The sequence below is a fragment of the Castor canadensis genome, chromosome 2 (genome assembly GCF_047511655.1).
Source record: "Castor canadensis chromosome 2, mCasCan1.hap1v2, whole genome shotgun sequence".
Taxonomy (NCBI): Eukaryota; Metazoa; Chordata; class Mammalia; order Rodentia; family Castoridae; genus Castor; species Castor canadensis.
Genome location: NC_133387.1, coordinates 52,896,151 through 54,049,583, shown reverse-complemented (window position 1 = coordinate 54,049,583; position 1,153,433 = coordinate 52,896,151). Strand labels below are relative to the sequence as shown.

Genomic DNA, 1,153,433 nt, shown 5'->3' with positions numbered 1-1,153,433 from the left:
TATTGATTCTTTATGATATGTTTTACTTCTTCCTCTCACTTCTATATTTCCTGAAAACTAAACGTTATCTCTAAAGACTTGAGGTCAGGTTCAATTTCTCTTTGTCAAGAATATTTCATAGTTGGTGCTGTTGGCTTCTTACTGAATTGAATGAAAGGCTCATCTCACCTAGATGCTCATAGTTTGTGATGTTAAGTTAGATCAGGTGTTGGTAGTCATGTACAGCTCCCTTTATCCTTGTGTTTAGTCACTTTACATCCATTGATGAATATTGACTAGACCCACAACTAGTCTAAGTGGCAAAATGTAAATTTTCTAATCCTATGTTTTGTTTTGTTTCTCCATTTATTATTATACGCAAAGAGCTTTCCCTCATCAAGAGTCTGCTTGCTCTAAAACATACTTTGTGCACATGAAGCCTGATTCTTTCCCTTTGTCCTTTCATGACAATGAGTTGGTGGTGGAACAATCTCCAGTGGTGACCAAACAGTTGTTTTGCTTTTCTAGTTTCACCATGAATACACTCTCTTTGGACGGTGGGAGGACCTGTAGGTTGCTTTGTGTGTCCCATTGCCATGATACCTTTTAGACTGGATGCTTTCCTTGCTTGTTCTGTCTTATGTAATTCATTTCTTGTCTCAGAAGTTAAAGCAGCTATTTCCTTTTATTGCCCTGGTATGATTTAGGAGAAAATTGCACCCAAATTTAAAACTTTTATTATACATTTAGATTACTTTAAAACTTTCAATGTTATAAGTATTTCAGGAGCAACACTTTTGTGCATAAAGCTTTATTATTTTTTTATAATTATGTAAGGATTGACTTCAAGAATTGCCATTCCATACAGCATAATCATTTCTAATGCTTCTGCTTCACATTGCCACATTTTCTCTCGAAAGGTTACGGCAATTTATACTTCTACCAGCAGTTTTAATGAATGAAACCATTCAATATGCTTGTCAAGTTGCAATTATCCTTAATAAATTAAAAAGCAGAATAAAGAAATGACATCTTATTTTACTTTCCTTTCTTTAGTTATTAGTGGGAGTGAACTTTTTCCTTTTGGAACTCAGGAGCAAGTTTTTGAATTAATAGTTACTTCTTGGATCAAGAAACATTCTTATTATGTGTAGATGCAATGCTCTGCTATATCCATCAATTTCTTCCATCCATTCATCCTTCCATCCAACCATCCATCCATTTATCCTCCATTCCCTGTCTGTATCTACTTATGCACTGATTCCTACTTATCTCCATATTTCACTTGCATTCTCCTAGTGTCATATGGAACCATTTAATCATGGTTCATTTATATTATGTACTGGGGTTTGAACTTAGGGCCTTGTGATCACTAGACAAGTACTTTACCACTTGAGACATGCCCTTAGCCCTTTTTTGGTTTAGGTTATTTTTCAGATAGGGCCTTGTGTTTTTGCCTAGGGCCAGCCCCAGAGTGCAGATCACCATTCTCCTACTTATGCCTCCCATGTAACTGGGATTACAGGCATAAATGGTACTCAATTTATTTGTTGATATGGGAGTCACTAACTTTTAGTATGGGCTGGCCTCAACTCATGATCCCCCTGATCTCTACCTAGGATTACAGGCATGAGCCATTGCCCCTGGCCTCATAGATATGTTTTCTTAAGAATGTGTATCATTGTGTATCATTTTCTGTAGGTTTTTTTTTTTTGTCAGTACTGGGGTTTGAGTCAGGTAGATACTCTTCCTCTTGAGCCATGCCTCCAGTCCTTTTTGCTCTGGTTATTTTGGAGATAAGGTCTAATTTTTTGCCCAGGTCACCCTGTACCAAGATCCTCCTATTTTGTGCTGCCTGATGTTGCTGGAAAAAGAAGCATACACTACTATGCCCACCTTTTTTTCCACTGGGATGGGGTCTTGCAAACTTTTTTGCCTGAGCATGTCTGGAACCATCATCCTCTAGATCTCAACCTCCCAAATAGCTGGGATAGCAGGTATGAACCAGTGGCACCTGGCTTGTGTAGATGCATTTTAATTCATGTTAAGAATATCATGTTATGTATTTTTATTCTGCTTCCCACTTGCTCTCACTAGACGTTGGAAGATCTAGCCATGTTGTTTGTATAGGAAGCCTTTGCTCTGCCCACTGAAAAATCCTCAATATTATGCTATGTTTGGTTCATTCTTCTTTTCCCGTGATAGATTTCCAGGGTACCTTCAATTTCCCACCAATCATAAATAAATGGCACAAAAGATAAGTTTGTCCACATTCCCACTTAGGCCTTTGTGAAAATTTCCCTGGATTACTGAGTGTGTGTATGCAGTAATTTGATTAAATAATGCTACAGGATTTCTTTCTGTAAGAAGGGCAATGGGATTTCTAAATACCTATACTCTCATCAATACTAGGGATTCACATTTGCCAGGTTAAAATGTGCATTGTCTCATGATTTTCATTTTCATTTTCCTGAATATTATTTTTAACATCTTGTAATACATTTGTTAGCTTTGTGTATTATCTCTTGGGGTTCTTTGAAAGATCATTATTTTTCACAATTATTATCCAGCTATAGCATATTTAATTTTATAGTTATTATTTACATGTTCTCTTTTCTTGTTCTTTTAATTTTAGTTTTAAAAATATTGAAATCAACTTATCAAGAGACTGGTAAGCACCAATTTCCACATCTCTCAGCCTCTCCTAGATTTCTTTATTATTTAAATATTTCCTTCAAAAATATTTTCAGCAGGATTTTGGTGGTAAATCTTCTGAGCCTAATATAATTGAGCTTGTTCTTATTTTGCTCTTATATTTGAATAATAATATGTTGACTAGAAAATTGTAGATTTAAAGTTCTTTCAGTACTTAAAAGTATATTCCTCAACCATGGGTTTTCATCCAACCATGGTGTTAAGTCTGATGACAAGTGGAGTACTGTTCTTTGTAGAAGGTTGGCTTTTGCTATCTAGATACTTTTACAATTTCTTTGATAGTATTACGTTTATAATGTGTCTTTGTAGGACTTATCTTACCTCTAACTGTGTGAGACTTTAAATCTGAAGTCTTCTATTTAAATTTAGATGACTCTTCTGTCATTTCCTTAATACGTTCTTCACATTTAAGTTTTAATTTTTCTGAATAAGTTCAATTGGTATATTCTATAGTCTAAATGTTCATGCCCCCTACAGTCAATTCAACTAAAATCTTCACCTCCCCCAAGGTGATAAGATTAGGAGATGGTGCCTTTTGGTGATTGGATCTTGGGTTGAAGCTCTCATAAATGGGATTAGTGATTTTATAAACAAAGCCCAAGAGGGACCCTGCACCCATACCACTATGTGAGGTTAAAAATGATAAGAAAGCTGTCTATCAGGAAGCAAGCCCTTATTAGACATTAAATCTACAGGGGTTTTGATATTGGACTTTCTTGTCTCCAGAACTGTGAGGAAAAAAAAAATTGTTGCTTATAAACCACCTGGTCTGTGGTATTTTGTTATAGCAGCCCAAATGGACTAAGATAAAGAATTTTATTTTTTAAAATTTCATTAAGATACTACTTACTTTGGTCTGTGAACCCATTGTCTCTTGAGGGATGAGCTTTTCTGTTTAGAAAAATGAGTTGGGGGAAAGTTGAAGGCCAATCAGAATTTGCTAGTCTGAAGAAATTAAGGAAGAGTGGATGAATCCCAGTGTGGAGAGTCGCAGACACCACAACACAGTATGGGTTACCCCCATTTTCCTTCAAAGTGCTGTACATACTGTAAACCCTTTGGGAGGAACAGTGGAATGAGGCTCTCTTCCTAGGTTGTAAAACCCTACTCTTGGGTGATTGGATTGAGGATTGGATAAAAGTGAATGTCTGGGACAGCTGCTTTCTAGGAACCTGTAGATTACACAGCCCAGCTGGGCTTTGTAGTTTCTTCCTGATGAGACCTTGAAACACCTGCACTGGCAATATATATAGTCACCACTGATTTTTATGGTAAAGGGATAGGAAATAATATCCCAACAACAAAAAAGAGCAATATTTACAAAGTTTTACTCTAACTATACTCTTGCTACTTCAGCTGCTTTCTGTCCCAAACTTCAGGCAGCCACTTCCCCTCAACACATCCTTTAAATGAACTTTAATATCCATATGGAAAGGTTCTGTGATACATTCCCCCTCCCTACAGTTATTCCAGGGTTAATTTTACAGAGGAAGCCAGAAGCCCTGTGTTAAGTTCCCATATGGGCAGGAACCAGAAGTTCCTTCCATGTTGAGTAAATATTTCTTTTCACAAGCTGATGTCCTGTTTTATAGGGCATCTGCTCATTCTTGTGCCCATTTATCCTCTACAATCTTTGGTTTTTTTTTTTTAAATAATTTATATGATCTATTTATCTGTTATGGATATTATTATGTATCCTGCCATTTTAATGCAAAAATTTATAATGCAACTATTAAAATAAAATTTTCTTTTTTTGTCTTTTATCTATTATTAATGAATAAAGTTACATTTATACTTTTAATTTTATCTATTACTTCCTATATGATATACCACATTACTTTTAATCTTGACCAGTTCAAGGCTTCAGAAGAGGTCAAGGATAATAAACATTTAAAACATGGAAATATAATATATATGTTTATTTATATTTATGTACTCAGCAACCTGAAAAGCATAAGGCAAAAAATCATGTCCAATAAATGTAGAAGGCATGTTGACCAGTGACTAGTAACAGGGAGATAAATCCTGAGACTGAACTGAGGCTCATAACAATTTAAAAAATTTTAAAAATTTAAAAATATTTTGAGAAGCTTTTTGGAGCAAGGAAAGCCCAGGTGCCATAGTAGAGAGTGGTACCATATGGCCCTAGAAAGACTCCCAAAAGCCTGTGTGTTAAAAGCTTATTCCCCAGCTTGGCTACATTGGGAGGCAGTGGAAACTGTAAGAGGTGGGGACTCATGGGAAGGATTTTGGTCTTTGGGGGTGTGCCTTGGAAGGGGATTGTGGACTCTGGCTCTTCCTCTCTTTCTCTTTTCACTTCTTGGCCATGGGATGAGTGGGTTTGCTCTGCCATGTGCTCTCTGCCAGGATGTGCCTGCTTATCATAGGTCCTAGAGCAATGGAGCAAAGGAATAATGGGTTGAAACTTTAAGACCATGAACCAGAAACAACAATTTTTTCTTTATAAGTTGAGTATTTCACTTTATAAGTCGATTATAGGTAGTTGTGTGGTGAGAGGAAGCTGACTAACACATCTGTATCCAGTAGCCAAGATCTATGAGTTTGTGTTTTGAATGTATTTGAAACATTCTTGTGGTGGGACTTACATAATATTTAGCCTCTTTGCATTTAAGTTTTTAAAAGTCTGTTAAATGATTATGATAATATAATTGAAAGGGAGTAGTTTTAACATTTTAAACATGTTAAATTTAATTAGAACTTTATATGTCAATCAATAGTAATGAGAATAAAGTAACACAAAAGGAAATTACTAACTGCTTGGGGAAGATAAGAGGCATAGTGGGACTGTTCAAGTACTTTGCACTCAAAGTGAAGAATTATACAACAACTAGAAAAGAGAAGAAAACCCCTCAAAATGATCTGGCTTTACTAATGTGAGGAAATGATATGATAATACTTAGATGCTTTCTGTTTTCAATGTCAGACACTATATTCAAGGCCCTCCACTGTTTTTTTTTTAACCAATGTAATGTCCAGAATTAATGAAATTTATGCACACACTACTCCATTGACACTGATTAAACTCTTGATTAGTTAAAAAAAGTAAATCAGGCCAGGCGTCATGGCTCCAGCATGTAATCCCAGTTACCTGGGAGGTATAGACTGAGATGAACTTGGTTCAAGGCTAGCCGAGGCAAAAAGTTGGAGAGACTCCATTTCAACAAATAATCTGGGTGTAGTAGCATTGGTCCCAGCAACATGGAAGTCTGAGGCAGGAGGATCATGTGTTTGAGGCCAACCTGGGTTGCATGGTGAGATCCTTTCTCAAAAACAAAGCAAAACAAGAAGTCTAATGTTACCAATGTTAGTGCAAATTCAGTCTAACATGCATGGTCAAATGCTGAACTGAAAGTTAGGCTTTAATAATCTGAGAATGTAGCAGAAGACAGTGAGGGTTCTGTGCACAGCTTCTGCACATTACTTCTTTTGGTTTCGCACTACCTTTAAATTTTTACTTTTGACAGTACTGGGGTTTGTACTCAGGGCCTTGTCCTTGCTAGGTGGGTGCTCTGCCATTTGAGCCATGCCCCCAGCTCTTTTTACTTTTTTTAATTTTTCAGACAGGGTCTTGCATTTTTGCCTGGGCCAGCCTCAGACCATGATCCTCCTGCATATGCTTCTCATGTAGTTGAGATTACTGATGTGAACCACCACACTCATCTTATTTTTTGAGATGGGATCTCTCTAACCTTTTTGTCTGGGCTGGCACTGAGCTGCAATCCTCTCAACCTCTACCTCATAAGTAGCTGGGATTATAGGTGTGTTTTACTGTACCCAACTCACAAATTTGTGTCTCTTTTATTTGTAGCAGGACTATTGTGATGCTCAGATACCAACAACTACAGATTTGTAAACTGAACATGAATTCCTAGCAAGTTTTGGATAAATCATTCATAACTATTTATTTATTTATTTATTAAAACATTTTTATTTTATTGTTTTTACATTTACTTATATGTATATATGTTTTTTGGGCCACCCCCTAAACCATTTATAAAAATACAAAGTAATCACTCAGATTCTACTTCCTCAGCCCACATAGTAGGCACATTATGAATCCTTTTAATTGAATGACTAGGAAGAACAGGATCATTGGGTAGAAAGGAGAAAGATGTAATCAAGTTATGAAATAAAACATTCCATTTATACCATGCGTTCTTTGAGTGAATATTTATTGAATGCCTACTATATTTTCACATACAGACTATGCCCTGCTATTAGAATGATGAACAAAAGCCACCTTTGCCTCTCCTGCAAGAAAGGGAGAAAGGAGTAACTAATCATACAAGTAAGTGTGAAATGGGAACTGAGTAATTGCTGTGAAGAAACTTAAATGGTGTCACGAGGACATAAACTAAGGTCATTTACTTGGTGGAGGAGATCAGAGGAGTGATAATTTAACTGTGAGGTAAAGATCCAGTCAGTTCCATCTAAAAGGAAATCTGGTTCCTGAAGAGGCAAAAGGTTTTATAGATCCTTCCTGCTACTTCCCCTTTCCTCTCCGCTTCCTGCTCCCTTTTCCTCTTTTCCTTTTCCCCTTCCATTTTTCTTCCATCTTCCTTGGTCCTTCCATTTTTTCTTCTCTTCACCTTCTCCCTCCTTCCTTGTAAACTCCCTCCATCTCTTTCCTTCCTTCTTTTGTTCCATCTTTTCTTTTTTCCATCTTTCCATCCTTTCTTTTCCCCTTCAGATACATAGCTTCTAGCTATCTCAGGTTAAAGACTCAAAGTGGGTCATGCCATTGTTATGAAGGTAACTTCATTCAGAGTCTAGGATTTGTAAACAGTCTAAGTTAATGCAGCATAAGATTTTTGAAGAAACTTGGACAGGAGCACAGGCAGGAGCTGGGGTGGAATTACCATATGATGAATCATTTTCTAAACATTAACTTTCTTTTCTTTAGCTGATTTTGTCTTGTGTTTGGCCACTGTCATTCATGATGGATATAAATCCTCCATTTTGCACTTCAACATCTCTGAATCTCCTAATGTTTAAAACATAGTTCATCTTTGGTGTGTTCCATCTCTTTTGGGTCATTGCTCAGTTTCTTTGCATCTCTCTTCCCTGGTCCTTTGAGATTCCTCTCTCTGCTTGCTAGCCTGTATGGTATCACTATCACCATCATAGCCTCACTTCCCCTAAGATTTAGCTTAGGAGAAAGCTTATATACATCATAATGAAGGAGAATGGGGCTCACTGGCTCCTTCTGACTTCTATTTGCAGTATAACTCCTCATGCTTGCTTGTTGGATATTGACCTCCATCCTTGCTTCTTTTGCTTCTGTACTCTCTGTGGCTGGTCTAACTTACAATCTCTATTAATTATTTCTGGACAGCCTGTCCAGATCTTCCTTTTATGTCTATCCCTTCCCCATCTTCATCTCTTATTGGTACTTCAGGTTCCAGAGATCTCCACTTTGATTCTTGTTTAGAATAGTTGACCTTTTAGTGTTTTTCAGGAGGATTATGACCTTTTTGGTTTACTTGCCAGCTTCAACTATCTTCTAGTGCCACTAGGAACACACCAAGGCACTTCCGGTTACTCTAAATCACAATGGCACAGGTTGAGAGAAAGCAGAGCGCTATTTTAAGGCCCATCTACCTGACCCCATCCCTCAGTCATTTCTATGCTAATTACTGAGAAGCATGTTCAGCAGGGTAGCATGACAACCTCAGGGCTCCTCCAGCATGCTGTGCCTAGAGATTATGTCTGGGTATGCAAGCAATGATTCCCTTATTCTGGAAATCTACCAATCCATGCACATATTTTTACAGTTATTACCCACTTCATCTTCCAGCTTCCCATGTGACTTGGGCAGCCTTTGAGGGTTGTGTATGAGAAAGATTCCCCTCTCCTCTTAGACTTCTCTTTCCATTTTTATTTCTGTAAGGCGACTCCTTCTACTTCTCATTATGGCATTTGCCCCCCAATTACATTAACAAATCTAAACTCCTATCTGTGTTAATAGAAGAAGTGTAAAGAAAATTCAAGTTGCAGGTAAGGAAAAATAACATCTGAGAATATTTCAAAATATACTATCTTTTTTCAGAGTGCAATGACAGATATTCCAGGTAGAAGGACCAGCATACAGAATCCTTGAGGTAAGAAGGAGCAAGGCTTGTATGGTGGGGATAGGGAAGGAGAAGAGGAAGGGGAAGGGGAAAGAGAAAGCTAGAATCCTAGCAGATGTGGTTGGGAAAAATGCTGACAAGATGATGAAGAATCTCCCAGGCATGTGAAGGTGGTTTTGTTGAAAATGTTTATGTTAAGTTTATGAATGGAGATATGACTTCTCCTCATTCCTCAAAATATATAAACAAAGGCAACAAAAAATCCTTTCTTTTATGAGTATTTGGTTGCATTTACTTCAGCCTAAAATCTGTCACCTTTCCTGCTTCTATACTGGAAGGACAGAATTAATGCTGATACGGGGACCTGAGGCTGATCCATCTTGGGCAAAAAGGTGGGAATTTGTGGGTTGGAGGTTTTCATGCTAGATATGTGCTTCCTCTTTGTCTATTCATATTCATGTTACTACCCTGTTACTGTTGTTGGTTGTAACAAACTGAAATACCCTTAATAAATCCTGGGTCCAGATTGTACAAGGGTCATATAGGTCTACCAGTCATTTTTTAGGAAGTTTAAGAATCTGGTTGTAGTTTCTGTTGGCAGCAAAAGAGAGAAATCTACAAATGCCAGGGCAACATTTCAAAGAGCCACATGTAGTCTGAGCTATTGTTCTTTCCTTTAAGTCAAAGTGGCTAATGGTTATAATAAGATAGCTTGCTTATTACCATCAGAGAAAGGGAAAGAATTGAGGATTGATAGAGCCATTTGCTTAGGTGGGTGTAGATGTGTTGGGTGTGGTGTGCTTTAGGTAGTGTAAAGGGTTTAGTAGGTATATAACAGCATGTGTTCCATAATTGACTAGAGAACTGCTCTTTATTCTTAAATACATTACTCAATATTCTCCCTGCATCATTTTTTTTTAATCTGTAAGAGACACACATTGAAATTGGTTCTCTGCATCCTATGAGAAACTTGCACTCTTCAGGACAATGGACCACCTCAGCCTCAACTCAAGCATTGCTTATTGCCATGTCAGAATGCACTTCATCTTTTTAGTGAGAGGAGACTTTTGGAAGCAACTTAATGAGATTGCTGGTCAATACTTTTTACTTCCTCAGTTTTTAAGGGTGGTTGGTGTGAATTTAAAGAACAAATGAAAATTGTGTGAATTGCTACAGAAACTATTCTTGTATTTACTGAGGACATATTAAAAAGAATGAAAAGACAAAAGCAATCTTTTCAAATGTTTTTCTAAAAAATAATAGATCTGAGTAGGACAGAAAGGTCGCCATTCCTGCAAGCAAGAGGGAATTACCGCCTGTCTGACTGCTTTGGGTTGGGAACTGGGTTTTTCTCCTGCTTCAGACCTGAACTGAAATATTGGCTTTTCCTGTGTCAGGCTTTCAGGCCTTTGGACTGGTACTTCACCTTCAGCTCTCCTGGTTCTCAGGTCTTCAGACTTAGAGTGGAGCTCTGCTATTGGCTCTCCGTGATCTCCAGCTTATCCATTGAGGATAAGATATTGGGACTTACAATCCTTCATAATCAGATAAGCCAATTCTTCTCTTGTGTAGGCAGTACTGGGATTTGAATACAGGACCTTGCACTTTCTACACAGGTGCTCAACCACTTGGACTACATCATCAGTCCTTTCTTGCTGTGGTTATTTTTCAGTTAGGGGTTCACATTTTTGCCTGGACTGAACTTGGACTGTGATCCTCTGATCTCCATCTCTGGAGTAGCTGGGATTACAGGAATGTGCCACTGTATCTGGTCCTCTTTCTCCTTCTTGGGAAATATTCTGGTTCCACTTTCCTGAACTCTGAATAACATACATGCTGAAGAATTTTTTTGTAGCAGGAATTTTGGAAAATGAAGATAAACTCTTTGTTGGCATCATGGGACTTTTCTTGTAAAGCAGTTTTGTGTTTTCTTCTCAGAATGACTACAACTTCATTCTTACTGAGTTCTACTTTGTAACATACATGTCTAACTCCTTGGGATCACTTTGAGCATAAACAACAAACAGAATCTAAGGATCAGATTTTCATATTTAACAAGTCTTTGTTATAATATTAGAGATAAAATACTATATAGTCCCTTAATCTGTCATATTACTACATTGGCATTCACTTTTACTGTCTTTAAGCTATTTCTAGCTGATTCAACCTCATCTTGGGAAGAACCTCTCATCTGGAAACTAGCCAGGTACGCAGCTTGAGCTGCAAAGCCACTTTCATCTTTCCAGGAAGTTGCCAACTAGTGTGTCTTAGTTTGCATTTCTGGAGAACATTAGTAGAAATATGGGCCTTTGTGTTCATGTAGAAGATGCTGGCAGGGATGATGCATATGATATTCTTCAGTGCTAAAATTATAAGTAAAAATATACCAGCATTTTATTTAGCTTCACTTTTTAATGGAAATTTTGCCAGAGTTTAAATTCTGTACTGGTTGCCCAATGTCTAGTTCATAATTGAACTTTTTTTTTTAACAAACATGTGTCTTGCTATTAAACTATGGTAATGTAAATAAACTTCTTTAACTAGAAGCCCTAGCAAAATTTTCCTTCTAAAATCCTAAAATTGAGGACTTTTATTTATGTCTTAAAACATCTGAAAAACAAAGATGAGTAATGAGAGTGTTATAATTGGTATTTAGGGAAAAGCTGATGTTTAATGCTTCTAGCTATGGGTAGGTGCATGCACACCAACAAAGGATAAATTAAAATTTAAGGAATTTATCTAGATATTTGAAGTAAAATGTGCATTTTCATTTATACCTTGCTTTGTTAGTATAGACATTAGTGTACTGGCAATTTTATTACTAAATAACATTGAAATGCCATTATCACAACTCTCATAATACACAGGTATTTTTGCAAATAAATTTGTATGTTTAGAAAAGTACTTGACCAGAAAAATAGTATTGTGTTTATTACTAGTAAAAATAAAACTAAAAAATGGCTTTCAATCATAATAATTAAAAACCTAAACCCAAAGATGAACAGCTAAATTATGCTTGCCTGCAAAGTGAATTATAGGCTTGTTCATATAATTCAGACTTGAAAGCCACAAGATGTTTGAGACCACAATATCAAAACTTAAAGATGCTTAAAATGAAATTGTGACAATAAGAAAAATTCAAAGGAAACTATTATTCTTGGGATATCAATTGTCTATTTTTCCAGAATGCTGTTTTCCTCAATTATTACCTATATTGAAGAGAAGCTTTTAGCTGGAAGTAGAATATGTAGTGAGAAATTGGAAAAAGAAGAAATGACCCTGCCGGCTCAGATCCAGGCTTGAGACAGTGCAATACCTGCCACTTTACTCATTTCTGTGAATATAAAGAAGGAAAAATGTTCACATGCTTGTAATGAGGACATGGAGGGAGGTGGATCACAGAATCTGCAGTAAATATCCTCATAGGTTAAGGTATTCTAGAAAAGTTCTTCATATAAACATATCTTTCAGATTGAGACAGGGTTATCATTGTGGTTGTCAATGTAATCAAGATTATTTCTCTCTTTAATACCAATTAACTAAGTTTCCCTTCATTTGCAGATTAAGTCATGAAATCAATAATGTTAGTAAATTGAGTTTAGGTTCAGAATTATCTTTTCTCCAATGATCACATCACTATCATGCTTCTCCTGGTGCATACGGAAGACATGAATTACCGTGTTATTTGTGTGTCATTTTGTTGGTTTCATGCATCTTATCAGCTCTTTTGTTCATTACACAATTAACTATTCACTGCATTGCTGCCAGGATTTTAATGATATTTTCCAACAATACGAAACACACCAAGAAGTTAAATTTTTTTTGTACTAATTCTTTCCTCTACATATCAACAATCACTAGTCTTTGAAGCCACAGTCTCCTTTGAGAACCTTTCATCAGTGCCCCTCACTGTTCTCTCAGATCTTTTGTGCTTCTTTTTATTATAGCACACATTGTATTGCAATCATAACTCTAATTTTCTATACCCCAACTGTGTTTTAAGCAGGTCAAGATTTATTGGTCTTTGTTTCTAAATATACAGTATCTGGTATATAAGGGAGGTCTCATAAATATTTACTGAATGAATAAATCATTGGACAAATGTCTGTAAATTCTAATGTCTCCAAGTGTATTGAACTTAATTCTAGTATCCACCAGGCAGAAAAAGAGGAAGCAATACTCCTGGAAAAGCATAGAACATGAAGTAAGAGGAAAGGGTAGAGAGTGTGGTGTGTTTTAAGTGGTAAAATGTTTAATACAGGCATAATACTGTGTGCTTCTGAGTTCACTAGAGAACTGCTCTTTGTTCTTAAGCACATTACTCAATATAATCTCTCTGAAGAAGACTTCTCAGACCTTTCCTGCTTCCCTTTTCCCAAAGTAGAATTTTTGCTACTTTTCCTTTTTGTCATTATTTTACATGATAAACATTTCTGCTACATTACTGTAAATGTTTTGTCACAACTTGACTATCTTCTCTGCTTCAACTATTAGCAGTATAGGGAAGAGAGATTGAAATCTGCATTTTGACAGAGCTTGGTTTCAATACTGACTTTTCTCCTTATGACTAATTGACTGTCAACAATCATTTACCTTCCTTGAACCTTTAGTTTCTTTATCAGTAAAATGGAGAAAATCGTTATCAACTTTCACAAGTGTTTTGATCACACATATTAGATGCATACAGGCACTCAACAAATTGCATTTTCCTTTCTCTTTCACCTTCTCTGAAGACAGGAATCATGTTTTATTAATTTATTCTTAGCTACTAGTACATTACCCATACCTAGAAGAGGCTTAACAGATTCTTGTTGTACAAACAAAGTATGAGTTTATTTAAATGTTTGATATAGATGTACATGTGTATGTAAGTATAGATATTCAGAAAATTTTTGTTTGGGACCAAGAGCTACCTTTGTGTATCAGGGTCACTGCTGTAGTGGTTCCCATATAAGATGATCTATTTTGCCATCATTGGTAAAGTATTGAGCAGCCTGAATTCAGATGTGGAAGGTGGGCAGCACATTCCTAGTAGTCCACTTGCTGAGGTTTCTCCTATTGGAATAAAAGGGGAAATAATCATGCACTACTTTACACATCTCCCCCTCCAAGTAAATTCAAATAATTTATCAGCCCACCAAAGTTTATATCTCCATTTCCTCAAGGATATGCACAGACAGTTAAATGAATTGAATTAGTGTTGTGTGTTCCTGGCCTATTATAAATCATTGAGTGAGTGCATATTATTAAAGTTGCTTTAACATGCCATCCTCTTTACATTCTTGAGCACAATTACTGATTAAAGATTGCCTCCAGGGAGGCTCATTTTGCCTTTTCGTACAAGGAATGCATAGGTACCTTATGCCATTTCTATAAATAAAGCATCAAACAAGGCTAGAGAATCTGCAAGGCAAGACACATGAATGACTTTCTCAGTCCCTTTCCACATCTCATTTTACTCTGGGTACTTGGATTTATTGGATTTTTAAAAAAATCTCCTCTTCTTTCTGCTTCTCTTCTTCCTTCATATCCCACTCCCTCTCTTCATTTTAAAAATTGGTTCACTGGTTGCATTGATGAGATAAACTGCAAATCTGCATGCCTAAATCAAGTATGTGATTGAGGTAGATAAGCTTTTTTTCCTTGAAAATTCTGTTTTGGCTGATTACTACCTGTCAGTGGAGGTGGTTTCTCCTGCTACTCATCTGGAGGGATGAATTACTTTGAAAAACTTCAGTGTGTTTAGTGAAAGAAAAGTAGAGAAATGAGGTAATGTAGTTATGAGGGGATGGCTCTTCTTATAAGTGATTTATCTATTTTGATAATTGAGTTCTCAATATTCAATTATTATTTGGGGTTTGTGTAGCAATTGAATTTTCTAACTGTGCAGTTAATTTAACAGGAATAGGTTTTATAAACTTTTGAGAGTTAATTCCAAGCTGAGTCTCATTTTATATCATTTGGTGTTATTCTTAAATTTTTTCAATTTAAATGTAGAATGATTTTAAGTACACAGAAAGCTGATCAAATTAGGACCTTTATATTTTAAAATATTCTTAGCAGATATGCAATATTTTAAATTTGCCATCCCAAATGATCATACATTTGCCTTACAACATTTTTTGTGCCAAATTATCTTCCAAAACACACTAAAGCATCAAGAATTACATATTCTATGATTTCTCCTTATCCTTTAGGACTTCTTAATATTTATTTCTAGATATTCTTCAGTATATGACATTTCATAGAGTCAAAATATAGTTTTAAAATATAGTCTTTATTAAAACCTTGAGTTTCAATTAAATAATAGAAAAATCTAACATCTAGAATTTTCCCCAGTATAGGCTAAGAGTGTTCTTTATACTGATGTACTTCCTGCCTGATGTTTAATAAAGACAAAGCGCATTTCTAAAATCAACGCAGTCAAGCTATATCTTAAAGTAATTTCTTAGGTTTGCAGCAACTCTACTATGTAGTAAGAAAAAGTCAAGTACTCCATTATATCCATGTCATTCAGGGATGAAGTCTTTTGCTGGGCTCCCTGCCCTTCCCATTTTGGAAGGCAGGTTTTTCTTCAGCTGATCTTGTCAAAGCTGATAGTCTGGCACTCTGCCTCTGGCATTGAACCTGATTCAGCATTTTAAGAGAAACATGAAAAATATCAACATTCTGTGTTTACATTGCAGATTGTTGTACATTGGAAAAAATCCCTTTTTGATGGCCTAAACTTAAGCAAGGCCTACCCTGGATTTACTTTTCACTTAACCACAAAGTATCATTTAATGCTGTTATCTATACTATGCACTTAGGAATCCATTTCAGATCTTTGATATAAATAGTTCCAGATTTGCTAATACCATTATGCTTTTTCCCAGTAAATACCATGTTAAGTTGAAACACATTATATAAAATGGATACTTCTTTACAATGTAGAGAAGTTATACTCAATCTCTTTATATATTATAAACAGGGACATTAACCAAAGGGAAATAAATGATCTATTTAACTATATTCAAAGTAATTTTTATGAAGTGACATTTTTTCTGACCTAAATTATACTAACATTCAGGGACAAAGTATTGAAAGGATTAGCTTTTTCTCCCTTTTGTGAATTGAATTATGTCCCCCTAAATTTCCCATGTTGAAACTCTAATTCTGAGTTCCTCAGAATGTGTCTGCATTTAAGAATAGAGTTTTTAAGGAGTAATTAAGATTAAATAAAGATACAGGTGGATCCTAATTTACTATGATTGGTGTTCTTATAAGAGGAAGAGACCTTGGGGATGCACACCCAGAGGAAAGGCCACATTGCTGAAAGTTTCTGTTCATCAGGCCACTTAGTCTGTGGTTACACTGTCCCAGAATGCCCTCTTCCTATTCCTTTAATATAATCTGACTAAACTCTTTAAAAGAGCAGAGAGGGAGGAGGAGGAGGAATAGAAGAATGCAACAAGAGAATAGAAGAAAACACAACATGTGGGGCCTAGAAGCAATGCAGAGGATGTGACCCAGTAATATTGACTCTCTCAGGACAAAAGAGGTGGGAGAGGATAACAACAGTAGGAGAGTGTTTAATATGTGTCAAAACCTGTGATAAATATGGCAACAGAGTAACTCATAGTCCTCCCAGAAATTAAAAAAAGATGTTATCATTGTCCCTATTAGTCTTGTTTTATAGATGAGGAAACTGGGGCTTATTGAAATTGTATTCTTTCTCTAAGGTGGGATATAGGCAAAAGAGAGGTTGAATTCCAGCCAGGTCTCTTGGAGTTCACAGCTGATGCTCCTAAACTTTAGGTATTTATATTTTCTTTCAATGGTATCAAAGCTCTCAGAAAAATGGAATTGTCACATTTTCCATCTCAAGCACCAAGCTGGTATTTTAAAATCTATTGTAATTGTGAGAATTCAGTCCTGTAAACATTTTGCAACTATCTGAATGGTAATAAAGAAGACCATTTTGCTTGAAGGAGAATTCGATCATAGTAGAATTTTGATGGAAAGTGCAGTAATGCAAGGATGTGCATGTTAGAGAGGAAAGAATGACATGATTCTTCTGAGTGTTGGTGGTTGTGGTGATGACAGTAGACTGATTCAACATTTTAGTTTTGCTCCTTAATATTTTCTTTTTCTGTTATATTTTTTAAAAGGCATGCCATACTCTATCCTTGATATCATCTTTACATGCAGAAATACTGATAAATCCAGACTTGCTTTAGAGACCTTATGTTTAAGCAATGAATCAATATCATTATCTTTATTGGTTCTTTTGTTGAATAATTATTTTATTTCCTAGATATATTAGACTCTGAACTCATTCAGTAACTTGGATGACTTTTTAAAAAGAAATGGTATTAAAGTTATATGAAAAAAATCATGTTCTAAAAGCTATGGTAATAAGAGAATATGGTTCTAGGAAACTGTGAAGCAGGGCAAGTACAATTAATGTATTTTGTATAGGTGTAGAAAAATGAACAATGAAACCTGTTGAAACTATTCTAAGGGGGGACTGAAGAGTTGAGGGAGAATGATGGAGGGGTTGAATCTAATTAAGATACATTGTAAGCACATATGTACACATCACAATGAAACCTCCCTGTACAACTAATATAGGCTAGTAAATAAAATAAAATCAGAAAAAAAACCCAATGAGGTTCCCATGCCTCAAGCAAGGAAACTCAATATATTTATATGATGGACTAAGAAGACTTTTTTGACTAACCCCACTCTACTTTCAGAACAAACTCTCTACATGTAGGAGGCTAACTGATTATGTATGGGAGTTAGCACCTGTTTTCTTGTTTTTTATAATCCTTGATCCAAATAATTCAGACTAATGTTTCTTTCATTCATTCTAATTTTTATTTATTTGTCTTCTGAAATAGAGTATTCCTATGTAGTCCAGATTATCCTCAAATTTGTAATCCTGCCTCCTGAATAGAGGGGATTACAAGCAAAAAAAAAAAAAAAAAAAAAAGAAAAAAATCACATGGTTAATATAAAGCATCTGTTGTCTGCAGATATGACTGGCTTTCAGCAGTTGCAAACCATCTCCCAATTATCTTCTACTTTCAAATTATTAGCCTAACCTTTTTTTTTTTGTCAGTGGAGTATCTAGCTCTATGTCTCTTTATACTTTCTTAATAGTTTCTTATCAGACTTTTGCTCCCACAGCTGTTCCGCACCAGCTTCATCAGAAGTCACCAGTGACTCCCAGGTATGAATGACATCACCCTTTCTCATTCTTCTCTTTAATGATAGGTCTCTGCTCAATGCAAGACCATTTTTAAATGCAGTGATCCTGGATTCCATGCCTGCATTTTCTTGACTTCCCTGCATTCATCTTTGAATTCCACATCCATTTGCTCATTAAGAATGAGTCCTTTTCAGTTCTTTTTCCTTAAGGACTTCACATGTGCCCAGAAGATGAACTCATGTCTCTAAGGTTGATTTTCAATGATTATCTCTGTCATGTACCTTTCAAAGTTTAAAGTCTCTGTTATCATACTGCCATCTAAACTCAAGTATATCTCAAACACTCTTTTTTGGACTCTCTCATTTCCATTTTTAAGTCTCTTTTTGCTGATTTGAATATTTTGACACCTTTGAATCTTCCTCTTTCCATTAAATACATAGTTCTACCTGTAGACTCCACTCCATGAGTTTTTCCCTTCCATTGGGAATTAGACTTTAGTGCCAGAAGGCCAGAGTTTGAATCCTGGCTTCTGTAATGAATTCTGGGGTTTTAGTTATTACTTTACCTCTCTGAGATTTCATCTTTTCTTGTGAAAACTGGAATAATAAGAGCATATACCGTAAGGTTCAAAAATGCATTGATATGTGCAAAGTATTTCAAATAATGCCTAGTACAGAAATCACTCAGCATATTAGTTGTTTCCCCTCTTCCTCCTCCTCCCTCTCCCTTTCCCGCTCCCTCCTACTTTTTCTTCACCTACATTCTCTTTTCCATTTCCCTGGGTATCTTACTATCTAGTTTTAGGTTCTCATCATATCCTATTCAGTCTCTTATAGATCTCTCTAACTGGTTTATCCCATCTGTAATCTCTCATATTCTATTTCATTTTATAAGATATTACTAAATTAACATTCCAGAGCAGAACTGGATCATTATAGCACCCCCCATAGAAAATATTCAGTAATTCAACTATTAATCATTTGTGTAATGCCAGCCAAATCACTAAATGTCTCTGGCTTTGTTTTCTCCATTTCTTTCATAAGGGGGAGGGCTGAATATTCTTAACAAAATGATTGATTTTTGTACCTTTGATTTCTCATTGTTTGTGAGTGTTCTTCCCTTATGGCATTCGAAGTTCTTACTCCTTTGGTTCCAAACTGCTTTCCCAGTGTCATCCTTCTCTTCTCCCTCTGAATTGTTTTTTTCTTTTTTGCTAGTAACCAGGCAGAATGAAATACAGTATTTGATAGAATCTCAAAATATATCTGTGAATGTAATTATGATGCTATCTTTGTCTAGAATGTTTTTCCTTTTGGAAACAAAATTTTGGTTAACAAAATTCTGTCCTTTCCCCCATATTTAGTTAATGTCAGTGCTTTTATAAATTTGCCACAAAAATTCCCATAAGCAAATACTATTAGTTCCTCTTCTACAATCCCATAATGATTAATTTGAATTGCACAGTGTTTATTTCTCCTCTCTTATTTACTTGTGTTAGGTACCCACTTTAATTTATTGCATTCCTAGTCCAAATATCTGGCACATCTTCAATGCTTTGCACATAATCTCTGCTCCATTGATGACCTACACTCAGTGGCAGGGTTAGTGGCATTGCCTTAGCTATATCAGAGGACTCCATGTCCTCCTGCACTCAGCTGAAGGCCTACAGTCTCTCCTTTCATTCCATGAGGACAAGTATTGATATGCGAGTTCCTTATTCATACTGGAAAATGGCAAATGGTGATCTCAATATGTAGTTGGAGAGAGTTATGAGAGTATGCTTTTTTGAGTGAGGCTCATGACAGGCTTAGCTGAATCTTGCATACCATAGTTAAACTCATTCATGCTGAAGAATGGCACATGAAGATGATAGAATATGGGTCAATTTGAAGGACAGACTGGATGGGTTTTCTAAATAAATAGCACGAAGCTGAGTAATTCCTTTTTGATTATTTAGAGGTCTCCTAAAATATGTAAATTTTAAGCAAATATGGATTTTTTTCTGGTCACTTGATTTTCAGGAACTTTTTATGATATTAGGGTTAAAAAGTGCTGTCCTTTGATTTAACCTCCATGTATTATTTAGGAGAGTCTGGTAATCTATTATTTGTAATCTAATGCCATCTGTCCTAGGAAAGTTAATTGTTCTTCACCATACACAGAGATAAAAGTTCTAGTTATTAACCCAAATTCTCTATTTTTCTGCTTATACAGTACTACTTAGCAGAGAAAGAACTATACTAAAAGAACTTAATAATTTGGTCAAGTTTATACAGCAAACTAGAACAAAGATGAGTATAGATGTTGAATGATGATGCAGCATCTAGAAACTTGTATTTTCTTTATCGTATTTGAACATTGCTTTAGGTTACAAGTAACTTTACTGCTGCTACTATACATGACAAAACTAAAATGGTGCAAAGGTTTGGGCCTTTGAAGTAATTATCTCAGTCATATTTAAGACTATGTTTTAGTGTAATTCCATGTTGGATTTCTACATTTAAATTACTAAAACAATAATGAAATGACCTTTCTGTCATATTTAATTAGTACATGCATTTGGACACATGGATTCCTAGTGAAATTTAGAAAACATAGTTGGTATATAAACATGACTTGTCTTCAAAGCCAAAAGCATTAACATGAGAGGATTCAAAGTTCTTTTGGATTCTGATCTTTGATGAAGTTCATTATGTACACATAGTGCTTCTCAGTGTTTTGCATGTGTTACTTTGATTTGCACAATCAGCTAAAAAAATAAGCTCAATAAAATGATTTGGCTTATAAATATTTATTAACTGTGTCTTTTAACATAGCTTCTCTAAAGATAATATTTTCCATGTTAGATATTCTGGATAGTGGATTATAGGAAGCTGTTTGACTATGTTCATACTTTAAAGGAAGAGTTGGGCGTCAAGTTAGAGCTTTAAGAGTTTTATGCTACTGCTCTCATCTTCCAATCTTTAGATCTAGAATTCTTCCAAAGAATCTGGTTTACAATTTTGTACCTAAAACAGCCCAATGCACAAAACTTTCTTGTCACTTTAATGTAGAGATTGACAACGGTCTCTTAAAAATTTCTCTGTAAACAGATTCCAAATCAGTAAATTTGTGAGTTGAGCAGAGAACCATACATACAACAAAGGAATTGCAGTAAAGTCCAAATGGCAAGACCCATAAATTATATCATGTCATCAATGCCATGTTATTCAAATAAAGTGGATGAGTGTTTATTCCAATTAGCCTGATATCCTTTCAGTGAATTGGGGTTGCTACTTAGTACTCTGACTATCTGTCTCTGTCGCATTGTCTTCCACAGTCCTTTATTAGCTCCATTAAATGTTTTCCCCTGCCCAAAGAACATTCACCTAGTTTTAATATGATTTTGGACCTTTTCATGGTATATCATCATTCTTGTTACTTTAGTTAAATTGCTTCTTCCCTCTTTCCCTTTAAGTCTGGCTTTCTGTTTCCTTTCCATACTGTTAAAATACGATTGAAAAATCACTTCTTCCAAGAAACCAGTCCCCAAGTCACCTTGTAAAATGAGAACTAAGATAGGATAAAATTCTCCAAGAGATTAAGCTGTGTAGAGTACTTTAGAAATGAATTCCTTCACCAAATATACATTGAATAGATAAAACATGCTGCAGTTATGCTCATTTCTGTGGGGAAAACATTCAAAAATCTTTACATTTTAAACATTGCTGTAATGATTTGTGATAAACATTTGGAAAGAATGTGAAAACTGTGTATTTTGCTAGAGGAGTGAAAAAACGTAGTATGAGTATATTTTCATTAGGAGCATACTCTAAAAGCCCTAAATATGGCTAATGACAACTGGAATTGTAAGTAAGGCATAAAATGAAGTCCCTTTTCACTAAATAAATACTCAATTTAGTGTTCACAAAGGAATGAGGGATTCTTAAGCATTTTGTGTATCTCAGAATTTATGTATAATATGCTTCATACCACATCAACAAAAGTATAAAATGGAGGAAAGGACTAGTGAAAATGACAAAGATCAAAAAGTATTGTGTCTAAAAAAGAAGGGAAACATTTTCTGAAGCTCTCAAAGATACAAATTATCACCTAAGTCACATGATAGTTACCTCTAGCCTCTAAGATTCAAAAGAGATAAGAAATTCAAACAATTGGAAGATAAAAATTAGATAGTAATAAAAAAACCCACTAGTTTTGAAAATGGGCAATTGAAGTAAATTGATCTTAGTAGATTCCTAGCATTTTAAGCTTTTTAAAAATTTATTCTACTTTATTTCAATAAATTTGATAATATGGAACATAAATTAAGCAATAATTTCTATTTGATATTTTTCTTAAATTCAGAGAATTAAAACCTTTCCAATGGAAAAGATATGTTCACATATTACTATGTTACATGTGTTATTAGGGTTTACACTACAATATGGGCAGTTGCTTCATTGAAAGTTCAGTAATATTACTGAAAAGAACATTAAAGTGAAAAGAAAAGGGGCAGAGAGTTGTTAAGTATCTCAAAAGTGTATGTATATATATATATTTAACATTTTACATATATATATATATATATATTATCATTACTTAATTTTCATGCCTGCCTATCTGAAGGAAGAATAGTGGGAAAACCAACTAGTCAGAATAGTCCCATATCTGGTGGTGGTTTCTGGATGGAATTGTATTATATCAGAGAGACTTCACTTTTGCTAGGTTTAAACCCTGGCTTTCCAATTTCTAGTCAGAGAACTGAAGTATTTTGATGAGTATGACATCCTCAAATGTAAGCCTTATCAGTGATAAAGGGAATATTTAGAAACTGTCATCTATCTTATTATTTGCTTTGTTTCCCAATTGGTTAATAATGTAACCATAGAAAAGGATTTTCTACTTCAAATTCCTGATAAGTAGAGTTGCTAAAAGGGCTAAGTAAAAGAAATGCATATAAAAAGGCTATAACATAGACTTTGGTAAACACTAAACACTTCTTATATTGGCTGATATTACTTTAATCCTTCTAGCAAGCTTCTACTTTAAAATTCCTCTAAGGTCTTTAAATTTCAAATTGCTATTAGAGTACTTAAAATAATGAAATTGTATTTTAAAAACTCTGCATTTCAGATCTTTTGCTTTGACTAATTTGGAGTGATATTTATTATACCAAGAAATAGTGAGATTTATCTATACCATATTTTACCTAATCTAAAATGCCATCAATAGTAGCATACACATTTGTTTTATATGCCATTAAGAAAGAAAAATGCTTCTAATTAATTCTAAGATGTAGATTAAAGAGACATTTATGATTTTGGGGGGTTAAATATGCAAAATGTCTTAGAATTGATGAAATATGGTAATAAAATCAATGAATCTGATTTTCCCTTCACCCATGAGTTGGAATAATTTGAGATTAGAGCAGAGAGGCAGCAGACAGGGCTATCCATATTTCTGAGTTATACTAATGATTTCTCAGACCCTCTTGTCAGTACCAATAGGCTTCTGCTTCAATTGGGCCAAATCTGGAAAATTAATATGGAGCAAACTTTCCATAAAGCTGTCCCTTGATCACAGATATGAACTGTATCTGAAAACTAAACCAGCATTTAATCCACATTCAAGTTTAGTTGTTTTTTTAAGGCACTAATGAATCAAATTTTTTTATTTTTAGCATTTCAAACATGTACTCATGGATGTGTATGCACAATCGTTTAGTGAACTGACTTGAAAGAGAACTTATAATTTACAAAAGCTACTTAATTAATGCAAAGCTAAAAGATTAAAATAAACTCCACAAAGCACCTATAATAGTGTCAGTATTTCTGTTGATTTGGGTGGTTTTTATAAGAATGGGAGGTTTAAAGAAAGCACAATGAATATACTTTATATAAAATATCACACAGGAATATTTGCCATTGCCCCATGTATCATATTTTTCTGCATTCAATTTTCTAATCAATTAAAAAGGGGAAGATTGAATATATATTTATCTAAGCAGAGTTATTTTTTTCTTCAACTACTGTTTCCTTTTCTTTTAACATTATTGCCACATGGACATGTTTATTCATGTGTCTCATTGATTCATGTGTTTACTGTTCTTGTTTATATCTGGTGCACAGTTGTCATTATAAAATATGTGTTTGTGAAGTGAGACTCTTGATTTGAAATAGCTGGCCCATAAAACTAGGCTATTAGATTAACAACTCAGTGCATTACAGTGAGGAATCAACACAAGGTTGATTTTCAGTCTGTTTATCACTTCCACACCAGATGAGAGAAAAGCATAATTTAGCATTTGCATAGTTCTTTAGTCTGTCTGCAATGATTTACACACTTCACTAACATTGTGCTGAGCGCTGTTAAATCTTACAGTTGTGTGCCAGATCCATTCAATGCTCTTTAAATATTTTGTGTGCTACTGTCTGATGATGTTCACTCAGAATGGCAGTAAACACACACACACACACACACACTCATAGCAATCCACTTGTATCTTAGTTTCCTAAAAATTTTCATTCTTCAAGGTGAATGATCAAGGTACATGATGTTTTGTTTCTTTAGGCAAAATTTATTCTGTATGAGGCTATTTAAGGGTCATAGCACCTCGAACAGTATAAATAACAATATGTCAGGATATTTATGATAGTATAATACCAATCAACCATTTTCACAGAGTGTGGCATATTTTGAAAAGGATACCTTTGTGTGGATACTTCTATATTTTGCATTTAAAAAATAATTGCTGCCTATTGTAAGTGTTAACATGGACAGTTTGGACTTCATTAATTTTAAACTTTCTGAAGCAGTTAACATGAATCAAGTACAGATTTGAACCCTAACTCATTTCATTTTCTTTATTATCTAATCCTCAATGTATCTTGCCTAGTTGTAAGATGGTGACACTAATATTGATTTCTGTCTTATTTTTGTTTATCTCCCACATTTTCTCCCAATAGAAACTTTCTGCATTGGTTGTTAGCTGTCAATGAACCATTTGGAATTGGTTAAGATGGGAATTGTAAATGGGAATTGTCGGCTTGCACCCAGAAATTGATGGGTTCTATTTGTGAGAGAGAGTGTTTATCAACTATTTTGCTATTTCTAAAGCATATTTCTCACCTACTCTCTTTGTGCTAAGTATTGCAGAGAGTGTTAGGGTGTACTGAAGTGGATAGTAACCTCTTTGGGCACTTGCTCAAATTCAGGTTACATTGGGTTCATCACTGACTCCTCCTGATCAGAATGGTTCTCACTTTCTCGCTCATTACTTACACATGTGCAGCTGGCAGGCACAGAGGTGGCACTGAGGCAGTCTTCCAAGTTTGCTGCTAATTTATTTCTTGGAATAAAAACTTTCTTCATCATAGAAGGGAAACTGATTTGAAACAAATGTGTTGACCTAGTTGCTGTGTAAGAAAAACAAATATCTGGACCCAAATTTGTTGCAATTCTCTCATCCCCAAATCTCAAACATAGAAGTTGATGAAGCAATATACAGGCTCAATTTAAAGCTAATCAAATGGTTATTTGAAGTAATAATCAAGTGCTCTCAACTATACTCTAAGGATTCTAACTATTTTAAAAAGAATTAAAGCCTCTTAACTATTGTGTGTCCTTTAAACGATAGGACCTATCAGAAACATGCAAACTGCTCCCCAAACAGAATGTTTCAGAATTTATGGGGAAAAATATCTACTTTGGAATTAGTCAGATGAGGATTTAATTCCCAGGTCTGGAACTTGCTATGTGAACTTGGTCAAATTCCTTCCTTTGTCTGAGCTTGAGTTTCTTCTTTTATAAAATCTGAGCCAAAATATAACATTGCAGAGTTGTTATGAAGAAAAAGTAAGACTGTATTAATAACCTATAGTAGTTACTGGGACATAACAGATCTACTGTCAATTCTCTTCTTCCTGGACATCCTCAGCAGTTCAAGTCCTGAGAAATTCCTTGATAAGGATGTGTTTATCAAAGGCAGTTGTTTCCTACTGTTTTGTACTTCCTAGTCACACCCCTCATTTTCTGTATGTCCTTTTTCATTCTGCTATATTTCTTATCAGACTTATTTAACTTGAAGACTGCTCAGTAGAGCTTGGTTGTCCATCTTCAGTCTTTTTTTTTAGAGCCTTGAGCTTCTATTTCTAATTGTCTGTGGAAATCAGATGTCCTGTCAGCACTTCTTTTTTTTTTTTTAGCAGAAATTAATCAATTTGGGGGAAAGTGGTGGACACTCAAATTTAAGAGGCTTTTATTCTTTTAAAAAAATTTGTCAGCATATATTTATATTACAAAGTGGATCCATTGGGATATCAAATTTACCCCATGTATATTACTCTTTCATAACCTTTTTTCCTCCTCATGCTTCATCTTATCAATTTTAGTGGTTTTTATTAAGCTATTTTCATACATGTATATATAATGTACTTCTATCATATTCTTTTTTTCTTTATTCATATAATCATATGTGCATACATTGTTTGGGTCATTACTCCCCCTTGCCCCCTATCCCATCTTTCATCCCTCCCCCTCCTCACTTACAGGTAGAACCTGCTTTGCCCTTTTCTCCAATTTTGTTGAGTAGAAGACATAAGCAATAATAAGAAAGACAAAGAGTTTTTGCTAGTTGAGATACTCTTAGCATTGCTTCCATGCACAAGTGTATTACATCCCAAATTGATTCATCTCTACCTGACCTCGTCACTACTTCCTGGTTACCTTCCCATATTGACTTCTTTACTGTATTAGCTCCTCTGCAATGGGGACATCAAAAATTTTCAAGTTTTGGGTTTCCTACCTATCCCCATTCCTCCCATATTTGCTCTCCCCTTAGTGTGTGACCCAGGTCCAACAAAATTACTGGTTTTGCCCTGGATCTAAAGTCCGCATGTGAGGGAGAACATGCAATTTTTGGTCTTCTGAACCTGGCTAACCTCGCTCAGAATTATGTTCTCCGGTTCCATCCATTTACTTGCAAATGATAAGATTTCACTCTTCTGCATGGCTGAGTAAAATTCCATTGTGTATAAATACCACATTTTCTTAATCCATTTTTCAGTAGTGTGGCTTTTTGGATGTTTCCATAACTTGGCTATTGTGAATATCACTGCTATAAACATGGATGTGCAGGTGCCACTGGAGTAACCTATTTTTGGTGGTGGTTTTGATGATAGCTATTCTAACAGGGGTGAGATGGAATCTTAGTGTGGTTTTGACTTGCATTTCCTTTATGGCCAGAGATGGTGAGCATTTTTTCATGTGTTTTTTGGCCATTTGAATTTCTTCTTTTGAAAAAGTTTGGTTTAGTTCATTTGCCCATTTCTTTATTGGTTCATTGATTTTGGGGGAGTTTAGTTTTTTGAGCTGCCTGTATATTCTGGTTATCAGTCCTTTGTCTGACATACAGATGGCAAATGTTTTCTTCCACTCTGTGGGTGGTCTTTTCAGTTTAGAGACCATTTCTTTTGTTGTGCAGAAGCTTTTTAATTTTATGAAGTCCCATTTCTCTATCCTTTCTCTTAGTTGCTGAGCTGTTGGGGTTATATTGAGGAAGACCTTGCCTATATCTATTGCTTCCAGAGTATTCCCTGCTCTTTCCAGTACTAACTTCAGAGTTTCGGGCCTGATATTAAGGTCCTTGATCCATTTTGAGTTGATACTAGTACAGGATGATAAACATGGATCTACTTTCAGTTTTTTGCAATTATATAATCACTTTTCCCAGCAACATTTGTTGAAGAGGCTGTCTTTTCTCTATCATTTGTCTTTGGTGCCTTTGTCAAAAATAAGGTGGGCATAGCTGTGTGGATTCATATCTGTATCGTCTATTCTGTTCCAGTGGTCTTCATATCTGTTTTGGTGCCAGTACCATGCTGTTTTTATTGCTATTGCTTTGTAATATAGTTTGAAGTTGGGTATTATGATACCTCCAGCATTGTTCTCTTTGTGTTTGCAAATGAACTTTAGGGTAGATTTTTCGATCTCTGTGATGAAAGTCATTGGGATTTTGATGGGAATTGCATTAAACATGTAGATTGCTTTTGGTAGTATAGCCATTTTTACTATGTTGATTCTACCAATCCATGAGCAAGGGAGATCTTTCCACCTTTTGTAGTCTTCTTTGATCTCTTTATTGAGAGGTATGTAGTCCTCCTTGTAGAGGTCATTCACATCCTTTGTTAAGTTTTAGGTATTTGATTTTTTTTGAGGCTATTATCAACGGAATTGTTTCCATACAGTCTTTCTCAATTTGTTCATTGTCGGTATATAGAAAAGCTAATGATATTTGTAAGTAGATTTTGTATCCTGCCACCTTGCTGTAGCTGTTTATGGTATCTAGGAGTTTGGGGGTAGAGTTTTTTGGGTCTTTAAGGTATAGGATCATATCGTCTGCAAATAGGGATATTTTGACAGTTTCTTTACCTATTTGTATTCTTTTTATTTCTTCTTCTTGCCTAATTGCTCTGGCTAGGAATTCCAGTACTATGTTGAATAGGAATGGGGATAGTGGGCACCCTTGTCTCCTTCCTGATTTTAAAGGAAATGGTTTCAGTTTTTCAACATTAAGTATGATGTTGGGTGTAGGTTTGTCGTGCATAGCCGTTACAATGTTGAGGTACTTTCCTTCTAGTCCTAGTTTTCTTGGAGCTTTTATCATGAAGTGGTGTTGGATCTTATCAAAGGCTTTTTCTGCATCTATTGAGATAAGCAAGTGGTTTTTGTCTTTGCTTCTATTAATGTGTTGTACTACATTTATAGATTTGTGTATGTTAAACCACTCCTGTATCCCTGGGATGAAGCCAACTTGGTCAGGGTGAATGATATTTCTGAAATGTTGTGGGTTTGGTTTGCCATTATTTTATTGATGATTTTTGCATTGATGTTCATTAAGGAGATTGGCCTATTGTTCTCCTTTTTGGAGGTGTCTTTTATTTTTGGATGAGTGTAATGCTGGCTTCATAAAATCAGTTAGGCAGTGTTCCTTACCTTTCTATTTCATGGAACAGTTTAAGGAGGGTTGGTATTAGTTCTGCTTTAAGGGTCTGATAGAATTCAGCAGAGAATCCATCAGGTCCTGGACTTTTCTTTTTTGGGAGACTCTTTATTGCTGCTTTAATTTCATTTTATTTTATAGATCTATTCAGGTGATTAATATCCTCTTGGTTCTATTTTGGGTGGTCACAAACATCTAGAAATTTGTCTTTTTCTTCAAGATTTTCAAATTTATTAGACTACAGATTCTCAAAGTAGTCTCTGATGATTCCCTGATATCCATGGTGTTTATTGTTATCTTTCCTCTTGCATTTCTGATTTTACTGATTTGGGTTTTTTCTCTCCTTATTTTAGTAAGGCTTGCCAGCAGTCTGTCAATCTTATTTATTTTTTCAAAGAACCAGTTTTTTGTTTCATTGGTTCTTTGTATTTTTTTGTTTGTTTCTATTTAATTAAATTCGGCCCTCATCCTTATTATTTTTCTCCTTCTGCTTATTTTGGGTTTTTCTTGTTCTTGTTTTTCTAGGAATTTGAGATGTAGCATTAGGTCATTGATTTGAGATCTTTCTGTCCTTTTACTATATGCACTCATGGCTATAAACTTTCCTCTCAGGACTGCCTTTGCTGTGTCCATAGGTTCTGGTAGGTCATGTTTTCATTTTTATTAACTTCCAGGAACCTTTTAATTTCCTCTTTTATTTCATCAGTGACCCATTGATCATTGAGCAATGTATTGTTCAGCTTCCAATTGTTTGCATGTTTTTTACTGCTATTTTTGTTGTTGAGTTCTAGTTTTAATGCATTGTGATCAGATAGAATGCATGGGATTATTTCTATTTTCTAATATTTGCAGAGGCTTGCTTTGTACCCTAAGATATGATCAATTTTGGAGAAAGTTCCATGGGCTTCTGAGAACAATGTATATTATGCTGAAGTTGGATGAAATATTCTGTAGACATCAGCTAGGTCCATTTGATCTATGGTGTGATTTAGCTCTAGAGTTTCATTATTGATTTTTTGTTTGGATAACCTATCTATTGGTAATGGGGGGGTATTAAAGTATCCCAGTACCACTGTGTTGGAATCTATATATGCTTTTACGTCCTTCAGAATATGTTTGATGAAATTGGGTGCACAGACGTTGGGTGCATATAGGTTGATAATTGTTATTTCCTTATGGTGTATTTCCACTTTTATTAGTATGAAGTGCCCTTCTTTATCTTGTTTGATCAATATAAGTTTGAAGTCTACTTTGTCCGAGATAAGTATTGCTACTCCTGCCTATTTTTGGGGCCATTCGCTTGGTAAATCTTTTTCTAGCCTTTCACCCTAAGCCAGTGCTTGTTTCTGTCAATGAGATGGGTCTCCTGTAAGCAACAGATTGTTGGATCTTTCTTTTTAATCCAGTTTGCCAGATGGTGTCTTTTGTTGGGGGAGTTAAGTCCGTTAACATTCAGTGTTAATATTGGTAGTTATGTGGTAATTTCTGTCATTTAGTTGTTTTTGTTGTTTAAGGGTTTGCTTGTGTGCAGCTGAGTTGATGTTATTCTCTGATTCCTTATCTTTTCTTCTCCTGTGGTTTGGTGCTGCCTGTGCTGTCATGGTTTTTTTGCTTTCACTTTCTATGTGCAGAATTCCTTGAAGAATCTTTTGTAGTGGTGGCTTAGTGGTCATATATTGTTTTAGTTTCTGTTTATCATGGAAGACTTTTATTGTTTCATCTATTTTGAATGATAGTTTTGCTGGGTAGAGTATCCTAGGGTTGAAGTTATTTTCATTCAGTGCCCAGAATACCTAATTCCATGCCCTTCTTGCTTTTGAGGTTTCTGTTTGAGAAATCTGCTGTGATTTTGATGGGTTTACCTTTGTATGACATTTGTTTTTTCTCTGTTACAGCCTTCAATATTCTTTCTCTATTCTCTGTGATTGTTGTTTTAATGTTAATATGTCATGGGGCAGTTCTATTTTGGTCAAGTCTGTTTGGTGTCCTAGAGGCTTCCTGTACCTGAATGGGCATAGTTCTCTCTAGAAATTTTGGGAAATTTTCTGTTATCATTTTATTGATTCTATTACAGATCCCTTTTGCTTGCACCGCTTCTCTTTCTTCAATGCCCATGATTCTCAGATTTGGTCTTTTGATGGAGTAAGTGTGTTTTTGCATGTCCCTTTTGTAGGTTGTGAGTTGTTTTTGCTCTTCAGTTTTTCCTTTAATTTACATTTTATCTTCATGTTCTAAGGTTCTGTCTCCCACTTGTTCTAATCTGCTGGAGTGGCCTTCTGTTGTGTTTTGTATTTCTGTTTCATTATTTTTTCTGAAGTTTTTCATATCATGGGTCACTTCCTCTTTAATATTGTCCATTTTTGTCTTAATTCATTTATCTCTCTATAGTATTCTCTGTTTCATTTTGGTATTTATTTAGGGCTCCTATGATTTCATTTATTTGTTTCTGTGTCTTCTCGTATTCTTTATTTTTTGTGTCTTGAAATTTCTCGAGTGCATCTTGTATGTTTTGGTTAATCATGTCTAATATCATCTCCATGAAATTCTCAGTGATTACTTGCAGGATTTCTTCTTTCAGAATGTTCTTGTGGGCATAATTGGGTTCCTTGGCATCATTTATCTTTGTTCTGTTGGAGTCCAGAACTGGGTATCCGTTTTCTTTATTTTCCTCTGAATCCTGTATTAAATTATTTTTTGGGTGAGAATGGTTTCCATCCCTTTTTTGTCTTCCCATCACTTCTCTCAGTACTGTGCAACTATGTTCTTGATAGGCTAGTTGGTGCTTCAGTCACCTCTTTTCTTTCCCTTGATTTAATTTTGTTTTATGTTTGTATTGGGTTTGTAGCTATGTGTGTGTATGCTATTTCTGTCCCTGGTCTGGTTGTAATTTAGTATTAGCTAATTCACAATAGTAAAACTAACCCCCACCAAAAAAAAAAAAAAAAAAAAACCCAAGAAATCAACATGGAGAGTTGAACAAACAAACAGAAACAAACAAGAAACAGAATAAACAAACAAACAAAAATTCCAGGTTCAGGAAAAATAGAATTTCAGTCTTAATTTAAGTTCCTTTGTTACTCCTCCAGCATCCAATCCTGGTGTTGGTATTTAAGCAGAAGTTCTGTTGTAGTCTTGCCCTGTGGTTGGGTAGTGTTTTTTTTTTTTCTTCTGTCTTTCAGAGGCAGCTGCTTGGTCAGCTCCTCCCTCAGTGGAGTGTGGCAGTTTAAGTTTGTATGTTGTCCTCTTGTTCCAGAATCAGCTCTGTAGCCCACCAGCTGTCCTGCTTTGGAGTGGGATTTTCACTGTGTTTGTTTACTTGGGGCTTGTTTCTTTGCCTTGCCCCCTTTCTCTGGGGCAAGGTCAGTGATCTGTCAGCTGGCCCCTTGCTGTCAGCATGTTGTGATGGTTTGCCAATTATTTTTCAATTTTTCAGTGTTGTTTGACTTTGGATTTTGCTCAGTGGCTTGGGAGATGAGCCTTGTGGACTGCTACCTACCCTATTTCAGGCAGTGGTATATCATTCACCTGCTATTGGCCCTCCTGCCTTTCCAGCCATTTGTTTACTTATAGTTTGCTGGGAAATCAGCTCTTTGCTGATCTGGTGTCCTTTCAGCAACTCCACCCCTTTGCTGTGTGTTAGTTTTCAGTTCCTTGTGTATTGTTCAGTTCTTTTTTTTTTTTGCAGGATGTGGGGCAGTCAATCTGCCCAGGGGGCTATGCTGGCTTATCCCACAGGTGGGAGTACCATGTGACACTGTTGCTCATCTGTTGGTCTGCTGGATTTCTCCCAAGCAGATTTGAAGCTGGCGTCTGGCAGTGGAGGTAGCTCTCCTGTTCTCTCAGTATAACGTGGTATGGAGAGACTTTCCATGGGTGAGGGGGGAGGGGTGTTGAAGTTTCAATTCTCCTTGGTGCTTTATTTCTGCCAAGTGTGGCTCCAGCATCTCAGCAAGGTTTGGGAGTCATGGAGCTCACACTGTCTGCTTCTGCTCCCTAGTCGCCATCTTGGATCGCCTCCTGTTAGCACTTCTAAATAAAAGACCCAAAAAGAACTGACAATATTTTCCTTTCAGACCTGTGCCACATTTTCCTTGGTTTACGTAAGTGTAAATGACTATCCCTGGAAGCTTGAGATTAGATTAGATTTGATTCTTCTCTGTCCTCTTCAACCCTTGTCCTCACTCATCCATTAGTCACAGATTCTTATGGAAACCACATCCAAAGATCACTATCCCCCCATCCTCAATTCCGTCTACTCTCATATTGCTTGGATCTAGTCTCTACCTACCACAAATATATGGGTGGACTTTCCACTTATTCCCTGATTCTCTATTTTCCTCTTTTCATTCTTCTCTCAGCTATGAGCACTAGCATGGTCCCAAGACTGATTTTCTTTCTTAAAACTTCAATAAGTATGGCTTTTAAACCAAAGTCTAAATCATTAGTGTGGCATTAATATTTATGTCCTAATTTGGCCCAGATGTATTTTTTTATTTTAAGCAAAATTTCTTTAGTCAAATCAAAATTTTCCAAACATGTAGAAAAGTACAAAGATCAAATAACAGAAACCAAATATGCTGACTATTTAGAGTTAGCATGTGCTGGTGTTTTCCATATTTGCTTCATATTTTGGCTATATTTACATATTTTTAAAACAAAATCTGTACTCTCTGTCTCTGGTATTTATCAACCTTGTCTTTACCTTCCTTTCTCATATCCTATGCTTTGGGGCTCTTGAGAAGATGATCTGAGCAGATGTAATTTCTCTCTAGAAAAACACCTTATTCCTTGTTAGTTGGGATCACTGTCTTGCTAGTTGTAGACAACATAGTGACCATGACACAAGGAAGGTATTTACCCTCTATCAAATTTAGTTTTCTCCCTTGATATTCACTCATGAGACAGAGTGAATTTATCATTACCTACTTCAAGACTTGTGAAGATGACTTGAGATAATGTATGTTCAGTGACCAGGGCAGAGCCTGACCTCTAGTAAGTACTCAGTAAAAGATACCTGATAGTGTTGTTAATGTGTCAATTGAGGACACAGTGTGGATCACAACAGAGTAGAGAATAGAAAGTTCTCTTGCAGGAACACTGCATTATGAATGTATGAGTGCCATAAATATGGCCTAGGATTTTTAAGGGAATATGGTATCCCCCTTATCTATGAGGAATACATTCTGAGACTCCCAGTGGATACCTGAATCCACCAAGGGTGTTAAAGCATGTGCATACCCTATATATGCATACCCATGATAAAGTTTAACTTGTAAATTAGGCACTGTGAGGGATGAACAACAATAATAAGATAGAACAATAATGAAGTATACAGTAATAATGTGATCTCTCTCTTTCTTTCAGACCACATTTTGGAGCAGGTAACTGAAACTATGGAAAAAGAAATCAAGGTTAAGGGAAGATTACTGTATTATGACATATGGAATGTGATTATGTGCTTTAAGATTAAAGCTAAAAAATACTAAATTTACTACCTCCCTCTCTCATAAGTCTCCCTCCCCACTAGCCTCTATGTTATAACAGTGATTAAAGTGATCACCCCGAGTTAGAGTATCCACTTTAATTGTCTCCATGGAAGCTATGGTACAGCTGCTTCATTAAAGTCTTTGCTGACTGCTAACCAGTTTTCCCAGCAGTTTTTGTTGAAGAGGCTGCTATTTCTCCATCGTATATTTTTAGCTCCTTTGTCAAAGACAAGTTGGTTATAGTTGTGTGGCTCATATCTGGGTCCTCTATTCTGTTCCACTGGTCTTCATGTCTGTTTTTGTGCCAGTACCATGCTGTTTTAATTGTTATTGCTTTGTAATATAGGTTGAAGTCAGGTATTGTGATACCTCCTGCATTGTTCTTTTGACTGAGTATTGCCTTGGCTATTCGTGGCCTCTTGTGTTTCCATATAAATTTAACAGTAGATTTTTCAATCTCTTTAATGAATGTCATTGGAATTTTGATGGGAATTGCATTAAACATGTAGATTACTTACTGAAATAGATCCATGTATATCACCCTATACCAAGATTAACTCAAAATGGATCAAGGGTCTTAATATCAGACCCCAAACTCTAAAGTTGATACAGGAAAGAGTAGGAAATACTCTGGAGTTAGTAGGTATAGGTAAGAAGGTTCTCAATGAAACCCCAGCAGCACAGCAACTAAGAGATAGCATAGATAAATGGGACCTCATAAAGCTAAAAAGCTTCTGTTCATCTAAAGAAATGGTATCTAAACTGAAGAGAACACCCACAGAGTGGGAGAAAATATTTGCCAACTATACATCAGACAAAGGACTGATAACGAGAATATATAGGGAACTTAAAAAACTAAATTCTCCCAAGACTAATGAACCAATAAAGAAATGGGCAAGTGAACTAAACAGAACTTTCTCAAAAGAAGAAATTCAAATGGACAAAAAACACATGAAAAAATGCTCACCATCTCTAGCAATAAAGAAAATGCAAATTAAAACCATGCTAAGATTCCACCTCACCCCTGTTAGAATAGCCATCATCAGCAACACCACCAACAACAGGTGTTGGCGAGGATGTGGGGGAAAAAGGAATCCTCTTACACTGTTGGTGGGAATGTAAACTAGTACAACCACTCTGGAAAGAAATTTGGAGGCTACTTAAAAAGCTAGACATAGATCTACCATTTGATCCAGCAATACCACTCTTGGGGATATACCCAAAAGATTGTGACACAGGTTACTCCAGAGGCACCTGCACACTCATGTTTATTGCGGCACTATTCACAATAGCCAAGTTATGGAAACAGCCAAGATGCCCCACCACTGATGAGTGGATTAAGAAAATGTGGTATCTATACACAATGGAATTTTATGCAGCCATGAAGAAGAATAAAATGTTATCATTTGCTGGTAAATGGATGGAATTGGAGAACATCATTCTGAGTGAGGTTAGCCTGTCCCAAAAGACCAAAAATCATATGTTCTCCCTCATATGTGGACATTAGATCAAGGGCAAACACAACAATGGGATTGGACTATGAGCACATGATAAAAGCGAGAGCACACAAGGGAGGGGTGAGGATAGGTAAGACACCTAAAAAACTAGCTAGCATTTGTTGCCCTTAACACAGAGAAACTATAGCAGATACCTTAAAAGCAACTGAGTCCAATAGGAAAAGGGGACCAGGAACTAGAGAAAAGGTGAGATCAAAAAGAATTAACCTAGAAGGTAACACCCATGCACAGGAAATCAATATGAGTCAATGCCCTGTATAGCTATCCTTATCTCAACCAGCAAAAACCCTTGTTCCTTCCTATTATTGCTTATACTCTCTCTTCAACAAAATTAGAAATAAGGGCAAAATAGTTTCTGCTGGGTATTGAGGGGGTGCGGGGAAGAGGGAGGTGGTGGAGTGGGTGGTAAGGGAGGGGGTGTGGGCAGGGGGGTGAAATGACCCAAGCCTTGTATGCATATATGAATAATAAAAGAAAAAAAATAAAGTCTTTGCCACCTGCTACAAAAGTGATCTCATATTTTCCATTTCATTCAGCTTCTTCTTTGTTCTTTGGATAGGAAATAGTTAACTGGATTTCATACTTTTATCTTTGACTTGAATTATGTTTAAGTGATTTCCTGAAATAAGATATCAATGTTGCATCTGCCACAGAGGGAAAAAGGAACTGTACACATATGAATGATTGTAATCCTTATCCAGGGCATGAGTACTTCAGCACTCCAGAAAAGACCATAAATTCACATGATATCCCTGACTACTACCTTTACATCCAGGAATCAGAGATACTGAAAGGTATGTAAAATTGTGGGCGGCAGAAAGTGGGTTGATTATCCATCTGGGAAGGTTCTTATGCGCTGCTTATTCCAGGCTGTTCGTCATGTGTTCATGAAATCTGACACTGTAACAGTCATGGATGATGACAGCAGCTGAATAACTTGTATGTGGCTGAAACATTTGTCCTCTTAAGAAACCTTTCATCTGTTGGCTATTGGTCAAAGCTCTTCCTAGATGACATGATAGTCAATTTAATATGGGAATTAGTAGCAATCATTTTCTTATTCTAACATTGAAACTAACTCATATGAAGGGTAATAGAAATTTCAGTGTCAAGCATGAATTTTTTACATAAAAATCCAACCTTTAGTATTTAAAGGAAAGAATGATATAAATTTTTCTCCTGATTTACAAAGTTTTGAAAAAAATGTATTAACAAGACCAACTCCTGAATAATATTATAGTAACTCTGAAAAGGCTGACAGCAGATAGCTTGAGCATAAACAAAAAATAGTAGCCAGATTCTTAATATTTGCCTATAATTCAGAGTAATTTAAGCATCAACTCAAATATTAATATTGAAAACCAGGACTACACAATAGGCAGTGTGTGTGGGAAGGGGGGTAATAGTGGAAGGGGGAGGGAGAAAGAAGGAGATTAAGGTGATGGTATATGATTGATGGACCTCACATACCTATAGAAAAATAACTAAAAAACCTCTTGCATTTGCTCTAATTGGGGTGGGGAGGAGGTTGAGGGGGAGAGATGATGACGGCAATGTAAATAATGTTCAATATAAGATGGGTTGAAATGGTCACTGCAAATCTCCCCCTATATAATGAACATAGTCTTATAAAATTTTATAATAAAAGAAATACTTTTTCCTAATATGTAGTATTAATGCATATTAATATAATACTAATTAATTCAACTTTTGTTGAATAACTCATTAAAGATTTGTGTTCTCAAAAATTAAGTTAGAAAACACTGCTTGTTCTGAAGGAAGAAAGGTGGTTGAGGACACAATTGCAGTGAGAGGCTAAAACAGTAATTTCAAACTGAGAATAATGAATCAGCTATTAAAATTATAATATTTATTTACCTAATTCCTTTGATTTTAACATCTATATCTCTAAACAACTTGCTTTAATTGCTATTTTATTGTTTTTAAAATTTTAGGTATTATCAGTTGATTTTTCAGTTGGATTTAATTCTGTTTTACCAAATCTTCCCACTCCACCACTATGACATCTCCCAGTTCCCCAACAGCCCAGTATATTTCATCATTTTGGTTATTTTAATATTCATTATTTACAGTCCTCAGACTATGCACATTATTTAGAATAAAGCCATGTAGTAAAATATGGTTACTCTTTCTTGCTCAACTGAAATTAGTTGACTTTTTTGGCTCAGTTTTAAAATATGTTTATCACTAATAAAATATCATTTATTCCCTGGTATTAATGATTATATCATATTTTTTTGAAGTTAAATAATATATTTATCAATAATTTAACCTCAAATTCTCTGCCAGATATTCAAATCTCTTTTCCTGATTTTTATTTTTGTTAGTATTTTACTAGCATCATCAGCTAAAGTGTATCAGAGCCTTCTGACTTGTATCTAACTACTGTAACCATATTTCATTCCCTCCTGCCATATCTGGATGGTGTTGAATGTTGGTCAAACACAAGCAGAAAACATTAATGCAGCTGATACAGGTCTGTGATTCTGATTTACACCTTTGCTTGCACAGAGCAAAGTGACAAAGATTAGAAAGTGGATCTGAAGGGCTAAAAGAAAGTTAGTGGTAACTCACTCTGTGATTATGTTATCAATTTTATTTTAAAAGAAGCTAAAATTAAAAGATTTAAACTCTTCACAGATAAGTGGCAAGGAATAACTAAGGAAAATTATTTTTGACCCTTTGAAAAGTACAAAATGAGGTGGTATTAGGTGCAATCACTCATTTTTACCTCTTTTTAGACTTCACAAAAATGACTAACTACATTACATACATATATATACATATACAACAAATTATATGTATACATATATGTATATAGTCATGTGATTTAATTCTTAAAGCTCCTGAACAAAATTGCTCCAATTTTATTTGACTCCCCCAAAGTTTTTCATGTTTGCATATGACAAAAATGACGTGCAATTACTGCTCCATGAGTGGATCTGTAGAACAAAGGCAATTTCACATACTTTTGCATTTCAAAATAAATTTAGTGGAACTTTTTCCACTTGAAAACTCTTTTGAATATTGCAATTAATTCTCAAGTTCTATTTTAAAACTAACAAGAAACAGACTCCTGATTTCAAATTCAGGTGTAAACCAAAGCAAGGACCTTTTCAAGTAAGCTGTGTTTTAGTGAAAATGTTTCACAGTGGTTTAATTATAAGTAGAATATTTCTTCCATTGTGTTTCTCTTTTTTCTTCTAATCCTAGAATAGGGGCATACATTTTGAACATGGTATTAATTATACATAAGGGAGTTCAAGAGTGGTTTTATGACTAAGTGTAAAAAAATAGGAAAAAGTTCTCCAAGAAGATACTGAACACAGAAACAGAATAGAAACTTTTTTCTTTCAATATGTTTTGTCCTCAGACCATTTCTATATAGCTAGAATGAATCAAACATAACTAGAGGTACTATCCTAATAGAAGGGCAAAAACTCAAATGTTACAAAGTTAGAGATTATGTGAAGAGCCACGTTAAGGAATCAGATAGCAGCATATGACCTTTTGATAAATGAAGTCAGTATCAGCTAAGTACAAGTGCTAATTTCATGTGTTTGTATATGTGTTTATGACATATTAAAATATTAACCTGTTCTTTTCTAGAATAGCAACTTGAATAGTTTGTAGATCTGGCATGAAGGCCCACTGACTTTTATAACTGAGAATATCCCAGAGAGATTATGAACTCCATGATAAAGATGATGATGAGAGGTGGCATAAATGACCTGCAGTTTTTGTACCTTTGAGCCACAAACTATTTGAAGTTTTTCCTTGAGCCCAGTTCTAAGCCCTCTCTTTCCTGTTAACTGATGCAGCTAAGGGGTACTAGCCCATGTACACCAGCAAAGTGGTAAAGCATGGAGCAGAAGTTAGCTAACATGTAAAGTAGGAAGCTACAGAGTGTAAAATGTTAATAAGTTGTTTTAAGCTTATGCTCTCTAAAAAATATAAGATACAGAAAGCTGTGGGTCATCTTTGTCATAAACAGTATGCAAGTGGTAAGGTGCTACAAGTTGGAACAAAAACCACTATAACTGTTGTATCGTGAGGTCAGAAATCTCATTTGTTGTGACCACATGCAAATTCAAATATTGAATTCTTAGGTCCTACTACCTCATGTAACCTTATTGGAAATAAGATCCTTGCATATGTAATTATTTAGAAAGAGATCATACTGGAGTGTGGTGGACTTCCCAATATGTCTGATGTCTTTATAAAAAGAGACAAAAAGAGGACATTTGGACATAGAGAGAGAACCTCACATGAATAATCAGAGTAATGCTGCCATAAGCCAAGGGACTCACAGAAGGTAGCAGAGAAGTCTGGGCCGGATCCCTCTCTGGCACCTCCAGAGGGAGCATAGTCCAGCTAGCATCTTGAGAACTTCCAGCCTCTAAAATTGTGAGACAAAAAATTTCTGTTATTTAACTGGTCCAGTTTGTAGTAATTTGTTATGGCAGCTGTAGCAAACACTTGCACTCACCTTGCTGGAGGTTGGTGTGGGCATGAGCAAAAGCGTCACAGGGGCTAGCCCGGCATCATCCACAGAGAATTGGATGCTGTGTAGCTATGTAATTTATTGGACAGATTCCAGTGTTTGCCAGGTAAACTGATACAGTGAAAAAGGGATCTTAATACGCATTCTCTTTTATTAATTTTTATGCAGTTCTAAGGCTGGACTCTTAGGGATGGAGAAGTGTTTGAAAATAAACTTTCGAATATTTGAACCTGACTGCTGACCTGTCTCATTCTTCAAACCTTACACCCCCAGCACTCATTTTTTTTTCAAAAAGTTTTTAACATCCAGAAGGATTTAAATGGAAGTATAATAAAATCCCTCTCAGCTCTTCTTACTACAGATTTAGATTCTAAAACAGCTAGACATTTGATTTTTAACACTAGGAACCTATTCTTCTTTTTTTTGCTTGTGCCTTGCCCATTGTCCCCTGAATAAACGGTCCCTTCCTTCCTTTGCTTGGTCTTTGTGAGTTAGTGGAGGAGCCACATCTCCTTCTTTGGTCAGGGTTTGTGCATATCAGTGAGGAATAGTCAGACTCTTGTGGGAATTTGGATCATGTCATAAGGAGAGAAAACATTTGAAATCAGTGCATTCTAGTAGTAATTGCCTGAAGACATTGTCCTTTAGTGGTACAAAAGCCCTGGAACTGCTTGTTTCTGTCTTTCCCCAAATCTTAGATGTTGTGAGATGCCCAATATTCCCCAAGGAATCCAATCTTAAATTACTAAGGATTCTTTTCTTTTCTTTTCTATCAAAGATCCTTAACTGATTCAGTTTACCTCCACATTTAAAGTTTTTAGTGTTCTGGAACTGCTCATTCTGGGAATGATAATGGTAATAGGGAATTTAAATTACTTATTTGATAATTCTGGTTTGGGGGATATTTTTTCCTTCTAAAGCATGTGAATAGTTCTTTAGTAATTAATCCAGGATCATTAGTGGCTACGATTTGCATTAGAATACAAAAATGATGAAAACCACCTAGGGTTTCTACATTTGTGTATGGAGATTTTTTAAATGTAAATGGATTTTCAACAATTTACATTGTTTCCCAGCCCCTGCTTACACTGTCCTCGAAGAATAAAATTAAAACATAAGGGTTATTTTCTGTTCTCTGAAAACAGGTATTGCTGGTAGAAAAAGAAAGGACATCTATGATAGCCTACACAACACAATATAAATAATATGTAATTAATGTTTCTGAAAACATTTTATTGTTCAAGAGAGTTTAGTTTGTTACTTGTCAGTGTTATGGAGGAAGGAAAGTCATACTACATTTCACCAGCATAAATGAAAATGTTGAGGTTAGAGAACAAAACTAGAAAAGTCTATGTTGGTGCACAATCTATGTTGGATATAAAGTCACCAGTGGTCCAATTTCAAGGCATTTAACCCTAGCCTCTTACTTGCATATCAGCTTGTTGATGTTGGGGGAGGTTAATTAAAAACTGGGTGGGGTAAATCACGATAGAGTAAGGGACTGGGTTATGGAATGGGTTGCATCTCAGAAAGCACATTATCACATGAAGACTTTCCAACTATAAAGGCAGATAACCACCTAAGCCCGCCGCTAAAATCTGACTAATTTCAAGAGGCATATTTTAAAGAACCAAATAGAAATTAGCCTACATCTGTGAAAAAAAAAGTAAATTTCCTCGTACTCAGCCAATGAGGAACCAAGGGAGGGACTTACACACTAAACAACATATTGCTCCTTGTAATAGTTTCTAGGGTCTCTGTCAGGCACCACCTTGCAAGGTCACCATTAAAGTCTCACTTTCACTATACTCCATGTATCTCTGAGGCCATTCTTTGAGTCTGGACAGGTGAGTATATTTCTCACCATCTACATAACACCGAGCTTAGTAAATTATAAACATATATAACATTTCTTGTTATTTTAGTAATACTTCTAAAAGTACATGTAATTTTGACAGGAATATATAATTATGTCTAATTACTGTAAAGTACCCAAAGATGGTTTAATTAGAAATCAAGTTTATTTTCCAAGCAGAAGAAAAAAATCAATTTATTTTTCCTGAACAAGGAAATAGCTTAAAAAATTGAAGATAGTTGGTATGTATAAACAATTCTAAAATTTTAGATTTTTTGTTAATTAAAGCCATAAACAATTTTAGGATTAAAATAAATTTAAAGATTTTACTAAAGAAAATAAAAATGAAACATTATTTTAATGTAATTATGCTGAAAGTAGATGCAATTAAAATGATTATATCCATTTTATCCCACATTTTCTCTAAAACTCTACATGCACATGAATGTATATGTGTGCATACACCTATGATTGTGTACAATTAAGTAAAAGTATTTAATAATTTTTTCTTTAAATTTTATACAAAATGCCCTATATTTATAGTCAGAAAATCTGAAAGTGAATTCCAGTTCTGCTACCTACTACCCTTTTTGTAATTGACTAAGTACTGCAATCTGGAAAGTGTCTAGTTCCTCTGAGATTCAGTTTGGTTATCTATTAGGAGTGGAGACTAAGTGGATCACCCACCTTTGTCAGTCGGATAGGGTAGATTATACTGTGCTAACAAGTGGTCTTCAAGTCTCAGTTACTTTAAAGAAACATTTTTTTGTTCTCCAAGCAACATGGAAATTGAAGGTTGGTGGGGGAGTAGGGTGTTGTTTGTCATAGTTATTCCGAGAGTCAAGCCCACAAACGGAACATCAAATGATGCCTGTAGGTGTCTGTTGTCAGAAGAGAAAGCAAGCTTTAAAGGATTTTGCATCATTAACTCAGTGCTCTAGTCTGGAGATGATCAATATTTAGGCATATAGTTCTACCCAGTAGGGTCAGGAAATATTCTACTATAAGCACAGAAAAGAGACAAATACTTTTCCAATAGTAAAACCAGCTGCTGTAGGATTCTTGCATTTTGTACATGAAACAGCTTTATAAAATATAAGGTAATGCTCATATTCATTTTGAGCCCTCTTCTTTCTGTTGCACCAGCTTGCTTTTAAACTTCATTGTTATTTTTTCTTTCATTTAGTTAGCAATTTATTGAGTGCTAATTTATATAGTGCTTTTAATTTGCATAATTTACAAAGTGCTAATCATGGTGCTAAGGAGAGGGAAGAACTAGTCTTTGTTTTGAAGGCGTCCAAAACTCAGTATTGAAAAAGAATACAAAACTCTAATATGATGAAATAAGTTCTCTTCTTACCAGAGAAGGGGATGATTTTACTTTTGCTGGGGTAGACTGGAATAGAAAGTTGAAATGGACTCTAGGTTATGAGGATATTGAAGTTCTAAAATCACTACATTTTTCTATCACATCATCTTTGCCCCCCTCCACAAGAGGGTATGTTTAAAAAGGTTAATACCTAAGTCAGACATCTGAAAAAAATAAAGAAGACTCTATGTGCTGATTCTATCAGATAAAAAATTGTTTTTTCCAGGTGATAAAATTATTGGGCGTTTAAAAAATATATTTTATTTTAAAGTGCTTTTGCCTAAAAACAGAGCTGTGCTTCAAATACTGAAGTAAAATTCTGTTCTTAGAAATTTGTGTATCATCTTTAGCTTTACTTAATCTAAAAAAGATACATTTAAAAAACTGCCTCACTTCTGGGTATTTTGAAAACATTGATCTTGACTTCTTACAAAAGAAATTCATTGCTCTTTCTAAGTCATTTTTGCTGAAACAGGAAGGGCCAGCTGATAATCAAGTCTGAGAATGGTATAATTCTAGAAAAATTAAAGAGTGAAGAAAGCTGTTTAGGTCAGTAGCACTGAATTCAGCTCAACAAACATCTGACACTCTATCATAGGCAAGCCATCAAAAGATTTACTGACTGTTAGAGGAGACAAAAAGATAATGTATAAATTACAATAGGTGTAAGTGTGTTAATAAGTGTAGTAAAAATCTGGGACACAAGAGGAAGGAGTGATAATTCTGACTGGGGACCAGATAATGTTTTATATAGCATTAATATATGCTGAACCTAGAACAATGAGTAGGGGAGGGGCCTGGGAAACAGTATTTCAGATTAAAGTCAAAATATGAAGAAGTGCACTGAAATGAAAATGCATGGTTTGTTTGGGCAATGACAAACAATACCACAGCATGTAGGAGTGTGGTGAGGTGTGTGTGTGTGTGTGTGTGTGTGTGTGTGTGTGCGTGTGTGCTATGAAGTTCTAGTTGATATGGGATAGCAGAGTGAACTGAGACTAGACCATGAAGAAATCTGAATGCCATGCTAAGGTGTTTGAATCTTATTTTCTAAAATAGGCACTATGAAAGTTTATCAACATGGAGAATGAGATATGCAAACTTGTTCTTGGAGCTGAATGAAGAATGCTTTTTGTTAGATCTTGGGGGAAGAACGATCAGCTAAGAGATCCAGGAATGAGAACATGAGAAATATAACCAGGGCAGTAAGAATGGAGAGGAACTGTTGCAGAATACCATGGAAATAGACTTACTTGGACTTGACAGTTGCTTATATAGGAGAGTGAGGAAGAGGCAAGAGTTAGAGTGGAGACATGGACTATGTCCCATATCTCATGAGCATTTTTAACCTTATAATCCCCTCCCCCTAGAAGCCTCTCAATGATCCCCATAAATTCAGAGAATTTCCCTTGTCTCTTCTTTAGTTTTCCCCTCCCAAATTCATTTATATTGCTTGACTGATAAGTGCCAATTCTTTCAGTTTAAATAAAGATTTGTCTTATTACTGTTTTGAAATTAATCTACCTGTAGAGTCTGTAATCATAGAAACAATCTTATTAAAGAGAAAGTGTCTATTTGGGAACAGGAAGGGGACATGGGAGGAAGAAGGGGAACAAAAGAGGGTAACGAGAGGTGAATATGATTAAAATACATTATATACATGTACAAAAATGTCATAATGTACTATTTTGTACAATTAATATAAACTAATAAAAATTTAAAAATACAGTATACCTTGACCTTTTAATATTCTTTAGTAGGAAGAGTTTGTTCTCTCTCTCTCTCTCTCTTTCTCTCAATAGGATCTCACTGAGTAGCTTAGACTGGCCTGAAACTCTAGATTCTCCTGACCACCTCTGGAGTGCTAGGATTATATATGTGTCACCGGGCCAGGACAATACTTTCTCTACTAACAAATGCAGACCTGGGCAGACTCTATAACTTTTCTGTTCATCCTTGGGCAGGAGATAGAGCCAATGCTACTATAAATGACTTGTCTCAGTTTCATATAGAGAGTGTGTAGTAAATAATCACAAAACTCAGAACTTGCTTTAAAGGTAAAACTCCTTCTCTCCCTATCCCTTTCTTAGCCGGAATCTGCTCTCCAATGGCTTCAGGAAGCTTCACTCCTAGCATTTCTTCTCTTCCTTCAACTTGGTAGACCAGTGGGAAGGGAGAAGAATAGATGGAGATACAAAAGTTATTAACTTTACCCCCATTGTTAAATGTGACTTTCCTCTCTTGTACCCTAACTAATGATTACAGCTGATTCTCTAGCAAGCACTTTAATGGAATCATTGGAAACCCTTTAATGTTTAAGACAGCCTCACCAACAATTTTCTTGATGCAGATGGAAGTTTTCCTGTTTCAATGGGTCATTTACTTCCTCTGCTGCTCTTAGCAATTCCTTGGTCTTCCTTGAACATTTGTCTGGCGAGGGCTCACCCACGGGTATTCCTCATAGAAGAGGCTCTATTGCAATTCACATGCTACCCGCACCTCATTGGGTCAGTGGAAGTATGAATAGATTCATGGACCAGATAATAAATCAGCAGCATGCTACTCCTAACTCTGCTGGCCGGACCATCTCAACCTCTAGAATTTTTGAGCAAAAGTTCACCAGTAGGCTTCTATGTCTTCATAAATACACAAGATGCATCACAGTGATTCCTATGCATGCCCGCTCACCAGTCTGAGATCAGGGAAAGTACTCACCACTCTTCCATTTGGCTGCTCAAGAGGCAAGACCAAAGTATGGAAGCAGTAATCTATAATGATATCTTCCATACAAAAATGGAGTCTACTGCTCTCAAGACTATTTTTAATCTTTAAAGTGGCTAAATTGAGTTTGGTGGTACATGTCTGTAATCAACTGAGTCAGTAGGATCAAGAATTTGAGGCCAGCCTGGGTTATATAGTGAGACCCTGTCTTAAAAGAAAGTGGCTGAGTATACATCTAACAAGGGTTTGACAACCAGAATATAAAAGGAGTTTAAAAAATTAAACACCTAAAAAAAATCAATGACTCAATGAACAAATGGGCAAGTGAACTGAACAGAGCTTTTTCAAAGGAAGAAGTCCAAATGGCTAAAAAACACATGAAGAAGGGCTTATCCCTGGCCATAAAGGAAATACAAATCAAAGATCCACCTCACTCCTATTAGAGTTGCTACCATCAAGAACACAAATAACAACAAATGTTGGCTAGGATGTGGGGAAAAAGGAATCCTCATATACTGATGGGAATAATACAACCATTATGGAAAATAGTATGGAAGTTCCTCAAAAACTAAAAATACAATTGCCATCTGATCCAGCAACGCCACTCCTAGGGACATATCCAAAGGAATATAAAGTCAGGTTGTAATAAAGGCACCTGCACAGCCATGTTTATTGCAGCATTATTCAGTCTAGATGTACCACTACTGATGAATGGATTAAGAAAATGTGGTATTTATGTACAATGGAATTTTTTTCAGCCACAAAGAAGAATGAAATTTTGTAGGTGAATGGTTGGAACTGGAGAACATCCTTTTAAGTGAAGTTAGCCAAAACTTAGCCAGGTACAGAAGGCCAAAAGTCACATGTTTTCTCTCATTTGTGGAACACGGACCTAGTATAAATACAGCAATATTATGAAAAACAGGTCATGCTAAGCCCTCCCCCTATGAGAAGGGGAGTGTAAAAGAAGAAAATTAAGGTGAATATGATTTATCTACTCTCTATACAAAAATGAATATAGAAAAATTTTAAACTGGCTAAAACTACCATAAGGAAGGGACTAAGATAAAAAGAAGAAAATTAAAAATGAACCAAATTGGGCTATAATACATATATACATGGAAGTGCACAAGGAAACTCCCTGTGTAAATATCTTAAATAACCAAAATGTCATTTTTTTCATTTTCTTTCCTTATACAAAATCGGAGAACAGGAAGGCAGAACAGGTCTGGCGGGGGTGGGAGGGGTGGAGGGGAGTTGGTACCAGTGGAAAGAGGGAGAAGATGGGGAAGTGGTGAAGGAACCATTTCAAATGGTGAATATGGTGCAAGTACTGTGTACACATGTATGTAAATAGAAAAATGATACCTGTTGAAATTCTTCCAGGAGTGGGGGATGTAGGGAAAGAAAGAAAGTAGTGAAGGGGTGAATTCAAGTATGATACAAAAAAAGTGACTGAGAGCATTGTAGAATCAATCATACATCTAATATAAATGGAATCCTAATTTTACATTTTCAAATGGTCTAGTGCTCTTCTTTTCAGTGCATCATTTCTTTATCTTGATATTCCTGTTGAATCTGCTAATTTAAAATGAATTTCATGGGTATCATATACCTATACAAAACAGAACAATGAAACTTCTTGCAATTTCTTGAAGTGGGGTGGGGAGGGGACCAAGGGGGAGACATGCTGGGGGTGATTTAACCACTGTACAACATATGCCTATGTGGAATTTTCACAATGAATCCCCCTGTACAATGAATATACCCTAATAAAAATAATAAAAATGGATATATCCTAACAAAAAATAAAAATTGAATGTTAATACTGTTCATTTGACTTGTGAGTCTACTGTAAACTTGTGTTCAGGTCTTTGTTTTTCCATGATCTCCTGCCACTTCAGTTCTGGAAGTTCCTGGTGTCCACACCTATGCCAAAGACCAGTCACTTGCTTGCTAGAGGAAAGATGGAGGGCAAGGGGAATAGGGCATTGTGCCTTAACTTCAGCACTATAACATTTTGGGTCAAGTAATTCTTTGTTGTGAGGAGCTGTCCTGTGCACTATAGGATATTTAATAGACTCAGTGGCTTTTATTCATCAGATGCCAGTAGAACCTCATTCCCTCGTATGAAAAACAAAAATGTCTCCAGACATTGCTAAATGTCCCCTACAGGCAAAGTTACTTATAATTGAAACAAGTGAAATAGAATGAGTAATGAGTTTTGCTTTTTGTGGAGAAAGTGATGAGTGGGTTTTTTGTGTTATGAGAAGAACTAGTATTACACTTATCTGGAGTGTTTGACAGTTGAGGTTTTGCATTGGCATCAGGACTTGTCTTGTAATTTGGTAGTTGTTTTTATACAGTTAATACCTGCACACTTAGATGTGGAAGTACTGATCCTATGAGATGAATAGTGAGAAGAGCTGAGGATAAATCACTATAAAAGGACTTTGTTTAAAGAATATATAGTTGTGCTGGACACTGGTGGCTCACACTTGTAATCCTAGCTACACAGGAGACAGAGGGCAGGAGGATCATGGTTCAAAGCCAACCTGGGCAAATAGTTCTGCAAGACCCTATCTCAAAAAAATCCTTCACAAACATGGCTGGTGGAGTGCCTCAAGATGTAGGCTCTGAGTTCAAACCCCAGTACCACAAAAATAAAATTAAAAAAAAAGAATGTCCTACCTAGAAGGGTAGGACAAGGGAAGGGAGGGGATATTTAAAAAATGAGAGGTGGCAAAGTGTTCAGAGATGGTAAGATGTGACGTGAAGGAACAGTTCTGTTCTGAGCCACTTGGCCAGGACTCAGGAAGGGTACAAAGATGACCCGGGCCAATCTTTGGTCCATATTGGACTTGTAGAAGACTCTGTACTGCATCTAATATGTCAAGAGGCTACATCAATTTCAGTATACTTCATCATCCTTTACTGTAATGACTTGAGAATTCTGAGATATCAAGTGCTTTCTTGAATAATAAAGCCTCTTGAATTAGTGCAGCAGCTTTGAAAATCAGAATGAAGGTGTCTTAAGAATCTAAAAATAAAACTACCATATGATTCTGCTATACCACTCCTGGCATATATCTGAAGGAATGCAAGTTACTATGTAAAAAAGATGCCTGTATGTGCATGTTTATAGCAGCACTATTCACAATAGCAAAGTTATATCCATTGACTGATGAATAGATAAAGAAAATGTAGTAAATATATACAGTGGAGTATTATTCAGCCATAAAGATGAGTGAAATTATGTTGCATGCAGGTAAGTGGATGGAAGTGGAGATCATCATGTTATGAGAAATAAGCCAGACTGAGAAAGACAAATATGCCAATATGTAGAATCTAGACACAAAAGAGAAGAATGACATGAATATAAAAATGGGAATTGTTTGGGAGGAACAAGTGGGGGAGAAGGTGAAAGAGGTCAAAAGGAGAGGGTGGTGAGGGTAATTATGGTCAAAGTACTTTATATACATATATAGAAAACAGAATAATGAAATCAGTTAAAATTGTTTAAAAAAAGTAGGGGCAAGAGGACAGGAGAAAGAGCAATAGAGGGGATGAATTGGATTAAAAAACATTATTTGCATGAATGGAAATATCACAATGAAACATTTTGTACTTAACAGAAGCTAAAATACCCTGTTTTAAAAAAAATAGCAATGAGTCCATTGCTTATTAACAGTGCTAACACATTTTCATTTAAAATTTCTGTAATTTTCAAAACAAAATATTAATGAGAAAGAGGCATTATTTTACATGTTTTCAATTCTCTCTAATATTGGCTAATAGAAGATAAATTGAGTTTTCTTTTTTTTTATAATTATTATTTTTTTTTTCATTTTTCTTTTATTATTCATATGTGCATACAAGGCTTGGTTCATTTCTCCCCCCTGCCCCCACCCCCTCCCTTACCACCCACTCCGCCCCCTCCCTCCCCCCCCAATACCCAGCAGAAACTATTTTGCCCTTATTTCTAATTTTGTTGTAGAGAGAGTATAAGCAATAATAGGAAGGAACAAGGGGTTTTGCTGGTTGAGATAAGGATAGCTATACAGGGCATTGACTCACATTGATTTCCTGTCCGTGGATGTTACCTTCTAGGTTAATTCTTTTTGATCTAACCTTTTCTCTAGTACCTGTTCCCCTTTTCCTATTGGCCTCAGTTGCTTTAAGGTATCTGCTTTAGTTTCTCTGCATTAAGGGCAACAAATGCTAGCTAGTTTTTTAGGTGTCTTACCTATCCTCACCCCTCCCTTGTGTGCTCTCGCTTTCATCATGTGCTCATAGTCCAATCCCCTTGTTGTGTTTGCCCTTGATCTAATGTCCACACATGAGGGAGAACATACGATTTTTGGTCTTTTGGGCTAGGCTAACCTCACTCAGAATGATGTTCTCCAATTCGATCCATTTACCAGCGAATGATAACATTTCGTTCTTCTTCATGGCTGCATAAAATTCCATTGTGTATAGATACCACATTTTCTTAATCCATTCGTCAGTGCTGGGGCATCTTGGCTGTTTCCATAACTTGGTTATTGTGAATAGTGCCGCAATAAACATGGATGTGCAGGTGCCTCTGGAGTAACAGTCTTTTGGGTATATCCCCAAGAGTGGTATTGCTGGATCAAATGGTAGATCGATATCCAGCTTTTTAAGTAGCCTCCAAATTTTTTTCCAGAGTGGTTGTACTAGTCTACATTCCCACCAACAGTGTAAGAGGGTTCCTTTTTCCCGCATCCTCGCCAACACCTGTTGTTGGTGGTGTTGCTGATGATGGCTATTCTAACAGGGGTGAGGTGGAATCTTAGCGTGGTTTTAATTTGCATTTCCTTTATTGCTAGAGATGGTGGGCATTTTTTCATGTGTTTTCTGGCCATTTGAATTTCTTCTTTTGAGAAAGTTCTGTTTAGTTCACATGCCCATTTCTTTATTGGTTCATTAGTTTTGGGAGAATTTAGTTTTTTACGTTCCCTGTATATTCTGGTTATCAGTCCTTTGTCTGATGTATAGTTGGCAAATATTTTCTCCCACTCTGTGGGTGTTCTCTTCAGTTTAGAGACCATTTCTTTTGATGAACAGAAGCTTTTTAGTTTTATGAGGTCCCATTTATCTATGCTATCTCTTAGTTGCTGTGCTTCTGGGGTTTCATTGAGAAAGTTCTTACCTATACCTACTAACTCCAGAGTATTTCCTACTCTTTCTTGTATCAACTTAAGAGTTTGTGGTCTGATATTAAGATCCTTGATCCATTTTGAGTTAATCTTGGTATAGGGTGATATACATGGATCTAGTTTCAGTTTTTTTGCAGACTGCTAACCAGTTTTCCCAGCAGTTTTTGTTGAAGAGGCTGCTATTTCTCCATCGTATAATTTTAGCTCCTTTGTCAAAGATAAGTTGGTTATAGTTGTGTGGCTTCATATCTGGGTCCTCTATTCTTTTCCACTGGTCTTCATGTCTGTTTTTGTGCCAGTACCATGCTGTTTTTATTGTTATTGCTTTGTAATATAGTTTGAAGTCAGGTATTGTGATACCTCCTGCATTGTTCTTTTGACTGAGTATTGCCTTGGCTATTCGTGGCCTCTTGTGTTTCCATATAAATTTCACAGTAGATTTTTCAATCTCTTTAATGAATGTCATTGGAATTTTGATGGGAATTGCATTAAACATGTAGATTACTTTTGGGAGTCTCGACATTTTTACTATGTTGATTCTACCAATCCATGAGCATGGGAGATCTCTCCACTTTCTATAGTCTTCCTCAATCTCTTTCTTCAGAAGTGTATAGTTTTCCTTGTAGAGGTCTTTCACATCTTTTGTTAGGTTTACACCTAGGTATTTGATTTTGTTTGAGGCTATTGTAAATGGAATTGTTTTCATACATTCTTTTTCCATTTGCTCATTGTTAGTGTATAGAAATGCTAATGATTTTTCTATGTTAATTTTATATCCTGCTACCTTGCTATAGCTATTGATGATGTCTAGAAGCTTCTGAGTAGAGTTTTTTGGTCTTTAAGGTATAGGATCATGTCGTCTGCAAATAAGGATATTTTGACAGTTTCTTTACGTATTTGTATTCCTTTTATTCCTTCTTCTTGCCTAATTGCTCTGGCTAGGAATTCCAGTACTATGTTGAATAGGAGTGGAGATAGTGGGCATCCTTGTCTGGTTCCTGATTTTAGAGGGAATGGTTTTAATTTTTCTCCGTTAAGTATAATGCTGGCTGTAGGTTTGTCATATATAGCTTTTTTTTTTTTTTTATAATAACATTTTTTATAATGTTGAGGAACTTTCCTTCTATTCCTAGTTTTCTTAGAGCTTTTATCATGAAATGATGTTGGATCTTATCAAAGGCTTTTTCTGCATCTATTGAGATGATCAAGTGGTTTTTGTCTTTGCTTCTTTTAATGTGGTTTATTACGTTTATTGATTTTCATATGTTGAACCACCCCTGCATCCCTGGGATGAAGCCTACTTGGTCGTGGTGAATAATCTTTTTGATGTGTTGCTGAATTCGGTTTGCCATTATTTTGTTGAGGATTTTTGCATCAATGTTCATTAAGGAGATTGGCCTATAGTTCTCCTTTTTGGAGGTGTCTTTGCCTGGTTTTGGGATAAGTGTAATACTGGCTTCATAAAATGTGTTTGGTAGTTTTCCTTCCATTTCTATTTTGTGGAACAGTTTAAGGAGGGTTGGTATCAGTTCTTCTTTAAAGGTGTGATAGAATTCAGCAGAGAATCCATCAGGTCCTGGACTTTTCTTTTTGGGGAGACTCTTGATTGCTGCTTCAATTTCGTTTTGTGTTATAGGTCTATTCAGGTGATTAATTTCCTCTTGGTTCAGTTTTGGATGATCATATGTATCTAGAAATCTGTCCATTTCTTTAAGATTTTCAAATTTATTTGAATATAGGTTCTCAAAGTAGTCTCTGATGATTTCCTGGACTTCCATGGTGTTTGTTGTTATCTCCCCTTTTGCATTCCTGATTCTACTAATTTGGGTTTTTTCTCTCCTCATTTTAGTCAGGTTTGCCAGGGGTCTATCGATCTTGTTTATTTTTTCAAAGAACCAACTTTTTGTTTCATTAATTCTTTGTATGGTTTTTTTGGTTTCTGTTTCGTTGATTTCAGCTCTTATTTTTATTATTTCTCTCCTTCTATTTGTTTTGGGATTTGCTTGTTCTTGTTTTTCTAGGAGTTTGGGATGTATCATTAGGTCATTGATTTGGGATCTTTCAATCTTTTTAAGATATACACTCATGGCTATAAACTTTCCTCTCAGGACTGCCTTTGCTGTGTCCCATAGGTTCTGGTAGGTTGTGTTTTCATTTTCATTGACTTCCAGGAACTTTTTAATTTCCTCTTTTATTGCATCAGTGATCCATTCTTCATTAAGTAATGAGTTATTTAGTTTCCAGCTGTTTGCATGTTTTTTGTCTTTACTTTTGTTGTTGAGTTCTACTTTTACTGCATTGTGGTCAGATAGCATGCATGGTATTATTTCTATTTTCTTATATTTGCTGAGGCTTGCTTTGTGCCCTAGGATATGATCTATTTTGGAGAAGGTTCCATGGGCTGCTGAGAAGAATGTATATTGTGTAGAGGTTGGATAAAATGTTCTGTAGACATCTACTAGGTCCATTTGATCTATTGCATATTTTAGATCTTGGATTTCTTTATTGATTTTTTGTTTGGATGACCTATCTATTGATGATAATGGGGTGTTAAAGTCTCCCACAACCACTGTGTTGGCGTTTATATATGCTTTTAGGTCTTTCAGGGTATGTTTGATGAAATTGGGTGTGTTGACATTGGATGTGTACAGACTGATGATTGTTATTTCCTTTTGGTCTATTTCCCCTTTTATTAGTATGGAATGTCCTTCTTTATCTCGTTTGGTCAATGTAGGTTTGAAGTCTACTTTGTCAGAGATAAGTATTGCTACTCCTGCCTGTTTTTGGGGGCCATTGGCTTGGTAAGTCTTCTTCTAGCCTTTCATCCTAAGCATATGCTTATTTCTGTCAGTGAGATGAGTCTCCTGTAAGCAAAAAATTGTTGGTTCTTCCTTTTTAATCCATTTTGTCAAAAGGTGTCTTTTGATGGGTGAATTAAATCCATTAACATTAAGCGTTAGTACTGATAGGTATGTGGTGATTCCTGCCATTTAATTGTCTTAGTTGTTTGAAGGTTTGATTGTGTGTACCTAACTTGATGTTACTCTCTACTGTCTTGCTTTTTCTTATCCTGTGGTTTGGTGCTGCCTGCCTTTTCATGGTTAAGTTGGGTGTCACTTTCTGTGTGCAGGATCCCTTGCAGAATGTTTTGTAATCATGGCTTTGTGGTCACATATTGTTTTAGTTTCTGCTTATCATGGAAGACTTTTATTGCTCCATCTATTTTGAATGATAGCTTTGTTGGGTAGAGTATCCTGGGGTTGAAATTATTTTCATTCAGTGCCCGGAAGATCTCACCCCACGCTCTTCTTGCTTTTAATGTTTCTGTTGAGAAGTCTGCTGTGATTTTGATGGGTTTACCTTTGTATGTTACTTGTTTTTTCTCTCTTACAGCCTTCAATATTCTTTCCTTAGTTTCTGAACTTGTTGTTTTAATGATGATATGTCATGGAGTAGTTCTATTTTGTTCTGGTCTGTTTGGTGTCCTGGAGGCCTCTTGCATCTGTATGGGAATATCTTTCTCTAGATTTGGGAAATTTTCCGTTATTATTTTGTTGAATATATTATGCATTCCCTTCGCTGGCACCTCTTCTCCTTCTTCGATGCCCATGATTCTCAATTTTGGTCTTTTAATGGAGTCAGTGAGTTCTTGCATTTTCTTTTCACAGGTCTTGAGTTGTTTAATTAATAGTTCTTCGGTTTTTCCTTTAATTACCATTTCATCTTCAAGTTCTGAGATTCTGTCTTCTGTTTGTTCTATTCTGCTGGATTGGCCTTCCATTTTGTTTTGCAGTTCTGTTTCATTCTTTTTTCTGAGGTTTTCCATATCCTGGCAGTTTTCTTGTTTAATGTTGTCTATTTTTGTCCTAAGTTCATTTATCCATTTATTCATTGTGTTCTCTCTTTCACTTTGGTGTTTATACAGTGCTTCTATGGTTTCCTTTACTTCTTCTTTTGCTTTTTCAAATTCTCTATTTTTATTGTGTTGGAATTTCTTGAATGTCTCCTGTACATTTTGGTTGACCCTATCCAGTATCATCTCTATAAAATTCTCATTGAGTACTTGTAGTATGTCTTCTTTTAAATTATTCTTGTGGGCTTCATTGGGTCCTTTGGCATAGTTTATCTTCATTTTGTTGGAGTCTGGATCTGAGTTTCTGTTCTCTTCATTCCCCTCTGGTTCTTGTACTAATTTTTTGCTGTGGGTAAACTGGTTTCCCTGTTTTGTCTGTCTTCCTGTCATTGTCCTTGGTGTTGTTACTGTCCCTGTACTGTGTGTAATTAAGTATTTTCTAGCTTGTAATAATAAGAATGGTAATATTTAGAATGGAAGGGTGATCTGAAATGGAAAGCAAGAAGTTAAAGAAAAGGGGAAAACAAATATACAGACAAGAGGGAGAAAGCAGAGCAAGGTATCAGACAAGAGAGTTTCAAAGGTATAAACAGGGACTGTTAGTGTACTAATCGACAGTAAGCTGAACAGACATTAGAGAGACAGAGAGAGTATTGAAAATCAAAGATAAAAAAATAAAAAATGTGTAAATGAAAGAAATATCTATATATAAAATTGAATTAAAATAAAATGGAAAATAGAAAATTAAAAAAAAAAAACCAAAAAACTTCCAAGTTTATATGCAATGCAGTTTCAGTCTTAATAATTTGGATGTCCATCTCAATCTCCAGTCCTGGAGTTGGTGCCTCAGATGTTGTTCTGTAGTTGTCTCATCAAAGGGGATGCATAAAGTAGAACAAAACTACATACTCTCACACACACACACACACACACACACACACACAAAGCCCCACCAAGTGTCCCAAGTTCAAATGCAATACAGTTTCAGTAAGTTTTTCGGCTTGCAGGTGTAATTCGGTTGTTCTCTCATCAAAGGTAGGGAGAAAAAGAAAAAAAAGCATCTGGAGGCAGTTCTGAGAGTGGTATCTGCAACTGTGGCTTGCCTGCCTGCTGCTCTCAGCCTGTAGCTGGTGGCGTTATTTATGCAGATCTCTGGGGTGAGCTAGCACTCACCTGGTCCCACAGGCTTTGTTTGCTCAGAGTTCTCCTGTGCAGGAGCTTCTGCTACAGGCTTTCCCCTTTCCAAGCACTGGGAAAGGTGACACTGCCCCCGCATTGTCAGGCCTGCGTGTTTATTTACAGTTCATGTGGGAGGTGGGTCTTCCCCCCTGTCCTCTGAAGTTTTTCTCCCACTGCTACTTTCACAAGCTTTCCTGCTCCTGCTTACTGGGCAGTGCTGCTGCTCCTGCCGGCCGCCTTGTTTGTTTACAGTTCACGTGGGAAGTGGGTCTTCCCTCCTCTCCTGTGGAGTTTTCCTCCCTCCACCACTCTCACAAGCTTTCCTGCTCCTGGTTGCTGGGTGCGCACCCCGCTCCTGGCAGAAGCTCTTCGGCCTGCCCGCTTGTTTATTTACAGTCCCGGGAAGGATTCCCTTCCCCCAATCTTCAGCGCTCAGGGCACCCCACCCTCTTTCCCGCATGTTTTAACTGTTCTTATTGCTTATTACTCAGTTTCTCTTTTTTTCCCGGGTGGAGGTCAGTCTGTCCAGGGGGCTATGCTGCTCTGGCCCAGGCTTGTCTGTGGGGGTACTGCGGTACCGCGAAGCTCACCTGGTCTGCGTCTTCCCAAGCCATATGGGCACCGGCCACTGGCGGCCCCGGGGGCCCTCCTTGTTTCTCTGTTTAACGTGAAGTGGAGATTCTCCGCACCGGCTGGAGATGTGGAGGGGTCAAAGTTATGCCTTTTCTCAGTGATTATGCCTGCAAAGTGTTTCTCCAGCATCTCTCCAAGATTTCACTATAGGAGGGTCGCTTTCTGCTTCCTACCTCTAGCCGCCATCTTGGAATCCCGTCTAAATTGAGTTTTCATGCTAACTTTTGTGCTGGGTTGGTTGTAAATCTTCTAAAAAATGCCATTGGAGATCTGGGAGAGAATAGGTGAAAAATAAAAATTATGTCTTTGTATTATTTTGAAAGTAGTTTTGACTTGTCACATTTCTAGACCATCATGAGGGCCCTGAGGTCACATTTTGAGAACTGCTGTTTGAGATGATGAATCTAAGATTTAGAAGCACTAATGCTAATGTCAGCAGAGGCTATGGGTTTTTGAAATAGAGCTTTAAGAAATAGAACTGATATGAAAAAACATTTCCTCCCACATTGCATTCTTAATTATGTTTGGGGTATGGCATAAGCCAGCTAAAACTCATATTTACCTGCTTATTGTTAATTTCTAATAATTTTCAGATGAATTGTAATATTGGTCATTGTAATTGTTTGACATTTAATATAGGGAGACTAGATAATTTCCCCTTTCAAGAAAGGTACAGTTCTGGATTTGAAAAAAAGAACTTTTCTAGAGTGAACATTTGAAATGCAGAACTTTACATTTATAAAATTTTGAATGTGTGCAGATTTAAACATAGTTACTAACATTTCCATTTGCAGTATTAATTTTGGCCATGCAAACAATACATGGACAGAAAGTCTTTGGTGAGAAGATAGTAGATGCTCAATATTTTTGCAAATATATTTATAAATCACAAGCTATGGATTTCTAGCAGGTCATGCCACTCATCTGACTTCATGCATAGTAGAAATTTCTAAAAATTAATATAAGGTACCTATCTGTCATCTTATAAAACTTCACTTACTACATTCCTTATTTTGCTGTAGCATTGCTCTTAGGAGACATAAATGCTTGAACAGTGGTGGTCTATGAAGCCAGCTTGCTTAAATTTTAAATTGAAGCTGTCTCTGTGGCTTCAGTGTCTTTGTCTGTAAAACTGAAAATTTAATAGTATCAATTTCATGGGACTATTAACATATTTTTTCAATTAGGGTAAACTTTATTCTCTTTTCACCTGTTTTATCATGGAAATTGTAGTTGGATTGCTACAGCCATTTTCTTGGCTATTATATATTGTCTTTGTTAATATGGTTTTATCATTAATTTGATAAAATTTACCTGGTTTTATCATTATTTTGATGAGATTCATTTTGAAAAGACCATATTTGAAAAAAAGAGTTACCAACTCAAAGGGCAACAATATTGACTTTTCAAATTACCTTTTTTCTTTTCTTGCCATTCTTCCATTCTTCACTTCTTTTTGAGATTTGAGTTACTCTCTATGCTTCTCATTCAGCAGGAAGGACTCACTTTAGCATTTCTTGTACCGTACATCTACACACTCTCCCTTAATTTTATTTATCTGGGACTATCTTAATTTCTCCTTTGCTTTTTCCTTCATCTCATTTTAAATATGCTGTCCCCTTGCCTTCTAGATTCCAAGCTTCCTAAGGGAAAACAGCCGTTCATCTTACAGCAGATACTTTGTATGAGATGAATTGTATTTTTTTAAGATTTTGTCTTTTGAAAATGTGACAATAAGGTATCATCACATGGACTTTTTGAGTTTATATCATTTGTAATTTAATGTGTGATTTTTATCTTTCATCAAATTGGGGGAAGTCTTGGAACATTATTTCTTTAAGCAATTCATCTCTCTGCCCTTCTCTTCTGGAATTCTTACATATATCTTTGTACACTTCATGGTATTTCAAAAAAACCCATGACTCTGTTCAATTTTCTGCATTCTTTTATTTCTGTATTTTTTTATTTCGAGTGAATAGCTCTTCTTTTTGGTCAACTCTGCTGTTGAACCCTCTAGGAAACAGTTGATTTACTGGTCCGTGCAGCTCCTGGATTTATTTGGTTCTCATGATGCAACTAGTTTTTCCAGAGTAGGGTGGCTTTATCCAATATTATAAAAGTTGTGGTAAAGAACTAAATGTTAACTGACGGATGTAGGTCTTAAAAATATATTTAGACAAGCAAGGTATTATGTCCAAATGGCTAAAAAACTCATGAAGAAGGGCTCATCCCTGGCCATAAAGGAAATACAAATCAAAGATTACAATTACTCCTGTTAGAATTGCTACCATCAAGAACAACAAACAACAAATGTTGGCTAGGATGTGGGGAAAAAGGAATTCTCATATACTGGTGGGAACAATCCTAGCTACTTGGGAGGTAGAGACTGAGAGGATCATGGTTTGAGGTCAGCCTGGGCAAAAAAGTTCATGAGACTACATCTCAACCAATAAAAAAAAAAAGTTGAGTGCAGTGGTACACGCCTTTCATCTTACCTATACAAGAAACAAAAATAGGAGGACCATGGTCCTGGCTGGCTGAGGCATAAATTGCAAGACTTTGTTTGAAAAATACCTAAAGCAAAAAGTGCTAGGGGTGTTGTGCAACTGGTAGAGCACCTGATTACCAAATGCAAGGCTCTGAGTTCAATTCCCAGTACTGCAGATAAAGTTAAAAATATATATTTAGGCATGTAAAGCATTCTCTTTAAACATAAGCCCCTAAAAAGTGGAATTTTTACCATGTACTACGAAAGTTTCTCTAAAATATTTGGTCTATAAATGAGGCTTATAGGGTAAAGACTCAATGAAACTTATGAAAGTAGACTTTATAAAAAGATCAGTTTAGATTATAGTACTACCTTAAATATTTTATTGAAACTCTGAGTTTATTACTCCATTATATTGAAAGTGGCTAATAATCTCAGAATATTTGAGCAGAATGTAAGATTGTTTCTTGCTTTGTGTGCTAGTCAGCTAGAGATTGACTATTAGTTACCTGAAGTACTTGGGAACAGAAGTGGTTCAGATTTGGGATTTTTAAAATTTTGTAATACTGCATATATGTAATGAGATATCTTGGATGGTGGGAACCACAGCTAAACAGGAAATTCATTTTATGTTTTGTATACACCTTATACACTTAGTCTGAAGGTAATGTTATACAATATTTTTAGGGTGGCTGCATTTTGACTGAAACCTGAGGTCAGATATGGAATTTTCAACTCATGGCCTCATGTTAGTGCTCAAAAGTTTTGAATTTTGGGCAATTATGGATTTATGATTTTCATGGGAAATGGGACTCAAGTGATACAGTGCTTACCTAGCAAATTCTAGGCCCTGAGTTCAAACCCCAGTATGTCCAAAAAAGAAAAATTTGTCATGGTTTTCTGATTTTCGGATTGGAGATGTTAACCCATAGAGTCACCCCTTACCTCCCCATCTCCAACAACACTGAAAGCTCAGGAATAACATGATTTATGAGTTCAGCCCCTGGTACTATGATTGTCCAAAGCATAGTGTTTAGATACTGATGGTTTAATGCCAAGGGCATTTTGCCTGTATTGGATTATATCGAGATGATGTTTAGTCAACATAAAGAATTAGAAATTGACAAGAAGTAGTTGCAAGTACATAGAAACATTGGTTCACAAATTCCAGACACATAGTAGGTAGTCAGTAGACAGTCATGATTACATATATAATGTATTGGTTAACAAGCTAAATGTACAGAAGAAATTATTCAACAAATAATAGAGCACATTTTTAAGAATCTGAGTTTTTTTTTCTTTAGAGGTACTGGGGTTTGAATTTAGGGCTTCACACTTGCCTGACAGGTTCTCTACCACTTGAGTCCCTCTGCCAGTGCAGAATCTGACACTTTCAGTGATTCCTTTAAATCAAAAATAGAAAACAGATTATTCCTGATCTTTTCTATCTGGCAACAATATTTTTCCTCCTAATACTGTAGAGTTCCCATTATTGCCTTAAACATTCTATTCAGACACATGAATAAAATAATTATTGCTAATTGTCTTTTAATTTTACATTTTAAAGAAAATTATTCCACTATATACTTATAAATAGTACTCAATTCACAGAATATATTTGTGCTTACTTCATAGTTGATACTCTTTTGGCACATTCTTATCATTGTCCATTATTGGAAATGAATAATTCTATATACAATTCCTACTTGCAAATGTAAATAATTGAGCTTTCTCTTGGTGCCCCAAAGATAAATACATTCAAAATCCTGTTATGGTGTTAAGATCCACAATGCAAGTTCAGAGGTATAGACAATGTCATAAAGTATTTAACTAGAATAGAAAATATAATGAGTTCATATGTAATTTTAGACATATTCTATTTAGCAAATATTAATTGGCCATTAAGTAAGTTATAAAGATAGATATATCTTCAATTAACTCCTTATCCAAGCTTTGAAGTGTTCAAAATTATGACATTAACTGAATACAAATATCCATTTCTAACAACTTAGCTACTATTTTAGTAAACAAATGGCTAGGAAACTAGGACCAAGCTAGGACATATGTGGAACATCAGAATTTTAGCTAGAGTATGGCAAATTATGTATAATGATATCACATTCTACTGGAGTAATGAGGGTAATTTATAACTTAGAAATTTACATGATCCTACTTAGGAGAATGGGGAAGTACATAATTAATGAACCAACAAGAAGGCCCCTTTCCTTCAAATCTACAAAAGCACTTTGAAGGAAAGCAGGATGCACTTAGAGGAGCTCGTCTAAATGAGAATTTTCCCAGAATTCACTGACTAATATTTTCTTCTAAAAGTGGATATAAGAACCTACAATATTGGGTTTGTAAAGGAGGTGACATCTCTTCCCAATTTCCATGTAGGCAGATTAATTACAGTAATTGCAATCCTGAGTAATCTCTCAAAGTAAAGATATTGTCTCTTATTAATGATGAGGTAGAAGTTAGGCACAGAGGGCAAATAAAGATAAACTATAAGCCAGTACTACCTATATCATTTGAAGTATGCCTCCAGCTCTTTTTGCTCTGGCTATTGTGGAGATAGAATCTGCTCTTTTCTCAGGTTAATCTGGACCATGATCCTACTATTTTATACTTCCCACCATCACTGGGTTAACAGGTATGTGCCACTGTGCCCAGCTTTTTTGCTACTGTTGGCCTTGAACCGTGATCCTTCTGATGTAAATCTCCTATATAGTTAGGATTAAAGGTGTGAGCCACTATGTAGGATCGGCTCCTTTCATATATTTTAACGAATTTCAATAATTACTTAACAGACAAAACAAGGAACTCACATAAAGAGAGTAAAGACATTTGTCACATTATAAGAACTTTTGTAAATTCCACAATGTACCCCCCACCCAGCACATCAAAGAAAAAAAAAGAGAGTAAATAAATTGATGTCTTTTATTTATTATTTGTATTTAAAGCACTATAGCTGTACATGATTAACTCTCTTTTATGATAAAATTAGTGTGGTCCAAATGTGAGTCATTTTAGACCTAACTTTATCTTTGGTTCAGATCATTTTAGACCCCAAATTATCTTTGGTTTAAAGAAATTTACTTATTGCATCCTTAGTGCATGCATTTTATTAGAGCTTTCATAAGAGAGTCACATCAAAACTTAATTTTCAGTTTGAACTTATTTAACAAGAATTTAAAAAATAGTGTAAAGCTTTGAAGAGTTAAAGATACAAGAGATAATGTTTGTGATTTTATACTAACGTGACAATAAGACTACATATTTAATGACAGGGACTATGGTTATTGGGTACATTTGCCAAAGATATTTCTGTGCTGTGGTGGACCGTGAAGGCCCATGACATGAACTGGAGGGAAAATGAGAAGGAGGGGAGTGTTGATGTTCAGAGAGACTTAATGTGAAGGCTAAATGAGACATGAGGTGGCAGAAAGCTGGAGGATGACAGTAGGTTTGAGGGGATAGGAGTTTGTGTATTTGTTTTTCACCTGAGAAAGAACCAGTATATTTATAGGTTCTGGAGAAGGGTCTGAGAAATATTTGAAAATACAGGAAGGACAGGGTATAACAGATGAACAAAGTTCTTGCTGCAGATGAAGTGTGTGGAGGGCAGATGGGATCAAGGTCAAAAGAAGTGAGACTGGCTTAAAGGAGGACCAAGGGACTGTTCAGTTTCTAAGACTTGAAAGACAGGGAAACAAGATTCTGGTATTTGTCACTCAGAGGGCAAAAAGTTGAAAGCTATTCCTCCTGACATCTTCAATTTTGCTGTGAAACAGAAACAAGGTCATCTGCACAGAGGAGATCTGGAGAGAGGGAGGGGCTGGGGACAGCCTTTCAGAAGGGTGAAGAACTCTGTATAGCCTTTGAAGACAGGGAGAAGGATCTAGTTGTGGAGGGATGAAAGGTTTTGCATGGGTCTCCACTGCATGATTGTGTGGTTTTCTCTGATACCACTTAGAAGTCTGGAGACAAGAATTCTTTTGAAGGAAGGAAAAGCAAATCTACTTTCATAGAAATAGAGGCTCCTATGTCTTCTTTCTGGCTAACATTCAAAACTGTGTTCTCATCTGTGTATGTTTTAACTACTGAGTATGAAGCATTTGAATAAGCTTGTTTGAAAAGAATCATTAATTGAGATCTTAGCTAAAGGAGATATAATTAAATCTTAGCTACTGATGTTATATTTCTGATTTATTTCTGAGCATATCCAATGCTTAGACTAAGTGCTCTTTTGTCATTCTCTTTAGCTTATAAATGACCTAATTCCTTCTAGTTAACCGGATAGCAATTATTTCTTCCATTTTTACTACTGCACTGGTCTTTGCCTTGTTTATCTATTACAACTCAGTTTTAAATGGCTCAACTTCCTATGCTGTGATTTCTCAACATCAGCAACAAAACAGCAGATTTGGGTGAATTTCATTCAGTATTGAGTCACATCTCCTTTCTCTTTCAAAATTTTACTCTTGCAACAAGACTGCAAGAGTGATTTAGAATAGGAGCTGGCAAAGGACTGTCTTTGTGACAATTCCAGACTGCTGCCTGTTTTTTGTGTGTACAATCCATGAGATAAGGATGAGTTTCACATTTTTAAATGGTGGGAAAAAAATCAAAAGTAGAATAATAGTTTGTAACCTGTGAAAATTATATGAAATTCAAATTTTAGTGTCCATCAAAATGTAAGTTTTACTGTGATATACCACATTATTTCATTTATGTATTATTGCCTTTGTCTGGTTTCTTCTTACAGTGTTAGAATTGAGGTTGTAACAGAGGCCTATAAGACCTGCAAAGCCTAAAATATTTACTATTTGACTCCTTAGAGAAAAAAGTGATGACTGGACCTATTGTATAACCATATGATTAGTTATTCATTTTGCTCTTTAGAGAACTTACATTATTTAAAGAAGAAACATTTGACACTCCATATTATAATTCTTTTGACAGACTAATGCGTTCGATACACCATTTTTGGTTCAAATCTCTGTCATTAATATATTTAGTGGATCCTTATTGAATTTCTACTAAGCATTTGGTCAGATCCTGTGAATATAATGGTGGGTATGATAAATAAGCACATTATACTATTGCACACTGTATTGCTTGACTTTGCAATCAGGAAGCTAAGGTTTAAATTCAGGCTGTATTATTTTCTTGTTGTGTACGTTTATTTATTTATTTATCTGTTTATTTATTTATTCTTGGCAGTACTGGGGTTTGAGCTTAGGGTCTTGTGCTTGTTAGGCAGGTGCTATAGCAATTGAACCATGCTCCTATCCCTCTTGCTTTAGGTTATTTTTCAGGTAGGGTGTCACATTCTTGCCTGGGACAGGCCTCGGACTACGATCCTTCTTTCTATGGCCTGCCACACAGCTTGGGCCTCAGGAATGAACCATTAAACCCAGTATATTTGTTGAGATGGGGTCTTGCTAACTTTTTGGTCTGGGCTGGCCTTAAACCAAAATCTTCCTGATGCCTGCTTCCTGATTAGCTGGGATTACAGGTGTCAGCCACCTTGTCCAGTCTTGCTGTGTAAATTTAGACAAATCCCCTTTGGTTTCCTTATCTGTAAAAGGTATTATCTGTATTTATCACAGAGCTCTCCTGTCATACTCTAATGAGATAATCCATGCAGTTAAGGGTCAGGCATAGAACAAATACTCAATGTTTTTGTTAGTTTTATTATTAATAGACTCTGATAATTTCTATAATGGGAACCTGGTTTATGGAAACCACAGTGAAGACCTGCTTAAACTTCTTGGAGTATTTCAACTTACACTATAAATCTGGTAGGATTTATCTGATAGGAGAGCAGAAGATACTTTGCTTCTTTGAATACTAGCGGAGCACTGATTCCTGACTCTGAATGGGTGCTGCCTTTTGACCCTGTCAATTCTTATTGCCCTGAGTTGGCTTTCTCCTTTGTGGCCTCAGCATTCTTCATGATAAAGCCTCCCAAGGTGGAAGGACAATCATCACCCAGTCTGTGTTTAGTCAAAATACTTCAGCAAGAGCATTTCTTTGCAGGTATCAATTCTTATCCACACAAACACACATTGTTGGTAAGAACAGTACTTTTAATTTATGGACCCACTAGCAGATGAGATTTGTAAACCCAAACAAAAGGCACACTGGCCTCATTCTGATCCTCTAAGCTGATAAATACATGATGAGAATCAATTAGTCCCACTTCAAATCTGCTTTACACACTCTAATTCTCAGTTGCTATTGCAGCTGTATCTAGCTTCATCAATGTTAAAATTAGAAAGAAACAGGAGAGCAAAGTACAAAGGAAAATTCTGGTAGGAAGTAGAATCAGTGGGAAATCAAGATCAAATTCTTATGTTAAAATCCTCTCTGAGGGTGAATACAAGGGTGAATATGGTACAAATACTGTTTACATGTGTATGCAAATGCAAAAATGATACCTGTTGAAATCATTCCAGAAGTAGGGGGAGAGGGAATAAGGAAGAGCAGTGCAGTGGGTGAATTCAAGGGTGATACATTTGATGCATTGTAAGAGCTTTTGTAAATGCCACAATGAATCCCCACCCAGCACAACAATAAAAAATAATTCTGTCTGAGATCTGGAGGCATGGTGTGGACTATACTGCCACTACAAAGAGTGAGCCTTTACCTTGTACAAAATAATAAAGTAGCTGATTTGAAATGATATCCAAGTCCAATGCTTTGTTCACTTTGTTTATGATGGCCTCAATTATGCAGAAACCAGATAATAGTTTAGTTAATAGGGAACTTTTTGGTTCAAATCTTTCTAATAACCATATGGTCATACACTTGAGTTTGAATAAGCAAGTCTGTTTACAGTTTTTTAAAAAAAATGTTTATTGTCTTTTGACAATGGAATCAACATAGTATAGTGTCTTAGGGCAATTAATTTTGGAAAGAAAATTTGAACTGGAATTTTGCTATCTTATGAACATAATGATAAGCTTTATTTTTTTTCCTTTTCACTGTGCATTATTACAAGTGGAATAGTTAGATCATCTCAAAGAATTTTGTGCAGTATATGTGACTAAATGTATGTGAATATTATGGCACATATTAAGCATTACCTAAACTGTAGGCATTTATAAAATTAGAAATGATTGCTCTTTGACTCAGACTGAAGGCAAAGATATAATCATTCTGTCAATCTGTTTTGTTCAGAATCATTTGTTTCTGTGTGTGTGTTAGGAATATTTTCCTCTAACCTATCAATATACCACTTAACTAGGTGTTAAATGGATTTTGTCAACGTTATGTCACAAAATTTGCTTTTCAGACAAAAAGGGCTTAAGTACAGGAGGATCCAAGATGGTGACTAGGGTAGGGAAGCAGAAAGCTTAAGCTCCATGACTCCAAAAACATCCCTGAGACATTGGAGCTACACTTTGGTAATTCTGACTGCTTCTACCCAAAATAATAACTGCCATCACATTAGGTGCAGGAAATAATTCAAAGACTGACCCTCAAATCAGCATTTAATTGCATCTAACAGCTGTGACTGCAACACAGCCAGAAAGATAGGTCCAGCCCTGGGGAAACCCTCCTTCCCCATAGCAATTTTTTTTCTTTCCTTCTCATCTCTTTCCTCCATCAAGCAGAAATAAAACACCAACCAGAATCAAACTTTTGACATCACAAACCTCTAGCCCGTGGAAAGCCTCCCCAGGCCACACTGCACTGAGAAAATTTGTCACCATTTCTCACTGCCTGTACTGCCATTGTTGCCACCACTGGCTACATACCTGCCTGTGGAGTCAGTTGACAGAATGAACAGGTGAGCACCATACTCCATTAGGAACTCCCATATTCCCCCACTAACATAAACCAGTGCAGCTCCTGGATAGACTTATCCCCCCACAACAAAACTGGAAAGCAAACAGCAACCTATAGTCTAGTGTGGACAGTAGAGGGGGAGCTGGAAGTTGAACCTGCACCAGAGAAAGGGGGCAGGGCAAGGATTTAAACACAGAGACAAACTCTCAGGAAATAAACATAGGCGGGGCAGTGAAGGCTGCAAGTGGACAGGTGACAAGCAACTCCCCAAAGCAGGGCAGGGAGTGGATCACAGAGATAATCTTCTGAGTGAGAGAGCAGCATCCAAAACTGAACTGCCCTGCAAAATTGAAAACAAACAGTGAACTGTAATCTAGCATGGACAGAAGAGGGGGCAGGTGGCATGCTGAACCTGTCCCAGAGAAAGGGGGTGGGGAAAAGAACTAAAATCCCAGTGATGAAATCTCAATAAACAAATGCAGCAATAAGCCACATCCAAAGCAGTGCAGGTACTAGGTCACAGAGCTGATCTTCTAAACCATAGGGCAGCATTCAAAATTGAACTGCCCCACCTCATTGGGAGAGGACCTGACCAAGCAACTGCAGCTGAAGGATAAAATAGCTATCAGCTGGGGAAAACAGTAGCTCTGACTGCCCTGAATGATCTCACAAACCTACCTCACCTCACAATTTCAGTTACACTGATAGACAGAAGAACAAAATACTACTCACAAGTCAATCACCTGGTGAGACCACGTCAGAGTTTCTGCTTATATGCCAATACCAGGGCTGGATGCTGGAGGAGTAACTCCAGAACTTAAACTATAACTGAAATTCTATTGTTCCTGAACATGGTGTTTTTCTTTTCTTTTTTCTTTTATTTATTTTTAATTTTCTTTTCAGTTTGTTTTAGTTTATGAATTTTTTCCCATTTATTTCTTTGGAATTTGTTTGTTTTACACAATATACATTCTTCTCAGCAGTCCATGGAACTTTCTCCAAAATTGATCATATCTTAGGGCACAAAGAAAGCCTCAGCAAATATAAGAAAGTAGAAATAATCACCTGCATTCTATCTGATCATAAGGCATTAAAACTAGAACTCAACAACAAAAACAACAGCAGAAAATATGCGAACAGTTGGAAGCTGAAAACCACATTGCTCAATGATCAGTGGGTCATCAATGAAATAAAAGAGGAAATTAAAAGTTTCCTGGAAGTTAATGAAAATGAAAACATGACCGACCAGAACCAATGGACACAGAAAAGGCAGTCCTAAGAGGAAAGTTTGTAGCCATGAGTGCATATAGAAAAAGGTCAGAATGATCTCAAATTAATGATCTAATACTACAGCTCAAACTCTTAGTAAAACAAGTACGAGCAAACCCCAGAACAAGCAGAAGGATAGAAATAATAAAAATAAGAGCTGAAATTAATGAAAAAGAAACAAAACAAACAAACAAACAAAACCATGCAAAGAAACAGTGTAACAAAAAGCTGGTTCTTTGAAAAAAATAAGTAAGCTTGACAGACCCCTGGCAAACTTGACTAAAATGAGGAGAGAAAACACCCAAATCTGCAAAATCAGAAATGCAAAAGGGGAGATAACAACAAACACCACAGAAATCCAGGAAGTCATCAGAGACTACTTTGAGAACTTATATTTAATAGATTTCTAGATACTGATGACCATCCAAAATTGAACCAAGAGGATATTAATCACCTGAATAGCCCTATAACATAAAATGAAACTGAAGCAGCAATAAAGAGTCTCCTAAAAAAGAAAAGTCCAGGACCTGATGGATTCTCTGCTGAATTTTATCAGATCTTTAAGGAAGAACTAATACCAGCCCTTCTTAAACTGTTCCATGAAATAGAAAGGGAAGGAACACTGCCTAACTCATTTTATGAAGCCAGTATTACACTCATCCCAAAACCAGACAAAGACACCTCTGAAAAGGAGAACTATAGGCAAATCTTCTTAAAGAACATCAATGTGGAGAAAAAGTAACCCCCACACACTGTTGGTGGGATTGCAAGCTAGTGCAACCACTCTGGAAAGAAATATGGAGGCTTCGTAAAAATCTAAGCATAGATCTGCCATATGATCCAGTAATCCCACTCCTGGTTTTATACCCAAAAGAATGCGACACAGGTTACTCCAGAGGCACTTGCACATCCATGTTTATTGCAGCGATATTCACAATAGCCAAGTTATGGAAACAGCCAAGATGCTGCACTACTGATGAATGGATTAAGAAAATGTGGTATTTATACACAATGGAATTTTACTCAGCCTTCAAGAAGAATGAAATCTTATCATTTGCTAGTAAATGGATGGAACTGGAGAACATAATCCTGAGCGAGGTTAGCCAGGCTCAGAAGACCAAAAATTATATGTTGTCCCTCAAATGTGGACTTTAGATCTAAAGCAAATACAGCAATATTGTGGGTTTTAGGTCACATGCTAAGGGAAGAGCACATACGGGAGGTATGGAGATAGGTAGGAAACCCAAAACTTGAAAGTGATTGATGTCCCCACTGCAGAGGAACTAATACAGAAACCTTAAAGCAACAGAGGTCAATATGGGAAGGGGATCAGGAACTAGTGAAAAGGTCAGGTAGAGATGAATCAACTTGGGTTGTAACACATTTGTACATGGAAGTAATGCCAGGAATCTCTCTGTATGGCTATCCTTATCTCAAGTAGCAAAAATGCTTTTTCTTTCTTATTATTGCTTATGTCTTCTCTTCAACAAAATTAGAGATAAGGGCAGAACAGGTTCTGCCTGGAAGCAAGGAGGGCGGGGATCAGGGGGGAGGAATGGCCCAAATATGTATGCACATGTGAATAAATGAATCAAAATTTTTAAAAAGCCATTGAAAATTCATTGGAAAGATGTGAGGCAATGGTGTGGGGAAAATAAATGTTCCATAGTAGAAAACATGTCTCCTACCTTTCTCCCTACCTACCTTTACATACTGCTGAGTGAAATTTTGCAGATTCACGTTTTCAGCATCCACATAGACTCATTCTTGGATAAGTGTCCTTCTCTGCCCTCTTTTCTCTTCAAAGAAACTCTCAGTTAGCCAGGGAATTCTTCTCACCCACAATTCTTTTAGTAACTCCATATCCAGTTCAGATGTGTTCTAGAAACATTGTTGGAGGGGAGATTGTAGTGTGTGTACATATGAAAATTCATAGTAGGAAGTTATTTATATTAGTGAAAAACACACATATCTATGCTATAATTTTCTTCTTCCTACACTGCCCCAGGCTAGAGAGGAAGGCATTAACTAAAATACTAAGTATAAATTGGTGATTATGTTTAAAACTTTTTAAATTTAATAATAAAAAATGAGCTTAATAGAGAGGGAGAGAGGGAGCTATCCAGAATACTAAGAAAATAATAAGATGGGCCCTTAAGTCATAGAGAGAGAAAAAAATAGATTCATGAGCTGGTGCTTCTTTGACAGCTACATCTAGAACTCTAGTCCCTTGCTTTCAATTCATATGTCTAGTGATGCCCTTTTGTAGATGTAAAAACTTTAAACAAACCAATCCAAAGCAATGCAACTTCATGAGACACTCTTACCTTGAAAATTGCCCTCTGGCATCTCATAATTGTTCAGTAATTTATGTGGCTTCTGCATTCTTTGAGCCAAGGACTAAGAAATATGCACACAAATACTTCTTGTCTTTTCTCTGTCTCCTTGTTTATCATCTTTCTCCATAAAAAGAGGAATGAGAGTGGGGGATATTGCAGGATGTAAGAATGTCTTAAGGAAGGTTTAATCTTAATGCATAAATAGTATAAGAGAAAATATCTTTTGTAAAGAGAATTGAATGTTCTAAGTGGCATGATAGATTTTTTAGTTCAAATCCAGCTAAGAACACAACATAGTAAAAATGGCTATACTGCCAAAAGCAATCTGCATGTTCAAGGGAATTCCCATAAAAATTGCAAAATGACATTCTTCACGGAGATTGAAAAATCTACCCTAAAGTTCATTTGGAAACACAAGAGACTGTGAATAGCCAAGGCAATACTCAGCAAAAAAAACAGTGCTGGAGGTATCAGAATACCCTACTTCAAGCTATATTACAAAGCAATAGCAATAAAAACAGCATGGTACCAGGAAAAAAGTAGACATGAAGACCAGTGGAACAGAATAGAGGACCTGGATATGAATCCACACAGCTATGCCCACTTATTTTTATAAAGGTGCCAAAAACATATAATGGAGAATAGATAGCCTTTTCAATAAATGTCTCTGGGAAAAGTGGTTATCTGCCCACAGAAAACTGAAACTATATTCATGCCTATCACCCTGTACTAGTGTCAACTCAAAGAGGATTAAGGACCTTAATATCAGACTTGAAATTTTGCAATTAGTACTGGAAAGAGCAGGGAATACTCTGGAAGCAATAGGTATAGGCAAGGACTTCCTCAGTAGAACTCCACCAGCCCAACAACTAAGAGAAAAGATGGACAAATGGGACTACAAGAAATCAAAAAGCTTCTGCACAACAAAAGAAATGGTCTCTAAACTGAAGAGACCATCCACAGAGTGGGAGAAAATATTCGGTGGTTATACATCAGACAAAGGACTGATAACCAGAATATACAGGGAGCTCAGAAAACTAAACTCCCCCTCAATCAATGAACCAATAAAGAAGTGGGCAACTGAACTAAACAGACCTTTTTCAAAGGAAGAAATCCAAATAGCCAAAAACCCATGAAAAAATGCTCACAATCCCTGGCCATAAAGGAAATGGAAATCAAAACCACACTAAAATTTTCACCTCACTTCTGTTAGAATAGCTATCATCAAAAACACCACCAATAACAAATGTTTGTGAGGATGTGGGGAAAAAGGAACCCTCCCTTATACACAGCTGGTGGGAATGTGAGCTAGTACAACCACTCTGGAAGACAATATGGAGGCTACTTAAAAAACTGTCATAGATCTGCCATATGATCCAGCAATCCCACTCCTAGGGACATATCCAAAGGAATGCGACTCAGGTTACTCCAGAGGCACCTGCACACCCATGTTTATTGCAGCACTATTCACAATAGCCAAGTTATGGAAACAACCAAGATGCTGCACTACTGATGAATGGATTAAGAAAACGTGGTATTATACACAATGGAATTTTACTCAGCCACAAAGGTGAATGAAATTTTGTCATTCGCAAGTAAATGGATGGAACTGGAGAACATCATATTAAGCAATGTTAGCCAGACTCAGAAGGCCAAAAATCATATGTACTTCCTCATATGCAGATTATAGACCTAAAACAATTGCATTAATATTATTGGACATGGTTTACACACTAAGGGGAGAATGCATATAGGAGGAATAGGGAAATGGAAGAAAACCCAAAACTTGAAAGTGGTTGATGTGCTCACCATAGAGGAGGGAATAAAGTCATCTTAAACTGACAGAGGTCACTATGGGAAGGTGATGGGAAGTCTTGAAGAGGTCTGGTAGAGATGGACCAATGTGGGATATAATACACAAGTGCTTGGAAGCAATGCTAGGAATCTCTCTGTATAGCTTCTTTATCTAAAGCTAGCAAAAATGCTATGTCTTTCTTATTATCTCTTATGTTTTCTCTTCAACAAAACTGGAGAAGAGGGCAAAAAAGGTTCTGCTTGGAAATAAGTGGGATGGGGGAAAGGGGAAGGGAGATCTGGAGGTAGACAGTGAGAGATGGCCTAAACAATGTATACACATATGAATAAATGAATAAACAATAAAAAGAGCTTAAGTCTACATTAAACATTAATAAATATTATAAGAAATTCTATTGAAATGAAGAAGAATCATACCTTCTTGGTGTTTAACTGACAACTTGGTAAAAATCCAAGTAGTTAAAATTTGAAGATGATAACCTAGAAAAGTAGTAGTAGATTTTTAGGCAATGCCTTGGTGTTTTGGAGTAACACACACCAGGTTAGAAACTACATTACTTTTTTTGTTTGTTTGTTTTTTGTTTTTGTTTTTAGAAACAGAACTTTATTACATTGGGGGAGCTGATTGTAAGTTGGAGGACCAGCTTGTACTAATGGGCCATCTTCCACAGAGGCTGATTTGGGGTGGTTTATGAGGGTATGGGTAACTGCAGACTGGTGGACACCTTCTCACAGGTGGAGGTATGTGTCCAAATGACACACATCAGTTGGTCATAAGAAGTTCTTCAGTTTTTAAAAACTTAATCACTTGGTCATAAGAAGTCCTTCAGTTTTTAGAAACTACATAACTAACAAGTAAAGAATCCCAAAGAATCAATGTAATTGATTATAAAGCATGTGACTTTTATTTTTTTTTCTTTACTACACAAAAAACATGAATTTCACAGGACAGGAATGGGAATATAGCCATAATCAAACATTTATATAGATTTAGTGTAATATGTCACTCCATGGGTAGATCCAATGTAATCTAGAGCAAAGAAATACAGTACATCCATGAGAATGAGAAATTGTCCCAAGAATCTGAGAGTATACAGTTTTAAATTCCTTTTATTGAAAGCAATAGAGGATTCCAAGATGGCTGCTAGAGGGAGGAAGCAGAAAGCGAGCCTCCTATAGTGAAATCTTGGAGAGACACTGGAGAAACACTTTGCAGGCAGAATCACTGAGAAGAGGCATAACTTTGACCCCTCCACATCTCCAAGCAGCGCAGAGAATCTCCACGTCACGTTAAACGGAGAAACCAGGAGGCCCCCGGGCCGCCAGTTGCCTGAGCCCAGACAGCTTGGGAAGATGCGGACCAGGTGAGCTTCATGGTACCATGGTACTCCCACAGACAAGCCTGGGCCAGAGCAGCATAGCCCCCTGGACAGACTGACCTCCACCCGGGGAAAAAAGAGAAACTGAGTAATAAGCAATAAGAACAAATAAGACATGTGGGAAAGAGGGTGGGGAGCACTGAGCGTTGAAGATTGGGGGAAGGGAATCCTTCCCAGGACTGTAAATAAACAACCCAGGCAGGCCAGAGAGGCTCTGGCGGGAGCGGGGACAGGGCACGCACCCAGCAAATAGGAGCAGGAAAGCTGGTGAGAGTGGCGGAGGGAGGAAAACTCCACAGGAGAGGAGGGAAGACCCACTTCTCATGTGAACTGTAAACAAACATGGCAACTGGCAGGGGCAACAGCACCACCCAGTAATCAGGAGCAGGAAAGCTTGTGAAAGTGGCAGTGGGAGGAAAACTCTATAGGAGAGGGGGGAAGACCCACCTCCCACATGAACTGCAAATAAACACGCAGGCCTGACAACGCGGGTGCAGTGTCACTTTTCCCAGTGCTTGGAAAGGGGAAAGCTTGTAGCAGAGGCTCCCTCACAGGAGAACTCAGAACAAACAAAGCCTGTGGGGCCAGGTGAGTGCTAAGCTCACCCCAGAGGTCTGCATAAATAACGCCTCCAGCAACAGCAGGCTGACAGCAGTGGGCAGGCAAGCCACAGCTGCAGATTCCATTCTCAGAACTGTCTCCAGACTCTTTTTTTTCTTTTTCTCCCTAACTTTGATGAGAGAACAACAGAATTACACCTGCAAGTGGAAAAACTTACTGAAACTGTATTGCATTTGAACTTGGGATACTTGGTGGGTTTGTGTGTGTGTGTGTGTGTGTGTGTGTGTGTGTGTGTGTGTGTGGTTTTGTTCTACTTTATGCATTCCCTTTGATGAGACAACTACAGAACAACATCTCAGGCACCATCTCCAGGATTGGAGCCTGAAATGGACACACAAATTATTAAGACTGAAACTTCATTGTATTTGAACTTGGAGGTTTTTTGGTGTTTTTATTTTCTATTTTCCATTTTATTTTAATTCATTTTTATATATAGATATTTCTTTCATTTGCTTATTTTTTATTTTTATTCCTATCTACTTTTTCTTATTTTTGATTTTCAATCCTCTCTCTGTCTCTCTAATGCCTGTTCAGCTTACTGTCAATTAGTACACTAACGCTCCCTGTTTATACCTTTGAAACTTTCTTGTCTGATACCATGTCCTGTTTTCTCCTTCTTGTCTGTGTATTTGTTTTTCCCTTTTCTTTAACTTCTTGCTTTCCATCTCAGATCACCCTTCCCTTCTAAATATTACCATTCTTATTATTACAAGCTAGAAAATACTTAATTGCACACAGTACAGGGACAGTAACAACACCAAAGACAATGACAGGAAGATGGACAAAACAGGGAAACCAGTTTACCCACTGCAAAAAATTAGTACAGGACCAGAGGGGAATGAAGAGAACAGAAACTCAGATCCAGACTCCAACAAAATGAAGATAAACTATGCCAAAGGACCCAATGAAGCCCACAAGAATAATTTAAAAGAAGACATACTACAGGTACTCAATGAGAATTTTATAGAGATGATACTGGATAGGGTCAACCAAAATGTACAGGAGACACTCAAGAAATTCCAAGACAACAAAAATAGAGAATTTGAAAAAGCAAAAGAAGAAATAAAGGAAACCATAAAAGCACTGTATAAACACCAAAGTGAAACAGGAACAGGATGAATAAACAGATAAATGAACTCAGGACAAAAATAGACAACATTAAAGAGGAAACCACCCAGGATATGGAAAACCTCAGAAAAAACAATGAAACAGAATTGCAAAACAAAATGGAAAGCCAATCTAGCAGAATAGAACAAACAGAAGACAGAATCTCAGAACTTGAAGATGAAATGGTAATTAAAGGAAAAACCGAAGAACTATTAATTAAACAACTCAAGACCTGTGAAAAGAAAATGCAAGAACACACCGACTCCATCAAAAGACCAACCTTGAGAATCATGGGCATGGAAGAAGGAGAAGAGGTGCAAATGAAGGGAATGCGTAATATATTCAACAAAATAATAACGGAAAATTTCCCAAATCTAGAGAAAGATATTCCCATACATATGCAAGAGGCCTCCAGAACACCAAACAGACCTGATCAAAATAGAACTACCCCACGACATATCATCATTAAAACAACAAGTTCAGAAACTAGGGAAAGAATATTGAAGGCTGTAAGAGAGAAAAAACAAGTAACATACAAAGGTAAACCCATCAAAATCACAGCAGACTTCTCAATAGAAACATTAAAAGCAAGAAGAGCATGGGGTGAGATCTTCCGGGCACTGAATGAAAATAACTTCAACCCCAGGATACTCTACCCAGCAAAACTATAATTCAAAATAGTTGGAGCAATAAAAGTCTTCCATGATAAGCAGAAACTAAAACAATATGTGACCACAAAGCCACCACTACAAAAGATTCTTCAAGGGATTCTGCACACAGAAAGCAAAACCCAACTTAACCATGAAAAGACAAGCAGCACCAAACCACAGGAAAAGAAAAAGCAAGACAGTAGAGAGTAACCTCAACTTAGGTACACTCAATCAAACCTTCAAACAACTAAGACAACTAAAGGACAGGAATCACCACATACCTATCAGTACTAACGCTTAACGTTAATGGACTTAATTCACCCATCAAAAGGCACCGCTTGATGAAATGGATTAAAAAGGAAGATCCAACAATTTGTTGCTTACAGGAGACCCATCTCACTGACAGAAATAAGCATATGCTTAGGATGAAAGGCTGGAAGAAGATTTACCAAGCCAATGGACCCTGAAAACAGGCAGGAGTAGCAATAGACTTCAAACCTACATTGATCAAACGAGATAAAGAAGGACATTCCATACTAATAAAAGGGGAAATAGACCAAAAGGAAATAATAATCCTCAGTCTGTACGCATCCAATGTCAACACACCCAATTTCATCAAACATACCCTGAAAGACCTAAAAGCATATATAAACGCCAACACAGTGGTTGTGGGAGACTTTAACACCCCATTATCATCAATAGATAGGTCATCCAAACAAAAAATCAATAAAGAAATCCAAGATCTAAAATATGCAATAGATCAAATGGACCTAGTAGATGTCTACAGAACATTTCATCCAACCTCTACACAATATACATTCTTCTCAGCAGCCCATGGAACCTTCTCCAAAATAGATCATATCCTAGGGCACAAAGCAAGCCTCAGCAAATACAAGAAAATAGAAATTATACCATGCATACTATCTGATCTACAATGCAGTAAAAGTAGAACTCAACAACAAAAGTAAAGACAAAAAACATGCAAACAGCTGGAAACTAAATAACTCATTACTTAATGAACAATGGATCATGAACGAAATAAAACAGGAAATTAAAAAGTTCCTAGAAGTCAATGAAAATGAAAACACAACCTACTGGAACCTATGGGACACAGCAAAGGCAGTCCTGAGAGGAAAGTTTATAGCCACGAGTGCTTATATTAAAAAGACTGAAATATCCCAAATCAATGACCTAATGATACATTTCAAACTCCTAGAAAAACAAGAATAAGCAAATCCCAAAACAAAAAGGAGAGAAATAATAAAAATAAGAGCTGACATCAACAAAATAGAAACCAAAAAAACCATACAAAGAATTAATGAAACAAAAAGTTGGTTCTTTGAAAAAATAAACAAGATTGATGGACTCCTGGCAAATCAGACTAAAATGAGGAGAGAAAAAACCCAAATTAGTAGAATCAGAAATGCAACAGGGGACATAACAACAAACACCATGGAAGTCCAGGAAATCATCAGAGACTACTTTGAGAACCTATATTCAAATAAATTTGAAAATCTTAAAGAAATGGACAGATTTCTAGATACATATGATCATCCAAAACTGAACCAAGAGGAAATTAATCACCTGAATAGACCTATAACACAAAATGAAATTGAAGCAGCAATCAAGAGTCTCCCCAAAAAGAAAAGTCCAGGACCTGATGGATTCTCTGCTGAATTCTATCAGACCTTTAAAGAAGAACTGATACCAACCCTCCTTAAACTGTTCTGTGAAATAGAAAGGGAAGGAAAACTGCCACACACATTTTATGAAGCCAGTATTACACTTATCCAAAACCAGGCAAAGATACCTCCAAAAAGGAGAACTATAGGCCAATCTCCTTAATGAACATTGACACAAAAATCCTCAACAAAATAATGGCAAACCGAATTCAACAACACATCAAAAAGATTATTTACCATGACCAAGTAGGCTTCTTCCCAGGGATGCAGAGGTGGTTCAACATGCAAAAATCAATACACGTAATAAACCACATTAACAAGAAGCAAAGACAAAAACTACTTGATCATCATAATAAATACAGTAAAAGGCTTTGATAAGATCCAAAATCATTTCATGATAAAAGCTCTAAGAAAACTAGGAATAGAAGGAAAGTACCTCAACATTATAAAAACTATGTATGACAAACCTACAGCCAGCATTATACTTAGGGAGAAAAATTGAAACCATTCCCTCTAAAATCAGGAACCAGACAAGGATGCCCACTATCTCCACTCCTATTCAACATAGTACTGGAATTCCTAGCCAGAGCAATTAGGCAAGAAGAAGGAATAAAAGGAATATAAATAGGTAAAGAAACTGTCAAAATATCCCTGTTTGCAGATGACATGATCCTATACCTTAAAGACCCAAAAAACTCTACTCAGAAGCTTCTAGACATCATCAATAGCTATAACAACGTAGCAGGATATAAAATCAACATAGAAAAATCATTAGCATTTCTATACACTAACAATGAGTAAACCGAAAAAGAATGTATGAAAACAATTCCATGTACAATAGCCTCAAAAAAAATCAAATACCTAGGTGTAAACCTAACAAAAGATGTGAATGACCAGTACAAGGAAAACTACAAACTTCTGAAGAAAGAGATTGAGGAAGACTATAGAAAGTGGAGAGATCTCCCATGCTCATGGATTTGTAGAATTAACATAGTAAAAATGCCAATACTCCCAAAAGTAGTCTACATGTTTAATGCAATTCCCATCAAAATTCCAATAACATTCATTATAGAGATTGAAAATCTACTGTGAAATTTATATGGAAACACAAGAGGCCATAAATAGCCAAGGCAATACTCAGTGAAAAGAACAATGCAGGAGGTTCACAATGCCTGTCTTCAACTATATTACAAAGCAATAACAATAAAAACAGCATGGTACTGTCACAAAAACAGACATGAAGACCAGTGGAACAGAATAGAGAACCCAGATATGAAGCCAAACAAGTATAACCAACTTGTCTTTGGCAAAGGAGCTAAAAATATACGATGGAGAAATAGCAGCCTCTTCAACAAAAACTGCTGGGAAAACTGGTTAGCAATCTGCAAAAAACGAAACTAGATCCATGTATATCACCCTATACCAACATTACCTCAAAATGGATCAAGGATCTTAATATCAGATCACAAACTCTTAAGTTGATACAGGAAAGAGTAGGAAATACTCTGGAGTTAGTAGGTATAGGTAAGAACTTTCTCAACGAAACCCCAGCAGCACAGCAACTAAGAGAAAGCATAGATAAATTGGACCTCATAAAGCTAAAAAACTTCTGTTCATCAAAAGAAATGGTCTCTAAACTGAAGAGACCACCCACAGAGTGGGAGAAAATATTTGCCAACTATACATCAGACAAAGGACTGATAACGAGAATATATAGGGAACTTAAAAAACTAAATTCTCCCAAAACTAATGAACCAATAAAGAAATGGGCATGTGAACTAAACAGAACTTTCTCAAAAGAAGAAATTCAAATGGCCAAAAAACACATGAAAAAATGCACACCATCTCTAGCAATAAAGGAAATGCAAATTAAAACCACGCTAAGATTCCACCTCACCCCTGTTAGAATAGCCGTCATTAGCAACATCACCAACAACAGGTGTTTGCGAGGATGTGGGGGAAAAGGAACCCTCTTACACTGTTGGTGGGAATGTAAACTAGTACAACCACTCTGGAAAAAAATTTGGAGGCTACTTAAAAAGCTGGACATCAATCTACCATTTGATCCAGCAATACCACTCTTGGGGATATACCCAAAAGATTGTGACACAGGTTACTCCAGAGGCACCTGCACACCCATGTTTATTGCGGCACTATTCACAATAGCCAAGTTATGGAAACAGTCAAGATGCCCCTCCACTGACGAGTGGATTAAGAAAATGTGGTATTTATACACAATGGAATTTTATGTAGCCATGAAGAAGAACGAAATGTTATCATTTGATGGTAAATGGATGGAATTGGAGAACGTCATTCTGAGTGAGGTTAGCCTGGCCCAAAAGACCAAAAATCGTATGTTCTCCCTCATATGTGGACATTAGATCAAGGGCAAACACAACAAGGGGATTGGACTATGAGCACATGATAAAAGCGAGAGCACACAAGGGAGGGGTGAGGATAGGTAAGACACCTGAAAAATTAGCTAGCATTTGTTGCCCTTAACGCAGAGAAACTAAAGCAGATACCTTAAAAGCAACTGAGGCCAATAGGAAAAGGGGACCAGGAACTAGAGAAAAGGTGAGATCAAGAAGAATTAACCTAGAAGGTAACACCCACGCACAGGAAATCAATGTGAGTCAATGCCCTGTATAGCTATCCTTATCTCAACCAGCAAAACCCCTTGTTCCTTCCTATTATTGCTTATACTCTCTCTACAACAAAATTAGAAATAAGGGCAAAATAGTTTCTGCTGGGTATTGAGGGGGTGGGGGGAGAGGGAGGTGGCGGAGTGTGTGGTAAGGGAGGGGGTGGGGGCATGGGGGAGATATGACCCAAGCATTGTAAGCACATATGAATAAAAAAAAAAAAAAAGAAAGCAATAGAAAACAACTCTTACTAGTGTGTGTATGTGGTTTGAACTCAGGGATTCACACTTGTTAGTTGCTCTTCTACTTTAGCCATAACTTCAGCCCAAAGATAGATAATATTAATAAATATGCATTATATATATTTATATATATTTATATGCACTTACATTTAAATAGTGGGTTATTGAGAATAACTAAGGAAGGAGGACATAAACTGTGTATGTTAATATTTTAAACAGAATCTAGAAAGTCCTCATTGAGAGGTGACATTTGAGCACAGACTTGAAAGCAAATAGGAAATGCATGTAGGAAATGTTGGAAGATGTGTGTTTTATGATCATGGAGTACAAAGGCCCTGAGGTATGGGAGTAGATCTGGTTTATTTGAAAAATGTCAGGGTGGCCAGTGTGCTGCAGAATACAATAGAAGATGAAATCTGGGAGGTCACAGAAAAAGTAGATTTTGTTAGGCCTCATAGGTCCCTGTGATGACTTCTTGACTTCAGCAAAAGTGGGAACCACTGATCTCACAAGTGAAATAGTCTAACTTACATTTTGAACATAAGTTAATGATACCCCTAAGTTTGGCTCACAGACAGTAAGTTACAAAAAAAGATAGAAGAAGGGAGGGATAGGGTGTTGAGTTAGGGTCTTTGCTATATTTCAAGTAAGACATGATGGTGGCTTGGACCTTGGCAGTACTAATGGAGGTAACAAGAGGAGGTCATATTCTGGATGTTTTAAAAGTAGAATCAACAGTATTTACTGGTAGATTACATGTGAGGTACATTTTTGTGTTTTCCTTTGAGTATTTGAAGAGTAGAGTCACCATTACTGAATGGAAGATAATGGAGGCTCAAGTTTGAGGGTAAGGTAAAGAGTTCAGTATTAAAATACTGGTATGATCAAAAAACTAAATTCTTCCAAAATTAATGAACCAATAAAGAAATGGGCAAGTGAACTAAACAGAACTTTCTCAAAAGAAGAAATTCAAATGGCCAAAAAACACATGAAAAAATGCTCACCATCTCTAGCAATAAAGGAAATACAAATTAAAACCACACTAAGATTCCACCTCACCCCTGTTAGAATAGCCATCACTAGAAACACCACCAACAGCAGGTGTTGGCAAGGATGTGAGGAAAAAGGAACCCTCTTACACTGTTGGTGGGAATGTAAACTAGTACAACCACTCTGGAAAAAAATTTGGAGGCTACTTAAAAAGCTAAACATTGATCTACCATAGGATCCAGCAATACCACTCTTGGGGATATACCCAAAAGATTGTGACACAGGTTACTCCAGAGGCACCTGCACACCCATGTTTATTGCAGCACTATTCACAATAGCCAAGTTATGGAAACAGCCAAGATGCCCCACCACTGATGAATGGATTAAGAAAATGTGGTATTTATACACAATGGAATTTTATGCAGCCATGAAGATGAATGAAATGTTATCATTCGCAGGTAAATGGATGGAATTGGAGAACATCATTCTGAGTGAGGTTAGCCTGGCCCAAAAGACCAAAAATCATATGTTCTCCCTCATATGTGGACATTAGATCAAGGGGAAACACAACAAGGGAATTGGACTTTGATCACATGATAAAGCGAGAACACACAAAGAAGGTATGAGGATAGGTAAGACACCCAAAAAACTAGATAGCATTTGTTGCCCTCAATGCAGAGAAACTAAAGCAGATACCTTAAAGCAACTGAGGCCAATAGGAGAAGGGGGCCAGGAACTAGAGAAAAGGTTAATTCGAGAAGAATTAACTTAGAAGGTAACAAACATGTACAGGAAATCAATGCATGTTAACTCCCTGTATAGTTATTCTTATCTCAACTAGCAAAAACCCTTGTTCCTTCCTATCATTGCTTATACTCTCTCTTCAATAAAATTAGAGATAAGGGCAAAATAGTTTCTGCCTGGTAGCGAGGGGTAAGGGGGGTAAGGGAGGGAGTGGGGGGTGAGGGAGGGAGTGGGGGGGTAAGGGAGAGGGTGGTGGGAAGGGGGAAGAATGACCCAAACAATGTATGCACATATGAATAAAATAAAAATTAAAAAATAAATAAATAAAATACTGGTTTGAGATAGTACTAAGCTTAAGTGGCATCTGGGACAGGATTCGATTTCAGGGGAGAAGTCTATGTTGGAGATAGGTGGTGGGTGTTAAACAATCTTTCACTTAAGCAGTGAAAGTTTCTTGGTTAAATCACCACATGTGGCATTGTTGATAAGGAAAAAGTTCAAGATCGGTACCCTGGTGTATTCCAAAGTTTCAGGTAGTTTTTCTTGACTTAGACTGCATGTTTGAATTACCTGAAGGTATTTAAAAAAAAATTATGCCAGGCTCCCATCTTCAAGATTTAATTGTGCAGGTTACAGTACAGTCTGGGTATTGGGATTTTAAAAGGCGCCCTGTATAGTTCTAATTAGAGTCAATATGGAGAAGCACTATTAAACTTTGCAGAGCTAAAAGAGAATTAGGAAAAACAAATAAACAAAAAAGGCAGAGCAGCCATTGTGGTAAAGAGAAAAATCAGGAGAATGGAATGTCCTGGAAGTTAAGTGAAGGAAGCCTAAAAGAAGCCAATTTTCCACTGGCATGGAGTGATCAAGTGTGTCAAATGTAGCTTAGGGATGAACTAGGAAGAAGATTAAGAATTGGCCATTGGATTTAGAAAATTCAAAGTTAATGTTGACTCTAAAGTAATACATTTTGGAGGGAGGTGGACATAAAATTCAGATGATTTTGTATTTAAACAAGAAAGGGAAAATATGAACTATAGAGAACAAGCACAGGTAACTCTTTTTGAGTTGAAGAATTCCTTTTTAGGAATTCTATAAAAGAATTACTATAAAAGGGAACAGAGTAGAGAGGTAGTAAATGGAGAGAGGAATAAGTTCAAGAATATATTAAAGAAGGATTAAATCACAACACATAGTGGTAGAAAAAGTCTAATAGAAAGAGAAAAATTAATTATAGGAAAGATTGTACTCAAACAAATTCTGTCAATGGGTGGGATGTGTCTAAGTGGAATGGTTGGTGTTAGATAAAACCACACATTGTTGATTCACAGTAATAAGGATAACACACATGTATTATGTGGTCAGAGTATTACGTGGTCAGATTGATGGCCAGCTTTCTTTTTTACTTAATGAAAATGAATCATAGTTCATTCATTACTAAAAAGTTATATAAAAATTTTAAGTACACTTAAATTAAGGCTATTCAAGTAGTGTACATTTTTGATTCCATGAATAATTGTGTTGTACTTTTTAAAATATATTTTTGTTTTTTAAAATGGTATTTACTTTTTTTTTTATTAATTTTTGCTTTTTTTATTGCCATGTTATTGTTGTACTGGGGCCCAGATTTCTGACAGCAGTCTTCCCATTACTCTTATTTTCACAGAGTCTGGGGCAAGAATCAGTGGAGTGAGGATAGGAAAAATTATGAAACTTCTGAGAAGAGAACAGATGTGTAAAATATTTGGGTAGGAGGGTAGAAGAGTGAGTGGACCAGGTAAATAAGAATGTTGGAAAGCAAAGAGGGCCCAGTGGCTGTTAATAGATTTACATGACTGTATGTTTTGTCTTAACTACATTCATTGTATACAACCAGTAAGTTTAACCAGGTGGTATTTAGGCAAGTTGGAAGTGAGATGGGGCAAAATAGTTGATGGTGTTACTAGGAAATTATTATAATAATGGACAATGAGATTTAAATTTGGCAAGGAAAGATGAGAGGATAGAAAAGGATACAATGAAATGATGGTAAGATTAATGTATTATGGATCTCAAGGACTGAAGAAAGTTAGAGTTGGAGTAAAAAGCAAATGGTCTTGAAAGCTAGGAGACAGTCAGAGAAAATATTGAAACAATGATTAAGGGGGCTAGGGATTGATCACTTGTATGAATACAATGAGATAGGAATACATTAAAAAAAAACAAACAGATAAACAGAGAAATAAAGTGCCAACAACAAGAAAATAGTGAAAGAGATTTATTGGAGAAGAGGAATATGAAGAAATGAAAAGCTAGGATATTGGAAGGAAAAACATGAATTGAATTGTTGAAATTACCAATCATTATGGGAAGAAAAGTATTAGAGAGAGTGACATTGAGGCAGGAGCTAAATTCCTCAGAGAATGAGGAGATGTGTTTCTGGGAGCTCTGGAGAAGACTTCATGCAACAAGATGTGGTGGTGGGTGGAAGATTCTGATGTCATGAGATTCAAATACAAGCCTAGCCTAGACCCAGAAATGAGCAGAAAAGATAGGAGGAGGAGAGTCATTGGAGAAAAATCTGGGAAAACAGCATCTTTAGGTGGAAGAGCAAGAGGCAAAGGGGATTCAGAGAGCAGTTTTAGGATATGGAGATTTTTTTTTTTGGCTTCCATATCCATATGTTTGTTGGAATTCTTCCTATCCTGTGTGGGAGGCTTAGCTCTTTCTTTATTTAAATCCTTGCCTGATCATCATTTCCTAGTAATTTCAGGGACTTGTATTTCAGTCAAACCACTTGCTAAATTAAGATATTTGATATTTATATATTTTTGACTCTGTGCTTGGTGACAATTTTTTTATACACAAAGTCAGAGGGACTAGAATGTTCTAAGGAGTACAGGAAAAAATTCTTTCATTGTTTATTTTAAAAATGACATATCACTTGGGTTAGTGGGATTAAAGGAGATCTTTATTTATGAATCAAAGACAATTTAAGTTCTAATACTATGTCCATTCTATTCACTGCTATTTCTCCAATGTCTGCCCTAAAGAAGTCCCCAATAAATATCTGCATGACTGAATGAATTATATGAATAAATAAAAAATAGGATAATTATACACATTTGCACCTAAATGAAAAAAACCCAGAAACCCAAACCTTACTGTTATTCTTAGTGGAGAGAATAGTAATAGGGGTAAGGAGTATATATCTAAGAATTTGTCCATTTATTCTAGGTTATCAAATTTTTGGGGATACAGTCATTTATAATAGTGTCTAATCAATCTTTGTATTCTCTTGTGTAGGTTATAATCTCTTCCTTTTCATCTCTGATTTTTATTTATTTGAGTCTTTTCATTTTCCTAGCTAATATAGCTGATGATTTGTTAATCTTATTTTTTTAAAGAACTAGCTCTTTGCTTCATTGATCTTTTGTATTTTCTTACAAAAGATCTCTATTTCATCTCTAATTTTTATTATTTATTTCCTTTCACTGATTTGGAATTGGCTTTGTTCCTTAAGATGCAGCAGGTTGTTTATTTGAGATCTTTCTGCTTTTCTGATATAGGTGTTGGTTGTTGTAAGCTTTTTCCTTCACCCATATTTTGTTGTACCCCATAGCTTTTGCTATGCTGTGTCTCCATTTTCATTTGTTTCAAGACATTTAAAATTTTCCATCTCAATTTCTTCTTTGATCCATTGGTTGTTTAAGACTAAGTTGTTTAATTTCCATGAATTATGTAGTTTCAAAGTTTTTCTTACTTACTTCTAGTTTTATTGCCTTGCAGTTAGAAACACTTCTATGTATAATTTCAATTTCTTAAAAATTTATTGAGACTTGTTTTGTGTCCTATGTGGAGAATGTCCACATGTAACTATACTTGTGTTAGGCATGTAAACATTCATCAAATATTGTTATAGTAAGAAGCTTCTGATGATAATGATCCTGCCTTCCTGTGTTCATGCCCTTGTTGACTCTGGGTTGGACTTGGTAACTTGTTTCTTACAAATATAATTCAGAAAAAATGTTGTGTTGAGATCTGGTTATGAACAAACACTGACTTGTACTTTCTTGCTCTCTCTGGTCTCTCCTACTTTCTGACAGATGCTAGTTGTGTTCTGAGGTGTGTTTTCAGAGATGTGGGTGGCAAGGGACTAGAAAAGTTAGCAACCAGTGAGAAGTGGCATTCACATCCCCACAGTTCATAAGGAATGGAATCTTGCAACCATGTCATTGATCTTCAGAGTCAATCCTCCTCCTCAGTTGAGCTTTCATGTGAGATACAACTTCAGATAACATTTTGCAGTTTGTAGAGAATTTGGAAGAGGCATCCAGCTAAGCTGCGCCAAAATTCCTAGCCAATAGAAACTGAAATAATAAATAGTTGTTATTTCAACCCATTAGCTTCTTGGATAATGCATTATGTATCAAATAGATAATATATTTGCTATACTAACCATTATAATAGCTGACATTAACCTAATAATTCACAGTACATGAAATGTAGTCAGTTAATACTAATTTAACAAGTTCTGTAAATGTCTTTAGCATGCTAGAACACAGAGGTAAACAAAAACAAGTATCTCTCATCATGTAAATTACAGTCCAGCTTTAAAGATCATAATCACAGATACATTTTCTTCACAAAACTCTTAAAAACAGTCATTTTATTTTTTATCCTGCTCAAATAAAAACCTGAGTTTTCTGACTCTAAAACAATTGCTCATTCCTTATGTCATCTTCACATTATGAGAGAAGGATTTCACTCAGTGAGCAAAATGTAATGGTGCAGTAGAAACCTGATGGTATTTATTTATATTTCTTGTTATACTTTTATATTTTAAATGTTATTTATGCTTTTTCAATTCTCCTGGATTAGGCTTAACTGTGATCTCTTCTTATTTCATTTGCTTTTTTTTCTTCAAAAAATATGTTACCATTGGTATATTAAGTGAAAATAAAAAAATTACTAATCTTTATTGAGAAATTACTAAATGTAAGGTATTATTCTAGGTGCTTTATCTGAATTAACTTCTTTGTTCCTCCAAATGACACACAGAAGCAATTCTAATAGCATTCCAATATTCACTTTGAAGCACAAAGTTGTTAAATATCTTGCTCAAGCTCATACAGTTCAGAACTACAACAGATGTGTTTTAAACTTTAGAAGTGTGATGCCAAAGATAACACTTATTTTTTTACATTTTTTATTATTATTGTTGTACTGGGGATTCACTGTGACATTTACAATTACATTACAATTCTTACAATATATAATAGTTGAATCCACCCTCTCAGTCATTTTCCTTTATGCCCCTGACCCCTCATTCCTGGAATAGTTTCAACAGGTCTCATTTTTCCATTTACATATATGTGTACACAATATTTGTACCATATTCACCCTCCTATACCGTATCCTCACATCTGCCCCCTTCCCACTGGTACCAACCCCCAGACAAAACCTGTTCTGTCCTCCTGTTCTGCATTCTTTTGTTAAAAAAGACATTTTTGTTTAAGATACCTATATAGGAGTTTCCTTGTGACATTTCCATGTATATATGTATTATAACCTGAATTGGTTCATCCCCTCCATTTTTCTCCTTTTTACCTTAGTCCCCTTCTTATTGTGATTTCAACAGGTTTTAAAAGTCTATATTCATTCTTGTATAGGAAGTACATCAACCATATTACCTCCTTAACTTCCTTCTTTTACCCTTCCTCTCTTGTATGTGACCTCCCCTTAGCATGACCTGTTTTTCATAATATTGCTATAATTGTATTAAGTCTATATTCCACATATGAGAGGAAACGTGGAGCCTTTGGCTTTCTGAACTTGACTAACTTCACTTAAGATGATGTGCTCCAGTTCCATCCATTATCTGCAAATGATAAAATTTCATTCTTCTTTATGGCTGAATAATATTCTATACACATTTTAACAATTATGTTTCAGACATTCTTGAAATTATGTATCTGGAGAATTTTAAATTTATAGCATACTAACTATATACTGTTGAATATCAAACTATCCCCACACTTAGTGGTTTAAAGCAGCAGCCTTTATTATCTCATAATTCATGTGACTCGGGAATCTGGGTGTGGCTTTGTTGGGTCCTCTATTCCAGAGTTTCCCATCTGGAATAGGAGATGATCTTCTTTTAAGCTCACTCATATGGCTTATGGGAACCAGTCAGTTCCTCACTGGTTGTGAGATGGAGACTATCCTTAGTTTCTTGCCACATTGTTTGCTCCTCTCCCAGATGGCAGCTTATTAAAATGTACAAGCTGAGAGAGCACGTGAGAGACAGTCAGCAAGACAGAAGTCACAGTCTTCTGTAGCCTAGTCGTGGAGTGAGATCCCATCAGTTTTGCTGCTTTCTTTTCACTAGAATCAAGTCACTAGGTCTAGTCTACACTCAAGGGCAGTCAACATGCAGCAGCATAAGAGACGGAGATCTGTGTCTCACAAGTAATTACAAGTTTTTCTTAGTGCATATTTAGGAAAGAGCCATTTTCCCTTAAACTATAGTGATATGATTTCTTTTATAATAATCTATTAATCATATTTGGTCAACTTAAAGAAAACTTAGTATGTTTTGATATTGCAAAAATTCTAGAATATAGCATACATTACATACATCTGGAAAATAATACTGTATCCAGCTAGAGGATGTGAGAATTTTAACATTTTTTAACATTCTTTCCTACTACTGATGTCAATGCTTCATTGACTGTTATAGAAAATAGAGTCATAGGCCACTAAGCTCTGCCTATTAACACCTTCTCAAAAGCATAATTCAAAAACATTCTCCAGGTGACATTTGAAGCCAAGAGACAATGATCTGTATATCAAATCTTTGTTTTGCTGAAACTCAGAAAGAGTGAACCACTGTAGCAGCAATTATGGCAGCTGTAGCATTACATAGAGTGAAATCCTTCCCATGCAACGGTGAAGTTTGAACGTTAGTTCTCATATTAAGTCTGTCCCAAAATAAAGGATGTAATAATAGAATGCAATTGAAGGAAAACCCTCATGGGAAATTTTATGGAGAAATTTTGAGGTAGATACTGCAGACTTTTGCCAGCATTACCTTTACTTTGAGATTATTCCTGTTTTGAATGTCATAGAGTGCCAACTCTCTAATTCTTCTTGAGTATTCCTCAACAGTACATGGCCCATGAAAACAGATTTAAGACTGTGAAATGAAATCTGCAACATTTAGGCTGAGCTATGTGAGAGAAAAGGAAGGCACTGAAGAGTGTTTATCACTGCTGAAATTGTAATCCTGTTATTCCACCATAGTGTGGGTGGAATCTGCTCTGACTCTGAGGCAGGAACCTGGAGTGCAGGATTCTGGTCCTGGATCTTTGACTACCTACATAGCCATATTTGTAGATGGAGAACAAAGTATCTTTTCTTTCCAAGGCTTTCTTTCCAAGGTTTTGCCTACCTCTCCATTCCCTCCATAAGAATGTAGTTTCACATAAGATTTGTTATTTTCAAAATGTGAATGACCATAAGCAAGTTTTATTTCAGACCATTTTTAACTAGAAAATTGAATTGCACATCTGTACTAACTACTCTTGTCCCTTACAAAATTCTTTTAGCCACCTGTGAACCACACCACCATTATGAAAGTCGGAAGTGCGGGGCCCTCCTCCCATTTCTACTATGCTTTATAGCTAATCTGTAATGGGGGCTGTAGATTTTGCTTACTAAATGACTTTCATATTTCTCTACTCTTTGTGTGCATTATAAATGATAAATTTTGAGCTACCAATAAATAATCAGGTTATTACAACAAGAAAGTGAATTTTGTAACTTAAGTCACATGATTTGGAAATATCAGAAAAAGGACCTGAGGTTAGACATGATAAACATTCAAATGACTAGTACAGAAAAAAGAAATAGGCCTTAAAAACCATGGAGTGAAGCCTATCACATAAAAATTGGGAAGTGGGAACCCCAGTGGGCAAGAGTTATTTTGATAAAGGGTTGTGTAGTTACTTTGTGTCAAAACGACAGATGACAGGGGGCATGAGGGTGAGAGTGAGGGAGAGGGAAAACAGTGTACTGTGTAGATTAGTAATGTGGACTTTGGGGCTGGGAGGCTTGGGGCTAACCCTCCTTGATGCTGCCGCTTACTAACTACAGGGTTTTGGTAATTTTCTGGTCTTTCCTTCTTCTTCAGGTATATCATTCCTCATCAGCTTCTTCACAGAATTATTTAAATTTCAAATGCTACAACATAAGCAAGTACCTGGCACAGTGATTGATGCACGCTAAGTATTCAATGTGTACTAAAGTTGTAATTGTTTCCTTTATTTAGAATTAAAAGGTTGAACATAGCAGAATAATTTTTTCCAAATTGTGATCAAAATATTACATTGTTTTCTAGGGTTATAAGGCTGGAATGGTCGTCAATCACAGATCTTAATTCAAAAATGAGGAAACTGAGGTCTAGAGAAGGGAGATGACATGCTCAAGGTGACATGGTTAGTGGGTGATATGATGTGGGCAGGAGAGGCTCCCGTTCTCAGCTCCTATCAGGCATATCAGTGATTTGGCATGTACAAGCAGGATTTATTTTGAATTCTTCCAAAGATCTTCTTTTGCTTGATGCTGATGACACATTTTTGCAGTAGTTTGATGAAGTATAAATGACTTATAATAAACTGTGAGTATATAATATTTCAACACTTAGAAATTTTATTAGCTTTTGCAGACAGTTAAGTGAGATTTTCTTCAGCCCATTTTATGTTTAAAACATTGTAACCATGTATTTTACCACATATGTAAATTAAGACATAATTACAAAGTAAATGTGGGACTAACTTAAAGAATCAAAGAGAGTTGATAGTTTCCCATTCTCTAAATGTATTTCATCTCATATTTGAAAGTGTAAATGAAAAAAACATGCTGAAAAGACATTTATATAATAATGTAAGAAAGATAAATGGAGAACAATTACCCAGGAATCTGGGCAGTATGCCTAGACCGGAGAGATTACTTTTTGAATTGAGAATTACAAAAACTTTATGAGCTCAAAGCTTCTATGTAAAATTGTCATCCTTATTGGATTGAATTTCTAAAAAGTAATAAAGCAAAAAGTTAACAACAGGAGGACTATTAAAATGATAAATGAACAAAATACTTTTGACTACCATTTAAGTGCAATTATACCAACCTCAAAAAGACCCTTTTCATAAGATGCATTTTTTTCCTAATGAATCATCTGTCAAAATACATCTTCCTGTCTAAATAGGGGTAGCATATAATTTATAGTCCAAGCAAAAAGTTTTCACTAATAATTATTTAGGCCAAGAGTTGCCCAGGGCAGAACTGTCCTGGGCAAACTACAATGCATGGTAATCCTACCTCAGTGGTGAAAATAAATGGACTAAAACAAACGCGTGAAAAGAATGGAAAATGGATGAAATTTAATTTTAGTGCCTCTTCTTTTCCTTTTTTGAACTTTTCACCTCATCTGATGCTTTCTCTTTCATTTTGCTCCAACTTCCCTTGATACCACGTCTGTGGAGAGTCTTCATTTACCATCTCTAGATAGTGTTTCATATTCCAGTATTATTCTCCTTACAAGTGAAACTGCTGTTCTCTTCAATGATCAGTAAACTGATACAATAAACTAGTTCATAATAAATATGTTATAACTTGATGCATAGGAAAAATATATATAAAAAATCAAAAGATGTGTATGAGTTTAGTTCTTCCAGTCTCTAGCATTTGTAGCTTTGTAGCTTGTAGCACAAGTTGAATAAGTACTCTGAACTTTTCTCTATAAATTTCTAGATAATGACATCTATCGATGGACTTGAAGAGGTATATTCAGTTAGAATAGGGTGAGCTCTACTCACCCTATTAAGGAGGGTTGATGTCAGTTCTTCTTTAAAGGTCTGATAGAATTCAGCAGAGAATCCATCAGGTCCTGGACTTTTCTTTTTGGGGAGACTCTTGATTGCTGCTTCAATTTCATTTTGTGTTATAGGTCTATTCAGGTGATTAATTTCCTCTTGGTTCAGTTTTGGATGATCATATGTATCTAGAAATCTGGCCATTTGAATTTCTTCTTTTGAGAAAGTTCTGTTTAGTTCACGTGCCCATTTCTTTATTGGTTCATTAGTTTTGGGAGAATTTAGTTTTTTAAGTTCCCTGTATATTCTGGTTATCAGTCCTTTGTCTGATGTATAGTTGGCAAATATTTTCTCCCACTCTGTGGGTGTTCTCTTCAGTTTAGAGACCATTTCTTTTGATGAACAGAAGCTTTTTAGCTTTATGAGGTCCCATTTATCTATGCTATCTCTTAGTTGCTGTGCTGCTGGGGTTTCGTTGAGAAAGTTCTTACCTATACCTACTAACTCCAGAGTATTTCCTACTCTTTCTTGTATCAACTTAAGAGTTTGGGGTCTGATATTAAGATCCTTGATCCATTTTGAGTTAATCTTGGTATAGGGTGATATACATGGATCTAGTTTCAGTTTTTTGCAGACTGCTAACCAGTTTTCCCAGCAGTTTTTGTTGAAGAGGCTGCTATTTCTCCATTGTATATTTTTAGCTCCTTTGCCAAAGACAAGTTGGTTATAGTTGTTTGGCTTCATATCTGGGTCCTCTATTCTGTTCCACTGGTCTTCATGTCTGTTTTTGTGCCAGTGCCATGCTGTTTTTATTGTTATTGCTTTGTAATATAGTTTGAAGTCAGGTATTGTGATACCCCCTGCGTTGTTCTTTTGACTGAGTATTGCCTTGGCTATTCGTGGTCTCTTGTGTTTCCATATAAGTTTCACGGTAGATTTTTCGATCTCTTTACTGAATGTCATTGGAATTTTGATGGGAATTGCATTAAACATGTAGACTACTTTTGGGAGTATAGATGTCTTTACTATGTTGATTCTACCAATCCATGAGCATGGGAGATCTCTCCACTTTCTATAGTCTTCCTCAATCTCTTTCTTCAGAAGTTTATAGTTTTCCTTGTACTGGTCATTCACATCTTTTGTTAGGTTTACACCTAGGTATTTGATTTTTTTTGAGGCTATTGTAAATGGAATTGTTTTCATACATTCTTTTTCAGTTTGCTCATTGTTGGTGTATAGAAATGCTAATGATTTTTCTATGTTGATTTTATATCCTGCTACCTTGCTATAGCTATTGATGATGTCTAGAAGCTTCTGAGTAGAGTTTTGTGGGTCTTTAAGGTATAGGATCATGTCATCTGCAAATAGGGATATTTTGACAGTTTCTTTACCTATTTGTATTCCTTTTATTCCTTCTTCTTGCCTAATTGCTCTGGCTAGGAATTCCAGTACTATGTTGAATAGGAGTGGAGATAGTGGGCATCCTTGTCTAGTTCCTGATTTTAGAGGGAATGGTTTTAGTTTTTCTCCATTAAGTATAATGCTGGCTGTATGTTTGTCATATATAGCTTTTATACTGTTGAGGTACTTTCCTTCTATTCCTAGTTTTCTTAGAGCTTTTATCATGAAATGGTGTTGGATCTTATCAAAGGCTTTTTCTGCATCTATTGAGATGATCAAGTGGTTTTTGTCTTTGCGTCTGTTAATGTGGTTTATTACGTTTATTGATTTTTGTATGTTGAACCACCCCTGCATCCCTGGGATAAAACCTTCTCGGTCGTGGTGAATAATCTTTTTGATGTGTTGTTGAATTCGGTTTGCCATTATTTTGTTGAGGATTTTTGCATCAATGTTCATTAAGGAGATTGGCCTATAGTTCTCTTTTTTGGAGGTATCTTTGCCTGGTTTTGGATAAGTGTAGTACTGGCTTTGTAAAATGTGTTTGGCAGTTTTCCTTCCCTTTCTATTTTGTGGAACAGTTTAAGGAGGGTTGGTATCAGTTCTTCTTTAAAGGTCTGATAGAATTCAGCAGAGAATCCATCAGGACCTGGACTTTTCATTTTGGAGAGACTCTTGATTGCTGCTTCAATTTCCTTTTGTGCTGTAGATCAATTCAGGTGATTAATTTCCTCTTGGTTCAGTTTTGGATGATCATATGTATCTAGAAATCTGTCCATTTCTTTAAGATTTTCAAATTTATTTGAATATAGGTTCTCGAAGTAGTCTCTGATTATTTCCTGGACTTCCATGGTGTTTGTTGCTATCTCCCTTTTTGCATTTCTGATTCTACTAATTTGGGTTTTTTCTCTCCTCATTTTAGTCTGATTTGCCAGGGGTCCATCGATCTTGTTTATTTTTTCAAAGAACCAACTTTTTGTTTCATTAATTCTTTGTATGGTTTTTTTGGTTTCTATTTCGTTGATTTCAGCTCTTATTTTTATTATTTCTCTCCTTCTATTTGTTTTGGGATTTGCTTGTTCTTGTTTTTCTAGGAGTTTAAGATGTATCATTAGGTCATTGATTTGGGATCTTTCAGTCTTTTTAATATAAGCACTCATGGCTATAAACTTTCCTCTCAGGACTGCCTTAGCTGTGTCCTATAGGTTCCAGTAGGTTGTGTTTTCATTTTCATTGACTTCTAGGATCTTTTTAATTTCCTCTTTTATTTCGTCGATGATCCATTCTTCATTAAGTAATGAGTTATTTAGTTTCCAGCTGTTTGCATGTTTTTTGTCTTTACTTTTGTTGTTGAGTTCTACTTTTACTGCATTGTAGATCAGATAGTATGCATGGTATAATTTCTATTTTCTTGTATTTGCTGAGGCTTGCTTTGTGCCCTAGGATATGATCTATTTTGGAGAAGGTTCCATGGGCTGCTGAGAAGAATGTATATTGTGTAGAGGTTGGATGAAATGTTCTGTAGACATCTACTAGGTCCATTTGATCTATTGCATATTTTAGATCTTGGATTTCATTATTGATTTTTTGTTTGGATGACCTATCTATTGATGATAATGGGGTGTTAAGATCTCTCACAACCACTGTGTTGGCATTTATATATGTTTTTAGGCCTTTCAGGGTATGTTTGATGAAATTGGGTGTGTTGACATTGGATGCGTACGGACTGATGATTATTATTTCCTTTTGGTCTATTTCCCCTTTTATTAGTATGGAATGTCCTTCTTTATCTCGTTTGATCAATGTAGGTTTGAAGTCTATTGCTACTCCTGCCTGTTTTCAGGGTCCATTGGCTTGGTAAATCTTCTTCCAGCCTTTCATCCTAAGCATATGCTTATTTCTGTCAGTGAGATGGGTCTCCTGTAAGCAACAAATTGTTGGATCTTCCTTTTTAATCCATTTCATCAAGCGGTGCCTTTTGATGGGTGATTTAAGTCCGTTAACGTTAAGCGTTAGTACTGATAGGTATGTGGTGATTCCTGTCCTTTAGTTGTCTTAGTTGTTTGAAGGTTTGATTGAGTGTACCTAAGTTGAGGTTACTCTCTACTGTCTTGCTTTTTCTTTTCCTGTGGTTTGGTGCTGCTTGTCTTTTCATGGTTAAGTTGGGTTTTGCTTTCTGTGTGCAGAATCCCTTGAAGAATCTTTTGTAGTGGTGGCTTTGTGGTCACATATTGTTTTAGTTTCTGCTTATCATGGAAGACTTTTATTGCTCCAACTATTTTGAATTATAGTTTTGCTGGGTAGAGTATCCTGGGGTTGAAGTTATTTTCATTCAGTGCCCGGAAGATCTCACCCCATGCTCTTCTTGCTTTTAATGTTTCTATTGAGAAGTCTGCTGTGATTTTGATGGGTTTACCTTTGTATGTTACTTGTTTTTTCTCTCTTACAGCCTTCAATATTCTTTCCCTAGTTTCTGAACTTGTTGTTTTAATGATGATATATCATGGGGTAGTTCTATTTTGATCTGGTCTGTTTGGTGTTCTGGAGGCCTCTTGCATATGTATGGGAATATCTTTCTCTAGATTTGGGAAATTTTCCGTTATTATTTTGTTGAATATATTACGCATTCCCTTCGCTTGCACCTCTTCTCCTTCTTCGATGCCCATGATTCTCAAGTTTGGTCTTTTGATGGAGTCAGTGAGTTCTTGCATTTTCTTTTCACAGGTCTTGAGTTGTTTAATTAATAGTTCTTCAGTTTTTCCTTTAATTACCATTTCATCTTCAAGTTCTGAGATTCTGTCTTCTGTTTGTTCTATTCTGCTGGATTGGCCTTCCGTTTTGTTTTGCAGTTCTGTTTCGTTGTTTTTTCTGAGGTTTTCCATATCCTGGGTGGTTTCCTCTTTAATGTTGTCTATTTTTGTCCTGAGTTCATTTATCTGTTTATTCATCCTGTTCCTGTTTCACTTTGGTGTTTATACAGTGCTTCTATGGTTTCCTTTATTTCTTCTTTTGCTTTTTCAAATTCTCTATTTTTGTTGTCTTGGAATTTCTTGAGTGTCTCCTGTACATTTTGGTTGACCCTATCCAGTATCATCTCTATAAAATTCTCATTGAGTACCTGTAGTATGTCTTCTTTTAAATTATTCTTGTGGGCTTCATTGGGTCCTTTGGAATAGTTTATCTTCATTTTGTTGGAGTCTGGATCTGAGTATCTGTTTTCTTTATTTCCCTCTGGTTCCTGTACTAATTTTTTGCTGTGGGTAAACTGGTTTCCCTGTTTTGTCCATCTTCCTGTCATTGTCTTTGGTGTTGTTACTGTCCCTGTATTGTGTGCAATTAAGTATTTTCTAGCTTGTAATAATAAGAATGGTAATATTTAGAAGGGAAGGGTGATCTGAGATGGAAAGCAAGAAGTTAAAGAAAAGGGAAAAACAAATACACAAACAAGAAGGAGAAAACAGGACATGGCATCAGACAAGAAAGTTTCAAAGGTATAAACAGGGACTGTTAGTGTACTAATTGACAGTAAGCTGAACAGACATTAGAGAGACAGAGAGAATATTGAAAATCAAAAAAAAAAAAGGTAAGAATAAAGATAAAAAATAAGTAAAGGAAAGAAATATCTGTTTATAAAAATGAATTAAAATAAAATGAAAAATAGAAAATTAAAAAAAAACCCAAAAAACCAAAAAGCCTCCAAGTTCAAATGTAATGAAGTTTCAGTCCTAATAATTTGGGTGTCCATCTCAGTCTCCAATCCTGGAGATGGTGCCTCAGATGTTGTTGTGTTTTTGTCTCATCAAAGGGGACACATAAAGTAGAACAAAACTACACACACACACACACACACACACACACACACAACCCACCAAGTGTCCCAAGTTCAAATGCAATACAGTTTCAGTAAGTTTTTCAGCATGCAGTTATAATTTGGTTGTTCTCTCATCAAAGGTAAGGAGAAAAAGAAAAAAAAGAGTCTGGAGACAGTTCTGGGAATGGTATCTGCAGCTGTGGCTTGCCTGCCCACTGCTGTCAGTCTGCTGTTGCTGGAGGCGTTATTTATGCAGATCTCTGGGGTGAGCTTAGCACTCACCTTGCCCTGCAGGCTTTGTTTACTCAGAGTTCTCCTGTGCGGGAGCCTCTGATACAAGCTTTCCCCTTTCCAAGCACACTGGGAAAAGTGACACTGCACCCACATTGTCAGGCCTGCGTGTTTATTTACAGTTCATGTGGGAAATGGTTCTTCCCCCCTCTCCTGTGGAGTTTTCCTCCCACCACCAATTTCACAAACTTACCTGCTCCTGATTACTGGGTGGTGCTGTTGCCCCTGCCAGTTGCCATGTTTGTTTACAGTTCACATGAGAAGTGGGTCTTCCCTCCTCTCCTGTGGAGTTTTCCTCCCTCTGCCACTCTCACCAGCTTTTCCACTCCTGGTTGCTGGGCACGCCCTGCCCTTGCTCCCACCAGTGCCTCTCCGGCCCCCCCCACCCGCTTGTTTATTTACAGTCCCAGGAAGGATTCCCTTCCCCCAATCTTTGGCGCTCAGTGCTCCCCACCTTCTTTCCCATGTGTCTTTATTGTTCTTATTGTTTATTAGTCAGTTTCTCTTTTTTCCCCGGGTGGAGGTCAGTCTGTCCAGGTGGCTATGGTGCTCTGGCCCAGGCTTGTCTGTGGGAGTACCGTAGTACCACGAAGCTCACCTGGTCCACATCTTCCCAAGCCGTCTGGGCGTGGGTGACTAGCCGCCCCGGTGCCCTCCTTGTTTCTCCGTTTAACGTGAAGTGGAGATTCTCTGTGCCAGCTGGAGGTGAGGAGGGGTCAAAGTTATGCCTCTTCTCAGTGATTATGCCTGCAAAGTGTGTCTCCAGCATCTCTCCAAGATTTCACTATAGGAGGCTCACTTTCTGCTTCCTCCCTCTAGCCGCCATCTTGGAATCTCTAAGTCTTAACCATGGATATGCTATTTATGTCCTAACAAAATTGTTGATTTTTATGTAGCAATTTTCATTTTGCTCTTTTACTTGGTACCAGTTGCATTTTGCCATGATTTGAGTTATAAAGGAAAGACTGATTCTAATTCTTGCACTTTTAAACATTAATACTTGGCTTGATTATGCTCACCAACTACCAAGATGCTGAATTAAATGTTGCAGGATGCTGAGGCTCACCAGAAGACAGATACGGGCTCTTAAGGTACTCTCTATCAAAATAAGCAGATAGATTATGAGGGAAAGATGAGGAAGGTGTTACTTTCTTGATTTTGTTTTTTATCCAAACTGGGGTTTAACCTCAGAGCCTTGCATTTGTTAGGCAGGTGCTCTACCACTTGAGCCTTGTCCTCAGCTCTTTTTTGCTTTGGCTGTTTTGAGATAGGGTCTCACATTATGCCTAACCAGCCTGGACAGCAATGATTCTGTTTATGCACATATCTAGGATGGCAGGCATGCACCACCACAACCAGCTTTTATTGTGTGAGATTATGTCTCATGAACTTTTTGCTCTGGCCTTGAACCTCTGTCTTCCTCACCATCACCTCCCAAGTTGTTAGGATTATAGGCTTGAGCCACTGTATCTGAATTGAATGATTCTTTAGAAAATTTATTTGGATCTTCCTCTTACTACTTCTTTGCTGTCATTGCACCCAAAGCATTGACAATAATAAAATCTATAGTGTCATGTTTTCCTGTTGTTATCATATAAATCAAGGAGCCACTGTTACTAGGAGCATGATCTTGACACCCAAGACAATACTTAATTTAAAAAATTCTCTCAGGGGCTGTGAAGGTAGTAGCTCAGTGGTAGAGCACCTGTGTAGCCTGCATAAGGCCCTAGGTTCAATCCCCAGTAGTGCAAGAAAACAAAAACAAAACAAAGCAAGACAAATTCTTTCAAGAGTTATATGATTTGGAATTAATTGGGGCATTTTAGTCTGCATAGTTTATCTTGACTTTTGCCAAAGGAAAAGTTTAATGTTTCCTTTACATACTTGTTTGTCTGGACTGCCAATAAAACAAATGCTCATTTGGTAAAAAGAAAATGGTTAAAATTTTTTTAAAAAAGAATTAAATGAGCTAATACCAGTACCAGGTATATAAAAAATAGATGCTTAATCATAATTTTTCTTCTACTAGCAGTTCAGCATTTTTCATTTTTTGTATGAATTTGCATTTCAAAAGAAATAATGTAACAAAACTTATAGAATTTAATGGGAACTTTCAGAGGACCTGAAAACATGTGAGAGAGAAACCTTTGATTCAGGGATGGACAACTGCCTCTTTCTCCCATGCAAATCTTTTATTGAGAAGAAAATTCAAACATACAGAAAATTTGAGACATTTGTACAACAATACATAAGTAGTCCTTCTCATAGTTCTTCAACTTAGAATCTACAATTGATATTTACTATTTCCTTAGTCACACATCCATTTATCTTTGCCTTTAAACTTCCAACAATCTTGGTTTTGGAATGCATTTTAAAAAACTGTCAACTTCAGTACATCTCATTCTATATGTTTCAGAATAATACCATGAAATAGAAGAATTCTATACTTGTTCATTTTCCTATTTTTAAGGTAAACTTTATATACCTACAGTGAGGTGCATGGTCTAAACTCCTACCAAGATATTAATCATTACCATTACCAAAGATAAGTTCCTTTCTAAGTCAATACCTGCTTCTACCACTCAGTCTCAGGAGGTAACAATTCTAATGATATTTTAATCATTAATTGTTTTTGTTTTTCACAGAACTTTGTATAAATGAAGTCATATGTACTCTTCTGTATCTGGCTTTTTTCACTCAGCATAATGTTTCTAAGATTCATCCACGTAATTTTTTTTGGTGGTACTTGGGGTTGAACTCAAGGCCTTACCTCTTGCCATACCCCAGCTCTCTTTTTGCTTCAATTATTTTTCTGAGTAGCTGGGATTACAGGAATGAGCTTAGCCTCACTCCTGTAATTTTTATTGTATCAGTAGTTTGATTTTCTTTATTGCCAATATGTTGAATTGTCTTTTAGGAGTTCCTCATAGTTTCTTTCTCTGGTCAAGGTTAAGGTCAACCTACGAGATCTTTAAACAAAATAGAAAAATAAAAACTATAAGTAGATTTTAATTTATGTTTACCTATTGTTTGAAGGTGTTTTTCTTAGTTGTCTGTTAGAAATCTAACTTCTACTTATAGTTACAATGACATAAATTTGCTCTTAAGATAAATAACTGTATTTCATGAAGTTGAAAATGGATAGATTTCTTCACTTGCTGTTTTTTCTTTGCTCCCTAAATACTTTTAGCTATACTTATCATTTACAGGCAGTGGAGTAAATGCATAGGATGGAGAAACCTAAACATTTACAACTATTTGTTTTGACATTAAGTTGATGTGATAGTGGAGGGAGTGTAATTTCTTGATTACAATAATTTTTCCATTAGTTCTGATTCTAAATCATTGAAAGCCTATGAAAAAAAAGCCTGATAAAGGCGAAATTCTGCAGCTGACACTCAGCAAGTGTGGGTAAATCTAAGCAGGAGTGAGAAAGAAAGATAAGCAACCAGTTACCCACTATAATGCCAAGGATATGAAATTGGCACTAGATAAACTGAAACTACTATTAAAATATGTGCATATGTCAAAAATTTAAAGGAAAGTTGTTACAATGATTAACAAATGAAATACATTGTAAAAGAAAAGGAAAATATTAAATGTGCTTCATTGAAGACCAGGAAAGCAATGTACTTGACCCAACCAAATTAATGCTAGAGCAACTTCCTACTCTTGAAGCAAGAGGAGAATAAAAAAGAAATAAAAGGAATAAAAAATCCCCCAAGAGCCTCTGTTACTTTCTGTGGCATAATTCTCATTAAAAGATTTTCTTCACAAATAAAATTAAAAAGTGAACCTCCATTTCCCTGTACTGTTCTACTCTCTTTTGATTTCCATTTTGGTGCAGGGGGCGGGAGGCGGTATTGCTTTTCTTTTTTAAAAAATTCTTCATAATGAAGAGAGATACTTTGGTAAACTATAATGAAAACAAAACACTAGAAAATGAAATACAAAAGTTTTTAGATGTCAACTCTTTTTATTAAATAGATGTAAAATTTCTCTGTCACATAAATATTTAGACACATTTTCTTAGTTCCTGTGCTTTTCTTGTGTAGGACTAAGAGCAGATAGTCATGGAGAGTCATGCATTGTGAGTAGTGCTCATATATGAAGGCAAGTGCTATTGTGTTCTGAGGGCTAATACCTGAGGAAAAAAAGACAATATGAGCAAACCCATTCTGTTTTCAACTCTAAGTAGTCTACTGTTTATTACTAGTTTCTCTACCACAAATCAACATTGTTCACTTTAACTGAGTATTAATTTACATTTAATATTTTATACCAAGCCAATATTTTAATAAGGTAAACTAACTGTATCTAAAATAGAATGTCTATATGCAAATTCATTGATTACAGTATAGTTATAATCTAAAAAATGATAGCCCTTTACAATAAAACCATAAAAATGAATGAATTTGTTAACAGACATTTTCTTACATATATAAGAAATTTTGATTTTCCTAAAAATGTAGTCCATTAGAAAAAGACAAATGGAATATTTTTATTTCTCTACTCCTTCTTACCCTACTCCTTTTTGCTCACAAAACTTTATTTGGTCCCTTCTTTCAGATTTCATCTGTCATGTATACAGTGTGTCTTTGATAAAATACCAGAGCATTTGAAGGCTCATAATATCTTACCACTACAAGATATAGATAAAGACACTTATCCAAAATAAAAAGTGCAAACACTTCCAAAGCAATGCTAATTTATTTCCAATTCTGCAAAGACTTATGTTGAACACAGGTATGTTCAAACACACAGAAACTCTCTCCCTACAAAAAAAGCAAATTAGAAATTGAGCTTTTGTGTTTAGAGCTGAATGTTCACACCCCCCATGTGCACAGTACCCAATAAAATTTCACAAACTCTCATTTCTAATAAAGTTGCTTCTATAATGTGTATTATCCCTTTTACATTTTGAATTTATGATTTATTTAACTGGCTAAGTAATGAGATTTTCTGTGAAGATGATTAGAGTATCACTAGGCCAACTGGTACCATAAAAGGTGAAAAAGTAAAAATACTCAACTTTGAATTATCAGTTATAACAGTTGAACAGTGAAATGGTAGAAGAAACAGCAGTTGCATTTATTGCAGTTTTGTCAGCCCAAGTTTATGGTGGTATTAAGTGACATCATAAATGTTTTATAAATAATACACATTCCTAGCTTATTTTTTTCTTGAAATATAATAAGCCATGGTTCTTTTCCAGTCACTGCACCTCTGTGTGTTTAATGGACCTTGCTAAGGGGTAGTACTGTTTTAGGTAGAAACTCATTAAATTGTAGACATTTCTGGAATTGGATTTAGTAACAAAGAAAAAACCTTGGAGAACAGATACTGGGCAAGAAAAGATAAGAAAAGAAAAGAAAAGAAAAAATAGCAGAGAAAACTAGAATTCTGGTCAGCCAGAAGTCAATGGACACTAAAATATTTTTGACCTCAAGGTATGATGTTATTGGAGTAGTCTGCCATAAACCAGAGTGACTAATTTCTTTATTGTCTGTCTCTCTTAACTAGAGTGTAAAGTCCGCAAGAATATAAACTTTTGCCTTTTTTATTCATCACTGTATACCTTGGTACTTGTTCAATAAACATTGGTTGAATCAACAAATGTATGTACTGTCCTTCCGAATGGGGAGTGGGGCCACCAGGGAAACTCTGGAAGTAAAGCAGTCTTGTCTATGGAAGCTTTTTATTTCCTATTCTCTCTCAAAACAGTGGGCACTTAAACATTCTCAGTTAACATAAAAAATATCTCTTCAGTCAATAGTGATTACCAACTGGGACTTAAGTAACCAGTGGATCTATTTAGTTCTACCTGTATCTGAAGGGAAATCTTTTACCTAAATAACACTCCTGCAAACTTTTTGTTGTTATTTATTTACTTTGATTTTATTTGCATCAATAAACTCACTCCTCACTTTACCAAGATAAAACAAATAATGAAAGCACACTAACATGTTTCTCTTGAGAGAAACGTGGGACTAGACTTGTTATGGTTTGGATATGAAATGTCCTGAAAGGCTCATGTACTAAAGGCTTAGCCCTCAATGAGGGAGTATTCAGAAGTGGGGCTTTGAGAGGTAATTGGGTCATGAAAGGTCTGAGATCATCAATGGATTAAGTCCATTAATGAATTCATAGCTGAATGGACTATTAGTAGGTGGGGCTAGTTGGAGGAAGTAGTTGCTAGAGGCATACACTTCAAAGGCATATCTTGTCCCTGGCCTTTTTTCTTTTTATGCTTTTTGGCCAGCATGAGGTGAGCAACTTTGCTTTGCCAATGTTCCCTGCCATGTTCTGTCACTTCACAAGCCCACATTGATGGGACCATCTGACCAACATGGACTGACAAACAGTCAAAATAAATCTTTCCTCCTTTAAGTTGATTTGGTCAGGTATTTTGTCATATCAACAGAAAGTTAACTGGCACAAGGCACAAAGGGTTATTTAGCCTCACCAAATTGCTGTAGAACAAGCAGGAAATGTCTGAATATTTGGGATTGCAGCAAAAGCACTTGAAGACAATAGTAGTGATATCTGATCGAACCTCAGGGTCACATTTGGTTATCTAGGGCTTTGGATATTCTGATATTCTTCAGTTAGAGCTGTTGCTGAAGTAGAACTACCAGCAGTGAAGTAACAGCAAGTCTTGTTCTGGGCATCGACTGTATATCCTATATGTGCCAGAAGCAGAGAAAAGTTCCCTAATTGTTCTTAATTTTATTTATTTCTGATTTAATTGTTTTCCATCTTCAAATCTCCACAAGTAATGGTATTATGTTTGGGTTACATACCAATAATTAGACATGAGGTTTGTCGAGTTGAGACTTGCAATCTTAGATCCCAACTGTCATCTGTTTAAAAGCCTAACAGCAGAACATTGTACACACAAAAACACTATGAGTATTTACTCAAACTTTCCAGTTTCCAAATGAGATGGAAAACACAATGAAATTCATTCATGAATAAGACTCCATAATTAATGATGATGGACAGGTTAAAACCTGTAGGAAAAATTAACATGATTTCCTTCAGAATTAAAACATGAACACTTCTTTGGGTGTCATGGATCTATTATGAGCATAGAAATATTTTTCTGTATTAATTGTTTTATGTTTAATATCATATACATTAGTTTAAATATCTGTAATTCTCTTTATGTCTGTTTGTTAGCTAATTTCAAACCAGATGATACACACCCAGTGCAAGAAATACTACCCTTTCCCTCCCCCAAAAAGATGAATGAGCTCAATCAAATTAACAGAATTTACCTATTGCTTAGCATATAGTTACAAATCTGAATCCAAAGTCATTCCACATTATAGGCAAAGTAAAAAGGAGTTATTTAAAAATAGCCTTTCCATCCAAAAATATTTAAAGCTTCTGTTATACATCTGAATCAATTTTTGTAATTTTCTGCATAAGGAGCTATGTTTAACCTTATTTTAGGTATTTGGCTTGTTTGTCTATGTTGCCTAAGTGATTAACATCTTTTTTACTTGCTTTTTATAAGATACTCATTTTTGTATAATAAAGGTCTTGTGTCCAGTCACTGCATATATCTCTCAGTTCAATATATTTTCTTGGAATTTCAATGTAAAAAATCATTATGTGCAAAAATAATAAATTCGACTAATTTCTGATACTAAGACAATTTCTTTTGCCATGTGGTCTGTGAGTTGTGGGCAACTGAGAGAGCCATTGCTAGTATGTGGGACTTTAAATCTTGTGGAAGTAAAGCAAAGAGGAAGGCCAGGGAAAGAGATTATTTGCTATAGCTACAAAGTTGTTGAGGGTTCAGTTATGTAAGGATGAGTGTCTGAAGAAGTTAGCAGCCTCTCAAGCAAATCATTCCTATACCAAGGACTCCTTTAATTTCCTTCCAAATTCCAGCTTTCCAATTGATTCTACAAACTCTCTAATATTCTCCTAATTATTTCCTTTTGAATTAACCAAATTTACTTTCAGTTGTCTGCAACAAAGAGCCCTGACTGGGTATTGGGGGGGAAAGTAGACCTAAGGATGGCAATACAATAAAGCCAGAATTGAGAAAATAATGATTAAACTTGGGGGCACAAAGTATGTTTGGATTAGCTAAATAGCTAAAAGTAGATTAGGATGACTCATCAGGAAAGATAAGAGAGGATTTTGGATTAATGATCTTAGACTAAGGAAATAGCCTATATGCTTTATTAGTATTTGATGGTTTTTTAAATGACAGTGTGAGTTGACAAAGCTACTTTTAACAGACTATTAAAATGGAACTTTGCTTACATTAAGTTTAGTGGAAATTCACATTTTAGTGTAGGTTAAATATCTGCTTTGGATCCTACAGGACTACCTATGCACAGCATTCTAACAGACTAGAGACCTATTGCTGCCAATGATTGTGAGCTCCCACTTCTATTTTTCAGGTGTGTGGAACTGAAGAGATCAGAGAGAGAGGGTTTCTCAAGATGGAGGTGCTTGTATCGTCTGTCTTCTTCCATGGGGAAGAGGTAGGAACTGTATCCTGATAATTACAGCCAGGGGTCTCATTAGAGGAATGTTGAAAAACCCATTTAAGCATTTTCCAAATTAGAAGCAAATTGAAACAAAACAGTACTTTTACACACAATACACACAAAAGTAAAAGGAAGGATTCCTCTACCAGTAATGTGATACTGCTGTATTTATCTCTAGTTTCCTTTTCTCCTGGTCTTGACTTTGTACTGTCAGTCAAAACAGCCAGAAGTGGGAAAGAAAGTAAATGAGGAATACAGAAGAAGCAAAATAGTCCCCACTCTGTTAGAGGTATTAGTCTGATGTATGCACCGTCTGTAGCAGGAGGATGGGGTGGGGAAGGTTTATAAATTTTAGTGGATCGAATTTTGAAACTGCTTGTGACCAAAAGGGCCTGTCCAGTGTTTTTCATTAATAGATTCCAGTATGAGTCCCTGGATGGACGACCACAGAGATAAAGTATCATTCTTATCATATCATTCAAGAGTCCATTCTACATAAATAGATACTTTGGAAGATGTCACCATGTGCAGCCTACACTAAAGCAGTGGGTAGTATGCTCCCCTCCTTACAGGCAGACTGTTGACAAATGTTATTTGAAGCCTTCTGTATGAGAGACTTGTCTTGTCTTTCTTCCTTCCTTCCTCCCTTTCTCCCTTTCCTCCCTCCCTCTCTCCTTTCTTTTTTTCTTTCTTTCTTATCATTTGATTATATCAGCATTATACTTGTGGATATTTGTTTTATATTTTTGGTTGGAATCCAGTATTACTTTGTTTATTTTTTTCTCAAATTGTTCCAGAGTTGACCATCAGGAGTTCTTTCAGTAGGCTCCTTCATCTCCTTGACTTATCACTATCTTTTTTTTTTTTTGTTATGTATATAACTACTTTCTTAATTTTCTGGCTCTAAACTCTTGTCATATTTTTTAACCATAATCTTAGAATCAACTATTTCTCCAAGGTGCTCTGGTTCTTTTAATAGGATAAAGGTATTTGAAGCAAAGAGGTGTGTTCACAGGGAGGAGATGCACCTAGAAGCTGGGCAATGGCAGTGCTCCCTTGCAGACCCAAGAACTCCACCATATGGATAAAACTCTATTCATTCACCTGTTGGAAGACATTTTGGTGATTGTGACTACAGCTACTACTAATATCCACATACAGGTTTTGTGTGAACATGTTTTCATTTCTCAGAAGACAGGTCATCAATCAGAAGTTAACTCTGTGACATCCTGGACCTCTAACCTGTGGAAAGCCTCCCTATACCACACCACACTAAGAAAAGTGACACCATTTGTACCTATCAGCCAGTTCCAAAGCTGCTTGCATGAACCTGCAGAATGAATAGTTCCAAGAATTACATCTGCTAAAGGAAATCATGTTCTAGCAACGAATCCTTCAAAAGATTCCTGAGGCTGCTCAGGAGCTGGTGCTGCCAAATTGTCTCTGGAATTCACTGAGGCCTCCTGAATGGGATCTGGGGCACTGAAGGAGTCAAGAGGAAAACCAATTCCAGCATCACTTGTAATTTTCTGAAACCGGAAGTAAAAATGCAACAGAAATTAAGTGAGGAACAAAGCTGTATCCAGTGTGTACCTTGACTGAGTTCTCAAGCTGTCAGTTCCTGGGAGCAGTCCAAAACTAACAGATGGAAGATGAGGCCCTAGGTGGACAACTAACAGTGGAATTCATCTGGGACAAACTAAAGACAGAGCATCAATCAGAATCAAACTCTGCTACATCTTGGACCCCTAGCCCATTGAAAGCCCTCCTTAGGCTGCGGTGAGAAAAGCTACACCATTTCTCCCTGCCACCCAGCTCCAAAGCTACTTGTGTGAATCTGCAGAATGAATAGCTGAAGGGCAACACAGCTGCTGTTTGGTGAAAATAACAACAGCTCTGAGCATCCTGAATGAACTCGCAAACTTAGCTTACTTTTCCCAAAAGACTGAACTTCTTGTTGTTCCTGTACCTGGTGATTTTGTTGTGTGTGTGTGTTTTAATTTCTGCATTATTAACCTCACCATCACTGTTTTCTTATCTCTATTTTTACCCACTTCACTTTCCCTCCTTTTCCTGTGCTACAATCCATTGATCTCCCTCTTAACTACTCTTTCTTCCCTTTCTCATCAACTCTTTCTCATCTTCACCTCCCCCTCCTATCCTACCCCAATCTGTCACCATGTTACCCTTCCTTCCTACACATTCACCACCTGCTGACTAACCTGTTGTACCAACTGTACACAACCCCAGCCCCCTGCAATCCCTGACACAAGCACCCTCTACTACAACAACAGAAATATACCAAAACATGCACAAGGGCCACAAAACCCAGCAGCTTCCCTACCTCTTCCCCCACACACCCACCCCTTTTCCTGCTTCCCCTTTAGTGCCTCCTTTACCCATTTCCAAAATTTCTATAGCCAAATAACCATTACCCTCCCACTCCCAAACTCCCACTGTTTATGGATACCACCAAGGGGTTTTCTACATAATATATAAACAACCAATCTGACATTGAACCTGTGAATTTATTATTGCTAAGTTATACCTCCAGGCCAGGGAACATCAAACTAGCTAACAACAAAGTCAGTCACAACACAAAAATTAAATCAAGGAAAAGAAAACAGGCAATTAAAACCACCAATTAGCCTACCAAGAACTTAGTTGCACAGCACCAAGTGGAGCAATGAGATGAAGAAGAAGGGATGGAAACCACTCTCCTCAAAAAAATGATTCAATACAGGATTCAGTGGGAAATAGCGAAAATGGCTAATCAATTCCTGATCCTAACAAAATGATGATAAATGTCATTAAGGAGCCCAGTGACCCACAAAAAACCCCTGAAGGAAGAAATCTTGGAAGAAATCATTGAGAAATTCAATGAGAAGATACTAGACATGGTTAACCACAATGTACAAGATGCACTCAAGAAATTTTAAGACACCAAAAATAAAGAACATGAGAAGACACAGAAACAAATGAATGAACTCAGAGAGGATTTCAACAAACACCAAAGTGAAACAAAGTATACAATAAAAAGAGAGACATATGAATTAAAGATGACAACACAAAATATAAAAGAAGAGTTGAACAAAGATATGGAAAACTGCAGAAAAAGAATCACAGAAATCCTGGAAACAAAAAGTCCCTTTAGTCAAACAAAAAACACAGTGGAAGGCCACTCCAGCAGACTAGGACAAATGGAAGACAGAATCTCAGAGTACGAAGACAAAATAGAAATTAAAGAAAAAAACAGAAGAAAACTTTGTCAAATAATTCAAGAGTTGTGAAAGGAATATGCAAGAACTCAGCAATTCCATCAAAAGACCAAACCTCAGAATCATGGGCATTGAAGAAGGAGAAGAGGTGCAAGTCAAAGGAATTCATAATATATTCAATAAACTAATAAAAGAAAATTTCCCAAATCTTGAGAAAGTTTTCCTCATTCAGGTACAGGAAGCTTCCAGGATAGCAAACAGACTTACCAAAATAGAACCTGCCCATGGCATTTTATCATTAAAACAACAAGCACAGAGAACAGAGAAAGAATATTGAAGGCTGTAAGAGAGAAAAAACAAGTGACATATAGAGGTGAACCCATCAAAATAACAGCAGATTTCTCAACAGAAACCTTAAAAGCAAGAAGGGAATACAGTGAAGTATTTTGGGTACTGAATGAAAATAACTTCAGCCCTAGGATACTCTACTTAGCAAAACTATCATTCAAAATTTACAGAGCAATAAAATTCTTCCAGGATAAACAGAAACTAAGACAATATAAGACCACCAAACCACCATTACAGAAGATTCTATAAGGAATTCTGCATACAGAAGATGAAAGCAAATAAAACCATGAGAGGAAAGAAAGTATCAAACCACAGGAGAAAAAAAAGACAAGTAATCAGAGAGTAGCATTGATTTGGCTGCACACACTCAAATCCTTAAACAACTAAATGGCAGGAGTCACCACATACCTATCAATATTAACACTGAATATCAGTGGACTCAACTACCCCATCAAAAGACACTATTTGGCTAGCTGGATTAAAAAGGAAGATCCGACAAACTGTTATTTACAAGAGACCCATCTTACTGACAGAAATAAACACTAGCTTAGGATAAAAGCCTGGAAGAAGTTTTACCAATCCACTGGCCTCCCATAACAGGCAGGAGTAGCAATACTTATTTCAGACAAAGTAGACTTCAAACTTACATTGGTCAAACAAGATAAAAAAGGACACTTAATACTAATTTCATGGAACATAAGCTAAATGACTTAAAAGCACATATAGGCTCCAACACAGTGGTAGTGGGAGACTTTAATATCCCTCTATCACCAATAGATAGGTCATCTGAACAAAAAATTAATGAAGAAATCCTAGAAAAAATAACACCATGAACCAAGGGGACCTAACTGATGTCTACAGAATATTTCATTCAACAACAGCACAATGTCCCTCCTTCTCAGAAGCCCATGGAACTTTCTTCAAAATATATCATATCTTAGTGAAAAGTAAGCCATAGCAAATATAAGAAAATAGAAATAACCCTCTGAATTCTACCTGATCACAATGCATTAAAACTAGAACTCAACAACAAAAACAACAGCAGAAAATACACAAATAATTGGAGGCCAAATAACACATTGTTCAATAATCAATGAGTCATAGAAGACATAAAAGAGAAAATCAAAAAGTTCTTGGAAATTAAGGAAAATGAAAACATTACCTACCGGAACCTAAAGAACACAGGAAAAGAAGTCCTAAGAGGAAAGTTACAGCCATGGGTGCACATATTACAGGACAGAAAGATCTCAGATAAATGATCTAATGCTACATCTCAAACTTCTATAAGAACAAGCAAACCCAAAACAAGCAGAAGGAGAATAATAAAAATAATGAAACAGAGACTAAAAAAAACAGTACAAAGAATCAATAAAACAAAAAACTGCTTCTTGGAAAAACTAAACAAGAATGACAAGCCCCTAGAAAATCTGACTAAAATGAGGAGGCAAAAGACCCAAACTAGTAAAATCAGAAACGAAAAGAGGCGATAACAACAAACACCAAGAAAATCCAGGGAATCATCAGAGACTACTTTGAGACTTTATATTACAATAAATTGGAAAATCTTGACGAAATGGACAAATTTCTAAATACTTATGACCATCCAAAACTGAACCAAGAACATATTAACCACCTAAACAGATCTATCACTAATACCAACTCTCCTTAAACTTTTCCACAAAATAGAAAGGAAAGGAACACTGCCTAACTCATTCTATGAAGCCAGTATTACACTCATCCCTAAACCAGACAAGGACACATACAAAAAGGAGAGCTACAGTCCAATCTCTTAATGAACATTGATGTGACAATCCTTAGTAAAATAATGGCAAACCAAATCCAACAACACATCAGAAAGATCATTCACCATGACCAAGTCAACTTCATCCCAGGGATGCATGGGTGGTTCAACATATGCAAATCAATAAATGTATTACAGCACATTAAAAGAAGCAAGGACAAAAAACACCTGATCATCTCAATATATGCAGAAAAAGCCTTTGATAAGATTCAACACCATTTCATGATAAAATCTCAAGGAAACTAGGAAGAGAAAGAATGTACCTCAACATTATAAAGACTATGTATGACAAAATCATATCCAACATTATATTTAATGGGGAAAAACTGAAACTATTTCCATAAAGTCAGGAACGAGACAAAGATACCCACTTTCCCCACTTCTATTCAACATAGTCCTGGAATTCCTAGCCAGAGCAATAAGGCTAGGAGAAGAAATAAAAGGAGTTCAAATAAGTAAACAAACTTGTCAAAGCATTCTTATTTGCAGACAAATGAGTCTATACCTCAAAGACCCCAAAACTCCTAGATACCATAAACAGCTTAAGCAAAATAGCAGGATATGAAATCAACTTACAAAAATCAGTAGCTTTTCTATATACCAACAAAGAACAAATTGAGAAAGAATATAGGAAAATAATTCCATTTGTAATAGCCTCCAAAAAATTAAATAACTAGGAATAAACTTAACAAAGATGTAAATTACCTCTTCCAGGAGAAGTACAAACCATTAAAGAGATCAAAGAAGACTACAGAAGATGGAAAGATCTCCCATGCTCATGGATTGGCAGAATCAACATAATAAAAATGACTATACTACCAAAAGCAATCTACATGTTCTATGCAATTCCCATCAAAATCCCAATGACATTTATCACAGAGATTGAAAAATTACCCTAAAGTTCATTTGGAAACACAAAAGACCGTAGTCAAGGCAATACTCAGCAAAAAGAGCAATGCTGGAGGTATCACAATACCTGACTTCAAACTGTAGTACAGAGCCATAGCAATAAAAACAGCATGGTACTGGCATAAAAACAAGTAGGAAGACCAGTGGAACAGATCCAGATATGATTCCACGCAGCTATGCCCACCTAATTTTTGACAAAAGTGCCCAAAACATATGATGGATAAAAGACAGCCTCTTTAACCAATGTTGCTGGGAAAAGTGGCTTTTTGCCAGCAGAAAACTGAAACTAGATCCATGCCTATCACCCTTATTAATATTGACTCAAAATAGATTAAAGACATTAATATCAGACCCCAAACCTTGCAGTTAGTACAGGAAAGAGGAGGGAACATTTTGGAAGTAATAGGTATAGGCAAGGACTTCCTCAGTAGAACTCCAGCAGCCCAGCAGCTAAGAGAAAGGATAGACAAATGGGACTACATGAAATTAAAAAGCTTCTGCACAACAAAAGAAATGGTCTATAAACTGAAGAGACCACCCACAGAGTGGGAGAAAATCTTTGCTAGCTATACATCAAAGGACTGATAACCAGAATATGCAGGGAGCTCAAAAAATGAAACTCCTCCCAAATCAATGAAACAACAAAGAAGTGGGCAACTAAACTAAAGAGAACTTTTTCAAAGGAAGAAGTCCAAATGACCAAAAATGTATGGAAAACTGCTCATCATCCTTGGCCATAAGGGAAATGCAAATCAAAACCACACTAAGACGCCATCTCACTCCTGTTAGAGCATCAAGAACACCACCAACAACAAATGTTGGCGAGGATAAGGGAAAAAGGATCCCTCATACACTGCTGGTGGGAATGTAAGCAGTACAATCTGTTTGGAAAACAATATGGAGGCTTCTTAAAAAAACTAAACATAGATCTGCCATATGCTCCAGTAATACCACTCCTATGTAGACAAGAAAAAATGTGATTGAGCTTATTACAAAGGCACCTGTACACCCATGTGTACTGCAGCACTATTCACAATAGCCAAGTTGTAGAAACAGCCAACATGCTTGTTTCCGATGAATGGATTAAGAAAATGTGGTATCTACACACAACAGAATTTTATTCAGCCAAAAAGAAGAATGCAATCTTGTCATTGCCAAGTAAATGGATGGAACTGGAGAACATCATCTTAAGCAAAGTTAGGCAGGCTCAGAAGGCCAAACATCATGTTCTCCCTCATATGTGGATTATAGAACTAAAACAAATGCAGTAGTATTATTAGACATGGGTCACACACTAAGGGAAGAACGTGCACGGGAGAAATAGGGAAAGGGAAGGAAACCTAAAACTTGAAAGTGGTTGATATGCTCACTGTAGAGGAGCTAATAAAGTAATCTTAAACTGTCAGAGCCTACTGTGTGAAGGGAACTAGGGAGTAGTGAAGAGGTCTGGTAGAAACCAATATCTGTCGCAATACACATGTAGATGAAAGCAACTTTCTGTATAGCTATCTTTATCTCAAATTAGCAAAAACACCATGTCTTTCTTACTATCTTTTATGTTTTGTCTTCGACAAAATTGGAGAACAAGTGGGCGGAACAAGTTCTGCCTGAAGCAGGGGTACGGTCGGGGTGGTGGAAGGCTCAAACGAGGCATACACACACATGTGAGTAAATGTAAAAATGATAAAAGTAAATAAATAAATATAAATAAAGTCCATGGATGTGGTAGATCAGAAAAAAAATAAGGAAAGGTATTTCAACCAAAGAGCAGGATACTAGGTGTGCTTCTTGCTCTGCTAGCGTCTTTGGTTGTACATCTTCTCAGCTGATTGAGCAAGGAGATAAAGTGTGTACATAATAACCCATGCATTTAATCATTCCAATACCGTTTTCTATACTAAAACCATCTCTGTCTATACTAAGATAAGCAGGAGTTCATATCGATATCTCCAACTCAAATCCACTATCACATTGACTGTTCTAGCCTCCCTTCTTTTCTGATTATTAGCCTCCTACAATTACATGAAAATGTTACTCACTCTGTTTGCTGTCCATACACTGAGTCACTTAATTCCAGGGTATTAGTACAGTGGTTTCAGTGATTGTGTACCTACTCCCTTCTGTGAAGCCACTTTACTTACTACCATGTATACAGCATTTTTGTGCAGTTCCTTTTGGGTTTAGTCTTACAAAATCCACTCTTTCCCAAAGTTATTTAGGTCTCTTTATTCTCCCACTACTTTAAGTGAAGTTTCATCTGTAATAAATGTAGATTGTTTTATGATTTTATGCATTCAACTGTAGTATGAGCCAACTTCTTGAATGATTCAAAAATACCTACCTTACGGTTTACCTTTTTATGCATAAATCTCTATAAACTTTGCTTAATGTCTTGAATTAACCACTTATGGTATTTAAAGAATGGCCACACTGTCCTAAAAAAAAAATCTGTGCTTTATTTGCTCAACTATCCCTAGTTATCTTTTTTTCCTCTTTTTAAAACCAGCTACCTAAGGAACTGTCACTACCTGTTATTCCACTTTTGGGCATACATTCAAAGGAATGTAAATCAACATACATTAGAGATAACTGCACACCCATGTTTACTGCAGCACTATCACTAATGACCAAGCTATGGAATCAGCCTAAGTATCCAAAAACAGATGAATAAAGAAAATGTGATACATACAAAATCCAGAGTATTATTCAGCCATAAAGAAAAATGAGGGACTGGGCGTGGTCATGCACACATGTAATACCACCTATGTAGGAAGAAAAGGTAGGAAGATCATGATTGTGGTCTGAAGGTGCACTAGGCAAAAAATGTGATATCCTATCTGAAAAATAACTAAAGTGAAAAAGGGCTGGAGGCATGACTCAGCTGGTAGTGCACCTGCCAAGCAAGCACAAAGCCCCAAGTTCAAACTGTAGTACTGCGAAAAAAAAAAAAGAAAAAAAAAGAATGAAGTTATGTAATATCATTTGCAGGAAAATGGATGGAGCTGGAGATCATCATGTTCAGTGATATAAGCCAAGTTCAGAAAGACAAATATCACCTTTTTTCACTCATATGCAGAATCTAGACCTGAAAAAAATTGACATGAATGTAAAAGGGGGACTGTTTGGGTGGGGGAGCCATGGGGAGCAGGGAGGGAGGAAGGCAAAGTAGATGGAGAGTGAACACAATCAAAGTACATTTTATATATCCATATGTGTGGATGTGTATATGAAAATAGAGATCTGCTACATACTGTGAAAATAATGAAACCCACCAAAAACTATTTTTACAAAAGGAGGGGAGAGAAGGGGGACTAAGAAAAAGTAATAGAGAAGATGAATCTGATCAACATACATACGATGTATGGAAATTTCACATTGAAACCCCTTTGTAGAATTAATTTATGCTAATAAAAAATAAATCATCTACCTCAGTTCTCTGAAAATAATTCAAGACCTATAATTTGGTTTTACATGTGTGTTTGTGTATTCCACATGTGCACATTATTTATCTATACACTTGACAAATTGCTTGCACCTTCTTGTAATATAGGAGTCACTGTGACTTCCCTACTAATTATAAACAGAAAATAGTATTCCCACTTAGGCAGTTACAAAGTGTGAAGAATATTAGCAAAGTCACATGATGAACTATGTGATCTTAACCATAGCAGGAGGTTGTATTATCTAAATCAATGTGTAACAGTCTTGTGAAAATTGCTTGGAAATGTTTTATAATATCATTGTTTTCATTCCAAAGAATAGATACTGATTTATAGATAGAAAATGCACACATCAAACATATATATCATGCCTCAATTCCCCCATGACGCTTCTTTTTCATTGTTTACTAGATATTTATCTGCAATTATCTAATTGTCTTCAGATATTAGAAATGAAACCCCACCGAAGTTACAAGAACTTGATAATTTATACAGCATATAGATGGGCAGAACTAAAGTGCAAATGGCAATAAATCAGAGTCTATCCATGAATAACTCAATTTATGTTCAAGAATTGTCCAGGCAGTTTGCCAAAGTTTGTCTCTGCTTCAGTGTGGATGTTGGAAGTGTAAGAGCACAGAAACTTTGACACTGCTGCCCAGAAAACAAATATCAATGCTGCACCTCTCATTCTTTTAAAAAGAATAGATAGCCTTAGTCACACGTTTCTTATCACCTTTCACTATCTTTCCAGAAGAAACTGTGAGGAAGCTTGTGAAATTTTCCCTGTGGGAAATTGATAGGGATTTATAGAAATGCTCCAAGCTGCAGTATTTCCTTATTTGTTGGGTACCAATGAGAGGCAAATGTTACCTGTAGTGTTGGAACACTGCACTTACCTTGGGCAAGTCATTTAGGGTTTTAGTTTTCTTATCAGTAAGACAGTAACACTTAGGTCACAGGACTTATCTGTTGACTTAGTTAATAGATATTTCTCAAATGTCTTTTACATGCTAGATATTTTGATAGGTCTTGGAAATGAAGAAATGCAAGAAAGGCAGGTTCCTATCTTCACAAAGCTTATAGCCTTGTGGAAAAAGTAGACATTGTGTAAATAATCAATTGCCTTTGTGGCAAATATTTTATAGAGCAAATACGCAGCCTGTTATGATTTTATGTAGGAAAGAATGTAAGACTTAATATATATAAATTGCATGTTATATTCTCTGGCATGTAGAAATTACTCAAAAATGTGAATGTTGCCTGCCTTCACCACTCAGGTGAGTCTGTATTTACTGAGCACCTTCTATATGGGAATGAAATGTGTCCGAGCACACCCATGATTTATGTTTTTCTATTTTTTCCAATATGGAATATAGTACATTTATTTCACAAAGATTGTGTAGAGTACAAGGGTTATTCCAGGCTCTGTGTCAATATTAATGCACTAGAATTACAGTGAAGAATATGCAGGGAATATGGCAGGAATTGGCTACACAATTAGAATTGGGGTAAATTGTAATGACCTCACTATCTTGTAAAGTTGGGAATTGCACACTGTCATAAGTACAAGGCTACAGGACTGTAAATCCAATTCTTGACCTTCAAATCATGGAATCAAAGCAAATAGATGGAAGATGTATTGGAAGGCAATGCTGAATTTAGGAAAAGTATGGAATTAGGCAGTCTTCAGTTTCCAATCAAAAACATGGTTACCATGTGAACTGTCTTTTATTTATTATTATTATTATTTATTATTTTTGTGCTGGGTATACATTGTGACATTTACAAAAGTTCTTGCAATGTATCCTGGTTGAGTCCACCCTCTCCATCATTCTCCTTTATCCCTCTTCCTCCCTTTCCTGGAATAGTTTCAACAGGTCTCATTTACATTCCAATTTTCTTTCTCTTTTTTGGGTGGGTGGCGGCACTAAAGTTTGAACTCAGTGCCTCATGCTTGCTAAGCAGATGCTCTTACTGCTTGAGTCACTCTGCCAGCCTTTGTTTTGTGGTTTTTTTTTTTTTTGAGATAGAGTCTTGTGAACTATTTGCCCAGGACTGGCTTTGAACTGCAATCCTCCTCATGTCTGCCTCCTTAGTTGCTAGGATTATAAGTGTGATTCCCCAGCGCCTTGACTCCATTTCCCTTTTTTGATATTATTTATTACTGTGTTCTTTTTTTTCTCCTTCCTTCCTCCTTCTGTCCCTTCTTTCTACATTTCCTCTGTTCCTCCCTCCCTCCCTTCCTTCTTTCCTTTCTTTCCTCCCTGAGATCTCTCTAAGAAGGCCCGACTGGCTTTGAATTTGTGATCTTCCTGCATCAGCCTTCTGAGTGCTGGTATTGTATGTGTGCACCACTATGCCCAGTTTTATTGTGCCTTTTTTCTTGACCAGTACTTGCAGTTGTTTTTTATTTCTTAACAATTTCTCTAAGAAACTCTCTTGCTGGTCTTTGTTACTTCTAGGTCATTAATTTAAGTTCTTATATTTGTTGACCTTTCTTTTATTTACATTTTTATTTTAGTTTCTTGAAATGAATAGTGAAATCATGTACTTTCTAGATCAGGTCTTTTAATAGCAGAAACAATGTTGTTAGATATTTTAAGTGATGAAGGAATGTATTGTCAATTTACAACTTTCACTAAGCTCAGTATTTTCAGATGTGGCCAAAATATAGACATTATCCAGTATTCAAAGGCTAATAGAATTTACAGCCATAAACTCACAAGGACATTATTTAGCAAGGAAGTAAACTCATAGGAGGCATGTGTATAAGAAAAAATGCTATGATTCAAAAATTGACTTTTTAAAGAGTTCATAAATTTAATTAAATATTGACATTTAAAAAACTATTTTTATACCTATTGTTAATTATTTTGGTCAATGATTACATTTTTCCAATCTTTTGAATGTCTCTATTTCTGTGTGTAGAATTTTAACTCTCCTTTTTTTGAATCTGTCTTATATTTCTAAAAAGACGATGTTAATTTTTATTTCTCCTTGAATACCTTAAATACATGTATTTTAAAGGCTGAGTTATAAGTTAATTTATGCAGAGTGAATTCAAACTCTCTTAATTTTTCTAACTTCCTAAAATCTATTTTCCTTTGCAGACTCATTTTGCTTAAGGGAATTTTTGTGAGCTATCTCTTTGTTTCTTCTTTCTACTTTCTCTATCTATTGACTTTGATTTCATTTTTTTTTTTTTAGCTTCAGAACCCCTAGTTCATAATTAGGACTTGGTGGTTGGTGGTCCTATTTCAGATAATTTTTAAGTAAGCCTCTGTTTATGCCTGGCTGGGACCACAACTTATTATAAGCCATAGACCAGGCATCATGATCCGAATAACTTTTCTCAGACTTTTATGAGTCACTGAGCCATAACCCATGGCCACTGGCTTTAAGCAGTAGGCATGAATCCATTCTTCTAAGGCTTGGAGCACAGATAGAGCTCAATGCCATGCAGGTGAAACTTAAGGCAGCATCCTCTACAGCTCTAGGCAAAGCTGAGGTTCTAGGCTGAACCTTTTGCATGTCTTACAACTTTGGGTTTTCATGCTTTTTGTGGTTTAGCGAGATGCATACCTCATTTTGACTCAGCTATGTGCTTTTGGGTTTCCCTTTTTGTATTTTATTTATTACCATTAGGTGTTTCAAGCACAGAGATTTAAAAAACATGAATTTATTGTGCCTTTTTGACTGCATGCTTTTGTATATCTTCATTAAATTATACTAAGCATAATTTCCACTTTTCTTCACTAGTAAGATGACTTGAAAATTATTGTATCATGTTAAAGCATAGTGGTATTACCATGACAATTTTTGTGTATTAAGTAATTTCTCTGGTAACACCCACGCACAGGAAATCAATGTGAGTCAATGCCCTGTATAGCTATCCTTATCTCAACCAGCAAAACCCCTTGTTCCTTCTTATTATTGCTTATACTCTCTCTACAACAAAATTAGAGATAAGGGCAAAATAGTTTCTGCTGGGTATTGAGGGGGGGAGTGGGGGGGGTGGAGTGGGTGGTAAGGGAGGGGGTGGGGGCAGGGGGGAGAAATGAACCAAGCCTTGTATGCACATATGAATAATAAAAGAAAAATGAAAAAAAAAATAAAAAAAAAATAAAAAGGTGCTTCTATATAAAAAATAAATAAATAAATAAATAAGTAATTTCTCTCTGTTTTAAATAGTCTTAAGTCAAATCACTAAAGACTGCTTATATGTTTTTATTTTTTTAAAGAAAAAAGAGACTTTATTTAGGCTATCAACTAGAATCATAATAAATAATGCAGTATACTAATGTAAATAACAGATGTTCCCATGCATTTATCACATTTATAAATATACACGAAAGCTGGCTTGCAGGGCTGTTGGAACAAATTAGGAAAAGTGTTTTTGGCAATATGGTGAAAGTTAAGTGTTAAGACTATCAAACAGATTCTCTTTTCTATCATTTAAAAAAATACATCTCCTATATACCTGTTAATAAATGGGAAGTTTCCATATAGGTTCACTTTTTGTAAACATACCAGGGTAGATCAAAGGATGGGGATGGATAATTTATTATTTATCAATATTTCTAATGGAAAACAAATTTTAGAAAAGAAATAACAAAAATATGGAATCTCATTTATTATAAGTTAGAATCACTCAAATAGTATGGGCCCAAATGAAATAAAACCCCCAAACAGAAGTTTATAAATAGTGACTTTAATTCTTTTCTAAAAATGCTGTATAGTATTATGATGCTTGTAATTTGATAAATGGCCAATTATCTGTCTAAGTAACAAACTTTGATAAAGCTTAATTTTGCTAGGAAATTTCACATAAAGGGTTAAAATAGGGTAACCTTTAACATAAAGCTTTAAAACAAATAACTTAAACATATCGTAAACACTAATGTGTTTTTAATTGTTATTTACAGTTAATCAATGGTGCCAGTGTTTAGCTTAATTTAGTCATTTGCCAGTCATGAATTCCTCTTTCAATATCTGTCACTACAATCTTCCTTATAAACAGTAGGCAAATCAATTTAGTGAAGGAGAGCGATCTGTGGTCCAGAATAATTCAATATATGGCCATTTGGTTTGGAGACAGTGTTTAATGGGAGTGTCATATGTCTGTAGCATAGTATCTTCAGAACACTTAACCTTCACCACTACAGTCCCTTCCACGTACATTACCTTTTCATTATAACGTGATTGCTTCAGTCCATTGTAGTGGTAGACAGTAAATGATTCTGGACCACTGGAGCCCTGATCATGGACTTCACCTTCATGTTTTATGTTTTCAATGCCCTTTGTCAGTAATACAGAATAGAGAAAAAGCAGTACTCCAAATTTGTTTCTCCACATTGAATACTGGTGCAAGACAGCATCTTTTAATTCTGATAAACTTCTAAATGATCTTTTTTGAATTAATGCATGAAATTGCTCAAAGCCAAGCTCTTCAAAAGCCAAGGAGGAAGAATGTTCCACTTGGCAACTAGACTCTGCAGGACTCCCAGAAATACTAGCAGTTTCCTCAGTTATTCTTTCTCTTAACCAGGAAACCAAGCAGTATGATCCAGAGTTGTCACAACAATCACTTTCTAAAATATCACACAAAGTATGACAAAGGAGTTCCTTCTGCTCTTCCTCTGAGCAATCCCGCCAAGATGACTTCTCAAAAGAAAACAGAAGGTTCTTCAAAAGAAATGCCAGGACAGGTGCAATAACAGCACAGGGGCCACCTTCAAACTGTTCTAATGCAGATGCCTCTGATTCACTAAACACAAACCCTTGCGTCCAGTGACGGAAGATGGTATCTGAGAGACCGAGGCTCTCTTGGTGGCCCACACCAGCTCCATCAGCTCTTTTGTCAGTTCAGACATGATGGGGTACGGCCAGGCGGGTCTTTTCTTTCAGGACTCGTGCCCGGGAGGAACATAGGGAAGGGGCGACTTGGGAGACAGGAGCTGTGGGACAACGGAGGAGAAGAGTGTGAAAATTAGGAAAGAGTGCTCCTTGCAGCGACCGCGCCTGTCAAGACTTTCTATATATATGTTTTTCAATTTTGCCTTCTTCTCTTTATAGCTACTGTTTTTGCCTAGTTCAGACAATTACGGGAGATTCCTAATTTGTCTGTCTTCAGCACTGCCTCCAAAAGTGTATCTTCATTGCTGTTGCATATCTAGTCACATTATAACCCTTTTCCTCCAGCCAGCATCCCAGCTCTACTGAGGCACCATGGTCAGATCTACACACCTTCTGTTCTTCCAAGTCATTCTAATTCCCCACATTCCTCATGCCCTTCCTTTTGCCTGTCATTTTGGTCATCCTTTTCTTTTTCTGCCCAATCCTATATACCCACTAGTACTGGTCTTAGATAGTCAATAAACTCACTGACTGACCTAAGCACAAGAATTGTGTTCTCTTCCCAATTAGGATTTCTTCTTCTTCTTCTTCTCCCCCTCCTTTCCGTCCTCCTTCTCTCTTTCTTCTTTTCTCCTCTTCCTCCTTCTTCTTCTTTCTGAAAGTACTGGAGTTTGAGTTCAGGGACTTGTGTTTGCTAGGCAGACTCTCTACTAGTTGAGCCATGCCCCTAACCCTTTTTGCTTTAGTTATTTTTCAAATAGGGTCTCGTGTTTATGCCCAGTCTGGCCTGAATCTCAATCCTCTTATTTACACGTCTCGCATAGCTGAGATGACAGGCATTCACAACCACACCCAGCTTTTTATTGGTTGAGATAGGGGTCTCATGAACTTTTTGCTGAGGCTGGCCTCAGACTGTGATGATCCTCTTACTCTCTGCCTCCAGAGTAGCTAGAATTACAGTTGTGAGCCACCACTCCCAGCATGTCTTATTCATTTTTAAATAATTTTTTTTATTTTGGAGTAATGTTATATTTATAGAAAATTTGTAAAGATAGGACAGAGAATTCCTGTAAAAGCCCTACCAATCATACTTTCCCTAATGTGATCATCTTAATTAGTGTGGTGTATTTGTCAAAATTAAAAAAACAGCATTGCTATATTGCTATTAACTAAACCTCCAAACTTTATTTTGGTTTCAACAGTTTCTCCACTAATGTCCTTGAATACAATCCTGTTTACCACATTGCATTTAGTTGTTATGATGCTCTACTTTCCTCTGATTTGGAAAAATCCATCGTTTTTTCTTGTGTTTCTTATTCAATTTTTAAACACAGCAACTAAGTGCGATAAATTAAACTAAGTTGGGAAGCAGACAGTGAGTTATGGTTTGGATGGTTCTGCTCTTTCAGTCTGCAGTCTTCCAAGTTTTTCCTTTTAGTTGCAGTAAAAAGTTTTCTGCTTTGTAGTGCACAGAAATCACCTGGCTATCAGTTCTAGCTGTCTTTATTTTGGGGCTTTATATTAGCTATCTCTGGCTGATAAGGTCTTGCCATTTCTTTGAGGTCTACAATAACTTTCTTGCTAAGGTGCCAGATATAACATTAGAGGTTGCAAAACATGAAGTTGAAAGATTTCATATGCACCATTCAGCTTAGCTTTGAGTGGTAAGGTTAGATTCCAACATTCTTTGGAATATAGCATGTAAATGTCACCTCTACAATCTTAGAGGACATCAGACCCTCTCTTCAATATTTTGTAACATCAACTCCTTGCCAGCCACAGAGTGGGAGAGCAATGCTATGAAACATCAAAGACACAAGACAAACCTGTTTCACAAGTATACCCTGATGTGTGGACTGTGACCTTGATTGGACTAATGTCTTAAGAGTGTGTTCCAGTGGTGTGCATGTGGCACTGGGACCAATAACTCATAACTGAAATGGAGGGAAGAACATAATGTGACCAAGAGGAAGGATTTTGGAACTTTCTGTGCAGTTCTATAGCTTTAGACTCAGATTGCTCACTCATCTAAAGGTTATCCCTGAGGCTATAAATGATAACTTTGTCCTAACAGACAAGCTTTTAGACAAAGAATTTTTGGATGCTTAACTTTTATTCCCTTCAAGTCTTCAATGATACATAAGCCTGCCCTAAAAGCAATGAGTGGAAAAAAATTACTTGACCTAACTGGATACAGAAAGTAATTTTTAAAATTTACTAACAATATCCCAATAGACTTTTCATATTATCCCCTTTATAACCCTTTGACAAAACAAAATTTAGATAAATCACAGCTTTAGAAGTAACTGCAGCTGAGAAATACAATAACAAAGATTATAGGGTTTTTCATGAATGTCATCCCCAAAGAATTACAGCCAAATTATTCAAAACCTGTGGGGAAAAATAAAAGCCAGGGTTGCATTTATATATAGTTTTATTTGTCCTGAGGCCAACCTAACTTCAGAGGAGCAACAGCTGATGGAGGCCACACAGGTTTTGCTCGAGGTGGATGGTGGGTTTTTTGGGCGAGACCTGTCAGCAGTGATTGGTACTCGCATAATACACTAGCAACAGGAAGTTATAATTGCATAGCACACAAATTAAAAGCCCAATATGGAAATGTGGGGCATCAACACCAGACTGACAATTCACTACAGGCTCTGAAAGGTAGTCATTTGATTCTTTCACCCTCGTTACTGTGAACAAAGCACCTGTGCATGAAATTCCTGTACCTTTGTGGTGAGTGTGGCTCTCTGCACACAGGAAACAGGTGGTTGGAAGATACTTGTTGCTAGACTGAAGGATGGTGCATCTAATGAGGTAAAGTTTATAGACTAGTCCAATTCCTTCCCAGACTCCAAGAGTCATCTAAACTCTGAGACTGACCCTATGAAAGCTGAAGGAAAAAAATGGTTATGCTTCATAAGACTACAGTGAGCTTGGAGTGACCAAAAGAGTTTGTAACTTTTGTTTTAAGGAAAGGGGAATATTACCATCTGTGTAGTACTAAACAAGACAGTTCATTTTTCTTGGACAAAAACTAGTGCATCCCAGCTCCTTACTAGCCCTCACAGGACCACAGCAAATTGCCTCTTCTTTGAAGTCCTAGCCTTGGGGTTTTCCTTTGCCTTAAAAGAGTGGCACCTCATTAACTCTATTTATGTACAACTCAGATCATTTTGGAGCTGCATGAGGAAATAGTTTTACAGCATTATTGAGGTATAGTGATATAATATAAATAGTTCAAGTAAGCTTTCGATGAGTTTCGATAAACACCAGCAAATCCTTCACCACAATGTACAGTAAACATGACCACTACCTCCAATGGCTTCATTATAATTCTTTCCTCCAACCCTTCCTACCCCATTCTACCTTACCCTCCAGGCAAATAATGATCAACTTTCTGTAACTGTAGATTAATTTTTACTTCACAGAGTTTTATATAAATGGAATCAAAAGTATTTAGCCATTTCCTGGTTTCTTTCTATCAGTATAATCATTTCAAGAGTTGGTCAATAGCCTGTTCCTTTTTATTGCTGAGTAGTATCCAATATATGAATATATCTCTGTTTTTTTAACCACTTAGCTGCTGATGGAAGAGGTAAATGTGAGAACATTTGGCATATTTTGAGTTTTGGCTTATATTAATAAAGTGTGAACAAGGTATGAATCTTTCTTTTCTTTATATTAGGTAAACAGAGAGGCTGAAATAGCTAGCTCATGCTATATGTGTACATTTAACAATTTTTAGAAATTTATCAACCATTTTTTCAAAAGTGGTTGTGCCCTCTCACATTCCCATCAACAATGTATAAAAGTTCTCAGCCTTACCATCTCTTTGTATGGTGTGAATTTTGAATTTAAGAAATTCTAACAAGTGTGTAGTGCCATCCCATTATCCTAATAACTAATGAAATAGAGCACATATTTATGTGCTTATTTTTCATCACTACATCTTGTTCAGTGGAATATTCACATCTTTTCCCCATTTGCCTATATTTTCATAGTTCTTAATATATTTGAGATACAAATCTTATTAGATGTGTGATTTGAGAATGTTTTCTATTAGTTGGGGGCTTGCCTTTTAATTTTTATAACAGGCTCTTTCAAAGAACAGAAGAACTTAATTTTTCTGGAGTTCTTTTTTTTTTTTTTTCATTTTTCTTTTATTATTCATATGTGCATACAAGACTTGGTTCATTTCTCCCCCCTGCCCCCACCCCCACCCTTACCACCCACTCCACCCCCTCCCGCTCCCCCCCTCAATACCCAGCAGAAACTATTTTGCCCTTATCTCTAATTTTGTTGTAGAGAGAGTATAAGCAATAATAGGAAGGAACAAGGGGTTTTGCTGGTTGAGATAAGGATAGCTATACAGGGCATTGACTCACATTGATTTCCTGTGTGTGGGTGTTACCTTCTAGGTTAATTCTTTTTGATCTAACCTTTTCTCTAGTTCCTGGTCCCCTTTTCCTATTGGCCTCAGTTGCTTTAAGGTATCTGCTTTAGTTTCTCTGCGTTAAGGGCAACAAATGCTAGCTAGTTTTTTAGGTGTCTTACCTATCCTCACCCCTCCCTTGTGTGCTCTCGCTTTTATCATGTGCTCATAGTCCAATCCCCTTGTTGTGTTTGCCCTTGATCTAATGTCCACATATGAGGGAGAACATACGATTTTTGGTCTTTTGAGCCAGGCTAACCTCACTCAGAATGATGTTCTCCAATTCCATCCATTTACCAGCGAATGATAACATTTCGTTCTTCTTCATGGCTGCATAAAATTCCATTGTGTATAGATACCACATTTTCTTAATCCATTCGTCAGTGCTGGGGCATCTTGGCTGTTTCCATAACTTGGCTATTGTGAATAGTGCCGCAAAAAACATGGATGTGCAGGTGCCTCTGGAGTAACAGTCTTTTGGGTATATCCCCAAGAGTGGTATTGCTGGATCAAATGGTAGATCGATGTCCAGCTTTTTAAGTAGCCTCCAAATTTTTTTCCAGAGTGGTTGTACTAGTCTACATTCCCACCAACAGTGTAAGAGGGTTCCTTTTTCCCCGCATCCTCGCCAACACCTGTTGTTGGTGGTGTTGCTGATGATGGCTATTCTAACAGGGGTGAGGTGGAATCTTAGCGTGGTTTTAATTTGCATTTCCTTTATTGCTAGAGATGGTGAGCATTTTTTCATGTGTTTTCTGGCCATTTGAATTTCTTCTTTTGAGAAAGTTCTGTTTAGTTCACGTGCCCATTTCTTTATTGGTTCATTAGTTCTGGGAGAATTTAGTTTTTTAAGTTCCCTGTATATTCTGGTTATCAGTCCTTTGTCTGATGTATAGTTGGCAAATATTTTCTCCCACTCTGTGGGTGTTCTCTTCAGTTTAGAGACCATTTCTTTTGATGAACAGAAGCTTTTTAGCTTTATGAGGTCCCATTTATCTATGCTATCTCTTAGTTGCTGTGCTGCTGGGGTTTCGTTGAGAAAGTTCTTACCTATACCTACTAACTCCAGAGTATTTCCTACTCTTTCTTGTATCAACTTAAGAGTTTGGGGTCTGATATTAAGATCCTTGATCCATTTTGAGTTAATCTTGGTATAGGGTGATATACATGGATCTAGTTTCAGTTTTTTGCAGACTGCTAACCAGTTTTCCCAGCAGTTTTTGTTGAAGAGGCTGCTATTTCTCCATTGTATATTTTTAGCTCCTTTGCCAAAGACAAGTTGGTTATAGTTGTTTGGCTTCATATCTGGGTCCTCTATTCTGTTCCACTGGTCTTCATGTCTGTTTTTGTGCCAGTGCCATGCTGTTTTTATTGTTATTGCTTTGTAATATAGTTTGAAGTCAGGTATTGTGATACCCCCTGCGTTGTTCTTTTGACTGAGTATTGCCTTGGCTATTCGTGGTCTCTTGTGTTTCCATATAAGTTTCACGGTAGATTTTTCGATCTCTTTACTGAATGTCATTGGAATTTTGATGGGAATTGCATTAAACATGTAGACTACTTTTGGGAGTATAGATGTCTTTACTATGTTGATTCTACCAATCCATGAGCATGGGAGATCTCTCCACTTTCTATAGTCTTCCTCAATCTCTTTCTTCAGAAGTTTATAGTTTTCCTTGTACTGGTCATTCACATCTTTTGTTAGGTTTACACCTAGGTATTTGATTTTTTTTGAGGCTATTGTAAATGGAATTGTTTTCATACATTCTTTTTCAGTTTGCTCATTGTTGGTGTATAGAAATGCTAATGATTTTTCTATGTTGATTTTATATCCTGCTACCTTGCTATAGCTATTGATGATGTCTAGAAGCTTCTGAGTAGAGTTTTGTGGGTCTTTAAGGTATAGGATCATGTCATCTGCAAATAGGGATATTTTGACAGTTTCTTTACCTATTTGTATTCCTTTTATTCCTTCTTCTTGCCTAATTGCTCTGGCTAGGAATTCCAGTACTATGTTGAATAGGAGTGGAGATAGTGGGCATCCTTGTATAGTTCCTGATTTTAGAGGGAATGGTTTTAATTTTTCTCTGTTAAGTATAATGCTGGCTGTAGTTTTGTCATATATAGCTTTTATAATGTTGAGGAACTTTCCTTCTATTCCTAGTTTTCTTAGAGCTTTTATCATGAAATGATGTTGGATCTTATCAAAGGCTTTTTCTGCATCTATTGAGATGATCAAGTGGTTTTTGTCTTTGCTTCTGTTAATGTGGTTTATTACGTTTATTGATTTTCGTATGTTGAACCACCCCTGCATCCCTGGGATGAAGCCTACCTGGTCGTGGTGAATAATCTTTTTGATGTGTTGCTGAATTCGATTTGCCATTATTTTGTTGAGGATTTTTGCACCAATGTTCATTAAGGAGATTGGCCTATAGTTCTCCTTTTTGGAGGTGTCTTTGCCTGGTTTTGGGATAAGTGTAATACTGGCTTCATAAAATGTGTTTGGCAGTTTTCCTTCCCTTTCTATTTTGTGGAACAGTTTAAGGAGGGTTGGTATCAGTTCTTCTTTAAAGGTCTGATAGAATTCAGCAGAGAATCCATCAGGTCCTGGACTTTTCTTTTTGGGGAGACTCTTGATTGCTGCTTCAATTTCATTTTGTGTTATAGGTCTATTCAGGTGATTAATTTCCTCTTGGTTCAGTTTTGGATGATCATATGTATCTAGAAATCTGTCCATTTCTTTTAGATTTTCAAATTTATTTGAATATAGGTTCTCAAAGTAGTCTCTGATGATTTCCTGGACTTCCATGGTGTTTGTTGTTATCTCCCCTTTTGCATTCCTGATTCTACTAATTTGGGTTTTTTCTCTCCTCATTTTAGTCAGGTTTGCCAGGGGTCTATCGATCTTGTTTATTTTTTCAAAGAACCAACTTTTTGTTTCATTAATTCTTTGTATGGTTTTTTTGGTTTCTATTTCGTTGATTTCAGCTCTTATTTTTATTATATCTCTCCTTCTATTTGTTTTGGGATTTGCTTGTTCTTGTTTTTCTAGGAGTTTGAGATGTATCATTAGGTCATTGATTTGGGATCTTTCAATCTTTTTAATATATGCACTCATGGCTATAAACTTTCCTCTCAAGACTGCCTTAGCTGTGTCCTATAGGTTCCGGTAGGTTGTGTTTTCATTTTCATTGACTTCCAGGAACTTTTTAATTTCCTCTTTTATTGCACCGATGATCCATTCTTCATTAAGTAATGAGTTATTTAGTTTCCAGCTGTTTGCATGTTTTTTGTCTTTACTTTTGTTGTTGAGTTCTACTTTTACTGCATTGTGGTCAGATAGTATGCATGGTATTATTTCTATTTTCTTATATTTGCTGAGGCTTGCTTTGTGCCCTAGGATATGATCTATTTTGGAGAAGGTTCCATGGGCTGCTGAGAAGAATGTATATTGTGTAGAGGTTGGATGAAATGTTCTGTAGACATCTACTAGGTCCACTTGATCTATTGCGTATTTTAGATCTTGGATTTCTTTATTGATTTTTTGTTTGGATGACCTATCTATTGATGATAATGGAGTGTTAAAGTTTCCCACAACCACTGTGTTGGTGTTTATATGTGCTTTTAGGTCTTTCAGGGTATGTTTGATGAAATTGGGTGCGTTGACATTGGGAGCGTACAGATTGATGATTATTATTTCCTTTTGGTCTATTTCCCCTTTTATTAGTATGGAATGTCCTTCTTTATCTCGTTTGATCAATGTAAGTTTGAAGTCTACTTTGTCAGAGATAAGTATTGCTACTCCTGCTTGTTTTCGGGGGCCATTGGCTTGCTAAATCTTCTTCCAGCCTTTCATCCTAAGCATATGCTTATTTCTGTCGGTGAGATGAGTCTCCTGTAAGCAACAAATTGTTGGATCTTCTTTTTTAATCCATTTTGTCAAACGGTGTCTTTTGATGGGTGAATTAAGTCCATTAACATTAAGTGTTAGTACTGATAGGTATGTAGTGATTCCTGCCATTTAGTTATCTTAGTTGTTTGAAGGTTTGATTGTGTGTACCTAACTTGATGTTACTCTCTACTGTCTTGCTTTTTCTTATCCTGTGGTTTGGTGCTGCTTGTCTTTTCATGGTTAAGTTGGGTGTCACTTTCTGTGTGCAGGATCCCTTGCAGAATCTTTTGTAATGGTGGCTTTGTGGTCACATATTGTTTTAGTTTCTGCTTATCATGGAAGACTTTTATTGCTCCATCTATTTTGAATGATAGCTTTGCTGAGTAGAGTATCCTGGGGTTGAAGTTATTTTCATTCAGTGCCTGGAAGATCTCACCCCACGCTCTTCTTGCTTTTAATGTTTCTGTTGAGAAGTCTGCTGTGATTTTGATGGGTTTACCTTTGTATGTTACTTGTTTTTTTCTCTCTTGCAGCCTTCAATATTCTTTCCTTAGTTTCTGAACTTGTTGTTTTAATGATGATATGTCGTGGAGTAGTTCTATTTTGATCTGGTCTGTTTGGTGTCCTGGAGGCCTCTTGCATTTGTATGGGAATATCTTTCTCTAGATTTGGGAAATTTTCCGTTATTATTTTGTTGAATATATTACGCATTCCCTTCGCTTGCACCTCTTCTCCTTCTTCGATGCCCATGATTCTCAAGTTTGGTCTTTTGATGGAGTCGGTGAGTTCTTGCATTTTCTTTTCACAGGTCTTGAGTTGTTTAATTAATAGTTCTTCAGTTTTTCCTTTAATTACCATTTCATCTTCCAGTTCTGAGATTCTGTCTTCTGTTTGTTCTATTCTGCTGGATTGGCCTTCCGTTTTGTTTTGCAGTTCTGTTTCGTTGTTTTTTCTGAGATTTTCCATATCCTGGCTGTTTTCTTCTTTATTGTTGTCTATTTTTGTCCTGAGTTCATTTATCCCTTTATTCATTGTGTTCTCTCTTTCACTTTGGTGTTTATACAGTGCTTCTATGGTTTCCTTTATTTCTTCTTTTGCTTTTTCAAATTCTCTATTTTTATTGTCTTGGAATTTCTTGAGTGTCTCCTGTACATTTTGGTTGACCCTATCCAGTATCATCTCTATAAAATTCTCATTGAGTACTTGTAGTATGTCTTCTTTTAAATTATTCTTGTGGGCTTCATTGGGTCCTTTAGCATAGTTTATCTTCATTTTGTTGGAGTCTGGCTCTGAGTTTCTGTTCTCTTCATTCCCCTCTGGTTCCTGTACTAATTTTTTGCTGTGGGGAAACTGGTTTCCTTGTTTTTTCTGTCTTCCTGTCATTGTCCTTGGTGTTGTTACTGTCCCTGTACTGTGTGTAATTAAGTATTTTCTAGCTTGTAATAATAACAATGGTAATATTGAGAATGGAAGAGTGAGCTGAGATGGAAAGCAAGAAGTTAAAGAAAAGGGGAAAACAAATATACAGACAAGAAGGAGAAAGCAGAACAAGGTATCAGACAAGAGAGTTTCAAAGGTATAAACAGGGAGTGTTAGTGTACTAATCGACAGTAAGCTGAACAGACAATAGAGAGACAGAGAGAGGATTGAAAATCAAAGATAAAAAAATAAAAAATAAGTATATGAAAGTAATATCTATTTATAAAAATGAATTAAAATAAAATGGAAAATAGAAAATTTAAAAAAAAACCAAAAAACTTCCAAGTTTATATGCAATGCAATTTCAGTCTTAATAATTTGGATGTCCGTCTCAATCTCCAGTCCTGGAGTTGGTGCCTCAGATGTTGTTCTGTAGTTGTCTCATCAAAGGGGATGCATAAAGTAGAACAAAACTACATACTCTCACACACACACACACACACACACACACACACAAAGCCCCACCAAGTGTCCCAAGTTCAAATGCAATACAGTTTCAGTAAGTTTTTCGGCTTGCAGGTGTAATTCTGTTGTTCTCTCATCAAAGGTAGGGAGAAAAAGAAAAAAAAGCATCTGGAGGCAGTTCTGAGAGTGGTATCTGCAACTGTGGCTTGCCTGCCTGCTGCTCTCAGCCTGTAGCTGGCGGCGTTATTTATGCAGATCTCTGGGGTGAGCTAGCACTCACCTGGTCCCACAGGCTTTGTTTGCTCAGAGTTCTCCTGTGCGTGGGAGCCTCTGCTACAGGCTTTCCCCTTTCCAAGCACTGGGAAAGGTGACACTGCCCCCACGTTGTCAGGCCTGCGTGTTTATTTACAGTTCATGTGGGAGGTGGGTCTTCCCTCCTCTCACAAGCTTCCCCGCTCCTGGTTGCTGGGTGTGCGCCCCGCTCCCACCATTACAGTCCCGGGAAGGATTCCCTTCCCCCAATCTTCAGCGCTCAGGGCGCCCCACCCTCTTTCCAGCGTGTCTTAACTGTTCTTATTGCTTAGTACTCAGTTTCTCTTTTTTTCCCGGGTGGAGGTCAGTCTGTCCAGGGGGCTATGCTGCTCTGGCCCAGGCTTGTCTGTGGGGCTACCGCAGTACCGCGAAGCTCACCTGGTCCGCGTCTTCCCAAGCCGTATGGGCGCCGGCCACTGGCGGCCCCGGGGGCCCTCCTCGGTTCTCCGTTTAATGTGAAGTGGAGATTCTCTGCGCCGGCTCTAGATATGGAGGGGTCAAAATTATGCCTTTTCTCGGTGATTATGCCTGCAAAGTGTGTCTCCAGCGTCTCTCCAAGATTTCACTATAGGAGGGTCGCTTTCTGCTTCCTACCTCTAGCTGCCATCTTGGAATTCCTTTCTGGAGTTCAATTATCAGTTTTTAAAACTTTGTGGACTATGGTTTTTGTTTTTTATCTGTGAAGTTTTTAAACTCTAGGTCAAAAAGTTTTCTCATGTTTTATCCTCTAGAAGTTTTGTACTTTGAAGGTATTATCATTGCTGCTGTTATTATTATTACAAAAATACACAGCATGAGATATACCTTAAACAAAATTTTAAGTAACAGTGTAGTATTGTTACATATACACACATTGTTGTGCAACAGACCTCTAGAACATTTTTCTTCTTTTTAAACTTTTTTTAGAATAAGTAAAATTTTAAATGATTCTATTTATATCTTAATTGTTGGTTTATTAAGTGCAATTTATTATTGTGCTATTTTAGTTGTTTATTTATAACTTAGAGGTTAGAAATTCCGTAATGCATTGATATTATTTTTGCTTTTAATGCCCAATTTTTAAAAATACTGTTCTTGTAACAAGATCTTGTTATGTAGCCTAAGCTGGCCTTGAACCTGAGATCCTCCTGCCTCAGCCTAGAAGAAAGGATATTGAATGATTTCATCATGTTCAAATTTTGAACAAGTAAATTAAAATCACTGTATAATGTCTGGTTGCTTTTCTCTGCACAATAATAGCTATAATTTGTATAGCATCCATTGTGAGTCAGATAGTATTCTAAATATTTAATGTGTATTTACTACAAAAAGCTTTAAAAGCAGGAATTAAACTGATTTTTATAAATGGGAGAGGTTAAATAACTTGATGGTACTGGGATTTTAATCAAAGCAATCAGGATCCAGAGGCTATATTTTTAATTACTGTACTAATTGCCTCTTATATCACAAATTTAGTACTTTATTGTCCCTAGAATTAATCATTAGTTATTTCATGTAAGTTTACATTTTTCTAAATATTAAGCTCCTTGTATTATAAGAGATTTTAGGCTCCAGACCCAAACTCTTGGGTCAGGTCTGGCCACTCACCTCAATATGTCAAATAAGAAGAGAAGTAATAGTGAAGGGAAGAGAGAGGAGGTTTATGGTGCTGCCTGGGCAGCTAGAGAAAGACAAAAGATGTGAATTTTAGCCCATATTCCTGAAGAGGAAATGTAGCATTTCAACCCTTCTTCCTCCTACAGGCACTTGCTTTATGTTTAAATAGAAGTAAGAATAGGGGCCACAGGGAAAGCATAGCATGTATAGTTATTAAGCAGCCCCAGTTTGGTGTGTTCTGGTGGTCACAGATGATCTTGTAGCTTATTGTCTCAGGATTGGTTAGGTGAGGGGATTATTAAAATAAGTTACTGACACCTGGCAGGTGGTCTTTGTCTACTGTCTGGTCCTTCCTGGGTTCCAAGACGGCCACAAAGTGACTTCAGGAGAGAAGGGCTCAGAGTAAAGGACACAGATACATAATGGAAGATAGACACCTAGCCTTTATCCTGCCTTCAGTTAATTTGGGGGCCCAAGTCAGTGCTTCTCAGCAAATGCAGCTTTTAAGTATCTGTTATATTTGTGGTCACAGATAGATCACATACTTTTGGATTCCTTTCAACCCATTCAAGATTACTGCATAATTGATTGAACATAGAGACAATCAATAAAAAATTGCTTTATTCATATTTAATCATTCAATCATTTGTTATGTCTTTGCTAGTTATAAAAGCAATGTGGTATGATTGACAATAGTATATACGTATATCACTTCTTTACTCAAGAGCAAGGAAAACAATGTGTAGTAGACACTGATGAGTTGCCTATTTCCTACTCTCAACAGCATCCCTGTTTTATTTCTTGGAATTAGCTCTTAATTTTTTCCACACTGGAGAATAGTACCTGTTCCTTAACAACTTTATTTTTCTGCATCTTTGTGTATTTCTGATGATTTTCTTTTCACTTAGGTTAGCCAAAGTTGGCTTTCAGCAAGCAATCATTACTGACCTACCTACAAGGATACATAGACAGAAGTTAGAAATGGAAATGGACATAACTTTTAATCTCAGAAAGCCTAGGCTAGTACAAATGAGATTAAAATTTGAAAAAAAAACTTAGCTTTGAGCGTTCTGAATACCAGTAAGACAATGGTAAGTTTCATAACTCTTTTTAAATCATAAGAAAGGGGATCAAATAAAACCATCAGGAGACAAAACCCTTTTCTTGATTGGAACTTTGAGAAAAGCATAAAATGTGAAAATTTCTGAAAAGACATTGAATAGTACTGTGGTGGGGTCTTCAGTCTTATTGAATGACTGCATAGAGTTGAAGTATAGAACTCTTTACTACCTCAATAATGCTAAATAATGGTGCTATGAAGATATTTCTGTAGTTGATTAATTTGCAGTTATGGCATAATCAGAGGAAAACATGACAGTGAGATATTCATGTGTCAGGACTCATAGACTTATATTTGAAATGCACATTGCAAAGAGTGAAAAGCCAGGAAAAGAGGAAAAACAGAAAAAGATAAAGTTGTGAAATTGTAGCAAAATACTAAAAACTTCCTTTTTCTATAACATAATCCTAAATGTAATTACTTCTGTGTTGCAATAAAATAGCTAAGAAAAGGCTGATTGATTTATAAGGATTTATGAAGATGTTTATGAAAAAGTCATCTCAGTTGAAGGGGAAGGAGCTCTTAATCTTTAAAATTTTAATTATAGCCAGAAGGAAGCACTAGTCATTAAACTACTTACCATTTTGTAACAAACTCTTGTAGCTTAACTCATGAAATTCTCTATTTCTACTTTATATTGTCTAGAACAATTCTGATTAGGACTCTTTTTATATAAAGAACTTTAGAAAAAACTTCTCAAATGAGATGTAAATAGAAAAGTGAACAGGAAGGTAACTATCACTGCAATAAGGAAACGAAACGAAAAGTGTTAACAGAAATGCAACAGGTGCTACAACTATACTCTGGAGAGAGATGGTGGTTTATAGATAATCTGCTTCCTTTTTACACAAATGAGGAAGGGAATAGGATTCAGGATAATCAAAATGGCTGGGGAGCAGCTCTGTAAAAATAGGTTTTCAATTTGCCCAACTGAATTAATAACGTTATTTTCTCTAAAGGCTCATGAGGAAATGCAAGTAATGATGCAGTTGGCAAAATAAAATAGAAAATGTGAATGAAACAGAATGGTTTGTATTTGGGGTGCTGAAACAAAATAGCTCAATTTAATAATTTACTTTGGAGAAGTCATATAGAACTGCAAAGCAACAATCTAAGAAATCAAGGAGGAGGTAGCAACTCTATCTTAACTATTTATTGCTGACAAGATGTGACTAATAAAATAAGATGACCTAGGAAAGGGGTGCCACTGTGAATAGTGGGAAAGTTAAATGACAATGACTAGTAATAATTGCTTATAACAGTTTTAAACATGATTCAGAGTTGGATACTGTGGCTCAGATCTGTAATCCTAGCTACTTGGGAAGCAGAGATCAGGACTGTGGTTCAAGGTCAGCCCAGGCAAATAGCTCCCAAGACCTTATCTTGAAAATACCCAGCACAAAAAAATGTTGGCAGAGTAGCTCAAATGGCAGAGTGCTTACCTAGCAAGCGTAAAGCCCTGAGTTCAAATCTCAGCATTGCAAAAAAAAAAATTAAATAAACATGACTCATAGTCATGTATATGTATGATTATATGTAATCATATAATCATGTGTGGCCTGCAAAACCTAAAATATTTACTTCTTAGCCCTTCTTTGAAAAAGTGTTCTTACTTTTAGACTAGAAGATAACATTCATGTTATGTGCCCCTTGGTTGTTCTATTTGCAAGACAGATGGAATAAAAACCAGAAAGAAATATGATGCTAAGATTTTTTTTAAATTTTGAGGTGGGGTCTGGCTATATCATTCAGTCTGACCTCAAAGGCAAAAAACTCATCCTCCCTAGTGCTGGGATTACAGGTGTGTAACAACACACTCAGCTAACTGAAAAGTACTTGACAATATCTGAGTACAGTATACATTTGTCATGACAACAAGCATCTTAGTAGTAGGAAATTGCTTCTCAGCTGGTTGATGTGAGAGGGTCAGTTCCTCTTGTTTTGTAGTTTGAGTTCCAAAGTTCAGTTTGAGTGATAGTATTTTATTCTTCTTCCCCAATGGTCTCAAAAGCATTTACAAGCATTAGCTAATCCTCATGGCAAATATCATCGCTATTTTACAAATACAAAAATATAAATTACTTCTTTAGGATCATATGGAAAAATGATAGAACTGGGAATAAAACTGTCCTCAATATTAGAGCATTTCCTGTTAATTTTTCTTGAGGTCTCATACACAGTTACTTCTTTTAGAAAGTTTCCCTTTCCTTCCTTCCTTCCTTCCTTCCTTCCTTCCTTCCTTCCTTCCTTCCTTTCTTCATTCCTTCCTTCCTTCCTTCTTCCCTTTCTTTTTTTCTTCCCTCTCTCTCTTATGTTAATGGTGGGAGAATTCTTACTACTGGAGTTTTAGGTCCTAGGCTCAAAATCCTGGTTTCATAGTTCAGGCCTAACCACTCGCCTCTCTATGCCACATAAAGAGACATGGTGAAGGGCAGAGAACACATATGCAGGTAGGGGAAGACAGCACTTAATTTCACCTTCAATCATCTCTGCTGTACAGACATGAGCTTTCACTTTAAACAGACAAAGAGTTTGGACAGGGGGCAAAAGGTATGCAGTCCAAGTCACAGGCAGTTATTGGAGGTGTCAGATGGCCTAGCAGCTCATTGTCTCAGCATTGATCAGGTGGGGCCTGGTTGGTCATTATCTCTGTCCTTGTTCTTATTATAGCTGTCAGTCATCACTTGAGGGGAGCAATCTGGTTCCCATGAGATGATTACTCCTGTCTAAGATGCTTGGGATTACTCCTGCTCTAGCTGATTGCCCTCATTTCAGGGTGGTCTGTCCTAAGAGGCTCACTGTTGCTTGGGTAGTTTCAAATTTTCATCATAAAGATATTGTTGATTGGTCCTAGTCCTCCTGTACCTCAAGGTCATTGCAAAGTGACTACAGAGAGAATGGCTTAGAGGAAGCACACTTACAAAATGGAGACAGGAATGACAAGATTTTATTGTGTGGGCCCAGGTAAGGCATCAGTGCTTTTCAGCAAAAGTAGTTCAAGTACCTATTAAAGTTACTATTTCAATCATTACAGTCATTAAAACTAATCTGCAAAGGAAAACTTGACAAACAACTCATTCTCAATTTTGATTACCCTTAGAATTGGTGATCTCTTTAGGACGAAATGGAATATTAACTAGTTTTAGATGAAATTGAAATTTAGAATATGGTAAAATTGCTCTCTGATTCCTTTCTGAAATGTCAGGACCATGGTTGAAACACAGGAAACTTCAATGTATATTGGGTTGTGGGGCAAGGAGACCTGGATTCATAATTTCTATTTTATTTAGCACGAGTAGAGTGAGGCCACCAAGTCTCAAGAGAGAGAAGAAAGAGCATGAAGGATTCTGCCTCTTATTGAGTCTGAAGTACATTTTCTCTCAATGTCTGCAATTCTGCTCCTTTGTCCAAGCGCAGTGCAGACATTGATACTTCCATGAAGACTTCTGCCTTGGATGGCTTATTATGCCTTCCTCTTTGCTCCTTTAGAAGTCTGTGGAACTTCTCTGTCAGTGGCTCTCACATCTGCCATTAAAGTTTGAGAGCCATGGCTATCACAACTTGAATTTCATTTTGTATGTTGTTGTAGTTAGCAGTTCATAGTGATTCCTGCAAGGGCTCTCCAAGGACGACAAGAGTGTGCTGTTTTTCTTTTGTCCTACGTTTCTCATATTGCTAAGAACAAAGAGCTCATGGTATTTTGCATTCAGTAGAAATTCAATAAGTTAGTATATAATAATAGTTGTATTTGTAAAATATATGCGCTTTGATAGTTTTCTTGAGAAAATTGTTTAGTACTTGAAAAATTTATGTTATATATTTTCTCTCGATTAGATGAACTCTAAAAAAGTAAATGCAGGTTTTCATAGTTTAGTTTCCTTCATACTCTTCTTATAACAGGTACTTTGAAACTGCTCTTGCTAAAAAAGCACTGACTCCTTGTTTGGGTTCACAAATTAACTAAAACCAAGGAGAAAACTTTGGCATCTCTGCCTCCATTTTGTATCTGTCTTTGCTTTGAGTTGTTCTTTCTGTAGGCACCTTGTAGATACCTTTAAATGTAGGAAGGACAGGACTAATTGATAACATCATAATGAGGAGAACTGAAACTACCCCCAAGGACAGGATCATCAGAACTCTGCAGGACAGATGAATCCTCCAAATGAGGACAATTACCTTTAATAATGAGGCTGCACTTGATTGTTTCCCTCAAATGATGACAGTGCTAACAGCTTCTCCAGGACCAGAACTGAGATGGTGACCAATCAGGCCACACTTTCCTGAGACTGTTTAACTATGCACTCTTCTGACCCTCTGCCCAATTCTTCTATTTAAACCACTTGCTTCTTCCCATGGTGAGCCCAAGTAGCATAATAACCGTCCTTTCTCTTCCCTTCACCATTACTCCTGACTTTAGTTCTGCATGTTGAAGTGGGTGACTGGACCTGACATGTGGAGTGCTTGGAGTTGGATTTGAGACCCAAACCTCTGGTTTCATTCTTAGAGAAGTTTCCTCAATAATTCTGCTGTATGCTGCTTTTTGAGAGTGTAATGAGTAAGAGTACAAGCTCTGAAACCATACTGATAGGATTTATATCCCAGGTCTGCCACTTTTCTCTGGGTTTAAGTTACTTAACCTTACCATACCTGAGTTTCTAACTGAACAATATGGTCTAATGCCCATTTTGTTACATTCTTATGCTCTTGAAAAATTAAATCTGTCACATGTTAAACAATCAGCAAATGTCTGCCATCATTAAATTATTAGTTTTATTATTATTAACTTGAGGAAAGAAGAAATAGAACATTTTTTCCTGTGAATAAGCATAGCATGCTCAACTCATTATCCCCAAATGCCACATAATTTCTGTGCTAAAAAAGAGCACATGCTAAAAAAAAATAATCCTGACAATGGTTTATTCTCTAAATTGTCCAACTGATGAAATTACCTTTTTTAAATAAAAAAAAATTGACTTGTTACAATGACCCTAAAAAAGAGAGAGCGTGCTGCTAGGGAAAGAATAGTAGATTGGAAATTAGAGGGCCTCCTTAGAGCCCTAGTTTTGTTCTGCTTATGATTAAGATTTGAGTTTAGTGACAAGTTCAAAGTACATGCTGAACTTTATTTTTCCACCTTTGTAAAATAAAAGCAATGGTATATTAGAAATTAATTACTTTCACAGAGTTGTTATAAAAAACAAATAACTAATAAATGTGAAAGTGTTTTGCAAAATGTAAAGTGCTGTATATTTATGTTTTTGTTGCTGCTGCTATTTCTATAAAATTGAACCACTCTGGTACTCACTTGTTTGCTAATCTGTGTTCTAGTTTTGTGTGGACATGGCCTATCATTGAAGATGCTGAGTGAGAGCAAATTGAGTAATATTTTTGATGATGTAGTCACATCCCTTAAAAACTAAGTTCAGAACTGAAACATTTCACACAAGCTAATAAAATGCTACTGGGCACAAATGACTTCTGCTCTGACAACTGGCCCGCTTGGATTTAAATTGGTGTCCATGAGGTGCATGGCATTGCACTGGATCTTGCAGGGCCATCAGATGCTCTGCTTTGAAGAGAAAATGTATTTTCTGGCCTACTGTCACTACAGCCTTAGTTAATCAGTTCCCTGGTGCTTCTCTTTATGACTCCAGGCTGTGCAGTAGTTCTGTGGTAAAGCTATATTCTCACAGGGTTTTTGATTTTATTTGAAGTTTTCATGCTTTTGCTTGAATTTTCTATTTCCTAATGTTTATGAATGGCACCACAAACTTGATGGCAGTTTTAGAATCAACCAGGAAATCTAAGACTTCTGATCTGGCTGGTTTTCTGATAGAGTCACCACCATTGATCCCTTCCTTTTGATTGCTCTTAAAGTTAAATTAACAGGAAATAATACACATGCTTTAAATGCAAAGATTCTCTAGCTTATTTAAATGATATATATAGAGATATATTCAAGGCAGCCATTGGATATTTGACATGATCTACTGCATCAGGGAAGGGACTCTAGAAAGACAGGCAACAGTAAAAACAATAAATGGTATGTGCTGTGAGGCACATAAATAGAATAATTTTTTATAGGATTATGTCTGCTTTATCCTTGTGTCTAGAATGGTGCCTGTACAACTGTGGAAACACAGTAAATATTTTCTGAATGGTGATTAATTAATCTTAATGAAATATTGCAGAGCAGTATGTGTATCATACTGAAATAAATATATTAAAATGAAAAAAATGAAATGGACAATATCATTATAAATTTAGGTCCTGTGGGTGATAAAAAGTACATTTTACAAGATCACTGTGGATGCCATGAAGATCTGACCTTTGTGGACCAAAGTAGCAAAACTTGACCACTTAGAAAGCTATTTTGGGTGAAAAATATTGGTGGGTTTAATTTAAGCTGTAGGTAAGAAGGTAATAGAAATAAAAAATGGCCATTGTTAGACTATATTTTGAAAACTATACAATTTTTGTGAACAGATTAGACATAAGCTACTAGAAAAAGAGAGTAGTAAAGAATAACTTCAAATTTTCAGGTATGAGACACAAGAACAATGACAGTATCAGTTCTTGAGAAGGAGATTAGTGGTGGGGAGGACGTCTGGAAGAGGATAAATAGTTCATTTTGGCTATAATATACATGAGTTATCTGTTAGATATAAAAGATGCTGATTAGTAAAATTCTTATTTATTTATATAAAATGTGTAGTTCAGGGGAGAAATAAGAGCTAGAAATATAAACTATGTGTTGTCTCTGAACAAATGTACTTAATGGATTGTATCATGCAAAGCTGGAGAGAGAGATGGAAACAGACAGGGAGAAAGGAGAGAGAGGGAGGGATGGAAGGAGAGAAGGAGGGTGAGAAAGAAAGAGAGAGAGAGAGGGAGAGAAAGAGAGAGAGAGAGGAGAGAGAAGAGAGAGAATGAATGAATGAATATTGCAGCTAGGTGATGGATTAAAGAAGGAGCAAATTCCTTGCATGAACTAAAATAAATTGTAGAGGAGCCAGGCATTGAGGAGAGTATTTAAATTCACACAGGATTAGGGTCAGTACATCTTATTAGAAATAGGGAAGAAGGAGAATATTTACAAACACAGGCAGACAGGCTAGTAGACAGATAGGCAGATTGGGTGAGGAGAACATTGTTTTTTACTAAGAAGGAGGAGTGGGGAGGAGATATTGGCAGTTTGAATAGATAGAAGATCTGAATTAACATCACAGTTTGAAGAACCAAATAACTAGGGACATGCTAAGTGTCTACTTGAGATTCTTGCCTAAAAATATCAGATGAACTCAGTCAGTAGGTTGGCAGGGCTGAATGCTTAGCCTTAGCCATTGTTGGCTCAGGTGCAGGCATGGACTAGACTGACAATTGGACTTGACCAGAACTGAGATTCTGTCAAGTGGGTATGAAAGAGAAGGGAGAGTAAGAAAGTGAGCAGGCATAAAAAAGGAACAATTAGAAATTTTGCAGAACAAAATCAACATATTCCATCAGGGTAATAATATTATTTTCATTTTACTCTTATGTTTTTCTTTGTTTTCAATTACCTGCTGCCACAGCCTATTTCTCTTCATTCCTTAACATTCAGGTTAGAATGCTCCATCCATACAGTGTTCTGGAATGTACTTCAACCCTGAAGGCAGGGAGAATCATATTCCTGGCAACAGGATAATGTGTGACCGACTTGCAACATGATTGCAGCCATGAAGAATGTGCCAACTATTATGAAATAAACTACAATAAGCAGGCTATAAAAGTAGGTTTGACTACTACAGTATAAGACAAAATAAGGAGGTAAGAAGACAAGATTGTAAGGTCATTCAAAAGTGGCACATCTGAAATTTCCTTAGACTGGGCTGAGGGTGGGGGTGTGCTTGATGTTAGTAGTGTGCACTGTTTAAGGACACCATTCAACCTGATTCAGGTTTGTTTGGATGCCCCTCTTTCCCTTCTTACACTAGCATTCCATTGTGAATAGGGTTGTAGGGTTCTTGTAATGCCTTTTATAACGAAAATTTAAATCTTAGTGCTTGCATGAAACTTTGGCCTAACTCTCTTAGGCCATTCAGCAAGCATTTAACTAATTAGCATTGTGGAGGTGGAACCAAATATCCATAAATATGTGCTGACCCTCCAGAGGTAGGGCTTTAAAGGGTTTATTTCTCTACAGTGGGCAGGGACATGGAAAGTCACCATTCTTGTTGAACATTTGTCCTTGACAGCTGAGATAGCCTTGTTGAGACAAGTCAGTCTTCTGTTTGCCTATTGCCACAGCATGATATTTCATGGCCTGAGGGTAGATGGAAAACCCTTCCACATAAAGAAGGTAATAAACAGGCAAAGATCTTGGGAGCTTTCCTTAATCTCCCCTCTGGCAGACCAAGTAAAGTGAATTGTGAAAGACTGACTCCAAGTCACACTGTTTTCAATATACAGACAAGGCCCAAATGTTCTTAATTCACTCCCAGGGAACATTCAATCCAGCTGACTGTAACATAAGGAATTTAATAAAGTAATAGCAAGTTATCTAATCAAACCTCCTGCTGCATTTTTATAATATCAAAATGAAAATAACTTTAATTTGGTGTTGTTATAATCAAATTCATTACAATATCCAAACGTGTTTTATGCTTTCCCTCCCTTGGATATCATATTGCTGCTGATTGTATGGATGGGAAGGGGGTAAAATTGTTCACTTGTTGGATGCAGATAAATTCTGGGAGCTGAGGTATCATTCACCAAACTTCATAGGCACAGTTTATGAAATGGTCATTTCAAAATGGAAATGTGGCTAACCTGAGTTATTTTATTTATTTCACAAAAAGTTTACTTTGAAATTTTATATGCAATCTTGTTATAAGTCCAACATAAGTCTAACATAGACAGAGTTGTTTGCCCATGCTCTCACTATAAGAGCAAAAATTTAGATCATTACCACTGTACTGCTCTGCTGGTGCTGTGTAGGCTTCCCCAGATGACAAGTGTGCCTTCTGCCCCCGAGGCTGGTAAATGAGGCAGGGTAGGTACACAATCAACTGTGCTTTGAATGGACAACAAAAGAGTGAGAGATAAAGAGTTATCTGAGTCCAGGTGAGTGAATTTAAACTTTTCCCTTGCTTTATTAGTGTTATATTACCCATTTCAGAGGATTTAATTTTCCCCAATTCTTACATAGTATAGATATCTCATCTTTTATTTGCCTTTTTGAAGACTATTATCAGCCAGTTTCATTAAAAATCACAATAAAACCTCCTTGTACTCTTAATGTATGTTAATAAAAAAGAAAGTTATAAAAGAGATGAAAAATGAGAATTCAGGACAGTCAGGCTGGCTCATTGGGACTGTATTAAAGGTAACGAGCTGATACTTGTAGAAAACATGAGTGCCACATGCATGCAGAATGTGAAGTGACTTGTATATGCTACATTCTAAATTGACCAAATGATAAAAGGGCAGGATGTTGACTAAAAATGTTAAGCGTGAAGAAGGTGGTGACATGTTGTCAAGTAGAAAATTGCTTGAACTATGTAAGTAAAGCCATCTGTCGAAATAGGGAAGACTTAGATTCCTAAGACGATACGTGGGATATGGCCATAGATGGACACATCATACCATGTGTTTATAGAATGATCTTATTGGTCTTGATTTCTGATTATTTCTGTTGAGGGAAAAGAAACAACAAAATACAATGGAAAAAACCATAGCCAGCTTAGAATTCTGTGACAAGAGTCCTTAACTTCTCCGGCCACCTCTTTAGGACCCTGGGGAGATGATTTTTTTGGTTTGTCGTGTTGTTTGTATATGTATTAGGAGATGAAATGTGGTTGTTTCTCTTTCCTGCTAACAAGTAAAATAAAATGATCATATACCATCTTCCTGTCTATTTTGTTTTATGTGGTAAGTAAGAGGTGTGGTGCATTCCTTTAAAGGATTCTACCTTTCCTTTTGGTGGGATAAAGTGATCAATTATTTACCCTAAACAGGGCTTCTTAAATTCAAACTCAAAACAAGATACATGAAGAAAGAAGTGACCACAAGTTGATTGACTAGAAGACTAGAATGTTGTCTCTCAGCCAACATAAAGCATGGCTAAGTTATCAGCCACTCATAGAGTATTCTGAGTATTAAATAGGAATAACAGCTCTTTTTGCAAGCCTTTAGCACATTGATGGAAGGGAATGTTCACAGAGCAGCTTAACCAGCTATAAGGAAACATTACTCACAATTCCTAAGCTCATAATAAAAATAATATATAAATATATATATGGACTTGAACATTTGAATTAAGCATTCACATATTTTATTTGCTTGTCAGTGCAACCTCTGAACTATAAGTTTGTGTGGTGCAGTAAGTTTGTGTGGTAGGAAAAGTATATCTACTGTAGCCTGATTACCCAAAACCCTCATAATCTGCTTGAAATAATACTAGTTCATATTGTATTGGACACCCATAGACCACTTATTGTCCTTGTGAATCAATACCAATATCTAAGGCACTGCATTTTGTAGGATTAGGAAGGCAACATGCATACTCTCCTGGAAACTAAGAACTGCAGGTAACAACTACATCTCATAGGAGCACAAAGTTCTCCTAATTGAAGAAGAAATAAAACCAGAACTCAAAATTTTTACTCTTCTGATCTGAATGGGAAGGTTGTCTCTGCTAATTGCATAATATGGAGGGAGTTTGATCTTCTGTGTATATGTGGTGGACACTGAGGCCATTCCCTCTTAATTAAACATTTAACACATTAGCATATGGTACTTAGTTTAAAATTATCATTAACTTCCCAGTCAGCATGGAGAAGTCTTGTTTCTAACTTAAAACTATTTTGTTCTGAAAAAAGAAATAAAAACCAGAAATGGCAGCAAGATTTAACTGGACATATTTTCAGGTCAATGATGCATTCTACTTCGACATTTTTATCTTGTAATCTAAAGTCTGTACCAGCAATTTCAGTGTAAGGGTATTCAATAAATGGCATAGAACAGATAAATTGTCCTCAGGTGCCCTTTCTGGCATTACAGAAGAGTTATTTTAGAAAGAATGTTTTAAATAAAAGCTTTTACAAATGAACTACTTCAGGGAAACATTTAGTATTTACAATAACTAGTATTTCTAAAACTGCAAAACCAATGTTATATTAAAAAACTAACTTCTCAAAAATTTGAGGAAACTTCATAATGTCAAATGAAACCTATTTTAAATAAATTAAATAGACCAGTGAGAAAAAGCTATAGATTTAGTGAATAGCAGTGATCACAAGCTCTGGCCATATATATCCCTAGCTGTGTGATCTTGAGCAAGCAATGATGTCTCTAGACCTCATTTTTCCTTATTTGAAATCAAAAGGGTTTGGGCAAGATAACATAAATTTTAACAACTTATGGCCATACTGGCTATATTTTATAGTATCATATGGCAGATCAAAATATAAAGTAACTGGATTCCCTCATTAGTGTATAGTTACTCATAAGTTTGTGTTAGTATTTCTACTCAGTTTTCACTGAATATGTTCTTTGATCTTTTCACAGCAAACTGCTGTCCTTTGACAAGTTTCCCCTTGTATTTCTGGATGTCATACAGGTGCTGATGAACAATTCTGAGTCTGCAGAGTGCCAGAGTTCTGCACTGGGCTCACAGTACTGCTCCACCTAGCGAGAGCTTTCTGTTGCCCTGCGGGTTCATTGCCACCCTGGCTGGGCACTGTCTCCTGGAATTCCTAATCTGTAGGTGCATGAGGGATAAACACTGGGCAGTGTTTCCTGCAGGGTCCCGACATCAGCTAGTTTAGAAATGCCTTTTCCTCCTGAGGCTTTGGACCCAGTTTGTGGGCATGGGCTGTGATACCTTCATTTTCTTTCTCTGGCCATGGAATCCATGCATAAAATTTCTTCATTATTGATCCTTTTCCCTCTTAAATCACTAATGTGTCTAGATTCTCAACAGGATGTTGATCCCACATAAGCAATCTCAATTTGGGCTGTCAAGATCCTCTGCTATACTGAACTTTTGCAAATGCTTATTGGAATTAATATTTTGCGATGGTGAATATACCTCCTACCACAATTCCTGCAGTCCTTGTAATAAAAGGGAGAGACATTTAACATGAAGCAGCATACCTTCATTATAGAAGCCTCTTGTTCTTGGGTTATGGGACTTTTCCTATTATAGATTATTTCATTTCAGATTTACTCCTAGGACACTCAGAATTTTATAATTATTATCCATGTGGCATAAGATTGCTACTGATAAATAGATGCTCATAAATGATATGATGTCATCTTTAAAAAGAGACTGTAGGCTTTCCCAGCAGTCAGGAAGGTGTAGTGGAAAGAGTTGGAGATTTGTAGTTAGACATGTGGGATCAAACCGCAGGTCCATCAGTCACTGTACTACAGAACAAGTTGTTTGCAGATTGCCTCCATTTTCTCATCCATTAAATGCAAAACGTAACACATAACTCATAGAGCAATGAAGATCAAATAAGCCAAATGTAAACTATCTAAAGGGACTCATTTCTCTATGGCTGGTTTCTTCTCCATTGTCACTACCTAGAAGTATCTAGAAGCTCAAAACATACTGTCATCTGGAAAACATAAATTTGTCTTTATCGTCCTTAGGTTGACTCTCATGATTTGTAAACTAAAGTCTTCTTCAGCTATGAAAATGAAAGATTCTATGATTTTGAAATGTTTAATTCAATAAATTTAGTAAATGGTATTTCTTTTCTCTTTGATACCTGTCAAATTCTCTTTAAAAACTATTATCACACTTCATTTATTTTCTAATAAATTTCTGACAGCATGAATGAAACCTACAAGGATACCACTGAGCGTTGTTAAATTAAGTTTACAGAATGCTAAGTGAGGTCTGAAGAAATTAAATCTTTTATTGTGGCTATCACACATATTATTTAATGAGAGCACATATGAAGTTTCCAGGTGCTACTTAATGTTAGTGGGAGGTGATAATTAGCTTTATTATACCCACCAGGCAACACACTGTATGCTGTTTCCTCACTTGTTTTCATTGCTCTACACATTCAGAATACAACTAAGGCTAAAGGTAATTTATTTTCTACCTAAGCCACTTGTGTTTAGATGTCCTGAAGAGTTTAATTTTGGATAGTAAGAGGTGATAAACTACTTTTAACAAATATGTTTGATTGATAGGCATTTTTGTGGATTAGAACTGCAACTCAGAACCCTTAAAAATTTGCAGTTGCTGTAAAACTAGCTAATGCTATGATCTTTCACTTAATTTGAAAAATGTTTAGTAAAATTAATTTTAACATGGTGTAATGGAATCAATTGTCAACGATTTCTGGCTACCTCACCCTTTCTGTTTTCTAAACAAAATTTGTGATTTTTGTCTTAGACAATTATTTTCTCCATCTTGCTGCTCTCTTTTGAAAGCATAGTAATTGTACTTTTATGGATTCTTGTGTTCTCCCCACAGTTGGTCATTTAAAACAATTTTTCCCCTTGTCATTTTTTTCTATATTCACTATTTGCTTTTGATTTTTTCTGCTCAAAAGCTAAGACCCATGAACTTCCCCTAAAAATGATAATTTTTGCTATCAGTAATATCTTTTAAAATATTTAGGTATTGTACACTATGTAAAACCATGAAAACCTAATAATGAAGAATTGGTGATATGAAGTTTTAAAAAATAATCATGGTTGGTGTATTTTTTTTATAATCCATATTATTAAAGATGGGATGGCAATAACAAACTCAATGGATCTAATTGCTCAGATCTGGTATTCTGGCCACATAATTGTTGTCTTTCACATGAATATTCTCACTAGAATATTCTCCTTCTTTGATTATTGCTGTTTTTCTAACACAAGGTGGTTTTTTAGTATAAGTCTGTCATACAGTGTTTCAGTATATACAGTGAGACTAGAATTCATAATACAGAGGTATGACAAAATTCTTATTGAAAACTTCAAATACCTCTGTAATACTGTTTATAAAATGTATACACTGATTGTGTATTTGCTATTCACCATCCACATCTAAGATGGCATTGTTTAATACACAAATTTTTCTTTTTGTTTATTCATTTAAAATTTTATTGGGAAATATTCATTATACAGGAGGGATCATAGTGACAATTCTGATTAGACTTATATTGTACATTATTTACATTGCCCCCATCGTCTGTCCCCCTCAGCCCCTCCCCACCCCACGTAAAGCAATTCAGGAGGTTATTCAGTTCTGTTTCATATAGGTATTTGAAGTCCATCAACCATACACTGTTACTTTAATCTCCTTCCTTCACCCTCGCCTCTCCCACTAGTACCCAATCCCCCCCACACTGTGCCTATTTTTCTGTTCCTATTTTAGTTATTAATATTTAAGTTGATGTTTAAGGAGTGTCTCAATGTATGCCCTTTGTGGATGTGCTTTACTTGGGTCTGTTCAATCCCTTCGAATACTCTCTACCCCTGTTCCTCTGTTATCCAGTTTTTCAATAGTCTTCAATACATAACCTTATATTCTCTACCTCTCCATCTTGTGGTATGCACTATTACTGATGCTCTATCATTCTCTTTTCCTTTCTCTCTTTCCCCAAGTTCCATAGAGTAGATACGCTGTTACAAACATGTTCCTATTTGAGTTTATATATGATAGCTTGTTTTTGTATATGTGTTTATCTTTGGATCTATCTTCCCCATATGAGGGAAAATATGCACCTCTTGTGTTTCTGATCCTGGATAACTTCACTTAACATCATTTCCTACAATTGCATCCATTTACCTTCAAACCCCATGCCATTATTCCTAGTGGCTGGGTAATACTCCATTGTGTATATGTACCACAATTTCATGATCCGTTCATCCGTTGTAGGGCATCTGGGTTGTTTCTACAGCTTGGCTATTGTGAATAAGGCTGTGATAAACATCAGTGTACAGGTGTCTCTACTGAATCCTGTCTTACATTCTTTTGGGTAGATGCCCAGGAGCAGTATCACTGAATCGTCTCTAGTTTTTTGAGGAATCTCCATACTGCTTTCCATAGTAGTTTTACTAACTTGCATTCCCACCAGCAGTGTATAAGAGTTCCTGTTTTGCCACATCATCACCAGCATTAGTTGTTGTTATTACCCTTGATTATGCCATTCTAACTGGGGTGAGATGAAATCTTAATGTTGTTTTGATTTGCATCTCCTTTAAAGTCCGGGAAGTTGAACACTTTTTCATGTATTTATTGGCCATTTGTACCTCTTCCTTTGAGAATTCTCTTTTAATTCATGTGCACATTTCTTCACTGGGGTGTTGATTCTTTGGACGGTGAGGTTTTTGAGTTCCCTGTAGATTCTGGATCTTAGTCCCTTAATAGATGGGTAGCTGGCAAAGATTTTTTCTCCCATTCTGTGGGTTATCTCTTGAGTCTGGTGACTTTCCTTTGCTGTTCATAAGCTCTTTAGTTTGATGCTGAGCCTTTTGGGTTCTGTTTAGGAAGTCATTCCCACACCTATCTGTTCCGGTGTATTTCCTACTTCTTCTTGGAGTTGTTAGAGGATTTCAGGTAGTATATCAAGGTTTTTGATCCACTTTGAGTTGATTTTGGTACAAGGTGAGAGACAGAGATCTAGTTTCAGTCTTCTACATCTGGATATCCAGTTTTCCCAGCAGCATTTGTTGAAGAAGCTGTCTTTTCTCCATTGTGTCTTTTGGGCTTTTTTGTTGATGATCAATTAGCTATAGATGCATGGGTTTATGTCTGGATCTTCTATTCTGATCCATTGATCTTCCTGTCTGTTTTTGTGCCAATACCATGCTGCTTTTATTGTTATGGCGCTATAGTATAGTTTAAAGTCAAGTATTATGATGCCTCCAGCATTGGACTTTTTTGCTCAGAATTGCTTTGGCTCTTAGAGGTCTTTTGTGTTTCCATATGTATTTCATGATTGCTTTTTTAATTTCTGTGCAGAATGTGATTGGAAATTTGATAGCGGCTATGTTGAACATGTAGATTGCTTTTGGTAGTATGGTCATTTTCACAGTGTTGATTCTACTGATAAACGAGCATGGAAGGTCTTTCCATCTTCTGATGACTTCTTCAATTTCTCTCTTCAGTGGTTTATAGTTTTCATTAAAAAGGTCTTTAGTTTGTTTCACTAAATTTATTCTAAAGTACTTTATTGTTTTTGAGGCTGTTGTAAATGTGATTGTTTCCTTGATTTCTTTCTCAGTCTGTGCATTGTTGGTATAGAAAAAAACTACTGATTTCTTTATGTGAATTTTGTATCCTGCTACTTTGCTGAAAGACTTTATAATCTCTAGTAGTTTTTTGGTAGAGTTTCTGGGGTCTTTTATGTATAGATCATGTCATCTGCAGGTAGGGATAGTTTGACTTCTTCCTTCCCTATTTGAATCCCTTTTATTTCTTGCTCTTGTCTTATTGCTCTGGGTAGGAATTCCAAGACTATATTGAATAAGAATGAGGAAAGTGGACAGTGCTGTGTTGTTCCTGGCTTTAAGGGGAACAGTTTCAGTAGTTCTCTACTTAATATGATGTTTGCTCTAAGTTTGTCATAGATAGCCTTTATTGTGTTGTGGAATATTCCTTCCGTTCCTAGTCTCTTCAGTGCTTGTATTATGAAAGGGTGTTGGATTTTGTCAAAGGCCTTTTCTGCATCTATTGAGAGGATCATGTGTTGTTGTCTTTGCTTCTATTGATGTGCTGTATTACATTTATAGATTTGCATATGTTGAACTACCCCTGCATCCCTAGAATGAAACAGACTTGGTCATGGTGAATGATCTTTCTGATGTGTTGTTGGATTCTGTTTCCCAGTATTTTGTTGAGAATCTTCGCATCTATATTCATTAAAGATATTGGTCTATAGTTCTCTTTTCTGGTTGTCTTTGTTTGGTTTTGGAATGAGTGTAATACTGGCTTCATAGAATGAGTTTGGTAGTGTTCCTTCCCTTTCTATTTTCTGAAAAAGTCTGATGAGTATTGGTGTTAGTTCTTCTTTAAAGATTTGGTAAAATTAGGTCATGAATCCATCAGGATTCATGACCTCTTCTTTGTAGGGGGCCTCTTTATTACTGCTTCAATTTTATTGTAAAGTAATAGAACTATTTAGGTGGATAATATCTTCTTGGCTCAATTTTGGTTGGCTATATGCATCTAGGAATTTATCCATTTCATCTAGATTTTCCAGTTTACTTGAATATAAGTTTTCAAAGTACTCTAATTATTCTCTGGATTTTGTTGGTATTTGTGGTTATGTGCCCTTTTTCATCTCTGATTTTATTAATTTGGGTCTTCTCCCCCCTCGGTTTTGTCATGTGGCTAAGGATCTGTTGATCTTGTTAATCTTTTCAAAGAGCCAACTTTTTGTTTCATTGATTCTTTGTATAGTTTGTTTGGTTTCGATCTCATTGATCTTGGCCCTGATCTTTGTTATTTCTCTCTGTCTGCTGGTTTTGGATTTGGTTTGTTCTTGTTTTTTAGGAACTTAAGGTGCAACATTAGGTTGTTTATTTGAGAGGTCTCTTTTTTTTGACATAGACACTTTTAGCTATAAACATTCCCCTCAGCATGGCCTTTGCTGTGTCCCACAGACTCTGGTAGGTTGTATTTTCATTTTCATTGGATTCTAGGAACTTTTTAATTTCTTTCCTTATTACTTTGGTCACCCATTTGTTTTTCAGCAGTGTGTTGCTCAGTATCCATATGTTTGAATATTTTCTGGGGTTTCTTTTGTTGTTGAAGTCTAGTTTTATTCCATTGTGGTCTGATATGATGCAGGGGGTTATTTTGATTTTCTTGAATTTGTTGAGACTTTCTTTGTGTCCTCAAATATGATGTATTTTGGAGAAAGTTCCATGAGCTCTAGAAAAGAATGTGTATTGCCTAGTTGTGTGGTGAAATACTCTAGATATCAACTATGTCTATTTGGTCTAATGTGTAGAATAGCTCTGAAATTTCTTTGTTGATCTTTTGTCTGCATGACCTATCTATTGGTGACAGTAGAGTATTCAGGTCTCCCACTTTCATTTTGTAAGCATCTATCTGTGCTCTTCGGGCCATTAGAGTTTTTAATTTTTTTTTAAAATTTTAATGTAGATGGGTGTGTCTGTGTTTGGTGCATGTATGTTAAGGATTGATATTTCCCTTAATGAATTGTTCCTTTCATGAATATGAAGTGACCTTCATTGTCTCTTCTGATTGATTTTAGTCTGAAGTCTACTTTGTCAGATATGAGTATGGCTAATCCTACCTGTTTATGGGGGTCCATTGCTTAGAAAACTTTTTGCCAGCCTTTGACTATAAGCCAGTGCTTATTTTTTTCAGAGAGATGAGTCTCTCACAAGCAACATATGGTTGGGTCCTGTATTTTTAACCCAGTTTGCTATTCTGTGTCTTTTGTTTGGGCCATTGAGGCTATTACATTCAGTGTTAATATTGAGAGGTGCTTGTTCCCAGTCATTCTTGTTTCCCTGTTGTTTAGTTTTTTACCTATTCCTTGTTTATTTATCTGCTCGCTCAAAAAGGGTTTATTCTTTTTGAGTCTTCCTGTCTCACTCTAGTTTCTTCTTCTATATGTAAAAGTCCTTTAAGTATCTTCTATAGTGCTGGCTTGGTGGTCACAAATTCCTTTAGTTTTTCCTTGTTGTGGAAGGTTTTAATTTCTCCTTCAATTAAGAATGATAGTTTTTCTGGGTAGCCTAGTCTAGGTTGACAGTTGCTTTCTTTCAGACAGTTGAAGTATGTCTTTCCATAACTTTCTTGTGTTTAGAGTTTGAGTTGAGAAATCTACTATTATTATGAAAGATTTGCCTTTATATGTGACTTGTCTTTTTTCTTTTGCAGTTTTCAGCATTCTTTCTTTGTTCTGTGTGCTGAGTGTTTTGATTATGATGAATTTGGGGTATTTGGTTTTGGTCCTGATAGTTTGGTGTTCTGTAAGCTTCCTGCACCAGGGTGAATCTCTCTTTCTTGAGGTGAGGGAAATTCTCTGCTCTTATTCTATTGAATGGGTTGTCAATGCCTTTAGTTTGTATCTCCTCTCCTTCTTCTATACCCATGATCCTCTCCTTCTTCTATACCCATGATTAGTAGGTTTGGTCTTTTCATGGTGTCCAGATACCTTGCATGTTTCATTTGTATTTTCTTAGCATTCTTTCATGATCTTTTACTGTTTGGTCTAATTGCTCTACTTTGTCTTCCATTCCTGATACTATGTTTTCAACTTCCTCCACTCTGTTAGTCAAGCTTTTGATTGTGATATTTATTTGGGATATTGTGTTATTTCAGAATGATTATTTTTCAGGGTTTCCATATCTTTATTGATTTCCTGTTTCATATCTTCGATAGTCTTCTTAATTTCATCCGTTTGTTTGTATTCTCTTTGAGCTCATTTAATTGTTTATTTGTGTTTTCTTTGAGGTCAAATACCTCAAAGAAATTTTGTGTTTTTTCTTTTACTGTTTTTTTTTTAATTCATTGTTTGATAGCTCTTCATTCATGCAGGTATTTGGATCATTAGTGGTAGAATTGGCTTTTGATGGAGCCGTTGTTTTGCTGTTTCATTCTGCATTGAGATTTACACATCTGGAGTTGTTTTTGGTCAAGGTTTTAGTTCCTTATTCCCCTGTTTTGTGTTTTTTTTTTTCTCCTGGTGCTCCAGCAGTGTTCCTCAAAGAGGGATATGCTGGATATGTTACCCCTTGTAGAGTTCTTGTTGTGGTGCTGATTACCTCTTTTCTATCTTCAGTGAGGGGGCTGGAGTTCTTGCTCTTTGAAGAGGGTGCAGGGGTTCTTCTGTAGTAGTAGTGGGGAGCGTTGGGTCTCTGTGCACTGTGAGGGGGGGCAGGCCTCCTAGCATCAGCAGAATAGTGGATTGCCACTCAGTGGAGGAGCTGAGATTTCAGCTCTTGGACAGGAGAGACGTGGCTCTTCTGCAGGGAGGTGCAGCATGATGCAGTGGGCTTCTGTGTACCTTCAAGGAGCAGGGCTTCTGGTACAGCCTGCAGAGTGGCAGGTTATAACTTTCCTTCCCTCAGTGGGAAATCTGTCATTCTTGTTCTTTGGTGGGGTATTGAGGTCTTTCTTGCTGTCAGTGACAGTGGAGAGTGCTGGGCCTCCATGCTCTTTGGGGAGGCAAGCCTCCTGGTGCCAAAAATTAGTCTGAGGTTCACTTTGGTGTGTGGTAGCAGGCTCCTGGCCCTGAGTAGCAAGTTGAGGATTCCAGTGGGGCAGCAGAGCTCACAGGCTTGAATTGTCTGACTCCCACAAGGCAGCAGAGGCCCTGGGGTCTACTTGCATTGGGGCATGGGCTTCCTGGAGCCATGGCAGCTGCTGCAGGTGCAGGGGACCAGTCTGCAGGTAGTGAGAGCCCTGAGGCTTGCTTGCTGGTGCTGGGCTACCCAGAGTCACAGCAACTGCTGGAGGCATAAGGGGACAAAGCCTTTGGATAGCAAGTGTTCTGGAGCCTGCTTTTTAGGCATGGGTCCCAGGAGGGTAGTGCAGTATTGCTGCAAGCATGGGAGATCAGCCTTCTGGAGTAGCAGGAACCCTGTGGCTTGATTTCCCACACAGGCTTCCCAGAACTCAGTTTAGCGGTTCTGCTGCTGGCTTGGTTTGAAAGACCCAAGTCTGCAAGCAGTGGGGCTCCAGGGTGGATCTCCTGCATGGGCTTCAGGGAGCTCAGTTCTGTGGTGTTGCTTCTAAGGAGACCAAGCTTGCTGGTTTGTGCATTCTGTTACCTGTGAAGCAGCATGAGCTGAGAGTCCTGTTTGCATAGGGGCACTGGTTGCCTTGGAGTTTCAGGGTGAAGGTAGCAGGTCCTGTGGTAGTGGGCGAGAGTGGAGCTCTTAGTTCCTATGTGTGCCAGGAAGTAGGACTTGCTGCCAAGGCAGCACCAAGGGATGGAGCTTGGAGCCACATGATAACTTCATGGCTGGGGGATTGGGAGAGTTGAGCTGTGAGTCATTCTTCCCGTTCCTCCTGAGGTTAGTTGCTTCTCTACTTGTGGATTCAGAGAAGGCTTTGCTTCTCGCTGGTTATGGGACCCTGTGGGTAGCTTTTGGAGTCCTCTGATCTCCCTTTTTCAGGGTAGTTAGTCACTGCTGGGCTATATGGATGTCCACAATCTGCCATCTTGCCTCCTCTCTTAACATTGATTTCTATTTAAAAGAAATCAGGCTTTAGTTCCTGGGGGTACTTGGTGGTTGAAGCTGCGCAAATGCTAACCTCTCTTGGGAGTTTTCTGGAAGAAGTGAAAAGTCAGTAGCAAATTTAGTCACCCTGAACCAGAATAGGCATAGAGTGTGACTTAGGAAAGAAGAGAAGAATCACAAATTTTTCTTAAAAGCAGGGAAAAGAAAAGTCTTCCATAGCTTAATGTCACTAACAGCTACCATTAGTACTCACATTTGAGCAATGTAAAGATATTCCTATATTTAGTACAGTGCTTCTTTCTCTTACTTTGAAAGTAAACTGCTTGTGTTGTCAGAGTGGCTCAAGTGGTCGAGTGCCTGCTTAGCAAGCAGGAGGCCCTGAGTTCCAATGCCAGTACCACCAAAAAAGAGTTAACTGCTAAAAATATTACATATGTCTTGTTTTAGATAAATGAGAATTAACGCTAGTCTAAATTTCATGTGAACTGGGTGCTGCTAGTTCATGCCTGTAATCCTGACTACTCAGGAGGAAGAGATCAGGAGGTTGGCGGTTCAAAGCCACCCTGGGCAAATAGTTCACTAGGCCCTATCTTGAAAAAACCCTTCACAAAAAAGGACTGGTGGAGTGGGTCAAAGTGTAGGCCCTGAGTTCAAATCCCAGTACCACAATGAGTAAATAAATAAATAAATTTCAGGTGAGAATCTGAAGCTGAATAATGCTCACTGGAATTTAAAATGATACAATGTATCAGAATTTTATGTTGCAGAAATATGTCAAAAAATATTATAGTATATAGAATTTGAATCATAGGAAAATATTCTGGCATTTGAGAGCATTCAAATCCCAGAAGTTTATAACTCTCTCAAACACTCATGTTGACCTATTCAGAAGAAAAGATATCGTGATCCACAACCCAAATATCATAAATTCCCTTTCCATGTCCTCAAATACTAAAAGGAGAAACATTCATGTTCACATAAATTTTCCTTGCCATCTTCCCCAACTTCATGACCTTTCTGTTCGTGACCTAATTATGCAAGACAAACAGAAATTATCTTGTCTGTAGACTTACTTGTCCCCTACTATTGAGCAGAGGATGGGTATCATAAATGTAAGAATTGAAAAAAGAAAGTATGTAGAAGAAACTAATTAGGGAGTAATTATTTGCTTTACAAAAAATTCATTAAATCATTTAAATGAATCTTCCCTTATTTTCTTGCAAAAAGCACAACTGAATTTAATCACAAAATTACAAAAAAAATACAGAAATTTAGATGTGGGTTTTATTCAAGAAGTAATTGAGTGCATCACTCATGATTTTAAGCAAATATATTTAATCTATTATAGAAGGCACTATTTGATAATAGCCATATAAAAAGACTTATTTTAACAATTGCTCCAAAATTATTTTCTAGTGGCATGTGATTAAGTACTGAATCTGGAACCATAAGGATGTTGAACTAATATTATTTTTAGAAAGTATTATAGTTCTATTTAATAGTTGAAGAAATAATCTTGGAAAGGAACAGTGTCTAATATGTATAAGGCAGATAATATTATTTTGTATTCTGTTTGTGATTATCTTTGCAAGCTAGAAAGAAAAAGTTGACAATGGACAGCCTGTGTAAATGATTTCCTTCTGAAATTTTCTTCCCCTTGAAAAAGATAAAATCAAATCATTTTAATATGTAAATATAAAGCATATTTTGACTCAAATTGTGTCAAAAAACTCAAAGATAATTTTATGCTGGTTCATAAGAGCCTAGAAGGAAGAATGGTTTCATTTATTAAATCTATCTCCAAAGTCTTTGATAAGGTTGTTGTACCAATATGTGTTAGGAGGAAGTACACTGAAGAACAGTAAGAATTTCATGTTCTACTTCTGAGGTAATGGCATTGGATTGACAGGCTGGTTTTATTTTGATGTACAAGACTTCTAAGCAGTTGTTATAAAAGACATTGGCCTTAGCCATTACATTTATTCTGTAGGGTGATATCTCATGGACAATCAATTCTTCTTCTTTAGGATCAGATAAATGGATCTTTACATCAGTGAGTTAGCCACTCACATCACAGATGTAACTCTAAGTTACATCTTTCACAAAAAATGAAAAATATGTGCTTAGATCCATTAGCATCTTCTAATGTGAGACCAAAAATGACAAAAGTGAAAGGGAGTTATATTGAGGGAATGAGACTGAACAAATGATATGGCAGTATTTCTCTCTTTCTTTTTTCATGCACACAGCAAGTAAATGTACACTTAAGGGAAAACATGCTTAAATAACTTGAACCTTTTTGATTGACTATAAGGAACTAAATAAGATCGTAAATGATTGAAGTTAACCAATGATTCATTCTGCAACAGCTAAGTGCCCTGTAGGGCAAAGTCAAATAAGACATGATATTCATCTATGGATAATGTACTTCTGAAAAGAAGAAAAATAAAACAAATGGTGGTACAACATGGTACAAGCACTATGATGTACAAGACCCATAGACAGAATCATAGTGAGTTGATAAAGTCTTTTGGAACAAAGTAACACTGGTAAGGGGAGGAACATTGTTTAGAGAGATTAAAAGTGAGGGAAGGTTGGCATCATTCCATGAATGATAAACTAGATTACCGGGATTGTAGAAATACTAGTGAATTATTATCCAAGTTATCTATCTCTTTCTAATTTGTCATAAGAACATGTAACAGGGACTTAGTTCATGAACCTGTGATATTTGGAGTTACAAATATCACACCAAAGCAGAAACTCTAAGTGCTGTGGGAGAGTGCTAGGAACAGAAAGAGGTGGTCAGAGGACCAGATGCTGAAGGAGTTATGCTATTAGTAAATATTCTAAATTTTATTCTGAAAGCTATAGGAGACATTGAAATTCTTCTTTGAACTCAATAATTAAAGAAATAACCTATTTTCTACCCTAAAATAATTGACATTTCTAGGAAATTATATTTTGCCTTAAATATGAAAGAATTTTCTAAGAGGCAAATTTTATCTTTGTTAGAAATAAAACTTGAATGTTAAAAGAGACTGCTATCTGTTCAGAAGTGATTAAGATGACATTGCTTTAATAAATATTTTCTACATGGTTTTATCCAAGTGAGTTGTTTCATTCTCAATTGGATAATTAGCTCATTTTGTTGAAAATGGCAAAATAACATTTCAGAAGAAAAACATAAGATACTGAATGCTATACATAATTAAAATATCAAAATTTGTGACTAGTCTATACTGATCACACAGATTGCTATGATCTCTACATACTCACCACAAATATATGTATACAATATTGAATGCTTTTCTTGCTTAAACATTTGTTAAATTTTTATAATATTTGTTGCCTATAGTTTATTTGAATTCTTGATAATTTGTTCAGGTACATTTAATAAATGACCCACAAAATTACTTTTTTATCATTTTGACACAGGTTAATTTATTATATCTAGTCATTTTCAGTAAAATGCTGATTCAGGACTAACAAATGGTTTAGGCTGTTTTCCCTTTCCATGTAACTTGCTCTAAGTTTGAATAGTCGTTATATGAAGTGTGTGCGTTTGTATGTGTGTGTGCATGAATATGAGTGGATATATTGCACTAATCTCAACCAAGAATAGTGGAAACCTGAAATAAAACATCATGGGTTTGCAAAGCCAGTGTAGAAGGTTGATTTCTCCAGTATTTTATGGAGATTTTTAGTTTGTTTCAAGGTATTTCAAACAGAACAAATAGATTCCATTTATTGAGTGTCCATGTTTGAATCACCACTGCACTATTTGTTAGCTATATCAATTTGGACAAATTTCTTGATTTATCCATGTCAAAATTCCAGAATCTGCAAAAGGGTGATAAACATTTCAATGTCTTCACAGGTTTTGTGAGAACTGTGTGAATTGATGCACATAAAAGCTTTAAAAATAATCGCTGGCAGGTAATGAGCATTTAGCATTTACTACTGCTGTTGTGTTGTTCTTCTTATTTCACATTACACTAAGTGACTAGGTATCTTGTTTGAGAGCAAAGTTAGATGAATCTGGCAACAACCCCAGATTAGTGTGATATATGCTGTCCTTTTTTTCCCCCTATCTGTAATATCACCCTTTCCCCTTGTTTTGCCATTTTTACAAACTTTACTGAACCTTCAAGGATTCGTTCAATCCTATGTTTTCTAAGGTTTGTCTGAACATGTCAAAGTTCCTCTTTTTGTTAGCATGTTATCTTTTTTAGTATATGTTATTAACTAGGTTATATGAATGTCAGAGATTTGTAACTTACCTACTCTCTCCCAGGTGTGTGATTTGTTAATAATTTTCTTCTCTCTTCATCATCATTCCATGAATGTTAAACTAGATTACCAGGATTGTAGAAATACTAGTGAATTGTTATCCAAATTATCTAACTCTTCCTAATTTGTCAATTTTGTTAGTCACAACCCACCCATCAATAGCTAGTCTCATTCAACCACCCGACGCTTATGTACATTTTCATTTAAGGTTACATGGGAAGGATTCCTGAAATAGCATGATTTCTTAAAGTGTTACAAATGATGAGCATTAGTTTTTTCCTAAATCACCTACTTGTTCTAGAAAAATTCAAATTTGATTGGCACAATTTTCTTCTGTAAGGTAAAAAGCAGTGTTCAAATAGGGCAAGTGAAAGCTTCATTTACGGAGGATTATTACAGAACTATGGCCCAAAAGAGAAGCATCCTAAAGTTCTAAGAAAGCTTACTTTGATGTTCTGTTCTGCAGTGATAATGTGTTCATTTGATGATCAGATGAGATGAAGGAGTTAGTCTTTTGTGACAGTCAATCAAAATGCCCTAGGTTTTGTTTTTCTTTAATTTAGTCTTTTGAGAAAGGAAGAGATGTACATTGAGAGATCAGAATGTAGGAACAAAATCCAATAGATTTTTAGTAGATCATTAGTGTCTCAGAGAATGGCATTGCTGAACAGAGTCAGATGATTCTTTCATTTTTTGCATTTGTGGGTATAAAAAGTTGTAGTAGTAGGGAGAAATAAAGAGAAGAAATTTGTCTTTCAGTGACACATTAGTGACTGTCTCCTTCCATGAATGGCCTGTGGCCTTCCACACAGTGAAATACCAAAGTAACACAAACAATTTAGAATGTATTCCCCCTAGAAAGTATGCTACAGGCCAGGTGGAGGGAGGCCATCCGAGTTTTTGGTTAAAGAAGGTTCATTGTCAACTTTATCATGTGAAGATTCACTCAAAAGGCCAGGAAGTTAAAAGGAGAGAGTATGGATTGAAGAGTTGTGATGCATTTTGCCTGCTCCAATTGCAGGGAATGATATTTTTATATAATTGTGGTACATTGGAAAAATAATCTTCCCTTCTGCTCTATTCTGCCTTATATGCTTACCTTCATGTCTCATGGCAATTTTCTACTCTTTATTTCAATTTTGTAACTTCCCCTAAAAGCAGAGTGCCTTCTGTGATATTATTTAGGCAATTATTGAATTTTCTAAGGAGGTTAACAGTTTCTGGGAAGCAAAGCCAATACCTTATCAAACATTATATGTCATAGCTTTGGACAAAAAGACTTGCACATAGGTTATCAATTATTGTTTGTTGAATTGGACAAAAAAAGGATGGGTAGGTGAAAAGTAGAGTAGAGATCCAATCTAACATTACTTTAGGTTTTGTATTCTTTCTCTTATATCAGAACTATTACTTCCTGTCTTTTTAATATTACCTAAGCATGGGTCACCTATTGATCTAATTTTGCTTCAATTAAACCAATAGGTTGCTGGAATCATAGGTGCTGAAAACTATTTAATTACAAATCCCTGTGTATAGTATTCACTTGTAGCAAAGAACAAAGCCCAGAATAGTTTCAACAGGTCTCATTTTTTCCATTTACATCCATATATATACAGTACTTGCACTTTCCCCACCTCCCACCTGCCACTGGTACCAACTTCCCCCTTTCTCCAATTTTGTAAATAAAAAACAAAGACATTTTTAAGATAGCTGTACATGAATAGTGGAAAGGGGTGATAAAGGAGAATGATGGAGTGGGTAAATTCAATTATTATATATTTGATATATTGTAAGAATGAACATTTGTAAACACTATGATGTACTCCCACACAGTACAATTAAAAAAAAAGAAAATGTTTTCCTAGTCTAAAACCCTATTTATGCCCTTATTCTGAATTTTAATCCTCTCATAATACAAGAGATTACCTTATTTTTTTTTAGTTCTCTTTTAAAATGTAATTGTTAGCAAATCTGGAATGTATTTTGAAATGAACATACCATTAGAATTTCATTAAAAGTCATCAAATATATTACCATTTTCTCCAACATTGTTCACTGAAAAATTCCTAACTTAATTAGCTTTTGATGTTTTTGCATAGATCTATTTGTCATGTAACCTAATAAAATATTTTCCCTTTCTCTGTTAAAATATTCTATAACCTCTTTATTTTATAAAGCATATTAAAGATATGATTAAATTTAGATATGAAATTCAAAGAAAGTTTAATAGTGATTTGAAAATATTTAGAAGATACATCTATAATTTGTTGAGCAATTTTTTATATAATAAGATGTTTTATATTTCATCATGGATCCTGCTTCTATAGCCCTAACATGAATTCCAAACTTACATATATTTTAAGTTTATCCATGCAAATCTATGTTCAGCAAGATTTAAAAACTCATACATATTTGTAAATAAATTGTACTTGATTTATAGAGCTATTAAACAAATCACTATGTCAAAACAATTGCTTAAAAAAATAAACTATCTTTTAAGAAAAAAGACAAAAACAAAAAACAAAACCCTGTCCCAAGTTGTACTCTACTCTTAAAGAGTGAGTACTCTTAAAATACCCATCTACAAATTCTCATTTTCTATGACATAAAATTTTAAATCCATGAAATTTCTTTTAGATATACCTCTTTTATTCTTTATTATAATTTTATATTTGGTGAATTAGGGTTATTGAATGGCTGTGAATGTTAGGATTTAGCAACTTTTGGATCTGCATAGTAAGAAAGACACAGTGGTAACATCTGAGAGCTGCTTGGGGGATTAGGGAGTGTCAAAATCCTATGAATATTCCAAGACACCTGTATTTCAATTATTAGGATTTCCCTAATTTTTAATCACTATTATACCACTTAGTGAGGTTCTGAATTTAACTGTTAAACAATTAAATAAACAACCTATGGAATTAGTTTCTGTATTTGACTCTCAGTAACCTCACATCTATTCCTATAAGAGATATGATATTTTTTTTCAGCATGGTTTGGTTTTAGCATTTGCTCACTTTAAATTATTCAGTGCCATTAGATGCAACAAAGATACTACAGAGGGCCTGTGTGGTTATTTCTCCCACCTACTGAATTGGTAACTTGATTGCGTAATTCACTGCCCTATATGGTAGGCTGATACGTCCCCATCCTGAAAAACGGGAGGGAATCCCAATGCTTTTTGGTCCACATCAACTTTATAATAAATTCCAAAACAATAAATTTATGAAAGGATCTGCGTGTGGCCCTTGCTACCCTCTAGAATCTACTTCTGTATTTGTAGGGGTCCTTGTTTTCTCTCTGCAAAGTTGTTGATTCCTAAGGTAACTTCATGGAGTGAGAAGAAAGCTTCAGTTCTAACATGGCATCCTTGTGTAGCAGGAGGAAGGGATATTTCAGAAGTTTTATACATGCTTCTGTTAACGTTCCACTGGCCATGACTTACAGGTCTAATTCTATATTTGTAGGAGGTATACTATGAAATGCAGCTTCTATTCTGAGACACTGTGGCCATCTAAATATTAGGGGAAATTCTATGAGTTTGCAAGAAGGGAAAACGTATTAAGAAAAAAGTAGACTTTTTTTCCCCGTAGAATTCTGCTGACTTCTCCTCTTTAAGCAGCCAATTTTTCCAAGTGTTAAAAATGATATTACTGTCTAGAGTCTGTAGGAGTCTAATTCCTGAAAAATATTTGTTGATACAATAGTTTTTATTTAAAATGTTTTCACATTATCAAAAAATTGTTTTAAACTAAAATTAGGTCTATAACACAATGAATTTAAATAACACCTGGAGTTTTAAAGTTCTACATACACTTATTTCAGAAAGGACATGTTATATTCTATTCATAAATTGAAAACTCATCATGAGTAGGAAGTAACTGTGCACATATATAAATTTAGACAATGCTACACTTCTGGATGGTCCAGATGAGTTTCTCTGTATGGAGAGGAATGAGTTCAGAAAAATCCTTTTTTGTTTTGTAGCTTTAATTCATTCAATTGTTCTCTTTTTCTTTCTCTTCTTTTTCTTTTTATTCTTTCTTATGTTGAACATATGTTTCTTTTTAAAATTTATCTTTTATAAACTTAATATACTTAAATAAAAATAATACACATGTGTCTGAAAAGCAGAAAATATAAAGGACCTCTCAGAATCTAGCATACCACCTGATAAAGGCAACATCACCAATTAAGTCCATGTCCTTACACTATATTGCTCTGCCACTCTGAATTTGGTTTGTTTCTCTCATAACTTTTTTTCTTATAGTTTCATCACATATTTATGTTTCCCTAGACAGAATATTCATTAATTTTCCTTTTACTCTTACCAAGTGTAATATATTTACATTCAGGTTATTATTCTTATTCCCTAGCCCACTTATTCTTTGCTTTGAAAATGAAAAAATATCCAGCAATATCCTTATATATTTGTATCATGGTAAAAACATGCAGGGGCTGTAGTTAAACACAATGGCATTATTTTCTCTCACATGCGGAATATAGACCTAATAAAAATACAGCAATACTATGAAAAACACGCCATACTAGGGGGAGGTCACATATGAGAGGAGGAGGGTAAAAGAAAGAAGAAAAGATTAATATGGTTGATGTACTATTTATACAAGAATGAATATAGAATTTTAAAACTTTCCGAAGCCTTCATAAGAAAGGGACTATGGTAGAAAGAAGAAAAATAGAGGAGATGAACCAAATTGGGCTATAATACATAAATACATAGAAGTGCCTCAGGGAAACTTCCTGTGTAGCTATCTTAAATGAGCAAAAATGTCTTTTTTTTTTCTTTTACAAAATCAGAGAACTGGAATTTTGGAACAGGTCCTGCCTGGGGGTGTTGGTACCGGTGGGAAGGGGAAGAGGTGGAGAAAGGATGTGGGAGAGTGAATAAAGTGCAAATATTGTGTACACGTGTGTAAATGGAAAAATGATATCTGTTGAAACTATTCCAGGAGTGGGAGCAGGGGGGATAAAGGAGAATGGTGAAGGGGGTAAATTTCACTATGATATATTTGATAGATTACAAGAACTTTTGTGAATGCTGTAATTTATCCCCACCCAGCACAATAAAAATAAAAGGGAAAAAAGAGCAATATTTTAGTTGAATGTTTGTAGCAATCTGAAGGATATCTTGTGGTGTTGCATATAGATATTTAAGCATAAGCTATCAGTGTAAGTTAGATTTAGTGATTTTTAATCTACTTATATTAATCATAATAAAACATTTGAGGCAAATAGTCATTGTGTCTTGTTTCACTGATAATGCCATTATCATATTTTATTACAAATATTTATAATAATTTGACAAAATTGAAACTATATATCAGTATAAGACTTGCTTGGCACACTTTTATAGTCAAAATGGACATTATTAAAGAGAAAAGGTATTTGGATACATTAAGAAGAAGCCACCAGTAAAAAATACACTTATACTATATATAAGATAGAAAGGAAATTGCTGTTTAAAATTATTTGTATATATGCATATATATTTGTTTATTTATTCATCATGTAATTGTACCATTCTAATCTGTATATGAAGAATAATCATAAGCACCATGGGTTGCAATGCTTAATCATCAAATCAAGGTAGCTACTATCTTCAATTCCTTAAACATTTAAAAAAAATTATCAACATGTAATAATTTTACATATCCATGGGGTACCTTGTGATATTTCAATACATATGCATACATGTACTGGCCAAACCAGGGTAACTAACATTTCCACCTCCATATTATTAGATTTTGTTGTTTTTTTCTGTTCTACTTATTCATAAAATAAAGAAAAATTATTCCATCATAAGAAGGATATCCTATGACTTGCAGAAAAATGGATGGAACTGGAGGACATTGTGCTAAATGAAATAAATCAGACACAAATACTCCATGTTCCTTCTCCTATTTAGAATCTAATAAAAGTCCATCTGAATGTGGAGCAATGTGTTCTAAATGCTGGGAAGGGGGAGGAGAGTGGGTATAGAGGGAGGTTGGATAAAAGATACTGAAACAGTTAAATAGAAGTAATAAGTTCTAGTGTTCTGCAGCATAGTGTGACTATAGTTCATGAAAATGTGGGGTTTGTTCAGAGTATCATGTAGTGCTATGAGTGAATAAGTTAAGTGCGTAAGAAGTAGCTGTAACTTTGACAGTATTATTCTGTGCCTAGCACCCTACAATTTTGACTAATTTATTCCCCACAGCCATTTTAGCAAATTTTATTATTTTTCCCATTTTCAGATGAGGAAACTGAGGCTTGCAGAGAATAAGTAAACTGCTTAAATTGACAGAGCTCTGATTAGAATTTGGTTCTATAATGAAGGCTCTTGTGGTTGCACTCAGTAATTGGGAGTTCATTTTGTAGGAACAGGGAGCCACAAGGCTCTTGAAAGAGGTAAAGGATATTTTCCAATATGTGCTCTATTCATGGACAGGGTGGAAAAAAAAATGGGGTCGGGGTATCAGTTAGAAGATGGTAGAAACAACCCGAAATGAATACCATATACTTGACTGAATAGTGAATAAAGACTTGGGATGTTACCTGAAACTAATTTCTTTATCCACAATGCATATTCTTTCGAACTGTGAATAAAAAGGCAATGTTGATAAATTGTTTATTTTTTATTCTTGTGCTGGGTGAGGGTATATTGTGGCATTTACAGAAGTTCTTATAACCTAACAAATACCATATTTGAATTCACCCCCTCCACCATTTTCTTTTATTCTTTCCTTCTCCCATTCCTGGAATAGTTTCAACAGATAACACTTTTTCCATTTACATATAGGGGTACACAATGTTTGCATTATATTCACCCTCCCACACCTTTTTCCTACCTCTTCCCCCCTCCCACTGATACCAACCCCCATGCAGGACCTGTTCTCTCTAGTTCTCTGATTTTGTAAAAGAAAACAAAATGACATTATTATTTGTTTAAGTTAGCTACACAGGGAGTTTCCTTGTGACATTTCCATGTATACATGTATTGTAGTCCAAATTGGTTCGTTTCCTGCATTTTTCTTCATTCTACCTTAGTAACTGAATTAAAAATTCTGTATTACTTTTTGTATAGAGAGTATATTAATCACATTTACCTTCTTAACTTCCTTCTTTTATCCTCCCCCTCTTATATGTGACCTTCCCTTAGAGTTACTTGTTTTTTCATAATATTGCTGTATTTGTATTAGGTCTATATTCCACATATGAGAGAGAACATGTGGCTTCTGGCTTTTTGAACCTAGCTAACTTCACTTAAGATGATGTTCTCCAGTTCTATCCATTTACCTGCAAATGGCAAAATTTCATTCTCCTTGTGGCCGAATAAAATTCCATTGTGTATAAATACCACATTTTCTTAATCCATTCATCAGTAGTGGGGCATCTTGTTATGAATAGAGCTGCAATAAACATGGATGTGCCAGTGCCTTTATTATAACCTTACTTATATTCCTTTGGGTATATCCTAAGAGTGGAATTGCTGGATCATATGGCAGTTCTATTTTTAGATTTTTGAGGTGCCTTCAAACTGTTTTCCATAATGATTATGCTAATTTACATTCCCACTAATAGTGTATGAGGGTTCCTTTTTCCCTACATCCTTGCCAACATTTATTGTTGCTTGTGTTCTTGATGGTCACCATTCTAACAGGAGTGAGGTGGGATAGTAATATGGTTTTAATTTGCATTTACTTTATGGCCAGGGATGTTGAGCATTTTTTCATGTGTTTTTTTTTGACCATTTGGACTTCTTCTTTTTAGAAAGCTCTGCTCAGTTCATTTGTCCATTTGTTCATTGGGTCATAGTTATTTTGAGAGTTTAGTCTTTTGAGTTCCCTATGTAGTCTGGTAATTAATTCCTTGTTAGATGTATTCCTGACAAAGATTTTCTCCCATTTTGTGGGAAGTCTCTTAAATTTAGAAACCATTTCTTTTGTTGTGCAGAAGCTTTTTAAGTTTCATGAAGTCCATTTGTCAGTCCTTTCTCTTAGTTGCTGAGTCAGTCGAATTCTACTGAGGAAGTCATTGTCTATGCCTATTGCTTCCAGTGTATTCCCTGCTTTTTCCTATACTAGCTTCAAAGTTTCAGATCTTGTATTAAGTCCTTAATCCACCTTGAGTTGATACTTATGCAGGGTGAAAGACATGGACCTGGTTTTAGTTTTCTGAATGCAGATATCCAGTTTTCCCAGCAACATTTGTTGAAGTAGCTGTCTTTTTGCCATCATATGTTTTTGGCACCTTTGTCAAAAATCAGGTGGGCATATCTGTATGAATTCTTGTCTGGCTCCTCTATTCTGGTTCACTGGTATTCATATCTGTTTTTGTGCCAGTACCATGTTGTTTTTCATTGCTATGGCTCTGTAGTATAGTTTGAAGTTAGGTATTGTGATAGCTCCAGAGTTGCTGTTTTTGCTCAGTGTTGTCTTGGCTATCAAGGTATTTTGCACTTCCAAATGAACTTCAGGGGAGTTTTTTCAATTTCTGTGATGAATGCCACAGAAATTCTGGAAATAAAAAGTTCCTTATGTCAGATAAAAAATATAGTTATATCCAGCAGACTGGAACAAGTGGAAGGTATAATGTCAGGGCTCTAAGACTCTAAGACAAAATAGTATTCAGTATTAACTCTGAATATTAATGATCTCAACTTCCATGTTAAAAACACCAATTCGCATGGATTAAAAATGAAGACCTCACAATCTGTTGTTTTCAAGAAACCCACCTTACAGGCAGAAACAAACATTTACTTAGGGTGAAAGGGTGGAAGAAGATTTACCAAGCTAATGGGTGCCACAAACAGTTAGATATAGCAATACTTAGATAAAGTAGGCTTCAAGCCTAAGTCAGAAAAGACAAAGAAAGTCACTTCATACTAATGAAAGGAGCAATACCTCAAGGGGAAATAATAATTGTTAACTTATATGCTTCCAGTGTCAGTGCACCCAACTTCATTAAACATATAATACTGGTCTTAAAAACACCGTAGACCTCAACAATGTGATAGTAGGAGACTTCAATACTCCTCTATCATCAATAGATAGGTCATCCAGACAAAAACAAAACAAGACAAAACAAAACAAAAAAACTCTAGAATTGAATTATACCATGATCAAATGGACCTAACAGATGCTTATGGGGTATTCCATCCTGCAGCAGTACAATATACATGGAGCAGCCCATGGAACTTTCTCCAAAATAGACCATATTTTAGGTTACAAAGCAAGTCTTAACACATATAAGAAAATTGAAATAACAACCTACATACTGTCTGACCATAATGCAGTAAAACTAGAACTCAATAACAAAAGAAACAGCACAAAATAATCAAACACTTGGAGAATGAACATGTTACTCAATGATCAGTGGGTCATTGAAGAAGTAAGGGAGGAAATAAAAAAGTTCCTGGAATTTAATGAAAATGAAAACATAAGCTGTCAGAACATTTGGGACACAGCAAATGCAGTCCTAAGAGGAAAGTTTACAGCCATGATTGCATAAATTAAAAACACAGAAAGATCTCAAATAAATGAGCCAATGCTGCATCTCAAACTCCTGGGAAAGCAAGAATATGCTAAATTCAAAACCAGCAGAAGAGAAATAATAAAAATAAGGGCTGAAATCAATGAAATAGGGATCAAAAAACTATACAAAGAATTGACACAAAAAAGCTGGTTCTTTGAAAAGATAAATAAGATTGACAAACCTCTGGAAATCTGACTAAAATAAGGAGGGAAAAGACCCAAATTAATAAAATTAGAAATGAAAAAGAGGAGATCACAACAAACACCAAGGAAATCCAGGAAACAATTAGGGACTACTTTGAAAACCAATACTCAAATAAATTGGAAAATCACCAAGAAATGTTGGTAATTCTTTAGCTATGTGATTTGAATATTTTTTAAAATTGTTTTATTATTCATATGTGCATACAAGGCTTGGGTCATTTCTCCCCCCTGCCCAAACCCCTTCCCTTACCACCCACTCCGCCACCTCCCTCTCCCCCCCCATCCCCTCAATACCCAGCAGAAACTATTTTGTCCTTATCTCTAATTTTGTTGAAGAGAGAGTATAAGCAATAATAGGAAGGAACAAGTGTTTTTGCTGGTTGAGATAAGGATAGCTATACAGGGAGTTGACTTACATTAATTTCCTGTGCATGTGTGTTCCCTTCTAGGTTAATTCTTTTTGATCTAACCTTTTCTCTAGTTTCTGGTCCCCTTCTCCTATTGGCCTCAGTTGCTTTTAAGGTATCTGCTTTAGTTTCTCTGCATTAAGGGCACATGCTAGTTAATTTTTTAGTTGTCTGACCTATCCTCACCCCTTCCTTGTGTGCTCTCGCTTTTATCATGTGCTCAAAGTCCAATCCCCTTGTTGTTTTTGCCCTTGATCTAATGTCCACATATGAGGGAGAGCATATGATTTTTGGTCTTTTGGGCCAGGCTAACCTCACTCAGAATGATGTTCTCCAATTCCATCCAACTACCAGCGAAAGATAACATTTCATTCTTCTTCATGGCTGCATAAAATTCCATTGTGTATAGATACCACATTTTCTTAATCCATTCGTCAGTGCTGGGGCATCTTGGCTGTTTCCATAACTTGGCTATTGTGAATAGTGCCACAATAAACGTGGGTGTGCAGGTGCTTCTGGAGTAACCTGTGTCACAGTCTTTTGGGTATATCCCCAAGAGTAGTATTGCTGGATCAAATGGTAGATCAATGTTTACTTTTTAAGTAGCCTCCAAATTTTTTTCCAGAGTGGTTGTACTAGTTTACATTCCCACCAACAGTGTAAGAGGGTTCCTTTTTCCCCACATGCTCGCCACCACCTGTTGTTGGTGGTGTTGCTAATGATGGCTATTCTAACAGGGGTGAGGTGGAATCTTAGTGTGGTTTTAATTTGCATTTCCTTTATTGCTAGAGATGGTGAGCATTTTTTCATGTGTTTTTTGGCCATTTGAATTTCTTTTGAGAAAGTTCTGTTTAGTTCACTTGCCCATTTCTTTATTGGTTCATTAGTTTTGGGAGAATTTAGTTTTTTAAGTTCCCTATATATTCTGGTTATCAGTCCTTTGTCTGATGTGTAGCTGGCAAATATTTTCTCTCACTCTGTGGGTGTTCTCTTCAGTTTAGAGACCATTTCTTTTGATGAATAGAAGCCTTTTAGTTTTATGAGGTCCCATTCATCTATGATATCTCTTAGATGCTGTGCTGCTGGGGTTTTGTGGAGAAAGTTCTTACCTATACCTACTAACTCCAGAGTATTTCCTACTCTTTCCTGTATCAACTTTAGAGTTTGTGGTCTGATATTAAGATCCTTGATCCATTTTGAGTTAATATTGGTACAGGGTGATATACATGGATCTAGTTTCAGTTTTTTGCAGACTGCTAACCAGTTTTCCCAGCAGTTTTTGTTGAAGAGGCTGCTATTTCTCCATCGTATATTTTTAGCTCCTTTGTCAAAGACAAGTTGGTTATAGTTGTTTGGCTTCATATCTGGGTCCTCTATTCTATTCCACTGGTCTTCATGTCTGTTTTTGTGCCAGTGCCATGCTGTTTTTATCATTATTGCTTTGTAATATAGTTTGAAGTCAGGTATCGCGATACTTCCAGCATTGTTCTTTTGACTGAATATTGCCTTGGCTATTTGTGGCCTCATGTGTTTCCATATAAATTTCACAGTAGATTTTTCGATCTCTTTACTGAATGTCATTGGAATTTTGATGGGAATTGCATTAAACATTAGATTACTTTTGGGAGTATAGATGTTTTTACTATGTTGATTCTACCAATCCATGAGTATGGGAGATCTCTCCACTTTCTATAGTCTTCCTCAATCTCTTCAGAAGTTTATAATTTTCCTTGTAGAGGTCATTCACATCTTTTGTTAGGTTTACACCTAGGTGTTTGATTTTTCTTGAGGCTATTGTAAATGGAATTGTTTTCATACATTCTTTTTCAGTTTGCTCATTGTTGGTGTATAGAAATGCTAATGATTTTTCTATGTTGATTTTATATCCTGCTACCTTGCTATAGCTATTGATGGTGTCTAGTAGCTTCTGCATAGACTTTTTTGGGTCTTTAGGGTACAGGATCATGTCATCTGCAAATAGGGATATTTTGACAGTTTCTTTACCTATTTTATTCCTGTTATTCCTTCTTCTTGCCCAATTGCTCTGGCTAGGAATTCCAGTACTATGTTGAATAGGAGTGGAGATAGTGGGCATCCTTGTCTGGTTCCTGATTTTAGAGGGAATGGTTTCAGTTTTTCTCCATTAAGTATAATGCTGGCTGTAGGTTAGTCATATATAGCTTTCATGATGTTGAGGTACTTTCCTTCTATTCCTAGTTTTCTTAGAGCTTTTATCATGAAATGGTGTTGAATCTTATCAAAGGCTTTTTCTGCATCTATTGAGATGACCAAGTGGTTTTTGTCTTTGCTTCTGTGAATATGGTTTATTACCTTTATTGATTTTCATATGTTGAACCACCCCTGCATTCCTGGGATGAAGCCTACTTGGTTGTGGTGAATAATCTTTTTGATGTGTTGTTGAATTTGGTTTGCCATTATTTTGTTGAGGATTTTTGCATCAATGTTCATTAAGGAGATTGGCCTGGAGTTTTCGTTTTTGGAGGTGTCTTTGCCTGGTTGTGGGATAAGTGTAATATCAGCCTTTATTTACGGTTCTGGGAAGGATTCCCTTCCCCCAGTCTTTGGCACTCATTGTGCCCCACCTTCTTTCCCACATGTCTTTATTGTTCTTATTGCTTATTACTCAGTTTCTCTTTTTTCCCCAGGTGGAGGTCGGTCTGTCCAGGTGCTATGCTGATCTAGCTCAGGATTGTCTGTGTGAGTACCATGGTTCGCTAAGCTCACCTTGTCTGCATCTTCCCAAGCCATCTGGGCACGGGTGACTGGTGGCCCGGGGGCCCTCCTGGTTTCTCCATTTAATGTGAAGTGGAGATGCTCTGCACCGGCTGGAGGTGTGGAGGAGGTCAAAGTTTTGCGTCTTCTCGGTGGTTTTGCCTGCGAGGTGTGTCTCCAGCATCTCTCCAAGATTTCACTATAGGAAGCATGCTTTCTGCTTCCTCCCTCTAACCGCCATCTTGGAATCTGTGATTTGAGTATTAATTATTGGTTGTCTCTGCAGTGGGGAAATGAGCTCAGGGGAAAGTAATAAACATTGTCACTTGGTACTATTTGGTTATCTTTATAGAGCATATACTCTGGGCCTGGTACTGACTTTGGTTCAAATTGTTTTTAATCCTCCCATTACAATTATATGAAGCAGGATTTGTCACTGAATTCTCCTCATTCTGCAGGTGAAGACAGCATGACTTTGGAAGTTCCCAAAGTAAACAAAAGACAAAACTAGAATGCAGAGTCTAGTTCATTTTTCTCTCTTTCCTTTACACTCTGAGACTGGGAATAGGGTCTGGCTTAGAAGGTAAAGTCACAGCCTGAAAAGTCTAGGTCATATATTCATACTGAGAAATGTTTTTAAAAGAACTATTTCTTTGAAATAGAAGGTTCTTTGAGATTACCATGAACTAAACTCTAAAGTGCAGCAGATTGAAGCATAATTGGAGGAATCTTCTTTTATTTCTAGATTATTCAAATGATTAATTTATATATAAAAATCCCAATGACCTTATTTGCAGAGGAAGAGGAGGCTAATTTTTTCAGAGATTTCCAACTGTCCTCCTTTCCTTGGATCCTATTCTATCAGTCATATTTTCAGAATGTCCTAAGACCCAAAGGAACACTTGAAAGTTTCATTTGGTAAGAAGCAAATAATTCAATAACTACTTATGCCCTAACAATTTGGTTTATGTTTGAAGGAAATAATGCAGATAATTTACAAAAATAATGCTTCATTTTTCCATAAGTCTGCTTATTTGCTACTGGTTTGTACTCACCTGTTGAATACTGCATAATTTCTCAGATATTTGAGCCAGAGTGGACAGCACCAGGACCTGCATTTTTCTTGTTTCACATTAGTTTCTGTGTAATATCATCTTTTTATTGTAGCAATCACTGAAAACACAATTTTGCAAAGATATTCCATTGAAAGGGATGTAGCAGTCGAGTGCCTGCCTAGCAGGTGCAAGGCCCTGAGTTCAAACCCCAGTACCACTAAAAAAAAAAAAAAGATTATAGAAAGGAATGTAGTATAAACTACTATTGAAACTAAAGGGCCTGGTGCCAGTTGGCAAAGTAGCTCAAGTGGTAGAGCACCTTCCTGGCAAGTATGAGGCCCTGAGTTCAAATCCCATTACCAACAAAAACAAAACTACCTCAAGACCTAATACAAATACAGCATTATCATGAAAAACAGCTCATGCTAAAGGCAGGTCACATACAAGAGAGGGAGGGTAAAGAAAGGAAGTTAAAAAGGTGAATATGGTTGATGTATTTCCTATACAAGAATGAACATAGAAGTTTTAAATCTGTTGAAACCACAAGACAGGGACTAAGGCAGAAAAAAGAAAAATAGAGCAGAACCAATTTGAGTTATAATACTGTATATATGTGGAAATGTCACCTAAAAACTCCTTGCATAGCTACATTAAACTAACAAAAATGTCAATTTTATTATTTTTCTTTTACAAAATGAAGAACAGGAGGGCAAAACAGGTCCTGTCTGGGGGATTGGTACCAGTGGGAGGGATAAGAGTGGGGAAAGGGCATGGGAGGGTGAAGTTAGTGCAAATATTGTGTACACATGTATGTAGATAGAAAAATGAGAACAGTTGAAGCTGTTCCAGGAATGGGGACAGGAGTTTTAAAGGAGGATGGTGGAGGAGGTGAATTCAAATATGATGTAATTGATAAACTGTAAGAAATTTTATAAATGTCACAATGTTACCCCCACTCAGCACAATAAAAAATATTCCTCTGTGCCTGTGAATTTGTTGTGATACCCCAGGAAATAATTGCACAGTTAGGGAATCATGGGTAAATGTTACTCTAGAAATGTCGAGTTTTGACCTGAATACATTTAACTTTGTATCCAAGAACACTGAATTTAAAATATATTTTTTCAACTCCTCTCCCTTTTAAAAAAATTTCCAAATTGATTATCCTATAATCAATTGGTGGGGAGACGGTGGAACTTCGGTTTGTTTACTAGCAATTGGTCTCTGAGACAGTTACATCTCTGAGTCTTAGTTTGTTCATGTATAATGTGGAAATACTGATAATAAACAGCTCTCATTGTGATTGTGAGAATTAAATATTGTATTTTGAAGTACCTAGGGCATTATGTGGTAGCTTTGGGACTTTAATGAATGTTGTTTTACTTTTTCATTCTTCTACAAAATGAAATTTTTTCATGAAATTAACTGTTTCTCTTTCAAACAACACGTATTTTAAAGCGAGAAATCTTTCTGAAAAGGTTGTGAAGGGCAATAATTCTTAAATTAGCAAAAAGGAGGCTATCCCAGATGAGATGAGGTGTTTAATTCTGGAGAACTGATGCCACAGGCGTCATTCACAATCTCCTCCTTAGGAACAATTATCTCATCAGCAAGTAAGCAGCAAGTGGCAGAGAAGAAAGAGAAGTCAAGCAAAAGACAGATGGGTTTACAAAGAATGAACAGAGCAGTCCCCTATAGCAAATATGTTCCATTAGCTCTAAAAAAAAAGTTGTAGAGAAGGTTTTTTTTTTTTCTGACATTTTCTTATTTTAGTGAGGGCTGCTATCCAGAATTGTCATCAAGATCAATGAGCTCCAATTCACATTTTCCTGTGCCTATGTCATGGATGACTGAGAGAAATCACTAAACTACCCAGCTCTACCACCCACTCTACTAATATTTCCCTGGGTCTGTCATATGCATTGGAAAGATGGGTTTTACCAGAAAAGAATCTCTTATTCATCCAACATCAGATCAGTAACAAAGATTTTCTCAATTAACCACTAAATCAGCAAGTAAGGCATAAGAGATATCTACTACAAATAATTGGGTTACTAACTGTAAGTCACCCACATCTTATAATGATGTATATTAATCATTCACAGTCTTCAGCTGCACATTAGGACTCTTCTTCCCAGTTAGTTATGAGAAAAAGAGGAGAAGTTTAATGGCTTTCAAGTGGCCAAACTGCTAAGACTTAGTAATGAGATTGTTCAGTATGGCATTACATTTAAAAAAAAAAAGTCAGTATGCTTTCAAATACAAATTTTAAAATGCCTTAAAACTACATTTAAGCTTAGTTAAAACTCATCAATATGCAATACATGAGCACATTCATTTGTCAAACCATATAAAATTACATTAATGGAAAGACAGCATGTTATATGAGTAGTTTTAGCTCTACCCCATGCTTGCAAAAAGGCAACACATATGCCAGACCATTTTTTCTTTAACCGATTTCATGGGCATATAATTTATTAAATGTAATAATGGAAGAATAGTAAGAGTAGAGTATAAAAACGTAATGAATTCATTCATATTTAAATTTATTAAAATAAAAATGTAAAATCTGTTTCTATTTGTATATGTTCCTTTTAATTTAATGGATATATAAAGTCTCACTAAAATGACAAAGGCCTTCAGTCACTCACCTTTCTCTTTTTTACACAATGGAAACTCAGGCTTCAGCATTCTTTTGTGTTGGCTAAAGCTCCAGGTATTAGGATGTGAAGAAAGAGTTTTGGCAGTCTGGAAAATACAGTTCTAAAGAACAGTGTTACCTTTTTCTCTATAAATTTTCCTTGCCCATGACCAATTACTTTTAAGTCTTCTTGATGGCAGTCTTTTCTCAGAGGCTATTTATAGTTTTACCAAATGCTGCTACCTAGTCTGACTTTTCATGATTAAAAATTTGAAGGGCTAAATTTTTCTACTCTAAACAGTTTCATAAATTTTGCTCAAGCATAAATTTCACTGGACAAAGCTAAATACGTAAAAACAACTTTATTCTGGGATATAGCAAAAAGCAAAGAGAGACCATAATGCAGTCTAAACTCAATTCCACTGAAACAAAGGGTGGGAGATTTGGAAGTCCTCAGGTCCAAGGAAGCACACAAGCAATCTCTGGCTTCATCCAAAGGAAAAATAAACTTACTCCTACCTTTGTGACAGGAAATAGTTTTACAGTTTGGAGCAGGACACCCATCCAAGTTAGATCCCCATGCTTACACAGAGAGTAGGGGATATGATCTTTATCTTCCTGGGTAATTACCTGGGGCTGTCTTTCATGTCCAAAGACAATCCAGGGTTGTGAAACTGGCAACAGGCTTTTAGAAAAATTTGCATCTCAAAGAGGCAGCGAAAGGATTTAAAAGTTTTCTAAGGTAAATAGATGCTCTAAGACAAGGAAGGCTAGGGGCTCTAACTAGAGACAAGGGGAATCCCTACCAAGGTTAACCAACTGTAAGGCCATCTTTTTACAGGTAATACTGGGATTCAGTTGTGAAAGTTGATAAGAACCTTTTCATAATGGCAAGTAGTCGAGGTCCATTTTATAATTTATCTTCTCACAAATTATTATGGTTATGGCGATGTACTCATTAGATGCACATAGAAGTCACCATTATATCCACTCAGAAGGTTACTGTGTATGAATTGCACTTGTTGTGTGTCACACCTCTCTTTGATTCTGACTTCTCCCTCAGAGCAATGTATGAGGAAAAACAAGATGAATTTTCCTTCAGAATTCTCATAGTGTCAATCTGTCTTGAAACTGATTATATTTGTATCCTCCAGACCATCATTATCATGGGGGATTCTTATGATGTATAGTACACCTACATGAGATTTCTTTTCAGGCTTTGGGTTAATTCTTTGAATTATTACTAATGTCTAATACAGTCAAGTGAGAAACATGAGGATGAAATTGTCATAGATATGTACTTTTGTCAAAATGACTTTTACAACATTTAGAATGTTCCAAAGTTACAGTTGATTGCCTTGGGAAGTAGAGAACTCCTTATTACTTGATATTGAAACTGAAACTGTATAGGAGGTGCAATCAAAAGAATCAATATACTAGTTGGAAAAAACCCACTAAATGATCTCTGAGGCTTTAGAAAATTTCCTTCTTAATCTCAATATATTTAGATTTGCCATCTGTCCAGCCAAAGTTATTACTGCTTTCTATTTAATTATTCTCCTTGAAGGGCAGTAATAATTCATTTGAATTTTCTTTTTTTTGTGGAAATAAATCTGTGATAGAATATTAAATAAAATATTAGGCCTTGAATTTCTTTGTCCTAAATATGCAAAACAAATACAAAAGTTGTCTTTCTATTTTTCTAAATTTATATACAATTAAAATAATTGACAAATAATGTATAACCATAAGAACTTTGAAGGTCCTAAATTTTCTCAAGAAAGTTAAAAAGCTGAAATTATCTTTAGATATTTCTATTCAGAAAGTTCTTCCCAATAATTTGCCAGTGGCATTTGTTTAATCTGTCAGAAGGTTTTGTATTAAGTTTTTAATATATGTTTTTCTTTAAAGTTTTTTAAAGACAATTTGACTGAATGTAAATGAAGGAAATATCTTGAAAAAGTTAGAAATTTTGATAATTGTCTGAGTAAATTGTTTTTCTAATGAAAAGGACCCAAGAGTTTTGAAACATTTACTTGAGCAAAAACTTCATTTTCTCATATAATTGTACTGCATGGAAAGCTCACTCCAATGATTGTAAAGGAAGAGGTTTTGGGGTTTTTTAAGAGTAGAAATTGTGCTCTGCCTTTACTACTCATTTTTGCCATATAAAAATAATTTGGTACATTTTATAATGCTTTGTGTGATTTACTCTAGATGTGGGCATTTTCCCTTGAGAAGCTTTCTAAAGAGAGCATTTGACAGCTCCTTAAAAAAGATTGAATGATGTCCTCAACATTTATCTGTTGCACATTTTATATTTTTGCCTACAAAGAAATGAACTGTAGATAAACTGACTTATAGTTCAAAACAAACTTCAACAGAAACAATTACTGCATTAGTAAGTTTTTCCATTGCTGTGAAAAATTACTGAGACAACCGGTTTAAAGGAGAAAAGATTTATTTTGACTCACGGTTTCAGATGTGTCAGTCAATAGTTTGTTGGATCCTTTGCTGTGGGCTTGAGGTGAGACAGAATCTCCTAGTGAAAGGGTGTGGTAAGGTAAAGGTGCTCATCTCATGGTTGCAGGAAGGAGAGAGATACAGGAACCAAGTGTAGCATTCAAGGGCACACCTCCCAGTGAACTAATTCCTCCATCCAAGCCCCATCTCCTGGTTCTGTCACCTCCCAGTAAAGCTTACAGGTTACAAATCCATCAGTGAATTAATCCATTTATGAAGTCAGAGCCCTCATGATCCAATTACTTCTTTAAAACCTGATCAGCTAGCAAACACACCTTTAACACATGAGTCTTTTGGGGGAGACACTTAATATCCAAAGTACAATTACCTTGGTACAAAAAACTAATTTTCATTTCCTGGATTAACTGGTTAGGTAATTAGCATTTAGAAGCTATAATTCTAAGTGTGAGAGAAAACGCACATACATTATACAGAGAATCCTATCCTGAACAAGATTAATAATGTAAAATACAATACCAAAAAGAAGGAAGCTTTGGAAAAACTTTCAATACTTTTATATATAAATGTTTTCACTTGTCAGGTTGAGGAGAATATGATTGATTTTGATAGTTACACTGAATGAAGAAAGCCACCTTAGAGAAGAGGAAATTATCAAAGGCAAACAAGTAATAAAGAACTAGCTGATTCCACGCGCACAGGGTATTTGTTTCTTATGAAGCTGAAGTAAAATTTCCATGTAATAAAAGTAAATATTTTCCATGATCTATAGTCTGGAACAAATATTTTTGTTTCTACCACTCATTTTATCAGATATTTGGTTATATATTTTTCTTCCTACACTTTAAATGAACAATATTGAAAAATTACAGATGATTTGTAATTTTGAAAAAATCAAACTCAGTGTAATATTGTTTCCCAATGCAACACCCACATATCTTTTTATTTATGTATCCATCCTCTAACAAATGAACAAATGTTTACTAAAAACTAATTTTATGCTAGGCACTGATGCAGGACTTGGGGATACAGAAAGTCCCTGCTCTCGTGAAGCTCCCACACTCATCAGAGGGCATTCATTTTTCCAGCTCACCATAAACAGCATCAGTTTGTCTTTCTTTTTGCTTTACGTGTTCTCTGGGTTTAAGTCTTTAGCACCTGGTCTCTGTACTTGGAACGAAAAAATGAGATGAAATAAATTTAAAGCATTTTAATTTAAAAAAATTAATTTTTAAAATTAATTAATTTTTAAAATTAGTGTTTTGATATTCTCTTGAGGACTCTTAAATTTAAAATCTGAAACCGTAAGTTATATGACTGAAAATATGATTGAAAAACTGGCAAAAATTTTTTTATCATGTTTAAATAAAACAATACCATTGTTAGTGATAGTAGCTTCTGCATTTTCTCCTCATTTACTCATTTGCTTATCAAATGATTATGAAGCATTGATTAAATACTATAAAATGTGATGGGTATTAAATTACATTTATTATTAAGATGTGACTTCTCCTCTTAGTATAAAATAGACAAATTTAACAATGTGATATATAAATGGAATTTATATAAATGTCCTATTTAGAATATTGAATAAGAAAAAGGAAATCTTTCTAGGGGATTCAAGAAAGACTTCTCAGAAGAGGTTGTCTCTGATAGAAGAGGATACAAACATTAAAAAAAAAAGGCAGTTGGTTTATAGAACTGAAAGACCCCCAAAACAGTATGCAAAAGCCACTGAAACAAAGTGGAGGAGTTAGATTAACTGAAAACTAACTTATAGTCCTGAAATTTAATTTCAGTTACACTGAAATTACTAATCTACTTCCCAATACATTTTTCTTGTATCTGTTAGTACTGTGCTCCCAAATGGGTGGATTTTTGACCTCTTCTGCTAGGATGAGGTACTTTTACAAAGAAAAGTTTCTTGGTTTCAATTGAGATCTACTAAATCAGAAAGCATTTGCTTTCTTTCTTTTTCCTAAAGAACCCACTATGATTTTTCTAACACTTTAAGAGTAAATCTATAAAACAGTAAAAACACCAACTAATAAGGAATCTTTATTGCTGAACTATACAAAACTTATCAAAAACATTGTGGCAGGTGTTTGGAATTCAGAATTTCCCAAAGAAGTTATTATGTATGTGGTGGTCAATTAATGATATATTATCAAATGTCTAATGCCTGCATCCTTCAATCAAGTACCAAAAAAAAAAAAAACCAACCAACCAAACAAACAAAAAAACTTCCATCTACTATACTCCTTTTAAAGCAATGATTTAGAATTTTAACTTAGTCTTGCAGACACACATTTTGCTCTGCAGTAGGATCCTGGATTACCCTTATGTCTCCTTTTCTACATAAGATGCAAGGTGTGTGACACAGCATTATGACTGAAGGTACTCTGGAAGGATTACAGGGAGATGGAGTTAGAAGGGATAAGAAATAAAAGGAAAGATAAAATGTTTTTGGTGAAGTTAGACTAACTGAATAGCTAAGGTGAACTGGGTAATAGTATTCTTGGCACGTGATGGTCCAGAACTATTGGGGTAGGAGAGATGGTGCTGTACAGTTGTGGCGTCCAATTTAGCAGTCATCAGACAAACCAAACTATGTAAATGAATCAATTAAAATTACATGCAATTAAAATTGATTTTCTCATTTGTACTAGCCACATTTCAACTACTCAATAACTGAATCTTCTTTGTGACTACCATATTGGACACTAGAGATACAGAACACTTTCACCATTATAAAAGATTTTTTAAGTCGTGTCACTCTATAGTAAGAGTAGACAAAGTTTCCCACATCGAACAGATAATAAATATTCTAGGCTTATTGAGCCATGCACAACTTGTGTCTCATAGTCTTCATCTTTTTTTCCTAAGCCTTTAAAATATCAAAACCACTCTTGGTTTATGGGTTGTAGTAAGTTGCAGGCTGGGCAAAATGATCAAAATGACTCCTGGAACTGATGTTTAAAGCAAAGTTTCAGGATAAAAGGCTAATACATGAATGTTAATATCAGTAGTGAACAACTGCATTTGAAATAAAAAAATACAAAACCATTTATATGAAAATTAAAACCACAACTGAAATGTGTTCAAAAATGAAATAAGGAAATATTTAGCAAAATATAGATATCATGTAAGATCTAGATCTGAGAAAATCTATAACACTGATGAAGGAAACCAAAGACAATCTAAATAAATGGAGAGATGTTCTATGTTCATGTATGGGAAGATTTAATAATTTTAAGATGTAAGTTACTCCTATCTTGATCTATAGATTAAATATAACCCCAATTAAAATCTCTGCTAATTATTTTGTGGATATTAACACTGATTTGAGAGTTGATATGAGAATGCAAAAGGCTCAGAGTATTCAAAACAATATTTAAGAAAAACGAAGTCAGAGAATTAATATTACCTGACTTCAAGACTTACTGTATACCTACAGTAATCAAGACAGTGATATTGGTGAAAGAATAGACAAATGGACCTACAGACTGAAGATCTCAGAAATACATCCAGCATCACAAATGAAATTAACTGGTGTTTTGCAAAGAAGCAGAGGAAATTTAATGAAGAAATGATAGTCTTTTCAAAAAATGGTGTTCATGCAATGCTATCACTACAGAGACTGAGATAGAAGGATCACAAGATCAAAGTCTACATAGTAAGACCCTGATTCAAGAAACTAAACCAAAACCAAAAAAGGTATTGTAGCAATTATACCTCACATGCAAAACCAAACCAAACCAAACCAAAAAACCCCAATTTAGACTTAAACCTTAAATCTTTGACAAAAATAAACTAAAAAATGGATCATAGGTGTATATGTAAAACAAAACTATAATATTTTCAGAAGGTTATATAGAAAAAATTCTAAGTAGCCTTGGTTTGGATGATGAATTTTTAGACATGAATCAAATATGTGATTTAAGTTGACAAAAAATGATCAATTGGCCTTCATTAAAATTAAAAGCTTTATCTCTGCAAAAGACACTGTTAAGAAGATAAAAAGATAAGCTATAAACTTGGAGAGAAATCTCTGAGAAACACATATCTAATAAAGGACTAATATCCAAAACATAGAAGGAACAAGACAAGTCAGCAAAGAATATGTACAGATGACAAATAGACATGAAGGATTGCTCAATGTTATATGTTGTCAGGGAAATCACAAATGGGGACAGTCAGAACATAGCATTATCCTCCTATTACGATGACTAAAATTTTAAACATTGACATCACCAAAATACCAGTATGTGGAGCAATGAATGAATGAAGGAATGAATTATCATTCATTCCTGTAGAAATATAAAATAGTACAGCCACTTTGAAACAAGGTTTTGGAGGGTTTTTTTAGCTAAACATAGTCTACCATATGATTCTGTAATTATACTTGTTTTGGATGTATTTGTGGTCCTTCTACTCTTGTGCCCCACCCTAGATATGTTGCAATCTTAACCTCTCAGTACTTAAGTATATGCTCTTGTTTTTATAGAAATAATCAACTTTAACTTGATGAGGTCAGGAGGGTTGGTCCTAATTCAGTATGATCAATGTCCTTATAAAAACAGGAAGGTATTTTAGCTGTATTTTATTATTTATTATAATTATTTATAATTTGTTACTCTTTGACACCTTCATGAACATCTCTAAAAATAAATCTTGCTCAATCATTTTGTACTTCATATACAATTATTACTTATCAATTAAAAATAAAATAAAGCTAAAGACATAAGTTTTGCTCTACTTTTTAGACAATTTTCTTTATGTCAATTCAATGTGAAATTTATGATATACAGAGATATGAATATTTTTATAGATCGTGATGAATACTGCCAGTTGCTTCCCACAAAAATATAACTTTAAATCACCACCAGTGTTGGTTTCACCATATCTATACCAGAATTAGATAAATGGTTTTTGAGACATGGAGTCACTTTTAGGTGTGCTAGATAGGGTGACCTTGAGCTTTCTTTCTTCTTTTAAAATCATTTTATTGTATTTTTGAATTTGTATACTTCAATAATACAAGGAGGTTTCATTAGAGTAATTCCAAACATGCATAAGGTACTCCAAACAAATTCACTCACTCGTTATATTTGAAAGAGGAAATTTGTACAAAGAAAGACATGCTCAGAGGAAAGACAGATTGCTTAAACAGGGAAGGATACCATGTGAAGATGAACTCTAAATAACTGTGAATAGTTCACTAGAACCTAAGGGATAAGAATGGAACATATTCTCCCTTTGATCCCTAAGAGGGAACACATTCTGCTAACGTCTTGATTTCAGGTTCTTGGCTTCCAGAACTGAGACTATGGCCATATCCCCCTAAAGGTGCCCAATCTTACCTGATTGTAGAAGCTAAGCAGGGTTGGGCCTGGTTAGTATTTGGATGAGAAACACAAAGTTTTATTGAACTAAGCCAAACAATTTGGAGTACTTTGTGATGGAAGTGCTAGGAAAATAATACTAATACCAGTCCTTGAAATTTACTGAAATGAGCTTAAAATTTATGTTCATACAAATAACTACGTATGAATGTGCATAACATCTTCATTCCTAATTTCCAAAACTTGGAAGTAAGCAAGATGGTCTTCAGCAAGTAAATGGACAAACAAATGGTGGTAGGTCAGTGCAATGCAGTATTATTCAATGTTAAAAAGAAATGAGCTATCAACTGTGAAAAGACATGGGAAGACCATAAATCAGTATTACTAGGTGAAGAGACAGGTTTGAAAAGACTACAAACTGTATCATTTCAATTGTATGACATTCTGGCAAAGGAAAACCTATGGAGATATGAAAAGGGTCCATGGCTTTCAGGAATTCAACATAAGTAATTAAAAAGTTGAGCACTGTAATACTGCAATGACAAATGCATAACATTATTCTTCTATCAACATCTAAGGAACTGTATAACACAGAGTAAGCCTTAATGCAAATTGTGAACTTTAGTTAAAATAATAATGTATTATTGAATGTACCATATTAATGCAAGATTATAATAATAGGAGAAACTGCAGGAAAAGAAGCAGAAAAGAGTATATATAGGCATTCTTTGTACTTCCTGTTCATTTTTTTTCCTATAAACCTTGAACTGCTCTAAAAACTGAAGTCTAATAATTGAAATAAAATGGACTGCAACATTTATTAGTTGTGTGTCCTTGGATGATTTAGCTTTCCTGTGCATCAGTTTTCTCTTTTTTAAAAAGGAGAATGAAAACAGATCTTATAGAGTTGTGAGAATTAAATTATGTGATGATCAATGTAAACTGCACAGCACAGTGCCCTGTGCTTACTAGGGACTCAATTATATTGCTAATTATTTTAAGAGAAGGAAGAATTTCATAAGTGTCATGTACTAGCACTTATTTGTAAAATGGAAGCCTTGACATAGCTAGATACTGTTCTATTATGAATGTAATATACCTTATAGAGTATATAGAGTTTAATTTCACATTGGACTTGTGGCTGGCACACAGCACTGAAACAATCTTACTAAGTGGGAGAATCTGTTGATAATATGTGTTTCCATAAGAAGGACTAAAGGGCTTTTTGCAGTTCCTTGACCTTATGCGGCAGATGTGAATGTTGTGTGGAATTTACCAAGTGGAGTTACTATGACAGATGACTGTGGACACAGCTTAAATGCCTCATCCCCAGTGCTCTATTAAAACAATCCTGTTCAGACAAATGAGAATTTAGAACCATATTAGTGCACAGATGAGATCTTTAGGGACACTTAATGATGGCTTTTCTCTTCTTATTTTATTAGAAATGTTGTCTTTACTAGCAGGTAAGGTTGAAAATCAGCTTTATGTTGTCTAACTGAATTTTCAAATGCTGGCAACATAAAGCTCATAGGCTGGTGGCAGTATTTGTAAATTAAAGATTACTTTAATCTTCTGTGACAGAGATTTATGAAATATTGCTTTAAATTTGTGCTTCATGTGGTAAAGCAAATTGAGTTTATTTTATAGACAAAAGCAATTTGAGGCAACCCATAGATTACTTTGGCCACTGAAGGGTATAAATTATCTCTAACTAAATTTTGTCAGTACTGTATGTTGAGCTATTTAGATAAAACATGTTTTTGACATTTATTGCAAAATGATACCCTCTTCCAGACTCCCATATTCTGTGGAGTTGGGTATAAAATGAATCATTAAGGGAATTAGTAATCCTTCTCTTGACATGAATTGCATTTTCCAAGGATGTGAAAATTTGAATGTATTTTTCTAAGTAAATTATTGTGAAAAGTTATCCGAACCTATTATGATGAATTTAAGGTGTGCCAAAACATTACACGACCCACATGCATAATTTGTAGGCAAATTCACTGCCATTATTTTGGATTTTTATGTATATTTGTTCCCACAGGGTGTAATCCCACATACAGTCAAGGTAAGTTAATCACTCTGATGGTTATACTTGCTCATATGAAACACAGGATTTCATACCGAGCATGAGGCTTTCTAGTGGCACCCCACCACCAGCGTTGGCGTTGCTGTATTATTCCCCTCTAGAGCAGAAAAGAAGCAACCATTATGAACAAAGCTCTGCACTAAAAAGAAAAATATGTATGTTTTAAGATTGGCAGGAACATAACATTTAATGGGCAAGAGAGGCTAATCTGTGTGTGTGCATAAACATGAAAACATAGACAAACAGCCCCAGGACTCAATAACTGGGGAGGTAAGGAAGATGAAGAATGGGTAGAGTATAAAAAAACTCCACCATTCCTAGATCCAGGAAAATTATTTTTTGGTGATATTTGCAATCAAGTTAGTATAACACTCAAATTTTTATATATAGCAACTACCACTTAACATTTCAGTTTAATAATTTAGAACTGAATTATATTGGCTGCCACTAATTGGGAAGTAGATAATGGACTTTGATTAACAGGTTTGAGTTTTTTTTCTATTCACCCAAAGTAATGTCTCTCTAGACAAACCTAACCCAGAACACTTTGACCTATATTTATATTACTTAATTTGAACTATAGTGTCCCTGATATGCATAGCATATAGTCTTCCCTTCTGGCTGACATAATTAAAGTGACATGGCATGTCTTTGTCAAGACATCCCCAGGAGAGATGTCAGAAAAAGAATGGGGATCATTAATTTATTGACTGAGTATTTTCCCACTCGAATGGCCTTTGTTCTTTCATAGGTATTATCAGTCCACTTCCATTTGTTATTATAACTCATTTGTGTGGACATACTTCCTCCATTTATTTCTTGCTCACCATGTTTTTTCTTATCTTGCTTTTGTGTTCTTATTTACCTTCAGTTACATTAGTAACCTTTTCCCTAATGTATTTGTTTCCTGTGCTGGCTTAGATGCCATAGACTTCTTCTTTTGGTAATTACCATTTTTTAAACTTACAGGTCTAAAAACATTTTCTCTTAAAGTCTACATAAGATTTCTCTATGATATCATTGTTCTTCCTAGGAAGGTAAAACCTAGTTATGTTTTCATTTCTCACTAAGCCTTTTCATTTTCTTTACTGTTTTAAAATATAAGTACTACCTTCCTTATAATTTTACAGTTAAATGTTGATTAAATTTAGCAACAAGTTTTTCATCAATTTCTTGCATTCCATTCCTTGACTCTAAGACTGCTTTTCCTGTCACTGAAGTTTATTCTTTTGCAGATCTTTAAGCAGAGCTCTGAGGTTCTTGAACTCTTTTAAATGTTGAGGGTCTAGAGATAACTTTGTTTTATCCTTACTCTTAAAGGTTACTTGGTTATATATAGAATGCTAGATGATATCCTTTTCCTTTGGCACATTGAAAATATTATTTAATTATGTTCTGACTCTATTTTTTTCATTTTTTATTAGGATATATTCATTGTATAGGGGGGATTCATTGTGCCAGTTCCAAATAGGCTTATATTGTACATTGATGGCTGTCACTTCCCCTCGATCCTCTCCCCACTCCACTTAAAACTCTTGCAAGAGGTTTCTTTGTTCTATTTGGTATAACTTTATGAAGTTCATCAACCATATTCCCTTACCTCAATCACCTTTGTTCACACTCCCTCCTCTCACAAGTACCCCTCCCCATTCTGTACCTACTTTTCAGTTCTGTCTTTTGTTATTAATATCAAAGTTAATATTCAAAGGATTTCTCAGTGTATCACCATTGTGAGTATACTTTACTTTGGTGTGTTCAACCCCTTCCATTACTCTTCCTTACCCCTTAACTTCCCATTCCCGCCTTTTTCAACAGCTTTCAATACCTCTTCTTATATACTCTACCTTCACAGATGTTATGTTTATGATATTATTGATTCTCTATCATTCTCTTTTCTTTTTTCTGCTTCCCCTAGTCCATTGAGTAGTTCCACTATTACAACATGTGCTACAAATGAGTTTGTATATGATCATGTTTGTTTTTGTGTATATGTTTTTTTTTGGATCTATCTTCCACATAGGAGAGAAAACATGTATCCTTTGTCTTTCTGAGCCTGCCTTACTTCACTTAACATGATGTCCTCTAATTACATCCATTTACCTTCAAACCACATGTTGTGATTTTCATTTTAGCTTGTGTCATTCTATTCATTCCTCTGAAATGATGTATACTTATCTTTTATGTCATTCTATCACTGATATACTGAAAATTTTATATGGCCTATCTCTACACATTTATAGTTTATCCTTCTTAACATTCTAGTTCATTTCCTGCCTGATCAATAATTACTGTCATTATTTCTGGAAACTTCTCAGCCACCAACTCTTCAGATTTTGCTGTTCCATCATTCTCCTTATTCTTTTCTTCTGAAACTTTTATTAGCTATCTTTTCATCTTCCAAAGTTTTAAACTAGTGGTTCATATTCTTCTCCATTTTATTTCTTTGACCTGAATTTTGGATGAACTTGTCAGTTTTGTAATGAACATGAATGCTTTCCAATAAATGAAATCCCTTTAATCAGGTCAGAGGATAACCCACATTTTGAATACTTCTGCTAACTATTCCCTCCAGTTACTTTCAGAGAAGAGTTCTTAGTGTCTGGATCAGACTGAGTCTAGGATTTTACATGAAATCTTTCTGTTGTTTGGGTACTTTCCTTCCAAGGATTTCAATAAGTCAAAACTTTGCTTCATGTTTGCTTCTGGGAGAAAATAAATTAGGACAGGTATCATTTTTTAATTAATTTTCATCATGACTGTATCTACTCTAGATTACATTTCACCTGTTGAGCAGTTATTTCATGAACAAACACAAATGCACATAATATAGATTTCAGAACTTCCAATTGATTTTTTTTTGGTGGTTAGTAGAATTTATGATCATATAAAGCAAGAGAGTCTAGCCTTTAAGTAGAGTGACTCTGGTATGGACTAGTTCATTGATTTGTAATTCCAGAATCATAGGTGATAAAAGTAGAATTATGATCTATTTCCAGGATGGCATCTGAATTGAAGTTTAAGCATTCAGGTGTCTACATGAGGCAAGATTGTGGGCTCTCATCTGAGTTCATTAAAAATTATTTTTTACAAATTATAGTTTTTGTATTGTCATACAGTAAAATTTGCTTTTTTGATCTACATTTCTGTGGATTTTAACACATATACATGTAATCAATACTCCCAACCAGGACTTTTAATCTTAACTGCCATGTAAGTCCCTTTACTCTCTTCCCTTTGTGTTGGGGTTGCCACATACACAAATATGAAAAATACCCATTGTCAGTTACAATTTGCATCCATTTGTCCAGTATACTCATAAGAGACCCACTAGGGAATGTAAATTAGCACAACCACTGTGGAAAACAGTTTGGAGGCTCCTCAAAAAGCCAAAAATAGAACTACCATATAATCTAGCAATTCCACTCCTAGGGATATACCCAAAGAAATGTAAGTCAGGTTACAATAAAGGCACCTGCATACCCATGTTCACTGAAGCATTATTCACAATAGCTAAACTATGGAAACAACCAAGATGCCCCACTACAGACAAATAGATTAAGAAAATGTGGTTTTTATATACAATGGAGTTTTATTCAGTCACAAAGAAGAATGAAATTTTGTTATTTTCAGGGAAATGGATGGAACTGGAGAACATCATCTTAAGTGAAATTAGCCAGATTCAGAAGGCCAAAAGGCCATATGTGTTCAATCATATGTGGAATATAGAACTAATACAAATACAGCACTATTATGAAAAAAACAGGTCACGCTAAGGGGAGGTAACATATGGGGGGGAGGGTAAAAGAAGGACGTTAAGAAGTGAACATGGTTGATGTACTTTCTATACAAGAATGAATATAGAATTTTAAAAATTTTATGCATATGTGCATACAATGTTTGGGTCATATCTTCCCCCTTCCCCCCGCCCCCTCCCTTACCCCGCCTTACCCTCCTAATCACTCACTACTAGGTAGAAACTATTTTGCCCTTATCTCTAGTTTTGTTGAAGAGAGCGTATAAGCAATAATAGGAAGAACCAAGGGTTTTTGCTAGTTGAGATAAGGACAGATATACAGGGAGTTGACTTGCATTGCTTTCCTGTACATGTGTATTACCTTCTAGGTTAATTCTTCTTAAACTAACCTTTTCTCTAGTTCCTGGTCCCCTTCTCCTATTGGTCTCAGTTGCTTTAAAGTATCTGCTTTAGGCACAGGAAATCAATGCCATAGGTACAGACATGGGATCAGATTGTGTGTCCAGGGGAGATTTTGTGGCATTCATCCCCTTTGCTCCCTTCCTGCTTTGAAGTTCTGGAAGTTGCTGCATTTCTTTACTGCCAAAATACCAGTTGAGAAGCTCCCTTTCTTTCTCTAGCTTTCACCCAGCTTTGGCAATACTTTCAACTTGTTCTGCTTCATAGTTATTAAGAGTGGGCTTAGGGAAGAGGCATGCAGAATGAGATTCTTTTGTTTAATGAAGGCAATTGGATTTCTCTTCACCATGGGAAATGGGTACAGTTAATCTATAGCATACAACAGTATTCAAATTTTCATTGGTTCTTCTTGAAATGGTAGTGTGTTGATAGATGACAAGCTGTTTTGCAGAATAGTACTGTGTCATGGGGAGGCTGCTTCTGACTTCCCTATCAGTATTAACAAAGAAAAACAGGAGAAAGTCTTTCAACTTTCAACTCGAAACGCTGAAGATAATTATACAATATCGCCAGACTTATGTAACAACAGTGAACACCTTAGTAAGAATCAAACAAAAACTTGAATGACTTAGTTGATGAGTTGGAATAATGACTAAATATGCAACTTTTCCAAGTCTCTTATACTAACATAAAAGCAGTGGTTCAAAGGAAGCATAAAAACATGAAGCTAAGTGTTAAGAATCTCCAAACTTCTCTGCATTTTCTCTTCTAGTACAGGCTCTTTTCTTCCAATTGATCTCTTTAGACTGTTTTTTCCATCAAAATCCCTCTTTAATAAATTTGTATTCAAATTTATTTTTTAAACTGATAGACAAAAATTAAGTGTATTTATCATGTACAATGTGTTGTTGAAGCAAATATGCATACATCATTTCAACAAACTGAACCTCCAGTTTCCTAGCATTCCTCAAGAATATAATTTATCCCCACTTAGTAGTCAATGTGCTAAAGTAAAGGCAAAGTACTTCTGATTATACTATTTCCCTTATGAAAGCATAACTTTGTATCTTTTAAGCAATATCTCTTCAACTCCTCACTATTAAACCCTCCAATCTCTGGTTCCATCATTCTCTTGTCTATTTCTATGAGATCACCTGTTTGAGATTGTACATATGAGTGAGATTATGCAGTATTTGTCTTTCTTTGCCTGATTTATCTCACTTAGCATAAACCCATCTACATTCATCCATGTTGCAAATGAAAAGATTTTCTTCTTTTTACAGTTGAAAAAAATATATATATGCTTTATCCATTCATCTGTTGATGGACACAGGTTGATTTCTTATCTCAGTTATTTTCAACAGTGTTATAATGAACATAGGAGTTCAGAGAATCCAGCAATAATCTCACTACTGGGTATATCTTCAACAGACATGCACAATGACCCTTTGATGACTCATTTAGGTGCTTTACATTAAGATGCTGATTTTCTTTGGACCCCAGTCCATAACTACTTATTGACTTTATGCCAATAGTAACTATTTGATATCATTGTATCTCATAGAGAGAATTGCAAAGCCTGCTATCAGAAAAGGTAGCCTGCATATAAAAGAAGTTGTATACTCTACCAACTCTTTTATTTAAACAATTGGGAGAGCAAATGGAAATAGATTTTAATGGTCTTATATCAAAGACCAAAGAATATAAATTATAAGGTTGTATGAGGTTGATCTAATCATTGTGTATACTGACTGAAATTCAGGATGGATTGGCTCTAATAACTTGGAGTGGGATCAGGTATATCAAGGCATTAAGAAACACATTGGTGAATAGAGCATCAGAGTCTTGGAATTTTTTTTGCATTAGTTATCCTCTGTAGACTGAAAATGAGGTTGGAAATGCTACTGTGGATGGTGTTTTCTAATTTCAGGGAATAATGAGCTTAATTAATGCTTATAAAAGGTAAAGATGGTGATTTCTAAAATAGTCATATTTAGCTTTTCTGCTTGGCTGTTGATAAAGCCAGATAGGTCACATAGAATGTCTGTAGATTATTAATTCAGTGGTGATTATAATCATAGCTGTATTTGTTATGGTATCTTTATTGTTGTCAAATCAGCAGAGCTCTTGGGAACTTTAAGCAACAATTATTCTAGGGAGGATGCTTTGTTTCATATAAATCAATAAAGACAATCAGAACTACTTTGGAGTATTTTCCTTTCTTTGTCTGGCTTAGTAAATTCAGTCACATACTTTCAACATCTAATCTCCTGATCTTGGTCATAATATAATCATAGTAATTTATGAAGACCTTGTCCAGTTTACAAAACCTCACTGTGTTATACATATGACATTATACTAATTGGATTTGGTGGCCAAGAATTGGAAAGTATCTAGATGGCTCAGGCAGAAATATCTAAGCCATACTATGGGAGATAACATTTTATGGAACACGTACATTTGTGAGGTTTTAAGGATTGAGTGGTTTAATAACTGTTGGAATAATCCCTCTTATGATAAAAAGGTTGCTATACCTCATTCTGCTACACACACACAAAAAAGAACCACAAAATTTGATGGACTTCTTTAAATATTAAACACATTTCAAATTTAGAGATACTGTTTCAACCTTTTTACTTAATAAACTGATGATTTTAAAGGAAACCATATCAGTTGTGGTGGTACATACCTGTAATCCCAGCTACTCAGGAGATGGAAATCGGAAGAATTGATGTTTGAGGCCAGCAAGATATCCATCTCAACAAACAAGCTGGGTATGGTGATCGGTGTCTGTAATCTTAAGTATATGAGAGGTATAGGTAGAAGAATGGCAGTCCAAGGATTGCTGGGCAAAAACACAAGACCCAATCTGAAAAATAGCCTAAAGCAAAAGGTCTAGATGCATGACTCAAGTGGTAGAGCTAGCAAGTGTGAGGCTCTGAGTTCAAATCCCCATGCCACCAAAACAAGGGAAAGGAGATCCAAAATAGCAGAAGGATCTAAAATAACTAAAAGTTTCTGGGCAAGTTTCCTTGACCCAATAGATCTAATTGCACTTAGAGGATAGAAAGAGAGACTACATGGAACTTTTACTTTGTTCCAAGAGGAGAATAAGAGTACAGACTCCTTACTGGAGTAAGCTCCCAGTGCACTGCATTTTGTTGTTGATGAAGAAGATCATAATAGATCCCATACCAGAACTAGAGTACTGTGTATTCTAGTTAAGAAACAAACAAACTATTGTTTGTTCAAATGATATCTGGATATCCTAATGTTAGTACGATGTCTCCAGTGCTAGAAGGGTTTGTCCATGGTCGGCTAGACAATGCTTCTGTAAATCAGAGAACTTTGTATAGTGATCCATTAAAGGCCATTGTGTGTGTATCAACTGAATGTTGTAAGGAGAAGCTATAGGGTTGAAGTCTTTTTTTTTTTTTTTAATTACTCTTTCTGGGAAGTTCTAAGCCTCTCCTAAGCCCTATCTCTTATGTATTAGGTAGTTAGTTCAACTCCACTCATTCTTTTGTTTATTGCAGGAAGCAATTAACACCACAAATATTTATTCTATTTGTATATATAGTTACATAAAATATCTTTGGGGAAACCACCAAATCATCATATTTATTTTTTTGATATATATGTTATATATATACACAACCTTCCAAGAGGGAGATACCTTTTAAAAGTTTATCCAGTGACTCTGTCAGGCTACTTGGTACCCTTGGGAGCTATCTATTTTTTTTTAGGAGGTGGGGGAGTCACATTGTTTTAAGTTTCATTTTTTTCTTTTTATTCTATTTGTACAGGGCATGTACCACCATAGCAATACTATCCTGCCTTGGACCAACCTACATAGTTTCAGAGGAAGGTCAAAGGTGACATCAGAAAAACATCATTCCCAAGATTAGCAAATTATAACTCTAAACTCCTCTGTCATGAAACAATCTGTGCACTTCTCGAAAATTGCCTCTAAAAATATTAATAATAACAATGTACTGTTATCTCTGTTTTCTGGTTATGATAGAATTACCACAGGACATTGTGTCTCTTTAGTTACTGCAATTCAAATCCTATCATTACTTGAGTCCACCAACTGCAGAAGACAATTTTTCTAACCTCTCCTGCATATGTTGTGGCTTGCTACTACCATGGTTCCCCTCTTAGACATTGTTGTGGGTTGGGGGATAAGATATTTAACTATCTGTACCAAATTGTAAAACAAATGAAAACAAATGACCCATCACCACACACCAGATAGGGAATAAAGTTTGTAGTGGGGGACTTACTGAAATAGAACTAGTTAAGTGGGAACACCCACTGAAACAGTACTGTGGAGAAGCACACAAGCATCTTACAGGGTTATCATCAGGCTTGAAGAAAGGGCCCCTGGCTGAAGAAGTACCATCTGTTGACTTGAATAGTCAAATATTGTATTCACAGCTCTATGACACAGTAGAACTTAGGCCATCAGCACTCATCTGCAGATCTGATATTTGTAGAAGAGCATAAGCCCCTCATCCATGATCTGGTTCTGGGGTCCATGCCTTGTGATTGTAGCTGCATGACAAAAAAAGCCCACTGTCTTCCATCCTTGATCTACCACTGCCTTAGCATCCTCACCAGACACAGAAAATGTTTGGCACTTGACTGCATCTCTTCTCTATGAAGCAGTTTGAGTTTCCAAATGGTTCTATTCTGCAAGCAGCTCATACCCTGTCAGGAAGACCTCCTGCAGGGGAGAAGCACTGGAAGAAAATTAACTCCTCTTACCTCTCATTTAGGATTGATGAAGAGACAGGCTGAGGACCATTATGTGATTTGACTGAAACCACAAAACCGACCTTTGGAGATGGCATATTCACATAGTAGATGAACCCTTTTTGAAAAATAAGATAGTATTGAAAATGCATGGGCTTGTATATTGATGGTACAGCAGTGATGATAGAAAGATGTAATAACTTTACACATTAAGTTCAATTTGAAAGCTCTAAAACTGAGGTAACACAGTTTTCTATTCACAGAAAATCTCTTATATATAAAGAACTGCCCAGTGTTTCAGAATCTACATTATAAATGTCAAAATGGTAAATCCATTAAAATTCAAGCCTCTATATTCCAATTCTATTTTCAGCTTTATTTTTAAAAAATGGAATAACATCACCCTCCATTGTTTCATACAGGAATATGTTGATTGTAAAAAAAAAATTGTTAAGAGTTTGTGAATTAAAAAAGCTGCTCTGTGTGTGTGTGTGTTGATTGTCTCTGTGGAATTATCACTTAGAATATATATGGAAAGAGAGTTTTGGCTTCCAAAAATGATTTAGTAGAAATTTTGGAACACCCAAATTAATTAACAGTAAAGTACAAGGAATGAGAAATCTATGTAACTTACAGAGAAAGCTTTATTAGTGTGTGCATTTTATTGATAAATTTTTAGGACAGTTTTAGATTTACAGAATACTTGTGAAATATCATGAAAAGTCCCATATACTTTATACCTAGTTTCTTCTTTTACTGATGTCTTGAAATAGCATGATACATTTGCCATAATTGGTGGGCCAATGTTATTATTAACTAGAGTCTGATTTACTCAGCTTCATCTACTTTTCATCTCATGTCCTGTTTTCAGTGTCTCATCTAGTTGTATAAACCCAGACAAAGGGCTTTTTCTCATGATGAGGCTGGAGTAATGGGTTTTTGTGAGGAAGACTATGAAAGTAAAGTGCATTCTTAGCATATGGCATCAAGAGTATACACCATCTATGTGACTTTTCATTGCTGATGTCAACCATGATCATCTGAGACAGTATTTGTTAGATTTCTCCACAGTAAAACATTACTTCGACGCTAAATTACTTGGAAGAAGTCACTATGTGAAGATGTATATTCCAACTCTTTACCTGGCTTCTGTGTACCTTTAATACCCTCATTATTGTATTTCTTCTCTCTCCTTTTTTGCCTTCTGTGTTACAGAATCTTCTAGGAGTACCTAGGGCCGTCCATTGCTCTAAGGAACAAAGGAGGATAGTATAGAAACCAAGATCTGGGTAAGAGGTGTGTTCACTTCTGCTGGTGTGTCCTTGCTTCTGCAAGGAAATATATATGAGTATACTAACCCACATATTAGCACATATCTATAACCACCGTCTGTGTCTATAGTAATTAAAACATGGGCTTTTACTGATGTCTACAACTCTAACCCATCACTACATAGAACATCCTGGTCTTTTCCAGTTTCTTTCCTGTAACCTTCTATTCCAACATTAAGGAACCTGAATTCTACCACACATTTACTTAATTGTTCATGTGCAGTGCACCTCATAGTGGTTTCAGAACTGTTTATCTGTACTCTTGTGCAGGGGCAAAGAAACTATCAGCTATGGTTTAATGGTTATGTCTTTTTCCATTTGACTTTAGTCTTATAGTCTCTATTCATTTTTAGACTTATTTAGATGAACATCATTTTCCCCATCCATTTCAATGAGATTTCTTAGTATTCCTGTGATGCAGTTAGGTCATTTTAATCTATATTCTATCCTGGTTTTTCCCAACTTCTTAGATGATTTTTCGAATTAGTAATCATTAGGATTCATTCTTTGTGCATGAAGTTCTATGATGCTGATGAGTGTATGGTGTTATATAATCTAAGATCAGAGTACCACATAGAAGGATTTCACCACCCTAAAAAAAATAAAACAAGAACAAGAAAAATCCTATGTTCTACCTACTCATTCCTCCCCCCTTCAAACTCTTGAAACTTCTAATTTGTTTCCCATCTGTTTTTGCTTTGCCTTTTTCAGAATATCATATAAATGGAATCGTACAGTTTGTTGTCTTTTCAGATTGACTTCTCTCACTAGAAGTATGCATTTAAGATTTGTCCTTATTATTTTTTATTCATTTATTTACATGTGCATACATTGTTTGGGTCATTTCTCCCCCTTTCTCCCCGCCCCAACCCTCTTCCCCACCATCAACCCTCACTTCAGGCAGAACCTGCTCTGCCCTTATCTCTAATTTTGTTGAAGAGAAGACATCAGCATAGAGAGAAAGACAAAGTGTTTTTGCTAGTTGAGTTAAGGGTAGCTATACAGAGAGATTCCTAGTATTGCTTCCATGTACAAATGTGTTACAACACAGGTTGATTCATCTCTAATTGATCTTTACATTGGTTCCTGATCCCCTTCTTGTGTTGACCTCTGTTGCTTTAAGGTTTCTGTATTAGTTCCTCTGCAGTGGGGACATCAAACGCTTTCATGTTTTGGGTTTACTACCTATCCCCATACCTCCCATATCTGTTCTCCTCCTGTCATGTGACACAAGTCCAACAACATTGCTGTATTTGCCCTAGATCTAAAGTATGCATATGAGGGAGAACATATGACTTTTGGTCTTCTGAGCCTGGCTAACCTCGCTCAGGATGATGTTCTCCAGTTCCATCCATTTACTTGTGAATGATAGGATTTCATTCTTCTTCATGGCTAAGTAAAATTCCAGTGTGTTTAAATACCACATTATGTTGATCCATTTGTCATTAGTAGGGCATCTTGGTTATTTCCAAAACTTGGCTATTGTGAATAGCGCTGCAATAAACATGGGTGTGCAGGTGCCTTTTGAGTAGCCTATGCTACATTCCTTTAGTTATATCCCCAGGAATGGGATTACTAGATCATGTGGCATACATATGTTTAGATTTTTAAGAAGCCTCCAAATTTTTTGCTAGAGTGGTTGCACTAGCTTGCATTCCCACCACCAGTGTACAAGGGTTCCTTTTTCCCCACATCTTCGCCAACAGTTGTTGTTGGTGGTGTTTTTGATGATGCCTATTCTAACAGGGGTGAGGTGGAATCTTAGTGTGGTTTTGATTTGCATTTCATTTATGGCTAGAGATGGTGAGCATTTTTTCATGTGTGTTTTGACCACTTGAATTTCTTCTTTTGAGTTCAGTTGCCCATTTCTTTATTGGTTCATTGATTTGGGGAGAGTTTAGTTTCTTAAGTTCCCTGTATATTCTGGTTATCATTCCTTTGTCTGACATATAGCTGGCAAATATTTTCTCCCACTCTGTGGGTAGTCTCTTCAGTTTAGAGACCATTTCTTTTGTTGTGCAGAAGCTTTTCAATTTTATAAAGTCCCATTTGTCCATTCTTTCACTTAGTTGCTGGGCTGCTGGGGTTTTATTGAGGAAGTCCTTGCTGATACCTATTACTTTCAAAGTGTTTCCTGCTCCTTCCTGTACTAACTTCAGAGTTTTGGGTCTGATATTAAGGTCTTTGATCCATTTTGAGTTGATACTAGTACAGGGTGATAAACATGGATCTAGTTTCAGTTTCTTGCAGATGAATAACCATTTTTTACAGAAACATTTGTTGAAGGGCTGTCTTTTCTCCATTGTATATTTTTGGTAACTTTGTTAAAAATAAGTTGGGTATAGTTGTGTGCATTCATACCTGGGTTCTCTATTCTGTTCCACTGGTCTTCATGTCTGTTTTTGTGCCAGTACCATGCTGTTTTTATTACTATTGCTTTGTAATATAGCTTGAAGTTAGGTATTTTGATACCTCCAGCATTGCTCTTTTTGCTGAGGAAAACATTGGCTATTCGTGGTCTCTTGTGTTTCCAAATGAACTTTAGGGTAGATTTTTCAATCTCTGTGATGAATGTCATTGGGATTTTGGTGGGAATTGTGTTAAACATGTAGGTTGCTTTTGGTAGTATAACCATTTTTACTATGTTGATTCTACCAATCCATAAGAATGGGAGATCTTTCTACCTTCTGTAGTCTTCCTCGATCTCTTTCTTCAGGGGTTTACAGTTCTCCTTATAGAGGTCATTCACATCATTTTAAAGTGTACTCCTAGGTATTTGATCTTTTTTGAGGCTATTGTAATGGAATTGTTTCCATATATGCTTTCTTAATTTATTCGTTGTTGGTGTGTAGAAAAGCTAATGATTTTTGTAAGTTGATTCTGTATCATGCCACCTTGCTATAATTATTTATAGTGTCTAGGAATTTTTGGGTAGATTTTTTGGGTCTTTAAGGTAAGGATCATATTATCAGCAAATAGGGATATTTTGACAGTTTCTTTACCTATTTGTATTCCTTTCATTTCTTCTTCTTGCCTAATTGCTCTGGCTAGAAATTCCAGTACTGTGTTGAATAGGAGTTGGGATGATGGGCACCCTTGTCTTGTTCCTGATTTTAAGGGAAATGGTTTCAATTTTTCACCATTAATTATGATGTTGGTTATAGGTTTGTCATACACAGCCTTTACAATATTGAGGTTCTTTCCTTCTATTCCTAGTTTTCTTAGAGTTTTTAATCATGAAGTGGTGCTGGATCTTGTTGAAGGTTTTTTTTGCATCTATTGAGATGATCAAGTGGTTTTTGTCTTTGCTTCTATTTATGTGCTGTATTACATTTATAGATTTGCATATGTTGAATCACCCCTGCATCGTTGGGATGAAGCCAACTTGGTCATGGTGGATGATCTTTCTGATGTGTTGTTGGAGTTGGTTTGCAGTTATTTGATTGAGGATTTTTGCATCGATGTTCATTAAGGAAATTGGCCTATAGTTCTCCTTTTTGGATGTGTCTTTGTCTGGTTTTAGGGTGAGAGTAATATTGGTTTCATAAAATGAGTTAGGCGATGTTCCTTCCTTTTCTGTTTCATAGAACAGTTTGAGGAGGGTTGGTATTAGTTCTTCTTTAAAGGTCTGATAGAATTCAGCTGAGAATCCACCAAGTCCTGGACTTTTCTTTTTTGGGGGACTCTTTATTGCTGCTTCAATTTCATTTTGTTTTATGGATCTATTTAGGTGATTAATATCCTCTTGGTTCTGTTTTGGATGGTTGTAGTACCTAGAAATCTGTCCATTTCTTCAAGATTTTCAAATTTATTAGAATATAGGCACTCAAAGTAGTCTCTGATGATTTCCTGGATTTCTGTAGTATTTGTTGTTATCTCTCCTTTTTCATTTCTGATTTACTGATTTGGGTTATTTCTCTCCTCATTTTATTCAGGTTTACCAGCGGTCTGTCAATCTTGTTTATTTTTTCAAAGAAGCAGCTTTTTGTTTCATTGATTCTTTGTATTTTTTTTGTTTCCATTTAGTTTATTTCAGCTCTTATTTTTATTATTTTTCTCCTTCTGCTTGTTTTGGTATTTGCTTATTCCTGTTTTTCTAGGAGTTTGAGATGTAGCATTAGGTCATTGATTTGAGATCTTTCTGACCTTTTAATATATGCACTCATGGTATAAACTTTCCTCTTAGGACTGCCTTTGCTATGTCCCACAGGTTCCAGTAGGTCATGCTTTCATTTTCATTAACTTCCTGGAAACTTTGAATTTCCTCTTTTATTTCATCAATGACCCATTGATCATTGAGTAATATGTTGTTCAGCTTCCAATTGTTTGTGATTTGTTTGCTGCTGCTTTTGTTGTTGATTTCTAGTTTTAAAGCATTGTGATCAGATAGATTGCATGGGATTATTTCTATTTTCGTATATTTGCTAAGGCTTGCTTTGTGTCCTAAGATATGATCAATTTTAGAGAAAGTTCCATGGGCTGCTGAGAAGAATGTATATTGTGCAGAAGTTGGATGAAATATTCTGTAGATATCAGCAAGGTCTATTTGATCTATGGTATGATTTAGTTCTAGAATTTATTGATTTTTTTGTTTGGATGACATATGTATTGGTGATGGGGGTGATTAAAGTCTCCCACTACCACTGTGTTGGAGTTTATATATGTTTTTAGGTCCTTAAGAGTATTTGATGAAATTGGGTGCATTGATGTTGGGTGCATATAGGTTGATAATTGTTATTTTCTTTTGGTGTATTTCTCCTTTTATTAGTATAGAGTGTCCTTCATTATCTCATTTGATCAATGTTAAGTTTGAAGTCTATTTTGTCCGAAATAAGTATTGCTACTCCTGCTTGTTTTCAGAGGCCATTGGCTTGGTAAATTTTCCTCTATCCTTTCCTCTCAGCCAGTGCTTGTTTCTGTTGATGAGATAGGTCTCCTGTAGGCTGCTTATTGTTGGATCTTCCTTTTTCATCATCTTTTGATGGGGGGATTAAGTCCATTAACATTCATTGTTAGTATTGATAGGTATGTGGTGATAACTGTCATTTAGTTGTCTTTGTTGCTTAAGGGTTAGATTGTGTGTAGCTGAATCAATGTTACTGTCTGCTTTCTTGCCTTTTCTTTTCCTGTGTTTTGGTACTGCCTGTCCTCTCATGGTTTAGTTTGCTTTCACTTTCTGTGTGCAGAATCCCTTGAAAAATCTTTTGTATTGGTGGCTTTGTGGTCATATATTGTTTTAGTTTGTGCTTATCATGGAAGACTCTTATTGCTCCATCTATTTTGAATGATAGTTTTGCTGGGTAGAGTATCCTAAGATTGAAGTTATTTTCACTCAGTGCCTGGAAGACCTCACTCCATGCCCTTCTTGCTTTTAAGGTTTCCATTGAGAAATCTGCTGTGATTTTGATGGGTTTACCTTTGTATGTTATTTGTTTTTTCTCTCTTACACCCTTCAGTATTCTTTCAATATTTTCTGGGCTTATTGTTTTAACAATAATATGTCATGGGGCAGTTCTAGTTTGGTCAAATCTCTTTGTCCTGGGGGCTTCCTGTAACTGAATGGGCATAATTTTCTCTTAATTTGGGAAATTTTCTGTTATTATTTTGTTGAATATATTACAAATTCCTTTTACTTGCACCTCTTGTCCTTCTTCAATGCCCATATTTCTCAGGTTGGGTCTTTTGATGTAGTTGGTGAGTTCTTGCATATTCCTTTCACAGATCTTGAGTTGTCTGACTAATAGCTCTTCAGTTTTTCCTTTAATTACCATTGTATCTTTGACTTCTGAGATTCTATTTTCTGCTTGTTCTAGTCTGCTGGAGTGGCCTTCCATTTTGTTTTGTATTTCTGTTTCATTCTTTTTTTCTGAGATTTTACATATCATGGGTCACTTCCTCTCTAATATTATCAATTATCATCCTTAATTCATTTATCTCTCTATTTATGGTGTTCTTAGTTTCATTTTAGTGTTTATTTAGGGCTCCTATGATTTCATTTATTTGTTCTTCTGTTTTCTCATATTCTTTATTTTTGTTTTCTTGGAATTTCTTAAGTGCCTCCTGTATATTTTGGTTGACCATATCCAGTATCATCTTTATGAAATTCTCATTGATTACTAGCAGGATTTCTTCTTTCAGAATGTTCTTGTGGGCTTTGTTGCATTTCTTGGTATTGTTTATCTTTGTTTTGTTGGAGTCTGGATTTGGGTATCCATTTTCTTCATTTTCCTCTGAATCCTGTACTAATTTATTTTTGGGGGGAGATTGGTTTTCATCTTTTTTCATCTTCCCATTCTGCTTGGTACTGTTTCTGCCCTTGGTCTATGTGCAATTTAGTATTAGCTAACTTACAATAGTAGAACTAACAAAACCAAGAAAGAAGGAGAAAAAAGAAAAATTAAAAAAAATGGAGAATCAAAGAAATCAACAAGGAGATATAATCAGACAGTGAACAAGACAAACAAGCACTTAAAGAAAAGAGAAAAAAGAAAAAATTCCTGGTTCAGGGACAGTAGAATTTCAGTCTTAGTAGTTCTGGTGTTACTCCTTTAGTACTCAGTCCTGTTTGTCTGCATCTCTCAGGCATGTTTGGAGCTGGTGTCTGGTGCTGTTGGGGCCCTCCTTTGGCGGGCAAGGGCTGGTGTGATGGCAGGCCGGCAGGCAGGTGGCAGCCTGGTGATCTGGTGGGCTGGTGGCCTGGCTGTTCTGCAGGGTGGAGGCCAGGACCAGTCAGTGGAGTCTGGCAGGCCCATGGAACAGAGGCCTGATGGGCTAGTGAGCAGTGGTCTGAGGGGCCCACAGGATGAAGGCCTCGTGGGCCTGTGGGGCAGAAGCCTGGTGAACCAGTGGGCCAGCAGGCAGCAGAGGCTTGATGGGTCTGTGGGGTGGAGGCCCGGCAGATGGCAGCGGGGTAGGGATCTGCTTTTTCTTACAGTGTATCCCGGCATGGAGAAGCCTTCCATGGGCTAGGCATTCAGGGTTGCGAAGTTTCAGCTCTCCCTGGTTCTTTACCTCAGCCAAGTGTGTCTCCAGTGTCTCAGCAAGGTCCCTGATTCACAGAGCTCACACAGTCAGCGTCTGTGTCTCGGTCTCCATTTTGGATCCTCCTCCATCCTTTTTATTTACATGACTTGATAGATCACTTATTTCAATCACTGAAGAGTATTCCATTATATAGATGTACCATATTTTATTGATCCAGTCACCTGCTCAAGAACATCCTGACTGCTCCTTATGCATAAAAGCTGCTATATGCATCAAATGAAGGTTTTTATGTGGAGATGTTTTTAAACAGGTTGAGTAAATAACTAGGAGTGTTATTGCTGGATCATAAGGTAAGAGTATGTTTATGTTTAAAGAAACTGCTAAATGATCTTCCAAGGTGTCTATGCCAGTTTTCATTCTCACTAACAATGGATGAAAGTCTTTTCTGTAAATGTCATCTAGAAGCTTCTGTTTTCAAGTTTTGGACTTCAGCTTTTCTAATAGCTGTGTGACAGCATCTTGTTGTTGTTTTAGCTTCCACTCTCTAATGACAGTCAATGTTGAATATCTTATTCAGGTAAGATAAGCAAATTATATATATACACACACGTGTCTATATTTGTCTTATTTAATGTGTTCACATTTCTTTACTTGTTTTTAGTTGTTTTCCTTGTTATTGAGTTTTAAGTATTCTTTTTGCATTTTGTGTCTTTTTATCAGATAGCTTTTTTCCTCTTGGTGGTACTAGCATTTGAACTCAAAGCCCATGCTTGCTAGGCAGACGTTTTAAGACTTGAACAATGCCCATCCCTTTTTTGCCTTAGTTATTTTTAGGATGTGGTCTCATATTTTTGTCAGGGCTGGCCATGAACTGCGATTTTCCTGTATTTCTGGTATAGCTGGCACCATATGCATGTGCCACCACACCCAGCTTGTTTTGTTGAGATGGGCATCTTGCTTTTTCCCTTGGAAGGCTGGTTTCAAACTGTGATGCTCCCAATCTCTGCCTTCTGAGTATCTGGGATTATAAGACTGAGAGACTGCACCCAGCCTCAGGTAACATGTTTTGGAAATACTTTTGTAAGGTATAAGATCTGTGTCTAGATTTGTTTTCATTTTTCTTCTTTCATTCCTTTTTTGATATGCAGATTTCTCTTTGCTCCAGCACCTGTTATTAAAAAGACTATTATCCTTTCTCCATTAAATTGCCTTTACCCTTCTGTAAAACTCAGTTTATATATTACACAATTCTATTTGTGGGCTTTCTCTTCCATTACATTGATCCCATTTTAATTTTTTTATTGTTGTTTTGGGTGTACATTGTTGCATTTACAAAAGGCAAGTGGCTCATGTAGAAGATGTCTGCCTGGCAAGCATGAGACCCTGAGTTCAGACTCTAGTGCTGCCAAAATATAATAGTGACTGGCAGAGTGGCTCAAGTGGTAGACTGCCTGCCTAGAATAAGTGAAGCCCTGTGTTCAAACTCCATTACTGCTAAAAATAAAATAAAATAAAAATAAATGGACAATCCTCCTGCCTAGAGATTACAAGTGAGTCAAAATGGACCCTGAAATCCAATTTACTTATTTGTCTATGGCCATTCACCCTGAACTGTCCCTATCTCATCCATTCCATGGATTTATGTGTCCATCTCTTCTCAAATAGCATGCTGTAATAATTGCTGCTGGTTTGTAGTTAGTATTAGAACCAAGTAGTGCAAATTCTCCCACTTTAGTCTTCTTTAGCATTGTGTTGGTCTTCTAGATGTTTTGCTTCACCATGTAAATTTCAAATTAGTTTTTCAACATCTATATAATGGGTTAATTGGCTTAATTGAGACTAGGTTGAAGATACAGATCAAGTTGCAAAGCATACTATCCTAAAAATATTTAGTCTTATAATTCATAAATATTGAGTACTTTGTGAGTATCTAAGTAAAGAATTTATTTAGGTCTTGATTTCTTAAATTTTTTAAATTTCAAATTTGAATTGTCTGATGCCATTGTAAAGTAAAACAATTGCCTTCTGTATGTTGATCTTGAGTAGTATGACTTTGCCATTCTTGCTTGTTCTTTTCCAGGAATGTTTTATAGATTTACTTGGATTTTTTGCATAGATAATCATGCCATCTTTGAGTAAAGATGGTTTTCTTACCTTATATATAAGCTCTGACTTTTTTCTATTTTGTTATCTTACTGTCCAAACCAGAAAACATCTAGAAATTTGCCAAAATAGCCAGTATGTGGCTTTAGAGGCTTTGTTTAGGAGAGCAGATATAGCTAGTGTCTCTGAGTGGACATGACTCTTCTAGTTTGGGCATGAGGTCTGTCTTATGATGTCAGTTCTCTTACAGGTCCAAAAAAATTATTAATTTCGAGTTTGCTTGACTTCCTCTTGTTGCCATAGATGGAGGTGGTAACTTTGATCTCTTCACATATAAGGGCTGAAACTAGAAGTCTCTTCATCATTGTTTTAAATATTTAATCTGAAAAACTTCCATTGGAATTTAAATGTATTTGAATCATGACATAATTTTCTAAGATTTCACATATCAGTAAAATACAGGAAAGAACTTTAGAGCTAAAGAATAATAAGCTGAAGTACAATGGTCACAGTAAGATTCCACATCACCCCTGTTAGAATAGCTATCATAAAAAACACCACCAACAACAAATGTTGGCAAGGAAGTGGGGAAAAAGTTACCCTCATACACTGCTGGTTGGAATGTAAGCTAGTAAAACCACTTTGGAAAACAACATGGTGGCTTCTTTAAAAAACTGAACATAGATCTGCCATATAATCCAGCAATACCACTCCTAGAGATATAACCAAAGGAATGGGACTCAGGTTATTCCAAATGCACCTGCACACCCATGTTTATTGCAGCATTATTCACAATAGCCAAGTTATAGAAACAGCCAAGATGTACCACTACTGGTGAATGGGTTAAGAAAATGTGGTATTTATACACAGTGGTATTTTACTCAGCCATGAAGAAGAATGAAATCTTATTATTTGTAAGTAAATGATAGCCAGGCTCAGAAGGCCAAAAATCATATGGTCTCTCTCATATGCATATGTCCCTCATATGTTTTAGGACATATTAGTCCTAAAACAAATGCAGAAATATTATTGGATATAGGTCACACACTAAGGGGAGAACACATACAGGAGGAATAAGGAAAGGGAAGGAAACCCAAAACTTGAAAGTGTTTGATGTGCCCACTGTAGAGGAGCTAATATAGTAATCGTAAACTGACAGAGGCCACTGTGGGAAAGTGACTGGGAAATAGTGAAGAGGTCTGGTAGAGAGGGACCTATTTGGGTTGTAATACACCTGTGCATGGAAGCGATGCTAAGAATATCTCTGTATAACTATCCTTATCTCAAACTAGCAAAAATGTTATGTCTTTCTTATTATTACTTATGTCTTCTCTTCAACAAAATTGGAGAAGAGGGCAGAACATGGCCTAAACAATGTATGCACATATGAACAAATGAATAAATAAACCAAAAAAAATGTATAATGGTAAAAGATGGACTTAGCCAAACTTACATAAACAGAGAAAAGGGAGTATTCATCCACAAGACGATTCAACAATAAACATAAACCTGCAATTTGTATCATGTACCAAAGAGTTCTCATGGTGACTACCAAGAATTTGTAAGTTAAAATATCTTGATAAGAGGTTGTGTGTAGAAATTCTAAGCATTTAAAAAATTCATTAGTTTTTACACTAAGTTCCTTCTATCTATTCCAAAATTCACCTCAACTTGTTCAGTATGTATAGGTATTATCATTTTCTTGTGTTCTAGGAAGCAAAATTATTTGTGAAAGACTACTGTAAGATGATATATCAAGGGAAGAAAATGGAGGTTATTATTTATTGCACTGTGTTAGACAGACTCAAAAATTCATAACCTCTTGGCATTCTGCCAAAGGACCAGCACCAAGGAAAATTTTTTCAAAGGTTAGTAAAGCAGCTTAAAGTAAAGTAAAGTAAAGTGTTGAAACTCAGGATCCAATGTGTTTTTATAATTCTTTTTAAAAATCTAGGATAGGAGAATAATGGGTTTATTTCTGAGGAGAGACTCAAGTTTGATCTCACAAGCCACAGATCATTTCTATCTTTTAATTTTGGTTAGTTGGCAGTGGAATCTAAGAAGGAAAACAAAGCTTCTGACTGGAGTAAGCAGTGTTGGCATCAGGAGATCCTGAGAAGCCTTATGACTACTTCTTGAGTCAGGAGATCCTTTATTACAAGGAAAACCAGGTGTCCCCTCCCTACTCCTTAGCTAGGCCGTACTATACAAGTAGTATGGGCTTGTTCCCTCCACCAGCCCATCTAGCTTTGCAGTCAACACACCTCTCCCTGTGCACCAGGGGATCAGCGTGCAGTTAGTGTGTCTTGCCATAATTCCCCAGTACTTTGTTATGAGTGTGTGTCAATGTGAAGCCTGTGCGTCTTGGAACCACAGCAGCACTGATGATGATTAAGAAGGTTCTGTTAAAAGGTCCTGTTTATTTTTGCCTTCACCTGCATATCTGATGTAGTAAAGGGTAGGAATTGTGAATGATAATCCCCTGCATTCTTTATTTTTGTTACTCTGACCAATATCACCTCATTGAAGTAAGCAACCATATTTAGAATTCTAGAAAGTCTTGATGAATATAAGAGATGACAAATATTACAATGTGAAGTATTTAAATTTGGAATGTTCCTTGGTGGGAGAAAATTTAATATCTATGTATTGACTTTGATGACCAGTTCTTGAAGGTTGGGCATGATTAATAATTAAACTACATTCCTCCTGGGAAAATAGAATCTTTGATTGCTTTAACCTGTGAAAATAGGGCTCTCAAAAGGATCTTGGAGTTCACTCAGAGTCTTCACTACATTTTTACTTTGTGTCTGTGTTGTGACCACATTTGGAAACCGTGAATGTGGTTTAAGAGCTTTCATGGTATGTTTTGAATCACTTTTACCTGTTTCTCCTAACCATTGATGAATATATCTAGAAATGTTCCTTTGTTGTTACAGCTTACTCTGGTTGTGATGTAAATGTTATGTAGTAAAGTTTCTGCATTTTGTCAAGGGTTTTGAATGACATATATGTTTGTCCAAGTTGAACTTTGATACTCCATATTCCTGATGAGTAAGTTGGATATTAACATCAATTTATATAATCTATACTTCTAGTACACATTTGCAAAATTTTTCCCTATTTGGAGTTTATTCTTGTTATTAGTTTATGTTACACTGAATTTCAACATGGAACATAGCCCAAGCACATTTTTACAAAATAAATAATTTATTTCTACAAATTTCACAAATCATTGCAAAAAAAATACATAAAACAAGAAAAAAGACTAATGATACCTACTGATGAGCATGAGTCTATTGAAAACATTGAGGACATTTCAACACGAAATGAACCCTTGAAGCTTGTGGTTTAGAGGTAGATTTTCTATGCCATGAAAATATGTAGGAGATGGATTTGTTTCACTGTAGCAGCTTTGGTTAGGAAGAATTTAACAAACAAACTAAAAAGGATAATCCAAATATGGATGCAAAAAGCCCCTAACAGTTTTACTTATCTTACCAAGTCTTTTGTGCTGTTCCAAAAGGATTCTTGGCCTTGTGCTCCTGTTGGATGCCCAGAGAAAGACTGTGATCCCCACTCCCTTAGAGGAGGGGCTTCTAACAAGTTTATTTGCAGTTATCATATTCAGCAGTATAAAAATATGAGGTGGAAAATAGACTTCCCTTCATCTCTCTTTCTCTTTTTTTTAACCTCTGTCTCTCTCTCAACTGAAGGGCCTAACTTACAATATTTGCATACTCATTTTGAAAAGAGTTCAAGACACAGTACTTAAAATTCACTTAGTCTCAAAAATTGAGGAGCATTAAAATAGGAGGACAAGGGATCAGCAGCAGTCCTCTGCATAACTCTTGAAAACCTGTGTTCTTTTCAATATTAATGACAGCATGGACTTTGAAAACAACAGTAGGCAAATAGCATAAGTGGTTAGAAACAAAGATGAGAATCTCACAAATTGGTTGACACTGTGATGTTTCTAATTGTTATGTTCATTGTGCTGTACATTAGTCAGCTTGTTGGAGTGGATGTATTAGTAACAGGCTCATGCACAACCACACTGAGTATATGAAGCTGTTAGAGTATGAAATTATCCACAGGTGAAAAGAGCTGCAGGAGACTTTCACATTGCTACCTACCTTCAATTGGAATTTATATGAGGCATTCCCAATGAAGAAAATATATAATCTCAATTGGACTGACAAAGGAAAACCATGCTAATGCAATTTTACCTCACTGTCAATTCAATTTCACTTATTCATCACACATTGACAAAAAATTAATGATAATCCTTAGGTTACAAACTTTAATTTTGATATTATGTATGTATTTATGTATGTGTATGTACATATATATATGAATTAATGTTAAAAGTTGATATTAATGAGTCTTTAAAATTTTTTAAATTTTATATTTGATTTATCATACATTAATAATATGAGGGGATTTCATTGTGATAATTCACTCATGTGTATATGTGTCTTGAACAAGTTCATACCGTCCTTTATATTCTCATCCCCCCTTCTCCCTCTTACTCCCCTTTCAAAGTGTTTGGTGGCTTTCATTATGTTGTCTTCATATGTAGGTATGCTGCATACTTCCATCTTCTTAACCCCTTGGTACCCTTTAATTTCTCCCCTCCCACTCCCATGGATCTTCCCCATAGACCCCCAAGTATAATCATGTACTATTTCTATTATTATTATCATCAATGTCATGTTTGGTCTAGGTTACACAGAACATGTGATATTTGGTCCTTTGAGCTTGTATTTTCTCACTTAGCATTATGATCTCTAGTTCCATCTATTTTCCTGAAAATGACACATTGCCATTTTTCTTTATGGCTGAGTAATATTCTATGCATATGTTGTTTATCCATTTATCAGTTGTTGGGAAGACTAGGCTTCCTCCATAATTTAGCTATTGTGAAGAAAGCTGCCAATAACAGGTATGGAGGTACCTCTCTTGTATATGGATTGACATTCTTTTGGATATATACCAAAGAGTGGTATGGTTGGGTTATAAGGTAGGTCTATTTTTAGTTCTTTGCAGAAACTTAATACTGATTTCTTTCTTTCTTTTTTGGTTTAAGTGCTTAGTTTTAATTACATTTCAAAACTTTGTATTTTTTCTTAGGCTTTTAAGGTGAATTTGCTAATCTTGGTATTCAAGTTTTACAACATTCAATTTTGTCTTAGTGTTTGTTCTTATTTACAAACTCAGTAATTAAAACACCATGAATGTATTTTAACTACATTCTACTTTTTTCAGTTATCTAGTTCAACAGGTAATTGTACTAGTATCAACTCAAAATGAATCAAGGACCTTAATATCAGACCTGAAACTCTGAAGTTGGTACAGGAAAGAGCAGGAAATACTCTGAAAGCAATAGGTATAGGCAAGGACTCCCTCAATAGAACTCCAGTAGCTCAGCAACTAAGAGAAAGGATGGACAAATGGGACTACATGAAATTAAAAAGCTTCTGCACAAAAGAATGGTTTCTAAACTGAAGAGACCACTCATAGAGTGGGTATATAGTGCCAGCTATACATCAAGACAAAGGACTGATAACAAGAATATACAGGGAACTTAAAAAACTAACCTCTCCCCAAATCAATGAACCAATAAGGAAATGGGCAACTGAGCTAAACAGAACTTTCTCAAAAGAAGAAATTTCAAATGGGCAAAAAACACATGAAAAAATGCTCACCATCTCTAGCCATAAAGGAAATGCAAATCAAAACCACACTAAGATTCCACCTTATCCCTGTTAGAATAAGTATCATCAAAAACACCACCACCACCAGGTGTTGGCAAGGATGTGGGGGAAAAGGAGCCTTCATACACTGCTAGTGGGAATGTAAGCTAGTGCAACCACTCTGGAAAACAATATGGAGGTTTCTTAAAAATCTAAACATATATCTGCCATATGATCCAGCAATCCCACTCCTAGAGATATATCCAAAGGAATGGGACTCAGGTTACTCCAGAGGCACCTGTACACCCATGTTTACTTCAGCACTATTCACAATAGCCAAGTTATGGAAACAGCCAAGATGCCACACTACTGATGAATGGATTAAGAAAATGTGCACAATGGAATTTTACTCAGCCATGAAATGTTATCTTTCACACGTAAATGGATAGAACGGAGAACATCATCCTGAGTGAGATTAGCCAGGCTCAGAAGACCAAAAATCATATGTTCTCCCACACATGCAGACTTTAGATCTAGGGCAAAGACAGTAATGTTGTTGTACTTGGGACACACATTAAGGGGACAGCAAATATGGGAGGAATGGGGATAGCTAGGAAACCCAAAACTTGATAGTATTTGATGTCCTCACTACAGAGGAGCTAGTATAGTAACCTTAAAGTGATAGAGGTCAATATGGGAAGGTGACCAAGAAGTAGTGAAGAGGTAGAGATGAATCATTCAGGTTGTAATACTTTTGTGCATGGAAGCACAACTAGCAAAAATGATTTGTCTTTCTTGTTATTGCTTGTGTCTTCTCTTTAACAAAATTGGAGAAGAGGGTAGAACAGGTTCTGCCTGGAAGTGAGGTGGGTGGGGAGGAGGGGGAGCAGAGGGGAAAAATGATCCAAAGAATGTGTATGCACATATGAATATATGAATAAAGAAAAAATATACTTAAAAATAATAATTCAACAGGTAAAACCTTCCACAAATATAAATAATTCTTTTTTAACTTTATTTAATTATTTTTACATTTACTTACATGTGTATACATTATTTGGGCCCCCTCCCCCACTCCCTACCATTTTACATTCCCATCAGCAGAGTAGGAGAGTCCCCCCCACCCCCACATCCTCACCGTCATTTGTTTGTTTTCTTGTTGATGGCCCATCTGATCAGAATGAGATGGAATCTCAGTGTAGTTTTGATTTGCATTTCCCGTGTGGCTAAGGATATTGAACACTGCTTCATGTGTTTATTCGCCATTTGAATTTCCTCTTCCGAGAACTGTCCATTCAATTCATTTACCCACGTACTCATTGGATTATTTGTTCTCCTGTGGTTTAGTTTTTTGAGCTCTTTGCATATTCTGGATATTAGTCCCTTATCTGTTGAATGTCAGGTCAAAAGTTTCTCCCATTTTGTGGGTTGTCTCTTGATTTTGGTAGCTGTTTTGATGTGCAGAAACTTTTTTTATAATTTTTATTAAAAATTTTTATTGTTTTATTATTCATATGTGCATACAAGGCTTGGGTCATTTCTCCCCCCTGCCCCCACCCCTCCCTTACCACCCACTCCACCCCCTCCCTCTCCCCCCAACCCCTCAATACCCAGCAAAAACTATTTTGTCCTTATCTCTAATTTTGTTGAAGAGAGAGTATAAGCAATAATAGGAAGGAACAAGGGTTTTTGCTGGTTGAGATAAGGATAGCTACACAGGGAGTTGACTCACATTGATTTCCTGTGCGTTTGTGTTACCTTCTAGGTTAATTCTTTTTGATCTAACCTTTTCTCTAGTTCCTGATCCCCTTCTACTATTGGCCTCAGTTGCTTTTAATGCATAAACTTTTTAATTCAAGATAGTCCCATATGTCAATTCTTTCCCTTATTTCCTGAACAGCTGGAGTCCTATTCAGAAGATAATTATCTATGCCTGTATCTTCCAGAGGTTTCCCTTTTTTCCCCTGTAGTTGTTTCAATAAGATTTTTGACCACCTTAGAGTTGATTTTTGTACAGTATGAGAGATAGGGGTCTGTTTTAGTCTTTTGCATGTAGATAGACAGTTTTCCCAGCATGATTTATTGAAAAGGCTATCTTTCCTCTAGTGTCTGTCTTTGGTTTCTTTGTCAAAGATCAGATGGTTGTAGATGTGTGTATTATTTCTGAGTCTTCTATTCTCATCCATAGTTCTTCATATCTTTTTTATGCTAATACCATGCTGTTTTTGTTACTATGGCTCTGTAGTATAATTTGAAGTCTGATATTGTAATGCCTTCAGCATGGTCTTTTTTCTTAGGATTACTGTTGATTTTGGGGTATTTTCTTCCTCCGTATGAATTTTAGGATTGATTTTTCTATTTCTGTGAAGAATGACATTGGGATATTGATGGGCATTGCATTGTATCTGTATATTGCTTTTAGTAGTATAGTTCTTTTTTGTGATATTAATTCTGCCAATCCATGAGCATGAGACCTCTTTCCATCTTCTGGTGTCTTGCTTTATTTCTTTCTTAAAGGTTTTATAGTTTTCATTATAATGGTCTTTCATTTCTTTGGTTAAGTTTATACCTAGAAATTTTACTTTATTTTTGAAGCTATTGTGAATGGGATTGTCTTCCTGACCTCTTTCTCAGCCTGTTCATTGCTGGTATGTCCTGTTACATTACTGAAAGTGCTAGTGGGTCTTTAAATAAATAATATTAAGAAAATTGGTTCCAGGGAAATTCAAGGTAAATTTTCATGTCACACTATGCACTCAAATAATTTCTAGATAAATCAAAGATCTTAGTGTAAAATTTCAAATAATAAAATTCTAAAGAATATATAGAAGCATAAAAAGCAAAATATCTTAAGGTATAAATTGATCAATTAAATATAAAAATTTTTAATTTCTGTATAGCACAAAATAAATTAGTAAACAAATGATCCAAAAATTAGAGAAATATTTCAGTGGCTATGTAAAGAATTTATCTCCATTTATAGTTCTTATAAGTTATTAAGAAATAAACCAAGGACTTAAATAGACTATAAAAGAAGAAGTGAAAATAATTAGGAAATTTAAAGTTATTTGATCTCTTTTATATGCAAAGAAATGATGGCATATCAGTACTTCCTTCACATTGGTAAGCACTTGAATTTTTCATATAGAGTATTGAATTTTACTTATTGCATGTTAACACTTAACATTCATATGTACTTAATATTTGTTAGGCATTATTTTAAGTACTTTACATATACTAATACAATTTAATAATAATAAGCCTATAAGCTATAATCCTATAAGCTTGACATTGTTATTATCCCCTTTTCAAAGATAGGACAACAGAGGCACCAAGAGATTCTGTTTCCCAAGATCACAAAACTAGCAAGTGGTGAAGCAGGTGTTGCAGTTTGGGCAGTCTGCCGGAGCACTTTTGAACTCTTAACGATTCTATTATCTAGCTTATCAACTTTTGGCATAGACAGGGTGAGACAGATACCACATATGTGGTATCTAATGTTTATTTTGAAACATGTTTAACAATTTTTGGAGCCATAATTGGCTAAAATTCTTTCTAATTTGTTGTGCTGGGTGGGGGTACATTTATAAAAGTTCTTACAATCTATCAAATATATCATACTTGAATTTATGCCCTCCACCATTCTCTTTTATCCCCTTTCCCCCATTCCTGTAATAGTTTTATCGTGGAATAGGTCTCATTTTTCCATTTACATACATGTGTACACAGTATTTACACTATATTCACCCTCCCATGCCCTTTCTCTCCTTCTTCCAACACCCCAACACCCCCAGATAGTACCTGTTCTACCCTCCTGTTCTTTGGTTTTGTAAAAGAAAAAAAAATGACATTTTTGTTTGTTTAAGATAACTATACAGGGAGTTTTCTTGTGACATTTCTGGGTATATGTCTAGGAGCACATACATAGATACATCACTATTTTAAAACACTATATATAATGCAACAAAAATAAGTATTAACTACTGAAAATGGGAAAACAAAAATTTACATACAATATGATATTTATATGAGGTCTTTAGCCATAGATAGCATGGAGAAATGTTTCCAGGTGATTTTTTCTGTTTAAAAATTTCCTAACATAACTTACATAGACTTTTTAGTCCAAAATCTCTATAAAATCTTATTTAAATGTTAAAATAAAAATATAATAACACACGGGCTTCTTAAGCTTGTAGAGGAGTTAAGGACAAAAGACTCATTGGCTAAAAAAGAGGGGAATGTTAACTCTTTAATAGTGTCTTTTGTTCGACAACATAGATTGAGCATAGCAAAACGACTTAGGTTTATGTCAGTAACATTTGACTCACTAATTCAACAAATTTTGATTCTGTGTATTCTGTATGTATCGGGTATTTTTAAAAGGAATATTGCAGAGGACAAAAATATGCTGTGTTTCTGCTGTAGTGGCATTTTTATTCCAGCAAAGACAGATAAGCAATAAACAAATAAATATGTGATAAAGAATAAACCAGATGACTAAAGCTTTATGGGGGATGTTATTTTTTTATAGGCTAGTTGCAAAAAGACATTCACAATAAGTGGTATCAAAGAAAAGATAAAAAGAAGTTAGAGAAGATATCTAGGAAGAGCAGTTCCTACAGATGGAAGAGTAAGAGTGATCCCTCGGGGAGAGAAGTGGGAGGGGAGCAGTGCTTGGTATATTGGGAACAGTCAGGAGGCCATTGGCACAAGGAGGAGGCTAGAGAGAAACATCATCTCTGTGGGACTTCATAGGTCATTATTAGAACTCTGTATTACTCTCTAAGTGAATGTAGGCTGTGAGCAGAGAGTTGACATGATCTGACTTAATTTAAAAAACACCCTGGCTGTTGGGTGGAGATGAGTTTCTGAAAGACAAGGATGGAGGCAGTAAGATCAGTAAGAAGACTGGTGCAGTAGTTTCACAGGTTAAATAACTAGAACTTGAGCTATTTCATGGCAGTGGAAAATGTGGCACAACCAGATTTGGGATACATTGTGAAGGAAAACCCAATAGATTTGCTGATATATTAGATGTTGGAGATGAGAGCAAAAGAGAAATAAAAAAAAAAATAGTAAGAGAGCAAAGTTCATTTCACTTAAATGACAGCCTACCTCCTCTTGCCTGGCCACATTATAGTCCTACCTCATTCAGTCCTGCCATTGTCTAAGGCAACATGGGTAATGATATGCTTTTGTAATTTTTTGACATACTGAATGATCCTTTTGACCAATCTGTGAGCCTCTTGGGGAGGGAGATAGTCTTACTGTCATTTCCATCAGCAGCACCTAGTACAGTACTTGGTGTATAGTAGGTACTCAATATAATAATTGTTGAATGAATATGTTCTTTGTTGAAGTAAATGATTAATTAACGAATAAATATTTATTAGATTTCCTGTATAACTCATTATGACATTTTATGCCTTCTTTTCCAGAGTAGCTTCAAATAATACATTAACATATTTCTGTGTTAAATAATCTTTCATTCTAAGCACACTTAAATTTACTTTTTCAAGTTATTTTCTTAACTTACATATTATTACCAATATGTTTTTATTCAACTGGATTCTAGATCCTCTGTCAAGAGAACCAGAATCACAGACTAGGTCAAAATCAAAACAATTCAATTTAGAGGGGTATGGAGGCTGTCTAATAGAGTGACTATGGTATTACTCTGATAACACCTGAGTGTTTTATCCTGAGTGTTGAGAACTTCATAAATATTTCTAGTTACTCAGTTTTAAAATCTGAGGACTATTTTAAACTTTTTTTCCCTTTTGCTAGCCATGAAACCTACCAATTTTTCCTGTCGATCCATAGTCCTGGTTCTCCAGATTCTCCATTCTGATTTATCCAGTGATTATAACATGAGTCCAGCTATCTGTGACCTTCTTCGAATTGACATCTTAGCCATCCTGCGTATCACTTTCTGATTATCTTTCCCAAACCACAGGTTCCATTGTGTCATTCCTCTTAGAAAAAACTTAAGTTATCTTCCCCTTTAATCCCAGTTTCTTAGCCTGCTTTGTTAGGTTTCTATAGTTCTAATCAACATTTCAGGAATGCATCCCTGTTCAAGGCATTCACTTTTTCTCTCTTCTCTGCTGAGATTGTTCTCATGCCCCTTTACTAGTCAGAAAACCTTCTTTGCTATTTTCCCTCCTCTCTGCACCACTACTACCTGTGTGGCACTCATTGTTGTACTTTCTCTATTCATATCTCCACATAATGAGCAAATCTTCTAATTCATTTTTGCCAACCTGAAAATGCCATAATAATGCATTTAAGAACCACCTCTTCAAGCCACCAGCCATCTCAATGTATTTCTTAGTGAGTTCTCTGTTCTGAAGCAATGCTGTCCTATATGCATTTCAAATATATTAAAAACAAATTGTAAAATTCTTAGCCACTTCTTATGAGTTTCATATTTCTAATTAGACTATAAGTGCCAAGAAGGAAAAAGGATATACATCTTTTTTCTTTTTATCCCAAAATTTTCAGTTATCTCACATAGTTCAGGAAAATTGTACCTTGGTATATATGAAAGATTGGTTCCAAGACCCACCATGGATGCCACAATCCACAGATATGCTAGCCCCTTATGCAAAATGGTATAGTATTTGCATATAACCTATATCCATCCCCCTTTATTCTTAAAATCATCTCAAGATTACATATAACACCTAATGCAATGAAGTGCTATGTAAATAGTTGTTATACTGTATTGTTTGGGGAATAATTATATGAAAAAAACATCTGCTCATGCTCAATACAGATGCAATTTATTAAAATATTTTTGATTCATTGTTAGTAGAATCCATAGATGTGGAAAATATGGATACATAGGGCCAACTGTATACTGTGGATCATTAAGTGGGTATTGCCTTGATTGGATTTACAAAGGATCAAAAAAGACATTAAGCTGGGTGCTGGTGGCTCACACCTGTAATACTAACTACTCAGGAGGCAAATCTCATGAGCGCCTACCTTGAAAACTCTTCACAAATTTAGAGCTGGTGGAGTGCTCAAGATGAAGGCCCTGAGTTCAAACTCCAGTACATCCCCCTCCCCCACTAACCTTAATAAATTCTATAGAAATGCACTTATGACATAAATATTATCAATTTATGGCACCTATTACCAGGCTTTGCAGCATCAGTATAACAGTAATAAGAGGACGGAAAGTTTTGTGTAGCAGGATTGGAAGTAGAAACGCAACTTCACTATCTAGTCACTCTAGGGAAGATTTCTACATAGTCCAAGTAAAATCTCCAGTTTTCTTCTTTGCTGTAGCCCAGAACGTTGGCAATCACACTTCTACCTTCTAGGCAGGAGTTAACAGGCTGCCCTTTGTGGACTTGGATTAGTCAAAGAGAAAGTGATTGCACAAAAGGAACAAGAAGCTTACATTACAGAAAATTCCATGTTCAGTAAACAGAGGGTCCCAATCACCTTTCAAAATTAACAATAACAACAGCTTTGAAGAAATGAATTTAGGGAGGAAAAGCAACAGAAAACCTCTGTCCCCATTTTTATAGGTGGAGATAAAGGATGATACAGAATCCATGAATAATATCTTGGTGTTACAAAAATGATTATTTAAAGGAAAAAAAGAGCTCTTGAAAATTTAGAGTATGCAATAAATACTAAAAACCTTAAAAAAGAATTGCAAGCAAAAGTTGAAGAAATCTCCCAGATAGTAGAATATATTTTTTAAGAAGGATAAAAATGAGAAGTTATAGACAAACTAGAAAACTAACCCAGTAATTCTAAAATCTAAGAAACAGTTTCAGAGAGAGGAAAAGGCAAATGGAGTAAAGTAAGTTTGTTAGGAAAAACGCCACACAAAGAAAACTCACGAGAAAACTCATGTCCAAGGGCAGGGTTTAATGGCAGGTATGGGGTAGTGTAGGAAGAAGAAAGGACAAAAGGGAAGGGGTTCAGGCCAGGCATGGCCTTTTATAGGAGAGGGAGGGTAAGGGGTTGGTGCATACCCCGGGAGTCCCTGATGGAGGTGGAGCTTGAGTGGAGCTTGTTTTTGGGAGCACGGGAAACCTTGTTAAGGGGGAGGGAATGGTTCCATTTTCCATGAGGTGCCGCTGATTTATAAAATGGCGGCATTATTGTTCTATCAAAGTTATCAAAAAATTGATTCAAGTACATTTTCTTGAATAGGAATATGAGATTCCAGAACTTTCTTTCAAGTTCTTGACTGTATAAAAATAACTATGACCATGTCCCTTACAGTGATATTTTAGAGGCACCTAGGTAAAGAGCAGACCCTGAAACCTTCCAGAGAGAAAAACAAATTTGATAAAAAGTATCAAATGTTAAAATTGTGTTGGATATCTTATAATCACTGTGGGGAGCCAGCAAAAACACTGAAGAATGTCTTCAATATTCCAAGAAAAAAAGTTACTCAGGACACTATTGAAGGATGAACTCCATAAAAATGAGAGAATAAAACAAAGAAGGAGAATGAACAAAGGATGATAAATTGGGAACTTCAATCCAAGGGAAAGAAAGAGGTCATCTGCTATATGATGGTGAAGGAGCTCTTGTTTAAGCTTGAGTTCCCTCAAATCAGAGCTTGAAACAAGTGTTTGGGTATGGTTTATGCGGGATATAACTAATCCCAAAAAGCAGAAGCGAGGAAATAGGTGAACAAGATACAGCAAGAAGAAAAACCAACATACAGATACCTTTATTGGGATCACATTATAAACAACATGACTTAATTCCAAAGGACTTTTGTGAGAAGCACCTATAATGGCCCCAAGAATTGCTCCATTGTAAGAGGGGATGCTGGAAGGCTAATTCTGAGTCCACTGGCCCTATTGTTATTGTTTAGACTCTAAATCTTCTTTACTTCTGGGCTACATTTGGAAGCAGGGAGGACCCTGAGGCAGAGGACAGAGCTCGAGTGGGAAAATGCTAGAATAAGCTGTCTCAGAGGGACCCAGTCTATCCCAGCTACAGATGAAATCGGAGATGTGGAAACAATCTCTGATTTTCTGAGACAATGCGAGTAGAGGCAGTGAAGGTGGCTCCTGTAGGTCTACAGAAGTGCTCTCTGAGACTGAATGAGTAGTGGTTTCAGAATAGTTTTTCAAGAAGGTAAAAAATGGGTGGACTATTTTAACTTTCTCCTTTTTTAGGTTTTTGGAGATAAGTTCTCCCTATGTGGTCCAAGAGGGCCTCAAATTCACTATGTAGTCCAGACTGGCCATAAGCTCATGGTCCTTCTGCCTCTATGCTGGAATTACAGGCATGTACCACCATGCTTGGACATATTTTGATTCTAATATAATTAGTGGTATCACATACTACTGAGAGGAGAATGTGGGCTTGACTTAGTGATAAATAAAATACTAAGTAAAGGGGGAAAGTAATAAATAATATTAACTTCAAGAAAGCAATTATTGTTATGTGCCTTAATAGTGAATATTATTTACCCAGTAACTGTAATATAAATTATTAATATTGAATATATAATCTAATATAACTGCATTAATGTTGTGAGTGCACAGAGTTACATAGATTGGGAGTGGGAATAGGGTTAAAGAATGAGATGCCAATAGGCAATGACTAAAATTTTAAAATTAAGACCAGGAAGTAGTGAAGAGGTCTGGTAGAGATGAACCACTTTGGGTTGTGATACACTTCTGCATGGAAGCAATGCTAGAAATCTCTCTGAATAGCTATCCTTATTGCAACTAACAAAAATGCTATGTCTTTCTTATTATTGCTCATGTCTTCTCTTCAACAAAATTGGAGAAGAGGGCAGAACAAGTTCTGCCTGGAAGTGAGGGGTTGTAGGGGAGAAGAGGAGGCAGGGAGGAGAAATGGCTCAAACAATGCATGCACATATGAATAAATGAATAAGGAAAAAAAGAAGTGGCTACATAAATATAAAGTTTAGAAATACAGAATATATCTGGAAACAATGGGAATATTTTCATGTTCCTGCGTGATCAAGACTTTCTGAACAATGGAAATTGGCACACTTACAAAGATACAGTCCCCCCACCTCAAACACACATATTTGCTCTTCACACTCTAAGGTTGTCAGACCTGTAACCCCGTCTTCCCCACTGTAGAGTCATTTGCTTCCATATTTCCCCTAGAGGTGAGTGCTTGCATGTTTAGCAGAGACTTTCCCCTGCTCCTACCAAGAAGGTTCTCTCTCCTTCTCTCTCTCTAGCTCTAGCTCTTGAGCTCTTGCTCTCTCATTCTCCCTCTCTTGCTGGGGGGTTGGGTAGATGAGACAGATCCTAAATAATTTCTCAGATTCCTAGTTTCATGGCTCTCCTACTCTTTGTGGCTGAAAATGGGGTATGGAGAAAGGAAGCAAAGTATTCTGTAGATGAATATTGTTTTACCTCTGACACAGAAACTATATGCACGCTACTATATAATGCAATAAACACATGCAGATGTAAAAACAGAATTATATATAAGGTATCATCGAAAATAATTGAATTTGTTTGTTTCAACATTGAGAAGCAAGAAAGACTCAGGCCAGAAATTGTTGCTTTTCAACTTGTGTATTGATAAATAAATTTGATAAAACTTAACATTAAATTAAAATTTTAAGTGACTATCTATAAACTCCATAATTAAAAAAAGAAAGGTAACTTTTTAGCATATCCAATCAGTTATACTGACCTTAAAATTTACACTTGTACTATACTTTATGTTATAGTTTAGTTTTATTTATACTGAATTGTTTGCTATGCTCTCTCTCTCTCTCTCTCTTTTTTTTTTTTTTTGTGGTATTGGGGCATGACATCAGGGATTACACCTTGAGCCATTCCACCAGCCCTTTTTCGTGAGAGTTTTGTTTGAGATAAGGTCTCTCGAACTATTTGCCTAGGCTGGCTTTGAACCATGATCCTCCTGATCTTTGCCTCCTGAGTAGCTAGGATTACAGGCATGAGCCACCAGTTCCCAGCTTGCTATGCTCTTATTAAGGATATATTAATCTTTATACACTTGTTGCCCAACAAATGAATTCAAGAGCTATATTCTTAAAAGAGCAGGGCTCATGCTGTAATTACTTAAGTATGCCACAAATGGTTTTCAAAGAGTGCCTTGAGATTTTTTCATTTTCACTGGGTCAATACCTTTCGTCTCCAGGAACTTTTGCTGCAAATGTAATTTCAGTTTATCAAGGAAGTCAGTCAGACACAAAGGATTTCTGGGATGCCAGTCCGAGAAGGTCTGCACAGTATTTTTCCAGCTGCTATCAGCTATATTACTTGGTGACACTAAGGTTTTATGCTCATTTCAGTTTTTCTTTTAAGCTTGACTAGTACTTCTTTGTGTATCACAGTTATCTCAATGGCTTTTGTGGAAAAACAGATGAAAATGGCCAAAAGAGCTGTTTAATTCATTTAGATATCAACATGAAATTTACCATCTCAAAGGTAGATAATGCTAAATAATGAATAATGCAAATTTCCAAAATTTGTTTCAGGGAATCTGAAGTTATTATGTAACTCTTTTTGCTTCTTGCAGAAATGCTTCTTTTTCCTGTAATAAAGATATTTGATAGACTATTTATTTGGGAGATCTTGAATACTAAAGCTTTGGACAATTTCCTTTAGTGATATATTATTGTTTGAACAATTTAATAATATTTTAAACATTTATAATTTGTATTATTATGTAGTAGCTTATTTGCCATTAAAATTCTTCTGATACAAATTCATTTTAAAATATAATATTTCCATTACGACGATTTATTTGTCAGATGGAGAGAAGGGATAATAGCTAGAAGAAAAGCAAGATAAAGTTAACTTTTAAAAATAAGTTTATTATTTCAGAGTAACTTAAGGTTTCTAGGAGAGTTGCATAGATAGAACAGTGAGTTGTTACATAACACTTAGCAAGTTAGTCTCCCCTAAGGTTTTCAAACTTCATGTGGGAGCTGGTATACTATTACAGTACTGATGTGTTACTATAAGCTAAAATCTCTGCTTTATTTGGATTTATTGTTTTTCCTGCAATGGTCTTTTATTCGTTCAGGCTCCAATCTGAGCTATCTCATCCACTTGGTCATCATGTCGTCTTCATCTCCTTTGACCTGTTCTCCAACTTTTCTGACATTTCTCAACCTTTTCTTATACAAACTGACCTTGACAGTTTTGAGGAGTACAGGTCAGGTATTTTGTAGAATGTGCTTCAATTTGGGTTTGTCTTCTGTATTTCTCATGATTGGACTGGGGTTATGTTTTTTGGAAAGAAAACCCCAAAGATGATATGGCTTTTTCAATACTTTATATCAGAAAATACATAACATTCATAGGACATCCTCGGTGATGTTTAATTTGGTCTCTTGCCTCAGATTAGCTTTGATTACTTTGTTAAGATAGTGTTTGCCAGGACTTTTCATTGTGAAGGTACTAATTTCCCCTTTTCTTTCTCTATTATGTGAAGTGAGTCACATTCAATGGGAGTGGAGATGGGTGAATTAAGCTCTACCTTCAGAAAGAGCAATATCCCCATATATTATTTGGAATGCTCTAGTAAGAAACTTTGCCTTTTACTTTATTTAATCATCACAGACTCATGCATATTTATTTTAGACTTTAGATTGTAATCTAACACTGTGTTATTTGTTTTGTTGTTTCAGCTGAGGACGTGAGGAGTTCTTTCATGTTGGCTCCTGTATCCCTTTGACATGAACTTTTTGAGTACTTCTTACTTTCTGAAACTTCAAAATACTCCAGGTTCATCTACTTCCTGTAGATGGCAACTAGTATTACAAAGAAAGGTCCAGACACTTAATATAAAATAAATGATTCTTTAAAAAAATGGATATTTATGTGCATATTTGGTTGGGAGAAAAGATCCAGTGAAGAAGAAGAGATAGAAATAGTAAAAGAGAATGCTAAGACAAAAGAAGCAAATAATTGATGGTAGGGCTAGTAGTTAAGTATGCATGGTAAATAACAGGCACATCCATGCTTTTGGTATTAAGGGAGAATGAGAGAAGGAAAATAGAGTTAGATACAGTGTGGAGCAGAATTAATGGCAACAAAGAAAATACAGGTCAGCTCTTCTTTTAAATAGGAAACTTAGTCACCATCAAAAAACAGTGATGTTGAATATGGAAGCTTGACTCAAAGGGAACAGATTTGGAAGTTAAAGAAATTTCTGAAATCAATTAGAGATAAATAAAATTATGGTGCACAGCAGAGAGGCTCCAATTGAATCTAGAAAAACTAGCAGTTTTTTAAAGTTTGTTTGAGAAAAACTCCACACTGTTTTCCATAGTGGTTTTACTAATTTATATTCCCACTAGTAGTGGCTAAGTGTTCTCCTTTGTCTATATTCTTATCAGCATTTAGTTTTTCTTTTTGATAATAACTGTTTTAACTGGAGTAGGTGATATCTCATTGTAGTTTCAATTTTCATCTCTCTGATGATTAATCAAGCTGAGAATTTTTCACTTAACAGTTGACCTTTGAGAAATGTCTATTCAGCTTTTTAGCTATTTTTAAATGTAATGATTATTACTTTTTTGCTGTTGAGTTTCTTGTATTTTCTGGACATTAACCATTTGTCAGATGCAGAGTTTGCAAATATTTTCTTCTATTTTGCAGTTGCCTTTTTACAATGCTGATTATTTCTTTTGTGTCCAGAAGCATTTTAGTTTGATATAATCCCTTGTGTTTATTTTTTCATTTATTGCCTGGTCAATTTATACATCTTAGATTCTTAATATTATCCTTTAATTGTGATTTATAAGAGAACAACAGCAAGATACTGGAGCATTGTGTTAATAGAGGAGTAGATATAATACAGCAAAGCCAGTATTCCTTACTGTTCCATTTGCATATAGTGTTCACAGTGCACCATAAGCTCAGAATTATGATGCTTTGCAAGACCCCATTTTCAGAAACAGCCAGAACAAAATGGACTAAAGGCGTGGCTCGAGCAGTAGAGCACCTGCTTTGCAAGTATAAAGCCCTGAGTACAAACGCTAGTCTCAGGAAAAAAAAAAAAAAGTAACCAGTTTCTGCCTCAGAGAGTCAAGGTACTTACTTAGAAATTAAGTTATTTCTAACAGTACCACATAGTTTAGGGTAAATATGTAAAAACTCACCTGCAAAGAGTACTTTGTAATTTTTTACAGTGCTTGATTTATAACAGATGAAACAGCTGGAAAGAAAAGATAAAGAAAGAACACTGAAGACATCTACAAAAAAAGACACTTGACATAGAGAGGATAAAAGATAAGTGTTATGGCAGAGTTCTTGTCAAAAACTGTAATTCAGAAAGGAAATAGGGTGATATCTTTAAAGTACTGAAATTTAAAAAAAGAAGTGAATCCATAATTCTGTCCACTGTGAAAATAACTTTCAAAATTGAAGGAGAAGGAAAAAGTTCTTAGAGCAGCTAATGGGCTTATTGCCAGAAAGAAATTGCCAGTGCTACAAGATATTCCAAAAGAAGTTCTTCAGGAAGAAGGATTATGAGAGCAGTAGAGATGGATCTACCCATATAGATGAAGAGTTACAGAAATAGTAAAACTTAATATAAACATTCTTCCTAATTTTTAGTATCTCTAAACTATAATTGAATATATAACTCAAAATAATGACAATGGGCTGTGATAGTTACAATGTATGTAAAATAAAACTCATAATAACATGTTTGGAAACCAAACATAGACCTAGAAGACCATTGGGAAGAGATAAGGAAATAAGCAGTGAGGCAAGAAATCTCTTCAAGAAAAACTGAACCCTCCCTTTATTCTGTAAATACTAGGATAGTATCTAGATAGGTCACAGCATGGGCCACAGTGAAGGATGTAAGAGTTCTTGCAGTTTGAAGCAGTAGTGTTTGAAATGAGAAGTTTCTTCTGGGGAGAAGAAAAGCAAAAAGATTTTTTTGGGGGTGGGGTACGGAAGATAAATAAGGAAGACATTTTGGGGTCCTATGAGGAAAAGGGGACCCTGAAATCAGAGGATTCGCAATTCCACTGCCTGTCACAAAAACAAACAAATGCACTAAAGTTTCTTTATTTGCTCTACTGAGAGACAAATGAATCATTAAACTAAGACTCCCATAAAACATCAAACACTCCAGGAAAAAAAGAACCAGATTACAAGATTAACAGATTCACACTGAGCTGTTGAAAGATAGCTGAAAATCCAACATGTATCAGTTAAGGAAAATTTCTCCCATACAACCAGCTATAAAGGAGAAGAAAAGTCTACGCAACAGCCTGAGCAAAATTAAATATCCTCACATAAGTAAGTGAAGACACAAAAGCCTCTGCAACCATTAGTCCTTTTTGAAGACTGTATTAGAATAAAACTTCATAATCTTTAATAATGCCATTTAAAAGCCACCTAGCACCATTTTGGGCAAATTGTTTCTAATTGGAACTTGGCAAGCTTATTGAAATAAAAAATTATTTTTCTAAGAAATATATACAACAATATTGGTGGATGTGCTTGAGAAAAATACCACAATTAATTTGTTATTCCCATTTTCTCAGATAAAAAGAAATAGAAGTAAATGCATTCTGGGTATTTAGGGATTTGAAGTCTTAGAAGGAAAATTCACCAAGAGTCTTGAGTATACAGTTAGAGGAAAATTGTGAGGCATAAAATTCCTGTCCTCAACAGCTAAAACTTAGTGAGATGTAAAAGAAGTTTAAAAGTTCCTTACTTATAAAGTAATATTTGGCCTCAAATCAGTGAATGGATTTTTAGAAGATATCTATATAAAACAAAAAGTCTTAAAACTAATAGTGCCCCTAAAGCCAAAACATACAATATTATGACCTAAGTAGAACTGTTCTTTAAAACCTTTGGGTTTGTAACAAAATCCTGTTCCCGATGTCAGCTCTGATTTGCAAACTGGCAGCATCATAAACATTAGCTGATTTAGGACATGTAGAAACTTTCTTTTCATCAAATAATGGCAGTGATCTCAGACCCTAACAAGTAAAAGATATAAGGAACATTACCCTTATTAACCTTGCCTTATCACCCAGGTGCAATCACTCAAGAAATTCAACTGTGAATTAGATTTTCTTAAGTTTCTAGCATGTTTTCAGGCTTGATGATGTTGTTCAGCCAAGGCAATTTTCACATTTTTGACATCTTGTTCATTTCTATCCTTTATTCTTTTTCTCTGGAAATATTTCATAATTTGTTTTTAAAACAGATCTAATTAAGTTATTGAGCTTTTCAAAAAGTAGATCTAAGATTCCATGGAATTTTTTTTAAAACCCTTTAATCTAGAAACATTTTTAATTACCCTGTAAGATGGTGATATTTTTTCTGTGATTGAATGCATTCCTATTTGTTTACATACTGTTTTCCCTCCTGTATATCTGTTATTTCTATTCTTCATTGAAGAAAAACAATTCTTTTCTCTAACTTGGTAAGTAGCAATTCTTAGGGAACCACTTTAATATTTTTCCTATTTATCACCTTCCATGTTTATGGCTGAAGCAGAAAATCACACACAATTTTATGTACTAGTATTCTGCTGACTTTTCACCTCTACTCAGGACAATAGCATTTCTATTGTCCCATGTCTCTGATTTACTTTGAAGACAAATACTAACTGGTCCCAGGTTTCAGCCTTTGTTCTGGTCTTTGCCTGGTTTTACCTTCTCTGTCCTGAGCTGGCTATAGCAACATTTATAGAATTATCCCTTTACTGAACACCCATTGTATCAGAAAAAGATGTAATGCCTGCAGATATTAGGTACAATTTTCTTGCAGCTTTGGAAGGTACACACACAATTTAAAAGGAAACATTTTAAGATTAAAACTTTTGGCTTGTCAGTGAAAGTTCTTCCTGATTCGACTGCTTGGTGGAGAATCACAAAGGTCCTGAGATGTTACCTCTCCCAAATTCCAAAATGGAACTGATCATTCTATAACTATTGTGCTGCCTTGTCTTCCTATCTATCTATCTATCTATCATCTATCTATCTATTATCCAGCTATCTATCATCATCTATTTGAATATGTAGAACAAGGCATCTGGGTCAGGAAAAAGAGTTCTATATTGATACTCAAAACAAGCTGTTGTTGGTATTGGCTTTTGGCTTTTTGCTCTAATTCTGTTCTGGTTTTATGCAATTAATTATACTCCCAAAGTGTTAAATTATAGACTATTCAGAAAATATCAAACTAGATTTCTGATTATGACATAATGAGAGAACTGTAACACTCTTTGGCAACACTGAGGGGATGAAAATGTGAGTATGTGAATGCAGGAGCTGATCTTTTGGGGACTGTAGCATCATTGCTTTTATACTATCCAAATAGATATTTGGTATTAGGCAAACTGTTTTCTTGTTAGAACTGCCATATGTAAAACTTCAAGTTCAGCCATCTGACAATTTTGGAGCTTTTTGGAAAGGACTTCATCTCCCTCTGAGTTATAGGAAAATTTTGTGCTAATATAGGTAGAGTTCAAATAATTTGAACTAGGGTTAATTGCATCAGAAAAACATGATTACATTTTTTTTAAATAAGTGACTTTGAAAGGTGTAGAACAATGCCTACAAACTTGTTTTGTAATATGTCAAAGTCATCAAACATTTAAAAAATAAATAACTGCATTTATTCCATGAATCCTAAAGTATTCAAAAATATAGGGGATAATTCTCATTCTAATAAAAATAATTAACATTTTTTGTATATTTCCATACCTATGTATCTTAAAGAAATGTTATACATAATTTGTATTAATTTAATGAATTCAATACTTCTCTGTGCTTATGAGAGACATGTATGTGTTGTGTAAATACAACAGCATTCCTAATTTATCTCCCTGAGACTATGATCACTTTCACTTACCCCAATGTTATTCTAATTTATCATTCTCAAATGTTTTATCTATTTAAATTTTTTTTGTTCCTGGTTTATTTGTTAGTCATTCACTATTTTTTTTACAAATTTAAACTTTTATTAAATACCTTCTAAGTACTAGAACTGAGATTATAACTCAGTTGCTAATTTCATGAGCCTTCATAATGCTTTTTTCTACCCAAATATAAAGTGCTTGCTTATTTTTCTCTAACATTTCAAACCAATCCAGTGCTTCCATTTCACAGTTCCCTGTGTTACACTTCTTTGAATCATTTTTGTTATAACACATGTGTTTTAAAAATACCCCTGACGGTTAAGGGCCTTTGGTTTCTAATATTCTTTCTCAATATGACTTAAAATATTTCTTTTAGTATTACCAAATAATATATAGGATATTCAGTTCAAATTTTAAAATAAACCATAAATAATTTTTAGCATAAGTATTAATTACAGATAAATGATAAATTTATCTATATGAGAATAAGATATTTGGGACATACCTATACTAAATTGCTTACTTTGTATCTCATAATTAAACTTAACTATATAGCCTTGGTTTTTATTTGCTAAATGTGGCAAAGAACATTTTGGAATTTTCTTTTCCTCTATGAAATCGGATGCTCATTTTGGATTTCTTGGTTATTATGTTATGTCTTAAGTAATCCTCTTAAGTTAGCAGTGACATGAGCTAGTATTATCTTACATTAAATATGAGGGTGTTGAGATGCAGGTGTCAAGGCACTTGCTCAAAGCCTTGGACTACAAGCCAGGATATTAGACCTTTGTAAAGCAACAGTCTTTTAGTATTGACTAAGGCTGCTTCAGAAAATGGCACTTCATCGTGACCCTTGATATGACACTCATAAATAGTCTTAGTAAGGTAAGTGTGCTTTTAAAGTATTGGGATATTTATTTTGCCTAGGATTTCATAGACTGAGTTCACGGACACCACAAATAGTATTTAAGCACCGTCTTTTCTGTTGTGTGACCTCTCTGGAAAGAAATCAATGCTCTATATAGCTGGCCAAACAGAAAGAGATTGGCTTGTTTCAATGAGCTTCTCTCTAAAGACTAAGATGTTAGGACACAAATTCACTCTTTGCCCTGTGGCTGTATTTTCTGTCACCCACTGAGAGTTTTTTCATTCTTCCTCCCCCTGTAAAATCAAATTAAATTCCATGCACATCAAGCCATAGAGTGTCAGCACACATTTTTGTATATTCAGTGTGCACCAAGCCATGGTGCAACGGTCAGCTATTGTTCCCCTGTCTCCCTCACTTTGTCTGAGGAGACTTTCTTTTTCACTGTGGTTCTTGGATGAACCATTAATTAAGCATATGGTACTTAATCCATCTTTGCAAGTCTGTGTCTTCAAAAGAGGTGTTACAGGCTGAATTGTGTTCCTTTCCTAACCTGATAGGTTAAAGTTCTTAGCACCAGAACTTCAGAATGTAGCCATATTTGGAAGTAAGGTCTTCAAAGAGATGATTAAATTAAAATGAGGTCTGTAGTATAAGCCACAATTGAATATGACTAGTGACTATCAAGAGAGGAAATTTGGTCACAGAGAAACAACAAGATACATGCACACACAGAGACAAAATTGTGAACACAGTGAGAAAAAGGCCATTGCAAGTCAATTCAGAAGTCTCAAAAGAAAACAAATCTTCCTGCACATTGACTTGGACGTTTAGCCTTCAGAACTGTAGGAAAATAAGTTTATGTTTAAATTATCCAGTCTGCAATATTTTATGTGGTAATCCTACCAAACTAATTTAAAAGATTCACTCACTCAGGGAAAAAAGTCCCCCTAATTCTAGCTTACCCCTGAAAATGGACAGCAAACAAATACATTGCACAACATATTTCTAGAGCTCATTCATCTTATTTGACTAAAATTTTGTGCCTCATTTTCCTCTCCCACACACCTTCCTAATCACCATTCCACTCTTTCATTCTAAGAATTTAAATATTTTAGACACATCATGTACTTAGAATCATGCACTGATTGTCTTTCTGTGATTAGCTTATTTTACACAGTATAATATTTTCAAGAATATGACCTATATTTACTGACAGAATAATTTATAAAGAAAATGTAATCTAAACATGCCATGGAATATTATTTAGCCTTAAAAAATTCTTCAATATGCAACAACATGGACAATATTTTATTTTTAACAAAACTTTAAATTATCTGATTTAAAATAATGAGTAAAATGGGTTTGTTAATGTTCAAAAGTCACTCTAGTTTAATGGTATCTGTTATATCTTGGAATTAGTTGTTAGGATTTAATTATTTTTCTAGTAGCAAGGCATAATAGTACTTATAATACTAGCTAATATTTATTGAACAATTATGGACCAGGCTCTAAGTTGAGACTTTTACATTACACCACTTAAAGCTCAACAACTGTATGAGGCAGATACCATTCTCGACCTTTTATAAATATGACAAAACTGAAGAACCAATTAAGGTATTTGCTCAAAGTCACATAACCAGTAACTGTACAGCCAAAATTTGAACATTGATGGTCTGAATCTCTGCTCTCAGACATGGCCTTATGCTGGAGGAATAGTAGTTTTCCAGGAAATCAAAACAGCTAAGCAAGCCTGGCAGAAGACAGAGAATAGCCATAATGAGATGCATTTCTAGCATTGGTCCTTCCATCCCATGAGCATTATTATCTCCTCAAGCATGTGGCATACTGCCTGAGTTAGTATTTAATAAATATTTATGAAGTTAATGAATGAGAAGCTGAGACACAGAGTGCCCAGGAACTGCAAGGAGATTCTTATATAGAACTTAAAACATGACTGGGAAAATAGCAAGAGGTCAGTATATGATATTAAATGAATAAAGATTTCTCATCAAAATACAGTGTGAAGCAAGCTCATTTCAATCAGTCATATATTCTTTAAGAATTTATTGACCATCTGCCTTATACAAAATATTTAGCAATCAGAGACATAGAAATGATAACACTAGGATTCCTGCCATGGAGGAATATACTTTAAATATTTTAAAGCAAGAGCTCTGAAGAAGATAGTCACAAAAGTTATTGCTTTTATTGATAGTACTGCTAAAAATAAGGGCTAACTAAAAACATACCTCTATAATAAAATCTAGCAATTATCCCTGTTGACATACTATCATCATTACAAACAAGGGCATTTTACTGTCGTTTGTATGAATAAAATCACCATTATTTATTAGGATATTTGCATGCCAGGATCATTATCTTTTTAATACCAGGGTAAGCAGAATTCACTCATTTGGTAAGAAAGATACATACCCCATACCAATCAATAGAAATGTAATTTTTGACTCATCAGTAATAATATCTTGCCATGCTAAAAAAATTGATGAGATTAAATTGCATATACATTGGTAAGGAAACACATAACAATAAAGAACTTAAAATATTTTCTATATGTGCAAAACAAACATGAAAATTCATGTTTAAGGATAAATACTAAATAGTAAATGTTCTGTACTTATCAAAAACTACAAAATAAGAGAAGAGAAAGTAGGAATAAAAAGAGCAACCTGTTTTAATGAAAAGTGTAAGCGAAGTCTATTGCCTTCATGGATTTTCTTCATGGATTTTCTGTTTTACTGGTTACTTATTCATGTGTTGTGTGCTACATTGAATAAACTATCAGTGATGCTTTTCTAACATTTAAATTTACACTTATCAATACAATACCTATAAACAATGTCTGTTGTAGGACAGCCAAGGGATTAACCCTTGTGTAAGAAAATGGGATAAAGCAGAAGTGGGAAGAAGGACAAGTATGTTATGATGCAGGTCCAATGGCAGAGTCAACTGACCCCAAAGGATGCTTAAGAGCTAGAATGGCTCTTAAGTGTTATCTGTCTCAAGGTGGATTGAATGGGCAAGTGCAACTTCAGTATCTGTTGGCCATTAAATGTGGGTTCCTGTGGAAGGTGCATTACATTGGGAGAAATGGCTTTCTTTCTGCAACTGAGACAATTGCTGAAGGGGCTGATTGTCAAAGGCACTGTGTTAACAGCACTCCAAGTAGCCAGAGCAATTAGTCTGTCACCAAAGCTGTGACATACTAGTTTCCACCACAGTGGCTTATCAGATGGAACAAAGAACATTTCAGAACAGAAATAATCTCTTTCTTCACTCCTCTCAATCACCAATGCCATTACACACAGCTCGTCTCGCCCGAAGATTTCCATTTTGTTATTTTTCTAATCCTTATCTTTAAACCTCTAGATTATATGTCTTTATTTCTGTTTCTCTATTACATGGTCACACTCCATGTATGTAAACACGTCATTGGGTTGGAAGAACAAAAATTTCAAAATCAAAATGGTAAGATATTTTCAGAAGAAGAGAGAGGGCAAATAACACTAAGATGCATTCAAATATACTTTTTCCTTTCTTTCCCATATGAATTACTGTATCCTCAGCATCCAAATACTGCCTGGCACAGAGTAAGAATTTAATAAACATTGATGGACTCCTTTGAAAAAGAGAGGGAGGAAGACTTGGCTCCCTTGTCCTTCTATTCCTCTCAAATATTTACATTTAATTATAATTTTAGATTGGTCTATTGATCTCTTCTGCAATTCTAATGCCAGATTTACATTTCACCAGCATCTCTGGGTTCTCCACTTATGAGATGTAGAGTTCCATGTCTTTGCCTTTACCTACCATCTCCTTTGCCTACCTTCTGCTTCTTATCATCTGTTACTGCAGCTTGACTTTTATAGGATTAAATTGTTGACATTTATGCTCTTTTTCGGAAACTACGACTATGTTTTTCATGCCTTTTCTCCACTGCCTGAATCAAACCTGATAACTGAATACTGCTCAAATAAATAAAACTTTTGAAAATCACTGATTTAAAACTAGCATCTCAGAGTCTGTCAGCTGAGTGGCTTCTGCTGAGTTCCTGGTTGGGGTCTGTGGTCTGGACTCTCCCCGTAGTTCTGTTTTACATGACCTAGGGAATACTCCATACATTTGAGCCAACATTTCAAAGGCTGCATGATTTCGTGTTGACTTGAAAATTAAGAAGTTATGTACAGCATTTATATTGTTATGCTCATTGTCAAGTAAAGTGCTAGAATTAGGTTTCTTTTCTATAGGAACAGTGTTGTCATGTGTGGGTTGCTCCTGAAAGAAGTGTTACTAACATCATGAATTTTACACTCTTCATATCATCATAACACTGGTGCATGGGTGTCACTTTTCTTAGAATTTTCCCCTCCTGGTGGTTCTCTGTCCTCCTCTAGTCTGGATTAGAGGCCCTCTGTGTGCTGCATCTGAGTGTATTCCCTTTCCTGGAACTCCTGGGTTTGGAGGCTCTATCTTGTGGAAGTCTCTTTTTATCTGTCTCTTTTCATTCACACTTTTCATCCATGTATTCTTCTCCACACTTTAAACTATTTTATTGCCTTTTGTTTTCATCATTATTAATACAGATCACCAAAATCCTTGCACATTCTCTAGCTGGCACTTTTCTCAAGAACGCTAACCTTATTTAATTTAGAGATTAAATAGATAAGAAGATCATGTTGGAGGTTTTTTTCTACTCCTAGAGTGATCAATTTTTTTTCTGTTAGCATACATTAAATTGTACATAGAAGGGTTTTCATCGTGACATTTCTAAGCATGCATTTAATGTATTTTGGTCATATTTTTATCTGATGCTAATTTTCCCATCTTTTTATCCTGGCCACTATTCTGATTCACTAGGTAGGTTCTCTTAAGCCTAATGATCCTTGGTTGTCCTTAAAGAGACTTGGGTGAAGGTACTAGTAGGTGGTTTGGGAGATTCTTTGCTATTATGTAAATAGGGGTGTTTTCCTTTCAGGTCTTTAAGTGAATTGGTATTCTGATTCTTGGCTTTCTGTGGAATAAAGGGTAGAGTGGGAACGTGTTAGACTTTTCCTTGGGGGAGACAGTTTGGTGGTTACAGTGTAGGTGTATTCAGCATCAGGAACTACCTCCTTCTGATGAGCTTTATTTATTTATTTATTTGCATTGATTGGAAGCATAGAAACTATGTATTTCTTAGACTACCTAGCAGCCAGAATTCTGGGAGTAAAGTCATTTCTGCACGTTACATGCGACTGTATGAGATTTGTAAGGTGGAAGAGAAAAAAGGGCCATCTTCCTATTGTCATGTGACTCTTTTCTGCAAGCAAAAATGGTGTTGACGGTGTATCTTTACCAGGGATGCTCCTATCTCCAATCTCCAGCATTCGAGTTGAGAGAACGAAACCAGCACCCTTTTGTTGAGCCCTGTTTTCTGAACTGTATGTGCAGGATCTCAGCAGTATCTATAGTTTTGGTAGTTGTGGAAGCAGCCACTTTCTTATGGATCAGTTGTAAACTGTTCTGGGAGTAACTTCTGAAAGCAGAGTGTGGATTTGTTGCTCTATCATCCCTATTGGGCATTCATCACTTAATTGACTTTACTCAATTTTGTGTTGCTATAAAAAAATCCAGTATGGTTTCTATTTCTGTATTAACACCATACAGACAGAGTGAGCAAACTGGGTGTCAGGTTACAAACTCTTAAGTGTCAGAATGGGAAAAAATATTACTCTGAAGAGTTCATGTCTACACTAGCTTTTCAAAGAATTCCTAACTCCTAATAATTTCCTAATTTCTTCTAGAAAGGAGTCGTTTAGGATTGAGATACAGCTAGCATAAATGCCTGAAGCATGCCTTTGGAGTTGTGATGGTAGAAAAGAATGGGTGCATCTTCTCCAGTTGTTCTGTGTACATAAGTTTAGTTAATTTCTTTGTTTTCATATCCAGTCCAGGTCCATTAGAAACCCAGTGCTTTTGGAGTTTTAGTGGACAGATTAGTCATTTATCCCTGTAGTTCCTAAATAGAGTTTTCCCTTCTGTTTTTATAAAGACATACTTCAACATACTTTCCATCTCCCAGAAACTTGTTGAATTTCTTGACTGACTGGAGGCATCCCAAACCCATAGTCCTGGTGATTACCTACCTGTATACTCTTATTTCCTTAGACTCTATGGAGACAATGGTTATTCTATGTCTGAATCATTAACCACAGTCTTGCCTGAATAATCTGGTCACCCAGTTTCAGAGTCAGAAACTGAAACAGAAATACTTTTATGTTGTAAACACGGTATCTAGCCATTTAATGTTGTTAACGACATTTCTACATGCTCATACGAGTGAAATTTTTTAAAGCAATATTTTTAAAACTTATACCTTTAAAGGATTTAAAATGTTTTAAATCCTTGAGCGTTTTGTTCCTTGTAGAAAATCAAATACTATCATATTCTAAACTACTCATCAAAATTAGAGTAGCATAAAATTTTGAGTCATAAGAAAACTTTTATGTAAATTTTGATGCTGCCATTTATAACTCTTGAAGGTGGGGTAAATTGCTTAATCTCTCTGAGCTAAGTTTTCAAAAAAATTAAGTTTGGATAAGAATAGGAATATAGTACTCAAGTGAGAATTAAATATTATAAGATATACTATTTTTAAATACTTATTTCATTAAAAAAAGTAAATAACTAAAAAGTAAATTCCTTATTGTTGCCTCACGAACATAAAGATGTCAGTGAAGCTACATAGAAAATTCTACATAAAATTGTGAAGAGATCAAAGTTCAGTGTTTTACTCACAAAGACATCATCATAATATACACAGAAGATAAAATAGTTTAATATCATTAAATTTTGCTAAATAATTAAGGCAATAATGAATTAAGAATTATAAGGTATAGTCTGAAAAAAATTATGGTCATACTGGGATTTGAACTCATAATCTCATGCCTGCCAGGCAGGTACTCTATCATGTGAGCCAGAGCCACATCCCTTCCCTTGAAAAATTTTAAAGGAAATTATCGAGCAAAATATATTCAATTTCAAAGAGATGTTCAGCTTATGTTCTAATTCATTACTCTCAGCATTTATTAAATTCTTACAGTTTCAAAAGAGATATTTATTTTCAATTTTTATTTGATTTATCATACATTATTAATACGAGGAGATTCATTGGATAATGAAGTATCTACACATGTGTACAGTGTACCTTGAACAAGTGCACCCCTCCATTATATTCCCATTCCCCCTCTCCCTCTTCCCTGTCTTTCAAAGTGTGGTGGGTTTCACTGTGCTGTCCTCATGTGTTATATGTTGTGTATGGCCATGGTTTTCACTCCTCATTACCCTTTCATTTCCTTCTGTCCCACTCATGCTGGTCCCCCAGATAATTCACAATATGCTTCCATGTCCCACCGTTATTATTATCACCACCATCATTTTAGGTCTAGGGTTCACAAATGAGTGAGAACATGCAATATTTGGCCCTTTGAGCTTGGCTCAATTTGCTCAGCATGATGACCTCTGGTTCCTGCAAGTGACATAATTTCAGATTTCTTTTATGGCTGAGTAATATTCCATGATATATATATATATATATACATACATACATATATATATATATACATACATACATATTCATCAGCTGTTGAGTACCTCAATGGATTCCAGTTTGGCTGTTGTGAAGGACCTTCAATAAACATGGGTATGCAGATCTCTCTCTTATATACTGATTTATACTCTTTTGGATATATGCCCAAGAGTGGTGTGTCAGTGTCATAAGGTAGGCCTATTTTCATTTTTTTGAGGAACCTCCATACTGATTTTCATAGTGGTACACCCATTTATATTTCCATCAATAGTGTATGAGGGTTTCTTTTTCCTTGAATCCTCATCATCATTTCATTTTGTTTGTTCTGTTGATGATGGCCAATCTGATTGGGGTGATTAGTGTAGTTTTGATTTGAATTTTCTTTTATGGCTAAGGATATTGATGTATTTATTAGTCATTTGATTTTTTTTCTTCTGAGAACTGTCTATTTAATTCATTTACCCATTTATTAATTGAATTATTTGTTCTTCAACTGTTTAGCTTTTTGAGCTCTTTGTATTTTCTGGAAGTTAATCCCTTATTTGTTGAACTGATGGCAAAGATTTTGCCCTGCTCTGTACATTGTCTCTTGTGTCTGGTAACTGTTTCTTTTGATGTACAAAAACTTTTTAATTCATTACTGTCCTATTTGTCAATTTTGTTCATATTTCCTGAGCAGTTAGAATCCTATTCAGAAAATAATTACCTATACCTGTATCTTCCAGATTTTTCTTTGTTTTTTTCCTGTATTAGTGTCAATATTTCAGATCTTACATTAAGATCTTTGACCATTTAGAGTCGATTTTTGTTCAGGATAAGAAATATGAGTCTAGTTTCTGTCTTCTGCATGTAGATAGCTAGTTTCCTCAGCACCATTTGTTGAAGAAGCTGTCATTTCTCCAGTGTATGTTTCTGGCTTCTTTGTCAAAGATCAGATAGCCGTAGTTGTGTGGTATTATCTCTGGGTCTTCTATTCTGTCCCATTGGTCTTCATGTCTGTTTTTGTGCCAATACCATGCTGTTTTTGTTACTATAGTTCTATAGTATAATTTAAAGTCTGGTATTGTGATGCCTCCATTATTACTTTTTTTTTGCTCAGGATTGCTTTTGATATTCAGGGTATTTTATTCTTCTTTATGAATTTTTGGGTTGATTTTTCTATTTCTGCAAAGAATTACAATGACAATTTAATAGGCATTGCATTGAATCTGTTGATTGCTTTTGGTAATGTAGTCTTTTCATGATATTAATTCTGCCAAGCCATGTACATGGGAGGTCTTTCCTTTGTGTGGTGTCTTCTTTAATTTCTTTCTTCAAGGTTTTATAGTTTTAATTGTAGAGGTCTTTCACTTCCTTGGTTAAGTTCACACCTACATGTTTAATTTTTTGAGGCTACTCTGAGTGGGATTCTTTTCCTGATTTCTTTCTCAGCCTGTTCATTGTTGATATACAGAAAAACTACTTGTCTTTGTATGTTGATTTTATATCCTGCTATATTGCTGGAAGTATTTATCAGATCCAGGAGTTTCTTGGTGGAATCTTTGGGGTCTTTCAAGTACAGAATAATATTATTTGTAAATAGGGATGATTTGACTTCTTTCTTCCCTATTTGAATCCCTTTTCTTTCTTTCCTTTTACATTGCTGCTCTGACTAGGAATTCCAGTACTATATCAAATAACAGTGAGAGAAGTAGATGCCCTTGTCTTGTTCCTGACTTTAGAGGAAATAATTTCAGATCTTAGTTTATACTGACTATAGTTTTGTCATATACAACCTTTATTGTGTTGAGGTATATTCCTTCTATTCCTAGTTTCTTCAGAGTTTTTATCATGTAAAGATGTTGAATTTTGTCAAAACTTTTCTGTATCTATTGAGATGATCATGTAACATTTGTCCTTGATTCCGTTTATGTGCTATATTACATTTATTTATTAATGTATGTTGAGCTATCCTTCATCCCTGGAATGAACCCAACTTAATCAAGGTATGTGACTTTATAATGTGTTGTTTAATTCAGTTTGTAATTATTTTATAAAACTTTTTGTGTCTATGTCAACTAACGAGATTGGTTTATAATTCTCTTTCTTTTTGTTGTGTACTTCTCCAGTTTTGTAATGAATGAAAATACTGGCTTCATAGAATAAGTTTAGCAGTGTTTCTTCCCTTTCTGTTCACTGGAAAAGTTTGAGGAGTATTGATGTTAGTTCTTCTTTAAGACTTAATAGAATTTGTTAGTGGATCCTTTGGGTTCCAGGCTTTTCTTTGTTTGGACACTCTTCATTACTGTTTCAGTCACATTGCTTGCTATAATTCTAGTTAAGTGGCTTATATTCTCTTGGCTCAATTTGGGTACTTAAAATACATCTAGAAATTTGTTTATTTTTTCTAGATTGGCCACTTTGCTTGAGTACAGAATTTCAAAGTGCTCTCTCATCATCCTCTGGATATCACTGAGGATGTTATTTGTTGTAATAATTATATTCATTTCTGATTTTATTAATATGAGTTTTTCTCTCCTCCTTCTAATCAGATTGGCTAAGGGTTTATCAATGAGATTTATCTTTTCAAAGAACTAGTGTTTTGCTTCATTGATTCTTTGTATAGTTTTTTTAGTCTCATTTCATTAATTAATACCTTAATCTTTATTTTCTTCCATCTGCTCGTTTGGGCTTTGGCTTATTATTGTTTTTACTAGGATCTTGGGGTACATCATTAGGCTATTTATTTGAGATCTTTCTGATGTAGACTGTCACAGCTGTAAATGTTCCTCTTAGAACCGCCTTTGTTACATCACAAAGATTATGGTAGGTTTATTTTCATTTTTTATTGAATCCCAGGAACTTTTGGATTTTCTTCCTTATTTCTTCAATGACCTTCTGGTCACATTCAACAATGTGTTATCTGGTTTCCATGTGCTTGAATGTTTTCTGTAGTTTCTTTTCCTGTTAAGGTCTAGTATTATTACATTACAGTCTGGTTTCCTAGTTATTTCAATTTTCTTATGTTTGTTAAAAGACTTGCTTTGTGTCCTAAAATATGATCTATTTTCTGAGAAAGTTCCATGTGCTGCTGAGAAGAATGTGTATTGTGCAGCTGCTAGATGAATCACTCCGTAGATGTCTGTTAAGTCCATTTGGCTTATAGTGTGATTTAATTCTGAGGTTTCTTTGTTGATTTTTTGTCCTAATGACCTACCTATTGGTTAAAGTGGGATACTGAAGTCTTCCACTCTTATTGTATTGGAACCTATCTGCACTCTTAAGCCCAGAAGTGTTTGTTTAATGAAATTGGGTGCACTGACATTTGGCACATACATATTAATAATTGTTATTGCCTCTTCATTGATTGTTTCCTTTCTTAATATGAAGTGACCTTGGTCTCTTTTGACTAATTTTGGCTTGAAGTCTACTTTATTGGATATGAATATGGATACTTTTGCCTTCTTTCAGGGTCTATTTGCTTGGAAGATTTATTTCCACCCTTTTCCCCTAAGCCATTGTTTGTTTTTGTTAATAAAATGTGTTTCTTGTAGGCAAAACACCATATTCATGCAGTTGAAGGTGAAGTATTTTCAGTTGAGTATTCTCAATATTCAGTGCAGTGGAAGGGTTGTAGTGCAGTTTCTCATCACTGGCTTGGGGAATATTTCCATAGGCAAGCTTTTGGCCCTGTGTCTAAGACACCATGCCTGGTCTCCAGTACCATTCAGATAGAGGAGAAGTAGCTGGAGTCTCTTTTATTTCCTTGTGTTTGGGTTATGTGGGTTGAGAGTAGGGCTAGTCAAGGGCCAGTTTTCCACTTTAATGCTGTTTCCACTATATGTAAGTTTCCCCTTTTTTTGTGAACTAGAAAGTCACTGCTGGCCACACAGTGCCTTTTTAATTTATAGGCCAGGTAAGTTCCCAACTGCTACACAGGTCCTCCCATTTGTGTCCTTTGGGGGCACTACATGTGCAAACATCAGTATGTCCCTTAAATATGCTTGATGGTGGGGAAAACAAATAGTGCACTGAGCTCTGCACCAGTCATGGAGAACTGAGGGACTCAGGTGCTCTGCCTTCAGGTCTCAGACCCCACCTAGCAGTGATATCATATGAGCCCCAGGTCCTGTGCTCAGAGCTCTCAATTCTTTTTCCTTCTCTCTTTGAGTTTGCAAGCAATGTGGTAGGGCTGAAATGAGTAAGATAGCACATCTAAGTGAGGACACTTGAGTTACGAGGAGATCATGAAAGTTTCAAGAGAAAGAAAATATAAATTTCAACACACAGAATGATATTGAACTTATTAGCAGCAGTGAAAGCTAGAAGATTGTCTTGATGTCTCTGCAAAGATGGAATTGTTAGGATTCCTCATGTGTTTGGTTTTACTGAGTGAGGATTTACACAATACTGATAGATTCAAAGGAAATTAGCTCAATAAAAATAATATTCTATATAAGAAAGGAAAAGTAAATATGATATACTTTGTGGATCAGTCATAAGTAGCAGTTACCTAATGGTGTGTCAAATACTGTATACATTTCTATCAGCTCTGTATAGAATATGAAATTTCTACATGGAATTACTCATCAATTATTTCTTAAGATATAAACATGACTTTTAGAGATATTAAAACAATGACAAAAATTTAAGATCTGGATTATGTATTAACCTGGAAATTTTACTTACATATAATTGCTAATAACTGAAAAAATAAAAGTGAATATGCATAAATAAAAATGCATTATTCTATTATTCACCTTTATCAAAATGATTTCTCTTTGAAAACAGACCATGAATTTCTGTGTTGCCTATAGATAAGATATTGCCATTTTCTGGCCAAGAAATACTTGAAGAAATGCTCACCATCTCTGGCCATAAAGGAAATGCAAATCAAAACCACACTAAGATTCAACCTCATTCCTGTCAGAATATCTGTCATCAAAAACATCACCGCCAACAAATGTTGGCAAGGATGCAGGAAAAAAGGAACCCTCGTACACTACTGGTGGGGATGTAAACTAGTACAACCGCTTTGGAAAACAATATGGAGGCTTCTTAAAAAACTAAACATAGATCTGCCATATGATCCAGCAATACCACTCCTAGGGATATACCCAAAGGAATGTGACTTGGGTTATTACGAAGGCACCTGCATACTCATGTTTATTGCAGCACTATTCACAATAGCTAAGTTATAGAAACAGCAAAGATACCCCACTACCAATGAATGGATTAAAAAAAGTGGTATTTATACACAGTGTAATTTTACTCAGCCACAAAGAAGAATGAAATTTTGTCATTCGCAGGTAAATGGTTGGAACTAGAAAACATCATCTTAAGCAAAGTTAGCCAGGCTCAGAAGGCCAAAAATCATATGTTCTCCCTCATATGTGGATTACAGACCTAAAATAATTGCAGTAATACTTTTGGACATGGGCCACATGCTAAGGGGAGAATGTGTACAGGAGGAATAGGGAAAGGGAAGGAAACCTGAAACTTGAAAGTGTTTGATGTGCTCACTGTAGAGGAGCTAATAAACTGACAAAGGCCACTATGGGAAGGTAACCGGGAAGTAGTGAAGAGGTCTAGTAGAGATGAACCAATTCCAACACACCTGCATGTAGGCAATGCTAGGAATCTCCCTGTATAGCTATCATTATCTAAAGCTAGCAAAAAATGTTATGTCTTTCATATGATATCCTATGTTTTCCCTTCAACAAAATTGGAGAAGAGGGCAGAACAGGTTCCTCCTGGAAATGAGGGGAGTAAAGAGGAGGAGAGGGGGACAAGAACGGGGGGTGGTGGGAGAGATGGCCCAAACAATGTATACACATATGAATAAGTGAATAAACAATTTAAAAAAAGATATTGCCATTTGCTATGCCAGATAGGATAAAAATTACAATCCGTTTTCATCAAGATTCTAATATAAGGAGAAAATACTATAATGGGATGTTTTACTGATTAGTGAGTTCAAGAATTATAATGATAAATTTTTGTGATTGGTGAATAGAGGTATAAGTGGACATAGTGCCATTTTTATGCCTAAAATGATCTACTCATTAAACACAATGCTACTATTATAATAAGAAAAGTTCATTCTTTTGATTCTTAACCAGACTTCCTTTGACTACGTATCTTTAAAAGGTAGTGAATTAAAGCAATATTTTAAAAAAAGGGATCTTAGAGAGTCAGTTTCACAATCCAGTTCTTAATCTAAGTGGTTTGGCCATTTTCATTATAGACAAAGACTATATTGGTTGACTTTCTAAAAAATGAACTTTAACTTTTGAAATACAAAATACTATATAAAGTTTTTTTCAGGCAAATATTAGGAGAGCATTTTGTGGAGAATCTGCAAAAGCAGTATATTTTTGAGTAATTATATACCTAATGCCACTTAAGCTAAAGCATGAAAAGAAAATGTATGCATTTTTCCTTCATTTAAGGGCTCAGGTATGGTCAAAATATGTGACTTTTTGAAAAAACAAAAGCAGTCAGAACATGGGAAGGAAGGTGCCATGTTACTGCTGAAATACACATTTCCAGTAGTTGTGTGCTTAAGGAAATCCAAAGGCTATAATGCATTTGGTAGCTTTTTTAAAAAAAAATTCTATAAGGACAAAATGAAGCAACAATTATATGTCACATCAGATATGTTTCAGATGTTTGAAAGCTGTACGTATGCTCTTCCATGGGTTCTTGTTTCAACTTTATATCTGCCTACCTGTGTGTGAAAATGGGTAAGTATTTAACCCTTCTTTACCTCTTTCTTCAAGTTATAAATGGAAATTCTAAAACTATGCATTTTATCTGTACATATTGTGTTAATCAGGTTTCTAATACCTAAGATAAACACCTTAAACAAGGTAAGATTTATTTTGGCTCGTGGTTATAGAGATTTTAGTTCATGATCACTTGTGAGGCAGAACATCTTAGCAAGGAGCATATGATAGAACAAAACTGCTTACCTCATTGCTCTGGAAAGCAGAAAGAGAAAGGAGCAGGGCTTCCAATACCCTTTAAAGGTATACCCCCAATGTCCTGCTTCCTCCAACTAGACTCTACCTCCTAAAGATTCCATCTCTCCCCAAACACCATCAGCTGGCAGCCAAACTTTTTAGCACATGGCCTTTTGGAGACATTTCACATTCAACCATAACACATATGTTATACCATTAAATGCAGAAATACTCCTATTAATGGCACTTGTAGATCTGTCTCAAATAGCCCAGTGAATAGCATGTTATATATACTTTGCTTAGTGAATGTTACTTCTATTTGTAGAGTCCCTTATTGCCATGGTACTGGTTCTGACCCTCAGGTTGCCTGATATCTATATTCAGACAAAGTCATCTAATCCATGGTTACTTCTTTCCACTGTGGACTCTTGGTATCACATATATAAAATTTCAACCAGCCATGTTAATCAGATTCAGCAATTCTTTTATGGGTTATTAAGCTCAAACAGAAAAACAAAATTTCTTCTATTCACTATATTTGTGAAAATTCTCTTTAGGTTACCATTGAGAAGGTGAGTAATATAGAATTATGGTCCTTTGCCTTCCATTAATATCTCCAAAAATGTTTTTTTAGTTTTAGAGCTATGTCCAATTGAGAAAAATCATGATGGGCTATCCATATTTAAAATGGGAATATAGTGATAGTTTTCAAAGAAAAATTTTAGCTGCTGACATATGGCAGGTACACTATACAGATGTGAATGACACAACTATTTTTTAAAATTCATTACTGTTCATATAAACCTGCATTTTTTAACTATCAGGAAAAAATTAGTCTGTTTTTCTCTGCGTCTGTGTCTTTGTCTCTGTCTTTCTCTCTGTAGTAAACCTGTTTTTGGTGTAATTATAATTTTCCTATGGAATAGATAAATCCTATTCAACCAAAACTTGTCATAGACTTGATATCCTACAAAGTCAAAGGTAGAGCCTGAGTTATTTCTGAAGCTAATATTATTTGACACTTATATCACAGGTGGTAATATGCTCAGTACTTTTCAAACCATTGAGAATGAAATTTGACTTATCAGGAAATCAAAGTAGCACACACACACACACACACACACACACCGTTTTTCTTTAGTCTTTCAGAGATCACATGCATGTCTTGTAACTATGCTTTCAGTAGTCAAGTAGAAATTGCCTTATAAAACCATTTAAGCTTCTAGAGACCTCAGAAAAAAATGGTCCATGTGTAAACCTTAGTGCCTTTTCATTAATGTTGAATTTTCATAGTTTTGCTCAAGTAGGAAACATCAGACATGACTTTAAAATAGGAACAAAGTAACCTGTGTTGGTAATATCAACTTCTGGGTAATGCAGTTGCCATGTGTGGCAATCCCTCTCCCCCAAAAAAGAAACATTATGACAAAGCTCTATTCTGCTCTTGACATTAGACTTCTACCTACTGTTTTCAGATTTTAGGTTTTCATACAAGCGATATATAGTTTTCCATCTTGGAAATTTTCTAGGAGAATAAAAATAGTAGTTGAGAATTAGCATGTACTAAGGATTATCATTTACTCTTTTAGTATTCATTGAACTATGCAAACATACAAAATAAGCTATGAATATTATAGTGTTTTCTAACATCAATACTATTACTTTCTTAGTTTCTAAATACTATAGTTCCAAGGCAATAAACTATGTTTTAGATGGCACTTCTCCTTGTGTTACTTGTCCTTATGTCAGTTTTATGCATTCCATGTCATTCTTCACACTATTTTGTTAACATGGTGGTCATTATTTGTATTTTAGTTACCCCAGAATTCTCATTCTTTATTTCAACAAGTAATGAAAATTAACTCTAATATCAAAATTTAAATAAATTTTACAGTGAGTTTTCTTCCTGCTAAAATGGTCTACAAAGTGCTGGCTGTTTTGTTTGTCTATTAACCATAGACTGACTTTGGCCCATCTGTCTGGCACAGCAGCTTTCATTTTATTTATTTTTGTTTGTTTGCAAAGGTACATGGTGGCATTTGCAAAGGTTCTTACATTGTATCAAATACATCCTCATACTTGAATTCACCCCCTCCACTGCTCTCCTTTATTCTCCCTCTCCCATTCCTAGAATAGTTTCAACAGGTATCATTTTTGCATTTACATACATGTGTGCTCAGTTTTTGTACTGTATTCACTATCCTACCCCCATCCCCTATCCCAAACACCTTCCCCCTTCCACTGGTGCCAGCCCTCTCCCTTGGGCAGGACCTGTTCTGAACGTGCACGTTTTTTCTTGGCTTCTAAAAACACAGATGTGTTCAGTAAGAACTTTTTCTTGGGAAGAGTCTGTCTGAGTTAGGATTTTAGCTCAGGAATAGATGCAAATGGCCATGCTGCTTTCTGAATAATGCTATTGCAGACCATTCATGCTTACTGTTTAGTGTGCTACTCACTGTATATTAATTGCTCATTTCTCACTTGGGTTTAGGCAGTGGTGAGAATAGAAAACAATTTTAGTATAAGTAATTTACTAAATCTTTCTTAAGTTCAATTTAAGTGTCTTTAAGTTCCATTTTCATTATTTTCCAATCTTCAAAATAAACTTGGGTGATAGATACTATTGTTATCTATAAGATGAACAAACAACTTCTCAGGGAGGTAATATAACTGCCCAGTCAGTTGACTAGAAAATGGCTGCACTCAGGTGTCTTGAATTTTGCAACTATGGTGCATTATTTTGCAAAATTTGAGATTTGTTTTATGCTAGAGAATATTATCCATCTCAATGAATATTTGATATGCACTTGAAAAGAATGTATATTTTGTGGTATAAGATATAGTAATTTATAAATAATAATTATGTTAAAGTGACTAATAGATACCTAAGAATTTAGTGTTATTGTGCTGTCAGTTACCTAGAGAGTTGTGGTAGAATTTCTCACTGTAACTATGAAATTATAGAGTCCTCCCCTTGATCTTTGGCTTTTTGACTTCATATATTTTGAAGCCACATACATATTTATGATTGTTATGTCTTCCTGATGAATTGATTATCCCATTTTTATTAAATATGCCTCTTTACCTCTCATAATACTCTAGCTTTTAGTCTATTTTCCCTAACATTAAAATAGCAATACCAAATTTCTATGATTATTATTTGCATTGTATTTTTCCCATCTATTTACCTTCAGTCTGTCGCATTTTTATATTAAAGTGTGTCTCTGTTATCTAACCTGCACTTGGGTATTGCTCTATTTTTGAATTGATTTTGATAATAACTGCCTTTTAATTGTCGTGTTCAGTATATTAGCATTTAATGAATTTCTGATAGGATTGACTTTAGGCTTACCTACTGTTATATTACTTGCTTCTCTTTACCTGTTTCCTTTGTTCCACTGTCTTTTTTTCTGCTTTCTTTTTTTATTGTAAAATTTTCCTCCTATTTTAATGTAACTATCGACTTTGTAGCAATATATCTTGCATTACTTTTCTGTGATTTCTCTACAGATTACTATATGCACCTACTTAGAAATAATATTTATAGCTTAATGTAAAGTTTATATATATAGTAAACTTGGAATTATATAGATCTCATTCTGTTTCCCTTCATTTTCTATACTATGGCTGCCATAATAATTAAATTTACATATATTATACTCCACATGATAGTACTATAATATTGGCTTTGAACAGTTCTATGGATTTTAGTGAAATTCAAAAGGACTAAAGTTATCCCTTGGAATTCACTGGGTATTTGTTCTAGGACTCCCATATCAAAATTCATAGGCATTCAACTCTTATATAAAATGGTTCTTATTTTCATGTAGCCTATAGACATCCTACTCCCTTCTACTTTAAATCTAAAATATTTTCTTACTCAGAAGAGTACAAGATTTTCTCATTTGTGCTTGAGCATATTCATATTTATCTTGCTTGACCTGTTTTGAATCTCCAAATTTCTCTTTTGTCAAATTTGGGAGTTTTACTCATTGTTTCTTCTGATATTTTTCTGCTTCATTGATTTTTTATTTCATCTGGGACAAGCAATCAAGAGTATTTTAGACTCTGATTTTATCCAAAGTTTCTCTGAGTTAATGTTTACCTTACTTTAATCTTTTTTTCTTTCTGTTTTTCACATTGGATATTTTTTGTGTTAATCATTAAGTTCATTGACTTTTCCATCATATCCATTCTGTTTTTAAATAAATTCAGTTAAAAACTTGACTATTGCCTTTTTAGTTCTAGAATTTTTACGTGATTTCCATTTATAGCTTTTTATTTCCTCTCCAAGATTTTCCATTTTTTCTTATTGCAATTATATTTTATTGCACATAGTTAAAGCAGTTATTTTAAGTCTCTTTCAATACCTGGATCTTCTTGGGATGGATCTCAGTTGGATGTTTTTTCTCTTGATGCTGGCTAGACATTCATGATTTTTTCATGTGCCAAGTAATTTTGAATTGAATTGTTTTCTAGATATTATGAATTCATTGTAGAGGCTTTGGAGTTTATTATATTTCTTTGGATTTCATTATATTTCTCTGATGTGTGGTAATGATTTCTCATGCTAGATAATTAATTTGGTTGATGTCAAATTGTATGCTTCTCCTCTTGGAACAGCTCAAAGCTCAGTTCCTTTTTTTCATGTTCACCTGTGTTGCGTTCTCCCAGTGTGGTTAGCTTCAGAATTCAAGCAAATGTAAAAACTTAGTTGATAAGGAGAATTGGGGATTAACATCTCTAACTTTCTCATTTCTCCACTTCCTCCTTCACTTATGTATATCTATGACTCACCTGAACTTTTCTCTGATCCATTAGGATGGAAAGATTGTGAGTTTTCTGTTGAAATGTTGGCAAATTTCATGGTGTCAACTTCAGTTTGAGTTTAGAGTAAAAGCCATAAAAACTGAAAATACATGCCTTCCATCTTTTCTGACTGTGTGGAATCTTAGCTATACTGGAAGCCTTATTTTACAGTATTGTCTGAAATTTTGTGAACTTTAAAAATATTTTAGTACCACAATGTAGAATTTGACAGTATCATAGTTTCATTTTATATTCAAATACTGAATATTTCATGATTAAATCTTTCCAAAAATTCTGTCACTTGCCAAATTGAATGTTTTTTTTCAAATTATAGTCTGATACTGAGAAAGTGATTTTGCAAGTAACAAAATAGAATACTTTCACTTTGGGTATTTAAACTAACAAACTATTTTACTCTTTTAGTATGTTAAACAGTAAAAACAAACTAAAAGTTTATGAAGCAGGTATTTCAGTACTGAGAAATCCTCAATGGAAATTTTGTCTCTGTAAAGACCAAAGATTTGTGATCTATGTTGGTGGTGACCTTAGAAGAAAAATCAAGGGAATAAATTATTGTGTCAAAATTACCTTTAAAGGCAATGTTTTTGATGTCACAGGGCAGTATCTGCTTCCCTTTCTTCTTATAATTGTATCAGCTTCTCATTGTTAAAGAATTCCTCACCCTAAGCTACTCTATTATTTCTGGAATTTGTAGAAAGGTCAGTGAGTCTCAGGAGTTGTGATTACTTTTTCTAGCTGACATTTATTGATCTCATTACCTTCATGCTCATATTTCAAAAACTTTTTTTCATTCTGTTACCATTTCAACGATGACAGAAATGCTGCAGTGCTTGCTGTATTAGAACTGTGTGTAATTAAAATTTGTTCTCTGTGTTTCATCACAGTTTCACTGTCAGAACCATAGCAAGTATTGTTTGTAAATTAGATTGTTATAATTAGAACACACAATGTGCATAAAATCAAGGCTGAATTTATATTCCAACAAATATTTTATATATTTTCATAAAAATGAATATAGTAGAATCTTTGGACATAAAACATTTGCTAGTACTGAAGGGTTCACTTGACTCTCACCATTGTCAGTGCTTGGTTTTAAATGAACGCTTTTGAAAAGTTTCCATTTTTTGCAAAATCAGTTGTTTCTTTTATAAAGCCTAAAGACAAGGGATAATGAAGAGATGTGAATAAAGATGATTAAATAAAATTACACATAAACATCTTTCAAATTTCTTTCCTAAGAATGAATCATAATTAGACAGGTTTGTCAAATGTATGCATGTATATATATGTATACACACACACACACACACACACACACACACACATATATATAGCTCCAAGTATTTAGCTCCATAGTTCTGGCTCAGTTTCATTTGTCTATATCAAAGAACTTTAAAAGGATGGTTACATTTTATTTGAAAAAGTTTGTTTGTATGAGAGTAGATATAGGGCCAATCTTATGTTTTGTTTTTTTAAGACACAATTATACATATTGAGCCTGTTCTTCCTGTTTGCCAAGAGACATCAACCAGAAAAATTTAAGAATTTTCACTGTGAGAGTTAAGAATAGACACAGGACATCCAGCTGCCATGATGAACCAGAAATCTCATCTATGAACCATTTCTCAGAGGTTGTATTTTACATGAATTGATTTGAAGGTGACCTTAATTTGTAATGGCAATAAACTGTAGTTGATACCTATGACCTAAACCATTATTGAATTAGTCTATTTATTATATATATATTATTTTAGTCCTTATTAATTCTATCCTAAGTGTAATTAATCTCTTTGTTAGCATTTCTAATTTGAGAGAGAAAATTCAGAGAAGCATGATTTGCTTTTCACTGTCAGTTTGTGAGTTGTAAGGATCTATTGAAACCCCAATTTAAAAATACATCCATAGTTCTGATAAATTTGAAATCTCCCGCTTGGCTCATATCTGTTCACAGATTACTGGCACATGACATTCATTAGTCTCAGAAAACTCTGACCTCATTGCCACATACAAAGACATGTTGATCTTTTTGACTTCACTGTTAGGCTCACAGAAAATATTCTGGATTGAAACATCCATTAATAATAATAGAACATGCTAATTCCAAGAAAATATACTCATGTATTGTTCTATAGGGCCACTCTAATACTTCCTGAAGTAAGCATTTCCATGTCTTTTCTTACAGAATATGAATTACTATCATTATTATTTTGGCAGTATTGTGGTTTGAACTCAGTGCCTTGTACTTGCTAAGCAGGTGCTCTACTTCTCAAGTCGTGTCCCCAGCCCTGAATTACTATGTTTAAAAACAAAATTATCTTGCATGGGTAATATATGTAAATTTAAGAGATTCTGTTTATAATAATTGAACTCATCTTAGTGGAAAGTAAATTAGAAAAACAAAATTTTGTATTTTTTCTTTTTTTTTTGCAGTGTTGGAGACTGAACCTAGTCTTGCATGTACTAAACAAGCACTTTATCACTGAGCTCCATTCTAGTCTTGAATATGAATCTATTTTAATGACTTCCATGTTTCTAGATGTTTGTCAGAAACCAAATCTCTTCTTTGTCATCATAAGAAATATTTTATGAATATTATTATTGCTAAATCTGATTATTTGAAATCAAATTTCCTTGACAAATATGTGCAAAAGGGTGGCTATTATCTCCTAAAGGGAAATTTCAGGTCCTCACTACATGGTCTTCTCCATCTTAAAAGACAGAAATGGAACTTCCTCCACATTATATACCCATTCTCAAATTTGAATCTGTTTTCCAGGAAGAAGACTCACCTGATTTGGTCAGGCCCACAGAGGATAAGTTCCCTTTCTTAATGTCAACTGTGCAGATAGCATAATGTAAACATGGAAGTGACTATCCATTGATATTATAAACTCTTCCCCAGATTCATTCAAGGGGTTTTTACAGAGGTGCACATCAGGAGGTGGAAATCTTGAGAACATTTTAAAAGTGGGCCTATCATATATTTTATATCTAATTTTTCAATATATTGGGGCCTCTTAATTCTTTTTTCTAAAGATAAAACAGCAAAATTGTAAAAAGTTTAAGTAATAGTTAAGAATCAAGGGCATAGTTTTGGAGCCATCACTTAGATTTTAATAATAGGTATGTATGTAGTTATGAGTAAAAGAGGGAATTAAATTATGCATTCAAATGCTTTGATCTGAACAGCTAAAAATAATGGAATTCCCATTTACTAAGCTGTGTGTAACTATGAGAGGGGTGATAAGGAAGGGATCAAGAGTTCAGATTTGAATATGTTAAATTAAAGATACACCTTATTTATCTATCTGAAGAAATAAATAATTTGAATATATTAATTTAGAGTTGAAGAATGAGGATTGGCTTGGAAATGCGTGTTAGGAATTTTTCATAAAATTTTCAGTACTTGAAATTATGAGTTTGTAGAAGATTACCTGAGGAGTGGACAGTAGATCAAGAGAGGACTACAAGGGCAAAGCCTTAAAGCATGTCAGTATGCATACAATGATTCAAGAGAGAGGGGAAATTTGCAGGAGTTTTATGTCTTTGAGCAGACAATAGTGGGTGGTGTCCACTGAATGAGTGGAATACCTAAGTTTAGATAAGAGAGTGACAGCTCATTCATCCCAACAGGGAAGAAGATATAGTATATAAGTACAGAAATTTTCCTGGGTTGATATAATATGGCCAGTGGGGGAAAAATTGCATGTAAAATTTTGCCATTTTAAGTAGAGTAATTAAGGAAATGTTACTATTAGATCTTATTTCTTTTCCCTGGAATTGAAAGAAATAAAAAGTGAAATAAAGTTCTGTACTTTGAGTGTAGAGGACTCAGCAAAAGAAGTCAAGGTTAGGGCTGCACAACCATCATACAGTAGGATGGTTGGGTACACATATCTTTTTGATAACACTAAAACTCTTGAGGATTTAAAGAAACCCTCAAGACTTTTCCTATAAAATTCAATATCCAAAATTCTGTCCAGATTGTTAAGTTGTTATGCAATTTGCCCAAGGTTGTCATCTCACACCAATCATATATTCCTCTAGAAAAATATATTATGTATTTCAAGAATTTTGTGTAGAAATCACTTATAATGTGTAATGTTCTGTGTAAAGTTCAAAATCTATTTTCATGGATTCAATGAAGGTATGTGAGGAAAATTCAATAGTATGAAGCTAGAATAGACATTATTAATTTTATTATTAATGATTGTAGGTGATTGTGGATAAGCTTTCCCTACTCTTATTCTCAGGTAAAAGAGAAATATAGCTTCCTGAAGAGAAGATATGCCTATGGAAAATAGCATACGTAAATGAGAGTGAAATAATTGACAGCATACATCACACAACTGTATATACTACATTTTCTTTATTCATGTACCTGTTGACAGACCTTTGGGCTGTTTTCACAGTTTGGCTAAAGTGAATAATGAATGCTTCAATGAACATAGTGGCCCAAGTATCTATCTCGTCAAGATCCTGACTTCAATTATTTTGGGATTGGTGATTATATGGTAGTGCTAGTTCTAATATATTTTGCTGGTTTGTTATCCAGATTTTTCTTTTCTTTTCCCTTTTTGGTTGTGCTGGGTGGGAGTACATTGTGCCAGTTACAAAAGTTCTTAACAGGTATCAAATATATCATACTTTTATTCACCCCCTTCTTAGCTTATCCCCCTCTCCCACTCCTGGAATAGTTTTAATAGGTATCATTTTTGCCTCAATATTGTGTGTTTTCTAATTTCACATTGGAGTATTTGTTGAATAGAATGATAGGCAACAAAAAGGAATAGGAGATTGTTATTTGTTGTATATTCTAGAAGACCAAGTCTTCAGTGTTGTGCTCTGGAGCTAGCCTGTCTAATCCTTTCTTCATCCATTGAAAGACTTATTCCTTTCTTTAACTTGTAAAATAGCACATTACAAAACTTGCCACTTTTTCTTTTTAAATTTATTGTTCTTCTCTGATTCATTTATTTCACAATTAACTATTGAGCACTTAGTCCCCAGAGGAGGTTATATTCTACACTTGAACTGCTGGTGCTTTCAGATTTCGCAGCTACTAAATTAAAACTTTTGCTAAGGGATTCTGAAATAAATGACAGCCTAAATGCTTAACAACTTTCCAACTACCAATTATTCTTCTGTTGGAGGAGATAGCATGTATAGTCTGCTACTCTCAGAGGGGTTCAGCTCTTGTTTACCTGTGATTTCCCCAGGGGACCTGTCACACTTACCTACTTGTACAGAGCCCTGGGAGGGTCAGCTATGTTTTGCTAGACCTGGAAGACGTGCAGGAAAGTTGGAAGCTTAAAGAAGATCTGGGCAGGTCTTCAATAGTTGACACCTACTCTATAGTTTTGTTTTATAAATGATTTAAACATTGCTTCAAAATTATGCACCCCAATAGAAGATATATGGAAGAAAATAAAGAATACCTATATCAGGAATGAGTTAGATGGTTTATAATGCAGCCAGCATATATATATATATATATATATATATATATAAAATGGCACCACAAAGAGCACATGCAAAGAAATAAGCTAGCAGATTCAAGGTGCCATTGAAAGGAAGTATGTATAGAGTAATCAGACATCTATATGACTTGATAAGGCATATTGGAAAAGTGATTGAATTTGAATGAGCTCGGGGGGATTTAATAAGGAATTATGTTTTACTCAACAGACACTTAAAATGACAATTTATTGAATACAGCCAAATTAAACTGCATGATGGAAGTTCACATGCCTTATTCAAGAATCTCAAACCTGAACAATGCAATGCTATAAGAATTAGCTAAAAACATTCCTATTTTGACTGATTTGAGATAAAAACAACATAGTTGCTTCATTCTTAATATTTGATTCAAATAATGCTTTTCTTACTTTCTTATATTATCAAATCAACCAAAGCAGTTTTTACTCTTATAAAACATATATGAATATGTGTAATGAAAATATTGTATAGATTCTAAATAAAAATTAGACATTCCTATGCAGACATAAAATAAGGAGGCTTAATTGCTGTCTTGGAAATGTCCACCAAATAATAAAATTTTCTCTGGGGATTTTAGAAATAGCCCCATCTAATGAAAAAAGAAAAGACACATTGAAATGCAGAACATGTTCTTCTTGAAAAGACTGATGTATTAAATATTTATGCAAACACATTAAATTGGCAAGTGTGTAAAAACATTATTACATATTCATCACCTTCACATTTCATTTTTTTGTAAAGAACTTCCTTTCTATAAAACTAAAATGAAAGACTATAACTTTTCCAAAGTCACATTTTTCAAATTTCATGCTATTGGATAATTTTTCTTCAGAGTTTATATTAATTCACATAAGCAACAAAATTAATGTTGAAACTAGAAAACCCAATAATTTATTCAAAATAGAAGTATGTACTGAAGTATGTACTGAAGTGCAGTTTCATCATTGGCCTTTCCCCACAAATTCAGAACTGAAATCTCCTAATATGAAAGATGCTCCCTAAGTTTGCTGTCCACACTGAGAAATAAATGAGTTCTTTTAGGTTGTGAACTTATTTAGCAAACAATTGATTTTGTAACAAAAGCTAAATATCCTAAAATAATTAATGCACCTACAAACTTCCTAACTTCTCTTAACGTATAATAAATCCCGATTGACTCCAAAATTTTATGTTCTTTTGTGATGCATTACTTGAATTAAAATTTAAATTGACTATACCTTTCATTAAAAGCTAGGATTTTATATATGCTCTAAAAATAATCATGTTTAATAAGAAACTGCCTTATGTTGATGTGGTGCTCTACATTCAGAGTTTTCTTTGATCCTTCTTTACTTCATTTTTTCCATCTTTATTATAATACATTATTTTTACAAACAGTTTCATTGAGACATTTCCATACATTCATACAATGTACCCCAATTTAATTCATCACCTCTATCACACCCTCTCATTTACTTCTGCACAGAAAAGCATTACTTATGCCCATATTTTCTATAGTTTTCCCTAGATTTTATTCTAACAGATTAATAGTTTTTTTATTTATATTAATATCTTTGATCCACTTAGAATTGATTTGATCAGGGTCTTGTTTCAATCTTCTATATGTGGATACCCAGTTTTCCCAACAACACTTGTCAAACAGACTGTCTTTTATCCAACTTCTATTTTTGATGCCTTTGTCAAAATTCAGATGACTGTAGCTATGCACGTGGGCTTATTCTGAATCTTCTCTTCTATTTCATTGATCTACATGACTGTTTCTGTGTCAGTATGATGTTTATTTTATTGCTATGGCTCTGTAGTATAATTTGAAGTCAGGTGGTGTGATACCTTAAGCATTGCTCTTCTGTTTGCTCAGGGTTGTTTTGGCTATTCAGGGTCTTCTGCACTTCCAAATGGATTTTAGAATTGGTTTTCTATCCTAAAGAATGACATTGGAATTTTGATGGCAATTGTATTAAATCTGTCAGTTGTTTTCCCAGTGTATCTATTTTGACAATATTAACTCTGCTGATCCATGAACATGGGAGGTCTTTCCATCTTCTAGAATCTTTTTCAATTTCCTTCTTCAATGTTCTATAGCTTTCATTATAGAGATCTTTTACATCTATAGGTTTATTCTTAGGTATTCAATTTTTTGAAGATTTTATGAATGATAATGTTTTCCTGATTTCTTCCTTAGCCTATTGATTACTGATGTACAGAAAATTTACTGGATTTCAATGTTGATTTTTATATCTTTACTTTGCTTAAAGTGTTTATCAGTTCTAAGAATTTTTTTGGTAGCGTCTTTAGGGTTCTTTAAGTAAAGGATCGTATCATCATCAAATAGGGACAATTTGATTTTTTTCTTGTTTGTATCTGCTTTATTTCTTTCTTTGCCTTGTTGCTCTGGCTAAGAATTCTTGTGCTATATTGAGTAAGAGTGGAGAGAGTGGACACCTTTATCTTCTTCTTGACTTTGGTTTCAGTTTTTCCTCATTTAGGATCATGTTGTTTCTATGTTTATTGTCTATAGCCTTGGCTACATTGAGGTATGTTCCTTCTAGTCCCAGTTTCTTCAAGGATTTTATCAAGACAGGATGTTAAATTGTTTCAAAGTCTTTTCCTGCATCTATTGAGATGATCATGCAATTTTTTTTCTCTTTATTCTGTTTGTGTTAATTGATTTGCTTACATTGAACCATCCTTGCATCCCTGGAATTAAGCTTACTTGATCATGGTATATGATGTTTTCAATGGATTACTGAATTCATTTTGTGAGTATTTTGGTAAGAATTTTTGCAACCAAATTCATCAGAGAAATTAGTCTATTGTTCTCTCTTTCTTTGTAATGTCCTTATCTGATTTTTGGTATCAGAATAATACTGGTTTCAGAGAAGGTGTTTGGTAGTGTTCTTTCCCTTTCTATTTTATGGAATGCCTTGAGGAGCACTGGTATTAGTTTTTCTTTACGGTTTGGTAGACTTCAGCAGTGAATCTATTTTTTGGGAAACCAGGTCCAGATTGGGAGTCTACATCTCTTGTGGGCAGTTGTATTCATGAATATATGTTGGGTTGGTGATTTTCATGTCGTAGTTGGTTAGGGAGACATCTGCTAGGCCTGTTTGTAGGTACCCACTAAATGTCTAGGGACAGAGTTGAGCCAAGTGGCTTCACCTGCTCACTGGACCAGAGCCAGATGTGGAAGCTTCTGATTCTTGTGGACAGTTGTATCAATGATTACATATTGGGCTGCATGGTGTCTTTAGCACTATAGTTGGTTAACTTGTTTCCATATGTGCAAGGGTTTTAGCAGATCTAGTCCCACTTCCATGAGGCAGTTCTGAGCCTTACTCAAGCAAAGTGTTCTCTTTGTTTGTTTCATATATCTAATGTTTGGCATTTTAAAAAATTTTCTCTAGCCATTATCTATCTGGTCTTTAATTGGTACCCTTTAGTGGTTTACTAAACTGCCCAGCTATCCTACTACCCATGTACCTGAGATTTTGCTTCTAGTTCATGGAGACACAGGGATGTGGTGTGTGTCTGCAACCACCATCTTCTTCCATTGCTACTTCCACTTCTTTTTCTTGTTAAACCTGTCCCTAATTCCTTCCAGCTTTTGTATACATCATTATTAATTTGATTTTTTATTACACTCATCACTGTTCTATGCCATATATGTGTATCTTTGCATTCCTCTGCCCATTTTCCATAAGCTTGTCTTACTTTCCTGTTTCCATCATTCTATTTTGATGTTTTAAATATCTTTGTCTAATTTATTATTTTTCTACACTTTGAGTTCTTATGATCTCTATTTTGATAGTTTGTCCACAGTATCAACCCTGTGATGATGAAGTAACAAATCTTTAGTGTTGACCCTATTTAACTTGGCTATTCCTATCTAAATCACCCTAAGAAAAATCTGTATCACTACATTAAGAGATGGAAGAAAAACAGGAAGAAAATTATCATGATGTCACCCTTCATGGCTGATTTCAAGAGGAATGTGGAATTTTAATCTCTCCTATAATTGAGTTCAAATCTCTATTGCTTGTGTGTGACCACGTTCAGCAGTCATTAGAGTCACGTTCCCTCCATTACCAAAGGCATGCACTGAAGCCCCATCTCCTATTCCCTCCCAATTCTGTAAGGTTTTTGCTTCTCCTGCTCATTTCTTGTTAATCTTTCCATGGTGCTCCTGAATCATAAATTTCCTTCCTGTTTCTCACCTTTTCTGCTCTGCTTTCTCCTTTCTGTTTTGTCTCTTTGTTTTGAGAGAAAAAATAACACACACTCAGGGCATTCAATGCCTACAGCACAATTTTTTAAGAATAACTTTTATGAAGATGGGGGATAAAAGATACATATCAAGTTCATAGCAGCATAGCCCAGATAACATGAAAGTAAATCTAAGTCACTGAATGTGACAGTTTCTTGGTCATACCCTCCTTAGTCCTACTTGCTGATTGATGTCAAGTTATTTTCTCCCTAGAGTCTGTTTCCCAGGCTGCTTCTCCTCATTTGAAGATCTCTAAATATGTTCTTCTGTGACCAGGAAAATATTCTTTATTATTGGTAATTTATCATGAGGAATAATTTACTTACCTTCATATAACCACTTTGTATTAATTCCCACATGGCTGCCCTAACAGCAGTATAAACTAGTTGGCTTAAAGTAGTAGAAATTTCTTTTTCACAGTTCTGGAGGCCAGAAATCTAAAATCAATGTGCTTCTTTTACAGGCTGTAGGGCAGAGTCCTTCCCTTACCTCTTTAAGAGGTTCCTAGCATCTCTTCATGCCTTTGGTTTATGGCTTCTTCACTGTAATGTCTGCTTCTGTCTTCATCAGGCCTTCTCTGTGTATTTCCCTCTTCTGTCTTTTAGAAGGATACTTCATTGCACTAAGATTTCACTAAGTAACCCAGGATGCTCTTACCTAAAGACCCCAATCTTAACTAAGGGCCTTTTACTCTGGAATAAGTTAACATTCATAAATTCTAGGAATTAGGATTTAGGCAAGTCTTTTTTTTTTTTTCAGAAGGGGGAGAATATTCAACTCACTATACAGTGTGAACACACTCAGATTTTCTCAACATTCACAACCAGACAGTCAATGAAAGCATTTTTCTTATTCAATTTCAAAAAAGTTCCTTCCCTCAGAATAATTCTGTAGCCTTAGGGATTTTTAGAACACATTGTAATTAGATTTAAAAGGATGTTTTGTTTTTCATTAAAAACTGAAAAAAAAAACCTTTGCTTTAAACATTCTTAAAATAATGTATTTTAAAATATAGAAAAATTATTAGCAAAAATTTATCACAACTGTACATTTATCCAGACACATTTATAATTTTTGTGTATGTGTTTATAGATATACCAGTGTATATATAAATAAACATTTGCAGTCACAGTGATTTTATAACTGTGTATTATGCTTGATATTAACATGTTATAATAAGCTTTTCAATGCTTTAACTTCCTATTTTTATTTTTTGTTTTAGTTACTTAGAAAATGATAGTCACTATAGGAAATAAAAATAACAACAACCAAAAATGACATACCTGAAATTCTTCCACAAAAATAACCAATTTGGAGACATAGTCCACCTTTTCTCATGCAATTATATTTATATTTTTAAAGACTCTATACATGTACTTGTGTATACAGTTATTTATACTTTTAATTATAATCTCATCTCAGGGGTTAGTTTACTGAAAAGTAAATTCAATTGTTATTGAATGATTGTATATCTTCAGGTCTTTAAAAGTTACTGCAAGGTAGTCTACGCTAATTATTATGCTATATTTAGAAGTGTTTCTATATATACATACATATACATATGCATATACATACACATATGCATATACATATACATATACGTATATTTGCTTGGTTTTGAAGCTGGGCTGTGGGCATGTTAAGCATGCACTGTACAACTGAGCTTCACCCCAGACTTACATTGCTAAATTAAGCTTCTCAAAGCCTGTGAAGTTAAATTTCTCAAAGCCAAAACATAAGCAGCGAGGTAAAATTATTGTTTATTAACCAAGATTATAATGATAACCAAAGAAGCAAATGTTTACTATCAAATTTAATATTTACTAGAAAAAGCTGACATTTTCCAGAGATTCTCCTACGTGTTTTATTCAAGATGAACATTATAAGCAAGTTAATGATTTTCCTAAAAAGTCCTAAGGATCCAGTGGATGCAAAATTATAGTTGACTCATTATTCCATCATTAAACCTTACATATACTTCTAATTGCTTGTTAAGTTTGTATAAAGTAGTTTTATACATGCCAATTTCTCTGAAGCTAAGCTACTTCCTCCCACAAATTCCCAAAATGTAGGTATTCAGAGATGGTAGAAACAAGTCTACAATTCTACAAAATGACTTATTTTGCCTTTATAAGGCTTATGTAAAGACAGTTTCAACAGAATATAAGAATAAGCTGGTTTAAACCACAGATTCATTATCATTGTGTTTTTACATTTTATGTATATAAAATATAATATATATAATATAATATATAAAGTAAAATATATTTTTTATATTTAACAACAATTTTTTAATGTAAAGGGAAAATTGTACCTCAAAATTAATTTATTGCATTTATTATGCATCAAAATTAAGTTTGTATGAGTTTCTAAATGCACTTAAATTCATTTAAATTATTTATCTGTCCACTTATTTTTGAAGGACTTGATTTGAATAAATTGTGTATTTATTGCAGATGGATCTTCCTTCTACTGAACTGTATTTAATTAAATTTGTATGATGTATTTTACTTAATTCAACAGTCTACCAGAATTTAGACTGATGTAGGGTAAGTGAGCTATGTATCTAAATTAATTTTTCCATGAATTGCTAATTGTCTGTGTTAATATACTTTCTCTGTTACTTTCAGATGTTGCTTATGTCAACTAAAATTTTTTTGTTATAAATTTTTGTTCAGACACTTTCACTGTGTTCTATTTGTCACCACACTTAATTTTTTGTACTAGTAGCATACTGTTTTGATTATCTTTGGTTTAAAATATGACTTGATATCTGGCAAAGTTGGCAGCCCTGCCTCACAGTTATTCTAGTACAAATTTTTTGATAATTTTTCCTATTATCTTTTACATTTAAAAAAAGTTTTGTTAAATGACAAGAAAAACATTTGGGGCTATTTTAATAAGAATTGTATCAACTCCTTTTTTACTTATGTAAAAAAGTCCCTTTTAAAAAGCCAACATTTTTATCTTCTATTTTCAATGTAGAATTTAAAAAATAAGGAGCATTTTCACATTAAAACATGTATTTTAAATTGAGAACTAAAATACGTGATTATTACTTAAAATAAAATTAAAATAATAGTACTGTATGAGTGGATATTATTTATTTTAATGCTCAAATATGCAGATATTTTGTAAGAATTTTGCCTTGCTTTATATGTCACCAGATGTAAACCCACCAACCCTGGGCTTATTGTATTAGTCTTATATTCTGCTTTTCCTTTAATACATAAGGTATATGCCTTCATCAAAACATATTTTATAGAAGACTAGATACAATATATTAGAAAGTTTGAGGGGTAAAAAGAAATATTCGTCATGGCACACTGTTAGCTCAGGACTGTAATCCTAGCTTCTTGGAAGCCTGACAGCTGGAGAATTGCAGTTGGAGGCCAGCCTAGGCAAATAGTTTATGAGACCCCCATCTCCAAAATAACCAGAGCAAAATGGACTGGAGGTTGGTTCAAACAGTGAAGTGCAGTATAGTGCCTGCTTTGCAAGCATAAAGTCCTGAGTTCAAACCCCAGTTCCACCGAAATAAAAAGTAATAAACAAATGGAAATGTTCTATATTGCAAAATAATCAGAAAATACAGCTTTGTTTTGGAGGAATGAAGCTATATTTTTATCTGGAAGTTAGACATTATACCTTATAACTAATATAGTCTGATTCATAATGAAAATATTTTATGAAAAAATAATGATTTAAATTTTCTTTAGGAATTTTTTCATTGGCCATTTGCCTGTGCAATTGATTTGCATGAAGTGTGATTAATGACAACAAAGGAAATAGTCTTACCAGGTAGGAGATGAAAAATTATCCTCACAACAAACATTTCATATGATAAACACTTCAATATTAAAAATGATTCATAGGAATTTTATGACATAAATCAACTATGTGAAATGGTAATAAGATAAACTTACTACTCCCTATTTATTAGTTTGATTTGTTTACCTCTGGCATGAATTTTCTAGGACAAAACCTCTAATTTTGTTTGAGAAACTATGCAAGGTCATGAAATACATAACCAGTGCAGGGCAATTTGGCAGGACAAATGCAAACATTACAACCAGTTCATCTATAAGTAACTGAAAATGTGATAGTAAACACAGTAAAATGTCTTGTATTGCTATTAAATTGCTAGATTGCATTCTCAGTTACCTTTATTTTGAAGGCTTGAACACCTTTGAGAAAACCAGATACAATTTACAACTCACATAGTACTTTTAATGTAGCTGATAGCATAACTGTTTTTATAAGCCTCACCTATGATACAAAATATGTGCTTTGGGTCATGAGATATGAATTGCCATATAAGTTTATGCTTAGAATATAAAAGATAGTAAAAGTACCATGATGTAAAAATATAATACTAAATTTATTGAAATTCTATATGGAATGAATGGATTATAGGGCTCATGGATTTCAGCTTTGGTTCTTGACACAGGTATGTGGTTCAATGCATACCTTATTTTAGTTAAATGACTATGGATTTTTTTTTTTATAATTATGCTGTGGCATATTCAGTATTTTTACTAGTAATGAAGACAGGCTTCATTGGCATGTGACCATTGTGGCTGCAAAGGGAATGGCACTTTGAACAAACTCACATTTGGTCTAATGTTCTGATATTGATTGAGAAGACAATGAAAAAGGAAATTTTCTTTTTGATACCTTAAGAAGCTACATGTCTGTATTATCACCAGAGTGATAGGAACTGATTTCATAATACTTCAACTATGCTGAGATTCATTTTAAATCTGAAGAGTACATTCAGTTGGATTATATTTTAAAAGTGTGTCATCTGGGAGTCAGAAACATTAAATTTGGAAGACACTTTGTCTAATGGTCCCTGCCCTTGTGAGTATGATGTGGCAAAATTTTAGAAAAAGCAGAAAAGTATTAATTATACTACCTTCCTTCTTGACTGCAGGGATTCTGTGAGCCAACATAAAGTATGGTGGACACATTTCTTGGTGTTTGATGGAACCAAGTTCTCTTTTCTCTCCACAGTTTTGCCACATTGCTAGCAGAACTCTGCAAACAGTGAAATGAGGAGACCAAAATGCCGTGCAAACAGCAGGGACTCCTGTTTCACTTTTTTGATGATTCTGTCACCTGAAGTCTTTCCCCACTTCTGTGATTCTGGGATTCATCTTTGAGGAGATAGAGAGGTGTCGAATATAACTGGGAGATTTCCAACTGGAGATTTATGAATAGGTCTTATTTGGCGAGTTTGAATCTATGAATTATTTTGGAAGGTAGTGTCTAGCTCTTGATAACACAGGGCAGTATCAGTCAGTATTGATTATCATATTTCTCTATGATATATAGATTCAATGAATCCAAGTCATTGGGTGAACAATTTCTCTCTCCCTCTCTTCCTACTTGCCTAACCTCCTGCCTTGTTTCATCAAGGTACATCTTGGAAGGACTTTTAAATAAATCCATGAATCACTTTCTCTGTGTTCTCTTAGCTTAAATATAATTTTAGCTGCATTTCTGTTTCTTTTACAAAATTAGTTATTGAATCTGAATTTTAAGGTACCACATCCTAAATTGTTTTCTTGACTGATTAAATCATTATTCCTGTCTTTGTTACTTGTTCTGCTGGAGGAGCAGTCAAAATATTGCACTGTTTGCTTAGGGACCACAGGACCCTATAGTTACTCTCATCCTACTTTTTAACCCTGTTAAGTTCATTTCAGGAGAAAACATTACTATCTTAAGGATTTTAAAGATGCTGCTAAAAATCTCTTTTCTGACTTCCTCCTCTCCTTCTCCCACTTCCTTCAAATCTCTTGCCTCATCCCCCCTTCTCCTTACTTGCCCAATAAACCCAAATAGAATGTTCATGCTCACTTTTACACTGTAAAAATAGTAAAGATTATCTTTTTACCATGAATACCTATGCCTGAACAACTAACCAGTTTATAAGGAACTGGTTTGAAAGAGTAGGTAACTCAATAGAAAATTAGACTAACAGTAAATTTGGCTGATAGACAAAAGAAGGATTGGGGCAACTTTCAGACAGTTCCACAGTAACTCACAAACTTCTCATCTGAGCCCTGGACCTCTTTTTCAGGGAGCATAACCTAAGGATAGGTTGGTCAGTTTTTGGTAGTTACAGTTTGAGTTAGAATCAGGTGCCAAGCAAGGGAAAGAACAAAGACTAATTCTACGTGGAGTCATAAAGTGAGTTAGATATTAGGTAACTGCAAAACTTTGCATTTTCCTATTTCAAAACCATGAGCCACTATTCAGTTTCATATTAGTGTAAAATAAAAGGGACCTACAAAAAAAGTTCAATATGAAGAAAAAAATGCAATCAGTAAACCAATAAGGCAATAAAGAATGAAAAAAATTAAAGTTTTGGAAATAAACAAATTTATTAAAACATGTAGCTTCTGGATATGTTCTTTAAAAGTATTTTGTTTAATGAATATATTTTAAGAATCTCATAGTGTTTCATAATCGCACTGCCATAATTTATTTTAATGAAAATCAGCATCACAATGCATTTGTACTCTCTTTTGCATGCTCATCTTATGAAGACACAACAAGCCAAGCAAAACAGCAACAACAAAAAACAATCATGGCCTGCTCCCTTTCTGGCCTAGTCTGCTTCTATTTCCTAGCAGGCTACTTTTCTTCCCCACACTGTGTGGTCCAGGTGAAAACTGGCAGCTACTGCACACTGGGTTTCCAAGCTGCTCAATTCTGGCAACAGCTGGGGCAGCCCTTGTGCAGTGGAGTCCAGCGGAAGAGGACTCAACTCCTAAGAATAAGGCCCTGACCTACACTGTGTGCTTTCTGCTGTGAGAGTGGACAGAGTGAATGCTTTTCTGAAGCTGCACCACAGAGAGCATGAGAGATTCACGTTCATTACCTATCTCAACTCTCCATCACATTCAGGACTTTTCCCTGGAAAATGGTAACCAAATTCCATTCCATACCCACATGCATCTGCTTCCCATGGCTGGGAAAGTGGCAGCACTGATTTGATGATTGTTCTCTATAGGGAGAAATTTATATGGGGCCTGATGTTCATTTTCGTTACTTGTACTGACTGATGACAAGTATAATAATAACCTTCCACCACTTTGTTTGTGGAGGGAGATGGTATCAAAAAATAAATAAACAAACAAGTAAATAAATAATTTTAGATTGATAGAGGGAAGTAAAATACCAACTAGTCAGTCAGGCATATATAATGAGTCTATTCCCAATTTGATGCAGTGAAAACATACTTTAAAGCTTTCTTGTGATCTCCTTTGTTCATCTGTAAAATGGTGAGGTTAATTTTTAAAGCAGACTTTTAAAAAATTGATTTGTTACATATTTTAAGGAAAGACCAAGTCATGCCATGAATATTATTGTCCTTTCCCACAATCTACTTTTCTTCCACTTCTTTTATTACTCCATGGATGTCAATTTCCCATTTTCTTCTGTGCAGTACTCACTTGTTTTTATTGTCATTAATATTCCACAATAGAAATACACCATAACTTTTATCCATTTTCAATGGATATATACTTTGAATGTTTCCATTTAGGGTTGTTATGAAAAATTCTTCAGTAAGAATTTTTGCATGTGTATCTTGGTGATCCCACACATGTATGTATGGCATGGGATACTGGGTCAGGGTGTGTGAATACTCAGACCCAGGTGATGTTGCCAGCAGTTTGCTAGAATTGTGCACTAATCTCAGTAAGTCCCCCCACCTTCTCTGTAGGTGATATGTTACACACAAACCCCTTGTGGATGCTTGAGAATATGGGTTTTTTCCTTTATACATACAGACTTATGATAATGTTTATTAATTTTGCACTTTGAGGTATGAAAATAAAATTAACATCTATATCCTTTTCCCTCAAAATATGATTATTTTTTTCTTAAGTCAAGAATTTATACCTTTGAATTTAAAGAAAGGACTTTATGGCTTCTCTGTAGCATATCTGAATTTGCAGCATTAACTATTGTGTTTGGGGCCATTATTAGGTAAAGTAAGGGTGATACTGTGAAAGCCGATCTAGTAATAAAGATGGCTGTTGATAATTAAGGAGCAGGTAGTGTAGTAGCATGGATATGCTGGACATAGAGATGATTCATGTCCCAAGTAGGACAAAGCAGGATAGCACAAAATTTCATCAGATTACACAGAATGATGCACAATTTAAAACTTACAATTGCTTATTTCTTGAATTTTAATTATTATTATACATGTATATCATGTACTTTGATTAGAATCACCCCCTCTATTACACTTTATCTCCTTCCACCCTTTTAAAAATATTTTAATGGGTTTCGTTATTCTATTTTCAAATGGGATTAAAGTACTTCAATCATATTCACCTCCTCTTCACCCTCTTCTTTCACCCTCCTCCTTCCCACTAGATCCCATCCCCAAACAGTCCCCATTATACACTCATGTTATTCATTTTCTTGCTTTATGTTTTTAGCTCTAGATTCTGCATATGAGAAAGCACTTGGCATTTGTTTCTCAGACTGGCTTATTTCTATTAACATGATGATCTCCAATTCCATCCATTTTCCTGCAAATGACATAATGTAGTTCTTCCTGATAGCTAAGTAATACTCCATTGTGTGTATGTACCACATTTTATTTATCCATTCATTGGTTGATATACACAATTTCCACAGTGTTAAAAAAAGACAGGCCCTAAGGGCAGGGGGCATGGCTCAAATTGTAGAGTGCCTATGTAGTTAACATGAGACTCTGAGTTGAGTCCCCACAACTCCCTCCCCAAAGAAAGGCACTTTATTAGTTAGCAATATTCAAATAGTAGGAGATCTTATATGAGAACCTGGATTTATAATTTCTCCTAAAATAACTAGGAGGCTTCTGCACCATCCCGATTATGTTAGTCAGCATTCTATCACTTGATAAAATGCAGTTTATAATTTATATGGGTGAAAGGTATATTTTGGCTCACAGTTTTGGAGGCTTCAGCATGGTAAGTTGGCACTGTTACTTTGAACCTATTGTGGCACAGTATGTCACACATGATGGAGGAAGACTATTTATTTCCTGATGCCTGGGAAACAAGAAAGAAACAAGAAGTTTCTTGGGATCCCAATGTCACTTTAAGGATTCATCTTTAGTGACTTAATTTTCTTTAATTAGAGCCCACTTCCTAAAGATTTCACCACAGGCTGGGGACAAAGCCTTCAACACATGGGCTTTTGGGGGACATTTAATATACACACTGTAGCCCTGTTTGAGATCTCACATATGTGAGGCTGTAGAGTAGAAGCTCACAAGAGGCGGTCACTATACTCCCTGTTACTACGTCAGAGGTTCACAATTCAATCTGGTTCCCTTGGTACCTAGTCTGAGAGTACACTCTAAGGTCTCCTTTATCTTTAATTTCTGAGTTATGCTAACCAGACCTAACTGTGTGATAGGTTCAATCAATTTAGGGGACAAGAAGTGATTATTTTGAGAGTCACATACTTATTAATGTAAAATCTCTGGCTACAAATTAATAAAGACTTTGGGTGAAGTTGAATTCATAGTTTCTAAAATAGTTTTCAAGAGGTAGTTTTGGAAGAAGTTGAGAACTTGAATAGAGAAGTAAGTTTAATAAAGTGCTTCATTTAAAGTGAATGTTCTTGACTTAAAAAAATAACACTATGCTGACATTGTTGGGATCTAAAGCAAGAATGAATCTTCTCTCTGTGAGGTTGTGAAGAAAGAAGGGAAAATTTATTTTAGTAATGGAGCTAATGGAATTTGACCAAATGTCTCTTAGGATTCAGATGCAAAAAAATCTAAAACTTCAGAATTCAAATTTCATATATTTGTGTACACACACACAATTATCCAGAATTAATTAAACTGGATTATTAGGTTAAAGTAGAAAACAATTACCATTCACTCCCCAAAAGTCAACTAACAACTTCTTTGTTGCTAAGATATTGCTGGATTTCTTTAGATGTTAGAACCACAGAAATGGGCAAAATAAAAAAATTCTCTACTTTCATACAATTGTCATTCAGGAGTGATAGTCAATATATTTTATGTAAGACAAATACTAAAATGTATAATAATTTAAAGGGGAAAATAGGTTCTTACAGCAACCAAGACAGTAGAATATTTGTGAAAAGAATAAACAAATAGACCAAGGGAACAGAATACAAAGCCCTAAAATAAGCTCAAATATAGTCAACTTATATTTGACAATAGGGCAAAGGCACTTTAATAGAGAAAGGATAGTTTTTCAACAAAAGGTGCTGGAGCAAATAGCTATTAACACTCCCCCCAAATGAGTCTAGATACAGACATGATACTTTCCACAAAAATTAACTCAAAATTGATTGGAGACCTAACTGTAAAGTGCAAAACCGTAAAACTCCCAGATAATGACATAAAAGAAATTCCACGTGGTCTTGTGTTTGGTGATGACTATATAGATGCAACACAGAAAGCATGATCCATGAAAAAAGTGATAAGTTGGGCATTATTAAAGTTAAAACATCTGCTCTGTGAGAGACACAGTTAAGAAATGAAAAGACCAAGCCATGGATAGTGATAAAATATTTGCAAGACTCATATCTAAAAAAGGATGTCATCCAAAATATACAAATAACTTGTACAACTTAATTGTAATGAATGAAACAACCCAATTTACAGAATTCTCCAGTGGTAGGAACAGACAACTCAGCAAAGAAGATACATAGATGGCAAATAAGCATATGGAAAGGTGTTTGATACTATAAGTCATTAGGGAATTGCAATTTAAAGCAACATGAGATGTCACTATACTGTCACTTAAATGACTAAAATAAAAAATACTGAAATAAATGTTGGTGAAGATATGGAGCAAAAGGAACTTTCATCTATTGTTGTTGAGGATGTAAAGTGAGCTACATTGGAAGGTAGCTTGGCAGTATCTTATAAAATTAAACATAAGATGTAATGATTACTTTCCTTACCATTTAGCCAAAAGGGCTGAAAACTTATGTCTACATAAAAACCTGCATACAAATGTTTATAGCAGCTTTATTATTCATAATTGTCAAAAGTTGAAATAAATCAAGATATCATTGTCTAGCTTAATGAACAAACAAATTATGGTACTGCCATGCAAAGCAAATCAGTTTCCTAGGGGTGCCGTGGCAAAGCATCACACCCTGGTGGCTTAAACAGCAGAAATGAATGGTCATAGGAGGTAATGACTTCTCCATTTGGGAGGGACAGTTTAAACCATAACACTGTAGAATATTATTCAAGAAGAAAAATAAATGAGGTATCAAGTCACTTAATGGAATAGGGGAAATTTAAGTGCAATTACTAAGTGAAAGAAACCAATCTGAAGAAGCTAACTATATGACATCCTTAAAAACCCAATACTAGAGAGTAAAAAGATGAAATGCTGTGAGGAATTCAGGGAGATGGAAGGAAGGGTGAATAGGTGGAACACAGGAGAATGTCAGAGGGCTGAAACTATTCTGTATGATATGGAATGGAGGACACATGTCATTACATGTCAAAACATGTACAATGTACAACACAAAAAGTAAGCCCTAATGTAAACTATGTGCTTCAGTCAATAACATTATTCAATATTGGCTTATCAATTGCAACAAAATCACCACCATATTAATACAAAAGTTAATATTAGAAGAATTTGCTTATCTGCAGTATAAGAGGGCACATGATAACTATACTTTCTCCTCAGTTTTTCTCTGCATTTTAAAAACTCCTCTGGAAAAAAAAAAGATCCTAGATGACAGATACCATGGATGGTCAGGCAAGGCCTTTCTGAATCAAAAATCTTTAAATCTGAACTGAAGAACAAAAAGATGCTTCCCTTCAGAGTTGCAGATAAGAGCACTCCTAGTAGAATGAACAGCTGGCACAGACTGCATGGAAACAAGTGGAATACTCTTATGGAACACCAAGAGAAGAAGGGGAGTTGGGGAGAGAAGGACCAGTGGCAGGCAGGCAGGGATCAGATCCAACATGACTTTTTTTTTTTTTATCAGAGTGTAGTTTAGATTTATTTTGAATGTGGTATGAAATCACTAAATGGTTTAACAAGGAAGTTTTAGAATATGAGCTATGCTTTAAAAATATCACTACGGCTTCTGAATGTAAAAGAATAAATTGTACATGGAAGACAACATTGGAATGAGGGACATTAGTGAGGAGGATATTGTATTGACTCAAGAAAGAGGTTAAGTGGGGAGGTGGATATGGAGATGGGACTGTATTTAAGATACATTAGTAAAGACAGTAGAAGGAAGGACTTCTTACTATGTCACTCATCAAATACATGGAAATGTCAAACTGACTGCAGACTAATGTCCATACTCTTTTCTATTCACATTCTTTGCCATGGAATGAAAACTCATCAGATCAAACACTGCTTTAAATAAATGGGCCTTGTAAAATTGCATATGGTATTTGCTTTTCATAGTGTTTGTTGTAATGGCATTTGACCCATGTCTAAAACTCACTTAGCATAGGCATATTTTAATGTGTTTTACTTTCACTTCATTTTCTCTGAAAATTTTTAATTACTAGACTTGGCAAAAATATCTCCTTTAATAAAGAAGGAAGTTAATAAAACTGAGCAACTTGGTGTCTATAGCAATGATGCAAATAAACATATACATCTTTCTGCTATTTAGATTTGGTGAACCATGTCTAAAATACAGGCCAGCAATAATGAGAAGTTACTGAATATTATGTTACCACACTGCTAGATAAAAGTTATAAGCTGGCAAGAAAAAGAAGGGAGTTGTTTTCTTTTTTGTTTTAAGACTATCCTTAAAAAAAAATTGGCCAAGTGTTAGCAAATGTGCCAATTTTTGTCTCAATATTTTGAGATCAGTGACAAAAAATTCAAAAATAAAAAAAAGAACAGTGATAACTGACTTAAAATACGGCAAATTAACAAAATCTGCATTGTTTCCAAAGAAGAAAGACCTAAAATTTTTAACAAGCTTTAAGAAATTTAGCAAAATACTGTAGCCATTGGAACATTACTATGAAAAGGGAATACTTTGTTTCCTTTGGGCAAAATTCAAATGTATATGGGATAATGTTCTAATGAACAATAGTGTTAGGATAGCTAACAAATATTTTGAATAAAATATATAATAGGACAGTATATATGAATGTTATACTTTTTGATTACTTACCAGTCCTTTTATTTTGAACATGTGTTTGATTCTTAAAAATAAGAGTTATTAGGAAGTACATTTGCTCATAAAATAAGGCATTTGTATCCTCAGAATGTTACTTACAAAAAGTAATATCATTTATCTTTCTAGCCCATTCTAGAATGTTTATACCTTCTTCCTCAAGGTTGCTTGCTGCCTACACTTATAAAGTGTAAAATAGTAGTTACAGATTGAGCCATCCTATCTCCCTTTAAAATCCCATTTTCCTCTCCTCCGCCTTCCCCCACTCTCCTCCTCCTTCTTCCTTTTTCTTTTTCTTCTTCTTGTAAAGCTTTCACCTATTTTTATAGTTTGAGTGTTTGCAAATGCATTGTTTTCATCTTATAGAATATATGTAATGTCTACATATAGACATCAGAAACATTTTACAGGTGTAAGCTAAATAAATACTATGTTGCTAAACACACCATTGGGGGGATGTCACATATATCAACAGAAAGAAGATGGATGATCATGTTGGATCTATTGTTGCTGCTCTATAAATGAATTTTTATTTTAAAGTTCTTAACAAGAAGATAGTTAAAAGGTAACCAAACTATTCCTAAAAGGTTTACATTGTACATTCTCACCTTCAGTGATTTTCATTTCAAAGGTTTGAAAGGAGAGGACATTTTTCCTTATTTTTTTTACCTTATATGCTCAGAAGCTTTCTAAATAAACACTTTAAAAGATTATCGCAAACCTTTAAAATGAGGAATACATCTATTTGAATATTAATAAAATATTAAGGATATTAAGCCATTTTACTAGTGTAAACCAAAAGCTTTTATTGGGTTGTTACAAAAGTTATAATAGGCATTTTTTGGTTAAATTTTATGAGTTGCCCAAATAGGAATTAAATTACCAATTATGATTCTGTCATGTGTGAGAGGTTCTTAGAATCAACCAGGATGTGCATGGGGCATTGTGGGAGACAGGAGTAGAGTACAACACTGGAGAAAGGTCTGGGAGCTTGCAGTAGCACTGACCTTTCAATTAATTCCACCGCTAGAGCCAAAGAGGGAAAGGACGCAACTGCCCACATCCTCTTCCCCAACCCACCACAGGCAAGGTGGGGCCGAAAGGGATTGCAGAACTCCATTAGGCTAGCCTGGGGGTGGAGAAGAGGGCTTAGTGTCTCCTGACCCTGGAAGGACTGTCATCTCTTTGCAGACCACATTTTTGTATAAATCTTTTATTTTCAGTGTAGCTCGCTCCCTGGTGGCTTAATTTACAGTAATCGAAATAACATCTGTTAAAGACCACTTTTGAGAGGGTATTAGGGGCTATGAAAACACAAAGGTCTTAAATCGACAAAACAGATGCGGCTCTTTACGGATACAGAGAGGCTTGGAAGTGAATCTTCATAACTGTAATATACTTATGTTTCTATACCTTATATACGTTTTCCATCTAGAACTTCCTTCCTCCTCAGTGCATTATCCCACCATAGCGCATGTAGTCCGTCTGCCCTATTTGGGGCTGAACTGATCAGCCTTACAGCCCGGTTGCTGCTTCTGCCAATGCCGCTGACTGCAGCGGAAGCGCAGAAGAAACGCCAAAGGTGAGCAGCAGTGAAAGAGTAAAGACAGCGCTCCTTCCAGCCTCCACCTCAGCCCTTCCCACTCATCCGGGTGCCCGCCCCTAAACACAGTAGAAAGTTGGCTGAGAGACTGGGCAGGAGGATCGGGAGGGCGAGGGCAGCTGGTTCCGGAAGGCGGAGCGCGGGTCGAGCAGCCCGCGTGCTCCCGCGATCGCCACAGCAGCTGGTCCCCTCCTAGCCTGGCCGCCCCGCGTCTCCGGAGCCTCCAGGGCTCCTCTAATCCCCGCTCCCAGTCGCGGTGTTGATTGTCCCCGAGCGCCTAAGTCGCCGCGTCCCCAAGTCCCGGTCTCCACCCAGACCGCCCGTCACCTCCTTAGCCCTCTCCTCGCCACTGCAGCGGGGGCCGCGCTTTGGCGCTCCGAGGGCTCCCATCACTCTCCCCGCGCAAGCTTCCGAACCCCGGCCACAGGGCACAGCTCAGCCTGGGGCCGTCCCTGGCCAAAGGATGGAGACGCGCGCCTGAGCATCCTGGGCGCGCGTCGCTAGGTGCAAAGGCAGGGGGAGGGGGAAAGGGGCGGGGGATTCCTGATTCCCTGGCGGACCCGGGAAGTTGTCCTTTAAAAAACACACCGCCAGCCCGCGGTTGTGCAGCCACCTCGTCAGAGCAGCATGTGGACTGGCTCGCCGGGTCTTCCAAGTGTTCTGTGGCTGCCGCTGCCGCCGCCACCGCCGCCTCGGTCCCAGCAGCCGCTTTCGGCAGCAGGAGCCCCACGCGGGGCGAGGAACAGGGACGCGCGGGCTCGCTGTCCCCTGCTTACCGCTGGCCGTTTCTTTTCCTGAGGTGGCGGTCACTGCTGCTGCTGGAAAAGCAGCCCGCATTTCCAAGGCTGGTCGCCTGGTGAGGAGTTGAGACTGCGCCTCCTGCCCGGACCCACATGGCTTGTTACCTGGTCATCAGTTCGAGACATCTCAGCAATGGGCACTACCGGGGCATTAAAGGAGTCTTCAGAGGGCCCCTCTGCAAGAACGGATCTCCCTCTCCGGTAAAGTGTGCACACACCCGCGCACACACGCATACACACGTCCAAAATCAACATAAACAAAAAGAGAGATGGAGAGATGCTGTTCTGATAAAAGGGACGGGTGGTGGATCTCTAGGACACAGGCTTTATCCATAGGTATATATGTCTGTTAATGCAATTTACTGAGGAATACAGAGAGGTGTGCGTGTTTACATATGTATTTCAACACAGTCATTATGGGCTGTAGTGCAATATATGCAAATAGAGAAGCACTTAACTGCAGGGCTGTGAAGGTAGCTCCTCCAATGCAGAGTCAACTTAGGAATCCCCTGATTGGGGCATTGTAGAAAGTTTGAGTGGCACTTCATAATGTGCTTCTGTGCACCATCAATTCAGATTAGTTTAATAATGCTGCTATTACTTTATAAGAAAGGAAAACCTGCAAAGATTTTGTCTCAGATCATTGGCAAAAAGGAAAGGTGATGGTTGTCAAAACTTGATTAAACCTAATGTTTAACTATGTGGGTTAAGGGAAACCAAAGTGTTCCTTTTGTGGGAGGTTTTTGTATTATATACAAACAGATCAACCTGCAAATTGAGTAATTTAATAAACTGTTCAATCTAGTTACCATCTGATTTATTCAAATACTTTTTATAAAATACTTGTGTCCAGAATCTAAGACTTAAATATATTTATGTATCCATTCCTGGTACTATGGACTGGTGTTTTAAGGATTCAAATGTGTTTCAAGAAAATTGTGAGTGTGTGTGTTTGTTAGACTATTAGAAAGTGACCCAGTATCAAAGTTAATGAACAACTTTTCCAGTGTAATGTAAAAAAACCAGCAACTTTGTATGATATGAAGAGGAAATCTTAATTTCTCTGATTTTTAATGTTTAGTGCTTTCCATCACAGATTAATGCTTCATTAGCGTGAATTATTCAAAAGTGCAATATATTATAAAAACCTTTGATTAAGCTCTATACGTGATTTGCATGAGAAATCTAAAATCAGAAAGTACAGGCATTCAGATATATCACTAAGATTCCTTATGACAAACTATTTCCTCACATGCTTTTAGATACTGTAAAAACTGTGTTGTTGCAACCCCTGTCCAACTCAATGATACTGAATTAAAAGCATTACATGGAGAATATGGTTTATATTAGCACTTACAATTAAACTCACAGGACTGGAAGGGACTGGGAGAGTTCCAGTCGAAAAAAGCCCTCAGTCAATCCTTCTAAGCAGCAGATCTGAATCTATCCTATTTTTAAAGATTCCTAGGGTTGGAGTTTCCACAGTCTCACCAAACCACTTTAATGTTTAACAACTTACAGTGTCAGGAGGATCTTCCTTAAGGCAAATTTAAATCCTTCAAATTCCTCTTAAGCTCATTTTGTACTGTAAACCTAGAATGTTCCAATTTTCTCATAGGTATTGTTTTCCAAGGATTTTATAATCTCTGTGGCAGTTTCCATAACCCTGTCTGTGGCTATAGAAATCTGAATTAGATAGTATGTCGTAGTATATATGTCTTAAAAATTGTTGGGATTACTAAAGAAATACTTCATAGTTTCTATACTACTCTTGGATCTATTCAAGTTGATTAGAATATGTTGTTAATCTTCCAAAATCTCTAGCGTTTACAGAGAAAATTTCTATCACTTGCTCAAGAACTGCTCTCCTCCCTCCCTCTGGTCACTCATTCAGAAGCTTGATTGAGCCCATAGAGACTGGATGTAAAAAGACAGCCAGGCCTCCACATGGCTGTGCTGGCTGAGCAGGGCACACCAGACACTCCATATCTACAGGACACTTTTTATTTATTACTGGACTGACTTTACTGATGTAGTAATTTATTTACTTTGTTATCAAGGCTCAGTGCTTTGATTCATTGCATAGTTCTTACAAATATTTACACACCTGAGTACACTCAAATTGCACATGTACCCTGTAAAGATACTCAAGATAGCTTGTATATGTACTTCCTAAACCCAATTTGATTTATTTCATCTTCTTTTTACATTTTACTATGGAATTTACATGGTTATTCCAAGGTTGGAATGGTTTCTCACTTGAGCAGAGCTGTCATTTGTGGGTTGTTGAGATAAGTGTCCCAGCAGTTGAGATTCTCTTTCCATTGCATGGCACTTAGTCTTTTCCCCTAAGACAAAATAGATCGCTGCCTCCTGGTCTCTAGACCCTTGTGCACTTGAACAGTTTCATGGTCTCCATTAACATGTGTATGTCCTCTTTATTAGCAAGTTGTGAAGCATGAAACAAAAAAATGTGGCTACGTATATATTTTCGTATTTGCAGTGACCCTCCCAACTGTATTCAGTTTGACATAAATTAGTTTATTTCCCTCTTAATATAAATATTAAACACAGATCATACAGTCATTAAACATAGACATCTATTTTTTCTTAAATATTTCCTGTCACAATACCATTTCAAATGGTGTCTAAGAGGACTTAAAATTGGCCTATACCTCACTGACTTTAGTTATTTCCACTCACTGAGATTCAGCGTATGTAGAGCTATAGATAGGAATATCATTCATTGATTTAACTTTCAGTAAGTTTCCCAGTATTCAACTTTGGTTGTTACTCTAATCTTTGTCTCTTCTATTTTATTTGACATTCTTTTCGTCTTAATAGAGCTATTTAAAAATAGTATGTATTAATGTTCAATAAAACATAATTATTGAATGAGACTTCTATATGGTGTTATAGAAAGGGGAAAATCCACAATTACTTTTTGATATGAGTTTTCTTCTTTTGTAGTTCAGATGCAACTACACCTAGATAATACGGAGTTGACATTCCACTGTCTTATAGATACAAACCCTCAGTTGCATATTTAAAGGAATTATATAAATTTCTTATGTTAAGATCACGTGCCTGTAAAATATGTGCGTGATGTCAATTGAAAGAAAAAATAGAATTATTATACTGACATATGTTTTATTTCAAAGGATTTCATTTGGAAAACATTGGATCATTAAATGGAGTTCATTTAATAAATACTTAAACGTGTACTTGAGTAGTAAAGCATTTTACCCCCAAACAGTATTCACAGATTAGTAAACTGACAATCCTAGAGTGAAATGCTTCTTCTAGTTAAAGGAAAAACATGGAAATATCTTATATTGAACCTCTCTTCTTTTTAGATAGTGTGTATGAAAAATAGCACACTGTTTTCATTGTAATGAGAATGTGAATAATTGATTTGAGATGCTTATGTTACTTTAAATCTAAGGATAAATTAAGGAAAATGACAGTATTCCCTAATGCTTAGTGATAGTAGTCTATTTTAAAAAATAAGTGTTCATTCTACTAAATTTTAGGATATTTATCCTCTGCTTTTTCTCATCTCTAAAACAATGTGATTAGATGATGACTTTAAAAGTCCATATGAGGACCAGGTCCTGCTGGCTCATGCCTGTAATCCTAGCTACTCAGGAGGCAGAGATCAGAAGGATTGTGGTTCAAAGCCAACCCTGGGCAAATAGACTGGGTAAACCTTATCTTGAAAAAATTCATCACAAAAAAGGGCTGGTGGAGTGGCTCAAGGTATAGGTCCTGAGTTCAAACCTCAGTACTGCAAAAAAAAATTTCATTTGGGTAGGTAGGGAAAGAGAGAGAGAGAGAGAGAGAGAGAGAGAGAGAGAGAGAGAGAGAGAGAAAGTTGTTGTTATCTATGCTCCAGTCTAAATTACCTTAATTTATGGTCTTTTACCACTAAATACAATAAACAATCTATGGATTAGTTCAGATTTTTGGGAAATTTTAGTTACTTATACCACCATGTTTGAATTCATGCTTGAACATTGGAAATATATTTTAATTAATTCTCAGTTATTTTATGTTTTTTAGATTCTTTTGAGTGGCTTATTATGTTTTCCTTAATCTAAGTGTGGTTAACAACAGGACTATTATTCAGGATATCTATTGATTAAATGTGAATAATAATCACAGTTGTATATTTTATTTGAGGAATACATTTAACATATCATCACTAAGATGTCATTTCTTTTTTGCTTATTTGGAGATAGGGTCTTGCCCTATATCCCAGACTGGCCTGGAAGTCACTATGTAGACCAGGCTGGTCTTGAGCATGTGATCCTCAGACTTCTGAGTGCTGTGATTATAGGCATGTGCCATTGCACATGGCTTAGCTGACATTTCTTAAAAAGTGCTTTTTCCTGGGAGCACCATAGTTACAAAGCCAGGATGATCCATTTCTGGGAAATGCCTGCTACTTGCTATTTGTGTATGGAGGAAATTCTTGGCATTGTCATCTGAGTAATACATCAGAGTCTCTGGATTTTTTTATGATTAATGATCTTATCCTAAGTTGTATATTTGACTAAATTCCCAATAGAAGTTAATGGTATTCAAACATACAAGCATCTACAAAGACCAAGAATCCTATAAAATTCCCTCTTTAAGATTACAAATGTATATCTAAAAGTGAGAGAAGTTCTAGAAAAGATGAATTACCTTCAAGGTATATTCACACAGAGAATTGATGAAATGAGGAAATGACCTTACTTATATCCTTGTTAGTTTTTCTAATGCTCACAATATTCAAATGTGTATATTTTCATTATGTTTAAGGAGTGAGTAAATGTAAACACATTAAATGTCTCTTTTTTGATTCACTTTTCATGTGCCTGTATAATTTTGAAGATATGGTCTCCTATAGAGAAGTTGTCTGCCTTCTCTTTTTGAATTCATGAATATATGACCTTGTCTTCTGCATTGAAACTTTCAGATATTTTCTATAGTCAGTTGTAATTGTAATACATGTTTTATGTCAAACACCATATTAAGCAAACTCCTTTCTTCTCCTTGCCTTTTTAACCATTCCTTCTTTCCTTCACCTGTTTTCACAAAGTTGTAGCTAGCACTTATGCTACCTAGAAAGTTTCAGCTTTCTAGGACTGACACTCCCTGTACATTTGCTTCATCTGAATGTGAAGTGAGGAGACATGGAAGGAAGCCATGGTAACTACATTCACATTACCTAAAAATGTTCAAACTCCTTGAATGATATTTGAGTCTTCATCACCCAGTCTCCGACTACATCTCCAGCTTTTAATTTACTCATTCTTCCACATGGTCAAGGTCCTGTACTCTCTGCTGAACCACTCAGAGTCCTTTTTAACTAAATGAATTTTTGTTTACTTGACTTCTGAAAATTTCCATGATAAAATCAAATGAATATTTGAATGCCACAAATTGTGACTTTATTAGATTATAAAATATTTTAATTTGTTTTATAATTGAAATTTAGTGGCTCATATATTGACTTGTTTCTTTTAGATACAAAATTCAGATAAACTTCTTAAAGCTCTGCTCTATAATTTGGCATCATGAGTCAGGTAAATGGGTATGATGATGTTTACATAGATCTTGACTACAGGTAGCTTAAAAAATTAGCTTTAGTTATAACTGAAATATTTGTTGTATGATATATATGCACTAACATTATATATTTTTCATATGTCAAGTATTAACAAAGTTTGAGGTACCAGTAAGTTTAAGGATACACTGGGCCCAAGGAACAGGCAGAGTAGTGCCTTTAAGTGTGAAGTTGGCTTGTTCAAAGTACTCATTGCCACGGTAAGTGTTTAGCATATTTATATATATTTTGGAGAAAATAATTTGAATTAAAAATTTTAAAATGCTACTTTTCTTGAAAACATATTTTGGTTGTAATAAACACATGAAAATTCAGGTAACCCTTCTAAAATGATGGGTGATAGCCTTTTATACATAGACTCTGCAAGTCAGGTTTACTTAATGGATAAGTTCTAGAGAAAGAAAGTAGTCATTTGTCATGATTTTATGAAAAGTATTGATAGGGTGGTGATAATAGGCATATACTAGTCCCAAGTAATACAGTTTCTCATCATTGGGAGAATTTACTGAACTCAAAAAAAAAAAAATTCTTGAAAGATGAATTACTTCTTGCTTTAGACAGAATTCTAAGTTGTAACTAACGTATTCCTGGCTATTGAAGACAAAAATGCAAGAAAATATTATTTAGTATTTGAAATGGAAAGGGATTTTTAAATTTTTAAAAAATATTCTCTAAAGACCCTACTTTTCCAGAGGTAGACCCATGATAATGTGTTGAACTGAATTCTTCTTTCATTCAAATTTAATCTCTAAAATCTAAACATAGAAAAAGAGAACTAACTGTATCATTAACTTTTTCTTTTTTTTTTCCTTTGGCTGGTAGGAAGGCAAGAGGCAAATCTGTGGCTTAACAAAATGGTAGGAAATAATGTTGGCCTTCACAGCAAAATGATATCCTCACCTCTGCTCCTCTTCTACTCCCAGTGTAGTTCTTATTTCATCTTTATTTCTCATAGCTCCCATTCCTTTAAAATTTATGTTTTCTTATTTTAATGTGTAAAGTTTCTTTTGGACGATGTAGGTCTATTGTCAGAGCAAGTCAAGCTATAAATAAATAATAAAATATAGAATGTGCAAATATAGGGATGCCACTAAGGAGTTTGTACTGGAGGGCTTTAAGAATGATTCATGGGGAATATTTATTTTGTTCATTTATTGCGAGTATAATTAAGGCTGCCAATTTTTGGCTTTCAGAATTGGTAAATTCCTTTTGGCACCCACCCTTCTCTGGGTGTCAGAGGCAGACTATAGTTTATTTTGAAATGGATATTTCATTTGTTTGTTTTTTCTAAATAATAGTCTCCTTTTATTCTTGCCATTAATCCTTTTTTCTTTCATTCACATGAATACCAATATTTTCAATATATTTTTTGGTTTACATGTAACTATGGGTCTAATTATTTTAACTCCAGAAGCACTATTCCTGAAAGTGGTGAGAACCACCCTATTCTGTGACTCAATGATACACATTTCTTCTCTTTTCACACATAATTTTCATCTTTAGCTCAGAATGTAGAACTTTCTTCCCATATCCATTCAGAACCCACCTACTGGGATTCCTCCCTCCTTATCTCTACACCCATTGCTCAGTGCTTCACTTGTCCTAAGTATCAACTCAGCAGCAAACAAGCACTCAGTTCCCATTCCCTCCAGTCACACATGGCCTTTCTTGATATCCATTTTGCCATGAGTAATTACTTCCCTAATGTTTTTCATGATGAGCAAAGCCTCTTGCATTTCCTTTCTGTGAATGAAGTAAATAGCATGTTCTAGAAATAAAATAATCATGGGGAGTTTTCTTTTCTGACTGATGAGGAGAATGAATGTGCTACTTATATCTGACATTCCCTGTTTATTTGCTTCATCTGAAATGTAAAGTGAGGAGACATGGAAGGAAGCCATGGTAACTACATTCACATTACCTAAAAATGTTCAAACTCCTTGAATGATATTTGAGTCTTCATCACCCAGTCTCCGACTACATCTCCAGCTTTTTAATTTACTCATTCTTCCACATGGTCAAGATCCTGTACTGTCTACTGAACCACTCAGAGTCCTTTTTAATTAAATTTTATTTTATTGTTTCTACATTTAATTACATGTGTATACATTATTTGGGCCACCACCCATCCCTTCCAGGCAAATCTATTCTGTCCTCTTGTTCTCCAATTTTGTTGAAGAAAAAACATAAAAGATAGTAAGAAAACCATAAATTTTTGCTAGTTTGAGATAAAGACAGCTACACAGGGAGGTTCCTGTGTTGTTTACTTGCATATGTATATTACAACTCTTATGGATTCATCTCTACCAGACCTCTTCACTACTTCCTAGTCCCCTTCCCATAGAGGCCTCTGCCAATTTAAGATAATTATATTCGCTCCTATACAGTGAGCATATCGATCACATTCAAGATTTTGGTTTCCTTCCCTTTCCCTATCCCTCCAGTGTGCAGCCTGGGTGTGGCCCTTGTTCAATAATATTACTACATTTGTTTTAGGTCTATGATCTGCATATGAGGGAGAACATGTGATTTTTGGCCTTCTCAGTATGGCTAACTTCGCTTAAGATGATGTTCTCCAGTTCCATCTATTCACTTGCAAATGACAAAATTTCATTCTTCTTTGTGGCTGAATAAAATTCCGCAGTGTATAAATACATTTTCTTAAACCATTCGTCAGTTGTGGAGCATCTAGGCTGCTTCCATAACTTGTCTATTGTGAATAATGCTGCAATAAACATGGGTGTGCAGGTGCCTCTGGAGTAACCTGAGTTGCATTCCTTTGGGTACGTCCTTAGGAGTGGTATTGCTGGATCATATGACAGATCTATTTTAGTTTTTTAAGAAGCCTCCATATTGTTTTCCAAAGTGGTTGTACTAGCTTACATTCCCACCAGCAGTGTCTGAGGGCTACTTTTTCCCTGCAGCATTGCAACATTTGTTGTTGGCAGTGTTCTTGTTGGTAGCAATTCTAACAAGAGTGAGGTGAAATGTTAGTGTGATTTTGATTTGCATTTCTTTTATGGCCAAGGATGGTGAACATCTTTTCATGTGTTTTTTGTCAATTTGGACTTCTTCCTTTGAAAAAATTCTGTTTAGCTCAGTTACCTGCTTTTTTATTGGTTCATTGATTTGGAGGGAGTTTAGTTTTTTTGAGCTCCCTGTATATTCTGGTTATCATCTTTTGTGATGTATACCCCATTCTATGGGTGGTCTCTTCAATTTAGAGACCATCTCTTTTTTTGTGAAGAAGCTTTTTAATTTCATTTAGTCCCATTTGTCCATCTTTTCTCTTAGTTGCTGAGCTTGAGTTCTGCTGAGGAAGTCCTTGCCTATTCCTATTGCTTCCAGAGTATTCCCTCCTCTTTCCTGTACTAACTTTAAGGTTTTGGGTCTGATATTAAGGTCCTTAATCCACTTTGAGTTGATACTAGTACAGAGTGACAGGCATGGATCTACTTTTTTTACAGGCAAATAAACCACTTTTCCCAGAAACATTTGCTGAAGAGGCTGTCTTTTCTCCATCATATGTTTTTGGTAACTTTTTAAAAAATTAGCTGGGTGTAAGCTGCATGGATTCATATCTAAGTCCTCTATTCTGTTCCACTGATCTTCATATGTGTTTGTGTGCCATTACCATGCTGTTTTTGTTGACATGGTTTTATAGTATAGTTTGTAGATAGGTATTATGATACCTCCAGTGTTGCTGTTTTTGTTCAGTATTGCCTTGGCTATTTGTGGTCTTTTATGTTTCCAAATGAGCTTTCGGGTGGATTTTTCAATCTCTGTGATTAATGTCATTGGGATTTTGATGGGAATTGCATTGAGCATGTAGATTGTTTTTGGTAGTGTAGCCATTTTTACTATGCCGATTCTGCCAATCCATGAGCATGGGAGATCTTTCCACCTTCTGCCGTCTTCGATCTCTTTCTTCAGTAGTTTGTAGTTCTCCTTGTAGAGGTAATTCCCATCCTTTGTTAAGTTTATTCCTAGGTATTTGATTTTTTTGAGGTTATTGTAAATGGAATTGTTTCCATATATTCTTTCTCAGTTTGGTCGTTGTTGGTGTATAGAAAAGCTAATGATTTTTGTAAGTTAATTTTGTATCTTGCACCTTGTTGTGGCTATTTACGGTGTGTAGGAGTTTTAGGTGGAGTTTTTTGGGTCTTTAAGGTACAAGATCATGTCATCTGCAAATAGGGATAGTTTGATTACTCTTTACCTATTTGTATTCTTTTTATTTCTTCTTCTTGCCTTATTGGTCTGGCTAGGAATTCCAGGACTATGTTGAATAGGACTGGGGATAATGGGCACTCTTGCCTGTTCCTGACTTTAGGGGAAATGGTTTCAGTTTTTCCCCATTCAGTATGATGTTGGCTATAGGTTTGTCATATAGAGCCTTTACAATGTTGAAGTACTTTCCTTCTATTCCTAGTTTTCTTAGAGCTTTTATCATGAAGAGGTGTTGAATCTTATCAAAGGCTTTTTCTGCATGTATTGAGATGATCAAGTGGTTTTTGTCTTTGCTCTTATTAATGTGCTATATTACATTTAATGATTTGTGTAGTCATCCCTGTGACTAAAATAGGTGTTTACAAACCTTTATGCTATTGCATATGCTGTTCCCTTAATCAAAAACCATTCTTTCTCCTTTTGTTGGGCCATATCTTATACATTCTTAGTCTTACTAAGAAGTTTAGGCTTCCTGTGTCATTGTACTGACTTCCTGTTCTTTTCTTACATGCAGACATCCCTTCCACTGCTTACCTTAATCCATCGCTATACTGCATGTGGTTACTGGTCTCCATTTTACCAAGGGATGGGAAATCCTTGGAGTATGTCTGCTATCACCTTTATATTCCCAAAGCTGAGAATAGTCTCTGGTTTATTATACTCAGTCAACCAATATTTGTAAAATGAATGAATGGAAGCATGAATAAATGAATAATGTTAGACAATACAATATTAAACTTGCATCAGCCAGGACACTGCCACTGGCAGGTTTGACACAGCGAAGCTGATGTGGGATTACTGGGAATTTCCATCTAGTCATTGACATGAATGTTTATATTAATAGCTGCTTAGCTAATTAGATTGAATGAATTGCACTGGAAGGAAACTCCAGAGAATTAGTTGATAGCTCTTCAGATTTGCTATGTATTTGTTTTAAAATTAGTAATTTTAAAGAATTTTATGTGCTTAGGGCTCAAGAACATTAACTTTAATAGATACTGATTTTTAAAAATCTTTTTCTTATTGTTTATATTTGTCATCACTCAGTATTGTTGGGTTATTACTTTTGACTACCAGCAAAGGGACAGAGTTACAAAAGAAATGAAAGAGAGACCCTGGAATTAAACTTCCTGGTTTCAAATTCTAGAGTTTTTTTTTTTTTTTTTTCTTTTGTGGCACTGGTGTTTGAATCCAAGGCTCCATGTACTTGCTGGGCAGGTGACCTACCTCTTATGCCACACCTCTAGCCCTTTTTTGCTTTGGTTACTTTAGAGATAGGGTCTTGCTTTTGAATATCATCCTATTTTATGCTTCCTGCTGTCACTGGGATGACAGGTGTGCATCATGCCCTACTGTTTCCATTGAGACAGGTGTCTCACAAACATTTTTGCCCAGACTGGCCTGGAACCATGATTCACCGGATCTTAGCCTCCTGCATAGCTAGGGATGATAGGTGTACCATGCTATTATTTGAGATTGGGCATCCTGAACTTTTTACTAGACTGGTCTAGAATTGTGATCCTCCTATCTCAGCCCCTCAAGTAGCTAGGATTACAGGTGGGAGACAGTAGAGCCCAGATCCGAGTTTTGTTTTAATTATCAATTTGATGATTTCCATTAATGTCAGCTTCCATTACTTTGCAGTAGGCAAGGATGGTTCCTAATGGAGTGTTTTGAGTATAATGCTTACCATTCATTGAGTGTTCAACAAATATTAGCAGTTATTATTTTTCAAACTGTATGTTGGTAGGTGCCCAAACCATTTGATGTTGCAATGGGGAAAAACTTTGACCAAGTTGTACAAAACTTCAATTGTGATCATTTTGTTTCTCTTAATTAATTTAATGATGGTAATAGAAAAGAAATAGATTTCAATGTAACTTTAATTCATATAAATGTATTCCCTTTTGTACTGGTGGTAGCTCTAGGAAGGAAATATTCTTTTAAAAATTATATTAGCATATACTAGTTGTTTAGAGGGATACATTGTAATGTTCACATATGTACTTTTATAATATATCTTAGTTAGATGTAACCCCTCCATCAGTCTCCCTCCTCCTCCCTTCTTAAAACAATTTCAACAGGGTTCATATATGGATACAAAATATATACAACATATTCACCCTCATTCCCCATTTCCTTATGCTCAACCTTTCATTAAAACAGAGACAATAATTCCCTTGACCAGTGGCCACTGTAGCCCTTGAGAAAGCAAAATCTTGGGGCACCTGTAGAGTGGTTGTTGCATAATTGCTAACATTCTCCAGTTGTCTGGAGAGTCACATACTTCCCAACAAAGTTTTCTTAGAACTTGTTCTTTCTTGAATGAGTCAGAATGTGACCACTGTCTCAACAGGAGCTTGGGATTCTTTTAAAAAATGTATTTTATGCAGAATATCACTCTTCTACAGAAGATATAGAGAGAGACAATAATGTCCTCAGGGATGGAGAGAATCAGGTTTATTACACGGACAGTTTCTTAATCTATAAATTTATGTTGCTAGTAGATATTTTATTTCTTTGCCTTACTCACAAAATCTAAACACTGGAAAGACCCTTAACTATCTAATTTAACCTTCCATATATGCTTAAATATATTGCTATGGTAAGCAGAATAATGTCTCTCCAATAATGTCCACATTCCAATCCCACAAATGTATAAATTTAATACCTCCTATGGCATAAAGAACTTTGCAGATGTGATTAAATTAAGGATGTTGAGATTATCGTGGATCATGAAGGTGGACCCAATGTAATCACAAGGGTCATTAGAAGGGGAAGCAAGAGTTGTCAGAGTCATAGAGAAAGTCTTGAAGACACTATGTTGCTGGTTTTGAAGTTAGAGGAAGGGACCCTAAGCCAAGGAATGCAGGTGATCTCTTGAAATGAGAAAAGAGAAATAAATTGGCTGGGGGCATAGCTCAAGTGGTAGATCACTTACCTACCAAGCACAAGGCCCTGGGTTCAATCCCTGGTAGCACATATACACACACAAAAACATAAGTAAATGGATTTACATGTTGAGCCTCCAGAAAACAATCATATCCCTAACTAACACATCTTGATTTTAGTTCAATGAGGCTTTTGACTTAAAAATACTCTAAGATAATAAATATGTGTTGTTTAAGCCAGCAAGTTTTAGTAATTTTCTAGAGCCACAATAGAAAACTAATATAACCATCCTTATCATGGGGTTAAATTTCTAATGGTAGAGGTCTGTTTGAATTATTCTTCTGAGGGGAAAATGAATTAATGCAGAGTCTCTCTTTGCCTGCATTCAAATGTCTCTGTCTCCTTTTTCCTTTTACTTACTGGTCCTCAGTTTCCTCTTCTGAAGCAAGAGAGTAGGGAAGCAAGAAGAGCTCCCTCTTCAATGTGATATCCCTTACATATTCAGAGTCAGCTGATAATTTTCATTTTTAAGTTATATAAAGGATTGAACTATTTGTGAGAACACAGAATATCTCATGCCATGTACATCACTTCCATTATTTTCTTATAAATGAATTGAAGTTTCTATATACTCAAAGTGCTTTCTTACATGTTTTAATGTAATGCAAGTTTTGAAATAAAATATATTAGTGGTTCTTTTTTGGGGGGGTGTTGGTACTCGATTTGAACTCAGAACCTTGTGCTTACTAGGCAGGTGCTCTACCACTTAAGCCACACCTCCAACCCAGTTCTTATACTCTTGATAAAGGTGGCAAACTCAGCAAGACATTATAATGCTTTCAGCAAAATACTTCTTACATTTCAAGTACTGTCTACTTTTTCCAGATGTTCCTCTCTTATACTATTGATTTCCTATATCTCTTAGATACAGGAAACTTAAGTACATGAAAATCAGATCATTTTAGACATATCTTAAGGTTATCTTTTATAGATGATTTAATCTTTGATTTAGATGTTTGCAAATTCCTAGGGGGGAAAGTATTAGCTTTTAATAAAAAGTGATGTAGTAATAATTTTAATTCTACTGAATTCAAAAATTCAATGTATATGTAACATTATCTAAATAGAAAGTTTTAAATTTTACATTGAAGAACAACATAAGTCACAAGTGTACAGTTTTTAAGTGTTTCAGATACACATATAGAACATCATAGGTCCCTGAAAGCCTCAGATGCATCCTGAGGTGGGCACTACCCCACCCCAAAGGCAACTACTGTCTTGACATAATAGATGATAAACTGCATTATTAAAAAATACTACAGTGAGTTTTAGTAAAGAACACATTTGCAACTCAAGTGACAACAAACTATTGAATAAAAGCTCTCAGTTTGGGGTGGTGATAGTGATTGGACAGTGTGCCATTTACTTCTGCTGTACATGCTATTTGAAAGAAATGAACAAGAGATTACTGACTAAGTAAGAATGAGTGGATTTATGCTAATAAAACACCTAGATTATACCCAGGGTGACATCCATGAAGCATGTCATTATCTTTTGCTTAATATTGCATACTGAAACCAAAGCTCCAACTATCATGTACATTTAGAAATGTGGTTAGATGACTGTACTGAATTTTCATTATTTGAGAGGCGATGTGATTTATGTCGCAAGATAATAATAAGTGATTAAAAAACAGAAACCTCTAGCTTGGACTTCTCATAAAAATGAAATTTATGTGCAAATGATATGTAAACATTATTAGAAAAGTTGGTACAATTTCACAAGCATTCATGAGGATAAAATACAACTTTATGTTGCTTTAGAAATAGGATTATTGCCAAGAAGATTTACAGGTAAAGACTAAATATACTTATATTAGTCAGTTTTATTTTAAATGAATTTATATATTCTTAAACTTAATTATTTTACAATTTGAAAATGATCTGTCCCTTCCAAAACCATGTTGAAATTGGATTGCCATTGTAGTGGTGTCAGGAGGTGGGGCCTTTAAAAGGGGATTATGTTTGTTCAGAGGAGTTAATGTCTTTCTCCAGGAAGTAGGTTCCTGTAGAACCGGATTAGTACCTGAAGAGTGGGTTTGTTATAAGCAAGGTGGCCACCCTCATGTTTTGCTTCTTCCACATGTGTCTGCTTGCCCTTCTGCCATGAGTTCGGTCAGCACAAGGTACTCACCAGAAGCCAACAAGATACTGACATGATGCTCTTGGACTTCCAGCCTCCAGAACTGTGAGCCAGAATTAATTTCTATTCTTTATAAATCACCCAGTCTCAACATTCTGTTATAGCAACCAAAAATGGTCTAATGGACTGAAATTGTTTTTTAAGTCAAACTTAATACCTGGCTTCCAATATCCAAATGCTACATAGAAGGAGTTCAGGAGTTCCGTATGATATTTTTAGAAGAGTCCTTGGTGACAATCACTGATTATTTGCTTTCTTAAGATTTAAAAATTGTGTTTTGAAGGAAAAAAGTAATTAAGAGATACTTGGCCTTCCAATAGTGGTCACTTTGCCATGTTTTTTTTTTTTAAATCACACTCTATTCTTCTCTCTGTAACCATCAGGAGTTACTGTTCAACTGAAAGTGACAGAGGAAATCAGTTTTCAACAGGGAATAGAGCAGGTAAAAAAGCAGAAGTGGGCAGAATTTATAATTAGTATTAAAATATTCATAAGGAGTGATCTTAGATGCATATATATGTCATGTAAGTATCAATTAGAATTAGACTGAATCACAGCTGCTAGAATACCACACATGAACTAACTGTAAGACAACAATTTTTGTACAAGCAGCCCTTAGGTCTAAGTTTGAAATTAATCAAGACAATTCTGAATTTTTATCTGTAGACTTTTTAATTTTGTCCTTTTGGTTTTGTCTTTATATGAATTTCTTAGAATTTTTTTTGAAACTTTAGTTGCTTTCATTTAACCAAAGAGATGACAGAGGTTGAAGACAGGGTTTCTATAATTCTGTTGGTATGGCTGTGGGGTACAGCATACAGGCCAACACCAAAAGTATGATCAGCAAAGACTAAAAGGGATGTTGTAGAAGTTGAATCTAAAAGAGAGAAAGTATTAGAGCACTGGATTGGGTTTCTTGTACTGAGATAGCCTATTACCCCTTTTCATAGGCACCTATAGGCAGCAGAAGTAGGGGAAAGAGTTGGCCACCATCCATAGAAAAAATGCTTTCTCTGTTCTAGGAAGAATCCGCTGTGTCTAGTGATTGATACCAGAACTTACAATTTAGATGCTGCTAAGTGCAAATACACAGAGGCCTATCTTCATCTTGCTAGTTATTTATTCTTCAATGTAAACGAAGGATCTGGAAAGGATTCTTTTCTTAATACCTCAGATGTTAGCTCCCTGAAATAAAAGGAGGGAGACCATTGAAAGGGAAAATTAAAGTATTGGATAGGAGTGCTGAAGATGAGTTTTCACTTAATCTTCTACTTAGAAGAGGAGTTAGGTCCCCCTGGAGTATGGAGATATCAAAGAAGAAGCCCCTGCTAAGCAAGAACTCTAAAAGGAGGGCATGGCTGGAAGAGCTCTGTGTTGCCTTTCTTAGAAGCTGTGCACCTGTCACTCCAGGTTCCAATGGAAAATTCTCAGGGCAAATGTGGCTTCAAAACCACTGGAGTTCAAATCTTAAGTTTTCATGAACTAGTTTTTGTGTCCTTACTCTATACTGGGCACTGTACAGGTGTTGGAGGTAGTAAAGTCAACACAACAGATGTGCTATCTGTCTTAGAGGAGACTATGTACCAGAAATAAAGATAGGTGATACATTTATTGTTATTTCATAGTACTCTATAAATGTACATGTTGTTGTGAAAAAGGTAAATGATGTAAAAGAGAAATATAACAGGGTGACCCTACCTAGTCCTAGAATTATGGAAGACTTTCTAGAGTAAATAGCAGCTAATCTGAGACATGAAGAATGAAGAGGAGTTATCCAGGTATAAATCTCTCAGGTAGAATCCAAGAACAACTCACAGGCATGGGACAAGGGTGTGGGCAGAGGGCCTGAGGAGCTGCCTGCAGATAAGGGACAACATGCAGGACCCTGTAAGTCTAACAGATCTTCCAGTTACATTTGGTCTTGCCAAAAGACATAGGTAACCATGCATTTTGATGCTATTGTTATAGAATATCAGAAATAGTTAACAAATAAGAAAATCTGTTCTAAATTTGATTCACTGATCTAGTTACTTGTAAAGTAAGCTCATGATAAACAACATATAACTCTTAAAAGGACAGAAGAACTGAAAACTAACTTCAGAATAAAGCTATACAGAGCTCATGGGACCACCCTCGTATGTGGCGTCCATCCTTGACCAAAATACCATTATCTTGCACATGACTGCTTATACTTTGCCCTGTTTTATGCTTTTACCTGACCTCTGTTTTAAAGTGGGAATATGAAACTTTTCCCTTCTTATACCAAGTATACGGAAGAGCCTAAGGCTACTGATTTCATAGTTGGATTTAACTGATTGGATCTCTCCCTGCAGTTCTTGCCAACTCTGTGACCACATCACCATTATGAGCCTTGGGTTGTTCACTTGTAATATTTATTACTTATCTTATAGGGGCCACTGTAAGAAGTGAGCGAGATAATGAATGTCACATGCTCAGCATAGTGTCTGGCACACGCTACGGAACCAATGGTTGCTTCTATCATAGCCAGCATGTTCTGTTGAAAACGCATCCACAATCTCATAAGTGTTCTCAGCACTGACTTTGAGCTTAACGTTTTTTATATCAAATGGTTGAAATCATTGCTTTTTTGGATGGCCCTGTAAGATTGCTCTTTACAGTGACTGTGTTTTCTTGGGAAGAGAAACTCAGGCATGGGGGCCAGTTAGCATTCTGTTTAGCACAACTGTTGCAAATAGCAGCCTACTGTTTTTGCAACTTTGTAATGGAAATGCTCAGTGTGCCCTGCTTTCCTGATGCAGCTTTCATTCAAGCCAATCCTACATTTGAAGTGACTTTTCTATTTTCTTTGTGTTTTTATCAGAGCAATTTGAGTGAAGTAGACAAGTTGTTTTTATAATCTTACTGCCACGTGAAAGGAATTTTTCTCCTCTTTAGGGATAGCTATTTAATCTAAAACTATTGTCTCTGTGCTCCTAAACCTCTAACCTCATTACTGCATTTAAATGTCTTCCACTGCCTTTGGAAATCCTAATTAATAATTAGCCTTTTCCTCTTTACTTTCTTTTCTTAAGAACAAACTATTTTAACAGTAAATTATTTGAAATAAGGCAATATTGTATGACTAAGAGCTGCATTATACATATATTCACACTATGATGAGCAAACATTAAAATGGATGTGCCGATTTAAGCTTTTATATGCACACATTCTGTTCACATCCCCTAAGAAAGTATTCCATCAAGGTATATCACATGTCATTTCATATTGTGAAAACATTTGTATCAGCATCTAGTCAGGGTAACAGATACCATTTTCAGCCTTTCAAATAGAGGGAATTACAAATATGTTGTAGGCCTGGGGGAGAGAAAAGGGAAGGCGCTATTACTCAGCTATTAGTAAATCGTGAAAAATCACTACTGCCCCAGGGCTGGGAGAGGCAAGTGGAAAATGGTATTACCTGGAACCTGCAAGCATGCACTCTCATGATGGTAGTAGTAGTGTTACTGTGGCTTCTGAAGCCACCTCACCACTGATCTGCAGGCACACAGGACCTCGCAGGTCTGCTGGTACCACTGGACTTGCTGCCCAAGCAGTTAGTGCCTACACCTGCCACCACTAGTGTGCTGCTATTGCAGATGCCAGCAGTTGCCTGGTGCTGCCACTGTTGTCACCAGAACCAGGAGTACTCAGATGCTAAGGCGGCTGGAGCCAAAAACAGAAGCAAGAACTTCATGGCTTTTATCCTCTTAATTTCTGCTTTTCCACCAGTGCTTTTCAAAGGCAGACAACCCAACTAAACACCAGCTGGCAAGGGATTCTGAGATATGCACTTTACAGACTTCCTTCCAACCAGTAGTTTATAGATTTCCAGCCCCATAGGAGAGTAGGAAGAGTGAGCACAGAAGAGATTACCAACGGACAAATAGCCAGCACTGCATGTGGATTTCAGAATTAAAAGGAGGAAGTATATGTAATAAAGTAACTTATTTTCTGGTATATGCACTTTCTCTCTCATATATATGTATGTATATATGTGTGTGTGTGCATTATATATCTATAAATATATACATCTATAGAAATATGATAGGTGAAAATATTTGAGTTCAATCCAGACCTCATGTATTAGTTTCCTCTTGCTACCATAACAAATTGCCACAAACTTATTGACTTCAAACAAGATATGTTTATGATTTTCCAGTTCTGCAGGCCAGAAAGTCCTTTTGAGGTATCACTAGGGTATGATGAAGGTATAGGTACAGCTGCCTTCCTTTCTGGAGACTTTCCTTTCCTTTTCCAGCTCATGGCTACCTGTCTCCATTTTCAAAACCTGCTGCCATCTCTATAATTCTCTACACCTGGAAAAACTATATGCCTTAAAGATCTCATGTGATTAGATCAGGTCTGTTTGGACAATCCAGTATATTCAATTTGAAGAGACTTAATTTTACTCGTATCTACAAGGTCCCCTTTAACATGGAAAATAGCATTTATGGCTTTTGAGAATTAGATCATGAACATCTATGAAAGACATTATTGTTTCCCTATCTAGAATTTTAAATTTATAAATGGTAGTAGTTATTCACTGCTTGCTATCTCCCATAGACATCTCAAACACATGATCTCCTACTAAAATAATCTTCCGCCAAATGTGCTTCTTACTTGGCTGGGGACATTGTTTTCATCCAGTAACTAATGTTTAAGAACAATGTGCAATCCCTCAACAGATTAGGAAATGTGCTAATATTCTTTTTTGGTTTTAGGGTTTGAACTCATAGCTTTGAGCTTGTCAGGCAGGCACCCTACTGCTTGAGCTGCATCTCCAGCTCACTTGCTAATTTTCATTGCTAAAATATTTCTCTAATCGATCCTTGCCCTGCCTCTCCTTCTACTCCTGTCTCCTGCCAAGGAATGCAAGTATCTTCTTAGAAAGGAAGTACTTTTTGATTTATGGTGTCTGGAATTGTGCTAGCTGGAGGAGCTACTGATGAATACAATGCACCCATTTGGTCTGCTCCAGCCTAGCATGGACAATGCACAATAAGCAAATACGCATGTGGGATAAATTAACATTTCTTATTTTTCCTATAAGTATATATTTAATTTAATTTTTTAATTAGCATACATTAACAATAAGGGGGGATTCATTGTGAAAATTTCACACATGCATACAATGTACTTTGAACAAGTTCATCCTCTATTATATTCCCATTCCCCTCTTTCCATCACCCACTCACTCCCTTTTCAAACATTCTTTGGTGAGCTTCATTATGCTTCTTCATATATATACATGTAGCATACTTTGAACATCTTCACCCTTCAGTATCTTTTCCTTTTCCCCTCCCCTCTCCTACTGATCCCTCCTTAGACAGTCCTCCGTACACATTCATAACCCCTCACTATCACCATCATCATCACCATCATCATTATTTTAGGTCGAGGCTCCACAAATGAGTGAGAACAGGGGATAATTGGCTTTTTGAGTGGCTTATCTCACTCAACATGATGAGCTCCAGTTACATTTGTTTTATTACAAATGACACAAATCTGATATATATTCCTTGTTCACTGTTCAAAAACTGTGAATATTCTAGAGAGAGGGCAAACTGGCTGATATAAATGTAATGAAAGTGAGTTCTTTATGTGTTTGCCACTTTTCCTTGAATCTGGAATACACAGATGGAAAATTAGACTGCTCAGTTACATGACAAATATGACAGCTTAGTTACTTTAAATAAAATCAAACTGAAACGGCCTTTAGCTCATTTTCCTCAGTTGTAGATTTTTGGCCCCTGTATTAGACTTAATGAATCACCATGCCTCGGGTGGAGCTTGAGATACACACTTTAAACAGGCAGCCTGTGAGTTTGTTGTGCACATTAATGTTATGAAATGATTGAACCAATGTCAGCTCACCAGTGCGCCCCACTTTATAACACTGAGGCCAGAAACTGAGGAATGTTTTATACTTACTCACTCACTGTCATCTCCTTTGTTCATTAGTAACTCCTGAGGATATCCTCTGTGAAGTTTGGTGACTCAATAACTCCCCAATGAATGATTACTAACCATAGTATCAGGAAGAAAGCATTTGTTTTATTCTGACATATTGTGCCAAAATGAGCCTTTCACATGTGACTTAGTAGACACTCAGTAAAACTCTGTCAGTTTGATCACTCATTTGATCTTAGTGGATTAGAATGCACAAAATGTACATTTTGTAAATACTAAGTTCAAGTAAAAGTGAAATTTGTATATGTACAATAAAATTAAAAAACAAAAAATGGAGAAATGTTCATACTTATGGAAGTTAATGTGTTAGTCTAAGCAATCAGTGCTCTGACTTTTTCTTTAGTAATAAAGAAAAGGTAGAATCTTATTATCAGCAATTATACAAAATAAAAAGACACTGTCTGGGGACATTAAGACTCTAAAAATGTATAGCAACTCAAAAAATGAAGAAAATACTTTTGAACAATTTTATCTCATCTTAAACCACAAATAATGTTATAATATGAAAATCCCAAATGATCTCTCTTCATAAGGAAGAAAAATGTATATTCTACTTTCCTTACCATTATGTACTTTTTCTTATCTTTTCACATACTAATTCTGTCCATAGAAATGAATATTAAAAATCAATTTATGTATTTCAGTATCAAAGCACAAGGGTATTCTTACCTCATTCCTTTATGTCCATATAATTAAGCATCCAATTTTTTGTTAGAAACATAATGGAAACAAAAACCCATAAAACTGACATAAGTCAATTTTCATCTTCTTACAACTTGAGCTCTTTGAAATAATAATAAAAATTCCTTCATAAGTATATTAAGCCATTTAATTACAATGGTGTGGTGATTTTCTAATACTCACATTATTGAAGAATATAAGCAGGGTACTCATAGTGCATACTAATAAAATCTAATTACGTGATTAGGGTCCAGTTGTCTGAATTAGTATTTATCCAAGGGTAGCTCAGATTCTTCCAAAGGATATTAAGAGCAGCAGCAAAAGCCTGCTTCAGGACTTTGGCAGCACTTTATCTGCTAGAAGATACTCTAGAATATTTTTGAACTACAGGATCACTGATGTGGGAGCCTGATGTATCAGCAGCTTGACTAAATGGCCTGATCTTCCTCAACTTTCCTGGGCTGCTGGTCAGACTTCAAACTATCTTATGTCTTTGTCATAAGGCTCCTTGTCAAAACTGCATTATGGAGACTGCAAATTTGCCAATCATCTTCCAAACTCTTTTGTATAGTTGCTGGTTATTTTTCATTTATGATTTAACTCATGTAATATTTGGGTACTTTGTCAACTTCCAGATAACAAAAATGAAGCTCAGATGGTAAATGATTACTTTAGGGTCACAATTAGCCAACAGAAAGATTGGGATACAAACACAAATTTTCTAACGTGAAACCTAGAATTCTTTCTACTAATGAGTGAGATTGCTTTAAGGAATATCATTTTACTTACAAATCATACACTTTACCTTATTTAAATGGAAAAGAATTGATTGGAAGGATTCAGGGAGAGAAAATGCCACCAGGCCTCCACTAGGTCAGGGAAATGGAATGAAGAGCTTAGGTGACTCTGATTCTTTGCTATTCTTAGATATCTCATCTCTGCTTCATAATTTTCTGTCTTACAAATGGGCTTTCCCTGCTCTTGGTAAATAATTACTATTTTGGCGTGTGTGAGTGTGTGTGTGTGTGTGTGTGTGTGTGTGTGTGTGTGTGTGTCTGTGTGTCTGTGTGTCTGTGTGTGTGTGCATGCAAGAGTAGAGAAGGAGGGGAAAGAGAGGTTGGGTGGAAGAAAGAATAACATGATGGTCACACAACCTGTGGCCCGCCCAGGGAGCTTTGGAAAGAGGTGAAGAAAGGCTTATGAGCAGCTTCTGTCAAAGGGGGTCAGAATGGAGGTGGGGAGGATATAGTTGGTAGAGAAAAGGTCTTCAATATTTATACAAAGTCTTGCTTGTACTGCACTGTTAAACTTTAGTAGCTAAATCCCTTGTTCTTCCACTTGCATATATACACATATACACCAATATTGTTACCTCTATCTACAATTGTATTTCAAATATAAATATGTAATTCTATTTACACAAGCATTTTAGTCCTGTTAATCACCTGAAAAGCATTTCAATCAAAGACATATTTTCGTATCTTTTCTGTAATACAAAGGAGGAAAACATTGTCTCACTGTTTTTTGTAAATTCATTACTTGTTTTTCTATAAATATACTTTGGTTGACATTAGCAAAATTAACTGGGCAGTGCTAAAGCTAAGAAAAGGTGCTTCTGTTAGTAAATCTTGCTTATCTGTAACCTGTGGGTTTACAAGTCCTCTGCTATTATATGAGTAAATATCTTTAGCATTATGCATAAGTGAGTGACAGTATAAAAATCATCCCTCAAAGCAGGATTTAGGTAAAGAGAACTTCTGGGGCAAACATCATACTCATTTCAAATGAATATTAACATTATAGGCATTTTTTCAGTTGCAGAAACATTTGCTATTTGCATGGAAAGGCCCAAAGAGCAACATTAAACTGATAATTGCCTCCTTTTTATGTGGTAAAGGGAATACAGGAACTAAAGAAATAATCTCATAAAAAGATAATGTTGAGTACATTGGGTGATACATATGGATGATGTCCTGGTTAACAAAAAGTATCCAAAATGAGACCATTACTGAGTAACCCATCCCTAAAATTTCAACCTAATATGCATGTGTCTAACATGCCAAACTTTAGAAGCATCAGTTTTGCTTGTGTGTACTCTGTAAGACTGAGGAGTAAGTAGGAAAGTGTGGATTTAAAAAAAAATTCTGTATCAAGAATAAGACAGTAGGAGTGCAGTTCTGGTTTCATCAGAAAGACAACAAAAGATGTGGGTTCCATCTAACTCTTGCCTTTCTATCGATGACTACTGTGATTTTGGGAGTCTTTGCTTCCTTCATTATTCCTCATGGAGGTAGTAGGCTGGAATAGGCAATATCTAAAGCTGCTTTCATTCTAATATTTGTGTGTCATCTTTATATGTACTATATTAGAGAGATGGTAGTCATGTTTGTTAACAAAAGTAAATTTAAAAAAGAGACATTGGCCATTGTTGATGGAAGGTGATGGATAATGGGTTTCTTACAGTACTCACTTTTCTTTGTGAATGAAATTTTTCAGAGACACATAGCTATAGCAAATGATTAAAATAATAAGGAAGTGCTTCTAGGAGTAGATGGAACTTGGTTACCTTCTCTATCCAAAAAGTGGCATATTAGTTTATTTTAAGCAGTTGTATCTTATAAAAGGTGAAATTAATATAAGAGGTAGTAGGGAGCAGAACTAGAGAATTTGGAAAACTTTCCAAGTTTTCTTGAGTCATTTCAGTGGAATTGCTTTATCATTTTGTTATAGATGCCACATATAAGATCTACTTATAGTCAAATTTAATGAATATGCATTACATAGATAAATGGTTCATGAAGTCACCATCATTTTAGATTATGCATTATTGCTCTCTAAAGTCATTAGTTTGGAAAATTGAGATTTGATTGTAATTTGAAATTTGTTAGCATGCCCTGACTTGGCAAAGGAAGTGATCTGGATAAAGGCCAGATTTCAGAGTAGAATTTACAAATGTAATGAGTATGGTTGATTCATGAGGTATATGAAGCACAAGACATACATAAAAGCTGCAGTCAACCTTAACAGTTTGACCATGGAAATACAAAGAGAATAAATCCAAGACATACTCTAACTTATTTTTCTGCAGAGATGTTTCTTTTTTTTTCTAAAGATTAGTGCCATTATTTTTGTAAACAAATGTTTATTGTGAAACTATTCCTTTTCAGAGTTGTGTGTGTAGAAGTACAAGACTTGTACATTGTTATTTGAAATTGGATAAAGCTGATGGTCTTCTCTTTAGCGAAAATTTCATGTTCTTTTATTTATTTATTTTAGTCAGCACTGGGGTTTGAACTCAGGGCCTCAGGCTTACTAGGCAGGCAGGCAGGCACTTTTACAGCTTGAGCTATTCTGCCAGCCCAGACGTTTAAGATCTTTTTTTTTTTTGATACCTGAAATATTTTTAAATAAATTGTCCATAGGACAACTGGCTCAGCTCTCCCTTATCTTCAGGTTTACCTTTTTGCAAAGATATTGGTTTGTTAAGACTTGCTGCAAACTTTAAGATGTTAATAGGAACTTTTACATTCCTAAATCTACTCTGCAAATCCACTGCCAACAGTCAGCTTTTAGAAACACAGTCTATGCAATGCTCTGCTTTCTTATTCCTCTTTCACTCTTCAACCTGCTGAATCCTGCTTCTTCCTCTACTGTATTGCATGGGCCAGCTCTTTCCAAGTCACCACTAACCTTTTTATCCTTCGGCCTACTTTTTTAGTCTCTTTCTTTCTTTCTTTAGAGGCAGCAATTGACACCACTCAGCACCCTCTTTAGGAAATCTTCCATTTCCTTTAACTTCCCTGGTACCACATTCATCTGTTTTTATGCTGGTTTTGAGCACTTTAAATTGAATTATGTCTCCTTAGATTTCTTTCTAGGTTCCTTTTCTTCTATTGTTGACATTTCTCATGGCTTTGTTTTATTTTAATTAATTAATAAATAATTAATTGCAGTGCTGGGTATCAAAATCCAGGGCCTCTTGCATGCTAGGCAAGCCCTTTACTACTGAACTTCCCCCCCATGTTCAATTTTCAGGAGTTTGAATTAGATTTTCTTGTCTGCTTACTCTGTTTATTTATACTGGGTTAGAACCACTCCTAAATCCTCAGTCACCATTGATAAGTTGATTTTAAAGTCTTCACCTCTGTGTCAAATCCATCTCCTGAGATTCAGGGTAATACACTGAACATTCTATTGGATGGTTTCATGTTAGTTATTTTGAGATGCCTCAAATTCATTAGGTTCAAAATTGAAAATCTCATTAATTCCCTGTACAACCTAAACTGCTGCTTGTCTAGTATTCCTTATCTTAGGGAATATACCTCCACCTGCCAGTTGTCTCATTTTTGACTCCTTCCTCTTCTTTATACTCTCTTCTTTCAATCAAACACCAAGACATCTGATGTAACTCTTGATTCTCTCTACCTTTTTCTTTTCATATTTTGGGGGGAGGAATGCTACTGGGTTCAAACTCAGGGACTCAGACTCACACTTGCTAGGCAGGCATTCTACCACTTGAGCCATTCTGCCAGCCCTGTTTTGTGTTGGATATTTTCAAGATAGGGATTCAGAAGCTGTTTCCCTGGGCTGGCCTTGATCCAGGGTCCTCCTGTTCTCTGCCTCCTAAGTATCTAGGATTGCAGGTATGAGCCACCGTGCCCAGCCCACCTTTTTCTATTATTGTTGTGTTTATAAGACTTCATAGGATTCTGTCTCTGCATAGACTTTCATCATCTCTTTCTCTGATTATTGCAATGGTCTGTAACTGGTGTATGTTTCCAGTATAATTGCCTAGTTCTTGCCCAATTTCTTCTCCCTAATTCAAAATCGTCATTTTGTAATATACATGGTATCTCTCTGATTTAAATGGAAATTTGTCCCATTTCTCTTGAGATAAAGTCATGATATTTATGTACCTTTAAATGTTTATATAATCTGACCTTGTGCTTAACCATCCTAATCATTCATCATTCCCCTTTAACTTAAAATCTTGTCTTATTGAAATTCTTTCAGTTTCTTAAAACAATAACACATGCATGTATATATCTATATGAATCTTTCTTCCCTTAAAGGCATTTCCTGATCCTTGAAACTAGGTAAAGGCATTAGGAAACCACTGTAACTTGTGTATCCACTGTGACAACAATTACTATGCTTATTTAATTTCCTTCCTTGTATCTGAGATGGAAGAAAAAAAGACTATATACTTTCTAAGATAAAAATTATACTTATTTTGCTGATTATTGTACCCAGCCACGCCTAACAATGTTCCTGACATAGTTTTTCAGTCTATACTTTCTGAATGCAAAGAATAAAATGCAACATCTGTCACATTCTCCTAATATCAAACTGAGAGAAGCAATGGGAAATACTTTGTAAAATAGTGGTGAAGCCTACTTTTTCATTGAAAATGGGACAGATAATATATCACTGAATCTGGCAAAGGCCATATGGAGCCTTTTATATGGTCTTTTATTCCATGGTCCTTCACACATGGGTGTGAATATATTGGTGGTTAATAAATAATTATTGGATTAAGATTTTGAGTAACTGTTATTTGACTAAGGGAAGGAATTAGGCTTGATAAACATGACTGATTTTATCTCGCTTCCACTGAATACAGATATAAGATTATGGGGAGACATAGTAGAATAATCTTTGGGACAAATCTTCCTTTAGCTTAATTTATTTGATTTTATCAAGTTGCCTTAATTCACTTTTCTTTCTTAGAAGTTGCTTACTAATGTCAGAAAATACATATTATTATCTTGCCATTTCAGCAAAGAGTTAGATTTAATGTATATTGCCTGTATTTCATCCAAAGGTATCAATAATGGAAATATCATGCTTTTAATTGTTAAAGACATATTACAGATATTTGTGAGTATATACTGATATATCAATAATGGAAATACCAAATAAAAATAAATTACAATTTTTATATGTTTCTTACCTCAAAAATGGTACCACTTTATGGCATTAACTAGAAACCTAATACATTGGCCATCCTTTGAAATGCTTAACTTTTGTGTATTTACCTCTTGATTGTCTCTCAAATTGGTACCCTTATGTCACTTTCCACAGTCATTCATTTAGCTCAGATTGTTTTATCTCTTGCTAGAAGAGCAGGAACAACTTTTTGGGGAACACATCTTCATAAACATGTTTCATGCCAGTCTGTTCTCCACTGAGTAACAAAATAAATGTGATTATGCTGTGTATCTCCAGTAACTTCCCATCAACTTTAAAGAAAAAAATGCCCATTTTTCATTGTCCTTTTGACTCCATAGAACTATCAAATTTACTTTTTAGGCATTATATCCTAATGCATATAATGCACTTGGTTTCTGCACTGTAGTTTCCTATTTTTATACTAAAGTGGAGGCAACCAGGATGGATGTTTTTTTGAGAATACATTGGTGTTGCACAAGAATTATTGGATAGGATGGGGTAGGATGGGGTCTAGTCATTATTTCAGACTTTGGACTTCTAAGTTTTAATTGAAATATCCTCTCATTTCCTAGTTGTCTATACCTCCATAGAATTTCCTTTCAGACATGGTTTTGGCCAGTATTTCAAATTTCAGACTTCCAACCATTTGTAGAGTGGTTATTTTACATCAACCAATATTGCAAGTAGAGGCAGGGAGTAGGATGGAAGAATATTGGTGATAAGGAATGATGCATTACATCTAGAGCATGTGGAGACAGAGATGCCTGTGAGCATCCCGTGGAACTTCTTGAGGTCCTACATAAGGAATAAAGCACAAGCGAAGTCTGGTATAGTAATGTGCAAACACTTAAAGTTAAATCCAGACTCCTAACTCTGATCATAGCATCCTATACATTGTATCCCTGGGTACCCTCTCCAACCATATTCTGTACTTCATTCCAGTACTCCAGGCACTCAGATCTTTTTATCCTTCAAACACACCAAGCTTGATCTTACCCTAGAATCTTTGATATGCTATTCTCTCTTCTAGAATGTTTTGACCTTTACCATCTAATCTTTACATAGATAATGCCTCTTCAAATTCAAATTTCAGTTTGGAGACTTTTGAGAAGACTTCCTTGATCAGTGAATGAAAGCTAGACCCATTATTCACGGTCACTGTTAACATGATGTTCTCCTTTATATCACATAAAACTGTCCTAAGTAATCTTCTCTGTTTATTTTCCTTTTTTAAAAGACATGCTCACTGTAAACATGGGACAAGTCTATTTTTACTATTGTGTTCATGGACTACGTAGTAATGAAAATAAAATAATTGTGCAATAGATATTTGTTAAATGAATAGATGATGTGTAACCATGCATTTGAAATCATTAGCTCCTAGGTGGAGTCATGGCTTGAACTAGATTGAGCTAGAGAAACACATAACTACAGTGAGAAAGGCCAGAGAAGAATGTCCGGATAGCACTATTATTCTTTTCATTATCTTCTTTTGAGATAGAAGGTGATCCTTTTGACTGAAAATTATAGGTGAACTAATTCTCTAAATATTCACATTCATGTAAAAATGGTTTTTTCTTTTGCTCAAACTTAATAGCTACTTATGACTAAACCAAATATATTAGATCTAAATTAAAATATAATCCTTGTGTAAGTTTGTGTCTACAATAGGAATATACTAGCAATGGCATTTTTAATGAATCTTGAGTCTCATAATTTTTAGAAATTAATGATAAAACAAATGACCAAATAACAAGAATTGAACCTGGTTTTTAAAAAAATGCAACATCAGAAAGAATGGTAATAAGGACTCCATTTTTGTATAGCCAGTGAATATTAGGCCAGCAAATATAAAATTTGTTTTGCATATTAAGAAAATGCCCATAACAGAAGTAGTTTGAAAATAATGAGAAAAACTAAATTGACTGGAGTAATTTGCTTAAAGTAGTTGTAGATTTATATACTTAATATGGTGAAGTAAAACAGGACTGTATTGCTATCAACACTTGCTTTTGCTTTTAGGAAAAAACACCTTATGTCTTTAGGTCTCAGATTCTTTATCTGTAGAACAAGGGGAGCAAAATAAACAGTTGAAAAATACTTTGTGGGTTCTGTCTCTAGTGTCTTAAAATTCATGCACTGTATATTTTTTACATAAATTCTATTGGCAGGTAATAAATAATTGACCACAAGAGGGAGAACCTTAATTCTACATCAAATCATTAATACCTGTGAAATAATCTGAAAGTTTTTTGCTATATAACTTTGATGATAGACTTTCTTATTTCTACTTCCTTTAGTAAGGTGGGGGCTTTCTACTGCTAGAGATAGGGTTAACTTAATGGAAACGTGGTTTTGTGTTGCTAAAGTTATTGGGCATCAAAATCTGTTTGGATTAAACATAATACTTCATGGAAAAATCCAGATGTTTATCCCAATAAAATGAAGATAGCAGCATTTTAGAAGTCACCTTGGGAGAATTTTCTATTTTAAATACTATTTCAGTTATTTTTCAACAAATTTATAACCTTCCTGTATGTCAGTCTTTAGTCAACTATGAGACAAGTATACATCATCAACAGTGTAGTCCATTATAAAGTACTCATGTAAAAACAAACGGATTAGAATGATGCTGGACTTAGTTTGTATGTTCTGTGTTCAAGAATGGATGAGTAGATGTATGTTCAAGGTAATGTGAATGCTGAATGATACATGTTCACAATGTTAAATATTTACTTTTCTGCTTGGAATAAATTCTGTGCTCTGGTTTTATTTTAAGGTAAATGTAACTTTCACTGGGTCAATAATTACCTTATAACTTAATGATCATATTTTTGAACTTCATAAAGCTAAATTCTATTTTTAAAATATGAATGTAAGGTTTTCAATTTTATCAGATATATTCAAACATACACAGCTCAATGAGTCCTGTTTAAAGGTTATATCAGTAAACTATAGAACTATTGAAATGATGATTCTACCTCCCAAAACAATTTGTGCTTTGCCTTAGAGGCAGAATCATACTGTTTTTAACATGTTCAATGACAGTAGCTCTTCCTTTGAAAGTAAGTATGTATTTCAAAGCACACATTTCTACAAATGAAGATCAAATATAAAAGCTACTAATCAAGTTAGAGTATAGATTGTCTGGTGATCAAAAAATAGATTTAAGTAGGGTATAATCTTGGTGGTACACGCCTGTAATCCAAGCTATTCAAGAATCAGAAATAGGAGCATCATAGTACTAGTCTGGCCAAGGCAAAAGTGTAAGACCCCATCTGAAAAGCAAACTAAAAGCAAAAGGATGAGGGGCAGGCTCAAGTGACATAGCATTTGCTCAACAAGTGTCAGGCCTTAAATTCAATCCTCAGTACTACAATAAATAAATAAATAAATAAATAAATAAATAAATAAATAAATAATAAAAGAGATGTAAGTAAAACATTTTAAATTATTTTTTGGTTATAAATTTGCTTCATTCAGCACCACAGGAGAATGGCATTATTACTGGACTAAATGTAAATCCTCTTAAAGTTACTACTACAAAGGATAAGTTTCATTTGAATAGTGTACACACTAGAAAGAATAAATAAATAACCTTGTTTATAGTAACTTTTTGTATATTTCCCAGTGTAAACTTCATGAATTGTTCACATTAAAAATTATAGTATGCTAAGTGAGTCAGCAATATTATCAGATACATTAAATAACTTTCTCCAAAATTGATTCTAATTGTTAATGATTTCCTTTATCTTAATGAATTTAATTTTTTATCAGTATTTCTCATGCCAGAAAGTGTTATAGGCCAATAAAAGACCTGTTCTAGGCAAGGTAGGGTGGATACTCATCTTACTGATGCTGTGTACCCAGTGACTAGTACAGTGATTGATCCACTAGTAAATGCTTACTTGTAGATGTCTAATAAATATTAATGTACATAAATGAATAAATGATGAAAATAGTACACATACATATACAGCATTGTTCCAGACCACTGTATAATCATCTGCCCAAAACTTAGAGGCTTAATTCAACAATAGTCACAAACAACAGTAGTTCACAGATGCATAATTGGATCAGAATTCATTGGGAAGTGCTCATTTCTCCATTACCCACAACGTTAGCTGGGCTTACTTGAAGTCGATGATCACCTGGAAAGCTAAAGTCTGGAATCACCTGATGTCTTACTCACTCAGATGTCTAAGGAGTGATCCTGGCTGTTGGCAGGATCTTGCTGGAGATATCTGGAAAGTACTTAGACTGCTCATAGTATGGTGTTTGTTCAAGTGAACAAAACAAAGAGCACAGAATTTTGACCCACTAAGGGAGGTCACATGCCATTACTCTTGTTCTTGATTGGTCAAGGCAGTCCCAAAGGTCTGTCTGATTTCAAGGGGAGGGATTTAGAATCATTAAAGGAGATGGGAATGTGAAGATCACTTTGTAAGAAGAGCATGTAGGATTGGATATTTTGGAGTGACTATTTTTGGAAAATATAATGCACCATATATATAATTCCATATACAAATATGTTTTGTCAACAAACTGCACTTGCATTCACTAGCTACTTTAGAAAATACCATTTCCAAATAAAATTTATGGTGCTAAAGAGATTCTATGTGATCTAATAACACGTACCTTCATTTCCTAAAAAATTGCTCCATAGGAAATAAATTGAGAAAATAATTTATTATCTTGTGTAGAATCATTTAGAAATAAGCTTTTAAAGTGAGCAGGAACAATGTCTTCTGTGTGCCCTGTAATATCCCTAGTGCCTGGCAAATGCCTGTCATATAGAGGAGTGCCCAATAAATAATGTTGCTTAAAGGAATATAATGTCATCTGATAATGTATTTTCTAGTTGTTTTGAAAAGCTATTGTGTTCCTTAGCTTTACAGTGGTCTCAGTATTTTTGATTATGTGACCATTGTATGTGAGCTTTGGAACTATTTTCAAGTGTTAGTTTTTGTTTTCTGTATGATTGAATCGTATACCTATCATTCCCTCACTTACACTTTCATAGCTCTTTCTATCTACTCCTACTATAACCATCACATTATAAGATATTATCTCATATCAAAATAACTTTTACATATACTTGCTTCTAACTTTACGTTGTGAGCAACCCAAGGGTTAGACTGTCCTTGTAAAAGTTCTATCCCAGAACACTGTAGTTCTGTATGGTATAGGCTACTTGTTAACTGTTGAGAGAATAGGTGACAATCTGAATTGTGTTTGTCTTTTTCTATCTATACTTTTCATTAAAATGTAAGTCATTCCATAAAATGATAGAAATTATTATGGAATTAATGAACTCATCTGCTTTAATGTATTCAAGTTAATATCAGAATGAGAAGATACATTTTTATGTTTAGCTCAACATAGTCTGTAAAGAAACATATTACTTGTGTCTTTCCTGCATTGGCCTGTTTTTTTTATGAAGAGAAGAATAACTTTAGAAATATTTTCCTTTTATTTAAGTAGCACAAATTCCTTAAGAGATCTGCCCAAGTTGTCTCTCTCAGTCTTAGAAACCAGAGGGAGCTGGCCATACCACTTCAGAATCCAAGGTGATGTGTATGGGTCTATTGTACATTTCTAGGAATTCTACTGGATCCATGAATTCTTCAGCTTTGCACAAGTACTTTATGATTTGTTCTGGCAGGAGTAGGTCAGGTGCAATGTGGTGCAAGTTGTCAGCTGGCCCTTTAGTGCCCACCTTAACAGTCTTAAGAAGGTATATTCCCAGTTTATGAGTCAGGGTGAGAAAATCAGTAATGACCTCTTCTAGGGACAGGGACTGTGTTACATCATCAAGATACATAACTGGCACTTTTATTACTGAAACATTCCAGTGCATGAAGAGCCTTGTAGGGATGTTATGAGAAATGGATATAATTTTCATATTTTGGATAAAAAAGTCTGTTTCATTTCTTTCCTGGGCAACATAATCTAAAAGAATTCGAAAAAATGTACCATTGGAGGTCTCAAAGATGTGCAGCATAGAGCTTGGGTATAAGAGCAGTAGCCCTGTAACTGGTTCTCCTAGGTGATGTTTCAAAACTGACTGAAACATTTGTTCATAGTATTCAGTGATTTCTTTTTTCTCTGTGTTTGCTTGTATGTTGGCCACTAGAAACATTCTATGAAGGAGGAGTTTCTTCAGCTGTAGTCTGTGTTTCTCTTCCTGAAGGTTCAAGTAATTGCTACGGGGAACTTGTGGAATGAGAAGAGAGTCCAGTGGAAAAGGTCTTTTGCTGGTTTTCCGACCATGGGCCATGAAGGAGGTGACGAGTCTGATTTATTCTTCTAGATGATTCCAAGTTTTAGATTATCGCAACAATTATATTATCAGACTATCTCTTTGGTGATGAACTCTTATTTTTATTTCTTCTGACAAAAAAAAGTAAATAAATAAGAATTTGACAAGTGTTACTGAATAGCAAAATTTCTTCTTAATGGTGTCATTAAACAATGTATTTGAAATGAAAGAATGTTATAGTGAGACTGAAAGCACAGTCTATAAAGTTTATAATGAAGCTACCGTCATATCCTATGAAAAGAAAAAAAAAAAAAACCTCCCCAAGTTGTAATGTTATAGTGATTACAGATGGCTTTGTCAAGTACTTAAAATGATATTTTTGATCATTTATCAAATTTTTAACAAATATTTAACTGACACATACAACTAAAAATAAATGTAGATCTTAATTAGTTTATTCAGTCTTTACTTGGGACACTAAAAGTTCATAGTTTCGATTGGATAATAACAGTACAACTTTTTTCTTTATTGTTGTGATGAGTGGGTGTACATTGTGGCATTTACAAAGTTTCTTACAATGAATCACGTATATCATATTTGAATTCACTTCTTCACTGCTCTGCTTTATTTCCCCCCTCCCCATTCCTGAAGTAGTTTCAGCAGGTATCATTTTGCATTTACTTAACATGTGTACACATTTTATTGCAACATATTCACCCTCCTAGTAAATTTTTAAGTAACAAATTTTGATTCATTTTCTCCTGTCAACTAATCTTCTTCCTCTTTTTTGATTTTTTTTGAGGTTTAAATAAAATATATTCTGCTATTTTAACTTAATCTTCTCATAAACCTCCCCTCTGCTTCCACCCCAAGTCAGCCTAACCTTTCCTTCTGACTTCATGTACTCTGTGGTTTACCTGTCCTCAAGGAGCTGCTCCCTTGTTCTCCATCATGCTTCCAACTGCCAGTACTGTGTGAGCTCAGTCCTTCCCTCCTGGGTTCTCACTTAGGGGGCTAAGGAGATGGAATGCCGATGGCATTAAAGGGACGGAGACCACAAGCAACTCTAATTTCTTAATTTAGTGTGGTATCACAACAAACACCTCAACATCACCGTAGAGGAAGAGAAGTCTTCTATTCCTGAATGGACTTTTGTTAGGTGCATTTGTCCATCAGACAACTAATGGACCTGAGCATCTTCTTTTTTGTTTCAGAAAATTGAAGGCTGTGGTTGTAGAACTAGCTTCTCTGATGCACTTATGTACTAACTGAAGACTGGAAAATTTGTCTGAGTCTGTGTAATGGTGAATAAATTTACAGGAAAGTTCTATAAAGGGACTTGGGTTACTTAATATGGGGCTAGGTGTGGTTATACAGGCCTGTAACCCCAGCTTGGGAGTCAGAGATCAGGATGATCACAATTTGAGGCCAGTTCAGGAAAATGTTAGACAGCCCTATCTTAACCAGTAAGCCAGATGTGGTGTTGTGTGTCTGTAATCCAGCTACACAGGGGTTATTGATAGGAGGATCACAGCCCCAGACCAGCCCTGGACAAAAATCACATCAAAGCTAAATGAAGCAATGGCTCAAGTGATAGATCCTAGAAAGTGCAAGGCCCTGTGTTCAAACATCAGGACTCCAAAAGAACTAATGTGATTTCACTTAATTTTTAGAATAAGACTAATATCATCTTTTACTCTTATATTCATTTGAACTCAGAACAATAACTTTAAAGCAACAAGGTTAAAAGCACTTATTTAATTAAAAAGTTAATCTTAGAGTACTATTTTCTCTTGAGGTTTTCATTATTCAAACTAATGATCTCATTTTAATAATTTACAGAGATAAATTTTCCCAGAGAGTGAAGGCTGAGAGGTGACTTAATAATTCTTTAATTGGGTGATACATAACAATTCATGATTCCTCACTGTGATTCACTTTATCATTCCCTGAAGCTACACAAACTTTCCCAAGGTGGTAACCTTATCATTGCTTACTGTAGGGTTGGCTCTCAGCCTCATTCTTCTTATGGCTTTGCAGAATGTAACCATGCTGACCACAACCTCCATATTGGCCTTTCTTTTTGACCCTGTTTCCTGGGATACTGTACTTCCCTGAGTTTCTTTCCATATCTTTATTTATAGCCTGGCTTAAATCTTTTCCACACCCAGCTCTGGGCAATGTTGACCAGAGAAAATATGGGAACTTGTAACAAAAGTGGTTCATTTCCTGACACCGAGGCTAATTAATCTTAGTAGGAGAATTTATAGGGCACTGCTACTAAGGAGCACTCTTTGAATGTACAAATTCACTCTCACTTTTTGTGTATAGGTAAGATTCATGCTACTGAGCCCACTCTTCATCTTCAGCACGATTTCCTTCCAAATTCAGCCAAGGACTATCTTTTGGGGTAACATTAATGAAAGAATGTACTGTCCTGTTTCAAATTTCTGTTTTCAGATACACACACACACACACACACGTGTTTCTGATTATAATTATATTCCCCAAAAGAGCAAATGAGAGTAGATAATGTACAGTAGAATTTTGAACAATATTTTTAACTTATGTGTCAGACTACCACTATCTTCTTAGGTTCTCTAGCATTTGGGATAAATAATCAAAACTATTTCATAGGTCTTGGGTCTCTTCTGACTTTGCTTTCTCTCTGCAAGTCCTGTCTAACATGCACTGCACCTTCCAAATTAATTTTTAAAGATTTTTGTTTCCACTGTCATTGCTACCTGATTCCTTCCCCTTTTCAAGTCATGGTGTCCTTCTTGGATCAGTACTTCTCCTGCAATATCCTCCTGTTGATTTCATGTGCCTTTTTAATATTTTTTCCCATACAAAGGAACTCAACAGTGATCTTTCTCCCACATGTGCATTTTTGTTTCTTTTTTTCTTTCATACATCTTTTTTCCCAATATAAACCTAATAGAAAATGAAATTTAGTTGCAATAAATGTGTCAGCTATGTATAATAGCAACTAAGCCAGTCATTTTTTAAATAAAGTAGTTATTTCTTAGCAAAGCCAAATTAGTGCTAGTTTGAAAAGCTTATGAACTGTTATTTCTATAAGTTAAAACTAGCCCAAATGAAATAACATTGAGATTCCACTTCATCCCATATACAATGACTATCCTTGAGAAAACAACAAATGCTGGCAAGGATCGGGGAGGGAGTAGGAACCTTCATACACTGTTGGTGGAAATGTAAATTAGTAAAACCACTGTGGAAATCAGTATGGAGCATTTGCTTTACCCATGCTTTCTCTGATGCTCTGTTTTGCCACAGGCCCCACAACAACTGACAATGAACTGAAAGCCCCAAAACTGGGGGCCAAAATAAACCTCTCATTCTGAGTTAATTATATTAGGCATTGTATTAGAGTAATAGAAAACTGACAAACACGGGTCATAAATTTGCATTTTTGACAAGTATTCCTTCAGTCTCTATTGGTACACTAGAAAAGAGGCTAATGCCCAATGACTTAAGTTCTGGCTTCAGGTGGAGAGGTCTTTACAGGCTTTTTTTGTTTGTTTGTTTTTGGCAGTATCGAACTTTGAACTCACTTGCTAGGCAGGGGCTCGGTAGAGAACTTCTTTAAACAGTCAGTTCCTGATTTAGTTTAATTAGCCTGGAAAAGAACTTTAGGGCATATATTTGTTACGACCAGTCCAGTTGATTGTAAGTGTAGACAGGAGGTGAATTGCTTGCTTGTACTATAGGGTAAAGAGTGTGTGGTGGAGAGAGTGGGACAGATGGAAAAAGTAAGGAAGTTATGTGGAAGACTCCAAGTTGAATTTTACTCTGTGGATAACAGAACCACTAGTTTTTTTGTTTTTGTGGGGGTTTTTTGGTACTGGGTTTTGATCTCAGGATTTTGTGCTTGCAAAGCAGACCCTCTACTGCTTGAGTCATGAGTACCTGTAATCATAACTGAAGATGGGAAATTCTAAAAGTACCCAGAACTCTTCTAAGAATTTTATGGTTGGCAAGTGAATTGAACGGTAAATTGACTCAACTTTTCTGGAAAATAATTTGAAAATATGAATCATGAGCTGAAAACTTTTCTACCCTTTAAGTAATGCCTCTTCTAGGTACCTATTATAAATAAATACATTCATTGATAAATGTAGTAATATAAATATGGTTGTTCTAGGATATGTAAGAGAACTTTGAAAAAATTAATACATTTATCAATTACATAATAATATTATACTCCTGACATTTTTTTGAAGAATATTTTTAAAATGTGGAAAAATATACTCTAAAGCATATCCTGTGCAAAATTATGTATAGCATGTAATCCAAAATTTATTTAAAAAAATAAATAGGAACTAAAGCTGAAGTAAATCTGATGGAATTTGAAGGTAATATTTGTCTTGTATTTTTCAAGTTTTATAAGTGTGTATCTTCTATTCAGAAAGTCAAATTGGTCTTAAAAGAAATAAGGCTATTGCACTGGTTTGTTGAAAAGTGACACAGGTGTTGCTTCATTTGTGAGTCTGAGAGAGTTTAGTCTGAGAGCCTTCTAAAGAGTAGAAGTTACAAAATAATGGCTCATGGACCGAGATAAACTCAGAGAAATATTATCAGGGTAGTCTGAGTGTATAAGGAACAAGATGGAAAGACACAAAGATGGAAGACAGACGGTTATCAAGACACCACCTAGGAATTTCAGTCCCTAGAATCTTGCATAGCACAGAGAGAAAGGTGTATCTTTAAAGATTTTAGCTCAGTTGGAGAGTTTGAGACTGAACTAAGGCAGAAGTGAAAAGAGGTGAGAAAGATATGCAGACATCAAAGTAGACAAATTTGATCAACTTGATGTGGAATTTAGAGATGATGCAAGAATTTGCAGATGACTGTGGATTTGAATGTCTATCACTAAAGCGACTGAGATTTAAAAAAATACAGATAGAGAATATAGGTGAAAAACCAGATTTAGGAAGAAAAATAATTTGTATACATTATGTTGGAGTCGCCATGGAAACACCCAGGTATGAATGCATGTAAGACTCTGGAGATTGGGACTTGTGATGCAAATTTGATTGTGTCTGCACTGAGGGAAGAACCTAGAATCTGGCAACCAGTGTGGTCATCACATAGCAAAAGGAACAATGGTCATGAAGGAAATTGTGTGGAACACCTAATTTTGGGGAATGGACAAATAAGAGGCAGTGAAAGAGGCAAAAGGAGGTCAGATTCGGATGGAAAATTAAGAAAATGCATTCTGAGTGAGGTTAGCCTGGCCAAAAAGACCAAAAATCATATGTGGTTCCCTCATATGTGGACATTAGATCAAGGGCAAACACAAGGGGATTGGACTTTGAGCACATGATAAAGCGAGAGTACACAAGGGAGGTATGAGGATAGGTAAGACACCCAAAAAACTAGATAGCATTTGTTGCCCTCAATGCAGAGAAACTAATGCAGATACTTTAAAGTGACAGAGGCCAATAGGAGAAGGGGACCAGGAACTAGAGAAAAGATTACTTCGAGAAGAATTAATTTAGAAGGTAACACACATGCACAGGAAATCAATGCAAGTCAACTCCCTGTATAGCTATCCTTATCTCAACTAGCAAAAACCCTTGGTCCTTCCTATTATTGCTTATATTCTCTCTTCAACAAAATTAGAGATAAGGGCAAAATAGTTTCTGCCTGGTAGCAAGGATGTAGTGGGGGAGAGGGGCGTAAGGGAGGGGGTGAAGGGGGGAGAAATGACCCAAACATTGTATGCACATATGAATAAAAGAAAAAAAAAAGAAAATGCAGTTCTTAGAACAGTTATCCCCTCTAGTAGTTTTATAGGGTGAAGGGTTGATTTGCAAAGAATGGTGTATAGATTGCCAGGTATAGGAGACAGATGAGGAAAGTCACGAAACTAGGACATAAATTGTTTAAGGAGAATGTTTAGCTAATTATCATGGCAGATTCCTTTATCAGTTCCAAGTTAATAAGTTACAATTTTGAACGGTTCTGAGTGATAAAGAGATGGACAATCAGTTAGATGAAGTGGGTATTTTTTTCTTTTAGTTTTGGTTTCAGTTATTGACAAAATCTCTTCATTTGTCTATTCAGAATACCATAAAAGTCATTTGTTACGCATACCTTCTCAGCCTCTAGTTGAAATAGACAAAAATAAATTAATTCACATTCAAAAAAAAAAAGGAAATATAGGATCGAGGTTAATACAAAAGAAAGTTTCTAAGTGGGTGCTTGAGGTAGAATTTTAAAGAAAGAGGTCAGAATGCTTAAGGGCTGAAGGTAATCTTTTAATGTTGGTATTTTCAAGTTTCCTGAGATACTTAAGAAAAATAAGTTCGATAAAATAGTTGAGGGAAGCCAAACTGCAAGTGTTAAGGGAATCAACGTGGAGTAAGTGGTCAGAGTTGACCACTTCTCCAAAACATTTGGCAGTAAGAAGTATGAAAGCATTCTGACAGTAAATTATATAGGAGGAATATGATAGAGTAATTATGCTATAGTGATCCTAGAGTTTTCTTTGTTAAAAACTAGCATGATGCTTTTGTGTTTTTTTCTTTTCTTTTCTTTTCTGAACTGCTATTGTGTGTGGCCAGGAGATGAAGTCTGAAAATAGAATACTTTGAAAAATTTTAAGATTGCAACTTCCATACAAGAGGTTCTGGAGACTACAAAGAGCAATAAACTTTGAATTATGCTTATTTTTCTTTTCTTATCTAGTTTGTTCTCTGCTTCCATGAAAGACAGAAGAGCTCTAAAAATGCATGATTTACTAATACTCCCAGTGCACATGGTATCAGGTGACATGAACACAATGAATCTTAATTTAGTTTAATGTGACTTAAAGTCTGTGAATGATAGTAAAGTTGCCTTATGCATGCAAAGATGATATGATTAGATTAATATCTTTATGACTTCAATACAAGTAGCTACTATAGTTAATATTATCTATTATGCTAAAAGATATCATCAATCAATAATTTTATTTTTTAGCAGCACTGGGGTTTGAACTCATGGCCTTACATTAGCAGTGGGTGCTTTTGCTACTTGAGCCAATATGCCAGACCTTCTTTTTTGTGTGTGTTATAGTGGTTTTTTTTGAGATAAGGTCTTGCAAATGAACTATTTGCCTGTTCTGGTTCTGAACTGAAGTTTTCCTGATCTCTGCCTCCTGAGTAGCTAGGATTATAGACATGAGCCTCCAGCACCTGGCTAATAAATTTGTTTTAATGCTTGATTTTGATTTAATTTTGATTGTTTATTTCATGGAATGAAGAACATTATACTCATGTACTTTTATTTTTATTTTAATAGCATATATCAAAGGAGGGATACATTGTGACATTTACATATGTGCGTACAATATATTTTAATTAGATTCACCCCTCCTTCATTCTCCCTCCCTCTCCCCCACTGGTACCTACTCTCAGACAGGACCAGTTTTTCACCTTCCTGTCCTTTATTTTTTTAAGTATATATTGATAGTTCAAGGGGTTTTGCATGGTATTTCAGATATGCATACATCATGCTTCAATCAGATTAACCTCCATTACTTACTCTTCCTCTACCACCCTGCTCCCCTCTTATTCAACAACTTACATGGAAGGGAATTTAGTACCATCAACACCAGCAATATGACACATTCCCCTTGCAGTTAAGGGAAACATGGTACAAAGAAGCTAAGTGATATTACTGTCCTTAATTTCCCTACCTTATGGCAAAGTTGACATATATACACCTATAGATAAGTGTATATATATCTATCTGTTAGCCATACAAAGTGACTAAAGGCATAATTATAAAACGAAAATGATCAAAATCATATGATAAGCCATGTTTTCATTGTACTGGAATCCAAGTGCAGGTCTTTGGCCTAGTGCCAGGTCTCTGGTTTCAAAAACTTGCTTTATTTGTGGCTTAAAAATTGAAGAATCATTTTTATTCATTTATTCATATGTGTGTATATTGTTTGGGCCATTTCTCCCTCCTGCCTCCTGCCCCTTCCTTTTCCTCCTCACCTCCCTTACTTCCAGGCAGAACCTGTTCTGCCATTTTCTCTAATTTTGTTGAAGAGTTGACATAAGCGATACTAAGAAAGACATAGTGTTTTTGCTAGTTGAGATAAGGATAGCAATACAGAGAGATTCCTATCATTGCTTCCATGCACAAATGTGTTACAGCCCAAATTGATTCATCCCTACCCGACCTCTTCACTACTTCCCAGTCAAAAAATTGACCATTGTCATTTTAAGGTTACTGTATTAGCTCCTCTGCAGTGGGCACACCACACACTTTCAAGTTTTGGGTTTCCCACCTATCCCTATTCCTCCTGTATGTGCTCTCCCCTTAGCATGTGACCCAAGTCCAATAACATTGCTGCATTTGCACTGGATCTAAAGTCTGCATGTGAGGGAGAACATACGATTTTTGGTCTGAGCCTGGCTAACCTCGCTCAGGATGATGTTCTCCAGTTCCATCCATTTACTTGTGAATGATAAGATTTCATTCTTCTTCATGGCTGAGTAAAATTCCATTTTGTACAAGTACCACATTTTCTTAATCCATTCTTCAGTGCTGGGGCATCTTGGCTGTTTCCATAACTTGGCTATTGTGAATAGTGCCGCAATAAACCTGGGTGTGCAGGTGCCTCTGGAGTAACCTGAGTTGCATTCCTTTGGGTATATCCCTAGGAGTGGGATTGCTGGGTCATACAGCAGGGTACGTTTAGATTTTTACGAAGCCTCCATATTGTTTTCCAGAGTGGTTGTACTAGTTTGCATTCCCACCAGCAGTGTACAAGGGTTCCTTTTTCCCCACATCCTCCCCAACACCTGTTGGTGGTGTTTTTGATGACAGCTATTCTAACAGGGGTGAGGTGGAATCTTAGTGTGCTTTTGATTTGCATTTCCTTTATGGCCAGGGATGGTGAGCATTTTTTCATGTGTTTTTTTGCTATTTGAATTTCTTCTTTTGAGAAAGTGCTGTTAAGTTTAGTCACCCATTTCTTTATTGGTTCATTGATTTTGGGAGAGGTTAGTTTTTGAGTTCCCTGCATATTCTGGTTATCAGTCCTTTGATGTGTAGCTGACAAATATTTTCTCTCATTCTGTGGGTGGTCTCTTCAGTTTAGAGACCATTGCTTTTGTTCTGCAGAAGCTTTTTAGTTTTATGAAGTCCCATTTCTCCATCCTTTCTCTTAGTTGCTGGGCTGCTGGGGTTCCATTGAGGAAGTCTTGCTTATACCTATTGCTTCCAGAGTATTCCATGCTCTTTCCTGTACTAACTTTAGAGTTTCGGTCCTTGATTCATTTTGAGTTGATACTAGTATAGGGTGACAAACATGGATCTAATTTCAGTTTTTTGCAGGCAGATAAACCACTTTTCCCAGCAACATTTTTTGAGGAGGCTGTTGTTTCTCCACCATATGTTTTTGGTGCCTTTGTCAAAAATAAATGGGCATAGTTGTGTGGATTCATGTCTGTCATCTATTCTGTTCCACTTGTCCTCACATCTGTTTTTGTGCCAGTACCATGCTGTTTTTATTGCTATTGCTTTGTAATATAGTTTGAAGTTGGGTCTTGTGATACCTCCAGCATTGTTCTTTTTGCTGAATATAGCATTGGCTATTTGCAGTCTCTTGCTTCCAAATGAACTTCAGGGTAGATTTTTCAATCTCTGCAATGAATGTCATTGGGATTTTGATGAGTATTGTTTTAAACATGTAGATTGCTTTTGGTAGTATAGTCATTTTTAGTATGTTGATTCTAACAATCTATAACACGGGAGATCTTTCCATCTTCTGTAGTCTTCCTAGACCTTTTTCTTCATGGTTTTACAGTTCTCCTTGTAGAGGTCATTCACATCCTTTAAGTTTACTCCTAGGTATTTGATTGTTTTTGAGGCTTTTATAAATAGAATTGTTTTCATATATGCTTTCTTAATCGGTTGATTGTGGTGTATAGAAAAGCTAATGATGTTTGTAAGTTGATTTTGTATCCTGCCACCTTGCTATAGCTGCTTATAGTGTCTAGGAGTTTTTGGGTAGAGTTTTTTGGTTCTTTAAGATATAAGATCATGTCATCTGCAAATAGGGATGTTTTGACGGTTTCTTTACCTATTTGTATTCCGTTTGTTTCTTCTTTTTGCCTAATTGCTCTGGCTAGGAATTCCAGGACTATGTTGAATAGGAGTGGGGATAGTGGGCACCCTTGTCTCATTCCTGATTTTAGGGGAAATGGCTTCAGTTTCTCTCCATTAAGTGTGATGTTGGCTATAGGTTTGTCATATATAGCCTTTACAATGTTGAGGTAAATTCCTTCTATTCCTAGTTTTGTTAGAGCTTTTATCATAAGGTGATGTTGGATCTTATCAAAGGCTTTTTCTGCATCTACTGAGATGATCAAGTGGTTTTTGTCTTTGCTTCTGTTAATGTGCCATATTACATTTATAGATTTATGTATGTTGAACCACCCCTGCATCCCTGGGATGAAGCTGACTTGGTTGTGGTGAATAATCTTTCTGATATGATGTTGGATTTGGTTTGCCATTATTTTATTGAGAATTTTGCATCAATGTTCATTAAGGAGATTGGCTTATAGTTCTCCTTTTTGGATGTGTCTTTGTCTGGTTTTGAGATGAATGTAATACTGGCTTCATAGAATGAGTTAGGCAGTGTTCCTTCCCTTTCTATTTTGTGGAAAAGTTTAAGGAGAATTCACATTAGTTCTTCTTTAAAGGTCTGATAGAATTCAGCAGAAAATCCATCAGGTCCTGGACTTTTCTTTTCTGGGAGACTATTGCTGCTTCAATTTCATTTTGTGTTATAAATCTATTCAGGTGATTAATATCCTCTTGGTTCAATTTTGGATGGTTATAAGTATCTAGAAAGTTGTCCATTTCTTCAAGATTTTCAAATTTATTAGCATATAGTCTCTCAAGGTGGTCTCTGATGATTTCCTGGATTTTCATGGTATTTGTTGTTATCGCCCCTTTTGCATTTCTGATTTTATGAATTTGGGTTTTTGTTCTCCTCATTTTAGTCAGGTTTTCTAGGGGTCTGTACATCTTGTTTATTTTTTTAAAGGATCAGCTTTTGTTTCTTTGATTCTTTGTATGTTTTTTTTTCTATCATTAATTGCAGCCCATATTTTTATTATTTCCTCTCCTGTTTATTTTGGGATTTGCTTGTTCTTGTTTTTCTAGGTGTTTGAAATGTAGCATTAGGTCATTTATTTGAGATCTTTCTGTCCTTTTAATATAAGCACTCATGGCTATAAACTTTCCTCTTAGGACTGCCTTTGCTGTGTCCCATAGGTTCTGGTAGGTCATGTTTTCATTTTCATTCACTTCCAAGAACCTTTTAATTTTTTCTTTTATTTCATCAATGAGCCATTGATCATTGAGCAATGTGTTTTCAGCTTCTAATTGTTTGCATGTTTTCTACTGTTGTTTTTGTTGTTGAGTTCTAGTTTTAATGCATTATGATCAGATAGAATGCATGAGATTATTTTTATTTTCTTGTATTTGCTGAGCCTTGCTTTGTGCCCTAAGATATGATGAATTTTGGAGAAGGCTCCATGGGCTGCTGAGAAGAATGCGTACTGTTTGGAAGTTGGATGAAATATTCTGTAGACATCAGATAGGTCCATTTGATCTATGGTATGATTTAGTTCTAGAATTTCTTTATTGATTTTTTTTTTTGTTTGTATGACCTATCTATTAGTAATAGGGTGGTATTAAAGTCTCCCACCATCACTGTTTTGGAGTCTATATATGCTCTTAAGTTCTTCTGAGTATGTGTGATAAAATTGGGTGCACTGATGTTGGATGCATATAGGCTGATAATTATTATTTCCTTTTGGTGTATTTCACCTTTTATTAGTATGGAGAGTCCTTCTTTATTTGTTTGATCAATGTAAGTTTGAAGTCTACTTTGTCCAAGATAAGTATTGCTTCTCCTGGCTGTTTTTGGGGGTCGTTGGCTTGGTAAATCTTCTTCCAGCCTTTCATCCTAAGCCAGTGCTTGTTTCTGTCAATGAGATGGGTCTCCTGTAAACAACAGATTGTTGGATCTTCCTTTTTAATTCAGTTTGCCAAATGGTTTATTTTGATGGGGGAGTTAAGTCCTTTAACATTCAGTTTTAGTATTGGTAGGTATGTGGTGATTCCTGTCATTTAGTTGTTTAAGGGTTTGATTGTGTGCAGCTAAATCAATGTTACTCTCTGATTCCTTGTCTTTTCTTCTCCTGTGGTTTGGTACTGCCTGTCCCCCATGGTTTTGTTTGCTTTCATCTTCTGTGTGCAGAATTCCTTGAAGAATCTTTTGTAGTGGTGTCTTAGTGGTCATATATTGTTTTTGTTTCTGCTTATCATGGAAGACTTTTATTGCTCCATCTATTTTGAATGATAGTTTTGCAAGGTAGAGTATCCTAGGGTGGAAGTTATTTTCATTCATGCCCAGAAGACCTCACTTCATGCCCTTCTTGCTTTTAAGGTTTCTGTTGAGAAATCTGCTATGATTTTGATGGGTTTACCTTTGTATGTTATTTGTTTTTTCTCTCTTACAGCCTTCAATATTCTTTCTCTGTTCTCTGTGCTTGTTATTTTAATGATAATATATCATGGGATAATTCTCTTTTGGTCAAGTCTGTTTGGTGTCCTGGAGGCTTCCTGTACCTGAACGGGCATAGCTTTCTGTAGATTTGGGAAATTTTCTGTTATTATTTTGTTGAATATGTTATGAACTCCTTTTGCATGCACCTCTTCTCCTTCTTCAGTGTACCTGATTCTCAGGTTTGGTCTTTTGATGGAGTCAGTGAATTCTTGCATATTCCTTTCACAGGTCTTGAGTTGTTGACTCTTCAGTTTTTCTTTTAATTTACATTTTATCTTCAAGTTCTGAGATTCTGTCTTCTGATTGTTCTAGTCTGCTGGAGTATCCTTCCATTGTGTTTTGTATTTCTGTTTCATTGCTTTTTTCTGAGGTTTTTCATATCATGGGTCACTTCTTTAATATTGTCAATTTTCATCTTTAATTCATTTATGTCTCTATTTTTAGTGTTCTCTGTTTCACTTTGGTGTTTATTTAGGGCTCCTATGAGTTCACTTATTTGTTTCTGTGTCTTCTTATATTCTTTACTTTTGTTGTCTTGGAGTTTCTTGAGTGCTTCTTGTACATTTTGGTTGACTGTGTCTAGTAACATCTCCATGAAATTCTCAGTGATTACTTGCAGGATTTATTCTTTGAGCTTGTTCCTATGAGCATGGTTGGGTTCCTTGGTATTGTTTATCTTTGTTTAGTTGGAGTCCAGAACTGGTATCCGTTTTCTTCATTTCTCTCTGAATCCTGTATTAAATTATTTTTGGGTGGAGAATGGTTTCCCTCCCTTTTTCGTCTTCTCATTGGTCTACTTGGTACTGTGCAACTATGTTCTTGATAAGCTAGTTGGTGGTTTAAGTCACCTGTTTTCTTTCCCTTGGTTTAATTTTGTTTTGCAGGTAGATTGGACTTTTAGCTTAGTGTATTTATGCTATTTCTGTCCTGGTCTGGGTGTAATTTGACTACTATTAACTAACTCGCAATAATAAAACTAACAAAACAAAGCAACAGCAACAAAAAAACCCAAAGAAATCAATGTGGAGAGATGTAGAAACAAACAGAAACAAACAAAGAAGAAAGAAACCAAACAATCAACCAACCAAACAAACATACAAAAAAAACTCCAGGTTCAGGAACAATAGAATTTCAGTCTTAGTAGTTCTTGTGTTATTCCTTAAGCATCCAGCCCTGGTGTTGGTATTTAAACAGAGGCTCTGACTTAGTCTCACCAGGTGGTTGGGGAGTCTCATCACTTTTTCTTCTGCCTTTCAGTGGCAGCTGCTTAGTCAGTGAAGTGTGGCAGTTTAAGTTTGTATGTTGTCCTCAGGTTCCAGTGATCAGCTCTGTCACTCACCAGCTGTACTGCTTTGGAGTTGGGTTTTCATTGTGTTGGTTTATTGGGGGCTGGTTTCTTTGCCTCTCTCCCTTTCTTTGGGGCAAGGTCAGTGATCTGTCAGCTGGCCCCCTGCCCCTGCTGTCAGTGTGTTGTGATTGTTTGCTGATTGTTTTTCATTTTTGCAGTGTTGTTTGATTTTGAGTGTTGCTCACTGGCTCAGAATATGAGTTTTGTGGACTGCTACCTGCTCTATTTTAGGCAGCGGTTTATCACCAGTCCACTGTTGGCCCTCCTGCCTTTCCGGCCTTTGTTTATTGAAAGTTCACGTGGAGATGAGATCCTTGCTCCTGCCCCCTTCTCTGGTGCAATTACAGCACCCTGCCCCCTCTGCTGTGTGTTCCTTTTCAGTTCCTTGTTTATTCAGTTTTTGTTTTTTTTTTGCAGGATTGGGGGAGGTCAGTCTGTCCAGGTGGCTGTGCTTGTTTATCCCAGGGGTAGCTGGGGGAAAACCGCATAAGTCTTGGCACTCATCTGTTGGTCTGCATCTCCCAAGCAGGTTGGAGCTGGTGTCTGGCAGCATGGGAGCCCTCCTGCTTTCTCAGTATAACATGGCATGGAGAAGCTTTCTATGGGCTGGGGGTTCAGGGTGTCGAAGTTTTACTTCTTCTTTTTTGGTTTTTTCTACCAAGTGTGGCTCCAGTGTCTCAGCAAGATTTTTGATTTATGGAGCGCACGCTGTCTGCTTCTGCACCCTATATGCCATCTTAGATCAAGAATCAATAATTTTAAACTATAGACTTTTAGCCTATACTTTTACAAAGCTAGTCTATAAGAAATAAAATCTTCTTAGGGCAAACAAAAGTACAGTCATGTTCTGCAAATTTTGAAAGTTATCTGTCTGTGATTCCTGTTTTCTATTTTGAGTTGTTAATTTGTTTTAAAAGATGTAATTTTGCTATTATATTTTATAGTATTTTATAGTGTAAGTAATTTTCTATTATGATATATAATGGTGAAGAACAAAAAGTTTATGTTATGAAAAATAAAATTAACAAGATAGAATTTTGTATAGTAGGATGATAGTAAAATGAAATAAAATTCAGCCATCCCATACAGAGGAGCTAGATTAAATATCAGTTCCTTTGTGTTACTTGAGGAGAAAAAAATGATCCAATATCTCTGAACACTTTATAATTCTTGAGTAGAGAGAGAGAAAGAATTGCTGCAGCAGTATCTGGGAAATACAATTACTGTGTCTGAAGCCAGCATCTATTTATCTTAAATTAATCATTTTTTCTGAGTAAGAAGATGATAATCTTGGTGTTGGATGTCAGTGTCTTTTATTCACGGCACAGATAAAACTGCAGCTCTGCTGTATTGTTGAGAGTTATACAGAAGGAAAGAGCTTAGGCCATAACTCTTGTCAGGTACTGAGTGCTTTTGAGATTTTTCAATATTGTTTTGAAAATGAAAATTAGTAAATAATTGTTTTAGCAGTAAATCCTGGAGTACAATTAAGCCTGTTTCACCTTTCTGTCCAGGAGGATGTAAACAAGGTATTCTAATATAACAATTTTTTTCTTCAGTATTAAATTTCCTGGTTAGTGGAGTTCCTATAATGTGGAAAAGGCTCCAATGAACCGCTTCACTCTCTGGGTATCAGGGTCCTGTTGTCAGTGCAGGCTAGAGTATGAAGGGCATCATGGTGACTGTGAGACAGCTGTACCCCCAGGACACCACTTAGAAAGCAGAGAAATTGAGTTGTACTTACATATACAATCTCCTTCCCTCTTCTAGAAATTGGGGTGGATTTTAAAAGCAAACAAATGGAAAAAAAAACCCATAAATTGAAATAAAAAGAAAGAAGGAAAGAAGGAAGGAAGGAAGAAAGGAAAGAAGGAAGGAAAGAGCTAACTTCTTGTCTTCTAGGTGTTATTAGTATTATATTATTAAGTTGTCTGGGTAGAGGGTAGGTACCACAAGGTCAGAAAGTTCACATCTTTAAACTGAATGATTTACTATGATTTAACTATCTTATCATTTATATTTTCAAAATATGTGTGGTACATGAACATGCATCAGTAGAAAGACTTTAGGTGTTCTTTAGGTGTTATGACTATATGCTGTAAATGATGCCTAAAATTCCTAATGGAAAGGAAGATTCTAAAAATTAATTGAAAACTGAACAAAGTAGTAACTCAACATGTTGGGTTTAATTAAGTGATACAGTTAGCAGGATGAAAGTTAACCTAAGTTAAAAATTAGGTAAGGCTATGAGTAAATCTGGAACACAGGTTATGAGACTTACGGAAGTTACAAACTCAACCCTTGGTGACCTAGGAAGTCCCTCTTACAGACACAGACAGGAAATGATAACAACCTAGTCAATTATTTGATTGGAATCCTGCTTCAACATACAACTTTAATAGGCTAAGACACAAGACATTACTATTTTCTGTTTGTATATAAAGTTCATTTAGGGGAGATTCCAAGATGGCAGCTAGAGAGAGGAAGCAGAAAGCATGCCTCCTATAGTGAAATCTTGGACAGACTCTGGAGACACACCTTGCTGGCAAAACCACCAAGAAGAGGCAAAACGTTGACCCCTCCACACCTCCAGCAGGTGCAGAGCATCTCCACTTCACATTAAACGGAGAAACCAGGACAGCCCCCGAGCTGCCAGTTGCCCATGCCCAGACGGCTTGGGAAGACATGGACAAGGTGAGCTTAGCGGTACCACAGTACTCCCACAGACAATCCTAGGCCAGAGCAGCATAGCCCCCTGGACAGACTGACCCCCACCCGGGGAAAAAAGAGAAACTGAGAAATAAGCAATAAGAACAATAAAGACACGTGGGAAAGAGGGTGGGGCACACTAAGTGCTGAAGATTGGTGGAAGGAAAAGCTTCCAGGAACTGTAAATAAACAAGCCGAGTGGGCCAGAGAGGCTCTGGTGGGAGCAGGGGCGTGTGCCCAGCAACCAGGAGTGGGAAAGCTTGTGAGAGTGGCAGAGGGAGGAAAATTCCACAGGAGAGGAGAGAAGACCCGCTTCCCATGTGAGCTGTAAACAAACATGGTGGCTGGCAGGAGCAGCAGCACTGCCCAGTAATCACTAGCGGGAAAGCTTGTAAAAGTGGCGGTGGGAGGAAAACTCCACAGGAGAGGGGGGAAGACCCACTTCCCATGTGAGCTGTAAGCAAACACACAGGCCTGAGAAATCGGGTGCAGTGTAACCTCCCCCAGTGTGCTTGGAAAGGGGAAAGCTTGTAGCAGAGGCTCGTGCACAGGAGAACTCTGAGTAAACAAAACCTGCAGGGCCAGGTGAGTGCTAAGCTCACCCCAGAGATCTGCATAAATAACGCCTCCAAAAACAGCAGGCTGACAGCAGTGGGCAGGCAAGCCACAGCCACAGATACTATTCACAGAACTGTCTCCAGTCTCTTTTTATTTTTTCTCTCTCCCTACCTTTGATGAGAAAACAACCAAACTACACCTGCATACTGAAGAACTTACTGAAACTATTGCTTTTGAACTTGGGAAAATTTGCGGGTTTTTTTTTGTTTTTTGTGCAGTTTTGTTCTGCTTTATGCATCCCCTTTGATGAGACAACTACAGAACAACATCTGAGGCACGATCTCCAGGATTTGAGACTGAGACGGACACCAAAATTATTAAGATTGAAACTTCATTGCATTTGAATTTGGAGTTTTTTTAATTTTCTATTCTTCATTTTGTTTTATTTTATTTTTATATATATATTACTTTCATTTACTTATTTTTTATTTTTATTCTTATCTTTATTCTTTTATTTTTTATTTTCAATCCTCTCTCTGTCTCTCTAAGGCCTGTTCAGCTTACTGTTGATTACTACACTATCGCTCCCTGTTTATACCTTTGAAAGTCTCTTGTTTGATTTGTTGATTTGTTTTTTCCTACCTGTTTGTTCTTCCCTTTTCTTTAACTTTTTGCTTTCCATCTCTTCTCACCCTTCCATTCTAAATATTACCATTGTTATTATTACAAGCTAGAAAATCTTTAATTGCACACAATACAGGAACAGTAACAACACCAAGGACAATGACAGGAAAACAGAAAAAACAGGGAAAGCAGTTTCCCCACAGCAAAAAATTAGTACAGGAACCCAGAGGGGAATGAAGAAAACAGATACTCAGATCCAGACTCCAACAAAATGAAGATAAACTATGCCAAAGAACCCAATGAAGCCCACAAGAATAATTTAAAAGAAGACATACTACAGGTACTCAATGAGAATTTTATAGAGATGATACTGGATACGGTCAACCAAAATGTACAGGAGACACTCAAGAAATTCCAAGACAACAAAAATAGAGAATATGAAAAAGCAAAAGGAGAAATAAAGGAAACCATAGAAGCACTGTATAAACACAAAAGTGAAACAGAGAACATGATGAATAAACAGATAAATGAACTCAGAACAAAAATAGTCAACATTAAAGAGGAAACCACCCAGGATATGGAAAACCTCAGAAAAAACAATGCAACAGAACTGCAAAACAAAACGGAAGGCCAATCCAGCAGAATAGAACAAACAGAAGTCAGAATCTCAGAACTTGAAGATGAAATGGTAATTAAAGAAAAAACTGAAGGACTATTAATTAAACAACTCAAGACCTGTGAAAAGAAAATGCAAGAACTCACCGAATCCACCAAAAGACCAAACTTGAGAATCATAGGCATCAAAGAAGAAGAGATGCAAGTGAATGGAATGCATAATATATTCAACAAAATAATAATGGAAAATTTCCCAAATCTGGAGAAAGATATTCCCATACAGATGCAAGAGGCTTCCAGGACACCAAACAGACCAGATCAAAATAGAACTACCCCACGACATATCATCATTAAAATAACAAGTTCAGAAACTAGGGAAAGAATATTGAAGGCTGTAAGAGAGGAAAAACAAGTAACATACAAAGGTAAACCCATCAAAATCACAGCAGACTTCTCAACAGAAACATTAAAAGCAAGAAGAGCGTGGGGTGAGATCTTCTGGGCACTGAATGAAAATAACTTCAACCCCAGGATACTCTACCCAGCAAAGCTATCATTCAAAATAGATGGAGCAATAAAAGTCTTCCATGATAAGCAGAAACTAAAACAATATGTGACCACAAAGCCAACACTACAAAAGATTCTTCAAGGGACTCTGCACACAGAAAGTGAAACCCAACTTAACCATGAAAAGACAGGCAGCACCAAACCACAGGAAAAGAAAAAGCAAGAAAGTAGAGAGTAACCTCAACTTAGGTATACACAATCAAACCTTCAAACAACTAAGACAACTAAATGACAGGAATCACCACATACCTATCAGTACTAACACTTAATGCTAACAGAATTAATTCACCCATCAAAAGGCACCACTAGACGAAATGGATTGAAAAGGAAGATCCAACAATTTTTGCTTACAGGAGACCCATCTCACTGACAGAAATAAGCATAGGCTTAGGATGAAAGGATGGAAGAAGATTTACCAAGGCAATGGCCCCTGAAAACAGGCAGGAGTAGCAATACTTATCTCTGACAAAGTAGACTTCAAACCTACATTGATCAAATGAGATAAAGAAGGACATTCCATACTAATAAAAGGGGAAATAGACCAAAAGGAAATAATAATCATCAATCTGTATGCAACCAATGTCAACTCACCCAATTTCATCAAACATACCCTGAAAGACCTAAAAGCATATATTAACACCAACACAGTGGTTGTGGGAGACTTTAATACCCCATTATCATCAATAGATAGGTCATCCAAACAAAAAAATCAATAAACATATCCAAGATCTAAAATATACAATAGATCAAATGGACCTAGTTGATGTGTACAGAACATTTCATCCAACTTCTACACAATATACATTCTTCTCAGCAGCCCATGGAACCTTCTCCAAAAGATCATATCCTAGGGCACAAAGCAAGCCTCAGCAAATATAAGAAAATAGGAATTATACCGTGCATACTATTTGATCACAATGCAGTAAAAGTAGAACTCAACACCAAAAGTAAAGACAAAAAATATGCAAACAGCTGGAAACTAAATAACTCACTACTTAATGAACAATGGTTCATTGATGAAATAAAAGAGGAAATTGAAAAGTTCCTGGAAGTCAATGAAAATGAAAACACAACCTACCAGAACCTATGGGAAACAGCAAAGACAGTCTTGAGAGGAAAGTTTATAGCCATGAGTGCATATATTAAAAAGACTGAAAGGTCCCAAATCAATGACCTAATGATACATCTCAAACTCCTAGAAAAACAAGAATAAGCAAATCCCAAAACAAATAGAAGGAGAGGAATAAAAATATGAGCTGAAATCAATGAAATAGAAACGAAAAAACCACACAAAGAATTAATGAAACAAAAAGTTGGTTCTTTGAAAAAATAAACAAGATTGATAGACCCCTGGCAAACCTGACTAAAAGGAGGAGAGAAAAAACCCAAATTAGTAGAATCAGCAAAGCAAAAGGGGAGAGAACAACAAACACCATGGAAGTCCAGGAAATCATCAGAGACTACTTCGAGAACCTATATTCAAATAAATTTGAAAATCTTAAAGAAATGTACAGATTTCTAGATACATATGATCATCCAAAACTGAACACAGAGGATATTAATAAACCTAATAGATCTATAACACAAAATGAAATTGAAGCAGCAATCAAGAGTCTCCCCAAAAAGAAAAGTCCAGGACCTGATGGATTCTCTGCTGAATTCTATCAGACCTTTAAAGAAGAACTGATACCAACCCCCCTCCTTAAACTGTTCCACGAAATAGAAAGGGAAGGAAAACTGCCAAACACATTTTATGAAGCCAGTATTACACTTATCCCATTACTCGGCAAAGACACCTCCAAAAAAGCAGAACTATAGGCCAATCTCCTTAATGAACATTGATGCAAAAATCCTCAACAAAATAATGGCAAACCGAATTCAACAACACATCAAAAAGATTATTCACCAAGACCAAGTAGGCTTCATCCCAGGGATGCAGGGGTGGTTCAACATACGAAAACCAATAAACGTAATAAACCACATTAAAAGAAGCATAGACAAAAACCACTTGATCATCTCAATAGATGCAGAAAAAGCCTTTGATAAGATCCAACACCATTTCATGATAAAAGCTCTAAGAAAACTAGGAATAGAAGGAAAGTACCTCAACAGTATAAAAGCTATATATGACAAACCTACAGCCAGCATTATACTTAATGGAGAAAAACTGAAACCATTCCTTCTAAAATCAGGAACCAGACAAGGATGCCCACTATCTCCACTCCTATTCAACATAGTACTGGAATTCCTAGCCAGAGCAATTAGGCAAGAAGAAGGAATAAAAGGAATACAAATAGGTAAAGAAACTGTCAAAATATCCCTATTTGCAGACGACATGATCCTATACCTTAAAGACCCAAAAAACTCCACTCAGAAGCTTCTAGATATCATCAATAGCTATAGCAAGGTAGCAGGATATAAAATCAACATAGAAAAATCATTAGCATTTCTATACACCAATAATGAGCAAACTGAGAAAGAATGTGTGAAAAGAATTCCAATTTCAATAGCCTCAAAAAAAGTCAAATACCTAGGTGTAAACCAAACAAAAGATGTGAATGACCTCTACAAAGGAAAACTATAAACTTCTGAAGAAAGAGATTGAGGAAGACTATAGAAAGTGGAGAGATCTCCCATGCTCATGGATTGGTAGAATCAACATAGCAAAAATGTCGATACTCCCAAAAGTAATTTACATGTTTAATGCAATTCCCATCAAAATTCCAATGACATTCATTAAAGAGATTGAAAAATCTACTGTGAAATTTATATGGAAACACAAGAGGCCATGAATAGCCAAGGCAATACTTAGTCAAAAGAATAAGTCAGGTATCATGATACCTGACTTCAAACTATATTACAAAGCAATAATAATTAAAACAGCATGGTACTGGCACAAAAACAGACATGAAGACCAGTGGAACAGAATAGAGGACCCAGATATGAAGCCACACAACTATAACCAACTTGTCTTTGACAAAGGAGCTAAAAATATATGATGGAGAAATAGCAGCCTCTTCAACAAAAACTGCTGGGAAAACTGGTTAGCAGTCTGCAAAAGACTGAAACTAGATCCATGTATATCACCCTATACCAATATGAACTCAAAATGGATCAAGTATCTTAATATCAGACCCCAAACTCTAAAGTTGATACAGGAAAGAGTAGGAAATACTTTGGAGTTAGTAGGTATAGGTAAGAACTTTCTCAAGGAAACCCCAGCAGCACAGCAACTAAGAGATAGCATAGATAAATGGGACCTCATAAAACTAAAAAGCTTCTGTTCTTCAAAAGAAATGGTCTCTAAACTGAAGAGAACACCCACAGAGTGGGAGAAAATATTTGCCAGCTACACATCAGACAAAGGACTGATAACCAGAATATATAGGGAACTTAAAAACCTAAATTCTCCCAAAACTAATGAACCAATAAAGAAATGGGCAAGTGAACTAAACAGAACTTTCTCAAAACATGAAATTCAAATGGCCATAAAACATATGAAAAAATGCTCACCATCTCTAGTAATAAAGGAAATGCAAATTAAAACCACACTATGACTCCACCTCATCCCTGTTAGAATAGCCATCATTAGCAACACCACGAACAACAGGTGTTGGCGAGGATGTGGGGAAAAAGGAACCCTCTTACACTGTTGGTGGGAATGTAAACTAGTGCAACCACTCTGGAAAAAAATTTGGAGTCTACTTAAAGAGCTAAACATTGATCTACCATTTGATCCAGCATTACCACTCTTGGGGATATACCCAAAAGACTGTGACACAGGTTACTCCAGAGGTACCTGCACACACCTGTTTATTGTGGCACTATTCACAATAACCAAGTTATGGAAACAGCCAAGATGCCCCAGCACTGATGAATGGATTAAAAAAATGTATCTATACACAATGGAATTTTATGCAGCCATGAAGAAGAACGAAATGTTATCATTCGCTGGTAAGTGGATGGAATTGGAGAACATCATTCTGCGTGAGGTTAGCCTGGCCCAAAAGACCAAAAATCGTATGTTTTCCCTCATATGCGGATATTAGATCAAGGGCAAACACAACAAGGGGATTGGACTTTGAGCACATGATAAAAGTGAGAGCACACAAGGGAGGGGTGAGGATAGGTAAGACACCTAAAAATTTAGCTAGCATTTTGTTGCCCTTAACGCAGAGAAACTAACCCAGATACCTTAAAAGCAACTGAGGCCAATAGGAGAATGGGACCAGGAACTAGAGAAAAGGTGAGATCAAAAAGAATTAACCTAGAAGGTAACACACATGCACAGGTAATTAATGTGAGTCAACTCCCTGTTTGGCTATCCTTATCTCAACCAGCAAAAACACTTGTTCCTTCCTATTATTGCTTATATTCTCTCTTCAACAAAATTAGAAATAAGGGCAAAATAGTTTCTTTTGGGTATTGAGGGGTGAGGGAGGGAGTGGAGTGGGTTTGTAAGGGAGAGGGTGGGGGCAGGGGGGAGAAATGACCCAAGCCTTGTATGCACATATGAATAATAAATCAATAAAAAAAGATCATTTAGAAGATTGGTAATTTACAAGAGAAACTTTTGAAAGAGTAAATTTTGGCAGTAATGCATTTGTATTAAGATCTATGCATACTTGGTATTTTGATGATTTCTAATGTTCAAGATAATCTGCTCTACTAAATAACAAATTAGCCTTTTAATTACATTTTACAATGTATAACTGAGTAATTGATTTAGATCTATCATTTTTAGTTTTTCTTATCAAAATTTTTATAGTTTTGGAGCATTTAATTTTTGCATATGTATATGTAGTCTATCATTTATCTCCCTTCATATCAACTGTATTTGATTTGGTAGACAAGCAATTTGCTCATAGTTGGAATATGTTGAGAAGCTCCTTTGAACATTGACTTTGGAATTAATAACAGAAGACAGGATTGTAAAATAGGTACAATGTGTGTGTGAGGGGGTACTTGTGGGAGAAGAAGAGTGAATGGATGAGATGAAAGTGAGGGAATATGGTTGATAGGCTTCATAAACATGTGTGAAATAGAACCATGAAACCTCTTGCAGTTGCTTTAAGTGGGGTCAGTGGAGGTTGGGGGGTTGGGGTGATGGCTGGAGGAATCTAAACAATGTATCATGTAAGGCTGCTCAGAATTGGCACAATGAACCCCCCTATACAATGAATATATCCTAATGAAAATGAAAATAAATGCCTTAAGGGATTTTTTTTTTAAAATGTGGACCAATGCAAATTTGAAAGCTTCTTAAAAGGTAATATCAAAATATTTTAGACTAAATCATTTCTGAATTGGTACTAAAAACTTAAGGGTAAGTTAAAATTTTGAATTTGCAAATAATAGACATGATATTAAGCTTTAAAATCAAAGTAAACCCATGAGTGGTCTTTTTTATGCATATAAAGTTCTCTCAAGGGCACAGAAACACTTTTTATTGACAGTATAGATTTGTCTTCTCCTTATCAGTATGTGAGGAGATAGCAGTCAGCACAGTTAGTCAGAACTGAATGCCTCGTACCAGGGGTTCTCAGCCTCTCAGCAAGGTTGCTTACTCTGGAAGTGGAAGGTGACTATTTTCAAACACAGCAATCAGCCTCAGGTCTCAGAAACTAGGATAAGGAGCTGTGGTCCAATCTGATAAGTGGCTCCTGAGCATTCCTGCAAGGTTTCAATCCTTTATTACTTTATGTAACACATTTCTTACAGAAAATAAAGATAAGCAATAAGATGATACTCATGTCGATCTCCTAATCCAAAGAAATTATCCACTACACACATTCTGTGATTCTTTCTAGAAATCACAATTATGGATGCATATGTTTTTACATGTAATGAGTCTTAGTTGACATATATCACTGATGTTATATGCATGGATATTATTTTATTTGACTTGTACTAGAATTATGGCTTCTAGCTTGCTTTTTGCTAGTTAGTAATATATTATGAATGCCTTTTAGTATTAATAAAATATAAACATGCACTAATAGAAAAAGTGTATAAAAATGGCAGGGTATGGGACTCATTCCTATAATCCTAGTTACTCAGAAGGTAGAGATCAGGGGGATCACAGTTCAAGGCTATCTCAGGTGAAAAGCTTAGCAAGACCCTCATCTCAACCAAGAAGCTGGGCATGGCAGCATGTGCTTATGATCCCAGACACATGGGAAGGTGTAGGTAGGAAGATTGTGGCCTGAGGACAGTTCTGGCAAAAACAGGAGACTACTTGAAAAAAATAACTAAAGCAAGAAAGGATGGGTTGTGATTGAAGTAGTACTGCTCCTGACTAGCAAACATGAGGCCCTGAGTTCAAACCTCAGTATGGCCAAAAAAAGTGCATAAAAGGTATGTTTGAGACTATAAAGTATATAAAAATCATAAAACATTTTAATAATAAAGCATAAACCATAAATCAAATGCATGCTTAATAATTGCATGGATTTCAATGTGTAGATTAACTTTGATTTATAAACCAACCCCCTACTCTTAGGCATTTTGAATTGCCTATTTTTGTTAAAAGCAACTATATGAGTGTCTTTGGTTGTTATTAATTCATTTCAGAATTTAATTAGGATAATACAAACATGAAACACCTAGAATCCTGATTATTTTGAAAGTGAAATATTATCATATCATCCTACAGACAGGTGAACCCGTTTATGCCCAGGCGTTGCTTCATAATTAAATTTTGAATTTATGAAATTAAAACTAGGTAACAAAAATTACCATGCCTTCATAGGATAAGTTGAGAAACCTTCTGGAATTAGAATGACACATTTTAAAATGTTTTAAAATCATTTTTTTAAACCAAAAATTTTAATTATGTCATCAGTAACAGTTGAATTTAGGTTGTGAAATTCTCCCATAATACTTCTGACCAAATATAGCAAGATGTTTTTGTAGGTCAGGATTTTGCTTTCAGGTTGTCAGAAATAACAGTTGGGGAAAATTTTGATTGTCGTATACCATGCAATATTATCGTTTGTTGATACGTTCTTACATATAGGGAAAACATCTCTAACTTGCCTCACTGCTGCTATTACAGTTACCTTTACCAGAGTAAATGAAATCAGGTGACAGTGGCACAGCTTTCCCTAACACAATAGATTGCATGGTATGAAGGTTGAGAAGTTGAGAACCAGCCAACCCTTAGAATTTAAGGAAGATCGACTTTCCTCCATTCTAAAAGAAATAGACCTTTATCCATTCCAAAGAATGCTTAATGTTGGCTTTAAAGTTTCTAGTAATACAATGTCTATTACCTATGCCAAAGTAAATGTACACTTTATACTCATTAGGGTAGCTATGATCAAAAAACTGAAAAAAAAAGTTGTCACGGATATGGAAAATAAGAACCCTTGTGTACTGTTGGTGAGATTACACAATGATGGAGTCACTATGGAAAACAGCATGGGAGGTACTTCAAACAATGAAAAATAAAACTATCATATGATCCAGCAACCTCACTTCTGGGATATATCCAAATCAATTGAAAGCTTGATCTTAAAGGAATATTGGTCCACCTACATGTCTATAGCAGTACTAGTCATAATAGTTAAGAGATGGAGGCAATGCAAGTGTCTCTTGGTAAATGAATTATTGGTAAACAAGGTGAGTTATGTATATACAATGAAATATTATTCTGCCTTAAAAAAGGAAACTATGTCATATGGTAGAGTGAATATATTAAAGACAGTAGGCTAAATGAAATATGGCAGTCACAGAAAAAGAAAATTACTGTTTAGTTATATGAGGTATCTAAATTAGTCAAAAATCATAGAAATGGAAAGTAGAATTTGTTGAAACCACAATAAGGGGACTACAGTAGAAAGAAGGAAAATAGAGAAGAAGAACCAATTTGGGTTTTAATACAGATATGCATAGAACTATCATAAGGAAACTTCCTGTGTACATATCTTCCTGTGTAGAAAAAATTGTCATTTTTTTTCTTTTACAAAATTGGAGAACAGAAGGGCAGATGGAACGGGTTCTGTTTGGGGGATTGGTACCAGTGGGAAGGGTGAGGAGGTGGGAAAGGGTGTGGGAGGTTGTGTACACATGTATGTAAGTGGAAAAATGATACCTGTTGAAACTATTTCAAGAATGGGGGGAGGAGGGGATAAAGGAGAATGGTGGAAGAGGTTTTTCAAGAATCATATAATTGATCTAAAGTCCACATATGAGGGAGAACACACAATTTTGGACTTTAGATCTAGGGCAAATGCAGCAGTGTGGTTGGACTTGGATCATATAACAAGGGGAGAGCACATACGGGAGATATAGGAATAGGTAGAAAACCCAAAACATGAAAGCGTTTGATGTTCCCCACTCCAGAGGAACTAATACAGAAACCTTAAATTGACAGAGGTCAACACGAGAAGGGGATCAGGAACCAGTGCAAAGATCAGTTAGAGATGAATCAACATGGGTCTCAACACATGGGTACTCAAAAGCAATGCTAGGAATCTTTCTGTATAGCTATCTTTAACTCAATTAGCAAAAACACTTTGTCTTCCTTATTATGCTTATGTCTTCTCTTCAACAAAATTAGAGATAAGGGCAGAACAGGACCTGCCTGGAACTGAAGGGGGAAGTGGCGGAGAAGGTGGCGGAGGGGGGCAGGGTGGAGAAATGACCCAAACAATGTATGCACATGTGAACAAATGAACAAAAATAAATAAATAAAAATAATTCTAAAAAAAAAGAATCATGATATATTTGGTATATTGTAAGAACTTTTGAAAATGCCACAATGTGGCACCCAGAACGACAATAATTTTTTTAAGGTAGAATAACGATTATGGGGCTGGAGCAAAGGGTAAATGAGGATTTATCATTTAAGGAGTGTAGAGTTTCAGTTTTGTGAGATGGAACATATCTGGGAATCTAATTCACAGCAGTGCCAATATCCTTCACACTACTGGACTGTCCAGTTAAAATGGCTAAGACTACAGATTTTATGCTATGTACTTTTACCACAATAAAAAGTGGTGAATTTTATGTCATTTGAATTATATCTCAATTTAAAAAATCCTTAAAGTGTTTCCCAAGGTCTTACCATGTAGAATTTTAAAAATATGTTTAATTTTCCACATGGAATATCAATTAAATATTTTCTAAATGTTATTTTATTTCATTGTATTCCCTTATCTAGACTAAATAAAATTCTGTAGTTAGCTGTTTTTACACAGATCAACTTCTCTTCTCTCTTTATCAGTCTAGGCTGTTCATATTATTTAATAGAAATGTATATTAATAGAAATGTATATTAAGCAAAGGCCAGGAAAAGAATAAAAATTTACTGTGTTAAATATCACAATCCTAGTATGAATTTTCAAATAATATTCTTTTGTTTTTAGATTGTAAATTGGAAATATTCTATGATCCACATGAATTTTTATATTTTTGCTTATAGCATTCTTTATTAAAGACATTAAATCAGTCATATAATTGTTGTGAGTGCATCTGCTCTAGGACTCTGACCAAAAGTCCTACTTGTTTAATTACTTGGGTTTTGAAATGTTGAAGAGAAGTGGTGAGTTTATACTCACAAGGCTTTGTACTGAAGTTCTTGACATCATAGCTAAAGTGCCATCAGGCACATCAGGAAGAAATAAAAGGAAGGCATTTTTGAAAGTGTGGAGGTTCTGATTTGAGAACTGATCCCTAAGGTGTTTATCTGTTGGCTCTAATATTTTACATACCCTGTTCTTGGATTTTGGCTACTACCAGCTTACTAAATGCAGCTGGGAAACACTTTGTCAAATTGGTTGGGCTTTTTACATTGCTGATAAATATTAAGATGCATATCTCCATGTACATTTCACTAAGATCAAATAGCTTTTAAAAGGTGTACATCTGACTATTATCTAATCAGACTGAATGATGTGTGTAAGAATATAGAATTCTTGGAATAAGGTATCATTTATAGTATATGACTGTTACAGAGAGAAATTATTTTATTCTGAGGTTTTACAAACATATAAACCAATATTGCTCACTTCTCTTACACACATACACACGATAAGGGTCATAATGACATTTGTCTTTTCCACCCAATGGGATTGTGGTCAGAATTCTTGAAAAGATCATGCCCCAGAATTCATGAAGAGACAATTTTGAGTTTAAATCTAAAAATACAGATATTTTATTACTATTGGATTCTTAAGCTATGAATGAAATCTCTTAGCCAATTTCCTAACTTTTATAGTGGGAATAGGTGTTAATATCTATCTAGAATTATCATACAGGGCAAAAGATGATAACTAATATCAAATGCCTAGTGTATTGTCTGACATCTGATAGAAGTTCCCTCTTCATTTCCTACAAGGAGAGTTACATTTTTACTTTTGTTACCTCTTACTTTTCTTTCATATTGCAAAAAAGACTCATATCTTTAAATGAAGAAAGAGGAGAATGCATTTGAACAGTACCTATTTTTTCACCTGGAGTTTTTAGAGGAATGATTTCTGGTTATCCATTTGGAATTTATACTTGCCCTGAAAATTTCTTAGTTTAAAATATAAATATACCACATTTAAAAATATTAATGGAAATCTAATTTTATTATTTTATTGTGATCCTTTATAGATACTACCCATATTATTCTGTGAAATTCATTATAACAAAATTTGACTTAGACAAAAGGTAGACATAGGAAAACACTTACTGTGTAAAATATTAGAAACCTAGTAGAACTTTCAAGCCTGGTTCTCTTGTTTTAGACAATAAGTTAGAAATATTGTCACTAAATTGTTTTTACATATATATATATATATATATATATATATATATATATATATAACTCTAATTTAGTTACATTTTCAGGAATAAATATGCACACATAAATTCACATAGTTTGAGACAATCTCCAGCCAACAAAAGCTCCCTCCAGGAAACCTCAGCCCAATCCATGAACGGGCCATTACTTCTTGGAACCAAAAAGTGAGTCAAATCCTTTTCATGCTTAGAATCTCTTTAATTCTCCACCTAGACATTCCATAGTCTCCCCATTTTTAAGACCAATTGATTGATAAATACAATTACATCTGAAAAGTTCATTGTCATTTATGACACAGGCATAGGTACAGTCATTTGAAAGAGATGTGGCGGACACAATTTGCCTACTCTAAGAGATAGTTAAAAACTATGTAACTGTCTCACTCTTCATCCAATTTCAGTTTATTCCTTTACAACTTTATAACACATAACTATTTTTTATACTCAAAATGTCCCATGTTTGGTCATAAGAATTCTTTCAAGCTATATCCCACAAATATCCTTTGACATGGCTTCACTAGTTTTCTTGATTTTTTGGCACAGCAGTTATTTTAGTTTAATCTTGTACATTCCTTCATCTAGCCCTTTTATCAGCTGTTTCTTCAAAGATACCTAGTTTTTTTTAGTTAGGATAATATTTAAATTTTTTTGATGACACTGGGGTTTGAATTCAGGGTGTCAAGCTTGCTTGGCTGACACTCTACCAATTGAGCTACTCCACCAGCCCCAGAATGATATTTAGAAGCTATATTTGGGCACTAGCTGCTATTAAGATGGAAGTACTTCTAGATTCCTCTCAGTGGAGAGTTCACATCCACAAACGTGTATTTACATTGTTACCTCTACATTTATGTATGTTGAAAATCATCACTTTATGCTGATAGCTCCAACTCAAATCTATCAGCACAGGATACATTTTAGTTTTCTCTTTCCATGCTTGAACCTCCTTTCTTAAACAGTAAGAACCCTGGTTCTCATTGTCCTTCATATATTCACTTGTCTTTGCAGCAGGATATAACAAATCTTTATTTTTGCTTTTCCTTCTCTCTCACAGGCATATCCTCTACCTAGTTATGACCTGACATCCAGAATCAGGTGACCCCTCCTTACTGATTGCCTTCCTTCACCTTCTCAGGCCTAACACCAGTCATTGCTGGCCAATTCTACATATTGGATAAGCTCCTTTTCACCCTGCTTTGGTACCACCCCTACACTGTACTCTCCTCTTTTGCATTTATGTCTCCCTCCCCTTCTTTCCACTGCACTCAGGATAGGCTGCCTCCCCATTTGGCTCCAAGGTCACCTTCTTCAATCTGTTCATGCTCTCTTAAAGCCATGCTAGGAATCTTTTCTTACAACTCCTTTTACCCTTTTCAAGCTCTGAAACCTTATGTAGCTTACTCCTCAAAGTGCGGATACTTTTTTTATCTCACTTACTCTCTCATCCTGAACCCTGCCTCCTCACTTGTGAAGGTCCATGCCGTCCTGATCAGACTCGGATGTTTCACACCATGCTACTCTTCCTTCTTTTGCATGGAACCCTTTTCATCCCACTCAACTTCAACACACTATACCAACACTGCATGAGTGCCCTTGGACCCCGATCAGACACTTGACTCCCAGTGCCAACCTGCCCTCAAGATGGACATTTTTCTTACACAGGGTACCAACTCCTCTGTGCTGTGCCTTCTGCCTGGGTAAGTGCCTCATTGACCTTGCTTGAGCTGCACCATCCCTTAATAGGCTGTGCTCTGCATAGGTTGTTAAAACCAGTTACAACTTCTGCATCTAATGACTGAATTGTCTGTGAAAGGGAAGGAAGGAAAGGGAAAGGAAAAGGGAAACTTGTTAGTGACTTGTTTCCTGTTTTAAGTACTTTAATTACAATTGCATTAAAAATAAACCTTTGTTTTTAGAATAGTTTTAGATGTCCAGAAAAGTTGCAAATATAGCACAGAGTTCTGTTATTCCCTGAACCCAGCTTATCTTTTGGTAAGATCCTGACATTAGCCTGGTATACTCATCACAACTAATGAATCGGTATTGGAATATTTTTATCAAATCAAGTCTTTACATGATTAAGATTTCTAGTGACATTTTTAAAGAGAAGAATTTTATCCTTTATTTTTTATTTATCCTTTATCTCCACTATAATTTCTCCCCTTGGAATCAATTATTATTCAAATAGAAGAACATTAAAATTTCTGATATGTTATAAATTCCCTAAGAGATTATGCTACTTATTTATAGACTTTCTAGGGTTTTGCTATGGTAACCTATTACATGCTTTTTTTTTTCTTTTACTGGACAGATAGTCTTATGAGACAAGATCTGTAAGAGCTACAGATTGTTAGTGGCCTGTAATAAAAATGTTTGAGAAAAAGATAAAATGTATTCTTTGAAAGCTATGAAAAGGAGATGGCAACCTCCAGATGAGAAAACATTTTATTAAATGTCTTTGATGCATAACATTATGTCAACTTCATGAGGTAAGTTTAGTGTTCATAAAAATTTCATTATATTTGAAAATAATCTCCAAGTTAGATTTTCTTTACAAAAAAATCCAAGTTGGCACAAAATAATTGCTGAGAAATCAGAGCTTATCATAATGAAATGAATAGCATATAAAGCAAAGGGATAGTAGTATTTCTGTCTGTTCTTCCCCAGAGAAATTGGACTAATATAAGATGGGAATGAATTTTAATGCACTTATTAGGAAACACATGAAAGTCATAAAATATTTCACACCTACCATGTAGTACATGATCAACAAATGATTTTTATCTTTCTGTTTGAAGAAATAGTCTGGATTGTGAGGAATGATGAATTGATAGTATAAAAAATACATTCATTGGCAAATCTGAATAGAATATTTGACTGTTGTAGTTTAGTTAGAGAGACTTCTGTGGTATAAGATAAGGAGGTAATAAATCTATAGTTGTAGTTAGAAGCCTTTATGCTCTGCTACTTAATTGCTCAGTAATATTGGAAGACTGCATGGTGTCTCTTATCTTCAATCTAGCCATCTGTAAAATGGGGATAGTAATTGTACCTGTGCATCTACATGTGAAAGCTAGGTCCCTCCAATGTTATATGAAATTGCTGATCGTGATTCCTGTTGTTGGTATCAGTAGGTCTTTTCTTTAGATGTATGTCAGAAACAATGAGATTAACATAATGAGAGCATGTTAGGCTCTTTACATAGTTTTTAGTATTAATTTTTATAAACCCGCAAATTAAATAAATAGCATTAGGAGATATTAGAATGCTAGGCAATATTCTCTCTACTCTCCCCTGTATTAACTATGAAAACCCAACTTCATTCAGTGTCTCCCAGACTTTTTTTTTTGTTTTATTATTCTTATGTGCTTGTAGTAATTCCAAAAAAGCAACTTATATTTTTTGAAAACTTACTTCAAATGAAAGAATTATTTAAAGAAACAACTAGATTTAAGAACTTATATGTGACTCTATCCAATATTTGTAGTTGGTTTTTTTTGTGCTTGTAATAACCACAAGTGGTATTCATAAATCCTCAACATTTGCAAAACAGATTTACTTTTAAGTTTAAAAATATATCTGTTATATATGCAGCACTATGGAAATGAGGTTAATATAATTTTGCATATAATGGCTTTATGTAACATCCTTTGGTCACATGCAATATTACCATGAACTTGCAAAGATTTATAGATGCTTGAAAGAGAAATGCTAAAGTCAAATATTCTTTCCGGAAAATGCTGCTTTCTTTTCTTTTAAAAATTTTTAAATAATGATACTACTTTTAATAAAAATCAATGAAAAACTATAATAAAGTAAATACCTATTTTGTCCAGTTGGGGAAAGTAAGTTGTTATTACTTAACTCATGTAACATAATTCATTGCATTATATCTGTAGAATTTAGATTACAGTTCTCCTACTTATTTTAATCTGTCATAATTTATACTGTTTGTATTTTATTTGGAGTTCTTTTTATTGTAAGAAGGAATACTGAAGCATCATTGGGTTTTGAAAGCATAAACATTTTGATTATATTCTGCTATTGTACTGTAATAGTTTGTTGAAAGTGGAAATAGAAAATGTTCTCTATAGTATGGTGCTGGTATGAATTTTCATTGATTCATATCAAAATAAAACTGCAACAATACTTAGAAATATTCTGGGCACATAGGATCAAATAGTGGTATTATCCTTTCCTTTTTAGCATAGTTACATTCTAATCAGAGTTCTCTAGGCAATGAAACTGTGTGCAGAAAAATGTCTTTCAGTAGTATTGGTTAAGGCTTCTGAAACATCATGTACTTTTATGAAGAACTGCTTTTAAGTGAAAGAAAAAAGCAAACTTTATTTTTATGGTAACTGAGAGAAAGGGCACTAAACCTCAATTAGTCTTATAATTGTTTACCCACAACTAAATCCTAATTACTGTTGATCTAGTTATTTACTCTGTTTAAAGTTCATTACGATTATTTTCAATCCCATTTATGGGTTTTTTTTAATTATTATTTTATTCATATATGTATACAATGTTTGGGTCATTTCTCCATCCTTCCCCTCACCCACTCCCTTAACCCCCGCACTCCCTCCCTTACCCCCCCTTACCCCTCGCTACTGGCAGAAACTATTTTGCCCTTATCTCTAATTTTGTTGAAGAGAGAGTATAAGCAATAATAGGGAGGACCAGGGTTTTTGCTAGTTGAGATAAGGATAGCTATACAGGGAGTTGACTCGCATTGATTTCCTGTGCATGTGTGTTACCTTCTACTAAATACAGCCAGTTGGTGCTGAAAAAGAAGGCCTTCTATTTAAAAAAGATGTTTAATTACTTCTTTCAGGCTGGGAAAGTATAGGCAACAAGATAGTGAGTTTTAGCCTAAGAACAATTGAAGAAAATTCTATTTAGTGTGATGCTTTCTATCAATTTTAAAATTGGCTTTCTTAATCAATACTGTAGAGAGGAAAAAGAAGTCATCTTGCAGAGAAGTAGGCTAGAAAATGATACAATTCATTGGGACTAGACAATGGCACCACAATTTTGAAGTGACGTGGATTCCAAGAATAATTCTGTTCATGGCCACTTGCAAATACAAATAAAATAAGCAAACATAATTTAAATGATTTTCCATTTTAATTTAGTTGCAACATTGATTCTATCCATTTTCTTCAGAAATCACATGCTATGGTTTGAGTATGAAGCATCCCCTGTAAGACTCATGTGTTGTAGAATCAGTTCCTAACTTGTGGTGTTATTGAGAGGTTACTGAATCATGAGGTACTACTTTCATCAATAAGTTAATCCATTGATCAATTTATACTAAATGGACTATTAGAAGGTGGGGTCTGATTGAAGGAAGTAAGTCCCAAGGGGAAAGTTTTGAAGGATAAGTGTCCACAGCCCTTCCTCTCTGTCTCTGCCTCTTTGCTTTGCCAAAATTCTTCCACCATGATGTTGTTCTGCTTCATAGTGGCCTAGAAACAATGGAGCCAGCTGACTATGAACTGAATCCTTCCTATCAGTGAGCCAAAATAAACCCTTCTGCTCTTAAGTTGCTTTTACCACGTATTTCATCAGGTGATAACTATCACAGTAGCATTACCTAATCAAGCATTTACTTGGTAGAAAGAAATGTGTAAGAGATGTCAAGGTGTTATTCTTAGGGTGATCTAAATGAGTTAATTTTTATTCAATACAGACATTGTGCATGTACATACTAGAGTTGGCATTTGAGTACAAAATAGTCAAAGCCCAAATGCTTTCAAGCCATCTCCATGGTGGCTATTACAGTTATGCCCAGCTTAGGTATTGACCCTTTTAGGGATGCAAGAATATGAAGTCTGTGTGCACCTGAGATTCATATATATAGTGATATGTTTGACATATTACCCCTCACTGATACTACAATTTGAGGTGGGAAAAAGAATTTTCTATGAAGTAGAGCTTACTAAGAAAATGTTAGAAGTTTCGCAAGGGACACCAGACTTAGGAATGGGGAATAAATGGTGGGCAGGAAGGGACTGGGGAGGTGTTTTTGTTGGGGAACCACAGTAATTTATAGTGTAGGAGCTGGATATACTGGCCACTGACCTTCCCAGTCCCCCAGCATCATAAGCCTGTGAGAAACTAGTGGGATAAGGGTTATTTTTGTTATTTGACTCTAGGGATATACTCCCTGACAGCTATACACCACAAGAAGAGAGTGTTAGTTTACTGGTTTGAGAGAAAGGTTTAAAATAAAGTTCTTTATATAAGAAATTGATTGATAAAGGTATAGATTCCTCAGGGTGAGAGAAGCCAAGAGTTCTTACAGTGGCTGCCCTGGAAGGAGAAGCAGCTGCAGCATGGTTTTGATTCTGTGGTTTATTTTAAGCTCCTCTATAAACCCAATTTTTCTGAAAAGAGAAGGAAGTGGGAGTTCTACTATATAAAGGCTACTAATTCAGCAGGTATGGGAGCTTAAGCTTTACTTTCATCTTCACATTAATATTGTTTAAAACCACTTACTAACCTACTGTGGCCCTTGGCTTTATTTTTTGCATTTCATTGCAATCTCCAAAAACTGAATGTGTAATACCGTTGGCTTCCTGGATCCATCCAGTTTGTCTCAGCCTGTAGAAGAATGGAATAGACATGCCAAATAAAATTAGTTAGAGATTAGCAATTAGAGTAATGACCAAGTAAGACTGTGAAGGATGTTTAGGACAAATGAGTGATAGATTATAATGATAGTGCTTTGTGGAAATTCACAGTTCATAGGTTAATCATTTTAGCCATATCACTGAGGGAAAATTCAAATGGTCCTGTCTTTGCCAAGGACTTCAGAAACATCCAAGATTAAAAAAAATGACAAATTTGCTTTTCCTGGTCCCTTTTGCCTTCATCTGGTGATTTTAAGAAGGACAGGTGATTTTAAGAAGGCAAATGGAAAGTTGGATTACGATCATGGGATGATCTAAGTGGGACCCTATGAGAGATGATCATGTAAGGAATGCAGTAACTTTAATTTACAGAGCCCAAAGACCACAGGCACTAGCCTATGAGCATCTGGTATGTGAAGAATTAGATGTATCAGCCAGACACTCAGAGATCTGAGGCATAATCTCAGACTGTAGCCTAGAGGCTTCTTTGCCTCATACTCTATCCCTGAAGTCTCTACATGCATCTTACCCTGCAGAAAAGTGTGTCCTCTTGTCTTCACTGTGCAAAATGCCAAAGTGCTTTATTACACCCAGGAGACCTGGACTGTAGCATCAGCTTATCCCCTGACTAGTCTAAAGGCCAAGCAAGTCAGTTTTCCATGCTGGTGCTCAGTTTCCTCACCTTTTTTAGAAGAGGTTGAGTCAAGATGATCTCTCCCATTTTTTCCAACACTGCCACTCTTTGAATTTATGAGTCTTTTGAAGAAATTTTGCTTAGTTCACCTCTGTACCTGTATGATGATGCCTTTCTTTAAGTCCTTCCTATGTATGATCCAATATATATCAAGTTCTTTTCAACTCATTTTCATCTTTAAATCAACACTGACCTGTCTCATTCCTGCCTCATCTGAGACAGATAGGAGAGCTCTTATTTTATTTCTGTATTTCTTTTCTGTGAATTCAGTTTTGACCTGCAAAACCAGCAAATCTCTTGTGGAGAATAAGTCAGTTTGATTTTTAATAAAATAGGAACAATTCTTATTAAATAGATGATGCAGGATTCCTGAAAGTTGTAATAATGTCTACATTTAAAGGCACTTCCAAGTAAAATTTTTTTTCCTATGTAGAAAAAAATTCTTAGGAATGAATCATATAGTACAGGCAGAAAAACATTGTAATCTGTCAGTCATTATGCGTAGGTCCAATGAGTTTAGTGTGTCGATTTTTTTCTTTTTATTGCGTACAACCAATTTTATTTGATTAGAGGAAATATTTTGCCACATTTCTAAAACTTTTAGCTTATATAATACATTCTAAATACTGATAACAAATTTTGATTTTGAAAACTGCTTCTATATTATTTACTGTCAATGGACTTCCTTTTCCTCATCTATAAATTGAAGAGGCTCAAATATTTATCTCTAAGGTACCTTCCAGCTTGAAAATGTTGTGACTCAAAGTGCTTCTCATTTATTGTACACAGTGATAACTATTTTAGCAACCAGGCACAGCAGAAATTCTAATGATTATAGCTTTAACAGGGGTCTAATTATGGGTTTTGTATATAAATTCAGTTTAATCATAAGGTCTTTCTCTTGGGCCTGAGTTGGATGGTGGCTTCAAGAAATATTACTAAGCTTGGACAAATTCCAGAATATCTTTATTTTATAGTTATAGTATCTTTGCCTTCCAATAAAGTCATACAAAATTGTAAGTTCTTAATGTAGAAAGATTTTGGCAATGGGAAAATGGTTAATGTATTTTGTAAAGAGTCACATAATTTTAGAGCCAGAAGAGATGCTAGAAATTTTTGTAGCTTATTAGTTCAGGAACAATACCAAAAATAAGGTAATATATGACCTGACTCATTAATTGGAAGGTTAAAATGGAAAATTTTCTAGCAGAAGGAAATATTTTAGGGTTAAGTAATAAAAGTGAATTTATATCTAAGATAAAAGGTGTCTCTATTATTCTTGCCAGATGGTATGTGGAGAAATAAACAGAAGAACAGAAAACAACTTAGAAATCATATATAGTCATATTTTTCAAATTATATTCTATGAATATGAAATCTGTAAAAACTTACCCTTCAAAAGTGAGTATTGTACCTGGAATTCACTGCAGAGCCCAGGCCAGCCTGAAACTTGTGATATTTGTAGTTCAGCTGCTGAGTAACTGGCACTGCAGGTGTGTCCTCGCATTGTCAGTTCCTCCACACACTGTTACAAGATCTTCTTATGCTTTATCAATATACATTTAAGACACAAATGTGATCATACTTCTTCATTCAATACCCTCTCATTTCTTCTTCCTTAGAAGAAAGGTTAAAATTCTTAGTGTGTTCTAAGGGCCCTTGATGACACTTAGCACTCTTTACTTTTCTGGATCAACCTCCCATTTTTATTTTTTAAATCAAGTTTATTGAGGTCTAATTAATATGCAATGAAAATGCAACCATTTTAAATGAACGTTTTGATAAGTTTTAACAAATGTATATGCTTTTATAATCAGGATATAGAATATGTCTATCACTCCAAAAAGTTCTTTTGGGTACCATCCCTGCCAATCACAAACTGCACCTCAGGTTTTTTTGGTTTCCATGATTTTTTTTCTTTTTTTTGATTCAAATAGAAAGTGCTTTGAACTATTCATGTGGGTACATGGTCTTCTCTTCTGTTGTTTCCTCTGAGTTGGACACTCTGCCCTACCTCCAATTTCAAACCTATATCCAGTTGCCCACTAACTCTTACTCATTTATTCTTAAGTACCATTTCTTCAGATAGGTCAGAAGAGTGCCTAGTCACATACAAAGCACTCAATAAATACATTTATGCATCATTTAGTAATGGGACATGTCCCAAGAAATGAATCAGTAAGAGATTTCATTGTTGTACAAATGTTTTAGAGTGTACTTAAAAAAGTAAAGCAGTTACAATGAAATTAGGTGAGATAATCTATCATATATGTGATAAATCATTGACCAAAATGTTGTCATATGGCATATGACTGCATTTGTTGTTATTTTCATGAATCATACATTTTAAATTACAGAGTAGTGTGTTTTTATAATAAATCAAACAAAAATGGATAACATCTTCAGCTAGTTTTTTAAATCAAATGCTTTCTCTACATCTAACAAGATGATCATAAGATTGATAAAGTGAGACAGTTCTGAAGAGGGGATATACTTTTAAAATTTTTTTTCTGAAACCAGATGAGTTCTTTGGTTTTATTTAGTTTATTGCTAGTCAATGAATTTTTTAAAGGTGTCATCAAAGACAGGATTTAGAAAAACATTAGATTCTCTTACAGATAGAATATCCTATAGTTGTACAGTGCCCTAATTCTGGGTTCTCATTACTGCCTGACCAAACAAGGCTTCATCTTTACTCAGCTACCAAATTTGTGTGGATACAGAGAAAGTACAGGCAATTGTCTTGTTGGGCTTATCCATTATCCTTTATCTATGATAACATATCTATTGTTGAGATTTGTTTTTAATGATCTATGTTGACCAGACCATAGTTCAGTATCTATTCTGCCAGAGCTACACAGACCTGAGTTTGTTCTCTGATTAAATATCAATCATTAGTTTAGGAGTGCCTACTTGTTAAGATAGTTCTTCTGGTGGTAATGAATCAAGAAGGCTCAAAGAAGACAGTTGGAAAGGCTAGCAAACCAACATGGTTCTATTCAAGTAAAAGTGAGAAAATTACTTCACCAGAATTTAAGATTAAACTTTACAAACAATAAAAAATTTTAAATAATTTCCTTTCCTATTGAAATTTCATTTAATAAAAGTGGTCATGATTGAACAATTTATTGTAAGTAAAAAAGAAACTAATAAGAAATTGGGAGTGTGTTATGTCAATGGGTTAGGTGATTTCTATTCATGAACTCTGTAAAGACCTTCAGTAGCCTAGAGGAAGTTAAATGTTAGAGTTAAGACATTCATTATTTTATTTAAAACCTCCTTTTAGATGAAAATTAAAAGGAACATTTTTTGAATCATAAATTGTGCTATGTCACTGCGGTAATGATTATACTAGCATCATCAGTCATGCTGCTGATTATCATCATCTTAACTGACCTGATGTTTATAAGTATTTTCACATATTAAAAACATTTGTAAAGCATTTCTTCTGGATGCTCGAAGAAAGTTTGTTAAACAGATTTCATTGCCTGATTTATGATTTTATAAGCTTTACTCTCTTTTTCAAAAATAATCTCCTATGAGTCCACTGATATTATGCCCAGTGCTGCCTTGGCACGATTTGTTTAATGACTGTGGCAAAAGACTAAAATACTGTAGATACTCCCGTATAATTTCTTACAACCAAATCATACCTGATTACTAAAAAGAATTAGACTGAAGCTTGTGTTTCTAAGGAGCATTAAGGAACTCAAATTATGTAATTAGTGTGTTTGTGCTTATCAAATTAACTACAGCACAAAGTGATTTATAATAGGGATGAAAAGTTATTCAAGTTCAATCAAAAGTTATTCATATGTTCAAGATAAAAATTTGGAAAATATGGAAATACTTACCTACCAAATACACACAAATACACATCATCTAAAATCCTAGTACTTAAAGATAGCAACACAATTTTATTCTATCCCTTTTAATTTATTTGAAGTATTTGATTTTCACCATATTGATATACTAGATGCATCCTATTTTACAACTTTTCTTATATTTTTTTAAATTTTTATTTATTTATTTTTATTTTATTATTTATATGTGCATACAAGGCTTGGGTCATTTCTCCCCCCTGCCCCCACCCTTTCCCTTACCACCCACTCTGCCCCCTCCCTCTCCCCCCACCCCCTCAATACCCAGAAGAAACTATTTTGCCCTTATTTCTAATTTTGTTGTAGAGAGAGTATAAGCAATAATAAGAAGGAACAAGGGTTTTTGCTGGTTGAGATAAGGATAGCCATACAAGGAGTTGACTCAAATTAATTTCCTGTGCGTGTGTGTTACCTTCTAGGTTAATTCTTTTTGATCTAACCTTTTCTCTAGTTCCTGGTCCCCTTCTCCTATTGGACTCAGTTGCTTTTAAGGTATCTGGTTTAGTTTCTCTGCATTAAGGACAACAAATGCTAGCTAATTTTTTAGGTGTCTTACCTATCCTCACCCCTCCCTTGTGTGCTCTCACTTTTATCATGTGCTGAAAGTCCAATCCCCTTGTTGTGTTTGCCCTTGATCTAATGTTCACTTTGAGGGAGAACATACGATTTTTGGTCTTTTGGGCCAGGCTAACCTCACGCAGAATGATGTTCTCCAATTCCATCCATTTACCAGCAAATGATAACATTTCGTTCTTCTTCATGGCTGCTTAAAATTCCATTGTTTATAGATACCACATTTTCTTAATCCATTCATCAGTGGTGGGGCATCTTGGCTGTTTCCATAACTTGGCTATTGTGAATAGTGCCGCAATAAACATGGGTATGCAGGTGCCTCTGGAGTAACCTGTGTCACAGTCTTTTGGGTATATCCCCAAGAGTGGTATTGCTGGATCAAATGGTAGATCAATGTTTAGCTTTTTGAGTAGCCTCCAAATTTTTTTCCATAGTGATTGTACTAGTTTACATTCCCACCAGCAGTGTAGGAGGGTTTCTTTTTCCCCGCATCCTCACCAACACCTGTTAGTGGTGGTGTTGCTAATGTGGCTATTCTAACAGGGGTGAAGTGGAATCTTAGTGTGGTTTTAATTTGCATTTCCTTTATTGCTGGAGATGGTGAGCATTTTTTCATGTGTTTTTTGGCCATTTGAATTTCTTCTTTTGAGAAAGTTCTGTTTAGTTCACTTGCCCATTTCTTTATTGGTTCATTAGTTTTGGGAGAATTTAGTTTTTTAAGTTCCCTATATATTCTGGTTATCAGTCCTTTGTCTGATGTGTAGCTGGCAAATATTTTCTCCCACTCTGTGGGTGTTCTCTTCAGTTTAGAGACAATTTCTTTTGAAGAACAGAAGCTTTTTAGTTTTATGAGGTCCCATTTATCTATGCTATCTCTTAGTTGCTGCACTGCTGGAGTTTCGTTGAGAAAGTTCTTACCTATACCTACTAACTCCAGAATATTTCCTACTCTTTCCTGTATCAACTTTAGAGTTTGGGGTCTGATATTAAGATCCTTGATCCATTTTGAGTTAATATTGGTATAGGGTGATATACATGGATCTAGTTTCAGTTTTTTGCAGACTGCTAACCAGTTTTCCCAGCAGTTTTTGTTGAAGAGGCTGCTATTTCTCCATCGTATACTTTTAGCTCCTTTGTCAAAGATAAGTTGCTCATAGTTGTGTGGCTTCATATCTGGATCCTCTATTCTGTTCCACTGGTCTTCATGTCTGTTTTTGTGCCAGTACCATGCTGTTTTTATTGTTATTGCTTTGTAATATAGTTTGAAGTCAGGTATCGTGATACCTCCAGCATTGTTCTTTTGACTGAGTATTGCCTTGGCTATTCGTGGCCTCTTGTGTTTCCATATAAATTTCACAGTAGATTTTTCAATCTCTTTAATGAATGTCATTGGAATTTTGATGGGAATTGCATTAAACATGTAAATTACTTTTGGGAGTATAGACATTTTTACTATGTTGATTCTACCAATCCATGAGCATGGGAGATCTCTTCACTTTCTATAGTCTTCCTCAATCTCTTTCTTCAGAAGTTTATAGTTTTCCTTTGTAGAGGTCATTCACATCTTTTGTTAGGTTTACACCTAGGTATTTGATTTTTTTTTGAGGCTATTGTAAATGGAATTGTTTTCACACATTCTTTCTCAGTTTGCTCATTATTGGTGTATAGAAATGCTAATGATTTTTCTATGTTGATTTTATATCCTGCTACCTTGCTATAGCTATTGATGATATCTAGAAGCTTCTGAGTAGAGTTTTTTGGGTCTTTAAGGTATAGGATCAAGTCATCTGCAAATAGGGATATTTTGACAGTTTCTTTACCTATTTGTATTCCTTTTATTCCTTCTTCTTGCCTAATTGCTCTGGCTAGGAATTCCAGTACTATGTTGAATAGGAGTGGAGATAGTGGGCATCCTTGTCTGGTTCCTGATTTTAGAGGGAATGGTTTCAGTTTTTCTCCATTAAGTATAATGCTGGCTGTAGGTTTGTCATATATAGCTGTTATAATGTTGAGGTACTTTCCTTCTATTCCTAGTTTTCTTAGAGCTTTTATCATGAAATGGTGTTGGATCTTATCAAGCTTTTTCTGCATCTATTGAGATGATCAAGTGGTTTTTGTCTTTGCTTCTGTTAATGTGGTTTATTACGTTTATTGGTTTTCGTATGTTGAACCACCCCTGCATCCCTGGGATGAAGCCTACTTGGTCTTGGTGAATAATCTTTTTGATGTGTTGTTGAATTTGGTTTTCCATTATTTTCTTGAGGATTTTTGCATCAATGTTCATTAAGGAGATTGGCCTATAGTTCTGCTTTTTGGAGGTGTCTTTGCCTGGTTTTGGGATAGGTTTAATATTGGCTTCATAAAATGTGTTTGGCAGTTTTCCTTCCCTTTCTATTTCGTGGAACAGTTTAAGGAGGGGGGTTGGTATCAGTTCTTCTTTAAAGGTCTGATAGAATTCAGCAGAGAATCCATCAGGTCCTGGACTTTTCTTTTTGGGGAGACTCTTGATTGCTGCTTCAATTTCATTTTGTGTTATAGATCTATTCAGGTGATTAATTTCCTCTTGGTTCAGTTTTGGATGATCATATGTATCTAGAAATCTGTCTATTTCTTTAAGATTTTCAAATTTATTTGAATATAGGTTCTCGAAGTAGTCTCTGATGATTTCCTGGACTTCCATGGTGTTTGTTGTTGTCTCCCCTTTTGTGTTCCTGATTCTACTAATTTGGGTTTTTTCTCTCCTCCTTTTAGTCAGGTTTGCCAGGGGTCTATCGATCTTGTTTATTTTTTCAAAGAACCAACTTTTTGTTTCATTAATTCTTTGTATGGTTTTTTAAGGTTTCTATTTCGTTGATTTTAGCTCATATTTTATTTCTGTCCTTCTGTTTGTTTTGGGGTTTTCTTGTTCTTGTTTTTCTAGGAGTTTGAGATGTATCATTAGGTCATTGGTTTGGGACCTTTCAGTCTTTTTAATATATGCACTCATGGCTATAAACTTTCCTCTCAGGACCGTCTTTGCTGTTTCCCATAGGTTCTGGTAGGTTGTGTTTTCATTTTCATTGACTTCCAGGAACTTTTCAATTTCCTCTTTTATTTCATCAATGAACCATTGTTCATTAAGTAGTGAGTTATTTAGTTTCCAGCTGTTTGCATATTTTTTGTCTTTACTTTTGGTGTTGAGTTCTACTTTTACTGCATTGTGATCAAATAGTATGCACGGTATAATTCCTATTTTCTTATATTTGCTGAGGCTTGCTTTGTGCCCTAGGATATGATCTTTTGGAGAAGGTTCCATGGGCTGCTGAGAAGAATGTATATTGTGTAGAAGTTGGATGAAATGTTCTGTACACATCAACTAGGTCCATTTGATCTACTGTATATTTTAGATCTTGGATATCTTTATTGATTTTTTTGTTTGGATGACCTATCTATTGATGATAATGGGATATTAAAGTCTCCCACAACCACTGTGTTGGCATTAATATATGCTTTTAGGTCTTTCAAGATATGTTTGATGAAATTGGGTGCGTTGACATTGGGTGCATACAGGTTGATGATTATTTCCTTTTGGTCTATTTCCCCTTTTATTAGTATGGAATGTCCTTCTTTATCTCATTTGATCAATTTAGGTTTGAAGTCTACTTTGTCAGAGATAAGTATTGCTACTCCTGCCTGTTTTCAGGGGCCATTGCCTTGGTAAATCTTCTTCCATCCTTTCATCCTAAGCCTGTGCTTATTTCTGTTGGTGAGATGGGTCTCCTGTAAGCAATAAATTGTTGGATCTTCCCTTTTAATCCATTTTGTCAAGCATTGCCTTTTGATGGGTGAATTGAATCTGTTAACATTAAGTGTTAGTATTGGTAGGTATGTGGTGATTCCTGTCATTTAGTTTTCTTAGTTGTTTGAAGGTTTGATTGTGTGTACCTAAGTTGAGGTTACTCTCTACTTTCTTGCTTTTTTTTTTCCTGTGGTTTGGTGCTGCCTGTCTTTTCATGGTTAAGTTGGGTTTCACTTTCTGTGTGCAGAATCCCTTGAAGAATCTTTTGTAGTGGTGGCTTTGTGGTCACATACTGTTTTAGTTTCTGCTTATCAAGGAAGACTTTTATTGCTCCATTTATTTTGAATGATAGTTTTGCTGGGTAGAGTATCCTGGGGTTGAAGTTATTTTCATTCAGTGCTCGGAAGATCTCACCCCACACTCTTCTTGCTTTTAATGTTTCTGTTGAGAAGTCTGCTGTGATTTTAATGGGTTTACCTTTGTATGTTACTTGTTTTTTCTCTCTTACAGCCTTCAATATTCTTTCCCTTGTTTCTGAACTTTTTGTTTGAATGATGATATGTCGTGGGGTAGTTCTATTTTGATCTGGTCTGTTTGGTGTCCTGGAGGCCTCTTGCATCTGTATGGGAATATCTTTCTCCAGATTTGGGAAATTTTCCATTATTATTTTGTTGAATATATTACGCATTCCCTTCGCTTGCACCTCTTCTCCTTTTTCGATGCCCATGATTCTCAAGTTTGTTCTTTTGATGTAGTCAGTGAGTTCTTGCATTTTCTTTTCACAGGTCTTGAGTTGTTTAATTAATATTTCTGCAGTTTTTTCTTTAATTACCATTTCATCTTCTAGTTCTGAGATTCTGTCTTCTGTTTGTTCTATTCTGCTGGATTGGTCTTCCGTTTTGTTTTGTAGTTCTGTTTCGTTCTTTTTTCTGAGGTTTTTCGTATCCTGGTGGTTTCCTCTTTAATGTTGTCTATTTTTTCCTCAGTTCATTTATCAGTTTATTCATCGTGTTCTCTGTTTCACTTTGTTGTTTATACAGTATTTCTATGGTTTCCTTTATTTCTTCTTTTGCTTTTTCAAATTCTCTATTTTTGTTGTCTTGGAATGTTTTGAGTGTCTTCTGCATATTTTGGTTGACCATATCCAGTATCATCTCTATAAAATTCTCATTGAGTACCTGTAGTATGTCTTCTTTTAAATTATTCTTGTGGGCTTCATTGGGTCCTTTGGCATAGTTTATCTTCATTTTGTTGGAGTCTGAATCTGAGTATCTGTTTTCTTCATTCCCCTCTGGTTCCTGCACTAATTTTTTGCTGTGGGGAAACTGGTTTCCCTTTTTTTTCTGTCTTCCTGTCATTGTTTTTGGTGTTTTTACTGTTCCTGTACTGTGTGCAATTAAGTATTTTCTAGCTTGTAATAATAAGAATGGTAATATTTAGAGTGGAAAGGTGTGAAGAGATGGAAGGCAAGAAGTTAAAGAAAAGAGAAAAACAAATAAATAGACAAGAAGGAGAAAACAGAACAAGGAATCAGACAAGAAAGTTTCAAAGGTCTAAACAGGGAACGTTAGTGTACTAATTGACAGTAAGCTGAACAGGCATTAGAGAGGCAGAGAGAGGATTGAAAATAAAAAATAAAAAAAAGATAAGAATAAAAATAAAAAATAAGTAAGTGAAAGAGACATATATATAAATAAAATAAAATAAAATGAAAAATAGAAAATTTAAAAAAACCAAAAAAACCAAAAAACCAAAAAACCTCCAAGTTCAAATGCAATGAAGTTTCAGTCTTAATAATTTTGGTGTCCATGTCAGTCTCCTATCCTGGAGATGGTGCCTCAGATGTTGTTCTGTAGTTGTCTCATCAAAGGGGACGCATAAAGTAGAACAAAAGTACACACACACACACACACACACACACACACAAAATATCCCCACCAAGTGTCCCAAGTGCAAATGCAATACAGTTTCAGTAAGTTTTTCAGCATGCAAGTGTAATTTGGTTGTTTTCTCATCAAAGGTAGAGGAAAAAAAAAAAGAGTCTGGAGACAGTTCTGAGAATGGTATCTGTGGCTGCTTCTTGCCTGTCTTCTGCTGTTAGCCTGCTGTTGCTGGAGGCTTTATTTATGCAGATCTCAGGGGTGAGCTTAGCACTCACCTTGCCCTGCAGGCTTTGTTTACTCAGAATTCTCCTGTGCACAAGCCTCTGCTACAAGCTTTCCCCTTTCCAAGCACACTGGGGAAGATGACACTGCATCCACTTTCTCAGGCCTGTGTGTTTATTTACAGTTCATGTGGGAGGTGGGGGTCCACGCCCCCACTCCTGCCGGAGCCTCTGCTGCCAGGCCCAGCTTGTTTATTTACAGTTCCAGGAAGGATTCCCTTCCCCCAATCTTTGGTGCTCAGTGCGTCCCACCCTCTTTCCTGCGTGTCTTTATTGTTCTTATTGCTTGTTACTCAGTTTCTCTCTTTTCCCTGGGTGGAGGTCGGCCTGTCCAGGGGGCTATGCTGCTCCGGCCCAGGCTTGTCTGTGGGAGTACTGCAGTACCACGAAGCTCATCTTGTCCGCGTCTTCCCAAGCCATCTGGGCGTGGGCGACTGGCAGCCCTGGGACCCTCCTTGTTTCTCTGTTTAACGTGAAGTGGAGATTCTCTGTGCCGGCTGGAGGTGTGGAGGGGTCAAAGTTTTGCCTCTTCTTGGTGCAAAGTGTGTCTCCAGTGTCTCTTCAAGATTTCACTATAGAGGGCTCGCTTTCTGCTTCTTCCCTCTAGTTGCCGTCTTGGAATCCATCCCACAACTTTTCTTTTAGAATCAATATGCTAACATGTTCTTATATTTAGGTAAAACTTTATTTTGAAATAAAAATAGAGAATTTTCAGTGTAACCTGTAACCAGCTTCCTCCAAAGATAACATTTTATGTAATGAAAATACAGCAATAAAAATAGAAAATTAACATTTGCATAATACTACTGACAGAACTCTTGTGGGTTTTAACAGTGTCTACATGTATTTATGTACGTGTTTATGCCTTCATGCATCTATCTGTCGTTCTTACAATGTGACCAAACACATCTTTGGCCAAACAGTTTGTCATTCTTAGTCTTATACCTTCTTGAGGTGAATGTTTTAAATTGATATGTATTTTAGCAACTTCCTAGAATGATAACATGTTGTCTAATTTAAAAGCAGATGGTACTTTGATAAAAATTTTTATGAATGTGTGGAAATATTACAGTGAAACACCTTTGTACAAGTAATTTGCCAACTAAACATGATGTAAATTAGTGTGTGGGACCATCAAAGATGATCAGTGGATGGACTGCCTTTCCACCTGCACTCATGTGCTGGGACTTGGAAAGCAGGATTGGGCTACAGTGTCCTGTCCTGTTCTTCACAGTGTACCTGCTTTTGTGGAGGATGCTTGGTTAACTTAAAATCCTGCTCACTTTTTCTTACAGACCCTGGTTATACACAGACACACACACAAGCACATCTTTGCAAATGCAGGAAAAAGTGATCTGAAAATATTTATTTTTGCTGATTTCAGACACACATTTCCTTCTTGCTTATCAGTAATAACAATATGCATAATATTAAATATTGAAACAAACAAAAATGTGTATGTGTACCTGTAAGACATGTCTATGCATGCATTCTATTCTTATTATCATTAAACACAAACATCTGCTATCAAGATTATGCTTTTTTTTGCTATCACAATACCTCACTGCACATTTTATTATTACTTTTTGCTTGAAGATTCATTTTGAACTCATGTCATTTTCACAGAGCTGTTATTTGAATTACTTACCATTCTAAGCTTGAACTCTCATCTTTTGGCCACTGTGGGCCTCTTCCCACTTAATTCTTTGTCCATAAGAACAGAATCAGATCTCTAAGAAGGCTTGATTTCTGTTCTTGAGAGTGGGATTGAAAATCAAAACTTTGGAATAAGGGGACATACGTGGGTAGTGAGACTGCAGAAGTAGCTGTGTTTGTTGGTGTTTTTGAAGCTTTGCAATGACTGAGAAACTATTTCTTTTCATGGCCATGGGTTTGTGCTAATTTTTCAGAATTAAAGCAGTGTAGCAATTATATCTTGCTTTACTTGTAGCATGTTATTTCATTAGCACTGAAACTGTTACATTACAAATTTATAAACTCTAGCTTCTGACAATAGAATAAAATCCAGCTGATTAGAACATCAATACTATAGTTCTATCTATGGGTAAGAGTGTACCACATGTCTATTGATGTTTTATTGTATGTGGATTATGTACACATGTGAATCTCCATGGACAGCTGGTACCTTCTATAGACACCAAAAAATTGTCATATTATTGTTATAAACATGTTGCAAGTAAAGATTTCATCCATCTATTACTAAGAATTTATTACTTTTATTTATTTTCTAAGAACTACATTTCTAGTAACTAAAGGAGCTAGGAGACTGAATGAGAAAAATAGTTTGAGAGACAGACCATCTGTCATCGATGTACAGTCACATTTCAACTTCAGCTAATGTTTTGTTCAACCTACTTTAGGAGGTATAATTTATATACAATAAAAAACATACATGTTCAGGGTAGAGTTCAATAAATTGTAACAAGAATAAAAATCCATAATACCGCTATTCTAATCAAGAGAATCTATCAACCATTATGAAGTAAATGTCCCAGGGTAATCATAAGTTCCTCTAAGAACTTCTTGTTAATCCCCATGCCACCATGTATATGCAGTCATGTGGATGCTAAAATTACTTGTTTTTAGTCAATTGAAAAGAGCTAGCTCATTTTCCTCCTATAGACTGTACTGAAATTCTAGAGCACCAGGTGAAGTTTGTCATCAATGTGTTGTCTGAACATGCAATTCTAGGTCTTCAGTTTATTCTTGGGCTTTGATATCTGTAATAGCCACAAAACTTATTCATAATATAGTCTGCTTTCCTCTGTGCCATTTGTATATTGTTATAATGCATTTGATGGAAATAATAGTTATCTATAAAGAACTTTCTAAATATAATTTTTCTTAACAAAAATATTTTTCCTCACAGAACTCACAAAGTAACTTTAATTTCTAGAGTTCTCATTCTTTCTCAGTAAAGCCTCCTATTTGAACATATATTTTAAATTCAGTGGTATAAATTTGAAAACTAAATTGATGCTGAGAACTAGCCCCATTCCTAGAGAAGAGCTCTGTACTTTCTTTTTATTGTGCTTTTTACCCGACAACCATCTAAGCTCATTTTTGCAATAACAATTCTGATTTTGTTTTTAGAGGAACAGTGATTTTGGTTTGTCTTCAACTACATTATGGCACTTAAATCAAGTGGGAATTTAGATCAAGCCCCAATCTTGTTACTTAATCCTGGAGAAACTTACCTAACAGTCTCTGGTTCTCAGTTTCATAACTCTAGTGAAATAAACAATCATGGGATGAGCCTTAAACCTTTATTATTCTTTTTGGTGATTGTTTTATGAGTAATACAGGCCATTTGAGATGCTTGGCTTTCTTACACAAGGTCAATTGAATTAAGCCTCTTAATTAAGTTAATAATGAAACAAACATTTGAATGAGTACAACTGATTTTTCCAATATATTATTACCAGAAAAAAGTTGAAATCACAATGCTTTTGTAGAATTAGTTTTCTTTTTCAAAACTCTTAATCTTCATATTTTATGGATCCTAAAATTTCTTGAGGACTGAGTTCCTGAATTCCTGCTGTCTTCATGTTAATATTATAATTCCCTGGCACCATGCCAGGTGCATGGAATCACTTGATTGCTTTTTTAATTTAAGAGAAGTACCTTTGTTAATCCTCAATACCATCTTAAAAACAAGCAGTTTTCAATCAATTTTATCAGAAAAACAGCATTGGAAAGAATAAGTCCTTTCCTCAAAGTCCCACAGATAGTACGCAAATGACAGAGGTGATTGGAACTTATTCTAAAATTAGGAAAAGTAGATAACTCTAGTTCAACTGGCAAACCTTTTCCTCATAATCCTTGTAATGGAATGATTTAACTTACCCAATAAAAAAAGGAAACTATTTTTTAAATGAGGAAGATAGGATAGCAGAAAAAAGCACCAAGGAAATTAAAAGATACAAATTTAAAATTTTCATTAATAAATACGGTCAATATTTAGCACTAAATAGATCAGTGTGCATTTGTCTCACTGCACTAGTAATGCTGATGATTTTCAAACTGACAATTCAGCCTAAATTCCTTGGTTCACGTTCAAGAAATGGTTGCAACAGAAGTACAGAGGAGCTATGCTTCTTCAGTCTGGCTCTCAGGTTGGTTCCTGTGGACACCGGAGAGAAGGTAGATTTTTGTGCCAGTATTGTTTTGCTTTGCTTTCCCAACAGGATGAAAGTGCAAGCAGGCAGCTAAATGACTAAAGTCAGTAACACTTACAATGTGACCAAACACATCTTTGGCCAAACAGTTTGATTCTGTTACAGAATTTGATCAATTCTATTTTTATTAATGATCCTCCCCTTGACTTTTTTTTCTGGTGGACCAAGACTATTTGTAGTCTAATTACAGACCCTGTAACACAAAGGAAAAGTAAGTAAACAGCAAGAAGAAAACACAGGTCCTGCTTTTTACCTGGTTCTAAAGGAGAATATGTTGTGCAGGTCCAAAGTTCTTTGATTTCTCTTCAAAAATAAATTAACAACAAGCAGGACAAGCTTGAAATCAATTTTAAGTTATAATTAGTTTGATTGGGAATTAATTTTATTAATTAATTTGTTTGTCTGTGCTTTTAAAAATTTAGGTGTGTAAGGTAAAAACTTGTTAATATATGGCATATTAAATTAATAAATGTTTACTTATATGATTATTTAAAACAATTAAACAAACAAAGGCAGTGTATATGACAGAGTTCTGTATTTATGAGATGGAAAGGCTCTTGACAATTTTCACTAAATTTTTTTTGGTTGTCAATAGTGCACATTCCTAGCAAAAATGTATCATCATTGCTTTCTGCAGACTACATATACCAGAATTAGTTAATTAAGGAAACAGAATTATACCTAATACTCATACAAGTCAATAAGCCTCACATATACTAATAGGTAAACAAAAAGAGAGAGAAAGAACTAGAAAACACCATTTTCTTTAGGTATACTTTTAAAGATCAAAGCACAAAAGATCAATAAATAATTATGGTTGGAGATATGTTTTCAGAGTTAAGCAACATAAAGAACAAAAGTAAAATTCAAATCCAAGTGGAGAAAAAGTGTCAACATACATGATAGGAGATTTTTAAAATATATTCACATATTAAAAGCTCTGAGGAGTCAATCATTTCAGTTATAAGTGGGCAAAGAGTAAGAATGGGCAATTTATCATAAGAAAATTACCACTATTGTTTATATTTGAGGCAGAAAGCTCCAGAATCTCTGTAAATCAGAGAATTAGAGACACTTTTCAAATAATTTTTATAAGTTTTAATTGTAGCTTTTGGTAAAGTTCTAATAACTACCATCTACTGTAAAAGATATTTAACTTAGAAACATCTTCAATTTTTTTTTAGGTAAAATGCTAAAAACTTTAAAAAATATGCCTAGACTTCAAATAATTTGCCCTCTTAAATTTTATCTTTAAGAAATGAACAGAAAAGTCAATTTATTAGGATGCTAATTAAAGGTACCATTTACAATGTGATAATTTGGAAGCAACCTACATATTTATAATTACTGATTCCTTAAGTAAATATTGAATATTTCTACATATAATACAGTGCAACCACTGAAAATACCATATGTTATAAGCCTACCTAAATTTTAATTGAGTTGTAAGGAAAATTTCCAGAATAGATAAATCTTTAACTTCAGAAAAGAGGCTGGTCTTTGTATAAGGCTAAGGGAGTGACTGCTAATGGTGATAGTGTTTGTTGGTTTGTTTGTTTTGGTGTTTGTTTGTGGGAAAGCAATGGTAACAATTTTTACAATTAATGTGGTGATTCTTGCATGGCTCTGTGAATATACTAAAAACATTGAACTGTGCATGTTAGATATTCATTATAAGGCAGGTAATTATATGTCAATAAAGCTGCTGTTTTAAAAAACACTGTAAGTCAAAAGAAAACTGACAAACTACAAGATATTTACAACCTATGTTATAAAGGACTAAAATCCATACAATTTACAGAATTATTAAAATTTTAGGAAAATATATTTAAACATCAGTACCACAAACATCAAAAATATATTTAAACATCAGTACCACTAAAAATTCTAAACAAACCAAAACACTTATGAAAGACATATAACTCATTTACCATAAGAGAAATGTAAATTAAAACATAAAAGCTACACTAAAGATCAAATTTCACAGAAACACATAAAGCATGATAGATTTTGCCTTTCTTATTGTTTCAGGTAGGAGGGGCAGATCCAGTTGTGTTAGTTTTTGCCACAGGAGAGCACATGCTTGTCTATTTCTTTGTGTTTTTTTAATGATAATATGCAATGGGGAGGCTCTATTTTGGTCAAGTCTATTTTGTGTCCTTCAGGCTCCCTGTACCTGAATGAGCAAAACTTTCTTGAGAGCTGGGAAATTTTCTGTTATTATTTTATTGAATGTGTTACATATCCCTTTGGCTTGCACCTCTTCTCCTTCTTCAATGCCCATGGTTCTCAGGTTTGGTCTTTTGATGGAGTCAGTGAGTTCTTGCATATTCTTATCACAGCTCTTGAATTGTTTGACTAACATGTCTTCTTCTATTTTTTTTTTTAATTTCTATTTTATCTTTGAGCTCTGAGATTCTGTTTTCCACTTGTTCTAGCTACTGCAGTAGCTTTCCACTACTAAAGGGACTTTTTATTTACAGGATTTCTGTTTGATTCTTTCTTCTGAGGTTTTCCATGTCTTTGATCAACTCCTCTTTGATAATTTGTGTTGTCCTCTTTAATTCAAGTATCTCTCTTTTTTCTTTGTGTGACTAATAGGAAATATGCATAAAACTTTTCTACTGCATGTAGAAAAACAATACATGTCCCAAGAAACAGAACTTGCTCACTTGAACTTGATAGAACTAAGGACCTCCTTTTTTCATGGGACACATTTTTATTTCAAAGAACATCTGACAAATTATAGTTACTCACACTTGGGTATTTGACAAATATTTTAAATGTGTTCTTGGATTTTGGCTTCAGATTGCACATTACTATGAAGTTTTAATAAACTACTACTTGTCGATATTATGTAAAATCAGTAAGAAAGGTCCACAGTTTTTTTGAAAGTCCATTAAAGTACTTCTTCTCATTTCCAATGACATATCTATGTGAAGCTGCACATTTATATACTTCAATTAAAAACATTTCAACATAGCATATTCAGAATACGTGAATCTAACTATCTTCCCTAGAGACAGACATTAAAGAGAGGTGCAAAAATATAAACTACTATCACTCTTCTCACTCATGCTTTTGGGGAAAGCAGTTATTTCCTACTACAATTTATTTATTTCAATATACAATGTTCTGATGATTGTTCTTTTAGAATAAATTAATAAATATTTTATTTTTTAACTTTTTCTCTTATGAGGAAATATTGATAAATGCTGCCAACTTTTTAAAAATTCGTATTAAAAAATGGGATTCTCAATGTGTTTAAGAGTCACAAATGCATTTTAAAACTGATGTGTTTTTAAACTGCTTCTTGAATCATTCTGATATTATATATATACAGAGGCAATATTTTTAAAGCAATGAGCACATGCCTGGTGCTACCAAAGCTCTCTTAATGTACTTTCAACTCATTTATTTCTTGGGATAGTACAGTAAAATAAATACTATTCTAATTTCCTTCTGGTAGAGGTGAAAGACAGACATAATTTCCCCAAATTACATAGGTAGTAAATAAGAAAAGTCATTATTTGAACACAGGCAATATATGTCACAGTTTTTATTCTTAAACATTAGTCCATATTTTTCTATTTAATGTCTTATTATATCTTACAATGATTTCAATGTTTAAGAGATTTTTATTAGAAGAATTTAAAATCAAACATTCGTTAGTGTTTCATTTTGTAATCAATGTTTAAACATGAGGGATAATTTGATTTGTCTAATTCACAATTATTAATGTATTTATGTAGGTGGTAAGTAAACATTTAAAATTCATGGGTGGATGAAGAAGAATGTGGAGGGGTGAATTCAAATTATGATATATTTGAAAAATTGTAAGAAATATTGTAAATGCCACAATGTATCCCCACCCAGTACAACAATTAAAAAAAGAGAAAATATTGATTGTTTAATGCTTAACCCTTTAAGCATTAAAGTTAAGTGCTTATGGAAGTTTGAAGACTATTATGTGAATATTAAACAAAATAGTAAAGGAATAGTGGATGTTCCTTTCTATATACACTAACTGAAGTGCTAAGGGTGAGGACCATATGACACCAGTTATAATGTAAAAAGTCACCTAAGTGCCTTGAGTTGTACTTGAATTCAGCATATAGGAACCCAGTGACTTGTCTAGCTTTTTTATTTGAAGAGGCTGATAGCATAGGACTGAAGTAGGAGAACTGCAGGTGCTTTCTCTAGCAATTGCAAGCAAGGGTCACTCTGTTCTTTTAGGTGAAGATTTAGAAGCCTTAAGTATCTCTTCACTCAACTAAGATACAAAGAAAAAGGATTTCCAATAAAATACCAAATGAATTTCTTGAGGGATTCATGAGGAATGAGGAATTATTTAGAATTGAAATATCATGATGTCCATAACTTAGTTTCAAGTAGTAGAATACATCAAACAAAAACTCAAACCATAAACCACCTACATGATAAGTATATAGAAAAAGGAAAAAGAAAATATAAATGGCCAAATGCTACCACTGTCACATCTATGTGGAGAATGGATGGATGGATGCTTATTGTATTATCACTTCAACTATTCTGAATAAATGAAATTTTTTATAATAAAGGTTTGGATAGGGGAGAAGCGTCTTTGTGAAAAATAGTGTTAAATACAACAACTGATAGAGATTTGAAATCTCACTTGTATTGTTACCATACTTGAAATTTTACCATGTGTTTCAGGCCAACCTGAGACACAAGAGACCTCCTTGTCAGAGTGTTTCCAAAGTCTTAAAATTTTATTTGGAAGGGAATTGAAAGCTAATTTTCTGTAAATAAAAAGTGTTTGCTTATTTTTAAAGCTTGAAATAGGGGATTCATTACTTATACTATCAAGTAGGTGTTAAAATACTCAATGTCTTTTGCACATATTTGTAGCCACATCTACTTTAGAGAGTCAATATATTATAGTGGTAAGAGCAGGGACTTAGATTTCCTTGGTTTTGGCAGTAGGTCCTTGTTCAAGCCATTTAAACTGTCTATCCTTCTGTTCCTTAATCGGAAAGCTGAGAGAAATAGAATCAACCTTGTAAGAAACTTGTGTGAATTCACTAAAATAATACATATAAAAGCCTTAGAACCCTGCTGACAGCATGACAAGCCTTCAGTAAATATTAGCTATTTCTGTTATGATAGCTAAAGAGTGTTAGGCAGCCACTAGTATAAATTTTAAAAACAAAAATTAGCTAGAAGTCTTATAAATAGAATCAGATATTGAGTTCCTTGAGTTCAGAATTTCTATTAAATATAACTGGACCTTGCACAATTTCAGTTCCAGTTTTTGGTTGCATGTTTTATTTTCTGATAGCTGGATGGTTTCAGAGTTGGTATAATTGCAACTCTTTATTTCTTAGCCTTATAAAAATAATTAAGCAGGTAGATTACTCTGGGCTTGGCTTGTCCTCACTCTTTTTTTTTTTTAAGTACAATTAGGTTCAGTGTATGTTTCCCAGTTATGTAAGGAGTTTTATAGAAAAAACTGGGTTCTAGCATCATATTTCTGAACAATCTAATAAAGGGTTCCTTATATTTGGTTCCCTGCAAAGCTGCTAAGCTGGCCTTACCTTAACAACAAGAATTATGCTGAGTGCTTTATATAAATTTTTAAACTTAATCCATATAACAACCCTATAAAACTGACTGCTGTACCTACTTCACTTAGGGTGAAAACTGTTGTCTTAAAAAGTCATATGTCCAAAGTTGCACAGCAAGCAGGTATAAATGTGAGGTTCGAGGCCAGGATGACCATCTCATCCTCTGAAAGTTTTTAGCATTTGAAATAATTAAATCCATCCATAAGCTTATCAAAATCCTAGATCCTGTGATTCTGCAACAGTTACGACAGGCATATGGGAATGGACACAGCATTTAGAATAATATAGGGATTGAATTCTTTACGTGCCATGTTAGCAGCTTGACCTGAGGCAGGTTCTTCAACCCTTATGCACCTCATCTCATTTGACAACAAAAATAGACCTTTCATGATCATCACCATGCTGGAGTGAAATACTCTATCCATGGTAAAGGGGATGTAATAAATCTTAACTTACAACATCTTACCTCTCATTAACTGGACTATTTTTAGTTCAGCTACATGGGTGCTAATCATTTCTATTAAAAAGAGTTCCCAAAATAGCCATTTGTTCTAAAAATTTCTGAAAGCTGTGGTTCCCATGTTGTCTCCTTCATTGTGGATGACAAAGCATTTTTAGATGATCTTACAAAGTTGTGCACAGCAAATTGGTGCCCATTTTGAAGATGCATTATAGAGAAGAATATTCCTATGGGCCAAACAAACTCCTGACACAAGAGTAGAGTTTTTGCAGCTGTCTACAGACAGGCGTGTATTTCATTCACACTCACTGCAGAGCTGTGTTCTGGCCCGGTCACCCTGCAGTTGGTTGTTCATCTAAAGTATTTCCTTTCTAATGAGCATTGCCATTAAGGTAATTTGTTTGATTGGCAGTTTACTCTTTCTTTTTATGGGGTCCTTTGCTAATGAGTATTTCCCATCTGGACAAATATGTTTCTAAATGAAACTTCTTTTAAAAGAGTAATAATATCCAGTTTTGTTCACATAGCAATTATTTATGAAATGAAAATTCCTTACATTTTATTTATTTCACAGTGGCACCAGATAATCTTATTCATTTTGAAAATGTTAAATAGTTTGTATAATTCTTAAAAGTGAGGCTATAGTATGTGTGTTGGAACTGATCAGGCTTAGCAACCAAGATTCCAAAAATATTCAACTCAGTTCCATTTGATGGACATTAACTCACTTGCCATCAGATTAAATTAACTTCTCAGGGATAGTTTTGAACTGAAATGAGACTGAACTGAATAAATTAACCGAAAAGTCACTGGATTGCACAGAGAGAAAGCCAAGAATTGGTATCATTATATTTGTATTTTGGGAGGCAGAAGAAAATACTATGGGGTGTGATGAAAAGCTTTCTTAATGAATCAGAAAACAGCTCAGCATACACATAGATCTACAAACAGAATTGATTGAGTACAAAATAAAATGATTTGAGATTAAAACTCATAAACCTCAAGTATGGAAGGATTATTCTTCAAACTGTATAAGCATTAACTCATTGACTTTTAGGAAATAGAATGTTTAATAATGGGTGATTACACTGTCTTAAAAATCACAAGGGTAAAACTAGAGATATTAGAGTACACTTAACTTATATATCTTCTTTAATTCCACATGTAGATATAAAATGTTCATAATATTCATGTGTAGTAAGTAAATTTTCCTTGTCCAGAGAAAGATCTGGCTTTTGCCTTCATCTTCTAGTGGGTAACAGGTAACATACCTAATTAGAGTGTCTTTGTTTAGGACAAATCTGGTCACACTGGATGTTAGTGTGGGGCCAGAGGCACCCAATAGTCTTAGAATGGGGACTGTCCACTTCAGAAAGACCAGCAATGTGACTGAGAGTAGGGATTTAAATTGCCTGGTATCAGTTGACCTGATGAATACATTGAACTGCATCAACAACCAATCAATTGTGAGGGTGTAATGAAGCCTCATAAAAACTCTATACATGGAAGCTTGGATGAGTTTGGTTGATTGGTGACATTCATGGGTGTTGTTACACATCAGTGCTGGAAAGGTAATGTTTTATTACTCGATGGGAAGTTTCATATTTTGAGCCCTCCTACACTCTGCCTTACATATCTTTTCCTTTGGAAGACTTTAATTTGTATCTTTTCTCTGCAACAAACAGTAATCATGAGTACAAAAACTTTAGGGAGTTCTGCAAATCTTTCTTAGTAAATTATTCAAACTGAGGGTGCTTTGGGGACCTTGCCAATGAGATTTCAGTTTTTATTGGAAATAGGGTAACCTTGGGGATTATATCTTCAAACCTCAGTTTGATTAACACTAGACATTCACAATAAATATTGTAAGTATCATTAAATCTTTCTTAAGAAGAGATAATCAAATACTGAAGTAATGTACCATCAATTAATTATTATATACATCTAGCTGACATACCTTACTTTGTTTCTTTGGATATTTCATTAACAGAGATATGTCATAGTTTCAGCCAAGCTCTGCATTCTGACAATAGTAGACAATAAAAATAGTATACTTCTGAATAACTAATAAAATATAAACATTTGGATTGAATAGTAATATCCTAATTCAAATTCATATCAATGTTTTATACTTTTAGCATTAGGCAAATCAAATAAAAGCTTGGAAAAGTTTTTGGGGGGGTCATTGTAGTCATTTTAAAATTTATTAAAAATTTTAATTTTTTTCCTTTTATTGTGCTGTGTGGGGGTATTTTGTGGCATTTACAGAGGTTCTTCCAATGTATCAACTATATTACATTTGAATTCACCCCCTCTACAGCTCCCCTTTATCCCCCTCCCCCAATTCATGGAATTGTTTCAACAAGTATCATTTTTGCATTTACATGCATGTGTACACATTTTTTTGCACCGTATTCACCCTCCTGTCCCCTTTCCTCACCACCTCCCACTTCCCACTGGTGCCAACCCTCTACCCTGGGCAAGACCTGTTCCACCCTCCTGTTTCCCAATTTTGCAGAAAAGAAAAAAGAAAAAGAGAAACATGGCATTTTTGTTTGTTTGAGATAAAGCTAGCTATACAGGGGTTTCCTTGTGGAATTTTCATGTGTCTATGTGTTATACCTCTACTTGGTTTATCTCCTCTAATTATCTAGATTCTACCTTAGTCCCTTTCTTATGGTGGTTTCAACTGGTTTAAGATTTCTGTATTCATTCTTTTATAGAGAGTATATCATCCATATTCAAGTTCTTAGTTTCCTTTTTTTGTTGTTGTTGTTTTCCTCTAAGCTTGTCCTAATGACCTTTGAATAGCAAGACTAATTATTTGGCTATGTCATCATCAATTGTACAAGTGAATTTAACCAGCCAACTAAGTTGCTTCTGTTTGACTATCTCCAATTCATTCTGCTTCAACCATTGTCATTTGTTGAGATTACAGAAACCAAACACTCCTATGAAGTGGAACACTCAACTCTTTTGGGGGGAAACATAAATTCTATCACTGTTATATACTAAATCCATTACTAATAAAACTTTGCTGTATGGGCTTCAGCTAAACCAGACATTTATGAATAGTTCAGAAAATGAAAAGTATAAATTAAAACAGTGCCTTTAATTATGGCTACACAAATGGTAGCACTGTAGTTACAGAATTATTAAAAATCAATTAAGGAAGGTTGCCACCTGATCTCTCTGTACATAATCTGCTTAACTGGGTAACATGAAATCAAATGTTTTCATTTGAGGAACTGAGACATTTTAATAGCTTGCTATTTTCCTCAGAAGGGATAGTCCAGAGATTTCTTGGTCTGTGCTGTTTCAAAAGAATATGCATAAGAAAGAGATAAATGACCCTCTCTGCACCCCCTAAATGGATGCCTGAAATCTTAGATAGTACTGCACCCTACCTATATATACTGTTTTTTTCTATAACAACTTGCCTATGACAAAGTTTAATTTATAAATTAGACATTGCAAGAGAATAACAATAATAACTTACAATATATATTGGTGACCTCAAAATAATGAATTTTTTCTTACCTTCCTAAATACAGAGCTTTTTTACCTTTCACTTAAGGGAATTATCTTACGGCTTCTCATTGGCATGTCTAAATTGCCAACATCACCCCTCTTATGACATGGAACAATTATTAAGTAAAATAAGGGTTATTTAAACTCAAGTACTCCAATATCACGACAGTCTGATAACCAGCATAGCTATGAAATGATGAATAGATGAATAACAGGTATAATGTGGCCATGCTGGATAAAGAGGTAATTCACATGCTGGATGGAACAGAGATGATGGTGTGAGATTTCATCGTACTACTCAGTATGGTGTGTAATTTAAAACTTATGGGTTGTTTATGGAATTTTCCATTTAATAAATTTGGACAGAAGTTGACTACAGGTAACTGAAGCCATGGAAACAAGTGTAATCTCTAACCCAAGCTTGTTGAGGAAACTCACCCAGTACCCTTTCAAAGTATAATTCAGGTTTTTCATATTAATCCTCAAAACTCTTGAGCATTCTGTAATTTTTATTTTCCATGCTCACTAACACAAATAGTATTAAAGATTCTGCAATGCAGAAAAACAATTCTGATACTGAAGTACATCCATAATTTTTATAATGTTTAAATTATAGATAGACTTTGAGATTTCGATTCAGGTTCTAAAGGAAAAAGTAATGTAGCATTTTTAATAAAACTGCTGTGATTCTTCAGCACAGGTGAAGGAGAGGAACAGATGTCAGCAGATGCTCTAAAGCAGAAATCTCCTTCTGGAAAATACTCTAGGATGGTTTATTTTATGACTATATTATTGGTGTCAGTGACAGTAGTATTTATAATAGCTCCAAGAATCACTTAATTGTCATTGAATTCTACTACGTTTTTTATTAGTTCATTTATTCCTCTTGTGATTGTGGGGAATTTATTAGTATTTTCATTTTTGTTTGATCAAATTGAAAAATCAAATGCTTTTATAACCTATGTAAGTGCATCTATCAGTTGGGCATCAGATTTAAAAATCCAGTAATTTGCTAAGAGTGTCTTTTTTGTGATGGTACCATAAATAATTTTCTGAATGATTAGAAATAATAAGTAAATAACAAATGAAGCCAATGTCAAATTCATTGTATATATATAAATCATAATAGTAATGATAATTTTATCTAGTTTATAAATATTTTATATAAAAAGAATGTCCCTATTCATGTCATTTATCTACCAAGGGAAAAACTTTAAAAAAAATATTCAGTAAGAAAACTTCATCAAAGATAATATTATACTTTTAATTATATTGATTTAAAAATACTTCTAGTTTTAGTGGAACCTTTCTAATACAAGGAAGGATATAAGTCATAATATGACTCTTATGGATTCAGCAAAGTTAACGTTTTGCCATTTACTTCTATCACTTTTTCCTGAATTATTTTAAAGTAATTGCAGATAAGATATGTCAAGCCAATATTTTTGTTTCAACTCTAAAAAGATCCAAGAAAGGTGAAGCATTGCCTTTGCTGGTGTGTTTCTTTGGTCTCTTTAGCTCCTCCTACACTCTACTACTCCCCCCTTTTTTTATGACATTGAGCTACTGAAGAGGTCCCCTTTGCTTGTCTAATGTTTTCCTTTCCTCATATTTCTAACTAGCCTGTTCCTCTAATCCCTATATTATTGAAAGGAGAAATTAGATTTTTTGATGATTGTTATTCTGATTCAAAATAGTCAAACTGTGGAATCAGCCTAAATATCCATCAATTGATGAATAGATAATTCAGGCATAAAGTAGAATAAAATATTGTCATTTGCAGGAAAATGGATAGAGTGAGAGATCATCAGTTTAAGCAAAATAAGTCAGACTGAGAAAGACAAAAATCACATGTTCTCTGTTATATGTGGAATCTACACCTAAAATAAAAGGAATGTCATGAGTACAAAACAGGGTATGTTTGTGGGGATGGGAGATCAGAGAGCAAAAGGAAAGGGTGGTGGTGGAGTGAATATGTCCAAAGTACTTATATGTGTTATGCAAATAGAATAATGAAACCCCTTACATTTGTTTTAAAAAAGGGAAGAAAGACAAAAAAGAGCAATAGAGGAGGTGAATTTGATGAAAGTATATTATATGCATGTATGAAAATTTGATGAAACCCCTTTGGACAATTAATATATGCTAATAAAACAGAAATTATTTTTCACAGATTGGCTAAATTCATATCAAAGATCTTGGAAATAATCCCTCAAAATCAATGCTACAGACCCATTATATTCCATTTGATGCACACAATGTCCAGCTTCTCCATTATTCACTGAGTGGCCTGTGGATTTAGGTGGCTTCAGCCTGATTTCTTTTTTGTTGTTGTTGTTTTGTCTGTATTGGGGTTTGAACTCAGGACTTCATGCTTGCAAAGCACAGCCTGACTTCTTCACGGTAGAGTTCTGATTTTCCCTTCCCCACCTAAATTTTTGCAGTGGAAAATGCAGTTGGCGTCTGTACGTTTTTAACTTGCAGTTTCATGCTATCATACCATGTTCATTCTATTTTATATTTTCCCTAGCTTGACACAAAATTTTAAGATTTATAATCAGAGATTAGGGTGTTAGACTGTCTTTAATTGTTATGGACCATATTCTCATTTGAATGTACCTTTTAAAAATGAAAAACTATATTTGTGGTTTTGCAAGTTGGAAGTCCCCAGCATAAAACAAAACAATCACAGAATTTCTTTTCTGCAGGTTTATTTTCTAAAACAACAAACAAAAAACCTTTTTTTCTTCTTTCTAATTCCACACTGTGGCTAAAGCAGGGTTTGCTTATGGGGAACTACAAGGGAAGATGATGCATTAGTGAAGCAGGTAGTGTCTCATTGAAAACTCATTCAGCAATAGTTCTAGCCTCATCCAGATCAGTTCCACCTTCACCTATTGCCTATCAGACTTTTGATGTTGTATAAAATTTTGTTTAAAAGGTAGAAAGCTACAAACCCAGCAATGAAAGAGCACATGCATGCACACACTATACAAAAGGGTCACTTCCTGTCCACTTGGGTCTTAGCACGCATGTAGTGTAGGAGCCTAAGGATAACTGGGATGGCATTGCCACTGGTGAAGAAGGTGGCAACTCTGACCAGTGGAGCACCTCTCAAGATGAGAGGCAGTGGCTGCCATGTATGGTTTGCTAGTATCATTCGTAGGCAGGGTCTGTGAAAATGGATCTATCATTTTCAAATGGAACAGCATCAAGATGCTGGCTTTTGTTTGGACTTTTTTTTTCTCCTCTGTGAACTATCCTTTCCTCCTTTTCTTGTCAGGAAAATCTTAACTATCCTTAAAAAGTGGAATACAAGCCACCTATCTCTAAAAACATCCCTTTTGTCTTTTTATGACAGCATTTACCAGTTTGTGATTGGTTGCTGCTATAACCATTTTCCTTCCTAAACTGAAAGACCTTTGAGAATAAGTGCCATTTCTTTTCTGTCTATATTAGAAGTTCATAGAATATTGTAGATGCATAAATAAATAATCTTGTAAGCCATCTGCAAAGCTGGAAAAGAGGGGAGAGATGAAGAAAAGAGAGTAGTCAGTGTGGAGGTCTGAGATCTGATTTACTTCTCTCTGACTTTGGAATATTACCAGCTAGCAGTGCAGAAAGGCAATGGTGGTCAAAGATATGCTGACACAGGCATAATATTTTGCATTAAGTTGAAAATTCTGTCTACTTATGGCACTAACTTAATAATGTTCATAATTTTTGGTGTTTAATAGATCCCTAATTTTTTTAAATTCTCAAATGGACATCCTTTGGAGTATGGATAAACCAGAGCTGAGTCTAATGCATTTTATAAGAACTCCCACAGAGTCACTAGTAGCTACTAGATATGCTTGTTTAAACTGAATAGAACAATCATTGGAAAAGAAAATTCATAAAAGATCAATCCTGAGAAGAAACCAGAGAATTTCTAGCTTTTAGGAAGTTTATGGAGGCCTTACAAAGAAGGGGAACCATGAGATGAGAGTATAGTTCAGTTATAGAGCACTTGCCTAGCATGGACAAGCCTTGTGTTTGGTCCTTAACACTGGAAAAAATAAAAAGGTGAGAGGAACCAAAAGTGAGAAAACAAATTTTAAGACACAAATATGATCTGATATTTCCTCATTGTCTCCAGAGATGTGCTAGTCAAGGTCTGTAAGTAGATTTTCAAACACATTCATTTTGGATGGTTTGAGGTTTGGTATACTAAGGCATTAACTGGGACAGAATAACCTGGATTGGAACATGAGTGCCTTTGATACTTCTTTTCCATGGTTGAGAGAACAAGAAGAAGAATGGAGGCTTGGTTTCACATTATTTTCCTCTTTAGTTTCTTCTTTCCAGTGGCCAGATGCAAAAGAAAGAAAAAAATAAAATGGATACGGTTATAGGTTGAGCAATTATATATGTGTATGTACATATGTATATGTGTGTAGCTATCCATTTATCTGTTAACTATCTACCTATCTTTACTTTTTCTTGGAGGAAGATCTTTAATATCTACCTTGTACATGTATGTACTAACAATTACTTAAGGACATTCAGCTAGCAAGTCATTGTTTTAGGAACTGAAAAGTAGAAAATGACAGTAAATAAACTGAAAGTCTTTCAATTTTTGGCACAGTGTATATAACAAATGTAATGTTTTTAATTTGACAATGGATCTGGAATTCTTGAAGATGCTTTTAGCCTAAAATGGAGTTTATTAGATTTAGCTAACAGGTACTAGAGAAAAGGTTAGATCAAAAAGAATTAACCTAGAAGGTAACACCCACGCACAGGAAATCAATGTGAGTCAATGCCCTGTATAGCTATCCTTATCTCAACCAGCAAAAACCCTTGTTCCTTCCTATTATTGCTTATACTCTCTCTACAACAAAATTAGAAATAAAGGCAAAATAGTTTCTGCTGGGTATTGGTGGGGGGAGAGGGAGGGGGCGGAGTGGGTGGTAAGGGAGGGGGTGGGGGCAGGGGGGAGAAATGAACCAAGCCTTGTATGCACATATGAATAATAAAAGAAAAATGAACAACAAAAAAAACCAAAATATAATAAAATACTCTTTATATATATATATATATAAATCTCATTCTTAGAAGTATAACATTTTTCTCAATTATGTTAGTACCCCGTTAGAAAACAGTTGTTGACAAAAAATTATATTTCCAATGTTATGTTGAGATGTAAAAAGATTCTTTTCTTCAACAAAAATTTTATTTTCTAGAACAGATATTTAGTGTTTGAAGCTTAATTGTCAGCTATTTTTCTAAGATTTTGATTTTTAAAAGCTTAATTTTTAAATCTCCCATATTCTTAAAATATAAAGTAGATAATAAGCTCAATGAGCTTGGAATAATACCACACATGTTTGACTGGGAGAATCAGTGGAATGTGTTGTGTTAAATATTTTCCTCAACTGCTATCAGCGATCTACGTGCTGGCATAGGGCTACAAGGATAGCTTAAACTTACATTATTTTCACAGAGCTTATATTCCATTAAGTAAGATGGATTTAGTGAAGGTAAGCTATGATGAAATATGATGAGTTCATTGTTGGTAAAATGCACAAGATCTAATTTTTATCTAATAGCGTGGAGAGAAACAAAGTTGATTCTGTTTAGAGCACTAGTTATGCTTCCTGAAAGTAGTTATCCTTAAAAATAGTGGTTTTCATTAAAGTAGTTGTTGTTTGGTAGCTGCTTTCTTTGTTTTCTAAGTACTAATTCAAGTTGTTCAAGTTTACATATACAGGAAGATTATAAAAGAAGAAAGAACCATGCTATAAATGCGTAGGCATAGGAACCAACGTTGGTATTTGGAGAATTACTGATAATTTGACATGGCTAATTAGGAGTAATTTTCACACCCACAAGGACATTTTGCAATTGCTGGTGATATTATTTCTGTCACAGGGATGGAGGTGGTAATACTGTGCCTAGTAGGGAGAGGCCAGGGATGCTGCTATATATTCTATAATACAAACAAACCCCCTATGAAAAGAGTCATCTAGGCTAAAATATCAATAGTGGTAAGATTAAAAAACCCTGGGTTAGAGTATGAAAGCTTAGATGATGAAAGAAGTGGTGAAAGGAGATGAAGTTGGTCAGGCAGAGTGTTCACAGAGTGAGGGTGGCTTGGGTACTAGCTCAGGAGTAAATAAGCAGCATGAGTTTCATCAGTGATGAAGAAACATGAGAAGGATGCAGGCCAAACATACAGTTGCTCAGGTGTGCATGGCACAGATCTCACATAGGCTACAGTGGGTAGTTTCTCTTGTATTTAATCTTCACAACTAGTTGCACTGAATAAACCTATTTGTGGATATAAACTACAAAGAGGTGCGACAGATGAAATGGTTGTAAAATAGATTTGTTTACATGATGTTTGATGTGAAAGGGGTTTTTAAAAATAAGTTTGTGCTTGATTTTTAAAGATTGATTATAGGGATGATTAGTAGAAAGGATTAGGCAGATCATGTAGATGAATAAAAATGTGAAAAATCTTAGAAACAAAATATGTCAAGAACTATGTAACAGGAAAATCTGGCATAAGTGAAGGGGATAGCATGAGAAATATTGAGCCAGAGGTAGAAAAGTATAACATTAGTTATGAGGGATTTTGAATGATAGTTGCTAGAAAGTGTTCTTGTAAGTCCTTGAATAGCAGAGATGGATGGGAATATCCTTTGTATTATACTGTTTTTCCAGTCCTGACTTAGGTGAATCATAGCATGAAGAAAATGAGGCCATGTGACAGGGCAAACACTAGGATACTATTGAAGTTCTGCTCTCAATTTATAAATAAAATATCTGTTCACTGCCACCCTTAAAATATTTCCTTGTGTATGTGAAGCAAGATATTAGGTTTCCTTTCAATTTTCTTGGGTTTGTATACTTAGTCCTTCAGCTTTCACATCAGGCACATTTCCCATCACTGCAACAACAGATTTTGTTCTTGCTTCTGTAGCTTCTCTAATTTTGTTTTTCATATTTCACTTCATTTGCTGAGATTCAAATAGAACATGGAATTCTAATAAAGCTCAGTTCAAACTGAGCACAAGAAAAGGACCTTGGCATTCAAAATGAAACATCTGATAGGTTTTTTTTTTTAAGAAAGTAAAGATTAGCGGCCTGGTTTGGAGGCTCACACTGTAATCCCAGCTACTTGGGAAATAGAGATCAGGAGGATTGTGGTTCAAGACCATCTCTGGCAAAAAGTTAGGGAGACATCCATTGCTATCAGTCAGCTGGGCTTGGTGGTACACTGGTGGTACACACTTGTAATACCAGTTAAGTGGGAGGTCTTAGGTAGGAGGATCATGGTTTGAGGCCAACCCAGGGGAAAACTACAAGACCTTCCCAAAAAGCAACTAGAGTAAAAGAGGGCAGGGAGTATGGCTTAATTGGTGGAGGATCTGCTCAGCAAGTGCAAGGCCCTGGGTTCAAAATAATAGAAAAAGAAATTAGGTATTAGGGCAAATAAGAAAGGTTGTTTTACCCTAACATTTTGATCATAAAAATATGAGTAAGAAGATCTAAATAACTGATTAACAAATATGAAAATAAGGAAAAGAACAATAAGAAAAATAACTTCTTAACATGTAAGCTTATCTTTAGTCTATATTGAAAGACATTTTAATGTAAGGGTCACCTTCAAAATATTTTCAAATAGTAATAATTGCAATTAAATAAAGTTCTACTTTTGGTTGTTTATTTATTTATTTATTTTTTGAGACAGAGTCTTGTTATGTAGCCCAGATTGGATTTAAACTTGACTCCTTTCACTTCAGCCTATCTGCCCAGTGCTGGCATTATAGATGTTTAACACTATAATCCCAGGTGAAGGCAAGTTTATTTTTAACTTGAAGAGTTCTTAGTGAAAAGAATCTAACCTTCCTCCTTTGATTGTAAATATAGGGAAAATGAACCAGCAAAATACATGAGTATAAATCAATGCAGAAATATTTTCCTCTAAGATCAAAACAATTAAATGATTAAAACAAAAAGAAGAGGTTCCACATCAGATAATATACTGATTGCTCCAGTTTACTTCCTGGAGGAAGTTTATAGGCAAAGTACAGGGAGAATACATTTAGGTAGTAGCTGTCAGTTTTCCTGTGTTAAGAAGTGGGTATCCAGGTAGGTGACTGAGGTTTTCAAGACAAAGAGTAGAACAGAGGCAGATAACATAGATAGAAAACCCTTTAGTTCTATAGTGTTCTAAGAAAGTACTCAATAGGGCTCTAATCATTGCATTTATGTGTAGAAATTATCTGAGACATGCAAGAAAAAATACTGAATGGTTGAGAGAGAGCATCTGGAAATAGTATCTATTCCCAGCAGCCAGAACGAAAAACCTTGCAAGTAATAGGGCATGGTACTCAGAGCTATTTTGCGAAGGGGTAAAATTTATCCAGATGAAATTCCTAGGAAGCTTAAAAACAAGATTCAAAAGTACTAGAGTAGTTCCAAGAAGTTTAACCATAATCTAAACCAAGGATTAAAAATATTTATAGAAATAAAAAATTGTATTGCCTAGTAAGTTACAATTTACATTGATTGGCATCCAAACAAAAGTCACCGATCATTCAAAAAAGGAAGAAAATATAAGAAAAACCATCAATAAAAACTAAACCATAAGTGACACCGAGGACAGAACTAGTGAAAGTTTTACTATAGGTGCATTCTATATGTTCAAGCAGCTAAAGGAAAGTTTGAATGTGATAATATCATTATGAAAGATACAAAAAAGAACCAAATCAAACTTCTAGAGTGAAAAAATGTCAACATCCAAGAGGAAAAATGCACTGGGTGTATTAACAATGGATTAGACATTGCAGAAGAAAATATCAGTGAACTGGAAAATAGCCATAATAAACATCTGCTGCGAAAGACAGAAAAAAAAGATTGAAAAAGTAAAATAAGATCATTAGTGAGCTGTGGGACTTCAGGTAGTCTCATATGGGTATAATTGAAGTGCCTGATGAGGCTATGAGGCTTAAAGATATTTTAAAAAATGTAGTTAAATATTTTTTAAATTTGATGAAAACTGTAAACTAATATGTAAGAACCTCAAGAGCTCCACAAACATGAAGAAAACTGTACCAAAATATAGGACAACCAAATTATTTAAAAATGATAAAAATTAAAATGATCAAATTGAAAAGACACAACAGAGGAACAGTGTGTTTCCTTAAAATTAATGCATGCTTAAAGACAGTGGAACATTAAAAAATACCAAATCAAAGAAAATAAGCTAGAATTTTTGACTCAGTAAAATACCTTTCACAGACTTTTTGGACTTACAGAGATTAACAGTAACTTACTGGCAGACCTTCACTTAAGGAAATGTTAAAGGAATCAAGCAGAATTGAAATGTGGAAAAAAGTGTGGCATAAAGCTTGGGAAAGGAGAAGTAAGTGCACACTGTTGTGTGGTTCTTACATGTGAAGTGATATAACATCACCTGGTGATAACTGTTAAATTAAGGAGATACATGATAAACCTCAAAGCAGCCACTAAAATATCACAATAAATAGTTGTAACTAAGAAGATAAAATGCAACCATAAGGTCCTCAATAGCAGGGATACACCAAGAAAACCCTTCAACATTTACTTTGGAATTAATAATGAAAGGCAGGACTGTAAAATAGGTATATTATGAGGGGGAGGTACTTGTGAGAGGAGGAAGGAAGGATGAATGTAGCCAATGTACAATGTAAGGCTATTTAGAATTGTCAAAATGAATCCACCCCTGAACAATCTAGTCTAATAAAAATGAAAATAAAAGTTGTTAAAAGAAAAAACAATAGAGAAAGAAGAAAAAGGGGAACACAGAATGTATAGGACAAATAGAAAAAATATAGATCATACTAGATTTAAGCCTAACCATGCCAATTATTGGATCAAATATAATTTTTAAAAGTACAATGTAGACTTTTGTCATATTAGATTTATAAAAGCAAAGCACACTATTTCCTGACAATAGAAAACTTATTTTAAAAGTAAAAACACAAATAGAAGGATGAAAAATAAGTAACATTATGGTAACATTATTGTTATTACTGTTCATAGTGACCTCTCATTGTGTATGTGGGCTGTGAGAGGCACAGAACTCCTAAAGACTGGATACCTTATTACACTGAATGTTTTAGCATTTTTCTGAGTACCTTACAGAGATACAGAGAGAAATGTGTAGATTATGGGCACAGAGGCCAGTAGATAATTTCTACATACCTCCACATACCATCTGCTTAATTACTGGTTAGCATTGAGAAAAACAGGGATGAAATTCTTGAACAAAGATACTTTTCTATTCTTTCAAAGCATATTTACCTCTATGAAATTTGAAAGGAAAGAGGTAAAAATTGAATAATAGAAGATAATATACAGATGTACTTTCTTCTCACTTTCAAATACTGGGAGAAAGAGCAAGCTCCTTTGCATTTGCTTAAATTCTCACTATAAACTGTTGTGGTGACATAAACCTACAATCCCAGTAATTGGGAAGCTCAGTACCTCCTAAGGCAAGAGTTGTGAATTCAAGGCCAGCATGGAGTACATAGTGAGACCTTGTCTCAAAAAGAAAAAAAAAAGAAATGCAAAGAAAGAAAGAATATAGAAATCTTAAACTGGATGAAACCACCATAAGAAAGGCACTAAAACAGAAAGAAGAGAATTAGAGGATATAAACCAATTGGGGTTATAATACATGGAAACATCACAAGGAAACTCCCTGTGTAGCTACCTTTATCTCAAACAAGCAAAAATGATGTGTTTTCTCTTCTACAAAATGGGAGAAAAGGAGGACAAAACTGATTCTGTGGGGGGTAGAGGGTGGGAGGGGGGAGATGTTGGGGAAAGGGAGTACGAGGGTGAATACTGTGCAAAAAATGTGTACACATGTGTGTAAATGTAAAAATGATACTTATTGAAACTATTCCAGGAATAGGGGGAGGGGAGGATGAAAGAGCACAGTGGATGGGGTAAATTCAAGCTTGATAGATCATTGTAAGAACCTTTGTAAATGCCACAGTGTACCCCCATCTAGCACAACAATAAAGGAAAAATAAAAGAAATCGTCAGTATACATGTCAGTCAGAGATATGCTAGGAATGGGAGTTATAAAAATGAAGAACGGAGACAGGCAATATCCCCATGTGATCATCATTATGCAATTTCTTGGCCTGACCACTATCTGCTATGAAAGACTTCAGAGATATAAAGGTCTGCTCTAAATATCTCTCATTTTTCAATGATAGCTTCCTTAAGTACATCATTAAAGAAGCTGTAATGATGGGGAGGGGAGGGGAGGCAGTTTTTGTCTTGATAGACACCAGGAAAGACATGAGACCCAAGATGAAAAGAGAATTTTGAATAGCTCCCTTAAAGAGTGAATGCAAAAATCAAAAGAATAATTCAGCATCTGGTTCTGCAGTCAGACAGATCAAAGCTGAGGCATACTCTCACCCCAGAGCAGGCATTGTGATATAAAATCTGGGGTCCAGTAAAATAACATTTGATTTCTATCTTTCCAATTACTATGTCTGTCCTGGTTGCAATGCAAAACATATTTCATACTGTGAGTCATGTTCAAAATAGTTTGAAAGTCATAGCTCTGAGAGGAGTTGCTTTCTTTGACCTAAGCTATAAAAATAAACTGATAGCATCCTTTTTGCAGTATAGTAATTAGAATTTAGGCCACCAAGCTATGTGAAAATAAGCACATGTGATTAATTTTTACCTATGTTTTAAAATTTTTTAACTAATTTATTTTCTAGGTAAACAATAAAATTGGTTTTTCATCAGTCAGTCAAACATATTTTGGGACAAGCTAAAACATTGGCCGTGAGACTGTTTTAGATTTTGTAAAACAATGGAAGTGTGAATAAGAAAGATCACAGTAGAAGCAGAGCTACCTGTGTTGGCAGATGAGAAATGAAGATTTATTTAGTTTTATGTGCGAGATTGTGTGACATCTAGTCACTAAAAGCTTAAGTAAAATTGGCATTGCTTTTCAAGAGTTCTTGGCAAAGTGGATTTATTCTGGGAAATTCAGAGATACAAATTTTAAAACATTGGTGACTGGGAAGTATCTAGATTATACTAACATTGATTTTTATATTCTGTCCAAGCTGTGCTCAATGAATTTAATTTTTATCTCTAAAATGTATAATTTTAAATATGAGATATTATTTCATATTAAAATGCAATAACCCAAAAATATACCGTTAGTCTCCCAGATATTTCATAAGCATGTTTATATGTCTTTATTGAAGTACCAATATGATATGTTTCTACACATTTTTATATTTAAATTTTAGGTAAGAATTTGACCAGTGTATAATGACCCTCATAAAGATAAATATATAAAGGATCAAAGGTATGAGGATGGTACAAGTTTCTTGAACATGGATTGTATTTATTTAATTCTAACTTTCAGACCTTTAAACACACACAGGGTTTACTTAAATGTATGTTTAAGTAAATGTATGTTTACTGATGATAGTGATGAAGAGATTAAAATGGTTTGAAGGAGGTTGAAATTAGAGTTAGCACATTTTTTAAAAGCATGGAATCCCAAGAAAAATATATCCTGAATATACAGCTAATACTACTAATATTTCCTTTTGCTTGACTGTTTTTACTTTTAAAACTAAATGTGTGATTTAGCTTTTGAATATCTTGGTAGGCTTTGCAAATCCTCAGTGTCAGAGTACCATGTCACCCACTGATCTTATTTTATCCTTTATACAAATAGCGAAAACTATAAGAGAAAATTTTCTAAAATTGTGCAGAGTGGTACTATGACAAATCTGTAATTCTGGGGTTTTTCATTCTAAAAGTATTGACAGCCAACATTTATTCATTTTTAGCAAGAGTTATCTTATGGAAAACCTTATGTAACTCTGTGATGAAGTAATCATTTTATCCCTTATTTTTTATATGTGAAAAACAGAGGCTTAAATGAAGTTGTCATTTGTTCAGTTTTTAAAACTTAGAAAATAATGGAAACTAGACTCAATATCAGGAAGTCTGATTCCATAGACCATAGTATTAAGTACTGCATTAATTTTTTTTTTCTGTTCGTTTTGTTTTTGTTTTTTTGAGATAGGGTTTGCTATATAGCCCAGGTTGGCCTGTGTACTGGGATTAAGTGCTACATTTCTTTACCTACAACTATCTATTTTTCCTGACACATAATTTCTCTAAATCATAGATAGCAAAGTGATCTAAGCAATTGTCCTCCCATCCGGCTTTTTATTGAGAGATATTGCAAATTTAATATCTGTTCTTCATGGTTCTTTGCTGAGTATAAAATTTCTTGTTGCAGTAGGAGTTACAATTGATAATTTTTCTGATACTTTCTGTGAAGTATAGAAAGTAATTTTTGCAAAAAAAAGGAAAGAGTCACTCACATAACTGGAAACTAGAGTGTAGATATGGTGTTAAGATTCCTTTAATGGAATTAAAGCTAACTGCTTTTTATAGGGTTGGTGATAGTTGGGGTAAGGGCAGAGAGAATGGGACAGCTGATTAAATCTGATGAATATTTTATTGTAGATGAAGGTAGGGGAAATAGTTAATAAATGCTGACAGATTATGTGCTAAAGTGAGATCTCTGAGGTCCTAGGGCACAATGAACACAATGAAGTAGTTTGAGGCAAGTAGAGACATCAGAAAGAAAATTAAGATTAATAAGGTATCTTTTGAAAGAGTTTTAGAGACATTAAATACAGAAAACACAGTTATGATACAAAGAGTAATGATTTTGGAAATAGCTGTTAACATTGTGCACTTGAGAACATAAAAGCAACAATTATAGACCTAATGCTGTCAATACTTTCTGGCTCTCTTTGGTTCTTGTGACTCTATGGCTATAGGGAGACATATTTTCAACAGTGATTTCAAGAAATAAAACAGCTTGAGATGGAGAATTATTAATGGGAGGCTTATAAACATTCCCTGAATGTCTAGGAGTAATATAATGGACATATAAATGAACAGCATTATGAAAGCATTAAATATTAATATGGTCATTAAGGTGTATATTTTGCTTATCATTGAGCCTCCATTGTCCAATGAGCAGATAGATTTTATTGAGTTTATTTTCAAGCAACAGCCCTCATCAATAAAATAAAGAGGAATGTTGAAATGTTTTCTTACTTCAGAAGTCATAGGGGTATGTGTGTGAGTTTTGTTTCTAGATATGTGGGGGTTATGTTTTGTCTGTAAATATTTATAAAATAACTCATGACAATTTCTTTGCAAAAATCAGTGAGTTAACTTGAAAATTTTATCATACCACTTTTTGTTTTCCAAAAGTTAATATAGGCCACAGTTTATCAGAAAGTCACAAACTCTATGTGGCAATTTTTATCAGGAATTTAAAAATTACAGTTAATTTAGTCTATTTTTATGTGAACAGACATGACTTAGCAAAATGTTATTTGAAGAATATCAATAAATGCATACTTCACTTTAATGCCTTCTCATATTAGTTTGAGTAATGCCTTAGCACAACAATTTACAATCATGCATTTTGTTTATATCGGAAAATTGAAATCTGTTTATTTGTAAAATAATTTTTAAATTGTTAGAAGTACCAGGACAAAATTGCTTTCCATAGCAATTATGTGCAAATAAGATCCTAAGGAAACATTTGTCTATGCATCTACATGTAAATATATTTTATTTAGATATAAACTCATATCTACTATATAAACTAATACTATATAACATATATTTGAGTAATATGACTTAGAAATTTTGCACATAGTCAAAATGATATTTTCTAAAATTGTTTGTAGTCACTTGAAAATAATAAATGATTATAAAGTTTTTACCTCAAAAAAATTACACTAGAATTGAATGTATAAATTTGTTTATTGAGACAAGTCCATATTTTACAAAAAACAAGGTTAACGTATGATGTTTAATATTCAAAGTTTCTAAACTATAATGTCCTCTTAAAATATCTGATTACACCGACTTCTTCGGATACAATTATTAACTCTCCATTGTTATTATCTGGAAAATCAGATTTGCACGGGCAGAGCATTATCTTGCTCAGTGGTACATGTGCCTTTAGATTGTTGCTGTGGAAAATACCCTAAAGGACTATGAAGGATTTGACACTTTTTTCTTTAAACAGTATAAAATGAGTACAGAATTATGCTTACAGTGTATGCATATAATATTTAGTGGATCTGACATCTTGCATTTTTAGTTGTTTACTTGACATTGCAATGTTTTCTCCTTCCTTTGAAGTGTTATAGGTTATGTATTTAGTGTTGATCTAAAAATGAATTAAAATGAGATTTAGTTCAATGATTTTATGGATACCCTGGTGAGTAGCAAAACCATTTATGGGAATCTGTAGTTGCATTAAAGTTTTTACCTTTCATGTTCAGAAATAAATAATCTCCTTAAATGGATCAAAGCAAGTTACCAAAGGTCCATATGAACTCTTTATCAGGATATCACAATAAGAAAATCTACACCTCATATCTATATTCCTGGGTCTGAAATATTTGGACTGTTTTAGTAAAGAATTGTGCTAGCCATGATAAAAGCGAGAGCACACAAGGGAGGGGTGAGGATAGGTAAGACACCTAAAAAATTAGCTAGCATTTGTTGCCCTTAACGCAGAGAAACTAAAGCAGATACCTTAAAAGCCAACTGAGGCCAATAGGAAAAGAGGACCAGGAACTAGAGAAAAGGTTAGATCAAAAAGAATTAACCTAGAAGGTAACACACACGCACAGGAAATTAATGTGAGTCAACTCCCTGTATAGCTATCCTTACCTCAACCAGCAAAAGCCCTTGTTCCTTCCTATTATTGCTTATACTCTCTCTTCAACAAAATTAGAGATAAGGGCAAAATAGTTTCTGCCGGGTATTGAGGGGATGGGGGGGGAGAGGGAGGGGGCGGAGTGGGTGGTAAGGGAGGGGGTGGGGGCAGGGGGTAGAAATGACCCAAGCCTTGTATGCACATACGAATAATAAAAGAAAAAAAAAAAGAATTGTGCTAGCAAAAGAAAAATGGAGAGTGGGGAAAGATGAGAAGTGAATGCATATAAATGTAGGTAGGACACATTACCTTAACTAATATGAGATATAAAGGAATACAAATATTTAATTTGTTTTAAACAATATGTCTTCAAATTTTTGGAGGGCCTGAACTGACCAAACCTCAGTTTGGTTTTAAAATCTTCAAATGCCAATTTAAAAATAGCATCAACCGAGTATTGTAAGATGAGACTTTGCATGTTTTTTTTTTAATCCCATACTGAAGGTAAGTTATTTATGCCTGGCAGAAATAAAAGTTGGGTTAAGTCTGTCACAGAATCACAATAGTCATGGTTTTTAAAATTTCTGTTCAGGATATTGACCATCTTGTTTAAAAGTGTGAATTTTTACCTCATTCACAGCTTCTTTTCCAACAACAAATGTATATTAATGGGTTAGCACATTAATGTGTTAATGAGTGAAATGTGGTTCTTACATTTATGGACTTCTCAGTCTACTAAAGAAGAAATACTGCAAATGAAAATGATAGATTTATACACTGAGAGCAGTAGCCATGTACCAGCCACTACAACTCCCCCAACATTTCAATGGGATTAAGGAAAAGGTGGTGCTAGGAGGCTTCAGATAGGAAAAAACAGCTCACAGGTCTGAGAGAACTTGCCAGCAGAGTAGATGAGGAAAGACATTTAAGACAGCGAAAGGACATGGAAATTGGAACTGAAAAAATGCTGATATCAGTTAATACTTAATTCTAAAGCGTTTGGTACAGGACCTGAAGGGTTGCAGGCTTTATCCTCATTAAAAGTGGGAAGTCACTGCATTTTTTTTTAATTTAATTTATTTTTTTTCCTTTTATTCACATGTGCATACAATGTTTGGGTCAGTTCTCCCCACTTTCCCCTGCCCCCTCCCTCTCCCCTCTACCCCCTCACTACCAAGCAGAAACTATTTTGCCCTTATCTCTAATTTTGTTGAAGAGAGAGTATAAGCAATAATAGGAAGGACCAAGGGTTTTTGCTAGTTGAGATAAGGATAGCTATACAGGGAGTTGACTTGCATTGTTTTCTGTGCATATTTTCTTTGTGTGGGTTTTTTTTGAGTTCTCAAGTATAGTTGGCAAGTGGTTCCTAAAATCTTTGATACCTACAGTTTCTTGCAGATTTTCACTATAATAATAATTCTTCTTATATCTTAAGTTTGCATTCATTCTTTACATTTCAATGAAATAAAAGATCTCATTTCATTCTTTCCAGAGTTTGGAATACACAGAATACATTTTATATAGACGTCGTGGAGAAGGGAGAATAGAAGTGCAGTGTTCCAGCAGCCAACATTATATTCCTTGGATATTTATGAATAGTGCAAGCTTTTCCTCCTCACAGCTTCTTCCTTACCACTCTTTCCATACTCTTTTAATTTTGTTCTCACTTTTCTTTCATTTTGAGAATCCACCACCCACACTTGGATCAATGCAATCATCTCAGCCATCACTTCATATCTTCTTACTGTAGCAAAGTGATTTTTTGAATAATGAACCTGATTTTGTTACTCTCTTTCATGGCACCCATCACATCAAGATTTGATAGGGTTTGACCTTACAATAGGGCTAGAAGATCCTTCAGTGTCCTGATTTGTGCCTCTCCCATTACTCTTCTCCTTGCTCAATGTGATCCAACCTAGCATACTCGCTGTCAGATCCTGGAGTGCTGCTTCCTGTCTCGTGGATTTTCACATGCTGTTCTGTCTGTGGTGTGGAATGCTCTGAAACCTCTTCCTCTCTTCTCTGGAACTTTGGCATTCCTTAATATTAATTTATTCTGATATCAGTTCAAAAGACCCTTCCTCAAGAAACCCTTTCCTTATCTTTTGGAAATTTATCTGTGCCAAAGCCCTTCATAGTTTGAGTCCCAATTTGTAGTTTTTTTTTTTTTTCTCATTTTGACACAATTGAATTCATTCATTTAGCAGGTAATTATCAACCACTTGTTGTGTGTCAGACATAGGAATTATAGGGAAGAGTAAAACAAAGATAATTTCCTTTTCACAAAGCTTACATCTTACTAGTAGAGACTAGGAAATGCATCAAATACTAATTTAAAAAAATTTCATAGTCATAATCCTTATACATGAGAAAAAAAAGTAGGACATGACATCACATAGATTAGAGATGAATGGGCTATTTAGTTGGGTGCCAAGGGAAGGTTTCATGAGGAAGTGACCATTTGAGCTATGGCTTTATTGCTAAGACAGAGTTGGTCATATAAGAATCAAGCTGCAAAACTTCTAGGGAGAAGGAAAGGCCCTTGCAATCATCTGGAAGGAGGAACTTTCTTTGTAGTTCCAAAAGGAAAACCAATGTAGCCAATTAAAATTGATCATCATGTACCTGTGTTCTCTACTAGATGGCAAGTGTCTGACTCCGTTACCTCTGAGGATCATTGTATAGAAACATACTTCAAAACTCAGCTCAGTCATTGTTCCTTTTGGGAAAATTTTCATGTCATCCCTCCTGCTTCTTGCCCATCTTCACCTCACAGACACATAACTGCACTTATCCAGCACAGAATGGTTCACTCTCCCTCTCTTATTCCATGCTAATTCACTCATGTTGCTTTCTTTACACAAGGAATACTTTCTTTTATTTACTTGGTTTTATACCTCTTTCCCTTTAACAATAGCTTGACTATAGGACTGTTTTTATTTCTTTTCATGTTTCAAATGCCTACTCCAAATGTCCAGCATAACAAACTATTAAACATTAACTAAAACTTTGCAGCAATTAATGCATATGTGAGTGATCTATGCTACATTTTCCATATTTGTAATGATCAAGGTTTCCTAAAAAAGAGAATCTGAGGTAAGATGACCATTGATAATGTGGGTATTGAGTGAGGAGTGATGTCAGGCAGTATGAGAAACAAATATAAGATAATGTTACATAGCTGGCTCTCAGAAAGAAACACTAGTTCCTTGGCCATGTGAGATATTTTCAGATGGGCTGTACTGAAAACTCATCTTTAATGCAGTATCAGTGAGTAATGGAGAAGTGATTTATCTGCTGGCTTCCTCTTGCCTCTCATTTTCCATCATTAGTCAATGTATTGATATTAACTCTCTCTGACTCTAAGGTAGCCCCTGGAGAATCAGATCCCATGCCTGGGCTTATCTGGGCCCACAAGTGATGGGAAGAGACAGAGTCAGTGTTGGTCTCAGGTTTCAGCTTGCACACTGTCAATCTTGTCAGTGGCAGCTGTGGAAGAACAAAGGAGTAGTGACCTGAGATCATAGGTCAAACTGAGATACTTGAGAAATGACTAATGAAATTTGAAAACCAGAGTTCCTTCTAGACTTTATTCTCATCTCCTAAGAATGTTTAATTTAGCCTAAAACTAAGTAAATAAAAGAAAAGCCTGAAATGAACTCCTGTGGTTCAGAATTCTCCTTTAACCTCCTACCCTATTTTTCTCTTTCTTTTCTATCAATTCTTACGTTTAGCTTCTCTTTGTCTCACATTTGACACAGCATGCAGGCCAGGCCCTCTTCAGATCTACCATTTGTTATGCTCTTACGTGATCCTGTTGGAATGACTGTTTTGTTTCTTTCTCTGTCTCTTGGCCCAGATGGCATCTACACTTTAAAATCTTTGTTGGTCCTTTCATGAGCCCAGGCTAAGTACTGTGTATTTCCTCTTAGTAGTTATCATGGCATCCTGCCCTTCCTTGAGCCATAGTATCAGATTAGTCTAATATTGAATGCTTCATTCACCCTCCCCAAATTTGTAAGACTTAATTCATAAATCTCCTATGTGTCCATTAGATATATTATGGTCTTTCTGGAGCAACATATACTTCCATTCCAAGATATTCTTTAACGTCAAAGTACTGTATACTTAAATGTCACAGATAGTGATTAGGTTTGGAAAATGACATCTCTTTACTGAGTCTTTTCACATCTACATTTGTCTCCATCAATCCCTTATCTGAATGTTTTATTTAGAATACCTTCTCCAGTCCCTGTCAGTACTCATTGATTAGCCTATTACTCAACTTGGTCATTAATTCCTATTACCAAGCAACAAGAATATGATGTTAGACAGAATAAAGACATTTTGAGTACAGTGCAATTTATTATTTGCTTATTGATACTGCTCCAATTATTATTTTACCCTAGTTTTCCAAATAGGAAAAATTGTAACTTTCTTTGTGACCATTTCTAGAAGGCATAAGGGGACCAGAATAAGAGAAGTTGTAGCAGTGGTTTTTCAACATTCGGGCATGCACTCCTACACACACATATCAAACACCGTTCCACCTGTCAGCTTAATGCGGTTGGGGCTTTATTTGACTCACACCATGAGCACCCACTGTCAGTTTCAATTGGCTGACTGCCTTTATGATGTTTTCAGGAACTGAGACCTTTTTATTCATGTTTTCCATTAATCTCAGATGCTTTATAGCGTATCTAAAGACAGGACAGCATATTGGGTCAAATTTAGAGTTATCTTTGAACTCAGTGGTTGAATCTGCTAAGCCAAATCTAGATTTCAGTCAGCAAAGTAGCTTTGAAATGCTGGTTCGAAAAAGACTCAAAGGTTCTTATGTGTCAATTCCTTGTAGGAAGGGAAAAAAAATGTATCTCATTTCTGTGATTGAAGTCTAGGTGTATCACAAGCATAGCATGTTTATTTTAGTTTTATTTTTTAGCGGAGTGAGAGGAATCAACTATTGAAGGTGGTTTCCTGTATCTACATATTTAGTCAGTTTTTCTTTTTTAAGTTCACCACAATCACATAACAAAGAAACAAGATATTTTTAAAAATCACATGTTTTCATCCTTAAGGTATCTTCATAATAATTCTTAATAAGAAATATAAGACAAAATATATAAAGTTGCTCATACCTGATTTAGAGATATTTAGAAAAAGTTGTCACTATAATTCCTTAGGATATAAGGCTGGCATCTGCCATAAATGTGAATGAGGCCATTTATTTTTGATGCCTTTCCACCTTTCTTCTAGTCTCTTGTCTTCCACACCAGGCATACCTATTCTGGGACCCTTCCCTTTGTCCTTCAGCTCTCAGCAAAGCTCCACCAATTAAATAATGAGCAGTATCTACCCTGGGCAAAATTAGAATGATATTAATCACCCCTCCTTTAGTCTTTATTTGTTTGGTGGTACTGGTGTTTGAATTCAGGGCCTCATGGTTGAAAAGCAAGAACTCTGCCACCTGAGCCATGCTCCCAGTTCTTTTTGGTTTAGTTATTTTTCAGATAGGGTCTCACATTTTTGCCAAGGCTGACGTCAGACCGTGATCCTTCTGCCTATGCCTCCCATGTAGCTTTGATAATAGGCTTGTGACACCATAATGGTTCTTTGGGATAGTATCTTGTTAACTTTTGGTGCTTGGGCTGATTTGGATCTTCCTGTCTCTGCCTCCCAAGTATGTGGGATTGCAGGTTTGAGCCACACACTTGGTTCCTCTTTTAGTCTTGATGACACTTTTCAACATCCCCATCCTCGGATCATTTTCTCTTCCATCCAGTGCTAGAAACTCCTCTTTTTATACTTCCTGTCACTCTATAAGACAAGAAAGACAAATACCACTAATCATTTACTTTCTCCTTTGTCAAATCATAACTCATAACTACTAGCTTTTATAAATTTAAATTCTAAATTCTAATTGTAGTAGTGTAAGATTTCAACTTCTTTAAAGTGTGTTTTTAGACATGAGAAAATGTGTAATGATTTGAAGATAAAGGATGCATTGGGTTGTATATCCAATCCAAGCGTAGGTCTGTAAGCATTATTGATTTAGAGATTGGAGGGATATTACAGGGAAGGAAAAATCTCCTCATGATTTTACAAGGAGGACAAACAAGTGACAGGGCCAGCCAAGACTTTTCCTGTTACCAAGTTCTCCCCTGAACTTGGGGAATATATCAGCCAGAGGCCAGCTACAGATAATTGAAACCAGCCTAGCAATTTTAAGAAGAAACACTTTAGGAGGCAGAGAATAAAAGAGCTGTTCACTAGAGGTAAGGTGGAGGGGAGGGAATGAGAAGATGTGGATAAAGGATACAAAGTAGCTGATAGATAGGCTGATCCAGTCTAAAGATCTAGTTATTATACTACATGAGGGCTATAGTTGTTAATAGTATATTTGGCATTTTTGCTTGATGAGTAGATTGCAACAGCTCTTGGTATACACAAAAATTAACTATGTGAGATGATGGGTATGTTAACTTGCTTTAGTATAGTAATCATTTTGCTGTGTGTATCTCAGAACATCATATTTTATACCTTTAGTACATGCAATAAAAGATTATCTTAAAAAAAGAAGAAGAAATACTTTAAGTACAAAAAATGCGCAATTACAAAATGATTGGATGGATGCAAGACCAAGTTCTAGGATGGCTTTCTTAACCCCACCACAGAGCAGGTCCTCCAGGGATATTGCCAACTGTAACCGTCAGCAAACTGGGCAATGGGAAAATGACTGCTTCTTGCTGGTCTCATACGAGATTCAGAGATATCTTCTTGGTAAAGTTGCTAAAAGTGGATGTGCGGAAGTGTCCTTCCAACTCTAATTCACACTTAAATGATTTTAAAAATGGCTAATGATGATCTAAAGCTAAGTGACTTTCAGATGTACAGCTCTTGTGTGTTTTGAAAATGAAGACTTTTGCATTCTGGCCTCTATCAGATTGAAAGAGGAAGAGATGCTAAAAGGAATCAATCTTGATATTTTATTCAGGATTCCAGGGATCAAAATCAATTTGGCTTTTTGAGATAGGATCTCACTAAAACTAGGCTGATCTTAAACTTAAAATCCTCTTTCCTCTGCATTCTGAGTGTTGAGATCACAGGCGTGTGTCACCAGGCCAGCCTCAAGAACAAATTTTATTTTCCCTGATCTGAATAGTTACAAATTGCAAAAGAAGGCATTCCACAAATAGCCAAATTATTCCTGAGCCATTTGTTGTAAATTAGGGAATTATTTCTGGGCCTTTATTGTATTTGTACCATTTTTCTGTTTGTATTTATTACTAATGATGGTGATTAGCTATTAATATCTAATATGTTTGCTATAAGGTAAGATATTTACCTTATTAATAAGATTCAGTAATGATACAATAATTTAATATCATTTGCTTCTCATTGCATTAAATTCTACATTAATTTCACAAATGTCTATGAAACAATCATACTTCTAAATCAAGGGAAAATAATCAAAACTGATTGTTAATAAACTTAGGAGCCATTTAGGAATAAATAAGTGGTACATGGAATTGGTGTCTGCCATGAGGTAAAGGTGCCTAGAAATCAAATTTTACTGTCTTTCATTTTCATCAGATCAGTATAGTAATTTTAACTATCACTGTGGATTCTAGGGAGCTATCAAATATAAAGGAATCTTAATGGGAGACTGTGGCAGGCATATGACACAGTTCCTTAGTAACTGGAAGGGGCAGACATTTTTTTAATACGTTAGTAAAGTGATAGTGTGACTTAACCTCTGGAAAAGGAGGTAATATCCAAATACTGAAAACAATGGGCAAACATGCTTTAATTTTTTTAAACTAATCAGTCATAATTAAAAAACAAGTAAATGTATTGTTTTATGATGCAGCAGAAAATATATACTAATAACAGAAAAAATATAGTGGGTTTGAGGAATATGCAAATTAATAAACACATAAGATGTATATTTAAAGTTTTTATTAAAAGCATGATATCTTTTAGCATTTTTCAAATTTCAAAAATAATCATTTGAGAATGCCCTGCCAAATTGAGAATTATGATAAAAGTAAAAATTGATTGAAATAGATAGCATGCAGAAAATTTTATGGCTTGAAGAATGCAGGTAACATATTTCTATGGTGAACAAGGTTTTATAATCAAATATAATTAAGATTTTTATAATCAGAAATACAAAGCCCTAAAGATTTTTTAAGGATTTGTAAAACTAAAAAGGATTTTTGCATGTCATTTTATTTTTTAAATGCCAGAAAATAGGTAAATGCAGTTAATTCCAATTCAGAGAGTTTAAATAGGCATAGTCCAATATTACATAGGTAATAAGTAGTAGGTCTGTGTAAAACTGAAGTAGAGTTTTAAAATACACCATCTTTCCCTCATGCTGTTTGTTAATTTCTTTTGGAAGATAGTCAATTGCATTTCCATTAATGAAAACTATTTCCTCCCCTGATTTCTCTCAAGTCCATCTCCTTTTCTTCTTCCTCATTCTACTAAGACAGACCATGCTTAGCTTAACATACCAACCTCTTGGACTCAAGGTTTTATCACACTATCAAGTCTTTGCAGTTCTGCCAGATGAATACTTTCTCTTGAACAGGTCCCTTAGGCAACTCTTTTGTTCCACATTAAATCTAAACTGCTCTTTCCAAACTCCTTATAATAATATGGATGCACTTAATTTAGTTGAATTCCAAAACTTTTTTATTAGTGCCTGTCAGTCCCCTCTAATGAATCTAAGATTCTTGAATTCAAATGTACCAGTGATACCTATTCTAACATTTAACACCTTTGTTTACTATTAATCCTCTGGACCAAGATGTGTGACTCTGTCATATATTGAATGACCAAATCTTAGACAGTTTGGGAGATACAAGGCCAAACCTACTTTCTCTATCATTAAGTTCTCTGGTGACCACATCTATTGTATCTATCAACTTCTTTAATTCTCTACTTTCCCATTGTATTTAGCAGAATTATATCTTATATTCTTTACGAAAAGTTCACGTGTTTTAATCATTTCTCCTGCAAAAATCTGTACGACCCTTAAAATACAGACCATAGTCTCTTCTTCTTTGTAGTTACAGAAGGCAATTTCAGGAGATGCAATGTGGTATTTTAGGTCTAATGAAGTCTTTAAAACCGAATGTAAGTACTTGAGCTGTTAGTAACAGATACATAATTTTAAAATAGTTCAAATGTGGTGTGGGACAGGTATTGATAAAGTGAAATGTGAAGATGTAAGATAAAAAATAAAATGGATAGAAAATATCACAATTAATTTTGTCTTAAAAACCTCATCTGAGGTACTACAGGCAATTAAAGAGAGGATATCAGAAAACAAATATTGAAACAAAAGCAAATGGCTAATGAAATTCTGTGTAGATGTTGACTGATGAGAACTAGAAAATAGAACATTTCCATTTCATACTCTCTCTCAGCATCAGTGCTCTGAGGTCAATATGAATCACATCATGAACTTATAGGAATAATGAGCAATATAAAGGGGCAATCTGAAAATAACAACTTATTAAAGAACTGATTAAATTGTTAAAGGAATGAAATTTATAATACATGTCCATTTGAGGGTATTATAATTTGAATTCCAGTCTATCTTACTTTGGGGGTTAAACGGACATTACAGAAGTGGTTGAAAGCTCAATCTTGAAGCCTGATAGAGAGATGGATATGACAAAAGAGCATTATAGGCATGCTTGGGAATGTAATAATGAATTCTCTTACTATGTACAATTTAATATATGTCAACAAAATTTAAGAAGCAATCATTGAAAAATTTCAAAGAAATTAATTTTTTAGGAGGGAGTAGGATAAATAGTCTTCAGATATTAAGAATCTGCAAATATATAATAAATTTTTTAAATAAGTGATTGAAACTTATTCTTATTCCCATGGCATGTAAATATATGTAAACAAAAACTATACTATACTTTTAGCACCACTGGCTTTAGTCATTGGTTGATGACCTTGGTCTCCTCTAATAGCATGTTTGGGACAGTGCACTTATTCTTGTTTCATAATCAATATTTAGTAAATGCCTAGACTCTACCAGGTACTTAATAAATACTTCTTGAGTGAATAATACATACTCTACATATGCAAGAATACACAATTCATCTATAGGCTAAAGATGGAATCTTTAGAGTTTTGTGTAATTTTAATCTGTTTGGATAAAATTGAGTTTTGATCTGTCAATGATTTTGCTTTTTCTTCTACCCTTCTTTATGCCCATTTAGAATTTAAATTGAAGACAAATCAGTCTTGAGTCAGATGTGGTAGATGTTTGTAATCCGAGAGCTTGTGAAGCTAAAATAGGAGAATCAAGAGTTTGAGATCATTCTTGATTATATAACAAAACCCTGTGTCAAAACAAACAAACAAGCTCAATGTTGGGAGTTAGACACATGTCGGTTCACATTTTTCTCCTTATTAGTTAGGAGGTGATATTAAACTAATTACTTAGCTTCTCTCTCAGTGTTCCTCTATATAAAATAAGCATAATTATGTTTCCATTATAGAGTGGTTAAAATTAGATAATGAAAAAGTCCCTGTCATAATGAGAACAGTAAATAAATATTTGCCATTATTAATATTATTATAATAAAATATGTTGTCTTTTACATTCATTTATAACAGAACCAACATTTTAATAAAATTTATTGCTTTGGGTAAAAAATGAAAAATTATGAGATGATATGGTGTTATAGTTATGTGTTTTAATATGTAAGGAATGTATACTTCTTCATAAAAACAGAGATTTTTGGAATATTCCTATTTGAGAGCTGAAATAACAGAATGACAGAAAATATTGAAAAATGTTCTTTTGAAAGATGTGAGATTAAGCCAAATAGCCCTTAGGCAATATGGGTAAAATTTTAGGACTAAGTATGTTTTTAAAGTACTAAATAAGGTATGTTTTAATTAAATAATTAATTTAGGTGACAATTCTACATACTATAGCTCATTCACTTCATTGGGATTTAGAATTCTCATAGTTTGAGGTCATTTGAAATAGGCCATATTCTTACCTGTGATTTATGGACAACTCAAAGTTTCCTGTTCACACTGTCAGAATTCAACTTAGATATAAAATTTAGATTTAAAATCTTAACGGATGACCAAACCTGTTTGCCTTTGTAAAATTAATTCATCTGAGTTTAGTGACTAGTGACCCACCCAATTAACATGTTGTGCACACTATCTCTAAATATACTAATAAATTCCTGCTCCCATGTCTTACATATGCAATTGTGCCTAAATTCCTTACCCTTCCTCTTCACTGACCCTTATTATGCTTCAGTATGTCAAGGCCACTGTGCTGGGCAATATTAGGTTCAGGTGGTAGAAAGGGAGATAGAAAAGTACTGGCAGATTCCTAACATATTGAAGAAGTAGAATGGAACAGACTGAGCACTTTCAAGTGGGGGTTTAGAGAGCAGAGAATGACAAAGATGTCTTCCAAGTGTCAAGTGTCTGGGTTTATAGTTCATTGGATGTTTGTTCCAATTATTGATAAAAAAAATTCCATGAAGGAAATCTGGTTTGAAAAGAGACAATGATTTTTGTTCTGAAAGTGTGGCCCTGATAGTCCTTACCAGGCGTTTTCAACCAGAGTAATGCTGTCCCAAAGGGATGAAAGTTGATTCTTGAGAAGTGAAAAATAATCTTACTTTTTAAAATTAAAATTTATAGGGGGCAATTCAGAAAAAAATGTCTGTGATAATCCTTGGGAAATGTGGATATGAAAAAAAGAGTTGAATCTGCTAAAAAAGGCAGGAGTGCTAAAAAAATAGGTCTGGATGACTTTGTGTGTATGTGTGTGTGTGTGTGTGTGTGCACGCGTATGCATATGTAGGCATATGTGTGTGCAAATGTGAATGGGTGCATGTGTAAAAATACACATTTGTGTGTGTAAATATACAGGGAAATGAAGCCATGTGCATAGATGAGTTCAATAGGGCCAATGAATCCCACTCAGGCTTCACATTAAGATTAGGAGAGGTTTAAAGTGAAGTTAGCATGTTCAGAAAGACAAAGGTCCTATGTTTTCTCTTATACATGGAAGATAAATCCAATACAAATACAAGTATTATCATAAACACATATAAATATATACAGCACATGCTTCCAAAAGTAGGAATGTTAGAGGAGATGACGGGAGGAAGAAAATAAGAAAAAATGATAGAGTGAATAATAATGAAGTACATCACATCTCTCTAGGAACAAGACCCAACAAAACACATTGAAAAGTGATGAACAATACAGGGTAGGGAGAAAATTAGGAAAGATTTAAAGCATTTCTTAACTTCCATCCTGTTACAATCCTTTTTTTCTGTAGCTGTACTAGGGATTAAACTCAGAACCTCATGCTTGCCAGGCAAGAACTCTCACTTAAGCCTCAGCCCCAGTCCTTTTTCTTTTAGTTTGAGTTTCAGATAGGGTCTGGGGTTTTTAATTTGGGCTGGCCTTGGACCATGATCCTTCCAAGTAACTGGGACTTTAGCTATGTGCCATCACACCTGGACTAGAAAAGTAATTTTTAAGGCTTCCTGAGTTAATTCTAAAGCATACCTAGGCATAGATCTGCTATATGATCCAGCAATACCACTTCTAGGGATATACCAAAGGAATGAGACTCAGGTTATTCCAAAAGCACCTGTACACCCATGTTTATTGCAGTGCTATTCACAATAGCCAAGTATGGAAACAGCCAACATGCCCCACTACTGACAAGTGGATTAAGAAAATGTGGTATTTATGTACAATGGAATTTTACTCAGCCACAAAGAAGAATGAAATTTTGTCATTCGCAAGTAAATGGATAGAACTGGAGAACATCATCTTAAGCAAAGTTAGCCAGGCTCAGAAGGCCAAAAATTGTATGTTCTCCCTCATATGTGGACTTTAGATCTAAAACAAATGCAGTAATATTATTGGACATGGGTCACATGCTAAGGGGAAAACAAGTACAGGAGGAATGGGGAAAGGGAAGAAACCCAAAACTTGAAAGTGTTTGACATGCTCACTGTAGAGAAGGGAATAAAGTAATTTTAAACTGATAAAGGCCACTATGGGGAGGTGATCAGGAAGTAATGAAGAGGTCTGGTAGAGATGAACCAATTTGAGTTGTAATACACACATGCATGGAAGCAATGCTAGGAATCTCTCTGTGTAGCTATTTTAATCTCAAACTAGCAAAAACGTTATGGCTTTCTTACTATTGCTTATGTCATCTCTTCAACAAAATTGCAGAAGTGGGCAGAACAGGTTCTGCCCCGAAGTGAGGGGGGAGAGGGGAGAAAGAGGGGGTGAGGGGCAGGGGGAGAAATGTACCAAACAATGTATGCATTACTGACATAATGAATGAAAGTTCTGTTACTATCATGGAATTACTTCACAAAAGGACTGGTATATAGAGAAATTGGGGATACCAAGAAAGTGTGGTGATTTTCCAACCAAGATAAGACAAAAAAATAAGGGACTGAATTTTGCAGTTTCTTATTATGCTGAGATGTTTAAGAATGCCACTAAAATGTCCACTGTATCTAACAAAATGAGGATCATTTGTTTCCTTAAAGCTGTTTTGGTAAAGCAGATGGGAATTGAGGAGGCAATTATACTTAGAAATTGGTGAAAATGAATGTATGTTACTCTTGTGGACTGAGACTTTGTAACATAATAAATTATATGGAATTTTTTAATAGAAGATGAATATGTGCTTAGCTTAGAGCTGTAGCATCATAAAGGCTTCATCACTCCTCTCTATATTTTCTAAGTGTCTGTCTCTGTTTACCTGGGGACCAAAGTGGATCAGAGGCAATGACTGACAGATATACTTATAGTAATCTGTAGAAAGAAAGTTGGGAAAGGTGGGACTTTGGAAGAGGAGGTGTGTTGGGAAGCAGAAGGCTAACGTCTTTAGAAGAGAGGGTGAGAAGAGTTGAAATAAAGATGTTGGTTTGAGAGTCATGTTTTCTTATGATCACATGGCAATCTTTCAGCAAGTGATAATTGCCTATGAAGTTTCAGTAAATTTAATGACCATATCTTCATGGTCTAAATGTTTAAATAAGGGAAATCTCTCTCATGTTTTATTCAAAAGTAGACTTTCCTGACCTATTTCTTTTTATCACATAACTCTTCAAGCCCAAGAGGAGCTATAACTATTTTAAATGTTGCTGAAATTTCATTGATTTGACAAACTACATTTCCTTAATAGCATTAAAATTGAAGTTGAGTGTATCTTAGTGATACAATTTTTCCTTTAAGAGGACAAAATAAAGATATGCTAGGAGCTAAAACATCCTGTGTCACCCATTCTGAGAAAGGTACTTGAAAATGTGCACTGTACAAATAAGGAAAGAGAAAAAGAAAAGAAAAAGAAAACAAATCAAGTAAAACGAAGACAGGAAGTAGTGAAGTTCTTTGCTTAAATGCAAAATTATGTATTAGAATTGAACTATGAATTTTAAGGTAAATTTCAGCCATTGATAATTGTTCGCAATTGTCTGTCAAAATTATTGTAAAATTTTCACACATACCAGTAGTTTATGAGAATGAACCACATTTCCATTTCCTTGACAAATCTAAGTATTAGTGTTAGGAACATTTTAGCATTTAAAAATATGTTTTGTAACAATTTAGTTTTTTATTAAAATTAATTTTGAGTGAAGTTGAAAATTTTATTCTATAAAGATTGTCTAATTTGTATTTTTTTCGGAATTACCATTATTATTATTTTTATTCAACCTCTGTTGTATTGTCATTTTCTTATTCATATATACAAGCATTCTGAAAAGAAAAAATGTCACGAGGTCTATAGCTCAACCCTTTTCCAACAATTTTTTTGTTTGATTGATTTTATTTCTTCTAGGTTTGATATTGTTTATTTTTTTCCATTTCAAAATTTTAAATATGCATCAAAATTTATCAAATGTATACTGTAAACTAAGGAAGGATCAATTCACATAAGGGGCCAAATCAAGAGGGAAATTTTTAATTAAGTTTTTGTTAACTGGGAGCTTTGCTCAAAAATTGATGACTTTCCTTTCTCACTATGATGATTAGAACTTATGTTTCTTCTGTCTTCTTTACATGTAATAATATTTATAGTGCTCTAAAACTTATTACATTAATTGAATGACAAGTGAGCCTTATGTTCATTCAAAATTCCTAGAACATTAAGGCATTTAATGAGGCAGATTTATAGAAAAAAATGAACACTATTTACTATTTAGTTAAGCACTTGAATTACCATTATCTAACTTCTGAACAAAGGACATCACACAACTCTCATCTCATAGTAAAACGAATATATTGATTTCTCCATTTTCAAATAATGTTTTAAATATAAAATAAAAATATCTTTATCATTATTAAAGCTTTGTAGAAATATTTAGAATAATGATAGGAGGTTTATGATTTTCAATGGACGGTAGATTACTTACAAAAAAATGAAGGGATCGCTTTTGGAGAGATAGTTTGCAAGTTATTTTTGAAACAGCTACTTTTGCTGTACAAATAACATTTTCTGGACAATGAAAATGTAGATCTCTGTACAAGGATTTTAGTCTTTACTTTGAAAGGCACTGATCTTGCATAGTTTCTTTGCTAAGCTTCTGCCCATAGTAGATTCTTCATCAATGCTTATTAGAATTTCAATCTAACGTAATGCTTGAGGTGGAGAAGCAGAGATTTCATGGCATAATAGTACAATCAGCAGTATTTGCATTCTAGAGATCTTACTGCTTCACAAAGAAAGTTCTTGAGACAAAAGCATTGAACATGAATCAAAAATATTTAGTCATTGTTGTGAAAATAAAATGCTGTAAGTTTAGATTACTTAATAATCCATCCTATTGTTGAGGAATGTATTTGTAGGGCTCTTCACATTAGGACAAAAAGAGAAAAGAAAAATTTAATAAATTTAAGGAATTGTTTTTCTAAAAAATATAATAGAATTTTCTATATCCACTTGTTTTCATCGTTTTTGGAAGATGCTGGTCTTAATAGCAAATTTCTTAAATTCCCAATTACTGTGCACATATTGAGTTGTGAGGACTGAGTAATTATAAACTGCCTCCCCATTTTATTAAATCATCAACAAACAAGTTTAAAGTGCCTATCCCAGAAAAACTCACATAATCAGCTTTTAGCCAAGAACACTATCATTTGAGAAGAGCTCTTTAGTAGAAAAAAACAGCTAATATTAAACTATATTTTCCCTGATAAAACAGAACCAAAGTCATAACTTTGAGTCAGTTTTGATTAGAGCAGGCCTCTGTTGGAAGATACAACATTCTCCACACTCAGCCTCAGCTTATGAGCACTTTTTTTCTTCACTTGGTATTTAAGGTGTCTATATGTAAAGTTCTTCATTTTGAGAACTAATATTGGCACAATTCTTCACAAAAACATGTCATCAAAATAATTCTTAAATGACCATACTTTCTGGAAAAGAGAAGAAAAATTAAAAAAAATTACTCTGGGGAAAATATGAGAAAGAATATCTGAAGCATTAGCTAGTCCTCATTTTGAAATTTCAGAGTGTCTAAGAATATCATGAAGAAATTATTTTAAGAGATTATTTTCAGGCTCCATTGTCAGAATTGTTGATCCTGTTCAGGTGAGATGTAGAGAACTCAAGACTGCATAGAACAACTTTAACAAAGAGTGAAAAATATTTTTTTCCTTTTTGTTGTCTTCCATGTATTTAGATATGGGCAGAGGGTGGTATTTATTCTTTGTGTACACAAATAGAGTAGATTTTTTTTAAATGTGTGCATAAGTAGATTATGGCATCCTTGTATAAGGATGGACATAAAACAGTTGTAGACAATGTAGAAAGTGAATGGAAGGCAATTACCAGTCCTGGCTCATAGAAACTTATTCTACACATTTGTAAAAGCTCTTTTTCCTTTTTAGGCTAGCTTACATGGAAGCAAATACCAAGGTGAATTTGAAAATCAACAGCAAAAATACAGGAGTGAACATCCTCCTCTAAGTCAGCAATTCTCACCAACTTTAGTACATATAACATTTTCTGTGTGGTTATTAAATCCATAGATTCTCAAATACTACTACCAATGGGGCTGATTTTGTAGGTCTAGGGGAAAGTCAGGGGAAGCTGTATTTTAGAATTTTTAAACCTGTTGAAATCACCATTAGAAGGAGAATAAGGTAGAAAGGAGAAAAATAGAGGGGATCAACCAATTTGGGTTATAATACATATATGCATAGAAATGTCACAATGAAAAAATTTGTCCTTTTTTCAAAAACAAAACAGGAAGGTAAAACAGGTCCTGATTTGGGGTTAGTATCAGTGGGAGGGGGAGGATATAAGGAAAGGTGAATATATAAGGAGGGTGAATATGGTGGGACTGTTATGCACTCATGTATGAAATAGAAAAATGAGACCTGTTAAAACTGCTCCAGTAATAGTGGGTGGGGAAATAAAGAAGATTGATTGGGGGAGGTGAATTCAGCTGTGATATATTGTAAGAACTTTTGTAAATGTCACAATGGTATCCCCAGTACAACAATAATATGATAATAAAAATGATGAGAAATTTCAAAAAAGAAAGTTGATCTCTGTGATTTTGAATGCACAGCCTAAGAAATACTGGATGTATGAAGGTGTGTGAGTTTAAGTAAATCAGTATTCTTAATGTTGATGTTTGTTACCAATTATACATTAGCTATATGTTTATTTTAGAAAAATAACATTATGGTTTTCAGAAAAAGGAAGTTTCATCTCAAGAAATCAGATAGTGCAATTCAAATCCTAATGAAGGCAGACATCTAATATTACCATATCTTAGTCACTTCACCTCAAATCAAATAATATTCAGTTTCAACCTTCTCTTAGGGTATTCATATTTTTCTGAGTCCTTTCTATATTCTTTACATCCTTTAAAATGAGTGAAACAACCTGATAAATATTATTAATGTGAGGTTTTGCATGAAAATAATTCATAAGTTTTACATAAGGAAATTTTATTAGTATAATGTATTTAAAACACAGTGAAGCTTATTTAATTTCCTGACTATGAATGTAATCTTGTATATGTTCAAATGCCTAGCATAAATTATTTTCACATATGTAAAAGTTTTCAGCTTTTGTAATTAAAAAATCTCTGACATTATGAATACCTTTAGTGCTTTCTTGTTTAAATATTGAGGAGCTATTATAACATACTATATGAATTTTAGACTTGAAATAGCCATTTATATTATATACCATGTGACAGATGGCAAAACATAGTTTAGGTGTAAAATTCTACTTGCTCCATACCATTTACCTACTACAATTTTACATCCTTTCATGTTCTTTTGTCTACAAAATATTAAAGCCTGTGAGAGACTCCTTTACAATGAACATCATTCTGTAGATATTTCTTATTTTATTATGAAATGAATTTTCATCAATGCTGTTGCCATGAGTGGAAGCCACTACAGTGAGTCTACAATTGTTTTTATTAGTCTTATCCATCAAATCAGGGTGTACAAATTACCTTCCTAGAAGGATACTAATAATAAATTTCTCTTAATGCTTTTCTACTTTGAGCTCAAAGTGCTCCTGAATGCATTACCACTCTAAATTCTCCCATCAAGCAATGCAAAAGAGAAAGCATTTCAATGCATATATAATTTGTATCTCACTTCAAATGCAGCATTAGATTTCTAGTCACTTCATATTTGGTGATTCTTATTTTTTTAGTGAAATTCAGTTTATGTTTACATACTAAGGATCTTATCATCAAAGGTAGTTGGGGATCATATTACATTATCTGCCATCTTTAGGCAGGAGTGTTTTTCTTTGGATAAAAATTATCTTTTGTTTTTCTTCCACAGGGTATTGAAATGTTCATGGTTTAGAGTCCAAATCTCTAAATGAGATCTGTAGTCTGCATTTGCTATGCTAATTCATCTTTTTTTCATAAAGCAATAGTAACTTTTCTCTGTGACTACTGCCTTTTCAGTGAGGTGTCGATATGATTTGGGTTGAACAATAAGACATTACTGAAATCTGCTTGAAGAGAGGACCACATCAGATGAATAATTCAGTCCAATTCTTTGCCATTTCCTATTAGAGAATTTGTGTTTCTCCCTTGAATAGTTTACCTTTCCTACATTGGATTACATTAAAAATGAAGATATATGAAGAAAAAATATGGACAAATTTATTACTTACTAGATACAGGCAATCTATTGAAAAGAATAAGTCGGATAGGAGTTGTATCTTCTACTTCCTTTTCATAATCTTGATTTTTACTTTTCACAAGCTTTCTAAAGATAGCTTATGAGAACATCTAAATTATTTTTTCATAGTTAAATCTGTAAGATATAAAGTCATCTACTGTGCATTTGTTTATACCTGATGAAACATTATAATGAAATTTGGAAATTAATCTCCTTATATTGTGTGCAATAAAATGATGCATTATTAATTATATTAGCACCTGGGTCACTAAGGAAATAAAACACTCTTTATTAAATTTCCAAGTTAACCTTTTGCTCCAAAATTTTTTTACAAGAGAAAAATGTTTAAATGGGAAGTATGAATTTAATTACTTTGTATGGTTTTTTTTCCTTTTAGGAATTTGAGGCATTTTGTTAATTTTCCATTAATTGCAAATATATATCTTAACTTTGATAAGACAGTTGGTTAATTACAAGCAATGAAATATATACTTATAGGATTATGAACATAAAATATGGTAGAACCTTTGAAACTTTTGGTAGGAAAGAAAACACATTTCAGCCATTTCTTTCCTCCTGTTTTGGATTTAGATTAATTTGATTTAACTACTTCTAACATATTATATAATTTACTCATTTGTTATGTTTGTTGTGTACCTCTCCCTACTAGAACGTAGATTGCATAGGGTAGAGATATTTGCCTGTCTGTTTACTTCTGGGCTTCTAATATGTGCTCAAATATTTTGAATGGTTAATAATGTATAGTGTACTTTTTATTATGCTGATGGTTAATTTGATATCTTTCCTACTCAAATAAAATTTCCATAAGGGCAAAAAAGTATATTTATAACAAGCATTTATTAAAATGCTTGCTAAAATTTGGGATGTTTTGTGGGACAGGTGGATTGATTGGCGTGATATTTTCCCTGAGGAGCTTCTCTGAACTGAGTAGAAAGGGTATTTGGTAGTATGGGCAGGTGTTAAAATTACTGAGGCCCTGTTTGCTAACAAGTTACTTGGTATTCTAGGTCATTTGGTAAATTAATGGGGGTGTTAACCATTGTCTTTTCTATAAAAACCCTGAAGTCAATGGGAATGTCTTCTTTGATACTTGGATAAATTTTGACTGGATCTACATTTAATGGGGGAATGCCCCATTATTCTTCTAATGTCTTACAGAGACATTTTAAGAATCTTAATTTCCTTCTGATCTTCTCTGACTGGGATTTATCTCCTTGTATTTATCTCATATACCGTGCTGGTCAATTGTACATGTTAACTTTACTAGTGTACTAAGGAATGACCAGGTAGATACTGAAACATTATATTTGGTTATGTCCACAGAGATGTTTCTGTAGGAGATTTGCACTTGAATGAGTAGATTGAGTAAAGATATTCTCTCCCTATCAATGTGGCTACCCATATCATCCATCCACATCATCCAAGCCATCTATTATAGGTCCAAATAAAAAAAAGGCAGAGGAAAGGCCAACTCTCTTTCTGCTTGTGTTGTAACATTCATTTTCTCCTGCTTTTGGACATCAAAGCTCTAATTATTGGGTCTTCAGAACCCAAGAATCAGTGTAGTGTTACTCAGACTGAATCACACTCCAGGTTTCCTGGTTCTCCAGCTGACAGATGGCATATTTTGGAACTTTTTAACCTCCATAATCTCATGAGTCAATTTCCATAACAATCACGTCTTACATATTTATATATACATTACAAGTTTTGTTTTTCTGAATAATATACTTACCTTGCCTCTTTAGTGACTCTTTTTCTTGTCTCTGCTTCATGTAAATTCAAATAAAGACTACGACTCCTTCCTTTGGAATACCTCTGAAGTACTTATGCAACATGCTTTTTGGTATGGCATATTAGTAAATATTCTAGCTTTTTAGGATTTTCAGTTACTGTGGTTTTTCTCATTGAATTTTTTTTTTGTCAGTTGGTGGTGCTTTCTCGCTTTTGTCCATACTCCTGCTTAAAATCACTTTCTTCCATTTTCCTTTACCTTGCCATACTTTCCTAACCTATAAATTCAGTCTGATTCTAATTAAAGAAGTTAGCACTCTGTTTATTTCTTTTCGTACCATTCTCTGGGAGTTGTAACTTTTGAACTCAATGAAAGATAGTTTGCCAAACAAGAGTAGTTCTGCTGTTCTGGAAAGATACATTGCCTATCGTTTAGTGATGAAATGGATTAAATTAGTTGTACTGAGTGGCCAGTAGGTAAACTACTTGGTTGTGACTCTCAGTTCTAAATCCCTAATATTTAAGCAAATCTGCAAAATGGGTATTATGTTCACTCTCTTGACTTGGTAATGCATACCTATAAGCCTCGTACAGTCCCTTGCATGTAAGCTTTGCTCAATTAATGCTTGTTCCCTCTCTTTCTCTTTTATGTAGATAATTCCTTCTTCCATTCTCATCACTGCCCACTCTGCTTCTAAGCAAAGAGTTCCCAGATGGTTCACTGCCCCATAAGCACACAGATGTTATACATATTTGGTATGACCTCCTTGCTGATGATTCCCTATAAATATGGAGACCAGATTAGTTAGTATGGAATTAACTTGCTAGTAGGTGTGTCTCACACCTAGACACTATTTCATTTACCTTGTCCCTTTTACACAACTCACTGTGTAGCCATAATATACCACCAATTGTTCTCAGAAATATGTTACTTACTTTCTTGTCTCTGGGCTGTCATTTAGGCTATTGCTGCCTTTTCTCTCATCACTTATTCATCCCTTAGTCATTACATCTCTCCACTTTAACTTTTCCTAACATCTAGGAGGGTATTAAATGCTGCTTCATCTAAGTTTCCAGAAAAACTTTCTACTTATAGCACTCACTATATTGGATTATTGTTTACTCGGTGTCTCTTCCTATATCATGCACTTTCTATGCCATCAATATTAAAATTCTGAAATATATTTTAGTCATCCCTGCATTCAATATTGAACTGACTATCACTATTATTATTGTAGCCTCAGGACAGACAATAAGTCATGGTTTACTTATATACCTGAAAGGCATTCCACTGTGGGTCTCATGATTCCCTCCATACGACTGAAGTGAATAATAATTCTATTTCTGGTGATTCTACTTCCTTTTGCTATGGCTTTCCCACCTTGGGCACTATTGGAAGCTCCTTCTATTCTGGGTCCACTGGGAGAAGATAGTCTACTGTCTGTCTCACAACGTGGGAAGGACTCCTGTGTGTTACATAAGTATATACCTTGTAATTCAGTCACCAAACTATTCATAGCACCCAATCTGTGATTTTAATAACTCTTCAAAGTCATCTCTTTAGTTTACCTGAAAATCATTTGATTAGTTTATAAGTGATTATGGTTACAATACATAAATACGATAACACTAGATAAAATATTTAAACTCTATTTCCATTTCATTAGACACAGAAAAGATAAAAGTCTAGCACATGCACCAACCAGTAAGTGCATCTCACTTTGACATCTACTTGTTCACATGTGAAAATGCTCCCCAGTAACTCCAGCTCCTACTTGTAAACTGTATATTCCCTGGACTCTCCTCTATTCTTGCCCATAGTAGGCAGCACCATCATTCAGAAGTGTGAGTCTTTTCAATATAGCTCAATTGAGAATGTTGATCATGATTATAATATGATCAGCTTATGTTTTAAAGGGTATTAAACTCATACAGATCATTTTTGTTGTTTTTACAACCACAAAGGTAGATTTGAATTCACCTCACATGCATTCTCTCACATTTTCTTCTCCAACCCATTCTCCATAAACATACACAGACATGCCATTAATCATTTTTACATGTACATATATACATGTACATTTATATGTTTTTTTTTTGTATTGGGGCTTGAACTCAAGGCCTTCACCTTAAGCCACTACCAGCCCTATTTTTGTGAAGGGATTTTTGAGATAGGGTTTTCCAAACTGTTTGCCCGGGCTGGCTTAGAACCTCCATCCTCCTGATTTCTGCCTCCTAAGTAGCTAGGATTACAGGCATGAGCCACTGGTGCCCAGCTTGTATATTCTTTTAAAAGCACAAATATATATGTGCTTAGGCTTGAGACTTGCTACTTCAATAAAAATATGATATGGAAAATTTCAGTGTTGATATGCAAATGTCACATTTATAGTCATTTATATAAATATTTTAAGTTTCCCTAGTAATGGGCATCAAATAATAGCTTGGAAATTTTAGTTATGATAATTTATTAATTGATAAAATTACTTAGCACTTTCAATGATTTATATGTCAAAAATATTTTTAAAGTTTGTTTTCTGTATGTATAGATAGAATCCATTATTAAGCTTTGAAATATGATTAATGCTAGAAATTGTAGGGGAACTAACACACCTGGAACATTTTATTTCAAATTAAAAACATAAGAAGATTGATTACCTATTATACCAGCATATGGAAAAGCTGATACATTTTATTGTTACTGTTTGGATTTTTGTAATGAAAAAAATGTTATTTTGGTCATGCTATACTGTTTTACTTGTGCAATATAGTGCGGCGAAGAGTTAATTATTGATCCTGACTGTTTTAATTGGAGATAGAAAATGTCACCTAAACTATAATGAAGGTTATTCATTCTAACTTACTATTAAAGACTTTGAAAAATAAAATTACAGTGATAATAGGTTATTTCATAATGTAGTTTTTAATTAGGACTAATTTTGTAAATTTATATAAAGACAATAGAATATATATTTTATAAAACTGATCATAGCATAACACTCACACAGGTACAAAGGTACTAATCACAAATAATTACTGCTTCAAATATTTTTAATATTTTTTCTCAATTCTAATGTAGAATTTTGAAATTACTAATTGCAATGTACAAAGAAGCATTATAAATGTGAAGTGAAAAAAATGAAAACAACTCAAAAGTCATTAATTTACAGAATAGTTAAATTTTCATGTGTTTTATACAGTAGGATAATATGGAGAAGTGAAAATTAAGGATGTATAATTATAAACATCAAGTCAATGTTTATACTTTAACTTTATAGTTAATAGTTTAAAATAAGGTGTTTTATGAAGAAAACAACTATAAGTATTTGCCTGCAGATTATTGCATAAGTTTTCAAACCAATTGGGTAAATGTGTAGGGTTATGATAGCAAGATCTTATTTTAAGACCACATTCAGCCTTGTAAGAAACCACAGAACTGTCTTCAATGGTGGCTGTACCATTTTGTGTTCTCAGTAGCCATGAATGAGAATATTTCTTGCTCTACATACGTACCAGCAATTAATTGGTGTTGTCACAGTTCTGGAGTTTGGTTATTCTTACAAGGGTATAGTAGATATATGTTCAGTTTTATAACATAGAATTATCATTAACACTTCAATGTTTAGTTGCCCTTCATCAAAATGGGATAAATGGAGTCAAGCTGTATGGTGACTTGTTTTGGCTTCAGAATTGTTTCTGGAGTCAGATTGGTAGAGGCTTATAAGTGTAGATCCTTATTTTTTATATGTCTGTACTATCCCACAGCATAAAACATAACACATTTTAATTATTTCTTTTTCATTAAAGATATTTGAGTTGTTTCCAGTATTCTATACACCCACAACACGTTTGTATGTTTGTACATTTCATGCACATTAGCTTTATTCTAAATGCAGCAATTTTTAAAAATTGTAAATAGTACCTTTTTTGCTTTTTGCAGTTTTCAATAGCTAACAGATATACTTATCTTGTTTTTTTTTTTTTTTTTTTTTTTTCATTTTCTCCTTCCCGGTATGATAGAGGCTTTCTCAAAGTCAGGGATTGTTGTTTTTGCACTGACGTATTCCTCCTACATGCAATAGTGAGTGCTTGGCATGCAGGAGATCGTCAATAAATATTTAAATGAATTATGATATAGGAAAATAATATTTGCATGTGATCCTTATACATGATAACCTTGATTACTTTTGTAAATTCTATTCTCTCCCACTTTTTTCCTTCTTTTACTTATTTATTAGCAAATTATAGTTATACCAGGGGTATATTTACAGAAGTGCTTATAATATATCTGGATTAGATTCACCCTTTCCATCTTTTTCCTTTTGCCTCCCTCCCTTGCTTCTTAGAACATCGTCAACAGGTCTCATTGTTTGATTTTCATATATGAACACATAGTATTTCTACCATATTCTCCCCTATTCAACCTTTCCTTATGCCCTCCCCCACTGGTAACAATCCCCAGACAGGACTTGTTTTACCTTCTTGTCATTCATTTTTTTAAAAGAAGACATTTTTGTTTGCTTATGATATTTAAACAGGGAGTTTTTTGTGATATTTTCATAGATAGATAGATAGATAGATAGATATTAAACCCTGAATTGGTTCATCCCTTCCATAATTCTCCTTTTTACCTTAGTCCCATTCTTATGGTGATTCTGTATTTATACTTGTAGAGAAGTAATCAACCATATTCACCTTCTTTATTTTCTTCATTTACCCCCTTTCCATTAGTGTCCTCCCCATAGTGTGCCTTGTTTTAAATTCCTGTCCATTATTGTTTAGGTGTCTGTTTGTTGTTCACTGGGATTTTTGCCTTAGCATTTTACCTGTAAATGTATTGTGCTCAAATCAGTCAAGTCCCCATCCACTGTACTTCCTCACCTTTTTCCCCCATCCTGTGTTTTTCAACAGTTTTCAGTGTGTTTCATTTTGTCTTGTTCCTTTACCGATATGATGATTTCATTACTGTTCACTGCCTTTTTTTCCTTCTTTCCCTCCTCCCTAGTCTCCTCTACCAGTCTTGCTTTTTGGGTACATGTTCTGTATAAGTTGATTTATGAGTATATATGGTATCACTTACATTAGTATTGGGTCCATATTCCACATATGAGAGAGAAGATGTGTCCTTTGGCTTTCTGAACCTGGCTAACTTCATTTAAGATGATGTACAGGTATAATACCAAGGCAAAAATTTCACTGAAGAATGAATGGACACTTAAGCAACAAAGGACAAAAATGAAAAACAGGTCACACCAAGGAGAAGGCACTAACAGGAAGGGGAGTGTAAAAGAAGGAAATAAAGTGAATATGGTTGATGTACTTTCCATATAAGAATGAATATAGAATATTTAAATTGTTGAAATCACCATAAGAAGGGATCTAAGGTAGAAAGGAGAAAAAAGGAAGGCATGAACCAATTTGGGATACAATACATATATAAATGGATATGTCACAATGAAACTTCCTGTATATTTCTCTTAAACAAAAATGTCTTTTTTCAAAAATAAAGGACAGTAAGGTAAAACAGGTCCTGTGTGGGGGTTGGTACCAGTAGGATGGGGAGGAAAGAGTAAAGGAGGGTGAGTATGGTAGAAATATGTTCTCATGCATAAAAGTGGAAAATTGAGACCTGTTGAAACTATTCTAAGAAGGAGGGTGGAAGGATAAAGGAGAATGATGGAGGTGGTGAATTTACCTAAGATACATTGTAAGCACTTTTGTAAGTGTCAGAATGTACCCCTAGTACAATAATAATGTAATAAAATGAAAACAAAAAATATGAAAAAATAAAATTTTGTAACAGCCACAAAAAAGATTATGCTCTCCAGTTCATCCACTTACCTGCAAATGACAAAATCTCATTCTCCTTTGTGGTTGAATAAAATTCCATTGCATATAATTGCTGCATTTTCTTAATCCACTCGTCAGTTGTGAGGCAGCTTGGCTGTTTGCATAGTTTGGCTATTTGTGAATAGTGCTGCAATTAACACGGGTATAAAGGTGTCTTTGTTGTAACCCGACTTACATTCCTTCAAGTTATGTGCCTAGGAGTGGTATTGCTGGATCATATGGTAGATCTATTTTTAGTTTTTGAAGAGGAAAATTTTTGAGGAGTCTTCTTACTGTTTTTCACAGTGGTTGAACTCATTTACATTCCTACCAACAGTGTATGAGGGTTTTTTTTCCCCACATCTTGCCAACATTTGTTGTTCGTGTTCTTGATGGTAACCATTTTGACAGGAGCAAGGTGAAATCTTAATATACCCAGTTTTGCTTTAAGTATGTTGAGGTTATTTTACTAGAAGCAGATATATGTGGCATTGTTCCTTCTTGTTAGTGAATTAAAATTGTTATCACTGTATGTCTATTCTAACAAAGATTTTAGTTAAAGCCTATTTTGCTTGGTATTAATAATAGCTTTATTCATTTTGTTTTTGTTTATTTGGCTGTTATATAATTTCCTATACTTTTATTCAAATATACATGCCTTTATGCATTATGTGTCTATTAAATTACCTTGCTTTTTAAAATTTGATCTGACAATATCTTTTACCTGAAGAATGTACTGCCTTTACCTATACTGAGATTACACATTTATTTAAGTATAATTTTAACACATTTTTTTTTACTTTATCTTTGTCCTGTCTTTTCAAGGTTTGTTTTTTTTTAATGTTTTGGCTTTCTTTTGGCTAGCAGAAGCTTTAATCCCCTTCTTATTTCATTTCTTTTTCTCTACAAGAAAATGATTATTAAATCACTTTTCTGTTTTTAGTGTTTACTCCAGATATTTTAATATATAAATTCAACATAATAAAGTCTAAAGTTAAACAATATCTTCCTCATCTTTCTTAGAAACAAAAGAATCTCAGAATGTGTTATGTCTCATTATTGCACTGATAATTTAGATATCTGTATTGTCCAGAGATGTATTTATGTTTTGATTTTGATGTCACAATCTAGGCCCTGTGGTTATTGTTTGATAAACTTAGTGTTTGTTTATATACACATATATTTTTAAATATCTATGATCTCTCTTTTCCTGGCAATGTAGGCCTTTCTTCTAAGATAATTTTCTTTATTCTTAGAGCATATTCTTGAGCATATTTTGTTATGGTTAAAGTTTTATGGTGCTTTGGGGAGTACACACTTTTTAGACTTATTCATGAGTATCTTGTGCATGTTTGAAACTATCTTAAGTTCCATTCTCATTTATAAAACTTAGTTTTGTTGGGAGTATATCTCTACCTTAACAACAATTTTTGTTCTATTTTCACACTAGTGTCTTCTGGCTTCCTATTACTTATTGAAAAATTATTGTCATTGAAACATCAGTCCTTTTTTATAGAATATCTGTTCTTTCTGTCTCCAACTTTAAATTCTACAGTTTCACTGCCATTTATCTCATTGTAGATGGCGACATTCATTTAATTCTCTTTTTTTTATTTATTGTTCTGCTGGATGGGGTTACATTGTGACATTCATAAAACTTCTTACAATATATTGTACTTGAATTCACCTCCTTCACCATTCTCCTTTATCCCTTCCTATCCCCATTCCTGGAACAGTTTCCACAGGTATCATTTTTCCATTTACATACATGAATACAGAGTATTTGTGCTATATCCATCCTCCCATACCCTTTCTCCTCATCCTCCTCCCCTCACTTGTACCAACTCTCATTTAAAAAAAAATTCTTTTTCTTGGTGTTCATTTGGATTCTTATAAAGGTAAATGTATATCATTAATATATTCTGAAGAAGTCCCAGACATTATTTCTTCTGATGTTATCTTTTTTTCATCTTCCACTGAAATTTTCTCTTTTGGATGTTTTTAAAATTTGTGTATCTTCCATCTCTTTGTAACTGTATTCCTGGGAACATACATCAATGGGAATCCTAATTTGAGATTAGCTGGAATACTATTTCAGATTAAGTTATTTTGAACTATATTAGTATTGCTACTTACAGTTCTAAATTTATTTAGGTACAGAATTGTTTTTGGAGTTGTTAGATCAAACTTTTTAATTCTTTGTCTCTTACTGTTTTCCAAATCAGAATAATTTTTAACCTGGTTTATTGTAGAAGGCTGTTGCCCATTGTGAGGTTTATATGGGGTTTTAATGGAGGTTTCAAGTTTAACCATTTTGCTGAGGTACCAGGTTTTGCTTCATATCTCTAAAGCACCTTGTTTATTATATTCCAGAATCTAGGTCAACAGCTATCCAAAGATACCTCCAGGGTAAATGCCAGTTCCAGTATTTGCTTATCATATGGATTACTATTTTATTATTGTTTCTGAACTCTGCCAAATATATTTGCTTTCTTACTAGTAAGCTAAGAATGTAGAAAAGCATTACAAAAAGTGTTTCATCTATCATTTTGGGATATGATTTTCGGGCACTTGTTTTCCATATTATATACAAATTTTATTTTCATACATGAACTCATTATTTTATACAAACTCCTTTAAATTAATTACAAAATATTGATAAGTATGTGATTGTTAAGTATATATCCTGTCTACTTCTCAATTTGAATATTGCTATATATAAACTATAGCATCATTAAAGTAGCAAAAAATATCAAAAGGCATATACTAGAATATAGATTACATGCTAAAAATTGACCCAACTAATTTAAGAGTATTGAATTTAATAGCATCCCACTTAATAGTGTGGTTTCCAAAATGTAATAAGCATGAAGGAATATGGCAATGGAAAACATTCTGACACAAACTCTTCCTGGTATTTATCCTGAATTCTGTATGTAACATGGGTCTTTATGTTATGAAACACTTTGAAGAACACAACAATAGCTTCAAATAATTTTTCAAAATTCTAGAACTATAGAGCACAAAGAGTGAACCCTACTTATGCAAGTCAAATATCAATTAGGATGTCAAAATGACAAAATAATTTAACTGTGTTAAAATACAAAGAAACAAAAAGCCTCATGGAAGGTGATATAAATTTTGTTTTATTTTTTTTTCAACTGACCTAAGTAATTTTGGAAACCAGTAGATTATCAGACTAAAAACAAAAGGAACTATACAAATTTACTATATTCTAGTTGGGAAAGTTGCTTCGTATATAGGCTAACAATTCTGACACTACTATACTTGTGTATGGATATCAAACAAATAAGTAAACGGATGGCAGCTGATGTGAGCTAGATTTCTTACTGTTGACGTGTAAAGTTACAAATAAGCAAGAAGTCTTACAAAGAAGACTAGAATAGCCCTACAACTCTTGATCAGCATTAAGTGCATCAGTATGGCTTTATTTTTAGTTTAGTATATATAGAGATAGATATAGGTAGAAATATTTGCAGATAGTTATTAACATTCACATGGTGATATATTTTCTATTTCTGTCTCCTGAGAGGACTGAGAAGCAATGATTCCCCATTATTATTGGACAAACTTAGCACCAAGATCTTAGTTTCTAATTTCACTCTCCTGTAAAATAAACTAGACCTTAAAGAAATGCCTGATTTTAGGACTAGAGCTGGGAGTATCCAAGATGAGTCTACAGAATCCTGGAGTACCAGGAAGTAAACCATGTTTAGTAAACAAAATAACAAGGGTATGTCAAAGGAACCACAGGCAAGTGAAAGAGCTCCCTAATGGTCAAAGGTGGAGTAATTTAACAAAACAAGCTATATTATATTCAAATGTATAAAATAAAGACCTGTAAGTATATACTAATATAAATTATTAAATAATTCAATAAATAGGAAAGTAAATAAATTTTCTTAGCAAACTTCCAAATAATTTATCTAGAAACTATTCCATCAGGAATGTGGACTGTGGGCCTCAACTGGTAAGGTGCCTGACTAGCATACACAAGGTCCTGAGGTGTTCAAACCCCAGTTACCACCACCAGAAAAAAAAAAAAGTAAAGAATGTGGATTGTAACTCTTCATTCTTTCTGTGTGTACTACAAGTAGTGATTTAAAAGGTTGAGGGTAAGTGTATCATAGAAAAACCTGACAAACAATCTTAGCCAGTGATAAGTTATGTAGGTAGCATGTACCTTTATTGTGATGTCTTGGGAATGACACTTTATCTCTCTGGTTGTCCTCTGCAAAAACACTATACCAGTTTAACCATAAGAAAATATCTGAGGAAATTCAGGTAAAGTATGAAGTCCAGTAAATAATAATGTGTCAAGATTGATTCACTAGCTGTGTCAAATACATTACAGTAAGGTAAGATTCTATTAGTATGGGAAAATAGTGATGGGGTATGTGGGAGCTCTCTGAACTATCTCTGCCACTGTTATATAAATGTAAATGATTCCAAAATGAAAATTTGATTAAAACTCTACAAAAATCAAAGGAATAATGAAAACAAAATTCAGGATAATGATTACATGTAGTAGAGGGAGAGAAAGGAATGAGGTATATAAAAGTTTCAAAAGGATTATTAATATTTAATGAAGTGGGTATTGCTTACATTCTTATTACTTTTTATTTTTATATTCCTGTACACTTTACATATTCTATTGTGCATATTTAACACATTTTTATAAAGTAATAATTGTCTAAAGAAGAAATGGCACAGAGATGGAAAATTTTTAAGGCCTAGGTTTACCAGAGAGGTTTTCTGGAAAGTAATACTCATTCACTTGGCCAGTGAAATAATTGGAATGTTATAGCTATAATTGATTTGGAATTGGAGATGGAGTATGAAACTGAAATTATGTGTTGTGCCCAATCCTTTATAAAAGGAAAGTTAGAAAGGTCATCTTTCAGAAGTGAGAAATTTATTTGGCAGGGCATTTGAAAGGGTATGCTCTGGGAATTATGCATATTAATTCTCTTCGTGAAAGAGAATAACAATGCTGATAGTGATAATAATAGCTACAATTTATTTATGCTTATTATGAGTCAATCACAAGTTGAATGCTTTCCAACTCTTCTCAAAGGTTATGCAGAGAGAATAGATAATCAGGAGATGTTCAATAAACCTTTCTTATTAGTATTGACACTATTACTTCCACATACATTGTGTTAGACTGAGTAATGCCTTTTACTCTCACTCACAAATATGTCCAAGGATTTATGTACAGTAACCTCCAGAACCTGTGACTGTGTTACCTTTTGAGGCACAAAGAACTTTGCAGATGAGATCAAGGATCTTAAAATGGAAAAATTACCGTGTATCATCTGGGCACACACAAATGCATGGGGCCTTATGAATGACACAGGAGGTTAGGATCAGCAAAAGATGTTCTGACAGAACCAGAATTTGAAAGGTGGTGCTTTGAGGATTGAGGAAGTAAAGAGACATAATATGTCAGAATCTTCTGTAGGCTGGAAATGTCAAAGTGACAGATTCTACCATCAGCCTCCAGAAGGAACACAACCCTGCCAACAACACCTGGATTTTGGATTTATGACCTCCAGAAATATAAAAGGATAGATATGTGCTGTTTTGCACCAGTACTTTTGTGCTAATTTGGTGCAATAATGCTAGGAAAGTAATACATCATGTCATAAAACTCCACCATAGCTCTCTAAACTGGAACTCAGATTCTTCATTGTATACATGAAGAAAAATTATAGTCTTTGTTGAATTAAAGAATGTGTTTTGCTTCTTTTAGCTTGGGAGTGACAAAGGTAAGGTTTGAATCCAAGTCCTTGCTTTGAAGTGTTCTACCTCCTCCGTTAGCCTAGTGCAGTGGCCTGGAGATAAGCTGCCTCAGCTGGAATCCTACTCCCCCACTTGTTGTGCAAATTTATCTAACAGCTTGGGAAAAAATGATAATTCCCTTTGACTTGAATTCTTCCTCAACAAAATGGGAACAATAACAGCATTTAATACACATTGTTGTCATGGAAGTAAGTGAAATAGTCTAAGCAGTCTGAAACACATCTTCATATCCACCAAAATAGTCTGAAAGCCTTTTTATACCAAATCTATTTAAAACTCAAACTTATTGTCTCAGCTTTCAACTCTGCCTCGCCTCTTTGTTCTTAGGATTCATCATTTACCTTATATCCTCTGCATTTCATCTTCTCTTCCAAAATCCCTTAGAAGACTGCCCTTTGACTGCACAAAAATACTGAAAGTTTAACTTATCACTAGTAAAATTATTCCTTTGAAACACAAATATAGTCAGCCCATCTCATTTATGCGGCCACCTCCCTTCACTCACAATTCACAGGCCTCTTCTACCTTTGTTAACAATATTTACATTATCAGATCCTCTTCACAACTAACCTTTTTCAAGAAATTGTTGAGGAATTCTAAAAGTTGACTTACTTTAAGGAAATGCACTTTTGCTCCCAAGTGCTAAATGTGGCTTCTCAGTGCTCTTGATGTGTCCATGGGAGAGGCTGGGTGACTGTATATACTGCAGTCAAGATGCTCCTGGTCTAGGCGCATTGGACCTCTGCTACTTGGTTATAGTTTCACTGGTTCACATCGTCTTCTTCACAGGACAAAATGGTGGGTGTTGAATGCTTCTTGAATCATAGTCTCTTCCAGAACTAACCAACCCCAGCCCTTAAGTTCCAGGTCTGGGCCCAAGTAACGAGCTCATATTCTCCAACTCCAAACTATAAAGAGTTACATTTTAGACCTTTTTTCTTAATCTGATAACATTGCTTCTAATATTTTAGCAATGTGAGAAGAGACCAATACTTTGTTCTTAAGATATCGAGTGTTTTATTTCCTCAAAGGCTATGTTTTTTTTCTTTATGATATCTTAAAACCCTGTATTTCTCACACTTCCATATACATTAAGCGATATTGGAAAAGAAGAGCTAAGATCGGCCATATTGTGGCCTTTTGAAACTTTCACTTATACAACCTCTCAAAGAACATCTGCTGCACAGTTACATAAATGCCTGCACATGGTCAAGAAACATGAGTTCTAAACCCATGCTTCAATAGCCATCCTGTTTTACCTTGTTCCATCCTTCGTTATCTGTGTTGTGTCTCTGAAAGCTGACTTCCTCTGACCCTCTTCACTTACATTCTTTTTTTTTAATTCATTTATTCACATGTGCATACATTGTTTGGGCCATTTCTCCCCACCTAACCTCCACCACCTCCCTCTCCCTCCCACCCCCTCTTGCTTCCAGGCAGAACCTGTTCTGCCCTTATCTCTAATTTTGTTGAAGAGAAAACATAAGCAATAATAAGAAAGACAAAGCGTTTTTGCTAGTTGAGATAAGGATATCTATACAGAGAGATTCCTAGCATTGCTTCCATGTACAAATGTGTTACAACCCAAGTTGATACATTTCAAACTGGCCTTTTCACCGTTGCCTGATCCCCTTCTCATATTGACCTCTGTCGCTTTAAGGTTTCTGTATAAGTCCCTCTGCACTTACATTCTTCCTTATAGCCTACACCACCTATCTTCAGCCCCTGGCCAGTCTTCCTTCCTCAGAATTCCCTTTTCTAATTTGTTACTTTCCAGTTCTCTTCAAAACAAACATAATGCATTATTTCCTCTTTTGTTTACCCTACCCCCACTTTTTAAATTTCTTGTTACTTATGGGATCAATTTCAACATATTTCAACCAAATCAACATAACATCCTCTAGAAATAAGCTGCAAAATAACTTTCTAGTTTTAGCTCCCACTGCTCACATCTTCACTTAGCAAAATTTACTTTTAAATCCATAAAACCCATTTGTCCCAAAATAGGTAGATTACAGCAACGATCAAATTTTTAAATGGAGAAAAAAATTTTTAAGTGCAAGTTCTTGCTTTCTACATTGCCAGCTTTTCTATTTTATGTCATAATTAACATATGGCTTTCATATGTAGATTAAAATACATTCAGGGTGAAACACTAAGTTTTATGTGACAAAAGGTATTATGAACTGGTATTTCTCAAAATTTAAATTTCATGAATAGTAAAATGGAGCAATGAATTTGTCTTCTAAGTTCAACATTGCAGTTTGAGAATTTCAATTTGTTTTGCAATTCAACACAGATACAGTAAAATTATTCGTTTTAGAGCAATAAGGTTAGCTAGTATAGAAGACACTTTAGGAAATACACTAAAGTGCCTTCCCTATTGAGTTATATATTCATCCAAGTAACAATATGCAGATTTCAAAATAACTAGCCATTATGTTCCTCAATAAGAGAATTAACCTAAAATTAATTTATTAAAATAAGTTAAAAATAAAGAAAACATTTCCTCAGTGTAAATGTGGCATTGATTAATCAAGCTTTGTTTCTCTTATGAAATATTTATGTGTCATTATAAATTCTAAATATCTCATAAAGAAAATTGTTTTCTTATAAAGTATATGCTATTCAAACACTAGTAACTTGAATAAGAAAATTTTATGAAGTCATTCATATTAAGATTAATGAATTATAGGAAATATTAAAAAGTATTATGTTGCTCCATTTTGAGTAGGCTTATTTGGGACAATAGAAAAATATCAATATTGATATTTTCATTGCCTATAGAACTTATACAAGAAATTATTATTTTTAAGTGGACATTTCAGACATGCCAAAACTCTATTTTGACTTTAAGCTTCCAATCGTATCAAATTATTAATAACAAATTATATAGCATATGTCTAGATTACCTTGCTTACCTGGTGTTATTTAGTGTTCAGAGACAGAAAAAAAACAAAACAAAAAACAGCCAAATGGCTAGCAACAGTAAGAAGGAAAACCAGAAACAAAGACTGTGTAAGTAATACATTAGATAATTAATCCTGAACTCAAGCCATGATAAACTAAAATGCCAAATAAAAATATGAAGCTTTTATATAGTCTGTATATTAATCTTTTTTCAGATAAATAGTTGGCAAAATTTCCTGCCCCCATTCTGTTGGCTGTCTCTTAACTCTGCTAATTGATTATTTTTTGTGCTAAGTGGGGGTACATTGTGACATTTATGAAAGTTCTTACAATATATCAAATGTTTCATACTTGAATAATTCATCCTTTTGATGTGCAGAAGCCTTCTAATTTGATGTAATCCCATTTGCCAATTCTGGTTGTTGTTTTCTGAACTATTGGAATTTTATTCAGAAAATTATTATTTAGTGTTATATCTTGAAATGTTTCACTATATTTTCCTGTAGTAATTATAAAATTTCAGGTCTTATGTTAAGATCTTTGGTCCATTTTGTGTTGGTTTTTGCACAGGGTGAGAGGTAGGGATCAAGTTTCAGTCTTCTATAGTAGAAGAGGGAGTAGTAGGGAACAGGAAGGAGGCCAGTGGAAAAGGGGACAAGTCTGGGTAATAGGGGGTATAAATACAAATTAATATATATTAATATGTATATGAAAATATAATGACACCCACTATTTTTTATAACTGATATATACTAATAAAAATGTAAGGAATATGTAGTTTGATATTCCATTCTTATTTGAGGAAAATGGTTAGATAAGCCAGTATAATTATTAGAAAGATTATGCTATTTAGTCAAACAGTGTGCCTGTAAAATAGTGACTCAATAACCTGGGGCATTGCATTTCATGATTTTATCAGGCACATGTTCTGATCTTCTGCCTCATCTTTTCTCTGATCACTTTTGTTCTAATCCTGCTCACTTATTACTACAACCAGCTCTCTCTTTTCTAGGTACCCCACACTCCAGCAAAGCCTTCTTTTTAAATTTTCCAAGTGTAGTAGCTAACTCATTATGTATCTTAACATTTCATCTTTCTTTTCACAGAGCACATCTAACCATAGCACATTTAACATGGTTTGGACATTTTAGGTTTTCAAGAATAAATTTTAAGCATTTGTTGAATTCAGTGAATGTAGGAATAAATTATTATTTCATGCTCCAATGGCACTATTGGATGGACAAGAATAAGATTATCAGGCATAGCAAAGAAATGTTTAATTCCCTGAGCTGCACCTTTTGGACAAGCTGGGTAGTCTAACATAACAGCCAAAAGCAGGGAGAGCAACAGATCAGAGTCACAATCGCTAGCACCACAAACCAGCAGTGACAAACCATTCAAAGAATGTATCTTGCTATCTCTTATCCCAGAGAGTGCATGATGCTGGAGTCTGGACAATAGGGCAGTGTGGTCACTGTGGGCCGATGAACCCCTGTCTTGCTTTTGATGGTCACTATTTCTCAGAAGAAATGACCTTCCCTGCCATGCAGAAACCCAAGTTTCAGTGCACTTTCCCCACAGAATCCTAAGTGTCGTTATTTTACTGGTTTTTGCCCAACCCCACTCTCTCTTCCCCTTTCTTGCAACATACATGTTTGCAGCAGGAACATCCTTGAAGCAGGTCTAATTTATTGACTCAATTCCACCTATTTCTACCAACAAAACAAAAAATATGTACAAGTAAGTAGCAAGTGTGACCACAGTGAACTTCTTTCTTACCAGTCATGTTCTTATGTGTTCTATTTAGTTCTTTATTTATTTGCAATACTGGGGTTTAGAACTCAGGGCCTCATGCTTGCTAGGTAGGTGCTCTACCACTTGAGCCACTCTCTAGCCCTTTTTTGTGTTGGGTATTTTCAAGATAGGATCTCAGGAACTATTTGCTCATCTTGACTTGGAATGGTGATAAATGAGCCCCCAGTACCCAACTCTTACATGTTTTAGTTTCAGAACATATTTCAATATTTTTCTATTCCTCGCTATCACTCTTTTCTGGGTGTCGGTTTAATCTTCAAAATTTAGTATTATCTTCATTTGATGATTTTTGTGACAGACTGTGAAGTTTCATTGAACATAATTCTGTAAGAAATTAAAGTTTATTGCACATTTAGGGCATAATGTATGAAAATGTTTATTTTTTTGTCAGAGGTTCCCAGTTAAAATGCATTTTACATTTTAAATTATACATAAACGTATGTATATATGAAATCTATACTATGCAATTGAAACAAAATTCAAGTAATACTAAACATATGAATAATAAAATAAAGCTAGGTTTAATATAATTATTTTAGTATCATTAACTTCAACCTAGAAAATATCCATTTAGGTAATTAAAGGTACTTGTCATGAATCACTAAAGTGACTTTGTAATTGCTAGGGGGTAGACTATAGTTTAAAAAAGAAACATTTCAGGAACTGAATGTGGTAGTGCTTGCCTGCAAACAGTGGAGGTAGGGGAGCTGTGGTCTGAGGATGGCCTATGCAAAAGCACAAGACATTATCTAAAAAACGAATTAAAAACAAAAGGTCTGGGGTATGGTTTCTATGGTAGAGTACATGCTTAGCAAGCCCAAGGCCCTCAGTTCAAACATCAGTACTACCAAGAAAAAAAAATTAATAAAAATAGCAGCACAGACACTGTAATGGAAATGCATGCATTACTATCCATTATTTTAAGAAAGTAACTAGAAGACATTTGTTTTCCTTTATTTAACATGTTCAGTTAATGGTAAGAAATTGGAATAAATTCAGACATTGGATCTGTTTATTAAATTAATAGTGTGGGCTTTTTTTTTGTTTCAGCTCTATACAGTCAGTTAAAAACTACTACTTGTGTTACTTATTCTCAAAATTAATTTTATTATTAAGACATTCATCTTGTGAAATTTGGTTGATTGTCTCATATCTAAACTTGCACTGCTGCTTACTTACAGTAAAGAGACAGAAGAAAGTGTTTGTTCAAGAAAGTGAACTTTTAGAAATGAAGAAAAAGAAAGCCATGTGAAGTGTGGAGTGAAATAAGAGGAAGTGTAGTTAAAGTTAAGAGAGAGAAGACAGAAAACAAAGAAGACATTTGTCTCAGAAATTCAAAGCAATTCAAAGTGTCTGGGAAGTGTATTCACCTGCATACTGGATGCTAGGAATGGTTTGCAAACTGACTCTTCTTGGGACTGGGACACAGAGGAAAATGTCTAGCATTAGTGACAGTCTGGAACTGCATATAGCTGTGCAACTGTAGGTAAGGTGCCAGACTTTGATGGGCAGTCAGCTCATGTGTTAAGGGAGGTTAAAAGTACTCAGCTCCTCGCTTTGATGCAGGGATTCTGTGTAGATGTAAATCACTTGATATGTCAAGCCTTCATAAATGTGAAGTTTTGTTGACTTTTATTGGCATCTTTTAATGAGCTCATAAAAATACCACTTTTATATCTGATAATGGAACTCGCTGAAGTGTGAATAGATGATGGAGTGTTCTAGATAAGTTTTATTTAGATAACATGGGTCCATGGTAGTCCCAATCATGTGCTTTCTTCTATTTATTCTCACCCTAATAACCATCTTTAAAAAAAATAAAATAGAATCCTATTAAAATTTAAAACTAAACTAAGGGCAAGAAGACTAATTTTTCTCTTTATTCCTGGTCAGTATTTTAACCCTTCTGCTGCTGAGCTGTAAACATTTGTTGCTACACTGATGCATGGAATGAAGATTGCTATCATCCTACCTGTTTCTTGTCAGTGATATAATTATGTTAGAATGTCTTGAAAGCTTAAATAACAGCCTTATACTCTAAGATCTGTGACTATAGGGTAGAAAAATCTGTGGTACTTCTTTTCAACTTAATACTGTATAACAATTAGGTTACACATATAGAAAAGTCTACAGTGTCTGAAATTGGCAACAAAAGGATTTAGAAAAAACAACATTCTTTCATAATGTTGTATCCTCATGTTTCTTCCATTTAATCAAAACACTCATGCCAATCTGCTGCCTGAAAGTAGAAATAATTCTGCTTTTGTTACGGATGAACTTTGTCCCTGGATTAAATACAGTGAAAAGTGTTCTTCAGGAAGGTGTTTTAAGTCAGATCAGACTTTTACTCCTCAGAGTAAGGAAATAAATCAAATGCTTTTGTGAAAGCCCAGCTCAAAGGCAAAGTAGCAAAAACTGTGAGGAGGTAGAGCCCTAGTGAGAGAAGATATGATTAAGAGAAGAAAATGATACAGGAGACAAATTTAAATGAGTATAGTTACAATAGAAAATTAAATGTTATACATCAATAATTAAATGCATGCAACATAAATTCTAAAATTTCAATTACCATATTGCATCAGAAAGTGATTTGATAAAAAGAAAATTCCATGTAGCAAGGAGACGACTATTGAAAAAAATTAACAATTGAGATGCTAATTGCAATGTATGTCCTGTCTTTCTCTGCTGTTTATTTTACTATAATCTATTCACGTGGATGCAGATTCATCCTTTAATATTGACTATGAACTCATGTGACTTTATAGTGGCTTCCCCTATTACTGAGAGTGAAAGCATACATCCTTATACTATATTTCCAGGTTCTATTGTCTGGTGACATCTGCTACTGCCTTGTTAGCTTCCATAGATTTCTTGGAATACACAGGTCCATGTCTTCCTACTTTCTCTCTCCCTGAAATTCACTTTACTCATGTGCTCTAATGGCTAGCTTTTCATCTCCTTCCTATCCTCACTCAAGTCATCCATAGATGCACAATGCAAAACAGAAACCTTCTTTTGTCTGTTTTCCCAAGCATTTAACTCTCTCTAATGCACTGACTGTCCTTATTAGAATGTAAATTTGAAGTATAATTTGTTTTGTTCAAACAAAGTGACTATCACCTAGAACAGGCCTGCCACACAGTAGGAATTTCTTAAGCCTTTGATGAATAAGTGGAATAAGTGAAAGAATGAACATAAAATTCTAGATGACTTATTCTCTACCTTTCACACTTCTTTTAAGACATACAGATCATTTCTATGGTTTATATACTTGTCCAGCAAATCATCATGAATGTGTAAACTTATAACACATAGCACAATATTTTAAAAGCCTGAATATAAACAAAGCCCTTTTACTTTATTAAAATCAATGTGCTTAGTAGTAACTCAAAAGTGTGTGCAAAATGACTGACGACATGATCCAATAGTAACACATGTTCAGCTAACTTGATAATTTTCCTTACCTTTAGTTCAGTGCAAATTCTCCTTTTGATTGTATTATTTGATTCTTGAGTTTAAAAGTTCAGCAGTTATTATACATAGTGAGCCATTCAGGTATCTTAAAAAGATTTAAATGAAAATGAATAAAAATATGGGGATTGGATTTCTGTTAGATTTTATTGACTTCAAAAAGGATGTAGATTCTTGGGAGACAGAGATCTGGAGGATCACAGTTTGAGGCCAGCCAGGACAAAAAACTTATGAAACCTCATTTCAAACAATGGTTGGATGTGATGGTGCATACCTGTCATCTCATTTATGCAGGAATCACAAATAGGAGGGTCACCATCCAGGTTAGCCATGGCATAAAGTATAACCCTGTCTCAAAAATAATCAAGGCAAAAAAGGCTTACAGAATAACTCAAATGGTTCAGTGCCTGCCTAGCAAATATGAGGCCCTGAGTTCAATAAATAAGTAAAGCAAGAAAAAAGAAAAAAAGATGCAGAACAAAAGTAATTTGAATTTAAAGATAACTACAAATGTAGACTATTTTATCATTTTGTTCCATTAAATATTCAGTAATTTTAACTAAATTTGTTCATTTCAGATGCAGTTGTAATGCATCTACTGTGTACCAGATTTTTGATTAATGATGGAACAAAATGAGGAAAAACACTTATTATTGAAGAATGTGTAATATACTCTTGTGTGGTTTTGTGCAGACATGCAAACTAAGATATGCAGTACTAACTAATAATTTGTATAATGATAAAATGGTATTTTTGCAATGGTATTTTTAAATGGACATCAAGGGAGCTCAGAAAACTAAACTCTCCAAAAGTCAATGACCCAATGAAGAAATGGGCAAATGAATTGTACAGAGCTTTTTCAAAGAAGTTCAAATGTCCAAAATACACATGAAGAAATGCTCAATATCCCTGGCCATAAAGGAAATGCAAATGAAAACCGCATTAAGATTCCACCTTACTCCTGTTAGAATGGATACCATCAGGAACACAAACAACAATAAATGTTGGTGAGGATGTGGGGAAGAAGGAACCCCCATGCATTGCTGTTGGGAACATAAATTAATACAACCACTGTGGAAAATAGTATGGAGACTTCTCCAAAAACTAAAGATAGAACTGCCATATGATCCAGCAATTCCACTCCTAGGGATTTACCTGAAAGAATGTAAGTCAGTTTACAACAAAGTCACCTGTACACCCATGTTTATTGCAGCATTATTCACAATAGCTAAGGTATTATGAATAGTTATTGTGAATATCTTACAGCTATTGGTTGTAGGAAACACCCAAGATGAAGCACTACTGATGAATGAATGAAGAAAATGTGGTATTTATATACAATGGAATTTTATTCAGCCACAAAGAAGAGTGAAGTTTTGTTGTTTGTAGGTAAATGGATGGAATTGGAGAACATCATCTTAAGTGAAGATAGCCAGGTTCAGAAGGCCAAAGGTCACATATTCTCTCTCTTATGTGGAATATAGACCTAATACAAATATAGCAATATTATGAAAACAGGCCATGCAAAGAGGAGGTCACATATGAGAGGAGAGTAAAAGAAAGAAATTAAGCTGAATATGTTTTATGTACTCTCTAAACAAGAACAAATATAGAATTTTTAAACCTGTTGAAATCACCCCAAGAAGAGGACTAAAGTAAAAAGAAGAAAAATAGAGGTGATGAACCAATTTGCATTATAATACATATATATATATGGAAATGTCATAAGGAAACCAAAATGTCACTTTTTTTCCCTTTTTCAAAATCAGAGAACAAGAGGGTGGAACAGGTTCTGTCTGGAGGGAGTGGGTTGGTACCAGTGGGAGGGGAGGATGTGGAGAAAGGATGTAAGAGGCTGAATATAGTGCAAGTACTGTGCACACATGTATGTAAATGGAAAAATTATACCTGTTGAAACTACTCCAGGAATGGGGGAAGAGGGAAATAAAGGAGAGTGGTGGAGGGGGTGAATTCAAGTATGATACATTTGACATAATGTAAAAACTTTTGTAAATATCACAATGTATCTCCACCCAGCACAACAATAAAAAGAAAAGAACTGCAGCAAAATTAAATCATTGTAATTAAAGATTGTAAATATGGGGAAAAATGGTCATTAGATTTCTCTCTCATCATTATTATGAGATAAATTATGCTATCAGAGATGAATTATGTCATCAAATTAATATAGAATTGTGTCAATTTCTGTTTATGTCCAAGTCAAAAATAAAATATTTACCTTTGTTTAAAACAACTGTTCTGTAAGATTGCTCAAAAGTATTAGTATAAACTTAAATGACAAGCATTAGTAAAAGCTTGTGACCTTCTGTTTTAAATATAATATCCACACACTATATTTTAATTTTGTTTTCAACTTATTTGTTACTTTTCTAGCTATAATGTAGACTAATCTCTTGGTACTTAAATGGGGTAATCACATTGAATTAATGGGCTTTTTTTCTTCAACAGGAAAATAAACTATATGAGCTATATTTCAACTTAATTTATTAGAGTTAAACAGACTTTTTCCTTTTCACTATGATTTCAAAGTTAATATTTCTATCTAAAATAAAAGAAAAAAGCATGTAGGGTCATGTGCATTAATTATATTTGTTAGTCTGAAAACTAGCTGTCTAAATTCAAAACTTCAAAAAATTAATTTTGAGTCACTGTATTAACAATTCATTCTCTCATTTTATTTGCAGGGTTTTTAATGATGTTTCTATAAATCTTATCAAATCATTGGATTAGTATTTGTTCCTTATTCCATAAGATGGACATAAAATGTCCATTATCAGCATAAACTAAGCCTGTAAATTAGACTCAGCAAAAATTACTATTTGCATTCCTTTCTTCTTATACATTGTCTTAGAATTAATAAGGAGAGGATTTTCACAGTTCTGTTGTTGACTGTCTCCATCATCATTGACATAGATATGTATGGTAGTAATATGGATGAGAGAGAGAGAGAAAGAGATGGAGAGAGAGGAGAGAAATGTAGCTTTTTTGGGTTAAATTTGGCTTACAGACCAATTTTCAGGAAATAAAGGAGGTAGCCATAGGTCTTGAATAAATTTTGGCTTAATATGGGCTTTTTGAATTGAACTAGAGGTTATAAAATGCCAAACTTTGAATTCAAATAGTATATCTAATGTTGATGGAATAATCATAATGAAAAGTTAGAGATGCTTCATGCTGGTAAACTTTGACCATCTATCCCAAATAATGCTGGCCTAATATGATACTAAAGCCTGAAATAACTTACTTTGAGTCTATGTCCTTATTGCAGTTCTAGAGGAAGCATTTTGTAAAATGTAATCAGAGCAGTCATGTCATTAATTTGACAAAGTCACTAAAAGCAGAGGATTTTTTTTTAAAAAAGATATACATATAATATATATCTTGACTTTAATCATGACTGAGTGAATATTTCTACATTCATCATTCTTTTTGTTAGGTCTAATGTCTTCCTTTCTCTGTAATTTTAGAGGTCTAAAAATCTTTTTGGTAAACTACATCTCTCATATGTTATATGCAAGTTTTTACTTTTGATTTCTTCAAGGTACAGTAGGATAAATTGATTTGAGAAGCAATCTTAAGACATAATTCTAAGTTTTTATTATTTCCTAATAAACATTTTATAAGGTTTCATTCACATCTGTTTTGACAAGATATTTTAGCAGCTCACTTTTGTAGATCTTCCCAAAGCAAATAGCCTAAAATTCCACTTACTTATTCTAGTATATCTATTTACTTTTTAATTCAATTATGAAAATGCAATAAAACGATAACTGCTAAATTAGTTGGTGAAACAGAGGGTGCTATTTGGGGATGCATATAACTCACTTTATAGGAGCAGAAGTAGGGGGGATATTAGTGAGTATAAAGTGTACTTTTGTATTTTCTGAATAAATTACATTTAAAAGACCTTTTGGGGAGAGTGATTACACTTTATTTCAAGAACTTTATGGAAAAAAATGTATTTATTAGAAAAAAGGAATTTCCTACTTGTTTTCCATTTTAAATATCATCAGTTCTGAAAATAAATATAAATACTCCATGTTATAAATGAAATATATCTAAATGCATGAAACTGTGTCTACATCCTTTTAAAATTTGGACATGCATTTATTTCTGAGTTTCAGTCAAGATGATAAACAAATGTAGAAAATTCCAAGATGGCATTTGCTATTTTTCAGTACAAATAAAACAAAGTGAATTTTCTGTTCCAAATGTGGAATGTCAGTTTGTAGTTTTGACCCATTTTTTTCTGTATTAATAAACTTCTGTTTTATTATTACTACTAAGAAGAATAAAAACAAACACTAACAGTACTATAGCATTGACATTTAATTCTGAAAATACATTTATGAGTGACTATGTTCATCTTATGGATGATGAAATTGAGGTTTAGAGAGATTAACTAACAAGACCAAGATTCTATGACCTTTAACCTTGTACGTGGCATGCGTAACACTTAAAACCAGGCACCTTGGCTTCAGATTCTATTCTCTGAATTAATACCCATGCCACTTTTTTAAAATGTGAAAACTGTTAAACACCAATTGTTTGAATTTTAACCTCTGATTCTTTCCTGCCAAATCTTTCTATTTGCTAAGAAGTTAAATTTTTCATCACCTGATAAGTAAATCTATTTTAACTGACCATTCAGTCAGAAAAAATTAGTGTGTTCAGGTTTAACTTCAATTTTTTTTAAACTGTATTGATGATTTGACTAAATTGACTTGGACGACATGCAAAAATAGCCTTGCTGTGAGTTAGAAGCTTGAGAACGAGTGTTCTTGCTGAGATTCCTTAGTCATTTAATCAGTAACATTTACGAAAGCTCTCCAAGGAGTTCAGATGGTAAAGAAAGATATAAAAGACATTTGGTCCCAGATGCTAAAATAATTGCAATCTAGTAGGAAATTTGTATTTTTCACCTTCAAATATTTGAAATTGATGTTCAACTGGTGATATTATTCTGAGATCTTTAAAATACAATGCACAAACCATATTTTTAGACCTTTTCTGTGGTTGAAATATAATGGATATATATATATATCCATTATATATATATATATATATATATAATCCATTATATATATCCATTATATCCATTATATATATCCATTATATATATCCATTATATATATATATATATATATATATATATATGTTATATTCTGGTTGTTTTCATAATTGCTTGGTCCTGTTTTTCCTATGAATTTATAGTTATTTCAAGAAAAAAAATTGATAATTGAAAATTGAAAAAAAATATACATCACAGATTTTCTTCCATGTGTGGCTAGAAACAATAATACTAAATTCTGCCAAATAAATCTTTTATTTTGAATAAAATGAATAAATGAAAAAATAAAATTAATAAATGAATAGGATGTGTTTTAAACTGAACAAAATCATTTCTACCTTTGTTCATGAATTTATCCATTATTTTCAAAGAATATTTGCAAGAACAGAAGAAATCTCAGTTTTTTAATAGTTGAATAACTTTTTCTTTTAACGTTGGTTTTTTATGCCTTCAAACTCCACATCACATTTGACTTTAAAGGAAACTTTTGAGAAGGAGGAGAAGAGTGTCAATCATCAAGAATGTCTGGTGATTGTTTATAAAGATCTATTTACCATTCATCCAAGGTAGTATGGCGTGATGGGAATAATGTCAGCTAGAAAACATGGAACCTGTCTCTCATTACCAGCTTCTTAGTGTTTTACTACATGCTTCTCTCTGAATACTTCAATGTATTTTTCTAAAGAAAAAAAATATGGTATTTGAAAGGATAAAGTATAAAATTCTTCTATTAGAATTGAGATATACAGCAATGCAGAAGTGAAAATTCAAAGATTTAAGAAGTCATGCTTTGAAATCAATTGATGACTAAGCCTATGGTAGACATTGGTGGCAAATTAAAGCCACACATTCCCAGAACAGTTAGAGAACCAAGACCTAGTTGTTCCCTCCCCTCATGTTCTTTAGTAGGAGTTTGTATTCTTAGTTAGGAAGATGGACCTGTTTTTAAACATGCTCACCTGATGAAAATGTGTGTTTCCTTTGCTATACAAGAAGCTTAATAAGGATGAAATTTCTTTGACTCTTGTGGGTGACAGTATGTATTCAAATTGCTAATTATTTTCCAAACTGTGTGAAAAAGGAAAGAGGTGGAAGATCTGAGTTTTTAGAATGTGTTCCATTTTGTTTTAACAAGCATTGGAAAGGCAGAAAATGGCCATTTAAGTAGGAGATTTTCTTTGTCATCCTCTCCTGAAATTGCAAAGCTATCTTCATTTTATTTCCTAGTAAATATTCCAATGCCAGGGTTACCTCGTTTTGTTATTAACTCAAGTAATTCACCAGCTTGCTTGTTCACCTTTCTCTGATTCGGGAAATGTTAACGTTGCACAGGCTTGCAGGTTGCTTGATTGCCTGGTTAATGCTCTTCTTCCCCAGCAATCAATTTAGTGTGATTGATATTTGTTATGCAGTCTAGTAAGTTCCTTTCACTTGAATTTCATTTACAGGTTTTCTTCTTCTTTACTTCCATAGCAATCAATCTGAGTTGATTGCTATTTACTTCCCAACATGTTGATATTGCAAGACTACATAAGTGTGATAATTGCCCTCACGTCCACACGCAAATTTGGTTTTATCTGCATAATTTCATATTTCTATTATAAACTACCTTTATGTGAATAATTTCCCCTTTCATTATTATCATGTGCTATATTGTAACCATTACAAAAAATCCCCAAGAGATGAAAAAGCCTACGCAGGAGAAAGAGTGCCTTGGTAAGAGGTACAGATAGACTGTGGAGACAGCCGTAGGCTCTCAGAACACAGCAGGCTCAACTGCACATTGGGTTTATCTCTCACCATTGTGAATTTTTAAAAATAAACTAGGTCATGGAAAATGTTCTCTGTTTCTGAAAGTAATTTCAAACAGCACTGATAAACTCAATAATCTCCTCAGTATTGCAGAGTGAGAGTCAAAGTTCCCTTGATTTCAGTTGCTTCAAGGTGAAATAGAAATTTTGTTGGATATCACATTTCTAATAGTTGTCTGAGAAATGTGATTCAATGTCTGTTTATTAGATTAGAAAAAAATGCTTAGCTTAATGCTAATGGTTACATTCACTTTAATAGTGATTTTAGCACTCAATTAACACTACGTTATCTTAAAAACATGGGAAAGTAATTCTCCAAAGAGATTCATTCAGTGGCTGGTAAGTAGTGGATGCTCATTCAATGTAGATAAACTGTTCTTGGATCTATTTTACAATTTAAGAGACTCAAGCTGTGAATCTTTGCACTTTCTTTCTCCATATTTAGGTGAGAATATGTTTCATCTGCTTCCTACCTTAAGCAGACTGTTGTATAATTTCCCTTCTGTTCAATATTTATGGAAACTAGATCCAATACATGTGCAATTGAAGAATCATAAGGGAAGCTGTTCTGCAAAGTGAAAGCAATGTCTCTACATCTGGTAATTCTACTGGCAACTGTGAAATCTCAGCAAGCCATTCTGCATGCCTGAGAGTATAGGTGCCCAAAGGGTTAACAGAGTCCAAATGTAGAAAAGTAAATTGAAAACACGTTGGAATACAAGCAATGGGTTAACCAGTATTTTTATTATGAAAAAAGAGAATGGTCAGATAATCTTGGAAGATTTGGAGATGCAATTTGTGGATTTAATTTAGTTGTTGAAGAAATTTGTGGATGTTTTGGTATAAAAGAAGGAAACAGGAAAACAGTGTTAAGGTAGCAGTTTATTTAGAGATAGATATAATAAGATAGATATAGATATAATAAGCACAGGAGCCTCAGAGGAATTTGCATAAGTGTGAAGGGACACTTGCAGAAAGGTACAGAATAACAGCATAACTAGGGTTTTATACTAATAGGCAGTAAGGGGATGCGTTTGCTTTTTCTTCTGACATTATAAGCTTTGTGGTATCTGAATATTTCTTACCTCATTTATCCTTTGAAGGCCATCTTCCTGCATTCTACTATTTATTTTTTCTTTAAGACCTACTGCAAATGTACATTTCAATATAATATGTATTTATGGCATGTCCCATTATATATAATATATTCATATCATATCTCATAATATTAATGTAATTTTTTCTGCTTTTTCTTTTCATTTAATAGTATAAGTTTACATCATCAGCTCACAGTGATATATCTCTTTCTAGTTCACTTGAAACTAGTCCTTTACAAAATAAAAGGGAAGATCTTAAGCATTTAGGTTTACGAGATTTTATGATTATGTACACTAGAATAACTACACTTGGAACAAGATTAGAAGATTTCCATTATCCTAGAATGTTTATTTGCACACTTTTCAGGTTAATTCCCTGCTTCCTTTCAGAATTCTAATTGTTACAGATTAGTTTGTCTGCTTTTCATTATATATATGTATATATATATATATTTGTATGCATATGTCTAGTTTCTTTTAAACAGCATATTGTAATGTTTTTGAGATTCACTCTTGAGTTTTTGTATGTTCCTATGTATTTCAAAGGAATATTTCCATAATGCAGGAACTTAGCCATTTGCCTATCATACATTTGTGCTGTTTCCAGTTTGAAAAGGTTTGATGTGCATTAACTTTATAAGAAACCACAGAAACAGTTCTCCACAGTGATTTTATTATTTTCTCAGTCATCAGAAATGTCTGAGGGTTTCTATTGCTCCATATCCTTGCCAGCATTTATTGTTGCTAGTTTTTTTTGCTTATTTTATTTTACTGTAGTTTCAGTTTGCATTTCCCTGATGATTAGATATTGAATATTTTCACATGTACTTTTCATTCATCTGTATATTTCCTTTTGTGAATTATCTGTTCAAATTTTTAGTCTTTCATGAAGTTTTAGTTTTTCATTGAGTTCTTTATCTTTTCATTATTGATTTTTGAGTTCTTTATATATTCTGGATATAGTTCTTTGTAATATATAATATGTTTTTTTCAATCTGTGGCATGCCTACATTTTTTTAAAAGTTTTTTTGTTATTGTTTCTTGGTGAGAAGAAAATTTTAATTTTGGTAAAGTATAATTTATCAATACTATTCCTTTTGGCTATCTGTTTATACATCCTGCTTAAAGGTCCTTATTGGCACTAAAGGCAAAAATATATTCCCCTATGCATTTTTCTGGAAGTGTTATAGTTTTGAGTTTCACATTTGTCTAGGTCCTTATCAGATTAATTTTTGTGTATAAGAGGACATACAAGTGTATTTTCTTCAAAGTTTATTTATCTCCATTAAAAATTGTTTTTTTTAAACAAATTTATTATTCAACTCTTCATTCTTTTTCCTAGTCAGTTTTTCACATAAAAGCCTCATTGTCTCAACATGGTTGCTGATATATGAGAGTATAAACTACTTTTCCTATTTTTATCTTCACAGTATTGTTTTGCATGGCTTTAAAATTTTTTTTAAATGAAAATTAAATTTGAAATGATTCCAAATTCTGTGATTATTCTTTTTACTATCATTTCTACTGCTACTACCGCCACCACCACCACCATTAGGCTCAAAGTGGCTGGTTTTACTTTCTTAGATTTTTATTAAATAAATCATGTTATAATAAAAATTTTCAATGGAGCAAATGTCGACAACTACAAAAAGGAACATATGTACTAGATGCTTTCTCCTAGAAACAATCTTAAATTTAGATTGGTCTTGATATTTTCAAAACATTAACGTTTTTTGTAGTATCAATAACATTGGCAGTGTTGTGCTCAATGAAGACAGTATTACTGTTTTATTTACACAAAAAAAAGGTCATAGCTGGCAAACAATGGTAGCTGGTGGAATTATCTCAGTGCTTTGATTGTTTATATTGTCACTTATTTAAATTTAATTTTACTGCATGTTTCCTTATATTGGAATATAATAAGTCAATCAAATCTTTGAAATACTTAAAAATATTATACCTAATGTATATATGCAAATATAATGTATCTGAGAAATTTTATTATTTAAATTCATTTCTTCTATAAGTGTCTGGAGATGACACAGAGTAGTATCATTTCTATTCTTAAGGAGCTTAGACTCTGAAGTGTTTTTAAGTGTTGTCTGCACTCTTAAACAATGAATTGTCCTTTTGTCATGTGACACAAATGGATTCGCTGATGAAATCATTTAGCCAAGTGTCAAAATGGTAGTTATTCCTAGCAAAAATAGTAAAAGATAACCTGCTTCCCAAGAAGCTCAACTTCACTTTTGTGAATGCCTGAGGATCGCTTAGAGGCAATGACATTACAGTATTGCTGAAGTGCCAGCTATAAATACAGCTGACTGAGCAAAGTTGCCATGAGACACTTGAAGCCTTTTCCAAAAACGAAAACAGAACCAACAGTGCTGATTTTAGTTGAGGTTTGAGTTCTGGGAAAGAGTCTTCCTTATTCCCACTGAATGTGCCTAAGGGACTGCTACATACATAGCAAGTGGTTTGTGTGCAAGATACTCTGCTGCTCATTTACTGCTTTACACCTTCCCTTACGTTAGCTCCTGTCCAGGACTTCAGGTTAAGGGAGAGCCACCAATTGGACAGAAGTTTGAAAATGGAAATGCATCTTCTCTCATGGACAAAATCGCTGTCTTGAATTTGGTCTAGTCAAGGACAGTCTAATATGGCTTAGGGAGATGAATTCATAGGAAATTTTAGTTACTGGAAGAATCTATGTTTGGTATCCCTACCCTCCTTTTTTCTCTCTGCTTCACTGTTGCCCCTGAAGATAAATGATCAACATCAGAAGAGTGCAACACCAATCTTTTGACCTTAATGCATGATCATTCCCTCAGATCTTAGGACAATCTTTCCTGCCTGTGAAATCATCAGTGTAGGAACTAGCAGAATCTTACACTCTAACAATGGACAGAAAAGGTACAATTTTGGTTTCTTTGTCCAAGTTGCTAATATAATATATGGTTTAATGATTATAGTTCCCAATTAAGTTATGTGGAAACTTCTGTGAATCATTGACACATAAATGAAAAATTGGAAAGTACATACATTGGGAGTTAAATGTATGGGTTTATTTTTTCAAAGGTATTGTTGAAATATGCATTATATTTTAACTTTTTTTTATTGTTTTATTATTCATATGTGCATACAAGGCTTGGATCATTTCTCCCCCCTGCCCCCACCCCCTCTCTTACCACCCACTCCGCCCCCTCCCTCTCCCCCCACCCCCTCAATACCCAGCATAAACTATTTAATATGCATTTATTTTAGCTTACAAGTCTTTAGTTTCTTTAGTAAGCATTTTAAATTAAGGTAAAATATAAATCTAGGGGTTCAGCAAAATATAATGTTATATTGTTATAACAAAATGGTTTGCTATATGCCTGAATTTAAAATGTTTCCAGTTTGAAACCTCATATCTGAGTTGCATATAGGTTCATACTTAACCGAATCTATTTTTAAAGACTGGCGAGAAGGATGTTTTTCAAGATAGAGTCACAACAAGGGGATTGGACTATGAGCACATGATAAAAGCGAGAGCACACAAGGAAGGGGTGAGGATAGGTAAGACACCTAAAAAACTAGCTAGCATTTGTTGCCCTTAACGCAGAGAAACTAAAGCAGATACCTTAAAAACAGCTGAGGCCAATAGGAAAAGGGGAAGAGGTACTAGAGAAAAGGTTAGATCAAAAAGAATTAACCTAGAAGGTAACACCCACGCACAGGAAATCAATGTGAGTCAATGCCCTGTATAGCTATCCTTATCTCAACCAGCAAAAACCCTTGTTCCTTCCTATTATTGCTTATACTCTCTCTACAACAAAATTAGAAATAAGGGCAAAATAGTTTCTGCTGAGTATTGGGGGGAGAGAAGGAGGGGGCGGAGTGGGTGGTAAGGGAGGGGGTGGGGGCAGGGGGGAGAAATGAACCAAGCCTTGTATGCACATATGAATAATAAAAGAAAAAGGAAAAAAAAAAAGGATAGAGTCTCTGGAACTATTTGCCTGGGCTGGCTTCAAACCGTGATCATCTTGATCTCTGCCTCCTGAGTGTCTAGGATCGTAGGCGTGAGCCACCAACACTCCACTTGCCTTCCACTTTATGTTTTTAGAGCAAGCAGTTATTATTATTGATCTACTTAAAAATAGTTTTATTAGAAATGCTATACCAAACTATGTGGATACTTTTAAATCACTGGGCTCCATTTTGATACTCAATCAAATATTATCAGAAAATGGTTTGCTTATCTTTAGTGGGAGTTTATTCTATCACTGATTTTTATTTTAATACCATAATTTTCTTACAATATAAACATTTTCCCTATTCATGTGCATACTTTAGTCACTGAAGGTACGTTTTACCTTCTCTAATTAGTAATGTTGACTTGTGAATTCTAATTTCCCAAGGTACATGTTGTCACAAACAGAATCAGTCACATATTAAAACTATTTGGGATTATGCATGAAATGTTCTTGGAAAAATGTTCCCAGTAGACATTTTGTTCTACCTTAACCAGAAAATTAAAAGTGAGAACATATTATGAACAAATTACTTAGCTGAACTTAATGACTAAGACGGCCTACACTTGCATAAATGGAAGGAAGAGTAATGATAGAAGATTATAGTACTAGTTATTTATGAATCAATTTTTAGATTTCATACTTAGCCCTTAAGTTCAGGACCTTGCAGAAGTTGTACCTTGAATTGTAGATTAGTGGACATGGAATTATATTTCAATATGTAAGATGTATCAATACAGTCCAGATGAAATTTATACAAATTCAAATATAGTGTTATCTTAGAAGTAGAAGAATAAAAAGAATTATATATTTAAAACTATATATTCAAACATATTATGAAAGATTTGTTCTCTATACTATAAAAGTTTATTTTTCCCAAACTTCTCTGCCTTTTTAAGGTTGTCCAACATGGTATTTATGTATCTAAATACATATTTTTAAATTTCAGCAATGTTTAGATTGGTTTATTTTTTCCATAATTACTTATTTTAGCAGCATCCAATTGTATTTTAGAGGGAAGATATACCTTTTGAGTGCAGATAGGAACAAGTGTAATTTGTAAATGTTACAAATATTTTTCTAATTCTTTTTTTAGTATTTGTTATTGTTATTATTGTACTGGGTGTACATCATGACTTTTTTTTAGAAGTTCTTACAATATATTATAGTTGAATTTACTGCCACCATCATTCTCCTTTATCCACTCTCCCCCATTCTTGGAATAATTTCAACAGGTCTCATTTTCCATTTACATAGATGTGTACATGATATTTCTACCATAGTCACCCTCCTATACCCTATCCTTATATCCTCCCCCCTCCTAGTGATATCTTCTCCCTTGGCAGGACATGTTTGCCTTCTCGTTCTGTTTTCATTAACAAAAAAAAAAATGACATTTTTGCTTGTTTAAGATAGCTATACAGGGTGTTTCATTGTGACATTTCCATGCATATATGTATTACCACCCACATTGACTCATCTCTGTTTTCTCCTTTCTACCTTCGTCCTTTATTATGGTGATTTCAACAGGTTAAAAATTTTATATTCATTCTTGTATAGGAAATACATCAACCATATTCACCTTTGTAGCTTCCTTCATTACCAAACTACAACCACTCAATCAGGCTTTAATGACAATAGAGATTAAAAACAACTGCTTAAACATCTGTGTGATAGTCTGGTACTTAGAACTCCTTCAATAGTAGTGAGCAGTTATTGCTGAAAAGTTCAGAACATTGGCCAGTTTAATTGTCACATATTTAATAGAAGGTCACAAATGTTGCCTTCCTAAGAGAAGCTGGGAACTACAGGTTTCATTTAGCAACTTGTTGAAATGGCATAGCTTAGATGTAAAGTTGCACAGGAATGAGGCCATCTCCTCTGGGTCTCTTACTTTGGGTGAGCCTCAGCTGTCAGCATGGCTCTGACCGTCAGCTGCATAAGTAGCCACTAAGCCATACCATTTCCCTCTGTACCAACTGGACACAGTGACTCCAAATGAGTATCCAAGGATAGTGATCCACCCTAGTTGTTAAACAGCTCCAAAAGAAAAACATCTCCAAATAAAGCAGTCCAACCTTGATTTTTCTACCCATGCAATTTTGTGCAAACCAGTCAGAATCTATAGCAAGACTATGGCCCACTCTGCAGACTGACTGGATACTACCATTGTTGTTTCTCAGCTGGAGCAGGATGAATACTTGCTGTATATTCACAACCTGGCCATGATGGTGTACGATGAAGGACCCTTTTCGAGATAAATTTAATCAGCATCAAAGAAATGCTATTAATTATGAAAGAATTTGAAGCTGTCATTGTGCCACAGGGCTTGATGAAAACATGGTTTTCATACACTAGCAGTGTATGAGGGTTCCATTTTCCTGCATCCTCACCAACATTTGCTCTTGTTTGTGTTTATTTTTTAATATTATGAAACTTCCTGAGATAAGTTTTATTTAGTTTTTTCACTTAATCGTTTTCACATTCACTCACATGTGTATACATTGTTTGGGCACCTTCCTACCACCCTGCCCCCACTTCCAGGCAGAACTTGTTTCACCCTCTTGTTCTCTGATTTTGTTGAACAGAAAACATAACAGGTAATAAAAAAGATACAGCATTTTTGCTAGTTTGAGGTAAAGATAGCTATACAGAGAGATTCCTAGTGTTGTTCTAACAGGTGGAATCTTAATGTGGTTATGATTTGCCTTTCCTTTATGGCCAGTGATGGATGAACATTTTTTCATGTGTGTGTTAGCCATTTGGATTTCTTCCTTTGAAAAGGCTCTGCTCAGTTCATTTCCCATTCCTTCATTGGGTCATTGATTTTTTAGGGAGAGTTTAGTTTTCTGAGCTCCCTATGTGTTCTGGTTATCAGTCCCTTGTCTGATGTATACCTGGCAAAGATTTTCTTCCATTCTGTGGATAGACTCTTCAATTTAGAGACTATTTCTTAGGTTGTGTAGAAGCTTTTTAATTTGATGTAGTTGATCCTTCCTCTTAGTTGCTGAGTTGCTTGTGTTGGACTGAGGAAGTCACTGCCTTTGCCTATTGCATTCAGTGTATTCCCTGCTTTTTCTTAGTTTCAAGGTTTCAGGTCTTTTATTAAGATCCTTAATCCACTTTGGGTTGATACTTGTATAGGGTGACAAACATGGAACTAGTTTTAGTTTTCAACAAGCAGATAGCCAGTTTTCCCAGCAACATTTGTTAGAGAGGCTGCCTTTTCTCCATCATGTGTTTTTGGTGCCTTCATCAAAAATTAGGTGGGCATAGCTGTATGGATTTATACTCGGGTCTTCTATTCTGTCTCACTGGTCTTCATATCTGTTTTCATGCCAGTACCATGCTGTTTTTATTGATACGGCTCTGTAGTATAGTTTAAAGTCAGATATTGTGATACCTCCAGCTTTGCTCTTTTTGCTCAGTATTCCCTTGTCTATTCGTGATTGTTTTTGTTTCTAAGTGAAGTTTAGGGTTGACTTTTCAATCTCTGTGATGAATATCATTGGGATTTTGATGGGAATTGTGTTGAACATGTAGATTACTTTTGGTAGTATAGCCATTTTTATTATATTGATTCTACCAATCCATGAACATGGAAGATTTTTCCATCTTCTGTAGTCTTCTTTGATTTCTTTCTTCACTGGTTTGTAGTTTTCCTTGTAGAGGTCATTCACATTTTTGTTTTGTTTATTCCTAAGTATTTGATTTTTTTTTTGAGGCTATTGAAAATGGAATTCTTTTCCTATATTCTTTCTCAATCTGTTCATTGTTGGTGTATAGAAAGGCTACTGATTTTTGTAAGTTGATTTTGCATCCTGCTACTTTGCTGAAGCTGTTTATAGTGTCTAGGAGTTTTTCAGGTCTTTTAGGTATGAGATCATGTCAGGGCTGGTGGAGTGGCTCAAGTGGTAAAAGCACCTGCTTAGCAAGTGTGAAGCCCCAAGTTCAAACCCCAGTACTGCAATAAATAAATATAAATAAATAAATAAATAAAAAGCAAAAGCACCAAACAGGCATCAGGTCTTTATGTGAAGTGCCTGAGAGTAAAAATGGATTTTTGACATGATCAACAACTAAGATACTCCTTTGGCTAATGTCATGTTCAGTTTGGTCTGGAAATCTTTAGCAGTTTGTAGCTGGAGAAACAGCTCAGTGGTTTGACAACAAATCTACTGACATAGTTTAGCTTCTGAGTAGGTTTTATTGTTGTAAGTTAAGATGGTGGTCATTCTGAACTGTTAGTGACATCTTCTTGGGGCCAACTCTGGGCAAGGTTTAGGGGGAGGTCTTTTACAAAAGTTTTAGCTTATAAGAAGTTTAAAACTATTTCAAATGGTTAATATAAATTATTTTAAACTTTTAAAATTATAAATAAAGCAAAACTATTTCTGTGGCCTTGAAAAGCATATTGATCATTTAAAATGAAAACTCTTTGTGGCAGGCTTCTAAGCTATGCTAGCTTCAAAGACCCTTTTGGTTATAGGAGGAAGGCTATGGAGTTTATGTATTCCACTATTTATTTAAAAAACTAAGACATAGAACTAGATTCCAGGTTCTTCATGTGTACATTGCATTAAATATTGGGTCAAAATTATATTCTAAATAAAATAATGATTAGGAGACACTTTCTGATATTCTTGTTTCTTATAATCTGTAATAGTTACTTTGGTAATGTAAGCAATGTCTAAGGTTCTAGTTGTCTATTGTCTAGGTTCACAGTTGTCTACTGTGTTATGTTGCTTCTGGACTGCTTAGGAGAATCCCTATGTCTTGGAAGTCTTTGCCTGACACAGAGAAATTAATGTTCAGTAGAAATTCTGTCTTCAATTCTATAAAATAAGATAAATATCATGAACTAATAGCTGTTTACTTACTACCATTTTGAAATCTAGAGGAATGCTTACTTAATTAAAAAAATGAGATTATCTGAAATTTTTCTGTGGTTTTCGTTTCTGAAATGCTATAACCCTAGTGTTCTTAGGGAATACAGTAGTGATGTTTCATTATGAAAGAAGATAGCCTATATTTTCAGAGAGATATTGTATTATGAATCTACAACATCTACATAAAATTTAAGAAATATGCCATATGATTGTGAGAGGAATATAATATTATTTATGTTAAAGTTATATGTGTTTTCATGAGTTTTGCTAATACCATATTTAGTGTTTTTGGTGAAAAATGATTTGCTGAAATATAATGTACTTTAGAAATGAATATTTAACACATTAAAAATTATAAAATAAAAGAGGTGGGAGAAAGAATAATAAAGAGAATGAATATGATCAATGAATATTAAATATATGTATGCAAATGTTATAATGGAACCCATTTATACAAGTAATATGTGTAATAAAATGAAAACAGAATATTTAAATGATCTGAGCACATTGAATTCAATAGTGTTTTGCTATTATTGGATTGAAATGTTGAGATTTATAGAAATTTATAATTGCACATGTTGAAACTAATGAAAAATACATTGAACAGAAAATACAATATTTCCATTTTTTTCTACTGTTGTGCACATTTTTATCTGGTACATTATTTGAGTCAAGTGGGAAATAAGAGTGATTTAACAGCTTGCTCTTTTAATGTGTATCTTTGGAATCAGGGGACCAAGCTGCCTTTCTCAGAAGAGTCACCTATTATACAACCCTCATACACACTCCACTATTTTGAGAGCAAAATGATGATTATAGGTTGTTTTTTCGGAATGTTACAAAGCACATCAAGATTGCCATAATAAATATAATGGATAAGTATGAAATTTTGGTGTTAAAATACAAAAAAAGGTGATAGGTATATTGCTACATGATTCTAGTGATACTGCTCCTAAAACTAGGTGGCACTCTTTACTTTATATTTTATTTTTTTAATCAGAAGACAAATGTGAGAAAACTGAAGGAAATCCAGAGGATTTAAAGATGATAATTATTCAGATTATATTGATAGATCAGGATATGAATAAGAGAACTTGAAATTAGTATTTGAAAGACAGGAAAGGACTATGGAAGAAAAGAAATTATTGAGATTTGTCCAGAAGTAATAAAAGTAAATTAAGATTAGAAATATGTGAGTATTGTTATTAGCAAAACCTATCTTGGTAATGAAATGAGCAATAAAAGAAAATAATCTCTCATGGACAGATAATAGGATTTCTTGTTACTTAGAGCATTTTGAACTCATCAAGAGTAACCATCGGCGGCAGTTAATGTGGTACAGAGAGCACAAGACAATCAGTTAGTGAATCTAAGTTCCTATTTTCATAGTTTGATAAACTCTTAAAGAAACATGAGAATTCTTTGGCATGTGCTTTTTTTTTCCTGCAGTACCGGGTTTTGCTAGCCATTCATTCATCCACTCTTACTTTTTTAGTTTTTTTGAGAGGTTCTTGCTTTGGCTTGGGGCAAGCCTTGGACTGCAATCCTCCTGCTGTTTTCCTTTGCAACTAGGATTACAGTCTTGCACCACCACACCTGGCCTGGCAGGTGCTTTTAAAGAAATACAACATATCAAGAATTATTGGTCCTGTTTGAGTTATATTTAATTTTTGGTTCAGTTAAGTTATGATTAGTGGATGGTAGATCTCTCACTAAGTCAAAATGCAGTAACATCACTGATACACTGAAGGGATATCTGTTACATTCAATTTCACAACTCTTTGCATGAATTACTGCTCTATCTGTTGAATACAGTCAAAAAATAAAAGTGTCTTGTTTCACTTGAGTCTTACTTTAGTTTTATGCATTTCCAGAAAATATTTAAATTACAATAAATTTGTACAATATAGCTTAAAATCTCATGATGGAAAGTGAGTTGTATACTGTTTTTATGTCATGATAAATAATAACATTCTTAAATTTTATATAGTAGTTTGCAGAATGAGACTTCTACTTTTTATACTTATATCGGTGAGTCAAAGTGAAATTTTGTTTTAGTAAAGTGCTCTATGGCATTGTTGTCCAAGGTCCATTGGGAGTGGGGAGTGGAGGAGATTCTTTCCGATTCTATATTACAATGCAATAGTGGTTCAAGAGAGTGAGAAGCATTGAAAAACACCAAAAGAGTATGTCATCCTCATGACCCAAAGACAAATGTATGGAATGACAAACAATATTTATTGAGTTGGGGCAGGAAGTTCAAATTACTTTAAAAAGTTTTTATTTATTTATTTATTTGAGTGAGATGGACTTGCTCAGCTTCTGAGCATCAATCATATTATTTATTACTACTGGATATGTTCCATTTCACTTTATAGCTTCAGGTTTAACTGAGAACACATCATCATAAGCCACATTTCTAGTTATTTTTTTCTGTGCTTAGGGTAGCTCAGGTATAGTTGAACTTATTCCTATAAAGTGTTGATTTTTTTAACTATATTTGTTCACCAAGAAGTGTGATTAAAAATAAAAGTTCATTAAATAATTTGGACTTAATTATTGACTAATATGAAACAGATTCAACTATTAGAATAGAAAAAAAGACATTTTATCACACCTTAAAAAGTGGAAGTCAGGCTCAACTGCTAACCAGAAAAGGATGTTATACTTTGAAACAAAAGAGAGTTGATGGCTATGCATCAAGAGAGACAGGTTGATCTCCTTAAAAAATGACATTTTGACATGTATTTTGCTTCTGATTGAGAAAGCAGTCTTTGTTAAAACAAAATTTAGGATTATTTGAAATGTGTAGATGACAAAAACATGAGTTAGTTTTTTAACTTATTATGTTGACTTATAAGTAGCTGTACTTTTTTATTTTTGGAATTCCAAATTTATAAACCAGTTTGAAGTGGATTTAGTCTACACTGTAGTCTGTTTTTTGTGGTTATGTTGATCTGACCCTAGACTGATTCATAATCTATGATCCAGATGTATTGCTATAGTAGCATTACGAAAGTGCTAAAGGAACAGATTCCCCTGGTGTAATAATTCTGATTAACAGCCTAAGCTCTGAGACAGGCCTGGTTCTAAATGTCAGTCATGACCTCCTATGCACCAATCATTACACAGTTCAGTGGAGAAGAAAAGTAGTAGAATTTGTACTCAGACATGTGTTAAGTACAGAACCCACCAGAGGTGAAGGTCTGCCCTTCAAAGTAGTTCAAAACAGAAAACATCCAAGAACTCAAGGCCTATATATTATGAGGGAAGCTTGATAGATGTAGAAAGAACAACTTTAGATATATACATTTCAAGTATGGGAAGTATAACTCTGCTTTCATCACTAAAATTCAACAAACCTAAATTCTGGAATTTAGTACAGAGTTGTAAAAATCTTTAAAATATAGGTTATTTAAAAAAAAAACCATAAATTAGCACGCTCCTTAATCATTCCTTAGTAGTTTACAAGATACAGTAGATAAAATTGTTGTATTATTTAAAGGTTCTTTGTTTTATAGTATTAGTTTTGCAGAACTGGAATCATGTTAGAGAACTTGTTAGTACAGATATTACTAACATTCACTGTATGACTTTCAAAACATATATAGTATCTCAGTATCTACCACCTTTTGATATGGTAGTGGAGGGTAGTGTTTTGTATGTCTGAGTGACAAATGAGCTAGCTTGCAATTCTTTGTGGCAGCTGGGCCAAATATTTTTTTCATGTGTATTACCCAAAGCACTCTTTCAGTAAATGTGTTTATGTAATGATGTATCTATATACTGTTTGAAAAAGTATTCTACATAGTTTGTACAGGTTTTTTAACCTAAGCAAAGTAGGAATGTGTTACAATTAAAATACAGCAAGGTGCAAAGTTAGTAAACTGCATGCATGTTGTAGGAACAGGTATTTTTGTTGGAGATAATCTTAAGTCTGATTCTCAGCTCTTCAAGAAACAATGCAAGTTAGAAATAGGGTCAGTTCTTTTACTCTTCCCATTAGATAAAGCAAAATAGATGCATTTAAATTGTTAAACATGTAAATATTTAAATTAAGGTAGTAATAAAAAGGAAACTGTAATATATATTTGGCAGAATACTTACAGGACTGTGTGTGTGTTCATATGTGTCAGAACAAATCATTCCCAACCTTATAACAAATTAACTAAAAGGAGAAAAATGGTAAAACTCACACTCTAAAACAAAAATTAATTCTTCCTCCCAATATAACAAAATAAATTTTAAGGGAAATATCACAGTAACATGGTGTCTCTAAGCTATTTCCTACAAGCCATAAGCATCTCAATTTTTTAATAATCAAATTTGTTTGAACTAGTTTATGTGAAGAGTCCCATGAGCAGAGAATATTTTATAAATATGTGTAAAACAAAATAAGTCCTGATATTAGTATATGATCTATTCCACAAGTAGGCTAGGGAATTCTCAAAGTTAGATTTAGAAGAAATTATTGAAACATTTATTTTCTTCTGAGCCTGGTTCATCATTACAATAGTCTGGAAAGTTATTTTTTTAAGGTAGAGTCCCAGGATTCCCCACAGATATAAATCTACTCAGAAGGAAGTGTGGCTGTTATATGCAGTAGGACAAGGTTGGGAAAAAATAAATTTGAAAATTGAAATTTAAAAGAAATCTCTAGGAAAATTAGATGGTAAAAAATATAGAGCACTTTCTAGTGTAAAACATATTTTACAGATACAGAAATTTCTGATTCATTCATCTATGCAAATATTTATGAGTATTTCAATGTAGACATATAATTATCTAAAAATAAAATAAAAACAGATTCAGCTCATATCTTCTTGGACTTTATAGCCCAAACACATGAGAGATGTAAATATTTATGTAATGGCCCAAGTCAACAGAGAATAAACTGTGACAGTCAATGACCTAGATAACAAGAGATATTATATCATATGAGAATCTCCCCTAACTAGGTACCATTATTGTATTTCATGTAATTTTCCTGGGAATCAGTACTCTCACTGTTAAAATGGTGGAACTGATTTAGATTATCTCCAAGATTCTTTTTAGCTCAATGATCATAAGTTGTTAGAGAAGAGTGAATACGAGTTGGAGTTGATGGAAGAAGAGAAGTAGGTTAAAATAACGAACTTGATGGTCAAGTTCCAAGGTTGATTTTGAAGATACAAGGAATTGAGAGAAAACCAGTGAATCCAGTAGAGCTGTGGAATTCCATAGCTCCTCAGGTCCTTCCTTTTTGAATATGCATCTTCTGGCTCAGACTAATAGAAAAGGTCCTTTTGCAAAATACATGGATGTCCTCACTCCTGAGCAGTGTTAGATTATGAAACATAGCTATTTTATACACAAATAATTACATAGATTTTATGACATTTATCAAGAGACATTTTTCATAAATCCATAGATTCTTAGTTTGCTTCCTAGAAGAGATTCAGAAATCCCAAAACATGGAACACATACTAAAAGAATTTTATGGATTAAGACTCTTAATAGCAAAGGACATTCATTATTTCCTGGGAGGTTGGTGGCTTGCCTGTTTATTAGAAGATGAGACCAAGTCAACATTCCTTCTTTCATTACACTAATTGTTGACAATAATGGTAGAGAAATAAATCACATGCTAGCTGCTAAACTCCCTCCTTTGCAGGGAAGAAGATATAAATTTTGCAATAAACATGATGTAAGAAGATAACAAAGGGGATATAATTTGAAGTGAAAGCTCTGATTTATTAGCCAAAAAACTCTTCAAAAGGTTGCTTAGGCTTAATTTCCACTGATGCATAACTAACTGCTTTTCTCTGGATAAAAGTTTACATTGGAGAAATTAAAACTGTTCTAAAAAATATATTTTATTCAAAGTTCATTCTTCTGACTCCCTTTCAGAATATATGCTTAGATGGCATTTTCTGGAACAGTGTGTACTGAGATAGAAATGGCAAAATTAATGCCAAAGCTTCAAGAACAACAAGTTTTAGAATTGTCAAAACCTATTATTCCCATCCTGTTACTGTCTACTTGTATGCCAAGGTTAATATCCAAAGCAAAGTGTTAAGTGTACATTTATGACTCATTTTATAAATATTTTACCACTAGAATAATTTATCAAGTTGTTACCAGGGAGTGTTATATATCTGAATTATATATAATTTTATACACAAATAATTACATAGAGTAATAAAAAGGAACATTTGAAAATATTCCTTTTTACGAGATTTCAGTGAAAAGACACCTTTTGTCCCTCTAAATTGATTTTGTAGTCACTTCAACTTGTAATTTTGAACTATATTTCACACTTAAATTTTTATGTTTAATGAATTAATTTTTACTAGACTGTTGTATTTATAAAATGATTATAAGACTCTAGGATTTAAGATGTCTATGTAATTCACATATATACAAATAAAAGAACATTTATGTACCAAACTTCTTGTCAAACTTTATAAAATTTAACACTTGCTTTTACTTATAACTAAAAGGCATATTAATTTTTTTCTGATTTGCTTCTTAGATAAATAAATCAATTATGCAGTTTGTAACATAAAATGTGTTCTTTACAAATGTCAAAGTGACAGCAATCCAAACAATTATAAAATTTTGATTTTCTTTATAGTAATGGGTTAGTTAAAAAGGCCATATCAAATGCTGCATTTAACTTTTATGTTCAGTTATGGCTTTATTTTTTAAGGAAAATAAATATATAGTCTTAAAATAAAATTAAATCTATACAAATTACTCATTTAATATTTATGAAATTAGAAAAACTTTAAATGTCAACAAAATATATATGATAGTATGATTTTAAATCATGTCCAGTTCTACTGGTAGATTATCACTCTTGAAAACAAAGTAACTTTGCATTCTATATCAGTCTTATCTGCCAAAACTTTATATTCTTACTTAATTATATGGTACAAGATATGGGGATCTCAATACTAGCATCTGGAAGTAAAGATAAAATGGATTATTGCATTCTGTTGTAGTATCATGGGTAACCTGAGTTGACTCATAGCAAAAAGGGAAATTGAGCTCACTTCTGAGTTTGTACACAAGAGCCTTCTCTGGTACTGCTTCTGGTCTGTCCACAGAACTTCCTGATTAGGATTTCTTGTCAGTGGACTAAGACATCATTAAGTCCCTTTCTATGGTGAAATCTGCTTATTTGTGAGTTTTATTTTAAAACTTAGATTTGCAAAGGTCACTTTTGTATAAGTTGTCTTCCAGTTTCACTCTTCTCTGAACAAATAGAAATGTCTGTACTGCCTGTTCCCCATTTAAAAATTTTATATGATTAATTCTGCATTTATAAACAAGAAAGAACTGATTCTCTTTTCAAAATGGTCAGTTCGGGAAATGTTCAACCTAGTTATAAGTGCTTGGAGACAAAAATATGGTTGACAATCTTTCCTTTTTAAGTCTCTGAAAGAATGATTTAATACAAATGTCTCCTGAATGCTTGGTTTCCTTTGGCTTAGCAATAGTAATGATTAATTCTATCATCATTCTTATTTTTTCTGAGTTAATAAAAAGATGGTATATATTTATCTTACTCTATATTCACACATACAAATAGAAATACAGACATACATATAATGGAAGTGATTCTAAGCTTACTGTACAAAAATAGGGTTATCATGGTAAGTCTGCTTTCTGTATTTAAGATATCAAGATATCCATTCAGGTCAATATAAATAATTTAAAATTACTTCAAACAGTCACATAGTATATTACATAAGTTGAATATACCATGATTTATGAAAGCACTCTTCTAATGTAACAAATTTATGTTGTTTCTAGCTTTGTTTTGTTTTGGATTTGTTACTATAAATAATGTCCCAAAAGATATTTCTTACTGACACAATTTTTTCTCTAGGGTAGAGTTCAAAACACAAAGTATTCAGATGAGAGGATGTGTATATTTTAAATTTATTGCTAGATTGCCTTAAAAATGGCTATGGTAATTTATATCCCCACCAAACATGCGTGAGCTTGACAATTTATGTCTATTCTTGCCATTTTAAATATGATATTTCTTTTCCTTTTTCTTTTTTTTGTCTAATATGATTGGTTCAAAACTATCATATGTAATTGTTATTTTAATTTGCAACTTTCACATATCTTGAACATACTTTCTTTCCTGAAGTTATTATATTTCTCTGTCTCTGAGTTGCCCTTTCTTATGCCTTAGTTGGTATGTTTCTTATCAAGTTGTCTTTAAGTATTACTGACATTAATCACTTATCTGTTACATGTTTGACAGATATTTTTCCTTTTGTTATGATGTTTCAACTACCTCTGCTATAGCATATCTTACCTCCATACCCTCAGTCATTATGATTGCTAAGTGACAGTCACATAAGACAAATCATTGTACCCACTAAGTGCTCTACCTAGAAAGCTCTTTCACAAAGGTTCACTCTCCATTCAGGACTTAAACAACACTGCTATAACTTCATCTCTTCATTCAGTTTTGTTTTCATTCACAGAAATAATATTTCCCATTATTGCGATTCATGTATCTCATGATTGTTCATTGTCTCCTCCGATATACAGTTATGTTCAGAGAATGGGGTATGTCTAATTTGTTCGTTTTGGTGCCTAGTATATATTTGTATATGTAGCTATCTAGAGTCATAGAGAGAGGTCTCAGGACAAAATAAACCTACTGACACCTTGGCCCTAGACTTCTAGCCTCCAGGATGGTGAGAAAATAAATTCTTATTGTTTAAGACAGTCTGTGGCATTCAGTACATTATTATGGGAATACTAAGCAGCCCATACATTATAGTGCACCTATTTCACTAGAAATAAACCATAGACCTGAGGCCATGTATGGGCCTGATTCTCTATAACTCTGATGTATTTCTAATATCTTCTTTCTAGGAGGTCCTATCATTTCTAAGTACAATGTTACTGGGCAACAGTAGTAACACTTGAGGCCAGCATAAGCTCTAAGGGGACATGTATAAAATGAGGCTGTATGCTTGATTTAGACCCTAGTGATGCAGCTAGAATCTTGTGTAGTGTCATTTCCTATCTATAGTTTAGTTTCTACAAGGAATAAATTTTGCTGAGTACATAATAAATTTGATATGTAATATAATAACTATTTAAAACTTTTCTTCTGAAAGAAAAATGAAATCCAAAATGATCATTCTGAAACCAACCTATATTTGAGTTTATGATCACCTCTATTTGCTTCTGTTTTAATGTAATTCGAGGTGGCTCATATATGAAGAATACTAGGATGTCAAATAGCAAGGATGATAGCAAAGAAAGAAAAGTTACTGCTGGAAGTCTTTTTCAAAGAAGAATTGCCTATAACATCAATTTTAAGAAGTACCAACTTGCATTTGGATAGAACTTTTATTGTTGCTAATGTTTTCTTGTCTCTGATCTCATTTTTAAAAACCATGCTGCTTTATTCTTATGTCTTAGGTTCTACTAAATTGCAGATCACAGCTAGATGTTTCCAGAAAAAAAAAATAAAAGAGAAACAGCTGCTCTGCAGTTTGATGTACAAGTAAAGGGATGCTCAAAAGAATGAGAAAATGACTGCAGCTCATGCATTTTGGGGGTTTAGTGAAGAGGAACTGGGTTCTTCAAGATCTTGTAGGAAATATTCCTGTATTCCCAGGTGTGTGCTGATCATGAAAGCAGGGTTAAAACTGACAGATTTGTGTTGTTAGAAGTTTTAGAATTCTAATCTAGATATTAAGGTCACAGAACAGACTTTCAAACCGCCCTATTAAAATCAGCTATTGGAGCAGATTTTATTCTAAAGTACTGTAAATATTTTGGGTTTGATATAGAACTAAAGATATTTTTTTCAGTACAATTTCAGAAAACCAAATGTATTTCTGAGAAGATTAGACTCAATTAAAGGAAGAAATGGTTAGCACTTGAAATGAAAAAAACAGTATCGTGTTTTAAATTGAGAGGCATTTTTATTCCAGGTTTTCTCTGAATTGTAATTTAGGCATAGAGAGCTGCTGGGTCCCCCAGCCTATGTGTTTCTCATCTTATGGGCAACCTGAAATTTGTTTTGTTCCTGTCCTTGAGACAAGTTCACTCATTGGACGTAGTTCATCTCTTTCATCTCTTTCTCTCTCACTTAGAAATCACAGTTTCTAGTAATTGATTTTTTGGCGTTTTCTGCAACTGATTACTTCATGCTAACTTTTATCCTCTTTGCTGGAATCAAGGTCATATCCACTTTACCTCCTCATCTACATAACAAATTTATTTCTACTTTGACCTTAAGTTATCATGGATTTAATTTTTTGTCACATACTCTTAATTCTTTGCACAACTAAATTTTTTTGTGGGCCAGTCTTCCAGGGGCCTGCATTTCTGTCCCCAAGCCTCAGTTTACCCGTGACACTATTCCTGTTATCTCCTAGCTAAATTTTAAAGTGTTAGTCATTGCCCATCTGTTCATCTCCAAACTTCTGGGTGCAACTTGACTACAACTGACTGCTTAGTCATCAGGATTATTTTGAAGATTTAAATACTGTTTTTCCATTTGTAATTTCTTTATTTTTGAATGGTTTTAACTTTTGAAACCTTCCTTTAGATTTACAGAATCCAGTCTGTCATAAAATAACTGACCCCTGACCTTTTTCTTGCTTAGGGCATGGCCTTCTTGCCCTGATCTTTTCCACTCTGAGACATCTTGCTTGTATCTGAGTTCTAATTATGAAAACATTTCTCAATAAAGGACACTTGGAAGAACAATCTCTAACTTACAAAGTAACATTATACAGTATAGTATATTTAGTTACCAGCTGTGCACGCAATAAGTAAGAGACTTTGAAGTGCTAAAAATATTTGGAATGTGTCAAGTGGAAGTTGGCGAATACCCTGGGGTGAAAAAAGCACTAGATACGCTGCATCTTACACACATTTTTAAAATGTTCTATTTTAGTCTATATTTTTATTTCTAAGGAGATCCAGGGGTGTTTCCCTTGGAAAAGGAGCAAAAATGACAAAAATACTAAAGGCAATCTTTAAAAATTTTTCTTTCTCTTCCCTATGCCCTTCAAATTAAAATTTTCTTGATACCTAGTTAAAATTTTGAATTATAGATCACTCTGAAATCGGAAGAAAAATGCTATGTAATGTCCAGTTATGAATGAAAAAACATACTTTCTAACATTAAATTGTTTTTTGCTTGGTTATATCTGAGCCTTATCATTGTCATTATTGTTTTTTCCTAGTTAACATTTCTTACTTCTAGTCTCAACTTCAATACATAGTTGAGCTCTCAGATGATGTTCCTTTATGATATGCAAAGATTATGCTGGAATTTTTCCTCTGACCATCAAAAGAAAGTGAACTCCCAAACCTTCCAGTAGGCAAAGAAAACGGGGTTTAGGGACAGGATGGGACAGAGTGTACTCATGTATAGAGGAGGAACAAGAGGCTACAGAGAAGTACTCGAGAAATCTTAGTGAATCTTGTTTCTCTACTATATCTTTAAGGTCCTGAGAAAAGAAATTGCTTAACTCATGGGTTAAGAAATGTCTCAAATATTTGATATATTGTAAGAACCTTTGTAAATGCTACAATGTACCCCCATCCAGCACAACAACAACAATAAAAAAAAGTCTCAAAACTACACACTTAGCATAATGGTTTATTAATTCACAGACTTTTTGAAGCAAAGGGTGTTAATTATCAACAAATCTTTATGCAGTTATCAGCTCTACTTTCCCATAAGACAATAAATTATTATTCCTTTGCTTCCTTTTTCGCTCCCTGTCACAACTTTTATAGGTTATACAAGGACCCTTGATGTCCAAAACTTCCTCAAGGAACATGCTACTTTCTCCTCATGTACTTGAAATTCTCACTCTCCACTTAACTATAGGATTAGCTTGCTGTCAACATTTTCCAATTCTATCTGAAAACTGTTATTTTTTGACCAAATAAAAATTCTGCTTTGGTAATAATCTGTTTGAGTGTATAAAGTCTGTAAATGATGATTTAAAAGTGCTTTCAGGTATTAAATTTTGTGATTTGTGTTTGCTTAATAATTTAAGCTAATAAAACCCAGTTCATTAATATGCATCATAAATCCATCTTTAATATACTTATGCCTCTAAAACTACTTCACATTTTTGATAATCCAGGATTTCTTGTCCAACTTTCAAAAAAATAAATTATAAAAATTTAGATTTTTTAAAAAATGGTTCAGGAAAGTGTGTTGCATATAGTATAGTTGTGGAGTTTCCATGTAAAATTTAAAGTAAACTTAAATCTACATATTAAGTTATTCCTTACAGACTTTATTGAAGGTTTTATAAGACAAAGGTTTAGGTTTAAGAATTCATTAAGATGGTTTGCAATTGTAGCAACATTTAATATTACTTATCTACATTTTTAACTTCTGTTTTTAGTTATACTGGGGTTTGAACTCAGGGCCTTGCACTTGCTAGGTAGGAACTTTACTACTTGAGCCAATCCACCAGCCTACTTATCTACTTACCTTAGCTTTGATTTTGATATTGTATCACAAGGGTCTTAAGTTTTAAATCACTTAAAAATTCAAGTGAAATCAAAATTTATTTGATTGTCTGCTGGGATCCAGTTGCAACAGTTAAGAAACTCAGCAATATTAATACTTAGCCAGTGATTTATAATATTTTTGAGGAGAAACAAAGTATTTCTAAGTAAGATTTCATCACAAATAGCAAAGTAAACCCTTGACAATTTAAAGAATAATTTGCTGAGTCATCTCAATGGCAGTGAAAGTTGGCAAGAAATGTACATGTTAAAAATCAGCAATATTTTCTAACTGAACAAAAATTTAAGTGTAATTCTTGGCTCATGCACTTCTAACACGTCCCAATTATTTTTTGGAAAACACTGCAAATCATATCTCTTGAATTACTGTTTATGATTCATGTATGGAGCTTTCATTACTACTGAAGAGAATTATTGAATATCTATGTAATTAAATTAAGACACACTGTTCTGTGGCAGCATCTATCTATCTATCTATCTATCTATCTATCTATCTATCTATCTATCTATCATCTCTCTGACAGAGAGAAAATGAATGCATCTGACATGAATGATTCATCAAAAACATTATAAGATTATCAAACTTTCCTTTTACCACCACCAGTATTATAGAAGTATTCCTTTATTTTGTATACATGTAAGAAATAAGAAGAAATGATAGAATGTTGCTAAATTGCCTTTTCCCTGTGAAGAAATGTCTTTACTAGTTATTTACATTGGCCTGTTTTGGGGTCAGTAGATTAGGAATTGCATAATAACCTTTACAAGTCAGTAGTTTCTACACACCTGTCTACTTTATCACTGGCTTAGAGGAATTGGTGTGTCTGCATTGCCTTAGTGAGTCTGTTTTGTTCATGTCCTTGTAGGAATTGCACATACACTGCAAACCTCCCTGTGAAGGATGCTTCTTTGTCAGAAGGCTTGAATTCATTTATAAAAATAATCTTAATTTTGGCCTAGAGAGAATGAAATAAAATGAAATCCAAATTAATTCTTGCATGATAATTCAGAGAAATAAATAGTGGTTATTTATATTTGAGATAAGATTAGTGTTTCAACACAAAGGTTTTATGCACCTGTCTTTCAAAGTGGAATTTTTATTTCTATGTTTTGAGTTCACTTTCATCTTGCATTTAATTGAAGATGAACATTTAATTAAATGTTTAGTTAGATATGTGGACAGAATGCAAAGGAAGACCATACATCTTCAAAGGAAGAAATTTTCTAAGATTGTTAGTTACTAATGTATATTTAATTTTTGCTCATGAAAAAATAATCTGATAATCAATAAAGAACAAGTCACCCCTACTATAAGTTTCTTAATAGTGATATTTGCAATTTTAATTTTATACTTATTTATGTTATTATATAATCACCTGATTCCAGATCTGATCAGATGCTCCATATAAATGGAGTCCACTTTAATTTTTCTCAACAGTGTATTCTCTGAACCTGTTGTTTTGCCTGGAACCTAATAAATATTGAAAACATGTTTGTTGAATGAGTTAGTGAGTAAATAAAAGGAAAGTGACTCAATATTTTAAAAACTTTAAAACATCTGGCCACACTCTTCCAAATGAAGTTTGAATGAGCTAAGAGTAGTGGACCTTACAAAGTTCTATTCAGATTTCTCTGTGTCCCTGCTTCCTCAGAGATAAGGATGCTCCTTTTCTCTGGGAATGGAAAAGGCACTTCTCAATGGGAAGATAAGAAAACCTTCCTGCACCTGCTGTTTCTCAGATTCTTTCAGTCTAAATATTTAATATGGTAAGGTGTTGTGTTTTGGGGTAGTATTTGGGAGAACAAAGTACTTGAGCATTTGGTGCATTTTCCCATCAAGGGGAAAATTAAGTTGTACATAGTCACTATAACAATCCATTTTCTTAATAGGTGCCATCTATGTTTATAACAATTATTTTAAAATATGTTCTTTTCACTCTATTTTTTAATTCATTCACCTAATAATGTTTGCAATGCTTTAATCATCCTGAGGCTTTCTACATTTAACCAACCTACCTTCCTTCCTTCCTTCCTTCCTTCCTGTCTTTCCCTTCCTTTCCTTAATATTTTTGCTTGTTTCCTATCATTTGCCTTAGCACTCTGCATACTATTGCTGAAAGGACCTAGGAAAATTCACTTTAAGGATGAAAAAAGTTACCAGCAATGATGTTCCAGTATTATACTATTATTTTAATTGCAGAATAAACACTTAGAAAATAGATAAGATCCTTAATCTGAGACTATGTTCATTACATTTAGTCTTGACTGGTAAATACAGCCTCAAAATATTAGTAAGTGAAAGAGTTATGAGATAATATACTTAGGCAAACAGATATAACGACCTATCAGAGAGATTAAGGAAATACCTGAAAAATAGCAGAGTAGGATGATATAGATAAGGTCTTCTTTTTGGAAATGTAAGAACAGCAACAACAAAAATAATATATTTATTCACATTGCTGAGTTTGACAATAAATAGATTCCTCAGGGATCAAAAATAAATAGAGATATTAAAAGAGGATGATGCAATCTGTGGTAATCCACTAGAATTCTGACACTTGATATAGGCAATAAATATTGGGGCACTAATACCCATTTTTAGATAAAGAAATGCTGCTTCTCAACAATGAACTAGACCTCCATCTGAAGAGAGCCTGAGTTGGTAAGGTAATGGGCCACCATATTACCACCAGGTAGGAGTAGAATCTGAGGTTTCTCACTTGGCCTTCATTAAGTCTAGAAATGGAGGCAGCTCATTACTGCATGGCAGGGATTCAAGCTATAGGTCTACACTAGACCTTTTCCATTCCGTAGGAGATGTGAGGAGTGGGAACCTCATTACCACTTTGTCGGGAAGACATTCAGGATCCCCCCTTCACTGATATCAGAGAAGCAGGGATGGTGAGGCTGCAATGAAATGCAATGATTGTCATTCCCCCAATCCATACTGGAGATTGAACCCAGAATCTTGCATATGCTAGGCGAGCCATCCACCACTTGAGCCATGCTCCCATCCCTTTCAGTTTTTATATTATTTTTGATATAGAGTCTTGCTACTTTTGTCCTGGTTGTCTTCCAACTCATGGTCCTCCTGCCTTTCCCTCTTGAACAGCAGAGATTGTAGCTGTGTACCACCATACCCAGGCCTGCTTGGCCTCGTTTGACACTAATTCAAACTGAGAATTTGTTAAGTCCTATAAAAGGTAGGTGTCTATTGCTCCTCATTCAGACTTTGCTGGTATGAGTGTGTCTGGGGAGCACAGGTTTTCTCTGGTTTGGGCTGAAGTAGTGTGGTTACTCTGTCTTGGAAGAGGGCTTCTTTCTTGGTCTTTTGGCTAGGGAGAACAGGCTTTTATGGATTTTCTTGTTTGTGTTGAATGGCATTTTGGGGTTGGCAGCTTGTTCAGCTTCAAAGCTGGGATATATGAGGCAAAAGTAAATCCCAGGTAACTCATTGTCATGTCATTCATTGAGTCCTAAAGTTTCTTGCCAGTCTGTTTCTTATCTCTACCTTCCAGAGTCTCCTTATGTTTATTATATTTACATATGATAAACAATATATGTTATCATTATATATTATTATATATAATAAATGATATATATATATATCATATAGGATTTTTAGATATGCTTAGATGAAGGAATACCTTCATTTTTCTCAAAAACAGAAATGGCAGAAGTCCTTTTTCCCTCTTTATCCAGAAAGTTGAAGTAAACTGAAGAAAACCTTTTTCAACTCCCACTAAATATTCCTCTGCCCATAAATGTCTGCTTACACACTCTTTTCCCACATCCCTGCTCTGCCCCGGACTAAATATTGTGGAAGAGCCTTTCCCAACTGCCAGTGCAGAAGAATTTATCACTTCATCAGAATCTTCTTTTTCCTTCATCAACTCTTCAATTTCCACTAGATTGTCACCTTCCCTTTTAATTTTGCATGACACCATTCCCTTCATCCTGTGCTTAAATCAAGTTCCTTTTCTGTTACCAACACTTTGAAGCAAGTGGGTTAACAATATGCTAGAAATTTCACACAGGGAAATGCTATAGAGCACACCAACTACATTTAAATGTAAGTTTTAAAAAATTAACAGAAAAATCAATTTGCAAAAGATTAGTATCTGCATATTTCAAGTGTCCTACAGTAAGACTGTGTGTGTGTAGATGTGTGTATGTATTGTAGAAATAACATACTAGAGCCTATAGAAATATATATATGTGTTAAAATCATGAAAAATATCAGAATAGTGGTTAGTTTTTTTAGGAACAGTGGGGAGAAAGGGAGCATTGTGTAATGAAGGTGCATAGAAAGGTCTTCATTCTTTATGTATTTATAGTAATTTATTAAAAGTACTAACGTTTGTTAAATTTGTGTAGTCTAGATTATATGTTTAGTAATGCTTATACATATGTCTTCAAACTTAATGTGCAAGAGTAACAGTTAAAGTGTGTTAATATAGAAAATTAACAGCTTCTATACATTTATTTTCTAGGCAAACTGTTGACCTTAATAATCATGGAACAGACTTCTTGTTCAAATAAATACTGTTTTATATCTTCCATCCTGGACTACTATAGCTCTCTGCATATTTCTGTATTGTCAAGTCAGCGTCTTGAAGTGATTTAGTGTTTCTGCCCCTGCATTAGACTCTATTCATCATATTCTTCATTTGCTATCATAGGTAACATTCCTCCAGTGCATAGTGGGTACTCAGGGAATCCTAGCACAAATTAACCAATAGTGTTCTGACAGTTTTCCCAATATGTGGAAGATCATTTAAGAATTTTCTTTAAATTCTTAATTTTATTGAGGAGTTTGTGTTCGTGAAGAAGAGCTTGAAATAGAATGAAGTAAAGTGTAAATAAATTGAAGAAATGCTATTTTTCTTTTTTTTATTGTTGTGCTGGGTGGGGGTAAATAGTGGCATTTACAAAACTTCTTACAATATGTCAGATATCTCATATTTAAATTCACGCCCTCCATCATTATCCTTTATCCTTTCTTCCCCCATTTCTGGAATAGTTTCGACAGGTATTATTTTTCTATTTACATATATGTGTGTGAAGTATTTCATTCTCCCATACCCTTTCCCCATTTCCTCCCCCCTCCACTGCTACCAACCATGCTACTCAAGACCTGATCTGCACTCCTGTTCTCCAATTTTGTAAAAGAAAAAAAATGACATTTTCAGTTGTTTAAAATAGCTACACAGGAAGTTTCCTGTGGCACTTCCTGTGGCACTTTTATATATGTATTATAACCCAAACTAGTTCATCTTCTCTATTTTTCTTCTTTTTACCTTAGTCCTCTTCTTAGAGACATTGCTTTTCCCCAAGTGTTTGCCATTCATGTTACTGCTTTTATGTTTGGTTTGCATAAATTGGTATAAGATCTTTTTTCATATTTGCTGATATGTCTTTTCAAACAGGAAAAAGAAGATTGGTAAGTTTAGGTGCTCAATTAATAATGCTGAATGAATGCACCAATAAACAAAAAATATCCCTGATCTAAGTGACCTGTGGTATTGAGGCTAGCCCAGGTGCTGCCACCTCATGAAATATGAAGAAGTCTCTTTTCTAGTTTTGAGTTCTTATGCATTATGTGTATTGTTTTTTGTTGGCATTTACTTCTTTTTTTTTGTTTTAAAAGTATTTTATTTTTTGAAGAGTTAATATATCCAATAACTTACAAAATCAAAAACATGTAAAATCATTGATAAGTCATGTCTGTTTCCTGCCATCTCATGTCTCTTAGGTCTTCAGTAGGTAACCAGTTGGTTCCTATGGATCTGTCAAGTTTTTTCAAATAAAAATTTATATTCTTTTTCATTTCTCTTTCTTACATGAAATAAATCATAATGACATTTACTTCTTAAAGCATTTCTGTTATACTTCTATTCTAAAAGTGAATTCATCATTGCCCATTTTCACATTCTTTACTGAGTATCTTATGGCACTGTCCACAGCGGACCTCATTTATTGGGACAATATTAACCTGCGTTGATTTGCAGTCATGTAACTTTTAAATCCAATAAGGTTAATTAATGGCACTCTTTCCCAAACACCAGGATGACAGTTGCATATGAAAATGTATGTGTATGACTTGTCATGCATGGGGATACATTCTACCACTGTTATTTTTGCCAGCTGCAAACAGCAATCACAGAAAACCCTGGCTATTCTAGCAAAGCAAACTTTAAGAGAAAAACGCTTTATCCTACAATGAAATATCCAAAATAAAATTTCAGAATTAAATAAATTCTTTTTTTCAGAAAAGATATTTATTTTACATAATCAGTGTTGGAGATAATTTCTATTGGAGCCCATTGCCCAGCAGCAGCATCCTCCCTCCCCCTCCAGTAGCTGTGTACAGAGTGTAGGAGTGAAATTATCAGCATACATTTTGGAGGAGCAAGAAATAATGACATTTTCTCCAGAGAACATGTCCCTTCATACTGAGCCAAGTGGATTCATTTTTATGTTCTCAAAGTCAGACAGTGGACTGTGAAAATGCATAGCCAATTTATACAACAGCAAACATGTTTTAGAAAAGACAGCAAGGAAAGTGTATTTTATGCCACAGTATCTTCCAGTACAACTGTGTTGCAATGATTGGTTTGTTTCCATATTGATGGAACATTTATTCATACACAAGTTAGGCAATATGTACTGTGTTGGACTATCACAAAGGATAGAAAAAAGTAGAACAAATTGTCCTTGCCACTATGAAATCTATAAGTTGGTATTAAAAATTTATATTTCTGAGGATTCCTTATTTACAAGCCACAATCTGACATTTTGAGTACATTTCCTTACAAAGAAGACTAAAAGGGTCCAACTTGAGAAGAGAACCTTTAAGGACATTTTAGTTAACCATTGTCTAGAACATCACCTTTTTTGTTGTTGTTGTTGTTGTATTTATTTATTTATTTATTTTTTCATTTTTCTTTTATTATTCATATGTGCATACAAGGCTTGGTTCATTTCTCCCCCCTGCCCCCACCCCTCCCTTACCACCCACTCCACCCCCTCCCTCTCCCCCCCCAATACCCAGCAGAAACTATTTTGCCCTTATTTCTAATTTTGTTGTTGAGAGAGTATAAGCAATAATAGGAAGGAACAAGGGTTTTTGCTGGTTGAGATAAGGATAGCTATACAGGGCATTGACTCACATTGATTTCCTGTGCGTGGGTGTTACCTTCTAGGTTAATTCTTTTTGATCTAACCTTTTCTCTAGAACCTGTTCCCCTTTTCCTATTGGCCTCAGTTGCTTTAAGGTATCTGCTTTAGTTTCTCTGCGTTAAGGGCAACAAATGCTAGCTAGTTTTTTAGGTGTCTTACCTATCCTCACCCCTTCCTTGTGTGCTCTCACTTTTATCATGTGCTCATAGTCCAATCCCCTTGTTGTGTTTGCCCTTGATCTAGTGTCCACATATGAGGGAGAACATACGATTTTTGGTCTTTTGGGCCAGGCTAACCTCACTCAGAATGATGTTCTCCAATTCCATCCATTTACCAGCGAATGATAACATTTCGTTCTTCTTCATGGCTGCATAGAATTCCATTGTGTATAGATACCACATTTTCTTAATCCATTCGTCAGTGGTGGGGCATCTTGGCTGTTTCCATAACTTGGCTATTGTGAATAGTGCCGCAATAAACATGGGTATGCAGGTGCCTCTGGAGTAACCTGTGTCACAGTCTTTTAAAATTAGAAATAAGGGAAAAATAGTTTCTGTTGGGTATTGGGGGGGGGGAGAGGGAGGGGGCGGAGTGTGTGGTAAGGGAGGGAGTGGGGGCAGGGGGGAGAAATGAACCAAGCCTTGTATGCACATATGAATAATAAAAGAAAAAGGAAAAAAAAAGACACTTCATTTGAACTAATCTGTTAGCAATTTTTTCACATATTAAAAGAATTTTCTATGTAACTTCCAACAATATAAGGTTGCCATATAATAGCAAAGTGAATTTGTTCTGAGAAACTTTTGAGCTCTAATTTCCCCTACACTTGGCATTTTCACTTTCATAGGGAAACCAAGGCATAGCTTTTTGATTTGTTACTTTTTAAAAAATTTCTTTTATTCATATGTGGATACAATGTTTGGGTCATTACTCCCCCCTTCCTTCCGCCCCCTCCCTTTCCCCTCACCTCCTCTCTTTCCCCCCCACCCCCTGGCTTCCAAGCAGAAACTGTTTTGCCCTTATCTCTAATTTTGTTGAAGAGAGAGTATAAACATTAATAAGGAGGACCAAGGGTTTTTGCTAGTTGAGGTAAGGATAGCTATACAGGGAGATTCCTAGCACTGCTTCCATGTATATATGTGTTACATTCTAAATTGATTCTTGTTGAACTAACCTTTTCTCTAATTCCTAGTCCCCTTCTCATATTGGCTTCTGTTGCTTTAAAGTTTCTGCATTAGTTCCTTTGCATTGAGGACATCAAATGCTATCTTGTTTTTTTGGGTTACCTACCTATCCTCCTACCTCCCTTGTGTGCACTTGCCTTATCATGTGATCAAAGTCCAATCCCCTTGTTGTGTTTGCCCTTGATCTAAAGTCTGCATATGAGGGAGAACATACGATTTTTGGTCTTCTGGGCCTGGTTAGCCTTGCTTAGGATGATGTTCTCCAGTTCCATCCATTTACTTGCAAATGATAAGATTTCATTCTTCTTCATGGCTGCATAAAATTCCATTGTATGTGAATACCACATTTTCTTAATCCATTCATCAGTAGTGGGGCATCTTGGCTGTTTCCATAACTTGGCTATTGTGAATAGTGCTGCAATAAACATGGGTGTGTAAGTACCTCTGGAGTAACCTGTGTCACATTCTTTTGGGTGTATCCCCAAAGGTGGTATTGCTGGATCATATGGCAGGACTATGTTTAGATTTTTAAGAAGCCTCCAATTTTTTTTCCAGAGTGGTTGTACTAGTTTGCATTCTCACAAGCAGTGTATAAGGGTTCCTTTATCCCTACATCCTTGCCAACACCTGTTGTTGGTGGTGTTTCTAATGATGGCTATTTTAACAGAGGTGAGGTGGAATCTTAATGTAGTTTTGATTTGCATTTCCTTTACAAAGCATAGCTTTTTGTTTGCTTGTTTAGTCTGACCTTTTTTGAGTTTAGCATCAAGCAAAATTTACCCTTTCTAGGGTTTGTTTCAATGAGTTTTGACAAATGTAATCAGTGTAACCACCAGCATATTCAAGGCATAGATTAATTCCATCACCTCAGTGATTGCCTTTGGGCTCTGTGTTGTCAATCTCTGTGGTATAAATAGGGTCATATTATGTATTTTTTGTATGTGACTTTCACTTAACACAAAGTTTTTGAGATTCATCAACGTTACTGCATGTATTGATAGCTTATTTCTTTTGGATTATTATCGGAATTCCCAGGACTTGGAACTTTCATTTAACAAATACTAATTTTAGCTATTCTTGAAGGTATAAACAGATATCACATTGTAATTTTTGTTTGCATTTCCATAATATCTAGTAACATTAATATCTTTTAATATGTTTATTTGATATTTATGTTTTTCGTTAAGATATGTTTAAACATTTGGCCCATCTTATTGCATTTTTGATCTTCTAATTGAGTTACAGCATTAATTTGTATAATCTTTCTGGAAACATATTTTTATCATATATAAGTTTACATACATTTTGTTCCTGTCTGTAGCTTGCTTGTTAATTTTCTTAAAGACATCATTCAAAGATATGTTTTGTTTTTCAAATTTTGGTGAGGTCTTATTTAACAATATCTGTTTAGGTTTGTGATTTTTGTACTCTATTTAACAATTATTGGCTTAATTCAAGCTCACCAAAGTTTTCTCTGGTCTTTTCTCTAGACTTTTTAATTTAGATTTTCTATTTTAACCAATTGTGCATTTTGAATAATTTTATAAAATATACTTAATTCTACTTAATATGAGATGGTCTTCGTATGTTTTTTGAAAACTCATTAGTCATACATATCTGGATTTGGGTTAGTATTGTTTTGTTCTATTTTAGTCACTAATCTACACCAATACAAATTCAGGTAATGAGAGTCATCCAATATTATTCTGGTTCAAATTTGTTTGGGTTATTTTAGTCCAGAATTTCTTGCCTGATATTTTCTAGCAGATAACCCTTCGTTGTGATGGGCTGTCTTGAGCACTGTAGTTTAGTAGCATCTCTGGCCCCTAGCCATTAGATGACAATAACATCTCCTCCAATTGTAATCACCAAAGTGGTTGACAGTCTGCTTAGTCTTCCCTGAGAGCTAACTCAGTCCTTGGTTGAGAACTGCTGTATTAGTCCTTTTCCAGTATAACCTTTATGAAAAACAGCATGTAGTTTCCTCAAAACATTAAAAATAGAACTGCCGTGTGATAAAGCAATCTTTCTATTGGGTGTATATCCAAAGAAAATGAAGTCAGCACATTGAAGAGGTATCTGTTCGTTGCAGCACTATCCACAATACTTAAGAAATGGAAAACCTGAAGCATCCATCACCTGATTAATGGATAAAAAAGTGTGGTACATAAATCAAGGGGGGGAAGGGAAAGAGGGAGAATGATAGAGGGGGTAAATCTAACTAAGATATATTGTAAACACATATGTAAATTTCACAATGTATCCCCCTGTACAATGGTTATATGCTAATAAAAACTTAAAAAACAATTCTATGCTATTCAATCATAAGGAGAATGAAATCTTGTCATTTGTGAACATATGGATAGAACTGGAGATCATTCTGTTAAGAGAAATAAGCCAGGTACAGAAATACAAGTACAACAAGATCACATTCATACATGGAATCTAAGAAAGTTTATTTCATACAAATTGAGAATAAAGTGGTGATTACCAGAGGTCAGGGAGTGTAGTAGAGGGTGAAAGGAATGGGGACAAGTTGACTAATGGGTGTAAGTTACAGTTAGATAAGAGCAAGTTCTGTGCTACTGTACAGTAGGGTGACTATAAAAAATGACAATGAACTATACATTTCAAAAAGGTACACGAAAAAACTTTGAAAGTTTTCACCAAAAATAAATGATAAATGAGGATATAGGTGGGCTTAATCTGCTATATACATTACACAATTTATACATGTATTGAAACATCACATTACTATAACACGTGTGTGTTAAGAGTAAGTTTTATTTAAGTAAAAAGGTATTATAATTCAGTAAATTTTAAAATCACCTTGAAAATTTTTGGAAAAAGATCTGTTAGGATTTTGGTCATGATTTCCTTCAGTCTTTAAATGAATTTTGAGGAAAATTGATACCATAACAATAGTAACTTTTAATCTATGATCAGGATGTATCTTTTCATTTACTTAGCTCTTTATTGCAGCAAGGTTTTGTTGTATTTAGTTAATAGATTCTGCTGTTCTTTTGACCATTTTATTCCTAGATACCTTATATAATTGATGCTAGTATAAATAATGTTTTAACATTTACTCTGATTATTTGTCTTTCATTTATAGACATGTGATTGATTTTTGTATGTTTTGGTAAAACTGTGGTAGGTTCCTCAGGATTTTCCACATTGACAATCATATCATCAGTGGATAATGACAGCTTTATGTCTTCCCTTCCTATGGTTCTGCCTGTTCCTCTATCCATTGTACTATGTAGGACATTCCAATCTAGCCCATTTCTATGTTGAATAGAAATGGTGAATGTACACATCTTTGTTTTGTCACTGAACTTAAGAGTTTGACAATTATGTAAGATTTGTATTTATTTATTTATTATGACTATTGATGCCCTTTAGCAGCTTGAAGAAGTATCCTTTAATTCCCAGTTTGTTGAGAGTCTAGAATCAGATAAGAGTTCTGTGTTATGTTCTGCACTTGTTGAGACTACTGTTTTGCTGTGGCTTTCTATGCTTGAATGTGATTTTTCTCCTAACATTCATACGTTGGGAGTGTGATCCCCAGTGAAGCAATGTGGTGGCTGATGGAAAATTTAAGTGATGAGGCTTAGTGTAAGGTACTGAGGTGTGCCCCCAGAGGGAATTGTGGGATCCCAACCTCTCTGGCTGACTGTTGTTTCCCTCTCACAACTGCTCCTGCCATCTGCCATAAAGCCATAAAACCAGTGGAGTGCTGAACAGAACTTGTGCTATGCTGTTTGAGTTTTCAACAGCAAAACTATGCGCTAAATAAACTTTTCTTTCTGAAGTGGAAAATTATTTTAATATTGTTATCAGATGTTGGCTACCTTTAGCTGAAAGGTCAACTTTTTTTCTCACTTCAGGATTTATATTTAATATTTTATGAAAAATTAAATCCATGCTAAACAAAATCTGGCACATATTCAAATCCTTAGTACAATGCTAGGAAATGTATTGGAAAAATTTCAAATATATACATTATGTCAAGGTTAGTCTACATTATTGAAGAATAAAAACAAACTCATACCTTTAAAAATCTGGTGGGTTACAGTAAAGAACTTTTATAAAGTCTCAACAATATTTATAAAGTTAGCTTGTTCTGGGAATCTCATTATAGTAAGGAAAGATAGACTAATACATGTGGTTCATAACATCCATTAACTTTTGAATGTTGAAACAGTGCTACTTTCCTTTTATAGGGCCCATTTGGTTACTATCCCTTTATGTATAGTTATTTTATTTATTAATATTTAAGGATGATTTTGAGTCTATATTTATGAGGGATAATTGCTGAAGTTTTCTATCTATCTTTATCTGATTTTGGTATTTGGATAATACTAGTAACATAGCTCAGTTAGAGAGTTTACTTATCTTCAAATTTCTATAAAAATTTATGTAGAATTGGTATTATTTCTACTGAGATTCTTCATTAGAATCTACCAACGAGGCCCTCTGGATTTAAGCTTTCTTTGTGAGATCTTATACTATATGCATTTTCAATTTATTTATTTAGTCCCAGATGAACATAATTTCATCTTGTTAATAATCTGTGCACTTTAAGTTATCAAAAATTTTGGTACAAGTATGGCCATAATATTTCTTTAACATATATTTTGATTATCATTGGTGATAACTCTGTTTTATTTTTGGTATTAGGAATTCTTTCATCAATAAAATATGTTCAAACTCTTCTTATGATTAACACTTTGACCCATGGGTAGTTAAAAATGCATTATTAATGTCTATTTTCAATAGGAGAGAATTTGTGCAATTGTTCAATAAATTTTTATAGCAGTCTCATTTTTCTCATGAGTTCAAGAAAAATATCATTGAAAACTGAATAGACTTTTTACTTTCCTTATTGCTATGGTGCAAGTAATATTTTTCAAGGCTTTCTAAATCTTTAGCAAAAACCAAACTTCCCATGAAAACCTCTTAAAATAATTGCCACTAATGTGTATTTTTAATGGAGCAAATGCTTCTGTGTGTTATCATTGGGGGCATTATTTCCACATTGTCTATTAAATCCTTATCTATAATCATCTCTTCTACTCACTAATTTTCAACAAGACATTTTGACAAGTGAACCATCCAATAAGACACCTGACATGTAAATTCTCCATAAACACTTCAGAGGCCAGGCAGGTGCAGGTGGCTCATGCCTATAATCCTAGCTACTTAGGAAGCAGAGCTCAGGAGGATCACTGCTGGAAGCCAGCCCCAGGAAAACAGTAAGCAAGATTTATAAAAGTTCTTGCAATGTATCACATATATCATACTTGAACTCAGTCCCTCCACACAACAATAAAAAACTTAAAAAAAAGGAACATATTTGTTCAAATTTAGATAGCTTATTTAAAATTTTTCTTATATGAGCTAACTGTGAAATTGACATCTAATAATAATTTCTATAGCAGATACTTTAAAGCAACTGAGGCCAATAGGAGAAGGGGATCAGGAACTAGAGAAAAGGTTAGATCAAGAAGAATTAACCTAGAAGGTAACACACATGCACCGGAAATCAATGCGAGTCAACTCCCTGTATAGCTATCCTTATCTCAACTAGCAAAAGCTTTGGTCCTTCCTATTATTGCCTATACTCTCTCTTCAACAAAATTAGAGATAAGGGCAAAATAGTTTCTGCTGGGTATCGAGGGGTTGGGAGGGAGAGGGAGGGGTTTGGGGGGGTAAGAGCGGGGGTGGGGGAGTAAGGGCAGGGGTGGGGGAAGGGGGGAGAAATGACCCAAACATTGTATGCCCATATGAATAAAAAAATAACAATTTCTAATGATATTTTCTTTAATATTTTATGATCATCCATCAAGAACTTTTTAGATTCGTACACTGTAGCACATACTGTAAACAATTAGCATCTTGATAAGAGATGAATTTATTAGTATTAGGGATATGGAATATGGTACAATAAAAAGTCCTGGATTTATTTTATAAATTTGGTTTTGATTTATTGATGTTATCAAATAATTTCAAGTGTCCTCAACCATTAGAAAAAGAGGAAATAAAAGTGTTTTCTTGACAAAAAAAATAGTGAGACCCTATCTCAAAAATACTCAACACAAAAAAAGACTGCTGGGGTGGCTCAAGAGCAGCTAACAAGTATAAGGCCCTGAGCTCAAACCCCAGTACTCCATTACAAGTGTGGAAGGGGGAACTGATCACTGCTGTGCTTTTACTCTGCTTTCTGGTTACAGCTAAAGTACTGTTGAAAAAAATTACTCAGTAATTGAGAAAGTGATGCTGTTATGAGATGAAAGTGTTAATTTAAAAATGCTATTCATCCAATGAACATAACACTTAAGGAATTATTCTACTTTGTAGGAATTTGTGTAATTTCTGATGAAAAAGATATTTGAAAGACTGTATGACAAACCCTTCATAGGTACTAAGTGTCTAATACTATGTGTAGGAAGAATGATGCTTTCTTCCTGCATTAGTGCACAGTCTTTGCTATCATATCTGCAATGCTTCCCTCTCCTTCTCATAAACATTTTGGATTAGAAAATTACAGATAAAACTGCCATCTATATGCTTGTGGATATATGTCACAATATTTGGTATTAGGACAGAACCTTTGGTCAAAAGTCATTCTAGTTTGGTTTAAAGTAGAAAATGAATTTTAATCCTACCAATTTCCATTGCATTGGTGCTTCACATGGCAATAGATTTTCTGTGTGGATACCACATATACAAAAATAAATGTTTATATCTAAAATAGATGTATATGTACATGTACATGATAGCTACAGTTATCTTTGGCCATTGATTCTATCATGATAACAATAATGCTTTTCATCTGATCTTTTCTTTAAGAACCATTTAAAAGTTTTAAGATATGCTTATACTCTGTTACCAAATTATTTTTACATTCAAGAAGTTCAGCATACTTTTTTTATTACCAAAGGCTTCTAGAAATATATATGCATGGATACAGGAAATGAACTCTGAAGATAAGCACAGTGACCATCAGCCTACATTACCAAATGCATTGAACTCAAACATTTTTCAACATACCAATTAATGCATTACTTAACACTTTTCTGAATAAATTCTTAAAAGACAATTTTTTGAAAGAGATAAAATTTCAAGTTTAAAATATATAAACACTTGAAAATTGATTTCTTATCCAATGGTAAATTTCTCTTTATTTTTAGTTTCACCCAGCTGGCAGTGGGTGGGATCTCATTCTTGGAAATTCATATCTTGAAAAGCAAATACTGAAGGGATTATTCACTTAGCTACAAAGTGGTGATGCTTCCAGCTCTGAAATGTCATTTGTAGGAGTCCTGAGTACAGGGGAGATGAATGTGACAGTGCTTCTGCACACCCTGTTAAGTTTAATTCTCAATAGACTGGTGTTGTAAAGTCCTAATTTTGACCAGGCTGATTTGACTGGACACACTGGTAGAATTATTGTTATTAGTATAATAAATACACATGAACTTTCCTTCTTCTAAGGAAAAACCCTGTGTATTTTTATTTTTAAATTAAAAACAATGTAATGTATATTAATTTGACACAATTCAGAGCAAATTTTTCAGTTTTTGTATGTATAATTTTGTTTCTTCTGACCTTATCTCATTTGTATAATTTCTTATGTTTTATTATTTTGATAAAACTGATTATAATGATATGCTTAGACTTTTATCTAATATTATCCCAAGCTAAGGAGAGGAAAATTTTTCTCTTTATTAATGAATTTTTGATGGATTCTTTGATAATTTTCAAAACAAAATGTCATTGTGATGGTAAATTTGGAAAGTAACACCAGAGTAAGAAAGCCCAAACCCCAATGTATAATTGGCACAGATATTTTTAAGGTTTTTATGTTTGCCTTTCTCAGCTTAGGGACTATTTTGGCAACAAGGTTCTATGTGATTTGACTTCAAACTTGTACTCCAAATTCATTTTCCTTTCTTTCTTTTCTTTTTTCTTTTTCGTGTTCATTTTGCTTTCTCTTGAAAACATCACTCATTTCAGGCTTAGGGAACTTGAATTGTGTCAACACAATCTGGAATGTTCTTTTCCCTTATCTTCAACAGTCTTCAGCTGCACAGTCACCTGCAATCCTAAAATCAACACCTATCCCTTTCCTTGACCTTACTTATAATTATATATTTTTTTATTTTTATGTTCATATTTATAGTCTATCTTGATTCTCTACCACCCCTCTTCCTTCATGGTGACGCTAGTATTTAAGCTGTATGTATTAGGGAACTTGTCTTTTTTTGCTTTCTTCTGTGTCTTTGTTCATATGAACCTTGCACAGGGAACATATCCAGTAAATAAATGTTGAATGGAGGTTGGGTAGCAGAGCTTGGTTATCTAGTAGGTTTGGATGGTTATTAGAAAAGTTATAGACCATAGACTCTTGAAAGTATTTGTATACTCCTTTAGACAAAGAAGGCCTTTATAAACAAAGAAAATAGGGGATAACTTAATTTTTTCCCAATATAATATGTATTATATTGCAACATAATTTTAGTAGCTGCATCATATTTTAGTATGTGGATTCAATAAATTTTATCAACAATCCTTTATTGCTGATCATTGGTTTTCAAAGAATTTCCTGTATTACGAATGTCACCTCTTTGGATATTTTGTACACATCTTGAAAACACTCGTGATTTTCTCAAGTTATATTCATTTAAATGAAATTTGCTATATTAAAATACATTCCCCTTTTAAAATATTTTTCATACTAATCAGGTGCTGTGGCTCACTTTCTAATTCCAATTACTTTGGAAACAAAGACAGAAGAATTGTGGTTTGAGGCCATCCTGGGCAAAAAAAAAAAAAAAAACAACTTACTGACAGCCTATCTCAAAGAACAAGCCAGACATTGTGACTCACCTTATAATCTCAGCTATGTGGAGGCTAAAGTACTAAGATCATGGTCCAATGCCAGCCCTGGGCAAAAAGCACAAAAGCCTATTTGAAAAATAACTAAAGCAAAAGGTCGGCTTAAGTTACTACTTAAGTGCTTGCCTAGGGAGTGTGTAGACCTAAATTCAAACACCAAAACACCAAAACACACACACACACACACACACACACACACACACACACACATCATATAGCATAATATTTCCTCAAAAAAATGACAATGACCACAATGTAAGAGAAACACTTTCTGAAACAGTTGCTGTATTATTTTTTCCTACCTCTTGGTCTAAGCAAAGATACTTAATGGACTTTTCTTTAACAATCAATTACATTATACTCCAGAAATGTCTAACTTAAAAGTTGAAGGAAGGTTTAAAATGTGTAGTCTTTAAGGATATCTAGTGAGTTATATCCAGCTTTGTCTTTTTCTAGAAAGTTCTTTCTTTCACTTATAAAATTTGACCTTTATTTCCAGGAAGATTTATTGAGCAAAAAGATGGAGTTTAAATTATTAATAATCAAATTATTACTATTAACTCATTTTCATTTTTTAGTTTTATAACTTTCAAAATAGACATCATTAAGGAAATATTTGCAGTTATTTTGGCAAGGTACTTTCCTAACATTTAAATCATGTGAATTTAATAGACTCTGTTAGATGTAACGAGAAAGGTTTGAGGAACAAAAATATTTTGTATAGCTTTTAAAAGAAGTTTCTCTTCTTTAGATATTTTAAAATAAATATACACTGGTTCCAATTGTTTGAAATTTATAAGCATTATTGTTTTAGAGCTGTATGTTTCTGCTGTGTTGCTCTGTACATCATCCTGATGCAATACATACGTTATACTTGAGGCACTGCATAGCTCTAAGACTTCAAGAGAAAAGATAACTTAATTACCCATACTAAAGAGAGTAACTACTTTTTTCCCTTAAGGAAAGCATTATATTATATTATTATCTGCATGAAAGCCTGTAAGTCCTTTTCTGAGCCGACTCCTAACCGGAAACCCTCAAACATCAAAATACCTAGCCAAGGAGCATGTGTATATTTTGCTTCCACACTTATAACTTTTGTATAATTCAAATTCCCACTGATAAAGATATGTAAACTAGCTTTAGAAATTTTTTTCTTTTCATTATTTTAATCCACTACTCAATTCTATCTAAAAGTGTCTACTTTTGGGTATTAATATGTTAGCACTTATTCAAACTCATTTCCTTGGGATTATTAAAATATCAGGGAAATTTTAATTTCATCTCCAGTTAGTAAAGAGCCTGCTCCCTTCTAAGAAAACCTAAACAAACAAAATCAGATATAACACTGAGTTTGGATCTATCACATATGGAATTAAAATATATCTGATTAATATATTAAGCACTCTAATGGAAAAGTAGACAACATGCAGTAAATGACAAGTAATGGAAGCTCAGAGATGAAAGTGCTAAGAAATAGTCAAAAAGAATGACTAGAAATAATAAAATCCCAGTTTAATAGAGATGAAGGGTGCCTTTGGCTTCATCACTAGACTAGACATGCCAAGGAAATAATCCATAAATTTAGAGATCTGTGAATAATAACTTCCTAACTAAAATGCAAAGAAAAAAAAGAAATAGAATATTTAAGAATGAAGGCAGTCACAAAGAATGTTATGGATATATGATGGCTGTACCAGAAGGAGAAGAAAGAGAGGATAAGAAATATTAAAAGTAATAATTGCTGAGAAAATACCAAAATTAATGACAAACAACATACCACAGATTCAGGAAACTCAGAGAAACTCATGTGGGTAAACACTGAAGCATCTACTGTTAGGCATATCATATTCAATGTGCAACAAACCAAAACAAAGAAAAACCAAAGAATAAAGAGTTCAAAAATTTTAGGCCATTCTTCTTGCTACTTATATTGAAATAATCTGGATTTTATGTAGATGGAATTTTGGGGAAAATTTATTGTTTTAAACTACATTTTTTCTTAACATAACATAGCATAGATGAAAAATTCAACTCTAAATCTGGGTCCCAAAATTTTCTTCTAGGGAGTAATTTTTTAAAATTCTCTAAGAACAGAAAAATATGAAAGAAATGATAATTGATAATTTACTTCTAAAATATTGAGCTTGTCTCTTCATTTGTATAGATATATACATGAATGTGTGCATATGTATGTGTAAATGTGTTCAAATACTCAGAGTGCAACTTATATTATCCTGTTACAGATTTACTTAATGAAATAGGAAAACATCTGAGATTTCATTAGAGGTGTATTATATCCAACAGCAGTGAATCTCTATCAGGTGATTTCATTCTGGATTCTTGAGCAGCAAAAGTAAATCTACAACTCAAAGGCAGGGACCATAAATATTTATCATGGAAAATACCATTAAAAATTGGAAATTATTTATTTTTAAAATTTATTTATTTGTTTTTACATTAACTCACATATGTATATATTGTTTGGGCTAACTCTCCCCCACCCCCACTTCTGGGCAGAACCTGTTCCTCCCTCTTTTTCTCCGATTTTGTTGAAGAGAAAACATAAGAGATAATAAGAAAGACATAGCATTTTTGCTAGTTTGAGTTAAAGATAGCTATACAGAGAGATTCCTAGCATTGCTTCCATGCTCTTGTGTATTGTAACCCACACTGGTTTGTTTCTACCAGACGTCTTCACTATACCCTAGTCCCTTTCACATAGTGTTCTTTGCCAGTTTAAAATTACTTTATTAGCTCCTCTACAGGGAGCACATCAACCACATTCAACTTTTAGGTTTCTTTCCCTTTCCCTATTCCTCCCATGCACATTGTCCTCTTAGTGTGTGACCAATGTCTAATAATATTACTGCAATTTGTTTTAGGTCTATAATCAACATATGAGGGAGAACATACAATTTTTGGCCTTCTGAGCCTGGCTAACTTCACTTAAGATGATGTTCTCCAGTTCCATCCATTTACTTGTGAATGACAAAATTTCATTCTTCTTCGTGGCTGAATAAAATTCCATTGTGTATAAATACCACATTTTCTTAATCCGTTGGTTGGTAGTGGAGCATCTTGGCTGTTTCCATACCTTGGCTATTGTGAATAATGCTGCAATAAACATGGCTGTGTGGGTGCCTTTATAATAACCTGAGTCTCATTCCTTTGGGAATAGAGAGGTATTGCTGGATCATACGGCAGATCTATGTTTAATTTTTTTAAGAAGACTCCATATTGTTTTCCAAAGTGGTTTAACTAGCTTACCTTCCCACCAGCAGTGTATGAGAGGTCTTTTTTCTCCTCATATTCACCAATTTGTTGTTATTGGAGTTCTTGATGGTCACAATTCTAACAGGAGTGAGGTGGAATATTAGTGTGGTTTTGATTTGCATATGCTTTATGGCCAAGGGTGGTGAGCATTGTTTTTATGCATTTTTTGGTCATTTGGACTTCTTCCTTTGATAAAGTTTTGTTTAGTGCAGCCCACTTCTTTATTGGTTCATTGATTTGGGGGAGTTTAGTTTTTTGAGATCCTTGTATATTCTGGTTATCAGTCCTTTGTCTGTTTTATAGCTAGCAAAGATTTTCTTCCACTCTGTGGGTGGTCTTTTCAGTTTAGAGACCATTCTTTTGTTGTGCAGAAGCTTTTTGAATTCATGTAGTCCCATTTGTCCATCCTTTCTCTTAATTGCTGTGCTACTGAAGTTCTATTGAGGAAGTCCTTGCCTATACCTATTGTTTCCAGGGTATTCCCTGCTCTTTCATGTACTAACTGCAAGGTTTCAGGTCTGATAATAAGGTCCTTAATCCACTTTGAGTTGATACTAGGACAGGGTGACAGGCATGGATCTAGTTTCAGTTTTCTGCAGACACATAACCACCTTCCCCAGCAACATTTGTTAAAGATGCTGTCTTTTCTCCATCATATGTTTTTTGGTGCCTTAGTCAAAAATAAGGTGGACATAGCTGTGTGGATTCATATCTGGGTCCTCTATTCTGCTCCACAGGTCCTCAGATGTGTTTTTAAGCCGGTATCATGCTATTTTTATTGCTATGGCTCTGTAGTATAATTTGAAATCAGATATTATGATACCTCCAGCATTGCTCTTTTTCTTCAGTATTGCCTTGGCTATTCGTGATTTTTTGTGTTTCTAAATGAACTTTAGGGTAGATTTTTCAATCTTTGTGATGAATGTCATTGGGATCTTGTGGGATTTTGTTGAACATTTAGATTGCTTTTAGTAGTATAGCCATTTTTACTATGTTGATTTTGCCAATCTATGAGCATGGGAGATCTTTCCACCTTCTGTAGTCTTCTTCAATCTCTTTTTTCAGTGGTTTGTAGTTCTCCCTGTAGAAGTCATTTATTTCCTTTGTTAAGTTTATTCTTAGGTATTTGATTTTTCTTTTTTTGAAGCCATTGTAAATAGAATTGTTTTCCTGTATTCTTTTTCAGTTTGTCCATTATTGGTGCATAGAAAAGCTATGGATTTTGTAAGTTGATTTTGTATCCTGCTATATTTTTTATATATGCTGAAGCTGTTTATGGTGTCTAGCAGTTTTTTGGTGGAGTTTTTTTGGGTCTTTAAGGTATAGGATCATTTCATCTGCAAACAGGGATACTTTGACTATTTCTTTACCTATTTGTATTCCTTTTATTTTTTCTTGCCTTATTGCTTTGGCTAGAAATTCCAGGACTATGTTGAATAGGAGTGGGGAAAGTGGGTATCCTTGTCTCATTCCTGACTTTAGGGGAAATGGTTTCAGTTTTCCCTATCAAGAATGATGTTGAGTAAAGGTTTGTCATATATAGCCTTTATAATGTTGAGATACATTCCTTCTGTTCCTAGCTTTCTTAGTGCTTTTATCATGAACTGGTGTTGTGTCTTATGAAAGGCTTTTTCTGCATCTATTGAGATGATCAGGTGATTTTTGTCTTTGCTTCTGTTAATGTGCTATATTACATTTATTAATTTGTGTATGTTGAACCATCCCTACATCCCTGGGATGAAGCCAACTTGGTCATACTGAATGACCTTTCTGATACATTGTTGGATTTAGTTTGCATTATTTTATTGATGATTTTTGCATTAATGTTCATTAAGGAGATTGGCCTGTAGTTCTCCTTTCTGTATGTGTCCTTATCCAGTTTTGGGATGAGTGTAATACTGGCTTCATAGAATGAGTTAGGCAGTGTTCCTTCCCTTTCTATTTTGTGGAAAAGTTTAAGGAGTGTTGGTATTATTTCTTCTTTAAAAGTCTGGTAGAATTCAGCAGAAAATCCATCAGTCTGGACTTTCTTTTTTGGGAGACTATTGCTGCTTCAATTTCATTACAGGTTATAGATCTGTTTAGGTGGAGCTTATTTGGATCTAAAATTTTCTTTAGAAATTCAATTGGAAATGACAATTGCTAAGTTTTCTTTGCATCCTTTTCTTTCACATGAACACTTTGTTTTACAAATTCAGTGCATCCCCAATACACACAAAAATATATCCAAAGAGTTTTATTGCCCTGAAAATTATTCATAACAATGAATATTCCCTTATACATAAGACAAAATACACAATTCAATGATGATCCAAATGTTCATGTTATATATATATATTATTCAAGCTAAAATATTCTCATATATTTCATTGTAGTTATATAACTCATGTTTAACTTCTTGTAAGAGATAATGACTAGGTTTGAAACACACAGTCATCCAGAGATATCACCATGACATATACCTGGCTTCATTGCATTTACTCTATGCTGTTCTTTCTAATCATTGTGAAGTATGTATAACATTTAATATGGCTGGATACCATGTGACATACTATATGCTTTATTATAATATTTTTGAATTTTAATTGTGGTTAGACATTCATTGTATCCTTCATTCCACCTCTGGAGACTTTCAAATTAAATGTCACTCCCAATAGTAACATTTCACATTTCAGATGCTGATTCTCATGATGTAGGATGTTTACATTATTCATTGTCTTTCACTTGTTGAGGAAAAATGCAGACTAATGCTAGTGGTGGATAGGACACTGCTTCACCCACTCCAATTTGCATCAATCAAAAAATGGAGAGGTTGAGGTATTTTCTCTATCATAATGTTTTTCAACAGAAGAATTGTGATTCAACAATTTCTGAACATGGAGTCTTGGTTCCTAGATAAAGATGTAGTCTCCTCTCAGGGCTCACTTCCTCTATAACTGAAAGGAATTCAATCTCTTTTGTAGTGAGAATGTCTCTCTTTGATGCATTCATCTTTGTTGACTGTTTTGTGAGCTCAATTCCTCTAGAAGTGATCTAACTCCTGACTTCACGTTTACATACCAAGATAATCTTCTCTGTTTTCCTTTGATATGAGTAGTTATAGATTTTTGTTTTAAAACCCAGCACATACCATTTCATGTGTCATCATTGTCAGTGTTTATGGCAAGTTTACCCTTACAAGTGGACTCTGAGAAGAGATGCACTCAAGTTTGTTATGTTACTTTATTGCTACATTTTGTGTATAACTTTATCTATTAATTTTATAAATATGTGGGTTCAACTGATTTGGGGGAATGTCTTGTTAATCATTATGTAGTCTTCAAGATATTCAAACTTTCTAGGAGTGAAGCTTTTTGGTACTTGTAAGGCATGTCTGTGGTTTTGTTATTCCTGAGAACTTGGTGTTTTACATCCAAAGTAAATAACTCATAGCATCATTCTACTTAGGATATCCTCAGAAATGTTTTCAGTAGTTCTCCAAGAGCTGTCATTTCCCTTCCTCAACTCTTTCTCTGATATTTAGCTTCTGCCAATTTCTCAGTAAGTCCATCTTCTGAAGGTGTTTTCCTCAGATTTATCCCACATTTACACACCTCTGAACTCCTTAATCTCCTCTCACCTCTAGTAACACAAATGGTAAGCAGTTAACATTTTATTGGCTATTTGGGGTAATGAGGCTGATTCAGAGCAGTCTACAGCATGGGCATCAACTTAAGTTTTAATATTAGTTGCCATCGAAAAATTCATCCATTCTATGTCATTATAAATCTCTTACAGGTCATTATCTCTCCTCCAGCTACAGTTTATTGCTGTTTTCCAAGCTTCTCTAGGCTCTCCTCCTCTAGTGCCAAACTCTGACATTAAAATTCTTGATAACTTCTTGTACACCAAAATTAGCTTGCTCATTCCTTTCCAATGGAAATTTTAGCCTGTGTTACTTGCTCAAAATAAAACAAAAAAAAAATCATTGATGTGTTTTCTTAAATAAAAGACCATCTGTACTTTTTAATCTTTTGATTAAATTGTGTCTTCTGTACAAATTATTACATACTATATTTTCCACCCATTTTTGTTATATTTTTATTCTGTTTTGGGGGTGAGAAGAGAGCTGGGGATCAAGCTCAGTGTTTTGCACATGGTATGCAGACACAAGGCTTTGTGCATGCTAGGCAAACATTCTACTTCTGAGCTACATCCCCAGCCATCCCCCTTTTTATTGTGTGCTTGATGGGGGTTTACAAAAGTTCTTACAATATATAAATATAGCATACTTGAATTCATCCCCTCCACCATTCTCCTTCATCACCCCCTCCCCACTTCTGGAATATTTTGAACAGGTATATTTTTTCCACTTACATACATGTGTACACAGTATTTGCACCATATTCACCCTCCTTCACCATTTCCTCACCTCCTCCCGACTTCTACAGGTAGCAAGACCCCAGGCAGGAATCAATATATAACTTAGGTTGGCTTTGAATTGATGATCCTCCTGCCTCTCACTGCAAGCACATTCATTCTTATAGTTGTAGTTTTTAATTTATTCATCAAATATATATATATTATATCTGTTGGTTGTCAATAACTAAATATTATAGGCTATGAACTTTTCTAGGTTCTCAGAGATAGCATAAAAAATAAAACCTAATTTGGCCCTCACAAAGTTCACAGTTACTGGGTTAGGCAGGTGGTGAGCAGAAAATATACAGCTATGATGACATGTGACTTGAGAGAGGTTAAATATAATTATTGAATACCAGCAGTATAGCTCAGCTGAAAAGGAAGTGGGAGGTCATAGAAAAGTGCTTAGAGAAAAAGATATTTGAGACACTGGGGCATGAAAAAAAAGGCAGTTAAAAGAAGGTTATCAGCAAGAAATTTAACATGACAAGGGAGTGGTGAGAAAAGAGACAAAGTTTTCCATTAGGTAAACTCTTGGTGAGAGCTAGCTTAAAAACTATATAGTGTTTTTATCTTTCTTGGAGATCTTTTTACTTAACTTAGTGTCTCTTTGTCTCTTAAATTTAATAGTTTCTAAAATTTATTTTCATGAAACAATGATATCCTTTTCCTTTGAGATATAGTACTGAATCCTATGACATTTGTGAAAAGATATTTGGCCGAAAAATTATCTATATCATATAAATTGTGTATTTCAGTAAAATTTTATTTCCTTCAGATAAGGTATTATTGATTTTTAATAACAGATTTCTACTGAGGAAAGTAAACATTCAAGTGGAAGCTTTCTGTTTAGACAAAAGCAAACACAAAGTTTGGTACCATTTTCTTTCTGAATACACCAATGATTTTTTTCATTAACAAGTAGCCTTGGGTGATTAAGATTTGTACAGGATAATATCTTTGAATAGATAGTAATTTCAGAGAGTTCTAGAGGATAAAATATGTTTTAGACATTTTTGCATTGAATGTGCCCCAGTTCTCTTACATGTGCTCTAATGTACACTCAAATAATGAGGAAAAGCTTAATTCTACTGCAAAGGCTTTTGGCATGAAAGTGAAGATATCTATTGCAGTGTAAAAGAATGTTATAAACAAGTAATAAATATAATTAAATATTTTATTTAAATGTTTAAATACTATTGTTAGAATGCTTAGTGTCATGTGATTTTAAAAGTATATCTCTTCTTTGGTTGAGTGGAACCATCCTTCACTCACTTTTAAGTTGGTTGCTTGCTGGTCTTCTCTTACTGAATCTCACAGATTGTGTGATTTATATATGTTTAGATGCTAGATGAAGATTGATTGCTGTCCTGAACTTAACTTTGAGGTACTTATTTGGGAAGTATCTTCAGTACTTTTTTTCTATGTGACTTTTCAAGTTTTCAACAATTTGTAGCCCTGATGCAGCAGTGACCTCTTTATAGCTTTTAAAATGAAAAAATATTCAAGCATGGGTTTGTAAAGTACCTAGATGAAATGAAATTCTTGAAGAGCTCATGTATTCAGTTTATCCCATCTCCTTACGGAATTTGTCCTCTTGGGCATGAGGTTAAAAAAAAAAAAAAAGGAGATCCCAGTAGTTCATAATGTCAGGGAACTATGATCCTGGCATGACACAAACTATATCACCCAAGGCAAAAGGTAAAGAGAAATGATGATTGCTCAGCAATTTATACCACAAGATGAAAGGGAAAGGCAATTTAAATTAATGGTCCAAAGACTTGATGCTGCCCTGCCACATTTCATCATGTTTTTTCTTTTTTCTGAGCTGTATCTCTTATGAAAGAGGGGACTTTATAGTCCCTTAGGGAATACCAAACAGTAAATTTTTCAAAAGAACTAACCTTTTACATTCTGTTTTAGAAATTTCCCTATAGTACGTAAGCTTTTAGTGTGAACTTGATTAAAACATACTCTGCTGCCTTAAAAAGATTTCCTTGTGAAAGCTGTCTAGTTTTATTGTCAAAATGGTATGTGACTGAAATATTGTTAATTGTATTGAAGAAACTTGTAGTTAAAATTCATTGTCCTGAGATTTTTATAGACCTGAAATGGATTATCTCTGCATTCACTTCATTAAGGACTAGGAAGTTGTCTTAGAAAAGTTGTATGGAACATTGTTTGTACTGGTAAATTGTGATCTCTCTTCACACAGCATCTATAGTGCAGGCTCAATATAACATTTAATGCTTTGGTTTATCTAGGAATCAGACAGCCAGATGAGGACATGTAGTTGTATCAAAATGACAGTCATGCTTTGCTATTTGGTTTCCTGGAAAGTAGTAATGTAGCTGTTTTGAACTGTCTCCTTATTTAGCCAAATATCGCTCCACTTTAGATTATCTTTTAAAAGGCACAGAAGGGGGAATGCTTAACAATGCTTGTCATCAATGGATGCTTAGAAGGATGCATTCTCCATGAATGCCCTGCCTGATGAAATATGTCTAAGAGTTTGGATCTGATTAAGAATGCACAGATCATGTTTTGAACAGTTCCTTCATTTAAAAATGTGTACAGTTAAAGTGTCTCTGTGCTGTTGCCTTCTTTTTGCAGAAAAGTTTTGAATGCTCTTAAATTATATATGTAATTTGTAATGATATAATTTCATATACATGCATATGTAATTCTAATCATGGAAAGATTTCAACTGTGTTGATTATATGCCAACTTTTGTTTGAAAACTGTAATATAATTTATCATTTGTATTAATGTCCCAAGGTCTTAAAGCATTCTATATGAACATAAGTTTTCTCTGGAATAGGAAAATTTATATGCAGCTAATATGAAGATATTCATCCAACAGGTACAGTCACTTATATCACTGTTTTTATAAGGTCACAAAGAAAATATAAAAACAAAACCAAAATTAGGCAATTACCATGCTGAGGATTATAAATTGCATGAATGCAGCTTGACTAGTGGGTTATTGTCTGGAATGGTTTAAAAATCAAGGAGGAAAATAACACAGCCCATGTTCATGCATTAGAAAATTTAGTACTGAAATGTTGATGCTATCCCAAATGAGCTACAGAATCATTGAAATCCATATCAAAATACCAATCATGAATTGTCAGGAATAGACAAATCCTAAACTTTATATAGAATCTGAAAGAGATTCCAAATAGGCAAAACAATCTTAAAAAGAACAGCATTGGTGGTCTCACTTTCTGATTTCAAAACTTATCACAAAGGTGCAATAATCCCAACAGTCTGGTACTGAGATGAAGTCAGATATCTAGACCAATGAAATAGAAAAGACAGTCCCATAAATAAACTTGCAATATATGGGTCAAATGATTTTCAGAAAAAGTGCCAAAACTTCAACAAGGAAAAGTGAATACTTTCAATAATCTATGATGCAAAAATGGTTATCCACATAAAAAGAAAAAAGTCAAATCCTACCTTATGCCATGTCCACACATCATGACACAAATTCACTGAAAGTAAATGAAAGACCCAAATTTAAGGATGAAAATTATAAATGCCTTGGAAAGAAATAGAAGATAAAATCTTTACAACATTGAATTTGTTAGTTATTTTTAGGGCAAGATATAACATGAAAATCAAACAAAAAACAAAACCAAATAAGAGATAAATTTGACTTCTTCAAACTTTTTTTTTATACTGTACTGGGGTTTGAACTCAGGGCCTACACCTTGAGCCACTCCGCCAGCCATTTCTTTTGATGGGTTTTTTGAGATAAGGTCTTGTGAGATCTTTGCATGGACTGGCTTTGAATCTTGATCCTCCTGATCTCTGCCTCCTGTGTAGCTAGGATTACAGGTGTGAGCCACCAGTACCCAGTTTTAAAAACTTTCTTATATCAAAGAATACTATCCAAGAAACAAAAATGCCAGCTAGAGAATAGGAAATGATGTTTGAAAATCATGTATCTAACAAGAAAATAACATTCAGAATATATTTTTAGCTTCTATAATGCAAAACAGAAAACAAAAAAACTTAAAAATGGCAAAAGACTTGAGTAGATATTTCTTTAAAGAAAATACGTGATCAAAAGATGATCAACAGTAAATATTACATTAATGCAAATCAAAACCACAATGAGATGCCTCTCCATTCTTATTAGGATGGCTATTAATTAAAATTAGGAGAGGAATTCAAGATGGCGACTGTAGTACAGAAGCAGATGGCATGAGCTCTGTAAATCAAAAATCTTGCTGAGATGCTGGAGCCACTCTTGGCAGAAAAAAACACCAAGAAGAATCAAAACTTCGACACTTTGAACCCCCAGCTGGTACAAAGATCTCCACACCCCGTTATACTGAGAAAACAGGAGGGCTCCCACCTCACCAGATGCTGATCCAAACCTGCTTGGGAAACATCCAGCAGACCAAAAGGTGAGGAAATAAGCATTATGTGGTATTCCCATTGCCACCCCTGGGATAAACCAGCATAGCCACCTGGACAGATGGACCCCTTTCCCCCGCCCTACAAACAAAACAAAACAAAACAAAACTGAAAATAAACAAGGAACTGAAAAGGAACGTGCAGCAAAGAGGATGGGGTGCTGTAAGCACACTGGAGAAGGGGCAAGGTGCAAGGAGCTGATCTCCACATGAACTTTCAGTAAACAAAGACTAGAAAGGCAGAAGGACCTATAGCAGATGGGTGATAAGCCGTTGCCTGAAATAGGGCAGATAGCGGTACACAAAACTCATCTCCAGAGCCACTGAGCAACATCCAAAGTCAAACAACTCTGCAAAACTGAAAAACAATCAGCAACCAGCATAACACACTGACAGCAGGGAGCTCACTGACGGATCTCAGACCTTGCCCCAGAGAAAGGGGACAAGGCAAAAAAACAAGCCCCCAATAAACCAACAGATTGAAAACCGAACTCCAAAGCAGGATGGCTGTTGGGCCACAGACCTGATCTTAGGAACCTGAGGACAAGCCACACCTCACTGAGGGAGGAGCTGACTAAGCAGCTGCCACTGAAAGACAGGAAAAAAAACTGGCGAGTCTCCCCAAACACCCGGTGCAACTAAGACAGACCTTCTGCATAAACACTGACACCAGGAATGGATGCTGAAGGAGTAACACCAGAACTACTAAGACTGAAATTCTATTGTTCTTGAACCTGGAATTTTTTTATGTGTTTTTTTGGTTGTTTGTTATGTTCCCTGTTTGTTTGTCCACCACTTCTCCCTGTTGATTTCTTTGGTTTTCTTTCTTCTTATTATTTTTTCTTTCTTTCTTTCTTTGGTTAATTTTACTATTGTGAGTTAGCAAATAGTAAATAACACACAAACCAGGGACAGAAACAGCATACATACACTAACTTAAAACCTAACACACCAACAAAACAAAATTAAATGAAGTGAAAGAAAACAGGTGATTGAGATCACCAATAGCCTATCAAGAACATAGTTACACAGTAACAAGTGGAGTGATGGGAAGACAAAAAAGGGATGGAAATCATTCTCCCCCCCCAAAATAAAATAATACAGGATTCAGAGGGAAATGAAGAAAATGGATACCCAGATCCAGACTCCAACCAACCAAAGAAACTTTGCCAAGGAACCCAACCAAAGAAACTTTGCCAAGGAACCCAACAAAGCCCACAACAACATTCTGAAAGAATAAATCCTGCAAGTAATCACTGAGAATTTCATAGAGATGTTACGAGACATGATCAACCAAAAGGTATAAGAGGCACTCAAGAAATTCAAGACAACAAAAATAAAGAATATGAGAAGACAAAAACAAATAAACGAATTCATAGGAGCCTGAAATAAACACCAAAGTGAAACAGAGAATATAGAAATAGAGACATAAATGAATTAAAGATGAAAATTGACAATATTAAAGAGGAAGTGACCCATGATATGGAAAACCTCAGAAAAAAGAATGAAACAGAAATACAAAACACAATGGAAGGCCACTACAGCAGACTAGAACAAGGAGAAGAAGAATCTGAGAACTTGAAGAAGAAATGGAAATTAAAGGAAAAACTTAAGACCTATTAGTCAAACAACTCAAGATCTGTGAAAGGAATATGCAAGGCCTCACAGACTCCATCAAAAGACCAAACCTAAGACTCATTGGCATTGAAGAAGGAGAAGAGGTGAGGGCAAAATGAATTCGTAATATATTCAACAAAATAACAGCAGAAAATCTCCCAAATCAAGAGAAATCTATGCTCATTCAGGTACAGGAAGCCTCCAGGACATCAAATAGACTTGACCAAAATAAAACTGCCCCACAACATGTTATCATTAAAACAACAAGCACAGAGAATAGAGAAAAAATATTGAAGGCTGCAAGAGAGAAAAAACAAATAACATACAAAGGTAAGCCCATCAAAAGCATGGCAGATTACTCAACAGAAACCTTAAAAGCAAGAAGAGCATGGAGTGAGATATTGCAGGCACTGAATGAAAATAACTTCAACCCTAGGATACTCTAAGCAGCAAAACTATCATTCAAAATAGATAGAGCAATAAAAGTCTTCCATGATAAGCAGAAACTAAAACAATATATGACCACCAAACCACCATCACAAAAGATTCCTCAAGGAATTCTGCAAACAAAAATGAAAGCAAACAAAACCATGAAAGGACAGGCAGTACCAAACCACAGGAGAAGAAAAGACAAGAAAGTACAGAGTAACACTGATTCAGCTGCACAAAATAAACCCTTAAACAACAAAGACAACTAAATGACAGGAATCACCACATATCTATCAATACTAACAATGAATGTTAAAAGACACCAGTTGGCAAACTGGATTAAAAAGGAAGATCCAACAATCTGTTGCTTACAGGAGACCCACCTCATCAAAGATACAAGCACTGGCTTAGGGTGAAAGGCTGGAAGAAGATTTACTAAGCTACTGGCCCCTGAAAACAGGCAGGAGTAGCAATACTTATCTCAGACAAGGTAGACCTCAAACTTATATTGATGAAATGAGATAAGGACACTCCATACTAATAAAAGATGAAATACACCAAAAGGAAATAACAATAATTAACTTATATGCACCTAATGTCAGGGCAATCAATTTTATCAGACATATTCTAAAGGACCTAAAAACATATATAGACTCCAACACAGTGGTAGTGGGAGACTTTAATGCCACCCTATCAACAATAGATAGGTCATCCAAACAAAAAATCAATAAAGAAATTCTAGAACTAAACCACACCATAGATCAAATGGACCTAGCTGATATCTAAAGAATATTTCATCCAATTACTGCACAATATACTTTCCTCTCAGCAGCCCCTGCATCATTCTCCAAAATTGATCATATATTAGGGCACAAAGCAAGCCCCAGCAAATATAAGAAAATAGAAATAATCCCATGCATTCTATCTGATCACAATTCATTAAAACTAGAACTCAACAATGAAAACAACAATAAAAAACATGCAAATAATTTGAAGGTGAATAACACATTGCTCAATGATCAATAGGTCACTGATGAAATAAAAGAAGAAGTTAAAAATTTCCTGGAAGTTAATGAGAATGAAAACATGGGTACTGGAACTTATCAGACACAGCAAAGGCTGTTAGGAGAGGAAAGTTTATAGCTGTGAGTGCACATATTAAAAGGATAGAAAGATCTCAAACCAATGACCTAATGCTACATCTCAAACTCCTAGGAAAACAAGAACAAGCAAATCCCCAAACAAGCAGAAGGAGAGAAATAATAAAAATAAGGGCCGAAATCAATGAAATAGAAACAAAAAATACCATACAAAGAATCAATGAACCAAAAAGCTAGTTCTTTGAAAAAATAAATGATTGACAGACCCCTGGCAAACCTGATTAAAATGAGAAAAAATGAGGACAGAAAAAACCCAAATCAGTAAAATCAGCAATGCAAAAGGGGAGATAACAACAAACACCACAGAAATCCAGGAGATCATCAGAGACAACTTTGAGAACTTATATTCTAACAAATTTGAAAATCTTGAAGAAATTGACAGATTTCTAGATAGTTATGACCATCCAAAATTGAACTATGAGGATATTAATCACCTGAATAGATCTGTAACACAAAATGAAATTGAAGCAGCAATAGTCTCCCAAAAAAAGAAAAGTCCAGGACCTGATGGATTCTTTGCTGAATTCTATCAGACCGTTAAAGAAGAACTAATACCAACCCTCCTTAAACTGTTCCATGAACTAGAAAGGTAAGGAACACTTCCTAACTCATTTTATGAAGCCAGTATTACACTCATCCCAAAACCAGACAAAGACAACCTCCAAAAAGGAGAACCATAGGCCAATCTCCTTAATGAACATTGATGCAAAAGTCCTCAATAAAATAATGCTTAACCAAATCCAACAACACATCTCAAAGTTCATTCACCACGACCAAGTCGGCTTCATCCCAGGGATGTGGGGGTGGTTCAACATAGGCAAATCTATAAATGTAATATAGCACATTAATAGAAGCAAAGACAAAAACCACTTGATCACCTGGTCATCTCAACAGATGCAGAAAAAACCTTTGATAGGATCCAACACCACTTCATGATAAAAGCTCTAGGAAAACTAGGAATAGAAGGAAAGTGCCTCAACACTGTAAAGGCTATATATGACAAACATACAGCCAACATCATACTTAATGGAGAAAAACTGAAACCATTTCCCCTAAAATCAGGAAGAAGACAAGGGTGCCCACTATCTCCACTCCTATTCATCATAGTACTGGAATTCCTAGCCAGAGCAATTAGGCAAGAAGAAGAAATAAAAAGAATACAAATAGGTAAAGAAACTGTCAATGTACCCTATTTGCAGATGATATGATCCTGTACCTTAAAGACTCAAAAAACTCTACCCCAAAACTCCTAGACACCATAAACAGCTACAGCAATAAGCCAGGATATAAAATCAACTTACAAAAATCATTAGCTTTCCAATACACCAAAAATGAACAAACTGAGAAAGAATATATGGAAACAAGTCCATATACAATAGCTTCAAAAAAAATCAAATAGCTAAGAGTAAACTTAACAAAGATTGTGAATGACCTCTACAAGGAGAACTACAAGAGAAAAGAGATCAAGGAAGACTACAGAAGGTGGAGAGATCTCCCGTGCTCATGCATTGGTAGAATCAACATAGTAAAAATCGCTATACTACTAAAAGCAATTTATATGTTAAATGCAATTCCCACCAAAATCCCAATGACATCACAGAGATCGAAAAATCTACCCTAAAGTTCATTTGGAAACACAAGAGACCGCGAATAACCAAGGCAATATTCAGCAAAAAGAGCCATGCTGAAGGTATCACAATACCCAACTTCAAACTATATTACAAAGTAATAGCAATAAAAACAGCATGGTACTGGCACAAAAACAGACATGAAGACTAGTTGAACCTAATAGAGGACCCAGATATGAATCCACACAGCTATGCCCACCTTATTTTTGACAAAGGCACCAAAAACCTACGATGGAGAAAAGACAGCCTCTTCAAGAAATGTTGCTGGGAAAAGTGGTTATCTTTCTGTGAAAAAATGAAACTAGATCCATGTTTATCACCCTATAATAGTATTTACTCAAAATGGATCAAGGATCTTAATATCAGACCCAAAACTCCTGAAGTTAGTACAGGAAAGAGCAGGGAATACTCTGGAAGCAATAGGCATAATCAAGGACTTCCTCATTAGAACCCCAACAGCTCAACAACTAAGAGAAAGGATGGACAAATGGGACCTCATAAAATTAAAAAGCTTCTGCACAACAAAAGAAATGGTCTCTAAACTGAAGAGATCACCCACAGAGTAGGAGAAAATATTTGTCAGCTATACATCAGACAAAGGACTGATAACCAGAATATACAGGTAACTTAAAAAAGTAAACTCTCCTAAAACGAATGAATCAATAAAGAAATGGGCAACTGACTAAACAGAACTTTCTTAAAACAAGAAATTCAAATGATCAAAAAAGACATGAAAATATGCTCACCATCTCTAGCCATATTGGAAATACAAATCAAAACCACATTAAGATTCTACCTCACCCCTGTTAGAATAGCTGTTATCAAAAACACCACCAACAAATGTTGGTGAGGATGTGGGGGAAAAAGAACTCTCGTATACCACTGGTGGGAATGCAAGGTAGTGTAACCACTCTGGAAAAAAAATGTGGAGGCTTCTTAAAAATCTAAACATAGATCTGCCATATGATCCAGCAATCCCACTCCTGGGGATATACCCAAAGGAGTACAACGTAGGTTACTCTAGAGGCACCTGCACACCCATGTTTATTGCAGTGCTATTCACAATAGTCAGGTTATGGAAACAGCCAAGATGCCCCACTATGAATGAATGGATTAAGAAAATGTGGTTCTTATACACAATGGAGTTTTACTTAGCCATGCAGAAGAATGTAATCTTATCATTCTCAAGTAAATGGATGGAACTGGAGAAAATCATTCTGAGCGAGGTTAGCCAGGCTCAGAAGAACAAAAATTTTATGTTCTCCCTCATATACATACTTCAGATGTAGGGCAAATTCAGCAGTGTTGTAGGACTTGGGTCACATGCTCAGGGGAGAGCACATACGGAAGGTATGGGGATAGCAGGAAACAGAGTAACTAATACAGAAACCTTAAAGCGACAGAGGTCAATATGGGAAGGTGATCAGGAACTAGTGAAAAGGTCAGGTAGAGATGAATCAATTTGGGTTGTAACACGCTTGTGCATGGAAGCAATGCTCGGTATCTCTCTGTATAGCTATCCTTATCTCAACTAGCATAAAATACTTTGTCTCTTATTATTGCTTATGTCTTCACTTCAACAAAATTGGAGAAAAGGGCAGAACAGGTTCTGCCTGGAAGCAAGGGGGCATTGGAGGGGAAACGGAAGGGGTGGAGGGCAGGGGGAAGAAATGGCCCAAACAATGTATGCACATATGAATAAATGAATAAAAAAATTAGCAGACAAAACATATTGGTTAAGATATGGAAATATTACAATCCACATGCACCATTGGTAGCAATTCAACATGGTGCAGTTACTGTGGGAAGCAGTGTTAAAGGACTCAAAAAATTAAAACATAGAGTCACCATATATTGTATCAATTCTACTTTTCTTGGTTTATACATAAATTGATTGAATCAGGAGTTTGAACTGATATTTGTACACCAGTGCACATTGCCATGCATTCTGAATAGTTTGTGATGGAAATTACTGAAATGTCCATCCACAAGGTGAATGAATAAGATGTGGTAGACACATAATGAAGTATTATCCTGTCTTATAATGAAATTCTGATCTATACTAAAATAATGATGACCTTAGAGAACATTATGCTAAATAATATAAGTCAGACAAAGAATGGGATATAACCTACTATCCCATTAATTTAGGTATCTGAAACAGTCAAAACCATAGTGACAGAAAGTAGAATAGTGGTTACCTGAATTCAGGGTGGGGAGAGCAAGCACAGAGTCATTGTTTTGGGTTACAGAGCTTCAGTTTGGAACAATGAGAAAATTCTGGATGGACAGTGGTGATTGTTGTACAGCATTGCCATTGTACTTAATGTCACTGAATTGCATACTTAAATACGGTTAATGTACATTTTGAAAAAAAAATAAGAACAAGGAAATTCATGTAAGACAAACATCTGGCATTCATTCTACCAGTTTTGACCTCTCATCTTTGTTCTCTGTAATTTTGTGTGGACTGTAAAGGCTTTCAGAAGTTTATCTGAAATTTGAGGCAAATCGAACACTATAAGGTGCAAGGAAATCCTACATACAAAAGAAACAGCTGTATAAAGCTTCTTACAGCATCTAACCTAGTGCCTTGCCTAAGTATTCACTTTAATGTCAGGATAACTTTTGGAAGCAATTTTACTGTTTGATAAATTGATTGTATAAGATATACAGACCACTAAAATGAAGGATGTCAATACCTAAGTAGAATTTTGTTTTAATAACCCAAGAGGGAATTTAAAATTTCAGTTCTTAAATATTAGAGGGTAGAAGCGACAGGTAGAGATAAGCTTCCTGGAAAGGCCACATCTTTATTCTGAATCTACTACTTCATGGCATCATAAAAAAGTTCACATTGGCCTCTTTCCTTAAAGGAATAGCTTTTAAAATATATTTTAATGAACTAAAATGTGTTCTGAGGACTAGAAGACATTATGGATATAGGAAATTCTCTCTATTGCTCCTCTTTTTTGCTTTGTAAGCTGGGATCAATGGAATTTGTCAATCTTTTATATAGGTATAAGCCTGCCCTAATCTTACAAGTCTACCAATAGAGCAGATACTTCAATTGGAAGCTACTTTCTGTTCTCAAAAGGTTGAAACTTCATCCATAAAATGTTCAACCTTGTAGAGGAGGCAAGAAAAGATTGCAGGTTTCTGTTTTCCTCTTACTTTTGGCTATCACATAAATATGTCTGAGCTATAAAGAGATAAGAAATTTGAAAACAGATGGCCCATCTGTTTTTGCCTATACGTGTTGTGGAGCAATGTCAATCATGCAAACTGAAATCTAAGCGCCCTCTACAATTCCATATGTTTTGTTCTTATAAGCCAATGGTAAATTACTACCATTTTGATTGCAGTGAGTGAGAGTATTTAGTACTTATTAGAATTTTTTTTTGGTATACGATAGCATTTCATATATCTTTAATCTTAAACAAATGGAGATTGAAATGACAACCAATTAGAAACATTTCACTTTTCTCAAATGTTCTTTAAATGCATAATCACTAGTGAAGAGCAACTACAAAGTAGTACAGCTGGTGGTTAAGATCAGGACTTTGAAGGCAAAATGTTCTGAGTTTAAACCACCTTAATTAAATTAAATTATCTTAATATCTGTTATCCTTTAGGTGAGAATTGTAGAATTCTACTATATATCAATCCACAAACTTCTTCCAGAGGAAAGATAAATGTGTTAGTCAGCATTCCTTTACTGTGACAAAATATCTGAGAAATTCAATTTTAAGGAGGAAAGATTCAGTCCATGGTTACCTGGCTCCCTTATTTATGGGTCTGTGGTGTGGCAGAACATAATGGCAGAGAGCACATGGTGGAGTAAAACTGCTCACCTCATGGTGACCAAAAGAGAGAGAGAGAGAGAGAGAGAGAGAGAGAGAGAGAGAGAGAGAGAGAGAGAGGGAGAGAAAGGGAGAGAGATTGATTGTTTTATAATAACAAAGTTCCATCTCCCAAAGCCATTAAGCTATAAATCCATAAGTGGATTTATCCATTGATGCATTCAGAGCCCTCATGATCTAATCAAATTCAAACATTGTTGCATTGGGGACCACACCTTCAACACATGAACTTTGAGGAGACATTTGCTCTCCAAACCACAACAATAAATAAAGAAATAAAGGGTATTCATAATGATTTTGGCTACACTAAATCCTGGTGACAACTATGAAACAAGAGGTTTCCACATGCTGTTTTTTGGGGAAGAGGAGGTTCCTCTTCCATAAATGCTATGCATTTATGTGCAGGTATAACATATACATAGCTATATAATAAAACGTGTAATATTATTGGATATACTTTTTTAGTATTAATAATAAAATTCTATTCTGATGGTGAGGTAGAAAACAGACATAATAAAGGACTAACACGATGCTAAAATTCCTCAGTAACTGTAGCAACCAATTATAAGAATTCATCAAATTCCCAAGGGTAGTGCAGGTATTACTAGAAACTTGTTGGCTTGTTTGGGTACAGCTAAGCATAATCTATATTTTTTATTTAATTAATTTATTTTTTGGTGTTAGAGACTGAACTTGTATACAGTTTCAAATGAAAAAGTCACCTGATTCTCTCTCTCTCTCTCTCTTTTTCTTATACACAATGAGAGTGAGAGAGAATATTCTAGGTAAAATTATAAATATTTCCAGGGAGGTATAATATTATAAATATTTCTTCATCTCTTTGGCCTCAGAGTAGCTTTACTGATTCCACTGTTGCCTGTTGCACAGCAGAGAAGACTGATAGCTGCAGAATCCAGTATTCTAGATTTCTACATTTTCCCAGGCATGGGTCACACTCAAGTGCAATGTGATCTACAAATTCTTGGAGGCACCACAAGCTTCTAAATGGTCATCCTAAAGCCCCTTTCATTTGATTGACATATAACTCAATGATTAAATATGAAGCTTGCAACCATGATAGTGTAAAAGGAAATGTATAACTAATAGATTTTGTGAAGAGAAGTGATAACAGGCAAGGTAAAGGCCACTGCATATTAATGTCTAAGGTTAATAAAATAAGCATGAATTTGACAGTGGTTGGTGGCTCATACTTGTCGTCCCACCTACTCTGGAAAATGGAGACAGGAGGATTGCAGTTAGAGGACAACCCTGGAAGACAAAAAGTTTGTGAAACCTCATCTGGATTAATAAGCCAGGTGTGGTGGTGCCACCTGTGGTGCCAGCTCTGAGGGAAGCCAGGATCCTGGATTGAGGTTGACCTGAGGCAAAATGGGAGACTCTATCTGAAAAATAATTAAGTTTGGCACTCTTGGGAGGGGGGAGGATGGGAAAGGGGTAGGAGGATGCATATGGTGCAAATAATGTATACACATGCATGTAAATGTAAAAATGATACCTGTTATAACTGTGTCAGGAATCAGGAGAGGGGGGAATGAAAGAGAGCAGTGGAGGGGGTGAATTTAAATATGATATATTTGATGCATTTTAAGAACATTTGTAAATGCTACAATGTACCCCCACCCAGCAATTAAAAAAAGTGAATAAACTGCTGATACTCAAAAAAGCAAAAAGGGGCTGGAGGTGTAGATCAAGTTTTAGAATACTTGCATAGCAACTGTAAAGCTCTGAGTTCAAATCTTATTACAACCAAAAGAGATAAAAAGGCAGGAATTTAAGAACAGAATTTAAATTGCAAAGGTGACTATTAGTTTTATTAATAAATGAATAATCATTCATTTTCAGAAAGATAGAACACTTGATGAGTGATATAAATGGACACATTCTTATCTATCAGAGTAGGAAGTCATAAGGGATAGCTAGAAATGAGAAAGCAAGAAAAACCACATGTAAAGATAGGATAATAATTAAGAAAGTTAACACCAGAAGTTTCCAAATGTTTTTAACCACCCTCACCCAGAGTGCTTCAGGAGCTGTGGCATTATTATTCTAAAAAAGTCTTCTCTAGTATGATGAAATTTAAAAGTAAAAACTAAGTTAACAGTAACCTAATTTTTAAAATAGCAATAATTACCAAATATAGAGTTGGATATGTATCATAGAAATTATATAAGGAAATAATTAAGTTGCTAGAAACCCTAAATTTTGTTGAAATTTACTAATGCTACTATCATTTTTTTGTTGTTGTGCTGGATGGGGGATACATTGTGGCATTTACAAAAATTCTTACAATATATCAAATATATCATATTTGAATTCACCCTCTCCACCATTCTCCTTTATCCTCCCCCTCCTCCCATTCCTAGAATAGTTTCAACAGATATCATTCTTCCATATTACATACATGTGTACCTAATATTTGCACCATATTTACCCTCTTTCACCATTTCCCCCATCTCTTCCCCCATCCCACAGTTACCAACTCCCCAGAGCAGGACCTGTTCTGACTTCCTGTTCTCTAATTTTGTATAAGAAAAGAAGAAAGAAATGTCATTTTTGGTTGTTTAAGATAGCTGAACAGGGAGTTTCCTTGTGGCACTTCCATGTTTTAAGCAGTAAGTTTTGTTAAAGCAATAATGCAGGTTTGAGTGGGCAGAGATTCTGTTCAGCTTGTACTTTTCATAATGCAAAACACTCTGGCTCATGGTCTCTAATTTTTCCTCATGTCACTGTTTTGTCCCCTTCCCTCCTTCCTGCAAATAAGATTGCTTTCCAAACAGCATGTTCAACACTCCATTATTCTGCTGGATCCATACACTTTCACAGTTTTATACACTTGGATTTGTTATTGTTTAATGTTTTCTGTTACCTACAAGTTTGTGTTTATATAGGTATGAATACAAGGTCTAGAACAGTGTGCCTAGAATGAATACATGAACTAGGTTATAAATGAATAATAAAAGAAAGAAAGAATGGATGCATTTGTAAAAGAATATGATAGATACATTGCTTTAAAATTATTAGGAGACTTTTTTTTCAGAGAGGAAATCCAGTTCCAAAACATTTAATTACATCATTAAGACTGGAATAATGACTAACCCTTATGACTAAGAGTGCTGTGCTACTTCAGGTAGTTGATATAAAATGTGTCCATCCTCAACCCATACTGCATAGGTTAGACTTTATTTCTGAGTACACACAATTTTTCTTGGACATACATCTTTTCAACATGTATTTCATACAAAATCACAATTTTGTACTTTTGCAGTTACATTATCTTATACCTACAAGATTTATATTAACTCATTATTCGATCACTTTCTTTTTCATTGTCCATCAAAAATGAGCAGCTAATTATTCTGCAATTTCCTTTAGTAGGTTAAAGAGTGACTGTCCCTTGGTTTTATGGCCAAGGAACCCATAACCCTGTCAAAATAAAGCCTATTTTCTACTAATTACATTTAGTACACAGTGATGTGAAATCCATTTTCTGTGAGGGCTCTATTATTGACGCCTCATATACTATCTACTGATAAAGATTCTGGCCAACTTGGTCACCCTCTTGTTACTATTGTAATGCATAGCTTTTAAAAGTGAGTAGCATGATGTTCAATTCAGTTTTATGAAAACATCAAGGTGCATTTACTTTGCCCTGTGTACAAAACTGATGAGTATGCAAAATGAGGTTAATGCAATTGGTAAAATAAATCAATTCCATGTTTCAACTAATAGCCTTAATAATTTAGCAAACCACATAAAAGTTTGCTTTTAAATGGACATCGAGGATAGTTTGACAGCATGCTTTCCATTAGGAACAATTATTGTCATTAGAGTGACATTTTTTTTTCCTTTCCCCAATCAAATCTAGAAAAACAAGTGGGAGGAAATAAAGGAGGACAAACTATTTACTTCTAACATCAAATTGTGGTACCTATGAGTCAAACTCATTATGGTTATGTAGCCAAAGCAACCAATAAATTTTCACAGCCAGTACTTTGAACCTGAAAACACTTTGCATTTATTAGTTAAATTATTTGCCATATACATGATTGCTTAGAAACGAGAGGGTTTTTTTTTTTTCTAAAGCTGTGTTTTATATTACAGTGGTAGTCATTTTCTTCCAATTGTTGAAACAAAATAGAAGCCTTCTATATAAATATCAGAGTAATGAAAATTATTTAGCTTTAGTATTATAATACAACACAAAATGGAGTTATTTAAAAAAATGTGAATCTTGGCAAATATATCTTGAGTGCTGATATAAAATCTGAAGAGGTAAAACTCAACTGATCCCTTCCTCCTCTCTCTGTCTCCCTCTTTTTCTCTGTGTTCCTTCTCCCTTCCTTGCTTTCCTTCTTTCCATCTTTCTCCCACAAAACAGTAACAGTACAAATTTTCAATGAAAATAGACTTTTCATTGAACATGAAAAGTACATGATCCAATAACATGTTGTATAATTTTTTTCTAAACCTCTAGATCAAATGATGCACAGAAAAATCCTATGTTCTGAACATTTTCTAATAAGCAAACCAGTTTTCAAATACTTTCTTTCATAACTTTATAGGCCTAATATTAATTTTGCTCTTGCAAAATCAAAGCAAATCTTACAGATATAAAATTTAACACTTAAAATTTTTATTTCTTACTCATACCCATAAGAAAATTGTATGAGATGAACAACTGCTAAAATGAGAGGTTGGGTCACTATAACCCCAAGATTGAATCTTGCCCACTGCCTTCTGTAATAAAATTTTTTGGGAACACAGTCATACCTATTTCTTTGCCTATTGCTTATGGGAGCTTTTATATTACAATGGCAGAGACGAATACTTGGACGGCTATTTTCTGGCCTTAAATGCTTAAAATATTTACCATCAGTGCTTTACAGTAGAAGTTTGGCAACTGTTGCACTAGTGCACATATTTAGCTTTATATTTGACCTTTGGTTAATGACTAAGGTTTTATCTCTCATTTGTTAGGAATTTACAACCTCAAAATACATGTTACCATTTAGGCAATTATTCCTTCATTAGGCACTTTGGCAATGATGAAAAGACAATATCTTAAAAGATATTTCTGGGAAATAAATGAATGATAGATAAATAATATATCAAACTCTGACAAAGATGTACTCATTCTGTCACTGTTAACACAGTTCATAAGGCACAGTATAGAAATCACACACATCCTATTCACCTCTCAACTCTCGAAAATAGTAGCTGTCTGAAGAGTGAAGCAGTATTTTAACTTCTAAAATGAAGCACTAGTGTTTAGCTTATGCAAAACGTTCAGAGTTATGGAGAGAAATTTCATAACTAATGGGCCACAGAACTATAACCTATTATAAAAATTGTATTATTCTTTTTATTAGCATAATTATTCTCATTTTTGCTTGCATCCTTCACCTGTATTATATTCATGTTTATTTTTAGAATTAAACTCAGGATACATGATTTTTTAAACATTACTCTTTTTACTCCTTTATTATTCTTTATGCAAAAATTGTGTTGCACCAGAATTTTCTTCAAGCAGGATGTATTTTGGATCTCTGAAAACACTCCCAGTGTTTAAATGGGTATTTTGGGGACCTACATGGAAAAGATTAAGTAGGGTCTTTTTTTTTTCTCTTATTTGGCTTTTTTTTTTTTTTTTACCACTTACCTAGTAATCTAGAATTGGAGATTCAAAGTTGCATGCTTTTTTTTAAGGTGGTCAAATTTGATATACCTTATAGGTATTAGAATGGGATGAGGTATCAGTCTTTCCCAGTCTGACTTCCTCTGGAATCATTTAATCATCAGGCTTTAGTGAGAAGTCATTCCATGTCCAGCACTGTGCTAAGTGATGACATCTAGCCTAAGGCTTCAGTAAAAATGGAATTTGAGTTGTGTTTTTTTCTCCATCTTTCAGTGACTTCTATAGCATAAATGTGCTCCAATCTACTTATACTGCTTCATTTCTCATCAACTTAAAATGTCTTTCTTTTTAAAACTATCCAATTTCCATAGGCAGGCATTGTCAATAGTCCCATCCTCTGTCTTAAAATAACCTATTCTTCATTTATTAGTAGCAATACTTAACATGCTATTATAAATCATGTATTTACATGTCAGAATGTCCTCCTAACTTGTCAGCTTTCCAAAGTCAGGAAACTATTTCATACTATTTGCTTTTTCTTCCTCATCTGCATCATAGTGTCTGCTTGCCATAGCACAGGTACTTGATGGGAATTAGTGGAAGAGTGTTACTGAAAAATAAAAAAAATCTCTCCTGTGCATTTTCTGTTTCTCATAGACACATGCTCGAAAACCAGAAAATAAAACATTCTTTTGAGAAACAGGGGGAGGAATTGATCTATAAGGATACTTTTAGACTAGAAGTTGAATCATTTTAAAAAATTATTTTCATTTAAAGAGATTTGGGTAGGCATGATAATCTCAACCCTATTTGAATATTGCTGAGTCTGACAAAATCATAGCTATAATAATTCTTCTATAATTCTTCTTACTACACTATATCTCACTTTAAACTAAATATGGAAAATATGTTAGTGGAAGGTAGAAAGGAGAAATATTTGAAGAAATATTTGTGATAGACTTGCAAATTGAATTTCTACAAAATTTCTTACTCTCCAGGACTTAACATGAGATTTTGGAGTCTATTCCTATCCTTATTTCATAATTCCTAAGAGGTAAATGCTTCTATCTTCCAAAGACAATACCTGTACATGAACATCTCCCAGTAAGAGATTATTAATGCAAATTACTAATTGAAATTAAAATACTTATTATTTTCTCCTAAAGAAAATTATTTCACTTTTTATTTTCATTTCACTGCTTATCACATAATGTCAACTTATTTATTTATTTATTTATATTTTTTAGAGGTTTTTTTCTGCACATTGTAATCTGTATGTCTTTTAAGTGAGGTATAGCTATCCTCTTTAGGGAGGGTCTTTGTATTCTTGTAAATAACATTTAGTACATGGTAGAAAACATCAGGTCATCTTACTCCACAGCTTGCAAGACAAAATAAGAGACACACAAAACCACAAGAAATATGTTAGAAAACAGATTAATATTAGTATATTAATCTGTACATTTGTTGTATTTTCACTTGAGGATGCTGTTTTGATCAAAGATCAACATGCATCAATACAACCTAGAAGTTTATTTAATTGTCCTCTTTAACTTCCTAGCAGATGGTGTTCTCTTTTAGAGTACTTTCAAATGCAATTTTTTAAAAAAGGAAAATGTTTTTGAATCAAAACTACAAAAATGCAGATATGCTGTTAACAGACTTCAAAGAAAATTATTTGCACAGACTTTCAAGCTTCAGTCACCTGCTCTCTTGATCTTGAGAGAAAATGCATATTTCGTTGACTATTCATGATACCATGATAAAGTTCAGTGTAACTTCTAGGATCATTTTTTGTTTGTAAGTGACTTAATGGTCAGTGGTTTCTTTTTATACCTAACACTTTGCTTATTTGAGGAAAGGAAATGGGAACATAGCCACATAGCATTTTATACAATGCAACTCTTGGCATTGAACAAACAGGCCTTACAAGATGCCATCCTAATAGTGACACAAATTCCCTTTTTATTCTCTATATCACTTTCTCCTGCTCTTGTAAGAAAATAGTAAAAAGTTCATGACTTTTCTAGATTTTCTTCGCAAGTAGAAAATCATGGTTTTACCTTAAGTCACAAACAGTGTAGTTTTGAAGTTCAAGTTTCTAATTTGATAGTAGTTTAAATTCAAATAATAAATGTAAAGTAGGGCTTCCTAGAACAGAAGAAGGCACCTTGTCCTTTCTCACACTTCACCATCTTCCCTCCTGCTAACTGTACAGAATGAAGAAAAGAGTTCCAGGCTGTTTCTTAGCTGAAATCTCTGGGCCTATAAACCATATTAAAATATTAACATAAACATATGTTAATACACATCTTTTTAGAAATATATGCTATAAATCAAATGTAAAATCTTAAAAAATTATTCCAAATACTCACGTTGATTCTGTCTCTCATGGACTTGTTGGAGACTTCCATGCAGAACTTCCAGCTACAACTCCAAACCAGGGCTGAGTCTTTTCACTGCATGGCTTCTGCACACCTGCCCACACTTTTCCATACTCTATTAAATTTGGGCTCTGGTGTGAAATTCTTTTGTACCTTTGATGTTGCTTCTTTGTTAGGACTTAAAAATTTTTGAGGGGCTGATGGAGTGGCACATGTGGAGAAGTGCCTGTGTAGCAATTGTAAGGCCCTGAGTCCAAACCCAGTACCATAAAAAAAAAAAAGTTTTGAGGCCTGATTTCTTTCTTGTATAGTTAATACTTAGAATTATTTACTACGCTAGTCTGTTCAGATTGTCATGACAAAATACCAGAATATTGATGAGATTAGAAGTTAAATCTGTCTTTAAGTTTGTGTTGTATCTTCATCTGTTCTTAATATAAGGACATCAGTCATGGTGGACTAGGGTTAATCCATAAGACTTCATTTTATCTTGCTTGCTTCTTTAAAAGCGATCTCTTCAAGTACAGTCATATTATGAGGTACTAGTGATTAGGATTTTGAGTTATGAATTTTGAGGGAACATAGTTCAACTGTGTCCTCTTAAGAGGACATTTATTCCTCGACATAGGAAAACCCAATTTGGCTCCTCTGCAAGAGTGACTCATCACTATTGCCCCTACTATCCAGACATCACGGGTAGTAATGACTCCATATTACTGTGTACTCCAAATTCCAGGAGGAACTCTGTAACCAGTCCTCATGAAGTCCCTCTTTCTAAGGTCCACATGAAAGAAGTAGCACTCACTCTTGCTTTGGGAGAGGGGAAGGGACTTGCAGGATTTCCTCCTTATCACCTTGTTTCATATTTGAGAGTAGTGGTCCTCATTCCTTGGGTGGCATCCAGGATCTGGACCAACAGCATCTATATTACTGGAACTGTGTTAGAGAAGGTCTCTCAGGTCCCACATGATATCTATTGAGTCAGATTCTATAGTTCACCTGATCTTCAAATGATGTCTATGCCCACCACAATATGAGCAATGTGCTGTTACTGACTGGGGGTTCCCAGAGTTTAGTGGGCATCATAATCACTAAAAAGCTTGTTAAAACACAAAAATGTTGGCCCCTCCTTCAGCATTTCCAATTCAACAGCTCTTGAAAGAGGCTTGAGAATTTATACTTCTATCCAGGTTCCTAGATGATACTGTTTCTATTAGTCAAAGAATTCCACTTTAAGAAGCACTGTGTTCCGTAGTAATGGTGCAAAGTAATAAATACAGTCAATGCAAATATTCCTTACTATTACACTCTAAGTCAGCTGTCTCAAATTTAATGTATCTCTTCTATGATGCTTTCCATAACATGTAGGCAGTATCTTCCTTTCCTATGTTTTCAGGATATGTTTTAATGCTTCTTATCATATCACTTAAAAACTTTACTGAAATTGTCAAGTGCATGTCCATGCTTTCTTCTTATTGCTGACATTGCACAGAAGTTTCTTTTGTCTGTTCTCAACTAGTTTTCCTTTATCATGATGTATCATCTCTGGAACTCAACTTTGATTCATCTGAGATGCAAATCTGCATTTTTTCTCATCACAGTCTATTTTTAGATATGTGAGTATTTAACATCTCTCATAGGTCTATGTCCAAACCTTGTTCTGGACCTTCGAATTCTACCTCAGGCTTATTTCATCCTATTAAGAGATTGAAAAATCTACTGTTAAATTTATATGGAAACACAAGAGGCCACGAATAGCCAAGGCAATACTCAGTCAAAAGAACAATGCAGGAGGTATCACAATACCTGACTTCAAACTATATTACAAAGCAATAACAATAAAAACAGCATGGTACTGGCACAAAAACAGACATGAAGACCAGTGGAACAGAATAGAGGACCCAGATATGAAGCCACACAACTATGAGCAACTTATCTTTGACAAAGGAGCTAAAAATATACGATGGAGAAATAGCAGCCTCTTCAACAAAAACTGCTGGGAAAACTGGTTAGCAGTCTGCAAAAGACTGAAACTAGATCCATGTATATCACCCTATACCAAGATTAACTCAAAATGGATCAAGGATCTTAATATCAGACCCCAAACTCTTAAGCTGATACAAGAAAGAGTAGGAAATACTCTGGAGTTAGTAGGTATAGGTAAGAACTTTCTCAATGAAACCCCAGCAGCACAGCAACTAAGAGATAGCATAGATAAATGGGACCTCATAAAACTAAAAAGCTTCTGTTCATCAAAAGAAATGGTCACTAAACTGAAGAGAACACCCACAGAGTGGAAGAAAATATTTGCCAATTATACATCAGACAAAGGACTGATAACCAGAATATACAGGGAACTTAAAAAACTAAATTCTCCCAAAACTAATGAACCAATAAAGAAATGGGCATGTGAACTAAACAGAACTTTCTCAAAAGAAGAAATTCAAATGGCCAGAAAACACATGAAAAAATGCTCACCATCTCTAGCAATAAAGAAAATGCAAATTAAAACCACACTAAGATTCCACCTCACCCCTGTTAGAATAGCCATCATCAGCAACACCACCAACAACAGGTGTTGGCGAGGATGCGGGGAAAAAGGAACCCTCTTACACTGTTGGTGGGAATGTAGACTAGTACAACCACTCTGGAAAAAAATTTGGAGGCTACTTAAAAAGCTGGACATCGATCTACCATTTGATCCAGCAATACCACTCTTGGGGATATACCCAAAAGACTGTTACTCCAGAGGCACCTGCACATCCATGTTTATTGCGGCACTACTCACAATAGCCAAGTTATGGAAACAGCCAAGATGCCCCAGCACTGACGAATGGATTAAGAAAATGTGGTATCTATACACAATGGAATTTTATGCAGCCATGAAGAGGAACGAAATGTTATCATTCGCTGGTAAATGGATGGAATTGGAGAACATCATTCTGCGTGAGGTTAGCCTGGCCCAAAAGACCAAAAATCGTATGTTCTCCCTCATATGTGGACATTAGATCAAGGGCAAACACAACAAGGGGATTGGATTATGAGCACATGATAAAAGCGAGAGCACACAAGGGAGGGGTGAGGATAGGTAAGACACCTAAAAAACTAGCTAGCATTTGTTGCCCTTAATGCAGAGAAACTAAAGCAGATACCTTAAAGCAACTGAGGCCAATAGAAAAAGGGGACCAGGAACTAGAGAAAAGGTTAGATGAAAAAGAATTAACCTAGAAGGTAACACCCACGCACAGGAAATCAATGTGAGTCAATGCCCTGTATAGCTATCCTTATCTCAACCAGCAAAACCCCTTGTTCCTTCCTATTATTGCTTATACTCTCTCTACAACAAAATTAGAGATAAGGGCAAAATAGTTTCTGCTGGGTATTGAGGGGGGGGGAGCGGGAGGGGGTGGAGTGGGTGGTAAGGGAGGGGGTGGGGGCAGGGGGGAGAAATGAACCAAGCCTTGTATGCACATATGAATAATAAAAGAAAAATGAAAAAAAAAAAAAAAGAAGAGTGGGCCAGAGGTGAACAAAGCTGAACAAGGCTGAAGTACTTACTAAGTGGTTCGACCACTTTTTATTCATATCATCTCCAAGTAAATTAATTTTTTGAAATAATTATAATTTCTTAGGAAAACTTGAGTTATTCCTTTCCTCTGAGTCTATCATTCGAAATCCTCTATCAAATGATTCGTAGAGTCTGTTATTTTCTTGCTCTCCCTGTAAGGCTGGTTACACATTGTCTCTCAGTTGCTTAATTTATTACAGTTGTATGACATTTTCTTTCTTATCCAGCTCCCTTCAAGTTCCCTTCTTCGAACAATCAAACATATCCTGGCCACAACAGCTAGATAGCTTTACCTGATTCAGAGTGTACACATGAAAACTTGATTTGTATAGAATTTATTTTATTACATCATTCTGAAAAGAATTTTCAAATCTAAGACTAACTTTCTAAACTGGACTCCAGGCACTAGTAGAAATATCTACTGTATCCATTTGTCTTTCTGTGGCTTAAAACCATAATACTTCCTGTATCATCTCTGATAGAAACGTAATAAATATTGGCAAGTTGCCTTTGTAAAGAATCATTACTTTTCCTTTTCATGCTTAAATTTTATTATTAGAACAAACTTCATATTAGTATATGAAACCAAATTTATGTGTATCCTGAAGAGTAAGAACTTACTAAAATCTTCTTACTACAAATAAAAATGGAAAAAGAGGTCACTGTATCATAAGAGTGTGAATTCAAACACAAACAAATGAGATGTGAAGTGAAAATAAAATATCACAAGGGATAGATCAAAGCTTTATTTTTTTTCTATTGAAAATGTGGTGACTTGGTTTTTTAGAGTTATTGTCTGAATTCTTTGTGGACAAGAGAGATTTGCTGCTCTCGTTTGCATAACTCTTGACTTGGGCACATATACACACTGCTGAACAGGCAAAGAGCATTATGTATTCACTTATGTGTATACAGCATGAATATTTAATTATAACAATAGTTACAGCAAAGCTTCAGGGAATAACAAAAGGAGCACAGGGTAGATATCTACCCTGTACACAGGGTAGATAGTCCACAACTAATCTTTTAAGAGGCATTATGGCTAACAAGAAGAATTATTTTATTAGAAGTTCCAGTACTCTTGAAAAACAAAAACAAAAGGATTAGAAGTTTCTTGCTTGCTTGCTTAATGGAATATCCTTGAAAAGGTAACTTTTGAAACCATAGAAAATGGGAATGGCATATGACAAAGAAGGTTAACTCTACAAGAAAAAGAAAAGTTATTTAAGAGCAAGACTAAAGGAAACTTGAGAAGAAAGAGAAGAAACCCTAAAATCAATGCATGACACAAAGATGTACATTGCTTTGTCTCTAGGCATCCATAAAATCAATGATTTCCAACTTGAGTGTACCTTAAAATAGTCTGGAGAATTTTTACAAAATAATGATGCCCAGGAGTCACCCCATATTATTCCACTTCATAAAAGTTTCCTGTATTTTAATATATCTCTGGGATTGGCAATTACTATAACAGTAATTTGAAAGTAATTTCTACATATCAAGTGAACAAACCAAACTCAGCCTTCATCCCCATGAATAATGTATCAAAACACCATCTTGGTCTCATTGCATTATAATCTCCATTAGAGACAGAGAACTGTAAAATTTCTCCCCAAACTAAACTATTTCTCTCAAGGAATAGTTTGAGCTGCATCTCTGGGTTTTCTAATCACAGTTCACTGTATGCTTAGCTCACAGTGGCCATGGGAGAAGAATGATAAGTAATGCCATTCCACTTTTCCCTGATGTTTTCAGAATGTGACCATGGCCATAATAAGATGCCTCTGGTGACCCCTAATAAGAAGGGACCACCAGTGACTATGAAATAGCCTATAATTTTGTTCTTTTGTGAGGATAAGATAAAGAAAGCCTAATATGAGCCATTGCAATAAGAATATCAATTAATGACCTAGAATCATGGGTATTTTCAGACTGGAGTACAATTGAGGCATTTACCAAATTTGGCCTTTTTCAGTCTTAGTCCTTCTCCCTCTCAGTCTGTGAGAGATGATAGCATAAGGAAGTTTTTTAGTATTTTTGTCTACCTGTCTGTCTATCTGTCTATCTACCTACCTATCATCTATCTATCCATCTATCTACTGTGATTTCTACTACTCTGTGAATCTCTTTACCCAAACTACCTCACCTAATCTTCACAGCAGTCATTTGAGGTAAACAGTGATATTTTGAATTGATAGAGGAAAAAAACTGGGGCTTAATTTAATTTGTGAAGATTTGAACGCAGAGTAAGATTAAAGACTTTTCCAATGTTATGGCTTGAATATGAAGCCATAATATTGCTGAAGGCCAGTAGGAAAGAAACTGCTTCCAAGACCATTGATAAGAAATTGCTTTTAAATGTATTTTGTGATTAGATTAGTTACAACTGTATAATCTTCTTTTTAATTACTCAAAGTTGACTGATTAATAACTGCAATTACATTTGTAAGATTCATTTCATTTTAGCACATAAATTAATACAATCCATGCGTTTGCCAGCCTTCTGTCACTATAACAAACACCGGAGGTGATAAACGTATAAAGAGAGGTTCATTTTGGCTCACAGATTTAGAGATTTCAGGCCATGATCAGTTGTCCCATGATATTTTGGCTTTGGTCACAGATCATGGCAAGAGCCCATTGCATGGCAAATTCTTTATCTCATGGCAGAGATGCAAAAAACACAAGGAAAAAAGTGCCTGGGGTCCTTGTATTCTCCTCAAGGACATGTTTCCTAGTCACGTAAGACCTCCTGATAGGCCTCACCTCCTTAAAGGTTCAGTACTGTCAAGGGGGACTAAGCCTTTATCACATGGACCTTTGGGGGAATTCTTGATCAAAACTATAGCAATCAGGTATGTTATCTCATCATAGTCACAAATCTAGGGGTTAGGATATAGAATCTTGGTGGGGTATTTTAGAATTCTGTCTAAGACAATTACTTATTTTAAAGCTGAAACCTAACTCTTGGGGCTTATAAAACTCTTATTTTTTATAATAACCATAAAAGTGCTTCTCAGTATCCACAGAAACTTGAGTGGAGGTTATTTTGGTGATAAAATAATACTTATAAGTGTAGTACTTATATGTATAAACTTATACTTTTTAATCATTTTATTATGAAAACAAACATGAATTTTTGTTGTATTGAATTGTCATTGCTATTAAAATGCCCACGTTTTATTGAAACAAAACATAAGAAAATGATTAAGTTACTTATAAGATACTGCTTTTATAAACATTTAGTATTTTTGATATTCTTTACTTAGGTGTTTTCTTAGAAGCTAGTGGCTATGATTTCAAGATATAGGAAATATATTGCTTTCCTTTTAAAATATATATCAATAACCATTAGAAAGTATGAAAGAAGTAGTACTATTTTCTTTGGATAAATTCATTTATGTATTATTTTATAGATAATTTGATTCATCTTCTCTTAAGATGTTGAATTTGAAAAAATTTTCACAAAATTATGTTTATGCCTCACAGATTCACTAAGGTACAGATTTGTGTTTACAAAGTAAGGGTAGTGCTAGCCAGACACTTGATACCAAAATAAGTCTGTGGAAAAGAGAATAAATTCAGAACCAGTGAAATAAAAATATTATCTTATTTTTTACTTACATGGCCTTCATGATTTAATGAATAAGGGAAAGGTCAATGATCCACAAGACTTGCACCTACTTGCACCAAAGATATGGCAGAGTTACTCTCTTCCAATTATAAATACAAAGCTTAAGATCCATCTTCCAAAGAAGTGTTAACTAGCAAAGCAGCCAGAAATAAGCATTTAATCATTTTAAACACAAATTCATATATATACTGAAACACTTATGCAGTATGGTAACATAGACAATGGGTATTCAGAAAAGTAATGTCATTATTGAGACAAAACTATCCTTTATTAATTAAAAACATTTATTTGATTTTATTACTTTTTAAACATTTTTATTAGCATGTATTAGTTGAACAGGGGCTTCATTGTGACATTTCCATATATGCTTACAATGTATCTTGGCTAGGTATATCCCTCTCATCATTCTTCCTCATCTTCTTCAAAAAATTTCAGCAGGGTTCATTGGTCTATTTTGATACAAGTACACAAAGCACATCAACCGTATTAACCTTCCTTAACCATCTCCACTCACCCTCTTCCTCCCACTAATAGCCACCATCCCCTTGAACAGGACCTGTTTTACATTCCTGTCCTTAATTTTTTAAGGGTATATTCATTGTTCAAAGGTGTCTTACTATAAAATTTCACAAATGACTATATTGTACTTTAATCAGATTAACTCTTTCTATTACTCTCAGTTACCATTTGCTGTATTCCTCTTATTATTCAACAGGTGTCAGTGCTTTGCATTATACTATCTTCACATACAGATGCAATGTATTTCAATGTTATTCACTGTCTATCATTCTCTTTTCCTCTCCCCCCCATAGTCCTTTCAAAAAGTCTCACTATTGCAAACATGTAAATATATATATGATCATATACATATTTATGTATACATTTATATTTTAGGTCTAGCTTCCACATATGAGAGAAAACATGCAAACTTTGTCTTTCTGAACCTATCTCACTTCACTTACCATGATGATATCCAGGTTCATCCATTTACCTGCACATGACATAATTTCATTCTTCTTTATGACTAAATAATGCTCCATTGTCTATATATATATATATATATATAGCCCTTCAATCCCCTCCACACCCCGCTTAAAGCAATTGCAAGAGATTTCTTTGTTCTGTTTCGTATAAGTATATGAAGTCCATCAAACATATACCCTCATCTTAATGTCCTTCATTCACCCTCCCTGTCCCTTTAGTGTCTCCCCACACTGTACCTATTTTATGGTTCTGTCTTTTATTATTAATATTTAACCTGATGTTCAAAGAGGTATCTCAATGTATGCTCATTGTGGATATACTTTACTTTGGTCTGTTTAATCCCTTCCATTACTCTCCCTTACCCCTTTACCTCCCATCCCACATTTTCAACAGCTTTCAGTACATATCCTTTTATCCTCTACCTTCACAGATCTTATGTTTTATGATATTACAGATACTCTATCATTCTCTTTTCCTTTCCCTCTTGCCCCAAGTTCCATAAAGTAGTTCCACTATTACAAACTTGCTATACATATGAGTTTGTATGTGAGCATGTTTGTTTTTGTGTATGTGTTTATATTTTGAATCTTTCTTCCTTGTATGAGAGAAAACAATGTGGACTTTGTCTTTCTGAGCCTGGCTTACTTCCCTTAACATGATGTCCTCCAATTGCATCCATTTGCTTTCAAACCACATATCATTATTCCTTATGGCTAAGTAAGACACATATATATATATATACATTTTTTGTAAATCTATAAATGTAATACAGAATGTAAACAGAAGCAAGGAAAAACCCCACATGATCCTCTTAATAAATGCAGAAAAAGCCTTTGACAAAATTCAACACCCTTTCATGATAAAAGTTCTGAAGAAACGAGGAATAGAAGGAATTTTCCTTAACATAATAAAAGCTAATTATGACAAACCTGTAAAACCACTCCTGTTAAAGTCAAGAATGAGCTAGGGATGCTGGCTTTTCCCACTCCTATTCAATATAGTTTTGGAATTCCTACCCAGAACAATAAGACAAGAGAGAGAGAAATAAAAGGGAGTCAAAGAGGGAAGGAAGAAGCCAACTATCCCTATTTGCAGATGACATGATTCTATACCTAAAAGACCCTAAAAATTCTACCAAACTACTATTAGAAATTATAAACTGCTTCAGCAAAGTAGCAGGATACAAAATTAACCTAAAAACTTCATAGCCTTCCTATGTACCAACAATGTATAGACTGAGAAAGAAGTCAGAGAAACAATTCCATTTACAATAGCCTCAAAAACAATAAAGAAACTTGGAAAAAATTTAATGATGGAAACCAAGACCTTTTTAATGAAAACTATAAACCACTGAAGAGAGAAATCAATGAAGACATCAGAAGATGGAAAGACCTCCCATGCTCATGGATCGGTAGACTCAACATTGTGAATATTGCCATACTACAAAAAACAATCTACTTGTTCAACACAATCCCTATCAAAATTCCAAAGACAGTCTGCAAAGAAATAGAAAAATCAATCTTGAAATACATATGCAGACACAAAAGACCTCGAATTGTCAAAGAAATTCTGAGCAAAGAGTCCATTACTAGAGGCATCACAATACCTGACTTCAAACTATACGACAGAGCCATAGCAATAAAAACAGCATGGTATTGGCACAAAAACAGATATGAAGACCAATGGATCAGAATAGAAGATCCAGACATAAACCCACACATCTACAGCCAACTGATCTTTGACAAAGGAGTCCAAAACACAGGATGGAGAAAAGATAGTCTCTTCAACAAATGTTGCTGGGAAAACTGGGCATTCACGTGTAGAAGACTGAAACTAGAAGCCTGTCTTTCACGCTGTACTAAAATCAATTTTAACTGGATCAAACACCTTAATATAAGACCTGAAACTTTGAAACAACTCCAGGAAGTAGAAGGAAATACATTGGAACAGATAGGTATAAGAGAGAACTTCCTAAGTAGAACTTAAAAGACTCAGTATTGAAGAGAAAGGGTGAACAGACGGAACTGCATCAAATGAAAGAGCTCTGTACAGCAAAAGAAATAGTCACTAGACTTAAGTGACAGCCCACAGAATGGAAGAAAATCTTCACCAGCTACTCATCCAATAAGGGACTGATACTCAGGATCCACAGGGAACTCAAAAAACTCAACCCCCAAGGAATCAACATCCCTATGAAGAAATGTGCACATGAATTAAACAGGGAATTCTTAAAGGAAGAGGTACAAATGGCCAGTAAAATACATGAAGTATTCAACTTTCCTGCTTATAAAAGAGGTGCAAATCAAAACAACACCTCACCCCATTTGGAATGGCCATATTCGTGGGCAAACAAATGCTGCTGCTGATGTTGTGAAACAGGAACACTTATACACTGTAGGTGGAAATGCAAATTAGTACAACTACTATGGAATGCAGTACAGGGATTTCTCAAAAAGCTAAAGATAGAGCTGCCATACGATACAATGATACCACTCATCTACCCAAAGGAATGTAAGTCAGTATTCAATAGACACCTGTACACCAATCGATGTTCATGGCAGCACTTTTCACAATAACCAAGCTTTGGAAATAACCCAGGTGCCCTACAACTGATGAATGGATCACACATTTGTTAATGTTTTTATTCTTGATGATATTCATTCTGACTGAACAGACGTGAAATCTCAGTGTCATTGTGATTTGCATTTCCTTTATGACCAGGGTGTTAACAAAGCAATAAAAATATGCTTTACTCATTCCAAACATGAGTTCATATACATGCTGAAATATCTATGCAATATATATTTACGTATATATATATATATATATATACACATATATATATATATATATATATATATACGTAAATATATACACATATATATACGTATATATATACACATATATATATATATATATATATATATATATATATATATATATATACGTAAATATAGGGTATTGAGAAAGGTAATGACATTATTGGAACAAGGCTTTGCTTTATTAAAAACATTGATTTTCTTATTGTAAAATTCATTAGTGCTTATTCTGAGCAATGAGAAAAATAGAAAATTTGAAAGGAAACAAATACAGGCTCTTTCTGAAGAGCATTCACTACCAACATAATATTGCATATATTTATTCTCTACTGACGTCTAAGAAGTTTTTCATAGTTTTGATTATACTACATATACGTATTATACATATATGTATTATATAGTGTGATTATTCACTAAGATTTTAACAAGTATTTTTCTGTATTATTAACTGACTTCATGAAGAGGTTCATAATGAATCTCTTCATGAAGTCAGTTTTGCCTCATTCAGTCTTCATCTTATATGAATTTTATCATAAATATTATCCTACATTTAGTTTTCTCTGTGTTTGAGTTAATGTTTGAATGATTTAATTCTTCCATCATATACTAACACTTCTCTATTCATTTCTTTTATTCAACTGCCTCCTGCCTAATACACTCAATTCTAGAGACTTTAAAATATGATATGGCACAGGGTATTTTTGTAAAATTTAGTGACAGTTGTTTTGCCCTATTTCTAGAGAAGCTCTGTGACAGTTGTAAATCAACAGAGATGATGGCTAGGCATTTACTTTTTATAACCTTGATATATTAAAATATACAAGTGAAATTATCATAAAATTATTTCAAGACATTTGCAGTCGATTTGATCATAGATTCTTAATTCCAAAAAATTGGCAAACTTTAAGAGAAAATTTAGGTTAGTGACTTTAGTAAATTCCTCTAAAATGAAAACTTTAAATGACCTAAAAACTCATAGACTTTCAGTTTTCCCAACAAACTCTACTACCCTTAAATATGTGTTTTATTGTTGTTACAGAAGATTTTGAAATAAGATTTCAATGTACATTGAATAGAGACAACAGGAGTAAAAACGGTAGTCATCTTGATGTTACAGAATGGCCTGTTTGCAAGGGCCCATTTCCAAGGATCGTAGGCTAACAGTAACTCCAAAATCTTTAAAAGTAAGTGTTACCAAGTCCCTTGAAGAGATGGGAAAGGGTCATTCCACCACACACACCAAATGACTCTTTTAAAAAAATATCCCCTAATTTTATCTCAAATCCTTCTCTGGTGGCTGCCCAGTATTTTCTCACTCTGGGCTTTCCAAGTTTTCTGGCTTATCTTCTATTTTCAGAAGGACATTGTGTCCCTTCAATTGTGCATCACTCACCTTTCCTGTGCTGCTTGTCCCTGAGTGTGCTTCTAACTAACTCATCCAAACCTGATTGTACAAACAAGAAAAGAGACTTTCTCCTTATAGGCAGGGGATCAAGGTATGTCTGTCCAGAGTTGTGCTAAGTGGGGTCTTCTCATGCCTTGTCTATCCTTGTACACACACATGCATGCACACACACACACACATGCACACACACTGCACACACACGCACACACGCGCGCGCACACACCGCACATGCGTGTGCACACACAGCACACACACGCAAGCACAAACACACGCACGCACACACACACACGCACACACGCATGCACACACACGCATGCACGCACACACACGCACAGGCACACACACACGCACATGCTCACACACACACGCACACACACAGTCTCTCTCTCTCTCTAACACACACATAAACTCTATGGAAAATAGGAAATATAGATATTTCCTAGCACACACATAGGCAAGTCTAATTTTGTGATGGAGGCAGATAGTAACTGTAGGAAGTAGAAGCAGGTTCACATTTATCCTGAAGTCTGCACACACTACAAATAGCATTAGCTATCATTCAGATAATTTACTCTGATTAAATTGGACAAATCTTGGTCCCCAAATTGGAATGGAAGAGTCTAAAACTGTGAGCCCTGATCTCTGAGATGAAAAGAATCAATAGGGAAACACCTTGCCTCACAGTATAGCAATGTGAACAATGCTAAGGAAGAAAGTTCAAAAGCTGGCTCAATTTCTCCACCAGACTCAAGATGTACCAAAACACCAGTAATTGGAGCTAACAATAGTGCTATAGAAAGACACAGCTCCACACAGGAGGCAGAGATGGAAAGATTGCATTTGGAGGCCAACCCCAGGAAAAAGTTAGTGGGAGCATATCTCAGAAAAACAAACTGGGTGTGGTATCACGTGCCTGTAACGGTAGCAAGGCAGAAGGTGAAGGTAGGAGGATTGTAGCCTGAGGCCAGACAATATGTGCAAGACACTGTAGACACTATGTGAAAAACTCCTAAACTAGAAAAGGATGGAGGCATGGTCAAGTGGGAGAGCCATTGCTTAGGAAACACAAAGCCCTGAGTTCAAGCCCAGTAGAGCAAAAAAAGAAAAAGAAAAAAGACACTGCTCCAATCATTTTATATTCAATCCTTACAGTAAAATAAGTAAAGACTATTATCATTAACCACATTTATAGGTAGAATAATTGAGGTACAGAGAAACTAACTGACCCCAAATTATTGTTGGTATATAGGACAGAAGTAGGATTTAAATCTGGGAAGTCTATTTTCATGGAACATTCCTGAAAGCATCTTGCTACTGGAAGGTGACACACTCCAGGCATCCCATCTGCACTTTTGGGACCTGATCTCTAGATACCACATTGGGAGGTGGTGGTTTGTGTTGTCTGCTTTTGCTTATTCTAAGGCTATCACTTCTAATGTTGTGCACAAAGTTGTCTGGTTCAGGCTGAAAATCTTCAAAGAAAAATCAACAAATAAAAAGGAATGCAGAAATTCCTCATAAATAGAATCTTCATTATAGTAAATCTCTTAAGATCCAGAATTTCTAATAGCATGCTTTTGAAACTATTCCAGGAAAGGGGGAAGGAGGTTAAAGGAGAATGATGGAGGGGGTGAATTCAGCTACGACACATTGTAAGAACTTTTGTAAATGTCACAAGATACCCCCAGTACAATAATAAAAATTATAAAGTTAAAAAAAAAGAAATGGAGAGAATATGGGTCTTACGTAGCTTTGTTTTTCGATTTTTGTTTTTAACCCTACAAATATTTTTTCAGTGGAAATCTTTAAGGGAGTCTTTATGCAAAATTATAGGCAACAATGAATGAGCTGATTGACTGAAGCTAGGACATCACTATTTTTTGTCTCCCTTTCCCTTGTTTTCCTTGGTGGCCTCTGAGGGGCCTCCATGATAGTCCCAAATCTTCATATATTACAATTTGTTGGTAAAGCATTACAGTTTTTCAAAATAGCCACCAGTTTTCTTTCCATATAAGTTTATAAGTCTAACTTAAACTTCAAAGATAAGTCTGAGTGACTTTCAAACTGACAGGATGGGCCCCTAGCAGTTTCTAGCACTATAGGAAATGTCTGTGCAGTCCTGCCCATTGGCCCCAACTCAGGGAAATAATTTAATGGCACTGCTTGAATAATTTCTAGGCTTCCTAAATCTCTTATTTTCTCATGTTTTTATCTCTATTTGCTGAATCTTTTATACTGCTCATACACTTGTCCTACCAAATGCAGTCATCCTGTGAGATAAATGTTATAATCATTTCTCAAATGCTGAACTTTACTCAAAGTATTAGGTCATTAGCTCCAGTTGGATAATTTCTAAGCTCTCTAAGCCCTCTCTTCATCACACTTTTCTTCATACTTAGTGTGGTTTTTCATAATGCTCACAGTTTTTCCTCCACAAAAAAAATTTGAACACTCTATGAAATTATATATAAAATCTTATCCCAAATGCTTGGGATAAGACAAAAGAGGGCTCCAGATCTAGCACAATCCATCTCAAATTATTACAACAATAATAATTTATTGTTTTAGTGTTTTTTATTCTCATTCTCTGCCACTATAGCTATTCATTTCCTATGCGTATGGGCTTTATTACTTTTCTCATGGTGTCTACTTGTTCCAAGTTCTCTCCAAACCATCAGTCTTTCTCTCCATTATATCTAGAACCCTGATCATCTTTCTCTCTCAGAAAACTACTATGCATCCTTCAAGAATCATATTCAAGACGATAATTCTGGTTTTCCAAGTATAGTGCGATAACGTGCTCATAAGCTTTACTTAACACTAATGATATTGAAGGGCATTGCACTGAAGTAAGCCCTCCCTATTCACAGATCTATCATACACAGTTTTTGCCGAGCACTGTGAAAAGCTCAGCAAAATGAAAGAATTGAAAGAAATTTCAGAAACAAAAAATTTTACAATTCCTATGCATGCATTATGCAGCCAGGTTGATGGTAAGTTTTCAGTTGGCTCTGTATTATTTTCAGTTGTGTTTAAGTCATAGGATGATCTGCTGAGTGTTTCCTTGCCTTTAATTTGGTGAAAATATACCTCCCAAAAAGAAAATGTTGCCCAACAGGCAAGGTAAAAGTTAATATAGTTAATTTAAGTGATTAAGTGAAAATTTTAGATTTGTTGAAAGGTGGCATGTCTTTAGCAGAAACTGGGTAGCATTACTGGGGAAAAATAGATCAAGCATCCACAATATTCAAGATAAAGAGCATGAAATAAGATCTAGTTTTTGATGTGTACAGCAGTAGTTTTGTGACAGCAATATAGCCTACTCCATGTGGTTTCAAGTTATGGATGCTCAGATGTACTATATGTACAGTATAGATAAATTTGAGTAATTTTTAGAGTACTGAACTCTTTATGTATCCTGAGCATTTGTGGTTTTCCTCAAAGGCAGTCTCCTAGGAGTCATATATCCGTAGATACTAAGGGTCTCCTGTGTGTCTTAGGTATGTTCACATTTTTCTCTTTCATTAGAGTCTTCACTTGTTTTTCTTACCAGGTGCATGTCTCAGTTCCTATCCTAGAGAAGGAATTCATTAAACTCTGAACAAGTTCAGGAATTAATGCATTTTTCGTAATCTTTTCTGTGTTTGTCTGAAGGTACTGAAATAGCCTCAAAATATTTCTATAAACTTATTTGGTTTAAAAAACCAAAAATATTGACTCGAAAGTTTCTGTATGATAAACTGAACATGAGCTTTTTCTCTTGTATATTTTTAGTTTTATCAGTGTAATCTTTTGGCTACTTAAGTTACTTCTCATTAGTCAAATTCTCTAGTTAAGATATTGCTATTGTATTTATTCAGATTATACCACAATCAAAACTATACTTCAGGTGCCTTCCATGGGAGCTCTACTGTTTTTTATACTATCCTTTACAGACAGTGATTCCATTTAGAGACCTTCCTTACTTTATTGGTCATCACATAATTGATGCCACAGTTTCTGAAAACATGTTAATTTTTTTGCTTTGCTTTAAATACATTTATTTTTAAAATAATGTTCATAGGTCTTATCAGTCAGTCACATTGATAATCTTATAAAAGAAATTATCCATCAATTTCCTGTGGGTCCATTTTGCATAGAAGAAACTAACCATAAAAATTAATTCCAGGCCATATGCTTGCTTCCAGGATTGGAATAAATTAACACACATCAGGAAACATCTGATGGTCCGGCCTAGACTGCTTGATTTTGTTGTTGATAGTGTCATTTACTCTGTTTTGTTTCTTTTTTTTTTTTTTTTCATTTTTCTTTTATTATTCATATGTGCATACAAGGCTTGGTTTATTTCTCCCCCCTGCCCCCACCCCCTCCCTTACCACCCAATCCACCCCCTCCCGCTCCCCCCCTCAATACCCAGCAGAAACTATTTTGCCCTTATCTCTAATTTTGTTGTAGAGAGAGTATAAGCAATAATAGGAAGGAACAAGGGGTTTTGCTGGTTGAGATAAGGATAGCTATACAGGGCATTGACTCACATTGATTTCCTGTGCTTGGGTGTTACCTTCTAGGTTAATTCTTTTTAATCTAACCTTTTCTCTAGTTCCTGGTCCCCTTTTCCTATTGGCCTCAGTTGCTTTAAGGTATCTGCTTTAGTTTCTCTGCATTAAGGGCAACAAATGCTAGCTAGTTTTTTAGGTGTCTTACCTATCCTCACCCCTCCCTTGTGTGCTCTCGCTTTTATCATGTGCTCATAGTCCAATCCCCTTGTTGTGTTTGCCCTTGATCTAATGTCCACATATGAGGGAGAACATACGATTTTTGGTCTTTTGAGCCAGGCTAACCTCACTCAGAATGATGTTCTCCAATTCCATCCATTTACCAGCGAATGATAACATTTCGTTCTTCTTCATGGCTGCATAAAATTCCATTGTGTATAGATACCACATTTTCTTAATCCATTCGTCAGTGCTGGGGCATCTTGGCTGTTTCCATAACTTGGCTATTGTGAATAGTGCCGCAATAAACATGGATGTGCAGGTGCCTCTGGAGTAACAGTCTTTTGGGTATATCCCCAAGAGTGGTATTGCTGGATCAAATGGTAGATCGATGTCCAGCTTTTTAAGTAGCCTCCAAATTTTTTTCCAGAGTGGTTGTACTAGTCTACATTCCCACCAACAGTGTAAGCTGTTTTGTTTCTTAAAAAGAAAACGGGTACTAAGTACAACCAGTCCTTTGAAAGTTTCAGATTTTCAGAAGTTCTGGTATACCGCCTGCCTATCTTTTGCCATCATTTGTCCTGCTGCATCCACTGTTGTGGTAAGCAGGAGGGGGATGAATGAAGGAGGAAGAGCAGAGATATCAAAGTAGGAAGGCTCTTTTGAGTCGCAAGTGGGAAAAATAGGTGAACCAGGAATGTGAGAGTAAGTGGTTAGAAATTTAAACCTATATTACAAAGAAAGAAAATTATAACCAGCATGAAGTTTAAATCACAAATAGAATACACTACAATCATAGAGCACATGATAAATGCACTAACAAGTAAGGTTCTAATTTTATTAAATCATTTCTAAGGATATAGCAAGGAAAACTTTATGCATTGAAATCCTAACTAAAATAATTCATGGTATTTTTCCATATCATAAAACATGCATCTAACTCAAGACTGGTTGTGTACAAATAAATAAGCCATCATACACTTCTTCCCCTAGGCCATCTTCTTTCTGTGTCTTAAGAATGCCTACCTCCAGTTGAAGTGAAGGCGCCAACTCCTGGCTGGAGACTGGTTTTATTTCTCTTTGAGTCTCTGTCCCACCTCCTGTCTTTGCTGTCAGGGAGAACCTGTGCATGCTGTCTTCACCTCATCGCTTCTGTTTTGCAGTGCTCATAACAATGAAAGCACATCTTTGATAATCTTTTCCTATATATGTGATTCTCTGAAACAGCTCTTTGCTTCCTATATTTTCTAGCTTCTACTATGTTTCTTAGAAAATAACTGACCCTGTAGATTATTATAAAATATCTGAGTTATGTACTGAAAGATATGACTACTTCTGATGGAAATCATGTAATCAAAATGTTTATTGTCTTTTTTCCAAACTTTGTTACTACCATATTCTTTTACTGGGTTTATGACACCAATGCTCATTTAACTTTATTATTCTTTAAACCAGAAATAGGTAAATCACAAAATCCATTCCTCTTTCAACCCTATTACAGAAGCTAGTCACTGAGAACACAAGTGTCTGTTTTTTAAAATATCTCCCATACTTGACTTTTCTTCCCCATCCTTGGGACCTTTGGACTGACTGTTGACTTATCTCAGATTTTCATTGTTTTCACTGTTTCATACTTTACCAATTGTCCCTGCTCCATTCTCATAACTTTTCTATTCATCCTCCAAATTGCTGTGAGAGTAATGTTTTTAAAGCCCAAATCAGATGAAGCTATGCCTTTGCATATAACTCCTCAATAGCTTCTCATTCCCTAAACTTAAACCCAATCATCTTAGCATGACTTATAAAGCCACCATAATTAACTCAGTGCTTTCCTGTCAAGGACCATTAAAATCTTCCTTTTGTTATACGTTTTGTGTTTCAGCAATGACAGAAATCAACTACTGGTTCACCCCTTCAAAGATGTTTCTTCTGCATTTAGTGACTTTTTACTCTCAACTCCTCCCTGTCTGAGCATCTACACTTAAATTAATATAACACTGTTTCTTATTTAATTGTTTTAATACTTTTCCTTTTCACTTAGTAATATTAATTTCTATTGTTTTTAATTACAAATATACACCATTTCACCTATGTTCTAGGTTAAAATGTCTTTGAGGGTTAGAGTAGAAACTTTACCATTTTTTACAAAGTTGTTTCAATTACAACAAAAGTCATAAATTCCAAATACCTGAAAAGCAAACATTTGGAGCATAACCTTTCTGTAATTTTGATCCCAGTAATTATATAACTAAAGCAAGACATCATGTTCTCATGTTGCTTGTGAAAAGGACATGGGAATGGTGATACGTCTAAAGATTGTTACTCTTATGTGTTCTATGTTACATGCTGTTTACACACAAGGAAAATTCCCAAAGTAACAGAATTCAGTTCGAAGTTTTAAAAAGTAAATTGGTAGGGAATTTCACAATGAAGTAGATGGCTAGGAGGATCCAGTTTTCTTACTGTGGGAATGGAAGATTATAGATATGCAAGGGGAAAGTTGTATTCAGCTTAATCTGTATATAGACGGATGCATGTAAAACTATTTACACACAAGTATATAAATGTATACACATTTTTTGTTTCATCAGCTGAGAGGGCTTAAGAGTCATGCATGGCACCTTAGTAGCAATGAGCTTTTGTAGCAACCATATCTTGATTTATAATATCATTCTCTAATAAAAAAAAAAAACTAGAGCTCCTTGGAGAAACGTGATTCTGAGGCTAGGACAAGGGACATATGAAATGAGCCTGGAGCAAGATTCTACCACAAAAGCAAAAAAGTGCTTAAAAATACCACCAGTGCTGGGGAGTTGTCAGACATAGAAGTCAACTGAAGTATTTCCCAATGGCTAGGGATGCAGTAATGGAGTAACAAAATATTTAAGGTTGTATTGGATTGTAAACCAAAGCATAAGGTAAATATCAATGACTCCATAGTGATGTGAAGAAACAATTGAATAAATAAATATTTGGTGAATGTACAAGTCTCATATATGTAGAATCCTAACTAATTTATGTGCATATTTACTCCATAGTTGGGGAAATATTATTTCTTACTCTTTAAGCATGAACTATCCATAGTACCTTTCTTCCAAAGAGAATAGTTTGGAAAATGGGAGAAAGAGTAACTTTGCAATAGAGAAACCCAGCAAACACTAATAATCCAGGTGAGAAGGTTCAATATTAACAGTAATAAACTGTGTTTATAATATTTTCCTTTGTTAAGATACAATGAGAATTACTTTACCCATCTCGTCTTCCTTCCCAGATTCTATAAAGCTTAGCCTAATACTGAAAATAGATCAAACTATTCTAAATTAAAAGACATTCTGCAAAAATACCTGACCAATACTCAAAATAATAATGGTCATTAAAAATAAGGAATCTTTGAGAAATTATTACAACTTTATGTGATGAAAACCTCATTTATTTGGGATCCTGGAACAAAAGAGAAATTAAGTAAAAACTAAGGAAGTCTGCATAGTGTATGAACTTTAACTGACAGTGTTTACAGCAATATTAGTTCATTAATTTTTGTAAATGTACAATGCATTTTCCTATTTACATATATTAGTAATAATATAAATAGGGAAAGATCGTCTAACTAAAAATTATGCACATGTAAATAATACCTTTTAGTTCTTTTGCTAAGTCTGCATAGAAATATTGAGCTTACATTGTATAGTATGTTTGTGTCTAAAAGAAATTTCACCATATAAAGCTGAACTTTTCACTTAGGAAGAGCACTGCATTAATTTCTACTATACCTCTCCATTGCACATATCTTATGTTGCTCTTATTTACTGGCTTTTGATTGTAATTATTCCTCCTATTTGATGTCATTGGAGTACCCTCTGACATATTGCAGTGAGCATATGTGCAACTGTCTATCTTTCTCTTCTGTCATTTTTATCAGCTGTTAACTTTAATTTTTACCACGCCTACCTGAATCAACATGTTGTGTTTTATTTGATTTATTCATTTATTTATTTATTAAGGATGGAGATGGTTTATTGATCATTGTAGTAAAAAAATATTGTATATACCCATGAATCTACATATGCAGAAATCAAGTTTCAGAAGGATGTATAAATCCCAGTGTAACTAGCATTTATACCTATGTGGTAATATTAAGGCTGCATTCCTTTCTTCTTCTACATTCTTGTAGCTGAATGTGTACAATGGGTAAACATAATAAAGCTGGCTGTAGCCCTTCAAGAGGGGATCTTGGGGACAGAGGCCCAGGAGCAGTGGGACGTGGAAGGAAATTCTTGAGACCAGTGGCAGCCCCCACAGGACAAGAACAAAAGCCCTGCCAAAGAAGTTCTAACCCAGAAGACAGAGCCTAACCTCAGTATGCCACTGCTAGGGTCCCTGGGTCTGACCCTGCAGCCTGAGTCAGTTGTGGGCCATTTCTCCCCGTAGAAACCATGTTGGGACCATTCTAAGAAGTTGGTCCTACAAGTGCTCTGCATGGCCCAGAGGCAATACTCCCTGCTCCAGGCAGCCAACCTCCTGACCCCCGACATGATCACAGAGTTTGAGACCCTGCAACGGCTGGTGCAAGAAGAAAAAACTGAGCCTGGGGTTGAGACCTCTAGGACTCCTGGCCCAGCTAGGGAGGCCTCTCAGACTCAGGATCTATGGTCAGAGTCAGTCTCCAGAGTACTGAGGCCCTGTGACCTGGAGCATGGCAAGGCAACTGAGTGGTCTCACACACGCTCAGGGGATTCCACTGGGGCCTGACTGCACCCTAGCCAAGGTATGCCAGCAGCTCATGGAGAAGAAGAGGAGGAGACTCAGTGCTGTGAAGCAAGATAGTCTTCCTAGCCCCAAAGCAGAAGACTAAGCATCAGTGCCAATCCTTCCTGCCTTGCCTGAAGAGGGGATCTCTGCCAAAGGCCCAGCCTTCTATGGTAGATGCTGTGCTTTTAGATGGTAGCTCTGAATAAAAGGTGCTGAAATAATTCATTTTAAGTATAGAAACTTAAATTGGACAGTACATAAATTGCTCTAAATGTCAAGAGTGATTATCACATGTGATTTACCTTTAAGTTGTAACATGGACTTTTCTTATTAAATGACTAAAACATTTACAAAATAGAATAACAACAAATGAATCAGTAGTACTTTATTGAATAGCAAGAATGTGTTAATAGCTTCAAGAAGAATTGGGAAAAAATTTGACCTAGTGATGTATAAAATACAAAGATGATTGAGACTGAGCTAGGATGGCAGCCTTAATTATCATGACATTTAGGGTAGAATATATCCATATTGGGTGTCCTTCATCAGACTCAACAGAAGGGCCTGGTAAAAGATATTCATAGTATGTGTGTGTGTGTGTGTGTGTGTGTGTGTGTGTGTGTGTGTGTGTGTGTGTGTGTAACTGGCATGCTATAGTATACTGAATGGAATTATTTCTATATGATGTTTTAAAAACAATTTGCACACACTTGGAATGCCTAAAGTGTTAATTGAAGGCACTGTCCCCAACTATTATCAAAATGGTTGTTTAAAACTAGCACTAAATTAAGGGTGACCTTTTAAGGATCATCAAATCAACTGTTAAATTACTAGTTTTTATAGTGTAGCCTCACTAACTATTCACCGTGGTCACCTTGTTTTGCAGTTATCATCACAACCAGTCAATAAGAGATGATTTCCAATTTCAAAAGTATCCTTACATATTTTTTCTATTGTAAGCACATTTGTAAATGCCACAATGTACCCCCACCCTACACATAAATAAAAAACGTAATCTTATTTCAAATGTCTTGTTCTCTCAGCCTCATTTAGGGTTTCAAGTGAAACTATAACATTTTTAAGAAAGCATGGGGCTTTATTTACACTAACATGTACTTTTCCTTCCTTCCTTCCCGCTTCGTTTTTTCTTCCTACAATTAAATGACAGAATCCTTACTAAAAATTCCTTAAGTTAGGTCTTCAGATTTTATTAAAGTTTTAATTCTAATAATAATGATACTTGTAAATCCTTACATGTGACATATATCCCCAGATTCCTTGAATAAAACATTTGGATAGCATCAATGTCTATACTGTCTTCAGGAGTGTTATTCCTCCTGGGAGGAGCAGATAGCTGTCATCCTGAAAGAAACATCAATCCAGAAAAAGTAATGGTATATATTTGTGCTATTAAACTTCTTTAGTTCATTTCAATTATTCACAAATTACTTCATTTAGACACTGAATTAGTTACTCAAGCCCTTCCAAATACTTATGATCTCTTCTCTCCAGAATGCTAGGAACTTTTTTTTTTTAGTTTTTCAGATTCTCTTATGTTCTGCCTTGAACATCAATTGTCCTTGTACAAGTCTTAGCTCTTTTTTGAGCCTATCACTCCTGGAAAGAACTATCTGCCCTTCATCATACTTAGCCTTATATACAGCACAGGGAACTGTGCTCTGCATGTAAGGTCACTAGCCACCACTTTATTTGTACCCTGTTTTTGTTCTTCCTGCTCACTCCCCTGCTGCATTTACTTTCTTTAGTGCCATATTCTTCTCTGGTACTTCTGCCTTGAGCATCTGTTATTTTTAATAGGCTCCCCGTCCAGATAATTCTAGCTAGTTTGTCATGTTCCCAAGCTGCATTCTTTGTCATGGAAGATACTTGGAACCCAGAGAATTTTCAATAAAGTGGGGAACTAAGATTTGTCCTAGAGAATGAAAACTTGGTTTAAGTTATAAGTGTGCAAAAATGGTAAGAAAAACATTGGAAGAAAATGCAGGCATAGGGAAACATTCCATAGATTGGAAGTGAGAAATAATTGCCAAGTGTCAAGAAGAGCAGAAGACTAGGTATTATTTCCAAATTTACATGGTTAAAATTACAAGATCATGCCTGACTAACTCGTTACAGTGTAGATTTCTGTGATGCACCTTACACATAGAAAAATATTATCCCTGGAGGAGATGGTTGACAATCTTACTCGAAGAGGCTTCTCAGTGACCCTCAGGATGTGAAATTTGAGAAACACTGGACAAATTGATGATAATGTCACAGAGACATAAAATGTCAAGAGCACTGGTGGTGGGATGGAATTGGGGATAAGACACAGTCTTTTTTCATCCTATAATATGAGATAATTGAACTAAAAGCAGAGGAGCAGAGGAGAATCCTAATGTACAGAATGCTTTGGCCTCCTTAATGAGCCTGCATTAGCTGGGCCAGCTGAAAATATTCCTCAGTAAAATAGGGTAAAAGGCTCTCACACTAAGATTACCAAGATTTCGTTTAATATGTTTGACCATTAAATAAAAAATGTGGGAAACAGTGAGTTATTGTCTTCTGAAGCAATCATTTCCTATCATCATTTAGCCATAAACTTACTTATTAGCTCTTAAGTTATTAGTTTTTTCAGCCTAGCACAGAGGTCTTGAAAACATTGCTGTAATATGATATGGGGAAACCACAAGGTTTCAATCAGGTTCATCAAAAAGCTAAAAGGTTCTACTTAGAAGAAGTCAAATTAATTCTAGAGAATTATACTAGGCAGTTGAAAAATATTGCTGAAAATATTTAAATATAGCACAATTTAACTAAAAGTTCACATGAAAAATACATACTTCATAATATTAAAATATTTTATATTAATCACATATAACATTAGATCCTTGTTTTATCCTAACACTACCATATTAAGAAGATTTTCAATGAGGGGAATAATATTTGAATTTGATTTATCGACTAGACTATTGAAAATAGGAACAAAAGCAAACATATGTTTAAAGGGAACTTTTTACAAACTGTTTTGTAGGTTTTACTACTTTATTATTTTCTCCAATGAAGAATTTATTCATTCAGTTCATACAAAAAGTAATTTTAACCAGCATTTTATTGCCTTATGCCTAATATAGTTGTTTTTCTTAAATAAAAATAGGTATTTGATGTTAAAAATAACTATTTTTGTAGTACAAGGAATTGATGAATTAGTATGGAAAATGTTTTTCATTTTCATAAATGGCTTATTTAATTTTTAATACTCAATTCAACAAAACTACAAAGGGATAAACAGAAGGGAAGTTTGGCTATGTAATCCTGACAAGGCACTTACTAAATAAAACATTTGCTTCCAGATATTTATAGGCACATATTAATGTACTACTTAGCCTTGTCCCTTTGAACATTTGTTAACAACTAGATTCTTTGTCTCATGTCTACTTTAAGGGACCTATAGCCAATTCCATTCTCCTCTGGTTCTCTGAAGATCTTCCCTATGATCTAAGGTTTGAATCTTACTGTGCACCACTCCTGGTAAACAAGGGGAAACAGGAGAGAAGCACCTTTCTAGTAGAGTCTCACATACCCTAGAGTCACTGAAGGTAGCAAAGAAGGAAACAACTACATGCTTCTCTACTCTCATTAGGTCTCTTCCACACATCTTAACCATCTGCGCTCTACAAGGAGGCATCATTTCCAACTTTCATTTGTATATGTGAGGGAAACAGCAAGGGTGGCTTGTTAGAACCCTGATGATTTGAATTCCAGGATAGCCTACTGTGGCCTTGGGCAATTCATTTCTCTTCTCTAGGATCCTGTGGGTTCCCAAGCTGTCTTTAGGTAATGGTGCAGTACAAATGGTGTCCCCACAAAGCATATCACTACTCTTATGAATTTCATTTTTCAGATAATTCCAGGAAAGATTAGTGGTACCAAGAAATTCCAGGAGACCATTTCTATACTGACATAAAGAAATAGTAGATTGGAAACAAACCATTGCATTTGCAGACAAAGTGAATAAGAAAGTTTTTTATTCAAAAGTATTGTTATAGCTGTTGTTCTATTGGTAATGAGGTTGTTACATAACCAGGCATGGCAGCTGATTTCTTTGAGCCCAAACTAGGGCTTGAAAATATACTTAAATAATTTTTGGATATGACCCAAAAAGCACAGATAACAAAAGCAAAATTGAATAGTGGGATTACTTTAAATTAAAAAGCTGCAGCACAGCAATGGGAAACAATCGATTTTAGTGATGAGACAATTTACAGAAGAGAAGAAATTATTTGCAAACTATACATCTACTAAGAGATTAATATCCAAAACATACAAGGAAATAAAAAAACTTAATAGAAGGTACACAAATAATTATTTTTAAATGGGTATAAGACCTGACTCAAAATTTCTTAAAACAAGACATTGAATTGCCCTGGGTTTGAACACCAGAACTGAAGAAAAAATAGACTTACAAATTAGCCAATGGGTACTTGAAAAAATGCTTACTATCATTTATCATTACTACAGCAATTCTGGAAAGCAGAATGAAGTTTCCTCAAAGAAATAAAAACAGAGCTACCATATGGTTCAGCAATCCTACTAGTGGGTATAGAAGCAAAGGAAAGGAAATCAGTATGTTGAACAGATAGCTGCACTCCCATGTTAGTGCAGCACTATTCAAGATAGCCAAGATAGTTAATCAACCCAAGTGTCTACCAGTGGATAAATGAATAAAGAAAATGTGTGTGTGTGTGTGTGTGTATCCATATGCATGTGGTGAAATTCGGCCATAAAAAGAAGGAATTCCATCATTTGTAACAACTAGGTGAAGCTTGAGAACATTATGTTGAGTAAAATAATCCAGGTAAAGACAAATATCATGCTGCATGATTCTCAGTCCTATGTGGAATCTGAAAAAATTGAACTTATGCAAGTGGAACATAGAATGGTGGTGACCATGACAGATCATTGAGGCTCAGGATTGGGCAGATGTTGGTCAAAGGACATGAAGTTCCAGTTAGATAGGAAGATAAACCCAAGAATTCTATTGCAACTTGGTAACTGCAATTTTCTTCTTGATAAATGGTAAGAAAGTGGCAAAAGTGTTCTCACCACAAAAATGTTCACTTTGTGAGGAAATGCAAATGTTAATTAGGTAGAGTTAATCACTCCACAGTGTCACTGTGTTTTACTCAAAATCATTGTGTTTTACTAATTAATTATACACCATTTTATCTATCAATTAAAAAATTCAAAATGAATAAATTAAAATGATACCTAAATGTTAAAATAATTCAATAGAAACAATCAACTCTTCCCCCAAATCATTTATATATTTTATAAAATGTTAGCTATATAACATAAATAAAATATAATACAAACCATGCATTTCTACCATTAAGATCAATAAACATTACAAACCTAATAAAAGAAAATACACAGATGTGACAATATATTTCAACTTACAGAACTTTTAAGCAAGTAATACAGGAACAATTTTTAGTGTAATTTGTAGATAAGGCCATGATGTTTAATTATAGTGCTTATAAATTTAGTTAAGCTAGAAAGTGAATAGATTTATTGAGATTAATTAAGAACAATGATTTACAAATTTGATTTCAAAATTTATATACAAAATCAAGTACTTTATAACTCATACATTCTTCCAAAGTAATGTTTTTGCATTCTTCTTGTTCCACTTATTATTCAACACTTACTATGCTCAGGTCCTATTTTAAGCACTTTACATGTACTGGGCATTATCTCCTTTATTTAAAAACACAAACCAATTTTGTTGAGACATTTTTTTTATATAAGTACTTTGTAGACAAAAGCAATGATACCAAAGATGACATCTCTGTCAGAACTGCTATGGTTATTTACCTCCAAGTACCATGTTCTTAAATCGACCCTGTCTTTCATAGATTTAGAATCTCTAGAATGGTGCTCTGGAACCCAAATCAGTGGTAGCTTTCTCAACTCCTGTCCAAGTATCCCTTCAGGCTGACTGTGTGAATAATAAATGATTCAATGGTAAAAATGGCATATGAATCAAATACTTTACTGGGGATAATATAATAACAAAAGTAGAGGTCAATGAATCTGATAACTTAAAAATCAAAGTCCAAAATAATTTCTATTTAAGCCTTTGTTTATAAAGATTTAGAAGTCAATTCTGTTCTTGAATGTGAATTCAGTATAATTCTGTACGTGATTGTAATAGTGATTTGAACTCAATTATTTTATTAGGTTGTCAATTACATTTGTTTTCACACTGCTATTGTGCATTATTTCTCAAATTCTTACCCATTTGCAGAGGCAAGGTTTAGGACAAGCTAGTATTCTGCTAGATGCATTTCAACTTCATTTGCAGGGTGATAGTAACTGTTTCCTATCTGGAAAAGTTTCCTGAGGCTATAATAAAATGTGATTTATTCAGAGGCTTATCAGCTTCTTGAATGCTGTAGCATTGTTCTCCAGAGAAGAAAGAGTCATAGTGGAACATAATAAGGCATTGCTGATTTAGCTGAGACCTTTGACTATAAAAAGTCAAAATACTTGTTTTCTGAACATGTGTAGATACTTTGGAAAATATGATTCCTTTTGTTAGGTTCAAAATGCCCAGTGGGGTGATTTGTGGTCTGGAAATTCCTGAATGTATCTAAGAGCTGAGGTAAATTGGTGGAGAGGAAGAAGGTACTGGTAAACATTTGCATGTGATTTCTAGAATCTGAAAAGCTGTGTGGCTAGTTTATAGAATAACTTTCTATCAGACTTTTGTATACCAGAATTACTCTTTCAATTTATTTATGAAGAAAGTAAAGCTCAAAGAAGTTAGGTGACTTCCTAGAAATCAAATTGGAGGTCAGAATGGAATACAAATGTTCAGATTCAAAACCAAGTGCTTTTTTGAGGGCCTCATGCAGCCTCTTACATTAGACTGCCTCTGGACATAGGTTTAGTTCAATTGTTCAACTTATAAATAGTGTCTCTTTTATAGCCACCATATCAATCAAGTGGATGAAAATGTACCTCTTGACAGTACCAATTCACTTACGTCAATCATGTTTAAATTTGGAATGGGTCCCTGCCTGCCTATCTTTGAATATTAGTCTCAGGAAGTACAATTTTGTGAGGCCAGTGTGAATTTTTAATGTTTAATTTAGTAGTCAACTAACAAGATGAGGGGGTTTACAGAATAATATGAACTTATAATACTAAATAACCAAACAAAAACACTAAGTCAAAATCCACTTCCATTATAAGCAAGGACTGGTGGGCTTTGCATTGCTAGTATACAGTTAGAGATTTTAAAATATAGTGCACTAGGAAATGTAAATCAATGAAATTTAAATGATCTATAAGTATCATTTATCCATTGTTATTAAAACAGTCAATTTATAAGATTGATCTATTATGGAAAAGTGAACTTTTTTCTTCTCAACTTGGTTACACATTTTCAGAAAAGTACCTCGTACACTTTGGGATCCCATGAATAATTTAGTTATTATTTATAAGAAGTGAGATAATAAAATTAAGGGCATGCATACAGAACAGTTGAGTTATTCACATGGGGAAGGTGAGTTTATATTCTAAAGGCATTAGTCTTGTTGATTTAAATAGCTTCTGAACTTTTGTGTTTTTGTTGCAAGACTATGCTGTATTGTGTTAGGATGTAATTGTGCTATTCATAGGAATGAATTGTGTAATCATAGTGTGATGATGACATGCAGGTAACCATGGCTACTACTATTGTTCCATTAATTTTTGTTTCTTTATGCAATGGTGAATACTTTTAGTGGTTCTATTATTTGCTCTTTTAAAACTTGGAACCTAAATTACAAGACATTTCTACTAAGAAAACGTCTTGCATAAAATTACAGGGTTTCCTTCTTTTAAGTACTTAGGTATACAACACCAAAAAAGGAAGCACATGGTAAGAATATTCTAATTTAGACAAAAACATCTGTCAGTAGAGCTACTATCTCCTTCAGTCCCAGCCTATAATATTTACATTGCTAGAGATATTTCTTCTATTCTTTGTCTTTCTGTAATATTAGTTCCTTGCTATTCTTTGTGTGCCATATTTCTGAGAACATCCCCTTCTATTCCATTTGCATAAACTCTTATTATTCAGAATTTCACCACTCATACCTGAATTATTGAAACACCCTTCTGAGTGGCTTTCTTGCCATTCTTAACAATATACTTGGTTTGATCTCTTCTCACTAACTCATTGACTTGACTTCAGTTTGAAATAGCATTCTTTCCATCATAAAACTGTTCTACTAGACACCATAGAGCTCAAAGTTAATACAAAATTATTTGCTTGTTAAGTTAGGAGTATTATTTGCTTTACAGGGATTCTAGGTAGTAGGGTACAAAGTGTAGAGTAGCAGAATGCTAGGAGGCTTTCAATGGCACATACTAGTGTGTATCACAGTGAACATTCAAGATTTTTTCCATTGATAATGATGAAGTGTGCTGTAAACAAAATTACAAGGTCAAGGTCAAAGATGATGGTACATCTTAAATCCTTAATCCTTAGGAGTACACACATTGAAGAACAAATAGTTGTATCTCCTAATTTTGATGATCAAATTTAGTATTTTCAGGTAACATTAGCAAAATATTCAAAACAATAAAAGCCTTTATTACAGAAACTTTCATTTGAGGAAAGCTTAGAGATGGCAAGTATAAAATACTACACTCCTTCTATGAAAACTACTCTTATACTTGCTTAACCTGAAAGCAGTGTTACAGAGTCCAATAATCAAGAGTTACATCAAAGGAATGGTTTCCTATCCTGCAGAGCCATAAGTAACACATTTCTCTCAATTAAAAACTTCAGTGTTATATTAACCTATGATATTTTGTTATCCTAGCCCAAGTGGACAATATTAACACACCTTCTAAATCCCATAGGAAGGAAGAACGTTAATTCCCTATCCATAAATGTTACTGAATCTCATTTCCCAAATTTGTCCTCAGCTCCAAATCCATTACCCAATTTTAAATTAGGATTATTTTTCATTTCTTTTTTGTGTATATCCACATTACACTTCCTTGCAGATTAAAAGTCACCCAAAGGAAAATAGTGTGCTTTTTACCTGGTCCTTTGGAGCAACTAACGAATAATGAAAAACAATAACATGGTTCATATACTGAAAAGGTTACAACTTTCAAAGCATGCTAATATTTATATCCTAATTTAATGTTACAGCTTAAGCTCAGAGTGGTCAAAGAGCATTGGAGGATTCTCCTTCTCTGTCATTTTTTTCAGGTAGCATGAAAATTCCTGCGATGGAGACAGTTCAGAGGTCAAATAAAGATTTATAAATGTCAAAGGCTGAACATGGTAGCTCATGCCTGTAGTCTCAGCTACTTGGAAGGCAGAGATCAGGAGGATTATGGTTCAAAGCCAGTTCAGGGGGGAAAATTAGCAAGATCCCATCTCTACCAACAAGCTGGGTATAGTGGTTCACAACTGTAATTCCAACAATATGGAAAGTAAAGATCACGGTCCAAGGCTGGTCCTGAGCAGACACAAGAGACCCTATCTGAAAAATAATTAAAGCAAAAAAACCCCAAAAATATGGGGGTACTAAGAGTATGGCTTGAGTGGTAGAGCATCTGCTTAGCAACTGTAAGGCCCTGAGTTCAAACTCCAGTACCCCAAAAGAAAAAATAAAAGATTTGGAAACCTGAGAAGCTTCTACACCAACTGGACAACATTTGGTCTCTGAAAAGCATTTAGAAATTTCTTTTGTTTTTTAGTATTTTTCTTCAGAAAATTGAAAACTTTTATTAGTTTTATGTGCTTTATTTTTCTACCCAAAACAGTGAAAGTAAATTTTTGCTGCAGAGTTCTACATGTTATAAAGTCCTCTTTTTTTAAAGGCTGCATTTCTTGTCAATTCAATTATTATCAATTCAAACCAAAGTCTAAGCTTATTAAAAAGGTCATATAAAATTTATACTTTTTCAAGTCCTACTTTGGACCGCATTTCCTCTATAAAATGCAAAATCTTGATTGCTGTGCGTATTACTCAGGAAAAGTCCATGATGTATTTTTTCATAGGTAATTTATTATTAGGAACAAAGATTTTTGTAGAATCAAAATATAGTTATTTCAGCATTTTTCCTGAGAGTAATAAGATTTTATCAGAGAAATTTTAAATTAGCCATGATCATGAGCGCAGTCAAGAGTGGAGAAACATGAGAATTTTCCTGTAATCCTTGCTACTCAGGAGGTAGTAATCAGGAGGATCGCAGCTTGAAGCCAGTTTCAGGCAAATAGCTTGTGAGACACGATCTCAAAAATACCCACCATACAAAGAGGCTTGAAGATAGAGCTCCTGCCTAGCAAGCATAAGGTGTAGAGCTTCTACCTAGCAAGCACGAGGCCCTGAGTTCAAATCCAAGTACTTACTATTAAAAATCTAGCTTGTGGTGAGTTTATTTTAACATGAAGCCCTGAGTCCACCCACATGGCCGGCCTCTGATGTCCTCATGATAGTGGACAGATGGCACCTAAGGACCATGAGATCCCTATTTGTGTAGAACATATGCTCCATTTGCAATTAAATTGTAATACATAAGACTCTTAGTTGTCAGGCTGTATCTAAGTCTCTATTGTTTCTTACTTTCCTTTAAATTACTATATTTAAGAGAAATATCAGTTGTTTATGAAAATCTAATTTAAATATGTCAACTTGCTTTCACTCTAAAGGATAACTAAATACTAAAATTCACACAGGCCTGTGGGATAGTGTTTCTTTTAGTTTTCCATAGAGGAGGTTCATTCATCGGAGATGTCTCCTTGGAATGAGGCTCTTGGGTTGATTTCCTAGATTTTAGTTAAGGGCACGCTAACACAGAACTACTTAACTGTTATAACACGCATGTTTTGGTTATCAATAAGTAAATATGGGATACTAGTTATGAGTGAAACAAGACAGAGATGAGTAGGAGAAAACAGTTTAGCTAAGGAATGAGACTGGAAGAGGGAATGCAGAGGGTAATTTAGTATTTAAAATAATTCCTCCCAATCCAACTAATCTATAAAATATTTCATGTCCTTTATAAAAAAATAACTAAATGAGTAAATGCATGTATATATCAAAAGAATTAGTGTTCCCAGAATTTTGTCATTAATGGCACTGAGAAGTCAGCCTGATTCACTTTTGACATCCAAATCCATTAATACCAAATATCTATCACAAAAAGAAATGCTGTAGGAATTTAATATAAATATTTGTTCATGTATTGGCACACTTCTACCATTTCTACCACCTTATCTTTAACATTTTGCGGGTGGGTGGGGCCACCTTAATTATTTTTCCGCCTCAGATGCAATTCCAGCAGTGAGCAGTGTAATACAAGTTTCTCTTTCTCATCAGTGAATTCAATTGGAGTTTGTGCAAATACTCCGCTGAGGAAAAACAAGGCATGCTTTAAGTGGCTAGTGGGAAAATGTGCTAAGATGACTAATTCCCTCCCTGAATATCATAATCAGGAACAGATCATCATTCTACCATTTTGGGGGGAAAAAAACTCAAAAACCATGTTCTAATGATGGCAAAGAAACAAAGGAAGACTGTACATGAGGTTCAGCTAAGCTAAAGATTGTGCTTTGGTCCTTACATTAATCAATTCAACTCTACTAACTATTTCAATGTATTCAAACATTTTGTTAAAATTCAGTAATTTCCTACTAAGTCTGCAGCCTTGTGAAAGTCTCAAGGTCTCTGCAAATCACCACCAGAGAGAGAAAGATGGATTTTTTTTTTTTTACACAAACAAGAATTTCCATGAAAAACACAGGAAATCCAGATTCCTTCAATCTTTAATCTTTCCATGCCTTCCTCAGTTTAGCTGCTTTTTCCTTTCAGACCCGAACTCTCGGACATAGGCTTTTTGTGGTTGTAGCATATCACTCTTGCCTCATTTTTAATGTCACTTTTATTCCATGGTATAGGAAGTTTTAAACTGACAATAAATTATAATGAAATCAAGCTGACATAGGATTTCTAACTTTATCAAATTGTGGGCAGCACCCTGCCAAGTGAATGGTGTCTAGAGCTGCACTTTGACCATCGCCATATGTTCTCTTATACCCCATGACTATATTTTTCTGTGTTCTACATTTTAAATTAAAATGGTGTGGACTTCTCTGCCAAGCAGCTGTGATTTTGCAGAGCTCTCACGTCTAATAATATCTCATTGACTAGATGAGATGCAACTTAAACCCCATGACACCAGGCTATGAATTACCACTTACTTGTGATTGAAAAAAAGTATGGATGGTTTCTCCTCCTAATGAAATCTATCCTATAGTTTCTATTGTGATATGAGATAGCCATTTATTTTATAGGCTAATGTTTAGCACGAAAAGAGCAGGTTTCATTGCTTAGTGCTTTCCAATTTTTTATTACAGAGATTTAGCTTCTCCCTATTGAATTAACAATGGCCCTCATTTCTAGCCAGTAAGGAATGAGGACAGACAAGAGCTTTTGAGTGGCAGGTTATACTCAGACAACCCATGTGGTCACACAACCCATGTGGTCAAGATGCTATTTTCTCACTTACAATACTCTTTTTAACTCCTTTCAATTTTCTTTTCAGAATGTACTATTCCAATTTAAAGTAGTGCTTCATCTTAAGCCTTTTCTTGAGTCTCATGTACTTATAAACTGAGTTTGAACTAAGAGAACTCAGAAAGGTTTTTAACTTATATAGTCAACTCAATCATGTCAATATAGATACTCTGCTTTTAAGGGGAATTTTTTGGGGAAATACCATACTTGCTGAGTGATACCACAAGTCTTGCTATTTGCCATTAGTGAAAATATAAATATAAAATTAAGCATGTTACAGCTTCAGTTCTTAACCTGTCATTTGCTATGAAACTCTTATCTGCCTTGGGATGATAGACTACAAAGTAATTTATGACAACTTCTCCATTAATTAAATTATGCTACAAGAGCTCATGACATTCCTTGATATAAGAGACAATACCAGAATTAAATATATTTTCCTTTAATGCCTTATATATAAAATCAAACTAAATTGAGAATATTCACCTATTTATCAAGATAAATTGTTTAAAAACATGTGTTCTCTTTTAGACCAACTGCAAGAAACTGTTATAAAGACATCAAATTACTCTTTTATAACAATCTGCTTTTGAACTATTTTCTCATAGATTATTAAAATGAAACTGCTGTATTTTTATCCTCCAAAAGCAAGCATGCATGTTTGCCCAATGTTATGTCAAACAAACTTTCTGATATTGTATACTTCTCAGGCAAACTTGCTTTTAGAAACAAATTTGTTATATTTTATCTAATCCTACATTCACTTTCAGTTTCTGGCACATTGTCAATACACATTCTAAAAGTCTGAATAATTTGAGGCTTCTCTTTCTTCCCATCTTCAGATTCAAATAGTTCTTGAATTTTTTTGTTTTGTTTTGTTTTGATTGTGTCTCATTTGCATGATTTGAATCCTTACATTATCTGAATTCTTGTGTTTCTACATTCAATCCCTTGTCCTCTTGGATCATTGTACTAATGTCCAAAATAGTCTTTATTTTGATGAAGGTATGCTCTTTCCCAAAGGTTAAGCTAATTATATCATTAACTGCTTAAAATCTATAATCAACAAGATATGTCTTAAACTCCTTAATCTAGTATATAAAGTTATCAATTGTCCTGCCCCAATCTACTCCTTGGGTGCCAAACCAGAACTTCTTTCTCTTCATTGTATTGGTCACTTATTATTACATCAGCTATACATATGACACATTTATTCAATAAATAATGAATTTATGCACCATGCCTGTGCTAAATTTGGGGAATTATAGGTCCTTAGAAAGCTAGGACATTCTGGATATGTATGTAAGAAATACAGAGTATCAACATATTGTAACAAGTGATATGAAGTACTATAAGTAATATTTGAGTGTTTGGGAACTTAACAAATCAAGGGAATGACATAGGGTTTTCCACATAGGGGACAGTAGCTCATCCCTTTATAATGTTACACAAATGGAGGGAAATATTGAATTATCATATGATTACATTTGCATTTTTAAATATTTTTCTGATTTCCTTATAAAGAATAAAGAAGGGCCACACTAAATGCAGGAAGGCACGGCAGAGGATTATTCTAATAACATGGGTTAAGAGATAATGGTGCCATGACCCAAGGATAACACTGGAGATGGAGAGAACAAGATAAATTTGAGAAATATTTCAGAGGCACCAACAATGAAACTTTATGTCTACAATAACCATGGAATAAAGGAGAGCAAGCTAGAGAGGATATTGACCCAGTTTTTGGCTTAACAATGAATTGCTTGATGGTGTTTTCTATGAGAAGAGAAAACTCAGGCAAAGTGCGAAACCTGCAGTTCAGATTTACACATAGTAATGTTAATATTTATTGGGACATCCATATAGAGGTGCTCATTTAGAAAATGATATGGGAGTCCAGCTATAAGGAAAGAGGTCTGAACTGCTAATTCATATTCAGGAAACTTTGGCATAAAGACATTCTATAGAAGAATTATCTACGCAGAATTTACAGAGTGAGAAGAAAAGTGGAACTTAGGATAAAATTTCTGAGGGCTATCAATATTTGGGACATCAAAAGGAATAAAGAGTTTACAGGTTAAATAAAGAAAGTGGATTCAAGAAGAAAATTATGAGAAACCAAAAAAATCCATGAGAGAGAGACAGAGTTTCAAATAAAGTAAGGCACTGACTGAAAAGTGTCTGTTGAGTTGTACAAGAAACAAATCACTATTTTCCTGTAATATAATGATAGAGTTGAGCAGGAAAGGAGACAGAAGAGGGGAAATATTAGAAGATACAAGGAAAAAAAGAAGAATCTTTAGAGCTAGACTTGTGAAGACATTGGGCAGAACAAGATTCTGTATAAATATAGAGGGTCTGACCTTAAAACAGAAAAGAGGGGAATTTTTTTTTCTAGGGAAAAAAAGATAAACAATGGTGTAGTTGAGGGTGTACATCTAGTACTTATCACAAAGGGAAATACAACCTTAGATTTCTCAGCATTTCTTCCTGACCTACATGAGGCTAATTAAATTTTGTATTTTTGATAACAAATCACTAAAACTACAAACACTTATGAGTTTACAGTGACCAAAATAGATAGGGTTCTATCTACCTATCTATCTATCTATCTATCTATTCGTGACCTTTTGAACTTTTGAAGCTGGGTCTTCAATATGTGTGTGGGATTTCAATGTGGAAGCATAATATTATGCAAGAAGCTCTTCTCAGAAAATAAGACTGTTTTTATGTGGCAGTAACCTAAAATCATTCCTCTAGGGGTAGATATAGGGCAGATGCAATTTTGTTCTCATTTCTGGAAGGGTCAGATGACTTTCCTCTTTGTCTCAAAAACCCTTGAATTACTTGGTGAAAGACCCTCAGAGGGCTGCTTCCTCTACTGGTTAAACAGCTGGACAGCTGCCTGTTTGGCTTATCTGCAGACAGGGAAAACTGTAACAGACTCCTTGACTTTTTACCTCTGGAATCTGTTCTTGTTTGTCCATCAGATCTCTTTCTTTACATATTTACTCAACTCCAGCTTCTTGACCTTATCATGTTTAGTCAGCAAGTGACCTTTGGAGCATTCAGGTGGCATATATTATATAAAGTTCGTTATGGTAGGGTTTTATTATTAAAATAAATACCAAAATGTAACACAAATAACACAGGTAAGAGAAATACCGTGATGTGCGTATTTTCAAGAACAATCTTAGCCCAAATATTGGCAGGAACTTGAGGCAGTTATAAACAGCAACTCAATTAGTTCTTGTGAAACAGAAAGCAAAGTCATGCAATAGGAGTGAAGAAGGAAGTGGTATATTTGAGGTGTCAGAATGATGGGAAAGCATGGCAATGACATTAGGGAGAAAGCTCTAACACAGGAAGCAAGATGTTAAACCAACCTCAAAGACAGTTAAGGTAGGAAACCATGAAGATGCAGTTACCTCATTGAATGTACAACTGTCAAATGTGACATGTTGTTGCCTTTGCAGAGCTATCCTTGTGCTTTCAAATGCTTCTTTCAACTTCATCTATTCATTAATAGAAACTTGATCTGCTAGAATAAACTCATGTGCCTTACTCCTCATGAGGCCTCACCTAATTATCAAGCAGGGCATGGCATAAAATAAGATGGCATAAGTTTTTGTTGAAAAGATAAAAATTGTGCCTCCTTTCTGCTGACTCTTACAGTGATTTGAGGCAGATTACTTATGCTTTCTGTTCTTTAGTTTCTTTACATGTCAAACATGGTTATAGTTGTTTTGTGAGGTCATGCATATAAAGAACCGAAAGTATCTAGGCACAGAGCTTCAACTTGCTCAACTTGAAAAATCAATATGATGGCACATGAAACATGGACTTGAGGTGGTGACTGCATACATTTTGCAATGAAGAAGTAAAATGTGTGGATATTACTCTTACTACCTCCACCAGCTTCACCAGTGGGGCCATTACCATCAATTTCGTGGTTACCATTTCCCTTTTGATGACCACACTTAATACGACAAAGCACCTTAGTAACTGCGAATTTTCTACACCCTAAAATGTAACTTTCATTTTAACTAATTTATCCATCCAGTAGTTTAATTGTTTTGAGTAGTAGAACCTGGAATAGGGGTTGCTGCTAAAAAAATTTCAGGTGGTACTATTTGGTAGCATTCTGACTTTTGCCTGTGTAATGGAAACAGAAATTCTGTACAAAAATGATAGGCTCTATTTTGATATAAAACTCTGATATGCAAAGACTTATTTTAGGAACAAAACAACTAAAAGTGGTTGTGCTTAAGCTAACAGCTGCAAGCATTAGTCATGCCTGTGCTGTAAAAGAGTTAATTAAGATCTTTGGGTGAAGTTGGTACAGAAGTCAAACACAGTCTTCTGATGAGATGAGTCACTTTAATCATATCACATAAAAAGCAAGGGGGCTGAAGAAAGATCTGGATCCTTGATCAGTGCTACATTGCTCTAAAAGGCCACCAACTAACAGGAAGTCCAGAGAAAAGAGTTAAGTGTCATCTGAAGAATCATTAAGACCTAAATAGTTTGACTTTGTCTATTCAAATTTTGAGGCATATTTTCAAGGACCAAAGGAAAATGAACTCTTGAATTCATGATATTGTTGATAGTGGAGTTTGGAGGTTGTACATAGTGAGTCATTTATTCTTCATCTTGAATAGTGTTGTCTCATTAGAGAATATATCAATTTATTAATTAAATAACATGTGTGGCTGATTATGACAAAGAAAATAAATGAAGAATAAAATCCATTAATAGTTCTGTTAGCTTCCTGATTTTCTATTTTTCTCCCATTTGTCTCCTGTTCCTCCCTTCCACATTATAACATGTTAAATATCCTACCCCATTGATCCAGCTGTAACTGTCGACTAACTTTGAGAAAAAAGTGGTTTTCCATTTTCCTTGTCTTTTTTTCTGCATTATTTTCTACAACCTATAAGACACACATTTCTCAAGCAGAAATCAGTCCTATCACTCTTGTTTAATTGATCTCTGTTGGCTCCTAGATTCACTTACATATAATAAAGGCCATTTGTAAAATGACCTTGATTCCTTGTCCAGTGTTTCCCTCAGATACTATGCTCCAACTATAATTGTAGTTTCTAAATTAATCATTTTTGGCTTCTTAATGACGTTCCTTTGTGTCTGCTGTGGGCTTTCCGGCAGTGCTCTTCCTTTGACCTCCATTATTTGCCCAATGCTCTTTTTTTATTGATACCTCTGATCTGATATTTCTTCTACTGTAAAACTCTCCCTGATTGTTTGTCACCTAGATTCAGTTATTCATCTTGCCTCTATGTCACTGTGGACAATATTCTATTGTGGTGGCCTTCATACCTTCATAACTGTATGCATGTGTCATTGCCTCCACCAGCAGGCTCTGAGCTACTCACAAACAACACATTTTGCTGTAAATTTAATCTCCAAAGCCTTTTCAAAGGATAGAAGATAAGTAAAAATTTGTTAAATTAATTTATGAGTTATATAATATGGATAATGAAAATTTTTTATATACATATATAAATGGGAGCAAAAGTATAATCCTGTTTCTTTTCCTTTCTCTGCCATAAAGATTGATGTGATATAAAAAGGCACATATTCCATGAGTGCTTCTGTTTTTCTCAAATTGACAATGAAAGAGTTGAATAGATAATACTAAGGCTGTTTTCACCAAAAATATTTAATGATTTTTAGGCTATATTGAGACCACTGGAATAAGCTAAGTAACCTCTATGCCTCTTGAAAAAGTAGAATGGTTTTACTCTTTAATTAACTTATGTCATGTCATGCAAATTTCAGATTCTGAAGACTAGTAAATTATTCTCTAAGAAGGGTTGTTGAAGGTGAATTTATACCTTTGGGTAGAAGGCAACCTTTTCAAAAATCAATGTTATTTCAAAGCTGGGATACACAAAGAGGATAGAATGGCCTCACATAGCTAGATGTAATTTTATATTGGCAAATGCTGATAATATTTCTGGACTAGTTTCTTTTTCCCTGATAACAACCTGTTCCGTGGCTTAGAGGCAAATACTGTGTGGTCTCATTTGCTTGTAAGCTTTCCCTTTCTGAGTATGAATAATACATTAGCTAAGTTTCAGGCCAAAAAATCATACATTCATTTTATTTTGAGTTTAAATAAACCCTAAGCGACTAGATATAATAAAATTGGATAATTTTTTGGAACATTTCCAGGAGGTTGATTTTTGACCTAAAGTTTTACGTCCAAGGAATATATGTATTTCAAAGAAGACCAGAAATAATTTCAAATGTTTGAGACTTCAGGTATGGCAGATTTATGCCTTGAAAATTTTTTATAATATATTCCAGTTGCAGAGAGAGAGAGAAAGAGAAAGAGAGAAGAGAGGGGAAGAGGGAGAAGGAGAGGGGTTGGAGAGAGAGAGAGAGAGAACAATATATACTCAATAAATATTTAATTATTTCTCAAAAAACTTGACTTGATTTTTAAAAATGAGTCTTTCATGTTTATGATATGTACAATTTGGCTTTATTTGCTTTCCTTTATTTAGCTTCAGAATATATTCAAAATTGTGATACAACCTTTATTTCAATAAGGCTGCTTAAATTTAAAGGTTATTATCATAGAAACATGGCAATATGTAAAGCTGTGTTCAAAACAATGTAACTGCACTCATGGTCAGAAGGAAGGCTTGGGGACTCACAAATTTGGCCATCTTGAAGGTAAAAGTGAGTTTGCAAATAGGAGGGACGTTAGTATATTTGTGAAACTGAATTTGCAAATATGATCCATTTGGGAATTTAGAATTATTATTTTTAATTTTTATTTTAAATTGTAAATGGACATATTATTTTAGCTGTATAAGTTTATGAGTTTAAAGGAATTTTATGATTTAGAATACAATGTGAAACATTTACATCAAACTAATATATCCATCACCTCAAATACTAATTTTTTTGTGATGGGAACATGTAACATATATTTCCTTTGTGATTTTGAGATGTATAAAAAATTATTTGCCATGTTCATCAGTGTCTCAAAGAAGTAAATTCTTCTTGTCTAGCTGAGGCTTTGTACATTTTGATTATCATCTCTCTACCCCAGACCCTAGTAACCACATTTCCGCTCTTTGAGTTGAATTTGTCAGATCCCAAGTTTATGAGAGTTTGTAGTATTTCCCTTTCTGTCTTTGGCATACTTCATTTAGCATAGTGCTCACCAATTCCATCTATGTTGTTAAAAATGGCAAAATTTCTTTCTTTTGTAAGTGTGAATAGTACAGAATTTTGTGTATCATAGCACTTTTTGCTCATCCATTTATCTGATGATGAACTCTTGAGTTGATTCTATAGTTTGGCTATTATGAACAGTGCTGAAATGATGAAGAGAGTCCAGACATCTTTAAATATACTGATTTCAAATCTTTTGAGCAACTACCAAGAAGTGAGATTGTTGGGTGTGAAACTTATGATTTTATAAAAAAATGTATTTGAGTGTGTTTTCAATGAAGGAAAAAATGCTTTTGAGATGAATGACATAATTAAAGTGACCTGGAAAGAAAGTATGCTTTAAAAACTTCTTAAGGTTTAAGAATCCAAAGATGGAAACAATGAGGAATTTTTTGATAAATACATGAGAAATGCTTTTGCCTTACATCTTCAAATTATATCACTTATGAGATTAAGCATTAGCTGATTACAGAACTAAATATGATAACTACCCATATTTAATTTAATATTTAGCATTACTAGGACATAAGCATTTATAAATATGCTTATAATTCTTTTTAAAACACATATAAATTATGAAAATGTGTTAAAATGAATAATTATTGAGGCAAAATGATCTCTTACTACACATTTATTTGTTCCACTTATATCTATGTTATTAATGTGTGATTGGATCTCAGCTAGCCAGATAATGGTACTATTGTTTTAACTTTAATCCATTTAATAAACATTTATTTTTTTTTTACATTTTAAAAAATTGTTTTATTTTTTTTTCATTTTTCTTTTATTATTCATATGTGCATACATAATAAACATTTATTGAGTACACTGTACATTAGATTTTGTGTTGGAGACTGGAGATAACAGAATAATGAAACAATGACTATGCAATAAACCAGAGAGAGGTTTTTAGAAAAAACATGAAGTATATTAAATAAAATCCTTTAAATATGATGTAGCACTCTAGGATACATCTTTTCTTCTTTTTATTTTATTCCACTTATTTGAAAAATAAAATTTAAAAAGACAATGCATGATTTACTGAGTATTCACTACCTACTTGCTCTCATCATGATGGCTGCAAAACTCTGGTTTTGCTGAGTTTATTGTTTTCGAAAAGTTCTTTTGAGAGAAATTCTGAGACTGAATTTTACATTCACATGTTCACCAGTTTCAATTACATATTAAGAAATAAAGTTATAACATGCATAAACATTTTAAAAGCAAAATGATGAAGGAAGTAGTATTTTAGAAGACAGGCTTTTACCCAAATTTTCAAACAGTATTCTAAACCACATATCATTCATTTCTTATTACACCATCTGTTTGGAAAAAGAAAGAACAAAGCATAAAAGCAAACAATATTACTATTGTAATTATCCAGTTGCAAAGGTTGTTATGAGTGTAAGAATATCATAGACAATTCGATAAAAAAAATCTTTCTTGATAATTTGACACTAGCAATGAAAAGAGTTTAATTTCATTGCATTATAGTTCAAAAGATTCTGATTTCTTGTCATGGGAGCCAACTGTAGTACTAGAATAAGAAAATAATATATTTTAAAATGCACCATTATCCTGGTGATAGTGAAGTTGTATGTGTATGTTTCATACATAATAGAAGAGATAAGTTGCATGAGACATGACTTACAGAACTAAAGTCTGAGAGAATATTTTTATCTTAGAACAATTTCTTTATCAATTAATGATTAGTTAGACTTGAAAGAGGCTGGAATGGCCTTCTTTCAAAGATGTATTGGATCAAAAGAGAAGATTCAACAGATTCCAAAATTTATGAGCATACCAATTCAAAGACACCAGACATATTCAAACACTGTATTTTTGTTACTTCATTTTCAATGAGATGAGAAAAATAATGTATGGGAAATTTGTAGGCATCATAAATGTATGCCTCATGTTTTAGTCTTGATTTGGAACTCCTGTCCTCCTCATATTTGTTTGATTGGATTATAAAAGGAGGCATAGAGTCCATTTAAAAACAAAAGAACAAAGCATAGTTTGGGCAACTTCAGCATTTCTGTAGTTGAGTATTCATTTGAATTCTTAATTTCTTAGAAAACAAGGCAAACAGAGCCATTTTGGGGATGTTTATTTCTTAGACTTCCTGGACTGAAATTCTGACTCACCATTTCAATGGCTGTGGGCAAATTATTTGCTTTCTCTATCCATTTCTAAATCATATTCATTAAAAAGGGAAAATAGTAGTACATAGCTTGTGGGAGTACAATGAAAAATTCAGTATCGCTACATACAAGATACTGAAAACTGCTGTGCCCATGCCAAATGCTGAATATTAACAATGAAATACTCATATTAATATTATGATAAATAAAAACATGGTAATGTATATGGGAAGACTCTTCCTACTTATTCGTCATTCCCCCAGCAAAGAAAATTTTAAAAGAATTTATGAAAGGAAATAATTTTACTATGAATTTCCAAAAAGATGCAATATATATTTTATAAAACTATTTTCTTTCCTAAACTCTTCACAAAAAATAAAACATTAGTGCTAATAAATAATTCCGAAAAGGCTTTTCATGGTGAAGTGCTAAAAAATGTGATGTATATGACTGACTTCTAGGTAATGGAATTTATATAGGAGGAGAGCTAGAGAACTTGGTGCTGAGCACTTTTTTTTTTTTATTCATATATGCATACAATGTTTGGGTCGTTTCTCCCCCCTTCCCCCAGCCCCCTCCCTTCCCCTCTGCTCTCTCCCTCTCCCCACTACCCACCTCGCTACTAGGCAGAAACGATTTTGCCCTTACCTCTGATTTTGTTGAAGAGAGAGTATAAGCAATAATAGGAAGGAACAAGGGTTTTTGCTAGTTGAGATAAGGATAGCTATACAGGGAGTTGACTCGCATTGCTTTCCTGTAATGTGTGTTACCTTCTAAATCAATTCTTCTCAAACTAACCTTTTCTCTAGTTCCTGGTCCCCTTCTCCTATTGGCCTCTGTTGATTTAAAGTACTTGCTTTAGTTTCTCTTCATTGAGGGCAACAAATGCTATCTAGTTTTTTGAGTGTCTTATCTATCCTCATACCTTCCTTGTGTGTTCTCGCTTTATCATGTGATCAAAGTCCAATCTCCTTGTTGTGTTTGCCCTTGATCTAATGTCCACATATGAGGGAGAACATACGATTTTTGGTCTTTTGGGCCAGGCTAACCTCACTCAGAATGATGTTCTCCAGTTCCATCCATTTACCTGTGAATGATAACATTTCGTTCTTCTTCATGGCTGCATAGAATTCCATTGTGTATAGATACCACATTTTCTTAATCCATTCGTCAGTGGTGGGGCATCTTGGCTGTTTCCATAACTTGGCTATTGTGAATAGTGCTGCAATAAATATGGGTGTGCAGGTGCCTCTGGAGTAAACTGTGTCACAGTCTTTTGGGTACATCCCCAAGAGTGGTATTGCTGGATCATATGGTAGATCAATGTTTAGATTTTTAAGAAGCCTCCAAATTTTTTTCCAGGGTGGTTGTACGAGTTTACATTCCAGGCAGCAGTGTAAAAGGGTTCCTTTTTCCCTGCATCCTTGCCAACACCTGTTGTTAGTGGTGTTGCTAAAGATGGCTATTCTAACAGGGGTGAGGTGGAATCTTAGTGTGGTTTTAATTTGCATTTCCTCTAGGGCTAGAGATGGTGAGCATGTTTTCATGTGTTTTTTGGCCATTTGAATTTCTTCTTTTGAGAAAGTTCTGTTTAGTTCATTTGCCCATTTATTTATTGGTTCATTAATTTTGGGAGAATTATTTTTTTGAGTTCCCTATAAATGTAATAAACCACATTAACAGAAGCAAAGACAAAAACCACTTGACCATCTCAATACATGAAGAAAAAGCCTTTGATAAGATCCAACACCATTTCATGATAAAAGCTCTAAGAAAACTAGGAATAGAAGGAAAGTACCTCAACATTACAAAAGCTATATATGACAAACCTACAGCCAGAATTATACTTAACAGTGAAAAACTGAAACAACTCCCTCTAAAATCAGGAATGAGACAAGGAGGCCCTCTACCTCCACTCCTATTCAACATAGTATTGGAATTCCTAGCCAGAGCAATTAGGCAAGAAGAAGAAATAAAAAGAATACAAATAGGTAAAGAAACTGTCAAAATATCCCTAATTGCAGAGGATATGATCCTATACCTTAAAGACCCAAAAAACTCTACTCAAAAGCTAGACACCATCAACAGCTATAGCAAGGTAGCAAGATATAAAATCAACATAGAAAAAAAGTTAGCATTTCTATACACTAATAATGAGCAAACTGAGAAAGAATATATAAAAACAATCCCATTTACAATAGCCTCAAAAAATATCAAATACCTAGGTGTAAACTTAGTTAGGATGTGAATGACCGAGCACGTTTCACTATCCCTCCTAACACCAGAAGCTTGAGGTAGCCAATGTTTGGCTGAAGTCACTTCAAGGTGAACTCACATAGTGAAGGGCTAGCATTCTTTGGTGCCTATTCTGAGATCTCTATGCTTAGGTTATCAGACTTTCCAGAGTCAGAGATGGCATGATGTAAAGATATAAAAATCAAAATTGTTTTCTTGCTGTGAGATTTAATCTACTCTGTCACATCAGTGCGTTTGCAAAACGCCTGAATGTAAATGACAGTTTCCTGCAAAAAAAAACCGCTATTATTATTGATCATAATGAAATGAAATCAATCTAATTCATAAACCAAATTATCTAAATATTTTCAAAACAAGAAAGTGATGTCTATGAAAATATCTTTATTTATTTATTTGTTTACTCTCAGCCTTCCTGAGGTATAATTAGCAGATAAAAATATGTACGTTTATAGTACATGTGATGTTTTGATGAATGTATACATTAGTAGTGATTACCAAAATGAAGTTAAGTAACATATCTATCATCTCCCAGAGTTATTATTTTTTGTGTGTGGCAAGAACATTTAAGATCTACTTTCTTAGTAAATTTCAAGTGTACAATGCAGTATTAACTGTAGTCACCATACTTTACATTAAATATTCAGAACTTGTTCATTCTGCCCAACTGAAATGGTATGCCCTGTGGTCAGTATTTCCCTACCTCCTCAACACCTTAGCCCCTGGCAACCATCATCCTACTCTTCAAGAGTATGAGTTCAAGTCTTTTAGATTACACCTATGAATGAGATTGTGCCTGCCTTATTACACTGACCACTTTCATCCATGTTGTTGCAAATGACTGGGCTTCCTTCCTTCTACAGGCTGACTAATATTTCATTGTGCATATACACACTAGATTATCTGTGTACATGTGTCCATTAGTGTATACTTAAATTGATTGACAAATGTAATTTGTCTGTTGTCAGTAATGCTATAATGAACATGAAAATTCAGATTTCTCTTCAAGATCCAGATTTTCTTTCCTGTAGACATGCACTGAAAAGTGGGACTGCAGAATCATAAAGTAGTTTTATTTTAAACTTATTTAGACACCTCCATGTTTTCCATAGTGGCTGCACCAATTTATATCCCTATCCACAGTGTGAAATTTAGCTGTTGTCCACATACATGCCAATACATGTTGTCTTTTGTTGATAATAGCCATCCAAACAGGTGTGATGTGATTTTTCATTGTGGTTTTGAGTTACTTCTTCTGATGATTACTGATGTTGAAGATCTTTTCACAATCCTATTGGACATTTACATATCTATTTTTGAGAAATTTCTATTTAGATCCTTTGCCTATTTTTAATTGGGCTGTTTCTTGTGACTGGATTGATTTCTTTATATATTTTGGATGTTAAACCCTTATCAGATGTATCAATTGCAAATACTTTGTGTTTTTAATTTTTTTGGTTTATTTTGAAATATGGCATCATGCTTATGAGAGATAATAAACCATGGTCTAACACTAGTTTGTATATAGAGTAGTACCAATTACTTTGTCTCACTAATGATGGTGTAAAATAAAATTCAGAATAAAATGCAGAGTAAAAATTTTTTGCTTTAGTGTATATTTTTCTATCCTGTGGATTGTCATTTCATTCATTGTTTTCTTTTCTGTGCAGAAGTTTTCTTAGTCAATGCAATTCTATTTGTCAATTTTTACTTTTATTGCTTATGTTTTTGAGGTTATATACAAGAAGTCACTACTCAGACCTAAGTCAAGATTTTACCTTAAAATTTCTTCCACCATTTTTATAATTTTCAGTTTACATTTTTTGTGTATGATATGGCATGAGGGTCCAATTTTGTTATTCTGCAAGTGGACATTCAGTTTCCTCAACACCATTTATCGGAGAGTATCGTTTTCCCACATTTTCTTTTTGTTAACTTTGTCAAAGATCAATTGACCATAAATGTGTGAACTTATTTTTGAAGTTCCCTGTTTTGCTCCTCTAGTCTATATGGATTTTTTGTTACTTTGTTTTTGCAAGTCCCATGCTATTTTGGTACTTTTGTAGTTTATTTTAAAATCAGGCTCTGTGATACCTCTGTATTTGTTCTTTTTGCTCAAGATTTGTTTAGCTGTTTTGTGTCTTCTGCAGTTACATATAGATTTTTGGAAGGATTTTTTTCTATTTCTGTGATGCATATCATTAAAATTTTGATAGTGACTGTATTTAATCTGTAAATTTCTTTGGGTAGGAAGATATTTAACAATAATAAATTTCCTAATCCATAAACATGGCTTATTGTTCCATTTTTATAGATTTTTCAATTTCTTTCATCAATGTCTCACAGTTTTTATTCTAAAGATCATTTACCTCCTTTGTTAAATTTATTCCTAAGTAATTTTATGTTATTATAAATCACATTTTTGAAATTTCTTTTTCATATAGTTTTTTATTAGTGGATAGAAATGCAGTTGACTTTTCTAGGTCAATTTTTTATTTTACAGCTTCCATAGATTCACTTATTTGTCCTAACAGTTCTTTGGTGGAGTCTTTAGGGTAGTGTGTGTGTGTGTGTGTGTGTGTGTGTGTGTGTGTGTGTACATATATACACACACACATATATATACACACATATATATACACACACACATATATATGTATATATATATTTACTCTCATCCATAAATATGATTTTGAGTCATTTTTTCCCAGGAAACCAAAGAGGATAAAACTCACTAGACAGTTTAGAACTCAATAGCATTGCTGATCTGCTGTGGAATCTTAATAAGTATGAACTCAAATAGCAGACCACATTCCTATGCTGTCCGTAAAACCAGGGCCACAGCTGGGTTCTATGGTTCACAACTATAATCCCAGTTCCTTTGGAGCAGAGCTTGAGGATATCATGAATCAAGGACAGCTCAAGAAAAATGTTAGTAAGACACCCATCTCAACAACCTCATCTCAGACGTTGGTGTGGCGGCTCACGCCCACCATTCCCAGCTAGGAGGGAGGAAGAGGTAGAAAGTAGGACTGTGGTCTGAGGCTGGCCCTGCCCAAAATGTGTAAGACCCTATCTGAAAAATAACTAAAGCAAAAATGGCTGGGGAAATGGTTCAAGCGGTAGATTCCTTGCCTAACAAGGAGAAGATTCTAAGTTCAAACCCAAGTGCTGCAAATAAATAAATAAGTAAATTTTTTGAAGGAGGACAAGCTATAACAAACAAATTGTTTGTTATAGCTGGAATTAGAGCTTATTTAAAATTGGAAGTTTTTTATCCTGAGATCTAGTCAGACAAATTATAACTTAATCAGGTAGGAAAGCAAACTTCAGAAATTCAAACTTCCAAATATGGCTCAGTATCACAAGTGAAAAAAATCTCAGATTTGGTATATGTTTTAAGCAAAATCACTCTTACCATCTAAACCAATACCAAATAGGCATGTTCTATCTCTTATCCAAGGTAAGCCAACTTTATAAAAATTCTGCATAAAATATTCTCATGAAACACCTCAAAAAGTTTTCTTTCATCTTTTAAATTTAGAATTCAAACAGAACTGTTTAAAATATTGTTTTATAATTGTTTGAAACATTATTATATTATCATTTCTTATATTCCTTTATATGAAATTATACTTTAGAAAGATTAAATAACTTACCTGAAGTCCACTGCAAGTAAATATTAAAGTTGAGACAAGTCAAAATCCTTCTCTATTTGGTTTCAGTGTCTTTACTAATACTTGCTTCTATTTATAGTTAAGCTGAGCTAGAAAGAGTAACATATTTCACAACATTCCTTGATTTTTATCATGATTTGACTCCACTAGCAGGAATAGTCTATCTAAAAAATAATTTTGAATCCTTACTTTAAGTCCTGATTCAAGTGGACTCACCAAGACTCAGAACAAGGCCCAGTCTTATGGACCTAGATGCTATTTCTTTTCTTACACCAGAGCAACCCTAATGGACTCTAGTTCAAGGCCCCTTCCTGGTGTCTGGCCAACTCCTGTGTACCACATCAATGGCCTTCCCAAAACCACTGGAAGAATGGTGAAAGACTTTCCCTGATGAAGCCAGTCTACAAAAGCTGAAAAAATATACAGTTCTTCAAATACACAAACACCAAGTCAAGGTATGGTATCACCAACAATCAGGGAAAGAGGAAACCATCAAAGGAACAAAATAAAGCACCAGTAACTGACCCAAAAGAAATTTACGTTCTTTTCAGACATGCCTACAATGTACTGAAAAATCATAATAAAATTTACTCAAAAATTCAAAAAAGATTAAAAAGGTAGGATGGATGGGGGATAAAAACAGTAATAGAGGGGGGTGAATATGATCAAAATACATGCTATACATGTATGGAAATATCACAATGAAATAATTAAAATGTGTGCAATTAATGTTAATGCAAACATAGAGGAAAAAAGAAAAGAATCTAAACACTTACTGGCAAAGATTCCAAAAGAGATCATCTTAAGGAGACTCAGTGGGGGACAAAAACTTTTATAGAACAGGAAAATATACATGACCAAATGGGTTCATCAAAGAGACAGACACCACAAAAAAGAATCAAACAGACTCTTTGGAAACTAAAAAGAAAAAAAATCCATTAAGAACATTAACAGCAGATTCAAGTCACCAGAAGAAAGAATCCATGAGCTCAAAGGCAAGTCATTTGAAACTGCACTGTCAGGAAACAAAAGAAAAAAAGAGTGAAGCAGGGCAATGGGACTTATCAGACATCATTTAATGAAGAAAATCATGATTATAGGAATCTTAGAATACACAGAAAAAGATGAAAACTTATTTAAAGAAACAGTGACAGAAACTGTCACAAATGTAGAGAGAGAAATGAATTCCTACTATAAGATGCACAAAGAATGCCAAATATATTAAATATAAACAGCTCAGCACCAAGACATATTATAACCAAATTCTCAAAACTCAAGTATGGAAAGAATTTTGAAAGCAACAAGAGAAAGACTATCACCAAATATCTCAGCAAATATCTTGTAGGGTAGGAGAGCATTGGATGATAAATTCAAAGTCCTAAAAGAAGAAAAAAACCTGACAACCAAAAATACTCAGCAAAATTTGGAATCATAGACCAAGATTATACACTCTCACAACATGTATTCAATACAGTATTGACAATTCAAGATGTAGTCTTGGACAATACTAAACAGGGCCTAGAGAAAAACATATTAAAGATATCCAATTTGAAAAGGAAGAAATAAAATTGGTTCTGTTTGTAGAAGACCTACATATATGTGTATATATATATATATATATATATATATATATTAGATATAAGGAGCAGGTTTTTAAAATATGGAGTACAGATAACAAAATAATGCATGAATCATATACCCAAGCCAATTTTAATAAGCAATTCTATTTTCAAATAAAGATGATAGCATATTCATACCTATAACCTATTTCATAAACTATGTCTTTGTATTGACTCCTTTGCACAGGAATTATATGTGTAAAACTAATGTGAGAACCAAGGATACCTCTAAAATAAATCAAACTCAGAATACTGAAAGAAGAAACCTGAGATGCTCCTTTAAAGTATGGTATATTTAGGGCTGACAGAATGGCTCAGGTAGTAGAATGCCTGCCTAGCAAGCATGAAACCCTGAGTTCAAACCTCATTACCACCAAAAAGAGATGTCTAAAGTATATTTGGTATATTGTTACTTTTGTTAATGCCACAAGGTATTCCCCACTCAGCACAACAATAAAATAAAATGACTTTTAAGTCAACTCATGGTTGTCTGACATTTCTACTGATTAATACCAGGGTTCCCTAAGGCATGCTAATAGGATATAAAAGGAAAAATTGAGTTTCTTTACTTAAGATGAGGGTCAGTTTAAAGGTAATCATGCCCCAGTTATCTCACTTAATCATGAATCTTTGCAGCCGGAAGCAGAAATTACTTCACTGTGAATTTTATTTAGTTAAACATAATAGCCTTTATATCACTGCACATCATGGACTTCCACTGCATCAAGCATTTCAAAATAAAGTCAATTCCTAGTTTTAATTACAAACATCCAGTTGTGTTTAGTTTTAATTAAATAGAATATTTTTGGAGTGGATTATAGAGTACATTTAGTTATGAAAATGCCTGGAATGATGCCACTGAGATATATGATACACCATCAGCTATAAAGTATCATGGTTGATAAGATACTCACTGAAAGCCATCGAAAGGACTTCTATATTAATTTTTGCAAATGTGCACTTTGAATCCATAAATCTTCATGGGAACACATTTTAATAAATGTACTGTGGTTTATATTTAAAAGCACTGTATCTTTTAAAGTTAAAAGCAATCATGAGTCACTCTATCTGCTGAACTGGCTAAGGGGAAGGTGTTCATTGAACACAGAAAGTATAACATTTAGAAACAGTAAGTAGTGTAGTTTAAATTCAGAGCATCGACTATCCTCCAAACTTGGCCAGGGGCCTCTTTTACTAAATATGTATTTAGGGTCACTGAATATGTATTAAAGCATGTCAGCAGCTAAAGTAAATAAATTAACAAAAAAGAAAACACCTAAAGAGCATATCCTATATCCATTAGAATAGTCTCATAGGTTCCTCAGGCTTAGAAAATATATATCTTTCTTCTCAATCCTTCATCTTTTTGTAAAACTATGCCAATTATTGGTGTCATTCTGTAACCAAGTGTTCAAGTAGAAACTTCGGAGTCATCCTGAAGTCATTCTCATCTTTACTTTTCCTATATCCAACCAACTCTACATCTTGAAATGTCTTGTCCTTTTGTTTTTCATTGCTTCTGTCTCTTCTGCTTGGCTCTCCTGTCTTTATATATGACTCACTTTAATCCAGTCCCCACACTGTTGCCAGAATAAGCTTTAGAAACACAGACTAGAATATTCCTCCTTAACATTAGACCTTCTCACTTCACAGAATTAAAACCAAGTTCCTTAGCACGATGCTCTCCTTGCTTGCAGATCTTTGCACATCTTGAATGACCTCCTCTGTTTGATGCCTCATGAAATATCCATTATTTAAATTACTTCATATCGTTCTTCTCATCTACAGTTCATTAAACTCATTTGATTTCTTCTTTGTGTATTTGTATCTTCTTTTACATGACAACTTTGTATACATTACTGCATGCATTAGCACTTATTGGTATGCCTTTTGACTTCCCTGTACTCAGACAACATATGTATCCTATTAACCTTGCATTTCAGAGCCCATCTGATTTTTACTGGTTTAACACATATTTCTTGACTGAGAAATTAACTGGTAATTAGGAAGTCTGATGTCATGTTGATTTACTATGGCACCTAAACATGACCCTCAATTTTGCTGAGTGTTAATAAAATGAATCGTGGGACAAGACAAATATTTCTGAAATGTACTAATGTTTTTGTACTTCATAAGGTTGGCGCAAAAAGAGAATATAAGAGGCTTCCATGAATCAATTTCTCAGTTGAGTTGGTTGCTGGGCTCCAGAACTGTCTTCAAGATTTTCAGGTGGCATTGATTCAGGTCATTCAAAGATCTGGCCTGTATAATTTTTAGAAAAACTTTGGAATTAGTATTTCATTAAATAAGAGATGAGAGAAAATTAGTGATTATGCTTTAAAGGAACTTTTTATGGGTTCTTGAAATATAACATATTTTTCCTATGCAAGGATAGTATCACTAAAAACTCAGACTAGAAAGGAAAGGCCTATAGACCTATAAAATAATTATTAAATATAATGGTGCCCAGATGAATGCACAATAAAACATAAACCCATCTGCCTTAAAAGATTAACAGTCTAGGGTTGGATATGAAAAATGTAGGCTGTGAATTATGAGATGGTTAATATAATGACTATTTCTTTACTAAACATCAGAGTAAATGAGATAAGACCACTTCTCATAGTTGGAAGAATGGTTTGGCAGATTTGCTTTATGATTTATAAACTTAAATTCATTTATATATATATACTTAAGGAAATCATTTAAAATATGGTTTCAGGCTTAGCATATTAACAAAAGATTACACAAGACTAATGTTAGCTCATGAAAGTTTCAGAATATTCTACAAAATGAGTTTGGGATATGACCACTCACGTTGGTGGTCATTATTAAGTCAGCAATCATTACATTTCATCAACCTGTCAGATGAAACACAGGAATGATGTCTAACCTAGAATATACTTCTGTGGATTTTAAGTTAATTGATCTTTTATCCAGTAGGACATGGATCAGAAATATAAATGCTACATGAGTAATATGCATAATTTATATGGTAGCAAATGATAGAAGCTTTAAGCTATTTCACCAGAGTAGGAATCTCCCTTCCTGTTCCAAGCCAGCTGTCACTATGAAATGTTCAAAAGTGCTATTTACAAAAGGTCATTACTTCATGTTTTTCTGAAAAATGTAGAATCAAATTTAATTTTAAGAGAGGAACTACAAATGACAGAAAGCTTTAAAAGTATGCAGGGCTAAGAAATAAACGAAAATGCTGGAAGATCAACAATTGGCATTGATCATTTTTCCTAAACTTCCTTGATTCACCGTACCCTCTATTATGGTTTGAATGTTGTGAGTGTCCCCAAGGGAACATTGCAATTAAAGTGATAACTTCCATGGTGATATTGGTGGTGTGGACATTTAAGAAGGAGGAGCTCCTGAATTGGTCAGGGTTAGGACCGCTGAGAGAATTGAGAATGCTAGCCTCCCTGCTCCTGGTTTGAGATGTAATTGCTTGCTTTTTCCTACCCACCATTGCTATCTGCCATGATCTAATGCATCTTTCATCAGAACTGAGCCAATGCAGGTGTTATGACCTTGAATTCTAAAACTTTGATTTAAGTAAACTTTTGCTCTTCATAAAGTTAGCTGCCTCAGAGTTTGTTATTAGTAAGACTAAAAATCTGACTAATGCACCTACATACCTCAATAAATTTATTTCTTAATTAAAAATTTTTAATTTTATATCTGTTTTAAGTTCACAGCAAAATTAGATGAGATGCACAGAGTTCTTATATACTTCTCTCCTCTCTCACAATATTCTCCCTCACAATTGATATCACCCTCAGCTATGGTACATTTATTATAATCAATGAACATGCACTGATACATCATTATCATTCAAAGTTCAAAGTTTACATTGATGCTCCCCCTTGGTTTGTACACTTCATGGATTTGGACAAATATATGTTGACATGTCTCTATCATGATTTCTGTACTATACCTATTTGTCCCTCCTCCCTAAGCCCTGGCAAACACTGATCTTTTTCCCATCTCAATAGAGTTGCCTTTTCCAGATATATACTATAGTTGCAATCATGCAGTGTACAAACTTTTCCTGTTAGCTCCTTTCACTCAGTTACATGCATTGAAGTTTCCACCACACCTTTTTTGTATTTTTTCCTTTTACTTATTTTATTAATTGCATATATTAATTGTACAAAGTAATGAGTTTCACTGTAAGATTTTCATACATGAATATAGTTACTTTGATATAGTCACATCCTCTATTATTCTCTTATTTTGCCATATTTGCCCTTATCCCCTTCTACATCCCAAATAATCCTCCATTTACTTTCATATTTTTTCCCACTAAATGTGAACATTAAAAGGAAAACTGTGATCTTTCTGGGTCTTTTTTTTTCACTTAATAGGGTGATCTCTAGTTCCATCCATTTTTCTGCAAATGACATAATTTCTTTGTGATTGAGTAAAACTATATTCTGTACATATTCCACATTTTCTTTGTCCAGTCTTCTGTTGATTGGCACCTAGTCTGATTCCATATCTTGGCTATTGTGAACAATGATGGGATTAACATGGGTATATGGGTATCTCTACAATCATATGACTTATTTTTGGCTGTAAAACTAGGAGTAGTTTAGCTTGATCATGTAGTAGTTCTAGTTTTATTTTATTGAGGAAACTCCATAGTGAATTCCATAGTGGCTGATTAATTTGAGTTTCCACCAACAGTGTATAAAGGTTCCCTTTTTATCCCTCAACAGCATTTATTGTTGGTTGTTTTTTTTATTAGAGCCATTTTGACTGGGGTGAGTTGGAATCTCAGTGTAGTTTTGATTTGCATTTCTCTGTTGACTAAAGATGTTGAAACTCATATTTATTTGCCATTTGTACATCTTTATTTGAAAATTGTCTTTTCAGTTTATAAATCAGATGGATTTTTTTTGGTGTTTACTTTTTAAATTTTCATATACATTTCATATACTTTTAAGATTTGGCTGTTAATGCTGGTAAAGGTTTTCTCCATTCTGTGGGCTATCTTTTCACTCTGTTGTTTTTTTTTTGCTGTGCAAAAGCTTTTTAATTTGATGCAATTACATTTGTCAATTCTTGCTGCTAGCTTCTACATCTTTTTATGACTTGACAGCCTATTTCTTTTTAGTACTGAATACTATTTATTATTTCATTGTTTGGATTCATCACTGTTTATCCATCCACTTACTCAAAGACATATCAGTTGTCTCCAAGTTTTGGCAATTATGAAGAAAACTGCTATAAACATTGATGTGTTGCTTTTTGTGTGGACATATATTTTCAAATAATTTGGATAAATACAAAGGAGTGTGATTGTTGGGTTATATGGTGAAAATGAGTTTAGTGGTATAACAAACTGCCTAAGTTTCTTCTAAAGTTGCTGTGCCATTTTACATTCCTACAGTGAGTAAGGGTTCCTGTTATTCCACATCTTAACCAGCATTTGGTTTTGTTGGTGCTCTGGATTGTGGCGATTTTAGTAGGTGTGCAGTGGTATTTTGTAATTAACTTGCAATTTCCTAATGACATCTGATGCTGAACATCTTTTCATATGCTTACCTGCCATTTGTATGTCTTCTTTGATGAGGTGCCTGCTCAGGTGCATTGGTCATTTTTATCAGGTTGTTCATTTTCTTATCATTGAGTTTTAAGATTTTGTATGATTTAGACAGTAGATCTATAAAGATATGCCCTTTACAAACATTTTCTCCAAGTCTGTGGCTCGTATTTTCATTCTCTTGATATTGTCTTTTGAAGAACAGAAGTTAATTTTAATGAAGTCTAACTGCCCAATTATTTCTTTCACAGACCATGACATTGTTATGCATCTAAATAGTCATCACCACACCAAGAATACCTAGATTTTTCCCTATATTATTTTATAGGAGTTTTACATTTTCTATTTATATGTATCATCCATTTTGAGTTGATTTTTGTGAAGGGTTTATGGTCAGTGGCCAGATTAATACATTTACATGTAGGTGTTCAGTTGTTCTAGTCATCATTTTTTAAAAAGACTGTTCTTGCTCCTTTATATTGCCTTTTCTAGTTTGTCAATGATCATTTGACTATATCTATATGGGTCTGTTTCCAGTCTCTCTGTTCTTTTCCATTGATTTTTTTTGCCTATTTTTTCACCAATTCTACAGCATTTTGATCACTCTAGCTTTGTAGTAAGTTTTGAAGTCAGGAAGTGTTAATCTCTTTTAATATTCAATAGTTTGTTTTAGGTCTTTTGATTGCTGTATAATCTTTAGACTCACTTTGGTGATATCCACAAATTTGTATACTGGACTTCTGATTTAGATTACGTAGAATCTATAGTTCAACTTAAGGCAAACTGATTTTGACACAATTTTGAGTCTTCTTGTCCGTGAACAATGGACTACCTCTCAATTTATTGAGCTCCTTTTTGATATCTTTCATCACTTTTGTAATCTCTCTCATATAAAACATAAATTTTTTTAGATTTAACTCTAAATATTTCATTTTTATGTGCTAATTCAAATGGGTACATGTTATTAACCTCAATTTCTGCTTTTTCATTGCTAGGATTTAAGGAAGAAATTAGATTTTGTGTAATAACCTTGAAATGTGTAACATTACTACAATTGTTTACTATTATAACAAGTCTTTCAGATATTCTACATAGATGACTACATCTTCTGTGGACTAAGATACTTTTATTTCTTCCTTCCCAACATGTATACTTTTTATTTTATTTTTCCATCTTATTGAATTAGCTGAGACTTCCAGGAAGATGTTAAAAAATAATGATGAGAGGGGATATCCTTGTATTGCCTTGTTCCACATATTAATAGAAAAACTTCAGGTTTCTCACTACTACATATGAAATTAGCTGGAGGTTTTTGCAGGTATTCTTTATCACATTAAGAAAGCTTTCCCCTATTCCTAGTTTATTGAGGTTTTTTGTGAGGGTGTTTGATTGCCAAATATGTTTTCTTCAGCTGTTGATATTATCATAATTTTTCTTTTTTGACTCATTAATATGATAGATTATATTGATTAATGTTTGAATGTTGAACTATCCTTGAATGCCTAAAGTAAATTTCACTTGATCTTGATGTATAATTATTTTTGCATATACTCATATTCAGTTTTCTAACACTTTGTTAAGGATTTCTGCATCTATGTTCATGACAAGGTTTGATGTTTAGTTAGTTATCTTCCTTTATAACACCTTCATCCATTTTAGTATTGTTGAACTTACTAATGGTTCCTTTGTACCTTAGAAATATTCAAAATTTAACATTAAATTGTTAGATCTGTAAAATTTAATAGGAGTAGCTCCTGTGTTCAGGCCAATATATGTCATTGTATGATCTCAAATATTTAAAATACTACAGTCTAATCTGAGAGTCTCCTGTGGCATGCAGGTATATCTCAACAGTTTGTGACTTGCAGGTTTAGACATAATAATTTCCACCTATTTGCTTCTACAATATCCTCTTTACATCTATATTAGAACATGTTTTAAAGGGTGACTGTTAATATATTCATAGGTAGATCTGGTTTTTTGACATTACACAGACCTTTCTGTATTTCAGTAGTTTCACATTCTTTCAAAGTGTCTACAAAGTAGACTTGCTGATAAATGAGAAATGAAATTGAATATTTAATTCATACTATGGGGAAAAGAAGCAGATAAAATAAATATATCATTCCAAAAGAAACAAAATAGCATATAAGCTTATGACATGGAATCCAAATGTCACAAGTAGTCCGGTAGTCCAGAGAGGCCAAAAGAAGAAAGTATCATTGGTACTCATAACAACAGAAAGAAGGAAATTGAGGCAATCAGTGGTATAAACATAAAGGTATCTGTATATGTAATTACAAATATTCAAAAGAATATGAGATAGAGGTTGATGACCTCTATTAAGTTCCATTACTGTAAAGTGCATGAAGGAGACTCAGAGCCAAAGAACAAATGTCATGCGTGTGACAAATTCAAATGTGGTAACAACCTCACTGTGCACTTTCACAAGAAACACCAGTTCAAGTAGCCCTCCATTTTCAGTTCAAGGAGCATGAAGATGGCTGTATGTGACTGCAGCTGGTTTGCTATGACAGTGTGGAGCTGACATAGCATCTGCTGCAGCAGCCACAAGAGGGATCAGGTCTAAGAGTAACAGTGAATGAGAGCAGCTTGCAGGGTATCATTCTAGGAAGTGATGGGGAGCCAGAACTTGAGGAAGAGGTGGAAGAGGAGGATGAGGGTACTGAGGGACCATCACTCAGCCTCTCAGGACAACCCCAGCCCTGTCATCTACATGGTGAATCAGACCAATGTCCAAGGCCAGAGAGAAATTGTGTAATATGTGCTGTTTGAAGCTCCAGGAGAGCTTCCCAGAGCCACTAAGGAGCCAGAGGTTCAGACAGTGTGAAAACTGCAGAACATGACCATTCCTACCCCAAGCCTTGGGGCTTGAGCTAGCCAGGTGGCAGTGCCCCTAGCGGGTGGGCAGCCCTTGCCATTGGATGCCTTCAGGAGTGGGGCTGAGAGCAGCGTGGTCCCCTCTCGCTCAAGCTTGCATCATTCTGCAGGCTTTGAGAACTTCCCTTTTTGCATATTGCATTTTGAAGGGATCCTGAGCGTGTACATTTTGTTATGAGGCACTGTTATCAAGTTTAACCATAAGCTCCTGGACATTCTAGACAGTGATTAAATCCCCAGTCAACTTGCATTTATTCCCATCCTTAGGGGGTCTATAGGTGCAGGGATGAGGAGTGACGAGCTCTGCATGGTCCTTTCCTCACCAGCAGCTAAGGCATTGAGAACTAGGTGACCATTTTTCTCTTAAGATTTCCTCTTACACTCCATGGACAATTGAGTTTATTCTCACGGACAGCATTGGAGACACTGTGTGTGTGTGTATCGTTTTGGTAATAAAAGAAACACTGGGACTGCTTTAAAAAACTGAAAAATCAGTTCTAAGGAAATATATCAACAAAATATCTCAAAGAAATTTATATATAAGTGAGTAAATCTGGTATTAAAAGTATCTTGCATTTGTTTATATTAAGTGGAGTCAATATAAAACATTTTTTCTAAAATATATACCATGTCTTAATGTTCAATAATATTTGATTTCTTTTCAAGAGGCTGAGCATGATTAAGATCAACATCTGATTTGGGGTGTCAACATGTTACAATTTATTTTATAGTATATGTGACAAATGTAAAATAATTTTTTCTGAGTCTGAATTGTGGTGTTGATTTAAATGACATGACTATTTTAACAAAATAATCTTGTAATACCTCTTAGAAATAACCATATTTGTAATTTAATTGCTTCTATTCATCCACAAAAGAATTAAAAGTTGTAATTAGGGCTGGTGGAGTGGTCCAAGTGGTAGGGAGCCTGCTTAACAAATGCCAGACCCTGAGTTCAAGCCCCAGTATCACAAATATACAGATAGTTATACCACTGGTATAAAAAAGAAGTTCACTGAAGATTGGTCCCTTAAAATTTTTGCCTGAATTCCACATTACTTTGATGAAATACATGTTTATTTGCTTTTCAAAAAATAATTTGCTTTTCAAATTAAGTATTTTACTTTTGAGCAGACTTTATGAGGTAAGTATGTATAGTATTTACACATATCTAAAAGATACTTAACTAAATTTCATTAGGACACAGAAGCATTACATAACTCACAGCTATCCATCCACTAGTACTTATATTATACAACTGTGAATACAATTCAGAACTACTTCTACAAAGATTTATTGAGGGTCTTATATTAGCTCTTTGAAAGGTACTGTGAATGGAATGATGAGAAAGAAGACCCAGTGTCTTACATCTTGAGCTTCCAGTCTGTTGTGAGGCCCAGACACAAATCAGATGGTGACATAAGTAAATGTCAACTTATAAGTGCCCTCAGCACTGGGAAGATAAAAGATTTGGCATGTAGAATTTTAAAACATCAGGATTTGACTTGTACTGGAATTTTATAAGACTCCCATAAAACATTAAAAATTAAACTTTTACATGACTTAGTTAAGTTAGGGAATGGAAGGTGAAAGATTTCTGGAAGAGGACACATTGCATGATAGAGGCTTGCATTGGGAGGCAAATAACAAGTTCAGGTGTCTTAAAGAGTGTATTGAGGTAAAATACATTGAGGAGAGGTAAGAGATGGAACAAAAGACTGTTAGGAGCTGCAGCAAACAGAATCTTGGATGTCATTGAAAAAGTTTTGCATTTACCTTAATAGTAATGGGAAGCCATTAAAAGTACAAAAATGACATGATTAAACTTATGCTTTTTAAAAGACCCTAAGATAGAATCAGGGTTGTGAGTGGGTAGAAGTAAGGAATGACTATTGGAAGACAAGTTATCTGGCTACTACAATAATGGAGACAAAAGATGATGGTAGATTGAATCAGTATGGATTGAGTGGACATGGAGAAAGTGATCAGGTTTGATATATTTTAGAAGCTAAAGTATGCAGTGTTTTTGATGAAGAAGGAACGAGCAAAAGGGACATAGCAATCTGTGTAAACTATGGTGTTTCCATTCACTTAGAGAACCCAAAAGAAAACTGGATTGGGAGAAAGGGGTAGGAGGGATGAACTTAGTTTTCCAATAAAATATTTTATTTCTTTTGAAGTTGTTGATTCTTTAGTGAATTTGGATCAAATTATACTAATTCTTATTTCTAATAATTTCTACAAAATATAATAATGTTTTAATTAGGGACAACTTCAGGGTGTTCTGTGAAGTGATACTTAAGTAGATTATTGCATATTATTTGGCAGATATTTTTATAAACCACTTCACTTCACTTTAGACATATATATCTAATTTCTGATTTAGTATCTATTATTCAATGACACAGAAGCAATATGTACTGAGTTCCTCCCTCCTACTCCTTTCTCCCAGTCTGAAAATTATTTATTCCTTATAACCATAATTATGATATGTGAGTCAATTTCTGCACAATACAGTGTTGATAGGTTGAATTAGGCCTACTTCTTTTTATTTCTTTTATTCATTATTATGATTATCTGAAACAACAGATAGTTAGATGATAGTTGGATAATTACCTAGATAAACATAATTTATCTAGCTAAAGTATTTAGGCTTATTAGAATCGTAAAACTAATTTAATTACAAATGATTTTATTGGTATGTTTCTTTTTTTCTGTACTGGAGTTTGAACTCAGGGCCTTGAGCTTGCTAGGCAGGCACTCTACCACTTGACCCATACCCCCTAGAAGGTGAAGTTTCTGACTTAAACATTTTCATGTTGATTTACTCTTTCAGCCACTTCCAAAAATGGAACTGGAAGTTTGAGATGGTCCCCCAAATGTTATTATTTTTTGACCCTTCTAGACCCCATAGAGAGTGATTCTGATGAAAGTATACTTCTAATACATAATGTAATTAATAAGATCACTGCTTGTAGTCTGGTTATTTCATCAATTATTTATTCTTATACCCATCATTCCTCACTTGTTTTAGTAGCTTAGTGTATTAGGACATTGTCATATATTATTGAGACTATGAAAAGATAAATATTAAGTATAAGACAATGTGAATAAATTAATGAACTTAAATTTTTACATTTGCCTGCAATCAAGTATTTTCTGACTATTCCTTAGGATGGGTGATATTTATAGATAGCTGAATTTATTATTTGGTTGGGGATTTTTAAGTATGCTAAATTTCTGTATTTAACTCTATGTTTTGGATTTTGTCTCAATTCATTTTGTTCCTGTGAGCAGAGAAGCATTAAAATCCACAGATGATTCTGTGAAAACAGTGGAGTTCATCATTGTAGGATTTCATGTCTTAGACTTTATGATGTGAAGGAGGTCGTGTAGACTGTGAGGGAGGGTTGGCTCCACAAACAAATGCCATTAAGCAAAAGAAAACTTCAGAAAGAAACCTCAGAAAAAAGTTTGCTAATTTAAAAAATGCCTAACAGAAAATAAAATAACCTAGGTTACCAATATAGACCTGAATTTAGATTCTGGGAGTATAATTTATTACTTTCACTATTTTGAATGTTACTTAATTCCTTTAAATTCATTTTTTTCACTGGATCATAAGGAAAATTATACTTCTCTTACTGGTTACCATACACATTAGGTATAAGGTATTTTAACAGACCAAGCATGATGATTAGCACTTGCTAGATATTATTATTGTGATTTCATATTGAATGATAATAAAAGTAAGTCCTTAATGTAATTATCTTGAGAAAGTAATTTAATTAGAATATACTGATGCTACTAAACTTAAATTATCTTAAAATAAATGAATAAATTGTATAAAGAAGATAAATACTGCTATTTTAATAATGAAGAAATTTTTACTAAACTGGTTTTACCATTCCCTAAGAAGTACTGTGCTTAATTATTTCCTTTCTTTGAGTTAGTTAATAGTTTTATTCTTCTTTTTGTTTTGAATATATCCAGGCTAAGTTTAAACTAGAGTAAAGGTGCCTCTTGAGGAGAATCTTAAATATGAAATTTTTGAGACAGGTTGTCTTGCCCTTTGCTTCCGCTTCATGGGCGTGCTTCTGTATAAAATACTTACTAACAAGGTAGAAACACATTTTTCATTTATTAGCAAATAACCGTATGTATTTGTAGTCAGATTTCTCAAGGGCCACCTCTTTGAATGATGCAAACTGGTTTGTCATGAACCAATCATTGATAATCTTGCTATGTGAGGACTTAATTATCTCACTACATGCTGAGACTCCTTAAGATCTCTATATACAATGAGAATGTGGAATGACCTTTGCTATACGAGGTCATTGACAGGCCATGTGGGAGATATTGATAAGAGAGAAATTTTCGTACCCAGTCTAATACTCCACCAAATGGAAATTGGTATTTTGTTTCTTATTATCATGATTCATAGTGGAAAATGCTGATTATATATATTGGTTCATTTCAGTGATGGATTAGAACTGATTTGAGTTGGTTTGCAAGATCTGGCTGTTAAATTTTAAGGAAATTTAACAGATATTTTAAAAATATTTGGTAGCTTAGAATTACCACAGGGTACTTATAGCACAAAAATTAGATGGTGCTTTGTTTCTCTAGGCACTAAAGATCTTATTATTGAACACTTTATCAGCAAATCTGACTCATTTCCAGAACTTTAAAACTCAGCAAAGGTGTTACCTAACCCTAAATGTGATCACTATAAGATAGAGGTGCAGTCATCATAAATTTATTAAGAGACTATGACCACTTCTTAAGTTAGCTCTAATCAGAAGCAACTAGGATCTTAACGAATGTACAATTGGCCCTTGAACAACATAGATTTGAAATATATTTATATGTATTTTTTGGAGAGTTGTAACAATTTGAAAAAGTTCTTAGACAAAACATTTAGCCTTAAATGTTGAAAAAGTTTGAAAGAGGTAGGCATGTCACACATGAATGTAGGTAATAATCTATTTTATTATTTACTTCCAGAATATATACACAAATATATTATACAAAGTTAAAATTCATTAAAACTTATATAAACATACCATATATGGTGCTATTCACAAATGAGAGAAATTCAAACAAATGTAAAGATGCAATATTAAGTCATAACTGCATAAAATTAGCTGTAGTACTACTGCTCTACTGTAATATTTTAATGGAGGCCTTCTGTTGCTACTGCAATGAGCTGTGTGTTGTATAGCATCCATATAAAATGTTCTTTGATTACTGATCATCTCCAAGAGAGCAGTTCAATTCTTCAGTAAATTGCACAGCTCAGTAAAATGTGATCTCTCAAGTTCCTCCTGTGTTTTTTCACCATAAACAATGCATATATCATGTAAAATATGTTAATTTAAGTTTATTTTATTAATAAGTCTCCCATTAACATCAGGTTACTAGTAGCTACATTTTTAGTGTATGAAAAGTTATACTTGGACTTTCAACTTCGTAGAGTCATTGTCCTTGGTTTTTGTGTTCAAAAGTTAACTGTATTTGACCTATATCATCAAGTTTCAAGTGACAGAAATTTTTAAAAAATACCGAAGAAACCACACTGTTTTGGGTTCAACCCCTTTTGTACAATTAAAAATTTCTCATGTCCACAAATAAGCAGAGAAACAAGTGGTTTTTCCCAACAAAGAGCAGGTTGATTGATACAACTAGGCTGCTACTCTGTGTTAAAAGAAGGGTTTTAGAAATACGTTAATGGAGAAGACAAAAAAGATTTCAGTATTACCACATGACTTACATATAGAGTTTTATGCATTAATGCAAAATGATGAACTTCTACAGGCTCCTTTCTGAAAGAAAAAGGATATGGTTTATTGTCACATAAGAAAGCCTGGAAAGGAAGCCCTAAAATTAGTCAATATTCCTCTAGCCCAAAATAATTGCTCCTGCAAAATAAAGTCACACAATTTTCAATCTACAATAACATTGAAATGGGAAATCATCAAAATTTCAATGCTTGTTGTATGGTTAATGGATTTACAGTTAATCCCTTTTATCCTAAGTACATGGTACTTAGATTCTTGTCTCTGATAATCAGAGTCACTCTACTAATTCGCTGTTTTCATCAGGACTCATTTGTGATATCCTAGTTATTCTTCCTTGAGATGGTTTAAGTTTTATATAGAATAGAAGTCTGATATTTTAAAAGTGCATTAAACATATTCATCTATAAAGGTATTAATTATTTAAAAATCTTTCAATAAAATAGCCAGAATATATTTTCCTTTTCCTTCTTTTTCAAAACAGTATTCATTTTTAATTTACAAAACCCACTTGTTATAAGTGAAATGATAGAGATGAACCATGAAAAAGCCAATAATTCCTACATATGTCATTCTTAATTTTTCCCTTCTTGGTGTAACATATTTTGATACATATATTCTCTCACATAATTCTAAAGGAATATATATATACGTATATGCATATGTATATATATTATTATTTTGTTTGATGTTTTAATAAGGTAGAAATATAGCACAAACATTATTTTCTGGCTTTGGGTTTTTATTTAAAATATAATTTTTTATTAATTTATTCACACGTGCATATATTGTTTGGGTCATTTCTCCACTCTGCCCAGATCCTCCACCCTCTCCCCGTTCCCCCCACTCAGTTCCAGGCAGGTCCTGTTCTGCCCTGATCACTAATTTTGTTGAAGAAAAGACACAAGCATAATAAGGAAGACAAAGCATTTTTGCTAGGAGAGTTAAGGATAGCTATACAGAGAGATTCCTAACATTGCTTTCGTGTACCCATGTGTGGAGACCCATGTTGATTCATCTCTAACTGATCTTACACTGGTTCCTGATCCCCTTCTCATGTTAACATCTGTCACTTTAAGTTTTCTGTATTAGTTCCTCTGGAATGGGGACATCAAATGCTTTCATGTTTTGGGTTTTCTACCTATTCCTATATCTCCCGTATGTGCTCTCCCCTTGTCATGTGATCCAAGTCTAACCACATTGCTGCATTTGCCCTAGATCTAAAGTCTGCATATGAGGGAGAACATATGATTTTTGGTCTTCTGAGCCTGGCTGACCTTGCTCAGAATGATGTTCTCCAGTTCCATCCATTTACCTGCAAATGATAAGATTTCATTCTTTTTCATGGCTGAGTAAAACTGTGTAGAAGTATCACATTTTCTTGATCCATTCATCAATAGTGGGACATCTTGGTTGTTTCCATAACTTGGCTATTGTGAATAGCACTGCAATAAACATGGGTGTGCAGGTGCCTCTGAAGTAACTAACCTGTGTTGCATTCTTTTGGGTTTTTGCCCAGGAGTGGGATTGCTGGATCATATGGCAGGTCTATGTTTAGATTTTTAAGAAGTCTCCAAATTTTTTTCCAGAGTGGTTGCACCAGCTTGCATTCCCACAAGAAGTGGACTAGGGTTCCTTTTTCCCCACATCCTCACCAACACATGTTGTTGTTGGTGTTTTTGATGATGGCTATTCTAACAGGGGTGAGGTGGAATCTTAGTGAGGTTTTGATTTGCATTTTCTTTATGGCTAGAGATGGTGAGCATTTTTTTCATGTGTTTTTTGGCCATTTGAATTTCTTCTTTTGAGAAAGTTCTGTTTCGTTCAGTTGCCCATTTCTTAATTGGTTCATAGATTTTAGGAGAGTTTAGTTTCTTAAGGTCCCTGTATATTCTGGTTATCAGTCCCTTGTCTGATGTGTAGCTGGCAAATATTTTCTCCCACTCTGTGAGTGGTCTCTTCAGTTTAGAGACCATTTCTTTTGTTGTGCATAAGCTTTTTAATTTTTGAAGTTCCATGTATTCATCCTTTCTCTTAGTTGCTGGGCTGCTGGGGTTCTATTGAGGAAATCTTTGCCTGTACCTATTAGTTCCAGAGTGCTTCCTGCTCCTTCCTGTAGTAACTTCAGAGTTTCAGGTCTGATATTTAGGTCCTTGATCCATTTTGAGTTGATACTACTACAGGGTGATACACATGGATCTAGTTTCAGTTTCTTGCAGATGGGTAACCACTTTTCCCAGCAACATTTGTGGAAGGGGCATCATATATTTTTGGCACCTTTGTCAAAATCAGGTTGGTATAGTTGTGTGTATTCATATCCAGGCCCTCTATTCTGTTCCACTGGTCTTCATGTCTGTTTTTGTGCCAGTACCACTACAGTAAGGTGGCAGGATACAAAATCAACTTACAAAAATCATTAGCTTTTGTATACACCAACAATGAACAAACTGAGAAGGAATATATGGAAATAATTCCATTCACAATAGCCTAAAAAAGAATCAAATACCTAGAAGTAAATTTAACAAAGGATGTGAATAATCTGTACGAGGAGAATTACAAACTCCTGAAGAAAGAGATTGAGGAAGACTACAGAAGATGGAAAGATCTCCTGTGTTCATGGATTGGTAGAATCAACATAGTAATAATGGCTATACTACCAAAAGCAATCAACATGTTTAATGCAATTCCCATTAAAATCCCAATGACTTTCATCACAGAGATTGAAAAATCTACCCAAAAGTTCATTTGGACCGCAAATAACCAAGGCAATATTCAGCAAAAAGAGCAATGCCAGAGGTATCACAATACCTGACTTCAAACTATATTACAAAGCAATAACAATATAAACAGAATGGTATATAAAATATATGATTAATATCATTCCTGATAAACAATAATGGATTGTACTCATGCTTAATGGCTACATAATCTTCTACAATATCAACGTATCAGAATATTCAACTTTTCACCTTTTCATAATTGTACATTTTCTTTCTTTGAGAGAAATACTGCATTAGAGGTCCTTGTGTATATGTATGTTTATGATTATATTGTTACACTAAGAGTTCAAGTGAAGGGAACAATGAGGCATTTGTCAATACTTTGTCTCAGGAAAGGAAAGATGTGTGGCATGTTCTGGAGAGAATTTCAGCTTTCAGGCTGGTAGTTTAATAAAATCAGAACAACATAATAGATATCCCATTTTGTTGACTATGATAACCTTCTTCTGGGTGCTTACTTTCCCTTATTCACTAGTAGTAAGATGTTTTCCATAATATATTAATAAAGCAACCTTTAATTAAAACAATGGGCTGAAATATGAGGATATTTTGAAGTGGCTTAAATATGGTAGAGGTTAATGATTTCAGTTACATTTTCATAATTACTGTCATCAGGTTTCTACCTTTATAGCTTTTTAATTATTTAAAGATCATAAAACACAGAGCCATAACAATAAAAACAGCATGGTATTGGCACAAAAACAGACAGGAAGACCAATGGATCAGAATAGAAGATCCAGACATAAGCCCATGCATCTATAGTCATCTGATCTTCGACAAAGGAGCCCAAAACACATGATGGAGAAAAGACAGCTCCTTCAACAAATGCTGCTTGGAAAACTGGATATCCACATGCAAAAGACTGATACTAGATCTCTGTCTTTCACCCTGTACCAAAATCAGTTCAAAGTGATCAAGAATCTTAATATAAGTCCTGAAACTTTGAAACAACTCCAAGAAGCAGTAGGAAATACACTAGAACAGATAGATATCGGAAAAGACTTCCTAAACAGAGCTCCAAAGGCTCAGCATGTAAAGGAAACAATGAACAAATGGGACTACATTAAGCTAAAAGAGCTTCTGTACGGCAAAAAAAAAAAAAAACAATCACCAGACTCAAGAGACAGCACACAGTATAGGAGAAAATCTTTGCCAGCTACTCATCCGACAGGAGTCTAATATCCAGAATCTATAGGAAACTCAAAAAACTCAGCCCTCAAAGAATCAACACTCCAATGTAGAAATGGGCACATGAATTAAACAGGGAATTCTCAAAGAAAGTGGTACAAATGGCCAGTAAATACATGAAGAAGTGTTCAGATTCCCTGGTTATAAAAGAGATGCAAAACAAAACAACGCTTAGATTTCATCTCACCCCAATTAGAATGGCCAGAATCAAGGGTAATAACAACAGCAAATAACAACAAATGCTGGTGAGCATGTGGCAAAACAGGAACCCTTATACACTGCTAGTGGGAATGCCAATTAGTACAACCTTTATGGAAAACACTATGGAGGCTCCTCAAAAAACTAGAGATAGAACTTCCATACAATCTAGTGATACCACTCCTGGGCATCTACCTAAAAGAACATAAAACAGGTTTCAGTAGAGACACCTGTGCAACTGATGTTCATCACAGCACTATTCATAATAACTCAGTTCTGGGAACAACCCAGATGCCCTACAAGTGATGAATAGATCATTAAATTATGGTATATATATATATATATTGATATATTGATATATATATATATCAATGGAGTATTATTCAATCACAAGTAATAATTACATGGGGTTTGAAGGTAAATGGATGCAATTGGAGGACATTGTGTTAAGTGAAGTTAGCCAGGATCAGAAACACAAAAGATGCATGTTTTCTCTCATACATGGAAATAGATCCAAAGATAAACATATACAGAAAAACAAGTATGATCATATACAAACTCAGATGTAGAACATATTTTTAACAGTGTATCTACTCTATGGAACTCAGGTTGAGAGAGAAAAGAAAAAAGAATGATAGATAACATACCACAAGATGTGAAAAAGAGGATATATGAATGTGTATTGAAAGATGTTGAAAAACAGGGGGTGGGAGATAAAGAGGTAAGGGAGAGTATTCTAAAGGATTTAATAGACCAAAGTAAAGCATACCCACAGAGAGTATACATTGAGACACCCCTTTGTACATCAACTCAAATATTAATTATGAAAATCAAGACTATAAAATAGGCACAATGTATGCAGGGCGGGGTACTAGTGGGAGGGGAGAGGGTAAACTAGGGAGATTAAGGTGATGGTATAGGTAGGACTTCATATACCTATATGAAACGGAACTAGAAAACCTCTTGCAATTGCTTTTAGTGGGGAGGAGAGGGATTTAGGGGAGATACAATGGAAGCAATGTAAATAATGTACAACTTAAGCCTAATTGGAATTGTCACTATGAACCCCCCCGTATCATGAATGTATCCTAATAAAAATTTATATAAAAGATAAGCATCTTAAAACAGAAAATTTTGCATAAGCTTGAGAAAGATCCTTTATGGTTTAGCATAATTTTATATTGATATTATCACTATAAAAAGAGAAGCCAAAAGGAATCTTAATGGATTTCATTAACTATAATATAATAAGCACTCTGTAGCATGTTGTGATGTTTCTGCTAAATAAACACTCATTTTATTTCAGGCCATTATTTTAAAGTTTTAACTTTTACTAGGATTACCTTAATGATGCAAAAATGAGGAGTAGGAGGATCTGACAGTAGATCAAGATACAAAGAAAGGTTGAACCCATTGGGAGATGGATAATTTATTCTTAGGAATTCTTAAATGGTTCTTTCCAGGATAGACAATTAGATTTGGCCAACTACATTTGCTTCATACAAGTATATTGAATCTGCATTTGTGAAACCATATCTGTGTGTTCCTTTGTGCGTCATGCGTTACTATCGGGGAAGGAAGATAACAGACTGTGAACTTAAGCTTTTTTATCTTTAAAAATTCAACTGCTACCTCTGTATTTTATAACCTTGAAATGTACATATCTGGAATAGCCCTGGCCCACTCCTGAAACCCATATATTTTTGAAGGGTGTCACCATTGTGAATAAAAACAATAACTTTGGAGCAAGATAGTCTGACTATGCCACATACCAGCTGTGTTACTTTGTGCTAATTACCACAAGAATCATCTTGTGTTTAATTCTGTTCCTTTCCATAAGGTTACATAAATATTAAAAGAGTCAATACATATGGAATGCTCATAAAAGTTTCTGATAATAGTGGCATATAAGTGATTACATGTGTCATTATTAATATCTTATCTTACTGCCTATTGTGCATCTCTGTCAGGATATCTCACAAACACCTAAACTCAGTATATTCACAAGTTACCTCATTTTCTCCCTGGCTCGCTCTCAATTTCCTCCTCTTTTGTGTCCTATATATTGACTGATCTCTGAGTCAGTTATAATGTTTTCCTCCAAACATCTATCACATCCAGTTCCTTGAGGTTTCAGTCATTGTATCTCTTATCCTTCTCCAAAGCACCATCCTTGTTTTCCCAGCTGCCGCTACCCAAGCCAGACTTGAGCCATATCCAAACTGGACCATCCTCCTGATGACCTCTGCTTCCAGCAAGAGAGCACTTCTGTTCCATCCTTAGCACTACTACTTGACTGAACATTCTGAAGGCTGGTCAGAAAAGTACAATCTTGACACTCACCAGCTTGAAAATCCTTCTGCAGTTCTCCATTTTTTACAGAACATTTGAACTTACAGATGTGACATGCAAGTCACTTAGGGCCAGTTCTATAACTACATCTCCTACAGCCTCTTGCTTTTGGCCCCTGCTTCTCATTGAAGTTTGGTACCTCCCCTCATTCATTTTTATCCCTTCGAAAGCCCTTTCCTTAAGCAATATGAAACTGAATAGTCCTATTCTTATAAAGTATAATTTATACTGTGCTATATAAGTTTTCTGTGCCTTTGTATATATTGACCTCTGCTAGAATGCTTTTCCCAGCCTCTCCCTTGCCCCACTTTTTTTTCTACTTATCCTTCAGACAAGTAAAGTGGAACATTATCTCTGAAGCCTTCCCTGATGTCAGTGCAACTTCTGCCTCCACAATGAGTGAGGTGTTCCTTACTAGGCTTCCTTGGTAATAAAGGCCTCCAATCTGGCTTTCCTCAAATTTATTGGTTATTTCTTATTTGTATTTTGACATTTTGTTACCTCCTCAAAGGCAAAACCATATCTTATTATTTTTGTTTCCTAATACCTTGAGAAGAACCTGGTACACAGTAAGTGTTCTGTTAATGTCTATTGAATTAGAGTATAAATCAGCTTGAGTTAAGCCAAGGAAATTGATGGCTGATAACTAACATAGTAAAATATCAACTGCCTGCTGTTTTCTACCAAATGGATACAGTTAAATCTTGATTTTTCAGATTCTTTGAAGTATCTAATAATAATTCAAAGTGACTTGTGATTTCTAAACATATATAGACGTACAGACATTATTTTGTGATCTTTTTCTAACCTCTGATATTTTAAGGATTCACTTATAAAATAGTGAACTTAGATCATCAGAAGTTTGCTATGATTAGAAGTTTAAGAAGAGTGTTTTGAAACTTTACCTTGCCCTTACTAGCTATTTGACCTTAGTCTAGGTACTTTAACCTTCTAAGATATATCTAAAATGTACATAAGATTAATCCTTTATTGCATATGGTTTCTGTAAGAAATATTATAATCTATTTATGGTGCTTCTTGCAGTGTCAGTCATGAAAGTAACTGCTTCTAGCTACTACTGATCACTATTTGCTCGATTGCAGCAGTAATGTGCTACCTTATTGGAAACAAATAATTCAAAATTCCAATCAAACTAAGCTGCTTTTTTTTTTTTGCAGTGTTTGGGTTTGAACTCAGGACCTCACACTTGCCTGGCAGGCAGTCCACTGCTTGAATCAATACCTCTGGTCCATTTTTCTCTGGCTATTTTGGAGATAAGGTCTTGCTTTTTGCCCAAGATGGCCTGGAGTTCAATCGACCTAGTTTATGCTTTTTACTGTTGCTGGAATGATGACATTGGCCACCATATCCAGAGTTTTTCCGTTGAGATGGTGGTCTCAGGAACTTTTTTGCTGGGGCTGGCCCAGAACTGAGATCCTCTTGATATCAGCCTCACACATAGCTTGGGATGGTGGGAACATGACACCATACCCAGCTATTTATTTAGATGGTTTCTTTCGAACTTTTTTGCCTGGATTGACCTCAAATCATGATCCTCCTAATCTCAGCCTCCCAAGTAGATAGAATTACAGACATGAGCCACTGATGCCCAGCTTCGTGGCATCATTTTGCTTCTTTATTATGATAGAAGTGGTTAAATTTGGGCCTATTGCATGTCAGATGCTGTTCTAAGCTCTAAGGATTGTAATCATATAAGAGTGAATACTTTAGTCATGGAGCTGATAGTCTATGGTTTCACATCCTGGAATTCAGGCTGAAAGCAAAAGAAAAAAGACCTAGCTCAAATGCAAGTGGAGCTAAATTGTCAGCAGAACAAATAATACATTAATTGAGACTTATTTGGTACCTATTGTGCTGTAAGGACACATAGGAGGAAGTTTCAGATTATTCAGATAGTAATTAAGGAGTAATACTAGTAGTGAACAAAGTAGAAAACAATCAAGGAAAGTAAATGTAAACCACTTCATGCTCTAGATTCATAGGACATGAGAAGAATATAGAATAGCTTCATGTGGAGAAAGAGAAAGACCATAAAATGCTCTCAAATTATTTAACTAAAATGGTTTGCATTTGTAGAGGAAGCTCTTAGTACTTCATTTAGTTGTCCATTCCTTCATTTGTTCAATCAAGTAAAATGCACTGAAGCACAATTGTGGTGGGTTTGGTGCTAGTTACAGCTAGTAGCTACCTCTGACAATGACTCCCTCAGAAAGATTGTATTTTAGCAATTACTAGCATTGTCCAAAAATTTATTGGACAGTTTGGTGTTGGTAGTTGTGTCAATGAAGCAGATTGACTTTCCAAGGAATCAGTTTCTGAGACAGATATCAGTGTTTGGGATGTTTATTAGGGAAGGAAGTAAAGTAGGACTAGCTAGTGGAAGAGGTTAAACTAAATTGCAGGCACAAGCAAAACCATTGGGTATACCTACAGGGAGCTCTGGATCTTAACTGAACACTTAGGGTTCTCCTACAATAGGTCCAAATGACTGAGCTTTTATAGTTATACCTCAACCAGTACCTGATCTGCTCCAGGAAAACATGATACTAGGTGAAGCAGTTTTCTGTTTTGCAAACAATCCCTGAGGGGGCTGACAGCCAACTGTACGCTGACAATATTCACTTCTTCAGGGCAACAAGTCTTTCTTTGAAGGTGAAGCTTCCCAGTACAACCCCACATCTACTGCAATTGGTTAAGAAGGTTTCAGAAGCAGTATCTTAAGAACTCAAATCAACTTAAGTAATATTAGCTTACAAAACTGAAAAGTTGAACACTAAGTAAACTTTAGATATGGCTGGGATTAGGGTTCACGTCTTCTATTTAGTCATTGATTGATTGATTGATGCTTTAGAAAAGTCTGGTCCTGACCTTTGCCTTGATTAAAGGTTGCAGATGCCTAGGTTCCTTTGTGGTATATGGATGTCGTGTGCATAATAGGATGTTTGGAAGCATCCCTGTCCTCTACCCACAAGATGCATATAACGAACTAGAGACTTCCTTCTACTAATCTCTAAACCTCATCAAATCGTGGTAAAAATCATTACCCTCATTACAATCAGGTGGTTGTAAAGGGAAGAAGCAGGAGCTGATTCTTATTCTCTGTAAAATACTAACTTCACCTAAGACACCCAGAAAGGCAATTAATTATCAGGGTGGATGCAGGCTTTCATGATTATCTCCAGAAGAGAATTAAGGAGAAGGCTATAAGGGCAAGGGCTTGGATATAAGTTGGACCAAAAAAGAAGCTAAAATATTACTGGAAATAGGATTTTTTTTGAAGGGTGTTCTATACTTTCTCTAGGGAAGATGCCTGTGTGTGATTAGATGGGATGTTTTGATAAGCATTGTATTAAGGGGAAGCCCCCTCTGAGAGGAGCTCACCAGAGCACTTGCCCTCTAAAGCATATAATAGAAGCAAGTTAACTGCAAAGCATGTGTTTAGATGAGTGAACTGATGCAGTGAACTACAGCTAAAGGGTTCAGGGTAGGATTGGCAGTAGCTGCCTTTCTCTCAGCCCTGAAAGCAGCCTGCTGATGTCATCATTGAGCTTTCTTCTTAAAGGTGTGTGAAACAAAATGTATTGCGTGAAGAGTACCACATTACTAGCGCAGTCAGGGAACTCCTTCCACCTATCTCTTAGAACACAGGGCTTCTTCATGGAAGTATCATATTTTATTCTTTTTTCTTTTTGTATCTGCATGCAGTGAAACTTAAACTTCAGAACCAATCACCAGTATGGGTACTTTAATGCTCTGCTGTAGCTCTAGCACATGTGTATGCATTTCCTATTGTTGCTGTAACAAATTACTACAAACGTAGTGACTTAAATCACCCATTTATTCTTTTATTGGTCTTGAAGTCAATGTCCAAAGCCACAGTGTTGGCAGGGCAGTGTTTCTTGCATAGGCTTCCAATAGGGAGTGGGGGTGCTTCTGTTCCCTTGCTTTTTTCCAACTTCTAGAGGTCACCCATGTTCCCTACTTCACATTATTCAAACTTTTACTACCATTCTCACATCCTTATCTCTGATTTCCTTCCTTTTTTAAAAGAATACTTATGACTTCTTTATTCTTGTCTCCTGATGATCCATGATGACCTCCCATCTCAAAGTATTTGAATATATCTCAGTCTTTTTCATCATGGTACTGGGGGATAGGAAATGGATATTTTGGTGAAAATGAGCATTGAGAGTAGATCTTGTGATGGATCCCCTGTTTAACCTTAAATGACCCTCATCTTTTGCAATAATTATGTGAAGTCTGTTTTCTTTCATGACTAAGAGTTTGGTGACTACCAAGAGGGGTATGGGGTAACTACCCTCTCTAGCTTGTTCATTGTTTAATGTGTCAGGAGCTACATGTGGGAAAACTAATCAGTGACAAGAACAGTCCAAGGAAGGAACGGTCTTTGTTCTTGAGATTTGCAGGACTGAAAAGCATCTTGTGACTAAGTGAGTAGGATCAGCTATCCACCTTTTGGACACCAACCTCCACTGTGAGAGGGTGTCTACCATTCTGTGATCACCTTCTCTGTGTAAGACATCCCTAAATCAGCTTCCTGGGTAAGATTGTCAGGTAGGCAGCCATCTTCCCATCAGCTAGCTATCATAATAAAGTTCTTTCTTTATACATCTTGCCTCTTGATTAACTATCTTCTGTCTTGTGGCCAGCAGAGCCAGCCATTAGGTGGTAACACTGGTGAGCCATTATTCATTCACCTCACTGCAACATAATGTAATTTGTAGAAGATATTTCATACACAATCAGTTGAGATGGCCATCCCTTTTAAGTCCTAGACTTCACTAAGAGGAGTTTGGGATGAAGATAATTTGGTTTGCTATTAATTTGATATATGTATGAGGTTAAAATCACCATGTATTTTAAGATGTTGCTGGATACCTGGTGTTGGAATGTAGTTCAAGAGTAGTCTTACTGCCTTTTGTGCTAATGCATTCAACATTGTGCTTTGAAGTACTGTACTATAGGTCACAATGCAATAAGAATATCTGTGGAGTCTTGTACTCCAAGCATACAGAATCATGTCTCAAAATATGCAGAGCTTGGACTTAGTCTAGAGAAAATTATTGAAACTATTAAACAGATTAAAATCCTCAGTAAAAATTTTTGTTTTTTATTGTTGCCTATCAAAGCTCTTAATAGCTACTCCAGAGAGGGAGCCGAGGAATAATCAGAAGGTGAAGCAGCCTTATTACTGATGTAGAGAAAGTGTTAGTGGGCTAGGCAGAAGATCACACCAGTCATAATATTCCCTTAAGGCAAAGTCTAATCCAGAGCAAGGTCATAAATCTCTTCATTTCTGTGAAGGCTGATAGCTTCATAGAAGCTGACAGCTGAGAAAGCTGCAGAAGAAAAGTATGAGGGTAGCAGAGCTTGGTTAAAGGGGTTTAAGGAATCTGTGTCCATAACATAGAAGTGCAAGATGAAGCAGCAAGTACTGATATAGAAGCTGCAGCCAGGTGTCTAGCTGAGATCATTGCTGAATGGTATTATACCAAACAACATTTTTTTTTTTTTGAGACAGGGTCTTGCTATATATATATCTGAGGCTGGCCTCAATCTTGTGATCCTCCTTTCTCAGCCTCCTAAGTGCTGGGATTATAACATGTACCACCATGCTCATCCAAATGACATGTTTTTTAATGTAAATTAAAAGGCTTTGTTTGGAAGAAGATGACATCTAGGACTTCCATAGCTAGAGAAGAAAAATCAATGCCTGATTCAAACCTTCAAGGATAAGCTGATTCTCTTATCATGGGCTAGTGCAGCTGGTGACCTTAAGTTGAAGCTAATGCCCATTTATCTTTCAAAGAATCCCAGTGCCCTAAGAACTATCTAAATATACCCTCTGCCTGTTCTTTGCAAAGGGAATCCACACAAAGTCTGGCTGACATCAGACCTTTTTCTGACATGGTTTACTATTTTAAGTACTGCTCAAAAAATTTCTTTCAGATACAGCTGCTCATGGACAATTTTTCTGGCTACCCTGCAGATCTGATGGAGATGTATAGTGAGAATAATGTTGTTTTCAGTCTACTAACATAACATCCATTCTTTAGTCTGCTTAAAGGTGCAATTTTTACTTTCAAGTCTTTTCTTTAAACAACATATTTCCTAAGAATATAGCTGACATAGATAGTGATCCCTCTAATAGATTAACATAAAGCAAATTGAAAACCTGGAAATGATTCACTATTTTACTTATAATTGAGATTCAAGATCCATGAAAAGAGGCTAAAATATCAACATTAGCATGAGTTTGGAAAAAAAAATTGATTACAATAGTTAGAGATGACTTTGAGAGGCTGGTGAAAAGAGCGAGAATTCGAATTAGAAGTGGAGCTTAAAGAAGGAATGGAATTGCTATAATCTCAAGGTAGAACTCTAATAGATGAGGAATTGTTCCCTGTGGAGCAAAGAAGGCAGTTTCTTGGTATGGAAGCTACACATCGTGAAGATACTGTGAACATTGATGAAATAACAATGAAAAGTTTAGAATATTATATGAACTTAGTTGATATAACAGCAACAGAGTCTGAGAGGATTGACTTCAATTTTGAAGCAGTGCTAGTGTAGGTAAAATTCTATCACACAGCATTGCATCCTACAGAGAAATTTTTCATAGAAGTAAGAGTGGCGAACTTCACTATTGTCTTATTTTAAGAAATTGCCATACCCACTCCAGCCTTCAGCAATCACCGGTCAGCAGCCATCAACACTGAGGCAGGACTGTCTACCAACAAAACTATTATTAATTTGCTAATGGCTCAGCTGATGTTAACATTTTTAGTAACAAATTATGTTTACATTAAGATGTTCTCATTGGTTTTAGACATAATTCTTTCACACTTGATGTACTACATGCAGTGTTCTGGAACTAAATCAACAACATCTCTGAGGCATGCCTATACTATGAAAAAGAAAAACTTTTATAAAGTTATTCCCATATTTCCTTAAATATTGTCTTAGGCAAGGCATTTATTGTACTATGAATTGGGGATAGCAAGAAAAATACTAGAAGAGCAAGAAAGAGTATCATGTACTAGGTATTCTACAGTACTGGAGTAAATAGGTATATCTGGGATCTTAAATTTTGTGATTTATCATTTATGAGTCCGCACAGTGAATTAGAATTTCAGGATTAAACTCTATATAAATAGATTAATTCACTATTCTTCCAGAATGTGTAATTGAAAAAAGAGCCAACATAGTGGCTGATAGTGTAGAAAATCTAAACTGTGAAGTATAAGGATACTAGAGACACTCAGAAGAGTGCAAAATTTTCTTCCTAAGCTTGTTTTAAAACAGGCTACACAACTGGAAGCTGTGCGGTTTGAGCCCTATACCTTTGAAAAGACTGCCTTAACTCCTGTGCTCAAGGATGGTGCTTGGAAGTCATCGAGCATGGCTTGTGATTGGACAGCAAGGAGAATGGGAAGGTAGCTTTTTTACCTCTGCAAAGGACAAAATAGGTCAGGTCTTCAGGATTGGCTAATATATGAATAATGTGGCTGTGCTTATAAAAGAAGGAAGCATAGTAGGCTTGCCTGTCACAGTGACTGTGGCAAGTTGGCTGGGGGAAATCCTTTACACCTCTTTACCTGGAAGGATTCAGTTAAATGGACACAGTTTGATGGGTACAAAGGCTGACAGGTTAAAGTTAAACTCATGTATCATTAAGATCTCAGTCTCAAATGAGACTGTGGATGTAGAATTTAAAAACACACCATTACAGAGTTAATTAGGGAAGTTTTTAAAAGAGGAAAAAGAAATATTATGCATGGCATAGTCATTACGATTCATTCCCTTTTATGTGTTTTATTGTAGATTTTTTCAGTTTTATAACACATACAAAATTTTGTATTTTTTTTAAAAACTATGATATACAGTAAACATTTTAATGCCATTTTGTGATATTTATTAACATTTTAATGGCTGCAAGACACTACATTTGGGGAAATGTTATATTTGGACATGTATGCTATTGTCTATCTTTACAATAGTAAAGAATGGTCTATCTTTAGAATAGTAAAGAATAGAAACAATCTGCTATATAACTTTCTAATCTCATTTTCCCAGTATGGAGCACTATGTGTAAAAATACAGAAACAAGAATTGGATACCCAATTTTGATCTACTTAATAGTTGAATGACCTTGAAAAGTTATTTCTCTTCACAAATGTTTTAGAATTATCATCTAAAACTTAAGATATCAATACCCACTGTCATGATTAAAGTGAGAGTTAAATGAGATATACATACAATTAACAAGATGCCTACTATAAACTTCTTACTTGATAAATGTTATTAAATTTATTTCCCTAGATTAGAAGCATAATGATTGTGTTTAAAGTATGTGAATAGTAGGTTTCTTGATAACTACTGCCAAAGTATATTTCCAGACTCTTAGACAATTAACAGCAAAAAATGTGTATATAGTATTTTCTACACTGTGTTCTGTGTTATTAAGAAAAATAGTAAACTGTACTAGAAGGTAACCTTACTTGTGGGAATTGAGGGAATAAGATAGAAGTCACCTTATTTATTATAGCCCTAAATATCTAGAATATTTTCATTTGTGTTTTAAGGACAGCTAATACAAAAGTCCTGGTTTCAGAAAGAGCTTAAGTTTGAGAAATACAGAATTTTTTTTCTTTTATTATTCATATGTGCATACAAGGCTTGGGTCATTTCTCCCCCCTGCCCCCACCCCCTCCCTTACCACCCACTCTGCCCCCTCCCTCTCCCCCCCACCCCCTCAATACCCAGCAGAAACTATTTTGCCCTTATTTCTAATTTTGTTGTAGAGAGAGTATAAGCAATAATAGGAAGGAACAAGGGTTTTTGCTACTTGAGATAAGGATAGCTATACAGGGCACTGACTCACATTGATTTCCTGTGCGTGTGTGTTACCGTCTAGGTTAATTCTTTTTGATCTAACCTTTTCTCTAGTTCCTGGTCCCCTTTTCCTATTGGCCTCAGTTGCTTTTAAGATACCTGCTTTAGTTTCTCTGCGTTAAGGGCAACAAATGCTAGCTAATTTTTTAGGTGTCTTACCTATCCTCACCCCTCCCTTGTGTGCTCTCGCTTTTATCATGTGCTCAATCCCCTTGTTGTGTTTGCCCTTGATCTAATGTCCACATATGAGGGAGAACATGCGATTTTTGGTCTTTTGGGCCAGGCTAACCTCACTCAGAATGATGTTCTCCAATTCCATCTATTTACCAGTGAATGATAACAGAGAAATACAGAATTGACCGAGATGTCTGGAACATGCTCAAAAGGAGCTGAGATGGGACAAGCATGTCCCTAATTGACTTTGTGGTGCTCCTGGGTCACAATAAGAGCTTCAGACTTGGTTCCTAGTGCAATGTTATACCAGTCTTGGGTTTTTGCAGAGGGACGAGTTAAAACATAGAATCAGGCTTCTGACTGCTAATCCCACTATAATTAACTGGGAGCATTAACTAAATTTTGTGAGCCATGGTCTCTTCAATTGTAAATTGGTGATAATAGAATCTGCCTCTTTGGTTTGTTGTGAGGACTAAATAATGTAAGAATTTTTTAACACTTTGTCTGGCCTATAGTAAGAATTTTGTACAAAATAGCCTCCATAGCCAATCATAGTTGCAACTCTTGTAAAGTCAAATAGTCCATGCAGGTTTTTTTTTCTCAAAGTAAAGGAGATAATAGCCCATCAATAGATATTCACATCTCCATTTGTAGACAAAGAAAACAACTTACTATCTTGTAATGGCCTTCCCTGGCATTCCTAGTTATCAAGATTTCAGAATATTATGAAGACTAGTTTAATCAGGGCACTTTAGTACCATGCTATGACAAAAATGTTAATTTTTAAATTTATGTCTCTGACTTAAATATTTTTCAAGTTAAAACTTGTATAGGGTAATTGTATGTAGTTGAAGGGTAAGGAAATTCATGATTGTGTAAGAAAAATATCAGAGGGACTGATATCAAAAGTCATACTTTCCACAGAACAATTAGTTACAGCAATAATCAGTGAATGGACAATTCAGTCACTAATTTGTAAGTTTCACAATACCTCATTCTCAAATTCAGGTCCATTTTGCTATAGTTTCAATTTAAAATGTTCTACATTTCTACATTTTAACAAAAAAATAATATGTTTCTCTATGAATAGAAATATGTAGTGATTTCTTAAGTAGAGATTTTCAAACATGCAGTAGAAATTTATGTTCACACAAATATCTAATATTTGTGTTCCACGAATATAACTTAGCATCCTACCATGATGTACTTCTTTCTCCTACCCTAATTGTAAATCCTTGTGATTCCTGCTGCAATGTTTTTTGCAAACTTACTTGCCATGGCTAATTTATCATAGTTGGGACCTATCCCTGTCTGGGTCAAAAAAGGGAACGAAATGACAAAAGCTAGGTTAGCATAGGGCCTTTCTACCCAGTTTGGTCTTGGAAGAGAGGAACTGAGATTTAGGTAGACACGATCACATGTGTGGCACGATCTTTTCTTCAAAACTCTTACCTGAAACTTGGGAACATCAGCACAGAGGGACAAGACCATTTACCCTCTTTACATGTCTGGATAGTGAACAAAAAATGAATAAGGTGTCTCCAAAAAAGGGATAATGGCATGAGCCTAAAATTTCATAACAAGGAAGACTATTAGAGAATAATCTGTTGTTTAGGAATTCTAGAGCTCCTTTTTGCATTATTTTGGTGTAATTTTCTTGTTTCCCTTTACTCAGTGAAAAAAAAGGAAGGCACATTTGCATTGGAATTAAAAATGTAAGCACTTCAATATTTTTCTTCTCATAACATATATAATAAAGAATAAACTGAGACCTCAGTAATAAACATGGGTTATAAAATGTTAGGATCTTGAAATGAGTTCAGGTCAGGGTAAGAATATTCAAAGAACTTATTTAAGAAATTTACAGAGAGTTTTAAAATCAGCGATTATATAGAACCAAGTTCAAAGTGATGACTATTGACCCATTATTTAAAGTTGATAAAATAATAAAACCAGAAAACTTTCAAGTAATTTCTGTTAAAATGTGTAAGGAGAATTTTTGATAGACTAGTTGCTATTAGCAAAAATAAATTAGTGAGTCCTAGTAGTTGGCATGGATATCATGTCCTTTTGAGTAAGTTCCTCCTTGATTTGTAGAAGTTGTTTCTATATACTATATAATAGCTTTTGGTAAGTGTAGCTTAGGAAGTGAGTGTTTGGCTAGATTCTGAAAGAACTATGAATCCATAGATGAATTATTACCCACATAAGAGAAGTAAATGAATAAAATAAACTTTCTTTAGAAAAAATAATTTATTCTATTTCTATTCTACTCAAAGTTTTATTGGAATCAGCTGCATATTTTTATCTAATGCATTTTTAAAAAGTGTACTGACATAATTATAAGATCACTCCATTTTGCTAGATTTCCTATGTCTGGCAAATCTTTTGCATTTGGTATGATGCTATGTTTTAAATGTTTAGAGCTTTTAATACATTCATTAATAAAATATTCTATTGTTCTGTTTCACACAAACTTTCTGAAGTTTTATTGTATTGTTTTTGCCAGTTTGTGATTAGTGTTGACATTTAATAGCAACAGAATTACCTCTTCATAGATGTTATGTAGAACTCATTTGTAAAATAACCTTTGTCAGAAGATCTTTAAATATATTTGATTTACTGATTTACATTTAACCACTGATCATTTAATTATTACACTAGTTTCCCCCTCTTTTATTACAGAAGATATGTTCCAGTGCCCCCAGTACGTGGATAAAATTGCTATTACCAAACTTGTATAGACTGTTTTTCCTGTGCATACATACAGTATGATAGGCACAGTAAGAGATCAATAATGATTATAATAAAATTGAACAATTATAAAAATATATTGTAATAAAATTGCCAGCATCACTACTTTTTCTCCTTGGGGTCACTATTAAATAAAATTAGTGTAATATATGATATTGCAATCCATGGTAGATGATTTGATAACCAGCATGACTACCATATGTCTAATGGGCAGGTCACTTACATAGTGTGGACATGCTAGGTATGATTCGTGTCCCTGTCAGACAAGGAAGAGTCGTGCAAGATTTCATCATACTACTCAGAAATGGTATATAATTTAAATTTATGAGTTGTTTGTTTTTGTAATTTTCTACTCAATATTTTTGACTGTGGTTGAACACAGGTAACTAAAGCCCTACAAGGGAAAACTACTGATAAGGGTGAACTGCTACATTAGAAAATCTTGGTCATCTAAGTTTTTAACTTTGTGGGTGGAAGTTCATAGAGTATTCAAAATGTCAATCTTGGAATTCCCTCTTTCAAGTAACAGAGATTGATTCTGGATGGTTACATAACCCAACTCAGGGATTTGGCATTACTCCAAATGTTTTGCTAGCATTAAAAGGATTTTTCAATGTGTAGGACTTCTAAGGCCTACTATAAGGGAAGTGCCTTACATTGTACATTGATTAGATTGCCCCTACCATCTACCCTGTCTTCTGACAACTCCCTTCTGATCCCACCTAAAGCAACTGCATGAGGATTCATAGTTCTATTTTGTACATGTATATGAAGCTCATCAACCATATTCCCTTACCTTCATCTCCTCCATTCACTCTCCCCCCTCACAAGTATTCTCCACACACTGTTCTTGTTGTACAGTCTTGTCATTCCTTATTACCTCCAAAGTCAATGTTCAAAGGGGTTTTTCCATTGTATCCCAGCTGTGAATATACTTTACTTTGGTCAGTTCAACCCTTCCTGTTATTCTCCCTTACCCCTTCCCTCCACACCCCCTTATTCAACAGCTTTGCATACATATCATTATTGCCCTCTACCTGCACAGATGTAATATATTTTGATATTGTTGATTCTCTATATTATCTTTTCCTTTTCCTCCCTCCCAAGAATTACAGATTTTTGACAGGAAGAGTCATTGAATCTTAGTGAATGAGGAAAATAAAGAAAGTTGATAATTTTTTGAAAAATGTAGAAGTTCCTAAAATCTATAAGCAATACTTACAAAAATTACATATTTTTAACACATTTAGTGAAATTTTAAATTAGGCCAATCTGTGTTTTTGCTAGGTATTATTTTGAGAGATGCATTAAGTAAATAGATTATTCTTGAGTTGGGTTTTTCAAATACCAGAAAGAGAGTGGAAGAAGGAGAAACTTTTGGTATATGGCACTGTAGCATTTTATATTTTGCTCAAATTCAAAAGGTAATTTTAAAAAATTCATTAATTTTACCATATGATTTCATAGTACAGTAGGCCCATCTTATTTATGGATTTATTACACACAGTTTTGACCATGTGTGGTCAAATAATAATAAAGAAAGAAACTTCTAACACAAAATTCTGTGTGTGCATTACATAGCTCAATGGATGAGACACTCTCAGTCAGTCCCATATCAGCATCAATGATGTTTAAATTGTTGTATGATCTGCTGAGTGTTTCCTTGCACTTAATTTTGTGAGAAAGAAAAAGTAAATGATGAAAAAACAAGGTAAAAATGAATGTGATTAATTTAAGTGGTAAATTAAACATTTTAGATTTGTTGAAAGGTAACATGTCTTTAGCAGAAGTTAGGCAGTCTTATGGGAAAAGTTGATCAAGCACTTGCAGTATGACACTGAACTGTACATCCTGAGCTTTACAGTTTTTCCTCAGTGACAGTCTGCTTGAAACCATATGCCCAAGGATACCAAAGGGCTACTGTATTAAAAGTGTTTATTTTTACAATTACATTAGAAACACTGATTGCTCCAAACAACATTTTTATTGATAAATATTATATTACATTCTCCAAGTTTATTTATTTTTATACTAACCAAGAAGATTCAGCTGAAACTAAGGAAGTAAATGATGGAAAGTGCTTTATTACACCAATGTAAAGAAAGCATTATCCACCTCAAAAAGGTTCTTAAGAAAACCACAGTGAAAACTTTATTTTGTGATATCTGTTACACTATTATTCTCACAATCATTCAACTTAATCAGTGAAACATTGTGTTACAATAGAATTAAAATATTTTCCTCAATAAATTTATAAGGCTAATAAGGGAAGTCTTCAAGTCAGATATGGTGGCTCCTGCTTGTAATTCTAGCTACTAGGAGACAGACATCAGGAGAATTGCTGTTTAAGGCCAGCCCTGGCAAAAAGTTCGTGAGAACCATCTCAACCAAAGGCTGAGTACAATGTCATGCACCTGTCATCCCAGCCACCCAACAAGTGTAAATAAGAGAATCTCAGTCCAGGCCAGCCTGGGCATAAAATGAGACCGTATCTCAACAATAACCAAAACAAAAATGGCTAGTGGAGTGGTGCAAGTAGTAGAGTGCCTGCCTAGCAATCACAAGGTTCTGAGTTCAAACCCCCAGTACCAGAAAACAAAAGCAAATGAACAAAAACAGATGTCATAAATTAATAAGTAAAATTTCATGAAATAAGAAAGAATTGATTTGAATACAGAGTACTTTACTCTTAAGCATATGACCTAGGTGTTGGCAAGGATGTGAGAAAAAAGGAACCCTCATACACTGCTGGTGGAAAGGCAAACTAGTGCAACCACTCTGGAAAAAAATCTGGAGGCTTCTTAAAAATCTAAACATAGATCTGCCATATGATCCAGCAATCCCACTCCTGGGGATATACCCAAAGAAATAAGACACAGGTTACTCCAGAGGCATCTGCACACCCATGTTTATTGCAGCGCTATTCACAATAGCCAAGTTATGGAAACAGCCAAGATGCCCCACCACTGATGAATGGATTAAGAAAATGTGGTATTTATACACAATGGAATTCTGTTCATCCATGAAGAAGAATGAAATCTTATCATTCCCAAGTAAATGGATGGAACTGGAGAACATCATTCTGAGCAAGGTTAGCCAGGCTCAGAAGACCAAAAATTGTATGTTCTCCCTCTATGTGGACTTTAGCTCTAGGGCAAATACAGCAATGTGGTTAGACTTGGGACACAAGATAAGGTGACAGCACACATGGGAGGTATGGCGATAGGTAAGAAACACAAAACATGATAGTGTTTGATGTCCTCACTGTAGAGGAGCTAACACAGAAACTTTAAAGTGACAGAAGTCAACATGAGAAGGGGTCAGGAATTAGAAAAAAGGACAGTTAGAGATGAATCAACTTAGAATGTAACACATTTGTACATGGAAGCAATGCTAGGAATCTCTCTGTATAGCTATCCTTATCTCAACTAGAAAAAATGTTTTGTCTTTCTTTTTATTGTTTATACTCTCTCTTCAACAAAATCAGAGATAAGGGCAGATAGGTTTTGCCTGGAAGCGAGGGGGGTGGGGGGCAAAGGGAGGGGGTGGGGGGAGAAATGGCCCAAACAATGTATGCACATATGAATAAACAAATTTTAAAAAATCATATTATTGCCAGTAAATTACTCAACATCTGGGAGCTTTATCTAGTAAACAAATATTAAGCACTTCCTTTCTGCCAAATACCTTTTTTTCCCATTGTAAGTTATCTTTTATTTTATTTTAATTTTTGTGCTGGGTAAGGATACATTGTGGTAGTTGCAAAAGTTCTTACAATATCTTAGTTACATACTCTTAAGGGTGCTTCAGATATTGCAGGAAAAAAAACCAAACTAATAAGTATTCTTGTAAAGTTTAAGCCTTATGAGATTCACATTGTAGTTGGAGTAGAGAAGCCCTAAAAAGGGTAACAAAGCAGAAAAAAGGAATTTAGTGCAAGTCAACAAGCAAAAACCATTAAGGAGACAAGAACCAATGTAGGAGAACTGGTATTTTGGCTACAGAAGACCGTATCCAAAGATGAAATTGGGTTAAATAACAAGGAGTTATCCAGGGTCAAGCTTTCTAAACAAAGGAAGTAGCATGCTGAACAGCTCTGAGAGATTAATATGACATGTTCGGGAATTGCAAAAGGCCAGTGTGGCTGAACATGGTGAACAGGATGAGGGCAATGGTAGAATTCTAGTCACCAGGTAGCTAATTACAGTTGCCTTGTAAGTTGTGGGCAATCAGTGAAGGATTTGAGTATTGGTGTGTAACTTAAATTTTCATGGCATCACCCTGGCTGCTGAATTGAGAGTAGACTGAAGGTGGGTGAGCTCAGAAGTAGGGAAAATGAATAGAACTTGAAATCATCAAAGGAAAAAATGGTATCTTGGATCTTGGCAGTGGTGGTAGTGAGAAGTAGTTAAAGTTTGTTTACACATATATTGAAGAAACTTTAACCAAATATTATTGAGGTTAATTAAACTTGCAAATAGACCTTGATGTACTTTTATGTGAAAAATCACAAAGATTCAGTGTGCTTGCCTGAGAAAACCGGCCTAACAATTCTTTGTTTGCCTTATAGAATTGTTGTGGAAAAATATATTGTAAGTATTTTTAAAGGCCATTACTTTTATTTGGGCCATTTGTACTATGTGCAATCAGATGACTATGCCAAAACTGAACATTTAAGAATATAACATCTCTTTTACAAAGTAATTCTTCCTGTTTGAGTGTAGGAGACATTATAAGTTCTTTGTGTCCAAAGAACATTTCTTACAATTCTGTGTTAGAATTGTGATTAGTAAGCACAATGATCTAAAGAGATTAGAATGACTTTTCATAATTAAGCCCTTCAGCTATGGAAGTCATGTTATCCAGTCATCTTCCTGTTGGTTGGATGTCCTGAGAAAAATTTCCCTTACCTAGTGAACCAATTCATGCCTTAGCATGTTCAATCTAGAAATTCTCAGAAATAGAAGATGACTACAATAAAGTGCTATGTTCCCCTATGAATTTTAAAGGCATTTTATAGTGAGCAAAGCATGATTTTATTTATATTAATCTTCCTAACACATCCAACATTTTTTGGGAAAAAACATCTAAATCCTAAATACATACTAAAATTAGTCCATAGAAATACATCAACAAATTAATGAACTGATAATTTTCTCTACACTGAAAAGTGAAAACTTAGATATAGCCTGTTCACATGTACACTTAATGAGGGGATCAGCAGATTCTAAAACAAAACCAGACTTTTGGAGATAAGGGACATTAACCAAGGGATGTTGGGAGCAACAGAGATGAGTTGGACTTTTCTACTGTGTGTCTGATAGATACAAGGTTATGATAATTCATGTATTCAATGTGTAATAATCAAAGCAAGGTAATTAGTATTTTTATCTCTTAGATATTAATCAATTTTTTGTTTTTGGAAACTTGAAACTCCTCCATATAATAAATTTCTGTAAACTGCAATCACTCTACTGTGTTATGGAGCACTGTGACTTATTTCTTCTAACTAGCTATAGATTGTCATGAGTTACCCAATCTCTATCCTTCCACTTTTTTACCATTCTCTCTCAGTAACCATCATTCCACTCTCTCTATATCTATAAGATCAACCTTTTTAATTTCTATATTTGAGTGAGAACATGTAGTCTTTCTGTGCCTCATTTATCTTAGCATAGTGTTCTCAAATTCTGTCCATGTTGCTGCAAATGGCAGTGGTTCATTTTTTTATGGGTAAATAATATCCCTTTGTGTATATAGTCTATATTTTTCATTATCTATTCACACCCTAATGGGAATCTAGATTGATTCCATATCTTGCCATTGTGAATAGTTTTGTAATAAACATGGAAGCACAGATAGATATCACTTTAAAAGACTTGTTTTTTTTCCTTTTGAATATATACCCAGTGGTGGGATTGCTGGATCATATGGCACTTCTATTTTTTTAACTTTCCAGGAGTCGCCATTCTGTTACCATGTTTATAATAATTTACATTCCTACCAACAGTGTGTAAGAGTTACCCTTCCTCCAAATATTCACCACCATTTATTATTTTTGTCTTTTTTTGTTAAAAGTGTGTTTTTGGATTTGTATTTCCCTGATGATGTTCACGATTTTTCATGTAGTTATTGACCTTTTGTATATCTTATTTTGAGAAATATCTATTCAACTCATTCACCCATTTTTTTTTTAATTTTATTATTCATATGTGCATACAAGGCTTGGGTCATTTCTCCCCCCTGCCCCCACCCCCTCCCTTGCCACCCACTCCGACCCCTCCCTCTCCCCCCCAACCCCCTCAATACCCAGCAGAAACTATTTTGCCCTTATTTCTAATTTTGTTGTAGAGAGAGTATAAGCAATAATAGGAAGGAACAAGGGTTTTTGCTGGTTGAGATAAGGATAGCTATACAGGGCATTGACTCACATTGATTTCCTGTGCGTGGGTGTTACCTTCTAGGTTAATTCTTTTTGATCTAACCTTTTCTCTAGTACCTGTTCCCCTTTTCCTATTGGCCTCAGTTGCTTTAAGGTATCTGCTTTAGTTTCTCTGCGTTAAGGGCAACAAATGCTAGCTAATTTTTTAGGTGTCTTTCCTATCCTCACCCCTCCCTTGTGTGCTCTCGCTTTTATCATGTGCTCAATCCCATTGTTGTGTTTGCCCTTGATCTAATGTCCACATATGAGGGAGAACATATGATTTTTGGTCTTTTGGGCCAGGCTAACCTCACTCAGAATGATGTTCTCCAATTCCATCTATTTACCAGTGAATGATAACATTTCGTTCTTCTTCATGGCTGCACCACATTTTCTTAATCCATTCATCAGTGGTGGGGCATCTTGGCTGTTTCCATAACTTGGCTATTGTGAATAGTGCTGCAATAAACATGGGTGTGCAGGTGCCTCTGGAGTAACCTGTGTCACAGTCTTTTGGGTACATATTAGCTATACATGTGTACATATAACATCCACTTGCTATTGAGTTATTAAAGTTCTGTATATATTTTGGATATTAACATCTTGCTGATGAATACTTTTGCAATTTTTTTCATTCAGCATGTTGTTTTTTCACTTTGTTAATTGTTTCCTTTGCTATGCAGAAGCTTCTTAGATTGAAATAAGCAATTTTTCTATTTATACTTTTTATGTTTTGGGGATCTTTTTCAAAATATCTTTTTCTATTACAATGTCTTAAAGTGTTTTCTTTAAGACACAAATATTTTCGTATTTTCATGTTTTGCATTTAGGTCTGCTTCATTTTGAGCTGATTTTTGCATACAATGAGATGTAAGAGACTAGTCTTGTTAATCTGCATATGTATATTCAGTTTTTCCAGCAGTAGACTATTCTTTCTCCAGTGTGTGACTCCTTGCACCTTTGCAAAGAATCATTTGCCTATAAGTACATGTATTTAAACTTAGGTTTTCTTGTCTGTTCCGGTGGTCTATCTGTTTTTATGTTGGCACCATGCTTTTTTGGCTACTGTAGCTTAGAAGTATGTTTTGAAATCAGATATTGTGATGTCTTTAACTTTGTTCTTCTGGCTCAGGATTGATTTGGCTATTGGAGGGTCTTTTGTGGTTCCATGAGAATTTTAGGATTTTTGTTTTCTATTTCTGTGAAAAATGTCATTGGTGTTTTGATAGAGATTGCATTGAATATATATGTTACTTTGGATAACTTTAATATATTAATAATATTCTTCCAATCCATGACACGAGAGAGATCTTTCCATTGTTTGAGGTGCTCAGCAATTTCTTTGATTAGTGTCCTAATTTTCATTGTAGAGATCCTCTGCTTCTCTGGTTAAATTTATTCCCAGGGGATTTTTTTTTTTTGGTAGTCATTGTAAATAGGATTGCTTTTTTTTCAGTAAGTTCATTATTGGTATACAAAACCACTACTGATGTTTGCTGGTTGGTTTTGCATCTTGTAACTTCACTGATATTTTTTGTCAGTTCTAATAGCTTTTTTTTGTAGAGTATTTAGTTTTTTTTTTTTTAACACAAGATCATGTCACCTGCAAACACGTATAACCTGATTTATTTCTTTCCAATTTGGACACTCCTTATTTCTTTCTCAGCCTGATTACTGTCACTAAGCATTCCAACGTAATATTAAATAAGAGTGATAAAAATAGACATCTCTGTCATAACTCACATCTTAGAGAAAACACTTTCAGCCTTTTCTCACATTCAGTATGATATAGGTGTATGTGTCATTTATAGTTTTTGTCATTTGCAGTATATTCCTACTCTACCTAATTGTTTGAGAGGTTTGTGAAGGGATACTGAATTTTATAGAAAATACTCTGTATCTATTGAGATGATAATATGAGATTTGTCTTTCATTTAATTGGTGTAATGAATTAAGTTGATTGATTTGCACTCAAGATAAATCCTACTTTATCATGTTATATAATCTTTTTCATGTACTGTTGGTTTCAGTGTGCTTGGATTTTCTTGGGGATTTTTGTGTTTATGTTCATTGGGGATTTATTCTATATCTCTCTCTCCGTCTCGCTGTCTGTCTCTCTCTTTCTTTCTCCTTCCTTATCTGGTTTTGAAATCAGAGCAATGCTGGGCTCACATAATGGGTTTGTAAGAAATTTGTCCTTTTCAAGTTTTTGAAATAGTTTCAGAAGAACTGGCATTTTTTTTTCCTTTAAAATTCAGTAAAATTCAGTAGTGAAGTCATCTGGTCCTGGGATTTTCCTTCTTTGGAGACATTTTATTACTGACTCAATCTTGTGACATATTATTGGTTTGTTCAGGTTCTCTATTTCATCCTGGTTCAATTTTGGTGGGTTTGTGTGTGTGTGTGTGTGTGTGTGTGTGTGTGTGTGTGTGTGTCTAGAAGTTGATCCTTTTCTTCTAGGTTTTCCAATTTGTTGCTCCAAGACTGATTTTGTTCACTTTTATAACTAGCAATAAGCATAGCACATGATATATATGTGAACTCAAACAGTGGTTGAATGAAGTAAAGAAAAGACAAAGAAAAAGAGGTTATCAAAAGTTATGCAAACTTCATGAAGCCCATTCTGAGACAGCTGGGAATTTCCATCATCTCTAACATAGATATCTTTGGAAAATTATCTTTTTTCTTATAGCCTTTCACTACTTAAAAAATTCTGACAGCATTTGTTCTCATTTTCCTATCTCTGTAGAACAAATGGTTCATCCTGATCTATTTGGGTATAATGGATCATTTTGCCAATAATCCACAGAAAGTAAATGACTCAATTTTCAACTCTCTGTACTTTAGTTTCTTATCTGACACATCTCTTAATATGAAATTATTTATCCCTTTCTTTCATCATCTCCTTCATGTTCAATAAAATTAATTATTTCTAAGTTTCCTGGAATTGCTTTTATGGGTTAGGAACATTGATGCATTTTTCTGCTTGTAAGTTTTGCAACTTAAGTTATATCAATAGCTTAAAACATACACAGCACTTATCTATGAGCAAAATATTATCTCAAGCTCATGTGAAGAGAAATTGGTAAATACCCCCTGAAGACTACTTATACCAACTATTGCTAGTAATAACAATAACAGTCAAGTGAAACTAGTGCAAAATGGCAAATAAGGAATCATCCTGAACAATTTTTAAATTGGATTATAAATGTAGCTCGAAAGCAAAAAAGACAAATTTTTTGGTATTACTGGGATTTAGACTCAGGGCCTTGCAGTTGCAAGACAAGCACTCTTCCATGTCAGCAATGCTGTCAGCTCTTTTTTGCTTTATTTTTCAAGCAGAGTCTTGGGTTTTGTCTGGGGCAACTTTGGACTTCAATGCTCTTAACTATGACCTCCCTGGATAGCTGAGATTACAGATAAATGCCACCATACCCAGTTTATTTCTTGAGATGGGTTCTTGTAAACTTTTTGCCCAAGTTGGCCTTGAGCTGTGATATTCCTGCTCTTCACTTCCTGAGTAGCTCAAATTACAGGCATGAATCATCTTGCCTTACTAAAATAGATAAGTTGATTAATAAAAAACAAGATGAATAGAGTCTGTATATTTTATCCACATGTATTTCTTGGTTGGGCTTTTTACTGGTAAAAATTATAAGGTAGGCAAACTGACTTTTGACAAAGGAGCCCAAAGCACAGAATGGAGAAAAGACAGCCTCTTCAACAAATGTTACCGGGAAAACTGGATCTCCATATGAAGAAGACTGAAACTAGATTCCTGTCTCTCAACCTGTACCAATATCAACTCAGAGTGGATCAAGGACTTTAATACAAGGACTAAAACTTTGAAACAACTCCAGGAAGTAGTAAGAAATACACTGGGACATGTACACATGGGGAACAACTTCCTAAATAGAAATCCAATAGCTGAGCATCTAAGAGAAAGAATGAACAAATGGGACTGCATCAAATATAAAAGCTTCTGCACAGCAAAAGAAACAGTCACTAGACTCAAGAGACTTCCCATAGAAGGAGAGAAAATCTTTGCCATCTATTCATCCAATAAGGGACTAATATCCAGAGTCTACAGGGAACTCAAAAAAAAAAAAAAAAAAAAAACCCAAAGAATCAACATCCCAATGAAAAAATGGGCACATGAATTAAATAGGGAATTTTCAAAGGAAGAGGTACAAGTGGCCAGTAAATACATGAAGAAGTGTTCAACTTCCTTGGCTATAAAAGCGATGGAAATCAAAACTCACTAAGATTTCATCTCAACCCAGTAAGAATGGCCATCTTCAAGAGTGTGTGTGTGCGTGTGTTACAATTAAACCTCTTGTAATTGCTTTAAGTGGGGCAGGAGGGGTAGTATAACTCCATTATATATATATAATGGAGTTTTACTCAGCCATGCATGTTTTCTCTCCTATGTGGAAGATAAATCCAAGAGATAAACATAAACACAAAAACAAACACTATTATATACACATGTACATCTAGAATATGTTTGTGATAGTAGAACTACACCATGGAACCCAGGGAAAGAGGGAAAATAGAAGGAAACAATAGATCATCAGTAATATTGTAATCTATAACATCTGTGTGTTTAGGTAGAGTATATAAGATGTATGTATTTAAAGCTGTTGAAAAATGAGGGGTAGGAGGGAAAGGGTAAGAGAGAGCAATGGAAGGGGTTGAACTGACCAAAGCAAGGTATATTCAAAGATAGGATACATCAAGAAACCCCTTTAAATATCAACAGAAATTAAAAAGGAAAGACAGGACTGTAAAATAGGTACAGAGTGTGGGAAGTACTTGTGGGAGGGTTAGGGTGAATGAGGGAGATTAAGATGAGGGAATATGGTTGAGGACTTCATATACTTACATGAAATAGGACAGTTAAACCTCTTGTAATTGCTTTAAGTGGGGTAAGAGAGGGTGAAGGGGGAGAGATCGTGGGGGTGATTTAACCAATGTACAATGTAAGGCTATTTGGAATTGTCACAATTAATTCCCACTGCACAACAAATATTTTCTAATAAAAAATACAAAAAAATTATAAAGTAGGAAAACTGGCCTTAAGAATACTTTACTTCGTATGTATTTTTATCACTTATTTTTCACCCTGTGCTCCTATTTTCCCATTAAATCCAAAGTTAAATAAAAGAAACACTTCTAATTGTGTCATTACCAAAAAGTAGAAGATTGTATTATAGAGTTTGCTGCATTACTCACATGAATAAAACAGAAACAAAACTCTAAGTTCCATTCATCAACAAGTTGCAGATATGGATGGAGCTGAAGTTGGTATTAAGATTATTCCAATTTGAAATTTTGCCATTACTTTGCTTTTTACTAAGTTAAATTCTAGGGCTGAACACAGTGGCTATAAACAACAGAAGTTGCCAAATCATAGGCAAGTCTCATTTGGACATACATAGTATCCAAATGAGAGGAGGAATTCAGTAAAATGTTTATAGTAATTTAACTATATATAAGATATTTAAATGTATTATAAATATTTAAATACATATTAGAAATATATTATTATAATTAGTAATATGTTATAAATATATTTAAATATATTTCCATATATATGTATATCTGGAAATTCTCTGGGGTTATAAAGGAAGTAAACCATCTAAAGTTAATTTTAGTTTTTCAACCAAATTAACTGCAATTGATAACTCTTACATGAAATTTATAAGTAATAACATTTATTGGCAATTTGAAGACCTAGATCTACTATTCCTGCAAACAGTTTTTTAGAAACCTATATTTTGTTTTATGCAATGGTATTCAGAATTAAGGGATTTTATTTAAAATAATAAAAGATCCTCTTTGTATCAGAGATTTTAAAGAGAGAGCTTTTTTGCCCACCACATAATTTAAAGTTCTGATAATTAGGCTAACAATGAAAATATGGTAGTAGAGTATGGAGCCTATATGACTACATGTGCACATACTTACAAAAACAATCAGCATAATATAGCAAGGTTTTTCTGAATCAATATATACAATTACTTAGACTTTCTCAAAAGTGGTGCTATAAGATATGGGAAGTCCTCATAATCAAATTTGTTAGTCATTTCAGTTTATTGAGTATCTCTTCCTTTCTAAATGTGTGCTCCTGATCTTGAATTTCCAACCATTTGGAAGAAACTGTACATTTTCAATAGATCAGTGGGGTTGTAAAAAATGAATCAGGATAAAAATGAGTGACATTAATTGTAATCAAACAACTGAAACAATCTTATTTTCTAAAATTTGGTATTGTAATGTGCATTCAGAAACTCATGTATTTGAAGGTGTGTATTCACACCTTCATATGGCCTGTATTGAGAAATTTATTGTTTGAAGATACTTTTGTTTTAAGAAATTCATAGGCTTCAAACTATGATTCAAGCTGATAACCTGGAAAGAAACTAAAAATTTTCTGGTTGTCTTTACACGGTGGTTCAACCACTCCAAATACACTACAGATGCGAGTGAAGCTCATGTGATGCTGGTGACGGCCACCATGGGTATGAGGGCACAACTTGAACCACATTACAGCATATTCAGTGTGTTAAATTATAAAGCCTTGTGAGGCCATTTGGATAAATGGCAGAAGCTGGTGATTAATGGGAAAAGGCATGAAAAACTAGACAGCATACAAGTCTACCTGCACAAAGAAACTTTATATGTAGAAAAGAACAAAGGCAGCAACCCAACTATAGCAATGGCTTGAGCATTAAACAAAATGGTTGGTCGATGTGGTGGAAGGCAGTTACGGGCTTAAGCAGAAGTCATGCTCATGGCTCTCACCAGGCACATTGGATACTAAGCTATTGTACATCTCTCAAGGGATGGCTGCCAAAATCTCCACCATGGCAGATGCTTAATCGTGCTATGCAAGAGAAGTCTGTCTTATTGACCCTAGAAAATCAGCTTATTCCATTGATATCGGGGCTTTAACTGGATAGTTTAATATTTCTAAATGTGATGTAGATTTTTGTATCAAAAAAGTTAGGTAAGCAGGATGCATTAGTGAGATGGATATTATAATGGTTATGAATGTCTGCATTTGAATGTTTACATGATAGCAAATTATCACATTTGGAAAAGTTTGGTCTCTAATTTAAATGAATTTTCTTAAGTCACTATTAATTATTTACTTTATTTCTGTTTTACATATTCTCATTTTTAGATCAGATTGTTAATATTTCTTCAATAAAATATTATGCCCTGGTTGTTTAAATAAATAGAAACATCATAGTGAAAAACCAGAATATGGTAATTTTTATAAATAATCACTTATACTGTAATTTTATTGTAATAAAAGATAAATACGGACTTTGAAAAAAATGTATTTTTCATTTCAAGGAGAAGAATTGATTCTGTACACAATTTTATTTTCCTTGAACTCTCCTTAGATAAATCTTTCCAAATCAAGTAGTCCTGCTCAGCATTGGTTCTGTAATTTTAGAATATGCTTGTCAAAATCAAAGCTCTCTTGAAAAAAATCAATGCTGCTTTTGTTGAGGAACATTTATGAATTGAGATGGTTTCTGTGTTTGAGTTCTGCTTTCTTTTCTTTCTGTCTCATGCTAAATGATTTATAATAGACTGCCAGAAGAAATGATTGGATCTTCAGTTTCATGGAACTTTAAGTAAGGAATCTTATTTGTTGTTTTACTTGGATACCTAGTTAAACTTTCTGAACATTTTTGGGCAATTATTCCCCTTTTTCCTTCCCTCCCCCTCCCCCAAGTAGAGCTTCTGTAATTGTTGAGAAATATTTTTGGAATTGATGAATTGAAATACAATTATTTTCCTGCTTTTAATTACTTCTCAAATCTGCTATGTTTAGCCTGCAAGCATGAAAGTTAGTCCATTGAAGCATAGTTAATTGCAGGCTTGGTACCTGCAATGATGTTTGGATGTTTCACTTGAAAGCAGGAACACCCCATGTGCCACTCAAATGACCCCATTCTGTATGCTTTACAAGTGTTTCTGTGAAACTTTTCTGGATCCTTTTTCTATGTGCAAAGGAGGCATACAGCTGTTAATTGACAAGATAAGTAGTCGTCTTCTGATTACAGTAGTTAAAGGCTTTTCTCTAGTGGATTTTACTTGTCACTTTTAGTTCTTTTTAATCTTTGTCTGAATTTCATTAGAATGGTTTTTATCATTTGGATTGCCCTCCTGTTGGTTATTCTGATAGACTGAATGTGTTATCTTCAAACTATGGCAATTCCTCAAAAATTATAATATAGTGATATTTAGATACTTTAGGGACTTCTTAAACCTGATTGCTTTTCCAACCCATTTTTCCTTTAAACTTTGCATTTTTGCAAATCAAGTATTTTGCATTTTCAACATGCTTTGAACAAGTTTCTGTTTTAATCTTCCATGACTTGATCTACTGACTAAATATTAGATAGTTGGTGAGGCAGTTAGAAAAGAGTCTGTTATCATTTTCTGTTCTGCTTGCCTGCTGAGATTGGATATTTTTTTTTCATTTACAAGCAATAGACTTTCTCTGTGCAGTTTCCTAAGAGATGATTCAGGTACTGACAAAAATATTTGTAAGCCTTTTTAGGATGCCTTGAGAATGAATTTATACAAATAGTTTATTATGCATTTCATGATGCAGGAATGTAATGTTCTGCCATCAGTTATTCTGTGCCTTCTTATATATGTTTATGATGATAGATACAAATGCATACCTTGAGAGCACATCTCAGTTCTCTACAGCTAGTACATTTACCAAACAGCTATTTTATAGAGAACACTGTAATTACTGAATTATGCCAATCAAGGAGTTTGATTGGTGGGAATATTTCACTGATGTAAGAATTAGTGCTAAAAAAAAAGTGTAAAAACTGTGGAGAAGAGATAAGAATACTCAACCTTTTTAATAAATCAGAATATATTTGTCCTACCTTAGTTGAAAATACAATTTAGTCATTTAACAATCATATCTGGCAAAGGTTATAGGATGCTAAACCATGCAGCAGATGGTAGAATTGCAAGATGCTAAGTTTTATGGAATATTCTTTCAAAGTTTGCTAAAGTGAGATCTAGTGCATGGTTTTTATAACAAGTTAATTCTGCCTGGAAGCTTGTATATAAGCAATTTGGCAATCCAGTTATGATGGAAATTTGTCTTCGTATAAAATCTAATCCATGCCAAATTATTCTTTTTAGTGTTTGCAGCATAGATTTTCGAAAATGAAAGGAAGCACAATTTTCAAAGAACTTAGTGCATTTATTGATTTTTAGAATGTACCAGTGAAGTGGAAAGACAAAACTGATGCATGCTTGGAGTTTAAATGGACTTCAATTTTGATAATGTAACTAAGAGTTTTCAAGCATAAATATGAAAATGGATAAGATAAGCAGTGATCATTTTCAATTCTTGATTTGCCCTTATTTCAATTTCAGTTGCTTCCAAATGTTATTATGACTCTAACTTCAATTATTGTATATTTCCTGAAAGATACACCAATCCACATTTATGTAGTAAATATGTTATATAATATTATAAATAAAAACTACAAAATCTCAAATTCACTTCAAATCCTTTAAGTAATTAGTTAGAAAAACAATGTGAACTTTAATAAAAAAAGCCACAATGTCAATGCATAATAAATAAACATTATAATTGTTCAAAAATGTAAGCATTCATTTAAATAGCTCTGATATAAGTATCTTTTATTTATGGATTCACAAGAAAGTCTTATATTTGATTCTTTAAAGAGTGTATGTTAAACACTAATGATTTTTTATATTTTAACATAATTTTAGTTATGTTAAACTAAACTATTAAAATTATGTTAAAATATAAGAACCATGGCAGAATGCATTACTCACAATTTTTCCATTTGTGTTTATCTCTATGTGACATACACAACATTTCTCTTTCTAGTTTATCCTCTTGCACAGCGTTTACTGCTTTCCTCTGTTTACCCACCAAAAGAAATGTATATTATGTTCTGGACAGACCCCCACCCTGTCCTTGTCCAAAACCAAATTAAAAGAGATTGTAGAGAAAATGCCTACATTCAATTAGAACATCTTTTGCAGTAAGTCTCTCAACAAACTTATAGTAGTGATTTATGTAACACATAGGCTGTATCAGGCCCTTTTCTAAGTGATATATATATATATACATATATGTATATATATATATTTACTTATTTAATATAAGTATATTTAATTCCATCATAACTTTTAACATAGGCATATTTGATTTTTTCCACATCACATAGATTCTAAGAGGTATAGCCAGCATTTCAACCCAGTCAGGCCAACTCAAGAATTTTCATTCCTACCCATGTTTTGTGATTTGCTAAATTTGGATGTTATTACAGTCAAACCTTAAGAACTAATGCTGACAAGGGAAAATATCTTGAAACAAGATCAGAGCATCAGATAAATACTTAAAAGGAAATGACAAATAAATCCTTATCCATGAAAACCTGGAAATAATGACAAGGTATAAATAAGAGATAATAAAGATATGGAGGCCTACAATATATGGTAGCCACTTAAAATTATTAAGTTGTTGCTTATCTATGTTTTATTCACTTTCAAAAATGATTTATAATTAGTTTTCAAAAAGAACAAATCAATGTACTGTGAGTTAGATGTATGGATAGACTTATTGTCCCCATGGAATGTGGGGTAGATTCAGTTTCCATATTACCACAGGTCCTTGCTCTTGCTTTGCTCTCTTGCCAGAGTGGCCCTGACAATAACTTGTAACACTTCTGTTTCCTAGACACAGGTCATGGATGCTACCTCTGATGTTTTTGTTTGGGAGCAAAATTCAACAGATCCTTGCACCTCACAACTCTGTTCCCCTTGGTTGCCTTGGACTAACTCCTTATAATCTGGATATCCTGGAGATAGCACCTTATGGAGGCCAACTTCAATGGATGAGAGATGGGAACCAGCAAATATTTTCTTCTCTCTCTTCCCCTACCTGACTTTTTAGAGACGTAGTGGCAGTGGCTGCATAATGTGTCCTTGGAGATAACTGGTGAGACTAAAAAATATCAGCCTGTTCCCGAGCCATGGCTAGCTCAGAAATGATCTCCTTTGATTTTTGCTACTTTTGTATCCTACCTTCTTCCCCTCCTCTGCACTTTTTTTTCCATGTACTGCTAGAAAAACTATCACCACATAAGCTTTGCTTCATAGCTTTTTCTAGAGAAATATAAAGAAATATAAGGAATATAAGGAAAGCTACAGCATAGAATACTAGCTTCAAGGCATTTCTGAGTGTACACAGATTTCATGCAGTGGCCTGCAATATTTTTCCTTAATTGGGCTGGACCTGTTGCTCACTCATAGAGCACTTGCCTAGCATGTGTGAGGCATTGGGTTCCATCCCCAGCACCACACACACACACACACACATACTCCCATACACAAAATCCTTAATTTTTACTGATATACAATAATTTATGTTTTTCAGTTCAATGCTGATGTTTGGACAAAGAATTCTAATTATTAAAGTCACTATCCTCTTAATATAACAAGACATATTTAATTGTGTTGTATTTGTTGTCTAAATATATTTTATGCTTAAATATATTTATGGCTTGGAAAATAATTTCCCCATTTTCTGCATAGATAGATATAGAATACCATATGTGAGTATGTAATATTTTTATCTAAGTTATTCTATAATAATGTCATGAAAATTTCCTAATAACCTCTGTAAAGTGGGAATGAGTAGCAATCTACTACTCTATGAAATGCCTTATAAAATTTAGGGCAAAACCTTTTCAGTTTTTTTTGTATACACATATAACAGTATACATTCAAGCACATTCATCATCACAAAAGATAGAAACACCATTAAACAAAACATTTAAATGTACTGGAATTTAAATATTCAAATGTAATTAAAATAGAATTGAATTCTTTCTCAGGTCAATGTTATTTCAGTTTTATTCTACTTGCAAATGTGCAGGTGGCAAGTGCACATTCAGAATGCAGATGTTGAATTTTCTGCTGACTTTACTTTTTAGATACATTTAATGTACTTATTCTTATGGGAAATTACACTAAGTAATCCACAGTTAGACAGCATTGACTTAGAATGGATTCTAGGCTGTGGTAATCTGAAATACAGGATGGAGAATATTCTAGAGATGTGTGTACTTGGATTATTTAAAAACAGCAATCTGAAAGCCTGAGTTCTTTCTTAGTTTTTAAAAGGCAGTCAATAAATTTAGGAAAATAAAACAAACAGATTTGATCATTGCAACAAAAACACAACAGAAAATTATTCACAAAGGATATTCTGAGTTTTACTCACTTAGTGGACAGTTGGGTTTTTCTCTCCCTGTTATCATTCATAATTAATAAGTGAGCAAATACATTCATGTTACATATAGAGTTGGTCCTCCGTATCTATGCTTCTTCATCAATGGATTCAGCCAAGTATGGATCAAAACTATTCAGAAAAAAATTATGTCTATAATGAACATATACAAATTGTTTTGTCCAGCATTGCATAAGGGACAATATATATCAGCTCATAGATGTGTTCCTAGCGTATTGTAGATGTTCATAAAGGTTGTAGCCTGAATAAACGTGAGTTATTTTGATGTTAGAAAAGAATGTGAAAAGAGGGGAAAATACTAGAGTAGAATGACTTGGAACATGTTTTCAGGATGTGATAACTTATTTCATGTTATCTTCTAAATAAAATAGTACAATGTTTGATACAAAGAAAGCCATCAACATGTAGTTGAGCAAATAAATTTCAAGCAAAACACTTATGTAGGTATTGTGATTTGAATCTAAAAATGTCCCCTGAAGCTCATGTGCTAAGGCATGGTTGTCAGCTGATGAGTTTTTGAGTGATCATGAGTACTCTAACTTCATCAATGCAATAATGCATTGATGAACTCATAGCTGACTGCACTGTTAGGAAGTGGGGCCTCATTGGAGAAACTAGGTCCGTAGGGGAATGCCTTTGACCCCAGACCCTTCTTCTTTGCTGCTGTCTGCTGCCTAGCCACCATGGGGTGAGTAACTTTGCTCCACCACATATTCCCTGCCATGGTGATCTGCCTCAACACAAACCCCCAGCAATGGAGCCAAGCAACTGTGGATTTAGACTTCTGACACCTGACCCAAAGCGAATTTTAACTCCTTTATATTGTTTTTCTCAAGTATTTTGTTAAGCGACAAAAAAGTAACAGAAAAGGTCCATTTTTTGATTTCTCAACTATTTCTATTTACTAGCCTTATGATGATTAATAGAGTTTAAATGTAAGTATAGAAACACTTGTATAGGCAGAGTATAACGGGATTGAAAACATTTGCAGTTAAAACTAAACATAGAATAATGCAAACTAGGCCAAATGTAAAACTCTTGAGGGAACACATGTAATTCAAAATAAAGGAAAGATTAGAAATGGGTAACAAATTATACTTACTTGGAGAAAAGCTTGAACATGAATTTAGTATGAGTCAGAACTGACCTTACATATAGCTTTGTCCAATTCTAATTATCCTTGCCATTTTCTTCTTTTGAAATTTACTTCATTTTTATCTGAATAATTTAATAGTAAATCTTATTATTAATATATAATATAAAAGATTGGTCTTAGCAATAGCATGTCTAGAAATTCATGAGTTTAGGGATGGTAATCATCTCAGGATAATGCTTGCTAGAAAAAAAGTTGTTAAAGTCTTTTAAATTAGGTGATTGTGATGTAAATTAGATGCAAATCACACATCATTTTAAAGAAAGAATTTTCTTTCAAACATGGTGAGACCTAGCCAAACAGGAACAGAAACAAATGTGTATTAACAGAGGTTACTTCTGCTACACAGGCAAATAATTTTTTCATTTTACAATATTCCCCTACCAGGAATATTAGCAAATTCCTCAGTTTCTCAAGTTGAGTATTTTCAGAACTTTGAGTGAATACTGAGATTTAAAAGAGTTGTTTTTCAATAAAAGCATTGTCTTTTAGACAATTAGACAAATTGAAGTTTGTACAAAACAGAGTAAAAATATCATATGGACTTGGTTAGAACCAAAAGATAATAAATAAGCATTTATTTGGGATTTTAAATTTATTTTTCAAGATAAACAATGCATAGCACAAACAGCAGTATTTTTATCTTTTTGCTTCCTGTGTGCCTTACTTTCTCCTTCTCAGCATCTATAAGCCTTCACTGCCTTCCTATGGCAATCATTGCTCTGGAATCCCCCCACATGGAAAGGAAGCAAATGAAGGAAGAGATGAGTTTCAGATATTTTCTTTCTTTGTCTCCATCAACATGTGCCTATTCAGAGAGTTATGTTTCATCCTCTTGAGGGGGTAGTATTTACATAAATTATGTGGAATTTGTATGCACAGGAGTTACTTCTATTCTCATTTATTTATATATCTAGTCACACACACACACACACACACACACACATACACATATGCTTTCTAAACAATATTTATTGCTCATTATTCTGGAGCAGAGGATTCCAAGAGCTAGGTGCCAACAGATTCACTGTCTCATGAGCTCCTTCTTTCCAAGTTTATTGAAAGCTCTGTGAAGTTGTGTCCTCACATGGTGGGATGAGCAAATCATCTCTCTGGAGTGCCTTTTATGTGGGCACTAATCCTAATCATGAAGGTGCCATCTTTATGGCTTCATCATTTGCCAAAGTCTCTGTCTCCTAATAGCATCCCTTTATGCTTAGGATTCCAACACACAAATATCTGGAGAGGAGAGAGATACACAAACATTCACACCATAGCATCATTGATATTGAGTTATACTTTGGAATATACTTCAATATTTATTTGTTTCATTGCTGGAATAGTTCTACCTTCGGCTTCTGGGGACTTGTTCAGTTTGTACTTATGTTCCTAATAAGGAACATATTAGTAAGTAATAGTAAATGACATATCTTGCTATTATTATTATTTAAGCACTTTCTTTTTTATTGTTGTACTGGGTGGGGGTACACTGTGTCATTTACAAATGTTCTTACAATATATCAAATATATCACACTTGAATTCACCCCCTCCACCATTCTTGGAATAGCCTCAACACATATCATTTTTCCACTTTCATACATGTGTACACAGAATTTGCACCATATTCACCCTCATATACCTTTTTACTCACAAAACAAGATATGAACTCATTTTTATATTTTCAAATAGATTTTGTTTCATTTATTGCAAAATTGCACTAAAAATCATTGTACTCATTCTTACTGAAGTATCATTGTTTCTACACCATTTTGGCTGAAAGAGTAAGGAAATATATACATGCATAATAACTAATGCATGCACATTGTAAGTATTTCTATATGTAACTGTCTGTTTCTATATTAAATTAAATATGAGTTCATTTATTTCCAACTCTAACCCACTTCCATATGGATCATTCCAACTATCCTGCATCTATATCCTCAATTTTTAAAAATTCTACAATACCTGAGCAGTGATTTTAAAACTGTTTCCTATACTTTTGTGGGAAACAACTTTGGCAATTACAGTGCTATGTATGGTGCCTTGTGTCTTCAGTCTTTATGGCTCTTTATCTTTAAAGTTATTTCAGTCAACACCCTTCATTCCTGCCCTTCTTATTGAGATTATTACATAATTTGTAATACAGTGAGATTATTCTGTCACATTGAGCATTCCATTCTGGGATTGTCCCAAACTTTTAAATGATTTAAAAAAAATTTTTTAAAGTAGCTCTTTGGTCAGTTGGAGAAGAATCAACTTAGAATGTAACACAAATGTACATGGAAGCAATGCTAGGAATCTCCCTGTATAGCTATCCTTATCTCAGCTAGCAAAAATGCTTTGTCTTTCTTATTATTGTTTATACTCTTTCTTCAACAAAATTAGAGATAAGGGCAGAACAGTTTCTACCTGGAAGCGAGGGGGTAGGGGGAGGAGAAGGAGGGGATGGGGGAGAAATGACCCGAACATTGTATGTACATATGAATAAACAAAAAATAAAATAAAATAAAGTAGCTCTTTGTACTTTAAAGTTTTCTGGGGACTGATTAAAATAAAGTTTCATGAATTGACCACTTAGGTGGCATACTGAATAGTTCTACTACCCCTATTCTTCAATACCCTGTTTATAAGGTTGTCTGAGAGGCAGACATTTGATAATTTGACTCTATCTTTGGCCAAGAAAATGTTCCTTCTTGGAGGGTAAGAGAGGCAATTTGCCCTGCAAACTTGTATTCATAGAAATAAGTGTGTCTGAAGGAGCCACTGAGCTGTTCCCCTGGGCCTGTTCTTTAGCAGGTATATCAAGCTCCATTTTGACCACAACTGATCATTAGTAGTTCAGTTAAAACCACTTTTAGTTCAGGACATAGGCGTTAAATCAAAATAGTTTCATTTTTTGCTGGAACTGAGTTAATACTTTGAGAAAGTATTCAACTTGTACTCTGACAACCTTTGTGATTGGTTAGAGTGAAAAATCCCCATAATAGGTGACCTACTGTTAGCTAGTTTAATAAAAATCTTTAGACATTAGTTTCATAAATATTAGGCAGATTTTAGTCCAGGACCTTATAAGCACTCTGTGGCACTATCAAACACATTTGGGAGAACAGAAAAAGAAAGCAAGTCTTTCTTTATTATTAAATTACAGAAACTATTCTAGATATTTAAGATCACAGAGTCTAAAAGTTTAAAAAATCTCAACTGATATCATGAAGCCTATGTAAAGGTCAATTCCCAAGTACCCACTCCTTTTCTTTTGTAACTTCCTTTGTTTTCAAGTGTTTATCCAACTTGCAAATATATATCCAAACATCTTTAAAATATGTTGTAACAGCAAAAGGCCCAGTAACACTGCTGCCTGATGAAGTCAGTAGCTTAAGAGAGAGAGTGATGGGAGAGAAGAAAGAGCTTTATTGGCAACTAGGCAGCAAATTGGAAGCTAGGGATTCTCATTCTAAAACAGTCATCTTGCTTAGGACAGTGCAGGTGCAGAGCTTACGGATGGGTTTGGGGAGGTACTTTAGATAGGAAGGCATCAGGATAGTTAAAAATTTTCACAATGGTCTATTTTTCTGATGCACATGCTCCTGTTAGCTGAATGTCACTAGATTTTCAGGGTTCTGTAAATCTAAAGAAAAGTAACTCATTAGAAAGTCATATGATTCATGTCTTTTTAGTTCATTTTCCCAGAATAGCTAACCTTGCAGAAAAGGGAGGAGTCCAAAACAGCAACTTGTATCGGAGAACAGTTTAATCAGGTAGGAGGCTTCAGTCAGAGGTGTCATCTACAGCAAAGCTTGTGGGACACTAAGAATGTGTTACTCAGCTGCATGTCCTCCAAAATTAGTACCTTATAGAATCAACTGAAAGTGAGAGAATCTGGAGGGCTTATTTGGGTTTCTTATCCATTGTAATGTCATATCAGGATCCCTTTCCAGTAGTCTTTCTGAAGTTTTCTAAAGTCCACCCCTCTCATCTTTTCTAAATATTGACATGTCTTCTCTTTTCTATGTTAGTGTCACAAGAGATAACTTCCACCAAACAAATCTTGTAAAATATCTTGAGTGCACTCCAATATTTTCTCTTCTAAAGCCTGGAAATTGAATGCATTCATGACTGAGATGCAGCACTTTTAAGACCAACTGATGGGCACACTACTTTGCTACAATGTAGTTCTGACCAAAAGTAAAGACTTGCTTACACATTTTTTTCTATTTTTGATGGTACTGGGGCTTGAACTCAGGGCTTTATGCTTGCTAGGCGGGTGCTTTACTACTTGAGACACACTCCCAGCCCCTTTTGCTTTAGTTATTTTTCAGGTAGGATCTCATGATTTTGCCTGGGCTGTCATGGACAGCAATCCTCCAATTTATGTCTCCAGCATAGCTGGGATAACAGGCACACCCCAGCTTTTAGCAGTTGAGATGGGTCTCAAGAATATTTTCCCTCAGCTGGCCATGAACTGCAATTCTCCCAACTCTGTTTCCTTAGTAGCTGAGATTATACATATACCACCATAACTGACCTGCTTATCTTTTAATTTTATTTTTCCAAAACAAAATTATAATTTTATATATGTTAGTTCAGTAACGGTTGAATTCTTTCTCCCCACTAATTCCAGTATTGATAATATTCATGTTCATATTAAGAACTCATTTTCTATGGTAATAGACCTAGAAAGAACAATTTGCTTTGTCATCTCAGGGTTCGATTCAATTCAAACTTATAAAGAAGCTTTCAATGGCATCAGGAGTAAATAATATTTTTTTCAAAGTTGAGGTCTTAGCCATCTATACCATTGCCTTTCTTTTTCTCCATAAATATGAAAGCTGAAATATACATAACACCAAAAAAGCCCCATGAAAATACAAAGGTTTATAATGTGCTATGTTACGATACAATGTGTTTGCTACGGTTTGAATGGTTTTGTGACCTTTAAAATTCATGTCAAAGCTTAATCCCTAATGCAACATTATTGAACGTTGTGGTCTCTGGGAGGTAATTGAGAGATGACTTCTCCATCCTTGTGAGTGGGCTTTGATGAATTTATAAAAGAACTTGATAGAGGGAGTTCACCCCTTTTTGCTCATTCTGCCATGCAAGGACACAGCATTCCTTCCCTATGGAGGCTGTGGCAACTAGGTACCACCTTGAAGGCCTTCACCAACCACCAAACCTGCCTCTACCTTGACATTGAGCTTCACAGCCTCTATAACTATGAGGAATAAATAAATTACAATTGCTAGTAAATTACCTAGTCTGTGGTACTCTTTTATAGCAATAGAAGTGGACCAAAGCAGTGTTCTAATTTATGTAATCATACAAGAAACAATTGCAATACCATGTGAATGTGTTGTGAAATTTTCTTGGAATGTAGATTTATAGAGTCACACACAGGTCTGAAATAAAACAATGACCAATGTAAATTATTAATCATTTTAAAGATAAAGTTTTAAAATGTATGCAATGGGCACACAGGTAAAACTCAGTTATAAGTTTATCATGAAACTGAATTATCCTGTAAGTACAAAAGTTAAAAAATGAGAATTTCAACGTGTTAAAATTTAGTATGCAATGTATTTTCATTTACATTTGTTTTCTCTCAAATTTCAAATACTTCAAAAATTATTTTTAGTCAAACCTTTGTAGCTTTCCAGAACTTCTCCACAGTGCTCATTAATCATCCATCTCTACAGAGTCTACTTTGAAAATCAGTATCCCATAAATGAAAAATAGATTAACATGATGCTTCACTAGACAAGTTCACAACTGAACAGTGGAAAGAAGTATGGCAGGCCTGGTGGTATAGTCAGAAACAGAATTTTTCACCTTACACAACTATTCTCAGTTTTGCAAATTCACAGTGCCACTAACGGAGAACAGTTGAGAGAAAGGTTGACAGCTAGAGAGTTACCATGAAGGTTATCCAAGAATTAGAGGGACAGTATGTGGAAGAGTATCCTGACGCTGGTGCAACTAATGAATCTCATCAAATGCTCCTTTTTTGATGGCCTTGCTTTGTTGTCTTGTGTGGTTTCTTTTGACGTGAAAGTGACAAATTCATTGCTTTTATCTTTGTGTTGTGAGAAGTCATATATTTGCATCTGCCTTATGTAAATTATTTCTTGGATGGGCAATTCAATTTCTCTAATATGGAAACATATGTCATATTCTTTGAGACATTTCCATCCCACTGATATTTTTCAACCCAGGCTTTCTATTGCACTCCTGTTCAGAGTAGTTTTCATTATGTGTTTACTTGCTCTAAATTTATTTATTGATTTTTATTATAAGTGGGTGACTAATTTTTAGGGAATTACTTCTATATAAGATGAAACAAAGCTGAAATTATGCAATGAAACTGGCACTTTGGTCAACATTAGACCTTCCTCAGATCATCCCCATATCTGTAATACTGAATTATTCTCTTCTTAGATTTCATCCCTAGCATTACCACTCATTAATCTCCACATATCATGAAAGTCATTTCAGTTGTAGGACTAACTCATGGAAAACCTTGCAGATCGCTTCAGGCTAAGCCCTGCACTCAGGTTCATGCTGAGTCCCCAACTGAAATTAATGGGAAACGTGCAGCTGCATCTCCAGGAGAATCTCACCACCCTTTGCTCCCTGCACTTCTCCCTACTTGTCTTTTAAGTACTTTGACAGCCTCTGTGTCTGCTTCAGAACACAGCACACACACTGTTTTGGTGACTCTGTTACTAGCTCATTCCTTTTGAAGGTTGAATTTCCTTGTACTTGTGTCACTAATCAATTTTAGTAGTGTGAATGCTTATAATATACATAAATGAGTTGTAGGAAGGCATTGAAACAAAATTTCTGAATCTGCAAATTAAACTAGAATCAGAAGCAGAGAAAATAATGAAAGGCAATGTAACCTGATTCAAGAAGAAGGGTTGTGTAAGAGTGCCAACAGGCAGCAAATCAGCTTAAATGAAAGCAAATACTAAATAATTTAGCAGCAGAGAACCAAACTAGAGAGTATATACAATATGACTGAGTAGTCCAATAACTGTATGGTTTAGATGCTGTTATGGAAAAATCAGAAAAGCTATCAATCAAATAAAAGCTAATAAAAATTAATAGAAGCATAATAATAATCTTTGTTTCAAAAGAGGTACACCACCAATCAAAACATTAAAACAAAACTAACACAGAACTCTGGTTACATTGCTCTAGAAATAGTCTCATTTGCTAAAGTTTGTAACAGGTTTTACTGAGTTGGAAATGCAATAAAGATGTATAATTTTGATTTGTTTTATGATCACTCTTCTTTCAGGAAATTGACTTTGCTTTGCTACAAATGTAGCACCCCCTTTTTTCTGAAAACTGCTCATTCTGTTATAATTATTTACTTTGATAAGTTTGTACTTTCCTCTTAATATCACTAAGGTATTATTTACTTAACATTTAAGCAAATACTGTGTACTCAAGTATGTAAATGGAAAAATGAGACCTGTTGAAAGTATTCCAGGAATGAGGGAGGAGGAAAAAGGAGAATGATGAATATAGCTATGATATATTTGATACTGTAAAAAGTTTTGTAAATGCCACAATGCATCTCCAGCACAATAATAAAAAAGATCCAGTCAGAATCTATGTAATAATGTAGTAGTTGTATTTAATGCTTCTAGTGCATTAGCTTGGACACAGACGCAAGTACTTTGCATACATTATTTACTTCAAATATCCTTTCAGGTAGAAACAGTATTTTGGTTTTATAGGTAAGGAGGCTAGTAAGTTAAGTAAAAATTTTAAGATCATTCATAGTAAAAAAAGAGCTTGAATTCAAATTCTGGCAGCTTCTGTTTCAGAATCCATTTTTTTTTAAGTATAATTTATTTTCAACTTATTCACAAGATGACAAAAATAATACATACTAATGGAATTCCATATGATGTTTCATATATACCTATATTACATAATCTTGTTAAACATAGCTATCTTCTAAAACACTTAGAATTTTATGGGAAAAACTTTTTTTTTCATTTATTCATATGTACATACACTGTTTGGGTCATTTCTTCCCCCGCTCCCTCCCTCTCCTCTCCACCCCCTCATTTCCAGGCAGAAACTGTTTTGCCCTTATCTCAAATTTTGTTGAAGAGGGAGTATAAACAATAATAAGAAGGACCAAGGGTTTTTGCTAGTTGAGATAAGGATAGCTATACGGGGAGATTCCTTGCATTGCTTTCGTGTACATATGTGTTACATTCTAAATTAATTCTTCTTGGACTGACCTTTTCTCTAGTTTCTGTTCCTCTTCTCCTATTGGCCTCTGTTGCTTTAAAGTTTCTGCAGTAGTTCCTTTGCATTGAGGACATCAAATACTATTATGTTTTTTGGGTTTCAAATAATTTCTCCTAGCTTTTTAAAATGTACTCTGCATTATTATTGTCTACATAGTCACCCTACTGTGGAATACACATGCAAATTTCTTGCTCTTATCTAACTGTAATTTAGTACTGTAACTGTTGAGCAACCTCTCCCCATTCTCCAAATCCTCCTACCACCCCAGCATCATTCTACTTCATCAGATCTATTTTTCAGACTGCACATACGAGTGAGACCATGCACTACTTTTCTTTCTGAGTTTACCTAACATAATGACCTGTATTTATATCTATGCCATTGCAAATGACAGGAATTTTCATTCTCTTTTATGGCTAGATAGTATTGCATTGCATACAAGTACCATGTTTTAAAATCCACTCATCAGTTGATAGACACTTAATTTACTTCTAATTCTTGGCTATTGTGGATGTTGCTACCATAAGTGTGGAGTGCAGATGTTTTTTCTATGTCCTGACTTTAGAATCCATTTTACTAATCACTGTGTTATCCATACAAATTCTGTGTAAAGAAGAAAGCATTACAGTAACTTTTACTACTGAAGAGACTAAGGATGAAGAGTAATTGAAAATATTGCTAAGGTTGCATAGCTATTAAATGGTTTGGATTCAAATTCCAGACAAACATTAAATTCTGTGACCCTCCCACATGAGATACATCACATATATCCCCAAACTCTTGCCTTTCCATCCGTCTGTGCATACTAAGATGGAGACAAACCAATGGCTCCAGACTCTTAACTGACAAGTTGAATAATTTATTATGCATTTAGTTCTTTACCAGGTCAAGTACCTGCCAGAACTCTGCAGAACTTTGTATTTCTACACTTCATCTTAATAAATGTTGATTAGACAATTCTCCCAATGCCTTTTATCATAAATAGGTTAACTTTTCTAATCCCAAAAATAATGGATGTAGCAGGCACACTCTCACGTTATATGGCTTAATTAAATCAGCACACTCAGGAACACATGAGAGAAAAGGGTGGCTCAGATAGTCTGTAATAAACAGCTTGTGTTTTCATTAAAAATCTTTTCTACACTGAGTATTTTGTTCAGAAATGCATCAAAAACAAAGCCATGGACTGTGACTTGGATTCTATGATGAAACTCCATTCTAAAATTTAATAAGAAAACTAGCCTCAAGTCTTGACTGAAAAGTATAGTTCAACAGTTCAGCATAACTATAGATGTTTTAATATTTATAATCTTATATATATATATATATGTTAGAGGTGTCAGGGGGGAATGTTCTTTAAGAAAAATGAAGAGGTTTATGAAAAGGTTTATTTTGGCTATCCTTGAAGATGGTCCAAGAAAGTGAGACTACAGAACTAGCTAAAACCTGTGGCATCCTAGCCTACTACTAATGTCATAACTCAAAATCTAGAAAGTTTCCTTTGAGAGCATGATCTAAGGACTGCCAGGTTAAAAAAAATATGGTAAAGAGTCAGGGGAGAAAAAATGCAAAGTAAATTATTTTCAAAAAGTCTGCATGCCTTATAAATTGTGAATAAGGTTTGAAATTCACCTACTCTGCAATCATAGGAAACAGATCCATCTCTGGGGGCTGGGAAAAGGTCTAATGCCATGAAAAAAAAATGGTAATCAAAGGTGACAACCCAGAGGAGCTGTCAGTTTAGGCAAAAAGGAGGGCTTCATGGATACCACACCATTGCCTTGGAAATGCTACAACTGATAAGTGGGCATGGTATGGAGAGTTCGAAAGTCTCATCCCTGATCTGGGAGTTGAAAAATCTCTATGTGGGGGAAACTATTCAGTCTGAGTTGAACTGCAGTTTTGAGGCAAGACATCATATCACACAGATGACCTCTGAAGAGTAAAAAAATCTGCTAGCTTTAGAAGTAGTAGCAACTTACAAAGAAAGGAGTCAGGCTCAGAAATGCAATGTGGAAGCATCTCAGGTATAATACCTGGCAGACAGTGAGATCTGGGCCAACTAAGTGCAAGTATGGCCTGATTCTCATCCCTAGAGCATTGCATGAAAATAGCTTCACTCACATTGGCCTGAAGGCTAGATGCCAGGTAGGAGATAACAATGTGAATTTGAGTAATCTCACATTACAAAAGTTCTTACAATATATTATACTTGAATTCAGCCCCTCCATCATTCTCATTTATCCTCCCTCCCCCTATTCTTGGAAGAGTTTCAACAGGTCTCATTTTTCCAATTACATACATGTGTACATTATATTTCCACAATATTCACCCTCCTGCACCCCAGACAAGAACTGTTTTGCCCTCTTGTTTTCCATTTTTATTTTAAAAATGACATTTTTGTTTATTTAAGAAATCTATACAGGGTGTTTCATTGTAACATTTATATGAATATGTATGTTATAACCCGAATTGGTTCATCTTCTCTATTTTTCTCCTTTCTACCTTTGTCTCCTTCTTATGGAGAGTTCAACAGATTTAAAAATTCTGCATTCATTCTTGTATAGCAAGTACATCAACCATATTCACCTTTTTTATTTTTAGAAATAATTTTATTTCTGAAAATAGTTTTTGAATAAAATATTCAATATCACAACATATCATTTGCATTTTTCAGTCATTCAATAGATATTTCATAGGATACAGAATTTTAATTAACATTCCTTTCATTCTCAAGTGACAAGAACTGGACAGAAAATAGGAAATCATAGTTATCAAATGAGTGTTTACTTGCTGAACACCTTGATTTAATGGAATATATTGTGTGCTTTCTTTATAACTTTCTACAAAACTAAAAAAACATTATTTAATAGGAGCTTTTGTATGACCGAAACCTGCCATTTATTTTTTTAAAAAGGAAAAGAAAGAAACTAGATTAGAGTCAAGGAGTCCAGGTTCTAAAAGAAATTGTTCCATTAAATTACATTATTTACAATTTACTACAATCACCTCTCCGACCTTCATTTTCTTACCAGTAAAAATGTTAGTTTAACTTAACAATACCTGAAACTTGTTGTTTTTCATTTGAATTATAAGCAAATTACCTGTATTGTGCAATCATTTTGGCAAACTTTTGTTCATTGCTATAACAGAGTCTGTAATCTCTTTTCTTTCTACAGTTGTCCAATGTTTTCCTTTCTTTTATTTTTTAAAAATTTTTTATTAGGATACATTAATTGTATAAAGGAGTTTTGTTTGTAATATTTATGTACATGTAGATAATGTACTTTTTTTTTTCATTTTTCTTTTATTATTCATATGTGCATACAAGGCTTGGTTCATTTCTCCCCACTGCCCCCACCCCCTCCCTTACCACCCACTCCACCCCCTCCCGCTCCCCCCGCTCAATACCCAGCAGAAGCTATTTTGCCCTTATCTCTAATTATGTTGTAGAGAGAGTATAAGCAATAATAGGAAGGAACAAGGGGTTTTGCTGGTTGAGATAAGGATAGCTATACAGGGCATTGACTCACATTGATTTCCTGTGCGTGGGTGTTACCTTCTAGGTTAATTCTTTTTGATCTAACCTTTTCTCTAGTACCTGTTCCCCTTTTCCTATTGGCCTCAGTTGCTTTAAGGTATCTGCTTTAGTTTCTCTGCGTTAAGGGCAACAAATGCTAGCTAGTTTTTTAGGTGTCTTACTTATCCTCACCCCTCCCTTGTGTGCTCTCGCTTTTATCATGTGCTCATAGTCCAATCCCCTTGTTGTGTTTGCCCTTGATCTAATGTCCACATATGAGGGAGAACATACGATTTTTGGTTTTTTGAGCCAGGCTAACCTCACTCAGAATGATGTTCTCCAATTCCATCCATTTACCAGCGAGTGATAACATTTCGTTCTTCTTCATGGCTGCATAAAATTCCATTGTGTATAGATACCGCATTTTCTTAATCCATTCGTCAGTGCTGGGGCATCTTGGCTGTTTCCATAACTTGGCTATTGTGAATAGTGCCGCAATAAACATGGATGTGCAGGTGCCTCTGGAGTAACAGTCTTTTGGGTATATCCCCAAGAGTGGTATTGCTGGATCAAATGGTAGATCGATGTCTAGCTTTTTAAATAGCCTCCAAATTTTTTTCCAGAGTGGTTGTACTAGTCTACATTCCCACCAACAGTGTAAGAGGGTACCTTTTTCCCCGCATCCTCGCCAACACCTGTTGTTGGTGGTGTTGCTGATGATGGCTATTCTAACAGGGGTGAGGTGGAATCTTAGTGTGGTTTTAATTTGCATTTCCTTTATTGCTAGAGATGGTGAGCATTTTTCATGTGTTTTCTGGCCATTTGAATTTCTTCTTTTGAGAAAGTTCTATTTAGTTCACATGCCCATTTCTTTATTGGTTCATTAGTTTTGGGAGAATTTAGTTTTTTAAGTTCCCTGTATATTCTGGTTATCAGTCCTTTGTCTGATGTATAATTGGCAAATATTTTCTCCCACTCTGTGGGTGTTCTCTTCAGTTTATAGATAATGTACTTTGATCAAGTTCCAACCCATCTATATTGCTTTCTTAACCTCTGTCCCTCCTCCTCCCCCTTTGTAACAGTTTTTAGTGGGTTTCATTATGCCATTTGCATACATATATGAAACATACTTGGAGCATATTGCCCATATTTTAAATTTTGATTCAAATTCACATTTTGAGTCTCTCTAATAAAGCTGCCATTAGACTGTGATTAGAGGGAGCTGTGACTAGAGGATTAGGGGCACAAAGACAGGAAAACAATTTGAAAAATGGTTATGCCCATGGGAGAAAAAACGTTTTGCCTTGGGCTTGAGGTTGTCTAATGTATTATTTCCAAGTGAAGTATTAGTTTCCTGTCAGAGTTTAGTAGATCCCTTAGCTTGTTTCTTGTAAGGAATGTGTTTCAAAATTATTACAAAGATGTTTTCTCTGAGTGTTAAAATTCAGATTATACATGTGTGTAATATGGTAATGGCTGGTGTTGAATAACTCAGATGCATCCCTTAAAAGATGCAGAGGTCTCCATGTTTAGACAGTAGTCAACACTTATGAATACTGAAATTATAAATGCATTCTTTGTGTGATGTGAAAGGAGGAAGGACTCTTTTAAACTTAACCTTCTCCTCTGTGGGAAAAAAAATACCCCAATATTTGAGATGCGAGTAAAACCACTTTCTTTGACAAGAATTTCCTTTCCTCCTCACCCACCACTGGGCTTTACTTCCTTCTTTTGTCGTCCCCTCTTATATGTGACCTCCCCTTAGTATGACCTGTTTTTCAAAATATTGTTTGTATTTGTATTGGGTCTGTACTCCACATATATGAGAAAACATATGACCTTTGACTTTTTGAACCTGGCTAACTTCACTTAAGATATACTGAAGACAGCCAAATTTTGAACAAAGGAAGAAGTTAAGTTAATTTTGGAGCTGAATGGATTTGAAAACTATGTGACTAGTCAAAATGTGCAACAGAAATTGTAAATACAGAACAGAAATTCTGATTAAGTACCTATGTGGAGACAGAACTACAGCAGTTAAAATCATAGAATTTTTCAAGAACACATTCCAATGGGAAATTGGCATGGTAGCTTAAAATATTATTTAATAAGGACACCATTCTTAATTTATAACTAATGCCATAGGTTTTGGATTTCACTAGTGTAGTTAATTACAATCCATTTAATACTGAGAATCAAGTTTTTAATATCATGCATGATGGTGGCTATCCCTTCAATGTGTATTGATTTAAGAAGGTACTGAAGTATAAACTCAGTGATCTTTTTTCATTAATTTATATTATGTTAGACATTGCTGCTTGATATATTTGTGATAGTTGGATATGCATGGGGATCTATGATGGAGTGAATGATATGTGAAATGTTCAGTAGAGCTTTTTCTAGTCTTCCTGTTTTAGTCACTGACATTCCCCTCCTAGCAGCTGTCTTCTAGTGCCTTGTCTATAGCTGAGAACAATAACTTCACATTTTTATGATTCTCAGTTTAAAATGCAGGAATTTTAGTTTAATGAGGGAGATGCATGTGAATAGCCAAAACCATCATTTCTCCGGCTGTCAGACAGGATATGTGATCCTTTGAATCGTAGAGAAGTAGGAGGTCAGGGTAGGATAGTTTGGGAAGGAAGAAAGATGTGGTATAAGTACATGTAGTCATTCGTCAGCTTTGGAGGTGAGTGGGCAGAACACATCAGAATCTCCTTGGAAGTGTGAGAGAACAGCAGAGTGGAATCCCAGGTCTCAGATGTGATGTATACAAATGGAACAAGACTGCCGGGCCTGGGACAGCTTCCAAAAGCTACCCACTATTCCTATATGCCATTGGTGGGAATTTGTAAGTTTCATTTGGGCTATATGTGGTTTGGGAAATTGAGATAGGAGAAAAAATGGGTCCTTTCCGAAAGGTTTCCTGGTTACAAGGAAGAGACAAACATCAAAAAGTTGTGTATATGGGTGTGTTGTGAGAGCAGAAACCTGAAGCTAGACAGCCAAATATCTCAGTCTCCTGGAGCTGCTGCATCCAGGAGGTTCAAGAGAGCAGAGCCCAGCAGAATGAAAGAAGGGTGATCAAAAACAGCTAAATTGATAGAAACAGTGAAAATGGAGAGCAAGTTTACCTTATAAAATGGGAATTACAGGCATTAATAATTTCAGATTAGAAGAACTTGAGATTTTTCTACTTCCATCTCTCTGTGAGCATTTGTTCTGACATTAAGAAATTAGTTGTTTTATTATTGTTTCCTTTTCTTCTATCATCTAGAGGGCTAAAATGGGTGGCTTGTACTCAGACAGAATGTATAGAAAGAACACAGGACTGCAGATTGCTACATTCAAGGATCCTTGATCCTTCAGGGGAATCCCAGTTAGGAGAGAAAGAATGAAAAAGTGATAAAACGGTCAGTGGTTTCCAAACAAGGACAGGTCATGGCAGGCCATCATTAGATATGATAAGAATTTCAAGTGCATTAAATACTTCTGATATTCTGGAATCATTTTCTAAACCTGGTTTAAAAGCACCTCTAGAAACTTTCCCCATTTTAGAATTATTTCATTTTCTTTAAGCAATCTCACAATTATCTCTGGAAAAATGATCTTATGGTCACAGATACTTTTAATGGTCTTTCTAAAGCCACAGAAGGTAAAGGATACTGATTCTATTAAATATGGCAAGAACTAGGTCAATGGTGACCTTTGAAAGAAATGTTTCTGTAGAAAAACAGGCAAAATACAAATTATAAGGAGTTAAGTAAGAAATAAATGAGAAGGCAAGAAACAGCTGAAAATCAAGAAATGTGACTACAAAAAAATAGCAAAAGGGCAAGAGTTAAAAGGTTAACCTGTATAAAATGCCGGCTAAAAAGATGGGATGCATTGCTTGATAATACTGACAGGAAAGGAGAAAATTAGTTCATGAACTGCTATTAAGTTTAAGCTGAAGATGTATTTAATAAATAAAGCCTTTCATGCAGAATTGTGTTATTAGTATTGGAGAGAAATATGTCCAACTAATAGTTATATTCTATTCATACGCATGAAGTAAATCATGTTTGGATATAATTAGTAAGAAAGCATCAATAAAGGAGAAAATATTTTTAATCTGCTAATAGAACTGGAATAAATCATGCAGTAGGTGTAATTACTGGGAAAATACTTGGATCATAGCAAATGATTCAACATCATGCCTCTCTTTAATATTCTCTTACTACTTTAATGAAAACATGATATATATGATATAATTTATTGTCTATTTGTTAGGCTGACATATTGAGAAAAGAATAAAAATGTCATGAGATAGTAAAGAACTGCTGGTTGTCCTGAAGAGTTGTGAAAATATTCAAAATGTCCTAACTTCACATTAAATTTTGTGAAAAATATTAATTTCTTTTAAATTGACTCTTTCTGAAATGGGAATGACTTTCTCTGTAAGTGTTTCTGCCTACCGTCAATTGCCCCAGTGCTGGCTATTTGTCCAGAAGAACTGACCCATAATACAGTGCTTTAGACTCAGTCATCATTGAATTTTGTCAGTCTTTTACCTTCAGGTTTCATTTTAATGATTACTTCTCATCCACAGATGCTTGCTGCCATACTTTTTGCATTACTGCCAAGTCTGGGAATTAGTCTTCTCTCCTGACTTTCATTTTCTCTTTTATTCAAGTGCCTAATTATTCTTCTTAAAGCACATCTTTGATCACTGTATTCTTTGTTCCAAAAGTCATCAGCACCTCTGAACTTTTCTGTTAGTATTTTAGGTTAGTTGGTTGATTTTTGTCTTCTATCACATGAAAAATTATATTTTGTCATTCCTCCTTGAAAGAGAATTTGTATCTCCTACCAGGGTATAAATCATTTGCTTCTATGTTTGAAGTCAAATAGATTATGTACCTATTTTATACTAAACTCTGTTCTAGGTTCCAGTCATATAAAGATGGATATACAACTGAGGAAAAAAGAAAAGACTCATAATTTTTGCCTTTGAGACCACCAGCTTCATGCAGCAAGCGGGTGAGAAAACCCAGAAATCCCAAGATAGAATTCACAAGAAAGTGAGAGATCAGAAAAAAAGGATAAGTTAATTTTTCAGAAAAATTTAAATGACAGATTGGGTGCTAGATAAAGATGAGTAGTTAATCAGAGGTGTCCCAAGCAAATAAAATAGTGTAACAAATTTATCATACAAGATAGTACACTCATGAAATCAATTAGTTTAATAATTCTAACTGATGAAAAACCACATTAACTAAATAGAGAGCTAATGGGATGTTCTGAAACATTTTATACAGGCAAGTACCATGATAAAATGTGCCATCTAGAAATATCACTTTGCAAGAGATTTTGAGGATGAATATGAGATTAGTGAACCAAAGGCAAGTTGACTAGGTAGAGGACTGTCACAACAACATGGGTGAAGAATATTGTGAATCTGGACAAAAGGAGTGTCAGCATGATGGGTGGAGTTTACTGAAGACTTAAGAGGGGGCTTACTGCTTTTAGAATATCTTTAGATTTATGAAAATAAATTGAATCCAAAGTACAGAAAGCTCTGTAATTTCAATTAACACCCATGTTTTCTCTATTCTTATTTTTCTAGAATTAATTTACATTTGCTATAATTGATGAACCACTGATGAACCAATATTGATCCATAATTAACTTTAGACAGTAGTTTATATCAGGGTTCATTCATTGTACAGTTTCAAAAGATTTAGAGAAACAGGAATGTACAATGTAATATATCTCTCATTATAGTGTCATATTGAATAGTTCCCTTGCTGTAAATGTCTACTATTTTTTCACCAACTTATCCCTTTCTTCTGCCCTGACACCTCCCAAATCCTATACAGCTACTCATATTTTCACTTTTTCTATAGTTTTGTCTTCTTCAGAATGTCATATAATTGGAATCCTATTAGTTTATAGCTTTTCAGCTTGTTTTCTTTCATTTGGTAATATGCATGTGAGGTTGCTCCATGTCTTTCTAAGATTTGATAGCTGACATGTTTGATTGTTGAAGTTATATTCTATTGTCTAGATATACTAGTTTGCTTATCTAGTCACCTCTTGAAATACATCTTGTTTGCTTCCATGTTTTGGAAATTGTGAATAGAGCTTCTTGAAACCTTTATGGAGGTTTGGGGTAGATATAAAAGTATTTTTTAAACTCATTTAGTCAAGTACCAAGGAACATAATTTCTGGATTTGATGAGGTTATATTTAGCTTTGTAAGAAACTATAAATCTGTCTTTCAGGTTGGTGATAGCATTTTGCATTCCTATCAGCAATGACTGACAATTCCTGCTGCTTCACAATCTCACCAGCTCTTGGTGTTGCCAGTACTCTAGTGTTTAGTTATTGTGTTAGGTGAATAGTAAGTAATATCTCATTAATATTTAATCTAAAAATTTACTAATGTCATAATACAATGAACATCTTTTCATATGCTCATTTTGCGTATGAATATCTTCTTTGGTAAGTTTTCTATTCAGAGTTTTTCCCCTTGGTGTTCAAATAAGAAAACATGAGCTTTTAAAAACCATTTATATATTTTGAATAACACATTTGAATAACACATTTTTATCAAATATGTGTTTTGCAAACTTTTTTCACACTCTGTACCTTGTCTTTGCATTTTTTTTTCCTAATGTCTTTCTTAGAATGGAGGTTTCTAATTTTCAGGAAATTCAATGTGCCTAGTTTTTCTTCCATGGACTGTACTTTGGTGTTTCATCTACAAACTGATGGCAGTGCAATGTTAATGTACATAATGGCATTAAAATGCTCATAAAATGGATGAAACACTGACTTATATGCTATGCATATTTTATTGCACATAGACACAAGAACCCATTGTCAAACTGACTATCACTTATATTTTCTCTCATGTTTTTTGTATTATTAATTTAGGTTTATGCTCTACTTTGAATTAATTTTATGGAAGATATAAGGTCAAAGGCTAGTTCATTTGTTTGATTGCTGATATACAATTGTTTCTGCATTCTTTGTGGAAAGGCAATCATTCTCCATTGAATCACCTTTGTTCCTTTGTCAAAGATTTGCTGGCTCTATTTGTGTACATCCATACTTAGATTCTCTATTATATTCAGTTGACCTATTTGTATGGTCCTTTGCCAATACCACACTGTTTTTGATTAATGTAGCTTTATACAAAGTATTGAAGTTGGGTAGCCTCAGTCCTCTACCTTTCTTCTTTTTCTTCAATTTTGTGTTTGCTATTCTGGGTCTTTTACTTTCCACACAAACTTCAGAACAAGTTTGTCAATATGCACAAAGTAACTTACTGTGAATTTGATTGAGACTGTGTTAAATTTACAAATCAAGTTAGGAGAAATTACCATCTTAACAATATTGAGTTTGGTTAGCGCTTATTTTAAGAGAAGAGTAGACAGAAGAGATGGGGATTATTTCTACATCTCTAATTAGCAAAACCAGATGGCTCTTGTCTCCAACTTGGGCACGAAGGGAGGCACCTCTTTCAAAGAGATGATGATTAATTAGGCCTTGGTTGTTTAGAACTTGAATTGCCAAGCGACAACCATAGAGTAATCACCAGAAAATGATTAATAGGATCTGCAATACAAGGGCCTGGGCTAGATATCAAGATTTGAAAATGTTCAACATACATAAAATTAAACCTTGGGTATGCATGATATTGACTTGGGAAAACATAGATGTGAAGATAAAAGATGAGATAATCTTATAAAATAAAAAAATGTAAGGGCAAAGGTAGGAAAAGTTGTCAGGAAGTAATGATAGTGAAAATCTCAAAAGGGAAATGAAATAAAACAATGGACAATGGAGAAGGTGGCTTTGGAAATGGCAAGAGAAAATACCCCCAAGACCTTGTCAGTATGACAAATTGTAATAATATAAAGATTGAAAGTACAAATACAAGCTAGAATTCATGTCTTCTTCTTCATTTTTTTTTTTTGTTGTTATACTTGGATATGAACTCAGGACTTGGCACTTGCAAGACAGGTGCTCTACCTATGTCTCTCCCTTGCTATTTTTTTTTTTTTGCTTTAGTTATTTTTCTGATAAAGTCTTACATTTTTTTGACTAGGGTAGGCCTCAGACTATGTTCCTCTTAATTATGATGCTCACATAGCTGGGATAACAGGCGTGTACCACTGTGCAAGGCTTCTAGGTTAAGATAGAGTCTTAATAACTTTTTGTCTATTCTGGCTATAAACCATAATCCTCCTGATTTCTGCCTCCCCAGTAGCTGGTATTATAGGTATGAGCCACCACATCTGTCAAGGAGAATGTATATATGTTGAGGACAAAGGACTCACTCAATTCAAGATTAAAAATGAGACAACAAGAGACTCATTTTCCCAATAGAAACGAATTGGCTCTTAAGCGTGGATTCATGAATTATCTTTAAACTCAATAAAGGACATTTCCTCTTTAAGCAATTAATTAATGAAGAAAGTAGTTGACTAATGACAGCAAACTTCATATTTGGACTTAAATTTAAAAATGGACATATGATTCAACAATCATTTGACTAAAGCTAATAAAAATATTTCTCTTTATTGGAGGTAAAGTATGGAAAAGTTTAGTTCTTTATCCCTAAAATCATGGAAATTATGCAGATGAAATGGAGAAATAGCTCATTGAAGTGACTTACCAGGCTCTTTCTCATTACTGACAGTAATGACAATACAGAGATGTCAAATATTGTAGCAAATTTATATTTCCTAGCAAACATTTTTACAAATCTCATGTAGATGGATGAATAAGGCTTTGGTTTTGGATATGAATTTGTTGCATGAATGAAATCTGTTCCACTGGTTACAATATTTCTTGTTGTAACTCTCTTTGGCCTGCTCTCTGACAGGCAGGATCCAGTTACAGAAAAGTTAATACAGATAGTTGATTACATAGTTGTGAAAAGGCCTGAAAAAAGTAGGAAGTAGAGCAACATCACAGAATTTAACTATATGAGTGAACACTCACTTCTAAAGCTGGGGGGAGGATAGTAGGATATGGGGGTCAGCAGTGCTCAGACCATAGAAAATTTCCTTTAGCCAATGCTGCATCCAGAGAAAGTAAATCCAAGAAAGTGTGAACCCTCCAGGGTCTGAGCACTGAAATTTGGGCTAAGAAGAGAGTTATGTGACTATAGTTTCTAGAATTTCTAAATAGTCTCAAAATTTTAGTTTAGGATATGGTGACTGGTAAAAGTTGTTTTTCATGATTGCATTTTTCATTTGAGTTCCTCTAATAAAAGGAGCTTAACTTGAAGCTACTTGGTTAGGCAATTTCAAAAATGTAATTTACAAGGCTCTAGCATAACAGAAGACCAAAAATCATATGTTCTCCCTCATATGCGGACTTTAGATCTAGGGCAAATGCAGCAATGTGGTTGGACTTGGATCACATGACAAGGGGAGAGGACATACGGGAGACATAGGAATAGGTAGAAAACCCAAAACATGAAAGCATTTGATGTCCAGAAGAACTAATACAGAAACCTTAAAGTGACAGAGGTCAACACAAGAAGGGGATCAGGAACCAGTGTAAAGATCAGTTAAAGATGAATCAACCTGGGTTGTAACACATTTGTACATGAAAGCAATGCTAGGAATCTTTCTGTATAGCTCTCCTTAACTCAATTAGCAAAAATGCCTTGTCTTCCTTATTATGCTTATGTCTTCAACAAAATTAGAGATAAGGGCAGAACAGGACCTGCCTAGAAGTGGTGGGGGGGATAAGGGCGGGGGGGGGGAGGGGGAGAAATGACCCAAACAATGTACACACATGTGAATAAATTAATAATAAAAAATGTATAACAGAGTATAGAGGGATGGAAAACGGAAGAGAAAGCAAAAAGTTATGATTGGAGAAATGAACTCTCCACCAGGAACATTATTTGACAAGATCCTAGGCTGGAAACAGGCCTTAAATTCAAGTTGCCATAGCTGTTGCCATTCACTCAACTATAATGAAACATTCAAGCATCCCAAACATAGACAAGACCTAAGTCAGCTTTATCCTCAACTGGAAGATAAGGAAAACATCTATCAGAAGCTGATACTTTTAGGAAGATTCACAGAAATTGATATTTTGGTTTTGTTCATGGGTGTTCTGGAGGTTTTCCCTGCACGGGGAGATGTATCAGATTAAGAGAGCACACAGGTGAGATTATCACTTCATTATGTGCAGTGGGAAACAAGTTAAGGCAATAGAGGAGAAGAGCAGCATATCTTGACCCCAAATGCATTTTCAAGCTCATACATTTTAAGAATTGCATATGGAGACTGAGGATCTGAAAAATCAACTTCTATAAAAATTAGAATCCCGTATCTCTTGGAAAATCTTTGTGAATGTCTCTTATATATACTTCACTTTGAAAACTACTGTTACAGATGAATTTGAATAAAAACAAAGATGTGTAACAGGGTCAAAATTTATATTTAAAGCATGCCAAAAAAGAAAGAGCATTACTTTCTACATTGGTTTTGCCTTGTTTTGAGTTCTCCTCTACTTAAATTGCATACTCTTACCCCAAGTCAAGTCCAGAAATGATAGTTGGTTTGTTCTTTGTACTTATTCCAAACATTTATAATCTCACTAGTAATACTCTTTTCTTTTCATTGCTGACAGTTGAACCTCCTGCATACTAGGCAAGCGCTCTACCACCTGAGCCACACTTCCAGCACTTCTGTTTATAGTGTGATTTTAATGAAGGGTCTCACTAACTTTGCTTGGGCTCATCTTGAACTTGTTTCTTTTGCTTTCACCTCCCCAGTAGCTGGGATTACAAGTGTGTGCCACCACTCCTGGCACTGATGATAATTTACTAATAACAACAAAAACAAAACTAATTTGAAACTCAGAAAAGTATTAATACTTTTTTGAAGGCTTATTGCTTCTTTCCCTAAAATCTAAATGGCATGTATTATATAGCTGAAAGATCCAATCAGCAGTAAACATGCTATGTCAAAAAAAATCAGTTTCTCCACATCTATTTTACTGGTAGAATGGAAATTAAATTTTTACATAACTGGACTTTTGAAATAGCACCATTTTACCTCAAATAAGATAACACACCCATAAAATATATTATATTTGAGAAAATAACTTACATTATAAATATATAATTGTTTTAAACTATTTTTATAAATTTAGTAAGTTAATAAACACAGTGACAAAAAAGTTAAATGATCTAATTCTTGTTAAAGATGTTTATTTCATTGTTTTTATGTTGAAGTCTAATATAAACAAATAAGTTCTAGAAATTCTTAGTATTAATATATATTCATTATTCAAATTTTTCTAATTCAATGAGGTTTTTCAGGGAAAGCAATATTAAACCATTTCTATAGAACCTTATCCCCTCTGCCCACTTCATCTTTGCCCATATTATACAGATCTACATCTGATATTTCAAGAATAAAAGAACAATTTTCCTTCTTTGAAAATGTTCCCATTTTCCTCTTCATTCTGGTTGTATTAACTGTCAAAAGTAATATATTTTTATTGTGGCAACATTTTCTTTCTCTGTAGTTATTTAACTGTTTTTATACATTCTTTTACCTATGGAATTATAGGTAAAGAATTTCTGAAATGTGTATTTTTTAAGCTGCCAGTGTTCAGTCTCAACTCTACTACACTTAAGAATATCAATAGACAAAAGAATATTTGTATTATCTTTACCTAAGCTTCCTTATAGTTCTCTGCCTAGAAAAACATCTGATTGTATTAGGAAATTGTACATACTTGAGTAATGATAATGTGCTAAGAAAACAGTGCCATGATATTAAGTAAGAAATAATAATTCTTTGAAGAATTTTGCCATTGTAAATGTGCAATTTCAAGTTTTTTGCTTATGACAGTCAACATTATTAGTAAGCATTAATTAAACACTCATTAAAAGGTCAGTAGGGAAGTTTTTATTGGAAACTGAAGGAAGAAAGTATTTGATCTCTCTGTGGCTTAAAATGTATGACTAATGACAGACATAATTATTTAAAAATCTTGTGTTAGATAAATTCAAATAATTTGTTCTTGCAAGGTTTAAATTGTGGTGACTTCCAACTTTAATATTAATGCTGTATTGAGTGAATTGTTGGTACCTTGAACTTACTGTACTTTGGTCTTGAGAATATTTCTTATTTAAATTTCCATATTAGTCACCCATGTGACTGTTGAAAAATAAGCTTTGACAGCTTTTAATCATGATGTTTTCTTTCATAGTTTGCACGCAAATATAAAATGATACTTGAAATTTCAAAATAATTTCAGAATTATTTTTATAGTTTGAGCTTGTTAACACTTTCTCAAGGTTGATCAAGAACACTTTGTCTTCTTTTTAACAAAATATCATTGAAAGCTAATGAACATGAAAAAATGTTCCATTTATCAGCAGACTTTTAATTTTCCTTGATGTATACTAGGAAAAAAATTCTTTTGTGCCTGGAATAGTGTTTCTCTATTTGTAAACAGCAAAATGCAATCAAGAATAATTAATCTCAGACCAGAAAGAAACTGGATGAACCTCCTTTCGTGAGTTTATTAACATTAACTCTGTGGACATTTTTTTAAAGTTGACAAACATTTTTGAATACTAACACCTATTAAACTCTTATATATATATATATATATATATATATATATATATATATATATATGTATCTTTTATTCATATGTGCATGCAATGTTTGGGTCATTTCTCCCCCCTTCCCCCTACCCTCTCCCTCCCCCCTTCCCCTCCCTCTCTCCTCCACCCCCTCGCTTCCAGGCAGAAACTGTTTTGCCCTTATCTCTAATTTTGTTGAAGAGAGATTATAAGCAATAATAAGAAGGACAAAGCATCTTTGCTAGTTGAGATAAGGACAGCTACACAGGGAGTAAACTCTTAATCTATGATATACTTACTTATAGTTCCGTTTCACAGCTGAAGTAACTATCTCAGAGCAGGTAGATATCTTCTCCTTGGCTGAGAACCAGGTCTGCGTAGGCTCTTTTGCATTCATTCAGCATTGCCTAAAGTAATACAGACATTTCATTAATTAGTGTAATAATCTCCATAATTCCCAGGCTATTTAACTTTACTTGCTCATAGGGAATAAAAATTTAAGTACTTGCTTACAAACTTCACTGTCTCTCAGAAATTGCAGGGGAAATCTTATTTGACTGAGTGAGATAGTGCCCAGTGTTGATTAAATAAAGCAAAATGTTACTTTCTGAGTTTTACAATGCAATGTAATGAGTTTTTCACATGAAAAAAGTCATAACATGGGGTGTCCCTGGCTTTAATACTTTTAATATAATTAAATTACATTTCTTTGGCCCTTACCTTGGAAATTCCATTTCAAAGCATACTAACAAGCTATTTGTTACTTTTTCCTTGTTATTTCAACTGTTAACTAAAAAGTAAGCAAGCTAAAGATTTGTCTTGGGAGTTATAAAATTTCAGTTCTTCATTAAGATCTGGAAAATTTGTCCCTTCACAGTTTTCAAAACTACTCTCCATTTGTCACTCTAGACTTTCCTACAGGAAGAGGTCTATAGAGACTAGATGATGTCAGTGGTAGTAGAAGTGATGGTGATGATGATGAAAGTTCAACTGTGGGGAAATGTAAGTTTCATTCCCAGGGATCCTCATGTCAGAGATTTCTTTCACTTCCATGCTTTTTGATTTTAGGATCCAGTTGCCTTTAGACTGAACTTAATGGAAAAGTAAAGGGGTATGGAATTGTGTGTGCTTATTGTGTTTCAGGTATGCGACTAGACCCTCGGCGTGTATGATTTTACGTAGGCATTATAGACTTTAGTATTAGCAATAGTGGTTTTCTGTCCTTGATGCACATTAGAATTATCTAGAGACACTGAAAGTTATTGTTGCCTGAACTAAGCCACATCTTATAAAAATCATACCCAAATCTTTCAAGACTTTTGGGAAGCCACCAGTATTTTTTTTTAATTGAGTAAAAATATTTTATATTTCATCACAATTTGGTTAGTTGGCAAAACTTGAGAGTCCTTTCTTCACTAAAATACACTTTATCTATCAAATATAAGCATTGACATATTAATTCACTTTGCTTTTTTTAATTCTTCCTGTAGTAAAAACAAACCAATAATCAGAACTATTTACCCAAAGGACTCTTGCCTCTGAGACCTCTGAGTTTGCTTTCTCTGAACTTGATTTACTGTTTTCTTCTACAAGTCACACACGTGTCTGGTTTGGGGAATTCCAGTTAAGAGACTAAAAATTAGAATAGGAAACATGGAACACAGCACCTTACTGCGACCCATTATTTTAATAAAAAATTACTCAGAATCCACCAGCCTTATTGTACAATCCTAGCATGGAAAACCACTAGTGCATAAAAAATCAATTAGACCTGCATTATTTAAAAATCTTCTAGTTTTTGTTGATTTTCTCTCTATATTGTTTTGCTGGTTTGTTTGTTTGTTCAATATGTTCACGTTGCTAAAAAAGTTTATTTACAAGTGATTTGGTTCCTTTAACTTGCTTAGCCTGTTTTTCCACCTAATGGACAGGAAAAATGGGATGATATTGGGTTACTGGGAAATTTCTTCGTGAGGCACATAGGGAATCTCACAAATAGAAAAGTAGCCATCTTAAATGACAATATTCTGGATGAACCTTTTTGAAACCTTCTGAAAACAAGAATTTAACAAGAAAAACCACTTTTTTCCAAGATTAAAAGTGAACAAATAAGCTAAACACAAATTCAATGACATGTTTAATTTATTTTTTTTCCAATAAAAACTGACCACCATCTATATGACACATACTGTCTGGGTCATTTTGCATATACTATTGCAAACTATGCTTGCTACTTCCTGTTTCCTGTTTCAAAATCCAGGGGGGTTAAGGAACTTGCCTGAGAGGTGGTAGAACCAGAATGTGAACTCATAGCACAGGTGTGCCCTGTCTGACCATGCCCACTGCTCCTCAAGGCTTTGAGGGTAGTCAGGGTTCCTTGGTGTGCGTGTGATGAACCATTGTATATTTGACTTGGAATCAGGAGGGCCTCTTTGACTTCCTGTTGGGTTGGATTTGTGTACCTGACTGATCTGAATGCTTCTTACAATTTTATTTGAGATCAGATTCTATGAAGACTCTGCATGTGTAACTTTTGTTTTTGCAATTCTGGTCGTCCATCAAACCAAAGGCCTTACACATGCTGAGCAACCACTCTACCACTGAGCTACATCCCCTATTTCAATTTACTTTTAAATATGATCTGCAAAAAAGCAATGTATTAATTTTAAATTAATTTCAAGTTATACTAATTATTTTGGTGATGCTGGGATTTTGAACTCAGGGTCTTGTTCTTGCTGGGCAGGCTCTCTACTTCTTAAGTCACATCCCAGCCCTTTATGCTTTAGTTTTTTTTAATAGGATCTCATATTTTTGCCTGGGCCACCCTGGACTGTGATCCTCCTACCTATGCCTCCATCATAGCTAGAATTAGAGAAGTAAGCCAGCATACCCAGCTTGTTTGTGTAGATGGGATCTCACTAACTTTTTGCCCCACTTGCTTTTGAACCAGTATCTTCTCTATTTCCAGTAGCTGAGATTAAAGACATGAGCCACCATTCCTGGCCAAAATTACTGTATTTTTAAAATGCAAAAAAAAAAAAAATCACTAAGCACTGGTTCATCACAGTAATGGATTATAATGTTACAGTTTATATTTTAATGAAAAATTCTAAAATTTTAATATATGTACACTCCAAAACATTAGGTAGAAGGGTAGAGTAAGAGGAAATCAAGTTCCACTTCTTTGTTTTTTATAATTATCTTGCTATTAATGTCTATTTCTAATTGATTGTTTAAATTCAGAACTTGGAAGAACTACAGAGACATGAACTACACAGGAACAAATTTTCATGATACTAAACTATTGTAAATGTATTTTCAAAAGTGTTTGTGGACACCTGGTCTGTGTGCATTGGGTGTCAACTGTGTAACCAGGAGTTATCTGAATCAGCTTTCATATACAGTGTAATGTTCATTACAAGATGAGTAGCAAAATGTACTAAACTTAAATATATTGGTATAAAAATATTCAGGTACATATATGCAGATTGTTTTGTTATCTTCTATATAAATGTAAATATGAATTAATATATATTAAACATTTACCTATATATGACATAGCAATAACCACAGAAATTTTTTAGAACTATATTACTCTAAAGGCCCTTTATTGCTGCATATATTAAATTTAGATTTGTTAAAACAAAGGAAAATCAAACTTTGTGTTGTCAGTCACATGAGTCAAGTTTGATGTGTGAAAAAGCTACTTGTAGCTAGTTGTTACTGTATTAGATATTACAGACAGAGCATTTCCAACATTGCAGAAAGAGTGTTAGGCAGTATTAATTTTGTGCTTATATCAGCCAATGATTTTCTTTTTGAAAAATACTTTATTACTCACATTGTGCACAATTGCCAATGCATGAGGATGATCTTATAAAACAGAGTGACTAAGTAAGAATTATTATTACGTGAAAATCCTCTACAAACAATGCATCCTTATTCCCTTCCCTGGAATTCCCACTGCCCTGTGCTAGGTCTGCTGCTGCTCCAGAAACCCATGAATGCTTCTGTGGCTCTCAACTTTATTCTTACAGATAAACAGTACCTCATCAGGACTTTTTTGGGCATTCTTAGTGTGGTTTGGATGCCAAATTATCCTACTTCCACAGAGAACACACTCCATTAAGCACTCACTATCATTTCTCTGTTTAGTGGCAATTTACTGTGAATCTAAGTAAGCTGTGTCTTACCTTTATAAAAATTTACGTTCTAGAATCTATACTCTAACTTATTTCTCTAGTGAAATTTGAAACATTTTTTTTCATACTCATTTCCTAAAATAGCACTACATGGTCATGTTTGTCTTCTAGTCATTCTTTATTCCATTTTAATCTCCCTTTCCCCAAATTTTCTGAGTCTATGCAGTTATGCAGCTACCTAATGTGTACAGGAAATCATCCCAGATCCACCTTAATGCACCCATAGCAGCCTATGCATGCTGTTTCCACAGTGTACATGAGGTGGATTTGCTTGTATTGAGCTCAGGAGAATTTGAATCCTGGAGGACACAAGTAAAATCACATTAAATTCCAAGCCTCCAGGACCAAGTTTTAATTTTGTACTTAGTGATCACTAAATAAATATTTGTAGAAGGAAGGAAAGAAATGGCGATGGGAAAAGAGGAGTTTTAATACTATTTTGAATCCCTTGGCTGTGACTTATGGTAGGGGGCAAGAGAACAACCAACTAAAATGAAGCATGTGCATGTCAACCCCCTGCTCAAGGCACACTCAGCAACATACATTATCATAGAGAGCAAATCACTTTGAACGTGTCAAGATCTCCCTTAATACTCATATGTATTACAGATGCATGGGTAATGTGCTATAAATCAATATCACAAAATTGTTTATGATTATTTAATTTAATGTACAAAGTATAATAAATGGCTTGCTTTATGCTATGTTCTATGCTAGAAATGGAGGGTACTACAATAGCTAAGACATTTTAGCTATCCTTAAAAGGTAAATTTATCTGTTAGTGACAAGACAGAAAAATTAAAAATAATTGTAATGATAATTCATTTACTACTCATAATTTTCCAGCACTAAGTAGTCCTTATAGATTTTATCATTACATTATCATAACAGCCTTGATGTAGGTATTACTACTTTAACACATTTCAGGTGAGAAAATATGAGATAGATATTATGAGTAAATTGCCAAAGCTCACACAAACAGTAATTGGTGGAGCTGGAATTGTATCTAGGCAATCTGGAAGCTTGGCATATTTGCAAATATTCTTAAAATTTATGGAATATATTCATATAAAGCTTTCATTTTAATAAAAAAAATATGGTTTGGCAAGAAAAAGACAGTAGAGGCATGCCTGTAAGTCTTAGCCATAGCCAAGTGTACAGTTCCCTCAGGTCCTTATTCACATGTCCTTATTCAATCTGCCTCCAGAATTAACCACTAAGGATTGTGTAGTAAGACTTAACTTTAGGAAAGTTTAAGGTGGAAGTTACAAGCAGGATGTGTTAATATTTTCTGGTCACAAGTCAAGCCAGCCTATCTAACAGGTTATACAGAGTACAAAGTATCAGCCAAAAAACTGCTCCTAAATGTAGCTAGGGAATTTTGGACTTTAAACAGCATATCCCAAGTCCTTCTACTCTTATCTTAAAAGGAAGTCAACTATCAACATCAGGTTATCAGTCAGCCCCAGAAATAAGGTTGTGATTTCCCAGTCTAGCTATTAATTGTCTCTACCTTGCGTAGAATTGCTCACGGTGATGAGAAAACAAGGAGGAGGTGGTAGGGAGGAAAGTTCAGGAGACAGGATACTGATGATGTGGGGGTGAAAGTATATATCCCATGCAAGAATGAAGGATGTGTTCCTAGCACGCTGCCTGGGCAAGGGGTGGACTGGAATACCAATTGGTTACAATGAAATGCTTACTCTAAGCCAGTAACTGTGTTAAGCACCTCACATGACATAATCTTTATCCACATAACAACCCTGTGAAAACATAATTATCCCTCATTTATAAAGAAGAAAACTGAGGCTTAGTGCGGAAAACAATTTGTCAAACTTAGATGAAGTTTATCATCATGCCTCAAAAATATTAATTTTACTATGTGGTCTGTTGGTGAAGGTAGAGATAAGTGAAGGGTTGCAAATGGAAGCCAACAGAAATGTTTGTCTTTATTTAGGAACAAACACAAAAAAGAATATTATTGGTGATTTCTAATTGACCACCTTTCTCCCAGTCCTTGGTAATTTCAAGGTCCTTAGGAAAAAATGTTCAACTAGTGTCAGCTCAGAGAAACTTACTTTCATTCAAGAGTCTTTCCTCTTTTTATCTACCTGGACGGGACATCCCAGGACTGATAGGATGATGCTATGATTTTTATTCCTGCATACCACTATGTGGGAATCATTACTGACCTCCACTCTCTTCAAGGAGAGAACTTTACAGAAAATCATTTCTTAATTCTTACAGTTGTACTTAGCTTTGGTGTGTCAATATGACAGGAGTCAGGGAAAATTCTTGGGTTCTCTCTTAATCTCTTAGGCTTAAAGGGTGTCTGACAGTTGACTTGATTTCAGTGATGGGCTGGCTGTCATTCTGTGAGTAGCATCAATGAGATCCAAAAAGATTTGTAGAGCTTAAGGGCATACAAATAAAATGACTCTAAATGTAAGTAGTTCAATTCCCATTGTTGTCTTATGGATAAACTCTGGTATATCATATAGATATAGATATTGATATAAACATACAGATATGTTTTAGATATATTTATATATCTTATATATCATACATACATGTGTGTATGTGTGTACTATATGCATGTAGTTTACTTGTCACAAATAGAAATGATCAAAAATAAGTTATGCTTCATCTGACCTTTACATTTCTTTTTTTGTTATCCTTCTTCATCTTATAGTTTAAACAAACCAATTTCTACCAAGATAAGTCACTATAGTTGCTGTCCCATTAAAAAAAAAAGTCCTAAAAGTTTGGATTGATCAATACTGATTGCTATTAAATATTTTTAACATTCAATTAAGGAGGGAAGAAACCTGACCACGAGTTTTAACTTAATCTTTTTATTTAAAAGATAAAATGTTAAAGTTGAGTAGACTTTTTGAATGCTTAAAGGCTAAATTTTTATTATTTTCAATGTAGTGGGTGATACTTCTTTTTACCTCACTGTACTCTTCTAGTTCTTAATAGGTTTATCACAGAGCAGAGTGTGTAAATTATAACCAGTACTCAGTGTATGCCTCCTTCGATTCCAAGGGATTACAATAAACAGTTAACTTTAGATCAGTATGTTGGAACTCCAATGACCTAAAATAATTTAAAATGAATAAGACATGTTTATTATAAAGAAAGTGTATTATATAGTAGATGTTTTCCTCAATCATTTCAAAAGTGATTTGATTTTCTGAGCCAAAACTAACTTAACATAATGGCATTCTGGTTCCATGAAAGGTTAATAGGTACTCTTTAAGAAAAATAATTTTCTTGAGAGGATATTGAGAAACTCTGGCAATGCATATTTAATTGACTTTATATAGTTAGTCAATAATATGCTGGTCTTTTTAATGAATGTCTAAGAGGACAATGCGATATACTGTTTTCCAGATACTCTTAGCCCCAGATCTCTTTTAAAGAAGATCACCTTTTCCTAAGTAAGCTATGACCTTAGTGCACTTTGGTAAAAACTTACTTAGATGATGTTGAGGTTGCTGGAAAGTGAATGTAAATGAGTTTTGTAATAAAATCAATCTCTGGTCAATACACAAAGTAATGTCTATACACACGACGCATTTCTGATTTGTTAATTATCTCTATTGTCTTATACACAATAAGTTCTGGGGCTTATTCATGTCAAAGGAATCTGAATATACATCAGAAGATATTTTTAGTTAATTTAAATGAATAACCCAAATTTTGCAACTCATTATTGAAATGTTTAGTTATGCTTTCTGCAGAGTTTTATATTGTTTGGTTTTCTTTTGGTAGCCCTATGATATTTGGAAAGCACAAGACTCAAGTATTCACATCCTTCTACTGATTTAGAGTAGAGATTCTTTCAAGCTTATCTGAAACTAAGGTACTTTGCTTATGCAGATTGTGATCCCACATGACGTGTGCACATGTTAGGGCAGTAAGATAGTGACATAGTAAATAGATCTCACAAAATATTAACTTTTGTACCTCAGACTTCTCATAGGAAAATGATACCTGTTGTATGTACTTCACAAGGATGTCAGGAAACAAAAATGTAAACAATGCAGCATGTGTGAAAGTGTGTTGTAAATTTCAAAACACCTGACAAAGACAAGGAGCTTCACTAATGATAATGTGATGATTGTTTCTGGAAACTAGAACAGCTTATAAGTTAACCAAAACCAAAGAATTTTCTTTCTTAAATATGGATTGCATCAAGGCAATAGTTTACTTCAAAACATAATTCATTCTGGGGAAATACAAAAAGAGGTAAGTAAATATTGATATTGATTTTCAGGAGTTTTCTAAAAATTCAGAAATCATCCCTTCAAAAAACTATGAAGGCAAAAATAATTGAGAATGGTGGTGTTTAGTTTCTGGTTCATTTTTCAACTATTTTTCTTCTTACAATGTTGGAAGATCACAAATCCCAAAACAGTATTTCTTAAAGTTACTGTGTTCAAGGTGAGTTATTTTAAGTGAAAATCTCTGAGGCTGTGAAGAAAATGTGCTGAAAGAACCTCAATGGTCAAAATGTTTCCTTCTTGGGAAAGTTATATAGCACTTTTAAAAGTACAGGTCAGAATATGTCTTGCACTCAATCTTGATTTTTATATAAATCCCAGATGTTTCTACAATAGGTGGATCTCTAAGGAAGTGGTTAAGAAAAGGAAAATGTAAACCCAGCTAACAGGTAGTTCTTTTCAGACTCATGGGAAGGCTGTGGTGATGTGGTACTGACTGAAATATTTTAAGATTCATACAAATCACATATGACTCTGTTTTAAATATAATTAACACATGTTTAAATTTACAAAATACATACATTTGTGCTTTCTGCTGATAAAGGCAGGCAATAAAATGATATAAAAGTGAAAGAAAAATTATCTAAAATCCATTTTTATTTTATCTGAAAGTATCTGTAACTAACATTATGATGCAAAAATTTTAGGATTACTTTTCTGTCAAATTTTACCAGCTTAATTTTTTAAAAATGGGATTATACTATACATAACCTTTATAAATTTTCAGTATTTAAAATTCTTCTGTATTTGGTTAGGCATCATAATTATCATGAGTAATATCTATAATTTATATTCTATTTCATTCTAATGAATACTATGATTTTAACAATTTCTGTTGTTGGGCATTTTAGCTATTTGGGCTTTTCTCCTAGTACAAAAGCTAATTTGATGATCATTGCAAAACTAACATCTTTTTATTTAAACAATTATTTCCTAAGGTTAAAGTCTTAGACATGTAATTGCTAAGGTATATCAAAATTTAGTATACACATGAAATTTTATATATATTGCTAAATCTTCTTTAAGAATATAGCAATATTGTCTCCAATAAAAGTTAGAATTAAATACTTCAAAGTGTATATAGTTATTTAGTAGATTGATAGTAGAGTCAGGGTTGAAACCCAGGTCTTTGAGCTCCAGAGTTTGTGCTCTTAACTTTCAAGTCATACTGGCTACCATGCTTCCTGAGATATTATAAAAGCAGTTCTATTGATTAGCCTACCACACAGCTACGTTCTGTTTCCCATCCTGAAGGGACTTGTCCCTGAATAATGGCCAGAACAGAAGTGACCTGGGAAAGAAGTATGCAGGTCAGGTAGAAGAAAGCAGCTTTCTGAAAGATTCACTGGCCACTATAAGGAAGCTTCCAAATGGAAGCTGACCTATAGGAACTATCTGTTAGAAAACCACAAACATAGCCCAAGAAGGAAGTAGAGACTGTGCATCTTCCACAGACAAGACAAGGATGCAACTTAAAAGTCTGCCAGCCATATAATACTGTTTATGTTCATGAATCTTCTGACTCTGTTAATTCTGACCCTTTGGGGTCAAAATCAGCATCATGAATGAACAAGAGAAAAGAAATATTTCCAAATACAGTATACCGGACTGAAATTGGACTATGCCAAGAAAAAAAGAAAGACTTAGAGAGTTCACTGAACATTTTTGATAGCAAAGAACTTAATACCTTCTCATTGTTTTTACTCAAAAACAAAGGACTCTCATTTATTTTTCCAGATTGGCAAGAAAATCTAAGCAGCATCAGTGATTTCCTCTCAGGTGGAAATCATCACCTACAGTGTGTGTAGAAGCAGACAGTGAGACAACAGTCAGGTCCCTTTCAGTGTCCTCCCAATCTTTTTCAACAACTACAACACCTCTCAGTGACACTGATGTTTTTTCACATCTAAAATGTATTCTTTTGAAGGCCTTTTTAAGAAGCCCATGTTAGCAGTAGTGATTCCAAGGACACCCCTGGGAGAGATAAATCAACTTGTTCATCAGTACAAGAGGCTTAAAACGTCTGAGATTAAATCACATAATGCATGTGAATGACTGTATCTCACTGGTTGGTACAGTGTAGCATTCATAAACATTTGTCTATTTTCTTAGGAAGCAGAGTATTTTATTGCTAAAACAACAACAATCCAAGCAATCTCGTAGTACTGTTTCCTCCATCTTAGGACCTGACACACAAAGGTTTATGGCATTCTTTTATTAAATGAAATCTGGGATATAATTTATAGTATGGAAGAACTGTTATATCACATACTTTCAGTGTTGAACATTTCTATTTTATAAATGGAACCATAGGAACACAATTCATAAGGACACAATTCTTTAGAATTGTGTCTGCTCTCAGAAAAAGATAAAGGCAAGTTCACATGTCTGTGAAGATCTTTGACTTGAGGGAACAAGAAGCCAACATTGACTTTATGCTACATTTTTTATGGATTTTTTTTAAAGCCCAATATGTAAGACTACTTTGTTTTAGTTTAAAAGATAAAAAAAATCTTTAACATTATGGGAGGGGTTTCCCAGTAAATATGTGTTCTTATTTAGTACAACTTATTTGAAAACCAAAAAGCTGTCAAAATGATCTGAACATTAAATGATTTCGATTTTAGAGGGCAGATTTTAGATGTTAGAAGTAATAAAATATTGCCAGTCTTCATAGGCAGCTCATCTTTACTATTAAGAACTAAATTAGAAAGACCCAGTTTTGCCTAATATGCACAAATGTTGATTAACGGGTAGAACGCATACGTGCATAGCTATGTTTGAAGACTGTAATCAGAGAGAATGAGTGAAAGAAGTGCTTAGCACAACATAAAAAGCTTAAGGAGTTGCTGTCTGATGAAGGAGCAAGGCTAGGAAACTTTAAGAAAATGTCAGAGGAAATTGCTTGATAGTAAGAGCTCTACTTATGTATGAATCTTAAGAAAATTGTCTCCTTGGGAAATTGTCAGTTCTCAAAATGTCTTAAATAAAAATGGACATAACTAAGTATTCCATAGATCATTCTTAGACATTAGAGGATCTGTTTGTGCCTTTCACAGTTCCTTATTTTTCTCAGGACTTGTAAGCATTTATGCTAAAGGAATTCTAAAAACATGTTCAACCTGCCTTCCATTCAAGCCTATTAACACAATGGTTAAGCTAAGATTCCATCAAAACCTAATTGGGTAAATTTTTTGGCGATATTGAATTTCAAACTCAAAGCTTCACCTCTGCTAGGCATGTACTCAATTGCTTGAGCCACATCTCCAGCCCTTTTTCCTCTGGTTATTTTGGTGATAGGCTCTTGCTTTTTGTCCAAGCCAGCATGGACCATGATCCTCCTATTTATGCTTCCTACCATAGCTGGGATAACAAGAATGCACTGCCACATCCAGCTTTTTTAGCTTGAGATAGGGTCTCGGGAACTTTTTTTGCATCAGTTGGTCTGGAATCATGATCTTCCCAATCTCAGCCTTCCAAGTAACTAGTATTATAGACATGAGCTATTAGTGCTTTGTTTAATTGGGTAATTTTGTATGTGGATTACAGGCACATTGAAATGAAAAAGCACATATAAAATGCACAATAAAAATATACAGGTAAGTGATATTAAGTGTATGATTATTACATATAACAACATCTTCTCATTAAAATGAACTCAATACTGTGTTCTGTGTGGAAGGAATAAAAAAGTCCTGGTGTACCAATTGCCAAAAGAACACTAGGTGAAAGATAATAGCATGCATGAGAATACACACACACACACACACACACACACACACACACACACACACAGAATCTCACGCACACAACAATATCATGAATTAGTAAGTACTCCATTATATAACATGATTATAGGAGTTCAGAATAAAACAAATCATTGGGAACTTGAATCCTGTAGAATTATATAGAAAAGGCATAACATGAAGTGGGACTTGAAAAACATGTAAGATATAGAAAATCAGACATTGAAAGGAAGGAAATTTCAAGCAAGAGAAATAGTGGCCCACTGACTGGTTCAAGGAAGGGAATGGCAAAGAGACTGGTGTAAGGAATAAGTGTAGTATAGTGGCTACAAAACTGGGAATGAAGAAGATCAAAGTATGTTACTTATACATGGAAATTGCATAAAGAACCCACCAAATATTGTTTCTAACACAGAGGTTAGGGGCTAAAGCAAATATAATAGATGGGGAGAACTTGCTCAAAATACACTTTAAGCATATATGGAGTGTTCACATGTAACCCCTTTGTACTACTAATGAGTCCTAACGAACAAAGAAAAAACTATGCAAATAAAAAAACAGAAGAAGAACCCCAGAGTGGGACCAGATTTACCTGGAATTGGGCCCCAGTTCCACCACTTACTGTGTGATCTTAGGTTTGATGTAATCATTCTGTACTACACATCTATTATCAATAAAATGGAGATAAACCATCCCATTATGTTATGCAATTGTTTTGAGCATTAGCAGGTTAACATATGTGAAGAACTTATACCAGGACTTAATCCCTGAAAAGCATCTAACAAACATTAGCTAGTACTACTATTCTTATTTTTGTGTAAAAGGAAGAGGAGATTTTCATGGCTAGAATGAAGTCAAATTATGTAGCAACGGCAACTACTCCTTGATACAGACAAATTATAGACATTGCTTAATATCTTGCCTGTATTTCTTTTTTTATTCCCAACAATGATCCTGAGGGAAGTTTTATTTTTTCAAGATGAGGGGGCTTAGACTTCAAAAGGCAATTTTCTCAATATTTCCACAGCCAGTAAAGAATAATCGGAGATTTGAAGTTAGATCTTTTGGCCTTCATCTCAGTGTTTTTAACTGCTGCCTGCAATACTTTAACTTAAATGTTAGAAGGTTTATGCATGGAGTTATACTTCAGAAACAATTTTTCTAGCTGAATTTGAAGTAGGTAAGCATCTAGATTCAGCAAAATCAGCCAGGTGGCCTTTTGAGGCAGCTAGAAAAGGGGAGGAAAATGAGCTTCTTTCTATGATGACAGCACTGAGACCTGAGAAGACTAAACCAGGACAGAGGTTGATGCACCATGAAAGATGACCTTTATTTTGGCCCTTGAAGATAAGAAATCAGAAAGCATGACTGGATTGTGGAACACACATAACTAGGAGAATGATGGCCTCTGGAGAGCTGACTCAGAAAAAGGGGGCAAAATATTCCCTTCACATAAGACCAAGACTAAAAGAATGGTCTGCCTCCCAGTGCTAGTGAGTCTACCTACCTTGGCCTTCATGAGACTGGTAAATAACTTTTCTGACTGTTTGTTGCATTTCACTTGTGCTTTGGGAGATCTTGCTTATATTTTCTGAGCTGTTGGTTTTTTATGGAAGTCACTAGAGAAAGGACAAAGTAGCGCTGAAAGACAATAGTTGTTTCTAATGCAGTTGAGAATTCCATGCTATGTGGCCTTCGATGCTTTATGAGCAAGCAGAAGTAAACATCATGGCTAATGTGCCTCAGTAATAAAAAGGTTTCTATAAGGAAAATGCTGTTAACAGTAAACTGTTTATATAAAGCAAAGCTAAATCACATTGGAGTGGTAATTTGAGTTTATATTGTGCCTCTCCTTGGGGAACTTCAAGTGCTCTAAAGACACTATCTCATTACTAGCTTGACTACCTCTGAGAAGTATGCAGAAGATATAATTTTCTACAATTTTTATGTAAGGACCTAAGTTATAGGGAATTTATGTGACTTACTAGTACATTGAAGTGGATTATTCATTTTAACAGAAAGTATTGTTTCAGTAAATTGACTGTCACATAAATTAGTTACTTGATTTAAGGATAAAGAAGACTAAAGTCCTCAACAAAAATAAATATGCAAAAAATACCCTATTAACTTATTTCAGTGCACAAGTTGGCAATATTTTGTAGACTTGCTTAGTAATTGCAGCTAGGAAAATAATTTATTTGCCTGACTTTATCCATTAGAATAACTCATTGCATCATTATTTGAAAGATGAATTTTTTAAAGAGAAAATGTAGGGAACTGAAGCTTCTAGGTGAATGTGTAAAACAGAGGGAATAGAGTTACTCTTTGCGGCCTCTACTACATCGGCCTCATTCTTCAATGGCGTATTAACATCTTCACCAGGGAATGACGTCTGTAGCAGAAATGGTGAATGAGGAATGATGGATCGCTTCCTCAGAGTTTTGAAAAAAAAATTACAATGGAGCTCACTAACTCTTTCAAGCATGCGTCTCATGAAAACATCTACCTCTTAGTACACTTCTCTGCCCACCTCTTCCATTATCCTCCTTGCCTCCCCAGTTCCCTGCCTTGAAACAAGTGAGATTAAGTGACCACTTTGTTTGGAACATAGTTATGGTAAATTCTATGCTTATCTTCTTGGATGATCCTTTCAAACAAATTCTGTGTAGAACAACTTAGTTCAGTGTTTGATTTTTACTCTCAGATATAATAGCCCATACTTTTGTTGTTCTGAATTTTATATAGAGCTAGACACTTCATGATTTTTTTTAATTTATCACTGTGCTGGATGGGGGTACATGGTGGCATTTATAAAAGTTCTTACAGTATAGCAAATATGTCATACTTGAATTCACCTCCTCTACCCTCTGTCAAAGAGAGAATGTTTTTGGAGTGCTGATTATGTCTTGTACTACGGTTTGGATCTGGGATGTCTCACAAAAGGCCCATGTATTGAAGGTGGCAGAGACTTTAGAAAGGAGGTAGGGCCTAGTAGGAGGTCTTCCAATAATTGGAGGCATGCTCTCAAAGGGAATTGTGAGACTCCTGTCTCTTCCTCACTCTCTTTCATATCCTAACCATGAGGTGAACAGTTTTGCCACACACTGCTATCATGATGTGCTGCCTATTATTTTTATACTATTTTATTACTTTGATTTTATTTCTTTAGATAAGCATTTCAGTGATGGGAAAAAGGAAATTTGGCTTGTAAATCCTACATTAATAGTCTGTTAAATGAATGCTTATTCCTAGGTATAAAGTGATTAGAAAACACCAGTTATATTTGGTAATTAATAAATTATCTGTTATTCAAGACCAAACTTAAATATTTATCACCATTGTTTTATGCTTGACTTCTAATAGAAATCTGCAAATTTTAATACCTGAGGTACTTTTTCTGATTTGAAAATTTCCAGAAAGTTTAGAAACTGTAACTGACATATACATGTAAGATCTGGAGACATAGAGAAGCCAGGAAAGTAGTTAAGTGTTTGCTAATCTTGGATACTGCCCAAATATTGCATATAGGTATCTATGCAACTGTCTTTTCTCTGCCTGAGCTTCCATTTATTCCTCCTTAGCATCTTCTGATAATCAAATTTTCTTCTGTCTCAAATACAATTTGATTTACCACTTTTTTTATATTAAAGCCTTATAATTGAATGTTTACTTTAGCTCAAATAGCTATTTCCTATCGGAACTTGTATCACACAAGTCTGTTAAGTGGCAAATACTTTCACTGCACAAGACAATAGATAAGGAGATATTCTTACATCTTTCTTGTTCTTTCCGAAAAAAAAAAGTGCTCTATCTGGTGCACAGAGGTGGTATTAAGAGGAAGGATTCTTATTAGTTCATTGTCACTTTACTTCTATAGACCTTGATTTTTAACATACTTTAGATGTGAAAAAAATTGCATCTTCCTATCTATTTTTGACATCATTTTGCATATTTTTGTGTAACAGGAAACATGAATGGACCTCTTGATTAGATGTGTTCACCACAAGAGACAAGTTCAGTGATTTTTGTGTATTCTAAACACATTTGAACCTGGTATGAATTAACAGAATTGTGAAGCACTTTTTTTGCTCAATATTCATTGTTGGCTGCACTTATGAGAACAAAGAGAAAACAGAAATATAAAAAAAACCTTTTATTTTTGGAATTATTTTTAACCTTAAAAAATACTTGAAAATGTATGAGTTTTTAACCTGTTTGAGACATGTTGACATCATGTAATGATAATAATGCAACTAGCTGCATTCTTAAACAGAGTCATAAATTGTAATCAATTTAATGCATTCTTTGATTTATTCCACATTTATACCTTACTGTAGGCCAGCCCCTGTCCTCTATGTCAGTGAGCAGAGATGATGACTAAAATATGTTTGCTTCCCTAAGTCACCCAGAGGTATTCATTATAATTGATTCTGGATCAACGCACTAATCCAGAGGATAAATCCTCTTTTTTTCATTTTCAGTTAGTTCTGTAAACTTAGGTTAGGGAATTTTTAAAAATGAAATCTGCTCCTTACCTTTAAATTTAAGGACACATGAGCAGACATATTTTTCATTTACTTTCTCAATTCTGTGTTGCATTAGCCATCCTCAAAAAGTTTCTGGCATGATACCAAAATGAATGGGACCTTCAGCATGCTAGGAATCTGTCTCCAAATAAGGTGGTTATTGAGCTTCCAAATGATGTTTAAAATCATTATACTCTAACAGGGAAGCAGTAAACCATCATCCCTACAAACATTATTACCATGCAACATCTGCAAACATTAGCATGTGGCCAGAGATATTGATGGAATACACGTTTTTGTAAATCAAATAATGATAAAGAAAATCAATGAGTGTTTACCAGTAATGAGACAGAAAAAAGCTTAAGACCCTTTTCTAGGATATAATAGTGTACCATAGTGTACCTGTTATGCTACAGAATTACTTGTAATGGATCAGGATGTGTTGTTAATATGAATGTGGGAATAATGAACATGGGAATAGAAATCATCAATAAGGAATTTATAAAAGTGATAGTATTGGAATTATGAGTCATTTAAGTGCAATCAATTTGAAATGCAATAGTGGGTATAACTGACAAGCTGGATCTCAAAGATCCCATATATTTATTGGAATAAAATAAAGCCTTTAGGATATTAACAGACAGTTTTTCTACCTGAAATCTCCCATATAAGAAAGTAATTCTCAAAATTACCAACCTTGAAATATTCCAAAAGTTCTCATACTAAGGAAATTTGAATAATCATAGTAATTGCAATTGTTTCTCAATTACAGTTACATGAAGCAATATGTATTCTGTTGCTTCATGTTGCAACTCATTGCTGTATGCAGTTGAAGCAGGGCAAAACTCTACTTAAAGGTGTTAAACTTAGTATAGTCAAAGTGTTTATATATGAATATATGAAATATAAAAATACATGACCACACAATGATTCCATTAGAAGTCCTGAAAAATTTTATAAACACCCTATGTGTGCTCCTCAAAGCATTGATCAAATATCACCTTAATCTTTTTTTTTTTTTTTTTTTTTTTTACCTTGGAACAGGCAGGGTTTATTCCTGTAAGTCCCTGGAATTGCTGGATATTTCAGTGACCTGGAGGCTTGGTGACATCTTAATCTTTGGGTCTTTTTTTTTTTTTTCATTTTTCTTTTATTATTCATATGTGCATACAAGGATTGGGTCATTTCTCCCCACTGCCCCCACCCCCTCCCTTACCACCCACTCCGCCCTCTCCCTCTCCCCCCCCTCAATACCCAGCAGAAACTATTTTGCCCTTATTTCTAATTTTGTTGTAGAGAGAGTATAAGCAATAATAGGAAGGAACAAGGGGTTTTGCTGGTTGAGATAAGGATAGCTATACAGGGCATTGACTCACATTGATTTCCTGTGCGTGGGTGTTACCTTCTAGGTTAATTCTTTTTGATCTAACCTTTTCTCTAGTACCTGTTCCCCTTTTCCTATTGGCCTCAGTTGCTTTAAGGTATCTGCTTTAGTTTCTCTGCGTTAAGGGCAACAAATGCTAGCTAGTTTTTTAGGTGTCTTACCTATCCTCACCCCTCCCTTGTGTGCTCTCGCTTTTATCATGTGCTCATAGTCCAATCCCCTTGTTGTGTTTGCCCTTGATCTAATGTCCACATATGAGGGAGAACATACGATTTTTGGTTTCTTGAGCCAGGCTAACCTCACTCAGAATGATGTTTTCCAATTCCATCCATTTACCAGCGAATGATAACATTTCGTTCTTCTTCATGGCTGCATAAAATTCCATTGTGTATAGATACCACATTTTCTTAATCCATTCGTCAGTGCTGGGGCATCTTGGCTGTTTCCATAACTTGGCTATTGTGAATAGTGCCGCAATAAACATGGGTGTGCAGGTGCCTCTGGAGTAACAGTCTTTTGGGTATATCCCCAAGAGTGGTATTGCTGGATCAAATGGTAGATCGATGTCCAGCTTTTTAAGTAGCCTCCAGATTTTTTTCCAGAGTGGTTGTACTAGTCTACATTCCCACCAATAGTGTAAGAGGGTTCCTTTTAACCCGCATCCTCGCCAACACCTGTTGTTGGTGGTGTTGCTGATGATGGCTATTCTAACAGGGGTGAGGTGGAATCTTAGCGTGGTTTAATTTGCATTTCCTTTATTGTTAGAGATGGTGTGCATTTTTTCATGTGTTTTTTGGCCATTTGAATTTCTTCTTTTGAGAAAGTTCTGTTTAGTTCACTTTCCCATTTCTTTATTGGTTCATTAGTTTTGGGAGAATTTAGTTTTTTAAGTTCCCTATATATTCTCGTTATCAGTCCTTTGTCTGATGTATAGTTGGCAAATATTTTCTCCCACTCTGTGGGTGTTCTCTTCAGTTTAGAGACCATTTCTTTTGATGAACAGAAGCTTTTTAGCTTTATGAGGTCCCATTTATCTATGCTATCTCTTAGTTGCTGTGCTGCTGGGGTTTCATTGAGGAAGTTCTTACCTATACCTACTAACTCCAGAGTATTTCCTACTCTTTCTTGTATCAACTTAAGAGTTTGGGGTCTGATATTAAGATCCTTGATCCATTTTGAGTTAATCTTGGTATAGGGTGAATATCACCTTAATCTTGAACCTGGGAAGCAAAGACCAGGTTCCTAATGGTTTAATTGTCAGTGAAAGAATGATAAGGATCTTTTTACTCACTTTATCCTTGTGTTTGCTTTCCTAACAACAAGTGCTAACACATTATAAAAAGTGATGTAAAATTAAGGAAGAAATTTTAAAATTACTTTTACATGAAAGGTCAATTTTTGATTTTTAAATACTCTTGAACACAAACTAAAAACTATTATAATTACTGGCATACATATCACTCGAGGAAATATGAGATATGGAGGACATGCTCCTACTATTTAGTTTGACATAGGTTCATGTGACAGTTGTGCTATTTTTTATGTCTGTAATATTGGACATGTCACTTAACTTCTCTAAATCTGGAATTCTTCCAAGTGCACAATTGATATCTAATATCTTTACCTTAGGATTGTCATTGTGGTTAAACCATTTCTTATAAAGCACTAAGCAGAAACTCTCACACACAGTACTTTTCTAGAAGCAGGAATTGTTACAGATTATTATTCAATCATATAAGGTATTAGTATGTACTGGTATGTACAGTATAACTGTTTTCATACTCTTCGAAAATTCAGAATCCTATTCTTTTGTGTTTTACTTTTAACCTTCTCTGCTGTAAACACAGAAAAACATGAATTATGTTATTTTCCAAAATAATGTTATTTGTTTTAAATATTAGTGTAAGTAACCTGTTGAATGGAATAAAAGTAATTTGAAAATTAAAATCAATGTTTTCCCTAAATAAATAAAAAAAATCTGATTTACCTAACAAAACTTCTGCTGTTGAACTGCAGTCACCTAAGAAGTTTGTGAACAGAATTTCTAATAATCACGCACCACAGGCCATCATGTCAGACCTATAATGCCTAGAAGAATCTAATAACATGTTATATTCACTACATCTGTCAAATAGTCCCTTATGTGAATTTGCTTCATGGTTTTTCATTCTCTGTTGAATATCTTTGTTCTTTGAAAAAAATTCTCAATTTTCACTTCCTTCCTCTCTGATGCTTCCTTAGCCAAAAATAATCAAGTAGATAGATGCTTTTGAGAATTATGTTGCTTTATCTGTGTCCCTCTCAGGGCTTCTTTGGGAAGCTCTCAGAGATTCTGCTTGGACACCTGGACTGATTTTCTGCTTCTAGCTCCTTATCTTGTCACTCATGGGAAGAAGGCATCAGGCTACCACTGAGCTCAAATTAAACTCAGACTCCTGACCCTACTGCAAGAACTTTTCATTTTCTTCTCTAGGATAAGTCACATCTTATTTGTCTACTGTAAATTTTTTCTGTCTATTCACAAATTCCCATTCTGTATTTTAAATCAATTTCCCAAGGGCTTCGTAGGAAAATAAGCCCAAAAGAACAGGATTTGAGCTGCTCCTTGTGAGCTTTTTTGTCTTGTCTCCAGAGAGGAGCCCACTCTAAAAAGAAATGTCCTACTCCAGAATTTTACTTTTTAAATTTTTATATAAATTTACAAGTCTGTCATTCTATTATGATTATTTATGGTTACCTTATGCTAACCAAAGTTATAGTGTTTATAAAATTTTTAATAAATAATGTGGAGGTATTATTTTGCTCCTTTGTAAATAATTGACAGGCAATGAATGAAAACACAAGGCAGTCGTTTGTATGTCCTCAACTATTCTATTGTAAAAATATCAATGTACTTTTTGAATAATTAAGATTCTTAAGAGAAGTGTGTCATTACATAACATATAGTAAGAAAAAACCTCTCAATTGTATTTCATTGCAACTACTTAATCTCTGAGATTTCACCCTTCCAGCAGTTCATGCAGTCCTGGCAGGAGGAAGCAAATAGAGGAAGAAAACCTATTTTGTTTTAGCTAATTGGTAGGCAAAAGGGGCCAAAATTATAGGCAGACATTGCTGAAGTGACTACCACAGCTACACATCCATTTTGGGGAGTTTGCATCGTTTAGGACTAGACTTGACTCCATTCTGATCTTCATAATATTTGGTAAATGTTTTTGAATAATTTAGATTAAAGCCCCTGGAAAAACCTGACTTCATGGCTTACAGTGGGGCCCAGAGAACTATAAATACGTGCCTTGACTCTCAGATGACCTCATGAACACACTTAGAGACAGAAACATCATCTGCATTTAGGTAGACTGCTTAACCCTCTCTGCATCCTACTTTATCTGGAAAGAGTTTCAAGAGTGTTTAAAAGACTTAAGAATCATAGAGATCATAGATCCCTCTCCAATCCCTTCCATTTCTAGCTATATACCTGTGTTGGGTCATCACTGTGTAAGTGAGATACAGTTTGGAAGTGAAGTTCTTTCTGCAGTAAACAAAATGAGAAAGTTTGAAAACAGTTCAAATGAGAAGCAAAAGGTGCTAGAGGATAAGGGAGTGCAGAAGGGACTCCCTTCCCAGAGTCCCTGAGGCTCTTTGGGTCATGTCAGGACATTGTGAGATCTTTAAATGTTATTCAGTGAGGCTCTACTTCAGCAATTACTGCATACCTTAAGCACTTGAGGAAAATGGTACTCTGTGCCTAAGTTGTTGTCTTAGTCAGCTTCCTGTTGCTGCAAACAAACCTGACATAATCAACTTAAAACGAGTCAAGGTTTATTTTGGATCATATTTTCAGAGTCCCAACTTTATGGAACAGAGTTATTGCTTTTAAGCCTCTGGTTGACTGGGGCATTACATTATGAAGGGGCCACATGGCATAAAAAACCGGCATACGTCATAGAAGGGAAAAAAAGAGAGTGAAAGAAGTAAGGGCTGGTATCTCATTATCCCCTTCAAGAGTACACATTCAAAGTAGAAGGTCTTCTATCTCTAAATTTTCTCCCCACATCCTAATAGTGACAAACTGGAGACTAAGCCTTTAATACTTGGGCTTTTGGGGAACAGTCTGGATCCAAATTATACCATTTGGTGTATTAGTCCAAGGAGGAAGGACAGATTATAAAAAATAAGATTGAGATTAGTACATCAGGACTAGAATAACTACCATGAAGTGCAATGGAGTAGCTACTTTAGAGAAGACAAAAGATTAGATGTAGGAGGCCTAGAAGTCAGACGATTGGAATGTAAAATCTGATAATTTTCATCCATTTTTTTCAAAGGTGGAAGACCCCATTAAATCTATGCTTTTCCAGCAGTCAGACAATTGGAATGTAAAATCTGATAATTTTCATACATTTTTTCAAAGAAACTTAATTCAAATGTGGAAGACCCTATTAAATCTATGCTTTTCAGCTACCGCCAAATCTTAAATTTGATTTATATTCTGGTTACAATTTGGGGAGAACAAAAATATGGTATTTTTTTGCCCTTGAAACTTTTTTATTAGTAGTAAAGTGAAAATGGGAATTTTATTGCTTATATTTTACTAGAAACTCCTTGATGCAATTTATCATCTTATTAAGTTACTTAAAAATCTGATCTATCATAAGCATCATCATCCACCCATTCCATATGAATATGAGACACATGGCATGATATAGAAATAGCAGCGGCAAACACTGAAAGCACCTGTGGTCTCCAGTCTCAAAAAGATTTAATCATCAATGTAGAATTGAACTCACGGAAAATAACTTGTTTCATTGAAAAGAGGATCCACGGGTGTTTTTCATGATTTTTGTAAAATTTCATCATTCATATGTGTTTCTGGCTACAAGATGGTAAATGAATTTTCTGTGAAATATAAAACTGCTAAGTTCTATTCTCAAGAAAAAAGAACAAATTGTGGTAGAAAAATGAGCATCTAATGAACCACTCCTGGAAAAAATTATCTCTCCTCTCCTGCAAAAATTAATTAGCCTTTTCTAAAGAGCTATAGATTAGAGCTATAGATCCATGGCAACGGTTTGGCAGGAGAGAATCCATGCTCATAGGCTAAGGCCTGCCTTCCGGGACCAGCACTAAAGACCATGCTACAAGGCACTGGGGAGGGTTTGTGTGTTTGTTTATTTGCCTATTTTAGCCCTGTACCAGTGTTTAATATTATCAAATGTTTTTATTTGTGTCAATTTTGATAATTTTGTGCTTTTTTTAAACAGTTAGCATATAAGTGGTACTAATGGAAGTATCAACGTTAAACTACTCCAATCTTCTGGGATTAATAATTCTGTGATTAATAATTGAGACATTATATTCTATTATTTCAATGGGTTTGGCTTTAAGTAATAAAAAGTAGCTATTTTTTTTGTATTTCATAGCCAGCAGTCAATTAATGTTGTCCCAATCTTAGTTGGGACTAAGAGACTAGCACAGTACTGTTTATTCCAATTTACTTCACAAAAATTTTATCCTTACATTATAGGGATATTTTAGGAACTCATGGATCTTATTGAGAAAACAAAACTTTTGAAGTTCAACGGTTTCAGTTTTTTTTCTATTATTCTGTTAAAGTTAATTCCTTTTCATCAAAAATAGATTTGATACATTGTAAGAAGCTTTGTAAATACTCCAGTGTACCCCCACCCAGCACAACAATAATAATAAAGCAATGTGTGTAAGGCTGCGAGCATGGCTTAAGTGATAGAGCTCCTGCTTAGGAAGCACAGGCCCTGAGTTCAAACCCCAGTACTGCCAACAAAAGCCGTATAAATATGAGGCCATTTTTCAATCCATTGAGCATTCTATGTGATTCTCAAATTGTCTGTATTTGTCAGGTTTAAGTGACTTAAACTTTTAGTCAGGCTTTCCTATTGCTTGAATTTTTTTATAAACATGCAAAATTTTTTCCAACAGAAAGCTTAATTCATTTGAAAATAGACAAGACTTGCTGTCTTGCGTTCAATATCAGTACACCCAAATTCACTTCAGTGTTTTCTGGTTCCACAACGAAGTCTGAATTGTTGCTGCCACTGATTGACATCTTCGAGTATATCTTGTGCAAATGCTGGGCTCGTGTTCAGGTGATAAGCACCCTCAGAGTAGGAAGGCTGGAATCTGTTCCAGACTGCATCTGGCCCTCTGTTTGGATCAGCCTTTGCCTCTTCCTTCAGTCTTTAAACATTTTGGATATCATCCTTGGGTGTATGCATAGATTTTTTAACAAGGAAAGTTTAAATATCATGTGTCTTTTAAAGGGAAGATTAGAATTATTTTAATATCATTATAAACTGAGATCAAAAGCTTACTATTTTCACCATCAACTTTAAAGTAGCAAATGTTCTAAATGTTCATTTTTTAAAATTTTCATTGTTTGAAAGATGGGAGAATGTTAATCAGATCACCTGGCTCAATATTTTGGTAGAATGAGAGATTGGGGAGGTGAGAAGAAAGAAAAACCATTTCACTTACAGAAGACATGAAATGAGCAGAGGTCACAGAAGAAGCAGCTTGATTACTAGGGCAAGTTGTTGATTCTGAGGTGGCTCCAGGATCTTCCTGCCCCTGTTCCTTTCTTGTGAGGGTCAGGGACAAATGCATCTGATTCAGTTTCTGGTGCCAGCACTTCATGATCAATAATGATGATAATTTGTTGCATGCTATTTTCTGACTAGTTTTCCTTTTATTCCTTATGCAAGAGCAGAAAAAGAATTTCTGAAGACCTCTTACTAGTTCTATAAGGTTTTTTGCTATTAGAAATAATACTAAAGGAAAGCATGGTATTTTGGGGTCTCAGAATGCAGGAAGTCCTAACAACCTATAGAGGCTGGCCCTGCTTTATGGAAGAATAGAATCACTTTCTTACAACTGATCATACCTTTCAGTTCTCCTTCTTTTTGTTGTTACTCCAACTATATATCTCTCCTCTGAGACTGTTCTATTGAAGGTATCCAGTGATGCCAATGCAAGATTAAGTGCACTTTTCTCCTTTTGACTGAAATTATTTTATTTCCCTGGGCCCTTTAGACAGTAGACTATTCCATTTTCTGTGTAATGTTCTTTTCTGTAGATGCTGAGATGTTCTCTCTCCATTACTTCTATTTTGACCAATTATTTATGTTTTTCTTTGCTTATGTTCTATAGCTTTCGCATCATTGCTTTAAAAATTATTCAATATTTTAATCAATTTATTTAATTGTTTTGTGTTCTCTACTCTAACAGCATGAAATGCAATCTGTGTGCTGATGAATTGTTCCAGATTTCCTTCTTCAGATTTTGAACTGCTCACCCAGTTAGGTTTGAAATCTCTGGCTGGTACATGTCACTTTACACTAAATAAATCCAAAATGCTTTTTTGGTCATTCAAACAAAAATCAGAGAGTAGGTCCAGATTTCTCCCTTTACTCAATGTTTTATATTCAGATAGTCCTTAATTTTTTAATTAATTAGTTTTGTTAATGCTGTGCCTTCATCCCCAGGACATAATTCTCACTTTTAAAATCCACAGTACTGTACTGTCTGAGCTGCATAACTTACCATCTCTCACCTAGATAATTGTAGGACTTCTCTCATGGCCTCCTAGCTTCCAGCCTCATATCCCCAGATCTATTTTCTACTGCACCATCACTGACGATTCAAAAATACATATCTGATTAATTTGTTTTCTGCCACTGTTTTTCTTTTCTCCATTTTTTATGAATCAAGTCTGTATCATGGTGTGGAGGCTTCATTATCTGGCTGTATTTTGTACACTAGCCTTTCTCTTTCTATGTGCTACCTTGAAGTTTGTATTTCAACCATCCTGAATTCCTCAGTTTTCTAAACACAACCATGTCTCTTTGTGTCTGTACATCATTGTTCTTTCTATAACCTTTGCCTAGAATATCTTCCTGTAATTTCAAACACCTGCTTCCCCCACTCTCAACCCTTTGTTTAAATATTGCCTTTTCTGAGAAGTTCCTTGACCTCCTTTCTCAGAAGGAATTAATTTCTCCTGCATGTGTTTCCATGCTGTGCTGCAGTGATTCCCACTGCAGCATCCACATTGTATTTCAACTGTTTGTTCATTTGCCTGATCTCCTTCCTAAATTATATTCGTCCTGCTGAGAGTAATCATGTTTTTCATTTTTTGTAAACCTCTATACACTGTGTACTGAAAGTAGTTAAAAATGTGTCTTCAGAAGAAATAAATAACTCTAAAAAGAATAAATGAGAAATGGCATTTCTTTGATAAAATGAAGATGGTATTTGTAGAATGAGAGATTTTGAAATCTTGGCAGATATTTACCAGTAGTATAAAATTACCATGTGACTGTCCTCTCTAATAATGTAGTTCTCAGCTACAACATGGGAATAATACATAGACTTCAGACATGTTGCTGTGAACATACAATGAGATGGGCACATGAAAATTCCAAGAACATAGTGTAGGCTCTCTTTCCTGTCCATATCTTTGTAGAAGTCCATCTTCCCCGAAGAGATTTTTTATAAGTAGTAATTTGTTTAATTTTATGATTTTTTTCACCACTTCTCTTAGATAGAAAATTTAAAAATATATTTTGTTTTAAAGTTATCACTACATTTGGGTAAAAGTGACAGTTGTAAATGCTGGTATCTGCATAGACAAAGACTGAAGTTCTGTACCTGTCAAGGATAAAATAGATTCAAGTAAATGTTTCTTGCCTTTCTTTCCAAAGCTGACAATTACTGAGCATTTAATTGCTGCACTGAGAATCATTCAGAACCTGAAAAAGAGTGAGAGAGGAGGGATAAGGAGGAAGCACTTGTAAAATTCACCCTTCTCCCTTTTCTCTTTTCTTATACACCTAACATTCTATCCACCTTCATCTTCATGAGACTAGCACAGATGCAGGAGGAGAGACAGGAAGAAAACTTTTAAAAGTTACAGGCTCTCTGCTGGTGATGCTATTTAAGTCAAGGACAAGACAGGACGAAAATGTGACTTGCTAAGAATAAGTGCCTAAAAAATTTTCCTGTTAATTTGGGATACATTTTGGTTGGACATAGTTAAGTTCAAAATTCCTCTTACTCTTTCAAGTCATTTAAAACCAAAATCATATTACCTAAAATACAAATTAATTAACACATCCTATTTAATAAAAAGAAAATGTCAGGATCTCTTATGATAATTAGAGATGCAACTTTCTCAACTATCACTTTTCATCCACAATTAGTGAGAAAGTGTTTGATTGTTGTAGCTGTCACTTTTTATTTATAAGCTGCAAAAGTTGTACTAAAACACATCTTTGATGAACATATTGTCACCTACTCATGTAATATGACATTAGATTCTTTTTTTCAATAAAATGATAAAGAATAAGATCTTTTGATAAAAGCATTCTTTAGTACAAAAATTATGAGATTTCTAGTCTGGTGACTACAATTTTGAAAAGGTTTCATTAATCATGGCAGAGTAATTATTTCTAGCAGTCATCTTTCTCTGAGTTCTGAAGAACCAGTCCAAAGGTGAATTTTATCAAAGAGTTAAGATAAATAGAATATCTGTGATGTTCAATGAAGAACGATTTTTTTTAAGTATCAAAAGACACATTAGAGAGATAATATGTAGTGGAATAAACAGCCCTCTAATAATGTTAAGACCTCAAAAGTATAATTCTAAATACACTATTGAATTGCCATTGACCCTTCAACATAGCTTTATAGGGTAATGCACAATAGATTATGTGTAGATGAACATGGAGACTTTCTAGACTTCCTAGACTAGCCACACTGTGCCTCTCTCAACTACCCATATGGACCTCACTTTGAAGATACACTCATGAGCTAAGTCCAGGAGAGGCACATAAGTCTAAACTTTTTCTTGTATCTGGTTTAAATAATTTTCTATATTTTCTTTTGTTTGTGCACACTGATACAGAGAAAGAAAAAGACAAGTCAGATGTGATCTTGGACAGAAAGGCCAGTTTGATTTGAAGAACTCCTTTCAAAAAAGGTTGAAAATAGGCAGTTGAAACTGACGTGAAAAATGTACTGAAATCTGATACTGTGAAGAAGGTGAATGGTTCTTGCTTAAATAGAATTAGTTTAATAACATCAGCATAAAATATGATCAATGTAAATTAATAGCCTATTTTCCTAGCACTTTAAAATATATGTAAAGTTCAGAAAGCCTAATAAGGGCTTTTATTCCAATTGCAACAAACCTAAGTTAACTGTGACTCCAAATTGGGACTTAAAAAGGGATGTTATATTGACAAACAAACACCGTGAGTCTGATTTGAATCACTTTCTTGTCTTTCCTTATCTCCAGATTGATTCAATACCTACTAAATAATCTAGAGTTCTTCAATTTAAAATATTTGTACTGAATTTCTAATCTCCCTAAAGCAAGCTGCCATCCTGCATTCTTTTCAAATTGTCCTCCCGCTCTTCTTCCCAGCTGAAAATCTCAGTTACCTTTTATTTCTCTACCCCCACCTTAGCTCTCCACACCCGTTCTGTTGTCAAGTCCTGTCAGTTTCATCTTTTGACACACATCTGAGATCATTTTTTATTTCCATTCTCCATGCCATTGTATCAATTCTTGCTCCCACCTTCTCTGACCTTGATCACTGATTGCTGCCTCTTCCAGCTGTCATTTTTACTCCAGTTTTGCCCACTCTAACTCTCCAGGTACCACCAACACTATGGCATAGAATGCAAGTCTTCTCCCTTTTTCTTAAAATTCTTTTTTATTTCCCAATGAGTTATAGTTTATACTCCTTAAAGCATATACATGTTCTAATGATATGATTAGACTTGTTTTCTAAACTTACCTTCTGCATTTCTCTCCTCCAGAGAAGACTGTTTCTTCCCTGCTTTTCCACAGACTTTCCCTCTACTAAAAATTCCCTTTGCAGCTTTACAATAAGCCTTTCTCTACCTAGCAAATAAAGTCATTCTTCAAGATCCAGTTCAAATGTGACACATTTACTGTATCATCCAAAAAAGATTTAACCATTCCCTGCTGTGAACTTCATCAGATTTTGAGAAAATATTTGTCATATTACATAATAGATAGTTCCAAACTTGATAAGTTTCTAGACTCAGTTCAGAAGAAAAAATTAATTGACATCACACCCCCAAATTCTGCTATAAATATCTCAGTTTTTGTCCTGAGAATGAGGTCCCAGAAGCATCCTAGCACTGTGAGAGGAAAGAATGTACTTAATCATCTCTCTATCCCCTAACTCTAGCAAGAAGCCAAGCACAAAAAGAAAAAGAAAAAAAAAAAACCCAAACACTTGCTAGTTCTGACCAAATAAAAGATATATTCCAGTAGTTATTCAGTCTTTAATTCAATTGTACAAGCTTACTTTGTAAGTAATCTTTAACCTAAATCTCGAGTTAGCTTGGGCTCACACAAACTGAAACATAAAGAATGTGAGTAGTTGCAAATCCCGTTGTTCCAGAATCAAACAGACCAGGTTGCATAGTGAATTAAGGGTATCACATTGTTAAACATATTTCAGAAAAGGTTGTTAACTGATCATTATCTATCTAGTTCAATTTGTTTTAGAAAACCTATAATTTTGGCAACTACATTCATGTGACATGTTTGTCTATGCTTTGGATGTGTGACTATGTGCAATAAATCAGGCTCCATAGTATCTTTCCTGTCACATTCCATCATGTCACACTAATAAAATTTGACATGCTCAGGGATGTGGTGATGAACAACCATATGTGATGACATCTTCAGGAATGCTTTAAAATGATGCTCTGCAGTGGCTTCAGACCCTGATGGGGACTTCCACATTGTTGAAATAATCCTGACAAAACAAAATTTTCCCACCACCAAAATCCAGTTTTGGTTCAATTTTCATATAAGCTTATCAGCAACCACTAAATAACAAAGGGTTACAAAATACAATATACATATTATTTTTTAAAAGGTACAATTTAGCTTATATGAATGAGCAGATCAGAACTATTAGTCGCTAAAAGGAAAGAACAAAGTCATTTATCAGGCTCAAAATAACAGTGTCTTTGGGCTTCACTGTTGTTGGCTTTTTGAATATTCTCCCTTCTAAGATAGGCATTATTTATGTATCTACTGATCTAGCTTTGGAATAGACACCCTTTTCATAGTGGACAAATTATGCTGTCTAGTCTTTGATGCCATTCTGTTTCATTGTCTTTATCATTATAAATAAATAATAAATAAACTGAAGCTGAGAGACTGGACTTGAAGTCACACAGGCAGTAAGGAGCAGGACTAAAACTAAATCAGGATAGTGTTTGCTGTGTCCAAACATTGCAATTTAAAACCCTGCCACTTTCTTGTCTCTCTCAGAGCTAAACATCCTGCCAGGCCACTGTATCCTGTGGTACTCTAACTGCCTCTCCTAGAGAGGGTGCCTAGGTAGGAGTTAGAATTCTGTTCTACACAGAAGGCAAAGGCCTGGTGACTTCTGATTGAGAGCCAAGGGCTAACTCCCACAACCTTTCAAAGACTTTTTCATCTTCTGAAAGCACACTGGGTAACTCTGCTCTGATTAACAGCATTTGGTGACTTCTGAAGTTAGTTTCTAAACTCCAGCGGGATGCAGCCAAAGAAAGTCTGGTCAGCAATGTTGAAACTATACATACTAAAATTGGTGCTAAGCTTTAGAACCAAGGCACACAAAATATTTCCTAGGTAACATGAACTCAACAGTCTATAATTTTTGTACTAAAAACAATTCCCTCACTGAAATAAACTAATGCAAATGAAATGTAATGTACCATAAAGTATTCATGATTTTGCTTATATTTAATTTGGAAATGATAAACATAGAATTAAGAATTATTGGGGAAGTAAAGGTTTCATTTTTTATTTAAAAGTGTTACCCTTAAAATAGGAAATTTTTTGTAAAGGATTTCTTGGCTATTATGAAGAACTGGTAAAATATCCTAATATTTGGATAAAAGTTAACATTGTAATTTGTTTGGTGAGCTAGAACCAAGGCATTCACTCATAACTATATATTTCCAGTACTTTTTCTGATGTAGAAAATTCAGTATGATAGTGATTCGTAATTGGTTAATTTCTGTATGTGACAGTGAATTTGTACATATTTACTATGCATAATATATTCTCATAAATAACATATTGATAACAAATGCATAATGTGGAACAATATCCAACATTATAGGAGGAGCTGAATGAGGATTTGTCACACGATGCATTTTTTTTAAAACACTAGTAATACCTATTTTTCTGAATCAGGTTAGTGTCTGTGTACTTTAGACTGTAGAAAAATATGGAAAACATTTTAGAAAAGAAAGACTTTTTTGAATATCAATATAATTTGTTACAATGGGTCAAAATTTTTACAAGAAATATGCATTTTTCCTAACCTATTTCCTTTTCCTTCTACTTCCTTTACACATTCAATTCTTTAATTTGTTTTGAAAATCAATCATGATTTCATCTTTGAGCACACACAGGACTTAGATATTGGAATTGGAATGGTGGCTGTGAAGATACCGTCTAATCCTGTGGTTTTTTCAAATTAATTTTAACTATCTTACCAACATCAAACTTCTAAATAGCTTTTAAGTTCAAAATAAAATTCAGGAAAGTACAGTGTAATTGTTTACTCAATGCACTGTAATAAAGTTCTTAAGTAAAATTTCCCACAAGTTTGGGGAAAAAACCCTTCCTGTTCTTTCCATTTACTGAGACCTTTAATTTTTTTTCCTAAAATGAAGCCACAGTTGCCAGCAAAGGCTGGTTTCTGAAACATTTACAGTTGAAGACAGAAAAGATAGGAGTTCAGTATTCTTTAATTTAAAAGATTTGCTTATAAAAGACATTGTGTTTAGTGAAATTAGTCAGATACAGAGAGCAAAATATTAAATCTTCTCTCTCATATCTCAATTAAAAAAAAACCCAAAGTTGATTAGATAGTCTAGTAGTGATCACTAGAGGACAGTGGAGATTAGGGAACAGGTACCTCAGCATAGTTAGAAGCAATATGTTCCCATGTTGTAAGGAACAGTGGGGAGAACATATTTCATAGTAACCTATTGAATATTTTATGAATCACCTAAAGAGAAGAAATTGAAATCTACAAATCACAAAGTAATGGAAATATTTATTACCCAGGTTTGATCAGTACATATTGTATACATATATTGAAATAGGTGTATTCTCACAAATAAATGTAATTTTTATGTGTTAGTGAAAAACATAAATGTTTAAGGTGATTAAAATATTAACTGACCTAATTTAATTATTGCATGTAGTATGTATCTATCACATTATCTCAATATACACAATAAATTTATACAGTTAAAATAATAAAAATTTTGGAAGATTTGTTTAGAGACTGGAATATCACTTTTAAAATTGGGATGGATTCTTTGGATTTTTTTTCTTATTTTTTGGGGGTGTACATATTGTATCAATTTTTTTGCCTCCAAGATGAAGAAAGCATTAAAAAATTGTCCCTATGCAATGGCTTACCATATGATTTTGTGAAAAATAGAAAAGACCATAAATTTTAATGCATTAATTTGATTTTGTGTTAGCCTTCTTTCCTCTGCTTGTTTTACTTATTTCTTTTTTTTTATTTCTACCAATTCTGGAATATCAGTAATAAGTCTAGTCAACAAAAAGTAGTTATAACTGGAAAAGTGTTGAAGAATAAAAATGCCTATAAATCACCTATGGATTTTCAATATTTGGATAGATAGAACACCAGTGGATTGAACCTGTAGCTACTTTATAAGCCTTTTCTACATAGACACTCAAGTGAAAAGAAAGAGGCTAATTCTAAATCCAGACATTATATTTTTAACCAGATCTATTTTCTTCTGTTCCTTATTTTCTTCTTTTCCTACCTTTCCTTTCTTTCCTTTTGCCTTCCTTTCCTTGTCCATTCCTTTTCTTCTTTTTTCCTGCTTCTATTCTTTCCCCCTGCATATCAGGAAATACTAGTTGATATTTTTACACTAGGGAATAATCATTTGTACAACTTTTTAATTCAAAAAAGATTGTTATAACTAAGTTATACTGTACAGAAATGTTTCCACAAGTACTCTTCAAGGTTATTGGAATTTATCAATCAAAATAATCATTTGTGATCAAATAAATTTTTGAAATACTGTATATTCTACTACTGAAGACTCTCATTAGTATTAAATGCAACTGATTCTTAGAATACCTGTAATAAAGAAACCTGACACAAAATGATTTTCCCTTGGCCATTACCACTTTACGGCACTGTGTTCTATATGAAGAAACACTGAACTGAACCGGTTGCAGTAGTACCACAAGGTGCACATGATCTCTTTTAGAGGGAACTACCATGAAGAATTGAGATATATGGTAAATCAACTTTGGTAGATAAGATACTTTATAAAGCAAAAAAAAAAAAAATGCTAGAAATTCCTGTTTCTGTTGTCATGGATTGAGAGGTTACCTCTTTTTATTTATTTATTTTTAAATGTTATACTTTTTACATTTACTCACATTGGGGTACATTGTTTGCCACCCCTTTTCCTCCTCCACTTTTGGGCAAACCTGTTCCACCCACTTGTTCTCTGATTTTATTGAAGAGAAAACATAAGAGATAATAAGATAGTATTTTTGCAAGTTTATTATAAAGATAGCTATATAGAAAGATTCCTAGCATTGATTCCATGCACTTGTGTATTGCAACCCACATTGGTTCATCTCTACCAGACCTCTTCACTACTTCCTAATCCCCTTCTCATAGTGGCCTCGGCCAGTTTAAGATTACTGTATTCACTCTTCTACAGTGAGCACATCAACCACATTCAAATTTTAAGTTTCTTCCCTTTCCCTATTCTTCCCATGCATGTTCTCCCCTTAGTGTATGACCTACATCCAATAATATTACTGCATTTGTTTTGAGTTTGTAATCCGCATGTGAGGAAGAACATACGATTTTGACCTTCTGAGCCTGACTAACTTTGCTTAAGATGATGTTCTCCAGTTCCATCCACTTACTTGCGAATGACAAAATTTCATTCTTCTTTGTGGCTGAATAAAATTCCATTGTGTATAAATACCACATTTTCTTAATCCATTCGTTGGTAGTGGGGCATCTTGGCTGTTTCCATAGCTTGGCTATTGTGAATAGTGCTGAAATAAACATGGGTGTGCAGGTGCCTTTGGAATAACCCAAATCGGATTCTTTTGGGTATATCCCTAGGAATGGTATTGCTGGACCATATGGCAGATCTATGTTTAGTTTTTTTAAAAGCCTCCATAGTGTTTTCCAAAATGGTTGTACTAGCTTACATTCCCACCAGCAATGTATGAGGGTTCCTTTTTTACTGCATCCTCACCAACATTTGTTTTTGGTGGTGTTCTTAATGATGGCTATTCTAACAGGAGGGAAGTGGAATCTTAGTGTGGTTTTGATTTGCATTTCCTTTATGTCCTGGGATGCTGAGCATTTCCTCATGTGTTTTTTGGCCATTTGGATTTCTTCCTTTGAAAAAGTTCTGTTTAGTTCAGTTGCCCACTTCTTTATTGGTTCATTGATTTTGGGGGAGTTTAGTTTTTAGAGCTCCCTGTATATTCTGTTTATCAGTCCCTTGTTTCATATGCAGCTAGCAAAGATTTTCTCCCACTCTGTGGATGGTCTCTTCAGTTTAGAGACCATTTCTTTTGTTGTGCAGAGAGGCTATCTCTTGAGAAGACCTCAAGAGCTTGCATGATGTTCTTTATTGTGGAGCTTTGTATAAGGCCACAGTAAGTAAATAATCCTTGGTTTTTGTCATTCTTGACAATGGTGCCCCAGTACCTCACTCTAAAATGTTTTTGAACAATAATAGAAAAAATATTCTTACTGTGTACTTATAGAATGCTAAACTTAGCTTTATCTTTCCAATTTCCTTAAGAATTTTGTAAGATTTCTAAAATTGTCTCTCTTGAAGACTGTAATATTATAATTTTAATAGATTAAACACTATTACTCTATTGATCATTAATCCCCTAGGTCTATATATTTTTAGGTATTCAGTATTCATTTATAGTATTTAGGTTAAATAATGAGATCAAGAATACAAATAATGTCCAGGCACTATGGTTCATGTCTATAATCTTAGCAACTCAGGAGGCAAAGATCAGGAGGATCATGGTTCAAAGCCAGCCCCAGGCAAATAGTTCACGATACCCTATCTCAAAAACACAGAACACAAAAACAGGGCTGGTGAGTGGCTCAAGTGGTAGAGTGCCTGCCCCAGCAAGCATGAAACTCTGAATTCAATCCCCAATACTACCAAAAAAAAAAAAAAAGACAATTTATTTGTTATATGCTTTCTATTTGACTTGCTATATACTACAAATTTTGCATGCATATGTCATTTAATCCTCACACTAGCCTTACGGGACTATTTCTACCTTATTTTAAATATGAAGACTAATTCATTAAGCATATATAACTTGCCCACTATCACACGGTTAATGGGTGAATTGATCACAATTCTAATCCAAGTCTATCAGATTCAAAGCTGGTGTTCTAATTAGTTTGCCTCATGCTATAACTAGAAGGCTAAGAAGGCAATTAGCTTGACTTTCATAGTACTTATCTGCCCTCCTTCCAGTATGATATTTTAAGTATAATTGAGGTACTCTATTTGCCACTAAGCTGTCTCTGAATTTTAGGTATTCTGCTAATGAAACATGAACTATGCAGATAGTGACATGTCTGGAGTTTAATATAAAAGATAGAAGAAACACAAAATAGCTTAAAGAGGTGATATATGCAAGCAGTTAAACTGAACTACTGAATAAAATCAAATTATATTTCAAAAAGTAAAAACATAAGCAATGTACCAAGCAGAAAGGGAAAAAACAAAAGAAATGAGTAATATATTTTAGCTTATTTTTCCAGAAAATGGATATTTGAATAGTTTTGCTATAAGGCAGAAATCCTCTGACTTCTAGCTCAGGTGTAACCCAAGACAGGAATTTTATTAACTTCAGAGAAGACATATGTGTTAGCCTGTGCCAACCTAAAAGTAACACATTTACTTTAATTTTCTTTCTATACACAGTCTCTAAAGAATTCTTACACTTCAATGAAAAAATGTAGTGTAAAGAGTGTGATTGTGAAGTATTATGTCTAGTTTATACTTTACAATACAGATTTAAAAACTTTAACTTGGCTCACCTTCTCTGCAGAACTATGAAATAAAATAAGCCAAACATATAATAATGTCGTTAGAGTTAGATGCTTTTAGAAGAGAAATAAGAGGGTTTCTAAATAGAATTATGGCAAGTCAATGTTGACCTATTGTGTACTATTCCATGCATTTGTTCCAAAATGTGTTTTGGACTATTTTATATAACATTTTAATTTGTGTCCAAAAAATTATAAATAGGCCTGGTAGCAGAGTACCTGCCTAGCAGGCACAAGACCCTGAGTTAAAACCCCAGTATCTTCAAAAAATAAAATAAATAAAATTAAAAAGAAATGATGGGGCTTAATAACCAAGCTGTACTTTTTGTGGCTTTCTTTTTTTTTTTTAATATTTTTATTGTTGTACTGGAACCAAGCTGTATTTTTAACAAACCAACTCATTCGTAACAAAGGAAGTTGGAACATATGTAGGGTGTACTTGCTTCTATAATCCTTTGAAAAGATTATGAACAGTTAGAATAAGAGTTGCCAGAATTAAAGAATGATTTTTATGAGAAGAATAAAAGAAAAGTCCTGTTATGAAAATGCTTTAGAGTTCATTGAACTCCAAATACTCTAGCTCAGGTAGAACTCCATATTAAGGCACTCATTATTAAACTAAACAATAAATGAAAGACCCAAATGGTGATTGTTAAATAATAAGGCTTGTCATAACTCCTTTCATTATTTTAAGTAGCCTCATCATTTATCACATCTTAAATACAGACTAAAGAAACCACAAAAGGCATCGTCTATGATAACAATGAGTTAATCATCAAAATACATACATAAAATGTAGTAATAATGGACAGATACTTAGACAGAACAGTTCTTTGCACTACCTTTGAGTACGAATAATCTGTGTTTGACTTGCTGCTCAGTGATATGATTGGTAAACAACTGTCTTATTAACAGAGATGGCCTCATCCGCAGAGAAAATAATTATCCCATGGCGCTTTCTCAGAACGGGCAGTTTCTCTTTCATTTCTCCTTTGGATGTCTCTTTAGTATTGATATACTGATTCTCACAAGCTTGTTTTTCAGGAGTAACTTCTTTTAAGAAAACACAAACCAATGGCAATAAAATAAGAATGTGTCCACAAACCTTCTGAAGCTAAATCTAACCCCTAAGTGTTTATTTTTAGATATGTGTTTTCACCACATTATTTTAGCATATTTCAGGGTGAAACTGGAAAGGGAAAAAGTAGATGATTCAGCTATAGGACTGCTAATTATCTCAAGTCTTGTTATTTTAGGTGTTTAACAGCATAAATTATGTCCTTTACCCTGCCTCAAGGTACTAAAGAGCATTTGCAGCCTTTTTAGCTAATGCTTTTGGTCTTTTGGTTTGTTGGTTAATAAAAAGTTATCCATTAAATCCAGAAATTATGAGATAATACATACAGCATTGACAATTATAACTCAGAATGTCGTTGCATCTTTTGTTTATTTTTTGTCGTTATTGTTGCTTTTGTACTTATTTATTTTGAGCCGGGTCTTGCTTTGTAGCCCAGACTAGCCTTGAAATCACTATGCAGTCCAGACTGGCCTCCTGCCTTCATCTTCTGATTGCTGGGAATATAGGTGTGCACAAGCATACCTGGCTTGCTGCGTCCTTTGTATTAGAGCTGAATACTTTCCTTTGGTCATGGGTCTACTCATAGGCATAAAGTGGCACATTAACTTTTTGTGTATTAAAATTCCTTATACATCCTCAGTAATTTCTGCTTCAGATTCTTCCAAGTAGAATCAAAGTTGAGTAAGAATTTAAACTGAGACTTATGAAACAATGTCATATTTTTCTAAGTTCAAATATTTTAATATGATTGTCCTCACATCTAATTCAAAATCATCTAGTTTTCAGGTTTTCCAAGCATTTAATCTCATTTTCATAGAAATAGCTCTTTCATTTCAGACTTATATTTCCTTACTAGATAAAATATGCAATTAAAACATGTCTGAAGAGTATAAATACAATTTGCATAGACTGGTGAAGAAATATGAATTCTTATAAGCATCCAATTTGGGCATGTAGGAAATGCTGTGGTGCCCAAGGATGGCATATTAGAGTCAGCCATGACCTCTTTTAGACTTCAGGCAGTATACTCTGCAGAAGGGAAAAGAAGTTACTAGTAAGCTTGCAAGTCAGTTCTTTACAGATCAGTTGAGAGAGCTTTTGCTGAAAACCTTCAAAGGCCTCCGGATAAAATGAGAGGCCAACTTTTAGTGCACTTCAAACACACTTCAATGTTCTGTTTGTACACTTAAAACCTAGACTGAAAAGATCTCTGAAATAGTTATTTGAAAAGAATTGTATTTGCTGACTTTAAAATGAAGTCATTAAACATTTTGTTTTAATTGATAAGCTTTTGGAAAGTATACTGTAATACCCTTTTGTTTGTATTTGTCCTTTTTAAAATAAAATCATTTTTAACTAGTACATAAAACACAAAAATTGTACTTGTTAACAGAGTAACATATGATGTTTCAGTACATGTGTACATTTTGTAATGTTTAAATCAGGTTAAACATGAATAGCTCCTTAAACACTTATTATTTTGTGGGAAAACTTTCAAATCCTTTCTTCTAGTTATTTTGAAGTTAACAGCACGTTATTTTTATCTTAGTTCCCAAAGATAAAAATCAAATTGAAATGATGTTATGATCAGAAACAGAATATTACTCTTCATTTTAAAATGGGGGGAGATGGCTGTTTTATTTTTTGGGGGGCCACAGTGATACCTTAAGGTTGATGTCATGGCCGAAATCTAACCACTGAACACATCGATCCACTGCCTTCAGTAATGGATCTCTTGAAGTAGATCCAATGGCACTTTGCCTTACTCTTTGCAAAAGCAACAAAAATGGCAGACTACTTTGCCTGTGGGCATGAGTTGACTATTATTATTAAGCCTGTGAAATGAGAAAAAGTGGGTTTTTTTTTTTCAGTTTCTATATGCAGTGAGTTGGGAACAGAGAGGGTGAGGGAATTGGGGAAGACAGATTGAACAGCCTGTCTCTGACAGTAGGATTCTTGAGTCCCCTACAACATCTCGGCTTGTAATTCAATCTCAATAAGGCTGAAGTTTTCTGGCTGTTGTTTTCCTGAGGTACTTGCCTTGATTGGTAGTAGGCTGGTAAGGAAACGTCAGATAAACCCCACTGTATTGTTTAAAGCAGGACAGCCTTGCCTTCAGTTCTTTCTGCCATGTAAGTGTCACCACCCACACACAGACTCTGGCAGCTGGGTTTTTCCTAATCAGCTTTATTCTTCTGCCCTTGAACCTTTGTACATGGGTTTTTTCTGCTTCAATAATTCTTTCTCCAAGCAAAAGTTTAGCATTTTTCACTCATCTTTCAATTCTCAGTCCAAAGACAAACATCTCCTGAGTTTCCTTTACTCAGAAAATTTCAACATGACAGAATCAAATTCTGGGCTTATTCTTGGTATGATTAACACTAATGAGACAAAATACACCAAAGAAAAGCATTTATTATAAATGATCAATGAGGTTGATTTATCACAAATGGTCAATAAAGTTGTTTCTGATTCTAGTCTGAATTTAACTATGTTCCTCTGGCTAATTTCCAAGATGTACTTATATTATTCATTTCTATTCTAAAAAGATAATAACAATAATAGTAAACTACCTGGGGTTTAAAGTATACAGGTCAACTAGGGCATTTGTTCCTTCTATAACAATATGCAGTAGTCTATTAATAGCAACATAATATTAGTGATGGAGAGACCAAGGCTTTAGGGATTAATTTGCTTATATGCCAATAGCTAGTGATAACAAAATGGAATTTGAATGTAGGTCATCTAATTTCAAAGTCTGAGATTTTAATCCTGAAATACATTGCTTCCTCTAATTAATAATTGAGTTGTTTTATAGTTGGAGGAGTTCTAGGATGCCAAACAGTAGAATTTTGAAATCACAGGAGGATATATTTGAAGGCTATGTCCTGATATTTTCATAAATGGACTGTGTAGTTGACCTGAATAGGGTGTTGTTGACAAAAGATGTCATGGTTTCACCCAACCTTGTAGCTGAAAGGGCACATGGAGTTCTGAGTACTATATTTTATATAAAGCCAGACAAAGAAAGGAAACATGTCAAGCTGGGAGCTGCTAACTGATACTCAAAGACCAAATAGAAAAACAGAGGGCACTCTAAATTATCTAGATGGGAACTTAGAATGCCACTGTATTTGGAAAATATGACTTTTTGATTTTCTGCAAGAGAATAGTTAGAAAAGAGGAAGAGAACAATAGGTTACAGTAAGTAAAAAAGTAATCGGAGTGAGAACATGCAAGTAATTATTATAGTCTCTTTCAAAATATTTAGTCAGTTATCTCAAACTCTTCAGTGAAGAAAATTCATGCCTGGAGCACTTATGTCCATGTCAGTCAATTCAACCTATACAGGTTCACCTAGCATACGTTTTCTTGCTTTACCTTCCTCCTACATAAGTTGTTTGCTTTGCCTTGTCAACTGTTTTTAAAAATATAGTCACTTTTCCTTCCTAAATACAGTAAACTTGCAGTTTCTCACCAAGTATATTTTATAGCAATGTAGCATATTCAATGTGTTGAATTTATAGTTGTAGAACTTGGTATTGGAAATATATGTATTTATAAATAACCATAACTTATTATGATTAAGCAAAACTCAGGTAATTGTATCTTTCCCATGATTTAAAATTGAAAGTAGTTTTTTTTTTTCTCTGACTCATTTTTAGGTAATAAAACATGTTCTTAGCCTTGGATTTGATCTTTAACAAGAGTAAAAATTCAGGTAAACATTTTGATGTGCCAATAATGATTAAACTTTGTAAAGTTTTATGAAAATGCACTAACAGAAGGCAAGGAGTAATTCTAGGGGTGCCATAGAGACACAAGGCTAGAAACGGTAAGTCATGACACTGACTACAACGTGAGACCACTGCATTCAACCTCCTGGGTCAGCAATTAATCTTTCGAATTCTTTCTGTATCTTTTTGCCTAAAAATTAATGACAATACTTCTTTGACTGGAAAAGTTAATCCCTAGCTGTTTGAAACATGTGTCTGGCTCTTTTTGTAAATTTTGATTCAACATTATTAAGTTATACTTTATAATTGCATCCCAAATCCAATATTATGAAATTTTGTTTTATAATTCCACCCAAATCCATAGTAATCTCCTCTCTTCTTTCTATCAATAATTATTATAGAGCTGGTTATATCCTTTTTATTCACCTAAATTGTAATATTTGGCTAATTCAATTTAAGATATTACATAGTATAGAGTATCACATGCAATGAAGAGTTGTGTTAAGTCTGCACATCATGTATTTAATAAAGTTGAACTTACCTGTGCCGCGTGACTCAGTAATTCCACTTCAGAAGACATATTAAGGAATATTCACAGCAGCTCTATTTTATATTGTCCTAAAATGAAATCGGTGAAAACGTGCTTCAAAAATGGAATGGATAAATAAATAGTGGTATATTCCTGCAACAGGATACCATACAGCAATATCAGTCAGATAATCAGTGAGATAGCATTATAAATAATAATAGGAATGAATCTCATAATCATAATTTTGAGCAAAAGAAACCAGACACAAGACCACATATGCTGGTAAATCTGCCTGTCTATGAATCTTATTATCTACCTGTCTATCAATCTATCTATCATCTATCTACCTGTCTGTCTAAATTGATCTGTAGTAGAGTCAGACGTTAGTGATTAGTTATGGGAAAGGCTGAGAGGGCTTGATGGATATTATGGTACACTAATAATGTTCTATTTCTTGGTCTAGATGATGGCTATAAATATGCCCATACTAAAGTCTCATTGAGCTTATGACTTGTTTCCTGACTATGTGCCACTCATGCTTTAATAAAAGGTATACTTTAAAAAATGTATGTGCTTAGAGTAACTTCCTAAGAGCTCTGTTATTTGCTAGTTTATTCTCTATTGAGTACTGAATAAATAGAATGTTTTTTAAATATTTCTACTTATATACTTTCTGGATGGACAATTGAAATGGAAAGTGTGACAAGTTAACTTTAAGCAGATGGCATTTGGCTCAATCAAAAGAAAATAGGAAATTGCCATGTCTTAAAAATGCTATTACAAGTGAGGTGCTACCTAATCATAAGTACCAAATCATTAGACTTATTCATTCTATTTTTAAGAAGCATAGTATCAGAGATGGCATTTAGGAATCAAAAATTAAGATAACATAAGAAAAGACACTTAAATGTATTATTAAAGCACTTGCTCCAAAACAAGAATGAGCTAATTCAAGCTTGACCTTATGAGTAATCTAAAATTCTGCAAAAATAATATATTACGATGTTCATGAAAATTATATATGGCAGTAGGAGAATTTAATTCAATATAGGTCAAGACATGGTAAGAGAAGACTAATATAGTTATAACTGTTCTCCATAAGCATGTAGTACATAAAAATTCAAGTAATATTTTTCATTGTTGACCATCATTCTTCGGGAAATATGCTTTGAAATTAATTATCAAAGCACAATTTTGAAATGACATAAAAGAAAGGAAATTGAATTGAAAGTTATTTGATTACCTTGTACAAAATAAGCTTACCCATCCCTCCACAGAACTAAAGAGACAGCTGGACAGTTTCTCCTCCTTTTTCTGCAACAGTAGATAATAAAGAGTTGCACAATGTTATTGAAAGTTATTTTTCAGTGGAAAATTGAACTGGATAGTTTTCACTGCTAACTCAAGGTCTCTGATTTGGTCACTAGTTATCTGCTTCTGGTCAAGACTATACTTTGGCTACATCTGGAGTATCTCTGTCCACTGATCAGGGGAAGACATTTGTTTAAAAACATATAGGACATTGAATGTCTACTCTGCACCATGAAATGTGTGCAGTTATGGTAAGATGCTGAAATTAATGCATGATCTGTGTTTTAAAGAAATGTATATTAAAGACAAGACATATATATATATGTGTATATATATATGTGTGTGTGTGTGTATATATATATATATATATATTATATGGGAGAAATTGACATATGTCATATTTTTAAAAAGACAGCAGGGCTTGTGACTGGCAACAGTCACTTTTGACAAGAGTGACCAAATAAAGCTTCATGGGCTCAACAACAAATAAGTTGAGCCTTGGATGTTAGTGGAATGACAATGGCATTACAGGAAGAATTTACATCAACCTTGACAGGAACATGGCTTATATAGGAGCATCCTGAGGAACAAACTAGAAGTGTGCTAGAGTCAATCATGGAGGAAGGAAGTAAGCCTTTGTATAATGTTTGTTAGACTCATGACCCAAAAGGCGATATTTATATGATGACCATATTTAAGATATAAAGACCCATGAAAACCTCAAAATGGTAGTCTAACTTAGTTTGCTTATCCATGCAGGGAAAAACTCAGAAAAAATACTTGTAGAAAATTATGCAAACATTATTATTTTTCATTAAGAGAGTCTTTATATTTGTGATACAGCTATAAAATGAAGTAATCTGTAACCACTAAAAAGAATGAACTTAATCTTTATATACCAACATGGAGAGATGTCAATACCTTATTTTCATTAGCATTTATTAATTGTACAAAGTGTTTTGTTATGATATCTCCAAGCATACATATATTGTGTTTGGATCAAAATTAATTTATTGCCCCTTTAAAAATATATTTTAAAGGGTGGAATAGTATATCAGGTTTTGCATTTTTTCCCTTAGCTTCAAATGCTGCATTCCTAAGAAATTCTGCATGCTCAGGTAAAGCAAATCTCAGGTATGAATGAAAGAATGCTTTTAATTTTCAAATAATGCTTTTCTTGATGGCAAAATGGCTGTGAAGAATCAGCCAGAATCGTAGCTCTCATTTTATGAAAAAAAAAGTCAGTGACTATCATTTTATTTATACAGCCGTCTGCACATTCATGTCTAAATCCTTCTGACATTTGAATACGCAGCTTCCAAATTCAGGATCATGTTGGGAGGCCTGAGTCATTCTTAAGCCAGCAGGAATGACAGGCACTGAAAAAATCTTTTTGTAGGTCCTTAATTTCAATCTTTTATAGAGTTGGCCTTTTTAGGAGCTGCTCTCAGACTGTGGAACCACACAAATTCCAAGAAACAAGCAAACAGCTTCTTGGCTCTCCATCATGCTAACACTTGATGTATAGAGGCAGAAATCATATAAGATCATAATAGAATGATAGACTCATTGAGTCTGTGGAGAGAAAAGCCCTTAGTGGTGGACTTGCTGAGCATCCACACTGCAGAGATGCTGAGGAGTGGTGTGGACAAGCTGAAGGAGTTGCAAGACTCCAACCCTACATGCACACACACACACACACACACACACACACACACACACACACACTCTTTAAACGTATCAGGTCTTTTGGGTCTTTATCAAGTACAATCTTGAATTTTCTTCCAATAAATATCATTGAAACCAGCAGACCTAGTCTGGCAGTTTACAGAATCTAGTTTAGGGATTCATTTTATGGATGATTCTACAGTTTAATCTAAGGCTACAGCTCATCTCCTCTTAGCTTTCTCCTAGAGAATAATAAGAGGCTACTAATTCAGTATTTTCTATAGGATACATCGTCTTTAACTGTAAGTTCTTTTTCTTGTTTACTAAATTCCCCGAGTTCAGTGTTTATGCTATTTCATGCTTTCGATATTTACAAGAAATACTTTTTTGTACTTGTTCTTTTGGTATATAAGGAATATTCACAATTCTCCCCTTTTATTATAGAAGTGATTTGACTGTTGAGTTCTATATATAAATAATAATAAAATAATTTTATAAGTAAAAATTATTTTTTAAATTTATGCATATATAAAGAACATAAAAGTCTCTCGAAACAAATTATCCCTATCACAAATATCTTAGAACTGTTATACACAGTGCAATTATAGTACTAAATCCTATTCCATCAAAAACCAAAATAACATGAGTACAATTTTTAAAGCAAGTTTTGCTCTGTACTACAAAGTTAGTCTTTGGGTGAATAAGAAGTTATGTCACATAAGTAGAAACTTTTTAATTTTCATATACAAAATTCTTTGCTTATTTGATATAGCAAGATTTATTTGATACTATTTTATAAGAACTGCCCCCAATATTAGGGGAGAAAGTGAAAAAAGAAAGAAAGCAGTTTCTATTATGTAGCCGAACATATAAAAGTCAAACACTTAAATAGGAGCACATTCCAATTTCATTTTTCTCTGTATTTGTGTTCTTTTTAAAGGTTACATTTTCCTACAACTCTTCTGTTGTGCATAAAAGGACAAATGACATTGTTTATGTCTGAGGAATAGTTACTGTAAACCCTATTCCAGCCACTTAGTTTTGAAATAAATAACTCACTCTCCAATAGTAATAGTTTCTTGATTGAAAAAGATGTTTAGAAAAAGAAAACAATACACTTGTTCACCTACATGAGCCTGGAGTGGTATGACTTTGTAGTTGTGTTGCATTTAAAAATTCATTTTGAGGTGTTATGAGGTAATCACTTTTCTTCTCACTTTGAAAATAATAAGCACCCTTTGCAATAAAATCTCCAAGGAAACAATCATCTTAGGGACTTTCATGGGCAAACCACTTCTCTATCCTTGGCCTTTCTAATCTAAATCTTTTGGTCAAGATCTGATAGATTCTGTCAACCTTGATGACTATCTTGGAAGGTAATTCTGAAGTTACCCCTGGCATTTTATTTGCAAAAGCACAAACATCAGAGTCCTTCAATTTTCTTAGGCTTTGTCTTAATCCTTGGCACTCAACTTGCAATGTTGCTGTGTGGGGTCTCACATTTGAAATTCAAAGCCATCTCTCTCTTTTCGCCTCTCACCGCATACCCCTCCTTTGGCACAGAATTAATGTTCATCCTTAGTGGCTGAGATTGATCCTTTCCATTTCCAAATTCTTTTCTTTTGTTTCTGACAGCTCATTTAACTGAAAGAGTATGTTTCACACCTTGCAAATTTCAGTGGATTGCATTCTTTCTCACCTGTCAATTGCAAATGCGAAAGTACATCAGCAGAAACATCACATACATTTATTTTAGTTACTTATCTTGATTTAGAAACTAAGGAGGCTCCAGACCAACTGACGAAACTGAATACAAAACAAATAAAAACAATGTAAATTACAGCCTAAATAGGTAAATTACAGACATTTAAATTACAGTTGTATACTCAAATTCTTTCATTTTGGCACACAATAATTAGGTTCAAGACATCTGGGAAGAGTTTGATGTGAGACAGGTGAGATTTGCTGTAACCCCTTACTGTGCCTTGGACTTTGTCTGCATCGGCAAAGGGTTGGAGGAGTGTGTATTCATCTGTTCTATGGGCGAATAAATCACTGTAGAAACTAGCAAGCCTGAATAATTCAAACTTCTCTCCCTAAAACTCTTTCCTCACTCTGGTATTTTATCAGAATCATTCTATAGCTTTTTTTTCTCCTCAGACATATATGTTGACATGTACGGAGTCTGTTCTAAAAAGATGCCAATTAATGACACAAACTTCAAAAGAAATGTGTCAGGTAACCAAACCATTTTTCAGAGGTGGAAAGACTGGGAAAGAAGGAAACTACATACATCTAGCTGATAGGATAACCAAGTCTAGGCCTAAAGTCTCTGTCTCCTACTTCAAAACAAGCCTCGTATCCCATTTAATGTATTTTACTCATATGAATGTCTTTTTTTAAATTGTATGTCCAAAGAAGGAAAGATTAAGTTTTGCTAAATACAGAATTAAAAAAAACAATTAAATTGAACCAAGTATTCAAGAACAATATGAATACAATTTTGCAGAAAATATGCAAAATTTTTCATATAAAAGAATTATCATACACATTTTACAAAAGTAAGCTCTAAAAATTCTAAAATAAATACTTGTTAATATATCAATTTTCTGAATTCATTGTGATTATACAAAATGTATAGGTAAGCAATTAATTTTAATATGATTGTTAATTAGCACAGTGGACACTATCAAGTGGCCATAGGTAAAGGAAATTATATTTTTATAATAAATTATTTGCACCTTAATGCTGTTAATATCTCATAAACACTGATAGAGTACAAGAAATAACCTTCCAAATTATCTACTTTTCAACTAATTCCCAAATAACTCATCAGTTCTTAGGATTATACCTACAGGGTATAAATCAACTAACTCATCCACTGAACCACTTGTTACAACTTTAGTTTTCAGTATTATTTTAATGTCTCATGAAATCTGTATTTTAAGAAATACTTGAAATGACATTCAGTAGAATTTGGTATATGAACTTACTCATTCTCTACCACCTCCATAAAGTAAAAAGTAAAATTTTAACACCAGACAAATAGCATAAATAGCATAAATGGAAAAGAAAAGTAATTTTCAGTAAACATGTAGAAAGCAGAATACCAAGCAGCTATAGCCAGATGGTAAGGGAGAAATCTCAGCTGGATGTTTTAAAAGGGCATTTACGAATTATATTTTGCATATTTAAATATACTTTACTCAAGGAAAGATAAATGTGTGAATAAAACCTTATAAGCAACAAATTTTCCTAAAAAACTGTGAAAATAATTTTCATTTTTAGAATGACATACAAGAAAAGTAACTACATACAGAAGAACAATTGATGCCATTTTGTTTGAGATAATATCTACCTAGAACTTTTCCAAAAAGTAAGAAACTAGTGATCTTTATTAGGAGCACGTACAATAAATTACAACACTAAGCACCAATCTTTTAAGACTTTATTGAAGTGTAATTGTACACAATAGCCTCCGCATATTTCAAGTGTAGGATTTAATCAGTTATGGCATATGTATCCCCATGAAACCATCACTACAATCAAGATAGTTTCATACATGTCCTTCTCAAAAGTTCCCCATTTCACTCCACCACCCTTCCCCCAGTTTAAATTGGAAACAATCAAATTCCCAGTAACAGGCAGGGGGCAAAATAAAGAACTGCACACAATAGAACACCATCCAACCGTGAAAGTGATCAAAGAGTGGATACTTGCACTGTGGATTTAACTCAAAAACATTACACTGAAAAAAGTAAGTTTGCAAAAGACTACATATTCTGTGATTCCATTCATATAAAATCTCATGAAAGTAACTTATTGTGAGGAAAAAGTAATACATAAATATTTAATTAGCTTTTTAGTAAGACGTATAAGTTGTTTAAGAATTTTGCTTCGTATTTCTTAGTTCCCAAAGCCTGAACAAAGCAAAATAAAACTGGACAAATGGCCCTCACCTTCTGACAATAGTACGTTTAAGAATTTCTTTCGAGCTGGTATGGCTTCCCACAAAAATCTGACAAGAAGAAGATAAAAAGCTGATGCAAGATAGGTGAAACATTTGTACTGCACAGTGTTTTTCGAAAAAATGTTTTTATCAAAGAAAACATTCTATATAATACTTATCTTCCTTTTTCCTCAATTGGCAACCAGATTAAAATATTATTTTGTATTTGTTGTAAGAGTGGTCATATTATTTCTTTTTTGTAGCTGCTGTAGTTAAATAAAATGGGGAGAAATGTTTTTGAAAGTTTAGTTATAAAAAAGCAGGAATGGTAGCTTTTAATTTAATACATGGTGCCTTGTTACTCAGAATTCATATTCAAATCTTTAGAGCATGTCCAATTTCTTGATTTTTTACCCCTTCTTGTTATGCTAGACAGTTTATGTACAGGTCAAATTTAACTTAGCTAGCTTTATTTAGTTAAATAAAGACGTAAGAACATTGAAATTTTTATACATTTAAGTTTTAAAGTTGAAGAAACAAGACCTTATTTCTATGCAAATAAATTATTCTTCAATTAATTAATGAATTACATGCTTATCTATTTTTAGAAGCTTTTAATATAATGCCATTTTATTCATGTGTTTCCACATACAGATCTGGTCACTAAAGGTTGGTAAGTAGAGACTGGGCATAGTAGCTTATACCTTCAATCCCAGAAACTGGGAAGGTGCAGATCTGAAAGATCACAGTTCAAAGTAAAATGTTAGGTAGACTCCCCTTCCCAACTCAACACAACCAACAAGCTGGGCGTGGGAGAGTTGGTTTTCATACCAGATATGAGGGAGGTGTAAATGGGAGGATCATGATCCAGGCCAGCCTGAGCAAAAATGTGAGTCCCTATTAAAAAAAAAAATAAGCCGGGAATTTAGTTCAAATAGTAGCATGCCTGCCTACCAAGCATGAGAGCTTGAATTAAAAAACCCAAGTATTGCTAAAAATAGAAAAAATCCTGATGAATAGAACATTGACCTTATATTGTACAAGTTTTCATGAATATATGAAATAAGTGGACAACAGAACTGGCGACATAATTAGACCTTTGCAAATACATGTTTTGATTACATGCTTACTTGATCAGCTAATACATTATTTAAGGCACATAGGTTAAAGTGGAAAAATTTTATGTGAATGTTGCATAAACACTCATACATGTTGTTTTTAATTGCTAAATAATTGGTGTGAGATCAGACAGTTTTTTAAGTTAGAATCATTAAAAGTTGAAGCATCTTTCGGGCACCAGTGGCTCATACCTATAATCCTAGCTACTCAGGAGACAGGGATTAGGAGGATCACTGTTTGAAGCCAGCCCAGGCAAATTGTTCACTGTGAGACAATATCTTGGAAAAAACATCACAAAAAAGGGCTGGTGGAGTGACTTAAGGTGTAGGCCCTGAGTTCAAACCCCAGTACCACAAAAAAAAAAAAAGTGGAAACATCTTATAACTTGGAGTTCTAGGCCAGAGGCCCAACTCCCAGGATTCCAACATGTCAGGGCTGGTCACCCACCCAATGTGCTTAATAAAGAGACATGTAATGGTGCAGGGCAGAGAAAGGAAGTTTACCATGCGGCATAGGCACACTGCGGATAGAGGCAAAGAAAACATTTCTGCCCACCTTTGAGTATGCACATGAACTGTAGGTTTAAACAGAGGAAAGATGAGACGGTGGTAAGAAGCATGCAGTGCTTTTTGCCAAAAGCAGTGTCTAAGTACATGTTGCAGTGTCATTTTGTTATTTACAGTAAAATGCATAAAGTCCAAAGTCATTACTAATCACTTTACATGTTTGTGTTCACCCTGGATGAGAGCTTATACCTGCACAATACTATGAATAGCATTTATAAGATTAATATGTCTTCTCTAAATGAAGACAAAATAAAATAAATTAGATCATATTTCAATTAATAAAAAGAACTATACACCATTATATATTTTTTACCAAATAAAAAATACAGTGACCTTGAGACTGTTTGCCATGACACCTAAGAAATATTTCATTATAAATGCACCAGAAGTTGATATACTTCAAGTTGACTTTTGTAAGGGTGGGTGGTAGGGATCTAGTTTCAGTCTTCTACATGGAGACATTCATTTCTCAAAAGAAGTATAAATGGTCAATGAATACATGAAGAAGTGTTCAACATCCTTTCATATAATGGAAATACAAATCAAAACATCAGGATTCCTTCTCAACCAAGTCAGAATGGCTATATTATCAAGGACAGAAACCACAAACGCCAGGGAAGATACAGGGGAAAGAGACTCCTTACACACATTTGGGATATAAATTAGTTCAGCCACTGTGGAAATCAGTATGCATGTTCCTCAAAAACCTCAAAATAGAGGTTCCTCAAAAAACTAAAAATAGAACTACCACAAGATCTTGCTGTCCCTTTTTAATGACATGTATCTGAAGGAATGCAAGTCAGCATACAAAAGAGATACCTGTATACCCATGTTTATAGTAGCACTATTCACATTAACCAAACTGGATGAATGAATAATAAATGTAGTACATATACACTATGGAGTATTCAGCCATAAACAACAATGAAATTACGTCACTTGCAAGAAATAGATGGGACTAGGGATCATGAGGTTAAGCAAAATAAACCAGACTCAGAAAGACAAATAGCACGTTTTCTCTCGCATGGTTAAGCTAGATCTAAAGAAAAAAAAGACGTGAACATAAATTGGGGAATGTCTGAGGGTGAACCAGCAGGAGGTGGGAGGCAAAAGAGAAAGAGTAGTAGAATATGACTGGAGTACATCGTATGCATGTATGAAAAGGCCATAATAAAATCCATTTTTAAAAAAGAACAATAAAAGTGGGGTGAAAAATGGGGATAAGAAAGGGTAATAGAGAAAGTAAATGTGATCAAAATATATTACATGCATGTATAGAAATATCACAATGAAATCCCTACCTTGTGTAATTGATATGTGCTGAAATGTGAAAAAAGTTAAAATACATCACTGCAAACTGAGTAAACTTTATTTGTCATTAATCAGATAGGTAGATTTGTATATATCATAAAATGCTAAAATTTCAAATAACTACATGCTATAAAGTAGTAAAATATAATCAAACTATGTAAAACTATCGTTAATAACAAAAAAAGTATTTTAATAATTTTTCTATAATCAGACTTACTGTAGGAATCAAAAAGACCAAGTAGTAAAAAGCCATTTCAGGAAGTCCATTCACAATCTATAACAGAAAATACACCCTGTTTACAGTGACGACAATGTATATTTAATGTAAAGAATGTTATTTTTAAAAAGTCACTTATCTGGAACATAGTGCATGGGGAGTATGGAAATAAGAGTCAGCATCAAAAGACACTAGTGCCCTCACAGGACCATGATTAAGTATCTGACTAAGGCTTCTGCTTGCTTTTCCATTGAATTTTTTCATCTTTTAATCTGTAACACAACAGCTATTCCCACAGGAACAAAAGGTTGTTTTCTGCATAGTACATTGCTCAGGGTACAAATAACTACATCTCTTCCTTATGGGAAGACATTTTTTTTATTAGACCTTGTGGGCCCATTCTTTTTTTACTTGCATTGTTTGAGAGTCAGTTATGGGAGGCTAAGTTTCCTTCTTATCACTAGAGCCACAAAACAAACAAGTGTGATCCTAAAGTCTCTCTCTCAAATCTCTGTTCCCAAACTATACCCTTCTACTCTGACCTGCCTACATCTTAATTACCAGCATACGTCATACTCATATCTAATGCCCTGTTTCTAGATTTGCTATTACACTCTGAGAAAATAAAATAACATACAACGAACCTAGAAATATAAACCAATTAACAAAATAGTAATTTGAGACGTGTCCTATGTCAAGTACTTACTTGATTTGTTTCCATAATCAGCACAATTGCCTAATGAGTTAGCTACTCTAATCATACATCTCTGTTTTACAAATAGAGAAACAAATAAAGATCAAATTGCTCCACAACTACGAGGAGTAAAGCTTTGACTTAAACTCAAGCTATCAGACTCCAGAACTGTACTCTTAGCCACATGGACATATTGCCTCATTCATTTTCTTTGTATGTTTTTGGAGAGTGAACCCAGGCCTCGTGTATGCTAAGCTTGAGTCACACCTACAGTCTTTCTCCATTTTCAGTAATTAATTTCAAAACTCAGATCTTCTTAAACACCATTTTACTATTCCATTTTAGCTACTTTCTTAGCATGTGTGATAATTATATATATATGCATACATATGTATGCATATATACACAAGCATATCCTACATATACATAGGTGTACACATGTGTTTATATGACTTCTGTATGATGCCTGGAACTGAGCTAGTTGCTTTTCATATCTGGCTTATTTAATTATCACAGCCACCTTTTGAGTGAATTCAGATTTTGTGTAAAGGCTATGAAACAAGTAGCTGAAAGTCCAAGAAAGATGTCCTTGGAAATAATTACAAGGAATATACAGAGAAACAACACGGAGAGGATTACAATTACTACTTTGCCTAATGGTCATAAGTAATTACTAGCTGCAACAGAAGTGGACATGAAGAAGAGGAATCGCATCTTTTCTAAAAGCTTGTATGGCTTCTTGCTCATCAGCATTACTAAAAGTAAGTTTGTTCATTCTTAGGAATATTTCACATCACTTTCTTAAGTCCCAGAATTAAAGAGTCCATCAAGCATCACTGATTTTTCGTATGTAAGAGTCAAATCCAAACTAATAATTTTGATCCGTTATGACATTCTATTTTAATGAGATTTATTCTGCTTAGGTTTGTAGGCACAGCAGCCTGACTATTTCTCTTCTGTAAATACACACAGTGCTTTAAATCCTCACCGTGTGATTATCTGCACCTTTGTACTGTCATTCCTGTCTTGTGAATTAATCCTATCACTGCAAGTGGTCTAAGAGTCTCTTAAAACAGGGGTTGTGTATTATCTTGCACAGAAACTAGCAGAATAACTAAAGCAAACCTTCATAAACAACTAAATCCCTATCCTAGTACACTCTTTCAAGGGCAGCATAAAAATGTTAAAAAAATTAAACCATCTTAGATATGAGTTCCTTTATCTTTTGTTTTGTCTTCTTTTTTTCATCTGAAATGATTCTCCAAAATCAGAGTATGAGGTAGCTTCTTCCTTCCGTACAGCTATTTTGGGGGGGATGAGAGGTTTGAACTCAAGTCATTGTGCTTGCTTTGCAGGAATTCTACCACATGAGCCGGACCTTCAGTCCTTTTTGCTTTAGTTATTTTGGGGATAGTTTCTTACTCTTTGCCCAAACTAGCCTAGACCGTGATCTTTCCTTCTCCTTATGCTTCAAGGTTATCTGTGATGCAGTGCTAAGCTATTGATTGATATGGGAGTCTCACCAAATTTTTGCCCAGATTGGCCTCAAACCATGATCATCCTGATTTTTGCCTCCCAAGTAACTAGGATTACAAGCTTGAACCATCACACTCAGTCCACTAAAGACAATTTTAACACTGGCTAAATTCATCATAATGGTGCATAACTGGCAATCTATGGACTAGTAAAACTCTAAATGTAGTTTTTAAGCCTTAGAGGAATAAAGGAAAGAGGAAGTGTCTGTTATGGTGATCTTGTTTCCTTACCCAGGAAATGGTTTGAGATAAAAATTGTTTCTATTCCTAACATCTCAAGAGTAAAGACTGTAATTTCTAAATATGTTGTTAAATACATTATGATTATGATTATGTGGTTTGAGAAAAGGAAGAGAATCTATCTCTATCTCTCCATATATACCTTACAAACTACCAACTGAAGTTATTCATTTATACATTGTGATTTTTAGAGGCATAAAAATTTGATCCCTTACACCAATCTCATTTTCCAAATGGCAAAATGGATCCCAAATAATTAATTGCTGTGCCATTGGTCTCCAAGTCAGGAGTCAATTCTCATCCTGAATCTGCTATTTATCATCTTACAGAAACCAGTGCAAGCCCCAAAACTTCCCCTGAAAGTTTTTAAATTTCATTATCTAGAAAAGGATTTCTGGAGCAGGGGCATGGATCAAGGGGTAGAGTACCTGCCTAGCAACCATGAGGACCTAAGTTCAAACCTCAGTACCACCATCAAAAAAGAAAGAAAGAAAGAAAGGAAAGATTTCTGAGACCCTTTCCAATTATATGTCTGTAGGATGAGTCTAACTTTGAATTTTTCTCTTATTTTACAATGAACCCACAAATTTTCCTCTATTGTAACCTGCTCTCATCTTACACTGGGAGTATACACAACACACCCACATGCACACATATATACCATGTGACGGAAGCATTGCCCATCATGTCCTTTTGAGTTGATACAGTGTTAGGAATAAAAACAAATCTTCTAACTACTATGACAAGCTTTTGTAACTATAGACTGCTTGCCACATTCTGGGTGGGCTTTATCATAGTCCTACCATTCGTTATGACATACATTAATTCAACTGACAAGCATTTTTAGTTTGTTTCCCAAAAAGCCAGTGGATATACATAAACTTAAGTGCAATCTTTCTTTTTGAGGATTTCTGAAGTCTAATCAAAATTTAGTAGGGTCTTATGAAAAGAACATTTAAAAGACAAAGCATAAGTGACAAATATTTCTGCCAAATGATAAGAAAATGGAGCCAAGCTTTTGTACATTGTTTTTATAATCTTTAAATGAACATAATCTAGTTTATGGCATTCCATTGGTCCTTAAATGTCTTTCTCTCAAAGTAAACTAGTATTTTTAATAGTTTTCCTAACTTTGGTGTATATTCTCAGCTTGAAGTTAATATTTGAACATTTGAGATACACAGATTCTGTAAAGCATAGCTCTTTCACCATTGTTGTTTTCTCCAAGTTTGAATGTAAATTATCTATTAGAGTTTCAATATAAGCCTGGAACAACCATTTTGAAATAATGCAGTACCTTTGTGAACTGAATCACTCTTTAAACATCTCTGGTTATAGAACAAATGAGACAAATATAGAAGACTTATTATCAGACATGTTAGCACATATTCAGGAGAACAGAAAGAATACCCTTAAAAGTTTGGCATTCATCTGAATTGTTTGTCCTTAAAAGCAAAGCAGTGGGTGTTATACTATTTTAATATATCATTCCAGGAGTTTCCAGGTCTGTGTTTAGCAGATGTCAAACATAAACACAGCTCTGTACAGATTAATAATAGAATATATTAAGAAGGCTAAGAATGGAACTTACTTGAGAATCACTGGATCTATGAGGAGGAAATATATTTGCAGTCAATTCCTAACCAAAGGTGAAGTAATATCTAGGTCAGCATCTCTTAATGATTATTTCTTCCCTAAATAGCTGTTGCAAATTTTGAATTTAAAAAACTTGGTTTGCAACTGAGTAGGTGTCAGTAACAACTTTTCAGAAAACTTAGTTACCTGACATTTTCATTGATTTCTCTTACATTAGAAAATGAAATGTCAGACACTATTAGTTGCATTTTTACAATAAGTAGTTACAGCTGGAGTAATGGCTAAATGAAAGTACTTCTTGTCTAATGCACAGTGGATGTATTCATTTAAATGTATTCAGTTTAGATGAATGCAATATGTCTATATTCATTACAGTTATATATATCTGTGGGCTGAATTGATGGGGAAGTAATTACTACCTTTATAAATGGAACAGTATTGTCAGTCTGGAGAAAAAACCCATTTTCTTATCATATTTTATACACCCACAGAATACACACTTTTCAAAGTGATTCCTTCAAATATAGAAATTTTACTATTGAATTTCCAGTAGACTTAATGATTGTAAATATGGTCTGTCAGGAGATACTGCTTTTCTTCAGGATTGCTAAGGGTTACTCTCTGTCATGAGGGAATGAGAGCAGGGACTCAGTCTCAAAATCACTTCCTATAGTGAAGCTCATTTGTCATTCTGCATGCCTTCAGCTCAGCTGTAGACATTATATGCACGAACTAGATAATCCTCCTACCATATATTGTGTTTTCCTTGAGTTGAATGAAGGTTGGACAATTAAAATGTGATTTATTTATATATTTTTCCTAATTAGTAGATTATTTTTTCAGAACAGTTCTTAGTGTGTGAAAAAAACAAGCAAAAAGCACACAGAATTCCCATAATGCTCCCAACTTTTCCCTATTATTAACATTCTGCATTGTGTAATGGGTAATATGTTATAATTGATGAATCCATATTGATATGTCATTATTAGCAAACTCTGCCTTTTACATTAGAGTCCACTTTACGTGTCGCAGGTATATGGGTTTTGACAATACCATACATATATCAGGATTTCCTATCCTCTGGCACAATAAGTTACCAGGCAGGAAGAATAAAACTAAATGTATTCATTCCTTCATTTATTAAATGTTCTCTTTCAAGAATTCTTTAGTGAGTTTTGCTAAACATGAACATTGTCTTCTCTATGAAAAGATATTGACTGATTTCATTGGGGCATGTATATCAGACCAATAAGAAATGTGGAAATTATAGCCACCATTCTTTTCCTTCAATTGGACAGTCAAGCATAATTAAGTAATAAAGCAATAGCTTCTGTTATGATTATCTTAGGATGCAGCTGGGACTTCCTCATTTCATTTCTAAAATATTTTCTGGACTTCATGAACACAATGCAATAGACACTCTGGCAGTAAGTCAGAAATTTATCATTCTATCCATATTAGAAATGATGTTCAGTTGTCCCCAATTTAGGTAACATAGAGTTAACTTCACAGGTTTAATGTGGTTACAACTGTTGGTGCAGATATCATTAATGAGGAGGAAACTTTCCTTTCTAAACTAGGAAGTGTCTATAATCAAGCCTTCCCTGGAAAGTGGTAGAAATCTCCAATTTTGGTCATACCTTATTCCAACTCAGGGAAATCTATACTGAGTTCACAATTAATTTTAAGAGAAACAACTGGTAGTGGTGAAATGTGAAGATCATGAAAGGTCAAGAATCTGTAGTTTTTTTTGTAATTCTGTTTGTCATTGCCACCTTCCAATTCTGTTTGGTAGCTTGAGATACTTACATTTCAGAATCTACAGTAAATATGTTCTTTTTTTTTTTTTTTTTTCTTTTTTTGTATTTTTTTTTTCTTTTTTTTCATTTTTCTTTTATTATTCATATGTGCATACAAGGCTTGGTTCATTTCTCCCCCCTGCCCCCACCCCCTCCCTTACCACCCACTCCACCCCCTCCCACTCCCCCCCTCAATACCCAGCAGAAACTATTTTGCCCTTATCTCTAATTTTGTTGTAGAGAGAGTATAAGCAATAATAGGAAGGAACAAGGGGTTTTGCTGGTTGAGATAAGGATAGCTATACAGGGCATTGACTCACATTGATTTCCTGTGTGTGGGTGTTACCTTCTAGGTTAATTCTTTTTGATCTAACCTTTTCTCTAGTTCCTGGTCCCCTTTTCCTATTGGCCTCAGTTGCTTTAAGGTATCTGCTTTAGTTTCTCTGCGTTAAGGGCAACAAATGCTAGCTAGTTTTTTAGGTGTCTTACCTATCCTCACCCCTCCCTTGTGTGTTCTCGCTTTTATCATGTGCAGTAAATATGTTCTAAAGGTCTAACTGTTCTATCTGTTTGTAATCCTACTCACTTACTTATGGTATCATTACTACAACAGTTTAATTCTCAATAGTGATATGTTACCAGGATAGTTATGCTATGTATATAAGTACTGACAGATACATTCTCTGTCCTTGTTCATGCATCTCACATAGTTATTAAGTGTCTTCTAAGAAGAAACAACACTGTTAGATGAGTTAGAATGCAAAAATCTTTCCTTTTGCAAAAGAAGTCACAACTTTGAGGAAATCAATATTAGTCGTGGCAATTCACTTCATACAATAGTCTCTTGACTATGTATAGAATTTCTAAATAGTTCAAAGTGAAAAAATACTGTGAGATAGATGAAACTTCTGAAAATTCTAGTCATATAAACAAAATTTAAGTTTGGTAGCATTAGTATGAGATGGTGGTCAGAAGATAAGGGCTTCTCTCACTTGCTCAGATTTCCATCAGAAATTTGCTTTGTATCTCAGGCACTGAAAACTGTTGGTCAATACAGAGTAGAGGGAAGAGGACAAGGAAGAGTAATAGAGGGGGGCAGGTTGGCTTAAGTACTATTTTACTTATTTACAGGTAAAATACCAAGGCAAAACCCCACTGAACAATGAATAGACACTTAAACAATGGGTAGGAATATAAAACATTATATTAAATGGAGGGCATTAGTAGGAGGGGAAGGGTAAATGAAGTAGGTAAAGGAGGGTGAACATGGTTGATGTATTTTCTATGCATGTATGAATATAGAATACTGAAATCTGTCAAAGTCATTTTAAGGACGATGAGTGGGAAGAGGGTGAATAATGGAGGGGATGAACCAAACTGGTGTGTGTTGTGTGCATAAATGGAAATGTCATAATGAAGCCCCCTTTACAACTATTATATCCAAATAAAACATTAATAAAGAAGAAAAATTACTTTGCAGATTAAGAATATTTTTAAATAATTTTAAAGTAATACTTTTAAAGAAATTAATTTTAAAGTATTTTGCTTATATCATCTAGCATTCAATGATGTAAGCACATACTCACACAACAAAAGATCCTAACATCAAGCACCTACATAGGAGAGGAAAAATAATCTTCTACTTAATGTGTACTTGGCTGGTGCTTTCTGTAACAAAAGACAGATTAACAAGAGAAAGAAAATCTGAAGTTTGGAAACATGTATATACTCTGTTTACAAGGGAGATAACTCAGAGAAACGAATCAATTTCTGGAGTAGATCTCAGATGTTGTCTGAGACTGCAGACTTAAATACTATCATTCTCTGAAACAAAGGAAGAACTGTGTAGGGAAGGGTCTAGTTAAGACCCAGGAAAAGCACCCTGAAACAAGAGGAAGTTTTTGATGTAGAATTAAGTCAGTCTTCTGTTCTTGGTGCAAAAAGGGAGATGACTTTACAGATGGAAATTTCTGTTCTTGATATAAATTTCTCTTACAAAAGAGTAACTTTTCAGAGTTCCTCTGTGTCTGCAGTTTCTCCAAATGATCACCTCAAAGTTATCCTGATGCAGCATATTCTGTATTTCTTTTGTCATAATTTTGGGTGGTATATTCTGTGCCACATCACCTGCATTTATGGTGCAATATACTGAACATTTCCATGAACATTATATCATTTTTCTCACAATGATCCTACAAGCTACTTATTATCATCCTCCTTAATTTATACTGAAAACTGAAGCCTTAAGTGCTAGAACTGCTTTAAGACAGAGGGTGACATTCAAGACACTTGATCTTCAAAGGCTAAATTATTTTCTCCTTATTACAAAATTAAACAAATAAATAGAACCCCCTCCAAAGCAAGTTTCCCATTACCCCATCTGTTACAAATATTCAGGAAGGGAATGGGGAAGGCAAAGGGTTTTCTGACTCAGCAACAGCCACTTAGTTGGAGAAGAGAATGCACTGCCCTTGAAGCAGTATTCTGTTTGGGGCCAATATGTTACAGAACATGTTAAAGAATATTAGAATTTGTAAAGCAATCTCTTATACCTAATAGTGTAAGTCAAATATGGGCTTTTATGTAAGAATGTGAATTCAGTCCTCAAAGCTCTGAGCTGGTATTACCATGAAGGTGCTAGGAGGACCAGCAATTGATTTCTTCTTTCCCTTTTTGTAAGCAGGGCACATATTTATAGTCAATGGAACAGAACTACTAGCTTGTATCTTCCTAGTGCCCATCTCTCAGTTTCAAGAGCATTACAGGTTTTAAAAATTATAACTAGTCTTCTCGTTCTCTCTGGGAGTTAAGTGCGCTGTTTCATCCTGAATCCACAAATTAGCAGAGGAAGCCTGAACTTACCTAGCATATGGATAAAGCTAAGTAATTGGGTTGCCATGAGGACTGTTTAAAAACTCTGAAGTCAGGCAGATCTAAGCCCAAATTCAGGCTCTTCAACATGGTATGAGTCACAAAACATATTTTCTCTGTGCCTTCCACATCTTTAGGTAGAGTAATAGTAGAATATTCTTCACTGCGTTACTGTGAAGATTAAATGAGTTCACAAGTGTTAAGTGTTTGGCACATTTCTTTTACAAGACCAGCTCAGTGGGTTTTAGTGTGTAATAGTCATTATAACAATTAAAATCATTTGATAACAAAATCCGTTTTTTTATTAAATGCTTTACTCAGAATGCTTGCCACTTTATAGACACATCTATTTTATGCATGAATATAAAATTCTTGGTTTGAAAAAGCACATATCCTCTCCTCCACACAACATTAATTATTAAAAGTAATTAATTATGCACAATTCTTACTGAATTATAACATAAAATGCCCATTGACATTATGTAATATTTTTAAATGATTCTTTTTAAGATAACTGTCATATTCAATTTGTGATTCATTTTCAACCTTTTAATGAATCACTGAGAATGATTAACAGAAAGCTTTCTTTAATTTTATAACTGTTTTATTCTTTTAAATAAGCTTCCAAAAATATTCTCTACTAGGTAATCTGAGAAGGAAACTATGAATGACTAACAAATCAAAAAAGAAATGATATCTTTTATGTCAATTTTCTTCATTTTTTATTTTAAAATTTACTGATACTGAGAATGAGTAACTATTTTACTCCCTATTATGTTTACTGTATATCTTCACATATTATAAAATACATTTCAGGATTGCATAGTTATTTCAGAAAGCAAACATCATCCTTATTTACTTTCAGGACTATTTGATCAGTGAAAGTAACATATTATTCAACAAAAAGCCAAGAGATACTGCATGTTTACAGTGTATGAGAGAGAGAGAGAGAGAGAGAGAGAGAGAGAGAGAGAGAGAGAGAGAGGAGAGAGAGAGATCAACATTGACTTTTCTTTCCAAATAGTCTTAACTATTCTGAGATAGATAAACCTCCTTGACAACTCAATCATAATTTATGTTTTTTACCTCTTTGTATGTAATTCTGTCCCAGTAGACTATAAACTGAGGATAAGACCCAGTACAAAATTCATTTTTAGAATAAGAGTTTATGGAATGTACAAATTCTTAATGGATGGTGAGATAAATGGATGGTTAGATGAGTGGATGGATTGGATGGATGTTTGGATGGTTGAGGTAGCATGATTCAGTGATAACTGTGTTCCTACATTATCATTCTCTAGCCCTCTCATTTGATTTAAATCATGAAATTAGCAAGCATCAGTTATCTTCTCTGATGAGTTTATATAATACTTTTCCCCTATTTTGAGAAAGTATCCTCCAGCCTTCTTGGATGGACTCACTCAGCCCATCTGAGAAGATACTCCAGTTTTATGCTTTAGAGCAAGCTTAACTTGTGCTGTATAAAATCATGGGCCACTAGGTTATAGTTCTCTTAGAAAAGGCAGTCTTCACTGCCTATAATTCATCTCTAACCATGTTTTCAAGTTTTGCAAATGATTATTCAGTAACTTCTCTCTCTCTCTCTCTCTCTCTTTTTCTCTCTCTTTTTCCACCCTCCCTTCTCTCTCTCTCTTCTACCTCCTTCCCTTTTGCCCCCACCTGCCTATGATTTCCATTCTCATGTTTCAGCTTTCTCATTTGTAGTCTTCAGTTGCCTGATAATTGGTTTATGCTCTTACCTCAAGCTTTGCTGGATGCCCTGGACTGTGAATTATGTTTGTATGTTGTAGTGATGGCATTTATACCCCACATATCTACCTTACCTTTTTTAGTAAAAGGTCTAGGATATCCCCTGGAGAATGTCATTAGTACATTAGAAAGAAGAAAAACAGGAATTTATTAACAAGATCCTGGTAAGAAAAATGAAGCAAGAAATATGCTTCATTTAGTCTTATGACTTGTAAAACATGAACATTCATGAGAAATGCCATGACTTAAATTCTATTAAAACTCTCTTAAAATTATAAAATTTTGATTTGAAAGCCATATAAAATAATAACTAAGGGTTCTTTTAGAAACATGTTCAGGGCTGGCGGAGTAGCTCAAGTAGTAGAGTGTCTGTTCAGCAAGTGTGAGGTCCTGAGTTCAAACCCCTGTGCTGCCTAAAAAGAGAGAGAAAAAACTATGTTCAGATGAAAGTACCAAAAGTAAATAGAGAAGCCTCACTCCTGGCTATTAAGGTATTATTACAAAATCCCTTACACAGTCTGGATTAACACAAAAATACATTTTTGGCTTAGGTTAAGGTTAACCTGACTTCTCAACTCATGAGTATGAGATAACTTTGAGCATCAAAGACAGAGTTAACCAATGTTCAAGGCACACAGTTAGTTTCCTGAGATTGTTGTTCCAATGTAATATAAAGTAGGGAACTATGATTATACCAAAATTACCCATAGTTCTAATCCAGTCCTTGGAATTTTACTAAGAAAGAGAAAGTGATGAAAAACTAATAGAAAAAAAATGAGAAATACTGTTTTCCTTTGATGCTAAGCTACTAAGTCAAGATTTAGCACTAGTTCAATGCCAGACACCTGTGCCAATTTTCAGCAGTGACTCAAACAGAAGGCCACTATTCCAGTTATTTGAGCAACTGCATTTTTATCCTGAAATCAGTCTACATTTTCATTATTGGATATGTATTATCCATTTGCTTTTGTATCTGTTATCCTATAATGTAACCAAATTCTTTACTTCCGTTTTTTTAGATAACTAATCCAGACATTTAGTCTAGTTTTGCTGCTTGTTAATACTATTCACGCAGTTCTTGCTTGTTAGCATTTCTGGTGCCCTTTTGCTTTGGGGCTTGAATCGTTATTTTTTCCGTGTCTAAATTAATTGCCACACTACTTCACCTGACCCTATAAAATATGAATACATTTTTGTGCTACTTTCTTTGTTCTGGTCAGTGATGCATCTATGCTTTTAGCTTATATTCTGATTTCTTCAAATAGAGGGCTAGTTGTTTTAGAGAAACAAAGCTGTAATTCACCCCTTAATTTAATCTCTTCTTGGAGGTACTGGAGTTTGAACTCATGGCTCCACTTTTGCTAGGCAGGTGCTCTAATGCTTAAGACATGCCTTCAGCCCTTTTTTGCTGAAGTTATTTTTTGCTCAGGTTATTTTGAAGGTAGGGTCTTGCTTTTTATCAGTATGGACCACTATCCTCTTATTTTAGTCTTCCTGCCGTAGCTGGGAGCCACCACATCCAGCTATTGGTTGAGATGGGTCCTTGTCAATTTTTTTGCCCAGACTGGTCTTGAAACACGATCCTCCTGATCTCAGTCTTCCAAGTAGTTAGTATTAACAGTGCAAGTCACTGGTGCCTGGTTTGCTCATCAATTCTTCATATATGCATGTGTCATATCCTGCTAGCCACTCTTTTATTTGACACTTGATAGTAGAGAAGGTACAGAGTGGTGTAGGGCATTGATATGTAAGCCACTGTCATCTAGTAATGAATGAATGAATGAATGGAATGAATGTTAAATAGGTACCTGTTCTAAGCTATGTAATGTGTTATTTGACATTGTAGATGTAGAAAATAGTTACTTACCTGAAAGGATATGATGGAGCAATAGGCATGAAAAAAAGATAATTTAATACCAATTGGTATATTTGGTAATAGAATTAAAGAGGATGGTAGGAGCAGGATTTGAAAAGATGTGATGATGTTAAGGTAAGGAGATTTTATGGTATATTAAAGGGGATGGTAGGTCACATGTGTGTGCTAATAAAATAACTAGGCATAGTTTGTTTAAATCCTTTTTCTACTTACTAATTTATAATTACAAGTGTGTGATTTCTCTAAGCATTACCAATGCATTGGCAAAATGCAGATAAAAATACAACCTAACTCATGCAGCGGTTTTTGAGAAATAAGTGATGTAATTCACATGCCTGCCACATTTTTTATACTCGGTTAAATGTTTGTCACAATAATTCTGTAGTTAATGACAGAATTCAAGAGAATTTTAAGTAGAAGAATGAGGTAGCCAAAACTGTTTGAGATGCTCTATAGCAAACATTGTAAGGATAATGGTTTTGAAGAACATATGATAAACCCTCTGCCGATATCTAGTAATAAATGATGCAGTGGAAGAAGCTTAGGCTGAAATTGCAGACTATGGATACATCAGGCTGTGGCCATACCATGATTGGGACATCCACAAGAGAGTATATGGAGTGGATTGATTGGTTGGGTGAAGGTTGGACTGCATGGAACACAAAAATTTAAGAAGTAATATCAGAGGAAGAAAGGCTTATGATGGAGAAAATAAATGAATGGCCAGAACCGTGTTTGGTAATAGGCAGAATCTCAACCTGGAATGGGTGACAAGAGAAAGGATGAATAATGACCAGGCTGCAAGAGTAAGCAGAGGACTACTAGGGAGAAATCATGTGATTATTGATAAGTTAGGAATGATGCTAAACTGGAAGTTAGGTCCACAGTGTCATGAATTTCCAGAAAATAATGAGCCTTACCATGTTATCTTAGTCACAAGAAAATTAAATACCAATTTGGTTAATATGAGACCTGGTTATGCTATCAGAAAGAAATATAACCAATATTTTTGCTTTCTTCTTTTAAAAGGATTTTGCAGAAAAGGAGAAGTCCACAGCAAAGGCCCTGGAAGATGTAAAGGCAAATTTTTACTGTGAATTATGTGACAAGCAGTATCACAAGCACCAGGAGTTTGACAATCATATTAATTCTTACGATCATGCTCATAAGCAGGTAAGCTGAAGTGGGTATATCCTTCACCTCCCTAGATCTGTGCCTGCAGAACAGAGCTGGCCTTATTTATTGCCATCTAAAACTCTAAAGTGAGATCTTTTTATGTCTTTTTTTTTTCCTTGAAAGGTTGTTTTCTGTTAAAATGTTAGGTGAAGTCACTTTTTTTCACTAGAAGCATCATAAAACTAGAAGTGAACTAAGAGATGATACTTTAGAACTATGCATACATAGGTAAAACAAGAATCAGTAAAAGTAATGGCATATTCAACATCAACCAGTTAGTGCCAGAACCAGAACCTTTGGCTAGTACAATGACAGATCCTATTACCAAATCTCTTATACTCCCCACCCCTCCTTTTTTTTTCTTCAAGGATTCTAAGGTATAGGAACACAAGGTCCTTGGGAAAACAGTTCTCAATAGATTTAATATTTTTCAGAGAATACTCTCTTAAGAGGGTCAAAATTGTTATTTAATAATTAAACCATTTCAAACAAACAAAACTTCAAATAGACAGAGGCAATGGGTAATGGCAAGTTGAAACTTATCAGGGTTTTTATGGGTGGTACTGGGATTCAAACTCAGGTTTTTATGTACTTGAACCACATCTCCAGCCTCTTTTGGTTTAGATTATTTCTCGGATTGGGTCTTGCGCTTTTTCACTGGGCTGGCCTTAGTGGTGATCCTCCTACCTGTGCCCAGCTTGTTTCTGGAAATGGGACGTCACTAGCTTTTGCCCAGTCAGGCCTCAAGCTGTGATTTTACCAATCTCTGCCTCCCAAGAGTCTGGGATTGTATTGTAGCTGTGCACCACTGCCTCTGACTTCATTTTTTTAAAGGTCATATATGTATCTACTTATCCCTGTAGGTGCTCTATACACGGCTTACTTCTATTTGTCTATGAAATAGGAAGCCATTATTCACATCCTATTAGATTTTATCCCCAATGAGTGAGGTATGGAGATACTGGCAATTTTGGAAATAGGAATAGGGAAGAAATTCTGTGTGGCCAGAAGATTACGTCTGAGAACTGTGAGAAGGTGTACACTCCTGGTGCCAAAGGGACCTGTCATGTTGGAATCGGTAGGCAAAACTTGTATGCTCTCTATCCAAAGATATATTCAGATAGACAAAAAAGAAATATTTCAATGCAATTTATATTGAGTGCACACTAAATTATGGCCTTTGGAAATACAAGACTGATGAAAACAGATCTTCTATCCCTAAATATAAGATGTGTATTTAGTTGGTTGTGTTTCTTTGACAAGAACAGGAAAAATGAGAGAAATTGTTTTAGGAGTGTAATATACAAATCCTAGTGTGGATAAAAATCACTTTGGACCCTAAGAAATCTCCCTCAGGATTCTAATTCAATATTTCTGACACAAGGCCCGGAAGCTTATATTTTGAAATGATAAAAAGGAAGTATTCAAAATATATAAATGAACTATGTGACTGTCACTCAACTTCAGTAATCTTGTATCATTTGTCTACCACCATTCAAATCTATATCCACACCTCTGCATTACTTTGAATAAATTCCAAATATTGTATCACTTCAACTAAAAGTATTTCAAATTATGCTTTAAATACGTAATCATTGTTATACCTAAAAACCAACAGTAATTCCTGAATATCAATTATCAACACTGATTCCCTAACTGTCTCAAAATTATTTGTAAATTTGGATTCCTTGATCGTCTATGTGTGCTCTTTGAACTGGTTTTTACAGAGATCTGGTCAAATTCAGATTTCTGTTTTTTCTTAACAGAAATATAATAGGAGGCATATTGTGACCTTTCATAAGGAGGCAGTTAATGTCTTGTTATCTTTGTTATCTTTCTTCATACAACCTTAAATTTAATATGTGGGTTCAAAATTGAATGTGCAGCCATTAGTGATTATTTTGTAACTTTGATTAGAGTCATAAAGTGATGATTGTTATTTTATCATCCCCCATTCATTTATTAGATTGAAATTATCCATAAAGATAAATTTCTTATAAGAATTGCTCCTGAGAGGATTTTATGTGGGTAAACTTCAAACTGCATATTGAAAAACAAATACTCTGGGCATTCAGATAAATATATAAGGGAGGATGTCATGAACACATTGGATCTTGATCTGTGCTTTATGAATACAAAAGCAGACATTGAAATAGTGGCTCAAGATGGGTAGCATTCCTTTTTATTATCATATTATTGTACTGGGGTACATTGTGACATCTACAAAAGTTCTTCTATTATATCATAGTTGAATTCACTCCCTCTATTATTCTCCTTTATCCTCCTCTCCCCCCATTCCTGGAATACTTTCAAAATGTCTCAGTTTTCCATTTTCGCATGTGAGTACATAATATTTCCATAAGTCGAGGAAATGGAAGATCTGTAGGCACCTGATGAGAACTGTTGAAGGTAATGGACTACCAGAGGTAGTCCACCACACCAAGTCTACACAACACAGTATCCCTAGGACCCTAGAATTATACCTAATCAATCTTTCATCACTTTCTTCAATCTCATTTCCATTCAATTTAAAATACACTGATAAAAACCTTTTATCAATCCTTTAATTCCATCTATATGCAGACTTCTGTTTATCCATAGACACACTGAAATTAGAACCTTCCTGCACATGCCCTATGTGCTAGTATGTTAGAACTGGAAATGGATGTATTCAGTCTTCACCTTCAGGGAACTAGGAACTTAATTGGGAAGACAGAAAAGGCAACATACATTAGAATATATTAAGTGTTCTAGAAATTCTTTGCTTAGAACTCTTAAGAGATAGCACATAAATCATTTCAGAAAGAAGGGCAAGTGAGCTGAATTTCTAAAGAACAAATAGAAGTTAAACATGCAGCCAAAACCCTATATGGTGAAAAACCTACATCAAGGCATAGGGGCAGCTACAAAGCATGATTCAACAAGGAGCAAGCATCTCATTATGGTTTCCAAAGCCACTATACTCTCCTGGGGATCTCTAGAAATCTTTGAAACTGTATCCCATTTCTTTTTATCTTTTTCAATATATCTTCATTTTTCATTCTCATTTTCTCCTTTCTAATTTTGTCTCATTCTTGAATTTGTCAAAGGCTTCTAACTGGACTCCCTACATTCAGTACTTTCCTTGCTCCAAACCAACCTATCTACTTGTAGCCAGATCAGTCTTCACAAATAATCACATTTATGCTACCATTCCCCTCCTAGGAAATCTTCAGTGCCTGATGACTGACTTTTAGGAGTCTGAACATTTTGCCTGCCATTCAAAACCTCCACAATCTGGCACCTGCCTCCATTTCCAGATTTATCCCCTGGAACTCCAGAATTTCCCTACAGTTTTTCAAAAGATGCCTTATGTTTTCCCACCTGCTCCTCTTGGCCCACTATCTTTCCTGTGCTTAGGGTACCCTTCCATTTGGTGGCTGTATTTCAACATACAGCTCTGCATATTTAATGCATAAGATCGATGATTTATATCTGAACGTTAAAGGAACTGAGATTTCACTGAAAACTAATTTAGCACAGCATTTTTTCATATTCCTTTTGCCCAAAATCTATTAATATTATGGAGAATTTTTGTACATGATGCCCACTTTGGGAACATCAGAATAATTAAATTTGCTGTAGATCTTGTTAGATCATTTCCTTGAATAATGTTGAAATACTTCTGTTCAAAGAGTTATTTGGCCCAAATTTCAAAATATTTTGAAAATTACCTCAATTTTGATGAAGCTAGTTTAAAATTTCCCTTTAAAATAAAACCAAATTTTAAATATAAAAAAGAAAGTATTTGTAAAATAAAATGTGCAAAAGAAAGTTCTCCAAATTTCAATGCTAAGCATGTTCATTTGGTTCTTTCTTCATTAACAGCTCTTCCTCACAGGGATGAAAATTATAATGATGGTGCGAATTTAGCTAGGAAAAAATTTGGGCTTGTGTGATATGAATAGTTGCCATAAATTTATTTTCCATGTGGATTAAGATGAATTTTTCCCTCTTCTGTTGAACTTCCAGCAATATGGTGTTTCTAGTATACTTTAGAAGTAAATCTAAAATCAGAAAGAATTCATTCCATTGCTTAGCAATAGAACAACTTAGAAGTATAAATAAAAGTAATCTTTGAGTTCCCCTTTTGGCTTTTCTTTCATTTTTTAATAATTACTCAGGATTCCTCCAGTTAATAAGTGACTTCTAAAGCTTTCGTACGTTCCTATATCTAAATAGCAATACTATGTGTTTCATCATCTTATTGAAATGATTATATTTTTAGTCATAGTTACATTATTACTCTAAACAAGTCAGTATATAACTTCAATGACTAAAGTAAAACAGCCTGTGACACAGAGATTTAAATGAATTCCACTGAACATTTAATATTTTCCTATAATTTTATTAAAAAATTTAAGCACTTTTCTTAGATATCATCAGTAAAATAGGTAAATTCTTTTGTATCTCTCCAATGAGGGAAAATAATGAATCTCTAACTTTGACAACCTTTTTCTATATGTAGTTCATGTTTTTGGGAACAACTCAATTGTTTTATCTATTGCCTGAGCACTTTAGAATTTTGCATAAGTACTGAGCATTATTACTAAAGTATTTTGAATTTATGTACAAATTACAATCACTTGGATAAAAATAGCACTGCTAACATGTGAATAATAATAAATTTCTTGTGAGACAGGCTTCAAGTTATAATCCCTTTCTCATACTATTAGTTGAAAATGTTTTGTACTGAAATGAGGAGCACATTGTCTACACATTCAGCAGTAGTGTCTCCTGCCCCAGAGATATTTGGCTCTTTTCAATTAAAAAATTAACCCATAAAATATCTTCAATATTAAAATATGAACCCACTTTCAGGTACTCCATAAGTGAGGCTTACTCCTCCTAATCCCCCTTTTCTTGTAATAAGATTTATTTTTACTCAGAAGGAGCTGTTCACTTGTTGGTTTAAATTTGAACTTTTACTGATGTCTTCTTAAAATGTTGTTTTGGATTCTCCCTGTCTCTATTTGCTCCAACTAAAATATCAAAACAGATGAATCTTTGTCATCTTAAGACCTCCTAAGTGAGTCAATCTAATTATCTCTTGTTTGGTTCCTGTAATTTAAATTTTTCTCAAAATACCACCCAAATTGGCCCAAGGAAATATATCAGTATAACATGTTTAAATTACTGGTTCTTATAATATAGCAAAGCAGGATCTTCCTGTTCATATTGAACTCATTCAAAAACATTGCGTTTACCTTGCCTTAAAAGGATTTTTTTATCTCAAGACTGTCAACCAACAGGAAAATTTAAAAACCTACATTTTGGCTTTTTTTGTCTCTAAAAGAGCCAGAGTTCTTTCCTACCTTAAGATCCCTTTGTCTGGAATGTTCTTCTGTCTCATATTCAACTTTTGGGTCTTCTCTTCATTGGTGTCTTAGCCCTAATGTCACCTCTTCAGTAGGACCTTTCCTTTTCACCTGAACTCAAGTAGTCAGTTGCTGGTTCTCTAAATCAGGATCCCTATTGGCACTATCAGTGATGGTCAGTCAGTGTGATGTCTCTCCAGAGCCAGTTGTCTAAACATTTTGTTACTCATTGTTTAGTCATTGGTAGCTTGGCATCAGCCCTACTAGAGATCAGCAAACACGACAATCAGGGCTTCTTATGTCTTGTTTGGTTTCCTCAGAGTTAATATGCCAGTACAAATTTTCTTATCACTCTGTGAAACAAAAAAAAAATTAGTTTTTAAACTTTTTTGTTCTCCTACCCCTTTCCTGCCATTAGCCTCAGAAAAGGAAAGGCACAGTCAATTCTAACAGCCACTCTATCTCTAGAACTTAGAGTAGCAGCTGACATATAGTAATAACTCAATAAATATTTTAAGCATGAGTGACTAGCTGAACAAATGAGTGTCTAGGTTGGGTCAATCCACTCTGTCTTACATCAAAATATTCATCCATCATTGATTAATCACTGCTTAAATTGATAGAGTGAATACTATGGTGAGCAAGATGATCTACTTAACTTCAAGTTAGGTTTATTATTGGCCAAAAGTTGTCATAAATACATATTTTTATAATTTAGGAAAAGTTTTGAGCCTATATTAATGCTGATATGGTATAACAACCTAAGCACTTTAGACTTAACTTTATGAGAACCTGCTAGTTTTTAAGGTCATTTAAGCCAGCAAATGCTATAATCAGATTTGTGATTTAGAAAAAGAATTCTAAAACCATCTTAAGGGTAGGTGTACAAAGAGAGTTTGGCTGTAAGATCAGGTGATAGGAGGCTACAGAAACAACAGTAAGGGAAAGAGAAAACAGTAAGGGAAAGAGAAAACAGGTATATCCAAAGATTGCCAATGGCTTACAAAATACAAACACATACACTATGTCACTAGTAATCAATTAAATATCATTTTGTGGCCATTTTAAAACATAGGCTGTCAAATGCAAAATAAGAATGATACACCCAGTGTTGATAAATGTGGGAAAACAGCTTATATAAGTGTTCCAGTTGTTTTGATATTCTAATTTTGACTATCAAATGCTTTAAAGCATGAATTTTCCTATCAACAATTCTACTTTGCATGCATTCTAGGAAAATAATCAGATGAATTCCAAATTTTTATGTACATGAATATTTAAAATAGAAAAATACCAGAAGTAATTTAAAAGTAAAATGAAAAGAGAGTGGCTAAATTACGATGCAGATAAATAGGAGTAATGTGTAAGAATTGAAATGTTTTAAATTAAATTAAAATCATTTTTTATAGTTTCATGTATATTTCATAGTAAATTTTAATTTAAAAATTTAAAAATGGTGCTCTGATATTCATTTATATTAAAAACTCAGGGAATACAGAATATAAAACAAAGAGTAAAAGTGTTCAATAATAATTTGTGTTCTATCTTTTCAGGTAACCTAAATATTTATTGTTAAATATAAAATTTATATGACAGTGTAAACATACAGTGGCTATACCCTTTTTATTCCACCTTCATATGATATTATTTTATGTAGGACTATATTGTATTGTGTTGTTAAATGAATACTCAGAATTTGCATAATGGTGACTTGAAAATATTTCTGGAACTGAGCTTCAAAAAACACTATAATTAGTTTATAATTATATTTTCTTTTTGTATAAATATTTTTCCTACATTTAGAATTTGCTTAACTCTTCTATGTGTCCAATATTGTATTATTGTCTAATACTAATTTATCCCTGAATTATCTATCATATATAAGAAAAAAAATCTCATTTAAAATGCATTAGATATATCGGATAATAGGTCAGTTCTCCTCTCCGTCCTCCCTCAGAGATATCCTTCTGGTCATTCTCTATCTTTCTACTTCAACCTTCCAGAGATTGCCCTTCAGTCTGACTACACAGATGTTATTCTGGGACTTGCCACCATCATTTTGTGAATACCTTTTTTTATCTCCTAGATTAGCTTTCTTATTTCTTTGATAACATGTCTTCAAGTATTTATTTTATTTATTTCCTTCTTTTGTTAGACTGTATACTCTGGAAGCTGTTTAACAAATGAAACATAGAATATAAAAATTGGGGAACTTTGCTTATCAATGAAAGCAAATGTGCTTTTTCTACTCTCATACTTGACTTATTTTAACTGGTTATAGTTTTCATTGTTGCTTTTGAGAAGTTATGTGCCATCTTGAATCTTATTCTTTATTGCTAGAAACTTTTAGATTTTCCATCATTTTTTCTTACCACAAACACTTGTTTAGTGTCTGCTACGTGCAGGTTACTGTTCCAAATACTGGGACTACAATAAGGAAGAAACCAGACAGTTATCTCCATCCTCATAAGCTGGATATCATAGTGACTGTGGGAAAACAAAAACTGAACATATCAAATAAGAAAAATATATAGGATATTGATGGTTCTATATACTGTGGAGAAAAATAAAGGAGCAAGATATGTAGCGAGTGCTCTGAGGTAAATACTTCACTGTTTCAAGTGAAGACCTTAATTCAAAGGCAATTACAAGTAAAAAAACTAAATTTAAAGCACAAGGGAGCAATGAACATAGCCATCACTCTGGAGGGAGAGTGTTCTAGACAGAGGGAATCCCACATGGAAATATTTGGGAGATAGTATTCTAAGGTACTAACACTCTACAATGACTTACTTTGGTATAAGTTGCTAGGCATTTACCATGTGGGGAATTCCATGAGATCTTTCAATTTGGAAAATCCTGCCATTTACTATTTCTATTCTTCTGTTCTCTTGTAAAGTCCTTTTATTTGGTTACTGGACTTCCAGAATTAATCTTTTAAATTTCTTATTCTGCGTATTATTTTCAATGTCTTGGTCTTTTATGTAAACATTCTGAGAGATTTTCACATTTTTATCACTTTTATCCTCTAACTCATATACTGAATATTTTTTTCAAAGTGTGTGTGTGTGTGTGTGTGTGTGTGTGTAGAAAGAGACAGAGATAAAGAGTTTAGTTTTATCTTGTCTATGTTCTTCTGAGTGGGGCTATTAGGCATTGAGCTCAGGACCTCACACTTGCTAGCCAGGTGCTCTACCAATCCTATTTTCTTTAGTTATTTTTTGAACAGTGTCATGTGATTTTACCTGGGACTGGCCTAGAGCCACAATCCTGCTATTTATCCCTGCCAAGTAGCTGGTATAATAGGTGCACACCACCATGCTCAGTTTATTAGTTGAGATAGGGCTTCACCAACTTTTTGGCAGGGCTGGCTTTGAATCTTGATCCTCCTGATCTCTACCTCCAGAGAAGTGACCCACTATGCCTGGCTATCTATGATTTATATGGAAGAAACATTCCTTAAGTATCATGTAATACTTGGCTACTCATTCTTATTTATAACTGAAAGACCAAGAATTTGCTTGGTCCTGCATGGGTACAACTGGACAGATAGTAAGCTTCAATATGGTATGATAGGGTAGCAGTTTGTGTTTTTCATTGGCTGACTTCCAAGTGTCAAAACCTATAGATCTTTTGGAAGCTACAGAAGAATGGAGTTTTGGAGTCTTGTCAGTAGACAAAATTTCATTTAATCTTCTTATTTTAAATAATTTTATAGCTTAGGCCTAAACTGTGCCAGATGATCCTAAGACTAGATCTTATCTAGTTCAGTTTCTTTAGAGTCATCTCATCCATCTTCCAGAGTAAGGTAGGGGACCTACTGGCACAACTGCTCTTTTGCAGACTTTAGTCATTTCTCCTATTTCAGAAGCATTCACATTTCCAGATCTAATTCCCTACTAGGAGCTTGCTGAATTAATGCCAGCTATTCTTCAGCCTAGCTGCCTGGTTTGCCTGGTATGTTAGGATTGTATATTCTCTTTCTCTCTCTCTCTCTCTCTCTCTCTCTCTCTCTCTCTCTCTTCCTCCACCTCCTGTCTCCCTTTTTCCCTCCTTTTTCTTTCCCTCTCCACTTTCTTGGCCAGTGCTTATTTTGTTTCTCAGCAAATAGGGCTCATGCTACCCTCTAAAGAGAGTTATTGTGATAGTTACTTTGAAAAAAACACATGGGCCTGGCATATAGTAATTACTCCATGCAGCTAAGGGGCCAGGCAACAGTGGCTCATGCCTGTAATCTTCGGTACTTGGAGGCTGCAATCTAGAGGATCATGGTTTATGTCTAGCCTGAGGAAATAGTTCACCACATCTCATCTCCAAAAATTGCCAGAAAAAATGGACTAGACGTCTGCTCAAGTGGTAGAGCTCCTGTTCTGCAAGCTTGAAACCCTGAGCTCAAATTCCAGTCCCATCAAAAACAAACAAAAAACCAAACAGCTGAGGGGCTCAAATTCCTCATCATGCACTTTCCAATGGAATCTTGAGAGCCATTTCTCAAGAATAGTGTGTGAAGGATTCTCTTTAACTGGGAGGTTAAAGTGAAGTACCTTTTAATCTGGAAATTATGATTGCATATATTTGGAAATGGTGTTTTCTCTCATTTAATTTAATCTTAGATCTAAAATAAACAATAGGAAAAAATAAGAATTATTTTCTGTTAATTTTAGATCCCTAGAGCCATAACTCTGATCTAATTATCTCCTAACACAATTTAGCAACTTTACTTTGATAGATATCAAAGACCATGAAAAACCAGCCAGCAGAATCTTGACTTTTTAATGCATGCCTGACTTTTCTGATTGCAGATCCATCAGCATTTTCACTTGCCTGTTTTGTACTTATTCCTATCTACATTCTAGCTTTTTAACATAATATATCATTATGGCAGCTGGATGCTTAATGAAACATGAATAATGTTTAATTACATTAGGCCGCAATGCTTAATGATAGGTCCTATTATACTATTGGTCAAGATTTACAACCCCATGTTATTGTCTTTATCTGTTTTCTATTAGTGAATATCCGTTGAGTACCTGCACTAAATGAGTTCCTCCCCACAATACTCTAAATTAACTGCTGTTGGTTTAAATAATGGAATTATAACCATTGTAAAAAAAAAAAAGCTGAAATGTTATAGAACCATGAATCAGGATTGAACTCACAACCCATACATATTAACGATAATGCCAAAGAATAAAAATGGGAACAATACTTCATATGTAAATAACTTCAGTTCCTTATTTCTCTTCATTCAGTTTCCATTCAATTATGCCAGTCACATGTGTAATCATTCAGTAATTCACTCTTTCAGTCATTTATTAAAAGATTTTTGTGTTAGATATTGTATTCAATACATCTAAAAATAAGTAAGCACATCTAATTTTGGTCCAACACGTAAGGGGTTTGGACACTGTCATTCCTCATAATGAGAAACAAAAACTGAAGAAAGTAAAAGTCAACACCTTTTAAGTTTATCAGAGAAATGAGGTTACTAAAAGAGCAAGATGCTTCCACCAAAATTGGAAAGATAGTGGCTACAGAGAATCACAACTTACCAGAGGTAAGCACATAATCACAAACTTCCATAAGAATCAGTAGTGATACAGGAAAACCTAAATTGCAATTGATAGATTTCTATACATACAGTGTGGACAAACTAGAGTTAAAAGCTTCAGGTGGGACTCTCAGGCAGGCCTCCACATTTTGGTGAGTCTTAACCTTAAGAATGAAAACATCTTCCTCATAGTGAAAATGGAATTATTAAATAAAGCCTTGTGTTTCTAGCAGAGGGAGAGAAGTAGTCATTTTAAAATATTCACAGGGCTTCTGTTCTTAAGACCCGTACTCAAGGACTTTTTAAAAGTTTAACTGACACCTTGGAGAAAAGAAATACCCAACCCAATCCCTTTCTATCCTTTGACACAAAGGAAGTGAAAAACAAACCCAAGCCCCCTCTTGCATTTCTGCTTCATCTAATCTGAAGACTTTGGTTGGGGGGAGAATACTTGCGATGATCCGCAAGCCAGGAGTTCACTAAAGATTTGACATATTCATAGGAAAACAGAATGCTTTTCCCTTTCCACCCTCCCAACACTCAACAATCACATAAATAAAGCTTCTTTATAAAAGTAGACAAATGCCACAGAAAGAACTGCACAGCTCTGATCTTATTTGTGAAGTCTCTAGGGAAACCCCAAAATAATAATGGACACCGAAACAAGGACAACAGAGGAAATGTTAGATTCTGACAATTGCAGCTACAGCAAACAGTAACCACAGCCTCAACTCCAGCCAGATAAACATAAAGCCTGACACTTATGGTCTGTTTACTCCATTTGATTTTATCTAGTACATAATCTCTGGCATTCAAGAAAATTTCTAAAACACACTAAAAGACACAGACATGATTTAAAAAGTCAGAACAAACATCAGAAGGAGATTGCAATATGTAGAGATGTTGGAATTGCTTCACAGAGAATTTAAAACAATTGTGATTAATATGCTAATGACTCCAAAAGAAAAAGTGGAAGAACATGCCAAAACAGATGAATAATGTAAGCAGAGAGATATAAACTCCATGAAAGGATCAAAGGAAATGTTAAAAACCTGCAATGGAAGTGCCTTTGATGAGCCCATCAATAGACTGGATACAGCCAGGAAAAAGTCAGTAAGCTTTAAAAATGTCAGTAGAAGTATTCAAAGCTGAAAATCTAAGAGGGAAAAAAATGGAAGAAAAACAGATTAAGGATTGTCAGAAAATTACAAAAGATGTAACACATATAAAACATACACATAATGGGAATTTCGGAAAGACAGATGGAAGGAAGGGAGGAAGGAAGGAAAAAAGGAAGGAAGAAAGAAAGGAAGGAAAAAAACAAAAAGGAAGAAAAGGTTAAAAAATGAAGACAAATGTTTGAAGTAATAATGACTCAGAATTACCTCAAACTAATAAGAGACAGCAAACTACAGATCCAGGAAGCTCAGAGGACACCAGTCAAAATAAATAATAAAAATTCTAAATCTAGGCATGTCACACTCAAATTAAAAATATCAGGCAAAAATAAAAACCGTGAAGCCAGAAAAGCAACTATAAGAATTACATTGAATTTCTCAGAAATTTGGATCTGGATAAAAAAAAAAAAAGGAGGAACTTTAGAGTAAAGAAGGTAAAATCGTTTCTTTCTTACTTTTAAAGTCGATGTAACAACAATTGGTTTAGGTTTATAATAGAAACAATGCATTCAGTGAGTTTGATTTGTGGATAAGGGAAATAAATGGCAATAATTTTATAAAGGACAGAAGAAGGGAATTGATGACATTTTCATAACATACCTGCACTACCTATGAAGGGTTTTTTTGTAGTTGAAATATTTTATTTCTAGAAATGTCACCTTTGGATTTTGTTGGCTGTAGGTGTGGTTCAAGTGGTAGAGGACCTGCCCCTAGAGTGGGAAGCCCTGAGTTCAAAACCCCAGTATTGCTTCCCAAAATTGTTTTGTTATACAATACAGGTAGTTTAAAAAACTTTTGGCTGTGAAATGTCATTATGTTTTTAAAATATTTTAATAATTCTAAAAAAATAATTTGTGGGTATGGAGAAGGTAAAGGAGCTAAATAATTGTTTGAAGGTTTTCGATTAACACTTTTTGCCCAATCTCATCAGGTAAGTAAAGGTTCATAAGATGCATCCCCTCCAAGACTGCAAAAAACAGCCTGTAGAAAACAAGACAATAAAACCAAATTATACTCGTAAGACTGTATGCTTAGTAACAGAACAGCAATGGCATATAAAAATAACTCTTAGCATTTGCTTTATAGCTGCTAGCTGCCAGGCACTGTACTAAATGTTTTATAATTATGATTACTATTCTTAAAAAACATTCTCAGATTGACAATTGAAGCTGTTTTTCAGTTTTTTTAAATAGAGGAAGAAAACAAAACTTCTTAAAGTTGAATGACTCATCCAAGGCCATATAGCAGACAGGTGACAAAACTGGGGTTTCAATCCAAGGTTTTCTTCTACACCATATCACTTATTGTGTAGGAAAATAGTTGAACAATTTCACTTACTATTTTAGCCAAATTTCTTTGAAAATTCCTGGCATTGTCTACTAATCTTACATGGCATTGTCTTGTATTTCGTGATATTAATAAATAAAGAAAATCCATGATACTAGAAAACAAAATGTTGTCACAGATAACAAAAAGCTATTCTTGTCTCAGGTCAACAATTTAGTACTTACTACTAAAAACAAGCAGCTTTCTGATTCCAATATAAAAATTATTCAAATATAAAATAAGAATATTCTATTTAGTCACAAACACAAAACATATGAAATCCCACTTTTTTTTTTTCCTTTTTTATTTTTGAGACAGGTTCTGGCTATGTAACCCAGGCTGACCTTGAACTCTTGATCCTCCTGCCTTCACCTCTGGAGTACCTAAAACACTACTTTTGAGCCATTTCTGAATAGTAAGAACCCAGCCTGCACTTACCAGTGATAGACAATATTAATTTAAGAAGTCTTTGTGGAGGTCATTGTTGATGAAACTCAACATGATGGTGGTGTCTACACAGACACTGGAAGCAAAGCTAGACCCTTTCCACACAACCATAAGTCCTGGGATGACCTCACTTTAAGTCAATGTATCTTCATGCTGAACATACTCTCCAATGTCAGCTTGATAAAACACCATAATCTCCATGGGGTCTACATGAGTATACCACCATCCAAGGTACTGAGAAGTGTTTTCAGAGATTCAATACAGACCAGATTTCATCACACAGTTTCTATACAAGAAGGACTGCTCTGCTCCAGGCTTTATCCACACTTTACACTTGGCATAGGGTACAAAGTAATCCAGAGCTGTAAGATGCAGCCGGAAATTGTGAGTCTTTGTGAATATTCTGAAGCAGGTCCCCAATGACACCAGCTTGTCCCCAGAGATGCTGGCAGGCAGCTTCGGGGTCTTCTCCCTCACATGGCACAGCAGGTTGTATGCAGCCTGAAACAGCAAGTGCAGCAGGCCTGTCCACCAGCAGCTGTGGGTTCTCCCCAATACATCTTCTAAAACATGACATGGGTCTTCTCTTCAGCCAAAGGCCCCATTTTCCCACTGTGTCTGATTGCCAGATCCTCATGCCTCAGTAGCTGGAAAATCCCTATGAAGTTATATAGTGAGTTATTTGAAAGTAGGCTATGATTATTAATAAATGCATATTACAAACCAAAGGACAACCCTAAGAGAAATTTAAGTAGAATGATAATATGCTGAGAGGAGAAAAAGAATGGAATTGCATAAAATGAACAATGGAAACCAGAAAAGGCATAGGAAGAGTGTAAGACAAAATGAAAAAATAAAGATCAAGAATAATGAATAGAAAACCAGAACAGACACAGAATACATTAATGTAACTAAGTTAATAAGCACTTCAAGCATTAATGGTCTAAATATTCCAATTAAGGAGACAGTCATAGTTCATCTAAAAAGATCCAACTATATGTCATCTTTCCGAAACTTACTAATGCCAGGCATGGTAGTACACCTCTGTAATCTCAGCTACTGAGGGGGTTAGAGGCAGGAGGATTTTTACTTTGAGGCCACAAAGTTACAAAGACCCTATTTCAAAAATTAGAGTATTAAAAAACATCTGAGAGTGTGGTTCAAGTTTTTGCATAGCATGGCTGAAAATGAAAGGATGAAAAACAATATTCCAAGGCAATGGAAGACGAAAACAAGCAGAAGTAAATATACTCATATTGGACAAAATAGGCTTCAAGGCAAAATCAGTCTGAAGAGATAAATGTCACTGTGTGTAATTATTTGGAACAACCCATCAAGTAGATACAACAATTGTAAATTCATATGACAAATACTATTGAACATAAATACAGATAGGTCCAGATACAATAATAATGGGCAATTTTAATGCCCTACTGTCATCAATAGCTCGATTGTCCAAAAAAAATTCAACAAAGAATCTTCAGAGTTAAACTATACCACAGAACAAATGGACCTACAGAATATTCCTTCCAACTGCTATGGAATATACATTCTTCTCAGAAGTCCATGGAACTCTCTCTAATTAGTTCACGTTTTATGACATAAAGCATGTCTTAACAAATACAAGAATATGGATGTAATTTCTTGTTTTCTCTCAGATCAAATACACCAATTGTAAGAAAAACACTGAAACTACATAAACACATGAAGATTGATGAATAGTATACTTCTATCAGTTATTGAAGAAATCAGGGAGGAAACTTAAAAAATGCTTAGTAAATGAAAATGAACACACAACTTACTGGAACTCATGGGATACACCAAAGGCAGTTCTAAGGATGAAGTATATATATAGCTGTTTGCATTAAAAACTCAGAGAAATCTCAAATAAATAGCCTACTGATTCACATCAAGCTCTTAGAAAAACAAGAACAATCCAACCCAAAACTAGTAGACATAAAGAAATAATAAAGATTAGGGCAGAAATCAATGAATAGAGACTAAGAGAGCAATACAAAGAATCAACAAAATGAAGAGTTGTTCTTTGAAAAGATGAACAAGATTGATAAACCCTTAGTCAAGCTAACCAAAAGCAAGAGGAAGAAAAACCAAATTAATAAAATTAGAGATGAAAAAGGGGGCATTACAATTGATATCAATGGAATCCAAAGGATCATTAGGGAATATTTTGAAAAAAATAAGTACTAATAAATTGGGAAATCTAGAAGAAATGAATGTTATAAGACCATATGACCAAAATTGAACCTAGAGCATGTAATAATTCAAACATATCTATAATGAACATGAGATTTGGGCAGTAATAAAGAATCTCCCAACAAAGAAAAGCCTAGGACTGGAAAGATTCACTGCTGAATTCTACCAGACCTCAAAGAACTAACACCAGTGATCCTCAAACTGTTCCACAAAGCAGAAAAAGAATGAATGTTACAAGACTGATTCTATGAAGCCAGTATTACCCTGATACCAAAATCATACAAGGACACACAAATAAAAAATATTATATACCAATTTTCTTAATGAATAAAGATGCAAAAATTATTAATAATATACCTGCACATGATGATAGGACTTTATACTTAAAAGACCCCAAAAACTCTACCTGAAAAGTTTCAGACCTGATGAACACTTTCAGCAAAGTAGCAGGATATAAAATCAACATACAAATGAGTAGCTTTCCTATGTACCTATAATGTACATACTGGGAATCAGAAGAACTACCCCATTTACAACAGCCTCAAAAAAAAAAAAAAAAGAAAGATCTATGAATAAACCTAAATAAGGAGGTGAAAGACCTCCATAATGAAAACTACAAAATACTACAGAAAGAAATTGAGGACAACAAGATGGAGAGACTTCCCATGTTCATGGATTGGCAGAATTAATATTGTGAAATTGGCTATATTTCAAAAGGAATCTATAGATTCAGTGCAATCCCCATCAAAATTTCAATGACATTCTTCACAAAAATAGAAAAAAAAAATCACAAAATTCATATGAAGGCGTAAAAGTCCCCAAGTAGTCAAAACAATCCTGAGCAAAAAGAGCAGTGGTGGAGGTATGATAATTCCCAAACTCAAATTATACTACAAAGTCATAGTAAAAAAGACCACATGATACTGGCACAAAAACAGAGACATAAATCAATTGAATAGAAATAGAACTCAGAAATAAGCCTTCATAGCTGCAACCACCTGAGTCTTGGAGAAAAGAAAGCCTTTTGAACAACGGTACTAGGAAAACTGTATATCCACATGTAGAAGACTGAAACCAGACTGCTATTTCTCAACTTGTATAAAACTCAATTCAAAATGGATCAAAGACCTTAGTATATTGCACAGAACTTTAAAGGTACTTTGAAACTACTAGGGAAATCTCCTGGATATGTAGGCATAGCCAACTATTTCTAATAGGTCATGAAACAAAACCAAGAATTGCCAAATAAGATTGCATAAAGTTAAAAACTTCTACATAGCAAAAGAAAAACCTGTCAAAGTGATGAAACAGCATACAGAATAGGGGACAAGGTTTTTAAACTATTCATCTGGTCAGGGATTAATATTCAGAACAATACTGAGATTTCACCTTGCCCCAGTCAGAATGGCAATCATCAAGAAAACAAGCAAGAATAAATGCTGACTAGGATGTGGGGGGAAAGGAACCTTTATACACTATTGGTGAGAATGTAAGCTAGTATAGCCATGATGGAAATCAGTATGACATTTACTCAAAAACTAACACTAGAACTACCATATGATCCTGCTGCATCACTCCTGTGTCTGTACAAAATGGAATGGAAATCAGCATGCATACTGGTACCTGCACATCCATGTTCATTTCAGCACAATTCACAATAGCCAAGGTTTGGTTTGATGGGCCTCAGTGCCCATCAAGAAGTAAAGAAAATGTGGTGCATATAATACCACAATGGAGTATATCCCGTCACTATAATTAATTAAATTACATTTCTAGGAAAAACGGAATAACATGGGACATCATATTAAGCAAAATAAGCCAGACTCAGAAAGATATATTGTATGTTGTCTTTCATAGGTGGGATCCAGATGCATAAGTACAAACAACCAAGCAAAAATATATGAGCTGAAACGGAAGACTATTTAGGGATGAAGGAGGGTGAGGGGATGATGATTAAAACTCATGTACATTATATGCATTCGTGGAAAAGTCATAATAAAACTCATTATTTTGTATAATATGTTACTTTAAAAATAAAAATATGTGAGAAAAATCCTGACAGAACTGAGAGGAGAAATAGGACAATTCATTATTATACTCAAATATATCAACTCCTCTCTGCCAATAATTGACATCATACTGGCAGAAGAATATCAGAAAGAAGATAGTTGAGCTGGGAGCCAGTGTCTCATGCTTATAATCCTAGTTGCGCAGGAGGCAGAGATCAAGGGTGCTGGTTCAAAGCCAGCCCAGGAAAATAGTTCATGGGATCATATCTTAAAAAATAACCAACACAAAAAAAGGGCTAATGGAGTGGTTCAAGTGATGGAGTTCCTGAGGCCCTGACTTCAAACACAGTACTGCCAAAAAAAAAAAAAAAAAAAAAAAGAAGGTAGTTGAACTGAACAATGGCAAAAATGAACTATAACTTAATGACAGCTATAAAATACTTCATCAAACAACATAAGGATACATGTTTTTTAAGCTTGTATGGATTATCACAGAGAAAGTCTATATTACTTTTAAAAATATACCTTAAAACGTTGAAAATAAAATTTATAAACATATGAATTCAGACAGAATGAAATTGAATTAGAAATCAGCAAGGGGTCATTTAAAAGTCCTCCAAATCCTTGGAGATTAAACAGCACAAGTCCAAGTAACACATAAAAGAAGTTTTGAAATACATTAAAATATTTAAAATTAAATGAAAGTGAAAATACAACTTATCAAAATGTATGGAATGTTGCAGAGGAGTGCTTAGAAAATTTTATAGTACAGAATGTTATATCAGAAAAGAAGAAATATCTAAAATCAATAACTCAAACTTCTACAATAAAATCTACAAAGAGAAGAATAAATTAAATCCAAACTAAAAGAAGTGCAATTTAGAGCAGAAATCAATAACATTGGAAACAGGAAATCAATAAAGAAAATCACTGACGTCAAATGCTGGTTCTTAAAAAAAGATGATAAAAACTGGTAATTTTCTAATCAAGTTAACTAACAGACACAAATTACTAATATAAGAAGTGAAATAGAAGCCCTCACTACCACTGAGAACATGAACCAAGCAAGAATGTCTTTTCTTAGCACCTCTGTTCAACATGATACTGAGCAAATCAATAAGAACCATAACAAGTGAACAAAAGGAAAAAAATATGCAGCTTCAGAGGGAAGAAATAAAACTGTCATTGCTTGTAAATGGCATAATTGTTTATAGAAAACCCTATAGAATTTTTTAAAAGCTTGGAACTTATAACTGATTATAGAAAGATTTCAGAATATAAGGTTAATATACAATAGCATATTGCTTTCTTTTTTTTTTTTTAGAGTCAGAGTTTGAATGCAGATTTATTTTTTTATTTTTTTCTTTTTTTTCATTTTTCTTTTATTATTCATATGTGCATACAAGGCTTGGTTTATTTCTCCCCCCTGCCCCCACCCCCTCCCTTACCACCCACTCCACCCCCTCCTGCTCCCCCCCTCAATACCCAGCAGAAACTATTTTGCCCTTATCTCTAATTTTGTTGTAGAGAGAGTATAAGCAATAATAGGAAGGAACAAGGGGTTTTGCTGGTTGAGGTAAGGATAGCTATACAGGGCATTGACTCACATTGATTTCCTGTGCGTGGGTGTTACCTTCTAGGTTAATTCTTTTTAATCTAACCTTTTCTCTAGTTCCTGGTCCCCTTTTCCTATTGGCCTCAGTTGCTTTAAGGTATCTGCTTTAGTTTCTCTGCATTAAGGGCAACAAATGCTAGCTAGTTTTTTAGGGCTTTCTTATATACCAAAACGAACAATTGAAATTTAAAATTAAATGTGTACACATGTAAGTAAATGCAAAAATGATACCTGTTGAAACTATTCCAGGAATCAGCAGATGGGGAGGAGAAGGGAGGAGTGATGAAAGAGAATTACTGAGGGGCTAAATTCAAGTATAATATATTTGATGCATTGTAATAACCTGTGCAAATGCCACAATGTACCCCCACCCATTGCAATAATAAATAAATACATAAATAAAATTAAGAACAAAATATCCCTTGTTTTTAAACCAAAAAAAATGAAATGACTTAGGTATAAATCTAACAAATTATTTAAGACCTATGTAAGAAAAGCTATAAAATTTCCTTGAAATAATAAAAAATTTATACAAGTGCAAAAATATTCTATGTTTATGTATAGGAAAACTTATCTTGTTAAAATGTCAGTCTTCCCAACTTGTTCTACAGATTTAGCGCAATCCCAATTAAAATGCCAGACAGTTACTCTGTGATTATCGACAACGTAATTCTAAAAGTTTTGCACAAAGACAGAAAAACCCATAACAGCTAATATTAAAAGAGAACAAAGTCAGAGTGCTGACATAAGCTGAGTCCAGAGCTACAGTAAACAAAACATTGTCATAGAGGTAAAAGAATAGATAAATGGATCAATTAATAAAGTAGAAAAATGAGCTCAAAATAGACTGACACGTAGCTGATTTTTGATGAAGAACAAAGGTAATTCAATGGAGAAAGGATAATCTGTTTAATAAATGGTGCTGGAATATTTGCAAATTCAGATGCTAACAAAGAAAAGGAATCCAAATGCACATCCAACACTTTTCACAAAAAAGTCACAGTTGGCTAGATCTTCAGGGATATGTTCTTCAATTATTATTATTATTTTTTGGTGTTGATTTTGGTTTTGATTTCAGACAGCATCTCAATCATTAACCTGGGCTGCCATGGAGCTTTCTATGTAGCCTAGGTTGGCTCTAAACTCTTGATCCCATAGCTTCAGCCTCAAACGTGCTGAGATTACTAGAGCTATGGACCATCAAGTGCAGCTTCTACTCCCATTTGTATTCAGCTCAAAGACGCCATTGATTATAAAGATAATTATTTACTCTTTGAAAAAAAAAGATATTGTCTATCAAAACATAATATCCTATCAATTGCCTAAGTAATAAAATTTATTTTAGAAGCAATGAAATATATGTGAAACAATCTCATTTTGTGAAGCTTCTAGAGACCCACTAGCTGATTTTACACATGGGAATTGTAAATATTACTTTCAAAAAATCACTCTGAGTATCATATGGATGATGAAGTAGACAGACAAAGGATGATGCAGCAGAGGACTGTTATAGATACACAAGTAAAATATGATAGGACTGTTTGGGGCTAGAGCCATGAGTACCAAAAAGAATTGGACTGGTTTGAGGAAAACTAAGAAAGTAAGATTTATTACCTTCCAAATCCCCTATCAATAGTTCACCTTCCAAATCTACCACCTTACCTCTCAGTGTTACTTTGTTTTTAGGGTTTTGAGGTATTCTGTATTAAATAAAAATGTAGATACCATACAGTGTTTGGGAAGAGATTTTATTGGCAAGAGACACATTGTCAGACAATGTCTAATTTGTGATCAATCTTGACTTCCTTAAGAATTCTATATAAACACAAATTCACATAAAAAATGCGAATAACTTAAGTAACTTACTCTATTCCATGAAGAATAGGAAGGAATTTCCTTGCATAGAAACTGTAGAATCCTAAAACTCTCAAAGTTGCGCTTATCCAAGTCCATGCTCAGTTCAACTCCTTTCACCATTGCACCCAGCCTGATTATCCAAAAGAAGTCACAGACCCGTTCCAATGTCCATTCTTCAACATGTACTGTGGGTGTGCATGGTACCTCCATGTGATTTATTTTGATTCTCCTGCAGACTATATGTAGAATATATGTATATATATATTTTGCTGAGTTACTAAACACTTTTTCTTTGTTTTTTAAGATGTAGAACATATTTTCATTTGACATTCCTATTATCTTCTTTAGTGAAATTTCTATTCACATATTTTGTTCATATTTCTAATCGGGCTATTTGTCTTCTTGAATAACAGTTCTTAATATGTTTTGGATAGAAATCCTTTATCATATACAGTATTTGCAAACATTTTCTCCAAGGTTTTTTTTTTTTTTGGATGGGGTATTTTGATGATAAATCTTAATTTTTTTTATTTCCTTTATTCATATGTGCATAACCCTAGATTGCAAAAATGTTCTATATTTATTTAGATGTTACATTCAGTTTGCCGATCTGATGTTGAGAAATAATTTTCTATTTCTTCTTGTTAGGGTACAAACGTTAGGGTACCTTTGAGGCTTGCAGCCCACTCAGCCTGGAACCCGCCATGGCTAACATGACCCAAGCCACCACTTACTGTAACAAAGGGAGGTGGGACAGTTTCTGATAACAGGGACTGTTTCTGGTTAATCTTGCTAAAACCATGTGTGAGTCAATGACTTGACACCTGGTGTTTACCAAATTCTTGATAAATAATCTTCAGGTAATCTGGCCCCACCACCAGGATGTGGGAGATATCAGAAATATGTGACCCCAGGGACCATAAAAATTGCTGTGTAACCGTGACTAATGTCTAAAAAAATATAAAAGCAGCCTGAATTTTGTATTCGGGGTCCGTTTTGAAACCCACTGCCTCGGGTGGATACCCGGACCCCAGCTGACTGGAAATAAACCTCGCTTTGTGGCTTACATTATCGTGAGTGTCTTTTTTTTCCTCTGAGGAGTGGTCAACTCTGGACCCCAACATCTGGAGGTCCCACCGAGATCTGAGCCCCTCCCTGAGAGGAACAAACGGCCTCCGATACTGAGGTTTAATTGGGAAAGACCACAGAAGGAGGATTGGCCACCTCTGTTTGGAGGGACTTAGAGTCCCCGTCTGAATTTGGTTGAGAATTCTCATTGAGTGGAAGGAAGGGGTTACAGCCCTGGAGGCTTCACTATTGGAAGTCGTGGGAGACATCCCCGACGGTCAGGAGCCGCGCCGCTGTCCTCAGTGGACGCGGTTTGGGTGGTCTTTGGGTAAGGATCCAGAGTCTGGTGTGAATGGAATTGCGCCTGTGAGAGTGGTCTGGTTGACCAGCCGGTACTTGTGTATGTTAGAGAGTCCTGTGCGAATTTGTTTGTCTTCTGGAATTGTCTCTTTTGTTCTTTGCTGTCTCCTCTGTCCATCTCTCCTGATCATCATGGGACAGGCTCAGGTAACTCCTAAGACCCTTCTTCTGAGTCATTTTTCAGAACTCCGCGCTAAGGGACACAATTATGGCGTGAAAATTAAGAATGGTAAGTTTGACACCCTTTGCTCAGCAGAATGGCCAACCTTTAATGTAGGCTGGCCTCCTCAAGGTACCTTCTCCTTGGACACGATTAAGAAGGTCCGAGATGTCATTAATAGACCTGGTCTTCATGGCCACCCTGATCAATATCCCTACGTCCTTATGTGGCAGACTTTAGTAGAAGACCCCCCTTCCTGGCTGCGGCCATTTATCCATGGAGCACCTACAGACCAGCCCGCAATACTGGCCGTGTGGGGGAACACCCCCACTTCCCGTTAATTCCCCTAAGAAGCCTATTCTGCAGGAAGACCCAATTCTCCATCCATCCTTGATAGACTTAGATTGTGAAGTAAATCCCCTGCCATATGCCCCTGCTGCGCCACTCCAGCCAGAGGCAGCTGGCTCCTCTGAGCCTCCCCACTCATCAGCCTCCCTGTCTGCACCCCCCTGCCCCGGTCTCCGGACCGGCGAGTAATTTCTTGTGTTATAGATTTGCCCATCTCATACATGTTGTTTAATTTGTTAGCATAAAATTGCATGCAATGTTTTCTTTTAATTTTTTAATATAACTTATTTTGTTTGCTTTTGGTAACATTCTATTTTTTCTATTTTTTCTTGGTATATCTAGTGAAAGGTTTATCGATATTATTGTTCTTATAAAAACTGTTTTCATCTATTATTTTCTACTCAAAAATTTTTGTGTATCTTCTGTACTTATAACATACTTATTTTAAAATTTTTTTTCTTGTGCATTTGGTATTTACAGAAGTTCTTACAATGTATCAAATATGTCATACTTGATTCACTCCTTCCACCATTCTCCTTTATTCCCTGCCCCCATTCCTGGAACAGTTTCAATGGGTGTCATTTTTCCATTTACATTACATGTGTACACAGTATTTGCAGTATATTCACCCTCCTATTTCCTTTCCTCACCTTCTCCCGCCAATGGTACAACTCCCACACCCAGGACATGTTCTGTCCTTCTGTTCTCTGATTTTGTTAAAAAAAAAAAAAAATGACACTTGAAATTGTGTTTGAATTTTTTTCTAACAGGATTTTTACCAGTACTGAATCCTGACAGTAAATATGACAATAGGTTTCTTAAAAAAATTTTGTGGGGCTACCAATAAAATTGTGGCAGATTACACAGAAAAATGGTTCCTTGACTTGCTAAGAAACTAATTATGAATAGAAAAATGCATAGTGCATCTTTCATGAAATCCTGTTTTCATAAGTATAGGCAACCATGAATTTGAGATTTTTTTCTCTTAGTATGGTTATGATCATTAAGGCTCTAGCATGCAGTTTAAAGATATACTCATATGATTTGGCCTTATTATGAAAGAAATAGGCATGACTCAGTTTACCTCAGTGTAAAGATGGGCTTCTGAAAAGGAGCCAAGATTTCCTTAAGAAGTTGTTTATATCTGCTCCAGCACTTAAAGTCCTCAACACTTTATGCAATGGAGTTTAAACCCATTATTTATTTATTTATTTCATGTTTGTATTCAAGATTAAACTCAGGTAAGTTTTCTGCCACTTGATAACTTCCTCAGTCCTTTGTTTGGGTCATTTCTCCCCCTACCCCCCCTTCCACACCCTCTCCGCTCCCTCCCCCCATCACTTCCAGGCAGAACCTGTTCTGCCCTTGTCTCTAGTTTTGTTGAAGACATAAGCATAATAAGGAAGACAAAGTGTTTTTGCTAGTTAAGGATAGCTATACAGAGAGATTCCTAGCATTGCTTTCATGTACAAATGTGTTACAACCCAAGTTGATTCATCTCTAACTGCTCTTTACACTGGTTTCTGATCCCCTTCTTGAGTTGACCTCTGTCACTTTAAGGTTTCTGTCTTAGTTCCACTGGAGTGGGGACATCAAAGGCTCTCATGTTTTGGGTTTACTACCTATTCCCATATCTCCCATATGTGCTCTACCCTTGTCATGTGACCCAAGTCCAACCACATTACTGTATGTGCCCTAGATCTAAAGTCTGCATATGAGGGAGAACATACTATTTTTGGTCTTCTGAGCCTGGCTAACCTCACTCAGAATGATGTTCTCCCATTCCATCCATTTACTTGAGAATGATAAGATTTCATTCTTCTTCATGGCTGAGTAAAATTCCATTGTGTATAAATACTGCATTTTCTTGATCCATTTATCAGTCAGTAGTGGGGCATCTTGGTTGTTAATTTGTTTTTCATATATAGTCTCACACTTTTGCCTGGGCTGGCCCCAAATCTGACATCCTCCTGTCTGTGTGTCCCAAGAACTAGAATTACAAGTATGTACCGCCATGGCAGAATCTATTAATTATAGAGATAAGGTCATATCTGTTTGTAAAAATGTGATCTGAATCTTTATCAAAGTCTTAAATCAATCTCAGTAAAGAGTCATTACAATTTTTAACTTGAGCAATATAACTTTCTGACTTATAGTCCAAGACAAACTTTAAAATACATACCTAAGTAATAAAATGAGCTTGCTTTCAAAATGGAATTTTGAAATATTAGTCAAGGCTGTGTGTGGTTGCTTAAACCTGTAATTCTAGCTACTTGAGAGGCAGAAATCAGGAGGATCACAGATCAAGGTAAAAAGTTTTGTGATACCAATGGATGGGTATGGTGGTACACACCTGTCATCCCAGCTGCCCAGAGAAGCACAACTAGGAAGATTTTAATACAGGTGTCCCAAGCATAAATAAAGACCCTATCTAAAAAAATAGCCAATACAGAAAGGGCTGGTGGTGTGGCTCAAGTTGAAAAACATCTGCCTAGCAAGTATCAGACCTTGAGTTCAATCCTAGGTAAAAAAAAATCACACCAAAAAAAAAAATCACACACACACTCATATATGCCTATATACCAATTAGTTTATATACTTTATATATATAAATTTAAATTGATTCTTTGTTTTGGAATTACTGTATTGTGGTATTTGCTTTTCTTCTTTTCTATTGCAGTAAATGCTTTTTCATTTTGTAATAATTGGCAAGTATATGAATTGACTATTTTCTAATGCTCAGAGTATTAAAAGACTAAGAATCAAATAGGTTCAAATGCTAGATATAATAATCTATTTATTTCTTTGAGCAAGAAATGGTACCTATATGTCATGGATTTCCATAAAATTAAATATCAACATAAAAGTTCTCAGTGTGGTGCTTGACCCTGTGTATTACTTCTGTAGTAAAACTTTTGTAATCTGTTTGTAATAGAAGCCCTATCTCTCTTTTCTCTAACAATGTTTTCTAGTTCATCCAATGTCACCAAGTGACAGACCTAAGAAATATAAAGGTAAACAACAAACTTTCTGGTCCATCAACAGAAATATAAAAGACTCTGAATCTTAAAGAATATTGGGGGTGTAAAACCATTATAAACCCTACCAGACAAAGGAATATACCATACTTTCACATTTTATAAGTCAAGAGTAAAAAGCTAAGGGAAAATACACAAGAATTTACTTTCCACAAAGTAATGGAAACAAGTATGGACTAAACTCATACTGAAACTCTGAGTGACCCTCAGAGCTTATGGAAGTCCTTAATTTCAGTGCATAATTAAGGAAACTGAAAGACATAGGAGACTCAATTTGGAATAGTTAGGATACATAAAATTTGAGCAATATAAAAGTTGCCCTTTACAAAAACATTCTGGATCCAGATATATAATTTTTAAAAAGTAGCTTAATTGGCTATAATAATAGCACTGATGATCACCTATTCTTTAGAATAGTTTTAGAAGATAGTATTGAAGAGAAAATATATTATACTTGTATAGGCAAAAACTGATGGCCATCTTCATTTGGGTCAAAATAGGTATCTTTTAAAGAATGAAACAATGAATAAAGATAAAATGAAATAGTTTTGTTTCAGTGCTTACCACAATGCCTTTGTCCAAATGCTTACAAATAAGTAGTAAATAAATATTTATTTGAAAAATAAAGGCTATTAATATTATGGGGAAAAAAGAAAATTTTATAATATTTTGAATCAAAATCACCCTTCAAGACCAGTTTCTTAAAGTCCGTTTAATTGGGAACCATATATCTATGTTCAAAGCTGATTACCCTGTTTTTGCAGTTTCCCAAATACACAGCTTATTAAATGTGTTATAATATGGAGATGCCTTTGACAGTGACCTCAGTAGATAAAATCTTATCATTGTTCAGTCTTCAAATTTATTTGTCTTTTACCATTTGCAAAGATCTGCCCAACATGACTCAATAGGAAAACTGGAATGAGATGGGGCTTTAGACCTCAGGAAATTTGTGTATGCATGGCAACCAGATTCCTAGTTTCATTTGTGAAGCCAGTAAAGTCTTGGGCAAAATAATAGTGTCTAACAGAGGTGAAGCAAGAATAGAAGAGTAGGTAAGACAAATATAGACATAAATCTAACATTTTAAGCTAACGGTCATGAAAGTTACAAATTCCCTGTGCTGATTGAAAAGAAACAAGATCAATACACAAGCATTGATGTAGAACACAACTACTTTCAAAAACAGAGAGAATTGATTCTAATGATAATTAAAAGTAGAACTTTCCAATTTATCTGATGTACATGTGACATTCACTTGGTCACTTAGTATAATTAGAAATTTGCATTTTATTATATTCAGTTCTTGACAAAATACAAGGCTTTCAGTATCCTAAACTATAGTGAGATTGAAAAAAATATGTTCATGTCTGTAAGAATAAATTATATATAATCACATATAATTTTAGTTTTATAAAATCATTTTCTTAGACTTCAGAGTTAATTCTATTATATAAGGAAATGAATATGGCTTGTAGCAGTAAATTATATCTCATCATGTGATTTTTTTGAAATTCCATCTTAACATTCTCATCAGTAATTTTAGGATCCTTCAGTCTTATTTTCTGGACTGGAATATTGTTTTCTAATAAGTATAATTTTACAAATTCAAATATACTTTTCAGGTTTACATGCTATACATTAGGATGTATTTTAGCATTGCTAATGATGTAAAACTATATGGAAAAGTTAGCAGAATGCCAGACTTGAAGTCCAAGGCTATGACTCCACTAATGAGCAGTTAGGAGCTGAGAATGTTATGCAGGAGCTGTAGTTTTGATTTTCCATCTGCAAATTAAGATAATAATAATACCTGTCTCCCTTAACTCTTAGGGAAAGAATAATCATGAAAAAAACACTTAGAACAGATTTGAAAATTGAAAATTTGTAAATTATGTAAACACAAACAATAACATTTATAGCTTAATATTTATGAGAAACTTGCAATTTTCATAAGTACAAGTACATATTTAGTTGGTTATAATAAAATATGCTTATAGTTGACCTAAGATTGTACAAGTGACCTGATAATAGTGAAAAGATGTTTCTAGAGTGAGAAGTTTAAGTTTGAGCCCTGCATCAATCATATGTCAGTTCTGTGATTTCAATAGTATCGTTCAAGTGTGCCAGATCTCTTCAGTTTCCTCAGATATGAAGCAAGACTCACAGATCTGCCCCATCCAACTGAGAGGGCTGATGTGATGAGGATGATGAGTTAAGATGACTCATATTAGAATAGTCCACATATCTCCAAACAAACAGAAGTTTATTTTTCCCACCTTAATTTTCTAAACAAATCCACTTGTATACATCCTAGTGGAAGGCAAGAGGTACACAGACAAGAACAGTACTGAGAACTGGGGTAAGGTAGCCAATGCCTTCTAAATCTGAGTCCAACCTCCAGAGTCTTAGGTTTAGAGTTGGGTTATGTCACAGAGAAGCTGGACCAAAGGAACCGTCTGTCATAAAGTTTTCAACTATGCCATGATTGCTAATTGCTGCCAGGACTACATTAGATTCTATGGGGAAAATTGCACAACAGAACCACACTAAACAATTTCTGCACTCAAGGCACCTACAATCGAGGCAAAGAGATAATAAGTCAATGTAAGAAAGCTGAAAGAAGAATAAAGTTTAAAACAAAATGAATAATATATTAATTGGAAAATGATTCATTAAGAAAATAACTGTGCCTTTTACAAATGCTAGAGACCTAAGAATAACTATCAGGAGGAAGAATCGTGTTGGGGAAAAAAGAGACCAAAATGCAAGGTTGATGGGGGTGAGTAGAATGGAAATAATACAGCAAGAAGTTTTCAGTAGGCAAAGTGGGACTAGGTCAAAACTCAAGTAGGGCAAATTTTGAAGGAAGAAGAGGGCCAAACTCCTCTGAGAACAAGAATCCATATAGAAATGCAATTTTTAAGATGAAAAGAAGACAATAAGGCAACTTATATCTTGTCATCTTGATTTTAGAAAACATTTAGTGAACATCTATACCTAAATCATGAAACTATAGTAATTTTCCAAGTAAGAATTATGATCCATGAGCAGATTGTAATTCATTACTAGGTCATGAAATCATTTTACTAGTTTACTAGTGTTAACTAATGTGTCTAAAAATCAGAACAAAACAGAAAATATTAATTCATAACACATATTTGTAAGACCAAGTTTTATTTAATGACATTTTGTTGTGATTTAATATATATGTGAGTCATAATATAAAATGGACTTTTTTCTGTGCAGTGTAGTAAAAAAAATTCCCCCAAACCACTGAGCTAGATAATTTCTGTGAAGTTAGCAAAATTGTTGCCAGGAGGCAAAAGAGCTCAGATGTAGTTTGCTGGTTTAGACTCATATTGGGCAGTCAATACTGGGCCTTTACTTTTTCCAGCGGTTCTCAGGAGACCAAAATCACAAATAATAAAGATAGTGATTTTGATAAAAGGTGAGAAATTGGACTCTGTGGAGTCACAGTTGTTGGAGAAGTGAAGATGTCCTGGTGGTTGTTGAGGTTAGTTGCAAGGTGGCAAACCTGAATTTCCAGATGAGTGCAGGGTAATAGTGTCCTTTTTAAAAGTTTTATTTGAAAATAAAATTGGAGAGGGGAAGGAGATGTTAAGAGACAATAACAGAGGGGATGAATTTGATCGAAGTGCATTGCACACATTTATGGAAATATTACAATGAAACCCCTTTGTAGAGTTAATTCATGCTAACAAAATATTTATTTTAATTGACAAATAATAATCATGTATATTTATGGGATAAAATATGATGTTTTGATAAGTGTATACATTGTAGAATGACCAGATCAGGCTAATAATTGCCTCAAATACTTACCACTACCATTTTAAAAGCTTTGATCATTTGAAAATATCTTCCATAGACTTCAAATCTACCTTCTTGTATGTCAACAGTTCTGTTTTCTGGTGCCACAGTATAAGTTTACCTCTACACAATAAAAGTTATATGTATTTGAAAAGAAAGCTTTTATTTTCCCGGACAATACCTTACATCATTTGAGTCCTTTTGTTTTAAACAGAAGAGGTAAATTAGAAGACCTCAGAGATTCGAAAAATGATAAGAGCTGGTTCATAAAATTAGTTGAAGCTGTAAACATGATAAAGGATTAGTTTATACAGGGTGCTCTAGTGGATCTGAGCATTCCCACAGTGTATGGAGTAGGGATGTGACTCAGCAGAGGCTAGAATATAAGCATTAATGCTAGTCATGCAATAAGATGGGAACCTCAGCAGTGTTCTCCAAAACCCTCCCCGCTCTTTGAACTGGCAGTAGACCTTGAGAGAGGGCCTGGTACTCCAGAGACCAGGAATATGCCTGTCTGTCTTGCATCCTGTTCCTTCTTCTTCTTCACTTTGGTCTTATATCATGGCTTTTAGCCCTTCAATATCCTTGAACCAGCCCAGCATTTAAACATTCCTTTTCTAAATCCCACTCTGTCAGATGCCTCAAATGTATACATCACTGACTGGTTTATTGTGCTTGTACACATGTAAGGCACTTAGTTGAATTGGGGTTACACCTTTTTAAAGTACATCTGTATGAAGGCTGTTTTCAAATGACTGATTCTGTGGTTGGTAGTAGTAATAGATTCATTTCTATGTAAAACTCCTATTTACATCTGGTATTTATATCTATAAGCATGCTGGCATGGGGAATGGAAGTTTTGCTCAGGCTTTTACTCAATATTAAACAATGTAGAATTTATCTTTTTTTAATTTCTCTCTTCATGATCTATATGAAATTTAACAGATTGACATTTTTATTCTAGTAGTTTTGAAAATCTTTTTAAGTTCAGCGCTTCATTTTTTTTTCCATGATGCCAACTTTCATTAGACTCATGCTACCTTTCAACAAATCTAAGATTTTTACTTTATTACTTCAGTGAAGTACATTAACATTTACCTTCCTTTTGGGGCACCATTGCTTTGTGAGAGGCAGATTTTCACAAAATTAAGGGCAGGGTAAGACTCGGAAGATCACAAAATGATTTAAACAAAACTGAGGATAATGTGGGTCCAACTGAGAGCTTCTCCACATCAACTAATCTGTGGAATGAGTGTGTGGAAATTTAAAATTTATGGTTTTGAAATTTCTTTTGATTTTTAAATTTTATTTTATATATTTTTGACCGTGATGGATCAAAACTGCATGTATAAATCTATGAATAAGACACAAACTTGGCAATGTAGCTCCTCTCCCCAAATAACTTCTGTTTTCTATCTATGATTTAGAACTGAACTCTCTCCACATTGGCCTTCTACTTGAGTTATAAATGATGTATTTCATATAGTTTCTGTTTATTTCCTGATTTTATAAATATATGTACTTATAGACATAGTGTGTTTATATATATATATATATATATACATTTTTTGGCAATATTGGGACTTGAACCCAGGGACTCACACTTGCCAGGCAGGTGCTTTATCACTTGAACCATACCTCCAGCACTTATTATCTTTATTAGCATATATTAGTTGTACAGGGGACATACTATAACATTGACATATGTGCTTACAATATATCTCAATTAGATTCACCCCTTTCATTGTTCTCAATCATCCTCCCTTCCTCCTTTCTCAGAAGTATTTCAACAGGTTTCATCCTTCTATTTCATACATGAATACTTCACTCACCCTTTTCTTGTGCCCACCCTCCTACTGGTACCTACCCCAGACCAGACCTGCTTTATCCTCCTGTCCTTCATTTTCTAAAGTGTATATTGACAGTCCAAAGGGGTTTGCCTTGGCATTTCAGACATGTGTATATCATGCTTTAATCAGATTATACCTCCATTATTTGTTCTTTCTCTGTCACCCTGCACCCTTCTTTTTCAACAGTTTATAGTGGGTTGTGCTATATTATCTTCATACACAGATGCAATGTTTCAATATTCAATATAAATAAATTTTATATTTGATGCATTTCATTTGAGTTTTTCTCCCTCTCTCTCTTTTGACAGTGTGGGGTTTGAACTCATGGCCTTGAGATTGCTAAGCAGGTACTCCATCACTAGAATCTCGGTCATTTTGGCATGTAGTTATTTTTCAGATAGAGTCTTGTGCTTTTTTTCTTTTTTCTCAACCCAACCTCAAACCACAATCCTCTTACCTATTCCTCCAACATAGATTGCAGATATGTTCCACAACACCCAATATTTTGTTGAGATGGAGGTCTCTAACTTTTTGCCTGGGCTGTCCTTAACTATGATCTTCCCCATCTCTAAGAACTGAGTAGCTGGAATTGCAGGCAAGAACCAACATACCAGCAAGATTTTTCTTTTACTTAGGGAATTTTTTTTTAATAGTTTTTACAGTTACTCCCATGTGTGTACATTGTTTGGGCCACATTTCTCCTCCGGTCTCCGCTTCCGAGTATATTCTGTTCCACTCTCTTGTTCTCCAATTTTGTTGAAGAGAAAACATAAGAGATAATAAAAAAGACATAACATTTTTGCTACTTTGAGATAAAGATAGCTATACAGAGAGATTCTTAGCATTGCTTCCATGCACTTGTGTATTACAACACACATTGTTTCATTTCTACCAGACCTTGCCACTACTTCCAAGTCCCTTCCTATAGTGGCCTTGGCCAGTTCATGATTACTATATTTACTCTCTACTCTCAATATTAATTAGATCATAATCTTTTTTGCATTTACTTACATGTGTACACATTTTATTGCACCGTATTCATCCTGCTACCCTCTTTCCCCAACATCGCTCCCACTCCCACTGGTGTCAGCCCTCCTCACAGAGCATGATTTTTTGCTGAGAACTCAAAAATTTTCCTTTTTTATTCTATTCTTTAATTGCTTTATTAATTTTTATTGCTTTTTAGAAGCAGGCGTCATTATTCCAGTGTGCTTGGTTTATTTCTTAGGGATGTGGTAAACTCACCTCAGTTTCACCCTCCGATGGCCATGCTTTACTCTTTGCATGTTCTCAAATCCTTATTTCAGAATACACTTCAAGAATATTCTTAGAGTTATAGTTCTCTCATTTATGGAGCAGTAAAAACACCTAAATTGAGGGAGAAACAAATGTACGGATTCTAACTTGTACTTGATATATTAACACTACTTCATCTATCTTTGTTTTAACTACAGAGAGCTCCTTCCCAGGTAATATTTTTCTTATTTCAGTAAGATTAGCTACTTTACATCTTGTACACAGGGTCATGACAATGGTCACCAGTGTGACAAAATTTGAGGTTTGCCTATAAAAAGTCTATATTTTTCTCTGTCGTTAATGCCTGCAATTCCATCAGTAGTCACACATTTTTATAGTATATGAAATAGAGAATAGTCTTTTCCCAATAGTCCAATTTTAATCACGACAAATGATACAAGGAGGAATAACATTCAATGAAAGACTTGGAAGCGCATATCATCCCCCCACCCTGCCCTGAGATGAATGTATCATCTTCCATGCTTCATACCAAATTCTCTTTGAGTGATTTTCTAGTCATCTAGTAAAACTCCCCTTATAGGGCTTTTACAAAGCTTGTCCTGATCCTCGAAACCTTCTGGTTACATTTGCAGTAAGGTACTATAGCTTCCAACATTTATTCCTATCAGATACATAATCTACCAAATTAACTTCCTGTTTATCCCATTAGAAGGTCCTTAATTGATGGGACTGGGTTACTTATTGTTGCAACTCCAGAATACAGAACAGTGCTTAGCACTCAATTGTTAGACAAATTCATTAAATTTATGAATATTGTTGGAAAGAAGTAGTTTATTGAGTGAATCTTTGGGTAGATTTCAAAGTAGTTTAGTTGAATCTGTACAGTTATGGAATGCTTGTTATCCTAAATGAACAAAATTAATTGTGGGTCTTCATTCCTACTTTTATATGATTATGCAATTACCCATATTCTCCTGTGTTTGATGTATAGCCAACACTGAACTTGCTAACCTATGAATACTTTTGACTCTTGATATAAAGAGAACTTTATGTCATTTTATGTCTCATAAAAAGACAATTTAAAATAATACAATAGTTGAATTTGATTCAATTTCTGCTTAAGTAAAAGCAAACTAGATATCAACATGCACACTAAAGCATTTATAAATGTAATGTAACATTACATTTAATTATGTCATGTTGTTATGTTTGCAAAATTTTGTTAGTTAACTGATGAACTGAGGTATTGATGTTCCAAATGTTGAAACTCATACCTATTAATTTAGTAAAGAGTTAAATAATGTTCTTTACTTACTCATTATATAACCATATATTATAGCAGTGTTACAGGAGAGAAATCTAAATGATCAAATGCCACTGAACACGGGTTGGTGATTGTTTTTGTCTTATGGCAAAAAATTCTAGTTTAAATGTCAACTTACACAGTTCTTTATTTTAAACACATGCATTTATGAAGTCTGTTGGGCTTTATTTATAAATGCTGTGCCTGCCATACTGGAAACTCTTCTATTACAGTGAAAGAAAATATATATCAATTTCAATATTTGGAAACAGATTGTTTGGAATAATAACCTATTTCAATTATTAGTATCGAGAAAATACACAGCAAAAAGACCAGTAACTCCTTTACATGTAATAGCTAGATAAACTAAGTTTGCTATTAACTACTGCATACACAAGAATTACATTTGTTACTTTTTAAAGTGAGTGTTAGCCAAAATGTAAATAAACAGTTTAGTCCCCTCTCAATTGGAAAAATATCTTGGGACCATTAATTTCATGTTGGTAGCAGTAGTCAAATCACTGTGAGATTAGTCTTCATATTTCATTATGTAAGAAATTACAGAAACACCTGATTAGACTTTTATACTTAGAACAGAATGAATAACAATCCTGCCTGGAAAAGAATATTTATTCATTTTGCTTGTGTCCTAATGTTTTAATTTTTCCTGAAGCAAAAAACACCAGACCTATAAACTGTGTGTTCGATGGAGAAGGGTACTAGAGGAAAGGATTTTGTAAGGTTGTTTTGTATTATATTGGTAAACCACTTAGATCTGGGTAAATGCAGGAATCAGAGCTACTGTAAGCACTGAGTTTTGGATAGAAATGTTTTTCTGTTTCAGAACCAAAAGGCAGACCTGTCCTGCTCCTTGACCTTTTGAATTCTTGTAGCTATAGCTGTCATTAACAATGCTGCTTATGAGTCTTATGTTGGCTGCCATCTTGGTTTTTTTTTTTAGACTAGAAGTATATGGGAAATCTGAGATGACAGTGAGACTCACCATATCAGTTTCTCAGATCTTGATCTCTGCTTATACACTGGTTCTAGAACCATGACCTGGTAAGGTAATAATTGATAAATTCTTCTTACAACATGTACATATTATACACTTGTATATAAGGTACTTTTGGTTCAACCTGTAAGTGATAAATGAGAAAGGCTAACCTAAACTTATAGCTAATGAAAACTCACACTCTGAATGACTATAATCTACAGAAATAAGAGATTTATTCCTTGAATAAAAAATATGTGCAGAAGATGGCTATAATGTATCAAGGTAATTGGTGAGAATGGGGGTGTGGGGTTGATGTGCCTTAGAAAACCATATTTAGTAAATTAGCAAGGTCATGACTCTCAACCTAGTATAGTATGTTAGTCAGATTTCTGTTGCTGTGACAAAATACCTGAGAAAATCAATATAAAAGGAGAAAAGGATTATTTTGTCTCACAATTTTCAGAGGATTCAGTCCATGGTCACTTGGCCCCATTGTTTTGGTGTATGTGTAAGGCAGTACATCATGGCAAGGAACACATGGTAGAGCAAAGATGTAAATCCAGAGCTCAAGATAGAGCTTCCATGTACAGTTGTGCAGGTCACACACTACAGAATTGAAAGGAGCAGCATTAAGTCTATACAGTTCAATATATGCATTGGCAGATGTCAAGATCTCTGGAAGCCACCAGCTTGTAAGCATGACTTAAGCTGATAGACTGGATGAGGTCACCTGGGACACTATATTGATTGTAAAGAGAGTAAAGAGAAATCAAACATTTTCAATTTAGGAAAAGAGGAAGGGTATGCAAGGATCTTCAGATGGAGCAATCAGAGTGGATGGAGGAATATCATCAGTGTATTAAGGTAGAAATTTCCTTCATGCATAATACGATCAGCTGAGCAAATTGCTAAAGAGATTCGGTGGAAAGGTTTGGACTGGGTTTAAATCCACTTCTGTCCACTCAAAACTCTGAAGTGTTCTGTGGAAAACCACAGTAGCCCTGGTCAAGTGCACGAAAAATAAAATGTATCATTGAATTGGAGACTCATGGATGTCGTATGGCTGGCTAACAGATGCCTGAAACATTCTATGTCATCTGGAATGCCATGCTTCATCTTAACAGTCCAATAAAAAATTTACTTTTTTATTGTTCTCAAGTGAAAGCACTGAACAAAATTGGAAACCAAAGGTATCCAATCTTTTTACATAAGTGAAATAAATTGAAACATTGTCATCTTTGTTCACAAACTTTTCTATGTTTAAAGAAATTGGTAGAAGCAACATTTCAATGAGCATAATCATACATATAATTTTTATAGGGGGAAGAAAATCCCTAAAGGACAGTCAGCAGCTAAACTCAGTTTGTGGAGCAGCCCTGAGCTGAGCTGTGAGATGAGAATCATAGGACTTCAGACACTTATCATAAAAATGAAGTGATTGCATCATACTTGTAAATCTCTTTTTAATCACAACTTTTAATTTAATTTTATAACTGGCACTTAAATTTTGTTCTTGAAACACACACACACACACAGATATATATATTGTGAATCAAGGCCACATTAGAGTATACTGGCACTTAAATTTTGTTCTTGAAACACACACACACACACACACACACACACACACACAGATATATATATTGTGAATCAAGGCCACATTAGAGTATGTTCAAGTAATGCTTAAATGAGTAGCTGATCTCTTTGGTTTTGCTTTTTAAAAGTGTTTCCACATGTACACACCCATACACTGTAAAAACACATCCATAAAATGTTTGCCAGATTTTAACTAGTGCTGTTAGTGATATTTTGATGCTTAAGCATGATTCAAATGTTGTTAAAAGACACTGCTTATGAAATTCAAGTTACCCAGAATTGTAAATGGTATTCTTGCTATAGTACCTTTTATTTATTGGATAATATGAAATATTTCTTCCCTTTGTCCTGGATTTATTGAATTTATCTGGGTAGCTATTTAGTGAAATCTGCCAGAAGCATGCATTTTGATATTAAGAATATGACAATCATCTTCCAAGTCAAATCTTGTATATGTTAAGAGACTTGAAATCATTACATTATGTGACAGAATGTTCTCCTCTTAATTTTAATGCATGACAAGAAGAATGCTGGGAATCCAATCTGATAGCATAGGATGATATTACAACGTACAAGCTGATGGTTTTTCCCCATATGGCACTAGTCATCTAATGTAAACACCTGGACTTCTGTAAAATTATTTGTTAATTAATTAAAATAAGTCCTTTCATTACTCTTGATAGTGTAAAAAAAATTGGCCTCTGTGAATTAAATGTGTGACTACAACATAAATTAGGTCAGAGTGTGACAAATGAGAAAATTTATCATTTGAAGCCAGTTAAACTCCTCTTATAAAACCTATGGGACCATAAAATACTGACACTTTAGAGAAAATAGAAATATTGTGGCTGTTCTCCAGGTATACATATTATAAAACAACAAAACTTGCATATTTGTAGGGTTGCTACTTTTAGCAAACAAAATCCAAGATACTCATCTATATTTGAATTGCAGAGAAAAAAAACAAATACTTTAAAATATAAGATGCCAAAATACTCCATGACACACACTTATACTCTAGAAATAATCATTGTGGATCTGAAATTCATACATTACTTGGCATCCTTTATCTGGCAACCCTACACCCTAATAAAGAAGGTTTATGAATTTTAAAAAGGTGATTATTCCAGTAATTCAATTATTCTGCAATTAAGAAAGCATAAAGGAAAGAATATTTCTGAGAATTTTCTAGAGAAACTTGGAATTCAAGTGGCCCAAATAATGTTTACACATGTAAGTAAATGTAAAAAGGATAAAATAAAAAAAAATTTGTTCTTTTAACTTCAATATCATATTGCTATTGACTATGTTATATGTGCTTATCTAGAAGTCAAGCATTCATATAGTAAATAAGCACTGTAGATGTAAATCAAGGATCAATGCCTCAAGTATCCAATATAAAATGTGTCATAGCAGCTTTTTTCCTTCCAAATACAGAAAATGTGAAGTGAATCGTGCTTATGCTTCAACTAGCTTCAACACATCTATTGTACAATAACTTCAGGAGGAAAGAGATTGTAGATCTTTTTTTTTAAACTGCTTTTAAAATTCCTTCTTTTTTGGAGAGAGTGTTTGTCTATATAATCCAGTGTGTCCTGGAACTCCATATGTAGTCCAGGTTGACCTCAAATTCATGATCCTCCCATCTCAGCCTCCTGAGTTGCTATGACTACAGTCATGAGTCCCATGCCAAGACCCAAAATAAATTTCACCTGAGGAATTTTGTTGAACCTAGAGTTTTAGACATTTTTAAAAATGGCTTCATGAAGCATGGAAACAAAAGATAAAAACTGGGGACTGCCCATTGCATAGAATTTAAGAAGATAAACCTGAAACATGAGGTTTAAATTCCTAGCATTGAATGGGGAGGAAGGCAAAATTAAAGAATGACAAACTATGAACCAAAAATAATACCAAGTAATTTGTTCATCATACCTAGGTGCTAGGAAGAGAAGGAAAAAAAATCAACCTGAGAGTTAAATCATTCCTAACAGAGTTTGTAGCGTACCTCACAATCTTTATCATATGCAGCATCTCAAATGCATTTGTTTTAAAATTGTGTCAGGCAGATTACATTGGCAACTGCACATGTTCTGTAGAGAAACTGCAACTTCAAGTTTGCCTCACAAAATGCCCAAGTTTAAAGTTCTAGGGAAAACAAAAAATTCATGAACAAAAGTCACAAAGTGCAGCAGGAAAAATGTGCCATGAATGAAATAGACCAAAACGAATATCAGAGACACACCCACAAAGACATTAAACTGCTTAAAATACTGTTTACCAAATTATAAGCTTAATTGTGAAAAGGAATTTTTTATTGAATGGTAATCTTGAAAATAAGCAGGAAATTCAAAACTTAGAAATACATGGAAAATAACAAATAAACTCTAAAAATAAAAATATTCTAATTAAAATTAAAAGGAAACCAAAATGAATTTTTAATGATGGCCTAAAAGAGAATTAGAAAAATAAACTTGAGGAAATTGTACAGAATTCATCAGACACTTTTGTCTGGAAAATATGAGAAAGTAATAAGAGACATAGCAGTCTTAAATAAGGAGGTAAGGTAACTACTAAGAGAATAAAACTGTAAGACTATAACTATTTAAATCATAGAAGGGAGTAAAATGGCCAGACTTTGAGATCACCATGAAACTAAATGAGAAATGAATAACTTAAGATTCAAATAGAAAATTTTCAAATATTTCACATATTTGTGGGAAAAGTCTACATCTAAATTCTCATTAATCAAGGAAATGTCTATTCATAGTGAAAGTTAAAAAATTTAATTTAGAACTGAATGAATAAATAAGAAAACTCTGCTTTTTGAATCTTATGGGATATAGCTAAGAGAGTGATTTTTAAGGAGAAAGTTAACCTTAAAGAGCTTACTTTAGAAACAAAATAAGTTCTAAATAAGAGTTGATAAATTAAGTGTCCAACTTAATAAATTTAGTTTTTAAAAGAGAATAATTTAAACTATAGACAAAATGAACTATGAAAAAGAAAAAAATCACTGAAAGGGCATCAAAAAAGACCAAAATAAAGCCAAATGAGGTCTACTTGAATCAATTAATCATGTGACGTGATTTATTAAAAAAGGACCAAAAACATAGACTAATTTGAAGGTCTAGATAAAACTAAGGATGCTACTGATATATTGATACTTTCTAATAAAAGAATGTTATTACCAACTTCATACTTGTAAAATCTTGTATGCAATTAATAAATGATTCTAAGAAGTCCCTCACCCACATTGATTCCAGGAATGTAGTAAACTTCAATGTTTCTAACACCATCAAAAACAATTGAAACAAGCCAGGCGCTGGTGGTTCATGCCTGTAATGGTAGCTACTCAGGAGGCAGAGATCAGGAGTATCACAGGTCAAAGCCAAATAGTTCCTGGTCAGATAGTTCTCAGTACCCTATCTAGAAAAGCCATCATTGAAAAAGGCTAGTGGAATGGCTCAAGGTTTAGCTCCTTCAATCACCAGTACCACAAAAAATAAAAAAATAAAAAATAATAATTGAAATAACTTATCAAATCCTTTCATTCTTTTAATAGCAGATCCGGGTGGTTGCAGGGCAGTTTTTTTCTAGATAATTTCCATACAGAATCTCCACCATACCATGTTAAAAAAAAAAAAAGAATGACTGAGTACAAAAACAGAAGAGCATAAAAAGCTAAACTATAGGCCCATAAAACCTCACAGACACATAACAAAATACTTAATATATATTTTCATTTAAATGTATTGATGTATAAAATCAGAATACATAATAAAATTTAAGTTGCATTTACCCTGAAAATACAAAGCCTATGTATTACTGTCAAATGGATGAATTAATGGATAAATGACCTTATTATTCATAAGCAGATATTCAATATCCACTCAGAATACAAATTTTTAGGAAAATAAATAGAAGGGAATTCCTTCACATGGCAAGTAATATTTTACTAAAATACAATGAGTACAATGAGCATCATCTTAATGCTATATATTGAAAACTTTTCCTTAGATTTATGAAGAATTTTTAGTCAGTGGCTCCTATTCTCACAATTTTTGTTTAGCATTATTATATGGAAGGACCTAGCTAATACAGTAAGATAAGAAAAATATAGGCATGGAACTGTAGGTATGGCTTAAGTGGTAGAGTGCCTGCCTAGCAAGTGTAAGGCCCTGAGTTCAAATCCCAGTGCCACCAAAAGAAGAGGTATAATAATTGAAAAGGAAGAAACAATACTTGAAAATATAATTGAACTTACAGATTAATTAATTTAAAATTTGTTATGTGGTTGGATAAATGACAATATTCAAAAGGAAACTATAATTATAAAAATATAAAGTTGTAAAATAGCTAATAATTTATCATACAATGAGGAAAACCTTTGGGAAGAAGAATATGCACCTTTTTATTGAGAGGCATAAAACTGTGCCTAAATCAAAGTAGAAGAACCATCTGCTCTTAGAAAATTTCAGCAGTATTTTCTGCTGAAAATGTGAAAATGTGCTGATATTACCTGAAATTAAAATATTCCTTCAAATGAAAAAAATTCCATCTGGATACTTTGTGGAATGTGAAAAATGTATTCAATATATGAGTGAAGGACTAAAACCACCCAGGGCAATATTAAAGAAGAAAAATAAGGTGGGGTAACTTTCTTTGAATCATCTGGTTTTATTTAAACCTATAGTGATTAAGACACAGGCATGTCTACAAAGAAATAGACAATAAACAAATGGAACAAAACAAGTTTAGAGATTTGTGAATGCAAATTTGACTTATACGAAGTTAGTATTATAGGTGATTAGGGAAAGAAAGTTCATTCAATAAATAATACTGGGAAGTTTGATTATCTGTCAGAACAACTAAACGAAATTGGGCTCCCATATAGTACTAAAAGTCAAGTGAATGAATTTTGCATTTTTTAGGATAAGTTTCCTCCAGAGGAGGAGGACGTGCAGTTGGTGTTGGCTGATGGTGACATTCACTTTCTTAAGTCTGGTGGTGGTTTTTCATATGTGTTTTTAAAGATATTATTCTCTAAACTGCATCCATGTAATAAGCTTAATTTATAATAAACATCAGAATTAAAGCTTTTTTTTTTAAAGAAAGCATACACATACATGAGATTTAAAAGGCCACGGTGGTCCACATGAGTCAGTTAGACTTGATGTTTGTGTTCCTAGAAGGCTTGTGCATATAAAATGGATCAGTAAAGAGAAAGTTTCGGGATGGCTTTCTTATCAAGTGTGCTTAGTTTAATTACAAACACATATGATATACTGCACTATAGGCTAGTCTTTCCTGTAGCAGGAGGAATTTCTCTCAGTTATGCAATAACTTTAAAGACTGGAATAATTTCCTGGAGGAAATTACTGGAGATCCTTCTATGAATTCTTTTAAAATTTGTCATATATATCAAGTTTTGAATTAAATAAAATGCTATATCATATCATGATATATTCAAAAGAATACTGAGAGAGAAATCACAAAATTTTAGTTCTTGTCTCAGCTTTTTCTTTTGCAAACCTTATCTCTGAATCCTAATTCCATCATCTGTTTAATATCCAGAACTCATTATGTTGAATAAATATTTACATGAAACTATGCTGATAGCAATGTCCTTTACATGTGAAAGGACTTACTGCTCTTGGTCTCTAATCATCCTTTTCTTCCTGGATGACGATCCACATGTTTTCAGTGTGTTAAACAGACATTGGTATCTTACAAAGTCAGTCCATCCAAATCTGCCAACCTTTGACAATATGCTATCAAAATATCTTTTACTTTCCTTTGGTTGCTCAGAATTCTGCTTCCCTGGATTAATGAATTAAAATAGTGAAAACTTAGATGTGTCAGTGAGGCTATGTGTAATAATAGCATGACAGCTTAATTTTGATTGCACAGTTGAATTGTAACAAAATATTTTACAAAAAGCTGGATAGGTTGAATAAATGACTATTTCACAGGCAGAACAGCACTCTTTAATTGAAGAATCAAATAAAAGTAAACATAGTTGAAAATATACTTAAATATATATATATATATTTGCAATGAGACATGGTATTTATTTGAATCCCTTTTCATTTGAATCACTCTCACTTTCTGGATTTATTATACTATAATGCTTGTATTTGTGGGTTTTTTTTTTAACTAATAAGCTGGAAATGCTTTTGTAAAGTACAGCACTAGAACTTAAATGCCGCTTCCTAATTAACTTTGATGTCAGAGAAGAAGGGGGCTTTTGAAAATGTCTTAAAGAAATGAAAATGTCAAGTGAATTATCAAAATAGACAAAATTCCCCCTTTGTCTCCTTTGTTGTTGATTAGCCTCGAACCTTGCAAACAAAAGTAAAGAAAATAAAATGCTATTGAGTAAAGTTGGATCACTTATCATTTTTGTTTGTTTTGTTTCTTAATAGTTTTTGCTGTCAGAGGAGTTCCATGTTGTTCTTCAGTTGTGGGAATTTCTTCAGGATCGTTATTCAATTTTGCCTCCTGTCCATACTCATTGTTTCCATGCTCTGTCAGCTTAGTAGAATGATTAAGGGTCTGACTTCTTGATCTGATGCTGGTGTAAACAAACCCACTGTGCTACCAGTCTTATAAAAGAACAGCACAGTTGGGTATGATACCTACCCCCTACTCCCATTTGAAGTCAGCCTGGGCTGCATGGTGAGACCCTGTCTGAAAAAAACAAGGGCTAGGAATGTTGGTCAGTGGTTGAGCACTTGCCTAACACATGCTTTGATTCCCAGAACCACTAAAAAAGGAAAAAATTAGTAAAATTATGAATAGTACATTATACTTGATGATGGAAGTAAACAACCATATTGTTGGTTTACGTGTTTAATACACTATGCTTTTTATTGTTATTTTACAACCTAAAAAATAGTTCACTGTTAAACACTAAGTCATCCATCCTATGTAAGCAGCAGCCTGGTATATTTGTATTTACTGTATTAGGTTTTTCGCTTGTTTGTTGTTACTTTGTTTTTTTAGTGGTGTGGATTGAACCTAGGGCCTCATGCTTAACTAGACAAGTACTCTACTACCTGACTCACACTCCCATTCCTTTTGCTTTTGTTCTGTTTTTCAGATAGGGTCTTGAACTGTTTTTGCCAGGGCTGGCCTGGAATCATAATTCTTCTCTCTTAGACTCTCTAGAAGCTGGAATTATGAGTCAGTGCCACCAGCCCAGTCCTTTTGCTATATTTCATAATTGCATTAAGAGGCTATGTTGAGTGATATCCCAATATCATCCAGGTAAGTACCCTCTATGATTGTCACACAGCAACAAAATTTCCTAATGAAAATATTCTGTGCATGACTGTATTTTTTCCACTTCAAAAATTTATAAGAATTTCTCTTTTTTTAAATAATGCCTAGCCTTGTATGGGGTTGATATCCTCCTCATCTCTTTTTGAATATTGAGATATAAAACACATTTTTAGAAACTATTCTGCTTGATAACTTTTTGACATATGTAAGTTTTCCATTTGTTCAGTTTTCTGTCTCTCACGGTTCTGTTTATATTTGTTGTCTACTTGTGCACCAACATGTCTAGTGTGGCAATCTCCTCTCTTTGTTTAGTAAGATGCATGCAGGCTGACCCATGACTTGTAGTCTTTTTTTTGGAGACTGTGAGAAAGTGGCAAGTAACCCTTAGCAGTTGTTTCTCTGAGCAATAGTACATCACCCAAATATAGTTAGCATTCAGGAAACATGCAGACCTCTCTTTCTTTTCTAAATTCCTTCACTACTTCCCCCAGTCACTGCCAAGTATAACCTACCTGACTGCTCCAGCTTGATACCATAACTAATATCTCTGCTTGTTCCTTGGTCACTGACTCTAACACCTCCCAACACAGACCAGCTAATGTCACTCCTATAGCTCCTTGCTGTAGTTTGCTGTGTGGTTTTTGGGTTTTCTTATTGTTTTCTATTTCTCAGGGATTTTCCAGTTTCTGGTTCACCTAGAGTGACTCCTTTTTATTTTGAATGAGTGACATATTTATTTTAATTTTTAAAATGTTACTATGTTTTGATTTGTAATAATTTTATGTTTATGGAATATGGTATGATGTTTTGATATGTATCTTTTATGTAAAAACTAATAAAGGTGTTTAGCATATCCATGACCTCATATGTAATCATGTCTATGAACTGCATGCAGAAAAAGAAATTTATAATACATTCAAGTTTGTTATTTGGAAATAGAATCCATGAGATATTATAATGAGTTGAATGGTGACCTTCAAAAATACACATCCCTGTTATGATCCTGGGAAGCTGTGAATGTGACCTTTTTTGTTCAGGGATCTTTGTAGATATCATACTGTTAAGGATAAAGAATTAGATCATCCTGAATTATCTGGGTAGGCTCTAAGTCCAATGATAAATGTCCTTAAAAGACATATACAGGCTGAGGAAAAGAAGGTCATGTAAATATTGAGGCAGAGATAGGACTTATGTAGCCAAGGAAGGTCAGGAGGCATCAGGATTGAAAGAGATAAGAAGAAGAATTGTTTTCTAAACTTTGAAAATGAGTCATCCCTGCTGACACTGGACTTTGAACTTCTGGTTCCAAGACTGTTTTATTATTTATTTATTTATTTATTTATTTTATTATTCATATGTGCATACAAGGCTTGGGTCATTTCTCCCCCTTGCCCCCACCCCCTCCCTTAACACCCAGTCCACCCCCTCCCTCTCCCCCTACCCCCTCAATACCCAGCAGAAACTATTTCACCCTTATTTCTAATTTTGTTGTAGAGAGTATAAGCAATAATAGGAAGGAACAAGGGTTTTTGCTGGTTGAGATAAGGATAGCTATACAGGGAGTTGACTCACATTAATTTCCTGTGCGTGTGTGTTACCTTCTAGGTTAATTCTTTTTGATCTCACCTTTTCTCTAGTTCCTGGTCTTTCCTATTGGCCTCAGTTGCTTTTAAGGTATCTGCTTTAGTTTCTCTGCGTTAAGGGCAATAAATGCTAGCTAATGTTTTAGGTGTCTTAATTAACCAAGTTTAGAGTAATTTGCTATGGAAGCTGTAAGAAACTTATAGCTATCCTCTTCCATTAATAGCTAAATGGCAACTTCTGCAGAAAATATTGCTTCTTATCTCACAAAGAAAATTAAAACCAATAGCCACAATTACACTTCTTCCTTGTCACAAATATATTTTTATCTGTACTCATACCTACTGTTTATGTTCCTGTTCCCGTTCATATTAGTTAACATTCCTTTTCCTGCCTCTGCTTTACTAATAGACACCCTTTTATAATCTAATAAATATTTTTCAATTACACATAAACATGGCCAAGTTCCTCCAAATAAAAATTCCTTCAGGTCAGACACATCTTCCTCCAGCTTCTGCCCTGGATTCTATTTTTGTTTAATGACGAATCTTTGAGAAGGAGTAGACTATACTCACTGTCCTTTCTGTATCATGTATCTTATCACTTGAGCCCAGCAAGACACTGCAAGCTAACAATGCCAACCTACTTCTAATTGCCAAAGGCTACCCACACTGTTATTCTTATTTCAATTGACCTCACCTTGTCACATGATTCTGATCACTGTCCCCAGTTTGGGGTTTCAGCCTCTATTTAGCCTCTTCTCATGTTGCCTCTTATTAAGTAACTATCTGTTCTTGATCTCACATATAGGCTTCTTTCCCCTTGGTACCCTTTAAATGTAAGGAGAATGAGTCAAGCTTCTGCCATTATCCATATCTTAATTGCATGGACTCTGATGACCTTGTCCATAACCATGATTTTTATCTTTACTTGATACATTGGGGACTCCAAAATACATCATCTTAACTAGAACTCATTTTTGGACTTCAGTAATGAACATCCAACTGTCAGGTACACTTCCTTACTAGGATGCTGCGGATACTTCAGACTTAGACCTTTGTCTCTGGTATCCTGCCATTCCTACTACAAACTTGTTCCTCTGCATTACTTGTTTTAGTGAACACATCTCCATTCGAACAGCCAAAAGACAGAATATTCTTAGCATCCAAAAGCTTATGTATATGCACTGCTCGATCATATCTTTTTATTTGACGTAAGCAATTATTTTTATTCTGCTGTATGTGATATGATTGTATCCAGATTGAGGAATAGCTTTTATTTGAAGCCCCATCTCTTATTGAATTGTGAGGGCTGCCTCCTGTAAAAAATTGAGACAAAGACAGTGAAGTCTCAGTCATGTCCACAGTCAGAATAAAGACTGACAAAATTAATTATAGATAAATGGAAGAGCAAGGGTTGGAGATAGCAGCTAATTGTATTATCTGTGCTCCTAGATCATATAGGTCACAGGGTAAGTGTGTGTGTGTCTGTCGCAATTTGTGATAAATACAGCAGTGAAGAAGTGTATGAGCAGAAAAGGATGCTTTAGTCAGTGAGAATGAAGCCAGAGAGGAGTGGAATAAAACTGACAGGATCCTAAGAAGAATTTCATAACAATTTGCCCAGAGGGACGCTTATGTTCATGCAATTGATGGGAGAAATTTGGATTGGATACTAATTGCTTAAGGCTATTCATGCCAAATTAATTAATTCATATTTAAAATAATATTTAAAGAGAGTAGCTCATGTCTACAATCTCAGCTACTTGGGAGACAGAGATCAGAAGAATCGTGGTACAAAGCCAACTTGGGCAAAAATATGAGACCCTTCCTGAAAAATAACTAAGGCAAAAGAATGTTGAGGGCATGACTCAAGTCTTAGAGTTCTTGTATAGCAAATGTGAGGACCTGAGTTCCAATCCTGTACCACCAAAAAATACATATAAATATAGAATTCCATTCTTTCTTGTATTTGTGAAATGTATTTGATTTACTTCATTTAAATTTATTTTAAAAAGTTTCTTTTATAGTGTAACTTGAGAGCCTAATGTGATACAGTGTGAAAAACTAATAATTATACAAAGAAAATGAAGACATTTTCAGCTAGATCATTTTTGCACTTTAATTAAGAAATAGAAGTTTTAGCCGTCATATGTCTTCTGTCTGCAGAGTCATCCACCATCTGTTTGTTTCTTGACCCCTGGCAAGAGTTCTAGGCAGGGATGGAAACCAGTCTTGCAGTTGGCACAGCTACATTAATTTTCACTGGTGCCTCATAGCAAGTTTCTGTATTACAGTTCTTTTAGGAAAAGACCCCTGGTCTCTCTACTTCAAGGTAAACATCTAGGCTAATGGAGGAAGTAATAGCATTATGGATTCTCTACAGCAATGAGCACAAGTCATTGATGCAAGTATTCCATTGCCTTAACTTAGAGGTTTTTCCTCCTTTCTGTTTGTCAGAAGATTGGATGTTTGCAAATGAATTCCTGAAGATATCATTCAGGGCTTTCTCAGCCCTGTGGAGTAGGGGCATTTTATTCCTCTTCTAAGCAACTTGTCTATTTATCTTTTGCAACCTACCAGAATAGCTGTCCTAACACTCCTGCTGTTGCTATTTCTGATTTTACCAGTCTAGCACCAAGGTCAACTTACTTTTTCCTCTTTTCTCATCCTCAAACAACTACATAAAAAGAAACTTTCTTCATGATAAAGGTCATATTTACACTTCAGAATTTTGAGTGATTCCACCACTGGATATTAATGCATATTATAAATAACATGGACTCCCTAATTTCCAAGTAGCAGATTTACCTGCAAATAAATATATCTCATCAAGAACTACAAGAGAACTACATATCCATGATTCTTTCCAGTTACAAAGATGTTGATTAAATAAACTGTAACTTTCTTCTCTGAAATACAGTTCTACATATAAAATTAATGTGGCAAGTATAGTCCAAGTAATTCCAAAGTTTCTCTTACACGAATCCTCTTCCTCTGTATGTTATCCTAACGTTGATCTTTCATTTAACTTCAGGGTGAGCTCTACTTCATTGGTGGAATTAGACTTTGTACTTAATTTGTCACTTAATCCACACATCTTTTCTCACCATATTTCTTCATTTAGTTCCAAATTTTTTGACATTACAAATTCTCATCAGGCATGTTATTTTTAAACTATGAGGCTTTGCATGATGACACATGTCTGTAATCACAACTATGCAGGAGACAGGTATGGAAGAATCTTGGTTTAAGACCAAACCATGCCCAAAATGTTAGGGAGATCCTATCTCAAAAAACAAATTGGATATGCCAGCACATGCCTGTAATCCCAGCTACACTGGCAGGTAGAGGTTGGATAATCATGGTCTGAAGCTGGCTCCAGGCAAAAAGCCCTTCCTAAAAAATAAACAAGCAAAAAAGAGCAGGAGGCATGGCTCAAGTGATAGAGTACTTGCCTATCAATAAAAAAACCTTGAGTTCAAACTCCAGTACCATCAAAAAAGCAAAACAAAATAAAACAAAGTATTTTTTAATATCAGGAAAGTAAGGAAGTAAGAAAATGGCTCCAAAAGCTTAGTAATGTGTATGTGTGTTTAAACTAAAGTTGCCCATACTTACTGAATTAAGTTATATCTTGTGCATCAAAATAGGTGTATGCTACTGAATTAGGCAGATTACTTATTTGGACCTTATTCCTATAGTTAAGGAGTTGACTGCTTGGAGTAACTTAGCCAACTGTTCATCATTCTGCAGATCTTAATTTAAATCATACCTTAAAAAATTTTATTCCTCCTTTTAAATTTTTTGATATTGATACTTGGTTTCACCTTCTTAAAATCTCCTCAGACTACAAAATGCACCTACTTATATTCAACAGCTTTATTTACCTGTCGATAACAGGATTCCCCCCACCTTCATCCTTCATGAATTTTGTCTATGCATTGCAATTTCCTGCATTGTATTTTCCACCATTTTTATAGTAGTTACTAGACATCAACCAATAGTGTAAGGATCCTGGTGATTACAAGTGGCAAATCAATTGTCTTTAAATATGGAAATTTCTTGATTCACAAAGTTAGAAATCTCAAAGAAATACCTAGCATTGTCTTAGATCTGAATGCATCCAGGGCCTCAAATTATAACATTTTTCTTCTGTCTCCTCACTGTATTTCTGCCTATGTGGCTCCACCAAATATGGTCTAGCTCCACATGAGACCTGGTGTGGCCATAGCTTCAAACGTTATTCCTAAAGCCAGGCAGTACAGAAGAGAGAGAACTTCTGGCTTCCTAGAATCAGTCAATGTTCCCTGGGTTAGAATAACTGCCAGAACCATACAGAAAGAATAATGGGAAAGGAATCATTTTCTAATAGAAGAATATTTCGTCATTAGTAAAAGAGAAGAAGGAATGCTGAATATGAAAGCAACAGAAGACTTTAAATATGTTTGGTTCTTAACCATCCAATATTACTCACCACATAATTATCCGGTTTTTTGCAAATGACCTCTCTATCTTTGGCTAGCTAAATGTGACCCACATTTTACCTTGTTCTTCTTACTCATGTTACTTCAATGGAACTTTTGGCCAAAAGTCTAACAAAAATCTTTGTTCTGTTTCTTTTAAGGATACTGTCCTTCCTACAAGTAATGACTGATTTTCTTTCTTTCTTCATTGCATTGTTTACATCATTCAGGGTTGTTTGTTTCTTTCTTGATGAAAAAAAGCTCTTATAAAGCATTGCTATCCCTCATAGTTTGTTTATTTGCATCCTTTTGAATTTGCCTTTTGGTTTTTGTCTACTTATACATTAAATAAATGATCCTCAGAGCTCTGTTCTTTAATTCTTACATGTAAACTCCTTCTGTGTTTGATTTACTTTTTGCCACTTTGATTGTATTTAAATGACAGTGAATACATTCTCTATCCTTTCCCCAGGGCATTATCCTGAATTGCAACCTATTTTTCCAACACCTATCAGCAGACACCCAAAAATGACAATATATTAAAAATCAACTTTTTAATAATCACTTCCAAATTCCTCTTCTTCCTATGTTTCTTTTCTATCCAGTGATTTTTGCTAAATTCTTAATTAAAGCCTCTAGGGAGATTAGAGACAATATTGTCTTCTTTCTCTCCCATTTACAAATACAGTATGTGAGCAAATCCCACCTATGTTAGGCTTCTCTGGAATTTTTTTCTCTGCTTGCCACCATTACAAAAAGTTCATCATGAGGCTTTTTTCAAATTCTTCCAACAGTTGTCTGATGTCTACAGTCTCCTCCTGATTCTAGAAAACAGGTACAATTGATCTGATTTATTTTTCTACCACACATCCTAGAAAACTGAAGATTCTTAAAAACCTCTATTGCGTCCCTTTAACTTACAAGATAAGGTTCAAATTCCTTTGTATCATCAAATTTTTCAATGAGTGACTTTTTTCATGATAATCCTATATTCCATGTCTATATTGCAACTATCATGAGGCAGCTGCCATTCTTCTAATGTATCATTGACTTTAATATCTCTGTGTCTTGACTCATACAGTTCTTTCCCCAGGAATGCTCTTTTCCATTGAGTTTATATGCTGTCTTTTAGGCCATAGCAACTAAAATATTTCAAACATCCCAAGTGATCACTTATGTTACCTATATGAACTTTAGAGTAAGTTAATTTAGTTTTAATTTCACATTTTCTAAGTTGGGATAATTTATACCTGTGTTCTTAATAAGTAAAATCAAGGTTTCATCAAAATTGATTAAAATTTGTTATTTAAAATTAATGTTGGTCTAATATGATAAACTTGTTCCACAAACCCAAGTAAAATAAGAATCAAAATAATCTATGGTTTACTTATTTGAGAGCTATTTTTAATAATTCCAAATAAAGGTGACTGAGGTTGAAGGTATATTCAAAATAACATATATCCTCTCAGAAAATGATTTTTTAGTGCATTCCTCAAAATAACTACATTTTGGGACTATCTCTTTATGTTCCTGTCACTTCTTAAAATGATTCTTTGAACTTTATTTGAAGCACAGCAAGTCTCTGAGAGAGGGAGAAGAAAAAAAAAAAATGCTTTCATCTTCAATCTCTCCCTCCCACGGATTTATAGGTAGAAAGTTTTCTTTAAGGGAACTATGTGCCACCTACCATCAGATCAAGAAAACAAAACAAGCACTTAATTAACTCTCTCAGACAGAACACTGGAAAGGCCAACTACAATTCTGTTTATCTACTCTCAGCTTTGGGACAAATGCATTTGTACTGCCTTTTGCTTTCTGACAGTGTTTATAAAGCACAGAAAAGCAAATACTACTAAATTGATTTTCAAATGCTTGCAGCTAGCTGTTTGTTTAAAAATAAAACAGTTCTTTCTTGTGATTCTAAAAAGCATTTTAACTGATTAAAAGACTAAATTCCAAAAATATAATCAATTTTTATAACAAATCTAAGCATTGTATCATCATAAAAATGCATATCTCTACAAATAGATTTGAGGATATTTTACTAAGACAAAAGTCTAAAAGAAAAATTCAACTTCAAAAAGACAAATTAAAGCAGTGATCTCATGCTACTCACTATAAAGAGGCAACATTAGACAACAGGACTATCAAAATGGAATCCACACCATGTCTAATTGAAGGAAGACACTAAGTTTCTTTTCTGTCAGAGGATGCTTTCATGAGGATTTCTAATGACATCTCCTGGATTATAGATGAAAGACAAGTACCAATGGTTAGAATATGGTTGTTTATTGAATTTTTTTCTTTTATAAATTATTTCCAACTCAAAATTGTTTAAGGTGCTCAAATTTTAATTCAATATTAGAATTTTATCCACCTTTAGACAACTTAGAACTATTTACTGACAGAAACTCTGAAACAATATGCTTAGTTTGTATTTTGCTTTTGCAAAGTATAAAATGATTTGCAATGTAGAAATTGAAAAAAATGGGACTTGATCTATTATTTCTGGAATATTTTTCCTATTTATGAATCTCCCTTTGTAAATATTATATTAATATCTAACACATATTAGGGACTCAAATACTTAAAATTCTATCTATTTGTAGCTTAGTGAGTGTCTAAGTTGGTAGATTTAAATTTTCCACAGAATTTTAATTTAATTCTCATTTTCTAAGCCATCAGTGTTTCCAATAAATAAAACATCAAGGAAGAGAGAAAAATGATAAAAATGTCAACATATTTAGAGCAGTTTTCTGAATTAATAAAATCACATATTAATCTCAATTAAATTTTCCCTTTATTCAAGCTAAGAACCATATTCTGCATTTTCTGTCCCAAAGAGGGTCTTCCAATTCTATATGTTAATTCTAAAAACTAGTCACACTAAAAGTCCATCCTTTATTCCACTCTTCCACTATTTCACATTCTCTTCCTTCTACTAAAATCTCCAAAGTTACCTCTCCAATCGTAATTCCAAGCTGATGGCATTTTTTCCTAGTTATGTGAAAACATGTACATTCCTAGAAGAGAAATTCCCCAAACTTCCATCATCATGTACCTAACTTGCTTGCTTCGGAATTCATCTCTTTTGCCTTCTCCCCAGTTATTAAGGAAGAAGTCTGCTGTTCTATCCCAAATCTTTTATTGAAGTCTCCACTTACAATTCATTCTCACCTAGTTACATGTTCAAGGTTCCCTTCCAGGACATAACACTGCCTTCATTTTCCTTCACTCTCACTGGCCACTTGTTCCAGTCTCAGCTGAAGACTTTTTACTTACTTCCTGAACTCTTAGGGCTCAAATGATGGAAGATAAAAGATTAACACCTGCATCTGGATGTTAATACACATCTGAAACTTAAAATGTCCAATACTTACTTCTGGTCTTCCTCCTCAAAACCCAGTTTTTCTAAAGTCTTTTCATTCTCAGAAAATGGGAAGTCCAATTTCTCAGGCCAAAAGTCTCAATTTCCTGCTCTTTTATTACATATCAGGAAAACATGTTGTCATTAGTTTTAAAATATACTAACCTTGCTAGCTTACATGCTGGTCTTGTCTTTTTAACTACAACACTTTATAAACAATAAACTCCATCTAGTCTATTCCCCAAAAAGTAGTCAACTAGTTCTAATCATTAGAACAAAACCCTCTATCTCTTATCCATCCCCAAAGGAGAAGCCAAAACTGGCAGTGATTTTTCCACCTTCTAATACTTTCTTCTAACTCATAGATCTCTAAGCTCATCAACATTCTGGCTAAGCTACTCTTTCCTTGAAGCACTATTAGTGTTCTATACCTACAATGTTCTTGCTAAAGCTATTTGCACTGCTTATTTCCTTTCTTATCCCAAATCTCTTGTCCAATTCCATCTTTCTCAGACTTTCTACAAAATTGGTGACCTATCTCTTTATCACTTCACATCTCCCATTCCTACGTTTTATGTTTTCTCATCTCTTATGTTATATATTGTACTTATTTTTCTTTCCCCCCACCCACTGCCATAAGAAACTAAGTTGTGAGAGAGTAGAGGTAATTCAGTTCTTTTTTATAAATTTGTCTCCTGTACCTAGAAAGTTTACTTGCACATACAGGGCATTCTAACAGTGGCCTACTTAATTGTAAGAATTACTTAATGTGGACTTATATAACCTGTTTACCTAAAAAAACTTTGTATATACCCATATCTAATGTACATAGATTGAGTATTATACTGTTCTAGAATGCAGATTCCTAGAAGTTATATTGTATCTTTCTAGGAGGATTTGTGGAAATATAAACACTAATTTAAGTTCAAATTTAAAAGCATATATATTTATTTTGCAAATTATGATAGAATAGAAAAATCTGAGATAAATTGAAGATATATTTCAGTGCTACTTTATTCAGATTTCATGAGAAAATTTAAATATACATGAAAATAAAAATAAAATTATAAAAAAATCAAAATATTTAATTCAATAATTATAACTAAGCTTGAGTCCCTTTGAAGGACATTTGATGACAATTATTAACTGGACATTCAACATTATATAAAATATTTGGAAAAATATATAATTTTTAAACTTCATCTTGCATGTGATATAACATGGCAGTATTGTAAACCTTGAGTCTATTTAGTACTTCAAATCTGCTGGGCAAAATAGACAGCATATTGTAAGTCACAAAAGCTGTGGCTAGAAGTTGTCTTTTTTCCTTTTTCATAAAAAGTGTTACACGTGTTTTAGTGTAGTGTTTATGTCTTTTGGATGGTGTGCATATATCCTGAATTTGTTTGCATAGGCACATAGATATTTACATTTAAATAATTTTAAAATTTTGGTTATTGCCAATTTAATTGACTTTCCTCAATTTAGTGGTGTATATATGAAAATAGACCCAGAGAATAGAAAATCCCCAAAGGCACAACCAATACACCAATAAAAAATCAAAGTGAAAGTACAATTAGTTTATCAGTGTACCTGAATCTAAGATCCAACATCAAAGACATTTACCATTTTTTTTAACTCTATTGGAGTTTGAACTCAGGGCTTGCTTGGCAGGTACTCTACCACTTGAGTCATACTCCAGCCTTGTATTTTCTGTTTTAGTTATTTTTAAGTGGGTCTCACACTTTTTGGCTAGGGCTGTCCTGGACTGTGATCCTCCTACCTATTCTTCCTGTGAAGCTCTGACTAAAGATGTGAACCACCACACCCATTTGTTTACTGAAATGGCATCTTTTTTTCCTGCCTAGCTTCCAACCATGATCCTCCTGATCTCTACCTCTTGAGTAGCTGAGATTAAAGATGTGTGTCAATATGCTAAGTCCAAATTGAATACTTTTTTTTCACATATTCTTATGCTGGAGAAAATTCATAGCAGAATAGGCTTTCAATAAGCAAATGCATAATCAGCTACTTTCTCTCCTTAATAACTCCTCGTGTTGTACAACAGGCCCAAGAACAGGATGAGAATGCTCATATTACTTGGGATGGAAGTTATTACTGTGACCAAAAGTATATTTCTCAGTGCAAAGTTGATATGGCTCCTCCATGTCCAATTTGCCAACCAAAGAGAGCTTTCAATATGGGAGTTTCCTTGGAGAATGAGTGGCAGATGGATTACAACAGACTTTTTCCACCTTGGAGGAAGCCATAATTTCGCCTGTTGTAGTTTGAATATGACATGTTCCTTGCAGGCTCAGATGGGGACACCAGCTGTCTCCCAACTAAGTGTTGCTATTTTTGGAGGTGGTGGAAGCTTTAAGAGGTGGGGGTCTTGCTGGAGGAAATAAGTCACTGGGGGGCATGCCTTTGAAGGACATATCTTATCCCTCTTCTGCTTCCTATCGGCCATGAGGTGAGTCAATTTTTTCCACCACATGCCCCGCCATGATGTTCAGCCTCACTATAGGCCTAGAAGCAATGAAGCAATGGAGCCAAGTGACCAAGGACTGAAACTGCTACAACTGTGAGCCAAAATAAATTGTTCCTTTACTTAAATTGTTTCTCTCACGTAATTGTCACAGTGACAAAATTTAGCTGACGCAGAAATTTGGACCACATGATTCATAAGTCTTTGAATTGGTTTGTGGGAAGAATTTTGAAAACATTTGTAGAAACAAGCTAGAGAAAGCCTAGGATGCTCTAAGCAGAGCTTATAGCACGATTCTGGTGGAAGCTAAGAAGACCAGAATTCCAGTACGAGTGTGTACAGGAAAGGTTGAGCTCATGATGTTGCAGATAGGATCAAGAACTCTATTGAGAATTGAAGTAGAGGACATGCATGATACATTCTGGCAAATAACTTGTCTACATTTTGTCCATGCCCTGAGACTGTGTGAGGCTTAATTTCAAGGTGATGGATTAATCTGGTGGAGAAAATTCAAAAGCATATTTAAGGCTATACCATTGTTATTACTAGTTTCCTTTAACCAGATTTATAGTGAGAATTGGGAGCACAAAGTAGAACAGAAAGATTTGTAACATATGTAAAGTTGAAGCCAATGAAAATCTGCATGCTAAAGAGATAAGTGCCATTAGGAAGAAGGAAAATATTTTTTGCATTGGGATAACAGGATAGATATTTTGAGGGCATCTCAAGAATCAGCAAAAACCCACTCATCATAGGCTCAAGGTTGCAACAGTATAAACTGATTTGAAAGACTTTGATATTGTAAGAGAACCTTAGGGCACAGTGTTTGCACAGTGCACAGTATTTCCTCAGGTTCAACCACCCAGGTGTTCAGATGCCATTGCAGTGATATTCGAAGGGGTCCCAGGTATTGCTCAAATTGGCAACAGACCTTGGAATTGCATATCACACTGGTTTTATAAGCATGTAAAATGTAAGACTAGTGGGTCATGAAGGCTTCCACATAGATATCAAAGGAAAACCTAGGGGGTCAGGCAATGAGTAGTAGAGTCAGAGTCCCTTCACACAGGCCCCAAAAAACTAATGCATGAAGCTGTGGGGGTGAAACCTAAGGTGCAATGGAACCGAAAGAAGTTGGAGATGCCAGTAATGTGGAACATCTACCAAGGGAAGTCACAGGTGATGAACAAAGCCAGCCCAAGAGAGTGGCTATGTAGGCAGCAATTGGCCATGTCATAGGGGCAGCATTTCTAAGCTCTTGGGAGCACACATCAGGCCAGTGCATGCTCCTGATGCTGGACATGAAGACACAAGACTTAATGTTTGTCCTACCTTTTTGGGGGTCTGATTTCTCCTTGTTGTTTTTCTAGTCTTATGGAAATGCTACACTGTGCCATTTTGTGTTAGAAGTATGTAATTTCCTTTTCTGTTTTATAGGGGCTATGAATTTGCCTTAAGTCTCAGCAGAGACCTTGGAACTCTCTGGGGACTTGGAGATTATAGCATTTTGTGTTCTGAGTTGGCCATGAACCCTTAGAGACCAGGGGTGAGATGTTATGTTTTAGATAGGAAATGTCCCACAGTATTTTCCACTATCTGTCTACCTAATTACCTACCACCTACCTCTCTATCCATCCAAAATTATTTTTACGTCAGTGTGTTGAAGTATTATGTGAGTCATTTTTTGTTGCTGTGACAAATATCTGAGAGAAACAGTTTAAAGGAGGAAATTTTTATTTTGGCTTATAGTTTCAGAGGCTACAGTCTGTGGTCCATTGGCTCCATTTTTCTCCTTGGCTATGGTGAGGCAGAACATAATGATGGACGGGCACAGGAAATCAAAGCTGCTTACGTCATCATGGCAGCCTGGAAGCAAAGAGAGTGAAACAGACACCAGGGACAAGATACATCCAAAAAGCTCACTTCAATGTCCTCCTTCCTCCAATGAAACCCCACCTGCCACCACCTCCAAAAAAAGCTATCAAATATTGAATCTTCCAACTGATTTATGTAGTGATGAAAGCAGAGCCCTCATGATCTAATCACTAGTCGGTGATTGGATGCATTAGCCAAGGATGAGATCTTAAATACTTGAGTGTTTTAAGAGACACTTTATATACAAATCATGATAGGAATTTAGTGTCACAAATAAACAATTTAGGATATTTGCATTGTTACAATGAATATTTTTTATTGCTGTTACTGTTGTGCTGGGTGGAGGTACACAGGAGTATTTGTAAACGTTTTTACTTGAATTCATCCCCTCCACTGCTCTCTTTCATCCACCCACCCCCAATTCCTGGAACAGCTTCAACAGGTATCATCTTTGCATTTACTTACGTGTGTGTACACTATTTGTACCACCTCTCCTCCCCTTCCCTACCACCCCTGTGTCACCCCTCCACCCCCAGCTTCTGGGCAGAACCTAGTCTATCCTCCTTTTCTCTGATTTTGTAGAAGGAAAAATATAAAGATAATAAGAAAAACATGGCACTTTTGCTAACTTGAGATAAAGATAACTATGTAAGGAGATTCCTTGTGTTGTTTCCACGCCATGTGTATTACAACCCAAATTAATTCATCTCTGTCAGACCTCTTCACTACTCCCTAGGCCCCTTCTGATAGTGGCCTAGGCCAGTTTAACATTACTATATTCACTCCTCTACAGTGAGCACATCAACCACATTAAAGTTTTTGGTTTTCTCCCATGCCCAGTCTCCCCTTAGTGTGCAACCCATGCTCATTAATTATTATTACATTTGTTTTAGGTCTATAATCCATATATGAGGGATAACGTGATTTTGGGCCTTTTGAGCATAACTTCACTTAAGATGATGTTCTCTACATCATCCTGAGCCAGGTTAGCCAGGCCCAGAAGACCAAAAATCATATGTTCTCCCTCATATGTGGACTTTAGATCAAGGGCAAACACAACAAGGGGATTGGACTATGAGCACATGATAAAAGCTAGAACACACAAGGGAGGGGTGAGCATTTGATGTCTTCAGTGCAAAGGAGCTAGTGCAGAAACTTTAAAGCAAAAGAGGCTAATAGGAGAAGGGGACTAGGAACTAGAGAAAAGGTTAGTTGGAGAAGAATCAATTTAGAAAGTAACACATATGTACATGGAAGCAAAACTAGGAATCTCCCTAAATAGCTATCCTTATTTCAATTAGCAAAAACCCCTGGTCCTCCTTATTAATGTTTATATTCTCTCTTCAACAAAATTAGAGATAAGGGCAAAACAGTTTCTGCTTGGAAGTGAGGGGGTCGGGGTGAGAAGGAGGGACTTTTCTTAAAAAAGTAAACATAAATCTGCCATATGAACCACCAATCCCACTCCTAGGGATATACCTGAAGGAATGCGACTCAGGTCATTACAAAGGCACCTGCACACCCGTGTTTATTGCAGCACTATTCATTCACAATAGCCACACTATGGAAACAGTTGAGAATCCCCACTATCAACAAATAGATTAAGAAAATGCAGTATATATACACAATGGAATTTTATTCAACCACAAAGAAGAATGAAATTTTGTCATTCTCAGGTAAATGGACAGAACTGGAGAACATCATCTTTTTTTTAATGTCCTTTATTCATATGTGCATATAATGTTTGGGTCATTTCTTCCCTCTTTCCCCGCTGCCCACCCCTCTCACTCCCTACCCCATCGCTACCAGGCAGAAACTATTTTGCCCTTATCTCTAATTTTGTTGAAGAGAGAGTGTAAGCAATAATAGGAAGGACCAAGGGTTTTTGCTAGTTGAAATAAGGATAGCTACACAGGGAGTTTATTTGCATTGCTTTCCTGTACATATGTGTTACATTCTAAATTAAATCTTCTCGAACTAACCTTTTCTCTAGTTCTTGGTCCCTTTCTCCTATTGGCCTCTGTCCCTTTAAAGTTTCTGCATTAATTTCTTTGCATTGAAGACATCAAAAGCTATCTTGTTTTTTGGGGGGCTTCTTGCCTATCCTCATACCTCCTTGCGTGCTCTCCCCTCATCATGTGATCAAAGTCCAATCCCCTTGTTGTGTTTGCCCTTGATCTAAAGTCCACATATGAGGGAGAACATATGATTTTTGGTCTTCTGGGCTGGACTAACCTCACTCAGGATGAAGTTCTCCAGTTCCATCCATTTACCTGAAAATGATAAGATTTCATTCTTCTTCATGGCTGAGTAGTATTCCATTTTGTGTAAATACCACATTTTCTTAATCCATTCATTTATAGTGGGGCATCTTGGCTTTTTCCATAACTTGGCTATTGTGAATAGTGCTGCAGTAAACATGGGTCTGCAAGTGCCTTTGGAATAAACTCTGTCACATTCCTTTGGGTATATCCCCAGGAGTGGTATTGCTGGATCATATGGCAGATCTATGTTTAGATTTTTAAGAAGCCTCCAAATTTTTTTTCCACAGTGGTTGTACTAGTTTGCATTCTCACCAGTAGTGTATAAGGGTTCCTTTTTCCCCACATCCTCACCAACACCTGTTGTTATTGGTGTTGCTAATGATGACTACTCTAACAGGGGTGAGGTGGAATCTTAGTGTTGCTTTGATTTGTATTTCCATTATGGCTAGAGATGGTGAGAATGTTTTCATGTGTCTTTTGGCCTTTTGAATTTCTTCTTTTGAGAAAGTTCTGTTTCTCAGAACTTTTGAGAAAAAGTTCTGTTTAGTTCACTTGCCCATTTCTTTATTGGTTCATTAATCTTGGGAGAGTTTAGCTTTTTGAGTTCCCTGTATATTCTGGTTGTCAGTTCTTTGTCTGATGTATAGCTGGCAAATATTTTATCCCACTCTGTGGGTGGTGTCTTCAGTTTAGAGACCAATTCTTTTGTTGAGCTTTTTAGTTTTATGAAGTCCCATTTGTCTATGCTATCTCTTAGTTGCTGAGCTGCTGGTGTTCCACTGAGAAAGTCCTCGCCTATACCTATTAGTTCCAAAGTATTTCCTACTCTTTCCTGTACCAGCTTTAGAGTTTGTGGTCTAATATTAAGGTTCTTGATCCATTTTGAGTTAACATTGATATAGGGTGATATACATGGATCTAGTTTCAGTTTTTTACAGACTGTTAACCATTTTTCCCAGCACTTTTTGTTGAAGAGGCTGTCTTTTCTCCATCGTATATTTTTAGCACCTTTGTCAAAGATAAGTTGGGTATAGCTGTGTGGCTTCATATCTGGGTCCTCTATTCTGTCCACTGGTCTTCATGTCTGTTTTTGCACCAGTACCATGATGTTTTTATTGCTATTGCTTTGTGATATAGTTTGAAGTCAGGTATGGTGATACCTCCAGCATTGTTCTTTTTGCTCAGTATTGCCTTGGCTATTCTTGGTTTCTTGTGTTTCTAAATAAACTTAACTGTAGATTTTTCAATCTCTTTATGAATGTCATTGGGATTTTGATGAGAATTGCATTAAACATGTAGATTACTTTTGGGAGTATAGACATTTTTATTATGTTGATTATACCAATCCATGAGCATGGGAGATCTCTCCACTTTCTATAGTCTTCCTCAATCTCTTTCTTCAGGAGTTTATAGTTTTCCTTATAGAGGTCATTCACATTCTTTGTTAAGTTTATTCCTAGGTATTTGATTTTTTTGAGGCTATTGCAAATGGAATTGTTTTCATATATTCTTTGTCAGTTTGTTCATTATTAGTGTATAGAAAAGCTAATGATTTTTCTACGTTGATTTTATATCTTGCTACCTTTCTATAGCTATTGATGGTGTTTAGGAGTTTTTGGGTACAGTTTTTTGGGTCTTTAAGGTGTAGGATCATATCATCTTCAAATAAGGATATTTTCACAGTTTCTTTACCTATCTGTATTCCTTTTATTCCTTCTTCTTGCCTCATTGCATGTGCTAGGGATTCCAGTACTATGTTGAATAGCAGTGGGGACAGTGGGCATCCTTGTCTAGTTCCTGTTTTTAGAGGGAATGGTTTCAGTTTTTCACCATTAAGTATAATGCTGGCTGTAGGTTTGTCATATATAGCTTTTATTAGGTTGTGGTACTTTCCTTCTATTCCTAGTTTTCTTAGAGCTTTTACCATGAAATGGTGTTGGATCTTACCAAAGGCTTTTTCTGCTTCTATTGAGATGATCAAGTGGTTTTGCCTTTGCTTCTGTTAATGTGACTTATTACATTTATTGATTTTCATATGTTGAACCACCCCTGCATTCCTGGGATGAAGCCAGCTTGGTCGTGGTGAATAATCTTTTTGATGTGTTGTTGAATTCAGTTTGGCATTATTTTGTTGAGGATTTTTGCATCAATGTTCATTAAGGAGATTGGCCTATAGTTCTCCTTTTTGGAGGTGTCTTTGCCTGGTTTTGGGATAAGTGTAATACTGGCTTCATAAAATGTGTTAGGCAGTTTTCCTTCCCTTTCTATTTCATGGAACAGTTTAAGGAGGGTTGGTATTAGTTCTTCTTAAAAGGTCTGATAGAATTCAGCAGAGAATCCATCAGGTCATGGACTTTTCTTTTTTGGGAGACTCTTGATTGTGGTTCAATTTCATTTTGTGTTACAGGCCTATTCAGATGATTAATTTCGTCTTGTTTCAGTTTTGGATGATCATAAGTATCTAGAAATCAGTCCATTTCTTCAAGATTTTCAATTTTACTTGAATATAGGTTCTCAAAGTAGTCTCTGATGATTTCCTGGACTTCCATGGTCTTTGTTGTTATCTCCCCTTTTGTATTCCTGATTTTATTGATTTGGGTTTTTTCTCTCCTCATTTTAATCAGGTTTACCAGGGGTCTGTCGATCTTGTTTATTTTTTCAGAGAACCAACTTTTTGTTTCATTAATTCCTTGTATGGTTTTTTTGGATTCTATTTCGTTGATTTCAGCTCTTATTTTTATTATTTCTCTCCTTCTATTTGTTTTGGGATTTGCTTGTTCTTGTTTTTCTAGGAGTTTGAGATGTATCATTAGGTCATTGATTTGGGATCTTTCAGTCTTTTTAATATATGCACTCATGGCTATAAACTTTCCTTTCAGGACTGCCTTTGCTGTGTCCCAGAGGTTCCAGTAGATTGTGTTTTCATTTTCATTGACTTCCAGGAACCTTTTAATTTCCTCATTTATTTTATCAATGACCCATTGTTCATTAAGCAATGAGTTGTTCAGTTTCCAGCTGTTTGCATGTTTTTTGTCTTTATTTTTGTTGTTGAGATCTAGTTTTAATGCATTGTGATCAGATAGAATGCGTGGTATCATTTCTATTTTCTTATATTTGCTGAGGCTTGCTTTGTGCCCTAGGATATGATCTATTTTTTTTTCATTTTTCTTTTATTATTCATATGTGCATACAAGGCTTGGTTCATTTCTCCCCCCTGCCCCCACCCACTCCGCTCCCTCCCTCTCCCCCCCCAATACCCAGCAGAAACTATTTTGCCCTTATTTCTAATTTTGTTGTAGAGAGAGTATAAGCAATAATAGGAAGGAACAAGGGTTTTTGCTGGTTGAGATAAGGATAGCTATACAGGGCATTGACTCACATTGATTTTTTGTGCGTGGGTGTTACTTTCTAGGTTAATTCTTTTTGATCTAACCTTTTCTCTAGTACTTGTTCCCCTTTTCCTATTGGCCTCAGTTGCTTTAAGGTATCTGCTTTAGTTTCTCTGCGTTAAGGGCAACAAATGCTAGCTAGTTTTTTAGGTGTCTTACCTATCCTCACCCCTTCCTTGTGTGCTCTCGCTTTTATCATGTGCTCATAGTCCAATCCCCTTGTTGTGTTTGCCCTTGATCTAATGTCCACATATGAGGGAGAACATATGATTTTTGGTCTTTTGGGCCAGGCTAACCTCACTCAGAATGATGTTCTCCAATTCCAACCATTTACCAGCAAATGATAACATTTCATTCTTCTTCATGGCTGCATAAAATTCCATTGTGTATAGATACCACATTTTCTTAATCCATTCATCAGTGGTGGGGCATCTTGGCTGTTTCCATAACTTGGCTATTGTGAATAGTGCTTCAATAAACATGGATGTGCAGGTGCCTCTGGAGTAACAGTCTTTTGGGTATATCAAAAACATATACACTTTAAGTATTCAGTTCAATAGATTTTGAGAAATTATCATTACATTAGAAATACAGAACATGACCATGAAACTTTGCGATCTTTACAGTCAAATCTGCTCTTATACTCACATCCCTTTACACAAACCCTGAACCCAAAGCAAAAACCAATGGGCTTTCTGACACTAGGTTCCATGCTCTACTGAGAAAAATGTGTATTGTGGAGAAGTTGGATAAAACTTTCTGTAGACATCAACTAGGTCCATTTGTCCTATGGTATGTTTTAGACGTAGGATTTCTTTATTGATTTTTGTTTTGGATGACCTATCTATTGATGACAGTGGGGTGTTAAAGTCTCCCACAACCACTGTGTTGGAGTTAATATACGGTTTTATGTCCCTCAGGGTGTATTTGTTGAAATTGGGTGCATTGACATTGGGTGCATAGAGGTTGATAATTGTTATTTCCTTTTGGTCTATTTCCCTTTTTATTAATATGGAATGTCCTTCTTTATCTCATTTGATCAGTGTAAGCTTAAAGTCTACTTTGTCTGAGATAAGTATTGCTATTCCTGCCTATTTTTGGGGGCCATTGGCTTGGCAAATCTTCTTCCAGCCTTTTGTCCTAAGCCTATGCTTATTTCTATTGATGAGATGGGTCTCCTGTAAGCAACAAATTGTTGGATCTTCCTTTTTAATCCAGTTTGTCAAACAGTGCCTTTTGATGGGGGAATTAAGTCCATTAACATTAAGCATCAGTACTGATAGGTATGTGGTGATTCCTGTCATTTAATTGTCTTAGTTGTTGAAAGTTTTGATTGTGTGTACCTAAATGAATGTTACTCTCTACTTTTTGCTTTTTCTTTTCTTGTAGTTTGGTGCTGCCTGCCCTTTCATGGTTATGTTGGCTTTCACTTTCTGCGTGCAGAATCCCTTGAAGAATCTTTTGTAGTGGTGGCTTTGTGGTCATATATTGTTTTAGTTTTTGCATATCATAGAAGACTTTTATTGATAGTTTTGCTGGGTAGAGTATCTTAGGGTTGAAGTTATTTTCATTCAGTGCCTGGAAGATCTCACCCCAAGCTCTTCTGGCTTTTAATGTTCTTGTTGAGAAGTCTGCTGTGATTTTGATGTGTTTACCTTTGAATGTTATTTGTTTTTTCTCTCTTACAGCCTTCAATATTCTTTCTCTAGTCTCTGTACTTGTTGTTTTAATAATAATATGTTGTGGAGTAGTTCTATTTTGGTCAGGTCTGTTTGGTGTTTGGGAGGCACCCTGTACCTGTATGGGCATAGTTTTCTCTAGATTTGGGAAATTTTCTGTTATTATTTTGTTGAATATAATTACGCATTCCTTTTTCTTCCACCTCTTCTTTGAAACCCATGATTCTCAGGTTTGGTCTTTTGATGGAGTCAGTAAGTTCTTGCATTTTCTTTTCACAGGTCTTGAGTTGTTTAACTAATAGTTCTTTAGTTTTTCTTTTTTTTACCATTTCTTCTTCGAGTTCTGAGATTCTGTCTTCTGCTTGTTCTAGTCTGCTGGATTGGTCTTCCATTTTGTTTTGCATTTCTGTTTTGTTCTTTTTTCTGAGTTTTTCCATATCCTGAGTTTCTTCCTCTTTAATATTGTCTATTTTTGTCCTGAGTTCATTTATCACTTTATTTATCATGTTCTTGTTTCACTTTGGTGTTTATACAGTGCTTCTATAGTTTCTTTTGTTTGTTCTTGTTCTTTCTCAAATTCTCTATTTTTGTTGTCTTGGAATTTCTTGAGTATCTCCTGTAAATTTTGGTTGACCATATCCTGTATCCTTTCTATAAAATTCTCATTGATTACTTGCAAGATTTCTTCCTTCAGGTTGTTCTTGTGGGCTTCATTGGGGTCTTTGTCATAGTTTGTTTTTTTGGAGTCTGGATCTGAGCTTCCGTCTTCTTCATTTCCCTCTGGTTCCTGTACTAATTTATTATTGGGGGGAAAAATCTTTTCCCTGTTTTTTCTGTCTTCCCATCATTGCCCTTGCTACTGTTACTGTCCCTGTACTGTGTGTAATTCAGTATATTCTACCTTGTAGAAGTAACAATGATGGTATTTAGAGTGGAAGGGTGAGAAGAGAGGGAAAGCAAAGAAGGTAAAGAAAAAGGGAAAACAAAACAAAACAAAAAACAGAGCCAAAGAAATAAACAGGGAGAGATAGCATATTAATCAATAGGCATTAGAGACAGAGAGAGGATAAAAAATAAATAAATATATACATATATAAATAAAAATAAAAAAATAAAATTTCCCAAGTTCAAATGCAATAATGTTTCAGTCTTAATAGATTTGGTGTGAGTCCTTCAGCCTCCAGTCCTGGTCTGAGAAGTAGTTCTGTTGTTGTCTTATCAAAGGAGGAGAAAAAAAATCCCAAGTTCAATTCCAATACTGTTTCAGTCACATCAGAGGGGAAAAAAAAAAAGCAGTCTGGAGACAGCTTTATGGATGCCTATCTGAGGCTGTGGCTCACCTGCCACCTACTGTCAGCCATCTGCTACTGCAGGCTTTATTTATTGTAGATCTCAGGAATGAGCTTTACACTCACCTAGGCCTGCAGGCTTTATTTATTTAGAGTTCTCCTGGATGCATGCCCCTTTCGTTTTCTCCAGTATGCACCCCTACCCACCTGTCTCAACTGCAGTCCTTTTTTGTTTAGAATTCACATGGGGAGGTGCCTCTCCCCCACTCTCCTGTGGAGTGTGCCACCCTTTAGCCACTGCTGGACACCTTCTCCTCTCCAATCACACTGGGGGAGGTGGTACCACACCCACCTCTCTGGCCTGCTTGTTTATTTACATTTCATGTGGGGAGTGCCCCTCCCCCCCTCTCCGGTGGAGCCTTCCACACGACAGCCACTGTTACTAGCTTTCCCCACTCCAGGTTGCTGGGTGTGGGCACAACTCCTGCCTTCTCTGGCTGGCTTGTTTATTTACAGTTTGTGTGGGGAGTGCCCCTGCCCCACTCTTTGGAGCTCAGGCTGCCCCACCCTTTTTGCTACCTGTCTTTTTTTCTCAGCTGCTTGTTTATTATTCAGTTTTTTTCATTTTTCCCATGGTGGGGGTCAGTCTGTCCAGGGGGCTATGCTGATTTGTTCCATAGAGTACCACATGCCACTTATTTGCTCACCTGGTGGTCTCCCAAGCAGGTTAGAAGCTGGTGTCTGGCCTTGTGGGAGCCCTCCTGGTTTCTCCATTTAATGTGGAGTGGGGATGCTATGCGTGGGTTGGGAGTGTGGAGGTGTCCGAGTTTTGCCTCTTCTTGGTGGTTTTTCCTGCCAGGTGTATCTCCAGTGTCTCTCCAAGAGTTTACTTTAGGAAGCACATTTTCTGCTTCCTCCCTGTAGTCACCATCTTGGAATCTCCCCTTGCTCTCTTTTCTTTTAATCATTTTTCAGAATAAATGAGGCTGATATTGATTCTTATGGGAAAATACTTCTTTCTGTCTGGAATAATATTAAAAAATGAATGCCATAACGGGAAACAACCCTTCCATCCCCACTTCTATATGAATGTCTCTATAGTGAGTTAAACTTTGGTGTAGTCCTTTTGGAACTTCTTTGGGTTAGATGTTTTGACTTCATATATCTGAGACTCTAGTCATTATATTATTAGGAGAAAATAATAACAGTAACAAGAACTAGAGTCAAATACTGAGGACCACACTTCTTTTACAGTTGGAGAGTGGAAAGGTTGCTACACAAGGACCTAATGAGATCATGGTATTAAAAAGAAAGACAGCTGGGCACCAGTGGCTCACACCTGCAATCCTAGCTACTCAGGAGGCAGAGATCAGGAGGGTCACAGTTTGATGCCAGTATGTGCAAATATTTTGCAAGACCTTATCTTGAAAAAAATCCATTACCAAAAAGAGCTGTTGGAGTGACTCAAGGTGAGGGCCCTGAGTTCAAACCCCAATACTGCCAAAAAAAAAAAGAAAAAAGAAAGAAAGACTAAGAACCAATTGGTGTTCAAATATGGCCTTCCACTTACTTAATATGTACCCTTGGACCCATTATTTAACTGTTTTATTGTTTCAGTTTGTTCATCTGTAAAATATTTTTTGTTGCATAGAAAATAATGTATATAAATTTCAAAACAACTCTATAAGATCTCAGAAGGTTTTCTTGAATTAACACATCTATGTTTCTTAAATATTCAGTATAATAAAGCAAACGAAAGGTAAATGATGATGGTACATATCACAGTATAAACAATGGCAGTATTATTTAGAATAGTGATATATTTTTTAAAAAGAGCAAGTGTTTCTGAGATTTTAGAAGACAGAAAGAAAAATTCTACCATTATTTCCTGAAACAAAAAGAAACTATATACAAGATCTCAATATCCTAAAACATAATAACCTTCACCTCTGAGTAGTGGACCCAAATCCATGGCAAGTCATCCATACCCTCTGACAGTGAATGTAGAATCATTAGTGAATATAATAAGGATGTAGTTTTCTCAATTTTTAAAAAGAGCCACTCTAACTCTTCCCAAATTCTCAAACAGCAAATCAAGTAGTACAATAAAACTCTGTGCCAGCTTTCTCCTTGTGAGCTGCTAGCTTGAGTCTCTATTTCTAATGCCTGGAAGGAGAGCATATCTGCCTCAATTACTTTAATGTTGACTTACTACATAATCACTCTGTTAGAAAATCAATTAAGTCAAATATTACTACTTGTAGCTTTTATTACTTTGTATTAACTAATAACTGTGTGCACACCACTGGGCTAAGAGCCAAACAATATAAGCTTAACATAGCCCTTCACCTGCTAATATTTTCATGAAATTTAAATTTCATAATACCATATTACTTAGTATAGGTAAAAGAGTTCTGTCAGCCCAGGTCAGAATCTCAAAGAACATGTACTATGTTTATTTCCTATCTCTAACTCATTTTTAATGGCCTCTTGGTAAGTTCAGTTAATTGGAAACATGCTTGACTAGAGTAGCAAACTTAGAAATGTGTGTCTTTTTTTGTGTTGATGAAATATTTTCTTTTTAGGTACTAAAAGTTATTCATAGAGATAACTGGTCTAACTCATTAAGCAGATAAAATAATTTACTAGTAATCATGCTAAGTGATAGTCAACATCTTTGAAAGCTAGTCACCAAAAATGAATAATTCACTTCAGTCCATACTAGAATTACAATGTTAGAAAATTTCAGACTGAAACAACATTATTTTCTAATCCCCATATTCAAACTTTATAAATTGTATCAATACTGTAATGTCCTTCAGAGCAATTGTTTCCTGTTCCGAGGAGCCAATCCCGGATCAGATGTTACATATATGTGCATCCCTTCAGTCTCTAATCTGGAATACTACTAACTCATCCTTGTTTGTGTATAGTTCTTTCTTAAGGTAAATTTCCATACAAAGAATTACACATATCTACTAAAATTTGACAAATCATAGAAATATAATTGGCACTACTATCAAGATATAGGAAATTTCACCTCTTCTTTTAGTGGAAGTATGTGTTATTTTATGTTCAGATTCATTTTTCCTATGTAATTATTTTGTAATACATTCATGTTTTCTCATGTATCCATTATCCATTGCTTTGTATTACTGAGAAATATTTCATTATCTGTACATAGCAAAAAATCTTTATTTATTTGCCTATGACAGTTATTTACACTGTTATAATAAAGTTGCTTTGAAAAATTTTGTACAACAAATTTTTAAATTTGGTGCATATGTATTTTCATGTCTTTAATTCTTAGGGATAGAATTTCTGTGTCATAGGGAAATATACATTTAATTTTACAGAAACTTGGAAAAATTGTTTCCAAAGTGGTTGAGTCATACTACATTGCCACCAGGATTATGTGAGAGTTGCTTTTTAATTCTAGGGTGAGCAAAATGAGAAAATGTGAAAAAATAGAGAAATATTTTGCTTCAAGGTTGGAATAATTCCATATTGTTTACTTAAGAATAAGTAGATTTGATTAAATACCCTTCGGTCCCATTTTTACAGATAGAACACCTGTATCTAGTTAAGAATTCTAGCCAGACTCCTCAAACTTCCCAATAAATATTCAGCTACTTTTGCCACCACTTTGACCTATCAATTATATAGATTGCTAGCATTTAAACATTTGCATCAACATCATATGAGTAAATTGTCTGGCTTTCCAATTTTTATTGCAAACTTATCTGAGAGAATTGATATTCAGGAGTGAGGGTCTCTCTGACTATGGAAATCTATATTATGCTCTGTTATCAAGTTATACAGTCCAAATACCAGCTATGAAGTAGGTTGCTTTACCACTAAAGCATTCATTTAGTTAGGTTGCAACTCAAAACAAAGACTTAATATTATTATTTGTTTGTTTCATTATTAAAAGTATGGATCTTTATGATGGAAATATTTGTATCCTTGTGTCTTTCTCCTTTCTAGGGTTCTTATTTCTAATTCCCATTTAAGTTTTATTCATGTACACCAGCTGAAAGTATTTTTACAAGTGAGATATCACATTTTGAAACCTTTAAAGACAACTGCAAAAAATAAAAAAAACTCTCCAAAACAATAACAAAAAACTCAGCTGTTTCATTCAGAATGCCTTTCAGCAATTTGCTCACTTTGGGAATATCTAGTTTTCATTGTGGATTAAATAACTTTGACTTGACATATGCTCTAAAATTGACAGTTTTGAAATAATGCTTTGTTTTATTTCTCCTAAGGAATGGAGGGGTATCTGCTCTCTCCCATTTAAATCTTAAAAATAAAATGTATCCATTTTTTATAACATTTACTATACATATATTAGGATTGTCTCATTATGAAAGTAGAGCTGCTTGTTTAATTAAACTAATTGCCTAATTAAAAGGAAAACATTTTATTCAAATAGTGATTTGTCTTGGCAATAGAAGTATCATTAGTACAGATATATCCCTAATTGATGAATAATTTCCCCAAATTTAATTCTTCTGCCTAACTGTCCCTTACTACCTCCACACTGCTTCTTATTTTAGATCAGGACACAATCATCTCCTACTTGATTAGTTTCCTTTCCTGTAGTCTTACCCTTTTATCTATACTACAGTCCTTCAGCTTTCTTAAGTATAATTCTGGCCATATCACACTTCTGCTTAAAATATTCTATTTCTTTTCTTCTCACAGTACTGCACAGTTAGAAATAAAACCTAACCTCCTGTTGGCTTGAAAAGTCATGACAAACCCAACTAACTTCTTCAATTTCATCTCTTACTCTGCCCTACTTTCCCTCCCGTTTTCCTTTGCCACTACATATACTGTATTCCAGCTTTATATGTGTCCTGTATATGGATCTTGGTGCATGTTCTTTCCAGCATTTTTTACTCTTTACCATATAACTGTTACTCCTGGGATGCACTAGTGTCCACAGGAAGGAAGAGGTACTATTTTTAATTAGTGACGAGGGCAAGTCTCTCTGATGCCATGATACTGGACTCTGAAGAGAAAACACTTGCTACCTAAGGAGAAATGAGGATGGTCCAACTAGGGTTTAGATCTGCAGTTGGGGAAAACAATGGTGAATTTACATAATAGAATAGAAATTAGCATACCTGGAGACCATTGTAATGGGGAGCCAGAGGAGGGAGAATGATAGAAGACACTGGAGAAGCATGGAGTGTTGAAATCATGGGACTTTAATCTAAGATCACTTCTTGGCCTCTGAAGTTTTAATCAGGAAAATGGCTTAATCTAAACTATGTTGTTGCTTAGGATGTTTTTGTGAACAATGAAGAGAAGTCTGGGAGGGTGAAACTGGAGCTGACAGATCAGCTAGGAATTCTTGAAGGTGAAAAATAAGAAGGGGATGATGATAGCTTGATGATAGCTTGGGTTGGTTAGGGTGAAAACAGTGAAAGACAGGAAAAAGCTGTCAATATAGGCTGTAATTTATAGGAAGAACCACTCAGGACTTGCTGATGAACAGTGAGTTGAGAAAAATTGTCTTGCATTTATGTAGAGAATTTCAGAGGCGAATATTTTTTCTACAAGTGCTTGTTGTTGTTATGGATGTTTGATTTAAAAAATGGTAACACACATGCATACAAAAACAGATGCCTTAGGCTTGCCATTATTAGAAAGGTTTTCATCTGATTAGAATTAGAGTTTAGCTGATCTTTTGGCTATAAAAGTTCATTCATGGATAGCTAAGAGATGCTTATTATTTATAACAACTAAATAAGGTGGACTGCAGTAGATCTTGAGAGATCAGTGCAATGACACCCTTGCCTAATTCTTGTGATTCTTTATTCCCCCTATTGCAAGTCACCATGTCAACCCTGTGCATTTTGATTTCAATTAATCTCTCCTACAGTATATGTTTTTTTATGCTCAGGATTAGATTTATCTTTCAGCCTTGTGTTCTCTTTTCTTCTGATGCACATCATGTTTAAGCTAAAAATAACTAACCAGTATTCCTTGAATATTCCGAAGTTTTATTATCTTCTATCCTTTGCTTTTGGATTCTTCCACAAGACATATTAACATCCCACCTCCAAACACCATTCTACCATCCTCAGGGCTTGGAATGATAGTAATGTATATTGTTAAGATAATTAGCTTTGCAGTTAAAGAAACATAAGTTAGAATCCTGAATGTGTTGCCTACCTGATATGTAACTCTGGCAAGTGTTTAAACTCTTTAAGGGCCAGTTTCCCTTTCTCTGAGATGGGGAAAGTAAATACTATTACTATAGTGTTGCTGTGAAAATTAAACTTGATCATGCGAGCAATACATCTCACAGAAGTGTTTCATATAAATTAAGAACTAATAAATGACAGCCGTCAATGTCTTTATTAAGGTTAACTTTAATGCTATAACTATGAAAAACTCATGACCTCAGTTTGAATATGATGTTATATGTCATTATTTATATACATATAATATTATATTAACAATATTGTATATAATAAAAGCATTGCCTTACATGGTCACTGTCACAGCAATTTGTTTATATCTCTTGCATAGTTCTTACCACATTCTACTTTGCAATAAATAGGTTTATGTATGTGCAAAATACAGGATAATTTCCTGTCTGAACATATTCTTCATTTCTCCACAGCTAATTCTTAGACAACTTGCTTATGTCCTTTTTCCACATTGCTTGTTTCTGTGACTTCTTATAAGTGAGAGTTAAGACAAAGCTCTCACCTGCTCTGTCATAGTTAATTGGGACATGGGTGGATCTACTTGAGCAAGATACATCCTTTCTCTCAATGATTTAGAATCTGAGTCAGGGAAGTAAAGCCAGAGCTTAGAGAGGCAATGTTCAAGTCTAATGAAATATAAAATAGAGAAAGGTATGCTAGAAAGAAACAGAGGGATATTTTTGTGTCCAGGGAAGGAAAGATAACTATGTAGTCCTCTACTGAAGATGACATAGTTTCAGTTCATAGCATTCTTGTTCCTGGTGTTGGTCCATCTGAAGTCTGGATACACTTCCTGCCAGGTCTTTTGGTGAAATAAGCCTACAGGCTTCCATAAAATTATCCCGTTTTAGTAGACTTCTCATGCTAACAAGTAATCCATCTTTGTTGGAGACCATGTCCCTACTCCTTTGCCTTCAAATACTCAGCTATGTTACACATTTTCCATCTTCTCTCATCCCCAGCACGTGGCTCAGTGTCTCACCCAGAGAGCATTTAAAAAGTGAATAGTTTTAAATTGTTTTTTTAACCACCTCTGATAATCTTGAATTTAAGACAATCCTATTCAGGTACAGAACCAAATTGATATAAAAATGAATTTAAACTAATTTTCTTTGAAAACTTTGTAGCAGCTTGCAAAGATCCTTGAAATTTTCTTTTAAGAGTCTAGGTTCTAGATTGTGGCAAACCTGAATTAAGAATGACTAAATTGGGCTGAAGTATATTATGCAGTATAATTAGGTTTTCTTACAGTGTGTTTTGTGCATCTAGAGAAAGCAAAGATCTTTTTGGTTTGGGATCTTCCTCCAGCAAATACCAGCTTCTTTGAAGCTGAATTGTATCCCAGGGGTTTCACTTGTTAATGAAGGGGAAGGCAGATGTTTTTATGTTGCTACCATGGAGATACTCTAAATTGCAGACATTAAATCCCAAATGAACATTTCAAAGCTCTCATAGATGCATGTTTTAAAAGCTATAAAACATATAGAATGGAAAATATAATTATTTAAAATATAATTTAAAGGTCTTGGTCCTGTGAGGATAACAATATCATAGTTCTAAGGGAGAATAGTGATGTAAAGTACACACAAAAAAATCTAGCTGATATAATGGAGAGCAGGGATTACAAACTGGGACTTGGCAATCAGGCAGCTTGGACTTCAAATATATTCTGTAAAACTAATACAATTTATATAATTCTGAACAAGTTATACAACACTTCTGACCTTCAGTTTCCTTGTCTAAAATATAAAGTATGGAAGCAAATATAGGGTTTGGGAGGAAATTAAACCAGGGTATTTAAGCAAAGCGCTTCCCATAGTATCTGACATATAAAACTCTCACAGGACATGTGAGATATTGATGGTGGTATTTCATTGTAGTAGTTACTACAGGCAGATTTTCATCTGTGTTCTCATATGTCCTACTCTGAGAAGAATTAGATGAAAAAGTCTATAAAATTGAATGATGCATGTGTATTGAGAGAGCATACACTAATATTTTCACAGGGTCTTTGCTATTAAATGGGACAAGGGATATTTCTAATATTTTCTTCTGGTTCTCATGCTTTTTCCAGTCTCCCTTAGCTATGAAACACTTAATAGAACTCTCAACTTGATTAAAATGGGAATGATTATGGCAGCTTTTATATCATACTTTATTCTGAAGGTTAAAGGAACTAATGTACATACAGCACTTGCACTTTTAACTATGCCTAGTACAAAGTACTTCGATATCATCTTGTCTCATATATTTGTTCTTGTTATTGTGTCATTATTATAGTCTCTCTTCAGTGTCTATTGGAATTGGTTCCAGGAACCCTTGTGAGAACAAAATCCAAGGATTCCTAAACCCCTTACATAAAATGTAATAGTATTTGCATATAATCTATAGATGCCCTCCCACATATTTTAAATAATCTCAAAATTACTTATAATACCTAATAAAATGTAAATAGTAAGTGATACTTATTATACTGTGTTGTTTAGGGAACAATAACAAAAAATGTCTGCCTATGTTCAGTGCACATGCAATTTTTCCAAATATTTTTTTGAATCCATGGATGTGGAAGCTGTGAGCTCAGGGGACCAATTTACTCATATTAGTACATTTTAAGGGAGACTACAGTGACCATCAGGTAATTTGATTTGAACATGAAAACAAAGTATGCCATGTTTTTCTTCGTGAGCCAAATTTTATTTATGAACATAGCAAAATCAAGATCACATGCACACTGTACAACTGAGATCAAGTAATTGCTACACAATCTCCGTAAAAAAACAGGTTGTATTAGCAAGGAAGACGAGGGCAGTTTGTAATTTTAAATAAATAGTTTGTCTGTCCTGATGCCTACTCCCAAGATAATTAAGTGTTCTTCCTCAGCATAGATTTTTTTTGTGACATGTGTTTTATTAAATATCTATATCATAATTTATCTAACCAGTTTCCCTATAGTTGAACTTCTGAGAAGTTTCTATTTTTTTTACCATTACAATATTAAACAAGCCCAGAAGAAAAAAAAGGTTATACTGATAAGACCTCAGTCTTGTACATTATTTTGTATATTCATTTTTTTCTTGTATTTCTGGAATTAAATTTCCAATGAGGTACTTTTTTGGTCCACTTATATGTATTTGAAAATTCATATGATGTTTATTCAGCTATGTCATCATATCTAAATCTGATAAAAGATGTATGCTTTTTGTTAGCATGCATTTTTATTCTAATACTTCATAAAGCAAATAAAAGGTGAGAAGACTTTGTTTAGAAAAATTGAAATGTGTGACCTTCTTAAATTACCACCTCGAATAGATATAATAATTATTGGTCTCACTTTTGAATTACCACAGTTAATAAGTCTAAGGGAATTTGTTTAAATAAAGGCTAAATAAAATAAGGAATAATTAATGAGCACCATTAAATGGCAGTTGATAGCTGAGGTATTCAAACAAATTTCATCTCCAGGCTTAATTTATTTCCAATCAGCAAGCAATTCTGATGTCAAAGAAGATGCTTTTTACTTAATTATAAGCTATAATCATATTAATTAAATGCCTTATCCCAGTTCAGTTGAGTCTTCATGATATTTTTTTCTGAGACTTGAATGGGAAAGCAAGTCCAGTACTTCATAAAGAGGGAAATAGAAAAATCTCCATGAAATTATTCCTACCCTGAGTTCATCTGTGTCTCACTCTGCTGTACTCCATCTCCTGCCATCCTTATTTTTGTTTTACTTTGACTCTTAGTTGTGAATTTAAATTTTTAGCTGCTTAAAACATTTTTATCTCAAGCGATTCTTTTATTTTGTCTTTCAAAAGTATTAAAAGACATGACATTACATGAGTCTCATCCTGACAGGAGGCCAGACTGAGTAATGAATTCTCAATTTGATGATTTCTCCTCAAGACCCAAATATTCTTTAAGGCAATAAAAACAGTGAAAATGATGTAGTAGATATTCTCATTTTTAATTTTAGTTCAGTTAATTTCAGTTAATTTCAGGGCTGAGGGCAAAGAAGAGAAGTACATAAAATGGATAAAGAAAATGCAGTTTATGGAAATGGTTATGACTTAGGTATCATGCCCCCAAAATAAGCAACCACAAGCAATTTGAGTGGTAGTTAGGAGCAAAGACTCAGGAATTTGACAGTCTTTTTTACCCCCTAAACTTAGTTCCATCAATATTACAAGGAACAGCTTTTGTTCAGATGTATAATTATGTTGGAGAGAAGCACTTGTAGAAGTGGAGTTGCTGAGTCAGGGAGTTGATACATATAGACGTAATTGCTGTTGTCAAATCACTCTTTAAAGCAATTGCATCCACTTACACTCTCACAGAGAGTGAATGACTATGCTCAACGACACCAGATACCACAAAACATTATGACTTTGTTAGTTTGGTAAGTAAAGTATGAAGTTTCTTTGGTGCTTACATAGTATTTCTTTAAGAGTCAGCTTATTTTATTTTAAGAATCAAAATAAATCTGAGCAGATTTTCTTAATACTTCTGCATTTCCAATTGAAAGTTTCATGTAATTAATATTTGAAGATATAAAATACACAATGACTTATGCACACATATTGCAAAAAATGTAGACGTAACTAAAAATATCCTTTGTTGTAATGATATTTTCAAATATTGAATTTGATTTGCCAAGATTTTAAGTCAACTAAACACTAGCAAAATGTTCTATAAATATTACAAACTTGCATAAAGACATATTTGAGTTAATATTTTTCTTAAAGTAATGCTTTACTGAAAAAAATCTAATTGGCTAATATTGAAACAGTGGCACTTTTTGTTTTTCCTTGTTTTTCTTTTTTGGTTCTGGGATCAAACCCAGGACCTCTCACATGTTAAGCAAGTGCTCTGCCACTGAGCTACATTCAGTTTTTGAAGCATGTTGCCACTTCAAATTAAGCTATAAATATGGTCTTAGTGGCAATACTTTCATTTAGAATATCTTTCCAGGAGGCTTTTAGAATCACTAAAAGAAAAAATAAATTACATATTTTTGAGCAACAATATTTATGGAGGTTGATAATATTTTGTTTAAAACATTTTCAATTTTATAAATATCTTTCTAATTAAGTTATTTGTCAAGACACTAACTACTGAAAAAATAACAAATGTGAACATATAGACAAATTTGTTTTTTATAATATAAATATTGAGACATTTTAAAATCAAGAGTCAAAATAAAGAATAGATGCTGGTACATCCATTTTTCTCAAGTATATACTTAGCTAAAATCTTATTTTCCAAAGTTATTACAATTAGCAATGGGACATATAAAATTTTATTTTCTTAATAAATGGAAAATAATTAAAAACACAAACAGAAAAAAAATTTAAGACTTATGATCAGTTTCACTTGCAAGGAAATGAGTCTTTTGAGTATTATTCAGACATGATGCTCCTTACTCTTCAATATACAGACACTACTGACTAATTATATTTTCTTTATTTCTTTGCTCAGTGGTGCTGCATGCAAAGATAGGCAATGTATTAGAAAAGATCATGAATCTTGTATCTGCCTGAAGTTGTTGGTGAGAGAGAGAGAGAGAGAGAAAGAGAAACAATACTAGTGAAATACTTAAAGAGATCATTCAGTCTGTTGAGTTCTGAAAATCAGTTCTGAGTATAATAGTTCTATGTGATCCTATTCACTCAGAATATTCAAGAGTTGTTTTGTTAAGAAAGTCAAGCTTGATTTATTTATACTCCCCAAGGAAGGTGAGAATATTAACACTAAGTCAACTTTCTAATAGGAATTCTGTATTATTCCCTATATGCACTGGTAGTTTTGCATTCAAAGGTTCAAATTTATTACTGTCAGTTAAATAAAACCAATATTTTCCTGCAAATATCATTGACTCTTTCACACCATTTGTTTTTCTATCTTTTCATTCACTGGGATATTGCTTTCAATAAAAATATCCTATGAAATGGACAAAAAGTGGAAATAACAACCTTCCTCATCCTGAACTAACAAGAATAAGACCATTTCTGTTAACTGGGGACAGCAAGTATTTTGGGATGTGCAGATTGTATAGTCTGTTGTAAAGACTCAATGCCATGGTTTGAAAGTAGCCATATATAAACAAATGGGTGTGGTTGTGTTTCAATAACACTTTATTTACAAAACAAGCCAATGGCCAGATTTGGCCCATGAACTTCAGTTTGCAGACCTTTACTTCTAATACAATATGAATTAGTTTAAAATCAATTTCAAATGTTTTCTTGAGAGAAATAATCATTTTTAATCAAGGGTATAAAATAAAATGTTCTTGAAACTTCTATATTCTGTTTTGCCCTTTTGAGGCTTAGATTTTTGGGAGGGGAATTTTAGAATTGAAAGAAGCAGGGGATTAGTTGAAGACCAGCTGCAGCCTTTTTCTTTTTTTTTTTAACCAACATTTTGTGAGTTTGGTAGGATAGATTGCTGGTCACTTACTCAATATCCATTTACTCTCACTCCTCACTGCCAAAACTTGGATTTATTTTGTAGGATGGCCATATATCCAGCAAAAAACCTGAATTTCTCACACTCCTTACTTAAATGTCAATAATATGTGACATCCCTCTAGCAAATGATATGAGAGTGGTAGACTACTCTATTAGCTTTCAAAAAAGTTCTTATGCTTAAGATTAAAAAAAAAAAGGAGGGGATAGAGTCTGCTTTTGCTCTTAGTCTTTTGTCTTTCTTTCTGTCTGGAATACAGTTTTGATGCCTGGCATTTCTTAGGTATGTTGTGACCTTGAGGAAAAAGCCAAGAGTTTAAGTCAGAGAAAACTGAATGTAAGAAAAAGACTGACCTGTGGAAATCCTTCGAGAAAGTAAAGTTATCACGGCATGCTTGAATATAGATTTTTCATCAGGAGTAAAATAAACATATTTGATTTAGCCACCAAAGCCAAGTTTCTGATACACGTAGCCCAACCTGATGTTACCTTTGTCTTTAAAAATATCATCTTTATTGTTTAACAGTAACGTGATCTAAAACTCAATGGTACACTGGAGTCTAATCATATTAATGTGTTGTTTCCATTCTATCCTCATTTTAATAACTTCTTAAAGACAGTTCTACAACATTTAAGTAGCAGACTAAGAAAAATCTCAAAACCACTTTCCGTGGGCTAAGGAGTCTTCGTTTGCACGTGTGTTCAGATAATACTTCTGCCTTGGATATGCTCTCAGCAGGTACTGCTGACCCTAAACTAGGGTTCAAAAGGAGCAGAAGGATGAAGCAGAAATTGAAAGAGCTCTTAAAAGTCATTATAATGTAAGGTTGTATAAGATACTGAGATACAAGAAATTGCTCTTAAAGAAACAGCTGGGTAGCTGAGTCAGAGTGCAATAGGTCAAATTCCATCAAGAATCAAACTGAGAAGGTACAATCATGGAGTCACATAGCTAGGAAAGAACACCGCAGAGCAGACAATGACCTTCCCAATAACGATGGCCTCATGGCCCACACAGTTGTCTCAGAGGGCAGAGATATGGCATAGGATTTTCTTCAGAGTCTTCTTTTAAATTATTGAAGCTTGGTGCAAAAGCATTTCTTCCCTAAAAGTTTCCCATAAGAAATGTGATTATTTGTTTAAAAACAAATAAATGAAAGACTTCCTTAAGCTCTTGATCTTGTTCACATACGACTGGGAGCACGAGAAATAGAAATGAACCTCACACAGAAAAATGTCCTTTTGTGTCTCTCTTTACTCTTCATTATAAGGCTTGCAAGTTTAAGAGCCAAAGATTTGAAAATATGAACATTTTGTTTTAGAATGACTAACATTTTTAAGGCTAAATGTCAAGGAATTTATAACACAGATTATGTATCTTATGCCATTAGAATGTATGTAATATTCAAACACTCTCCATTTTTCAATGGAGAGTATTTTGGTGGTAATTTTTACACCCTAATACATAAGGAAAAGTGGATTCTATTTCATTTTTTGCTAGAATCTTTCCTTTGTTTCCCACCTTGACTTTACATGCCTTTGTCTAGACAGTGATAATTGTCAAATTATTTTTCTGAGGCCTATGACTAAGTATTAGTCTAATCAAACTTTTACTCAAAATATAATCATTCATTACCGAATTTCCATTTGTTTATTCTACAAATGCTGAATGTTTCAAATCTTATCATGCTCTATAGATTCTTCATGGGAATTAATATTTTTCTGGAATTGCATGTATGTTCTCATTATGGTATGAACATGGAAAGAGAGATAGGAGTTAAACAGTCTTTAGTTACTATATGTAACAGTCTAAAAATCAATTGCCCGTTTGTAAATCACCATGGCACTTCATTATAACACCACTAATCAATTCACAACAACAGTTACTGGAACTATTGATGTTATTATTGTATTTGGTTATATTGTTGACTGATATTAGTTACAAAGGCAATACAAATTTTAGCTTTGAGTATGCATTTTGTAGTTTAAAATGGAAAAAGCCCATGCCATTAAACCAAAAAATGGCCAATCCTTTGTACCGCAGCTGGCTTGAATACTGATCATAATAACTAGAGGGTAGGAGGACCTGGGTAATGTCTCAGAAGTAATGACCACTAGAGACATACTCCATTTGCCATTTGAGAACTTTTTAGAGAATTGTGGGCCTCAGAAAGAGACTGGTGGCTTTCCTGAGGCACACAAACTAAGCATCTGAGTACATATCACTCCCTAAGTCAGTGAGGTGATTCTAGTCTAATTTAGATTATAAAGAAATTCTTTACAATAGCCATGTTTTCAAATTGTCTTTTTGTTGTGTGTGTGTGTGTGTGTGTGTGTGTGTATGTGTGTGTGTACTGGGTAGCACGAAAGGAACTTTATACACATATATTAAGTCCTTAAAACTGTCCTGCAAGGCAGGAATTACTCAGCCTATACAAGGGATAAAAATGGCAAGTTGGACAGTTAACTGACTTGTCCTGGGTCACACAGAAGGGACAAAGTAGTCAAATTGGAATCTCCAGGTTCAAAATCCATGGTGCTTTTTTTAGCAGCACTGGGGTTTCTGCCAGTGCCCTAGTAGTAAGTTACTTTTTAGTCATTTGTTATCATTATTTATTTTCTTATTTTTTATTATCATGTTATTGTGTATTAGGGGCACATTGTAATATTTACAAAATTTCTTAAAATATATCATAGTTGAATTCACTACCTCCATCATTCTTCATCTCTCCCCCCGCCAATTCCTGGAATAGATTCAACATGTCAGATTGTCTTAAAATCTGTAAACTTCCCCCAAACTAATAATAGTGTGCTGAGCTCTAACTATATCTCAGCACATTGAACTCAGTCAAAGGGTTCAGAAATGATCCTGACAAGGACTCTCTGTGTATTGATTGTATAAGCACAGCTGGCTGACCTCAGCAATTAAGAGTCCAGCAATTCATATTCTAGTACATGCAAGAAAAAAATCTTCCAAGACATGCTGTAATGCATTTAATTTAACTCTTCTGAGAAAGAGGATTGAGAGAAAGTGTGCATTCCCAGAGTCATTTCTTCCCACCTATGTCTAACTTGCTTGTGGCATGGTTATTCCTCAGAGAAGAAAGATTCATGGGAAGGAATAAGCTCACATACACTCATTCTAGAAATGACAGGGAATTCATCCTTGTTAGTAGCTCAAACTGTACCTTCTAACATAAGAAATTTTAAAAAATATTTTAGTTCATTTCTCCATGCATTTGCATTGACACCAGGTCACATATTAATAATGGCATGGAAAAAACAGAAAATAAGGAAAGTCTGATTTCAACATGAATGTTCTTCTGGGAAATGAAGAATTTTTATGTAGTTTAAGTCTTATACATATCTCGATTTTACCATTGTTCAATGTAAACACTCTTCTGTTCGAAATTATGGTAACAGTCTATCAGTGTCTTCCAAACAGTTTTGATAAGGACATTTCCAAACAATGAGCAATATTTCAGAACCAGATAAACTTTTGACTACAAAAAATGAAAGTATTATTAATGTGTAGGATCCTACATAATCTCTTCCATGTTTTCCTTACTCTGATAAAGATTGGACATTGTTTTCAAGCCACAGTTCTTTTTTTATTGGTCTCTCATTTGGTGAGGATCAAGTCATATAAACTTCTGCATGTTAATTTCTTCATCTTTAAAATGAGGTTAGTAATTTTGACCTTTTGCCTTGGGGTTTTTCTCTGCATTAAAGAAAAACATTAATGCCTACAAATTACCTGGGGAGTCTATGGGTAGAAAGTGCAGAGATTAAGAAAGAGAAAGTAGATATACTCCAGTATGTTCATTCCATATGTGTGTTCTGCGTTGGTGAAGTTGAATGGAGAGTGGTTACTGTAGTGGGCAGATTTCACATGCATGTTGCAACTGGTAAGCAATAATATTGAGAATATTGAAATTCCAAACACATAGAGACTTACTGACCTGATCAATTTGCTTCTTTATTTATTTATTATTCACAGCTGAATTCTATTGCAATGCATGAGTCAAGCATTCTTGCTAGCAGGTAGGGAAAAAAAGATTGCTTAGTTGGTGGTTCTAAAATGAACCCAAGAAGAAAATGAAATTCTAAATATTTTATAAGTATATTTTAGCATATATGTCTCTATGAACCTCATTTCACCTGCTGTTGAATGAGAATCAAATACATTGTAAAAGCTGAAGAATTGTGTGAAGACCACTTTTTGTTTCTTCACCTCTTTTGCATTGATTTTGATCTGGTTAAATCCCATACCAGATATCCATTCTGCAGAGCTATGAAGATCATCTGCTGTGCCATTTCTCTTTAAAGAAATGAACTAAGTGTCTAGACAAGTCTTCTACTTTGCACCCTTAGATTCTGTGTAAAACATACTAGCTGTCTAGTCTCTTATCCTCTTTTCTGATTAAGATCTGAAATAGGCAAGTTCTTTAAGTTTGGTAAAATCTTGTCCTATAACTATGAAAGCAAATCTAAATAAACTGGAAAGTCTGTGTTTGTTTATTATTCTGATTAGTCTTTTTAAATTGCTCTTTTGAAATTCTATACCTTTATGTGGAGAAATGCAGATGAATAATGAAAGCAACTAATTCCAGAATTAGAAAATACTCTTTCATGCTAAATCAGCTATGGTATATACCCAAACTGATCTTCACAGCTCTCAAAAATGCAACCTTTTGAAGTGGTTTGATATATAACATTTTCCTTGGTGAGAGCAGTTGAAATTTCCAACTCTATGCTTTGTTAAACCTAATATGTAAAAGAAAAAAAATCCACATTGTATAGTATTGGTACCCAACAGGAAAATTCAAATAAGATTTATCAAAGCAAAGTCTGAGAACACAACATATTTTTATTCAAAATTTATAATTGTACTCATTAGTAACATGAACTTGGATGTGAAGAAATTACAAATGTTTCCATTAAACATATAAATTATTCAATATAAGATTCTTACATAAAATCAACAACAGATGATGTTTTTATTGTTATAATTTTTTATAAATTTTATTAGGATATATTCATTGATACAAGGGCATTTCATAGAGACAATTCCAATTCGACTTATGTTGTACATTAGTTACATTGCCCCCATTGCATTTCCCCCTTAGTTCCCTCCCCACCCCACTAAAAGCAATTGCAAGAGGTTTCCTAGTTCTACCATATACCATATCTTAATCTCCTTAGTTCACCCTCCTCCTCCCACTATTACGCACCTCAGCAACAACAGATAACTTTAAATTCTTAAACTCAAATCTAAAATGTGACAAAGTGAACAAATATCCAGACTCCTTTCTTCTGTCTGTTTTTTTTCTGAGAAGCTTCTGTTATTATTCTGTTTATTATACCTTTTTGTATTATTGTGCTGGGGGGAATACATTGTGGCATTTATAAAAGTTCTTACAATATATCAAATATATCAACTTAAATTCAACCTCCTACCATTCTGCTTCATCCTCCCCCTCCCCCCATTGCTGGTATAGTTTCAACAGATATCATTTTTCCATTTACATAGCTGTGTGCACAGTATTTGTGCCATATTCTCCTTTCTTCACCATTCCCCTACCTCCTATCCTCTCCCACCAGTACCATCCCTGCCTCCAAGACCTGTTTCGCCTCCTGTTCTCTGAATTTGTATAAGAAAAAAAGAAAATATGACATTTTTGCTTGTTTAAGATAGCTACACAGAAAGTTTCCTTGTGGTACTTCCATGTATATATATGAGCCCGATTTGGTTCATCTCCTCTATTTTTCTTCTTTCTACCTTAGTCCTTTCTTACAGTGATTTCAACTAGTTAAAAAAATTCTATATTGATTCTTACATAGAGAGTACATCAACCATAAATAATAATATATATTTTTGAGTTATGTCAACATGTGCTTTGGAGATTACAATAATAAGCAGGCTACCCAGAGATGTAGTTTAAAAAAAATAGGAACTTAAAATGAAATATGTAAGCTGTCTTTCACTTAGTTGTGGAAAGTCACAACAAATGTCACTTCTTATAAGAATGAGTCAGGTATTCTAAAAGATCTAAATTTTATTAACCCCATCAGAGGGGTGAGGTTACAATATAACCAAATGAAATGAAAAACTAACTATGGACCAGTATGGGGAAAAACACTATGAGGAAGCAAGTACAAATCAACCCATCTGAATGCTCCTGACAGGGATTCTGAGCACAGCAGAAGACCTGAAAAAGATCCCTTTGTGATGCAGAGACTTGTAGAAGGTTAATGATGTAACAGAGAAAGAACAGAAATCATTCATATTCTGAACTCTGCATAAACTTAAAGCAAGACCATCTGTCATTTAAAGAAAAGCCAAGAAACTCTTGCTTCACCTTGGATCCAGCAGCAAGGTCATCACAACATAGAGAGGTCATCACAACTGAGGCAGGAGGCTTGGGAGTGTAGAGAAACCTGAGCCTAGGTGTGCTGGGACTAAGAAATCTAAGGCTGAATCAGGAGCACCAAAAGCCATGTTCTAATGATTTGGATTCTGCCTAAGACTAAGGTAAGAGGTCATTAGCCACTGTGAGAGGGACAGAAGTTCCATCTGCATCCCAGACCTCGCATAAAGTACAAGACAGATACCATCTGCTGCCTATACTCTGGGTTATACATTGACCACAAGGCAGAGGTGTGGAAAACGTGTTCAGGATATAAACTCTGTAATGAGTAGGAATTATAGGTCTGGCTTTTGGGAAAAGTGAAAAAGAATTGAAAGCGGATCTCTCTGAGTTATAGATGTGTGAGAGTCTATACTCTATGCAACCAAATGCAAAGCAATTAAATGAACTAAGAGAGAACAGTTGCCAATGAAGAGTTAACCAGAGTTACTCCTTGAGAGAGATCATCAAGCAAAGATTCAGAAGAGTCTTAGGCAGAGCACCTGGCTAAACAGCTGGGAGAGAAACACCTAGTGATAAAGAAGCAGGTTGCATTCTACCATGAGCAGCTAGCTAAACCAGAGGATGGGCACTGAGAGTTCCGCAAAATCACCACTGAGCAATATTAGAAAGGTGCTGAAGAAGAAGAAGCAAAGTTCAAGTGAAATGAGTTTTACCTAATTCTCCCTTACCACCAGAATACCCACCAGACTTTCAGCTGCTCTAGGTTCAGTCAACCAGTATGAGCACTGTGTCAATCCTCCCCAACACAGCATGCTTGAGAAAGAAAGAGCCAACTCTTAGGACAGGTAAAACTCCTTCAATGTGAATTTCTGAGGGGAAACATAATTTTTCCTAATAAGAAAATAAGCCACTTAAAGAGAAGCCCTTTTCAGAGAAGCACTGGAGAACAGATTCAACAGAATCCTATGACATTCTGATCAGTAGCAATTTGAAATGCCAAGACCTAGATTAGAGACCAACTAAGGACACTCTTTACCATTATAAAACCCCATTTGTGATAATTAAAAGTGAAGGGTAGCCATCTCTTCTTTTTTTTTTTTTACTTTCAACCAACTTCTACTGACCATGAAATCATTCACTTTTAACAAAGCTCTAAAATTTAATTTATTTAGCTTCCATTTTAATAAAATTATGATGGACTTAGGAGAGAAGGGGGTAAATTAATTGAAGTAGAGAGAGAAGAGGGCAAAAACAGATCTTGGCAACAGTGATGGGCATAATTTTCTAGACTCTTGAGGTTGGTTTTCTTTTTTTCTTCTTTGCTTATATAAGAGCTGTTTCATTTTAACTTATTACGTACTGACCATGTAAGTGAAATGCCAAGAAGATAAGAACATGTACCTCTTTTATGGAATAATATTTATGATTATAAGTGAAATAAGACATTTTATCAATACAAAGGAAATTTTGGATTCTATAACCCCTTCTCTATCATGTGTACTAATACCTTCATTTTATTTACCAGCAACAATGAATATATTTTCTAATGAAGAACGACAATGTAAGAAAAAAAAAGCAGCCTTCACACTTTAGAGACTTTAAACACCTAAAGTGGGTTTAGGGAATAGTGCAGAACATCAAGAGGTACTTGTTTACTCCTAGTGTGAAGGTACAAAAATGTTGAGAAAGAGAACCATTTCCTTTTCCATTCAGTTAACACATGCACTAAGCCTACATAAGTCAGAAAATAGAGAAATTGATACAAAACCTTTCACAGCTCATACTTTAAATCTTTAACAAATATAACACAATAGAAAACTACTTCCATGACAGGAAAAATATAATGATAGGATGTATTTTAAGGTACAGAACTGATTATAAGGTACATATATAAATGGAGTGTTTGAAAATAATGGAGCACGGAAAAGTAGAACAACAAAGACCAAAGCAGCTAAAGACTAAGTTTACCCAATACTCCATATTTAAGTAACAACAGAAAAAGAGGCTTACCTATTTTTGAGTTTAAATACTATTTATCTGGTATCTATTCTACACACAATATTCAGCATTCAATAAAAATCACACACATATTTAGAGAGAGGAAAGGCAGAATTGCATATATATTATATATGTATAATATATGTGTATATATATATATATATATGAGTATATATATAATGGCATAGGTGTTAGAATTATCAGAGACTTAAAAATGACATACATATCAAAGGATTTAATGGGAAAGGTGCTAAAATGTATAGAAAAATATGAATCATTAAGTGGAACTGTAACAACTAGGCAAAGGGAAATGCAAGAAAATAAAATCATAATAATAACTCCCTTGCTAGCATTAAGAACACATCCAACAACAAATATTGGTGGTGATGTGGGAAAAAGGACCCTCTTACATTGCTGGTGGGAATATAAGCTAGTACAACCACTTTGGAAAACAGAATGGAGGCTTCTTAAAAAACTAAACATAAATCTGCCATATGATCCAGCAATCCCACTCCTAGGGATATACCCAAAAGAATGCAACTCAGGTTATTACAAAGGCACCTGCACACCCATGTTTATCGCAGCACTATTCACAATAGCCAAGCTATGGAAACAGCCAAGATGCCCTACTACTGATGAATGGATTAAGGAAATGTGGTATTTATACACAATGGACTTGTATTCAGCCACAAAGAATGAAATTTTGTCATTTGCAAGTAAATGGATGGAACTGGAGAACATCATCTTAACCCTCATTAGTCAGCTCAGAAGACCAAAAATCATATGTTCTCCCTTATATGCGGACTTTAGACCAAAACAATTGCAGTAGTATTTTTGGATATGGGTCACAGGCTAAGGGGAGACCAAACAAGGAAGGAATAGGGAAAGGGAAGGAAACCTAAAAGTTGAATGTGGTTGATGTGCTCACTGTAGAGGAGCAAATATAGTAATCTGAAACTGGCAGAGGCCACTATGGGAAAGGGACTGGGAAGTAGTGAAGAGGTCTGATAGAGATGAACCAATTTGGGCTGTAATACACATGTGCATGGAAGCAATGCTAGGAATCTCTCTGTGAAGCTATCTTTATCTCAAGCTAGCAAAAATGCTATGTCTTTCTTATTATCTCTCATGTTTTCTGTTTGACAAAATTGGAGAAGAAGAGGGCAGAACAGATTCTGACCAGAAGTAGGGGTTGGGGAGTGAAGAGGCCAAATAATGTAGACACATTTAAAATGATAAAATAAAAATTTTAAAAATACATTAAACTTAAAAAAATAATAACAATTCTTCTGATGGTCTCATCCACAGACTGACTACAGCAGAGGAACTAATCAGTGTGATTGAATCCATGTTAATAGAACTTAATTAGATGAAAACAAAAAGAGAAAAAATAGTTACAATAACACTGTAATTGAGTAATTGAGATATGTAAGATAATATGAAATCATTGAACATACATATTATAGGAGTTTCAGAAAGAAAGGACATGACATAAAAAATTGAAAAGAATGAGGATTTTTATAAAATTATGAATGATACGTAACTACAGATTTCAGAAGCTAAAGGAATCATTGGAGGACATATATAATGAAAAACACACCAAGACACATTATAGTCAAACTTTGAAAAGAGATAAAATCTTTAGTATAATCAAGGGAAATTCAAAAAGAAATCTTGTATGTGAAACAATAAAAATAAGAGCTATAACAGACAGCCCATCAGAAGAAAATGGAAGCAACTGATTGATTTTAAAATGTTTAAATTAAAAGAAGACACCAAGTAATGTATCCAGAAAATGTTCTTTAAAAAACAGGTAAGATAAAGAAGGTGTCTGTAAATGAATGAAGAAAACCAAAGACAATAATTGTGTCAGTTAAGTTCCTTTTAAATTAATTCTTAACACATGATTTCTGAAGGTGTCAATTAAAACAATAGCTAAGAAATAAATGATCTGCCATGTATAAAGAAGAAAAGAATATGTGAAAACAAAAGCACATGTTGCAGGGTACTAATTGGATATAACGATCCTTAATGTTCAAATATGCATGTATCAAATAACAAAGCTCCCCCAAATGTCTGGATTTAAACAAAATGTTTATTCAACTTGCCATAATTGATATTTATAGAATTCTAAATACAATGAAAACAGTATTTTTTCCCACATGCATATAAAATATTTACCAAGATTGACAAAATGCTTAATCAATATAAAATGCATCTCAATAAATGTGTGAGATATGACATCATTCATGCTATTTTCTGACCAGAATAATATTAAATTAGGTATTAGTAATAACAAGATATCTAGAAAATCAGAGCAAGAACCTTGAGTTTAGACTTCTGAGCCTCCAAAAATGTTAGAAATAAGTATTTAGATTTCAGGGAAAAAATGAAGTGCATTTGAGTACAGTGCTTTCTGTAGCGTGCACTATACAGAAGGGACATATGCGATGCCTGACTGCATATTTGTGACAGGAAAGAGGATTGGGGCCAAGAAAGAGAGACTGGAGGATATTAATTTTGGAATAAAGCTAAGAGATTCTTGTGTATAGTACACCTAGAGCATGCTCCAACAAATTCTAATTGAAGAATGTCTGATCCAAGATGGCGACTAGAGAAAGGAAGCAGACAGTGTGAGCTCTGTAAATCAAAAATCTTGCTGAGATGCTGGAGCCACACTTGGCAGAAAATAAAAACACCAAGAAGAAGAAAAACTCTGACACCCCAAACCCCCAGCCTGTACAAAGCTTCTCCATGTCATGTTACACTGAGAAAACAGGAGGGCTCCCACACTGCCAGATGCCAGCTCCAAACCTGCCTGGGAGATGCAAACCAACAGGTGAGCAAATAAGCAGCATGCAATATTCCCACAGCTACCCTTAGGATAAACCAGCATAGCCCCCAGACAGACTGACCCCTGCCCCACAAAAAAACCCTGAATAATAAACAAGGAACTGAAAAGGATACACTGCAGAGAAGGTGGGGTTTTCTGAGCACACCAGAGAAGAAGGGAGTGGCAAGTAGTTGAACTCCCATGAACTTTCAGTAAACAAAGCCTGGAAAAGTAGACAGTGGCAGTAGGCTGGGTGATAAGCCTCTGCCTGAAATAGGGCAGATAGCAGTCCACAAAGCTTGTCTCCTGACCCAAACACCTGGTGAGACACTGACAGAGCTACTGCTTAAATACCAACACAAGGACTGATGCTGAAGGAGTAACATGAGAACTACTAAGACTGAAATTCTATTGTTCCTGAGCCTGGAATTTTTTTTTCTTTCTCTCTAAGTGTTTGTCTTGTTCACTGTTTGTTAGTCCACTATCTCTCCCTGTTGATTTCTTTGGTTCTCTATTTTTTTTTCTTTTCTTTCTTTTACATTTTTCTTTCTTTCTTGGTTTCATTAGTTTTATTGTATTATTAGCTAATACTAAATTATGCACAGACAAGGGACAGAAACAGCACCAGTTGGAACTATGGGAAGACTAAAAAGGGATGGAAGCCATTCTCCCCCCCAAAATAAATTAGTACAGGATTCAGAGGGAAATGAAGAAAACGAATATTCATTTCCAGACTCCAACAAAACAAAGATAGCCTATCCCAAGGAACCCAATGAAGCCCACAAGAACACCCTAAAAGAATAAATCCTGCAAGAAATCACTGAGAATTTCATGGAGATGTAACTAGACAAGGTCAACCAAAATGTAGAGGGGGCACTCAAGAAATTCCAAGACAATAAAAATAAATAACATGAGAAACAAAAACAAATAAGTGAACTCATAGGAGCTGTAAATAAATAAGAAGGTGAAACAAAGAACACCATAAATACAGAGATAAAGGAATTAAGGACAAAAATTGACAATATTAAAGAGGAAATAACCCATGATATGGAAAACCTTAGAAAAAAGAATGAAACAGAAATACAAAACAAAATGTAAGGCCAATCCATCAGACTAGAACAAGTAGAAGACAGAATCTCAGAACTTGAAGATGAAATGGAAATTAAAGGAAAAATGGAAGAACTATTACTCAAACAACACAAAACATGTGAAAGGAATACACAAGAACTAACTGACTCCATCAAAAGACAAAACCTGAGAATCATGAGCATTGAAGAAGGAGGAGAAGTGCAAACAAAAGGAATTAGTAATATATTCAACAAAATAATAACAGAAAACTTCCCAAATCTAGAGAAAACTATGCCCATTCAGGTACAGGAAGCCTCCAGGACACCAAACAGACCTGACCAAAATAGAACTACCCCATGACATATTATCATTAAAACAAGCACAGAGACTAGAAAAAAAATATTGAGGGCTGTAAGAGAGAAAAAACAAATAATATACAAAGGTAAACCCCTCAAAAACACAGCAGATTTCTCAATGGAAACCTTAAAAGGAAGAAGAGCATGGAGTGAGGTATTCCAGACAGTTAATGAAAATAACTTCAACCCTAGGATACTCTACCTAGCAAAACTATCATTCAAAATAGATGGAGCAATGAAAGTCTTCCATGATAAACAGAAACTAAAATAATATATGACCACCAAGCCACCACTAAAAAAGATTCTTCAATGAATTTTGCACACAGAAAATGAAACCATGAAAGGACAGGCAGTATCAAACCACAGAAGAATAAAAGGAAAAAAAGGAAAGAGTAACCTTGATTCAGATGCACACAATCCAACCCTAAAACAACTAAGACAACTAAATGACAAGAATCACCACATACCTATCAATAATAACAATGAAGTTTAATGGACTTAATTCTCCCCTCAAAAGACACTATTTTGCAAACTTGATTAAAAAGGAAGATTCAATAACCAGTTGCCTACAGGAGACCCATATCATCGACAGACACAAGCACTGGCTTAGGGTGAAAGGCTGGAAGAAGATTTACCAAACCAATGACCCCCCAAAACATGCAGGAGTAGCAATACTTATCTTGGACAGAAGAGACTTTAAACCTACATTGATCAAATGAGATAAAGACAGACATTCCATACGAATAAAAGGGGAAATACACCAAAAGGAAATAATAATTATCAACCTATATGCACCTAACGTCAATGCACTCAGTTTCATCAAACATACTCTGAAGGAAATAAAAGCATATATAAATTCCAACACCATGGTAGTGTGAGATTTTAATACCCCCCATCACCAATACATAGGTCATCCAAACAAAAAATCAATACAGAAATCCTAGATCTAAATCACACCATAGATCAAATGGACCTATCTGATGTCTAATGAATATTTCATCCAACTTCTGCACAGTATACATTCTTCTCAGCAGCCCATGGAACCTACTCAAAAATTGATCATATCTTAGGGCACAAAGCAAGCCTCAGCAAATATAAGAAAATAGAAATAATCCTGTGCATTCTATCTGATCACAATGCATTAATACTAAAACTCAACAACAAAAACAATAGTAAAAAACATGCAAACAGAATCTGAACAACACATTGCTCAATGATCAATGAGTCATTGATGAAATAAACAAGGCTTCCTGGAAGTTAATGAAAATGAAAACACAACTTACTGGCACCTATGGTACACAGCAAAGGCAGTCCGGAGAGGAAAGTTTATAGCCATGAATGCATATATTAAAAGGACAGAATGATCTCAAATCAATGACATAATGATACATCTCAAATACCTAGAAAAACAAGAACAAGCAAATCCCAAAATGGGCAGAAGGAGAGAAACAATTAAAATAAGGGCCAAAATCAATGAAATAGAAACAAACAAATAAAAAATACAAAGAATAAACAAAACAAAAAGTTGGTTCTTTGAAAAAATAAATAAGATTGGCAAACCCCTGACAAACATGACTAAAATGAGGAGAGAAAAAAACCCAAATCAGTAAAATCAGAAATGCAAAAGGTGAGATAACAACAAACACCACGGAAATCCAGGAAATAATCAGAGACTACTTTGAGAATCTGTATTCTAATAAATTTGAAAATCTTGAAGAAATGGACAGATTTCTAGATACTTACGACCACCCAAAACTGAACCAAGAGGACATTAATCACCTGAATAGATCTATAACACAAAACAAAATTGAAGCAGCAATCAAGAGTCTCCCAAAAAAGAAAAGTCCAGGACCTGATGGATTCTCTGCTGAATTCTATCAGACCTTTAAAGAAGAAAAATACCAACCCTTCTGAAACTGTTCCACAAAATAGAAAGGGAAGGAACACTGCCTAACTCATTTTAGGAAGCCAGTGTTGTACTTATCCCAAAACCAGACAAAGCCACCTCTAAAAAGGAGAGCTATAGAACAATCTCCTTAATGAACATGTTGCAAAAATCCTTAATAAAATAATGGCATTGATCTATCATTTGATCCAGCAATACCACTCTTGGGGATATACCCAAAAGACTGTGACACAGGTTACTCCAGAGGCACCTGCACACCCATGTTTATTGCGGCACTATTCACAATAGCCAAGTTATGGAAACAGCCAAGATGCCCCACCACTGACAAATGGATTAAGAAAATGTGGTATCTATACACAATGGAATTTTATGCAGCCATGAAGAAGAACAAAATGTTATCATTCGCTGGTAAATGGATGGAATTGGAGAACATCATTCTGAGTGAGGTTAGCCTGGCCCAAAAGACCAAAAATCGTATGTTCTCCCTCATATGTGGACATTAGATCAAGGGCAAACACAACAAGGGGATTGGACTATGAGCACATGATAAAAGCGAGAGCACACAAGGGAGGGGTGAGGATATGTAAGACACCTAAAAAACTAGCTAGCATTTGTTGCCCTTAACGCAGAGAAACTAAAGCAGATACCTTAAAAGCAAATGAGGCCAATAGGAAAAGGGGACCAGGAACTAGAGAAAAGGTGAGATCAAAAAGAATTAACCTAGAAGGTAACACCCACACACAGGAAATCAATGTGTGTCAATGCCCTGTATAGCTATCCTTATCTCAACCAGCAAAAACCCTTGTTCCTTCCTATTATTGCTTATACTCTCTCTACAACAAAATTAGAAATAAGGGCAAAATAGTTTCTGCTGGGTATTGAAGGGGTAGGGGGGAGAGGGAGGGGGCGGAGTGGGTGGTAAGGGAGGGGGTGGGGGCAGGGGGGAGAAATGACCCAAGCCTTGTATGCACATATGAATAATAAAATTAAAAATAATAATAATAATGGCAAACCAAATCCAACACACACATCAGAAAGATCATTCACCATGACTAAGTTGGCTTCATCCCAGGGAAGCAGAACATACGCAAATCTATAAATGTAATATACCACATAAATAGAAGCAAAGACAAAAACCACTTGATCATTTCAATAGATGCAGAAAAAGCCTTCAACAAGATTCAACATCACTTCATGATAAAACCTCTAAGAAAACTAGGAATAGAAGGAAAGTACCTCAACATTAGAAAAGCTAGATATGACAAACCTACAAAAACATCATACTTAATGCAGAAAAACTGAAACCATTTCCCCTAAAATCAGGAATGAGATGGGGGTGCCCACTATCCCCACTCCTTTTGACTGTAGCACTGGAATTCCTCTTCAGAGCAATTAGGCAAGAAGAAGAAATAAGGAATACGAATAGGTAAAGAAATTGTCAAAATACCCCTATTTGCAGACAATATGATCCTATACCTTAAAGACCTAAAACACTCCACCCAAAAACTCCTAGACACCATAAACAGCTTCAGCAAAGTGGCAGGATACAAAATCAACCTACAAAAACCATTAGCTTTTCTATACAAGAATAATGAACAAACTGAGAAAGAATATATGGAAACAATTCCATTTACAATAGCCTCAAAAAGACCCCCAAATACCCAGGGTTAAACATAACAAAGGATGTGAATGAGCTCTACAAGGAGATATATAAACTCCTGAAGAAAGAGATTGAGGAAGACTACAGAAGATGGAAAGATCTCCTGTGCTCATGGATTGGTAGGGTCAACATAGTAAAAATGGCAATACTACCAAAAGCAATCTACAGGTTTAATGCAATTCCCATCAAAATCCCAATGACCTTCATCACAGAGACTGAAAAAATCTACCCTAAAATTCATTTGGAACCCAAGAGACTGCGACTAGCCAAGGCAATACTCAGCAAAAAGAACAAGGCTGGAGGTATCACGATACCCAACTTCAAACTATATTACAAAGCAATAGCAAGAAAAACAGAATGGTACTGACATAAAAACAGACATGAAGACCAGTAGAACAAAATAAAAGATCCAGGTATGAATCCACACAACTATGCCCATCTTATTTTTGACAAAGTTGCTAAAAACATACAATGGAGAAAAGACAGCCTCTTCAACAAATGTTGTTGGGAAAAGTGGTTATCCATCTACAAAAAACTGAAACTAGATCCATGTTTATCACCCTATATTAGTATCAACTCAAAATGGATCAAGGACCTTAATATCAGACATGAAACTCTGATGTTGGTACAGGAAAGAACAGGAAACACTCTGGAAATAATAGGTGTTGGCGAGGATGTGGGGAAAAAGGAACCCTTGTACACTGCTGATGTGAATGCAAGCTAGTGCAACTGGAAAAAAAACTTGGAGGCTTCTTAAAAACCTAAACATAGATCTACCATATGATCCTGAAATCCCACTTTTGGGGATATACTCAAAGGAATACAACACATTTACTTCAGAAGCACCTGCACACCCATGTTTATTGCAGCGCTATTCACAATAGCCCAGTTATGGAAACAGGCAAGATGCCCCACTACTGATGAAATGGATTAAGAAATGTGATACCTATACACAATGGAATACTACTCAGCCATGAAGAAGAATGGAATCTTATCATTTGCAAGTAAATGGATGGAACTGGAGAACATCATCTTAAATAAAGCGAGCCAGGCTCAGAAGGTCAAAAATCATATGTTCTCCTTCATGTGCAGACCATAGATCTAGGGCAAATATAGCAATGTGGTTGGACTTGGGTCACACGATAAGGGGAGAGCACATACAGGAGGTATGGAGATAGGTAACAAACCCAAAACATGAAAGTATTTGATGTCCCTACTCCAGAGGAACTAATACAGAAACCTTAAAGCAACAGAAGTCAATATGGGAAGGGGATCAGGAACTATTGAAAAGGTCAGGTAGAGATGAATCAACTTGGGTTGTAACACATCTGTACATGGAAGCAATGCTAGGTATCTCTCTGCAGCTATCCTTATCTCAGCTAGCAAAAATAGTTTATTTTTCTTATTATTGCTTATGTTTTCTCTTTGACAAAAGTAGAGATAAGGGCAGAACAGGTTCTGCCTGGAAGCGAAGGGGGAGTAGGGGAGAGAGGGAGGGGGTGGGGATTAGGTGGAGAAATGGCCCAAACAATGTATGCACATGTGAATAAATGAATAAAAAAAAGAAAGAAATGTTTATTTTTCTGTGGTACTCCATTATATTTGTTCCTGAATTGACTAATATAGCACTGGAATGAAAGAAGAGCTTTAGCAAGAAGCAATAATATAGACCAATATCACTCATGAACACAAATGAAAAGTCCATAGCAAATCTTAAGAAATCAAATCCATCAGTATTTGGAAATAATAATTACCAAGCAGCATTTTTCTATGAATGTAATGCTTATCATATAAAACCAAAAGAAAGTATTTAACACATAAGCCAGTAATGGAAAAGAATGGTATAATCATTTTTAATAGGTGCAAAATGTACTTAAAAATAAAAAAATTCTTGGATCATGTTGGTTAGTTGTCTTTGCTTTCCAGCCTTCTACCTTGCTGATTAAAGGATAAAAATGCAAGGTATTGTTCTCGCATTACTTATTCTTTTTTTTTTTTTTTGCAGACCATAAAATGATAAGGCATATTCACTTTTCATCATCTGCTGTACACAATAATATTTCTGCTTTCTTACTATTCTTTGTGAAGAATTTAAAATTGCAGTGTATTTTAATGAAATATGTATGCCATAGCTGTTCTCAATGAGTTGTTCCATTGCATGCCTTAAAATCTTTAAGGCATGTTGTTTAGCTTTTCTTTACACCAAGGTGGCAGATTCTAGACAGTTAAGGTGTTATTGCTTAAGTAAATGAGTTCTTATCTGCACAGGGTAGAAAATGTAGAAACCTAAGCAAATCCAAAACCTGAGACTGTCAAAATTTGACATCTGGATTCTTAGAAATTCTGTCTGTCTGTCTAGTGGCAAACAATCCTTTTTCCATTAGACAAAACCACTATAGCAGATCTTTTTATAACAGATATGATCACTTGGAGAAACTTTTTCCAAAAATATTACATTTACAATTAGTGTTGTGGTGCTATTCAGTGGAGGGGCATGGAATGCTCCCTGTATAATTGACTTTTCTTTTTTCTACAGTTTTGCCAATTTTTGCATTACATATTTTAAAGTTCTGCTATTAGATACATAAACAGTTATAATTATTATGAGGTCTTGATTAATGTGTCCCATGATTATCAGGAAAGAAATAACCTTCCTTATTCCTAATAATACTTTAGTTTCTAATCTGTTTTATAGTGGTATAGGTCCTGTAGCCTTTTTTAGTTACTGTTAGCATGGCATATATTTTTGCATTCTTTACTTTTTACTCATTGTTTATTTTTTAACTTGATTTTTTTAAGTTCATATTAACTGTATCTTGTCTTTTTAAATTTATACTTAAATCGGTACATAAAAACATAAATGTGGCTGGGGTCTTACTGAAGTGGTAGAGCACTTGTTTAGAAAGCACAATGTCCTGAGTTCAAACTCCAGGACCACAAAAACACACAAGTAGAAACATAAATATTATACGTACTGGTGGGGTACCATGTGATGTTTTGATACATGTATGTATTGTGTATTCCTTAAATCAGGTCAAAGATACTCATCTACTGAGACATTTATCATGTCTTTATGGTAAAACCTTTCCCTGCCTCTGGTAACCACCACTGAACTCTGCATGTTCATGAGATAATCTAGTACTCATCTTTTCAGGCCTGGTTTGCTTCACTCTACATAATGTAAATGTGTTTAGACCATTTACAACATATTGACATGTTTAGATCTGAGTTATTATCTTGCTACTTATTTTATAATTGTCTCATCTGCCTTACTTTCCTTTTTACTTTTTTCTTCCTTCTATTGGATTAAGTAATTTTAATGATTTTCTTTCATCTTCTATTTGGTCCTATTGCTTGAAATATTGTTTTTATCACTTTAATGGTTGCTATGGGGTTTATGGTACCTTCTTTAACACATCAGTTTACCTTCAGTTGTTATTACACTACTTCATATATAGCATAAAAATGTTTCAACAGTACATGTCATTTATCCATTCCCAGGCTTAATGCTATTATTGCATTCATTTTATTTATATACTTGTTGTAAACTTCAAAACATAGTAAATTTTTTAAGCATTATGAATATTATAAGTACATCTTATGTATTTATGCTTGTAGTTAACGTTATTTGTTGGATGAATGAGGCTGAATACATGATTAATTTCTTTAATTCAGAAATTGAAGTACATCATGAAATTTGGAATTTTATTTAAAAAGTCAGGTGCACTCCAGAGTTTCAAACATGATTCTAGTTAGGGGAAATCAAGAATCAATTACTATGAAAAATGAATCAATTTCCTCCCCCATGTTATACAACTTTTTATATGGTTGCAATACCACATATTAAATGAATATGATGTTGAATCTTTTAAACTTATTAGTAACTGAAAACAAAAAAAAAATCTTTGTTTTATGTGTGTTCTTACATTGTATAGGGCAATTTCCCAAAGGTTTTTGCTCATAAAACAAGCCTTCAATCTAAAATCTAGATTACCAACCAGCTGAAGAAGTGGGATAGGAGGGTATACAGATGTAGGGACTTCGTAAGCCTCTCTACCCAAGGCTTTTGGCTCTGTCATGTTTAGACCTTCCACTGTTTATCAGCTGTTAAGAACTATTGATCATTATTTCTTTTCTACCAACCCAGAGGACATATTTTCTTTCTTCAAGTTCCCTATTTTTTTAGAAAGCTATGAAGTTATTTATAAAAAAAAAAAAATTGAATTCAGGTTGACTCCACTGTGCTCCCTGTGGCTTTTTCTAGTTCTGTGACACTCTTGTTCCTTGTGCTGAGATGGTCCCCATTGACAGGCTAGTCTGCCTTCTTCTTCAGTGACACAATTTAGATGTGGTTATCTGGACAGCATCTCCTTTTCAAGAATAAAACTAATGATCGTGAAAGATTTGGGCTGTTGCTTTACTGGTGGAAAACAGAATGTTGCATGGTCCTCAATAGCTTTGTAGTTTTTAACATACCTTGGAGATGCCTTTATATTAAACTTGGGAAATGAAAATAAATGAAATAGACACGATCTTGGACATTTAGAATCACTTTGTATGGATTAATAGAGGTTAATCTTCAAATACAATCCCTATTTGAGATTAACCAGAGTTCAAGGTGCTCATTTGATTATGTTTGTATCTCAATTCACTCAATACTATCAGGTATGTGAATTTTGAAGGCAAAATCCAAACAGTTAGTGAAAAGCATCCAGTATGCATGAAAGTCAATTGTTTTAGGGAAAAGATTAATTAGAAACAAGTAGTAGTTTAATTTAAATAAAACAAGGCCAATCCTCTCTCTTGAGTTTAAATTCTTGACACATTTTATTTTTTCATCATGGTGCATATTTTCACCTGAAAAATGAATTAAAAATCATATTTTAAGCTGTGAATTAAATATTTCATAATAATAGAAGCAACTTACTGAAGGAAGATCATTCCACCCAGTGTATTTAATGACCATCTTTTAAAAAATTTATTTTGGTGGTAACAGTGGTTGAATTCAGGGCTTGATGCTTGCTAAGCAGATGCTGTAGCACTTGAGCCATTCCTCCAGACTTTTTTGTTTTAGTTACCTTTGGATAGGGTTTTGCAGAGTTTTTTTCCCCTAGGATTAGCTTTGGGCCATCATCTTCCTACCTAAGCCTACTACATCACTGAGATTACAGGTGTGAATCATCATACCTGGTGCTAATGGGCATCTTCTTTATAGGTAAGGAGCCAGGACAGGGAGGTTGAGGAAAGTCCATCCCGTAACCTCCTCTCCCTTCATGCTCCTTCACACACAGCACATTTATCCTGTCTGCATTTTCTCAGATACACAGATGATTCAGTTGTATAGCCACGGTGACCCCACCAAGATCCAGGGTTGAGCTTTGAAGCACATTTCTTCTGTGAGTGTGACCAGCTTTGAGAACTAGATTAGCTGACAATTACATTTATCTACTAAATTTATCTTGGAGCAGAGAACAGCATCTATGGAGATGCCTTTACTCTTCCTGAAAATCTGCTCTGTTCTCAGGACAAGGTTTAATAAGCAGAATAAAAGCATATAACACTCATTTATGATTTCCTGTTTTTCTTCTTTTTTTACAGAGACTGAAAGAATTAAAGCAACGAGAATTTGCTCGAAATGTGGCTTCCAAGTCTTGGAAAGATGAGAAGAAACAAGAAAAAGCACTTAAGCGACTTCATCAATTAGCTGAGTTAAGGCAGCGGTCTGAATGGTAAGAATTAGAGGGATCTGTGATGTTTCAGAGTGTTTTTCAACTTCTTGGGACATTTCTACCATAAATCCATTCTGTTCACTGTAACAATGTAAATTTATCATTAATCAACAAATATATCTGAGAACATTTGTTTTGGTTGTTTAAGATAGAATCTCCCTATGTAGCCCAAGCTGACCTTGAACTCTCATGATCCTCCTGCCTCAGCATCCAAGCAGTGGAATTACAGTGCGTATCATTGTGCCCAACAAGGGGCAAATATTTTGAATAACTAAAGGATTATAAATTGATTACCTTTTTCCATTTGATTTTTGCCTTCCAAATATTGTTGATGTACTCGCTAATGAAAAGGTTTAAAAAATGATTCTAATATACTACCATTTATCCTCTATTTAACTTAAACTGGCCTGATTCCTCAGTAATTTATTTTAAATCTTACAATAATTATTTTAAAAACCATAAGTAACAATGCATCCTTTTTGGAGAAAATAAGTCTTCTGTGCATTCCCCTGTATACACCTGAATCTAGAATAAATGATACCATCATTGTTTGGCAGTCAAACAAGAGGTAATTAATGTAGTTAAATTTACTGCACAGTGCCATTTACAGTGACAATTATAATATAACAAGTGTTAAACTAATACATTCTTGTAACTGAAAAATAGCAGTTTTACAAAGCTACTGAACATTTCAAAGTTGTTACCTGGAATGTAATTAAATTTGCAGATTGTGATTTGTGCTCATCCAAATCATAATGTGTAACACTAATGTAGCTAATTAATGTAATTAATGTCAACAGCAACCTGCTGAATTGTGAAATTTATAACTCTGTGCAGAATTTAAACCCCTGTTGTTTAAAGGAAAAACAATACAATAACAGGAGTGAGTAGTTCAATTATGTTAACAAAAAACATTAGACTTCAAAAGTGACTATAAGGACATATTTGTTTTTTTGGATCAATTATGACAGAAAATAGTATTTAACTTGCATATATTCACATCTTTTAAACTCTTAGTGTAATTTAATTAACTTATAAAAATACATAGCTACTAAATTAAAAACAAAACAAATATATTAAAAATAAAAGAGAAATTTAGTATAAAGAAACAGTGAAAGTACAGTATGTATTCAGAAGTTTAGTTAAGATGAGAATGCATGCCTTGAGGTCCCATATAATCATAGAAGCAGAAAACATATTTGGTACTGACATTTTCACCAGCCAATACAATGAGAAAATTACAATATGTTAATGAAACATGTCAATGATATACCAGATAGTCTTCCTCAAAACAAAACTTAAAAGAACAAGGTCTATGCTTATTAGGGTAGCACACAGGAAAACAATTCTAGGGAAGATATAAATTACTGCTTCATGAATTATGAGTGTTGATAAGTCAGATCATCATAAATGGAGCAGTTCCACTGCAGAAAACATCCTCAAGATTGGTCCTCTGCAGCCAGACCAGATTTGCCTTGTTCCTCAGCTAATCTGTGTAGTCTTAACAAACACAATTTTGTTTGTTCTGCCACTCCGAAAGTTGTCACACCTCTACATTTCTACTCTGGGAAAGATTCTATATTTTTCTGTAGGAAAAATAACAAAGGATCAGAGGAGCTTTGAGGAAATGGCAGTGAAGAGTGCTGGGGATGATGGAGTTGATGGCTGATGTTGATAATGGTGCCGATGCTCTTGTTTACATTTCTAAGTTTGCCAGAACTACCCATTAAGGTCCTCGAAATTAAAAGATCCACTCTATTAAGTTTCAGGTGTCCCTCTGCAAACCTTATTTACTTAATAAACACAAACCTAATGACATCTGGATTAGTGTACTTTATAGAGCAGGCAGCTTAGAAAGAGACAAAAGTTTCTAGAGGCAGAACTTAAAACCAGGAACATTATTTTTTCCGTTCTACTATTCACTATCTGCTCTCTAGCCAATTTCTCTATCTGCTTAAACAGTCTCCTGATATGAGGGAAGTCAGTGAGTAGAATTATTAAATATTTAATTGTGATAGATAAATTGACAGATAATAGTTAAAAATAAAATGAAAAATAAAAAGATCATTAACATGACTCCACTCCTGGACACCCTTTCTTTGTCCTGTATCCTCATAGCGAGGGCTTCTGAGTAGGATGATCCATATAACAAGAGTTTTCTGTAGAAAGAGAGGTGATAGTGAAAATATTTGAATCAGACTGATGAAAAAAATCATGACAGAAAACTAGTAATGAACTCATATAGAACAGCCAGCTGTGGCCATCTCTTGGATAGTTCCACTCAACATAGATTTTTCAACAAGATCACCTATTACACGGGCAGATATTCACTCTCTGTACATGAATTTCTAGTATTTATTACCTTGATATTGAGATTTTCCAACATTTAAATATTTTAGGACTGTTGATTCTGAGAATATGAAGTTTTCTATATAAGAGCTGGATAAAGTTGGACATTATGAAATGATACAATTTAATGAAATCATGCTGTTTTAATATGTTTTATTTCCTGTTTGGAAAATATCCTTTGTGTACAGAAGAAAATTAAATTGCACATTGGCTAAGTTGTTTAGCATTAGTATTGGGGGAAGTATTGGAAAGGAATCCATTAATAAGAATTAAATGACTAACTATAGTCACTTTATACTAGCTATTATGGATGAAATAATTATGTCAAAAATACACAGAGAAATTAAAGAGGGTTCTAAAGAAGAAAATGAAAAAAACAAATGAGATAGCCATAAAAATTAAAGCTTTAGAGGGAGTAGTATGGTAGTTGCCCCAGACTGGCAATAAGGAAAATGAGATTTTGGTCAAAATATACAAGCTTTCAGATATTAAGTTCTTGGTACTTAATATGGAATATGGTGGCTATAGTTAATAATATTAAATGATTTACTTGAAATTTGCTTAGATAGTGTACCTTAAGTGTCCTCAGCGCACACACACACGTGCGCGCACACACACACACACACACACACACAGGTAATTGCAAGTGATGATAGATTTGCAAATTAATTTGATTGTGGAAATAACTTCACAATGCCTACAAATATCAAATATTATGTTATATACTTAGAATGAATGCAATTTTATTTGTCAATTATACTTCAGTAAAGCTAGGAAAAATAAAGCTTTATTGTGTTATACCATAAACTTGAATTAAAATAATAGGCACTAAAACACCACAAGGATAAAATCAATTAGGATTTTCCAAAATAACAGAAATAAATCTTTAAGAAAAATAAAATTAAAGTTTATAAACAATAAAATAAAATGTCTAAAGCATGAAAATAAGAGGACTCCAAGATTAACAATGAAGATAAAATGGGCTGGGGTCATAGCTCTAGTGATAGAGTGCTTGCCTAGCAAGCACAAAGCCCTGAGTTCAAACTCTAATGCCACAGAACAAAGACAAAATGCTAAAACATGAGTAATCATAATAATCATAATGAGAGTTGACTAGAATATGAAAACAAGAATTAAAAACCAGAAGCTAAGAGCAAAACATAATACAAAACAATAGGAAGAAAGAGGTTTAAAAATATTTAAAAGACAATTAAGGAGGAAGCTTGCACTTTAGAGAGACAAATAGTAAAATAAAACAGCAATATAGAAAAGATTGTTTAGATGAACATATATCAAAGCAATAAAATGCATAAATCAGTGCCAGGAATATAAGCAAAGATATTACTACAGAAAGTGTATATTTAAAATATTACATAGAAATATTAAATATGTGAATCATAATGGAACCCAGAAGAGATGATAATAGTCATACTCTGGACTTTTAGGATAATTACTGATAATATCAGATTCATTTGACTTCCTAGAGAAGGAAACTTAATTCAGAATTATAGTTCCGACTTAATCCAAAATGGGACCACAAATATGAAAAAAGTCTCTTTGGCAGGCAAAATACTGGACTGAAGCTGCTTCTGAACCTCATCCTTCTATGCCCAGACTGCAGACATTTTAAAAGACCAATAACATTTAAGTAAACCTCTGTGCTCTTAATTTTACTTATGCTGGAAAAAATACTCTGCAACCCACACAGTATCTTAGAGTGTTTCTTCTCATATTAAATATGCCTAATATCTCCTTTCTAAAGATGAAGAGATTATTTTCAAAAGGAAGATTATTGTGTAAAAGAAGACCATTTTTATTATGAAACAGGTGCTATAAGGAACAGAGTACTCTTTAAAAATTTCTTTTTAATTTAGCTTTCTACAAGATTCAGACCTGTTTTTCATAATGCTTACTAAGGGGAGGTCACATATGAGAGAATGAGGGTAAAAGAAGTTAAGAAGGTGAATATGGTTGATGTACTTCCTACATAAGAACAAATATAGAATTTTTTTGGTTTATTTATTCATTTATTCATATGTGCATACATTGTTTGGGCCATCTCTCCCCCTGCAATATAGAGTTTTTAAACCTGTTGAAATCACCATAAGAAGGGCACTAAGGTAGAAAGGAGAAAAATAGAGAGGATGAATCAATTCAGGTTATAATAATATATATATGGAAATGTCACAATGGAACACTCTGAATAGCTATCTTAAACAAACAAAAATGCCTTTTTTTTTACAAAAACAGAGAACAGGAAAGCAAAACAGGTCCTGTCTGGGGGATTGATACCAGTAGGAGGGGGAAGGTTATAAGGAAAGGGTGTAGGAGGGTGAACAAGATGGAAATATCATGTACTCATGTATGTAAATGAAAACATGAGACTTGATGTAACTATTCCAGGAATGGGGGGAGGAGTGATAAAAGAGAATGATGGAGGGGGTGAATTCAACTGTGATATGTTGTAAGCACTTTTGTAAATGTCACAATGTTTATCCAGTACAATAATAATAAAATGTTACAGAAGTTAAAAAAAAGAGTAGACTAATTAAAATATCTGCCATGTTTAACTATAAATTCAGCCAAGTATATAAAGTTTGGTGAACAGAATGAATGAGTCTGTAGAGTTTGATGCTGATTGGTCAAAGAGCTATAAGTAAAGCCAAGGATTTCTCTTCTTTGGAATTCAAGTTACATGTTGTGAAGACATTAATTCTAATATTATTTATTAAAGAAACAAATGACTGGATAAAAATAAATAAAAATCAGGCCATTAGCCAGTGGCTCATGCCTATAATCTTAGCTACTCAGGAGGAAGCGATCAGGTAGGGTTCAAACCCTACAATCACCAATATATAAATGAATATCAAAAATAGAAAGAAGTAAATGTGTTTCCAAGCATGTGGAAAAAGCAAAAGGAAAAGAATGTCATTTCAAAACAAATCAGATAAATGATCTGATATGTGTTTTTTCCCCACCCCACATCCCTCCCCCCCAGTTTAAAACTTATTTTGTAGTGAAGAGTTAATAACCACAATGTTACAGGGACAGATGATTTTAACCTAAAGAGTTTCAACTGCCAGGACCCCATGCCTTATGCCTGTAATCCTAGCTACTTGGCAACCTAAGATTCAAAGGATCAAGGTTCAAGTCCAGCTAAGACAAACAGTTCCTGAGACCCTGTATCAACCAATAGCCTAGTGCAGTGGCTTGAGCCTGTCATCCCACCTACAGCTACAGTGGGAAGCATAAAATAGGAGGATCCAAGCTAACCTGGGCAAAGAGCAAGACCCTTTTCCAAAACAACCAGAGCAATAAAGGCTGGAGACGTGGCTTAAGTGGTAGAACACATGCCACAAATTTCATATCTTTTTTGTGTGCTCATTTCTAGTTTCCTCATTAGATTACTATAGAAACTCAGTAGAAGGAATAGTCTTTTAAACCTTTTAAAGGATAAAACATATACCTGTACAAATGGTAGAAAAATATTTTGGTGAGTAAGAAACAAAAGAAAAGTTTCTCCTCAAAATCATTGACAATATTGAGGTGGCCCATTACTTTTATAGGTATTTAGTCAAAATAGTAATGTCATAAAGAAATACGTAACTGTCTGGCTTCAAAACTTTAAAAACCAAACAACCAAAAATTATAGATAGCTAGAAGCTACAAATAAAAACATTAAAGATTAAAGAAATTAAAGAAATAGTTTTATACTTTGTAAGTAAATTTTAATTCTATTTAATTTCTTAATGTGAATGTACTGATTGGAAACCTTTTTATGAAATGTTACATCTGTATTTCAAAAAATCATTAGTTCTGAAGAACATATATTGTGATGTAAACATCATACTTTATTTTCTTTTAAAGCACTAGCAAAGATACTCACTTAGTATTACTTTATACAAATTTCAAAATTATACACTCAATGCATTTTAGAAAAGGTTGCTATAAAACAGTTATACTGACTTGTACAGGCTTGATAAAATGGTTATATTACAGGACGTAGAGCTAGTTTATAAATAGCTGCAGAACTCTTCATAGAAACATTGTGGAATGTTCACATACAATACCAAATCTAATGTCTTAATCATGTAAATATTTATTATATTTACAGTGCTTCTGGAAATGGACCAGCATACAAAGCCCCCAGAATAGCCATGGAAAAGCAACTCCAGCAGGGAATTTTCTCAGTTAAGAATGGCAGAAAGGTATCATGCATGAAGAGTGCTCTTCTCCCTAAGGGAAAGAATCTCCCTAGAAGCACTTCAGATAAGCAGAGATTTGCCATGCCAAATCGACACCAGTTACTCTCAGACAGACGATATTTGTTTGGAAATCGAATACCACAAACATCCTCAGATCTCAGCAACGCAAATCACCGGACAGGAGTATCATTTTCATTTTCAAAAAAAGTGCATCTAAAATTAGAATCTTCAGCATCAGTTTTTAGTGAGAACACAGAAGAAACCCATGATTGTAACAAGTCACCCACCTATAAAACAAAACAAACTATAGAGAAATGCAAATGCTGCCGGTTTGCAAATGAGGATACACACCTTACTAAGAAAAAAGATGTAAACATCTCTTCAAGCCATCTGGAGAGTGTTTTAAACAACACCTTCTCCATGAGTTCTAAAATTTTGCAAGACAAAAATGAATCTTTTAATGAGACACTTGAAGATTCTATTGGCATTCCTGCTTCTTTCTCTAAATCTAACAGTCATCTTTCAGATGTAGATTTTACTCCTCCCAGCAGAGAGGAGACCAGAAATACATTAAGGAATGCTTCAAAAGACAGCATTAACCACCCAGGCCAAGCAAATGCTTCCTCCAGCCCCCCAAACATTTACAAGCATCTTGATGCCAGGATATGTGAATGTCTGGATAAAATTTCATCACCAAGGCCAAGTGAAGAAAATAATAGAGTATATTTGAATCTTAATTCCAGAATGGAGAACAGAGAAAAAATTTTAAATGAAACAGAAAGAGTTAATAAAAATGTACAAAGACTTCTAAGAGAAGGATGTCAACATGATGTGACATCCAAACCATTGCCTTTTCTCCATGTACAAAGCAAAGATGGTCACACCACTCTCCAATGGCCTACAGAACTTTTGCTCTTTACAAAAACAGAGCCCTGTATCTCTTATGGCTGCAACCCACTATATTTTGATTTTAAACTTCCTCGGAACACAAAGGATGGTCAAAATCCAGACGAGTTAAAAATGGAATTGGGTAAGGAGGCCTTGGAAATAAGGACAGAAACAAAGAGCCAAGTCTCAGGTTTAATCAAAGACCAGCAAAAGTTGATCCAAGAAGATAATCAGTCTTTGAAACCAAAGATGATGATAGCTAATCCAGATTGGGAAAATTTCCAGAGAAAATATAATTTGGGCTACAATGAATCTGAGCCAAGTAAGAGTGAACATAATTTTAGTGCAAGTAATTTGAAATTGAAAAATCCTGAAGTGCCTACTTACATTGATATGTCTCTAAAGGATTGTGTAAGAAAGAATATTTGTGATAATGAACTTAAGGAAGCTTCCAAGGCCCACTGGAAAAGTTGTGGAAAAGTAGTTCTAAATGATACTAAGGAGGGCTTATCCTTTCCTACTCACATCTCTAGGACTAAAAAGCATAAAATGATCCCCTGCAATCCCCATTCAGAGTTTGAAGATGGAAATCAGTTTACCTGGAAGTCTAGTCCTTATATAGCAGGGGCTCACAGTGACTTTGGGAAGGACTTGAGTGTAATTTTCAATAGCAACAATATCAATAAGAATAGCAGTGCTTCTAGATATAAAAACCAAAGTTATAGCAGGTGTTCTCCAAAGTCCTCTCTGAGTGGACGTTCTAGCCCTTTAAACACAACTGCTGGCAGTGTGTCCAGCTTGAGAAGCACTTGTTCAAGTCATAAATCCAATAGTCAAGACAGTGGTAATTTGCTCTACATTTGTGAAAGAAAACACAAATCGGTTTTAAGGCACAAATGGAAACAAAGAAAACATAACTGTGCCTGTTTGTCTGATGAGACAACAAATAGTTTCTGTCTACACTCTGAAACACAGAGAGATAGGAACTGTAAATTGTGGGACTTATTTAAAAATAAAGAGTACTCAAAACATAGATGTTGTCACTTTAGAGAAAGACATAAACTGGGTGAAACTCATCAATTTTTAGGGCCCAAATCCAAAAGAATCATCCATTGTTATGCTAATTCACAGGTTTCTTGTGCTGGAAACAGTGAAAAAGCACCAATTTGCAGGGGTTCTTACTCAAGAGAGAGAACTTTTTATTTAAATAAAAGCAAAAAAAGTCAAGAATCTTTGACCAATCCTTATATTTGTGATCTGGGAAAGGTGAAGCATAGGCAGTGTAACTCAGAGACTATAAATTGTCTTCTAAGAAACTGTTCCGGTGGTCCTTCAGAAACCACACAGTCAAATAGTATAGAAAGAGAGAGGACCCCTCTGACAGCTAAAAGACTTTTAGAAAGAGTACAAGCCAAGAAATGTCAGGAGCAAACAACTAATTTTCAGATTTCTTCAAGCAGTTGTAAAAATGAATCAGAGACTCATTCACAAATCCAATGCACAATTCAACTTGTAGCACCAGACTGTAACAGACCATCATTGCCTTTGTCAGAGAAAAGACAATGTATAAGTAAAAGAAGAAATGATAAGGCCAATACAATTCAAAGGACTACTGAGAAAGACAAAAGCTCACAGACAAATAATTTTACTCCTTTAGCAGACAATTATTGTGATAACCATCTATCTAAAGGTATAATTCATGCAGTAGCAGAGCCTCAGTCAGTAAACAGAAAAAAGAACCTAACAACAAAAGAACAATCAAAACCTCTAATTAGTGAAGTCCAACCTTTTATTCAAAGCTGTGACACAGTACCAAATGATTTCCCTGGTGCTTTTCCATCTAATAGATATACTGGTATAACTGATTCAACAGAGACCAAAGAGGACCAAATAAATCTAGACATGCAGGATGTAAGCACGCATATGAATCATGCAGAGGGGAATAGAAACACTTACTATGACAGAACTATGCAGAAGCATGACAAAGTGGAAGATGAATTGGAATTGTGTCATAAATCTTTCTCTCCCCCTTTAATTCAACAGCCCATCACATTTTCTCCTGATGAAATAGATAAATATAAGCTTCTACAGCTGCAAGCCCAGCAGCATATGCAGAAACAGCTCCTGTCGAAGCATCTTCGAGTTTTGCCTGCTGCAGGTGCCGCTGCTTTCTCTCCAGCCTCAGCTGTTCAGACGGTTCCAGTCCACCAGCACGCGTCCATCACCACCATCCACCACACTTTTCTGCAGCATTTTGCTGTTTCTGCCTCCCTAAATTCCCATAGTAGTCACCTCCCTGTAGCTCATCTGCATCCCCTGCCACAGCCACATTTTACTCCCATCTCATTTTCAACCCTGACTCCAACCATTATTCCTGCACACCCCACTTTCTTAGCTGGTCATCCCCTGCATTTAGTCTCCACTGCCCCTTTTCACCCATCTCACTTAACACTTCAGCCCCTGCCTCCTGCAGCATTTATCCCCACATTGTTTGGCCCGCACTTAAATTCAGCCACAGCTTCTATCATCCACTTGAATCCTTTAATCCAACCGGTGTCCCACGGTCAAGATCTTTGCCATCACTCTTGCTCCAGTCAGATGCAACATTTAAATGGAGTGAAAGAGGCCTTAAATGTATCAGCACACTTGAACTCATAGGTGTTAAAGACACTCTTCTGGATAAATAAAATAAATGGTCACTACCTACAAAATGATATATTTAAAGTCATGTATATGGTTGTTATTAGATTTACAATATTGGTGCCAAATTAAAATGTAACCAATATATAAGTATGAACTGGATTATCAATATTGAAATAGGAGTATTTTAAGAATTTCTTTTATCTGGAAAAAATAGCAGCGTAAATTTAAAATGATTTTATGGAACAGTATACAGAAAGTGTTAAAGTATTGTTTGGGGTGAGTTCTTACATAATGTTACAAAATAACATAACATTCAGGCAAAGCATTAATATTATAAAAAAAAATAGAACATAATATGTTAGGTTTCAGACATTTGTTGAGTGAATGAATGGATGTGCATTGTTTTTTATTTGCTAAATAATGGTAAAAGGTCAGTGAAATAAACCATTTATTAAAAATAATTCCTTTGGTTCACTGTTGGCTAAGCTTTTAATCAATGTAATCTGTTACATTTTCATAGGAACCAAGAGATAGAAAAAACTTTTCTTGTTAATTCAGGTTGAAAATTATTTTTCCATGAAAAATTAGCTATATCCATATTAAATTGTTGAGCTTCTGTGAATATCAGTTAATTTCATTACATATAAATCTATGTCACCATAATTTTGTAATTCTAAGAATTGGTAATGTCTGAAATTAATACTGTTTAATTTTTGTTTAAGAAAAATACAAACTATCATTAGTATTTGATAATGCAAAATAAAAAAATTAATTACACATAGAATAACATTTTGAAAATATTGCTCAATCTTTCAAATATTATAGGGAATAAAATATCAAATTTTATTTATTCTTCTACTCAGAAACCTTACTGTGCTCAGTCAATATATACCTGTTTATTGAGAAAAATCGTATGAAGTACTTGATGTGTTTTATTTACTTGTACTTGGTAGTAATGAATGATGGTGAGTCAAATCACCACCACGTAAACTTGCAAATGATCTCAAAGCCTCATTCAAATGTTTTCTAGCTCATAGAATTATTATTTTTTTTGCATCTGTATTTGTGAGTGGCCATCTACTTAGGTATATTATTTTGTATGATTTTAGTAAAGACACTTATATAACTGGACATTCCCTGTAAGTATGGGTTTCAGAGAAAACCAAATGAAACAGAGAAGTAAGTGTTCAGTCACCTAATTCCATTTATGTGAAGATGTAACTCCCCCAGCACTAGCAAATAAGGACATGTCCTCCAGCCTTGATTTCAGGGAAAGGGAACTATATTTACTGAAGGAATGTTGAGATTTCTGTAGTCAGGCTAAGTACTTTATTCACATTCTCTCATTTCTTCTTGAGAATACCAACATTATAATTCCTGTTTCATAAATGAAGTTGAAGTTTAAATTATTGATACCTGATAAAGAGTAAGAAAGGATGTCTTTCTTTGATATAGGAGAGACAACTTGGAGAAAAAAAGAATGAAAAGAGGCAAAGTCAATATGAAATGTAACATAAAGAAAAATATAGTCTCCATGATATTATTAAAAACTTTTAGTTGAGGGATTTTATTAGAAAATAGTAGTGTCAAAGTCTTTCTTACTTAAAATGAATATAAACAATAGCAAATAGCAAGAAACCCTATGCCTCTGTAGAACTTCATAAAAGTCATATTAAAAAGCATTGATGAACATTGGCTAGATCACAAAATAAAATAAATGAGATACTTATTATAAAAATAGATGAAAAATTGCTCAGCAGATAAGAAATAGTGTGGATAATTATTTTCCCAAAGCAGATTACAAAGCTGAAATAAAATCAAAATAGAATAATCCTGGAAATACAATAGAAGTACTATTATGGAAAAGAGACCACCTGAGTAATTTTCATAATTTTCTTGGTGATGGTGTAATGCTTCAGAAGGTTAAAGCAGAGAACCTTCCTGTATTGGGCACTTAGTTTTGACTAGCAAATATATATGAACTGATGGCTTGAAAATGACTATCCCATCCTGGACTAATTCTGTCATGGACTATTGAAAAGCAGACTTCATCATTTAAATAAAAGATAACTTGTACTCCAGGGTGAAAACTTGCAAAAGTTGTAATGTCAATTCAGGAAAGGTAGAATTTTAAAACTAACTTTCACCAAATTAGTGAGTGTAGGTAGGCTCAAACTGCATTTTATTTTCATTTTGCCTTAAGAGAAACACAGTCTTTTAAAAATGAAACAGTGATTATTCTAAGTGAGTATTTAACTCTAAGATATATCCATTTTTAAAAAATTATACTGTGGTGGATTATATTTTCAGCATTATTTCCTCCTATTTATGTAATTATTTGATCATTGGTTTGGGGAATTAAATTTCTTTTTCTGCCTATTAATTGATATTTATGGCATAGTTCTCTTTATGAGATTACTCTTTAACACTTAGCTCATGAGGCCAAGGTTTTGTATCTGTCAAACTAAAAATGTTCAATTAAAGACAAAAATTTTAAAGGAGTTCTGCAAAATATTTACACACATGCACATCTATATATTTTTCTCAGAGATTAAGATCTAGATGTCCATCAGATAGTCTCACTGAACTCAGTGTTGATAAAACAATCAAATGGTGAACCAAAAATTTGGGAAAGTTTATCTTCTTAATCATTCTGTCAAATTCAGCAAGAAAAATATAATAGAAGCTGTAAAATTTGTATGTTAATATTCTCTATAAGTTCACCTTGATATGTTTTATATATATAATAAAATATAAGAAATGATTAGAATATAAAGAATGATTTAGAAAGTTCCTAATTTCTAATGTTTTTTTCTTAGGTAGACATTTCACAGAATGATTAAATTTCTTTTTCATTTACAGAGAAGAAATTTGAAGTGACTGTTTGGGTCTTTTCCAGGACTTAATGTATCCTTCTTTGGTCACTGATGAGAAATTTATTCAAAAGAACTAACCTAAGAAAATTAGAATGATTGATCAGTCAAATAGCTCAGGATAGCATTGCTAGATCTAACTATATACTTGGTGCATGAAGTTCTCCTTTACGTCCACAGTTCTCAAGGATGGCAGCCTTTCTGGCATTGGGAACATACCTGGAGACCCAGAGATGTCCTCTCCAGGGTGTGTACAGAGTTCATGGTCTTCTTAGTGACTGAAATAACATTGACAATCATCTCAAACCACGGCATATTTCTCACTCTTTCCTAAGACATTCCCCATGGTGTTTCAGTAAGATTTTTCAACATTCTGAAGAAAAATTGTGCAAATATCTGATCCATTTTTCTAAAAACACCATGTAAAGGATCAAAATCTCACACATCAGTGTACATAGCTAATATACTTAAGCACAAAATTGATCTGGTGCTTATATCTGGCCCAGAAAATCTTATTAAAGTATTTAATTTTGACTTTGAAAAAATTAGTTGGAATCCGGAAGTGAAATGTGCTCTCATTGGCAAATAAAAACATTATTAAAAAGCAAGTGCAAGACCAGTTCCATGCAATAGTCAGGAAAACACATAACTGCCCTTTGTGTTTCTGACTTAAATCACTTCAATAAGATGAGAGTTTCTTGCTAAAATATGAGTTTTCCTGCCAATAAGTGTGGGTCTAGAGGATTTTCAAAGGTTATCATTTCATTCCAGCAAAAATACTATTCACTTCTTCCATTAGGTAGACATTTGAAGATGATTGTTATATGTTTTGGGATTAAGCAGTATTAAAATGGAAGTAATGGCTGAATGACTAAGGTTTAGAATAATCCAATATTAGAGAGATAAGCCAAAGGGTCTCTTTTTTAATTCTACACAGCTTTGTGTAAGAGGGAGAGTTCCAAATTTACTTTTTTGATTCTTTTCTCATAATCACTTTCTTCTTTTGCAACCCACCATCTTGTTTGAATAGCAAAAGTAAGAATATCTTGGCAAAAACACAAGAAAAAAAATCAGGAAAAATGAAAAAAAAGTATAAGTACACACCTGATTATGTATGTGTGTGTGTATTCTTAATAAATACATTTTTTAGTCTTAAGTTATAGATCACAATAATTTTAAAAATAGTGGGTGTATTGTTTTGCAAAATATTCACATATTAAAGTAATCAATTTCAAGAAGTGTCTTAGTCAACATGAAAGCTTGTCAGTTCCTCCAATATGTGAGAGACTGTTATAAAATAGTTGATAATGTAAATTGGTTGTGTAACTGTTTATAGCAAAGCAGCTCCATATTATTTGATTCTGCTTATTTTACTTATAATTATACTGAATGATAGTCTGGCAATATATATAAACCTATCATTTCATTTTGTATTCTCTGTTCAAAGCAATTTTTATTATGCCGTGGCTAAGTAAATTGCACTATTGTACATGCAAAGCAGCTTTTTTAGGTTATTCAATAAATTACTTGGACTGTAGTTCAATGCAATAATATTTTTTCAATAAAATGCTTAATGGTATGGGAGTGTTAGTCACATATTTCTAACAAAAAGTATACCAAAATGTAAGATTAAAATCTAATATAAAATGGTGTGAAAATATTCTGTATTTTATTCTGCTGAATTAAAACACATTTAACATTTTTATTTATTACTGTATATATTTATAGTATATATTTAAAGGCTGAGATTTCTTAGACTATTTCTGAAAATTTGAGTGTTATAAAATAAATCTGCTTCCTCAAACTGAGAATAAACATCTCTTTAAAAATTCTGCTGATATACTCATTGTTGAAAATCTAATATTCATACACTGTGTGAAATCATTTCTTCTTTTTCTTAAAACCACAGTCTGCTACTTTGTAATGCTCTAGTAAAACTCTATAAATAGTTCAGAATGTATTTTCTCATAATAGAATATAAATATGGTGATTTTCAGTACATGCAGAATTGTTTAATGTAAATTTGGAAACTACTTTAATTAAAAATCTTAATAAGCTGTTACTGTCAGAAGGATTCAACTCTCTAGGAAATCTCTGTAAACAAGCATGACCTATGGTGCAAGAAGAGTGGAACTTTCACTCTTCTATAATTGACCCCTCTCCTCTCATTCAGTCTGTGCAGAATCTCTAGGTATTCCTTGAAATGACCAGGAGATGCTGTCATTTCTTTTTTGAGGCAGAGTCTTTCTATGTGGCCCAGTCTGACCTCAAAGTCACCATCTTTCTACCTCTGCCTTCTAAGTATTGGGATTATAGTTACATACCACCACACCAGGCTTCTCTTATTCTTGAACCACATCTATAATTACACTTCCTTTTACCATCAAACAACCTTTCATCTAATCCACAAGCTCCTTGCTTCTGTGTTTTAATTGCTTGTTCTGTCACCATTTGTGCATTAATGGAAGCAGAACTTTGCAATGCACTCTCCTCCAATGGTTGAGTCCCAGCTCTCAGTGCAGTAATATTCCAGATCCCAATCTTCTGCCTCCCCAGGCTCCTACATTAGGTTCTCTGTTTCTATGTCAGACTATTTAGTAGAACACTACTAAATAATCAAAAATACTTTTTACACAACACATGCACACACAAGGACATCCATACACATGTATGTATACTTTGGTTAATGTTGGAGTCTTAACAGAAACTCTGATTTCTTAATTAAGTAAATTGTCAACATCTATTGAGTGCCTACCATGGACCAGACACTGCTTAGCTATGTCTTTACTGTTAGCTATACTGTCGGATTTCCTCTGAGCAAAAAAAATAAAATTCCCTTGCAAATGAAAGACAATAACATAAATAATTACACCAAGATGAAGGAGAACATGGTAATCTATAGTCCTCATATTTAGTACATGCTCCTCCAAACTGTGTAATCCTTCCTCCAGATCTGAGATTTGCTCACACTATGTATCATTTTGCCTCATTGTGAAGTATTTTAGCACTAATATAAACTGGGTTCCACATACACTTGAGGTCATGTTCTCTTATTCCATCCAGCAGAATTGAGTGAGTTCCCAAGTGGCATTTTTATATGCTTTGATTCCTAAAGAGAAATGTTCTGCAGAATGTTGTGAAGGTGCTCAGCAATGACTAAATGAAAACCACTCAGGAGATAAGCACACTTGTGCGAGTGCTATAGTTCTAAAAGAAACATCTGGTGAACAACTCATAAATTAAACATTTTCTCTTTAAAAAGTGTCTTTGTATCCTTTTTCTCATAGAGATAGTACTTCAAAGACATGATATTTCAATTATTTGGACTGTGAATATATAGCATGACATCTTCAGAGAATGCAATAAACCCCAATGTTTTTTCATGGTATGCTTCATTCATTATGAAGATATTTTTAAACTACTTTTTTGTTTCTATCATATATTATTTGTAATATATTGGGAAATAGTCTTTTTCCATATTTCCAAGTCTTTAAGAAAATTAAGAAAACATGTTATAGAAGTAGCATATTAGGAAATAACTGGGATATAATTTTTCCTCTTTAAATCATTCCTTAAATAGTTGTTTGAAGGATTACTCAACATTGACTAAAACAAAGGTAAAATTAAATAAGTGAAGAAAGTAAGAGATGAATCTAGTCAATTTGAATACTTTCTTCATTCAAATCGAATGAAACACATCAGATTGCGGTTCCTCAGGTACTTTCATAATTCTTTCCTTTTCCCATTCACTTGTTTTTATCTTTTTTTAAAATGTCTCTTCCTCGGAGAGGTCTTTTTTATTATTATTATTGTTGCTATCTCCCTTTTTCATTACTAATTTTGTTAATTTGTTTCTTTTCCTTCTTTTATCAGATTTTTCAAAAGTTTGTTAATCTTGTGTATTTTTTCAAGAACAATTGATTCTTGTTTTTTTCTTTTTTTTGGTCTCTGTTTTGTTGATTGTGACCTTATTGTTTTTATTTCTCTCCTTCTTCTTGCTTTGGGTTTTGCTTGTTCTTGTTTTTCCAGGAGTTTGAGATGAAGCATTGGATCATTCTTTGAGATTTTTCTGTGTTTTTAATATATGCACTCATGGCTATGAATTTTCTCATTAGGAGTGACTTTGCTTTGTCCCATAGGTTCTGATACGTTGTGCTTTCATTCTCATTGAATTCCAGGAACTTTTTTATTTTCTTTCTTATTTCTTCAATGGCACACTCATCATGGAGAAACATGTTGTTCAGCCTCTAATTGTTCAAGTATTTGCTGTTTCTTTTATTGTTGAATCCTAGTTTTTTTGCATTGTGGCCACACAATATGGAGGGGATTATTTCAACTTTCTTTTATATGCTAAGACATGCTTTGTGGCCTAAATGTGGTCTATTTTGGCAAAGATTCCATGGGCTGCTGAGAGAACATATATTGTGCTGTTGGAGAATAGAATACTCTATAGACATCTGTCAGGTACATTAGATCCACGATGTCATTCAGGTCTAGAGTTTCTTTGTTGATTTTTTTTGTCTGGATAGCCTATCTGTTGTTGATAGAGGAATATTAAAGACTCTCACCACCACTGTGTTGGGGTCTATCTGTGTTTTTAAGTCCAGTAGTATATGTTTAATGAGGTTGGGTATACCAACATTGGGCGTACATAACTTAACAATTATTTCCTGTTGACATATTGCTCCTTTTATTAGTATGAAGTGAACTTCTTTGTCTCTTCTAACTAACTTACCTTTTTTTTTTTTTTTTCATTTTTCTTTTATTATTCATATGTGCATACAAGGCTTGGTTCATTTCTCCCCCCTGCCCCCACCCCCTCCCTTACCACCCACTCCACCCCCTCCCTCTCCCCCTCAATACCCAGCAGAAACTATTTTGCCCTTATTTCTAATTTTGTTGTAGAGAGAGTATAAGCAATAATAGGAAGGAACAAGGGTTTTTGCTGGTTGAGATAAGGATAGCTATACAGGGCATTGACTCACATTGATTTCCTGTGCGTGGGTGTTACCTTCTAGGTTAATTCTTTTTGATCTAACCTTTTCTCTAGTACCTGTTCCCCTTTTCCTCTTGGCCTCAGTTGCTTTAAGGTATCTGCTTTTAACTAACTTACCTTTGAAGTCTACTTTGTCCGACATAAATATTGCTACTCCTATTTTGGGGGGCCATTATCTTGGTAAATCTTCCATTCTTTCACCCTGAGGCAAAGTAACTTTCCATCTGTAGGGTGGGTTTATTATAAACAACAGATTGTTGGGTCTTCCTTTTAAATCCAGTTCACCAATTAGTGTCTTTTGATAGATGAATTGAGTCTGTTAACATCCGGTGTTAATATTGAGAAGTATGTGGTGATCCCTACCACATAGTTGTTTTTGTTGTGTAGGAGTTTGTATATTTGCAACTAATTCTATGCTGCTTTCTGATTGCTTGTCTGCTCTTTTCTTGAAGTTTAGTAATTCTCATCCTTTCATGGCTTTGTTTGTTTTCATCTTCTGTGTATAGGATTCATCAGAATCTTCTGTAGTGGTGGTTTAGTGGTTATGTATTATTTTAGTTTCTGTTTATCTTGGAAGATTTTTATTCCTCCTTCAATTTTGAATGAAAGCTTTTCTGGGTAGAGCATTTTAGGACTGAAATAGTTTTCTTTTAGTGCTCAAAATATTTCATTCCATGCCCTTCTTTCTTTTAAAGTTTCTGTCGAGAAATCTGTTGGGTTTTTTGATGGGTTTGCCTGTATATGTTGTTGATTTGTCCATTGAGGTCTTTCTTAAACATTTACTTTAGAAGATGCTTACTTTTACAATTGTGCCATTAATCTTGTATTGTTTCTTAAAAAAAAAAGCAATCATCTGTTCTATCATAAAATTTGTTTGATTCGTTTTTAATTCCATCTTTCTAAGATGGACATACTTTAAATGTTAATATGAATTTTAAAATTTACATGGGTTTCTAGAAGTGTGTATCACATGATCTTCAGAATTTCAGGGATTTTGTTTAATATTGATTGTATGAGGCAATATAGCTATATTTGATAAATAGCTATACTCTTCTATACTAGTGTTTTCCATTCTTTTTACACTTGGTAAGACAAACTGGGATTTTTAGATAAGTGATTCTTTTACTCATTCAACTAATAGGTATTAACTACTGCATGCAAGATATAGATACAATGTTACATAAACTTTCACAGAGCTTTCATCTTAGTGGGAGAAGCAGTCAATAGACAAAATAAATCAGGGAAGATATATGTTAAGACAGATAATAGTAAGAGCTAAAAAAGTTCTTGGTAGTCTGTTTATAATAGGAGAGCTTACATTTATACCCACATCTCTATTTTGTTACAAAAGCTATGATTGTTCTACTACAGGAAATGATATAAGAAAAAAGTTGCTGCATGCTTAATTAATGATGCTTGTTTGGTACATCCCACAAAGAAGGATGATGAGTTGTAAAAAAACAAATTCATAACATTTACCCTAGTGGCACCAAAGTTAGGCATTTTGACTCAAAATTGGTATTTTATTATTATACAGGCAAAAAATTCATTATATTGAAAAATTTAAAATATGATGAACAACCATAAAAGAGATAATAATGGCATATGGATTTAAGACAAATTCACTTAGGAGAAGAGTGAAAATTATAAACACATCTCATGAAAATCTGAACCACCTGAGAAAGGTCACTCCTGGATTTCTAATTGATTGTTTGCCAATGATAAAGTAAGTCTACTTGATAAATCTTTTTGGCAATGCCATTACTCAGCTGAGGGTGACTTTCAAGTTGATATCAATATTTCTCCATGGAAAACTATACTTTGAATTGCAACCCTGGCCTTGGTTTCTTCATTTCAAATTGAGCTGTCCCATTCTTGATGGCAGAATGGGTTGGTTCTGTCACTAGTTATAAAGATTTTTATTGTTTCAAGCTGATATCTGGCATTTCCTTGAAGCATTATTCTGCCCATCTGGGCATGCCTCTTCTCCTTCTGTTTCTTAGGTATTCTGCCCTCATCAATTTTCCCACATGCCAATCCTGTTAGAGTCAAATGCATAAAAGCAAATGCATTCTGAATTCTGACCAGTGGGAATTTTATTCTGCCTGCTGAGTTTGTGTGGTAGTAGTTACATTAGAATTTAGTAACCAGCTATAATAAGGAGAAAAATTCTCATAAGTTGATAGTGTTTGGAACCACACAATTAGTTTGTTTGCTTCAGTCTTGATGATGATACTGTGCCAAAGATGGTGTTCTGTTTAAGAGAAAATGAGTTCAGGTACCAATTTGAAGGACATACAATAAATGGGAAGTTCAGAGAGAAGGCATAGTGCATGTTTTCAGTGAAAGGTTTGCTTACCCAAAATTTGCCAGTTTTGTTCATGTTTCCTCTCTCTCTCTCTCTCTCTCTCTCTCTCTCTCTATATATATATATATATATATATATGCACACGTGTGTGTGTGTGTATATATGTGTACACAGTTGACATAGCAACCATAGTTGACTAGGAGGTTAGGTTAAGGGACAGTGGTCACACTCTGTTTGTCTCATCTACCTGCATAAGAATGATAAAAATATTATTTGGCTATTCCAGAATTGTTCAGTTATGGAACAACAATGTACTTGTGACTTTGCACCCTACATTTTCTTGACGTACTCTTATAACTGTATTTCCTTCATGATTCATTGTTTCTTAACTAGCATTAACTTTTAAAAAACTGTAGAGTAGATAGTTTATATAACTATTCTCCATATTATTGTTTTTGACTTTCCCCCAGGTTTTTCCTAATGTAAATGATGAATCAATGAATATTTTTATAGATGTAGCTTTTTTACCTCTTATCATTACTGATTATAAAAAGGCTCTTGAAAATAAGAGTCAAACTACATATATGTCCATGTTTTTTATGCATACTACCAAAGGGCTTTCCAAGACCATCCTACGATTCACTTAACTCCCCTCTGCATAATGCCATTATCATCTTCATCATCATTCATACAATTATTATGTCATAATCATTTGGTAATATAAGTTAAAACACTAGTGATTTTACTTATAATTTTTTTAAAAAATTGGAGTTTATAGTTTTAAATTAACTATTAATATTTTTGGAATTTATAGAAGGTGAGACTGTGTGAGATCTTATAGCTCTTACTCTTTAATGGAATACAAATAATATTATGCTTTAATCTTCAGAATATATTTTTATTCCTTGACTTAAATATCTAATTTCATTACTAGGAATCACATATCTTTCTCTGAGATCTTGAATTTGTCATTGTATTAGCTCTATTTCCTTTAATAAAAGAAAATGTCAATGAAAATAAATGTCAACTAGTCATTTTAAGGGTATCCACAATGATAAAAATGAAAATCTCATGTTGTAAAGAATCACAGAATCTTACAGTTAGACAAGACTTTAAAAATCATTTAGGATCTCTTCCCAAAGATTTTTCTAACACCCCATATTTTGACTAGTTCTGATTTTATCCTTTTTGCTTTGTATAGTTTAGATGTTGAATGTCTCCAAACTATCCATGTTTTGAAGGCTAGGATCCCAATGTGCTATTGGGAAGTAGTAGAACCTTTGGGAGGTGGGGCCCTATTTGGAGCATCTTAGGTCATTAGTGATGTTCCCCTGAAGGTGATTATGGGACCCCAGCCCCCACCACTTCCCCTTTTGTTACCTGGTCATGAAGTGATCAGTTTGTTGTGCTATGTGCTCCCTGCCACTGACATTTAGCATCCTCACTGGAGGCCTAAAACTAATGAGTATGCCCAATGATAGACTGGAAGGTCTAAGTCTGTGAGCCAAAATATTTTCACTTTTTAACTTAATTGTTCCATCCAGGAACTAACACATTGGACTAAAACATCCATCTCAAGTGAGAGATTTCATTGTGAGAAGTTCTAGTAAATTAATGATCTGAAGTCACAGTAAGAAGCACTGAATGTGTAGTCAGTGGTCTGGAATGATGGTGGTCTCTGGACCCATGAACTAGTGTCTGGTGACAAAAGACAGGATAGCATTGTGGAGGACTATGACTTTAGCCTATGAAATTTGTCACAACTACAACTAGTTGCTGTAAGAAATAATTGTAGTATTTCATAGAGTTAAGAGAATTTAGTGGGCTTATAAGTATATGTGTGTGTATATATATATATATATATATGCATATAATTATAAGAATGGTAACTGGCATATAATAAATACCATGTAAATATTAGCTATTGTAATTGTTAGAGGCTCAGGTTCTTTTTTTTTTTTTTTTTTTCAAAACCATTTAGATATTTATTATTAAATTACATAACAAAGCTTCCTCTATACAGTCAGAAAATGCACATTTAGATGAGAACAAAAATTAAGTACAAATACAATAAAATTGGTTCCAAGGAGCTATTTCAAAAGCAAAAGATTAGAAAGTGCATTTGGAAAAGAACAGATTTTAAAAAATCTGTACTGGCATTTTACATGAGGAATTATCTCCATCATGGTAAAGTGTGATTGGGATTGATCTTACTCCCCACCAAGAGCTAACAGGGTAAAGACGGATGCAAATATTTTGGTACTAAAGTCTGATTTTAGACTAGGTACAAAGAAAATGAGAAAGATCTTTCAAGACATGGCTTGGCTTTGTCTCCGCTTTCTATCCAAATAAAAACCATTAAAATTTACTTGTTTCTTCCTTATTTTCCTTTCCTTTGTGAAACTTAAGGGTATGCAACTTTATAAAAGAATAAACAAGATCAGCTTATTAAGAGCATCATGAAAAACTCTGCATCTTTTTGGAAACCACACTAAATAACCCCTAACCTGAAAGGAGAACAGAACACAATCATTGTAATTTGAATAGGACCCATTTGTTTTTTAGTTATATTTAACACAAAATTCAGGGAGACAATGGACAAAGCCCCAGTGACTTAATATTACAAGTTAGAAAACACAATCAATTTCCAAAAATCATGTTGGCTAGTGATGAATGATAAAGGATTAGAAACCAAAAAGGCTAGACCAGGTCCTAAAAGTCATTTTCACCAGGCTGGGATCAATAGTAAAACAGAAAATTCATGGCAGGAAAACAAATCCAAGGTGCTTCAAGTCATTGCATCACAATGTTCCAGGACAGCTGTGCTCAGATGAAGTAATAGAATTTGGCTGGTTATTTTCTTTATGAAAATAGAGAAAACAGTTCTTCCAAGGAAGTTTAAAGAGTTTGGTGTAGATGTTGGAGTCAGATAAGTCTGACTAACTTCCCAGTACCGCCACCCATACAGCCCCAGAGAGCCAAGAGAGCCTGGAAGTCCAGGAGGGCGCTCTTCCTTCCTTTCTGGTTCCTGCCTTATTGGCAGAAAGGAAATGGGGATGTGCCCTTTACAGGAAGGGCTTAAATTGGATCTTGTGATTGCTGGTTAATTTCTTATTTTTTCAGTCACCTAGTTTTCTCCCATTTTTTGCTGTCCTCTTTATAGACCTGTTGCTAGGCTCAAGAGCCAACAGTTAGTTTCTTGTTAAAACTAGTCAGAGCCCAGAGGTCAGAAGGAATTGTCTGTTTCTGGTTCCAGTGAAAATGCTGCCTCTTAGGGAAGCTGTGCTCCTTAACCATTGTTTTATATAATAACTCTCCTCTTTGGATCTTTTTAGTAACCATCCTAAGCTTTCCACTTTACTAAAAGATGTGAAAAACAATGGCAACAAATGGGCAGAAAATTCTAAATGGTGTTTTTTGTTGTTGTTGTTGCTGCTGTTTTGTTTGTTTTAAGAAAGAATCTCGCCAGCCCAGGCAGGCCTCAAATTCTCAATCCTCCTGTCTAAGCCTCCCAAGTAGCTGGAACTATAGGCACATACCACCATGTCTGGCTCCAAATGGCATATGTCTAAGATTTTGTTTTAATGTATACTGATGACTTAGTAAAAATGTTATCAATGTATTACTCAAGGTTAAGCCCAGCTATCCAAGTGCTGTACATCATCATCCTGGCAGTCTCCAGACTCTTGTTACTGTTGATGCTGCAACCTGTATTGCTCATCAGTTATTTTTCTAAGATTAGAAGAGGGTTTTCCTTCTCCACTATCTACTCTCCTGTGTACCAAAATTTACTTTTATAGAGAATGTCTTTTTCCATGTGCCGAGTACTCGGTTGCAGAGTAAACTGAGAATGGAGATAGGTAATAAGAAGAGACACTTTGAGGGGACTTATTGTACCTGGAACCAAATAATATTTACTTAGCTCTTTCATATTGGGTGTGAATACATCTAAATAGGAAAATACACTTATTAGGGCTCAGGTTCTTTATGGCTAATGAATATAGTGGCAATAATAATAAATGCTAGCCATTCTTTATTTATTACATTTTACTTAACCCCTAAAAACATTCTACAAAATGTTTCTGTAGGACAATTTTCTAAATTGTTTGCTTTAAGAAGTATATCTAGTGTGAGGTAGTTTTGACATAAAAAAATAGAAAATAAAAGTTTATGCTCCCTATTACAATGTAAGATAGCCTTTCATCTTATTCCAACATAGACCCCTCCTATTCCAGAAAGAGCTATTACTTGTATAACTACTTAGTATGTTCAGTTGACCTTTTGTTGGTAAAAAGAGAACTATTACAATGCTATGGAAGAAGAGGGAAAAATGTGGTACTACTAGTTTAAAATTCCACTGCGATTTTCATATATATTGCAGCCTTATCAGGTCATTGCAAAAAGTAGTCAATAACAATTAAATACTAACTGGATTACTTCATTAAATTTCTCTCCTATGATGTACCCTTTTTATCCTCCACAACCAAAATAATACTCTCATTTTTCTCTGGTTGAACCATTATGTCTAAAATTTTATGAGAAACTGCAAGCTTTTTGCATTCATTATAGAAATTCAACATAGGAATTTCTTATTTTCCTTTTAAGAGGAAAATTTTAACAGTGATAAATGTTATCAGCATTTATACTTTAGGAAAAAATGAGTTTATCAAAGTTATTCCAACTGGCTCTTAAATATTGAAGGTGTTTATTCATTGGTGGGTGTAGACAGAAACCTGGAGCCAAAAAGTAAGTAGAACACAAAAGATCCATTATACTTACTTCCCCAGCTGATCTGGAGAAAGTCTGTATTCACTTATAAATGCTCCATTTATGTTGGATGCCTTTATAGAGGGGAGTGACATTGGAGTTTTGATTCTTGCAAATTTAAATATTCATTTTTTCTTCTGCATGAATGAAAACAGAAGTGTATAAGTTTTTGCCTGTTTTTTTCCTTGTCTTTTCTGCTTCGTATGCAAATCCTTAATGCTCTCTTTTCTTCCTCCTCCTTTTGACCCAAATCCTGTGCATGAAGAAAAGGGTAAGAAATGCTGTTTACTAGTCCAAAGGGTAAAGAAATATGTGATTGCAGAACTACAGGGTTTCAGAATGAACACTGTGCTGCTCTGAGAACAGGATCAAACCCTCTGGTTTATAGTTGGTCAGTTTTCAGCCTTGACTTCTATCACGTTTCTCCTAACACTATCTTGTAGTTCTAAAATATTATTTTTAAAAATGTCTTCCTGGACCTAGCCCTGATGTGTCACAGAGGAGAGCAGCTGAAACATTGCATTTGTTACTGCATCTTCCAGTTCACTGAGACTATTTCTTAACTCTTAATCTTGCAGATTTACTTCAAAAGCCTATACAGTGAAAACCACCAACTTTAATAAAGTTCTTACTTTCAGGTCCACAGGAATGTGGAATTAACCTATGAAATTTCATGTTTATAATCAGAAAATATTGCTTGTAATTATAACATTTTCTTTTTATTTTTACATCCATAACAAGTGAATGTATATGGGAAGGAAATGAAGAAGAAAAAATGTCACTAAAATGAGTACTTTTAATGTCACAACTACACAGGACTGTTTGTAGCACATGATCTAACCTGGGAGAGGGGGAGCTGAAGGAGCATATTTCTCAGAGAAAAATGCCTATGAAGAAAAATAAAAAGGAAGTCAGAAGAGCCTAGAAGAATTTTCAAGCCAAGATGCAGGTCAAAGTCTTGTGAAAGAGGGAAAGAAACAAGGAAGGTTGAGTAGCCCAAGTCAGTCTCTAGTGTAACTCTAAGACCGTCTTGGCAAAGCCAAGAGGCAGCCCTTAAGCCAGTCAGTACTTATAAGATTTTCCTATTTCTCAGGAAATGGCCTGGATTGGTATCCCTGCTTCAGTGAAGACCTGGTGGGAAACATGATCCCTAAGCAAACCCATCAACGGATTTCTGAGCACACCAACTGGGCCCATCAGTCAATTATGCTACTTCAGTGGGAGATGTGAAGTGATGCTTCATTGCTTTCAAATTACCTGGTGCTCAAGTTTTCCTCTACCACGTGCCCTCTCTGGAACTCTACAACCATCTCTATTTACACACTAGCTTTGCTTTCCCCCACTGGCTTTTTATCTCCTAAATGATTTCCAGAATATCCCCTCTGCCTTTGATTATGAGTATCTCAATTTTCTTAGTCCATTTACTGCTGTTACAATTGAATATAGATTAGATCTTTTATAAACCATAAAAGTTTATGTGATTCACAGTACCAGCAACTGGCGAAATCTAAGAGGATATGGGTATGGGTCTCCTTGTTCTGTTAAAATATGGCAGAAATGCAAAAATAACACATGAAGCAGAGAGCTCACTTTTATAACAAAGCCACTACCTTGATAATTTATCCACTCCCATGATAAGAGTATTTAATTCATTTATAAGGATGGGACCATCATAACCTAATCACCTCTTAAAGGTTCCCTTCCAACACCGTCATAATGGCAATTTAAATCTCAATATGAGTTTAGGAAGGGACATTCAAACCAAAGCAACAACAAAGTTCAAAAGCAACTATAATGTTTAATTTACTTTCTATGATTGTTAATCAAACACTAAAGATACAGAATGTAATCAAAATTCCTTCCGCAAGCATAATTTGCATTTGTTGTTAGTATTCGCCAAGACTCATATATTATGGTAGAGTACTAACTGCATGAAAGTTTATAAACTAGGAAAACAAATTTGAGTATTAAAAGAGATGTAAGCAGCTGTCTGCAATAGTATTGTGCTTTGTACATTGATATTGTTTGTAATCTAATTTACTAAAAAATGAAAAGAGAGGTACAATGGCAGATTGCTGACAGGCATCACTTCCCTATGTCTCCACAAATCTGAACAAAAACCTCATGTTCATGGCAACAAAGAGAGATGGAAAATTTAGTGCACTAAAAAAGAGAATGTCTGTTTAAGAGCAGAAAGTATCTCTAGATACCATCCAAAACTGTGCCTGCTTCATCCTGTGCCTCTCCTCAGCCTGAGGGTTCTCTTTTTCTTTTTCTTTTTCTTTTTTTTTTCCTGTCTGGACCTGAATTACTTCTCACAAGAGCCATTTGCAAGGACCACCAAGACATTGCCATGGAGGACAAATCTTGTCCAGACTTGTACCTGTGCATCACCACCAAGACCAGAAAGATAGGATGCAAAGCCAAATAAGTAGGCAAGAGCATTTCAATCACAAGGCTACCAAACAGGCCAGCTCAGCTTGCTAGAGCAAATTCTAGCAAGATTTGACTAAGCTGGTGAACTAAAGTTGACTAGCCTTAAACCCATACAGGGGCTTGGTGAGAGAGAACCCAGCTGACACTCAGTATGAACACAGCAAACTGGTAGGAATTTTGATTTTTTACAGACACTGATTTATACAGGTACATATTGAGTACCCTACATACCATGTGACTGAAGGGGCTGCAGTAAACTTGGGAGCAGAAGACAGCACAAATCTTAGGTGGAGGGTGTTACTCATGTGTTTTGAGCTGTAACCTGCTGACTATTGCTGGATTCCTACTCACTGAAGAAGATGTTGCTCCACCTTCTCAGATATCTCCGCATTTCAACAGGAAGTCTCACCCTCCTATGTACAGAGGCTTACAATCCCCAAAAAAATCTGCTGTCAAAATGCTTCATTAAGAGAATCACCCCAATGTGTGTCCACCATGAAGTCTGAGATGTCCACACCCTGAGGTCTCCACCTACTTCCTAAGCAAGGAATTTCCTCTTGTTACAAAAACTCCTTCACTGAAAAAATAAAATAAAATCTGCCTGGCAGGTCAAAAACCTCCAGAGATGCAACCCTGCCTTTCTGAAACTGTTCCTCTGATAACCTTGGCAAGAGGGAATTATTTGGACAAAGCTTAGGGAATATCAACACTTCTCAGTATGAACTTTTTAAATCTAATTTATTTACATTTGGTTGTTTCTTTTTTTCCTTGTAAATTTAATTTCTTCTCGTCAGAATCTTTTTTCTTTAGCTCTTATTTTTTTATTTCCCAAGACATTCTCTATTTCTCTATTATAACTATAGTGTCCTCTCATGCTATAATCTCCTATACCTACCTACTCTTTTTCCTCTTTTCTTACTCACCTCCATTCCTCATGTCCATCCCTGTAATACTCAATTTCCAACCCTTATATCTTTCAGCCAGTGTTAAGTTCCCAGATCATCCCCAGAGGAACCAGAGTTTTGTATTCATAAATTCATAGTGGGAAAATAGATAGATAGGGTTCCAGTAGTTTCTTACTCATTTGAATATTTGGTTTATTACTAAATTATTATCCTTGTTACTTCAGTAGTTTCTCCACATATGTGAGGGAATTAAAAAAGAAAATTTGCCCAACAGATGTGCAAATTACAGAGTAGAAATTTAAAAATGAAAAAGAAGGCAGTGTCTTCCCTCCAAAACTACAGAACAACTCAATTATCCAAAGATAATGATTGGCTGAATGTCTGAGAAAGAATTTAGAAGCCTACTGTAAAAAATAATCCATGACCTCAAAAAAAATTCATATAAACAGATAAATGATGTTAGGAAATTAATCCAGACAAGAAAGTCAACATGGAAGAAACATTCAGCAAGGAAATGGAAATGATGAAAAAAATAGAAATGTTAGAAATGAAAACTTCAGTAAATCAAATAAAAACCACAGAGGATGGTATTATCAGCAAATAAGATCAAGCAGAAGAAAGAATATCAGAGATGGAGGACAAGATTAAGGAGATATTGCACATAGACAATCACAAAAGAAAAAATGAATACATATAGTTTCAATGTACAAGAACTCTGGGAAATGATCAAAAGACCAAATCTAAGAATTCATGGAGCTGAAGACGGAGCTAAAATATGAGCTAAAGGCATAGGAAATCTATTCAATGAAATCCTAGAAGAAAATTTTCCAATTTTTGCAATGATATGGATACCCATGTATAGGAGGCATTTTAAACTTCAAACAGACATGACAAGAAAAGAGCAAGTTCATATCATATCATAATTAAATACCAAAATCAGAGAACAGAGAAAGCATATTAAAACCTGTAAGAGAAAAACACCAGCTTACATAGAAATGTAAACACATAAGAATCACTTTGACCTCTCAGCACAAACCCTAAAAGCCAGGAAAGCATGGGGAAATATAATTCAGACAATGAGAGAGAATAACTGCCAACCAAGAATACCATATCCAGCAAAGCCATTCTCAGTCTCAATGGAGAAATAAGGACCTTCTAAGAGTATGTTAAAGCAGTCCATGTCCACCAAGCCTGTATTACAGAAGATAAGGGAATATTTCACACAGAAGAGGAAATAAAAACAATCACAAACATGAGAGGCCAGGAAAGAATAAAACTCAAAAGGTGAGCTGATGAACCCATGAGAGCTAAGTAAATATCAAAGACGATCAACTCAGAGAATCAGCAAAACTTGAAGATGAACAAAGCCAAAGTATGGGACAACCAACACAGGTCTTTATCTGGAATAAAAGCAATAGAAACACAGGAACCAGGAAATACCTCTTAATCTTAACCCTAAATGTAAATGGACTTTACAGTTAAAACACACAAATTGTCTGATTGGATCAAAAAGTCAAATCTAACAATTTGTTCTCTACAAGAAACAAACTTCACAAAGACACATACAAACTAAAAGCAAAGGGTTAGAAAAAGATGTACCAGCCATGGGGAAATCAAAAGCAAGCGGGAGTATCTACTCTCATATCAGACAAAGCATATTTAAAGCAAAAATCAGTTAGAAGAGATAAAGAGGATCACTATAAATTAATAAAGGGAACAATCCCACAAGAAAATATAATAGTTCTAAAACTATATGCACCAAATGTCAGGTGTTCCCAAGTTCATAAAACAAACATTATTAAGCATAAAAGAATAGGTAGGTCCAGAAAATAATAATGATAATAGTTGTAATAATAATAATATTGGGAAATAATAATAATAATAGTGGTAAATCTCAACACCCACTCTTATCAATGGACAGAATATTCTCACAAAACAAATAACAAAGATATCCTGGAACTAAGTAGTACCATGAGCAAAATAGTCTTTAACATTGCAACCTACACCAGGAAATTACCTATTTTTCTCAACAGTGCACAGAACTTTCTCCAAAAGAGGTCACATCTTTGGTCATAAGGCAAATCTCGACAAGTACAAAAAAATTGAAATAATCTTCTGAATCCTAACAAAACATAATGAAATAAAATTATAATACAATGGCAAGGAATACTATAAAAACCATTCAAGCTCATGAAGAGTGAATAACACTTTTGGATAATCAATGGATCATTGAAGAAATTTGGAAGGAAATTAATTTCTTTTCATTTCATTTTCAAATGAAAATGAAAACACAGCTTACCAGAACCTTTAGGACACAGAAAAGAGAGTCTTAAGAGGGAAGCTTACAGCCATAACACCCACACTAGAAAATTAGAGATCTCAAATAAACAATCTGATGGTGCACTGCAAACTCTTCAAAAGACAAGAGCAATTCAATTCCAAAAGTAATACATGGAAAGAAATGAAAAAATTAGGCCAGAAACTAATGGAATGGGGACCAAAAGAAATATAAAGCAAATTAATGAAACAAAAAGTTAGTCCTTTGAAAAAGTAAACAGGATTGACAAACCTTTAGCCAAACTAATCGAAAGAGGAAAGAGACCCAAATTAATAAAATCAGATATGAGAAAGGGGATATTTCAATATATACCAATGAAATTCAGATCAGTCAGGAATATTTTGAAAACATATACTGCAGCAAACTAGAAAATCAAGAAGAATTAGACAAATTTCTTGACACATACAACTCACCAAAATTGAAAACACATAAATAACTTAAATAGACCTATAACAAATAATAAGATTGAGACAATTCTAAAGAACATCCCAACAAAGAAAAGTCCAGGCCCAGATGGATTCAGAACTGAATTTTACCAGACCTTTAGAGAAGAATTAATAATGCTCCACAAACTATTCCAAAAAACACAAAAGGAAAGGAATACTACAAACTTATTCTATGAAGCCCGTTTTACCCTACTACCAAAACCAGGTAAGGATGTATCAAAAAAAAAAAAAAAGAAAGAAAGAAAGTTATAGGCCAATATCCATGATGAGCATAAATGCAAAAATTCTCAGTAAAATACTTCTAAGCAGAATCCAACAACACATTTAAAAGATCATATACCATGATCAAGTAGGTTTCATTCTGGGGATATAAGAATGATACAACATGCATAAATGAATAAATGTTATACAATATATAAATAAAATCAAGGACAAAAACCACATCATCATGTCATTAGATGCAGAAATATGCTTTGACAAAATTCAACATATTTTCATGATGAAAACTCTCATGATACTAGGAAAAGAAGGGACATACAGCAACATTATGACAAACCTATAGCCAACATCATACTGAACAGGGAAAAGCTCTTAATCAATACAGTACTGAATTCCTATCAAGATCAATAAGACAGGAAAAAGAAATAAAAGAGATGTGAATAGTGAAAAAACTGCAAAAGAAGTCAAGAAAATACCATTTTCAATAGCATCAAAAAATTAAAAAGACCTAGGAATAAATTTAGTGAAGGAAGTGAAAGACCCATAAAATGAAAACTATAAATTGCTGAAGAAAGAAATCAAAGAAGGCATTATAAGATGAAAAATCATCCTATGCTCATGGATCAGCAGAATCATATTGTATACCACCAAAAGCAATCTATGTGTTCAATATAATCCTTATCAAAATTCTAATGACATTCTTCACAGAGATAGAAAATCAACCCTAAAGTTCATATGAAAATACAAAAGACCTCAAATAGTCAAAAAAATTCTGAACAAAAAGAGAAACACTGATTTCAAACTATACTATGGGACATAGTAATAAAAACAGTACGGAACCTGCACAAAAACCATGAAGACTAATGCAACAGATGATCCAGTCACAAACCCATGCAGCTACAGCCATTTGATTTTTGACAAAGGTACCCAAAACAGGCAATGCAGAAAAGATAACCTCTTAAATACATTGTGCTAGAAAAACTGGATATCCACCTATAAAAGACTGCAATTAGATTCCAAGAATTGAAATTAGATTCCACTCTGTCACTATGTAGTAGTATCAATTCCAAGTGGATTAAAGATCTTACTGTAAGACCGAAACTGTGAAACTATTACAGGAAAGAATAGAAGAAACATTGGCACATACAGGATTAGGTAATTACTTTCCAAATATAACTCCAAGAGCTCAGCAATTACGAGAAAGAATTGACAAATGGGACACATCAAACCAAAAAGCTTCTTCATAGCAAAGGAAATAGTCACCATACTGTAGAAACAGTCTACAGAATGGGACAAAATCTTTGCCAGCTATACATCTGAAAAGGGATTAATAAGGGAACTCAAAAGTCTAGCCCCTCAAAGAATCCACAACACAATGAATAAATAAATGGGCAAATGAACTGAACAGACAATTCTCAAATGAAGACATATAAATGGTCAATAAATATATAAAGTAATGCTCAACATCTTTGGCCATAAAGGAAATGCAAATCAAAATAACATTGGGATTTTTACCTCACTATAGTCATAATGGCTATCATCAATAACACAAGCAACAGTAAATACTGGCATAGGTGCTGGGAAAAAGGAACCCTTATGTACTATTGGTAGGAATGTAAATCAGTATAACCACTATGGAACCACTATGGAAAGCAGTATGGAGGTTCCTCAAAATTTAACAATAAGCATGCCATCCCATCCAGTGCTACCACTCCCAGGCATATATCCCAAGGAATATAAGCCAGAATACAATAGAGCCTTTGGCACATTCATGTTTATTGCAGCACTATTCACAATAGCCAAGCTTTGAAACAGCCCAGATGCCCTACAACTGATGAATGGATTTTAAAAGCATGGTGCATATATACGATGTTATATTATTTGTCCATAAAGAAAAATGAAATTAGTTTTTTGCATGTGCATGGATGGAACTGGAGAGCATTATGTTAAGTGAAGTAAGCCAGGCTCAAAAGGACAAAAGTTGCATGTTTTCCCTCATATGTAGAAGCTAGACCTAAAAGATAAATATGTAAATGTTGACATACATATATGATCTTACATACATACACACACACATACACATACACACACACACATATATGGAGAGAGAGAAAGAGTGAGAATGAGAGAGATTGAGAGAACATACTTGTACTAGTACGTCTGTCTGAGTTGACTAGAGGGAGGTAGGAGAGGAAAAAGCATGATAGAGAGTGAATAATATTAAAATAGCTTTCATCTGTAATGAAGATGGTATAAGAAAATGCACTGGAAACTGTTGAAATATAAGGGAGTAAGGTGATAGTGAAAGAGCAAGTAGTAGAGTCGGTTAATCTGATTAAGACACTATATATGTGTGTGTGTGAAATACGATGGCCAATCCCTCTTGAATATCAATATACAATTAAAAACAAAACTAAAAAGCTTCCATCTGGGGATGGGTACCAGTGGGAGAGGGAAGGTCGAAGGAGGACAATATGTTTGATGTACTTTGTATATGTGTATGAAAATATAATAATGAAACCCGTTAAAATTGTGCTAAGAACGGGGATATGAAAGAGAATGGAAAGGGTGAATCTAATTAACATACATTGCAAGCACATATGTAAATCTCAAGTGAGTCTCCCTGTATACCTAATATATGCTAATAAAATGTTAAAAACAAAACAACAATAAAAAGAATGAACATTCAGGTATCCCAAGGTCTTCTCAAACTTTTAAAAAACACCTTTTAGATTTCTTTTTACATTCACCAGTGTTTCCTAAATTAAATGATTATCAGCATCAAATCAGTGATAACAGTCAATTTATCAAGCTTCCAAATGTACAAAAATGAAGTTTTCCTTATTAACATTTAAAACATTTAGACTGGGCAAAATTTTGTACCAAGTTGTAATAAGTAATGAAAAGAACAATTTATAGTTAGTCACTGGCTAGAGAAATGGAAAGAGAGAAACCCAGAGCTAATTTAGAAGTGCTTTGCAGTTAGTTTTATTAATTCCATTTTCCTAAATAAGGTAAAATTTTGTACTTCTTTATCTAGAGTGTCTTTGCTTAAGCTGCCATAACAAAAATTTGTAGATTTGATGGCTTATTCTCAGAGTTCTAGGAAGACAAAGGTCAAGGTACTAGAAACATAAACTTAAAAAAACATTTTTATTAGCATATGTTATTTGTACAAGGGGTTTCATTCAACACTTTCATACGCTTGCAATGTAACTTGGTTAAGTTCATCTCCATCATCATTCTCCTCCCTCCACCCTACTTAAAATAATGTTGACAGGTTTCATTGCTCTATTTTCATACAAGTTTATAAAGTACATCAACCATATTTACTCTCATTTAACCTTTCCAATCCCCTTCCCCCTCCCAGTAGTACCCATACCCTAACAGGACCTGTTTTACTTTCCTGTCTTTCATTATCAAAGCATATATTCATTGTTCAAAGGGGTTTTGCTATGATATTTCACCAATGAATATATTGTCCTTTAGTCAGTCTAATCCCCTCTATTACTCTCCTGAACCCATTTCACTCTGAGCCCTATTATTCAAGAGTTTTCAAAGAATTTCATTATGCTTTCTTCCTACACCGATGTGATAGATTTCAGTAGTGTTCACTCTCTATCATTCTTTTTCCTCCCCTAGACTCCTCAAACAGTCGCAATAATTACAAACATTCCATACATATAGAACCTTAGGTTTTATTCTGGTTCTTCTCTTGGCTGTTGTCTTGCTGCCATGACAGTAAGATCTCATGAAATCTCATCTCACTCCCATCTCCCTGTGTGCTCAAATGATTTCCTTGTGCACACTGGTGTGTGTGTGTGTGTGTGTGTGTGTGTGTGTGTGTGTGTGTGGTGTGGAGAAAGAGAGAAGAATAGGTTCTCTCATATCTCTTCTTATAAGTGCACTAATCCCACAGTTATGATTTTATTGAACTCTAATTACCTCCCAAAAGTCCCATCTCCAAACACTAATACATTGGAGAGCAGAGCTTCAACAAAGACACAGGGACCATAAACATTCATTATATGACATAATCAGTATAGCCTCAGATTTCAATCTGAACATGAATTCACAGCATAACTTCATAACACAATCAAATGATAATACTTACCAGGTTACAGAATATTACATTCTTTTCCTTCTGCAATCTTCTTGCAAATTCTCCTTTGGATCCCCAGGGTTCTTCACAAAGATCAGTATTTCATTTCTCTTTTATACTGACAGATTGGGATTTCAAGGGTGCCCCTCAAAGGTAGTTGCTACAATAGTGACCTCCTGTTCAGATGGTTTGGTTGCTTCCTGGGCCATCATGGCCAAATTAAGATCATAGGTTATTGATTAAACCATTACAGAATGAAATAATGTCCCATTTGAGTACAGCATCTATGCAGCCCCAGGGTCAATTGCTGCCTCCAAGATGCTGCTAAAAATCTCTGCTGATCCTTCCAGGACTCCAGGAGGGGTCCTAGTATCAAGGACAGTCAGTAATGTCCTCCTGCAAAACCAAATAATTATCATCTCTTTTTCATCCATATGGTCATATACTTGTGCGTATGAAACACACACAGCCCTACACCTATTTTTCCATTAAATGCCTTGAATAATACCTGTGGGCACTTTCCATTCACAGCCCCAATACCTGGCTAGTATGAATCATTAAGCACAGATCCAGACTCTTCCTCTTATCTAGTGGAGTCTAACTCCAAGGTCTTGTTTTTTCTCTGCATGTCTTAAATGTCTCCTGTTTCATCCTAAAGGTTTCAAAATTCTGTAATTTTTTCAGAGAAAAGTATCAAAGTTTATTAGCAAAGTTTGTCTGATGCCATGTTCATCAGAAATTCCTGTTATGACTTTCTTCATAATGAAATAAATACATACTTTAGTTAAACACAGATATGAGATATCAAGATAGATGACAGATGAGACAGATAGATAGACACAGATAGATAGATAGATAGATAGATGTGGGCTTTTACTCTGAAAATTTAACATGATAAGAAAAACATTGTGTCACATAAGCCCCAAACTAACAATTATGCATGGCTATTACATGCTTCAATGTCCTGTGGTAACAGCTTTGAAAATCTGGATGTCTTTTCTCGTGACTCCTACATTGATGTTACATTATGAAGTTGAAGATCAACAAAAAAGTAGAAATCATGATACTTCTATTTTTCTACCAATATGGTTTTATTTCTTCATGCTTGGGGAGAAAAGCTACAAATCTCTATGTTTTAGAATCAAGGTCTGACTTTTAAAGAAAGCTTTCCAAGTGAAAGAAACTCATGGGTAGGCATGTAAGCTCAAGAGGAATGCACTGTTCTGGTTCAAAACTGCTAATTTAGTTCACAATACTTCTCCCTAGCATTTAAGAGGGCTTTCTCTGCCCAGTGCCCAGGCATGAAAGTTAATTCATTTTGCAATGTCCTAAAAGGAGCTGGAGGTGTAGGGTCCAGAGAAAATGGAGCTCTAGCGATAAGAGTGAAGAAGAAGTATGTCACAGCAGCAGGAAGCCACTACACCTTTGCTCCTTACCCCATGGAACATGGTAGTCTGGGTCTAGGTGGAAAACTGTCCTTTAGCAATATCCCTTAAAACAGATATGATAAGAACCACCAGGCTCTTGTTATAAAGCCTAATGTTACATTTCCATTTATAGTTTTATTTCAACCCCATGATCCTTTGGCATTTCTTTAACATCCATCAGGAGATTGCTGTCATTTTTCCCTGTTTGAGTACAGTCAATGTGGAATTTATATTCTAGGTAGTCTAATTTTCTTATAAAAAACTCAGTTCTAAATAAAAGCTGTCTTATATCAGATCTCCTAGGAACCTGAAATTTGTGTCATATTGGCTGCCTCAAGTTTGATCTTTCCATTTATATCCTTAGGAAGAAAGAGAGAATGGACTCTGGGAATTCAGCCCTATCTAGCCACATGTACAATATTCATAGCAACAAATCTGTAGATATAAGACTGTAGAACTTTAATTACTTACTAGCCTGACAAATCTTTACTCTGTTTCTCTGTACTGTCCCTCTGTCTCTAGAAGCCTCAACATCCTCATGGAGTCAGCTAGGAATCAATTTCACAGTTGAACTGATTTACATTGAGACAATTAGTGAGTCACAGTTCCTTTTACCCTGAATCCTCATTAGCATTGCTGTTATTTCTTTTCTTGATGATAGCCATTATGACTGTGACGAGGTAGATTCTCAATGTAGTTTTGATGTGTATTTCCTTGGTGACTAAGGATATTGAACATTTACATGTTTTATTTTTTTTTCCTTTTTGGCAATTTGAACTTCTTCATTTGAGAAGTATCTGTTCAGTGGAACAGAACAGATGATCCAGAAATAAGCCCAACCAGGTAGATCCATCTGATATTTGACAAAGTTGCCAAAAACATTCATTGGAAAAAAGACAGCCTCTTTAGCAAGTGATGCTGGGAAAACAGGATACCCATATGTTGAAGACTAAAGTCTGATCTCTCATCCTATACAAAAAAACTCAAAATGAATCACAGACCTTGATGTAAAACCTTAAATGTTGAAACTACTGGAAGAAAATATAGGAGGAACTCCCCAAATGTAGGCATAGGCAGGACTTTCTGAACAGGACTCCAATCAATCAGAAAAAAAAAGCAAGAAGTGATAAATGGGATTGTATAAAATTTAAAAGCTTCTGCACAGCAAAAGAAACAGTTGAGTCTAGAGACAACTTACAGAATAGGAAAAATATTTGCCTGATATTGAGCTAACAGGGAATTAATATCCACAATATATTAAAAAAATTATATTTATATAAATTATATAAGTATAATGAGGTATGAAATTCTATTCTTAAAGTTAAGGCCTTCAATATCTAAAAAGATAAAAAATTAAACTGCAAAATAACAAATAATGTAATCAATAAATAGGTAAATGATTAGGGTAAATGGGTAGTGATTAGGAATTACTCCTTGGAGCAAAGCATTTTCAAGTTGATGTGTGATATAAAATAACGTTAAGCTATAAATGCCACATGGCATATCTTAGTTATGTTGACAAAAAGTAATATTATAAACTATTTAGTCATAATGAAAGTTATCTTTTCAATCTAATGGCTGGAAATATGTATTATTTATATTAGCTCTAGATATATTAATTATATATATTGTACATTTATCTATACAAGAATAACCATGAAATTACCCTAACTCTCTAGCATGAGATCCTAGAAATACAGTACAAAGCTCTGTAATTTTGTTGAAAGATATCTTTCTGCATATTAAACAAATTGTCCAAATGTCTTTTTCTTTGATTGCAAAAACCATTTTTCATGTCCCTCTGGGAGTTAAAATGTATATCCAACAAGAGTACCAATGAAAGGCTGTCAAGAATCTAGGCTTCTGGTATGTGATTAGCTTTTTCTTCTCTGGTAGATATCCTGAACAATTGACTTTAGGAGAGCTGCCCTTGTTCCTGATCCAATATCTTGTTTTTGTCAAAAAAATAAATAAATAAATAAAGATCAGAAAGATCAGTGTTTTCCCATAGCCAGTTTTCCCCAGAATTTCCGCTTAACATTTTGGTTTGTGTATTCATTTATCCTGTGTCTTCTTTTTATTAGTTACACATTCTCTAAATATTTATCAGGGTCTTGCCAAATGAGTAAGTGAACAGATAATATATAGAGGACTATAATGAGGTATGAAATTCTATTCTTAAAGTTAAGGCCTTCGATATCTAAAAGATAAGGAAAGTAGTCTGTAATCAGTTTTTCTACCTGAATATTACCAGTTTGGGACACAGTGAGCCCTCGATATTTATCAAGTGAATGGATGAAGGACTATATAAACAAATGATCATATCAAAAAATATCAGTGGAAGTAACTTAAAAGAAAAATGAAACACTTCAACTCTTGTGATCCTTAGCATGGAACCATAGATGACACTTGAGTATACTCTGATTAATACTTTTCCAGTACCTAACATTTTCTTATTTTATTTATTCCAAGATAAAGTTATACAAATGGTTTTAATGCACTAAAATGCTCAATAATCTTAGTATCTAGGCACAGAATTTAAGTCCAAACATCCCCTAGAGGCACTTTATGTTTTCTTATTGTTGCTAGATTATGTTGAATTCTGAATAAAAGGAGGGCTTCTCAGTGCAGAAGCAGGCATCATAACATATGCATCACAAGGCATGAATAAACTCCTGAGGACAGACACATAAGAATAGTAAAGAAAATGAGCAGCATATTGCAATTTGGGTTCAGGTTTGCTGTGAAAAATGAATTGAGGTCTGCTACGGGTTTGGGCAAGACCAGTCCTCTCTTTTATTATTCTGAGGTTGTTCTATAGCACTGTCTTTGTTATTGCTTCTTTTTTGGAATGTTCTTTACTTAAGTTATTTCATGAATGTTTTAGTCACAAATTTTAGACACATCTCAAATTTCCTCTTCTCAAATATCTTTCCTTGACTACCTAACTGAAACACTCTGTGTTATAAAACATTATATTATTTTTAGTCTTCACAGCACTGCACAGTATTTTATCTTCTTAATGGTTGTCTTACATCTATGTCACTCTTCCCAGTTACTCTCTTCACTGGTATAGTGACACCTAAAGTAGTTCCTGGCTAAGCCTAACTGTGTAATCATCCAAGTGACAGATAATAAAGACCTTGGAATGCCAGGATTCTGCTGGTGGGTGAAAGGGCCTCTTGGAATGTCTTCAGCTATTAAAGAACACATGTCCAGAATTGTACTTTAAAGAACTCATGTTTGTGGTAACATGCAGTCTGGATTTTAGAACAGAGATCCTGGGGCAAAAAAATTGAAAAGGACAATGGATTTTTTTTTTCTTTTTTCCTTTTCTCTATGGTGTAGCTGACGTTGTTTGAATTTCTTCATTTTTATACAATATAGTAGCTGTAAAGATAGAAACATGTTTTAAGCTAAGAGAAATCTATTCTTTTAAGATTTGTTAAACATCACATATTATGCATATTTCTCAAAGCAGCTATTAGTCTTTCTTCTTTTTTTTTTGGAAAGACTTTTTTGGGCAATGGTGGTGGTTTAAGGCAGTCAACACATCTTGATAAAATGAAGACAGCTACTAACCAAAATACCTAAGCATTTTAACTCAGATAATATCAAGGGCCTTGAAATTCATTATTTGCTGTAATTATTGCAATAAAAATTGTGAAGGCTATTTAAAAACTTCCTGTCTTAAGATGGTATGCCCTTGTATTCCAGGAACTTAATGAGGGATAATAATAATGATTAGGATAATGATAATCACATCAAAATCATGAAAGTATGTTTAAAAAGCCTAAAATGAGTTTCCTGCTGAGATGATAAAAAGGGTTTTTTTAAGGCCAAGTTGAGAATTGAATTTCTACATAGTCCAATTAGCTTCACACAGAGGAAAGGAAAAGAAATAAAACCTATTACATGGCTCCATGCCTTACTCTCTACCCTGTGTAGGAACCACAACAAATCAACAGTATAATTATTGAGCATCTAATGTGTTAGGTGCTGACGGTTGCAAACTATTTAAAGATACATGTCATGGTCAAATAGGAAAGCAGAAACAGAGTATGGGTAAGTCACTACAAACCACAATGTAGACAAATGTCAAAAACAAAAGTCACTAGAAGCAAAGTCATCATTTTCAGAATTTGAGAGCTGAGTGGTTTTTATATCTCAGTCTCTTCTGATCTTTCTTATCTTGTAATAAATCTTTATAGAAAAAATATCCTATTTTTATCACATGGACTTTGGACCTCTTCTTCAATTCATCTTTATGAAAGGCAAAATCTGTTGTTGACTCTCCTCTACTTGTAACCCATCAGTATTTCTCAATAATCTACAAATGAAGTCTAACTTTATAAATTTCATACTTAAGGTCCTCCATTGCTACTGCCTTGCCTGATTTTCCAGTCATATTTCCTAACCCTCTCTACTTTACATTTAACAATGTATTAATGTCAAACTGTTTTTCTATCTATTCTTTTATAGCTGCTTGTCTCCACTCACGGTAAACTTAACTTCATTAGTGTCCACTTACATTACATGACCCAATTTTACAATCACATCTTTCTCCATTAATTCTAAAAGCTCACCCATCTTTGCTGTCTTTTCAACAGCTCAGTGTCATCAATATCATCCTTGATGCTAAATATAATATACCATTGAAATGTTATTGTTTTGTTTGATTAGTTAAAAAATTTTTACATGTGAACCTTCTGAAAATTTTATTGAATTATTTTATGAAGTATGAATATATACAAAGAAAATTACATGACATAAATATGTAACTTAGACTATTTATAACTTGAATATACCCATGTATTTACCATATAGATCAAGATAGCAAGGTATAGAATATTTCCAACATCATGGGTACCCTCATTCTGGACCTCTCTGTTTTTTATAACATTACTTCCTACTAAAAGTGATTTTGCTTGATCTTGAACATATATAGATGAAATAATATCACCTATGCTCTTCTGTGTTTGGAAAATTTACCTCAAATTTGTTTTGTGAGATTTGCCCATGCCTTCCTTATGAAATAATTCATTATTTTTCAGGGCTCTATGACCATACACAATTCTATATCTAACTATATCACAATTTCCTTATATTTTCTTTGGTTGATGATTATTTACTTTCTTTTTAGCTGTGGCTTTTGAGAATAATTCTGCTCTGAACATTTTTATACTTATCTTCTGGTGGCAATACATGTACATTTCTACTATTTAAATGCCTAGGAGTAGAAAGTCAAGTCACATGATATTCATGTAGATTTTGACACAGTTTTTCAAATTGCTTATGTCTGTATACATATCTGTGTGTTGTATATGAAAGTTCCTTGTTCCACAACCTCTCCAACAGATGCTATTCTCAATAATGTATTTGTTTATCTACTTATTTGTGCAGGTTTTTACATTTTAGTTTTAATTTGAAATTCCCCGATGACAAATGATGTTTTGTGATTTTTAAAATACTCTGAGTGTCCATTTGAATTTCCCCTGCTTTGAAGTGCCTACCAAGTCTTTTGTTCATCTTTAATACTATGACTACCTGGCTTTTCCTTAAGGACTTTAGGGATTGTGTATTCTGCATATAAGTCCTTCATCAAATGTATGAATTACAAGTATCTCCTCTTACTCACTGGCTCTTGCTTTCATTCTCTTAAGCTATCTTTTGATGTGTATTTTTGCATTAAAATGAGCAAATTTATCCATTTTTTTCTTTGTGGTTTGTGGTGTGTATGGTTGTGTGTGTTTTCTTCCAAACATTTTAAAGATTTTGTCTGTCTTCAATTTTTAGTTTTCCTTTCATTCACCTAGATTTGTTTTCCTGTGAATTTATTCTGATTGGGCTCCATGAAACTTCTTGAATGTGTCCTACCACTTTTCAGTTGTTCTCTCTTACATACTCATTAAACACATCAACTGTGGACTTTTATTTGTAAGTCCTTCAAAACAATTTATAGAACATTAATACTATGAGTTGATTTAAAGAAATAAAAATAAACTTAAAAGAATACCATAAATATCTGCAAGTCAGGAAATTTGGTAAGTTATAGGAAATGGACAAATTGCTGGGAAAATACAAATAATTGCTGAGACAATGCCAACTACCAAAACTGATACAAGAAGAAATTAGGAAATACAAATACAACTATAACAAATAGATTCAATTAGTAATTTTAAAATCTTTCTTTCTCTCTCTCTCTCTGTATTTCTCTCTCTCTCTCTCTCTCTCTCTCTCTCTCTCTCTCACACACACACACACACACACACACACACAATATTCTGACAATACTTAAAAAAATCAATATCTATTCTTTGCAAACCCATCCAAAAGCTAGAAGAAAAGGAAAATTTCTTCCTCATTCTATGAGGCTGGTGTTACCCTGATTCTGAAGTCACATAAAGATCTTACCAAAAGAGAGCACTGATAATACAAGTGAATAAAAAACTTCAGTAAAACAATAGCAATCTGAATCCAATAACATACACAAAAAGTATTATCCACCATGACCCACTAAGCCTAAGAATGCATCATAGGTAAATCAGAAAATCAATCAACATAATATTCTCTGGTAGTAAAATAAAAGATAGAACCACATAATCATCATAACTGGTGAAGAAAAAAGAATTTTAAAAATCCAGTGTGGATCATGATGTAAATATTCAACAAATTAAAATCAGAAAAGAGCATTCTCAAGTTAATAAAGAGGTATATACAAAAACTCACAGATAATACCACACTAATGACAAAACTTTGAATGTAGTCTCATAAGTTTGAGAATGAAACATGGATGTCCATTGGCTGCTTCTAATCAAGTTGTAATAGTAGTTCAAACCAGGAAAATTAGGCAAGCAAATTCTAAAAAGTGTACACACAGGAAAGGAATAAGTAAAATCTCTATTGTAGATGGCATCATTTAGTATTAAAAAATCATACATGCACATGCACATACCCAAAGTGTTACCTATAATAACTAAGTTTGCTAAGATCAACATACAAAATCATTTGTATTTCTAAATGCTAAATGAAATTAAGGAAATAATCCCATTTATAACATTAAATTAGTAAATACTTAGAAACAAATTCAACATAAGAAGTAAATGCACACTAAAAACTTTACATTATTGAAATAAATTTTAAAAGACCCCCAAAAGAAAAGGCATACCATACTTATGAATATGAAGCCTTAATTTTAAAATACTAATACTTCTCAAATTAATCTACAAATTGATTTGCTCTTTATCAAAATCTTAGCTTGCTTTTTTTTTTTTGTAGAAGTTGACAAGAAAATCCTAAAATTTAACACCATGAGCCTGCCAAACTCTCTATTCTGCTTTTCAGTAACTTGCTGCCTTTGGCATATTAGCCACCTGTTCTGCAAAGTTTTAGGATTTCAAAATCTCCTAGGGGGGAAATGCGAGTATAATATTTAATTTGTTGTTCATTTCTTTTCATCAACACCTTGGCCCAAATTTATAGTGTTGGAGTTCCAAGCGGCAATTTTTATCTTACCAATTTCATGAATTCCACATACTCTACTGGATTCTCTCTTAGCTTTGCTGTTCTGAATGATTTTTCAGAATCAAGACCCATTTCAACAGTCAGCAAATGCCCTGAAGGGAAGTAACTTACAAGGAAGTTGGCTCAATTCTGTATAGCTTTTTTTCCCCACATGTTAGCTTTAAGTTCTAGTGTCTGAGAGTTTTCCAATGTCTTAAATTACTATTCTGTTTTTTATAAGTTTTCTCAGCTGAAATACTGGTTTGGAACAAGTTTCTCTGTCAATTTCTTTCTTTGGAAATGTGTTCTTTTCAGTATTCTCCCAGTTCTTATCACTGTTTATGCCTCAATTAGCTTTCTCATTCCCTCCACTTGTATCAGCCTACAGAAACATTAGTGTCTTCAAGAATCCTCAAGTACTTTCCTTTCCCTCTCCTTTTCTTCTCTTCTCCTTTCTTTTCTTGTTTTGTCTTTTCTATATATAGTCTTATGTGACTTAATCCAGTCCCATGACTTTAAATTTTACTTATAAACACATATTCCCCAAAGTATGATTTCTAAATCTGATTACCTCATAAAATAGTCTAGTTGGCATAACATCAACCTTGGACCTCTCATATTTGTTAACTTATTTCCCATACTTCTGCCTGGTGATTTTAGACAGTCTGTGCTTTTTGATAAATTCAACATTCATTTTTCATAATAAGATTAAAATAGCATATTTTGCCTTTGCTAGTATATATGCATGTGTTTATGCATTCATTCCTAAAGCTAGCATTATACTTAATAGTCAAACACTGTAGATAATCCCACCAATTTGGGAACAAGAAAAGGATACTTTCTTTATCATCTTTAAACATTATTATGCAAATACCAGCCAAATAAATTTCAACATCTAATTAAATAAGGAGAATAAATATTGAAAAGGAAGACTTAAACATCTTTTTATTTGTAAGATTTTATTCATGCAGAATTCAAAAACATCAACGAAAGTATTTATTATAATAAATATGAGAATTCAGTTTGTTAACTGATGGTAAGATTAATGTATTTAAATACACAGCTTTCTTCTCTAAAACATGTTAGTAATTTAAAAAAAATTATGAATTAATATGGCATTTACATTATTTTACATATGCCTCAGGACAAACTGAACAAAATTTTAAAACTCAAATCAGGAAAAGTTTCCAATTCTACTATAGTGAATTAAAAACTTGAATGAATGGAAATGTTGTGGAAATACTGTCAGACAAGAAACCAAGAGACACTCAGAGAAGTGGAGAACTCAGATTTGATTTTACACTGGCAGTCCCAGATGAGCTCATACTCAAAATTCTGGGCCCCCAACAGTGAATTCATGGGATTCTTAAAGGGCAGTGCAGGGCATCAGGTTACAAGGAATGTGTTAGTTGTTAATAGATGAGCCAGTGCTGGGTTAGAGATCTGGGGTTGTTTAGATGGGAGCAACAGGGGAAGTCTGCTTTGGAAAGTTGGACTATAGAAGGAGACAAAGGAAGTCGGAAATGGGCAGTTATCTCTACATGGAAACTTTTGTCTTGACCCTGGACTCTTTTATTGCTTAACTAGCAATTTCTCTTGTCCTATGGCCTGCTTGAGACAATCTTCTTGTTCAGTCCCCCTTTCAGTGCTTTTCCTACTTGTGGACAAGCATCTACCCTAAATTTCAGAGATTTCATTAGGTTCCTTCTGTACCAAAGAAAGACCTACATTATCAAGAGCTGCAACTTTATTGCCTCCATTCAGGAGCTAATGAAGTGAGTTATGGCATTGAGAATGCAAGGGCCAAATACTAGAGCCACTAGGAGCATGAAAAGAGAATCAGACAAGGGGAGTAGCCATGAGGCCCAATTCCAGATGCTTCTCCATCTTTTCCAGGAATTAGCTAATTTCTGTTTCCTAAGTGTGACCCGGTCCTGTAATTGCTGAGCCATATCTCTAACTATTCCTGACTGATTCACATAAAAACAACATTCTTCATTTAGGAAAAGGGTGTTTACCCCCCCACACTTTTTTGGCACTGAATAAGTCCAACCTTCTCCAATTTTGGAGTAACACTTATGCTAAGGTGTCTAGCTGGTCCTTCATTGTCACTATGGACATAGCCAGTCATTCTACGTCATTTGTAGGTATGCAAATAATTGATTATAGTAGGAAGTTTTTGAGACAATTCCTCCTATCCCTGCTCCTTTTCCAGGCATTATCCCTAATCCAATTAATAAAGGTATGAATTGGATAGCTCTCTTTCACCATGTGTGGGCCATCAAAGGTACAGGGAGGGTCTGATTGTTAGGCACTGTTTATCTGGGGAGTGAAGAGTACTAATGTTTAAATGCCCTTCTAGTTAGCTAGGGTCCCACATACAAAGAAGGTGCCTGTTCTGGTGCACCATGGTCTGTCAACTGTACATCAAATGGTGGAGTACTAATGTTTAAATGCCCTTCTAGTTAGCTAGGGTCCCACATACAAAGAAGGTGCCTGTTCTGGTGCACCATGGTCTGTCAACTGTACATCGAATGGTGGAGGCTGTACAGTTCTGGATTTGGGCACATTGGCTAGCAGCCAGTTCCCCCACTGTATAGTATCCTCTTGAATTGTAGACACAATTAAGGGCCCTCTGAGATAGCTGTATATTGCTTACTTTGGGTTTCATGCTGGTAGAGTTAATAGAAGCATCATGCATGCTCTGGTTGAGGAGGATCACCAGGGTCACTACATAATGGAGGGGACCTGAGGACAGGCAGAGCCAGTAATCACCCACCAATGGTGGGTTCAGAAGATTAAGAAAGTGGTAAGTTGCATTTGACAGGTTGTATAGTTGGTGTTTTAAGTTAAAGTTCCCTGTCCCAGAAGGAAGTCTTAATGGGAGTCGTGGTGGTGGCAGATCAATGTCTTTTATAGGTTTATAGCCACCTAGGTAATCACCTCTGGATGGTCTGTCTATATCTTCAGGTTTTCCCTAAATAAACTAATATGGCGACTCGGTGGACAGGTAGGGTGCCCAGACATAATGAGGCTTATTTCCTCCCCCTGTCATTTTTGTCATTCCATGGCTTTAAGGGGTCCCCATCTTTCTGGTAGCAAACCATCTGCCCTATAGTGGTTTGTTCTTGTAGGACCATGTCAGGCCTATCAATTTTCCCTTATAGTAAATTGTCTCTTCTCTGGTACATTCAGAAATTGATGTCACCACACTTCATGCGGATGACAGATATTGGTAATAGGTAAAAGCTGAACAGTCATCCTGGTTTCTAGATGAGACAAACTTAGAATGTAATAGAGTCGGAAGGCAAAAACACATCAGAGACCTCATGACTGAGACTGGGGTCTGGGTTACAGATAGCACCAAACAATAGTAAGTCTTCCTACTATGAGGAGATAACAGGAGGTCAGCAGTAATTTCTGGCCTATGTTCCAATCCTGGAGAGCAGTAACAGCCAGTCCTAGTGTGAACTGTATTGCAACAATGCTAATAGCAGGATAGGGTAGGGGTGGCAGAAAAGGGGATACATTTATGACCTGGTGAGCAAATCCTCAGGCTTTTGCTGTGTATTGACAAACCAGCTTCTGGAGGTGGCTGGAGCAGGGCTGGAGCTCTCTCAGGTGATGGCGTACTGTTGTGATGTCCTCTGGAACTTTAATTTGAGAAGGTTAGTTGGGTCATGGATGGCCTGCCAGTCATTGGGGTCTGCAAGAGCTGCTGCCTTCTTTATCTGGAAGTGATGAATCCAGAGAGTGGTACTTGCAACTTAACAGCCATGGGAGGTGCTAATATTACTAAATGCAGACCAGTCCAACTGGGTTGGAGTGGTTCCTTTTTCCAATCTTTTAACCCATACCATATCACCAGGTTGGTGGGGATGAGCTCAGTTACCCATGGGGATCAGGGTCCTTTCTAAGACTTCAAAGGAAATGTGGCCTAGGGTTTTTCCTAGGTCCTGGAGATGTTGGGACATATCTAGATTTTCAATTTGCCTGAGGTCCCCTCTGAGCCTGTTTATTATGGGAAGGGGTCTGCCATAGAGAATCTCAAAGGGTGAGTAGCCAGAGGGTCTAGGAGTACAGTGTGCTCTGAGCAGGGCCAATGGTGGCATGTCTACCCAGAGTTTAGCTAAGGTAATTTTAAGGGTTCAATTCATGCACTCTACTTTCCCTGAACTCTGAGGCCTGTATACTGTATGGAGCTTCCATTTTATTTTTAAAATTTTAGCCAAGCTCTGGACTATTTCAACCATGAAGGCTGGTCTGTTACCTGATCCAGTAGAAAGGGGGAGCCCATATCTGGGATTAATTTCTCTTAAAAGGGTCTTTACAACTTCTTGTGCTTTCTTTGTGTATGTGGGGTAAGCCTCAACCCACCCTGAGTAAGTGCAGACAAGAACCAAGAGGTACCAGTATCCTTGACAGGGTTTGACCTCTGTGAAGTCCACTTCCAGGTCTTCAAAAGCCATGGTGCCTGTTTGTAACCCAGGGCTTGGCTTAGGCCCTTGACTCTCATTGTTTCATGCTCATGTAATGCACCTAGCACTTAATTGGGTACACAGGGTGGGGAGCTTGGGAATGAAATAGTGTCTGTGCAATAGTTTTTCCAGGGCCATTTTCCCCAAGTGCATTAGTTTGTGTTGTTTTACCAGAGGGGTTACTACTGCACTGGGCACAAAGACTCTCTGGTCAGGCAACAGCCTCCCTTTTCTTTCATTTCTTTTTCATCTTTTGCCCATTGTTCCTCCTTGGTGTAATTTGGGGTGGAAGGCAGCTCCAGAGCCAACAGAAGTTTGGTGGTTTGCTTTGGCTTTTCAGGGGAGCTTAGCTCTTCTGCTGCCCTCCTTGCCAGCTGGTCAGCCAGGTGGTTTCCTCTACTGACATAGTCCATGCCCTCTGCAGTGCATGACAGCCACTTGAAATGGTTCCCAGACTGCATCCAGCAGTTGGAGGATTTCTTTTTTTTTTAATCTCTTCTCTCTCTGCTGTCAGCAGTCCTCTTTCCTTGTATATTGCTCCATGCATGTGCAGGATGGCAAAGGCATACTTAGAATCTGTGTAGATGTTCACCTGCTTTCCTTTGGCATATCACAATGCCTGGACCAATGCCAAATTTCAGCTTGTTGTGCAGACCATCCTTGTGGTAGGGCTTCAGTCTTACCACATTGTAGGACTGCTACAATGTCATTAGCAGTGGTGACTGCAAACCTAGCCTTTCACTGTCTGCCCTGGACAAAGCTGCTTCCATCTGTGAAGAGTTCTTCTGGATCTGAGAAGGGGACATCCGTTAGGTCTGGTCTGCTGGAGTACACTTTGTCCATTACCTCTTCACAGTCATGATCTGGGGCTCTTCCTCTGTTGGCAGGAAGGTGGCAGGATTTAAAGTTCATACAGTTTCAAGCCTGACTCGAGGATTTTCACATAGTAATCCTTGGTAATGGGCCATTCTGGAACTGGTCAGCCATTTATGACCTTGCCCATTCATTAGGCCCATGACTGCATGAGGGACCTTAACATTGATGTTAACATTAATGTCCTGTCCCAGGGTGAGTTTGTCAGCTTCCCTGATTAGGGTTACTGTAGCAGCCAGGGATCAGAGAACACCCTGTAGCTGCTGTGTCTAAACGCTGTGACAGATAAGCCACTGGCCACTGCCATGGGCCCACCATTTGAGTGAGGAACCCCAAAGCTGTGTGATTTTTCTTACAAAAGAAGAGATTGAATGACCATATTACATCTGGCAGCCCTAGCACAGGGGTGTTGGTTAACAGTCTCTTTATCTCCTGGAAAGCCTTTTCTTGGTCTGGTCCCCAGTTTAGAGGGTCCTTCCTGGAGCCTGCTGTGGCCTCATAAAGTGGTTTGGCCAGGCTTGAATATCTGGTTATCCAGATGTGACAGAATCCTTCTGCTCCCAAGAATTCTCATACCTCGGATGGAGCAGATAACCTGTTTCCTCTCCAGACCCAGGGCATGTCGTCCTTCTGAGATGATGAATCCAAGGTATTAGATCTCTTGCTGGAAAACTTGGGCCTTTTTCCAGGAAACTTTGTAGCCTGCCTCAGAGAGTCAGGCTAGCAATGCTTTTGTCCCCTCACAGCATTTCTTCCTGTGTGGCTTGCCAGGAGCAGATCACCCATGTATTGAAGCAAAATACAATTTGGATTTTCTTCCAGGAAAGTTAACAAATCTGCAGCAAGGGCTTCCCTGAACAAGGTGGGTGAGGTTTTGAATCCCTGAGGAATCTGGTCCAGGTCATTTGTGTTTTTCTTCCAGTATGGGAGTCTTTCCATTTAAAGGCAAACAGAAGCTGGCTAACAGGGGCCAGGTGGAGGCAGAAGAAAACATCCTTTAGGTCCAGGCATGTGAACAGCTTGCTTGTGGTGGTAGAAGGCTCAGGACAGTGTAGAGATTAGGGACTACTGAGTGCAGCATGATAACGGCATTGTTGACTACCCACAGGTCCTGGACAGGCCGGTAATCATCTCCTCCTGCCTTCTTGATGGGTAACAGTAGGGTGTTCCATGGTGATTGGCATTTGATCAATATCCCTGCATCCTTCAGTCACTGTAGGTGGATATGAATTCCTAGGCATGCTTCCTGTGGCACTGAATATTGCCTCTGTCTGACAGAGAGAGCCCCAGGTTTGAGATCTGCCATTATGGGTGCATGGTTGTGAGCCGGGCCAGGAGGCTCTTTTTTAGCCCACACTTCAGGAAACTCCTCCAGCAGGTAAATGGGTTTCACTAGGTTTCCCTTTTCCTGGTTGTAAAGTTGCCATTCGTCTTCTGTAGACATAGTCACTGCCATGATGAGGGCATTTGTTCCTCTCAATGTAAAGCTTGTAAGCCTTGCCTTGGTGAAGGTAATTTGGGCTCCAAGATTTGTTAGTAAATCCCTTCCCAGCAGAAGAATTCGGCATTCTGGTAAATACAGGAATTTGTGAGTCACCTTGTGTCCTCCTAGTTGGCATGTCCAAGGCAGCAGAACTGCTGGGTAATTTGGGTGCAGTGGCTCCAACTGTTGTGGCCCTGCACTCAGTGAGTGGGGCCTCAGGTTTAGTGACATGGAATGCTTAGTGCCTGAGTCCACCAAAAGATCATTGGTTGGCCATCCCACTTTCATTTCGACCATGGGCTCTCAGGGTTCTAGTATTGAGGAGCCCAGTTTTCCCTAGTCTGACTCAATTCTTGTTAGGCCAATGAGGTCCTTGGCCTCTGGTTCAGGTTACCACCCTGTCTTCTTTCTTAATTTTGTTAGGCTCTGATGCTGGCCCCTTGCAGTGGGGGCATTCATTTTTACAGTGGCCAATCTCCTTGCAATAGGCACATTGGTCTTTTTGGCATGGGGTTTTCTACTGAGTCTCCCCTTCCATGACAGAGCTGACTTCTGGGTTGGCTCTGGCTTCCCCGGTGCTGCAGCCAATAAGGACATCTTGGCTTTCATTCTTTTATTGGCTTCTTGTTTTTCCTCATGTTCCCAGTTTACAAAGACTTTATTTGCCACTTCTAACAGCTGGGTGGCATTCATTCCCGTGAAGCCTTCAAGTTTCTGAAGTTTCCAGTGAATGTCAGCATATGACTGGGCCACAAATGCCATATTGACCATTCAGTGGTTTTCTGGAGCTTCCAGATTGAAGGAGGTGTACACCTGGAAGGCCTCACAGAGTCTCATAAAAATCAGTTGCTGTTTCCTCTGGCTTTCTAGATAACTGCCGCAAGTTTGGACATGTTGGTAGGTCTCTTAGCTCCAGCACTGAGCTCATATAGGAGAGTGATGTGATATTGAGTGAGGACTCCTTGTCCTTCTGCTATATGGAAGTCCCAGGTAGGACAAGCATCAGAGGCCAACTCTCTTGTCCAAGCTTCTGCATCTAGGGCCCTGCCCTTGGAGTCAGTGGTGAGCTTCTGTCAGAATTTGCTGTTGCTCTTCTGTGTTGAAAAATATCAGGAAGATCTGTTGGCAGTCATCACAAGTGGGTTGATGGGTCTGAAATATGGATTCTAGGAGGTCAACCATTGCCTGGGGTTTTTCTGGATATGGCAATGTGTGGTTCCTCCAATTTAAGAGGTCAGTTGTATAGAAAGGCTGGTAATAGAGGACAGAGCATCCAGGCTGGACCATGCTGTCAGCACCAATCTGCTGGGGCCCTGTGTCTCACAGAGAGGCATTTGCAAGGCCCTGGCCTGAGGTGCTGGTGCCTGGGATGAGCAAAGGTGGCGGCTCAGGGTCCATGGACTTGGGCACCAAGCTAGGAATGGGTGTGGGACATCCCTGAAACTGGGAGGCTGCTGACAGAGCTGATGGGGACTCACTGAAGGTGGTGGGCTGTCTGGGAAAGGTAGCACTGGCTGCTCTGATGGTGGGGGCATGCTGAAAATGTATGGCAGTGGTCACAGGCAGTTCATCTTCTGGATCCCCTTGCAGAACAGGCTTAGTCAGCTTCTGGTCTTTAGGCTTCATTGCCTGCACCATGAAAACTCTGCTCTGCCCCTTTTTGTTGGCTCAGAATTGGACCCAAGGGGCACAGTTTGAGCTACCTGAATCCAGGAGTCCATATAAAGAAAGTGATCTGATAAATGGCCCTGACAGTGGGAAAATCAAGGGTGCCTTTAGGGGACCAGTTGACTCTAAAAGTGGGCCATTCTAACTCACACATCATGAGCAACCTTCCAGGAGACATTTTGATCCCATAATCTCCTGAGAATCCCTTCTTAAAATGTTTAGGCATACACTCTAGGTCTGTGGGTTTTGAGGAACTTCCACCCATGGCAGTTAGAGTTGTCCCCTATATCCACCCTATGTATTTCCCCCCGTATCAGTTGCACAAAGACAAACAAGGGAGGGGTGCCCCTTCAAAACAAGAGACCAATCAGATGTCTGCCTGGCTGTATCCTGAAGAAACTTGGGTGCCTCTTAGCATCAATGGTGAGGTCAGCCTTGTGACTCTAGATCAGGTTGCCCCAACACTGCCCTAAGCCATATGAGGATCACCACAGAACCACATGACAGCCCCACTTGGACTCTACAGCTTTTCAGTCATAGAGCCACAAACTTGAGCCTGAAGAGAGGGTTAATCAGGCCACTCAATCACACAAACATTCACACTGAAGTTATCAGTTTTCCTTCCCACCTTTTGGGGAAGTCCCTGACCTGCAGAACTCCTCTCAGAAGTTCCCAGGAGCTTATCAAACTCCCCTTCCACCCAGTGGGATGGGACCTGACTGAGGGTTGACTTTCCTGGAGGGGGGTGCTTACACAGTTCAGACAAAATTGCCAGGCGAGTTGGTTCCAAGTCAGGTCAAGACTACTCAGAGAGTTGGAACTCCAGAGTGAAGGAGGACCTGGAATACTGTTGGGTGGCATGCTGCCTCATTCAGTCCTGAGTCCCTCCCTATCTGGTGCATTCCAGCCACCAGCTGGTGGCTCAAGGGGCCAGAATGGTTAATATCTCACTGGGGCCTCCAGAAATATTGTGGAAATATTGTCAGATGAGAAACCAAGCAACACTCAGAGAGTGGAGAACTCAGATTTGATTTTACACTGGCAGTCCCAGATGAGCTCATACTCAAAATTCTGGACCCCCAACAGTGAATTCATGGGATTCTTAAAGGGCAGTGCAGGGCATCAGGTTACAAGGAATGTGTTAGTTGTTAATAGATGAGCCAGTGCTGGGTTAGAGATCTGGGGTTGTTTAGATGGGAGCAACAGGGGAGGTCTGCTTTGGAAAGTTTGACTATAGAAGGAGACAAAGCAAGGAAGGAATGAGCAGTTATCTTTACATGGGGCCTTTTGTCTTGGCTCTGGACTCATTTTATGGCTTAACTAGCAATTTCTCTTGTCCTATGGCCTGCTTGAGACAATCTTCTTGTTAAGAAAAGCACACTTTACTTAGATAGAAAGATTAATATTATCATATCAATTATGTATGAAGCAATCAACAAATTCTTTTACATCCCCAAACAATGAGTCAATAGATGTACAAAATGACTATAACATAGCTATAGAGTAAAACATACACATCCATATACAAGACATACTCTGAAGTATACCTGGTAATGGATGTGGGAATGAAGAGAATATTGTAGCCTTACCTGTTATTATAACATATGAAATGAAATTTCAATATATAAAGGAATTCGGTATGAGAAAACAGGGCAGATTTATATCATAACTTCAAATTACAGGATTATTTAACATATAAGAGTGATAATAGCAGTGAAAGAAGTAGACATGATTCAACAATGAGAGGGGAGCTTCCTAGTTCTTTCCAGAAAATAATATAAATGCATATTTCTAGCACCCTTCTTACATTTAATTTTACAGATTTTACTTAAAATATGTAAATGAATGAACACACGGTTAAAATAGAAGCAACATTTCTCAGCATAATTTAACAATCATAAGTCAAAAAATTGTAAAATAATGGGTTGTTTTTAAATACTATTATATACACAGTTACTGTATCTGTATATAACTTTTTGTGAAGAAAATGCAACACTCCCCATCTTGGAATTCTCTTTGCTTTATTCTTATAATGCTGTAATATTGTGGACAAGATTATTCCTTAAAAATAACATAATTGTAAATGAGTAATGAAGTCAATTAATGTAAAATTGCATCAATGAGATGAAATATGTTAATCTCATCTAAAGGAATGAAATACAATTATTGGTACAGATAAGAAGAAAGTACTGCAGTATTTTTTAGTAAGTGAAATAAGACAAATTGTTAAAGACTGTATCATAGAGAAAGTATAGATAATGATAATCGCAAATATGTTATATGTAATTATTTGTGAGTATGCATAAAATGCACACCCTATATTGATTGTAATAGCAATCTCAGTAGTTTCATTTTTCTACTGTTTCCAATTCTGTGTTGTTATAAAGCTTCCTATCTTCATTTATTTACTATATAATTTTATATCAATCCATACTAATATTTGCAAAAAATTGCCTTGTGTTTTATATAATTATTTTTCCAATTAGTGAGATTTCATAAAGACACTGTTGGTATTTTGAAAGTTATTAATTTGCATTTACAGAGTAATAAAAAGTACATAATGTCTATACAAATCTCATAAAAGCTCTGGGATTCAAGATTCATTCTGTGCTTCTATAAACGTTTGTGGATTGTCTCTAAACTTCTTGTAGCACATTTTGGCATATTACTAAATACATTGGTGTTTATTTCTATTATGTTATGTATCCTTCATTGCATATTTAATTAGTTACTGTTCTTATACAGAATAATAGGATTTTTGTGTTAATTTTTATTTCAAGAAATCTTGACTTATATTACTATTGTATATTTTTAATTATTGATTTTCTTCACTTATGTCAGTCAAAAATATATTTTTTCTATTTTTCACTTTTTGTCTACACTTAGTATTACAGTGATGATCAAAACATGCCCTGTAAGATGAATTGTCAGTCATCCATCTAGTTATTTGCTCTAAAATATTTGTATAATAATTATCTTCACCTTGAAAACTTTGATAAACATATTTGACTACTGGTAACTTTGTAAGTATATATGTATTTGGGTAGTATGCATATTTTAAGGATATTCTTAAATTATTTTAAATAATTTTTGGCCCTAAGTCCCTGGAAATTTGTTCATTTTAACTAGGCTTTTCAATTGACTGGTATAAGTTCACTATTAGTACTCTTCTAATTTTAGTTACTTGTTTCTATTGATATACTTAATTATAATTTTTTCTTTTAATTGCTTCTTTTGTCTTTTCTCATCCTAGCTGATTAAATTGCAAATTTTCTATTTTTCTTTTCATATATCAAGCTTTCATTTTCTCCATAATTTTCTGCACCTTTTAAAATTTTTATCATTTCTAACTCTTTTCTCTTGATTTTGGATCTCTAAATCATCTTTCAGCTATGTATAATATACTCTTTGCCCAGTTGTCTTCTTTTCATATCAATAGTCTTCATTGAATTTTTCTTATTATCAGCTGTTTTTTTTCATAGCATCCTGTGTTTAATTCAGTACTGATTCCTTTCATTAATTCATCTCAAATCTCTTTAATGATTTTTCTAATAACTAATTTATTTAGATATAAGTTCTCATTGTTTGTGACTCTTCTATGATATTAGCCTTTCTCAGTTTTCTTTCACCTCAATTTCTATGAATTCTTAGCAGCCTGTCTTTTGGCAATTACATTAATTTTCTCTGTGGCTACAGTGAAATGACTGTCTGCAGTGGTGACCTGTCAGTATTCTCCTGTAAGACTATGCAGCACCTGTGGCTGATCTATCTAGGGTGGGCACTGGGTTAATTCCAGTAACATCATTTACTAGGCATGCCCTGGGGCTTCTGTTCACCAAGGATATCTTTCACTAAATGAACTTGCTTCTTGTATCCCTTAGGTAAATTTTATGTTTCAGTCCTTCAGGTTATATTTAGGTGACAAAAATTTGAGTATGAGCTTACTCTTGGATAATGCAAATTTATTATTTTATGTTTTTAATGAAAAAAATTAAGTTTAAAGTATCTACACATGCCTGGCATATATTAATTTATAATAAATAATAATTGAATATTATTATTCTGGACAATTAATTTTGATAAGCACAGAAGCTGATAATTGATAAAATTTATATTTTTCTAAATCAACCAATCCTTCATCACTATCAATTCCCAGTCATTTATTTAAATTGCTGAATGCTATAGAATAAGCCATATGCAATCTTCTAAGCTCAGAATCTGGTTCCTCACATGCCCTGCACATGAAAACCCCAATTAAAACTCATTCATTATCACTTTCACCAGTCACCTGCTCCTTACAATGAAAATGTGTAACTTTTGGTATGCTTTGTTCATTGGTTTCCCACAAAATCCTAATTATATATTATTAATTAAAACTTGGTATGACCTGACAAGGGAGATTTTATCTGCTAGTACATTTTGGTTTTATAACCTAAATGTTATGGGTGCTGATACCCAGGAACTCACTCTCCCTGACAACTTTTTCCAATGGTTACACTTCCTCTATTATTCCATAAATTCCATAATAGACATTGTCCAAGACTAATTATAACAGAAGTGTACAAGCTAAAGAAGTTTGCTTGCTTTTTTTTTTTTTAGCACCAGAGTTTGAACTCACGGTCTTGCACTTAGTAGAAATGAAGGTGCCTTACTGAAAACTTACTCATTGTGGTTCAGGTATGGCTAAAGAGATTGTAAACAAGGAGGACAAAGGTGAAGGCACCTCCTCCAGGATGGATAAAGGCATCCGTTCATGTTTGATCTTGATAAGACATGCCTGTTCCTTGATTTCTGAATCCTTTGCTTAAGAGTAATTCTGACTCCTGTTCCTTGATCTCTGAACATTTGCTTAAGAATAATTGCAGTTCCTGTTCCTTTCATTTTGATCTTAATCTACTATGCTATATGCCTTTCCTGCTGATGCCAGCAATACAATTGACTATTCACAAAATTTTTTTGTGTTTTGTTTCTTTAAATTGTTTATACATTTATTCATATATGTATACATTGTTTGGGCTATCTCTCCCCGCTGCCTTCCCCACCTGCTTCCAGGCAGAACCTATTCTGCCCTCTTCTCCAATTTTGTTGAAGAGAAAACAAGAGATAAGAAAAACATAACATTTTTGCTAACTTGAGATAAAGACAGCTAAGCAAAGAGATTCCTAGCATTGCTTCCATGCACATGTGTATTACAACATATGATTTGGTGCATCTCTACCAGACCTCATCACTACTTCCTGGTCACCTTCTCATAGTGTCCTCTGTCAGTTTAAGTTTACTTTATTTGCTCCTCTACAGTGGACACATCAAACACTTTCAGGTTTTAGGTTCCTTCTCTTTTCCTATCACTCCTGCGTGCATTCTCCCCTTAGTGTGTGACCCATGTCCAATAATATTACTGCATTTGTTTTAGGTCTATAATCCTCATATAAGGGAGAACATGCGATTTTTGGCCTTCTGAGCCTAGCTAAATTCACTTAAGATGATATTCTCCAGTTCCATCCATTTACTTGAGAATGACAAAATTTCAATCTCCTTTGCGGCTGAGTAAAATTCAATAGTGTGTAAGTACCACAGTTTCTTAATTCATTCATCGGTAGTGGGACATCTTGGCTGTTTCCATAACTTGGCTATTGTGAATAGTGCTGCAGTAAACATGGGTGTGCTGGTGTCTTTGGAATAACCTGAGTCACATTCCTTCAGGTATATCCCTAGGAGTGGTATTGCTGGATCATATGGCAGATCTATGTTTAGTTTTTTTAAGAAGTCTCCATATTGTTTTCCAAAGTGGTTGCACTAGCTTACATTTCCACCAGCAGTGTATGAGGTTTCCTTTTTCCCTGCATCCTCATCAACATTTGTTGTTGGTGGTGTTTTTGAGGATAGTTGTTTTAACAGGAGTGAGATGGAATCTTACTGTGGTTTTGATTTGAATTTCCTTTATGGCCAGAGATGATGAGCAATTTTTCATGTGTTTTTTGGCCATTTGGATTTCTTCCTTTGAAAAAGTTCTATTTAGTTCAGGTGCCCATTCTTTTTTTTTTTTTTTTTTGTGGTGGTGGTAATTCCCAATTTACAGATGAGGAAAGTGAGGCAATTGCCCCCTCTTTATTGGTTCATTGATTTGGGGGAGTTTAGTTTTTTGAGCTCCCTGTATATTCTGGTTATCAGCCCTTTGTCTTATGTATAGCCACAGAACATTTTCTCCTACTCTGTGGGTGGTCTCTTCTTTACAGACCATTTCTTTTGTTGTGCAGAAGCTTTTTAATTTCATCTAGTCCCATTTGTCCATCTGGATCTAGTTTTAGGTTCCTGCAGGCAGATAACCACTTTTCCCAGAAACATTTGTTGAACAGGCTGTCTTTTCTTCATCATAAGTTTTTGGCACTTTTGTCAAAAATAAGGTGGTCATAGCTGTGTGAATTCATATCTGAGTCCTCTATTCTGTTCCACTGGTCTTCATATTTGTCTTTGTGCCAGTACCATGCTGTTTTTATTGCTATGGCTCTGTAATATAGTTTGAATTCAGGTAGTGTGATACCTCTAGCATTGCTCTTTTTACTGAATATTGCCTTGGCTATTTGTGGTTTCTTGTATTTCCAAATGAACTTTGGCATTGATTTTTTTAATCTCTGTGGTGAATGTCATTGGGATTTTGATGGGAATTGCATTGAACCTGTAGATTGCTTTTGGCAGTATAACCATTTTTACTAGGTTGATTCTAGCAATCCATGAGCATTGGAGATCTTTCTACCTTTTGTAGTCTTCCTTAATCTTTTTCTTCAGAGGTTTGTAGTTCTCCTTGTAGAAGTCATTTATATCCTTTGTTAAGTTTATTCCTAGGCATTTGATTTTTTTTTTGAGGCTATTGTAAATGGAATTGTTTTTCTATGTTTTTTCTCAATTTGTTCATTGTTGGTGTATAGAAAGGCTACTGATTTTTGTAAGTTGATTTTGTATCCTGATACACTGCTGAAGCTGTTTATGGTGTCTAGGAGTTTTTTAGTAGAGTTTTTTTTGGCTCTTTGAGATATAGGATCATGTCATCTGCAAAGAGAGATACTTTGACAGTTTCTTTACCTATTTGTATTCCTTTTATTGCTTCTTTTTGCCTTATTGCTCTGGCTAAGAATTCTAGGACTATGATGAATAGGAGTGGTTAGAGTGGGCACCCTTGTCTCATTCCTGATTTTAGGGGAAATGCTTTCACTTTTTCTCCATTAAGTATGAAGTTTGCTATAGGTTTGTGATATATAAATTTTTTAACCACTTGTTGTACTTAATAAAAACCAGGAGGAACACTGATTTGGAGAGCTATCTAGCCCCAACTAGTCCCCCCATGGGCTTCTCTTACACTGCCGCTTCATCTGCCACTTCAGGTGTGCTGTTCACAACCCAGCACTTACTTATTTCTGGTTTAGTTTTGGTTGGGGTTGTGAAAAACTTATACACAAGTGAGTGTTTTATATCAGTTTTCAATTTAATTACACAGAGTTACAGTTTTGATATCCATTTGAGGACGAGGCAACCTTTTCCTACCTGAATTTCACATTGAGGATCAGTTGTTCCTTCCTGGGTTGAGAAGCCAAAATAGAAGAAATATCATAGCCTTCAAACTCAAGCCCTCAAAGGCAGGGTAAGGCAAAGAATTGCCCAGAGGATAAAGTAGCACTCCTATTTTAAATCTTTCACAATGATATAGTTTAAGATGATCAAATAATTAAATATAAAAAAGTTTAAAAATAATCTTGAAATATGAAAACTTAGAAACTGATGGAAAGTATATAAAATGAAATATTTGGATACCATAGAGAAAATAAAAAGGGCATAACAAAAGAGCAAAAAAAAATAGCTGACATATGCAATATTTAATCACATATTTGTTTGACTACACACATATATTTATAAATGCTTGTAGTAGAAAAAGTCATATATAATATTCATACAAAGCACACATAAAAATGCAAGTCACTATTTAATAAATAGAAAAGTTTTTCTTGCCACTTAAATAGAAATGTATTCTGAAACTGCAAAAACAAAATTGAAAAGACAGACATGATATATACCTCCAGTGTAATTCTACATACAATATAAGAGAGTGAATTACCAATGTTTGCAGAAATGTTGTGTTTTATAGAAGTCAGAAATAAAATGTTCATATTATGATTTTTTGTGTTTTATGTGGGATAATTTATATTTATATTAAAGGATAATTAAAACTAATGTAATATAAGTTAGAAAGAATTTCTGGTAAGTGGAATATTTACTTAAATGTGAATTAAAGTGAGGTTATGGAGTCCTGATCATATTGAGTGTTTTGACATAGTGGTGGCTATAGGCACATAAATATGCATCAATCTATCTGTCTGTCTATCTATCTGTATAGACTCAATAAAGGCAAAATCTCCAATAAATATGTTTGCCCTCTCCTATTAGTAAAGATAAAATATGATATTGTATTTTTAATATATATAATAATTATAATATAATAATGATACTATTATGTCATTTATCTTACAGTGAGGAAGAAAAAGGGGTAGGGATGCTATATCCTCTTCAAGGGAGATAGTAGACCCCTTTAAGATCAGAAGACTTCTCACTATATCCCATTTCTTAAAGGTTCTACCACCTTCCAATATGCAAGCTGGGGATACATGGGCCTTTGGGGAACATTTAATTTCCATTTTACAGAACAATGTGCATGAAACACTACCATTTCACATAAACAAAGGAGTGAACTAAGAGACTCTGCTCTTATATTTGCTTTTAAATATATTAAATAGTTTAAAAGAATACACAAACAAGGTAAGATCAATTTCCCAAGGAAAGAAGGAATTTATGTGAGTGAGAGGTAAAGATGAAGAAAAACAAATTTTGTTTTTAAAAATTTTGTTTTTAATTGTGTTTTAATACACATTAATGTATTAAAATTATAAAGCTATAAAAACCAAAAAACATAGTTAATATTTGATAGGTAGACCTCTGTTGTCTATGAAGTACTGGTTGATGGCAATGATTTAATAGAGATTGGAAGACTTACTTTTGTAACAAATACATCAATATATTTTGAAACATGTATATCTATTCTTATTTTTATGAATAAAGGGTAACATATTTTTCAGAGCACTGAAGTGAATAAACCTGTTAGCAACACAAATAATTAAGATTATACTCCTTAACTGAATTTAAAGAAAGTTTCTATGTTGAAATAGAGAAGAGCCTTGGGATAAGAATGTGACATCTTGGGCTGATGGAGAGGCTCAAGTGCTAGAGCATCTGCCTAACAAGCATGAGGCCGTAGTTTGAACACTAGTACCACCAACAAAAAGAAAAAAGTGATATCTCAGGAAAGACAAGAATGGTAGAAGGACCATTTGTAGCTCACCTAGAAGACAATCAAGACCAATTTGAGAAAGAAATAGATGTAGCCAAAATTTCTGCCTTGTAATCAGGACTTATGTGCTTCAATTGAGTCTTAAAACCCCCCTTATACCACTCAAAATAATTAGGTATTTTTCTGTGGGATATGATGTCAATATACACAAAGGGATAAAGAGTTTTAAGAACTCTTTTATACTTTAAGTCACTTAAAACACACTAGAATAAAAATTAGAAGAATAAAATATTACACAAACATTTCATAGTTATAATAATCTATTTTAACCTGAAAATTATTTTAATTGTACATAAAAACTCCATAATTTTAGCCGCTCACTATATTTTATGTTTATTATGTACATTGCATATCATTAACATTTTTTGAAGTTATATTTATTTTGATTCATTTATCTTTTACCTTTTTTTTTTGAGGTACTGAGTTTTGAACTCCTTGAGTCACATCACCAGCCTTTTTTTGGTGTTAGGTATTTTTGAGATAGGGCCCTATAAACCATTTGCTCAGGGTGTCTTCAAACCTTGATCCTCCTGATCTCTGCGTTCTGAGTAGCTAGGATTACAGGCGTGAGCCACCAGCACCCGGTCTATCTTTTAACTTTTATATTAGAATAAAAAGTGCTATGTATACAACCCTAGTCTACTATTGCAGTATTTTGTAATTGCATATTTATCTTTACCAGTGAATTTTATACTTTCACATGCTTTCATGCTGAAGTTTAGTGTCCTTTTATTTCAACTTGAAGAACTCCCTTAAGCATTTATTGTGATGCAGGTTTAGTGGTGATGAACTCCTTCATCATTTGTTTGCCAGGGCAAGCCTTTATATCTTGTCCTTCTTTTAGAGGTGCAAGGGTTTGAATCCAAAGCCTACAGCTTGCTAGGTAAGCACTGCTCCCCTTAGGCCATGTGCCCTTGTCCTTTTTGCTTTAGTTATTTTTCAGTTAGAGCCCTATGTTTTTGCCTAGGTGAGCCTAGTATCTGGGAGCCATCAGATACTATCTGGGCATGAGCCACCATGCCCAGATTATTTTTTCTATATTTTGAAGGGTAGTTTTGCCAAGTCTTCCAGTCATTCTTTTGTCACTGTGACAAAAGACTAAGATAAATAAGTAAGGAAGGAAAATTTACTTAGGCTCACAGATACAGAGGTTTCAGTCCACAGTCACTTGGCTCCATTGTTTCTGGGTCCATGCATGGTAAGGCAGACCATGGTAGGGAGCATGTGATAGAGCAAAGTGACTCACCTTATCCCAAACAGGAGAGAAAGAGAGGCAGGGAGGGATTTGGGACAAGACATACCCACCAAAAGCATACCCAGTGATCTACTGCTTCCAATTAGACCCCACCTCCTAATTTCCACCACTTTCCAATAATGCAATAAATTATGAATCCATCAATGATTAGATCAGAACTTTCATAACTCAATTACTTTCTGACATCCCCACCTCTGAACATTGAATTGGAGTCTAAGCCCTCAACACAGTAATTGGGGGGAAAGAGGCATTTCATATCCAAACTATAAACAAGGTATAATATTCTTGGTTGGTGATTGGTGGGTTCTTCTTTCAGCACTTTGAAAACACCATCATTCTTCCATCTAGCATACAAGAGTTCTTCTGAGAAATCCACTGATAATCTTACCAATATTCCCTTGTATGTGACAAGTCTCTTTTAACTTGGCGCTTTGAAAATTCTCTTTTTGTCTTACTGACTTTTGAGAATTTGATTATGTGTCTTGGTGTTTTCCATGGTTGCATACTCTGGGTATCTTGGGTTTTATGAATCTGTATGCCCATTTCTCCCCTCAGATTTGGAGTAATCTTGACCATTATTTGTTTAATAAGAGACTAGGCCTTCCAAACATGCAGAACTGTGTTTCCACAGCAAGAGTCACACCTCTTCTGTGTCTTTAATATCCTCTAAGTATCCAAACTATGCCAGCTTCATCAACACTCCAAGTGAAGCAAAATAAACCAGCCCCTTGGGCAGAACACAGAGACTGGTGATGTCAGATGCATATTACATTTCCACTTTCCCTTCTATGAAAGAGCTAAAGGCTAAGGTAATCTCTCTCAGCATTAAACTATGATGACTTCTAAGAAGAGCCAATATGATTAAAGTAAAATTTCTTTTCTCACCCAGTTTGATGTGACTTACTCATTTCAAATATTATGGCTATTAATTGCATTCCAGGCATTTGGGTTCATGCATTATTGTCAAATCAGTATTTCTTTGGAAGAACAAGTTATAGAACTTCCTATTTTGCAATCTTTCTAATACTATTTCTGATTTTGATGTTTAAAAAACTATAAATGTATGTGTCATTTAGTAGAATTGCTGCTTTTTTGATACTACATATAAATATCACTATGAAATTGACAAATTATCTATATGGATATCTTTAGAAAGACAAAATAGTATTTTTCTCAAAAAATCATAATTTTATTTTTGCATCACCACATGATATTTATGTAACTAACACTGACAATTAATTATTACACTATTAGAAATACATAGTTGCTGCCAACCAGAATTCTAGATTTCTGATTCCCAAGCAAGTTGCCTTTCATTACATCAGGAAACTAAGTACATAGCAATCTTAAAATGGATTACAAGGACATAACTTCAACAACAAGAAGGAAAGCAATATCTAGCTTAGTTACTGCTAGGTTTCTGTGGGTTTGGTATTTTATCCTTCCCGAATATAAATAGGGCAGAAAAATATGTATGCAATATCAGTTACATCAATAAGTCTACTAAGAGATATAAGTATTTATGGTCTTTCAAAAATCCCAATTAGGATTTTTGTGCAGTAGCTGTACAGTAACTAAGAACTGAGCTGGAGTGAGTGTCACATCATGGAAATCAGATACATAATACCAGAGGCCTTTCATCCATAGAGGTTCATGGTGTCATAATGGAAATTCAAATACAGAAAAAAGTGTGACTGACATGGAAACAGAAGCAGCTTAGTAAGTGTTCTATAATAATCACTCAATAAATGTCTTTTAAAGTACTTGAGAAACTCCATGTCTCTCAAGACCAGTTTTTCTAGAGACTATATTTTCAAAGGGGTGGCCAACAAACTAGGAAGAAAATGTGAGTTTCTGAAAAGCCTGTGCACGAGGCTTTTTTTTAACTCTAAGAAGAAAAAAAGATTTCAGTAGAGTCCTATAGTAGGAAAAAAGCAAAAAAAAATTGTAATTGCATTGGGTAAAACTGACCAGGAAGCAATTTAGTTTGGATGTAAAAACACATGATTCTGTTTTTTGGGTTTTTTTTTTTGTTGTTGTTTTGTTTTTATATTTATTCATATGTGTATACATTGTTAGGCCACCTCTCCCTCCTGCCCCACTCCATTTCCGGGCAGAACCTGTTCTGCCCTCTTGTTCTCCAATTTTGTTGAAGACAAAATATAAGAGATAATAATAAAGACATAGCATTTTTGCTAGTTTTGAGATAAAGATAGCTATATAGAGATATTCCTAGTGTGGCTTCCATGCACATGTGTATTACAACCAGAATTGGTTCATCTCTACCATCCCTTCACTATTTCCTGGTGATTCTGTTTATAATTCTAATTTCCACATTCTTCCTAAAAATGAAATGGGTTGTCTGGTGAGATCCTCATTACATGAAAATTTTGAGTAGGATGTCATGAAAGGGATTCTTATACTGAGAGATTGAACATGATAATCTCAAAGATACTTTTGAAATAAGTTTAGATTCTAGGCAATTGCATTAAAGTAAAATATGCACTTTAGTAATATCTCTGGATTCTCTGTGGTCTCTACTTTACAAAGAGATATTTGCCTACACAGTTCAACAGACTGAAAATGAGTTTCCAAAAGTTTCTAGGAAGCAATTTTTAAATATGCATTCTTCTTCTAAATTACATTTTTATGAATTATAAGTAAATAAAAAACCTCTATAGGATATTGCCAAAATTAAAATTGCTCTATTATTCTATTTTCATTTGATTAGCTTTCTGCAGTACAAATCAACTCTTTAGGCAGAATTCAAAGGCAATGAGAAGTTTAACATTTATGTCCCATTCACAGCCTACCATTAGCAGAGCTGAGCAAGTTAAATTTCTGCTAGTGCAGTGTGCTCTGCATAAGATAGCAGGAATCTTCTGCATTGAGGGAATTCTTTGTAGTATAAGATGTCATATCTCTAATGTATTATCTGGTGACTACAGTCTTCATTTTAGAGAATAAGCAATTATTTAGGCATGGAGCAGACGACACATACGGGATTTTATGAGAACAAAAGGAATTGCAATTACCTAATGGATGACAGGAGTTCTAAAAATCAACAGAACTGGTATTTCTTCTAGGTGAAATTGTTACATACAGATAGCCTAGTATAGATCACTAAATTCCAATGAATTGCAAGACTATTATTTTCCTTGAACAAGCCAGTGGCTCATGCTCATGATTTTGACAGAGGGCTTGTTGAGCAAGTCTCTGCGTCCTTCCTGGAGAAGTTTACAACTCTAATTGTGTCATGTGTCAAGGACAGTACACTTACAGGCAGAGACAAGCTGCGTCTGGTTAAGGATCACCACCCTTGAAATCTCTCTGACACACACCCTGTAGGAAGAAAGTTTTTTCCTGCTTTCCTGGTTAGCACTCATCTCCATGTTTTACCCAAATGCTAAGTTTCCAAAAACTCAGATTTCTAAACACTCATCCTATTAAAATCTTTCTAAAGAAGAAACCTAAGAGATTTATATACACTAGTGATGCTCTCAGATACATTTTCAATTTAAAAGCACTCAAGGACTTAACCCAATACAAACTCCAAATACAAAAAATACAAATGACCTTTTCAGGCAGTAATCAGAAGTCCTCACATGACAGTGTTAAAATAACCAGATTATTCCTAAGAACTATACCACTTGTGCCTCTGTGTCAGCTAGTTGTTCAAATCAACAAAGTATAGAATGTTAACATTTAATGCAATCATAGCAATATTTTTAGGTCATAGATTAAAATACAAGCCAAAACAGAACTGAACATTAACCAAATCCACAATGTTGACAGGGATGAAGACACTTAATTGTCATAAACCCAACTATCCAATTTAAAAAAAAAAAGTTTGAGTCTTCCTTGCTTGTAGTCATGGGGGTACTTCCCCACCTTTTAATCTCTCTTTGTTATTATACTTTTTTTCATGTCAAATCTCAAGTTGTCTGGATATTCTTTTTGTGATGTGGGAAGTTTGATTTCAGTGACAGTATCTAAAAGTGTGTTCCTTTTTGGAGAAGTATTTTGGTGTGCGTATATGTGTATGGATTAGTAGGAGCAAGAAATTAATGTCTGATGATAAAGACATGTATTTTTATTCTAGTAAGTAAAACTCTAAAGTTTGTATTTATCTTATTGCAATGTGTTCATTATTGAAATAAGTGACTACCTTTGACTTGAGCTATTTCTATGTTAATAAAAAAAACTAGGATAAGGTAAATGCAAGTTTTAATAGGATTTTCTATAATCTATCAAGTCTGAATGCATGCACAAACACATACACACTTGCTCAAAGAAAGACTCCAGCAAGCAACCGTGTAACCATAAAATAAGCCAGCATATGAAAGTATTGTCAAAAATCAAAGAAGTCCTTTGTATATTTCAACCTCATTTAACAATTTCAACCATTTCCATCCTTTCTCTCATCATATCTGTATATTTAACAATATAAAACATTATCCTCCCCCACAACCCCAATTTTACAGGTCTTTCTGTAAAGCATAAGTCAGGGAGTGTTTGTTTGTAAAAACTATTTTAAATAAACCATCAAAACATAAAATGAAGTTGTTAACTGATATAAAGCTAGTTTTTACCACTAAAAATTAAAATGCAAAATATTTTGAGCTTTTATGTCTGCATTTATTTTAAAGTAGTAATGTAGTTAAATATTAAAATAAAAGCAATAGCAAATAGTGAGCCTCTTATTACTATGGTCTGTTCCTCATTCACCAGTGCATATGAAATTGCCAGGAGGGAGTGTTATCTACTGGCTCCATTAAGAGGTGTGATGTGTGACATTGAACATCATTATTTTTGTACACTTCTCCATTGTAATGATACAATCACTCCTCATTTGGATCGAAATTCACAGTTCTATCTTACCCATTCCATCAATCTCTTTTACTTCCTTTCTTCCCAGTAGGAGTATTTCTAACAAAGGGAACTTTTCAGGAGAGATAAAGCCATAATCGGAAAAATTTACCTTAAACTTCATAATTAGGAAACTGACCCTTTTCATATGATATATGATAAATTGACATGACTTCATTTAGCACACACTTCCTATGTCCATATTTGACAATCTGACTTGGATAAGAGGTGGAGACCATGGTTCTCTTGTCATGAATGGATATGGCCTTTGAAAAATGCACAATGTTTCAACCAGCTGTACGTCCACACATATGCAAAGGTTTCACATCAAGTAAAAACAGCATGGTCATTGAGTGTGGTGGTATACTTTACAGTCACAGCATTCAGGAGGCTGAGGCAGGAAGATCATGAGGTTGAGGCCAGCCAAGCCTACATAAGAAGACCCTGCCTCAAAAAACAAAGAAATAAGCAAACGAAACAGCACAAGCCCTCAGATATAATATAAATTATCCCTGATCCCTGGTCCTAATTCTTGGTCTCCTTCACCAAGAAATCATATTTTTTGTCCATCTTTCATGCCGTTGTTAATATGAACTTCTAGAATCATTTCTTGTTAAGTTATCTTCCTTCCATAGAAGCAGTTATACCCATCTTTAAGACTGATCCCTCACACATGGAGTACATATAGACTGAGTTTACTGAATCATTTAAGTTTCCACCTGATAATTTTTTCTTGACTTTTTGGGACAGGGTTTTACTATGTAACCCAGACTGACCTGAAACTCACTTTATAGACACTGAAGCTGACCTTGAACTCACAATCTTCCTGTTTCACCTTCCAAGTGCTGGAATCACAGACTGTACCTCGTGCCTGCTACTGGTGAGTTATTTGCCTTCCAGGATCTCTGCAGCTGTAACATCACTCTACTGTTTCTTTCCTACCATTATAATCTTCACAATTATCATAAATCACATTTTTTTGCAGAGAAAATTTTCTTTTTTTTCTATTTTGGCAGTACTGAGGTTTGAACTCAGGCCCTCAAGCGTGCTAGGAAAGTGTTCTTCTACCTACCTATGGGATTACAGATGTGCACCACCACATCTAGCCATTGCAGAGCAAATTTTCTTGTTGCACCATTACATAAGTTTCCTGTGGTTACCCAGAGCAGATACACAACATTTTTACCTCTCCTTTTTGTCTGTATCCTTCCTTATCCAAAACACAAATCAAAGATGTCCATAGGGGAGCCAAAACTACCACCTGCCTCATCCTCCTTAATGGCCTGTTCTCTTTGTCATATAATTCCCTTTTATTGGTATTGGAAATATCATAAACTTGAGAAATCTATTTAAATTTCTTTCCTTTGTTTGGATTTCTATCACTGTAGTACTTCAAAGTCAGTTTCTTATAAACCTTCATCAGTTCTTCCTGGGTGGTATTGGGTTTATCCACTAAAACACTATAGTAAGTGTTTTCTTTCACAATTTTTTTACAACAAAGGATCAGACTGAGGCTGTGTGGGGAAGCTAGAAGGAGCATGTAGCTCTGGTCATCTACCCTTTCTCCATCACTCACTGAGTACTCTGGAAAGTTCCTTAATGACAAAAATATTGTTGATAACTCAAATACAAGCGGAGAGGACATCATGTTCTTTGTATAATCAAATTGGAAGCAGCCAAATGATGCTTTTGTGCTCATTTCACTTGGGGAATTATATTATGATAATTAAACAACCTCTTAGACATTTGTTCATGATTTCTTTTCATGGAGAAAATAATAACCCAACTTGAAAGTTAAAATGAAAAAGTGCCCAGAAAATGATATTTGTTGCAGAGGAAAGTATTAAACCAACTGCCTAAGATTTATTTTGTTCCCATTACTGGAGATATGTTCTTCAGAGGAAAAAAAAGCAGGTGATCCAACCCATTCTTGTAAATTTGGTAATTGGACCTCTTCACATACAGAATGTTTGTGTTTGCTAAGAAGAGACTAGGTATATATAGGATGCTTTTAGTAAGATAGCCCTGGCTTAGGATTGTTTATGGAAAACAAATATCGGATCTATGGATTCAGGAAGCATGACACTACTGAAAATGTCATATAAGCATTATCTACATATAAAATGGATTTGTCTTATAATGTAAGCTCTCCTTGCTCCATGTGGGAATTCATATGCCTCAGTAGAGACTGAAAGCATTATTCTGGGGCAGAGAGGGCAGGCCCTACATCTGTAGGTCTTGGTGTCTTTGCTTTATGTGTATATACTGATTGAATGTACCCTGAAATTAATTAGCCAATCATTATCTTGAGTGATATTTTTGTTCATGTAAGTTTGCTTTGAATATTTGATCTTTAATGATAGCTTGGTCATTAATTCATTTTCTTTTCCTTAGAACATCATCAGTATTAAATCTCTCAAACTCACCACCACAATCTCCTTTGACAAATATGGCACTACAGGAAGCCCAAATGTCCAGGCCATTCCTCTTTGACCAGATTCCCACCTCCACTGAGTTCCAGTATTACCTTACTTGCTTTCATTCTGTATGCTCCTGATATTTGTAATGCTTTTACTGTACACCTTAGCACTCAGGTTATAGTTGGCATAATCTTAGGTTTCTTCTACATTTCTTCGTAAATGCTTCTCATAGTATCTTCTTAAAACCACAACCTTGTTTTCTTCTGAGGGTAGCATCTCACAAGAATTTTTTCACATGAAAGTTGTTTTTCTTCTACATTCCTTATCTCACTGAGCCTGAAGTGTCTGTCTTACTCCTCCTTCATTTCCACTGTTTCTCTAGCATCCCTTAACTCTCAGAATGATTACCACCTTGGCAAAGTTTTCTATGAAACTTTAACAGTTCCAGTCTTGATGATTTTAATCCTTGGCTCATTATAATGTACTCCAAATTTAACTGTTGCCAGCAGACATGAATTTTTATAAGAATTCCTATTTATTCATATGGAAAAAATTTAAAGGTAACGGGGCCCAAACGATGACCTCATCTTTAGAATCTGAATCTGCTAAGACATTTGTGTCTGTCTTTTCTAAACCTTTTCTGCATTCATTTAGAAGATATTTCCAGTAATGTGGTATCCACTTCTTTGACCTCTTTCCCGATAACCTCAACTTTTGACCCACTTCACCACTTATTCCTACTCTTATACTTTAACATTTAATTCCTAAAATTTTTATAAACTTTGAAATACCTAAAAATGACCCAAACATTGTATGTACATATGAATAAAAGAAAAAATAAAAATAAAAAAATACCAATCTTTCTTTATAAAACCTTTGTGCCAATAAAGACACAGATAAAACAGTTATAGAAGTATACATAAATAGGAGCTTTAAAGGAACACTTTCATGACTCCTTGTTATCTACAATTAAAGAAACTGGACTTTTATAAAGGAAGATGTTCATGTTTATTGAGCACTCTGTAGATACTAAAATGATTCTTCTGATACTCCCATGTAATTAGTGCAAAGAGATTTTCTTTCTGCTGACTTTTATTTCTATATACAATGGAATTTATGTGATATTATTTAGTATATTTTGAAGATTAAATATTAAATTTTTTTGCAGGAGCTTGGTACCTGGCAATTACTTTTATTTCTTGTGTTATATATTATTTTTTCTACTTACATTTGCCGCATACACATGTGTGTCTGAAGGAAGCAGAGATCAATGGTCATGTATGCAACGAGACAGGAGTTGATAGACAGGAGGATGAAAAGGGAAAATATTGGTTTTATTAGAGTATTAGAGAGCACAGGTATTAACTATTAGGCTCAGTGAGTTTTATAGTCACACATACCCTTATAGTTAAAACACAAAGAACAAAATATGGAATATTTCTAGCATTTCACACAGGATTTTTTTTTTTTTTTTGCTTTTCAGGAAGCAATATTTATTATTTATTAGAATTAAGATTCTAATTCTATTTCTCAGTTTATTCTCCCAGAGACAGTCTGACTTGTATTACCATATACCTTTGTTTTGCCTTTGTTGAGTCTACTTGGGAATGGTACTTTGTTATTTTACTCGAGAGATACTGACAGAAAATCTAATATTACAAGGGGAAAGATGACTAAGTATTGTCTAAAAAACAGAGATTCTCAATAGTAATTATATTTTAAATAGAAACTTTCTATGAGTGTTACAAAGGAAGCATATAAAAAAGATGACAATTCTCTCTCTCTGTCTCTCTCTCATACACACACACACACACACACACACACACACACACACACACACCCTAAAGACCATGGAAATGAATCAATTCTTAATCTACAATAGGAATTATAGAGAATAGACTGAGGGAAGAAGTAAGGAGGTCCAGGCAGCAACAGAAGCATTTCAGAGAATCATACTCACCTATGACTTGAAAAGATGAGGCTTTGAGTACAGAAACATGACAAGATAAAAACTTTTAATGAGCTGTATCAGAAGTGGTTACTAAGCAAAAATCCACTGGCAAAATATCAGCCTCATAATTTAGTTCCTTTCTTAAGTGTTGAGTTCACCTTTATTCAAAAGGTTTTGTTTTTCAGGAAGACAATATTACAGCACCCAGCTCTGATGTAGTTTGGTAGTACATTTATCAAGAAACAAGTGCATATAGCAAAATACACTCTAAGTTCAACCCCATTGTCTCATTTATCCTTGGTTCTAAGCCTTTCACCCCTAAAGATCCATTAGAGACAAAAGTGGACTGTCCTAAACACAAACTGCCCTTCAGACTGTGAGTTCATGCCCTATATTGGTCTTAATGCTTTGGCATAAACATGATAGCACAATTCCCAACAGAATGCGGAATTTTCTATGCAGTTTCTCTCCTAATTATATCGGTTGCCATGCTGGGTCTAGCCTGCAGTCTCTTGACCTTTCTGAAACAAGTGGAGGAGATCATTGTTGCTTTATAGCAGATGAAACCAGCAATTCCCAAAGATTGCTTTTACTCTTCATAAGAAAAACCTCTTTAAATAGAGGTCTGAAAACAAAGCCCACTGGGATATTTTTCTTCTCAACTCTGTTTGGTTTATCCTTCAAGGTTAGAAAAGTTTTAGCAGTAAGTTTAGCAATTCCACATATTCTCATGTACTTAGAGATTTTTTAAAAATATAATTGCCAATGTTATTAAAGCAGACATGAAAGTAATCTACCAATCTCTATATGACTGAATGAATGTAGGAAGATGGGCTCTCACCAACCTAGCAGATAACATGTAAGAAAATGCTAAAGTAAAATGTGTAATTAGCATATGTAGCAAATTCTCTTTTTATTTTTTTCTAATTGCTAAGGTTAAAAACACAGGAGTCACTCTTCACTCCTCTTTCTCTTAATCCCAGATCTATTCCTTGAGAACACATTCAGATTTGATCATTTCTCACTACCTTCCTGATCACAGTTCTAGTGTCTGGCATTTCCCAAGAAGTGACACTGCTTCCTCTCTGACCTGCTGGGGTCTGTGCTCAAAAGAGAAGCCAGCATGTGCTTGTAAAGCTCAGCTCGGCCCGCCCCTGTCCTCTGTTCACGCTCCCTCAGTGGGTAAAGACAAGGTTAAAAAGAAAATATTCTAGTACCCTCTCTGATGTACTTCATTGGCATTTGTACAAGAAACAAACACGTATAGTGCTTCTTATTAATGTTGATTTCTTATTAATTTTTAAGACTCTTTTATACATTTTGGAGTCTGACACCAATGTACCTTTACAATGAGGACTTCGCTAGTTTCCCTATCTAAAGCTGCACACTATTTGCCCTTTCACAAACACCCAGATACATTATCCATGGCAATTTTCACTATTATGATATATCATTTTTCTTATTCATCTCAGTTATTGCCTTCTACTCAGCCATGCCTTAAGCTCCAGAAGAATAGTTTTCCTTGGTCAATTGGAGCTATATTACTAACCTTAAAAGAGTGTAAGAATACAATAGGTAATGAAAAGTAGGTTAAATCAAATTGAATTGATGGTCCATATGTCTCTTACCATTCTAGTACAAACATCTTAATCACTATCATTATAGAGTGTTGATATTTTATAACTCAATCCCTTCACTTGGCATTCTTCATTCTAAATTAAGGTTTGAGCTGGGCATAGTGGCCTAAGTCTGTAATGTCAGGTACTCAGGAGTCAGAGATTGGAGAATCATGGTTCTAGGCCAGCCCAGGCAAAAACTTCACAAGACACGGCCTCAAAAATGACAAACACAAAAAAGGGCTGAGGGCATGGTTCAAGAACTAGAGTGCCTGCATAGCAAGCTCAAGGCCCTGAGTTCAGCCCCTCAGTACCAAGTAAGAGAGAGAGGTTGAGAGAGAAAGAAAGAAAGTCTTGGATTTAGGTCTTTAAATTTCCACATATATGTGGTTTTACATATTATAAAACTTCACAACTGTGAAACTATCTTATTTTGGGGATTGACATTAAATCAATATACCAGTTTGAAAGGAACCAAAATTGTCACTACAATAGCATTCCACTTTAAGAATACTACTTATTTCTCTCTCTCTTTACTTAACTGCCTTCAAAAATACTTTGTGATCTGGGAATGTAGTCAATAGTAAAGCACCTGTCTGCCATATGCAAGGTCATGGGTTCAATCCCCAAGATGTCAAAATAAATTATAATTTTGTACATATAATTCTTACATGCATTTTGCTAGTGGGTTTCTTAAGTTCATCATACATTTTCTGCTCCTGTGAATGGCAAAGTTTTTTATTTTTTTCTAGCAGACTAAAATCCAACAATTTATTTTTCTTTTCAAACCTACTTGTCCTTTGCTTCTTTTTTATTATTTTGTCTTATTGTGATGGCAAGTTCTCTAATAAATTGTTGAATGATAATAATGATGATTAATCTTTTTTTTTCCTGATTTCAAAAATAAGATTTATCATTTCACCACTGATGTTATGTTTGTTGTAGGAGTTTTCCTTTGGATACACTTTACAGGTTAGGGAATTTACTTTGAATTACTCTTTGTCCCATGTTATGTATATGATATTATGAAACTATTAATATGTTCTTGAGATTGTTATTGTGTTACATTTATGTTCTATAGACATCATTGAAATCCTAAAATAAAACTTAAGCTAACATATTGTGGAATATTGTCTTACATACTGTTTGCTAGTTTTAGATTTTTGCATATATTTTTCTTTAATTACACTTCACTTTTAGTGTCAAGGTTATAAAAATCCTATAATATGAATTGAGAGTGGATTTTCTTTTTCTATACTTTGGAATATCTTATATATGGTTTGGCATATACATTATATCATGCCATTATGCATATTGAACTCCCTCTGAAATCATTTGAGTCTAGGATTTTACTCTATGGCAATATTTTCAATTATTGTTTCAAGTTTGTTAATAATTTTAGTACTACTCTGATTTTCTGTTTCTCCCCAATCAATTTTGGCTAGTATTGTTTCTAAAAATTATACAACATTTAAAATTTTTTATATTAACATGCAATAATCTACTGGTAACTTCAGAATATTATACTTTATTTTTAGCTTTTTCTTTATAAAATATATCATCCACAAAAGTAGACAAAATACTGATATGAACTGCCACAAATTTGTTTATATAGGATAAGTGAATAAATAAATCTACAAAGTGAAAATTATTTAGACCTGGTTTTTAAAATATGTATAATTCTCTAGAAAGCTATACGAAAGATAAAAAGTCTAGGATACAGGCAAGTTTAATGTAGTAATGTCTTGTTAAGATTTTAAGGAAACATTTCAAAGCCATTACTAGTTTTAGTACTATTATTCGATTAATCAATATTTTACCAGACTGGAGGTATGGCTCAAACTGTAGAGCACCTACTTTGCAAGCACAAAACTCTGAGTTCAAACCTCAGTCCCACTAAAACCAAACAATAGTAATTTCCCTATCATTCCTTCCAAAACATTTCTTTTCATGAAAAATACTTTTAGAAACAACAATCTACCCTCAAGAAGCAGAGAAAAACCCATTGAAATGAGGGCACCCATTGATCATGTCTTCCAAGCTGGAACTTGCATGACTCTCAAAGCCAAAGTCCTCCTTCTACTTTGCTGGCAGAAGGCATCTGGCTCACGATGTCACTTCTTATACAGGGAATAATCTCCCACAACATCCAATATCTTTCCAGTACTAGGTGGGAGAGAGAGAAGGGATTTGACAAATAGTTCGTTATGGGGTAAAACAATAAGGGATAACATTGCAAAGAATTTTGGCAGAGCTAAAATAGTACTTCACTGTTTATGAATAGATAAAGGTATCTTTTTCATCTAACTTCATTTTCGTTAACAACACACATATAACTTTCTTCTCAGTCACACAATTTTTGGATAACGGATGAGTTCTGTTTTTTTTTTTTTTCTTCCCTTTTAAAATCTTTATTTGTTCTCTTAGAAATGCCATGCTGCAATGGTTCTCAGAGGCAACATATATCATACATTCTACAATCTGGAATTCATCAATACTTACCACATTTAGTATTTTCTTAAAGCAAATTGCAATTTTTTTCACTCAATTACTAATTTTCTATTTAAGGTTTAAAATATAAGTATATAAACTGAAAAACAAAATAAAGATGGGATGAGGAAGGAAGGTATTATTAGTATCCTAGAAACTGGTTTTAAGTGAAAAATTTAGAAGTTGCAACAATGGGAAATAAGAGGGAAACATTAGATTCACATTAAAACAGTTATTTTCAACTCAGTTGCACATAAGAAACAACATCAACAAAAGGAAAAGAAACAACAACAAAAAAACCAATTAATTCAGAATCTCTGGGGATGGAACTCATGCATTTGTATTTTTTAATTCTCTCCCAAGTCATCCTAATGAGCAGCAACTGTTGAAACATATAATTAAGTACATCCTAGGAGAACATCAGAAAAGCATTTAGAAGGACATGTTAACAGATATTATTATTGGGTGATAACTGACATATTGAACTCAGGCTTTAATTTTGCATATTCTTTGATTTAGACCATATTCCATGTCTAATCAAAAAGCCAAATATTATATTTCAATGTTGACTTCCTATAAGAGATCCTCAAATATACACAGAGAAATAAAATGTCATTTTTGTTTTTAATTGTTTCAAATTGGGAAAAGTGTCTTGAGATCAAAGCATGTGCAATTTCCACGGAAAACAAAACTTAAGTGTTCTTAATATCATAATATTCAACGAAGGCAAAAATTTGTATAATCTTAATTTTTTTTTAAAAAGATGGTCAGATTTTTAGAACATTTATTAAAATAATCCACCATGAAGAGTCATGAGTGGGAAAAAGAAGAAAAAAATATACAGACTAGTTTTGAGTATATGCTTTAAACAGAGTATGCTTTTGTAAGGACTCCTGTCAGGAAGACGTCTTTTCCTTAAGAACATTTATGGAGGTTCTTTCTGAGTGTTAAATGTTACAAATGCTCCATCTCCTAGCCTGACTGGGGAAAAGAGGAAATTGAGTTATTTATAATTAAAGTATGGGAACTTTTAGTGTCTTGGGACAACTATGGCAAAGTATTGAAAGAAAAAATTTTAAATCTCAGAAACAGACTAATGACAGAAGCATTCTGAGGTAGACAGAGACTGGAAAACTGACTTGCTTTGGAAGAGAGATAAGCAACAACATCTGAATTGCATATAGGCTTTGTGGTGTAGTCCAGCAATAAAGTTCATTAATGTCAAAAGCCTATGTTCATGAGTCTCAAATCAGTGCAGTGAAGAGTAACAAAAGGATAAATACGATGCTGGACAGTGCTAGAGTTTGGACTTCCAGTTACGATATCAATATCTTTATCTACCTATATCTATGTCATCTATATCCAAATCCACCTATCCATCTGTCTAGAGAGAGACTGGGTTACACTAACCCTTCCCGGGGGCATGAGATATGATGGGCATAAATATAGAGAGAACTAATAATAATTAATGATAATAATTAAATTCTAATTCCTTGTATGTTTTTCTTCCTAAAACATAGACCTACGGTCTAGGATTCTTAGGGGTTTTCTTTTTTTTTTTCTCCTTTATTGTTGTGATAGTTGGGGGTACATTGTGGCATTTACACAGGTTCTTACAATGAATTCACCTTCTCAACCATTCTACCCCCTCCCCTGATTCCTGGAGTAGTTTCAACAAGTATCATTGAACAGGGTATCATTTTTGCATTTGCCTACATGTGTACACATTTTATTGCACCTTAGGTTTTCTATTCTTCTTTCTCCTTTCAGAATTTTTTTTCTAACTCTACTAAAGACAGGTAAATTCTTCCACCATTTTAATCTTTTCCATGTTGTACTGTTTTGAAGTACAAAAACTTTTAAGAAACAAAGTGGCAATTTGCATCAATAATGTAGAGAAATTTCCTTTAATCAACACTTTAAAAACCTGTGGTGGTATGCTTCTCATCTTTCCGTGTTTTTAACATATGGGTTTCACTGGGTGACATGAGAAGTAGGATACGCTGATGTGGGTTGGAATACTCTGAATACAAGTATATGCATAACACAGTGGCAGAGTTTATGAAAATTTCCTTTTAATGATTTTTCCTCTTCTTTCTACCTACCATTGTCAAAAAGAATGCATTATTCCTAAGGGATAGTTCTTTGAGATTCTTGTAAAAATTATTTTAAGATTTATAATTTCATCTCTCTTCTAAAATTATTATTCATAAAATTTCTGGAATGTATAAACAAAGCCATTATTTTTAATTAAAAGAGATGAACATTAGTAAAAATGTAAATAAGTCTAAAAAATTCATGTAGTCTTCAATATTATGCTGGAAGCCTCAGCCAAATGATCTTTGCTCAGTGTGAAAGCTAGAGATGATAGGAAAGATTATACTACCTGTTGCACTATTGATAACTTAAAATTTTAAATGTCAAGTCTATCATTGCAATTAAACTTATTTCCTATTCACCCAGAACCATACTTTGCAGATATCAGCTAATATGAGGGAACATTTTTTCAAGCATTTTTGTCAAAATGAGTGTAAACAAAAAATGTTCTTTAGGTAATGGAACCTAAGATGTTGTCAACCACTGTCAGTTAATAATGTATATCCACATTTGTGGAAAGAAAATCTACATTCATAATTATGTGGTGGTATGCAATTCTTCCAGGTAAAATTACCCTGTGAGGAAATTTTTCAGGACATTAGGCACTGTTATTTGAGGTTATTATGGTAGAATGGGCAATGAGCATGTACAAGAATGGTTTGCTATTCATTCCTCTACTTTAAGCCTTACATTAGAGGAATGTTATTTTTTAAAATATTTTAAAAAATATTTTTAAGTTTTGTGTCACTTTGAAGCTTTAGTTGGTATTGAAAATGATGAATTCATTTGTCATTTGCAAGTAAATGGGTGGAACTGGAGAAGATCATCTTAAGCAAAGATAGTCAAGCTCAGAAGGCCAAAAATCTCATGTTCTCCCTCTAATGTGGATTATAGACCTAAACAAATGCAGCAATATTATTGGACATGGGTCATACACTGAGGGGAAAATGTGCACAAGAAGAATAGGGAAAGGGAAGGAAACCTAAAACTTGAAAGTGTTTGATGTGCTTACTGTAGAGGAGCAAATATAGTAATCTTAAACTGTCAGAGGCCACTATGGGAAAGTGTCCAGGAAGTAATGAAGAGGTCTGCTAGAGATGAACCAATTCCAACACATGTGCATGGAAGCAATGCTAGGAATCTCTCTGTATAACTGTCTTTATCTCAAACTAGCAAAAATGCTATGTCTTTCTTATTATCTCTTATATTTTCTCTTCAACAAAATTGGAGAACAAGAGGGCAGAACAGATTCTGCCTGGAAACTAGGGGGGTAAGGGGTGGGGCACGGGATAGATGGCCCAAATGATGTATACACATATGAATAAATGAGTAAGCAATAAAAAAAGAAAATGATGGATTCAAATATATCCTTAAGAGAGAATGTTAACTCAAGAGTATGAGTAGATCTCGTATGCTGGCATTGAGGCACTCACAGAGCTGGTGAAAAAGAACGGCTGATCAGAAAATTTCCAGCATACAGTTAAAAGCTTTCATAACACATGAGTTTTGTATTTATAAAAAGAGAAATAAGTGCCATAAATACATTTAAATTTATTGATTTTTATAGGCTGATTATTTCCAATCAAGAGGCAAAAAGCATTTTTTAATGCTTAATGACCATGTTCAGCTCAGAGCACCAAAAACAAAAAATTGAATATAGATGAAGAAAGTTGATCACAATCACAATAAACAAGTCTCCTCATTAATTGATATCTGATAAATTTTACAAGTCTATACTGTCTTATTCTCAATACCCAAATCCAAAAATCTTCTGAAAATTAAAACATTTTTATCACTTATTTGGGAGCAAACTTGATGTGTACAGATGTGAGGATATTTGTTGTCTTTATCTTACCTTTCATGTTTCAGTTCAGAAATAATAGTGGGCTTGAGTCCACATGGGAGTTTACATAACATATGATGTTTGTACTCAATTAACATTGTAATATCTAAAACTTATGAATATTAAAACATATCTGTCCCCAAAGGATTTAGAAAATAAATTGTTGCCCTGCAAAGAATTTTAATGAAAAATGAATTATAAGAGTCACTAGTAATCTTTTTATACTGAAATATCTTTGAGATGTGGTTTTCCTGAGCTGGTGAAACAGCCTGACTGGCAGGTGAAGAATCATTTCAGCCATAAAAGAAGCAGTTCTCTGAACTCAGCAAGAAGACAAGTGTGTTTAACAACAAGAACCCTCAAAACGTTGCTTTTCCATGTCTTGGGTAATACTTTGGATCTTCAAAACATTGGGAAAAGCTTTTGCTATCTGTATCCACAAATTCATGTGAACTCAGTTCTCAAACAATTGTGGAAACAAGGCAAGGAAAATACGTCATCTGGAATGTGAATGTGATGTTCATTCATTTAGGGATTAGTACAGAAGATTTAAAGTGGTTCACTACTCTTCTAGGTACTGGGAATGCAGTGGTGACATGGGAATTTGCTTTGACTTTTTGACCATGCAGCTTGTTTTGAGAACTTTCTTATATTTAGCAGTTTTCTTATATTAAGAAATACTCTTCTCAAGTTAGAAGTCTGAAACTAGTTGCTCTTACTTTAGGGCTCAAGGATGTTTCCTATAATAAGCCAATCGAAGCACTCACTCAAGCCTTTTTTCCTAAAAGGAACAATTATAAGAAGCATACATCAGTAGGGATACTTTTCTAATTGTTTTTCTATTGAGACTTTGCCCACAGCCAAGAACTTGGACTTCCAGGTACAACTCATGGTGTGCACATGAACTGTGGTATCTAACAGGAGTGATGGGGTCTTGTGGGAACATTCCCATTGTGAAGCTTTTGCAATGGTCTTGTGGCTTTACCTCCACGTCTGATGATCTTGCCCTTTGGAGAGTTCATGAGCAATTCATCAGCTTATAATACATTTTATGATAACCATGGAGGGGACACTGTTAAAATAATAAACCTACCGGTATAAAATATAGTATCAGGCTATATTTTTAAAGAGCATGGGTAGAGACTCAGAGGATGCTATTTTAGAAGGCATGGGCAAAGGTAGACCTGTCAGAGAGGGTGACTTTTTTTTCTCTGCAATGTGTCTACTCCCAGACTAGAACTAGGCAGCCAAAGCAAATGCTTAGCATGCCTTCAAGAAAGCACTGTTCTGCTTTGCACCAGCACCACAGGCCATGAGAACAATCAACACTGGTGAGGATAATCTTAGAAGCTAGAATGGAGGACACACAGCTCTCCAGAACAAACAAGGAAATATATATGTGGATGTGTGTTGGTTATCTGAAACTGGAACTAACTGGAAACTGATAGAAAGTTGAAGAAAGTAGCAATTGGAAGGTCTCCACAAAGATACGGTTTAGAAAATAGGTCACAATCACAGCTGTAAAAAAATTAAAATTTAAAAACCAAAACAACAAATACATCAAATATTTCAGTGCTGTAGGAAACATGCGAGGAGCTATAAATAAAGGAAATACTTGATAAACCATGTCATCAGTAGATTTTTCACAGCTAGTAGGCAGCAAATGGAGAATGTCATTAGTAACAGTTCTGTGCTTCTTTAACAGACCAAAGGGCTCAAATTACAAATAACGCTTCATCAGCAAAAGACAACACCAGGGAGGTGTCGGTGTTGGACATAGGAGCTGTGTACATGAGCAGCCATGCTACATTCAGCTAGCAGCACAAATCAGTGAACAATATAGGAGTTCCAGTTTGTTAGCATCATTACACATACACATTCAAATTCTCCCTCATCTACCTAATTACTAGTGCTGCCTTGGGCCAAAGACTCTCTTCGTTTTTATCTGTAATGCAGAAAAAAATAATTCCTATCTTACAGCGTACACAAAGCAACTGACATATTAGTTATTTGAAATAATAATGTTAGTATTACTATTTTACCTTTTATGTAATTATTAAAAGTCAACACAAGTTTTTTTTTCACAAGTCTCACATTTAGATTTTGGTTTTTATTTGTTTGTTCATTTTGGTTTTTTGAGACAGCTGAGACTGCCTGGAATTCCCTACATTGCCCAGACTGGCCTCAGCCTCTCAAGGGCTGGGACCACCATGTCCAACTTCGATATTTTTTCACTTTATCTAAAAATTTAAAATATTCTATATTCTTCCATGACATGGTTCTCCTACTCACTTTTCAGGAATAAGGAAGATATGCGAGACCAAGATATCATATTACCCTAACATTTGCTCATGTCATTTATAACTAAAACAAGAAGGTGAAGAACAACAGACATCAAAGGTATAAGGAAAGTCAAGAAAAGATAACACAAATACTTCTGCATGAAATAAATAGCTGTTATATTTCATAGGTCTATCTGTATTAGCAATTTAATTTCCATTTAAATTTAAACTTGAGTGTTATCTATTTTCTTTTCTATAAGAAATCTGAGAGCTACTTGATGGCCCAATTTCTTACCAATGCCAGACATTTCAGTAGTTTTTCTGGGCAGTATAGATCCTTCCAGAGGTCTAACTGCTTTCAGTTAAAAGAATCATTTCAAAGGTGTTGCATTCAGAAAAGAGTTTTCCTCTGAAAAGTTAAAAGGATGGTGGTGATAAAATATGCAGTGTCTATACAGTTTCAAGTCTGTGGGTTTCCACCAGCTTTCTCAGAGCACAGTAGGACATTTTCATTTCATAATTCTAGTTGAAATTCTCTCCATGTCAGTTCTGCAGATCCTATTTTTGATCAACAAACTTCTTAGTGGTTTGTAGCCAGGTACTAAGTAGAGTGGAAATATTTAAATTTAATTTTTTTCTCTTGGGTTTTCAACTGAGGGTTCAAACCTCAGTTTGAACTGAGGGTCTAGAGCTTGCTAGGCAAATGCTCTACAACTTGGACCAGGCCACCAGCTGTTTTAGCTTTAGTCATTTGTTTACATACGGTCTTGCACTTTTTGTCCAAGCTGACCTTGGACCACAGTCCTCCTACACATGCCTTCCATGTAGGTGGAATTGCAGATCTGAGGCAATCTGCCTGATTTTGTTTGCTGAGATGGGGTCTTGCTAAAATTTTTTGTCTATTCTGGTCTTGAGCCATGAGCTTCCCAATCTCTGCCTCCAGTTAGCTGGGGTTACTAGTGTGAGCCACCATGCCCAGTTTAGGATTTAACTTTGGTGAATATGCGCTCCATAACAGAAGATACAAGTATTAGATTCAGTTCCCATTTTCTTCTCCTAATCAAAAAATAATTTTTAGTGTCTGAGTTTATATAGCAGATTATTTTCCACTTAATTTGACTGGAATTCTGGAACAAAGGGCATGTTATATTTGATGTTGGGCTATCCTGATTTTAAAAACCAGTGGAGACTGAGTTGGAGACTTCCAAATCAGTGGAGACTTCCTCCATACAAGTCCATTGAGTGTATAGTCAGGCATGTCAATCTTGTGAAAACAGATTGGCAAACATACGTTCAGTCAGTTTGATACCATTGTCTATGTTTTATTTAAGTAAATGAATACTTTTGCCAAGATTGAGGCAACAATGGGTACTGTCTAATACTCCATGGGAAAGAAAAGTCTGCATTCTGGTACTGAAAGCTTACTGGCATTTCGACATTTACTGAAGACAATTTTACTTTACAATTGACAGAAAGTTCTCCACAGCATTATAAATGGTCCACAACAAGACAAAGACATTTTACTCATGGGTTATTGCCCCAAAGTGGAGAAATAACTGTCATTTACAGGATTAGTATCAGAGTAAAATTCTCTTGATGGGGAAGAAGTTGAGAATAGCCACTGTTGAAGAGCATGAACAACCAATATGGCATTATTTGGCTTATTGGCCCAGTTAGCTCCAGGCAATGGTTTTAAATGTATTTTCTAAACATATTCTGGTAATCATCTCAATTCATCCATTTTACAAAATGTATTCATTTTGTACATTACAAATGTATGTATACATTACAAAATGTATTCATTTTGTAACAAATTGCTGGACACACTGCTCACAGGAAGCACATGACCTGCACCCTGGGGAATAATGGGTGAGGAGGCAATTGCTAAAATTGCTCCTTTACCAGCATTTGTCCAAATGTGCATCACCATCCCCTGCACATTGTGGAAGCTGTCAGGTTGGGCAACAGTTACAGTGTATGCTGCATGGGTTTTAAATGAGGATAAATTGTTAAAAGTTCCCTCAGCATCATGAGCAAGGGAAAATTGAATTTGCCCAGGCCAGACACAGATGGGCATAGTATAGCTAAGCAACTTTGAAAAATTCAGAGAAGTTCCTAAAATTTACAAGCCACCTAACTCAGGAGAAATATATATATAGCATTGATCATGAAAATAAAGAAACTAATGCGCAAAGCATTTCACTGTTTTCACATTATCACTCACTCTCTAATCTACTTCCAGAAACAAACTGGGAGAAAAAAGAGACAGTCCTTGAAGAAATAGTCTAAAACATGTTATCCAAAACCTCCTTATTCAGTCTACACACCTCAAAAATTGGCTTTAGACCAGGACAATACTCTTGTCAAATAAACAGATACATACTGACTTAAAACTTTATGTTACTCTATTATCAACTAATTATTGGTGTATAACAGATGTGAGGATTATTAGGGTTGTCAGCTAGAAGCACTATTCACTCCCATGTTTCCAAAAATTCCCCATCGTTCTAATTTGTCCCCTTGTTTTCCTTCTATTTAAATAATTGGAATAAATGCAGCGCTGTTTATTTCAACATGTCCTAATGATAGCTCTCAACCAAGAACAGATCAGAACAATATCTCAGTTTCAGACTTCTGTGAAATAAGCTTCTTGTTTGCTCCCATCTTATTTTTAAATTCTGGCAACAAAATTTATGGATATAAACTGGACCAAGGCAATCAATAGGGACAATGAACTCTAAAACCTTAGTTCTAAACCCAACTCCAAATTAAATTTTATGCTCCAACATCCTTTTATATAAAATAAAAGAATCTAGTAAGAATGGCATTGGAAGTCTAATAGGGGAGAAGGCAAAGATGGGGAATAGCTGACAGACCTTGGAATTCTGAGTGCCAGGATTCCAGAAGAATACTTCAGATTCATAGTAGCAAGGATTGGTGACCTGATTTTTTTTTTTTTTTGTCAATATATAGGGTGCACATAATGTGAAATGACCGACCCTTAAATTAGTTTTTTATTCTTCATAACAGCTTAGGAAGCTTGGGCTCTGTGGACCAGCAGCTGCCAGTCCACCTACTGAAAAGCCATTTTTTACCTTTTTTTAACCTTATTTATTTATTTATTTTTGTCTTCTTTTCTCCTCTCTTGGAAGAGAAAAAAATGCCACGCAGAGAACTGTAGAATGATAGACCCCAACACAGTGGTGATGGGAGACCTCAATACTCCTCTATCACCAATAGATATGTCTAAACAAAACATCAACAAAGAACTCTAGAATTAAATGACACCATGGATTAAATGGACCTGACAGATGACTCCTATATTGTAGGAGTATTCCATCCTACAATAGGATGGAATATACATTCAATCAATATACATTCTTCTCAGCAATTCATGGAACTTTCTTCAAAATGTACCACATTTTAAGTAACAAAACAAGTCAGCAAATATGAGAAAACTGAAATAACCTCTTGCATACTGTCTCACCACAACCCAATAAACTAGAACTCAACAACAAAAGAACCAGCAGAAAGTACTCAAACACTTGGACAGTGAACAACACATTACTCCATGATCAGTGAGTCATGGAAGAAATGAGGAAATAAAATACTTTCTGGAATTTAATGAGAATGAAAGCACAGCCTATCAGAATCTATGGGACACAGCAAAGCCAGTCCTAAGAGGAAAGTTTATAGCCATGACTGCATATACTAAAAACACAGAAAGAGCTCAAATAAACAACCTAATGCTATATCTCAAACTCCTAGAAAAACAAGAAAAAGGTAAATCCAGAGTATTGGGAAAAAAATAATAAAATTAATGGCTGACATCAAAGAAATAGAGATCAAAAACCAAACCAAACCAAACCAAACCAAAAACCAAAAAACAAAGAATCAACAAAACAAAAAGCTGGTTCTTTAAGAGAAAAATAAGATTGACAAACACCTGGCAAATCTAACTAAAATGAGGAGGGAAAAGACCCAAATTAAAAAATTAGAAATGAGAAGGGAAGATCGGAACAAACACCAAGGGAATCAGGGAATCATGAGAGACAACTTTGAAAACCTATATTCAAATAAATTGGAAAATCTAGAAATGGACAAATTTTTAGACACATATGACCACTCAAAATTGAACCAAGAGGATATTAATCTCCTAAAATGATCTGTAACAAGTAATGAAATTGAAGCAGCAATAAAAAGTCTCCCCCTCCGAAAAGTTCAGGACCTGAGAGATTCATCGCTGAATTATACCAGACCTTTATAGGAGAACTAATACCAACACGCCTCAAACTTTTTTACAAAATAGAAAGGGTAGGAACACTGCCAAACTCGTTTTATGAAGCCAATATTAATGAACACAGATGCAAAAATCTTTAGTAAAATATTGGCAAACCAAATTCAACAACATATCAAAAAATCATTAACCATGATCAGGTAGGTTTCATCCCAGAGATGTAGGGATGCTTCAACATATGGAAATCATTGAGTGTAATACATCATATTAACAGAAGCAAAGACAAAAACCACTTGATCATCTCAATAGGTGCAGAAAAAGCCTTTGACAAAATTCAACATCCTTCATGATAAAAGCTCTGATGAAACTAGGAGAAGAAAGAATGTTCCTCAACAAAATAAAGGTTATATATGGCAAGCTGAGAACCAACATCATACTAAATGGGGAAAAACTGAAACCATTTCCTCTAAAGTAAGGAATGCAACAAAGGTGTCCACTCTCTCCACTCTCATTTAACATAGTCCTGGAATTCCTAACCAGAGCAATAAGACAGGAAGAAGAAATAAAAGGAATATAAATTGGAAAGTAAATAGTTGAACTATTCCTGTTTGCAGATGACATGATCTTGTGCCTAAAATACCTGAAAAACTCCATCAAATTACTCCTAAACACCATAAATAGCTTTACCAAAATACCAAGATACAAAGTCAATTTACAAAAATCAGTAGCCTTTCCATACACTAACAATGAACAGACTGAGAAAGACTATAAAAAAAGTAAAATACCTCAAAAAAATATAAAATACCTAGGAATAAACTTATCAAAGGATGTGAAAGATCTCTACAAGGAAAACTACAAAACACTTCATAATAAAATCTCTCAGAAAAAACTAGGAACAGAAGGAACTACAAACCATTGAAGAAAGAGATCGAAGACTACAGAAGTGGAAAGATCTCCCATGTTCATGGATTGGCAGAATCAACATAGCAAAAATGGATATACTACCAAAAGCAATCTTCATGTTCAATACAATTCCCATCAAAATCCCAATGACATACATCACAGAGATTTAAAAATCTACCCTAAAGTTCATTTGGAAACACAAAAGACCACAAAAAGCCAAGGCAATACTGAACAAAAAGAGAGATGCTGGAGGTATCACAAAACTTGACTTCAAACTATACTACAGAGCCATAGCAATAAAAATACTGGCACAAAACAGATCTGAAGACCAGTGGAATAGAATAGAAGATACAGATATGAATCCAAGCAGATTTGCCCACCTGATTTTTGACAAAGGCACCAAAAACATAAGATGGAGAAAAGACAGCCTCTCAACAAATGTTGCTGGGAAAACTGGATGTCTGCATGCAGAAAACTGAAACAAGATTCATGTCTTTCACCCTGTACAAGTATCAACTCAAAGTGGATTAAGGACTTTAATATACAACCTGAAACTTTGAATCTAGTTCAGGATAAAGCAGTGAGTACATTGGAATTAATAGGCATAAGCAATGACTTTCTAAATAGAACTCAAATACTTCAGCAATTAAGAGAAACAATTGGCAAAAGGGCTACATGAAATTAAAAAGTTTCTTTCTGCATTTTAATTTAAAGAAAGGTCTCTAAATTGAAGACGCTGCCCACAGAATGAGAGCAAATCTTTGCCAGCTATACCTGACAAGGGATTAATAATCAGGATATACTTGGAGCTCAAAAATTAAACTCCCCAAAATCAATGACCCAATGAAGAAATGGGCAAATGAACTGAGTAGAACTTTGTCAAAGGAAGAAGTCCAAATGGCTAAAAAACACAAGAAAAAATGCTTACCATCCCTGGCCATAAAGAAAATGCCAATTAAAACCACTCAGAGTCCACCTCACTCCTGTTAGAATGGCTACCATCACAAACATAAACAAAAACAAATGTTGGTGAGGATGTAGAGAAAAAGCAACACTTATACACTGATGGTGGGAATGTAAATTAGTACAACCACTATGGAAAATAGTATGGAGGCTCCTCAAAAAACTAACAATAAATTTCCATATGATCCAGAAATTCCATTTCTAGGTCTATACCCAAAGGATTGTATGTCAGGTTACAGTAAAGTCACCTGCACACCCATGATTACTGCAGCACTAGTCACAATAGCTAAGCTACAGAAACAGCCAATATACCACACTACTGATGAATGGATTAAGGAACTGTGGTATTTATATACAATGGAATTTCATTTAGACATAAAGAAGAAAGAAATTTTGTCATTTGCAGGTAAATGAATGGAACTGGAGGACATGATTTTAAGTAAAGTTAGCCAGGTTCAGAAGTCCAGAAGTCATGTGTTTTCTCTCTTATATAGAGTACAGACCTACTACAAATACAACAATATTATAAAAACAGGTCACACCAATGGGAGGTCACATAATAGAGGAGGAGGGTAAAAGAAGGAAGTTAGCAAGGTGAATATTGTTGATGTACTCTCTATGCAAGAATGAGGTAGAATTTTAAAACCTGTTGAAACCACCATACAAAGGGGACTGAGGTAAAAAGAAGAAAAATAGAGGAGATAAATCAATTTGGGTTATAATTCATACATACAAATAAATGTCATAAGGAAACTCCCTGTGTAGCTATCTTAAACAAACAGAAATATCAACTCTTTTCTCTTTTACAAAATCAGAGAACAGGAAGGCAGAACAGGTCCTGCCCAGAGGTGTTAGTACCAGTAAGAGTGGGGAAAAGGTGAGGGAAGGGTATGGAAGGATGAATATAGTGCAAATACTATGTACACATGTATGTAAATGGAAAAATGATATCTGTTGAAACTGTTCCAGGAGTGGCAGGAAGAAGGAATAAGGGAGAATGTTAGAGGGGGTGAATTCAAATATGAAATATTTGATTTATTATAAGTAGTTTTGTAAATAACACAGTATACCCCCACCCAGCACAACAAATAAAAAAGTCTAATAGGAACAAAAAATTGAAGTAGTAAAGTATGAATTTAACAAAATATATGAATGATCTATATGCATAAAGCTACAAAGTACTGATGAAAGAAATCAAAGACCTATAAAAGTTGAGATATATTCCATTTTCATAAATAAGTGGGAATATCAAATAATGTGACCATTTTGGGAAACAACCTGGCAGTTCTTCAAATGATTCAATGTGGACTTCCCACATGACCTCACAATTCTACTCTTAGCTATGTACATGAGACAAAAGAAAACAGAGTGTAGTCTATCTTTGTAAATGAGCGATATGAACTTGACAAATATGTGAATTTTATTATTTTATGAAATATTCAGGAGTTGTCAGATCAAATTGACTAATAGTGCTGTTCAGTTATTCTATATCCTTAATGACTTCTATCTGCTGAATCTATCAATTCAGCAATGAAATGAACTCTCCACTTCTAACAATGGGTATGTCCATTTTCTATGCAGTTCTATTAGTTTTTGCTTCATATAATTTGCTGATCTGATTTAAGATTCATGCTTATTTATGACTGTAATGTCTTCTTTAAGAATACATCTCTTTATCATATGTAATATCCCTTTCATCCCTGACAATTTTCTTGTTCTGAATTTGGCTTTGTATGAAATTCACATAGTTACTCAAGATTCTTTTTTATTGGTGTTAGCATGGTATGTCTTTCTCTCAAACTTTATCTGTAATGTACTGGAATTTTTATAATAAAATGGGTTTCTTATAGACAATGAATATTTGTGTCATATTTTATTCTTAATCCATGATGATAATCTGTTTTTTTTAATTGGTGTATTTAGACCATTGACATATAAAGTGATTGTTGAAATGGTTGAATCAACATCTGCTAGTCTTGTTTCTGTTCTTTCTGATATTTTTCTTGGCTGTGTACAGTCTACATTGTTTTCTTGTGGAGAATATACAGCAGCAGTAGTCTCATCATCTGAGCCAAGTTTTGAGTAGGGACAAATCCTGACTCTTCAAATGGTCTACAACACTCTCTATTAGAGTTTGGCTCCCTGCTTCTAGTCTGCATATTAAAGAAATTTCAGCTATGATCCACTGTTAACTAATGCCTTATTGACATGATGATCAGTTGTAGACTAGGAAAAGCACTTTATAATCTTATAATTAAATCACATTCTTCCAGTAGGCTATGTCTCTATCCTGTAACCTTCACAAATGTTTTCCAAGTAATATAACTTTCTCTCCTTTGTATCATTTACATAAGACAGGAATGCTGGAAGTTACTAGCATGGGAAGAATGTCATTCCCAGACTTACATAATGATCTGGTAAACTCTTTTTTCTTGGAGAGTAGACTTTTGTTAGGGAGAATGATTTGGGCATAATTTACAAAGACTGATCTTTCTTCTGTCAGTGTCAGAATGGGATCTTTTTCAGTTCTTAACCATGAAAAACAAAATTGTGTTCCTGGAGATAACACTCCCAAAATGAGAATGAGAATGACAGGAGTTTCTTGCTCCCAGATTGCTCTTCATTCAGGCTTTAGAAATTTCTCAAAATTGCCACTTCAGGTTCCCTTCCAAAGACTCCTGCTCCAGGTAAGCATTATCACCTTGGGACTCTAAATCCATTCTCTGATGGATTTAAGAAAAGTCAGTAATTTTAAGTTTCTTCAATTGTTTTGTATAAGGATGGGGAGGACAAATGTTAAGCTCTTTACTTGTTTCAGCTAAAACTGGAAATGGAGTTCATATTCTGGTTTTATTTCACTCACTCTTAAAAAGATAATTTTTCCTTTAATAAAAAAGATTTAAAAAAAATCAGTGGCCTGTCAGTCATTCTTATATATTTGGGTCAATCTGAGGAAGGTGTTCATTTCCTCGGGCTATTTTCTACTTCTACTATGGAGCAAGAAGATTAGCAGTTGTCTCTTAGGGTAGGATGTCACATGACTCACAACTTCACTGTCACTCCTCCCTGATTGCTTGAGCACAGATTTCTTCCCTCTAGAAGGAACAGTACCAATTCTTACAGATAAGCAAAACTCAAATATGGTCCAAAAGTTAACATATCCTAAATGATCACCAGACCTAAAAAAGGAGATGAGGGCACTGCAATTCTATTAAGTAAGATAGCTACAGCTGCTGGAGTTTTTTATTAATGTTGTTGGATCCTTCTATCTCCCTTTTCTTTCCTTATTCCTCTTCTTCGTGCAATGCTTTTTGTATAGCCATTTGTAATTAGAGTTATCAAGACTATTACTCTTATTATACACAGAGGTATAACTCTTATAATATATAGAGTTATGATTATGCTGTCAAAAGAGAAGTTATGGAGGAAGCAGGAGGGAATGGATGTATAATGGAAAACTTGATTGAAATATACTGTACATATGTATTTCATTACCACAGTGAAACCCCTCATATTAATGTGCACTAATTCAAAAGATAATAAAATTATTTTTAAGAAGTGTGAAATTATTTCTACTTTAAATTATAAAGGTGGTCTAATGAAAATGATAATATTAATCTCAGTTAATTTAGTTATTTTAAAACAGACACATAGAAAAAGGATTCATTATTCATCACTTTAGTAAGTTTCACACACCTGTTCTAACCAGAAAACAGTGGTCTCTCAAGTGAAACATTTCTCATTCCTTCAAAAACTTAAGAGCTCTTTTTCTTCAATGTTTTAGTATCTTCATTTCCCTCCATCTGGATTACAGAGCTCATTGACATTCAAGCATAATAAAGAAAATGCTAAAATTTGATGGTGAATATTAAAGTATGAGGGCACCTGTGAATGGGAGACTTCCCAGAGAGTGTCACTTGTCAATATTAATCTCAACAAACTGCAGAAGGAAAATATGAAAACCCAATCCCCTGGTAAACACAGGTTTCACTTTCTGCTGTTTCAGTTGCCCATAGTCAAACACTGTCCAAAACATTACTTGTCATGACTCTTCAAGAAAGAAAAAGAGACCATGCTATCAAATTTTCAATTATATTATATCGATCTAATTTTTCTATTTTACCATTGGTTATTATTATTGGTCTCTTATCATGCTTAAATTATAAATTAAACATTATCATAAGTTTGTATGCATAAGAAAAAGCATAGTACGTATAGGATTTGGTACCATCTGTGGATTCAGGCATCCACTGGGGATCTTATAATGCATTCCTTCCAAGGGGAAAAGGGGACTACTGTATCTTCAGTACTGAAAAAATAACTCTGCTTTCAGCTATTTGTTGAGAAAAAGTAGATAAAATACTAAAGTAGGAAAAGTATGACTTGAGACAAAGGTAACTTGATTTCAGTCTGCATCATGTGGCTTTGATAAATTATACATTCTCTCTAAGTTTCTGTTTCTTTAACCTTAAAATATAGATACACTGATATTTAATTGGAAGGATTATTGATATATTTAATTTGATTCATCAATATAAAGAATGTAGAGTGCTAGATACTCAACAATGTTTATAATTATTATTAATGTTTAAAAATCTTCTCATAGGTATGTGTTTGTTTAAATACCATTACAATGTGCAGTTGAAGTAAATACATGCTATTTAATTTTTACCTCAATAACTCTAGAAAATATAACCTTTCTGCTTGAAATGAAAATAAGAAGAAAAGGAGGAAAGGAGGAAGTGGGGAGGGGGAGGAGGAAAGAAGAATGTGGCTCCACTTCTGAATGCATTTTAGGTAATGAAGTTTTTAAACATTTCATTTGTAGCAAATATGATAATAATTAAAGCATGTTTTCAAGTTCCCTGGGATTTTATTTTAGTGTTCTTTCTCATTCCAGATTACGCATCTCCAACCACTCTCAGAATTGTTAGATCTCCTCTAATCAAATGCTGCTCTCTGGAAAAAAAAAAAAAAAACTATTAGCAGTCTTTTATACCTGTATATATTTACTACTCCTTCAAAATATTGGTATTTGGGTCTTTTTTCTAATTAGATAATTGTGAGTTAGAAATATCATAAGGGATAGAATAAGGATATTGCAGTAGAGTAATTGTAAAGGGTATCTTTGTAACGGGTCACACACATTAGAAAAGAAAAATCATGTTTGCCTGTGTGTTACTATGTCAGTATGTGTGTGTGTGTGTGTGTGTGTGTGTGTGTGTGTGTGTGTGTGTGTGAGAGAGAGAGAGAGAGAGAGAGATTCAGCTGTGATCTATTGACCTTGTGTAGAGCATGGCAGACATGCTGAGAAGGCTGCCTACATAGACATTGCTATATTTGGCTGTCCAAAAAGGTGAATCTTTTGTTAAATAATGATTAATGAAATTTTCACAAAAATCAAATATAAGGTTCAACCGAAAAAAATCACATTCCAAGTTTACTTATTTTGTAAGTTAACAATTTATGAATGCTTGGAAAGAGTTTTCAAGTGTGTTATTTATTTCCAAAGAAACTTACAAAACATCTAAAAGGGAAGAAATGGCAGGGCTTAAAATATCTTCAAAAAAATAACAAATATTGAAGAACCAATTTCATTTCATCAGCTTTCAAACTAGATTTCTGGTTGTTGTTTGTGATGGTATTGCTGGTGGTGATGTATGGGTTTGTGTGTGTGTTTATTTTAATTATACAGGACTTTGAGATCCTTGTACCTTAGTTATTGAAACTAATCTTTTCATGAAGTTTCACCAGTGTATGTGTGAAACACTAATGAGAGGGTAAAAAGACTCACAGATTTCCAAGTAAAGAGAATCATGAAATAAACAGACTATTAGATTCTAAGTACTACTGCAACCTTACTGAAATAACAAGGAAATTATAACTTTTTGGAAGATTAAAAAGTTTAAAGCAGTTTAAAAATAGCCCTCAATTAACACATAACAACTGGAAACAAAAGTGAGGGAATGGAACTCAGCTTCTACCTCTCCACTGAGGAATGGTCAGTTATTGCCCCATGTTCAAGTGTGGTTCCAAAGGATCAAAAAATCCCCCCCAAATGTCTGTAGTTTCACATACCATCTAAAAGAAACACCAGTTCTTTTTTCTTAGCGAACATGGTAAGGGACCCAATGAGATGTAAGCAGTCATTTGATGGAGGAAGAATGCCTTTCAATTTTTGTGATTGTTTGGACCATTCATTGCTGGAACTCCAAATCTGTTAAGCTCGTATGTAAACTAAGCAGCAGGTCAAAAATAAAAACAAATGAAAGAACTAAAAAGCCATAATAACAAAACACCAAGCAAACATAATTTTTAGTGGTAAAATTTGTAAGAAAATAATTAGCAAAGCAGCCAGAAAGCTTCCAGCCATTTCCTTGCCCCAACACACACACAAGCACACACACACACACACACATATGTATATACTTTTTCTCTTTCCCTCCATTTCTCTTTCTTTTCCTTTCCTTATTTACTTCCCTTTTCCCCTGTCTCCTTGCTACTTATTGCTATGAACATTTGAGTACATATATGTGTGACTATGTGTTTTCATTTATTGGGAGTAAATAAATAGTTTTCCTGGTGACTTATTTTGCAAGCACACCAAATATTTGGAAATGTTTCCAAATATCTTTGTTTTTGATTTATAGTTAAATTCTAATGTCTTCATAGAACAGACTTTGTATAAATTCGATTTTTAAGGCTTCTTTTATAGCACAAAATATGGTGTATCTTTTTAAATGCTCCATGTTCTCTTAGCAAGAGTGGGCATTATATTATTTTGCCTAGAGTTTTCTATTAATGCCACTTAAACAATTTGGCTGATAGTATTGTTCAAGTCTTCAATATCCTTAGAGATTTTCTGTTTATATTCTCTATTTCATCAGTCACTGCAAGTGGAATGCAATATACATCTGTAAATCTGTCCCTTTCACCTTTCCATTCAATTCATTTTTTTAAAGTATTTTGAAGCTGTGATATTAACTTCATGCCTATTTTATCTTTTGTGTCTTTTAGACCCTTTATCACTATTAAATTATTCATTTTGAGTCATGTATCTTTTAGTGGCTATTTGAGTAATATGTCATTTTTTATTCTTTTACTTTTAAACACTCCATATTTTTATATTCAGCCTATTTCTTATAGACAGCATATTTTTAGACTTGCTTTTTAAAATCCCAATATGAAAATTATTGCCACTAGTTGGAACATTTAGACAATTAAAATTTAAGTTAAAGTGATATTGTGTATTGTAAGCAGAAAGATGCCTCTATACCCAAAGATGATCAAATCTTAATCCACAGGACCTATAATTATGGAAGCTACATGGCAATGGTGTTGAGATCACATGGCAGATGGAATTGAAGTCCCTAAAATAAGGAAATCAACCTAGATTATCTGCCTAGTGACATCATTTTAAAAATTAGAAGTGGAAAGCGTATGAAATGGTAGTAGATGACAGTGTGAAAAGTATGCAGACCAAATTCTAATTTGCTCTAAAGCCAAAGAAGGTCCACCAAGATTATGATGCTTTATCACAACTATTATAAGAAACAAAGTCAATGAGTCATAAATAATATTTACCAAACAGAACTTGTCTGGGCCATAACACTTTCTCATGAATAAAGGTATGTAGAAGGCAGAAGTGTAAGCTATGCCCAATTATGGCTGTCTAAAACACCCCCTGCCTTCTTCCACCTATCTTTTCCCCTGTAGTAATTTTTATGGCTCTGTGTTCCAAGTAGCATATCCTACATACAGGATAGACTTAGGCTCATGAACCTCCACCATAAGAAAAAAATTTAAGAGAGCTACTTGATCTATAATAAATGTTAATATGAGCAAGAGACAAAAATGTTTGATATGCCACTGACATTTTAAGATTTCATTATTGTCACATCATAGCCTACCTTATATATAGATGCTGAGATAAGTTTTTTTCTTTTAATGCTTTGGTTTTTTTTGAGACAGGGTCTCACTATGTAGCCTAGACAGGCCAGGAACTGGTTCTGTAGTCCAGGATAATCTCAAACTCTCCATCCTTCTGCCTCAGCCTCCTAAATGCTAAGATTACTAGTGTTAGCCACCAAACCAGGCTCCTGAAATAGGTTTTGCACAGTATCTTAAACATTAAGTGTTAATTAATGTATGTAATTTTAGCTTCATTTCCAAATGAATTCTAAATACTTTTGGTTACCAGCTGTCCTACAAAACTAAGAAAGGAGATATTGCAGATAATGTGTAGTGTAATAATAAATCACCCACAGACTGGCAACCAGATTCTTCATTGTTGGCACATTGTGACCTTTGACAAACATTCTTCCAATTCTTCCACTGAAGATCTGAAGGAACAAATAAATATGTCTTTATTTGATGTAATATAAATGGGATGTCACCTCTGGCAAGAGTGACCCTTACGAGCAGGTAAAAACATCATTCAGTTACAGTCTTACAGGAGAAATAATGTGTCTAGGTTGTCATGGTTAATCAAACCTGACATGAAATCATTAAACTTTTATGTTTAGTCCTGGAAGTATTCTTATTTTTGAAATAATGACTACTTATAATTATCTGCATTTGGGTAATTCTGCATACTATAGAGTAGGAATTTTATCTGGAATTTTTTTAAAGTGCAATATCTATTTTCTTCCTTTCCTAGGACAGCTATTTTCCAAAAGAATCTTGAGTTCATTTTGGGAAAAAGCTAAATTACATACAAATAGATAACAAAGTTTAAATGAGAGATTTAAAAATTAATAGTAGTTATAACTTTTACAGTCAGACAAGAACTTGTGTCTGTTGATGTCTTTGAAGGTGTATAAAATCTCCTTAAGCTCCACTTTTCTCACATGTGAACTGAGAGATTTATACAAGCCTTAAACCATGCAGAAAAATTTAAGATATAGTGAATGAAAAGTACAAAGTACATGGCAAATGCTCAGCAAATAGTGCGGTGGTAATAACCATCATTTTCATTAGTGTCTGCACTAAAACTCTTAGAGGAAGTTTCTGGAGAAGATGGGTCTTAATGACTTAACCAAAAGAAATCAAATTCCAAATAGTGATAATAGAATTGGGAAAATGTAGAGAATTCAACATGAGCATGATGGGTGTACATGGATCAAAGGAATGAGGAGAGTTACAAGTAGCAGAGAACAATGTAAAGAGAGTATATACATAATACCCTTTTACATAGGAAAGAAGAGAACATAAGCACTAGAGCCAGAAAAATAGGGGCTCAGGTCTATTTTTGTCATCTTGGAGCAGTTAATTATCCCCCCAAGCTTTAGTTTAATTATCTATAACATGGAAATAATATCTATGTTGTAGGATTCTTAGATAATTAATGCAGAATATGTACATATATATTGTATGTACTATTATAAATTTCATAGTGTGATGTATATACTGTATATAAAACAGAATGATATATCATTCCATATCAAATTATAATGTTATAATTATTTATTATTATTTTATATAAGTAACATGATACAATATTGAAACTTGTTGGTTGCTCAGTGCTTGAAATGGATCATTAAATATTAATAAATGGCATATAGGACCTTAAAAATTAGATACAGAAACTAAAGTCTATAAGCTCAGTAGGTAATTTTTTTTTTTTTTTTGCAGTACTAAGGTCTGAATTCAGGACCTCACGCTTGCTAGGCAAGTATACAACCACTTGAGCCACTTCGCCAGCCCAAGTAATTCTTATTTCCACAAATTAATTGTAACATTACCTTCAGAATCTACCTCACCAGAATTAACACATAAAGATGTTTTAGGCAGTTATATAAACAAAACAGTTATGACTGATGTATGAATCCAGTTCTGAGAAGTAATGTAGAATAGTGAAAGTTAAAGTCACAAAGATAAAATTTTTAATCTCCTCAGTTTTATATGATCAGTTGGAACCCACATATATTCACTTAACAAATTAATTTAAATCTAGTCATATTTTAGCACCTTCAATATGTAATTTGGCAGACTCGGAGGTTTCTGTTTCTAAATAGTTATATTCAATGAGTATGACATGCAATTAATAAGGAGGGTATACTACAAATGCTGCTGTGATATTTGATAAAAGTACAGTATGAATTGAGTGAAAATGTTAAATAGGGGATACAATTAATAACTGATAGTAGCACCTGGGGACTGCAGAAGTCTTTATGGACTAGTTTGCATGTGAAGTAGATACTGCAAAGAACTTTCAAATGCCTTTCTAAGAAACTTAGACTATTCAAGAGTTAATAGAAAGTGTGGATTTTTTCCTCTTGTCTTTTTTTAAAATAGGTAAGTCACCCGAACTGATATCCTTTTAGAAAAATTATGTTGAGTTTTCAAGAGAAAAGATGGAAGCAGTTAGAACATAAAGGAAAGGTGTCTGAAGTGGTAGACAAATAATTGGGAGATATATGAATACTGCAAATGCAGTATGCTTGCACAGACCGTGAAGATAGAAATCATAGGCAGGTGGGTACTGGAAAATGTGAAAATCATTTTGAAGATTTTTCCAAGAAGTTCTGCCCTGGCCAAATACCTATATCATTACAGTAGAATAATATCATGACTAACCACGTGTTCTTCTTATTGGTGACAGCTAGAAATAGTATCATAAAAGAGAGCTAAACAGTCACGTGATTAATGAAGTGGATCCCCTTGGATTTGTGTTCAGTGTTTAAACTCCTTTTCACTCAGTTTATGTATCATTATTTACTTTGCTAATATCTATCCCCTGCTGTCAGCCTCTTAATAATTTCACTAATCGCTATTGTATCTATCAGACAGAAAAAAAGCAATGGTAAATGGAACTCAAATTAGTTACATTTGCTACTTTCTAGCAATATTCTGAAAAAGAGTTAATAAGGTGTAGGTTTATAAATTGGTTTACTTAATATCTTCCATTAATATACATTTAGAGAAGCCTACTGCAATTGATATTTGGGCATTCTCACAAGCAATAAATCCTATCACCCGAACTTAAGGTTTCAACACTATCATGTAAAAGACATGGAAGATCCTTAGTTGCTTTCTACAAAGACTCGTAATAATAGAACTCTTATATATGCATAAAATATTAAATTAATCTCTGTGATCTGTTTACAATAAGCATCACCTGTAAATTATGCCCCAGACTCATAAGAAAGAATGTTTACAGGTGTGTGTACCCATCTATATCTCTATCTACCTATATATATGAATATTATAATGTAACATTCATTGTCATAATACAATAACTATATATACATATACATATTGAAATCAGTTAGAAATTAAGAAACTATTTGCTGTCAAACTTTTTTAAAATTAGGATATATTCATTGTACAGGGAGATTCAATGTGACAATTCCAAATAGGCCTATATTGTACTTTGCTTAGATCACCCCCACCGTCTCTCTCCCTCGACCTCCTCCTGACCCCACTTAAAGCAATTGCAAGAGGTTTCTTTCCTCTGTTTCATATAAATCTATGAAGCCCATCCACTATAGACCCTCACCAGAATCTTCTTCATTCACCCTCCCTCCTCCCACTAGTACACCCACACCCACACTGCCAATTTTACACTCTTGTCTTTCATTATTAATATATAAGTTGATGTTCCAAGGGGTTTCTCAATGTGTCCCCACATGAGTTAACTTAACTTTGGTCTGTTCAACCCCTACTATTGCTCTCCCTTACCCTTTCACCTTCCACACCCCACCCAGACTTTTCAATAGCTTTCAGTACATATTCTTATATCCTCAACCTACACAGATGTTATGTTTTATGATATTGTTGATGTTCTATCATTCTCTTTTCCTTTCCTCTTTCCCTGAGTTCTGTAGAGTAGTACCACTGTACAAACATGTTCTATATATGAGTTTGTATATGATCATGTTTAGTTTTGTGTATATGTTTATCTTTTGGATCTGTCTCCCACATATGAGAGAAAACATTTGGTCTTTGTGTTCCTGAGCCTGGCTTACTTCCATTGTGTATATATACCACATTTTCTTGACCCATTCATCAATTGTAGGGCATCTGGGTTCTTTCCATAGCTTGACTATTGTGAATAGTGCTGCAATGAACATCAGCATACAGGTGTCTCTATTATATCCTAACTTATGTTCCTTTGGGTATATGTCTAGGAGTGGTATCACTGGATCATATGGCAGTTCTATCTCTAGTGTTTGAGGAATCTCCATACTGCTTTCTATAACGGTTGTACTAATTTGCATTCCCACCAACAGTGTATAAGAGTTCCTGTTTTGCTTCATCCTCCTCAGTGTTTGTTGTTAGTTATTGCCCATGAATATGGCTGAGATGAAATCTTAGTATAGTTTTTATTTGCATATGTTTTATAGCCAGGAAAGTTGAACAATTCTTCATGTATTTATTGACCATTTGTAGTTCTTCTTTTGAGAATTCCCTGTTTACTTCATGTGCCCATTTCTTCATTGGGATTCTGATTCTTTGGGGTTGGGTTTTTTGAGTTCCCTGTGGATTATGGATATTAGTCATTTATCAGATGAATAGCTGGCAAAGATTTTCTCTCATTCTGTGGCCAGTCTTTTCAGTCTAGGTGCTGTTCCTTTTGCTGTGCAGAAGCTTTTTAGTTTGATGCAGTTCCATTTGTTCATTCTTTTTCTCTTAGATGTTGAGCCTTTTGAGTTCTGCTTAGGAAGCCTTTCCCTATACCTATCTGTTCCAGTGTATGTCCTACTACTTCCTGCAGTTGTTTCAAAGTTTTAGGCCTCATATTAATGACCTTATATGAAGGCCATTTTGAGTTGACTTTGGTACAGGGTGAGAGGCAGGGTTCTAGTTATAGTTTTTTATGCAGATATCAAGTTTTCCCAGCAACTTTTGTTGAAGAGTCTGTTTTTTCTCCATCATGTGTTTTAGGCTCCTTTGTCGAAGATCAGTTTGCTGTAGATTTATATCTGGGTCTTCTATTCTAATCCATTGATCTTCCTGTTTTTGTACCAATACCATGCTGTTTTCTTTGTTATGGCTCTGTAGTTTGAAGTCGGGTATTGTGATACTTCTAGCATTGGACTTTTTATTCAAAATTGCTTTGACTATTTGCGGTCTTTTGTGTTTCCATATGTATTTTAGGATTGATTTTTCTATTTCTGTGAAGAATGTCATTGGAATTTTTTTTCTTTCTTTTATTTTATCATTTGTACATTTACTTACATGTGTAGATATTATTTGGGTCACCTGCCCCCTCTTTTCCACCCTTCCAGGCAGAACCTGTTCTACCCTCTTGTTCTCTGATTTTGTTGAAGACATAGGACATAATAAGAAAGGCATAATATTTTTGCTAGTTCGAGATAAAGATAGCTATACAGAGAGATTCCTAGCATTGCTTCCATGTACTTATGTGTTGAAACCCACATTGGTTCATCTCTGCCAGACCTCTTCACTACTTCCGGGTCCCCTTCCCATAGTGGTCTCTGCCAGTTTAAGATTACTTTATTCACTCCTCTCTGGTGAGCACATCAACCTCATTCAAGTTTTAGGTTTCCTTCCCTTTCCCTATTCCTTTCATGCACATTCTCCCTTTACCAAGTGACCCATGGCCAATAATATTACTGCATTTGTTGTAGGTCTATAATCAACATATGAGGGAGAACATGCTATTTTTGGCCTTCTGAGTCTGACTAACTTTGCTTAAGATGATGTTCTCCAGTTCTATCCATTTACTTGTGAATGACAACATTTCATTCTCCTTTGTGGCTGAGTAAAATTCCATTGTGCATAAACACCACATTTTCTTATCCATTCATCGGTAGTGGGGCATCAAGGCTTGTTTCCATAGCTTGGCTATTGTGAATAGTGCTGCAATAAAAATGGGTGTGCAGGTGCCTTTGTAATCACTTGAGCCACATTCCTTCGGGAATAGAGAGGTATTGCTGGATCATATAGCAGATCTATGTTTAGTTTTTTAAGACATCTCCATATTGTTTTCCAAAGTGGTTAAACTAGCTTACCTTCCCACCAGCAGTGTATGAGAGGTCTTTTTTTCCCTCTCATATTCGCCAACATTTGTTAGTGGTGGTGTTCTTGATGGTAGCAATTCTAACAGGAGTGAGGTGGGATATTAGTGTGGTTTTGATTTGCATATGCTTTATGGCCAGGGATGGTGAGCATTTTTTTAATGCATTTTTTGGCCATTTGGACTTCTTCCTTTGATAAAGTTTTGTTTACTTTAGTTGCCCACTTATTGGTACATTGATTTTGGGAAGTTTAGTTTTTTGAGCTCCCTGTATATTTTGGTTATCAGTCCTTTGTCTGTTTTATAGCTAGCAAAGATTTTTCTTCTACTTTGTGGGTGATCTCTTTAATTTAGACAACATTTCTTTTGTTATGCAGAAGCTTTTTAATTTCATGTAGTCCCATTTGTCCATCCTTTCTCTTAGTTGCTGGGCTACTGAAGTTCTACTGAGGAAGTCCTTGCCTATACCTATTGTTTCCAGGCTATTCCCTGCTCTTTCATGTACTAACTGCAAGGTTTCAGGTCTGATATTAAGGTCCTTAATCCACTTTGAGTTTATACTAGTACCGGGTGATAGATCCCACCAACTTCTGCCTGCACTCTCATGAAAGATACTCATTCAGAATGTTTTCTCCCCATTGGTTTGTTTTACAGAAACAAAAGTGCTTTGTCTATATACTTTTATCTTAGTTTTAAAAACCTGCAAGACAGGGGACAATCTATTAAAAATGACCCCTCGACAATTATATGAAGAACATGAGTTTCTAGGAAGAATGTCTTAAAAATCTATAAATAAAAGTCCTATTCTCATCCAAGTTTAGCAAAATTAAGACTAGAATAAATTATGATTCTACTGCTTAATTGAAAACCTGTTATTTATTCAAGATTCCTCAAAATGATTGATCCATATGTTTGGTAAGGTCAAGAAAAAGTTTTGCTTTATCTTGTGAAATTTCTAAAGGTAACTTGTGTACACAGTATAGATTTTTTTAAATCAATTTGTTAAACTTAGTATCATTTAAGTTGTAATGAATGCTCTCCTCAAATGTCATACCCTGGACAGGCACAATAATAAATAAAGAAAAATTTCCCACTTATATTTTAGCAAGACCTGATTAAATGGAAGTTTTTTGGATTGCAAAAAAATTAAGAATTCTAAGGAGGGCAGATGGATCTGTAACTGGCTGCATTTTTGCAGAATAGAAGCAAACTAAATTTTATTATATAATACATTTCTAGAAATATGTTTGCAAAATCAAATTCTTGAAGTAATACAACTAATTTTTTTTTCTTTTATTCTATGTGCATACAATGTTTGGGTCATTTCTCCCCCCTTCCCCCCACCACCTCCCTTTCCCCCACCCTCTTCCACCCCCTCGCTTCCAAGAAGAAACTGTTTTGCACTTATGTCTAATTTTGTTGAAGAGAGAGTATAAACATTAATAAGGAGGACCAAGGATTTCTGCTAGTTGAGGTAAGGATAGCTATACAGGGAGATTCCTAGCATTGCTTCCATGTACATATGGGTTGCATTCTAAATTGATTCTTCTTGAACTAACCTTTTCTCTACTTCCTAGTCCCCTTCTCCTATTGGCCTCTGTTGCTTTAAAGTTTTTTCATTAGTTCCTTTGCATTCAGGACATCAAATGCTATCTTGTTTTTTTGGGTTACCTACCTTGTGTGCACTTGCCTTATCATGTGATCAAAGTCCAATCCTCTTGTTGTGTCTGCTCTTGATCTAAAGTCCACATTATGAGAGAGAACATACAATTTTTAGTCTTCTGGGCCTCACTCAGGATGATGTTCTCCAGTTCCATCCATTTGCTTGTGAATGATAAGATTTTATTCTTCTTCATGGCTGAGTAGTATTCCATTGTGTATAGATACCACATTTTCTTAATCCATTCATCAGTACTGGGCATCTTGGCTGTTTCCATAACTTGGCTAATGTGAATAGTGCTGCAATAAACATGGGTTTGCAAGTACCTCTGGAGTAACCTGTGTCACATTCCTTTGGGTATATCCCCAAGAGTGGTATTGCTGGATCATATGGCAGGTCTATGTTTAGATTTTTTAAGAAGCCTCCAGATTTTTTTCCAGAGTGGTTGTACTAGTTTACATTCCCACCAGCAGTGTAAGAGGGTTCCTTTCTCCCCACATCCTTGCCAACACCTGTTGTTATTGATGTTTCTAATGATGGCTATTCTAACAGGGGTGAGGTGGAATCTTAGTGTGTTTTGATTTACATTCCCTTTATGGCTAGAGATGGTGAGCATTTTTTCATGTGTTTTTTGGCCATTTGAATTTCTTCTTTTGAGAAAGTTCTGTTTAGTTCACTTGCCCATTTCTTTATTGGTTCATTAATTTTGGGAGAGTTTAGTTTTTTGAGTTCCCTGTATACTCTGGTTATCAGTCTGTTGTTTGATGTGTAGCTGGAAAATATTTTCTCCCACTCTGTGGGTGGTCTCTTCTGTTTAGAGACCATTTCTTTTGTTTAGCAGAAGCTTTTTAGTTTTATGAGGTCCCATTTGTCTCTACTTTCTCTTAGTTGCTGAGCTGCTGGCATTCTATTGAGGAAGTCCTTGCCTATATCTCTTAATTCCAAAGTATTTCCTACTCTTTCTTGTACCAGCTTTAGAGTTTGGGGTCTGATATTAAGGTCCTTGATCCATTTTGAGTTAATACTAGTACAGGGTGATAAACATATATCTAGTTACAGTTTTTTGCAGACTGCTAACCAGTTTTCCCAACAGTTTTTTTTGAAGAGGTTGTCTTTTCTCTATCATATATTTTTAGTGCCTTTGTCAAAGATAAGTGGGTATAGTTGTGTGGATTCATATCTGGGTCCTCTATTCTATTCCACTGGTCTTCATGTCTGTTTTTGTGCCAGTATCATGCTTTTTCATTGCTATTGCTTTGTAATATAGTTTGAAGTCGGGTATTGTGATACCTCCAGCATTGTTCTTTTTGCTGAGTATTGCCTTGGCTATTTGTGGTCTCTTGTGTTTCCAAATGAATTTTAGGGTAGATTTTTCAATCTCTTTGATGAATGTCATTGGGATTTTGATAGGAATAGCATTAAACATGTAGATTGCTTTTGGGAGTCTAGACATTTTTACTATGTTGATTCTACCAAACCATGAACATGGGAGATCTCTCCACCTTCTGTAGTCTTCCTCAATCTCTTTCTTCAGGGGTTTATACTTTTCTTTGTAGAGGTCATTCACATCCTTTGTTAAGTTTACTCCTAGATATTTGATTTTTTTTTTTAGCTATTGTAAATGGAATTGTTTTCATATATTCTTTGTCAGCTTGTTCATTATTAGTGTATAGAAAAGCTAATGACTTTTCTATGTTGATTTTCTATCCTGCTACCTTGCTATAGCTATTGATGGTGTCTAGGAGTTTTGGGGTAGAATTTTTTAAGTCTTTAAGGTATAGGATCATATCATCTTCAAATAGGGATATTTTGACAGTTTCTTTACCTATTTATATTCCTTTTATTCCTTTTTCTTGCCTAATTGCTCTGGCTAGGAATTCCAGTACTATGTTGAATAGGAGTGGAGATAGTGGGCATCCTTGTCTGGTTCCTGATTTTAGAGGGAATGGTTTCAGTTTTTCTCTATTAAGTATAATGTTGGCTGTAGGTTTGTCATATATAGCTTTTATAATGTTGAGGTGCTTTCCTTCTATTCCTAGTTTTCTTAGAGCTTTTATCATGCAATGATGTTGGATATTATCAAAGGCTTTTTCTGCATCTATTGAGATGATCAAGTGGTTTTTGTCTTTGCTTCTGTTAATGTGCAGTATTACATTTATTGATTTGAGTATGTTGAACCATCCCTGTACCCCTGGGATGAAGCTGACTTGGTCATGGTGAATGATCTTTCTGATATATTGTTGGATTTAGTTTGCCATTATTTTATTGAGGATTTTTGCATCAATGTTCATTGAGATTGGCCTACAGTTCTCCTTTTTGGATGTGTCCTCGTCTGGTTTTGGGATGAGTGTAATGCTGGCTTCATAGAATGAATGAGGCAGTGTTCCTTCCCTTTCACAATGTTGATCCAACCAATGAGCATGGAAGATATTTTCATCTTCTGATATTTTCTTCAGTAGTTTATGGTTTTCATTGAAAAGGTGTTTGGTTTTCTTTGTTAAATTTATTTCAAGATACTTTATTGCTTTTGAGGCTGTTGTAAATGAGATTGTTTCCCTGATATCTTTCTTAGTCTGTTCATATTTGGTAATAGGAAGGCAACTGATTTCTGTGTGTTAGTTTTGTATCCTGTTACTTTGCAAAAATTGTTTATGGTTTCTAATAGTTTTTGGCAGGCTTTTTATTTTTATTTATTTTTTATTCACATGTGCATACATTATTTGGGTCATTTCTCTCCCCTGTCCCCCTCCCCCATCCTCTCCCCCCTTTTCCCCTCAGTTCCAGGCAGGTCGTGTTCTGCCTTTATCACTAGTTTTGTTGAAGAAAAGAAACAAGCCTAATAAGGAAGACAAAGTGTTTTTACTAGTTGAGTTAAGGATAGCTATACAGAAATATTCCTAGCATTGCTTTTGTGTACACGTGTTATGACCTATGTTGATTGATCTCTAACTGATCTTTACACTGGTTACTGATCCCCTTCTCATGATAACCTCTGTTGTTTTAAGGTTTCTGTATTAGTTCCTCTGGAGTGGGGACATCAAACGATTTCATGTTTTGGGTTTTCTACCTATTTCTCTATCACCGAAATGTGCTCTCCCTTTATCATGTGATCCAATCCAACCACATTGCTGCATTTGCCCTAGATCTAAAGTCCACATATGAGGGAGACATATGCAATTTTTGGTCTTCTGAGCTTGGCTGATCTCACTCAGAAAGATGTTCTCTAGTTCCATCAATTTACCTGCAAATGATAAGATTTCATTCTTCTTCATGGCTGAGTAAAATTCCATTTTGTACAAGTACCATATTCATCAGTAGTGGGGCATCTTGGTTGTTTCCATATCTTGGCTATTGTGAATAGCGCCACAATAAACATGGCTGTGCAGGTGCCTCTGGAGTAATCTGATTTGTATTTCTTTGGGTATATCCCCAGGAGTGGGATTGCTGGATCATATGGCAGGTCTATGTTTAGGTTTTTAAGGAGTCTCCAAATTTTTTTCCAGAGTGGTTGCACTAGCTTGCATTCCCACCAGCAGTGTAAGAGGGTTCCTTTTTCCCCACATCCTTGCCAACACATGTTGTTGGTGATATTTTTGATGATGGCTATTTTAACAGGGGTGAGGTGGAATCTTAGTGTGTTTTGATTTACATTTCCTTTATGGCTAGAGATGGTGAGCATTTTTTCATGTGTTTTTTGGCCATTTTAATTTCTTCTTTTGAGAAAGTTCTATTAAGTTCAGTTGCCCATTTTTTAATTGGTTCATTAATTTTAGGAGAGCTTAGTTTCTTAAGTTCCCTGTATATTCTGATTATCAGTCCCTTGTCTGATGTATAGGTGGCAAATATTTTCTCCCACTCTGTGGGTGGTCTCTTCAGTTTAGAGACCATTTCTCTTGTTGTGCAGAAGCTTTTTAATTTTATGAAGTCCCATTTTGTCCATCCTTTCTCTTAGTTGCTGGGCTGCTGGGGTTCTATTGAGGAAGTCCTTGCCTATACCTATTAGTTCCAAAGTGTTTCCTGCTCCTTCCTTTACTAACTTCAGAGTTTCAGGTCTGATATTTATATCCTTGATCCATTTTGAGTTACTAGTACAGGGTGATAGACATGGATCTAGTTTCAGTTTCTTGCAGATGAATAACAACTTTTCCCAGCAACATTTGAAGAGGCTATCTTTTCTCCATTGTATGTTTTTGACATCTTTGTCAAAACTGAGGTGGGTATAGTTGTGTGGATTCATATCTGGATCTTCTATTCTGTTCCACTGGTCTTCTGGTCTGTTTTTATGCCAGTACCATGCTGTTTTTATTGCTATTGCTTTGTAATATAGTTTGAAGTTGGGTATCGTGATACCTCCAGCATTGCTTTTTTTGCTGAGTATTGCCTTGTCTATTTGTGGTCTCTTGTGTTTCCAAATGAAATTTAGAGTAGAATTTTCAATCTCTGTGATGAAAGTCATTGGGATTTTGACGGGAATTGCATTAAACAGATAGATTGCTTTTCGTAGTATAGCCATTTTTACTATGTTGATTCTACTGATTCATGAGCACAGGAGATCTTTCCATCTTTTGTAATCTTCCTGATCTCTTTCTTTGGGAGTTTGTAGTTCTCCTTATAGAGTTCATTCACATCTTTTGTTAAATTCACTCCTAGGTATTTGATTTTTTTTGAGGCTATTGTGAATGGAATTGTTTTCTTATATTCCTTCTCAGTTTGTTCATTGTTGGTGTATAGAAAAGCTAATGATTTTTGTACGTTGATTTTGTATCCTGCCACTTTACTGTAGCTGCTTATGGTGTCTAAGAGTTTTTGGGTGGATTTTTTGGGTCTTTAAGATATAGGATCATATCATCTGCAAATAAGGATATTTTGACAGTTTCTTTACCTATTTGTATTCCTTTTATTTCTCCTTCTTGCCTTATTGCTCTGGCTAGGAATTCCAGTACTATGTTGAATAGGAGTGGGGATAGTGGGCACCCTTGTGGTGTACTTTTTAGAGTCTTTTAGGTACAGAATCTTGTTATCTGCAAATAGGGATAATTTGACTTTTTCCTTCCCTTTCTGAATCTCTTTTATTTCTTACTCTTGTCCAAAACTACACTGAGTCAGAGTAGGGAAAGTGGGTATCCCTGTCTCATTCCTGACTTTAGCTGGAATGGGTTTAGTTTTTCTCCACTTAGTATAATGTTGACTATAGGTTTGTTCTATATAGCCTTTTTTATGTTGTAGAGCATTCCTTCTATTCCTAGTTCCTTCAGGGCTTTTATCATGGAAGGGTACTGGATTCTGCCAAAGGCTTTTTCTGCATATATTGAAATAATCATGCATCTTTTGTCCTCACTTCTCTTTATATACTCTAGTTCATTTATAGATTTAGATATCTCCTTGCATTCCTGGAATGAAACCAGCTTGGTCATGGTATATGATCTTTTTGAAATGTTGAATTCTGTTTGACAGTATTGTGTTGAGAATCTTTGCATCCATATTCATTAAAGTTAGTTTATAATTCTCTTTTTTGTTGTATCTTTATTGGGTTTTGGAATGAATGTAATTCTGGCTTCATGGAATGAGTTTGGTAGTGTTCCTTCACTTTCTTTTTTATGGAAAAGACAGGAGAGTATTGGTACTAATTCTTCTTTGAAAGTTTGGTAAAATTTAGCTGTGAATCCATCAGGTCCTAGACTCTTCTTTTTAGGGAGACTCTTTATTACCGCTTCAATCTCCACTTAAGTGGTTACTATCTATTTGGTTCAATTTGGTTAGTTATATGCATCTAGAAATTTATCCATTTCATCTAGATTTTCTAGTTTATTTGAATATAAGTTTTCAAAGTACTCTCTAATGATCTTCTGAACTTCATTAGTATTTGTGGTCATGTCCCCTTTTTCATCTTTGATTTTATTCATTTGAGGTTTTTTCCTCTTCTGTTTTGTCATTTTAGCTAAGGGTTTGTTGATGCTGTTAATCTTTTCAAAGAACTGACTTTTTGTTTCATTGGTTCTTTGTATGGATTTTTTTTTTTTTTTTGGTTTTGATCTCATTGCTTTTTATTGTTTCTCTCTGTCTGCTAGTTTTGAGTTTGGTTTGTTCTTATTTTTCTGAAACTTAACATGCATCATTAGGTTGTTTACTTGAGAAGTTTCTGTTTTTTTTTTTAATGTAGACACTTAGCGCTATAAACTTTCACCTTGTATGGCCTTTGTTGTGTCCCAAAAATTTTGGTCAGTTGTATCTTCATTTGCATTCGAGTCTAGGAACTTTTTTTTTTCTTGTATCTTTCTGTCTCACTCCAGTTTCTTCTTCTGTTTCTAAGAGTCCTTTAAGTATTTTCTGTAGTGCTGGCTTGGTAGTCATGAATTCCTTTAGTTTTTCTTTTTTGTGCAAGGTTTTAATTTCTCCTTCAATTAGGAAGAATAGTTTTCCTGGATAGACTAGTCTAGGTTGACAGTTGTTTTCTGTCAGGGCCTGAAATATGTCTTTCCATGACTGAAATATGTCTTTCCATGACCTTTTTGTATTTAGAGTTTGTGTTGAGAAATCAGCTATTATTCTAATTGGGTTTGTCTTTATATGTGACTTGTTTTTTCTCTTTTGCAGCTTTCAGTATTCTTTCTTTGTTCTGTATGTTGAGTGTTTTGATTATGATATGTTTATGTGTTTCTTTTTTTGTCCTGATGGTTTGGTGTTCTGTAAATTTCTTGCACCTGAATGTTCTCTTTTTCAAGGTTAGGGAAGTTTTCAGTATTTTATTGAATAGGTTATCTGTGCCTTTTTTTTTTTTTATCTCTTCTCGTTCTTCTCTACCCATGATTCATAGATTTTGTTTTTTCATGGTGTCCCAGATGTCTTGCTTGTTCCATTCCAGTTTTCTTAGGATTTTTTCCTGCTCTTTTATTGTTTGATCTAATTCCTCTATTTTGTATTCTTTTCCTGATACTCTATTTTCAAATTGCTCCACTTTGTTCACAAAGCACTCAATTTTTATTTGGAATATTGTGCTGTTCATTTCAGATTTTTCAGGATTTCTATAGCTTTACTGAGTTCTTTCATATCCTGCATGATCTTCTTAATTTCGTTCATCTGTCTGAATTTTCTTTGAGCTCTTTTAGTTGTTTATTCATATCCTCTCAGACAGTAGGTTTTGTGTCTCTTCTTTGAGATCATTAATCATTCTTTCTCTTATTTTTTGGAATTCAACATTTGATATTTCTTCTTTTTCACTGTTGCTTAGATCCTTAGTGACGGTGTTGGCTTTTGAGTGGTGGAGTTACCTTGCTGTTTCATGTTTCTGTGTGGAGATTTATACATCTGGGGTTGTCTTTGGTTCAGCATTCTAGTCCCTTGTGTCCCCTGTGGTTGGGGTTTCATGAGGACTGGGTGGTAGTTAAGCTGTGGTGTGTTCTCTTGTCTTAAGGTTGGGGGAGTAGTGGTTCAATATCAATCCCTTCAGCTTCTTATTCTCAAGGTGTTACATTCTTTCCCCTGTTCCACATAAGGAAAGAAGGCTTAGCTACTAAATCTGTCTCAGTTATTGAACTGCAGCCTTGAAGTTATAGTAATTCCTGATGAAGGTCAGTTACTGCTACTGTTTCAGTATATTTGGTTTTCAATTGGAGCAAAGATGAATCTTCATGGTCCTGGAAGGCTAAATGTAATAAGAGATGTGATGGAACAGAGATGGAGGGAAAGATTTAGTGGGTAACAAGAGGTGAAAAGTTTATATAGTAAGAAGGGGTGGCAGCTGAGTTAATATAAGGTGTTAATTAGGAGACAGACTAAGATGGGTAGAAAAGATCTATTAGGTAATAAAATAGGGTAGAAATGAGGGGGGAGAATATTAGAAAACAATGAACAGAAAAACAAATAGTTATAAACTCCATAGAACTGAAAAAATAGAGAAAAAATAAAATCTGGGAATCCCTTTATCTATTGGTATTATTGGTATTGAAGGAAGATTGAGAGAAGGTAGACAAAGAGAAAGGAGATTGATAGCTAGGGAGTTGTTCTGGTGGTTGACAGGTGGAAAGTATGAATTGAGGAAGGTGTTAGAAAAGGAGGGAAAGAGATGGTTGAGGGTTATAAACTTGAAGGTAGTTTATGGGAGTCTCATGAATGCCTGCAGTGAGAAGGAAGGGAAGGACGTAGGTCAAAAGAGGGAACTGGGAAGTATGAAGGTAAAACCACTATTAGGATGTACAGAAAAAATGGAAAAAAATAGCTTCAAGTAAATGACTAAGAGATCTACATCACAGTTTCAGCAGCAGTGAGCATATATTTTACATAAAAATTGTGAATTTTCTATTGCTGTTGCTCTTCTACTACCCCTCTGTGTCTGGATCTCTCAGTTCACTAGATGGCAGACTTAATTGGATACCTGTTTCTGGGTTGGTAACTGGTGCTGTAGAAAGAAGGGTTTTTGTACATCTAACTCTTTGGAGTTTGTATTGACCCCTGGCCAGCCTCACCCCATTCACATTTGCATTGTCCCCATCTCAGAATCTCCAGAACTTACAGGCTGTAGTTATGCACCAAGAAAGACTTTTGTCCAGATGTCCAACCTCTGTCAGTGTTGGAATTGCAGCTCCCTGATGGTAGTGCTGCCACACTATGATCTGCTCCCTGTGACCTCTGTGGGCTGCTGCTGGGTCTCAGTGAAATTTCCCTGTTGGATATCTGATTCTTGCAGGTTTTCTGCTTGTGGTCATACAAGCTTAAGTTGGGTGGGTGGGGTCTCACCTGGAAGTGGTGGCTCCACATTAGGACTCATGCCCTCTAGGGAAGTTCACTATTGCTCCAGAGAGGGTTATTGTTCTGGGCCTCAGCACTGTGTGGTTTCACTTCTGCTCACTGGGTTCCCTGCAGCTCTCCTCAGTAGATTGCCCTCTGGGTGCCTTTATTGTTTAGGGACTGACCTTCTCTTCTTGAGCTGAAGGTTTCAGGTCCCCTAGCCCTGTTGGGGGACCCAACACCTGGCTTCCTGCTCAGCTCTGGTGCTCAGCTCCAGGGGAAGGCAGGAAAGAAAAGCCTCCCAAACTTCTTGAAGATAATGTAACCCAACTTGTAAAATTCTTGGTCTTTGGTATAGACAACAGAGAGATATTTATGGTGGATGGTTCCATAAGCTCTCTGGGGTAGGACAGTGTCAGTGGGGTAGGGTGTAATACTGAGTTCATAAGCAGTTCCTTCATGGGTTTTTGTCACTGACTCACAAAGCAACAAACTATTTATTACACTGGGAAGCACTTATTTGCCCTAGAGAAAGGGAGATGTCAAATGACAGTGAAAACAAGAACCTTAGCTGAGAACCTAAATGTATTTCTTGTAATGTATAGCAAGGTATCATTCCTCTTAAAATCTCTTTTGATTCTTCAACTTTATACATTTTTAGGGGGGAAAAGTAGCTTTTTAAGTTCAAAAAGGTTGGTTTAGAATATCAAGTGATGTGGGCTAGTAGATAATTCTTAGATAACAAAATAGGGATGAGAAATGACACAAAAGCTGAACTTCGTACTCCCAAAAATGAAATAGACTAGTTCTCTGGGAGTTGTGTATAAGATTACTTTTTAAAATTTAAGAAATGACTTCACCACTACTTGCTTCTACCAATTCTAACCATTTATAGAATGCTTCAAGAAGGTATAGGAAACAGACCCACCTGCATTGAAAGCTATGAAAGATGATAAAATCTGAAAAAAGCATTTTGTAATAACACAAAGAAACAAGACCAGAAAAGGATGCAACTATATTTAGGCTTCTATGTTGATAGGCTAAACTTAGAAATCAAGTTACTAGTGAATCTGAAAAACAAGGAAATGACAGCATAGGCAAAAAAATGGAAAGTTCAGGAAAAAACTGAAAATCACTTGTTAATTAATTCTGTAATTTATGTCAACAGTGAACCCCCAATTTCTCAAATCCTATTTTCCAAAGGGGAAATGAGAGGAGTTATATCCTGCCCATTCTTAAACAGGGGTACTTCCAAAAGCAGTTATACTGCAAGGGCAAAATTTTTCCCAATTGAAACATATCTTGGTGCATCCACGTGTAGATGTTTTGATGCAGCAAGATGGTAAACACATTTAGAATGAAAAATATCAGTGTAAAATTATTACTAATGACCCAGGACTTCAAGTAAGGGTGATAAACAGAAGAATAATCTTTGCCTCATAACCTTCTAATAAGGCCTACAGTGTTGTACTTGAACAAGGGAACAGGGATGGAAAAAGGTAAGAGGTGGGGGAGGAAAAAGGGAGGAAGAGAAAGAGAGAGGGGAGAAGGAGGAGGGGAGAAATTTTAAAAAAGGAAAAGTAAAACATGCAAAGTAAAACAAAAACAAAACCAAGAGTTTGAATCTATATTCTATGGCTACCACAGTTTCCTGCTTGCATGCACCCATTGCCTTCCTGGTCTCAAGATTTCTAAAGATGGTGCATACATGCAGCAATGCAATAATGCCAGAGGATAATTTGGATAATTTATAAGGTCCATAATGACTCTCATTTTCATTATCATCACATTACCTTTTACATTCACTGTTCCCAACTGAAAGTACAAAATGCAGATGGCAAGTTCCTTTGAGAAAGCACATTGTTTAGCTGCTTAATGTTTCAAAATGAAGATGTACAATTAAATTGTGCATAACACATAATTACTGCTTATTTACCATAGTTAGCATTAAACAGTTCATAACCAGAAGCAAGCATCTCAAAGAACTAGGAGAATTTCTTAATAGGCATGTGCCACACCATGTGTAAGATTTAAATACATAAACCATGGGCATAAGCACATTTGAACAGAACTGCTAAGAAATATTAGATTGTAGCAATGCACGCACACACACACACACACACACACACACACAAATCATCATTCTAAACAAAATTTACAAAAGTTGCAGAATGCTGAAGCTAGACAAGAAAAAGGGATTCAGAGTTTTGCTGCTCCTGAGGGTTTATTCGATTTGTTTCTCTAGAAAAAGAGGGAGAAACAGTGGCATCTAGCTTAGGGAACACATTTCTGGAAGCTGTTTACAAAGAACACACCAGCAAAAGAACAAATTCTAGTTACATTGCTAAGATATTAGAGGTTTATATTTTATTCAACTATTATTCAATATGAAACATTGTTCACAGTCAAAAGAAAAGTCATCTTTAAGCCTTTTATCAGAATTTCTCAGTGTTATTTAGACACACTGCCAGCATGCCTGTGTAAGATTACCTTACAAAGTAGATGTAAAATTCTAGTCTGTCTTTGAAACAAGGTTAGAAGTAATTTAAGTTTTATTCCAATAATACATACCTTATGGAAATAAACTCCTGAGTGTTGCTACATGTTTGAAAATAATTTTTAACATGAGAATAACTCCATCACTTTAATCCACCTCACATTCACAAGAAAACTAATAAATGTTTCTAATTACTTAATGCATGGAAGGAGTGTACAATGGACTCTCATTTTTTGGACATGATAGTTGAGTAATTTTGTGGATTTGGCATTTGAGCAAGTTTGCTATATGTAAAGACGTTCTTTAAATGAGGTTCTGGGCTATAGCTAACTTTCCCAGCATTGCAATATAGCTACTTTTTTTTCAAAAAAGTATATCTTTATATTCTCATCAAAAATGTATGTCTACATTCCTCCTAACACACACTCAAATCTTGTTAGTGATGGCAATGCAAAAATCATGAAATACCTAATCTTTTATTTCACTTTGTTAATGGCAAACATTTCCAGAAGACCTTGGCTCTTGTGCCCTGGCATGGAAGAATCCAAGCAGGACACATGGGTGTTGCAAGAAAGAAGAGTTTTATTTTACAAAAGGGAAAAGGGATTACCCACTCTACCAGGAGGGAGGGGTTCCACACCAGAGAAAAAAAGAGTGGTTTATTTCAGGTCAGTTTCATACCACCTTAAACTTGGAGGTGGGGAGAGATTACTTGCCATTATCTGGCTCAGTGACCTCAGAGCAGGGATGGAGGGGTGTGGCAAGGAGAATAGCTACATTTGTGATCTGGCGTCTTTGACCTTTGAGCCAGGGAAAGGAGTTGGGTTTGACTTCTGTATACACCCGATGGTAATTCTCAAGTGCCCCACCACAGGGAGAAAGTTCCCATTCTTTCTAACTTATTATAATTACAATGGCACTCTTAAGGCATGTCACGGAGGGGTTTCAGTCCCAAGCTTTCCCACATCTAGCCTGCCTCAAATTCCCCCTGCCTCATATTCCAAAAAAATCTTTTTGGAGGGGTTGCTGAGGGGTAGGAGATCCATCTTCCATACCTGCTTTGAGTTGACAAGGAGCTGCAGACCTTACCTATTGGGAATATTGACCCCTATCACTGTCCCTGGAGACTTAGTTGGCATCTGTTGTCTGAATGTTTGTCCAGTCTGATCAAGCTTGATCATGGGAAATTCATCTGCTTCCAGAGATTGACAGCCTTGTCACATCGTATTTTGGAATTGTGAAGTCTTCATTCTGGAAAAGACAAACCTGATTAGCAAGTTTAAGAGGCAACCCCCAATGTGAACACTAACAGGAGAACTGGAAGGGGCCCTGCCAGGTGCATTACCCAGGAAGCCTGATCCCAGATTTTAGACCATGTTTTCTAGAAACCCAAGTATTATTGCCAGATTTGGGAAGGTTTTTTTAGCTACTAGAAGATTTAATTTTCTTTTATTTTGAAGAGTGACAACTGTCAGAGAGTCTATCCAACTCTGACGTATGGCTATTGCTTTTGTCAATTTTTTTGCCTATTACCAGTCATTAAATAATTTTTGGTAATATAAGAAAGGGGCAGTTAGGCTTATTTTTCTGGTACCTGTCTTTATAGTTATTTTTGGCCCAATTTTTAAAAGGAGTAACTTGGCTAGCCCGATTAGATTCTTGTTGTGATTGGGGCTGTGAAGGGCTGATTATTTAGGGCAATATCCATATTATGGACTGAGAGTACCAGAGTATGTACATCAGTCTACTTAGAATGTAAACATTGGCAGAAATTAGTTCCACACAAGTAAAATACTCCTGTGGTCACTGGTAGAAATTAAGTTCTATGGAAAGCATATGGGTGAATCCATTATCTTTATTTTCCCCTCCAGATAAGGTTTTCCCAACATAATCTCAGTAGTTTTAATCAGGATTTGGGGTATGAGACTTGGGGCAATTAATAGATGGGCATGATTTGATGAATCCTCTAGGGGCTGGCCAAAACCAGGCATCAGTGACAGGAGGAAAATTAAGCAAAATACCCAAAAGATGTGTCCCAAAGCTCTACAGTGAACAGAACAGTGGTATCTGAAAAATGGGACTGGGAGAGGTATAAGCATAACTGAACAACCCATATTAAAGTTTTTAGTCATTTAATTTGAAGTCTTTTGGTTCCTTGGGAAAAAGAGTTTTAGGTTCTCTACTGGCTCACAGGAGTAAATGTCCTCAGGTTTGGCTTGGTCAGGAGTAGATTCCTCTGGTGCATGTTATGTTTTAACCTAGAAAGGTGAATCCAACTAGCCATTGCATGTACTTTGACCAACGTGAGTGTGGCCAGGATCACTGGATAAGGGCCCTTCCGTTTAGGCTGAAACTGGTCAGCTGGGGCTCCTTCCTTCTGGGACTTAACACATTCTCTTAGTTTAGCTGTGAGTTTTCCCCCTTTTGTTGAAGCTGGTAGGACCTTGTTTCCTAACTTTTGGGTCACCTGTTGAAATGTTCCTAAATCCATTATATACTTTATAAGACTGTCAGTCTTATAAAGTCTGCCACTAAGTTGTTGGAGAGAAATGGCCTCCCATAGAGCATTTTAAAGGAGCTAAGATGGATCTTAGCCCTTGGAGCAATAGGAAAAAGCTGGGTCCATTTCCAGAGGTCTCTTGTCAAAGTTTAGCCGAGGTTTGTTTGATTGTTTGATGGGCCCTTTCCACTTTACCTGAGGACTGGGGTCTCCATGCTGAATGTAAATCATATTTAATACCCAAGGACTGGGCGACTGCCTGGGCAACTGGCTGGGCGACTTCCTGGGTGACCTGGCTGGGTGACCATTATCACTCTGGAGCATCTGGAGTAGGCCAAACTTAGGAATAATTTCTTTTAAAAGGACCTTACCAGCTGCTGAAAACCTTGACAGAGTAGCATGTGAGTGAAATCTATCTGCTAATCCTCTCCAGGGTAAGCACCTCCCCTCTGGATTGGATCTACCAGTGGGGGCAACTTAGGACCAGGATTGCTATAGGAGCACAGGGAGCAGTCCCAGCAAACCTGTTTTACTGTAGACCTTATTCTGGACCCCACAAACAGTCTACCTATCAGCCTGTGGTTTGTATCTCAGCCCAAGTGGAAAGTGTTATGTATGTACTTTATTACTTTCCATTGGGTTGCTTAAGGTAAGACTAGTTTACCATCCATATGCCACCAAGTGGCTTCTTTATGTCCACCCCTCCAGGCAGCCTCTTTTTCCTCATTAGGAGTATATTTGGGATATACGGGCTCCTGTGTGGGAAAGAGGGCGAGGACAGAGGCTAGTGAGGCGTTTAGAGGCTGCAGAGCTTCTTGTTTAGACTTTCAGTCTGCTAGGTTTTTCCCCTGTGACGCCAGAGTTACATCTCTTGGATGTCACAGGGAGTGAATCACTGACACCTCCTTTGGTAGGTGGATGACCTCTAATAATTGGAGGATTTCTTTTCCATATTTTATTGGTGATTGTTTCCCTGAGAGATTCTTTCTTTCCATATAGCTGCTTGAGCATGTAGCACCAGGAAGGAATATTTGGAATCAGTATAGATATTGGGCCTCTTTTTCTTTCCCAGAGTTAGAGCTCTAGTTAAAGCTGTTAGTTTGGCCTTTTGGGCAGAAGTCCCAGCTGGCAAAGGTCATGCCTCAATGACTTCCTCATGACTCCCCACTGCATATCCTGCCTTTTTTTCTCCATTTAGCACAAAACTACTTGCATCAGTAAACCATTTGTCCTTAGGTTTAAGGAGTGAGCCTGCTGGAATAGGTTTGTACAATAACATGCTCACAGGTATGTTCACTCATTAGTTCAGAAGGCAGTAAAGATGCAGGATTTAAGACCTTATAAGTTTTTATGGTTACTTCTGGAGACTCTAAAAGGGTGGCTTGATATTTAGTTAACCTTTCCCCAGACATCCACAAGTGACTTTTATCTTTACTGCCTCCTTCACTTACAAGGTAATAGTGGCTATCACCCTTAGACATCCTGGCCAACCTAAGGCTGTCCCATTTAGTTTTTTTTTTTTTTTTTAAGGTAGGCTACTAAGTAAGATTTTGTTCCTAATTTTTGGGTCAGGACTCCCACAGCAATTCCCTTTTTTCCGACACATACAGTACAAAGGGAAAATGGGAATTCCCAAGGCTGGGGCCTCAGTGAGGGCCTTTTTTAGTATCCTATAGTCATGTCTGTTTCTTCAGTCCATTTTAAGTGTTCATTGTCTGGTTTCTTTGTGGTCTCATATAGAGGCTTTGCTATGCCTCCAAAGTGGATACACAGATCCAACAGAATCCTGCCATTCCCAAGAATGAAAGGAGCTGGGATTTAGTCAATGGTACCCCTAGGGAACAGATGGCTTCTATCCTTTCAGCTGACAGTTTCAGGGCCCCAGGAGTGAAGATAGAGCTTAGTTACCAGACCTCCTATAAGGAGACTTGGGCCTTGCTTTTTGAGACTTTATGTCCCCTATCAGCTAAGAAATTAAGAAGCAAAACAGTGTTGATATTTGACAGTTCCTGAGTTGGGCTACAGATCAGGAGATCATCTACATATTGAAGGATTCCCCCTTCCTTACTGTGGAAGTTCCTCAAGTCCTTTTCTAAAAGGACTTGAGAAAACAGTCTAGAAAACAGGTGAGGGCTATCTTGAAATCACTGGGGCAATACAGTCCATGTATACTGTTGTTTTTCCCTCCTAAAAGGATCCTCCCACTCAAAGGCAAAAAGATATTGGGAGTCCTGATACAGAGGGATGGTAAAGAAAGCATCTTTTAAAATACAAAACTGTGAACCATTCACTGCCTTTAGGTATATGAGATAAGATGGTATATCGATCAGCCACTAGAGGGTGGATGGGAATCACAGCCTCATTTACCAGTTGTAAATCCTGTACCATCCTCTTGGTTTCACTACTGGTAAGATAGGAGTGTTGCAGGGAGATTGGCAAATTCTTAACAATCCATGTTTTAGAAATCTCTTAATGGTTTGTTGCAGTCCTTACTTAGTGTCCTGTTTAAGAGGATATTGCTTACATTTGGGATAATGGTTGGGGTCTTTTAGCTGTATTTTAACAGGAATAGCTATTTTTGCCCTTCCACGTATCCCATTATACCAAGTGAAGGGACTTACTTGTTGGTCCACCTCCAAAGGAATTTCATGGGGCCTTTGGGGTCCATTCTGAAGCATTAGGAACCCTGGCAAATGATCCATTACTAAGACTATATCCAACTTTTTCATTATGTGCTGGCCCATGAGTGGAGGAGGGCAACTAGGGGCTATAAAAATGTATGCATAAAAAACTGAGTTGCAACACAGCAAGAAATGAGGGGGAGTGAAACTTTTAATTTGATTTTTTCCATCAATTCCCACTACAATCATGGTCTGAGAGGAAGGTTTTTCTGCAAAAGCAAGGAGAAAAGAGTAATATACCCTTGTATCGATAAGAAATTAAATTTGCTTACTTAAGACTCCCAAGTCCACCTGAGGTTCCTCATAAGAGATGACCAGCATATGTGGGAGCTGTTGAGAACTCCCCAGGCTTCTTCAGTCATGTGTGCCTTCAGCTGATACAGCCAGAGTTTTGACTGGCTGGGCCCCTCTCTGGAAGCAGAAATAGTTAATTCTCCAGTGCCATTGGTCATCTGTTTTGGAGCTTTCATGATGGGGTCCAGGGGTGGCTCTGGGCAATTCTTTGCCAAATGCCCTGGCTTCTTGAATTTGAAGCATGATGGCTTTTTGGCCTTTTTGTCTAAGGATGTCTTTTGGGCCTTGGGGGCTCCCCCAATCATGGCAGCCACTAGTTTGGCTTGCCTTCTTTCCTTACTCTGTTCACTCCTTTCTCCTTTCAGGTCATGATTGTTATAGACCTGAAAAGCAACAACTATTAGCTGAGTTTTACTAGTCAAGAATCCCAGATGTAGCTTCTGAAGCTTTTGTCTAACATCTGAGGCAGATTGATTAACAAAATGATGGTTTAAGGGGCAACCTTTTCAAAAGATTCAGGATCCAGTTTCATATATTTACTAAAGGCTTCCCTAGCCTTTTATAAAAAGCCATAGGGTTCTCTCTTTTTCCTGAATGATTCCTTTAACCTTGTTATAATTTCAGGCTTCATGGCCCCTGATTTCATTCCATGGAGGATTGCCTTTAACATATGGGCTCTCCTTTGCATTCCTCCTTTGGTGTTATAATCCCAATGAGGCTCAGTTGGTGGGACTATGGCATCTGCTGGATGAGGGTCCCTAGAAAAGTCCTCATCCACTTCCCTACAGGCACCAGTGAGAATTTTTTCCCTTTGTAAAGGAATGTAGCAGTTAGCTAGAAGGAGCTGAATATCCCACCAAGAGAAAACATAACCTAATATCAGGGTCTGAAAAACAGCCATAAATTTTTCTGGTCTTCAGTGTATCTCCCTAATTTTTCCTTACACTGTTGGATATCATTTACAGTGAAGGGCACATGAACACAAACTGATCCCTTAGGCCCTGACACTTCTTTTAGTGGGAGCACTGCTTGCAGAGTCTCTGAGTGAAAGATGGTTTTGAGTGTATGGCAGACTCATAGACAGTGGGGGAAGAGTTTGGGGAGGAGGCAGTGGAGTCATGGAGTGAGAAACATAAGGGGGAAGTAATGAGGATTCCCTTTGAGGTGCACATTATGCCCCTTGTAGCAGACGATCATCAAGGGAATCCATGTCTTCCTTCTTAAGATTTTGTTGGGGTCTAGTGATCCCATTATTGAGGTCTGGGTTTTGATATAAAGCCATAAAAGCTTGTACACATGGTGTCTCTGACCACCTCTCTCATTTTTTACAAAACTCATCTAACTTTAAGGTGATATCATAATCAAGACTCCCACTTTCACACCATCTTTTAGTCCCCAGTTGATATTGGGGCCAAACTTCATTACAGTAATAGGTTAAATGCTCCTTTTTTTAGGTTAGCAGGGTCAAAGCATTTCCAGTATTTAAGGATACATCCAAGTGGAGAATCTGTTGGAACTGAGTTGCCCCCCATTCCCATGTCAGTCTGTGAAGAGAGAGAGGGAAGGCAAAGAGGAATTTCACCCCTTAAGAGGGAATTATTCTCCAGGGTCAGTCTCTCTGCCCCTGCATGAGAGCTCCTGAATGGAATTTCCTATGTTAGCTGGTAGAGAGAGAGATGAAAAAAGGATGGAGGAAGATTTCCCTTTGGTAGAGAGTGCGATCAATTCCAAGTTCTTCGGGGTATCCCCCTTATATCCTAGAAGTCTCAATTGCAGGTTCTCTAGACCTGACTTGCCAATAAAGGCTTCCTGTAGAGATGTCTGCACAAACAAGTGGAGGGGGTCCCCAACTTCCTACATTCTCCAAGGGGCCAGTCTCTTTGGAGACTCTTTGGGATGCTGATCCTGAATGTCAACCCAACTACTATCCTAATGAAGAAAAAACAAAGGTCAGAGAAATATGCCAAATAATAGAAACAAGTAAACTCAAGGCCTTACATTTTCTAGACAGGTGCTACTACTGCTAGGCAGGTGCTCTTACCACTAGAGCCTACTGCCAGTCCTTGTTAATTTCTCTCGAGAGGAGACTTGGAAATCACCTTTAGGATCTGATATCCAACCCCATCCAACACATCAGTAAAGAGTGCTTGCCTTTTACTGGTGGATCTGGGGCACAGGTACCATGATTTTAAGGCATCCTATCCCTGCCCTGGGTGATGCATCTCCTGGGTGTGACCCTGCATGCAGCCTCAGAGCAAGTCTGGAACCTGGTACAGTGGGAGACACCTTTCCTGGGGGGAAACCATGGGATGCAGGGTGAGGGAAAGGAGAACAGGCATGTCTTCCCCGTGCCTGTCCAGTAGGCTCATGATCCTAGGCCCCCAGATAGTGTGGGTCAGATTAGGAAGTGGGGAATGGAAAAAGGGGAAATCTAGCCCAAGACCCAGAGCAATGGTCACCACAGCTGGTGTCCACTGTGGCTGGCATTGCCCAGGGCCTTGGAGAGGCCCTACTGAAACCACGTGGCTGCCTGGACCCAGTGGCCAGAGACCCTGGTACGTGCACCCCACACAGCAGCATTTTTGGGAGAGATGCAGGCAAGCTGTAAGCCTTTAGGAAAAGAGGAAAAAGAAGGAGGGAGTAAAGGGTGTGGGAGCATGGAAGCCATAGGAAAAAGGGGTTCTGCCTGAGGCCTGGAGCAGCGAATGCTATGGCTTCAGTCTAAGGTCTCATGAGTGGTACTGACCACCATCTCCACTTGGGTCAGATGGTGAAGCCATGCCCTGTAGCACTAGCCACCCCTGTTAGCCCCATATGCCTTGCACCATGTAGGGTTGGACTAGTGCAGTGTATCCCAGCATCTCCTAGCAGCATACTCTGGGTGACAAGCTGATGTACTGGGAAAGACCCGCCTGTTGGGGAAGGTGTACAAGACCAGCAGACAGGAAGGGATTAGCTAGAAGAAAGTGAATTAATAATCATAGCACTTTACCTTTTCTGTTTAATTATTGGCTGGCTTTGTTGAAAATGTTAACAGCAAACACTGTTTCCAGAAGACCTTTGTTCTTGCACCCTGGCATGGAAGAATCCAAGTAGGACACATGGATGTTGCAAGAAAGAATAGTTTTGTTTTACAAAAGGAAAAAAGAATTACCTGCTCTACCATGAGGAAGGTGTTCTGCACCAGTGGGAGGGGAAAAGTGGAGTGTGGCTTATTTCAGGTTGGTTTTATACCACCTTAAATTTGGAGGCAGAGAGAGATTACATGCCATTGCCTGGCTCCAGTGACCTTAGAATCAATGGGAGGAGCTAGGCATGTTATTACTTGGCTCTGGTGACCTTAGAGTCAGGGAAATTTGCTGGTCATGTGACCTGGCTCCTTTGACCTTTGATCTGGGGGAAGGAGTTGAGTGTGATCCTTTATACACCTATGTTAATTCTCAGATGGCCACCCGTGAGGGAGGAAGTTCTCATTCTTTTTTTATTTTTTATTTACTTTTTATTTTTTTATTATTCATATGTGCATACATTGCTTAGGTCATTTCTCCCCCCTGCCCACACCACCTCCCTTGCTACCCACCCTGCCCCCTCCCTCTATCACCCACCCCCTCGATATCCAGCAGAAACTATTTTGCCCTTATCTCTAATTTTGTTGTAGAGAGAGTATAAGCAATAATAGGAAGGACCAAGGGTTTTTGCTGGTTGAGATAAGGATAGCTATACAGGGAGTTGACTCACATTAATTTCCTGTGCATGTGTGTTACCTTCTAGGTTAATTCTTCTTGATCTAACCTTTTCTCTAGTTCCTGATCCCCTTCTCCTATTGGAAGTTTTCATTCTTTCTGGCCTATTGTAATTACAATGGAGCTCTTAGGGGTGTCAGCAAGGGGTCTCAGTTCCAAGCTTCCCTTATGTCTATCTAGCCTGCCTCAATTTTATCAAAGGAACAGTAGGAAGGTACAGAAACCATTCATGAATACTTCCTTTTGTCAGTTGTCAATGGGACAAGTTGATTTGTACTGACTGTGGCCTCTAATCGTGTTTCCCCTGAGTTTCAAATTTGTGTAATTCCTACCTCACAATTCTACTTTGGTATGTTTGATGGCCCTATTAAACTTTACTATGTTGCAAATCAAATTCTTAATGTCTATCTACCTCCAAATCTACTTTTCTTTGAGCCTCCACCAATTCATGATACGTTCATCAAACACTTTCTCAGACCAAAAATCTAGCAGATACCTTTGATTCCTCTCTTTTCTTTCTGTGCCCTTCATACTGTTATGCATCACCATATATTCTGTTACCTCATTTGATCATTTTCCCTATCCTCACCATTCATTTGTCTCAATTATTATTCCTGTCTCCTAAACTCTCCGTTTTGATTCTAGATTTGTAAAATCCCATTCAAAAAAGGGCAGCCTAAGTGATAGATTTGGAATTTAATCATTTTAGCCACCGTGGCTTTCCTGATCCCATTTGTACCATGTTTTGCCTCATCCACTAGCTTTCAAACAGCTAGTATTCCTTCTATACCATAAAAAATCAGTTCCTTTTTTCCTCTGGACATTTGTGTACTAGCTGTGAAGAAATGCACTAAATTCACATTTTTCATTCAGGTACCATTTCAAATTTTCTGTCTTCTAGAAAATTTCCCTAGAGCTACCATTCTCAACTTTGTCATTGTTTAACATATCTCCACTTCTTCACAATGATGTAATATCACTGACTGCTATCAAAATGTTATATTTATTTATTCATGATCCATCTTTCTCTCCATTTGAATATTAGTTCTATGGAAGCTAGAAACTCATTTATTTTATTCATCACTGTTTATCCAATGTCTAGAAGAGACACTTTGTTAAGACTCAAATGAATCTTATATTACCCCAACCATGTACTCATACACAATCTGTGACTACAATACTTAAGAGAGCATCCTCACTCTATGAACTGTGATTACTTTAATAGCAGGTATCTGTTATATATGGCAGGTTCATTATTTCCAGACAAATACCTGTAGCATTTACCTTCCCAAAAATATTTTATTGTTTTAGTGATCTTTTTACATTTTAGATTTTAATGAATAAGTATCTCTTAAGGCAAGACCAAGACACTTAACATTGTTCTCAGTTTGACTAAATTTTAGGAAGGCTCCTTCCTGACTCCCTAGATCCCATGACCTCCATTTTCTTAATACATTTACTTTAGAAAACTTTTACTTGTTAATGCTTTTTCTACCCCATTTACATGTAAATTTTTTAAAATCCTTCTTTGAAAACCCAGCACTATCTCAAAGACTTGGGAACAATCCTTTACCATCCCTTAGAAATGTAATCTTCTAAAAACTGCCCATCTTCCACTTTTTGTGGGAGGCTAGGGACCTAACTTCAGTGAGAACCATTTCCTTAAATTGTCACACTGACTCCTGTCACTCCCTTTGGTCAAACCAAATGAGAAAACACAGATGGGCTTTGATATCCCTTTTCCCCCAGCTCTTAAAAAATTCTTCTGGCTTTTGTTTTAGTGATGTTGAGCTCAGAATCTGTTCTGGCTTCTCTCTCCTATGGCAATAATCTTGAATAAAGGTTGGTTTGACTTTTATTTTCCATGTTTCTTCTTTTCACTCATCACCTCTGATTGCAATTTGCTAATTATCACCATTTAACAGTCCATTTGTATATATTAAAATGCATATATACCCTAGAAAACAAGCAACATTTTTATTCCAAAAATAGAAGCCAGCTCTAAAACTGCTCCCAGTTTAAACCGTCTGACTTTGGGGACATAATTACAGGCAGAAACTGTGACTTAGGTCCAATTACATGCTGGGCTCTAGATGGGTGCTTCCTGTTTCTTGGAAGACAAGTAACCAGAATTAGAATTTAAATTGTCAGCTCAAAGAAACACAGGGTCTATTTGGTTTCTGCTAGTTAAAGAGTCATATGGGAGACAAGAGGGGCAGACTCCCATGTTATCTACTTCTTTCCCTGAGCTTGACCTCAGTATTTCTTTTTCTTTTAAACAAAGGGCTAGGTCCTAGAGAAACTGTTTTAATTGTCTTCTCAATTATTTATCTTTGTGCTTTATGTAATGACTTACAGCCAGAACCTGCTTCTATTCAATACAAATGAATGTAACTCTGTTCTTCCACATTGCATATAAGTGGTGGGGTTTAGAAAGGGGAGGGAAATGGTGGGGAAAGTGAAAACCTCTTAAAATAATAGTGATTAGTTTCTCTGTTTGAAAGCTCTAAGTTTCATTAAATAGTGATGATAACCTGCGATAAACTGACATCCCTGGGACATGGGAAAAAATGTCAGATTTCCTTCTGAAAAGATCTTTTTGAAAACATAGAAATAGTCAATTCAATTTTATTCTGAAGATTTACTTCATACCAGTCAAGACTAATTCAAACCTGTCTTCAGATGCAATGAGTGTGAAAAGCTAGAACGTCATCTGATTTTCCAATATCTCCTCATCTCTAATATTTGAAACAGATGACAGAAGCAGAATATTATTCAAAATCTCTATTAAGACTGACAGTATAATTCTCTCTGTATGTGTAGGTATGCATGTGTGTGTGTGTGTGTGTGTGTGTGTGTGAGTGCACACATGTGTGTTTCATTTGGGGGATGTTTTTGATCATGTCCCTCTCCTTGCCTTTATCATATACTGGCAACAAAATGGGGGGGTGGAATTTATTTTAGTTTTCCCACAAGGAAGGTCTTGGTGCCAAATGCCATGTGAAATGATTTTACTAACACTAGGGAAGTGACATATTTGAAAAATGATATAGCAGCTCTTTGAAACTACACTAAAGAGTTCCAAAATTAATTCGATGGATAATTAACTGTTTATGGAGCCAAATCACAACATGCATGTTACAATTAAAAAAGAGTAAATAATCATTTCACTGGCTGTCTGGTTTTTCCTTGTGAACTGACAAACATCCATTACAGAATATGGAATCAGAGAACCCATTATATTTATAGCTTCTTTAAATCCATTCAAGATTAATTTGAATAAAAATGGATTGAACAATAGCCCATATTATGTCTTTGGCAAGACAGGTACCCCTAACTCTGTTACTGAAAATAGGCAAAATATAGCTTAGCACCAAATATCAAAATCATGGAATGAAATGATTCATAGAGTAATGGAAAATAATGTTTATTAATGATAGTTATGATGTTTGAACTGATTTCTTTCCTTGTCTCCAATTCACCTGATAGCAGTAGAACCAAAATTAGTAAGCTTTTAGAAGTGACACACATTTCACTAAATGAGTACCTGGTAGACACATAGAGAATTGCTTTCAAGTGAGTGTGACCGACATTTACTTTGGAGTGCCACAACATCCAAACTGACAAGTTGACACTCACTTTGCCTTTAAAAATCAGTTAAAATGTTAGTAAGTTCCCTCTTGCCAATTTCTATGGCAGGCACCTCTTTCTCCCCTCCTGTCATAGATGAGAGATGTTGCATGTCCTGTCTGTTCTAAGAGAGGTTTGTCCATCTTAGTGTCAACTCAAGAAATGGTATAATTCTGCAAATTATTTGGAATTTCTGAAATATTTTTTTTAGTATATGTTAGTTGTATAGAGATTTCATTGAAACATTTACATATCTGCTTACAATGTAACTTGGTTAGATTTGGCCCTACCGTCATTAGTCCTCATCCTTTGCCCCTCTTCTTAAACAATTTCAACAGATTTAATTGTTCTATTTTCATACATGAATACAAAGCACATAGATCACATTCACCCTCCTTCATCTCCTCTGTTTACTCTCTGCTTCCCACTGGTAACCATCCCCAAGATAGGACCTGTTTTACCTTCCTGTCCATCATTTTTTTGAGGGTATAATACTGGTTCAAAAGAGGTTCACTGTGGTATTTCACACATGCATCTATTGTACTTTAATTAGATTATCTCCCTTTATTACTTACTTTTCCTTTATTTCTTGATCCCCTATCATCCAGCAGATTTCAGTGCATTTCCTTACACCATCTTCATACCCAAATGCAATGCACTTCCATATTATTCACTCTCTGTTATTCTCTTTTCCTCTCCACCTCTTCCTAGTCCCTTCAGACAGAACCCCTATTACAATCATGACCTCTATCTACTATGTATCTAGCTATAAGATCATATGTGTATCTATGTATGCATTTGTTTTTAGGTATAGATTCCACACATGGGGAAAACATGCAACCTTTGTCCTTTTGAGCCTGGCTTGCTTCACTTAACATGATAATGTCCAGTTTCATCCATTTACCTGCAAACAACACAATTTCATTTTTCTTTATGGCTGAATAAAACTCAATTTTATATCTACTCTACATTTCTTAATCCATTCATCAGTTGTAGGGCTATTTCCAAAGCTTGGCTATTGTGCATAGTCCTGCAATAAACATAGGTGTACAAGGGGCTGTATTGTATCATAGCTTACATTCCTTTAGATATTTGCCCAGGAGTGGTATTGACATATGTTATGCATATGTCTAGATTTTTTTTTTTTTAATTTTTTTTTTCCCATTTTAAAACTTTTTCTTTATTTTTTTTTTCATTTTTCTTTTAATATTCATATGTGCATACAAGGCTTGGTTCATTTCTCCCCCCTGCCCCCACCCCCTCCCTTACCACCCACTCCACCCCCTCCGGCTCCCACCCCTCAATACCCAGCAGAAACTATTTTGCCCTTATCTCTAATTTTGTTGTAGAGAGAGTATCAGCAATAATAGGAAGGAACAAGGGGTTTTGCTAGTTGAGATAAGGATAGCTATACAGGGCATTGACTCACATTGATTTCCTGTGCTTGGGTGTTACCTTCTAGGTTAATTCTTTTTGATCTAACCTTTTCTCTAGTTCCTGGTCCCCTTTTCCTATTGGCCTCAGTTGCTTTAAGGTATCTGCTTTACTTTCTCTGCGTTAAGGGCAACAAATGCTAGCTAGTTTTTTAGGTGTCTTACCTATCCTCACCCCTCCCTTGTGTGCTCTTGCTTTTATCATGTGCTCATAGTCCAATCACCTTGTTGTGTTTGCCCTTGATCTAATGTCCACATATGAGGGAGAACATACGATTTTTGGTCTTTTGAGCCAGGCTAACCTCACTCAGAATGATGTTCTCCAATTCCATCCATTTACCAGCGAATGATAACATTTCGTTCTTCTTCATGGCTGCATAAAATTCCATTGTGTATAGATACCACATTTTCTTAATCCATTCGTCAGTGCTGGGGCATCTTGGCTGTTTCCATAACTTGGCTATTGTGAATAGTGCCGCAATAAACATGGATGTGCAGGTGCCTCTGGAGTAACAGTCTTTTGGGTATATCCCCAAGAGTGGTATTGCTGGATCAAATGGTAGATCGATGTCCAGCTTTTTAAGTAGCCTCCAAATTTTTTTCCAGAGTGGTTGTACTAGTCTACATTCCCACCAACAGTGTAAGAGGGTTCCTTTTTCCCCGCATCCTTGCCAACACCTGTTGGTGGTGGTGTTGCTGATGATGGCTATTCTAACAGGGGTGAGGTGGAATCTTAGTGTGGTTTTAATTTGCATTTCCTTTATTGCTAGAGATGGTGAGCATTTTTTCATGTGTTTTCTGGCCATTTGAATTTCTTCTTTTGAGAAAGTTCTGTTTAGTTCACATACCCATTTCTTTATTGGTTCATTAGTTTTGGGAGAATTTAGTTTTTTAAGTTCCCTGTATATTCTGGTTATCAGTCCTTTGTCTGATGTATAATTGGCAAATATTTTCTCCCACTCTGTGGGTGTTCTCTTCAGTTTAGAGACCATTTCTTTTGATGAACAGAAGCTTTTTAGTTTTATGAGGTCCCATTTATCTATGCTATCTCTTAGTTGCTGTGCTGCTGGGGTTTCATTGAGAAAGTTCTTACCTATACCTACTAACTCCAGAGTATTTCCTACTCTTTCTTGTATCAACTTAAGAGTTTGTGGTCTGATATTAAGATCCTTGATCCATTTTGAGTTAATCTTGGTATAGGGTGATATACATGGATCTAGTTTCAGTTTTTTGCAGACTGCTAACCAGTTTTCCCAGCAGTTTTTGTTGAAGAGGCTGCTATTTCTCCATTGTATATTTTTAGCTCCTTTGTCAAAGATAAGTTGCTCATACTTGTGTGGCTTCATATCTGGGTCCTCTATTCTGTTCCACTGGTCTTCATGTCTGTTTTTGTGCCAGTACCATGCTGTCTTTATTGTTATTGCTTTGTAATATAGTTTGAAGTCAGGTATTGTGATACCTCCTGCATTGTTCTTTTGACTGAGTATTGCCTTGGCTATTCGTGGCCTCTTGTGTTTTCATATAAATTTCACAGTAGATTTTTCAATCTCTTTAATGAATGTCATTGGAATTTTGATGGGAATTGCATTAAACATGTAGATTACTTTGGGGAGTATCGACATTTTTACTATGTTGATTCTACCAATCCATGAGCATGGGAGATCTCTCCACTTTCTATAGTCTTCCTCAATCTCTTTCTTCAGAAGTGTATAGTTTTCCTTGTAGAGGTCTTTCACATCTTTTGTTAGGTTTACACCTAGGTATTTGATTTTTTTGGAGGCTATTGTAAATGGAATTGTTTTCATACATTCTTTTTCCGTTTGCTCATTGTTAGTGTATAGAAATGCTAATGATTTTTCTATGTTGATTTTATATCCTGCTACCTTGCTATAGCTATTGATGATGTCTAGAAGCTTCTGAGTAGAGTTTTTTGGGTCTTTAAGGTATAGGATCATGTCGTCTGCAAATAGGGATATTTTGACAGTTTCTTTACCTATTTGTATTCCTTTTATTCCTTCTTCTTGCCTAATTGCTCTGGCTAGGAATTCCAGTACTATGTTGAATAGGAGTGGAGATAGTGGGCATCCTTGTCTGGTTCCTGATTTTAGAGGGAATGGTTTTAATTTTTCTCCATTAAGTATAATGCTGGCTGTAGGTTTGTCATATATAGCTTTTATAATGTTGAGGAACTTTCCTTCTATTCCTAGTTTTCTTAGAGCTTTTATCATGAAATGATGTTGGATCTTATCAAAGGCTTTTTCTGCATCTATTGAGATGATCAAGTGGTTTTTGTCTTTGCTTTTGTTAATGTGGTTTATTATGTTTATTGATTTTCGTATGTTGAACCACCCCTGCATCCCTGGGATGAAGACTACCTGGTCGTGGTGAATGATCTTTTTGATGTGTTGCTGAATTCGATTTGCCATTATTTTGTTGAGGATTTTTGCATCAATGTTCATTAAGGAGATTGGCCTATAGTTCTCCTTTTTGGAGGTGTCTTTGCCTGGTTTTGGGATAAGTGTAATACTGGCTTCATAAAATGTGTTTGGCAGTTTTCCTTCCCTTTCTATTTCATGGAACAGTTTAAGGAGGGTTGGTATCAGTTCTTCTTTAAAGGTCTGATAGAATTCAGCAGAGAATCCATCAGGTCCTGGACTTTTCTTTTTGGGGAGACTCTTGATTGCTGCTTCAATTTCATTTTGTGTTATAGGTCTATTCAGGTGATTAATTTCCTCTTGGTTCAGTTTTGGATGATCATATGTATCTAGAAATCTGTCCATTTCTTTTAGATTTTCAAATTTATTTGAATATAGGTTCTCAAAGTAGTCTCTGATGATTTCCTGGACTTCCATGGTGTTTGTGGTTATCTCCCCTTTTGCATTCCTAATTCTACTAATTTGGGTTTTTTCTCTCCTCATTTTAATCAGGTTTGCCAGGGGTCTATCGATCTTGTTTATTTTTTCAAAGAACCAACTTTTTGTTTCATTAATTCTTTGTATGGTTTTATTGGTTTCTATTTCATTGATTTCAGCTCTTATTTGTATTATTTCTCTCCTTCTATTTGTTTTGGGATTTGCTTGTTCTTGTTTTTCTAGGAGTTTGAGATGTATCATTAGGTCATTGATTTGGGATCTTTCAATCTTTTTAATATATGCACTCATGGCTATAAACTTTCCTCTCAAGACTGCCTTAGCTGTGTCCCATAGGTTCCGGTAGGTTGTGTTTTCATTTTCATTGACTTCCAGGAACTTTTTAATTTCCTCTTTTATTGCATTGATGATCCATTCTTCATTAAATAATGAGTTATTTCGTGTCCAGCTGTTTGCATGTTTTTTGTCTTTACTTTTGTTGTTGAGTTCTACTTTTACTGCATTGTGGTCAGATAGTATGCACGGTATTATTTCTATTTTCTTATATTTGCTGAGGCTTGCTTTGTGCCCTAGGATATGATCTATTTTGGAGAAGGTTCCATGGGCTGCTGAGAAGAATGTATATTGTGTAGAGGTTGGATGAAATGTTCTGTAGACATCTACTAGGTCCACTTGATCTATTGCATATTTTAGATCTTGGATTTCTTTATTGAGTTTTTGTTTGGATGACCTATCTGTTGATGATAATGGAGTGTTAAAATCTCCCACAACCACTGTGTTGGCGTTTATATGTGCTTTTAGGTCTTTCAGGGTATGTTTGATGAAATTGGGTGTGTTGATATTGGGTGCGTACAGATTGACGATTATTATTTCCTTTTGGTCTATTTCCCCTTTTATTAGTATGGAATGTCCTTCTTTATTTCGTTTGATCAATGTAGGTTTGCAGTCTACTTTGTCAGAGATAAGTATTGCTACTCCTGCTTGTTTTCGGGGGCCATTGGCTTGGTAAATCTTCCAGCCTTTCATCCTAAGCATATGCTTATTTCTGTCGGTGAGATGAGTCTCCTGTAAGCAACAAATTGTTGGATCTTCTTTTTTAATCCATTTTGTCAAACGGTGTCTTTTGATGGGTGAATTAAGTCCATTAACATTAAGCGTTAGTACTGATAGGTATGTGGTGATTCCTGCCATTTAGTTGTCTTAGTTGTTTGAAGGTTTGATTGTGTGTACTTAACTTGATGTTACTCTCTACTGTCTTGCTTTTTCTTTTCCTGTGGTTTGGTGCTGCCTGCCTTTTCATGGTTAAGTTGGGTGTCACTTTCTGTTTGCAGGATCCCTTGCAGAATCTTTTGTAATGGTGGCTTTGTGGTCACATATTGTTTTAGTTTCTGCTTATCATGGAAGACTTTTATTGCTCCATCTATTTTGAATGATAGCTTTGCTGGGTAGAGTATCCTGGGGTTGCAGTTATTTTCATTCAGTGCCCGGAAGATCTCACCCCACGCTCTTCTTGCTTTTAATGTTTCTGTTGAGAAGTCTGCTGTGATTTTGATGGGTTTACCTTTGTATGTTACTTGTTTTTTCTCTCTTGCAGCCTTCAATATTCTTTCCTTAGTTTCTGAACTGTTGTTTTAATGATGATATGTCGTGGAGTAGTTCTATTTTGATCTGGTCTGTTTGGTGTCCTGGAGGCCTCTTGCATCTGTATGGGAATATCTTTCTCTAGATTTGGGAAATTTTCCGTTATTATTTTGTTGAATATATTACGCATTCCCTTCGCTTGCACCTCTTCTCCTTCTTCGATGCCCATGATTCTCAAGTTTGGTCTTTTGATGGAGTCGGTGAGTTCTTGCATTTTCTTTTCACAGGTCTTGAGTTGTTTAATTAATAGTTCTTCAGTTTTTCCTTTAATTACCATTTCATCTTCAAGTTCTGAGATTCTGTCTTCTGTTTGTTCTATTCTGCTGGATTGGCCTTCCGTTTTGTTTTGCAGTTCTGTTTCGTTCTTTTTTCTGAGGTTTTCCATATCCTGGCTGTTTTCTTCTTTATTGTTGTCTATTTTTGTCCTGAGTTCATTTATCCATTTATTCATTGTGTTCTCTCTTTCACTTTGGTGTTTATACAGTGCTTCTATGGTTTCCCTTATTTCTTTTTTTGCTTTTTCAAATTCTCTATTTTTATTGTCTTGGAATTTCTTGAGTGTCTCCTGTACATTTTGGTTGACCCTATCCAGTATCATCTCTATAAAATTCTCATTGAGTACTTGTAGTATGTCTTCTTTTAAATTATTCTTATAGGCTTCATTGGGTCCTTTGGCATAGTTTATCTTCATTTTGTTGGAGTCTGGCTCTGAGTTTCTGTTTTCTTCATTCCCCTCTGGTTCCTGTAATAATTTTTTGCTGTGGGGAAACTGGTTTCCTTGTTTTTTCTGTCTTCCTGTCATTGTCCTTGGTGTTGTTACTGTCCCTGTACTGTGCGTAATTAAGTATTTTCTAGATTGTAATAATAATAATGGTAATATTGAGAATGGAAGAGTGAGCTGGGATGGAAAGCAAGAAGTTAAAGAAAAGGAGAAAACAAATATACAGACAAGAGGGAGAAAGCAGAACAAGGTATCAGACAAGAGAGTTTCAAAGGTATAAACAGGGAGTGTTAGTGTACTAATCGACAGTAAGCTGAACAGACATTAGAGAGACAGAGAGAGGATTGAAAATCAAAGATAAAAAAAATAAAAAATAAGTATATGAAAGTAATATCTATTTATAAAAATGAATTAAAATAAAATGGAAAATAGAAAATTAAAAAAAAAAAAAACCAAAAAACTTCCAAGTTTATATGCAATGCAATTTCAGTCTTAATAATTTGGATGTCCGTCTCAATCTCCAGTCCTGGAGTTGGTGCCTCAGATGTTGTTCTGTAGTTGTCTCATCAAAGGGGATGCATAAAGTAGAACAAAACTACACTCACACACACACAGAAGAAAAAAAAAAAAGCCCCACCAAGTGTCCCCAGTTCAAATGCAATACAGTTTCAGTAAGTTTTTCGGCTTGTAGGTGTAATTTGGTTGTTCTCTCATCAAAGGTAGGGAGAAAAAGAAAAAAAAAGCGTCTGGAGGCAGTTCTGAGAGTGGTATCTGCAACTGTGGCTTGCCTGCCTGCTGCTCTCAGCCTGTAGCTGGTGGCGTTATTTATGCAGATCTCTGGGTGAGCTTAGCACTCACCTGGTCCCACAGGCTTTGTTTGCTCAGAGTTCTCCTGTGCGGGGGGCCTCTGCTACAGGCTTTCCCCTTTCTAAGCACTGGGAAAGGTGCCACTGCCCCGCGTTGTCAGGCCTGCGTGTTTATTTACAGTTCACTTGGGAAGTGGGTCTTCCCTCCTCTCACAATCATCCCTGCTCCTGGTTGCTGGGCGCCCCCGCTCCCGCCAGAGGCTCTCCGGCCCGCCCGGCTCGTTTATTTACAGTCCCGGGAAGGATTCCCTTCCCCCAATCTTCAGCGCTCAGGGTGCCCCACCCTCTTTCCAGCGTGTCTTAACTGTTCTTATTGCTTAGTACTCAGTTTCTCTTTTTTTCCCGGGTGGAGGTTAGTCTGTCCAGGGGGCTATGCTGCTCTGGCCCAGGCTTGTCTGTGGGGAACCGCGGTACCGCGAAGCTCACCTGGTCCGCGTCTTCCCAAGCCGTATGGGCGCCGGCCACTGGCGGCCCCAGGGGCCCTCCTCGGTTCTCCGTTTAACGTGAAGTGGAGATTCTTTGCGCCGGCTGGAGATGTGGAGGGGTCAAAGTTATGCCTTTTCTCGGTGATTATGCCTGCAAAGTGTGTCTCCAGCGTCTCTCCAAGATTTCACTATAGGAGGGTCGCTTTCTGCTTCCTACCTCTAGCCGCCATCTTGGAATTCCCATGTCTAGGTTTTTGAGGAAACTCCATACTGTTTTCCATAGTGCTTACACCAATTTACATTCCCATCAACAGTGAATAAGTATTCCTTTTTCCCTCATCCTCACCAGCATTTGTTGTTATTTGTGTTATTGGTGGCAATCATTCTGAATGGGTGAGGTAGAATCTCAATATCATTTTGATTTACATTTCCTTTATGCTTATTTGCAGATGATATGATTTTATACCAGAAAGACCCAAAAATTCTTAGATCTTATAAACAAAGTAGCAGGACTTTTCTTGATGCAAGTGAAGTATTTATAGCTTTTACATCTCATGCAGAGCTGGAAGTGACCTAATAAGCATTTGATTAAATTTTTAATTGTTGTAAACATTTCCAATAGATGAACAATATGCCATTGCAAATATTTTCCATAAATTACTTGACTCTTTTACTGTTGTTGAATATTTTGAGGTTTTTTTCTCAGATTTTTTTTAACTAAAAAAAAAATATTACACTAAGTATATTTATAAGAATGGTTTCTTTTTTTATTCAGGATTATTTTCTTAAGACATGCTCATAAAAACAAAAGTTCTTGGCTAAAAAATGTAAAGGGTCATATTGTATTTGGATGGGGTTGAAATAAGTTCTGCCATTGACTTTCTGTATTACTTTTAGATAGTTGAAGCATGTTTTATAAAATGTTCTCATTTAAAATTAGGAATAATAATAACCAGTATCTTACGAACTTGCTGCTAAAAGCAAGTGAAATAACACACATGCAGTGTGTGGGAGTGAATCATGCAGCAACCATGGAATTATTAATTATAAGATGACTAGAATTTTGCATAGTTTTGTGTCAAAGGACTTTCCAAAGTTATTTTAGCAGAATTCCAAGATGGCGGCTAGAGGTAGGAAGCAGAAAGCAACCCTCCTATAGTGAAATCTTGGAGAGACGCTGGAGACACACTTTGCAGGCATAATCACTGAGAAAAGGCATAACTTTGACCCCTCCACATCTCCAGCCGGTGCAGAGAATCTCCACTTCACGTTAAACGGAGAAACGAGGAGGGCCCCCGGGGCCGCCAGTGGCTGGTGCCCATATGGCTTGGGAAGACGTGGACCAGGTGAGCTTTGCGGTACCGCGGTAGCCCCACAGACAAGCCTGGGCCAGAGCAGCATAGCCCCCTGGACAGACTGACCTCCACCTGGGAAAAAAAAAAAAAAGAGAAACTGAGTAATAAGCAATAAGAACAGTTAAGACACACTGGAAAGAGGGTGGGGCGCCCTGAGCGCTGAAGATTAGGGGAAGGGAATCCTTCCCGGGACTGTAAATAAACAAGCCAGGCGGGCTGGAGAGCCTCTGGCGGGAGCGGGTCGCGCGCCCAGCAACCAGGAGCGGGGAAGCTTGTGAGAGTGGAGGAGGGAGGAAAACTCCACAGGAGAGGAGGGAAGACCCACTTCCCACGTGAACTGTAAACAAACATGGCGGCCGGCAGGAGCAGCAGCACTGCCCAGTAAGCAGGAGCAGGAAAGCTTCTGAAAGTGGCAGTGGGAGGGAAACTTCAGAGGAGAGGGGGGAAGACCCACCTCCCACATGAACTGTAAATAAACACGCAGGCCTGACAACGCGGGGCAGTGGCACCTTTCCCAGTGCTTAGAAAGGGGAAAGCCTATAGCAGAGGCTCCCGCACAGGAGAACTCTGAGCAAACAAAGCCTGTGGGACCAGGTGAGTGCTAGCTCACCCCAGAGATCTGCATAAATAACGCCGCCAGCTACAGGCTGAGAGCAGTAGGCAGGCAAGCCACAGTTGCAGATACCACTCTCAGAACTGTCTCCAGACACTTTTTTTTTCTTTTTCTCCCTACCTTTGATGAGAGAACAACGAATTACACCTACAAGCCGAAAAACTTACTGAAACTGTATTGCATTTGAACTGGGGACACTTGGTGGGACTTTTTTTTTTTTTTTCTTTTGTGTGTGTGTGTGTGAGTGTGTAGTTTTGTTCTACTTTATGCATTCCCTTTGATGAGACAACTACAGAACAACATCTGAGGCACCAACTCCAGGACTGGAGATTGAGACGGACACCCATATTATTAAGACTGAAACTGCATTGCATATAAACTTGGAAGTTTTTTTTTTTTTTTAATTTTCTATTGTCCATTTTATTTTAATTCATTTTTATATATAGATATTACTTTCATTTACTTATTTTTTATTTTTTTATCTTTGATTTTCAATCCTCTCTCTGTCTCTCTAATGTCTGTTCAGCTTAATGTCGATTAATACACTAACACTCCCTGTTTATACCTTTGAAACTCTCTTGTCTGATACCTTGTTCTGCTTTCTCCCTCTTGTCTGTATATTTGTTTTCCCCTTTTCTTTAAATTCTTGCTTTCCATCTCAGCTCACTCTTCCATTCTAAATACGACCATTGTTATTATTACAAGCTAGAAAATACTTAATTACACACAGTACAGGGACAGTAAGAACACCAAGGACAATGATGGGAAGACAGAAAAAACAGGGAAACCAGTTTCTCCACAGCAAAAAATTATTACAGGAACCAGAGGGGAATGAAGAGAACAGAAACTCAGATCCAGACTCCAACAAAATGAAGATAAACTATGCCAAAGGACCCAATGAAGCCCACAAGAATAATTTAAAAGAAGACATACTACAAATACTCAATGAGAATTTTATAGAGATGATACTGGATAGGGTCAACCAAAATGTACAGGAGACACTCAAGAAACTCCAAGACAATGAAAATAGAGAATTTCAAAAAGCAAAAGAAGAAATAAAGGAAACCATAGAAGCACTGTATAAACACCAAAGTGAAAGAGAGAACACAATGAATAAATGGATAAATGAACTCAGGACAAAAATAGACAACAATAAAGAAGAAAACTGCCAGGATATGGAAAACCTCAGAAAAAAGAACGAAACAGAACTGCAAAACAAAACGGAAGGCCAATCCAGCAGAATAGAACAAACAGAAGACAGAATCTCAGAACTTGAAGATGAAATGGTAATTAAAGGAAAAACCGAAGAACTATTAATTAAACAACTCAAGACCTGTGAAAAGAAAATGCAAGAACTCACCGACTCCATCAAAAGACCAAACTTGAGAATCATGGGCATCGAAGAAGGAGAAGAGGTGCAAGCGAAGGGAATGCGTAATATATTCAACAAAATAATAACGGAAAATTTCCCAAATCTAGAGAAAGATATTCCCATACAGATGCAAGAGGCCTCCAGGACACCAAACAGACCAGATCAAAATAGAACTACTCCATGACATATCATCATTAAAACAACAAGTTCAGAAACTAAGGAAAGAATATTGAAGGCTGTAAGAGAGAAAAAACAAGTAACATACAAAGGTAAACCCATCAAAATCACAGCAGACTTCTCAACAGAAACATTAAAAGCAAGAAGAGCATGGGGTGAGATCTTCCGGGCACTGAATGAAAATAACTGCAACCCCAGGATACTCTACCCAGCAAAGCTATCATTCAAAATAGATGGAGCAATAAAAGTCTTCCATGATAAGCAGAAACTAAAACAATATGTGACCACAAAGCCACCATTACAAAAGATTCTGCAAGGGATCCTGCACACAGAAAGTGACACCCAACTTAACCATGAAAAGGCAGGCAGCACCAAACCACAGGAAAAGAAAAAGCAAGACAGTAGAGAGTAACATCAAGTTAAGTACACACAATCAAACCTTCAAACAACTAAGACAACTAAATGGCAGGAATCACCACATACCTATCAGTACTAACGCTTAATGTTAATGGACTTAATTCACCCATCAAAAGACACCGTTTGACAAAATGGATTAAAAAAGAAGATCCAACAATTTGTTGCTTACAGGAGACTCATCTCACCGACAGAAATAAGCATATGCTTAGGATGAAAGGCTGGAAGAAGATTTACCAAGCCAATGGCCCCCGAAAACAAGCAGGAGTAGCAATACTTATCTCTGACAAAGTAGACTGCAAACCTACATTGATCAAACGAAATAAAGAAGGACATTCCATACTAATAAAAGGGGAAATAGACCAAAAGGAAATAATAATCGTCAATCTGTACGCACCCAATATCAACACACCCAATTTCATCAAACATACCCTGAAAGACCTAAAAGCACATATAAACGCCAACACAGTGGTTGTGGGAGATTTTAACACTCCATTATCATCAACAGATAGGTCATCCAAACAAAAACTCAATAAAGAAATCCAAGATCTAAAATATGCAATAGATCAAGTGGACCTAGTAGATGTCTACAGAACATTTCATCCAACCTCTACACAATATACATTCTTCTCAGCAGCCCATGGAACCTTCTCCAAAATAGATCATATCCTAGGGCACAAAGCAAGCCTCAGCAAATACAAGAAAATAGAAATTATACCATGCATACTATCTGATCTACAATGCAGTAAAAGTAGAACTCAACAACAAAAGTAAAGACAAAAAACATGCAAACAGCTGGAAACTAAATAACTCATTACTTAATGAACAATGGATCATGAACGAAATAAAACAGGAAATTAAAAAGTTCCTGGAAGTCAATGAAAATGAAAACACAACCTACCGGAACCTATGGGACACAGCTAAGGCAGTCTTGAGAGGAAAGTTTATAGCCATGAGTGCATATATTAAAAAGATTGAAAGATCCCAAATCAATGACCTAATGATACATCTCAAACTCCTAGAAAAACAAGAACAAGCAAATCCCAAAACAAATAGAAGGAGAGAAATAATACAAATAAGAGCTGAAATCAATGAAATAGAAACCAATAAAACCATACAAAGAATTAATGAAACAAAAAGTTGGTTCTTTGAAAAAATAAACAAGATCGATAGACCCCTGGCAAACCTGACTAAAATGAGGAGAGAAAAAACCCAAATTAGTAGAATTAGGAATGCAAAAGGGGAGATAACCACAAACACCATGGAAGTCCAGGAAATCATCAGAGACTACTTTGAGAACCTATATTCAAATAAATTTGAAAATCTAAAAGAAATGGACAGATTTCTAGATACATATGATCATCCAAAACTGAACCAAGAGGAAATTAATCACCTGAATAGACCTATAACACAAAATGAAATTGAAGCAGCAATCAAGAGTCTCCCCAAAAAGAAAAGTCCAGGACCTGATGATTCTCTGCTGAATTCTATCAGACCTTTAAAGAAGAACTGATACCAACCCTCCTTAAACTGTTCCATGAAATAGAAAGGGAAGGAAAACTGCCTAACACATTTTATGAAACCAGTATTACACTTATCCCAAAACCAGGCAAAGACACCTCCAAAAAGCAGAACTATAGGCCAATCTCCTTAATGAACATTGATGCAAAAATCCTCAACAAAATAATGGCAAACCGAATTCAGCAACACTTCAAAAAGATTATTCACCATGACCAAGTAGGCTTCATCCCAGGGATGCAGGGGTGGTTCAACATACGAAAATCAATAAACGTAATCAACCACATTAACAGAAGCAAAGACAAAAACCACTTGATCATCTCAATAGATGCAGAAAAAGCCTTTGATAAGATCCAACATCATTTCATGATAAAAGCTTTAAGAAAACTAGGAATAGAAGGAAAGTTCCTCAACATTATAAAAGCTATATATGACAAACCTACAGCCAGCATTATACTTAATGGAGAAAAATTAAAACCATTCCCTCTAAAATCAGGAACCAGACAAGGATGCCCACTATCTCCACTCCTATTCAACATAGTACTGGAATTCCTAGCCAGAGCAATTAGGCAAGAAGAAGGAATAAAAGGAATACAAATAGGTAAAGAAACTGTCAAAATATCCTTATTTGCAGATGACATGATCCTATACCTTAAAGACCCAAAAAACTCTACTCAGAAGCTTCTAGACATCATCAATAGCTATAGCAAGGTAGCAGGATATAAAATCAACATAGAAAAATCATTAGCATTTCTATACACTAACAATGAGCAAACGGAAAAAGAATGTATGAAAACAATTCCATTTACAATAGCCTCAAACAAAATCAAATACCTAGGTGTAAACCTAACAAAAGATGTGAAAGTCCTCTACAAGGAAAACTATACACTTCTGAAGAAAGAGATTGAGGAAGACTATAGAAAGTGGAGAGATCTCCCATGCTCATGGATTGGTAGAATCAACATAGTAAAAATGTCGATACTCCCCAAAGTAATCTACATGTTTAATGCAATTCCCATCAAAATTCCAATGACATTCATTAAAGAGATTGAAAAATCTACTGTTAAATTTATATAGAAACACAAGAGGCCACGAATAGCCAAGGCAATACTCAGTCAAAAGAACAATGCAGGAGGTATCACAATACCTGACTTCAAACTATATTACAAAGCAATAACAATAAAAACAGCATGGTACTGGCACAAAAACAGACATGAAGACCAGTGGAACAGAATAGAGGATCCAGATATGAAGCCACACAACTATAAGCAACTTATCTTTGACAAAGGAGCTAAAAATATACGATGGAGAAATAGCAGCCTCTTCAACAAAAACTGCTGGGAAAACTGGTTAGCAGTCTGCAAAAAACTGAAACTAGATCCATGTATATCACCCTATACCAAGATTAACTCAAAATGGATCAAGGATCTTAATATCAGACCCCAAACTCTTAAGTTGATACAAGAAAGAGTAGGAAATACTCTGGACTTAGTAGGTATAGGTAAGAACTTTCTCAATGAAACCCCAGCAGTGCAGCAACTAAGAGATAGCATAGATAAATGGGACCTCATAAAGCCAAAAAGCTTCTGTTCATCAAAAGAAATGGTCTCTAAACTGAAGAGAACACCCACAGAGTGGGAGAAAATATTTGCCAACTATACATCAGACAAAGGACTGATAACCAGAATATACAGGGAACTTAAAAAACTAAATTCTCCCAAAACTAATGAACCAATAAAGAAATGGGCACGTGAACTAAACAGAACTTTCTCAAAAGAAGAAATTCAAATGGCCAGAAAACACATGAAAAAAATGCTCACCATCTCTAGCAATAAAGGAAATGCAAATTAAAACCACACTAAGATTCCACCTCACCCCTGTTAGAATAGCCATCATCAGCAACACCATCAACAACAGGTTTTGGCGAGGATGCGGGGAAAAAGGAACCCTCTTACACTGTTGGTGGGAATGTAGACTAGTACAACCACTCTGGAAAAAAATTTGGAGGCTACTTAAAAAGCTGGACATCGATCTACCATTTGATCCAGCAATACCACTCTTGGGGATATACCCAAAAGACTGTTACTCCAGAGGCACCTGCACATCCATGTTTATTGCGGCACTATTCACAATAGCCAAGTTATGGAAACAGCCAAGATGCCCCAGCACTGATGAATGGATTAAGAAAATGTGGTATCTATACACAATGGAATTTTATGCAGCCATGAAGAAGAATGAAATGTTATCATTCGCTGGTAAATGGATGGAATTGGAGAACATCATTCTGAGTGAGGTTAGCCTGACTCAAAAAACCAAAAATCGTATGTTCTCCCTCATATGTGGACATTAGATCAAGGGCAAACACAACAAGGGGATTGGACTATGAGCACATGATAAAAGCGAGAGCACACAATGGAGGGGTGAGGATAGGTAAGACACCTAAAAAACTAGCTAGCATTTGTTGCCCTTAATGCAGAGAATCTAAAGCAGATACCTTAAAGCAACTGAGGCCAATAGGAAAAGGGGAACAGGTACTAGAGAAAAGGTGAGATCAAAAAGAATTAACCTAGAAGGTAACACCCACGCACAGAAATCAATGTGAGTCAATGCCCTGTATAGCTATCCTTATCTCAACCAGCAAAAACCCTTGTTCCTTCCTATTATTGCTTATACTCTCTCTACAACAAAATTAGAAATAAGGGCAAAATAGTTTCTGCTGGGTATTGGGGGGGGAGAGGGAGGGGGTGGAGTGGGTGGTAAGGAAGGGGTGGGGGCAGGGGGGAGAAATGAACCAAGCCTTGTATGCACGTATGAATAATAAAAGAAAAATGAAAAAAAAAAGTTATTTTAGCAATTCACACTCCACTACAAAACATAACAGTGAAGTTCTGACATTTTAAACAGCATTAATTTTATCCAGGAAACATAAATTCTTCTACGTACTTTGTTTAATAATAAATTATGTTGTATGATATATTCAAAACATCAGGGCTAAGTATAAGACAAATATACTCAGATTCAAATCCTCGTTCAGTGTTTGCTGTCAATATAGACTTGACCTGGAAAAAGCATTTAATTTTTCTTTCTTTTTTTTGTGGTTGAACTCAGGACCTATACCTTTAGCTACTCCACCAGCCCTTTTTTGTGATGGGTTTCTTTTGACATAGGGTCTTGCAAACTATTTGCCCAAGCTGGCTTCAAACCACGATCCTCTCAATCTCTGTCTCTTTTGCAGCTAGGATTACAGGTGCGAGCCACCAGCGCCTGGCTAATTTTTTCTTATTTTCAGTTTCCTCATTCATAAAATCAAATTGATAATTAAACCCAGTCATTAAATAACATAGAAAAACTGCATAGAGCATATTGCATCCTCAATGTGTGGTTCTCATTCTCACACACACCAAAATTACTGAAAGAGCTGATGTCCAACTTCATCTCAAATTGATCTTGTCACAGTCTCTGGGGGTAATTCTCAGCTGTCAGTATTTGTTACAGCTCCCTAGGAAATACCCAGGTTGTCATCTTTATCCATATTTACATGAATTAATACAACTAAAATGTATTAAGTGACTTCACCATTGACAAATCTCATTTGCAATATAATTTGATATGTTTACTAAAAATGCTTTGGAACATTTTTATTGAATTTGTTATATTTTGAAAAACAAGTAGATTCTGAGTTTTGTTAATTAACAATGTTGGCAAAAAGTCCATTGTTCTTTTTTAAATTCAGTGTACTGCACATGTGCACTCATACAATTATCACTGAATCTGTTTACAAATGTCTTGTAACATTTTTATTGTGCATCATAACACCTCAAGCACAAATTCTTCATACCACAGCCAATGAAAACTTTCCCTAAATCTGTGTAGGTAAAGCTCAAGATTTTCTTTTGATTCCTACTTGGTGACCTAATCTATGCACAAAGAATACCAGCAAGGTGCAAATAACACTGTTTTGTCTGCCAAACCTCCCCTTTCATCTTATAGTATAGGATTGACTATAATCTTATAGTATAGGATTGACTGTATCCTATACTATATATTTAAATAATGTTTTTATGAACTTAAATAAAATATAATTAAAGTGCACTTTTTATGAAATTAACAATAAGAAGGGTCTATTATGTTAAAGGACACATTGTAACAATGTAATTTACTTCTTATAAGGCCAAAAACTCTTCCTCAAGTCCAAGAAATTTTTATGTGTTGGGTGGATTTATCAGCAGTTATTTTTATTCTAAGCTAAAAAGTTGGAGCTGGTAAATACTTGATAAGATGGCACTATTAAATATACAGTGCTTCCCCTGGCTCTCTCCCAGAATTCTTTCAACAAATAATGATGGAGGGGTAAAATCAACTCTATGATACATTGTAAGAACTTATGTAAATGCCACACTGTGCCCCCAGCACAATAATAAAAATAAATAAAAATTTTTTAAAAGCAGACTGACTCTTTTATTTCAATATTTTGTTCTCATTTTACCTTAGACAGAAAAGAATAAAACACCAAAACAATGTATAAGATGGTGCTCCATGATGTGTCACTACCAAAAAGACACATTTGCCTTGTACAACAGCACAAATGCTTCTTGTTATTGCACATATTCTCATTCGTTAAAATGACAACTTAGCCTATATCTGATACCAACTATAATTTATTACTGAAGGTCTTTCTACACAAGCAAATTTTTTGATACTAACAAAAGGATCACTTTTTAAATTTTATCTACTTACTTATTTTCATTATTTGTTTATTTTCTTTCAAATAGTTCTCATTTTGTAATCTAAGATGACCGCTAAATCACCATCCTCCTGCCTCAGGAGGGATTACAATTATGCACTATCTTGATTGGTCTTTTTCATCAATGTAAATCCAGAGAAAGATTAATGATCTTTTATCAAAAGTATTATTAATAAGACAGAAAACTTTGGTCAAAACAAAAAATTTGATGGAATATTGAGGATCGTGAAATAATAATGATAAAATCTCTAAAATGCATAAAGAGTTACGTTTTATTTCCCCCAAAAGTATGGCCATTGTTTGATGTAAAAAATATGACTATTTTCAATTTGGAGCTACACCGAGATGAAGTTAGTTGTATCTGCAGAATAGGTTAAGTCATGGAGTTAATTTGCTCAGGAGACATAATACTTGTTTATCACCATTTAGATCTATAAATATTTTAGCTGCCTGAATGTACTAATCCCATAGACAGATAAGAAGTCTTTAGGGACATTGAGTTTAAGCATTTATTTTCCTTTCTAGTGTCTGACAATTTATGGTATGGCCTTTTTTTCTTTTGGAAATCTCATTATCTGTTGAATATCTGCCCCAAGGAACATGGATTGGCTAATTTACAATTTGCTATCATTAAAATTCCACTATCTAGTTCTTTTTAGAAAACCAATGAGATGCATGTGTGATTTAGTCAGTGATACTAAGAGTGTGCTAATTGGTCACTATATGGTTGCAATACAGCATAGGCTATAGAATGGGTGTTGTAACCTCAATAAGTGCTTGCCATATTAGGAGTATGTAGTTGTCAATGAAGAGCTAAAGCAAGCAAGAAGAGAGCTAAAACATTTGTGGTGAATTTATAATCCCCAGTGACTCCACAGGACACTTTCTTTTCTTCAGATAATTATAAGGGAAAGCAGAGTGTCTTTTGTAAAAAGCAACAGTTTGTCCTAAGTCAAGGTCATGAGCATTTCAGAAATAAATGCACAAAAGGTATGCACTGCATTCTTAACATTTTCATGTGCTGGAGACACAGACATAATTTACTTGGCAATTGCAAGCCATCATAGACAAGGCAGAAGCACTTTCAAGGAGATTGAGTCCATGCTCTGCACAATTAAGCAGTGCTAACCACCCAGTGAGGATGCTTTATAGCAGCTCATATTTTCATAACAACCTGACCATTTGGTAAATTTAAATGAAAGGTTTAGTACGTACACCAGTGAGTGCCCCAGCTAATGAGATGTTAAATCAAAGAAAGAAAGTAAGATAGAAGAAAAAGACAGCTTATTTAAACACAAATCACAATTTCCATAAAACATGGCAGCTACATAGTTGTTTAGACAGGTCCAAAGCTATGGTTATACTTATAAAGAAGGAGAAAACATCTATAAGATACAGTAAATGTATCCCATTGCTACAATAATAAAGCTAAAGTATATAGAGAGTTTTACTTTTTCCCCCAAAAAAGTTTAATGTCATGCTAGCTTTGCCATAGTTTCAAATTTGAAATGCACAATATTAAAGTTTTTAACTTACTGTTCCAATAAAAGTTTGGGTTAAAAAAAATAAGTTGAAAATATCTATTAGCAACGTCTAGAATTCCCATCATGAACCCAAATTTAAAAACCATGAAGTAATAATAGACTAATATAATATGGTTAAGTCTCTGTATTTCACAAAATACATGCTTTATTTTATAGGTATATTTTTCAAATTAAAGGGTAGAAGGAAGGAAAGCCTAAATATTTTTTGTGTGCACTGTGTTTCATGTGTATTTTGTATTTGACCTCTTTTAAATTCTACATTGATTTCGTAAAGTAGGAAACCCAGTTGGTTAAATATGGAGATTCAGAGTTGTCTGATGACTTTGCTATTGAGTGAAGTAAGGTTTGTCTCATGAACTTTTTCCTGCAAGGATATTATATTTTTCTCAATAGAACTGCCATCCTTCAGGTCACCAAACCAAGGCCAAACATAAAAATATGAATTCATGGATGTGGTGCCACCCAAAACACAAAGTAGCTCCTATAGTTTCTGTGAAGGTGATGGTATCATAATAGAAGTGTCCTTGCATCCTAAGGCTGCAATTCTCTCCACACTCTTTACCCAACATCTCTCTCTTGGCTCCCCATTGCTATGCTTTAATTCAAGATTCTGTTGTCTCTAGACTTGATTATCATAACAGAGTCCAAAGTAACTTTTTAAAAATTTCTAGCTTTTCCCCCTCTAAGCCAAACCATTTTTACCTTCAATATTGTAGTCACTGATTTTTTTCTAAAATGAAATTTATGTTACAGACATAAATTGAAGGGTCACTAATTATGACCCTTCAATTGTTTCTAATAGGAAGATATAGGCCTTATCATGCCATAAACAGTCCTATGCAATTTATCTTCTCTTTGCTTATTACACATTATATCTGCCCACCTCTACTCTTCAACAGGAAAGTTAAAACTCGTGCATGGTATAAGTGGTCTCAGTAATCTGTCAAGCTGTCTGTGCTATGTTTACCTATTAAACATCATCTCACCCTCCCATCTGGCTCATATTCTAGGAATGAAAGTCCAAATTTCAGTTCCTAAAATCTTCCTTAATGTTTCATGCTTTTGTGTCTCACATCAATACATTTGCCAGGGATAAACTAGAAAGGCAGGCAGATAGATAGATAGATTACATGTGTAATTTTTTTCTTAAGGCAGATTGTCTATCACCCTAGTCGTTACATTTTTTTTCACTTATACATCACATTTTTTCCCCTTTTCTCTTCCCAGGTAGAACTAATAATTCATCCTCTGCTCTCTCTTCAAATCCTCTTCGTATTTGTGGTGGTAACAGCTCACAGTGCATGCTGGATACTGAATCAATGACTGCAGTCACTTTATCTCCAATCTCCAGAGTTCTACATTCATGGTAGCCAGAAACCATACCACCAGGAGGGTAAGCTCCACTATGTCTGTCTTTTCAATCCCATGCCAATATAAGTAATTGGTGAAACTATTTAAATCTAGCAGTTCAGATTAAGGAAATCTTGAAAATTAGATTTAGGTTCCCAATCTTCACACCTAGAAGACAGTTGAATTGGACATTTTCAGAGGTAAACCTTAGTAGATACTAAATGCTAATATTTACCTCTTAGGTCCACAATAAGAATTAAATAAAATAGTATTTGCAGAAGTACCTTAACTCCTAGTAAACATTAGTTTCACTTCTATTCTTCAGGCTTATGTAACCTTAAAGAAATGTTTTTCATCCTTTACTACTTAGGTTCCATTAATAGAAAAAGTAATGAAAGCTGGATAAGAAGACCTTCATCAAATCTCTACAATAAAATATTAGGTTTCAGCCCTAGCCAGGTTTCCCTTCTCTGCCTATGTTTTCTACCTCATCAGTTGTGGTTAGGCACACATTTTCAACTTTTATCTTTTAAATACACATCATTCATTCTAAACTTAGGCTTTGAAAGTTCATCTTATATGTCAAAAATCTTTAATTAAATGTTTTACCTGTATTTCCCAATTAATTTACTTCAAACTCAAGAAATCTTGGGTGAGGGACAGAAGTGGAGAAAGGTTAGTTAGATAGAAATTCAAGTGATCTAACATTCAACATGTGCTTATCATTAGTGGCAACACATTTCATGCTGAACAATTGCTAAGAGTAGATTTTAAGAGTTCTTCTCACAAGAAAATTCACAATATATCTTGAATTTATACTATATATCATGGTTCTTTTAAAAAATGATTCAATGACTTACAAAATTATGGAAAGTATGAAGTAAAAAATGACAATTAGGAGACTCTAAAAAAATAGGTAATGAGTGAAACAAGTTTGTATGCCTATCTAGATATCCCAGCTTTGCCTTTCTCCATGATTTTGTTTCAATGAAGAGAGCTCATTACTACCATCTTTACTTTTTCTCCTAATATTTCAGCCTTTTCCAAAGTAAAAAATGTCCTTTGTACATGCCTCACTGAGATATGCAAGGTACAACTTGGCCAGACTCACAGAGTATGTGGGCCCTTGCAATTCTCCCTCACTCAGGTGAAACCCTGCTCATCCTCACCTAGAACCCTAGACAATGTTACCCAGAAGTCTGGGAAAGACAACACACTGGAGTGAATCAGAGATAGATAAGAGAAGTGAACAATTAATTCCCATTTCCTCCTACTACAAACCATTTGTCAGGATGCAGGAGGTTCACATCTTCTCTGAAAGATGACACGATCTAGAAAAGGAGCTCATTATATTTTTGAAATTGTGGCCAAGTGGATAATGTACCATTTGAATTTTCTTCTCCTCCTTGCCCTACTCTTTCATTTCCTCCATTTCCCCTTTATTCTTGCACCCACTGCATTGAACTTCCAGCTAAAGCCAGTGTTTCCAAACTCTTCTTTATTTCAGACTCCAGATATTGAGGAATCTGAGTTAATATAGTTTTAGGACATCTCTAAAACACACATCATTAGAGTAAAATTTTAGAGTTGAATTATTCACCTGTCTGTTGGCAAGCACTATGACAATAATACCTGGCAGTGGCATACAAGAACTAGAACTTTGACCTGTGGTTAATTTGTGATGAGATGTGAAACCAAGACTTAGATCAAATGAATATATATTACTTAGTCACTCTGGGGATGATGGTAATAATGAAGATTACAGTCTTAGATACCTGTTTTAGTGACATCAAAGAGTTCACAAAATAAAACGGTAAGATCAATGAAGCCAGTTTAAGGGATGCTGTGCAAGCCAGAGATCCTGAATGGATAAACGTCCTGCAGCCACAGGCAGACAGTGGTCAATCTAATCCCCGATCATGATCCTGGAGGTCAGAGCATCAACAGATATTAAACTAGAATTATCCAAATGTTTTTAAGGTCAATGTCGGGCTTAAGATATAAAAATCATGGGGATATTGGAGTGGATGAGCCTGGGACTATTGAACGTCCAAGCTCCTCTTATCCCTCCAGACTGGTAGAAGCAATCTCTTCTGATAGACGATACAAGACCTTACTATTCTCCTGAAATCCACCACCACCTTTTCCCTCCAGGTTAGTAACCAAGTCCTGTGGTCTAGAGAGCAACTCTCTAAATATCAAAGGGAGAGGAAACTTGGAAAATGTGAAGCAACAGGCACCGAGTAGATGGATCTTAAAGATGATAGTACAGGAGATACCAAAGATTAAACAAAATAAAAAAGGAATCCTTTTGCATGAGGATATTCTCCTGTAACACAGGATTGAAAATATTATTTTAAAAAAAAATCTGTAGTTGTCTTATTAACTTTCTTCACTGGCTTCTTGAGACCTGGGCATAGCAACAGTGTGGAGAAAATGGGGTAGATTTGCTATAAATGCATTAATACAGCATTGAAGAAGGACTCAAAGTCTTAAGGAAGTAGTCAAGGTAGAAAGGATCTAATGCAACACCTAAGAAAAATCAGTGTTCTAGATCTGAAAAGTAAATCTGGAAAACACTTTGCTCTCTTTTTTATTAGCATATATTAATTGTACAAAAATATGATTTTCATTGTAACATTTTCATGTGTGCATATATTTTAATCATATTCAACCCCCTCTAGTATTCTCTCCCCCCACAACCTATGGTTCCCTTCTTTTTCCTTTTATTCAGAAAACATGGCTGTTGTTTAGTGATAGTGGCATTTGAACTTAGAGCCTTGCACTGGTAAGCAGGCGCTCTAACATTTGAGCCATGTTCTTAGCCCTTCTCTTGCTTTAGTTATTTTTCTCATGTTTTTACTTAGAACTGGCCTCACACAATAAGCCTCCTACCTGTGACTTCCCCATAGCTTAGATTATAGAGATAAAGAACCAAGCTTTGTTTGTTGGTTAAGATGACATCTAGCTAACTTTTTGCTGTGATCCTTCTAACCTCTGCTTCCTGCGTAGCTGAGATTACAACCATGAGCCATGGCACTTAGCCCTCAGAAAACACTTTCTAAAATTGAGGTTGTAAAGAATGTCTTGGTAGAAGAGGCATCCGAACTTTCAAAATTCTGTGATGTCTGACCTCTGTGGTCCAGAGGCATCAGGAATTAGGGTACCTTTAAAGGCGGATGGTTGGATTCTAGGATTGCATAGTATAAGAAGCACAGCTTAACTGGAGAAACAAGGGAGGCATAATTACTGAAAAAGGAAATGGTACTTTTTCCTGGAGGAGACTAAGATCACAGCTAACAAATCCTGTTGTTCTAGGAGTTTGACAGAAGGGCTTCTGGCAAGGATATTCCTCCTTTTGTGTAATAAAATAGCCAAGTTCTCTCAAGCACAACCTGGCAGTCCTGCAGTGGAAAGTCTTAGGACCCTGTTTTGACTGCTTACATCAACTTTAGAAACCAGACCCTATTGATTGAAAGGAAGCCTGGACCCCTTGAGGAAGGAACATTTTGCGTCACCACAAGTATTCATGAAAGAAATGTTCCTTCATTGTTGAGTGAAAGCAGGTATTTCTCAGGTTAACTACAAAGTAAGGAAAATGGATTACTGAAAATTTAAATAATTGTTGAATACTGACATAGAAATAGAACTGAACCAAACAAATCAATAAACGAAAGCGAATCAAACAAACAAAAATCTGTCTCCTGATCCTCTTACTAGAATGAGGTTTGTGGATGACAGGAGTTTTGTAATTCCTCTTGACAGATGGTCCAGGGGATCCATGGAGAGGTTGTTCTCCTGGTCCTTAGCTGCGTAATTGGAATAAGTATGCTGCTGTCTGATATTTCATATTTATTACTTGAGTATGGTAGGAATGGCCAAGTAAAAGATCCTGAAACTTAGTCTTCATATGCACCAGTCAACGAGAGTAAATCAGAAGTAATTCTGCATACTTTAACTAGTTATAGAAATTAGCATCACTATTAAAGAACTGAAGGATGTAAGGGAGGTGGTCCTAGAGACCCTGGTCCCACTCACATTACCTACTTAGTATTTGTAAAATTCTGTGATCCACTATGTGCTAAGTGTGGTAAGTTTACTAGAGTTGAACAATGCTGATCTTGAACTTGGTGTAGTTTTTGCAATTTTTTTCCTTCTCTATCCCCATCAATAGGGAGGACCAAACTCACTGGTTTTTAAATGACATGGACAGTAGCATTCAAATCAGCCTCACAATTATATTAATACCCTAGTCCTCCTAACTATCAGATTATGGAAATGGAAATGTTAATGTCTTGGGGATCACACCTCAGTAAAAGTGTTAACCTCTAGTCAAAAATATTAAGTGTATTAATTTTTTGTTCATTATTTCTTTTGTCTCTTCTCAGATTTATAAAAAGATCATTTGAAGATGTTCAAATTAGTATTCAAATAGAAATGTGATGTTCACTGGAATGAATGAAATCATTATATAAAAAGATGATCAAAATGCTGTAAAATATTCTGGCTAGGAAGACTATAGCTAAAGAAATGCCAAAAAGCAACATCTTCTACAGTTAAATAAGAAAGTACATTGGAAAACCTATTGATAAAAATTAACATGCCAGCTCTACAATAAGCCAAGCAATCAACACTATCTATGTCTCTCCTCAATTAATTTTGAAAATTGAAGCAAAACAATAATATGTGCTGGGAAGACCCTGTTACCCCCAATGTGACACTAGTTGGAAGAGCTGTTACAGCATGTGGAAATCCTTGCAGTTAACACGTCAGTTCCTCAGTATATCTCTCCAGTGTAACTGAAGAGATAATGATGAATGGCAGGAGCTTCAAACGTCTTCTCCAAGAATTGGGAGCATCCCAAGAATAGCAGGTTTATAATTTCATTGAGAAGAAGATGAAAACTCAATCCATCCTAAGGAAAATTTCCAGACATTTGAGCTTTTTATCTACAGAAAGAAACACAGCCCAAAAGACCAAAAATTGTGTGTTCTCCCTCATATGTGGACATTAGATCAAGGGCAAACACAACAAGTGGATTGGACTTTGATTACATGATAAAGTGAGAGCACACTAGGGAGGTATGAGGATAGGTAAGTCTCCCAAAAAACTAGATAATATTTGTTGCCCTCAATGCAGAGAAACTAATGCAGATAACTTTAAAGCAACAAAGGCCAATAGGAGAAGGGAACCAGGAACTAGAGTAAAGGTTAGTTCAAGAAGAATTAATTTAGAAGGTAAAACACATGCACAGGAAATCAATGCAAGTCAACTCCCTGTATAGCTATCCTTATCTCAACTAGCAAAAACCCTTGGTCCTTCCTATTATTGCTTATACTCTCTCTTCAACAAAACTAGAGAAAAGGTCAAAATAGTTTCTGCCTGGTAGCAAGGGGGTAAAGGGGGAGAAGGAGGGGTTGGAGGGGTAAGGGAGACAGTGGGGGGAAGGGGGGAGAAATGACCCAAACATCGTATGCACATATGAATAAAAGAAAAAATTAAAAAGAAAAACACATTTAAACAGGAGTAGTGTGTAATTAGAACAACCTTAATAGAAGATATTAACAGGCTCAGAGAGAACATTGAGGCAGGATTCCAGTAAATGGAGCATCATTTCATAAAGGCCCTGCTCCAGTCATTTACTGGAGAATGGAAAGCTTATTTACAGTCACCACTTGAGATTGCACAAAATCAAGTCAACCTCACAGTTCCTTTAAACTTTATTGCTGTTTCTTCAGCTCTGTATGTCATAGATTTAAAATAACAAAAACATTTCTGAGATATGTCAATTTGAACTCCAATTGAAAGTCAATTTTTATCTTTTCATTTCTTTCTTAAGCAAAAGGCTTATTTCCATTTCATGTTCTTTGTATATAGCAATAGAAACCAAGGAATGTTCTGACAACTGTTGGTATTACCTGGAATGTGAGTGGAAGGAAACTCATGACTGCTGTGCACCTCTGTGAAGGTGAAGATGATTGCTGCGTTAGGTAGTAATTGACTGTATGCTTCCTTATGCATATTTGTGTGGATGCTGTTTTGATTTTTATGCTATGGCATGTTTCTATGTGTCAACTTGGGCAGGTGGGCAGGAGTTTCTTCATGGTCCATGCTTAAAGTATTTCTGGTTTCATTTCCATCCATATCCCTCAGTTTTATTGGATATAAAACTTTGCCAATGTAGGCAATATTAGGTTGTTTGACATTTTTATTTATAATTCCATAAAACCTGCTGAGGTTGTGCATCCTTCTTGATCTTAGGCAAGTGGATAACTTAGTCCTGTGTGTATGAAATAGTCATAATTTGCCTAGTTTTCTCTTGGATTGCTTTTATTTTCTTCTTACTGTTTGCAAAGTCCTGTGTAAATTATCAAAGCAAATTATTTTTTAGTATGGTGTTTTGTGGTTTGTCTTTTCACTTTTTATTGTGTATTTCATCATGAAGAAGTTTTCATTTTAATGTAGTCATATTCGTGAGTCTTATTTATTTGGTTTGGGATTCTTGTTTCTTGTTTAAAAATCATTTTCTTCTCCTAACATCATACATATGAATTCATCACTCTTTCTTCCAAAGTTTCTCAGTTGTGTTTTTTACATATATGACTTTATGGGATCAGCAATCAACCTCTTTATACATTACCTTTGAGCTTCTAAATAAACTTTGATGTTTTTCTTATTTTTATTATTTTCAAGATGGGATTTTTGTGATTTTTTTTATTATTCATTTATTCACATGTGCATACATTCTATGGGTCATTTCTCTCTCCTGTATTTTTCTTATTTTTAAATAAAATATTTTGTGTTTTTATTTTATTTTTATGGTACTGATGATTGAATCCATAACCTTATACATGCTAGGTACATGTTCTACCACTTGAGCCACAGCCACAGCCTTTTTGTTTTTGAGATAGGGGCTTGCTAACTTTCCCTTGTCTGGACTTGCACTCACAATCTTTCTGTCTCTGCCTCCTGAATAGATAGGATTATAGACATTTGCCACCACACTTGGCCTATTGTTTTAATTTCTATTTTTGTCACTTCAGATTTAATTTTTGTTCTTATCTTAAATTTAGTTTTTTTCAACCTCTTTATTCTCTCTTTTTATAATTTCTTTAGTTATAATGTTTATTAATCCTCTATATTTATTCTTTCTGATATAAGCACTTATTGCCAAAGTATTTTGGGAAACTTTTGCTCTATCCATATTTACAAAGTTTGGACACATGGTACTTTCATTGTTATTTGATTCTATGTTTCAGTATCTGATATAATTTCTTATTTGATATGTGGATTCATCAGAAGATTGTCATTTGACCCAAATATATAGGGAAGTTGGTATTGACTTTGTACAGTGATTTCTAAGTTTTAAATTTAACTGATCTTTGATCAGTTTGTTTGATCCAGTTTCTTGGACATTTATTATAATATGTTGTATAAACTGCTATTTGGTAAATTGTTTTGAGAGGTCCACCTATATTTCTAGTTCTTTCCAGTTGACATAAAGGTTATATTGTCCTATTTAGCTTTGTGACTACAATGCTCATGATTCATTGTTCAATTGTGTTGATATATGCAACCAACTTGAAATACATTTTTAATTTGCTACCTCACTGACACTTTGGGTGTTTTTGCTGTAGAATTATAAGGCAGTCCTGATGCAGGGTGATATTATTTGAGTCTGGTAACTATGCATAATTAGCAAAAATTATTACTCACTATAACTTTAACATCCAACCTGCACTACATGTTTTAGCACTCCAAAAAGTGGCTGAAAAATCAAGCAATATTGCAATGTATTGATTGGTATTGGCTGTGTTTAGCTATGTTATTAAAGAGACCCAGCAGACATACAAACATAATTTTTCTCTCATCATTTGTTACAGGGTTCTATATTATCCCATCAGATCAACTTATTTTGTTGTTCAGTTCTGTTGGTTATTTTTAAAACCATCACTATGTGTATCAGTAAATGTTTCTTGAAGAGAACCCTTAAAAGTATTATGCATAAACATACATAACAAATTGAATGTTATTAAAATTATAAACAGAAGTTTAATAATCAACTTCTGTTGATTAAAAGGCATCATTTTAAAAAGTGAAAAGGTGAGCCAGAGAGTAGAAGAAAATATTTGAAATTTTAAAAAAGTGACTCAGGTCTAGAATACACAAAAATTCTGCAAATCAATTAGGAAAAAAAAAAGTCACAATGAAAGAAAAAAATGCACAAGATTTAGAAACACTTTACACCACAAAAGGATGTCCAAGTAGCCAATATACATTTGCAAAGATTCTTAAAGGTATTGGTCACTACAGAAATGCAAATCAAAACCTTGGTAAGATGCCCTAAAGCCATACCCCCAAAACAGTTAAAATGAAACAGATGGGAAATTATCTCAGACACTGCTGCTCCAAGTGTTCATTTGTACAACCACTTTGCAAAACTGCTTTGTGGTGTCACAAAGCTGAACATACACATATCCTAGGACCTGGTTAGCCCAGCACACTATAAAAATTTTGGCGAATTATAGCTTTATCCAAAGGAAAGGACCTCAATCCAGTAATCTAGGGCAATTTTAAGGTTTATATCATTTATTTCCACTCCCACCTCAAGGAGTAACTGTTCTGCATTGTTTATCATCCAATATTTTTAAACAATTACTTTAAATATTTAACTAGGTTGTAGCTGTTGGAGGTAGGAGGTGAAGACATTCTGCATTACTCATCTCTCTGGGCTGAAGATGTGTGTAAGCTTCAGTTCTGTTGGTATATTAGCCTTGCAAGCTTTCTACTCTGGCGGTTTCATCTTCCTGTTGGGTCACAGCACTTGCAGCTGCATTTACTTTACTGACACACCTGTGGTATGGTGTCTGTCTGTCTCAATCCTAAAATATTGTGGATAAGATGAAAAAACTTTTAACCCACATGTAATTGTTTTTAATTTTTGATTTTGTCTTTTGTTTTCCAAAGAGTTAAACTGGAAATGGAAATATTTCCTTTACACATTGCATGAGTTCTTTGTTTTGTTGTGTTGTGTTGTTATTGTTTTGTTTTTTGAGAAAGGTTCTCATCAAATTGCTTAGATTGGTCTCAATTTGTGATCCTCCCATCTCAGCCTCCCAAGTGCTGCAGGGCTTACAGGCATACAACACAATGCCCAGCTTACATTTTTTAACTTTTTAGAACAAAAATATGTTCAGTATAAACACATGTTTACATTTCCCTCCCCCAAAGTTGATGTAAATTCCTATAGATATTTGATATTTGAGCTTAAGTTTGGGATTTGTAATGAGACCAGGATCTGAACTTGCTTTCCTTTTTTTATGTTGGTATCAAAAAATGCTATTATTTTGCATTATAAAAATTTTATTATAAAGCTCTTTAAAATGCCTTGGATTTCTTATTTGGATGCTATAACACTAAAACCATTCTTTAACTTAAAAATTTTATGAATAAGAGTAAACTAATAAAACATGTTATGGCCCAAATGTAAAATAATGGTAGTTTACTTTTTCTTTACTATCAGCTTTTTTTCATCTTATTTTATTCAACACAGAAGCAAACTGTTTAACTCTTTGAGTATTTTGTTGCAGTTGTGTTTGATATTGTATGTGTAATCAGGAAATCGTATGCAACCATAGTGATTAAACATGACTCAGTTGGAAACTTTCTAAAGAAACTGAATATTTAAAAATTCAAATAGATCCTTTGGTTTTTACTATGATTGACAAAGGATTGGGTAGTAGAAGTGGATTTGGGGCCCACTCTCATCTACTTCAGCTCTTCTTCTTATTTTCATCTCTGAGATAACCAGTGTCCCTTATTTGTCTCTGGGATTCTCAATTGTAGCCTCTGCTGCCCCATAAGGCAATTTTTACCCTTTTGTATTATTACTTGTCTTGTTCTGCAAGTTGAAGCTAATGAGCAGTTAGGTTTGTAGATAGTGTCAACAATGATTGAATATAGGTTTAGCAACTTTTTATATAAGGGACCAGATAGTAAATATTTTCAGTTTTTAGGCCTTATACACAAACTCAAGTCTTCCTTGTGACACAAAAGAAGCCACAGGGAATATGCAAATAAATAGGCATGACTGTGTTCCATTAAAACTTTATGTGCAAAAGTGGACTATTTTTGTCCCTTGGGCCATAATTGCTGATCACTAATTTAATTTATTCTTTCCAAAGTAGTATGTTGGAATTTTAACCCAAAAGTCAGGTAAACATTGAATCTCAAATTTTAAAGGTGGGCTTTACTGGTTACAATTTCAGATCCATTGGCAGAACTATAAGTAACATATTTTTAAGTCATTGGACAGCCAGCAAATTGCATTGTTAATCATAAACATATGCTAATGAAGAGCACCTCTTGAGAACTCTGTCTATATTTATAACACACACTGCAATGAAAAAAATAACTATGTTGGCATTTGTTAACTGTCCCAAACCTTGTCAGACGATGATCGTGCAGTTGACAATTGTTCAAAGACAGCAGAAAGCATTCTGCGATCAAAAGGGAGAGTTGGAAAATTACTTAGACGCTCGTCTAAAAAAATTTCAGTGTTTTGCAAAATGATTTTCAAACATGAACATATGTGTCCAAGTTGTCTGAATGGTGAAAACACTTATCCTGAAGTATCCATATGAGAATCTATATATAAGCCATTAATTTCAACTGGATAGAGGAACATAAAATTAACTTTCTGTTAATTAACTTTGAAGAATGATTATTTTCTTCCTAGCAAAGGAGTAATTCTTTGCCAGTTTTTGAAAATTTGTGATTACATGTAGACTATAGAATTGAATTTATCTTTTTAATTCTAGCTTAATAGATTTTTTTCTGTCTTTGTATCGTATCAGATACAATGCATTTTCAAATAAGACTAAAATGAAGCTATTGTACTAAAGAGTCATAGGATGTATTTGATGACTACTGTTAAAAGGACTGATTCATTGTTTCAGGTGATTTTTGAAAAGAATAAAAGCAGTATTTACCAGGCTAATGTCACTTACAATTCTTTAAGCTTCCTTATGTATGGACCTTTGTACTGAGATGTATTTAGCCATTCTAACAACACTCTTTCTTTATTACATGCAAGGAACTTAATAAGTTTCTTGAATTTACATGGAAGTATTAAAGTATTATTAAAATGCTTAGAATGTCTTTTAAAAAAGCATATTCAAAGATTTCAGAGGTCACTCAGCAGGAAAATTCCATTTCTTATGCTAGTATGATTCTATGAGCTTTTAAAATACCAGGTAGGTCAGGATCTCAAGCAATTTTTCAAGTCATTTCACAGTAATTCTAAAACTATACATTTATTCTTGAAATTAATAGCAAGTCATAAATCCTAACTTTCATTTTTGCCTAAAAATTTGGACCTTCATTTACTCCATAAATGTATGTTGAACCAATGCATGTGAAGATTCGTGAAATCAAGAATGAAAAACTTAGATGTGATCTCTGTTCTCATAAAGTCATCATCCCAGGGGTAAGAAACAGATATTAAAGACATATAAAAATACACCTACTAAGTTCAGAATCCGATAAGAAATGAAGAATATGATAAATCATGAAGAAAATGAGCATGAGATGTCAAGCAGTGTGACAATTAATGTACCCAGTACCACCTCACAAGTGAGGAGCCCAGAGATTTCCTCTGCAAAGAAAAGGTACAGAACATGAAGCACAGTTGTAACACTGTTCCTTTTCTAAGTTTTTTTCCTAAGAAATAGGAATTTCCCAAGGAATTAGTGTTATTTCACAGAAGCATATGTGTGAGAATGAAAAATGCTTACAGATTTTCAACTTAAAGGACAATAATTTGCAATTTCCTTTAACTTTATTTTCCAAGGTTTTTCAGTTTTCTAATCTTATGGAAATATCACAGTAACTCTTTCTCTATATAACAACCTTGAAAAATCTTAAGGTCTCTCAGTCTGATGCTTCTCTGAATGAGAGACTGAAAACCAGCAGAGAGGCTATAAGATATCTTCCGCCCTTGAACACCTGGTTTTGTTCAGATTGATAGATGGTAAGTCCCTCTGTCAACCTGTCATTAAGAAATGAAGTCTAAGCTATCATAGAATTGTTTCTTTTGAAATGTGAGGCTTACCAGCAACCATGTCACTCTTCTGAAATAATCTCAAGACTCATAACTTCCCTCTCATTCACCATTTAACAGTGAAAACAGTGGTCGTGTTAGAAAGCTTGTCTTCATTGTTCCTTTGAATATCTGAGCACTTGCATTATACTTTATAGCCTAATTTACTTCCTTAATTTAACAACTGAAATAGGGAATCACTGTAAACAAGTCACACTTCTGTGGTATGCACACAGAATGGATGATTAAATACTAATCAATCTATTTTCTTTTTATAAATAAGAATTTACCAAACCATGGTCATCTCATGGAGTCATCAAAATCCATTTCCCTTCAAGATTTCTTGGAAGCCTTCCTTGGTATATAGCTTTCATTCTCCAGTTTTCTTCTCAATTTTAAATGACATCAGAAGACTTGCTTTAAAGTAGTAAAATTCCATTGTAAGCTGTATAGGTTGATTTACAAGATACTTTTTCAAAATCAAAAAAGTACAGTTGACAATAGGATTCTCAAGAAAAACAAAAGTGATAAGAAATAGAAGGATGGATAGATAGCAAGAATGAAAGACCTGGCTGTCTACTTCATCTTCCAGCACACCCAACCCATTGAGATCTGCTGCAATTCCCTGAGTGCAGAAGTCTAATCTACCCACTTGACCTCTGCTGGAGCAACTGAGGTGGGATCATAGTTGAAGTCCTTTGTTTGGGTAGAGTAGTTACTTATTAAGTTTTCTGTTTTGCTAGACTGTCATATTATATGCCTTTTGGCTAAATATATCAGGCTTTTCTAGGGATATTTTAGTGTGCAGCTGTTAGAAATTCAGTGGCTTCTTTCACTCCCACTCTTTTTGTTTGTGGCTTCACAAACAAAAAGAAAATCAGAGAACATACCACTGTGTCAATTCCTCAGATTGCAAGGTCTGCAACCAACATACCTTCTGTCTAGCTTTTGGTATCATTTTGTGTTTTACATGTGGTCTCCAGGGCTTTCCAATGTACTTAGTGAAAGGAATAGGGAAAAGTTCATGTACTGTATCTTCCTAGAAGCAGAAGTCAGCTAGAGTCTTAGCATATTTTCTTTCTGGAAAGTAGATTTATTAATTGTATAAAAGTTTATTTTTTATTTTTCTCTTTGAAACTTCCCCCCCTTAACTTAACCCCAAGTATTCCAAAAGCCCACAAAAAGTCAAACTGTTGCTTCAATACATCTTTACAAATGTAATGAAATATTTAGTGATTTTTAAAATGTATTCATTTTTCAGCTTTCTTCTAAACTCATATATTAGAAAATTAGTTTTGACTAAACAGTAAAACTTAGGTGTTTAAATGAATGTTTTTATTTTGTTTTGTTTTGGAAGCTAATGGAAAGTCCTGGATATGAGTACTGAGTATAGCTGAAATAAATTATGTACATGAGAAGTTTTTAGTATTGCATATTTATTACAGATTATCTCCAACTTTGCTTCCTAGTTGACTCCCCCCAAGAATTCTTTGTCACTAACTAGAGAAGAGAGGAGTTGAGGCAAAGTTCACTGAAGAAAATATGCCATTACTCCTTTGCTCATGGTGATTTCAGAATGTTTCATCTGCAGTCCAAATGCCCCCATATTCTAATGCCATGCTTGACCTCTAAAAGAAATGATGCATTTTATTCATTCTGAGGCATGCTCCGCCCTCATCTGTAAGTACTTCACAAAATCAAATGCATCTTACTACTGTGATGGTATAATGACTGTCAGTGCCTGCAGAGTGCAATGCCACATAAAAATGTGCTGATTGATGTTAGTGGCTCAGAAAAGAAAGACAAAGGTGTCGAAGGACTGTGAAGTAATGTGAGGAAGGTGGTGAAGCAGAAGGGTTGAGCTTTATTCTCAAAGCAAGAAAGAGTGCAGGTTAGCTCTCTCCAGTTACAAAGCCACCTTAGTAACCATCTCTAATGACTTTCAGAACTTCTATAGATTATAATTAAAAATTCTGTGTAACCAATGGTTTTCATACAGTAGAAGTTGGTATTTTGTAGAAGATACATATTCATGATTTTAGGTAGAAAAGTGATTCCAAAGTTCAAATTCTAAATATTAAGCCTTTAAAAGATCCAGAATGCACTGGATCTCTTTTTTTACAGTCCTAGAATTATTTTCTTAGTAAGCAAAATGTAAAAAATATACATTAGTCAGCTTTTAATTGCTATAATAAAACACTTGACATCATCTACTTATAAAGAGAAAAAGATTATTTTGGCTTAGTTTTAGAGGTTTTGGTCCATGATCTGGAAGGCCCATTTCTTTTAACCCTCTGGTAGATATAATGAGCAAAACCACTGGGAAGGACAGGGCAGAGAAAAACCACTCGCCTCATGACCAGGAAGCAAAAGAGAAAGAGAAAGGGACTGGAGTTCCACCATCCCCTTCAAGGTAATAGCCCCACTGACCTGAGGTCGTTTCACCACCTCTCAATAAGGCCATCTTGGGAACTATGATTTTAATAAATGGGTCTTTGGGGGACATTTACAATCCAAACAAAAAAATAATTCAAAAGGATATGTATACACACACACACACACACACACACACACACATATAATTTACACATGTATATGTTATACTTTATTTTAGATACCAGTAAACCGAGTTAAATTTATAAAAATATTAAGTATCTTCACTTTTCATTCAGAACTGCTCATTATTCTTTTTTAAATGACAAGGGCCATTCCAGTTTTATTAAGTAGAAACCTAACCAGTATCAATGAAAAGGTCACCTGTAATTCAGGCTACAAGTGATAAAGAATTTAGGGGTTAAGATCAGCAGAGATTGAAAGAAAAACTGAAACAAATAAAGATTTATAGACATGAGTCTATTGAAAGACAACCAAGTACTTCCAGTTGTTGAGTAATGAAATTGATGAACAGAAAATAAGATCAAATTAAGAAATATGGGATTGGTAGGGCCTCCTGAGGCATGGTCAGGAAATACTGAAATATATTTTAAGGGATTATGAAGAATCCCTTCATAATCAGAGGAATGAATAACTCTGAAATTCTTTTATACAACAACACAATGTGTCATATATTCCTTGAGAATCCCAATTATCAAATATCCCAGACAACATGAGTGGCTCTTGTTGAAGTGAGAGAAACTTTAAAAATGACATGAAATTCTAAATTGGCTTTCAGAAAAGTGTTTTATATAGGCATAAACCATGATTTTCATCAGCCCAGGAAGCTTGTATGTGTCAAGTACCCTTTATATGTGAAAGGAAATTAGGTAGTTTCTTTTTTTGTTGTTTGTTTGTTTTTTAAGTTTAAGGATTGTTCTGAGACCTGGAAATGATCACAGACATGCATTTGTTTAAATAGTTATTTAAAGTACCTTTTCTTTTTCTTTCTTCAGCTTTAATTCAAACTGGGAGAGGTGATTAGGAACTAATGAAAAATAAACAAGTACAAGAAGTACATGCTTTTAAGAAATGCTTATGAAAGGGCCTGTGTAAAATCTTAAGATAGAACAAAATAGAATTATTGAAATTAGTATTAGAAGAAAGAAAATCATACAATGTCAAGCAATAATGTCAAGAAATAAATTAACCTAATAAACATTTTCCTCTGAATAGAAATGCACAGTAATGATAGCAGGTGAAATTTAAATTCACAACTCAGTATGTGATAAGATCAACTCTAACTCTTCTCTAACCACACTTCATGAGGTAAAGACTTTGGGTTTTTTCCCCACTTTACAAATGAGGTAACAGAAGAACGTACCTAAGCTTGGTTTGAGCTGAGGATTGAGTCCAGGCAAGGTAGCTGTTGGGCCTTTCATAGTACATTTTCCTGTCCTAAATAGATACTTCCTTTTTGTTACTGCATTTAGTGAGGCTAAGCCAAAGACTACTAATTGTAATGAAAGTGAGCTGCTAAGATTTGTTTGTGCCTTTACTCTTTGCCAAGCATTATGTTAAAGGCATCGCTCAAGTTATGCTGCTTGGCACTCTGATGCCTCTAAAAGGTAATTACAGTTATTTCTTTCTGACAGAAGATAGAGCAGAGGTTCTGTGAAGTCAGGTAACTTGAACTAGGCCACTGGTTCTCAGTTTTTAACATACATAAGAGTCACCTTGAAATTTTATTAAGACACGGTTTCAGACTCTCATTTAGCATCCCAACATGGGGCTTGAGGACCCAACTATTACCCTTTCAATAGTCTTGGCAACTGAACCCAGACATTCTGAATTCTGAAACGTTAATTAATTAGCACACGAGCCTATGTCAGTTTTGCGATATTTATCAAGCAGGTTGATTGCCACTGTACTAAACCTCATCAAACTAAAATTACTCCTGTAACATGACCAATAGGAGTCCTAAAGTTATTTTTATAGAAGGTGCTCACCATTAATCCTTAAAGAAAAGCATCCTTAGCTTAGTTTAGAAACTTAGAAAAATTATCCTTAGCATAGTTTGGTACACGGGATTGCACTTCTTCTGTCCTTTCTTTTTTTAATTAAAAAAATATTTTTTGATACATCGTCTCATGTTATAGCCCAAGCTGACCTCAAGCTTGCAATCTTCCTGCCTTAGCCTCTAGTGCTGGGATTACAGACATGTGCCATTATGCCCAGCTAAGATTAAATTTCACTATGTTTCTCTATTTTTTTCTCAAAGCACATTACATTAGCAAACAGTTTTTATCAAGCATCATTATGAAGTGATTTAAAGCTGATTTGTTTTAAAGAAGAATAAAATTTTTAAAATGAGTTCATAGATTCCCAAATGGATGAAACTAACCAGTGCCAAATTGTTCTACATCCTATAATCAGTGTCTGTGGATGGGCAGCATGTCAGAAACTCCTCTACGTCCTCCAGTATCCTCTCTCCTCAAATTTTATATAGAATTAACATTGGAATTAAATTACCAGAGTCCTTTGCAACTAGACCTGGGATCAAGGCTAAGTTCTGATCGATGAAATACAAGTAGAAATGATGACCACAAAAAAATCTGCCTTCGAGACCATTTATCTTTCCTTCCCCCGTCTGTCTTTGGTGGCATCTTCATCCATTCTGGACTACAGCACCCACAAATTGGCCCTGACAGGGCTTGATCTGACACAGAGGCTCCAACTCCTTCCTGGCTCCATCATACTTCTTCCTTCCTTAGGCCCTAAGGCACTCAGGATGAAAATCTTCCCTGTATGGCTGATTTGGGTGCCTCAGCATTATTTGGGGTCATAATCCTGCATTATCTTAATTTGAGTTATGCTTTTCCTGCAAAAACTTGGAATAACAAGTAGATAATACCTATTTTAGAAGTTTTTGGGGTAAAGTTTAAATAAGTTAATATGTATAAAATATATAGAACTATGATGAGTTTATACTAAAACTTCAATGTTACAAATTTCTCCATCCAAAACATATAATCAATAATGCATTCTTCATGGGGATTTGTGTAGATTAAAATTATGACCTTTCTAAAATGTTTGTAAAGTCTCTGGCATATACTTGGCACTCCATGTAAGCTAATACTCTTATTTAAAGGTTAAATTGACTATCCGTACCCAGAGTTAGTTTGTATCAGCTTTAGGAAGATGAAAAATTCAAAACAGAGCTATAAAAGATGTGTGTTTCTCAGAGCAAGTATTGCTGGTTCCTGTCACCAGGATCTGAATGATAATTAAGGTACCTGAAAAATTGCTTTTGTGATAAACAATGAAATCTCAAACTTGGTCAACAAAATGGGAGACTCATTTGTGTGGAGAGAAAGAGTGAGGATGATACACAAAGGAAAGACAAAGTCCTCCCTGATCAAAGCGGAGGAGAGAGAGGGAGTCAAGTTAGTTCTAATTATCAAGAGCGATTGTGCAGGCGTGGGGAATTAGAGTGGGAAGCAGTAGCACTTCTTGGCAGCAAAGATCAGTTCCTTAGAAAGTCCATGCTCCTGGGATACAGCGGCACCTGCCAGGATCCTGGGCACAAGAGGAAAACTGGTGGAGGTTCACCGTTCACTGAGGAGGCAGTAGGCCAAAGCTCAAGCAGGCAACATTCCCACATACATAACTGAAGATGCCACAGGCTCCAAATCTCAGTGGCAAGGGACAGAGGGCCAAGAGAAGCCAACATGACAATACCAAGAAAGAGGACAGAAACAAAAATCAAGGAGGGAACACTCAGGTTAACAGAGCCAGACCCTCTCAAATATCCCACAATAGAAGGGAATTATCTCCCATGTCTGTTACCGAAATAACAGTCCAGAGCTCTGGACTCCACTTCTTTGAAGGCTAGAAGTTTCAAAGGATTGAGTTTAGTTGGATTTCAGATCGAATGATCTTATATGTTGAATTATGTCCGGTCCTCCCAAATTCACATTTGAAGTCCATCCCCGTCTCCCGCCACCACCAGTGTCTGAGACAATGACCTTCGTTAAAGATAGAGTCCTTACGGAAGTAATTGACTTAAAATGAAGTTATTAGTGTGGATCCTAAATGATTAGGAGTGGTGTTCTATTTTTTGCTTTTTTTTTTTGTGGGACTGATGTTTGAACTCAGGGCCTTTCTTTTGCTAGTTTGGCACTGTACCACTTGAGCCACAACTCCAGCCCTTTTAGTTTTAGCTATTTTTCAGATGCCTTTTGTTGGAGCATGCCTCCCATCTAGCCACCATGTCCAACTTGCTTATTGAGATAGGCTCTGGCTAACTTTTTGCCTGGGCTGGCCTTGAATTCTAGTTCTCAATATCCTGAGCTACCATGCCCAGCCTATGGGTAAGAAATTTGGACAAAGACTTCACAAAGTAAAAATTCCATGTGAACATGAAGGTAGAGATCAATGCAAGGTTTCTGCAAACCAAGAAGTGCCCAAGATTGTCAGCACTCCACCAGGAGCTTGACAAGAGATAGGCAGTAGATTCTTCCTAACAGTCATCAAGCCGAACCAGGAGCCAATCCCACTGACACCTTGAGTTTACGTCTAGTTCCAGACTGTGAGATAACAAATTCCTCTTGTTTGAGCTGTCCTGTTTGTGGCCCTTTGTGCCAGCAGCCCTAGCAAGCTGATGTAGAAGCTGATGGCAAGGTTTCTGCATTAGTCAAGAACTTTTAAAATAAAAATGATCAGAAGAAGACAAATTTATTTATATCTCTATAACCCCAGATCAGAAATCTATTAGATCAGTTAATGAAAAGGTCAGGAGTGTGCAGGTCTAGAATCAGATGTTGACTCTCACCCTTGCACTGTAAAAATTTGTTTTTTTCAAATATTATTTTGACCATAAAAGGCTTGGGTCCTCATTGTTAAACATTTTTAATGCAGAAATTATAGAGAAGAAAAGTGAAATTGTCAACATTGTCTGATTCAGAGGTAACTATTATAATATTTTCCTGTGTCCTATAGCTAAGCTTTCTCTAGAACATACTTATGCAACTTAAAAAGGGGACATAATATTGTTTTTTATTATTTAACCCTTGTTTTGTCCTCTCTTTGATTGTATGTCCTTTATAAGCAGGGAATTAATAACAGGTAAATAAGGAAAATTTTGAAATCTCCTTATCAGATTCAATTAAATGTACAAGTCACCTTCTTTTAAAGTTGCTTATATAATGAATTCATGTAAGATATTCATTAATGTGAATTAAATCATTTATTTGTAGTTGTCTTACAGATGAAAAAAGGCAGCATCCCTTATCAGTCACACAAAGATAATAAGTAATAAATAAGGAGAGTATACGTAACAAAAAAACTGATAATCTTAAAGCAAAAGTGACTACCAGAGATGCACAATGGTGTTTATGGGCTCTGTGTGCCAATAGCAGATGGGACTGATGGATGTTCAGACACCTGAGAAAATGTGTGACTGATGACACTGCACAATAACTTCTCCTTGTGGCCACTCCTCACTCCCTTAGATATATAATAATATTGCCCTTTGAATGTAACATATTTATGCATTTATGAAAAGAATATAGCTATAGTGTAAATTATTTTGCATTCTTGTATTTGAAGGCAGAGGCTAAATAATAATTCTTTCAAATGGCACCTACATGCACATACACACACCCATATGTACCCCTCAGGAATGCTGAAACATTAGAAACAATTGAAATTTAATACAAGTTAATTAGAAAAATTATATAGAATAATTTCAGAGTCCCAATGAATATCATTTATATGCAAATACATTCATAAATTTATAATATGTAATAGCTAAACTGTACTCTGATTACTCTTCAATATACAGAAGTTTATTTATATAGCTTCTTACTGAAATCTGCATTACACTTCTACCATTGACACCTAAATGTAAAGTGTTCAGCTGCCCCTCATTATTCCTATAATGAAATTTAGTTCTGGCAACAGAGTAATATATCATTGGCACTCTTTATCAGAAAGAATGTATCTGAAACTTTCAACAACTCATCAAAAAGTCATAAGGATTTTTATTCAAATACATTGGTTTCTCTCAAGTGAATGAAAACATAAAATTTGGAGCCTGACACAATGGTTTCCACATGTAATTCCAGCAAACAGGAGGCTGAAGCAGAAAGATCACAAGTTTGAGGCCAGCCTGTGCTGCATAGTGAGAGCCTGTCTTAGAAACAAACAAACAAGTATAAAATTTGAGGGAAATGACAGTTTCTAAGACAATACAAGAACTGAGTTAAAATCTTCAGTGAAAGTAATCCAAGCAGTTTGGGCCCTTAGAAAACCGCAAAAAGGGAAACTGGCTATTCGCCTTGAGTCTGTTGTCTCTGTGTGGGAACTAGGATACTAGTCATGTCACTGTTCATTAGGCAACGTAACCTTGATCACTAGGACATGCCTGTCAATTTTCCTTGAAATAATTGAGCAATATATTTCATAAAAAAAGAGAAAAACTTAAGTTCTTTCAAGTTCAAAACCAAACATTAAATTATCCCAGTTCTCAAGAAAGTATCAAGTCTCCACTTAGACAACCTACAAAGTCCATTGCAAACTGACTTGGGACTGCAGATGCGACAGTAATCAGGAAATGGTGGAATTTGACCATTTTCACTTGAATTTTTATACAAAAAAATTTGCAAACATAAAGTGGGAATAATTAACAGTATTTTGAAACATTTGTTTTCTCATGGCTCCCATTCCTATCAGTGATGTCAGAAGGTCTACCATCTACAGATAAAAATTTCAAAAGAAATATGACACCCAAGAAAACTCATATTGTAAAATGGTCATATTGGAATTTATCTTTATGTAGAATTTAGCAGCTTTAATAAAAAAATTTTCAAAATACTTATGTTATCCACAAGAATATATTGTAAGCTAGTAGAAGAGACATTTTCACCATTTCAAAGGCAAGGGAATGAAGACTCTGAGGTTAAATAAAATAATCAAGGCTAGATTTTTAATGATTATACTATAATACCAACCAAGATTCACTACTTTTTTTAATATTTATATTATGCACTTTTACATTCTTATATGGAATAGCCATAAATGCAGTAAGACATGGGTCACACACTAAGGGGAGAACCTGCACAGGAGAAATAGGAAAAGGAAAGGAAACCTAAAACTTGAATGTGGTTGATGTGCTCATTGTAGAAGAATGAATATAGTAATCTTAAACTGGCAGAGGCCACTATGGGAAGGGGACCAGGAAGTAGTGAAGAGATCTGACAATACACAAGTACACGGAAGCAATGCTAGGAATCTCTCTATATAGCTATCATTATCTCAAGTTAGCAAAAATGGCATGTCTTTCTTATTATCTCCTATGATTTCTCTTCAACAAAACTGGAGAACAAAAGGGCAGAACAGGTTCTGCTAGGAAACAGGAGGGAAGGGGAGGGGGGAGGTGGCACAAACAATGTATATACATGTAAGTAAACATAAAAATAGTAAAATAAAATACAATAAATAAATGCTCCTTCTGAAGCACTTAAGAGGAACCTGATTTGCTAAGAGAGTAACACTCTAAGAAGGATAAGTAGATAGCATGCCCCAATATTTGGTTCATTAATACATGTTCATGTGCATATATTAAATACACAGAAAGATCTCAAATAAATGACTTAATGCTGCATCTCAAACTCCTAGAAAAACAAGAACAATTTAAACCCAAAACTAGCAGAAGGGGAGAAATAATAAAACATATAAGGGCTGAAATCAATGAAACAAAAGCCTGGTCCTTTAAAAAGAGAAATAAGATTGACAAATCTGGCAACTCTGACTAAAATGAGGAGGAAAAAAACTCAAATTAATAAAATTAGATTTGAAAAAGTTCGGATAACAACAAACACCAAGTAAATCCAGGAAAATATTAGGGGCTATTTTGAAAAATCTGTATTCAAATAAATTGGAAAATCTAGGAGAAATCTAAAACTTTCTAGACACATATGACCATCCAAAACTGAACCAAGAGGTTATTAATCACCTAAACAGACCTATAACAAGCAATGAAATTGAAGCAGTAATAGTCTTCCAGAAAAGAAAAGTCCAGGAACTGATGGATTCACTGCTGAATTCTAGCAGACCTTTAAAGAAGAAATAATACCAACACACTTCAAACTTTTCCATGAAACAAAAAGAGAAGGAACTCTGTCAAACTCATTTTGTGAGGCCAGTATTACACTCATCCCAAAATGAGACAAGGACAAAACAAAAAAAGAGAATTACAGGTCAAACTCTTTAATGAACATACATGCAAAAATCCTCTATAAAATATCGACAAACTGAATTCAACATCATATCAAAAAGATCATACAACATGACCTAGTGAATTTCATCCCAGGGGAAACACACATCAAATTATTGAATGTAATGCAGCATATTAACAGAAGCAAAAACAAAAACCACTTGATCCTCTCAATAGGTGCTGACAAAAGCCTTTGACAAAATTCAATATCCTTTCATGATAAAAGTTCTGATGAAGCTGGGAATAGAAGTAATGTACCTCAATAAAATAAAGGCCACATATGACAAGCTGATAGCCAACATCATACTAAATGAGGAAAAACTGAAACATTTCCTTTAAAGTCAAGAATGGGACAAAGGTGTTCACTCTCTCCACTTCTGTTCAACATAGTCTTGGAATTCCTAGCTAGATCAATAAGGCAGGAAGAAGAAATAAAAGGAATATAAATTGGAAAGGAAGAAGTCAACCTACCTCTATTTGCACATGAAATTATCTAATACTTAAAAGATTTGAAAAACTCCACTAGAAAACTCCCAGATAATCATGAACAGCTATAGCAAAGTAGCAGGATACAAAATCAATTTATGAAAATCAGTAGCCTTTCTATACACCAGCTATGAACAGACTAAGAAAGAATATAGGAAAATAATTCCATTTACAATAGCCTTGAAAAAAATAAAATACCTAGAAATAAACTTAACAAAGGATGTGACAGAACTATAAAGCATTGAAGAAAGAAATGGAAGAAAACTACAGAAAATAGAAAGATCTCCTCATGCTCACAGATTGGTAGAATCAATATTATGAAAATGGCTATATTACCAAAAGCAATCTACTTGCTCAATGTGATCCCCATTAAAATTCCAATGACATAAGGACTCAATCCAAGATGGCAGTTAGGTTAGAGAATCAGAATTCCTGAGCTCTGTGACTTCAGAAACCACCTCAAGACCTAGGAGCTACACTTAGATAATTCTGATTGTTTCTAGCCAAAATAGTAACTGCCAACACATTAGGACTAACCATTAAAACAGCTTTTAATTGCACCTAACAGCTGGAAAAGTCCCAGTGCAGCACAGCCAATAGGGCATGTTTGCCCTAGGGCAAATCAAAAGCCCCTTGGCTATTTCTCCTTCCTTCCTTTCTTTCTTTCTTTCTTTTCTTTCTTTCTTTCTTTTTCTTTCTCTTTCTTTCTTTCTTTCTTTTCTTCAATAAGCAGAAGACAGAGCATCAATCACCTTCAAACTCTGCAACATCCCGGTCCCCTAACCCATGGAAAGCCTACCCATGTCCCACCATGCTGAACTAGTCCCAGTAAGTGTCTGCCTTGAGAAAAGCAGCACACCATGTCTCCTTGCCAGTTGGTTTCAAAGCTGCTTGTGTAAACCTGCAGACCCAATAAGTGAGTGACATGAACCACACATGACTCCCCTACCCATCCCCTGGGAACATGATCAAGTATAGCCCCAGACAAAATGAACCACCCCTTCCTGAACAAAACTGAAAACAATAAACAATGAATTGTAATCTAACTCAGACAGTGGTGATGGGATGGAACACTGAACCTGCTTCAGAGAATGGGGGTGGGGCAAGGACCTGAACTTCGAGTGAACTAAGGCAGGACAAGTAACAAAGGCTGAGAGCAGGTGTGGGGTGACAAGCCAACTTCCCAGAGTGGGGCCTCAGTGGATTCCTGAGCCAGTCTCAAGGGACTGAATGTGGCACTCAAAACTCAACTGCCCTACCATGCTGAGGGAGGAGTTGATCAGACAGATTTGTAACAGTAGGGCAACACAGCTGCTTCCTGGCAAAAACAACAGATCTGACCACCTTGCACAAACAGGAAGTGATTTACCTCAGGTTCTAATTGCAACTTGCCCAGTGGACAGAAAGAACCAAATAGTGCTCAAAAGCCAGTCACCTGGTGAGACCACTTCAGAGCTCCCACTTATAATGGATGGCCCATAAGGCCATAGAAAGTGGAGGGGGGGGACCCTTTAGCCATTCCCCCCCCACACTGTCTGACAACAGACAGAAGGTTGCTGAGGCAGCAACCTTCCCCATGAAGCCCAGAATACCAAGTGCCAATACGAGGATTGAATACCAAAGTAATAAGTCCAGAACTTTTACAGAGTAGACTGAGCTTTTTATTGTTGTTGTACTTGTTTTTTTTGTTGTTGTTGTTTTGTTTGATTTGGGTTTTTTTTTTTTTTTTTGTATTTTAACTTTTCCATCACTATTTTCTTATCCATATTCTTATCCACTTCACTTTCCCTCCTTTTCTTGTACTATAATCCATTGTTCTCCCAACTATTCTTTGTGCCCCTCCTCATCCACTCTCACCCCTGTCTTCATCCAACCCCTCCTATCCCTCCCCAACTTATCATCATACTATCTCTTCCTCTTACACACTCACCACCTGCTGACTAGCCTACTGTACCAACTGTACATACCCCCAATCCCTTGCAATCACTGTCTAAAGCACCCTTCACTACAACATCAAAAATACACACAATAGTCATAAAACCCAGCAGCCCCCATACCTCTTCTCCCACCTACCCCCCATCTACCCCCTGTTAGTGCCACCTTTTCCAGTTACCCAAGTTTTATCTCTAACCAAGCAAACAACCCCCCCAACTCCCACTGATTATAGATTTTATCACCAAGGGGCTTTCTATATAAGATGTAAACAACTGGTTCAGAATTGAACCTGTGAATTTGTTGTTAATTTACATCTCCAGGCCAGGAATAGAAATAACACATCAACCTAGATAACAACCAAGTCAGTCACAACACAAAAATTAAATCAAAGGAAAGAAAACAGGCAATCAAAACCACCAACTAGCAAGTCCAGAACACAGTTGCACAAGACCAGTAGAAGCAATGGGAGGAAAATAAGGAAAGGATACTGTACTCCTCAAAAAAGTAGCTCAGTAAAGGATTCAGTGCGAAATAAAGAAAATGGATTTCCAGATTCTGACCACAACAAAACGTGATAAATGTCACTAAGGAATCCACTGATGCTCACAAAAAAAAAAAAAAAAAAATCCCTCAAAGAGAAAGTCATAAAGAAATCACTGAGAAACTCATGGAGAAGCTACAAGACACAGTTAACCAGAAACTACAAGATGCACTCTAGAAATTTCAACACACCATAAATAAAAAACTTGAGAAGACACAGAAACAACTATATGAATTCAGAGAGGACTTCAACAAACACCAAAGTGAAATAAGGAGACCATACAAAAAGAGATATATGAAATAAAGAAGACAACACAAGATATGAAAGAGGAGTTGAACAAACATGGAAAATCACAGAAAAAAGAATCAAATAGAAATCCCAGAAATAAAAAGTTCTTTTAGTCAAACAACAAACACATTGAAAGGCCACTCCAGCAGATTTCAAGTGGAAGATAAATTCTCAGAGCTCAAAGAGAAAAGAGAAATTAAAGAAAAAAAGAGAAGAAATCTTAGTCAATACACTCAAGAGCTATGAAAGGAATATGAAAGAACTCAAGGACCCCATCAAAGGACAAAACCTGAGAATCATGAGCATTGAAGGAGAAGAGACGCAAGTCAAGGGGATACATAACATGTTCAATAAAACAATAACAGAAAATTTTCCAAATCTTGAGAAAGTTTTGCCCACTTGGTTGCTGGAAGCCTCCAGGACACCAAACAAACTTAGCAAAATTAGAACCTCCCCACAGCATATTATCATTAAAACAAGCACAGAGAACAGATAAAGAATATTGAAGACTGTAAGAGAGAAAAAATATGTAAAGGCAAGTTCATCAAAATAACAGCAGATTTCTCAACAGAAACAAAAAGTAAAACTATCATTCAAATTGACAGAGCAATAAAAATCTTCTACAATAAACAGAAACTAAAATAGTATATGACCACAAGCCACCATTACAGAAGATTCTACAAGGAATTCTGCACACAGAAAATGAAAACAAACAAAACCTCGAGAACATGGGAAGTATGAAATCACATGAGAAGAAATGACAAGTAATCACAGAGTAGCACTGATTCGGCTGCACACAATCAAATCCTTAAACAACAAGGACAACTAAATGGCAGGAATCACCACATAACTATCAATATTAACACTGAATGTCAACACACTCAATTCCCCCATCAAAAGACACCATTTGGCAAACTGGATTGAAAAGGAAGATCCAACAATCTGTTGTCTGCAAGAGACTCATCTTATTGACAGAAAAAAACACTGGCTTAGGGTGAAAGGCTGGAAGAACATTTACCAAGCCAGTGGCCCCTGAAAAAAGGCAGTAGTTGCAATACTTATATCAGACAAAGTAGACTTCAAACTTACATTGGTCAAATGAGATAAAGAAGGACACTTCATACTAATAAAAGATGCACTAAATCAAAAGGAAATAGCAATTATCAACCTATATGTACCCAACATCAGTGCACTCAGTATCATCAAACATACACAAAAGTACTTAAAAACACATATAGACTCCAACACAGTGGTAGTGGGAGACTTTAATACTCCTCTGTCACCAAGAGATAGGTCACCCAAACAAAAAATCAACAAAGAAATCCTAGAACTAAATGATTCCATAAAGCTAATGGACCCAACTGACATCTATGGAATATTTCATCTAACAATAACATAATATGCACTCTTCTCAGGAGCCCATGAAACTTTCTCCAGAATAGAACATATCCTAGGGCACAGAGCAAGCCTCAACAAATATAAGAAAATAGAAATAACCCCCTGTGTTCTATCTGATCAATGCATTAAAACTAGAACTCATCAACAAAAATATCAGCAGAAAATATACAAATAATTGGAGGCTGATTAACACATTGCTCAACAATCAGGTGGGTCATAGTAGAAATAAGAGAGGAAATCAAAAAGTTTCCTGGAAGCTAATGAAAATGAAAACACAACCTACAAGAACCCATGGGACACAGCAAAGGGAGTCCAAAGAGCAAAGTTTATAGCCATGAGTGTATATATATTAAAAGGACAGAAAGATCTCAAACGACCTAATGCTACATCTCAAGCTCCTAGAAAAAGAACAAGCAAAACCCAAAACAAGCAGAAGGAGGGAAATAATTAAAATAAGGGCCAAAATTAATGAAATAAGAGACCAAAAATACCATACAAAGAATCAACAATACAAAAAGCTGTTTCTTTGAAAAAATAAACAAGATCCTGGTGAATCTGACTAAAATGAAGAGGGAAAATACCCAAATTAGTAAAATCAGAAATGAAAAAGGGCCAATAACAACAAACACCAAGGAAATCCAGGGAATCATCAGAGACTACTATGAGAACCTATATTCCAATATATTGGAAAATCTTGAAGAAATGGACAATTTTCTAAATACTTAATGATCATCCAAAACTGATCCAAGAGGATATTAACCAGTTAAACAGATCTATAACATGTAATGAAATAGAAGCAGCAATAAAAAGTCTCCTCCCCAAAAATGTCCAGGACAGTCTCTTCAACAAATGTTGCTGGGAAAAGTGGCTATGTGCCTGCAGAAAACTGAAACTAGATCCATGCCTGTCACCCTGTATGAGTATCAACTCAAAGTGGATTAAGGACCTTAATATCAGACCCAAACCTTGCAGTTAGTACACGAAAGAGCAGGGAATACTTGGGAAACAATAGGTATAGGCGAGGACTTCTTCAGCAGAACTCCAGCAGCCCAGCAACTGACAGAAAGGATGGACAAATGGGACTACATGAAGTTAACAAGCTTCTGCACAACATTCTAAACTGAAGAGACCATCCACAGAGTGGGAGAAAATGTTTTCTAGCTATGCATCATCCAAAAGATTGATAACTAGAATATACAGGGAGCTCAAAAAACTAAACTCCCCAAAAATCAATGTGCCACTGAAGAAGTGGGCAACTGAACTAAACAGAACTTTTTCAAAGGAAGAGGTCCAAATGTTTGAAAAAATTCCCTTTTTTTTTTTATGGCCACCTTCCCTGGCCATAAAGGAAATGCAAATCAAAACCACACTGACATTTCACCTCACCCCTATTCAAATGGCTAGCATCAAGAGCACCACCACCAACAAATGTTGGTGAGGATGCAGGGGAAAAAGGAACCCTCAAACACTGCTAGTGGGAATATAAGCTAGTACAACCACTTTGGAAAACAATATGGAGGCTTCTTCAGAAACTAAACATAGATCTGCCATACAATCCAACAATACCACTCCTAGGGATATAACTGAAGGAATATGACTCAAGTTATTATAAAAGTGCCTGCACACCCATGTTTATTGCAGCACTATTCACAATAGCCAAGCTATGGAAACAGCCAAGATGCACCACTACCGACAAATGGATCAAGAAAATGTGGTATTTATACACAATGGAATTTTATTCAGCCACAAAGAAGAATGAAATTTTGTCACTCACAGGTAAATGGATGGAACTTGAGAACATCATCTTAAGAGAAGTTGGTCAGGTTCAGAAGGCCAAAAATCACATGTTCTCCCTCATATGTGGATTATAGACCATGAATAAATGCAGTAATATTATTGGGCATGGGTTGCACACTAAGGGGAGTCTGCGTACATGAGGGACAGGGTAAAGGAAGGAAACTTAAAACTTGAATGTGGTTGATGTGCTCACTGTAGAGAAGTGAATATAGTATTCTTAAACTGGCAGAGGCCACTATGGGAAGGGGACTAGGAAGTAGTGAAGAGGTCGGTAGAGATCAATCAATTTGGGTTGTAATACACATATGTGTGGAAACAGCGCAAGGAATCTCCCTGTATAGCTAGCTATCTTTATCTCAGACTAGCAAAAATGCCATGTTTTTCTTATTATCTTTTATTTCAACAAAATCAGAGAACAATGTTCAGCCTGGGGGGGGAGGGTGGGGGGAGGGTAGGTGACCTAAATAATGTATACACATGTAAGTAAATGTAAAAATGATAAAATAAAACTTTAAAAAATTTCAATGTCATTCATCACAGAGATTGAAAAATCAACCCTAAAGTTCACTCAGAAAAAATAAAAAAGACCACAAATAGCCAAGGCAATTTTGAGAAAAAGTAACATTGGAGATATCACAGTACCTGACTTATGGATCTGACTACAGAACCATAGTAATAAAAACAGCATGGTAGTGGCACACAAACAGATATAAAGACCATTTGAACAGAATAGATGCTCCAAATATGAATCCATGCAGCTACATCAACCTGATTTTTGACAAAGGTGCCAAAAGAATATGATTTAGAAAAGACAGCCTCTTCAGCAAATGGTGCTTGGAAAACTGGGTATCTGCCCGAAGCAAACTGAAACTAGATCCATATCTTTCACCCTGTTACAAGTATCAACTCAAAGTGGATTAAAGACCTTAATATAAGTCCTGAAACTTTGAAGTAGTGTGGGAAAGAGCAGGGAATACACTGGAATTAATAGGCATAGGCAATGACTTCCTAAGTAGAACTCAAATGGCTCAGCAACTAAGAGAAAGGGTTGTTGACAATTGGGGCTATATGAAATTAAAAAGCTTCTGCACAACAAAAGAAATGGTCAACAAATTGAAGAGGTTGCCCACAAAACAGGAAAAAATCTTTGCTAGCTATATATCAGACAAGGGATTGATAACCAGATTACACAGGGAGCTCAAAAAACTAAACTCTTCCAAATCAATGATCCAATGAAGAAATGGGCAAATGAATTGAACAGTTTTTTCAAAGGAAGTGGTCCAAATGGTTAAAAAACACATGAAGGAATGCTCAACGTCCCTGGCCATAAAGGAAATACAAATCAAAACCATATTCAAAGTCCACTACCGTCAAGAACACAACAACAACAAATGTTGGTGAGGATGTGGGGAAAAAGGAACCTTCCTATACTGCTTTTGGGAAAGTAAATTAGTACAACCACTGTGGAAAACGGTATGGAGGCTCTTCAAAAAATTAAAAATAGAATTTCCATATGATCCAGCAATTCCACTCCTAGGGATATACTTGAAGGAATTTAAGTCAGTTTATAACACAGGCACCTGCAAACCCATGTTTATTGTAGCATTATTCACAGTAGTTAAGCTATGGAAACAGCCAAGATGCCCCACTACTGATGAATGGATTAAGAAAATGTGGTATTTGTATACAATGGAATTTTATTCAGCCATAAAGAAGAATGAAATTTTGTCATTTGCAGATAAATGGATGGAACTGGAGAACATCATCTTAAGTGAAGTTAACCAGGTGCAGAAGCCCAGAGCCACATTTTCTCTCTCATATATGGAATATAGTCACAATAAAAATACAAGCAATATTATGAAAAACAGGTCATACTAAGGGGAGGTCACATACGAGAGAGGGAATATAAAAAAAGAAAGTTAAGAAGGTGAAGTGAATATGGTTGATATATTCTCTAAACCAGAACAAACACAGAATTTTTAGACCTGTTGAAATTACCATAAGAAGGGGACTAAAGTAGAAAGAAGGAAAACAGAGGAGATGAATCAATTCTGGTTATAATATATATGTACATGAAACTGTAACAAGGAAACTCCCTAACTTAAGCAAACAAAACTGTCATTTTTGTTTTCTTTTATAAAATTGCAGAACAAGAGGGTGGAACAGATCCTGTCTTGGGGGATTGGTACTATTGGGAGGGGGAGGATGTGGAAAATGGTGTAGGAGGGTATATATAGTGCAATTACTGTGCACACATGTATGTAAATGGAAAATGATACCTATTGAAGCTATTCCAGAAATGGGAGAAGTGGGGCATAAAGGAGAATAATGAAGAGGGTGATTTCAACTATGATATATTTAATATTATTGTAAGAACTTTTGTAAATGCCACAATGTACCTCCACCAAGCACAACAATTCAAAGAAGAAGAAGAAGAAGAGGAAAAGAAGAAAGAAGAAGGAGAAGGAGAAGAAGGAGAAGAAGAAGAAAAGGTCAAGCAGTTAGTTACACAAACACTTGAAGGAACATTGTGGCATCTTCTCTAAAGGGATTCTAAGTTTATTAGTTGTCTGATTGAATAAATATAACTTGGAGGAGTCTGCAGGACAGAAATCTTGAAAGGAGAGGTGAAAGGAGAAGATGTGGTGATGAGCCATGCAGAGGGGAGTGGATTGGGGTCCTGCCAGCACTTCCATTGGAAGGATGAGAGTTGACTGGGGAGGTGCAGTAGGTCAGCTTTGTCAGGTAAGGTTGACAGGGAAAAAAGCTTTTCTAAAATAGCAGCATGAGGAATTCCATTGCTGACATAACCCTCTGCATAAAAGACCTTATCAAACATGGAACATGGTTAGGAGACAGATGGGAGATACAATAGGAGTTTTCATGACCTAAAATATCTCGAGTAGCTACATGATATTAATTGATTTATAAAGGCAAATTAAAGAAATTTCTGGATAAAACAAGTATGAGGAGTTATCATTGATGAAGGAACTTTCTGAAAACAGTTTAAAATACAGGGAATGTGAAATTCACAATTTATGGGATTTACTAGCCAAAAGTGTACAAAATGCTAGGCTTTAGCTTTACCTCCCATTTTGGGAAAAAGAGATCTTAGTCAACTCATAGCACAGAGAAAATGCATGCTTCGGTCAGTGCAGAATGGTAAATAAATACAAAGGACAGCTTGAAAGAATCTTATTCAGAAGTTAAATCATAAGACAGGCTTTCATCGTCAATCAACACTCCAGTCATCACAGTCCAAATAAGCTGGTAATGGGCCCAGCACATGATCATCAGAGATAAAGCATCAAGTTCCGGCAGCCTTTTCTGAATGGCAATCACAGGACCCAGATGCCAGCCTTTGAAAGACCTTTGCTAGCAGCAGGATCTGACTCACTGGCAGGCTTTGCAAACAGTTTTTCTGGCAGCTTTGAAAGTTGTGCTAAGTCAGTTATGTGATTAGGCTCTTCGGGGAGCCTGGGTTTGCTTATCTTCCTTTTTGCCATATCTTTGGAAAATTCAGCATCTCACAAAGGCAAGTAACTGTGCAGTTTCCATCAGTTTAGGCCACTAGTTTTCCAAGAATGAACTATCTATTCTGTAAAACTAAAACATCATCAATTTTCCCAACTATATTTTCCTAGGCAAAATACTAGGCAGTCAAAAAAAACAGATTTATGTTTGAGTCTAAGGCTTGGTCAATCTTCCTAATTCCAATTCACTTTCCTTCTTAGAGGAATTGTTCTTATTATTTTAACCTAAGGCACCAGCCCTTCCTCCAGGATCCTTCTAAAATTATGTTTTATGATAGAATTAGAAAAGAAGCAGACATTGAGAAGAGGGGAAAATGACAGAATATAGAGTGGTCATTGGAAATGCCTTTGTAGTTTATAATCATAGGTGCTCTATCAACTCATGAAGCCTGAAGACAGATGTGGTTCAAAAAAGAATGTTTAAATCACATAGAATAAAGGAAAACAAGAACAAATAAGCCTTCTTAGTGAGCATGACCATCAGTGAGATATGGTCTCTACAGCCTACATTTTCCTTTGAATTCACCCCTGTGTACAATGAAAACAAAAACAGCCATCTTTAGAAAGACATTGTGTTCTGTGTATCAGGTGAAACTTAGTCTTCTACTTTGTTAAAATCATAAGTCATAAGTGACAAAGTTTGATTGTGCCATGGTAACTTGCAAGGGCAATGCCAGAGCAACTTGAAAAAGCAGATCTATGAGCTTGCCAAAGAAATGAAGTCATACTGATCCCTAACTGATATTTGATATCATATTGTGGTTTTCTATCCTGTTCTTACAATCTGTTTCCCAATCCATTTTATAGAATCCATAGGTAACTTTTTTCTTTGCTATAATTTAGTGTGAAATATATTTATATATATGTACATACATATGAGTAAATTCAGTTAAATCTATATTGCTCTTTACTCAAGGCCCTGAGAGAATCAAATTTACATATGTATTATTCTAATTGTGTTGAACTTATAAAACTTATAAATAATATCTTTTTATATAGATTATATGGCTTTTCTTCATCAATACAAATTCAAAATAATATAGAAAGGTTGCATATAATAAAGTAGTTGCTCAAATTTAAATTTCATGTTGATAACATAACTGATTTATCATTGCTTTTCTTAGAAAAAATATTTTTCTTTATCTCCAAAGAAGCTTTCTGTATTTTAATGACATTGCATTTTGATTTACTAAAGTGAAGGTCATGAAGACATAAAATAATAATACCATGGCATGCATCTTTGTTCAAGTCTAAGCTGTAGCATTGCATGGTTTTTACTTTTTTCTGGATATTTTCCTTCTCTTCTCACCTGGCAAAGAAGGTCTGCCTAATTAGAGCAGAGGTTGTTCTCACTGGCTTCAAGGGTGGAAGCAGGTGTGATCAACCTCAGGACCCGTCCTCCTTAGCCAAGGATACTGAGAAAATTACAAATTAGCCAGATGTGATCTTCAACCAGGGAAGACAGTGTTCATAAATCTTAACCATTAGACCATCCCCAGCTAGATTTTTTTTAGTGAGGACAATTTGAAAGAAGGTTAAACAGATTTTTTTCCCATTTTCTTTTCCCCCTTCTATTATTTCTGCTGATACAGTAAGAAAAGGTAGGAAAGTAATTCAAATTATAAATCTTTTATTCAGAATATCTACTTTACTATCCCAAAGTAAAGCTTTCGGCACTGCAATTGACTGGGCACATTACAGAGGACTATTTAGTGGGCAAGCTATAAATTTAACTTATTTCTTTAGAGTTTTAACTTTTATTTATTTATATTTTGTGAAGCTGGGGATCAAACCCATGGATGCTTATATGCTAGGAGAGTGCTTTATCACTGAGTTACACTCCTGCCCCAGAAAATTTTTATTTTAACATGTGACTGAAGAGTACAAGTCTGGGTTTTAACCCAACATCTTAATACAGTATAATCTGGATGGGCTTTCAAAAATAACATACCAAAATCAGAAATTTTATATTTTAATGTGGGAGATAATTTTATTTAATGTTTAAAAGAAAATTACATTTCATTTGGAATATGGCAATTTCAGCAACAAATGTATTAATGAAATAGTGCTCATTTACTTCTATTTCAATCTTGTCCACTTTCAATTACAGTAATTTTTTATTTTTTAAAGCATATTTACTACTCCACATTGCTAATGGCATTCAAATTTTACCAAATAAGAAAAGAGCCAAATTATCTTCAGAATAATTATATAATGCATAGAGATCTTATTTTTCATATACATATGCCATTTGACTCCCATGGAAACTATGTAGGGTTGATAAGGAAAAAATTACTATTTTAGTCCCACAGATGGGGGAAAAATTTTTCAGAGATTTGGTGACTTTCCCAAGCTAGTAAGTAAAACTGCCAGGATCGTAAGACTTCCAGATCCAGAGCCAGAGATCTCTAACCAGTGTTTTCCAATACTTTGATCTCATCATCTTTTAGGCTGCCAGGCAGAGTTTGTAATCATGAATCCCCTAGCCAGTTGTCTCCAACTATGAGAAACCACATCTTTTTTACCTGTGATCATATATATATATATATATATATATATCCTACGATAGAACTATAGTTTGAAATTATTACTACAGGCTTTGAGTGTTTCCTGAAAACATTTATCTGCACCTCTTAAATGTTATTCTAAATACATGTTAAGATTGAATTATTAAATCTTATCATGTGTAATCACCTAAAGTAAATTTCTTCAAACCATATACTATTCTTGACCAAATATATATTTTATTATTTTCCACTAAGAAAACAGGTAACAGAATATATGTATGTGTATGTCAGAGAGACCAATAGAGCAATTGATAGGTAGATGGATAGATAAATATATAGATAGGTATAGACTATGCTTGATGTTCTAAATCTCAATAAGTATCTAATTAATTAGCCATTTTCTTCTTAAGTTAAAGTTCAACATATCTATGGAAGCTATATTTAAGTTTATATATATTCAGTAAAAGTAGCAGAAAAGTGATGTTTTAATGTTGCTTTGCCATTCTCAATTTACCAAGTAATTTTTTTCTGTGTTTTCTCTTGTGAATTCTCATTAAAATTTTGAGAAATAGCTGTTATTCCATTATCATGCTCATAATTAAAATAAGCAGGTATTCATTAGACATAATTCTTTCTCCAATAACTTTAAGTTCATGTATCAGCCTAGAAAAAAAAAGTTCTGAGAAATGATCCCCCAAAACCTCATCATTTCTGTCAAACTGATTCTTCCATTAATAACTCTCATTTGGCCCTCTTGGTAACAACCCTCAAAATTCTTGCAACACATTGTTTTTCTCTCTTTTGGACTGATGTATCCAGAGGAAATGAGTTATCCAGCTCTCCCTACTTAAGCTTATCAGGATGCTCATGTCTACTGAAGATAAATGACCTAAAAGTTGACCTCAGTTTCAATATGAAAGTTGCTTAATATTAAAGGAACATAATCTCTACCATGGGAAAAGATAGTAATTTCATCAAATACTCTTTATATTTGATGTCTCTCCATTTGCAAAGTATTTGCTTCTGGGTCTTAGGATCAGAGAGTGACAGGCTCACTGCAGTGTAGGAGGATCAATAGCATCATGTTGGAACTGTGAGAACAGATAAACCACATGACCTGAATAGGTTCAGAATCTGCTTTTCATAAAAAAATAGTACCATGATGTGTTCCTCAGTCTCAAAGTCTCATTCAATCTCTATCCTCCCATAAATATTTCATATTTTAAAAATTCTTCAGAGCTCCAGAACTATAACATAGGTTCTTTCAAAATGACAGATGACTCTGCCCTACAGAGACCAATTGCACTGACTGTCTCAGTGTAAGTTTTGGACAGAGTATTCTATGTCCAAAAAGTGATGACTTTCAGTAACAACAGTTATTCTGCTGCTCACAAGCCTAATAGCCAGGCAGCAGAGGAATCTTGACATCAAATTCCTAACCTGAGGTTCAGCACTCTGACAGCAATCTACTTGCATGTCTGATGGACTTCTGCTTTGGCACATTATATGCGGCAGATCATTAATTTGGGAATTGTCAGACTGACAAACAAGAGGGAAACCATCATCTGTAGAGTGCCTGAGACTGGAAATACCCTATTTTTGGTGTTTGTCATGGACTTTGAAGTGTATTTTCTAACTGGCCACAATAGTCTATATTTCTGGACCAAAGCCAAGAAAAAAACCTTCTATCTTCTTAAACCTTCAGCATTCACAAATTTACCTGAAGACACATTTCTCTATTTTTCCACACCATATGTAACTGTGAACCCAAGTTTGTTGCTTACCACTTGAAAAAGCCATTGACTAGAGGACAAGTTGCTGGGGAAGGAAAATAATTTATTTGAAAAGCCAGAAAACTAAAGAAGATGAATGCTATCACTGACAAAGACTATCTTAGTTAGAGGTTGCAGGCATGAGGCTTATATAAGGAGTTATGGGGAGGCATATCAGATAGGCTTGTACAAAGATTGTTACAAATTCCTGGATAGTTACAAATTTGGGGCATTCTGCTTGCTGAAACATGAGCTGCTGTTATCTGTAGACTACTGGGTATTCTGGACTCTATAAATATAAGGAAAAGTTGCTGATTATAAAGTCTTCTGACTCATGTCATTTTAATTTCTCTTTCCAGGAATAGTTAATTCTGCATCTAATTATTAGGATAAAAAGGACATCTTTTCTGCAGAGAACATTGGAAGATAGCAAAAAAGGCTACTTTTCCTCCAAAAGACAGGGAAAATAGAGAAAAGAAAACTTTCCCTGGGAACACTAAAAGGCAACTATTCCTGGACAAGATTGTGAAAAATAACTTTTCACAGACTAGTTTTAACACCAGTGGGAAACCAACAAGATATTGCTCAGCCGTTTGACTTCTAAAACTAATGGCTTTTGAAATCACCTAAAAACCAAATGTTGCTGAAGGGTTTACCAAGGTCTTACCCCAAGAACACCAACATCCCAGAAAAGTGCTAAGAAGAGGACAAAATGAGTCAGTGTTTACAAAATGTCTTCCTGTTTCCACTTATCCATCTATTCAATTCTGTATCTATTACATATCTACTGTCAGTCAGTATTTCAGGTATTGGCTTATAGAATGGGGGATAAAATAAAGTCAAATTCCAGGAGTGGTCATGAGTCTAGTGGGGTCATTGTGTATGTGTGTGTGTGTGTGTGTGTGTGTGTGTGTGTGTGTGTGTAAAAGAATTCTGGAAAATGATATTAACAGGTACCCATGGGTCAAATGTGAGACATAATAGCCATACCAAAATATTCTTTTATGCTTGATTAGAAGCTAATGAATGGATTTGAGCAGAAGGAAAGCATGATCAGATTTATTTTGTAGAAATATCCCTATAGCTACATTGTAGATAATGTGAAAGCGTACAGAAAAAGAGCAACCAGCTGAAAGTCCAAGACGGTGTTGTTAGAGAAATATGTGCGAATTTAGGTCTAAGTTGAGAGTGGCAAATGTGATGAAAAGTTGACCAGTTTTGAACAAATTTTGAAGTTAGACCCAAGAGGAGTGAATGTGGGGTTTGAGGAAAACAATTGAGAAAGCTTAATAAATCAGTCTAAACAGCTGGCAGACTGGTGCCATTTGCTGAGAATAGAACTTAAGAGAAAAGCTGAAACCAAGAGTTCTACATAAAACCTAAAATTATGAGATGTTTCGTAGACAACTAGTAGTACTATCACATTGGAAATTAGATATGCAGGTCAGAAAGAAGGTAAAGCTCATCTATCTACCACCTATGTGATAATTAAAACTATGGTATTAGGTAAAATCACCTATGGGGCAGGAATATAGAGAGAAGAGAGGAGTAAGACCTAAACTTGGGAACACTTCATAATTAGATATAATGAAGATGATTAATCAATGGAGACTGATACATAAGTGAAGTAAAATGAAAACCTATACTTTATTTTTTATTCATATTCATTTTGACCACAAGAATCAGTTTGAGGGGTGCATATGAGTTATTATTCATAAATGAAGCTAAAGTAATTCATCTAGTCTAAACTGCATTCTAAACTTACATTTCTGAAATAAGTATGCATGTTATAATTGATGGCATTTTAGGACTGTGTCACAATTTAACTGGCAGTTTTCACTTTAATGTCAGTACATAAAATGTCAGTGCACTTTATAATTGATGCTGTTTTAGATACAATGAGATTTATTATGATGATTATATAACACAGCACATACAGGTTACTAACATTTCTCTCTCTGTCTCTATTATATTTTAATCTGGACCATCCCCAAAAGCTTGGTCCTCAACCAATGGCACTACGAGACAATGGAAACTGCAATGTGAGACTGGAGGAAATAGGTCACTGGAGACTATCTTTGTAGGATGTATTTTACTCCCATTCTCTCCCCTCCTCTCCCCCCAAAAAAATAAGTACCTTTCCTCCACCATGCCCTTCTGTCATGCTTCTGCCTTGCTATTATGCTAAAAGCAATGGAAACAATCAACCATGGACTGAAACCATGAGCCAATATAACCCTTTCTTCCTTTAAATTGTTTTTTCTCAAGTACTTTGTCACAGTGATAGAAAGCTGATTGTCTGTCTATCTGTCTCTCTTTCCATTACATTGTCATGAATTTGAACATCTTTCCTAAAGATTCTTGCAGATTCCAAAGTGGTAATTTATTTTTCTCGTAGAAAATAAGAATTAGGTAATAAGTTAATGTATTCCTATATGTGTGTGATATTTGAGGAGGAGAATATTCTACATTCCCATGGTGTATTACCTGTATGTTTCTTATGACAGGTACAATTCTATAATCACCTAGCCCATGAGAGAATACTGAAAAATTTTTGTTCATAGTAATTTTGTAACAAAATTTCACTTTCAAATATTTACTAGTTGCTTTTATAATAAAAATTGACCCTGGAAATGGGTATGTTACATAGTTATCCAAAGATATTATAGTCACTGTATATTGAGTATATATATTGGTTTTTGTACAATAGCAAGCTGATATTCTTGCTTAGATTGAATATTGAAATGTTATCAGAAAATATGTTAGGTATATGGCTATGGAGAGTATAAATTTATGCAATTCATTCCTGCTTCTGTTACAGCCCAATTTGAATGAATGGGAAGTGAATAGGATACTGCTTGATCAGGGCTGTTTTATTATTTTCTTATGTTTGTTTTCATCCGTTTATTAAGTTGTTATTCTGTTTCAAAGCTGGAGATGAACAATTATCTTGGCTTAGCACTTTGTAAACAAGCATTCATGTCAGTGTCACTAAGCTGTTCAGTTGAAGTAATGAGTCAAAGATCAATAAAGCACGAAACCCATAATGGATCAAGGCACAGAGATTTTTCCCTCAATCCATTTGAATTTAGAAGAGACAACCTGGTTTAATCTGTCTTCTGAAACGCAAGGTCAGCAGACTGGAGGATATTGGCTGCCACTCTTTTTGACACTTCTAATCAATCAACTTTGGCCATGCAGTTGGACTGTAGAGTTAAGAAAATGATGTTTCTCACCTCTTCTACGAATGCTTGAGATGAAAGCAAAATGCATCTTGATTTCAAATTTTAAATAAACGGTGAGGTCCAGTTTTCATGCATTATTCAAACCTTGTATGTAAAGCCTATAAATCTATAGCTAAAGTATGTTTCAATGAAGAGCTAGACAGCTTTATTTTCTTTTAAAAATGGAATTGCATTTAAAAACTATAATGTAAATATAAATTAAAATAGATATCTCACAGAATCCCTTATTTTTACCCAAATACCAAATTAATATCTGAAGAGAAAATAAATTATTTCTAATTAGATTAAACGGAAAAATAGTCTGCATGGTCTATTTCCTCAATGATCATGAATTTTAGAGATAGGAGAATACATTTTTATTAGAACATGTGCAAATTCAAATAAGACCCAAATATTCTGTCTACAAAGATAAATCTATACAGAGTAATGACAAAAAACCCATTTAATATGCTTGAGGCCATACATAAACAAGATCCAAAATTGGAAACTGATCACGTTGTTGAAATGTGTGTGTGTTCGTATGTATGTGTGTGTGTGTGTTTGGATTATGTGTCTATCTAATTCTTTGTTTTCGCTTTTGATGTTTTCCTGGTAGGTCCTGATTTTTGCTATGGAAAGATAATGTGATGTAGCTCTGACTGTAACTGTATCATCTCTTTCTACCTTTTCCCATCCCCGACTTTTTTGTCATGACCATGGCCTTTTTCTTGATCTTCATTTAGCTCTTATAAACATAATCTACCAATGTATTCTTATCTAAGTAAATTTATTTTCTTTGTTTGAAATATCTGGTTATATATTTCCATTCTCCACTTACACTTGTGAAAATTTGTTTTTAGCATATTCTCCAGCAATGCAACAGTGATCTTCAGAATCAACGTATTGAGAACTCGATATTCTTCATATTATTTTTTAAATAGACTTTCTAGGCTCATATTTCACTTTCATCACAAGGTAGGTTCTATTACCTGTTTGCACATGCTGTCCACTTGCTTCTAAGTATTATTACAGGTGTCAATACTTCCAGTTTTAGAAACCCTACTTCCTTTAGTCAGCATATCCTATGCCCTCCTTATAAATAAGTCCCAAAACACACGGTGATAGTTTGCATGTCTCCAGCATTTTCACCCAAGTGTTTCTTATAATTTCTACATAGAAGATGAAGATATGGATTTTTTGATATGGATTGGTTTCTAAAGATATTGCCTGTGTGGGCTTGAGGAGGCACTAGGCAATCCTAGGGTCTCAGCTTCCTAGGAAGTCAATTGAAATGTCTGCATGCCCAACATTGCAGACATGATAAATTAGCTAAAGTGGCAAACTGATGACAATGAGCTGAGTCAGAATCAATCCTGCTGTGAAAAGAAGAGATGGAAATCTTGTATATTCATATTTTTACAAAATCATTTTCATAGAAAAAAATCACTTTTAGCTAAAATACTAAGAGTAGCTGCATACCCATACTATGGTAAATACTAAAAAAAAAAAGATAAGTGGAAAACAGTATTATATTAGGTACCAATATTGGAACAAAAACAGCAATCTCAGAACAGGTCCTGTTCTTGGGATTGGTAGCAGTGGGAGGGGGGAAGGGATGGAGAAAGGGTGTGGGAGGATGAATATGGTATAAATACTATGTACATGTACATATAAATGGAAAAATGAGACCTGTTGAAATTATTCTAGGAATGGGGTGTGGGGAGGCATAAAGGAGAATGATGGCAGGGTGAATTCAAGTATGATATATTTAATATATTGCAAGAACTTTTGTAAATACCACCATGTACCCCCAGAAGAACAATAATAATAAAAACCCAGCAATTTCACTTAGAAGTAAAATATAAAGCAGTAGAGAGGTCCGAGTGAGAATGACAAGTCTCAACAAGAAACACAAGGAAGTGCAGTGAAATCTAATAAGCGTAATTGAACAAGGGCAGTTAAAAATGTTGAGGAAACATTTTCACAAACTGAGAAAGAGGGACTGAAAACCTGACACATGTGACTGGCTTGTAAGGGATCTTTTTGGGATGCCAGAGTCTTTGTTTTCTATTTATGGCCTCATGAACTATTTATCTCATAGAGAAATGGAGGACAGTGAGAGTTAACATTGCCTGAAAGTTTGGTATCAAATGTCCCTCTTTCAGATTACCAGTCTCTGATTTTGTTATTAGGTTATTAAATATATGAAAGTTTCACTGATTGGCAAGATAACCCTGAGCATATATATGTATGGCTCTACAATGGGAAATTCTATATTATCATCCAAGTTTATTGCATAGCTACTACATGCTAGTGTGAATATACTACTCAGATGGGCATATGAGTGTAGAAATAAGAGAATAATACTTGCCAAGAGCCTATGATGTAGGCTGGGAGGCAGACAAATATATGAATAGCTGCTCATAGTTATTACACTGTATCACATGATAATGTAGATTGGACTATCCATGTAGATTATTTACCATAGGTAGAAAGAAACACAATACTAGATAATGCAATGAAATAATTTGTATATAAGATAGAGCATGGCAAAACAGGTTCAATTGCTTGAGAGATGTGTCTTAGACCAGTCATAGGAAAAACAATTAACTTTATTAGAGAATTAGTGAAGGTAGTTCATAAAGGCTGGACAAAAAAGAGAGAAAAACCTAATAAGCTGAATAGCATGAAGTATAACAAGGTATATTATCTGGATGATATCACATGTATTTAGAGATTGTAGCAGTTTAGTTTGTCTGGATCACAGAATGTTAGTTGAAAAAAGATATAAAAAGAAATAAAAGTAGGAAAATTAAGATTTGTTGTGAACCTCTTGCCCTTAAGATATATGAGTTTATATAAATTATTTCATTTATTTCACCACCATATTATAAAAATGGATATAATCATCAATTAATTTAGAGATAAAGAAATTGAGACTCAGAACACCTATAACTTGATTTCATCCATACAGATGTTAAGTGGAAGAGTCAGAAATTGAAAGCATGTAGAATGGATTCTTTCACTACAATCTTCTGCCTTGTAGAAAAATCAGATGAGACTAAAGCACAAGGCTATTTCTTTTAAACCATAGCTTTCAAGGCTCCCGGGTTGGTGAAAAGTCACGCAATGAAGATGCTATAAAGTATCCGTGATAGTAATTTAAGAAGCTCTACACAAATTTCTCACACTATGCCATCCCATTCATAACATGTTCTGGCTTAAAATAAGAAAATGAAAGTAAAAACTAATTGTCTTTTTTTCCTACTAGAATAAGATGATGTTTTGCCAAATTCAGTGGCAGGCATAACATTAATCACTCTTCAATCATACATTAATTCATTATTATCACTTAACACTTTATATTATTTATGGGAAAATAACAATACTACATGGATTTGAGCCTATTACCAGTTTATTTAGCCAAACTTTTAGCAATAAGCAGATTTTTTTCTTTCTGAAAACTTATTTGGAACCCCTAATTGTAAGTATTAAATAAATGATGTATGAGAAAGTGGAAATCTCAGTGTCTGACATACTTAGATTACTAAATGTACACTAATTCATTTATTCATTCATGCATATAATTTAATTTCATTTCATTAATTGAAACAAATCAGTTGTGGGGAACTAATTTATACATCAAAATATTGTTCATGATATTCACTGCATGAATTCATCTTATCCTAAAATGTAAATTTATTTTCAGACAATGCCATCTAATATAAAGCGCTAGAAGGAAGAATCATTTTTTCTAAATTTCCTTTGCAAAAACAACACCACCAATAAGTAAGTATTAGATGCTCTTGACAAGGATAGCTAACTAAGTCCTCTTTTTTGTTTTACTCTCCAAATATTTCCCTGGCTACCTATATGAATGTAAACAAGTCCCATCCTTCTGAGCATTTTCATTGCTACTGCCCACACTGAAAATTATTGTATTTGAGGGTCAACAGGAATACTGATTACAAAAGAAAGTTTCAAGTGTTAAAGAAAGTCTTAAATGTAATTTTCATTATAAGGATAATTTTGGCAAAAATATGTTTTCTTAGGCTGAGTGCACTAAAATAAAAAAAAAATAATGGTTTACTTTGAGCAAGGGGTTTACTAAGGAGAAACCAATAGGAAGTAAGGAAAGGAACACTGCATGGGGGGAAGAATCTGGATAAAAATCTGGAGTCTGCACAAGTCTAGATATACCCTGAGCCCATGTTCTCTGAGGAATGTGATTCTCACCACAAGTTGTCCCAACTCAAGACAAAGTGTAAAGACTTTTACACCACATGTCAATTTTTCGTTGTCTGAGGAGTTCCTAGGGAAGGAGACTCCTGGCAGTCCAGTGCAGTTGTCCTCAATATGTGTTTCCCAGTCCAGAATCAGAATCACATGGGAACTTGTTAGAAATGGTGGTTTTCTTGGGCCTCAGCTAAGACCTACTGAATCAGACTCTGGGGCCAGGGTCCAAGTGATTTTGATGTACCTTACAGTTTGAGAACCACTGGTTTAGGGCAATTATCCACAGAAAGATAAAACTGGGGGCCTTTAGCAACTAATCACAGCAGAGTGTTAGCTTAACAATCTGTGGGCCAACAGTAGCACCCCTACAAATGTCAAATCTGTAGTTGTATTGCAGTAAGTCACCACTCTTGTATTAACTGTGCCTCTAGCTTCCATAAGCTCAATACTTTAACATCTGTCCTGAATGCACCTGCTAGACACTCCTTGCTCTGGGTAATTCAATGACACATCTGTCACCAGGCCTTGGCATCCTACCTTCCTTTTTACCCTCCAGAGCGAGATCATTCTTCTAGGGCTGCAACTAAGTAATACAGAAACTATACCCTTAACCACCTCCTTTATTGGGCCCTAGTGACTTCCATGGCCAGGAACCAGACAACTGGGAACAGGCCTTTTCCAACAGATCCCACCAAATTTGTTCAAACCAGTTAATCCTAAGACTGCTTACTCTGCCTCATGTGTTCCTTCCCACTAAAAATGAAAGAAAGGTCCTTGGCCCTTAGTTACTCTCCTTCTTTCTGCTTCATGCCAACTTGGGCACTTTCCCACATTGCTCCCTATATTTATGGCACATCCCTGCTCTTGGAAACTGAGAGGAATATCTATCTTTCTGATCTCTTGTCCTCACTTTACCTCAAATTTTCTATTAATATGGTATATTTTATAATGCTTCTCTATCACAATTCATTTCATGATAGGTAAATATAAGACTCAAAATTTATGAAGTTATATCACATTGTGAGTGAGACCATTCTGCAACTCCCTTCTACCAATTTGTAGTCAAATTTCAATTTGGGATAAGATAAAGAGAGTACAAATAGGTGCCATACAAAATTCTATCTCACATAGTTTCTTTTAAACAAACACAATTAATGTCTCCCTCTTACCACCAAAAGACAGAGCAAATAACTGAATTCTTAACATTAAGACTTGGCCTGGAAAAGAAATTCAGCGTGTCCTTTGTGCTAGAATTTTAACAAGTTTTTCCATGAAATACCATACTTTGGTCACAAGCATACCTTTTATGCTTAAATGCAGAACACAGTTATGACTTCATTATAAAAGCTCTGGCATCATGCTTTTTGTGAGGACAAAATAACAAGCAATAATTCACTCTGCTTTCACAGTGAGAATGTGTATGATACCAAGGCAAATATTAAAAAACATTAACTAAAATACCATATGTAAAAAGAATGAAATTATACAGCAAAGTGATTTCCTTGCAATAAGTAATATGACATGCATTCTTTGGCATTGATTTACATGGGTATTTCTAAGAATTTCTCAGTCAGCAGCATTGCTTTACATGTGTTGATTCTTGTTCATGAATGTATGTTTCAATCTTGAGTGAAGAAATTTTATTTATCAAGGACTTAAATTCAAAAGTGTGAACACAATTCCAGCTCCAGTGACCTTGTCTTTCAGGTATTCTCTGGTGTGCCAACTGCGAATATTGCAGGAGACACATTCATCTTCATCATGTGTGTTTGATAGCAGTTATTGAATTTTTTAAATTAAATAGTTTGCAGCCTACTTTAGAGTCCAAAATTTTCTGCCAAATTTTCTATATTAGGAGTGATTTATCTGTAGATCCAAAGCACCAGAGGCTATAAAGCTGGGAACCAAAAGATTCTTGCTTTCTAAATGGAGTAAAGATTTTTATCTCACTGTAGGAGCGGCTAACTCTGCACAGATGCCAAAACCCCATGGTATGCAATGTACCCAACAGATTATATTCTCACCTGTGCTCACATCTAAGCTGGACATTGAAATCAATCTCTCTTGTGAAATATACCTTAGGAAACAGATTTTTCAGTTATTTGAGGCTTATGAATCACTATTGGTATAATTCAAAATTTAAGTATATGATATTAGCAGGTCAGTGGAAAAATAAGCTAGGATGGTTACAGGACATTATCTTAGCTCTTAACATAGAGGAACATTTGACAAACCTATCATGACTCAGCAAGCCTATCCCACCCTGTGATTCTGTAAAAGGAAGTCTATACACCAAGTCACATAATTTTGTTTATAAGACTTACTTGATACTATGGGGAAAATACAAAATACAATTCAAAACCCACAATATTTTAAATGCATTAATTTCTCCTACTTGTAAGTGTTTTAAGCATAGAAAATTTCTTTCTGAGTAAGGTGTTGTGGGACACCACCTGTAATTTCAACATTCTGGAGGGAGGAGCATCAGGAGTTAGAGGCCAGTCTAGGCTACATATTGAATCCTGTTTCAAAAACCAAAGGCTGTGGATGTGAGATGTAGCTCAGTGGTAGAGTGCTTGCCTAGCATACATATGGGCCTGAGTTCGATCCCTAGCACCACGCACACACAAAAATTGCTTTCTGTATTATGAGCTCCTAATTTATTGTTCCATTGCTCACCTAACACAGTCAGTCAGATGGAATAACAATTGTGAAAACAAGGATAATGGTAATAACAATATCAATACATTAGCTATCATTCCATAAATGTTCATAGATGTCAAGTGTTGTCCTGAATGTTTTTATTATGTATTATATTACTTAATCTTTAAAACAATCTTAATTGTTTCATTTTACAGATGAACACTGAGTTGAGCTCCTTCTTATTCCTATGTCTGGAACTCTTATTAGGTAACTGAAAGTATGAGAGCTTTTAAATCTGACTTTTTTCATTTAAAATAATATGATAGAAGTTCACTAATGTCATTTCATGTATTTGCAGTTATTTCCTTTTATTTTATGAATAGTGAACCATTATTCAGTTTTATCACAATTTATTTAATTACTAATTGATGAACATTTAGTTTTTATCCAGTTTTTTGTAATTACGCATAAAACTGCTATACACACTTACAAACAGGATTTTCTATGAAAATATAATTTCATTTCTTTTGGAGAAATATATTTATAGAATTGGATTGCAGGATCATATGATGACACTATGCTTATGATATTGAAAAACTTTTCCAAAGTGGCTGTGGATTTGACAGTCTCACCACTGCCACATGAACAGTTTAATCACCCTCTCATTCCTGGAGCTTGTAATTGTCATTTCTGTTTAAAGTAGCTGTGTACTGGTGTATCATTATGGTTTTAATTTTAATTTCTCTAAGGACTAATAATATGGGATAACTTTTCCAATGTTTATTTGCTATCCATGTCTTTGCAAGGGTTTCTATTAAAACTTTTACCCATTTTAAAAAATTGCATGTTTATATTCTCTTTGGTAAAGTATGAAAGTTGTTTATGATTCCTGTGTACAAAGCTCTTTAAAAATATTTTCTTTGCAAATATTTCTCTATTGTTTCTATATTTATATTTATGCTGATTTTACTTTTTCTCTACTTTATTCTGCTTCCTTTGGGTTTAATTTTCTTTTCTTTTTTTATTTTTATTCCTTTGGTGGTTCTTGGGTTTGAACTGAGGGCCTCATACTTGCTAGGTGACTACTTTACCACTTGAACCACCCTTACATGCCCTTTTGTGCTTTAGTTATTTTTCAGCTAGGGTCTCATTTTTGCCCAGGGCCACATTCAGACCACAATCCTCCTACCTAAGCCTCTTGTGGATTATAGGATATATGAGTCACTATGCCATGCTTATTTGTTGAGGTAAGCATCTTGCTAACATTTTTCCCAAGCTGACCTCATACTGCAGTCCTCATGATATCTTCCCTCTGAGTATCTGGGATTTCAGGCACAAGTCACCATGCCTACCACCTCTTTTTCTAACTTTTAAAGATGAAGGGTGAGATTCACATTGAAAGAGAAAAAGAATGCAGGTAAATATGACTCCTCAAAAGATCAACAATAACATAATGGAGGATTTGGTGGAAAGTGAAAGGGATGAATCTCCAGTTATTGACATCAGAAGAATGAGAACAATGTTCAATGAGCTTAAGGAGGAGCTTAAAGTGAACGTATAATTACAGCTTAATGAATCCTAAGAGGACACAGATTAAAAAAAAAAAAAGACACAGAAACAACTAAATGAATTCAAAGAGGATTTCAACAACTCTAAAACAAAACTAAGAACATTATAAAAAAGATAAATGAAATAAAGAAGACAACACAAGATATGAAAGAGGAGTTTAACAACTTGAGTATGGTTGACATACTTTCTATATAAGAATGAATAAAGAAATCTTAAACTGGCTGAAAGTACCATAAGAAAGGGACTAAGGTAAAATGAAGAAAATTAGAGGAGATAAACAAATTGGGGTTATAATACATATAAACATGGAAACATCACAAAGGAACTCCCTCTGCAGCTACTTTTATTTCAAACAAGCTAAAATGTCATGTTTTTCTTTTTATCTTTTCTCTTTTGTCTTCTACAGAATCAGAGAACAGGAGGGCAGAACACATTATGCCCAGGGGTTGGTGGGGGGCACCAGTGGAAGAGGGAAGGTGGTGGGGAAGGGGGTAGGAGGATGAATATGATGCAAAAAATGTTTACACATGTATGTAAATGCAAAAATGATACCTGAAACCAGTCCAAGGATTGGGGGATGAGGGAATAAAGGAAAGCAGTGAAGGGGGTTGAATTCAAGTATGATACATTTGACACATTGTAAAAACCTTTGTAAATGCTGCAATGCATCCCTACCCAGCACAAAACCACTCCAGGTGACTGGACAAGTGGAAGACAGAATTTCAGGGCTCAAAGGCAAAATAGATATTAAAGAAAAAAACAAAAGAAGTCTTAAACAAAGACTCAAGAGCTGTGAAAATAATATTCTAAATCTCTGAAATTCCATCAAGAGACCAAAACTGCAAATCATGGGCATCAAAGAAGGAGAAGAGTTGCAAGCAAAGATATAAGTAACATAGTCAACAAAATAATAGCAGAAAACTTCCCAAATCTTGGGAAAGAAAAAAATCTTCCATGATAAACAGAAACTAAAACAATACATGAACACTAAACCACCACTACAGAAGATTTTGAAAGAAATCCTACACACAGGAAATGAGAACAAACATAAATATGAAAGGATGGGAATTATTAAACCTCAAGAGAAGAGCAGACAAGTAATCAGAATTAGTTGCATGCACACAAACCCTACACAACAAAAACAACTAAATGGCATTAATCACCACATACCTCTCAATATTAGCACTCAGTATTAATGGATTCAACCATCCCATCAAAAGAGACAGATTGACAAATTGAATTAAAAAGGAAGACCTGACAATCTGTTGTTTACAAGAAACCCACCTTATAGACATTGCCTTGGGGTGAAAGGGTAGAAGATTTACAAAGTTAATGGCAGGAATAGCAACACTTATATTAGATAAAGCAGACTTAAAACCTAAATTAGTCAGAAAAGATTAAGAAGGGCACTTCATACTAATAAAGGAGAATTACATCAACAGGAAAAAACAATTGTTAACTTATATGTGCCCAATGTCAGTACACCCACCTTCATTAAATATACAATACTGAACTTAAAAGCACAGATAGACCACAACACAGTGATAGTGAGAGAATTCCATACTTCCCTATCACCAATAGATAGCTCATTCAGGCAAAAAAAATCAGCAAAGAACTCTAGAATTGAATGACGCCATAGATCAAATGGACCTGAAAGTCATCCTGCAATAGCACAATATACATTCTTCTCAGCAACTCATGGAGATTTTTCTAAATATCTTAGGTCACAAAGCAAGTCTTAACAAGTATAAGAAATTTGAAATTACCCCCTGCATACTGTCTGACCACAATGGAATAAAACTAGAATTCAACAACAAAAGAAACAACAGAAAATACTCAAACAATTGCACACTGAACAACAACTTGCACCATGATTAGTGGGTCATAGAAGAAATAAGAGAGAAAACCAAAAAGTTCCTGGAAATTAATGAGAATGAAAGCACAACCTATGAGAACCTATGAGATACAGCAAAGGCAGTCATAGGGGAAAGTTTATAGCCATGAGTGCATACATTAAAAATACAGAAAGATCTCAATTAAATGACCTAATGCTGCATCGCAAACTCCTAGAAAAACAAGAACAAGCCAAACCCAAAAGTAGCAGGAGAGAAATCATAAAAATCAGGGCTAAAATTAATAAAATAGAGAACAAGAAAACATAAAAGACTCAACAAAACAAAAAAACTTTTTTCGAAAAGATAAATGAAATTGACAAACCCTGGCAAATCTGACTAAAATGAGGAGGGAAAATTAATAAATTAATTTTAATTTTTTATTAATAAAATTAGAAAAGAAAAAGAGGCAATAACAGCAAACACTAAGGAAATCCAAGGAATCACTAGGGACTACTATGAAAATGTATATTCAAATTAATTGGAAAATCTAGAAGAAATGGACAAATTTCTAAATGTGTATGACCACCCAAAATTGAGGCAAGAGGATATTAACCACCTAAACAGATCTATAAAAAGCAATAAAATTGAGGCAGCAAGACTCTCCTAAAAAGCAAAGTTCAGGACCTGACAGGTTCTCTGCTGAATTCTACCAGACATTTATAGAAGACCTAATACTAACACTTCTGGCACTTTTCCATGAAATGGAAAAGGAAGGAACACTGCCAAACTCATTATATGAAACCAGTATTACACTTACCCCAAAACCAGACAAGGACACAACAAAAAAAAAGAGAACTACAGACCAATCTCTTAATGAACATAAATCTAAAAATCCTCAATGAAATATTGGCAAATTAAATTCAACAGCATTTCAAAATGATCATACACCACAATCAAGTAGGTTTCATCCCAGAATGGCAGGGATGGTTCAACATATGCAAATCATTGAATGTAAAATAGCATATTAACAGAAGCAAAGACAAAAACCACATAATCATCTCAATAGATGCAGAAAAAGCCTTTGATAACATTCAACATCCTTTAATGATAAAAGCTCTGATGAAACTAGGAATAGGGTTGTACCTTAACATAATAAAGGCTATACATGACAAGCCTATAGCCAACACCATACTAAATGGGGAAAAACTGAAACCATTTTCTCTAGTCAGGAAGGGAAAAAGGGTGTCCAATTTCTCCACTCTTAATCAACATATTCTTGGAATTCCTAGCCAGAGCAGTAAGACAGAAAGAAGAAATAAAAGGAATACAAATTGGAAAGGAATCATTGAACTATCCCTATTTGCAGATGACATGATCTTATGCCTAAAATACCTGAAAAATGTTACCAAAAATCTCCTAGACACCATAAACAGTTTTAGCAAAATGAATTTACCAAAATTACTAGCCTTTCTGTACACCAATAATGAACAGATAGAGAATGAATATATGAAAATAACTGCATTGCAATAACCTCAAAAAAAAAACCACCCTAGAAATAAACTTAACAAAGGATATGAAAGAACTCTGTAAGGAAACCATAAACCATTGAAGAAAGAAATGGAAGAAGTCCACGGAATATCAAAAGATCTCCATGCTCATGGATTGGTATAATCAACATAATGAAAATGGCTTCATTACTGAAAGAGATCTATAACTTCAATGCAATTCCCATCAAAATTCTAACAACATTCATCACAGACATTGCAAAGTCATCCCTAAAGTTCATTTGAATATACAAAAGAATGTGAATAGCCAAGGCAATTCTGAGCAAAAGGAGCAACACTGGATGTATCATAATACCTGACTTCAAACTATACTACAGAGCCATAGCAATAAAAAAAAAGCCAGTATGGTACTGGAACACACACAAATATGAAGACAACTGGAAAAAAATAAAAGACACAGAAAGACACAGATATGAATCCACGCAGCTACACCCACCTGATTTTTGACAAAGATATCAAAAACATAAGATGGAGAAGAGATAGCCTCTTCAACAAATGTTGCTGGGAAAACTGAATAACTGCATGCAGAAAACTGAAACCAGATCCATGTCTTTCACCCTGACTTCAAACTATACTACAGAGCCATAGCAATAAAAAAAAGCCAGTATGGTACTGGAACACACACAGATAAGAAGACAACTGGAAAAAAATAAAAGACACAGATATGAATCCACGCAGCTACACCCACCTGATTTTTGACAAAGACATCAAAAACATAAGATGGAGAAGAGGTAGCCTCTTCAACAAATGTTGCTGGCAAAACTGAATAACTGCATGCAGATGATGTTCTCCAGTTCGTCCACTTACCTGCAAATGACATAATTTCCATTGTATACAAATACCACATTTTCTTAATCCACTCATCAGTAGTGGGGCATCTTGACTTTTTCCATAGCTTAGCTATTGTGAATAGTGCTGCAATAAACATGTTGTACAGGGGCCTTTATTGCAACCTGACTTCCATTTCTTCCTGTATATTCCTAGTTGTGGAATTGCCGGATCATATGACTGTTCTAATTTTAGATTTTTGAGGAATCTGCATATCATTTTCTATAGTGCTTATAATAATTTACATTCCCCCCAGCAGTGTATGAGGGTTCCTTTTTCCCCCGCATCCTCACCAACATTTGTTGTTGTTTGTACTCTTGATGTAGTTCTTCTAACAGGAGTGAGGTGGAATCTTAATGTGGTTTTGATTTGCATTTCCTTTCTGGCCAGGGTTGGTGAGCATTTTTTCATGTGTTTTTTAGCCATTTGGACTTCTTCTTTTGAAAAGGCTCTTTAGTTCATTTGCCCATTTCTTCATTGGGTCGTTGATTTGGGGGTAGTTTAGTTTTTTTCAGCTCTCTGTATTCTGGTTATTCAGATAATAACCAGGTGTACAGCTGGCAATGTAGTTGCTGCTCTTTCTTGCTTCAAAGTTTCAGTTTTGAAAGTAAAAAAAAAAAAAACTATAACTACAGCAAAATGGACTGGGGGTGTTGCCTCATGTGGTAGAGTTCTTGATTTGTAAGCATGAAGTTCAGAGTTCAAACCCCAGTCCCACCAAAAAAACCCAGCACATTGATATACTCCAGTCTATTTTTAAACAATATTGCATCACTTCACGTATAGAATTAGGCACTGTAGCAATGTACTATTCCATATTATGTTTTTAAAGCATGTGAAATTTATAGATATTATAAGAATCACAAGATGTTGTTACTATTCTGCTTGATGGCTAATGATCTTTTAAAATAAGTAACATTATAAAGCAAAGGGATTTTATATTTATTCTTGCTTTACCATTACCTAGTTTTCTTCCTCCATTTTTTTTGAAGTCTTATTACACAAGCATTTATTGCAAACAAAAGTTATGAGGTGTCACAAGAAGAACAGCCCTCATTGTCACGAGCCAGTGACCACAGATAACACTTAGGTGAACAGCCTTCCATGTTGTCCCACACTGTTTTCTGCCAAGTGCAGTCCAACACCCATAAAAATCAGCTCACAACTCACACATGCTTTGGAAACCTGCATTTCCTCATTTGACGTCTAGAAACCATCTCCCCATGTCAAGAAATCTTTTTGACTTTTACCTCAATCTTTTTTTTTTTCTGGTGCTGGGGTTTGAATTCAGTCCTTTTAACTTGCTAGGCAGGCATGCTACTATTTGAGCCACACTTCCAGTGTACCCCCCAATCTTATTTTCGGGGGCAGGGGCATGGATGGACTATAGTTTGAGCTCAGGGGTTCACACTTGCAAAGCAGGCGCTGTACAGCTTCAGCGGCTCTTCCAGTCCATTTTGCTCTGGCTACTTTAGAGATGGGACCATGACCCTCCTGATCTCAGCTTCCCAAGTAGCTAGGATTATAGACATGAGCCACTGATGCCCAGCTCTTCTTCAATCTTTTTTTTTATTGTTTTATTATTCATATGTGCATACAAGGCTTGGGGTCATTTCTCCCCCCTGCCCCCACCCTCTCCCTTACCACCCACTCCGCCCCTTCCCTCTACCCCCACCCCCTCAATACCCAGCAGAAACTATTTTGCCCTTATTTCTAATTTTGTTGTAGAGAGAGTATAAGCAATAATAGGAAGGAACAAGGGTTTTTGCTGGTTGAGATAAGGATAGCTATACAGGGAGTTGACTCACATTAATTTCCTGTGCATGTGTGTTACCTTCTAGATTAATTCTTTTTTACCTAACCTTTTCTCTAGTTCCTGGTCCCCTTTTCCTATTGGCCTCAGTTGCTTTTAAGGTATCTGCTTTAGTTTCTCTGCGTTAAGGGCAACAAATGCTAGCTAGTTTTTTAGGTGTCTTACCTATCCTCACTCCTCCCTTGTGTGCTCTCGCTTTTATCATGTGCTCAAAGTCCAATCCCCTTGTGTTGCCTTTTCATCTTGGTTATTACTTTTTCTGAAGAATCTCCTTTACAGCTTCTCCCATTCAAGTACTAACCAGACTGGACCCTGCTTAGCTTCCAAGATCAGACAAGATCAGGCACATCAGGGTAGTGTGGCCATAGACTCCTTTACAGTTCCTCATAGCAATTTTTCTAGCAATAATTTTCTTCTTTGTTTATGTGGCTTTCATTTTCAACTGTAATTTTAATGGGATTAACTTTTCAGCAGAAAGTTGGTTTTTTGTTTTTTTCTTTCAGGTTTTCACATAATTTCTCACAAAAAGTCATGACCTTGGATGCTCATGTTTTCTTCTTACTGTATTATCTCTTATGTTTCATTTTGGAATATTTTATTGACATAAATCCAAGTTTCCTGATTGTTTAGTATGTCTATTCTTCTTATAATTCTATTGAAGGAATTTTCTACGATATTATGGGATTTTTTCTAGCATTTTCATTTAAGTTTCTTTCTGTAGTTTTAATCTCTCTGCTCAAATTTCCTAGCTTCTCATGAATGGTACCACCTTTTCCAATAAGCCCTTTAACATACAAATCATAGCTAAGCCAAAAGTTCTCAGTTCCACCATCTGCATCACTTTTTATTTAGGTCCTGATGATTAATTTCTTGTTAATATAAGTGTCTCAATTTTTAAAGGGTTTCCAGAAACTGTGTAGTGAATAGCAACAGAGGCTAATGAAAAAAATAGTTTATGTCTGTCAATGTGCACAACTCTTCTCCTAAAAGGCATCCGGTATAAGGTTTGAATCAACCTAGTCTTGAGTTGTTTGATTTTTATTGTTGGTGTCATGATTCATATTGCTCCAGTCAGAGGCTCTTGCTACTTTGTTCTTAGTGTGCCCATAGGGTTCTAGTGGATTCTTCTCAACATTCTTCACTATGAGCTTTCAGTCATCCCTTTAGTCCTGTGCTTCAAATGATATTCTCCACGTCTTCCCTCAGTGTTAGATTCACGTGGTTTATTATTCAATGGTAGGCTCTTGCTTTAGGCAATCATCTTTGTCTAGCTTCTTTCTTAGGCATTTTCTAAGAATGCTCATGAGGCAATGTTAGCACTCCTAGCTTTTCTTCTATCAGTATCCAGACTGATCCGTGCATCTATGTTTGGTTTTGGACAGGGGTTTTAGATCTCAACCACAGTGGAATATTGTCAGTCTGTCTATCTGTGGTCAATTATATCTATCTCAATTTTTTTCTGTGTTTCTAAAGGGATGACAAATGCAAAGTTTATAGAAGTGCAACTAAGACTTTTTGCTGTACATTTTTATTTGGGTATTTCTATAAATTTTAAAATTATAAAATGATGATGTACAGATTTTATAAAAGTTACTGTAACTTCAAAAGTGATTATATCAAAGTTTATTTATTTAATTCTAATCTAAGAACTTTGCCTAGCAAAATCCTCTTTAGCTAGCTTTTGTTGTTGATGTTTTCTTTGACATTTGTTTTCCAATCATTCCTCATAGGAAGGGTTTTTAAATTTACAACTGCTAAATAATATTGCTTGCTCATGTAGAATATGTTTTTAAAACTATATACTTTTTCTGGACTAAAAATAATATTGAAAATATTTTTCTCTCTTTGGATTATTTTTAGTGGAGTTGCTTATTTCTGGTGTTCTGACTATGCATCTTTTATCTCATCTAAGAAACTTCACCAGATTCTTACTGATCTGCTCTCTTCCTGTCATGCTTTGCCAACCTCCACACATTTCCATCTACTTTCTCAAAGTTCCATGTGTTTCACCATGAGAATTAGATATTAGTCAACTCACTCTTACTGTCTACACTTTCAAAAACTTGGTGCAAGCTTTAAAAAATTGCCTTGACATGCAATTAAAAACTACATTGAGATTTTATCTCACCCCAGTCGGAATAGCTATCATCAAGAAAATAAAAAAACAATGAAAACTGGGAGTGTGCAGGGAAACAGGAAACCGAATGCACTGTTAGTTTGGACATAAAGTTGTCCAGCCACTGTGAAAATTGGTATACAGATCCCTAAAAGAACTAGATATAAAACTACTGTATGATCCAGTTATGCCTTTCCTGAGTATGGACCTGAAGGAATTAAAGTCACTATACAGTAGAAATATCTACAAACCCATGTTAATCAAAGCACTATTCACAATAACCAAGTTGTGAAATCAGACTAGGTGTCCATCAAAAGATAAATGGATAAAAATTGTGGTAAATTTCTATTGTCCTGCTTCATTCCTTTTTTCCCACTTGTCCCAAACATGTTTTCAAATGTGTCCGCTTTAGGATCTCTGTGCACAGGAACTGAAAACTGCTTGTGATATAGCAGCATATGATTTTTCATGAAGCACCTGAATTTACATTTACATAATTCTTTAAAAAATCTTCCTATTTTGCAGAAGTATTTTTTTTATATTTCCCAAGTTCTGTTTTCAACAAGGGACTTTACAAGATGATCTTTCTCCCATGATAATATGAAAAAGATAGGTCACTATTCTTAAATACTCATTATGTACGGGGCATTATTCTAAATGCTTTATGCACATTAACTTATTTAACTTAACTTTTAAAATAACACTATAAAGCATGTGCTATTATTATCTTCATGTTGAGGATAATGAGACTGAAGCATAAAAAGATGGGTAATTTGCCTAGGGTTCTAAAGGATGAAGTAGTATAACCATGAACACAGGTTTTGGTACTGTTTACTTTACACACATACTACCTCAACTTCATGAATAATTTCATTTTCCCTTGTTTTCCTAAATATAATGTTATGGTATTTTGAATATAACACATTGAAAAAAATATGACAAGATTTATTGCTTAATTACTATATTTATGAAACTGCCTTCCAGTGACATGGATCAATCTTTTTTTCAAGAATTTGCATTCACACTAAGAGGAGGTCACATACAAGAGGGGTAGGGTAAAAGAAGAAAACTAAAATGATGAATATGATTGATGTATTCTCTATACAAGAATGGGTATAGAATTCTTAAACTGTGAAACCACCAGAAGAAAGAGACTAAGAAAAAAAGAGATGAGCCAATTCTAGTTATAAGGCATGCATACATGCAAATATCACAAAGAAACTCCCTATGTAGCTACCTTTATCACTAACAAGCAAAAATGTCATTTTTTTAGTTTCTTCTTTTTTTTCTTCTTCAAAATTGGAGAGTAGGAGGGTAGAACAGGTCCTGTTTGGGGGGGTGGGCTGGAACCAGTGGAAGGGGGTAGGTGGTGGACAAAGGGGGTAGGAGGGTGAATAAGGTGCAAAAACTGTATACAAATGTATGTAAATGCAAAAAATGATAACCTATTGAAACTGTTTCAGGGATAGGGGAAGGGTAGATAATGGAGAGCAGCAATAGGGGGTGAATTCAAGTGTGATATATTTGATACATTGAAAGAACTTTTGTAAATGCTATAAAGTACCCCCACCCAGCACAATAATAAAAACTAATAAGAAAAAAAATAAATTTGATTTTGAAATAATATGAGGATTAAAAAGAATTCAGGTTTCCTAAACTTTGAAAAAGAAACAGTGAAATCTATTGGCAAATACTCTGCCTTAAGAACTAAAAAATGTTCATAGATTAACAAGTCTAGTGTGAACAATAATGGTGCTATGACCATTGGGACCCATAACTATCTTTCTCTACATATGAATGATACATAGATACTAAAAATGATGAGCTTATTTCCTTCATATTCTTCTATTAATGTCAATGGAAGAAAAAATTGGATAAGCAGTTTTTAATATGAAAATTGAGAAATGAGACTTTTCAAAATGTCTGCAGGAACATGACAAGAATGGTATCATCACACAATAGAATGTGTAATAGTGACTAATGTGTTTGATATGTCTTCTTGTAATAGTTCAACACAGATAAAAGAACCTGTGATGTGGGTTATTTTTCTTTAAAACATGAATCTAAAAGAGATTAAATAAGCAAATGTTTGACAATGACATATTTAATTTTAAGTCCTTACATTCAAATAGCATCTACTACATATTAATAGTGATAACTTTAAAATGTCATACCATTTTCTGTTCTTGCATCTTTTTAATTTAGTTCACCATCAGTCTGGAATGCAAAGACTCTTTTAGATATTATTTTTAAGGATATAATCAGATTTAAAGCAAGAAGTCTTGGGGGCTATTGTTCTCTGAAGATTTAAATGGAATGTTCAGTAATTCTGAAAAACAAGTAAAGTCAAATATTACCCTCTACATTTTAATAAAAATTTTGTCAAACATTTGTCATTTTTATGCCATGAAGAATGTCAGAAGTCAAGACCATATTACTAGTCAGGCACTGTGTCCTACTTGTTCCATCCCTTCCACGTCTCCCATCCCCATTGGCACCACCTAAGTTAACATTTTTGTTTTTATTATTTCAGTAGTTTCTTAGCTGGAATTCTCCATTTTTCCCTTCCATTTCATAACCTCATTCCCTCTAAAACCAATCCATTTCATTCCTTCCATAAAGACTTTCTGAACCTCTTTTCTGATGGAGTCACTTTAAAATCTTGAACATGTAATCTGACTGCTTGAATTTGATCCCTAGATTCCCTACCTTGCAGTTTTGGAATTTTGAAAAGTTTCTTAACTTCTTAGTGTCCAGGTTTTTTTTCCATGTACAACATACAGATGATAACAGTAGCTAATATAATATGGTTGTTACAAAAGTTGAGTTAATATATATGAATCACAAAAAGCAGTGTTAGGTACAGAAAGCAAAAATATAGGTATGATTTTATGGATGAATAAAATAAAAATAATGAACACTAAGAAAAATAGTAAATGTAAGGACAAGAGCATATATTAATATATACATGCATATTTAATATAATTGGTGGAATGAGCCATGCAGATATGACCATGATATGGGTGCATACATTAGCAGTTGACATTAGAAATTTTACTCACTGTAAAAATTCAGCATTAGAAGACATCTAATTAGAAGACGTATATTGTCAGAGCAGAAATCCAAAGAAACTTTACTAACTGTTTTCCAATAGATACAGAAATGAGAAAGAATACAAAGTATACATAGACCAAGGTTATATCGTATCTGGAGTTCTCTTTCCCTGGATTATAGGGAAAGGCAGAGATGCATCCCTTGGAAGTAGCAACTGATTAAAACAAAAAAGGTAATGCTAAGGTTCTAAGTATCAGGGAGAATATCACAAAATAAAATGGTACAACCACTATGGAAAACAATATGGAGGCTTCTCAAAAAACTAAAAATAAAACTGCCATATGATACAGCAGTTCCACTCCTAGGGATATACCCAAAGGAATGTAAGTCAGATTACAATAAAGACACCTGAACACCCCTGTCTATTGCAGCATTTTTATTCACAATAGCTAAGTGATGGAAACAGCCAAGATGTCCCACTACTGATGAATGGAGTAAGAAAATGTGGTACTTATATACAGTGGAATTTTATTCAGCCCTAAAAAAGAATGAAATTCTGTTATTTGCAGGTAAATGAGTGGAACTAGAGAACATCATCTTAAATGAAGTTAGCCACATTCAGAAAGCCAAAGGCCACATGCTTTCTCTCATATGTGAAATATTGACCTAGTACAAATACAACAATATTATGAAAAACAAGTCACACTAAGGGGAGGTCACATACAAGAAGGGGGGGTAAAAGAAGGAAATTAAGAAAATGAATATGGTTGCTGTACATTCTATGCAAGAATGAATATGGAATTTTTAAACCAATTGAAGCCACCATAAAAATGAGACTAAGGTAGAAAGAAGAAAACTAGGAACTGGTTCTAGTTATATTATGTAGATACATGGAAATGTCACAAGGAGAATTCTACACTGGAATTCTTAAACAAACAAAAATACCGTTTTTTTCCTTTTCTTTTTTTCTGATACAAAATCAGAGAACAGGAGGGTGGTCCCAACACTGTTGGGGGTGAGGAAGGGAAAGCGTATGGGAAGGTGAATAGAGTGCAAGTACTGTCTACACATGTATGTAAATGGAAAATGAGACCTGTTGAAACTATTCCAGGAATGGTGGGGGTGGTGTAAAAGAAAATGGTGTTGGGCATGAATTCAAGTATGATACATTTGATATATTGTAAGAATATTTGCAAATGCAACAATGTACTCAATGTACTCCATCTAGTGCAACAATAAAAAAGAAAGAAATTTAATTTAAAAATAAAAAAAATAAAGTGGGGCAGAAACAGCAGATCTATATGCTTGGCAGGTGGACAACCTGGCTTGGTTAAGGCCAGGTTATCTAACAGGCATTTAATAATGAGTAGGAACCTATATTATCTTCTCTGTGACTTAACTTCTGTGAAAAGCACTGGTTTTGAGACAAATTTTAGTCCTGTATAATCACAGCTATTGGACTTTTGCTGAAAAATGCTTGATTCTTTAAACAGAATCCATCTTCAACTGTCTGAAGCAATCATAAACAAATCTGACCACACTGTTTCAGATCAGGTTACCCAAAGGGTGGACGATATAAAACAGATGGCTCAAACAACAAAGTGCCAGGCTTTCTGATGGTTCCTGGGCAGTTGAAACTATTGCTATTCTCATGATCTCAGGCTGTGTCATTCTTTTCTGACCACTTGACTCTGTTTTTTCAATGATTATAGACTACCTGGTGCCTGACCACCTTCATGGGCAGTGGACATCTCAGCTTATTTTGATATCTAGTCCTGTGGTTTTGTCTGTTAGTTTTCTGTGTGTCCTTGCCATCCAGTCTTTATATAAAAAAATCTCCAGTTCTTTCAAATAAGCCCCAAATGAACAAAACTCGTTATCAGGGATGATTAGGTGGGCCATGCAGGTATAAACAGGCTACAAGACACTTCCCTGGTTTACTCAGACAGATTAGGAGATAATATTGTGTTTCTGCTCTATTATATACATATTCTCATTTCAGCACTAAGGATATTATTTTGCAGTGTTTGGTTCATTTGTAAATCTCTGCTAGATTCAAACTGCATTTTGGTAAGAATAGTTTCTTTAATAATTAGGGTTAATCTATACTCAGTGCCTATACCATTGCCTAGTTTAAAACAAAAAATATCAATGCAATGGAGGGAATGAACTTGTTCAAAGTACACTGTATATATGTATGGAATTATCATAATGAAATCTCCTTGTATTATTCATGTATGCTAACTTAAAAATAAAATAAAACTTTTTTAAAATGAAAAATACCAAATAAAAATAATTTAATAAATGAAAAACCAAATGACAAAGGTGTAAACTAAATTTTGCAAGAGGAATATTTGAAACCATGCCAGGTGAATGTTAGTAGGAAAACTGTTAAAGCACCTTTTATAAAATGAGACTTTTTTTGGAAACTTTCTAATTTTCTATGATTTCTTTATCTGCTGTACCAATGAATGTGAGCTTGTTCACCTTTGTACTTTCTATCTCTATTACTCTGAAGACTGGAAATAAAGTTATAATGAATACATACTTTAAGTTGTATTTACTATTTTTTACTGTAAAACAATGCTCTTTAACTTATCAATCATATCAGTTAAAGAGCTATCGAAAATAAAATTTAATGTCCCAAATGCATCTTAACTCTTCTAGAAAAAAGTTTCTATTCATTGGAATTCTTTATAAGGAACTAAGCTATTTCAACTGCAAAGAAAGTAGTTGAAAAATTGTGATAGGAAAGAAGAATCACAAAGTGGAAATTACCTATAATATCTCTGTTCATTAGAATTAAGAATTTGTGGAAAGTTTCATCAAGAATAGTTACTTAAAAATATAAGCATATGTACTTACATGTCTGAAATTTCTCAAAGATAGTAGTATATTCTTATGGTACTTACATAAGAATATTATGAATAATATTTTCACTACAAGCAAGCAGAACATCAAAATTACAGATTACCACTTTGAAATTTTTACTACTGCTACCTGAAAGTAAAAAGTTTCAAAACTTTCAAAAGTATTACTACTTGGTTATTGAAATAAATGTTTTATGAGAACTCCCTCTTTCTAATTTTTTTCATCTTTCATACCAATTCTTACAGTTTACTCAACTAATTTTTATAAGACTATCAAATACTATCCAACACTGTTGTTATACTCAAAATAGGATTAAGAGACATACAAGGGAGGGTTGTGAGTAGGGGGATAAAAATCATCAAAAATACACTCACAAAGAAATCATTTTAGATTATGAAAAGTGCTATGGGGGAACTAAATGAGCATATAGGATATGAGAGTTCAACTTTGCTACTGTTATCAATTAATGAGAGACAGAAATGACAAAGAAAAAGAGGTCCCAAAGATCTCAGATGAAAAGCAATCCAATTAGAGGGAACAGAAAATTCAAAGATGAGAGTCTGGAAACAGGGCCCTGGTGAGAAATCAATATAGGTAACATAAGGAAGAAGTGACTTGCAAATTAGGTGGCAGAGATTGGCAGGGGTGGATCATGAACAAAATGCTATATAGACCATGTTAAAGATCTGAATTTCTAAGGTGCTCTGAAAAACTATAGAAAAAATTTTATCTAGAACTGAAATTATTTAATTTATATCTTCTTAAGATTAACTTGGATGTTATCAATAAGGAATCTTATCATGATAAAGTTCACTTTAGTGGTTAATTCAGTTAAGATGTAAGTGCCATAGCCCAGTGAGTAATGAGAGTGTCATAGACGAGGGTGATGGCTGAAGAAATTTGCTATGCACCTTAGAGGTAATGGAATGATTAAATTAAAAAAAAAAGGACTGGTATGATTTAACATTGGGGTGTGTGTGTGTGTGTGTGTGTGTGTGTGTGTGTGTGTATTAAGGGCAAAAATGTATAAAGAATGAATGTGATTGCAGGGTTCTCATGGCTTAAGCAACTGAGTGAATGACAGTGCTTTTACTAAGATAGAGAAGATTGATGGAAAATCATGTTGTGGGGTAGGAGACACAAATCAAAAATTCTACTTTAGACATGTTTAATTTGAGATGCCTATTAGTCATCCAACTAACAGGTGGGTTTATGAATTTGAAGCTCGGGGGAAAGTTAGACATGAGGGCATATGTTTGGAACTCATCACCCAATTCATAATACATTAAGCAATGAAGCTGGGTGAGACTATATAAAAGTCCTTTCAGAAAAAGAATAAAATAGAAATTAAAACAAAGAGTTCTAGGGCACTCCTGTTTTCAAAGACTGGGCAAACGGAGCAAAAAAGTTAAGGTGGGGAAAAAAGTCAAGGAAATATATCACACATACACAAACACCCCAAACAAACAAAAAAATGAGAAAATAAGAGTTAGATTGACAACAGTCAACTGCATGGAAGTCTGAGAAACATGTAGATCACTAGTGAATTTAATGAGTAGTATTAGTGAAGTCGAGAGGACGAAAGCCTGCCAATGAGAATTTTAAAGGAAAAGGGATAGCACTATAAATTAGTTATCCTATGAAAGGATGAAAAAAGGCAAATGCTAGAAGGTTATATAGCATAAAAGGTGGGATTTTTTAAAAATAAAAATGTGGGTTTTTCCCTAATATTTGATATACTACAACATATTGTTATAACTATTTATTACAGCAAAATAATTGGTGTGAGAGGAAAAGAGAAGAAAAAGATAAATACTTAGGGTGGCAAGAAAGAGTAGGATTGAGGTCCTAAGTGTAGAGTGAGTTTTCAGTAGGATCATAGACATTTCTTTATAGTGTCAGTAGAAGAAGCAACAAATGTGAGCTCTAAATTAAGTAGGTTATAGATTTGTTTACAGGAAGATTAAATCACTCCTGACTGTTTACATCTTGGTAAATGCATATATGGTGAGGCCACCACCTCAGAGTTGCTAGGAGGTAGGAGAGGTTGAAGAGAAAAGAAATATGAAGTAGTCATCTCTGGAAATGGAAATTCTTACTTATTAGGGAAATGTAATAGAGTTGTTTGGACAGCATTGAATGCCCATTTGAGATTTGTGGTTATAAATTGAAAGCTAGTCCATTTAACCTTACTGTATAATTTTCCATCACAAAATTCACTGTCCTAGATACAAATGTAGTTAGTATGGAAAAAGCATTATTAGTTAATAAGATTTGCAGTTCAGCCAAGTGAATAAAAAGGAAAGATGTGAAAAAAAGAATTTTTCCAAATAAATTATTTTAATAATAAAACACAAGATCAGAACTGAAAGTTAACTTGGAATTTAAACTAGTAATTGATGATGAAAAAGAGAAAAATGTATCAAACCAATGGTGTTGGTAGCAAAAGGAGAAAGAAGAAGAGAAGAAAGAGGAAGGAGAAGATAGGCAGATAGATACTGCTTGAAATTAGAGTTTTAGAGGTGTTATGTTACAAATGAGCGTGACTATGTTCCAACAAAACTGTTAAAAAACGAAAAGAGCATGCTGAATTTAACCCATGGGCAATGGTTACAGACTTCTTTGCTAATGGATGTCTTAGAACTGTACCAAAAGAAACTTCTGCTTTATAATTACAGGTACAGGTTCAGACCACATGTCTGTGTGTGCTGAAAGGTTCTTTGTCACTCAGACAGTATAACCCAGTGGATGTGATGGTCCCTGTCTTATCCACAGTGCAAAAGATGCTTGGCAGAGCACCTGGTGAACCCCAATAAAAGGTGTGTTACAAAGACCGACCAGATCCCCACATCAGAACACATGAAGCACCTCTCAATTTCTGCTCTGACATGCTTGCATGTGAAACCCTGTGGCATCCTGATCACCTCTCAGGCATGTGCAACAGGAAGTCCCATGAAACTAACACTTTTAGGGCCAACTCTGATTCAGCAGGTACCAAACTGTTGGGCAAATGTTTTTGCCCTTGACCACCTAAGTTACCAGTTCTGATACATATTTTGTAAGACTTCTGCACTGACAGTGCTGAAGGTACCAGTTACCCACAGTGAAGGCCAAATCAGTCACACAGACTTGCACTTGCCTTTTCACTTTCATTTTGCTCTCCTCATCTAGTTCAGCTGTCTGGGATTACCTTTTGCAAACAAAACCCATATTCAAATGTTTGTCTCAGACGCTTTATTTCAGGGGAACAGAGTGCAAGTCATTCTGTAAAAACTTTTTAAATGAACAGTACAAAATTACATTATTCTAATGTTCCAAAATAAGAACAAGGAAGTTTTTATCTGTATGCATTTATTTACACAGAAATATAATATTCCCAAAACTTAATTTAAAATGCATCAAAGAATAAAGAATAATGAATCTCCATTTCTTTCTCATATAAATGAAGATGATATATTTGAATATAGATTTAGTCATCAAATGTAATCAAACTAATCTGCAAACTGAGCTGGTCAGCAGTATTTGATATAATTTCAAGGAGCTTAAATGACACCCTGCTAACTCTGTGTGAAGAAATTAAATTCAAAGGCAATTTGGTTTTTACAGAAGAAAACACAGATATCCCTTTGGTGAGAATTTTTCAATTCCTCTCAATTTTTGTGTGTGTTCTTTCTTTCTAATTTTCATGGGGAACTGATGGTCAAAAATGGTGTAGAATATTCAAGAAAAGGGATAAGAAATGGATATAGGTGCTCCTAACCCTGTTAATCTATTTATTAAAGTCATAACATGTAGATTTGCCTTTATCTTAACTTGATTATAGAGGAAAAAATCAAGACAAATGGCACTCTTCTCTTCACTTTGCATATTTGTGTTCCTTAATTCTCTAAACTACAGATGTGCTAAGTGTAAAGCAGTAAGTCACTCTTAAACAGGTTGCTACTTCTAGCTGTCACTTTTGATCAGAATGCACACAGGTCTGGGACATGAAACTTGCAAATAAAAATCAGGGAAATAAAAGCAATTTTCATTTCCTCTTAAAAAGTCACAAACTGTGGTGCCCTGAGCTGTATGTGGTGGTTAAGAAAATGTATCTTTCATTCATCTTTCTTCCACAGAAAATACAGTTTGGAGAAAGAGAGAATGTTGAAAATTCCTGAGCATTTGTGAGTGTTATGAAGTTATCATTTAATTGAAAAGTCTTGCTCCCTTCCTGTCTTGAGCCTAATGTGGCCAAAGAGTCTAAATGGGACATTTTTAACTCACTGGTTGATAGAAGCATTATTCTGTATGGTCTGTCCAAGTATTTCAAAACAAGTCTCTTGATTTTTCCATTGGCTCATGACTCTAAATTGTAAGTTTCTTCTTATAACAGCTGTAACAGTGCTTGACAAACAGAAGCCAAAACAATACTTAGCATAAATAAATAATCAACATATAAATTTTATGATTAGTCAAATCTCAGCCTGCTTTCTCTGCCTATGGAATCTGCCACAATGACTCCTGTTGGAAATCATTACTTTTCAATTTTTTCCCTTCAGATTGTGAATTTCTCCCCTCTTTTGTTAGTAAAAAGCAGAAATTTTCACTTTTTTCTGACAACAAAAGCCCCATGATGTATATGAGATAATTCTGTTTTGGAAAAGTACCACAAATTTTAATTATAAAAAAGACACGTTAATATAATCTTCTTCAGGTTATAAGGTTGCTTTGTTCAGTGTCAGGTGATTTGTTTGGCAAATTTGGTAACCAGAACCTAGAAGAGTTACCATTAAAAAGTTAAAACAATTTGTTACTTTAAAAAAAAAATTGTGAACTGGTCAAGAAGAAAGGTATGTAAAGGATGGAGAAAGGTAAGTGAAACCGTAGTAAGACTTTATAACAGAAGGTGCTGCCTTTCTATCAGTATCTTGATGATCATGGCTTAATCTCTTAAAACCTCTGTGATTCTATTATATGAGATTAATTAATAACACTTATATCACCAGATTGTTCAAGGAGAGTATGAAATGATATGTATGAATACATATTTTGTTATTACTCAGAATAGATTTTTCAGTGTAAATAGAGTATATCAAATTGTAGGATAAATTTTAAGATACTAGTGATATCTTGAAGGCTTATTATACACCAGCATCAGCTGAACTAACTCCCAAGAGATATTTTGGGTATTTGATAACTCTTCCATTTTTAGAAAGCCAATCAATGACTACTTCCTCTATTCATAATTCATACTGAAATAGTCTTTTTTGATCCAAAAGATTTTACTCAATGACATTTATTGATTTTGCAGCAAGTCCCAAGAAAGGAAAATAAATAACTGCTTTTCAACCTGGGAAATTCTGTCTTGAAGATGAATTTAAAGTCATCAGCAGAAAGCAAATTTCCTTTGTTTGGATTAAAGACTCAGACAATGACTAAATATGCCTATGTGCCATACTCTCTCCCCTTGGGGACTCTTACTTTAGTTGTACATTAGTCATGATTTTACCATTCTGATACTCTGCCAAAAGTCTGCTTCATTTCAAGACATTTCGATAAAGGCAGGATCCAGTTTCCAGCTTGTCTGACCTAAGTGTTCTAAGAGAAAATGGCTTCATTTGGTTGGACTTGAGATAAGAGCAACAAGCAGGTCCTGACAGGAGGAATCCTGAAGCACATCATCAAAGGTGGCACACCAAACACCCTAGTTTTTAATCTAAAAGGTTATTGCTTAACTCATACAACTCAGTCTATGTGTGTGTTAATTGGAAATTACACTGCTTATTTCAGTTATTAAAAAATAATTAAAGGCTGTTCATCTAGTTTAAAAAATGGCACACAGGCTAATTTTCCTGTGCCACAGTCAAGAATGCAACTTGATGATTTCTGAATATGCTCAAATACCTATAATATACAGCATGAAAGACAGAAATAAACTTTGTTGAAACAGCATTCTGTCAGTTTTTTCTTTTTTAATGACAGTGGGCACCAAAGTCTTACATAGCAATAAAAAATTGTACTTTCTATCCAGGAAGCAATTTGTGAAAGTACTTTAGGTAGTCTTTAATGTCAGATTTGGTAAGAGTAGAAAAAAGTGAATATCAATAGTACCCACACTGAGGAAAGAGAAACTTTTATATTTTAAAGCACATTAGCTTGAATAAAGAAAAAATTCAAATACTCCAATTACAAATAGTGCTGACAAAGAAATGGTGGGAAATTTTTAGCCTGCATGACAAAGGATCTAGTGGTTTTTGTCTTCAGTGATGCATGTTAATTGTGTCCCCTCTTGTTGCACAGTGAGCATGGTCCATAGTCAAAAGTAGGAGCCTTACTACTGATCCTTTTCCTTAATGCTTATTCTACAGTTGTCTACATTAAATTTGGCCATTTTTTTCAACTACATTTATATTCCTTGTCTCCACTTTTGCAGTTGTTCAAAGCTGACTTTAAGAACATACTATTTCAACTGATTTCCATAGCAGCTTTGATCCCCTCACTATGCTCATCAAAATGCTTCCTGCATGGTAGGCCTTATGAGTTATTTTTCATACATCAACTCTGCCACGCCAGCATTAAGTTTCCTCAGTATAGCTTTGTCTCTTCCCCATACAGGAGAACTTTTTAATTTCCTTGAGGAGAAGGAATAACTTTCCAGTGGAAGTTATAACCAAAACTATATCCTGATGTGCAACTTCTTGATGCAATTGAATAAATGTTGGTGCCACTTTTTATTGATATTACACACAATTCTCTATTGTGTTTTTGTGTGTAATGCAACTTATTGATTGTAGGTCTAATAATTATTTGGATTATGCTGGAAGAAGGGGGTAGTAGCTGTACACATAATAATCATTATATGTAATATAGACACCATTTTGCATCATATGGAACATTTCCATTTATATGGTAATATTAATGTGAATAAGACCGATCTCTCTCCTCAAGTTACTGATAGCCTAATAAGGTAATAGGCCAAATAGGAGAAGGGGACCAGGATCTAGAGAAAAGTTTAGTTCGAGCAGAATTAACTTAGAAGGTAACACACATGCACAGGAAATCAATGCGAGTCAACTCCCTGTATAGCTATCCTTATTTCAACTAGCAAAAACCCTTGGTCCTTCCTATTATTGCTTATACTCTCTCTTCAACAAAACTAGAGATAAGGGCAAAATAGTTTCTGCCTGGTAGCAAGGGGGTAGAGGAGGAGAGGAGGTGGCGGGGGGAGGGGGGGAGAAATGACCCAAACATTGTATGCACATATGAATAAAATAAATTAAAAAAATAATAAGGTAATAGGCCAGAAACACAGAGATAATGATTCAGAGCAAATTCTTTAGGGGAATGAAATTTCACTGGGTTCCAGAAGGAAATCTTCCTCCCCTTTGTGTCCCCAGCCTTAAGCACATAGTTTAATAACTACTTAGTGACTAAACAAGTGCTACTCCAACATATGAACAAAAGGTTATTAGTCTGGAATGTGATGACATATCCTATTAATTGGTTGAAATTGTTATTTCTTAAGAAGAAAGACTATACAATCTTCACTTTGAAAAATAAGCGAGGTACTGATAGGCAGAGAAGATACAAAAACATTCTTGGCATAGACAATAGTGTGAGCAAAGCCGTCCATACATGTTTTCTGCCTGGATCTCTCTTACCCAAACATCAGCATATCTCACTCATTACTTCATCCAGGTCTTTTACCAAATGCTATCTTTCTAGAAACTCTTGTCTGGAGATTTTTCAAAATAGTACCCCCTCTATTGCTTTCTTTCTTTTTCTCTATTCTTAAATTTTACTTCTTGTTACTAACTTTCATATGTATCCATCTTTTTCTATTTTCAGTCTCTTCTTTGATTAAAATATAAGCTTCCTAGGACAGGAAATTCTATTTTTATCCATTGTTAAAGCCTGAGATCCAAGAACAATGCTTCACACAGAAAGGATAATTAATATACTTTCTTTGATTGTCTTATCTGGAAGCAGTAAACCAGATAGTAAGGGAATACATATTGTTGATTGGAGGTATAATTATTAAGAATAGCTTTAACTAAAGGGTTTTCTCTCATCTGATTGGGTTCAATGGCAAACAAAGTCAACAATTGGTCACTATCTTCCACTCACAAGAATCCTAGGATTATCAACATCACTTACCCACAGAAAAACCCTCTAGCCCAGCAAAGAACAGGCATTTCACTTTTGATAAGTTACCTAAATCCTTCATGTTTGGAAATTCAGTTATCTCCAAGCATACTTTTGTACTCGCAGTGAAAATGTTCTTTGCAGTATAAATAGAAGTGTGCACAATTCTGTTTACATCTGAACTAATACTGCATGTGAAATTTCCTTGTAAATGATATTTTTCAGTTTCGTGACCTATGTCTATAATCAGACAGCTGATATGCTTGCCTTCCTTATTGCTTTCCATTTCAATGTTCACAACTTTATTATTCCTCTTATGTATGACTTTTAGCAGAACACATTCAATACCTCATTTCACAAACGCTTGCTCAAGCACAGGTAACTATTTCATTACATTGAACAATAGCATGTGGTACCCAGTCATGGGTTAATATTAGTAAAATAATAATTACTTTTTCTCTGAGATCATCTGTATTTCATTTAAACACAATTATCAATACATTCTACTTTATTTTAAACTATTCATGGAGAAGGATTTTATAAGCTGAAATGCAATTTTATAGAGTAGCAAAACCCTCTAGTTATAAAAATATTAAGTTGCCAATGACGAATTCTTAAATATCATTATACCTAAAGTGGTTTTCTTATCAAACTTGGACCTGCTCATAAATATCACAGAAGAGGTGAGTTAAATTAATTGCAATACATCAACAGGTATTTAAGGAAGATAACTGTCAGTACATCATGTTCACCTAGAATTTCTGTTCTAATCTGGAAGTAAAATTGAATCATCAAATATCACAAAACTGGGCAATTACCAGAATTCTTTTAAAATGTTCTAAGAACACTTTTATAATAAAAGAATGCCACAAAATGCTAGAGCATTAATTGGAATGCCACCAAACTACATGTCAAAGATATATATAATTACATGTTTATTTCCTTCCATGAATATGGGATGTCACTCTATTTATCAGCTTTAGAATGTCTCTATAAATTTTTTTAATTAAAAATCAAGAATTCCAAGATCAGATATAGTCTAGGAGTATGGCAGGATCTGAGAACTGATAAACAGAAATCTTCCTGGATTTCCCTCATGGGATTTTTATGAACTGAATACTCGGCCTGCAGTGGAAACATTGTTTTGTGTTTTTATTATGTGTCCAATGGATACAAATCATAGTATCCTAATTTTCCAGATTATACTAACTGAAAACAGTATAGAAAAGTTAAGATATTTGCCCAAGATTAGACATTTAATTAGAGTCAATGTTATAAACCAGAACTCTGGAGATTTTAGTAAGCAATTCTGGCACCCAACTGAATCATACCTAATAAATACGTGTGTATGTGTCAGTGAGTGAATAAATAATCTAAATCTGTTTCATTAATGAGTTAATTTTTAGCATGGGTTTTGAAGATTTCTCATATGTTAAGGTACTATAAAACTTATTTGGCCACAAGAAATTTAATTCTGAGAACATGAAATAGATCAAGTGGTATAAAAGTAAACCTAAACTATAAGTGAGCTGTTGAACTATATTTGTTTGCCTACATGTACCTCAACCCCAGCAAGTATTGCCTGTTCAAACTATGGCCAGTCAGTAAGAAAAGAAAAAACTATTTATTTGAAAGCTTAAATTTCATTTTAATTATTTTAATAATCCATTTTACTATTTATTATCCAATTGAATTATCCTATTTTTTTGTTTTATTTCTATTCAAGTTTAATTTGTTTTTTAATTTTTGCAGTCTTGGGGATAAAATTCTCTGATTTTTTAAAACTCTACACATGCAAGCAGATTAAAGATTAGCACTGCTAGGGCATGTGTTTACCCTTCCTTTATGATGTAAAAACAAACAACATACAAAGCACAGAAACTTTACTAACCAGCACTGCAAACAAAAACATTATATCTGGCCCTTCATCTTTATTCCCATGAGTAACAGCACGTTATGGCAACCCTTTGAACAAGGACTATTGAGCACATCATTTTTGATTATGTGAAAATCATCATCAAATGATGATTATGAGAAGTTAAAGAGTTAGTGGAGATAGGAGGCAAAAAAAAAAAAAAAAAAAACCCAGAAACTATGGGTCTAAGGTAAAAAAAAAAACCCGGATTTGGAATCAGAAAATTTTAGGTTTGTATCATATCTCTTATTTACTTGCTAAAATATTATGAAACAGTTATTTAATCTCTGTGATATGGAGCTTATTTTATGTAGTAAACATAGATTTCTACAAGGATGAAATTATCAGCTTTTGTATAGTTCAAGAATACTGTGATAGTTAAAAAATGAGCATCAGTCACATGTGGCTATTGAGCACTTGAGATATAACTAGTCTAAATTATGATATACTTTAGCTAGTATAACCACTTTGGAAAACAATATGGAGGCTTCTTAAAAAACTAAACATAGATCTGCCATATGATCCAGCAATCCCACTCCTAAGGATACACCTGAAGGAATGCCACTCAGGTTATTACAAAGGCACCTGCATACCCATGTTTGTTGCAGTATTATTCACAATAGCCAAGTTATGGAAACAGCCAAGATGCCCCACTACTGATGAATCGATTAAGAAAATATGGGATTTATACACAATGGAATTTTATTCAGCTACAAAGAATGAAATTTTGTCATTCACAAGTAAATGGATAGAACTGAAGAACATCATCTTAAGCAAAGTTAGTCAGGCTCAGAAAGCCAAAAATTGTATGTTTTCCCTCATATGTGGATTATAGACCTAAAACAAATGCAGTAATATTATGGTACATGGGTCACACACTAAGGGGAGAACATGCACAGAAAGAATAGGGAAAGGGAAGAAAACCTAAAACTTGAATATGATTGATATCCTCACTGTAGAAGAGTGAATATAGCAATCTTAAACTGCCAGAGGTCACTATGGGAAGGTGACCAGAAGAAGTGAAGAGGTCTGGTAGAGATGTACCAATGTGGGTTGCAATACACACGTACATGGAAGCAATGCTAGGAATCTCTCTGAATAGCTATTTTTATCTCAAGCTAGCAAAATGCTATACACATGCAAGTAAATGTAAAAAATGATAAAATAAAAGAATGGAAAAAATAAATTATGATATACTTTAATGTGAAATACCTCTTGATAACTGAAGACTTATTATCAGCATAGTAAATTATCTCATTAATAATTTTATATTGATTGCATGTTGAAATGATACTTTAGATACATACAATGTCATGTATTACAATTAAATTTTCTTTTCACTTAATATTGGCACCAAAAATTTAAATTACAGATATTTCAATTGTACAACATTAATTTATATAAATATTTTGCTATTTTTCTCATTAGACCAAAATTACCTTGAGAGGAAAGATGCTTTTATTTATCTTGTGGCCCCAGGATATGGTGAAAATCTTGATACAAATAAGACCTTGAACAAATACATGTAAAGTTTACCCTGTATAAAGATAGTGGTTGTAACCAAGAGATTGAATTCAGTTCCCTAAAGAAACACAATTTCCCCTGTGTCTAAGTGAACTCACACTGGTCTTCCTTGGTTCCTCACCCCATTTACTACTCATAATTCCAAATAACGTACTTTTTGGACTCATGCTTCAAATAAAATTAGAAAATATGTTAAACTGAATGAAAATTAAAACAACATATTCAAGTTTTAGTCAGTAACTAAAAGAATATAATATTATATGGAGAAGAAAGTCTAAAATTAATTGTATAAACTTCTACTTAAATATACAGTAAAAAAAACCCTCAAAAATAAGGGGAGAATAACTTAAAATTTCATAGTCCTTACTGAAATAAAAACATAAAAAATAGAGGAAAATGAGGGAACCCAAAGAAAAATTGATAAATCCCTAGAGAGTTAAAAAAGAAATTATAGCAATTCTAGACATATGCCTCCAAAAACTTGAAGAAGCAATATGATCCAAATAATCCAAATAAATAACATTACCATGATAGCAAAAATTTTTAAAAAGCATTAAATTAGAAGTACAGAAAAATATTCTTCATGAACATACAAACAAAAATAATTAAGAAATTTAGCAAATTGAATATAATAATATATGAAAGTAATAATATCTCATGACCAAATGTACAGCTCAAATATTTTTGTCAAATGCCAAATTTTATGAAGGAAATTTTAACATTTAACATTTTAACCTTAAAAACAATTAGTATAATTCAATATATTTATAGACAAAAAATCAAAAATATGAAAATATCCACAGATACAAAAATTCTTTATCAAAATGCAAGGCTCAATGATGATAAACATCAAACATAAGACAATAACTTGAGGCAAACTAACATTATACTTAATAATGAAAAGCTAAATGCATTTACACAAGATGAAAAGAAAACCAAGTATGTCCACTTTCCCCACACACATGAAAATTTATAATGCAGCACCTAGTAAGCAAAATAAACAAGGAAAAAATGTATAGTTTGTGAATGTGAAAGGAAGCAGAAAACCTTCCATACAAAATAATTTTAAAAATCCATAGAAAGAAAGTAGAACTCAAAATAAAACAAATAATAATAAAAAAAGTGTGTAAATGATTTGAACAGGCTTAATGAAAGATGATGACACATATATTACTAAATACCTAAAAAGATGCTCAGCATTATAAGTCATCAGGAAAATCTTCAGAAAATCCACAATTATATGCTATTATATGCATCCATTAAAACTATTTAAATAGGAAATTCTGACAACACCATTGCAGGTGAATATGTGCAGCAATGGAAATCTTATACATTACTAATGAGCATGTTTTTCCAATGTTCTCAAACATAAACATACCACATGCCACATGATTCAGCAATTCTATTCTTAGTCATTTATGAACGAGAAATAAAAGACACATAGCTACACAAAAACACATATACATATGTTCACAGAATAATGTTCAAAAATAGAAGCAACCAAATGTTTGATAATATGTGGAGAGATAGATTGTGCTAATATCTGTACACCAGTTTATTATCTAAGCAGTAAGTAGGAACAGAGCAATGAGTCACGCGGTAACACGATGAATCTCAAAACAAATTATTTTGAGAAAATAAGTCAGATGTATATGAGTAAATACTACACTAGTCTGTTTGCATGACAGTCTAGAAAGGGAAAAAACAATTTCTAGTGTCAGAAAGCCCATTGGTTTTTGCTTTGGGTTCAGGGTTTGTGTAAAGGGGTGTGAGTATAAGAGCAGATTTGACTGTAAAGATCGCAAAGTTTCATGGTCGTGTTCTGTATTTCTAATGTAATGATAATTTGTCAAAATCTATTGAACTGAATACTTAAAGTGTATATGTTTTTGATATACCCAAAAGACTGTTACTCCAGAGGCACCTACACATCCATGTTTATTGCGGCATTATTCACAATAGCCAAGTTATGGAAACAGCCAAGATGCCCCACCACTGACGAATGGATTAAGAAAATGTGGTATCTATACACAATGGAATTTTATGCAGCCATAAAGAAGAATGAAATGTTATCATTCGCTGGTAAATGGATGGAATTGGAGATCATTCTGAGTGAGGTTAGCCTGGCCCAAAAGACCAAAAATCGTATGTTCTCCCTCATATGTGGACATTAGATCAAGGGCAAACACAACAAGGGGATTGGACTATGAGCACATGATAAAAGCGAGAGCACACAAGGAAGGGGTGAGGATAGGTAAGACACCTAAAAAACTAGCTAGCATTTGTTGCCCTTAACGCAGAGAAACTAAAGCAGATACCTTAAAGCAACTGAGGCCAATAGGAAAAGGGGAACAGGTACTAGAGAAAAGGTTAGATCAAAAAGAATTAACCTAGAAGGTAACACCCACGCACAGGAAATCAATGTGAGTCAATGCCCTGTATAGCTATCCTTATCTCAACCTGCAAAAGCCCTTGTTCCTTCCTATTATTGCTTATACTCTCTCTACAACAAAATTAGAAATAAGGGCAAAATAGTTTCTGCTGGGTATTGAGGGGGTGGGGAGAGGGAGGGGGCGGAGTGGGTGGTAAGGGAGCGGGTGGGGGCAAGGGGGAGAAATGAACCAAGCCTTGAATGCACATATGAATAATAAAAGAAAAATGAAAAAAAAAACCTATTGAACTGAATACTTAAAGTGTATATGTTTTTGTAAACTATTCCTTAATAAAGTCAATTGAAAAATGAAAATGAACTGGTTGCTAGGGAAAGGAAATAGGAAAAAGGTAAATTCATGAATAAAGACAACATTTGAGAAAGGCTTAGGGTGTCTGTGGGAGCACTGATGAGTTCCATTTGGTTGGAGTAAAAGATAAATGAACAAAAATTGCTATAGCACAAATTGGAAAATTAGAACATGCAAGGTCATAAATATTGTTTGTAATCCAATGACAGTGCATCATATTTTTTTTCTTTGCCTCTCCTATCCTTGCTTCTCCTTCTTCTTCACTTTTTAAACATTTAAAGCAATCTTCTCAGAAAATTATATAGACAAGCCTCCAGCAAGTGGGAGGAAGAATATCACAATTTCTTCTTAAATTGTAGAAGTTCTTTGGTCTCTGTTGTTTATAATCTCCTGACCATCAAATTATAATCTTCATTTGTTCGTGTAGTGTAAACCTACCTCACAAGTAGCATCAGTAGAGTTCTTAACTATGCAAACCGTGTGCATGCTCACACAATCAAAATGGAAACAGGCTGGTAGGCTCTAGACATTGCCTGAAAAAAAAATGCACCAGGTAGAATTCAAATATTCTCTCAAATGTATTTTTAGACACTATTATTTTAGTCATGATTTCCAAAACAATTGCTTTGACTCTCGGAACTAGGAAGGCTTTTGTCAATTTTTTTTTCTCGACTCAATGAAATTGTGCACTTGAAGAAATATAAGAATTGTTCAATATTACTGGAAAATTGCAAAGACTAAAAGGTGAAGATTCTTTATGAGACTGTAAAATCACTGAGTTAAACATCAGGCAAGACAATGTTGTTCCATCCAGATGGCTAATTTGCATGGCTTTGCTTAACACTTGACTCTTTTCCACACACATTTCCTTATTGTAAAGACCATTACAAGAAATAAGTTACCTCAAATTTTAAAGGAAAAAATACCCTGCAAAAATCAGGCTGACAGATTTAAATGTTTTTGCTCATATTTCTAAATAAAGGAGAAAAGAGGTTTAAAAGATTTAGGTTTTTAAAAAGGCGGTAGCTGCTTCTGTAAACGTTAATGAATTGGTCTTTTCTTAGATTAACAAGTTATTAAAGTTTCAAATAGGCACATTTCAAAATTAGTCTTCCTTCAAAAAGACATAGTCAAAATTCAGGTAGAGTTTTTAGTATACTGTTCTGCTATTGAATTACTGCAATGAACCAAGTTTCAAAGGTGTTTAGGATATAAACATTTAGATAGAATGAAGTTATAGAAATATGTAAATGTATTGATACATAGTAATGTGACATCTATTTAACTGTTGTTCCTTTTAATTTTCCATCAGGCAAAAACTCTCAATCCTTGCCTTCAATCTAGCCACCACCAAAATTGTTTCTTGTTTGCGTGTGGGACTTCTGCCAATTGTTTTCTCTACTTAATAATTGTTTTAAAACATTTTCATAATGCCACTACGCCCCACTTATAAGTTTAGAACTTGACTTTAAAACAGCTCAGAAACATTGCCTGGAGTAGAGATGAAGACATGTCAGAAGTTGATCATGTCTTATACTTTCTCTGAATTCCTTATTTCTGTGAACTTGCACAATCATTCCATACTTATCAGGACTGCTTTCTACTAGGCAACTAATTTTTTGAAATGCCAGGCATAAACAGAATAGAAGGCTTAATATTTGAAAATTGTAGAGATTTACAAACCAAAGGCATTTGGAATTCCGTTATTATTCAAACTGAAGTCAGAGATATGGAGAATGAGACTTCAATTCCACGTCATTCCCAAGTGAATGTTGTTTAGGAAAGTTGTAAACTCTTTTAACCTAGGAAATAGGGTGTTTTCTTTGCTGTCTTGTATTAGCCTCATGCTTCCTTATAACCTGTGCATATGAGTCCCAGGGTAAAGTTTGCTGAGAATTCCCTATCTTTTTTTCTGTGAAGAGCTTTGGGCATACAGTTTCCTTCCCTCTCCTCAGTGACAGATTAAATTGCATTGTATCATCAGAGAATTCTATGCAAAAATGGGCTTCCTGAATTTCCCAAATGGCAAAAGTCCTTTGCTTATATCTATCCCCAAACAATAATGGTTATTTGGTTAAAATGAAGAGAAAGGAGGATTTACTGTCACCCTCCGACCCAGTAAAAATCATATTTTGCTTTATATGAAAGAAAAGTTTAGGACACTGAATGAATAAACCCTAGCTTATCATCCAGTAGCACCCAACCACTATCTCTGTTCTTTTCCTAGCCTTCTTTATGAGCACTTCCCCTCAAATGTCAAATTCATACTGACTCCTGTTGTATCTGGGACTCACTCACAGTGATTCTCAGCTATCTGGCCACACTTGACCTGTAAGAGTTTATTAAATTTTTAGTTTTTCTTTCCTTACTTTTATGTCTGTCACTGTTCCTCTCATAGTCTGTCTAATGGAGGCACAGTTTGTGTATTCCATCTCCCCACAGGATCAAATGTCTTCGAAATTCATTTCATCTCACTAAATTACTTAGTATTTTTGGTTGAATATTTTACCCGGATTTTGCATTTGAACAATGTACCATCTCTTGAAACATTACACATCTGAAGCAGAAGTGGAACTTTTGAAAACAGGCAAACTTGGAACTGAGCATTTTAACTCTCCTGAGATCAAAGCTTTAAAAGTATTTAAACAAATATTGATGTCTACTGAGTGTCTGTGGGTTTTCTTTATCTCTTTCTCTCTCTTTTATATTGAAATAACAATTTAAAAATGTAGAAGGAATGAGATAATTATAAATTCGCACTTTGGCAGTCAATACAGCAATTGGTTAAAGAAAGGATCAAGGACTGTGGGCATAGCCCAAGAGATAGAGCACTTGCCTAGCAAGAACAAGGCTCTCAGTTCAAAAAACAAAAGAAAAAGAAAATTAATGCTGAAACTAATGGGTGGAGTTTGATGAAGAATATAAGTACCAATCTCAAAATATCTTCTCAAGAAATTCTTACAAATTGCAAAAGAAAAAATGTAAACACAATAAAAATTAGAGCCAGCACCTTAACTGTGTGATAAAAATGGTCACATATAGTATTGAAAAACAGGATATGTACCCCCTTCCAGCATGCCCTCACAATACTCCATTTTTGTAGTAATTCTGCCAAATATGAATCACCAGAATGTGACCATGACCAACTATTAAGCAAATCCTGATTTTAGACATTTTACAAAGCCTAAGCTTCTCAAAATTATCAGTTATGAAAGGCAAAAGAAGAAAATAGACTGAAGAACTGTTGCAGCTTCAAGGAGACCCGAGCCCCTGACAATGAGCACTTCACTGATTCTGTACTACAATAACATTTTTTGGTCTTAGTAGACATTATTTGAATGTTTGCTTTAATATTAACAAGCATGGCAGTGTACAATCACATCAATATTAATATCCTGAATTTGACAATCACCTTGTAGCTATAGATAAGGATGACCTTTTTCTTAGTATTATAACTCATTGGGGGTAAAGAGGTATCTTAAACTCAGCTTGCTCTCCAGTAGTTCAGAGAAAAATATAAGTATACATGGAAAGTTAAAGAAAATGTGGGAAGAAAATCTCAACAAAGGAAGAATCTAGTGAAAGGTTTTATAGAATTTCCAAGTGCTCTGTAAATTTGAGATTACTTTGGGAAAGTTCAGAGTTTTTACTTTCCTTTTGTATCTCAATGAAAGCACTATAACTTACACTATAGTAAAATAAAAAGAATCATGACTTCAACAAAATATCCATTGCTGTTCATGTAAGTTTTGTGTATTTGGTACATTTGTACTGCATAAAATTATTTTTATGAAATATATCCTCATCTAACTTCTTTTGATATTCCATTTATAGTGACTAAAGTAATTTCTAAGCTAAAAATTAGAGCCAGTTGATTACAGGATTTCATATCAGGTTTAGCTCTAGATTTCTGTATGGTACAAAAGTTTCCTTTTACTCTTAATGTATTATGTATGCATAGGTCAGTCAAGGAGCACAAAACACCTGTATTTCCATTGTTTCCATATGTTCTCATTTATCTCACTATGGTGAGACCTCCTGGATGAATTTTATATAATTAGATGAGCAGGATAATGTTCCAGAGAGACAAACTTTCCTGGGATACACTACTACTCAAGTGCATGTGAATTTGACAATGGGAGGGTAGTCTATAGCGTTATTTAAATGTACTCATTCTAAAAAATTAATACATTTGAAACAAAAAATCAATTCAGAGGTATTAAGAACATAAAATATGTCACAAAATGTGGCTTACTAGAATATTTGGCTAAAAACAAGCAAAAGTGTTTTATAAAATACTAACTTGGGCTGGGGATATAGCTCAGTGGCTGACCATTTCCCTAGCATGCAAAAGGCCCAGGGTTTTCACTAGGGAAAAAAAAAAAACACAAAAAACCTCTGGCTGAATAACTGAATAAAGGGTTTTGCAACATATCTAGAAAAACGTTGTGTCCACTTCATCTTTAGAGAAAGGTACACAGTGCTCCTTACATAGTATATTCTTCAAGGAAAGCATCCTCTTTTTTTTTTTTTAATTAAAAGGCATAAACATGCCTATACCTTGCTGATTTTAACCAAAAGCCAGAGCAAATTGTTTATATTCATGATAAACTCCCCTCATGGTCTTGATATTATTACAGATGTAAGACTTATTTTATCATAACTGCCAGTTATCTTTCCATCTAATTAAAATGTACTGCTAATTAGCAGATTTAAAAAGACAGCTTTATAGGGTTGCAAAATAAAAATGAAGTCTAACATTCTGAAACATGACATCTGAAAAGTTTATAAATGATTGAAAAGTAAGAAGACTGTATTCACCCATTAAAAATCAGAAAAAGAAACAGAGAAAATCATTAAATGGAAGAACGAAATGAATTAGAGAAATGTCACAAACTGGGTATTTATGATAGATCCAACATTTTCATTGCTATTGATATAATCCAAGTGTCAACACTATACTCTTGAGAGAAATCAAAGTGAGTTTTCAGTGACAAGTAGACGCTTCTATACAGCTAAGTTAGGAAAAACTAAAGTAAACCTTAGCTATGATTTTTTTTTTTTATAAATTAAAAGTCCTTCATTTAATGTCAATAGTTTATAAAAGAGAAGAAATACTGAGGAAATGTAGACGTTTGGTAAAGCAGCTATAATCTTTCAAAAAAGAAATTATTTTATGATGTTAGTATGCTAAGGATGCAATAAAGTGGGTGTTAAAATCATTCTGAGAATATTATTTCTCCAAGAAAAGCTTTAATCCCTCCTAATAGCCACAGATCACAGAATATGGATGTCCGTTATTTAAGTAAAGAGCTTGATTAAGAATGTCAAAGGGTATAGTTAAAAGAATAAAAGTAAAACACAAAAAAGTGGGTTAAGGATGAGTTTTAGAAACACAGGATGACAGCTTATCATGGAAGTGTTATTTATGTACAGTAGAGATTTAGGAATTCAGCATTTGTATACAGCATAGAATTTACAAATGTTAACAATGGAGATAATGGATTGAGTTAAGGTTTCTTAAATCTTATGAAAACAGCTCATTTGTGTTAAGGGAATATACAGGGGACCATGGAAGTAAAAGAAAAATAACAATCTGTTGAATATTCAGACATCTTTCATCTCTAGATCACTGAAAAAAGATTACCATAACTGTGTGATTATTCAAAAACTTCAGTCTTTGAATGTAAAAACCTTTCAGTATTTGTCACAAAATTTGAAACAAAGTGTAAATTAGCATGTCTCTTTTATCATATATGTATTAATCTATTTTGTTTTTTTAATTAATTTTTTATTGTTGTTCTGAGTAGGAGTATATTGTGGCATTCTTATAATGTATCAAATATATCATACTTGAATTCACCCTTTTACCATTCTCCTTCATCCCCCGATTCCTGGAATAGTTTGAACAGGTATCATTTTTCTATTCACATACTGTTAGAAATAAAAGAGGCATGGAAGAGGCAGAGAGATGCACAGGGGTTATTGTTCAGGAAGGACCCTTGAGGGGGTACCCAAGCAAGAGAGGTGGAACCCACAGCTGCTTAGATACAGTAGATACAGTAGAGCAGTCTGGAGAGGAAACCCCCCTGATTGGGACAATTCTTCCTGAATGGAGTCAATCATCACTAGAGGAAGCTAGAGGAGATAAGTGGTAACTAGGTAGTTAAGTTGCTCAGTTGAGGACCCCCTGGTGAGGTTGTGGCTTGTCATTTCCTTGAGGCTAAATGTGGTCCTTTCAGTGGGTGGTGAGGTGTCAGTAAGCTGCCTGCAAGGGTCGGGGAGTCCAATCCTAAAGTGGCTTCTTTTTGTTCACCCTAACACATACATGTGTACACAGCATTTGCACTATATTCACTCTCCCATGCCCTTAACAACAAAATATACCCAACTTACAGTTTCTCTTTCAGAAACTACATTGTCTTCTAACTGTAACTTTTGTATTAGAGATTCAATACTATTTTTTTAAATCAGTTAGCTACCTAGTTGTGGAAATCAGGCAAATCAGCTCTCTACTGTTCTCTACTTTCTACTCTCTACTATAGAGAACATGGCTAAAACACAATGAGAGAGAAGAGAGAGGAAAAGAGGGGAAGAGATGGGATGAGAGAAGACAGAATGAAAGGGAAAGGAATAAGAAGGGGAAGGAAAGGGAGGAGAAGAGAAGAGAGGAGGAGAAGATAGGAGAGGAGGGGAGAGGAGAAAGATAAAATGTAGTGCAAAAATACCAGATGTTTATTTCTCTCTTGAAAGAATTACCTCACTGAGTAATCCAAGTACCCAAATTCCATCTGTTTCACTGTTTCCCCACAGTATTGTGGTGAGTAATAGGTCAAATAGGATTCATTGGCATATTCATATTCTCATTCTTGAGTAAGAGGAAAAAGAGAAAGTGTAAGTTGAGCAATTTATCTTTAAAGAAGTGATATGGGGACATTGACCACATCACTTCTGCCAATTCCAATAATGAGAGTTTTATCAACCTAGACTCATCTGCCTGTAAGGAAAACTGGGAAAGAGGTCTCTAGTTGAAAGGCTATTGGAACAGCTGAGGCATGAAATTTATTCTCACAATTTATTCATGTAAAATAAAAATTAGACAATGCCTTGCTAATATTTGTTGGATATTTGACCAACAATTTCAGTTTGATCTTTCATTTCTAAAAGGAGAGAAAACTTTACCTGATAAGTTATGTCCAAACTAACATTTAGATCTGAAGAAGTACATCTCAATTTCCTCCACTCGAATACTTAAAGCATCCTGGGGTATGAACTAACACAGACTGTCAATTAAGAGCAAATGCTTTGATAAGTAGTTCTTAAAATTTAACATGCATAAAAACCTCCTGGGGATCTTGACAAAATGCAGCATGTCTACAGTGTGGCCTGAAATCCTGCATTTTAACAAACTCCCAGATGACATCATGCTGCTGGTACACATTGTACAGCAAGGCTATAACACTTTGAAAATATAGTATTAAGTTTCTGATTGAACTCTAAAATCATAATTTATCTCCTTAATGCCACTAAACAGTTCACCACTCAGTTCTCTCAGGTAACTAATGGGTATTATTGATAGCCTTGAACAAAAACATTTCCATCAGCACAGAAAGTTATAATAAGCAGGTTAGCCTAGAGAACATTGTTGTTATGTAATTTTTTGTCTTTAATTACCAATTAGTACTATTTTTGCACTACAGAAGCTTTCTCCTACACATTTATTGCTATTTTTCTTCTGTCTTGCTAATGTAAACAAACAAATAACACAATATTTCTCTGATAACTCCTCTCCAGTTCTCAATAAGCATTATATCAACATAACATCTTCCTGGATTTCATGTGAACAGATAGTCTCACTTCTAAGTTTGTATTCTTTAGACAAAGATTTCCTTAAATTGTTTTCTACCCTAATGATTTATTTTGCCCTGGATATTTATTTAACAAACATTTTTAGAAAAGATTGCCATAATCATAGACAACACTTACAAAGCCTTCAATATATGTCAATTGTTAAAATAAGCCTTTTACTTTGACTCTGTCTTAAAAGTTTCACAACAAAGTAAAAGATGTCATTCTCCCAATTTATAGATAAGGTACCTAAGATTTAGTGAGGGTATATGATTTGCCCAAAGGAACACTAGTTTTCAAATTGGGATTCAATGACAAAACTTCATAAGCTTCCCTCTTAACTCTTCAATACTTCCTTTTTACCTGCTGTCTTTGTACCTTTACCTTAGATGGGTGATGAAAGGAATGAGGAAGGAGAAAGAAAAGGCTACAAGGTTAATAATTCATGAGGCAGTTTAGGGGATAATAGATAAGGTTGTCACTCTATGGAAATATGAGTAAAGGAAGGTAAATGTTTCTGCATGTGTTGTATAGTGACTTATAAAAGATCATGTGATACTGTACTCAAGCCACTGAACTAAGAGGAATCAGGGGACTAATGTCACCTTGCAGATCTGGCAGGGATTGCTGCAAACAGAAATCATTATGTCCTGTAAGAATCTAGACCAAAGCTAGATCAGAAACTTATACCAAGAGCCTTTCCACTGGAAAAAAGCCAGGTAGCTAATATCACAGAAGCAGTTGGGGAAACAGACCTATTAGTAAGAATCAGCCCTTTAAGAAAGTGGTTTGGAAGGGAGAATCAGGCCATCCAATGCTCTATAATCAAAGAAAGAAAGTTTTCTCTGGTATGGCCAAGTCAAAAGCTGGGATTTAAGCCATAACCTGTACCACAGGCATGGATCGGGGAAGCTGACATGACAAACATCACTGTAAGATGGAGTATAGGAAAGGTTTCAGTACTCTGGCACAGGGCTTCAGTCATTGTTAGAGTATCATATCTGCAAATGAATGTGCTGAAGTTGCAGATAAGTCTTCATCAACAGCAAATGACTGTAATGCCAGACAGAGCTCCCGAGGCAGAACTTCAGTTACATGAATAAAGGTCATGGGGCAGGAGTCATACAAGGTTCTGACACTCAGGGGTCAAGTCAATGTGAAAGAGTCATTCCACAAATACTGGACAACAGATTTTTGGCAAGGAAATATATCATATTTATAACAGCTGGTGGAGTTGGAACCTCTTATACACTCCTTAACTAAAGCAAGACCTGGTGAAGCTGGCTCTTTGTGCAAAGTCTGGGGAAAGGTAAAATTTGGCACAAGATAAAGGATGTTTGACTTCTAATTCCCTCGTCTATAAGTCTCCTCTGATTTACAGATTACTTATCAATCATTGATGAACTGCTTTACCTGTCTGTCTTGTATAAGTTCTTTAAAGACAAATTTGTATTCATCCATGTATTTTCCAGTAGATTTTCCTCCCTCTTTCAAAATCATAGAAAATACATTCTTGATATATAGATCACTCATATCCTAATGAATATCTACATAGGATCTTAAAATATTATTTGGTCTTAGTAAATCCCATATGACTTAGGTAGGTCCTATCGCTTTAATACATAAGCAATCTCCACTTTAATAGTTGATCAATGCTATTCAACAAGATTTACTTAGGTAATTACATTCAACATTTATTAAATTTTCTCTTCTCAGTCCTGGATTTTTATATTTGTTTACAGAATATTCTGTGAATCCCTGATAATCATTTCTAATTTTACTTCTCTAAGAATCAAGGAGACAAGACAAGGGTTTTATTTTTCTTTTTGTGTAAAACATAAATAGGTCTCTAGACTATTACAATTCAGTTACAGGTATGTAATTTGAATACACACACTGAAGACACAGAGATGGATACGAGGCTATAATCATTATCAAGCGTCTTGCAGTCCTATTCCTAGTGAAGGAAAAGAGACACATACAAAAATAACTACAATGCAAGTGCACAATGATAAATGCTATAAGAAAATTATAAACATTTCCTGTGGGAGAAAAAGGGAACAAGTGATTGATTAATTGAGATTATGGATATTAAAGCAGAGAAGCTTTGCAAAGGATATGACATTTGAGTTATACCTTAGACAATAGTTACATCAAGAAAGCAGAGAAAGAAAATGAGAGGATAGGGGAGAAAGGATTGTTTTGACAGAAGGAGGAAAGAATCCAAGACCTAAAATTGCATGTTTTATTCAAGGCTAGGAAATGGCAGCCTGTGTCTGGAGACTTGATGACTATGCAACAGAAAAAAAAGCTGTTGAAGACAGTAAATTTGCATTATGAGATCCATTGAACACCTTATTAGGACTTAATTTCAATCCTACAAAAAGGGGAGGGGCATATAAACAGGACACATATACAAGAACTCTATGAAGAGACTGTTGATAACATACTTACAGATGTTAGAATCTCATTACTAGGATTGTAGAAAGTGTGTAATAAAGTAGCTCCATACAGCAGTAAAACAAGCTATCAGATTTTCCAACTAGATTACTCAAGAAATATTTATGACCTAGTCTAGGACAGTGATTTTGAAAAGAAGCAGAACCAAAACAAAACAACCCAGGTTAGTAAGTAGGGAGAGAAGTCATTTGCAGATCATAGACATAGTCTATCAGAAAACTGACAGGTCTTCCATGGACTGCATGTGACTATGGAAGAGCCTTTGTTTTATAGCTTTAGAGAATGAGTGAAGGGGGACATAATTAGGGAAATTAGAAAGACATGAAAAAGAGGAACAGTCAGGAAAGACAAATCGTTTTAAGCATTATTGTTTACACAATGCTGTGGGTCAGGTAGCTAGCCTACATTCCTCAACCTCTACTGAAGTTAAATGGTACATATAACAGTGTTCTGTCCAAAAAAATAACCAGAATTATGTATACCATTTCCAGTTCTGGTCATAAATCCTTCCATACATATTTCTATTCTTTCTCCTTTAACCACTGAATGCAAGCAGGATGTAGCCCTAAAGAGAGATGGTGCCTTGCTCAATGATGAGAAACCTAAGAATGAAGCATGCTTGCTTGGTGCTGTTACTTGCCTGATCAATAAACATCTGTTGTTTTGAGATGACTGTAGTATTTTTTCAGACATTAGAGTATATTTGTTTCTGCAGTTTAGCTCAATGAATGTACTAAGTTTAAAATTCCTACAATACAGGGATTATAATTTCAGAAATTATGGTACCAATGTGCCATGAGAGATAAATAAAAAAGTTAGAAAGTTACACAGAGAAGAAAAACTTCCAAGAATTGAAGTTTGATTAAATAGAAAATTATTGAAATAGTCACCCCCTGATAACAAGTAAGAATCACCTTAAATCTTTCCATCTTAAATACAAGATTGAAAGTCACAGTTTTTGAAGGGTTTGTTCACTGCCATTTAGATCTTACAGGACATCAGGAGGTCTTACTGAGACATATTAAATTGACTAATGATTATCAGATTCAAATATCAAACTAAAATCAGATTCTTTTGTCCACAGTTTCTTTTGTAAAATAATACAGTAAGTGTCAATGCAGTCATCTATGCTCCCTAGACCAAGTGATGAATAAAGAGACTCTAAACAATAAAGTAGTATCTGCCTAGTCCAATCAGTACAGAGAAAATCAACAGAGAAAGGGAAGTAAACGTTTTAATAAACTGTATGTCAGTGGAAATTGTATCTTCCTGAATTTTGTCAGAAGAGAAAAACAGCACAGACATATTCTTTTTTTGCTATGTGAATCACCCTCCTTTGCATTGCATGCAAATTTTAAAACAAATATGTTAAATTTCAAAAAGAAAGACTGGTGAAAACTTTAGGGGGATTACGTTAAAATTACAGATCAATTTGTTGAAGACTGATGTCTATAGTTTTGAATTTTACACTCAATGTACAAAGTAAATCCTTATATTTATTATCCCTACTTTAATTTTTCTTACTGATGCTATGTCATTGTTTTACAGAGTCATGGTTTTCACCCAGGGGCAGCTTGTAAGGCAATTGTAGAAAAATCCTGTTGGAATATAGGATTGCACATATTATATTTTGTTTATTTTCTAAGGTTTTGCTGAGTTTCATACAATTATCAATAGTAACATTCTATAACTTTTAAGTTAATAATTTTTTAAAATGTCATGTCTGTTGTTAAAATATAGTCATACAATTGATTTTCATGTACTGATCTTGTATCTAGTGACCCTGCTAGCTAACTTCACTTATTAAGAACAATAATTTAATTTTTCACTCTTTTGGATTTTTCTCTGTTCTTAGTTATGTCATCCATTAACAATGGAAGATTTATGTCTTCTCTGTTACACATTTTCTTTCTTTTTTCATGTCTTATATAACATTAGTTAAGATCTTAAATCTGAGATTGATCATAGAAACAGAGAATAGAGAGGTGGTTACCAGAGGTTAATGTAAGGAGGGATAGGGAAAGAGGAGACGGTGATCGAAAGGGACAAAGTTTTGATAGGAAGAATGAATATTAAAAGCCTATTGAACTGCATGGTGACCACAGTTAATAATAACATGTTGTATATTTTGAAGTTGCTAAAAGGATAAATTTTCAACATTCTCACTACAAGATAAAATAAGTTAGTGCAGAGATGGTAATTATGATTGGGTTTTTCTACAATATATACATAACATGCAAACATTCCCTTGTTCCTTATAAGTAAACACAATCATTATTTGTCAATTAAAACTAACTATATTTTTAAAAAGCACTACAATACACTGTTTAATAGAATTGCCTTATATTTCTTTATTAAGATGCTTTTTGTATCTCATAAACTACTAGCAAAATATGTAAGTTGATATCAATGTTACAGAGCAGTTTAGCCATGTCTATCAAAAGTATCATGACACAATAAGTTCACTTTTGAGACAGCATTTTATTTATTACTCATGTTATATTTTCAACAATGAAGTACTTAAGTACTTCTCTTAAATTTGTCCTCTTACTGGAGCCTAAACATCAGAGAAGGAATGTCTGTAACTTCATAGACTTCACTGACAAAAGAGAAAAGAGAATACCAAAGTAGGCCCTATGGCCTAAAGATTCTGACTACATGAGTTATATTTATTTACATCTCCTTGGCAAAAGGAAAACACACAGCAAAATTGGGCTCTAACAAGGGGAAGTGTCATAGCAGGGCAGAAGAACTGAATATTGGTGAACTATATAGATACACAATCTGCCCTCAGATCACCAAATATCTTGTTGCTTCCCACTCTCACAGACATATACATCTCCTCTCAACAGAAAACACCCAAATTATCCCACTTATTTACTGCTTTTCAAAATCCTAGTTCTCAGTCATTACAGGAATTAATCAAGTTCAATGTCATCTGTCATACCTACCAGGCATACAGTAGAAAAGCAGGCATGGCACATTTGCTATGAACAATTCCATTTAGATGGAGCAATACATAATAGCTACTAGTGCTTAGCACTTCAAATTCACACTAACTATGCACAGAAATGAGCTTCTGTCCTGGATGTGGGGAACAATTCTTGATTGGTCTCTGATTGGTTTTCTAGGAATAATTCCCAATCTACATTCTCTTTAGCTCTTAAATCTATCTTTTGGGAGGTAGTTATTTTTTCATTATATTCCTAGGATACAACTGAAAAGATTATGTAACAACATAACTTTTTAAGCAATGAGAAACTTTCTGAGCCCATTTTCTGCCCATAGAGCAATGGAAGCACAAGTTACTTTAAATTTTAAATAATAAATGTTTTACTCCAGGCTGATGTTTCTTTTGGTAGGTTAACAAAGAATTCACTGGATTCTTATTTATTTAATTTCAATTAGCATTATGTACAAGTAAGCACAATCACAATTCATCTCAAGATGTGTTTCTCTATATTTACTTAACTGCAGGTACTTTGAACCTCATCCTTAGTGATAGCATTACGTCTCTCCTACATCTTTCTGGCTCAATTTATGTATTGCCTGACAGTTAACCTGCTCAGACATTTTAGAAATTGTTATATGGTCCATAAGTTTTATGTGATTTTTGCCACAAGGCTGTCATTAAATTTTCTTTTCCTTAATCTTACTTTGTACTATCACCTTTTACCTTCACATCCTAACTTTCAGGACTTTCTTTCTCCTTTTTCTTCTCTTTATTCAAATTGGGGATTCTTTTCCGGGCTGATCTGTCTTTGTAATTCTATCAAGTACAGTCAATGCTAGACAACCTTCACTATTAGTATTCTGTTTCCAACATTTTCAATAAACTAGAAAAATATTATTGACTTACCAGTTATTGAAAGTGATAATTTTAACAGTTTTTCTAAAGCATTATATTAGCCCTTACTTTTCCAGTTTTAAAAATACTTTTTTGGTTCTCATTGACCAACCAAGATATCAATGATATATGTTTGGGTTCTATTATATAGCAGCTCACAAATTTTTGTGCCATTTTTTAATCAATCATGAATACCTAGGTAATGCAATGTAAACAAATGGTGGAATTTGGTAATACAAGTTTATTTCTCATTTGTATACAGCATCTAGTATAGAAACTAAATATTGTTGCTCCATCTAGATCCCGGCTTGAACGCAAAAGAAATATCTAAAATTGTGCTCATTTTATTATCTGGTAAAGAAGAAGGAGGAGGACCAGAAGCAGAGGAGAACGAGAAGGAGGAGGAAGAAGAAGAGGAAGAGAAGGAGTAGACAGAGGAGGAGGAAGAATAGTAATAATGAAGGAATGAGGAAGGGAAGTAGGAGGGGAGGTGACGGAGGCAGAGGAGAAGGAAAGACATAACATGTCAAAATATTCACTGGCCTTTAAAATTTCTACCATAAATGACATGTGTCACTGTAACTTGAATTTCATTCATCAAAACAAGACATATGACACAAACCTCACAAGGACGGAAAGGAATTTTGTCCCTCAGGGATGGGAAATGAATATCCATGAACATTGACAAAAGACCACCACAAACAATTTTTTATCAACAGGAACCTATAAATTAATCATGCTAAATTTGTACACAGGAAAATCAAGCAGCTATTTTAAAAATATTAAGATGATACTGTATATATTGATAGAGCAAAGTCCCCAAGATTAGTGTCATTTGAAAGTTTTGTGCTGTATGTACAATGTGCTATATTTTGTGTAAAAGGAACAGGGGGATAAAAATACATATTGTTTCTTTATTCCATCATAAAGAAAGTCTGGAAAAATACATGGAAAACTTACAAGGATACATGAAATACTAATACATAGGAGTGGGAATCTGGCTAGATGAAGGATAAGATGAGAGTGGATTATTTGTGGTATAAAATTTTATATTTTTGCATTTTGAGTCATGTAAAAGTATTTCCTTTTCAAAATTTCTATGAAAAAGAGTAGAAAATATTTTTAGGGAAAAGAATATTTACTTTGCTTTTATATTTAGAGCTACCTACAAGATAGCCCATTATCAACAGTCACAACATCAGAGGGAATGTCAACTCATTTAGAATATGTGGCTTTGGTGACAAGAGAATTTTCATTCCATATTTAACTGACCAACTGTTTACGTTCTCAGCATTATACTCAGATAACCTTTTTAAGGTAGAATTTGGGCTTTTTATTTATGCTCTGTGTCAGTTTATGCTACTTTTAGCAGACAACTCTTACAATAACTATTTTAGTCACCTTAAGATATTCTTCCCATCTTCCAGTTATTTTGTTAGTGACTAAAAAAAGCTAATGTATTTTTAAATGGTCATAAATTGTCTGATAAAATGGAATAATAGCATGCTTTTTGCAGAGTTTCCCTTTAGTCTTCAAAAGTCACAAATTGCATTCATTTTCACGGTCTTATTGAGGTATAAATAAGTTTTCTTTTTCAGCTTTAGTGCAGAGAATAACTCACCCATCTCACTTATAAAGATAAATTATTGAAAAGGAAAGCATTGACATTTTAGTAGCAGAGCATTGACTGAAAAAATTTATAGGGACCTTCCTCCTCATCTCACAGAACCTTGGAACCTCAGCAAAGTCCTGTAGCTTGTCGTAACAAAAGAAGTATTTACTTAGCTCTTGCTACATCTCATTAGCACCCAATTTTTCTCTGCTTAAATTTATTAGTGTGTACATGCAAACATTTTCCAGAAAGCTTAAAGAACTCCACTGAGAATATTTTATTATGTATAAAATAAAGTGATTTTATTAATCAGCACAATTCTCAAATAGCCACAGGTAGTTATATATCTTATGGCTTATTTCACTCATGAATTTTCTATAATTTTAGAAATCTACATATTTATCTAACTTTAATCTCTAGTCCACACTCATCATAAATATTAGAAACAACAAACTTTAGTTTTACACTGCAAAATATGTAATTAAAAGCAAGTCATGCTTTATAAAACATGTTGCATTGTGTCCTCATTTGAATTATAATAATCCTCAGTTGTGTCAATCAAGATCTAAATCATTTGATTTCCCTCATGAAGTGAGGTGAGGTTTCACAGAAAGTTATGAAATATAGTAACTAAATAAAGCTTTCATTCTTTTAAATGTTTCCCTCAATCCTGATGAATAATAAAAATGAATAGTAGATAATGCATTTGAAACTAATTAAAATTATTATGCAATAATTTTTGCAAACTTTCAAACATTTTTTGGGTAAGTGAAAGTTCATCATATATTTACACAGAGATAAATTATGAAAGTGTTTTCAATCTGGATGAGTCTAATATTTACAGAAAATAGTTATTTTAAACAAGCATTTCTTTTTCTGGTTTCACAAGAATGTAATATTTCCTGAAATATGGAATTTAGAATTGGAAAATAAACCTTTAAGAACAAAGTGATTCCTTTACTTGTAGTTTGGATTTAAAGGGTAAAAGCTATGTTTTAGCCCACAAGATTGTCTTTTCTTATACGCTTCTTGGGTATATTATTGTAATCGAAAAGAAATTCTCAAAATAGAGGCAGTAAAACTGTTTCTGCTTGCCTGCTGTGAAATTTTTTTTCTCCCCACAAGATTTTAAATTGAACTTGTTCAACAGGCATAGAAACCCGCCTTCTTTCCTCAAAGACATAAGAGGGCTTGTTCAGTAAGAGGGAAATGTCTAATAGCATTGTCTGAAGGGAGAAAATCATGTGTGCCTGTGATTGCTGCAACTATCAGCTCAATTTCTGTCATCAGATCATGCCAAGAAGGAAAACCTGTGCACGTGACAAGAGGAAGTGAAAGCCCAAACTAACCTACCTGCCCAGAAAAAAAAATCTTAAAAAGATCACATCATTTGGTTTTTGCATTTTGTGGTCTGAAAGTCCAAAAGGACCAGTGTTTAGAATATTAATATATTTTTCAGTCTGCTACACATAAAATTAGAAATACATTTTCAGTTGCCTTAAAACAAGGTTTAGAGGGGAAAGTAAATATTTGTGTTCATTATTTGTCCTATAAAAAGAAGTACTCCTTTTATGTTTTGAATAAAGCAAAATTTGTTTTAACAAGAAATATCCATTTTGAGAGGCTATTCAGATTTTCCAATCATGATAAACCTTTTGGATGTTTGGAAAGCACTCTGATAAGATACCGTTTTCAATTTGTACTCTTTCAGATGTGGAAACTGAAATGAGCTCAACTTGAAAAAGTTTCTAGTATCCATTTGACTCTTTATGGGAGCTACTTGCTTAGACTCTGCCATGGGAAGAGGTAGTTACAGATAGATAAGAGGAGAAAGATTCATTGAAGAATTTTGTCACAAAAAATAATCTCACAGGACAATCTGTAAGTGAGGTACCTTCAGAAAGGTTAGGAAGTGGCATTATATTGGGATGCTTTGGGCTACTCAAAGACAAAAAACAAAATTAATCCCTTAGGTAAATATTTTGAGTGGAAAGACAATCATAACAATGGTAGACAATGATGGAAGAATGTTGGGTCAATCTTTACCGGAGAGTCTCAGAAGACTGACACTCTTCACAAGTAGTGATATAAGGCCACTCTGCAAGTTCAACCTGGTCTTCCCTAGCCACAAACCTGTCAAACCACAACAAGAAAATACCATGCTTCACTATTTGCACTACACTCTGCTTACTTCCCACACTGGAGCCTTCCTACTGCCTCTGATAAAGGAGACTTGAAAGACCCTCTAACAACCAGGCTACAGGTAGACAGAAGCTACTAGCTTGCATCTGCTTGCTAGTGGGCTGTGATGCTATAGTAACACACACTGGCTTTTTCAATGGAAGCTTGGAGTTGTCAGGTAATATCACATGAAAATGTTAATGCCCTCTGGAGGTAACTAAGCAATAATAAATGGGACACAAATAGGAGCCAGAAAAAGTCCTTTCTCCTCATCTTAGCAGATATATCTCCATGTATTCAGCAGTGTTTTCTGGCAAAGTTGTCTCTGCAATGCTCTACTTCCTCCACTTTTCTGCCTTGCTCTCCTCACTTCAGTTTATAAGAGACTGCACTTCATACACTAGTACACATATTCAGTAAAATTAGCATACATGTCTTACCTCAGGTTCCCCTTCTTGGAAACCTAAATAATTGGGAAATGAATTGTCAGGAAAAAGTAGAAAATAACCATTTCTTTCTGAAACAATTTCTCTCAACTATGTACAAATGGAAGGGATGAAATTGCAAAACAGAACAAGCAAGCAATTATGCAAACAGAAAAAGAAAAGAAAAAATAAAAATATATTCAGCCATACAATGCAACAATTGTTGCAAGAATATAATATTTCTGAAGTTGTTTACTTTGAGTTCAAGCCTAACAGTGTAAGTTAGCAAACTTGAGAGAGAATTTATCAAGTTTCTTGCACAGAATTATGTATGATTCTAGGTCTTTATTATATATTCCTTGAAAATAACTGTAGAGTAGAAATAATCTGATAACTTTCAATTTTATTGCCATGAACATTAACAAATGAATGGGAAAAGATATAAACTTTCAAAGAAATAAATTGGATTAGTTCAGAAAAATATTGCACAATCATAGAGCAAAACTGGTGGGGTGTACATGTGTATAGTGATTTACAAAACTATTTCTAACATTTTAAAATTTAAACTAGGAACTACATGTTCATGCTGTGCTTACAAAAAAACTGAATATCTAGGTTGCTTATTTGCTCTGTGCCAGTAGCCATGTACAATAAGAACTTCAGCTTTCACTTTCTTCCTTATCTATTTTGATGCAAAATCCTTACTAAGAGGCTGGAATAGGAACAAATATGTTCTAAGAAATAATATAACTTATGAAAGTTTTTTGGAAATGCCAAAAGTTAAAAATAATGAAAAACACTTTCTTAAAAGGTTTAGTGAAATTGCTCATCTAAGGAATTATGCAGTTCCCATCAGACAAGCCAAGTCGTCAAGGCAGAGGGTAAGAAGGAATAATGCTTCCAAAACACTCAAACCACATCATGTAAATGCAAGACCGACCACTGTGATTGCTTTGCAAGTTAAGATACACCTTGAGACTGCACTCAAGCCTTGATCCAGGCCAGTGACTAAGATAAAACCACAAAACAGAAGGAAAAAAGCAATATGATTGCTGTTTAGTTGGAAGACAACTATAACAGTGCTATAATTGAGCACACCCTAATAACCTAGGGGATTCACAATACCTAGAAATCATCTGCTGCTCTGTGGAGCCTTGATAGATGTAGAAAAAAAAGCAAAAAAATAAAAGATGCATCATGAAAACAATTGATAACAAAAATAGTGAGTGATTTTAAATCTTACTTCACAAAAACACATTCTGGAGGAAACATGGGATAAAATACAACTATATATATTGAAATTATATAATATTTTAATTTATATATTATATATTATATAAAGTTACATATAATATGTATATATAATTATATAGATATTTATGTAAACAAAATTATATATACATAAAATTTTCACAAGAGAGGACCTTTGCTTATTTTTTCAACTAGGAATTGTTAAGTCATTGCACATATTAACAGTGAGTACACAAAACCTTGGCTTCTTTTGTACTATTGATATATGAAAGTAAAAGTTAAGAATGATTTTTCTAATCCTTTAAGAAGACTGTACATAAGAACACTAAGGATAACTATTGTATCTGCCAGTACTATAATAAGTGGCCTGAGGTTGTTTACGAAGATTAGAAAAGTTAGCCTTACTAATCATGCACCATTAAAGATTTGTTACTCTACATTAAACAACCATGTCTCCCAATTTTTAGTGCCTTAAAAGGAGTAAATGCATGATAATCATTGAAAATCCATGGATTTGATTTGCTGCTGCAATGAGAAGATTTTAGCAAATGTTTGGATGGGATAAATGTGTCATGTATATGATAGTGAGGTGAATCTTTTGAGGGCTATATTTTGGGCTGTGGTAGTTTTGGTAATTTTTATTTCCATAAACTTGTAAATTTTATCTATTTTATCAAATTTAGTGGCATAGATAGAGCTGTTTGCAAGTCTATTTTCCTAAGTACAGCCTGGATTACTTTTTGTTTACAGGTTTGACTCCCCCCTCCTTCCTGGGGAGCCAGAGTTCAAGCAGCGGACTGTTTCTTTTCTCTGCATCACCTTTCTATTTCTCCAGGCTTTGTAACTATCTTTTCATGTCTTACTGATCCTGATGCTCTTTCTTTCTCTCTTTCGATTATCACCTTCCCTTTGTTACTCAGGCTCTGCTCATCCACCGAGTCACAGGAAAGAAACTTCTAATCGCCATCTTTACCATAGAACCAAGAGGTAAGTTACTAAATAGTTCCTATACTTTCTGAAGAAATTGGATCAATAAAAAATGAACTTACAAAAATGAAAGCACCAAGTTCACATGAGCTCATTTGTGAATTCTAGCATATACTTAATAAGTGATACTAATTTTCCACAATGTTTCAGAACCTAAAATCAGAGGGAACACTTCATAACTCTATCAACGAGTACAAAACTACACAGATAGCAAAACAGATAATACAAGAATGGAAAGTTAAAAACTAATGTATTTCATGAGAATAAATATAAAAATTTTCAACAAAATACTAACAAATCAAATCTAACAATATATAAAAAGAATTATATGCCATGACCACATTTAATCTATGAAAGGCTGGTTTGTCATTCCAAAAGCAGTCATTGTAATCCACCACAACAACAGGATAAAGAAGAAAAATCACAAGAACAAACCAGTAGATCCAAAAAAAAAAAAAAAAAAGCATTTGGACAAAAACCAACAAACATTCAAGATAATGATGAAAATAATGCTTATAAAACTAGGAATAGAGTACAAGTACTTCAACTCAATTAAGAACATCAAGAAATACCTCTACCTAATACAATACTGGTGAGAAACAGAATTCTTTGATCCCTAATATTGGTATAAAAGCAAGAATATCCCTCTTTCCCAACTTTCATTCAACATTTTATTGGGAGTATTCATTAGTGCAATAAGACAATAAATAGAAATAAAATTATAAATATTAGAAAAGGAAAAAAAACCTGCTTTATTTGCAAATCGTGTAATTATCCAGTAGGCACCCCAAAAATTAACTAAAGAACTAATGGAACTAATAAGTGAGCATAGTGAAGTAGCAGGATACAAGACAAATGTGCAAAAGTCAGTTGTTTACATACCTACCTCCAATAAGCAATTTGAATTTGACATTTAAAAACTAACATTATTTATAATAGCACCAATAAAGTGATAATGTGCTTAACATACATCTAATAAACTGTGTACAGTATGTTTTCATAAGACTAAAAACACTGATGAAAGAAATCACAGAGCTAAGTAAATGAAAAGATATTACATTATGTATTATATATTATATATAATTATATATTATATATTATATCATATATAATATATATATTATATATTATAATATTCAATATTTTTGAGTTTTTAATTCCTCTCAATTGGATCTATAGATTACTCAATGTAATACCAATCAAAATCATAGCAAGCTATTCTGGAGTTTTGAACTCATTGAATCAAAAATGTATATGGAAGAGCAGAAGACCTAGGACAAAAAACAATACAGATGATCATCAATTTATTATGCAATTATGTCCAGATAAAGCAATTGTAACTTGAAAATATCATAGTTAAAGATGCACTTAAATCAGACATGTTGGCACACACTTACAATCCCAACATCTTGGGAGACAGAGGTAGGAAGATTGTGCCTCTTGGCCAGCCAGGGGAAAAGAATGTTGAAGTAAAATGAAATGTACTGGAAGAAAAGAGACTGGAGGCATAAGTGGTAGAGCACTTGCCTAGCAAGGGCCAAGGTCCTGAGCTCAATTCCCAGTACTTAAAAAAAAAAAGAGCATTTAATTCATCTAACCTAGCAATCATCATACCTTAGCAACACAGTACACTATAGAGTACTTATAATTCACCCTCATGATCAAAGGGCTGATTGGGAGTTGCAATCAACTCCCAATGAAGAGTGACCACTCTTACTGTGACCACTCCCTATGAAGAGTGAGGACTACACCATATATGGCCAGACTAGGAAGGAAAAGAATTCAAAATTCTAAGTACAGTTTCCACTGAATGCATATTGCTCTCATACCATTGTAAAATTTAAAACCAACAACAACAAAAAAAACCCCTAAGTTGGGAGTTATTGATTCTGAAGATGGAAAAAAGTTGGAAGACACACTACCCAGTATTCAAACACTTGCTATAAACTATAGTAATCAAGCTGGTGTGATACTGCCTGAAGAAGAGATTCATTGAGCATTGGCACAAAAAATGTAGGCAACTGATTTTGACAAAGGAACAAAGGCAATTTAAGAGACAAAGAACAGACTTTAAAAACAATGGACATCCATATGCAAACTGTGAATTTAGGCAGAGGTCTTATACCTTACACAAAGCTGACAACAATCACAATGGGTCAATGCTATATAAAATATATATAAATATAAAATGCAAGTATAAATATAAAATTAAAAACTATGAAGCTTTCAGAAGTGAATATCAGAAAGAAATCTATACAACCTTGGTGAAGAGTTTTTAGAAATAACATCAAAAATCTGGTCATGAAAGAAAAAAATTGGTCTTAATTTTAAATATTTTCTTATGAAAATCACTAAGAATAGTAAACACAAGACACAGATCAGGACAAAACATCTCCAAAATGCATGCTGATAATGGATTTGTCTTCAAAATAAGCAAAGAACAAAATTCAAAAAAAAATAGAAGAAGACTGACCCATTTTTAGACACAAGTGGCTCACATCTATAATCCCAGATTCTCAGGAAGCAGATATCCGAAGGATGGAGGTCTGAGGTCAGTCCAGGCAAAGAGATAGCAAGACCCCATCTCAACAATAATCTGGGCAGTGGTGGCAAAGGCCTGTGATCCCAGATACTAGGAGGCATAGTCTAAGCCAGAGCCAGGCAAAAGCTCAAGACCTTATCTGAAAAATAGCCCAAAGGAAAAAGGGCTGGAGGCATGGCAAAGACCTGAATTCAAACCCCAGTACCACTGAAAAAGCAAAAACCAAAAAACTCAATTTTAAAAGTATGCAAAATCTAGCCAGGTGCCAGTGGCTCACACCTGTAATCCTAGATATTCAGGAAATAGAGATCAGGAGGATCTGGTTTGAAGCCAGAGTCAGTGGGGTCAAATATGTCACAAGACCCTATCTTAAAAATACCTAACACACAAAAGGGCTGAGGAAGTGTCTCAAATAGTAGACCGCTTGCCTAGCAAGCATGAGGCCCTGAGTTCAAATCCCAGTACAACCAAAAAGTAAAATAAAAATATGCAAAATCCAGAACAGACATAATACCAAAGGAGAAATAGATAGCAAATAAACATATGAAAAGAAGTATAATATTACAAATTAAAAACAATGTAAGATACCACTATTATACCTATTAGAATGACTGAAATCCAAAAAACACAATAGCAATTGAAGGTTAGAATTCAGAGCAAAAGAACTCTCTTTCATTGCTGGTAAGGTTGTAAAATATCATAGACACTTTGGAAGACATTTTTTCAGGCTTTACAAAACTCAACCAAGTCTTACCATCCCATCCAACAATCACACTTCCAAATCAGTTGAAAACTTTCATCTACACTCAAATCTGTACATGAGGGTTTACAACAGCTTTACTCATAATTGCCTAAAACAAGAAATAAGTAACATGTCCTTCAACAGGATATGTTAGATAATGGATAAATAAAATATAGTATGATAGAATAATCTTCAGTGACATTTGAAACCATGAAAAGGCATAGTCAAATTTTAATTGCATATTGCAGAGTAAAATGAGCAAGTCTAAAAAGGCTATCTACTCTATGATTCTATTTATGTGGCTTTTGTGAAAAAGTAGAGCTAGAGAGACAATTGACAGATCAGTTGTTGCCAGACCTTTAGGAGTAGAATGGTCCAGAGTGTTGGGTGAGTACAAGGGGATTTTCTTAAGGGTGGTTAAACTATCTTATGTGATAATTCAATGGTGGATACATACATTATGAATTTTTTTTAATCGTTTTCACATTTACTCATTTGTATACGTTGTTTGGGCCACCCCCACCCCCACCCTGCTTCTGGGCAGAACATGTTCCACCCTCTTGTTCTCCAATTTTTCTGAAGAGAAAATATAAGAGACAGTAAGAAAGACACTGTTTTTGCTAGTTTGAGCTAAAGAGAACTATACAGAGAGATGCCTACCATTGCTTCCATGCACTTGTGTATTGCAACCCACATTGCTTCATCTCTACCAGTCCTCTTTGCTGCTTCCTGATCTACTTCCCATAGTGGCCTCTGCCAGTTTAAGATTACTATATTCACTCCTCTACATTGGGCACATCAACCACATTCAGGTTTTAGGTTTCATCCCTTTCCCTGTTCCTCCATGCACAGTCTCCCCTTACTATGTGACCCATGTCCAATAACCTTACTGCATTGTTTTAGGCCTACAATCTGCATATGAAAGAGAACATGTGATTTTTGGTCTTCTAAACCTGGCTAACTTCACTTAAGATGATGTTCTCCAGTTCCATCCACTTACTTGCAAATGACAAAATTTCATTCTTCTTTGTGGCTGAATAAAATTTCACTGTGTATAAATATCACGTTTTCTTAATCTATTCATTGGTAGTGGGGCATCTTGTCTGTTTCCATAACTTGGCTATTGTGAATAATGCTGCCATAAACATGGATGTGCAGGTACCTTTGTAAAAACCTGAGTCATATTCCTTCAGGTATGTCCCTAGGAGTGGTATTGCTGGATCATATGACAGATCTATGTTTATTTTAAAGAAGCCTCCATATTGTTTTCCAAAGTGGTTGTATTAGTTTATATCTCCACCAGAAGTATATGAGTGTTCCTTTTCCCCCAAATCCCACCCAACATTCACTCTTGGTGGTGTTCTTGATGATAGCCATTCTAACAGGAGTGAAGTGGAATCTTAGTGTGGTTTTGATTTGCATTTCCTTTATGGTCAGGATGGTGAGCATTGTTTCATGTGTCTTTTGGTTATTTGGACTTCTTCCTTTGAAAAAGTTCTGTTTAGTTCTGTTGCCCACTTCTTTATTGGTTCATTGATTTTTGGGAGTTAAAGTTTTTTGAACTCCCTGTATATTATGGTTATCAGTCCTTTGTCTGATGTATAACTAGCAAATGTTTTCTCCTACTCTATGGATGGTCTCTTCAGTTTAGAGACCATTTCTTTTGTTGTGCAGAAGCTTTTTAATTTCATGTTGTCCTATTTGCCCATCCTTTCTCTTAGTTGCTGGGCTGCTGGAGTTCTACTGAGAAGGTCCTTGCCTATACCAATTGCTCCCAGAGTATTCCCTGCTCTTTCCTATGTTAACTAAAAGATTTCTTATAAACAACATATTGTTGGATCTTCCTTTTTATTCCAGTTTGCTAAATGGTGTCTTTTGATGAGGAAATTTAGTTCATTGACATTCAGTGTTAATATTGATAGGTACGTGGTGTTTCCTGACATTCAGTTGTTTTTGTTGTTTAAGGATTTGATTGTGTGCAGTTGAATCAATGCTACTCTCTGAATACTTGTCTTTTCTTCTCCTGTGGTTTGGTACTCCCTGTTTTCTCATTGTTTTGTTTACTTTCATCTTCTGTGTGCAGAATTCCTTGTAGAATATTCTATACTGGTGGCTTGGTAGTCACATATTGCTTTAGTTTCTGTTTATTGTGGAAGATTTTTATTGCTCTGTCAATTTCAAATGTTAGTTTTGCTGGGTAGAATATCTTAGGGGTGAAATTATTTTCATTCCATGCCAAAAATACCTCACTCCATGCCCTTCTTGCTTTTAAAGTTTCCATTAAGAAATCTGCTGTTATTTTGATGGGTTTACCTTTATACATTGTTTTTTTTCTCTCTTACTGCTTTCAACAGTCTTTCTCTGTTCTCTGTGCTTGTTGTTTTAATGATAATATGCCATGGGGAGGTTTTATTTTGGTCAAGTCTGGTTGGTGTCCTGGAGGCTTCCTGTACCTAAATGAGCAAAACTTTCTCAAGATTTGGAAATTTTTCTGTTATTATTTTATTGAATATATTACATATTCCTCTGGCTTGCACCTCTTCTTCTTCTTCAATGCCCATGATTCTCAGGTTTGGTCTTTTGATGGAGTCACTGAGTTCTTGCATATTCTTATCACAGCTCTTGAGTTGTTTGACTAAGATTTCTTCTCTTGTTTTTTTCTTTAATTTCTCTTTTATCTTCAAGAACTGAGATTGTCTTCTACTTGTTCTAGTCTGCTGGAGTGGCCTTCCACTGTGTTTTTTGTTTGAATAAAGGGACTTTTTATTTCCAGCATTTCTCTTTGATTCTTTTTCCTAAGATTGTCCATATCTTTGTTCAACTCCTCTTTTATATTTTGTGTTGTCACTTTAATTCATATATCTCTTTTTATAGTGTCCTTTGTTTCACTTTGGTGTTTGTTGATGTCCTCTCTGAGTTCATTTATTTGTTTCTGTGTCTTCTTGTGTTTTATTTTTGGTGTCTTGAAATTTCTTGAATGCATCTTGTATATTCTGGTTAACCATGTCTAGTATCTTCTCCATGAATTTCTCAGAGATTTCTCCCAAGATTTCTTCTTTGAGGGATGTTTTGTCTGTGTCATTGGGCTCTTTACTGAAATTTATCATTGTTTTGTTGGAGTCAGGAACTGGGTATCGATTTTCTTCATTTCTCACTGAATCCTATATTGAATTTTTTTTTAGGAGAGTGGTTTCCATCCCTTCTTCTTCTTCTTCCCATTGCTCCACTTGGTGCTTGCAATTGTGTTCTTGATAGGCTAGTTGTTGGTTTTAATTGCCTGTTTTCTTTCCCTTGATTTAATTCTTGTGTTGTGACTGTTTGGTTATTAGCTAGGTTGATATGCTCTTTCTGTCCCTGGCCTGTAGGTATAATTTAGCAATAATAAATTCACAGGTTCAATGACAGATCAGCTGTTTACATATTATATAGAAAACCCCTTGGTGATAATGTCTATAAACAGTTGGAGTTGGGAGGTAATGGTTATTAGGCTAGATATAGACATTTGGAAAATTGGTAAAGGTGGCACTAAAAGGGGGAGCAGGAAAAGAGGTGTGTAGGTAGAGGAAGAGGAATGGGGGCTTTTGGGTTTTGTGGCTCTTGTGTGTATTGGGTATATTTCTGTTGTTGTAGTGTAGGGTGCTTTTGTCAGGGATTGCAGGTGGCTGGGTTGTCTACAGTTGGTGCAGTAGGTTTGTCAGTGTGTGGTGAGTGTATAGGAGGGAGGGGTATTGTGGTGACAGATTAGGAGAGGTTAGGAAGGGTAGGTGAAGACAGGGAAAGAGTGGATGAGAAGGGGCAGAAAGAGTAGTTGAGCGGGAGAACAAGAATTATAGCACAGGAGAAGGAGGGTAAGTGAAGAGGGTAAGAATAAGGATAAGAAAGTAGCGATGGTGAAATCAATATTACAGAAACACACACACACACACACACACACACACACAAAGCACAATAAAAAGCACCAGGTTCAGGAAAACAAAAAATTCAGTTTTTTGGTAAAAGTTCTGGTTTCTTCCTTGGGCGTCCAATCCTGGTATTGGTGTACAAGTGGAAGCTCTGATGTGGTCTCACCATGTGACTGGCTTTTGAGTAGTATTTGGTCCTTCTGTACACAGTGTTAGTTGCAATTGTGAGGTTAGGTAAGACTGCCAGGTCAGAGCTGTTGTTGTTTTCAACAGGTGGCAGCTGCATTGCCTTTCAGGTGCAGCTCTATTTGGTAAGCTCTTCCCCCAGGAGGTGGGGCAATTCAGTTTTGAATGCTGCTGTCTATCCCAGGAGATCAGCTCTGGGATCCACCACCTGCCCTGCTTTGGAAAGTTGGCCTGTCACCCCACCTCTGCTCAGCTTTTGTGCATCTCCAACTTTTGCTGGGTGCTAGCAGCTTCTCTGGGAGGTTGGCTTGTCACCCCACTCTGCTCTCAGCCTTTGCTGCTTTACCTGCATTCCTTCACTGAGAGTTTGGTGCTGAGAGCTCAGCTCCTTGCTGCAACTTCAGCATTCTACCCCCACCTCCACTGTTGGTGTTAGATTACAGTTTGCTGTTCATGTTTTTCAGTTTTGCTGAGGGGACAGGGTTCTGTCTGCCCAGGGGCTCCACTGGGTTATGTTCCCCAGGGGTGGGTAGGAGAGTCACACAGTGAGTGTGTGATGCTTACCTGTTCATTCTGCAGATTCACATAAGCAGCCTTGGAGCCAGCTGGAGGGGAGAAATGCAGCCACTTTTCTCAGTGTGGTGTGGTGTAGGGAGTGCTTTCCATGGGCTAGGGGTTCAGAATGTCGCAGAGTTTGATTCAGGATTGATGCTCTGTCTTCTGCTTGTTGGGAAAAGAAAGAAGAGAAAGGAAGGAAGGAAGGAAGGAAGGAAGGAAGAAGGAAGGAAAAAAAAGAAAGAAATGGCTGGAGGGCTTTTCTTCCAGGGCTGGGCACACCTTGTTAGCTGTGCTGCACAGGATTTTCACCACTGTTAGGTGCAATTAAAGGCTGATTTAAGGGTCAGTCTTTGAATTTTATCTGCACCTAATGTGATGGCGGTTATTATTTTGGCTACAAGCAATCAGAATTGATTGATGGAGTGTAGCTTCAACATCTCAAGGTGGTTTCTTGAGTCATGGAGCTTAGGATTTCTGATTCCCTACAATAGTCACCATCTTGGATCTCCTGTGTTATGAATGTTTAAACTATTATAGCACAAATAATTAACCTTAAACATGAAAAATTAGTCTTTTAAGACCTTGCAAAATCTATGATGAAATGTTTACTGTAACACAAAAATAATCTAATCATAGTAAAATGTATGAAACCATATAATTAAAGGGAGTTGCTGATCTAAGTAATCCTGGAAATGTGTGGATTCAATAAAATTTGAGGCAAAAATAATTGGACGTAAACACTGTACTCCAGTTAAAAGCATTTTTTTTCTTTTATTATTCATATGTGCATACAAGGCTTGGGTCATTTCTTCCCCCTGCCCCCACCACTCCCTTACCACCCACTCCGCCCCCTCCCTCTCCCCCCCACCCCCTCAATGCCCGGCAGAAACTATTTTGCCCTTATTTCTAATTTTGTTGTAGAGAGAGTATAAGCTATAATAGGAAGGAACAAGGGTTTTTGCTGGCTGAGATAAGGATAGCTATACAGGGAGTTGACTTGCATTGATTTCCTGTGTGTGTTACCTTCTAGGTTAATTCTTTTTGATCTAACCTTTTCTCTAGTTCCTGGTCCCCTTTTTCTATTGGCCTCAGTTGCTTTTAAGGTATCTGCTTTAGTTTCTCTGCAAAAAATCTACCGTGAAATTTATATGGAAACACAGGAAGCCACGAATAGCTAAGGCAATACTCAGTCAAAAGAACAATGCTGGAGGTATCACAAAGCAGTAGCAATAAAAACAGCATGGTACTGGCACAAAAACAGACATGAAGACAAGTGGAACAGAATAGAGGACCCAGATATGAAGCCACAAAACTATAACCAACTTGTCTTTGACAAAGGAGCTAAAAATATATGATGGAGAAATAGCAGCTTCTTCAACAAAAACTGCTGGGAAAACTGGTTAGCAGTCTGCAAAAACTGAAACTAGATCCATGTATATCACCCTATACCAAGATTAACTCAAAATGGATCAAGGATCTTAATATCAGACCACAAACTCTAAAGTTGATACAGGAAAAAATAGGAAATACTCTGGAATTAGTAGGTATAGGTAAGAACTTTCTCAATGAAACCCCAGCAGCACAGCAACTAAGAGATAGCATAGATAAATGGGACCTCATGAAACTAAAAAGCTTCTGTTCATCAAAAGAAATGGTCTCTAAACTGAAGAGAACACCCACAGAGTGGGAGAAAATATTTGCCAGCTATACATCAGACAAAGGACTGATAACCAGAATATATAGGGAACTTAAAAAACTAAATTCTCCCAAAACTAATGAACCAATAAAGAAATGGGCAAGTGAACTAAACAGAACTTTCTCAAAAGAAGAAATTCAAATGGCCAAAAAAGCAGTTTTATATGAGGTTACAAGTTAGCAATTCTGAAACCACTATAAGTTTGCACTGGAATTAAATGACTAAACAAATGAATCAGGTACAATGGGAGATAGGTTTCTCACTGCTAGAGTTAGTTTATAAAGCAAAAAGAAAAGGCTAGAATAACCCATATGGTATGGATTATAATTGAAGAAATCAATATGGAATCATCTTTATTTTAAAATTGATACAGATGCATTTCTGTAGAAATATGCATAGATATTTGTGTATGCACTTATTGGTACACATAAATATGTTTCCTTGCTCTGTCAGCTGAGAGGGCCTAGAAACAATGCCTATTCCAATACAACAGGCACATCTAACACCTAGATCTTTTCTTCTAAAATCATTCTTCAACAGAACAAAGGCTGAGGTCCAGGCAGAGAAATGACTGATTCTTAATGTGAAGCAGGGAACATACAAGATGATCATCTAACATCTTCTAAGAAGGTAAAGAAGTTCTCAGGGCATACGAAAAGGTCATAATGAAATACATTTAAAAAATTGTAAGATTGTTAAAAAGAGTAGGGGGGAAGGATAAGAGAGTAATAGAAGGAATGAATATGATCCAAGTACATTATATATATGTATAGAAATATTACAATAAATCCATCACTTTGTACAATTATTATATGCTAATGAAAATAGTACAAATTAAAGGTACTCAAGGAAAAATTAAAAACATAATGATAAGCATATGTCAAAGAGTCACAGAAGTCAATTTAAAGAGCTACCAGGTGCAAAGCAGTAATAATTTGAGAAACCACATGAAATTATATTTATAAGTCTCTAGTTATATAAATGAGTGAGTAAATACATAGTGGAAAATAGAAAATATTCTTGCAGAGGATTTCTACATAATTTATGTAAGTACTCCACTATCAAAGATACAGGCTCCAGTCCTCAAGTTCATGCTACACAGAGTGAAATCTTTCCAGAGTACAAGGGAAAAGAGCAGCTTTACAGTATAGAAGACAAATTCTACTTCAGCCTGATGATAAAGGTCAACAGTCTCAAATCAGTTTGATATTATATATCTTCGCTGTGATATAATGAGAATGGTATTTAACCTCTGTGATCGTCCTTTCCCAAACCCGTAACCCAAGACTAATCATGAGAGAAATGTCAGACAAATCAGATTAAAAAGCAGTCTGCAAAATATCTGACCAGTACTCATCAAAAATTATCAAAACTCTTTGGCTTTGAGAAACAGTCAAAGTCAAATGAAGCCTAAGGAGACATAATGACTGAATGAAATGTGACCTCCTGGATGGAATAGTATGGGAACATAATAAGGACATTAGGTAAATAGCAAGGAAATCTGATTTTATAATAATGTACAAATATTGGTTCATTAATTGGAACAGATGCACCATACTGATACTAAATATTTTAATAAAGGAAAATGTGTATGAAACTAACTTTAATCTTCACAACTTTTCTACAAACCCAAACTATTCAGAAATGAAAAGTTTATCTTTAAAAAAATTACCTGGGCCTTACAAGTACATAGTTCCCAAATATTCTCAATGGTTATACACTGCACCAGAAATATATTCACTTTACTTCCCCAAAACAAAAGAATCTATTGCCACACCCACAATTGCATCCACATCAGGTTCAGGATTTTGGCAATATCTGGAGCATACTGTGTTAGCTGCTAGATGAATAAGAGCTTCCCAACCTGGATTGTATGATGTAATCTGCAGAGTGATTAAAACACAATCTCTGGAATCAAATCATACATTGTGAGTCCTAGCTCTATTGTCTACTGATTCCTTGACATTGATGTTGGTTAAGGAAGGGAGATTTCATCATGAGGATAGTCACAGAGGATGAAAAAAATCACAGCTCTTCTTTTTTTTTAAATCTTTTTTCCTATAAATATAAATTGTTCCATGTTTGGTAGCTCTTGAAGCACTTGGTTCTTGGTCCACTCCAGAGGCTTTGTGAATTACAATTCTTGCACTATATCAGCCTGGAGGTTGTATTTTTAGCCAGAGGCTTTGGTTTTCTTACCAAGCCACACCCTGCCTAACTTAAGAACTCAGCTTCATATTCTTAGCCTTAGCTCCTCAGAAAATGCAAGCAGAATACCCTGTGATGGTAGTTACATGCCACCCTTACCCTGAATCTAAATTTCTTTGCATGACTCTTCTGCCTTTGGCAGAATAAGAGGGAATAAGTTTCTGAAGTTTCAGGCCATCCCTGAAACTAGGGATACAGATAGCCACATCTGAAATACATTGCTCAAACCGATTAAAATGTATGCACTCTGAGTAGAAGACTGGAGCTCATGCTAAGCAAGCCAAAGACAGGGATGTTCCCTACCATTCCCTGGAATTCTTGTCTAATGTTTTATTAAATAAAATATCATGAAATCCTCTTTTGTCTCCTTTGCTCCCACTCCTTTGGGAAATAGGAACTGAGAAGCCACCTGCTTCTATTTACTTTGCTCAAGTTTATACTACTGCCACATATCTGAAAATAATCATTTGTTCACACCACTCTCCTGACTTCCAGGAACAATGTGAAAACTCATTAGGTTACAGCTGTGAATCGCATGGAGTATTTATGAAGTTGGTGTCATTTAAATGTAATTTACAGTGTTATTCTCACTGAATAATTTTTGGTGTGACCTGTATTCTGAAAACTTCCACTTGTTCCACTTTATAGTTAATGATAAAATGTCATTCCAGTGCAATTGGGAAAAGATTTAAAGCAGATGTTAAACTAAGTAAACTATAAGTTCACATTTTCTGAAGTGACAGGGGGAAAAGGGAAAATGAAAATGATTCTCGCATAGAACAAAAAGTAATATAAATTTGTAAAAAATAATTTTTCAATAAAAATTGCAAAGCAAAAATATGTGTATTTTCACACATAGCTCAGAGATCATATAAATGCCAACAGAAGTGACAGTTGCTGAAATAAATGTGTTTTTTATGAAAAGCAAAGTAGTAAAACAAGCAAAATAGATGCATAAAATGGGTAAATTTTCAGTGTATTAGTTATAGCTGCCTCAGGGCAACTATAAATTATAAACTTGTTTTTTAACTTTTTTTGGTATTCATAAATATATTCTTTGTCTGTTCTTCCATCAACAGCCCTTGTGATTTGACCCTTGGCTGATTTATAATTTCTTCTAAGTTTATAAATCAAGGACACCATATATTTGGATGGAAAAATTCTTGTAAAAGTAGAAGGTAATTATGCATGAAGTTCTGACTTTTGGGAGCATCATTGTTAAAAAAGAAATGTAAAATCCAATTTAAGATTTTATTTCATCTCCCCTGAGCCAACATGTTTTTTAACAAATTTAAAATTTAGTTTTTGCTCTTTTCTTTCAAAAAAAGTGACAATGCTAGATGCAAAAAGCCTATGAAAGTTTTAAATGACCAAGGCTCATGTCATCTGGCCAGACCTCATAGATAAAGGTGATTAGGTCTGCAGTAAAAACATTTATGATAAGCTACAGAATACTTTTGTGCTGTGACAATGACTCTTGCAACAGAACAGTCATTTCTCTGTGAATGTATGGAAGCCTAAACATTTCAGTTTATCCTCTAGACCTGCAAAGAACAGAGCAGAGCAAAGGACCTCTGAATGAAGTTACAAAAGGCTATGCACCTTAGCGTTCTTACATGTCAATGCAAGCAACTGTAGCTAAAATTGAAGCAAATATGGAACAAGCTATAAAAATGTTAAATTCTCTATCATAGAAGCAGAAAATCAATATTTAGAACTGAACTTTAAGTAACTGCCAAAGTTACAGATTGTAAGAGAGTAGCAAAAGTTAACTCTACAATTAGTACATCATTCTTAAAACCTGCAGGAATTCTTCTTGAGGAAGCCACATCTGAAAATGGACTCAAAACCAGGCAAATGACAGAACAAGATGAGGAACAGAATCAGAAATAGCAAAGGCAGATACTTCTGGCTAAGGTTTTTGTATTGGTTTTATCATAGCTATGACAATACCTTGAAGAACAACTTAAAAGAGGAAAGATTTATTTTGGTTCACAGTTACAGAGCGTTCCATCCATGATCACTTGGTTCTATGCTTCTGGACCTGTTAGTGAAGCAGAATATCATGACCACAGGAGGGTGTTGCAGAGATGTTCACCTTATAGCAGAGAGGAAACAGAGAGAAGGGAAAATATAAAGTGTTCAGGGCAAGGTGTTAGCCCTGAGGACATTTCCCATGACCAACTTCCTCTAGGTAGACTGAGTCCTGATGTTTCCAGAGCCTCTCAAAATAGTACCACCAGCTGGGGGACTGTGTGTTCAACACATGAGCTTCTGGGGAACGTTTCATAACAATTTTGACATTATCAAATAAGGAGGCTCAGAGTCAATACTCCCAGGCTACAATATTTACATTTTACTACATATATTGAAATTAAGAAAATCATTAACCTAAGTTTTTATGTATAGTACTTTTATTTGCACTTTTGAATTCAACAATAGCCATAATCTTATACAGGCAATGTTTATTCACAAGTGACCTATTTTGTACAGGTATCATTCAAATGGATCTATTATACTCATGAGATAGATCAGAAACTGGCATAAAATAGAGAAATCTATAAATGAATATCTGATAACACTTCTAAAAAGAAACAGATTTTAAAACTACAGACTCTTATTTCTTCTCCTTCCTACCCATAAATATACACAACTAAGTCATTCAAGAAAAGCAGCTTTAAAAATTACATATTGATAGAAATGTTTACAATTATCGCATAGCTGAAAGTATATTAATAATTCTCCCACTGTGTTGCTTCCCTCTCAGTATAATGTCAGTTCTGGAAAAGGAGGAACTAACTCACAATTACCTAGGACGAAACGTACTATAAACAAGATATAAAATAAATGCTTTTTGAGATGACAAATATGAAGGAAATACACAGCGAAGAGGCTCACCTCAAAATTATTTTTTCATTAAAAAGTTGCATTTGGCACTAATTATTAAAACAGTTTTATTGTGAAATATGACATATATGGATATGGAAAGGCAAATAAAACAAATACACTTGTGACAATAATCTGGATCTAAAAGCACTCTCATATCTTTTTATCTCCTCTAAATGTAACTTTTATTACAGTCATTTTCCCATATATACTTTATCACCTAAGAGCGCAAATTTATTAACTTGGTATAAGTTAATTCAATGTTAATTGTTATAAGGTTATCCATGTTACTGTGAGCTATAATTTTATTTCTGAGTAATGTTCCATTTTCTGAATACTGAGTAGTATTTCACTCCATTTAATTATCTGTTTTATTGTTGATGGATATATGTGCTGTTTCCAGTATTTGAATTGTATGCATTATGCTTCCATAAACCTTCTATCCTCATATATGCATCTATATAATTTTCTGTTGAGTATAGAGCTAGGAATAGAATACTGAGATACATAGCATGCATAGGTTGACTTTAGTGAATACTCGTAAAGATTAATTTTGAACAACTATATTTTCCTACCTGCAGTCTCATTTTTTAAAATTTTTTAATTTTTGTTGTTCATTTATTCACATGTGCATACATTGTTTGGGTTATTTCTCCACCCTGCTCCCCTCCCCCAACCTTCCCCCCTCCTCTCCTCAGTTTTAGGCAGGTCCTGTTCTGCTCTTATCACTGATTTTGTTGAAGAAAAGACATAAGCATAATAAGGAAGACAAAGCATTTTTGCTAGTTGAGTTAAGGATAGCTATTCAGAGAGATTCCTACTATTGCTTTCGTGTACCCATGTGTTACAACCCATGTTGATTCAACTCTAACTGATCTTTACATTGGTTCCTGATCCCCTGCTAGCGATAACCTGTCGTTTTAAGGTTTCTGTATTAGTTCCTCTGGAGTGGGGACATCAAACGCTTTCATGTTTTGGGTTTTCTGCCTATTCCTATATTTCCTGTATGTGCTCTCCCCTTGTCTTGTGATCCAACTCCAACCACATTGCTGCATTTGCCCTAGATCTAAAGTCCGCATATGAAGGAGAACATACGATTTTTGGTCTTCTGAGCCTGGCTGAGCTTGCTCAGAATGATGTTCTCCAGTTCCATCCATTTACCTGCAAATGATAAGATTTCATTTTTCCTCATGGCTGAGTAAAATTCCATTATGTACAAGTACCACATTTTCTTGACCCATTCATCAGTAGTGGGACATCTTGGTTGTTTCCACAACTTGGCTATTGTAAACAGTGCTGCAATAAACATGGGTGTGTAGGTGCCTCTGGCAGCATAGCTCAAGAGGTAGGGCAAACACCAGGCCCTAGGATGAGTCTCCAATCCTTTCACCCCTGGCAAAAAGCAGAATGTATTAAAGGAAAAAAGTAAATTTATCATAAAATCCAGAATTATATTCAAGTAAAAAAGACTTCAAAATTGAAGTTTAAATAAACATTTGTTAATAAGTATATAGTTTTGAAATTTAAAAAACAATGTATAAATATGTCTATATATACATGTATAATTTAATATATTATTGGTGGAACAATTTGACACATGAGATTGCTAGTTATAGCTAGATTTTTAGTAAGGCGGAAATAATTCTGGCATACAACTATTTAAGAAGGAATTATTTGAGAGCCTAGGTTCTTTAAAAAAATAATGGAGCTTATCTTTTGTATCTGTCTTCCACATCTGAAAGAAAACATATGTTTTTTGTCTTTCTGAACCAAACTTATTTCACTTAACATGATGTTATCTAATTGCATCCATTTACCTTCAAGCCACAGGATGTTATTCTTCCTTACGGCTGAATAAAATTCCATTGTGTGTCTGCATATGTGTGTGTGTGTATATATACATATATATCACATTTGGTTGATGGACTTCATATACATATATGAAATAGAACTGAAACCTCTTGAAATTGCTGTAAGTAGGGCAGGGAGGAGGTGTAGGGGACAGATAATGAAGGCAATCCATCCAATGTACAATGTAAGCCTATTCAGAGTTGTCACCATGAATTTCCCCTGTATAACGAATATGTCCTAATGAAAATGAAGGAGAAAAATGGAGCTTCAACAATAAATGCCATATTTTTTCTCCAAATTATTGTCCGGTCATAAAATTAGCATGTGTAGGTGACGTTCTCAATGAATGTGTAGACTCTCAAAGAAATTCCACGCATGTTTTCCATGCTGGATTATATTAAGACTTTACTGCACTGGGAATGTAGCTCAGTGGTAGAACACTTGCCCAGAATGCTCAAGGCCCTTAGTTCAATCCTCAGCACACTCATGCACACACATACACACACGTGTGACATACACATCACACACGTGAAGATTATACTGGATTTTTTTTATTGTCCTGGGTGAAGGTACATTGTGGCATTTACAAAAGTTCTTACAATATTTCAAATATATCATACTTGAATTCAAACCCTCCATCATTCTCCTTTATTCTCTCTTTTTCCCATTCCTGGAGTAGTTTCAGCAGGCATCATTTTCCATTTACATACATGTGTATACAACATTTGCATGATATTCACCCTCCTATACCCTTTCTCCACATCCTCCCCCCTCCTACTTGTACCAACACCCCAGATAGAACCTGTTCTGCCCTCATGTTCTGGGATTTTGTAGAAGAAAAATAAAATGACATTTTTGATTCACCATCTTTCACAAAAGCCCTGATCTCTGAGCATGGAGCTTAATGTATTTGAACGTTACATAGAGTCATGATAAAGAAAAGTTTTTTCTCCTTTGCCTTTATTTTTCAGAGGTTATGTCATAAAGTTACCCATTTTTCTAGGTTTTGTTGCTGCTGAGTTTTTCCCTGCACCATTCATTTATTTTCTTAGTTGTAAGATAAAGCTGATGTAAGCCACAATCACCAAAGTTTGCTATGCTGATCCTCTCCTCCACTGGTGCACTTCCCTTACCTCTTAACACTTCTGTCCCCTCTTCTTTAGAACAGCCAGAGTGGTGTTTGTACAACATTAATTAGATCATCTCACTCCTACTTAAAACCCACCATGGGCCTAGCAAGGCCTACAGGACACTGCAGGCTTGGTCTGGCTGCTTCCTTCCCCAGTCTTTCAAACCCTGTTACTCCCTCACTCAGCACTGTCCTCACACTGGTCTTCCAGCTGCCCTTCAAACAGTCCTACCCTATTACTATTTCAGGGCTTTGCACTTGCCCTTCTGAGTCCATAATTCTCTTCACTAAAATTGTACTATGGCATTTTCCATAGTAACAGGATATGATAAAACATTCTCCTTTTAGAAAATAATTCCCATCATGTTATAATAGGCATTATTTACAAAAGGAGGAAAAGAAAAATAAATGCACTGAGGTTGCAGAACAGCATATTGCTAGCAAATAAAATGCCTACCAGCAGTGAAGAAACCCATTTATCACCACTTATGTTGGACTCTCAGAGGTCATTACTTAGAGAAATAAAAGTACTGTGGATGAAAAATTATTTTTAGATCCCTCTTGATTTGTATACCCTCTGCACCTACATTTTTACTTCCATCAGAAAGCAGAACCTCTTCACATCTCAATTCTTTAGTCATCAAAAATCTCAATGTAACTCAGGAGGTTTCCAGTAAGGCAAAAATGTGAGATTACAAAGCCTTACAATCACCCAGGGAAAGAAAAAAACTGTATTTTGAATGTCAAACATGATAAAGAAAGTTAAAGATAAAAAGAAAATATTTTTACCGATGGAGTAGTAGATTTATTTATTTCCATGAGGAGGAGCACAATTATGGTATTTGGTTTGCAGATATTGAAAATCTGGGATTCCTGATTAATTTAGAAGACACAGGTTATATGGCAAGTACCAGGCTTAAACCAACAGATATATTTTTAATATCATAACAATAGTCCACTGAATTGCACCAATTCAGACAGTGGATCATCAAATGATCACAAGTAAGGAGTAAAATGTGCAATCAAATTAATTAGGAAAAGGAAATAAATGAGTCAGGACAAGTAAGGACTTTGAAATAAATTTTCAAATCTCACAATAAACTGAGAAATAATTGGAACTTCTGACTCCTTCTCAGTCATTAACTGGTAGGTCAAGAATCACCCCGAATTAACAGGGAATTGAACAATGGTACATGTTTATGTTCCCATGTCCATGGCACTTCACTGTTCCTAAATCTTTGTTATTTACTCAGACGCCAGGAGTAAATATTCCTTCTGAACAGTTTACTCTGAGCTGTAACTGTCAGTATCGGCTCTCCATCTTACTACTCCATTTATTCCAAATACAGTAGACTCTCAGTATCCATGGGTACATGGTACCAAGGAGACAATCATTGAGAAAAGCTGGAAATGCTTAGAATACAGAGTTCAGTACTCTAAAATTGCTCAAATTTACCTATACTGTATGTGCAATAGGTCTGAGCACCCATAACTTGATACCACATGGAGGAGGCCAAATTACTATCACAAAACTACTGCTGTCTGTACACATTGATATTGCTCACCAAAAACTCAATGTTATTTCGTGCTTTTATCTCAAATTCTATAGATGCCTGATTTGTTTTTCCCATAATGCTGCCAAACTTCCACTAAAGATGTTCCGCCCTTCAAAAATTTTTAAATTTTGCTTTATCGCTTTGATTAAGCACCTTTTGATTGTTTGATTTTTGCCCATTTTGGCTCGGGAGAATTGCCATAATTTTTACCTTGTTTGGGGGGCAGCATTTGCTTTTGGGGAGGCAGATTTTCACAAAATGAAGATCAGAGAAACACTCAGCAGATCTCACAATGATTGAAACATCACTAATGATAGCAGGGGGACTGACTGAGAGGTTCTCTGCATCCACTGAGCTGTATAATGCATGCACAGGAACTTAACATTTTGTTTTTGAAACTTTTGATTTTTTAAAAATATTTATAAAATCTTTTTCGTCACAGCTGGTCAGAACCATGTGTAATAAATCCATGAATAAAGTGGACTTACCATACATTGATAGCTTTGCCCAAAACATTGTCTCCCACAAGTCATGCCATGGTATCATAGTAATTAGGGGTAATTTTGTTCAAAGAGTTCTTTGTTATAGTCATTTTCAAATATAAAACTAAATGACCACTCATTTGACTATAAAAAACAAAACAAAAAAATAACTCCTAAGTCTAGTTGACTTAGGGACTGATTCAAATGTAGCCTTCATTTTATTTTTTTAACGAGGTAACAGTTTTCCCATCATCTCCCCAATTAAGTATGAAGAATAGGGACTTAATGCTTTCAAAAGCTTTTTGGTATCCTCACTAATTAGATCCTACTAAAATAGCATGGGTTTATTACACCTCCATTGTGTTATTTCCTAATTACACAAAAGAGTTTGAAAAGCTAGGACCTAATCCTATTCAAATTAGTCCTATGAATCTACTATAAACTCCTGGTCAGAGCCTTGGCAATGTCTTATTAATAGACATATGAAAAACCAAGGGAACTGGGAGAACATTCTTTTGAACTTGAACTCCTCATTGACAGAAAATGAAAAGAGCAGTGTTTTCTTTGAGAAGTCCCTGTACTCAGTAGCCCCAAAGCTGTGGATGCTTCAAAGAGCCTTCCTACAGAGTGACAGACTCCCTTCTGAGAAAGAATGGAGCTAACAGTTCTTCCAGATCTTAGCATCATAGGGTGCTTCACGTGGCAGCATTTCAAAGTCTCTCCTATTCCCTTCGGTGAGACAATGTCACTTCAGTGACATGCGACTAGGTAGAAAAGTAAAGAGAAATAATGCAGCTTTTTGTCTCCGACTCAGCATCCCTTAAGTTTTCTCATAACCCCCTTTGTTGAGAAAATAAAACTGTTGAATCATGTTTTGAGAGCTCAAAGTCTTCAAAATTTATAATTCGACAATGACACTTGCAGAGCTATAGTAATTTGAACAATGTCCCAAAGATGTCCACATCCTAATCCTTGAAATCTGTGAATATGCTACTTCAAACAGTAAAAGGGAGGTTGTGGATGGGATTAAGTTACAAAAATTATCTTATATTATCTAAGTAGACCAAAGTAATCAAAACTGTTCAAAGTCAGAAAAAAGAGATAAGACCATGGAGCCAGAGGTTGGAATGATGAGCTTTGAATATGGAGGAAGGGTCTTTGCACAAATGTTGCAGATGGCCACTACAAGCTAAAAAAAAGGTATAGGAAAAGAGTCTCTTTAGAAGCTTCCAGAAAGAACACAGCCTTATCAACTCCTGATACCAGATTTCTAAACATCAGACCTGTAATAATAGAGTTTGTATTATTTTATGCCACTAAGTGTATAGCAAATTTTTAAAGCAGCAACAGGAGCTAATTAGCATGCATGTCATTCCTATGGTGAATTTAGTTTTGTATTCAGGGATCTCATGAAAATTATACTCAAGATAAAGTCAGTGTGCCACAAAAATCTCACAGACACAAGAAGTCATGTAGTAGAATGGCTGCGAGAAATTCAATGGCACTTGGGATATGGACCAATCACCCCAAAATCTAAAAGTGTCACCTCCCTAGTTATCACTCTCTCAGGTCATGTTAGATTTAAAAAGTCATTGGACTAATAGATGTCTTTTTCAAACATTGAGCATGGTATGAAAGCATAATAGCTTGCCTCGCTTATTTCTGAAGCCCAACTCCTCCCATATCATGGTACATACCAGATGCATCCCCCAAACAAACCAGTACCAAGCCCGTAGTTAAACTGTCTGATTTATCTGGTGAATGTCTTACTGTTCCACTGGGAGGTCCAGAGTAAATATCCCTGTTTCTAGAACACTATTCCTGAATCTCCAGATCCCTTCCTCAAGAGCCTAAACTTTACTGAATAAAACATTACCAGGCACTGAATATTATGATGTAGTACAACTTCTATTATGACATAATTGATTTTCAAAATCTGCTTATACCAGTTTTATTATAATCTCATCAGGATTAAGGAGAGAAGTATCTTATTAATTATTGATCCTGATACTGAAGTTTTGCCACTTAAAAACATGAGTGAATGAATGAGCAAATAAAATATAAATTCTGAAAGTACAGGATAGAGCACATACATGATTTAACAGGCTCAGTTTGGATAACAGATTTCAACCTACTCTATGGCAACAAGAACCTCAGCCTTGACCATGGCCACCAGGACCCTATGTAACCTGGCTCCAGTTTCTTTTGACTTGCCTTTACTACATGGCCCTACTTTTCAGCTCTGCTACCCATCTTTCAATTCTTCAAAATAAAAATTCTTTTTCTCATCTTAGGAATTTTGCAACTGCTTCTGCCTATAAGACAAATCATATTGACTTAATCCACTTTCACCTCTCATCACACACTGCTTTGCTAACTCCTTTCCAGCCAATAGATCTCACATTAAATACTAATTTTCCTAAAGAACTTCTGTGACCAACCAATTCAAAGTAGATCCCTGTTACTGCATTATCTTTCAGCTCATACTCTTATCCTAGCTAAACATCACAACCTGTAATTTAACGCATGTTTGTTTACTTGTTAAAATTAAGTCTCTCCCTCCAAGTTCTGAAATAATTGGTTGATCTCTTGTTTGCAAAACTCTTTGAACATTTCTTGTTTTCTGGGGCTAAGAAGAATATCCAGAGTAATAAAAACAACTTTAATAAAATTTTATTTGCTTTCCTTCATTTTATTGTCAAGGAACATTAGCATTTATTTTTAGTTGAGGCTCAAAAACATATTAAAGCCTTGTTTCTTTTCCATTTCCCTTGTCACTATAGACATTTTTGTCACATTGTTTGATAATAATACTTCATCAATATTGTTCATAGTCATCTAGATACATGTGCTTGTTTTTCACACCAACAAGAATTCTGGTTTGTTCACCTTGGTGTTATAAACTTTGGCTCTAGCTGTTACACACAATGTCTCAATATTTGCTAAATTGAGCAGAATGGAGTGTTATAGATTATCTTTTAGAAATTAGAATCCTAGATTAAATACAGAATTTTTACTAAGTTCAAAATTGATAGCTAGTAAAATGAGGATTAGAAGTTCCCTAGATGATACCCAAAGTAAAGCTCTGTATATCATCTCTAAATGTTTTGTGATGAAAACCCCCATATTCATTCATTCCAAAGAATTAGAGCTATCTGTAAGAAATAGACAAAAATTAAATCATATGGCCTCAATTCAAAATAATATAATGCATAAGCACATAAAATGTTAACTGCTTTACAAAATACTAGGTGGTTTTGAGTTAGTATAATTGTTTAATCATAGGCTGGACAACATTTTAGTAATATTGGAGGAAGGACTCAAGTGGCAAATGTTTGAACTGAATATTTATACATTTTCTTTCCTTCTCTTTCTTCCATTATGTATATATATATAGACTTTTCCCTCCAAGAATCATATTCTGAAAATCAATGAGAATATTAAAAACATTTATTGTATTTTTATAATAATGTTTTATTTTGGATTCATTGTATATTTCAGCTGTATACAATATTACTTTTCTTTAAAAAATTCTGACCACATCAATTTGCCTTTTACTTTCACTTGATTACCATTATATAATATAGTAGCCAGAAACAGAAAAACAAGGCCCTATCTACTTTGATTTATACTTAGAAAGATATGCTTTGTCATAATTAAATATCATGGCAAGAATGAGGACCTGGACACTGTCACTTTTAAAAACTTTTCTGTGTAATTTCTCTATAAAGTTTTTGTGTAATCTTTGGAGTCACAGAAATGCATTAGACATATTAGTTTCCTCAAATTTATTTTCCTTTTTTCATAAATGGAACTTTCCTTTTTAACTTACTTCAAACACATATCAGATAACATGTACCAAAGCATATTTATATTATATTTATATCACCTGACAATCATTTAAGAAAACTCTACATCTTAAATAAGAATATGATTCTGAAAAGTCCAGGCTTAGAATTACATTTCTTCCTTTGGCAATATTAAAAGTTCTTCTCAGAGGTAAGTTAGAATGTCTTGTTCATACAACAAATATCAGCTAATTAGACAACCTACTTAGACAGCAGATGACCTATTAACTGGAAGTCATTGTAAACAATAGCAAAGAGTTGAGATGGCAAAGATTAAACTCTAAATAGACCAAAAAGCATGCCAAATCTGGAGGAAAATGCTCCCCAATATTATGTAATGGTTATTTGTGATGGCAAATAATAGAACATTTATTTGCATCTTACCATTTAAATGTGCATATACACCTAAGGAGTGAACAATATCAATTATTACATTTTTAAATTAGCTAAGATTTCAAATATAAATTCTTACAAAGATGGAATTTCCCTCAATCTCAAAACACTTGGAAAATGTCACTTTGTCATCATGATCTAAGAAAAGAGTGTCACAGTTGAAAAGCACTATTTTTCCTTTGTTTTACACAAATCATCCTCTTGCATATATAGTCATTTGCACATACATACACGTGTGCTTAAACATGTATGTGGTTTCCTGTACCTTGTTTTTGTCCCTTGAACAAAAACAATATACATATATGTACGTCTGGGAGCTCTTTATAATTAATTAGTTCACATAGAGCTTTTTAATTTTTGTTAGACTCTGTAGAAGGTCATACCACAGTGTAACATAGTTTATGTAGCTTGCCATAAACTGAGGACATTGTTATTTCCATTGTTTTTGTACTCACAAGCAACACTGAAATGTATATTATTTTATATACATCAACCTAGAAATATACTGGTTTATTAGCATCAACAGTCCTGGAGGTAGAATTTCTAAGTCAAAAGTACAACTTTTGATAAAATTTGTTTAAATGCCACCCAACAAAAAATATTTGAAAAGCCATTTCTCTAAACCTCACCAACAGTATTATCAAACTTTTTGATGTCTGCTAACTACTTAGGCAAAAATATTATCTCCTCATCATTTTAATTTATACTTTATTCCAATTGAATTGAGCATCAAATTTATGTATATTCTTTCTTGTTATGTCCATTATTTGCCTATTTTTTCTACAGGTTATTAGGATTTTTAAATTTTCTTATTAGTCTTCTTTATTTTTAAACAATTAAGCCTTTGATCTGGGACACAAACTGTAAAAACTTTCCTATATAGTTGAGTTTTAACTCTTTTTATTATATTCATCTCAACCATACTAAAGCATAATTTGCATATAATAAAATATACCCATTTTAAGTGTGAAATTTATAAGATTCATAAAGTGTGATCTAGGACACTCAGTGTCCTCATTCTGCTTTCCAATCATTTATCATTCATTGCTCTAGCAAACATTAATCTGATTTCTATAACTATAGTTTCTTTGTGTTTAAACTTTATATAAATGCATAGCATAGTCTTTTGGTAACCTGACTTCTTTTACTAAACATCCATGTATTAGTACACATCTATATTCTTTTTAATCCTGAGTCATACTGTGTGTGAATATGCAAAATGTACTTACACACTCTTCAGTTAATGAACATTTTTGTTATTTACAGTTTTGGTAATAGAGATGAATTTATTTACAAGTCTTTATGTGACCATAGTTTTCTTTTCTTTTGGGTAAGTATATAAGAATGGGATTGCTACCTCTATTTGATGAATGTGTTTAACTTAATAAGAAAGTAGAACTGATTTCCGCAGTAGCTAGGAAACTTTACTTTCCTGTATAGCCATATATTAGAGTTCCAGTTGTCTGACATTTTGCCAATCTTTTCTTTTTAGCCATTCAAGTTGATGTGCAGTGGTATCTCATTTTGGTTTTAACCTGAAATGCTTGATGAATAATAATGTTGAAAAATCATTAATATATTTATGTACCAGTAATATATTATCTTTTATAGAAATTTTCTTCAAAACATTCAGCATTTGTTTCTATTGGGTTGTTTTATTTTAGTGTGTTTTATGAATTCTTTATGTAGTATGTATCCCAGCTTTTGGTCTGGTGCATGTGCATGCGCGCGCGCACACACACACACACACACACACACACACACAGAATCATGCTTTTCACCATGCCTGACATCTCTTGCTATTTTCTTAAGACTTTTTAATGATGAAAAGTTGAGTGCTCAGTATTGAAATCTGATTAAGCAATATCATTATTGTATCACCTGTGTTAGTAATTAGCATTACTAAGTTCCTCATGTTTTTCTCCTAAGTATTTCTTTAAAATTTTGTACTTTTAGATCTTACTTTTAGGTCTGGTCTGTAAGTGTTTTTAGATAATATTCATGTTATTGGTTGTTAGTGAAAGATGTTCACATTTGTTTATAATGTAATTGTTCCAGAGCCATTTCTTGAAAATACTATTTTTCTGCCTTGAATTATCTTGTCAATTTTATTAAAGACAAATTTAGTATTCATGTGTGGGCATATTTCTGGAGTCTATTAAGTTCAAATCATCTATCCTCATACAATACTAAACTAGGTTGCTTTAACTTTATAATAAGCCTTGAAATCAGATGGTTTATGGAGAATAGAATGTATTTCAAAAATAACATTTTAAATTTGCCTGTCACTTTCTACAAAAATGATAAAATTTTTGGATGTAAATATATTTAATTTGTAAATCAATTTGAGAATAATATACATGGAAACAATATTATCAATCAATATGCATGCTGTGTTTATTTAGATCTCAATAAATTTCTGTAACTTGGAGATTTTCTTGAAGAGATCTTGTACATGCTTTATTATATCATTCTCTAAGTTTTTCATGGATTTTTGTTTTTTTGCAAGACTAGGGTTTGAACTCAGAGCCTACCTTGAGCCACTCCACCAGCCCTTTCTTATGTTGTGTTTTTTAAGATAGGGTCTCCAGAACTATTTGCCTGGGCTGGCTTTTCCTCCTGATCTCTGCTTCCTGAGTAGCTAGGATTATAGGGGTGAGCCTCCAGTGGCCTGGCTAAGGTTTTGATGTTGTTATGCTTGATATTTATAAATTTTCCATTAATTTGTTCACAGCATATAGAAATAGAGTTGCTAAAATAACCTTAGTCTCATAAATCTCTATGGATTCCTTCTACACATGCTCACATAGTGTATAGATACAGTTTTGCATCCCTCTTTCCAAGATATGACTTTCATATTCTTTTTATGGCATTTTCAAATGACTTTGATCACAAATACAACATTGAACTCAAGTGATAGGAGGCAACATTCATCTTTCCCTAGTGTTGTACAGAGGGACAGTATTCAGTTTTCAACATTAAGTATAATTTAAACCTATGATTTCAATGAATATATTTTGTTTAGTTGAATAGAGCTATATCTCTCCACTACAATATAACACCACCATCATTTACTAAATTTCTGTATGTGTGTGAACATATTTTTGCACCTTTTATTAATTTCCATTAGCTTTACATTTTACCTGCATACCATAACCTTATTTTAATTACTGTTGACTTTATTTTATATTTTAATGATTTATGAGTATATATTAATAACCCTCAAATTTTCTGGCTATTCTTACATTACTTTTTAATATATTAACTTTGTAATTAGTTTCCCTAGTCTTCCAGAAATTCTGTTGTTATTTTTGGTGGGATGTTGGGATTTTTAAATTAGAGTACTCATTGTTGTGATAATGAATGTTTCTATCCAAAAATATTTGTTTTGTTTGTTCAAATCATTCTTTGTGTTATTCAATAGCATTTCAAAGAGTGCTTCAATGAGATCATGTCAATTTATTATTAGATTTATTCTGTCTTTTATCTTTTAAATTTTTAATGTAAATAGGAGTCTTTCTTTTACAACATCTTCCTGAAGAGTCTGCTCATTAATTTTACTGCCTGTCCTTGTTTGAGCAATTTTACCTAAAACTTAGTACACTAACAGGCACCACAATGAATATTTGAGGTGAAACATAGACCAAATGGCATTTACAACTTTCAATTTGACATAAACAGTTCCCTCTGGGAATCAAGGTTGCTAACACATCAAAGAGCAAAGTTCCAAGGACACAAAAATTCTGCAAGTGGGTGATTAGGTAACTTGAGAGGAGGTCACTTCCACATCCAAGCTGAAGTTCCTGGGTATGTGACTTGTGGCAAGGTGAGTGGATTTGTATTTGTCAATATCAAAGCTTATAGCATTCCTATAGGCCAGTATCCAACTCCACAGGATAATGTCTCCCAGCTCACCTTATAACTCTGGTTTCTGTAAGCTACTCAACATTTCTATAAGACAGGTGTTTATAGACATGAGGTGTGTGACAAAACCAATGATTTACATTGACAGAAGCATGTGGGATGCTGATGGATTCTATAAATCCAGTAGTAGTGGTGATGACAGAGCAAGATCTGCTAACAGCTCCTGTGCAAATACATGAATGCAAGAGGTGCATAACCACCCATAAGGATAAGCCCTATGTCAATAAAAAAAGGTATAAAGTGACCAATCTTCCACAGGGAAGTGGGCTCCCCTGTCTGAGCAAGCCACGGTACATGCTCAGTTTTGGATTTTGTTATTGGCAAGTTGAGCATTTGGCAATGGGGGGAACACAAGGATTCAGTGCCAAAGGTAGAACCCTAGAAAATAAAATTTTCAGGGACCAATTCTTGTGATATAGAGAAGAACAGTACAAAAATAAAATGTAGATATGAAAGCAATCACATGAATGATTTTCATAAGAATTGTCTTCTGATTCATGCATCTTTCCACTTATTTCCTTCTCTCCTTATTCTCCTCTATCATTTAGATTTTTATCCTGTATTATTTTTCTCAGAACATTCAGGGTTTCCTTTAGAAATTTAAAAATACTTATATCCTATATTGTTTCATAAAAAATATATTAATATCTCCTAACCTATGGCTTTAAAGGGAAGAAAATCTGCATGTTAACATCACTTCTACCTTTTAAGTTTTTATTTTTATTTTTGTGGTCCATTCTCAAGAGTTTATTGGTATATTGTTTTCATTTTTCCATAATGCTTAACATTCATTCTCTATTCTGAAGTCACAATTGCTCAGTCCTTCAGGTAAATACATTTCTTTTATTCTTTGTCCTTTATTGAATAGATTTCATGTTCATCTCCTCTTGTTTGCCACTATTTCTCTGTTTTTCTTTTCTTTTCTTAATTAGAACAATATTTTTCTCTTGAAAACTCTTCAAACTATTATTCTGAGGCTCTGAAAGTTTGTTTCTCTATGCTTTAAATTTGTATGCAATTTTCATCTGAGCATGAACACTTCTTTTTTCAGTTTATTCTTTGTCTTTGCAGGTACCTTTTTGCTCATTATTTATCTTGTTAATAAAGTTCTTTCTGGCCCAGCTAACTGTAGGAAGTGCTTATCAAGGAGAACAAGATGGTATTTCAGGCTAGTGAATTCTTTGGGCAATACTGGGGATTGAACTCAGGGCCTTGAGATTGCTAGGCAAGTGCTTTTCCTCTTGAGCAATATCCCAATCCTTTTGATTTTAGTTTGCTTTTAGACAGGGTCTTGTGCTTTTTTGTCTGGGACCACCTTTGGACCAAGATCCTTCCTCTACAACTCAAAAAGCTAGAATCACAGGGTTGGTCCACCATGCCCAGCCCCAGGTTGGTAAAGTCTTTATGACTCAGAAAAGTGCTTTATGAGATAGTTCAAGCAATGAATGAGTTGAACTCATATTTTATATTCCTTTCCTGGAATAAAACAGGTTCTTCAACTTTTTTTGTAAACAAAACATTGAACTGCAAAAATACAAACCTTCCTCTAGCATTCTTTTACTCTTTTTTTTTCTTCCTCTTCTCTTTTTTTAAAAAATATCCAGGCAATTTTGGTTGCTACAATCAGAGAAAAGTGGGAGGACACTTTTTTCTTACCTTTATAGCAGAAACTTAAGTGAGTTTTGCTTTTTGTTTGTTTTGTTTTTCCAACCTTACTTCTTCTTTCAGTGGCAAAATTCAGTAGATACTTGCTGGAGCCCCCTTGAGAATTTACCTCACCTCATCCACATGGTGCCACTATGTGTTGCCTTTTCAACCTCAGCAACTTGGCTTTCAAAGGTGCTGATCAAATACTTACCAAGAACCTCTGCATCCATTTCTTTTTTACAAAACCAAAAGCAATTTTGAGTTTTTGACTACATGATACCAACCTTTCAACTTTGGAGAACTCAGTACCAGTGGCTTCTTCTAAGATTTATAGTCATGATGTAAGTTTTAGAAGCTCTCCTATCCCCTCATTGATGTTTACTACATTTGGAGGATTTTCTCTCTCACTGAAAACAAATTTATAAAAAGAGAAACATTGATTTTACTCTGTCCTTCTAATGTTGGGATGATAACTGATATGCAATAAAATCCAATTTAATTTAGCTTATGAAATTGTGATAGATTTATGCTCACTGTCAATCACAATGTTATGTCTTTTTGCAATTTCTTTTTGTAAGAGAAAAATAATAATATACTCCTAATCCAACTTTCTCTATTAACGTACATTTCTACAAAACCCAAATGCAGAGAAAAGAAAGGAAAATTATGCTAACCCTACTACTGTTTTCTCACAACCATAATTATATTTCTTCATTTATTATTTGTCCATGTATTAAAAATTATGAAAAACCCAGCACCTCATGTAACTATATTAAGTTCATAAATTGATAACATGATTACTTCATAGAGTAAATGAATTAATGAACAAAAATAAATACAGCAAAATGTGTGTTAAACCAGGTATGAATATAAAGATGAATACAGAGAAGGGAAGAGCTATCCTGGAGCTTTTATTCCCATCTTAACTAGTAGCTAAATTATGAAAAGAAGCATTAAAATAAGAATGAGTTATTAACCCTTTCTGTGTTAAAATTTGTTTGGTCATGGTCAGAAATTCATTTGTAAAGAAGAAACAGTGTGAGGAAATAGGCTAAAGCTGCACTCACAGTAGTTATCTCTATTCTTCCATAAGAATCTCTTGAATGGAAAATTGTAGGTAATTTTGGATAAGGGCATCAGAGATTCAGAAGGGAAAAGGGGGTGTTTGGATACTTCTGAAGAGTGCTGAATGGGAGTGCATGACATTTAAGAATTGAGCAATTTCTACAAATACCATCACATGTTATTCTTTCCAGCTAACTAATGGTTCCAAATGTCTTGACATTTGAGCATGTACACATATAATTATTTTCAATGCTTATCCTTTCAGACCTTATTTGAGACTCAACTTTTCTTTCTTTTCTTCTTTTCTTTGTACTTCTTGATGATTTATCTTGATGATTTTCCTTCCCACCAGATAGAGGCAAAATTTTTTGTTGAGGCCTTTACATTTTAAAGTCACAAACATCAGATATGACATAGTAAAGTCATAGCATAGAAAATCTTCAAAATTGGTCCATTCAGTCAAATTTTCCTTTCCTTGAAATAAATATGGAAAATAAGTATTTGGAATAAATATTGTGGCTTTTAAGCCTCAAATAACATCTTGCATATCCTATAAAAAATCACTTATACCTAATAGTATTAGGCAAAAAGGAATAAGATTTTTGTTGACTAAATCTTGCTATCATAGTAACAAGTTAATCTGGATATATATCACTGGCTATTTTAAATGGACTTCAAAGCATGGTCATTAAATTTAGAATTTTAGAAATTTTATTATTTTCAAATTAGAAATAATTTTTCAACTGGTTTAACTTTGTAAATTGTTTTAAAGGAATATCACTTTCTTAAACATAGGTAGTCTTCAAACTTTTGACCTCTATACCTCCTTTCTTTCAGTTTTTTTAGAGTAGTTTATAGTGATCCCCATTGTCTAAGTTTGTATCTACTTTTTAACTTGTTTGTATTTGACTCTGCCACCACCAGCACCCCAATGTCAATCTCATTAATGATCTCAAAATTGACATGCAAAAATGCTTCCAATTCTTATTTGAGCTCTGCATAGAACATTTTCCTTATTGAACTAATTGAAGATCTCTTACTTTGATTCCTGGAACTTTCTTCTTTCTTATTTTATTTTTTCTCTTCTTTATTTCCATTCTGGGTGTTAGTTTTTAAATATGATTGTGTCTGAGGGTGCTTTCATTGTCTTCTTTTATTTTGCCTATTCTCACTGAGGGATGTCATCCAACTTTACTAATCTAAACACTAAGCATCAGAGGTTTCACTTTTTTGGTCAGAATGCTTTCTTTGCTCTCTCCCCTTTCCACAGTTCCCTCTGTGTAGAATATGCTTTCCAGACCCACTGATGGTGGACTTGGCCATGTGATTTGTTTTGGTCAATGGAATTTGAGCAAAAAAGCAATTTGCTAGGTGCACATTGAGGCTTCAGGAGACACACTGCACTTTGCTTGTTCTTCTTGCAACTAATTGCCTCTAATTGTGGGACAAGAAGACACATAAAGCCATACTGAGATCAGCTGTGGCATAAAGATGAGCTCAGCCTAGTCCAGAGCCTTACCCAATCTATAGGCCTGGAAACAACAAACAAGGGCCAGCAAGCTGTTGCAAAACACATCAGTAGAGAAGAATTGTGTTTGTCTCTTTGCAAAGCAAACTAACTCAAGGTACCAACTTCTTTTTGTCCCTTGTCTAATTGAGCTAATTGATCAATCACAAATTCCCTTGACATTAATGTAATTTTATAAATTCATATATATTTTATGTTACATTTTATATATTTCTATAAGCTGCCTTAAATGTTTCATGAAGCAAGGGGGAATAGAGACAAGTAGCCAAAAATATTTTCCTATTGATATTTTTCTTCTTTAAAGGTTGTAATTATTCACTTCTCCATACACACTACTACTGCATCAGTTGGGATAGTTATCATTTCTTGGAAAGAATTCCACATACCTTTCTTACTCATCCCAAGTTATTTACCCTCCAATGTTTTTTCCACTCTTCTTCCAATGTCTCTTTTAAAATGAAAAAATTTGATCTACTTAAATTTCTCATTGTCTAATTACTTCCAGAGTAAATACAACCAAAGAAGAACATATAGACCCAGCTCGTCACCCAACAATATTAACACACTGTCACTCTGTGAACATAGAAAGCTTTACTGCCTTTTCATGTTGTTTTAAAATAGTTCCTTTCCTACATAAGTGTCTCTTACACTCTTCCCATAGTCCAGTTACTTAACTGACTTTTGCTCATCCTTCTACACTCAATTCAGGTGCTAGTTGGAGATACTTTTTAATCATTTTATTCTACTTCATAATTAGACAGAGTTAACTCTCTCTTGGAAATTTGTGTATAAACCTATAATGACAAATGTCAGTGTCTTACAATATTAGCATATGTCTCTGCCTTCTGCTTTCGAGATTTCATAAACAATATGAAAAGGATATTTCCTTATATCTGTCTTTTAAGGCAGCAATCTTAATTATTTGTGTATGTAAAGCACTATGCACAAATAGTAAAAATGACATGAGATGGGTGATGAATGAAAGTTAATATTACATAATAAAAAGTTAATTACAGGCTTAACAGGTAAAATAAAAATCCATGGAAATGTGAACTATTTCTCATTTAAGACACAGAAATTTAAGAAAAGTCTCTAGAAATACTTCTTTCACCTGCCAAGGTAAGAGTTGGCATTCCACTCTGGTTTAGCACTTTTGCACAAGCTGTAATAATCACATCATAATCACTATGATTTGTTTTCAAGTCTGACTTTCCTAATAGCCTACAAAATCCCTGAAGCCTGAATGCCAATCTCATTAATCTATGAAATCCTAAACTAAGCACAGTGAAATCCACACCAAATGCTCTTACAGGATATAGTACTGATAAATGCTTGTTGAACCAATTCCTGAATTCCTTCAATAGTAACAAAGCCTTTTTTTGTGCCACACAGAAGTCCCAGAACTGGAAATAGATGGGTCAGATGTGTAACAAGACAATCACATAAATTTACTGTGAAAACTTGCAGAGTATGGATATCAAAAGATAAAAATATGGTTCATTGTATTCTTTCTAGAGTTATAGTGTGTTTGAAAATTATATACAGGATTTCATCTTTAACAATCACTTTGAGAAACTGAGAACTGTCCACCAATTAAGTCCCTGATCTTCTATTATCATTTGAAGTAGTGTATAATTGCTTTTAAGGTTTACATTAGTCTCAATTCAATGTTGTCCATAACATTAGTGTATCAGCAACTCACATTTGAACTATCATCATTAATCCAACTGAGTTCTATTATTATAATTAGTTAAATTTAGCAGGTGTTTTTCTGAACTCTGCAGTTTTGCTATTTTTAATATGCTTCCATATAGTATATATTTATGTTCAAGCTCCTTTTTTGAAAATTATTACTGTTCGTGGATGGCCTAATTTTAAGAATTGTGCTTTATTTGTTATATTATATATCAAAGTAATAGTAAGTCAGTTTAATGTTTAAAATGTGTAAAATGCCATTGGGCAACATTCTCATTATATGCTTTATATTACAAATTTTAAGTATTTTGGTATTATTTTTGACAAGCTCTGAACAATCTATAAACTATTCATTCACACAAGTCTTTTAATTCTTTATTGGTTTTTTATTAAAATTGCATTTCAAATACATAAATATTATCACAAATATTTAGTAAGAAATCTCAGCTTTGGGGCTATAAATAAATAACATCATTCTATAAATGTTAATAAAAACTATGATTTCTAAAATATATATAATGTCATACATTTCACATTCTCCTATAATCCACATGGCTAATGAATAATAAATATAACTCAGAGTAAAAGTTGTGGTATTGTTTCTGCCAGTTTGTTGCATAAAGAATTTTTTTAGTAATGACTGTGGCTATCAGTATCATTAGCTACCTATTAGGTATCCTTGCTTCTACTTTGTGAATCCAAAATCATTTAGGAAAAGTACATTTTAGCTTTGATTTTATAAATGAGAAGTCCTCGCTTCATATCTTGGTTTTGAAGTATAGTCGAAGACACTTAAGGTATTAGAAAAAGTAAACTTTGAGATTATTTGAAAATCTCGAAATCAATGATTCTTAAAGTCCTTTACCTACTCGGTCTTTCTCAGCATGAGAGTGAGGCAGGCTGCAATGACTGAATGCTTCTTATACTCATGTTACTTAATCCAAGTGGCATAGGTGCTGTGTATACCACTAGGGCTAAATGGTTATTGTCATATTTAACCGCAAGCTCTCCAGTTGCATGTGTCTGAGGTGCACTTGACTTTAATGAATTTCATTCTGCTTGGTCATGAACATCTCTTCAATTTGTAATCACTTTGTAATTAGGTTCTGCTTTGCAATGTATTCATCCCACGAAGTTTGAGATAATCTGTGAAGCTAATGATCAGTCTTTACCATTTACTCACCAGTGATAGATGGCTATTTCCCAAATGTGATTGCAATATGTTGCTAGAATAGATGTCGATCCATTATTAAATACGCTTGTCTTGATGGGAAGCATTAATACTCTGTAAAACATGAAGATAAATTATGACTATTTCCAAAGTCTGTCACTTTTCAAAAGACATGAAAATTATTGAAATGAACTTGCTCTTTGTAAAGATACTGGTTGATAATGAATTTCTAATTTCTATAGGGATACTGAATATTTTACTAAAACATGGTAATTGGTCGGACCACAAATATTTTCTTGTGTTACGTAGTTTTAATTTCCCAGCTTTCATTTTATTCAACATTCATCTCTTGACTTACAATACTTCTAATCAGAAAATTGCTAATTAATTGGTCTAGCAGTCATGGGTCATAAAATTAGAGATGGTAATTACTTCCAAAAGAATTTCTATTCAAGTTAATATTATGGCAAAAATGTTAAAACTCTGGAATGCATTTCATCCATTTCATCTGTCCAGTCTGAAATGAATTAGAAGGTTGCTGGGTGTACTTGTGAGTAAAACAATGTTATTGAAATTGTTCATTGTTTTTATTTTTGGCAGTTCTGGAGTTTTGAATTCACAGCCTTGTACTTGCTCATCAAGTGCTCTACCACATGAGCTACATCCACAGCACTTTTTTGTTTTACTTACTTCTCAGAGAGTCTGATGCTTTTTGTCCAGACTGGCCACAGACAGCAATCTTCCTACTTCCACTTGCCACAATCTGGGATTATAAATGTGCACCATACGTCTAGACTGTTTGAGATAGGTCTCACTAACTTTGCTCAGGCTGGCCTCAAACCATGATTCTCTTATCTCTGCCTCCAATGTAGCTAGGATTATAGGCATATAATATATAGTCACTGAACTTGGCTTGAAATTTTTCCTTAGACTCCATATATATGTAATGTGTTTGTCTTTCTGAGTCTGACATAGTTTATGTAATATTATGTCTTCCTTTTTTAAGTTTGATATAAATGATTACATTTCCTTTTCTTTAAAGACTGGCTAGTATTTTATTTTTATATGTACCATATATTCTTCTTGCCCCCAAGGGTAAGTTTATTCAAAAATAGCATTTTAGTTGTTGTGTGTGTGTGTGTGTGTGTGTGTGTGTGTGTGTGTGTGTAACAGTAAATTATCTGTGTTATATTCAAAGGGGTTGAGGTAAGGAGAAAATGAGAAAAGAAGGATAAGTAAGATGATTTGAAACAAAATCCTTGGCAGAGGCTTAATAACAAGGATAGTGCCAGTGAAGACTGAAAAGAGAGTTGGCAAGTCAATGTTCTCAAAGTCATATTTCTGTGTAAGGCGGTGGTGGCTTTTGTTGGAAAATTCTGGCTGTGGCAAAGTTTTTTGTCAGAAGTCCTTATTATCAAGCACACACGCATGAAACTCCTTCATTCAAAGCCTTTCAACTTTATTTATTTAAATTATTTTTAATTGATAATATAAACACAAAACTGTACATATTAGTAGGGTGTCATGTGATGTTTTGCTATGTGTATACATTATGTAATCAGGCTAAACATATTTATGTCCTCAAAAATTTATCAAGAATTTATGATAAAACCATTTGGAATCTTTTCCTCTAGGTTTTTAAGACATACAGAGCATCATCACTTTCTATAGTCACCCCACCCTGCTATGGCACACCAGAACTTCTTACTCCTATTACAATACAACTTAGTCCCCATTGATCAATCTTCCCTCATTCTTCTTTCCCATGACTCTCTCAGCCAATGTAAACTACTACTCTACTCTTAATTTCTATGAGATGAACTTTTTTGGATTCCACATATGAATGAGATTATGTGCTACTTTTCTTTCTGTGCCTGACATATTTCATTTATTGTAATTCTCCACCTCCATTCTTGTCAGTGGGATTTCATTCTTTTTATGGATAAATAGTATTCCATTGGGTATAAATACCACATTTTCTTTACACATTCACGAGTTTATGAACATTTACATTGTTTTCATTTCTTGGTTATTGCAAAGAATGCTAAAATAAACATCAGAGTACAGATGCCTCTTCAACATATTAATTTCATTTCCTTCAGATGTATATATACCCAGGAGAGTGGGATTTCTGGATCATAAGATAGTTTTGAAGAACATCTGTGCTGTGTTCCATGATGGCTGCGCTAATTTGCATTCCCACTTACAGTGTACAAGATTTCCCTTTCCTCCATGTCTTCTCCAACACTTGTGATTTGTCTTTTGATAATGTCCCTTCTTTCTGGGGTGGGTGATGTCTCATTGTGGTTTATATTTTCAGTTCCCCAATGAATAATCATGTTGCTCAAGTTTTCATATATGTATTAGCCAATATATATTTTTTTGATAAGTGCCTATTCAAGGGGCCATTGCCAATTTTTAATTGGGTTATTTTCTTAAGATTGAATTGTCTGTAATCCTTATACATTTTGGAAATTAACCTCTTCTCAGATCTATGGTTTGCAAATATGTCCTGCCATTTCACAGGTTGTTGCTTTACTGTAATTTCCTTAGCTACGCAGAAGCTTTTTAGGTTGATGTAATCCCGTTTGTCTATTTTTGCTTTGTTTGCCTGTGCTTTCAGTTTTTATAAAAGGAAGTCACTTCCCAGACCAAAGTCGTGGAGCTTTTCTCCAAGGTTTTCTTCCAGTAGTTTTACAGTTTCAGGTCTCATTTAAATCTTCAATCCATTTGCACTTGATTTTTGTACATAGTATGAGATGAGAATGTAATTTAATTCTTCTACATGTGTATATTCATCTTTCCCCAGTACCATTTATTAAAAAGAATATTATTTCCTCATTATGATTCCTTGGCACTTTTATTCCAAACATCAATTGGCTGCAAACATATGGATTTATTATGTTCCATTGGTATATGTGTCTATTTTTATGCTAATAATGTGCTGTTTTGATTACACAGTCATCTTATAATCATGTAATTTAATGCAATGTAATTGTTAATCTACTATTACCGTTAACTGGGCTTTATATGGTTTGTATCTTTTTAATTTCAGTAGTCATTATTTTAACTTCCAAAAACTCTAGTTCTCTCCTTATTTGGAAAAGTCTGACCTTATTTTGTATTCTCTAAATATCAATTTCATTGTTTCATAAAATATTTTAAACCCTCCATTTAAGGTTATTTTATTTGGGTTCTCAAATGCACATACTGTTGACCTTTCAGAATAGAAATCAACTCATTATGAGTCATTCATATTGGTAATTACTCTATCAGCAGTTGTAATCACAATTCAGTGCTATTAACCACAATAAAAATACATAAAAATAAAATATTAAAGAAATACAGTAACTAAAAATAGTGTAGACAGGTGGGAATGTAAATATGTGGCTAGGTAGATAAATTTAAATTTATTTTATTATTACATTCGAAATTTCACAATCCAGTGTGAATGCCATGGAAGATAGGACCTGAGTTTAAAAAGACAGCTACAATTTTAGAGAAATTTACTTTTGTGAGTCAGATGCCAAGGTTATGATGTTTCTAAATATATACTTAGCACTTTTCCCTGCATCCTGTATGCTTGTGTACTAAGTTTTTCTGAGTTCCATGAGACTCTGTTTTGAAGATTATGGCACTTAGAAAAGGTCTGAAATATAGCCCCTTAAACCCTGCCATGGTTCCTAATTCTATCCTTTGATTCACAGTTCACTCTGAATTAAGAGATGAATTATCTGAAATTAGAGAAGTTGTTTTTGGCAGAACTGAGAAATTGCTTTATCTGCTTTTCTGGGGTTCCCTTCCACAAGGTGTGTTTTCTCAACCATAATTTATTGGCAGTAAGTTTGGAAAAGCAAAGCACACAAGTGGAACACTTCTAATTTCTAGGTGTTACAGAATGACTTCACCGTTAGTAACCTCATTGATGCATGTAGTAGGGAATAAAGAGAGAAATACATAAAAATATCCATGGCTTCCCAGTATATTTTCTAAACTGAAACTATTACACAATTTGAGGTATTAAATTCTTCTAAGACACTAAAAATAGAGAGAAAACCCTCTAATTTCTCAAACTCCTTGATAACATGGTCTCTCTTTTCAAAATCATCTCTTAACTATTATAAATGCTCACTAAACTCTACTTTTAACAGCCAGTTGTTGTTTTACAAACCTACTATGGCACTTCATACCTTCATAATTTGTCTGCTCAGCCTGAAATGTGTTTCCCCATAAGCCTATCATATGGAGATCAACAACCCTAATACCTTTTCCATCCTACTTCCCCAACGCCTACTTTATGAAGTCCTAGAGTCATGCTGAATTCTACGAACTATGTTTATGACAGTCCTCAGAGCTCTATTTTTGTCATTATTCAACTAATACAAACACTGTGTGCTAAAAACAAGACATGTACATTTAAAATAACAATAAATGACAAAATTAAACATTTTAGAGGCAGAGCTAATTCAAATCAATATTCTTCACCAGAGAGTTGTTATCAAAACATGTCTGAACAAACTCATTTGACTTTCTAGAGTCTCTTTCCCATTTCAATTTATAGTCTCCAAAATTCCAGACCTTTTACCTCAAACTTACTTCATTATCTTATTGCTTTTCAGTACTAGCAACACTTTTACTATGCAACTAACACTTTTCCAAGTATTTTATGTATAGCAACTCATTTAATTGAAACCTAAAACATGGGTGCTTTTATTATGCATACTTCAAGAATATGGAAACAGAATAAAAGAGAAGATATTTTTTATTTTGTATGTCTTCCCACTGACCCTCAAATCTTGGTATTATATTATTATCATAGTTACTGTCATTATTATTAATCATAGTAAAATATTGGCAATATATTAGAATGTAAGCATAGAATCTGTTTGGTGTTAAGATATTAATATTACTTTGTATTTGATTAGTGTTTTATCACTTAGAACACACTTTTGCAAATACACTTTCATTTAATTCTTAGAATGACATAGAAATGCAAGTAGCAATATATCTTTGTGAAGGATATAGTGCTATGGTTTGAATGTGGTTGGTCCCCCAAGGTTTCATGTGTTAGAAGCTTGGTCCCTAGTGCCATGGTGTAGATGGGTGGGATCTTTAAGAGGAGGAACACCTAGTAGAAAGTATTAGTTATGGAGTTACTAGTCTTGAAAATAATTAGTGTTGAGCTCATGGAGCGAGTTAGCTCTCAAAAAGGCAGGTTGTTATAATGCAGGGCAACTCCAAGCATTTGGGTCCTTCTGCATGCAGCTGTTTCTTTCCATTCTTCAACCATCTCCTGACACAGCCAAGCAGGCACTCACCAGAGCCAAACAGATGACACCATCTAGACTTGGACTTTCAGTGTCCAAAATTGAAAAAAAAACTTCTTTTCTTTATAAGTATCCAGTTTTGAATATTTTTATATAATAAAATATGCTAAGATACCTAAAGATGTTTAAAAAAAACAGAAAATTTGTTTCAAAGTCCTTATTTTATGTTGGCATCATCTTATGTATAAATTGGGAATTGCAGTAAGGTAAATGATTGCTCCAAAAGATATCATTTCCTAATCCCTGGAAACTGACTTTTATTTTATGTGGAAAAAGGATCTTTGAAAATATGACCAAATTAAAGATCATGTCGTGGGGAGATTATCCTGTATTACTAAGGTGCTCCGTAAGTGCCATCCATGCATCTTTAAAAGAGAAAGAGAGTTTTTATACATGGAGACCAGGTGATGAAGATGGGGAAGGCAAAACTTTGAAGATCTGGGCTTTGAGAATTAGAATTATATGTAGTCACAAGCAGAAAAATGCTGACAGGCACCAGAAAGTGGAAGACACAAGGAACAGATTGTCCCTTGGAACTCTAGAGAGAAGATGTCCAAAACAATGCTTGGCAGCCCAGTACAATGAATTAAAACTTCTGCCTTGAGGCTATTGTGAATGGAATTGTTTCCATGTATTTCTTCTCAGTTTGTTCATTGTTGGTGTATAGAAAAGCTAATGATTTTTGTAGGTTAATTTTGTATCCTGCTACCTTACTGTAGCTGTTTATGGTGTCTTAAGAGTTTTTGGGTAGAGTTTTTTGGGTGTTTAAGGTAGGATCATATCATCTACAAATAAGAATATTTTGACAGTTTTTTACCTATTTGTATTCCTTTTATTCCTTCTTCTTGCCTAATTGTTCTGGCTAGAAATTCCAGTACTATGTTGAATAGGAGTGGGGATAGTGGGCACCCTTGTCTCGTTCCTGATTTTAAGGGAAATAGTTTCAATTTTTCTCTATTAAGTATGATGTTGGCTATAGATTTGTCATATATAGCCTTTACAATGTTCAGGTACATTCCTTCTATTCCTAGTTTTCTTAATACTTTCATCACGAAGTGGTGTTGGATCTTGTCAAAGGCTTTTTCTGCATCTATTGAGATGATCAAGTGGTTTTTGTTTTTGCTTCAATTAATGTGCTGTATTACATTTATAGATTTGCGTATGTTGAACTACCCTTGCATCCCTGGGATGAAGACAACTTGGTCATGGTGAATGATCTTTCTGATGTGTTGTTAGATTCAATTAGCCGTTATTTTACTGAGGATTTTTGCATAGATATTCATTACAGAAATTGGCCTGTAGTTCTCCTTTTTGGAGGTGTCTTTGTCTGGTTTTGGGATGAGAATAATATTGGCTTCATAAAATGAGTTAGGCAGTGTTCCTTCCTTTTCTATTTCATGAAACAGTTTAAGGTTCTTGGTATTAGTTCTTCTTTAAATGTCTGATAGAATTCAGCAGTGAATCCGTCAGGTCCTGGACTTTTCTTTTTTGGGAGGCTCTTGATGGCGGCTTCAATTTCTTTTTGTGTTATAGATCTATTCAGGTGATTAATATCCTCTGGTTCAGTTTTGGGTGGTTGTAAGTTTCTAACAATCTGTCCATTTCTTCAAGATTTTCAAATTTATTAAAGTATATGCTCTCAAAGTAGTCTCTGATGATTTCCTGGATATCTGTGGTATTTGTTATCTCTCCTTTTGAATTTCTGATTTTACTGATTTGGGTTTTTTCCTCTCCTCATTTTAGTTAGGTTTGCCAGTCAATCTTATTTATTTTTTCAAAGAAACAGACTTTCTGTCCTTTTGATATATATGCACTCATGGCTATAAACTTTCCTCTTAAGACTGCCTCTGCTCTGTCCCATAGGTTCCAGTAGGTCATGTTTTTATTTTCATTAACTTTCAGGAACATTTTAATTTCCTCTTTTATATCATCAGTGACCCATTCAACATTGAGTAACGTGTTGTTCAGCTTTTAATTGTTTGAGTGTTTTTTACTGATGTTTTTGTTGTTGATTTCTAGCTTTAATGCATTGTGGTCAGACAGAATGCATGGGATTATTTCTATTTTCTTATATTTAACAAAGGATGTGAATGACCTCTACAAGGAGAATTACAAACTCCTGAAGAAAGAGATCAAGGAAGACTATAGAAGATGGAAAGATCTCCCATGCTCATGGATAGGTAGACTCAACATAGTAAAAATGGCTATACTACTGAAAGCAATCTACATGTTTAATGCAATTCCCATCAAAATCCCAATGACTTTCATCACAGAGATTGAAAAATCTACCCTAAAATTCATTTGGAAACACAAGAGACTGTGAATAGCCAAGGCAATACTCAGCAAAAAGAACAATGCTGGAGGTATAACAATACCTGATTTCAAACTATATTACAAAGCAATAGCAATAGAAACAGCATGGTACTGGCACAAAAACAGACATGAAGACCAGCAGAACAGAATAGAGGACCTGGATATGAATCCACACAACTATATCCACTTTATTTTTGACAAAGTTGCCAAAAATATACAATGGAGAAAAGACAGCCTCTTCAACAAATGTTGCTAAGAAAAATGGTTACCCATCTGCAAGAAACTGAAATTAGTTCCATGTCTGTCATCATCTCAAAATGTACTAGTATCAACTCAAAATGGATCAAGGACCTAAATATCAGACCCTAAACTCTGAAGTTACTACAGGAAGGAGCAGGAAACACTCTGGAACAAATAGGTATAAGCAAAGGCTTCCTCAATAGAACCCCAGCAGCCCAGCAACTAAGAAAACGGATGAATAAATGGGACTTCATAAAATTAAAAAGCTTCTGCACAACAAAAGAAATGGTCTCTAAACTGAAGAGACCAACCACAGAGTGGGAGAAAGTATTTGCCAGCTATACATCAGACAAGGGACTGATAACCAAAATATACAAGGAACTTAAGAAGCCAAACTCTCCTAAAAATCAATGATCCAATAAAATAATGGACAATTGAACTAAACAGAACTTTTTCAAAAGAAGAAATTCAAATGGCCAAAAAACACATGAAAAAATGCCCACCATCTCTGGCCATGAAGGAAATGCAAATCAAAACCACACTAAGATTCCACCTCACCCCTGTTAGAATAGCCATCATCAAAATCACCACCAACATGTGTTGGTGAGGATGTGGGAAAAAAAAGGAACCTTAATACACTGCTGGTGGGAATGCAAGCTGGTGCAACCACTCTAGAAAAAAATTTGGAGACTTCTTAAAAATCTAAACATAGACCTGCCATATGATCCAGCAATCCCACTCCTGAGGATATACCCAAAGGAATGCAACACAGGTCACTCCAGAGGCACCTGCACACCCATATTTATTGCAGCACTGTTTACAATAGCCAAGTTATGGAAATAACCAAGATGTCCCACTACTGATGAATGCATCAAGAAAATGTGGTACTTGTACACAATGGAATTTTACTCAGTCATGAAGAAAAATGAAATCTTATCATTTGCAGGTAAATGGATGGAACTGGAGAACATCATTCTGAGCAAGGTTAGCCAGGCTGAGAAGACCAAAAATCATATGTTCTCCCTCATATGCGGACTTTAGATCTAGGGCAAATGCAGCAATGTGGTTGGAGTTGGATCACAAGACAAGTGGAGAGTATATATGGGAGATATAGGAATAGGTAGAAAAAACAAAACATGAAAGCGTTTGATGTCCCTACTCCAGAGGAACTAATACAGAAACCTTAAAATGACGGGTTATTATGAGCAGGGGATCAGTTAAAGTTGAATCAACATGGGTCATAACACATGGGTACACGAAAGCAATAGTAGGAATCTCTCTGTATAGCTATCCTTAACTCAACTAGCAAAAACGCTTTGTCTTCCTTATTATGCTTATGTCTTTTCTTCAACAAAATTGGTGATAAGGGCAGAACAGGACCTGCCTGGAACAGAGGTTGGGGGAGGGGGGCAGGGTGGAGAAATGACCCAAACAATGTATGCACATGTGAATAAATGAACAACAAAAAAAGAATCAAAGAAATGAAAAAATTAATTCATGTTTAAAATCTGTCAAAAAAAAAAAAGCTTCTGCCTTCCTGATCTGTGAGAAAATAATTTTTTGTTGTTTAAACTAGCTAAAGTTGTGTTTGTTACACCAGTCACCGAAAACGAGCACAGCTAGGCTCATTAGTCTCATGATGCTGTTTAAATGGGTAGAGTTGTCTCTAACTTCTTGCTATCTAAGGATAGCAAATGAAAATACATCTGACAAATTAGAGTTTCTATGAATTTAATGAGTCTCTTATTTTCTCTTGATTTCAACAAGATAGAATGTTGAAAAGCAACTAACATTGTTCCAGTTCTGTTTCTTCTTGTACTGTAGGCCGTTTTTCATGATGTACATCAAATGCATCTTTGACTGGGACCTCTTAGCAGTCTCTGAGCTTAAAATTTCTCTTTTGTTACAAGAGCAGTCCTTTTAAATTCTTACTATCTTGTTTTCCTTTTTGTTGTTGGTTATGTTTGCTTCACCCCAACCACCATTCTCCTCTTTTGTCCTGTAGTCCTCCCGTTCATCTCTTCCATCCCAGTTCTCATACTTGGTAATGCCCATCTTTTCCATGTTTTTATATCATATGATCTTTTAGCTGCCTCTTATCCCATATCCTCTATTTTTCCTGTAATTTTTATGAGGTTCTGGATTTTTCAATTGACTTCCATAGCTGTGCTTTACTGATCAGATTTTTGTAGCTGTTTCTATAAACCCTTTCAAATAACTTATCTTCACAAAAAATTCCTACTTCATGTTTTCAGCAGAGTCATATTGCATCATTTATCTAACACTGTTTATATTTCTGAAAATGAAAGAGAGGTGCAATGCTTTCCTTTGCGACAATCATCACTTTGTTGATGTGCTACATTCTATGAGTCTGTGGCAGTGAACTTTTATCTTATTTCAGCTGACACAGCTTCTGAAGCAATTTTTAAGGCAGCTTAATTTCTCACAACTCTTTTTACATCCTTTGCACCCATTCACTTTCTAAGTTAAAGTCAGAGGACATCAGAGTGTACTCTGTTCCAGTAGTTCAAATTGGAGTCTTTATAATTCAGTGTCATTAGGATCTGTTGACAAAAGCAGACAGCCAAGCTAATGATTTAGCGTTCCAGTTCACTTTGGCTTAGGAGGGTTGATAGGTGAGCATCAGGAAATCATATTTCAGAGCTTGCTACCTCTCTGCAAATTCACCAGTGGTTCCTGTAAACCCCCTGCCTGAATTTTATTCCTATATCTGCTTATTCATATCCTGAATAGTTTCAAAGAGAATTTAAGACAGTTTACATATGTAAAATTCATTAAAAGAAAGTCCCTCAAAAGAGAATGTACATTGATCATAGAGTCAGACACATGCTATGGGTGAGCCAAAAATTCAGCACTTAGATTTTTAAGCAGGAAAGGAAGCAATAAATGTAACTCAGTTCAGTGAGCTCAGCTTCCCTTTATCTGAAATCCTAAAAGAAATCTCTCCCAAAGGTCCTGAAGAAAATAAAATCCTATCCAGGATATGAGCAACACAACTTCCATGTGATCCTATACAGTGTCGTTAAATATAAGTGCCCAGTATCAAAATAAAGCATTAATCAGTAAAATGATCTTCCAAAGAAAGGTAAAAATTTAGTTGTTAAAATCTATCTGTGCTATCTGGAAAATTGCAATCCAAACATTTCTGACTCTTTCCCAATTCTATTTTGGTTGCTGTTTCTGCTTATTACTAACAGTTTCTGATTACATTTCTATTCTTGAAGTCTACAAATTCTTTAAAGTCCAGTTCAAATTTACCTTTGAGAATGTAATAGAGTACCAAGAAAGTAGTGTATGGAGTCATAAAGAAAACAACCGATTCCTGCACACACAAATGTGTACAGAAAGTTACTTTACCCCTGCAGGTCTCAGCTTCCATATCTGTAAAGGGAACTAAAATCTTATCTCACAAAATGGCCAATAGCTTTAAATGTCATGATGGGACATAATAAGCATTCAATAAATTATAACACTAGCTAGCTACATAGAAAAACCTTTTGTTTCCATAATTAAGCACTTCATATTCATAAAATAGTATGATGTAGTAAGAAGAATAGCAGGTAATGGCCCCCCAAATTCCTGACCACTAGTATACACTCTGTATATAATCTCTGCCTTGACCTACATAAGAATTTTTTAATATGATGAGATATTATTCTTATGATAATGCTGCATTATAAAGCAGAAAATATTTTGCAGCTATTACAAAGATTCCTAATCAGTTGACTTTGAGTTAATCAGAAAAGAGATTATGCTGGGTGGGTATGGCCTAATCAAGTAAGTCATTTAAAAAATCAAAGAGATTACCATGAGAGATATTCTACCACTGGTGGCTAGGAAAAAATACACTTTCATGTTATGAGAGAGTAACCCAGCTAGAACCTGGGGTTGGTCACTGAGAATTGAGAGCAACACTTGTCTTTCATCTCAGTCAGAAAGAAGATAGGGTTCTCAGTGTTACAACCATTTAAATAACTGAACTTTGCCAATAAACAAGATACTTGGAAGACAATATTAACGCCTCCAATTTTAGCCCTGGTCAACCAGATTTTAGTCTGTGAGATCCTAAGTAGAAGACCCTCACTAGATAGTGCCCAGGTTCCAGACCCATGAAAACTGTTAAATAATAAATTTGTTGTCTTAAGCTGCAAAGTCCGTGGTAATTTGTTACACAGCAATAGAAAATTAATGCAAGTATGTTAGCTAACATTTATGGCCTTGATTTCTATCATTGTAGCATAGAAATAGTAGCATTCATTCTATAGAAATGTTGTGAGGGGAAAATTAGATTATAAATATATTCATATTTGTAAATAACAATACCATAAAATCAGAGATGGTGTTATCACTCTTACAGCTATATGGATCTTAAGAATTGCTTTTGTACTCTGGCAATTTCTTCATGTCCTGTATTTCACCCATTATATCATGAAAGCCTAAAAGAAACAGTTTCTATCTTATCTTTGGATCTGAATAAAAAACTTGCAGGCATAGTAGTCATAGAGTAATGGTTACCTCAACAGGAGAAGGAAGATATAAGCTGGGAAGGGGCACCAAGAAACCTTTATGGAGTTTGGAAATGTACATGTTTTGATCTTGGTAGTATAAAGTTAAAATTGTCAAATTCTGTGCTTAATATAAGTGGGCTGTATGGATTTTCTATATTTAAATTTTCTTTTGATCCTTTTAAATGCTGTTGAACCAATGCATTAATTAACATATGATACAATATTAGTCTAATAATATTTATTTTTCAAATAAATGTAAGCAACTTTAACAACAAATGCAATAGGCAGATACAAGACATTTGAGAGTTGAAGCCACAGCAGCAGTTACACCACACTTTCAAAATGGTGAGATAAATATCATCTAATAAGACAATAAAATGAAAGTTCTGGGAGGAGTATCCAGAGTTGGGTTTTCAGGTGACACTTTTCAGATAAGTAACTTCAGAATAGACATTTTAAAAACAAATAAATAAATGGATAAACTAAAATCATAAAAATCACCTCATCTGGTCCTACCTTGTTACCTAGTTCTTCTTATATCTAAACACATTCATAACTCAGTATTCACACACTACAAGATCACCAGTATATTAAGGAACTGAAATTGGGCATTTAAATCTTCTTCATAAATTATTTAATTTTGATAAGAAAAATAAAAAGCATGGTATTCAAGGAGAGCCAGAACAAATAGGAAAAATAGCAAAGGGGCATGCACTTATGGGACTTCCTTGAAACAACATTGAACTCTCATTGGCAGTGTCAGCAGGTTAATTAAGAAATCTCTTAGGCATGGCACATGTTCAATCCAGATTGATATTCCTTGAGACATGGTTATAGCAAATGCTTGTTCATCAATACTCACCCAACTGATTGACCTGAGTTAAAATTAGAAAATGCCACTTGCTTCAAGGACTGAATTCCTACAAAATCATTGCATGGAAGAATGAGAAGCAACCATTTGAGGAATATCAGAAGATAAATTGCATTCAGAGTCAGGCAACTGCAATGGTCTGTTCACTTCAGTGAGTCTACAGGATGTTTTAGAAATTGCACAGTAGATACTTATTGTGACTGCAGTCTCAGAAAACAAGGAAAGACCTCCAATTATCCTTAACTTTACTCTTTACACTTAGTCTCAGAGCTTGAGGGAGATCCAGTGATCATTGAGTCCAAATACCTCTATTGGCAGAAAACAAAAACATCCCAGAGAGCTTAAATTTTTAGGAGAAGAGAAGATTCAGAAGGGTCTATTATATAATACATTATATACTTAAAAATGTATAAATATGATAATTTCAAGAATTATAAATAATTCTATTTTATGAAGCATAATGATTTTTGATAAAAGTATTTTTAGTTTTCCTTTGATGTAATAGAATTTATGGGGACACAGAAATCTCTGATAAATAAGATACAGAAGACAGAACATAAATGCATTGTCCCTACACAATTTGTGGCCAAATGAGTGACAGAAAAAAACCCACATGCAGGTAGGGTCTCTGGTCCTCTTATGACTGTTACATCCCTCACTGTGTCAACAAAAAATGATACTATACAAATGAAGCTAGTAATAGTACAAGACTGTGAAACCAAAAGTAGGAAACTCTATTTGAAAAAGTCTGGAGAGAAATGTAAGGGGAGTCCTTTGCAAACAAAGGACAAGATCATGCGAGAAAAACAATCATGCTGCATGAGACAAAACTGGTTCGGAATGATTGATCACCCCTTACTGCTGCACACATCCATCATTTCTCTTTCTAGTTGTATAGTGTCCACACCCTGAACCTTCAAATGTCTATGTGACCTGCAAGGATCCCACAGATACCAGAAGGAAATTTGACATAGGATGTTGCTGATTTTAGTGAACAGGTTAGTTCAGGAAACTTTCTGGAAATTGCAGCTGTGTACCCACTTACTGCCACTGTTGTTGCCCTCCCTACTGTTCAGATATGCTTAGAAGGGTCAAGTTATCCCAGGGGTAGTAATCATAAAAGCAGGTGTCGAAGTAACCAACTCACCCAACACTGGCACAAGCTAGTATAAGAGTTGGCCCAAACAAGTCCTCATGATCCTCGTCCTGCTGCTCTTTTTATCCTGTCAGATATTCACCCATGTATATATCTGTCAAAATTCACTTCCACAGTATACACATTCAGAATATATGCATTTAGCAACATAAAGAAGAAGCTAGATTGAGATATGTATGTTTTCTCTTAGACAAGCCTCTTTCCCTGACTGTTTTGTAATAATATTATCTTAGCAACATCACCTTTTATTTTCCATCATGCTAACCATTCCCAATTAGAATCTAATGTACATGAGTATGGCAACTTCTCTATTTGGAATATTTTCTAGGTCTAAGAATCTCAAGGTAAGTCTCTAGTGGAACTGTCAAATCTGAGACAAACATCTATTTCCTATGGCCCAAATCTTACTTTACTTGACTTCTCAACAAAGAGCATATTCTAGGTCTCATTCCCACCAATGAGGTGTGCTCTTTCATGTATAGCAGCTAATAAGCAATCACAATTATGATTTCTGGTTTTGCCTTGTACAGTGCCAGAAAAAAACATGATAGTCATCTAGACCAAGTTTTTCATTATATAAATAAGGAAACTTTAACCCACAAAATTTTACATTTTATCTGCCATCTTAAAAATAGAAAGAAGAAATATGCCAAAGCCATAAGGATTCTGGATGCCTGGCAAAATGATTTTTTTCTACTTTACTACAATGTCTCAATTAAACTGTAAAGAACTCATCTAAAACATACACAATTCTGACATGTTATCTAATATATAATTTTAAAATGTCTTCTGTTGGAAATAAATTAATCAATAAGGATATAAGCCTTTTAATGTGCAAATACGCACACTGCTGTGACAGTGGTAACATAAAGAGGAAGTTGAACAATGTTTGACTGTAAGAGCACTTCGCGTATTTCAGAAAGAGAATATTTGACTTCAAACAAAATTGGAAATTTTCTTCAGTTGATTTCAAAATTTGTAATGATTTTCAATTTCACCACAAAATCAAACTGTAATGTTCAGATTGTACTTGAGAAAACTACAGTTTTCAGAGAACACATAACAACCTGATTTCTTTCTTTGGAAATTTTTTAATGTGAAATATTATTTTCTAGCCAAAATGGAAGAAATTATTTTGACATCTCCTGCCAGATGTATTCATAGGTTAAATTTCTTTCATCTTTCCTTTAATGTTTGAAAAATATTTACAACACTAGTGAGAAAATATTCCTTTCTTCATTGATAGTGGTTATGTACAAAATTACTAGACAGTGAAGAAAAGCAACAGGATAAAACTATTTTAAAAGTAGCAAATACATTTTCTGGAAGAATATAAAAGTCATTGGTTTAATTAAATTTTTATGTCAAACCCATAAACTTTATCTCCTAATATGATAAATGACTGAAGTTCCTATTGCTTTGTCATTGGATAATGACATTCACTTTGTCCCAATAAATCACTCGAAACGTCAATCTTATTCAAGCTTTCCATCTCTCTGATCTAGTCTCATCAAGAGCAATACTGGGTCTACATCCTCAGTGTTTTATACACACACATTCCACTTTCTCTTCTCCTTACTCCAGTCTGAGCACAAGTCTAACTGCCATTTGCTTCTCTGGCACCTGATTAGAAGAGTGATGTTCCATAAACAAACTCCTGCTATTGTCATGTCCTTTTTTCATTAACTAGTCTCCCTGATGACTCAAACCCCTTATTTAATAATTTATATTTAAGAATTTCTATTAACTGAACTAAATGGTTTTTTTTCACTTCTCAATAATCCTTCACTGAGGTCTTCATGCTCTAAAGGATTCTGAAATGATGGAATTGTTCTATATTTGCTCTATCCAATACAGTGGCCACTAGCCCCATATGTCTGCTGACTACTCACTAGACACTGACCATACATCTACTTAATTGAGTGACTAATGGAACAGAGTAATTGAAATCTTGATTTAATTTAATTTAAATATTATAGCAATGTGTTACCAGTGGCTACCAGATAGAACAGTTCAGCTCTGGAATAGTGGTTCTCGAACTTTATCATGCATTTGAATCACCTGGAAGAACTATGAAAACACAGACTGCTAGAAACCATTCCAGAATCTTTTAGTTTATGAAAATAAATTGGTGTTAGGCTTGAGAATTGCATTTCTGGGCTGGTCAGTGGCTCAAGTGGTAAGATTGCCTGTCTAGCAAGGTTAAGGCCCTGAGTTCAAACCCTGGTACCAACAAAAAAATTTCATATTTCTAAAAAGTTCACAAATGATACTGATGCTGCTGGTTGGGCTGGAGTGCAAGTTTGCAAACCACTGCCCTAGACAAGTTTAACCTTCTATTTTCTCTTGAATAAATCTAATGTGTGTATGTATATCTGCACTAGTTTCTGTCTGTAGCTACATTACTCTTTGCTATATAATTACTCATCTGTCTCTTACCTTCTTCATAAAGCCATCAATTACTTGCAAACTCACCCATTTTCAAGAACTAAAATGTTCTGCACAGTCATGTAAACATAATAAACATATAATTGGTGTCATTAGATTGAAACACAGTTGCTTATCAAAATACCAAACATTGTAAACATACATGGAAATGTCACAGTGAAACCCTGTGCAAATAATATATGCTAATAAAAATGTTTGAAATATAAATAAAATAAAAATTTTAAATTAGAAAAACATTGAAATTGATCTTATTTATTCTAAAATAAATTTGAGGTTAAGTAAAAATATGTTATAGAACACTCTAAAGTTAGTGTTACCACTAAAGTTACTATAATTTTATCATAAATTTGAGATTCCTGAAGTTCTTCATCAATATGGTCATATAGTACTGTAATTGTTTTGGTAATTATTTTCCAACAAATGTCACAGAATATAGAGTAAGTAATTAGTGTCACAAAGCATTCTTAGCCATTTAACAAACAAGACAAATCTACCTGTCTGAAGGGATTTTCAAAACATATTAAAATACATTTTAGCAACCTTGAACTTTTTATACATAATTCAATTTTTTTAAAAAACAATGTAATACTAGCTCACATTTTCTGTTGAAATGAATCTGTATACCAAAAAAGAGCAAGGTATCATTAAAATGAAGCTCAAAGTGATACAACACCAGGGGATGGGAGGTTTCCAAGATCCCTTACAGCAGCATGCTAGTTAAGACCAGGCAATTGGTTCCTTACTGTGATCAGCCACTTTAACCTGCAATTTGAAAGAAGACACCTATACAGAAATCACCTCCACTTCTTTTCAAATTATAGTAAGTCATCACCAAATTATTTGTCTTCAAACTATCACAGAAATTTACTCAGCACATTTTTAAAAACAAATCTACTCTATAATATTAGAGACTCCAAAGATGGGTGACCGTTGTTTCATTAGTTAAATCAGTTTTTTGCTTTTCACATGAACATCAAAGGAATGTGGCTAATGAATAAGCACTTAAAATCACAGCACAAGGAAGAGACTTGATGGCATCATCTCACCTTAGATCAACATTAGCAGTTGCTAGGGAACAAAAGATAATAAAAGAAAGTCTGAAGCAGACCAGCAAAAGAAAACCAGCCTCTGCTAATCGGTAATATCACTCCCGCTGACACCAGTACCATTAAGTTAGTAGGAGGCCCCAAATCAAAATGCAGCAGCAAACTTGGGATAGGAAAAGTTTCCTTTCCCTAATGATCTAATGCCCATCTTTAAATACCAACAAATGTTGGCTAACAAGACCTTCTTTAAGAAAAACTATCCAATTTGGGCATAATCAATTTGACATTGAATTTAAGAAAATTATTTCTAATATTCCATGACAACCATTCTAATGTTCATTCAGTAACTATCTAAAAGCTTGAAATACCTTCCAGAATATCTTGGAGGAAAGAATCATTGTTGTATTGCTTTTTGTTGTTTTTATTTCTTCGGGTTTTTTAAATGCAATTTATAGTTTCCCCAAAGATTTAAAGCTCTTTAGGAAAAGTCCATCCACATAGTCAAATAATAGTGGATATGACTCCAATTAAGTACAAAAATGTGCACATAAAATGTACGCCTAGAAATTTTTGAATTATGCGTCAGCAAGGCAGGGTATCACGGAATAGGTGAAACTTTTGCCAGGTCTCTAGGGAAGAGGTATAACTTAAATAAAAAGAATCAATTATGCACAAGAAGGTGATAGTCAAGAGGGAATAATGTATTCAGAAAAAAGTAAAGACATTGCCTCAAGAGAAAAACTCACTGTTATTTTAGGTAACAATCATTGAGAGTCTAGTCTTGCCAAGACCAATAAAAACACTCTGTGTGCCTGATTTCACACCATCATGATGATAACCTTTGAGAGAAGGTAAGAACTATTATATAAATTCCATAGATACAAACAGATAGATTATTATGATGATAGATTATCTATGATGATGGTAGATGATTAGAGAGAGAGATGATAGATAGATCAGATAGATAGATAGATAGATAGAATACCTATCAAAATGTTTTCAAGTTTGCCCAAATTTACAAAACTAAAATTTAGATGGTCTGATGCAAAGTTCAAGTTGCTAACCACATTTTATACACTCTTGCAAATATTGGAATATGTGATAGAGAAACACTGCCTAGACAAAATGAAGATAAATTGTCAAAAGTCAGATTTGACTTGATGATTCCATTCAACATGGAAAATGAAAATAGTTAATTTAAGTAGAGGATGAACAAATACTAAAACCATCAGAAAAGAAATTTGCTATATAATCAGGTTGCCAATGTTCATGTTGAAATCTCTGGAATCTCAGACATGCATGATGTGCAAATCTTATGAAACAATTCCTCTAGTTGAACATCTGTTCCTTAAAATAGGCCCAAAGTCATTAAGAAGAGATTATTAAACATGGAAACACAAAACTATGAGGGACTTGAATAATAACATGAATGACTTTAATCTATGGTGTTGTAATAAATGTCATTAAATAAAGCAGGGTTAATGACATATTCTTCAATTGAGGTTATTATCAGGAAGATAGATTTTAGAGAAGACTAAGTGGATTATGGAAATAGGTCAGGGAATCATTTAATTAACATGAGCTTGGAAATCTGTTTAATTTGACATCCAAATGATCAATTCAGTGCAATTGTTGGACTTTACTTAAATGCAGAGTTTAAAAATCCTATTATAAGCAGGGTTTTCTGAAATATGTAGAGCTGAGGAATGTCATTCCTATGTGTTGGTTTACTAAACAGCAGGTCTTTTATTAGAGGCTATATAGTATTGGATTTCAATTGATGAAATTTTAAGCACATTATTTTGTGATTTCAGAACCATTTCCAGTAATCTGTGGCTCCACTGGATAAAAATTAGAAGTCCTGGTAATTCCAGCTTTTATTCTCTTTCTATTTATAGTCTACTACCTAGTCTCCTCAGCATAAGACTCCTGCAGAATTACTAACAGAAACATTTACATATAATTCCCACTGCCAACTCAGTTTGCTCAGGCAGAGTCTCCTCATCAATAAGAAACATGAGGTTTTATATGGTGCAGCATTGGTGGGAGGTAATTCAATATCTTAGAAATAGAGAGGTCTAAGACTTTGTAAAATTTGAGAATATCAATATCAATTGTACCTTTGCTGATTTGGCAATCACTAATTCATCTGTCACATTCTCCTCTATCTTCTATGATTAATGTTCACAAATTCTTTGAGACCAAGTACAGGTGTCATTTTCTCCAAAAGCCTTCTTAGGAGCATTAGACTAGAATTATATGATAGTCTCCCTCTTAGATTATAAAGCCTTTCAATACGAGATTGTTTGTTACTCCTTTTGGGATCATGAGTATCTAAGAAGATTCTTGTCAAGAAAGAGATGATCAAGTAATGTAAAATGAATGGAGATGAACTAGACATGCAATCTAAATGATACTACTTCTGATCTTACTGTGAAGTGTGAGAAAGAAAAATACCTTCCCTTCCAATGTTATGTGTCTGTTGCATAACACTCTAATTTCTTACAAAGCCTTGTTTCACAGCCTACAGTCACTCTATCCTCATCCTCTCTTCTCAAAGAGGAACAAGTCTGCCCTCAATTCTAAGGATACTATCTGTGCTCCCTGTGGATGAGTTTATGAATGAGTTTTCATTACAAAACATTTTCCTTACAAAGCCTAATTCTCCTCTTCATCCATTTCTTTGGCCTAAAACATATTCAGTTTACTCAGTCTAAAAGCTTCTTGGAGAGACTATATTATACAAATTGCATCCACTACATTAACCCTTCTTTACCTTTTCCTTATGACCTCATTCCTCCCACTGCTATCCACCTGCAAACAGGACCTGTTTTACCTTCCTGTCCTTCACTTTGAAGTGTATATTGATAGTTCAAGGAGGGAGGTTGCCTTGGTATTTCAGACATGTATATATTGTGCTTTAATCAGATTAGTCACCCATTATTTACTCTTTTTCTATTTCCCTGCTCCTGTGTCATTCCATAACTTATAGTGCACTGTGTTATATTATCTTAATACACAGATAGATGCAATGGTTTAATATTTTTCACTCTCTAACATTCTCTTTCCCCTCCTACCTCTCCATAGTCCTCTCAGACAAACCCACTAATGCAACCATGTTCTCCATCTCTCTCTCTACCTTCTTTTATGTTTGAATTATAATTCTTTCTCTTTTTACTCACACATTTTCCCAAACAAATCTCCTGTTTAATAAATAATTAGAATTTATTCGATAAATAAGGAACAAATGGGGTAAAGAGATACCTGTACTGGTAGAAAGCAATAAAAAATATAATTTATACAAACACTACATGAACCCTACATCTTCACTAAACCAATATTCATCAATAATTTGAGTTATTATAACTCACTGTATTAGGGAATTTATCCAAAATAAATAAAATTCTGATAACAATTTTGTGTATATCTTAATTTCATGTTATAATTTTTTGTGTGTGCTACTAGGGCTTGAACTCAGGACCTCGTGCTTGCTAGGCAGGCACTTCACCACTTGAGTCACTCTGCCGGCTCTAGAAATCTTGATTTTAAAGAGTGTGGTATATGCAAACTTTCTCTAAAATACTGCATCTACTTTTTTTAATATTTGAGGATTTCACCTTGCTTGGTTTGGTTTTTGTTTTGTGTAGTTCATTTTATGTTAAAAACACATTAGATATGATTTATAAGGGTTAATGAAGAAGTGTAGTAGGGATAGAAGGAAGGAGATCCAAGATTTCTGCACACAAATATTATTAAGGCATACTTGTCACTAAGAAATGCTTATTACTACAGGGTATAGGTACCAAGCAAATAAATTCTTGTGACATAAAGTAGATAAAATGAAAGTTGAAATGGGTTATATTTCTCTTTTGCATTTTAACTGTGTAGGAAGAGATTGCTTAAAGTAAATGGTCTCTTAAAACCTCACAGTGGTAGATTACTATGATCCAAATTTATTCAGGCCAAATACCTGTCTCCTCACTTTCAGCTAATATCTTAGTATACTGAATAGTAATACATTCGGTCATATGACTTGTTTTAGCCAATGGGTTATAAACAAACATGATGCAAGCAGAAAAATTTTTAAAAGATTATACATTGGTTACTGTATTCTTTCCCTCCTAGGAAAGACCCTCCATGATAATGACACTGAGCCAGTCTGCAGAAATGAGTCACTGAGTTGAAGCCATGTTAGACCAACAAGATCCAGATCACTATATGTGATTAAGAGAGGGCAATGCCAGAACCGTTAAACAAGTCACATTATTAACCAATAATCAGATAGTCTTGTATTTTTATCTCTGGATAACTATTACCTTTCAGTAATCACAGTACTGTTAAATCAATCACGCTGATGCTTTGGGGGTAAGCATAAAGTTTAATAGTAACAAACTGAGTACAGAAGCAAAGCAATGAAGCGTGAAGTTATATAAGGTGCAAGTACTTACAATGTACTGATTTTTACTGGAAGATCTTCAATAATACTGAATTTATAAATAAGATACATTCTAAAACATAAAAATACCTTAATATGCCTTATGATGCCCTATGGCAAATGTTCCCTATATGAAAATACAGACATTACAAATTTCATTTTAATCTCTTACATGAGTATTTAATATATAGGAATATAACACTGAGTGCTTAATTCACCACATTTTTCTGTTCTCAGATTTTAAAAACATCTACATTTTAAATGCTCAACATTCTTGAATATTTTAGGATACATATGATATTTGTGATCAGAATAAGTAAACTAACAATTAGCAAAAATCAAAATTTCTTAAGGCAGATAACCTTTGAATATGCATGAAATCCATGAAAACATGGAATGACTTATGGGCTATAAAATGAGATAAACATTGGTTTATCTAGTAATTTTTACAGCACATTATAAATTCCCTCTGCCTTGAAGAAAACCTTTTTAATATTCAGATTTCTTCATTTGGTACTTTTCTGAATATATTACATATTTCTTCATTTGTAAAACATAATATTTATCTGAACTAAAGTTCAAGTTTAAATGCTATAACTTTTGTTTATGCAATGATAACATCGTTGCATAAACTAAGACATTTATCTACATTAAATCCTAAGTTTACATACTGTCATTCCTTACCTGGCTAAGTCATTACTGCTCTTCTGAAACAGAAAAAAATTAAGATATAACAACATAAATGTGAAGATATTTCAACATATGCAGTTTGTATAATTCCCTGAGCAGCAAATATTTCCTGCAAAATGCAAGAAAATGCAGAAACTTAGGAAGCTAGCATTAGAGTTGTTAAAATATAGTGATACATATGGAAGGCAGATCTGGTCAGATCCTCAAGCAATTAAAAGACATTCCTATAGAACAATCAGGTCCTGTTTGTTCCATTATGTTTATGTTTAAGTTTTCTGTGTGTTCTCTGTTCTCAAGGAGATTGTATGAGAAATGGATAGTCATGAAGCTCAGTACCCAAAACCAAAGAGAGAGAGAGAGAGAGAGAGAGAGAACCACCACAAGAAATATAGATGAATTGCTGCAGTTTTAAAAAATGGTGATGAACCAAAAATGTTTGTTAGTGTTAGGGTTTATACAAGCAGCAATATCATGAGTGACAATGAGATAGAACAAAATAAACATTCTAGAATCGGTAATGTGGGTGGGAAGAATTCTCATTTGCTCTGTGCTTATTAGGTGCTAGGTACTATGTTCATACTTAGCCTAGCTTACCTCATTAATCCATAAACTTGTGAGGTAAATATGATGTTTCTATCTCATCTATGGGGAAACTGAGGCACAGATAAGTGACTTGTCTAAGGTCACTAAATTTAAATGGCTGAGACAGAAGAGAAACCCATCCATGTTGGAATTGTATGCCTGTCTTCTAAACTTGATGTTACTAGTAAGAGAAGAGAGGGATTGCTGAGTTAAATTTCTGTTTCAGCCACAGGGTGATTTCACTAGCATTCCCAGTCTCGCAAACTTTCTGCTCACTAATGGTCCAGTCTAAAATGACCACAGCATCTCCACATCTCTGACACTGATTTGTAAGTCACCAATAGAGTGATAGATTCTCTATCTCTCTTTAGTAGGTTTGAATCATCTTATACAACTAATCTATAGGTCATATTAAAGTTAATAAATCACCAAATGGATGTTAATAAGCTGTCCTTGTGTAAGGGATGGTTATAATTTAAGAAGATACAAACATGTGACACAATCTTGGCTTTGCAAAAGTTAAAGGTGTAAGACATATTCAAATAGCTTAAGTATATTTTATTCTCTATGAGCAAATCAAAATATTCCAAACCCTTAGCCTGGCATATATGAACTACAAATATATTCATTTTAGTCATAACACCATTATTTAATCACCAGGTTTACCATGCTAGAAACAGAGCTAACCCATTACTAGGAGAAATGGTGAGATACAATTAGTATTACAAAGCCTCCCCACAGCTATGGCTCAATAAATATTCACTCTTTGTGTTACAGTGAGTAGAAAAATGCAAGGAAAGAAGTGTTTTTTATTCAAGAGGAATTTTCTACCTTTTATGTGAAAGGAAAACATTACACATGCCTTCAGCTTTCAGGAATCAAGAAAATAATGATCTAAGTCAAAGAGAATTCATTATAAAAGAATAATGAAAATATAATGTGATACAGAAAATAAAGTGTAAAAAAGTTCCTATGAGAGACCTAAAGAGAAGAGGTTATAACAGGATGTAAAATGTGAATTCATTTCATCTATGTTTTTTGTATGGTTGTCAAATGCACTGTTATATCCTAGATACATATAAGACTGACTTGTTCTTTTAGAATACACACATGACAGTAAAATTATATAATGCTGAGGAAAATGTCTGGATAGCTCAAGGCTAAAAGCATATTATTGAGCAAAAGCAAAGATATAAGAAGACAATACATACAGGTTACAGAATATTATTTCAGAGTAAGTGAAATAGCCAGCACTCTATACCTAAATGAACAAAAATAGGTCATAAAATGATATTGACGGTAAGTTCTTGAACTAATATGGACAATAACACTGTTGCTTTCTGATCCCACTGGGAGTTACATTAAGCATAAGTTGGGACAATATTACAAAACCAGATTATTTGTCCTATTTTTAGAATCATAGAACCTTAAAAATGAACAGACTGTTAAGAATTAGTCTTACACCAAATACCTTTCAAAGAGTCACACAAAATTCTTTAAATAGCCCTAATGTTGTGGACTTTTTCACCTTATAAGCAGAATACTCTTATTTTTACTGTGCTGATAACTAGACTGATTTTTGGTTAGTGAGCTAAATTCTACTAAATTCCACCTGTTGCTACAAGTTCAGCGTACACATAGTAAGTGCATGCCATCTTCCCTATGATGATTTTTCAAATGTCAAAATAATCATACCATCTCCTGCCAACTCTATTTTATCATTCACCGTGTTATTTTGCTCCCAGGACCTTCATTACCTTATACAGAATAGTACCACTTGAGGACCAAAACCTTTATTTTGAAAAGTAGAAGAGTGAAAAGAATAATATAAGTACTGTTTATTATTATCATATACATCTAGCATAAAATAATTTAATCAAATACTTCCGCTCAGTTTCTTTCCTTATCTCATCATAAACCAGAAACAAACAGTTGTGAGTCGCCACTGATTTGAATGCCACATTTTGAGTGCAATTGTCCCACATAAGACACGTTGTACAGAAGTTTATATAGTTCTTCCTCTACAATGTTGAAAAATAAATGCTTTTATTGACTTGGAATCAATAAATCTGTCCATTACCTTCATCTTAACATTTATTTATTATGATAAATTATTCCATTCAGGTATGTATGCTGAATTTCTTTTGAAAATATAAATTTAGCAATTTTAAGACATCAGTATGACTATAAAATTTTCAGTTTACTGTTAACAATGATTACTATGTTTATCTTATTTTCTTCCTAAAGCAGTTTTATTTTATTACTAATATTGTGTGTTTTCAATGTGGATTATATGAAAGATGCAAAAGTACATGGAGAATAAAATTAAAGCCAGCTATAATCTCACTATTTAAGATTAACACATCAGAGGGTATTGCCTCTGTAAGCACAAAAAAAACAGAACTCATGGGTCAAGTGGTAGCCTCTCTAGCAAGAGCAAGGCACTGAGTTCCAGTCCCAGGCCCCCAAAAATAGATAAATCTAGCTCTGTAAATAACTACATATGAACCTTCAGTAAATAATGTATTTGCCTAAGTGTTCTCATTTTGAGAAAGCCTCCCTATAAGGAGTTGTGAGCATTAAATGAAATACTATATATAAGTTTCTCAACAAAGTTCAGACCAAATAGCAAACCTTTGAAAAAGTTAATTTTTATTATACAGATGTAGTGGTATGCTGTTAATGAACTGTTGTCTTATAAAGAGTAGTTTAGGTTACAGTTAAATGCTAGAGATCTGCCTCTGGGACATTATTTCTCTAAAATCGCCTCTATTCATGATCCAAATAATCACGTTTCATTGTCACATGCCATGATTCAGCAAACTAAAGTCTCTAATCCAAATTTGGCCCATTTCCTGTTTTTACAAATAATATTATATTGAAACAAGTCACACTTACTTATTTGCCTATTGCTAACGGCACCATGAGAACTAAGATGGCAGAGGTCAGTGGTTATGACAGAAATGGCACAGCCTGCAAAGCTGAACTACTTTCACATACTTTTCATAGAAAATTCACCAGTCCCTGCCAAGACAACTAAGAATAGACAGAAATGGGTTCAATGGGAAGATAATAGTTTTATTATGTAAAAATACTAAAATGCCATTTTAATCTGAGATTTAAGAAAGAGAAAGTAATAGAGAAATTGGGTCCCGGGAGGTGGGGTGTCTCGATGGCCCTTGCAAGTGAAACTCAGATCTCTACTCCAATCAGTAAAGCACTCACAAACAAGGAGCAACTTCATGTACAGGAGATTATATGTCCTTTCTTATTAGTGTACATCCTACCTGGAGTTAATTAGCTTCATCTTGTCTGAAAAGTAATGTTTTCAATAAATTTGGTATGTTTTCAAGGCTTATTTCTTCAAATACATTTTGTGCCCCTTTTACTTTATCCTGCTCTTCTGTAATGGAGCAGTAGACATTATCTCACATGTGTCTGAGACTTTGTTCATTTGTCTTTTGTCATTTTTCCTTATGTTATTCAGTTTCAATAATTTTCATTGACCTAATTTCAAGATTAATGATCCTTTTGACAACTGAGGTTTACTGTTGAGTCCATCTAGGAATTTTCTTAGATTCATTATTGTGTTTTTCAAATCAAAAATCTTCATTAGGACAATTAAAGAAAGGCACAGATTCTCCTCTAAAGCCTTTAGAGCAACCACAAGTCCACAAATCCCCCTATTTTGAACCTCTGACTTCCAGAAATGTGAAAGGACAATTTCCATTATTTGAAGCTATGGTATTTGTGGTAATTGATTACAGTGGCTCTAGGAAACTAATACAAGCCTATCCTGAAAGAAGTTCAATAAAATACCTGTTGTTTTATACTGACAACTTTGAGATAATTCATTATATAGCAAGAGATAACCAAGTAAGTTCATGTGTAGATATTTGGAAACCATGAAATACTCAAAAGAATGCTTGTAAATATCTATTATCACTGTCTGTTAAATGTGTATTACACCATTGTCCTGGACTTTTCATAGTCAGGACTTCATTTGTTGCTATTTTTCCTTTTACACTTTAAATTAGTGCTAATTTTGTTTCATCATAATTAGATTACTGAGTGGAATACTTGGTATCTCTACAATATACAGTAGAAATTTTTGTGAACTATAGACTTTAATTTCCCAATTAGATCATAAGACATTTATGCAACATGGCTTTCCTGTACATTTTCTTATTGCTAAACAAGGTATATATACATAATTCTACCAATATTAACTCCCATAATGACATTTTATTTGTGGTGTGCTGCTTGCGAATTTCTTAAATTAAATAATTTGCAATGTACTGTTGAAATAAAAGGTTGAATAATTGTTAATTTTATAGGACATTGTTTTATAATATTAACTCAAAGGTATGCAGTCACATTCTTTTAACTAACAAAATAAATATTAATTTTTCACTGCATATGAGAAAGTTAAGGCGTATTTTTAATGCTTAAGTGAGCATAAGTCAAAAAAGTTTAACTTTGCAGTAGTTGCCTGCACATCTACTTTTAAAGTGACCAGAAGTCCACTTCAGGGTGATATTGTAGAGTATGTGATTCTTCTGTTTAAGAATCTTTGTGAGATGCTTTGTTTACATCAAGATGCATAAGAACTCTATCAAATTCTTCAAGTATCCTCTACAAAAGAATAGCAGGTTAATTTAGCAAGATTTGAACTTACTAAAGATGTTAGTTAATGGTTAGTATTTTCTAGGTACACTGAAACCATTTGCTTAATAATTAATTCTAAAGTGTTATCATAAATCAATGCCAAGCTCTTCAGTTCTTAGTTTCTGAAATCTAAGTTACTTTGCTTTGAAAAATCTTTGTACTTGTCCATCTCCATCCCATGGTGCCTTCTCAAACATTTTCAATAATAAGTGCAGTGTTCATCTAACTAAAAATCAAAACACTGATGAATAATGTCCTAGGTATTTTTTGTTGTTTATATATTCCTCTATTTTATTTGTGAGTGCTATTTCACAAAATTTAAGTCTCCAAAATTAACTTTTCAGGTATTTTTCTAGTATGATCTAGTCCTGAAAATACATTTCCATTAATCTTGCCACTTAATTCTTAACTTTCTGGTGACTCACACCTTCTTTGACACTACAATTATTTTTTTAAATTCCTGATTATTCCATAAATTCCTTTTTACTAATATGTTATTCATTTCAAGATTTTTTTTATATAAGCTTGCTACCAAGTTAAATTATAATTCAAACTTTGGTTACATTGACAATGAGTGTGTGACACTCCTTTAGATATTTCTGGCCAAGTGCAATCTAAGGACATTTTATCCATTTTATTTTCTGCTTATTATATCCTCACTCTCATCTTTTAGAAAAAGTTCAGTTAAATTTTTAAAGAACTGAAAAACTTTTAAAAGTGGAATTTTAAAAATTAAAAGTAAATTCCTACAATTCTATAATCTGTCAATCAGAAGGAATGAGTTAAATAAAAGTGGGGTGAATAAAATTAACAGTAATACTATACATATAGTATATCACTTTATATTATATACATTATACATTATATTAGAATATTATATTATATCCCAAGAAAAAGAAATGAGCTTTTTTTTATGCTCGATTCTTTTCTTTCCAATCCAGTGGAAAGATATCTTTCCACATATCTACTTCCATTTGCTATTTAGGGAGTAGAGTAAAATTGTTAACTCTGTATACTGTAAAGTATAAAATACCTCAACCTAAAGTCTAAAATGAGTATTCTAAGTAAACAGATGGCTCTTCTGCAAGTGACAAATCTGTACCAGGGTCCCTCCCTCCATTTTTTGGATCCACCAAAATCAAGATATGGATTTGAAGATTAATGTGCATGTGTATATCAGGCCAACAAGATGAGAGCAAACATAGAAGACCTCCTGTTGAAGGTTAATACCCTATGGCTGAAAGTGATGCTCATTACACTTGCCGACAGTCCATTTTCCCACTCACTCACTCTCATGCTCACACCTAACCTAGGGGAGGCAGGGAAAGGCCTGTAAAGGAAGAAGAGTAAAACTGACTTGAGGAACAGCCCACCATTCTCTGATAAAAGAAGACAAAGAATAAAGATTTCAGTAAGTGATGCAGAATGCAGATACAAATTATGTTATGCAGTTGTTCTTTATATGAATTATTCAGATTTGATACTGATAGCTCAAATTTGGCCAAAAGTTGGATGATTTTCAGATTAGACATTGGCTATTAAGTCAAAGTTTTGTATTAGTGAAAGTAACTATTTTCTAAAGAATTCAAATTCTACATTTTCCCCATGTATCAATATATATAATTGCAACAACATATTTATATAAGGTAGAGAACCACATTTGTGCCTTTTACTCACTGATGAACCAAAATAAGCAATTCAAACTTGAAATTTGACAGTTATGTGAAATGTCATGCAATAGCTCTTTTCCCTTGCAAAAACAAATAAATAATAACCATATTTCTTCAATGCTTATGTCAAAGGATTTTTGTTTCTATCACAGATTTCAGTAAATTCTATGTGATTTACTCTGCAATATAGACTTACAAAAAATCTATAGAAGAACAAAATTGTTATTTTAAAATAATAATTTATTATTTACAAAAATCTAAATATTGAGAAACTTTCTAAAAAATGAACACAAGATGGTGTCAAAGTATATTTAATATATATTAAATAAACAAAGCATATCACAACACTACATATGTACATATATATAAATGCATACATATGCCATTCTCATTCATCAAAAAGTCAAACAGAATTATGTGATTCAGCAATTCTGCTCCTAGGTACTTGCTATTCTCAACACCAAAAAAGGTAGAAACACCACAAATTATCCATCAATAGATAAATGCATAAACAAATTAGCAAAATGGTATTCAGCCATGAAAAGGAATACTTGCCATAGTGTGGGTAAACCACAAAAATATGCTAAGAGAAAGAGATTCAAATGTACAAGTTCAAATATTGAATGATCCCATTTATCTAACATCTAGAATGGAGAAATAATTAGTGATTGAATTCATGTTTGTGACTGCCAGGATGCTGTTGAAGAGGAGAGTGGAGAGAAACTGCTTGATACATATGGAATTTATTTTGAAGGATGGACAGGCTTTAGAAGTAGATGGAAATGGTACTTGCTCAGCATTGTGGATGTACAAAATGCTATTGAAGTGTTCACCTTAAAATAATAATTCACTTCAATAAATACAAAAGGCTCTCTTGTTTTAAATAAATATTACTATATATAAATCTATATGCTAATATGTGCATAGAAAAACAATCATAGAAATTCATGTAAATTTTTAATAATACTTATCAGTGGATTTTGAATTATGGAGTTTGTTCTCTTTCTGAATTATTCTTATAGTGCTTAAGTAATATATATTACCCTATCACCACAAAATTCATACAAAATGATGCTATCCACATCATTCTAATGTTTAATTTAGGTATATGTTCTGTTAATGAGTTGCAATTGTTCCTCACATGTGCATTTTATTCTGTGTGAGGTTGTTGATAGCATAAATTTAGCCTTAAATTCAGGTTAAAACATGAGTGAACAAGGAAGAGCAAGTGGAAAAGAATGTAAGAATTATGACTCCATAAAAATCACTTGTCTATTACATGTAAATTATACACTTTCTTCTTCAACGTAAATTATATATAAAGTAAATTTTACAGTAAAATATCTAATTATAGAGTAAATGCGTATTCATAAAAATAATAATACCATAACCTTGGCATTTTTGAGGTTTACAGCTAAAGACCCATATTTATGAATGCAGCTATGTCAATTCATGTCTTTCCTTCAGGAAGGATTTTTTTCAAAAAGATATGGACTTCATAAATTTGATAAAATTACTCTGCATTTAGTTCAAGAATAGAATTTTAAATCAGATGTTGGCCACTGGGCTAGGATTAATGTGGCAGGCAAATGGTTACACAACAATGTCCACTCCCATTTATGAAACTTGTGAATATGAGAAGATATTAGTCCTATGATTATTTTATTTATATGGAACAACTGATCTTAAATATGGAGATTATCTTGTGAGTCTTATATCGTCATATAAGCTCCATCCCCTTTTAAAGCACAATGTTTCCCACAGCAGCAAACAAAAATGTAAGCCTAAGAGTTCAATGGACAAGAAGGATTCCACATTCTGATTTTAAGGTAGAGGGCCACGAATGAGAAGTAGAAAGTGAGCTGAGAGGCTGAGAGCAATCCTATTCTACCAGCTTATAAGGAAACAACCTTATTCCTACAACCACAAAGGACTGAATTCTGCCACATCAGTTTAACACTTAAAGAATGTAGTTGACTGACAATTTGACATCAGTCTGATGGGTTCCTGAGTAAAGGAACTCATTGACACCATCCCAGATTTCTGATTTATAGAGCTATGAGATAAGAAATTAGTGTTTCAAAATAATTGTTTCAAACTGCTAACTTTATAGAAATTTATTCTGCAGCAGTAGAAAACTAAGACAATTATTAATTATGTATGTTATCCCACTTCTCACTTCTGCATTAGAAAAACAGCAGGTCAAATATTGCCACAGAAAATACATCCACATCCACTACTGCCTAACTCAACCAATGACTCACCAGTGAAGTTATTCATTAAGCCATTTGCAAAGGAAAATATATCTCTCTACAGGATTCCTTTCCTCTGGAACAATAGCAAGTTATTACCGATGGTCATGGTAACAACTTCAGAGTGATATTAATAAATTCAATAATTAGTGAACTGGATTCACAGAAGAAATCCAAGGAAAGACATTACTGGAGCATTTACTGCGGCACAGTCAGTGACTGAATTAGCATCTGTCTAAAACTGTCAGTCAAACAACTTTTATGGGGAACACCACCAGAGGTTTCCCTGAAAAAATGTTACACAAGGACACACATTTGACCATTCATGTGTGTCAAGCATAGTGCAAGCAGAATTTGGGGAATGACACTGACCTTCCAAGTCCTGGAGAGGTGCCCTTTACTGAGGAGCTGGGAAGGCTCACCAAGCCTCAACATGGTATGGACAATGTATCTCTCAAAATAGTTCACCTCCATTTCCTCTGATCCCTTACACATCTGTAACCCTATGCTTTGATACTGTGTGAAGTGTGCAGGAGGAACATCCAAGAATTCTGAACACTAGAAAAAATAACTCCAATTTTTGACTAATATTCTAAATTTGATTATTAGTCACATGAGTTCAACTTTTTCTGGGTGCCTTCAAAAACTGAATTTCTGAACCCCTGGTCTATACCCTGACTAAGCTTATCAGCCTTGGTTTTCTAATTATAACATGCTTCCTGCGTGGCTTTCTAGGAGGTCCATTTTATTTATCACAAGACTTATGATATAAATATAACAACTTATTTTAAAGACATTTAAACATGAAAAATCCCCCAAATTAGAACAGATAACATAAGGAAGCTTATGAACACAATTTCCATTATTGTCAATTATTAACTCAAGGCCAGTCTCTATTCACATACACACACACACACACACACACACACACACATACGCACAAATGCTTGTCTTGAAACAAATCATAGATGTTCTGTAACTTAATCAGCAATATTTTAGTATGTACCTGTAAAAGATTAGGTATGTACATTTAAGAGTCAATAACATGAGTTCTCTACATACTGAAAATAATGATGATAATTCTTAGGGTCACCAGATACCAATTAGAAATTCATATTCTTCACTTGACTTTTGCTTTTTTGCAATTGAATCAAGATGCAACAAGATAGACACTTCACATACGGAACTTCTAAACATCTTGGGAAAGAACACTGAATTTTATGTTATCCTCCAAGGAAGGCAGTGCGTAATGATAATGTATCTCTCATAATTCATTTATCCTCCTACCTTGAAGAAGATATGTATACAAAATAATTTGCATTGAAAAATAGGCACAATAAGTGAAAATGGCTCTCATTTTGATATTTCCTGTGCTTTCTGGAAGAAAAAAATTGGATGTGGTAGTGTCATACTTTGACATTACCACCAAGTGAGATAACACTTTCAAACTGGCATACTTCACTTTGGTAAAACACAAGATGTCACTTTATATTTTCTGGAGGAGTGTAAGAAATTATTATTACAAAACTATTTCTGAAATATTTACTTCAGAACATTCTTGTATAAGATATTATCATCTGTTTCTGTGCTTACTGTGTTCACCTCCTAATCTGTATCCTCACATATGACTTTGTCTTTTAGCAATTTGGATTCAACACAGAGTAATTATGAAACAGACTAAGACCATATCTATTTTCTCTACAAACCCCTGCAATGGCTTCTCATGTCACTCATAGTGAAATCCAATTTTTTTCGTGACTTATAACATCAATAAACTGTGGTTCCCATTACCCATCTGACTTCACTTTCCACTATTCATCCACATTTAATTTCACCCAGCCACAACAGCCTTGGTGCTTTTGGATTCATTTAAATTACTAGAGGTCTCTTTTGAAACTTCAGCCATCAGGATTTATTTCTTTTCCTACTAGAGCAACCTGCTCAAGTCATTATCCTGACACCATTTGTGTAGTTCAGTTTGATTCGTCAGTCTACAGCTTTGTCATTAAAGATGGACAGGTGAGACGGTCTGGGCCTCTTCTTCCCTACATTCCCCATAATTCACTTATCATTTGACTAAAGTCTAAGATGCTTCTAAGATTTTCCTAATTCTTTTCAGCTCCCCTACCAGCCATGTTTATTTCTCACCTCATTACTAATTTGCTATCTAACATCTCTATGAAATCTCTCCGGCCCCTCAAACTATTCTCTACCAAAAGAATTCTCCTTAAAGAGTAAATCAAATCACTTTACTTTTCACTTATGACCATTTAATAATTTCACTTTATGCAGAGAATACAATTCAGACCATTCAACTAAACTACAGGACCACTTTGGGAAACAAATGAACAAAAAACATCACCTATCTCACTAAGCTTTCCTAAGTCTTGACTTCACTCACTGCTCTAGCAATACAAGCCTTTCTTTCATTCTTCAACCACAGTTTCCTTTCCATACATTGTCTCATCTATCTCAAATGTTTTACTTCCTTCTCTTTTCTAGCCTGGTTCCTTGTCATTCTTCACACATTACTCTCATCACAGTCTTTCACGGCACTCTCATGGCAATGTCAATGTGAGCATACTCTGATATGCATTTTTAACATCTCTTCTTAACTCCCTGCAATCCATCAAACTCCAGACCTTTATTCACAGTGTACTTAGTAAAAAAAAAAAAAAATCTAGCTACTCAATAAGCATTTGTTAAAGTAAAAAATGTATGTATCCATGTATTCATGAAGAGTGAGAAACAAAATTGCTTAACCAACTAAATCAGGCACTTTTCATAATCCTAGCCATCAGGTTTCAGATAGAAAGCAGAAATGATAAGCATATGCCTCACGGCATGTTTACTTTCATAATTGTAAAAAAAGAACTGAGGATTGAGAGATCTAACTTGAAGTCAAAAAACAAGGCAGGCAAATCAAAAACACGATGGCCCAGCTCAAACGTTCCTTCTGAAGTTTGAGTAGCAAGAGCTGAGGAACCTCTGTTTCACTTGAGTTGCTGTCCAGAGTTACAGCTATATATCTCTCTGGGTTGGATAACTGACTTACAGAAACCCCCTGAGACAAATGGAATTTCAATCCCATAGTTCAACTAAGCAAATAACATATATACTTAAATCTTGCCCCACCAGAAAAAATACTCCAGCATGACAAGAGTAACACATTCTATTTTACAATAATGGCTACAAAACTGTCTACTGCTTACATGCTCTGCTGCAATGGGACTCTGCCACTCCTCCAAGAAGTTGAGTCTAATTTCCTTGAGTCGCAGCTGTCTGTACCAACTCATTTAATAACCAGTAGAATGAGAAGAAAAAACTCTATGATTTCTCAGGTTAAATCAAAAGCAGCCAATCCCCTACAGAGCTCTACAGGATCCATTTTGCTATAGATTTTGGTCATCTGGGAAACTTAGAAATTGTATTCCAGTTGTTTTCTTGAAGAACTCTCCCTTTCAGACCCACAGCCATGCTGTGAAAAGCTAAAGCCATGTGGAGAGGTTGTGTGTAGGCACTCTAGTCAGTAGTCCAGTTGAGCCATGCTTTTGAGTCATCACAAGCCAGCTGGCAGACATAAGAGTGGAAAAGAAGCCTCTCAGTGATTACAGTCCCCTCTGTGCCAGTCCTCTCAGCAGAGTCCTGAGCATAATTCTGTCTCCACTGTGTCCTATCTAAAGTCCCAGCCACTAAATCCATTAGCACCATGATGTCATAGCCTTATGCCACTAAGTATGGAGTGGTTTCCAACATATCAATAGATAGCCCAGAATTCTAGGAGCATCCTATTATTATATGATAATTTTATCATTATATGAAAATTAATATACTACAAGGCCCTAGGCAGGCATATATCTTCATTGGAACATCATCTCAAATAAGAAATAGATATACTATTAATGCTAAAATCATCCAGAAATGGTTAATTTGTACATTAATAAGATAGATGAATATGCAGTCACTAAAATGGTATAGATGCATATAGCAATAAAGAATATGTGTCTTGTTTTTTTTAATGGTGGTACTGAGGTCTAAATTCAAATTTTCTTTCTTGCTAGCCAAGCATGCTATCACTTAAGCCATGTCTCCAGTCCTTTATTTATACTTTAGTTATTTTTCTGATAGAGTATGGCATTTTTGCTCAGGGCTTCCCTCACACAGCAATACTCCTACTTTCACCTCTCACCTAGCTTAGATTATAGGCATGACCCTGCACCTGGCAAGAACATGTGCATTTTCTAAAGTCATGCTAAAAAAAATAAGAATACCAGATAGTTTACAAATAAGTATGTATTGAAAAAATATGTGTGCCTGTCAATAGTTCTGAAAAGCATCATACAAAAGGGAAACTCACTGACAAAAGGCATCCAGAGTGTGAGTGATGTTGCACCATATTTTCTTGTGCATTTTCTGCACTTGTGTTGCCTACACAGGTATGCATAATGTACAGGAAGTCCCACATATTACAAGGAGTTGGGTATTTCTTTAAAATCACATAGGACCAAAGGAGAAGAAAGAAAGAGAGTTTTCTCTTTCATGTGCTGAAAGATACTGTTGTTTATGCTGTAGTGGAGTTGACAGAATTACTGCAGTTTACTTCTGCAGCACACTTGTGTAGATTCATTCACTGGATGAATCTGGGTCATTAACATAGATTTAAGTAAACATCAGAAACTGAATCTACCCAGTAGCACAGTCTTAAGTTATACATTCCCATGACTTACTTAAGTACTTGAAAAGGCAGGAGTAGACTTAATTTTGCATTTGTTATTGTTAGTGTTTTTCCCCAAAAAAATTAAGATCAAAAACAATTAAGAATGCAACCTAAGAAAGTAAATATAGAATTCTAAGAGAATATTTCCTAGACAAGTATGCTACCAAAGATCATTTAGAAACACAGAAAATCTCATGTGTGTTTTAAGCTATATTGAAGTTGATATTTCTCTGGTTAGAATTCAGGTGAAAATTCTGATATCTTGTCAATGTATACTAAAACACAATTCTACTTTTGTGCTCAGAATAGAAAACAACCAGAAAGCTGTAACTCACATATGCCATTAACGTGCAGGGAAAACATGATCACTGATGATTGAAAAATGTCAGAACTTCATTTCCATAGATAAAAGATGCTCCAAGCCCAAAAATATATTCAAAGTGTTGAGGTAAACATGTGTCTCTTTTTAGAAGTCTATACAAGAGTATAAATCTGTACTTAACACATAAGTGTGAAAGTGCACTTTTGAATGGCCAGGAGATTCAGAGTATAATAAATTCACAGACTTCATATTATTTTACTACCTTCCTTTGCAAAATGGTCATATCATACAAGCAAAAACATTCATGAAATACTTAATTTTAAATCCCTCCCCTTTTAAATGCATTCCCTGTAATAATCACACATCCTCTATTGAAGAAAGTCTATGTTTTGCAAGAAAATCTATGATTATGTGAGTTTATGAACTTGTTTGCTTATGCTGTGGGTACCTCATTTTTTTCAGGACTCTCTGAAAGTCCTGTTTGTATTAGTCAGTTTAGACATGTCTGAAAATCATTTGTAGAGTTTATATTGAATTAAATTTAAAGAAAATGATGCTGTGACTACACAGTTCCTTTCTTGTACACAAGAAGCTGCAAGCACCAACAGAGTTTTGCAAGTAAATACTAAGAACCTCAAAATTTATCAGGAAAACATTTTTGCTACAGAGGCCTCTGAATAACTTCATCTGGCAAGACCTGGCCACAGGTCTTGGGACACAACAAGTAGAATATTTTCTGAAATAGATCCAGAGTACATCTCAACCCAAACAGTGCCAAAACCAAAAATAAAAACTTCTCCTGCCTTCTTAAATATGTACGATCACACTAAAGATGCCAGAGAGAAAACAATGCCCACTTGACAGGGGAGAGCAGATTCAAACACATGCATCAGCTAAGTGTATAACAGAGCAGACATGAAAAACTGCACAAGACTGGTTAGCTGGAGAGATCCAAAATGATAGCTAGGGTAAGGAATCAGAATTCCTAAGCTCCATGAACCCAGAAACTTCCTTGAGACATTAGAGTTACAATTGGGTAATTCTGATTGCTCATAGTCAAAATAATAACCACCATCACATTAGGTGCAGATAAAATTCAAAGTCTGACCTTTAAATAGGCCTTTAATTGCACCTAACATCCAGGAAAATCCCACACAGCACAGCCAGCAAGGTATGCCTGGCTCTGTGAATAAAGCCTTTGACTGTTTCTATTTTCTTTCCTCTCTTTTTTTTCTCTTCCCAAAACACAGAACACACAGCATCAGTCAGAATCAAACTCTGTGACATTTTGGACCCCTAGTCTGTGGAAAGCCTCCCTATGCCATGCCACACTGGAAAAAAAAAGGCAGAGCCATTTCTCCCCACCAGCTACTCCAAAGCTGCCTGTGTGAAGTTGCAGAAGGAACAGGTGAGCATCACACACCACACACAACTCCCTTACCCATCCCCCCAAGGAAAATAATCCAGTCACTCCCCAGCAAAACTGAAAAACATAAACACCAAATTGTAATCTAGCACTGACAGCAGGGGTGGGGGTGGAACATTGAATGTGCCCCAGAGAGTGGGGGTGGCACAAGGAGCCAAATTCTCAGCACCGAACTCTCAGGAAACAAATGCTGGTAAAGCAGCAAAGGTTAATAGTGGAAGCAAGGTGACAAGCCAAACTCCCAGAGGAGCTGTTAGCACACAGTAGAAATGAGAAAAGCACAAAGGCTGAGAGCATGGAAGTGGGGCAACAGGCCAACCTCCCAAAACAGGGCAGGTGGTAGATCCTGGAGCTGATCTCTGGGACAGACAGCAGCATTCAAAACTGAACTGCCCTATCTTGCTGGGGGAGGAGCTGACCAAGCAGAGCTGCAAATGAAAGACAATGTAGCTCATGCCTGGTGAAAACTACAGCTCTGACCACCCTGCACAAACTGGCATCTCACAATTCCAACTAATCTTGTGGAGAGAAGGAACCAAATACTACTCACAAGCTAGTCACCTAGTAAGACATCAGAGCTTCTGATTGTATGCAAATACCAGGATTGGACGCCTAAGGAATAACTCCAGAGCTTTTCCCAAAAGACTGAACTTTCTGTAGTTCCTGAACCTGGTGTTTTTTATTATGCTTTTTAAATTTTTATTTTTATTATTTATATTATTAATTTTAGCATCACTATTCTCTTATCCTTATTCATACCTTCTTCATGTTTGCTCCTTCTCCTGTGCTACAATCCATTACTCTCCCTCCCAACTACTCTTTCTGCCCCATTCCCATTCACTTTTCCCCCATGTTCACTTCCCCTTACTATGCCCCCCAACTGTTACCACACTACTCCTCCCTCCTACACACTCACCACTTGCTGACTAGCCTACTATACCAACTGTACACAACCCTAGCCCCTTCAACCCCTAACGCAAGCATCCTTTATACCCAAACACACACAAGGGTCACAAACCCAGGAGCCCCCATCCTTTTTCCTCCACCCACCCACCACTTTTCCTGACACCCCTCCTTTTTAGTGTCACCCTTACCAATTCTACAAAACCTATAACTAACCTAATAACCATTACTATGCCAACTCCCACTGTTTATAGGTATAATGATCAAGGGGTTTTCTATATAATATGTAAACAACTGGTCTGTCATTGAACCTGTGAATTTGTTATTGCTAAATTATACTTCCAGGCCAGGAACAGAAAGGGCACATCAACCTAGCTAACAACCAAGTCAGTCACAACACAAAAATTAAATCAGGGAAAGAAATCAGGCAATCAAAACCACCAATTAGCCTACCCAAAACATAGTTGCACAACACCAAGTGGAGTGATAGGAAGAAGGGATGGAAACTACTCTCCTCAAAAAAAAAAAAAAAATTCAATACAAGATTCAGTGGGAAATGAAGAAAATGGATACTCATTTCCTAACCTCAACAAAACAATGATAAATGTCACTAAGGAGTCCAATGAAACATGCATAAAAACACTCAAAGAAGAAACTTTGGAAGATATCACTAAGAAATCCTTGGAGAAGAGACTTGACATAGTTAACCACAATGAACAAGATGCACTCAAGAAATTTCAAGACACCAAAAATAAAGAACATGAGAAGGCACAGAAACAAATAAGTGAACTCAGACAGGACTTTAACAAGCACCAAAGTGAAACAAAGGACACTATAAAAAGAGGGATATATGAATTAAAGATGACAACACAAAATATAGAAGAGGAGTTGAACAAAGAAATGGACAATCTTAGGAAAAAGAATCAGACAGATATGCTAGGCCACTCCAGCAGACTAGAACAAGTTAGAGATGGATCAACATGGGTTGTCTGTGTAGCTATCTTTAACTCAACTAGCAAAAATGCTTTGTCTTCCTTATTATGCTTATGTCTTCTCTTCAACAAAATTAGAGATAAGGGCAGAACAGGTTCTGCCTGGAAGCAAGATGGGGGAGGCAGGGGGAGAAATGACTCAAACAATATACACACATGTGAATAAATGAATAATAAAAAAAATTTTTTTTTAAGTGGTGAGATTTGTAAAAGACAGAGCTTTGAAGGAAAGAAAGTGGCTCTTGTGGGACCCTGAATTGATTTTTGTGAGAGTGAGTTCTTAGGAAAGAATGAGTCCTGGACTGGAGGCATGGCTCAAGCATAGAGCTCCTGTCCAGTATGTGCACAAATCCCTGAGTTCAAACTCCAGTATCACAAAAGAAAAGTGAGACTGCCAGTGAGGTTTTCACTGACTTCTAGACTCTCCATGCCATCAGCCATTATCACATGTATTCCTATCATGACTGTCATCTGCTATGTCACACAGCCAAGGCAGAGAAGATAGCAGTGCTGTGCATTCAAATCTCTAGAATTATGAGATAAATAATCCTCTTTTCTATACAAGATACCTAGTCTCAGGTGTTTTACTATAGCAATGGATAATGGACCAATACAATTACCACCTTCACTGTTAAAATCCAAAGGTTAATCCTTTCATTTCATTACAACACCAAAGATATAAAAATCATCAAGAAGCAGTTACAATCAAAGGGGAAAACAAGTAAAATAGCATAAATGTAGAAGGGAATTATTGTTATACACCAAAAATCCCTGGTTTTTTTGTTGAAAGTATTGTTAATCATTAATCAAATAAGATATCTACAGGATGACTGTAGGTCCTGCCATTTTCTTCTGCTACACTTCATGTGCAGTGTCCACTGAATAAGCTATGTCTTATCCAAAGTATTTAATGTATAGATATAAGTACTGAAATCCTATATAGGTATCTGAAATAAAAGTGTCCTTAAAATTTAAGATTAAATTTACATACACTTAATTTATATGAATGGTTTTAACTTAGGTACTAGTTGTTAGGGCAAGGTAAGAACTTTTATGGCATGCAGAATTGGAAAACCTTGGGTATCTCTGCTTCAGTGTTTGAGGCAGAGTCAACATGAAAGCCATGTGGTTTAACAGACAGTGGGTATTACATAATATAAAATCTGCTCATCAGCTCTCCTGGTCATAAACCATTTGTTCCAGGATGTCAATTTCAGAATTTTTGTATGAAATTCAAAGTCTCAACTGAAAACAATAGGAGGCATTACTTTTTTCTCCTTCACTTTCATTTTTAAGAAATGCTTTTTCCTTATTAGCATTCTATCTTTAACCATAACATCAAAATATAAAAAAAATTTCTACAACAAATTCAATAGGCCCAAAAGGTCATTACTTATTAGAACAACAGGACTTGTTATATAAAAGACTCATACTTCTGTATGCTACTTTGGGTCCTCAGGCGACCAAAGGAACCAGTTTTTCAAGTGTTTCCCACTCTTGGGATATCAAGGCAAAAGCTTCTCATGTGGAGCTTGAGAATACCTTTGGATGAACTGAATTCTGCTCCAGCTGTGTCACAGAAAGAGAAATCTTTACCAGATTTGAGGTAAATGTATTCATAATTATTTCTGGCTTGAAAATGGCCATTGCCTCTGACTTTTGTTTAGCATTATACAATGACAGAATACTTTTATATGACTGCCTCCACTTGAGTGAGGTTTTTTGGAGGTCTTTATACTAGTGCACCTTTTCTACAAGGACAGTTACTCTCTCATAGTCAAATGCTTCACAACCAGTAGAGCTGATGAAACACATTTTATGTTGTGCACCTGCCTGCTCTATGGTGAACAGCATGGTTACCGTATTGACCCTGCCTCACACACAGAAATATCTAAAAATAAAGTTTTCCAACTCTGCATGTGCCATGATAATTCTCATCTTGCCCTAACAGCTGGTGCCTAAATTAGAAAGAGTAAAGAAATACTTTAAATGGCTTAAAATTAGTGATTGACAAGAAGCCTAACATTATAATACATATTTCAGCAAAGTCAAAAAAAGCTAAAGCTTAGTCTAAAAGTTAATAGCTTTATTTCCAGGGATAGAGGAAAATCCATGAGAAAATTATGATAAAATGCTGACTTTGGCTTACTTGCAAAAATCAATAAAAACATTTAATTTTCCAGAGTAGGGGATATTTTGATGATATCAGCTTCATTACTTCCACAGATTTAAATTTGCAAGACTTTTAGGAAGAAATGACATTTCATTATGACAATATTTCTCTATGCTCCAACCATATGCTGAAAACCATGATATATAGACATTGGGTGCTAATGGAAAGTTACAAGTAATACCTTTAAAGAGAAATCTCATTTCTAGAAAAAGGAGACATTTCTTATTTAAACGTAAGCTTTACATATGAGGTTTGTTAGTCCTCTTTTAATCTGAACCATTCTGGTTAAAATACCCAATTTGTTCTTTTTTGTGTGTAATTATCATTGTTTCTATGGTGTCATTAGCCATAGCAATAGCAATCAGGGATAGCACCTGAAAACTCATAGCAATTTTAGCCATGTAGGCTTCAAACTTAGTGGCTGACTAAATATAAGAAAGGTATACAATGTAAAACATGAAAATGAATTGAAACAATAGTCAACATAGTAGTTTAAAGACATTTGATTGTTCATACATTTGGACATACAAACACAAACACAATGTCAAGAATTGTTGAAACAGGTCAATTTGGACTCCTTTAGTCATTTAAAACTAAGTGTTCTGATGCAGATTGCTATAAGCATGTTCTTCAGGGCCCTGACTTAAATGCTAATGAGATGTTTGCAATTAGTCTGTTAATGAGCTTATAAACCTGAGTATTTTCCTTATTTTCATTTAGCAATGATGTCATAACAGCACAAGCATGCAAAAGGAAGAAAAAGGCACTGTTTATGTAATCAAACAATTTAAGTGAAAAGCATTGGGCAAGTTTTGGCAAGTTAAGAATTGTTCTAGGTGAGCACAAGGAGCAAGTGCAAATTACATTAAAATATGTGGTCATTCGACATCTTTTCTCTCATTCGCTTCTGTCATCAGAGGGGAGAATAATTTCCCATACTGTTGGTCTGCTGTGACGTACTTAAGAAACTACATTCTACTTAGACCTTAATATTTGCCTTTACTTCTCTATCTGATTCCACAGTGTATCATGAAAAAAAGATCCCCTTAATTTCATAACCACAATTTGTTTTTACAAATTTTCCCATCTTTGACATTTGTTATGCTCTAGGCTCATGTATAGAAATCAACCTTTAGGAGTATTGACTCTGCAGTATAGCAAAGTCAGGCTCAAATTTTACATCAGTTGTTTTGGCTTGAGATGTATCCATAGGGAGTTCCTGTGATAATGACAAGAGCATAAGACCTCCTTGAAGCTGCACATAGCTAGGTTTATCTCTTGCCCCATCTGTTTTTTTAGCCAGAGGCAGAGATAAATATTTGATATTTCTACACAATCCTTTCCTGATATCCCCCTCTTTCAGTTTATATATATATATATATATATATATATATATATATATATATGCTTTGGATGAGGTCTATATAGCCATTACTGACCAACTTGACCAAGATACTCTGAAAGGATGATATAGCTGCAAAATACCAAAGACATGGCTAAATGGTTTAGATGAAAATCAAGTTTACTTCTGACATTAATTGACAAATGAGCAGCAGATTCAGAAAATTGGCACATATCCTACATAACATGACCAAATGCTGTTTATACTTTTGACTGAAAGGTACATAAGTTGAAAACTCTAAAGGTTTTGTAACATGCTCATTCAATAGCTAATTATTACTGTTTTTATTAGGTCTATGCAGATTGCAATTAGAAATCCCTCCAAATTAGACAATGTTAGAGAAAGAAAACATGTTTTTAATCTAAAAATGTCTTATGAACTGTACGGATCCAGATTCAGTCAAGCCTCAGCAATACACCTTAAGTGGTGACACAGATGTTAAAGGAATATACCCATCTCTCATCTCTGCCTCTCCATGAGCCTGTATCACAACTTTGGCTCACAGAATACTACTTTTTCTTATTAAAAGTCTACATGGTAGATCATGGCTGACCATATCTCTTGGGTTTATAGCTCCTCTGTTGAAAAGACTGCTATCCATGTGCTAATCTCATATCTTTGACAGGAAGCTGTGATTAAGTAAATTTCGTTTTAGTTACACAACCCTAAACTTCAAATAGAGTCAGAAAATTTATACATAATTATTTGGGGGGAATTGTTCCCAGTATAATAGTAGAACAACTAGAAATAAATAATAATAGTAATAATATCAAATATTACATGACAAATGACCTGGGCCTTTAAAGGAGTTGTGTAGTACAGCACACAATGATTGAAGTTCTTTGTTGTGTGACTCAATGTTTTCTTTATAAATTGTTTGACTTTAACTCATTCTTCAATGAGTAAAAATCACAAATTAAATTACAAAATATGGAAGTCATAAAAATATCTATGCTTCATTCTTCATTTGTTTATTTGAACATTGATGCTTTCAAGTGCCAGTACTTATTGTTGGAAAGAAAAAGAGGATAACCTGGTTTTAGCTAGACTTGGAATGAGTGGTAATCAGGAACGGCCTTTTTGAGAAAAATGACATTCAAGCTAACATATGAAAATGAGGAAGAATTAGCTTGATGCAAAGTAAAAAAGAGAAAGATGCAAACAGAGCACATATACAATGGAAATTTCAGCAACTAGAACAAACAATAATAGAAGCTGTTAATAGCAAATCCATTAAAAACAATCAAGACAGCATATTGAAATACATAACTGATTAAGGAAATATGATATATCATCCTGTGCCAAATGGTCATTTAATTCTTAATTATATTAAATTACTACAAATATTTAATTAGACATCCCTTTTTGCTTCTCAGATTCAAAATATTGTGTGTGTGAATTTTTTGTCTACAATCTGTATGTATATATACATATTCATGGAATGTTAGTGAGTTAGATTTAGCAGCCTGAAAGAAAGCTTTCCAAGAATAAAAACATTCTGATGTTGATAAACAACTGCCTCGTTCACAGTTTCCAGCCCTATGTGCAGACCAGCTGTGCTGTAAGTTATGACTTTTGGCAAGTGTGTATAAATCTTTGCTTTATTCCATCCCTAGAGATTCACTACTTGTCCAGACAAGTTCAAATATACATGTTTTAAATTCTGGGAAGATGGCAATGGTGGCAGGGATTTTGAATCTCCCTGAATCCCCAATAAAAAAAGAGAAAACAACTATAATAGAAAAACAAAATCCACTCACTATCAAGAAGAAAAAGTGGTAAAAATATATCTGTGACCCCATAACTCCAAATTACGAGCATGTGTGGAGAAAGCATGATTTCTAAAAGCTATGTAGAAAAAGCAAAGGGAAGCAAGAAGACCACCTAAGGTACTAGGTACTCAGAGAAAAGTGCAGAGACTCAGGGTGAAAACCTCAGATGAAACCCCAACTTGGCAGTAATTGCAAGGTGAGACATCTAAAATATACTCTCAGTACTTTTCAAGTATATGATACAGTATTATTAAGTCAAGTTACCATGTGGTAATCATTTTATAAGGTATGTTCATATCAAATCATCCCAGGTATATCTCAAATACTTTTATTTTTCCATTCTATCTCAGTAAAACTAAAAAATACTATTTAAACTATAGAAGAGTAATTAAAAGGAGTCCATTATCATATCTAATGTTGTTGAGCAATCAGAATGCCATAAACTTTCAAAGCTGACTACCTAAAAATCCCCTCCAGACTAAATGTCCACATTAAAGAGCATGAGCTTGAATTAGAATTCAATTTGAACAAGACCTCAAAAGAATGCATGAAGAAAGGGAAAGCTCAAAAGAAGCAAGAGAGGGAAATATAGTCTCAAATCTCCAGAAGACAGAGGCCATGTTTCTGAACATCTCAAAATTATAGCACATCAGCAACCATATCTTTCCAGCCCACCTTTGTGACCCCAACACTCAGAGTAATTCCAAGTAATTGGTTTGAAAGCTGAAATGATCTGTAAGAATAACAACTATTAAGGCTGGGGTGTGGCTCACATCTGCTTAGCAAGCTCAAGATTCCAAGTTCAAACCCCAAGACAGCCAAAAAAAAAAGTTATGGTGCCCTTTTTTTCAGCTTTAACCAACTTTGGGTCCCTTAATTTCTGCCCATAAAAATTATGTATCCAGATAACTGAAGAGCATTTTATGCTTTTAAAATACCTTTTTCATAATGTAGAAAGTATGATTCTGAATACAAGTGTCATATGGAAAAAGCACTACAGATTCATTATTTCCTTTGCATTCAGAACTGAGCCTGTGTTTGTGGGAAGTTTAAACGTAGTAATTAATCACTTGGACATCATAGAGAGATTATTACTCTAGAAATGATACAATGACAGTCTTCAAAATACATGCATCAAACGTCCCATGTCTATGTTACTAACCTACAAGATATTCTAAACAAAGTAACAAAAAATTACTTCATACCAAAATGGGAAACACTCACCTAATTCATTCCAAAAGTAGCCTAATATAGAGAGGCCCAGGATCTTCTAGATTCTCAGGCAAGTTTCATCCATCTCTTGTACGTGAGTTTAATAAGCACAAAGTCTCAGACACCCTCTGACATACAATTATGTTATCCTGAAGTTATTACTTATAGTAGTAGTGGTTGAAGTGGAAGCAGATAATTTAATTTCTTGAGTTGCTGTGGTTTTATTGGACTAACGGTTGCAGTGATTGGACTAAATAGATTTTTTTTAAAAAGTACTTTTCTGAGCATCCTTCTCAGAGTGGCTGTGTTATTACCTTCATACAATTTTAGTCTGAAGCTTGGATTGTAATAGCCTTTGGACACCTGTGCATTGTAGTGCAAGATGTAATACATTATTATTTGTGACACTCCTCAAATGCCAATTTACTAGACTGCAGATTGCTCTCTGGACCCAAGAAATCTTTTCAAATCCATCTAAAGTGGCCATATCACTCTCTTCTCTCTTTTCTCCTATTCATTTTGTATAGCAAATTCTATGAAGTGATTATTATAGTATGGCTTTTATTAATCTGAAATTATTGTTCATATTTCATAATACTTAAAGAGATATTTTAACTGTGCATCAATTTATCCTGTTTTAATAGTAATTACATTATCAAAAATTTAGCTTTATTATTGTAGCTATTATTACTTCTTATTTAGGTTCCACTTCACATATTTCATAGACACAGGTATTTTTGTATTTAACTTCTCTCAAAATCTCTGCGGAGCAGAGAGAACAAATGATATATATATTACATTAAAGGAGCACTGGCTGAACATTTTTATGTTTTATCCATAGCCATACTTAAAGTAAACAGTAAAATATGAATTCAAATCTTCATTTGCTGGTTCTAAAATCAGGTGCTCTTTGAAACACATGCAATTTCTCATGAAAAGGGGCAATAAACATATTGTCATAATCTATAAATAATCCCTTTGGAGTAAATATTTTAACTTTATTGTGATGTATTTTCCTTCCAGGGAGGGTATAAAAAGGAAAACTAACTAAGGTTCCAGAAATAAACTATGAGAAAAATTGAATCAAAGTGATAGTCATGGAGGCCACTTCCATAAATGTTTTAAAAATACAGCAGGATTTGCTGATATGAGAAACAAGGAAAACAGAGAATGTAACATCATATTAGATCTAAGCAACAAGAAGAATGCAGTTGCTATTTATTCAGAGGGGAGAGGACTGTGTGAGTAATGCTTCCAATTCAGGGTTTAGTTTGAGCCTCTTAGGTCTGAAATGTCTGTTAGACATTAAATTGGATCTATTGAATAGATGGATGGATGGGTAAATTGCAGTTAAAGTGAGACAGTGGGTGAAGATACATTTTAAAATTCATGAATATAGAGATACTGTTTAAAGCTATAAAACTGGATAAAGATCATGAAGATATCAGTTTCCTAAAACCCAAATGAAGAAATTGTTTCAAACAGGAGTGATTATCTATGTTAAAGATTACTGATACATGAAGTGAAATGAAAGGCAAGAATTTGCCATTGCCATTTATAACTGAAAAGTCCTTCATGTGTTGAACAAGAACTATTTATTGGACTGAGAAGCACCAAAGACTGGAGTGATTTCTAGAGAGAATATGAAGAGAAGTGGAATTAGTGAGACAGAATTTCATTAAAAAATGTTTTCTGCAAAGGAAAAAGAGAAACAGTGTAGAGATTGGCAGAGAATAAGGGGTCAAGGGAGATATTTTTTGCTTTTTAAGCAAAGAAAAATGACAGCATTACTATATGCCAGTAGATAATCCAATGTATTAGAAAAATTTGATTCTTCAAGAAGGAAAACAGAAAATTGATATATTTTTTCAATGGGCAAAAGGAATGAGATCCCAGATAAAGCAAAGGGTTTGGGATGGGATAAGAATGTATCTGTTTGGGGCTTGGCATGGTGACACATCTGTAATCTCAGATATTTGGGAAACAGAGATAGAAGGTAGGCAGATCGGAATACAAGGCCTGCCTCAGGCAAAAGCATGAGACCCTATTTGAAAGTTAAACTAAACCTGAAAGTTCTGGGATGTGACTCAAGTGGTAGAACACTTACCAAACAAGTATGAGACCCTAAATTCAAAAGCCAGTACTGCAAAAAAAAAAAAAAAAGAAAGAAAGAAAGAAAGAAAAAATAAGGAGAGAGAGAAAGAGGGAAAAAGAAAGAAGAGAAGAAAAAAGAAGAAGGGGAGGGGGACAGGGAGGTGTGGGGAGGGGGAGGGTGTGGTGGGGGAGAAAAAAGAAAGGAAGGAAGGAAGGAAAGATTGTCATTGATGATGGGTGAAAAGACAAAGAATCTACAATAGATGTAGAAAGCTATATCTATGCAAGGGCACATAAATAGCTTTAGAAAACTATATACATGCAAGCTGTATCTATGCAATGGAAATTCCTTACCAATTACTTACATTTTATCAATGGAATAGGAAACAATGTTACCTAAGAGTGAGAACTCCAAAACTATACTATTTCCAAAAAAATGGGCTTTTTTTTGTTTGTTTGTTTTGTGGTTTTTTTTGGATGGGTTGTTTTTGTTGTTTTTGAGATGGGGGTCTCACAGTGTTATCCATGCTGATTTGAGCTCTGAATTCATGGACTCCAATAGTCTTCCTGCTTCAGCCCTTCAAGTAGCTAGGACTATAGGCCAGCACCACCACTACAACTAGCCCAAACCATACTCTTTAAATTGTAATCGTTTTACAGTGTTTTTCTGCTCTACAGGCCTGTTCTATTTTCTAGCCACAATTCTTTGCTTTTTTTCTTGCATTGTTCTTTTAGATGACCTATATTCTCAGTTTTTCAAAGAATCAAATGTTAACTACTTATACAAAAGTACTTAATTCAATTTCTCCTAATTAGTATTTTTGTGACTGAGCAAGACATTTAGCCTGACAAAAATACATGTATCTGCAGCTGGGAAAAGAACATAAATAAATTGTAATTTTTAAAAAATGTAAGCAGAATGATCCTAATATTCCTATTTTACCGATTAGCCTTTGAGCCTTCGAAGGTATTGTTTATCTAACATCATCCTGCAGATAAAGACAAAAAATTACCCAGTTCTGGGGAAATTTCAAGTGTACTGTTTTGGAGACAAGTGCTATGAACAAACCACTATAAATTTAGTGGTTTAAAGCAAGGACCATTTACCTGACTTACTGTTTAGAATTGTTTGAGTTGGCAATTTAGGCAAAGCTTAACTGAGATAGCTTGCTTTTGTTTCATGTTATGCTGACTTGACCTATTTATGTATTTGAGTCATTTAGTGAGTCACGTGATAGCTGGCTGGCTTCCAAGAAGCCCCAGTTTACCCGAGGCTCTTGTTTAGAGTGCCTTGGTTTTCTTCCACCTGGCTTTTCAGCAGGCAATCTTGAAATCACAGGCAATCTTGAAATCACAGGCTTCAAGAAGAAAATTGCAATGTACAAGAATAAACCTCTACGTCTGTTCATATTTGTTAGTGAGTCATTGACCAAATCAAGTCACATGGCTAAACCCACAGTGATTGTAGAGGGGATCATAAAAGAAAACATGATTCATTTGAAATTATTACCATTTATTACAGTTCTGGATATAATCTAGTAGAGTACCACCTACTAGAACCAGTACAGAGTTTAGGTAGATAAAAAAAAAAAATAGGAAGCATACAGACTAAGTTTAGTAAATTTATTTCATTTTGGGTTTTTTTTCACCAGTTCTATTGAAATATAACTGGAATACAATAATATACACATAAAAGGAAAGGAGGGACAAATGACAGAACTTTGGGAAATGATGGGTATATTTTTTACTTGAGTTATTTGTTTTGATTTAAAAATCCCAAACTTTTCACACTCCTAATTTTTCCATCTGTAAATCTACTACAGATATCAGCTTTTCAGCATGAGATAGTGAATCTTTTTTATTAAGAATTTGCTTCAATAAGACAGGAAGGAGAAATAAAAGAAATACAAATAGATAAGAAAGAAGTCAAACTATCCCTATTTGCAGATGACATGATCATATATCTAGAAGACTCAAAAACACTCTTAGACAACATAAATAGCTTCAGAAAAATAGCAGGGTACAAAATAAATTTATAGAAATAAGTAGCCTTTCTATATACCAACAATGAACAGATTAAAAAAAATTAGGGAAAACAATTCCATTTACAGTAGTCTCAAAAAAAAAATCAAATATCTAGGAGTAAGCATAACGAAGGATGCAAAAGACTTCTACAAATAAAACTACAGCCCACTACAGAAAGAGATTGAGGAAGACTACAGAAGATGAAAAGATCTCCCGTGCTCGTGGATTGGTAGAATCAACATATTGAAAATGGCTATAGTACCTAAAGCAATCTACATGTTCAAACAATTCCTATCAAAATTCCAATGACATTCATCACAAAGATTGAAAGATCGACCTAAAGTTCATTTGGAAGCACAAAAGACCACAAATAGCCAAGGCAGTTCTGAGCAAAAAGAACAATGCTGGAGATGTCACAATACCCAAATTCAAACTATACTACAGAGCCATAGCGATAAAAAACAGCATGATACTGCCACAAAACTAGATATGAAGACAAGTGAACAAAATAGAAGACAAAGAATTCGTATTCATGCAGTTATGCCCACCTGATTTTTGACAAAGGTGCCAAAAACATACAATGGAGAAAAGACAGCTTCTTCAACAAATTTTGCTGGGAAAACAGGACATCTGCATGCTGAAAACTGAAACCAGATCCATGTCTTTCACCCTGTACAAGTGTCAACTCAAAGTTGATTAAGGACCTTAAAATAAGACCTGCATGCAGGAAAGAGCAGGGAATACATTGGAAGCAATAGGCGTAGGCAGTGACTTCTTCAGTAGAACTCAATTGCCTCAGCAACTAAGAGAAAGAATCACCAAATGGGACTACATGAAATCAAAAAGCTGATGCACAACAAAAGAAATGTTTCTTAAATTGAAGTGGCTGCCCACAGAATGGGAGAAAATCTTTTCCAGCTATACATCTGACAAGGGACTGATAACCAGAATATACAGGAAGCTCAAAAATTTAAACTACCAAAAAAATCAATGACCCAATGAACAAATGGGATGAACTGAACAGAGCCTTTTCAAAGGAAGAAGTCCAAATGGCTAAGAAACACATGAAGAAATGCTCACAACCCTGGCCATAAAGGAAATCCAAATCATTTACCACTTAAGATTCTACCTCACTCCTGTCAGAATAGCTTCCATTAAGAACACAAAAAACAACAAATGTTGGCAAGGAGATGGGGAAAATAGAACCCTCATACACTGCTGGTGGGAATGTAAATTAGTACAATCACTGTAGAAAACAGTATGGAGGCTCCTCAAAAAAACTAAAAATAGAACTAACATATGATCCAGCAATTCCATTCCTAGGAATACACATGAAGGAATGTAAATCGATTAAAATAAAGGCACCTGCATACCCATGTTTATTGCAACATTACTCACAATAGCCAAGCTATGGAAATAGCCAAAATGCCCCACTACTGATGAATGGATTAATATAATGGATTATATTATATACTATATAATTTTACTCAGCCACAAAGAAGAATGAAATTTTTTCATTTGCACGTAAATGGATGCAACTGGAGAACATCACCTTAAGTGAAGTTAGCCAGGTTAAGAAGGCCAAAAGCTGCTTGATTTCTCTCCTATGTGGAATATAGACCTGGTAATAATAATAATAATAATACAGCAATATTATGAAAAATAGGTCACACGAAGGAAAGATCACATATGAGAGGAGTAGGATAAAAGAAGGAAGAAAAGGTGAATATGATTGATATACTCTCTATACAAGAATGAATACAGAATTTTTAAATTTACTGAAACCACCATAAGAAAGGGACTAAGGTGGAATGAAGAAAAATAGAGCTGAGATGAACCAATGGGGTTATAATACATATATATATGGAAATATCCACAAGGAAACTTCCTGTGTACCTACCTTTATCTTAAACAAGCAAAACTGCCATTTTTTTTCTCTTTTTTTCTTTTGTCCTCTACAAAATTGGATAACAGGAGGGCAGAACAGGTCTTGTGAGTTGTAGGAAGGGGAAGGGGGTGGGGAAAGAGGATAGGAAGGTGAATGCAGTGCTAGTATTGTGCACACATGTATGTAAATGCAAAAATGATACTTGTTGAAACTATTCCAGGAATGGGGGAGAGTAGGGGTAGGGGATAAATTCAAGTATGATATAGTTGAAAGATTGTAAGAACTTTTGTAAATGCCACAATGTACCCCCACCCAGCACAACAATAAAAAAAGGGAATTTGCTCCTCATGCAACAGCAACATAGGAAATAGACTCCACATATATTTATCTGGAAATTTTCACTGGCACCATTAGCCCTTATTAGATATATTTGGAAAAAAATAAGGATTTGTCCTCTATATAAGAGAAAGATTTTCTGAATAAAATTGATGTTCTGTTGTAGTTCTGGGCTGAATGTCACTTTAGAAGTCCCTGCAAAGTCAATAGGATACAAGAGATGAGAGCAAACACTGAAGACTGATTGAATGTTGCAATGAATTCCAGAGATGAAGTTTGAAAGTAGACAATTTTTTAGCAAGCTTAACTTTAGTTTGCCTGAGTCTTACAAACTTTTCTTTTATTATTTGCCGCCATAAAGAGCTTAATAAATTGTTTCTCACCAAAATTGCTGTTCAATGCCACATTTGAGCTTTTAAATAATGGCAACTTTCAATGGAGAGAAATGTATTCTAAAGAAGAGCAATTTATTTCTAGTACAGTCTTCAGATTTTGTCAACTGTTTTCATTTTCTCATTTCTAATAATGAAAATAAAAGTAAATTCTCCCCAAATTCATATAAAAGTCTGGCACTGGTGGGTCACTTCACCTAGCAACTTGGGAGATTGACATTGGGAGAATCATGGTTCAAGACCAGTCCAGGCAAAATGTTTGTTAGAATCCCACCTCAACCAAAAACCAGTTCTAGGCCAGCCCAGGAGAATAAAAGTTCATGAGACTGCATCCCAGCTGTAAAAACTAGGCACCAGGTGTGCATCTGTCATTCCAGTGAAGTGGTAAGCATAAGATAGAAGGATTACAGTCCAGGCCTTCCTGGGCAGAAAGCAAGACCCTCTCTCCAAACTAACTGGAACAAAAAGGGCAAAAGGTGAACTCATGCTTTAGACCACCTGCCTTGCAAGCATGAAGCCCTGACTTCAAACCCAGTACCAAAATGAAAAAAAGGAAAAAAAAGGCAAGCTGATGAAGTTTATTTTTTCCTAAATTTGCCTAAAGTTTCTGGGGAATTGAATAACTGTATTATTCTACCTTTGCTTCTGCATATTAATATGAAGCATGATCCAACTGAAGGGATTAAAGAATGAACAAATTCAGAAATTAGGTTCAGGATAACCTCTAACATTTAGACTTACTCTTTTATTTTAACAATTAATATTAAGACTCACTATCTACATATAAATGGGCTTGAGTCTATATACATATATACCTGTATGAGTGTATTTTACTTTCTCAGTGTTGATATAGATACAGTCAGCTTCCAGAGACAAATACCTATAATCAAAGCATCATTCATTTAATTATTTATATTCTTTATTATAATTAATAAGTGGCCTTTAGCTGTATTCTTGTGAGAAGAAATAGGAAGTAACATTTGAAAAGTGACTGAATTATTGATAAGTTATCAATTGCTTTCTTCCTTTTAAAAAAATTTTACTATGTTTACTGAGTTGGGTACAGGAAAACCCTTAGAAATCTATCCTTTGATAACACAAGAGTCTGAGAAGCAGTCATTTTTCGATGTTAATAAAGCAATTAGAGACAACTTAGAGACTAACGTGGTCTGATTTGTTACAAAAAATAAATAAACGGTGATATAGGAAGGCAAAGCTCAATTACCAAAGTGGTCGTGAAAGAAATGAGTACAGTGTGAAAACTTTCTTAGTTAAGTGTGTGAAGTGCAGAAATAGCTGGAAAGCTGGATGGGTAGAATGGAATTGGAAATTGGGGGCTGGAGGAGGTAGGGGACTGGTAAGGTTTCATCCCTGAATGGTTGGCTTCCATTGTTTAAATGGGTGTGCCTGACTCTTTACCCCAGGCCTTCAGATGATTATCCCAGCAAAAAGAACCTGAAGTGCTACAGGAAGCACCACATGCCCGTGATACTACAATCACCTGAGACTGGTTTGGGAGAAAGAAGGGAATAAAGAGAGAATGCTACTTTCAAAACTACTAAAACAATTTGAGAGCCATTTTTGTAAATGCCAAGAAGATAGCTTAACAGCTGTTCTTCTTGTAGGAATTGACACCAACTCCCAAGTGTAACTTTCCAAAGACAACTGATCCAGCACAACCAGGATTTTATCAAATAATCAACATTTTAAAATATCCTTTTACAAATATTTTTGTGTACTACAAATGAGCAAAACAAATCAAAAACCCTGCCATTATTCTTTACAGTATTACCCTTTTACCCTTTTAGCTAATTACTTTAAGAGGTAACCTTGAGTTCTCAGAAGCAGCAAATAAGACTGGGACAAAAGTCAGAATGAGCCAAGAAACAAGTTTACATAAAGGAAGACTGTGCACTCAAGTCTCTGAAAAAATCTCACGGCATTTCCTATAAAAAACACATTATCAGACATAGTTCCTTATCGTGTAATTTCCAGGAAATCTAAATTACCAAGTACATTTTTATTTCCTAACTCTAGAGTCTTCCTTAGTGGAGTAGCAGTTACTAAACAATCTGACAAATCTTCACTTTATAAATCACAATTTTCTTAACTTTTCACTTATCTCCATCTGAATCATTCTTTCTTTAGATGCATTAATAGCACTAATTAAAATGCCATTCAAGTGTGATCCCTTTGGGGCTTAGTGGTATTATGCATTGATTGAATTAATCCAACTTTCAGAGTTTCATAAGGACCATTACAGCCTACATCATATCCTTTTAGACATCTGAGTTGGATATTGCAGTGAATTTTGCTGTTGCCCTGTTAAATATCCTAGACCAGATAGTTTATAAAGAAAAAAGGTTTATTTTGCCCAAGATTCCAGTGGCTGAAAAAATCCAAAGAACATGACCTTGCAGTCCTAACAAGGGACCCCTGGTAAAAGTAGAGAACTGAAAATGGATCTGGTGACATGCAGAGGGGTCAAGGCATGCGGTGGTCTCATATCCCAACATCTAGCTTTTTCAAAAACTAATCCAACCACACCTTATTTATTCCCTCAAGATAACATTAATCCACTTTTGTGGGTCCACTAGACCCTCCCTTCTTAAAGGTTTCACCACCTCACCACTTCCACACTGCAGACCGAGCTTCCAACACATGAACTTTTAGAAGACATACCATATGCAAACCACAGCACTTGTTAGATTGTTGCGATCTTTTTCTTCCACAAAGAAATATATAATTCTTTTTAAGACAGATGCTGAAAGAAAAAGGAAAGGCAGTTAATTATCCTTTGTTAATTTAGTATTTCCCTTGTCTAAATATAATAGTTTATGAATGTGGGATCTATAAGAAAGATAAAGTGTAAATTTCAAAATCTCATTTCATTTGATCAGATTTTTAATGAGGGAAATGGTAGATGCTGGTGTAGTGAAATTCCTATGAGCACATACTATGAACTAAGACAAATTCTAGTCCTACAACTTTTTAGTTTTGTGCCTTTGATAATTTACTTCAAGGGGGTCTGGCTTCAGCAATCTCTTCTATAAAATGAATAAAATAATTAAATAGTATTGCTAAAAGATTACATGAATTACTGCATGTAAATAACTTAATGTATGCCACAAAAGAAGTGCTATTATTTGTGTATATTATATTATTTATTTAATAATTGATTCCTTTAAATCACATTGACCTAATCATATACTGTTTATCTATTTCCAGGGACCAATATATCAAACAAATTGAAAATCAGTATCTGTGTTTGAAAATCTCATGTTAAAATTTTATTTTTAATGTATTGAAGTAAAAAACCTCAGAGATTTGAAACCTATAGCCCAAGGAGATGATCTTTCAACAGATTAGTAGACAAAGTAACCCTAGACCTGAATATACACTGGCAACCTCCATGAGACAAAACCCTCCTCACAGAAATTATTAAGTGGAAAACTGGATAACAGATAGGGTCCAGAGCCCTATTGTTTATTCTGAGACCACTTACACACAAAGCTCATTGTTATAAACTAAAACAACACTCAGATGTTGAAATCCTGACCCCCTAGCTGATTGTCAGAAGGTACTTTCTCATCCTATTTCCAGGATGTGTACACAATGAGAAGAAGGTAGTCTGCAACCCAGAAAAGGATCCTCACCAGACTGGACCTTGCTTGTACCTTAATCCTAGTCTTTGGCCTGCAGAACTGAGAAATAAATTTCCATTGTCTATAAGTCACTCAACCTATGGTATTTTGTCACAACAGCTCTAACTGAGTAAGACAGGTAAAATAAGATGCTAGATAAATGATTTCATGATTATTTGGAGGACTGTTCAGCTGAAAACAGTGCAACATTATAAAATCAGCATGAAAATGACAAGAAATCAGGTAGCTTTTGTATTTGTGGACAATCTAATTAATATTGCTGTCTTTCTTAATTTTAAAAACTAGACTTCATTTGGAATGACTGAATTAAGCAAATCTATATCTGTTGTATCATATACTTACTGATTAAAAAGCAATAAAATATAGTCATCAATAATAAGAATGATTATGATGTAATGTTCACGATGGTAGCAATAACAACCCAGGAACTGTCATTAATATAGTAGAAGTAAAACTGCTTAGACAACCTTCCAAGTTCTTGGGAGGGGGGGTTCCTATGATCTTATTCACACATTGTACTAACTATTACTGTAGTTAGTAGAACAGCCACTAACCAGATGAAATGAGGTCATCACTGGTTAGCTAACCAAAAAGTCTGGCTATGAGAAATAGAAGATGCAAGCTTTTCCTGCTGCCTTCTCTGCTCTTCACTGGAACTAGTAAACACTGTTATTGTACATAGTTCTATTGATCAAGGTTACCAGATAAAGACTTAAGGGCATTTCTGTACAGCAAAAACATAAAATTGTGTTTTCTTATCAATTTGATTGTGTGAGATAATGATAATTTAATTTCAGTCCATTTATTTATTAATTGTCTATGGAATCAAAAATAACCTCCTTCACAAAAAGCCATTCTCAGCAAAGTCAGCAAGCAGAGAGATTTCTCACAGTTGTTCTCAGCAGTGCTCAGATCACTCAAGTGAATTACTGGAAAGAATGGATACTGAGAATAAAAGAAAAATGATTGGAGAGAATAGAGGTTGATAGCATTGAAATAAAAAGCTTCCAGTGGGACAGGCCTGTGTGAAACTGCATGTCTTTGCATATTTCTCCACGGAAAAGAGTAAAGAACGGTTTTGTCTATGAGATGTATTTTAAGACTTTTAAATAAAAGAATCATGTATCAAATTAAATTGTGTTGACTTAGAGACATATTGCATCTTCACATAATCTTGTATCCCATGCAATTTTTTCATATTTATTCACTACTTTATTACTCCCATTACATTTATCCCTTTAATAGAAAATAGATAAATGAATGGCTAGATGATGATGATGATGAAGATAGATAAATGATGGATGGATAGACAGACAAACACTGGTTTCCAAACTATATGCTGGTGCTAACTCAATAGCATATATACAAATTTCTGATCACTTAAGATCCTTAATGAACCCTGAAAATAACTGTTAATACTTTTTCATCATCATAATTTCTGAAATGTTTTCCAATTTAGACATGCTGAATTATTCTAGGACCATCTCTTAATGTATGTTACCCAATCACCCAATAGTTCCAAAACCTCATTTCTAATTGTCAGGACACAGATGAACGCCTTATATTGGCTAAGTGATAGGAACATAGGCGAAGAGATAGTTGGTTCCTTTTTTCCCAGCAAAGTGTTATTATGAAGGATGATTTAAGCCTAAAATTGAAACACATGGTCGCTGAAGACATTGTGCAATAAACTCTATGAATTTGTATAGAAGGGAATGAGCAATATATATTAATAGAAAGATGAATGGGGGTGAAAGAGAATAATAATGAAGTGAGAAATTTAAAAATATAAGTAAAATCCTTGGCTTACAAAAGAATATGATTTGTTTATATTGAGAATTCAATTTTGACATAGGACTTTGTTATATCCTGACAAGACAAACTCAAATGCTTAAAACCCACAGTTATCTGTTATAACAGACTGATACAAGAACCATACCAGGATTCAGGATGATCGTCGCTCTCTGAGGCAGGTGTATCTTTCATCTCTGGAGTCCATGTTGCTATCACTTTTTGAATATTCACAGCATGCCCTAGACTCATAAGGCATTATGAAAAATCAATCATAAGTACAAAATAGGTGCTAACTTTTTCATTTATAAATTACTTTCATTAGTTAATAAATATTATTAGAACCAAGTATATGATCACTGGCCTTTCTTTCTAGAGCATATTCCACTTTGAGAAATTTAAAAAATACTCTCTTTGGAACAGGATAAATAGTTGGGACCATTGTAATAAGAGAAAATAAAACTGCCTAAGATTTATAGACTTTCTATATTGGTTTAGAAAATGTATTCTGTCCAATTTCTTGTTATGCAACAACTATATAACATCTGCTTATTGATTTGAATGAAATTGTCACCCTGGGGTCCCAGGATACTTTAAGAATAAGGGGCTCTGCACCTAAGATCAGCTGCACACTTAAAACTGTCTCCAAAGAAAGACTGCACTCCAGGTCAATCGCTTCTAAACAGCTGCTGGCCAAGTCTATTTGCGCCTGCCTGGTGGAGCACCACTGCTGTTTCTGCATTCCTTCATAGCACTGCGATCTAGGAAGGTTCAAAGCACTTCCCTCCCTCTGCATGATTAAAAACAGCAAAAACATAAAAGAACACTTATTTTTGCAACAGAGATGTTATAAATGTTTTGTACATGTAAACTCAATTCACACTTCATCCTTTGATGAAAAAATTGTTCTTCTTCTTATATTACCAATTTAAAAAAAAACAAGATATAAGAGTCTAAATATATTATTGAAAATCACTCAGCCAGAAAGAGGCGGTGCCAATATTTGAACTTGGGCAGTCTTTATTCAGACTTCCCCTCCTCAACACTACCTTCCATTGCCTCAGGACAGAAATGGTAGCTAGAGAAAATGCTATTAATTTGTGCATTACATAAACAACCAGAATTTTCTGTTTGTTTGTTTGTTCTTAATGTAAACATGTCCAAAATATTGCATTGTATTTACTTATTCTAAAAAGTTATTTGTTTCTATTTGAAATTCAAATGTAACTGGGTGTCCCATATTTTAATTTACTGAATCTAGCAAAGTGACAGAGACTGTCTGACTTTTCTGAATAAACTAACTGCCCCAGTATCATCTCCATAACTTTCAGCAATGGCTTGGCAATTACCCTTGAGTTCTGACCTATCAACCCAGGCTGCCATAGCTGTCTCCTCAATGCCAACACCTTAGAGGAAGTTCTCCATGTTATAGACCAGTGGCTGACAAACTTTTCCTGAGAAGGTTATGTCAGTTATACTGTCTCTGTTGCAACTGCTTAACTCTGCCAGCATAACAGGAAAACAACCGACAACATATAAATGAAGGATGGTTGTGTTCCAATAAAAAATTATATACACAATAAAGCATCAGGTCAGATTTGGCCCATGAGTACAAATTCATTGATTCCTACAATAGATGCTTCTGGAAGATTTCGAGATGTATATTCTCTCAACCAGCCAAAAGACACCACAGGATCATAAGATCTCTTTGCAAGTCATCTACCTTTTATGAAAGAAATCTTCCATGATAAATTGTTCTTCAATATCTTCTAATGTAGAACCAGACTTCATCTCATCTTTCATAGGCGAGAACTCTAACAAGATGACACACAAACGATAGACAGGTCCTGGGTCTTAGAGCAAGTTTTATGTGTTCCCTGGAATAAGATATCCTTACTTATTCCTTCTTCATTTTTCATTTCCCCATAACACTTAAGAACCCTGACTTCCTTTATCTTCATTTTCTTCCCATACCCTCTTCCTCTACTCAACTCATTTATTATTATACATTTACAATTCTTTGCTCTTTCACTTCCCTTATTTACACTATGTTTAAATCTTCAGGCAAAGTCATGACCTTCTACATACCAAAAATCTCAAAGTTCACAGCATAGTTTCTGACTGCCAAACCCAGGGACTTTGCTCTATCCTCTGCCCTGCGTGATTGTTTGGCTCTGTTTAAAACTTTGAATTGCTTGCTTTTCAAACCACTGCTTTTGCTTGGAATCTGAGATTGAACTCTTCCATTATTCTCTTCTTACTTCTACAGCACTTCTTCTCAGTATCCAGGGAGCATTGTCTGCAATGATGGCCACCAAGCACTCTGTTCTTGTATGTGCATTCTATTAATGCCTCCATGCATGCAGTGGAGCCTATTTCTCCCCTTGAATTTGTGCTAGCCCTGTGATTTTCATCAATTGGTGAAAGGAAGCCAAAGTGATACTGTGTCAGTTTTAGGCCTAGTTATTCAGAGGCCTGTCAGCTTCTGTTCTCACTCGGTGAGGGCCCTGAGCTACCATGACTGCAGCCTAAGAGGTGTTTACATACCTGTGTCCATAAAATGCAGTAGCATCAATATACTCTCTAATTGACCAGAATGTGCCCCACCAAAAATTTGTATGTTGAAATCTTGACCTTGTCAATCTAAAAATAAAACAAATCAGAGATTCTCTAAAGAATAATGCTACTGATTTGGGAATGGCAAAACACTGCAATGAATTTGCATTTACCATAGTAAACTAGGTGGACATTAAAAGAATTTAAGGCAAGAAAAAGTTTACAGGCAAAAAATAAGGAGAATTAAGCATTTTGAAAAAAATAATCTTTGGCCACAGTATCATCAGACTGAGGTAGAACAGACAGCTGCTGAGCAAAATGACCTGTAAGAAGGACTTTTTATGTAAAGTTCTGGTGGCCTCCATGAAACCTGTGGTTCTGATTCAGCCTTTTGTGCTGCTTAGTATCAGACAACCTACATGAGAAGTCTTGCTTAACTATTTTTGTTAGGATTAACTCAAGCAACTGCATTTTGAGTCTCAATGGTTCACAGTAGCACACACCTGTAATCCCACATTCTTTTCAGGAAGCGGAGATAGGAAGACCAGTGTTCAGTTTACAGCCAGTCCAGGCAAAGAGTTAGCAATCCATCTCCACCAAAGAGTTGCACACTGATATCCAAACTACTCAGGAGGTATAAGGAGAAAGATAGTAGTCCAGGTTGATCTGGGCAAAATACGAGACCTTATCAGAAAGATAATTAGAGCAAATGGACTGGGGGTATGGTTCAAGCAGTAGTGTCCCTGCCTAGCAAGTAGGAGGCCCTGAGTTCAAAACACCCCAGTACTGATCCTCCAAAAAATTTAAAAAGAAAAAAGAATACTCATTGCAATTTGATTTGTCATAGCTAGCAGCTAGAAACAAACTAAATTCCTTTGCTAGCAAAATAGAGTCACAATCTGTGATCTAGTCACACAATGGAACATTAGAATTGAAATTAACAGGTGGAGTTGCAAAATTCATAATGAATAAACCTAAATGCATAGTTTTAAACAAAAGTATGTTCCTCAAAATTTTATGTGTAGTAGTAGTAGTAGAAATTTTAAAATATATAATCAGTAATATATTTTATTTAGCAATACTTTCAAAATTTGGAGGGCAGAGATAAACATAAACATCATATAGCAAAATAGTATTAGTGGTGATTAATAGCATATAAAGGGGCCTTTAAGATGTCATTTAGCATTAAAACTAAAAGGTACAAAATAATGAGATTTGACCAAAGTGAGTAGTGGTATTGTAGTCTATTATTTTTTTGATTATTTGTTTATTTAATGGTGCTGGGGATTAAACCCAGGGCCTCAGGCATGCTAGCCAAGTGTTCTACAACTAAGCTACATTCCCAACCTCTATACTGAAATATTTCAAAAGACAAAAGGAACAGGGAAGTAAGGACAGGTGCAGGGAGGTGCCTCTATGGAGACTAATCTTTGGAAATTAGGTCAAAGTGTCCTTGTGTCACAAAAATTGTACATAAAGGGGGCATAGCTCAAATAGTCCAGTGCTTGCCTAGTGTCCATGAGGCCCTGGATAGAAATCCAAGTACTGTGGAAGTTGTAACTCTATTTTTTTAGACATCTGCATTATTTAAAATTTTACATTTGATTTTTAGCTTAGCCTGAGTTATTCTCTAACAGTAAACTTTGAGCTATATATGCAAAGAATGAAGCTTTGGTTTTATTTCCATTCCATCCCAGTAAGTTCCTAAACTACAAACTAACTATACTGAGTTTAGTGAGTACATGTGTCTGTGTGCACCACTCATACAAGTTACTTTGCAATTAACATATTTATTAAAATAAATATTGTTTGTTCATGGGACTTCGACCTGTGCCTTCTGCCTCAGGTCACACTTTAGCAGCAAAGTTAATTGATGTTCTTTAACATCACAAAGAACTTCTCCATTGAGGGTGGTATACACTTCAGCAAAGTCTTCTCGCTTTTTCATTCATTATATGTTGCTGTGGTCTTGTCTCTATCTTACTCTGTAATTATAACTCTCATTCCTACAATAAGCTCTCTGTCTTCTGAATTTCCACAGGACTTGTTCATAATATTGGATTTGTGGTTATGGTAATGTCTTTCTGTGCACAAGTTTGATCTTTTTTTCTAGAGGACAGACTCTTCTTTTTCTATCCCCCTTTATATCCTTAATTATCCAGGATTTCTCAAAGTGCTATACTAACTATATTTGGAATTATAAATACAGCGTTCATGTTTAAACCACAATGAATTACTTACTGACTATGTGATTAGGGACATGTTTTTAATATCTCATCATTTAGTTTCTTCTTTAGAGCACAGGCCCTGAGTTCAAACTCTCTACATGTATTATTTGTAATATACACACATATATATGTACACATATCCATATAATAATATCTATCTATATACATATATTATATATCTATATTTGCATCTATCTGTCTATATAAATCTTTAGCTTGCAGGAAATGTAAAAACAGTTTGTCAAATTTGGCCAGGGGACTATAGTTTTTATACTCCTGCCTTCCACTATCACATTTCAACCCTTTTGATAACACCACTTCTGTCTAACTGAAGCTTAAATACAATAGACACATGTTAAGCATTAAATAGGCTAATATAACATGATTTTCGAGGTTTCTGCTTCAATATTCTAATACTTAAGAAGAAATGGATACATAAAATAGAATTCCTTGCTGTCCCTTGGCTTTGTACTCTTTGAAACCACTTAAACTCTGTCTCAACCATTAATTCGTTAAAGTTTTTCAGTTTAAAAAGACCATTAGAAACTAAGTCTGTCATGGCCTAATCAGACTCAAGATAAACTTGCACAATTTTCCCCACTCCTTTAGAGATCCTTCCATTAAACAAAATCACTCTTCTTCTTTTTTCAGTGCTGGGGTTTGAACTCAGGGCTTCACATTTGCTAGATAGGCACTAGACACTCTACTGCTTAAGCTATATCACCAGCCCACTGACACACTTACTGGAGAAACAGAATAATTTAATAAAAATCCCATCAATCAATTGAACTCATATGCAACTCATGCTGGTGTATGGACAGAGACAGAATAGAATAAGACAGATGGTAAACTATATCTTAACTATTATTATCCATTTAAATCAGCATTTAGATAATTCTAATATGTAAGCTAACAACCAAATACAGATGTGATTGAGACACTCAAATGTAACAATCTGTAAAAATATAATTGTTTCTGTGGCAGAAAAAGAAACAATTAAGGCATATACTCACAAATAGAATATGAAACACAATTAAAATTAAACTTCAGAGCTAGATAGTGTCTTGGCATTTCTTCTTGGTTTGGAAGAAAGACAAAGGCTTCTCTTTTCTATGAACTATCTGGAAGGCTCTCTGTCTCTCTGGGAGAATTGCGCTGTCATTTCACCAGTGCCATTCTTACCCATTAGTCTTTTGATTAAAGTTCTATTCCTGGAAATCCCCAGTACCACTACCTAAAGACCAAAAGTCAAGATGACTTTATATCTCTAAAATATCTGGATTTTGTTAGCACAGAATATTTAACCAGCCTCTGTTTCTGTCATTACATGTAGACTTAACTGTGTGAATTTTAAATGAATATCATGCTGAATACTAAAGCCTTACACAGAATCACCATAACTACACAGATATCCCACTCACATTTCTACCCAATGTGGCTAGAGAGACCACCCAGAACACTTTAAAAAGATATTTGAAATCTCTATTCCATAGCTTTCATTCAATAGACTAAAGATCATGGTCTAGACCTAAAGCCTGAGCTCAAATCACAGCTGCATTTCTTGTTGGAACCTCATTTCCTCTCTTTGAATATACTGGAGGGTGAGGGAGTTAGTACTAGAAGGGTGGACATGGGGGCACATGTCTGTGATCCCAGCTATAGGGGAGGCATTGGTAGGAAGATTAGGTTCAAGACTGGAGCTGGGAAAAAAGCATGAGACCATATCTGAAAAATACCTAAACAAAATAAGGTTAGGATGTGACTCAAGTGGTCGAGTGCCTGCCTAGCATGTATGAGGCCCTGAGTTCAAACCCCAGCTACGGAAAATAAAGAAGAGTTATTACTGGCCTTATATGATATTTTGTGATGCCTTCATTAAATACCTTGCCTTAACATATGGAGTAGTGATTCATTATTCATGTTCTCTATTCAAGTTACATATCCAAGAACAATCTTCTGTTCTTATGTAGAGATGTTCTGTCCTTCTGCCTTATCAAAGAGCAGGGAGAGAAAGAGTCTCTGGAGACTACAGGCTATAAGGACTAGCCTCAATATGTGAGTTAATAAATGAAAAAAACAAAAAAACATTACAGATGAAATCTGCAGTTCTCAGTTGTAGCTGAATGCCATGTGGATTGAGCTTGAAAGATAGAAACAGTAAATGGGTCCAACAATTCAATTCTTCAAATCCTTACAGCCTCTGTAGAGCTTTTGTCCTGACTTGACTTTACTTTGACCAGAAGTATCTCATCCTGTAGACACATGGCCCCTGTTCCTCAACCCTGCTGAATTAACTAAGCATCTGCCTGTATTAGGCTCAATATAGATAACATCTAATTCCAAATGTTGGATAATAGTGGGTTCATTTACACTCTGTGAGTCTTTAAAGACAAGGATTTGTCTGTTTCATCTTTGATATAGCACATTGCTTATCATATAATTAATCCTCAAAAAATATTTTTTGGACATAGAAATAGACATAGCTAATCCATTCAGACCAATAATGACTCATTGACTAAGTCACAACTTGACTGAACTACCTAGCTGTCCTGATTATTGCTTCCTATCCAAGTTAGACAGAACATTTGGATCTGTACTGCATGTTTCGATGAAGATTTGGGAGCTGCCAGTAGATCTCCTACCCATACAGGTCATGCCTAACACTGTGTCTTTTCCTCTTAAATTTGTATTCCTTATCATTACTATAAAGTTAATAATGGGAATATAGAAACTTAGATCATTAAATTCCTTACAGAGATAATAAAGGTTATATTCATGACTGGAAAAGGTATCTTATTTCTATTTCATTTTTCTTCCAAGTTTCTGAAATATACCATAGGCTTTACTTTGTTAGCTTTTTGGTTTTCTCATTACAAAGTGTCTCAGTTGCATGGATGGAATGAACTTTGCCCAAGGACAAATGGACAGCATTAGAACTCAGTAGCCTTAGTTTTCAACCCAACATTTCTTCTTATTTTAAAAATGATAGAAGTCTTTTTCTGATTTTTTTTCTGGAATCAGCGATGACTAAAATAAGAGTTTGATTTTATTTATATTGACTATGCTAAGTTGAGAGACTGATGCACATACAGCCTTCAGCTCCCTAAAATCTGAAAATGATTTTGGGTGTCTTAATATTTATATAATTTATATTATTGCTCTCCTCTTGCTTTTGATATGTAAAAAATTATAGGCCAAAGTACCAATTTACATGAACTATTTATTGACTATAAGGAAACTATCTCTTTCTATCTACAGATTATATGACCCTTTCTAGGGAAGAGAAATTCATAATAATCATTTCATGCTAATATTTAACTCTGCATAGAGCTTTTGTTTTTATGAGTGAAGCAAAAATATTAAATGTATGATTAGGGTCAACATGGCAGAGAACCATATACATATAAATAACCCTGTCAGCTGTGAACACATGACATATAGTAAATAAACCAAACTACTGTTTTTCAGCCATATCTTTTTCTGACATAATCCAGGTTTGTCAAATACTCAAATTTATGCCCAGGACTTTAGCCTTGTTTGAGGAAAGTGAAATAACATTTTCAAAATTGGCATGTTGCCCAAAACTACAGACTAAAACTGCAATTTATGTATTAACAACTCATCTTATAAATACTACACTTTCCAAGAGATTGTTCATAAGCATCTGAGACTCTACACTCACTCGCACAATGGCATTTTATTGCCATATTCTTATCTCTAAGAATATATCTGATTTCACGTGCACAGACTTAAAGATGACCTCTTGGTATGCTCTCTTTTGCTTTTCTTCTGTACTTCAATTTTTCTCAATGAAATTGTCTTCAGGAATACTAACCAAAATATACACTTCAAATCATTAGTATTGACTTAATAACATACTATCTTCACAGAAAAATCAGCCGTGAAGAACTTCTCACAGGCTGATGTTCTGGAATCACTAGGGCCAAATATTGAACCCACCACTTAAATCTAAGCAGATTCGGTTTACAAAGACACAAAGTCTTACAGCCTTCTCAGCACTGTCTGCCTTCTGCGTCTTAATAAGCTAGTTAGGAAATTCTCCATGCAAACCTGATTAACAGAAGATTATTTTCTACTTTTAGCAGAAGCAAATTCAGTAGGTAGCCAGAAAAGATTCTAGCACAGCAAGATATACCTTATCCAAACCTTATTAGAATACCTCGTGGATCTAGCACCGTCTGAAATTAGTCATGTGGCCTTAGATTCCTCACACAATTAATTTGAAACACAGTTTCTGCACCTTTTTTCTATAGATAATACCTTCCTCTTTACTTACAACTTTGTGGTATTGATGAAATAAACTAACAAGTAAAACCACATCAATGCTGAAGATAGCTTCTCCTAATATCACATTGCAGCATGCTTTGTTTATTTCCAGAACATTGATATATTCTCACAAAAGTGAAATACTATTCCTCTGCCTGCTCTCCCATTTGACAGGAGTAAAGTTAGCTACGTAACCAAATTAAAGAAGTGATAGAATTTGTTGCACATGACGAACAAATACAATTTTAATTGTCAATTGAAAAAAATTAATTTTCTGTATAGCTATCTTAAACAAACCAAAATGTCATTTTATTTTTCTTTTACAAAATTGCAGAACAGAAGGGAACAACAGGTTCTGTCTGGCGGGTGTTGGTACCAGTGGCGGGGGGGAAAGATGTGGAGAAAGGGTGTAAGAGAATGAATATAGTGCAAATACTGTGTACACATATATATGAATGGAAAAAACGATACCAGTTAAAACTATTCCAGAAATGGAGGAAAGGGGAGCATAAATGAGAATGATGGAGGGAGTGAACTCAACTATGATATATCTGATATATTGTAAGAACTTTTGTAAATACCACAATGTAACCCCACCCAGCATAGCAATTAAAAAATGAAAATGAAATGGTAGAGTTTGGGCACCCAGGGAAAAAGTAAAGGTAGAAAGGACAATTAAAAGTTTATCACAATACAAGTAACAGTATGTCATTTTTCAGAAGCATGCTAAAACACAAGATTAGTTTCACAAAGGACTTTTCTGTAAGTTGTAATAGATGAACTGTGGAGTTTATTTTTCTCACACTCTTTTGCATCATGTTAAAAACATATTCATTAAGGTCATAAGCAGAGAGGTACCTGAAAAATCTGAAGAAGGCAATTACCATTTCCCTAATTCTATGAGTGTCTGCCCAGAGATGTTCCCCAGCCTCCCACACACTCCTGGGAGCCAAAGGAGAGCACAATGGGTCTGGAGAAGTTTTCAGTACAGCTATTCCAGCAGATTCTGCCTTCTGTCTCAACCACGGTAAATAAAATATGAAATAGTATTATAGGTCTTTATTAAGGCAAAGATATCTAGGACAACTTACAAAATAGTGTCATACATACAGGAGACATTTTTTCTTTGGTGGCACGAGATCAACACTTTTTAAAGTTTTTTTTCCCTCATTTCTCTGTTCTCTACACACACCCTCTATGCAAGTATGTAACTTTATGTCTTAAAATATAGGAATTATACCACATGTCTCTTCACTTAGTATTTGTCACAATAATGCCAGTAAAACTCAGGGCAGAGATGGTCTAACAATTCCAGCTTGCCAATATAAACATAGAAAATAATATATTTTATAAAATGATTTATCCAGGAACAGAAAGTCAGTAAATCCCACTAGGAGTTTCAAAGCCAAACTCTAGATTGCCAATATGACCTAGAAACAACAGTTTTCATACCATCTATTAAAATATCATATAAACTTAAGAGAAAATAAGTATTGTACAATCCAAACTTTTCCAAACAATGAAACCAGAGATCTTTAAATCATTCTCCAATATTTTACATAACTAACAAAATTAACAAGACTAAAATACTCTTGTTAGGAACGGGAATCCTATTCCCCCGAGAGACAGAGAGCCAGGCGTGAATGCAATCAACAAAGCAGAGTTTATTGGGCTGGCTAGCCAGGGTCGAGCTCCCACACGGACACGCAGGACCGGTTAGGAAAACACGACCCTGAGCCTCTTTAGGGGAAATCTTATATAGACCACTACCTGCCGTTACAGCAAAAGCCCGCGCAGCACTTAACCAATGATTTTGTAACACAGAGTAAAAGGTCAGCAGTTGCGTGCGTATTTTCGTTATCAACATTGAGCAAGCAGGCAGAGCACATCTTGCACGTACATCCTGTCACCTTTCGCAACCTTCTCACATTCCTCACATTCTATATCCCCGAGCCGAGCCCTGCTGCCCTGCTTATCTTATCTACATGGGGCATCTGGTACCGGTTTCTCCAACAGGGGGGTGGGGTCCATTGAGACATCTCATTCCTTCTTATCCCTTTCATTCCCCCCTTTTCTTATGGCCTAAATTGAGGAATCATTCTCAAGGGGATGAAGAGCCTGATATTGTTGGTGGAGGACCAGAAGTTGGATAGTATTAATTCGACCTTTGACAAAAGTGATAAGTCGGTTTAGAATCCAGGGTCGTATGGTAACAAGTAATAGGAAGATTATTATTGGCCCTGCCAGTGCAGATAAAAGGGTAGCTAACCATGGGGACTGGTTAAACCAAGACTCAAACCAGCTTTCCCCTGCCTCTTTTTCTCGTTTTCTTTGTTCCAGGCTCTTTCGAAGTTTAGACATGGAGTCACGAACAACTCCGGTATGGTCAGCGTAAAAACATTTTTCCCCTAGAGCAACACATAGTCTCCCCTTTTGGAGGAACAACAAGTCTAGACCTCATCGGTTTTGAAGTACTACCTCAGACAGAGAAGTGAGGGATTTTTCTAGGTGGCTAATGGAGGTTTCTATTTTCTCTATATCTTTGTCTATGGCTGCGCGCAGCGAAGACATCCCTTTCTGCTGGGTGGCCAAAGAAGCTATGCCGGTTCCTGCTCCCGCTAACCCTAGGCTGAGTAGGGTAGCAATAGTTACTGTGGAAATAGGTTCTCTCTTTTTTTTTTTTTTAACTATTTTTGTATTCCAGTATGAATATAGACTCTCTTCTGAATGATAGAGGATGCGGGGCAGCACAGCCACTATAACACAGAATTCTTTAGAGCTGTTAAACACCTTAGTGATAGGCACGGGGTGAGTCCAGACCGCAAGCATAGCCACCACCCATTGTCCTCTGGAATTACCCATTTAATAGCATTTTCCCAGGTAGAACTGGCGTTAATAACAGTACATAAGTCTCGTCTATTCTTTGGCACTTTTCCTAAGCAGGTTCCTTGGCCGCTTACCTGTTGTATGGTCAGACCTCTCTTATGGTCTCCCCAGGAACACTGAGTGGGGTTTTTCTCAGATGAGGTATTGTGAGTGGTGTTTAACCCTATTGCCTCATAGAATGGGGGCCTCACATCATAACATAACCAACAGGAGTTAGTCATGTTAGGGTTGGTGTGGTTTAACGTCAGGAAGGCAGCACCCACTAGGTCCCAGAGGGGGTCTTTAGATCCGGTCATGAGACTGGGCCTCACCAGGGGAGGGCTGGTTCCTGATGGTCTTGGAGTTGTAACATTAGCCCGGGCTATGGTTGAGGGAAGGTGGTGAGTTGTGGAAGGTCGGGGAGGTGGCTTTACATAGGGTGGCCTAAGTACCTTATTAGGGCCTACTGCTGTGGACGGTGGCCCCGTGGGCTCAGTTTTTAATCTGACTACTATGGTCGAGCCAGAGTGTCCACCATATTTATAAAATACAATTTTCCATGCCCTTTCTTGTATCCATCCTGGGGTGTTCTTTTTGCCAGCTTTAGTGAAAGTGACCTTGATTCTATTT

The 1,153,433-nt window shown here is 34.9% G+C and overlaps 2 protein-coding genes and 4 pseudogenes across 2 annotated transcripts; 2 read left to right on the top strand and 4 right to left on the bottom strand.

Annotated features, from left to right (window-relative positions):
* Positions 1–121,666: 121,666 nt before the first annotated feature.
* On the bottom strand, positions 121,667–122,511 carry LOC141418035 (ubiquitin carboxyl-terminal hydrolase MINDY-3-like; annotated as a pseudogene).
* A 153,428-nt stretch (positions 122,512–275,939) lies between these two features.
* Znf804b (zinc finger protein 804B) lies at positions 275,940–809,549 on the top strand. Its single transcript, XM_074064806.1, has 4 exons — positions 275,940–276,336; positions 697,048–697,191; positions 798,728–798,858; positions 805,322–809,549. The coding sequence occupies exons 1-4, from the start codon at positions 276,229–276,231 to the stop codon at positions 808,956–808,958; spliced, it is 4,020 nt and encodes a 1,339-aa protein (XP_073920907.1). The 5' UTR covers positions 275,940–276,228; the 3' UTR covers positions 808,959–809,549.
* Positions 309,225–312,028, bottom strand: Tex47 (testis expressed 47). The gene is made up of 2 exons (XM_020153486.2): positions 311,925–312,028; positions 309,225–309,993 (listed from the first exon to the last, which is right to left on the bottom strand). Exons 1-2 carry the CDS (start codon positions 312,026–312,028, stop codon positions 309,225–309,227), a joined length of 873 nt encoding a protein of 290 aa, XP_020009075.1.
* On the top strand, positions 562,359–563,237 carry LOC141416829 (histone H4 transcription factor pseudogene; annotated as a pseudogene).
* On the bottom strand, positions 711,186–711,658 carry LOC109677579 (60S ribosome subunit biogenesis protein NIP7 homolog; annotated as a pseudogene).
* A 57,589-nt stretch (positions 809,550–867,138) lies between the features above and the next one.
* LOC141418033 (dnaJ homolog subfamily A member 1-like) lies at positions 867,139–920,730 on the bottom strand (annotated as a pseudogene).
* Between the last annotated feature and the right edge of the window lie 232,703 nt (positions 920,731–1,153,433).

What these genes read in the sequence shown, in the direction of transcription:
- Znf804b (XM_074064806.1), top strand. Translation starts at nt 276,229, where the DNA reads ATGGCTTGTTACCTGGTCATCAGTTCGAGACATCTCAGCAATGGGCAC. An exon ending in AGAACGGATCTCCCTCTCCG is followed by an intron (nt 276,337 to 697,047) that starts GTAAAGTGTGCA and finishes TTCTTTTAAAAG; the next exon opens with GATTTTGCAGAAAAGGAGAA. An exon ending in TTAAGGCAGCGGTCTGAATG is followed by an intron (nt 798,859 to 805,321) that starts GTAAGAATTAGA and finishes TTATATTTACAG; the next exon opens with TGCTTCTGGAAATGGACCAG.
- Tex47 (XM_020153486.2), bottom strand. Translation starts at nt 312,028, where the DNA reads ATGGAGGTTGTGGTCAGCATGGTTACATTCTGCAAAGCCATAAGAAGA. An exon ending in AAGGTTACCACCTTGGGAAA is followed by an intron (nt 309,994 to 311,924) that starts GTTTGTGTAGCT and finishes AGAATAAATCAG; the next exon opens with ACTCGTCACCTCCTTCATGG.